At 50.8% G+C, this 1091405-nt stretch overlaps 6 protein-coding genes and 1 long non-coding RNA gene across 35 annotated transcripts; 2 read left to right on the top strand and 5 right to left on the bottom strand.

Annotated features, from left to right (window-relative positions):
* Window positions 1-6629: 6629 nt before the first annotated feature.
* LOC114012086 (uncharacterized) lies at window positions 6630-15242 on the bottom strand. Its single transcript, XR_008749899.1, has 7 exons — window positions 14146-15242; window positions 13647-13864; window positions 13364-13480; window positions 13136-13271; window positions 12499-12539; window positions 10107-10262; window positions 6630-9525 (listed from the first exon to the last, which is right to left on the bottom strand). It is a non-coding gene; the product is annotated as an uncharacterized LOC114012086 (long non-coding RNA).
* A 14413-nt stretch (window positions 15243-29655) lies between these two features.
* On the bottom strand, window positions 29656-74161 carry ZBTB44 (zinc finger and BTB domain containing 44). Of its 12 annotated transcripts, none has more exons than XR_008749898.1 (8): window positions 74016-74161; window positions 54168-55237; window positions 49385-49469; window positions 43721-43884; window positions 41294-41377; window positions 32111-32254; window positions 31949-32006; window positions 29657-31243 (listed from the first exon to the last, which is right to left on the bottom strand). XR_008749898.1 is itself a non-coding variant. In XM_055819316.1 (6 exons), exons 2-6 carry the CDS (start codon window positions 55183-55185, stop codon window positions 32146-32148), a joined length of 1677 nt encoding a protein of 558 aa, XP_055675291.1. In that variant the 5' UTR covers window positions 55186-55237; window positions 74016-74161; the 3' UTR covers window positions 29656-32145. The 12 variants fall into 12 exon arrangements, 7 of the variants coding, with proteins under 7 accessions (XP_055675291.1, XP_055675288.1, XP_055675292.1 ...); XR_008749895.1 differs by having other exon boundaries at window positions 29658-29872; window positions 29980-31243; window positions 31949-32254; window positions 41077-41377; XR_008749896.1 differs by having other exon boundaries at window positions 29658-31243; window positions 41077-41377.
* A 6473-nt stretch (window positions 74162-80634) lies between these two features.
* Window positions 80635-97668, bottom strand: ADAMTS8 (ADAM metallopeptidase with thrombospondin type 1 motif 8). The gene is made up of 9 exons (XM_055819308.1): window positions 97012-97668; window positions 88984-89223; window positions 88624-88756; window positions 87947-88114; window positions 87447-87745; window positions 86711-86894; window positions 86235-86407; window positions 85969-86144; window positions 80635-84210 (listed from the first exon to the last, which is right to left on the bottom strand). The coding sequence occupies exons 1-9, from the start codon at window positions 97618-97620 to the stop codon at window positions 83478-83480; spliced, it is 2715 nt and encodes a 904-aa protein (XP_055675283.1). The 5' UTR covers window positions 97621-97668; the 3' UTR covers window positions 80635-83477.
* Window positions 97669-107480: 9812 nt separating this feature from the next.
* Window positions 107481-117470, top strand: ADAMTS15 (ADAM metallopeptidase with thrombospondin type 1 motif 15). The gene is given in 9 exon segments (XM_055819320.1): window positions 107481-108185; window positions 108187-108538; window positions 112904-113036; window positions 113694-113861; window positions 114300-114583; window positions 114910-115087; window positions 115207-115388; window positions 116020-116195; window positions 116608-117470. Coding segments are annotated over 9 exon segments (2832 nt in total). The 5' UTR covers window positions 107481-107607; the 3' UTR covers window positions 117389-117470.
* Window positions 117471-131432: 13962 nt separating this feature from the next.
* On the bottom strand, window positions 131433-271793 carry SNX19 (sorting nexin 19). 14 transcript variants are annotated; one of them, XR_008749886.1, is made up of 15 exons: window positions 269802-271793; window positions 269252-269390; window positions 268435-268535; window positions 268153-268272; window positions 267729-267859; window positions 266459-266555; window positions 265984-266170; window positions 263578-263707; window positions 250518-250702; window positions 249610-249697; window positions 233365-233457; window positions 163421-163582; window positions 144788-144947; window positions 139282-142719; window positions 131433-134973 (listed from the first exon to the last, which is right to left on the bottom strand). XR_008749886.1 is itself a non-coding variant. In XM_055819305.1 (13 exons), the coding sequence occupies exons 1-12, from the start codon at window positions 271335-271337 to the stop codon at window positions 230502-230504; spliced, it is 2877 nt and encodes a 958-aa protein (XP_055675280.1). In that variant the 5' UTR covers window positions 271338-271793; the 3' UTR covers window positions 163448-163582; window positions 230476-230501. The 14 variants fall into 14 exon arrangements, 4 of the variants coding, with proteins under 4 accessions (XP_055675280.1, XP_027642191.2, XP_005237225.2 ...); XR_008749885.1 differs by having other exon boundaries at window positions 131433-142719; XM_055819305.1 differs by lacking the exons at window positions 131433-134973; window positions 139282-142719; window positions 144788-144947 and adding an exon at window positions 230476-230571 and having other exon boundaries at window positions 163448-163582.
* Window positions 271794-377359: 105566 nt separating this feature from the next.
* On the top strand, window positions 377360-729800 carry LOC101920004 (protein CEPU-1). Its single transcript, XM_055819404.1, is given in 10 exon segments — window positions 377360-377726; window positions 586459-586543; window positions 676805-677037; window positions 699737-699862; window positions 721021-721155; window positions 721863-721894; window positions 721896-721984; window positions 723792-723943; window positions 727182-727214; window positions 728869-729800. Coding segments are annotated over 10 exon segments (1062 nt in total). The 5' UTR covers window positions 377360-377650; the 3' UTR covers window positions 728970-729800.
* Window positions 729801-734113: 4313 nt separating this feature from the next.
* Window positions 734114-1039481, bottom strand: OPCML (opioid binding protein/cell adhesion molecule like). 5 transcript variants are annotated; one of them, XM_055819433.1, is made up of 9 exons: window positions 1039236-1039481; window positions 844760-844844; window positions 760801-761033; window positions 747508-747633; window positions 747053-747187; window positions 746855-746975; window positions 746326-746477; window positions 745946-746029; window positions 734114-737271 (listed from the first exon to the last, which is right to left on the bottom strand). In XM_055819433.1, the coding sequence occupies exons 1-9, from the start codon at window positions 1039294-1039296 to the stop codon at window positions 737171-737173; spliced, it is 1098 nt and encodes a 365-aa protein (XP_055675408.1). In that variant the 5' UTR covers window positions 1039297-1039481; the 3' UTR covers window positions 734114-737170. The 5 variants fall into 5 exon arrangements, with proteins under 5 accessions (XP_055675408.1, XP_055675411.1, XP_055675410.1 ...); XM_055819436.1 differs by lacking the exon at window positions 1039236-1039481 and adding an exon at window positions 845066-845938; XM_055819435.1 differs by lacking the exon at window positions 745946-746029.
* Between the last annotated feature and the right edge of the window lie 51924 nt (window positions 1039482-1091405).

The raw sequence follows: 1091405 nt of genomic DNA, 5'->3' as shown, positions 1-1091405 counted from the left end.
AAGGCACAAATAAAAGCAGCGAGGGCTCTGCCCGAGTCTCTCCTGCTCAGGGCTCCCCTCTGCACAAGCCCTCTCGCTCATCCCACGTTTCTCCCTCCGTGCTCGGGCTCCATGGCACAGGAGCGGTGACATCCCTACCCCATCATACCAGGAAGGGAAAGAGACCCACGAGATCCCTCTGCTTCCTTCTGGGAAGCAGCGGGTAGGACCGGAGACCCGCAGGCTGTGGGCCCTGGCGGGGAGGCAGACCCAGCGTCTCCCCAAGAACCCAGCAAGCTTTCCCCTCCGCGCCACCCTCCCCCCGCTATTCCCGGCTTATCGCAAGGAGAGGAGGAGGAGGGGTGCCAAGAACAGGACTTCAGCAAGAGGCAAAGCATTAAGTGAAAGATTCGCCCTGCCTGGGGGAAGCTGGGAGATGTAAGAGGGGCAGGGGCGGCTCTGGATCCATCCACATCAGATCGGTGCTTGTGCTGTGGCTCCAGCGTTTCGCAGGCATGCTCCTCTCTGACACCCCCCTCCGAAGGGGGGGGTGGGGGGGTCTCCTTCAGCACCCAGGTGCTGACCAGCCCGCAAGATTAGGACAGAAAACACCTCCTCATTGGAGGAGCCACCTCCAGAGAGCATCAGCGGAACCAAGAGCCCCAGCAGTGCCAGGAGAGAGAGAGAAGCACCCAAGGAATGGGCCCACCCCAGGGCCAGGGTGCCCCCAGGCAAGGGATACAGCAGCCTCGGTTCCTGCTCCTACAGAAACCAGTCCTTCCCAAGGATTAAAAATAAATAAAAATGCAAGAAATAAAAAATCCCAGGTCGCTGAGCTCCGACCCCACTAGATGTCTCTCTCGGCCAAGGCACAAGGGCTCCTGAAGCATCATCACCGGGAAGGAGCTCCAGGGAAGGGCCAAGGGCTGCAAGCCCCAGACCCCTCTCCCAAAGGCCGGAGGGGAGGGAGCCAAGCGGAGCCAGAAAGAATGAGCAGGCAGGGAAGGGGAACAAGCGTAGGCAGCACTGGATGCAGCTGGCCTTGCCTGCAAGGTGCCTAAATGTGGTTCTGTGGGGGAAAAGCAGCTCTGAATCAGCCTGGAAAGTCCCATCCCTCAGGTTAGAGGTCCGAGTCCAAGAGTTGACCCATGGCCAGCAGCCCACTTCATTATTTCCCCCCACCGCCCAGTCCCCCAGCAGCTCCCAAGCCCCTCCGCACTCAAGAGGCACCAGAGCAAACAGTCCTCCACTCGTCTCACTGCAAAATAACACCAGTTGTCGGGTCCCAAACCCCACGTTGCCTTCTGATGCGGCGCATCCCGACACCGTGGGATTGAGGCACCGTAAACCCAGCCCCAGTTTGTACTCGGAGCTGGTAGGGGTGAACCGGTGCTAAACTGGGGATGGGAAACTAGGAACAGTCATGCCAAGAAGTGGCACTACGAGGGGTTTGTATAACCCAGCAGCAGCTCAGAGGTTGAGCAGAGCCAGGCTCGGCCCCAGGCGCACCAAATACAAGAGGGTCTAACATTTGCGTCTCGCTGCACCGGTCGTCTTAGAAACTGTGAGAAAAGTAAAGAGATCCGGGAACCCAGCACCATCGTTGGGGGCAACCTCTCACCCCAAGAAGCCAAGGCAAACAACGGGGTCAGGGAACTGGGAGCCGAGAGGATTTCACGCTGCTGGGAGCTCTCGGGATAGCTGTGGGGGGCAAGGGGCGGAAAGGCTGCGTCCCCTGGAAGCGAGCCCAGGCCAGGCTGCCTGCAGGTCAGCACCCCGAGCAGCCGGTCCCAAATGGGAACAGATGACTTGCAGGAGGCAAGCCACCGGGAAAGCATGCCAAGACTTCGGGAGAAATTACAGCTGATGAATCAAAGGAAAACATCCCACACAACTGCTTGGAAAGCCTTCTGGCACAGCCTGGCTGGGGCAGCCCAGCTGCCCCCCCAGATGTGCACATCAAGGTGACCGGACCAGGGGTCTCCCTCTGCGCCCTGAGCTCCGTGGACCATCCCGCTTCCCACCTCTTCTTCTTTGGGATGCCATGTGCTACTCCAGGCAGTTTCACACCTACAGCAGTCTTGGATGCTTAAAGAGTCCTCTTGGTACCAAAAAGGATTAGACCCAGGACACACAAAGCACTTGCTCCTATTTTTTTCCACCTAAAAGATGGCAGCTTTCTTCAGACAAGGCATTAAGGCTCAGCCTTGCTCGGAGGCACCCTGCAGAGCCCCAGGCTGGCACATCGCAGAGGGCAGGCTGCCAAGAAACACTCTCCATGCCACCATCGATGGCCGCAGCAGCTGCACCCCATGCCCAGGCTGCGATCTGCGCCCCTGCCCCCCTCCCAGCCCCAGCTCCCCGGCCCCAGGGGGCTGACCCAGGGTCAAGGCACACCACCACGGCTCCCCAGCTCCCGCACTCGCTCCAGGCTGGCCCTTCCAGCAGCACATCTCCTTCGTGCTCACAAAGGCCGGCACCACCACCATGCTGGATCACGTCCTGCTTTACATCGTTACACCAGCTCTTTGCTCATTCCTGCAACTGAGCGTGGCGAGGTTTAGGGGAGACGTCGCTTCCTTCTCCTCCGGCAGACGCCCAGAAAACCTGGTGGGGATGGAGAGCCTGCGTGCTGCCCAAGCAGAGCTGAAGGGGGGCTTGGCTTATCTGGGAAACAACAGCCTTTCACACCAACACAAGCGCCTGCCCACCGGTAAAGCTTCAGTTCACACTATCACATGCTGTAGCACCAGCCTGTCCCCACTACTCATGAGCTCCAAAGAAAGCACTTGAATAATATAAAAAAAAAAAAAAAAAAAAAGCAGCTGTGCAGCGTCCAACATCCCTCACTAACTAGCAGGCTGAAGTTCTCGCCTCCTTCCTCCAAACCATTTTAGGGCTTGCAGGCAAGCAAGCAGCAAGTTATCTTTGGCCTTCAAAATCACCACTTGTACGATTGCTTTGCAATCGCATCTGTGCCAGCGGGGAGAATCACTTCACATGCCACTGTCTGTCTGCCGATTTGTTTCCCACACGTATTCCCCAGCTTGCTGATGGGGAGATGAGCAGGGGGGAAAAAAAAAAAAAAAAAAAGAAAAAAATTAAATCCAGCACAGCAGCCAAGATTGTAAGTGGATTGTCTCCATAACATCCTTCAACAACAATGATCTCAATCCACTAGGCAGGCTCACAGTTACTCAAACTCTTATCTTATCACAGCTGAAGGCTCACTGGAAGTGCCAAATGCCTCGGCCCCGCTTGGTTTCTCTGCCCAGTGACTCCAGTCTAGATTGTGCTGCTAAACTGGGGCTCTGCTGCCTGGAAGGGCAGGTTCCCCCCTCCCACCCCCAGGCCCAGATCCTGGATGCGCTGGGCAAACCAGCTCCAAGTGCCTCGTGAGCGCTGCACCATCACCCTGATAGCGAAACACCTTTTTTTCCTCCCCTCCACCCCTCGGGAAACATCAGGCGACACCACTCGCAGCCACGGCAGCCGCCGCAGAGTTCCTGGAAAGCGCCTGAGTGAACACGTGCCGGCTGCCTGGTGCGGATGGCAGACGGCTTGGGAGAAACCCAGGGCAGAGAGAGCAACGTGGGGACCAAGGTGTGCAGCGTGGAAGGTCTGCCCGGCTTTGGGAGCACGGACTTGGACAGCAAGGCCGGCAGGAGAGCAGGTTCCCAGCAGCCGAGCCAGCCACCTGCGCAATGAACCTGCACCTAATCCAGCACTTTCCCTCCCGGGGCTCAGAGTGGGGGGTCAAGGATGACAGCAGCTTTTATAACTCAGGAGCACGCTGTCACCCGCGGGGAACACAAGATGCTTTAGCTAAGCCAGCTCTTGCCGTCACCTCGTTTAACCGCAGCTGTCGGATGGTTCAGCTACCCTGAGACAGCGGCTTTGGCTTTCTCCAAAGGGATGGGAGGCTCTCTCCATGCACCGATGACCCCAAGATCAAGAATATACACTAAATGTCCATTTTTAAGCAAAGCTGGACAGAGTCCTCTGGCCTCAGGTCCATATACAACCTAGCAGGGGGGTTCTTTCACACAATCAGCATATGGAGTTTCCCCCCTGCCTTGCTCACCCCACCAAAGTACAGTCACACAATCATTTAGGTTGGAAAAGACCTTTGAGATGATCAAGTCCCACCATTACCCCAGGACTGCCAGGTCTGTCACTAAACCATGTCCCTAAGCATCACATCCAAGTGTTTTTTAAATCCCTCCAGGGATGGTGACTCCACCACCTCCCTGGGCAGCCTGTCCCAGCGCTTGACTAACCTTTCAGTAAAGGAATTTTTCCTCATGTCCAATCTAAACCTCCCCTGGTGCAACTTGAGGCAGTTTCCTCTTGTCCCATTATCTGGGAGAAGATACTGCTCCTCCTAAGCTGACTTGTGCTCCAGCCCCTCCACCAGCTCCGCTGCCCGTCTCTGGGCTCCCTCTTGTACCGAGGCACCCAAAACGGGACACAGGATTCAAGGTGCAGCCCCACCAGTGCTGAGCACAGGGGGACAATTGCTGCCCTGGTCCTGGCTGGCCACACTGTTTCGGACACAAGCCAGGATGCTGTTGGCCACCGGGGCACACTGCTGGCTCGTGTTCAGCCAGCTGTTGACCAGCATCTCCCAGTCTTTCCCCACCAGGCAGCTTTCCAGCTGTCATTCTCCAAGCCTGTGGCACTGCACAGGGCTGGTGTGACCCACGCGCAGGACCCAGCACTGAGCCTTGGTGACCCTCATACCACTGGCCTCAGCCCAGCCCTCAGCCAGGAGGGAACGCCAGACCCCAGTTTCTGTATTACCAATAGAAGAACCCCAAAACGAACCAGAAGAGAAGCCTCCCCACCAGCTGCGGGAGCAGAACACACGCCTCAAGCCGCAGTTCCAGGCTGAGCTTTAGCAACTCAGAGGACTCCTTCGTGGAAGGCTGGAGGCAGGGAACTGCCCCTCTGACCTGCCAGGCTGAACACCCACAACGGAGACGGTGGCTGCTCCTCCCGAGGACACAACGGGCAGCTCCTGCTCAAGAGAAGCTCAGACAAGCCACTGTGGGACACGGCCGTCCGAGCTGCAGCTCAGCTGTTTCCTTACCAGGAGCACAAGTGTTTTAATGCTGCGAACAACTGCACGAACGGTACATCCACCTTGGGACCCCTCATCTGAAATTAATTCTTTCTGCGGCACGCGCCAGCGATGCAAAGCCTTGCCACGGCAGAAGCCTCCAGCCATCCTCGTGGCAGCCCAGACTCTTCGTGCAAACACAGCTGGCTACAGAGACAGTGACGGGCTTGGAGAGCACATGGAGAGAGCAGCTAGCAGGAGAGAAAGACATTTTGTGACACAGGGAGTGGACAGGCGGCATCTTCCAGCGGGAAATGCCATACTCGTGGCAGCATTGCTCCGTGGAACGACAGCGTCCCTGCCTAGAGTTCATTGGCACAGGTAAAAATCTTTCACATCTGCCGCGCTTACAGTAAGGAGGAGGAGGAGGAGGAGGACAGCTTCTTTAGGAGCAGGCAGAGCTTCCCAACAAGAACAGCATGGAGGGTTGCCTTGGAGACTGCAATAAGCAACGTGTTGCCAGATGCCTGGGTCTCATACCACAGCAGGCGCTTGCCAGAAGGGTGATCTCAGCGGTGTGCGCTGCATTATCAAACATTCCTGCAGGAAAGACTGAATCTGTACAAGCAGCGGGTGAATCAGGCCATGCAGAAGGCGGTTCTTGATGTTACCATTAGTCATGGTCTTTGGCTCTGCCCCCCCCCACCCCCTGACACAACCACAGTGCTCATCGGGACGTAGAAACCCCTCCCCCTCCCCAGAAAGCAGGGGTTCAGCCCTTTGCACGCAGAGGGTAGCGGGATGGGAGCGCGGCCCCACAGGCACCCTCCGTTTCCCTGGCAGAGGCGTGAACGCAGCATCGCTCCTTACGCCTGGTCAAACCAGGACGGAGAACGAGGGTTCCAGACCCCACTCATGGCAGACGAGCCACGAAACGGCTTCCCAAGCCATCCTCGACAAAACACAAAGCTTCCCATCGCATGATGTATTACACTGCCACAGACTTCTTAAGCGCTACCAACTTTCCACCCTGCCCTAAATATTTCTGGAATTATCTTAGCGACGCACCATTGGGCTTGCTTCTAGTTTTGTCCTTTGCACGGCCACACCGTACAAAGATTTATTTCCCCCTTCTTGTGCGGGCTCCCATTTGACCGAATCCAAGGTCTGATCCCACTCATCTTTCATGGAAAACTGCTTTATCCTATCATGACCGATCTATTTAGCAGACGATATTTTAAGAATTACTTCAGCATTACAGTCAAGCTACCGGTTACACAGCACTGGCAGCACAGACAGGATAAGCAAAGAAAGCGATCCATGGGAAAATCCTCAGCTTGTTAAGAAAAACCCAAGCTTCTTGACTAAGTGCTAGGCACAAGCAAAGCCTAAGATAAAAACAGCAATTGCCACCAGCTCTGTGCACCGCTTTCACCACTTTCCAGTTTCCACCAGTTGCAGGTACACTTATATTCTAGAGAAGAAAACCATCCACAAACCTGTAACTCCTATAAAGGACCCCAGCGCTCGGTACTCGCCCTACCTACGCTATCGACGCTTGTCGGTCTTCGAGTGGCACCGTAAAATCCTCCTTTCAAAAGCCTTTTTATTCAGGACACACGTCGATGTGACCCAGAAAGAGTTAACCAGTACTCCAGGAATGTGATGAGCGTTAACCCACTGCAGCTTCACACTGTCCACTCAAAGCTGGAATCGAGGAGGGGAACAGGTCAGGTGGAGGATTAGGAAAACATCTCTCATGGTGAGAAATCTGCCAGGCTCCCAAGGGAAACGATGAAAACCCTGCTCCTTGAGTCACTTAAAACTGGACCCAGTACAGGAAAATCTGGTGTAGGGAACAAGCCTTCCCCCATAGGGGGAAAACGGAGAAGTTGGATGACCTCAGATCTTTTCCACCTCCAGTTTTTGTGGTTCCAGAAATGTGCAGAGGCGATGGCTTACACAGTGCAGGACAGGTAAGCCGGATGATGAACAGTTGCTACCAAACCTGCCAGAGTGAGTCAACCCGATCAACACAGCTCACCAACGGCATTTGGGCGCTGGACCGCTAGGGCTGCACTCAGCTGGAGGTGAGGGGGGGCTCCTAAGGAGAGAAAAAACATCAACATCTGCAAAACCCTACAACCTACGCAACGGCCAGGGCAACACAGGACCACCAGCTTATGACAGCCACCCCGGTGGCTTTTAACCTTGGCTGGTTAAATCTCCGAGCTCCAGCATTTCAGAGAGGAGTTACAGGACAAAGGATTTACACTTCACATAGCAAATGCACGATGTTTCCGTGTTTTCAGGCAAGTTCTTCCAGTTACTTACAGAGTCAGAGCCCTCAGAAAGCCTAACGGTCAAGGAAACAACCCCAGTAACACCGCACAGGATGCTGCTGGTTCTGTTGTTGCTGTTTAAGAGCCACGTCCTTCAGAAACAGGCTTACTTATTGCTAGCTAGGGTGAGGATAAAAGCTAGGAAAAGCTCATTCCTTGATTAATATCAGCCTCTCGTACTTTCTTTTGGAGACAACTGCTGCTAATGCCTGGGAGATTCATGATCTGTCTAGTCCATTATCTCCCAGCAAATCCCAGCAAGCACAAGATAACAAACACGCAGTTTGTCCTTCAGAGACCTGCACTGGCCGCTGCGTTCTCCCGAACGTCAGTGAAACAACACACAATGAAAAAAAAAATAAATAATCAAGCCTCTGAGCCTGCCTGGATCTATGGAAGGCAGCAGTTGCCCGTGCAAAGACACCTGCCCTTGACAGAGACTTGGCAGATCAGCTGGGAGGTCTATGACTCTTGTCATTCTAGCAGAGCGCCAGCCTGCCTGTTAAAACAGGGTATTTGCACAATGATGAATTCTGATTTCAAGATAATTTATAGCCTTAGTAAATAAACAGGCTTACGGCTGTTTAAACAGTCACATACGATAGCTCTGGGCAAGCACAGTGAAGAACAGAGGAGTTGCCTGAGCTGGGAACAGGCAGCAGAGGAAAGCAAGCGAAGCCCAGAACACTTCCCATCAGAAGTGAAATCCTTCCCGTCTCAAAAACACCACCTCACCCCGCTCCCTCAAACATAGTTCTCATTCACCCTTCTACTCGCATGCCTGCGCCAGAAATCCAAGACATCTTGAACATGACAGGGTATCGCGTCACCTTTCACCACCTGCCTTTGACACCGCTCCATCCAACTCGCTGCACACGGGTTCGCACCCATTTCACCCCACCTGTTTGGGCAACCACGTACGGCAAGAATTGTAGTTAGAACTTCTGCTGCTGCTAAGCTTCTGTACTTTTTTATGGCTTTTTTTTTTTTTTTTTTTAAGTGGGATTGATAGTACTGGAAAGCCGGCAGACTGGTTGAGACACTGAATTAAGACACCTTTGAAACCAGGGTTGTGGGGATCCACTTCACTTCCATTCTGTTACCAGAGGTGTTTTAGAGGGGCTGCACGTTCCACGGCACAACGACAGCCACGGCCGTTGGGGCTGGGGCAGAGGCAGGGAAGGAGCAGAGACGGCTTTTGCTTCGTTTTAGCTGTATCCCTCCAGGCAACCCACAACCACCTGCTCTACCAAGAGCAAGATAAATTATTAAGGGCTGGAGGCACCAACTTGGGAGAAAGCAGCCGAGAAGTGCAAGAAAGGAAACAGCCAGCCTACAGATACTGAGACACGTGAATCCTCTGGACAGTGGAATTATTCTGGACAATGCAAGGCACTGGATATTCCCTAGCAGTCATGGGATGAGAGGAAAAGGAAAATTTCAGCTGCCTACCAAGGACCACTCCCAGAAGGAAGGTTCGGATGAATCTCTTCTTCCAGGGAAGGGACAGAGCGTTCTCCCTGCAACCAGCTTATCCCCCCACCTCGGCACGCAGGGGAATACAGGAACAGCCCTGCCACGGCCAAGAGCACGGAGGAGATTAACTCACTCCCTCCCCACCGCGCCTGTTCCTATAGATCAAGCGACTCGGAATATTTATCCCATGTTTCGATCGTGCCTATGGGCCTGCTTGGCTCGCCGCCCTGAAGAGATTACAAGCAAGGAAAGGTAAAAAGCTAGCCAAGAGCGGCAAGGTTTTGGCCCCACACAGCGGCTAGGATGTGCTCAGCCAGGCTCCCACCCCAAGCAAAGCTGTGAGGGGCTCGGAGCACTACAGCCAGCTGGTTGCTGCTGGGCTTGCTAGGACCTGGGCTGGGTACGTGGTCAGGGCAGCAAGGACAGCCCAGCAAGCTGGAAAGCGGTCTCAGCCATACCTTCTGCCAGCCCAAAGGAGAGCATGAGTTGGAGCCAACAGGAGCCACGCATGAGGGAGAAGCCAGTCTTGTCCGTACAGGATCTGAATGGCCTCCCTTGGACAGGAGTAGCTTTACGCCAGGCTGCCCCTACCTCATCAAATAGCCTCAGGCAATCCTCCCAGCCCTGCCGCCTCTTCTCCGAGTTGGGACAACGCTTCAAAACCACCTTTGTAATAAGAAAACACACAAGACATTCCCACTACAGCAGATGACCTCATACAGACGTGCAGAAGGCTTCATCCCAGCAAACACGTTTCACAGAGATGACGTTCCCTCACCTGAGGAAACGGCACAGGGCTGGCCATAGGTCCCAGGAGCCCCGAGCGTTGGTCCCTCTCCAATTCCCGCGTTTCACCCAAAGCCAACGCAGCTCACGCCGTGAAGGCTGCCAGGGCTGCCCATCCCTCCCTCGCCCAGCAGGATGGGTTCCCGGATAAGCGGGAGGAACGCTGAGCACATGTCCTGGTCCTGGCCCGGGAGGTTGGCCTCAGAGTTCATACGCTTGAATTTGGAGCTGAATTGCCGCACAAGTCAGAGAAGCTCAAGATAAAGCCCGTGTCGTGTCTATACATGTGCTACACCCGTGTCTGAGCCAACTGGAAGTCCTGTGGCTGCCTTAATTCAGTGCCAAATCAGCGCTGAAGGATCCCACTCTTTAGTGAGTTCACCGCTGCTGCGAGGGTGCCAGTTCAGACCTGGCTCACGTCCAAACGTCTCCGAACACAGGCAAAAGGAACACGCACCTACCTGCAAAATACCACGTAAAGGCACCCAGAAAGAAACAGGCCAGGTGCAGAGCGAAGTCGGGCTCTCCAGGGACATCACCTCAGCCTCCCGAAGGTTAATTCTCCAATATCCTGGAGCGCCTTGCCTGGAGGATGATGAGCCACGGTAGCGAGCTACCTAAAGTCACAGGACACATGAGAAAAATAAATTCAGGTTGGCTAAGGCTTCATCGCCCGCCTGACCCGGAACACCATCGGAATAGCTGGGGTGCCTCGCGTACGGCCAGCGCCCACCGGTGCCACGCAAACCGCTTGGGGACACCTCTGACCCCATCACTGCCTCGTCTTGCCCAGGAACTCAGAGGAGTCGAGGCTCTTTCCCAAACCTTCCCACCAGATCTAGTTTCTGCTCACAGGCGTAGGTGTTACCGAGAATCGCTGCTGCTGGGAAGAATTGTTCCGCAAACACGCTTTGAACAGGATCCATATAGAAAAGGTTTGTATTTCCTGAATGGAAACGAAACCCCTTTATATAGGCTGCATCGGAGATTCAAGGGCCAAACTGTTCCCTTCAGACCTTATTTTCTTTGGACCTTGAGTATACCCCACATGAGACATCTGGCACGGAGCTTACAGGATACAGTTTGCTTTGGCACTGGCCGGGTTTTGGAGCTCACAGTGTTTAAATAGGATTTTATGAATTGAACAGTCTCACTCTCTTCTGTAGTGCCTCAAATTAAGGTTTCCACATATGCCTTTAATAGAGATTTGCTAAGACACTTATTGCATGTTAAATAAACATCACTCGGTGAAATAGAACACCCTCATTGAGGATTAACAAACACACAATTCAGTCGGGCTGCTGCAGCTGTTAAACCTCAAATGCAACTTCAATGTCATCATCAGTCATTTTATTAAGATAATAATTGCCCTATTAATGCTAATTAAATGACTAATGCCTTCACTGTGACGCTGTTCACCAATAACCCCCAAAGCAGATGCAGCAGGCAATCCCCTCTCTGCTTCCAGCGAGCCCCAGGTTAGTGAACAATTAGTCCACTACTCCAAATAAGCTCCCAGACAGAAGTCAGAGAGGGTTTTGGAGAATGAAGGGGGTTGTACGCAAGAAAGCTAACATCTTCTTGAAAAATCATGGGCAGGTTAGTTAATCCAGAGGTTGAGAGACCTAAGCTTGGTCTTAACCAGGTAAGCGGGGCAGAGCAGCGACTACTGGCCAACAGCACCAGCTGTAGGGCTGGCAAAGGAGAAAGCCGTCCCCGCGCTAACCACAAGGTCGCCTCATCCACACCTTACGCCACAAACACCTCCCCAGGCCCCTGCTCGGAGGGCTGGGGAAGCCCAGGCCACCTGCAAGCCCAGCGCTCTGCTGGGGCACTCGAGCCACCCAGGAGCCAGAGGGGGACGGAGGATGCTGACCCTCAGGGCGGCCTCGCAAGCTCGGCTCTATCCCCAGGAGAGCCTCGAGCAACACATACCCCGGCTCCGTGCCTCGTACGCCAGCCCCGGCTGCTCAGCACCCCCAGCCGAGGCTCTTGCGCAGTAGCCGGGAGCAGACTGCGCTGCCCGGCTGTTGGGGCTGACCTTCCATCAGGAGATGGACCAGATGTTCCCGCATGGGCTACGGAGGGGCTTAGCAGCAGCCTCGGCGCCTGAAGCCAAAGCTATGTCGTAACACTTGGCTGCCTAGGCGGAGAGATTCCCCTGCCCCTCATTCCCAGGTTTTTGGTAATGATTATTACTATTAAAGTTTAAAAATAAAGAAAGCAAAAGTGGATTCCTTGCATCCTCATCATTTTAATTGGAAGACGATCTTCCTTAAATGGTAAATGTAATTGACCTCATCGCAAAAGAGGCAGGGAGGAGCAAGTTATCATTCTCCATGTGATAGTAACCATTATTGCAGCTCAGGGATTCAACCTATTAGCACAGGCAGGCTCCCATTTGTTAGACTATAAAATAACACATTGCCAAGCCCTATAATGGGCTGCAGATTTAGATATTAATTGTTAAAGTATCTCTGAAATGTACTACGTTAAAAGGGAAATGACCTCATGTTTCCTTTGAGACCCTTCACCTTCCTCCTGCTCCAAGAATCTTCTCCTTGCTCCAGTCCCTGCCACCATCCCCTTGCTGCACAGGACTCCAGCACAACTTGCACGAGCCCTTTTTCAGGGCTCGGTTCACTCTCTAAAGCAATGCCAACCAAACCAGCTCAAAAACAAACAAACAAAAAAAACCCACCAAACCCCCCCCCCCCACCTTGTTAACCAGTTCAACTGTCACTCAAGGCTCCTCTACTGGCATTGAGGGGACAAAAGGAAAAGAAAAGGGGCAGGGGAGCATGTGCTGTGGGGGGAAGTTAGATTCAAGCCAAAAGGTTTGTGGAAACCAACCTTCACGGTTCAGGTCACTTCGTGACTAGACATGTTGTGGTCTGAAATGAGAGAACAAGGATGAGAGATAAGATAGACCTTCGCTGATCCCTTGAAGTTTTGCCACGGGAGGTACTGCCCACACCGAGACCCCGCAGCCCACCCAGGCACCCTACACCTGCCCAGCTGGGAACACAGGGCTGCATCCCTACGCATCCCCACGGGTCGTTTCCATTTCGTTCATTCCTTTCCTAGTCTTGGGGATCAGTAAGTAAGCAGGAGCATCAAAAGGCTCTTGAGATACCAAAGCACATAAGGATCACACCAGCGTGCCAGGCTAGGCATGTTTGAAATTCAAGGTGCTTGGAATCAGAGCATGATCTCAACAGGAGAGAAGCACTGAATCCTGCTCCAAGCCCGAGGCTCCAGAGAAGACATTTGGCAAGACCGGGAAGGGGAGGCCGGTAACCATGACAACCGCTCATTTCTCAGTACCAGACAACAACGAAGACTCCTGAAGATACAGGTCCCATGGCCACCGCCTCCATCCCCCCCATCCTGGGAGGGCTCTCCATCCATCACGCCACGCAGAGAACATCACCCAGGAAGGTACCACAGGCTGCCCCTCAATTCAGAGGCCCCCTCCCAAGGGGGATACCTCCGCTCGGCACGGGCAGAAGGAGCTGCTGAACACTACACTCCTGGGACACAGTCTTCTCCACCTCACAACTCACGTGGGCAGATGCCAGGCAGTCACCTCCGAGCATCTGACTTCCAAAGGCTGGGAAAAACAACTGGGAAAGCCATGTGAAAATTAACGACACGGGCGCTAAGGAACAGACAAAGCTTAAGGAAATCCACCATTGCGTGGCAGAGCTTCACCCACCTAGAACAGCAGAAACGATTCCGAAACGTGTAACTTCATCCTCATTGTTATTCACCAGACACGTCAGGTAAGCAGCTTTCACCTCCACTGGGCAACCACATCACTGGGCTTTATGATCTGTGCACAGCACATAAAATCAGGAGTAAAATTAAAACTATTCCGATCTCAGCATCAACACGATGGTGGTGCAGGTAAAAGGAACGGAACGATGCAGCCCCCCCACCCCCCCAGCCCACCTCCCAGGCATCTCAAACAGCTCACACAAGTCAATTCTTCCCTCTACCTTTCACCACCTTCCCGGTGGCTGCGTCCTCCCAGCACTTCGGGCACCTTCTGGGCGCATTGTCTTCTCAGCAGGCTCCTTTGGAGACCAAACAGAGAGCTGCTCCACAAAAAGCTTCAGTTCTCCAAGACAGCCATCTGTTGGTACGTGTCCCTGCGTCAGGGAAAGGGCTTCCAGAAGCCTGGCCACCTGAGGTAGGGCTCCAGCAGCTGGTTGAGCTAAAAACAGAAATTAAGGAGCATGGGGAAACCCTGCATTACTTTTGTAAGTTTATTAGATCAAGGCCTTGTCTCAGGCTTTTTCTAGATGACCTTCACTTTGTCAACGTGGGGTTTTTTTTCCAAGAGCTAAAACACACACCCCCTTGCCTCCTCTCCCCAGCTCTCCACTCCCCAGAGCACACTTAGATAGAAATACAGCCACCACACAGCTTTATCCCCCCTCCTCAATTCAAAGAGCACTCATGCATCAGCATCATGCTGTACCACTCGCTTCTCACCTTGGTTTTCCTCTGCATCACCAGCCACAGGATCCTGAAAGCAGCACAGCTTCATCTCCTGGGTCTGACCCAAAGGAGTTTCAACCAGGCTCCCCAACATTCACCTCCTGCAAAACCCCAGCCCCATCTAGAGGTCCCGGTCCTCTTCTCCAAGCTTCCAGCGCCCCAGCAGGGCAGCAGAAGCTCACCAGGCAGGAGGCAAGGCTAGCCAGCTCTCCTCCCCCGAGGAGCAGCATTTAAACCCAGCCAGGTGCTCATGTTTAGCTTAACTGGCAGATTTGGGTCAAGCCACACCTGGTCCCAAACCAAGCCTGGCCTGAAGTGAACCCACCGCAGACGTACCCTCCCCATCAACGCCCGCTCAATCCAGCCAGCCGCCCAGGCGGCTCCCTCCATGCCAAGGAAAACCACCCCAGGGGCTGGCTCCCAGATGACCACTTCGCCAGCCAAACTGGGAGCCACGCTGCCTGTGCTCAGCTCCCGGCTCCGTGCGAGTCACACCATCTCCCTGGGCTCAAGCCCCTGTGCCAGGATTAGGTGTCTGCTCTGTGGGGGACCTCTGGGTGTCTGTAGACCAGGGCACGCACCCTTCCCGTGCCAAGGCAAAAGCCGATGCATTCCCACACGGCTCCATCTCAGAGGTCGCCTATTCAGGTGGGAAGATTGGCCAAGAAGAAAACAGCCCGAGAGCCTGGATTTTCCTGGCTAGTTCATCATCCTTGAGCACCAGCTCTTCTGGCCCGTGTTCCTTGCAAGGCACGCTGTGCGATCCACGCGGCCCAGAGAGGAACGCTGTGCTGGAAGGAGAGCCAGGACTGTTTCAGATGTCAGTGTCTGCAGCTGCTGTGTTGATTTTAAGGCAACACATGTGCCCAGCGAAGCGGAGAGGTTAACATAACCCTGTCACTGCTCAACGCTACGAGAAGCATGAATGTTCGAGGAGTGAGCACAGAGATGTGCGGTCAGGACGCAAAAACGTTATTTGGAGATGTACTGCTTTAAAGACACAAAAGAATAAGAATGGAAACAAAACGTACAGAATTTCACAACTGACATCAAACGAGCTCTTCAAAACGAGCTTTTAAACTATATTAAAGCCCGACACACACCTTTTTTTTTTTTCCCCCCAGGAAAAAAAAGGACAGGACCTTAAAGCTGTGCTCTTCTTTAAGAGACCTTGTAGAACAGTTCTCGTGAGGAGACAAAAGTTGTTGGGGGGTTGAGTTTTGAGCTGGGGGAGACAGGTACCGCTCCACCTTTGGCAGGAGCAGCAGAAAGGAGAAGAAGATGCTTCTGGCCTGGGATGTCGACTGGCTGATCCAGTTCAGCCCCTTTCTTTCCCAATTTCCCGACTAAGTGCAGACCACCTGAAGAGCAGTGACCGGGAGAGCTCAGGGCAGTGTTTCAGATGGAACGCTCAGGCAAGTGGTCTGCTTTAACCCCTGCACTGGGGTCTCGTAGGGGCTTTCTGTCTGCAAAGCAGATGCACACATGTAGGTTGGGAAATGAGGAGGGAGAAGACACAGCAGGGACAGGAAAGGGGAAAGGCAATCATGGTCTACCACTCCGTGTTGTATTTCGAGCCCGTGGCTGCGAGTTTCTCTTCCTTTACTTCCAAAAGACTTCTTACCCAGCTTTGCCCGGTGCTTTGCAACGGGGCAGAAGGTGCTGTGTGAACACAGGGTCTGAATCTTGCCTGGGAGCCCTTCAGCTGTTGAAAAAACACAAATGCAGAAAATAAAATTTTAAAGGATCCCACAAAAAAAAAAAATCAGGGAAAAAATCTCTGCTGGACTAAATAAGGAAATGAATTCCCCTAATTACCACAAGATGCTCCCCAAGTCTGACAGTATCTCTTGGAGCAGATGTGTTCAAATAATTTTTCCTCAGCCTCCAGCCTGCGTGGGCAGATTCCAGCACCAGCCACTAATGTTAAAATGTACCTAATGAGTATAGACATTAAGAAACTGCCTTGGCTTACGGTGTCTGCATTTTTCCCATCCTCCAGGCCAAATTGCAAACGTTTTGTTGGTATTATTCACATCAGAAAGTGCTTGATTTGAAGAAAAAAAACCCCAAACCACTACAAGCTGGATCCATGAAAGCAATTGCTAGAAAGGAAGGACTGGAGGCCTTGGAGTTCTTCTGCAGAGACAGTAAGCACAAAGGGGCAGGTCTGAGCTTTTTCTAGCAGTGACAGCACATTCTGCCTGCCTTGCTCAGAAGCCCCTGCAGATGTTACTCAGGGATGAAGAATTACACACACTCGCACATACACCCCAAACAGGTTTCTCTCACTGATTTCCCGTGTGATTTGCTGTATTCGAAACCCTGCTGCATAGCGATGGAAGTTCCTGGAGCGATGTCTTCTCCGAGCAACAGGCAAGTTTGCAGCTGCAGAAATGCAGCAAATAAAATGATACCAAGTTTTTCTCCGTTGTGCTTCCCTTGCTGCTTGGGAAGGGACTGTCCAAAGATCTCGGAGAACCTGCAGCAGACGCAAGAGCAAACGCTCTGAGTTCTGCCATCAGGTGCCTCCCCTCTGCCACAGGTGTTATACAGCTGCTTTACAAATGTTAAAGCGGAGATCATTGTACCAGCTTGTAAAGAATGACTTCGCAAAAGTCTCCTTCCCACCTCCCTCTCCCTTCTCCCCATTCCCTTGCACAGAGCAAGCTCTCTCCTTCTCTCCTCAGTAATCCACACTTAGGCTCAGAAAACATCTGCTTTAATTAGACAATGGTTGCCTGAAACAGGCAAGAATGTCCTGGAATGAGGGGACTCCGGGAAAATTTGCCTTCGCCTGGGGTAGCCACCTGACCTCTTATCAGAGCGATGCCGTGCGTGCCCCTTGCAGGGCTCCACAAGGGCAGAGATGGGATAGCTTCTTGGAAGAGCTGGAAATTAAGAAATGTTAATTGCAACCTGGCCAGTTAACCCTTCCAAAGGCGCGGGACAGGTCCCCGCAGCACTACACTGACAGCAGGTATCTTCCCTGCCTGTTCCGAGCTCGGTTTCAGAATCCAAGCTCTTGTCCTCCTCAGGGCCCCCCTCTCTACCCCCAGTCTCCATCCTCGTTTCTGAACGAGCTCCAAGGTTGATTTCCTGCGTGTTTGAATAGGACCAGCTTGACACAGCCTGCCTTGGGATGAAATCACCAACTTGGCTTGCCTTCTGTCTGAAAAACAAATCCTTCTGCAGGGCTTTCATCTAGAAAAAGGACAAGGATTCTGAAATGCAGGCAGGCCCCTGCCAAGTTCCTGTGAACTGCTGCCTGAGTAAAGCTTATGTTTGCTGTGTATTTAGCTTAGCTTTAATAAAGGTTACCAAGCTGAGATTTGACGCTAAAAATAATCAATGAACCTCCTCCTGTTCGCTCCCCTGGCAGCTGAAAATAAGGAAGTCAAAACACAGGTGAGATATGGAGCGCTTGCAAGGATGAGCTGTTTTTCCAAAGAGGAATGGGAAACGCACGGGGAAATCTCACACGCTGGGTGAGCAAAGGCCGGGCAAGCTCGGAGAAAGGGAACTAAGACAACGCGAGAGGACCTTCTGCCATGAGCCAAGTATTTAGGTTGTGATGGGAATAAAGTCTTCTGGGATACCTGGGCTTTGGCTTTCCTGTTACGCTGCAGAAGATGGTGCTGCTGCTGCTAACTTCTGGGGAGCCGGCAGCTCTGCACGCACGGTGTGCCAGCAGTGTCGTGCAAGGTGTGTGACACGCGTCGGGGCCTGCTGCACGCTGGGGCTCCTGCACTGGTTTTGGGACAAGGTTGCTTCTATCCCACTCCTCAAATTTGACAAGCAGTGGATGGGCTGTTCCAGCTTGGCATGGTAGGCAGTATTTGCATCCCAAATGAGCGAGATGCCAAAATTAGAATGCACCTATCGTACTTGGTTTGCCCCTAAACCTTGAAACTAGCCCAAGGCTTGTCTCTGCCCTGCCCCAACGCTTCCAATTTCCTTTTCCAGAACAGAAAATAGTTTCTGTGCTCACGGGGAAAGGAGTGGGATGGGCAGCACGCTGCCCTCTCCCCAGCAAAGTGCTGCAGCGGAGAAGAGCAATAGGAGCTGCGGGCTCGGTGATGAGTTTGTTACACGAGGGTTCCTGTGCTCCAGGAGCTTCTCAGCCCAGCTCATCAGCCTGGTCCTCCTCAGCTTAGGTGAAGGAGAGCCACAAAACGAGGTGCTACAGCCGCACTAGGCTGTGAAGGTGTTTGCCAGGTGCACACAAGCAGCTACAGGCAAGGCTGGGCTACGTATCTATTCTGCAGGAGCCTGCACCGATCCTGGCTAACATTTCTCCTCGTCGGAGAGCCGGGGTCTGAAAGCCACCATATGGTTATCATTGGTACCGGAGAAGCATGTGGCCAGGACATGTGTAACTCACATTTTCCTCTGGACCACACTCAGCCTGCACTTGTTTATTGTGGGGGAGGGACTGGAAAAAACATTGACTCACCGTCAGGAACAAAACATTTCAAATCTCAAATTGAAAATGACTCGGGTTTTTTTAACAAAGCTTTTCTGCTGGTGCAGAGGAAAGGGAACAAGGACTGAGTGGGAAAGTTTGGGGGCTGCACAGCGTTTTCCTTCAGTGGATAGAAGTACGAGGGATACGCTGAAGGGAGGGACAGCTCTTTCTGGCACTGCTCTAGCCGACGTCAGTTTCTACTCCGACCTTGCTCGAGTCTGCACCTGCTTGAACCCATACAGAAAAATAAAGAGCCACGTTACCTCTATTCCTCAAGTCACGCCTGGTTTAGGCATCGTTGCGCTTGGAAATGTCTCCATCAGAAACCAAACTCAGACGGGCCCCCCGTATTGCAAACTACCCGCTCATCAGCCAAGATATAACGATGCAGGCAGACCAAAACTGTGCTCTGCAAATGGCCCACGCGGGGCTCAAATCGGCGTGCTGGCAGAGGAGGTTTAATGCAGAATTCGGTGCCTTTCAAGTACAACACACACCTCTGCTACACATTTACTGGTAATTTTGCAGCTTTGTGCCTCAGCTTACCTATATTAATGGCTGAAAGCCTGCAACGCATGTGTCATTTTAACAGTCTTGTATGACCAGCAGCGGAAGAAGAAGAGAAGTCCGTAGGAGAATGGAAATCAGAAAAATGGCTACGGGCAAAAAAAGGGCCCCAAATGTGGGCAGCGCTACCCTCTGCCCTGTCGCACAGCTGAATTCGACAGCTGCACTCGTGTCCGGTTCAGCGAGGCTGGCTGAAATGCATTCATCTACTTACAAAGCTGCTGCAGATCTAAGGAGGCTCTGCTGGGTCTAAGATCTGAGCCAAGCTTAAGCCTGGATTCTGTCGCGTCCAGCTCCATTTGCCATGATGGGTTCTGCCAAGCTCGCCTGAGCACGGGAAAGGCTTCCAGTTCTGATTCTCAGCTCTGCTCTCCTGCCTCTTTCCGTTCTCCCTCTCTCGTTCTGCTGCCGGAAAACACACGAACAATGGAGATTAGCCAGAGCTCAAAGGCCTTTCAAGTGTTCTCCAAAAAGCACGAAACCTCTGTCTCTGTTCCTTGCTGGCGTCACACAAAGCCAGTTCTCCCCACACCCCACACACTCCCCGGACATCTGAGAACAGCGAGTGCCTCACAGAAATGAAGGGGGTTCCTGTCCTCAAATCTAACGAACAATGAGATGACTGAACATCTGGAAGGAACAGATGCTTCTCATATCCCCGGCCGGCGCGTTGCAGGGTGTGCTTTATGCCACCCAGCGCCGTCTACCCACAAAGAAAGGGAATATGGGCTCCTTGGCAGAGTGGAGCCTGTCAGCCGTGAGTCAGACAGCTGTGGGTTCACCAACACGTAGATGTGCAGTTGGTGTCTCACTGCAAAGAGCAGACGGGACAGCGCTGTTCGCCCGATGATCTGGGAAGGCGCAGTAAAGGCAGGGAGGTACCCACAGCACACGTGCACGGGACAGACCGGGTGTCGCGGGGGGCGAGCTGCACGCCTGTGCAACATCAGCGGGCCCTTCTCTTTAGAAAATCTTATCTCTCAGCTCACGGCAGGGTGGGCAGGAGAACTGACTTGCTGGTTTGGTGTGTGGAGTCTCCAGTCAGGACATCTGCATGTAAAGAACAGGGACTAAACTGGCAACCATCAACTGCCAACGAGGGATTTCTTTTTGCAGCCAAATCCCACGGCTGGAGCAGGAGCCTCCCGTCTCCTGTTGCAGACCAAGAGCAGACAGGAACAAAATACACCTGTCCTTTAGCCGCGACATCTGCGTGCCCTGCTCAGGTATCACGTTTGCTCTGCCTAGCACCCGAGGAAGCAGGAGCCGCTCGCTTCATTTTCCAGAGCGGCAGCGCAGCCCCGCTGAGCCTGCCAAGCCAAGGTTTCACGGGAAGGGCACTCTGAAGACTGATCCCGTGCTATTTTCACAGCCCAGCCCTCTGCAGTCTCACCTTTGGAGATGGACGAGTGAGATCATACCTGCCGGGTGCGAACGAGGAGAGCTGTGCTGGCAAGTCCCACCTACCCGGCACCACGGAAGGGAGACGAGGACCTTGCAAGTGCCACAGCTCTCGTCTGTACTCAGCTGAGCTGAGCCCCCGAACTCCAACCTCGTGGAAGTTTACAGTTCAAATCCACAAGGTATTAAATCTAGTTCAGTCACTTCCAACGCAGTCACTAAGCTGCCAAGCAGCAGCGTTGGGAGTTACACAGAAATAATCCCAGCCCGAGCTTCTTGTGGCATCATAAATTGCCTGTGTCGTCAGTCAGCAGAAACCTGAGAAGAAATTCTTTCCTTTGCAGTTAATTATTTCCAAGCCTTTGCAGCCTTAGCAGAACTGGTGAAAGGTGCTGAACTGACAGCCCTGGAGGAATAGGCTTTCCATTTGTCCACGGAGACGGGCAGGAGCGAGCCAGTAGCAAGAACTTCAACCTGCTCTGCCAATGTGCTGCAACGCTTGTGCTCCAGTTGGACAATTCTTCTCTCCTACCAGTCCACGCTAAGCAGCTCTGCTCGTACACCCCTGAAAAACCCCAGCCTCAGACTTGTGTAGCTTATTTGCAGGGCCAAAGCCAATGTGAATTTTAGCCCGTGTAGCTGGCAGCCCTCTAAGGGGGAAGCAGCCTCCTCCAGACCCGTTGCTGACGTTTATCATGGCCAGGTGCAAATCTTCTTGCACTGGCCTAGCGCCATGAGACCAGCATGTTTTTAAGAATTTCACCCTCCTACCAGACAGTGTTTTTCAATATTTTGCATTAAATCTTCTGCTGTATTTGATTAGCCTGCAGCAGCTGTTTTCCACTCGCACAACAAATCATAAATCTATAAGCTTATGTGTGAGAGACTGTCTGTGCCTAAGAATGCTTGTGTCTGAGAACCGCGGGGCTGCACAGCTGTGCGGGAGCCCTACCTGAACACAGGCTGGAGCGAGATACAGCAAATCGATAAACTCTCATACATAATCCAGTTTGAATCTGTGTTGGAGGCTGTATGATCATGCAGGGTGTCATAAACGTTTGTGTACGCACGCGCCGAAGAATTCCCGCTTGGATAGGCGGACAAATTTGTGTAATTCCTTAAAGGAGCGTTCCGCACTGAGAACATGGGAATCAGCGTTAATACACACTCGACGGCACCAGCATGAGCTGTTCACATACTTCTGCGAAGGAAGGTGGGTTTTAGCACAAGCACGTAGGACACACGAGCATGGGAACAGCAGAGCACAGGTAAGAAAGCGTTACGAAGCCTTGATGAGCCCATTCCCGTGCACAAAAACACACGTCCACGTGCAATCAGGTTTGTGCATACTCAGTCAAGAACTGCTTGTTGTGAGGCCAAGATCTCCTGTCCCGTGGCCAATTCAGATAAGGAGAGCAAAGGGCTGAAAGAGAAGGGAGGGGAAACTGCTACATACATTACAAAAAGAAAAAGAAAAGGCGTTATTCGAAGACTATAAAAGGCAAAAGTTTGGATGAAGGAGAAGAGAAAGGGTTGCCAAGTCATTACAAAAAAAAAAGAAGAAGGAGCAAGCTGCTGCCAGGTCTTGGCACGTGTGCTTTTACTTGTATAAATCAGTCACTCTAGACCTATGGTAGTTCTTGCTGACAAGCTGTCAAGCTCCTTGGCTGGGGGAATAGGGCATGTGCTTTACATGCACTTACAGAATAGTAAACTGTTATTAAAAGTGGGAAAAAAACCCAGCCTGATTTACTTGTGGTTTTGCCTGCTCAGCTGTATTATCACAGAACAAATTCACTCGTGCGCAGAGTAGTCCGAGACCGTGGAAAACTACAGGCTAACCTCCCTTTGGAAGCACTTGACCTCTTAAGGGGATAGGCAGAAACAAAACATCTCTGGGAACAGAGAACATTAAAAGAAGAAAGAGGCTAAAGCCACAGAAGTACTGTGAGGATTTCAAAGAGCCCAAAGCACCGAGGGACACGGGTCACCCCTGCTTTGAACCACACAGACACCTGTGCACGCCCCAGCCTGGTTCAGGAGATGGGGAAAGCACCTCCAGGCAGGCTTAGATCAGCGCTGGGATCGGGCCCACTGCTACGTAAAACGCAGATGCGTTAGCTGGGTGCAAAGCAGAGCAACTGCCTAAGCTCTGGTAGCAGCCAGCAGCCCTGAGCTGGCTGGAGGTGACGGCAACGGAGGAGGCTGCCGGCTGCGGCGAGGGACCGGGGAGACGTGTGCTGTGTCTGAAGGCCACTGGGACCACTGGCGAAGATGGGCTTTAGACGGCAAAAGATAGGAAGGATGGATGGGAAGGAAATCTAAGGGAGGGAAAGGATCATTAAAAGCAGAAAAGCCCCTCAAATTACGATTTAGAGAGATGTTACACAAAGAGAATATATAGACAATCATCTAAGGAAAACCTGACCAGACTAGTTCTCTCTGTATTGACTTTGCAGTTAAGCACAGCCTCGTCGCCGCCCTTCCACGTTACAGGGCATTCCTCCTGTTTTATCACTCAGCGAACTGCCACAATATATACGTGCGTGCACGTGTGTATTTATATACACGTGCACGCACATATATAAAGACAGGCACACACCGGTCTGGACGATCTGCCCATGTTGCCCCACCAAAACACCACGTTGGCACTCATCCCCACTCCCATCCAGAACCTGTCAGCCTTCCCAGGACGGATGCCTGTTTGTCCACTCTATCCCACATAACACACTAACCCATTTGGGACAGTAACACGGCACTCCCAGTGCCAGTCCACGCACCGGGTTTTTAGGAGACATGCTTTTCAGGCTGTTCAAACCTACCAGAATAAAAACTGCACCAAGACATGAAATTTTATGGCGCCGTTTGTAGCAACACTTCCAAAACTAGCTTTGGCTGGAACGCAGAGAGTTGGATCGTGCTGATCCAAGACCCACAAAATACACAGAGCATCCTTCCTGGAAGAGACTGATTTTTTCTGAATGTCTTTTCCTGTATGTCTCTGTTTATGGGGTGTAACCCCACACCTCTGCCATAACCTGTTCTGATCAGTCCGCGGGGCTGGTATGTCCTCACTGGCACTTTTGTGTCCCTCTCTGAGTTTACCATTTATTTGTTGTAGTCATGTTTGGAGGAAAAGGCTTATAAGACAACAACAGAGCTATTTTTAAAAATAACTGTCTGCTAACAAAACCAAACCCAACGACTGCTGCAGCCTAAATCTCGACCCTGACTGAGAGCCTATTTGAGCATGCAAGCAGACAAAATTCCAGCAATAATCCCACCACTAATTCACAGGGAGTACGAGTTCTTCAGGACATGGACTGTGGATACAATGGAAAAAAAAAATATGGAGAAAACGAGATGTTTGTGTGGATTTGCAAAGCGGGGCTGTAGCCAAATCAAGTACTTCGGGTTTCCAACTCCCAGCTCCTGGCCCAGCTGATGGACTCGCTGCCCTGCTAGTTGAGACTTCAACACAGGACCAGAACAGGGCACAGGGTGCTTTGCAGTGGATCGTGCTGCTGAGGTCTCTGGGTGGGTCGCGGGGACAAGGTCAGATTTGTGCAAGACTCGTTATGTTAAAGTAGGTCACTGATCCACCCCATCCATTCCGGGTTATATGCCTTACTGATGACTTCAGCATCTAACTGTCTTGACAACACCAGCGAGGAAGCACCGCTGCCAAAACATTAATGGATCTAGGGCAAAACTCAGCCCCGAGCAGGAAGCTGGTGTAACACCCAGGCACTCTACCCACCTCCCAAACAATGCCTAACCGGGATCTGAAGCTCCTGCGAGCAAACCCAGTCGTGGGCAAGCACATTTGCACCAACGGTTATGTCCCGGGGTGGTCTCTGCAGTTACGCAGACATCCGCATCTAATGAGTTCAACGACTTTTCTACGTGTTACTGAGGATCGCTGCCTGTCTTTTACAGATGGGGACAGTGATGCACTTGCCCAAATGGTGAGCTCTGCGACAGAACCATCGCTGGACACCATCACAAAAAAACACAGGCTCTTCCTTTCTGGGCACCAACTGCACGTACCCAAGCCCAACCGAACCAAAAAACCCAGTACAAGCACCTCAGTTGTTAAGTACATAGTTATGTCAGGTAGTTTACTTTGGTCTTCTTTAAAAGGTGAGGCTGTGAACAAGTCATGAGGCATGAGGGATTAAAGGAAGGGGGAGTAAGAGGTTAATTGGATTCTATTTGGAGAGGGATTTAGGTTGGCTGAGTTTTTTCAGTCAGCAGCGCATAGTGGAACATGTCACTTGTAATTGAGCTAATGAAACACCTCTGGAGATAAAAAAAACACAAGCTAAATTCAGACTTGGCTCAGAGACTTCACCACAAGGTTATGCAGGGATGTAACTGCTTTGTTTAAGGACTGTGGGCTGCAAAGGTAACAGCAGAAACTGGTTTTACTTTGCAAAATCTGCTTTTTGTCACTCAAGGCTGCTGGACCCGAGGGCAATCACACAGATTCTTTTGTTATGGACACTTTTCCAGGACAGGAATCTAACCTCTGCCAATATGCTAATGCAATTTACTAAGTCCAGCCTCTCTCCTGCTCTAATGATATTAGATTGGTTTTCTACAAGGAGAACAGGGAGGGCAAGCATTTTGCTCCATGGTTATGGTTCCATCCTGGACGAGGCTGAGCTGAAGGAGGGCTGCAGATAGCTTGATGCACTTTCATGGTGGGCTGCCACCTTCCAGCACAGATCCTTTTGGTTTTCACAAGGGGAATGAATGGTTTGTTTTCCAGGCTTGAAAACCGTGACAAAAACCTCCTCTGCCCCAAAGCCAAACTCCCAAACATGACCTGAATGCAAGTAACGGACTTGGCAGCACTGGGTTAACGGTTGGACTTGATGATCTTAAAGGTCTTTTCCAACCTAAATGATTCCATGGTTCTGTGATTCTCAGGGAGTGCTGGCTTCCCGAGTCTGCCAAAAGGCTAAGCCAGAGTCCTGCAGGGAACTGCGTCCTCTTTGTGAAAAATGTTAATGCTCTGAAATTACCTTGTCTTCCAAGTCAGGAAGAAAACCTTTAAAGGTAAATTACATGAAAAAAAAAAAAAACCAAACCAAAACAAAAAACACCAAACAAAAACCCTGGAGACATATTCAGGATGCAGTTTCAAAAACAGAGGTATTTTGTCAAAAAAAAAAAAATAGAAAAAGAAAAAGAAAAAAAAGTCTGTCTTTTCAAAATGAACCACCAACTCAGAATGAAAGTTACTTTCTAAGTTAAAGAGTTGCAGTGAAAATTAGTTTCCAGTTTTGCAGGTTTTATATTCTTGCTTTGGGGATAATTACCATAATCCACTAATTTTATTTCCAAGACACTTTTAGAAGACCAAAAGTCCACTTCATCATTCCCCCTGTCTCCCTTCATGAGTTTAAGAATAAAGTTAGCTTTAATGACAAAAGAGGATGTACTTGACACCCCTGATTAAAAAAAACCGACAACATAGGAATGAATTTTATGCAGCTGTATAGAAAATATTATGGGCATGAGGACCTCAGCCTTTAAGTGCACTAGAACACTTCTGTCCTAGTCTCATGATGCACGAAACCCTGAAATGATGTGGCTGCCCCCGTGTAAGAGAAAGCCATAACAGCACAGAGCACTGTATAAAACACTAAGTTACAGTATGAGGAGATGGAGACTTACGCCTGTAGCCCCTGCATAGACTGACATGGCAAGGAGATCCAGGAGGCTGGTTTTTTTTTTTATATCCTGGTAAGAGTGCCGTTTGTTCAGCAGGAATTGCCTCTTTCTCTTTGATTCCTCCCGCTGTGGTTTGATTGTTCCCTGTTCCTGCTGAGGTTTCATCCCTCCTTCTCTGGCTTTAGGAAAGGCGGCAGGTAAGTATCTGCCTGGACTACTAGCAGGTGCCTAGAAAATGGAATGTCTCAGGTTAATTAAGGGAATAAAATAGCCAAGGTGCTGAAGGAGAGGAAAATGTGCCCTGGTATGTCAAGCAAGTTGCATTCTGTGCCGTTAGGACTCTTTGTCTCTCCCAACATCCAGCTCTGTGTTGGACAGCAAACAAAAGAAAAGCTTTTTCACAACACAGGTCCCGCAAACCCACTTTGAGATGGGAATTCAAGCTGCAGGCTTTCTGGCATCATCGCTAGCAATAAAGACAAAAACAGATCGTGCCCAGTTCCAGCTCTGCAGCTGATTCAGTGGATTTGCACAAATGGCAACTGATGGGGAAAAAGGCACCACTGCCACCAGAGTTCAGCTAACAGTTCTCAAAAGAAAGGCAGCCGGTTCCCTCCCCCAGAGCTGCATTGCTCCCATAGCGTGCTCAGACAAAGAGGGGCAAAACCAGTAGCAAAAAAACCTACGTAAGACACCCCAGACAGCGAAAAGGATCCTCTCCATGGAACAGCTTCATTGTGCTGAGGGCTCTCTAGCCACGCTTTTGATGAGAGCCATACTTTAAAGGCAATCCGCCCTGGGTTACAAACCATATAACATTCGAGGAGCCAAGAGCTTGCTATTTCACATTAAGGGCTATTAATTGTTCTGGTTATCCTGTTGTGTAGTTCAACCTAACTTACTAATTTCCCCCTACTCCTGCTGCAAAACATCCATCACTTTTTTAAAGGGCTACATAAAGCTGCAGGGGAAGGCTCTGGTTTGTGTTAGCTTGATTGCTATAGACTTTAATAAAGCACCCATCACAGCTGCCTAGCCACACTATAGATCAAGCTCCTGTAATTCTTTTCACGTGTCCAGAGGGGAAAGCTAAGCAAAACATAAAATTTAACCTCCCAGTGCTTTATTTCTGGCTTGGAGAGATGTCAAAGGCCATGCGAGCTTTCCCTTTTTCCTGGCTACCTGAGAATCCACAGCAACAGATGGAAGAAAGGAAAGGCAAGCAGGGACGACGAGATCGCTACATGAACTGCACTCCTCGTGTCACCTAGCAGCACGCCAAGGGCAATGTGCAACGCTGAGTTACGGGCCCAGGAAAGACAAGTGTAAACAGGGGCCTTTGGAAACACAACAGCGAAGGCAGGCAGCTTCTAGACCAGCTTTTTTTCCTCAACAAGGCTGCTGGGGATGAAGCCACCTGCCCACTGCCTACTTGTGGCAAACCTGGTAGGGAATGCAGCACAAAAGCTCACCGCAGCCGAGCGCGCACATACAACTAGCGAGCGTGCTATATCCTGCAGGTTTTCTTTGGCACTTTGCTCACTGAACCTGTTGCAGAGAGAGCAGCGAATTCCCTGGATGACTCACGCTAGCACACATGTCAGTGGGATGTGTAGCAAACCCATCTTGTGTAGGAGCTTCCCAAATCTGCTTCCTCGTCTCCCACTGGAAGCGACAAGCTCCAGGCTCCTCTGCCTCCTACTACTCAGGGTGGGAAAGGTGAGGAGGAGCAAAGCAACAACAGGTTTAACTCCTATCCCCCATTTCTTCCTGGGTGCGTTATTCCCTCAATCAACAGGAGAAATCCTGGAGAAACAGAAAAAGCCACGGTATTTCTTTGACAAGCGATGCTCCCTGGCATTGTTTTATACACCTACTTCACAACGTCAAATTAATTCCAGGAGGTTAGCTCGTGTCCATGCAAAAGCATTAATGGGACTGAACAGTAATTACATCCTGCCTCCGTCAGACAGCTCGCAGCAAACGAGATGGGTGCAACTACTGTACAATTCAGGCAGGACGGGGGCTTTGCCGCTACAGCCAGCTAGACTAAAAATTTCCTTGAGTTTTCTTTACGTGAATCCAAGCGCTCCCAAATGGTGCTCACACTAAGGAAGCATTCCTCTCCAAGGTACCAGACGCTGCCCATGCAACGTGCAGCAGCCACGTTGCCTTCAGTTCCACTCAAAAACATCCGAACGCCTGCCAGATGGCGAGTGGAGGAAATAATGTGTACGCACACACGCGTACGTGGGCATCCTCAGATGGTGTGAATCACCGACGCTGGAATCAGCGATTCAATGTGTTAAACAGTTTTTTAACTTAACGATACAATGTGTTAAACAGTTGTGGTTTTTTTTTTTAAAGTAAAAGAAATTGAGCAAAATTAAAATATTGAATTACCTCACTGTCAGGTTAAAAAAAAAAAAAAAAAAAAAAAAAAAAAGGAGGTGTAAGCCTTAGAAGACAAATAGCATTTGTTAGAGCAATTCACTTTGTCTGCTCTTCAAGGAGATTTTTCACCCTGGGCTTGTGCTCACTTTCAAAAAAAAAAGGCTGACCTGAGCATTTTCTAATTTATTTAAAACATACCAAAGTCAACCCAAAGCCATTTCTTTTTGTTTGGCTCTTTCTTTCTCTGTATTAATTTCAATTCAATCAACGAGGCAGTTGCATAACTGTTGTTTATAATTGCTGTCACGTCAACCCTGAAACTGATCACTGCAACACTGAAGTTATATAAAAAGTTTTGTTAGGATTTTTGTTATTTTTCTCATTTAAATTGTGGGAAGATGAAGTCCTACCCTGGAGAGATGTTTTGCTTTTCTGAGCTCTGTTGCTTATTAGTCCTGTGCTTTGGTGTCTTTTCTCTCTGGTTTTGTTTTACACAGTGCAAGGGTCTGTTTATGCACATAAACTCTTCCAACACAGTTCTGTGCACCCCATTAATACACAGGCTGTAAAATACACTGCGCTGAGTCAGAGCAGCAACTGGCAAAAGTGAAGTTCACAAAATGGGTAAGCTCTTCAGGAGCAATTTGAACACATTTCTGGAAACGCAGACTATATAAATGCTTAAGTGGACTGGGATTGTAATTTACCTTGCTCTTCCGAAGCCAGTGGACCGTTACCCGTCAGCGCTGTGGTAGCAAACCCTGAGGGATCCTTTCTCCTTGTGTGTGTGTCAAAACGTCTTCGTCACTTACACACACAAAACTGATCCTGGAATCAAGAGTCACCACCTCCACCAGCCCACGAACACATCATGGTTTCCTTGCTCCCCTCCCAACCCTTTTGGTTATTCCCCTCCGACTCAGAGGTGTACTCACCTGGGAGGCTTCTCCCCGGCCTCCAAAGAATTCAGTTCATCCACTTTACCATTCGTTTTCTGTCACAGCTATCTTTGGCCCGAGGTAGTTTGAAAGCTATACTGCACTGCAGACGTAAATGCTTTAAGCCAACAAATAATTAAGGACTGTACTTTGTTTTGGCATAAATAGATACTGCCCATATTTATTTGATGTTTCCTGATACTTAACAGCAAGCTGCTTGTAGCTGACATTGGGGTTTTTTCTTAGAAATAGCCTGGAAAGCGTCAAGAGTCTACGCAGAGAAAAAAAACAAAAGCGAAAAATACACTGCAGTACCATCAGCACTCGCCACCTCCAAACAGACCCCTCTGGAGATCAGAAAATATTCTGCTTCCTTACAATTTGTATCTTCTCCCCAAGTCCTGCCTCCCTGTGGAGGAGAAGCTTGTTTGGAGATGGGCACAGGATCGCGCTGAACCGTGCCTCTGCTTTCCACTCCAAACTCCAGAGCAGTTTGTACGGGCTGACAGAAGAGTGAAGCCAGGTTCTTGCCGGAGGTTTAACCGAGTAACCTGTTTCGTAAGAGAATTAACCCCGAAAAAGCCAGCAATGCCAGCTGTTTCTGTAGAGAAGCAGCAAGGAAGGAGTTGGTCAGTTGATGTTTTTGCATGATCGTTGTTCAAAATTCCTTCTGAACGAGCACATACAGATTGTGAGTGTGTGCACGCGTGTGCGTACAGGGGAACAAGCAGTACTCTGGGAGAAAAAACTGTTACCTTCTAAAGGATGTGTTACAAAACACAGGATCTAGCTGTATGCAGGCATAGGAAGACCGGGAATGCAGTTCTGGCAGATGCGGCGGATGGATTCCCACGTAAATCCGATCGGTTGTATGTGAATTGTGGGAGGGGGCTGTCTAGGAGTCAGCGATAGTAGCGCAGCCACGCAAATTAACAGGCAGTCGAGCAAAGTACCTCCCCTGTGTCGTGGCCATCGACTTCAGCAGTGGGACAGAAGAGTTCAAATCTCAACAACCAGAGGTAAAGGTGCAAGCAAGATATACAGATAGGTGCCCCGTATGCTCTCTAATATTTACCGGGAGACCCTGAGACCGAGACAAAGGCAACTTGCGATCAAAGGCAATTAATTCAAGCCTTTAAAGTGGTTTTCAAGCACTTGGGTCTCACTCTGGGTGCCTGCAGGCTATTCCTAAAGCATTTGCGAACAGCAGCTAAGAAAATCAGGGCTACTAGCAGCAAGTGTAAATCTGCTCTCCGAAAAGCGCATGTCTCCTCTGAAAAAAAAAAGCGTTAACAGATCCCCCAACTCAGAAGGACTGAAGAGCACACTGCTCCGAGCTGTCACCGAGGTTCTACCATGTACGCACTTACCCCTGCTCTGCTCGCTCGTGGTCTCACAGCAATCTCTGCTCTAAGAGCGGCGATGACAAGAGTTACGCTCAGTACTCTGGAGATGCAGCATACACAAGCAGCTCGTGAAAAGCGCTTTATACTTAATCCGAGCCAGGTTTCTCTTAGCAGCTTCATTTTCACCAGGATATCACATACGTAGGAATGGTGCAGTAAGCCCTGGGAGAACTCTGTTCCCTGCTCTACTACATTCTCGGTAGCTATGAGTTCAATCTCATCTCGGCCGCTCTCCACTGTGCAAAAGAAATAGTACTTCATTACTGTCAGGAATAAAATGCTTCAACGCTATAAGGAAGCCACAGAAAAACTTCAGTGGTGTACTCGTGCTTTGTTACGGACATCTAAAAGATGTTTCATGCTAAACTTACAACATATGATTGTGCTTTGGAAAAATCCGCTCCAGTCACAAGTCTGAACCTCGATATCCATCAAAGGTATGTGTTTTAGCAGTCGTGCCTTAGCTTTGTGATAGTATATGTTCATATACAGGCTTTAGATCTGTAACGGTCTGCTAAGCATCACTGCGTACTCCTAACTGGGTCTGTCTGTCTTCAAAGCAGCTAAATTCTTGCTTTTCCAGGAGACCAACAGAGGCAGAGCCTTTACATCTCATTCTCTCCAAAGCCTTCACCAGATACGTTCCCTCTCCCAATTACCCTTCTGCTAAAATACTTCTGCCCCTACACGAGGTCCTCCGGCAACTGAGAACTCGGGAGTTTAGACACTCTCCTCAAACCCCGCCACCCAAGGTTCGTCGCGGCCGCTTACTCTGCACCACGGCATGCTTTTCCATTTTCCTTTTCGCTCCCGTGTCAGATGCTGCACACCGCTGGACTGCTAGCATACGAACCACGCCAGCCTGCTTGTTATTCACACAGGCTACCGGGCAGAGTTCGAATCATTTCAGCCAAGCGGTTACAAAACTTCCATTTTCCTACCTGTGCCCTAGCTATGTGTTGATCCAGCCAGCATCCCAGCTCGGTCAGACAGGTGGGTCTGTAGGAGGCAAATTAATTTAATTGCAAGGGGTGCCAGAAACAGCAGAGGTGTATTTTAAGTCCCGTGACTCTAGGCTGTTTCAGGACTACTTTGAAGCTCACACAGCTGCAATCACGGTGACTCTGTCTACTGTCCTTTATAAACATCTTCTGCTTTGACTAATTTGATTAGGCTCGTTCTTGGCTGGCTTTCCATCAATAAAACCCCGTTCAAAAGGCGGCCCCACCGCTTTTGCAGAATACGGCCTAAAAGAAAACATTAACAAAAGGAAATGTAATATACAATGGAAAATTAAACAGAAACGTGTACTTTATTCGTAATACTCTTTACTCATATGACCTCTCCAATCATTTATTAATGCTTGCTGTGCTTTAAACTATCTTCCTCTCAATGACAGCTTCAGCAACAGCGAGTTCTCCTCGTACTCGACTACCTCAAGACTAATTATAAGCAAAAGTTATGAGAGAATGTGGCTCTAGCAACAGAGCAGCACCTTCTTTTGCAAGGTCAAAGCTGGTCTTTTGTACTACAAGCCAACTCTGGTATAGTTAAATAACGACACAAAGCAAAGATATACTCCATAAAACATTAATATTTTAATGAAAAATCTTAAGCTTCATGTTTCTATCCAAAGACACTCAAAACTAGTTTTTCTCCCCCCTTAATTTTGACCTATAATGGGACCAGTTTGGAGATTATTTTTTTTTTGTATTTTAGAACATTTTTTTTTAAAGATTAAACAACCAGGCTAGCAAAAAGGTACCCAATACATACTGTTCTTATATCAAACAAGCTAGTATTTCAATACAATGTAACTATACAGAATATATACATTACACATATGATCACAAAGCAAACACTACAGGCTCAGAACAGATTTGAAAAAACATGATATTCACATTGATTACAATAACTCTAAAAATGATTGTAACGTTGAAACGGCACTTAGTTTACAAAAAAAGTCACAAAAATATATATAGCCACCAAGAACTATGGTTCCTGAAAAATACTAATAGCCAGATAGTATTATATAAAATGTGAAGTGTATTTAAACATCGTATACATTAAAAAACAAAACCAAAACCAAAAAACAATTCTGTTAAGTCAATAAACATGCCAAGTAATCTAGCTGTGGCCAGCATCAACAAGAGAAGCTGTACTGTGGATGAGATGACGACTGGATATACGGCTGGTGACTGGAGACTGGCACAGTTAAGGGGGTTTCACTGTTACTAAAATGCACAAAGAAGCCCAACAATAATTTAATTCACATTTTTTCCTCCAGCTTACTCTTTTCCCTCTTTGGGGTTTCACCATAGGGCAGCACCTAGAGTGAAGGCACTGCAGGAACAGGGCAAAGAAGCTGTCCAAGAACTTGGTGTAGCCAGGGCTATAGGTCAGAATATCAAAAGCATGCATCAGCTAAACGAATGGTTAAACAAAATCACTCCTCTGGGGACTTCAGCAACCCTCAGGAAGACTGCAGGTACAGTTGCCACACAGGCTGGCAGCACCAGAAACTGATTCAGCTATTTATTTTATTTTTTTTTTTAGTGCAACCCGATTTGAGACCTGTGGGACACTGAATTACTGTGATAGCACACATTGAGTTAACAAAAACCCAGAGCAGTAAGTACTGTTGCATTTAAAAAAATTCACATTTGTTTTTTATGGTACATTTCCTCCAATACTTTGAACCGATTCTATTTGCTAGGGACCTCTGATGTGGCTGAGGTACCGTCCGGCCTTGAACCCTCTTATCTGTCATCAAGGTGCTATGGAATTTATTATGTCCATAACTGGAGATGAGAAACCTCCAAAACTGGGTTTCACCTCATAAGCAAAACTCGAACTTAATCGATCTGAATGAAAATTAGCTATTTTCCATATTCTGATGGTGTGGAAGTTGTAATGGATGTAGGAGCGACAGGTGCTCCTGCATCTGCATTTTCTCCATCCCTGCAGGGTGCACAAAGCTCCCGTTCTATTTGCATATAAAATGCTTCATGGTTCGTCTCAGAGAGAGACCGGCAATAGTCTCAGTGCTCTTACATCCTGGGGCTGGAGGGGAAAGCCAGCAACCAAGAAGCGACTGAAGCCCTCATATAAAAACTTTAAACCATAGCTTAAAAACAATAAAATTTTATCCCGTAAGGGACATATAGGGATCATAGTCTTATAAAATATATTTTACTGCATTGGCAGCTATTACTTTTTAAAAAAGTTTAAATTCATACCTTTTAGACTCAGGATACATGTGAACCCAGAACCATTTTCAATAACCTAGTCTACTAATCTCTCAGTATGAGAGACTTGACCATAGTATCTGCGAGCCTGACAACTGAACTCAAACTGTAGTAAGACAGACAAATCGTCAGGAACACACACCTTTTTTAATGTGGTGTAAGAACAGTGACAAGCAGCTCTTACGGGGAGCTTAAGCTGCTAAAAGTGTAGGTATCCCCATGGACTTCCAGGGGAGTTGTGCTATGTGTCTGCATCGAAAAACAAAACAAACCCTTACAACCTGGCCAAAACTCCCGCACAGTGAAAACCTAACTTCTTTTTCTTCCACTCTTTGCAGGGAAATAGAAAGCTTCTGAATCTTCTCCCCTCTCCCAAAACACCATGATAAATCAGGAAAAAGCCTATCCCTTCCCCTCCCATTGTTCCCATCAGACGTACTGCTCTACACAATATGCAAGGAGTAAAGACCCCACACAGACTCCGAGAATCCGGGTCCCTGGCATACGGCAGAACCTTGCTAGTTCTGTGGTAGTAAAGGCACTCTGCTTGCAAAATAAATGGGCGAGGACAGGATTTTCCACTGAGTGCAAAGATTGGTGCCGCATGGGAGGAGGATACGCAAAAAGCAAGACATAAATCATTTGGTGAATTCATTTGGAGACTACTCATTGACAAAGAAACTGCTGCAATGTGTTGTGCGTGTAGCTATTTGGAAGAAATTCTAAACAACTTGTAAGGGCCACAAAGATGAGAAAGGGACTAGAACATCTGCCGTACAGGCTGGGAGTGATTGGGCTGTTCGGCCTGGGGAAGGCTCAGGAGGATCTTATCCATCTGTGAAACTACTGGATAGAAGGGGGCAGAGAAGATGGAGCCAGACCTTTCTCAGTGGGCACAAAGTGAAAAACAAGAAATCCCATGCAAACATACCGAAACCTTTTTAACAGTGAGGGTGGTCAAACACTGGAACAGCTTTCCTAGAGAACTTGGGGAGTCTCCATCTTCGCAGATATTCAAAATCTGACTGAGCAACCTGTTCTCGCTGATTCTGCTTTGAGCATGAGGGTTAACTAGATCACCTCCAGAGTCCCTTCCAGTCTCAACTGTTCCGCGATTCTGTGATCCTTGTCACACAGAAACATAAATGCATACCAAATAATGGGGGTTTCCGGGGGTGTGGGGGCAGGAGAGAAAAAATTACAGAAAAAAAACAGAAAAGAAAAGAAAAAAAAAAGAGGAAAAAAAGAAAATGCAGTCCAGAGTTCAAAATCCTCTGATAATGTACTGAAAGAAATTTATACTTTAGGTTTAATCCCAAGTGTAGTTTAAGGCAAGTTTCTTCTAGCTTAGTTAGATATCTATCTTGCTCAATTTGGAATCTAAGCGTATTAGCAACAGAGATTGTTTTAAGGTGTCCTATGCTTTTACATCTCTCCTGTGAAGAACACCAGTGTTTCAAAGAACTGAACACTTCCAACAAGTTAGGGACGAGAAATAAAACAATATTTGTGTTTAATCTGTGTTCACTTCTATGGAGAAAAGAGATACTAACAAGAAACGATTACAAACAGGAGAACTAACAAGTAAACCCAACCCTAAAACTGAACAAACCAACAAAAAAAATCCTCTAAAAACTCTTATTGTTCCTGCAGTTGAATCAGACTGAAAAGTGGGAACTAAATTAAGATGTTTCACGGAGATTACAGGGTTAAAAAGAGAATGTGTAACATAGCGTGATGACCAATGAAACCCATGACTTGCCTTGTACCAAGGTGTTAACAGTTAATGATACTCATTTCTTTTCAAGGAAGAACAGATTAGAGCTGCAAAGTCGTCTTAGCTTTTATTTCCCCTTCTCTTTGGTATTCAGAAAGCAGTTTGCCTTCTGACACAAAATTTTAAGCCTTAAAAATCCAATATCCAGATATGTCTATTCTGTATTTGCACTTCTCCTCACTGATAAACTGTTCAGCAAAATATCTAATGGGTGAAAATGATCAGATTCCAACAGAAGATTACGTCCGTTTATATCTAACCACCTTTGATCATTACATCCGTACAGTCTGGAAATGTGTTTCTGTGTGAAGTACTTTTTACTACATGAATCACAAAGGATCCTCATACCTGCAAGGTGGAGTAACACTTGTTAGAAAAAAAGCAAATTATGTATGTGAGTTCAGTTTCATAGCCCTATAATTCAGGATAAAGCTCAGCAAAAGACCTTGTCTTGTCTCACTGGCTTCTCAGTTGCAGAAATCAGAACTGGAAGAGAATTGGTCTTTAAATTCAGCCCATCAACAGACACTGGACTAATTCACAGTACAGCATCCCAAATGAAGAATTTCTCCTTCAAGCCCTTTTAAGAAGACTTACACAGGTAGACATACAAGACTGAATTGTAGCAGAGAACTTCTTTGCAGCGTGATGCTAAAACACCCTTTGGATCTGGCGGAGAAACTTCATTCCAGCAACTTGGAAAGGACTTATATCCCAAATGTTTTTGCTCTATCTAACTAAAATGTGGTTTATTGACCTAAAACACAGCAGAGAAAAATTTTAAAGTCACTGAAACCCTTTAAGCTCTTTCCAAAGGGCAATAAACTTTTTTCCTTACGGAAGCTGGCTATTAGTAGAAACAACTCAGACCTACAGAGTATCAAAGCTGCCTAAGCTAACTGAATACAAATTGATCTTGCCATATAATACGACTTTTGTGTCTTCTGTTTCTTCAGAAGCAACCTTTCTCTATTGGTTTCATTTCCTCCTCATATTTGCCTAAAACAAATCCGAACAGAAAGCAACAATTTAAAAAAAAACAAACAACAACCAACCAAGATTCAAAACTAAGGGAGTATATCATGCCTTTGGAATACTAAGATCAGGTAATACCTACTTGCTCAGCATGTCATCTGTAGGCGACAGGCATTTGGCATCAAACACCGAGTTAACTTAAGAAGCAGTAAGAAAAATCACAAACCTCCTAATATATTTCCTGATTTAGGTTTCAAAGCAGTACTATAGCCCAAACAGCCTCGACAAAACAAGACTCACTGCTCTGAAAATCCCACACCCTAAATTTGCAGCTTTTTCTAAATATGGAAAAATGAAATTGCAAATCTTTCAATTTATTGCTTACTTGAGCTGTGTATGTAGCTGGAGTAATGGCCTTTAATAAACCGAGTTGGCAAGGACTTAAAATGTTTTGAAACAGGAACAATTCATCATTGCTATATAGGTTTTTTGTAAACAACCCCCCGTTGGGTTAGAAAGATGGCCTCTAAAGAGAGTAAATTGCTCGTTTTGTCCAAAACAGACTAATAAAAATCTCAGAAACTATACATGCATATGTATAAACAAAAAAATGTGCAATAACACACAAAAGAGCTCATTTTTTTCCCATCTGTAAACTCCCTCTAGCTAGCTTTTGGAGATTAGTAAAGATACAGTATACATGACAGGGGGAAGTGATCAGATCTGCAAACAATCTAGCCACGACTTCAGAATTTCTGTTTGGGAAAACCTTCATTTTCATACATTTCATGTAGAAGGTCCCCCTTCTACAGAAAGATACAGTCATGAGATATTTGTCAGGCTTGCACGGATATACACTTTCCTATCATCCTCAATTCATTATGCACCATCAGACTTCTGACCGTAGTATTTCCACGTCTAACCTTAGATGGGCAAATCTAGACAGGCTACCTGATCAAGCAGTTTCTAAAAGGACTGGAATATAAGAAGTAGGAATACCTGGCATGACATCTCTTGGTTTGTCAAAACTGATTCATCTGAGATGAAAAGGGACAACGTGTTTTTAAAAAGCCTGTGACTGTTAGTTTCAAAAATGCTTACTGTTTCCAAGAAAAGGGTTACAGTAAGCGCTTTGAAAAACAGCAGGCACAGAGATAGGAAGTGTCATTTTTCTTTTTTTATGCAGAAGATTAAAGCATCCACTCAAAACTAGTCAAAACTGTTCAATAATGATTTCCAATGCATCCTTTTGTTTGTCATTTTAAAAAGGTTTCCTCTGATTTCTTTCCCTTAACCAGAGGGTCTGCAGAAGCAAGAGAAACTTAATGAGCTGCTCTAACTGTGGAAGAAGAAATAGTTAAAGTGATCTGAATCAGTTGTTCTTCTTTAGAAGTGTATCACAGCTTCCATGATGTTCTGACAAGATCTTTTTGTGCATTCAGTCTTAAATATTTTCACAGAAGTGATCATTCAGTCATGAAAAATAATCTAACATCTGTTGCAGTTTTCTGTTTAAAGCGTAGCTTACAAAGTAAAAAGGGAAAATCTCCCCACTTTTGTTTAAAAAAATTAAATTAAAATGTACAGGACCAAACACAGGCACTTTCCAAAGAACAAAAATGAAACCAAACCATGAATTATTCAATAGTAATAGATGACAGCTCCGGTTTCGGAGGGTCACCTGTGGTTGCCTCAGCAGTGGCGTTAGTCTTTGGCTGCTCTGGCATATCTTCTTCCTTCTCTGCCAACCCACCCAGAGACCCCAAGGGGAAAGTGCTTTCACAATTCTGAGTTGACGACACCTGTGAAATGACAGGCATTTGGACAGAAGAGTTGCTTTCAAAGCCATGCTCCCCTAGCTCATACTGCCCGAGGGTCTCTTCTTGTTCCTGGTTTAAGTAGTCCGGTACTAGGAAGTCACTAGAAGAGGGGCAAAGGACAGAAGAGAAATGTCATTTCTCACACAAACATTAGCGATATCAGTTTCTGTGTATCAGTTAACATCACACAAGCTATGCACTGCATTGCACAGAGAACAAAGATACTCATTTCACATTGCTCCAAGATCATCACAGCGACATACTTCACTAAGCACTATAACCTGGTTCTCATTTAAACACACAGAGAATGTATTCAAAGGCAGCTATTTCGCATCGCTTTGCATCCATTATTTCCTACACAGCAACTTGTTATTTAGATTGTATCACCTGGATGAGAATGAAAGTTAATGGCTGGAACATCATACGGCACTGAAAACCCCATTGAAAAAAGCACGCACTCAACCTTTAAAAACAGAAACAAAAATGAGTTCAGCACTGGCAAAGATGTGGGCCTTTTCCACCACTGAGGTAAGACCCACCCGAGAAACAGCAGCAGCACTCCTCTAAGAGGGGACAGGCTGTAAACAGAAGCATGAGGCAAGGAGGCAAGGGTTCTGCTGGAAGCGTACGGAGGCTGCCAACCACAGCGGTGTTCTGTGATGTTGACACGTATCACACTACTGTGAAAAGAAAGGAATTGCGTTTCCTTCCCGTTTCAGTACTTTCTGGACCACAGCTCTGTAACTTACTCTTACCAAATGATGGCTGAGCGCACCCAGAGAAAATCTACGAAACTCTCCAGTAGTATTTGCAGAGCATAAGGACATAAAGAAAATAAGGTTTCTTGGCAAATTTTCAGCACCAGACATGTAAGTTTGTACTTGAGGCAAGTATATACATGTTACATATATGCACATTTATTTATATGCTTTGTTCCTCCTTGTATTAATGCACTTTAAAGCAGTCCTTTTCTTACATGACAGCAGCATTCACTGCTTCAAATCCAGATTTGCAATCAACTAGGCTAAACCTAGTGTCTGTACATTCAAACTAAAGGAAGGCCTACGGACAACTGAAATCACACACTTCAATCTGACTTTAATTCGACGACAACAATAAAATGCTTACCACAATCATGGCATCATCATCCCTTAAGAGTTCTCGCTCTAGTTTTGGCACAAGTGCTAAGAACAAGAACTGTGTAAACCCACAGATTTGAAGCGCTTGTACTTTTAAACAATATTCTGTTGGAAAAAACAGTGACTGGCTTTCCTGGTTTGTTTCGTAGTTTTTTCATCCTACTTCGCTTCTGAGATAACAGGACAAAATGCTGAAATGTTTTGTAGGGGAAAAAGCATGATGTCTAGAGATCACCAGGGATGCTATTGTAGATGCCACAACATTTACAATACATTTCTTTTGCATTGCTGAATACAGATGACTGGCACACACCAAGCTGCACTCTCTCCATACATTTAAGAGCTGAGATCTATCTTTCTCTTTCCTCATTCGCTCTCACATTTTCCCATCTCAAATTCCAATGGTTACAAACATTTATTTCAGTATGAGAATACAGGCTAGTCTGATGCCTCAGAAGCCTTTTAATAGTCTTTAGTGAAGTGTGCTTATGAGATATGCCAAGACTTTTGTGCCCTGATAAACGAGATGTCCAACTGGCCCTTACTAGTCCAAACCCTATTAGTCTAATAATTTAGTAAAATGTTACCTAGAAAATGAAAAAAGAGAAGGTATAGAGTCATGCAATCTTTCCACAACATCCACCATCAAGCAAGTACTTAAAATGAAGTCGTAAGGCTATGCCCTATGTAAGCGCACAGGCCATGTATGAGATTTTGAATAGCAAATCATTTACAGAACTCCACAGATGCTATAGCACAGAATGCTAGGACTTAACACTATTAGCCTGTCCACAGACAGCACTGAAAAGAGAAATTAAGTAGCCCAGAAGCAGCTTCTGCATATCACTCGATTCTTCAGTGCCCTCCTATATAGCTTAGACGCTGCAAGACAGATCAGATACAACAGAGAGTGGCGCAAGAATGAATTTGACTGGAATTAGCTGGCAACCTGATGAGAGGCACAGCAGGCTGCCCTGAAAGCAGGAAAAGATGATTTAGGAAAAAAAAAAAAAAAAAAAGAAAAAGAAAAAGAAAAAAAAAAAAGAAAAAAGGAATTAAAAAAAAAAAAAAAGGCACGTTTCCCTGTTAGGTTTTTGCTGTGCACCTCACCTGCTCTGGAAGTAGTTTGCTAGCTCTGACGCTTCATGGTTCAAGCTCCTCAGGTGAACGATTAAATTTCCAGAGTTGGTGAACATGGCGCCACATGTTTTGCACTCGTAAATCCGAGGCTTGCGGATAATATGCCGGGAAACCCGCATGTGGTGTTTATATTCCCCGAAGGAAGTGAAAGTGGCACTACATATCTGGCACCGGAAACAGCGTTTACCTTCGTGCTTCAGGCGATGCATCTTTAGCGAGTAAGCTCGGGTGAACTTTTTCCCACAGCGGTCACACTGAAATGGTTTAATGCCTGCGGAAGAGAGAGGAAAAAAAACCCAAAACATTCACCTTTTGTAATGAGAGGTCACTGGCAAAATCCTTCCAGACTCCTAACAGCGAAAGCACAGCAGCTGTGGCCACTCACAGCAAAGCGCTGGTTTAGGAAGAAATTCTCCGTTTCACTTTAAAATGGCAGAAACAATTAGAAGAGAGCTACGTTTTCTCAGATCCAATTGTCAAAAAATTTCCTAACAATGTGACCTGTCCATAACGCTTGCGCGCCTTCCTCCCCACAGTTCAAAACGAACACAAGCCTCCATGGATTATGCTATGGATAAGGTCCTGAGCCACAGCCAAAAACTATCTGATGCAGCAGTCATCTCAAACCGTCTTTGAACTCCTTTGATCTTGGGAGATTCTTGTGCCAGACTGGTTCCCAACAATGCAATTATCAGACTACCCTTAATTGCAGTGTTTTTTTCTGGCTGCCTTTGGCCTCAGAGAAGTGTTCTGGCAGGGGGACCCTGTGCACAAGGATGCCCCTGTAATGCAGCAGGAATGGTGATAAAAGGGTGAAGTAGCAGCCTTTATATTGCGTGGGAACCTCTCTATACAAGAATTTTCAGCAACTTTGCATGACAGACAGCTAAGACAGTTTAGGTTCATGCCTCATTTTTTTCTTGTATTAATTTAGAAATTCTGTTAGGCGTTCATTTTTCATTTATCACAGGCACTAATAAAACCCTAAAACACATGAGCTCTGCAACATGTTGCAGTGGCTGGGAGTATGTAATCACACCCAAACAGAACTATTACAACATAATAGACTGAATCACCAAAAAGTTAAGATTTAATAAAAAGACTGAACTCCAGAAAGTGTGGAAATCCAAACACGAGGCCAAGAATCTGGAATATGGAGCTCCATTCATAATAGGGCTGTCAAGGAATAAAAAAAGGATTTTTCAAAAGGCTGAATGTGCATCAGTCCAGGCTGTTAATTCCACCAGTCTTTCACTCTGCTTTCCTTACATTCAAAGCGGGAGCTGAACTTTTAATTGGGGCTTTTATACAGAGAAAGCTGTAGTTACGGTTACACTGAAACTCCTTGTTAAGCATGTGAAAGCAAGTTAATATACTAGAATATTGTCTCGTGGAGCTAAAACTTTTCATGCTTTCGTACTGTCCAAGGGCATCTACTTCCTCTGATAAGTCCGAGGAAAATCTCTTCAGCCATTTTGCTTATGTGAAAACACTTTCAACATCTGCAAGTTCTGAGAGTTTCTTCTGCGTGCTAATTACTGTAACACAGCTATTTAAATCTCTCCCAACTTTGCCCAGGGGTTGCCAGTTGACAGGTCGGCCACAGATGCTTTGCTGAAGCCTGTCTGGCTGCTGTCAGTTAAGACTTTAGCAACCAGCCTGGGATAGTTTTGCACCTGATATGCCCACAAAGTTTGTATTAAACATGTATTATTACCGCTGGCCTAAACATAGTCTGGTCATTTTGCTTGAAAGGTTTTGACAAATAATTGCTGACAGTGGAAAAAATTACATCTTGACACTTGAGGTTGCTCTGCCCAAAAACAGTACAGCATCTGTGCGCGGGCTTGAGTCAAGCTCAATCCAGCAGATGCTAAACCATGAGGCTCAGTGCTAAAGCGCAATAACCCTTTAATATCCCCTTCATTCGCTCAAATGTCAACACTACTGCCAGATAACGCTGACAGGTCTTGAACACCGACAGCAAAGACATTAGGAGTTCATACTTGTTAGGAATCAAAATAAATGTACCAATTTGGGGATCAAGACTCAGAGGAGGCATTCACATGAACCTTTTGCTACCTGTACTCTATCTGTAGTACCTAAATTGATCATCAAACCAATCCAGTTGTCCTGCAATCCCTCCAAACACTCTGAGATTGAAAGGTATACAACTTTCTTCAATGCAAAGACATTAGATAGAGCGTAGTTTCTTATGGCTGCAAGTCCCCTCTAAAACACAGCAGACAATTACAACATGTAAGAGGAAGAATTTCGATCTACATCACTTCTTTAGTATAATAAAAACCCCAGTATACTTTATTTCATCTCAAACCTTTATCATGAAACTGACTTATTCTGATGGGTGTCAGACAATCAGATCTTTTTTCAGTCCACACAAATGCTAATCATCCATGAACAGAGCTATCAGTCAGATCTGATGTATCAAAACAAGCATTCAGTGAGACATACCTCTAACCAATCTTTCTGAAATCGGTTCTCAAACACTTGGCAGGTGATTAAAAAAGAACTGCATTATTTTATTTGCGGCACAGTGAGCAAAACCCTGTGAGTCTATAAATGAGCAATTTTTGGAAGCAGTAACGTTTCTTACCTGAGTGGATAAGCATGTGTTGTTTTAAGTTCTGAATGCGAGTGAACCGGACCCCGCAGGTTGGACACTGAAAAGGTCTGTCTGGACCATTTGGGCTGGGTCTCTCTGTGCTGCTGGTAGAAGGAGCAATGTAGAGTTGGTAGGGATACTGAACGTTCTCCAAACTACAAAGAAAAAATTCACTGATTTACAAGCAAGCTAAAGAAAAAAAAAAAACCTAAGAAGCCTTGTCCGTGGAAATGTGAACGTTGAACACATTTGTATGAGAAGAAAAAAAAGACCAGCGCTTCACATTTCTGTTGAAATCGGTATCTAGGTTGGAAATCTCTGCCTCTATAGCAACACGTCTGACCTGCATCTGAAGTCTTATCGCCACTGACTTCACACACCTGAACAAAACCAGAGGATAACCTCTGCCTTCCATTTCTTTGGGCAACAGGTCTGAGCACCAGCTGCAAACTGAACTTTATTTTCCAGGCACGGGCATTTTCTCAGGCATATCGATGACTTACAATCAGCAAACAGTCCCTGAAGGCAGAATTTAAAGAACGGAGCAAATTGGAAAGCAAAGGAGTGTTTTGCAGTTTCAGTGATATTTACACACAAAATTAAAGCCCATTCATTTTCATTTCAATCCAAGTCCAATGAACAAACATTAGTATCTACAACTACATATTGTTAAGCTTAGAATATTAATCTAATTAATCAATTCTTGCTCCTTGTCTGATTCAATCAGCTCTGAGAATAGTTCAAGCTATTCTCTGTTAAAAAGATTCTATGTTAAAAAACAGCACACAGACTATAATAAAGGAATGATTTAACTTTCCAAGTAATTTATTTAAAACTGACTAATTGCTTCTCCATAGCCTCTAGCTGCAAACTGTTTAAGGGAACTGTTTAAGCGTTACAATCCCAGTCCTCTGGCAAGGAACTTGCTTTGCTAAAGGGCATAGTAAACTAAAAACAAATCTGCTGGTACAAACATAATAGCAATAGGAGTTTGTACTTACCTGGGGTTTCCCTTTCCTGAGCATTAAGGTCTATATTTGTTGTTGAAATAGATATTTCAGCTTGCTCGCAGCCTGACAGAAGATCAGACATCACTGGCAGCAGGGAACTGCTCTGACCCGGAATATTCCACAGCCAGAACAATGCAATTTTAGTTTTACTAAACCGTAATGTCTGAAATCTATTGAGAAAAAAGTACAACGATGTCTCCTGTTGCACACAGTCAGAAAGTCTCCCTGACTGAACAAATCCTTTCCCTGCTCTGCTTCCATCTCAAGCCCAGATTACTGGTTTCAAGGTTCGGCTGAATTTGTGGGCTTCTAATGTTCACGGGAATGAAACGTGCACCTTGCAAAAATACATTCTCCTACATCATACAAAAATCCACAGACCAGATCAGCACAGGACGGCAAAGAACTAGGGTAATCTCTTTAAAATCAATACCTTAATTGTCTTTATCTCCTCTGGAAATGGATGTCAATACAACTGTGAGAACTGGGCGTCTGAATTCAAAATACAATGATGGGTGTCAGCAGCAAAAGTTCCAATTGTATAATTTATCTGGAGAGTGAGGGAGCACCAGCTCTCCCTCGATACACACAGGATGAAAGAGCTTCCTGCAGGAGTTCAGTATCAATCAAGTCTGTAAAAACCCAGAAGGATTTCTGCTCTCATGCAACTGGAATATTTGCTCTAAGGAAGAAATTTTATTGTCCTTCGATTCTTTTTATAGACAGTAGGGTCCTAGAGAGCTGTGGAAAACATAGATGCTGACATACTTGTTGATCTTTGCTAAAGGGAGTATTTCCAAGAGGGAAGTTACCAGCTCATGCCCTGGGCCTGGCAGAGTGTAGTTCCCTGCCGTGTATAGGTCTAAAAAGGCCAGCTGAGGCCTCATCAGACCCACTTGAAACAAATGAGGGTATTTGTAAACACGGGTTCTGATTTGTCTAACCAAATTTCTGACAAACCCTGGCGCTCCCCTCCCTCCCTGTGAGCAGATCACTAGATAAAGAACAGATTTTTCTCTACTCAGACACGGAAACATTAGTTTTGTCTCTGGAGTTGGTATGACCATACACTTTCCACTTTACCAGTGACAACTCCACCAACACAGACCAACAGACCGATCTGTTATCAAAAAAAAAAAAAAAGGAACAACATTGCAAAAAACGTGTAAGGCATAGAAGTTCAGCTGCCGTAACAGCCTAGTAATCAAATGGCCAAATGGATCTGGGCCCAGGATGGCCAACTTGCCCCTCATTTGACAAATGTCACACAGTCTGGCTAAGGGGCACGTTCCTTCAGAAAAGGTTTCCTTGCACTCAGCTGATCAGAGAATTCACAATCAAAATTTTCACAGCTACGTGCAACAGAAGCGACAGCTGCGATGCAGGGTTGATAAAAGGGACAACAGGCTGGCCAGCCAGAACTCCTGCTCTTGGATGTACATAGACACACACAGGTAGTGTGCTCAAATAAGTATTGCGTTTGTTTTCTGCGACATTTGCTTTATAGAGAACTTCAGCTTCTGGTAACACAATTCTCAGGTTCTTCCTCCCTCCTTCTTGTATTAAGGGACTGTGAGGAGGCAACAGCGCATTGTGCTCTGAGAGCTTCCTAGGGAGACACTCAAACTAGGACAGAAATTAGGAATCACAGCCCTCCTTTTTTTTCCCAGCTTTCTCAGGCTAGTTCATCCTCAAAGCCTGTACTGGTGCCAGCTTCTCTGCAATTGAAACAGCCAGGAGAAGCGCTACGGGGACAACCTTCCCAGCAGAAATTGAAAATAAAGTTTTGGTTTTTCCTACATAAAAGCTTCACAATGAGAAAGGCTGATTAAAGCAGATCAAATGGCAATCAGGAGGCTCTCCAGCTACCAGTGACTGGCATGTCTTTTTCCATCCTTACACTGCAAGCAGGCTGAAATACCTATTGGTGACACAAGCGCGCACCTTAGCACAATGAACAAATTACATTTAAAACACAAACATATTTTCTCTCCCCTGCTTCTTTTTCTCCATATATACTCAATGGCATGCAATTTGTGCTAAATGTGGCATTTAACAGTTGAGATTCGTCTAACATCTCAGATAATTTCTCTAACAGCTAGACAAAGAGATAGGTTTAAAATGTTTTCACTGCAAGGTTAAAATATTCTACTTGCATTTTTTTCTTCTCTTCACCAAGAGGTTTAACTGTGTAGAACAACACTCTGACAAATGTGAATGCCAAAATGCTCAGTGAGCCTAGAAACATTATCTATTTGTAAATAACACTTATTTTAGAAAAGTGGAGGCTCTCATTATATTGGATCAGAGAGTTCTTTTATAATTGAGTCTTTGCAACTCCTTTTTAAATCAGCAAACTGATACAGAGGCTAACTGTTAAACCAGCCAAGGCTGAATTACAGATCTATGTCAGAAAAGTATATTACAATCCAAATGTGAAATATCAGAGAAAGAATGCATCAGACTTCACTGTGAAACAGTAGTTTTAATACGTAACAAATTCCTGTGTGTCTATTAAGCTGACAACAATTACATGTGACCTGCTGTTTATGAAACGCTGACTATGGAAGAGGACCAATTAATGACGTTAATTATTAACACAGAAACAGAAGAGATAAGATGTTTTAAACTTTGAAATATTTATGATTGTTTCCATGGTGGTAAGGATGTAATACTGAAAGACCTTTAGATGGACTAGTCTTTTGCTTTGTTTTATGAACAGAAATATAACATATACTTGCCAAAAAAAAAACCCATTTCTCACTACAAACTTGCATTGTCCACTCACAACTGATTTTGACATGTTGAGAATTTCTGCTAATAAAGCAATGTACAACATGGACTTAAACTAAAGGTGCATTTAAAAAAAAACACCACAACAAAACAAAAGTAAAGAGGGGGAGATTTTCTCCATCCATATGATTAACTGATCACGTCTTCATTTGATTCAGCTAGAGATATACATTTTATCTTACTCAGAATTCTTGTGCACCCAAAACTGCGTGTCCAAATTGCTACACAGAGAATGACAGGCTGTATTTATTTGCTGATGTGCCCATCCAGTGCTTGAAATGGGAATTTAGAAGTTCGGTGCTCAAAGGGCTGTCACAGCGTATCAGAATGCCCTGTCCCATCCTGACAGGCATACACATACGTGCCTGTGAAAGAAAACTTTTTGGGACTTGAAAGCACCATTTTACACATTTAATTGATTGACAGAATAAGCAGAGTCTTGGCACTTTCACTTGAATTTATAAAGTACATCACTTGGTAGAAAATTTTAGTTCTGGAGTCCAAAATTCTCATAAATTCCCCTATCTGTTCATTCCTTACTGTGATATAAACTACATGCAAATTCTAGTTCATTTTGCTGATGCTTCTGTTACTCTGAGACTAATTATTTTCAAATTTGGGCATAAACTAAGGCAAATATTCTTTCCTTTGCTGCATGGAAGAGACCTTTAAGTGGGAATTTTCAGTGCGTTTAAAGGATTTTATTTATCCTGAATTATTCTGTGCAGTTTGCACCAAAGCTCTGCAATTTTATAGGAAATTTCTGAAATAATCCTCTGCTGAAAATATGTATGCCACTTGACTTTAGAATTATAGCTTTAAAAAACCTGGATTAGTTCTAATGTAACATGTGCTCCTACTATCAATTCATACCCTAAATGCTGGGTATTATTTTTATACTGAGGTTGGTTTAGCAAATAGATAACATCTTCTGTGTCATACAAAAAAATCTTATCTAGGCAGTTATTTTCCCTCCAGATTTAATCCTGCAATGGGACAGGTTTTAGATGGAAATGTCAGGAAAGGTTTTACGAGCTATGAAAATGCAGCTCTTGATAGTTATCTCTATAGGGAGTTTCACTTGACACAGTTTCTGGAACAACTCCCAAAGGTTCACACTTCTTCCTCAGATCCACTTGTCTAACAAAACACTATGCAAAAGCTAGCTATACACACACTTGACACACCGCAAAAGCAAAGAAATAGAAGTCAAACCAGTTCTGTGTACCCTTGTAGGCCACTTGCAGGTACATCGCTTCGGTCTGTGAGAACTACGATACATCTTTGACCAAAGAGACCCATTTTGGTTTGGCCTTCTCTGCCAAAAAGACCGCTAAATATTTACAGTAAAGTGACACACAGCATCTTAGTAAAAAGCTACACGCAGAAAGTTTGGGAGAAAAGATTTCAGGCTGCTCTGCCTGTTCTGTGGTTTATGGCAATAGCAATCTCTGGTGAAGCCAAGACTAGGCACTTGTTCTCATTTTGTTGCTTTTGTGCCTTTACGTCAGCTTTAGCATGCATGCAACTACCACACCTGTTTCACAGTAAAGATTTTTTTTCAAATTGGCATTAATAAAGAGCAGTGATGAAGGAACAGTAAAAACATGAATATCTTTCTTCACCAGTGTTGCCTGGAAATAGACAGGAAATGAAGGAACAGGTAAGCAAATTCTGACTTTCATCACCTACATTCTTCTACAGCATCTGAACCTTCAGGCACTGATTGTATGTTGATCAACACAGAGAATTAGATGTACAAACAACTAAACATTCTGGGATTAAGGCTGGGTAGGTTAATTACAGCACAGCACTTGCTGCAGAACAGTTTGCACACTACATTGGTACATACCGATCATCATCATCTGCATGAGCGTTAGTGCCAGAGGTACTCTGGAGTGTGGGCAATCCCTCCGTAACCCCCTCATCTATTGAGCCTAGGCAAAGAAAAAAGGGCAATTTAATGCAAATAAGTGTTCAAAAAGGGTTGGGGGGGCTGGTAAATACATATAAAGCTTGCTTTCCCAAATCTGTGAGAGACACTGCTTCCTGGGTGATAAGATACTAAAATTGTCTTGGGAAAATCATTTCGAAAACCCAGAAGCAACATGTTCCAAATCAGCTTCTCCTCTGCACAGATTATCTAGCAAATGGACAATTCAATAAAGGGCAAATATTTGGCACACCTAGAAAATGGAAAGAATCTATGTTAAATACAGCCAGAGTTTTCAAAACACATCCAGTACTAACACTGTAAAGCAGAAATGTTACCTTCACCTAAAGGGACCATTTCATCAATTTTCAAGACTTCTTAAACAATAAAGAGTTCCATCCTGCTACACTACATTGCTTTTGTGTTCCAAATCTTCCATATATATATATATATATATATATATATATATATAAAATATATCTGTTCCCTGATAACGTCTTCACTTATTGATAAGATACTGAGACAGGAAGAGCCCTCTGAGAAATTAGAAATGCAGCACAAAAGAGACCACGCATCTGTTTGCAAGGGAAATTATACACAAAACCAGAGCTTTGTTCAGTGCACTGACATTCAAACAACTGTAGCTCAAGTGCATTTTGGAAGCAGAATCTAAGCAGCACTAAAGCAAAGCTACGACTTCGTTCACCTGATGTGCTGTTGCTCAGATGGGCCTCCCTCATCACCCCTTGGAGTTTGGCATTAAGTCCTTGTTTAGGTGTATTACGCAAGGTTATTGTGGCCTGATGTCACCCTAACAGGGAGGGAAGATGGTGGTACGGTACTAAAACAATTGTAAGAACCGGTACCCCCACCTCACGCCAACTATACCCCCTCGATAAAAAAAAATAAAAATCCTCTTGGTTTGGTTATGATTATGTAGATAAATGATAAACCCTGCCCTGCTTTGTCTTTAAGCTGAGCGCAGAGAGCCGACTGGATCACCTCGCATTCCTCCTCTTCCTCTGATGATGTCTATAGGTGCAATGGGAGGTGACAAAAACGAATGGTTGAACTCCGCCAAATTTCCAAAGGATCAGAATTGCTGTTGTTCCTCTCCAACACAGGGGCTCCTAAATCATTACGTATGCACGATTAGTAGCGTGAAAGTCACTTGGAAGTTGTAATTCCATCTCGCCTCCCTCTCCCTCTGTTGAGGCTGCACACGAAGCACCGCTTGAACTTTTCTGAACAGTCAAGCAGGCTTTGGGTCTCTACCACTGAATCCACATGAGATGAGAACAGATGGGGGAAGCTATCTCCCTCTACACCTACATCTTGAGAACAAGAGAAGCTTAGGACAGTGCTAGGAGCCACTCTTACTGCTATGGTAAAAAGAATTGTGCTTTCTGAGAGAGTGGTACATGAGCAACTGGAATTTGGGAACCCCCTTCTAAAGCTCACTAGGAAAATCAAGTATCACTAGGTCTACAATGACAAGTGTCAGACAAAATGGAAAACCAAAGAGAAGGAACAAAGACATGGAAAGTAAAGCAGAAAATGTGCATATTTTGTCAAAAAGAACGAGAGTAGTGTCTCCAAAAAAGGCTGCCCCATAAAGGTCAGTGTGTTCTACAAAACCTTGCTGAAGTGCAAGATTATTGTCTTAACGCAACCCCACGTTCTGGGGCCAGTGATGGCAAGAAACTTGCACCTCCAGCAGTTTAAAAATGACACTAAGAGAATCAAAACTTTTGATTTTGTTACGAGCTGACAAATTACATTTGGGAAATTCAGCAACTAAGCAATCCATAAAGTTACAAAAGTTAATTCTGTTTTGATTTATTCTTCTTTTTCATGAAATACTTAACTGAAAGTCTACTGAAAAATAAGCCAAATTGCTCTTCTTAGGTTTAATTTTATGCCTTCACCTCTCAAATGGAAACAGTGTTAATGAGTTATGAAAATATCTCCTCAGACATAGCTATTGTTGTAACCATAATGACTTATTTATCAAGGCCCTGCTTCACGTCTCCTTCCGTATTATAAAGTGCTTCCAAATATAATAAATTGCAAATGAACAATTCTTGAAATTGCCCAAAGAGTGAATAAGAGCTTTTTGCAGTATCAGAAAGAGAGGCAGGAATGCTTTTATAAATGCACTATAAAACACTGAGATAAATATATGCAATTACACAAGGAAAATATGTTCAGGGAAGAGAAAGCTGCATTTTTAACATATCTTGCTGCCTCCATTTGCTGTTCTTATATTACTGCATAAGGCAATACATTTTGGGGAGGTAAAAAGTGCTTTCTAGCTACAAAGCCTGCCTTATCATATATTAGGTACATGTGAACTGTGCTCAAAAGCAAGAGCACTGCTTCTCTTTACAGCAAAATGTGAATAAAAACTATTCTGAGGATAGTTAACAATGTTATGCGAAGACTGCTAAATATTCAGTCAAACATATTCAAAGAGAAAGAACAGATTTGCACTTTGAAGACTCTGGCCTAGCACGTTTTTCTTCTCCCTGTAGCCATTTGAAGGAAGAACATGCTGTACTAACATCCTCAATAACAGACATTTAACTTTAAACTTTATAATCACTAAAGCCTAAGATCCTCTGCCCCATGCCGTACAAATGGTCAGGTACGTGACCTCAGTGGTACAAAACCCAGAACAGGAAACGGGAAACTTTCCCCAAAATGGCTTCAAAAAGAGATACCTTTTGAAGACAGATGTGCACAGTTGCTTGTCAACAGAAATCATTTCAGGAAACTGGCTGAAGCAAGAACAAAAGTCAGTAAGGTGCCTGGCTACTGGAGCACATTACAAAGTATTTTTTATTAACGCTAAGACTCTCTTAGGAAAGGAGATTTTATAGCATCCAGCGGCACCTCTCTCTCTCCAATCCAGTCCTAGTCTCACATTCTCATGCCCCAATTCATTCACGCCACTTTTGAGTATGAAATTTTTCTGTATTTCTAACTACAGGAGAGGTCCTCCAAAACCTTCCGTAGATCATATACTACTCATCTGTAACCCAGAGTTTACACCCAGTTTGTTCTTTTAAGCTGCTTGCATACAGTGTTTATAGTTGGTAAAACTCCCTCCTTTCACTTGATACGCTATTTCTAACTTCCTCTAATCACTATTTCTACTTGTTCTATTTTGTCTGTGACAGTACAATTAGATCGATGACACAATTTGCATCTCTTTCTACATAGCCCTGGCAAGGGCCTTCCAAAGTTCCTATTATAATGAGTTAAAAACTGACTCAAACTAAACCTGTTCTTGAACAAGGACCACTTTTCCTGGAGACTACCCAGCAAACAAATTGTTTCTTTTAGTTTTGAATCTACACACTATTTTTGGCAAACTACACTTAAACATTTACATTTAAACTGATAGCAAGTCTGCTTCTCAGAAAAGGTAAACAGCCTTGTCTCCAGTAAATCTATCATTTTTGCTTGGAAAAAGCATTGCCAATCTAAAATACCAACAAACGAGCTGTAAGAACTGATGAGCAAAACCAACAACATAAAGTCTTGAAGGATGGGATAAATGGAAAATATTTTCATTTCTTTTTATTACCTGAATAGTTTAAGAACACTGATGATATATTGAAGTCCTGGAATGGTCTGACTGATCTAACGCTCGCTGTCTTCAGAGAAGGCACAGTGTTATGCTGACCAAACAAAACAAATAATGCAGGCTACTAGGCTACATTTATTTACTTTGTTGTGTAGTTTATTTATTTAATTAACTGAAGCAGCCTTTCATGTATACATTATTTGAATGAAGCAGACCAATACATCTGCCACCCTTACACTCTTCAAACAAAACAGGCTTTATTAAAAATCTTTCAATAAACTCTACCGAGTACAGGTCAAGCCACTTAACCGAAAGCAAAATAGCTGACTCAGGCAAAATTTTGGCAATTACACTAGAAATATTGCAAACTCTCTATCTTCTGACTTACTAAAAGCCATTCAATGCATTCTGCACAAAGAGGAAAACAGGGATTGTTACAGTAACCTTTAAGTATCAGCTATTATTAAACAACAGCCTGCTCGAAGAACCCAAAACGGGCTTCAAATTGTCTTTCATGGAAAAAAGGTTTCTCTCAGCAGTTGGCAGTGTTTGAAGAAGCAACTTGAGAACCAAATCCCACAGAAATGGAAAGATTCTCAATATTATGACTGTGTGGTTTTGTTTTCGTCTGGGCCATTAAGATGAGAGTGTTCCACCACTTATTTTGCAAATCTTCTTACAAAGGCTCTCTGTCATGATTATACAAGGTTTTAAGTCTGGGGCAAAGTACCATTCTATCCCTCTGTGGCTACAGCCACAAGTTTTTTAGATTTGGTGTCGCAGCTCAGCTGAGATCATGCACTTTGACATGAAGGAAAACAGAATTATTTTCGCCAGCCAAGCAACTAGAGGTAAAAAGGGTTATCGATCTCTGCTGAAGAAGGAGGTCTACCAACAGGCTTACCTTTCCTAGCTGCCTTCTGCAAAGTTACTTAGAAGAGCTCCAAGTCTCATCCCCCATTGGGGTTTACATGCAGCGTTCCATAAACCAGGAGAAAAAAGGCTGTTTCTCAAAAGTAAAGCATGACAAAACAGGCAGATCCCCTCCACTAAAATCACAGTGCACACATGCCTATTTGAACATGTATCCAATGCCCGAAACGGTCATACCTATAGAGGAAGACTGTGGGCTGATCAGGAGATCTTCCTGCACTTGCTCGCTTCCTGGGACCGTCTGCTGATCGCTCAGAGAGCTCTGGGATGCGCTAACAGGCTGCGATACCTCCTCGTGCACCTCCTCGTCACTTAACCTTTCCACTTTGACACGCACGTCTTCCTCAATCACAAGGGGAGAACTGGCTTTTGTGCTCTCACAAGTCATGTAATCTGTAATTCTTCTGTTGGACTCGGAGGGTCCAGGCATTTCCAAAGTCCTAGAGTTCTCCGCCTGCTTCACCTTCTCAGACTGAAGTCTTCGATCAATTCCAAAAGGAAAAGTCCAGGGAAAAGCTAAGGATGAGTCCACGGGCTGATTTCTGGACTCTGGGTAAGAAGTTGAAGGATTCAGCACTTGGGGGGAACTTGTCTGTGTGTTACACTTAAGGGGGCTCTCGGGAGACATAACAATGTAGCTTTTGCGCTTTCTTCGTGACTCTCGGCAAACAGGAATGGTTCTTTCCACTACGCTGCACTCAGAAGAAACTGGAGAAAGGCTGCCATCCCGAGAAGTAAAATTGCAGTTTGCGCTGTTCTCCTGTCCTGCATCCAGCACCTTCTCTTGCTGGCTGTTGGGCGTGTTCCATAAAATGCTGGACTTCATGAATTCCGAGCACGTGCTAGCAACGCTGAACATCTGCATGTAGCTGGCTGCAGCCAACACATCGATAATGTTTTCTGTATTAATAGATAGTGTTGCTGTGTAAGCATATTCCAGGAGCGGTATAAAACCAGTCACTGTCACATGGTGCAGGTCTAACACGCTCTTGCTCTCGTCTTCTGCTTGGCCGACGAGCTTGGAACGGAAGAAGTCGCTGCAGGCTGCCAAAACCACCTTGTGCGCCCTGAAGATTTTGTCCTGGACGCGGATGGTGATATCACAAAAATGTCCATCGTTACGAAGCATGTTCAGCTTTCCCAGCATCTCCTGACTGTGAGCAGGGGAATTATGAGTGAATGTTTTAACACCCATTTTTTCACCTTTATGCTAGCGTTCTTTCCACATATGAGAGATCACAGGTACCCTAGAACAAAGAGGAAAACTGTCATTTTCATCTCTGAAAGCAAAAGTGAAGTGGCTTCACTGATATAAGACTCTGTATGAAGAAAATCCAGCCTAGTTCTCTAGGGTCAGGTTTTTCCTCGGATTCAGACTGTGCAATGGACTAACTCTACAGAATGCCATTACCTACCTGTACTTTTCAAAAACGCAGATCAAATTATTTGCAATTTATCACTAATATCATCTTCCACATTTCTGGTACTGCCCACTCAAAACAAATTCCTAACACAGCTTAGGGAAAAACAGATGTTGTAATACTGAAAAGAAAGCATTTTTAAAACTATCATCTGTGTGAGAAACCTGTATTTTTATTTTCTGGGCCCATGAAACTATTGTTTACGGTTCTTAAACCTGACAGGCTTTGTCAAACGTTTCTTTTAAGTGGAAAAGTTGTTAGCTCAGGTCCACTACAAGTGTGCAGGAGCAAGCAAATCTCCCAGACAAGGTATTTAATACCAGAAAAGCTTTAGAGAAACTACAGCATGAATTTCCAAAGGACAGAGTTCAAGCTAGTAAACATAAAATAAGAGTTGCCAATAGCTCTGCTTTCCTGCTGTAGCGCAGGTACTGATTGCCTAAAGCTGCTTTTAATAAATAGCTTTGGACAAGGATGAGAAGTTATTGAAAATTCCTTCAAAAACACAATGGATTATAAACCTCAAAGGAAAGTTTAAGTTTACATCAAATACACATAAACTGATTTTATATATGCGATAAGTAATATGAGGAGGGCAACTTCTTTCTTCTGAAAAGTACAAAACTGCCCTCTTGGGGACCAGTTCTCTTCTGTGTGGGAGCAGATGCGTGGTTTGTGTGCAAGGCCCTGAAGGAGGAGAAAGGGGTGCATGCCCCACATTGCAGGTTTTAAGGCTGCAGCAGTATCTGAAAAATAAATGCCTCTGATTTGAGGAGGATGAAGCTGATCCATGACTCGATCTCTCTGCAATACACAGAGGAAAGATGCCGTGCCAAGCCAAGTGCAATATGCCCAGACGTCCTCGGCCCCCGCAGTGGAACTTCTCTGGCCACCAAGGCTGTCTCTATTTGCAGAGAGCGGAGCATCTCTGAACGAGGAAAATCAGCTCCTGGGTTCTCTCCAATTATTTCTGAATTATTTCACTGTAAAGGAAACATAAGCCACCACGTTTCACCTTCTTAAGCCCTCCCCAAGGTTCCATGAAAAGTCTTCTGTGTTCCACATGACTCACACAATTAACATGATATAGAAACATCATCTCAGTGAAGTTGGTGGTTAAACATCAGCAACATAATTGGATCTGATTATTTCCCGGAGTCAGCCAGCTTCTTCACATCATCCTTCTCCTTTCCCTTAAATGTATGCAAAAACATACCACGCTTGCAAATTGCTCATGTGGAACTTCACAGATACAAAGAGCACTGCAAGTTTGGAACAACTTACCACAAATCTCACAAGTCTTAGCACATATTTAAATGGCAGCTGTCAGAGCCCACCTTGTTCTACAGACATTTACACTTGGCTTCTTCTTTTTCCTACAATTTCACTTTGTCTGAAAGGCTTTGCAGTATCAAGAGGAAAAATATCTGTTTGAGAGAACAGATTAACTAACACTTAACAACATATATGAAGTCTGAGTGAAACTATAATGGCCATTTGGATTTAAAATGAAATTTCACACTACTGCAGAGGAAGAAGTTAAGCACAAGCAAAACATTCCCTTCACTGAAAGAAAACATATCGACCTCAAGAGGCATCTGAAGATCCAGACTGTTTGTTCTCCAGCATGAATCAAATGAAAAGCATATTTAATTGATCTCAGACCAAAACGCGACAGTAAAATCTTGTAACAGTGCATTCTAAAATGGCCTTGGGATACCCTTCCTTCTGAATTCCCAGTTGCTGCAGCACTTCCTTGGCACATCGGAAGTCCAGAAGTACTTCTGTTCAGCAACGGGCTACAAAAAGAATAATACATTTGCAAGAACTATCAGCGGTGTGCCTGGTATTTAGGAACGGTACCAATACATAATTATAAACATGGAGAAAAACCTAAGCAAGCGATCCCCCCAATTCTTACGCACCCAGAAGGCTAACCTATTTTCCTTCTCTGTTCATCTGAACGAGTAACACTGAGCCCTTCAGTCTCTTAAGTGGGAGCGCTCTATTCTGCTACCCTGCTCCGAACCATTCCTTGTCTTGCTTCCCCCTTCCTGCCCGCCTCTCCCCTTCTGGCTTCCTTTCCCCTCTCCTTTCATCTTTTGCTTCCTTGACCTTGATCTGGTTACAGAAGTTAAAATAAAATAGCGGAAGTCAGTGATGTGCAATAAATTGATTTAAATTTATTACAGGAGCGGCGTGCCTGCCATGAATGTACGGTATTGCTCTGTTAAGTCACTTCTGCAAAATGACCTTCCCCCTCACTGCACTGACACCACCACTGAAACAAGTGGTTCCTACACAGGCTTCAGCGTGGACAAAGGATGTATGCATATGCACGCTATTTTCAGAAAAATCAAAAGGGGTGGGCTGAGGAGGGGGAACAGTATCAGTTCGTTACAGTTAATGAGGTAGTAAAAACGTCAAATATTTTTAGAAGGCAATTTAAACAATATGAAAATATTTTCCGCATGAAAAGCATGAGCATGCTAAAGCTCAGCCAGGTTATAAAATGGTTCAATTCTCTTTGTTAATCTTTCAGTGGCACGGGGCGCTTTTATAGCTACACTAAGTCACAGTGATGAAAGAGGGTAAAGGGCTGCAAGACAACAACTTCACCTCAAGTCGAACATCTCTAGATCGTCACCATTTCAAAATGACATTTTGTCACATCTTATTAGCTACCGATTGTTAAGCAGTCCACGGCAGCAGTCATTAGACCATAAAGGTATAGGGCGCTACATTCAGGAGTGATTAAAGAGCCATAAACTAGAACTAAATATACACTGTAACTTGGGAGCGTTTGGGGTGGGGAGATCAAGGTGCGCACATAAACTAAGCAATAAGTGGGTTGGAGCTGGAAAAGTTGTTCATCTTTGAGCCACAAACCATCAGCGATTCTCTAAGCAGGGACTGGGGCTGGTATCATCAAAGGAACGGTGGTTGCCTTTTCCTTCCCAGCTGCTGCCGGCACGGCTCCTCCTCCCCACATCCCCCCGCATATCCTGGCCCACAAAGTACTGGAGTATTTCAAAGTTCACGAGAAACACGTTGAAATGTAAAGACACTTCCAAAAGTTTTAAAAATATTCTCAGCATGACATTTCAGCCTGTATTTAATGGGCTGTACTCAACTTTGCCACAGAGACTTACAGTTCTGAGACAAGTTTTTTTCCAGTGTGCATTCCTGCGCTGGAAACATGGGGGGATTCGCCACCAAAGCACGGGTCTCCGGAGAAGGTGACAATTCGGATGCAAGCACTTCAGGGCTTCCAGAGCAAAAAGAATTTTCTTCACTATTAGCCAAAAGCAGCCTGAAGGTAAGTACTACTGTATCAAAGCCTTACAACTCTGTACAACAAAACCATACAACTAATAAAAAAATTAGGTTTTTGTTTTGTTTGTTTGGGTTTTTTAATCCTAGGAACACTAATGTAGACCTGACCTTTAAGTAGTTCCAAGTAACTTAGCTCCTTTTTACTGTTTCAAGGCTACTGAAAAACAAGTTTTAGCAAGAGTTAGCAATTCACATACACTGTTTTGGGCCAATGATTAAACACATGTCAAGTTTCTGTGCTTAGAATCAGTACGAGTGTGCACCACATTGTCTAAATGGAAAAGCAACTGTAACAGAATTGAAAAATATTTCTTAATACTGCCTACTTGTACCTACCAAAAACTTCGCTTCTTATTCACCTACCGCCTCATATTATGGCTCAAATCACTGGTTTGGAAACATGGTATCTAAAATAATCTTGGGTTTTTTTTTTCTTTGGAAGAGTCCGTGAAACAAACTCATAGAGCTGTCTGCATTCAGTCTCTCAGTGAGCTACATCATTTTACAACAGGAGTAATTTTTTAGCACTGCAAAACTACCACTCCACCCCTCTGTATCCTGATCCGTGGCAACTTACAAAATAGCATGAAAACACCGACGTTTCTGAACACTAAAACCAACAGACTTCAACGCATAAATACCAGGTCAGCTTCAGTGCCCAAAAACCTTAGGAAACTGCCACCCTACTGCTCAGGTATGATCACCTGTGAGGCCACAGTGTAAATCAGATCACTAGTTACCTTCTGAGTTTTGGCATTTGTTTTTAACCCAAACCACTCCTCAGGCACTGGCTACAGCACTGTCCCACGAACAGCAGTAGCAGCCCAGACACAGACAAATCCTCTTATGGGGATAAATGCATGACCTGGACCACCTTACCTCTGTCACCTTCTCAGTGTGCTACACAGGTACCAGCACCCTTTGCTCCCTCAAACTAGCTAGTTAGTATCGTTAACTTTATAACTTAATTACAACAACAGCTCTTAGCGTGTACTTAACTCTTGAGTTTGTTACTTTTATTTCAGACCTGAAACACTCATGTATCTAAACACACATCTGTTTCCCCCAACACCAGCTGGCCTAATAAAAGGTACTATCTCCCACCACAAATCTTGCCTTGCTTTACTTGACAAAAAAACTGCTGGCGGGAGCTGCCACACCATTCTCATTTCAAACGAGTCAACAGCACTTGCTAAACTTTGCTTTAAAGCGTATTTTAAGTCAGGCCAGTAAACCTAGTCTGAGCTCAGCCCACCACTGGCAAGTCTGATGGTATTTATGAAAACAGGGAAGGCAAACACAAGGTTTCTGTGCTCAAAATTACGTCAATGTGCAGTATTCACTTCGGTGTACTGGAATCTGTGGAATGCAAACCTGTAACCTTTAGCTGCAGTGGGTGACTGGACCGGGGAAATGAACCATCCAGATAAGTATGCAGTGTTTCAGAACTTCAATTTCCTCTAGGACAGCATACTTCAAACTGTAAGTGCACAAAGGAGCTAGTGTTAAGTTAGCTGCTTCATAAACACCGTTATGTTAAAACCTGAAATAGATGCTGAGCTGCAGTCTGTAAACGAAGGCTGAGGTGATACTATACCCTGCAAAAAACAGGAGAGCATTCAGTACCGGGGCTGCCCTGGTCCTTGGCCTCTCAGTTTGGGAACCAGACTTCTATTCTCCAAACCACTCCCACTGAAATACCTCAAGACACTGAAATTGTTCCTGTGTCCTTTTCCTCCCAGCTTCAAGAAGAGGACAATTTTCAGGCATTTTCTATTTTTAAGGAGCTGGGGGGTGGGGGAGTTGCTCTTGGACAAGGCTCTTGAGCTGCACACTGGACAGCCCTGTGGGAAGACCTCTGTCTGCCCAGCAATGAATTGCTGATGGTGAGATAAGTTAACTCCGGCGAGCTGCACTTGGGAGCTTTAATGGTAGAGCAATTTCACACAGTAAGCTGAGGACTACAATCCATCTATTTACTGTTAGCAGTAATAGTTCCTTTCACACTAGCAGGCATATAACAGAGCGTGTTGTGCTTTTCCTATGTACTCCACAAGTGCTGCATTTGATAAGGCCACTTATTTTGTAAAAATTGGGGTTTTGGCACACCACTTTTGACAAGTTCACATGCCAGAACTTTTGAGGCTGTTGACTCTATCTACCATTAGTGTCACTCACAAGAAGTTTTTGTTACCTTCTTTGTACTTGCACACAAGCTTGTACCCATGTTCACCACTTTATTTTTTTTCCCCCAAAAGCACTTTCCAAGGATGCTGCAGTGGCAAACTGCTTCACAAGCAGCCACCTCTTCCTCTGAAAAACCCCAGGCAAACAGACTTTCCAAAAGATCATCTTCCTAAATTTTAGGTACAAGCCACCAGAAGGGTGGCAGGCAGTATTTCAAAACTAGCGTTAAGCTTCACAGAGGCAGACTAAAACACCATCAGGAAGCAGCCATGGTTCAAATGTGTAAGTGCACACAAATAACGCTAACTGATCCAGGTCTGTGTGAACAGCCTACATAATTTTCAGATGAAAGATGAACTCCGTGCACCCAGGTCTCAACTGTTTACCACTCGTGGAAACTGTGTTGTAGCAATAAGCTCCCCCCTGCAATCTTAAATGAATTTGTAAGCGTTTAGCTAAGCTCCTTGTGAGTGCTGTAAGGGCTGTGGTTTACAAAGTCAAAGCACCAGGGCTGCAACTCTTCACAAAAATTGCTGAAAAAATTTGCACATCTGAAAATCCTGAACTATGCCATGGTCCATGATGACTTGCTTGGTACCAACTAAGGCAAACCTTGACAGGACAGGAAATGGAGGCAGGTGCAAAAGCACATATTATTTCTTTACTCCAAGTCCTCTGACAGAGCAGGAATAGCATTTACCTGCAAGGGACAAGGAGAAAAAGCATCCCACACCTCCTCTTCCAAAATAATTACTCGGGAACATGAAAGGCCCACAGTGTCCATGAAATACCTGTTTCATATTCCTAACACATCCCAAGTTTCTCCAAAATTAAACCCTTTGACAACAGAAAGCAAAAGCTTTAACTGTAACATGCCACGAGATGAAAGAAGATGTGTGAAGGCATGGCAAAGTCCTAGATCACAGTTACAGCACCGACTCACATTATCATTGCTACTGAAAGCATTAATCTTTAATGTGGATAGGAAAAGAATTACTCAGATGACGGAAAAGTGGATTTGCATGATGCAAATCTGGTAGGTGTATTTTAATCCTCGGAGCTGGTGAAAGCATTGAGACAAGGAGTAGGGTGCCAAAACCAGCAATTTATTCTACAAATGATTTTATTGTAAATTGAGATGGGAGGTCAGCTGCAACAGAATACTTCTGAAAGGATAAAATTAGAAAACATTTACATATACATTTTAAGGGAAAGTTCAGGGTGCAATTTTTTGCAGTAACAACAGACTCCTTTCCCCTCAGAAGAGTACAGACTTAAACTTGTTTGCATGACTGGAACTTCAGCTGAGTGTGGAACTGAGGGGAGCTGATACACCTCCTCTTCAAGATGCTGCGGCTCCCAGCAACTTATCACCTCTGCAATTTATCATTCAAAACCCAGGGACTGTTTTGGGCCACCGTGTCATATATGGTGGTGTTAAAAGAAGTCAATCTAATTAACTTCTTGAAGTATATTCCCATACTAGAGAGTGAAAAAAATCCACCTCTTCTGGCTTTCTGTTTTTACTCCTATTAGCATTGAAGTGTAAGCTTTGGGCAGAGACCAATGCTGCTGCTGAACACATCAAACTCAAAATCTCCACATGCTGGAACATGTGCTTTACTCAGTGGTAAAGAAACCGATACGCACCAGGTATTAGGCTAATGAAAGAGCTCCCATTTCTGTGCAAATTCCTAAAAACGGTTACAAAAATTCTCATCTCTTTCCCGAGCTTTTGTCACGACGAGCCCAGGGCCTGCTCAGCAAAATCGTTTTGTCATCCTCATTCATCACCTTGAAGCGGGTTCCAAAGTTCTGACATGCAAAGCAGAGCGTACTCCTGGCCAGCACTCCTTCAAAACTCCAGTAACCCTATCCCGCAACTGCCACTGCCCTCTGGGCACACAGGGCAAGCAGACATCCGCTTAGTGCGTCCGCGTTGATTCAGAGCTATCTGAACAGAACCGAAGGGACCTAGATAGAAGCCAAAATATCTTGTTAGAGACCCTGATCACAACATATTACCAAATCTCCACTGTGAAGCAGGGCAGGGGAAGGCACTGTTCTTGCAATCCGCTTCTGCACGTTCCTGTTACTTGATTGTGACTTTGTTCGCCAGAAGATGGACAGTACCTTAGCATGCTCTTCCATTTCCTCCTCTGTTTTGCAGAATTTTTTTTTACACCATGGATATTAAGACACAAACAGCACGATGCCCGCTGTTAAAGCAACACAGACCAAGAATAAATCAGAAATATTTGCTTAGTTCCAAACGACTCTGTTGTACTGGTTCTAAACTACAAAGCTCCAAGTAAAAAGCGCACTGATTCCAGAGCAAGAAGACCAAAGTCTTCCTCAAGCTACAAGACTGCCTCAGCATATAAAAGCAGGATGTTTGCTGGATACATAAAAAAACAACATCTTTGGTAATGAAAGAGAGGAACAGGTCTACTACTTTTATTTTAGAATATTAAAACCAACAAAAAATATATCACAGAGCTGCTGTTCTTGCACCACGAGGTCATAACAAAGTAAAAGCTGTAAACCATTAGTTAAGCCATCACAATTTTTCAGGAACTGCTGTTTCTACATATAATTTGAAGCACAACGCGTCTCAAGGATTTTTGTTGCGTTTTCCTAATTAGCAAATGAAGAAAGTCAGATATAAAAATTCAGCAGTCATGTTCTGACAGCATGGCAGGAGGTATTAAAGACAGCCTTGGGTGCAGGCTGCTAGGAAGAAATACTGCAGCTTGAAGAGGAGCCTACCTTAGTGCCCAGCACACAGCAGAAAGGATGGGAATGCGTACACCCAAACCAAGCCAAACCTCTCGGTAACAGTGCCTCCACAAACCTTCAAAAACTTCCCAGTGATGGAACAGAACAAGACACAGAAGTTACCTATTTGGGCCAACACAGATTCCAGCATGTCCTTTGCAGACTGTATCTGTTTGAAACCCCCAAGCATACATCCTGGAACTCAGAAAGGATCTCTTCCAACCCCTGCATCTCACAGAATTAAGAAGTCACCTGCCTGACCATAATAGGTAACAGATGCCAAGGCCACATTCATTAATTTCACCAGAAGCCACATACTTGCAGCAGACACTCGTGCAGCTCTGACCAGTTATTTCCTTGTGAAAGTGACACTCCAAGATTTATTCTTGTCCCTTGCCATCCTGTATACATGGCCTACAGGAAGCGGCCTGCAAGACTTTCTTCTGACTGATCTCAAACTGGCAAAAGAATTTAATCCTATTGTAAACCTTCCTTTTTAATTTCTGTTGCAGGAACAGCACACCACCTAGGTCTCGGGCAAATCAGAGACAAATGAGAGTTCTGGTCACTGCAGCTGACAAACTCACAGCTGTCATGAGGCAACTCTGTAGCAGATAACCAATACACAGATAAATCAGGAAATTATTCACTGTGGAAGTATCACCGAGCTGGAATTCAAGTTGTACATAGTGAAATTTAAGTTGCTAAATGGTCCCATTGGCTTCTCACCAATGAAAATTAGTCTGCACAGCATTACAAATGGCCATGGCCACAGCAGACTCTACTGACTGATGGGAGAAGCTGAGAGCTGACAACAACTTATAACCAAAAAAGCTTAGGAACCACCGACAGACAATCGAGAGCTCTGTACGTAGGCACTGAGTGTGCTAGATTAATACAGCAAGGAGATTAAAGCATAGCTACAACTCCTAGTCTAGATAAAACTTGAAGATTAAAGATCACGTTGTAGGTGTGTAAAACATGTTACCACTCCTTTCATTAGGAGTCAATCTCCAAATGTTTCCATTAGACGCTGTGACTACAAACACGCAAACTGGTATTTTAGTTCTCAGGGAAAAGGTGCTAGTGTACCAGGAGAAGAGGCAGGACTGTTCAAAGATTGTCTCTTTTTGTGGTACGCACCTGCCAGAAAGCTTGGCTACATTAACACTGTGTTAATTTCATCTCTCAAATACTTAGTGCGGGAGCTCTGATTATTGGAAAATACAGAGATGTTTTCATCTCTTAATGATAAATGATTATAGGTGTTTGTATACCACTGCAGTAATCTGGCTAAATGCAAACAACCTGAAGAAAAGAAGGAAGAATAAGAAAATAAACAGAAAATGGGACACCACCTGTGTTTACTGAAGCTAAAGTATGTCAAACTGACTTGATATTTTTCAGAAGGAAAAAAAAAAAGGAAATGCCACATATGATGAGAACTTAATTAAAACGGTTGAAAAACATGATATATAGAGCTATTAGTGAAAACAAGGAGATGAATAGACAATCTGAAGCTAAGGAGCCGGCTGAAAAGAACTAATTCATGTACTTGAAATAACAGGTTAAAGAGTTTACCCATGAAGTGTCATAAAGACTTGTTTTAGCAACAATCTCCGAGTGTTTCCGTAGAGACTGGCTCAAAAAATACTGATGAAAAGGTTAAGATGTCTCGTCATCACAACACGTAAAAACAAATGACTGAGAACTGGAGTCCTAGGAACAAAACAAAATTAATGGCAAATCCAACAGTATGAAATTAAAACCTCGACATTATATACCAGGGAGCTAGTAACAGAACTGAGCTATAATCTGGAAGCTAACTGTTAACAGCAACTTTGGAGCAAGATCTCCACACTACAAAATTAAATTGAACAGCTAACTGAAAGGCCCACAGAACAACCAGAGTATTTTAGTACCTCCGTTTTTGCCAGGTATTTGTCAATATCTATTTTAACCTCCTGAAAGGTTCTCAAAAAGAGGTTTTTGGTGTGTTTTTCTTCTCTGTGCATCTCTCCCTTAACACGTCTGTGAAGTAAACTATGCTTAGATCTTTTCAGAGTATCAGACTTAACCAGGTGACATTCAGCTAGAAACATGTACTAGTTAGAACCGATGGGGCATACATTATGTGCACCGATCAGCGAGACAGCTCTTAATCTCAGGATCTAATTAAAAGAAGAGATTACAATAATCAGGGCAGTACAGTAGCGTGCACCGTATGTAAATTGGTGATCTGACGCCACTGAATTTTTACGCAACAGCTAGAAGACAAGATGTTTCTTGAAACCATTTACAGATAAAGATAGATGTAATTTTCTTAAAAGACTGTACCTTTCTACATAACTGAGGTTCGCTGGCTCCAACAAATTCCGTGTTTCATGCAACAGCTGAACTCTCAAGTAAGATTTATCTGGGGAGAATTTAAAACAGTAAAATTTTCACCAATCTGGTACGGGATGAGTGAAGAACTTCCGGAATGTAATCAGGCACAAGATTCTGGCTTTTCTTTATTACTAACAACACACAAGAAACTCCACACATTTTCATAGCCTTATCCCCTGCCCCAAGTCTTGTTCTCCCCAGCCACCACCACATTTTTCAAGTTTTGGTGTGATCATTTGAAGTCAGCTCTTCCAGAGAACAGAATGTTACCATTCACTACTTCAAAGGGCCCAGATTTAACTTGTTGCCTTTTTGAAGCTGCAGTGCGAAGTATAAACTTTATGTGCCTAATATAGCTTTCACATGGTTGAATAAGCAAACCAGATAAATGCCACTTTCCCCAGCCTCCAGCACTTTAAACTTCTCATTGTAGGAATCTCACATTAGCGTTCCACATAACACATAAAAGCAAATTTTCTGATAGTACTTAAAAGTCAGGCTCATTTAACAATATGAGCAGTAACTGCTAAAAGGTCTTGTTATATACTGAACTACGTTTATTCTCATAATAAAAATTAATGTGCAAACTTCCCTAGATAGAAAGTATTGACATATTTCACAATGGATTCACTGCCCTGCAAGTTCTGTTTTTCACCGGTTCTCTGAGAAAGCACATGCTCAAACTACTAGATCGCTAGTCGAACAGTGGTTTGCCCTGAAAGCACATGCTAAGAGACATTTGTGCCATCAACATATGAGCAAATCTCGTATCTGAGAGTTTGCGGGTTCATCTTTTTTTAAACTAGAATAAAAGCAACAAGTGAGTTCACGGTCCTCTTCATATCCTCACGCAGGCAAGCCCTGCAGACCATAATCAGATCATACGGAATGGACTGATGCGTTACATCCCCGAGACACACATTCAAATTTAACCACTCTTTCCATGACAGTGTTCATGCATAATTTTTATGTGATCTTAATACCTTCTTTACACTTTTTGCTCTGTGCAAATTCAGGTTAAATTCTTCTCAAATTTCTTGGCGTAGAAAAGTCATTACATGACGGTTTCCCACTCTGCGTGATAAAAAGCAAGGCTTCGGTTTTATAGACTTTGGTCTTCAACAGCAGTAAAACGAATGACACACAACAAAATAACCAAACCACCAAAACCCAGGCTAAACATTAAATTATTCTAAGTACTGCAAATTGCCAAAAAATATCTATAAAGTACCTTCATTTGCCATGAGGCAGCAACCTTCTAGTTCAATTCCAGAAAGCTAATTTTTCTTGTTTTACCATGGCTACCCATAGCAATTCAGTCTTCACTTTCAGAAGCCCTGCAAGCATATCAACTTACAAAAAACATACACCAAAAAGATTATTCAAGCCAGCCTCCCAAATTAGTAACAAAAGCCAAAATCTCCAATCCCTTTCTTTTTGGTGGTACCACGTGAAAGAAATATCAAGAGAAACAGCATGGTCTTTTGCATCCGCATACCAAAATTTTCCAGTATGGCTCACTATTTTCTCGGTAGCACTACTGCATTACATCCATGCAAGAGTCAACAGGGGAAAAAACAACACCAAACACACCAAAAAACCTACCTGTGCTTCCTCACACACATATTTCTTCATTTTCCCCAAGAAAAAACAAGTGCCTAACTGGGTGCATTACGTCAGCAACCAAACTCAGGAAGGAATTTCTGCCCTCCGCTATCACCCCCAAGCTGTGCCTCCTACTTTAGTGTGCGTGAGGCTTTAATTTTTGTCACTTGGAAATGACAACCTGTCTCCTCATTTTACAGAAACAAATGACTGTAACTGCATATCACAATCATTAGGTTTGTGACAGCCAAATTTGGCTAAGTGCTAGTTTTTACTAGCTCACCACAAAGCTTACCTGTCAACTCATTTGTTGCTTGAAGTATTCAGGTTTATTACAAGAAATGACAGCTTTCCTTCTCTCACTTCTATTCCAGATTAGCAAGGAAGCGTTACACCTTAACAAAATCCACGTTAACTACAATAAATGAATTTTTCTGAAGTTCAATGCAAATCTTAAATCTCCCTGAAGCATGCTAGCCCCATTAACACCTGAAGTGCTGGAAGCCTGCGCTGACAAGCAACGCCACAGAAAAACCTGTGTAAAGAGCAAAGGGGAGAGATCAAGGCGAAGTCACACATTGTGTACAATGTGAAGAGGCGAAAAGGCATCGCTAATCCAGACGGCATGGACCGTGGCCAGCTAGTCAAGGTGTCACAGACACATAAACAAGCAGCCACCTTTCCAACGGAAGCAGCTATAAAGAATCCTGAACAAGTTTAAGCAAGGCAGGAATGTGATTGTGTCATCCCCCATTTAGCACCATGTGTACCCTTTACTTTCCTAATGACTCATTTATGCAGATAAATGCCTAAAAGGAGTTCTTCTTGGCCCTGAAAATTAAAAATCCTTGTATTCATCCACAAATCACCTTATCAGGTGAGCAGCAATTATTCAGGCCTTCTAACTTTCTTCCCTTGTATGGCCAAACCTGGACTGGCAGAACCATACCCACAGTTCAGGCTGGGGACAAGGAGAGTTATGCAGGGCTTTTCTGAAATCTCTAGCATCTTTTACGAACATTTCACAGAAACTGAGAAGTTCTTTCTTAACAGGGGTACTTATCCACTTTTAAAAAAACCAAAACCACCACCCAAACAAAACAAAAACCCAAGTCGCTGGAAGAAAACTGCAGAAACTGCCAGAGCTCCAAGACAACATAAGCATCTGTCCCTAAGATGGGACCAACTTGCTCCTTAACCCACCAGTTAGACCCAAACACACTAAGTTCTAGATTTCTAAGGCTCTTGGGTCTCCACAAGACATAGCATCTCCATGCTTCCAAAACCTTCCAAAAGACTTAACTCTGGCAAGTACCCACCGTAACTGCAGGCTTTCCATGAAGGACTCCCGGTAACATCCAAACACAAAATGCCGTATCAACTGCCATCTGTAGCCAGCTTTATAAACCAGAATCTTCTTCACGATCTGTATTACCCCTAAACTAGCTCTCGCTACAATTACTATGTTCATTTGTACTTCGGAATATAAAACATTATCAATGTTTACTGTGTAACGATATCACAGATGAGCTACAAAGTGTCCCTTTATTATAAGGCATCTCTTAATGCTCTGAAAAAATTGCCTTTATTCAGTCTTCTTGGATAAAGCAAGCAAATAAATACTGTGGTCAAATCAGATGTACTAAATAGACTGGGACAATACGGCTTGGAAAAGAAAAAAACCGAAAACCACTAAAGACAGAAAACTGAGAACACAAAGATCTGTAAAATTGCAAATGAGGTGATGACTGCAAAAAGATTCTTTATTCTTTCTCACACCGCAAAAACTAGCAGTCACTCGAAGAGATTACCATTCACTGGGTTTAAAACAAAAATAAGCCCAAACCCAGGAATTATTTTTGCACAAACTGTGAGATTCGTTGTACAGTATACTGCAAAAGCTACAAGTATAAACTGTTCCAAAGGTCTAGGCAAATCCATGGAGGACAGGTTCAACTGGCGCTATTGAACATGACTGTCAGCACATGCCCTCTAGTTCGGGCCACTTTCAACCCTGTCACCGCTGGTAGATGCATGGAGGAATGATTATCGCGCTGTCTGTGTATGCTCTTCCACTCTCCCCCTAATGATTTACTTCTGGCCACTGTCACAGACCACATGCTGAGCCCAGCACACATTTTGCAGTCCTTATTATCCCATCTTTCACATGCTCTGAAAAACCTGTTCATGTGAAATAATCATTTCCCCAGCTCTAAATTGGAATATACTAAAAACATGCTATCTACAAATAACGCACAGTTTAAGTCACTTCCTTAACTTGATTAATCAAGATAACTTGATTAAACGGAACGTAAGAATTAAATGATATGCCGAGCATTTACAATTCCTCTCTTCCCATCCGTATGCACAAATTCCATTTTATCAGGTTTGCAGTTCATTTGCTACCACCACCATTTCGTTTGGCACCTTGTACAAAGCAGTACTAGACATTTGTTTTCATCCAGTGAAACCATTAGAAGAATCAATTTGATCTCCAAGGCAAGTTAAGAGTAATGGACTCCTATGTTTACTTAGCAATAAGTGCACAACTATTTAATTAGATCTATGCACCAGAAACTGCATCTTTCAAGGCAGCAGCAGCCACAAAGAGTGAGGCATTGCAACTTCTTATATAAATCAGCATTTTCAGTATTTTGTCCTGCTTCTTACTGCTGAAAAGCTAGCCACCTGCTTCCATATCAAACCACTATTACAGGTAGAGGCACATCTCTCACCCAGTTTTGTTCCTGCAATCTTACACAACACTTTTTCAAAGAAACAAGCAATTAAGTTGCTGCCCCTTTTCAGCCACACGCGATTCCAAGATTGATGTCATATTTCAAGCGACAGACTGTGAACGCACTCTGCAACTGTGGCATTTAATTTAGAAGTCAGCACTCGACACATTGAAGCATTTGGAATTCCTGAAGTCTGGCTGTCTGCACAGTTGCATAATTTGAGCAGGGATAACCTACTTATAAGCGGGTGAGATAGAAGAATGTCAACAGACAATCCCCTCTACGTCAAGGGACATCTCCTTCCTCGTCACGTGCCAGCAAAAGCATCGCTGCTTTGTCACAGCACAACTTTCTTCTTGCTCAAGCTAGCGGATTACAACACCTAAAAAGGAGGCAAGTTACACATACCACCAGATCTCCTCAGAGGAAGATACCCAGACCTCCACAAAGCCCATTGAAAAAGAAGTTCACCAGATGTAACACAATGCTGGCGAAATGCTAGATCAGAAGCAACCAATACAAGCACAAAGTACCCTGGACCTTCTCCTTATCAGTGACAAGTCACACGAACACCATTCATCTCACATCACAGGCATCGCACATCCATTCACGAGAAGGACATAAAAATAAAAAGCCTCCTTCGAGCAAGTCACGGGATACAACCAAAAATAACGTTCGGATGCTCGTTCAACTTCACACAGGAGGGAAGCTGTATTTGCTTTTGATCCCTTTTGCAAACGGCTGACCAGACCCTCCTAGCAGCATGCATTTGCTACAGACACCGCAGAATGAAACCACCCCTTTTAAAAGTTGCCAGAGTTCATGATTAACCTCCTGTTGCAACAAACATGGCAAGGATTCAGTTTCAGTTGCTGACTACTTCTCTTGCATATTACAGAAGAAATACATAAGGACAGTCCCCCTGCCCCACCTTCCGCCCCCCCCAAAAACCCCCCAAACACAACCCCGACAGTCACAAAAAGAGGAATTCTCTCACCCTGCAAACAAAACCAGCACGAAACCTCCTGTGTGGGAAAGTAAGCGCGATCCTCCCTCCTGACAAGTCAGCATCCGTGCAACATCCACCTGGGGAGACTAAAGTAGGGCTGGAAATTCCCTTCGCCTGGAAAGGGACTGCTTGGAGTGTTCGCACCAATTAAAGTTTCGGATTAAAAACAGCTGTTCAAATAGAAGTAGTCCCTAGGGAGAGACACTTACAGCATTGTAACTGGTTCCTGGTATAAACAGTTCTACATCAATGGAGGCATTTATACTGGTAAGCTAGCAGGTTAACACTTGTGCGGCTCTATCTCTGTAAACAGATGCACTTAAGCCCAAGCAAGGTCTCCAGGTGCATCACACACCTTGGATCTGTGCTGCGTGTAGACGTCAAGCTACAGTAAGAGACCTTGATGGCAGAAGAAAAGCACATCGCGCTCAAAATACCCTAAAAGACTCCTGGATGCTAGTCCGTGACCCACCTGCATGCAAGCCATTCCTGCCCAGTGTCACCTTGCAGGGTCTGCAGAGCGGTGCCACAGGCGTGCCCCACATGTGATAAACAACATGTCACCTCGTCTGTGAAAACACGCAGCTAGAGGCTGGGGATCGACTCAGGAGGTGAACTGGGTGACCTCCACCTAAGTAAAAGCTAAATGTACTAGACATCCCAAGGATAAATAAAATAAAAATTAAAAAAGGGGAAAAGGAAAAGCCTCACGTCAGGCAGAAGCACAGAAAGAAAGCAGGGGCAAACATGTAACTGGGAAACCCTGAGAAATTCCCCACGTGCGTATGGCAAACCAAGGGCTTCACACAGGGTGAAAGCAGGAGACTTCTAGAAACATCACAATAGATCCTAGGCTGGACAAGTTCTGTGTATGACCAGAAAAGAGAAATGAAACTTATTTTAGAACTGTGCTTTCCAACTTGGGGTCTGCAGACCCCCAAGGAAGTACACAGACTACTTATTTTTACTCTGGTGGACTGCTCAGCAAATAAAAAACCTAACATCAAAACAAAACACAAGGTAGGCCTTAACCTGATTGTACCACACTGCAGTATCAGCAGAGCACATGAAGGAAAAGGGCTGAAAGTCTCAGTCACGAAAGAAAGATGTAGCGGGCAGCCATGAAGTGCAGCCAAGAAGAGATAAGAACATGGGTAAGAACAGGTGACCCCTCCAGCACGTGTAGCAGGGGAAGTACTATGGTCTGGGGGCAGGCACCAAAACAGCTGCCGCTGGGCGTCTGTGGGAACGTACAAGACATGAAAGGACAAACAGTGGAAACCTTCTCCTTGGAAGCATGTAGGAGAAATGCCTGCCTGCCTGCCTCCCAAAGGCTGCCAGTGAAATGCTGCCTGAGCCTTTCCTGATGTGTACAAACACGCACAACGCGGGATGCACCGGGCTTCTGGTAGGCAGTCAGCGGGATAACCCTGGTGTGTATACATACGTAGGAGGAGACATACTCCCCCTCATCAGCAGGCAGAACAAGCTGCGCAGCGCAAACAGGAGACGGGCTGGAGGAGTCACCTCTTAGCCTTTGGTGGAAGATGTGTGCATGTCTATTTGGGTGGAAAAAAACTTAGCGGGTTTTTGCAGACAGGAAGAAGCCTCCTAGGTTTTATATAATTAACAGGCTGCGGTGGTCAAGCATGGAGCCATCCCCCAGCACACCTGTGTGTGGAAAGAAGTACAGCAGATTTTGGAAGGCAGTGGTACCCTTGCCCTGTGTGTACGAAAGGAGACAACATGCTCTTGGCAAGCAAGAAGCAGACTATGCAACTCCCCCCCCCCCCCAGCATCTGCCAATGTTTATGTTTGCATATAGGAAAATAACCCCGAATACATGGAGGGAGAGCAGAAAAACATGCAACAGATCTCGATGCAACAGATCTTGGCAGACGAGCACTACGATATCCTCATCGTGCGTGGACATGGGTGCAAGTGGAGGCAGCACTGCAGACCACGGCAGATGGGCAGTAAAGAAGATGCAGAAAGGGGTGTTGCAAGAAAATAAAAACAACAAACCACAACAAACAAAACACACCAAAAAAAAAAACCCCAACAACAAAGGGACGGCAAGCTTCGCCTAACAGCTAGTGGGAATCCCTCTTCTCCTCCCAGAAGCCTGCAGTGGAAAAGGCAGCAGGTATCCGCTGGGATGCGGGAATCAACACAACTCCCCCCGCCCCATCGCCAAAACTCCGCGGCTGCGTGTGCCCGGGCAGCACCCGAGCGCGCCCCCGGGCTCACAGGCAGCACGGGCCCTCGCGGGGGGCGGCCGGGGACACACGTGCGGAGGCGGCGGAGGGAGCGCACGGCGCAGTGCCACCCCCGGGGGGGCCGGGCAGCCCCGGGGACTCCCCCCGGAGCCACGCGTGGCCGCGGCGGGGCGGGGGCAGAGGGCCGGGCCCGCGGGGGGCAGCGGGCAGAGCCCTCCCCGGGGTGGGCGCCCGCCTGCGCGCGCAGGGGAGCCGTCCCCCCGCCCCTGAGGGGAACCAACGGCCGCCGCCGCCACCCGCCGCCCCCTTTCCCGGGCCGCGGCCGCGCTCCCCGCCCCGGTTACCTGCGGTCGGTGGGGCCGGCTGGGCCCGGCGTGCGCGGGAGGCCGAGCCCCTCTACCGGCGGCCGCGCCGGGGGCCCTGCACGGGCCATGACGGCGGGCCGGGAGGCGGCGGAGGAGGAGGCCGCCGCCGCCTCCCCCTCAGGCGGCGCGGGGAGGGGGAGGGGGGGGGGGGGGGGCGCGCGTGCCCCCCCGCGAGAGGTTTGCGCGGGGGGGGGGGGGGAGGCGCGGGCACGCGCAGGCAGCTGGGGGAGGGGGGGGCGGGGAGGGGGGTCCCGGCGGTGCGAGCTCCTGCGCGCCGCGCCGCCCGGCCGGGCACTTTGTTTGTGTCCCACAGTGCACCGCGGCGGGGGCGGCGGGGGCGGGGCCGCCGCGGCGGGGGGGGGGGGGGGGGGGGGGGGGGCGCATGCGCAGAGCGGGAGCAGCGGGAGCGGCCGGGCCGGGCACCCCGCGGCGGGCGGCGGGGGGAGCGGGGCTGCGCGGGCCTGATCCGCCGCTTCCCCCCGCGGGGCTCCGCGCCTGGCAGCCCCCCGGGACTGGGGTGCTTGGGGCCTCCCGTGCGTCCCGTCCCCACCCCTCCGAGCAGGGGATGCTCCGGTGCATGCACCCCCGGAGCTAGGACCGTGCACACGGTGCATCCGACTCCCCCTAGTGCTCCGGTTGCATGCGCCCCCGGGGCCCAGGACCCTGCATAACCCCCCGGGGCCCCGGTGCATGCACCCCCCGGGGCCAGGACCGTGCACATGGTGCATCCGACTCCCCCTGGTGCTCCCGTGCATGCACTCCGGGGGCCAGGACCATGCACAACGCCCCAGTGCTCCGGTGCATGCACTCCCGGGGCCCAGGACCGTGCACAACCCCCCCGGTGCTACGGTGCATGCACCTTTGGGGCCCAGGACCGTGCACAACCCCCCCAGTGCTTGGGTGCATGCACTCCCAGGGCCACGACTGAACACATGGTGCACCCGACCCCCCCCTGGTGCTCTGGTGCATGCACCCCCGGGGCACAGGAACATGCACAACCTCGCAGCCCTGGGGCCAGGACCGTGCACATGGTGCATCCGACACGCGCACACACACACGCACCAGTGCTCCGGTGCATGCACCCCTGGGGCCAGGACCATGCACATGGTGCATCCGACACGCACACACACACACACACCAGTGCTCCGGTGCATGCACCCCTGGGGCCAGGACCATGCACATGGTGCATCCGACACGCACACACACACACACACCCAGTGCTCCGGTGCATGCACCCCCTGGGGCCAGGACCATGCACAACACACACACACACATACTCCAGTGCTCCGGTGCATGCACCCCCTGAGCCAGGACTGTGCACAACCCCCCTGGTGCTCCGGTGCATGCACCCCCAGGGCCCAGGACCGTGCATTTGGTGCATCCTGCCCCCCTACTGCTCTGGTGCATGCCACCTCCCAGAGCCAGGACCTACCCACCCCACCCCCCCCCACCCCCCCCCACACCCCCCCCCACCCCCCACCCCCGGTGCTCCTGTGCATGCACCCCCAGGCCCAGGACTATACACAATGCCCCCGGTGCTCCGATGCATGCACCCCTGGGGCTAGGACCGTGCACAACCCCCTCTGGTGCTCCAGTGCATGCAACCACCGGAGCCAGGACTGTGCCAGCTACCCTCCAGTTTGCATCCATCCCCATCAAATTTATAGTTATTAAGTCTCTAATTAAGCCACCCCTCTATTTTGGTCCAGATCTGCGCTAATTCAGGGTAAGCACTGCTTAATTTAACATGATTAGTGCAACCATTTCCTCCACGGCTTGTTTTTACCGTGGGGTTTTGGATTTGGTTTGGGGTTTTTTTGGGTTGTTGGGATTTTTTTTCCCGATGAGCACTCAGTAAATTGAAGCAGGAAACAGATTGAAAGGCCGTGGTCCAAAAAATATTAATCAGCACTAAAAAAACTTAAAACTGGCCCCTGGAAAACGCCACGCTGCTCTGTTGGCAAAAATAAAAAACCGAGGCCAAACTCCCCGCTCTGTTGTAAAAACCCTGGGACTGATTTAGATGATTCCTTGCAAAACTGGGGAGAAAACCAGAGCCCTCGCCTTCTCCAGGGCTCTCAGCTGCTTAATTCTCCTTTGGCTTCCTCATACTGGGTTGTTGTTTGCAGGGAGCTGTGCTGCAACCCTGATGCACGTTGCAACCCCCCCCCCCCCCGTGCAAAGCAGGGGGGGGGGAAATAGCAGGGGGTGTCAGCAGGCTGCGCGCGTGCATGGGTCGCGGCCGCCTCAGTGAGTCATTTGCAAGGGAGAATCGTGGCGAGCCACCCTAACTCCCGAATTGCAGCGGATTAATAAAAAAACCCTAGGCGATGCCATCCCTCCGTTTCAAAATGCTGCTAGGGAAAGTGTTGAGCTGGGGGGGGTTTGGTGGCAAAAGTGTTGGGGATCGAGTGATTTTAGCCAACCCAGAGCCGGTGCTGCTGCCTGAAGATGCTGGGATCGATTTGCTTTTTCTCGCTGACCCCGTAGCCGTCCTGTCACACCTTGTGCAATTGCTTCAACGCGCCGATTTGTGGCAATTTCTGGAGTAAAGCTTCAAGTTAGCACAGCAGAGGGGCTTGGGTGTTGCTGTGAGTTGTTCCACTTGCTCGAGACTTGCTCTGAGCAAGCTCCTGGAGCTTTGCACAGGAGGGAAACGAGGTCCGACCCACCCAAATTCCCATCTAGAAGACAGTAAAATTCAGCGTGGTCTGTGTCCTCGCTGTGCTTCGGCAAAATAACAAAATCCTCTGAGTGAAGCCTTTAAACCTGCCGTGTGCAGCCAGGAAAGAAGCCATAAAGCTGCACAGTGAACCACCACCTTGCCTTTTTTTTTTTTTTTTTTTTTTTTAAGGAATGAGTTCATTGCACATAAACCCCCCCAGGAATAAAGCACGGGCCCCAGCATCAGGCCAGCGGTACCAGCGGTGCTGGGATGCCCGGGTCTCCCCTGCAGCAGAGATAAGCACAGGATGCTCGGCCGGTGTAAATCAGTGTACGGAGGTTGGATTTGCCTCCGAATCACCAGCGTGTCACCCAGCGGGAATGCCAGCTGCCTTGCAGACAGTGGTGTTTGTGAGGCGGGCAGCTGGCCAGTGCATTGATTTCACTCAGAAAAATGACCCATGTCTTCAGCCAGTCAACCCCCATCCCTGCAAAAAAAAATAATAATAAACGAACAAACAAACAAAAAGCACCCTTTATTAAACTTCTTCCCCTTTCTGCCTTTTCCTTACCACCTCCTGCAATGGCACACCTGCCTCCCAGCTGCCACCTCGTTAGGTTTCCAATTAATGGTGGGGGTGGGAAGCTGGCAGGTTTGGGATGCGGAGCACTCTGCACATCATCACCACGGAGGAGCACATCAGCCTTCCCAGCCTGACTCTGATGTGAATTTCCTTTCATTCTGGCAGAAGGGGTTGTTTTATTAATAACAATTTATTAGCCCTTGATATCTGGAGAGGTTCTTCAGCCATTCCTGGAGCCACGTTGTTTGCTGGAGTAAATCAAGGAGGGAGCTGTATTGATTTACGCCTGCTCGGGTTTCCTAAGCTACGGGGGTCATCCTTTATTACTATTTGTTTTTCCTGCGGAGTTGCAGTTTCTCAGCAAGAGGCGTTGCCATGAATTGCCAAAATACCCAACTCCCATATTTTCCCGGTAAGGGGATTTGCTCTTACGCACATTTTACAACCTCGTGGGCTCGATTCGTGGGCACAGATGGAGCAACACCAACATAAACCCTGAGTAATTCAGTGGTACATCTGCTCTGTGCATCTACTGCTTTATTTATAGGGAAATATAGGGACTTTGGGGGTCCCTTGGATTAACCGGCTGGAATTTGATGGGTATCAAACACCAGTGGGAAAATGAGGAGAAAGCTTTCAAAGGGTGACTTGTAGCTTCCACCTTCAGCTTTTAAATGGAACGCAAACTGCCGGAGCCAGGGATGCTTAGCAGAGTGGTCCTGCATTGCCTTCGGGGCGTGCTGCCAGCAGCTGCTTTGAGGAACGGGGGTCCTGTCTGCGGCAGGATGGATGTGGCCGGGGGCTGTGCCACCATCCCCTTAAAGCCTCCTTTGTCTGTCTAAACAGAAATCGTGGTTTCCCACCCACCCCAGCTACAGCTCCTGTCAGTCACTGGTATCATCTGGCCCCTTGCTTTAATCCTTGCACCTCTCCCTCCCTTACCCCATTCAAGCTGCCGGAACGTGCAATTCCAGCCTGGAGGCTGGTTCACCCTTTTCTTGCAGCCTGTGGAATACGTTTTCCTTTGCTGCAGCGGCTCTTGGAGCAGATCCCGTGCTGCTAGGAGCCTGCCTTCCTGCTCCTGGCAGGATGCATCCATTAGCACCGACAGCAAATGACACCTTCCCTGCACGCCTTCCTCTCTCCTCCCCAACCTCAGCACCTCTGGAGGGAAAACCTCTTCGCTCCCACCCTCAAGGACTTGCCACCTACTCCTTAATTTACCACCGGTGTGCAGGAGCCAACTCCTCTCCACCCTCCTGCCTGCTGCCGTCTCCAGGGCGTAGTTAATTTGCTTTAGCTCAATCCAGCACCACTTCCCTCTTTGGCAACCCCTGGTTTTCTCCAGACATCGGGAAGATTTGGTGTTTATGTCCTCTCCAGACCTGGGAACGCTTTGCCTGGTCCTCAGCGAGTGCAGTCCTGGGGGTTAAAGCATCCTGGTCGGCAGAAGAGGAGGTTGAAGTGGGTGGTTTAGGAAAGGAGCCTGTTTTCTAAGATGCTCTGAATTGCAACAGCCCCTCCAAAATGCCATTGCCCAGGTGCTCTGGGAACCTGCCTGCTTGCTCGGGCAACTGAGGATGGATTTTGCAGGTATCTGTATGGAAAAAGAGAGATCTAGAAGAGCAGAGGGGTGTAAGAGCAGGATGGATGAGCTAAGCAGAAGATAACAGCAGAAAAGGGATGTTATGGTCCTAGGACACATCAGGAAGGATGTTTCCATCAAGAATAAGGAAGGATTTGTGGTTGGAGCACCAGCTGCCGATGTGACCTTGCTGGGACAGCATGGTCACTTCTGCCTGGGGATAATAAATTCAGCCCAGAGCCGAGGAGGGTATTTTATGAGCTGAGCCTACAGAGCTTGGCTTGCGAAGTTTAGCAAAATAAGGCTGAAAGAGGGTACAGCTCCCACCTACAAACACACGGGAGGGCAGGTACAAACCAAGGAGAGGGGAAAGCTGTTGACCTGAAGAACAGCGTGAGCACAAGGACAAGGGGGAAGCGACTCTCCAGCAATAAGTGGGGTTGGAGACCAGGAGATCCCAACCCTTGGAGGGAGGAGGTTTCGGAACAAGGACCAAACCACCATCTCCACACGTACCATGCATGGGGGAGCAGCCTGTGGCATCCCACATCCTCTGCAAGCACCTCATAAGAGGAAATACGCTGATAAAATATAATTATCCCTGATTGGGGAGCAGCACCGTTCGCAGCACAGGGCCAGGGGTCCAGCCATGGGTTGACCCTAATAACTTCCCCCTGATGGGGCTACCAAAAGGCATCTCTCTGCCCACTGGCCCCCGTTGTCTCTGGGGTACCATCGCAGATATGGCGACCGAGAAGCTCCCCTAAGGTTTATTTTCTTATCCCACTCTTCTTTTCTCAAAATTAAATTATGATGGTTATGCTGCTATGATTAATTAAGGGCTTTTTCCTACCCAGTAATATCCCAGAGCCTTTGGCATTGTTTGAAATTCCAATTATTGAACTCAAACCCAGCAATGGCAACAAAACGACAAAAAAGAAAGGTAGGGGAAAAGCCAGGGCAGGCTGCTGCCTTAATGAGCCGAAACCCAGGACCTGGCTGTACGGGTGCCAGGGGAAGTCATCTAAAATGAATGTCACACCTGGTTATAAATAGGGTGGCATGCGTGGCTGTGTCCATTAATGTTGTGACACGTCCCATGGCGATGGGTTAACCCTTTCCCTTGCTCTCCCATGCGGCTAAATTTTAGGCAGCCTCTGCAGCATCGTTTTCTAGCTCTGTCAGTGGACCAATATACAGAAAATAAACCGCAGCTGCTATTCAACATCTAGCAGCAGAGCCTGTTTGACCCAAGCAAAGATACCCAAATTACCTTGTAATGAGCCCATGCTTATTCCAACAAGAAAGCTCCAAAATCTGTGTTGCCATCAACCAAATTCCAGTGATCTGGTGTTTTGGAGGAAAATGCCGCACCTACAGAGACAGCACCAAGTTCCTACTACCCGTGGCTATTATATATTTCAGTGAAGGAGCCAGCGTCCCCTGTTTTAGCCCTGTTTAGGCTGTATGCCCTCCTGGTAAGCAGCAGAATTATCTATACGGATGTATGTATAGAGAGGAGGTAGCTGCTCATAAGCAGTCCGTAAAACAGAGATGATTTCAAAATTTCCGGGGAATAATTTTTGCTCCCTGGGTTTTGTCTACGCCATCACATAATGTTTTGGTTCAGCATCTTAAAACCAAATTAACCTTTTATTTAAGGCTGGATAAGCTACAGAAAAGGGAGATTTAAGACACTGCTCTTGGGATAGAAAAAAACCCAAAGTATCCTGAGAAAATGCAAATAGAGACGAATGCAAAGAGGTAAGAGGCAGGAAATCCTTTATTGAAGGGGTAAAGGCAGAGTCACAAACAGACTGCTCTAAAAGTTAAAACAAATACAGACAAAAGGCTCAAACCCAGAAAACGATATTTTTCCCTCCCCTTCAAAGTCCAAAGCTTAATTTCGGTAGGATTTGTTATGCTTACACAGCTCGGCCAGCAATTGCACCCTGATTTGGATGCAGCAGGGAGGAGGGAGACACCAGTCATATACTGAAGTGGTTAAACGATGAGCAAAGGCATCCCTTCTCCGACCCCGCTGCGGGTTTCGGAGTGGGGATGTGGGAGCAGCATGTTAAAACAAGACAGTCTTTTTTTATTACTATTTATTTCTTTTTTCTTTTTTTTTTTCCCCTCTCTTTTCCAGACAGCTACTGTACAAAACCAAACAGAATTTTATAATAAATACCTAACACAAGAGGCTCAGTACATTGCTACAATCCTTCACTGAAGGGAAACATATATACATATATATATATATATCCTAATATATAACCTCTTTGACTTAAATCAGCATAAAGGCTACGTGTTTCTACGGGAAGGCTAGGGCAGGAATCCCACTTACCATCACCCAGACCCCACACCTCAACCGAGCATCGCCACCTGCGGTCCCCCTGCTCCCAGCAGCTCCCCATCCTCCTCCTCGCTGGAAAAGCAGCAGGATTTGCCCATGGCAGGGAGTTTTTGCATCTAGGAAGCTGCGGCTAAGCAACCACGCAGTGACTATAGAAAACTGGAAGAGACCCTTGGCATGCACGACTCCTGTGTGATAAATGCGGACGTTTTCCTTGGCACCATCTCAGGCTGAAATTTCTGACCCATCCTAAATGATGGTTTACGACGCTGGAGAGGAAACACATGCTGGCCTTTGAGTTAAAACCCTCACAGACTCAAAGGGGAAAAAGAAAATAACCCTGCAAGGCTACATGACTTTAGCATCCAGCTATTTGTTAAATTCCTGGAGATTAATTAGCAGACACAGAACATTGCCCGAAGGTAGGTCTGAACGACAGCCCAAACAGCTCTGCATCCAAACTCTGCAGCTGGTCTTTATTTTTATTTTTTTTTTCTTCCCTAAAAAAAAAAAAAAAAAAAAAAAAAAGCAAGGAGCCAAGCCCTCGGTACCCTCAGCCCTTGGCTGGAGCCCCTTGGTTTCAATAGGAATCACCTACGGGAGATAAAAGCTGAGTATCTTGGGTTTTCAAATCAATGGTAGGGATTCCGGCACAGCTCCAGAGTGGCTCACCCATGGCCCCATCCCAAACCTGCCCGGCCAGCGAGACGAGGGTCTCACACAGGCTCAGCTCAGGCAAAAGGGATAAGGAAAAAAGATCTGCTCCGCAACTGCAGATGGGGAAGCTCAGGCACCACAAACTCCAGCCCTCCTCCCCTCCGGATGAGAAAGGCTGTTCCCACGGGAAATTCAACGTTTTGCTGCCAAAAGGGGAGTCAAGGCAGGGTTATGGGCATCCGCAGGGAAGCAGCGAGGGGCATCGAGAGAGGATCCTGGAAATACCGAATCGCTCATCCAGGGATGGCAAAACCTTCCCAAATTCCATCCCCACTCCCCAGGCACCAGCTGCTGCCAGCACACGGATGGCGACTGCTTTGATGGGGGGTTCAGGGACCGAGCAGCCATCTGTGCCGGGGCCAGGGAGCGGCTGGGCTGGGGAGAGGGGGCCTGGCTGCTTCCCACCAGGAAGAAGGAGCTCCAGCCTTGCCAGGCGTGAACTGCTGGCGAATAGACTGAGAATCGCTAAAGCAAGGCTGAAACCCGGTGCCAGACCCGAGCATCTTCACATATCCCGGGAAAGCAGAGGTGGAGAGCGGCACCCATCACCGTGGTGGGCTCAGGAGAGGGCTCAGCACCTGCCGCTCCTGGGCTCAGCCCTGCTACGAGCCACGTTAGCAAATTATCTCCAAAATCCAAGCAGAGCTGGGAAAGCAAGATGCAGGGGACCGAAAGCCAAGGGTGGGAGGGGAAATGCTGGCACACCCAAGTGTCCACTCCAGAGGGGGTCGGAGTTTCACAGCCAAAGCACTGCAGAATTAGTAATTAATTAATCCTCACAGCAGCCCTGCAAGCCAGCTCAGGTGTAATTAAGCCCTGGGTTTGCAGCTGGGAAGATCGAGGCATGGGGCTGCAGCTCTAGGAATCTCTCTGCTGATGCTGGGGGTGTTTGGAGACAGATGTTTGTCGCCTCGTGGATTATAAATCCAGCAGAAACCACCATGACCACCCTGCCTGTCCTTCTGCCATGTGCCTGCCAGGATCCAGCCCTCGGCTCGCTCCCAGCCAAACCAGCGAGTCACCTCCCAAGCTAAACCCACAGCCGATAAAACACTCCCCGTGCTGAAGGACACCCACGCTGCTGCAGGGAGGGGACAGCAACTCAATCCAAGCCTTTTGCAAAGGGATCCCAATTTTATCAGCTAAGCCGCCCACCCTGGACCTCCTCGACCTACAGCTGGGACGGGGCGATGGCAAAGCCAGGCTCCGTGTTTTTTTCCAGCAACAAACCCCAGCGAACCTTACAAACAGAGTCCGCAACCACATTTAACAACAACTCTTTGGAAACACCCTACAGATACGGTTATTTTTCCCCTTAAATTATAACTTGCCTGCGAGCAGCCAGCCAGAAAGGAAGAAAGAAAGGAAAAGAAGTGATTCCTCCCCATTTTGCTGCCGGTATTCCCCCCTCTGAGGTAGACATCGATGGGGTGGGGATGAACCGCTGGAGAGTGGTTATTAGTCTGGTGAGCAAGATCGTGGCATCCTCGCCATCCTGCCCTGGCGCATTGCTGCCGAGCCTGTCCCGGCACGGCTCAGCACTGCCGCAGCAGGCAGGTGGCGGTGGCCGGCGGTGGCCCCGGTGAGCTGCATTTCTCCGGGGCGGTGATTTTACCGGTGTAATCGATGCAAGAGGCGTTGCGTGTCCGCATGCCCTCACCGCAAGTTTGGGAGCAGGGGGACCAGGGATCCAGGCGCCAGAGCGGGCAGGGGACATCTCCACAGGGCTTGATGTCCTCAGGCTTGAGGGCTCTGTCACAGGTGGAGGAGGTTTGACCCTCCACGTCTCGGCAATCCACCGTCCGCCTCTGCCAGCCGGAGCCGCATGTCTTGGAGCACTCGGACCAGTCGCCCAGGACCCACTGGGAGGTCAGCATCGGTCGGATGACATTGGCTGACTTCTTCTCTTTGCCCTTCTGCTTGCTGAAAGGGACATCCTTGGGGATGAAGAAGGTGTACTTGACTTTGGGTGGGAAGACCTCACTAGCGATGGTCAGCAGCTGGACGGTCAGGGGCTCCGGGAGCTGTCGGAAGCTCTGCAGCCTCTCCAGGGTCGTCATGGAGCCACTGTATTTCAGGATGGTCCCGTTAATGAGGATGTCCTGCTCCATGGCTGAGATGGCAAAGTCTCCGTTCAGCAGGTACTTGCCCTCCAGGGTCCTCAGGGCCAGGTAATTCCCATCGTGACGGACTCCTCTGTGGCTGCGCTGTTTGATGTCGATGTTGGTTGCCCCGGCGGGGATGGTGACGATGTCGTTGTAGCCGTATCTGTGCAGGGCAAAGGGACACGGTTATTTTCCTGGACTTCCTAAGAGGAGACCCAGGCAAGGGATGGCCCTTGGCAAGCGGGATCATGGCTCTGAAGCCATCACTCTGTAGCCCAGAGCACTTAGGAGCTGGAAATACTGTAGTTGTGCCAGATGAATGCTTGGCTGGAAGATTTTGCTGAATTACACGCAAAAATGAGCGATGCAATCAAACGAGCAGCCCCACGGTTATCGGCCTTGGTGGAAAATTCCCCTTTCTTTTGAAATGGGTGAGGTGTTTGGGACTAAAAGCTTGGCTCTGCCAGTGGTGCTGTCACAGGTGATGCTGACTGATAGCGTCAGCTATAGATAGATACAGAACAGCAGAACAGCAGAACAGCAGTAAGTCGGGGCGCTGCTGGCATTGTACGCTCAGAGGATACACACGTTGGCCAGATGCTGCTGCTAGAACCAGATCAGCAGTTAAACAGTTAATCCAACAGGCATCTCATATTGCAGATGACTTGGATATCCACTCAAAAGCCTTTCCTAGAAGACAGCAAGTCCTACTGCAGCAGAACCATCCCCTATCCATGGGTGGGCATCTCTGTACCCTGGGCTCATCTTTGGAAGAGTTTTGCAGCCACCACCCATGACACAGAAGAGCTTCTGTTGGAGGGCGCAGAGCACCTTGCCATGCTGGGGGAGGATCTCCCTCCCAAACAAGATCCCCGGAGCACTACAGCTCCTGGGACAGCACCGGGAAGGCTTTGGTATTCAAGCCCTCGGCACCCCATGCTACGGTAATTACGTGCCACTACAATAAAATGCCATCCTGGCATGAGTCACGTCGTGGGGCCGGCAGGATCGTGTTCCACACATCCCCACGTTGACGCTGAGGTCAGGAATTAGGTTTGGAGTATTTTGGAAAAAAGCCTTTAGGTCAAACTGTGCTCTCAGTCACCCTGGCCTCCCTAACCCTGATCTTAATGGGATCTCTTCTTGGCTGTAGCTGCCACGCTAATCTCTCTTTAGTCAACCGCAAACAATTCATAGGAGAGTGGAAGCCCCATTTCAGCTGGTTCCCTGGAAGGAAACCATTTAGGAAATCTAATTTGACTGTGTGAGTCACCTCGCCGCATGGAATTGGATGCGTTGGGCTTTTGTTACGATATTTTCAACAAAAGCCTTCAATTCAGCTCTTTGGCAAAGCAACGGGGATCTTGGGCAAGGGAAGCGGCTGCCTCAATGCCCGAGTCCCGGGACTGAAATTCACCCCCAAGCCCAGGGAAAAATTATTGAACTATTTATATCCCACATCAGTTCTTGAATATGTGCCCAACCGGCTGCATTGGGGTGAGATACATATTATAAACAACTTGGGGCAGCAGATTTATTTGCAGTGGCGTACGGAGCCTGTTGCCCGTGTCAGCACCAGCTATTATTTTAGGAAATAAACTCTGCTTGGCTTGCATAATACTGCCCCGAAATAAACCCAGTGTAATTCCCAAAGTCTGAGGAGGAGACCAGGCTGCTGCAAGGCCACCCAGCTTCAGGGCTGAGAGGGGAAGCCAAGCGCTCCTCTAGTCCGGCTGCTCGGATGCATAGATGCAATGATTCGGGTACGGAAAGCAAACCGGCTTTATGCGACCTAGAAGGAGTCCTAACATCCCTAACCTAGCACTTCTGCAACAAAAAACAAAGAAGAAAGGAGGCGGAGAGGGGTAAGCTGGTCTGCCCCCAGCCCATCTCTGCAGAGCCCTTCTCCCCAGTGCCTTACTTGGATCGGTTGAGTGAGCCGGAGATTTTCCTGCAAGTGGAGCCGTTGCCACCGCACACCCCGCACTTGTCCAGCTTCTTGGAGGACCCAACGATGTGGTCGCAGCCAGCCTTGACGCACTGCCCGTGGACACAGATGGAGAGGGTCTCGGGTCCACACAGCGTCCCGTCAATCACCTAGGGAAAGGTGGGGGGGCAGAGGAGAAATTAGGGCATTTGAGCTCCAAGGGGGGAAAGAGGGGTGATTATCATCACCAGGTGTCTTACTCTGGCCTCGAAGACTTTAAATTCGCTCCTCCCTCTGGCTCGGCAAAAGAGCTTGCATCGATCCCGGGGGGACACTCCCGCGTACTTGGGAACCCACTCCAGGCGATTCCCTTCCAGATCCGTAAAGTTGTAGCCATTGTACTTCTCGCACTGCTGCTCCCGAAAGCTTTTCCCTGCAAGGAAAGGTGAAACATGACCTGGGAGCTGTGGGAAGCCGGTGGGAACGGCTGTCCTCAGAGAGCTGTCGCGGAGATGTGGGAGCGAGCTGAGCCAGAGTGCGCAGCAAGCTTGCAAGCAGAGGAGGGATGCCAAACGCCTTCCACCCAGCGGGAAGGGATCACAACCCCCAGCAGAAGGCTCTTTCCCCCCCACCAAAAAATATAAATACTCAAGGGAGAGCGGAGCAACCCCTGGTGACAGGTTCTAGAGACACAGGAGCGGGAGGTGAGCGTGCACCAGGGCACGGCGTCCCTTACCGTCCGGCGGGCACTCGTCGGTGTGACAGGACTGGTACTTGGCACGCTGGCCCTCGCAGTACCAGCCGCCGTGCTGGGGCTTGGGGCTGTCGCAGTGCCGGTAGGAGAACTGCACGCCACCGCCGCAGGTCCGGGAGCAGGAGCCCCAGGAGCTCCATGGGCCCCAGCCACCGTCCACCGCCGGCTGCAAGAGGCCAGGAGAAGCTGCTACATCCATCTCCGAGCCCGTCCATCCCTGGCTGCTCACTCTCAGGGTGAGCAAAGCTCTGGAGCGACACTAAATCCCCCCCAGCACCTCCCCCTGTGTCACCAGCTGGGACCCTGATCCAGCAAAGCACTTAAGCACATACTTCACACGAAGTTATTACAGACTTCCACCAGTCTGTTCATGTGCTTAAAGTTAAGCTTGGGTTTAAGTACTTTGCTGACTGACTTGGAAATCTTCACTAATTCCCCCAGCCAGGCAAAAAGTGATGATTTAATTGCAGAACTGTGGGTGCTTGCTCTGGTTCAGACCAGCTCACGCCTCAGCAAAATATACGGCAGCATTTAGCTACAAGCTGGGCTTGCCAGCGATAAAGATTATCGCAAGGTGCTGTTGAAGGAGAGATCCAGAAAACAAATCGGGCAAATCCAAAGCTAGACCAGGAGACACCAGGACCAGGGGCAGAGATTTGGGAATCCCAAAGGGTCAAGCCCCAGACTGCTGGTCCCCAAACCCCTTCCCCCTCATTACCTGGGGCTTCAGGGCATCTTGTGGCACGCAGCGGCCATCCCAGCATAGCCCATCGCCTTTGCAGGGGGTGCCATCGGCCCATGGCAAGCTGCCGTTCTTGGTGTGGCAGAGGGGCTCCCCACTGCCGGTCCTGCACCAGAGCTGGGCGCAGATGTCCTCCTCTGTGGTGTTGGGGCAGTGCTGGAAGTCCTTGCCGAAGATCTGCTGGCATTGCTGGTCCAGGCTGTAGAGGGCTTTTTGGCCGGGCAGCTCCACAGGCAGGGCCAGGGGGCTGGCTGGGGCATCCAACAAGCAGTCGCCTGGGCAAGGCACAAGAATTAGGTTGGAGATGCATCAGGGCTCGATGCCACAGATTGCACCAAGCGGGGCACCCCAAACCTCTCTCTGCCTTCTGATCCGACTCCCCCTTCACCCCACACCCCGCTCCAGGCGTTGCAATGAGCCTGAGCAATTAAGGAAAAGGTTGTCCTGAATGATGAGGTGGCTGAACTGAGCCTTACCGTGCCCTCCATCTAGAAACTCAGTGAGGTACATGGCGCTGCAAGGAGACCAGGGCTGGGTCTTGTTCAAGTGGATGAAAAGAGGGGCCATCATGTGGTGCTTGCCGAGGGGCCCGAAGAGCCGCTCGCAGGTCTTGGAGTCATCATGGGGCATGCTGAGCACGTGGCCTGGGGAGCAGAGAGCATCGCTGAGCCGCAGCCCCCAAGCCCAGCCCCTGCTGCCAGCGGTGCGTGGGCAGTTGGGAGCATCTCTAAGTCATCAAGCAGTTCCATTGCTGCAAAAGCTACTTGCTTCGATAAATCAGAAGTGCTAAACAAAACAGAGCTTGCTCTGTCTCAGCGGTACAGCCTGCTGTACACAGGGTGAAGCAGCCCAAATCAGTCCGGGCATCTCTAGGAGTGGCAAACTGAGGGGGGGAAAACTGCTTGCTCCCCTGCCTTAGCTCATCCACCAGGCAAATACACCCACTTACACCAATTCGGGCACTTTGAAGCGGTTTTGCTGGTGCAAACCAGCTTCTGACAGTGGCAGGAGCTCCCCAGTGCTGCCCGAGGCTCGGTGGGTGGTACCCAGCCGGGAGATGCTGGTGCTGGGCTGTGCTACATCCCCTCCCAGCAGCTGGGCTGGCAATGCCAGGCTGAAAAAGGAGCAACCCCTTTGGGAAGGGATGCCTTACCCAGTTCGTGAGCCAGGGTGTAGGCTGCCTGCAGGCCCTCGTCCTCGATCACCGAGCAGCTTTTGTTGCGGTCACACATGGTGCCAATATCCGCCACTCCCAGCGTGTCGCAGCTTTGGTGTCCGCAGAAATCCTGGTTGCGAGCAGCGCCGGGGCGGGTAAGGCAGGGTGAAGGGGTCCCCAGTTCGGCTGCCCCAACATCTCCAGGCAGAGCTGGGTGACCCACTGGTGCTCTGCACCCCAAATTCAACCGCCCCCTCAGCTGCATTGCTGCAGGCTCCATTCTGTGCATGGTGGGGGGATCCCTCCTCGACCCCGTTCCTCCCCCCACCCCCAGCATCCCCAAGGGACCCTGCGGACCTGTCTCGTCAGCAGGATGGCAGTGTCGTAGTGCTCCGGGTGCCGGTCACTTGTGGGGTTGAACTTTTGCTGCCAGCTGCAGAAGTTGCGCAGGGTGAGCCCGCCGTTGTCGGACACCTCTGGCCCTGCTGCCGCCTCGTCCACCACCAGCACCTTCACCACGACCAGGTTGATGGAGTTCTTCAGGCTGGGGTGCTTGTAGATGCGAGCAGCCATGGACATCAGGGTCAGGACATGGTTCTGTGGGGAAAGAAAGGCAGGCAGAGCCTGGTTAAAGCCTTTGCCATGGGGCTTTTTTTTTAATTTTATGGTAGGAAAGGAGAAATGGATCTCATTTATGAAGCCTACTACATCCAGACCGACTCAGGCAGCCACTGGGGTTGACAGACTAAGCGCTGCCTTTTCTGTACGCAATGCTTTACACCTTGTGCCCAGCACCGGGCACAGCAAGCCCACCCCTGCATCCCCTTCTCCAGACGCTGCGTCTCACCTGCCATGAACCCTTGGCACCCAGAAATCCCTTGGCAAAACCTCACGAGTGCTCTTGCCTATTCCCAAAGCGTTAACCCTGCCCTAGGACAGGAACTGCCCCACATGCATCCCCTCGCTGGTGCAAAACCGCCCTCGCATCGCCGTAAAACTCCTGCCCGCTCTGGTCGGCAGGGTTTGAACCCAACGTCCTTGGCGACAAACCGGAGCCAAACCGCTTCGACGGCCGAGTCTTCGCCCAGCAGCATTCCCAGCTCGGGCAACTGGGACGGTCAGAGATTACTTAATATGTCAAACGCGCCAGCGGTGTTTAAGCTGATGTAAACATCTTATCGGAGCATCGAAATTCCTCCTCTGCTTGGCACCCGCTCGCAGCCAAGAGTCAGGAGAAAAAAATGCAGCTATTACACAATATCATATTGGGAAAGAGAAAGTGGCCTCTCTCCTCCCCAGATGAATTACACCCTGTGGTCTCACTCCAGTGCCACTACCTAATTAAACTGGAAGGACTCAGTGGAAGCCCTCTCCAACACCTGATTTTCACCCAAAATACATGTTTTCTGAGCGGAGCCGGCTTGGCGCGCTCACCCATCGTGACGCTGCCAGGACAGTGATATGCACAAAAGGCCATTTTCTCAGAAAACAAGGGAGATGTTTAGGGGATACCCCCGTCCCCTAATAGTGACAGCATATTTGCTGCACCAACAGCTGCTCGCCCAGGGCACTTGTGGCTATTTTAAGTTATTCTGCCCCATTTTACCCCACCGCTGGCAACTCCACATAAACAGATGTTTTGCTTCAGCAAGATGTATCCCAAGTCCTCCCTGGCTCATTATCTGAGGGCAGGCCCCGGCAAGGATGATGGGAGCACTGAATAGACTGGTTTATTTAGACTGGCCAGATCTCCGCGACATGACTCACATCCCAGCCCAAAGCACGCAACAAATGTCACGGAGAAGTCACCGCCGAGGCAAGAAACCCAGGCGAGATCCCCGTGAGCAGCTGCTGCAGGGGACCGGGGGAATTGTTTACCCCATGGGGAAAGTCTGTTGGGAACCTTCCTAAGAGCAACCATCACAATCCCTTCCTAAGATTACGTGTGCAAAGATCTAGAAGGATGCTCTGTGCTGGAGCAGTGCATCATGGGATCATCCCTCATTTCCATGGGAGCAAATTCTGCCGCATCCTTTTCTAACCCATTAGAGGTTTCTCTCCATCCCGGTAGTTTTTACCTGGGAGCTCTCAATCCCTATGGCAAATCCCCTGGGACACCAACCCTCGCATCCTCAGGGTTACATCCAGCCAAGAAACTCTTTCAGCAGCAGGAATGGAGGGACTCAGGAAACGTCCGTCCGCCCTGCTTTCGTCTGGAAAGCGAAGACAGAAAACGAACCGAACAAACAACTATTTAGTGCAGATTAAAAGGTCAAATTCACTTGTTCCACCATCTGGTGTCTATTTATACCCATCCCTGGACCGTGCAGGAGTTGGTTGGGTTTCAGTTGGACCCTGACCGCTCCGGGGAGAGCAGCAATCCACCTGCACTGCCTTGGCTTGGCCAAAGGTTTGGAGCTGGGGCCAAAAGCAAATTACAGGATCCCCAGGGCTCAGGAGAGGCTGCCTGAGTGCTTTTGGCCAACAACAGGCTGCGGACGAGTTGAATCCCGCTTGTCCCATCCTTCTCGTGCCTTTGCAAACAGGCTCTGGCTTGACAAGCCGCCCAGGAGGGAACGCCGCCTTCTCCGGGGTTTCCTTCCCAGCACAGAGGCTGAGGATGTGGGTCTGACCCCGAGGGTATCGGAATCAGGTGTGGGGCAGCCACAGGGTCAGCTTTGGGCAGCCCAGAGGTACAAACAGACTGGTTCCTGCCTCCTTGCAAGGCACTGCAGCACATTGGGCACAAGGTGCTTCCCTGCCTTTTCCAACCAGCATCTCAAGATCTTGGCAGGATTTCTGTCCAGCTAGTAAATACAGCTGGAAAATCAACCCCTTACCTGCTGTGGGGGGAGAGGACAGCAGCCCAAGGCCGAGAGGATTGCAGGAGCATCCCTCCTCTGCCCCATGCTCTGCTTTTATGGCCAGGTATGAGCATTGCAGCCGAGCCACCACGCTGCAGAGGCAGTGCAGGGGTTTCTACTGCCTGGTGATGCCCCCCAAAACCTACCTCTTTTCTCCCCGGCTGCAATCTTTGGCTCCCTCTGGTCTCAAGGACCTCAAATTCCACCTGTTTCCCCCCTAAAACAAGGGAGGATGCCTGTTGTCCAACACACCTGCGTTACAGCAGCTCCGACACCCCTCCTGCCACAGCATCACGGAGTGGTCAGGGTTGGAAGGGATCTCTGGAGATCATCTAGTTCAACCGCCCTGCTCAAGCAGCTCACCTAGAGCAGGCTGCATAGAAAATCGCCACTGCTAAGCCAAGCATGCACAGGCACCACCAGCATTACCTGACATGAGACCGGCAGCAGCAAAAAGCATGGGCAGAGGGTCAGCAATGGAAAAAAATGAATGTAAGTCAGAGCACGGAGAACAGAAGTGGTTGTTTTTAACCTCATAATATTGAAGGATTTCGCTTTCTGATACAGGCTCTTGCAAAGTCTCTGCTTACGTTCTCCTTCACGAGAACCACTCAGAATCTGAAGCTTGCGGAGATCCTTAAACTGTTTTGTTTTTTTGTTTTGTTTTTGTTTTAAACCATAATTATTTTTCAAGGAGGAACTGCTCTTACACAGACACTAACTATTATTGTGGTATGCACATACTGATCTAATATCGCTGGACCCACCCAGTGCAGAAGGATGGCAGGCAGCACCCGTACAACACCCCTGCACCACTTGCCTCCCTCCGACATGCTCCCCAGCTTGTGGAGATTAATGCTCAACCCCACCTGGGGCTGTAGGTTTGTTTGTTCATGGAGTTGTTGGCTTTGGGTTGGTTCCCCCGCCACCCCCCGCCTTTCTCCCTAGAAGCCAGCATTTCTGTAGGGGAGCGGGGGGAGAAAAGAGAAACGCAGAGATTTCTGGAGCGCAGACAGATGGAAGGAAGAAAACACAGGGTCAGATGCGAGGGCTGCCCAGCTTTTAAAAAACAACTGGTAAAAACATATCCCAGCCTGTCTCTCTCCCCCGAAGCGACATCTGCATGCTGACCCCCTGGCTCGGATACCCGCAGTGGCCGGCGGCCGCCCTGCCAGCCCCCTCCTGTGGTCTGAAGCCCAGGCCAAGAATTTCCTTGCAAAAATGTGGGCGACAGCCAAGGGAAACGGGGGGCAAGCCCGAGGAGAGGTGGACACCTTGCCAGCCTGCTTGCCTGCCTGCCCTTCTGCCTTCCCAGCTCTCCATCCCATCCTTATTCTCTTTGCCACATGATTTTTTCCCCCCTCCTCCTTCCCTGCTTGCTGGATTTTTTGGGGCTGACCCAAATGACTCCTTTTCAGGGCAGGGGAAACTGAGGCACACGCAAGACTGCCACCACCTCTTCGCAGGCAGGGATGAACACGAAGCAAAACCCCGTCCCCAGAGCATCCCAGGGCGGGAAGAGCTGCAGTTTGCAACCGCTCCTGGGCTGCTCCGGTGGGAGCCAGCTCCCTCCACGCTGTGCCTTTCATACCGAAGCCCTTGATAATCGGCGGTCACCGCGCCAGCGGCAGGGCTGAAACGCTGCAGCTGTTTAACATTACGGGGCGATGCGAGGAAGCGAGTCATTCGGCCAGGGGAACATTTAGGGAGGCTGGCTGGTCCTCCGACCCCTTGTACCGAAGGAGATGCAGGCTCAGGGTCACACCCGGGGGACAAATCCCAGAGGAAAAGCACCGGCAATGCTGGCGGGTGGCAGCATCCGCACAGGTCCCCCTTTGCTTTGCAAAGATCCCCTTTAATCCCACCCCAGTTGCCTTTGGGATGGGCTCAGGAGGGGTCAGCTCCTTTTGTCAAGGGATTAAGTGAATCTACCCGCTCAAGCTGCAAAATATCCTAAAGCAAGCCTAGGAGCCGGACACGGTGGGGGGGGAACCTGAGGCTCTGGGGTGGCTTGGGTTTTACCTCCAAGGTCACTTTGACGGACAGCCTGGGTGCAGGAGAGCCGGCAGCAGGACCCCAGCAGTGCCCCATGCCACGCACTCCAGCACCCACCTGGTCTTAGAAGGAAGGCATTGCAACAGCACTCCAAAAACCTCATTGATCTACCTGGAAAAAAAACCACAGAAGTCAGGCAAGGAATCCCAGCTTAATCAAACCAATCCGATTTTGCCCGGGGTCCTCAGTCACTACCAACTCCTGGAATCTGGGATAGCAGAATCCTCACTTGTGAGAGCAAGGGGGAAAGAAAGGGGATCATAGCCATCGTGTTTGCAGAGGAAAGCTTGGAAATGCGTCTTGTCTGCACCCAAGAGACTGGAGAAATCCCACCACAGGAATCCGATTCAGCTGCCAACTGGCTGGGGATGCCGCGGCCGGTTTTTGTAACCGCCTGTTGCTTTAGGTGTCTCGGCAAACACCACCCGAGCCCTGCTGAGCATCCCTGCAAGTGCAGCCTGTGCTGCAGGTGCTCAGCCCAGATGCCCTTTTCCCTGCACACCACAGGGATTACCCCCTGCACCATCTCCTGCCTCGGTTTCCCATCCCCAACCCCCCACTTAATGCTGTTAGTGATGCTCATGGTCCTTTTTCTTCAAACATTCTGGCTCCTCTGCAGGAAAAACACAAAGGATGACTTGTGTAACCAGCTGAGGGCCTTGCACCCACCCCTTATATAAGGGGGCTCTTCCTAATTACTGCAGGTCACATCCTGCCAAGCCCTCCTCAACCTGCCAGCTGCTCACAGGTGTTACTGCTCAGCACTGTCCTGCTGCTAATGCCCCCTCCAACACCCCATGCAGCAACCATCAAGCCAGAAGAGCGATTAAACCCCCAAATTTCAACTCTGGCTCTGCTCTTACTTCATCATTTCCTCCTAGTTTACCTAAGTGTTGATAGAAGTAGAATTAAACATTTGTTACCTAAATTAGGTTAACGTCTGAGCTATAAGGCTTGGATTGATTAGAAATAAATCATTAATAGTATTTTCCTAACAACAGCAGGGCATTGATTGTAACTTGCAACGCTTGAATGCATCTTATGGCGACTATCTTCTACTGAAGCTGTTACAGCTTATGCAAGAAAACAACCAGGAATACACACAATACTTGTGACCTTTAATAAAAATTGGTAATTAAAGTGTGGTTACGGGAAGAAAAGTCACTATATAAATATAGTTTCTTCTGACTCAACCTTTCTGCTCCCTGCGCATCTCCTAATCAGCCAAGATCTCACCAGCACCAGCAAGCCACCACTTTTTTTTTTTTTTTTTTGGCCCACAAAATGTAGGTATTTAGGGAGAAGTGAGATGGCTGGCTGGTCTCCTGAGTTAGCAGCAACCATGCTTCTCCCTGCATTTTTGTTGCTGAGAACAAAAGACACAGAAACACAGCAGGTGGCTTTTTTTTTATACTACTACATGAGAGCTGGTTGATTTTCTCCAAATCACTTCACACTCTTGCTCTGTTCCTCCAAAATGAGCTGGGCATTACCGTGACACCCCCCTCAAACATAGCACCTTACTTGTAGCAGGAGGCAGATCCTCGGGTGTTGCTTTAAAGCCATCGGGTGCCCAGCTGGTGGCAGAAGATGCACCACACTATTTTTTTTCCCCCTGTCCTTTCGGGGAATCAGAGACCAGGCTCACACTACAGGGAGAGTGATTTTCACCCCCATTTATATGCCTGTTGCTTAAGAATTTGGGTTACTCCGTTGCAAACTCTGTGCTTGACTGCTGTTTGCTCGGGGGGGTTGTCTCCCAGCGCAGCATCCGTCAACCCTGATTCTCTGCTACCTGTTCCTGCCAACCCAGCATGGTGGCACGCAAGCAAAACCAAGCAAGGAGCAAAACCTGAGGGATGCTGAGCAGCTGAAATCAGCTGGAGCTCCAAGGTTTAGCATTTCCCAAGGTCCAGCCCCGCCTGAGCAGGGCTGGAATTAAACCACTGCTTTATTAAGAGTGGAGAAGCTGGATGAAGCCCCCAGGGGAAGGATAAGGCTGGCAGAAGTGGCAAAGCCAGGCAGCCAAAGCGCAGCCCCTGGTTTCAGTTGCCCGGCTGCTCCCCGCGGAGCTCCAGCCCTGGACCCAAACCACCCATGGCCGAAGCCAAGCAGCTTCGGCGCAGAGTTATCCCCTGCAAGGACCCGAGCGCGTTTCAGACCTGGATTTGGACCCAAGCACCCGAACAACCCATCACTGCAGGGACCATGGGCAGGGGGGGGCACTGGCTTTGCAAGAGGCGTGAAAAATAACGTGATGCTGATGAAAGCCGCTGGTCAACAGCTCTGGAGATGGATGTGTGGGCTCCAGAGGCCAAGATCTCTGCTCCCGGGGTCTCCACCAAGCCTGGCCATGGGCAGGGTCTCTGCAGCTGGAGTGTGTTTAAGGAGGGGGAGCGTTTGCGGTTGTGGTGGCTGGGGAAAGGCTTGTCGGTCCATCTGCTGGGCTGCTAACAGGTGGCTCAGGAGCAGGACTGCACATTACTCAGCCCCTGGTTTATTTACTATCTGGCCCGAGCTCCTATCCGGGAGTTAAGCCCATCACTTTGCAGCAGGCTATTCCCTTGCAGCAAGAAAGGCATTAACCCCCTCTGTCCCTCATCTTTGGGGACACCAGAGTGACGGGACATGGCAGTGTCCAGCCTGTGCAGACCCCGGCTCCCTGGGATGGATGCTGAGTCTGGCAAAGTGTCCCCAAACACAGACAGATCAGCCCTGCAGCCTTTGCCCCGGGGACTGACAGCCCCTCCGCAGCCGGGGAAGGTGGGGACAGACCCAAGGTCCCCCACCCTGTCCCCAGCTCTCTACTCGCTCACCCAAGGTGGTCCCTGGCACCCCGGGGCTGCTTGTGCCTGCGGGTCCGGGTGCACAGCAGAGGCTGGGGGAGCAGTGGGGGATGGAGGGGCTGAGAGGCAGCAGGAGGGGATGGAGGGACAACGGGGACGGAGGGGTGGCAGGATGAAGGGATGGAAGGGCAGCAGGGCCAGAGGAGAGCGAGGGATGAAGGGGATGGAGAGGCAGTGGGGACAGAGGGGTGGTGGGATGAAGGGGATGGAGAGGCAGTGGGGACAGAGGGATGAAGGGGATGGAGGGGATGGAAGAGCTTGAGGAAAGAGGAATGGAGGGGATAAAGGGGACAGAGGGGTGATGGGAACAGAGGGATGAAAGGGCAGGACAGAGGAATGGAGGCGATAAAGGGGACAGAGGGATGAAGGGGATGGAGGGACAAGAGGAACATGGGGATGGAGGGCACAGAGGGATGGAGGGGTGATGGGGACAGAAGGGTGGCAGGATGAAGGGGATGAAGGGGACAGAGGGGCAATGGGGATGGAGGAATGAAGGAAGGGGACGGAGGGGGCGGAAGGATGAAGGGGACAGAGGGACAACAGGACGGAGGAGTGGCGGGATGACGGGATGGAGGGGCAATGGGGACAGGGGGACGGCAGGACGGCGGGGCAGCCCTTACCTCCACGTCCTCCCCGTAGAAGCGCACCATGGACGCGTCGGCCACCAGCAGCGTCTCCACGTACCGCGCCTGCGAGACGAAGCGGCGGGCGCGGCGGGGCGGCGGCGGCCCGGGCGCGGCGGGGGGGCCCGGCGGGGCGGCGCGGCGCTGCAGCCGGTGCAGGCGGCGCCAGGGCGGCCCGGGCGCGGGATGCCCGAGCGGCTGCAGCTCGTAGGCCGCCCCGTCGAGGAGGAAGGCGGCGCGGAGCCCCCCCCCGCCGCAGCGGCTGAGCACGGCGGGCGCCTCGGGGCTCCCCTCGACGCCCCCCGCGTAGAAGCACCCCCGGCGCGGCGGCGCCCGTCCCGGCGGCCGGCGCCCCCCCAGGCGCTGCAGGCGGAGGCGGGGGGCCAGGAAAGCGGCGTCGGGGCGCAGGCGGAGGACGACGGCGCGGCCGAAGGCGGCCAGGCGCAGGGCCAGCTGCCCCGGCGGTGCGGGCAGGCGGGCGGGCAGCAGCGGCTGCGCCTCCCGCGGGGGGGGCGGCAGTGCCCACGCGTGGCACAGCAGCAGCAGGTGGAGCGGGGCGCGGCCCCCCAGCAGCGCCCGCCGCCCCATCCCCATCCCCGGCCCCATCCCCGGCCCGGCCCCGCCGCCCCGCCGCGCTCCGCCGGCTCCCCCGCAGCCTCCGCGCCGGCCGCCGCGCCCGCGGTATTTATACTTTCTCCCCCCGGCTTTGACATAAGAGGTTTATTTTTGATCTCTCGCTGTTCCCCACTCCCCTCCCCTGCCAGCCAGAGCCTGGGGGAGGAGGAGAACCGAAAGAGAAAAAAAAAAAAAAAAAAAAAAAAAAAGAAAGAAGAAGCAGCAGCAGAGAGAGAGAAAAAAATTATTAAAAAAAAAAAAATAAAAAAAAAACCAACCCACTTTTGGATGCGATTTGAGGCCAATCAGGCGCCGGGAGCCCCGCCTGCCTCCCAGTGTCAACTCCAGCCTGTTACTCTTCCAGCATTAACCCCTTCAGCCCAGCCCCTGCCCGCCGGGCCCGATCCTGCAGTGCAGGGGCTCGGGGAGGTGGTCTTGCCCCAGGGGCTGGGGGCTGGCACCCGGCTGCCTTTCCCACACCTGGACACCGTAGGAGGCTTTGCCCCGAGCGGGCTAGTTCCTCTCCCGTTGTCCCCAACATCCCCCCCCCCTCCCCCCCCGGGTCCTGTGCCAGCATCTCCCTCCAGCCTGGAGGCAGGAGGTGCCTCGGGAGGGTTCGCCCGGGTTCCCACGTCCTTCCCCCAGCCAAGGACGGAGGGTTCGGGCCCCTGTGACACGGACAAGGAGGTTTCCATGCCCTGAACCAACAGCCGGGTCCACGTGGGGTTTCCTCCAGCAACGGGCTAAATCAGTCTTCCGGAAAATACCTACGAGAATAAAACGATGCAGCCAGCTCCTCCTGTCCCTTTTATTTTATTTTATTTTATTTTATTGGTTTGTTTGTGTTTTTTGGGTTTTTTTTGGGGGGTGGGGTGGGTGGGAAATGGATATATTGTGCAGCTTCATTTAAAATGCACGTTTCCCTCTTTCAGACCGAGTTTTCCTTCCCAGCCACATTGCCTTGCAGGAGTATCAAAGTCTCTGGCTGTAAACCCAGGTAACTACTGCCACGTGCTCAGCGGTGGCAAACATCAGGAGATGGGCAGAAACACGCTGTCCCTGGCTGGGAACCCGCTCAGCACCAGGGAACAACCAGCTGTAATGGAGAAAGGGAAATCACTCCTTATATATTACTCCTTCTTTCCTCTTAAGCCCTCCTTCCCCATGAGTTCATGAGATTCCTGGCCTCGGCAGCACCCTTTGTGCGGCACTGAGGTACCCTGGGATGTCTTTGCCACAGCCTGGGGCTGGTGGGTCCTATCCTGCTCCGTATCCTGATTTCCTCAACCTTTTACAGGGAGTGGACATGCTCAGGGCTGGGCTCGTGCTCCTTTAACCTTGCCAAGCCCAAGGACCAGCTCCTCTACACTGTGGGTTGTTGCGTGGTTTTTTTTTTTTTTTTCTTTTTTCCCTTAACCTAATCTTAAAAAGATCCAAAAGGGTAAAGAATTGCATTTGGCAACTCAGGATTCCTGGAAAACCAGAGTCAGGCCACAGCTGAGCAATGGGGTGCAGGGTTAAAGGCTGCTCTCCCTTTACCGGAGGATGTATTTACATCTGCCCCTCTATTATTATCTCCACTTAAAAGCCACATCCCTACCTATATAGTAAACACAGAGCCCTGGCTCTAAATAGCAGTGCTGCCCTGGGGCCAAGGCTCTGATTACTTCTTTTTAAAGTGTGGGTTTTGCTACCGTAGGAGTGGAGGAAATAATAATTTAACAAATAAATAAATAATTAAAAAAGCAGCAGTGCCAGGCACGGTGTAGTTTGGTCTGAGACATCCTGCCAGGGCTGCGTATCTTATGTGCTGCCTCGACACCCAGTGCCTTGGCTGCTCTCCTGGGGCAGCCTGAGCCTGCAGCCCCCTCCTCTCCTGGCAGGGAGCTCAGCCTGCAGCTGGAGTGGCTTCTCAGTAGTGGCCAGGGTGGGCTTTGCTGGGCTGGGGAGAAAACACAGTTTGGTTTTTAAAATCAGAAGAAAAGCCCAGGGGCAGGACCAGAAGCCAGAAGTGCCTCCTCCAAGCCCAAAGCCCAGTGAAGGTGCCTGCACAGGCATGCATCTTGCTGGGCTTCGCCTTGAGGGTGGGCAAAAGGACGTGGTGGCCCTGGTCTGAATGAGGACAGGTAAGGCTGTGGGCGACAGTGGGCATGTCTGTCCGACAGGATGCAATTTATTCCTGGCTTTCCGCTCTCAGAGCTGCATCTTTGATCTCAGAGGACATGCTTGCATCTTAGCTGGAAGGCACCGCTGGTTTTCATTAGCGGCTCGCTCAGCAAACAGTAGCTGGAATTTCTTGTAGCCTCCCTGGGCTCGTTACAAACCAGCTCAAAGGCACACTGGGAGACAGCAGAACCTCACCTGGCTGCCCCTCCGCATCTCCTGCCAGCAGAGGTTGAGGCACCCCAAGGTTTTTCGGGGTTCCTGTGTCTTAACCCCTTGCAGGACACACTGCCACCAAACCTTGCCTGTCCCTGGGGGTTGCGGCTCCCCTTTCTATGGGGCTGCTGAGCATGTGAAAGCCATTAACTCCCTAGTCACTGTGATTTAAAGACCCTTTTGATCACACAGCCTGCAAACATCAGCCCTGCTCTCCTCTGCATCTCCCTAGCTCTGCAAAGCCAGGCAGCCAGCAGCTCCCTCCTGCATCCTTCCCAGAGGACCAAGCCCTGTGCTCCTGCTGCCTGGCACCCAGCTCCCCGAGGGGTTTTGACTGCCAGGGTGAGACCTGCGTTGCATTTGCTGTTCCCGCTCTGCAGCAGCGAGATTGCCCTGTTTCAGGGCTCTCTGGGATGCTTTGCTGTGCCCTCCTTGCTCTGCAAGTGGGATTGCATCCAAATTTGCAGTGCTGGGCTGGTGTTTTAGGTGTTCCCCTGTTTGCTTTGCCCTCAGGCCAGGGAAAACATATGGGAGAATAATTTGAGCAAGAAAGCAGCTATAAACTCAAAAAACATTGCCACTAGATGTCAGTGCCGCCTTATGCTGCGTGGTGGGAAACCCTCAGCCCATCCCAGTGAGTTTGCTGCCATGAGCAGGTCCTGCAGCAGCAAAATTTTGCAGTGCAAAACCCACTTGATGGCAAAAGGAGCAATCCCATTAGTTTTCCTTTTAAAGTAAGCTGGCGAAAAGAAATCCCTCCCTGAAAAGCAGCTGGGCTTTAGATCAGGGCCCTGGCCTCGTGTCCTGTCAAATGACCTTCAGTGAAACTCCCTTAGCTGCCAAGGTTGGCAGGTGAGATTCAGGGAGATGGTTTTTGCCCTGGGTTTGCATGAGGAGGGGGGGGTCTGGGCTTGGTTTGGAGCGTGGGGGAACCAGCAAGCGAATTAAGCATCACAACGTGGCATAAACCTGGAAGCACCGCGCCGAACCCCCGCTGCGCAAGCATAACCACGAGAGGGACCCCCCGCCTTACAAGTGGTGCTTAGTTAACATTTGGTACCTGGAACCCCTCAGCACCCCGTAACAATCCGGCTCTGCCTCCCCCTTAGCGCAGCGTTTGACACACACCCCCCCACCGGTGCAGCAGCCGGTGCACCGACAGCGCGTGAGGCTCAGCAGCTGTCAGAGGGATGCTGGGGAAACCCTAATTGCTACTGAGCCCCTTAGACCTGGGGAAATCAGATTTTTAGGATTTAGGGAAGGGCAGGGACAGCCAGGCTGGGCCTCAGTTTATCAGCTGATGAAGGTGCCTTGAAAGCTCTTGGCGCCCTAGAGGCATCATCAGCTGGGTACTGCGGGAGCGAAGGATTTGATTTCATTTGACTATTTGATTTGATTTGCAAGGATTCTGCCTCTGATTTCTAAACCATCTTAAGGCACCCCCGGATTTATTCTCCATTTTTAATCATGCTTTGACTCGTAATGCAAACCGTTGCCTTCCATTCCGTGGCATACCTTGATGTACAGAGCAAGTGTCACCAGAGGGCAACCTCGCCTCAGGGTGGGTTTGCCACTCAAAGTGGCTATAAGGGAAGCAGGTTTATTATGGCTTTCCAAAATCAAGGGCTAAATCCTCTTTCCAGCACTGCAGCCTCCTCCCAGGCTCTGCACTCCCTGGGGAGCTGCTTCTCTGCTTCCTGGCTGGCTTTCGAGGCTTGCGAGGTGCCCGGAGACCAGCCCATCAGTGAGAAGAGCCACCAAGGATTGCTCGGTCCTTCCCCAAACCCCTTGCAAAGCTGCATCCGACCTGGGGTTAAAAACCTCCAGATCTGACAGAGACCTCCAAGCCTGCCCCAGGGCTGCTTTTCCTATGAACCAGCCCACAGAGTGCTAAATAAATATGGCAAGTTATGCCATGATGAAATGCAATAGTGAAAAATACTATTCTCTAGAAAAGAAAAAAGAAAAAAACCCCACCCCAATCCCACATCTGAATCTCCCCCTCCTCCCTATCCCACACTCGCATAGTTTATGGGCTGAGGAAAATGAATGAACTCCATAATGGTTTCCCTGAGTGATGAGCATCTTTGGCAGCTGGCTTGTAGATCTCCAGCACCCCAGGTTTATTCCAGATGTACATAATATTGAGAACCTTTCAGGCTTACCCAGATCCGCAGCTTCACCCTTCTGCAAGCTTGGGTCTTTCTGCATCTTTGGTTTATGTATTTCTCACATGAACATCGCATACAGCTAATTAATCAAGGATGGACCCTGCCTCAGGCAGGCGGGTGCAACACAGAGCTGTGTAGCCCTGGGCCATAAATCTTCGGACTGGAGGTGTGTGTATGAGTGATAAGAAATGTGTGATACCATTTTTTGGGCTGTGTGGGACCACATCTAGCTCCTCTAAATTTCCACTCACTGGTTTAAAAGACCTTGGAAAAACCTCTATCTTCCGTTAAACAGAAAACAGCCTTAAATACCAAGGGGGGTGAAGAGAGAGGGGAATTTTGGATGCTTTCTGGGTATATGAACTATCAGCCACCCCAGGACCTGCAATACTGGCTGGAAATCTGGCAAAACTGAGCTTTATGATTTTTTTCTGTCCCATGTCGAAGCTCTGCCAGATGTGACGTGACGGGACCACGCGAGAAGGCAGCAGAGATGCTCCTGCTGCAGGAGCAGTGAGCCAAGGCACAGAGATTCCCCACCCGTGCATGGGGGGAGAGGGCCGATTTGATTTTGGTTGTGTTGCAAGTAGGTTGTTGTTGTAGGTGTGTGCTTGAAGGTGTTTAAAGCCCAGATCCTCTTCTCCCACAGGGCGGGTACAGTGCTGCTGCCATCCCTGTTGCGTAGAACGGCACAGGCTGCATGGGGAACCCATGGCTGCCCATCTCCAGTTGCTATCATCCCAGCCAGAATAAATCTGATTAAACTCAGCGTCTTCCTGGACCAAGGATGGGGCAGGTTTTAGGTGACTAAGACCTCCACGTGCTCAGGTTGCACATCTCTCTTTCCATGACCCTTTCTAGATCCAGCCAGATTTTCTTCTCCAAGTCTTTCTTTCCTGGAAAGCCGCCTAACAGCTCACTTTGACTCATCTTCAGCCCCTGGAGAGGATCCTCCTTCCTACCCATGTGGGAGAGCGTTTGGGTGAGAGCCCAGCCCCTCGACCTGCCAGCCTTCCAGCCCAGGACAAGCGACCGGCTCACAATTCCAGGTTTTCCCTGCCTACAACCTTTCCACTCTACCTTCTGCCTAGAGTTCTCAGATGGGCTATTTCAAACTATTTCTTTCTTGAAATGGAACAGCCAGGTGATACGCAAGGTTTGGGGGATTTCCCCCCCACACCACCACTTTTTCTTTATTCCTAAATTCACGCCCTTGGCATCACAACAGTGACGGAAAAAGGAAAGAAAATAACTTGTCGTCACTTCCCGGAGGCGCTTCGGATGAAACAGGAGGAAAGTGGGGAGAAGGAGGGTCTACACTGCGGACCAGCTCATATATTCGAAGCTCACTGATATTTCAGGATCAGGACGAGTTATGGATTAGGCCAGGGTGAGTTAGTTTTCTACCTTACAGTGGTTTCTAGGCAAAAATTTGATTTACCTTGTATACCTTAATGCACCTCATTATCTGTAGCTGTTCGGTGAGGTCCAAAGGCATTTTCCATCCCTGTTCCCTACTTATCATGTGCATTCCTTAGGCCACATATATCCGGCCCATTACCATTAAACCCAGGCAAACTCCAGGGGTTGAAGAGCAGTCAGGGTCAGCCCCAAGCACCTGGAAAGACACACAGAGTGAGACCAAGGGGTTGTCTTGGGCTGGCTCCTTCGTTCAGATGTAAGGGGCTGTGGGGTGCAGGCAGCTGCTGGGAGGTCCCCCAAAGCAGGGAGCTTGTCCTCACCCTCCCGTTGTGGCTGATCGCTGTAATCTGCCCCCTCGCCTTGGCAGGAGACATAACAGAGATATTCCCCTTCACCCACCCCGCTTCCAGACAGAGGTGTTGCGGAGATAGAAGCGCCCCGAGCAGATACTGCAACCCTGGGACTGCTCAAGGGCTCCGTCTGGGTCCTCTCTAGTGACAGGGACTGGGAAAATCACATTGAGCTAGAGGGAAAAACAAACAAATAAAATAAAAATACGCCTCCCTTCTTCTCTGGAGTGCTCTGAGACATGCCAGCAGCCCTCGGAGCTGCTTGTGAAGGGTGAGGCCTAAGGGCAGTATCTGCTCCATCTTCTCAGCAGCTTTTCTACTCACCGCAGGCAGCAGACAATCCAGCTTGGAAACAGAGCTCTGTCTTTGGGTAGGTGATTCCCACCTGTCCAGAGAGAGAGAGGACAAGGGAGGCTGTGGGAGAGCAGCCAGCTGATCCATCCCTTCACGTCACCCCCAAGGATGCTGGCACGCCGTTAACATCACGGGACAGAGCGAGTCCAGCTAAAACCCGGTGTCTGACGGGACGGAGCAGTTCGCAGCTCAGACAGAGCCAAAACACTCGCATTTTCTGCCTGCCTTTCCCCATCAGGAGGCAATCAGATGTTCTCCAGGCTGGAGGTAAAGTCCGGACACTTCTGTTTGACTCATCCTCCGCTGCTGGAGAAGATCTACCAGATGGAGGGGCTGGAGCTCCTGGGACAGCAATGACCAACCCTGGCATGATGAGCTCTAGGCTGGGGTACCTGGAGCCAAGGTGCTCTCACAGTGCACGTAGGGACCTTTCTGCTCCCTTTCCCAGCTGCTCTTCATCCATATCTCTGTAGGGCACAGACCCCTGAGCTCCTTGCAGTGTATGTCCCAGCCTGTGGGGTTTTCTGCTGTGCCTTTCCCCACCAAACACCATCAGAGATGATGCAAGTGTTGCTGTCCACCCATTGCACGTGAAAGGAATGAGATTTTACTGTCTTTAAACACAAAGCCACAAAGAGCAAACAGTGGAGGTGGGGGCAGGAGGAAGCACAATGTCCCGCTCAGGAACTGACTCTGACACGGCTTCACAAATAAGCTTCATTCCCAAAATGTCCCCAGGAGCCATGTGCTCAGCCCAGAGCTGGGTGCTGCCACTGTAAGGTGGCACCTCTGGGACCATGTGCCACCCTGGATGCTGCTGTGGTCTCCAGAGTAAACTTGTCCTGTTGAACAGGGCAGTGCTGTGGGAAGGAGACATCCCCTCCTGGCACCTGGAGATGCTCAAGGTTGTGTCCTCTTCCTCTTGCACCTCCACTCCCTGCGCTGCCCGTTTTTCTTTTTGTGGTCCTACCGACATCCATGTACACATTGCACTTTGGCCAGCAAACAAAATCCCTGATTCATGGAGCCCAGTGCAGTCAGCTGATGATTTTGGGTCACAAGTTCAGCTGCAAGGCACACGACTGAGCAAACCACAGCATGGGGAAGCGCTGGCATCGAAACGAGCCAGGCTGCAGGCTGTGGGCTCTGCGTCTTAAGCAACAGCCTTGGCTTATATTTCACGTATGCACAAATTCTTCAGCTGTGCTTGCAGCCTTTCTTGAAGCTTGAAATCACATCAAAACCAGCCTGACGATGAGAAGGCCTTAATTTTATCCTTAAATCAACCCAGAGTGCTGGAAAGGAGCGTGGGCTATGAGGGCGTGCATGACTTGGATGTCTGCTTGTAGCTTGGGAGTATTACAGAAATGTCCATCCTTCCCTCTGGGCACAAAACCAGCTTGCGTGGAAACAGCTGCTGCAGGGGGGAAAGACCCATTGGGCACCTCCCTGTGCAGCCTGTCCCGATGTCGGGGTGCTTATTGCCATCAATAAATCTGTTCCTCAGCCACAGGTGGTCACCGAGAACTCTTTGCTGCCCTCCTTTTTGCTGTCCTGCTCCAAAAAATTCCCAGCCGTGATGATCTTCTTACCTCCCAATAGCATCAGCTGCCCCAGCATCCTCCCTGGTCCCAAACACCATCCTGATGATCACTGGGTTTGGCGGGCATGGGGAAATTCCCATATACTCCATGTGGTGTGTCCTGGGGCCGCAAAAGAGAGGACATTACGGGTATTAACGCTCGGCGAGTGCTCCTTTTGGTGGCCCTGGGCATGCAGGGAGGCTGAGCATTTTCTCAGAAGGGGAAATGGCTCCTTTACCCCTCGGTTGGAGTCACTGAGTGGGGCTGGGGGAGCGGAGGGAGGGATGCACCACAGGCCGTTCCCCTAGGGATGAGAGCACTGGATACCCCTGGTTTGGAGGCCCAGAATGTGGGGCTGCTGGGGTGGCATTTTGCTGGGGTGGCGGGTCTGAAGGAGCCCAGATCTCAGCGCTAGACTCACCCAGGTTGTGAAAAACATATTAATATCTTCCTGAAGAAGTCTGAGAGCTAAAACCTCAGCTGCCAATACCAGTGTGGAGCGGAGGGTCTTTCAGCTTCATCGCACACCCCTGCCCAACCAGACCCCGACCCTGGGGGCCACAGAGCTTCATCCTGCCCCTTTGCTTCAGGCAGGACCCAGCATGACCAGGAAGTGGCAGGAGGGAGCATCCCTGGGGGTCTGCAGGGTCCCTCTCCCCACTGCAAGAATACAAGTGAAGAGAGTCCAACCCCGTTCTAACCCACCCCATTCCCTCTCATCCCACCCCACCCCATCCCACTCTGTCCCCACCCCATTTGATTCCTACCCCCATTCTATCCCCATCCCCATTCCACCACATCCTATCTCGCCTCATCCCATCCCCATCCTACCCCCATCCCACTACATCCAATTCCAACACACCTCCATCCCTGTTCTCTGTTCCCATCCCACTGCATCCCATTCCACCGCATCCCACCCCATTCCACCCTGACCCCATCCCTATCTAGATCCCACTGCATCCCATCCCACGGCATCCCACCACACCCACCCCAACCCCTTCTGCATCCAACTGCATCCCACTGCACCTCCACCCCATCCCCATCCCCACCTGCATCCCACTGCACCCCACTGCATCCCATCACACCGCACCTTACGCTATCCCCATCCGCATCCCCATCTCACCTCATCCCCATCCCACCGCATCTCAACGTATCTCCCCCGCATCCCCCCGCATCCCATCACACCGCACCTCACCCTATCCCCATCCGCATCCCCATCCCACCGCATCCCCATCCCACCGCATCCCCCCGCATCCCATCCCACCGCATCCCCAACCCACCGCATCCCATCGCATCCCCATCCCACCGCATCTCACCGTATCCCCCCCGCATCCCCATCCCACCGCATCCCATCCCACCGCATCCCACCCTCCCCCCCCCGCCCGCCGCGCCCCCCCGCCCCGCCGCTCGGCGCCCCTCCCGCCCGCTCCGCCGTCCCCCCGGCCCCGAGTGGCTGCGGCGGGGCCAAGCCGCGCCCCGCGCCCCCGCCCCGCTGCCGCCCCATATAAGCCCGGGCGCCCCGCAAGGCAGGTAGCGGCGGGGCAGGGGCTGGCGCGGCCGCTCCGCTCCGCTCCCCCCGCCCCGCCCCCCCCCCTCTCCCCGGCGTCGGGACCCGCAGCAGCGGGAGGAGGAGGAAGGAGAGAGGAAGGGGGGGGCCGGGTCCCGCGTTCTCCCGCCTCCCCCGGAGCCCGATGCCGCCGGCCTGAGCGCGCCGGGACGATGCTGCCGCTGCTGCCGCTGCTGCCGCTGCTGCTGCTGGGCGCCCCGGGGCTGAGCCTGCCCTCGGGGGGGGACCCGGCCGACACCGCGGTGGTCACCCCGCTCCGCCTGGACCCCGACATCAACGGCCGCTCTTACTTCAGGCGGGGCCCCGCCGAGCCCCCCCGGGGAGGGCGGGCGGTGGTCTTCCAGCTCTCGGCCTTCGGGGAGGACTTTTACCTCCACCTCTCCCCCGACGCCCACTTCATCGCGCCCGCCTTCGCCGCCCACTACCTGGGGGTCGCGCCGGGCGCCGCCAGCCCCCTCCCCGGCCTCCGCCACTGCTTCTATTCGGGGGATGTCAACGCCGACCGGGAGTCTTTCGCCGCCCTCAGCCTTTGCGGGGGGCTCCGGGGGGCTTTCGGCTACCGGGGGGCCGAGTATCTCATCAGCCCGCTGGCGGGGGGGGCGGCCGGGGGAGCCCACCGCCTGCAGCGCCGCAGCCCCGGCCGCCCCGTCGGGGCCGGAGCATCCCGCTGCGCCGTGGGCTCTGGGCTGACCCCCGGCGTGCTGCAGGCGCTGTACAAGTACCAGGGGCGCGGGGGGGGGAAAAGGGGGTCGAGCCAAGCGCTTTGCCTCTGTCCCCCGTTACGTGGAGACCTTGGTGGTGGCGGACGAGTCGATGGTGAAGTTCCACGGCGATGACCTGCAGCACTACCTGCTCACCCTGATGGCCACGGCCGCCCGCCTCTACAAGCACCCCAGCATCCGCAACCCCATCCAGATCTCCGTGGTCAAGTTCCTCCTCATCGGGCAGGATGACAAGGGGCCCAAGGTCACCAGCAACGCCGCCCTCACCCTCCGCAACTTCTGCGCCTGGCAGAAGAAGTGGAACAAGGTCAGCGACAAGCACCCCGAGTACTGGGACACCGCCATCCTCTTCACCAAGCAGGTGGGTGCAGGGGGGATGACCCCGCAGAGCCGTCCCCCATCTCAAGGAGCCCTGCACCCTGCTAACCTCCTGCCACCTGTGCACCATTGCACTTGTGGCTGATCCCCCTTTTCCCAAGGGACCCTCCACCCTCAGGTGCGGGGGTGGGGGGAGCGAGGTGGGGAGCCAGCCTGCTTGAGCCAGCCCTTGCTCTCCTCTGGGCAGGTTTTGGCCAGCAGCCCGGAGAAAGCCCTGCTGGGGTGAGCGAGGCCAGGAGGTGCACAAAGGCAGGTTGCCCGCAGGGGCAGAAACCCCCCTTCCATCCCCTGCCTCCTGGCAGGAGCCTCAGCAGCCACCACCCCGAAACGCGGGGTCTGAGCCCAGAAAAGGAGGAGCGTGGCCCCACTTCCCCCTCTCCAGCTGGGAAGAACTGATGGTGGCACCTGCCAAGAAAAAAAAAACCAAACCCTCTCCCTGCTTCCTCTGACTCATGCGCGAAGTCCTCCTGAGAACCTGGACCTCTCCTCCGCATGCTGGCTGCTCCGCGCAGACCCAGCTCAGGGCTGGAAGAAAAGCACCAGAAATACGGCCAGCGCTTTGTGGGGGGGAGGAAGAGGCAAGAGTCTTCCTCACAGCTGCCATGGGCTGGTGGAAAGGGGCTTTGCCGGGCTGCGTTTCACTAGGGCTCCGCAGGCAACGTGGGATGCAGGGTGATGAGTGAGCTCGCCGTCCTCCCACCCCTGTGAACTGGGGGACACCGAAGCAGCAAGACTCCTCCCAGTGCCTCCTCCGGGGGCTGCTCCTCTCCCCGCCACAGCGCTGACACTGGTGCGGTGCCAGGCTAAGGGGTGTTGCCACCTGCACCCCCAAATCACTGGGGGGGGGGGGGGGGAAGGATAAGCCCAGCTTGAAGGGGATGGCCACTATCTCCCCTGGCCGCAGCAGGCTTGGCCAAGCAAGAGTGACTTGTGTTTTCTCCTTCCCCATCCCTGCCCAGTTGTTTTTGGCTCTGGGACAGGTCGGGAACTCCCCTCAACAGCAGGAGACCATTCCCAAAACGTCTTTCCAGGTCAAGCACTTGTGGGTGGGAAGGGTACAGCGCTCAGCTGCCCCTAGCCTGGGGTCAGCGCGGGCTGACGATGGCCTGGAGCAGGAATGATGCTGTGCAGGACATGTGAGACCTCATCCTGCCAGTCCTGCTTGTCCCCCTGCCCTGGGCAGGGACCATGTCCCCCAGCCGGCTGTAAATCCCGCTGGAGCAGAGGCAGGGTTGAACCCCAGCCTGCTGGAGCAGCTCCTGCCTGTGCAGGGTGGCTGTGAAGAGGAGGACACCTGCTGACACCCCTGTGGGGACGAGCCAGCTCCATCTCTGATGGAAACCTGGTGAGGTCACTGGAGCCACACGTGGGACGGGTTCGCTCCCAGCGATTTGAAAGCTGCAGATCACGGCTGAGCTGCATTTCTTACACATTGCTAAACCATCCATTCCTGAAATCCCAAAGCAAGCTTGGTGCAAAGGCACACGATGGAGGAGACATCTGCCTTCCTTGAGTGTATCCATCTGTGGTCCCCTGACACCCCGAAGCTTATCTCCCTGCCAAAAAGCTGTTACATAAGCCCCCAACTTAAATTTCATCTCGAGCCCAGTTGATAGGCAGTTGCCAGTTGTGTCGAGTTGCTGATGAATGGGACTGTCCTCTCCCACTCGGTTTTGCTCTTTCCTGATGTCGGTCACGCTGGACCGTGGATTTGCCTTTGGGGAGCTCGGTCCCACTCAGTCGGTGGGCGCAGATCTGCCAGCAACTGTGGCCGTGGGACCTTCACCTTCCTACCTGAGCCGGTGCTTGTTGGAGGGTCCTGCAGAACATCCAGCCTTCAGCTGCACTCCTGCCTCTTGGAAACAGCGTCATGCACATGGGAAAGGGCTCAGCCATGCTTCCCACCCACCCTGGACCTTGCCATCCCACCAGCACAGGTTTGCTGAACATCTTTGGCCCACTGTAAAATCAAAGGGATGTCGCACTGAGGAACATCTGGCTGCAGCCTAACATGCAGCAGATGCTGTGGGGGAATTTGGAGCTCTGTAGCTCAAGGCTCAGCTTTTTTGGGGCTGCTTTGGACGCACGTCAGAAACCCCCATGGTAGGGAGAGTGCTTATGACCTGCTCGCTGAGCAGGGAAATTAATGCACTAGCCACAAGGATTCCCTGCCAACCGACCTACAGAACATCTTGAGAAGTTCACCAGGGGATGGAAGTACCCACAGATGAAGGTCAGGCTGGCAGGAGAGTCCTGATGGTGCATGGAGCAGGTCGCCTGTAACCCCTTGGGGCATCCTCCCTGTATCGGCTGGCAGTGGGGGGTACCAGTGATGGCGAGCACATCCTGCAGAGGCAGAGCTGGCCCTTTGCATGCTGCTTTCCCACCTTAAACCGCTTGTCTTTCTCTCTCCTCCCCTCTGTAACTCCATCCTTGCATCACCTCCCCTCCTGCGCAGGCTGGACCCCCAGCAAGGCTGGAGGAGGTGTTTTGGGGGAGTCGGGACCCCTCGTTAGAGTGCAGAGATGCCGCCCAGCCTCTCAAAGTGGGCTGTCCCTGGGAGGCTGTGGCTGAGGGGGTTGGGAAAACCCCGTTAAGAGGCACTCGTTGATGCATCCCCGCAGCCGGCAGGCGAGGTTCAAGAGCCAGAAGTGGGTCAGTGTGTCAGTGCAGGTGTTGGGCTGGGAGCCAAAAGCTCGCTGTGCCAGCAAGGAAACGGCGACTCTTCAAAGAGCAGTGAGTGGGGAGCCAGGAGCGGCCACCTCTTCCCTGCGATGTTGTGTCATCCCCCTGTGTCCCATCTTCACCCCCCAAATCTCCAGCTGTGGGACTGCCTCAGGGAAGAGCGTAGGCAGGGGGCACTGGGCAAGCTGCACCCCTGGGTGAGCTTAGCATGGCAATGGCACTGGCTTTTTGGGACAGGGGACCCTGTGCCTGGGCTTGCTAGCCCCACCTGGTCACCCCGTGCTCAGTGCTGGTGGTGTGCCACCAGGGATGCGGGGCTGCCATCTGCTTGTTCCTGCCGGCAGTGATACACAGTGGGATCACGGATGCAGCGAGGTCCCAGCTGACAGGGAAAACTGTTGCGGAGCGAGAGCTGAACCTGGCTGTATGATGGGGTTTTCCACCAGCTGCAATAGCCGGCCCGGACCCAGGCGTTTCTTCACCTCACCTCTCCAGAGATCGCGGTCTGCTCTGTGCCTCCAGACTGTAGCCACAGGTCTCCTGGTAAAGCCATCTCAGCCTTGGCTGGGGCTCTCTGAAGTCATCAGGACTGTTAGTTACCCACGGCTGAACCTGCCTGCGCGGGAATGCCTTCAGCTTGGAAACCTTGCTGGAAATGTTGGCAGAGCAGCTCATGCGAGATTTCGAGCAACCCAGGCGCTTTGGCTGGGCAAGCGCTGAGTATGAATCACACTTATTTATAGTATGGGAGCGCCCGGCAAGTCCCTTACGTTTTCTTTTCATGTGGAAAGCAGCTCCCTGCCTCCTGCACAGCCTCCCCGGCAGCTCCCAGCCCAGCTGGGACAGCACCAAGGGATGGGGACGATGCTCCAGCCCTCCCAAGCCACCGACAGACCCCAGCATGGGAAAGGGGCATCCAAGGACAAGGCTATTGCCAGGCTGCAGCAGCAGCACATCTTCAAATGGACTTTTTAGTTGCACAAGCCCCTTGAGATCCCAAAGAAGGGCAGATTCACCTATGATGAGACCTTTCCCATCCTCTATCCTGGCAGCAACTGCATGGGGTCCGGCCATTCTTGAGTCGGGGGAGGGGGGGCTGGTCTGGTTCCTCCTTCAATCAGCTGGGCTTCGTTGCTCCTTGAGGAGTGGCTGCAAAGTGGCTTGGAGAGGCAGGAGCACTTCCCTTAGCTTTGGGAATCTCTGGACCAGCCCAGGGGCTGCTTCTTCCTAGGGAGAAGCTGAGAAAAAGGGGTCAGCTGTGACCCCGAGTCCAGGTATGTTCCCATCCACCCGCCTGGGTCCGGTCCTTGAGCTCACGATGAAAATGGGAGCCAGACTGACTCCTCCGTGCCGAAACCAATTCCACCCTGGCTGGAGGAGCCGTTTGGGTGGGAAAAGCTGTCACTGAAGGCGTGGGAGGATGCTATGCACAAAAAGCATCCCCAGTGCCAGGGTTAAAGGCAAACACAGGGTTGCAGCCTGGTCTGGGTCAGGATTGAGGTCTCCTACCCCTGCAGCCTGATGTGGTCCCCATCCCTTCGGGCTGCTCCCCCCAGCAGGCTGGGGATCAGCTCCCTGTGGGGTACTGGGAATGGTGTGGGGATGAGGAATGGTGACGCCCATGCTGGCCCCAGGACTAACCCGCTGCCTCCGTGCCTTGCAGGACCTGTGTGGTGCCACCACCTGCGACACGCTGGGGATGGCGGATGTAGGCACCATGTGTGACCCCAAGCGCAGCTGCTCCGTCATAGAGGACGACGGGCTGCCCTCGGCTTTCACCACTGCCCACGAGCTGGGTAAGGCTCCCTGCTCTCCTCTTCCTCTCGGGAGAAATGCCAGGAGCTGACGAGGTTCAAAATAACCCTGGTTTTGGCCTCCGGAAGATCAGACAATAACCGGTATCCAGTGATGGGGAAACTCCACCTTGGGGCATATGAGACCCCCCCTGAGCTGGGTGGGAAAGAGCTGCTGAGAAAGCAAAAGAGTTTGCTGTTGTGATTGCTACCTCGGCTGGGTATCCAGGATTCAGGAGTCCTGAAATAACAGGCAGAGGGCACACCTACCTCTGGAGACACTTGCCCTACTCGGTGGGGAGGAGGAGGAGGAGGAGGAGGGAGCGGGGAGAGTGCTGAAGTCTCCTTCTCTTTGCATCTTCCCTTGCCCTTCCATGTGCTTTCCATGTGCACAAAGCAGCCGGGACAGTGCCGGAAATCTTGCTGGCTCAGGGATGCTGCTGGCAGGGTGGCTCATGTGTGCCAGTCGTGCAGGCAGAGCCAGGGTGTGCACGAGCATCATCCTTCCCCAGATGTCTCCTGGGCTGCCCGCAGCCATTGCAATCCTTGCAGTGGTCTGCCCTGTTCTGTGCCTCAGTTTCCCCATTTCAAGAATCTGTGAGGCCCTGCTCTGCATGTCAAGCAGGGTTATTCATGCTGCCCTCCTTTAAACCCCCTCAGGCCACGTCTTCAACATGCCCCATGACAACGTGAAGGCCTGCGAGGAGGTCTTCGGCCGGCTGAAGACCAACCACATGATGTCCCCCACCCTCATCCAGATCGACCGTGCCAACCCCTGGTCAGCCTGCAGCGCTGCCATCATCACCGACTTCCTAGACAGTGGCCACGGTGAGCCCTCCTGCACCCCGTGCCCCCTTACCTGTGTCCCTGCCCTGTGGGAGCAGGATCCATCCCTGCGGTTGGTTACTGGGAGAGGCTGATGGGCTGTAGAGTGACTCTTCTCCTCACTCTGCAAACAAAGTTAGAAGGAAACCAGGAGTTTGGCAGCATTTCTGCAACGGCCAGGCTTCCTCGGTGCCGAGGTGACCCCAGCAGTGATGCCTGCCCTGAAGCTGCTGGTGGTTACTAAGAGATGGAGTCTCTTGGGTCTGGGATACAGCTGACCTCCAGGGCATCCTGGTCCCGCTGGCAGCGCGTGGCTGGGACAGCTTTGTCCAAATTACCGGCGGCCACCCCTCACCTCCCCGCAGCAATGCTCTCCCACCCCACACTGGTCTGTAGAACCCCCCAAGGACCCAGTAGACCCCTCCATCCCCACTTCTGCAGGAGACTGCTTGCTGGACCAGCCTGCCAAACCCATCCCGCTGCCCGAAGACTTACCGGGGACGAGCTACAGCCTGAACCAGCAGTGCGAGCTGGCCTTTGGCGTGGGCTCCAAGCCCTGCCCGTACATGCAGTACTGTGCCAAGCTCTGGTGCACGGGCAAGGCGCGCGGGCAGATCGTCTGCCAGACCCGGCACTTCCCCTGGGCGGATGGCACGGGCTGTGGCGAGGGGCGCTTCTGCCTGAAGGGTGCCTGTGTTGAGAGGCATAACATCAGTAAGTACAGGGTGAGTACCTGCGCCGTGAACCTCAAAAACATCCCGTGGGGTCACCCTGAGCTTTTGTGTTGGGTGCTGGCTGAGCAATCCCTCTCCTCCTGGTGCTGGGGAGCTGGCGGGGAGACACGGATGTGAAAAGAGGTGGAGGACCCTTGGGTATTGCTTATTTCTCAGGGAGGGATGGTGCTGTACCGCTCCATCCAGCCCCAGGCAGGTTGGGGAGCAGCTGGTAGAGGTCTTGCTTACAAAGGGATGGCTCTGAGGCTGGAGAGCCCTGCTTGGGGTGGAGCCGGTGGTGATGGGGATGCAGCATCTCATCCCCTGCATCCCCACAGGTGGACGGTGGCTGGGCAAAGTGGGCGCCCTATGGGCAGTGCTCGCGGACGTGCGGCGGTGGGGTGCAGCTGGCCAAGCGGGAGTGCACCGACCCAGTACCTGCCAACGGGGGTTCCTACTGCGAGGGCATCCGCGTCAAGTACCGCTCCTGCAACCTGGACCCCTGCCCTGCTGCAGGTAAGGGGCTGGAGCTCAGTTCGCTTGTGGTTGGGTGCATGACGTATAAAAACCCCATAAAACTGGAGCCGAAGGTCCAGGCTGGTCCTTGATCCCATGCACATTCCCATTTTTTCCAGTGCCAGGGAAGAGCTTCCGTGAGGAGCAGTGCGAGGCTTTCAACGGCTACAGCCACAGCACCAACCGCCTCACCGCCTCTGTCTCCTGGGTCCCCAAATACTCCGGCGTCTCGCCCCGGGATAAATGCAAGCTCATCTGTCGGGCTAATGGCACCGGCTACTTCTACGTGCTGGCACCCAAGGTGGGTGGGAGATCCTCAGGGTCAGCATCTCAGCTGTAGGATGACTCCAGCATGCCTGGGAATGCAAGAATTTTCCCTGTCTGGTGGGCAGCTGGTGTTAGACGAGGTTGTAGAGGATGGGAATTCACCAGGCTGGTATGGAACAGGAGGTTGTAGAGGATGGGAATCCACCAGGCTGGTATGGAACAGCCTGGATGTATTGGCTTATTTATTTCAGGGCTGAAGTTGGTCCATGGAGGGTCTTCCTCTGGGTTTGGAAAGGTGCCTCTGGGATATGTTCATGATCCTGAAATAGAGGATGATAACGACAGTGCCGGGGAAGCGATGTGCATGCCAGACAAGGGACCGAGCAGGGTGGTGTTATCTGTGTCTCCATCGCAGCCTGTTCCCTTTGCACCGATGCAATCAAAAGGGCCAGAAAGGGATGTAGTCCCACCTAACAATTCTCAGAAACCTTAAAATTCCCAACTGCAAAGCAGAGCATGAGCAAAGGGCGACACGGTGCCCGCTAGCATCTCCTCAGGGCTGGCTGGCTGGATTCAGGTAGCCCCACCTTGGATGGCCGCAGCTGCGGGGCTCTGTGGGGTGGCAGAGGAAGATGCAGCAGCTTGTTTTGCTCACCCTTGTACAGGTTGTAGATGGCACCCCTTGCTCCCCAGACTCCACCTCGGTCTGTGTCCAGGGCAAATGCATCAAAGCGGGCTGCGACGGGAAGCTGGGCTCCAAGAAGAAGTTTGATAAATGCAGCGTCTGCGGAGGAGACAACAAGAGCTGCAAGAAGGTCTCAGGCTTGTTCACCAAACCCATGTAAGTGCTAGGTGACCACGTGCGCTTTCCCCTCTCCCAGCTCTGCTTTTTGGGGCGGATGCGGGAAGGTCCTGGAGATGGTGCCTGGGATCCTGAGCAAACTGTCCTGGTGCTAGTGATGAAGGAGCAGGACACATTTAACATGCTGTCGGTTTCTGCTGATGGAGTTACCTCTGGTAGGTCCATGCTGTTGAGCCAGAGGAGTTTCAGCATCTTCCCATATCTGGGTGACCTCAGCCTAGGTGAAACTCTGTTGAGGGAGGAGATTCAAAATGATCTTCGAAGGAAGGAGGAGATAATTGTAGGGGTGGGAAGATCTCCGAGCTGTAGCTGCAGAGTTTCGGGGCAGGGGCATGCCGTAACGGGATGCTCCCCTGCCTGATGGCCTGCCCTACCTGCTTTTCACTTCCAGGCACGGCTACAACTTCGTGGTGGTCATCCCCGCGGGCGCCTCCAACATCGACATCAGGCAGCGAGGCTACAAAGGGCTGATCAGTGACGACAACTACTTGGCGCTGAAGAACGGGCAGGGCAAGTACCTGCTGAACGGCCACTTCATCGTCTCGGCCGTGGAGAGGGACCTGATGGTGAAGGGCAGCGTCCTGCGGTACAGCGGCACCGGCACGGCTGTCGAGAGCCTCCAAGCTTTCAAGCCCATCCAGGAACCCCTGACTTTGGAGGTGCTCTCCGTGGGGAAGATGACCCCTCCTCGGGTACGCTACTCCTTCTACCTCCCCAAGGAGAGCAAGGAGGACAAGTCCTCCTACAAGAAGGAGGGCAAGACCTCCCCAGACCTCAACAACAGTGTCCTCAGCCTGTCCAACCGCTTGGATGGTGGGAGACCGAGCTACAAACGTCCCTCCTACAAGTGGGCGGCGGGTGGCTGGGAGGCTTGCTCAGTCACCTGCGGCGATGGCTTGCAGAAGCGTTCGGTGGCTTGTCGCGACTCCTACGGCCAACCGGCCGCTGAATGCGATGCAGCACAGCGGCCGGCTGATGTCCGGCTGTGTGGGGAGCCCTGCCCGGTGTGGGAAGCTGGACCTTGGTCTCCCTGCTCCAAGAGCTGCGGTCGGGGTTTCAAGAGACGGGCGCTGAAGTGCTCGGTCCCAACCGGGCACCTGCTGCCCAGGGAGAGTTGCAATTTTCGGAGGAAGCCACAGGAGCTGGATTTTTGCACCTTGAGGCCATGCTGAGCAGGTCAAGGGGTGTTTGTGAGGAAGGGCATGGTGTTACTCTGGCTGGATGCGGCTGAGCAGCAGCCAGGGGTTGGGAGAGGGGGAGATGTCCATAGCACATAGCAAATGGGGTGGGGGTGGGGGGAATCAGGAAAAAATTTGGGGGGAACAAAAAGGAACCTGGGTGTGGGACAGAGCACGGACAGCCCATGCGCCTGGGAGAGAGGGCTTTTACCGACCAGGTCACTCTGAGACAGAGCGGGAACGAACATCTACCTCGAAGCCGCCGAATGACGCAGAAACCCACCGGCGGAGACTGGGAGTTGGGGGGGGTGGGGAAAACGAGGATGGAAACAAGGAGAGTCACTGCCCGGGATGGATCCGAGTACAGGCAGGGATACACCCCTAAAGTGCACAGTCGAAGCCTCCCCTGTCTTCCCAGGGCCAAGCCTACCTCCCCCCTCCCCGGACTCCCCCAACACTTGTGCTAAACGGGATCAAAAGGATTTACCAACGCAACGACGGCACATCACGTTGTCCAGCCACCGGTGCAACGAGGTGCTGGGACTGGTGTCTTGCTGGTGATGACCTTGCAGCCTGGGTGGGCTGGAGAGCCCCAGCAGCAGCCCCCGGCCAGGCTAGAAGGTGGTGGCTTTATTTTCATTTTCTCCTCATGTTTATGACCTGACCAGTGTAGATTTTATGGTGCTTAACTCTGTATTTTTTTTTTTTTTAACCTCCTTCCTCTCCTTCTCGAGGGATGTAAACCTTGCGTAGTGGGGATGGTGTTATTCCCCGTGGGCTCTCACCTGGCTGAGGTTTATCCTATGGTGCTTTGGGATGGGGCTGTGCGAGCACTCAGCGCGTGGCTGGATGCTCCTGTACACCCTGGTCCGGGACAGGCTGTAAACCGCCCGCCTGAAGTTTTTCAGGGCTAAAAGGGATCACTACGGACCTGAGATTTGAGCTGTCATTCCAAAAAAGCCACAAGCAACCGTACTGTAGTACCACGGCACAGGGTCAGACGCAGCCCTGTGACTTGCCAGTACTTGACTCCGCTCTGGAAATGGTGCTCGCTGCTTAATGGGACCAGTACGCCGTGCCCAGACATCCCACCACCCTCTGCCCTTCAACCTCTGGCCCAGGCTGGGTTGTTTTTCCTCTGTGTTAAGCCTTGCTGAGATACCCTAAACTGAACTCTAGCAGAGCCGGGGCGACTTCCCCAGCATTGCTTTTGAGCTGCGGGAGCAGGAGATAAATTTGGGTCTGGGGCTTTCCTGGGGAAAAGGGGCTCAGCGAGGCTCAGGCATGCGGGGAAAGAGGGGGGCTTTGGATCGCCTGCTGCTGCAGAGCAGCTACAAGTGGTTTCCCCCTCCGGGGTTTTGTGCAAGGGTTCTTACTGTACCTCCGATGGTTTATGTAGCATCGCTGCCCGTTGTGGTCGGAGGCTGTCTTACCTCTTCCCAATGACCATTTAACGCATCGTTTATATCTCGGATCAAATCATCAGGGACCATTTCACTTTTTGCTTTTTCCACTGATGAAGGTGCCTCTTAATTAGCTGTGACTGTGAGCAAGCCAGAGTCTCTGGGTCAAGCTATGCAGGTTTGGAGATCAGCAGAAAGGGACGATACACAGGGTATGGGCAATTATGGGTAGGCAGAAGATGCTGCCTTGGCAGCTAGAGGCTTGGATCCTATCTTGCTCACTCGCTCCCCTGTAGATCTAGTGTGGAAACTCCTTGTGCCCTTGGTCTGCTCCGAAAGGTCTCCAGCAGCAGTCAGCTGTGGGCAAGAAGAGAAAGATCCCAAGAAACAGGACAGCGGTAGCACAAGGGTTTCCTTGCCAAACCTTTCCATCAGCTTAGCAGACTCCTCGTGACAATGTTTGTGGACCCATCCTCCCTGGATTTATGTAATGCCTTTTTGAACACAATAATATTTTGGGTCTCCATGCAGCTTGACAGAGCCAGGAGCAGATGTTGTGGTTGCTCTGCACAGCAGGAGATGGGATTTAGTGTTCTAGGAAATCCCTTCCAGGTCTCCATTCCCATGAACATATCATCCGTTTTCTGAGGGTTTTCCTGCGTAGCCAAGCCTGCCGTGCTTTCATCTGGGGACAGAGCTCCGAGGAGCTGCCCTTTTGTGTCTTGCCATCTAACAGATGGTTTCCAAGCCACGGAGAAATTGTCACCCTTGCTCATGGGGAGGGGAAGGACAGGACAGGAGGGATTTCTTGTGTGTGGTTCTTTTGCCGAGTATACAGCAAAAGGACGGAGATGCCGATTGTACTGGCTGCTTTGTGTATACCATGTATACTAAACATCGATCTCTGCTGTTTGTGCATCAATAGCAAACCTGAAATAAAACTGTATTTAAAGTTACACCTGGTTCCCTGGGGGACACGGTTGTGCCCATGTCATTTAGTTGGTGGCTGCGGAGCTTTTCTCGTCTTACTGTGATCCCAGCCTCTTTGAATTCTCATTAATTGAACTAAAAAAAAAAAAAGCCACCTTTGAAAACCTAACAGGTTTATTCTGACTTGCTTCTGCCACAGGATTTGTTAATGGCAAAATAAACCCCCAGCCAGAAAGAGCCCAGAGGTGGGTTGGTCCCTGCAAGCCCCAGGGCTCTCCCACACCAGGATGGAGCATGCACGGGGCTGGTTTGCTTTAGCCTGAAATCAGGATGCTCTTCCATCAGCATAACAGCAATATAGAGTTAAACGGATTAATATAAACGGAACAGCGCTCTCACATCCTGGAACAACTGTGTCCACACATTGTCCGGAATCATCCCTTCCCAACTTGCTATCTGGAGTCAGCCGCTCCGTAGGCGGACGGAGCCTTACTCACAGCACCTGCAGACGGTCCGGGATAAGCAAGGGTAGCTCTCCAGCTGTGCCAACTGGCACGGCCACGGGGTTGCTGGGTGCCCAGAAAACCACGTGCATTCCTCCTGCCGATTCCCAGCACACCCTCCCTGAGTCAGAGCCCTCTTTCCCTCTTGTACGGTGGCCAACGGTGAGATAAAACTTCTTTTTAACGGGCCACGTCAGCTCAGGGATGCCTGATGTCACCCCCTCCAGCTCCCAGCAGATTGCCTGGCATTTTATTTCCCCCCCTAGCAAATGCAATTTTATTTTTTTTTCCCCTCCTATGTTGTAACGGTTTGGCACATTTAATCTCTTTTTGGGGAAGGGCAAGCTCACTTTGCTTTTTATTACCATAAAGAAATAATCATCACGGATGTGACCCAGCACCTTCCTCCTCACCGGCTGCTACAGGAAATAAAGGATTGAGCACCTGTGTCTCTCCCCAAAAGAAAATACAGTTTCAGCCTAAATATACCCCACGCTGCAATGGCTCCAGCTGCAAACAGCTTTGTTAGGAACAGGGAGGCAGGTTTCCACCTGGCACAATACCCCACACCATAGCTTTCCCCTCACTTATCTGTTCAGGAGCAGAACCCCAAGTTACACCCAACACCTCCCTCCTCCAGCACCAGGTGACAGCCACGCTTTTAACAATGTGCCCTTAAAGAGAGACAAAAAAACCCCAAACCAACCCACAAGCCCCGAGTATTTACCCGGTGAGGAAGGAAGAAGCAGAGCACCCATGCACAAAGGGAAGCTGCTGTTTAACCAAGACGTGGTCTGTTTGCTCAGGGTGCTTTGTTGCAGGGAAGCCGTTGGTGACTTAATGGGGCTGAGGCAAACACCAACACCTGGCACCAGCCAGGTGACACAGGTGATGCTCTGCCCCCGTATCAAGGTATTAAGCCTGAAGCTGCAGGAATAAGCTCCAGGTGAAAGAGAAATGATGCAGAGCATCTTACGGTGTGTCCAAGGGGAAGGGGTAGCTTTTCCCCACATTGTGAGATGCTGCCACCGGCAGTCCTCAGGCTTCCTAGTTTCCTGACACTGAAAGGTTTTGTGTTTTGCTTCCTTTCACTGTGAATTTGTCTTCTTTGGATTCTCTGATGCCTAATAAAAGGCTGAGCTGGCCGCTTTTCCCTTCAGGGGATGCTGATGCCTCTTCACCTGCATCCTCCAGCTCCACTAAAGTGAAGGAAACCTGCAGCTTTGAAACCTCAGCCTTGCTGTGGTTAAAACGGGGTTAAAACCAGCCAGGGAACTGAAGGTGGCAGAGGGACATGGCTCATCCCCTTGGGCCAAGGCATCATGCCCAGGTGTCCCCATCAAGCCTCTCAATCGGAGAAAAGCTGCTGGATCCCAGGAGCGAGTTACATCCTGGGAGAGGCACAGGAGCATTTCTGAAATGCCCCTCTGGTAGCATTTTATTTCCCTGTTCCCCACCTTTGGCACACTGAGAGCGCTGTGGGATTTTGTGTAAAAGAAAAAGAAAACTATATAAAAACCCCAAAACCCTATCAAAAAAACCACCACCCTGCCACATAAGAAAAGACCTGCCCAAGACCTCTGCTAGAACAAGTGCATTTAGTTCCCCTGGTTATTTTCTTTGCCCTTTTCTTGCGCTCTTCACTGGGCATCTGTTTTTAGCTGCCTTTGGAGAAAGGTGCTGGATTAGACAAACCTCTGCTCGACCCAATGCACCTTTTCTTACATCTTAAGCAGTAAAAATGGCTTAAAAACTGCATCTGCCCCTGTGGCATAGTAGCCCGAGGCACAGCTGGTGCTCGTGGTGGGACGCGGAGATCTCCAGCCTCAAGCTCTTGCAGCAGCACTCATAGCAAGTGCTAAACTCTCTAAATGATTTCACACGTGAGGGGATTTGCTGAGAACGAAAGTCCTGTGGGGCTCCAGCCAAACCACCCACTGCTTGGCTCCGAACCCATCCCTGCTGAGCCCAAGGATGGAAGATGGCTTGGGCAGTGCGTACCCAACGCCTTTCACGAGACCAAAACTCCGCCTGGGACTGCTGGCAAATCTGCTTGTTTTCATTTGTCCTAAGCCGAAACTTAAAAAAAAAAAAAAATAATTAAAAAAAAGGTTACCTGAAGTGTAATGTCAGGGAGAGAAAGCTGGGAGAGGGCAGCGCTCCTGCCTCCTTTCGTCTTCCTGGTCCAGAGCTTCGACATGGCTGTGGATCCGCTCCCTGGGCTGGGATGCTTGCTATTATTATTGCTATTTCTATTATTATTATTTCTATTATTATTTTTATTCTTCTTATTTTTATTCTTCTTCTTCTGATTGGGTTTTGCCAGGAGACAAAAGCAAAACCAGACGTAGAGTTCAACAAATGGACTTAATTGATAACACATGTCCTGCAGAAAAACTCTCCTGAGGAGTGGAATAAACCGGGAAGGGCCACAGGGAAAACTGGGATGGTCACCTGAGGCTGGGCATGTAAAATGAAATGCTGGTGTGGAGCAGGAATGAGACCCCGGCCCCTCTCCCCGCTTTCCTCCATCACCTCTCCGGCGCCGGCGGCTGCGCTAAGTGCCGTGGAGCCAAGCTGAGAGGACAGGCTGTGCTGGCTATGGCCGGTCCTCCTCGAATCTGGCAGGGAAAAACCTGCTCTCCAAGCAGAAAAGGCCCTTTTCCCACTTGGGCGGCTCTGAGGATGTGTCAGTGATCCTAACCCCGGGTCAGGTGCTCACAGAAACCCCGGGCAGCTTTTCCACAACCGGGTGATGGAGACGAGCTCCGGCACCATGGCAGGACCAGCTGGGGAGGGATGCCAACCCCTTGGTGATGCCGACCCTTGCTGGCTACTTGCAGCAGACTAAACTTCCCCCCGTCGTCCTCCCCAGCCAGAAAACTGACACGTTCCCACAAGCATTTCTGCCGATTTTTTTTTTTTAAAATATATATATTTTTTTTTTCTAATTGCACAACACGGCCTGTGCCAAATTTGTCTGGCCAACTCTAAGCAGAACTCATGGATTTATGGCACGCAAACTCCCTTTTCCTTATTGACCAGAGGCAGGAGCAGGATTTTATCTTTTTGGAGGTCTCTATCACATACTTTCACTCCTATGAATGCATCATCCTTGAAGAAGCGATGGCAGGAGGAGAGAGGCGGCGTTTGTCAGCCGAGGACTGCATCAGCATCTCCGAGGGAATGAGCTGAGTAAATCAGGCAGCTGTTAAAGATTATAATCCCTAACTAGGTAAAGCCCTTGGAAATTGCAGCCATGGGGTGAGTGGTGAGAGCTTTCCAGCCGACTCCCGGGGAAGGTGCTGCATTTGGATTTAGCCTAATTAATATCAAGTTCAGCCAAGCAAGCCTGGGAGGCGGATGGTCTCCCAAATGGTTATTTAATGTGGCTTGATTATTTACTTTCAAAGTTGGTTCTCGTTGGGTTTTGTTGTTGTTGTTGTTGCTGTTGTTTTCCCCCCTTGTAAATGAATTTAGTGCTGGAGAGAGGCGTTGGATTGACAGCTCTGGAAATACAAGCCCTCAAGGAAAAATGTTTTGGAGTTGTGAAAGGAACAACACTGAACATAAACCAGGCGTAAGGGTAATTATTTGCAGTAACAGCTGCTCTTTGCTCTAAATTGAAAAAAATAGAGACCACAGGGCTTCAGCAGAGCATTGGAGATGCTTTCAGATGGCCGAAGCATTGGGCACGGTTGGAGCTGGCTAAGCAATACACTCTGTCCCTGAGCCACTGGGACACTCAGGTCCACATTTCAGTGCTTAACTGCTGCTCTTCATGCTTAAAATACCACACATTTTTCTCAGCCCTTAAGCATATTCTTAATTTTGAGCAGGCAGTTCAGCACCTCCCGGCTCGGTACAGCCTGTAAGCAAAGCAACTTCACACACATGCTGGAAGTTTACACCGAGGCTGAATCAAAGCCTGTGGGGTGTACAGAGCTGAGAAAATATCCTAAATATAACCCTCCCCACATCACAGACCAGGCTTTTTTTTTTTTTTTTTTTTGCTTATACACTGTTTCGGCCTTTTTCTGCAACTCTATATCGTTCGGAATACTTTCAAAGTGCAGCGCCAGGCTCCGGATAGCAGAAACACATGTTCCCGAAATTATGGTCACTACAGGGACCACATCATCATGACAGAGATAATTAAGGCTCTCTGTGTTCTCGATGACATATGTTGTCCAGAAGCAGCCCCATATGCTATAGAAACACAGGCGTGAGAGGTAGGGGAAGGACATCTGGACAAGGGATGGAGAGGAAGGTGCAGCGAGATGATGAGTTAAGAGTAGACTGAGTCTACTTAAGCCAGGTCCATCTGGGCATCTTAAAAAAATAATAATCAGGGAATCTGGGAAAAAACTCAATACCCCCACGCTAGATGTTAAGTGAAATTAGGGAGACTAAAGGCCACGTCTTCATCCATCTTTAGATACCTCCAGGATTTAGGGGGAGGTGAGGTCTGGGGTTTAGGGGTCATGCCTGGGGTTGTGCAGGATCACAGCTGCAAGGTATGGCCTTGATCATCGGTTTCCCAAGTTGCCCATTAACCCCCTGGCTTCAGCACTTACTCGCGAGGTGAGGATATATTAGGCGGAAAAACAAACAGGCAGGAAAACGGACACTGAAAGACAGGGAGAACCTGGGCTGCGCTTTTTTTCTCCCAAAGGCAGGAGAAAAAGGAGTGAGTGGAGAGCAAAGGAAACAAGGAGAAAGAAGAAAAACAAGGGGAGCCTCAAGAGGGAGATGCTAATGCAAAGCAGCTGTTATCCCACCTGAATCCTCGGGTTTTTTTGGCCTCTCCACATCCCCGGAGCATCGCAGAGCAGCTGGAGACCCTCCGTAAGCCTGTGCCTGTGTGCTACACTGTCCCCAGAGGGACAGGTGAACCACGGCTGCCAAAAGGGGGGGCGGGGGGGTAGGAAAGGAAAAGCACTTTTATGTTGTTCACAGTGTGCTTGCTTTAGTTGCATAAAACTCTTTGAAACGTGTGTCTTTTTGAAAAGGAAATCTTTGGCTCAATCCCTTTTAAACTTCTTTTTTTCTGCTTTTAAGGAAGAGAAAGGGAAGCGTAAGAGACAACATGTATCCTCCTTCCAGTCCTTAGGGCCACCTCCTCATGGGCAAGTCTCTGACCTCTTGAAGAAAATGTGAAGCACATAATTTTAAAGCATTTAAGCTGCTCTTTATTTAAAAAAAAAATGAGTCCATCTCCTCTGTAAGCGATTCTGCATAATTCCTTGCCTCCATCCTTCCTTCCTTCCTTCCTTCCTCCCATCCCCAGTGCAGATGCAATTAGAAAGGCTTTAGGGATTTTTTCTTCTAATGAGGCTGAAGGGTTGCTGGAAGTGCTCGCTGAGGTGGTTTTCTGGTCGCGGTGACATTTCCTATTTGGACCCAAAAAAGAGAATTCTGCCGAAATCGGCGTGGCACGTGCGTGTGTGTGGGAGTCAGTGGTTTTTTTTTCCTTCTATTAAACAATAAAATAATAAAAGCCACAAATTTAGCACCATTGCATAACCAATGAGTTGGTACAAAGTGGTGGGCATCCGAATGTTTCCTTCTGAGCCTCCCCAGGGGAAGGCGCAGGGGCTCCTTGGCCCTGGAGCGATGCTGAGCATCCCACGCAGCCGGGTGCTCAGCCCTGGCACATGCCACGTGAGACCCCCTCATCTCCGTGCCCAGGCCTGGAAATTATTCACCAAACTCAGCTGGGATTCACTCCTAAAACTGCCATCAGGGGGTGTATATTTTTTTTGGTTTCGAGAGGTGAGTTTATGTGGGAAAAATACCACCCTGCCCTTCGCTTTGCCCTGGGTACCAGAGTGGGCAGCTTTCCTCTCCTCGCTGTCAGGGATTCCTCCTGCATTTTATTTTTGCATTGTTTCTGCTGGTGGGAAGCTAAAAGCACCAGGGAACCTGTTTGTGATTTATTGTCATTCTCCTCCCCGCTGCTGGGAGCTTTCAGCCCCCTCCGTGGTGTGGAGATGCGGCTCCGGCAAGGGTTAACTCTTCCAGCCGCCTTTTCACATTTTTCCTTTCTAACATTGCCTCTGAAGAAACAAACAGAGGCGAATCCCACCCTCTCCCGGGAGACTCTTTCTTGGCTTGTACCAGAGAACACGCAAATAATAATTATTTGTCCTATATTTTCTTTTTCAGTGTCTCATTTCAGCAGCCTCAATCGGGGATCGAGTAAATGAAATGACAAAGCGAACAAGGAAAGCAATAAACCCAAATAAATAAATAACTGATAAAACTGGAGTGGGAAGGAGATAAAAAAAAGCCCCAAACCCAACAACTGACAACATTCCCCTCGTGGCGTGGAGCGTTAAGGGCTGACGGTGTCGATAAAGCAAACAACACGGTGGGACACAGACAGGGGCTGGGGGGCTCCGCTGAGGGATGCCAGCAGGGTGCTGCTGGGTGGGAGAGATGCAAGCCCAGACATCTTGGAAAAGGTTCTAAATCCTCCTTATTCTGGCTAGCGAGTCCAAATCTACGGGGATAAATCCTTTACGGAGCAGCAGCGAGGTATTTCAGTGCCTACGTTGGCTTGTATTAAGGTGAAACTCCCTCGGGATGGAGCTTTCTGGCTCTGCTTCCCACATGCTGCTATTTCCATCCCCCCGAGCCTTCACGCACCTTCTAGTCTTCTCCCGATGGCTTTTTCAGTTCTCAGATTGCTTTGCCTATATGTAGCCTATATACTTATCTATATCTATATGGCTGTAGGGTGTTGGGCCAAACGACCTCTGAGGCTAGCGGTGAGCTTGAGCTCTGGCTCAAACCCAGCTGCAGAAGCTCAAGCCGTGGCTGCTGCCGCGGGACGGACTCCAAACCCATCAGAGCTGTGGCAGGGCTTGGGTTCGGACCCAAGGGCGAGGAAGAGGGACGTACGGTGTTTTGCACTAGAAAAATGGGTATGTGCAAGAAATCACATGGCTGTGCCGGATCGGAGTCCAGCTGCCTGCAGGAGCTACAGAAAACTCCTCTCTCGACCCATTCAATCTTCTAGTTTGCTGCTTTGCCTCTTTTCCCGGGATCAACCTCAATTTCTGTGGGTGCCTCCTAAAAAAACTAGATCCTGCTGTAGCAAAAAAATAACACTTCCTTCTTCCCACATGGAAAATAATATCAGGATGGTGGCTGCACCCCAAGATGTTCCCGCAGTCGTAATACACTGTACCTCCCCGTCAGGGCTGCAGGTCCCGGCCGTGCCTGCGATGGGCACACTGGAAACACTATTGCCCTAAGTTTTGTAGCAAAGAGCAAATATTGTGCTTCTCTGAGTAGAAATATTTGGGGTTTGCCCAAAATGTTGTGAAAAACAACATGAAGAATGCAGCAAAATGGGGAAACGGGATGAGTGGTGTTGTCACAGGTGCAGGGCTTCTCCTTTCTCCAACTTTCTATTAGATTTTATTTTCTACAGCTGCTCGTAGCCCACATCTGGTCACCCCTGTCACAGGTTTGGGCTACCTGAGTTCATGTCTGGAAGCAGCCAGTATTTCCAAGGCATTTTCACATCATACCAAAGAGGAATCCTATATTTTTCTTTCCCGGAGTGGTGGATTTGCGTGCCTTTCCCCCTAATCTCTCATCTCCGAACTCCTCCGAGCCGATAATGAAAAACTTCCCACCACGTTGGGACCACTGCTTTTCCAGATTAAGCAATGCTCCTCAAGGAAGCCGAAAACCATAACAAAACCATTTGCTAAGATAACATTATTTCAGGATTGCGGCTGCTTTCCTACACGTGCTGCAGCTTGGCTCCTCCGGATATGAAATGGTCCCGACCGACAAACCCTCCCAAACCCCCAGAGCATGCCCTGCGAAGGTGATAGCCATCTGAGCACATCCCATAGATGATTTGAGTTGCATGCTGGGCTGAAGCAGGGCCAAACAAGAGGCACCAGCAGATGTGAGGGGTTTTGGGGATGCTCCGGGCTGCACCGCTGCCTCCTGCATCCCACTGCCCGCTGCCGCGTGGGTCTCACCCACTGAAAAGGTCCGGCTCCAGCAGCCACATCACCTTTCCCTCCTCACCCACCGTGGAAGGAAACCTTTTCCTTTACCCTCTTGGCACATCCCATCTTGCTAAACATTAACATCTGCTGAGCATAACCCAGTTAGCCGGGAGTGTTTGTACAGGCTTTGCAGTCTGCGCTTCCATGTTTACTCACATTGGGCTTGTTTAAAGCCCATTTGACAGGAAAATGAATGTGTGCGGTTTTGTTATGACTCAGGGCAATCTGACATCTCCTCCTGAGCCTGCCATTGCTTCGTTGCAGGGACAGCAAACCCAACCCGCAGCCCGCTGCCGTGCAAGGAGGGCTTTCGGCGGCACTTGAGTCGGAGGGGTGTGTGTGAATAAAACGGGGAGTGCTGAAAGGAAAATGAATGGCCCAGGGGGATGATATATGTATTTTATTGCAAAGGAGGGAGAGCCACGTCGTTCGCAATTGATGTCAACCCTATTTACACCCGCTGGCAATGAGACCTCTCCGTCTCAGGGTTGGGAAGGTGGTGAGAGAGGAAACGATGCTCGAGGGCTCAGCTGTTGGGGCTGGTTAGAAAAAGTGTTCAGCATCCCTTTGCCTTTGGAAAGCAAAGCCCACAAATTCGCACAGATGGCATAATTCCCCTATAAAGGTGAAAGCGAGGGTGTGGGAAAGAAGCCAGAGGGAAAGAAATATTCACGGAGACCCTCCAGACATGGGACCACAAACTGGGATGCTCCTGAGCTGTCAGCCACTGATTAGAGATTAGAGGAGCTCAAAAACCTCTCCTTACCCTAATTTGCGCTGATCACATCCCAAGGAATGCTACAGATGCCTGGTGGAGGAGGAAGAAAGCAGGGGTCTGATGGCACCTGATGGGAGCAGGATGGTTTCCCAGCAGGAGGCTTTTGGGGGCAGAAGGATGGTGAGAAGTGCTACCACCATGGGCAGTTAGATGGGTTGGCCTCGGGCTTGTATCGCTGCGGGGGACAGCGAGGTTCCCCAGGGAGGAGGGAAACAGGAGCCTCAAAGTAGGGAGAAATTCCTCCTTGTTTGCTGCTTTCTTCAGAAACCCAAATATCGCAAATAGCCTGAGAAGGAGGCTGCTCAGCAGATGGGATCTGGGCCCTTTTGGGAAGCTTCCTGTTTCTGCTGCTGGGAATCCATCATGGGAATCTGATCTCGGGAGGCTGCCAACGCAGGAGGCTTGGGTAGCTTGGGAAACGCAGCCTCATGCCTTGCCCTGAACCTTGGACCGGAGCCCAGCTCTCATCTCGCTCCATTTAAGCCCCTTCCCTAACCTGTGGCGCTAGACCTTGCCCTGCTGAGCCCAGCTCTGCGAGGCCACCCCGAGTCCCACAGGCCACAGCTGGACAGATGAAACAGCCCCAACCATACAGAGAAAGCCACTTTTTGTCCCAAAGCCATGTCCTCAGCCGCTTGGTTCTTCAAAGGACTCGTGCATCCAAGCCAACGTCATATCTGCTCTCATCAAAGCCTTTCCCAGTGTCCTTTCCTGGCACCGCTGGCTTCCTCCAGCCTTTTCTGGATGTCCCCTTTCCTGGGGACATCTTGCACTCATCAGTGTGATCCCAGCCCTCCCGCTCATTGCGCAACCTGGGTCGAACCCGAGACCTGGGAACTGGAGGGTGTTTCTCGCTGGACTGCTCCAAACAATCCCTGTGGGCAACTCATTTATCTCCTTTGCGGTCCCTTGTGCAATTTGTGTAAAACTAGGGCGCTGGCCTCCAGCAAAACACAGAGAAATGCTGTGGCTGCTCAGATTTCCCCAAATGTCAACAGTTTGACTAAGGGGACCAAAAAAAAAAAAAAACCCCAAACATAAAAAGGGTGAATATTCCATCAGTTTTAGGAAAATTTGGTGAAGACTGCAGGGATTCTGTGATCAAAGCTGGGATGGGGTACTGGAGAGATGTACTTCGGTGATAGCTCAGGCAACGACAGCAGGAATGCTCACAGAGAGTGGGGAGGCTGGATCAAAGGAGATCTCCTCTGGGGTGAATTTATACATCTTTCTTTTTTCCCCCTCTGCTATCTAAACTGAGAGGCAGCGCCTCATCAGCGCCACAATCCAGGCGCTGCGAGGTCCAAGGCAGCAAAGCATCCTTGTATACAGCATCTCCTGCACAGTACCTGGCAAAGCCTTGGGGGGATTAACGACAGGGATGAGAGTTTTCCAAGCTCTGTGACATTTTGGGGAAAGGCGCAAAACCCACCGAGCTCTGGCCAGCTCCTTCCTTTGGGTTTCCTTTGAAAAATCCCAGTTTAGCACCTGCTTTGCGTGCTTGCAGCTCCCCATGAAGGACGGAGGATGGGGTTGGATTGAATATTTGGTGGGTCCCAAACCCACAATGAGGTCCAGCCAGAGTTGCTAAAATAAGGGCTTTAATTTTGGACTGTGCTTTAAGCACCTCTGGATGGAGAGGCACGTGGGTTGCCCCTACAACGGTGCCTCCCCAGAGCATTGGTTTTCACTCTCAAGTGCCTAATGGTTTGTGTTTATGAGAGCTAAAAATATATACTTGGGGAAGAAGGGGCAGGGAGAGGGGACGTTGCCTGAAGATTTTATAGGCCTTGTTTTGGAAAGAGGCTTATATAAAAATAACATGGTATTACAGATCAAAACCCAAACAAGACAAACAAAAAAATGCAACCAAACAACAGCACAGCGCCGAGCAGAACAAAGTTTCTGCAGGACCCTGAGGATGGTGCTGGATGATGGAGACCTCGCGAGGAGCCAGCTTTTTGGAGCCCTTGCCCATGTTTCATGGCCAGGAGGGTTTATGTTGTTATTTGAGCTGTCCTTAGCGTGCTGCCCGGAGTTTTACAAGGCCTGGTCCCTACCCTTCACATTTGTTTTACTGCCTGCTAACAGCAGTTCCCAGGAGGAGGATGCTGATACCGGCAGCTCTCCAGGGAAAAGGGTTCAGATGAAACCCAACTGGGGCTGCTGGCGAAAAACAGGAGGAATTCAGCACAGGACCCCAGCAGCCTGGATGCCGGCCAGCTGGGCTCTTGCTCCCGACTGGCACGTTAGAAATATGAAGTGTTAATTTCCTTCTCCCCGGGGGCCTGGGCCAGCGTGAGCCAGGGTTATCGGCACCGGCAGGGCATCCTATGGAAAAGGCCACGCAAGGGGGCCCGGCCGTATTCAGACCGAAGGCACAGCCAGTTCAGTTCTTTTGCTTTATTTTTAAAGGGCATTTTGTTTCCAGTGAGAAAAGGGAATAAATCAATGACGTTCATCACCCTGAGAAAGGAATGCCTGTGCCCCGCCACCATAAGACCCTTTTTGTGCTGCTGATCATCAGGCCTCCAACGACATTGTATCGGTGCTACGATGTGCCGACGTACACAGTCTGTGCATTGTGCGAGGCATTTCCAAGGGCGGATCAGGACCCGGCGACGCTGCAGAGCATCAGCGCGACCCTCTCCGTTGGCATGAGCTCCTCAGGCAATCAATGGGATATTGTCTGCCAAGAGCGCTGGGTGGCATATAGCAGCTGGGAGCGGTGGCAGAGAGGTCAAGAACATAAAGAAGACCCAAAAGCCTTTCACGTGTGCCTCTTGACGCTATGCATCTTGCTTCACATCCATCATACCTTGCATTTATGAGCTGCCAAGCACCAATACTCATTAGCAAAGCCTGGCAAGACCTAGTGAAGGAGCCTGGCATACAGATGTCCTCTAGCACAGGATCGGTCCCTGGGGTGGCAAATGGCAGCGGAGGCGCTGGGCAGCCGGAGCTCGTGTTGCTGCTCCATCAGGGAGGGACGAGCATGATGGAACAAACAGCGTGGTGCTCGAGGACTCTGGGAGTGCTGCCAAGCCCTTTGCCTCGGACCAGGACTTGTAGATGGTTTGCAGGAAGGCACGTTATTGGGAGCAACTCTGCGCTGCTGTTCAGAGCCCAAATATGAGTTTGATCCAAATGTTACTACTTTGCCCTTGTTTCTGTCATGAGCTGAGAGCAAATTTGGGACGGAGACCGGCCCAAAGTGAAGCAAGCTTAGCAACCTGGAGCTGCATTCACATCTGCCATTTCCAGCTCACACCCCAGCCTTAAAAATCTCTTGCAGGATCGTTAGTGCTGGTGATGAAAAAGCAAAAGTGAGTCCCACGCTGCCGCCAGCTCCTGGCTAGGCTTGCAGGCTCGGGAGCTGAAACCCAAACTCTCCACTAGTAAATGCAGCAAGTTTTCATCTGGGGTGATGGGTACAGAGGGATGCCCCTTTTTTACAGCCAAACAGGAGAAATTACTGCTGAAGTCCCACGCTAAAGCCAAACCTCAGCCCTGGGGAAGCCGCACGTGACTGCGCTACTCCCCATCTCTGCCGATGGGGTTTGATCACAGAAACACCAACGTGGGCTTCGGCGGCTGGTGGGCTCTGCCAGATCACTTGCTAAATGTCAGCATTCATTCCCCAGCGATGCTAGGGTTTGGTGTTGCATGTTTGCATGTGAGCAGACACAAGGAGAGGAGCGAGAGCAAGGTCCTTGCCCAGGGTACAGCAGTATGTGGGGGTGACAGCCTCCCCAGTTATTTGGGAACCTCGTGCCAGCAGGTTTTGTGGTAACCGGTGACAGCAGCTGCATTTGTTGAATCTTTCAGCGTTTTGCAAGCCAGAAGCACGGGGAAGTCAATGGAAACCTCCTGCGAGTTTTAATGGGCATGGGGTTGGGGCTGGAAGGAATTTGCAATCTAAACGCCCACAGACTCTGCGGACATCTGGACGCGGACCTGACCAAATATCCTTCTTGCAGATGAGGGGTGGGCTCATTCAGCAAAACTCGACCTGGCTGCAGGGAATGATGGCACCGGGACAATATCTGTCATTGCAGGCACAGCTGTGGGGAGCTGGCGTGTCCCATTGCACCTAGTCACATGCGGGGATGATGGCACCACCAAGAAGTACAGCTTGATGCTTTGCTTGGCCTCCAAAAGAGGAAAGCCTGAGCTGCTGAGGTTGATGAGGTTCCCAGATCCCCCACTGCTGAGCTCAGGGGTCATCTGATGAAAGGATGGGGTCCTCAGTAGATAACCACAAGAAGAAGGAGGCAACGTTGGTACCGAGCGGCTCTGTTCTCAAATTCCTGCTCCATCCACATGGGATGATTTTCCCCGCTTGAATTCCTCATGTCTATTCAGACCACATCTGACTTCTATCCCCAGCACGTCTGGATGACTGGTTAGAGAAAATGAAAGTTGGGAGGATGGAGATAAGGTTTCTGACGCTGGAAATCTGTTTATCCCCCCAGTCCTGGGGGTTACCTGCAGTACATAAGAAATTCTCTATGAAACATCACAGGTTTCTCCAAGACTCCCTGTTTTCCTGCCTATCTCACAACACATCGACGCTCTGCAGACAAAATCTCCCTCTGTGCCCAGCACAGATGATTTTTTTTGTGTGTGTCTCAGCCCCACCAAACGGCCGTGAAATGCCGCCATAAACAATGAGTCAGCTAATCCAAACCACACGGCAGTAAAACGCTGGAGGTCAACCCAGTGCACGGTCCCGATCTTGAAAAGCAAAACTGCATCTCGAGCAAAACCGATAATAATCAGACATCGGGAGAGAAACACCCTCCTGCTCGCGTGGCAGCAGAGCTGAGGCCCCGAGAGTGAGTGGGACAGCACCTGGTGTCACCAAGGATGGGTGCCAGGTCTGGTGGCACCCCCAGGGCAGATGGTCCCCCAGGAGGTGTTGGCTCCCCCCATCCCCTGGTCTGCCTCGCTCTGCGGATGCTTCCCACTGTGCAGATCGAGGTCTCCACTTCCTTGCTGCTCCATCTCTCTTCCTTTGGGGGTTATTGCCATGCTCATGGTGCTGCGCTCCCCTTTCTTTTGTTCCCCCCTTCCTCATCTTTCTCTTTTTGAAAGGCCTGGCTTGGACATGCTTGCACCGAGGAAAAACCGACCTTCAGCCAGCTGCCAGCTCTGCCTTTGGCCTATTGCTCCAGTTTTATGTTTGACTCTAATTCCACAGTTTATACAGCAGAGAGCTCTGGGCCAAACCGAATGTCTCAAGAACCTGCCAGAAACCTCAGCTTTTCCTAAGCCCTATAAACTGTTTCCTGCCCCCATTGCTGCACCTGCTGCCCATGCCGTGCTGCCGGCCAGGGATGCTGGTCCATCCTGGTGGGCATGGGATGCTCCCGGGGTGCCCCACACCGCTCTATCTTGCTGCCTTCCCCAGCTGCTTGGCAGGCACTGCTGCAAACACTTCCCTTGCATCGAAACCGGCTGCTCCCCGTGCTGATGGGAAATGAGCTAATGACACTGCTCCCCTGGGACACCACCATTTTTCCTGGCAGGCTGGGCACCACCCCGTCCATAAAGTGCATTCCTGCTCTAATTTGTTTACACAATTTTTTTATCACACAGTGCTTCGCAGGCTGGAGCATCCTTTGAAGGCTGGTACCCACGTGGCTGGTACCTGGTCCCTGTGCCCCGAACCCAGAGGAGGTCTGGGTCTAAAGGAGGAGGGTTTGTTATTGATGGTCTCTTCCCACAGTATCTGAGACTTGTGAAATGCTCACTTGAGGCTGGAGCAGTGAAGAAATTCAATGCCAAAGGCGGCTCCTGCGTGACCTTGGGGCAATCCAGGAGGAGGTGTGCAAGGAGTGCGTCCTGGGAGGCAAGAGAAGGGAGCAGGGACAGGCGTGCAGGTGTCCCAGGCAAAGCAACATCCAGCACAGCACCAGCACAGGAGCTGTGGCAAGAGAAGAAAGGAAAACACTCAACTCCAGCCTCCAAGGCCACTTGCTCATCCAAACCGTTACATTTCATACATTTCCACTGGCGCAGAAGAAAAACCAAAGCAACTGCTGCCACGGTTTAGCAATGGAAGCGGAACACCCAAGGGAGATAAAGCGAATGATACCATGAGGAGTTTTAACTCCCTGGGGCACTGGGAGATTCTTTAGAAACTGAATTGCAATGTCTTTTTTCATGTTATTCCCCCCCCTCAGCGTATGTTTTCTGAACAAACAAAATCTCGGGGATGCAAACAAGCAGCAGCAGCAGGATCCGAGGCACTTACGCCCGACTGCAATAAAATGGTGCTTTCCTTGTTAATGCCGTGAGGTGTCTGAAATACAGTCAGCACCACACAATAAACTCTGCCTCAGCTTGCTCTATTTGCAGTGGTACTTTTGGTGCAAGAAAATGCTTTTTAATCCTCCTTCTGAACAGCTTTTTTGCTGGGGATGGACCACTTCATCCCGGTGAGGCTGCTGCAAATTATTGAGCACCATCTGCTGGCACTTTATTTATTAACTCACTATTTACTTGTATGCTACACCTGACATCCTTCTCCTAACTGACCCAGCTCCACCCTGTGCCGGACAGCCAAAGAATCCCTCTCCAGCTGGTCTTGCGCATCACTGCAGCATCCATGCACCGAGGCATCGCAGAGACTTTTTGTGGGCGTTATCCAAGGGCAGTATCAAAAATATAGGTAAAAGGTGGGGTAAGAAAAACAGATGGGCAGCACGAGCGGGGTAAACTGTTGCTCTGCAGAAGGCTGAGGCAAAATCTCCCACTGAGGGCAGGACTTCCCCCCTAAGCCTATATCCTAGTGGTGAATTCAGAGCCTAAATTCATTAAATTGGTGGTGTCCTTCCCGCGTGCGAGATTAAAACCAGGAGATTTTGCAGGTCTTTATTGGCAGGATTCGGGACTCCAGTTGAAAAGGACATAAAGCCGTTTCCTCCTGTATAAATCACCTGAATACTTGAGTTTGCTCCGAGGCCTAAAACAACGATTTCAGACTCAAGTTTGCTGCTTGGTAATTCCTCCTGGCAGCTGGCTCCATCAATCTCCGGCACAGGCACGTAACTCAAGCCTCTGACAAGTGCTGATTTACGGCTTCGGCTAGTAAATCAGCAGAAAATCATCGCAGCGTTTACGAATATTTTTCCAAGAGGAGCCTTCTCACACGGTCCTGGGACCCAGCACTCATTTTGGGAGACAAACTACAGGCTGTTCCCCCCCGTGCCCTAGGTCCTACAGGCAAGGCTGCCCCGCTGTCACTGCCAAGGGGGTGTCCAGACCAAATCCCTGTGACGCGGAGGGATGGAGATGCTGGGAAATGAACACAGGGGCGTTTTCTGCTGTGGAGGCAATTTGTGCATGCGTTCAGTTGGCATTGCACCGCTCTGGCAGCGCAGAGTGGATGGATGGGATATTATTATAGGGATTTAGGCAAGGGGTCTATGGTAGTGGTGGTCCCGAGGGCTCCCTCGAAGGCCAGGAGCATGTCCTCCCGTGTAAATCCATGTGAGATCCAACTCCCTGCCTCTTACTGTGGAGGAAGCAGAGGGTAACGATGCCCTTTAGGTGAATTAACTAGTGGGTAATGTTATATGGGATGATGCTGGAGCAGTGTAAATGAGCCAGGGTCTGTGTTTCCCAGCATGTACATCTCTCCTGTGCGCTGTTCTGCTGGCAGTACGGGAACATGAAGATTTCACGACTTCAAAGCCCCTCTTCCAGTCTGGGCTGTGTGATCCAAGCCAAAGTGCTGCCCTAATCCATCATCCAAAAAAGGGATGTCTGTATATTTGTGTAAAATGACAGATTGGAGAGACCCAGAGCTGGAAACCAGATGCTCTCCCCAAGAAATTAAAAGAGCTAAGGATTTAGAAATGCAGGAACACAGAGCCTGTGAAGAAAATATCACTGTGGCTACTGCCTTTAAAAATACCGATCCTTGGCTTTCCACGGGTAGTTGGGCTGGAAAGGGCAGCACCTCCATGAGCATCACAGGCTGTCTTTTGTGGAGGAGACAAGGGAGATGAGATGACATGACAAAGGTCACGTAGTAAGTCAGTGCCGGAGCGGAAAGTGGAAGGCAGTTATCCCCCCAGACTGGAAGATGTTCTCCTTTTTCAGTTCCCAACTGTGTCACCATCGATGAGTAAGCCTTTAATGGGGCCAGCAACTCAGCAAGGTCAACAAAACCGCAGAAGTCAGCATCCACTATCACTCAGAGCTCGGTCTGCCTGCGTTTCTGCAGGGCTTTAACGGACCTCAAACAGCCCTGGGAGGAGAGGCGTCTCTCCACGGTCCCGTCTGTGTGGGGCACGTTAAGAAAAAGCATTTCCATCACTGATTCAGCAAAGGATGCTGCTCCAACCATCGCTGGGGACTCTTTCCCACCGGGGTGGTGACTGAGAGGCGGGCAGGGTGTTAACAGTTAGACAAAGCTGCTAAAAACGTGCACGGAGGCTGGCGCACAGGCTGAGTCTGTAAAAATAAAGGTCGGTCCCCAGGTGCTATCCAGGAACAGGGGAAATTGCGTTTTTCAGAGTGTTTTGGAAGCACTGGGAAGTTTCTCAGCCATCAAGATGGGATCAGCTGCCGGCTCCCGGGTCCTGCTGGTCCACGGGTGCTGGAAAACTGGCAGGATTTGTGGCACTGCCTCGTGCCCTGCATGTGGGAAGGGGTTTCTGCACTGCCGTGCCCAGCTGTGAAGCATTCCCTGTACACAGGCTCTGGCTGTTGTTCCCAAAAGCCCATGCAAAGAATCCTGTTTCATTTTATACGCTGTGATTAGCCACGTGTACGATGGGGTTGACCACCGGTATGCGTGGCAATGCCAGAAGTAAATGAAACTCCTCCCTGGGGAAAAGGGTCAATTGCTTTTGGCTGCAAAATTTGCGAAATTTTCATTATTTTTTCCAAAATGCCTCCTTGGAAAATGCCTCTGCATTTTGATTCAAAAGAAAAACAAGCCCACGCTTTTGATTGTGCAAGGGAAAAAAAAATAAAAATCAAATATATTTTTGAAAGCTGGATAATTTTAGCTAAACGTGGGGAACAGAATTTGAATAGGATCCACGGCCATTGGAAGGGCTTAAGAGAGCTTTGAAGAGTCTGCTGACAAGGGAGTATTAGCCTGTTGACACCTTTCAGATGCAATGAGTTGAGCTTACAGCTACAACACAAATAAGCAGTAGGGAGGATGACAGGCAAGCCCCTGCAGCGAGAGGTGCTGGGAAAGCACGGATCCAGAAGATCGTCCCTGGATCACACTGCCAGTGCGCTGGGATCTGGGGCGCTTCTGCCGAAAATAAAGGCTGGAAGAAAGTGATGGTGGGGGGAAAAAAAGAGTGTAAAAGATAAAAGGACAGAGAGAAACACTGGTTTTTACAATTTAATTTCCTTCTTTGAGTGGGAGCTGCTTTAATATTATGCACAAGAAGTGAATAATACTTTAAAATATTCCCAGAGAATGAATAATATGTAATAATATTCACAGAGCATTTATTTGACTAATTCCCCCAGTGTTTTTGGATCAAGATCTAACAGCCCTGGATCTTAGAGGGGAGATCTGTGTTTGACTTCCTTGGGTCTGGATCAGGCTCCAAACACCTAACGAACCTATGTTCAAGCAAGCATCACCAAAGGGTCAACCAATATACCTCCGGTAAATGGTCGGGTCACTTTTCCCTGCTGATCTGCAAATAAATTATCTGCCAATAAATGGAACCATAAGTGGTTTGGCCAGATGTTCCATCGGGGCCCCAGGGAGTCGTGGTGCAGAAAAGGTAAGAGCAGGGGGGGTGGTGCGGGGAGAGGAAAAAAAAAAAGCCAATAAAAAATAAAATATTAACATCCCAAGCTCGTTTGCTGCTCAGTGCCTGCGTCGCAGTCGCCTCCCCGGCTGCAGCAGCTGTGCCCGCGTTACGGAGCGAGGTGCAATGTCCCAGCTGGGAGGACGTGCCAAAAGCAGGATACGGGAAAAGACTGTTTTCAAACACAGATGGATTAAACCTTTATTCCTTTTAAAATTACATTTTAATGTGCTGGCTACTCTGGAGATGCCGGCAGGACATGCGGGGCTTGGAGCCGTTTGGGTGAGTGTCCCCAGGGCATTTTGTGAACCCCTTCCAGAGTGACCCAGGTGGCCCTGGCAGATCTCCGTCACCCCCAGCCCACCCTTCCCCATCCTCCTTTTGTTTGCAAACCTCTTCTGGCAGCTACCGCAGCACCCAGCCCTCATGCCCTGCGTCACCTTTAACTCCTCCAGCTCAGCTCCCTCCTGATGTTGCTGCTGGGGGGGTCACCAACGCCGCTCCGCTTCCAGGTGGCCAGATGCCTCCCGGGGTTTATCCCATGGGTACCTGCTCAGCTCCCATCTCCCATGGGAGAAGCACGCAGGTTTGACGTCTCTGCACCTCCTGCAAAGCTGGGCTTGCTCCACTTCCAAAACACGCAGCCACCTCTCGGAGCGTTTGATGTCCTTAACAGAGCTTCTGGAGTTGAAGAATTGCTGTAAATTCTACAATTGTAAAAAACCAAACTACGAATTGAAAGGCTCGGTTACTTTAACAGCACAACTCAGGACCAAACACGTGCCATGCATGCCCTGAGCCCCCTGCGCCCTGCTGGGGCTAGCGCTCTGCCACCCCAGACCCAGAGGATGACATCTGGGTGCAAAACGCCACCCTGCAAATAAAGAGAAACCCCGTAGATGGGTCTTGCACGAGATGCACAGACAGATCGATGTGCTGAGCAGCGTGGGTGGAACGGGGTCTCGGCACACCCGCAGCCTGACACTTCTTGGGTGTTTTGGTGGGCAGTTTGGCTGGGAGGAGGTGATGGACGGGCTGTTTGGGTACCTCGGTGGGCTGGGAGCACTGGCAGAGGGACACGAAAAGAGGAACAGGCTCCTTCCCCTGCTCCTCCAGCCCTTGCTGCAGATCTCAGCGTGTGCCTCGGAGGGCAACAGGTCCGAACGCTCTGTAACCCACCAGAAAGCAGAGATTTCCAGATAAAGAGGACCTTTTATTTTATTTTGTTTGTCCAGCTGGAAAGAGAAAGAGAAGGGAACGTTCCCGCAGAGAAAAACACTGTATTTACTTTCTTTCTTTTTTTCTTTTTTTTTTTTTTCTTTTCTTTTTCTTTTTTATTGTGGTTGAGCTGAACTCTACCAAGTCACTTTAGCTCTCTTGAATGCAGGATTTTCTCACTTTCCGGTAAACTGCAGTTACCATGGAGAGGGCTGAGACAAGCCAAATGCAAAACATTGGAAACTACACCCAAACTCACCGCAGCCATATCAAACAGTTAATTAGAAAGGCTGTCCATGTGTTTCCCATTCCCTGGAATGGTTTGAATCAATTGCCCTGTGATTTATCACCTGTTTTCTGTGTGAACGGTTCAGCTCTGCTCTCGTGCATGTGTTGGAAAGGGGATTTGTGCTATGCAGTGAAAGAGGGAAGGGAGATATTAAGGACTTTAAACAAAAAAAAAAAAAAGCCCAACCCAATCATCAAATAACCAATTCTGCTCCTTCCCCCAGTATAAATCTCCCACTGGAATGATACGCTTTGGATCTTGATGGGATTTCTAGCTTTTGGCAACAGGGAAAAAGGAGAGGCAGCTTTTGCCTTGCTTTGATTTTGGAGGGTGGGAGATCATAGCGTGCCTGGCCGTTCCCGGGGCTGTGTTACACTGTGCCCAGATGGAAATTCAGACCAGCCTGTTTCCTCGGGGCTGTTTCCTTTCCCACTGCATAGGAAATGGGGCGGGCGGGCGGGTGGGAAGCGGGGAGGGGGCGGCTGGAGGGAAAGGCAGAGGAGAGATGAAGAAGAAGAAATCCAAGCTTCCCACAAGATCTCTTGATGCGTGAGGTTGTCTGCCCACTAAGCAGTAACACCTCGTCCCACACGGCGACGGTGGTGCGATGGTGACACGGCTTGTGGCTGGGAAGCCATCTGGAGATGGTCCTGTGCTGTCAGGCGGGGAGCAGAGTCCGTCCGTCTGTCCAGAGATGTGGCTCTTCTCCAGCCTGCCCATGGCGAGCGGACGGCTGGGAATCTTCCTTCCCTGGGTGCCATCTCCTTCCCAGGAATGCTCTGGGGTGGCCCCTCCACCGCCCAGGCATCTCATGGCCACCATGGAAAGCAGGTGGCCGGCCAAGCGGGTAACAGCAACAGGTGGATGGGAAAGCCCCGGAAAATTGCATTCCTGAGCCTGCTGCATCGCCCTGCCGTACCTCTGCTCCCCCTTCACGAGGCAGGGGGGAAAAAACATCCCCCAGTCTCACCTTGCACGCAAGCGCTTCGAAGCAGGGTTGGTTCCTCCCGTAGGGACAGCCCTAGCATCCAAAAAAGCAGCAAAAGATGTCTTGGAGGAGATCCCTCTGCTCTTTCCAAAGCAAGCTGACCTGGTTTTCTCTCGGCCATCTCCAGCTGCCAAGCGGTGCCTTTGCGGTGGGTTCGCGAGCCGGGATCACCCGAGATGAACGCGGCGTTATCAGAGTCAGCCATCCCCCTGCGCCCGTGCTCCGGTGAAGTCTTCTGGCCGGGATGTGTAGGGCTGATTGGAAATCCTGCACATTTATCCAACCCATCCCCCAAAGCAGCTGTTGGCCTGAAAGGTGGCTGCACCTCTCGCGATCCACATTCCACCTTTCCTGCCAAGTCCGGGGGAGAGAGGGAATAAAAGTTGCTTTCCTATCATTAGCAGATGATTGAAAAACCTTGCAGCTCCCCCAGCCAAGTGTGAGAGATACCAGCCCCTTTCGGATGGACCCAAAAGGGTTTGCCTGAGGGGTTTGGGGGTGAGGGTCCCACCTCTGAGGGCTGGAAATGGAGATTTGTGTAGGATCCCACAGCGGAGAAGATGACGGAGAAATATCTCTATTTGAGAGGAAACTGAGGCAGTGACAAGAAGCGGAGCAGAAGTGTGCCAAAACTGTCATTTATCCGCACGCCTCTGTTTCCACAGTGAATGTATAAGCATGGACTGGTTTAGATGGAACTAAATTTATCTCATCATCGCTCTGGTTGAAACCAGGCTCCCTTCTGCCCTGAGCCTGGCCACGTCAGTGCGGCGAAATCCCTGTCTGGCACGTGAGGGTATTTGCCCCATCCCTTCAGATCATGCAGGGGCCTGGAGAAGGTCTCCTTATTCAAAAGGAAAGCTCAGGCCTCTGCCTCAGTTTCCCCTCTCACTGCAAAAGAAAGAGCTGGGGGCGGGGGACCTGCAGTGCTGCTGTGGGAAGGTGCGAAGCGATGACCCCCCCCTGGTGAAATGGCTGAAAGATCTGGAGGGACAGTCTGTCCTAGGTGGTACGTTGCTGGGTTTATTGCCTGGGAGCCTGCAATCTGCAAGGAAGGAAACTGACCTCGAGCAGCAGGAAAAAAAGAGAAATTTCCCCGGAATTTCCCAAGGTCTTTGCACCCTGGAAAAGGTGGGTGCGTGCCCTGAGATTGCTGCAACCCCTGGCATTACCCTAAGCCAGGAGACCCCAGCCCCAGCAGGACAGCCCTGGTCCAGGGCTGAGCTCCCGCAGGCAGCAGGGATGCTGCAGGTACCATCCCGCTGTATTTCACCGACGCTTGTTGAGCCGCAGGTGCTTCTCGACGCCCTCTCCCAGATTTTCTGGAGCTGCTCCCTGGGAAGCTTCCGCGCTGGATTTCAGCTCAGCCTTGCGGCAGCGACCCTGCAAAACCACAAAGAAACCACCGACGCCTCATTCTGGGGCTGTGGGATGCTTCCCCCAGCCTCGGGCTGTCAGCAAGGGCCACTCAGGGCTCTGACAAGGAAAACGGACCCGTTTTTCACGGCTACTCGTGGGAAGTTTCCCAGCAAAGCCAAGCGGAGAGCACGCAGTTTCGTCGGGGAAAAGGAGAGGGGCTCCACCGACAGCCCCGAAACCTCCCAGCAGGAGGGAAGAAAATGGCAGAGAGATTTGCAAGGCAAGAGGGAACGAGGCTTGCAAAAAGGAATGACCTCGGCAAAGTGCTCCGAGGAGAAGCAGCTTGGAAAGGAGGATCACAGCTACAGATGTGTGAGTGATGGATCCAAGATAATTCAGCTGGGATCCAGCTCAAATGGGCGGCTTTTCATCAGCGCATACGCTCCCTTCCACGACAGCCCCTCTTCAAACGTTCTGCTCTGACAGATAAAAACCCATTCCTCCTATCTTTGTTTTCTAAATCCAGAGTCAAGTCACTGTTTGGTCGTTTTCCTTACAAAAACGTGGCTGTGAAGTGTTTTGGCATTTAGGGGACTCCTGCCCCAGCCTGGGGGGGGACACATGAAGCTTTGCATCAGGTTGCATTAACTTCCCTCGCTCTTACCCAGCTCGGTGAGCAGCTCTCTTAGGACCCTGCCAGCGCCGCGCGGATCGAAATCACAGCTGCCAAAACTAGAAGCCTACGTACATCCCAGGGGCTCGCAGGGGTGGGCAACGGGGTGGTTGCTACCCCTGCAACCTGCAAGACATAATGAATATGGAGGAGCAGAGCCAGAATTTGCTTTGCAGGCGTACATATGCCTTAATACAAGGGCAAAAAAACCCCAAACCAACCCCAAACCAATGTGCTTAAAAACATAAGAGCTAAACCTGCTTGGGCTGCAGGTCCCAGTGTGCTGGTGTGACACAGGAAGGCTCGAGCGATGGGAGCAGGTGTTGCTGGCCGAATTGTGTGTGTTGTGAGATCCTGGACCCCAGCCTCGTGATCTCAGACTCTGAAATCGCTTCAGTTAAGGGTAAGCAGCCAGGTAAGCGCAGGGCATGCTGCATCCCTGCTCTGGGCGAATGGTAGGAGGCAAGTTTCTGTGCTCAGAGTCTGCGTTACGATGCCTTTTCATTTATCAGGGAGACGCTGTGGGGTTTGCATTTTATTATATTTAATGGGGTATTATTTTTTTCTTGCTGGCTGTTTGTTTGAGAAATTTCTCCCAGGGGAGCTTCTTTTGATCGCTCGGTTGCCAGACAGAATGACATCAGACAGACGCTCAGAGGAATGATAAAAAGGCAGAGCCCTATTTCTTAATAATAGTCTGGCAAAACACAGAGCAAAGTTAAATGCACTGGAGAGCACCAGGCCCTGATGCTGCTTGGGGTACAGGGGAGGGGAGAGAGGGGGGGGGGGCTGCTCTCCCCCAGCTTGCGCGCTAACACCCCCACGTTAGTCAGGGACACTGTCACATCCTTCTTCAAAGCAGAGGAGAAGGACAGCAGAGGATGCTAAGTCAAGTAGGTGCTGACGTCTTGCTGTATCCTAATTATCCCATATCGCTTCACAGGGAAGCTGTGCAAGCCTCTACCCCAGTTTAGGCTCGTTTTTCTAGATTCGTTATAGCTTTGTTGCTGATTTTTCTAGCAGCCAGAGGGACTGCTCCCCCCCACCCCCCCAATGATACCAGTACCAGAAGATCTCATTTGCAAAGGGGAAATCCCGTGCCTTGAGCATCTCTGAGCTTCATCCCGTAGCCCCATCCTGGTTAACAGAGGTTTACCCAAGGATGCCCTCCGCAGAGGAGCACCTGACAGCCTGCTTGTGTTGCAGAACCTCACTACAGTTACTAGTGGGTGGATTTCTGCTTTGCCCTCCTCCTCAAAAGCCACTTGCTCCCACTGTGAGATCTGCACCTTTCCTCCCCCACCCACAGCTATCTTGATCTTCCCCTCCTTAGCAAAGCAAAGGTTTGCTTGTGTTTGCAGGTCAGTTCATGCCAGAGTATAGTCTGTATTGAAGTATAACATGTGAGGCATTGCTTACCTGTTTATTTTGAATAATTTCTATCTCTGGAGCCAAGCCCCCAGGATGTGCCTTCAAGAGGAGCGGGTCTCTGCGCTGCTTGGGGTGTTTCGCAGCTCCTGAGTGCAGGATTTCACAGCATTTCTGCTTATTCTGGCTGCTCCCTTCCTCATATGAGCATCTAAAAGCAAGGGTTTAATGAGATGGTCAGACACTCCCTTTTGGAGATGGGCAGAAGACCAGGAAATAAGCGATCAAAAGTTCATGGTTGCCTCAATACCCGCTTACAGACCATGGGCTGAAATCCGACGGTTCCCAGTCAGAGCCCCTACAAAATTTGAAACTAAAAGCCATCTAAAGCTGTAGTTACATCTGGCTTTCAGTTCCTTCTCACTGCCTTCCCCTTTTTAAGTTGCTCATAAATGCTTTGGATAAAATTCCTTTTGGGTTAAAGTCTTCTACGTTTGGACGATCCTCAAAAGTACATTTTAAAAAAAAAAAAAAAAAAAAAAAGAGAGACAAAAACTGAAAAAAGGGGTCTGGCAATAACATGTATTTTGCCATGCAAAAATCCTCGCTCCATTTCCCCCAAAGCCTTCTGCGCCCCGCTCCGGTCAACCAGACCGCACCAGTGGGGAAACAGAAATAAAAAACCAAAACAAAACATGGACAATGTGAGACCCGCGCAGGGACCAGGTGGAAAAGGACTCGGATCTCCTTCTTCCCAGCCCCTTCCTCCTGGCAATTTTGCAAAGAAACAGGCCAGATAGTTTTCTTTACAGCTGCCCTCCCACGGTCGCTCCCTGCTCTGTGCCACCACAGGATGCAATGTAGGCAGATACAGGGCTTGCAGGCTGGGTAAGGAGGCAGCAGAGTCTGTATAAATTTTGGGATAGCATCAGCTAGGAAAAAAACCTCGTCCTGAGCTCCCATCACCATATACAGGCCCCAGTACCCATGTATTCCCCAACTAATACCCTGCCTCTTGACAACACACGAAAGGTGGCATGTGAACGTGCTAAAACACACTGTCCTCTGTACATTCAGGGTGAATTTGGGCTCTCCCTGCTGTAAGAGGTGGTTGAGATGGTTTTGGGTAAACATGAGTCTTGTGCGAGCATCGTCTGGCAGCCTGGGTATACCAGAGGGCTTTCCCTCCTCTCTGTTTCCTTGCCATGCTCTTATAGGCAGGCTTTGTGGGGGACTCCTCAAAAGCAACCAGTAAATAAAGCTGTAAAGGAATATTCTCCCTCGCCTCTATTTTTTTTTTTTTTTTTAATGTACTGAATTATTCAGGAGCAGTAAGAAAATGCAATGCAGCCAGCAAGAAGATCAAAGCGGGGATTGCCTGGGGTGGGAGCGCTCCCTTCACCCAGGAGCTGAGAACTTGCCCGGGGAACAGAGAGCTGGTTGTCAGCCCAACACAGGAGATCATTTTCCATTCATGCTCCGTGATCATTGTCTGGACCACAATGGCCATCCCCAGCCTCGGGCAAGACGGTGGTACCACGCTCCGGTGGGTGTCCTGCCCTGCAGAGGATGGCCCTGCACACAAGAGATGCAGTGTGGTCGCTCCTGGGTCGGGGAGGAAGGGGATGCACGCGTTAATTCAGACATACAGAGGGAGGTTTGTAGGGGTCTTGTATTTTCTGCTTTTATTCGTGTGGATGCTTTCCTCCAGGCTGAATTCCCACTTTTCTAGTCAAGGCTACAGAACACAGGCACCCTGCTTTACCGTGTGACACGTAAATATGGAATTTCAGTAAGTAAATCCACCAAAACTTAGTCCTTATAGATTTTTTGGATCAAATGTCTCTTCCAGCTTTTTCAAGGGTGCCTACAGGATTCAAGGCCAGTGATCTGAATCAGGATTTCTCCAACTGAGGGCAAGTTTGCCAAGGGCCTTTGCGTAATTTCAATTGGTTTGCATCACTTTAATGACTTTGCCTCATCTGTAGATGCCTTAAAGAAACTTAAAAATTGTGGTTTTGTCTCTAAGCTTTGGAGACAGAGCAGGAAGTGCTTTACCACCTCGAGGATGCTCTGAGTAGGGACCCTGTGCCCACACCCAGAACTGTCCTGGCAATTAAATGAAGGTCCTTAATTGCCTTCCTTGTCCCCTTTCAAGCCCTTCAACTGGAACACAAACACGGCTTTACCACCGCCCACGAGCACCCAGAGACGGCTTGACCCTGTGGGGTTCATATATCTGGATCTGAAAAAAACCCCACAACCAGCTAAGGAGGGGAAAAAACCCCAACCAGACCCCAGTCCCAATGCCTGTACCGCATCCCCTGCTGCTCTAAAGCACCCAGCTCCAGCTGGGATAGACGCTGGGCTGCAGGTGACTGACCTCATGTGAAACAGAGGCTCTTGAGAGATCCTGGAAGAGCTGGAGGCTTCCCTGGAAGAAGCGCTCCGGGGTGGGGAATGGCAGTGAGAGGGTGGGACAGCAAAGCCTTCTTCCAGGAAAGAGCCAGCTGAGATTATTACAGGCAGCTCATTGTAATTTCCAATGAAAAGGGGCCTGGGAAGGCTGTGGTAAGAGATGGGCTTTCCTGGAAAGAGTGAGGGTCCGGATGGCTGTAATCTGGGCAACACATCCACGCCCTCCTTGCCAGTGTGAACCCCTTCTGCTTTCTCCCCTCCTGCTCCCGATCTTACAAAAAGGTGGAAAGTTTCCACCCCTGCCTGCTCCGGTGCCTGTGGGTTTACGCTGCCCTCCCCCCCTCAAATCCTGCGGGAATGGAGCTGCCGGCCAAACTACCATCACCCGGAAGAAACAGGCACCTGGGTGGCGGTAGGGAGAGCCCCCCGAAAGCAGACCTCGCACCCCCGAAAGAGCCGGGTGAGCAGACACATGCTCCTAGAATCCGTGATTCCCGGATCCGGCACTGCCCAGACATGTTACCCAAGAGTCAGGCTATTAATAACTGCAGCAATAACGATTAACACATGGACTGTGCCTGCTGCTGGCCAACTACCTTTCCCACATTAACCTCTAAATTAACTGATAAGGGGAGGAAGCGGGGAACAGCTTTTCCACTCGGAGCCACGATGAAGGACGCAGGATACATTTCCCCAAACTTAAATTTGACCCTTTCTCTTCTTGCCAAAACAAGCAAACAAACAAATATCTGAGAGTTCAGCGCGGCTTTCTGTGGGACGATAAGCGATGGGGACAAGGCTGATTTTACAACCCATCTGCAAAATCGCTTTGCTGGCAGCCCGCGGGGATGGAGACGGGAGCGCTGGCTCCGACGGAGGACCACTCGCTGATCCATGTACACGGCTGCCCCTGCCCTGGGGACAACGCGGGTGACAGGACACAGAACAACAGAACAACGGCCTGGGACAGAGCTGAAAGGTTTTAATAGCAACTGGAATCGGGAATCAGAAACATTCTTCCCCCTGGGGGTTACTGTGGCATAGATTAAAGCAGGACTAAAGTTCAAGGAAAACGTGAGCCAGCGTTGCACAATGCTGGCAAAAGGTCCCCTTCCGTGGGGAACGCTTCGAGGATGTGGAGAAGAAGCAACATGACCCTGTTTTTAGCGTTTTTCCCTACCGTTGGGCCACCAAGGTGACTTCCAGAAGGTCCAGGTGGATCTGCTGCCCCTTCTGATGACAGCCCTGCGATGTGTCAGTGCAAAGGGACGAGGTGAGGCGATGGAGGCGTCTGTTCTCTCCGACAAGCCTGGCTGTCACACAGCCTGCCCCAGGGACACGCAGCTCAGAGAAACCAAGGCAAGAAGCTGTTCCCCACACCTCCCCTATCAGACTGCTTGCGGTGCTGCTAGAGTTTGGGATTCCTGGCTTTAGATACAAAAAAAGGGGCTTGTTTTCAGAGCAATATAGCACAACCACAAATAGGGGTCCAGGTCTCTTTGCAAATAACTCTGCGCATCTACCTGCACCTTTGGGATGTAACCACCCAGGGGTGCTTGGCCCTGCATCCCTGCCCTGGACTCATGCCACCTAGCTTTCCGTCAGAGACCGTGGTATCTATTTTCTAAACCAAAGCCATCTCAAACCCATCCTGCTGCTGCTAAGGGGGATTTGGGTATCAGCTGCCGGAGAGATCGCTGCCTACACGTCCTCTGAGCCGCTGGTGCCTTGTAGACCCTTGTAATGGGATGTAAAGCCTGTGGTTCCCCTCTGAGAACCTCCTGGTGCCTTGTAGACCTTCATAGTGGGATGTAAATCCCGTGGTCTCCGTCTGAGAACCTCCTGGTGCCTTATAGACCCTCGTAGTGGGATGTAAAGCCTGTGGTCCCCCTCTGAGAACCTCTTGGTGCCTTGTAGACACTCGTAGCGGGATGTAAAGTCCGTGGTCCCCCTCTGCAAACCTCCTGGTGCCTTGTAGACACTCGTAGCAGGATGTAAAGCCTGTGGTCCCCCTCTGAGAACCTCCTGGTGCCTTATAGACCCTCGTAGCGGGATATAAAGCCCATGGTCCCCCTCTGCGAACCTCCTGGTTTGTGCTGGGTCACTCGATCCTGCAAAAGGTTTGCAGCCCTGAGAAGGCAGCTGCCCAAGTGGTTTAGGGGAAGCAGGACCCGGAGTGCAGGCTAACCTCCTGGTGCCCACTGCAAGGAAACCTCCTAAGCAGGCGACTTTCTCAGGGGGGTTTTACAGTTCCTTGCACACAGCTCTGCACCTTACCCCGCCACCAGATCTGTGCAAACCCCTACGACCATCCCACGCCGACACATCTGCAGGCACGAGGAGGTGCCACCGATTAGGCTCCAGGTCTCAGCTCTTCCCCTCTCCCCGCTGCTGGAATCTGCAAACTCAGCAGCAGCCACCGCACAGCGCACGAGCTGCTGGCTCCGCGTGAGACGTGGAGCAGCCCCAGCTCAGCACCACAGCTGGACGGAGCCGGGGATGCTCACGCCTGGGCACTGCATGTGATCCAAGCTGCAACACCCAAGCGCCCTGCCACATTTCCCCACAGCAGCGTGGTGGCCCGCAGCCAAAGCGTGTCCCGTGATTGCAGCGGGGCTCTCCACCCCATGAAAAAATCATCCCTGACAGGGCAGGCAAGTAGGAAAGTAATATGCCCATTACAGCTGGAATTCAAAAATCCCCTTCTCTCCCTGCAGACAGACACACGAGCCTCTAATGAGCGAGATGCCTGCACTTCCACCACGGCCAGATGAGATCTAGGAGATAGGCTAGGGAAGCAGAGGCCGGCTTTGATGTCCAACCACGGCCTGTCTCCCCTCTGCTATTCCTTCTCCCTTGTGCCAAGCCGCTATAATAGATGCTTCCCCTCTGCCCCCACAATTCGGGGGTCCCTGCGCAGATGAATTCATCACTCAGATAACTATCCAGCAGCCACAAAGCGGTGAAGGCCAAGGTAAACACGCATCCATCCATCAGCAGATGCATGATGAAGCTCTCCCCCTCTTTGGGGGATTCACCCTGGGAGTTCAATCGCAAAGTGATGGCTGTAGCGAGGCGAGGTGGGAGGGAAGCCAGTGCTCACCAAGCCGGATCGGCCCTGCAAACCCCACGGAGGCGCAGAGGATGCTGCCAACATCCCTGCCAACGTGATTCATTGGTGAGGAGCATAGCTCACCTCTGAGGTGGTCCCAGCCTTGGCCAGCCAAACTGATCTCCTGCAAAAGTAGCCGAGGGGAAGGTGTTGGTGCCGCATGGGCCGGTAGGTTTGGCAAGAACAGCAAGGACAGGGCAGACGCCATCAGCTCCCAGCCACTGACCTTTCTGAACGGTAGAAAAACAAAAATGGCATCCTTACGGTTTAAAATATCCCTCCCCACAAAAGGAAAAAAAAGGGAAAGCGAGACAAATTCCCATGAAGATCGCAAAGCCCTGAGCGTGCCTTCACCGTGTCTTCCCATCTTGCCTTCCCACGGAGGCATGGATGGACCCTGGCTGATCTCCAGACCCCAGCTGGGTGAGCAGCAAGATTTTCCCAACACAGCAAACTGATTGATCCCTGTGACACTGGGAGCTGCCTCCTAAGCAGAGGGGCACTGAGGACGATGCTCCGTCCCTCACCCACCCCCATTGCAAAGGAGCAGGAATTCATGGGCTGCCAGGCCAAGCGAGATAAAAGATGTGCCACCACCAGCCAGCACCGAGGCACTTCTCTGGGGGATGCTGGGACTGAAGGGATGTTTTTTTTTGGCTAAGCTGGGAGGATGAGTCAGGCTGGGGGTTCACAGCCAGCCCAAAGATAGATTGGGGTGGAGGGGAATGCTTGGTACCAGGCGTTAGCAGAGGGAGAGCAGGGCTGGTAACCACGACCCCATGCACGTGTCTTATGGCTCCTGACCGGCCCTCCTGGCTGCTCTCATCAGGATTACGTTTAATCTTGATTAATCCGTTCTTTCCATAGGCTGTTCACACATGACATGCCTCCACCTCCCACCAGTAAAGCCTGCTGGGTGCAAACCCCTCAGCCGCTCTATCTAGAGCTGGGTTGGTCCCTCTTCTGATAAGGGTGACCGACACTGTGTGCCACACTGGTCTTTGCAGGGTTAATCCTACAGGAACACAACTTGAAGACCTCCCTCTCTATGGAGCTGGCTTGGAGGAGAAGGAGGGCTCAGCAGACACCTCCACAGAGCAGCACAGCCATGGGAGCAGTTGGCCAAGGTCACCAGTGATACTGGGATTGGAGCTCGGGCACTGCCTGGGAGAACAAGGATCAGACCATGATGGATCTGAAAATGTACTGTGTTTGCCTGGAGCTGTCAAGGAAAAGAAATTTATGTGCTGACAGGGTGGTGGGCAAGAAGAATATGAAACAACAAGAAGGTGTAGCAGGTTCTGTCTGGGCTTTGGTCCACCCTTCAGTCCCATCCTTGGGGGGATTTGGGTCCCTTTGGACAGAAGACGGTGCAAGAGTAGAATACAGTGTAAGAAACAGGTACACACTGCAACATTTTCCTGCCATCAGTGTCCATTTCCCCCTTACATTACTTAGAGCTCTGCCCTGCAATTCTGTGGAGTTGGCTCCGATAATAAACCTAATTAATATCTGGTGGGAGCCCCGACTCTTCCCTCCCACCAACTCTGTGAGATACAAGTGCTCTGCCTGTAAATGCTGATATAAGGAAAACGCGCTGCTTGCAGCGAGTGCTTGATGCTGTTGCCATTGGCATGTGATATATCATGATTAACAGTCTCTGCTTCGTGATATTACTGGCCCCAACCCGTGATCTTGGGAAGAATTCAAAGTCCAGCTTATCAGCAAAAAAATAAGCTAGTTAAAACAGCAAGACTCAGCTTGGGCTAGAGGATGATTTATTAATCGTGGACTTTGGAGACAGAGAGAGGGAAAGGAAGCCGCAAACCCCACATACAGCCTGTAAAAGTTCCAGTTGATAATCTAACACGAGTGACTGTACAACTCGGGCTGAGAAATCATCTGGGATTCATCACAAGGTAGAGACAAGCCGCTGCAACGAGTTCACGGACAGGAGTGTCACTCCTGCGGGCGCGATGCAGAACGTGGCTTCTCCCTTTGAGCCGCTCCTGCACCCTCTCCGGGTACTCCCACCTCCTGCATGTCCCAGGCTCGGGGTGACAAGGGGGACATGGCAAATCTCTGGGGGTGCTCACCCGCTTTGGGAACAGCCTGGCTCTAATCGGCGTTCACAGCATCTTCTGCTTCAGCTACAAGCAGCTGCAGTGCCCCATTTGGGCAGCACCCGGTTGTTGTTCCCTCTTAACCAGGCAGAAACGTTTCCTCTCAGTATCTTATCACGTGCCAGAAGCCGGCAGCTCTATTATAAATACATACCTGAATACAAAATCTCACCTAAACCAAGGCAAATGACCTCTGACAATACTTCACACTGGCTTCCCGCCCCCCCCCAAGGGCTAAACGAAGTGCTGGAAATAAAGTGAAAAGAAGATATCAGAAACAAGGTGTCTTTTTTGCAAAAAGCCTTCTGATTTGGAAGGAACTCACTTTTTCCACTAGGAAGCTGTTACATCCCAAACCTTTGGCTTGCACTCACTGAAAGCACTGCAGGCTTTATTAATGATCACGAAAAATCTGAGGACGAAAGCATCCAAGCTGACACTTCCCTTTCTGCAAAAGGATCACATTCATTCATAAACCAGAAAAAAAAAACCCAACCACCCGCTGATCTGATACCATCAGGCGGGATGAAAATCATTCAGGAAACACAGCAGCGAGGCTGGATTTCTTTGCTGCAGCCGTATCATTCTCATTAAGGCCTTACATTTTAATGCAGTCCCTCAGAACGGGCAAAAACCTGAGGTTCTCTCAAGGGTAAAATCACAGCTTGGCTCTCAGATGGGTTCCAAGGAGGAGGAGACAGGTAAAATGTATTAATCAAGCCAGAAGTGATTATGGGAGCATTGATCAGCAGAAACCTTCCCTTCCCTGCTGACTGCCCACAAGGTGTTTTGCTGTAAAGGGGGTTACAGGGATACGTGAGCGGTTACACAGGGATGGGAATGTGCTTGGTAGGGCTGTTCAAGGCAGGGCTTTAATTCCTACCACAGCCAAAGCCTGGGAGAACAGCTGAGCGCGGCTGTTGGCATTTAATACCCAACATCTGTGTCCCTATTGCTTTGCCGTGCGAGGACCACCGCCATGGGATGCAGGCAGATGCGGGTGGCAGCGGGTCCCACCGAGAAACCTCCTGCCTGTTGCTCTTGGAGGAGGCAGCTGCTCTTTGCGAGGGCTCCTGGGGCTTGTTGCACCGTTTTTTTTGGCAGCCAAGTGCCAGCCTGGGAGGGTGACCGGCGAGCTGCCTTTGCCAGTGCTTCTTCCCGAAGCTCTGAAAGCTCAGCTCATCGGAGACGTCCTACCTGGGGGGTATCCCAAACCTGAAGGCAACAGAGATGGGGAGCACCTGCCCCTCTGGAAGATGGGGAGAGGATGGGGGGCTGTCCCCCAGGAAGCAAAATCCTCCCTCCCCACCAGATGTGCTGCCGGTCGAGCTGTGAATGTCTTTTTTTTTTGTTTGCTATCTGCTTCCCAGGAGAGCGGTGATAGCCCGGATCCTTGGCTTCCTTGTGTTTGATCTGGAGCTGGCAGCGGGGGAACCAGACAGGGCGGGCAGATAAGAGAGTGGAGTGCTGCACTCCGGAGCCATCACCTCCGGCCAGGAAGGCAAAGCGTCACGGACAAGTGGGAAAAGCTCAGGGACATTAAGGGCACAGGATAAACTCCTGTCTGCGCCTTAGACAGCGAGGGCATCCCATCTCTGAAAAATGGATGGAGCAAAACCTTTTGCTAAAGGGCTTCTGAGCTTTATCTCAAAGCCAACAACCTGTCAGGGTATGTGGATAACCCAGACATGGCATCTGTGGTATCCGGGAGGGGAAAAACCCAGGGGAAGAGCCCTCCGCTCCCTGGCTTGGCTCTCTGCTCGCTGGGACCCTGTGCAATGTCCCTTTCCTTCGACGGGCTGCTAAGGGCAGGGAAAGGTTTGCTCCCTGCAGCAGATGCAGCAAAACCTCCCTGCGAGGGTCGCCGCCCTCCAGCCCCCTAAGCTGCTCCCCCAGCACGAGCCTGTGCTTCTGCATTCTTGTTTTATAGGGAGGGAAAAGCCAGCAAATATAACCTGAGCAAGCAGGGAAGGTAATGAGCTGCTCTCAGGCCTCGCTGCCCATAAAAACGAAGCTGCAAAAGGCAGGACTGGCCTGGGGCAAGGGACCGGTGCCCACATGGCCCCTACAGCGTGAGGATCTGCTCCCCAGGGCTACTGTGCTGAGCTTGCGAGGTGCCAGACCCCACGCACAGAGCACTCCTAAACCTCAAAAAAAGAGTCTGTGTGGTCCTGGTTGGGTGCTTTCAGGCTCAGGGTCTGTCCTGTGCCCACCCTCCATCCCAGCCAGCAGAGCTTTTGCTGGGAGGACAGCCTCTCCCAGCAGACACGTGCAAACCAAGCAAGAGTTTGGGCTTTGAAGTATTGCTCGCTGCAGCAGCTGCGGATCGAGCAGCCTGACACCAAGCCTGTGCTTCCTGTCCCGTCCCGTCCCCCCCCAACTCGGAATCAGCCTGTGCCGGGACGTTGGAGGAGACCGTTTCCTCCAGGCTTTTAATTTCTACAGCCAGGAATCAGCAGAGTCATGGGACGCTGTGAACACCAGCCCTCAAAAAGATCTTTGCTCCCTTGAAGTCGTAGCCAGGCTGGCGGAGCGCAGAGGGGTCACAGCGTCCTGCTCGCTCGCTTTCTGCTGGGGTAATTCCAGTAACAGCATTTGTGCAACGCCGGCTGGGGGTGGCACACTCAGCTATTTGAGCCCTGAGCATCAGGCTGGTGTCTCCTAGGACCTGTCCCCAAAAGCAGTGAGCACTGAGCTGGGAGGCTGAGGCACTGTCCCCCTCTGTGCCCCCACCAGTATCCTCCCCAGTTCAGCCGTCACCTCAATTCCCACCTCCAGCCCCACACACTTATCCCCCAAAGCAGCTTTTAGCTTAAACAACAAAACCGCATGAAATGTGCCGTTTGACAAAGATTTCAAGCCAGCTGTGTGGAAAACAGCCTGGCACCGCAGTGACACACATGCCACGTACCCCAGACCCTCTCCTTCCCAACACGGGCGGTGCAATGCAATTCCACCATGGAAATCTTTCCAGGGCTTCAGAAACAGGGAGCACCGGGTGCAGTGAGCTGTGCTCGTTCTCGCCTTCACAGTTTGGTCTGCCTCTGTTTTGGGGGTGCCCTGCTCTCAAACACCAAAGCCCCGCTCTCCCCAGCAGCTGAGCACTGGTGGGTTTTGTCGCATTAGTAGGCGCCGAAGTAATTTTGCTTCCGAGACAGCCCGGTCCCTAAGACCGACGGCACGAGTCGACCCCCGGCTGGCTGCCAGCCCGACCGACCGTTTCATTTCCAAGTTATCCCCATCGGCCCCCACGGTTTATGTAACTTTGCTTCATGTGAAGTGCATCCACTTCCCTCTCCCCGGAGGAAGAGATACACAGTAAGGATGCAGCTGCCGAGCGGCGCACAGCCAAACCGAGCCCACACCCCAGGGAGCTCGCGCCGCACCCCAGGACCCTCTCGGGACATTCGGGCCAGCCCCGTGTTTTATTCTAAGTCCTCATCCGCCCTAAAAAAACATGCGTGCATCGCTTCAATCCAGCCAGCACTCCAGTGCAGACAAGTAAATAAATGACCAAAGTTAAGCAAACCTGCTGAACGGGAGCATAGCAAATGCAGACCAAAACCCTGACTTTTTTTTTTTTTTTTTTTTTTTTTTTTTGGCTCCTCCCGTTTTAAAACTGGTCGGAGGACGTCAGCAAACACTCTCACCATGGCCTAAGAGCTTGACAAAGGTTCTCTGGGACTTTCCTAAGAGGAAGCAGAGAACAGGCTTCGCTCCCTGTCACCACGCACTTTTAACTCAAGTGGTTTGCACGAGAAATCACTTACACGGAAGAGAAACATTCAAACACCAGCCTGACAATCCTGAGCCGCAACCCCAGCTGAGGACATTAGTCCCCAGTCTTGGAAAGACCCAGATCTGGAAGTGATCGTCATCATAATGAGAAATGGAAAATGGAAAAAAAAAAAAGCGTGTTAATTCCTGTTGAGCCCAGCTAATTTCTCTCTTCTTGTTCTTACCAGGTCAGGAAACCCAAGCTGAGTCTTGATAAAATCCTATATAAATAAAACCCAGCTTCCCTGGGGTTAATCCTTCTGATCCAGCCGTGAGCAAAATACGCTCCCCTTTAGAGCTGGGCCTCTGACACCCCAAAAAAAAGTGTTTTGGGAGCCCTCCTCACGTCTTCAATATTAATTTTTGCTTTTTTGGTGGCTATTCATCTCACATTCATAAAACACCCTCCGCCTGGGCTCACACAGGACTTGCGTTTGTGGGGGAAGGACTGAAGTCAGCTGAATCCACCAAGTAAAAAGAGCCCATCCAGCCCCAAAATCTCTTCAATCTCCTGCATTTCCAGCTACATGCCAGTGGGAAGCATGAGGCCTCAGCACCACCAACCCCAGGGGCTCAGCACTGGGAGGAGAGGGCAGAGGCATCGCTCCCCACGTCCTGCCCGGAGCTGACATCAGTTCCTCCAGGTTTTACTGACGTCGTCCCAGCTCTGGCCTGATTTTTTTTAATTGCCTCGTAATTCCTGCAGCACCTCGGAGTTTTTACAAGCCTCCTGCTTTCCCCAAGGTCAAGAATGAGTGCCCCCAGCTCCCCCGTTTTCTTAATCACCAAATCGAGAGCGAGCAGTAAAAGAAGAACGCAGATACTGTTTCCTTGTGCTGATGGGGTATGCACACTGTGCAGGGCACTGTGGTTTAAAGGAGGAAAAATTCCTCACAATTTAAGTAGCTTTGAGGCTGTTCTTGCCCCCTCCATCACTTGGTGCCAGGAGGTACCCAGAAAGATGGAGATGTTAGAAAACGACCGCCATCCTTCATGCCTTGAGTGCTCAAGGCTCCCACTCCAGGGAGGTTTCCGAACGTTTTTTTGGTCAGAGGCTTTGGAAATGTCTTGGAGGAGACGGTAGCAATAAGAGGCGAGTCAAAACCTGTGCAGTTCACCAGGCAAAGTGGGCCTGGTGGCCTGCCCGTGGGTGGTAGGAAGCAGGTGGGGTTTGGCTTGCTTCGTGGCAATTAGGAACAGATCGAAGCTATACGAGACTCTCCTAAGCAGAGCGTAAGGGCTGGTTTGAGTCGCAGCCAGGCAGGTTTTTTTAGGGCAGGTTTCTCATTAAAACAGCCACCATGCAACAAACCCAACCGGGGCTGAGCACGGCCGGTACTGATGGAGACAGGCCCGTCTCACACTGGTGATGCTCACAGCGCACACAAAGAAGCACGAGTCCGTGTTCTGTTATCCGGCCAAGACAGAGCGAGGATATTTTCCTCCCCAAACAACCAGGCAGATCCCCTGGGGGTCCAGAGCCGCCCCCTGCTCAGGGCAGAGAAATTCCTCTGCAGCAGACACCAGCCCCAGGGCCTGCATCAGTGAAGAGGAGATATAAGATAATATATAGCACTGGGTCACTTGGTCCTGTTTAGGTTGGCTGGGTGATGGGGAGTTAGCACATTCGCCAGCATCGCCCAGCTCGCAGCACGGTCACGTTCTGCAGCTCTGGGAAAACCCACGTCCTCCTTGCAGAGCCCCGTGGTGGGGGAAGCCACAGTTTTATCTGCTGTGAACAGATATTCGAGCAGATGGTTTTGCAACGCAGCTCCGCAATGGTGACACACGCCGTACTGCATCCCCTGCCTGAGGCTATAGAGAACAGGTCCCATCAGCACCATGTGAGCTGGCTTTTGGTGACACGTAGAGAAGGGCCAAAAGTGACAGCGTTTGGAGAGAGTTACACATCGGTTACTACCTGGTGTGAGCTCAGCAGGGTGCAGCTGGCTCTGCAGGATACTGTCCGTCAGCAGCTCACCTCCGCAGAGCCGGCAGCCAACACATGAGCCTGCACACAGACAGACACTGATTAATCTGATACGAAGCCAAAGCAGCAAACTGCTGCAAATGGGTCGAAAAGGCAAAGCTGGTGCTGGCTGCAGTATTGTCGCTCCAGCATCAGCAGCCCTGACATGTCACCTCCTCCTGCTCTGAGCGCCTGTTCTCCCATCGTTTGGCCAAGTGCAACTACGTCTGCAGAAAGCTCCCCTGCATCAGAGGCAATTAGGTGGTCCCTGGAGAAGAGCAACGCTCGAAGGTGCCTGCCCCCACCCAACTCCATCACTTAGGAGCTGGCGGGAGGACGAGCAACGCAACATCCCCTGCAAACACCCACTAAAGAGACACAAATCCTGACCTGCCAGTCAAACCAGTTACCCAGACCGGAGAAAATGCCTGGCCATGTGAATCCTTTGCTGGGGCACTGGAGTTGCTGGCAGCAGCTGATCATGTTTATTCAGATGAGAACAATTTTCCTTCGCTTGTGCTCTTGACAGACCCAACCTGGAGGCCTCCGAGCCCGCCTGCCAACAACAACACGAGGGCGGGATGGGGACCATATCTATTTCCAGTTGAGCTGCAAGCTGGCCTGGGGGGCTGTTGGGTTCGCTGGACTGCTGACTGAACAAGCATCCTCTGCCTTGGAAGGGAAACGTGAAGTCACACAGCCCCCAGCGCGCTGCTGGACACCCCTCCTAATAACCCACCGCGCCCCATCACCGCGGTACCCGAGGCCACGGGGATGGACAGCAGGGGCTCAGCCAGAGCATGTGCCATGGGGGAAGAGATGCCTGGGAGATTGCACATGCACAAATACACGCAGGCAGGGGGTAATTTGGAGGCCTGGGCCTGTTCAGAGGGGCCAAGTCCGCTCTTCCCGTGAGAAAGTCAGCCTGGAGCTTCCAACGAGCAGTTAAGTTCAGAAATACCTCTTTATCCCTCAGCAAGCCCCCTGGTGACACTGCAAAGGGACACGGCTTCTCCTGACCCCTGCTTTCCCTGAGTACCAGGATGAACAGAAATAGCATGGGAGACAGGGACTAAAGCAGAAAGGTCCCAAACGCCCACCCCCATGTCCCAGGACAGGAGGCAGGGAGCTGCTTCCCTGCACGCGACTGTCTCCATCCCTTCACACGCCTCCCAGGAGCGCCTGGTACAGGTACAGACCGCAGGTGTGCATCGTCTCTGCACCCCCAGAGATGCTTTTCCAGCCACCCCCCCTCTACCTTTCCCAAAGGCATCCACAGGATTGCTCATAAACCTCAGCCCACAGGCGCTCCGAGCCTGAAGGACTACGTAGAGACACCCATAACAGACCCCAAACCCACAGACTGTACGGTTTTGGGGTTACACCAACTTCTTGCTGCTGTCCTACAACCCTATGCACAGACATCCCTGCCGCAGCGCTGATAAATCCAAAGGTATCGAACGGATGCTTGATTTCGCGTGCCGGGGCTGAATAATTTCATTAGCTTCTCAAGTGCCATCGAAGAAACCATGTTTCTAGCTCCGAGACTCACTGAAAAGCTCAGAGACATCCAAGAGTGGATCAGAAGGAACAGGAGCAACAAAAGGGAAATTAAAAAAGAAAGTCCTTCATGTTTTCTCAGCGAGTCCCTGATGCTAGAGAGGCAAATCATGATTTGTGGATGCCTAGAGATGGAGAAGTGAAGACCATCTGAAAAGGGAGCAAATAAATAAGACTTTGTATGAGGTCTAGAGAGATAACTGGAAGGGAAAGAAAGAGAGACAGTGTTTTTCCAGCTGAATAGAGTTTTGCCAGACAGAATTTTGCAGGCATGTTTCAATTTGATGAAAACACCTATTCAGGATTACGAAAGCATCGCATTTCAGGAGGGTTAGTGCTGTGCTGTGCCCTGATTCCTCTCTCATATTCCATCTTATTTGTAAAGACAAAAGGAAATATTTCCTCTTGCGAATATTTCTTTTTCGGTGAAACTCCAAACGTCTAAATTTAAAGACAATGCCAACAGTCAGAAAATTTTGAATTTTGGACAGGATGGAAAGTCCTTATTAAAACCCTCAGCTTCCTGCTGGCAGGCAGTCCTCAGGGGAGACCTGAGGATCCTGGTGCACCAGCTCCGGCACTCTCCTGCCTCAGTTTCCCCATGCACGAAGCAAGGACGAGCCTACGCGTTGGGAAGGAGTGAACTCATCTCCAGCACGTGCGTTGCATCAGGGCTGTCGATCCCATCGGTTCCCTTCCAGATGGCCGCAGAGATCCCGACGGAGCCTCAGGCAGCTCCCTCCTGGCTGTGCGAAAGCGGGCGAGAAGCTAGATGGAGCAGAGAGGGTCGGCGGAGGGCTTCCCTCGGCGCTCGCAGACAGCCTCTTCCTTCTCACCAGACGTCTTGGCTGACGGCTTTGCTGCTTCGCCGGCGGGAGAGGCGCCAGCTTTGTCTCCTGGCACATGCCGGCAGCGATGGAGGGCGAGACAGGCGGCGAGCGAAGGGAAGCTGGGTCGAGCCGGCAGCTCAGCCTCCCCTAAGCGCATCTCCAGCACACGGCCCAACCGCCGCCTCTGCCGACAGCTTTATTGCTGCCGAGGGCTGGGAGAGCTCCGTGGGGCGACCTGGCCCCGCACCATCCCTGCTCGACAGCTGCTCGGGCAGGGAGAAGAGTTTCAAAGGAATGGGGGAGAAATCCCCTGGAAAGCGGCTAAGGAAAATTGGCCACCCTCGGGGAAGTTGCTGCTTGGCCTTCCTGCAGCGCAGAGGAAGGCTGGCAGGAAAAACTCCCCAGATGAGCTTTTTCTAACAGGAAAGAAGGAAAAAACCCAAATAAAAAAAGCGCAGAGGTTTGCTAAGGCTGCCCGTCAGCTGTTCCCAGCCCTTCCTGCACAGTGCCTCCTAGCCCTGACCCAGGTCCTCCCACAGACAGGGTCTTCCCCCCAGCAGAGCCCAGCACTAGCCCAAAGGTAGTCTTTGATAGCCACAGGAGACTGGGGAGCCAGTAACTGCCCCAGCCTGGAACTACTGGGACAGCCCTGCTTCACTCAGCTCCCCCCTTCCCCCAGACCTTGTTCCTTCTGGGATTTCAGCCACGCAAAATGAACATTCTCATTTTTATAAAGTGAAGACACAACATTTCACAGAGGAAAAGGTCTGTGCAGATGGAGAGAACTGCCGTCCTTAGCTGGATTTAGTCAAAGACCTGATTTTTTTCCCCCCTTTTCTTTCCACGTTGCCCACAGCAACTCTTGGGCATCCTCACTTGCTCCTGCAACCTCCTGCATCCTCCCCAGGCTCCTGGTACCCACCGTGCTCCGTGCCGTGACCACTGTGGAGCATTGCAGCCGGAGCTCATCACCTTGCAGAGGATACACGAAGCAAAGTGGGGAAATATCTCACGGAAAGGGTGAGCCAGGGCTGCAGTGGAAACAGCCGCGCTGGATGGGATCACGGGAAGACGGGATGGGGGTGGCAGGTCTCTCCAGCCCTGCAAGCATCCCACCCACACATCGACATCTGCCACTGCGGGGAGGTCAGGCATGGAAATAGCACCTGGCGATGAGAATATTTGGCCGTGCCGGCAGCCCAGGTAGCTGCTGGGTGCGACGAACGCCGAGGCTGGGAAAGTTTATAAGGTGGGCTGCGGAAAACTGGCCGGCGGCTCTGCAGACAAAGCCTGCCTCCATCCAAAACAAACAGCGCCCGCTCCAAGCACCAGCACATGGGGCTGCAGGGCTCCCAGCTGCCATGGAGAGTGAGGGGGACACTGCAAAGCCAGCTGGAAGTAACTCTGTCCCTTAACCCTCACTGGCCTGGCTGCTTCTGGGCTTGCAGTGCTGCTGGAGAAGGGTCCAGCGGGATGGTTCACTTGCACTCTCAGCAACAAGCCACCAGCCCACGCTACTCCCCCCCCTCCGAAACACACAAATGCATCAGTTTTAAGAAAACACGTTAAAAATTCCATATCCGACATTGGCTGTGCTCAAATGCTGAGCCCGGGACCCCTCTGCAGACACAGAGGCCACCCCCCGGCTGCTGCCAGTGATGCCCGAGCACCGACTCCGTCTCCCCATCCTCCTGTGCAAATCCACTGGCGGTGCCTGACGCAGCCCTGTCCTGATAAATGCCAGCGCCCAGACGTGACCTAGGTGTGGAGGGCAGTGGTGGGTGATGGCTGAGGGCCAGCCACCCCATTATGAGATCCCCCACTGTTCTCCACAAAGAATAGCCCCTTGTTCTGCCCTGACGGCTCCCCCTCGGCCAAGGGGGCTGGGGGTAGTGAGGCAGCGCGGTGTCGGGGACAAAAACATCGGTTTGGAGACCCAGAGAGAAAAGAGCCACAAAAGGGGGTCAGACAGGGCTGCCGCAGCCCTTGGCCCGTAGCCGGCAGCACGGGAGCGATGGCTTCACGCCAGGCTGCAAGCAGTCCGAAAGGCAAAGGGCTGCTGCCCCATCCCCACGGAGCTTGGGTTATTCAGCCCTGAGGACCACATCGCACGAGTGGCACGCTGGGGGACAGCGCCAAGGGGGTGTCAGGGGAGCGAGGTGGGTCTCACACATCTGCCTTTCCCTGGCTCGGCACGGAGCAGTTTGGTTGGGAGCGAGTCCTCCTGCTGCATGGCAGCACCTCATGCTAAGCAGGGGAGGCACCGGGCAGGCATCTGCTTCAAGCTGCGGTGAGAGTTTATTTTTCCAGCTAAAATAATTTAATTTAGTGGAAATTTTTCCCCTTCTCAACCTGTCTTCTCCTGTAACCAGCCCAGCCTTGGGAATGGCTGGTCAGCTGGATAGGAACCAAGCTGGATGGCATGTCAAGGCAGAAGGCACATGAAAAGCCAGCCCAGGTTATGTCATTTATTTTCCAACCGAGCGTAGCCGGGGGGTGCTTGTTTTCTTCTCACCACCAGAACTGTAAGGCCCAAAATATCATTGCTAATGGAATTTACTCTTCCTGACGTCAGAGCAGATACATGGGAGGGGGTACACGTACCACCCGCTACGCTGCCCATGCACTAGCATGCACACATTTTGTGTGCTTCTGCAAAGCTCCTGGTTTGCAGCTGGAAATACTGCTTTTGCTGTGCACGCAGAGATATAAAGGGTCTATTTTAGCTGAGCTCGCCCAGCTACTGAAGTTGTAAGGGCTGACATGGCTTTATACATGTTGCCTTGCTGTTCTGACAACTTGAACAGACAGCTTGGCAAAGGTGGGACAAGGTGCACTGAGTGATGCTAAAAGTCAGCAGGTAGCAGGTCCACGGCCGGAGCAAAAGCCACTCACCTGCTGGGGTCTCAGCAAAGTCCTCTCCTGGTGAAGATCCTCATACAGCAAGTTCAAGCACCAGCCAAATTCCTCACGGGATGTGGAAGTGTTGGGTATCTGGGCTGAGCCCGTCCACTTGTGGTTTTGCTAGTATCTCCCGAACAGCAGAAGTTAATGAGCCTGCAGAAAAAAAAAACAAAACAAAAAAACAAAAAAAAGGAAAAAAAAAGCTTGCAATACTTTATAACAAGGCTGCCAGCTATATATTATGTTTAATAGGACAGTTATCATATGTTAAATACTGGCATGATTAAAAACATATTTATAAAGGATTAACAGCTCTATAATGGCTACATGTCTGTTCTGAGGCTGTTAAATCCCCCAGAATATGTTTCTAATCATCTATACAATAACCATCTTAATAAATCAGAATTAAAGGCATATTTGGGTGAGCATGGATTCCAGACTGCACCTGGTGGGTTTCTGCAGAGGGGAGGGGGCGGGTGGGTGTGTAACAAAACACAAGAGGCATAAGAGGTTTGAAATAAAAACAACAAATCCAGTGGGGCATGAACATGGAGAGCATTTGATGGAGACACACCAATGATGTCTGCAAGTGCCACCCCCCCCTGGATCCCCACTGACCGCAGGTTGGTGGGACCAAGGCGAGGAGAGGCATCCTGCCTGCCAGCCCAACCGTGCCGCCTCACCGCTGCATTTCCCACCTGCCAAAAAACAAAGCACTGCCAAGAGAAACCCCTCCGCAGCCCCCCGGGGCAGGAGAAACCCTCCAGTTTGGAGCTAAAGCACGACAGCACCCAGGACAGGCTACTACCGTGGCTGCTCCAACATTTTTCTTGCACTTCTGTTGGGTGCGTTTCTTGCCCAGCATCACAAGCCCACGCTCCGGCCGCGCTCCCAGGGATGGATTTGGGGCAGTGGTACCCCGCTGCTAGCAAAACGCCCAGGCACAGCGAAGGCATTTAGCAAAAATAAACGCTGAGGCAGAGTTTGAAATGTTTATTTTCCAACTCCAGGCCATTCATCCAGTGACACTGCTCTGTTCCAGTGAGTCTCCCTCTGTTTATATCAGATGATTAATGAGACACAGATTGTCTTTAGCCCTGACGGATGTTGCAGTCACCAGGGGTAAGTACGAATTTGGGCTTGATCTCCCCTTCTCCTCCCACCTCCATCTGCAGCCACCACACCGTCCTGATTGGCCTGGAAAACAGATTTTTCTTCCCGTTTCATGCAATCAAAACCAAGATTTTATTACAGTGGGTTTTTTTCTGGCCTCTTCATCTGCCTTCCGCAACCAACCCTCTTTTGGCTGGAAGCTCTGATAAAATGGGAAAGGGGTTTGAGCTGCAGGAAAAGTGAAGGGACAGATCAAACAACAAAGAAAGGAGGGAACTGGAGAGGAAAGGCAGAAGACAACCTGGTTTTAGCCTGCCCAAAGCATGCTGCTGAATTAGGGGAGAGAGATCCGCCAGGACGCATATGACGATGCTCAAGGGTGCAGCAACCACCAAACGCTATAACCAGTTATAACAAACCAGCCTAAACCCAGTGTGATGCACAGATGCTATTTCCGGGGGGGACAGGGCTTTCCCTGCTCCAGAAAATGCTGTTTCCAACCTCAGCATCATCCTGCTGGGCTACTGACCTGCCCAGCCAACACCTTTCCTACGCGGCACCCAACGGTCCATCTCCCATTTTCCTACAGAAGGAAGATTTGCAAAGCGGCTCAGCTTTTCCCCCCTCAAAAAAACTACTGTAAAACACTCCCATCAGTTTATTTCCAAGCAGCACGTCACAGGGACTGGCGAGCTAGGGCCGAAACCAGAGGCGTGGAGCCTAAACCATGGGTGCGGTGGCTAATTAGCCCCACTAATCAAACATCACTAGATAATCGTGCTGCATAGAGATGGGGAAGCTGTAAGAAAGGGCAGAACATAAATTAATGTGTTTAATTAATAACAGCAGCAAAGACATCTTCACAATGGCGATCAGAAGTGACTTCAGGGCCTTGGGATGGTTGGTAAGGGAATCTGGAACACAGCTTATTTTTCCCCTCTCTCCTTCCCATTGTGGGCAGCAACATGAGAAGAAACTGAGGGACCCAGTCTATTAACACATGGCTCCATGGCTGGTGTCCCTGCCACAGATTTGGTTTTTGTGATAATGGGATGGCCAGGCTTGCTGGCATCAGATGGGATTCACCTTTCTCAAAGGGGGAAGAGGGTCTTCACTCAAGAGCCAGCGGGTCTTGTTGACAAAGATTTAAACTAGAGGGGGATAACAGCAGGCTTGGCCGTGCCAAGCTGTAGGATGACACGCCAAGGTTAGAGGGACTGGGTGCTGCTGAGGGCTCTCTGCCTGGTGCTCTGGGACGTGCTGGGTACACCTGAAGTCCTACAGAGAAGAGCCAGGAGCCAAGTGGTAACAACAGACGAGGAGAAGGCTGAGGTACTCAACGAGTTTTTTCCCTCAGTCTTCATTGGCAACTATCGTCCCATACCTCTCGAGGGGGTGGACCGCAGGATGGGCACTGGAGGAGCAAGATCCCTCGCACCGTAAGAGAAGATCAGGTTCATGACCACCTAAGGAACCCGAACACACCTAGATCTATGGGACCTGATGAGCTGCATCCCAGAGTCCTGAGGGAAATGGCTGATGGAGTTGCCAAGGCACTCTCCGTGATGTTTGAAAAGTCACGGCAGTCAGGTGAAGTCCCTGGTGAGTGGGAAAAGGGAAACGTTGCACCCGTTTTTAAAAAGGGTTGAAAGGAGGACCCTGGGGACTAGCAACCCGTCAGCTCCACCTCTGCACCTGGGGAGATCATGGAACAGATCCTTCTAGAAGCGGTGTCAAGGCACATGGAGGACAAGGCAGCCCAAGTCCTGCCTGACCAACCTGTGGTTTCACTGGTGAGATGTGCTGAGGCGCCGGCACAGGTTACCCAGAAAGATGCTGCATCCCTGGAAACATTCAAGGTCAGGTTGGACGAGGCTCTGAGCAACCTGGTCTAATTGATGTCGCTGCTCGTTGCAAGGGGGTTGGACTAGATGAGCTTTAAAGGTCCTTTTCAACCCAAACTGTTCCACGATTCTAAATGGGGCTGGACTGACACCAGCTTGAACGTGTCACCGCAACGATGCCTTTGCATCCCCACAAAGTACGGCTCGGGGCAGGAGCAGTTGACACATTTCTCCAGCACTCAAAGCTCAAATTGAAAAGCTGCCATTAACATTAAAAGGAAAAAATAGCTTTTTAAGAACTCCATACGTTTCTATTATTTTTTCCCCTTCCCTTCCTTCTTTCTGATTCACCCTTCTGATATTTTGCTTGGACTCCAATCCTAATGCATTCATCCTTCTTAGCACATTTTTGGGCTGCTTCCACCATTGTTCTTGGAAACTTTTTTTTTTTTTTTTTTTTTTTTTTTGTAAGGACATATATTTAGATAGACAACCTGGTCTCCCACGTTCAAAATCCTACCTCAGGCTGGAAAGGGAAGAGCATATAGAGAGGGAAATGGGGCACCAGGCCAAGGCTGCTGCCCGAGGGTGCGTGTGGCAGGAGGCACGTGCTGCAGGGTTGTGCAAGCGTGTGCATGCAGCTGGGTGGGTATTTGTGCACACGTGTGCGTGCAAGGGGTGTGTGGTAGCTGGGCCCCCAGCACACGCTGGTGGTTACCTGGCGCTGGGTGACAGGGACCTCTCGGTGTCAGCATCGCCGGTGGGATGTTTGCCTGTGTGTGACATTCGAGGGCACTGTCTCCAGCGTGGAAATGTCTCCCAAAAGCTTTGCCAGCACCAACGGAGGGCTGGTCGCTGCAGCCACCCCCACGCCCCCCCCTCCCCCCCCCCCAGCCCCCATCAGGGCTTCAACGCAGCACTGTGGCTCCCAAGCATCCCTCTGCACCCCGCTCCACCCCCAGCCCGGGCCAGGGAGGACGTGAGCTAGTCTGCAACAAAGATATCAAATCTATCTGTGGCAAGCTTTTGGGGAAGGGTTATGGGATGCACCAGCCGCAGTCAGCCCACTCCGGTCCCCAGCTAGAGGAGGCTGGGACCGGCCCGGTTGCTACAGATACTGCACTTTGCCAATGGAGCGGGTGGGTTTGGACAGGCTGGTTTTAATAACCCACGAGCACTCAGCCCGCACCCAAACATCTCATTTTAAAAAGGCAGGTTGGAGGCCAAGAAGCACTCGCAGGCTTTTCATAAACACACTTTAATAATCTTCATCAAGAATTTTAATACAGAGCGAGCTGCCTGCCAGGAAATGCATTTACACTGTCAGCTGCCGAGAGAAATAGCACTGCACCACTGCTCAATACCAGAAACACCCTCTCTCCCTGCCTCTGAGCTTTTCCCCTCTTCCCCTTTGTATGAAATATGGGGCTGGGGAAACCAGAGGGGCTAAAAACCCCGGCAGGGAGCCAGGCAGCCCCCTGTAGCATCCCCTGAATCAGGGTGCAGCCCCTTTGCCTCGCCCCGCCGCGTGCCCACAGTCACCCCGCTCCCATCTCTTGCCGAGCCAGACCTCGGCTGGCCTTATGCTTCACCTCATTATTTTTTTATTTTTATTTTTCAAATCCTTCTTTCCCGTTAACCTGCTGGAGGTGCTGCGGCAGGCTCTGCGCAGGGCGGTGGCCGGAGGAAGGCTGCGTATTGAGACTATGGGAATAACTGGGGGTTTTACTAGCTACGGATACAGTTACAAAAGCTTTTCTTTCACAGCAAAGATTAACGGGATCAGAAAACATTTCCTTGCTGGCTGTGTTATTAAACAATTAAAGGGATTAGTTGTGGGCTTTACCATCCTCTGGCACATCAGGTTTTGGTTTCTGCCAGAGGCAAAATACCCAATTTGATCTACTCTGAACCCAGAGGGCTGCTTATGGTGGGAATCGTATTTTACAGCCTTTTTCCCAACAGCTGAAAATGCTCCGGCTGTAACCACCCTTCATACGCTGCTCCAAGACACATCCCTGCCCAGCTCAGCCTGCTCTCCCCAGGTGGGGCTGGATGTCACCCCTCTGTGTCCCTGCACAACTGCCCCGAAGCCAAGTGCCACCTGCGGGGAAGGGCTCGGAGACCGGAGCAGGGACCGGGGGAGGTTGGAGAGAAATATCCCGGGGTGACTTCAGCACCAGCAACTCCTTCCACACACTTCTTATCTTATATTACTTGTGGGGAGGGTTTTTGAACACCAGTTTCTGGCATGTCGGAGAGTTTGTCTATTTATAAGTCTGTTCTCAAGTGACTGACAAAAAGAAAGAATGAAAAAAACCAACCAACCCCACCCTGATCAAGTGAAATAAAATGATGAGATTAGAAATACATGTACCAGATGGCCTCTCTGAACCTCATTTAGCAGAAGTGGGGAATGCCAGCTTTCCAACAGGAACAGCACCATCACCTCTGCTGCTTTCCCTGTCCTTGTGAAGTTCTTGCCTTATTTATTTGCTTGAGATCAGAAAAGCTGAGGGAAGCTGCCCGGCAGAAATACCAACCTTGTGCCAAGCGTTTTGAAGTTTCAGCACAAATTGCCTTTTACAGGCAGGGGTGTGGGGGGAAGAGGTAGAGAAAAGGTCATTTCTGCTTGAGGAAAGCCCCCAAATGCTTCGGAGAGCTGAAGGGGCTTCTTCATCCTGCAGGCAGCCGGTGGAGGGGCAAGGTACCAGCTGGGTTTGGGGAAACGGTGGTGGGAAGGATGGAGGGGAGGTGCCTGGGTGGTTATGGCACGTGTGGACTCCAGCTTTGTTACTGTTAGAGCAACACAGCCTGAAAGATACTGTAACATCAGTAAGAACTTCAAAGATGCTATCCCCAAAACCCTCGCCAGAGCAGACAGAAATCTCCCACGGACTTTCTGAGCAGCACAGCATCCCTCAACTTATAGATACTCGTTACTCTCATTAATGTCCTTTATCAGCAATTTAAGGCATCCACAAAATTGCTTCCACCTCCCCCAAAGCCCTCTCCCTTCCCCTGCCTGACGGATGCTGCAATTCTGCGGCGCCATCCATCTATCTACCTGTGCTTGCACACCACCAAGAGCAAACTTGAGGCAGCAAGATCCCCTGGGAAACGATGACCCCAGATCTGGGAGAAAAAGAAACTTATAAAGACCTTCACCAGTGCCACAGGACTCTGTGCAATTGACTGCAACCAGGAGTTTCCTCGGCGTGGAGGAGCTATGGGCAGCGTTTGCCCAGGTACATCCTTGCAGCGCTTCTCCCTGTGCTTGGGGCATCCTAAAAAAACAAGCCCTGGAGCAACGCACAAGCCACAATCCTGCACAGAGTGGCCACGGAGAAAATCTGGGTACCCCAGTGCCTCCCATCAAGCTCGAAGCAGCAGGCTGCACCACGGTGAGCTGCTGCTCCCCGGGGGCTCAGCTTTCCACCAGCCGGTAGAGCAAGATGTTGTACCTTGTTTATGTTTCTATGGTATTATCCTGCCTGCTGGCTCCCATCCTACAGCCCCCACCGGCTAAATCTCTGCGAGGTTAATTTCTAACATGAAAAACGGCCTCCCAAGAGCAACTGTGGTTGATTTAAAATAATAAAAATGGAAATCTCAGATTTGATGACTAATCCCGGGAGACCAGCTTAAATTAGTGCTAACCAATCGGCCGCAAAAGACCAGAGGAAAATTCCTGCTGGACTTCTCTCCTCAGTCCACTCCCTGGCTTCATTTTCCATCCCCAGATCCTTCCAGCCTGCAAACATATACAGTGTTGCCTCGGTAACTCGGAGACGAGATATATGTACATGAAAAAATGAGACAATCTCTTTCCTCAGTGATTGCCCGGAAGGTGGAAAACGGAAACCTATTCTAGTCTTAAAGCAACATCAGCTTGTACCAGACACACTCATAGCCCAACCTGCTCCCACACGTGCCACCTGCAGGTCCCACGTGAACAGAGATAACCATCCCCTTGCAGGCACCTGTCCCCAGACATACCTGTCTCTTCATCCCAAGGGAGGATGCTCAGGACATGCAGATTCACCAAAACACACCCTTTGCCCAAAGGCGTTTTCTTTCTTGCACACACAAACCGGCTTATTCCTCCATCTTCCAGGAGCCCGGGTTCACTTGTGAACTCCACTTTAAGAAGTAAGCACGCCTGCAGCCTAGCCTGGACCAGGCGGGCTCTACTCAGCTGAGCTGTCGCAGAGACACCATCCATCGGTGCTCCGTCTGTGCTACACTTGCTCTTTGAAAAGCTCCTGCATCTCAGGGCTTGTACATGCATGAAAAATAAGCAGGTCTCAAGCACACTAGGAGCTCAAAGCAGGGTACCTATGCTGTACGGTATCTCATACCATCTTTAAATCCTGCCCTGAATCCTTTGCACAGCACCACCCTTTGCAGCCCACGGTTCCCTCGGAAGAGCAGGGCGGCCAGCTGGGACGTAGATCTCCCGCGGGATGCTGCAGCCATTGCCACCATCCCCACCTGCCTGTGCAACCCCTCTTTGGTGCAGCATCTGCACTGTCACAGGTTATTCCCCCTTTGCTTTGGGTGGAACGAACCCCTGCGCTGGACGATTCGTCTGCATTATCAGCAGTTTTCCCTCTCCAACCCCATACCTGAAGGACCTGCCCAACCTGGCCATAATTAAAACACTGGGTCTCATCAACTCCCCGCGATGTCTTGGCTGCAAAAGGACATGATGAAAAGACTGATTCCCCCCACTCCACCTCGGCACCAGCCTCTGCTTCCCTGCAAGCTTTGCCATGAACTGTGGCTATCAGAGCACTCCTTACTCCGACATTTCCCATCTGGAGTCAATCGCTTCATCGGTCCCCTCAAGGGGCAGGAATCCTGTGGCATGTGCCTGATTGATGAAAACATGAACATCTTCTTACGAATAACAGCAGGGATCCAAAACAAGGAAAATAGTTGGATCAAGGGGGCATGTCATGGATACAGCTGCCTTTCCTCCAGACACCTCCAGCATCCTTCCCTCCACGCACCTCCAGCATTCTTCCCTCCACGCACCTCCAGCATCCTTTCCCCCCAGACACCTCGAGCATCCTTCCCTCCACACACCTCCAGCATCCTTCCCTCCACGCACCTCCAGCATTCTTTCCCCCCAGACACCTCCAACATCCTTCCCTCCACGCACCTCCAGCATCCTTCCCTCCATGCACCTCCAGCATTCTTTCCCCCAGACACCTCCAGCATCCTTCCCTCCACGCACCTCCAGCATTCTTCCCTCCACGCACCTCCAGCATTCTTTCCCCCAGACACCTCCAGCATCCTTCCCTCCACGCACCTCCAGCATTCTTCCCTCCACGCACCTCCAGCATCCTTCCCTCCACGCACCTCCAGCATTCTTTCCCCCCAGACACCTCCAGCATCCTTCCCTCCACGCACCTCCAGCATCCTTCCCTCCACGCACCTCCAGCATTCTTTCCCCCCAGACACCTCCAGCATCCTTCCCTCCACGCACCTCCAGCATTCTTCCCTCCACGCACCTCCAGCATCCTTCCCTCCACGCACCTCCAGCATCCTTCCCCCCAGACACCTCCAGCATCCTTCCCTCCACGCACCTCCAGCATCCTTCCCTCCACGCACCTCCAGCATTCTTCCCTCCACGCACCTCCAGCATTCTTTCCCCCCAGACACCTCCAGCATCCTTCCCTCCACACACCTCCAGCATCCTTCCCTCCACGCACCTCCAGCATCCTTTCCTCCACGCACCTCCAGCATCCTTCCCTCCACGCACCTCCAGCATCCTTCCCTCCACGCACCTCCAGCATCCTTCCCTCCACGCACCTCCAGCATCCTTCCCTCCACGCACCTCCAGCATTCTTTCCCCCCAGACACCTCCAGCATCCTTCCCTCCACGCACCTCCAGCATCCTTTCCTCCACGCACCTCCAGCATCCTTCCCTCCACGCACCTCCAGCATCCTTCCCTCCACGCACCTCCAGCATCCTACCCTCCACGCACCTCCAGCATTCTTTCCTCCACGCACCTCCAGCATCCTTCCCTCCACGCACCTCCAGCATCCTTCCCTCCACGCACCTCCAGCATTCTTTCCCCCAGACACCTCCAGCATCCTTCCCTCCACGCACCTCCAGCATTCTTCCCTCCACGCACCTCCAGCATCCTTTCCTCCACGCACCTCCAGCATTCTTTCCCCCCAGACACCTCCAGCATCCTTCCCTCCACGCACCTCCAGCATCCTTCCCTCCAGGCACCTCCAGCATCCTTCCCTCCAGACACCTCCAGCATCCTTCCCTCCATACACCTCCAGCATCCTTCCCTCCACGCACCTCCAGCATCCTTTCCTCCACGCACCTCCAGCATCCTTCCCTCCACGCACCTCCAGCATTCTTTCCCCCCAGACACGTCCAGCATCCTTCCCTCCACGCACCTCCAGCATCCTTCCCTCCACGCACCTCCAGCATCCTTCCCTCCATGCACCTCCAGCATCCTTCCCTCCACGCACCTCCAGCATCTTTCCCCCCAGACACCTCCAGCATCCTTCCCTCCATGCACTTCCAGCATCCTTTCCTCCACGCACCTCCAGCATCCTTCCCTCCAGACACCTCCAGCATCCTTCCCTCCATGCACTTCCAGCATCCTTTCCTCCACGCACCTCCAGCATCCTTTCCTGAGTCACCCACCCAGGGCTGGGTCCATGAAGTGTTATTCCCCTCCTGCCCAGCCACACAGCACCGTGGTGTACTTCACCGACGGCGGTGTTTTGGGAAAGCCTGGGCAGGCAACGCCCTCTACCCAGTGATGCCCCAGCTGCAAAGAAGTTCATGAGTTATACCCAGGAGATGCTTTTCTGCAGGGTTATCAGGAAGACGGGAAGCACTTTCCTATGGCTAGGGAGAAGTCAGATGGACCAGCCAGGGACACAGATGTGGGGGCTGCTGTCATGATGGAGCAACAAGAACAAACCTCCTTCACTACCGTACTACAGCTGAGCATGAGCCAAGGCTGGAGGCTCGCAGGGAGACATTCCTTCAGCTCAACCACCAAGTCCTCTGCCCAGGATGCTGTAAAGAGCTTAAAATGAAATTCTGGCTTCCTCAAAAGCAGCACGGGCTTTGGCACAGGTCTCAGCGGAGCCAAGAAAAGACCCCTTGCTTCCAGTCCCACCACCATCTTTTTCAATAAAACGCCTCATCTGACATTTGCCCCATCAGCCAATGGATGTGCCTGTTAAAACCCACAGCCCCCTGTGCTGGGGGTATAACCAGATCCTCGGCTGCTCCACCACTGCACCACCTGATATTAAATAACTTTGTCTCACATCGAGATTGTCATTTGCAAAACCAGGACAGCAGCGTTACCACCCGCCTCCGAGCCGTCCGGGAAACTTCCTTCAGGGGTAACTTTGAAATGCAAAACTGGGAGAGCGGAGGATAACACATCATTACTCATACAGACAAGGTGAAATATGCTTTGCCAAAGTGTGAAAAATATTTATATCCAAATACAAAGTATCTCTCAAATTTGCAGTTCCCTGCATGCTTGGGAACCTGAGCCGTATTTGTGGAAGCGGCTGCGAAGGTAAGCTCATTTCTGCCATTAAAATGTGCTGGTGCAGGGAAGATGAAGTGAAAAAAAAGGGTGGGAAAATGTGATTTGATCTGCTTTTGAAAGCAATAATAGTTTCACTGAAAAGCCTCACAAACTTTAATGTGTAGGGTGGAGCAGGATTAAGATCATAAATAACTTCCAGAGAAGAAAAATGATGCCCTTTCACATGCTGGTAGCGTGTTATCTTTAAAGCCCAAGCAAGATAAAATAACTGGCTTCAAATATCACCACCATTCATCCAGAAGGATTGTTTTGAAACTCGTTTTACAGGGATCGCTTTTTTCTCCAGACACAGGACGGCCACCTTTGGGCTGGAATGCAGCAGCAGCTTCGCGTGCTGCAGGAGGGGACGGATATTTATCCCACGAAAATGATGAGCTGGTGTGGCAGCTGTTATTGAGAACAACTTTCCTGGAAGGGTAACTAAACACTATATTGGAACACTGGCTGTGAGGCCAGTCTGTAACTAGTAGAGGTGAGGGTGAGGCCTGATCTGGAGGCAGAGCATCTTCTATGCTCAGACCCAGCCTCTGACATGACCAGAGCGAGGATGCTGGATCCCCCCCAGCCCTCCCAGTCCTTTTTCTCTATAGATACTTTTGAAAACTAAGCACCTTGGGCTTTCACCACATGACCCGCTCCACCTCTGAACAAGCCTTTTCTCTTAGATAAAGGCTTGAGATCCAAAGCATAAACCCTACCCCAAAAGCCAGGGTTTTGCATCCCCCTTCCCGGGAGAAGCCAGCCTCCCGGCTGAATTAACCGCATCCCTACAACGGTAGCTGTTTTCTCACCCGTAGCGCTGACGAAGGGCAGAGGTATTATTCAGACCTATTGATCGGTGGCTGGGAATACAGACCCAGGTCCGAGTTAAAATGCAGGTAGAACTTTAGGTAGTCGGGATGCATTTCCTTAAACTGGAATTTAGGCAGGAGTCCAAGACTAACACCCCCCCCCCCCCCGCCGCCTCCCCTCTCGCAAATAGTGCCGAGGGCTCTTTAATGACCACAGTGGTCTAGGCTTGGGTTAATGTCTTATCCATAAGTTATTCAGTATTTCCTTTTAAAGACAAAATAGTTGGAATACCTCTCTTTCTCTCTTTAAATTGCAGTTGCGGCTGCTAGAACAAAAAAAAAAAAAATACTCGCAGCCTCTGCAATATTTCCATATGTGGCACCGACACCGGGAAGTGTCCGTTTCATGGGAGTCCCACCTCTCGGGTTTTTATGGGAACTCCAGTGTTATCAAGCTTATAGCGGCGCTAATACCTGCAGGGAGGCTGCTTTTATCTCTGCAGGTATTAGCGCAGAGATATTACCATCAGAGCTTGGTGGGGCTGGGAAAAGAGGCTCCCCAGACTGCTGGTCACGTCTCCGTGTATCCCGGGTATTTTGGGGTAGGCGCATCTCCTGGTGCTTCCACCACGGTGACATTGGGGGGGGGGGGGGGGGGGGATGATGTCCAGGGGATTCCCCGAGGAGCATGAGCTGCACCCACTGTCCTGAGCCAAGCCTGAGTACCAGCCTCGAGCCAGCTGCCGTGATCTGATTTTGCACCAAAACAGCGTTCCATACATACAGTCAGCGACCTGACTATATCCTGAACACCCTGGAAAACTGGGAAAGACTAGCCACAGGTCTGGATCCACCCAGCCAGCTCAGGAAAACACGTCTTCTTCCCATGGCAAAGTTTGATTAACATTTTTTTGTCCCCCTTCCTTCAAATTTTTCAGACCTTTGTTGAAAAAAACGAACATGGAAAAGCCAAACACATTTTATTTTCTGGCACCAGAACCCCTCTTGGGAGGCTAATTCCCACGCAACGCATCTCATTGCCGGGGAGATACGGCGTTAGGGACAGACAGACCGACCAGGCAGACGGGGTTTGGCTGGGATGATTACAAAGGGAATCCTTCACTAAGGCTCCAGGATGCAGCCTGAAATCGTGGCTCTTTTTGGCTCCCAAAGGGCAACGTTTTCCCTAGTGCCAGAGAGACTTTAATCCTAACGGGATTTAGGGCTTAGTTTCTTAAGCAATTTGGAAACACGGCCCGGGAATGACTCTCGTATATTGCTGCAAAGCTCTGTGCATGAACTGGCGTGGATACAGGGACCACCACCGACCAGCCCCTCCTCCTCTCTTGCACAAATCATTTCACGTGGATGCTTGCAGGTAACAGGGCTTGGATCTTTGCTGAGATGGTCCCAGTGCTACAGGGCCCTCCTCTTCGATACGAGCTGCTAACGGCTACTGTAACGTTACAGCCGCTACCAAGGAGCTGGAAAGGCCATTGCCAGCAGAAGCTTTCCATCCATCCAGAGCACAGACATCAGCTACATTTTTGGAATAGCTCAAGCAGTCAGGATTCCAGAGGTATGTCATTAGGAAGGGAAACAAATGACATGGGGTTTGATGTCCTGCGCCACACTCAGTGCTATAAAAACTATATATATACACACATGTGCATACATATAAATACACATACACACATAAAACAAAGGATATTCCATACTTCTGGAAAAAGTGCTCAGTAAGCTCAGTTCCCCTTTAAGCACTCAGTAAAAACATCAGACACAAGGTTAGGCAAAGCACAGCAAGTAAAACTTCACACCATCTCCTTACAGTGGCCTTCCCTCTCCAAAAAAAGTACAAGGAGACCCATTTTCTCGTCTTTCTAACCTCATTATTTTGACGAGGGAATAAAATAACAAGCAGATAAAACAACAACAACAACAAAAGGTACTCAGAAACGTCAGTCTGCACGATTTGCAGTGAGAACCTCTGCCTAACCCCTGCCTGCTCTGCCAGGCGCAGCACGTCCAAGCAGCCCACAGCAAAGGTACTTTGGCACCAGTTTGGAGCTCAGCTTAACTGGAACGGGACAAATGTGGCTGAGCTTAAGGCACTGCAGAAGACAACCCCTGGTGAGCTGACAGGGCTGGTTTAAGACTGATGGTTTCTGTACTGGTGTGCTGAGAGGGGGTTTGCAGGCTGCCGGGTGCTACGAGTGCACACATGAAGCAACACTCCTGTACCAGGGAGTACAAACATAAACCTCAGCCTTCCTCGTTTACATCCAAGGAGCTAGAACACCAGGGAGATGCTTGCAGTACTCCTTGGAGGAACCCCCAGTTCTAAACATCAGGCTTGGTGGTTTTATTGCACTCCGCATTGGCCATGAACCCTCCCAGTTACAGCTTCAGGTGCGTTTGGAGTGACGCAGAAAATAAAGCCACATATTGTGCTTCAAGCCTCTCCTCCAGTTATTTGCAAGCCACAGCATCCCTCTGACAAATGGTGGGGGACACCAAGGGCTAAAAGGAAAAAATTGTCCGAAAGCACAGCATTTTCATGAATTTTCATGAAAGATGAGCAAATGTTCTTGTTGCTGCCCGTTCGTCTCGCCCGCCCTGCACGTGTTTCCAACCTGCAGCAACACATGAGGATGGGATGCGGCAGCCTGGATGGGTCTCCTCCGTCTCCCCTCCCAGGCAGTGTGCCTGCAGATGTCCCCCCCCCCAGCAGGGTCACCTCCCCAGCAATTTGGCAACACTGGGACATATTGGTGTCGCTTTGCTTGTCCCTCTCCATCCTGCTCTGGTCTTTACACGTTTTCCTGGGATGGGGGAAAGCAGTGTAACGCAAACCTGCTGGGGCTTGGCACGAAGCAGGCACATTTCCCCACTTCCACAATGCTTTCTGCACAGGTATCAGCAAGGCTTTCACCTGCACTAGTGCCTCGGCTTATTAGATGGAGGATTATTGCAGCTATTCTGGGGGGAAAAAAGCTTCAAGCCTGGGGGAGGGAAAGGACTCATGCCAGGAGGTGCGGGGACAGAGCTCTTTGCAAAAGCCACACTCAGTCCACAAAATCCCATTTCTTCCTCCAACTTCATCTTTTCTCAGGTTGTACCGCTGATCACAGTCACTGGACCCCGTCTTCTAGAACACCCTCAAAGAAAATTTGTCAAAGGCTGCTAAAAGAAGAAAAAAACCCAACCCCCCCCCCCCCCCAAGTCCTGGTCAAATTCCTTACCATCACGAGCCCTGCCATTTCAGCTATCAAACACGCTCGGGACAAGGGATGTAGAACAGCTCTTCCGAGGCATTAGCACCAAAAAGCACGCACATGGAGGCATTTTCCCTACCCTATTTTCATATTTCTTGACAGGAATGGCAGCAGCTGCAGTGAAAGTGGAAAAGAAAGGCCTGGTCTAGAGCTCTTTGATATGTTGGTAAGCTCTCCTAAACGCTCATTTGCATTTGGATCGAGGATATGGGTCGCTTTGAAGCCTGTCAAGAAATATATTTTGGTTTTGTGCAAAAATGTCAGTGAAAGAAAAAACGTTTCCTTTGATATTTCCCTTTAAAAGGTTTCAGGCTTCCTTTGAAAAGAATATGCCAGAACCTTGCAAGAGGAGAAATATCCAGTTTGGACATTGCTAACAGAAAACTTTTATTTGAAAATAATATTATTTTTTCCCCCCTAGGATCCCTCTCATCTCGTCTTCCCCCTCCCTCTGCTTGAACGACAAATTGTTTCCATCTCCAGATTAGCATGTACCGAGTCCAGATTAATTCCTTCATTCCTGCCAGGTGCAGCTCTGGTTTGGCTGCAGAAGCCAGTGGATCGAGAGGAAGATCCCACATTTCACTGAAGATGTTTCACCGCCCTAGTCCGGCGCCAAGCACTTACCGACACCAAGGGTCCCTGTTGCTTTGCTGAGCCACCTCCCTCTTTTCTAGTCTGGTGAAGAGGCAGATAACTATAAATTGATGATGGCACATCCTAGGAGAGGGTCAAGATCCCTGCTTTGACCGTGCAACGAACTTCTGAGTGAGGGTCAACGCGGGGCTGGCTGGGATGCTTATTTTATGTCATCTGGTAGGGAGATGCTAATTCACAACAGTCTAAATTCAGCTAAAACAAATTGCCCACGTCAGGAGGTTGGATGGGGAATACCTGGTCCAGCTCTCCCCCCCAACCCCAGCCAAAGATCTGAATATTCAGATGATTTTACCTTGCACATTCCAGGCAGATAACCTGACCTGGAGCCTCCTCTGCACAAGACCTGCCTCCAGCTGGCTGTCTGAGCTTTTAATAATTATTCTTCGCTCTCTATTGCCCTAGAGAGCCCATGTTCAAGTCCTACCTCTGCTGTTATACTGCCTTCAAGAGCTTAACCCAAAAAGGCAGGTCTGGAGAGGGGTGACACCTCCTCCAGTTCAGAACCGGTTCAGATTTAAGGTCGTGTTGCTTTACTTCTATAGGACTCACTGGGCACTTGGCAGAGTCTGGCCCCATGCACCAACTTCCAGGCTGCTCCTTCATCCCAGAGGAGAGGACAGAGCTAAAGCAGGGGGTGAGACCCAGCTGTGGGCTGCTCCGTGGCGTGTCACCCCTGCTCCCACCTCTGGGACTGGAGAAGCCCTCCCCTGCAAAGGGCTTTGGGCTCCCAGATGAATGGCACTATTGAGCTGCCTGTTACTAAACATCTCTCTGGCTCCGAATCACTACACAAATGATTTTTTTTGGATGCCTCCAGTCACCAGTAAAAGTTTCCCTTGTTTTCATCTTCCCAGCAGCTCCCAGCCACAGCAGAATGCTCTTCTCCTGCCAGCCGAGCCAGAAAAACAGGAAAGGCCAGAAAAATCACCCAAAAAATAGGTGTCGCGCCACTCACAGCCACCCTCCGCCAGCACCCGCGGGGTTTGCTGCACCCACTGGCTATCCTGCAGGCAAATCGTGGATATTTGGGGAGTGAAAAGCAGAAATCAAGGCAGGGGGAAGGCTGGACTTGTCACCCTGGGTACACCTGAATGCCTTTTTTTTCCTGAAACATTTTCAGAGATCTGCAAATAGCACAACGCATCACGAGTTCACGCTGGGTTTGCAAATTGTTCCAAAAGGAAACAGTTTTGAGGGAGTAAAAATAGTCCCCTCGCACTTTTTCAGACGACCTGGACACAGGTTTGGCTTCTCTCACGCCTATGATTTTCTGATTCCAAGTACATTGCTGCTTCTAAATTTTCACCTTTTAAATTTAGTTGCAAGAAGGAGAATGGAAGTGGAAAAAAAATTCCCTACAGACCAAAGCAAGTCTTGATTCGATAAGAAACCCTTCAGATTTTTTTTTTTTTTTACTAGCTGAGAAAAATCCACAGAATTATTTGGACTGAGCCACAAGCACTTTCTTAATTAGTAAGCTTTTAGGAGCTGCCCGTAAACCACAGAAACCATTATTCACACAGGTCAGGCTTTGTATACCTGACCCGGGAAACCTCGCAGAAGGCAGAATTTAAGACTTCCTGAAAATTAGGTCAAGCCAAGCTTTTCAGATGGGTCCTCGTAGTCACCGGGCACTTGGGGGAAAAAAGCTTTAACCTCAGCCTAAAGAGCTGCAGATGCCACTAGGGGGTTTGGTCTGGAACTCACTCATCTGACAACTTGTCACTTCATGAGATGCCAGTATTCGCTCAAGTTCATAAGGCATTTTTTTAAGATGTTTTCACGTGAAGTTTGCTAGTGTGGGATGAACAGATGGGCTGGGGACCAAGGTTTGGTCATCCTGGCTACGCGGGATTTGGATGCGGGTGAGGCCATCGCTCGCCCTTCGCATCCAAAGCCTGGGGTGTGGGAATTGGCAGTGGCGGAGGTTGAGAGGGGAAATTTGGGTGGACCCCGTGCCGCAAAGGTGGATGGGCAGCCACCGCCGGGCTGACATCACCCCCACTTACGTGGGCTGAGGATGATTTAAAGCAGGCGTGGGGCTGGGTGGGCCTGGGTGCTAAATTGGTGGGCTGCTGCCTGCCCAAAATTATGCCCCGGGGGTTCGGGGCTGAAACACCACAGCATCCTCTGAAACAACCCCAGAGCAAGCAGTGAGCCAGGGAGGGAAATAAACCAAGGGGCTACTTACTGCAGCCACTGACCTCAGGCTCTTCCCCCCAAAATCTGGAAAGTATCCAGTCCTCCACTAACTTAAAGGTAGCGCCAGTAACGAGGAGTTATTTTTTTTATTATTATTATTTTTTTTTAAACCGTTACTGCCCTCAGAGTGGGTTTACCCAACCAGAAAAGAAGCTAAAACACGTAGGTGTGAGCAAGCTGGCTTCCCCTGGAGAAATAAGAGAGCGAACGCAGAGCTCATGCCTGTAATTTGAGGGGAGGGGTTTTTTTTCTGAACATAATAGGTTTGTGGCCTCGGTGGTTAAAACAGGGGAAGGAAAAAAAAAACACCCAAACCAAAAACCCAAAGCAGGAGAAATTTGCAGTTTGGGTCAAAAGTAACTCTTTGGAGAGTTTTCAGAAAAAAAGCCAAATATAAACAAAACTGCTTTGGGTCAACTTCATAATTTCTCTGATTTAAAACAGTATTTTGTTTCTCTTTGATTCATTCTTTTAATTTGGTAGTTTATTCTTTTCATTTAATAGAACATTTTATTCTCTAGTTGGGTCAGTTTTTGAAAATCCCCTCTACAGAAACAAAGGTCAAAAGGGTTTATTTTGAAAAATGTCAAAGCAAAACATTTCTACATCAAAAAAAAGAGACCCCTTTCTGGCCAAAACGTACTTGCCAAATTAGATTGGTATTTGTGAGTCATTTCTCCACCACATTTTTTAGTGAATTTACTATTTGTCAAAAAAAAAAAAAAAGAAAGAAAAAAAAAAAAAGGTGAACCTTCCTCTAACGAAAGCACATATACATTGGGTTCACATAAACATATTTCCCGAAGAAAAGGTATTGGAAAGGTCTCCCACTTACTTTGCATTTGTTTCAGCATCTGTCCCTGCACAAACCGGGTGTAAAATAGGGGCGCACAGACAAAATACAGACACAGACACCCCCTGCCTCCCTTCCTAGATGTATTTCTCCGGCAAGCCCTGGGGAACCAGAAGCCAGCCCCACGGAGCAGAGCCATCAGGGTAACATATTTCAGCAGATATGCTTTTAGGTTTATTTAAACTTCAAAGCTGGGTGCGGTGAATGGGATTGTTCAGGGAAAAAAACCCACGGGTAATGCTGGCATCTCTCCGACAGCCCGACCATGAGCAGGATGTTAATACGTATTTTTTTCCCCTCCTTTCCTACCCCAAAAGGCCCTTCTACTTTAGAGAGACTTTCTCCTCCCTCAAATGATTTTAAAGACTTCAACAAAACCTTCTGATTGCCTAAGTCAGAAGAAGAAACGGCACGTGCTTACACGTGGACCGTCAAGTTCATCACCTTAGTCCCTGCCACTGGGGTGAAAGTGGGTTTTCGAAGTCTCTGCTTCTGATGAAAGAGAAAAATAACTGTGAGACAACCACAAGGGTCTACCCAACACTGAAAACGTAAGCATCTCCAGCCTCCAGATTTAATAAACAGCAAGTTTTCACGCTTGTCAGCTCCAGATAACTTTGGGCAGCTGCGGAGGATGAGATCAGCCCATGCACCCTTGCACAGGAGAGCAGCAGACCCACGCTCCGGTGGGAAAAACGGACCTTTCTGGCCCATTCCCTGTACACCCATCCCAATGAACAGCATTTCTGGGGAGGCTCTGCTAGCATTCACTGCCCAGGAATAGCCCCCCTCTTCAAATCAGCCCAAAGTCACGTGGGATGCACATGGCAAAGCCACCAGCTCACCAGGTGACGATTTGTCCCTGGGAATTAAATGCACCAGTCCCAGCAGTCCAGAAAAAACAACACAGGGACAATTTAACATCCAGGGAAGGTGTTAAAGGCAAGAGCTGTAATTACAAGCTCTGATAACGCTCCTGGAGTCCCTCGGCGCTGCTGCTTTGCTCCGTGCTTCTTCCTTCCAGGCTGAACTACAACCCCCCTGCCCCCCCCCCCCCCCCCCCCCGGATGGCTTGAAAAATGTCCATTAAATCATTTTTCCAAGGGAAGATTGTGCTTTCATTTAAACGGGAAAAGCTCACCGAAAGCATCTGATATCCTTGAAAGTGTTTGACTTGTTTTACTGGAAAATGAAAAGACTAAAACCTGAAAATCGAGAAATTCCATTCTGAGGAGAGAATGATCGAGTTTTGGTCACTACTACCTTTTTTCTTTTCCAACAAAAGTTAACATTTTCCCTTTTTTTCCCCCCCAGACACATCACAAAGGAACATTTCTCCTGGGCGGGCAGCACGTGGACCTTAACTTTGTATCCAGGCATCTGCGTAAGACCAGAGACACATGGACTATGATTATCAACAGCCTGGACAAGGATCTGAAAGCATTGCCTGAGCCTGGCCATGTTTACAAGACCACCGGAGCACATAACAAGGACAGTTTGTCTCCACAGAGATGCAAACTGTTTAAAATAAAAAGAACATTTTAGCAGCCGTGCTCTTTGCAGGCAGTAAGGAGAGGGACCACCGCAAGCACGTAGGCTGACACCGATGTCTACCCCCAGAGCAGCAGCTCTTGGAAGCTTTCTTGGGTTTATTCTGCATCGTCTGCCTGCGGATCAGAGAGTAAACAGCACGGTTCCTTGCGAAGGAGGAAGGGCAAGACCTCTGTGTGTACAGAGATGCTGTGGATGCAAACAGACCCCATGCTGCTCTCCAGCTCCCTTGCTTTTGCAACGACTAGCCCACCATATAACATAAACACACGGCCTTTCTCTAAATCCTTCTTCCTAAACCCTCTGCTGTTACGGGACAGGAGGCTATCTTCACTAAGATTGACTAAACCCCCCACGTTTGCACTGTTAATGGCATTAAAAAAAGCTTTAGATTCAGCTGTTCTGAAAGCAGACTTCCATCTCCCCCACTCCCTGAAGCTCAATCAACGCTTTGGTCTCCCCTGAATAATTCATGTTGTTTCCCAAGGTTGTTGTTTTTCTTCTTCCCGTGAAGGCAGCCTATGAATACACCTGCTTGTTCTTGATTTTGTTAATGAATAATCCTGAATTATCCATGAAATGCTAAATGGCACCATGATCTCATCAGGCATTAACCATGCATGAGACAAGCTTAGCAACCGGGCAAAACACAGCAGCCCAAGCTGGAGACCACTTCAGACAAAGATGGACTTTCTGAGCACTTAGCGAGGCTGGAAACAAAAATATCTTCCCTGGCGATAAGGACATCAGCACCAGGAGAGATGAAAGAGGCTCAGATAGGGCTGGGGCTGTATGTGTAGCGCTTGCGGGTTTCACTCCCACCCTGACAAGCTAGCTCAGACTTGGTTACATCCTATTTTGCTTATTTTTTTTTTTTTTTTTGTCCCGTCTCCCCCATTTCTGGGCTGTCTGCTGCAGTAGAAGCATCTGCGGGACGGGCCTACCGCTTCCAGTCAATGCTTTTTCAAGGGCGTCACGAGCAGAAACAGCCTCAACTTGGGGAAATTTTCTACTTCATTTAGACTCAACTATCAGAAAATTTTCATTGCTGGCTTGGGTATTGAGAAAAAAAAAAGCAAATAAACACTTAAACACCCTTCTCCCTTTCCCTTCCCTATTCCTAGTCTCAATTTCCCACGTTTTCACTGTGGGTTACACTCTGTTCCAACTCCTTCGGGCAAGAAGGCTGCAGCTTGTTTTTAAACCTGTCCTTGCTGGGGTGTTAGGGGTGATTTAAATCTGGCTGCAAGCAGCTGGGACCGGCACCCAACCAACACCCCAGATGCTCATGCGTGGATGCAGCACACCCTGCAATTTATTCCCGATATAGGCAGGACAGAAATCTCTAACCTACTCGGGTCTTTTCCTTCTCACTGAACTCCTGACCCAAAGGAAAAACAGCACAAGAGAAATCAGGGGAGGAGCGGGGTGGCAGCGCTTGACGTTTTTGTACGAGCATAGGGGCAGCCGTGCCAGGGAGGAGGGCTGGAGCAGGGACCTGCAGGCACAGGACCATCGTATTTGACCAGTAAAGAACCCATCAAGCTCCTTGATCCACCTGGCAGCCCTGAAGAGCTGGGTGTTTGCAGATGAGGAAACTGAGACACATGGTCTAAATGAAACTGCAGGAGCCCTGGAGGCTCCCGGTCCCTGCTGACTCCGTTCAGAGCAAGGTGCAAGTAAGATGCTCTTTGAATTACTCTTTGCACTGGTACACAGCAGCAAAGCAACAGCACTGGGGAAACCGAGCCACCGAAGGAGCTGGGAGACTCACTCAAACCCAGAAGCAAACCCTGCGGCAAGGTCGGGTACTTTAGTTGCAATAACCCGAGACGAGACATCGTTTAATCACAAAACCATTTCTCCCCTCTGCCCAAGGAGCCTGGTGTGCTTCATTCCCATTCTGATCAAAGCCAGTGTGAGCTGTAAAATAAGGATGGTTTACAGTTATCTAATCATCAGCTTTGCAGTCCCTAGACACACTGGAGCCAAAGGTTTGAGTCCCACCAGGATTCACAAGGTTGTTTTGCTTTAGGAGGTTCCCTTCTGGTGAGGGCTTTAACCTCCAGCTCTGTGCTGGGGAGATGTGTCCTGCGCAGGAACAGGCAGGTCGGGAACTGCAGCCCGGCCCCAAATCGTCTCTTTTTCTGTACTGTTTTGAGGTCCATCAGCTCCTTCGTCTGCTCCACAGACATCCTTACGCTCCAGGGCCAAATTCTGCAAAGCACTTCAGCGCGTTTCCATGGGAAGAGGCTGCTAATTCCATATTTAAACGGATCCCGATCCTGAGCTCCCATACCCTGTGCGCCGACCCAGCGGCTTGCACGGCACTCCTTGATCCGGAGGGAACGGAGTGATTAATGAATGCTAAGCAAAACACTTTTGCAAGCTGTCGTGAGAAAGCGATCGTGTGAGGGAGAAGAGCTTAGCTAGTAACTTACAAAGCTCAGCCTCACTCCAGTTAACCCTGCTCCACCAGTACACCCTTGAACACAACCTGCTCTTTCTAAGCTGGGCATCAAAAGTCCAGTTGGCAGCTGGGCTAGCAAAGCCCAAGCCAAACGCAGAAAGCTGGAGCAGCTCTTCCAACTTTAAGCATGGCCCTAAAGACACAACCACGCACATGGGTGCAAAAAAAAAACCCCACTCACAAATCAGTTACCCTCCCTTCGCGTTCTCTTGCTGTCTGGGCTCACTGAGATTCTTCGAGACAGACCCTGGCAGTGTTTTCGCACTTTGGCACACAGCATCTCTGCTCAGAGCTGGTGCCACACGAGCCAGCCCCTTCCCTGGCAGCCTTTGGAGGAGCAGCCGCTCTTCGCACAGACCTAGTCACCTCCTAACACCGAAACAGGATTTCCAGGCTCAGGGTGGAATGAGAAAGCAGCTGTAAAACCCCCTTTCTCTTATTTTCTCCATCTTCAGCGCAGGGAGAAGGATTTTGTTGTATTTGCACGGCAGATACAATCCTGTGCAGGGGGCTTTGATCTCTTTGAAGCCTCCAGCCGATACTTTAGAGCCTCACTAAACTCTCATTGATCACGTATACAATCAGAAAGGGGGACACACCCCCCCCCCCCCGCCCCCATCATCAGGATCTTTTTACAGAAAATATTTATTTTGCCATCTCCTTGCTTTTCTGGATGGCTCTGAAGAGCCTGAGTGAGATCAGAGTCTAATGCCCTGTCTACTTAGCAAAACTGTTATGCTTGCTATTTAGGGATGCCATTCCATACTCAGGCTTTTCTGCTGGAGCCAAATATTTATCGTGTCTGGAGTAACTAGCTTGTAAAATGCGGAGGTGGGAAGTTTGTTTTTCTTGTTGAATAGGCTTTGGAGCATTTCAGGCTTTGCCTTTTGCCTGCTTTGTGCGCAGAAGTCTAAAAGTCCACAAGAGGTAAGCGGTGGTGGTGGTTACAGCAGGATCTAAAAACATCCCCAGTTTAGCTGACACTGAAGCAGTGAATGTAAAGACCCAACACATCTCAGACTACAGCAGCAAAACTTAGCCCAGCTGCAAGCACAGGAATTCATGGAAATAAACTCCACCTCAATATAACACCAGGAATATCCTCAAAGGCCAGCCCAAAAGATAGTTTCGGCCAAAAATTGTGTTTTCTTTTCTGGTTTTTTTGGGATCCCCCCCCCCCCCCCCCAAAAAAAAAAAAGAAAAAAAGAATCACAGCTGATTTTGTTTTCCATTGAACACAGAAATATTCTGCAAAAACATCTCACATTTTCCAGACAATTCAGAGCAACACTTGGTGCTAAAACGTTCTCGACCCATTTCACCATCAAGTATTGAGGGAGCCAACTCCTTATTGCTGGATCCTGTTCATCCCTGGCAAGGAGCCGATGAATTCAGGGAGGAATCGGGTTCATTTTGTCCAGTTCTAAGACAGAGACGTCAGAAGGCACAGGCACGGCCACATTACAGCCCAATTCTCAGCTCACAGAATCATTTTATTGATTTCAAAGTGTCCTCTGAGCTGGCAGAGAAATCAGAGCCTGACCCGTGCTCATACATGCTTGTGTGTGACATGTTGGGCTGATGTAGCTCAGCACGTTTCTGAAGGAATGTTTTCTTAAGTACCACGTATATTTAAAACACTGGAGATGCAGTCATCCACTACTGAAGTAGAGAGAAGCGGGGATGATGTTAATTCTCAAAAGTAAATTGAGGGAAAAAAAATAAAATAATAGCTGGAGAGTCAGTGAAGCAAGAAGCGAGAGGCAGGTCAGCCCAGATGGTAAGGGAAGCTGGAAGAGGGCAGCGAGGGCTGGCCGGGAACGCAGCTGGGACTTGGAGGATTACAAGGAACTGGGAGAGGAACAGAGGGAGTTCAAGGGGTCCAGGTCAGGGGGACATGTTAAGTGGATTTAAGGGAAGAGAATTGATGTAAGTCCCATGCTTTGGGCTTAGAAGAAGGTCTGATTCATCCTGATGCCGTGTCATTTTTCCAGGTCAGCCTAAGGTCTTTGAAAGCAGGCTGACCAGCAATCCTGCCGTGCCTTTGTGCCCTTCGGTGCAGGGACACTGCGTACAACCCAGAGGCAGGAGAGGTCTGACCTGCGCTGGACCATCTCCAAAGCCAGCTCCATCAAAGCAAACAGAGCCTTGGAGACACAACCAAAAGGCTGCACAGCTAGGGAGCTGCAACCCACTGCATTTATGGACTGGATATTCCCGGGAAGGACTGGAGCTGATTGTTACAGCCTTGAAAACCGGTTTGCATGAGCAAGCTGTGCCAGGAAGACAGGGAAAATGGAAACTAACCCACCTAAGAAGGCAAACTGCAGAGCTCTGCAGCCGCTGGGCAGCCAGGAAGACGTACGGGTGGTAAAATACTAGTGGGACAGGCTACGGTAATGGCTTTCCAATGGCTCGGGATTTTGTTGTAGGTTGTCCTGAGATTTTCCCAGCCAAACCCCCGCGCTTAATTAACTTCGGATATTTGTGCCCAGCTGTTATTGTTATTTTACCATGGTTTTTATCACCACCTAATAGAGTGGGATTCCTTTTTGGCGTCCTTTGCTCCTGCCTGCTTGCCTGAGTCCCAAAGCGACACGCGGTCCCTGGCTGGCTTTCCATACTCGCTGCTTACTAAATGCAGGGACAACCAAGAGGTACCTGCGCCCAGACTCGCAGCCCGATTCTACAAGGACACACACAGCTCTGGGCATGCAAGACACCCCTGTGGTTTTGGTAGGCAGGGGTTAAGCAGCAGCAGCAAAGCCAAAGTGCTAAGGTCTTTATCTGAATGTTCACGAAGCCGCAGCCCTCACAAGGAATTAAAGCAGCGTGGAAAAAGCCGGTTGTGTGCGATGCCCACCCACAGAGAGGGGACTGCAAGGTTGGGACCCGACGCTGCATCGCAGCATGCTGCAATGGCTCGAGGTAGGGAGAGGAGCCCCGCTCCTTCGGGTGCTGCAGGGGGAATAGCGGGGCAGAGGCTGCGTTCCACTCAGCGGGAGGATAGCAGGGCTGAAGCAGCCTCTTCCTCCTCCCAAATTACTACTGCAAGCAAGTCTTAGACGACATTGCAGCAACCTCGGCCAGTTCTCCTTCTTACCCCGCACCAACCCTCCTCGCTATAAAATAGCGGCGCGTTCCTACTGCGTCCCTCCTCCAAAGGTTGCTCAGGTGCCCCAGCCCTGACATAAGCTTCATGCAGACAAACGCAAACAGATCCCAGGGCAGGATCAGGCCTTCAGGGAATGCATCCTTCACCCCTCCAACGGCTTGCAAATACTGGCTTGCAAGAGGTCTTAAAAAAATAAAGCTGAATTCCAGTATATTCCATTACACCATATAGTCTCAGATTAAGGTTCCCAAGCATGCCTTTAATTTAAGCTTAATAAAGCTGTTATTGTCCAGTCATTAATGACTGCTTATTAAAAGCATATTTATTGCATGTGGTGCTGAGAGATCTCACAGAGAGAGCCCGAGGCAACAATCCCTACCTCCACCCCGTAGCATTTAATGAGAGATACATGTGCACGGGACCGTTAATTCACAGCGAGTATGTTTCTAATAAGCACTTGTGCCTCAGCTGAGGTAGCGTGCACGCATACCTGCGTGTGCACCGACACAAGAGGTAAATGAAACGCAGATTTAGAAACTATGCTCCGACAGCGTTAGCAACTGCTTTGGGACAGGATGAAAACCCGTTACAGCGTCACACCTAGCAAAAGTCAGGTTTTGCCCTATATTAATAACAGTTTCAAAGATATTTAGTATGGGTGGTGGGCAGGGTCCAGAGCCCACCGCATCCTCCCTGTTGCCCAGCGTTGGCCCCTAATTAGGCCTGAACCGGGGCTGCAGGCCTGAAAACGAATTTTATTCTAAGATGTTGACAGACTCGCCCAGATCAGAGATAGAACAGTACCAGGGAAAAAGCCCTGTGCGCCTTTTGCTTCACACAGTCCAAAGATAAGAAATAATCCAATATTAATGTGAGGCAAGCTGGCATTGCTGATTTTTATGAACAGGACCTGCAGAAAGCAAAAGCCTCGTGCATCCCAGAAATGACATTTTCAATTCCATGCCTATAAACCCCGAGACCGCTGTTTTTGGTGCTATAATTCCAGTTACTGAAACATCAAGATTCTTAGCCACACCACAGATAAGCAAAATACACAAGGAAGAGGAGGGAGGGGGGGTTACAAGCAATCTGCCGGGAATGGCATCTTACCCCAGCACCCACCCCTCTGCTCTGTGTGCCTGGAACATCCAAACCCTGTGTCCTGAGCCCCCCCCGAGGGCAATCAGTCCATAAGGGAACAGCTCGGGATAGGGATTTACAGCGAAATCGATGGGCACTCTGTGCCTGCCGAACACCTCGGACCTGCCAGGCATTATTTTACCATATTATTATACCAGCTTATGTTGTGAGGGGGACGCTTGTCCCTCTTTGGGACCGTTTACCCTGTCAAACAGTGGTGCCTCGGATGCACAAACCACCGGCGCCCACCTGCATCACTTCACCCACCTCCCCAGAGCCACCCGACCCACTCGCCCAGGTTTATTTGCCCAGCTCAATGAGCCTTACTGTGTCTGTCAGGGTGGTTTTGGGGGTTTTTTGGGGTTTTTTTTGGGGTTTTTTTTGAGGTTTGATTTTTGGAGCATTCAAAAATGCTCCCCCACCCCCTTTTCCCTTTCTGTTTTCCCTCGCAGCAGCTTAGCCAGAGGTTGGGGGTAGGAAACTGCCAGAAAAGCTCCTAACAACCCTCTTTGGAGACAGGGTTTATACACTCAGCTGTCCCTTGTAAACTAAGCCCTGTGTGAGATTTTTTCCCAAACCTTTCAATCCCCCCTCCTTGCCCTCACCCCTCCTGCTTTGCTCACGCTGCAAGTATGCAGAAAAAAATACTTTGGTACAAGAATGTCCTTTTGTGCTACAGCAGAGAGGGGGCAAAAGGAAAAATAAAACAACTCGGGCTGCAAAGAGGCAGGGGGGGAGCATCAATACGGCTTTGGCTGTCCTTCCCTAGGGGGCTTTGCCAGACAGGGAAAGGTCCCTTATCCAGATCCAGGTCCCCCAGACTGCATCATGGCCAAAACCTTCTTCACCACGGCAGCACCGTCACCACCATGATCCGTAAGTGGAAGTGACAGCACAGGGGTTTCTGCTGGGATCGTTTTCCCGCAGCCTGTGCATGGGGGGGTTCAAATCACACCTGAGCGGACAAGGTCAAGGTCTACAAAAGGAGCAGTCCTTGGTGGGCACTACCCAGCCAGAGATGGAGCAGGAAAGGGGAGTTTCATGCAGGGTGGGGAGATATTGCTTCTCCATGGAAGCTTCATTGGTGCTAACAGGGTGGGATCCCACTTGTTTTAGCTGGGGAGGGGAGCAGTCCTGCTCGCATCCCCCTCTGGGGATCTTGGTGTGCATGGGGAGAGGAGAATCCCCACAGGACCCAGTGTGGCTTAAACAGTTTGGAAAAGGGGAAACACTAAGCATTTTCCGGCTTGGAGCAGGATTTTTTTTTTTTTTTTTTTAAAAAAACACAACAAAAAAACCCAAAAAACCAAAACAAAAAACCCCCACCAGAATTTGCTCTGTTGTGGCCAGAGCGGATGTGTCAGCACAGCAAGTCTTCAGGGTAAAGGATTTCTGGCTCCGGTTGGGACAGACTCATGGCACAGAGAAGAGGGTCCCTGCTGACCAGATGTGTGTTCTCCACGTGCCTGGGAGAAGCAGCTCCTGCTGATTTGGCCGAGCCAGGGAGCTGCTGTCACCTCCCTGCCTCACCAGCCCCAGGGGGGATGAAGCACAGGGGATGGCAGCAGGTGCCCTGCAGCGGCTGTGCCAGGGAGTTGGCAGCACCCAGCATCACTCAGAGCATCCTTCACACAAGCCCAGGTCCCCGTGCCCCACCATGAGCTCAGGAAAAGCTCAGGGCCAGGTGATGCCATCCCCAGAGCCATCATGTCATGCGAAGGCATCGCCACTATCAAAGCAGGTGTGAGCCTCCACGCCGGGGTCTCACTGTCCTCCCGGCTGTTCGCTGACATCTGGGTGATAGATGAGCACCACGACTCCAGCTACGCTGCCTCTCCAGCACAGCCTGGGCCTCGAGCCCGAGAGTTTCGCTCCCTGAGTTAATGGAAATATTATACACATGGAGCTGGCCCCTTCCCAAAGGCACTCCTGCCTTGCAGAGGGAGCCGCTCCTCGTGGCGCTCTGCTCCGCAGATGGATGCACTGGAGGGGATGGAGGGAAGAAGGAGCCAAGAGGCATTTGACAGGCCGCAGGACATGGCAAAGAGCACTCCACTCATCTGTCATCCTCGTGGGGGCAGGAAAACAACTGGCCATATCCCGCAGCCCAGAAAAGCTCTTTCCAAGGTGCTTGGGCAAGATGGAGCCCAGGGCTCACCCATCACTTCAGGCACGAGGTGCAAAAGCAGCGGGACTCATCCCTTCCCAGGTTGTCCTGCGCTAAGGTGCCAACCAAGAGAAGTAAAACCCCTGAAGACCCCATGAGTTCAAGCTTTGCTTGGTACGACGAGCCAAAATTCAAGACAGAAGAGGTCAGAAAGCCATTTCTGCCATCAGAGCATCCCTGATAGCTGTGATGCCTGCGGCTTTTTTAAACCACGTGCAATGCCCTGGCCTTCCAGCCCAGCCATGGAGTCCAAACCCAAGGAGGGTCTTGTTTTTATTAAAATGTTTTACATCTTTTACAACCTCTTTGCCAGCTGGACAGCCGTGCTCTCAGGGTAATTATATGCATCATTCTAAACATCATCTGAAATGAAAGGACTTCATTTAATTAGGTTATTTAAATGACACGTTTGGTGGAAAAAGCCAAGCAGACTTAACAGGATATTTAATGCGCGCGTTAGTTTGCATGTGTACAGAACATTATCTGAAAGCCTTGGAAATTAATGGCAAGACTTCTGTTGACTTCAGGGGCTGTGGACCAGATGTTGGCAAGGAAACGTTCAGAGATGATACAGGGAGCTGCCACCTGGACAGCGCGGGCACCGCTGCTGCACAGGAGGTTACCGAAGGGGAATTGTCACTTTGGTCAGAAGTCAGTGGTTTCTCTCCCCTACAAAAATAGTACTGCAGCAAGTTTCATCAAATTGTTTTTTTCCTCCTCCTTTCCTCTGTGTGGAAAAGAAATCGGAAAGAGGCTTTAAAAAGGGAAAATTCCTTCCCTTCAGCAAAACCAAATGTGAAAGCAAGTCTGTTGTTGAAAAATAAGAAAATGTTGTACCAAAACAAAGAGGTGTAGTTCCGAATCTTTTCACTCCTTACTCCCACATCTGAAAAGCCTAAGTGCAGATTTTAAGCCTATTTTAGAAGCATGACAGGAAATACTTCCAACTTCATTGCTCTCTAAAAAAACGCTCAGCAGGTGCGAAAGGCAGAGGATGCACAGGGCATCCGCAGATGGGAAGATACAATCCGAGGCATCACACCGACAAGTACAGCATTATTAAAAAAACCCAACAACCGCCACCCACTTTGCACAGACAAGCTGCATTTGACCTTTTCAGATGGTATTACATCCATCCTGCTGGAATACGGCTAGCCGAAACAGCTTCTCTTTCTGCGTATGCAAACGTAATCAGTTGAGAGCCAATTCCTATATGCCATATTGAATATTTTCCCACTGAAACACAGAGCAGCAACTGCAACAGAGAAACAAAGGAAAGAGAAAATACAGAGAACTATCCTTGAGAGACAGATAGGAAAGACATCTGTAATGCCTAAATGGGAAATCATTGGAAAATTTTCAGATTTCACTAACTACGTAAACTGTTTTGAAACATCCTTTTACTTTTTCCTAGCGGATGCTGCTTCTAACAATTCCCAGTTTCTCATCGAGAATGATGAGGAACTAACCTTTCATCTTTTTCCTAGATGCAACCCAAAGTTACTACCATCCGTAATGCAGCACCTAAAGGTCCTAGTGCTGGACCAAGACCCCTCCTGCCGGGCAGCAGAAGGCACCAAGCATCCCTCTGCGATGCCCCTCTGCCCAGGGCAGCGAGCTGTACCCGGTGAGCAGCTCCTTCGCTTTTCCCTTGGCCCTTTCCAGCCCTTGGCCCCTTCCAGCTCAGGAGGGCAGCCAAAAATGTCAGCAAGTGAGTCACCAGCAATGGAAAGACTTGTGCCGCTAAGCCCAGCTCCTGGCCCTGGCTCTTGCAAGTGACACAAGCATTTTGGCACTTGGCCCTCGCTCTCTCTTTAATCTGTAGATCTACAGCCCCCGTCACTTTGCTCCAGAGGTCTCTCATCGTGTCGCATACACACACACACACACACACTCCTGGGTCCCCTTCTCTCCCCACCGCTGCAGGACAAATCAGTCTATGGGGCTGAAGGAAAAAAAACAGAGGTGCCTTTTGAAGCTGCAGGAGCTGGTCTTAAATCTTGACACTTCTTGCGACGTGAAAAGCTTTGGAGGGGGGGAAGAACCAAGCTAAGGAAAGCAGTAAAAGCCTCAAGCTTGTCAGGAAGGTAGCAGGGAGCGTAATGCCCTGGCATTTTCCTGGCCATGGGCAGCCCACAGCTGTGGGACCGCCCTTAAAATAGGTAGGAAAGGCGGGATGCAGCCGAGAGCAAACGGAATGGGAAATATTACACACTCGTCATTAGTAGACTCGTCATTAGTATGTGATCTGTGCAGGCAGGGAGGGGAAAGGGCACGGGCACGACAGCGGTGCTGGGGCTGAGACCCAGGGGGTGCAGAGGCCCCCTAGACCGGGGTGGGCACCTGCCGGCTGCCCTGGGGTTTGGACTGGAAGCGCAGCTTGGTGCCAACGGCCATGCCATGGAGACTCCCGGTGTGCCACATGCTCCCTGTATGAAGACATTTAGGCTCAGATGCTTTCCAGCGCATCTTTTATAAAATTATATTATATTTCTATTTAAATTATAGTTTTATTTTATAATTTAAATATTTTTATTTTTTAAAATTTAATTTTAATTTTTTTTAAAAAATAAACCCTTATAAATAAATAAATATTTATTTATGATAAAACTTATAAAAAAATAAAACTTATAAATAAAAGACCATAAAATGTTCATTGTCTTCCAGCACACAGACCTGATGCGAAGCACCACCCCACCTCACACTATCTGCTCCCCGGCAGTTTATAGCCCCCTCCCTACCGAGACAACTCTTCCCTAACTCCACCTTGCCGGCTTTGGCTGCAGCACTGGCTCTCCCCAGTCCATCTGTGAAAGCTTCAGTATAAGCCATAAGGGCCACGCATTTACACGCGGCAGAAGTTTAAGCAAGGAGAAAGTGTTTCCAGCAGATGCGGGAGAGTTTAACGTCCCATTTCCAACCCCAGCAGAATCCTGGGGAAACCTGTCCATGGCTTGGACCCTGCCGTGCAGGCGCTTTGGGAGGTCTGTGGGAGGAAAACAGCCCTGGAAAAAAATAAAAAGTCTGAGAAATTTACTGAGTTTGGCTTGGTATGTGGTTGTGCATCAGAGCTGGGTAAATGAAGATCTCAGGAAAAGGTTGGTTTGGCTCAAGCCAAAACAAACTTTTATCCAAAAATGAATAAAGAAACCAAAAACCAGATCCACGAATAGCCTCAGTCCCTGCTGTTTCCAAAACTCCACTTCTTTTGGTGAATTAACTTTTTGGACCTCCTACAATGAAACAGCCACTGCCGAATACGAACAGAGGAACCAAGAGCACATTCAAATAAACACTCCCCTCATGTATATTTGAGTCTTTCATCATGTACTAAGTCTCTGTGTGGGACTTTTATTTGTATTTGTAAACTGAGATAAAGGTACTCTGAGAGTTTACTTCTTTTCTCTAACATCACACATTCAAGCAAGCAGGGAGCACAGACCCCATGTGGACCTGTTTACCTTTTCCCCATATTTCTTACTTCAATATCCTCCTGCCCAAAACCACCAACAACAAAGCAAACGAAGGAAATTGAACACAAACAACCTTGTGAGCATGATGCCGGTCTGCCAAAAGTTCAAGGATTCCATCTCCAAACCCAGCCATAAGATTCCAGAAATGACTGCGGGATTGGCAGCAGCGAGGGATTAATCACATTTAATGATACTTTACTTTCCCCCCTCAAATTAATTTCAGTCTTCATGAACCATTTGATTTCAAAATAGGTGAAGAAAACCGGCAGTGAGGTACGCCACAAAAATGGGAACTGTCAGGCTCAGTGTAAGCCCACGGCTGTCGAGTGTTAGATCCCCGTTTTCTACAAACATGCCGGCAGCCTGATGGGATGTGGCTTTGAGAGAGAAGAAGTCCCAAGGAATCACCAAAGAGAGAGAAGGCAAAGCGTGTCCATCTCTCTTTGCATCCTAAAATGCAAACTCAAAAAAGACAGTCTGGAAGCGCATCCATATCTCCTAATTTTTCAGTCCAGCATCCCCTGAAAATGCAGACATTACCAAAAGCATCCCAAGAATTTTATCTGGTTACAATTTTATCTGTCAGCAGTGAAACGGGGCACTATTTTTTTTTTTTCCCCTGACAAACACTTACTGCAGACAGAGGACAACTGGCCCAAGATGCAGTATACATGCAGACCTATTCCAAGCGCTTCTCACCGGGAGAAGTGATTTCCACCCTTCCCACCTCACCCAGGCTCCTACCAGATGGTTTTTAAGGAAACCCGTAGGGCACAGGCAATGCACAGCCTCCCCGAGCAAAGGCGATGCCAAAGCTCCTCCTGCCACCGACTCCTTTTCTGTCAAATCATGGAACAAGCAAAAAGAACACAGGGAAAAATAATAACCGCATTCCTTCAAAAAACTCCTCAAAGGGTTTCCTTGTGAATTATATGCACAGAAAAATCATTTGTGTGGGCTCTTATTTTATCAAAACCATCCCACTTCCTATGTCAATAAAGGGCCATTACCGGTTACATGGTATTTCTGGCTTGTAACTTGACATCTTGCCCATATTTCTTTGCATTGGAATCAAAAATGTCTTGTCTGTGAAGCGCAGGTCAAATAATCTGGGTTTTACAGTTGTTGGCAGCCCAGAGATCGTGGGGTGGGTGGGTGGTTTTTTTTTTTTACCTTTCTCTTCACAATTGCTCACTTTCTTAAACCAGTCAACATCTCTGCCTCCGGTTCTCTCTCCCCTCCAGTAAAGCAAACGAACCCCGTAACGAAACCCCTGATATTTCACACCACGCATCCAGGACAGGTCTCCATGGAGCGCAGCGGGAGCCCCGGGTGTGGAAACCCAGCCCTAAGCACTCGCAGGTATTTTGGGGGGCCACCAACAAGGAATATAACCAGGGACTTACCAGGTTCCTTGAGTGCTTAGCAAAGACCATGAATCCGTCTGAAGCCAGGGTCTCATCCCATCTCAAGAGACCGCTTCCTTCCTCTCGGATACACAAATCCAGAGCCATTTCCCCCAAACCAATGGGGTTATGCTAGTACAGGACCATAGGAGAAGGGAAAGAGATACCCTGCTGCGGGATTAATTTTCTGACTGCTTCAGCTCTGCAATAATTTCAGGTCCTAGCTGGCAGCTCTGCACTAGCAGTTTCACTGCCTTGCAGCAACAAACGGGTCTCTAGGTTTTATTAATTGCACTGTAACTACCTCCACATTGATCCTGCTATTTCTAGTGATTTCTTGGTCTCTGGGAGCTGCTGATGCTGTGTCTCTCCTCTCAGGCTATTTGATATCTTGATGTATCTGATTCTCCTCAGCGCCTTTCTGTGCTTTTCCCGCTGATTACGCTCCCTCCCGTCGCATTTGTAATTCTTTACCTCTGTGCATCAGCAGTGCAGAGGCTTCCTCTGACTTTCAACCAAAGCCAAAATTGTCCTTGTCCAGCTGGGTCCGCCATTAGTTTTTATTTTAATTTCAAGTCCGTCTCGCTCTGGCGGATGGGGATGAGGCAGATGCTTTGCTGTAGGGCTGCAGCCAGGCTCCACGCTCCCCTCCTTAGCTTAGCAAGCACCATAAGCAGGACCAGATTATAAATTTCTCCAAGTTGTTTTGAATCTGGAGGTGGAGGGGAAAACGTGCAGAGTACCTGGGATCCCAGCTTTCTGCCTCAGTTTACAGTTTAAGAGAGAAATAAGGGCCCTTGTGTTTATTTCACAGCTCTCCAGGGATTCTTCCTGCGCTACATTAAGTGAAAACAGATGAGCCAAATACACTAATACTCTTTGGGACACTGTCTCCAAACATTTTGGAAGTCAACATTCTTGAAGGAGCAGCTGATTCCCTGAAAGGTGAGGTTATTCCTAATGAATCTCTCCAGGGGAGCAAGAAAAGGGAGGTGGAATTTTTGCACGCGCAACTGAGCATCCTGGAGATGGCTTTTGGCTGGGCTGTGCTAATAAATAAGGACTAATTTTTGAGAGCATAACTCATGCTGGTGGGAGATAAGAAAGGAATGCAAGTTCCCTCCGAGACCAGCCTAGAAGAGAGTTAGGCTCTGAGATCAGAGCAGAAACCATCGAGTCAACAGCAGAGGCCAGTCACCAATAATAAATCCAGGCTCGGCAGAGCAGACCCCGAATCCACGAGGATGGAGCGAGGCACCATCCCACCCGGCAGGCAGCAGGAGAGCGGGAGGCATGCCAAACCCTCGGCCAGGAGCAAGAGTTTGGTGTTTGCAACACAAACTCCACGTCAACATTTATCTCTGTTGTGAACCTTGTTGTTCCAAGGTGAGGCAACAGCCCCTGCAGATGGGAAATGGTGCTAGTCCTTCCAGGAGAGGTTTCAGTGGCACTTGTCTGGGGAATCGTCAGGGAGGAGGGAGTCAGGGCCAAGTGGTTTAAAGCTGGAAGGGGTCCCAAAAAGCCCAGCACTTTGCATGAGAAGCGAGCCTCCTGGTTCCCTCTGCTCTTGCACAACTCCTGCTCTGCCTGCTCCTCATTTACCAAGTGACGGAGGTTCAACCAGCATCTTAAGTGCTCCACTGCACTGAAGACCCTCGTATTTCTTCTGACAAGCTACATCTTCCTTAAATCTCTCCGTTAAGGGATTGATTCAAAGTATTGTCTGCCTTGGGTCCTGGAGATGTAGGCAAGCCTGGAGGTGGTGGGATGAAGATTACCTGACATCATGCCGCTGGAGTACAATGCCCATCCTGATCACTCAATTATTGAGAAAACCTGGATAATATGAATTAGCCTTCTTGCTGCGGTTGCCTAAATCCTCCCCTCTAGCTTCCACCACTACTTAACACTGCAGTTCTGGCCTGCGTGGTTAGCTTGTGCCCCCCCCTCACTTATAAGGAGGAAATTCTCAAATACATGACTAAATCACATCCCCGCACATACCATGTGCTCGGTATTCTTTCTGTAATAGAGAAATTAATTGTTAGTAGGGAATCTTGACCCAAACTCCACCATCTGAATAGTCTAAAACTTGGGAAATTCTTAAGTGTTTGTCCTGACCTTTTCAAACCTAAATCCAGGTTTTAACGGAATTTAGGTCTCCTAATCGGAGGTATACACTCAAAAGCCTGCCAAATTCCAAACCCCATCCAATCCACGGGTGTAACAAAAGCCATTCTGCAGGATGTTTTCCATTCCCCGTGCTTTTCCACAGAACCCCTGTTCCCGATTGCTGGGGGCCGTGTGGACATCTCCCTCTCCCCATCTGTTGCGACATTTTTTTGGCAGCCAAGCCTTCGCTGCGGCAGGAGAAATGGGCTGACAAAACTCCTAGCACAGCCTGGTCTCCTCCTGCCGTTTTGAGACGCTTACTGGTTTCACTCCTGCTGCTCTGTGCCTTGTAATGTCACTGCAGCCTGGTGACATCATGGTCAGGGATTATGAAATACTCTTCCCAGCTGGCCAGGCAGGGCACGACAGCAAAGAAACACAGATTACATGGGTAGAAATAAGTGACAACTACACTACATGGCAGCAAACCTCCTGTGGGTACCGCTGTGAATCCCAGCAGCTACAGCAGAGCACCCTCACTTAACTGATGCATACATCCAGCCTCCCAGCACGCCACTTGGGTACGGGACCGTGGAAAACAGCTGGATCTTGTCTCTTGTCTCTGCTATCAGGTGTGGTGCGGACTTGTTGCAGCAAAGCAGTGGCTTGGCAACGCTGGACGGGCCAGTGGCTTGTCTTGTTGGATACTTCTTTCTCACTCCACATGGAAGATGTTTCTCTCAACTGCTTCTAGGATCCTGCCCAACATCTACTAAGGGCTTGTTGACACAGGACACTAAGGAATAGTCATCTGAATCTTGCTGGATTGCATTAGCTTAATGGAATCAAAATCCTGTGTGGTGTTATGTTCAAATCTTCATTTGCTTTGGGAAGCCTGGGGTCTGCAGAGTCCTCTCGTGTGCTCCAACTCTTGGATTAATGCTTTCAGTTAAGTCAGAAAAAGCTTTCTGAAAGTTTTGGCACAGGTGGGCCAAGATCTCTGCTTCCTTCACGCAGCGTTAAGAGACAGCAGGACACGCGAGGACAGCATTAATCGTGCCAGGACAGGCTCCCTCCCCCGCCACAGCTTCTCTCCAATGGGAGCAGGACTGAGCTGCAGCAAAGCCAGAGGGTCCAGTCCTGATTTAAAACTGGACATGGGGAAGACAGCAGAAAGACAGTGCTGCTCCAGAGGACTCGCACTTGTGCAAGGAGCGGAGGGCTGGGGGCTGAGTTTTCCTCCTGCTCCTCTAATCTCTCTGTACTGGGACAGAGGAAAGGGACACCACAGACCTCTGGAAAAGAGATGCTGAAGCCCAGTTTCCCCCCCAGATCAGACCATGTTCCTGGAGCGCTCGCTGCACCTGCTCTGTATTTATAGAACACTAGTGGGAAAAAGTCAAGGCGATGAGACTGTGGAGAAAACGGGGTGGGAAAATCCGATCTCAGCTATGCAACACTGCATTCTTCTACAAGCATATTAAATAAAATCTTCTATATTAAACCAAAGCCACATTGCTGAAATCCTAAGGGGCTAATCCAGTTTCCTATCTAATCCTGCATCTCCCCAGTGCATCTCCTAACAGGCTCTCAGAGATGCGCTCCAAGTAAATGGAAAAACATGAAAAAAATTCACAGCAATCCTTTAGCCTGCGTGTCTTAGAAATTATAAAGGAACACTTCCTTGGAAGTGAGACATTTGGGGCTTTGCTGGGGCTTTTAACAGATCAGGAAACATGCTGTTGTGAGACAGTTACCCAGTGTACTGTCAAATTGGCAGACAGGCAGTTCTGCCACAGCAGGCACTGTGAAATCTGTTTTTGGAATGAGGATGCACGTATTAATGGAAGCCACAGCACCTACAAAGCTAACAAATAGGAGCTGCAGCATTGGCTTTCCCATTTATCGGCAACCTTGCCCTCTGCTCAACACACAGTAATTGCTCGAGATGTAACGTACTTGCAGAAACGGCTCGTTTCAGTAGAAGTCCCAGTTTCAGAGCAATGGGCTGCTTCTGGGGAGCTGAGCTCCCAGCAGGGACCCTCTGGAGCCAGGTCTTGCAAGCCACCTGTCAGCACATCCCGACCGACAGAACCATCACCCGCATCTTGCAGTGTGAGGCATGTCTCTCTGTATGACAGAATAAGAGGGACAGCCTCATGCGAGAAGGAAAGGACGACTTCTTGGGGCACATGTCACTTGGGCTCAACAGTCTTCCCGCTTTCCAATCCACCTTGCTAATTCCAGTGGGACTGTGCCAACGTGACTGAGGACCCAACTCAGCTGGTTACCTGGACTCCGACACCTTCAAACTCATTTTTTCCAAAGCTCGTTTTCCCCATTCACCACCCCACCATAAAAAAAACCCAAAACCAAAACACAACCAACCTGCAAACACCCACCATTAAAAACCTGCTGGGAACACACTGGGATTTGTAGCAGCAAACACCAGCCAACGTGACAGAGACATCACCAAATAGCTATGCAAAGAGCTCTATTTTTAAACCTTCGCCTTGGCTACCTACGAACTCCTTTTCTCCTGGGACGAGGCGCAGAGATTCCTCTAAGTTTGCAGAAAGCACCAGGCCCGATTCCTGCCTTTTAACCTTTACGATTTGTTTTCATCTCCAGGAGGGAGAGCTGCACCCCCTGGACGCGGTTTCAAGGCCCGGCTGTGTTGGTTTTGGACAGGTCCTGAGCTGTTTCATACTTTGCACTGGCACCGACTTGTTATACCAGCTGCTTAATAACAACACACCTGGATGCAAGCTGGGGCTGGGGGCTGCAAAGTAACCCAGCAGCGGTCTTAATTATCGCAGGGTGACATGGTGATGTCGGCATGACCTCATGGTTTATTTTAGCCAGATGATCTGATGCGATGAAGAGCACGTGTTTTCTCAGCTGTCCGTGGCCTCTCCAGGAGAGCAGAGTGACCCGTGGGCTAAACCTCTGGTCTGGAGGTGGACACCTGGATGGAGGAACTGGAGCTGCTCACCCATCCTTAATAAAGCTGCATCTCTTCTTCCCCGTTGACGTATAATCAATTTTCCTCTTGGAAAGTCTTACTGAAAGTGGTTTGGGGTTTGGTTTGGCTTTCAAAACTGATGAAAAGAATTTAATTCTCTCGTTTGGAAATCTGTGCCTCGCTACGGCTGCCTACAACGGGCCAGGAAGCTACAAACCCAATGGCATCCACATAAAGACTGGGAAAACATCTCTGCGGCAAGCTGAAGGCTTGTGCAGGAAAATATGAGACGCATTTATGTAATAATTATAACTCACACTCGCACAGAGCCTTTCAGCAGGGGATTAAAAAGCACTTTGCGAACATTATCGACCACTACTCTTCTACGAGGTAGGTACGATTCCTCCTTTCTCTGCAGGACTAGTCAAGGCAGGGAGAGGGGTTTGTCCAGCCCCTCTTTTGAGAAGGCAGCCTGCACATTCAGATGCTAAACCTGAAATCACAGGAAGCCTGATGTCCCTGCCGGATTTGGTGCCTGCATTTCACAGGTGACAGCTCGGGTTGTGATGAACAGTATCCTCATGAGCCAGCTCTGAAACGTTTTGAGAAAGGCAACTAAGAGGCTTAGGCACAAATAGCAGTGGCTGCTTTCACTGATCAGACACTTGAAAGTGAAGACTAGAGTCCAGGACCTGTAATTACCAAAGCTCGGGTATAAATGCATTATTTCAGTGTTGTTATTGTACTAGCTAGGAGAAAACCACCACCTTTTTTTCAACCTTCATGCTTTAGGGAATCATCAGATGCACCGTGGAGCACAGTTCACCCCATCTTTATTACCGGTTGAGTTTGCCAATAAGATGAATAGAGTTCTGCTCTTCCCCCAAAACCTAACTACTGAATTGGAAGATATCAAGCCACACTGGAGGCAAAAAGAACTTGGAATTGACCCACTTACAACACTCTAGAAGATCAGCTCTTTCCTCTTCCTTTGCAAGCAGGACTTAAGTCAGCACAATGCGGAAACCAGGAGCTACCAACACGAGAAAAAGGAGTTGCGACCATGCTCCCAAACCATCTCCTAGAGCCACAGTCACATCATGGCACAGGGGTTGGTTTTGAAAAGGTCCAATATGGGCCCTGGAGAAGTGTTTATTTACAGACCGCTCCTGGAAACCTTGAAAGGCCATGGGAAACCTGACATTAAAACATTACGGCCAAGAGGAAACGTGGCCCAGAGCTTGCTGCAAGGGTTAATTCACTAGCCCTGCTCTTAACACAAACATGTACAGACCTCAATTATGCTACCCATGTTTTAAAAGGACCATAAAACATATATTGCATTGGCAAGATAGTCAAAAGCACCCCTGGGACCTGTGCTCTGAACTCCTTAAAGAGGTTTTACTTGATTTGATTTTTATTTTTCAGTTGGGTTTGGTTTGTTGGTGTTTTGTTTTGGTTTTTTTTCTTTTTCACTTATCCGATACATCTGCATTATTGCAAGGCATGTGCATAAGCTCTGGGAGATTAAAGATCTTCTATTTGCAAGTACTCTACCTATATAAATAGATCGCACTGGACCAGAGGTATCATTTTCAGAATACTTGAGTATCTGTCATCCACCTCCCACTGACTGCCAACACAGCATACACTCCCAAGTCCCAAAAGCCGTGCTGAAATGAAAGCATGGACACCCAACTCGACAGATGCTTTTGAAAGCTTTGCTCTCCACCACTCTGACCTCAGCGTTTTTCCCCAATTTCAGCACAGCCGCTCCTCAGGCATGCAAAGTAGCCTTAAAATATGCCTGTATTCAGAAAAGTAACCGTGTAAAAATGACACCTCATTACCACAAAACATCTGCCCTGCATGTTTCTGGTGAGTCACATTCGCTCCGTTTACAAAGCAGAAACACAAACACGTGTTTTTACTCCTCTGACCCACACTGTGCCAGCGCAACTCGGGAAAAGCCCGTGAGGGTCTCCGCTGCCTCGCACTGTCATCGCAAAACGACACGGTACCAAAACAGCCTCCTGCCCCACACAGCACCCCTGGCTCTAACAGATGCTCCTAATTCTTTTACGGGTAGGGAGACAGGCACTGGGGTCCAAAAGGAGTTTCAAAATAGCTTTTTGTAATATTCAAACACCGATGTCCACAGCAACAGGGGTTGCAAAACTTCAGGTGCTCTTCATGTGACCATCGCCTTCCCGAATTTGCAGCCCCAAAGTATCACTGCTCGAGGCTTAATAGCGTGTTCTTGCATCAGACTGAGCATAAATAATACACAAAGAGCCCTGCTGATTTGCTTTGGGAGCAGCTACTATCACTGCCACTTATTGGAAACTGAGGCACAAACCCACGAAGAGCAGATGCTCCGCTGTAATTTAAGACACAGAAGTACTGAGTGATGTCAAAATACAGAATTAAACCTATACACAGGCACTCCTGCTTGAGCAGAAGGCACAGCCATTTCAATTTAGGGGCAAACAAACTCCAAGAGTCTCTTAACCCAAACTGCCTGACAAAACCATGTTTTCCTGCACTGCAATGCAGCTGAGCAAGCTCTGACACCTCCCCAAATCAGGGAATAAAACGATTAATGGTAATCGGAAACCAAACTGCATTCTCCATCCGCACCCCCAGCACCTCAGTAACTTCAGAAGGACTGTCTGGGTAAAACACAGCAGCACAACACAGCTCGTATAACAAAACACCTTCCTTGACCTTAATCCACACCACGGAGAGACCGCGGAGAGCAGGCTCGGCGGCACGCGTTGTCTTTGGCGAAGCTGGGAGATCTGCAAGGGAAATGGACACTCAAATTACAACTAGAGTAACCCGGGCGTTTCTAAACCTCTGTGTAACACAGAGCTGAGGGCTGGACACAGATGTGCAGCAATAGAAGCGTTACAGGTCGGGCCCACCTTGCAGCGATGTCCCGGCCATCGCTTGCTACCAGCACTCATGCTGCGAGGCGGCAGTGGAGCAGATGAGAAACCCTCTGCTCCAGTTCTGGGTCATCTGGGATTATCCATCACTAAAATGCACCCAAAGTGCCTGCTTCGCTCGAAGATGCTTTTATCGTAGGGTGCCAGGAACTCCAACATCCTAGAAAAAGCCTCGAGAAGTAAGTTTTGTTTCAACAAAATACTCAGGACCCGCAGAACCTGACACAGCGAGCCCTGGCCGGCAATAAGTGCATCCTCAAACGCTCTGCTGAAAACGAGCCTTGAAGAAACTTTTCAGGCGCAGTCACCAGAGCACCAGCACTGCAGCATTTTGCCACAGCTTAACGCATCGGGTCAGGTCTCAGTGATGAGAACACACACCCCTGGTCCCCCTCCAACACCCTGCAAAGGCCCCGGTGCCGTCCTGCCTTCCAGTCGCCACCAGCATCACCCAAGGGCAAGTTCGAGGCAGTTTTTCAGCCTGAAAAGGACCGTCACTGGAACTCAGAGGTTCTTCTAACCTACACTTCACCACGTGTTTCTGATTTTGACCCTTCCTAATTTTGCACCCTGCTGCACTTGCCATGGAGTGTGGTCACACAACCTCTGAACTTGATGGTATCCAGAGCCCACCCAAGATCATGCTTCGGCATCTACGTACAGCCTGCTGTGACAAAAAGCGGCATGTAGGGCACAAGCTCTGATTAGGAAAAGCTGTTTCACAATGAAACGCAATTACAGGACAACTGGTGGATTCTGCCAGGAAAAGTTTATTTTGGGTTTTTTCAAAACAAATCTAAACCAGAAAAATTGCATGATTTTTATTGCTGGTGAAAGGTGCTGGATTTGCACTCAGAGGAAGCACAGTATTGTGAAATGAGCTGGGGAGAACTGATTTCCCTATCTGATGAACTTTTGCAGTATCCCGAATTTCTTCACATCCACATCACAGCACCCAGAACTCAGAACTATCTTCTTTTTTTTTTTTAAAAAAAAAAAGGATCTTACATTAGCTTTGATATCAAAGTTATCAGCTTCTGACTGTAAATGAGAATATCTGACTTGAGTTGTCAGAATTCAAGTGTTCATATTTCTCCCCTAAGATTGCTCAGTAGAAAACCATCAAGTTTCCTACAGGAATTGTCTTAAGCCAAATCCCTCTAGAAGAGGCTAGTGATCAGCATGGTAAGCAAGCCTCAGCAGGGGCTGGATCCTAATTGTACATCTGCAGATGAGCACACCACGAAGGACAACTCACTCGTGGCTTATATTGCCTTCCCACCTCTGATGGTGTAATGGTTTGTGGTATTATCCCGTAAGCTGTTAAGCAAGCCATCTGGGCTGAAACACCCACCACCCTACCAGTAAAAGGGCATCTGCTTTTGGATAATTTTGGAGAAACGGGAGAAAGGAAGCAAAGCTCTGCACTGATCGTGGTAGATAAAGACTGAGAGGAAGGAGGAGTAGAGACAACCTCTAAATCCAAGTCCCCTTTAGTTAAAGCATCACTGACTGCAGCTTCAGAGCCTGCAACAGCTTCAGCTGACAGCTCCAACAAATCACGGCACATGCAGGCATTTTGCTTGCTCTTTCATTACAGAGGCAAAAAAGCCTATCAGCAAAGGAGAATCCTCTGCTACGGGAAAGAAAAAAAAAACCCACCAAACCACCACATTCTGCTGCTTTCAGCAAAGTCCCCATTGCAGGGTCTCTGCGGTCCCTTCTCCAACACCCATCGTGTTAGTCAACACGAGCACAGATCAGGCACGGGGATCTATGGTTTCAAAGCAAACACACAAAGCTGGCGTTGCTTTACCCCATCGGACAATGTTCTCTCCATCATTTATCTTGGCCAGTGACGAACTTGCACTCTTGATTAATTTTGTTTAGGGGAGCGGCAGCGAATTCCAGGCCACACTGCTCTGACGGGACATGCGGATGGAAACCATCCCTGCTGAGCACGCAAACGCTGCTAGGAAGTCTTCTTCAGAGAGGTCCCCAGAACTGCCGAACCCTTCCCAGGGTGCAGCTGGTTGCACCAAAGCTTTAGCATCACCCGACAAAAGCCGTGCTGCAGAGAACAGGGCTGGGAAAGAGTTTAGGCGGTGCCAGGATGCAATCGTTCCAAAGAACTCAGAAACCACAAAATAACTTCCCCAGTCATGTACAAAAACAATCATTTTGGAAAAGCCTCCTGTGAGTACATATACTCATTTACACTCTGTTGTTATTACTATACATGTTATTCTCCATTGGTGATGAAATCCATATGTCTGCTTTTCCCTTCGTTCTTTCTACATTACTATCTGAGGCTTTGATTTATTTCCTGGCTTTCTAAATTGATTATTCAGAGCCATAGAGGAGGGAAAACATGATACTAGAGACCCAGAGACAAAGTCATAAGCAAAAACAAAGAGGAGAAAAAAAGAAAGAAAAAACACAGTGCCAAGTATCACACATCTGTAGTGTCTCTCCACAGAGGTGGGGGGGAAATATCGAGCTGTTCTCCGAAATGAAACAGACAGGGATTTATTGCAAAAACTACGGTAAACTAAACTTATTGGGCAAGGGTTAAGAAACTAAGGACCCAATCTTATAAACACTAAAGCACATACTTAACTTGATTTCAACATCAAAGGCTACTCACGTGAGTAAAGTTATTGAGCATGTGTTTGCAGGGCACGAGGGGTTAGCGTTACAGTCATAAAAGTCTGAAAAGGCTGGGATAGAGAGCGCAAATAAGCAAGGATTAAAAATAACCAAAATAGAGAAAGCTGGCAAGGAACTCTTGGCAGCTAAAATAATAATAGTAAAAACCCCACATAAATTAAAACATTGTTAACATTATGTATGTGAGGGATCCTCAAGCTGTTTGTTTGCCAGACTGAGCGATGAGATGGTCTTGCTGTTGGGACCTTTGTTCCTTATCACCCCTCTGACTGCACGTCTGAAAATCAGAGCCTCAAGTATGAGAAAACAGCTTTAGTTGCTTAAATCTTCTCACCCAAGTAAGACAGCTGGCAGTGTAGGACGACAGCAAGAGCAGCGCTTGTGGAGGAATCTTCCAGCAGGACCTTCTCTTCCTTGATGCATTGTCCATGCTGTAACAGTGCCCAGTGCCAGCACGCAGGTGGAGGTTTTTTAAAGCAAAGACATCTTACCAACACAGCAAAAGCCAAGCTGGCCACCAGTCCTAGTACTTTTGTGTCACCAGTAGAGCACCTGCAAGCTCCTGTCGTAGATAAGGACCACACGTCAGCCCATCCCCGGGAACCTCAGCCTCAGGGGACACGCTCACTGCAAAGCTGTACGGAGCAGGTCTCACCAAGCAAGCCTTAAATGTTCCTGCAGATACCACAACACAGCCACCACAGGCCACCCTAGCCCTTGGTGGGGCCAGTTGGCATCTTCTAGAAAGCCTCAGGAAAAGAATATGTTGCAGAACATTCATTATGGTGCAAAGTTGCACTTTGTAATGGTGGGCTCCCGCCTGCTTCTATAGATTTTTTCATCTACAGAAGCAGAGGAAAAGCCTCACCCGTTATTCTGCCCTCATCCAACTTCTGCCAGCTCAGAGCAAGAGTAACACTTTGAAATGGCAAGCTCAAGCTGGAAAAAGTTAAAGACAGCGAGAAAGCGAGGAAAAACCCACTTACCCACAACTTGCAAGTTTCCTGTGGGAAAATTAGAACTTTTTTGGTGGAAGGCTGTCAAAAAAGGGATTTTTCCCATAACTTACTTTCTTTCAGGGGAAATGCTGGAGTTGCAGCCAGTTCTACTCTAAAGCTCTTAGGTTTCCAGTATTAGGCTGGGAATATAATAAAAATAAGCTTCTTTGGAAGAGCGCTGGTATTTCTAGCTCCTAATAGAGCTGATTTTAGGACCAGCATGAACAGTGATTAGTAGTTTTTAGAAAACTGTCAATGGGAGATACAGCAGCGCAGATTAAAAATGTCAGTAGGAGCTCTGGAGCAGTTTAGCTCCCGTTCCTTTCTCCAAGCTATTTCCTTTGCTATATTTCTCCGAGACAAATTATTAATAATTCTCAGAGATGAGAAAGCTTTTGTAGCTGTCTCGGCTGTTCAATGTCCACTTTGAGCATGGTCTACCACATTCTGGCCGAGGAGCTTGATCACTTTGCTTCTTCAAGCACCTTTTCCTCCGCACCACTCCCTCTGCTCAGCTATAAACACCTACCCCAAACCACTCGGCAACCAGATGTCCAAAAAACCCAACCCTGATATACAAGCCCCCTCTTAAGGGAAGCGGTGGGAGCTGCTCACTGTTCTGGCTGCCGGCAGCAACCACTCTCCTTAAAGCATCCTTCCTCCTTTACCCCGTTTCAGGTTGGGGTGAGGTCCCACCAACTCCACGTCAGGCTGGGAGGGGTCTGCTGCTGACCCCTCGGAGGGAGACGTGCAGGAGAGGCAGCTTCTGCTGGTTATCGCACATCAGCAATTGCTCCGTCTGGGCTCTGCATCTCCACCAACTCCTGAACAAGGCAGCAAGACCCATTTTAAGTATTTAAGGCAGTTAAGGGATGAAGTGCTCACAGCTCAGATAGGAGAGGACGGTCCTTCTCTATCCCCCCCACTGCACACGCTAACAGTGGGGGTTGACAAGAGATTCCCACATTTTAAGGAAAGTCACATCACTGTGCTAGGAATTTCATCGAGCGACTCTCTTTAGACGTTCCTCCCCACATTTGTTCACTGGAAAAACCTAACGAAAAATAAGAGTGGAAGAAAGCAGAGCTGGCCACAAAAAGAAATTAGGGGTCTGTTAAACGCAAAACCTTGCTTTCCTGGAATGGTTGAAATGACAATCCCCTAACACTGCACTCCAGTAAAACCCAAGGCAAGTTTGCTAGAGCAGTTGCTCTCAGACAGTCGATATCTAGGGACTAGATCAGCACAAACTACATGCAACAAGGAATGCAGCGCATTTTTATCCCCAACTTCTTCCAGCAACCATTAACTTCCTTCCTCCACTCTTGAACTGTCTGGGTTTTCAGCATTTGGTACCATATCCCATACTTGGAATTGGCAGGAAGATTAAAGAAGTCTGTAGCTCTTGTCTTCACGAAGCATTGCAAAGGGATCATGTCATGGCTAATCCCTCCCCCACCACCTATCACTTATTATTACAAGAAAACTAAATTGCCTTGGAACCAGGAAAGTCCTTTTATTTCATCTTAAGATTGTCTCCACTTACAATCTGCAGTGTAACGTTAAACCTCCCTCTCCAGCAAACGCTAGCCCCGCTGGGCATCTGATCTCACCAGCGAGGAACCGTCCTACCAGAGCCACGGAAGCGCCGGCAGACAGAAATACAGGATCCAGACTTCAGCTCCATGGGACAGGGAGACTACCTTGCGTTCTGATAAGACACAGCAGGAGGAAGAAAGAGCCTTCGGGATTTTCAAGAGTCAGTGAAGCCTTACAGCTGGATGAGAGCAGGCAAACACAAGGCTCGAAGAGAATACATCTCTTCCCTTGGAGATACCATCTGGGCCAGTAAACAGTAACCTGAGAGGGGCTGTGGTTACTGAGCCGAGCCAGATAACACCCTTATATCCTCACCAAGCCCTAGACCCACCCTTATCCAATCACTTCCCCAGAAGTCTAACCTTTTTCCAGGCATTGCTTCATTTTTTGCAGAAAAGTTCGCCTGCCATTGCCCTGTGGATCGTTTGTTGCAATTCACTTCTGTATCCACACTGATGGCAGCATCTTCTCTGCTCCTTAACTAGTCGTGCCCATTTGCAGACACCCAAAAGAAACCCTGCAGCAGCCCTTTGCTCCGTTAACCACTACAGGCATCAAGCAGATGGCATAAAGCGGTGTTGAAGTTTCCCCAACACTTACCAAGGGAAGAACACAACCAGCTACAAGCTTGGGATAACTACAGGGAACCTATTTGCCCCCCCCCCGTTGCAATGCAGAGGCACGAGCAGACCCCAGAGACCCCGACTCCCAGCCCCATGGTCTGTCCAGCCTGGGAATACCAGCAATTTTGCCTGCTCCATGGCTTCTTGCCACACATAAAAGCAATCATGCTTCAGGGGCTGCGCTTTCTTCCCATAGATGAGCTGCCTCTGCACATTCCCAAACAAAGCATTACACTATGTGAAAAGAAGGCACAAGCCCTGCAAAGCCCATCCCGCTGGCTAAGACAGGAAATATCTCCCATCATCTCAGCTAATCCTCCACCAATACAATGAGAAATGATGTCCAACAGCCGCCAAAAGATTATTAAGGGAAGAACAAAAATACTGCACCGCCCATTGCAACGGAGCCAAGGGCAATAAAAGGGGAAATACAAAGTGAAGCCAATGGCTGGGGGGAGGAGGGGGCGAGGAGAAGCAGCAAACAGCAGGCAATGCCTTCAGCAAAGCCCCCGTGTTGGAGTACAGGTGGTTCGAGGACGTAACAGCTTAACCCCAGCTTCCCAGGAGACAGTATCATCCTTTTCCCTCACCAACGCATCTGTTTTGCTGGAAAACACACTTACGCTCCTGACAAGTTGACAGATACACAGGAGAGGGCAAGAGGACGTGCTGATGTTAAAATAGGAGCAGGATGAGCATGCAAAGCTGCCAGATACGAGCCAGGTAACCAGAAAGGTCTCTCTGGCCGTGCACACTCAGGTAACACCAAGTTTCACAGCATCGTGCCGGCTTGACACGGCATTTGGAGCGCTCAACAGCTTCTTCCCTTCGGTTTGGCTGTCGTGAGATGGCACACAGGCTATGGCTCGCGTTTACGGTACACCCCGAGAGCTGCCTCCAGCTAACACAGAGCTAGCTTCTTCAACAGATCAGCTTTAGCCGCCAAGATGCAACTAAAATAGCCCTTGGCAAATATTTTGCTAATTACATTCAGCAAGCTGAAGCTGCTTACGTATTTCAGTACTGGGATATCAAGAGCTCTGGGTTACCTGGGATAATCGTGCATGGCCCGGCATTAGCAAGACAGTTACTTTTAGAGTATGGTATTTGGATGCTCGGGACAAAATTCTTGCAGTATCTCCTTACTGCTCCTCTCACTGGTACTCACGAAGGTCTGTGAAATTAAACAAGCCATTTGGATGGATAGCACTGAGGGAAACTTGGCATCCGCTTCAATACCAGCCTCCAAAAAGCATTTCCCAGGTTGAATAACCTGTTTTTAAAGGCAGTATTCCTTGAGATTTTTGTTTTGTTTTGTTTTCAAACAAGTACATTTCAAGCAAATAGATTTAACTCTTGCAGAAGCAGCATAGATAAGCCCCCATCCCTTTGCTCCCTCTTGGAAAAAAAAAAAAAATCTTCCGCCTGTAGTGTTTTTAGAGTCCACATATACAGTCCCATCCTGCTGCTACCACAGGAAATCTTACTTTGGGGAATTGATCAAGGGAAAAAAAAAAAAAAAACAAACACCCAAACAAAAACTATCCCACCAAGAAGGCTGAGATTTGATTTATTTTTTCTTTCCATGGGACAAGAATAATAAATCCCTCTAGTTTTGGGCTTGAATTCACACTTTCAGTTCAAAGCAGTGCTTCGAAGTCTTCTGTTTTTCATGTTTTATCTTTAAAACATCCATATTGTCAAGTCCACCCTTACCATTCAGATCTTCCATTTGACCTTCTCAACATCTTCTTCTCTTCTTATTAGCAAACCTTGCCCACTATCTGACTGCTACGCCACCCACACAGCCAAGGAGACTCCTTAGGTGACAGTGCCCAGCAATGCCACACAGTGAGGGGCTTTAGCCTCAACCACCTGCACAGCTCTTAGTGACAGGGAATACAAAAAATTACATTTTTTTTCTCCCCACAGCTTTTTCCCAGATACCCTTGCACACCTAATATTTCATCAGCTCTTTTATATCTATGCTGATTTACACCTATCTTCCTTTAGCCAGCAATTCCGCCCCTGCCACAGGGCAGAGCTGGGATTCAGAGAAGCATCACGCTCTGCGGTGGTTTGCAGCGAGAGCGCAGCGCCTCTTGCCAATCCCCAACAGCTGAAACCAGACTTAATCCCCTATATAAACAAAGGCCTGGGAAACAAACATACTTGGTTTTAATTTGTTGTTTGCTTACATTTTTGATAATGAACATAGAGATGCTGGCACCCCGCAGAGCGCAGTCTGTCCCTGGTGAGCTTCTCGTTGCTCTCTCTCATTTCTACACAGTGATATTAACTCATCCCCTCACTTCAGGGAACCGTTTCTTTGGTGGGCTGGAGAGACTCCTCTCCTGCTTCACACCACCACCAGGTATTCATGTTGCAATGTCCCCAAACATTTGGGAACACCTATGGAGAAGTTTGGGCTCAGAGATGCTGGCAAAGACAGCGTCGAGAAATTAAGATCTATGGAGTTGGCATAAATCCTGCACGCCAGCCCTTAAAGCAACGCCTGGATCTCCACTGGCTGCCCCAGCAGTCTTCACCCATCCAGACTTGAAGGCAAACAAGCACAGTGCATTCAGTTTTGCCGTCAGATGCTTGGAGAAGCCTTTGGGGAGACCCAGGGACCGATTGTCTCCGTCTCCGCGCACAATAAGTGCCTGGGTCTCATTTGCAGCCAGGCTGAGCTCCCGTTAATTACTGAAAATCAGGCCGTTTCATTACAGTTCAGCAAAACACATGAATATGTGATAAAGTCTGACTGGGCCCCCTCAGTGGCACCACAATTACAGTAATGACGATAATAAAAAGAGGATGTTCCCTCCCAGAAAGTTTATAGTCTGAAGAGACAGCCAGACAAGACCGGAGCAAAGGATTATCATTATCACTCGTTTCTGTGACTCAGAGGGGCTTACCCAGAAGTCGCACAGACTGGGAAGGAGTTCAGCATCCCAGTTCCCACACCCATACCTCCCACGTGCCATACTTCAGCAGCTCTTCTCCCTACACCTTCCCCACTAGCGGGACCATCCAGGTTTGGAGACTACAGCTATCTTTTTGAGGGAAGAGCCTGCTGCTACTCGTGTTATTATCAAATCCTCCAGTTTCATTAATACCCAAGGCACTTGACATAAAAAAAAAATAAAAATAATCTGGTTTATGAGAACCCCCAGCTCAGACATCTTAATTTTTGCACACAGGACGCTGCAAAGTGTTCTATGACACATCATTAAAATCCTACGGGAATGCTGAAGTGATTACACCAAAACTGAAACACCCAACACCTTCCAGGAAATCTTAAAGGTGTTTCCTTAAACATACTCAACAAATCCTTTGCAACAGAGAGTGACCTATTCCGGTGTTTCAGTATTATATTCCCACTGTGGACCTACTGCCAAATTTTCCACATGAGTAATACTGAGTAGGTGGCACAGAAGGAATCACATCCTCGCTTCTCATCGGGCTTGAGATCTGCCACAGACTCCAAACTGGCAGAGTGAGGCGGGGGGGCCTGATTCCCACCTCGGCTGTGCCATTCAAGTCACCCACCCTCCAACGAGGTGCTGAGCAAACCGGAGCCTGCACGCTCGTCCTGATGCTTTGGGTGCTAGCGGGTAACTTCATTGCTTGGGTCCGGTCCAAATCCAAATCCCACATAACTGTATCCTCACCTAAAAGCTGCCGTCACCGTTAAGCAGAATCATTTTCTCCTGGATGACTTCAGAGCGTGGTTTCCAGTGGAGGTTGCTCCCTATTCAGCGTCAGAGTTGTTCCAGGGATTGCAGCAGTGAAATCAAGTTTGCTGCGTGTGGATGGCTTTTATTTAAAAGCCTGATGACTGCACTCCTCATGCAGAAGCTTCACCCATTCAAAGCTTGCCCACCATCTGACTGCTACGCCACCCCCACAGCCAAGGAGACTCCTTAGGTGACAGCGCCCAGCAATGCCACACAGTGAGGGGCTTTAGCCTCAACCACCTGCACAGCTCTTAGTGACAGGGAATATTAAAAAACTACAAAGCTTCACCCATTCAAAGGGAAGGTGCCAGCAGGCAGCGCACACCTTTGTTATTCACCATGGCTCCCTGAAGGTGCTTGTAAGTCTACAGAGAGTCCAAGACACGCATATTCCTGACACCGGAGTGTCTATGTACACACAGCACACAAAGATAAACCCCCACCATCCCAGCCTACGCTGGCAACCCCTACAAGTGACAGCTGACGGCATGCTAATGCAGGGTTTGAAGACTTGCAAGAGCCCTGTTTATACATCCCAGCATGATACTTGCCTTTTTATTTGCAATAGAAAGCCACAGGAGAGCCAGGCCTAGGTCAACTCCAAACCCTCCCAGGCAGAGCTGTTGGCTGGCCAGCCTTTCTTCCTCCTCTATTTACGCACCTGGTGATTTATGTGCAAGCCTTGTCCATGACAAATTATATCCAGGGCTTGTTCCCCACCCAGAAGGGAGGGTGTTCCTCTCCACTGCGACAGTCGCCTCAAATGCTAATCTCATCCTCCGGCAGGCTCGCAGCACCTCCCTGACCGGCAGCCCTGACACACGTATTCCCTCTTCTATCATCCAGAACCTGAGGGATTATGAAACACTTTGGGTTTGAGTGTTTTTTTTCAGGCCTGGCAAAATCTCACTTAATAAAGCTTGCTGTTTTGGCAGCGAACCATTAACAACTGTTCTGTGTCTGGTTTTCTCCTGCTTACATCTACCTTTTAGCAGCAGCCTCCAGACCACGTTTCCCAAGTTAGAGAAAGGTCCACAACGCGGTGCCAACAACCTTCAAGTTGAAGATATACAAGTTTACTCTTCCCTATCCTCATATCTGGTTACCCATCAGGAAAGGCAATTAAATTACCTGGTTGAGAATAAATCACCAGTAATAGCCATTATTCCTTGACATTTACTTGTTTTCTTCCATGTCACAGCAAGTACTTAAGTAAATATCAGGCAAACAGCTACATAATTCAAGCATTCCATTTCAAAAGAGTTTCTGGAGTCATCACAAGTAACACAGGTCACTGGGGTAGAGTTTCTTCACATTGACACTGCCACATGTTTATTTGCAAGATGTTCACAGGGCTGGTTGATGTGAATTGGGCTCTTTTTATGTCAAACTGGCCCAAAATATCTAACTCTGGATTTATTACGTGGGCTAAACCCAGGGGCAGCACATATCCAGTTTATGTGCGATTGGAAAAGCCAACAGAAGCACGCATGGAAGTTCTGTGCACTTTTTTTTTTTTATTCCCAAACAGCTCACCTGTTGCACTATAAAGCTTATAATCTCTATATAGGTCTGCAGGAAGATGCAAACAATTAGAAGATGGGCTGCTTTCACACTGTCTGAAGCAGAGAAGAGTCATGATAGAAACCTGGAAGCCACCTTTGCTTATTATTGACAGTTGCTGAGTTCCTATACTGCACCTAGTTGCTTTTTACCAACCAAGACCAGCAGAGAAACATCTCCCACACAGGGGACAGGACTCTGTTTTGAGAGACTCAGAAAATGACTGTGACAAAGCATAAGGAGTAGCAACAGAAGTGATCCAGCAGATGTTTCTCTACGGGACTTTTCCAAAGCGATGCTCATCTTTAAACCACCACCTCGCATACGTACAGAGCGGTCACCCTGCTCACCAGTCTGGCCAGACAGCATCAGACACTGGCTGATATCCTACGTCCCATCTGAAGCAGGAATCACCGAGTTTTTCATTACTAGAGACCTTAACACCCACATCGTACCGTTTTGCCCACTCCCTGTCTGTCTGCGGCCAGTGACTCTCTGCATTCCACTGGGGCAAGTCTTCCCAGCACGCTGCATTAACAGCTGGGTCAAGTTCACGCTCAGAGGTGCAATGCCAGCTCCTCCACTGTTCAGCCAAGCTCTTCCCATCCATGTGACAGCAATCAAAGGATGACTTCCACTCTGCCTCTGTCTTGCTGTCGCTTCCCTGACTAACTGCTAAATCACCGAACCTTTGCTCCCCTTCTCACCCTGTTATTTCCACATTAGTAGCATCTCTCCAAGCAGAGTCTCCACGAGACTCCTGGCGTACTCTGGGTTAGTCTGCTCTTCTCTTTGGTCACCCCTTCTACATGTGCAGATGCTTTCACTTGTGCCAGTAATGCACACAGAGCTCGCCTCACTGCCATCCCCGCCAGCCTTTTTACACCTCCTGTCTCCACCCGATCCTTGTCTTGCTGTGACCCGAGCGCTTCTCCTGGGGCCGTACACATAGCCCATAGCCCACTCTAACATCTCACAAAGGTTTCCTGAGCCTGGAGATGAGCACACCCCTCCATTCTCCCACTGTGCCATATTCTTTGCTACAGAAAAGCCTTCTTACCCCTCTTGCCTTTTCTCTCTGCCCCTGGACCAATGCTCTGTGCCACGTACAACAACTCACCTCACAGTGATGATCTCCCCACCTGAAAACAGAAAATTTCTGCATTGTTCTCTCTGGGACAGACACCTCAAGGAACTCAAAAGGAACAAACCCCTCTAAAAACAGTACCGGCTCAATGCAATAAGTACAACTGCAATTAGCCAAGCAGAAAATGGGTATATCCACAGCTCCAAGGTATTGTAACCATACGAGCGGCCATCCCATATTTGAGAGGAAGCCATGGGATTTATTTGTACCATGCGATGATGAAATAGCTTCTAATTCAGCAGTAACTAAGAAGGATGTTAAGCCACAGCTAGTAAATGAGGTATTTTGAAATCAGCAAGCCCAGAGAACTTGTACTCGAGATTTGAAAGGGACCTGGCCAAGAAGTGCTCTGGATCATTAATGTTGACTTTTAATAAGTCTTTGGAACACGGAGAGCTGGAAGAAAGCTTATGTTGTGCCAGAGTTTTAAGAGGATAGAAACAGGATGACCCACATAATTATCCACCTGTGACCCTGACTCCTATCCCAGGTGAAATAACGGAACAGCTGTAAAAGAACTTCATTAATAAAGCATTAAAGGAGGGTAACGGCAAATGCCAACAGCTTGGGTTTATAGGAAGCAGATTTGTCACTAAGTTGAGAAATTTTTTTGGAGTTGAATATGTTCCTTAAGCTTGCAGGCTGGATGTAAAAAGAGTACAAAGTTTATACAATTTAAAGCCAACTGAGGCCTTACAAAAACCTTAGCCTTCCTATCCCTGTAGAAGGACTACCAAAACAGTTACAGAAACTCCGATGCAAGCCAGGAAATTGTGGGGTAAGATGGGCAAGCGATCCTCGAGTCACCACGTGCTGCAGAAAGGCACAATTGCACGAGCAGAGGGAAAGGAGCAGCCATTGCAGGAATTTGCCCATAGTGAAATGCAGAACATCATCACTCCCCGCTCTAGGTTTCCTTGGCTCAACGCTTCCACTACCGAGAAGCCCACTGGCTTCTACTTAGTTTTGTCTTCAGTGTGCAACGTCAACAGGACATTCATAAAAACTTCATTTATTAGAAACCAAATCCATAAATTGAAGCGCAAGCATGAATACCGCAGATGCTTCCAGGTACACGCCAAAAGATGTGCCTCTGACGCTCAGCAACGGCAACGAGAGCCAGAGCAGAACAACATCCTACTGGTAAGGGACTAGTAAATTCATTACACATCATGAAGGCTTTGGGTCCTTGCCCAAGGGTAAGAAGACAAATGCTGGGGGACGCAGTAAAGTTGCTCTTCATGTCGTCTTCTGGTATGAAGCAATGGATGATGAACAGCCAAACCGCCTAACGCTTTTGGGTCCGATATTACACAAAGGATGCGCTTCATCTCCTGCAACATCTCTGCCCTGCCTGAGGTTTAGCGGCAGCCCTCCACCCTCGCCCCTTCCTGGGAGGTCAGCTATGGTGTGACCTTTATGAAAAAAAGCCAGTTTTCCAACCCAGGAGCCAAAAATCTTCAGCCGCAACCCTGTCATCTTCCCCTTGATTTATGCCTGGGTGGGAGTCCCTGCCAGCTCCAGGTGGAGCAGTGGCAAGTTGGGGAGAAAAGCCGTTCTCCACTCTAAAATCAGCAGGCAGCAATGCACATCGGATATCACCCCTGTGCTGCCAAACAGCTGGGCTGCCCTGGGCATCTCAGAGACAGATAGAGGGTCTGTGAACAATTTCAAAATCCCCCTGATGGTCATTGCTGAGCCTCTATGACTTCATCTCAGTTACTGTTATGTTTTTGAGAGTCAAGAATAACATTAATTTTCCATATCTTGTGGTTTTTGGAGGGTGTGAATAAATTCTCTTGCTGTGAGTTATTTAGGTATCCGTAAACCCAACTCCACAGTGGCGAAGCCATTGAGCAACACAGAAAGCCCACGGTGGAGATGTGGCAGGCAAAAACTCACCAGTATGACACATCATAAGGTCCTAAGTATCAAGAATTGCAGAGACTTCTTACGGTCATGATAGGTCTACTCAGAGCAGCTAGCCAAATCCAAAACCTGTGAAAAATTAATTTACCTTCCTTTTCTAAGTTTGGTTTCCTACCTCATACACATGCACGAATGCAAAATGCCAAAAGACAACAGACTTGTGCCCTTTCAGACCACCAGGAATCAAGGCATCCTCCAAATCCTGCAGAAAAATAACTTTTTGGCACATCAACAAGAAAAGCTGCGCCACTGTGGTCTCCCAGCACCGTGCTGTCTCTTCCTTAGAGATGTATCTCAGCAGGAGCTTTAAATTGGAGCATCATTTGGTCTAACCGCCACTGGAAGTGAAGCACAGCTCAGAAGACCCTCTAGCTGGTCTCCTCTCAACTTTAGTTGCCCAACGTTGCCCATGCTGCCTGCCTAAACCATGGAGCAGCTAGAAGCCGGGACTACCTGTTAAGCCACGTCAGAAGACTACAAAACATACCCTGGGGAGCCAATATTCAAAGCTGCTTTTGGTCCCAGGTTTTCTTCAGTTCATCCCTGTGTTTAGGAGTCCCGTCGCACATATTTTCACCACCCTTGTGAATCCTCAGCACTGGAAGCAGCAGGGTGAGCACAATGAATGGTGTATCCCAAAGCCTGAGTGCCTCCTGAAGGCAAACCGGTACCCATAGCGGTTAAGGCTACTTTCCTTCCTCACCTCAGAGTTTCACTTCCATCCTCCAAAAACATGTTGGTCTTTTAATGTATGCGCCTCAGCTGAGCTAAAGCCCCCCAAACACACAGAGAAAACCTCCATTTTACTCAAAGGATTTGTGAATTCAGCTTAAGAGGAACAAGCCTCCTCCACGAACAAGTGCAAGAAGAACAGGAGGAGAAGGAGAGACCTCATTTAAGACTATACGAGGGGAAATTGCAAAAAATTACCTAAACCTTTAGGAACATATTTATATTTTGATTTCATGTAATATTACTTCCTGGTTTCCAGCACATATTCCCTGGGCGTCCCCTATCAAATATCAGGCAGTATTAAATCACTGATCCCTGATCCCCGTAGCTCTCAGAAAAACATCTGTACTAATTTGTTGGTTTTCCTTAACATGAGGGCCAGATGAACTCCTCCAGGGCTCAGCCAAGTGAGATCGCTGACAGATGCAGAATAGAAGTGCAAAGATTTTTCCTTTATTAAAAATAAGGTTCCACACTCCAAGCCCTGAGCTTGTCGTTTGCCAGAGTGATGAAATGACACGCGGCAACCTTGATCCAACACTGTTGTGGATACAAAAACAGGGTTCTTACCTAATGCTGCTCCACTAGCAAATGATTTCTGACAGCACATCCAAATTGGCACGGGCCAACAAGGTGAGGGGTCTGGCAACTGGATACAGCCCTTTTCTGCTAGGGGTCTCTGAAACGTCTCAAAGACATATAGTTATTTATGTTCACCAACCTGTCAACGCAGCAAATTTGACACCCAGCTCACCGCTCTCAGGACCTCAACTCCATTTTTGACAAACTTTGCTGCAGTGGTTCAACACGAAGCAGCCTCCTTCGCAGGAGCAGCAGATGTGAGGGCAAGGCAGCGATCCGTCCCTGCCATTCACAGTAAGGTCAGTCCAAGCCCCCAGCAAGGGCTGCTGCTGGAATAAACTGCAAAGCCCCAGGGGGATGAGCCAGCACCACCTTCGCTGGGCAGTCCCGGGCATCTTCCATGTCTTTGGCACACACAGCGAGTTAAACTCAGGTGGAGCAGGCAGTCTGCAGAAGCAAGCAGGAATGAGGAGCGGCAAGCCTCAGTTTGCTCCTGTCAGCTTAGCCACAGCGTTTTGCATTGACAGCCTCATACACCTCAGCAAGGTGTTCACACAAGCATTTATTAACAATCACGCAGATGTTCATCTCTGCTCCTTCAATGTTTCAACCCCCACAACAAGCAGATCTAGCCACATTCTGATTTGACAGACAAAGCTGTGATCCTCTTCGACTTTTGCCCTGGCTTGGGGAAGGCACCGTATTCCAAAACCACTTAATTGCAACTCAGTTGAATAACCAAGCCTTCCCTTGAAGCAAAAGGTCATTTTCATACAAAAAGCTCCCTTCTGACTTCAGAAGAGTCCCAAGGGAAGGTGCTGTCTGCACACAAGTATGAGACCTTGGTTTTCTCCATCTCTGGTGGGCTCAGTGATATGGATGCTTCTCCCCTGTAGAAGAAACTTGAACACTTCACATGGGATGCTGAAGGGGTATCGGAGGCTGCCCTTGCCTGAATAGGAATATTAATCTAAGTGCTAGCTATCTGCCAGGGAAAGACCTACTTGCATGTTAACCTCAAGCCGTGTATTTAGCCCCAAAAGACTCACCACAAAGCTTGTCAGCACCACACATGCCTGCTCAGGAATAACCCGCACCCCTCTGCCAATGCCGGTGGTTCACAGCGGGCATTCCCCCTTCAGCAACTTCTCCCCAGCGATGACCCAGCCAAAATGCTGAGAAAAACCCACAAAACCAGATCCCTCCTCCAGAAGCCTGAGGATGCATCCCAGCCAGGGGCACTGGTCAGCCCATTGACAGGCTGTATCTGCTTTCAATAAACTTTTATAGCCTGTCAATGCGCTGAATCCTACGCAATAAAATTTGTGTCATAAAAAAAGGCTTGCAGTGCCAGTGGGGGTTTTTTTGGTTTGTTTTTTTTTGTTTTTTTAAACTCCCCTCTTTTTAATTTGAAGACAGCTGGGAGGGACCGATTCAGGGGCCAAGTTCATAAGATTTTTTTCCCCCCCCAAAAAAAATCACTTTAAATTACAATGGGAATTTTCAGAGTCTCCTTCTGGGGAGAGCAGCCATTTTCAAAAGTGACTTCATTTCCAGAGCTGGCTTACCTCCCAGCATTTGAACAAGCAAGGAAAGAAAAGTTCAGAAAGTAGACAGGTTTCAAGCTTGGCTTGATTAATTTCAAATTTAACAGTCACAAACCAGCCTTTAAAATTCCAGGATGGTTTAGCTTATCAGGCTGCCAGTCCTGAACTTCAGCTCCCTGACCAGAAGAGGTGATCCTGCCCAGAATTGCCTTCAGTAGACATCTTGATGCATAAGCCTGGCACGGACAAGGAATCTGAAACCCCACAGTTGGCAAATCTGTAGATTTAACCCTGCAAGGCTTTTGGCATGGACTTTTCCAAGGGGCCAAGGTCTGAAACCCCCGGTTCACATCCCTTCCCTGGGATGCACTTTTGTGGCCATATTCAGCCAGATTAAATCCCTTTCAAGTCCCTGCATCTAGGAAATGGGGAACAAGGGACGCTTAAGAGCAATTCAGAGATGGGGACCAAGGAGTCTAGAGGGCAGCTAACAGCCTCTTTATTCCCTACCTTTAAGATGCAGATAACATTGTTGTCTTAACGAGCAGGTTATGAAGATAAATGTGCTGCCAGTGGTTAAGAGGCTCCATAGCTCTCAGGACAGCAGCCCAATTCCCAGTCCCACCGGTGGCTGTTCAAGGCACTTTTCACCCCAGCTGATGGTTGTCTGTAATGCCTGGTTATCAGGCAGAGTTTTCCCTGGGAGGAGCAGGGCTTTGATAAAGGTCCTGCAAAAAGCTATGAGTAAGCGGGAGGAATTTTCCCTGCTCACATTGTTTGGGCTGTCAGTCACCCCAGCTTTCCGAGGAGTAATACATGAGCCTAGGAGAGAGCTGTAAATACCATGTCCCAGCATGTGTCTAAGGGAGGGAGATTCACACATGGAGGGTGCAAACAGCTGTAGCTCTATAGACAGCTGTTCTCCACCACAGCACATTGACTGATGGGGTCTCTCGCCGAGATGTCAGCTTTCGCTAGTGTTTTAGGAAAGATAAGTCGCTAATGACCGCTGTTTAAATGATTCTTGGCAGGAAGAAAAACACAGAGGTCCTTTATGAAGAGTTGCTCTTTATCTGTCAGAATAGCAGCGCCAGTTAATATTTTTTTGGGGTTTTTTTTGGGGTTTTTTTTTTTTTGTTTCCATGCTCTATGTTGTCTCTGGAGAGGGTTGGGGGACACACGTGGGGGAAGAACTGCTTTCCAAGTCTTCCAGACTAGATGTTAATGTCTAAGACATGATGGACTGCCTGCTAGGGTCCCACGGCTCTACCTCCTAATATCACCTCTTCAATTTTTAAGCGCTTTTATTTCTGGTGAAAGACAGGGGATTGACAGCAATCAGTTTGAACAGCTACAGGAGAGGCGAGGAAAGCTGCTCTGCTCTGACAGAGGGACCAGCGCAGACTGACAACACTGCCCGGCAATCCATCCCAGATGGGTGATTTACACTGATGGGTGGCCTCTGGTCAGAGTGGTTTCCCACAGCATCCCAAGCAGCGGCTCCTTGGAGAGTTCTGCTAGCCATCTGGTTGGCTAGAAAGCAAATCAAGTAACATAATCAATGCCTGTTCTCCAGGTGGCATCACAAGAAGAATCAGCAAAGACAACAAGCCATACCCTGACGACAGAAACCTTACTCCGAAAGTAGTGACTTCAACAGTCATTCACACTTGCTTTCCTATTTACTCTGTACGTCTCCTACCTCTTTGGACATCAGCCTCCACAGCACACAAGCTTCTGCATGACAGCAAACCCCAGTTGCATCCCTCTTGATCCAAAGTACACATAAGACAGCATTTGCCAGCTCCCTTCATAATGGGGCAGAAGAGGCCAATGGCACAGGCGCGGCGAAAGGGCGCTGTGTAACCGCAATGGGGAGAGCGGGTTCTGGAGAATCTGGGTCTAATCCCCTCCTGTGTGACCTCAAAGAGGTCACACTTTTCCTCCTCGGCCTCCCCATCTGCACAGAGATCACAGAATCCTAGATGATGGATAGCCAGACTGCCCTACCAAGTGGTGAGAATTAACTAGTGCCTGTAAAGCATGTTGAGAGACTCAGATGACAGGTAGTATATAACTGCAAACTCTATTATATCATTCCACCATCCCCCTTGCCAAAAATCTGCCTTTGCAGAAAAGATCCAGACACCAAATACGTTATTAAGTGAGGATGTCTGACAGTAGTTCAGCTACGTAGAGATGTTAAATAGTAATAATAATGAAACAATACTCAGCATTTGAGGATGCTGTACATCTTCAAAGCACTTCACCAAAACATTAACTGATTATACACCAAATAAATTGCTCACAGCTGTTAGAGACCCATGAGGTATTCAAAAGAACGGGATGGAACATCATCCATCCTGGATCATACAGGGGATGCATGTGCTATAGCGTAATCAAGAGCTCAAAGGAAATAACTTGCAGGGAGTTCAGCTTTTAGTGCTTTTCTGTACACCTCAAAGCAGTTTATTGTTAGAAAAAGCAGCACAGAGGCCTGAGCTCCCTCAGCTGCAGAAGAAAGTTGTGACAGAGCCAAAGCCTTTTTCAAAGTTCAATGTCATACCATTAAAACTCCTATTTCAACTTAATCTTAGCAGAAATAGCTGCATGCCAGACAGCTTAAGGCATCTATGGTGTTTATAGCCACGACCAAGGGAACGTAACTTTGGCCCTCCTGTAGTAAACACAGCAAGCTCATCCAACAACCCCTTTTGCATTCATCTGTCTTAATTTAAGTGTGGCCTTCACTACTGCAATTCCACATTCTGGTAAAGAATTAAGACTACCTCCCCCCCAACCAGTTCACATCCATGGCTCATAAAAGCATCGCATCCCTCTCCTCTGCCCACCTCTCCCACCCCCAAAGCAAGCAGCTGCTGAACAAGCAATTTCAGGTGCATAGTAAAAAGCTTGTCGCTGTAACTGCCTGTAACACATGCAGTCAGAACACCACCAGGGCACTTGCATCTAAATAAACACAGGAGAAATATTATTTCCACATACAATTATTGGCTAGCGGAGCTAGTTCCTGGTCTGTTCCCTGCCAGAGCACAGCACCTGCCTAGGCAGATGCCTGGAAAGACAGAAGCGGGGACCTGGCATCTGCAATACCCATTAAGGTATAAAAGGTTGTTTGTTCACAGAGCTGTAGCCTTGCTCGTTTCCAGCGCACGGCTGAACACTACCACGGCCCGGTGTTTGCCACTGACCCCCTTCGTGGTCTGCCTGCATTCTCTCATGGTCTCCAAGGGAAGAGCTCTGAAGAAAAGCCCAGAGAAGCCCACAACCCTCATCAATTTAACACCACTTCACCACAGCGTTAGGCTCAGCCTGTTTAGTCTATCCCTTCCAAAAGCAAGGCAGCCCGCTCAGTGTGGCATCCCATCACCTGACAGCAGGAGTGCAGCACATCAGGGCAGATGTGCTGTAGGACAGCAGGAGAGAAAGGGTGGAGCATGCCCCAGATCCAGGGTGGAGTGCACACAGAGCATCATCCTTGATTAAACCTGCAGCAACCAGCACAGATCAAGACCAAGAGGTCCAGCAGAACTTCATTTTGGGGGATGGGGCTAGCAAAGGACAGAAGAGCAGTGTCACTGTAGAAAGAGCAGGCAAGATGCAGGTCAGGAAATAAATGCCAGCACCACACAAGGCCAAGCCAGGAGCTTTCCAGATGCCAATGGCTAAAATTAAGGCAGAGCAGCCAACCTTGCACCCATGCAGGACTGTGGCATGCTGCAAGGTGCTTGTATCAGGGCAGTCAAGACTTGCTAGGAAATGGGAACGGCAGAGCGACAGCGAAGCCCCATTGACACAGCCCGCACCTAGAGGAAAGAAAACCAGCCCCTCATTTTCTTTAGTATTAAGGCTCACAGCACGCAGAATCTCACAGGAGTTTTAGTTTCAGCCTTTTCTACCATTTGCATGCTGTGGACTGGAGATCATCCTGCCACACATCATCAACATCTCCAAAGAATCCCAAGGTGACTGCATTTACAGTGAAACCTCCAGTACCCTCCAGGAAAGCCAGCATGCTCTTGGTAACAGAGACAGCAACCTATTTGAAGATGAGCTATTTAAAAGCAGTAGCCTGTGGTACTTTGCCAAACTCAAGAAGAACACCATAAAGCGTTTTTTCTGGTTTGCTCCCAGTTCACAATACACCAGCTCAAAGAGGTGAGGGATTTTGCTTTGCAAACCCCATTTTGGTAGGGGGGTCACTGTGTTTGTCGAGTGCTTTAAGCTCTATAAGGCAGGAATCATGCCCTTACACTGCACTACAACTTAACTGCGTCTATACAGATTATTTTAAGAAAACTGTTTAAACATACATCCTGCACACCACATCAGCTTGAGATATACGCTTGAGGACACAAGCATGGAATAGGGGCTGAAAAGCTTGCCCCGCCTTGTGTGCTGTATAAAATATCCTTGTAACATCACACAGCACACCAGGGTGAGATATTAGGTGTGGTCTGATATCAAGGGACAGTGCTGCACCGGACAGAAGGATGCTACAAGAGACACTGTGGATGTTGGTGAAAAGAAGTAGCTTTAGGTGCCGCTCTGTCATTTAGGAACTGCAGCATAAAACGCAAGGCAGGCTGTCAGCAGGTTGCATCGCTGAAGTTCCAAAGTACAGCTTAGAAAAAAAATATAAATATCTCTGTGCAGGGCATCAGAGTGGAATTGGCACTGGAGCGCGTCGGCAGAGCTACACGTGAGTTTCCAGGGCAGGCGAGCCATGCCCAGAGCCAAGCACTGCGGTGATGGGTCAGGCACATGCTGATCCCATTGCTTCTCAAGGGCATCTCTCCTCAAGCACTGCAGGAGGGTCTGTGCACCCCCATGGTCAAGGGAGGAGAAACATGGAAGGGCAAAGCGCACATAGCACCTGCTCAGGCTGTGCCTGGATCCAGTCAATGCTGTTCAGCCTCTCACTTGGAAAAAAAAAGCCACCACAAATACAGTTTCTCCCATCCAAGCCTCTCTCCTTCCCCCTCTGAGCTCATTCATGGCTCAGGCTCCAGGACAGCTGCCGGGTTGCCAAGTCCCCCCAGCTCACTGAAGCACAGAGCAACATGATCGGGATGATAGCTGGGCCAGCTGTTCGAAATCACTGCAGGACTCAAAACAACTACAGACCAAGCAAGAGGAAAAAAAAAAAAAAAAACCAGCAGAAAGCCCCTCGCTCCTTTTCCTCTGCCTGGACATTGTGGTCTCATTGTTACCACCATCCTTACATCGCCAAGTGAGCCCTGGCCAAAATGACAGCTCATTAAGAATATTTTAAAAATACACTGGGTGGGGACTAAGGAGCCCAGGGAACAGGGACCAGGCAGTGGATTTTTTCACACCTAAGTGATTGCTTTGAATGCAGCTTAGGTCACTAGAAGTGACCTCGATCCTGACTGGGACCAGTGCCAGTGGACTCCAGGGTGAAGTCCCCCCATCCAGGCAGCAGCAGAGCCACACTGAAGCTCAGAGTCCTGCAGGTAGACAAGGTATGTGCCAGCAGGACTCGTATACGTTTCCATACAGACTCCGCACGCAAGAGCTGCCCAACTCAGCAGCCTGCAAGCTTAACTCAAAGGCAGAACCCCCTCTAGAAAAAAGCCCTTTCTATCTACAGGGAGTTACCGTCTCCCACAACAAAATCCACCAAACTCATTTGGAAACACCATTTTGTTTAAATTAGAGCACATCAAAGCAGGCAACAATGCCCCTCTCTCTGTTTATGGGAAGCATGTTGCCTTCCCATGGCGACTGGCACAGTGGGCTACCAAATGTGCTGAGCTGACACTAAACATCAGCAGAGGGACCCTGAGAGGATGGAGAAGAGCAGGATATCTGCTCCCTGACCACACAGGGACCAGGAACCCCACAAATGCAACACTCAGCAAGGAAGATGGGATTCCGAGACACAAATATCCACAGGACCTCCCCACCAACAGCAGTTGGGCTGCAACTCCAGCTTGTTGTTCTGCACATGTGAATAAGGGCAGGGGAGGCAGCTGACCAAAAGTGTTCAGGCCAGTGCCCAAGCACCAGGCCCTGCACGGGATACCCCTCGCTAAGGGCATCTTCAAGTTGGGATGGGGCTTGGATGCCATAAATACCGGCAGTGGTGCCAGAGGACCACGCGGGAAGCTGAGGAAGAGCAGTACTTGGGCAGTTAACATCGTATTTTCCCAGCGTACCACTCTACTGGTGCTCCACAGCCTCCAAGGCAGGTCTTCCCAGCCCCTCCGTTCTCAGCAGGCAGCGTGGGGACTTGCAGCGATGTCACCAGGGGGTAACATTCTTGTTCCACTTTCCTTCTGCTCCCTGGCTGCAGGGGCTGGCTCAGAGGCAGTGCTGGGCTACTCTCCTACTGGTCGCACAGTCAAGTCACAGAAGCCTGGGAGCATCCCCTCAAGATTTTAAGTGCCCCTCTGCCTCTTGGGGTGGGAAGGGGGCCAGGCTAACATGCTGCTCTGTTCGTGCTGCCATCACCAGCCCCACAGGTGCCCAGATATATCCGGAGCATCAGGACTCTTAAGAAACATCTCCACACCTCCTTCACGCTGCACTAGCTCTATAGAAATAGCAGAGGCCCAATCTGTCAGCTCTAGTTAGTTTTGCTACGAGCACATCTGATGAAGCAAAGCCAGAGGCTACGCTCCCCATTACGAACCTGGAAATAAGGTTGCAAGAAAAAAACCCGCGGCAGACACAGTTCTAGGCTGTGCTTGTCATCAAGATGCCTCCTGAGCTGTTTCCACCATCGTCTCCCTAATGGACAGCGGTGTTTCTTCGCAGAGTGTTTCTCCAGCACTGAACCCTCCCCATGTGTACCCCCCTCTCCGGGGCAGCGTAGTAACCCTGGTGTGTGGCCATCCAGAACACCCTGCCCCTCCTGGCTGGAAGTTAATCACAGGGTTTCACGAGCGAGAGGAAGGGGACTGCACCTCCGCTGTTCAAGAGCCTCTTGGCTTTTCAGAAGGAGCAATCATTGCACATACATTTCAGCAAACCCATGGGCTCCCACATCCTCTCAGCACATTAAGAAACAGCTGACTAGTTACTTATTAGAGAGTCTGGTCCAGATGAACTCCTCCCTTCCTGTCTTCTGCCTTCCAGAAAGCTGGTCTCTCCCTTTGGAGAAGTCTCTCACCTACAGCAAAGACTCTGGCTAGAGCGCCCAAGGGTTTGTCATTTCTGGTGAGAACAGGAGCCACTACAACCTCTCTCCTGCGATTGCTTTTCTTCACCAAGCCTCCAGCAGAAGCATCCTGACAGCTTGCTACCCTCATTGCATCCCCAGCTCCCTGCACCGCTTCTTCCCATACCACAAGCTCACCCCCACCGTCTCCAGGTGCATAATAAGAGCATATTTCTGCCTAAACACTGCTCCTGGGCAACTGGCTTCTTTCTCTTCCATTCCTTTATCCTCTGAGGCTTTGCTGCGTGCACAGAAGACAGGACAGATGTACAGGCTGCTGCAGCCCAGGGTCCCCTGTGGGACAGTAATTGCAGGATGAGGTAAGGCAGAAGGAAGTGGGTGCTCTAGGCTGAAGGGAAGGACAGCTGTGCTTCCCAGGATCTGGAGCAAGTTAATTGATAAATACCAGAGTTGGACTTGAAGGAAAGCTGGGCATTCACACAGCCAAGAAAGCCAAACTGCTTTGGAAGAAGCCCTGGCCTTTGTTGCACAATCTCTATGCAAGGCACTCGCTGTACTCGGAGAGCAAGAGGGAAACTAGGGATAAGCAAGCGTACACCCCCTCACTCAGCCTCGCACAGCTCCAAACACAGCTCGGCACAGGCCTCCAGCTTCCCACCTATCAACAGCCACAGCCCCCAAAAGCTGGCACTGCAGCTGCCCCTCTGCAGCTGCCCCCACAGAGCTCGGTGCAAGAAGCAGCAAGAGGACTCAGAAAAGTCGAAGGCACGTACCACCCGGACAGCCAGTTTCTGTAACTCTCAGTGTTCGACGGGCCTTTGAAACCTCAGGAGAAAGCAAGCAGCAATGAGGACCTCAAGCATTCTTTCCAAACCGGTATTAGACATACAACCAACTGCTAGGTAAATAAAAACTGCAAAGCCTTTAGCTTGCAGCTTCACAACATTCAGCAACATAACCTTGTGCTTCTCTAACCGCTTTCACTTGACAATTCATTTAAAGAAAACTCTGGCTGGCTCCCAACACCCCGTAAGTTCACCCAAATCCTACCTTATCACGCAAACAGCAACTCAGATTCAGTCAGGACCTTCTCTGCCACACCAAGCTACCATATGGTAGCTCAGGATACTCTGTTGCAGAAAGGAGCTGCAAACAGGGAAAAAGAAAGGTGTAAGTCCTCAGGAAAATCAGGGTAGAACACACTCGCATCCTCCTCGCTAGCCCTCAAGTCTTTAATCTCCTAGGTCACTGCAAGCTTCTTACCACAAAGAGGACATCAAACATGCCCAGAGAGCTGCCTCATTCATCCCTTCCCTCAAAAAACCGCAGCCTCACCTGAACCAGATTTATATAAACTCCTTGCTCTCACACCCCTGTGAGGACAGGTTAATTGGAGTCATAAGGTTGACCTCCTTCTTTTCTCCAGGGGGAACAGTTTACTTTGTTAGTCCTTTTCCTCCTCCTTGTTTCTCCAACGGTCACAGATGGCCCAGGGAACTGTGTTTTAGATACACTTTAAAGCCCCTGTGGCTTACTAATATGGGAAGACTTGGGAAGCCCTGTATTATTCCACTTTATCTGAAAAGCTTCACAAGGCTTAGAGAAAGCATCAGGAATTACTGCGTGAGAGATCTTACCTGGGTCACAGCCATGCACCTGGAAACACACACCTAAACCACCTGTACAACACATAGACATCAGGCTTCCCTTCTCGTGTGTGCCAACACCTCTGCAAAATTACACAGTCATTTCAAAGAAAAAGCACCGCTGTGCACTTCCAGCCACAGCAGCGGGATGCAAACAAAGCCTGCGTGTACACACACGTGCATATGTACGTGCACACACACACAAAATACATGTGCACACCCTTGTGTGCAAATTATCTGTCTTCCGTTTGTATTTGGCTTGGCTGTACAGCCTGCTCTCCGTGGGCTCGGCCAGGAGATATCCAGGCTAAGATAAACACCAGACAGCTGCTGGGAGCCAGCGATAGTTTGGTGATTAACAGCTGTGTGGGGCTCTACACAGGGACCCCCCCGACCTCCACAATCCCTCCAGAACAGGCTGTTTCACTTCAGATTTCTGTTTGTCAGGCGAAGGCTGGAAGGCATCAGAGGAGAGTCCCTGCAAAAGTCGCAGGTGGGAAACCTGGCAAGGAGAAGCTGCTGCCCCAAACCCCGTCACTGCCCCCCCCCCCCCCCCCCAACTCTGTCCCTTCCCCGGCACGCCGGCCGTGGCAGCCTGCGATGGCTTTGCCCAGCACCTCCTGTGCAGCACTTGCGGCCACAAATGCAAAAATGCAATTGCTTATTTCAAAGTTGCTGAAATCCATGAAAGAATAGCAAAAAGCTTACAGTAAAGCCTGTTCTCATGGCATTTGTGGTTTAACACAATTCAGAAGAAGGTCTTGCAAGTGTTTCACTTTGGGCTCTTTGCAAATGGGCTCCTCTCTTCTAGCACAGGCATGCAGCGACAGCCTTGTCCTGGAAGAGGAGAAGCTGAGGAAAGAGGATAGACCTGGGCTTTCGACTTAGAATGGGTTTGATACACGAGGAGATGAAAGAAATGCTGTTACCCCTTCATACCAAGAGGCAACGGGATGCTTAATGACTGTAGCTGATCATTTCCAAAAAGCACAAAGAAATTCCCGGTCTGACTTTCCCAGTTAGAAAGGGCAGCCGCAGCTGCAGCAGGACTGCTGAATGGAAATCCATCCCGAGCAGCAGCGGTCTAGGATGCCTTACACACCACTGCAGAGCCAAAGACGTTTTGACGGAGGAAAGGGGTGAAAAGTGGGAAGTTGCTCACAATGCGACTATAAAAACAAAGTCTAGGGATTAGTTAATAATGTGTGGTCTGAGAAAACAAACACATCTCCCCATAAAGACCCTAGTTCAAATAAACTGGTGCTGTTGTCATTAAACCCCACCATCTGCATGTCTGTTTTCCACTGGGTCTAATGTGTAATTTAAAGGGACCACTGCGTGGAGAAATAGTCCCCCAACACCATCCTTTGGGGCACTTCAAAATCCAGATGTGGCTGAGAGACACTGTGACTTGGACTCATCCCTGCGTAACATTTGTACTGAAACTAAACGTATATAGCTGCAAACCCTTAAGCTTTTATGCAGGAAGCCTAAGTCGAAGGCAAGGGCTTCTTGCCTTCAAAACGATGAAGCCCACAGCCCCTAAAAAGCCAGCAGATGGAGGGATGTGGAAAGGTGGCTGGTTGTGCCCAAGGCGATCGCATGCCCCGTGGAGCTCTCCATCTCCTTTCCCTCTCTGCTCCCAGCTCCCAGCCCTGGACCTGAGAAACTAGGTCTAGTACTAAAGCCCCCCCCCCAGCTCGGTGGGTGACTGGAGACCTCCCTGGCTCTGCTCAGGTCGCTCTTTCATGCCTGATTGCAGCTCATCAAGGCCCAAAGTCTAATAATGAAACAACCAAGGCTGAGAGCTCTCTGTGACAGCTTAACTGATGATTGTAATTAGGGACCAGCCCACACAGCTTTTCATTAGTGTGCCGCACAGGACTTATTATGACTGTCGTGGAGAGACTGTGCTTCACGTCCAGGAAAAAGGCATCAAGGCCCGTAAGTCATCAAGGAAAAGGGGAGCAGAAAGGCTTGGTGCAAATAGGGAGCTCTCTGTGCTCTTATGGATTCGTAAATGGCCGTTACTGTGCGTTTTCAGTGCGGAGTGATGTTTCGTTTACATGAGTTTGTATTCTGGGTACATCCAAGCATGATTTTATTGCATGTGGCACATTCATCATTTTTTCAACTTCTGCGGCACCCTGGTTATTCCCCAGATGCTGGTGACTGCAGGCAGTCTCTTGAGTCTCTGCTTCTTTCCCTCCAGACAATCAATGTACCCCTAGATGAGCCTGACCATCTCTTTCCTTAGTCCATGGGTCACTGGTTTTGGCTATGATTCACTTACCAGCCTTCTCCGAGTGCTGGCTGAGACCTTTTGCTGCAGTTGTGGTGGTGCCGTGTACCTGGGGTGTCTATATCACTTCCTCTGTTTTGCTTCCTGAAAAATTAAAAATATTTTCTTACATAGCAAAAGACTAACCATACTAAGAAATAACGCTCATTTTCTAGATGATAGGTAGAACACAGTCCTCTGGGGTCTCTACTTTCTTCCTCCCTTCTGTCTTTCCAAGCAGAACCTGCTTCTCTCTCCTACGCTGCAAACGAGATTTTGGGTTTTGTCAGTTTAATTCTGCAGCTTTGAGTTTCCTCACTCCTGGGCAATGTCTGCCCTTCTCGTAGCTGTTTTATAGAAGAACTTGTGATTGTAAATGGCAAAACGAAGGAAAAGGAAGTAAACTGGTTATTGTGCCAGAACCACTCCTGGCACTCCTCCCATTTCTATTTTCTTTTACATTATAAAGCTGGAATAAATCAAAGTGAGCAGTACACCGGTAAACTGATGAAAGGGGAGCAGAATCAGCACTCTGGTCCCTCACACTGGTATAAAGAGGTGCGTCCCATGCAGGCAAGAGTTAGCCTGAATTACAAGTGGTGGGGAAGGAGAATAGACTCAGAGTGTTTATTAGCAGTCATAACCTTAATCAAATAACACTCAAGGATATGTAAAGAAATCTGTTCCACTGCAGCCTCCCAAGCCAAATAAAGGAGTAAATGGGACTTCTATCAAAAATCCCTTTTAAAACTCATGTTGGGTTTTTTTTTTAAAAAATATCCCAATTTCTTGGGGAACAGCCAAAGCTCCAGAGGAGCTGCCTGAGATCAAACCAGTGGCCCATTGTGCTGGGCATTCAGCCTCCTGCGGCCACCAGCTCCAATGCACTGCAGAAAGGTGATGCCCCAGGATGAACCTGGCCGCTTGGGCAATGGTTTCCATGTGTGGAAGGAAGAGGATGCTCCTCCCGAATTATCGGCCCTACAGGCATCTCCCAGCTCAGAGATTTCAATCTCCCCATTCCACTTTGCATAGCAGGAGACTCATTCACTCCCTCTCCCCCATCCATGGGACTGCTTTAGTCAACGTCTACACACTATGTAGAATTACGGGGGGCGGGGAGGGGAATAAAAGAGGAGAAACAGACTCTGTGTAATAGAGGTGCATGTAAATAATCACTGGCCTAATCCCCTCTGACAACGAAAGATATCCCACCAGAAAATGTTCAAGCCTGTAACTCAACCTGAAATTTAAGCACAAGGAAGTCGTGTCAAAAGGGGACTCGGGTTCCCATAAAAGCCTCTCTACTTCCAGACCCTGGGCCCCCTAGCCAAAAAAACAGAGCAAACTTCCAGACATAACATCAGAGAAGTGCAGGCCTCACAAAGGGACTTGCTAACCTCCACCAGAGAGACAACCACCAAGAAAACAAGCAGAGCGAAGGAAGCCTTCAAGCCCAGATGAAGTACCTGCCAGGGAAGAGAGGCACGCTTTCCATCAGAGAACCAACGGGCTGCGGCACATTATCCCACCAGGGCTGGTGAAAGCCTTCTCGGGGGAGTCATTCAAAACCAGACTGGAAAAGCCCTGGAGAAGATTCGTGGCTGGAGTCTGTTCTCCTCCGCTCTTGTGCAACAACCCTGAAGTTGATGCATGACAGAAGAATCTAGCTTGGTGTAGGAAGAGAAGCCCCTGCACAGAGAGAGAGGGGGATTAAATAAGCTAATTGCGGTTTCAATTCTCTTGCTCCATCACTTCTGACCCACTGAGGGCGTGCAGTGTGTGAGGTCCCACCAGCATTGCATGGGCAGGACTGAAAATCTTCCTGAAAGCAGCACGCATCACCTGGGGAGCAGAGGGCAGCTCCAGTGGAGCGGGTACTCATCTCTGTGTGAGGACACCCGAGGTTAATGCCTCCTTTGCAGTCAAAGACGATATTAAAGAAGAGAAGCAACAAGAGCCAAATTTTGGTCTGCTTTTAAGAGTAGAGGGCCAGGTCAGGACCTGGCTTCTGGTTTTTCACAAAGGAAGAGAATCCCTAAGAATGGCATTGCCTTTGCCAGGGTTAGCAGCTAGTCTGCTGCATTCCCTGCCTCCACCAGCCTTGCCTTGCCTGCCTGCACCCCAGCAGCTCCTCACGGACTGCCAGAGCACCACGCTGCCAGAAAACCAGATCATCTTCCAGCCATGAAGCACCGAGGCAGGCACCTGCCAAGGATGGGTCAGAGTCCACCCTCGCAGCAGTGTCCCATGGTCCATCAGAAAGTGCTCTAGAGGAACGCTGAACTTAGAAAAGAGCTGTCTCCATAGCGCACACAGAAATTCCCTCCAGCCTGGTTTAGCCACGGGACTAGGGGCTCGCTGTGAACACCATAACTCAACCATCAGGCTTGTTTGAGAGCAGGTAACTTGCTCGCCTCAGTTTCTCCCATCATCTTTGGTCCCCCTTTAGCTCAAGACCCCTACCAAAGGCAGGGGGGAACCACTGGAGTGTCAGCTTGTGCTCCCATTGCCTCCAGGCCCTGAACAGGTCCTGCCTGTGCTCCTCTGGTCCCTACCGCTTGCACACTGCACCCTCTGCCTGCACAGAAAGCAGCAACACCCTGATGAACGAGAAATATTAAGAGAAAAGTGTTGGGGAAACGAGCCACAGGCTGCAGAGAGCAAAGATGCTCAACTGCAGGACTTCACGGTCTCCCCTCTCACCATCGGTGCTGCTGGCTGCATCTCATCTTTCTTTACCCAGAGCCTCCAGACACAAGACTCTGCTGGTATTAAATTCCCTCCGCGTGCGACAGGATCCCTCCCCTGCTACACGGGGGAGTTTCTCTTCACTGGTTGGGAATTTTCCGACGAGATGGTTTCTCATCGGAAAATGCAGATACACTGAAATCAAAGCCCTTTGTGGGAATGTACTCGTTTCAGGGAACCTTTCATGGGAAAATTTTCTTCAAACTCCGGCTGGAGCTTTCCGCCTGAGAGGGGTGAGCATCCAACATCCAACATCCCCATCACCTGGCAGAGCCGCTGCCCCCCGCCCCCCTGCCCCGGGATGGGGACACCAACAGCCCTCTCTGTATTTTCTTCTCCCCATCTGCCCAGCCCCAGGACCTCTCACAGGGAGGTTTGTGTCTCTCTAGATTTCTCTAATCCCTTATGTATCTCTATATATAAAATACAATATATATATAAAATATATATATCCTGCAACACTCAGGGACACAGTCCCTTCAGCCCTGCGGGCAGGACATTATCTCGGGATGCAGGGAAGTGCACATCGGATGTGAAGCCACAAATCTTCTAGATCACCTGCCCACGTTTTTCCCGAGGAAAACCAGCCAGAGCCTTGGGATCACCCCAAAGCAGGGCTGGAAACGAGCTCAAGTTTAGGAGAAACTGCCATGCAGGGGCTGGGGTCCCTGTCCTGCACTGAGCTCTAGTGTGCAGGGCGATGTGGTGGCGTGGTGGGGGTCACTAGTGTCCTCCCTGTCCACAGAGGATTTCCCTTGCCCCTCGCAGGCTCTGTGATGGCTGAGACAACAGCACCATCTCGTGCCTCTGCTTGCCTTGGGGAAAAAAATTAAGGGACAACCCCAAAGCTCCCTCTCGCGGCTCCTGCAGCGAGAAGGTCGCAGCAGCCAGGAGCAGATGTTCCTCCCCACATCCCTTGGTGTGCAGAGAGAAGGCATGAGGGCAAACTAGAGCTTGCAGCTTGCCTGCTCCCCAGACTGAAGCATTTCAGAGAAACTACTCCTGGGCATGGCAGGACATGGCATGTTCATGCCCCGGCCACCCCAGCTCCATCCACAGCAGCTGGGGGTCCACACGAGGACATCGTGCAGGTTAAGGCAGTCCCTCCAGATGGGCAAATCTGGATTTGATAGCTCAGACCTGCTGCCGCAGAGCATGGCATGTTATTTCAGGAGCTACCTACCAGGTTTCACTAAAATTGTTCCCCCGAAAAACATCTGAAGGGCTGCGGTCCTTCAGGAGATGTTCAAAGCCAAGGAAGGTGGCTCCATCCGTGACCTGCTGCTGCAGTGCTGGGACCCGAAGCAGTAACCTTACAGGCAGCAGCATAACTTTAGCAGTTCAAGGTTGTTTCAGGAGGATGCTCGCTGCAAACATGCTGTGGCAACCTTAACAGTGGCTGCAAGGCTTTCAACATCTGCAGTTTCAAAGCTGGCACTTTTAACTGAATTTGGCACAGAGCTGGGGGGATTTGCTCATATGAAGCTGTCCCTGTTCTTTCCCAAGTGATTTCCTCCCCTACTGCAACCACTTTCTAATTTCACATCGTGATGAAATCAAGTCCCTCTGAAGTTTTCCCCCTGGAATGATCCGGAGGGCTGACAGATTGCAAAACCTCTTAGTGCCGTCTTATCTGCCAGTGCTTGTGCCGTACTCCAGGCTAAATACAGCTGCTGCCAAGCAGAAGAGATGAACTTTTTCTTAAGGACAATACAATCTACAGACCAGGCGTGTGGAGCTTTTTAAAGGGTATTAGTAGCTTTAGATGTAGCTTTGCCTCCATTTTTGCCGTCCGAGAAAAGTAATGATAGTAGTCCTGCTCTCTCGTGCTAATCTCATACCTGGATGTTTCAGGGTACTCAATGGCCATCCCTCTCACCCCCAAAATGTTCCTCTCAAGCCACAACAAAGGACCGCAGTTTTCAGTCCTGTTCCCTTCCTTCCCTCCATGCAACCTCACTTTTTCACTCCTAACCATCGCCCTGTCCTACCATCCTCAGCCCTTCCGCACCCTCTGCCTCCCACCAGCACGGGGCCCTTGCCTACGCTGCTCTCCAACTTGACAGAGACACTTGGCCGAGGCCATCGGCCAGGATCTTGCCACGCTCGACCAGCGCTGCGAGTTAAGCCTGCCTTCCCGTGTCCCTCGCCACGCACGCTGAACTTTCCAGGGAATATCATGCCTGACGGCGTGCCAGCCTTGTTGTTCACTATCGATGAGATAATGTCTCTTAAATCTGGATCCTTGACACGAGGGCGTTCTACCCTCTTTTGCCAGTGGCTGCATTCCAATTTCAGGACAGAAATGACCAGGAGAAATATGAGAGGTTAGTGACATTCTTGGCTTGGAAATTGTCAGCCTGTCACGGAAAGGAATGTGATCAAAAAGAGACGTCGCTGCTGTTTATTTTCAAGTCCTTGATGAGTGATGCACTTTAATACATGCTGTTCTAATGCAGCTCTTGGGCTTCAGGTGAACCTTGCCGAAGGGCGTGGGACAGGTTATTTTTGTTAGCGGAACATACTGGGTCAAGAAGAGCCCTTAAAAAGGATCACAGCACACCGTACCTATTTATACCCTGGATGTTGTTTTCCTCAGGGGTGGACAGGCCCTGCATCCTGCTTTTCCATGCAGGTGGCAGCAGGAACGTTGCCAAATGCCGTTCTGAGTGCCTGCCTCGAGGGGTAGCGGGAGTTTCAGATGGTCCATAGGGGCTGCTTTGGAGACGCACGTGAATCTGGGCTAAAGCTCTTGAAATGTGCAAGGATGTGTTTGTGCTGAAGTGTGCTGAAAATGACAGCCATAAGCTAGTTTATTAGAATTCGCTTGCAAGGACAAAAGCTTAATACAGCTTGATGGAGTGTACAAAGCCCAGAGCAGACTTGGCTCAATAAAATTGCACTGCCTTTTGAGATAGTGATGAAGCACAGTGCTGGGAAGGCTCTTTACCAGTCAGTCATGCCGGGAAAGCTCCGGTTGCTTCGTCTTCATCACTTCGTCACAAAAGGAGCAACAAAAAGCAATCTCCATCCTTTCAGAGTTACTCAATTGTTCCAACAGCCCTTTTTCTAGACAAGCAACTTGCTCTCCCAAGGCCAGGTCTAGAGGGCACAGGGGGTAACCTGGGTGAGCGTGCTGTTTGCGTGGGGTTTGCAGCACGTGCATGCTGGAGACGAGGGAGGAATCCAAGAATTTTTATTGGCCTAATCAGACAAAACATGGACAAGATCCTTACCGGCGCAAGAGCACGTTCCCATCGCACAAACGAATTCCTCCAGTGGCCCTGACTGTACGGGCAGCAGATAGCATCAGAGATCTGTCGAGAAGAGATTACCGAGTGCTAATGCTCTAAAAGGCCTCAGTTCCCTCAGCAGCTGCAAACGTGAGCAAACTAGAGAATATGTTGTGGACAGATCATCCAGCAGCATTTTTGCAACAAACAAGTCACAAGCGCTGTCAGCCGTCAGATGGAGGGGCACTAGCTGTCAGCGGGAAGAACGCTCAGCTCCGTTAGCTGCGTCAGGAGCAGGGTGTCCTGCATCTTGTGCCAGCCAGACACGGAAAGGGTGAGCCACCGCCTGACAGCCTGAGCTCAAGTAATACACGCTCAGCTTGCGCGGCGTTTTCTCACCGTCCTGTATTGCGATAGCTCCCGAGGCACCCAGGGCTGGCATCACCTCTCCGAGGGACACGTCTCGCAGCTGCCCTGACAGTGCTGTGCACATCACCGCCTTGCAGCAGTCAAGTGAAGCTATTAAATATCAAGTACTTCCCATGAAGCTGACATTTTTAATCCCCGTGCTGCCTTCCCTTTTCACACACTGGAGGCTGGGGCCTTTCCCCACTGTGAGGGGCTTTTTCCCCCCCACCACACCATTTCACCAGCCTTATTGCTCCCTCCCACTCACAGCTGAGAATTAAAAGACATAATAAAGAGCCCTTGAACCGGAGGGGGAGCATCTGGTGGGGAGGCGGAGGGGGGGAAAGCAGGTCCCTTGTTTGAGCCCGGGATTCATCTGCCTCTCCCCGCGGAGATGAAGAGGCCCTTTCACCCCAGCAACCAGAAGGTTGAAGCTGGATATGTGCTTACCAGCACGGCCGTGGCTGGGAGCTGCCAGCCTGGGGTCTGACGGCGGTGACATTTCTCCCTCAGATTAGACGGTACGGTGCAAAAACGTATTAGAGTTGCTGGGGAGACTGCCCCTTCATAAGGCTGCACGCTTGGGAGCGAGCCGCTGTAGCTATGAAACCGGGCCACAGCGGGGCTTCAGCCCCTCTCCGCAGATTAAGGTTAATAAGAGCCTCCCCAGCCTGCCGTGCCCACCGTGCTCTCCCAGCAGCGAGCAGACCGGACCGAGGTGGGAGCCCAGCGCCTCTAATATCCCCACCGGCGAGCGCGCTGTGCCCCTGCTTTTGTTCTCCGCTTCTGCCCGGTGATTTTCATTACGAATATCCTCTTATTATGTGCGCATGGGGGGGATGAGAAGGAGGGGACTGGGCCCACACAAAGAGAAAGAAAAGGCTGCTTGCTAGAAAACCAGTAATTACAGGGCTCAGGCTTTCCTCGCGGAGGATTCATACGGATTCGACATGGCAGTGTTTCACACGTACGGCCCCTCTGGGGGCAAGCTCCCGTTTCGATTTCATTATCACCAAGCTGGGCTGCTAGGGGAACTTTTGCCCCGAAATGAGTTCCCCAAAGGGGACAGTTGCACTTCTTTCATTATTTGCTTTGAAAGCAGTTGCGCCGCTGCCCCCAAAAGCTTCTGCGTTTGCTCGGGCGCGCGATGGGAGAGCACAAATGCCGTCAGTTGGCTTGTCATCACAGAGCCGTTGTGGCCAGGAAGCGTGGGAAATCTTATACGTGGTTACCACCTATTCCAGCAAAATCCAGAGGTGTTGAATCACCCCTTCAAACATCTCCTAACCCCACGGGCGACTTGTGAAAGCTGCGCTCTCGAGGTGCTTACAAACCCAAGCAAACGCTCCGTCTGTCCTTTTACAAGGGAGGTAAAACATAACCCACGTATAAATGGATACAAGCAAAGCCTTGCAGGAGTGAAACATGACTTTTTGTACTCACTTGCCACAGGCATCGCGTCATTTTCTTCAGTTCAAGCTGTATGGGTTAGCACGGTACCCAGAGCTTTGTGGCGTTAGGATGTCTGCACAGCTCTGGATCAGGTTATCAGCCCGGTTTAACAGCAGGGTGAAATGACAGCTCAGAACCAAGTTCACACAGGAGGTCTGAGAGAAGAGGAACCCAAACTGCCTCCTCCCTGCTCAAAAAGCACGTTAGTAACAGACACCTCTCCTGTTTGCTAATGCATCCTTGTGTGTTGCACACAAACCTGAAAGGGGGCCCGTTTGGGGTAATTTTACACCTTTTCTCTGGGGAATGTATCTTGGGGCCAGTTTTTCACCTCCCTTGGTGCTTTGCCAAGTACTCTGGGACATTTGTAGGACACCTAACAGTGGCAAGACTCACAACGAGAGCCAAAAAACTCCACAGGAAAGATGTTTCTGCCATTAGCACGTGCACTTTTAGGCAAGCTACCCTGATCCTGTGTGTTTTTATGATGTGTACAAGACAAGGACCAGCACATCAATCCACCCCGCAATCTCAGAGGCAAGGTACAATCATTTGATGACAAATACTAAGAAATCTGCTGTCGTGGACAGAGCCCCATAGTACTAGAAGTCAGTCCTGTCCCTGAAAGCTCACAAACTCAACATCTACGCATACTTCCAGGGGCCTGGATCCATTATTCCCGGGCCAAAAGCAAAGTGTGGAGTTGGACTGGAGCTGAGGTTTCAGGTAACCCCGATCTGCTACTGAAAACAAGTCCCAGGTTTATGGTTTGGTTCCTCGTAAAGACCAGACCACTTGCAAAACTCAGACCCAAGCCCGGCATCTGCTTTCCAAACTGCCAAATTTTGCTTTGGTTCTCAATTCCCATCGCCTTTTCTTTCTCTCCTTATTTACTTGTTAATTTCCATGGCTCTTAATTTCCTGCACCCCTAGCCCCGCTGAGACCAGCCTCTGCCTACATGGGATTGCACGCTACGGCCCTTGCCTCTTCAGGGAAAGGTCAGGAACCGAGGTTTAGTGTGCCGAGAAGAAAGGCAGCAGCAGACAGACAGAGAGCACTCATAAAGATCTGGCTGTGAGCCTCTCTGAGAAAATGTCAGGTTGGGAAGGCTATAATAGCTTTAATCTGCAGTACAAGAGGATTAAAAGACTCGTTCTCACACGACAAAAGAGAAAAGAAGGGAGCGGAAGGAGCAGAACAAGGGGAGAATGAAGGCTGCAAGGGGAGGAAGGGAGAAAGTTAAAGAGCTCAACTATAAAGAGCATCAGGATTTAAAGAGCTCCGTCTTCTAGCGTAATAAATGTGAAGTGGCCTGCATGGAAAGGGGGCTTTAGCCAATGGCTTTGCTTTTGCTTTTTCACACTAAGCACACACACTTCAGCCTTCTTCAATCAAGGCAACTTGTTATGTTTGGCTTTGTTGATTTTTAGGGGCAAAGGAGTAGGAGGGGGAAACAGAAGGTTAATGAGGCTCTGCCAGATGCGACACTCGAGAGGACCGGTGGGCATTATATTTTTTAAACAGTGGTTTATGGTCTTTGATCCTCACCCCTGCTGTCCCTCCTCTAGCACGTCCCTCAAACCCCCTTGTCCTCGAGGGCCGTGGAAGAGCCAAGGGGCCTGGGAACAGGAAGGAAGTACACCGAATTGCGGGACTCTCTCCTCAAGTACTGCTTGAGCGACCTTTTCAACCGCTCAGCGAGGCCAGGAGATGAAGAGAGCTTAATTGAAAGGGTAAGGAAAGAAGGCGACTTTAAATACTTTTCAAAAAGAAAAAAAAACCACCCAACCCCATGCATCCATGGCAGGAGATGTAAAGACCAACGAGCCACCAACACGAACAAGCAAGCTGCACTCCAGAAGGGAAACCAGGTACTCAAAGCCAGCTTTCAGCATCCATCACCCATGTATTGCGGGAACCAGGGTTTCTCAGGGCTGGATGCTAACCTCAAATCAAGGCAGGACTGTCCCGCTCGATTAGCAGGGAGATTTGGACACACTTACATTAGGACATGACCAATATTCTCCTCAAAGACAGGAGGAAACCTTCCCCCCGCTGGAAGTAAGGACTTTAGTCTTTACAAGTCTTTGAAGAAATGGTAACACGGGAAGGTAAGGCAATCACCCAGGAGTCCCCAGTTTCCTCCCATTAACACGCTCACCAGCCTGAGGCACTCTGAGAAGAGAGGAGCGGGTTTTTAGAAGTCCACCGTGTTAAACAGGACTGCAACATTTGCTCTGATCTTGCACCTGCCTGGCTCAGCAGACTCACAAGTCAGGAGCGATGCTCCAAGACAACACCAGGCACAGTCAAATGTCTAAGGCAGGTTGTCTCAACTATTTTAGCAGCTTAGCACAGTGCTGGGGGCTAGCTAGCGCTCTGCGCACAAGTTGTACTCAGAGGGGAAAAAAAAAAATAAAAAAAAAATACTGTAACATAATAAGCAAGTTCCAGACAGGAATTAGAGTATAGCATATCCAGTGGAGACAGGGGGCTGGAGTGGCATTAAGGTAGGAAGAATATAATTACCTGAACTGGCCGGTGGCCAGGATAGTGATATTCATTTACATCAAGAAAGTTAGAAGTGCCAAAACCTGGATTTTACATTTAAATCCAGAAGATTGCGTATCAGAGCATCCCGATTCCATTCTTCCAACTTTTGGCTGGAAGGAAAGGTCTCCTGACAAGTTTTCTCCTCGCCACAACAGGAGGGCTTATCCTCAGCTTCACTTGGGAAGCCCAACGCCATCCCAGTGCCAGTAGCCTGTAGCTATCTATGCTTTGCTACAAGGCACCTATCGCCGAGGCAATGCCTGCACCTTGCGCTACGGGAAAAACCTCATCCCACTCCCCGTGACTCGCCCGCAGGCAACAAAGCCATACGCAGTCACCAACGCAGTCACCAGCAAGCTCTCTTGAGCGTAGCCCCTAGTTCGATCTGGTATTAATTATCCACTGCTCTGCAGAGATAAATGCTTAATCCTCTGGCTGTTGACACTGGAAAGGGACCAATCTACCCTGGGGTGGATATTATACAGGGGAACTTGGCTTCAGCTATGATCCCTGCATCATCTGCTGTACAAATGTTCACCGGCTTGCGGGTAATGGATTTCATAGGGTGTATGGGATCTTTCCATGGCAGAGCTAATCTAGAATAATACATGAGCCAAGCATTCATCGTATCAGGTTTATCTTCCTCCCTCATTTTTTTTCTTCAACGTAATATTTCCAATTTCATGTGGAATTTCTCATTTTCAGACATTCTCTATTTCCTTATAGCTTACCAGCTTTCCTCCTTCAGGACTGATATCCAGGTGAACTTCCTAAGCAGCACGGCCCAAGGGATGTGGCAACGGGTCTCTGCAACCCCTGCTTCTCTGAGCGTCTTTCACTTTCTTCCAGGAGAAAGGCCAAAGATCTCCACATCGCTTCTCTGGTTTCACACTTGCAGGAAAGCCTAAATCAAGAAGTTCGCTTGTCAGGGAGAAAGCAGAGATGCTACCAGCGATGGGAAAACTGTTTCTATTTCTGAACAAGCTGCTAAGGACTTTGGTCCTTCCCATGTCTGAGCAGTTCCACTAATGCCACTGCGTGCCAGGAGCGTAAACCACTGTCCCAGACTCATTGCCACCAGCTCTGCAGCCCCAACCAGGCTTTTTGGGACACTCGGGGAGATGCCTGTCCCCACCTTCCCACTCCCATGTGGGCTTTCTTGCCTCTCTGCTCCTTGCTCTTCTCTTCCCAAGGGCTGTCTTACAGACAGTTTCTTAGGAAAGACGAATTTTAAACCCAAACACAGGAACAAGTTTGAAATGGAGTATTATTGTACACAGAATGCAAATCACAAGTAATTGAGAGTGCTGGTTTGCTTCCCATTTAACAGCAAAAGAAGTTTTCAAGACAGCGCACTTCTACACAGGCTGGAACGGCTGCATCCACAGAGAGCTGATATGAGGGTCTGAATACAGAAAATACAAGAGGGAGTCAGTGCACGACAGCACTCTTTTGTTTTTTTCCCCCTCAAAACACAATGAAAAAACCAAGCTCTGGCTCAACACAACTACTGTTCAGCTTACGGTGGTGCCTTGCAGCTCTGTACGACTGCACTGTGTTGGACACGCACACAAAAGCTCCCATTTTCAGGGAGCTGGGGAAAATGAAATGCTTTCCTCAACACCATGTAATCAGCAAGCGGTGGGCTGGAAACAGATTGCATATGTCCAGTAGATCCCACAGAGCTGAGCGCCCACCTGAAGCGCGTACTGCTCTACACCTAACATGACAGAAGCACAGAAGCTTGCAACTTTTTCTGGAGATCAAATCTGGCTGCTCTCACCACCTACCCTTTAGCAAGAGGTGGCTAGAGCCTTCTGCACAAATGCCTGCAGAAAAACGGAGCTTGCTGGGAGCATCACATGCACACAGAGTGAGTTAAGGTTTTATCATTGGCCTTGTTTGTTTTCCCAAAGCAGTATTTCCAGTCTTGGTCCAATGGAAACAGACTTTTAGCCCACCCAAATGCCAAAGTGTGCCTTTGCCACCGCTACGCTATGCTCAATTTAATGTGAAAACTACAGTGAGGCAATGAACTGGCATTAGAAAAAAGCTGAACTTTTTGTCAGATTTTGTAGTCCTTAACAACAAGACACAGAGAGGGGCTGCTTGCTGCTGGGCAGCTCCATGTTGGCTGTGAGAACGGACTAAGCTCTATGCAGGAGAGCACAGGCGCCTGAAGCCTAGCCAGCAAGAGCGTAAGGAAGGGCTCCCCATCCCTGGTTTCTGTTTTCCTCACTCTACGAAAAGAAAGGGGGTTCTGGAGATTAAAACTAAGATCTTGCAATCCAAACTCCTGGGGTCTGTTCCCAACCGGGCTGCTGACTTTAGAGCGCATGCAAGTAAACCTGCTTCATCTCACTCTGACCCAGCTCCTCCCATGAAAACACGGAGGAGATGTTGCTGCTTCACCCTGTGAGCAAGTCTGCAAAACACAGGCTTCGAGGCCCCTGGGTGGAAGGTGCAGAGGGTGCACAGACCAAGCAGCTGCCTGGTACAACCACAAACCATTGTCCCACCATCCCAGTGAAGTGCCGGCTCTGAAGCTATGCTCCTCGGAGCCCACCAGCAGAAAACACAAATGCCTTCCATCAAGGTAATTGAATATTGAGCTGTTTGCATCATGTCAGAGATCAGGGTGAATGGCTGGGATGGTAGGGCTTCCTGGCAGAGCTCATCCTTCCAATGCCACATCCAGTGTCTGTAGGAACTGTGCTAGACTTCTGCCCTCACGTGTTGCTAGCGGTGCAGAGTTCGCAGTCCACCCCCTGAATGATCTTTTCAGCAAACAGTCTCTTATTGACATCCCTAATCAATGACAGACTACAGTCTTGGAGCTCCAAACCCATAAAATTAGTAAGGAAGCAATAGCAAGCAAGCACACCAAGAGCATCTGGGAAGCCACCACGCACAACAGGGCTATGCTACATCATCCCTGGCTGGTGGTTCCTTCTCCTACTCCTCAAGACAGCTGATGTAGTAAATGGAAGTAGTAGGAAAAAGAAGGGAAACAGCAGCCTGGCAGCGAAAGGCAGGGTGAAGCCGCTGCTCCAAGCAGATATTGCACTTAAAGATATATAGGTGTTCTGGATTGCCGTTTGGGATTATCCCATACAGAGCATTCTTCAACGCTTTGCCTAATCTACTCTTAAGCTACTTAATGCACATGCTCCCTCCTTTTCCAAGCAGGTGGTAAGGCTACCATCTCAGAAGCAGCACTGCTGAGAAACGGCTCTGACAAGCAATGCAAAACTGGTTTGCTCTGTTACATTAGATCCTGCCTAGTCTCGGGATGCCCTTGAAGCTCCCTAAAAATATACTTGTTGGCAGCAAGCGAATCCTTCCCTGTATTTTCACACAACGCATGCACAACAGAAGCACAAAGAAGCAAACATCGCTGCATGTCCATTATTAAGCAGCTGCCTCTGAAAAGAACAGAATATGCTTCCAGCAGTGCGCATGTTGGAGTTACATCACCTTCTCTCCAAACATGCAACGGAGTATGCAGCTCCAAGAAACAGCAGGCTATATGAAATGCACCGTTTGGTACTGTAACATGGAAATGAGCTGTGATCCTGCATGCTCCACTCTTGGGAAGTCTCCTCTTTAAGCACTTTACTCAGTTGAGAACACCTGGAGCAGCATCCCCTTGATCAGCAAAGTCCAGCACTGGTCAGTTGATGTTTCTTGCAGGAAATACAGCAAAACAGGTCAGCAAACTTGTCTGTTGGTGCATATTCTCTGTGTCCATTTGCCCTGTCACAAACCTGACAGCCAGGCAGCATAAGCTTGCAAAACCACTCAAGCCTTGGATGACCCGGAAAAGCAGCTGCCAAATCAACGTGTCATTCTGTGCTGGGTGGCACTGGACATCATGACCTGACAAACTTTCTAGAGCCCTCTGCACACAGTTGTTGCCATAGCAGGCATAGTAAACTGAAGCACAGTGACACTGCAATCAATGACAGAGCTAAAGCGGTCCTCAAGCCCATTGCTGTGGTCTAACCCACTGGCTGTCCATCACACGTGTCCGGTATTCCTCCCGGGCTCAGAGGTACTCACTCTCCTTCCAGAGCTTACTATGAGAAGCACTTTTGTATGGGAGCAGATTTACTTGCTGCGTGTCACTCATAGGTCAGCTCCTTTTCTCCCATGTCTTTCCGGTGACAGCCTCTGGGACTAAAATGTGACACAGCAGGCAAACTACGAGATAATCCTCAAGTCCAGCTAAGCTGCCATTTGTAGGGTCCGTACTGGGGACGGTTCTCTTTTCCAGGACCACAGTCTATCCTACTTGCATCCTACTGTTCAGGCAGCAAAAGATGCCAGAACAAGACCAAGACCATGTCAGAGAAGTGGCCACGAGAGACAGCTTATCTTTGTCCCTAAGGCAGGACAGCAGCTGAGATTTCTGCACTGCTTTCAACCTCCCAGCTATCTGGGCAGTGGGGATGGGTCCCTGATGCTGACTTCAGGGTTATTATCACATCTCCACACTTCATTCTCTCCACACCTTCCTTCTGGTAAAATGGGTGGTGCGGCGCAGGCACAGGGCAGGCTGCTTAGAGAGCAGGGACAGCATTTGGTCCTCTCTTCACCTGTCCTGGAGAAACATCTATCAACACTGTCACATCAGGTCCCTGCAGGCCACTGCCAGGTGGAGCCTGAGGCCATGAAAGCAAATCTTACATGCTGTCTGCCTTTAGATGTTAGAGATGTTCAGAAACATGGGGCAAGACAACACGGTTTGTGGGCAGCCTGCATACCCTCTTCTCAAGCTGTCCAGCTCAGCAGATGTCAGGCATCTTCATTCCAGGCTCTCCATCAAAACAGACACTACACGGCGGAAAGGCATCTTCAGCCCCGACACTGGGTTTAATCCATCACCCAGCAAAAACAGAGGAGCCTGGAAGCAGCCTCATTTAGCACTGGCTGGAAAAATTCTTTACAAGAAGCTCCCAGACATGTTCAGTAAACACTGAAAATCAAATCATCCCATGCCTGTGGCTGCTTCTCTCCTCCACTGCCGACTACACCAGCCCTGGTTAATGTGCTGAAATGCCTGCTTTGTCCAGGCCACTAGAAGCAGATGGCGCAACAGCTGCGGTCTCGAGCTCATTGCTGGAGCCCTTCAGAACCAAGAACTCCAGCAGAATGTCCAAGAGGCAGAAAACCAGGTGCCTGAAATGGAGAGAAGACAAAGCTTAGGCTAGTCAGGGCACAGCGGAGCTAGGAGAGCAGCTCCAGACACGCAGAAGCCACAGCTCATGCAAGTAAGAAGTATTCTGACTGCCATCAGGGGAAAGACAAAAGATCTTGTAGTCTAGAAGAGATGTTTCAAGGGATGGTTCAGGGGGGTTTTTTTCCACCCCCAAACCACTGGGTGTTTGAAGCTGCTGAGCACCACAGAAAACACAAATGCAGCTCCTTGGCTGAGGTGGCACATAATTTCTCTGCAGTTAATCACAAAAACATTGCTTTCTGAATGCACAGCAATGGGTATACAGAAAAACGCTATCTACACATACATGCAGCTCCCTAAGCTCTTCTAAAAACAACAAACTAACCCAGGATTTGTCTTATTTCCTCTGACAGTCCCTTGACATCCACAAACTGAGCAGGCCCAACAATATAATTAACAAGACTGGCGCAATAATCTTCAGCCAGACCACGGTCCTAAACATGCACCTTCATAATAAGCAAACCAGATGCCCTTCAATAATGTCAGTCTAGGAGAATCAGCCAGGTATTTTCTGTGCCAAGAAGCTGGCAGCGTGAATGTCACGGCAAAGCCCTGAGCGTGGCTAACAGACCCTATTGCAAAGGCTGTCAGCGTAAAGAGCCTACAAATCCATGTACCTGTTTATCACAGGCTGGCCCAGGGACTCCAGTACCAGGTTCCAGCTCATCCGGCATTTACTGGTTCCGAGGATTTCTTGGATCGCATCTGTCAATGTCAGGGACAAAGCTTTAGGAACGGCACATTTCCATGGTAGTAAACCAGGGTCAATCTTCTGCTGATGGGTACTAAAAGTTTGTGACAGTGCTCCAAACCTGAGGCACCTCATGCCCAACGTTACCCTGACAAAAAACAGTCAGGGACAGGACTGAATGTCAGAAAAACATTCCAGGCTGGAAAGGCGTATACTGGTAGGGCCTCTTCATCCCATTCATGTAAAGAGTTAACAGTTCAGACTGCACTCACATGGATTAGGCAGCAGCTGCTGTAATGCCAAAGGTCCCCGTGTCAAACTTCAAGAGAGGGAAATCCAGTGCAGCTGGGCTCATGATTTCAGTCTGGTGGAAAAGCCACTCTTTAGCACGAGAAGCCAAAAAGGCTTTGCCTTTTGACTCTTCTCAGCAATGGTACCCTCTGGCAGCAGGTGGGAGCACAGCGTGGCGCTGGCTTTCCTGAGCCCTGCCTCGTTTGAGGTGGCTCAGTGGGAACAGGACCACCAGCACTAAGCACAGAGTATGTGGCCAGTCTGCATCCGGGAACCACCAGGACACGTGTCCTTTTCTCTGTGAGCCGGGCCGCTCCCCGAAGGCTTATGCAAACTATCTAGAACTGGGAAACTGCGGTTTTCACTTGCAGGAAACCATTCAAACCTCAAAGGTCACGAACGTTTCCCAGCATCTTGGCACCAGCAGACTCCATCTCTATGTTTAACCACATTTCCAGAGATGCCAACGCACTGGAGGGTTCCCCAGCCTCCCCCACCGCTCCTTTCTCAAGGGCGGCTGACACGTCTCTGGGGCACACTTACTAGGCAAGATCCCCATCAGGCTCTGCAGGGCCTGCTCTGCTGCTGCTTTCTTCTGCTCCTCTGTCCTGGCTGGTTTAGGCACTGCTGGTAAAACTCCTCCAGGCCAGATGGATTCTTGTAGCAACTGGAGGTACTGGACCCAACGCTGGGTGCAAGTCAGGTTAACCACCTGGACTTCCAGCCACCTGTGAGCACAAGCAAAGAGACAGAAACGTCCAGAAAAATCAGGCTTGGTACCAACTCGGAGGCTTTCTGCCGATCAGAGGCCCTGGAGGGGTAAACCAGCTTGCTGGGTAAGTTAACACGCAGTTTTCAAGTCTATATGCCAAATATTTTCACAAGTATTAATTAGCTGAATTTCCCCATGCACCAGAAGTAGGTATATATTCCCTAGCTCATAGACAGAAACACACATGTAAAGTCACAGAGAAAAAGCAAAGGCCATGAAAAGTTCCATCGCCCTGCTGCCCCCAGGAAACCAGGGAGTAACTGGTGCACGGTATGGGACATGACTGGCCTTAACCTCTGAGTCACATCCATGCACAAGCCGAGACAGAGCTGGAAGGCCTGGTGTTTTAACCCTAAACCATGACTGACTGGGAGGACATAAGCATGTTCTGGCAACCTCAGCTCCTCTCATCAGTCCCTCTGCTACCAAGAGAGTCAAGGGTACCTTGACTGGAGACCAAAACACGTGCTCCAAGGATGGCAAGGCGCAAATATCCTCCTGTTTCATGCTCCCCTCATCCCCCTGCTTCCCTGCTGTCCAGCCCTGTTCCATCACAGGTGGCAGGCAATGAAGTCATCGCCACTCCCACCCAAAACCTCATGCTGCACATCTATTAAAAGGAAAGTTAGGTACCTGCCAACACAACCGCTGGTCGGCCCTCCTGCTGGGTCAGGACTGTGCCCTTTATACGGTAACAACCTGCAAATCCCGAGGCCGCAGGAATGCCGCTGCTCCACGTAAGGGCTCAGAGGCGTTTGCAGCCTGCATGGGGGAGATGTGTCCACACCACCCAAGCGCTGGCCAGGGCAAGTTTCTAAATCACTCATGCGGACCCTCTTTCCCAGATGTGAAATCACTTCCCTGTGTAATAGCAAACCCCGCAGCCATCAGTCAAAACTCGCCACAGCCTAAAATCTTTCCCCCCAGAATAAGGAGAGGCCAGCGGACGATTCCCTGGTGCCACAGAGGCCAACAGGAGAGTCACCATCGATTCAGCAAGACTGGGATTTGGTGGTGCAGCACCAACAGTGACAGCCTGTTGCTGCCACCCTCATCAGTGGGAGGCTCCGGAGCAAAGAGAGGAGCGTCGGCATGGGGCTGGGGTAGGGAAAAGGCTTGCGATTTCGCCAGTACTTCAAGAGTCCCAGAGGAGAAGAGTCCGCAAGCAGGGCCAGGAGACCCGTTCCTCTTGGCAGCTGGCGTTCGTGCTTGCAATTCCGTCACCACTACGCCCCGGCAGCTCATAGTACATCCAAGAGCATGGGTCCTGCCAAGGCAAACTTTATTTAACCTGCGCTCTGCCAGACTGTCTGCATTCTTCTCAGGCGAGGCATTCAGGCCAAGGGCGTCTTTCCCCATCTAAGTGGGACAATGTGAGCAGAGAGTCGGGAATAGCAACACCTAAAGGTAACCAGGGGCAAAGGAACAGCAGGTAGCCATCACCGGGGCCAGAGCTGCAACACAATGCTCCCTTCTTCAGCATGAAACAAGGTGCTTAGCTGCAGGTCTTGAATGGTGCACACCTAGGAAGTGCCAGCTGCAAAGGCAAAGACCATTAAAAAGACTGAAAACAAGCCCTGGCACAGCAGCAAGGCCTGTTACGCCTCTGAGCAAGGCATTACAGGAGCATGGGCAATGCTCCTGGTGATCCCAGTAACGGCACTGGAAATGGGGAGACACAGCCTCTACGCTTAGCCTCACCAGGGATCCCGAGTACTGAAGCTGCTACAGGAGTGCCAGAGATCCAAAGCATAGCTTCTACCTGTCTTAAAGTACAAAATGTCACAGCACAGACTTGCCTGGGAAAAGGCTGCGTTTGAAATACAATTGCTTGAAAGGGTTTTTATCTCCAGCCATCAGTAGAGTTTAGCACCTTGGATCACGTTAAAGCCTCCAGCCATCCCCAACTAAATTAAAGTGTTAAACTGCAGCTCCTCTAGAGGCAAGAGCTTTTATTAACAAGGTTTTTCATTAACATGTTTTCTTATACAACCTGCTTTACTAATTGAGAAAACATTTGACAAGCAACAGAAGTTCAGAGACTTGGGGACAGAGCTGTAAACAGTACAACCCTGCATCTAGGGAGATCAGATGGAACGCTGACTTGAAATTCATCTCAGCCATAGTCACTTACCATCCTTTAAAAGGCCGTAGAAAGCAAAGAACAAGCTTTCTTTTTCTTAGGAATGTTCCTAAAATAGCTAAAAAAAAATCAAGCAAATACTGAGCAAAGTGAAACTTAGAGAAGACAGCATGCATTTCCAGACAGCTCAGGAGCAGACTGAGGACTGACAAATGCTGGAAGGCCTCGTACAAACAACTTACCATTTCTAGCTCATTTATTTCCATAAAGTCACCAGAACTAGGCAACAAGGCCTAGAAGTAACATCTATAAATCTGATTACGTGTGCATGCATTGCGATTACTTAAGTGCTTACAGGTCTTAGTTCCCACAGTTGCAAAACACCATTGATGGATTTTTTTTAATTTTTTTTTTTGCTTGGTCTGACAGCTCACTGCCTAAAGGGCAGCATCTGAGGACAGCTCCATCGGTTTTGTCCCACCTGCGCCGACGTGTGCCACAGCTCCATGTGAGATCCTGAGAAGAGGCCAACTGGCCCCATCACACAGTGCTCAGGCAGCAGGATACTCACTGCTAGGAAAGGGGGAAGAGGTATCCAAACCCACAAAGTACAATCACATGCAAAAAAGCGGAAACTAGACAGGAAAGGGGACAAGAAAGAAGGAGAAAACCAAGCTGGGAGCAAATGGAAGGAAGACTAACTGTGCTCTGGGTTCCCTTTTGCCATTCTATCGGTGTGTGGACCCATTCCAAAAGCACTGGAAAGAGAAGAACTGTCAAGACTGGTCCATCTGGCTCAGCATCTTCCCTGGGAGAGCAGCTAATGCTCTCAGACACTTCGAAAGAAATTATCAAAACAGAGTAACCTGCCACGAAGAGTTTTCCTTCCTACTCTCAACGTGCACCTGTTAAAGTCATCGCCAGCACCCACTCTGGGGAACGCACACTACATTTGCACAACACGCACAGGGGCAGGCACCAGCAACGTTCATTCAATGGTGAGGAGCAAAGTAACTCCTCAGCTCTCACAACTGTAGTTGCAACCCAGGGTCACACCAAGCTTTATTGAAAAAATATTTTTTTTCAATAAAACCCCGATTTCTATGGCAAATTGACCTTTCCATCAGGCAGACTCGCTGTACCGTGATCAGGATTAAGAGCTCAGGCTTCTCACAAAGGATCTCCAAATACGTGCGGGTCCAAAGCTCACCTTCACCAGCAGATCACAGATGATTTTTTTGTACTATTAAAGGACTAAGCATCTGAGATTCATGTGCCACATTGAATGTACACACACGCCTGCTCCCAGGTAGAAATAAATCCAGCAAGAAATAGATGTGGTTTTTTTTTTTTTTTTTAATGTCTGATGACTTACTATTCCCATTCCGCTATTTCATGAAGAAATAACCTTAATAAGAAAGAAAGAAAAACAAACCCATCACCGAACCATCTCCTTACACTTTGGTTGAGACCAGAAATAGATAGAAAGTGACCTCCTGGGCTCAGATGTTCAAATGCTTTGCTAGGGCCCAATGCAAAGAGACAGACTGCAAAGGCTGTGAACTCCTGGACACTAGTCTGGAGGTGCATAGCTTGCCCATGCTGTAAGGGTCCTCTGTTTGAAACAGCTGCTGATGGAGGAATGAAATGGCTGCTAAAAAAGAGCTGATTTAATGCCATGGCTTAAGCTGGAACTTCAAGGTCAGCTGAAGGGGCCCATTAAGACAGGAACGGCAGAAATGCCCTGGGAATGAGAAACAAGGCCTGGGGGGTACATACCTTGGCCCTCCTCCAGCACCTAGAAGCAACAAGGGCTGCTAAGACAGAACAGCCTTATGGTAAAGGCAGACTAAGAGTCAGGAACAGGCAAAACACAGTGTATAGACTCGGTTTTACCTGCCTCCTGTGAGCCAGACGCGCTCACTTAAGTGGGCTACCCAGGGACTTCGCCCACAGGCAGAGAGAGCTCAACTCCGCAAGTAAAGGTTCGACAGGTTGGATTTGCTTAGTCTGGAAAATAGAGATGGACCAGGAATGGACAAAAAGAGATGGTACTCCTCAGATTTACAAACAGCTGCCAGAAGGTAGTAAAACTCTGTTTTTCTCATCCATCAAAGTTAGGATAGGAACTGCTAAGTCCACTTGAGCCGAGTAATGGTTGAGTTAAATATGCCGATTGTAATAAAAATCGGAAGCAACAGTGACTTTCCCCCCCCCCCCCCCCCCCCCCTCAAACTGGGCATTTTAAGGCTTTAGGGAAACACAAATTGGAGGCCACGTTAGGAAGAAGACAAGAACGCCTCTACTAGTCTGCATTAGCTGTATAAATACAAATAGCTCTATAAATATACGTGAGCTGTGCATAACAGTAGCAAGCCCAGCTCAACATCTACTACTTTCCACCCCAGAAGGCGGCCTCCATTTCCCTGAGGTCAGTTAACACGGCATGGCTAACCAGAAGCTCAAAAAAGACCCGTGAGACCAAGGTAGCGAAAAGGATTTAAGAAAAAAGCAACATCTGGAAATGCACAAGGCATTCAAGCATCTGACTCTTATGAAATAGAGAGAGGCTGGTACTTAAATCACTAGACCATCCCTCCCTTCACAGTACTTGTCACCCAAATTCCTCCCCAAATTGTGCCTCAAACCACAAGAATATCTTCAACTCAAGAGCTCAGAAAGAGCAACATTTCAGTGCTCTGACTGTAAAACATTTCTGAGCAAAGCTTGTAAAACTGAAGAAGCAGCTGCAGCGGGCACAGTCAGAAGAGTGGAAAAACACCAATGGAGAGCTTTCGCCCCCAGGCTCGGCTTTTAGCACCTGCTACTTCAGCCCACATCCACCTTCTCCACGCAGCCGCCAGCAGAAACACATGCAGCCCGCTGCTGGCACACTCAGCTCAAACACCTTCAAAAGCAAACCCACGCTTGTCCAGGCCATCAGTAAACCCTTTGCAGAGGAAGGAAACAGAAAAGAAAAAAAGCCCTCCATAAATCAAAGAGTACAAAGCATCCCAAGCCCTTTTAAACTTCTGGCCAAAGACACACACGCAAAAAGTAAACTATTCTTCTCGCCTTACTGGAAATGTTCCTCTCCTGCTGCCCTATAAAAAGTTTACAATTGTATACGCTATGAACAATACGTCCTGTACGCCTGCCTAAGCACACGGTAATGAAGTGTTTGACCAGTGAGGCAGCATTCCCATGGCTGAGTGCCTCCCCCTTGAACAGAGTGTCTTGCCAGCCTCGCATCTCCCAAGCATAAGCTCCACGGAGGGCAGCTGCACCGAAGGGAGCAAGAAACAAATCAAACTGCAAGCAGTTGACACCAGTAGCATTTGCATCCAACGTACCTTCATCAGATTTGCCCGTGCTGGCACCTTGCCAGCGTAGGGCAGCAGGATTTTTCTACGTCCTCAACCCAGGCAGCGAGAGGCGGAGCTGGAGGAAGCCCTGGGAGAAGTGGGTACGCAGGACATGTTACTGTGGGGCAGAGAGGAGTGAAACCAGATCATCTCCTACTGCCTGTAGGCATGAAACCACACTTCAGTGTGGGGACTTGGGGCACCACTCTGTGCTGCTCCCTCCAGAACACACCTGCTGCAAAAAAATTGTCTAAACACACAGGGCTCCAAATCCAACCTCTTCTTCCCCTAGTGAGTTAACCGAGCTGCTCTGTTTTTTGCTTTTCTCAAGTCAGATCTCCCCGCGCCGCCGTGGGGCTCAGGAAAGGGGGAGAAAGCTACGTGATTAAAAAAAAAATCGTCCAAAAAACCCCTTGATTTTTAACAAAGCATCCCAGCTTTCGGTAACATCTTCATCAAGTATTTATTGAGCCAATTAAGCTCTCAGCGGTGCCCCAGGGAGAGGCCAGGCTGTCTCAGCCAGGTCCTGCTCAGAGCAGATTGCTTCATTAGCCCACTTCAGAATCAAAATACATAAAAACACCATTAACCCTTCACAAGCCAGGGAAAACTAAAACTAACAGGGAGACGTTACTTCCTCTCAATCCTTTTCTTCTTTGTCTATTTGAAATAGGAAGTTGTTGTGGGTTTGTTTTTTGGTTTTTTTTTCAATATGGGATAAAAGTTGGCACGTATCTAATTGCTGAAACAGAATCAAAAGAAAAGAAAAGACAGATGCAGTTAAAATAATGTTGCAATTGTTATCAAAAGCACAGAGTGCTTGCTTCATTCTAGTGGCTGGTTTTGGAAGAATGCTGCTTCTAGAAGAGGAAAAAAAAATAATTCTGTTTGGGACAGAGATTCAAAGCTGGATCCAAAATTTCCAGGTGCTTGGAGACAACTGAATTGAGGCCCGTTTCCAAGCTGGTTTTTATTTACATACACACACGAAGACACACAGAGCCCCGAAGATCGCTTTTGCTGACATACCACAGGCCTGCGATTTCTACTGCTCCTTGCAGCTATAATACAAACAGCCAAAGACAGAGCTGAGGAGGAAGATGCCGTGAGGTTGGTTCCTCTACATACAAACTCCGATGCTGGCTTTTTGGCTGGGGTGCACACCTGCAGGTCAGAGCCTTCGCTGCCACGTACCTGGGCCTGCCAGCACAGCCCACCGACGTGTGGTGGCAAAGGTCCTTATTAAATGTGCCCAAATCATCACCCCCAGGTGACAAGCCAGAAAAGCGAATGGATTTAGTTGCTCCAGCCACACCGACATTGCACGTTTGGCAGCTTGTTTCTGCCAGCAAGACTCCCGAGGTGCTGCCCGAGCCCAGAGTGGAAAGCTCCCTGCCAGCTACAAAACCAAAAGAAAGTGGGAGCAGCCATGCTGGGAACAGCTTTAGCATAAACCTTCCTGGTTTCTCCTGGCACGTGAAGAGCAGGAGTCAACCCTCAGCTTTAATGTCTTTTTCAGAGACAACACAGGGAGGGAACGGGGAGCCTCCGCAGTGAACGCCTGCCCACGGCACAGCCACGTCCCCCCCCAGGATACCCCCTACACTGGGTGACACATGGACAGCCCAGCGTCGTGCTGACCCCCAGTGCGACCAAGCACCGAGATGAGGTCTGGCTCACCGTTTCCGCTGTTGGACATGGCTCCTGCAGGGCTCCAGATGGCCAGGGCTGGGCAGAAATGCTTGCCCATGAGCAGCACGTTCCCAGCACGCCCACAGCTGCAGGTGCTTGGCTGCCCAAGCAGGCAGGTTTACTCAGGGACACTTAAGAGGGTCAAGCAACACTACATGCTGGTGGCACTTTCAAGTCAAGAGGGTCAAGGAGGCTGCCAAGGGTCTTTGGTTTTGGCAGTTCTGTTGGCACAGAGATCAAGGAAGAAAGAAGAGAAAAACCACCCAGCAAGCAACTCCCTGAAGCTTTGAGCTCCTTGACTCACACCAGCAGTTGCACAAGTGCTTGCAACACCTGGCGAGACACAGGCAGGCTCTGGCGCAGAGCCTCAAAGCCCAGAGGACAGCAAGAAGGCAAGGGCAGCCTGGGGTTGCACATGGGGGAAACCTCCAGCAACAGCCCACCTGAACCCATCTTGTGCAACGGTTGGGCACCGTGCCGCATCTCTGCCGAAGGAGGGACGGGAGATGCGCCATGAGACCAAGCTGCAGCACCCTTTGGACCAGTGCAGGTGTCTGGAGTGCCAAAGAGACATCGGGCTCAGCTGCAAGGGCCCTTTGCCACCCTGTTTAATCAACAATCCAGGACCTTTGTCAATCACAGGCCGTGGATATCAGTCCAAGGGGTTCTCACTTGGTGGAGCTGAAAGCCAAGCAAGCCCCCGGTGTGAGGGCTAATGAAAGCAGCCACACTGCTGAACCGTTACCCCTCAACACACACAATAAAGCAGGGATGGGGGGGACACAAAACCTGACAGCATGGAGAGATGGGAAAAGACAGAGGGAAGGCCATGGCAATGCAACAGTCACCCTGGAGACGGGAGGCCCCGCTGCTGATAGTGGTTTTTACCTCTGCAGGGAGTGACCTCCATAGCAGCCAGCTCTGAGACCACTTCAAGGGCCATGGAGACACATCCTGCTCCCCCCAGCCTTGCATCTCCTGTCAAAAGTGCACTGAATGTGCAGGACAGCATTGGAAAGGACAAAACCTGGAATAACCCACAGCCCTACAGGCTGCAGCACCATTCATGTCAACCACATCCTCCCTGTACCTGCCCCAGCGTGTGGCATCAGCTTCCTCCACACGCCGTAGTTGCCCAGATGGTTTCCATAGGCAAGCAGGTTGCCTGTGTCGAGGTGTTTGCTCTTTAGACCAGGACCTAGCCAAACTGTTTATCCAAACCCTAAGAGACTGAAGACCCTGCCAAAATCTAGGCTGCAACAAGAATTCAGATGCTCCAGACCTACTGCTGATAGGATGAAGACTACCAAGACTCTGTGGCCTTGCCCAGCTCTTGACCCCCAGCAACGCTGGGTAAGATCTAGCACCTCAAATCAGAGACAACCCCTTGCTACTACAGCCTTCCTAGGACTACTCAGCCCCATTTCAGTGTACATACTCAAAACTTACCCTGTGCACTGGCCAAGTGCCCCTTCTCTCCTCTGTTCCCATGCCAGGGCCCAGTGTCCCTCACTGCAGCACCCCAGAGTCAGGCTCCCCACAAGACCATGGTCCAAGACTCAGCTCAGGGGTAGACCTGAGCTCAGACGGACCTTCCTTTCCCCTGCTAGTTCAGCAGTGGCTGAAACCTCGGGAGAGCCAGCTCAAGAGAGGAAACCCTACAAGGAAAACAAGCCAAAGCTAGCCAGACTCGCAAAGGGAACCAGAGCTAGAAGAACTTGCAAGAAACCACTCTTGTAAAAGCCTGATAGTCATCTGTAAGCAGTCTCGCAGCATCCCTGGCTCTCCATCTACATCTCACACAGAGTGGAACATCACCTCCCCAAATCCACCTGCTTTGCCGAGCAATGACGGGACAGGGTGCAAAGCCTGGAGGAGCACCGGAGTGACCCAAAGGGAACAGTAAGGCAAGCGGTGCTGAGCTCCTGGGTTAAGGCAGGGATAATTTGCATTTATTTTAACTCATGCTCAGTGGAACATGACACTGTCAAAGCTGCTGCGTAGTTCCACACGCTCCCTTATATACACACGCAGGGGCTTCCGAGCCCTGGCTGGGACTCTGCGCCCCAGCCCCACTCAGGTTACAGGGTGCAGACAGTCGGGGTGTGCCCAGACACCTTCCCTCTGCTCAGTGCTTTGCGCTGCCATGGCTGTCTGTGGTGATGCGTAGGAAAGAGCTTGGAAAAGCACACAGACCTGGATCTGCACCTGAAATTCTCCCAGGTCCATCCCCGGGATCCTGGCACTCTGCTGGGGCTCCCCTCCAGAAGGGGAAGCAGACGTGGGCCTGGGAGAACCCCAGCAGCAGCTGAAGGTACGTGTGAGCTGTCACCCCAGCTGCCTCCAGGTTGTCCTGGCACTGGCAGACCCCTGACCTAGTGACCATTGTGCTGTTGGGGACAGACTGAGGGCAGGGCACAGGGTCACAGCCATGGTGCGACACACATGCTTGATGTGTATTTTTAACACCACTTTGACTCACAAGGCTCTAAAAAGCACACAGATTCTCCAAATGGCTCTTCCACCAAACACCCCCAGAGCTCAGAATAGCCCCATCTACTCCCCTTTGCAAACAGGTCCCTGTTGCAGCCTCCCCACGAACGAGAGATCTACATTTGCAGCCCGTGGGAGGGAAGTGGACAGAGGAGGGGTGCAGAGCCAGAGCAGGGCAGCGGGTTTGTTTACAGGCACGGACCCAGCGTGTGGAGAGGCTGCTGGAAGCAATCCTCAGCCCTGGGGTCATTCCCACTCCCAGCGAACCTCCCGGCCCCTCCACCTCCCCTCCAGCCGCCTCTCCTTTCGGCTCCGAAAAAGGATCGCTCCCTGTTACACAACGGGATGAGCACTGCACGGATGCGGGCTTGCACACTCGGCCTCCCTTTTACTTAACAATACCTTTTTCGGTCATACAGCCTTCCTCTCCCCGGCTGCCATTAAACTGACAGTCAGGGGAGATGGATAGCCCCTGGCTCCAGCTATTTCAGCTATGGAGAAGAGGGGAAAGAGTGCGGTGGGATGCTCTATGCAGAGAGCAGCGAATGGAGCAGGGTAGGGAGGTCCCGTAATCAGCAACAGCGTGGTCACAGCAATCACTTGATGTTACTGCAGGGGATGTCATGGCCATCACAAGCCCAAGGGAGAAAAGTCCCCAAAGGAGAGGGTTTGGCTCTCTGGAGATGCTGAATCTTGTTCTTGGTGTATTTCTGTTGAATTCTGCTCTGGCAAAAGGTGCACTCAGTGCAGGGCAGTAGCTATGCCCATGAAGGCAGCTGCGAGAAGGCTGCAGGAGCAGTATGCTACTCACCAAATACAAGCTGGCAGAGGAATATCCAGCAGCAATTCCTCTCCTAACACCCAAAACACAGCTAGGACATCTCCTTTCCACCACTCACCACCTAAGCCAGCCACTGATAGGAACAGAGAAGGACCTCATCTCTTGGAGGGATGATGCCTACTCCTACTTTGTGACCAGCAACTGCTAAAGAGACAGGATGCGCACCCATCTGCTGCCCCATGTTTGTCTGCCTGTTCTCTGGGGCAGGAACAACGATGCCTTGAATAGCACACACTCCCAGAACAGCTTCTGGCATTTTCTCCACCTGTAAAGGGTGCCCAGACGCAGTGCCAGTCAGAATGCCAGTGCCAGAGCTGTGCCAGGTCTGGCTGAGCAGCGATCAAGTTGCAAATACTTAAATGGAAAAGAAATGCCACCAAATCCACGCTGTCCCTGGACAGGCAGCTGGCAGCAGGTCTGAGCTACAGATTTCCTGATCTGCTCAGGACAGCAGCGGTCACCTGGGCCAGGCATGACAAGTCTCAGCTACTCTTCCGTGTGGCTCAGGGGCAGGGTGCAATGGCAAGCCAGCACAGAGGCACCCCATTCCCACTTCTCCTGCACTGTTGAGGTAACCACACGCCTCATCTTGAGTCTTTGTCGCAGGCATTGTTTCCACTCTGCTCTCATATCAGATCACAGCTTTCACGACAGGCAGACACTGACTGCTGTCAGGGCAGCTCCTACGCTCATCCTGCTGAGCCCCAGCCCTTGACATGGGCTTCCACAATCACTACAAACCTGCCACCCTGGCTTGCAGAAAGGAGAACCTCCACCCTAACCCTTTTCCCTTTCAGGAAACCAAAGTGCTGTCCCAAGCACAGCTTTCTGGGTTGGGGTGGTGACTACAACAGCAGAAACAAGGGAGGAAAATGTTCCCTGCAGCAATCCGCCAGCCACACCATCCTCCTAGCAACAGGTCAGTTCACACCATGCAACTCCTTCCCTTGTCCCATTCACACCAGACCTGCAGAGCCAGCAGAAACACGTGGACAGTGCCAGGGACACAGGGTTAGTTCAAAAGGTTGTATTTGCACCCTGTCCTGATCACCACACCAAGGAGTCACGGGACTTCCCAACACCCCCCCAGCCAAAGGTTTGCCTGCAGCACACGTGGGTTCACTCAGACCTGTTGAAGCGGAGCAGCTACAAACACATTTACCCTCATGCTGCTCTGCTAGCGCAATTTGTGAAGCTCCTTCAACTTCCAGCACCAGGCATGTGCTGTGTGTATAACAGCTTCTCTAGTGTAAAATACCAATGCCACGTGTCAGTGCTGCACGCTCCCTGGGTGACCAGGACACAGCTTATTAGGAGGTGATGATGTGCCCATTCAAGCTCTCATACCTCCGTACTTACACACAAGGATTGGGTTCCAGCTCATTCCCCAAGAGACCAGAGCCCGTTTTGGAGAAATGGGAGCAACATCCACCCCATCCCACCCGAGGAAACAGACTCGGGAGTGACAGCCAGCAGCTCTTGACCTCAAAGCACTTTAGCAACCTCAGCAAGGGCAGCTTAAATTACCAGCTCAGTTATAATGTGCTGCCCTGCACATTCTGACACTGGCTTTGAATGCCTGCGAGAGAAGAAAAGGTGCAGGAGTAGGAAAAGCACTGCTCCGAGACTCCCTCCTAGCCAAAGTCCTTCCGGGAAGGCTTTCCTTTTACTCTGAAGGACCATATCCTTAGCTAGTGATAGTCACAGACCTACACAAGAAGACAGAAACGCTCTCTGTTTGTGTGTCTTGGCCTAGTGCCTTACCACACAGAGGCACTGGCCCCAGAAAAGCTTGGCAAGTACATACCAGCTGGAAAGGAAGTATTTCCCTAATGCATCTGCCCAAGGCACAGGCACTAGTGGCCCACCGCAGACCAGAGAGGGGTGCATCAGTGAGAGCAAAGGCCCTGGGAGGCCACGCTCTGAGCTGTTCTTTTCAAGTCACTGTTCCCTGTGCCTGTTTATTCTCCTTTCATAGAAAGGACAAGCTGAGCCTCTGGGCAGCCAGAAAGGTCAGGGGGCCAGCCTTTCCCTGGAGGGCCAAGGAGCTGGGCACTCTTACCCCTTCACGAGGCAAGAAGCCTCCCATTCCCAGAGTTGGATTCTTCCTTTCTCCTATTGTTAAAAGGGCAGAAAGCTGCCCGTTAGGAGTTACGCTGCTGCTCACAGGCAAAGAGCTCCTCGTGCAAATCTCTTGAGATACTTACTCTACATACACATGACATCGTCTTTACAGAACCCTGTTATGTGATGCCACGGAAAGCATTTATCTGCCTTCAGGCGAGAGCTCCGGTTTAGACTAACTCCAAAGGGAACACCACCACACAGAGCTGTGAGGCTGGTTGCTGAGACCTTACCTTTGAATGAGGGTCCCAAAGAGCAGGTGGAAGACCTTCTGGACGTTCTCTGTGCACAGCCAGCTCCAGTGATCCATCAGCAGCAGACGAAGCACATCCAGGGCCAAGTCAGCCAAAGCTGTCTCAGAGTCTGCCAGGAGGAAGAAGAGGGTCGGATGAATAAGCCAACTCAGTGCCTAAGCAAAACTGGTATAAAGCATCATCTGAAATTCTCTCTTTTCCCTAACAACCTGCTAGACACTTTTCTCCCCATTCAAACACCTCCTGCCATATGCAGATGACCTGCCGTGGCACAGCCAGCCTGGGGAGCCTGCCTTTCCCAGGCTCCTGCCCCAATCAGCCTCTTTCAGTCCCACTTTCACCCAAGCATCCCCAATCTCCTTACCAAGGGGTGCGCCAGACCAGAACGTGGCTGCTCCGAGTGCTCAGTTCCTTCTCAGTTAAACCATGGGATTATCAAACCCCAGTCCACGCACAGGGATGGTTATGTGCCCAAAACAGGTGAGAAAGAAGGCAGTGACTGTAGCCAGAAGAAAGGTACATTGCTGAGGACTATTTTCCTAATTTTCACCAACAGTTTTCCAGGCGCAAGACTCAGCACAGTGTCCGCAGGCTGCCATCGTGTGGCAGGTCCAAGTCTCAGCAGAAAGATGGAGGAACCACATCTGGATAAGCCAGATGCATCAGTTAAAACAAAAAAACCCCAAATATTCCTGGTGACACAGACCTGGGACAACAAAACTTCCCTCTGATCCTCAGGAGAATGTCAAAGCCTACAATGTAAACGCATTCTACTTGCTGGAGAATTACTTTTATGCCGTATAAATACTTTTAGTATTTTTATGCCAAAGCATCATAGGTGTTACGCTGAACAAGCTTATTAACGTACTACAAACCTGGGACAATCACTCCCAGGCCAGCGCCCCAACACGAGGCTACTGCATCAGCTCTCTTGGCAGTGAGCTCCTGAACAGTAGCTTCTCCTACTCCGACCTGCCCTGATGCCTGATCTTTCAACCACTCTGCCTACCAAGAGCCAACGAGACTGTTCACGCACAATTTACTGCTGGAGAAAAAGGGGAGAGGGATTCTGGACCCCAGCACCTCTCCTTCCCTCCTCTTCCTCTCTCCTGCTGCATACGAGCAGCACTAATTAACACCAGGCCATCTGACTTGGAAAAGACAGGGCTAAGTGCATTTGGCCCTCTTGCTCTGGACCATGTGTAAGTTATTCCTCACTTGCTTTGCCCTTTGAGACTTGACTTCCCTGTGCAAAAACTGGAGCAGGCTGTTTAGCTTCACCATAACCTCACACACAGAGCATCATCAGCAAGCTCTGTTTATTCCTGTAGCATCCAAGTCCCCTTCCTCAGAGAGCTGCTGGCCAACCTCTTCTCAGAAATCACGTAGTGAGCAGATAAGGACACTGGTTGCCTTTTAGCCAGCCACTCCTCAGACATTTATACTCCTTACCCTGCCAGACCAGCCTGCCCTGTCTCGGCTCTGAAGCATCACAGACCTGCAGGCATTTGACATCATTCACGTTCATTATCCTTACGAGCTCAGCTAACTTGGCCTGCCTTTATCTCTTGTGCTCTGCACAGAGCACTGGCCTCCCCTACCAGTCCTGCTTCCTGGCAGCCCCAAAACAGCCACAGGCGTGTGCCTGAAGATTATAGGCAAAGCTGGTAGCACAGGCTAGGTTTCAGAATAGCAGACTCATCCTGTCACAAGCACATGCTTTCAGTCAGAGCTTGCCAAACTTCAACCACTGGAGTGAAATTTTTGGAAAGTTCCAGCTGATACAGCTCAGCTATTCCAAGAAAAAGATTAGAGAACATATTTCAGCTCGTGTTCAGGATAAACTTGTAACTGCTTTGAGAGGCTGTAAGCACCCCTGTACTTCAGAGAAGGGGTCTATAATCAGAAAGGGAAAGTCACTCCTTTAACTAGGATTACAAGTTTGCTATTCTCACCAAATCTAGCAAAATGTAACAGACTCTCAAAAGGTCCATTTATAGTGCATGGATTTATATCAAGGCTAACTTGAGACTACCAAGAAATCATGATTTGGCCATTTTTCACTTTCTATGAGCTTGCTTTTATAACATTGGCAGTTTAAGCAGCGTGTCCTTAAGAAACTTGTTTCCGCACAGAGTACACTAGGAGAAGATCTACACTGACACAACTGAGCCAAGACCCAATTTGCTTCCACTAGCAACACAGACCAGAACAATCACCCAACAGGACTGGAAAAACTCAGTTTGTTTTGCCTTTGATCAAGGTGCAACAGGCAGACCAGGTCCTCATACCGAAGCCCTGGCAAGCTGAGCCTGCAGGCGTTGGAGCTGTTGCAGTACCGATGGAGGTGACACACTAAAGCACTAACAGAGGGGCTGAGCTCACCAGAGTCCGTGTCCGGGGGCACCCCCTGCTCCGACGTGCCCAACCTGTCCACATCCTCCTGCATGGAGCTTTTCTTAGCTTCTCTGCCTCCCTCGCCTTCGGGAGCTTTCCTGGGGACTGCCTCCAGCAGCTTTTCCTGCTTCTGGATGAAGGACTCCATAGCAGCCAGTGACAGGGTGCCAGAGACCTACAGAAGCACCAGTGTATTAGTACCACAGCGGTGGGCTGCACAGAGCCAGAGCTGAACAGATATACGAGATCTCCACCGCCCAGACAGCTTCCCACCACCTGGTTTGCACCTTGCTGCAGCCAACAGCACAACCAGCACTGCTTGCTGCCTTTCTGGAAAGGCCTGGCACGCGGGAAGAATGCTGCAGCAGCCACGACCCTCGTGCTCATGGATTATTCCAAGGCAGCACCCAAACAGGGCAATGATTAAAATCACGAAAAGATTGCAAAAGGGATCTGAACTCACAGTGCTGCCCTCCCTGATAGAGTACACGATCCTGTCATGCGTTTCACTCACACTCAGCACTGGAGCAATTTTACTGGATGAGAACCTCAGCCTGGACCTGGAGAGGAGAGACAGGGCGCAGTCAGAGTTTTCTCCACAAGCCGAGAGTGATGAGTTTCCCAGCCTCAGCCAAGAACCTGGGCCAGCTTTGTCCAGTATCACGTCACTTTTGACCTAAAGTGGTTCAAAAAAGCATCTGCTCCCAAGGTAACTAAGAGTGGCAGTAAAACCAAGCAACAAAAGCATTTAAATCGCTTTTCCTCAACTACATATGGGCCTAGCCAAGGCTTTCCAACATCCACCACCTGCACCTTCTTTGGCAGCTATATCACACACAAGCTTACATACAGATGCAGGGTTTCTGTTCAGCAAGGCGTAGGCATTGCAGCATACACAGGAAAGCGTTCAGAAAAGCCTTGGAGATGAAACATACTCAGCAGGATTGTGAAATCCAATTATAAACATGCATACGCAAGAAAGGAGGACATGAAAGGGTGTTTGGGATTGTGGGACAAATTGTAAAATAGCCTGTTTAATCATTAAGGAATTCCTTTTTCACCCAAGATGATTCAAAACTTGTGCTTTTTTGGTATGCCTTTTTGTCTGAAACAGCTTTTTCTAGCAAACATCGCTTTTGCAGGTAAAAAAAAAAGCCATAATCATGCAGAAACCTTTCCTTCTTCCATAAGGGAAGAATCACTGATGAGCACAATGGGGCTCATCAGTGCCAGCAACACCAAATAAACACTTGGTGAGCATCATATATGTAATGACCTTAAACACTACCCCTAAATAAATATTCAAATGTTTGCTGGGCAAGGCGGCATACCACTGTGCGAAACACATGGGAGAGGCAGGAGAAAACCTTCAAGCAGACAACTTAAGAGCTGTATTTTGCAGTGACTCACCATGTAAGTCATGCACAAGATTAAAAAGCAATTGTCCAGGAACATCAACATCTTTGCCAGCAAATGCCACCACCTCATAGCTCCCTCAAGAAGAACCCCACCTTCTGTGAATTCCTGAGCATTCCTAGAAAATCCCTTATCCAAACAGGAACTCAAATATGCTTGCTCAGTGTATGAAAGAAAGTAATTCAGCTAGAGTACGATAGCAATGTGCTAGCCACAACACATAAAGTACCAAGTCAGTACTTCCCTGTGATGGAGTCAGTTTATGCATGAAGTCCTTGTTCTGCATAAAGCACAGGGGAAGCTGAAGGAGCCCTTACTTGTTAGCCTTCTTCCCGTCTGTCTGTGCTTTCCCATCCACTTCAGACTCACTAAGATCCTCCGTGGGGCTCTGGGGCTCTGACCTGGGGAATGCTGTCTTCAAGGTGTCCACGATGGCATTGACAACGATCTGCAAAAGCCAGCAGTGCCATCAATCACTGAATATATTCTTATTCCGTTAACATATTATGAGGCGTTTTCAGGCCTGTGCTCTATTTTCTGTTAAAAACCGCAGGTTCTTTGAGATGGGCTCTGGCTTTTCCTGGTTTTACAGCTTTCGGGGCAAGCTGAGCCCAGCTACACAGAGAGCATTTGAGTTTTTTGGCTACTACTGCAGCAGCCATCGATGCAGACACCGAAGGCTGAGAGGCATATCTAGGTGCAGTTAAGTGGTTCGGATAAACCAGTTTCCCACTTGTCTACCTTGTCTATCCTGGAGACAACAAAGGGCTTCTTGACAAACGCGATCCTGGCGTCAGTGTTCAGGGCGAGGAACTCCTGCACCTCCTCACTGTTTGCAATCTCAGGCACCGCACACAATTGCTGCAAGGAAAGATGTAGCGTTAGATCTTCTTCTGAGTCAACTGATCATGTAAAGCGCAAGGGGAAGAGATCCGATGTGCTATGTGCTCCACTGTCTGTCAGTACAGGGATGTCCCGAGCACTGCTTTCTAGCTCATAGGGGCACACAAGAAAGTATCTCACCTTCAAGAAAGATTCTAGCAGACTTTTTCTGGCTTCAACTTTATCGCTGTCCATGTTTCCAAATGGAAGATCAGGGAACAGTTTCTTTGGCCCTTTGATATCTACAAAGGAAACAAACCCAGCAGCAAGCTCAAGAAAACTGCAACAGTTGTATTAAAATCTTAATGCTCTCATGCTTGAGACTACCACTATGCACTGCCAGGCGTTAGCCCAAGATGATATGCCCCTCAAACCAGGGTACCTGAACCAGACCTTAAATCCATACAGAACTCATGTTCTGCTGGATTTCGTATCATTTGTACCTTTAGAGTTTAAAGAACCAAGAACACCAGTTGAGCACAAGGACTCTAGATCATTTAAAGAGCCCCAAAATCCTCAACGAAGCAGTTTTCTGCCAAACCCTCAGATCTGTCAGAACCAAAGGATTATGTAGAAACATGCCACATCCAATAACACTTTATACATAAGTAGTATTAGAATAAACACTGTTTTCTTTTTAAAAAAAGCTGATGTTCAACAGGTGCTACTCCCTTGTATGCAAACAAGATGCTTGCAGATGTCAGTGTTTCTATTCACCGTTACAATGCAAAACTACAAAAGCAAGTGTTGCAATCTGAAGGGGAACAAGCATGTTTTGAAACACTGGAGCATGCTGCCAAAAGTAATCAATCTCTCCTCTAGCAAGCTCTGCATAGAACAATGGAGGACGTGGGCATCACAAACAACCCAGCATCCAGAGCTGCACTGCAGAGCAGAGGAGCACGGACTGGGGTAAGAGGGAGAAGGATTTTCTCAGAAAGCAGATGCAGGCACTGACTTTTCAGGAACTTGCGGAGCTCCGGTTTCTCCTCCAGTCTGGTCTGGAGGTTGAGGAACTCCCGGTAACGGCGGTTCACTGTGTGGTAAGCCATTTGCTGAAGGCTGCCTGCGCTCTCACTCTCCAGGGCTGTCTCGTACTGAGGAAGAAGGCAAGAGTCAGTAATTCTTACAGACCCCAAAACAATCTTGATGCACTGCAGTCCCTGCTGGACCCACAATCCCAGACCCCACGGAGGTCCCATTCAGCAATGCCTCAGATTGACCCTTCCCTAAAGAACGGCAGCTGCACAGCATGCAAACCTCTCATGATGAAAGAACTAGTGAAAACAGGATGCAAAAGGCTCAAACGGGCCGGTGCCACCCTTAGCCAAGAGCAGGAACCCCTATCCCGCACCCAAACGGCCACTGTGCCCAATATTCCCCCACTGTCAGACAAAATTTGTTGTTGAGCCACACACAGAACAAGTCTTCATCTCCAAACACCAGCCTGTTCTCCCCGGCCAAGGCAAGGGTCTTGGAAAAGGAGTGACCCCCAGGGGAGCCTTTACCTTGACGGTGTACAGTGTGTAGGGGTGGAAGCCAGTCCCACTGTGCTCTCGAGCAGTGATGGTCCCGGTTATCCGCAGGTTCTGGATGACGACTGGCCCATCAGGGCTGCTGAGTGGCTCAAAGCTGAAGGTACTGATGGAAGCCGTTGGGGAGGATGAGAGCAGGGGCAGTGTCTGCCCGGGGTCTGGTGGGCTTCGTGGTGGACCCTCTGCTGCCCCCAGATCTTTCCCCAAGCTGGAGGGCCTCTGTGAGAAGGACTTCTTGGGGGTAGCTGAGCTTTCCTCTTCCTTCTCAACTGCCAGGTCAATTTGGATGTCAGGGCAGGAGCTCAGCGCAAAAGCAGAGGTGGGAAGCAGGCCGGCATCTGAGTTGGTGGCAAGGGCCTCCTCCAAGTTCCCCATGCCATCCTCCAAAGCGGCCGGTCCCTCCAGCATAGTGGAGGTGTCCTGGAGTGGTGCATCAAGGAGTTCCCGCGCAGGTGACGATGCCAGCAGGTCCGTGCCCTGGCCCACATCGGGTGCAGGGGACTCCAGCTCCAAACCCTCGCAGGGGAAGAGGGAGCCCAGGGCTCGTGGGTGGAGGAAGGGTTCCTCTGTGTGGCACACACTGCTCACCAGATCCTCTCCCCCCTCACCACTAGGCCCTGCCTCTCGCCTGGGCACCTCTGTAGCCCTTGGGGAGGGGGTCAGCCCAGCAGGGGCAGCATCTGTCTGCACTGTGAAGGGCAAAAAATCAGGCACTGGGGGTGCAGGGGGTGGCTCCTCACCCCTGGGCTTCTTGGAGAAAGCCCCAATGAGCAGCAGGTTTATCGAGTCAGGATCGGCCATCTTCCTGATGGCTGGCAGCAGCACATTGCAGGCGACCAGCTCCACCACCACAAAGCGCCCTGTCCGTGTCTCCAGGTGGGGCTGGGGCACCAGCGCCTTCAGAAGCATCTCCACAGCAGCCCGGGCGTAGCTCACCTCAGCCACTGGGCTGTGGAGTGCAGGATGTGGCCCCGCCAGCCGGCTGTACTCCTGCCACAGGGTCCGGCTGCCCTCTGGATTGCCCCTCAGGGCCTCAAGGGCCTGCAAGTAGCTCTGCAAGTGGTGGCCACAGAGGCGGAGGAGGCGGTGGGCCAGGGCTTGGCAGTCCACTCGCCCCATCCGCTGCCTCAGCTCGGCAGCCAGGCCCATCATGGCCTTCTCCACCTCAGCCTCAAAGGCTGGCTCGCTGCTGACTGTGCGGTACCAGGAGGCGACAAAGTCCCGCACCACTTTGTGGACAGTGCTGGCGATCTCCCTCTCCAGCCGCCCCTTGGCTGCCGGGCACTGGGGCTGGGGCCGCAGGGAGCTCACAAAACGCTCCAGCCGCAGCCGTCGGCCATGGGGGCTGAGGGCCCGGGGGCCCAGCCAGCCGCCCAGCGCCGCCAGCACCCCACAGAGCAGCCCCAGTACCCGCAGGTCGAGCAGGAGTCGCAGAGCCAGCAGCCAGCCCAGCACAGCCACCAACACCAGCAGTGCCTGATGGACCCCTGACGGCCTCTGGCCTGGCATGGTGGGGCTGGGCTGGGGGGGCCACACTGCGGCTCTGCTGGCTGTTGGGGCCTGAATGGCCACGCAGCGAGGCTTGCCAAGCTGGGCTTCCCACCGCTCCACCAGCTTCCTTACCAGGCACCAGGGCTCAACCAGCTGGGCTCCTTTACTGGGTACCAGGCTCCGGCTGTCCGGGCTTCTTTACCGTCCACCTGGGCTCACCAGAACCCCATAGACCGGGCTCTGTTACCGAGTACCGGGGCTCAACCGACCAGGCTCTTTCACCAGGCACCTGGCCCCAACAGACCGGGCATCTCACCACGCACTGGGGCTCGCCAGAGCCCAAGAGACCCGGCTCCGTTACTGGGCACCGGGGCTCAACTGAGCGCGGCCCAGCAGGGCCCAACAGACCGGGCTCCCTCACGGCCACTGGGGCCCACCCGACTCAGCAGGGCCCACCCGACTCAGCAGGGCCCACCCGACTCAGCAGGGCCCACCCGACTCAGCAGGGCCCACCCGACCGCGCTCCTTCACGGCTTCCGGGACCCAACCGACCGACCGGGCTCCTCAGCAGGGTCGCCCTACAGACATCGGGCCACACCGCGGCGCACCCCGCCATGCTCACCGCCCCGGGGCCGGTACCCAGCATCGCCGCGGAGCCTCCCCGGCACCCGCCGCTACTTCCACCTCCACTTCCGGTTCCTTCCCCGCCCCGCCGGGAATCGCGGCCCAGCGGCGGCGCCTCTCCACGGCTCCCCATAGCGGGCGGGAGGCCTCACACACACACTTACCCTTCCGCTTTTTTAAAAAAAAAAATTAAAAAAAAAAATCCCCAAAGTTCGCACAGCCCCGTTTTCGAGGCGGGAAAAAACGTTCCCACCCTCTGTGATTTACTTGGATTCTGTGGAGAAAGCGTGCAGGCCTGCGCTGCGTTTGTTTTGTAAGTGTTAAGAGCAGCAAAAGTTGTATTTCCTTTTATTATGGGGTGGGTTTTTTTTGCATGCATTAAGAAGCGTTGAATTTACCACGCATGCATTAAAAAAAAAAAAAAAATGCATGTCTGTGCTATTTAAAATAGAAAAGGTGTGAGTGGGCAGCTGCGCTGGATGGGAGGCGCTGAGCACCCCAGGAAGCACCTGGGCTGCATTAGCCTCATCAGGCCCTGCCCGAAAAGAAAAAAACAAAGAAAAAAGGGGTCATTGGGGTCCAGTAGGGTGGGGGATGATTAACCACAGCCTGCAGCCCTTAGTTAATTAATTGGGAGCCAGGTGCGGTGCTGGTGTGCTGGGCTGGAAGGTGCTGAGGCACAGCACGGCCTGTGCCGGCGGTGCCGGAGCAATGCCAATGCTCTGATTGTGATACCAATGCTCTAAAATCACGATACCAATGCTCCGATCACGACGCTGGTAGTGACAAGCATCCCTGTTCCCCCGCTGACGGCAGGTTTTGATGGTGGGTGGTGGGGTCCTGGGGTGGGTGCTGTGCAACGGCGCGGTGTGAGGGGCCGGTGGGGAGCTCCTGTTGCCCTGTTGGGCTAGGAAGGGTGGCTAATTGAAATAAATTAATTTATAACAGGTATCAAGCAAGAATCTGAGAGCTTATTATTCATGGTAAGTGTGGGGTGGGGCGAAGGGCCTTGCTGGTCTCGGGGGGGTGAGGTGCTGCGTGCAATTGACTCGTATTTGGGTTAAATCAATGCTTTGCCATTCTCAAACACCTGCCTTCGTATGGATCCGGGATTTTCCTGATTACAAACGTGGGAGTGGGTCAGGGAAGAATTTCTGGGGTCCTTAAATATTTATATCTGTCTTGGGGAAGTGGTGCTTGGCTGCAGGGGCCACCCTTGGGTGATTTGCCGAGGTGCTTTATGGAAGTTCGTCAGGCTGGAAGTTTTAGAGGAGGTGGACGTAAATAATGCAGGAAAAAAATGAACTGGCTGAAGTGTGCCATCTCCTAGAGCTCCTCCCGGGTGGAAAAATACCTGCAGTTCCCTGTTTTGGCAATGGTTTCCGATGCGGGAAATAACTTCAGGTGTGATTCCTCTCCTTCAAATTGGATGGAAGGGAGGTGATTGGGGGGGCAAGGTGCTGCCAGGGCAGGCAGCTGCATCCCAGGGCTGCCATCCCCCCTCTTCCCCCCCCCCCCCCCCCCCCCCCAAAAGCTGGCACGGCTTGATTAGATGGATGGGAAGGCAGGTCACATCGATCCCATCCTTAATTGTTCCCTGTGGTGAAACTGGGGCTGTCTCCCCCGTTGCTGTTTGGAGGATGAGTATCTCCTGAGCGCCGCGTTGCGATGCTTCAGCACCCGGGTCTCCCTAAATATCTCCACAGAAATGGATTTCTTCTCCGAGTAGGAACTTGGAGGTCAAGCGTGGAGAACTTAGATGCCTGACTCCCTTTCTGTGGACTTGAAAGAGGGGAGCGGGAAGCTGTTGGGGTGATTTTCATGACTTGAACTCTGGCAAAGCATCTGCAGCGCAGTCGTGGAAGGCTGCTTGTAAGGTCCTTTAGGTGCCGACGCTGAGTACAGATGTTCTGCAAGCTGCTGCAGAGCCTTCCCCTAGCTGTGTCCCTCCTTGCCTGGTTTTAGAGTGGACAGACTCCTTATATTTGATCTCCTAGGTGTTTTTTTGTTTCCTGTCTCCTTGGGAAGCAGGGTTATTAATATGGAGACAGTCTGTACAGTGTCTGGAACAAAAAGACCACGGTGGGACCCTAGTTGCTATAGAAATGTTGTAATTGGAAGGTCTTTTGCCTCCTACGTGAGCCTCTAAGTGAACAAACAAGCGTGTTGTTGCTTTTCTGCGATGCTCCACTGGCTTTGAGCTTGGCTATGCTCTTGCTGTTCTGTGATCTTGATTTTGAAGGAGCTCTTGGGCACTGGGAGCTATTTTGCACATAAATATCCTGAAGCTGGAAGTCTTTCTGCTAGGGATGATGGCTATGATCCACCTGGTTGATTTGGCAGTGCAGTTCTCCACCTGCCAGGGAGCACAAGGTGATAAAAGAGCTGTTGTCATGCCGAGATGCTCAAGAGTTGGCCAGCCCTTCCCAGTGCCACTTCTGGACTGTTACAGGCTGAAGATGTCCCTGGGCATCGCTCGTACCTCCTGGCAGGGTCTGTGCTGCTAGAAGAACCCTGGGTTCAGGTTTGGCCCCCTCGCTGCAAGACATATTGAGGTACTGGAGTGTGTCCAGAGATGTAAACGGAACTGGGAAGGTGGCTGGAGCACAGGTCTGATAGGGGGTGGCTGGGGGTGTTTAGCTTGGAGAAAAGGAGGCTCAAGGGGGGACCTTTTTGCTCTCTACAGGTACCTGAAAGGAGGCTGTAGCGAGGGGGTGGTCAGTCTTTTCTCTCAGGTAACAAGCAACAGGACAAGAGGTAACATCCTCAAGTTGCACCAGGGGAGGTTTAGATCGGACATTAGGAAAAATTTCTTCCCTGAAAAGTTGTCAAGCACTGGGACAGGCTGCCCAGGGAGGTGGCAGAGTCACCATCCCTGCAGTGATTTAACAACGTGTAGCTGTGGCGCTTAGGGACGTGGTCTGTGGTGGGCTTGGCAGGGTCGGGTTAATGGTTTTACTTGATGGTCTTAAAGCTCTTTTCCAACCTAAATGACTCTGAGTTTGCTGAGAAAGTCCATCAGGGCAAGAGGAGAAGAGTCTCTTTGTAGCCAGTCATGACCTGCGGGGGATCTTGAGATGTAATCAAGTTGTCTGAGTTGGAGGTGAATCCTGTGTTGGAGAGCTGGGAAGGGGCAGGAGGAGCAGTGTGCACTTCCCAGGTGTATGAGCCCCCCTTGGAGGGTTTGTGGTGCCCTGTGGTGTGATGAGCGTATCACCATTGCATCCGAGCTTGTCAGCTGGAGCGTGGCTTGGAGAGTTTGCAGACATGAACCACCTGGGTACCACACTTTGTCGTGGCATATATCCCTTAAACCCTCCACCCAGGCTCTGCCCTGCTGGGAGGCGACATCCCAGCTGAATCTTGCACTTGGGTTGATTAACATCCTCCTAGCTCGTAAATCTAAGAAAGTGGATTTGGGGAAGAACTTTCCTGCCTCCAGTAAAACTTGCCTTTAAATTATTTAACAAGCTTCTTAAGCAACTCAGCCATTTTGCATGGAATTTGTCAAGGCTCCATCAGCTATACACCGAGTGATGTGACAGCCATACTTTTATTATGAGCAGTGTATTAATCTTGGAATAGTGCTATTTGTTTTCCTCTCTTGCTTTTATGGTGCTTAAAAGCATGTATCTTCTCCTGAAAATCAATAACTAAAGCTATGAATAATAAAAAACACTGCAGTGAATGGCTCATAGAAATCCTATGGATGTAAGTTGCAGCAGTAATGACTCTGTTTGCTATCCATTAAGTATGTGAACTCAGAAGAATTATGCAGATTATAATAGCTGTATCAACATAAGTATGTTTTGCTGATAGACTTTCCTGATTGGATCCACGGGATATAAGCCTACTAATCCCCTGTGCAGAGGACCTTATTATATTAGAGTGCTCTGCAGATCTGCAGATAGAAAGTTAAGAAACAATTAAAAAAAAAAAAAAAAATTGTTGGCCGGTGTGTGGGGTTTCTCAAGAGCGCTGGGGTTGTTGCTGTGTTTGGGCTTCTTTTGAAGCAGACGTGTGTTTTGTCCGAGTCTTTGGTGGAAGCCATCTCCAAGCCCCGGTGAAAACGCAGATGTGGATGGTTTATGTACAAGAAGGGAAATTTGTGCCGTGCTGAGCCTTAAACGTCACAGCAGCTTCGCGCTGCGACCACTCAGCCTGAGGCTTAAGCAATGGTTTGGTGCTGGGAGGGGACCTTGACCGGTGCACACGTGGTGTAGCCTTGGTAATCGCTCATCCAAGTGGCCAGCTACGCTCGTGCATGCTGCTGGCGTGTGCGACTGTTAATTGCACGTGGATGTTAGATGCATGCCTATGGACCGTATTTTCACGCCGCTCCTCGTCTGCAGCTTTCTAGTGATTTGTTGGCTGATGCTAATTACGGAGCTGCAACAGGGAAAAAAAAACCTAACCAACCTGCCATGCTATAATTAAAATAATCAGCTTGCTACGCACTTGATGCAAGGTTAAACGTCATGCGATTTTGTATGGAAAATTTTGCATCTAAGAGTTGCTTATTAATATCACCTTGCTAATATAAGCTGTCACCTCAGTAGATGACAGTATGCTCCGCAAAGTCTGTGTCATTTTTAATTTTTTTTTTTTTGTACAATGCTTCAGCTTTCTTAAAGTTGGAGAAACTGAGGCTGTGCCACAGGGAAGCGACGCTCTCTGCTCGTGGGGCTTCTCTTTCTAAGCTGTGCTGCTTCCCTATGTAAAGACTGAAGCCAGTTGAGCCGTTTCCATAGTGTCTGGGATGCACAGCCATGTGTAATGTGCCTAAATCCCCCATCCGCTGAGTCTCCTTGGTCCCATCATTGCTTGTGCTGCCGTGGGCTATGTGGTCCCAAGTTCTTGGCAAACACCTTGGCTCCTCTCTGCCTTTCGCATTGCTGTTTGGGGACGCGCTGGCAGTTGCTGAAATCAGTAGAAAGGAGGTTGCTGCGTATTAGGACTCAGCAGAAAAAGATCCCCCCAGTCAGCAGAGATGCACACAAAATTTGAAATACGCTTTTATTTTTTTTATTTGAGAGATGAAAGCATCTTTCCACCAGAATATCTTCCAGCATATCTCTGCTCCATGCTGAGTGATGGCCTGTGAGGTGGAGGAGAGCAGCATCACAGCTCTGCAGAGTGCCGGGTATCGCAGCGGGGACTGGTTCGCTCTGTGAACTGAACGAGTCCGGGGCAGCATTTGCAGCAAAAATCCTTTGGTTACTGGGAGAAATCAGAACTGGAATGGATGGCTTCAACCATCCCTCAGTGTGCGTGAGGCTTGCAGCTGGCAGAAGTAGTAACTGGAGTGAGATTTTTGTATTGCATCAGTCTCCTGGCCAGCACTTGGATGGAATTTTTTTCCTAAAGTATTCCTCAAAAAGGAACTTCAGGGCTTGATGGTGCCTCAGAATCCATAGGACAAACACTTCTAGCTCAAATCCCATCTGGGATGTGGATGAACTTAATTTTGGCTTCCAGGTTGTTAGGAGAACTCTAATGAAGGGCGCTGCATCGATGTTATAGCATCAGCCGTAGGCTTGGCCTCAACTTCCCCATGCAGAGAAACTGGAGGAGCGATGGGATGGTTTGGGTTAGCATGAGGAATTTATTATTCACGCTGGTTATTCTGTGGTTGGGGAACCCATTTTGCTTTATGCCATCCAGACTGGGAAGCCATAGCCTCTTGCAGCAGCCTACCCTCCACCAGCTAGCATCTCATTAGCAAATAAAATTGTTATTTTCGGGATAATGCTGTGAGTTAATGTGATGTGCGCATCATGAAACCCCAAATGTGCCGCATGCAGAATTGGGCGAGTTGCAGTGATGAATGTCATGCAAAACTCGGAGGCACTAATTGAAGGTGGTTTCAACAGAATATTCAATTAATGCTCTCTGCGTCGCAGACAGTCTGGAAAAGGCGCTGTTTTCTCCCGAGGATCTGTGTTACTGTGCAACAAACAGATGAAAATGAACCGTTTTACGGCCTTCTAATTGAAAGTCGATGCACCAGTTTTATTAAAATTTTCATGGTGGGGGGAACTGGATGCCTCCAGGGCCCAGTAATGGGATGAATAAGCTCCCTTTTCTCTGCTGTCTCACATCCAGCCCCAGGCAGAAGCGACTGAAAATAAATGCCGGAGATATCCCTAGTGGGATCCGTGGCCTCGGTATCTCTTCTTGCGAGCGCAGAGCCGTTTTTATCTGTGTCCACTGCACCTTCGGCGCACCCTCGAGAGGAGCGAGGATCTCTGGGAAAAATAGTTCTAATGGAACAAAGTAGGGGCCTCCTGGGGGAGGAAAGTGGAAAATGATTTTTCCCCATCCCTCTTTGTGGGCAGAAGGCTAGGTTTCTTCTGGCTTTGAGTCTTTTTAACCCTCTTTCCTGGGGCCATCATGCCATGTGCTGGGGAGCTGAAGTTTATGAGTAGGAGGATGGAGCAGAAGGAGCTTCTCTAAGGCAGGTTGTCCCTTAGGGTGTGGAATGAAATAGTTAAATTAACTTTTCCCCCTTCCCCCCCAAGTCTGGCCTCCTGTCAGTCCACAGCAAACCCTGCCTCTCTGCGTTTTCCAGCCAGTGTTGGCTGTCTGGGTCGCTGCATCTCTTGCAGCCCGTCTCTGGAGTCATGGCAGCTCTTGAGGGCACGGCTGGAAGCGATTTATTTCTTCCCTCCATCATTTTACAACCTTTCAATTCCCAAAGGATATTGGTGTGAGGTTACTATATATTAAGCAAAACTCCCAGACTGATGAGGTTGTCACTTCTGGTGCAGTTTCCGTCGTTGGCTGGATGCTAGGAAGCAGCAGAAGAAGGATGCTCTCCACGCATCTTCCAAAAAGTCTGTGCGTTTGCTGGCTGATGCATGGAAGCTGTTAGCTGAGGCCTTCCATGCCATTGCGTGCGGGTACTAATTTATCCTCTCGCATCCAAAGATGATTTAGCTATTTTAAAGCATTATTTATGATGAGTTCCTATACCCATTTTGCTGTGATGATGGTGTTGTGATAATGGGAATTTACAGTTCTTCCTGACAAGAGACTGTAAACCAACTGGCTGGATATATTTTTTTTTGTATTCCTACAGGCCTAATTTGTAACATAAAACACTTAATAATTGTTATTAATGAACCTGCTGTGGTTGGTCTATAGACCCAGCTGGAAATCACATCTGCTATCAGATTTGCAGCAAACTCTTGTGAGTCGCGGGAGGCGTGAGCAGCCGACGTGGCCAGGAGGAGATGGCTTCAGCTGGCCAAAAATGTGCCCGCGGACCAAGGGGAGCCATGCTCTGGCAGTACATTTTTTGGGAAGGATCATGGAAATCTTAAAATCTGGCTGCTGGGTAAGGTGGGAGCATTGTAATAAAGGGTTAAAAAAAGAAACCTTAGGGACAGGGTATTTGGGACAATTAAATGAGTGTTGCTAAACAATTGCCAGCGAATTTAGTAAACATCCTTAGGGGTTTTCATACCCATTCCTCACTTGTACAGAAAGCAGCCAAGATTTTTACAGCCAGCTAGTGATTTCTGATGGGTTCCAGTTTCAGATATCCAACCTGGGATGGAAAGATAACGGATGCATCTCAGTCCCCCCACCGTCACCCCCCACCCCGGGTTGCGTGTGACCTTGCGAAAGGCGTTTAATCTTCGTGTGCCTGGGTTCCTGGCTGAAATAAGGCTGTGTTGTAGTCCTCTGGGTTGCAGCCAAAATGGTGTAAAGATACTGGCAGCGCAAGCTTTATCGGCAATATCTTTTATTAAACCTGGCAAATCTCGCTCCTGGTAGTCCGTCCTGTTTATTTAGATTTCGGGATATTCACTGGCTTGGGATAATGGGCTCAGAACTGGGTGGAGGCATCTTCAGTACTGGTGTAGAAATGACAAATTAGAATTTTTATTTTTTATATTTTTGGAAGGCATACAGATGCTTTCAAGAGATGATGTCAGCAATTAGATGACTTCAGAGGGTTTAATCATCCAAGCATCTCCCAGCTAAGCCCTCGCCTCCTGATTCACAGCCCTGTGCCTCGGCCACGGTGGTTGAAATGAGGTAATGCTTTGAAGTATCACGAGCAGATCTTTGCGAGGAGGATATTTTGCATAATTGGTTTCTGACAAGGCCTAAAACACTATTTAGAGCTACAAGGCTGAGTGTTAATTTATGCTTGTACTCCTAAGCGTAACTTTGTTACATGAAAGTGTTATTTACGATGCGAGCTCAGATCTATTGTGTGTTGGTGATAGCGCCGTGATAATGGAGATGTATAGCTCGTTGTGGCAAGAAGCTATAAAAGAAATGGGTAGATGTTTCTCTGCAGTTATGGACTTAATTTTTTAATGTGAGATATGGTAGCGATTGTGAGTGATGTGATCTGATAGTCAATAGGAAGCGGGATGGCAGAGGGGTGGTTGTTTGGTTTTGGTGTTGGGTTTTTTTTGAGAAATAACTTTCTTCTGGAAGATGCTTTTTAGCTCATGCTGAGTCTCATCGCTTCTACCAGCATTTTAAGTGACTGGAAATGAAGAGCGTGGGTATTGACTTGTTGCTTCTCTTTGTTTCTCTTAAATGTAATTCTCACGTTTAATTAAAGCTTAAATAATATAAAAAATTAGTCCTGTATATTTAATATGATAGAGCAGCCTAGGAGTGAAACAAATTGTGTTTTGCTGTAGTTGTTTTGATGATACTTGACTAAAAGCTTGATATATTAAATATCAAGCGTTTCCGCTTGGTGGAAAGGGTGACTCCTCAGTCCTCATCCAAGGAAATTTGAAATACATAGGTATTTCCATGCCCTTCCACCAGGGAAGTTCTGCAGCTGTGAGTTTTGGCGAGGGTGGCTTTGTTTCACTGGGTTCCCAAACTCCTTCAAAACATTACAGGCAGGAATATCTCTTGTTTTTGCATTAGCTTATTTATGTCTTACTTGACAAAGCACAATGGGAAACGATTGAGGGAAAATAAGTCTGAGGTTAAAGTTGTTTTGAAACAAAGAATGCAAATACCAGATTTTGAGGAGTATCAAAGCAGGATGATTCAAAGTTGTCGGATTTTGTGGGCTGGGGTTTTTTTCCCCCTCTTCTGTGAAATGAAATTTCTACAGAAAAAGACCTGACTCTGCAGAGCGTTTCACTTCCAACAAATCTCATTTCTCTGACGGAAAGCGGTTCCATCCCAGCTTTTTCCAGTCAGACCTGCAACTTACCCTTTCCTGGGCCAGATTTATTCCTTCGCTCGACATGTTTCCTTGTAATCGAGATGGCCCCAAAGCTCTGGGAAAGGAATCAAAACAGCTCCGGGTACTTCAAAGGGTGGAAGTCACTCTGGCACGTCGTGTTAGATGTCCTGCGACAACTAATCCAGCGTGTGATGTGACCCCTTTCCAGGTGTCCCTGCCTCTCTCAAAGACCTTGAAAAGAGCCCTGATAGACTGAACTCAACTTCTGCTTAAATCATCTGCCTATGATACTTTCCCTGTGAAAATGCAGGGGACTGGGGATTATGAAAGGCGCACGAGCCAGATGAAATGAGAAACAAGGGGAAAGCAAGCAACACGCACGAGCAGGCGAGGTGTTAGCAAGATGGAAAGAGTAAAGGCTTTACTGCAAACAGTAAAAGCTGATATCAAGCTATCACGTTGGACATAAAGCTAACAATTTACCAACAGCCCCGTGGCCGTAAATCATGGTTGAGCTCAATCTAAATATAAGGAGCACTGATGTGTGGACTGCATGGGCAGCTCGGGGTGGGGGAGAAGATGTTTGCATGAGCAAGGAGGTCCATGTGCTGTTAGAAAAGGGCGTATGGATTAAATACATACAAAACTGAGGCTTACCTCGGTTGGGTCCTTAACAGGCAGGTCATCAGCTTCATGGGACAGCCGGGAGAATGCAGTGAAACTGCTGTTTCTTGGCTTCCCCGCAGGCTTTCCTGCATATTCATAATTTCCTGGGAGCTACTCGTGGGAGTAAAGCTTCGTCTGTGCTTCAGGGTGTTGAGGATTAGGAGAATGCCCATAAGAAATGGAAGAAATCTATTGTTTAGTCTTGAAATCTCATCCCTAAGTGATGCAGACGATGCTTGTTAATATTCTCTCTGAAGGCTGTTCACGATGATTCTTCACTTTTCACATCGCATTTAAAAATTTTGCTTTAAACGGCTATCACTTAAAATCTTCTTAGCAATTATGGTTGTTTTAAAAAAAAACAACCAAACTTAAAGAAAATCCCCAAGGTCAAAGCAGTCCCATCTTTATATGGATTGCAATAAATTACTTCAAGTCTATTCATAGCATAGGGAAGACCTTTTTATGTAGAAAGGATCATTATAGAGTTGCCAGGTCGTTAATTACATTGGGTTCTTCTACTAGCTATGTGAGTCATTTCCACGAAGCCGCTAAGATCATGGTGAGAGATAATGCAGTAAAAAGTGCATTAAAATGCTTCAAATGTCCTTTTGCTCATATCTGTACATCAGTCAGAACGACAACTGATTCAAAAAGGGCACTGCCAATTTAAATCAATAAATTTTTACTGGTGTGGCTGTGGGCCGTATAGAAATTTCGAGTCAAGGGAGGGGGCTGGTAGCACACTTGTTGATGCTCAGAAGTATTAAAGTTTAATAGACCCTCCAGACCCATTCTGGCTGGCTGGCATGTTGGTGCAAACCCAGAGTCGCTCCATCGCAGTCAATGGAGGGATGCAGGTGTGAGAGCAGAATCTGGCCCTCTGTGCCTTATTTACCACTCCAGCCACCTGCTTTATCTCCTAAAGCAGCTGCTATCTTTCTAGCTTTAAATGTGACATTCAGCCAGTTATATGCCTGGTCCCCTCATCACTTTAGATGCTTGTTGATTTTTCTTAAATGTCAGAAGAGTTTTTAAACTTCATTTGAATTCGGCTGCCAAGCTTCGGTGGCAGCGCTGTCACCTCCCGCGCGGCTCTCCCACGAGGTCTGTCTGCCGTGCGCGGGAGTCCCCTTGGCGTGCGGTTGTCCATTAAAATGTTGGGGGGGGCAGAAATTAGCCTTGTCCTTTACCTACAGGGAGAGATTTTTGCTGTGACTTACCTCCCTAAACGCTATTTCGTTGCGTAGGCATTGGCATGGGGATGGGGATGGGCTGGTTTCACCACATTTTCCTTCCATCCCATGACGGCCAGAGAGGGGACTGGTAGATAAGTGCTGCTTAGCTTTTTTGAAGGTGCTGGTTCTTAAAATGCTTGCAAAAATAAATGTTTTTGCAAGGTAAAACTCATCCCTTTCTATCTTTTTTTCCCCTCCACCTCCACCAGACTAATTCAGCAGTGGGGAACCACCTTTGCCTTCAATTTGAGGCGGCGCGGTCTTTCTCCTTCTCTCACCTTGTTGTTAATGGCATCGGGAGGAAGAGGAGGCTTCATCTTCAGATCTTCCTTTCCAGAGGGATCCCTCGTGGTGTCTATGGGGAGAAAGAGTCAAGGGAAAGCTCTTTGAAGCTCTCAGATCTGTCCCTGCCCATACTCTGTTTAGGTGAAGTGTCTCTCGAGAAGCCTGTGCAGTAGTGCAGGCTGTCAGGAGGAGACTCTTCAGTTCTGGTTGGTACGAGAAGGAAACTACAGCTTGGTCAAGCAGATCTGAAAGGCAGCGTTGGACCATGGGGTGAATTTCTGGATTTGGCTCCCATGGTAAGGGTTGTGTAGGGCAAATTCAGGTGAACTCCAGCAGATCTCCTCCTACCTCCAGCCCTGAGCAAGGCGGGTTGTGGCTGGGAAGGCAATCCATCCCAAGCCATGCTCTCCCAAGGTCTCTCAACCCCAGTGGTTTGCCAAACCCTCATTAGGGATCCTGTGAACCTCTGCATGGAATGGACCATTATAGTCATCAACATGGCTATCTAGAACCATTGACGCTTAAGATTATTGAGGTCTTCAAAAAATGGAGCTGATCAGTAGCTGCCCTAAGTCAGCATTGCTTTGTAGGCTTAAAGCTTCCTATCAGCTGGAGATCATCTCAAAGCTGGGAAATGGTGGTTTTCCTAAAGCTGTGGAGACAGACATGTGGGTTGTGACTAAGGGGAGGAGGAGGAAGAAGCGCCGTGTATGGCCGCAGCGTAGCGGGCGCTGTTCTTGCGCAGGTTGAGCAGCGTTTGCAGCAGCACCGAAGTGCCTGACCCGAGCTCTGCTCTCCACTCTTGAAAGTGGCAGGGTGGCTGTGGGGCAGGCACAAATGCGCTGTGTCTAATCATGAGCTCAAAGCCTTCGCTATCAAACCTTCAGCTCTTCACAGTCTAATTACAACTTGCCTGGTGCATTGGTTACGATGAGCAATGAAGATATAATCACTGCTGTTATTTGTCCTTCCCGGCTCCAGCTGTTAAAACAATTCCTCCTTCATAGCCCAGCCAATTTCATGGCTCTAATGTGTCCCCACCGCTCCCAGCCCACTCCCGAATCCCGCACGTGAGAAGCGATGCACCAGAATCTCCATGAAAGCAGCCTATTTCCTGCATGAAGCCCGTGAAATTGGGGAAGATAATATTTTCAGAGCTGCTGGTACCCTGATTGCATGTTTGTTTGAAATGACAGTTTATGTTGTCTCTCTCTTTCATTAGGGAGGTTCAGCGATCGCGATGTTATTAACTAACAACAGCACTCACTGCATATAAACATGATTCCACAGAGACACTCCAAGGAGCACTTGAAGGCAGAGGGGAGGGAGATGGAGAAGGCAGAGATGTGATGTTTCTTGCCTTTTTTTCTTTTTTTTTCCCCTCCCCTTCCAGAGGAGGGAAGGTTTGGAACAGATTTTTAACTACATCAGAAGCTCAGAAGAGTTTCACTTTGTACTGAATCCCCAGACAGCAAAGGGGAAGCATAGCGCTGACCCTCCAGTGTAAGTCACCTGGCTGTTCCTGCAGCGCTGGGCTCTGCCAGGGCATAGGGACTTCCAGACTGCTGGGAAGCTGCTTTCTGTATAGGCCAGTGTCTTAAAGATGGGTCTGAAACAAAACCTTGCACCTCCAAATGCTGGTTGCTGGCAGGGTGCGGGCTCCATCAGCCGCTCGTGCCCAGAGGGTGGGGAGACAAAGACCTTCTGTTCCCCTAGCAGATCCCCTCCAGCCTGAATCATCCTACAAGGGGGGCTGAGCTGCACCTAGTGAGATGCAACGTGCCTTGCTGCAGCTGGATCTACCTTCCAGTGTTCATAGCATCTCCTGAAGCAGGTCCTTCCTCCACCTAATACCCTTGGCAGCCTCAGCTCTGCACCAGGCAAATGCTGTCACTTAATTAACAGACCATGACTCCATCCCAGGCAGCCTCATCACCAGCCCTGTGAAATCCCCTGTGACAGGGCTGCTTTGCGTGGCGCCTGCGAGGAAAGCTGGGGCTGCAGGCTTGTCTCCTCTTGATGCAATTTAGAGATGGAAATCAGTGTGGACTAGTGAAGCCGTTGTTTGGGGGTGGGGGGAGGGAAGGAGGAGGGACCTTTTGGATTTTATAACTTCAGGACATTATTGGATGCTGAGTTGCTGGAGTTTTCATGGACATAGGCTTCTGCAGCTGAAATACCAGCCAAATCCAGAAGCTGTAGCTCTCCAGGAGTGCCTCAAAAGCTCCCTGCCCCAGAAGTCTTGCTGTGCAACCTAGGGGCAGTTGGGCTGCAAGAACAGCATCTTCGCCAGGGTCTGCTGGCCCCACAGGCTCCGTGCTAAAAAATAACAGTGTCTGGGCATGGAGGCTGATAGCGAGGGTGAAACTAAGGGCTTCAGCTATGGCGATTGCCCTGGAAATACCAGAGAGAGGCAGCCCCACCTGTGGTGGCGGAGTGGTAGGAGCTGTGGCTGTTGCATCCCATGCTGGGGCTGCTGAGAAAACAGAGGAGGTGGTTATACCGTCGGGACTGAGGCTAGTTGGGAGGGTTTTGCCCTTGTATCTCTCCTGTCTGTGTGATGGAGGAATAAGATGAATTGGTTTGGCGTGTGCATCAGCACCCAACCTGCATCGTGGATGTGCTGCTGATTTCCCATGCTGCTGGTGCTGCCTCTTATTAAACATAAATAGCTGTGAAATGGACTGTGGGGTGGGCGGGGGGGCATCTATCCTGAGCTATGGAGCTTGCTTTAAATGGAGCCAGCAAAGTTGCTCATAGCCAAGACTGCCCATTATAAGATCCTGTTTGCAGCGAGTTAACTCTCTGCCAAGCGATAATTGTTCAGGCTAAAAATTTCCATGCTGTAAGTCTGCCTCAGGCTATATGAAATTGGGGGAGAGGGGATGAATAGGTTTTTTTGTCTGTTTTTTTTTTTTTTAAAAGTAACTTGACAACGAAGCTGAAGAGATCCAGTCTCTCCATGAGATGGAGGCAGAGACTTGGAGTTTGGCAGGGGGATGCGGAAGGCTGTGCAGAGGCTGAGATTCAGCGATATCAGGTAAGAGCAGGGAGAAGAGCGATGGGTCTGGTGAGAGATACCTGTCTATTTTCATTACTACCAACTCATAAACAGGAGACTCTGCTGTGGCTCTAATAGCTGCTGCCTTGTCCATCCCCATATGGGCTGGTTGGTTAATGCGGTTCTCCTGGCTAGATAGAGAAAACGTTCAGGAGAGATTGTTGAAGGAGCTTGATTAAAGGTATAGCAATTTAGGAAATAGCAGAAGGCTTCTCATTCAGCCTTAATTTGGCCATTTGCATGGGTTTGTTCACAGTGATTGTTTTGAAGGATGTAATTGGGTGTTATTTTCTCTATGGGAGCACTTTGTCTATTCTGAGGAAGTGCTAGCTACAGCAAACATCCCTCCCTGGGTTCTGGTTTCTCTCTGTCCTGCTTGCAGGAGTAACCATTGACAACACAGAGACAGGAGAGGCTGGAGATGTCCTTGGATCTTGATTTCCAGCAGCCTGTGCGTTAGGGACCTTCTGAGGTACATGTGTGAGATTCTGCTCCGGCTCCAAAACCCTTTTCTCCCTGAATTTGATCTCTTACTGACCTTGCCCACACTCTTCTGCCTTTCACAGCGTCCTCTTGCAACAAGTTTGACGAGCTAATTGTGTGCATGCACACAGAGAGAAAACCATCTTCGGTTTTGCACTTGCAGCCTGCAAAAACCAGTGTCTGAACTTGGAAGCTGCTCATCGCCTGTGGTGCCAGTGAAGAAAACCAGTGGGCTGCATCCTTCCCCCTCTCCCCTGGCAGGGCTGCTGGGCTGTGGTGGTACCTGAGGCCCCCTCCCCAAAGGCGAGGTGGTGGGCTGGCACTGCTGTGGTGGAGCTGGGCGGTGTGAATGCCTCCCTGTGTGTGCCAGCTGATTAGAAAGCAGAAGAATGGCAAGAGAAAATGAAAATGGGAAGGAGCTTGACAGCCCATGGAGAGGTATTTCAGCTGCAACACAAAACATTTGGTGGTAATTATAGAATAACCTTCATTTAAATGCAAATAAGCCTGTAATTAAGATAAGAGCTCTGTCATTTGCCAGTATTCCTCCTTCCTTCCCTTGCCAGCTATGGGTTTTGAGATGTTCCCCATCTCGCTGTGGCACAGCCTGTTTGTCTGAGGGGGCTCCTATGGCAAGGGACAGGGACATGAGCAATAAAGGGAACATCTTCTGCTGCATGTTGAGCCCACCCCAGCCAAGCAGAGGAGTCTGAGATGGGACTGCATGTCCTACTTGGACCCTGTGGTTGACAGCTTCATCTAAAACCCTCGCTCCAAACTCTTCTCAACTCTCCAAGGCTTGAAAACTGGATTTGGGCTGTGCTTGGATATTGCTGACATGCAGTTTTTCTCCACAAGCCATGCTGGAGCCTGCACTGGGGTTGCGATGCTCGGCAGAGGCTGCAGGAGCAGAGCTCCTCTGCTATGTCCTGCTGCATCTGGGAAGAGCCTGGGGGATGAGCTTGGACCCTGGTTCATGTCAAGGCCAGGGTGGTCCACAGTTCCCATTGCAAAGGTGTGAGGTGCAAGCAGCGTGGTGGAGAGTACTTCCAGCCTTGCTTGTAGCTAGGACTTTCAGAAGACTGGTCTTTGCTGGGAGAAAAGGGTGTTATCCTTGGCCTTAGCCATTAAGAATTGGGTAAAGACAAGTTGGTAGGTTGAGTAGGGGTGAGCTACACATGTACATCCACACAGGCCTGGTGGACAGGGTGCAATAACGTAATAACATTTAGGCATTCCGTCCTAGAAGCATCAGTGTCACGGCACTGAAAAAACACAGATGATGACTTGAATGCTTGGAAATATCAGAGTATGGGGAGGCAGCACCCTGCCATGGCTTGCTGGGAGCGCTTGCATGAGCAGACACTGGGCTTCCACCGGCTCTTCTTGCTGGGGAGGGAAACCAGAGGACTGAAAACAGCCATTGCTGGAAAGGTTAGCCAGCAACCTTTGCTTAAACTGTCTCAATCTGTATGAAATGTTATCTCTCTGCCTGACTAAAGATATGTGAGCCCAGGGAGCAGAGATGCTCCCAGATTGTATTTATCTAGCCCTTTGAAAGGGCGTTTGAGGAATTAACTCTGCAGCTTAGGAGAACTTTAATGTCTCGATAAGTGGCTGGTGCTGCGTTTCCACCTGCCACAGAGTGACACCTGCGATGGAGCATCTTTGGAGCAGATGTAGCCTGGTTAAGGGGAGGCAAACTCCTTGTCCCAGTTGTACAAAAGCTGCCAAGCTCCTCAGTACCATCGGTGTCCCTTCCTTCCCGGGCTCTTCCCCTCCCATCCCACTGCGAGCAGGCAACGCTGTCTGGATCCATCCTTTGGAGCTGGGAGCAGGCGATGCTCTGGCTGAACCAGCTTCCCCAAGCCCATCTGCATTGCAGATTCCCATGAAAATGATGCCTGGTATATTCATGTATTCCCTTTTTCTTCTCCTTCTCTGGAGTTTTCTGCAGGTGTTAAGGGAGGAGGAAAGGCAGGCTCAGCCCTGGTTGTGGTGGAAGTGGAGGTGACTCCAGCCCACTCCAGGACCAGGGTCTGGGGTGCTTTCTTGGGATGATGGTGCGATTTGGGAATCACCTTGCAGCAGCAAGACTTGCCTGGTCAGTGGCTCGGGGGACCGAGGCAGCAAGGCAACCAGAAGCAGCTGGAGTAATGGTGGGGTAGATGCTTTCCTCTGGACTTCTCCAGTAACATATCTGCAGGGGAGGGCAGAAGACCTTGCCATCTCTAGGATGTGGTGCTAAAGAGGTCATGTTTCTCTTAAATACTGGTGGGATTTGCTCCTGAGACTGCTGAGCTGAGGCAGGAGAGGCTGGAGTGCAGGTTTTCCTTGCTGGAGAGGACCAGAAATTTACAGCCTGCTTGCCCAGATGATTTCTGTGCTCCCAGCAAGGTCCAACTGGTCTCCATCTGGAGAGAGAGTGTGGGAGAGTGTAAAGGCGCAATTAAATGGGGAGACACATCAGCAGGCCTTCAGGCTGCTCAGGAAACAGTCCAAAGGAGGAAAAAAGGAAAGAGCAATTTACTGGTGAAAGTGTTCCTGAATATACAAAGAATATGTCAATATAACTCTGCTTTTAATATTTGATACTGGCCCATGAATAATTCACCTAAATGTACAGCCAGCTTGGTGACCTCTGTAGCAACGCTGCGTGCACGGGGGCAGTGGAGAGTGCAGGGACTTGGGATAAATGCTTTATTAATGGCAAAGGGGACAAAGAAGCCCCAGGGGAACCCACGGGGGAAGAGCCCCCGTGCTCTCTTCCCAGTGCCCACGAGATGGCAGGCGGTGCCCACGCAGGCACCCACACCTGAGCACCCACCACCCGAGCACCTGCCAGCGAGGCTGCGGGGAGCAGGACCTCGCCTGGGTGCGTGCTGCCTGACTTGCCAAAACCTCAGTGCTTGGGGCTGTTTTGGCACATTTTAGTCGTGAGCTGCTGTTGCATCCCCAAAGGGGTGAGAAGCTGAAGCTCAGCACTTTAGTCCCCAGTCGATGGGGAGGAGGGGGTAGGATTACTTGTAGAAGCTCAACTTGCTGCTTGGTGAGGGGTGGGGTCCTCCCAGAGGCAGAAAGGACCCTCCATCACCTTATTTTCTCTAAGATGGACCTTATGCTTGTTCCCTGTTGGAGGCTGGCTGATGGATCTGCTCATGAATGCTAACAATGAGCCTTTAAGATGGTGATGGACATGGAACTGGGGGTCTCCTCCCCTGGGGAGGCTCTGCCTGTGATGCTGGGGGGTGTGTGTCCCATCATTAGCTCTCTAATTGTGCTCCCAGGCTGAGTGGAAGTCCTTGGTGTCAGGCCTCTGATGCTTTATTGATTACTGTCACTTGGAACACTTCATTTTCTCCATTTCCTCCAAATCCAAGCAGTTGGCGGATTTTTCTCCCCTCTCCCAGCCCCTCTGAAATCACTTTGAAGGTATATTTGTGATCTCCTATCACAATCACAGTCAAATCTCTGAAGCTGTAAAAAGGAGTGGTGAGAGGGCTCAACCCGGTGCCTGCCCGCAGAGGGGATGCAGGCGTGCGCCGTGAGGGGTCCACAGCTGCCATGCCTGGGGTGGGCAGGGGGGATATTTGAGTCTGCACAGCTTGTGGGGGCAGGGGGTGTGTGGGACAGTGCTCCCCCTTAGGGCATTGGGGGTGCAGCCCCATCCCCACCTCCCTCACCCGTGTCAAAATTAGCAGAAGAGCCCGCTGTCCCCCCAGCTGTTGCAGCACGGCAGAGGGCAGCAAGCCCCTGCCACCAGCCCCTCCCGGTCCCCTCTTTGCATTGCCCCTATTGCTACAATAGTTCATGTGCTACAAACAGGCCCAATTACAGTATTGATCTCCTACACGCTGGGAGCTGATGGTAGGTCCCTCCCCAGCTGGCTTGGTAAACAGAGCTCTCCATCAGCAAGCACTTCATGAATGTCACAGAGCAACTTTCTCATCATCCTCCCGCGGCCACAGCGGGCAGAGGGCTGTAAGGAAAAGGCAAACCATCTTGCAAAGAGTAGAAAAAAAAATTGGGTCACCCCTTCCCCAGCTGCCAGGTGTTTTCTGTGCTCCAAAACGGGGATTTGTTTGCCAGAAAAATAGACATTAGGGGCCGCATGCAGCAGGTGGACAATGATGTCCCATTGGTGCTATGGGTTAGTGACTTGTTAGTGCTATTTTATGGAGCTTCCCATTTTTCATGGGTTACTTAAATGTGTTGCTAAGAAAAGTGAGTGGAGTGGTGCTGACCAGAGAAGCTCTTCCTGGGGAGGTGGGAGAGCTGATCCTTGCTCTGGTTTAGGAGGAAACATGCTCAGGATTTCCTGCACTGCAGTCAGCATGTGTTGCTGGGGGTATGAAAAGGGGATGTGGTCCACAGCCCAAATTGGGGGATCCAGCTTTTTTTTTTTTTTTTTTTTTGTCTTGCATCATGTACCTAAAAATGAAATTACTTGCTCTGGCCTGAGGGGGTTTCATCACCATGAACCTCACGTTTGCTTTTGTTTTGGTGAGAAAGGGGAGAACACTGAAATTTGGCGTATGCCAGCCTTTATTGCTTTCATGGCTGAGCCAAAATAATCCATGGTTTGCAAAGCCCTGGCTGCAGAGCAGGTCCTTGAGCATGGCGGGGGGGTTGAATATCCTTCCTAGAATGCTTGCAAGTCAGGCTAGACATGACTAGACAAGTGTGACGTATAATGATGGGTCATGAGCGGGTGAGACCTGCACTTTTTTTTCTGGCTGGCTATGCAACGTACTGTGTGGAATGCCTTAACCGTGCAAAACTCCTGCAACATATGGGGCATATTAATTAGCCAAGTCTCTAACTGGAAAGCCCCCCATGCACCTGGGAGCTGGACCACAGCTTAGGAGGGTGCTACTGTCTCTGGGCGAGTGATTTGTCTCGTTTTACCAATCTGGTCACCCTGTGCTGCTGATATGGGTAAAAAATATGAGAGTGCAGTGTTTGCTTTAAAGTGGTTTCCTTTTCCTGTGGGAAAGCTGCCTCCCTGCTCTGTTCCCACGTGAGGGACACTGTGCTGAACGAGTGAAGGTCTCAGGGGTCGTGTCCATGCTCCAGTGGAGCTGACCATATAGGATTGACTGTGCATCATAGCCAATGAAAGCCATAGCCATTAAAAGATGGAGTCCAGAGCATTGTTTTCACTGATGCCGATTAGAAATATTGTGGAAGGACCCAGGGGCATCCTTCTCTCCTTGAGGTGAGATGCTTGAGGAACAGAGAGGAAGGCTGAGCTGCTACCGTGCCTCGGTGGTGCAGGATGAATTGGTGCCTGCTGGTGGAAGCAGCCTCGTGTCCCTGAGCTGTTAATACCTGTTATCTGAGTGTCTGTGCACAAGGTGATAAGGACAAACGGGGAAAGGGACAGGGAAGCCCTTGGTTTCGGCTGAATTAAGTGGTCCCAAGCTCAGCTGTGCAGTCTTGCTTGAACATGGCATCCTCATCTGGAATGGGTTGAGTTGACCTTAGCTTGACTCCTGGTATGTGCCTGGCTTAAGTTATTACTAAGCAACCTTGGGGAAAACTGTCACAGTAGGTGTGAGATGAAGTGGGTGACATTGTATATTCACGTCTGCTTGGTAACGAGGTCCTGCTCAAGCCCCTCTGGGGCGGTCTGAAAGCATGTTTCCTACCTACCACAGGGTGCAGAAAACTCCGCTGTGGCTTTGTGGGCTCCTTGAGTAACAACAACAAGAGCAAGCCAAGGAGACAGCTTTTTTTTTTTTTTTTTTTTTTTTGAGGGAGGGATTTACCAGGACTGCTAGCAAGCAAGAAGGATTTAAAACCCTATTTGTATTTGTCCAGTGTTGCAGTTTGCAGCCAAATCATGAGAGTTGGATGCCGAGAGAAATCCATAGTTGCCATAACAACCAACAAACTATAATTAGTCAAAGAGTTAAGGAAAGGGGTCCAAAGAACAAATGGAAAAATGAGCCACTCTTCGAGGGATGCTGATAGAGATCAGAAAGACTGGTCACAAGCATGTTATGGGAGAACTAATCTCTCCAGAAGCTGTTCAGTCTTTAGGCCCCCAGTAGAGTTGTTTGAAGCCTTATAGACTCTGGATTTTCTGATGTTTTCACTTCTAGAGGACAGAAAGATTAGAAACGCCCCATGTGTTGAGGCTGTTGCTTTTGAGGTGTGATTGGGTTGCACTGGCAGAGCTGTGTAGGCTGATTAAAGGGCTTGCAGAGTTTTTTCTTGACCTAGAGAGGTGGGGTGTAGGATGTGAGGAAGAGGAAAGCTTGAGGAACCAGGCTGAACCGCAGAAAGGACTCCTTTAGCCTGGCAGGCAGATGAAGAGTGAAGGTTTGACACTGCCGAGTAACCGAAACGCGTGCCCTCGCATTGCAAGCCAAACCTCACTGTAGCACAAGCAGCGAAACTTTATCCACAGTATTTCAAGCAGCTGGCGGAATGCAGTGGCTGGAGTGGTTGAAGGGAAGCATGTGTGGGTAGGGGAGGAAGGCACAGCCCATCCTCTGCCTGCGGCCATGCATGCAGCACAGGGCATCCCACCCTTTTGCCCAGGGCTGAGCCTGGAGAGGGACGTGGCTGTAGCCCCCTCCTCTCTGCTTCCCGCGGGCGGCTGCTGGCTGGCTTGGGGAGGCTGGAGGTCTTGGGGCTCTCGGTGTTTGTGTTTGGTGTTACCTGCTCTGAGACTCAGCTCGGTCCTCCTCATGTGCTCGGGGTGATGAAGACTCCCTTCTTGCTGGCTCCTGCAGTGGCACGAGCCTCTGGCTGGAGTCAGGTTCAGTGTCCCGGTTGATCCGGGGCAGTGGAGGGGGCTCTGGCAGGGCTGGTGGGCTTCTGGGCTCTGCTCTCCTACTGCAGCCTCCTGGAGGCTCATGCCCCTTGGCTTTCCTACAAACCGCTTCTCCTCTTTGGTTTTGCTCATTTCGGACTTTGCTGTTGTTAAGCCTGACAATTGTTCCCGAAGTTACAAGAAGAAGTGGCAGAAATTTCTCTTGGCAGCAGAAGACAATCCAGTGGCAATTTCTGTCAGGAGTGGCAGAGAAGCCCTTTCACGGGCCCTAGGATAGAAATCCGGGGTTGCTTTTTGCTTTCTTTTTTTATTTTTTTTGGTCTTATTTGCAGCCTGGCCTGGTATGGGCCGCTCCGCTATGCGGTGTCCCAGTTCTGCAGAGGGAGTGCCAGCAATAAAACCACATAGAGTTGTGGGGAAAGGTAATTAGTTCAATCCTGACCCCGAGCAGCACTGCCCTGGCTCTCTGCCCTCTTACCCCTTCGCATCCTCATTTCTGAGGAGGCTGTTCTCATGCGCACAGGGGCGAGAGCAAGGCAGGCAGCATCCACGTGGAAAAAAGTCATGCTAGCATGAGAAAAAATACCCATGAAACACCTCATAGACAATATAGAACAAAAAAAAAATATATATTATAATACGTCTGCAATACAATAGAAGCAAAATCTCCTGGCAGCAAACATTCATGCACTTGACTGCCAAGAAAAAAGGACCTTACAGAAGATGAGACATGAAAGGGATCCCTGCACAAAAACTAAAAGTCAGAACACAATAGTATATATTTCAGGCATATGAAAAGGAAGTGCGACAGTAATACGAAGGAGACAAGGTACTCTAATAGAACTGGGAGCTGAGGAGAGAAGAAACTCAATCAGCAGTGACACAGGGAGGCTTGGAGAAGGCAGCTCTTTGAATGGATCGGAGCCCTTTTGTAAAAAAAAAAGCAATCCTGCTTATTTATTTTATTTTATTTTTTACCCTGGGAATTAATCTTTCTCCGTTTTTCTCAGCTTGTAGAGGAACAAGGGAGCACATGAATAATACATTAGCAAGACCAAAAAGACACAAGGGGCTGCATGCACGAGGAACTCGTGGCATCGATAAAAATATTACGTTGTACAAGGACGACGCTGCTGGCTTTTGGCGGTGGCAAGGGGTGTGCTGGGGAAGATGGGGAGTGGGTCTGCTGCTGGGTGGGCTCCTCGAGGAGACCAGAGGGTGTGGAGAAGGAGTGGAGCAAGGTGGGGCTGGGTCCAGGGTGGTGCGGGAGCTCACGCTTGCTTCTCACCTGGTTTGGTACCTATCAAAACCAGGGTTATTTTTGTCAATAAAGCTTTGTGGTGACTCTTACTGCGATCTCAAGGATTTGCCATCTGTGTGGGGCTTGCAGTGCTGTCTGCAGGAGCCTTTCCCAAGCAAAAGGCGCCGGCGTTGCTCACGTTGGTGCTGGGGGTACAGCCAACAGTGCTGCGAGGGAGGGATGCTAAGAGAGAAATCCCCGAGCTGCTTCCTTGCTGTCATCCCAGTGACAAGGAGGGAATTCCCAGCTGGGAGTCTTGCACATCTCTCCCCTGTCAAACGCTAGCAAGGCTTTCTGCCTAGCCTCAGAAATATTTTTTTTTTTTTAGTTTGGGTGTGCGTATATTTAACAAAAGAGATTATTTTTTGTCTCAGTAGAGTGACTTGAGCTGGTGCTTCAAGGGGAAGAACCTGTCACTGACCTAAAACCACAGGAGTTGTCACTGCCTTGACTCTCCTGGTCAAATGAGATGGTGCCAAAGCAGTACAAGGGCTGATTTTTTAAAAAAAATTAAATATTCAAATACAGTTGAAGGGCTTAAGCCTGGAGTTTTTCTGTCCTTGAAAGGTACAAGAGACCAGGGGTTTCCAACAGTTTGATGGCTCTATATCAGAAGCTCAATTCCTTTTTAATAGGTTGTTCTCTCTATCCGAGATCAGAGCGCTTGCATTTCCCCTCGCTCATCCCTGGCAAGGCCCTGCTGACTGCAGCTCAAGCACATACATTATTTTTAATGATGTCCTGTAACAAGAAGCCTCCTGCAATCATCCCGTTTAGATCTGGAACCTCTAAAGGATGGCTCAGAAAACCTGGGAAATGCCGAATTTTTGGTCAGACAAAAATCTCCCTTGCAGCCTGCATGCCACGGCCGAAGGCTGGAAGGGAGCATCGATGCAATTTCCCTAACTGAGCATCATTTTGGAGCCCAAAGGGCTGCAAGGGAGATTTTTTTTTTTGTTTTGTTCTGACCCAGCACGACTCTGCTGATGCTACTTGCCTTAAAGCAGGCACTTGGCTGTGGTCTTGTAGGCTGACTGGTCTTCAGAAACAAAATACTTGGTTTAGGGTAGCCTTTTGTTGCGATTTTTTGCTTGTTTTGCAAGAAGTTCTCAAAAAGAAAACCCTGGTGCCCTTTTAGTCGAATTTATCCCCAGGGCAGGAGGGAGGGAGGTGAGGAGGAGAGGATCCCCTTCCTAGGCTAGAATTACCCAGGATCTAGAGCTAAATCCAGCTTGTCTCTAGCGAGGGGCTGGCTGGAGGTACAATCTTGCACAGCTCGCGTCGAAGATGAGTCTGCAGAAACGCTGGAGGCTGGCAAAGGCGAGCGCAGCTTGTACAAGCATCTCATATCCCTGGGGAAGGTCCGTCTGCCAGCTGGTGGTGGGCTCTCCCGGTGCTGGTGCCGGAGGGGAGCGAGGAGGATGAGGGGCTGGGGGAGGACGGGACCTTCTTGATTTGCCTGGCTGTTACTTTGTTTACCTGTCCTAATGCTTTTTATGGGGCTGCCATAAAAAACACTCATTAGTGTTGATTTTCATTAATGTTGATTCACCAAAAGCTTAATCAATCTTCTGTGACCAACGACCCCGCTCCTGAGGGAGAACAAAGCTGTTGAACAAATTAGCCTTACAGATTGGAGGCAGAGCTTGCAGATGTGACAGCCTGGGTACCAAAGCGGGCGGTGCGTGGATTTGTGTAACATGCCCAGGAACAATGGCGCTTAGTTGCCTTTTTTTTTCCCGTATTTTATTTGATTTTTGGCAATTTACAACTTGACTGAAGCATGCTGGCCGGGCGGCTCAGCCCTTCTCTTGTCTTGCCTTCCCTGTTACAAGCCCTGCCGTCTGCAGGCACGGGGAGATGGAGCAAGGAGGGGAGTTGTTAATGGACTTGGCTAAAATGCAGATGCTCTCTGTTTGCTACCTGGCTGCGCTGTAAATCCTGCGGTGGCCATCAAGTCCCTGGTCTCTCGGTACTGTGCTGTCTTGCCCTTAACGAGCGCAATGCTTTTCCATCTCTCGGGGGGGCTGCCAGGGTATAACCGCATCAATTGAAGAGGGGTTGGTTTTGCAACGAGAGATTGTTAAAAACAGCCGGCATCAAAGTGTACTCTTCATCTCTGCTAGACCAAACCGCTTGCAGCATGCTCGTGGGCAGAGCAGCACAAATGCTTCAAGTATTTTTTTGTAAATGTGAGAGGATATCTTCAAGCTGTACCCAGGGAGGGATGCTAAACACGTCTAGGAAGACTGATCTGGACCCCACGCTCTGGGAGCGAGGGTCTGCAGCATCCCTCCTGGCAGAAAGTGGTGGCACTCGGTTGCGAGGAGCTGGGGAAGGTGCTCTGTCCCGTTCCGGCTGGCTTTGGGACACAAAACCGGTGTTGCTTGTAGACTCTGCAAACTGTTCCTCGTGCTCCTTGGGGCTTGCAGACCCACTGACTCATTTCACACCGGCTGCTGCCTGGCCGTCAGGTTGGTAATGACTTTCCTGCTGCCTCCCGGGCTGGATTTGAATGGCTGGTCTGGAGGTGAAAGGCCCCCGTTCCCATTACCGATCCAATTTCCTGGACTTTTACCGGGTAGATAGGAATTGCCAGAGCGGAACAGCCTGATGGGCCATCGAGCCTGGTGTCTCCTCTCTGACAGTAGCTTGTGTTTGGCGTGTAATTAAAAGCCTTTGTACTATTTGACTTGTAATTTAATATCACTCTGCCACGTAGATATCTCATTCAAGAAAGAATAGGCCTTGACATTTGCAAAGACAGGGACAAGTCCTCTTCCTCGTGTGCCGCATCCGTGGGGTCAAGCTCTGCATCCCAGCTGCGCATCGCTCGCAGGGACTCTGTGCCCTGAGCATGTGTTTCACGTGAGGCTCAGCACGCCGGCAGGGACGCTTCCCACCAGCAGCGGGGAAAAATCTGGGGAGAGCGGAATTTGCCAGGAGCAGTGTTGTGGCTGCCGGTGGGGGAGTTGCGCTGTGATTTATTGGGTTCTGCTGTAAACACCGAGATTAAGGAAAGTGCCTTAAATGGTCCTTAAAAGCTGGCTCCGGTGGAGGAGATGAGCCTGTGTGATTACACCCTGTCTGCCGCAGCGCGGGCTTGCTTGAGCCCCTCTGGGCTGACATCGGTGCCTGACTTTGCTCTGGAGCAGATAAGGAGAGTGCACAGCCCTATCCATCAGCTCTGCGGCAAGGGCAGGGCACGGTGCGGGAAGCGGTACCGCATCAAGCCACGCTCGGAGGCTTTGCTGGCAGATGTGTGCCTGCTCCCTTAGCCTGAACGGAGGGGTTGGGCTGCTGTGCCGTGCAGTGATAACCGTGTGGGAGATCGCAGTCTGCTGTTCCTGTGTTTGCTGCTCTCTGTCCCGAGTAAGCGTCTGTGCTGCAGGTAACGCAGAGCGATGCTGCTCCGTGTGTACGTGCTCCATATGATGCTTTCCCTATAGCTTGCCCTTTGCTCTGTGACGGGCTGGCGGCCACCCTCCCCATCCTCCTGTCCATCACAGAGCTGCGTGTCCAGAAACGCAGGAGCAGGGCATGGAACAGAGGAGGAGAAGAGTCTCCTTGAGTCGAGACAAGTTGGATGCGGAGGACTGGACGTGAAAGCCTGTGAAAGGAAGCCTTGCAGGTCTCGAATCGCTCTGCTTAGGATCAGAAGCAGAGGGAACTTCTTAAACTCAGTTTTAATGGGACTGAGATGATGCTGAAAACCTTGCGCTGGCCGTTTGTCAAGGATAAAGCTCCCCTCGGCTTGCTCAGTGAGGGTTTGCATCAGCACCAGGGCTTGCCAAGCCCCTCTTCATAGGGGGGCTCTACTTAAGACTGATTAATTTGCCCACCTGAGTGCTGCTCCTTCTAATTGACTGAACCTAGAAGGAAACAAACCTGGGCTGATCAATAGAGAAATAATTTTGCAAATTGTGGGCATAAATCATTCCCGATCAGCGTGTGCTCACGTTTGTTAATGGATAAACCAAACTAAATCAATTTTCTGTATTAAAACACAATTGTTTCCCCTATTATTACCTTAGGCAGGCAGCGTGAGGAGGGGGACAGAGGCTGTTAGCCTACCACGTGCTTACCATGCTGAGATGTGCTTGGGGAACCGCTGGCTCTGGTGTGCGCATCGCATGAGCACCTTGTTCTCATGAACATTTATGAGCACCGTGCCTGTGGTCCTGTGTGCTTGGGCAGCCCAGTAGTGGGGAGCATCTTCTTTGGGAAGCCGTATGCCCAACCAGCCACATGTCACGGGGTATTAATTAGCCCCATTACCTCAATATTTCTACCTGCAAATAGAAGGTAAAGGAACCAGGTGCCTGTGTTGGTGTTTTGTCATGCTGCTGTTGTCACCCATCACTCATGTGGTGGTTGCTCAGTTTTTCCAGCTCGGATCTTGGATGCTGGATATTTTATGTGGTTCTTCCCACTGCTCCGTTTTCCTCTGGGAGATCTCCCTTCTTGGTCTGTGTGTTTTGTTGCTGTCAGAGCTGGAATCAGCCAGCCAGGCAATTGGTGCCTGGTTCTGTCCTTGGGCCTTTCCCATTGTCAAACAGCCGTGATTTTTGCTCCCCCCACCCCCTGTAAAGCACTTACAGGTCCTGAGGGGGTCTGAGCTGCTGGACATCCAAGCTGCTGCCCTACTCAAAGGTGAAAAGCAATTTTATATTCCCTCAACAATAGGAGGAGGATCAGGGCTGGTTTCTGTTCTGATTTACAGCCTTTCTGGCCAGGAGGAGAGTTGCTCCAAGTCATTTGCCTCTCGCTATATGTGATAACTGCCTTCGAGAGCTGTGCGGGTGCCCTAAGTGTCTGTTTAGGAAGCCCCATCTTTTTATTGATTTTTGACTAGTACAAATGAACAAATAACAGTGCAACAATAAAACCAGGGGGATAAATAATCTGGTACTTGGCATGCTCAGCTGAACGGGGCCAAGTGAAATGCAACGCAGATGCACACTCGGAGAAGGTCAAGTTTTTAAATCTAAGCTGGAGCTAAGTAAAATATTGGCTAACTAACTGGACTCCAAAGCTCATAAAATGTTGATAGTGCTGAATGTCGGCTGGAGTGTATCTCCTCATCTTTTAGACAGGGAGCTGGTGCTTTCCTTGATCTTCCCTCCCTGGGGGAAAGCTCCTCAGGAGCAGAAAGGAGCCTGTCAAGTGGCTTGTTTTCCTCTGCGTTGGCAGGGCAGAGCCGGAGAGGTCATTTGGGTTAAGAGCAGCAGCAAAAGCTAAGCTACAAGCGGTTGCCTCGAGCTGCCATGCTCCGATTCCTTAAGCTGAGCTGTGGGCTGGGATGGTTGTGGAGGATGCTTGGGAAGGGAGCTCTGGGCTCAGACCCTGGCTGAGCATTTCTCTGCTGGTGTTGAGCGTAAGGAGAGAGGTTTGGGTGCAGGAGGTGAGAAGGTGTGTGCCTGTCTCCTTAGCTGGGCTCCCGTGCCCTCCTGTGATGCAGGAGAGCACCTTTGGAGTTCATGTCTTGGACTTCAGCGTGGACTTACTATGGGGATGGATGTTGTTCCAGATGAGATCTTCCACTAGATCATCTGTAACGGCTTAATAAATCTCAGAGTTCAGGCTGATGAAGAACCCACTTGCGCTGCCCCTTCTCTACCCTGGCAGAGCCCACCAGCTCCCAGGGAAGGGCAGGTTGGGACCCAGCGGACCCTCCACTCGCTCAGGCGCTGAAGCAGCGTTGGATGCACCAGCTTCCAGCCACAGGGTTGCACAACTTTGGTCTGGGGCCTGAACCAAGCCGCTCCTGCAGCACAGAAAATAATAGTGCCTACCATAAAGAGGCGTTGGGAAGACAAGTCAGTTAACGTTCGTGCAAGCTTTGAAACAGGGAGGCTTTTGAAGTCGGGATTTGGTTCTTTGCTTTTCTTTCTTCTCTCTTCCCTTCAGTGCTCTGCAAGGAGTGTGGCTCAGTGGTGTGCCGGTATCGAGGTTTGATGGCCTCTTGCTCCTCAGGAGAATTACGTTCTCCCTCGATGGCTTCACTTCAAGGCGGCGCGTTCAATTGGTATTCTCTGTATGGCATTTGCTCTTGTACGTAGTGCATTTTTATTCAAATAATGGTATTGATTGTGGAAAAAGTAATGGAGAAAATAAATGAAAACAAATAAACACAGAAGATTTGTACTAAACTTTTTCAAGGTCTGGTTCTGAAAGTCAAGGAACCATCCGTGTCCTCCGCAGGAGCGGTGACTGGTGATGCAGCTGGAACCTCCTTTATTAGAGTATAGCTGCAAGATGCCTGTGGCAGCTAAAGGAGTGTGAGTATGCGAGTGGTTGTAAATACCCGTTGCAACCATATGTAGCCTACCCCAGTTATGAAGATATCCTGGCAAACACACCTAGCGAAGAGGGTATGGCAGCAGCTCAGCTCACGGCAGAGGAGATGGACCGCTGCGCCTCCTTGCCAGGGTGCTTTGTGTGGTCTGCTTGGCTCGGCTTGCCCAGGCTTTTATCTTGTGATAGCTTTGAAAAGTCTAGGCTTGTGTTTTGAGGCACGGTCCATCTTCTGTCATTTATTGACTCGAAACCTGGCATAACAGCCCTGCTTTTGCATTTAATGCCAGGAATGTCATCAACAGTCTAAAGCATCAGAAGCATCGTACCCATCTCATACTGGCTGAAGATGATGACTTCCACGTAGAGCAGAGCTATGGCTTTAAAAATGACTCTTTCCTCCCTAGAAAAGACATTGCACTGATATTTTTTGCTCCTTTGAGAGTGTTGTGTTGGGGAGAGAATCTCATTTTTTTTAAGAAATATTTCCAGACCTTGTGGTTGATAAGAAGGCAAACGGCATTGTCTGAAACAGTTGGAAGGACTATAATTTTAAACTTGTTTGTGGGTTTGGTGTTTCGTTTTGGTTTTTTTTTTTCAAACAAGCCCGTCATAGGGAGGGTGTTTAAAAGCGAGTTGCTTCAGTAATACTGTATTTTCACACCCAAAGGACAGGATTTCCTTTCTCATTCATGTTGGACTAAATATTTCTAGATAAAAAAGCAACTGAAGAAACAGAAGTGCAGTCTGTACTGGAAAGCACCAGCTGGGTGTAGGGATGCCCTTTCCTAGCTTGGTGCAGAAACGGGACAGCACAACCAGCGAGGAGCAAATGCCCCAAAATTGCGCTCCAACCTGTTCCCCATCCCTGGGGAACTGTCCTCTCCCAGAGAAGCTGTGGCCTTCAGGTGGTCCAGGTGGGCATCTTACCTGGGTCTTGTGCGTGGCTCCTGCAAGTTTTTGCGAGTGATGGAGTGTGCTGGGGGAGCTGATCGGTTCCAGCTGACAAGATAATGAACTACCAAATAAAGCATGGGGGAAAGGGAAATCCATGATAAATCCACCTCTCACATGCTGCGGAGGAGACGGATAAACTCTCTTTCTCCTCCTGACAGCGGGATTTTTCTCTCCCACGCCCGCCGCAAGAGATGGGGTGAGGATGCTGCTCCCATCGCCTCTCCTCGCTGCCCTCCTCCGGCACCGGTGGGCAGATGGACAGACGCGCGGGGCTGTGCACATCATCGCACCATGTTGCATCGTGTCCTCCTGGAAGGCTGTGCATGGTTGGGGACAGAAGGCCTGTGTCTCCCTTCTGTCTTGCTAAATGACTGTTAAGCCCTCATGCTCGACTAGTGACAATTAATTTTGAGGCCACTGGGCTCTTGTTCCCCTTCTCTGGGATTTGGGAGGGGGTGGGGTGAGGGGGTTTCTTCCCCCTTGCTGTGTGGTGGCTGAAGCTGCTTCTCCAGCAGGATGCCACAAAGCACAAATCTAAGCCCAGCTTCCAAATCCAGACCCTGCTGCTCTTGCTTCTTCCATTGCTTTTTTCACGGGGATGTGATGTAGTCTTAAATTTTCTCTGAAACCAGTGAAACGCGTGTGCTAGTCAGATAAATTGGGGTCAGGGGAGCATTTGGAGGTGGAGAGTATTTTGGGTATTTTGGGTGCGGGTCGCTCACTGCACAGGCTGTGCTGGCAGTGCATTAGCAGAGAAGCAGAGCAGGAGATGAGGTGCATCAGAAAAGCAATTTAGCATGTGGGCCACAGACTGGAATAATGAGGGCGGTGGCGGGTCAGCGTTGGGGTGTGTCGCTGGAGCCGAGCAGCCCCCAGAATAGTGCCATTAGGGGTGTCCTGCAAAGCGTGACAGAGTCGTGCTGCCTGCCTGGGCTTGGGTCAAGCTGCCTGTCGGCTCTCCCCAGCTTTGCCCAGCGGCTCGGAAGAGGTTGGCCTCTTATTTTCAGCGCACTCACTCTCCCAACGCTTTTTTTCCATGTCTGATTAATAAATCATGAAGTTTGCCCAAGAGTCCCTCCGTCCCCACCCAAATACAAACATTCCCCATCACCACCACCTTGCAACTAGCAAAGCTGCTCCCTCTGACAATCAATTACCCTCCGGAGATGAAATTATTGTTTAATGGCTTTTGGAACAGGCTCCTGCTCTGACATTCATCACAATCAATAATGCATCAGCGGGGACAAAAGAAATTACCTGCCTCCTGCTAAGTGAAAGAGTCCATTTGTATTCTGCGTGGCCCCTTCATGCCCACTGAGCCGGCAACCACAGGTGGATTGCGGAGCTTGGCTCCGGCTGAACTTTAGCAAAGTTTGCTGAAACTTCACCGTTGGTGCTCCTGCTAGCAGGGCTGGGTGCGAGAGCCAGGATGGGGTGGTGGAGCATGCGTAGGCATCGGGGCTGCGGGCGAGGGTATGCTTTGGGGCAGGCTTTCCTTATGGTAAAGTTGAGATTTAGGTGGTGCCTTGGTGAAAATAGAGCTGGGAATGAAAACCTCGCTGCCGGACTGGTGAGGGCATCCGCAGCGCGGAGTTAATGCGTCGGGGCAGGTTGAGGGGTGGGTGCTGGGATGGCAGGGCTGTGGAGGCACTGGGAGGGCTGGAAAGGTAGCTAGGACCGTGGAGGGGGAGCCAAGGAGATGGCAGGTATCCCCAGGCCAGCAGTGTTAAGCCTGGCCCAGGCTGCCTTGCAGGCATCCTCCCACTGCAGGCATCACTGCTCTCCTGGCTGTAGTTTGGTCCTTATCTCCAGTAAGACAGGAAGCTGCTTTGGTCTTTGCTCAAAGCTAAGAGGGCAAAGCGTCCTCCGAGGGTTAGCTCTGCTCTATCTAACTCATCTCCTGCGATGTGGCATGATATCAGCGTGTCCCTGCAAAGGGATCGGTGTGATCGATGCATCTGCAATGTGAGCAGCGTGTCTCTTAATGTGTCTGCAACACGGTGTGTCTGCAGCCGGGCCTCTGGGTTATTCAAGGTCCTTGGCGGGGGGGACCACCGGGTCCTGTGCATGTTGCTGCAGCATTAGGGAGCAGTGCTGCGTCCCGGCCACCCCAGAGAAACCACCTGATACAGGAGGCCGGGTGTCTGCAGGGAAAGTTTGGGGTTTTCTGCCTTTGAATCTGCAGAGAAAAAACCCAAATACCCAATATAGAGAGGCTGGTCCTGGTGCTGCATCCCTTAACGTGACTTTTCAGGTAGCAGGTCTCCAGCAGCATCTGTCTTCCTGGGTGTGCTGTGGGTGCCTTGGAGGAGCTCACGGTGATCAGGTAGCATTATTTTATTTTAAGCAGCTGTCCCCATTAGCGATGAAGTGGGGAGCCTCGTCAGCTCAGCCCCTTGAACCCCACTTGCATTACAGCCGTGTGATTGCTACTGTTTGTTTTCCCACCTCTGCTGCCGCTTTACCTTGAGTGTAACCCTGGGAGCCGGGATCCAGGTGGTGATGGATCAGGTGGGACCAAGTGTGCCGGGCAGGCTGCCGAGGGCCCCTGGTCCTGCAGCGCTCTGAGCGCGGTGGGTCCCTGCTGTTGGACTGCAGGGTTGGGGGGAAAGCCCCAAATTCCTGAATTTTTTCTTTTATTGCTTGAAAAAGCACATCTTTGATAGGGAGCCTGTTTCCACAAAGAGTTTGAGAATTTGGCATCCTCTAGGGCTTCCCAGGACATAAGCTGGCTTGCACTGGGAGACAGTGTATGACCAAAAGCACTTAACTTCTCATTTTCCCCAGTGTGGTGCTTGCCTTGGCTCATTGTGGGGCTCTTTGCTGCCGGTTTCAGCACATGAGCAGCTTCTCTTGCATCAGGAGTATAAACCCTGAAGAGCATGCTGTGCAGCATCAGTGCTGCGTGGTCCTGAGTAACACCACACTTCTGCAAGGGGAGGATTGCACAGCAAATCGGGCTAAAGAGAAGCCTTTCTGTGATGATTTTTTCTTTATCCTTTTTTTGTGTCCCAAATTGGCTCCTTCCTTCTGGAGGTGGGTTGAGCAAAGGGGTTCGCTGCCCCATCTGCCTCCAAGTGCATCCCTTTGAGTGATGCCTCGTGGGTTTGAGGCTTGCTGGTGGGTGGCTGGCCAAAGACCAGCGCTTGCTAGAGACCATCTCTCGCTGTGCAGTTCCCGGGTGGCAGCGAGAGGATGTCAAGCGAGGAGCCAGCAAACACCGAGGCTGGAGAAGGGGAGAGGAGGCAATGAGAGAGGCAAACAGCGTTCACGCTGGCACCATGTTTAGCTGTAATCTAACATGACTTTCCTCTCTGTTGGCAAAGGGGGAGCGCACGATGTTAACATTCATTATCATGTCATATTCGATTGACTGCCAGAACACATTACGCTTTCTCCTGTAACGCGCTGAATACTGACAAACCCCATTCGCTTGCTCCGCAAAGGTCTGCGCCTCTGGATCGTCTTGGCGTGCCGGGGAGGTGGAAGGCCACCGATACACACGGAATGAGTGTCGTTCCCAGGCGGAGGGCTCCCCCTCCACCACTCACGGGGGGAGTTACCGCTTGGTTGGGATACAGCTGCACGGGATGGCTCCTTTGCAAAAATAAATTAATGCTAATTTAAAAAAAAATAATAAAAAAGATAAGCAGGGGGCAGCAGGAGAGAGAACACTCTGGGTGTGTGCGTGCATGAGTGTGCTACTGGACTATGGCTAGTGTGGAGCAAGGCAGGAGGGTGATGCAGCAGTTTGATTCCCAAATTTCAATAATCAAGGATATAAACAGCTGCATAGCTGTGAAATGCCTGCCATCCTGGAGGAGACCCCGTGTTCCAGATCGCCTCTGTGCCCAGAGAGGAAAACAGGCGCTTGCAAAGGGAGGAAAACCCCTGTTTGCTCCCTGTGCAATAGGCACTAGGCAGTAAAACTCCTTTTCTTCTCCCAGGTCAAATGTACACCCGGCAAGCGGGAGCAGAAGCCTGGGGTTCGCTGCACAACCGTTACCACCAGGTGTGTTTCATGGGGGATGTACACATCCAGGCTTGCACTGCATGCAGGTACCTAACGCCTCCTTCTGCACCTGCCCTGCTGAGTGCTGCTCCCATCGCTCAACCTTCAACCTGGGGCACCTACAGGTTTGGGTTCGATCTCCAGGTGATCCAAGCAGCAGATCTTCAGAAAGCCAAAGCTTCCAAAATCCCCTCTGGCATTCCCTCCAGTGCAGCCCTCTAAAATCACACACCTTTGCCTGGTCTTCTCCCAGCCTGAGGTTTCTGCAACTCTACAAATGTTGCCCAAACTCCCTATTGATTGACTCGGTGATTAAGCTGTTGAATCAGCGCTGCCATATTTGTAGTGTCTAACTGTCATTTTTCTCCCAAGATCTTAAAAGGATTTTTAACTGTCAGCTATATCCTGCATATTTGCTCCTAATAATCAATATTGATTTTCCCGTAATACCGTCCATCTAGATGCCATGCCTTATTTGTTGTAAGATTAGAATCTCGATGAGCTTGTAAAAAGAAAGCACATATTTTCCTCATGCGTCTGCATGTGTGCACATGCAGAAATGCCCTATTAAGATAATTATCTTATTTCTGCTGGGAAAAAAAAAAACCCACCTGAGCCATGCTCTGCAGCTGCAAAAAAAAAAAAAAAAAAAAAAAAAATTAACAAAAATCCAGCTTTGGCCACTTTGCTCTTGCTTTAAGGTGACCTGTCATTAATATAGGGAGAGAAATGCCCTGGCCCTGGGATGCTGGTGCCTGGAGGCAGGCAGCTGGTCAGGGATGCGAGTCCTGGCTGCTGTCGTTGCAGTTTTCTTGCATGTGTGTGATCCTGTCCGGGGAGGATGGTGGCTCATAAGTCTACAAGACCAGGGTTTGTAAAGGCTTTTTGAAAAAGATTTTTCCCTCCACAGGGGGACTGGTTTGTGTAAAGGTCCTCTCTGACATTGAAGCCTGCTGGAAGTTAGTGTTTCTAAGTGGTTGTTTTTGCAGCAGGCGCTAATATGTTGTTAGAAACCATGAAACTGGGTTTACTGGTCTTGTTTAATCCCCCAGTGCCTTGGGGCTGACCCGGATTCAAGCTGTCTGCTGAGCAATGAATATCAGATGTAAACAGCATCCCAAATATGTGGTTATGATGTTCTGCATGGCATTACCTGCCTAAGCAATAAACAGTGTTCTTATCTTGGGTGGGTATTTTTTCAGGAATCTTAAAGCTTCTTGGTGTTTTTGGTCAGAGTATGGTAGAATTTGACTGGAGACGAGCTCCCCTTTCCAAAGCAGGAAAAGATTTTCTATAAGGAGACACAGCAGAGATAACATTAAAACAAAAGGTGATTGAAGGTGGCTAAAAACGTGCCTAATAAAATATAGGGTCTTACCCAAACTGTTGGAAGAAAAAGTCGATTTTCCCATTTTTGACAGAGGACTGCCAGATAAGGTGCTTCAAATCGGCTTATTGAATTATAAAATGCCGACATTTTGAAGCAGAACGCTTTGCTTTGAAGTGAAATGCTGAGATTTTTCATTCTGACATTTCCCAATTGATATTTTTGGTAACTTTCTGCATACCTGGTAAAAGTGAGATGGGGGGGAATGCAAGGCATTGAAATAACTGAATTGCTGAATGGGTAAAAAAATACCGTTCTCTAGATAATTCTCATCAAAACCAAGCTGTTCGGTTGTTTCGCTTCATCTTTCCATCACTTTCATAATCATGGTCCAAAGTGCCCTTCAGCCTGTTTCTTTTTTTTTTTTTTTTTTTTTTTAGCAAATGTGGCAAAAGTCCCGTTGAGTTTTGCATCTGTGAACCATCGGAGGGAATTTCTTGAATATTAAGATTTTCCTCTTCTTTTCCACTCAAAACTTCCTGATTATTGAAATTAACTCCCAAGGGAGGCAGGGGGGGACTGAGTGATGGGTTCATATTCCCTTTTTTTGTTTGGTATAAAAATATTGTCTCTGGGTTTGCTGGAAGGGGGATTTCTCGGAGAAAACTTGATAAATTATTCTTGATTCCACCCAATTCAATGTGGAGTTAAGCAGGGTAATAAAGTTGCTGCTCTTACCAGAAATAGCTGTTGCAGTTGAGATGGAGTTGAATTGCTTTAGTTCATTTTAGTTTTTTCCAGTTCCCTGACATTTGTCTGGGATGGAGGGAGCAGAGCACAAAACGAGGGTCACCGCAGAGCCTGTAAAGTATTTGGGGGAGGAAAACCAGACTGGAGATCTCTCTGATTTCTCCAAGTAGTCCGTTTGTGTGTGTTGGTTTCAAAATCTTTTCTGGCAGAGGATATGCAGCTGTTTCCCATAGGATTTGGTCTTTCCCTGGTGCTGGCTCCTCTCGGCCATGGGATGGGATTTGTCCCCCTCCTTTCTGCAACGGGGATGCTTTCCTCAGCAACCTAAAGAGGGGGGTGTGCGTGGAGAGGAGGCTGGAGGGTTGTACTATGCGCCAAAAAGTGCCTTGGAAAAAAATATAATAAAAAAGCATAAATAAAACTAAGGAGAGAAGGGAAATTAAACATCAAAAGAAATGAAAAGGCAGCAAAAGACAAAGTGAAGTTTTGCTTCTCAAGTGTCTTCTGTGGTGCGCTCTGCACATCCCGCTTGGATTTCCTCTCGGGTTCGGGCTGCCAGAGCGGGGCAGAAAGCGGCGGCTGAGCGGAGCTGAGCCAAGGGTGCTTTGTATGGAAATAACCCATCCCCAACGTCCCCCGGCACCCCGCACATGAAAGCCCTGCCCCTGGCACTGCTGATTAAACAGCCTCTAATTGTCTCCCACGTCTGCTCACAATGTAAATACTGGAGAAGAGAGAAACCTAGTTAGTTTGCTGAGCTGGCCAAGCCAGCCAAGTTCTGAAAATAACTCCCCATTGCATTTGGGAAGGAAGAGCCGGGCGCTGGCGAGCCAGGGGTCCTTCCCGCCTGGGGATGGATGGGGGGGCTGGGTGCAGCTCTGGGCTGGGGGGTGATGCCCAGGGTCCCCCCAGCCTGGTGCCTGCAGGGAGCGGACATCTGGGCGGGTTAGTTTTGGGTGAAGCTTCAGCTTCGCCGCATGTGCTCAATAAAGCTTTGAGTTCAATACCTCTTAATGCTAAGCCCCAGTGTATTAACTCGAGACTTCCCCGTGATTGGGGCATAAACATACACGAGCTCTTACTGCAAAAAAAACCCCATCAGATACTTCCCTCAATATAAGATAAAAGCGGGAGGTATCTTCTGCTTCTGTATATTGTCATATAGTCGAAGCTGCCCATTTGCTCTGACTCATGTCTGGGACCTTTTTTGGTGCCCAGAGGACCAGCATCATCCCAGCACAGCCCCAGGGGTGATGGGGAGGGGGATGTCCCTGTTGCCTCCTCACTCTCAGGGTCTGTTTGCAAATGCTTAGCCAGACGCTCAGCTCCGCGTGACAAATATTTCAGGCAAGTGTTGCTCTCACGTCGTGTGCATTTGCAAAGGAGCAATTTATCAGAGTGATTTTTATTCTCATTAAGGCAAATTAAGCCCACAAAGCTGGCAATGGAAGGGGAGAGAAAAAAAATAATAATAAAAAAAATCGCTATTCATGAAATATTTATTAAAAACAGCCATTGTAATAAATATTTGAAACCTGGTTATTAACGTTAAATCATATCGATGTCAAGTGCACATTTCACATCGTCTGTTCTGCTAATTGGGTGCAGGGGTCAGCAGGCCCCTCGCGCCGCAGGGTCAGCCGGTGCTGGGCACCCGGTGCTGCGTCGGGGCTGATGATGATGCTTTGCTTTCAGAGGGTGAGGGCAAAGCCTAAAACGCAGTAGATGATAGGAATAAGTGGAAGGAGAGCAAGCCCGAGGGCTTGCTGCCAGCGGCATGGCTCTTCTGTACCCGTGTAACCCAAATGTGCCCCGATCGTAACCCAAACGCCTCCGTGCAAAAGCTGATGATTATTTTCCAATACAGTGTAAGTACCGTGGCTCGCCAATGGGGCCAAATAATTATCCTGAGGAGGCGTAGAGTAAGAGCCTATGCCATAAACCACCTATCTCCACGCAATGCAAAACAAGCAAATAAATCTCCAAACTGGGATAATAACACAGGCAGTAAAATCAATATTGATTATTAGAAGAGGGGGCAGGGGCAGTAAAGCTCGCTGCAAGGCGAAGGTGGGATAATCAATGGATAGCAGCTGCTGAAGTGATGAGCTGCGTGGGGAGGGGGGGACACACACGAGGGCTTTTCCCAGGGGACACGTGCGTGTGGTTTGGCTCCTTAGTGGGACCTACGTCTTAACTCATGAGTCTGTAAAGGCTGAAGGGGTGGAGGGAGGGGCTGTGTTGGAGCCGGGAGGCTCACAGTGGGTTTGGGATATCTCTGTCTCTACAGTGGGATGTGCCAGCGTTTATCCTGGGATGGGGCTGGCAGGAGGCAGGAGCCGGGCGAGACTTTTCAGAGTGAGCCCTGCAGAGGGCAACCCCCAAATACTTGGCCATTTGGCATGGTTTTTCCCAAGCTGTCAATGTCTGGGAAAACAATAATTTTAAAAAGGTATAAAAATGTCAATTATTAAACAGACGCAGTCTTTGATTCAACTGACCTTTTGTTTGAAACATTCTTTATATTTATTAGAAAACCAAAAAGCGGTTGAAGCTTGAAAGGGAAGCAAAACACCTGGTTTCCTCTCCTTCCTCGCAATAGCTGCTGGAGGTTGAGGTGCTCACAGACGTGAAGGTGCTGCCTGGAATGGGCAGGGTAGTGACAAGGGCATCCTTTGCTTTTCTTGCACACCTACCACTCGCTTACCATAGGGCCTTTGGGAAGTAATGCCTCTCCGTGCCTCAGTTTCCCTGCCTTGGAGGTAGTTATTTCATGCATGCTCAGTCGGAGACTGGTGGTAATTATTTAACGTGTAATTATTCAGGGACTAGTGGGAGCGTAACGCATGCTAAGCAGCTGGATGGGCACTCGGGACCTGCAGGCGTGAAGCCCCCGGCTCCACATCAGCCTGGTCCTGCTCATCCCTCGCAGGCACCTGGTCCCGGGGAAGGAGGATCCTGCTGTTGCATCGGCTCAGCTCAGCCTCTCTTCCCAGGACGGGTGGGACCTGTGGCTTCTCTGCTTCATCCACTCCTCCTTATAAAACACATTTTAGTGATGCCAGCCCTCCAATCTGAGGAGTAGTGGATATTTTTTAAAATTTTTTGAAGCAAGCAAATAAATAAATGGTAATTTAGTCGTGGACCCAGCCCAGCCTCCCATAAAAGCTGATGTAGACCAGATTTACAGCACCGTGCTGAGATGCTTTTATGTGAAACAGAGCTTCAGAGGGGAAGCCATCTATCAGGCAAGGAGCTGGAGTGAATGAGATTTAAAAGGCAGCTTCCTTTTGTTCCCTAATAGGTTGGACACTTCGGTGTGAAAGTGGGGGAGGCGGGAAGGGGGAAATCAGAAGGTGTTAGGAATGACATTTATAATGGCAACACTACGCACCTATTTTGGTAATAGGCTTTAAACATTTAAGAAGGTGAATCCTCTTATTTCCTGTGTTTATTTTCACCCTTGCTGTAAATTTATCAGTTGGGGTCGACTCTGCTGCAAGCTGTGAGGAACCTGATGCGAAACGAGAGACCCTGGGTCCTCATTAGTGCAGGGAGCCTGTAGTTTCCCAGGTTGCAAATCTCCCGTGTTAATTTGAGCTTGCTTTTTTTTAAACTTAGCAGTCACTGCCAAGTGGCCATGGGCAGCTCTCCTCCTCTCCAGCATCCCTGCTCTCCTCTCTGTACTTGGCCAGGGCTGGGAGGTGAGATCCCTTGGTGAAGTGCATCTGGCACCAGCACCTTTCAGGACCACTGATGCTCTCATTGCCTCTTTATCTGCAGGCAGAGGCTGGCTGGTGGCCACCTCCCTCACTTCTCGGGTAGCCAACCTTGGGCTGAAATCCTCACGCTGGCAAACGGAGGCTAGGCTGGACATCCCCCCAACCCCCAAATTTACCAGTACAGCTCTTTCTTCTGCTTTTTAGCTGGAAATCAGGGAGCTATAGCCTCGTTTACCCCAAAACTACTTTTCCCCTGGGAAACCTCAGCCATTGCCCTGCTTCCTTTTCGGGCTAAGGTTGGGGCAATGCTCATTCTCCCCCTTCCTGAAGCTGCCGTTGCTCCTCTCCACGCATGCAAAGGTGATTTGCAATGTCATTTGCACTTGCTACGGGCTTTTTTCCTCTGGAGGAATATAGGCCAGTAATTCCAGTCTGCCAAAGAGGGAGGGGGAAGGGGAAGGAAAATCATTAGCTTTAATCTTTGTGAAGGGAAGAGCAGGTGAGGGAACAAAGAAATGGGGAAAGCAGAAAAAGAAGGTGGACGAGAGGGTGTGGAAGGGAAGTCAGCATGTGGAGAGATCAGATGGAAGAGACGGCTTTCAAGGGCGCAGACGTGAGGGAGAGGACAAAGGGCTGAAGGCAGGGGCTGATGGCATGTGGGAGGCAGAGCACTGAGCGGGAGCCCCCCCACCCCCACCCCAGGATCTCTCATTTTGGGGGAGCTCAGTGCCACACACACGAGCATCACACACATGAGTGCCACCTCCTCACCAGGCCCGACCCTGGCTCCTTCTCTCCTGTCTGGCATGTCCCCACCTGGGTGACACGGCGGCAAGGACAGCATCGTCCTGCTCCTCGCCCCTGAGCAGCCCTTGCTCCACGCTCCCGCTGGCTCCTTCCCAGCACCAAGAGGATCCAAACCTCTGAGCTGCCGGTGACTCAGACAGACCCGTTATAAAGCTGTCCGTAGGCTGTAATTCTCTAGAAAGCCTGGGCTTAAGCTGCGGCTATTTATCTCTTCTCCCCTGGCAGAGACAGAGCTTGGGGAGGAAAAAACAAGGAGCAGGTGCTGCAGGGAAACTGGGATCCTGCAGGAATCGGAGGCTGTGGCTGTTGTTCATGGCTTTTTGCACTTCTCCGGCAGCAATACGCTGCCTTCAGAGCATCTTGCTTTGCCCTCGGGATGGTCCTAGCAAGAGCTGGGTCCCTCCTGCCACAGGCACGGTGGTCAAGGAGAAGCAAAGCCTGCTTAAGCAGGAGCATCATGCCCTTGCGTTTCTCCCCCGGGATGGGATAGGAAAAGCAACGTTTCTCTCGGCTGTCATGTAACATCTAAGGCATGGCCAGAAGGTGCTCGGGTGCTTCAGCGATAAGCGTGTTACAAGGGACTCTATTAAGGAGAAGGTGTACAAGATCTGCTGGGAAAATAAGTTGTCCCTACAATGCAATATCCAGGTGATTCAGATTGACACAAATCAGCCCCCTGAATGAGCAAACAGCTTCTAAAAAGACAAAATGCATTGGCTTTTGAGTTTAGATTTGAAGTGACTCAGCAGTGCAGGTGGCTGGGTTTTCCATGCTGGCTAACAGATAAAAAGGGAGCGCACAAAGGTAATGGAAACACAATCTTTCGGGGTGACCAGAGGCGAGTCCCTGCTGCCCCTTGGTTTCCCCTTTCTCCCCACTTAGCCGTAGGCCAGAAAAATAATATTTTTGCAGGACTAGAAGAGCTGTCTGGTTGAGAACTCTCTGCCCTGGGATCAAGGTCTCTGAGGAAGCAATTCCCCATTCAGCTCAGAGGTGCAGGCTGGAGCAACGTCTGGAGTGAGCGCTGGTGGAACGTTTATAGGATATGATTTCAACTATTATTATAACTATCCTGTATTGCATCGCCTAATAAAGACATCAATTTAAACCCCTTACAAGTGGCAATTACCTAATAAAATGCAGTAAGGATCTTCCAACTTGGCAGTAAAATTAGCATTACCGGGTTTTAATTAATAGCCCAAGCCTGAATGGCTCATCTATGTCCTATGCAAGAGGAATGGCTGCATGATCGTGCATGCAGACGGGACAAGAGTAGGAAAAAGAGGTCAATTAGCCCGGAAAAGGCTCTGTGCCCAGGAGACAGATGGGTGCTGGAGGTGTCGAGCAGCAAAGGGGACGTATGGGGTGCAGCCTGCGGTACTGGAGCGAGTGATGGGACTGCTGTGCTGCCTCTGTGGGTCACTTGCTCCCGATGCCGCTTCCCGGTGGACCGAGCTGCAATGCCGTTAGCATCGCAGCCCTGTCGCACAAGAAATCCACGTGCGAGCCCAAAAGCTCCTTGCATCTGAGCTGGTGGCTCAGGGTTTTTTTTGCAAAAACACTTGTTTGAAGAGCCGCGTGGCTTTGCCATCCCCCTTTTTCCCTCCCCAAGGGTGCTGTTGTGCTCTTCCAGTTATTTTCCCCAGGTTTGTTCAATATCGTGCAGCCCCCGTCAGGGCTGGATGCCAGCAGGGTCCCTTCCCTGCCGAAACAGAGCTCCGTGACGATGCTGCCTCTGGGGATTTGGGTGAGATCTCCCTTGTTCTCGCAGCAGCACGCACAGACAATATTTGATCCAGTGTAAAACTGGCTGCTACAAAGTCAACCTGTCAAAAACCGCTGAACAAATTTGAAATGGCAGGGTGACTTTATACCTCGCTGGTGCTTTGTATCGTCTAACCGCAGGATTTTTGATGTGCTACAAGAAGCCCTAGAGCTAGGCTGACTTGTGCTGTCAAATCCTGGTCCTCCCTGTCCTTTTTCCTTGTTCCCCATCCCGTTTTCCTCTGCAAATTGCTAGCTTGTGGCTAACTGGCAAGTTGCCTGGTGGAAGCAAATGGCAAGGGACACGGCGCTGATGGAGGGAAGGACCCCCAATGTGTTTCTCAGGAGGGTGGTTCCATCAGATGGAGAAATTGCAATGCCCTGGCAAGATTGCTTTTCAGGGAGGGTGGGGGGAGGCGGGAAGAAAGCGCAATCTGCCTGCAAATGTGCATGTTGAAGAAGGGAAAATCAAACTGCTGCATTTAGCAAAGCCAATTTCTTCTCGGACCGGGAGGCGGCAGGGCGAGGAAATGGTAGCTCAGATTGGCGCTTCCCAAGCTAATTGTATTGACAAAATAATGAAAGTATTTGTATGCACTTGTTCTTGTTGTATATAAACTATAGCAAATAGAAATCCACAGGATTTTTTTTTTCTTTCTTCTTCTCTTATTGCTGTTCTCAGGCAATTTGGAGCTGGGAAATGATGGGAATTCACTGTGCTGACGGGTCTGCGGGAGACTTCATCTCCCACTGTACTCCTGCCCGCGCTGCCCAGGGACAAGCTGGGGGACTGAGTGATGGGGGTTCACCCTGCCCGTGCCACCGACACGTCTCGTGGCCTCACAAAAGTCACACACCATCTGCTGTCTCCCCCGATGCTCCTTAATTAAAAGGGCGGCTTTTGATTAAGGAGCACGAGCTGGGATGATGTGTTGGCTCCTAGGCAGCGTCCTGGTGCAGTGGGTAGCAGCTTCCCGAGCCCGTGGGATCCGTGCGAGCGTGGGGCTGGTTTCTAGCAGAGCTGAATGAAATGCCGTCCTCAAACACATGGTTCCCCTACCCACAGCAGCTGCACGCCTTCCCTCTGTCAGAAAACCTGGCTGCTTCTGCTGACTGTGTACTACAGGCTGATTTGGGGTTTTTTTGGGTGATGGTTTGTCTTTTTTTTTTTTTTTTTTTTTTTTTTTTTTGGCAAATCTGCTCTTTTAGTGCAGAGCAGCGTGGGAATCCCTTCCCTTCGGCTTCTCCTGTTTTATGGGTTGGTTTATCACGTGCCGGCGTGTGAGCGTGATGATGGAGAACGGGTCTGCGCGAAGGGTAATTGCTTAACGTGCTTGCTGATCCCAGGGCTGGGATCAAGCTGCCAATATTCAGGCAGTCTGGAGCCGGGGATGGATCCTGCATCTATTTGTGGTCGATTCAGGGCTGTGCATCCCTTGCAACGTGTTGTGGGAGCTGCAGGTGCAGCTCTGTGGGGCAGAGCCTCGTGGCTTCTGCTCATTCAGGCTTGTGGAGCCCAGACCTGAGACTTCTGGATGCTGTTGCAGGATGAGATGAGGGATCCGTTCCAGGAAAGCCTTGCAGCCGCTTAACAAGGGGGTCACTGTGAATGGCTCTGTGGATAGAGGGGTGGAAAAGAGGAGCTAAATGACCTGTGCTGCTTGTTTCCAGGCACCTTTGTGGTCTTTTTTTGCGAGTCCTCAGCTTCTTCATCATCTGCCAGTGCTGTGCAGGAGGAAGCCCTTGCTGCCAAACAGCCCTTTTGGCATTTCCAGCCACCCTCGCTGCCCGGCTTATCCAGGGCAGTGCTGGCAGAGGAGGGACAAATAACTTCGGAGACAGTAGAGAGAAGCCAGGAGCCCTTCATAAAGTGTCACTGATGTGGAAATGGAGGATCAAATGAGTAGCAATTCGTGTGTCACCGCATGACAGAACAAAACCCTCTACCGAGGAATTAAAGCCATAAATATCCTACAGGGCCCCTTCCTGCTAACATGTTCCTGACATCTGGAGTGGCAGCCCACTGGAACCTATCTGCTGTCAAAGAGCTGTTGCAATTAAGTCGTGAATGCAGAGGGGAGAAGGGGGAAAACAATTTTTTAAATGACTTGGCAGGTGATGGAAAACCAAAATACCCTTTTCCATTAACGCGAACAAATTTACCTTAAAAGGAACTGGGTTAGAAACTAAGTAAGTTAATTGCCAGAGTCATTCAGTCAGATTTCGGTCTCCTTGGGGCTGGTGTGGGAGCGATGGAGGGTCTGTGGTTGGCTTCCCACCCAGGTCTGTGTGGCTGCAGTATTTAACGCTTTCTTGGGCTTCTGTGCTCTGCCATGGCTTGATGGATGTGCAATGGTGTGGAAATGCAGCTGTGGCCAGTGATGGGGAGGCAGGTGAGGGTTTTGGGGAGGCAGGTGAGGGTTTTGGGGAGGCAGGTGAGGGTTTTAGCGAGGCAGTGCCAGGGTTTGCTGTGCCAGGCAAGAGCTCTTGGGGTTTTGGTTGTGTGTGGTACTGCCAGTGCGCCCATTGTGTGGCAAAGGATGGGGGGACTAAGGAGAATGGCTGGGCTGGTGTTGTAAGCTGGGACTAGAGGGGAAGGGGTGTCAGGGTAGTGACTTGTGGTGCAGTTAGCTTGAGTTGTGCCCATAAGAAGCTGGAGGAGCAAGTCCCTGTGCCTTGGGCTCTCCAGGAGCCTGGTGGGTGCAGACAGCAAAGACCCAGGGATGCCTCTCTGGATGAGCATTGCCCTGGTCCTTGCTCCACGGAAGAGCTGAGGCTTGGAGATGGGAAGGGCACGTGAGGGTCACCGTGCTGTAGTGCCTGCTCCTGAATTGCTGCTCTCAAAATCAGTGGGATTTTTTTCTCTGCCAGCCTCAGGAGTTGCTATGCAGTCCTTTTGCAGATGGTCCTCACCCTGCTGTCCCTCCTGCACTGCAGAGTTTCAGATGCTACAGCATCCATGCAAACCTTTACCATGCTGCAGAGCATCATGAACACGGTCCTGTGCAAGCGGGGTGTGCAAGGCTGTCCGGCCATCCTGGCCATCCTGGCCATCAGCAAACACTGCAGCAATGGTGCCTGCAAAGCCTCATTTGAATTCTGTGTGGCTGCTCGGTGCCATCCTGCTCGCTTGCCTTTCGGTGCTCTTCGCTGAGGTGGGACTGCGCTCGATGCAATTTGCATTTCTGGAGTTTACAGGAGGTGTCACGAAGCAGATATACTGGCAAGCTGTGTCTCGCAGAGAATTCATTTTGTCGGGGTTTTGCTCCCTCCTTTCCAATCTGGCTGGCTTGATTTCGATTAAAGCATCTAGCTGCTCGGCTAGATTGTAAGGCACCAAACCCAACGGCAGGCTTTGGGCTTGTTTTTACCTCCTCCTTGCCCCACCGTTTGGCTCATCTCCAAAGGGCCAGTCATTGTGAGACTGCTGCGTACGTGTCTTCACTGGAAATCTTTCTCACTGACCATCTAAAAATCAGGAAGCAGAATGGATCCCATATGCCTTGGATGACCAGGCTGAGCTCAGCAATAATGAATCGCAGTTACTCAGAGGCTGAGAAGTTCAAAAGTGCTTTGGTGACTTTTTCTCTTCATCTTACTTAAGGTACCCGTAAATGGCCCCAGTTTTCAGAAGAAGAGTGCTGAGCCCTGTCTGAAGATTGGTCCTTTTAAGATACTATAGAGGCTGTTTGAAAATTGCCAATCACTTTTGGCTGCAGCTTGCTAAACATTAAATTATTCCACTGCCAGCTTGGTCTTGATTGAACTCTTTTCTGTGATTTTTTTCACTTCCATAATTTGCACAAACTGGGGCGGGGAGGGGCAAGGGGGGAAGACCTGAGCTGAATAACCCATGGCAAGTGGCTGGAACTGCCCTCGTGTTTGCTCCCTTTTGCTTTAAAAGCAATGATATGTTTTCCCCAGCCCTGTCAGATTCAGCAGTGCTCTCCAGGACTATCCAGGAGGGTGTCTTCTATCAAGGCAGTTTCTTATCTCAAGGGCCGTGGCATCGCCTGGGGAAGGAGGGTGGCTCTTGCTGTCCTCCTGGGGTTGGGTCCATCTCTCAAAGGTGTGGGAGAAGCCCGTCCTTTCTTCTTGAAGGACCTTCTAGGAATCCTTGCCTCTCCATCCCTGTGGCCCTGCTGTGGGCTGATGCACTTTGGACAATTCCATTTGCTTTCAAGATGGGCAAACTGTGGCTTCAAAGAAATTTCTCTGTGGTTTTTTAGGAGGAAAGGGGCTAGAGCAGCTCTGACTGAGTTCTGCCATACATGCATGTGGCATGGAGCAGGGATGGGGGGAAAAGAAGCAGCACGCTTTCTTGCTAGCTCTAATAAAGAAGGCGACTGCAGTGCTCGCTGCAGCAGTTTCAAGGGTAATGCCCCCATTACACACCATCCAAGCTGTTCCTCCCTGCGTGCACCTGATCGCAGGGTCCATCCCTAAGCTCAAAACACCCACCAAAATCAGGCAGGACTCTGCCTTCCCCGCAGACCTCACCTTGCAGAGCTCTGCTGGACCATCAGCCAGGTTGCCCAGACTACACGGCCAGCCTCTTGTATTATTCCAGGTAAATAATATTTAGTTTTTCACTCGGAGCGAACGGCCTCAGAGTCAGTGTGGTAATTTCAGGCCAGCTTGCAGTGTCTGGGAGTTTAACTTTCCAACTTGGCCTGCAGTGGCACTGGGCAAATTGTTCACAGCAGTGAGTTTATTCACCCCCAAAATGTAGCTTTCTGCTGACCCAAGCAGTCTACTCAGCACGTGTTTTTAGCCAGGAAAAAAGAAATTAAAAAAGACGTAAATTGTTTCCAAGTGGTGTGTGTTTTCTATAAAGCCAGCTACACAGAAATGTGTTTTTTTTAAGGGATGGTGAAAGAAAAAAGCCATCTGAAAGCAGTGTATTTCAGCTGGTTCAACTGTTCCACTCATGCTTTCAGCCCTTGCAATACACGTACATGTCTTTAATTGACCCGTTATGTTGGTTGCTTGTTCTTTTGAGTTTTATTAAAAGGCCAGACGTCCTCTATGTCTTCCCTGTGTGGGAAAATTATGGGGAAGGTGCTGAAATAGAAACTCATATTTTGCACACGCTATTGGAGAACCCTTTAGACCGATTTTAGATTTAGACCTGGACGATGCACGGTCATCGTCCAGGCATCACCTTGATGCTTTCTTTCAATGGGTAGAACCACTGGCTTTGAAGGAATAGCTTAACCCTTTCCTTCAGAGATTGGGGTCCATCCCTGCTCCAGCTGTTTTCCAGCTGTTTTCTGGACAGGAACCCACCTTGACTCTCTCAAGGTCACTGAAGCAGTGGTATTGAACACTTGGCTTCCTCAGGAGCCAGCGTTGGATGGCTGTTTGGCCACATAAAGCTGAAGGACATCTCTGTCTCCCCTCCCAAACCCTTTTTGGCTCATATCACACACCCATTAGGCTGCTTGGGGGATTGGGAACTGGCAGCTCCCTAATAAGAAAGGACCTGGAAAGGCAGAGCATGGGGACTGCGGTGCCTTGGCAGGGTTGTCTAGGCATGTTTATTGCATGGAGCCTGATTATCTATAGACAGCTCTGTAAGTCTTTCACGATGTCTTGCTAAGCAGACCTGATGTTTCCTCCGAGAAGGGCCACTCAGATATGTGCTAGAGCCGGCCGCGTGCTGCTGCCCAGGGCACTTGCCTGCAAAAAAAATCCCAGCTCTGGGCACATGCTCCCGGTGCTGGGATACCACTGCCCCCCGAGGGGCAGCCAGCATGTCTGCTCACCCCCTAAAACATCTCAAGGCCACAGCAGCTGGCACTGGTGGCCCTTTCTATGCCAAGGCATCAAAAATGCGTGCCGAAGGCAGTGACCCCAGCTCCTCAGCATCACTCTCCATCCTGGGGCCACACTTCAGCTTCCAGTGCCGCCCTGTGAATTTATCTATGAGAGTCTGAGCCTTGGGGGCTGCACCTTAGTGTGGCGGTGCTGCCTGAGCAGTGCTTGCATCTGCTCCCAAATGGTTTTGGGTGTCCTACAGCCAACGGCTCCCCGGAGAGAGGCGGCTGCAGAGATGAAGCACTTTGTTTGAAATGGGCGAAACGCTGCGACAACAGTTAGATTAAAAAAGGAGAGCATCGCTGATGGTTTTGTCTTATTTAATGCTGACATCCTGAGGTCAAACTGTTCCTCTCCAAGGAAAGCACAGCAACATTAGTCAAACACAGAAATCTCTAGCTTTGTAGTTTTGCTGCATGATTTATAAGCCACAGGGGTAAAAAGAAGTTTTTCTCTGAAAATACTGGGGAATATTTCGATCCTTTAGTTTCCTTGTTGCGTTCCCTTGCTCATTTTTACTTCAGTTTTACAACATCAAAGTGGTGGAGTTGTGCTCTCCTGGTACCCGTTTGCAGGATTCGGTATCCTACCACGTCTGCCTGCTAGCTCTTGCGAGTCATACAGCAGTAATACATCACATAGGCACCATCCCATGTCCCTCTAGATTTCTTTAAATGAGCACCTCCTGTTCAAAATAGGTGGTAAAATACTAGTAATGTATATAACGTGTTGCATCACCCAGCACCAGAGCTAGGAATCCGTCTTCAAGCCACTTGGCAGTGAGTGGCATGAGCTTTGTCGGTGCTCAGAGCGTGGGGCAGTGGAAATCCAGGTCTCTGCCAGCATCGGGACCCAGGAACACTTTTCCAGCCCTGAGCCCTGCTGTGGTGTTAGGGAAATGTCAGGTCATCCCTCCCTGTGACGCTAAAGCGGGTGTTTAAGGGACTAGGTGGTTATTGCTGCTCTCGGCTGGTCCTTGCATTTTGGCTCAGAGACCAAATGGCACCATGTGAACTGCTGGTCAGGTCAGAAAGTAAAATTCCCTTTTAGTAAAGATTTCAAAATGATGGAGGGCTTTGTTTCATTTTGCATTTGCAACTCTAATGTATTCTTCCCCTGCACTCCCACCCACTCCTCACACTCAGCCCCAGACTTTCTACTCACATGGCTATCAGTGTCACTCCTGAAACATGTCTTTCCTTGAAAATCCAGCTTTTCATCAATTAAACATTTTTGACAGCTTTTCTGAAACAAATCCTCTTTTTAAAATGAAAAAAAAAAAAAAAAAAAAAAAAAAAGTCTTTGCTTTCCTGCAAAGTTTTGGAGGTTTTACCTTAAAAGACTCCAGCAGCCCTACTGCGAAGGGGGTTGGGTGATCCCAGCTCGGACAGCAAAATTTTGCGGTGGCTTTGGGCTGCTCCCATGGGTGCTGTGGGGCACAACCCCATGCTTATAGCTTGTCACCGTTGCTGTTAATCGAGTGCCACTTTGTGCTTGTGCAAGTGTCTGGCAGGATGGGTTGGAGAGGTGTGTGGAGAGTGTGGAGATGGTGTGTGCCGGGCGTTTCCTTTGTGCGGTCCATTGCTGATACATCCTCAGGTTGCCAGCTGGCTCATTTGCAGGGTGATTTATTTCTCTCCCTCCTACATCTCCTCCTTTCCTCCCCTAACCCCCCCTTCCAGGTAAGAACCCCCCCCAACCCTCCCACATAGCCAACCTCCCCCTCCTCATCCCCTCCTGGGCACCTCTGCCAGGGCATTTGCATCACTGGTCTGACTGCTGGGTGCCTGCTCTTCTCCCAGTCCAGCCCAGCTCACCACGAGCTGCTTCTTGCAGCGACTACCAAGCACAGAGAGAGAAAACGTGACTGCATCGTTTATAACCAGGGGCACGTTTCTGGATCCATGCTCCCGCGGCAGGAACCCTGGGCTGCAGGTGTGAGCCTGGCACAGGGTGTTCCCTGCCGTGGCTCTAATCAGCTGGTGAGCTGTTTTTCTTGGAAGAGCAGGTAAATCTCTTGCTTACTTCATCAGCTTTATCCTCTTCTGCTGCCTGACTTGAGTCCTTCAACGTGACAAAAGACTTTATGATGTGAAATCGGTCTTTCTCTCTCGACTACACGTACCCCGGTTGTCCTCCCTCTCGCTTGTATCCTGCGTTTGGGGAGCAGGGGCCAAGCGTCACAACCCAGACACACCAAGTGCCTTGAACCCTAAATACGGCAACCTCATCTGCTGGGTAAAATGCAGAAAAATTAGCAATAATGCTGCAAAGCTAACCTCTGTGGGCAGCTTTGCCCAGACCTTGCCCTTTTGCCTCAGAATAGATCCCATATATCTGCTATAAATGCAGCTGAAGACAGTCTATTCCCTTTCCCTTTCCTGAAAATACTTGTCTTTTCAGTACGTCCTTCTCCTGCCGTCTGAATTGGATTTAATTTGCTTGCCTAGTGGCACTTTGAAGCCCCTAATGAACAGAAGGTCCCATCCCTTAGTGCCAGTCATACAAAATTGGTTTTGTGGGCATACAAATGCTTAAATGATAAGACTGAACTGGCAGGACATGATGGCTTTGCAATGACTTGCAGACTCCTTTAATTAAGGTGAACATGTTTAGCTGGAAAAAAGCACAGTCCATGAAAGTATGCTAAGCATGTTGATTTAATTGGCAATTACTGAATTTAAAGTAAGCATTCAAGTGTAGCCAAACCCCTTGTAAGACAAAGTCTTAGCCCAAAGTCCTCTGAGGCAAGCACCAAGAAAATGAGGCAGAGAAAGATGAAATCCCTTGCCCAAGGTCATGTGGAAAGATGTGCCAGAGCTGGGAACTGAGCTGATTTTTGCTGGAGCAGGCAGTCCTGTGGCTGTCCATCCTCCACAGCATCCCTCACATGCATGGAGCTTTCTCCTCTCTCCTCACTGAACCGTGCTGCTCCGGAGCTTGGGGAGACTTTTTTTAACATAGTCTTCTCTTGTAAGTTCGCTTTAATGACTTGGTGTGATTCCCTTTCCCCTTTCCAGTGGCCTTGGGAACGTCACCGAGCAGCTGGCAAGAGGCTTGCGCTCGATCTGAATCTGGCTTTTGTGCTACCAGCCCAAAACGCTCTCCTGCCATCTTTCCCCTCCGAATGCATTGGTGTCTCAGATCTGGAGCTGCGTCTGTGATGGCCACAAACCAGCATACCAAATCCCAGCCCCCTTAACCTTAGAGGAGCTTTGTGTTTTCATTAGCAGTGGGTGCAGAATTCTAATTACGCTCATTAGGGGTGTTTACGCTCCCCTCTATTTTCGAGCATCCTTCTGCATTAAAAATCCCTTACAAAGTGTGCGCCGCGGGCGGGGAGAGCTGACAGTCGCTTCCGTTCCTTGTAACATAATAATCTGCCTCCTCCCTGCAGCGCAGGGACCCGGGTGCAGATGCGATGCCGCGGCACCCAGCGCCTTTGGAGGGACAAGGGGTGAGGAGAGAGGCTGTGCACAGCGAGCCGGGACAGCAAGCACCAGCCAAGGATTGACGGAGCTCGTTGGCGCTGGCCAGAAAGCAGCACTTTGTGCATTATATTCAAATACGGATGGGTTTTGCTATAGAAAGGACTCATTTGTGCGTTTTCTTGAGGGTTTGCCACCAGCTCCTCCACGCGGGAGCAAACGCTTCAGTAGGGAGATTTTGGGGAACCCCAGAGCTTTGACGCTGAACCCTTTATTTGCTACAAAGGATCATTTAAATTATGCTGTCCTAGCAGGGAATTATGCGATTTGCAGCCAAGCATCATCCGAAACAGCCAGTGCCTCCCTGAGCTTTGCAAAGGGGGGAAACTGCCCCTTGCAACGGGTGCCTTTTAACCGCAGCGATGGTTTCTAGGACTGCCTTAATGCTTTGCGAAAGTAAACTTCAAGCCTTGCGTATTGTGCCAAGGCATGGGGCAGTGCCTGGCGCGGCTGCTCCTCTGCACGCCGCCAGCTGCACCCATCGCGCTTTTGACCTTCCCCGCTGAGCTTCCATTGAGGAAAAGTGGAGAAATTAGTTAATCCAGCACCATTTAAACTTGTTTTCTTGCGCCTCCCAACAGTAATAAGTCGTGGTGGAGCTTTTTGTTTTTTGAAGCTTTGCGTCCCGTATCCAGATCAGATACCCGCTGCTTTGCACTGTAGATACGTGTTGCAGAGGAGTGGGCTTATGCAGGGATGGGGATGGTGGAAAAGGCTCTCACAGCGCAGCTCCTGCAGTGAGCTACCTGGGACCTAGCAGAGCAAGGGGGTTGTGTGCAAAGTTCTGACCTGCAGCGCCCGATGGTGCTGTGCGTGTGAAAACTGGCTGGAAGCCCGGTGGGCAGGCGAAGAGGGAGAAGGGGCTTTGGGCAGGGACAAAGGGACTTCCAGCCTGGCAAGGAGGCATGCCAGGGAAAGGGGCCAGAAATCCAGGGAACGAGGCCAGGGCAGGGTTATTGTAATTCCTCGGAGGGTTGATTTGCCAGCTACTAAAGCAAAAGAAAGCAGCACCCTGAAATGGAGACTAGCTATTTTGCAGTAATTAGCTGTCGCTGCCCACTGCCACCTTTGGAGGGGAGCCGAGGGCAAGCTGAGGGGCAGGGGAGGCGAGCGCCTGCCTTGCTTTGGGGTGGGCTGCTTGCACCCTGGCTGATGCATTGTTGATGTCCACCAGACCCTCGGTGCCGTGAGGCTCGATGCACTCATCGTTCAGAGAGGAGGAGGTTGTTGCTGTTCTCCCAAGTGACGAGCTGCTGTGGCATGCTGCGTGACATGATTTTAGGTCCCTGTGGGTCTACAGAGGTACAATAGCCAGTTATGGGGTCCTCAAATTAATAAATCAGACCCTGCTTGGTGAGGCCATGGGCATCATAGTGCGGAAAGGGACACTGCTCCCTGCCAGCCTGGAGGGCTACCTGGAAAGGTCCAGCCCTCTCCAAAGCCCTTAAAACCTCCGGGAAGTGAGGAGTTAAACATGTGCATTACTACTAGTGCCTGTACCGAGCACATGGCGTATTTATGTATGTGCCACTTATGTTTTTACATGATGACAGTACACAGAGCACGTGGAGGAAGGTGTACATGCTTTGCAGATATCTGCTGGGATGCCGGCGCGGTGCTGTGGGAGAGGGAAGCGTGGGACGAGTCAGTTGATGGGGGTGGGAGGATGATGGCAGGAGTCTCTTCTTTTTACAGAAAGTGAAAAATCGATCCTTGACCTTTAAAGGAGTTTATGAATTCCTGGCTTAGGGATCGATGCGCATTGATTTTTTTGTGTGTCTGCGTGGGCTCGCCATGTACACTATCAGGTGATGAAAGCTGAGTTTTGCTGAGTCTAGAGCAGGCAGAAGCAGGTGTTGTCTCTGCCGAGCTGCCAGGAGTGAAAACATTATTTTTCCTCCTTTTTCCCTGCCTTTTTCTACGTGGCAGCCATGAGTCTGGAGGTCGAGGTCACGTGGAGATACTGCGTTTGGTGTTTGGGTGACATAGCACCTCCTTGCCTCCTGCCCTGTCGCACAGAGGCTCTCCATCACCCTGCAGAGCATCTGACTGAACGCTCCTGTCGCCTCCTGTGCCTCCCAAACCTGCCCGGGGATGTTGCAGACTGTCTCGCCTCATTATTGAAAGGGTCTGCAAGAGGAGGAGGCTGCTGGCTTGTCTTGGGGACAGCATCACCGTCCATACTCTGGAATCGTTGGGGATGGGGCCATGCCTGCTTGCTTGGGGGGTGATTTTTGGCAGCGCGCAGGCATGGCTGTGCTGTGGTGGAGGAGAGGACAAAAAGCTGGTCCTGTGGGTACATTGACATGGCAGAGACTTGGTGGTAGTCAGGGTTGTCACTCTTGCGTTAATCCTTGGGTGTGTGCCCCACTTGGGTGAAGTGCCCAAGCCCAGCCCTAGCAGAGGAGGTGCTGGTGGGAACCCAGATTCTGGTGATGACTGCTTGGGTAGCAGCAAGCAAAGCTTTCCTATTTCTACTCCAATAAAATAGCAGTTTTCTCAAAGACTGCAGACTCAGCCGGCGCAGGAGTTAGCTTAATGAATTAAAACTCTGTGTGGCTTGACCTCGGAGGTGTGACGTTCCTCCTTGTGAATGAGGATCTCAGGGAGGAGATGTGCTGGCAGCCCGTTTCCCGACCTGCTCCCACGAGACGTGTGAGCAGAAGCAAGGCCCTCCTGTGCACATTTCTATATATATTTGGTGTATATTCATGTCCGCCCACTGATCTCCCGAGATGAAGCCGTGCGAGCTGACAGCTGCAGAGGAGCCAGGAGGTGCTGGGGGTGGGATGGGAACAGAAGGCTCTGAAGCCTGCTCAGCTGCTACGGGCTGGGGAGGGGAGCAAGGCAACAGAAAAGCTGACGTGTCTCAACTCACAAATGTTGAAGAAGGCATGGCACGAAATATCGGCACCCAACAGGACAGGCCTGAGTCAAGTCTCCGGTGCAGCGTAAGGATAATTGCTGTTTTCTGCAGCAAGCCCCAATTCCTAATGGCCCAAAAGCACCAGTTGATATTTAAGGGGACCAGGCTGGCGTTTGGCATAGCTGGGTTTGAAGAGCTCCATCTCCACCCCGTGAACTGTGGGAAAATCGGGTTATGAGGCTTGCTTTTGTAATGGGGAAACTGAGGCACGGAGAAAGAAGTAACCTGTGGAGACTGCAGCAGAGCCAGGAAGCAATTTCACGTTCATCCCAAGTCATTTTTCAGAAGATCCATCTTTTCCCCTTGCAACATCTCTCCCTTGGGGTGTTTTCCGAATCTCTGATGTACACTGAAATTCGGCAGGGAGCACACTCGCCTCTGCTGTCACAAAATCTACCTTTATTAATTAACGGGGTGCCGGCAATGTCCTGCAATGTTGTAGCATTGCTTGATTTTAGATGTCTTTTATACCTAAGGTGGATCCATAGTGAAATGCAGAAGCTCCCCAGCCTCATCTCTGACTGTTTTCCTCTACTGTGGCGAGTATGACAAGGGGAAGATGCTTTCCTGTCTTCTGGTGGTTTTCTCACCGCATCCATGGATGCTGGCTAATGCACGCCCCAGGACTTGGTGTTGGCAGTGTGGTGCCAGATCTTGTCTTGCAAAAAAACTGCTGACTCCCCTGAATCCTAGAGCTGCCAGGCTTGATGGGATGGGAAAGGGGTGGAAGGAGTGAGTGGATCAGGAGATGGGCAGTGGGTCCTGCTGGCACCGGGGGGTTTATTCCCCACCCCAGGACCCTGCTGGTGTCTCCCTTGGTTGGTGATGCCTGGGCAGGGTTTGGGGGTCCACAGGGTGCGAGCTGTGAAGGAAAACAACCTGCCTGGTCGGCGGGGATTCTGACGCCACTTTATTTAATCTGACAATTTCTCCATCCTCTCCTACTGTCTCTTCTAATGTATTCGTATTTGTTTGATCTCCTACAAACTTCCCCTCTCTGATCTTCTGATGAAATAATAAATCTGGGGCCCTTGAAGACACTTCACGGCAGGAGAGTCTAAACGAAAACCCTTTTAAGCATTTAGACTTTTTTAATGTGACAATCCCCTCCTGCAAGGGTACCGTATATACTGGATTGCTCATGGCTGCTCCCCGTGAATTGCAGGGCCATAAAACCTTGTTATTTCCAAGGTTGGATCTGCTCCCCTGTCTGTGGAAACAAAAGGACATGGAATATCCTCCTGCCACATGGCTTAACAGCTGATGAGCAGATGCGGAGGATGCTCGTACTTACCTTTGGAAAGATGCACACCTGTATCATGGACATGATAGGTGTAAGGCAGACTTGCTGTATGTAAGTGTGATGGGAAGGAAAGAGGAGTTTGAGGCAAGGTTTTGCTTAGTTTTACTCCTTAAAATGCTTTAAAAGATTTATCAAAAAACCCAACACCAGTAACAAAAGGGGTGAGGATGTTTTTTCTGATACCTGGCTGGTGAATGAAAGGAATAGGGGTAATTATGGGCAGCTCTACCCATAAATGGTGATGATAACCTTTGTACAAGCTGTGGTCTGATCTGTTTGCAGTCCTTGCTACTCTAGTTGTAAGGCAGGAATTAATTAAACCCAACAGTTTAGGACCTGCAGACAAGTGGGATCCATGTCCTGAGTTTTACCAGGAACTCCTTAATGGCATAAAAGCTCTCGGAATTCCCACAGATGACACCAAAATCTCCTTTATTCAACTTGACACATTACAAAGTGGCTGAGTATAACCTGATCAGGCTGACGCAGCTGCCGAGTACTCGTTGTCCTGCCGCAGGGCTCCCTCCTGCCCACGGTGTGATGACAAGCACCTCTGCCCTGGAAGAAAATGGAATTTTGATGGTGCTGTTAGAGGTGGCTCCGCGCTGCTCCGCTGGGGCTGCCGGGGCCAGGATTGTTAGAGCTGCGGAGCGGCGACCCCAGCTTGAGCATTTGCCAGCACTTGGGCGCGGATGCTCTGCAAAGCCTCCTCTGAGCCCCCTTGCGCTGAGCCTGCAATGATTTGTGGGGTCTTTGCAACTTTCCCGCAAAAGCTGAGCTTTTCCCTTCCAGCTGTTCCTACAGGCACAGCCTGGGAATGGCTCTCCTTTGGTTTAATATTAACATTTCAGGAGCGTCGGGCCACGCTGCCCTCGCAGCTCTCTCCTTATGTCAACTCTGAGAAGCAAAGCAGCCATCCCCCTTGCTATTGCAAAAGGCAGATGCTGCATTGTGTCTTGCACGGCCAGGCACTGCTGCAAAACCCGCTGAAATCTGGAAAACGCAGTGCCATCGTGTGGCTTTGCTCCTGGTACCTGCTTGCAAGGCAGGGACAGAGGCTTGCTGTCCCCACGCAGCTCTGCAGAGCCGGCCCTGGGATGTATATCCCTGTCTCTTATTTCTTTACAGTGTGTAATGATGTTTTTGTCTGTTTAGTGGTTTTGGCTGCTGCTGCTCTTCATTGCATTGGATCCCTCAATCTGCAGCATCTGATTACATCGGTGTCCAGCAGCCCCCTAATCGCGTTTGCTGGCGTTTCGGTTTCATGGAGTAGGAGGGCAGGTTTGGGGAAACCAGCAGCAAAAGAACATCTCATGCTGGGAAACGAAGCTGCTCTGATCCGGGTTGTGCATTTTCGGCAGGGCAGAGCCACGTTTAGGAAGTCTCTGGAGTATGAAGCTTTGTGCGATGGCAGCCCATGGGAGGTCCTGGGTTTGTGATGCTCCAGTACTGCGGGGTTTGGAGCTGCTGGGTCCTGGGAGGCTGGTAGACGTCCAGAGCCCATCCTAGCTCAGAAATAGCTAGAGTTCACCATGCACGCAGCTAGTACCGTTGGGTAAGTGACCTGCCAGGTCCACACGCAGAAGCCATACTCACAAATGCCTTCAGCTGTACATGCAATGCCCTGCACAATGATAACGTGCTGCAGAGGTGTCCACAAAGCCCTCCGAGCTGCAGGGAAAGGTCCTGCTGCCCTCTCTGCTGGAAAGGGAGGGGAGTAGCTCCATCAGTCCTGGTGACGGGGTCATACAGACAGAAATGCCACCAGATGGTTTTGGGAAATCTGTCTCGTGCCAGGTCTAGACCCTGAGCCGCACAGGGCTCGTGCGAGCCTCTGTGAGCCCCTGCAAGGGGCCACCCTCTTGCTGCGGAGAGTGGCACAGCCCAGAAGTCCATAAAAATTGCAAATCCTTCACTTCTAGCCAAGGGCAGGGATCTTCCCCTCCTCCTGCCTTGGGGTAGAGATGATAATTCCCTTCCTTGCGTGCTAATGGATGTCGCTAAGTGCTTTGCAGATGCATGCGTGGCTGCAGAAGTGCCTAGCGCTCTCATGATTCACATCCCAGTGGCATTGCAAAACTTCGGTCAAGAGCAAGACCAATACTTTGTGCAGGATTTCATACACGGGCTGGCGGCAGCTCTGCATAGAGAAAAAGGAGGCAGCAATGGAGATGGAGAAAATGCCTGTCCCAAGGTCACTGAAGGAGAGACTAGTGCAGGTGTTTTATTTCCAGGACCAACAGCCTTTCCTTGTGCTTCTTTTTATCTTCATAGTTCTCTTGGGTTTGGGAATTATTTTTTTATGTTTCCCTTTTCCAGTGTTGGCACGTGCTGTTTCGATCCCATCCGTTGCGAGTGTTCGGGCAGTCAAACACCCGGACTGGCTAAACATCCTTAAGTGATTTTAAAACGAGGGCAAAAACACAAGCTAGGAAGAAAATAATGAAGTTTGTGGCTCTGAATCTTAAGCAGTCGCTTTGGGGCTGTGTAGTACATGGATGAACTCACCCCTCTGCAAAGCTTGCCAGCCAATTGGCGGTTCCCTCAAGCCAAGCTGCTTTATAATTAAGTGATAATTGTTTTTGCTGGGGAGCACACAAGAAAGATAAACAGCTTGAGGAATCAATAAGCATCAAGGTCATAGGCTGAGTTATTTACTGAATCATCTGCAATTTATCTCCCAACTTTTCTGTGCAAAGAAAACAGTGACTATTTCACAGAGGGTTTAATAGTACCGGGGTGAGCATTGTTACTTTAAAACAAAACAAGACGCTGCAGATTTGGTGGCTTCATTTGAAAAACCATCAGAATGAACCCAGGAAGGTTTGGAGGCGAACTGCCAAGGTGCAATAGAGTTATCCACACACATGCATGCACACATCCACACATGCACTTGCTCTCTTACATTGTTTTAACCAAATCGATGTAAAGCCCTGCCTAGACACTTACTTCTCATTAGCCTGAATTTGTCCTTAATTGACGTAGACCAAACTGCGGTGAACTTGCTTTAAACCGAGCTGTGAGAAGCCCCTCACATCCATGGATTTGAATCGCTTTGAAGCTGAACTCTTGCTCGGCGGAGGCCAGTTTGCAGCATCAGGCAGTTGATGAGCATGGCAGAGGGCTGGAGGGAGCAGGACCTGCAGCGATCGAAAGCAATGGGTCCCTGTTTGCTGGCAGCAGCGGAAAGTGGCCTCTCTGTGCAAGGCTCTGTGGTGGTCCCAGCCTCGCTCTTGCCCTGGTCCAGTTGCAAAGGGGTGGCTAGATGCATGCTGCCCTAAACTGAGAGGCTGCTCCTGCCAGTTAGCTAATGCATCGATGCCTGTAAGTGACAGGTTTGTTGTCTCATCCTTCGTGGTGTCTCCTGAAGGCTTTGCAGGAGACCCCTCCGTGTGGTCTCCAATCCCTGAAATAACCATTACGGAGAGTTTTCCACTGGCAGACCTCAAATCTGTTTATTATCCCTATTTTACTTCTGAGCGGGCAGAAAGGACCCAATGGGGGATTTACCTTGTTCAAGGTTGTGTGCTGAGCCAGCAGCAGAGCGGGGACCCCACCTCCCAGCCTCGTACAATACCCCATGGGCAGCACCATCCCCTTGCACTGTGCACTAAGGGGGATGTTTAATTTATACAGCCTCAAGTAAAGTGCAGGAAAGACTTTTCCCTGGTAGAGACATGCATTATCCTCATTACCTTCTGTGAAATCCAAGTAAGTGAACTGCAGAACTGATAAATGAGTAAATAGACCAGATATAGGACCCACGTTTCCAGCACTCGGGTGCCTTGAGTGCTCCGGGTGGGAGAACATGTCTATTTAAAATATTTACGCTTTGCTGAGGGTTCGGAAGAAGGCGTTGCATGCCGCTTTGCCCACAGCAGCACCGCACTGCCGTCTGGCCCCAGAGCAGATTAATAAGATCAAAATCAATCTGGCAGCTCGCTTGCTGGTGTGGGAAGGCTTTTGCCAGCCCCGTGGCTGCGAGCAGCTCTCCTGCCACGGTAATCTCTTCGTGCCGGATTCCACCTCCCTGCATCTTGCTGTATTGATTAAGTAATCATAGGAATCATAAAAACATTTAGGTTGGAAAAGACCTTTAAGATCATTGAGTCCAACCATTAACCCAGCGCTGCCAAGTCCACCACAAACCATGTCCCTGAGCACCACAGCTCCACGTCTTTAAATCCCTCCGGGGATGGTGACTCCACAGCCTCCCTGGGCAGCCTGTTCCAGTGCTTGGCCACCCTTTTGAGGAAGAACTTTTTCCTAATGTCCAATCTAAACCTCCCCTGGTGCAACTTGACGATGTTACCTCTTGTCCTGTCGCTTGTTACTTGGGAGGAGAGACTGCTCCTTATCAGAAGACTTGTGCTGCAGACCCTTCCCCAGCTCCATTGTCCTTGTCTCCAGCATGTCAGTGTCTTGCAGTGAGGGGCCCAAACCTGCACGCAGGTTTCGAGGTGCAGCCCCACCAGTGCCGAGCACAGGGGGATGATCCCCGCCCTGGTCCTGCTGGCCACACCATTTTGGCCACAAGCCAGGATGCTGTTGGCCTTCTTGGCCACCTGGGCATGTTGCTGGCTCACGTTCAGCTGGCCATCAGGCAGCGCCCCCAGGTCCTTTCCCACCGGGCAGCTTCCCAGCCCCCTGCCCCCAGCCTGTAGCGCTGCCTGGGGCTGGTGTGACCCACGGGCAGGACCCGATGTCACTGCTAGGCTTGTTTGAGATAAAGCAGCTTTGTGGTCGGCAAAGGGCTGGGTGCGTGCAGGCACTCTGGCACTCGTTGTGGCAGGGGGGTCTGGAAGAGCTTGAGCCCAACCTGCTTCTCTCTGATCGCTGAGCTTTGGGCTGCTGCCGGGCCGTGCTCTGTGTCTTCTCCTTCGTGTGGGCTCCCTGCAGTGCCCTTGGAGACACATTGCTGGACTCTCTAAACCCTATGGCTTTTAGCATCCTTAATCTCTTGCTGGCTTTCCTAGTCCTTCCTCTTGTTCTCCATAAGAACATCCCTCCGCTTTCTCAGTCCCCTGCTTTGTAACAGCCTGATGATCTCCATCACTTTGCTCCCTCTCCAACCGGCAGCGTTTGATAGTCTCCCCTATGTGGCTGCCAAAGCATCCTCCTATTTCTGTTCTTTTTTACTGTGAGCAAAAGCGTCGGAGCAGGTAGTTGGAGCCTGCCGTGCTCGTTTCCCTGTGGCATTGGAGCTGAATTTAAGCAAAGGATGGAGAGTAGCCGGCTTAGTGAGCTACCGGGTCCCCAGTGCTTGGAGATGGAAGTGGTACGAGCTGGCGCATTAGCAGGGATTATACAGCCCGTAGAGGTGTCACTACCTGCTGTCCAGTCCTCTGCCGCCAGCCTGGACAGTAGAGTAGATTTCTGGCACCAGCTCTGTACATCTCTACTAGCTGCCACGTGTAGTAATGCTTCAGATGAGGTCTGTGTTCCCTTCAGACTTAGGGGAACGATATTTCATTTTTTCCCATAGTCTGCCTGGTTAAGTCTTTCGAGATGCTTCCCATGCTGTGGAGTTCACGGGTTCAAGTAGCCGTCAGCGTGGTGTTATGTGGTTATCTTCACTGGGAGAAGGTAGGGCTGCTTGACCCAAAGGTCCCTTCCCAGTCCCCTGTACAATTCTCCTTTGTTCAGCTCTTTACTCCAGCCTAAACCCAGTGATAAACCAGCCTAAAGCCCATGCCGCGGCCCCCTTCCCTGCGCATCTGTGCTTTGTGCCACCAGATGCTTTCCAAGTGCCGCGCCTGTTATCTTGGGTTCCTTTATCTAATGAATTTATCATATCAAGGAAGCAATTCACACACCTCCTTCACTCTCGGCAAAGGCTGGAGTGCATTACCCATCATGCTAGCATCCAAAATTACAACTTGGCGTAGATCAATCCTGGCTTTTGAAACCCATTTAAATGGATGTAGCGATCCCCAGCAAGTGAGACTTGAGAGAAGAGATGCTGTGTTAATCTGTAATGAAACAAGAACTAACCCTGAAGGGAAAGACAAACGAGGGTGAATGGGGCTCTTGTTGGAATGAGCATTTCCCGTGATGTTCTCATTCTCTTTCCATTTTTGCTATATACCCTCTATTTTTCTCTATCCTTTCTTTCTATGCATTGCCTTTTTCCTTCGGAGATGCTCTATATAATGATCCCATCACTTGAGTTTTACCAAACAGAAACGAGCTCGCTCTTTTATTTCGTTTGCTCACGACCCTAAGAAATTTTAAATGGAGATGGTGTTAGTGAAAAGCAAGCTGTAAGCGTGAAGATGACAACCTTATATTATATTTATAAAGTCTGCCTTTAGATGAGTTTGAAAATACTTTCTGTACTTCAGGAAAGAAACTTTTGAAATTACTCTCCCACATTACAATTAATTTAATTTCTTAAAGTTGAAGTGTTTGCAGAGTCAAAAAGTGCTTCCATTTGCTGTATCTCTGTCATAAACTTCCCTGCTTTCTAACACAAATTAAATTGTTTTGAAGCTCGAGACTGAAATTTTCAAAAATGCCTAAAGCACTTTGATTAGAGCTGGTTGAAAAAATTTTCTAATGAATCAGTTTTCAAAATGAAACCACAGATTCACCGAAATCAAATCATTTCGTGGGGCCATCACCATTTTCTCATTTAAAATTTCATCAAAATGTTTTATTTCAATGAAGCCAAATCCCCTTGGTTCAGTGGATCATCGTGTGTGCAGGCTATGCTGCAATTCGTAGATGGAAACGGTATTATAGGAGGAAAACAATGCTTTGATGAGATTGTTGATATTGCTGAGGTCAACTTTTTTTTTTTTTTTTAATTGTTTTGGGGAGCTGGGAAACTTGATTTGGGTGGTTAATGAAGAAAACGATGCGGGTTGGAATTTCCCAAGGACAAAAAGGTGGTGTTTGCTCCAGCTGTGGTCTGGGTGCCTATTTCTACCGAGGTTTCTCCTGTCCCCATCCACCCAACCTCCCCTGTCAGAGAAGCTCAGCTGTCGCCGCAGCTCATAAATCAAAATTTTGTCTGCAGTGTAGCTGGGACAAGATTGCTTTGAAGATTAATTCCTTTGAAAGATTAGGGCTGAGGGCAGGATTAGGACCTTTCTCACCCCTTGAAATGGCAGCGGCGTTGTGAAATGTCTGGAGGTCTGAAGGAAATGGCAGGGCCGGGTGGTTGCGGACGTGGCTGTGTCTGGGAGGGGGGGGTGGCTCGCCTGGAGCGGTGAGCAGTGGGTCTCCAGCGAGCAGAGGTTGTGTTGCGTGGTGGGTCACCATAAGCCATGCATGCATCTCCAGCATCCTGGTCTCCATCTGCTCTTGAGCAACACGTTTCCACTGGAAATTTGGGAATTGCATCCTGGAGGCTGTGCTTCCCCAAATCCCGTCCCCATCCTGACGGGGCTTGCACTTCTCAGCACAGTCATGTACATCCCTGCGGTGCTTCCCCAAGTCTCTGCTGTGCTTTGGTTGAATAGCTGTAGTGCCATCGGTTGTGCACCACAATCTCTCCATAGGCCACAGCAATTGCTAATTCTCTTGAAAGGTAGAATATTGCCTTCTGGGGTACGGTCTGCGTGACGGGACTCCATCTGAGGTCAAACCCTCCTGTGCTAGTGGTTGGAAAAATGAAGGAAACATTTATGTCTTGAGGAATTTGTCCAGTAGGTGCGCAAAGCACGGAGGGAGGAGTGGAAGGTGTTGCAACTCTGGAACGAATGCCACAAAACATCACTAGGCTGACTTGGACAGAAGCCACCACCCCAATAAAAGATTTTCCCAGTTTTTTCAGAGCTCAGCCCGGCTGCCAATCCATCACTTTTTGCAAGACCCCGTTTCATGCCCATGCCATTGGTGCTGACTAGTTTTCCCCCTTTCTGCACGATGCGGGGTTGGCAGAGTTGGGGTGAAAGCCCCATCCCTGAGGTCCTTCCCTGTGGATCCTGACATCCCTGTGCTGCAAAATCCCATGCGTGCACTGGGCTGGCTGGCCAGGAGGCTTTTCAATTTCCCGGCGCTGGCAGGTGCAGTGGGAAGGTTGGGATTTAGGGTTTGGCCCAGCCATTTCTCCTGCCTGCTTGCCAATTAATCCCCTGCCGAGTAAATACATTCCCTATGTTTTATCATCCCGCAAAGAGTCTTAAAGACAAACAGAAAAGCAAGAAGGAAACAAAACAAGCTACCCACCAATAAATTAAATGCACCAAGGAAAATGCAGAAAAGACCAAGCAAACCCCAAGCAGCCCCTTCCTCTGAGTTAATTAATTGGAGCCCTGTTTGAGAACAAGCACCCTCTTAAATCCCCCATTGCTGAATGCAATTTTCTCAGTACAATCTCTCAGTGTCCCTGACGGACAGGAGCCCAATCACTTCTCGACAGACGGCGAGCGCTGCTGCAGCGCCAGAGTGAAAAGCATAGATTTTTAACACTACTGCAAGGCTTGTAAATACCCAGCGAGAAAAAACACCCCCCCTGCCAGTGGCTACCTCCCTGTCCCTCCGAGGAGGCCACCACTGCGAGGAGATGTGGTTGGGCTTCAGCTGGTGTTGCCTACAACAGGGGACGTGGTGGTGATTGTCTTCTCCCACCGGTGTTTGCCGTGGATGTGGGAATCTGCAAGCGGCTGGGCTGCGGGATGCGGTGGGTTATTTTTGGTAGAGGCAAAGCCCACGCTGCTACCCCCTGCCCATCCCTGGGGGTGGGGGGCAGCATCGTGGGGGGTGCAGCCACCATGGGAAAAGGCTAGGAAGGAGGAAGGCTGGATGGGAGTTGCGTATGTGCAAGCAAATGGCCGGAGTGAAACTCGGGATGGGTTTCGTGTTGCTCCAAGCGGCTTTTAGCTGTTAAATTGCCGGCTGTGTCCTTGACTATGAACCAGCCCTGAAGATTTTGGTGGCTGCCTATGCGGCGCTGGCCAGCTGGCATGGGTCGTGGAGGTCAGCACTATTAAAGGCCTAATTCTCGGGCACAAGGCTAACGACTTAACTATGTTTATAATATCAGCGAGAACCCATGTCAAATCCATTGTTACATGATGTGACCAAATCCATTACTGCACACATGGAAATCAATTACTGCACATTAGGGAACATTTAACACTTGAGCCTTTTCCGCCGCGTTGTTTGCACGGCGTGGCTGGAGGAATCGTTATCTGCCACTCTGGAAATGGATTTTCTTTTTTTTTTTTTATTTAATGTCTGTAACAAATGTGCACAGGTACGGAGCAAAACATGCATGCAAAAGCTCTTGGTTAATGGCAAGGGGCTGAAGCAGAGTGGGACGGGGGTGATGGGCGGTGCACGAGCCAGCGTTACTGCTGACAGCCCTTACCCCAAATGAGTAGGAATAAATATTTCCCTCTGCCATGTTCACACATACCCCTCTATCTGATGTTTCTGTCTCTCAGAGCCACCTCTCCCACACAGGCAGCAGACATCCCTGCGCTCATTGGCCCACACTTCTGTATTTCTTTTATCTTTTCTGTGTATTTAAGCAAAAACACCAACAACCCGACAAGCAGACACCCTGCATGTTCATGCTGGTGTCGCAGAGGATCCAGCAAGAACATGGTGTGTTGGGAGCTGGGGGAGAGCCCGTGCTTGCTGATGCTCGGGGAGCTTTGGCTTCACCTTCCTCCTCAAACACACTCTCCTCCTGATGTTTGCAAGGGCTGAGAAGGGATTTGAGGACACGGATAGACCAAAGCAATGCGTAACAGTGGGAAGGGAGAATCCTCTTCCTGCGTAATGGGATTGAACGGCGCTCTTTCCCACCCTGGAGCATCCCTTCCCATCTCAGCGAGGCAGGGGGGACCGGAGTGATGCATCTCTCCTTTTGCAGCAGCCCTGTGCACCCCTCGCCCTCCCCCCTCTTCCAAATACCCAGCCCCGCATCAGGTTTTTCCTTTCTACACCTGCTTGCACGTCCCACCTTGCCCCCAGCGCTAACGCGCTCGCCTGGCAGGCGCTCAGCACCTTTCTTCTCCTGCGCACACCCTCGCACAAGCACAGAGATGGAGGAAATGGATGAAGGTTAATTTTTTTGGTCCCTCTCATAATGACTCATCCATAACGATTTCTATTGGTTATATTTCCTTGTGTGACAGAAACAATTTACTGCATTCCTGCAAAGCCTATTTTCTCTGCATGATCTGCTTGTGTGGAGGTTTGGGGAAGTAATTTACAGATATTTTGCCTCAAAATAGCTTACAAAGACAAAAGAGTCCTGTTGACACCAAGGTGCGCTCCTTGTGAGCTAGGGAAACAGGATGAAACAGCTTAAAAATAAAAACACTTGCTGATAGACACTCAAAGTCAAATTCTACATCACACGCCACGGTCAAAAGCTCTTTTTGCCAGTGGGGACTCGGGGAAGCACAGGGCTTCTCCGAGGATCGCTTTCGATTCGGGCTTGGATTGTGGGAGACATAAATCGGCAGGAGCTTCGGTGGGGGTTTGGGATGCTCCTTATGGATCTGGCCCTGTATATTCTGCTATAGGGGAAAGGCAGCCACGGGGCGGCCGTGGGCCGTGGGAGCACAGTGCTCCCCAGCCGCCGCTGGGTATGATTTTGGTGCCTCTTGCTGTAGGATCGGGCTCTGAAGCCCAGGAGGAAGCAGGGGGTGGTGAAGTGATGTGTTTTGGCAGAGCCCAGGTTTTCTTTCTGTGTTGGTGCCCACCGGCCCCGCCGTGACCTGCCCGCCTAGCCAAGCTGCTGCCTACACTTGCAGCTCTCTCCCTGCTCCGTGAGCAATAAGCTCTGAGATAATGACTATGCAAGGTAATTTGCTCAGGGAAATGCTTCTGCTAATGTGCTCGATGCTCTGTGATGGATAGCTTGGTTATTTCTTGGGTGTCCACTGCTCCCGGACCTAATCCCCCCTCCCTGCTTGTTCCCATTGCCCCATGAGCTCAGCATCTCCTGCGCCTAGCAGGGCACGGGAACCACCTGTGGCTGATTCAAATGGAAGCAGCAGGGGGGCATTTCATGTTTGCTTCTCCATCTGCTCGTGCACTTGGCCTTGAATTTAGTTAGCGGGCATGGTGGCAGAAAGGTGAGCGTTGCCATCCGCTCGGAAAGCAGGCAGGGTTTTACCTTCTCCTGCAGGCGCTGCTGTAGATAACACACACACACACACACACACACACGCACACACGGGCTGGGAGCAAAGGCCACTGTCACTGTCACACCAGAAGCTGCCCCGGGGGTGGAGGCAGGTCGATGTGCCAGGCGCTGGGTGCCTCGGCCAGACACGGGGGCTATATTAGGGAGGGCAAGAGGAGGGGGAAAGGTTTCTGTGCCAAAATGCTGGCCTGCACTGACAGGCACGGCTGGAGTCAAAGGGATGCGGTACACGCGATGCATTGGAAACCTGGGAGCTGGAGCCTTAAGAGCATCTGGTGTGGGCCTGTGCTGGATGAACTGGAGATGGGGGAAGCAGAAAAAGATACCAACTGGCCTAAAGGTTGTGCCTTGTGCTCAGACCGAATCCTGTCTGGGTGCTGCAACTGGCCTGTCAGTGGTACCCGTCTCCTAATCGTTTGGGATTTACTGGGAACTCTTAGTTGCCTTTTTCCTTTCCCTTATTTCCATGCTCTGTTGATTTTTGGGGAAAGAAAATGCTAGTTTTGTGACTGACCTAGTGCTGTGAAGCCTAAACTGACCAGAAATTTCTCAAGACATGCTGCTTTAACACATGATGCTCTTAGAAGAATCGCAAGCTAATTGCCAGTGTCAAGGTCAGGAAAAGCATTGGCTGTGGCTCTATGTGCCACTTAAAATGATCCACCGCTCCTCAGCCTAAACTGGGAGCACATTTTGGAGGTAGAGGAGAATGGGGCGGCGTGTCAGAAGGTGGTGGGGGCTGCCACAGCCCGCTGCATCCCGCAGGGCTCCACATCAAACACCATGTCTGGAGGTGGATGGAAAGCAAAGTTTGCCTCTTGCTCGGACCCCCCATATTTTTGCAGAGGCTGTTGGTGTTGTGCTGCAAAAAAAAAGGGTGGATGAAGGTGACGGTAGAGCTGTGACACTCGAGGGAAGTGCTTGTGCTGCTGGCACCGCTTTCCCTGCACCCTGGGGAGCTCGAGCCAGGGACTTGAACATGGTACCTGCGTCCTTCCAGCATCTGAGTGCCCCTTGCTGTCCCCTCGAGGGCAGCAGGGTGATGCTGGGGTGCTGGAGCGGGTCAGGGGAGTTGCCGATCCAGCTGTGGGGAAAGGCAAGCGCTTGTTTGCCAGCGCAGGTCAGCCGGTAACGCCGGCGGCAGCAAACACTGCCTCTTTATCCTCCTCCTGCCCTGCAAACATAAGCCCTCTTGTTGCTACGCATCGTGCTCGCAGCAAAGCCCGAGGAGCGGGTTCCTGGGCTGCTGCAGGCTCGGGCCAAAGGCTATCGTTAACCCAGCTGTCAACGGGCCCTTTGTGTGGGGAGCAAAGGCAGATGGCTGCGACGTGAAGCCTGTTCCCTCCGTGTGCTATGGGTGACCAGCTACGATGCGACTTTGTCACAGCGGTCCCTGATGCAGCGTAGGGTCTGGAGGGGCTTGGGTGCACCGAGTGCCTGCAGCCCTGGTTGTTGGTGCTGAACGAAGCCAGCAAGAGCAAGAAGTGGTGTCGCCATTCTCCATCTCCTCCCAATGCCACATTTCTCCTGCTGCTCGCTTGCCCGGCTCCCTGCCTCAGGGAGGGCTCAGGGGCTGCTTTTGCAGCTCAGGAGCATCTGTGGATGCTGTCCTCCCTGTCTGAGGGCTGCAGAGCTGGGTTTGATCAGCTCCAGGAGCTTTCCAGGAGAGGAGAAAAGGTGGTGCTTCTCCTGAGAGCGATGGAGGAGATCACACCAAGGTTTTAACCCCACCTTGGTGAGGGAAAGGATTGATGGCTAAATGCCAGTCTGCGTGGGGAGGCAACAGGAGAGGGGTATCGGCTGCTGTGGCTGGGCGGTAGGACAGCTTCACACTTTGCCATGGTCACAGTGGTGATTACAGCCCTGCTCTGCTCACACACCTCTGGTGATTGCAGGTTCTCATCTGCTCTGCTGCATCTCCTGCCCTCTCCGCCGGTGGTTCCCGGGCAGCACGGGTGAGCAGGCGATGGTCTGTACCAGCACGTGGCAGTGAGCACCATCCCTGTGAAGGCAGGGAGCTGCTGGCATGAGGCACCGCCAAGGTGCACAAGTGGCAGCAGCAACTGCTACCAGATCCAGGCTGAGGTCTGAAAACAAGACCGAGTCAAGCTTGAGGATAATATCTTATGATAATCTCTTTGGTTTTTTGTTTGTTTGTTTGTTTTTTTTCCAGACCAGTCAGCCAGCCTTGATAGAAATCTTTCACTTGAAGTTTTAGCTATTGAAAATTTCTCTTTTGAAAATACAAAATAACTTTCCTGGATGCTGAATGTATTTGTTGCAGATGTGGTTCAAGCACATTTTTATTCAGGGCTCTTTTAAAAGATCGCACTCAAATCTGGAGGATCTCTTCTTCCTCGAGCCGTCCTGACCCACTGTGAATATTCAGTTTTGTTCCAAATGAGACCAGACTTGGAGCAGATATAAATTTCACCTCTACGCAGAGGTCTGCTCTTGTGCTCATCCCTTGAAGCATTCAGGGAAGGATTTAAGGGATGTACAGGCTTTTTGCGGGTTTGTTGGCAAAAAGCTGCATTTCTCCCCAATTTAGGCAGCTTTGATGATGTTCTCGGGTCTGCATTTAATCTCCTTTTTTTTTCCCTATGCCTTTTGCAACAGAACAAAACCCCGAACTGCCAGTGTGCAGAGCAGGTAGCAGAGATCTTGTGTAACTGAGCCCCAAAAGAGCAGCCTTGGCTGGCGAGGCTTCTTTCCCTGCTAATTTGAAATGAGGTGAGCGATGGCAAATTGAGTTTCAAGGGCAGCAGAGACAACTTGTCAATTTAGCCTCGGCTTCTCTCTGTCGGTGCAATCCTTAGGAGGTGGATCTGAAGCTTGTTTACGGCAGTGGATATAATAGCTGCAATCCCCCAGGTAGATTAAGCAATTTCTTCATTTAGGACTCTCAAAACTCTATGACATTTTGAGGGATTTTTCTTGACCTTGCGAAGGGTGAGCGCTAGCTTCCCCTGCCACCTTCATGACTTTTTCTAATGACTCCCGGGGCGGGGAATAGAGTTTGTCAGGATGGAAATTGCCGTCGGATTGGGTTTGGCAGGGAGATGGGGGTCTGAGCCGTGCTGGATGCAAGGAAGCCTTCCCACCCCCTTCTCCGTTGGGTTTTAGTGATCGCATTCCCACCTGGGGATGTGGCTTTTTGAGTGGTGGGTGAGCAGGTCCTGTCCTTTTTGCTTGCCTCAGTTTCCCTGTCTTAAACCACGCTTTGTTTAAAAGAAAAATAACAAAATAAAACCGTTTAGAGATTCACTGGCAACATGTGTTGGGCAAAAGGAAGGAAACATCATTTATTTTTGCGGTAGCATCCGAATCAAACAGGTGCTTTGTGAATAGAGGAGCAGCCCCAGTTTTAGCAGTGAAGCACTTAAAATAAAACAGATGATGAGGCAGTGGCAGTGATGGGGAGAAAAGGCACGAGCCAGCTGCGAAGGCTATTCCCTCAGACGCCGTCTTGGAAAGCCCACAACCTGTGACTTGGATCTAAAGCCCAAGTTTGTATTTGGCGAGCGAAAGGGCTTACCCGATCCCCCCAGGTGCTAAAGCCTGGCCCACGGGGGTGGATCAGCGGCTAAAGCTTGAAGCGGCTGCTGTCGTACTCATTTCTTGCAAGGTCTCCATGCTGTCAAGGGCCGGAGCGTGGTTGCAATGTGAGCTGTAGGTAGCGTTGTCTTAGCTCCTCCTGGGCAAAGAGGCAGCTGGGAACTGCTGGGGGGGTTTGCAGGGGGTGGGCAGTGGAGCCAAGAGATGCAGAAACCTCAGCCGCGCTTGAGCAGGTGATGCACCTACCTGCTGCAGGTTTCAGTGGGGAACAGGCACCTCTGGCTGGTGCACGTGAGGATGTCACCAGGCAGCTGATCTACATCTTTAGGTACCTAAACACAAATCTGTCTCTCAGTAGCTGCCGGAGTGGATTGGAGTGATAGTACATCCATCCCAGGAGCCCGTCCGCAGTTGCGGACACCCCTGGCTGCCCAGGGAAAGATGGAAGGAGGGTTTGCACCGGAGCAGGCAGACCAGGTCAGGGTAAAGGGTGGATTGCTGTCAGCAGAGGCATTAATGGGGTAAATGGGCAATGAAGAGTCTCTGCCTGGATGCTGAAACTCCCGGAGCAGAAAAAAAAGCCAACAAAACTTTTTGAATTTTAAGAACCCCCCCGTGAACTGCAACCTGAAAGCTTTCAAGGCAGAAGTGTGGTTGGTGACATCCCTGCTTACCTCCCCACTCCGCTTGCAGCTGATACGCTGTCTGATTAAGTCTCAGTAGCATGAATGTTCACAGCTGCATGTAGGACATGGAAAGTGCCTAATGACTGCTCGAGCTGGCGTAATTCCTAAGTAGGTATGGCATGTGGTTGCTCTGTAAAGGATTTCAGGACTGACAGTCTGTGAAAAGTGATAGAGGAGAGAAATGTCAGAGCGGGGAATTAAACACATGCACAGATTAAATGAACTCGGTACTGGCAAAGCAGGAGTGCGCCGGTATTGCCTGAGCCGGGCTCGGGCTCACGCGGCCGGGGAGCAGTGAGCCTTTTGGGGGGCGTGCGTGGAAAGCAGGTGAGGACGGTGCGTGGATGGGAGGGGGTGTGCAGAGGGAGCCCTGGCTCCACCTGCCCCTCATCTTTTGGTGATGCTTCCAGAGATTTTTTGGTTGCTCCGGAGGTTTCCACGTGCAGCAGGGACCCGCCAGTTGCCTGCTGTGGGTTCCAAGCACCCAGCTTGCCTCCCAGCAGCTTTCGGTGCCAATATTTAGGGTAGAAAGGTGCAGGATCTATCCCCCTGGCCTTCGAGCCCAGGGCTGTCTCACCATACAAACACTTGCTTGAGGGAACTGTGCCCATAAATCCCCTTCCCTGCCCATCTTCCCCTCTCCTATGATAGAATCATAGAACCATTTGGGTTGGAAAAGACCTTTGAGACCCATCAGCTCCCCCTCCCCTCCATGCACACATCCTCTCCCCAGGTTTTCGTTATGATAATTAGGGAATTACTTTAATTTTCAATATTTTTCAACCAAATGATGAACTCATGGGCTGCTTTTGCTACTGCCATATTGCCAAGTGTCTTAATAGACCTATTTCCTATTTAAATACACTTCATATGTCATTGTTCAGATGGTCAATGTGCAACAGCCACTATAACCATCCCTGGTTATGCAGTAAGAGTAAGAAACCAGTTTGTGGAAGCCTAATAAAAGAAATTATCAGTGTTTTGGACCAGAAATAAATACCTGGCAAGGACCACATAGTTTAGGAGGAAATTATGTGGATATGGTGATATTTTAGCATTGAAATGAGAAAGAAAGTGAGGTCCTCCAGGCTGTGCGTGCCCTTGGTAGGACTGGCTGAGTCGCTTGTTTTTATTCCTTGTACCCCTGTTGGTAATAGAAGCATGTGGGGGAAACCAGCAGGGAGAAGCTTGTGGGCTCTGAAGACAGGATCTGAAATTCATACTTTGGGGCAGGATGCTGGGCTTTTGGGCTTGATCCCCGACACTGGAAAACCTCTCCTTGCCTTCACCAAGCTGCCAAATCTTGCCGGAAAGCAAGAGCCTGGTTTGCTCCGTGGTTCCTGAGTGCTCCAAAAGGGAAGCAGGAGCCCAGCCTGCTTAACCTGCCTGAAAGGGGCACGGTAAGTTTGCCCTCAGCTGGAGCAGGCTGTCATCCATCCCTCCCTTCGTGGCCATCGGGGCTGTAATGAAACAAATGAAATCAATAGTCCAGGAAAAAAAAACCAACAACAAACAACAAACCAAATAAAATAAAATGGACCCCAAAAGAAGTCAAAAGTATCATAATAAAGCGTAAAGTGTTGGAATAAATATTATTAGAGCGTCTTCAGCAGCAATAAAAAGATTAATTTGCTATTGCAGGAAAGAAAAAAAAAACCACCAACAATGTATTTATGCTAAAAATTGCTGCCAAGAATTGCTTTTCATCTAGTGCATTCTGTTTTATTGGTTTTTGCCTTTTCACCCTCCCCTTCTTTCCCCATCTCTCGGAGATATCTGTATTGCTGTAGGTGATTGTGAAGGTCTGTTCTATTGGTAGGACATCCTTCAAACATCTCACATGCATCTCCCCAGGGCTCTGCGACTTGGGATTTTACTTTTTTTTTTTTTCTCTTTTCCCCCCACCCTGTAGAAACTGATTTGCCACTGGCTGCTCTAAGAGGGTTATGCGTACTAGACTGGCAACATCTGATGTATGGCCACATTTGGAGCCACAGACTACACCAGCCTTAATAACATTCTTCTTTACAAAGTGCTTACTGTTAAATATTTATGAGACAACGCAAGAGCAACCACTGCCATCGTCCACGGGTGTGTGAGCATTCCTTCTCCCTGCTGTTTAACGGGCCTGTGTTTCGGCAGGCAGGTGGGCAGCCTCCCCTTTATTATTCCTGCGTAGCTGTGGGCTTGCCAAGCCTCGACCTGCCCTTACTAAACGTGTTTTCAGTGGCTGGATATTGGGCATTACGGATTGATTCAGGGCAAGGGACTGTGTGTGGAGTCAGAGGGCTGGGTTTTTAAAGTCCTCCTGACTGCTCCAGCCTGGCTGGGGTCCAGGGGATATGATTTCTGGGGATGTGCAGAGGATGGAGGCTCGTGGCGAGCGCTTGGCTGCGGAGCGGGAGGAGTTGGAGTGAGATGAGGTCCTGTTCCCAGATGCTTTTTTCCTTTTCTGCCTTTTTATTTCAAACCCATGTTCTCAATTTAAGGTCAACCTCTTCCTCTTACCTTAGCCCCCATCACTCCCTGGGAGGTCTCTGAGGCTTTTTACACCGCCGGTTTGGCTCTTGTTCCACCCGTAAATCTTTTAAAATCTCTAAATGCCAGTTAGGTGCAGCAGGAAGAGTGGCTGGAGGGGACAGAGGTGGCTTTTTTCTGCCCACAGGGAGGATAAAAGCGCTGCTGCCGCTGGCTAGTGATGCCTTTCCTTTGGTTTGGGAGGGCTTATTTTGACAGTCGCAAATCCCGGCTCTGTTCTCCGTGGTGGGAATGTCTCACTGCTGGCAATTCTAGTGTAACTTACATGCGGCATCATTAAAGCATATATTATATCCCAAGGGGAGACGGTCTAAACTCAACATTTCCAATTGTTTTAAAGTATCTGATTTTATCCGAGCGATAACGATCTACAAATTGCACTAGTCATCTCCAAAAGCGGGCTTTCCTGTAATGTCCTCTTTGTGTCGGCTGCCAGGGAATTGCTTTAATAAGCATAACTAGCTCTCATTAGCATTTCCACCCGTAGCTTTGGAGCTTTTTTTATTTTTATTTTTTTTTTTTAGGGAGGAGGTGGCCTCACCCATTGCTTTGCAAAAAGGGAAAGGGAGGCACAGGCAGTGAAGCCTGCTGTCCAGGATGCTGCCGGAGCACCAGGCTGCCTTGAGGCACCTTGGCACTTCTGCTGGAGGTGCCAGCCAAGCTCCGGAAAACCTGCACGAGCGTGTGAAAAACCACAGAACGGCTTTAACTCCTTCAAACATTGCCTTTTTAATTTTTAACCTTGGAAAGGGGGTTTTGGTTCGGTGCCAGGCTGAGTTTCCAGTTGGCGCTCTCTAATTTTTATTTTATTATCGCAACACGGAGGGGATGGCGGACACGTTTGTAGCCTCCAATTCAGCATAAAGTGATAACGGCGCACGACTGAAACGCTCTTTACTCCAGTAGCTTCCACTCAATGATAGGGAAAGAGCTCTAAACCTGGTCACGGTGGCAGAGCAGTGTTTCTGTACAGCCTACTGCAAGCCAAGGCGCCTGTAATAAAGGAGTGAGATTGCAGCAAGGAGGCTTTTAGGGTAGACAAATTGGGGTGATTCTCTAGCTTGCTGCTTGCTACCTATTTACTCAGGCAATGGGCTGGGTCATAACAATTTGCAGGGAATGTTGGATGCAGGGTTTCGCTGCCACCCCGTTATCTCTCCCTCGTGGCGAGCAGAAGTGGTCCCTTAGGATTGCCGGCACTTGGAGGAGACACACAACTACAGGCAGGGCTGTGCAGTCCCAGCTTCTGGACTATTTAATGTGAAATCATGGCTTTAATCTTCCCGGAGGAAGTTTTTAACCCTTTTAAGAGAGAATAAGGCAAGCGTTGTCAAAGGGCGAAGAAAAAGGACTATGTTTTTATGTACTCCCATGATTTTTATGATTACCTGAGGACGTTTGGGCCGTGGAAGACCTAGTGCATATATATTTATTTATTTATTTACTTGGCCTATCTGTATGGGTACGTGGCATGCGTGTGCGTGACGTGTCGGCAACTCAGTGTCACGGGGCTGACTGTGCTAGAAGCCTCCTTTGCCTTCCAACATTTATATTTATATATAACAACATTTATATTACTGTGCCAGGGGCACAGTGACAGATGGGGGACGTGGTCTGGGTGGGTGAAGAAGGGGAAAGGAATGAAGGACCGAGCCCTGGGATTGAGTGGTTTTGGCAGGACACTGGTGGTGGAAATGTCATCTGGCTCGCCAGTCGCTGCTGTAGGCTTGAAACCATCCCAGCCATTAGATTGCTTGTTGCTGCCGGGTGAGCCCCCAGGATGTGCATGTTGAGCTGCAAATGGGACACATAATATTACTAATAATTTCACAGGCAGCTCTGTTCACTTCTGAAGTGAGAGGAGACACTTGTGCTATTCTGCCTGGCTCTCTTTATGGTATAATCTCCCATTGAGATTCAAGGCACAGCTTCGCTAATTAAAATGATGAATGCTGGAGGAAGGCTTTGGGTTTGGGTTTGGATTTATATTTTTCTTCCCCCCCTTCTTCTAGTAAGTCTAGCTGGTATCTGCACACGCAGAGACTGCTTCAGGCAGAGGATATTTGCTCGCTGGATGAGTACCCCGGACAGATAGAAACGCTCCCGTACCCACACACAAATACTGGCTGAGAGATACCTGAGCCCCACTGAAAGCTCGTGCGAGCCTGGGTTTTGTGTCGGTGCACGCAGCCATCGTGGCGTCTTGCGCTGCGCCTTTTGGAGCCAGCCTTGTGCAACGCTGGCCCTGCAGCCACCGCCTCACCCACCTGCCAGGAAGGTGCGGAGCTTTGGGACGAGGCGGCTTCATGGCTTGAGCATCCTTCCCGTGGCGAGCTGCAGCTCTCCTGGGGATGCTGGCCTTGGGATGTGGCAGGGCCAGCGTGGAGCTGGGGTGGCTGTAGGGCTGCTGGCACGATGGGCTGGAGCTCCTGCGGAGATGGGGACACCTCTCCAAAGAGCTGCCATGCTGCTCCCTACTGGCAGCCACATATTGGTGACAAGACATTATTATTTTTGATTTTCTTTTTTTGCAAATGAAGCTCCAGCTCTTACTTGCCTTGTCCCAGCCCCTGGGGCAGAAAGCAAGGAGTGTGGGCAGCAGTCGCTTGCGCATCGCTCACCTTCCCAAAGTCCCACCGGGAGTTTTGGTTTTGGTTGCCCACCAACACTTTTCTACTTCAAAAATGTCTTGTGTTTGAATTGATAAAAAGACAGGCTAAATTAAGAGATATGATGGGCTCTCTTATCCTGTAATTAAAGCCTTTTTTTTTGGAGTACAGCCTTGAGCACAGGCATGGAGGCACTCGAGAACAGTGTTTCCAAGCGGTGGGAAGATCTGGGAGCAGATGTGTACTCCGGCGGGTTGTGAGTGAAGGGCATGAATGAGCAGAAACGCATCAGGATGGTTCGCTTGGGGGATTGAAATGTCTGTGTCATGCTGTTACCAAAGCAGAGCTTTAAATAGGAGCACTCTATAAGGTGCTTGGATAACCAGCGAGCTAACATTAGCTCCTGCACGGGGCAGGGAGGCTATATGGGGAAAAGGGGCTAATCTAGAAAAAGCAGGATTATTTTTCTGGGTTTGGGATTTGTTTTCTTTTCTTGTTACATCTTCATCGCCCTCCCTGTGTTTCTGAGCCAGAGGATGGAAAAGATGGTCAGGTTGGACATGCCCCTGAGGGTTGTGCATGCAAAGGGTGGCAGGAGGCTGCCACATCCCTGCGGTGCCATACGGGCTTGTGCCAGCCAGGCTCTGGGACTTGCTGTGAAAGCCCCGTTGTGTGCGCGGGCAAGGAGCTGCCCGGGGCATTCACAATTGTTTCTCCTCCTGACAAGATGGCTCTTGTCCAAACGCTGGCCTTCAGCTGGACCATCCCACATCCCACGTCAAAGGCATCCCAGAGCTGTCAGAGGCATCCCAGGGCCGTGTCACTCTCCTCCCAGTCCTGAGGGATGGGCAGAACTGCCTCTGGCTCCCTGGCTGGCTTTGCCTGCCCTGGGAGAGGTTTGCATTCAGCTTCTTGCTTCCCCAGGACAGCGAGGGCTGGAAGTGATTGCCGATATAAGAGTGCAAAAAAACCCAACCCTCATACCTGGGCCAGAGGGAGAAGATCCCAAATGACTTGATCAGTGCCTGCTTACCAGCATGTCCTCTGAGCATGCAAGGAACGAGTGATGGCCTTGGGAAAGGGGTGACATGCATTGCCCCAGGCTCCCAGCCCAGGGAGCAGAGGGGCTGGGTGTATTGCCCTGCTGAAGCTGGCTTTCCAGCTCTCTTGCTCCTCCCTTGCATCTTCTGAGTGGCATCAGAGCGGGTAGCAACGCTGCGCGTGCTTTTCTGCTCCTCTTGGAATTCTGCAAAACCCTGGAAATGGTCAAACTCAGGTACCCCACGTGCTGTCACCGAAGTCTCCCCTGGGGACGCAGCTCGGTGTGGTGAGATCTGGCCCCTGCGCACTTGGAAAGGTGGAAGCAGATTCCAGTTTAGGTGGAATTTCTATCGGTCTTTGGCTGGTGGGTTTGCAGCCAGCTCCTCCACCTCCGATCCAAACAGCTGTGCTCGTGGGACATGGGAAGGCATGAAAATCTTCAGGCAGATGCTCCAACTCGAACTGCTCTTTAATTCGGATGATTTAAATGGAAATCATGAAAGCTTACTGCAGGACGAGTCCAGCCACTCCGCAGCAGTTGGGCGTTGTGCATTTTACGATCTGAGCTTTTGCAGGACTGGATTAGTTTGTTTTCATTTCCCCTCTTGCCTGCTGATCATCCAACTGTCTCAGTGTTTGGGTGAGATGCAAAGATGCTTAGAAATACCAATAACAATTAAAAATAACAGGCAGCGGAACCAAAACTGCAGCCTGCAGGTTGGCTAGCGGCCATTGAAAACGGCTCAGTCCCGAGGCACAGAGGTAGGACCTGCACGAAAACCCCGTGTCCTGGAGGCTCTGGGGGGTGCCGGTGGGGTTTTGATGGAGAACAGCCCCCAACCCCTTCCCTAACTCTCCCCAGAGCGTGTGTTTTAAGATGTGTAAGTTGTATTTTCTATGTGCATTGAGTCAGTCGACTCCAGCGTCCCACCCTCCGAATCCATCTGGCTTTCTGCCCACAAGATTATGTTACATAAACCACCCCTAAATGCAGTGTCTGGGAAAGTGCCTTTATGTTTTAATTTCCAAATAGGCAGGCAAAATTGAGTGCTCTGATTGGCATCTGCAATCAGAGCCCCATTCAGCGGGAGCTGTGAAGGGAGCTGATTGCAACGAGTGCTGCTCTGACCTTCTGGGGCCTCTGCTGCTGCTTCTGCTTCATTAACAGGATAAATATTTTTCCAGAAACAACGTTTCTGAGCTGCCAGAAGTCATGACAGGGATGGGGACTATTCTGCGGCACGGTCTGCGTCGAGGCAGCTCTCACACACTCGGCAGCTTAAGATTTGGGTGATAAATAGGTATTTTTAGCAGGCTGGTGATGCTGCCTGGGATGTGGCTGGGGACACCTGGGCTCCATTCCCGCGCTGCCACCGAGTGTGATCCTCCCTCCTCCTGCGCTTGCCTTTCCTCAGCAGCTTTCCTCCCTCCTTTGCCGTTGAGCTTGTGAGCGATGCAGAGCAAGGCTCCTATTTTGGGATGTTTTGTCTAATGGAGCCTTGATGTGGTCCCAGTGCCTTTGGAGAAGGTCCCGGCACTTAGAGTGGCAATGATGGTAATGGGACCATAAGGAGCAGCTGGAGATCTGTGTCCTAGGAGCACGTCAGGGACATGGGCACGACTGATAACCCTCAGTCCTGTGCCGCGGCTGTGCCGCAGTGCCCACCAGTTGGTACAGAGTCAAACGCCGCGGAGTGCCAGAGGCTGGTACTCGGATAAAAGCATCTGCGGCATCAGCTGAGCCCCTCCAGCGAGTTACAGCTTGGTCTCCGCTCCAGGGGCCTCTTAGCATCCTGCAGCCGGTAATAGATGTTTTTAATTCTCAGGGAATTATTGAACAAACATCAGGGAAATATGTTTTACAGTCCAGAGCCGGCTCTGAGCATCGTTAACATTGTTATTGGAGACGAGGCGGCTGATTTAAGCAGGGACCTCTGACAAAGACGCACACCTGTCCATGAATAAAAGGCTGCAGTTTAATACCCGTGCTGTTAATTAAGAGGAGGATGAGGGTCAAGTGTAGTGCCCATTTCAAAGGTCTTCCAAGCCTGGCAGGTGAGGTGATGGTGCTAATGCCTCCTTCGCCGCTCCTTGGCATACTGAGTGGGCACCGGCTGTGAGAGGGGGTCTCGTAAGGGCACGCAAGTGTCGGACACCTCATGTTAGCTGTGGTCTCGTGCCACATAATCTCAGCGCGGAGCCAGGCGGCGCGGCGATGGAAATGAGCAGATGCTGCCAGCTTAAAGAGCAGGAGCGCATCCGTCTCCTATCAGAGCTGAGCAAACTGCCCTTCTGGCCAAGCACTGACAGCCGTCAGCATCCGCAGCTCCGGCTGGAGCGGGGAAAGGCTGGCGCATCCCTTTACCGCACACCAGTGCTTTGGCAGCGCTGGCTCCCCCCCCAACCTGCCAGCCTGCCCCGATGCCGGCGTTTGGGGGTTTCATCAGTTTGTTTTGCATTGGGCAAAAGGCATCCTGTCACCCTGCGGCAGTGAGCTCCTGCATCACCAGAGACAGCGCAAGGCACCTCACCAGTGCTGCTGTAAGGGGATTTAACTTTGCTCAAGTGAGGGGCAAATGCAACCAGCTCTGACTCAGGCACCCGCGTCTCTGTGCAGAGATCCTAAACCCGGGCAGTTGCATCCATGCTGGCAATGCAGCACTGTGTGCAAGTGCTCAGGCCAGTGTGTGCTCTGGCTGTTAAGACGATGCTATTTGCTTTAAAGGTAGCATTGCACAGCTGCACGTCATTGCTCCTTGCTCTGGAGCTGGTCAGGGCTTTGCTAAGCATGGGTGAAACGAGGGGATCACGTCTCCTAAGGGGGATAGATCCTGGCTGGCCAGCCGCGGGTGCTGCTGCAGGTGCAGCGGCACCAGAGATGCTGTGCTCGTATCTGGTGTATTCGAGAGAAATTGTCATAACCCACGTGCCGGGGTGCTCCACAGCCAAGTGATGCCAGCGCAACGTCCCTGTGAGCTGAATCCCGAGGGGACAGTGAAGCAGGGAATTGCACCTTCACGCTGCTGTGGGCTGAGCTGGTAAAGGGAGACCTCGTGCAACAGACCCAGGAAAAAGCTCTCTTTCCCTTTCCATCCTCCCTTGCTCTGCTGAGGTCCCTCTTGTTGTATTAGGGCTTGCAAAGACTCAGCTGGGCTGCTTGAACCCACCTCGCCTGGGCACGGCAGGCACGGCCCGAGGTGTGGCACGTCCTGCCCTGCCTGGTCCCGCTCGTCCCCAACGTCTTTGTTAGTGGCTGGAAAGGTTGATTAAAAAGCCAGTGCTCGAAACGTGATAATCCTAGGAGGCCCTCAGAAGCTGAAATCTTGTATTTTGGCTGTCAGTGAGCTCCAGAAATGCTGGTAAACACTGATTTTGCTTCATTTGGATGCAGAGATGAGCCTATGGGAGATTTTGGAGAAGCAGAGCTTGTTTGCATGCATGTTTAAGCGCACAGGCATAGTCATACACATGTTGGCGTACAGTTCAGTTCACTTGCATCCCGCGTAGGCAGCCATGCAAAGAAATTACTTCTGCATCGGTTGTGTTCCTTTATTACAATAAAGGACCAGCAGCTGGTGAGCTCCTGCTGCTCCTCGCCTGCCTCCCCTTGCACCAAACAGCGTCTCTTCTCCTGTGTAATGTATCTCCTCTCCACCCACACATCTCAAATCGGTTTTGGTGTCCTACTCTACAGCTTTCCCACTGCCTGTGGCTCCTGGGAGAGAAGGGGCGTGATGCAAATGCTGTATCCGTGGTGGTGAGAGGCTGGTTTTGGATTAAGAGAAGGGCTGTGTCCTGCTGCCTCCAACATCTAGGTTTCCTTCTCATGCAAACGGTTCAGGTGCCCACCTTTCACGCCACAGCGTAGGTTGGAAAGTCTCTGGCAAGCTCTTTGCAGCCGGATTTCTGGGGAAGCGGCTCTGCCGCAGCTCTGCAGGAGGCTGTCTGTGATCCTTTTCAGTCTTTCCAGCCCAATTGCACCCAAAGGTAGTGGGTTTGGTGTAGGCAGCTTGGTGGGGAGGGGAGAAACCACCCAGCGAAAGCTGCTGTGGGAGGAGAGGCGGCGGCGTGAGCTCATCCTTTACGAGGGCCTTGGAGGATCCCCAGATGATCGTATTGTTTTGAATTCCCTGACGGTGGGGAAAAACTTTGATCAGAGCTTGCACCTCATTAGACATCAGAGAATTGAGCCGTGAGACACCGATCCATAGGCAGCCAGGCTTCATTAGTTTTGCTGCTCATGGGACTGCCTGTTTAAGGAACACGTAGATGCTACAAAATTGACTTTTGTTTTTAATTATTTTTATGAGGACTTGGGGGGGGGGGGGGGGGGGGGGTCCCGTGTTATCTTGCCCAAAAGGCTCTAGCGATTTCTCTGCAGCAGGCTTTGGGTGGCTGCAATCGACATGTTTTGTTTCATCAAAGCCAACCAAAAGTTTTCTTTTAGTTGAATATTAATGTCCGTATCCATCTGCCATGCCCAAGGGAACATATCTTGGATCATGGGCCCCACGAGCCGGGCTCCAATCCTCCACTGCCTGCCCATGTTTCTTCTGATACTGCATTGCAGGAACTGAATCCCGACCTGTGCCGAGCTGATGTTTCAATTCAGCCCAAAAAGCCTGAGTTAAACCCTGCAGTTCAAGAATGCCAAGCAGTAGAAATGTCAAAAAGAAACGTTTTGACATTTCCCAACCAAACCTTTTCAGAACTCTCTGGAAACAAATAGATGGAAAAGGCAGAGGGACTCATCAGCCGTGGTTCGGGGCAAGCAGGCGGATTTCAGAGCAGCAGAAGCCCCTGTGGGAGGGAAACCTGGGCTGGCTTTAGAACTGGCTGCAATTTGGGGCTGGGTTTGAAGAGCTTTCCTGATGGGTTGTGTGAGCTGAGCTGCCTGGTTTTCGTGCTCAGCTCTGCCTCTGCCCTGCTCTTGGTTCTGGAGGAGCCTCTGCCTGAGCATCCCTTCTGGCAGAGCGAGGCGGAGGGCGGCCCCGAGCGTGGGAGGCACGGCGGCACGGTCGTAAGCGTAATTCTTGTAAAACTCCTCGGTTGAAAGATGCAGAGGAAGATAAATGGGGCTCTGGAAAGCTTGATTTGCACCATTCTCCTTCTCAGCTGTGCTCCGAGAAGAGATGTGGCAAAACACAGAAGCCCCGCATGCAACAGACGGACCCCACAGCTGAGGAGAAAGAATTACTCGCTGGCAGACCGTGTTCCAGTCGAGATCACAGCTCAGCGAGAAAATAGAAGCAGACAAGGTAGTTCTGCTATTGCCTCCAACCTACTTGATACAGAAATGGAGAAGAAAAGCTGAGTGCAGAGCAGATGAGAGAGACATTTGCCTCCTTGTGTGCTGCCTGACAAGAACCAGGGATGGACGAATTCATTGCGGGTTCTCTGTTGAGTGCAGGGGGGGAATAGGAAACCATCCAAGCTGATTAGTGAGAGGTCTCTCAAAGAGACAGGCTGGCTGGATTTAATTCCCTAGTCAGCATTCCCAGTACATTGATCTTCCCCTAAGTAGGAGGGAGGGGGGAGCAGAGAGAGGGGTGGTGGGGAGGGGGGAGAGGAGAGAAAAATAGGTTAGGAGGTGCTGAGAGAATGGAGGCAGAGGGAGAAAAATGAGGAGTGGAAGAAGAGAGGAGGAAAACAGGGAAGAAAATGGCAGGGCTGCAGAGGCGGCAGGGCTGCAGAGCCAGCCTTGGTTACGCTTCCAGCTGTGCCATCGGCCAGCACCAGAGCTGCCACGTGTGCTGGAGGCATTGCTGGGGAATAACGAGGGAATCCAGCTCGGCTGTCCTCTGCTAGGTCTGCTGGGTCCTCCCTGCCCATGCCCCATGCTCCGAGGAAGGGCGGGGGATGCACGAGCAGTTGGCCATAGCCCTGAACGGTCTGGGTGGGGAAAGAGGATGATCAGATGCTTACAGATGTGCTCCAGAGCACGGAGCAAAGGCAGGTAGCTTTATCATCCGATACCTCCTGCAGCACCAGGGCTGGAGATGGGATAGATAAAGTCTTTGCAAGACAGGATCCCCACTTGCCACAAGCATGAAGCTTTAATTTCTAGCCCCAGCTGGCTGTGAGATATCGGGCATTAAAAGCACATTATTCTGATTACTGTCTTACTTCTTTTTCCACTTTTATTCCTCACTTGGATTCCAGCTTGATTTTAGTGTGTACTCCCTCAAGATCCACAAGTGCCAGAAGTCAGTGCTGTATACCATCCGAAAAGCTCAGCCTCCCAGCTTTCAGATGGTATAATTAAAGCATTAATCTCTTACTCCAGCAAGTCTGTAAGACAGCAGCTGCTAAAAGAACATGGAAGGACTGCTACAAAAAGGTGTTTTGCTTCCAAGATAAATGCAACAACTTTTTGGGTCAGCAAACGTCCTCTCCTGCTGGGGAGGGTCCAGGGGCAACAACAGTACTGGCCGTTGAAACTAGAGGCTGCTGTTGAGTCTCAAATCTGCTCCTCCCTAAACACTTGCAACCTGTTGTAAGGCAGAAAATATTTGAATCTGTTCGTGCTTTGGTGAGCTTGGGTTGGGCTGGCGGCTTCTTACATCCCAGCCCGCTTCCCCATAGTTGAGAGAACTTTGGGAAATGCAACCTTGAGCTTGGTGTGGCCGTGCAAGTGGAGGATCCATAGCGATGCTCTTGGATGTGGTCTCAAAAATTGTTCGTTGGGCTTTTTCTTGATGTGGGAATGTTGAGTATTTTTTTTTTTTTAAATTATCATATTTCTGGGACCTCTGGAGTGTTTTTGTTTGTTCGTTCGGGGTTTGCTGTTGTTGGGTTTCGGGGGGTTTTTTGCTGTCGTTGCTGGGGTTTGGGTTTGGGTATTTTGGCTATTGCAAGTAGCTGGACTTAAGCTCTTTGAAGAATACTAATTTCTGGAGCAGTAGCGAGCCTTAGGAGAGAGAGGGCTCTGACACCCTGTGTGGGAGCTCTGCAGTGAGGGACGGCTCCCTGCTGTTTGGCTGCAGCAGGACTAAAGAGCAGGTACCAGAGCGTGACCTATATTAAGAGTCCTGCTCACCTGTAAGGCAGGGGTTGCTTGCTGCCACTTGACAGAAAGGTGAGAGTGGGTGTTTAGCCTTGATTAAACACCGAGTAGTGCCTTCAGAAGCTCCCCAGCCTCACAAGAGCCCCGAGCAAACCTGAATCCCTTCTCTCCTGTTCCTTTGGCATCCAGCTGCGTGGGGCAGAACATCTGCAAAGTACAAGGGGAGGTCTGGGGTCTTGACTCACCTTTGGAAAGGTCCAGTTTGGGGCTTGGAAAGCTGAGTAACCCATGGGAAAGTGATACCCTGGGGCTTGTGGAGATGGCCTGCTCCCTGGCAGGCTGGGGCAGCACTGTGCCCCACATAGCAGGACCTGTGGCGCTCCGTAGCAGTCCTTGGAGAGGAGCAAAGCTTTGGGTCCTCTTGAAATGCAAGTGATGAGCTCTGGCAGTGGGAGAGCAGGTTCCTCCCGAGGTGCTGTGGCCTCCAAACCCATGCAGGGTGTGGTGGGCTGACCCTGGCTGGGTGCCGGGTGCCCACCACAGCCGCTCTGTCGCCCCCTCCTCAACCAGACAGGGGAGAGAAAATAGAGCAAAAGGCTCGTGGGTCGAGACCAGGACAGGGAAATCACTCAGCAATTACTGTCACCGGCAAAGCAGACTTGACTTGAGGAAACTGGTTTAATTTATTACCAATCAAATCAGAGCAAGATAATGAGAAATAAAACCAAATCTTAAAAACCCCTCCCCCCTTCCCAGGCTTAGCTTTACCCCTGATTTGCTCTCCCTGCTCCCCCCGGAGCGATGCAGGGGATGGAGAATGGGGGCTGCGGTCAGTTCATCACACCCTGTCCCTGCCGCCCCCTCCTCACACTCTGCTCTGCCCCAGCGTGGGTCCCTCCCACGGGGTGCAGCCCCCCAGGCACCAGCCCTGCCCCAGCCTGGGCTCCTCTCCCCACGGGGCCACAGGTCCTGCCAGGAGCTGCTCCAGCGCGGGCTGCCCACAGGTCACAGGCTTTGGGCATCCCCCTGCCCCTGCGCGGGGTCCTCCTCGGGCTGCGGGTGGGGGGCTGCTCCCCCATGGACCTCCATGGGCTGCCGGGGAATCTGCTGCAATGCCTGGAGCACCTCCTGCACTGACCTGGGTGTCTGCAGGGCTGCTGCTCTCACATTCTCACTCCTCTCTCCAGCTGCAGCTGCACAGGGGGTTTTTTCCCTTTCTTAAATCTGTTATCCCAGAGGTGCTGCCACCATTCCTGATGGGCTCAGCCTCGGCCAGCGGTGGGTCTGTCTTGGAGCTGGCTGGCGTCCTTCTGTCGGACACAGGGAAAGCTTCTAGCAGCTTCTCACAGAAGCCACCCCTGTAGCCCCCCGGCTGTGCAAGCCTTGCCACACAAACCCAAACACAGGGTTTCTCTTCATCAAGGCTTGAGCTGCCAATGATTTTCATAGCTCGATTAAACGCTCTTCGGACCAATTTCCATTGGCTGCTGCAGAGGAGCAGAAGAAGATGGATGTTTTCCATTACTTGATGTAATGACTATGAGGCAGCCTAATGAAACCTTTACAACCAAAGTTTACAGAGAGCCCACAAACAGTGATCAATAGCCAAGCTGGAGCTCCCGTGCATAGATTAGTGGGGGCCATGCTGCAGGAGAGATGCTGGGAAAGACCGAGGATGGAGTTGGGAGCACTGGAGCAGGGAAAGGACAGAGGAGGAGTCATGTCTTGGGTGTGAAATGGGATGTGCAGGGAGGGGAGGTGGGAGTTGGTGGGGTTTTTTTCTCCAAGAACGTGTACCTGCTTTTTTTCAGCTCTCCAGTGCAATGTCCCTAGGTTTTCCATTCCCTCTAGGAGAAACAATTGCATGTCCAGGCTCTCAGTTCCCTGCAGAGCTCTCTTGCCACTTTCCTTCAGCTGTAGTGCCCTCAGGGAAGAAAGAATGAGCACAAAATTCTTGGGAATTGGTAAAAATTTCTCCCAGAAGAATCAAGGTGGCTCTATGCTGAAAAAAAAAAAAAAAAAGAGCAAAATAAACCTCTTAGCCACATCCAGGAGCCACGTTAAGCTCCGTGCTGCCCATCCAACCCAGGGGAACGATGGCCAAAAGCAAGCCCTGACCCAGGCTGCTCTGTGGCTTGAACGAGCCGTTGCATCAGTCTCCTCTATGTACTGGCTTAGCGAGTGCTGCCGAGTGAAAAATGAGTGCAGCACAGCCAGTTTTAATTGACTGGCCTGGTGGTAGATGGACAACAACCCTGGGAAAGTGATCTAAGCGTGCACTTCGGGCCATCTCTGCATGCATGGCTGCAGCGCGATGCTGGAAACTTGCTTTACAGACCCGGACTTCATTACACTGAGAGCAGGGAAGTGTGTTCCTGGCTGAGGAGAGGTTAGTCTGTAATTTTCAGCTGAGTGAACAGGTCGGGCAGGGTGTCAGCAAAACAGCATCTGTGTTAAGCAGGAGATGTCCTGGCTTTTACTCGTTGCAGAAGACGACTCCTTCAGGCTTCTATCTGCTGCCTTGCAGCTGGTGGCTGCCACCTGTGGGAGCGGCGGTGTCGGGAGGGCAGGGACGTGGTGCTGTCAGCATCGCCTGGTAATGGGATCCACCTGCGAGCACACAATGCTGGAGAAATCCAAAATGCTCCATTGTGCCTCCAGAATAGCGGCAATTAACAAAAAACGGGACAGCCAAGGGCTGGATTCATCTCACGGACGCTGTGGGAGACGGCTTGAAATGTACCCACAAGCACTGATTGGGGTCTCGAGCCTAATTAGCCCCCAGGAGGCACCCAGTTAGGATGCAAGACTGATGCGGCGTGGGCTCTAGGCAGGCAGGTCTAGCCGGCACAGGAGCACGGTGAGCTGCTGCGAGGAAGGGCTGAAAGCCACCCTCGAGATGCTGTCAGCCTGCAGCTACAGCAGACAGGGCACATGGGCGGTATCGGAGCCTCTGCTGTGCTGGGTGAAGCCATCGCCGTGCTACCTGCTGCTGAAAAGCTGCAAGGAGCCATCTCCAGCCCTGAAGATGGGCTTGGGCTGCCCAGACTAGATCACCAAGCTCCATCAAGCATGATTATCTGCAGTTATGCTGGTGGGCTGTGAGCAGAGGGGCTCACATCGACACCGCAGGGTGCGACCGCCCTGAGCCTCCCTCCCCAAGGTGGGGGAGACTTCTCCAGGCCATGGGTACCTTCATCCCTCTCGGTTAATGCCAGCCAAGTCTATGAATCCAGATGTGGCACAGCTGTATCCAGGCAGGTCTGTATCCTCCTGAGAAACGGTGCTGATGTCAGACAGAGCCCCTGAGGCTGTACTCAGGAACGCTGCAGGTTATATATATTTCATAGGGACAGAGCAGTAGATTATGGCTGCGGACCCGTGTTTTATTCATGAGTCAGCCATTTCCCCATCTACAAAATAAGGATAATTATAGAAATGTTTAGGTTGGAAAAGACCTTTAAGATCATTGAGTCCAACCGTTAACCCAGCGCTGCCAAGTCCACCACAAACCATGTCCCTGAGCACCACAGCTCCACATCTTTATACACTTCCAGGGATGGTGACTCCACAGCCTCCCTGGGCAGCCTGTTCCAGTGCTTGGCCACCCTTTTGAGGAAGAACTTTTTCCTAATGTCCGATCTAAACCTCCCCTGGTGCAACTTGAAGATGCTACCTCTTGTCCTGTCGCTTGTTACTTGGAAGAAGAAATGGACCCCATGAACCTCCTTTTCTCCAGGCTAAACACTCCCGGTTCCCTCAGCCGCTCATCATCACAAATCTGGTGCTGCAGACCCTTCCCCAGCTCCATTGTCCTTGTCTCCAGCATGTCAGTGTCTTGCAGTGAGGGGCCCAAACCTGCACGCAGGGTTCGAGGTGCAGCCCCACCAGTGCCGAGCACAGGGGGATGATCCCCGCCCTGGTCCTGCTGGCCACACCATTTTGGCCACAAGCCAGGATGCTGTTGGCCTTCTTGGCCACCTGGGCATGTTGCTGGCTCACGTTCAGCTGGCCGTCAGGCAGCGCCCCCAGGTCCTTTCCCACCGGGCAGCTTCCCAGCCCCCTGCCCCCAGCCTGTAGCGCTGCCTGGGGCTGGTGTGACCCACGGGCAGGACCCGATGTCACTGCTAGCCTTGGTGTACCCATACAGTTGGCCTCGACCCATCAGACCAGCCTGCCCAGATCCCTCTGTAGAGCCTTTCTGCGCTCTAGCAGATCAACATTTCCGCCCAACTTGTTGTCATCTGCAGATGTACTGAGGGTGCCCTCGATCCCCTCGTCCAGACTGTCAATATAGACATTAACCAGGGCTGTCCCCAGTACCAAGCCCTGGGGAACACCACGTGCCCAGTGCCAGTGGGATGTAACTCCATTCCCCACCACTCTTTGGGCTCAGCCGCCCAGCCAGCTTTTTACCCAGCAAACAGTACACCCATCCAAGCCATGAGCAGCCGGTTTCTCCAGGAAAAACTGTGGGAAATGGTGTCAAAGGCTTTACTAAAGTCCAGGTAGACACCATCCACAGCCTTTCCCCATCCACTGAATGGATCACCTTGTCATAGAAGGAGATCACATTCATCAAGCAAGACCTGCCTTTCATAAAGGCCTGTTAATTAAACGTTTTTACTTTTTCAAGTTCCAAGTGAAACTTTGCAGAAAGGGTAATTCTTACTTATTTTCTCTGTATTCAGTTCTGTGAGGTGTGTGGCAGGGTACGGATGACCACATCCAAGGTGGGAAGAGGAGGAAGAGTCTTTGGGTCCACTCTCTGTTGTGGCATTTGGGCTCAATGTGCTGAGCAAGCGCTTGTAAATCAAGCCAGCAAAAATCAAAGACCCCAGTAATGGGTTGGATTAATCTGCTCTGACTTCCATGTCTAAAAGTTAGATGTTAACGTCGGGGCCGGTTGCCTCGGGCTCCTTCCTAGTCGGTGGAGAGAAATAGGCATCTCCAGAGGCCATTTATCTCCTCCCAGACAGGCTGGTCGGATGAATTGCCCTCTGGAGGTGCTGGTCTCTCTCCATTGACAAAGGGAGTTCTGGGTATGTCTTATATGTTTATATTAAAACTCTACGGGGGGGGTGGGGGGGATGAAGGTGAATCCTGACTGTTGGCATTGTAAGGAGACAGGTCTGCAGCCGTACAGGGACTCTGGGTGCAGAGCTGCAGGGATGCTCTTAGTAGCTGGTGCAAAGCTATACCCAAAGTAAGGGGATAACCAAGTTTTTAGGAGTTGCCCCCTCCTGTGCCTTTTACATCCCAAGGAATGTTTCCCCACTGAATCTCCCGACCAAAGCTGGAGCTTCGTTTGGCATTACAGTCACATATACTTCATGGTTTGCTATAAAAAACTGGACAGGTGCCCTGCAAGCATTTTGCTGCATGGCTGCATCTCACACGTATGGGTACAAGACCCTTCAACTACTGGAAGACCAGCGAGCAAATTAACGCAGGTTCAACTAGCAAAGATTTGCATGTAGGCACTAGAGTGATGGGCAACATTATAAAATCATAAAACGGAGGAAATGGAAACCCTGGGCTCCTAACTACCAACCCCCTAAGCTCTGCACGTTTTGTCTTGCTAAAAACTATTCCAGAGATGTCAGAAACAAACTACGTACTTCCACAGTCTCTCGTGTCCTCCTTCTGTATTTCAAATGAATAATAGATAAAGGAATCGTTTTATTTAAAGAGAATGAGTTGAATGGAGTTTGCTTGGGAAAAAAATAAAAAAATCCACACAAAAAAGCGCTGTGGCACTCGTCCCTGATTGCTATTATAAAAGAAAACTTTCCTTTTTCATTTATTATTGAAGTAAATTAGGTTGATTGTCAGAAACTTGCGTGTCGGGCGAAAACGTTGCCATTGTGAGTTGCGGTGAGATGAATGCATTTAATTTACCCCTTCTACGTTCAGCAGGCGGCCAGTGAGCGGCTCCGGCACTCGGCTCCCCTGCCTCCTCCCGGCGAGGTGACGGCCAAGTTTCCTGGTGGAATTCCATGGTGGGAGTTTGTTTCTTTGCAGGGGCATCTTGTCCCCCTGCCCTAAAGCTGGGTAGAGAAAAAGAGGACAAGGAGACACGTTGGTTTCTTCCCTCCTCTCTCTGACAGCGTGCTGTAGCAGCCAAGTCCTTGCCTGGTTTGTTGTTGGGTTGATTTTTTTTTTTTTCCTTTTTTGAGCCAGAAAACTGCCTGAAAGCTGCTCAAAAAAGGCAGGAGTCAGGTGTCGCTTCCAGATTGCCTTGGCCTGCACTTTGCTCCATCGGAGCCGCTGCCCGCGGGGGAGCAAGGCTGCATCCCTGGGCAAGGGATGAATCGGCAGCCGAAGGGGGCTGCAGGCTGGCTGCTTTTTGGAGGCTTGCTGGGTACTGTGGGTACCTAACAGAGTCGTATCAGAGAGACAAAAGTATTTCAGTGCTGCTGTGGGTGGCCTGTGACTTTGTTGGAAGTCAGGCTGTGGATAAACAATGTTCGGCTTGGGACAAGGCACGACAGAACTGTTGGTACCCCTCCAAAAGCACCGTTTCTGATCTTGCTTGGATCAGAGGGATGCTGCTGACTTCAGGCCTGCATCCAGCTCTTCCATGGGTAGATGCAGCTCCCTCCTAGCTTGTGATAGAGAAGACATCATTCCTGTTTTCCTCTGGTGCTTCCAGGTGCCAGGAACAAGTTAAGAGAGTGTTCGCCTTTCGGAAACCAGAGCGGTGGGTTCCTATTAAACACGCTGCAGGAGCGTGGAGGGTATGAGCAGAGCTTCTAGCAGGGGTAGCACAAGCAGAAGCATGCCCAAGGCAGGGAACAGCATTCATCAGCCAGGGTTAATGAGACTGATGGAGAGGGAAGATGCTGCCGTTGAGATTTCAGCCCCGGTGCGCGGTGAAGGAGCCATGGAATTTCAGGTTATTGCTTGTTCGCTGCTGGTGCCGCGCAGGCCAGCCAGGCAAAGGCTAAATCCCCACATTTCCACCCGCTGCACACTTTGAGTGCATGCAAATTCACGTCTGGGTCAATGGCGGTAGAGGCTGAGATAGGTGGAAAATTTTGGGGGGAAGCCCGGCTTGGGAGAAGGCATTGGTTGAACTGTGCATTTTGCTCTTCAATACCAGCGGCGCAGGGAAATCATTTGCTGGAAGAACAAATGAACCCAGAACGAATGAAGGGCAACATCTCGAAGCAGAAAGCAGGGGCGGGGGAAGGGGTTTGCAACCAGGTCTGTGCTAGAAGTGGTTGCTGATATAAATCAGCAGCAAAGGGAAGTCTTAAGAGGAGAGCGATGCTGGGCTGTGCTCTTTGTGTTAGTTTAATGCGCCGCTCCCGTGTGTTTGTGCTGAATTGGAATGTTTGCAACTTGCTTCACCCGATGCTGTGACCCTGCAATGTGTCCTGGGCGCCTTCCTCTGCCCCACCGTCATGTCTTTAGGCTGTGCAGGAGCCCTGGGTGGTTTTTTGGGGTTGGTTTTTTTTTTTTTTGTATGGTGCACGGCACAGTGACTGCGAGGTGAGCTACATAAAAGCTCCAGTGACTTCTGGCAATCACTGAGCACGAGAGCTGAGGGCAAGAGCAAATGAAGGGCATCATCTTGGAGAGGAAAGGCAGAGAGAAGGAGCCACAGCAGACCTTGGCACTGGAAATGTTTGCCGCTATAATATTGCTGGCTGGAAGCATAATTTCTCCCTCTGCCAGTAGGTCTATGTACACAAAACTTCCACCGCGGTTGCAATTACACGGCTCTAAAGTGTTATTCTGTCATTGCTTGTGGTGCCCAAGGAGCAGGACAACCTGCCCCAGTAACCCGTCCACACCGTATAGCACAGCCTCTTGTATGCAAACACTATTTGGGTGCCTGGCAAAGCCGGGGCAGCTGCTGTGTTTCTTGTCTGGAATTGCAAAATTGAAGCCAGAAGCAACTTCTCAAAAATAATCTCTCCAGCCACCCTTTTGTGCTTTATCCTCACCAAAAGTCAACCGCAAACGGGCAGGAGGAGAAGGTAAAGGGGGAGAAGGTTTCATGGAATTTTTCCCCCATTTCATCGTGTTTGGTTTAGCCTGAATTTCAGGCAAAGTGTGGGCAGGAGGTTGTGACGCCAGGAACCCGACGAGCAGCTAGTATGATAAACTCTGGGGTTTCATGGCAGGGTTGGTCGTGCAGGGTTGTGCTTCCCAAGATCAATTGAGGATCAGCTGCAGCGGTGCAATGAATTTAGGGCCAGAAGGGACTTTTAGATCACATAAACAGCCCCTGGAAAGTCATTAGATACCTCTTTCCTGAGCCTAGGATTTCATGTTTGTCGAACATAAATCTTCCAAAAAGGTGTTCAGGGTTGATTTAAGGATCTCGGGAGATGCCGAATCTAGGACTGCCATTGGTAGTGGATTTTAAAGGTTAATCACCCTCGCTGCTAAACATTTGTGCTGTATTTAATTTGTCTGTCTTTAACTTTTGGTTGTCGGTTATTGCGGTGTCTTCCCCTGCTAGGAGAAATCACTTGGCATTTTCTTCTCTGACCAGACTGGACCTCCCTCTCCTCTCCCCCCCCCCAGACTAAAGAGTTTCTCAGTGTCCTTCAGCTGAGCTGGTTTTTATCACCCAATCTATCCTTGTAGCTCTTTTCCCTTCCAGGTTTCTCCAACTTCCCTTTTTTCCGTTATTTTTTTGAATATATTAGAAAAAAAAAATTACAAAGGCTCTGCAAAACCGAGGGGAAATTTTAAAAGCCAGAAAGGTTCACAGGATGGGAGAGGGTAAGGTCTGTGTCATGTTCCTCCACTGCAGAAACAGTCCTGCTAAGCCCAGGGGGAGCCTGGCTGCTGCTGGGCTGGGGCCAGAAACAGGGAGCGGGGGGGGTGGGTAGCCAGGGGGGGAAGCTTTGTGTTTTTTTTAAAAAAATGTAATAGATTTTCAATTGCATTTCCTTTAATGAATGAGTCACCCAATTACCACAGCCTGAACACCTGTGCCCGAGATTTGAAGTCTCCAGAGAGACTTTCACTTTTACCAATATTTATTATGATGAGTGTAATCGCATTAGATGGAATGGGCAGGGGAGGGAGGCTGCGGTTGTGGACAGCACCGGGGCAGCGGTGGGTTATCTTCCCCCCAGATGCTCCAGCGGTGTCAGCAGCGGGTGTGATGTGAATTTCCCAGCATGCATCTCCCAGTGATGTCCCCAAAGCATTTTGTCCCTTCCCGTCACGCTAACCCCTCGCTCTCACACGTGCCTGAAGGGGGATGGGAGCATGCTTTGCCCAAAACTCTGCCTGTGCTGGGTGGGCTGGTACCCCAGGGCCATCCAGGTAGGGAGAATTTGCCTTGACCTGTTTCCTGGAGACACCAAGGGCTTTTTCCAGGGGGGGCTTAACAAGCCGAGGGGCAACTCAAGGAGCAACTGTGTGCACCTGCGTCTGGTTTAACGCTTGCAAAGTTGCATAGTCACTGGGGAAAGGAGCTAAAGAAACCTTTAGCTGCAGTAGGAGCTCGGAGAAAGCGGGGGCTTGCCTGCTGAACCCTCAGAGCTGCTGCTCCCTCCTTGCTGGAAAAACCTGTGGAGTTTATCAATGACCACAAAGCACCTGAGCCTGGCAGGGCTGGTAGTGCCACCTGTGATGCTACTCGGAGGAATTGGGTTCTGGCCCTGTCTGGGACTGATTAATTGCCTCCCAGGTGGTAGATGTTGGTGGGCCACCTTCTCCTTGGATAAAAGGCAGGTGGGAGGGGGTCTGGGCAGATTTGCAGCTTTTTAAGGGGACTGTGTGGTTGCTGGGAGGAGAAATAACTTCACTTTTTGGTGTCATGGGCTGTGCTCAGGAGTTTTGCCAGTAGGTGCGTTGGGCTCTTTTATTTGCTGTCTGGAGACCTGTTTCTTGCAAAATGGGAGAGGGATTTTAGGTATTAATCCCCCTCCCCGTGGCAGGTTGCTTTTGGAGCTTTGGCCAGATCTGGTGATGTTGGTAGCGTGTGGTGCAGCACTTTGCAGTGGTTGCTCTCCATCTGCTCTATTTCTTCAGGTTGAGCTCTAGCTCCAGGGATGCCTTTGAGCCCCCTCGTGCCTGTGCGTGGGCTGCTAGCCCAGGAGGTGACAGGGTCTCTGGTTTGAGCTATTGGCTGTGTGGCTGGGGGGGTCTGGGGAGAAGGGATGGGGAAGGTGGGTGTGCAAGATGCAGTAAGAGGGAAATGCTCTTTGCTCCCTGTGCCCTGCTAAGTTTGAAGTATGTTCAAGGCTGTGCTTTCTCCTGCTGCGCCCCTGCAGAGCACAGAGGCTTGGCTATGTGTTTTGTGGAAGAAATGCTGGTAAAACCAGTGCTCAGGGGAGGGCCCTCCTGGTGTGTTATGTGCTACCTGTGTTCTCTGCTTGCATCTCATGCAAGCAAGCCTTCCCTGGAGCAAACTAGTGTTGCATCCCTTAAGATAGCAGGGAAGGGGCTACAATGCATGGTGCCCCTCTCTCCTCTGGGGTTGCTCTGGCTTGGGCAGCAAAAGAAGGCGCAGACCAGTCCCAGCTGGAAATTATGGCTGTTTCTTGCTTGGATGTAAAATGTCTGGGGGTGTTGGGGGGTGTGTGTGTGTGAAGGTGAGTTTGCAGCAGCCAGTGCAGGGAAGCCAGGTGCTGCAGGGGTTGGGAAACCTGCACTTTGGAGGTGTGGGGGCCAAGACTGCTCGGTTTGCTCTGGTTTGTTGCCTCTGGCAGGCTGGTGGGTGTTCTGAGAAGGGAGCTAGCTAGCATCTTGCCCGGTACCTTGGCATCCCTCCCACTGCGGGGTCTGTGAGGTCAGGGCTGGAGGCTCTTTGCGTGGGGCTGGGTGAGCAGTCGCAGAGCATCGCCCAGGCAGTGGGCTGCAGCTCTGCGGAGACAGAGGTATAATTATCCTGGCTCCTGTCGCTCTTTCTGCTCTGCCAATGCTTCTGCAGGCCAGAGGGCTGAACTGATGTATTTATGCACCTTCCCCTGTCTGTGTTTAAACAGCACCTTGGAAAATGCAGTAAAAGAAGCCACAACTCTTCTCAGTGTCCTCTAGGGGTTTTAATTTATTTTTATTGTGTTGGATGCTTGCTTCATTGTGGTTTTTGTAGCTTTTTTTTCCCCCCCCCATTGCTGGAAGTTGGCTTTACTGCAGAGCAGAGGTGGTGCAAAGAAATAGAGGCCACTGAATTGCAGAGTGTTAATAGGTATAGTAGGACAAGATAGCATGGAGGGATGTGGCAGAGCTCCCAATAAGCTTTGGGGGTTAGTGTTTAATGGTGAGTCTGCATCTTCCCCACAGCTGAAAGTGTTCTGGGTCTGTCTTCACTGGGGCACAACCTGAATTTCCCGCTGGCTGTCTGTGCAGCCAGGCACTGCTCCTGCATACTTGTGTACGGATCCTGGTGTGGGCTGAGGATGCTGAGTGCTTGAGGACAGTGTTCCCCCTACCCCCCCACCTCCCAAAAAATAAATAAATGTGGAATTACTCATGTTTTCCAGCTCAGGATAGGACAGTGCAACAGGGAAGATTTCTGTGAGTCTCCTTAGGGCACATTAAAAAAAAAAACCAAACCAAACCCGAACTGTTAGAAATTGGTGGGGTTTTTGCTTCCACTGGTGACTAAACTAGCATGAAACAGTTGTAATTTTCTGCATCTTGTGTGAATGAGCATCCTCTTCTTGTTGCAGGCAGGGCCAGGCTGATTTACAGCCATGTTGACCCTCCTGGCTGTGCTGGACTGCTGCATCACCTCAAGGAGAAGACACCTGAGGTACTGTAAACTGTTGGGGTTTTTGGGATTTTTTCCTGTGATTACAAGATGATTTGCATCTGAAGGGTGTAAACCTGTTCTCAAAGCATTGAAGGTGGCTTATACTGTGTGTGAGGTGTGAAGTTGCCCACACAGTGAGTTTTTTGGAGTGTGGCTTCATCTGGCTGGTGTGGGTAACCCTAGTTAATCCAGAACTGGAAGCTGTTGGAAGTGATTTGGAAAACCTGGAGATGTTTAAAGCTTATGAGGCTTTTGACCCGTCTCATTTATGCTCGCCTCTTGTGTGGCTGAGGGAGAAGCTTAGAAATGTGAAATACGGTGTGAAATCTTTTGAGATCTCTAAGTCGCGTACATATACACATAAGCGCTTCCATCTCCTTAAAACTTCATCTCTCCTTCCTCAGTCGATCCATGCCTGGTTGTGTTATGCTACTGCAGGTGGGGACAGAGTGGGTAGGAGCAGGTGAGGGACATGACTTGCTCTCTCCATCCCCCTTCCCCAGCCGCATCCTGCCCCTCTGCCTCCTTTCCTCCCTGTGCCCCACCAGCACCCAGCTGCAGCATCCTCATGCAAATCCTGTCTCAATGTGGGGACAGGGGGAACGCAGGCTGGGGGCTGCACATTTAAGGCTTATATGGGCTTTTTAAAATATTTTTTTTCTCCTGTTGTATTTTGCAAAGCTGAGAACCATGTCAGAAAAAGTCTGTTAGGCTGGGAAACTAATATTTCTTCTGAAACTCAAGTTTTCAGAATCTACCTGTTTTTCATACGCGGGTTGTGTGCTCTTCCTGCTGTTTTTCCTAGCAGATGCTTTGCTGTTGCAAGGCTCAGACCTGTCAGTCGTGCTCTGGATCTCTCCTCTGCTGTGCAGCCATTTTATACAGTCTTTGGCCTTGGAAAAAAGTTAAGCATATGCCGGCTGGTCTCGAAGGTGTAGGGGTGTGGGTGGGCTGTGTGTCATCTTTGCAAAGATATTGGGGGGGGGGGGGGGGGGAAACCCCAAACCTCTATCATTTTGCAAGTTCCAGCTGTTAAAGGGTGGCCCTGTGGTTGCTGGCTCTGAGTCCCATCCCATCTTGCTGTCTCTAGTCCCTGCCGCTGCTCTGGTCCAGCGCTGGCATCCCACAGCGCTTCTGCAGTGCCAGTGGTGAGATCTGAGGGCAGAGGCAATCTTTCTTCCTCCTGTAGCATCAGAACTGTGTGAGAGCCCCTTCCGGAGGCTGCTGCAGTGGGAAGAAGGAAGGAAACAGCAAGGAAAGGCAGAAAGAGGGAGAAAAATTAAGGTTTTTGGAGCTGACTTGCTCATTTCCCCTCAATGATCCCGAGCTGTTCCAGTCATTCAGTGATGCTGTGTATTTGTCACCTAATTTCATCCCAAACACCTTAAACTGAAAATAAAGCACTGTTTAATAAACAGCAGCCAGCGTTTCATTTCCCTGGATGTTCTGGTAGCAACTGCTCATTATTCCAATGATTTCCCCCCACTGTAATTATTTGGAACCGACTGTTCACAGATTCCTATATTGACTTGTATATCTGTACACGCACATGCTGAAATATGTATATATTTTGGTGTCCTATTGAAAATTCAATAGGCTCCAATTTCAGTTGCTGTTGCCTTCCCCCCGTGCCTCCCCTCTCCAATTTGCCGATGCTACAGCTGCACGATGGAGAAGAAAGGATGCAGCGTCTAGCGCGGACGTAAACAGCAACGTCCAACTGAAATGGGCAGAGAAAAATTACTTCCTTGTACTACCACGCTCTTGACAAGAGCTGGCTCTTTCTTTTTTTCTTTTTTTTTTCCCCTTCTTCCCTTCTTTTTCTACCACGTTCAATTTTCTGGCTCTGCCGGGCAGGTTACAGAACTAATCTTGAATGTGCTTTGAGCCTACTGTATAACATGACAAGCCTTTAAAGACTGGGGTGGGGGAAGAAGGAAATGGAGCATGTGGGGAATGCAATTAGTTTGGGGTGGCAGCGTGAGTGGGAGAAGCTAAAATTGCAAACGTGGGTTATTTGGGGGAAAATAAATCTTGTTCCTCCCAGGGCTGGCTTACCTGGGTTTCTTGTGGGAGACATGAATTAGACAGGGGGGGGAAAAATTCCCTAGATGGTCTGCAGGGTCTGAAATGGCATTTTCATCACAAGAAGTGTTTTGTAATGGATGCATTTATTTTTTTTTCCCCCTCTGGAGTACAAAGGCTGTCATGTTTGAGGCCTGCCAAGGTTTGACCAGTAATTAGAGGCTTGGCTGGATTCACAGGTGTTGCACCAGTGCTCAAAAGCCAAATAGATGCTGGTGTGTTTGAGCATCTCTGCTGTGCTGAGGATGGCCCTTCCAGAATTGAAAATATTGGTCAATAAAGAGCACCTGGTGGCTTTCTGGGTGTTCCCAGGTCCTGGTGTGCTTGCTCAAAGTGAGATCACCTGGGACATCAAGGGGGCTGCAGGCTGCTTTATTGCCCACAAGCCAAACTGGTGCCCTGGGTGGTGGCTGAGCCATGGCTGTCTGGCTGTGGCTGCTAGCTTGACGGACTGGCAAAGAGCTGTGCACGTGCTTCTGCTGCAAAAATTAGTATCTCATTGTCGGTGTTGAAAAGCTGGTTAGAATTGTGAAAGTCTGAGAGTTCTGAGGGCAGGTATTTTAAAACTAGTATGTCTTGCAATACCTTCTCCAGGACAGACCCAGGCAGCTGACTGAGTCGGTCTTCACTCCCAAAGTCTCGGAGAAGGTTGTAGAGAGCTTGATGAGGGGGGTGGGGGGGGGTGCAGGGGGGGAGTGTGGGGAATTGAAAAGAAACATAGGGATGTGCCAGGGCTGTGTCACCCTCAAGCCCAGAAGCACACACAAAGTAGTAAACATCCTCTATTGCCTCGAGCCATCTGTTTGCAGAGTCTTTACCCATGCAACAGTGCCTCTTCCCCAGGTAGACTTGTTGCCTCCTTGTAATCTGTAGGTAAATAAACACCTAATCAACTGGAAAGCAGGGAGTGGAGGCGGTGAGCTGTGATAAGAGTCTGGTTGGGACAGGGACTAACTGCAGCACGTGCTCCAGCAGGCGGGTGATGGAAAACCTTGTTGTAAAATCCTTGGAATAAGGAGGAATCTCTTTTGTTTGGGGAAAGAAACTGAAAATAGTGGGAGCAGGCGGGCTGGCCGCTGAGCATCTCTGCAGAGGCCCTTACCACCTTGGTTTACTTCTGTGTTACAACACGCTTGATTTGGGGAAATTTTATTCTCTAGGTAGCATGGGTGACTGGTCCTGGTGTACCGGGCGAGGGCATGGATTGCAAGCACGGCACTGTGTGCATCCCCTCCCTGTGGGGATGCAGGTTGCTGCTTCCTCTGAGCTTGCACCTTGGAGAAGTCCAGGGACCATCCCAGCATGGGAAGGTGTATGTCACAGCTGGGTGGCTCTTGCAGGGTGCCATCTCCCTGCTGGGTGGGCACGTTGTCTGGCTGAGCCAGCCCCTTTCTCCATCCACCCCTTTTTTCTGTTGTGATGATCGTGTAGTTCCCCCAGCACGTAATTTGCCATCATAGAACAGAATCACAGAATATCTTGTGTTGGAAGGAACCTGTAAGGATTGTCGGGTTCCATCTTAATGGAGCTGCTGGTTGTTGGGTTGGGCTTTTTATCTCCAAACTGTTCCTTGCGACGTGCTGCGCTGCTTGGGAGAGCCTGCTGCTGAGGCTGGTGTGCATTAGGTGTTGCAGACGTGAGCTAAAAACCTGGTGCAGCAAAAAGCACCCGCTTCGGGAAGGTGTTACGGGGCGTTTGGAGCTGGGGTGGTGACCCAGTGCCCCGTAGAACATGGCATTACCGTGTTTAATGTACTCGGTGCTAATCTTTCTCTAAACAGAAGCGATCTTGCTGAGTTCAGCACTGCAGGAGCAATAACCAATGAAGGAGATGAGATTAAGAAAACTCACAAGAATCAAATGTGCTAGAAAGGGCTGGGGAAGTGCCAGGGGCACTGCAGTAAATGACCTCCCTGGGAATCGAGGACAAATAAAATTCATGCCCCGTCTCTCTTCTCCCAGGCGCCTGATGCCGATGCCTTAGCCCTCCCCTCATGGTGTGACCATAGATGTTGTTTTCAGGGTTATTTTTGCACTGGAGTACAACAAATCCTCTGTGCTATGGGGCCGAGATGAGGATCTGTGTCACTGCATTCAGAAAAACTAACCTCTCGAGCTCAAGGAGAGCTGCTTCAGTTGGCAGTAGCATTATTCTGTCTGGAACAGCCTTGAGAGGGCAAACAAAACCTTTCTGCTGTGGCTCTTGTTTCCAAAGGTGCTTTGCAGGAAGGGCTGCTGGTGATTGTGGCTGCTTTTTTTTTTTTTTTTCTTCCCCCTTGCAAGCCAGAAATGGAGCCCAAAATTTGCCCACATGCAATCAGGCTGGGGTTAAAACAGCAGTCCTGGTCCAAGCTCGGTGGGGATGAAGGAAACTTTGCTGCTCAACTTGTCGTGGAGCTGTTGGCAAGCGCTCGATGGGGAATATGGGGTTTTCATCCAAAGTGGGGTGGGGGTGATGGGAGCTGTAGGGCTTGATTTTTTTTTTTGATTTTTTTTAAATTTGATTTTTTTGCCACCTGAGGCAATTGGGATGGTAAATGCCTTGGTGATGGACTGGGTGGGGGTTTTTCCCCAGCAGGTTTGCTCACTGGCAGTGTGAGGATGTCCTTCACAGAGCCTGGGCATCCCAAAGTGTCTCGACAGCGGCCACCGTCTTGGATCTCTACCCCTAGCACCGTGCAGGCTCGGAGGCTGCAAGGATGACTTGGCAGTGATATATTTACTACAATTACCATCTCTCTTCCCAGAGGAGGAAAAAATAGATGAATAATATGTTTTGAAGGTGTCATGGAGTGAAAGCAAGAGAGGAGCTTGAGCCTGAACTTATGAATAACTTATAGGCTTCCTCCCTTCATGCAGTCACTCCATTTGGGCTTATCTTTCTCACCCGTAGGAGGTGTAATTAAAGGAGCAAAGCCGGGCATTCACGTGCACAGCGGCTGCCTGTGGGCACTCGTCTGTCTGGCTCCATGTGTCCTGTGCACACAAGGGCACGGGGGTGCTGAGATGCCTTTGAGATGCTGGCGTAGGCACTGATTAAGCTTTGCAGATTCCACCCCCCTCGGTCACTATCCCTCATTTAAGTTATGTGCAAAACACCCTTTTTTCCTTCTCTTTGATATTGTGGTATAGCTGGTAGAAGCGTTCCCTTAACTCTCACCTTGTACTGGTGAAACTGGGAGCAGAAGTATCCTGGGGTGGGGAAACGCCGCAAGAGGAAGCGGGCGAGTCCTGCAACCTTTGCTTAAGATTTGGGAGATTATTTTTTTTTGGTTTGGTTCTTGGCATGGCTGGAAATTCCCTTCCTGACCTCATGTGGTGACTTAGCTTTTCCAAGCCTTATTCTTCTAGCCCTAAAAAGAGAAATAATTTGCTCTTGTCTCAATACCTTTCTTTGCCTTGTTTATTTTGACTTGAAGATCTTGAGGGAGGGACTGTGTTTTGGTTGGGTTTTTAACCAGGTATACATACAGAGACTAACATAATGGAACCAGGATCTTAACAAAGGCATGTGAAACGCTATTGCAATGCATATAGTAATTATAGGTATGTATATGTAGGGATGATGAAAAAATCCAATGAAACATGGCATTTCCCTCTGGAAAAATGTTAGCGGAATAAAACCACGCCTGGGAGTATGTCAGTTCCAGCAAAAAATGTCTATTAAAAATTATGCAGTGCTGTTCAGCAAGGTCACAACGCTCCTTTTAGAGCCAGTTAGAGGTTTCATTTCAAAGCAGCATGTCACTTTTTTTTTTCTCCCTGCAGACTTTTAGCTAAGGTGTTGTATTTTGGTCTTCTATTCAGATCTGGGGCAAAAAAAACCCCAACCAACCCCAAACCTCATGTAAAATTTTGCAGAAATGTCTGCCAAAAGGGGACACTTGCAGCTCAATATGCATGGAGGTTTGGCATCCCTGTTTAACACCATATATATGTGTGATTTCCAATGAATAACTTCTTTCCCCCTGTCCCCCTATCTCGGGAGTGCAGCCCTGCTATCGGTATGTTCATATCAGCCCGGCACATAGATATGTATGAGTGTAATGGATATTAGGCATTTATTGCAAGGCGTTCTGTTGAACATCACCTGCTGTTCAACATGAAAAGTTGATGTTCCACAAAGCCACAAGCCAAAGGCTCCTTAAGAGCTGTTCTGGTGCACCGGGTAAATATACGTGCTCAGAACAAGCGCTGGGTGAATTAATAATGCATAGAGTAAATCTGGAGGAAGAGCGGCTACTGCATAGGGCCGCCTTATAAAGTGCTCTCTCTGCTTAGGCAAATAGACAGGGAAGTTGTGTTTTTTAAAGCGTAATGGCTAGGTAATAATCCAAACTAACCTAATCGCCTGCTTCCAGCTGTTGTAAGTACGCTAGCTGGCTCAGCAGCCAGGGTCAAATTCAGAAGCATTGCAAAAAGGTGGGAGAAATTGTTATGTGGCATCTGGCGTTATTGTAGGTAACTCGTGTTGATGGAGTAGTGGGGAAGCGGTGGAGAGGATGAGATGATGTGACAGAGACAGGAATCCTTACCCTTTCCCAAGCATCTCCATCCAAAATGTATCAGCTGGGGGTGGCTGGGGCAGCGGCAGGGTTGTGGATGAGGAACAGCTCAAGCCCTAACATCACGAGGTGGGTAGGAGTGGGTACTACACCCCCCACAGCTTCCCGAGGAATATCGCGCTGGATGCATGCCTGTGGCGCTTAGGAGCGTGGGTTAGAGATGGACTTGGCAGTGCTGGGTTAAAGGTTGGACCTGATAATCTCAAAGGTCTTTTTCCAACCTAAATGATTTTGTGTGCAGCCCAGGACTGGGTCGTTAGTGGTACTGCTCTCGTTAGCTCTTCCCACCCTAATGAGCTGGGCAGTGATGCAGGCGCTGGGAGGTTGTACCATAAAATGATGGTGGAGAGCTCTGGGGTGGTTGGACCTCCTTGAGGTCTATGGTTTGAAGCAAGCCTTGGGGGAGGAGGAGGAGGGCTGAAAGCTGTTTGCCTCAAGCAGCAGCTTTACGCCAGTGGTGTCTTGGCAAGACCCCCATGAAAACTCACGGGTGACAGCAGTGGAGCTCTTGGGGAAAGCCTGAGGATGGGTGAAGTGCATCTCCCTGGTTGGGGACAAGGACCTGCAAGTGTCCAACAGGGCTGTTGGGGACATCTGACCCAAGCTGCCGGTCCCTCAGCCGCCAGCTTTTGATGTGGGGATTGTTAGAGCTGTGGAGGGGGCCGTGGGAGAGGGACTGGCACCTGCCCTTTGTCACCTTTCTGCAGCAGAGTGACCCGCCGGCGTCTGACTCGGAGCCTCTCTGGGCGGCAGTGATAGAAGGGAGAGAAACACAGCTGGATTTCCAGGAGTTTGCAGCCAAATCTTCTGAATTGCAAAGTGAACAGCTCAGATGTTTGGAAGCCTCCGAGGAGGAATAAATACAAAAAGCCAAGATACCTTTTTTCTTTTTTCTTTGTCATTTTTTTCTGCCTATAATGTTGTTTTAAGGGGCTGTGAGTCACCTCGAGTGACAAAATGAGACATCCTTACCACTAATGAAAATAATGAATATTTAACAAGATACTATTTATTTAGGTTGTGTCAAATAGGAGTCTTGGGGTTCAGTGTCTGTAGTAATAATAATGTTGGATGAACGCTGAAAAAAATTTAAGGTTTTGGTCTTGAGGACCCTTTCAATGTAGGCATGTTGGTGTTGTGCTCTTGATGCTGGGGTGGGGTATGGGTAGGGGTGGTTTTGGAGGTGTTGTGAGTTGGAGAAAGGTCTATTTTGTTTCCATTGTGAAATAAGCACTAAAATTGGCACGTGGTGAGGAGTGAACACAAATGTGTTTGAGGCTAGGCAGGGGGCGAGTGGCCCCGATGCTGCTTGGTGCGGGAGGTGGTCGTGAGGAATCAGATGAGCGTGGCGACAGCACAAGGGAGAAAGGCTTTGATCTGGAGTGAAAGTAGATTGCTGCTACAAATTGAGTTATTCCCTATTAAATTTGCTTTTAGAGCAATTTCCATATGGCATTAGCCCTATAGGAGGAGGAGGCTTGTTGGCCTCTCCCCAGCCCCCCCGAAAGCAGAGTTGGGCGCAGCACGTTTTGGGATGTATGAAGGCTTCTCCCCCCATCATCATCATGCAGGTGGTGAAACTGAGGCACGGCAGTGCTGCAGTCACCCCGTGGGGGGGCTTTCACCCCCCCCTTTTCACAGGGGGTGCAGTGCTGGGATGGGGGTGGCAGGGGAGCCCCCCAGAATGGATGTTGGAGGAGGGGTGAGGATACCCATGAGTGTTGGATGCTGGAGGGGGTGCAGATGTGTGGGGGGGTGTGATGCTGGAGAGAGGTCGGGTGCTGACGGAGATGTCTGATGCTGGTGGGTGCTGGATGCTGGGGGTGCGTGTGAGGATACCCATGAGTGTTGGATGCTTGGAGGGGGTGCGGGTGGGGCTGTCTGATGCTGGAGGGGCTGTCTGATGCTGGTGGGTGCTGGATGCTGGGGGATGTCGGATACTGGGGAAGGGTGTCTGATGCTGATGGGTACCGGGGTGGCGGGGAGGGGAGCGTCTGATACCCTTTGAGGGGAAGTGGGATGTGTGATACTCCTGGAGGCGGGGGAGGGCGCCTGATGCTGGTGGGTGCCGGAGGGGGCGGGGGGTACCTGATGCTGTGGGGTGGGGGGTGCCCGCTGCCGGGGGGGGTGAGGTGGGTGCCGGGTGTCCCGGCTGCGGGGGCGAGGGAGGCGCCCGTTGCCGGCGGGGGGTCCCGGCTGCCGGGGGTCCCGGCTGCGGGGGGCGGTGGGTGCGCGGTGCGGGGGGGGGCCCCGCAGCCAATGAGCGCGGCGCGGGGCAGGGCTGCCTGCGCGGCCGGCGGCGTGTTGCAGCCGGGCGGCGTGTGCGGGCCGGAGCGGCGGGCACGGCAGCGCTCGTCCCTCGCACCTTGCAACCCCTTCCGACCCCCCTTCCCCCCCTCCCCCCCTTTTTTTTTTTCCTCCTTTTTGCCTTTTTTTTCCTTCCTCACCCTGCGGTGCTTTTTTACATTTTTTTTTTCCTCCCCCCTTCCTTCCCCCCCCCCCTTCCCTCCCCCTTCCTGCGCTTTGCTCTGGGAAACGCTGGATTTTAAACCTCTCCCCGCCAGGCAGTGAGTGGGGAAGGAGGGGAGAGAATCGCAGCCCGCGGTGAAACATGGCCCAGGCGAAAATGCACCACCCCGTCTCTTGGGTGATCTTCGCCGGGATGGCCGCTCTCCTCCTCTCCCAAGGTAGGGCCGGGCGGGGATGCTGCGGGGGATGCTGCGGGGGGGGATGCAGCCGGAGCGTACGGAGGGTGCGCGGCCCCACGGCAGCACCCTGCCGGGGGAGGGGGGGCTGGGATGGGGTGAGGACACCCCCCTCGGAGCGGGGATAGAGCTGGGAGAGGGTCCCCAGCCCGCCGCTAAGTTGCGGGGGGTGCGGATGCGGGTACGGTGCGGCGGCAGCTGCCGGTGCGTGCTCCCTCCCCGCGGTGCACTGGGATGGGGGGCACACACTTCTCCCATGGCGCAGCACCCCTCCTCAACTGATTTTATTATATTTTTTTGGGGTGGTGGTGCCGAACGGTTCTGCCATCTCAACTTAGTTGCCGCGGGAGCAGCGCATCCAACAGGCTGGGTGCGGGGGGGTGTGTGTGTGCCTGTGCAGCCCACCCCCCCGCCAGCACCCTTTGCTTTGCCTGCAAGGTCGTCCCAAAAACTGGGTGCAGCCCCGGCTCCTGCCCGCTGGACTGGGGACTTGGGAAGTCCTTGTCCAGCTTGTCCCGGGCGAGCACGGCTGCCTTCCCCCCTGTCCCGGGGGATGGCGCTTCGCGAGGCCCCCCCACCCCGCGCTGTGCGAGGGCGGGGGGGAAAAAGAGCAAAAAAAACAAGGGGGGAGAGGAGGGGGGCAGGAGCCAGCCCCATCTGGCTGAGAGCACCGAGCCTGTCAGCTCGCGTTAGTCTCCTCGCAGCCATCTGGAGGGGCTGTGGGAGCGGGGTTCCCTGCGTGGGAGGGGAGGATGGGGCCGCATCCTGCACTGGGGGGGCGGGGGGGGGGCGCATCCTGCGCGGGGCTCCGGCGGGGAAGGGGAGATGCTCCCGCGGGCCGTGCTCAGCGGGTGGTACCCGGGGTTTTGCGGGGCTGGATGTACCCCGCGGGGGATGCATGTACCCGTGGGGGGGCTGGATGCAGCCTCCTGCACGGGGTCGGGGAGTGGGGGGGGAAGGGACCTGCTGGAGCCAGGCCCCTCTGTGCTGCCCCGGTGCCCACCGAGGGCTGGGGACGAGGGTGTGGGCACCCGTATGTCCAAATCAGCCCTGCTGGATCCCGCATCAGCTGAGGTGCTGTGCAGCAGCCCTCCGGTGGGGTGTGAAACCCTTGGCTACGTGGGGCAGGGGGCTGGTGGGGCAGGGGGAGGTGGGCAGCCACCATCTCTGCTCAAAGTTCTCTCTGCTGGGCAGGCTGGGCCCGCTCTTGCGGAGAGCCACCCCTGTCATATCGACCGGCACGGGCTGCTTAGCATGCACATCACACGCCAAGGCATTTCTCCTCTTCGCCTTCCTCCCTCTTTCCCTCCTCAAGCTCTCTCCTTCTCCCAGGCTTGCTGCTTCCTGCTCCTGCTGCTTGGGATGCTGGCATCCCTGCACCCCCGGCTCCCGAGGGGGGTCCCTGGGGCTGGGACCCCCAACCCCTGTGCTGCTGCCTCTGTGGGGAGCCCAGGTGGGGTGGTGGAAGGTTGGGGCTCCCCAGGAGGGGGGTAAAGCTGCCCTTCCCTTCCTTGTTTCTCCTGCTCAGAATTTGTGCTTCATTTATTTTATTTGTTTGTTTATTGGATGTCTGCTTTTTGGCTCCTGACTGGGCTTCCTTGCAGTCCTATTCCCTGCCTCTGGTCATCTCTCATGCTTCCTCTCTCTCCTCCCATCGAAGCTTACAGATCAGAAAGTAGTTGGGGGTTTTTTTTCTTCTTCTTTTTTTTTTTTTTTTTCTTCTCCCAGACGGCATAGCTGTGGGGAGGATTGCCCTGCCTCCCCAAGGAAAAAATCCCCCGAGCCCCCTGCTTTGCAGGGATCTGGTGTGGGTGCCAGAAGTCACAGAGTCACAGCTGAGGTGGGGAAAAAGCAGGGAGCTTCGTTGTGCCATGGTCTCGGGGGGACTAGGGGCTGAACTGTGGGGTGCTGGGCAAAGCATTGCACAAAAAAGTTTAGGTTTTTTTGAGCTGGGAGAAGCTGGGTGTGCTGGGTTGTCAGAGGGAAGGAGTTTCCCTGGGAGGTTTTCTTGCGTAATTGTATTTAAATGAGTCATTAATTTTTTTAAAACTACCTAGCAGAAGTGATTTTGCTTTTTAGCAAAAACTTTCTAAGGGAGTTTTGAGAATCTGGGGGGGGGGTCGTTCAGTCACAAAGGCAGTATATCCAGCATGCCAAATCCCAGCAGTACGGTGCTGCTGCTTTGTGAACTCTTTGGATAGCCACAGTATTTTTTTGTTTTCTAACTTTTCTCTTGCGCTTGGTATACCAAAGCAGAGCTGGCTTGTGTTTGAAAATGCGAAAATTATTGTCGTGTAGGAAGACCGTGTTTTGCACAAATCTACTACAAATAGCTCAAGAGATCTGTGCTGCCCTCTGCAGCAGTTTATCAATACTCCAGGTCATTTACCTATTTACAGCCAAGCAAACAATAAGAAAAGTGGTTTGTGAGTATACTTGAGTGTAAAGCGGAGCATGAAGTGGGATAATTCTGAAGTGCTTGACCATCCACGTTTGTGCAAACAGCCACAGGGCCTCCAAGTTCTGCAGATTCACTCTTGGGTTTTTTTGGAAACATGCCCCAGTGACAGGAGCTCTTGTGTCGTAGCTGTTTGGAGGGAGCCCTCTGAGGCCCGAAAGGTCCAGCTTGGCTTGGTGCCCGGTGATGCTACCGTTCCCAAGGGAGCTGTTTATTATGGGGTGTTGGTGCTAGAGAGCGAGATGAGGGGGCTTGCTTGGGTGCTGCATCTCCGTGGGAATGAGATGCAGGTGTCCATCGCATCACGTGGGAAGGGCAGAGCCAGCCAAGGACCCAGCCATGGCTTGGGGGAAGGAGCTGGGAAGAGGAAGGCTGCAGAGGGCTGGGATAGCCCTGAGCGTTGGGAGATGAGCAGCAATTTGGCAACACAGCTCTCATTGTGTTTGCGGTATCTCTTCTGTAGGATTTTTCTTTAAACAGCAGCAGTGAATATCTACAGTGTGTTTAAGGACCCAGCAGCGGTGTTTTCGCTTCCTTCTTTCCATATTTTGAAGTAGAGAGGTGGTCTTGTGTGTTCCTGACTCACACCCACCTGGATTTCTTGAGGAAGAGGAGGACTTGTGCAGAAATCCCACCTCGGTGCTTGGGAGTGGAAGAGAGAAGAAAACTCTTCACTCAACCATGCGTAAAAGGATTAACCGGGCTAAAAGGTCATAGAAGATTTAGCTGGGCCTTTAGCATCAGTAAGCCAAGAATTATGGGAATTTGATTTACAAATTAGCATAAAGACCTTATTCTAATAAGCATGCAAACTGAAATAGGTATGTAAAATAATAGCATATGTCAACATCATACACGGAGTGTTCCTCATCCAAAAGAATTATGTGGCTGGGTTGCAGATAACTCCCAACTGGAGACATGGGATGGAAAGGCTGGATCTGGCCAGGAGATGCATCCATGGGGAGGGGGGATGGTCGGTCGCTCCCCCTGGGGAAGGGCAGGATTGGGGAGCACTGCATGGGTCGGGGGTATGCATCCTGGGAGGGCACTTTCTCGGTGGAGGCGGGAGGGGAGACTTGGCAGTGGAAGGAGGTAATTGTGCTAATGAATGTGTATAAGAAAAATTATGTGTATCGACATCTTTCTGTGAGTACCCGGATTTATTGCTCCCCCGGGAAAATATTAGATGTGGCTTCGTGGTGGTTAATAGTTACCGTGCAGGTCAATAAAATGTGATATTCACCCCAACAGCAGAAAATAGCTATTTAATAGATAATAACGGTAATAATCAATACCTACATGATTAGATAACCCAGTTATATGTAGTATATAAAAGGAGGGGAATGCGCTCTGGTTACTCAATGGCCTGATTTGGAGTGTTGCTGAACATCTGTCATTCTTGTTGACTTTAACCGAAGCTGTAAGCAGGTATCCAGCACCTCTGGAAATCAGGCCACTGCATGGCATTAATTGGCACTTTTTTTAAGACTCCACAGAGTAAGTGGGAACCCAAGCAGAAAGATGCTTCTGGAAGCAGGTGGTGGTGTGCAAAACAAGTGGGATGGCACCTAAAACAGCTGGGTTGGTGCCTGGGATCTTGGTTTGGTCGGTGGCTTCATTGTGGGTGCCGTGCGTGGTGTTGCACGTGGGGGTTTTCATGCATTTCATTTCATGCTTCCCTGGGAGCATCCCTCCACTGATCTGGTGCTGGTGGCAGTGGGCTGACGGAATATAGTGAGGAGTGAACTTGTGGTTGCTCTGTGCTGCGTATGTGGAGAGAACTTATCCAAGCGTTCTCGTTTGTAATGAGATACATTCCCCACCACACCATGCTATAAGGTGTGCTGGAGTTGGTCCGTGCTGGAGTTGCAGTAGCTTTAGGAGCCCCGGTGGTGGAGTAGAGAGATGTGTGAGGTCCCATACACACCGCCACGTGTTTTAGGATATGCAACAGCTTATTGCCTTTAAAATGCAGACGTGAAGAAGGTGGCTTCTGCCGGTACGTGGGGCAGACCAATGAAGCAGACCTATGAAGCAGACCTGGGCTGCATGGCCAAGGAGGTATGGGCCAGTCCCCACATCTGGGGTGGGACCAACAGGCTTCTCTGGAGGAGGTCAATAGGAGTTTGACAAGCAGAAAATTATCAGGTGGTAGTTGTGAGTTTGGAGGGGAAAAAAAAAACAACCAAAAACAACCAAACCAAAAAAACCCCAAAACCCAAACAAAACTCTGGTAGAACTAAACTTCTGAAGCATGATGGGGACCATCCCTGTTTTACAGGGCTTGGTGGTGCTGGATCCTCTGGAGGCTGCAGCCAGTTCTAGGATGTCCTAGTACTCAGCAAAAGCTATTTTTTTTTTTTTTAATCTGTCCAGGCATTTTGACCACAGTAACCCTGGCTAATGGTTTTTCTGTCTTACTCTTGTGTCAGCCCTGATCTGAGCATGAGATGAGTGCGTTCAATATTGGAAGTGTCTGCTTCATGTATTTTTCTTGCAGCTTTTGCTTAAAAATATCCATATTGTGATCCCCCCCCCCCCATTTTATTTTTCCCTATGGGGGAAAAAAATTGATCAGTTGACAGATCTAGGTCAAGCTAGCAAGCAGGGCTTGCTGTTTTTTTGTGATAAACCAGGGTGGAGGTGGAGGGGGAGAGCTCACCAGCTTGCTTCCCAGGCAACTCGCAGTCAGACAGCAGAGGTGGGCTCCAGCCTTCCTCCGCAGCCTGCAGAGCACCACGTGGAGAGTATCTTTCTCGCCATGGGGATCAGAAAATAAACTCTGTTGCATCTATCTTTCCAAACTTCAATAATAGGAAAGGGCAAAATTTTCTTTGCTTGTTCCCCAGTTGAGAGGATGCCTTACTAGAGCAAAGCTTTAAAGAGGGTAAATATGATATTTTTTTTTAAATTTTCCCCCGGGGCTGCTGGTAGTGCTCCTTTTGATGCGCAGTGGCAAATCTTCCATTAGACTCGGTGGGACTCAGACATGATCACTCAGATGTTCATGGCAAAGGCTTGCAGCTGCCTTGGAGCCACAACTCGGACTTGGAGTTGAGCTCTTGGTTTCAAATAGGGGCCAAAATGAGCAAAGTGCCAGATCCTAGGATGTGGCAGTGGGAGTCTAAGCCATACTGCTGTCTCCCATCTTCAGCCAGCATCCTGCACTCCCGCACATGAATCTTTCTATGCCTTTAGTAGCCTTTCTTTTTTTTTGGGGGGGGGAAATAATTACAAAGGACAGGCTCTTTGTCACTGCACCCCCTGGGGCACCCTGATCCCAGGGGCCTCCAACTCTTTTGTGGGTGCTGGTGCATCCTCCAGGCATCACGCACCCCTTGTTCCCAGCATGTTTGGAGCTGTGGCTACTAGCCTGGAGGAGCTAGCTGCCTCCCTCCTCCTTCCCAAAGCACGCACCTTGCTCTTGGTTAATAATAAATCAGAGGTGCTGCCTCCGCTGTGCTCTGTTATCTCCCGCCAAGAAGGATATCATGGATTTTTGATGCGCTTACAGTTAATATGTCCAATGCTGAAAGCTGTTGTAAATTAATTGACCTCTTGACCCCCTTGTCCTGTTGACTGTTCCCACTACAGACAGTGTTCGGCTCTTGGCATCCTCCCCTCCTTGCTTTCCCTTCTTCCGACTCCTCCACCTCCTGCATGCTTTGCTTACTAATCAGGGGGAGCCGAAGCAGACCCTCTGAGCAGGGAGCGGCGGTTCTGAGACTCTTTGTAGCAGCGGGAAGCCAGGATCCGGGGGACCCAAGGTGCATAAATTACTGGTGGCTGGAGGATTTCCTTTAAAGCACGGGGGAGGCGGTGATGGAAGCTGGCACAGCATCCTCTGCCATCCCACGGGGATGGAGCGGTGTAGCAGCTGCCAGGCTCAAAAGTCAGCACTGAGGACCTTCTGGAGGTGGGTGGATCCCAGCACGAGGGTGCTCAGCACCTTGTGTGAGGGCACCTCTAGCCCCCTAGCCAGCTAGGGCTCATGCCAAGTGCTTGCTCTTGGAGCCGCGGCGGGGATGGCTTGCAGGGGGGGGTGGGAGCGGCTGCTTGGCAGGGGTTTGGTGGGAGGGAGCAGAAAAAGATGCTGTGAGCGTGGAGGTCCTGGACTGGGAGGTGGGTCCTGCTACAGTTTGGCCTGGTTGCGTGGTCCCCTTCCTGGCTTGGCCATGCGCTCCATGAAGATACCAGCCAGGTTTTTTTTCCCTTGTCTGGTCCGGCTAACCTGGATTTCCCTTGAAAATGGGGCCTTTTGCCCCCTGCTGTGTGGTTGTGGGGCGCCCAGCGCTGTGAAGCTCTAAGTTTAGCTTGTGAACCCACAAATGCTCAGCCCGCCTGGCCAGTTTGCATCCTCCCGCAACTTGCAATGGGACACAGCAGCTGCGAAGCAGTAGGAAATGCCACAGGAAATTGTGTAATATTAGAAATGAAGCAGAGTGTGGTTTTTATTTTATTCCAAAATGGAATAAAACAGAAAAATCACAAATTCCCAGTGAAAGCAAAGTATGGGGAAAATAAGGGTTGATTTTTGAAGCATTTTTTTTTTTGTTCTGATTTGGAGCTTGCAGAAGCTTTTTGTACGAAGTTGTGATTTCAAGCAAAAAAAAAAAGAGATCCAAAGGCTGTATTCCAGCAGTATCAAAAGAGCCTGGAGTCTTCGAGCCCTTGTTAGATATTTTTTTTATTGTTATTACTTCAAAACAGATCCTCTGCTAATGTTTCGATTTTGCCAGAAATGGCATTCTTGATTTAAAGAACTGGTTTCAAAGCCAAATCTGACCTGCCTCGTTGGAAGCATGACAAGCACTTAAAGCGAAGCAAGGTTCATTAATACTGTAATATTAACTTGCCATTTAAGTGGGTTTTTTCTCCCCCCCTCCTCTTGTAGGAGTTATCTAATGAATAGCACTAAGTTCCTGGGTTGGTTTGGTTGTTTTCTAGCTTTTATTCCCTTTCTGCGGGACAGATGGTATTTATAGATCAGAGGGTGCCTGTGTTGGAGGGCTTTTTGGTTTTTTGGTGTGAAGTCAGTCCCCAAAGCCAGCACCGGGGTTTTTGATAGTGGGCCAAGGCACAGGAGCTGGCTGGCAAGAGGTGAATTTGGATTTAGCGTGAGTGACATCTCTCTTAATGAAGCCCTTTCTGGAACAAGGCTGGTGAGGAGCGGGATCCATTAGAGGCTGGGGCAGTGGCGAAGCCAAAACCGCGTTGTCACTGAAGCCAATATTTAAAAAATTGTATTATTTATTGTTTACCTCTTGCGCTGCTTTTCTGCGCATCACTGCTTCCCATTGTACGTTTTGGGCTTCAAAACCTGACATCACATTAGCAGCCGGCTCCAAAGCCCCCAAATAATGCATAAACTATGATTATTCCTTCTGATCCACTTGTGTTTATGTAAATGGCTGGAAAAGCGGTTTTCAGCTTGTTTCAGAAGCTTAAGGGATTCATACCAAGCCTATTATTGAAAAATCAGAAAGTGAAAAAGCAACTTCTGAGACAAGGAATTAGCAACTCAATGGCAGCATGCATACCGCTGGCAGTACGGGATCCCACTGTATCACAGACGGGAATTTCCCCGGGATTCAAAAATCAAATCGGTGTCAACAGGTTGTTGGGCTTTGTGGGGAGGGGGGGACTTGAAGGAGGTTTGTGGCTCATCTGGAGGGGTGAGGGTCCGGGGTGGGAGGCTGGAGAGGATGCTGGGGTTCAAATAGTGGTGGTGGTGAGTTTTTTTGGCTGATGGTGTGTGTGGAGCGTTGGTGGCTTTGGCAGCCAGCAGCTGCTGGGCTAATAGCCCCGGCTCTGTGTCCCTTGTATGCAGGGGTGCCTGCCGGGAAGGGGGTGGCAGTGCTTGGGGACACCCCGATGTCCCCAGCATGGCCATCCCCGCTCTGTGCAAGGCTTTTCCCTCTGTCCCAGGAGGGATGGAAACAGATCCAAATCCTTCTTGGGGCCTTGGTCCTTTCCAGCCAGCCTCGCAGCATCTCATCCCTCCTCGCCTGCTGCGTATTTATTTTTTTTTCCCCCGATTCGGTCCCTTTCCCCCTTCCTTATGTTAATTTCCCACCTGAGCACCAAGTACTTTATAAATAGCAAATCTGAAATGAATTTCCTAGCAGCAATCATTATCTCCCTCGACAGCCATTAAACATTCACACAAGCAGAGCAAAATGACAAAGGGGATTGATTTTTACAGTATGTTGGGGGGAGGTAGGAGAAAGGAAATATGTTGACGAGGCTTTTTTTTTTCCCCACCACACTCCCCTCCCTCCTAGATATTCTATCTTGAGGAATTTAAAATCACCCAGCGCCTCCTTCTTGAGATCAGGTTGGAAGGGGGTGGGAGAGAGCAAAGTTGGAATCAATAAAAATATTTTTTTTAAAGAAAAAAAGCCTTATTCCCTCCTTCTACAGCCCCTGAGAGCCTTGCTCCGATCTGTTGGCTGCGTGTGACTGGTAAACATGAAGTTAGTTATGCAGCCCCGGCTGTTGAGATGAATATGTCAGAGTTAATGCCCCTGAAGATGGAGGGGTGGGCTGGAGGGGGTGGGGGGGGCCCAATCTCTGCAGCCTTCTCAGCAGAATAAATGTGTTGATGCAATAGTTGGGAGCCAGCGAGCTGCTGCCGTATGAGGCACTGTAGCTGAAAATTTAACTTTGATTTCAATTTTCATATTTGTCAGCAATAATTAGATTCAAGAAATGTTTTTGCTGCTGTTCTAAAATACTAATAAGTAGGAGCCTTTGTAGTATGGCTAATGGAGTCTTTTTTTTTTCCTAGTGGGCTAGAAAAATTCCATTAAAGGGAAAAGTCATACTATATTACCGTGCTTCAACATGCATTGACTTTGCTGCCATGGGAATATCTGTGCTGAGAGACAGTGGTCCTGGTTTTGGGGATGATGGCCGGGAATGGGGCTGTGACCTGGTGGGGCTTCCTGGGAAGGGATGGGGGGGGACCCTCAAGCCTGGCTGGGTGGGGGGTGATGCTCTTTGGGGTGCCTGGAGGCTTCCAAAGTGCTTGTGGGGTGATGTCACGGTGCTAGTCTGGCTCTACTTCAGCCTGCTCGCTTTGGCTCTTGGCTTTTTGGTGTTGCAAGTTTCTGTGGGGGTTTAAAGCCTTCGAGAAATCGGGGTCTCCTCCTGTGGGCTCTGTCAAAGGCAGAAAGGCCCTTTTCATCCTTCTCACCCTGCTGCGTGGATTTCCTTGGCAGTACGTGCCAGGTTTTATCCCAGAGCAATGCCGGAGAGGAAAGTGGTATTAAATTTGCTGGCAATATGCACAGCAAATGGGGGAAGCTCTAAGTTGTGTCATTCTCAAGTTACTTCAGCCTATTAAGCAAACAAAAGCACTTGTGGAGTGAGAAATGGAAATGGCCAACATGGCCCGATTAATCCTGGATGTACAGTTCCATTAATAAGCCAGCTTTTAATAGGTGGCTCTTTCTAGGAGCTGCTGGGGCTAAGAATTGATGTATTCACTGTAATTGTATTGCAACTAATAGGATATGAAGAAAATTGTATGGGGAACCTGTTCCTTCACCACCATTTTCCAGTCAGTTGAAATGATGCTTCCCCCTGGAAGAGCCAGGCGGGGAGACGGTACTGAAATCTAAATGGAAACGGGAATGTTTTTAATTTCAGTGGAGGGGGGGTTGATTTGTGCTTTTGCTTCCCCATAAAGCTGGCAGAAGCTGAAGGAGCAGTTGGCCAAAATCCTGGAGGAAACGGGGATCCCAATGGCAATGGAAGTGCCCCGTGGCTGGGTAGCGGGGCTGCTCTCGGGGCTGGGCGGTGGGATGCGGCTGCTGGTGCAGGGCTGTGCCCGGTCTGGGAGCTGTGGGGGGGTCTGGGTGCCCAGGCTTGGGGCTCTGCCCCTCCAGCATGTCACCCGGAGCCTTTTCTTCTCTTCCTTGGCAGCAAGAGGGGCCTTCCCCCTGCGCAGGCGGTGCGGTTGGCTGTGAGAGACCATGAATGAGGCTGAGGTCCTGGCTCCATTCATCCCCTGTATTTATTCAGACCTGCAATCCCAGGGCTCCAACAGTTTGCTGATCCTCTTTGCCACGAACTCTTGTTTTCACAGCCCTGCAAAAACTCTCCTCCTGCCTCGTGGAGCAAATGCACTTGTGCAGCTCTGTGTTCAGAGAGGGATTTGGGCTTTTACTGGTGAGCATCTCTCCAAGGGCTCTTGCAAGAGCAGCGCAGCTGCCAGCGGCACAGTGATGCCCATTGCTACAAATCCCAGGCAGGCTGGGCGGGTCGGCACATCCGAGGTAATACACAGCAGTGCCCTGGGATGCAGCTCTACATAATCTCAATGCAATTGTGGAATAATGCACATTAAAGCAAAGAAAGCATTAACTGGAAGAGCAGACTGATTCGAAATCCAGACGGCCCCTGATTATTGCAACCATCGCTTTGCTAATGGGCTGGGGGATTTGAAGAAGTTTTGCAGCCCCTTTCTGTCTGTTCATCGCCGCTGGCCACTGCTTCGGGGTTGTTTGTTTTTCACTCCTCCTCCCTATTTGTATGCATGCGCTGACCCTTCTTTGGTAGCAGGCTAGAGAGTAAATAGAAAGGGGAGGAAAAAAAAAAAGGCAAAAAAAAAAAAAAGCGCCAAGGCATAGTTCAGCTTAAATCCCAGAGGAAACAGATGTGATTGCCTTACAGAAATGGCTCCAATAAGGCCAGAAAGGAATATTGCTTTTATAGCTTTTGGGATATAAAGCATTTAGAAAATGTGATTGACTGGCAAGGCCTAATTTATCATTTGCCCATTTCTCTCACTCTCCATCCTCTTATCCACCCAAACACAGAAGCATGCTCAGATGGACTCATTTCCACATTTTTTTTTTGCTTTCTCTCCTGCATGTAACACATGCAAACCGCTGTTTTCTTGCGTGCTGAGATGTGTGTGTGTGCACATGCAGGCACGTGTTCTCCTGTGCTCCTGGCTCCTTGTCTCTCTGCCTGTGTCATGGATTTATCATCATTCTGCTAAGCACTCAAACTCCTGTGGCTATTTATAATTAATGCTCAGAAACCTGCCAATCCATTTAATGACACTAGGAGGTCACGGCCTCCCTTATAGCTTCCCATTAATCATCATTAGAACAGTTCTGGGTTTTTTACATTCTTTTTAAATGTTAATTCACCTTTATAATGCTCCTTTCAGCTCTGACTGTAAAGGGAGACTCTGTAGTGACTCCAGACTGTCTTGCAAGTGTGTGCAGGTGAAAGGCGCAGTGGGACAATTGCACTTGATAAAGTCTCTTGGATGTCTCCCGCTGGAATGAATTACACTCACAAACTCTGCGAGATGGGATTTCTTCACTGCCCTCTGCTGCCAGCTCCTCGCAGTGATGTTGGCACTGCGCCTTCCCTCCTGGCTCCATCCCTCGGGTACCACTGAGCCCCTCGCGATCGCTCCGTACCTGCAGAGACCCGAGCACGGCAGGGAACTGTGCAGCAAGCGGTTCCTGGAGGGGAGCAGAGCTTGACAGGGCCATGTGTGCTCTGCCAGGTTGTGCTCCGGCACGTCTTTGCTGGGAAAACTTGCTTTGGCAGAAGGTGGGCACGTGCGGTTGGAGTTGTCGTGGCCCCTCAGCAGCTTGATTTGGGTGGAGTGTCAAACTTGTCCCTCATGAAGGTTAACAAAAATGATGGTTCACAAACAGCAGGGCTGCTGGCAGTGCTGAGTCCCCCTCCTCTTTCCCCTTGCCACCCTGGAAATGGGAAGCCCCGAGTTCTCTCCCTGTGTCCCAAAGCACCCGCTGTCATTGTCACAGCCCCAGACTCTCCGGGAGCCCATGCGGCGGCAGAGCAAAAGGGGCGTAGTGGAGATGTCAGGTGGCAGCTTGGAGGAAGGAAAGCTCCGGGTGCAATCTGGTAGCTTTTGGCAAGCAACAGCTCCTCTTAAATAGCCCTCTCTTGGCTCGCTGTAGAAGCGATTGTCCCTGCTCTGAAGTCAATCTGTGCTTGCCACTAACAGGAACGGGTCCAAAGTGGTGTGTGCCTGATCCGTATTCTGCTTTTGATCCTTCTGGGAGCAGTCCCCGGTGTGGTGGTGCATGGCTTCGTGGAAGCTTGCTGCAAGGCATGGCACCGTGTGAGCTGCTGCTCTGATGGAGCTCCTGGAAGCTTTTCATAGCCCTAGGTAATAAACCTGCAGAGCATCCTGTGACTCCTGCTTTGGAGCATCCCATGATTCCTGCTTCGGAGCCACACGATGCTCAGCAGGGTGGGGTGAGGCAGCGCCGATACCCAGCCCTTTCAGCGGGAAGCACGTGCAGCCCTGTTGGGTTCAGGGTGGGCAAAGTTTCCTACTGGTCTCTCTTCTTGGGTGAAACGGGATCGCTCCTGTTGCTTTGGGAACTTCTGGTCTTGGTGAGAGCCAAGCCCAGCCCCATTTCTCTGAGTAAATACGCCAGCAGCATTTGGCTTAATGAACTGTGGCTTTTAATAAATGGCTCTTATCTTGCTGAAGTGCTGCTAAATTGTCAGGATTTAAAATTAGCCTAATAGATTTGCGGGCGATGTTTTATTCACTGGTTGGTTGGAAAGAGACAGAGAAGAGGGGGAGAGATGGCTCCACCCAATTCTCCCTGAATTATACAAGAGTTATTTATTTGTTTGGGCCGAAGGGGAAATGTTCTGGATTAATGTGCGATGCCTCAGCACCTGACTTAATGAGAATTTAGAGACCTATCCCAAACTGATAGTCTCTAATTAATCACTCCATGGCCCCTCTGCTTTGCTGTCCCTGGAATATATTGTTCAAAGTGGTGGTTGGGCTGTGGTACGTACTGCTGGCTTGTCAGGAGAGGGGAACGGGGATGGACTAGGGAGGTTTTTGAGTGCTGCGGTGGCTTACAGGACTGCTTCTTGCAGCTTTGCTCCATGTCCTTGTTGAAGTAGAGTCTGTGTATCTCTGTACCACGTGCATACCTGTGCAGCTTGCGTTCTTGAGCGTAAAGTTGAACTGATCCTTGCTCTGCTTCTGGTAACGTCCTGTGAACTTGCACAAGTGACTTCGTGCCTTTATTTCTTTTGGCAACACTGAGCCAGTTATGATCCTGTTGACAGTTTGGAGACATATGGAGAACCAAGGCAGAGCAGTGTTTTATAATAGAGTAGAGGGATCTGGTTGGGATGAAAGATGCCAGGGAAATGTCAATCATTATCATTACCCTAACAAACTGCTGTACCTGCAGAGATGATAATATTTAGCAATTATATAGCACCTAACAAGCTCAAACAGCACAGACGGTAGCTAATTAAATCTCCCAAAGCTTCCTCTGGGTGGGTGCTCTCCTCCGAGAGTGGATCAGCTTCTGCCCAGAGTGTTTTGTGCGAAGCTAAGCGCACTTCTTCCCTGTTTCACAGGTAGGGACGGGTAGCGGTCCTGCGGAAAATCCTCGGTAAGGGTGAGCCCGAGCTGGGGAGCAGGCTGTCAGCCAGGGCGGTGGGCAGTCTTGGCACTGCATTGTGCTGTTGGCTCAGTTTGCAAGAGCGGTGTGTGGCCTTGACTCTGCGACCTGGGTGGCCAAAGGTGCTCGGATGATGGATGCATCGGTGTGCTGGTTGCTTGCCCTTTTTGAAATCAGGGAGAGTTTGCGTGCCGGCAAACGAGGACCCCACCAGCAGCCCTCAGTGAAGCAGAGGTGGTGGTACAGGTGGTTTTACAGGGTTGGATGGTCAGTGGTGTGGTTTTTCCCTTGTCCTTCTGTCTTGCTGGGCTGCTGCTGTTTCCCCCTTGATGCATCATTCCCCTGCCCATCCTGCATCCCTCCTGACTGAGCTCCAAAGCTTTCTGGAAGGTGATACTTCTTGACCAACGTCCCACGTTTGGTTGGGGCCTCCAAGATCACAGCGATTTGAAACAAGACTTTCAACTTTTCCTCGTTTGTGTTTTTCTAACCTTGCCCTTTCTGGAAAGCAGCAGGTGAAAAGCTACGTGGCTGCTTGGATCCAGCGGAGATCGGTGACCCTTGCCCGGCAGCGCGCTGCTCGAGCCTGGTGAGGCAGCGGTCTCCCTGTGACTTTGTGAAGGTCAGCGGTCGTGTCTGAAGTGGGGCTGGTAGTAGCAATGCATGATGCACAGTGTCAGCCATAAAGGAAATGTTGTATATAAAAGATAAGTTTTTTTTTTTTTTTTCTTTTCTTGTGGCAAAGGAACAAGGCGCCGGGTTCATTTAGCATTCATAAAGTCTTGCTTTGGAAACGCCTTTAAGTACTGCTGAGGGAGACTTGAAGGAGCGTGTTTGAGAGTCAAATGCACATCTCCTTGGGCTCTCCTTTCATCTGCTTTAAAAAACACAATCTTTTTTTTTTTTTAATCTTTTTTTTCCCCTCTGTAAAAATACTAATCTTCTCCAACAGCAGCAGACACCCAGGGTGCAGGCGCTCAGCAATTAGTTCAGTGAACAGAATATGCGAGGAGCAGAGGGAAGGGGAGACTCGGCCAAGTACTGGGAGGATGGTGAAATGCAGCCTGCTAATTAGGAGGAAGCACAGCACGGGGCGGGGGGGGGGACGGCGCCTGGTTAATTCAGGTGTAAAGCCGCTAAGTCGCCATGTGTGTCTTCTGCACGGGTGGCAACGCGCTGGTTGGGATGCAGAAGTCGTTCTCAGGGATGCTGGGTTGTATTTTGGTGGAGAGAAGCACCTGGCAGGGAGCATGGGTCTCAGTCTGGACCTGACACCAAGTGGTGGAAGAGCCCAGGGAGGATGAGGTGAGGGTCAAGCATGCGGTTTGGCTAGATTTACAGCCTAGCCAGCATATTCCCCACTCCCAGCTGGCCGCAAGTCTCTGTTGGGAGAAGCACGTGGAGGTTTTGGCTTGAGTCCTCCCTGGACTCTTGGCTAACGCTGAGAGAGAAGTGTCTGTCCTCCAGAGGCTGGGCTTTCCCAGCAGAAATTCATCGTGTTGGACCTCATGTCAGCGTGGAAATTCAACGGGTGATTCCTGTTACCATTGCAGGAGGTGAGACAAAAGCAAATAGAGAGAAGAAAGCAACGAGTGTTGTCGTCATCCAGCCTTCTTCAGGTTGTGAAGAGCTGGCTTCGTGAGAAGTGTCAGATGGGCAGAAGTTCAGATCAGCCCCTTCTCTTGGCTGAAACTTTTCTCGTCCTTGAAATCTCTCTCCTTCACTCTTCACTTGAGGGAAGGGAATTTATTGCAATGAAATATGTTGTCTTGTGACTTTTTATGAAAACAGCACATGTCATTGCCCCTGTTTCCTGGAGCCAAAGGATGTGGCTGGATTTCAAAAAAGAAAGACTGGATGATTTCATTATTGCTAACAACTGTTCCCACCAAGATAAGGACAGTCTAATCACATTCCCTGTGCAGAAGTGCCAAGGGAACCAAAAGGGAGCGCTTCCGTTTGATTTTTTCCATGTTGTCTTCTGTGTTTTGGTCGTCTTTGGTACTGTGCAGTGCCAGAAGCAGGCTGTGAGGCTAAATGGACTTGGGGGGGAGTCAAGGCAGCAAGAAGCAGCGTTACGGTTATCAGGGCACTGGTGTCCCAGGTTGGAAATGCTCTGCCAGCGGCAGCCTTCGTCCAGCCTGATGTGTGGATTTATTGATTTATTTCACTGACTGCCTGTGGTCAGGGTTTGAGCTCCGCTGTCCCGAACTCCTTGAGCGAAGTCTGAACTGGTGGTGGAGGCTGAGCATGCAGCAGAGGGGGAGTTTTTCAGCGCCTTTTTTTTTTTTTTTTTGATTTGCAAGTCCCCCAGAAGCCAAGTGCTGCCCCCCTTATAAAGCAAATTAGATCTTACTGCCAACAGGTTTGCTTTTCTTAATTACGTTTTGCAGACTCCCGATGCAGATACCCCCGAGAGCTGATCCGTAGCTGAAAATTACCTCCGCAGCGAGCACGCTGCATCCTGCACTGCCGAGAGGTGATGCTGACCGTAGCTCAGCCCAGGCAGAGTCGATTTGGCTGGTAACTGCCTGCCCCAGAGAAGGTGAAGGCTGGGGAAGAGCCAAGCCAAGGCGGGGAGGGGGGCAAATTTCAGCTGTGCGCTCCAACACTGCTCTTCTGCCTGCGCAGAGTCGAGCTGCCACGTGTCCCTGCTGAAAAGCTTCGTGTTGCAGGGGGGGAAGTCTCTAGGCTTTGATTTGCCTTGTAGCAAGAGATAACATTATCGTCTCGTCCTTTAATGATTTGAGGACGGAATATTTTTCACATCGATTTATCTATCTCGGTAGCCCTGATTCTGTTCTTGTGCTGCTGGCGGGTGGGTAGTGTAAAAATCTGTGCAAGCGAAAGGGGATGAAGTAACTCGGTCTTCTTCATCACCCGCTCCTTGTTTGCATGCCCTTGGCACTTAGGAGTGTTGGAAAGGCGCTAATTGATCGATTCCATTAGCTCAGTCAGAGAGGAGTTGTCTTTTGGTGAGCAAAGTGGGGTGCTTTCTTCTGGAGCAGAGGGTCACCGCTTCAGGTCCCAGCAGCGACCACCCAAAGAGAAAAGATGACTTATAATTACATTCGTAATTGAAAGTGATTAATGGTAGCAGAAGAACTTCGAGCGATTTCTTGTAATTAAATACTGATTTTAATTCCTTTGCAGTGCTGAGCACCATATTTGCTTTACTGGTGATATTTATGGCTGCGCCTTAGCACAGTTTAGTATCTTAAAAATACATGCTAAGTGATTAACATTTTTTTGTAACTGGGTAAACAAGTAAATATCAATTAATTTGTTTACTTTGTGTCTGTAATTAGCAATTATTATCTTGTATTTTTGAGGATCTCTATTCTGGAGGATTTGTGGCTTGGAGTGGAAGCAGAGGAACTCTTGATTGCTCCCAGGCCAGGGGAGTCCTGGTCTCTGCTCCAGGCTGTTCTAGTGGCAAAAAAAATACTAAAATAATGAAAAGATGAAAAAAAAGAGCCAGGAGAAGGAGGCGGGGATCACATCTGCAATGGTTTAGGCTCTGAGGACTTCATGGCCAAGCTTTGAGCCTGCTGGCAGCGAAGCCTCTTGTGAGGGCTGGGAGCAAGAGGAAGGGAGTTGACTGCACGCAGCAGATGCTCGCTGGCTGTTGCTTGGTCTTGAAGAACAGAAGCGTCACGACATCAGCTGCTTCTGCCAGGTTTTTGCTGTCTGTAAGTGATACCTTTCAAACTCAGCTGCTGCTTGCGATGCTGCCTGTCAAGGGCTGCTTGGGGCTGTCCTCCCTCTGCCCTTGTTCCAGCTGCCAACATCATTTCCTCCTCACCGCTCGTTGGAGAACGCTCGTCTCCTGATGATGCTGTAGCCTTGGCTGGATCTTTGGGGAGATGTCTGCAGGATTTAGTGTTTCATCCTTAATACTTTCACTGTATTGACGTGATTTTGAATTTTGAGGTGTCAAATGGGGCGTGCCAGCGTGGTTTGGGGTTTGGCTGTGGGCAGGGAGCTGATGGGTGCTGTTTTGGATGGTTGTACCTGGGTACAAGCGTGGTGGGAGCATCGATCCGGGCAGGATTCCCATCCTGGGGAGCGTGGGACACGTTGGGAGACCTGCCAGCACCCAGGGACAGCCACAGTGATCTGCTGTAAGTGAAAATATCGCGAGCCCTGTGTGTGTTCATTGCCCGTACCAGCTGTATGGCTCTTTTTCAAGCACCGTAGGGTGAGTGTTGTCTGCCTAGGTGTGCTCGTGTCCTTTCTGCACCTTGACAAAGTTGGTTTTGGATGCGCCAGGCTGGGAATCCGTTTCCCGAAAACTTGGTCCCGCTCACATAGCGACACACTGGGCCAGAAAGCACTTGATGGAAATCATGTCTCTTCCTCACCAGTTCCTTGATTCCTTGCTAATGCTTTTCATTCCCTCTTGCTGCTTGAGAGAGCTGATCGTCTGATTAAATTAAGACAGACACAAAAGCAGCTGGCCTGCCAAAGCCTAGGATTTTATTAAAAATAATATTGTTTACAGAGTTCTCTCCTTTTATGGTGCATATAAAACAGCGTGTTCCACCCGAGCAGCCGGCAGGCTCGTTGCAATTTACCCGGGAAGAGATGGAAAGACATTAAACCTTGTCTTGAAGGGGAGTAGGGAGGGCATGGAGGAGAGGGAGGTTGGGGATAAGAGACAGAGCGTAGCTGCGACAGCAAATGAGAGGGAAGGAAATGCAAGGAAAAAAAGCGGAGAAAAGGAAGGATGGTTCCCTGTTCCCTACCTCCCCTTCTCCCCTCGCATACCTGTGCTGAAATGAAGCATTCAAAAAGGAGAAAGATCATGGAAGAGAGGAGATAAACTAGGCCAAAGAGCTTCAGCTGGGGACCCAGCCTCCACCCGAGCGGGGAGGAGAGCTGCTTACCCTCCGTGCAATATTCAGGAGCCCTTTCCCGGGCTGTCCATGTGGGTGGAAAAGCTCCTCCGCTCTGCTCTCTGCTCGTTTGAGGTCTGGCAGATGCCTTTGTGAGCCCTCAGGTAGCAGGGAAGGCCAGGGCTGGGGATGCTAGCGGTCCACCCAAGTGCCCCAGCCTACCAAGACCTCACCAAAAAGCTTTCCTGGTTTATAAGTCGCTTATTTGTAGTTTATTTGCACTTCAAGTGTTTGCTGGAGCAAAGGGAGGGGTGCCTGGGGTACGGCACAGCACGATGGGTCGTGGTATGAAGGGGTGGCGGTAAAGCAAGGAGAGGCGAAGAGGTTTTTCCAAGGTTGGGGAAGCAGCTTGAGATAGCACCTAAACTGGAACCAGGGCCCCCACCTCCAACACCACCCCTGTGCTGGCTCCGATGGGTTGTGTGGCTCTGGGAGGCGCGGGGGAGCCTTGTTTGTGCCCTGCTGCAGGAGCGCCCTGGCTCTGCTTTGCTTTCTCCTTTCTGTGCCTTCTGTCTGTTTGTTTGTTTGATTTGGTTCCAAATAATTAATTGTAAAAACCCATGGCTAATGGTTTGAATGAAGGATGGATGGGTACTTTAATTAACTCGTGAAAGGATTATACACTTATGTTTTCAGTCTCCCTGACCCCAGTCGAAGTAACAAGGCTTGAACATCCCTGCGTTTGGAGGGAGCTGAGTGAACATGAAATTGTGCTGGGGGGGGGAGGGAGCCGCTGCTGGTCCCCTGGGCTGTGCTGGCGGAGCCGCTCGGACCGTGCTGGGAAGATGCATCCGGGACCCTGATTGTAGTTAGTACCGGGGGGTCACTCCTCTTCCCCCACAACTTCTTCATGGATGGGGTCTCGGGTCCCCTGGGGACTGTGGGAGAAGCTCTTCCCACCCCGTTGCCTTGGACCCCTGAGCCCCAGTGTGCCCATCGTGATGCGTGCCCATCGTGATGCATGCCCTCTGATGGCTGGTTGCCTGCTGGGTTTGACGTTTTAAAGGGGTTTGGTGTGGGTGAGGGAGGTGTCTCAGGAGCTGTACAGAGGCTTTAGAGATTGAATAGAGCTGAGCCACGTTTTGGGCTAATACGTGTCAAATTTGGGTTGAACATGAGCCATCTGCCCTTTCTTTATAAGATGGTTCTCATACAAGCTTCCAAGGTGTAGCGTGAGAAGAGATGCTGCCTGCTTTCCAGCTAACCCAGACTAAATTTAGCCATTGAATCTGGTTGGGAATAAGCACAGCAATGCCATTCTCGGGGAACTGAAACTGCTGAGCTCCCCTGTGTGGGAGGATTTCTGCAGAGCCCGGAGGTGAGGGCATCGCTAGGTGGAAGAGAGGTCTTAGCAGAGGTGGCCCTGGGTCACTCCTTGCTAGCCTGTAGGCACGCTGAAGCTTGATGGGTGTCAAAACCTGTATTGATCCCTCAGTCTGAAGATGGCAAAAGGTCCAGGGCTATAACAACAGGTATTCCAGCCTTTGCAGCTCAACACGTTGCTGTCTCGTTAGTTATTTGTGTCTCAAGGATCTCCCAGTTAAGGTGCTGAGAAAAATCTTTGAAAGAAAGTGCTGAGCTCCCACCATCCTCCCAGCCTTTCCGTGTGCCATCCCTCCCCCAAACTAACTCCTCCTGATGACTTCTCAGCTTTTGAGGACAGTGCTTGAAGCGGAAGGCGTGTCCTGCACAAATTTAATGAGCAATTAATATAGAGGCCCGATTCCAGCAGGATTGGTGAAGGAGCAAGACTTTTGCAGCTCCTCTGCAGCACGGTCTGGGAAACTGGGACCTGGCTGGGTCAAGGAATTTTCAGAATGAGTCAAAAGTCCTTGGAATATCTATGGGAGGGATGGGCCCATAGCTTGCATCATGCTACTGAGTCACTGGACAATTTCCCATCCTTCCCATTGCAAAACAGTCCAGGTGGGAAGCTTCAGCATTGCTGCTTGAAACAAGGCTGATTGGGCTTGTTCTCTCATGGAAAATGCATGAGGAAAAAAAAAAAAAAGAATTTCCATGCTTTATTTTGAATCAAAAGTCATTTTTACTCTAAATAAGGCTTTTTTTGGCCTTCTTTCAGTAGTGGTACCTGCCCCTGGAATCCTCCTCACTTATCAGTCCCCCAGCAAGCCGCTCTTGTTTGATTACTAATCTGCCTTATTAGGTTTTAAAATGCGCTTTAATATTTTAGTTTTAGTGACTTTTTTTTGGAGGCCAAATTCCAGCTTCTGAAGTGCATACCTCTCTCTTACTTCAATGGCAGCCTTTCACGTTTATCCCAAGGCATAACATGGTCCTCATGCCGTTTGAAATTAGATGCACCGATTAGAGCATCTCTCAGCCGCCGCTGCTGCTCTGCACCTCAAAGGATGGCGCAGGGAAGAGGCTGGAAGTTGGAGCTGGGAGTATTTATGTGCTCAGCGTGTTGTGTCTTGAGACTTCGTGTTTGTTGTAGCTCTCTCCAAGTGACCTGGAAATAGATGCCTGCTTGTAGGTCATGAAACGCCGTGGTGGCGGTGGTGTTGATGTGTTTAGTAGGAGGTCTGTGATGTGCATGGGTCATGCCCGTGAGGATACGTGTGATTAAACCAGGGAGGAGAGAGGAACACGCAGGGTCAATTGGAGTTTTTGCTTTTGCTCTTGTAGTTTTTTTGGTTTTCTTTTAGTAAGAATGATGAAATGCTGAGCGAGTCACTACAAATTATTGCACCTGATACTCCAGGTTGAGAGCGCTTTCTGGCTCAACTATTTAGTATTTCCAGCTCCTGCTGAAGCCAGCAGCCCCCTAAAACCTGCCATGCGTGCTCAGAGGTGCTCAACACCCGTTGCAACAGGGTGCAAACCTTGCGGAGCGCTGTCTGACAGTCAGAAATGTGTGCCTGGAGTGCTGTCTGAAGCCTAGTTAGGCGGCTGCTCCGATTGTAATCGCTCCTTGGAGAAACCTCCCTTTGTTAAACAAGAGCGAAGCGTTTTGTTAAGGGAATTCATTTGGATGTTTTGAGTTTTTTATTTTATTCGTTCCACCTCAGCGTGGTTTTGGGGGTATCATATGTATCGTAGGGAGGGAGCGTGATGGAGAGGATGGATGCTGCAGGTGTGGGTTTGAGCTGATGACGATGGGACCTGGAGGTGGAGGATCCACATGGTGCTTGGCAGAGGAGCAAGGACAAATTCTGGCAACGGTGTGAATTTTTTTCTCTTTAGAAATACTTTTCATTCTCTGAATGCTTTCTCACTGGGGGTGGGATGGTGAAACTTCCATTATGTCAGCAATTCAGAGAGGGAAAGTGAGGTCCCCAGGGGGAGGAGGACGTGTTTCACAGAGCTGGCTGGCTTCAGGAGCCACCGAACCCATTCAGCTTGGGTGATGGGGTCTTGTTTAGGAGGTAGGGCTGTGCTCAGAGGTCTGACCTGGTGTCTCACTCACCTGGGGGCAAATAGCGTGATCTAAGTCTGCTTGGAGACGGGTACTTCCCCACCACGATAACCTTTCAACCTTCAATTCTTTGCAAAGCCTATTAAAAGTCCATCTGCACTCCGAGGTGCAGCCTTGAAATGAAGGGGGTTAGAACACTGGTGATGGAGGGATATGGAAATCTGTTGGATTCCTTTATGGAACTCAAGCCAGCAGCCACGCTGCTCTTAATGACCAGCACTCGCTGTCTCTCCGGGTAGGAGTAATACCTGTTGGAATTGGTGTAGCTTCTTCAGTGTCTGAAGGTGGCCAGAAAACCTGCTCGCTCCGATTGAGTCACCTCAGGACATCTTCAGTGCTTCTGTCAGTCGGTGTCTGAGACTTGGCTGTTGGTTTTGGCTGAGCTTTTTCTGTCGTCCCCTGGTCAGAACACTGGAGCGGTGTGAGAGAGGGGACAAGTGCGTAACGGGATGGTCACGTGTGGTGGTCTGAGATGGATAGGGTGCCTCTCCAGTCAAAGCCAGCGTTACTACCTGAACGGTGGTAAAACAGGAGCAGGAGCTGGGGGTGAGAAGAGGAGAGACGATGATAACTCTATCCAGTGGAGCGGGTTGTCCCTGGAAATAGAACATGAATAAGTAATCTGGATAAATAATGGAGCTGTCTGAACTGTAACAATAAAGAATAAAAGTGCTGAGTGTGGCTTGCTGTGATTTGTGGGGTCACGCCGTCTTGGATGGTGGAGCCATCGCTCCCACTGGTGAGCAGGTGCTCGCAGATGGATCTCGTTGATGTTGCAGAGATTACTTGGGCGCCCGTCGCAGACAGTTCATGGTCCAGTCTGTTGTGACGCTGCCGCACCACCTTTGTGAAACCTCCGAGCTTGCTGTGTCTTAGCCTGCTGCTGAATAACCTCTGTGGGATTACAAAAACCCAGGGCTAGGTGGGATCCCAGCTGATGTCACCCTGGAGTGGCGTTGGGCACACATGGGACATCCTTTGTGGGCGGTTGAGCTGCTCTTTGATGATGGAGGTGCTGTAGCTTCTTGGGGACCTTCTGTGGGGGTTTCACGAGCCTGGGTGGGAGTTATTCCAAGTGCCCAACCAAAATTTTCTCTGCTGTAAATTAGGCTTTCTTTTTCTTTGAAGGAATGTGGCAAGTAATTATTCACGGATTCCTCAGTATGATATTTGTGTATGGGAAGAGTACTGTCATGTCTTACTCAATCTTTTCCTTTAGTGACAAAGCAAAGCCCGGTGTCTTTCATCTTTCTCTAGTTGTCTGCATCTCTCACCAATCTCATTGCTGTTCCGTGGGCTCGCCCCCACTTGTCCGTGGCCCAGGCGCGCAATCAATTGCATCCCATCAGTTAGAGACGTATGTCTTGCGCTGTGGCAGATGCGGTTTAGATTGATCTGAAAAGAAAGGGACTGTCCAGCTGCAGGCTTGGCACAGCCAGATGTGCTGCAGAGGAAGGCAACGTGGTTAGCACAGTTCAGCGGGTAGATGCTAACGTGTTAAGCCACGGCGACCTGACCTTTAGCTTTCTGAAAGTGTGATGTCTAGATTGGGATGAAGTGCTGCAGCTGAGCCCCTTGCATTAAACCAAGTGGAGCAAAACAATTCTCCTTTGTCCTTCTTGCAATGCTCATGTAACGTAAGATTTGCCACCTTTTGTAGCCTGGTCGATTCCTTTGTAGTTTGTGGTCTGCTGTAACACCCCGCTCCTCTCCTGCGCGTGGTTCCCTAGTTGTTTTTCTTCCTCTTTCTGCATGTGTTTAATTTTTCCTCCTGAAGTTTAGCACATCACGCTTGCCCGTATTGGCTTTGCTATCGCTCGCTTCCCAAGGTGATTTGAGATTCTGGTCCTACCCTCAGAGCCCTTCCAGCCCCTCTCCTCCTAGCTTGGCATCATCGATGGATTTTAATAAGCGTGCTCCTGGATCTGTAACACAAGCTGTTAAATGCAAATGTTGGCGAGAGCGGGGCTGGGGACAAGCCCCAGAGGAATCCCGCTGTAGGCTGCCCTCCTAGCTTGGTCGTAAATAATAGATCAGCGCTCTTTGAGAGTGCTTTGTCAACAGGCTGTTATCCCTCCTGCCCTCTGCCCCCAGCCTCAGTGATTACATCCAGACGGTGTTTCCTCAACTTTCCTTGGAGGGTGCTGTGTGGGACTGGCATCAGAAGCCTTATTAAAGTCACGTTGTATCATGTCTACAGCTTCCCTCTTATCCACCAGGTCTAGTTCTGTCAAGGTGGAAATGAGGTTGGTTTGACATGATCTGTTCTTGACAAACTCGTGTCGGTGGTGGTTGTGGGTTTTGTTTTTTATTTTGTTCCCCCCCTTTATTAAATACCCAGGACTTGCAAGCTGTGATAGTTTTCATCGTTTGTTTTAGTATCTTCCCTGTGATTGAAGCTGAGCTGATTGCCTGCAGCTCCTGGCTGGTTTTTTTTTTGGTTTTTTTTTTCTTAAAGATATGAAGATTTCTTGCCTTTTCTGCTGGCCTCCACCAGCTCCCGAAGAGCCGCGCTGGTGGCTCAGGGAAGAATCTGCCTGATTTTTCAGCGAGCTCTCGGGAGACCTCCCTCAGTCTTTTCCAGCTTGTTCTTTTTTTTTTTCTTTTTTTTTAACCCTTTTTCCCTTCCTGTGCTGGTGTGAATGCCCATCTCCCTGTTAACATATTTTGGAGCTGTCTGCTTGCTATATACCTTCCTTTCCACAGATATAATCAAACATGGCAGTGAAGATCTCTGCCGCATGCTTGCCTCTCCTGCTTGGCAATGGACCTAACCTTCCTTTTCCTTTGAACATATCCAAGAGCCTTTTTGTTCTCCTCTTGTGTCCCTCGCTAATTGAAACTTGTTTTGCATATTACTGCTGCTGACTTTATCCCTGGATGCCATTGCAATTCTGTTATACTCATCCCTCGTTACGAGCTCTTGTTTCCGGATTTTATTTTCTTTTTTTTTCCTTTTTTTTTTTTTTTTTTTCCTGTGGCTCCTTCTTTATTTCTAGGTCATTGAATGGCTCCAGATTCAGCCGTAGCAGTCTCTTACTATGCTTCCCATCTCCCCTTTGCATGGGGATAGCCTGCTATTGTGCATGTAATATAGTCTCTTTCAGTAACTGCCAGCTCTCCCCTTCTTTGTACCTTAGATGATTTTCCCAGGAGACCCCATCTACCGGCTTCCTGAATTTGTTGAAATCTGGCTTTTGAAGTCTGTTATCCTTATTCCGTGGCTTACTTTCCATCAGGTTGTGAACTCTTATCGTTTCATCACCACTCTCACCCAAATTACCTCCCCCCTCAAAGCCTACAGTCCCTCTGTGCTAGGCAGATCCCAGTCTCAGGCTTTTCCCTGCGCCTTCCCAAATGCTGAGCTCCCTCAAACGCACAACTGGGGCTGGAGGAACCGTGTCCTGACATGTTGACTTTGTGCTTTAAGTCACGTGCATCCTTCTGGCTGGCCCTTGGATGTTGGTTTGGTAAGGGCTTGCTAGGGATGGAGCGCCCACGCCCTTGGCTCCTGTCCATGCTCTCCCTGGCTCATGCGCGTGCGTTTTGGCTTGGGGGCTCTCCTGGTGGTGTCCTGGCTCCAGCTGAGGACATCGGGCAGTTTGCTGGCATCCTGGTCACCTCAGCTGCTTGTCCAAACCCTGTGACACGTGTCTGTGTGTGTTCAGCTCCTTGTAGGAAGGACTGGCTTACTCCCCTGCCGCTGCTTGTGCTGCTGGGGCCTCCTGTGCCAATGCCCCATGCACGGTGGGTGTAAGGCTTTGGTGGCTGTGGCAGGTCCCTCGGGGCCATGGTGGGGCCCTGGGCATGCTTCTTGTCACCGAGCCAGTGACTGTCATAGCAGCTGAGAAGGCAAAAACAGCTTACACTTGACTCTGAACTTTAAGGCAGAGCAGACTTGGGTCGAATCCCATCCTCCGTAACAAAGATATGGCGGGGCCGGGTTGGCAAAGACCTTTAAATGTCAATAAAGCAATTCTGCACAGCCCACAAATCTTGGTGGGGAGCTGACAGGGACCACAGCGCTGGGCAAACTGTCTGACTCCGGAGCAATGGGTCTGGCTCAGGGCAGCCTTTGGCAGAGGCGAGACCTGTGGAGTAGCTGCGGTCGCAAGCCAAGGGCTCGCAGCAGGGCGCGCTGATGGTTGCTAGAGCAGATCCGTCTGCTTCAGTGGTTTCTGTGGAGAGCAACGGGAGGGAGACCCCGTTCCCATGGGCTTTGTGGTAGCTTTTTTTTTTTTTAAAGCAGGCAAAGCCAAGCTGCGGCAGCTCAAGCGTGGTTTGTGTAGGGCTTGGATGCACACGTGGAGGGGGTGCAGAGTGGCTGGATGGTGTCAAGGGACACAGAACGAAGTCTGAGATGGCAACAACTAGACAGTCTGAATCATTTCAGGAAAACAATCCCATCCCCTTTGAGTCTAGCATGAGAATAAGAGCAGAATTTAGCCCCTCCAGCAGTGCCCGAGAAATCGTAACCACGTCTGCTTTGCTTCTGCAAAACGTTGGCACCAACCACCGTGGAGCTAAACCCTACAGAAACCCCTGCCTGGCTGGTGCCTTGGGTTGGTGTTAAATGTGGGGATTTCAGGGCTGAGCCTCCCCGCAGCTGCTCTCTGCCGGGCTGGAGCGCGGGAGGCAAACGCCCGGTTAGCCACGCACAATGGGTGCGATTTGGCATCTCCATGGAGGTCGCGGAGCCAGCAGTGGGGCCGTGTGTGCCACAGCGGTGTCCCGGCGTGCCACCGTGGTGGCAGGGCTGCATGTGGGCTCACCCACAGACACCTTCCCCAAACAGGCTGTGGTGTCCTCAGCCCGTGCTCGGGGATGTGTCACCGGTGCCTGGCTGCTGACAGCTGGATGTACTGCTGCAGAGGAGGCACGAATGCACAGGCTCGGAGCTGTACTGCGGTAGAAAATCCATCCCCTGCACACAAAAGCTCAGGCAGATGTGCTGTGGGATGGGCAGGGTCCTGCAAAGCCAGCCAGGACCTCTTCCCTCAGTGCACGGGGTCAGAGAGATACAGTCCTTCTCAGTAGCCTATAAGGATATTAAACTTAATGTGTTCCTATCCAGAAATTATCATACTTGGGAAACACTCATTAATCTCTGTCTGCCTCCCTGGGTTTTATTGTCTTCCCTTCTTGCGAGCCCTCCTCTGTTGTGACTCTTGCTCTCAATTCATGTCATTTTTCTTTCCACCCAAGTTTTGTCCTCCCATCCCTTCTCCTCTCCCGCACCTCTGCACCCGGGGAAGCTCTTTGCAAAGTCTGTGTCCCAGAGCCCATCAGCTGCGAACTGAGAGGCAGGGGAAGAGCTTTTTAAATAAATCTGGGTTTTATTGGTGGTTATTTTTATTGCTTCGTAAGGCTGTGAGAGCAGAAGGGGAGACAGCTGATAGCTTGTTGGTTCTGGCTGCGGGCAGGTGATGGGCAGGGGGGCTGGTGAGCACTTCTCTGCCCGTCAGCCTGATCCCCAGCATTGCCCACTGTTTGTTTTTTTTTTGGCGTGGGGTTGCTTTTCCACACCACTGGCTCTGCTTCACTGGTGGCATCTTGTCCCCAGCCGATGCCACAGGCCCCTCATTGCACTGCTGCTCGGCTGCTAAACCTGCAGCTCTCCACCATAGCTCCAACCCTGGTGTGCATGCTCTCCTGCAAACACACAGCGGCTCCTTGCCCTCCCCTATATCCAGGCCCCAGATGACCCTGGATTTCTTGCTATCCCATTGGATATACAGGGATTTCTCCCTGCTCCATCAGACGGCATGGTGAAGAGGAGAAGGCTTACTCTTGCACGGCGGTGGCGATAGCTGGGGTTCCTGCCGGCTTGCAACCGCGTTGGGCATATCCCTTCCCTGGAAGTTTCCTGACTGCTAAGCACACTGATTTGTGGAAGTCAAGCAAAATAGGCTTCTTAACTTAATGAGTAAACTAATTTGTCAGGCGGGCGCTGTTCTGTTTCCCTCCGCAGTGCGGGTCCTCTCTGCCAGCATTGCACATCTTGACACGCCGGTTACTGTACGGTTGGGAATAGCTCGGCCCCATCAGCAGGGCTGTAATTTGGCACCAAGGCTCTTTCCACACAAAGATTTTTTGTTTAATAAAGCATAAGACTGAACAGTTTGCTCTCACTCGTAGGTTCTGAAATATGCATTTAATTTAAGCTTAATGAGGGAATTATTGTATATAAAATGCCTTGCGATAGCTTTCCAGGACAGAGCTGCTGGGGGTCGAGAGCTTCTGGGACAAGTTAAGCCAGAAGATCTTGGGGGTGGGGGATGCTGAGGGCTGGACCTGGAGTGTTGCGTATGGACCTGCAAGAGAAGAGGGAAGGATGCTTGTGGTGAAACGCCTAGGGTGGGTATCGTGGAATGGTTTGGGTTGGGAGGGGCTTTATTTGAAGACCACCTAGTTCCACCCCCCCTTGCCACGGGCAGGGACACCCTCCACTAGAGCAGGTTGCTCCAAGCCCCCTCCAACCTGGCCTTGAGCGCTGCTGGGGATGCTCCAGGCTTCCTCAGGCAACACGTTCCGGTGCCTCGCCACCCTGATAGTAAAGAAACGGCTGCAGCAAAGGAGAGCAAAGAGCTTTATAGAGAAATCACTTCAATCTTCCAAGTATTTGGCACGTTTCCTTGTGTAAGTGAGCCTCAGCAATGGCAGCAGAGCTCTTGCGTGAGCATGGGTCTCTCCAGTGTGTGTCCTGTGGGTCGCGGAGGAGCTCGTCTGGACTGAGCTGCATCAGGGAAGCTCTGATGGTGCTTGTTGGAGATGCAGAGCTGGGTGGGGGGAGTCCACGCGGGGCTGTGTGGGGCAGAAAATATTTTTGGGTATGCGTGGGAGGAGTAGCAGGCAAAGAATTTTGAGGATGTTTAACTGAAGGTGAGCACAATAGCCAAGCGTGGTGTTCCCCAGTACCCTGACTTGGAGACGTCATACCTATGGAAAGGCACAAAAGATCTCGGGGACTGTTTGAGATTCTAAAAAGGACTGTGTTATTTTGGGTATCTAGGTATTTATTTTGATAATTTGACGAACACAGCAACATGTGTGGGGTTGCAGTGGTCTGTAAGGAAAGATTCTGGCTAGCTGAGAAACGGCTTTCCATGAAAGGGCCTAAAGATGCAAGCTCCATCCATCCCCTCCAGTTACACGGTTGGAGCAGTGGGGACGAGTTCAAAGCCACTGCACAAATAAACTCTAATAGCTTTCCTCTTGCATTTATGTTATTAGGGGGTTCGTTTGACTGGCATTATGATGATAAATGAAAAATGCTTTGCACCATTACGTTGGGCGCTAATGCGTAGTGGGAAGAATTTCTGCTCGTTTAAAAAAAAAAAAAGGGCAGGCAGCGGCAGAGGGGAATGTGATGGGTTTGTGCAGTGATGCTGAGCTGTTGGCATGCAGCAGGAACCTTGCAGGCATCCCCCCCTCACCCCTTTGCCAGGTTGGGACAGGGGGAAGAGTGAAGGGGGGGTGCTGCGTTGAAAGCAATCCTCTGAAGGGTTGCTACCGCTTTGTAATCGATAAATATGTATATTCACAGCTCGGGGCACGACATTGCTCCCGTCTGGTAGGTTGCATTCCCTTTTGCACCGCGTCCCACCTAACCTCATCCCTGCAGGGTTTGGGATGCCGCCTCCATCCGCAGGTATGAACCAAGAGCAATAGCTTTAGGGCGAGGAGGGCATCGGGCCCCTGAAAACTCGTGCCTGGAGTCAGCAGCCATCCTTGGGAAGCCAGAGGAGGAGTTTGACAGTCCAAAGGCTTTCCTTCGTTTTAAAGCTGTGGAGCAAATTGAGTTCAGAGGGTCACTGTTACTCCCAGCTGCTGCGACAGAAATCCCTAATGCACCGTATGCCAGCTTTCTCCAAAGCTTCGGCTGCTTTTTTATGAGGCGCTGTCACTCTATTATCTGTCTCTGAGTTGGTCTTTAGCTCTTTAACCTTACGAGAAGGGAGGGAAAAGGAACCTTGAAAAGGAGGTGGGGGGGGGGGGAGGAATGAGAGAGAGAAAACAGAATGCTCTGAGAGCAGCTTTTCATCCTTGGCCATGGGGCCGTAATTGGGGTGCTCGGTGAGAGCCTGGCTTGAAAGAGGCAGGTTTGAAAGGGTCCCGGGGCAGGGGGGCAGAAGGGGCTTGTCGTGCCCTTTGCCAGGGAGGTGGATACAGAGGGGTCGGAGCTGATGAGAGACAGAGGCATCAAACAGGGACCGGCCACCCTCGGTGCTGGTGCTGCCACCCGCTTTGGTCCCCTCTCCGGTGTGGCCATGGAGGCAGCAGGGAAGGGACAAGGTGGGGACACTGGCGGCAGGTAAGGCTCGGAGGGGATGAGCCCCGGGCTGCGGCAGAGGAGGAGAGCTCAGTGGTGGGCTGGGGGCTGCGGCACGGGGTGGGTGCTGGCCAGGAAGCATCACCCATGGGTGCTTGGGTGGTGCTGCTGTCACTAGCTGTTGTGGGTCCCCAGCCTGAGCTGGCAGGAGGAGGGATGGAGCAAAGAGAGGATGCTCCTGGAGCAAAGGGATGAGTTTCTCGATGCTCCTGCCTGACAGTTTGGGGTTGTAGCAAGACGGGTGGCCGGATCCCGGCATCGCCTTGCTGCGCTGAGCAGTCACTGCTGCTTTGGAGGGAGAAACCGAGGCAGAGAGGTGAGGTGCCAAACCCAAGCCCTGCTTCACAACCATGAGCTAAATGGAAAGAAGAGGGGCAGCAGCAGAGGGGCTGATTTCACCTGCCACCCCACTCCTTCCAGCAGGGTTTTGCTGCTCCTGGCCGGCTGCTTGGCAGGCCCTGTGCACCGTGGCACGAGACAGGGCTTTTGCTCGGCACTCTCTCCTGCATGCTAAACATGCCGTCTCCCTGCAGGATCCTGCAGCCTTCTGCACTGCTCTGCTGCAGAGGGGGTGGGGAGATGGCTTTCGTCTTCTAGCACAGCAGCAGGCGGATGGCGAGGAGGTGGAAAGCAGCAGGACAGAGCCCTCCTCCCTGGGTCACGTTCCTGTGGGTCATTTCTCCCCCAAAATGATCCCAGCTCACGACCCAAGTTGCTGTGTGCCTGTGCGCTGCTGCAGCATGTTAACAGCAGGTCCTTTCCCTCCTGCACACTCGCCCTGCGAGGATGGGCAGCCCCAAGTATCACATCGCTGCCCGTCCCGTGGGCTTCTGTCAGCGGGTGATACTGTCCTGGACTGGGGCTTGCAGCTCCTTGTTTGACCTCTAGAGCAGCAATTGCCAGTGCTGTGTGGTAAAGGTGTTGCACTCTGACCAGGGTGGTGAGGCCACCGATGGCATCTAACCATGGGTGCGCAGGGTCTTCCCTGCACGCCCCAGTTGCACTTTGCACTGAATCGGGAGGAGAATTTTTGAAGGAAACAGATTTGTTCCTACATTTCTTGGGGGACATATTTTTTTTAAAAAATTCATTAAGTGAGGTCTTCTGTTGAGCTTGTTGGGAATGCACTGGCTTTGGTGACATTTCTGGGAGCCCATTTCCCTTTTCTTTCTTCGTGCTAGTGTTGTTTTTTTGGGTTTTTTTTTTTTTCAAAAAGATGAAAGCAAGTTCTTGGGCTGGGCCTCATTCATCCGATGCCTCCTGCAAACCCTCTTGGAGGTGGCTCCCACCAGCACTGGGAGCTGCTTGCTGTGAGCTGGGGATGGCTGGGGCCACACGTGGTCCCAGGCTGAGCTTTGGGGCTCTGGTGGTCTCTATGCAGAGAAGTTTCAGGGAAACGAGCTGTGAAAAAGGATGTATAGCTGGGGAGGGAAAGCATGGAGGCTTTTATCTGGTGAGAAACCTTCAGGAGAGCTGGGAAGGAGGGGGAGCGATGGGATGGTGTGTTTGGGAGGGATTAAGGCTCTCGGCTCTTTTACAGGGTGAAAAGAAATAGGCAGCTGCGTGAGGAACAGCTGGAGCAAGGTGCTTGTGAGGGGTCTGCAAGTCTGGAGGCCTCTGTGGGGACCCTCGAGCAGTGGGACATGCTGGTGTCGGCTCTCCGCGTCCCCCAGTAAATTCCCACACTGCAGCTGATGCCTCTGCTTAGGGGCAAAGGCAGCATTGAGCAGGGGCCCGCAGGGCGAGAGCAAACGAGGTGGCTTGTGGTCTTCAGAAGCGTGTCCCTGGTATTCCAAAGTGGTTTGTATTTTTTTTAAGCAAGAGTCAGAATACATCTGATTCTGCTTCTTCCTCCTTTCTAAGAATTTCTCTGTTTCAGAGCTAAAATAAAGCACTGAAAGAGTGAGAGGACACCAAAAAATGGAATTTTTTTTTCCAAGTTTTTGTTCATGCCTAACAAAGAAACTACCAAGGGAATGTCTTTTCCCCCCAAAAAACCCAGACATTTTGAATGGGGTGAGGGTAGAGAAGGCAAGAGAGATCACATTAAAAACTTCCACTGGCTCCAGTAATGAGATTAAGGGAGCTGCCAGATGAAACCATCTGCCTAATCTTTTACCCAGAGCCGCTCTGTTCTCAGCTTCCATCCAGGGATGGAACCGGAGCCACCTTCTGCCATGGGCTGGCCTGACAGAAGATGCTCTGGTGCCTGCATCCCTGCAGCCAGGGAAGGACTGCTCTCTCCACACACACAATTCCTTGCTGCCAGCTGCCATACTGAGCACCCGAGGAGGAGGGGGAAAGAAAAAGGAAAAGGAAGGAGGGGGGGGGAGGAAAAAAAAAAAAAAAAAGCCACTCATAAAAAAGACAGTTTGACATTTTCTTGACTGTTTTGAAATTTTCCTAGCACAACAAGCTGTTTATCCGCCACTAGCTCTTATTGAATTAAAGTGTGGAGGGGGTGTTAGGAAGAAATCAATTCGTGCTCCATATGCTGCTCTGCTGAGGAACGTGGCACTCTGCACACTGTGGAATATGTAGGGAAGGGTGGGGGAAGGAGAGATAAATCCATCAGCTAACAAGATAAGTGCCTTGTTCCTCCATCTGTTACTGCTGTGTCCTTATCTGGGATTGCAGCGTGGCAGCAGTGATACATCTTGTGTCAGGTATTATATTCCAAATTCATATGAATGAATTTTCATGCTCGCAACAATCCATGATCCAGCCGCGGGTGCGGGGTTTGCTGCGGAGCGGTTGTGTCTTGCAGGCTCGTCCTCACCCAGCTCCTCTTTTGCTGGTATAATTTGTGACTTGAGAGGGATCAAGTAGGCACAGCACCAGCTCGGCGACGGGATGGTACAGCCTGGGAGGAGGACCTGGATGCCTTCCAGCCTTGGGATGCCGACAGCGCGGACATGTGCTTTACAGACAGGAAAATCAGCCTGGGAATAAAGAGTGTGTTTAGAGGTGGCAGGAGGAACAAGAACTTGTCAGGTCTTTGCTTTTCCGCTCAGTCTCTTTAGGTGGAATATCGTAATGTGCTACAGCAGCTCTGGGGTGTGGAGGCTGCGGTCCAGCCCGTGTGTCAGGTGGTTAGCAGGGAGAGAGGCAGGGCTCATAGCATCCTTAGATAAGGGGTTTTTAGAAGCATCAACCTCCAGTTCTGGTGGAGGAGCCAGATTTCTGTGTTGGACCAGAGCGCCGAGTTTTTGGGAGCAGAAGCTGGCTGAGATGAATCCCCACCCCGCTGAGCAACCTTGGGGAGCTCATTTAGCTGTACATGCCTGAACTCGTAATGGTCTCTGTCCAGCTGCAAACCCACTCCAAATGCATCTGGCTGCGAAAGCGCTGAATTTCTAGATGGTGCCTGTGTTTAAAATCAATTTAACACTGGACCGGCCTCAAGACCTGTGCTGGATTCAGTAGCTCGGTGTGCGATGAGCCAGGCTCTTCGGAGCTGGGGGCTGCTCTCAGACTGGTCCCAAGGCTAATCCAAAGGTGTCCTGGCCGGCTGGCTGGCACGCTCGTAACTGACTGTACAAACAAAAGCTGCCGAGGAATTTTACGGGCAGTCTTCAAAACTCTGGTTTCTGTATAACCAGATCACTGCCTGAAATCTTGGTCATTACAACCGTCTAGTCAGCTCGGTGTCTGCAAAGCTTTCCGCAGCTTGAAGGTATAAATCAAAGTCTGGCTGGGATGCAAGGAGGCTTGTAAAACCCACGGCATCATCGCGGAGCGATGCAGCCGGGGTGAACAGCAATATCAGCATTTGTTGCTATGTTTTCCTGAACGCACTCATGTTTGCTGCCGTGCCAGCTTTTCCTGGAGAGGACACTGTGGAGATACAGCAAGTTTAGATGGGGAATAGAAATGCATCTAAGTCATCTCTAACTGGCCATACTTGACTGAGTCTCTCTTGACCTGCAGCCCTTTGGGTTGCCCCGAAGGACCTGCTGCTGCCGAGCAGATGAATTAAGTCTGCACAGGCTCGCCGGCAGCTTTGCAGAGGGTTAGCGCTCTGCTTCCCGGCTCCGGGAATGTGACTTTCCTGGCTGGGCTTTTTGCACAGCGGGGCTATGGGCAGGGGAGGCTGGAGGTGGGGGAAGCTGGATGAGACTGGTGAAGGTCAGAGCCAAATCCCAGCCTTTGCTGGGACCAGGAGTGTTTGGAGCTGGCTGGTTTGGTTTTTGGGCTTGTTTTCAGTCTGGGTTTGTATTTGCTAGCGGGAGGCGCAGGCTGTGGCACTGTTCCCTAGCCAAGAATTTAGAAACCTGTTTTTAGAAGTAAAGTCTAATTTGGAATTAAAGTATAGGAATTGCTAATACCCTCATGGGAAGAAGCTGGGGCTGGATCCTATTTTCTGCTTCTCGTGTGTGCTAGACTCCTTTGAGTAACATCCGTGGAGAGGGATCACTCAGGGTGATATGCAGGGCTGGGAGAGAGAAGGTAAGAGTCATCAGTCATCGGCAAGACCCTTTGGAAAGAGAGAAAGTGAGATATGGCCATTAAGTACCTGGCTTCTGAGCATCCCTCTTGCCTGGGACTGGGATTTAGGAAGAATTCAGCCCCTTTAAATGGTGGATGTTCAAATGTGCTTAGCTCGGGGGGGGGGGGGGGGCTGCTTGCTGGGGTGAGCCAGATGAAGTTGTCTTAGGATATCGGTCCAGGTGGCCCTTGGGCGCAGAGGGACGCAGGGGTTGAAGCAGCAATAAAAGCAGGAGTTGTACCTTTTTGCTGGTGGTCTCTCCCTCATCTTTTGTGTCCCCACACCTCGGCTGCCAAATAAAAGCGAGGGCACTTCTCTTTGCTGGTATGAGCACGGTGGTAAAGAGCACGTTTCACTCAGAGGGGTAAGAGGTTTCAGGAAAGGGTAGAGAAGAGGACTTGGAGCTCAGCTGGCCCCGTGTTTCATCGGAGCACGGGAGGCACGGTTTGATCTTGAAATATCCTTTCTGAACGCGCGCTCGAGCTGAAAAGGCAGAGAGATGCCTGCGTGAGGAGCAGGAGCGCTTCGTCTCTGCCCTGCCTGCAGGAATCAGTGCTGGGACAAAACCCAGCCTCAAAAGCCAGGGCTGTGAAAACCAGGTGTGCCGAAGCTGGAGAGGATCTTTTTTCCTCGTTGCCCACCTTCTTGTTCCCGAATAAAGATGCTATTTTTATTTTCCCTTCTGTTTAGCCCCAGTGGGCTTAACCCATCTCTGCAGAGGCACAGAAATCCCAGCTCTAATTTCAATTAAGAGCGCTCCTTTTGATTGCAGCCCAGGCTGGGGTTTGGGATCTATTCCTAATCCCTATATTAGCACTGATTCATCTCTTCCATGAGTATTATCATCAGCAGCCCTTAGGGAAGGGAGGGGAGGGATCTTTCGGGAGGATAAATACCATTTGTTTGTGTTTGTATTAGCTTCCACGCCGCATCCTGATTACATCCCGCATTTTGACACAACAATTATTATTAATTTCCCGGCATCTGCATTTGGATTCTTGCCGACACAAAGGGAAGATGACGGATAATGTCAGGCTCGGTAATTGGGTGGGGGAGGGATGGAGAAGGGGGGGGGGGGGGGGGCAGATGGGATATTATTAGATCGCAGTTCTCAGTGTGGAGTGGGGAAGATATTTCTCAGCAGATGTCGGCACCGGCTATTTATCCGCACGTTAGCGCTGGTGGAGTGATTGTCTGGGACATGCTTGGCTCCCTCACCCCTGTCCCTCTCTGCCCCCTTCCACACAGAAATCCCATCAGCTCTTTATTGTGGGAATTGGCTTTTGCGGAGAGCCCCGCCGGCTGCCTTCTGCTCAGGCGCTGCCGTCTTTGCAATGAACTTTGCAGAGGTGAGCCCTGGTCAGCAAAGCAGCCAGCCGTGCTGCTGCTGGGGGGGGGGGAGCTTTTTTCTGCAGGTGAGGGTCTTGGAGAAGCCCCAGTGGGTCCAAGTCCCTTCAATGTTGGTTGCAGAAGTGGGAGCTCCTGTGACTTGCCCAGTGTCACTGCGGGCAGAGCCAAGATGGGTACCTGCCTTTTGCCTTCTCGTTTCAAAGACGTGGTCCTTGACCCAAAGCATTGGGTGCTTGGCTGGGGCAAAGGCGGCAGCTAATGCATGGCAAGGGTGATGGACGCACGTTGTCGGTGAAGAAATTGGAGCAGGACGCGTGCCCTGTGCCCCGCTGTCCTTGCTGCTGGGGATTTTTGATAACTGCCTGCTTTTTTCCTTTAACCGGTCACCACAGGAGAATTGCAGCAGGGCTGGCGCATCGAGCACAGCCCGAATGATGCAAACTCTAAAAAAAAAAAATACTCAGGAAATGCCTTGTTCAACAAGCAGCGTGCAGAGACCCCCTTCTCCTCCCAGATCTTGCATTTGTCACCAGATTTGCTGGGTTGTGCCTGGTGGCACCCGAAGCAACACGCTGGAAGGGAAGATCTTCTGCCCTTCCCGCATCTTGGTGTTGTCTCACCCCTCCTGCGGTGTTCATGCTTGTGAAGCACTGGGTAGTTCTTCCCCCGCTCTCCCTATGCGGAGGGAGGTTTGAATGCAAGCTGGGAAAATAATAAATAAACCAAAGGAACTAACTGTGATTCAGGGAGCATCGATTTCTGGGGTTGCTTGTGAGACACGGAGAGGTTCTTGTGATGGAGGAGAAGCGAGAGGAGGAACAGATGGGCCTTTGAACCGTTGGGGAACCTTCCTCCTCTTTGTTATAAATCTGTGCAGGGTGGGTGATCTGCTGCAATATCTTTTCCTCCTCAGCATGGGTACCGAGGGAGGTGATGGAGTTGCTCTGGTGGCTCGTGCGTGGGGTTGGCAGGGGAGGAGGAGGCCCACGGCCTCGTGGGGCTTTAGCAAGGACAGATCCCTGGCTCTGGCCAGAGCACGAAAGGGATTTGGGAGATGAGAGGAAACCCTGTCGGTGCCTGACCCTTGCTGGGGTTGGAAAGTGCCCTCAGGGCCGCGCTTAGAGCAGCAGCAGAAGGTCAAGCTGCATCTCTGCCCAAGAGAGCAGCAAGCGCGTTGACCTTGCAACTCTCAAAATCATCCAGAAGCGATGCGGTGGAGGTTTCTGTTCTTTAACATTTGAGCTTTGGCTGCGCCTGGCATCTGTGCTCGGCGTTGGGTCCCATCGCACAGACAAGCAGCCCCGCTGTGCTGGCCCCTCGGCTGGATGCTGGGGTAGCATGTTGCGGTGGTGGGGCAGGAGTAACGCTTTGTTTCTTGGATTTGTGGTTCTTTTGCTAGCTACACCCTTTCCTAGTGTAGCCAAGTCCCTCTGCTTGTGCTCGCTCCCTCTGCACGGGGTCCTGCCCCAAGTCCTCTCCCTTCAGCATGTCCCACAGAGCCCCGGCTCCCCTGCATCTCTGCTGCCAGGCTGGCTGGCACCCGTGCAGGTTTTCCCTATAGGGCAGGACGACAGGATCATGGCGTACCTCCAAGTCGGTCAGAATTTCTCTTGCTGATGAGCTGAGTCTTCCCAGTCATCCTGCAAAAGTGTTTAACCCCTGAGGCACCACTCCCAAGGCTGGCAGCTTTCACGCAGAGGGACGTCTGGTCTGTCACAGTGATGTCAAGGCGGTTTGATACCAAGAGCTGTGTCGCCTGGAGGTTGCACCTGAACGCTGGGTTACATGCATACATCTATACGTTGAGATGGCATGCTGTGAGCACACGCAGGGCTCCTGGCGTTGGTGGGGGCAGAGCAGATTGTAGCGGGGGAGCCCTGGTCCTGGCTCCAAGTTGGAGTCCTGCCTGTGGATAGAAGTGGAGGGCAGTTTGGAGAGCTTTTTATTGAAATAGAGCTGCTTTCCCTGCTGTGCGGCGGCTGCTCTGGCCGGTACACAAAGCTGGGCTGGCTGGAGCAGCCAGCTTTGTCTCCACCAGCGATGCAGAAGGTGCTTTGCAATGAGCCGAGCAGCCGGGCTTGGCTTACAGAGGCAGGGCAAAGCCACGTCGGGGAAGGGAGCCTGGTCTGCGGTGACTGGACAGAGAATTAAGGGGTTTTGTTTAGGTTTTTCCCCTTCTGACAGCTTGCTGTGAGAGCGAGCTGGGCTGTGAGAGGGGCTGGAAGCATCTCGTGGGTGTAGTTGGGAAGCATTTCCCCGTGGGTTGGAATGGGCACGGCTTGATACCGCCAGAGAAAGCCATCGGTTTGATGCTTTGCACTGGGATGGGGCCAAATTGCCATCTCTTGGAACTAGCTGCTGAAATAAAAGAACGTGTGTCCATCATGCTGTTTAGGCATCTTGGAAGCGAGGTAAGCTGGAAGGGCAGGAAAAGGCTGAGTTAGGCAGGGGTGATGTGGCGTGGCCCGGCCCCACTGCAGCCTGGCTGGACCCAGGGGATGAGGAACATCTTGGTCCCTACTGCAGAGCAGCTGTATGGTCCTGGCCGAGTCCTTTCTCCTTGTTTCCCCTCTCAAACATTGATCTTTTCAGCTTTAAGCACTTCCAGCTGCAGATTTTTACGTGCAATATCCAGCCCGAGCCCTGTGGTGTTGCTAGGGGTTAGCATAATGGCGATAGTAATGTAGGGAATTATCAGAGACGTTATCAGCACGGTCAAACCCAACTGTGCAGCTTTTCACCCCTAAAGCAGGGACCGGCTTTCTATGTGGGGTGACCTGTAGGTGCTGGAGCCAGGCCATCGGGTCATCTCGTGTAATAGGAAATCCTTTGTCCTTAGGACAATGAATCCAGCGTTTCGTTCCCCCTCTTGCATCTTTTTATGTCCATTTGCACATTGAAATCTCTTCAGTTGACTCCTGCCAGTCTTTACAAAAAGCTTTTACTGCTTCAGATGTTTCAAAGATTGAAGGGTTGCCCATCAACTGGAGAGCCTTCCTTGTAAGCAGCTCTGGCTCTGCAGAAGGAGGGAGGGAGGTGGCAGTGGGAAGGAGGTGAACGTATTTGGAAGCGATAGGGAAGGGAGGCAAAAAAAAAAGAAGGGTTTTTGTACCCTGTTCTCTTGGGGGAAGCATTTTTTATCTCTAAATCTGTGTAATTGATGCCCAGATACTCTGGTGACGATTGCCTTAGAAATGCATCTGCAGTAATAATCTAATATCCGTTTGTTAGGGCTCCAAGGAAATCTAATAATACTGATGCTTTGCCTAATAGAGCTCCTTTCATCCCAGGATAAAAATGCAAGGAGTTTGAGATGGAAAAGACCAGGTTTAGGTCGTGCAGTTCATCTCCCTTCCAGTGCAAAGTCTCGAGGTATTTCACAGGCATCAAATAATTAAAGAGCAGTTATGGTCAGGGAGGCAACTAGGTGAAGAAAGCAGCAGCTGGTGAGCGCAGAGCCCAGCTCCCTGGGTGCGCTGCCAGCGCCGCTTGCTGCAAGAAGGGGAGCTGGGACCTTGCTGGGATGGCATGCTCTGATCCTGCTCCCGCAGCGAGGTGTTTTACTGGGGTCTTGTTGGTTGTGTGCTGGTCTGGGGTCTGAGCAACACTGGGGGTGGGAGGTGATGCCTGACCCATCCAATCCTGCCCAGCCCAGCTGGATGCTGCTGCCCTGGTTAATGATGATGGCTGTTCTGGGACATCATACCTGATAGATGGGGATTTATCAATGGCATCGGGATTCAAGGCTTAGCCAGGACAGAGCAGCAGCTCGGTGGCTGCAGGCACGACTTCGTCTCTTCACTGATCGTCCACATGAGCGATGGAGGATGGTGATCGCCGATGGACCTCGCCTGAGCTGGTAGCCCAGGTGTCCCTTCTGCAGGAGCCCCAAAAAGCAGCTGCGACCCACGTTTCCAGTTCCCCGCAGCTCCTGGCACTAATCGTAGCAGAAGCATCTCCTTTGGTTTCTGGTGATTGCGATCACTTTCATCACAGAACCGCAGAATGGTCAGGGTTGGAAGGGGCCCCTGGGGATCGTCTAGTCCAACCCCCTGCTAAAGCAGGCTGAGGTTTCAGTTGATTATTTTTTGAAATAAAGGGTGTAAAGGCCTGGGTTTATGTTTGCAAGTGCTGCTCTTTGGGAGTGGGACCAGCCCCAGATTGGGGTCCCTTTGCTGCTGGACCCAAAGCAGGGGTGACCCCAGCTCTTCCCCGGCTGGGTGGCTTCACCGCTGGGGAGCAATGGCCCCGCTCCCTCCTTGTGCAGCCCTAATTGCCCCTGGACCAGGCAGGATGCAGCTCGCGGGGGGAGAGCTGCTCCTGCTGCAGCCAGCAGCCGGGGCTGTGGCAGCCATCGGTTTTAGCGTGTTGTGTCTCCAGGTTCCCCGGGATGAGGGTGGCGGCAGGGTGGGAACTGGGGATTTGCAGAATTAATGGTATCTGCAGTGAGGGATCTGGCCACTGCGGCTCCGTGCGAAGCAGAGCCAGCAGTGAGGGGAAATCACCTGTGACCGGTTCCATGGATCTGCCCTCCTGTAAATAATCGTAGATGAAAATGTCAAGCTCAGAGCTCCTAACACCAGGCTAAAGGAGGGGATAAGCGGAGAGAAACGTGTGCATTGCCTGGGAGGGTGAGAGATGGAGACGGTGACGGAGAGAGGGGGTCGGTGCATGACAGAGATGCAAACCCTGGGCAGGGAGGGCTGGAGCCAACCTCCTCCACAGGGAATGGGCTGGTGGAGATCCTGGGAAGACGCTTGCGATCCTGTGTGGGGCTCTGTGGGGACGGGGAGGTGTGTGCTGTGGGGTGGCCGGGTTGCGCGGTACCTCTGCCTTAGGGCTGTGGTCCCAGCTTCTCAGGCCAGCCTCCACTCCCGGGAGTTGGCCTCAGGGAAGTTTTTTTTGTAGTTAAAATGTGCAGTTGTGCCCTTTCACCCCTGGAGAAACACCACGTGGAGGGATGGCTGCTCCTCTACCCCCAGCCAAGGCTCTGCCACCTCCTCTGAAAAGGCAATCTCCTCCCGGTCCTTAACTTCTCTGCTGAGAGTGCTAATTAGAGGGCCAATTAGCGTTCAAGGTCAATTTGATTTGCACACTCACTCCAGTAGGAATTGGAGGGAGCCTGGCTCCTCATTTTGCCCGGCAGACGCTGCACTGAGTGGGGGTCGCCGCTGAGCTGGGCAGAATTGGAGCAGGCGAGCGGGAGGTGAGGCGGCTGCTCCCTTGCTGTCACTGCCCCAGCAACCTGGCCATGTGCTGCGCACATCTGGGCTGCTGTGCACATCTGTATGGCACTCATGCAGCTGATGGGAAGCAGCAGGTGATGGTGGGCTGCAGGGGGCAAGGGGAGGACCACTGCCACTGTGCACCCAGGGCTTGCTAATGGAGGGTGAAGCTCTGAAACAGTCAAATAGAAGAGAAAAAAACCCATGTATTTGGGAAGCTGACAGAGGTGATAGTGAAATAAAGGGTCTGGAATTGTTTAATTTACATTTAAACACTAGAGCTGGTGGTGGTTTTGCTGCAGAGGACAGCAGTAGGTCGAGGAGCGGGCAGGTGCCAAACCGCCTGTGCGTGTGGTCCTCGGCCAGGGCCATCAGCCTTGTCCTCAGTTCCCAGTGCCAAAGCTTGCTCCAGCCCCGCCAGCGATCCGGACAGGAGCGCTTTGCCTTGTCTGGGAGTCGTGACGGCAGTCAGAGGATGCACTAACTCCTCCAGGAATTTGTGCGTGCAGGGCTATGCCTGGCAGTTCCCATGCAGCATGGCTGGCTGTTGCACCATCCCAGCTGGGCTGCAAATTTGACTTTTTTTTGGGTGGAGGACAGGTAGCAGAACCTGCTTTTTGTGCCTGCCTCAAATGCAAGGGCACAGCAAAGGCGCTTGCAAACACCTTCACGCTGTTCTCCCCCAGCCTTGAGTTTTCTGTCTGTGTTTGATGGGCATGGTGGACTGCCCCGCAGTAGCGATGTCAGTGCATGGAAAATATTTTGTACCCAAGGTGGGGGTCACCGCTCTGCACAGGCAGTGTGCTGACAGCCCCCCACCCTGCCGTCAGGATTTCTGGGCACAAAACAAGGAGCAGACGGAGCAGGAACCTGAACAGCAGCCATGGGGCATGAGCGCCTTGCTCACCTGCCTGCCCCATCCCTGCATCCTCTCCCCCCCAAAAAAACCCCCTGTGGGTGCAGAAATAACCATACGGTGCATGAGCAGGTCCGTGCATGTGCCTGGAGAGTTGCAGGCACGTCTGCAGTCTCTTCCACTAGCTCCTGCCTTCCCCACAGCCAAAGCTGGCTGTGTGAAATCTGTGCTGGGGGCATCCGCTTGATACCAGCTCCAGTCCAAAGCCGATGAGAAATGCACAGACTGGCAGTGCCGGACTGCATACTAATGGTGCGAGAGCTCGCAGGGAGCAGGAAAAAGAAAGGGAAGGAGCCAGACTGCAGCTCCTGGCTACCCGCGATTGATTTATTACCAGGTTTGCTGATGAATGTGTGAGAAACGCTATTGGTGATAAAGCAGAAAGCCTGTAATTAAAGTAACAGCTTTCAGTTTTTAAACACTGCTGGTGTGTTTTCTTCTCTCTTGCAAATTTTGTCTTGGTGCCACTCAGCATCCTCCTCCTCCTGCCGTCCTGCCCCTAACTGCCTTTCAGCTCCAGGCTGGCAGCCGGTGATGGGCAGGTTATGGCGTGGTTTGCTCAGTGCCTGATTTGGAGAGGAATTACGGGATTTTGAGAGGGATTATGGAATTTTGGAGACCTGGGCTCTGCCGTGGTGGCATATGTATCTGTGCTGGGCACCGGAGAAATTCCCCTCCTGCCCTTGTGCTTGGCAGAGCGCTGGAAAGCAGCTAGGCAGGATCTGGGGCACTGATGGTCTTTGCCAGGGTGGGAATCAGGATTATAGTTAAAATATTGCTGCATGCTGGCAGAAGGTGCTCGGCACCAGCTGTTATTAAGTGGTTGCCTGTATTTTATGTGCTGCTGTAGTTTGTTCCTGCCCAGACCAGGAGCTTGCTCCAGCAACAAGTCTCTGCGACTGGTTTGGGGCACCTTTCCCAGCACTAACCCACTCGATCCCCTCTCTGGAGCTGCCAGGGTGTGGGAGAAGGGGACCTGCTGCTTGGTAGGCTTGTGGATCCAGTGATCCACTGGAAAATATCTGGTGCTCTCGGTTAGTCAATTGAGCAAAGAGGCACCCGGCCCCTGCGGGTGAGCGGCTGTGATGGATGGGCCGGGAGATAGAAGGATACGTGCGGTGAGGGATGGGGGGTGGAAGGGGAGAAGAGGTGAGCACTGCTGATGACAGATGGACAGACAAGGGGGTGTGTGTATAGATATATATGTGTATATATATGAAAGTAGGTAGGGAAAGGGTCTCTCTGATGAGAGATAGATTGGGAGAGATGGATGGATGTGATATTTATAGTGATGGCTAGGTAGATAGAGTTGGATGTGTGTTGATGAATAGGTGGATGATGGATAGAGGGCATGCATTGTGAGAGCTGGTGAGCTAAAGGGTATATACGGTGCTAGATAGATTAGATAGAAGGATATATGCGATGATAGAGAGATAGTATAAGCAGCAGCCTCAGAGTCCCCAGCAAACTGCTGCTTTTAGCTACTCTGAGCTCTGGTGTAATCTCATTTTGCCCTGGTAAATTCCTTATCAAGGCAGCTTTTTTAAATGAAATCCCCTTAGAAGAAATGAAAAAAAATGAACAGATCACAACCAGCAGCACTCTCCGGCTCCTCCGCCGCCAGCCGCTGACCCGGGCTGGCCGTTTCCATGATTACAAATTAACTGATGCTCTGCAGCAGCTCCAAGTTTTTCCCGGCAGCTGCAGCGGGGTCTGCCCGGGTGCCGGCGGGGAGATGCCTTGGCTGCCAGGGTTCGGGGAAGCCTTTCTGTCCTCTGGCAACCTCGCCTCGTCCCCACAGCATCGTTTGCACGTAAGGCATCGGTGTGCGTGATGCCTCCAGTGCCAGTTCGTGGGGAATGTGGGTGCCTCTCTGGGCTCAGCTCCGGCGCTCGCGTGTTTTGGCAGGCCCCGGCGCGATTCCCGGCATTTTCTACGAGGAGGGCTGAGAGACGAGCGTTGGCTCCTTTCCCTCTCCCTGCCGCCTCCTGCAAACAGCTGAGGAGCCCCGGGGACAGATTGTGCACTGAGGAGACCGAACTTCCAGCCTGCAGGATTCGGGGCTGTGCGCCGGTGGTTTTTCCTTATCCCTGAGCAGGCAGACAGACTCGGCAGACGTGCGAAAGTCTGTCGTTCCTCTGTGCCGATAGCAATTAAGATGTGCTAATGGGTTCAGATGAGCACCTAAAAAATGTGGATGTTTTGCTGAGCCTTCTGGAAGCTTTTGCTCATCTGCAAACATTTCTGCTGGTGGGAAATGAAAGCTTTCCACAGCAAGCCCTAGCACAAACGCCTTCTGTGGTGGCATCTGGAGTGACCCTCTCCATCCCACGTGTGGTACGGAAGGTCAGGGAGCCCTTGAGATATTTTCTGAGCATCCCCATGGAGGTTTGACCTCTGCCCGCCTTTGGGAGCTGTTTACCTGTCACTCTTCATCCGTGCTGGGCTTTCTGCTGGACAAGGACACGGGGGAGAGGCAGGAGTCCTGGACCTCCTGCAGGCTTTGCCTCTGCTCTGCTGCTGTGAAGTGATTCCCGTGGCAGCTGGGTGCTGTTTTTAAAGGGTTTGGTGGAAAACACAGCCCAGAGCTGGCTGCCTTTGTACCTCAGGTTGCTGATGAAGAGGAACAAAGCTCTCCCTGGTTTTTGGCTTCACCCAAGAGCTGGTTGGAAGGGGGTGGCTTCATCTGGTGGGGTTCAGCACAGCAGCTGGGGAGTCCTGGCAATGAGGACCTGGAGCCACAGGTGCCCGGGTGCTTTGCAGGGAAAGGCTGCAGGTGATGCTTTCTGCCTGGTGGTCACAGATGCTGGATGCAGATTCCGTGACTCTGCTGTTTTCAGCTCGAGACGTGCTCGTAAAAAGATGTCCACAGTTTGTGCTTGGTTATCCCGGCAAGCAGTGTGGTTGGCTTCCCAAATCGGGAGCCGGCAAAGCGCCTCCGCTGCAAGTGAATCGTATCCCATCTTTCTGGTGAACACCCTGCTTAAACAACAAAAACAAACAAAAAAACCCCTAAAAAACTGTATGCTGTTGCTTGTTTTGTTGTACATGGTGGTGGAAAACCTCTCTCTTACGAAGATTTCCTCGACTCTCTCCTTCTGAACTAAACCTGCCTGGCCAGGCATGTGTGGATCAGAGCACGAGGGCTTTGCGGAGCATCAGCTGCGCCCCTTGGCCAAAGTCTTGGATTTATTTCAGGGGGGGGGGGGCTCAGCTCTCCAGCACCCCCAGCCACAGGCTGGGGAAAGGAAGGAGAAATGAGGATTTGGTGTTACCCATGGGGAGCTGGGGTGCTGCATCACCCGCAGCCCCTTGCTGGGCTGTTACCTGGTTCTGGGTGCTCTCTGGGGAGGGGTCTGGGCTGGGTTGGAGGTTTCTGGATGAGGACCTGCTGGTGGCCAAGGAATTGAATCAAAAGTCACCGTGCCTTCATGCCAGCACTCTTGTGGTTCCCTCTGTAGTGTCACCAGTGGAAATAAATGGATGTGAGGCAGTGAGGTTGGCTGGGGTGGGGGGTGCTCCCGGCCCCCCCATCCTGCGTGGGCTGTGCCCGGGGCTGCTGGCCTGAATCCAGCCCCTCTCCCAGCAGAGCAGGTGCGGCCTCTGCCTTAGTCCCTGCCATGGTCCTGATGCTCAAATAGGTCATGCCGAGAGGGTGGGACTGGGTGGGAATGTAGATCCAGCCAGCCCAGAGCCCTTATTTGATGCCCCATTGATTGGAAACATCAGGGGATGCTTGAGGAGCTCGATGGGAGGCAGATACCAGGTGGAAGCAGATGGTTTAGGAAGGGAGACTTCCCAAGCCGGCGGGCAAGCGGTGCGATGTCCTTTGTACTAAGTTTTCAGCCCCTGACAGCAAACACTTGGCTAACCTTATGATTATTTTTATACACCTACAGTTCGATTCAATGATCTGAAACAAAGCTGTGGTTTTCAACTGCGCTTAATGGGAACTACTTGAATGTCTTTGACTTTTTCCCCCTGTTGCTTTACAAAACGTTCCTGCTCCTTACGGAGGCACAGGCTGTGCTCCAGGCAGCCGCCTCTGCCGAGTGCTGCCACCGGCCGCACCGATCCCCTTCCAGCCAGCTCCTCGCTGCCTTTTGATTGACTGATCGGCGTGGCAGTCTAATAAGCGATAACAGCACATATGACAAACTAAACAACCGTCTAATGAATTGATTGACATCCGAAGGATTTGACTTGATGCACAACCCCAGTCACAGATAAGGTTAATGAGGGAGAAATTAAAATGTAGCTCAATGGGTAATGAATACAGCATGTGCCTTGTTGTAACACATGCCAGATCCATCACTCTGAATCAAGCGATGGTAGCAATTTCTAAATTATTTATTGCGCCCCTCATCCTCCTGTCTTAAGGGAAGAGGCACTCGGACTGGTTTTTGTATTTTTTTTTGTATACCTGTGTGTGTATATATATATGTAAAACCATATCTCTCTATCTGTGCATTGTGAGGTTCCATAGTCAAAGAAATTTGCTTTGAATTTTGCAATTTTTGTGTTGGGTTTTTTTTTTTTTTTGTAAACTCAATAGCAAAAAATACAACAATCCAGAACCTGTCATGGCATTTGAATCATAATAGCTACAAATTCACTCCACTGAATAAATGGAGAGGCTTATTTATCAAATATATACAAGATGTCTGTCTAGTTGTTAACACACAGAGGTATGAGTAGGCAGAGGAAATCGAGAAAGTTTACATATTCGCTGCTATCTCCAGGGACCTTTCCTTTCCTCCTACTTCTTATTCCTTCTCCCCTCCCCCAGTCGTATCTCCAACTTGGTTTGACTTGCTGTGTTTTGGTTTTTTTTTTTTTGTTATTTTCTTTCTCCTTAAATGCGTCTGGCTGATAAAACTTGGGCTGTCAGAGATGATCAAGAGATGAAGTTGCCAAGGAAGGGAAGAGGGATTTGCATGGAGCTTGCATCTCCCCGTGTCTCGCTGCCTCCACGGGAGGGTATCTCCTCTGCTAGCCGGGAGGAGCGCAGGGGACTGTCAGTCTCCTTGAGATCCTTGCGTGCTCCTGACGATCGCGTGCATTTATTTCCACTTCAGGAACGGGGAAGCCAGGTTGACTAGAGGTGGGTCTCTACCGGTTTTCAAAGGTCATCCTCGGGGCCAGATGCAGATGGAGAGACAACAAGCATCACCTGGGCTCCCTATATTATTTATTCCTGAACTGGGGTATTTGGAGCCAGGACTAGGTGATGTTTTGCCCCAAAGAGGGATGAGGAGTGCACAGGGGCTGGGCGTAGAGTTGTTTGGGTTTGTGCTTTCTTGGGAAGCTTGTGAGAGGGTGTTCGCCGCCCACCTTGGCGGCATTGGATGCTGCACGTCTGGGAAATTATCCCTGCTGTGCCTTGATCCGGGCAAGCTGTGAAGTCCTTGGCACCGAGCCGAGCTCTTCCCACAAGCCTGGCGAAGCCTGCCCTGCTCAGGGAGGGAAAAGCCGCTTCTCCTCCTGCTTCGTGCCCCCAGCAGCAGCTAATGAGTTCATTTTCGACCTCAGCATCCTTTTGCTAATAGCGAGGCAGGGACAAAAAGGACTCAGGTAGCATGACTTCATCGCAGATGGAGCGAGACTGGGCAGCTAGAGGAGGCGGGGGAAAAAAAATTCATCTCTTTGCTTATAAAGTGCAGCTGGGTCTGAAGCCATTCAGAGGAAATGGCTGTGGATCCCCCCTGTGCCATTCTTCAAAAATAGAGCCATTCTCCTCCAAGCACTCTTCCAGGATTCATTTGAAACCCCCCATTGTACCTCGGCGGCTACTGGGTTTGGAGCGCAGGAGTTGGTGGCTATTAAGAGGTCTGCTTCTGCCACAGGTGTCCTTTGGAGACAGTGCCTCTCTATTACGGGGCAGCAGGTAGATGCCACCACCCGGCGTTGCGTTGGGGAGGCCGGGAGAAGCAATCTTAGCGAGGCACCGGCGTTTCAATTAACTGGCAAGACAGCCAACATTTCAGCACCTGTACATCTCTCTCCCTAGCAGCTGGGATGTATTGTATTATAAATAACAATAAGCAGGGCCAGTCAAAGGCTGTAATTGAATCTCTTCATTTTGCTGACTCTGGCGAAAAAGCCCCTTTGAGTGAATTACAACGTGTGTGTATATAATTTGGGCGACGCGTAAAAGGTAACGCGCTCGGTGTAATTAAAGCAAACCTTCCTCCCAGCCGGTGTCACTGCCCTCGGGGCACCTGGGAGCTGCTTTTGCTGGTCTTGCTGTGGGGAGGTCCCACTGCAGACCTGGGGAGCATCACTCAGCTCTCCAAAATTTTCCTGTTCCTTGAAGGGCGGTGACTGAGATTTTGATATAAGTTGAAGAGGAAAAGCAAATTCCCTCCTCTTCTTGCAGCATCCACTCAAACCCCAGCTCCTCTCCCTGCTGGCCCCAGCAGCTTTGCCCTCCTGGTGAGTGACACTGAGATGTCAGCCTGCCTGGGCCAGCGGTGAGAGCTGCAAAAGCCGCAAAGCTGCAGGATTGCTCCTCGCAAAGGAGTCAGGAGTGATGCCCTGCAGACGCAGCTCTCCAGTACCGATGTCTCAAGGTGTCTCAGGTGCATCACCCTGGTGTGGATGTCTCTGTAGTGCTCCCTTTGGGTCCAGGTGTCTACAGCTGATGTACATCAACCCACCTCGCAGGCTCTTACGGGGTTTAGTGACAAGGATTGTCCCTTGTGCTCATCCCTGCGCTCAGCTGGGCATGGAGAGAGCCCGACGGGGTACACAAGCACCCCCCCACCATGCTCGCCCGGTGGCAAGAGGCTGAGCTCTTGCTTTGACAGCACGGGGGCATTTTACAGAGCAAGCCGGTGAGCAGGGACTTGTTGCAATTCTGTCCTTTTGTGGCTTTTCCTTGTAGCGGTACTGCAGCCTCCTTCCCGCGTCACCCAGCCGTTCCCCAGTCTCCCAAATCCTCGTTTTTTTGGTGATCACAGGCAGCTTGCCTGCTCACGAGCTGCCGGGAGGTGCCCGTCATGTGCACCCCAGCTGCGAGCCTGGCGTTAAGGAAGTTTGACGGACTTAAGCAAATACGAGATTCCTTTCGTGGCTGAAACGGAATCATGCAGATGATGCTGCCGTACAGGAATGAGCAGTTCAGTTGTCCTCTGCTTTGAGTAGTAGCCAAGTATGTCTTTTGGCTAACGGAGAGAGCCCAGAGCTGATGCCTTCCAGATTTTTCAGTTCCCTTCCATCTCTTGAGCCTGACTGCAATGCTCGTGCTCAGCACGCACCCTCCTCCTCTCACCCCTCCAATCCATTCCACATAGCTCCTGAGGGCCGGCACATTTTTCAGCCCAAATTTTGCACTGACAGAATACATTATATCTGCATCAAGGCGGAACGTAAAGTGAAGAGGAGCTGGCAGGGGGGAGCACAGGGAAATGAGGTTTGCTCCATTGCAAGAACACGGGGTAAAATCAGCAGCTGCAGCTGGTGGTTCTTGGTCCCTGCTTGCTCCCTCTGTGTTGTTTCAGGTTTTCTTGGAGGTTTATGTTGAGAGCATGCTCCACTCCATTTTTTTTCCCCCTCTCTAGAATCCACTTTGTATGTCACTTGCCTTTTTTTTTTTTTATTATTATTATCTTAAACATCCATTATTTAGAAACTGCTGGAGCCTGGAAACCAATTTCTGTGCTTATTTCAAAGAGTTTGCAGCGTTTAGGTGGTTATGTACAGGCTATTACATGAGCTGACCATGGAAAAACAGAGCCTGGCAGGGCTGGGTGCCCCATGAGGAGGGGGTGGCGAGCCCCTGGCAGGTGGGGGGATAAATATAGGATAACTCCTGCCTGACATCTGATGGACATCTGAACCCTGGGCTGACTGGAGGATGAAAATCAGTATTGCTTGTAGCCCAGGGTCCTGTGCCAGGGGAGGGATGGGAGCCCAGATCCCACCTCTGCCCTGAAAATGGGATTTGTGGTGGGCAGCAATGCCTCTGAGCATCCTCACTTGTGGGATGCTGAGCTCCTTCCCCTGGTGGGGATGTGGTTGCAGTGAGTGTCCTTCGCTGTTCTTGGCTTTGCAGGGCTCAGCGTGTAAAACAGCGGATCCCTGAGGATGCTTTAAGCTACTCAAGGGATTAGGCAGGGTTATGAGCAATCCCAGGATGCAGGAAATGTCGAGGCAACTTGCAGCCAACCTCCTACTCCTCTCCTCCAGCCAAATAAAAGAGCGGAGGAACTTTTTCTTCGTGGTTTTTGCCATTGATGGGTAGGTGGGTGGTTGTGGAAGCCCCAGGTGCAGAAGGACTCCCTGACAAACCATGCTGATGATATTTCAGGCCGGGGAGGTGGTGGGAGGGAAATCCAGGATTGAGGGATTGAGTTCATCCCTCTTGTAAGCCCGTCAAAGTCAGCAGAGTGGTGGCAAGAGCGAGGCTGGCCCGGTGCATTCGTGGCCTGAGAGCAATCCCTAAATGCTATTGACTTAGCGTAACCCTCTGCTGAGCTGGCTGGGGGTCACGGGGAGCTCTCGCCGAGTCCCAGGGATCCCTCAGCAAACACCAGTGCGGGTGGGGGACCCCTGGGCCACTCAGGTGCCGTGCTTTGGAGGCAGGGGAGCACTGCAGAAGTCACCATCGCGAGGGCGTGCAGACAAAGGGAAGAGCCGTCCCAGTGGGACACGCTCTTTTTCCCCTGTGTTAAGCCCTGAGTCTTTTATCCTGAGATTTCAAAGGAGCTGAAAAAGATCAGGCAGCAGTATTATCCCTGCTTTTTGCAGACAGGGAAACTAAGGTAGCAGAGCAGAGCCGAGGTGAAACATTCCCTGCTCTCCTTGGGTGCTCCCACCCCTCTCAAAGCTTCCCGGGGGGCAGTGCATGCACCTCCGGCTTTGCAAGGGGCATCATCCGCGGGGTGCATCTCTCTCCCTGTGCCCTTTAGAAAATGAGGATATAATTACCGAACTAATGAGCAGATCTGGGGAGCACAGCAGGGCATTGCACTAATTCCTCCTCAGTGCCCATGCTGGCCCTCCTCCCTGTGGGATGCCTGCTGAGCATCCTTGCCCTAAATCGATGAGTGGGTTGGGCTGGCCGTGTTGGGTCAGTTTGGTTTTGCAAGGCTTGTGCTGTAGACCAAATGTGGGGGGTCTCCGAGCATCCCCGCAGCAAATCCATCCGTGTCGGAGCTCCCAGAGCCACAGAGGGCAGCCCCTTTCACAGGCAGCGAGGCTGAGCCCTAGTAAGGACCCATCCCCGCCATCCTCATCCTCACACAGCAAAGTTAACGCCAAAATCCAAGCTGTGCTATCGAGGGTGGGAGGCAGGCGGCAGTGGTGTTGGAATTTTCTCCGCGTCGCTGCGAGTTAATTCATTCCAGTAAATCATCCAAAATAATTTGCGGCGAATATCAATTTTCTGTGTGAACTTCTCGCTGGCTGCACAGAAGTATCTTCTGCCGACACGGCTCCCTTATTCTGCTGATCTGAGACAACAAAGCAGCTGGGGAATAAACAGGAGGCAAGCTGGAGTCCCCAGGGCTGCCGGCGCGAGGGAGGTGCCAGGGCTGAAACACGCTTGCAGATAAAACCCAGCGAACGCAGGCGATGATTAAAGGCTAATTTGCTCTCTGTGTAGTGTTAAGTGCCCCCCTTTCCTAATGAACAGAAGGCACTGCCAACCACATTCTCCTTCGCCGCCTCTCTTTTTATTTACCTTTTCAATTATTTTAATGCTTTTCCGATCTTCAATAACGAACGCATCTTGTGGGCTGGGAGTGTTGAGCCCAACTCTGTGCCAGGCTGGTGGCAGAGGATGTGTGTCCTATGCTAGGAAAGACTGTTATGGGCAGCAAATATCTCAAAAAAACCACCCCAAACCAACCACAAAATATATATAAAAAAACCCCAAACATCTAAACAACCCAGACCAAACCCCAAACCAAAACCCCATCTTGCTCCACCTGTCTCGTGATGGATCTCAGCCTGTGAGCGCCGGTGCTGGCTGACGCTTGGTTGACCTTTCTCCCCACCAGCTGGTAGAGCAGAGCTGTCCCGGAGCCAAAGGCAAGGCTGTACGGGGAGCTGTGTCACCCAGGGATGGTGGCAGAGACTACCCGCTAGCATCTGAACCACCGTCTGCCTTCAAAAAAATAGCAAGAAGAGTTTTGGGTTGGTTCAGTTGATTCTAAGGATGTTTTTCCATGACTGCCCTTCCAAGGGGGAACACGAGTGGTGTGGGTTCCTGGGTGTGCACGCACAGGGTGCTCCGAAGGAGTCACCCAAGGGGCACGTGTCCTGCTGCTGCACCCTAATGCCAGCACCTTTGGAAACAGAGTTATTTCTGCAGCTTCCCCATCCCTGGGTGCTCCTGTCACCTAGAGCACAGGATTCCGCTGAGGCTGGTGTCCAGGAATGAGGAATCGAGGGGACACCAAGTACCTGGTAAAGCCGTGTTGCTGACCTGCTGTAGCAATGCATCGCTGACGACCCCCACGGCGTTGGCAGCCGGTGTCACTGGTTTACTGATGCACAGAGGTTTGCTTGAGCACGGCAGCGCTTGCAGGGCTGTGATGGATTAGTTCCTGGCTACGCTATGGCTGTGTCCACACTAGAGACTGGAAAACTCATTTTGGTGTTTTGGTTTTTTTTCCCCATTGCGATGGGAGCGGGCGTGGGAGTGTTGGGGTGTAAGGGAACCCCTTCTCCCACCTGTTATTGTGGAGAGGATTTGCCAGGTGGGAGTTTACTAAGAGGAGCTGTAAAAGAGAGAAAGGAGGAGTTGTTTCGCCACTAGTAGGTTCTGACACAACTTATCTCCATGGTACATGTTGCAAATGCCTCCAGCATCACTTCTCAGCGGCTCTCTAGCCCGGGTCTATCTGCTGAGGATAGGAGTGCTTTCCGCTCCTCACCCGCAGGAAGAAGCAGCACGGCAGTGTCCTCCCGGGGGGAAGCAAAATTGCTCCTTGTTGATGCTCCCTGCGGATCAGGCAGCTCGAGCACCCTCTCCCACCCCGAGCGGCTGAGCCAGCTTGCACGGCCCATGCGCACCGATGGTGATGGGGGCGCAACCCCTGGGGAGCTCAGCTCCCTGCCATGGCCCAAAATAGATCTGGGGCACCCATTTGTAACTGGTGCTAGGATTGTACGTTGGCTCCCGGTGGGGGAAGCGGCCCTGATTAAAAGAACTATTTATAAAAAGCCTGGATGCAGGAGAGGAAGAGGTGATAATTAGCTGGTGGCGGCAGCTGCACTGCAAGCCGGAGCTAGGGATGGGTACCTGCACAAGCAGGCAGATCCATATTCCCAGGGCAAACGCATCCAGGACGGGGAAAGGAGTAACTCCCTTCTCCTTTGCCTCCCTCCAAGAGGCTCTACGTGATTAATACTATTTTATTATCGCCGTTTTATTTTCATAGTTGTAGTATCCGCTCTTTGCTCCTGGCAGTGCGAGCAGTACAGGTGTCGAGGGCTGTTTGGGAATTGTGTGTGTCTGTCTGGCAGAGGATTCATCAGCAATGGTTTGGGTGACGTTTTCCACCAAGAAGGGTTTATTTGTTTGCTTCTTTGCTTTTTAGATGGTTGTGAGACAGAATGAATTTTTCATGCAGGAAAAAAATTCAACAGCGTTATATTGTTTGAAAAATTGGCTTTAAGTACATGTGTGTGTATGGGGGGGTGGGGAAGCAGAGCTCTTCAGTCATCTCTATTTATTTATTTGTTTGACGTATTGTGCAGATTTGTTCAATTGATGGCAGCACCTAGAGTGTGTTAGGCGCTTCCTAAGCTCTCCCAAAGGCTGGGGTTTGGGGTTGCTTCAGCGGCACAGCCTGAGGACAGACGGACGCGGCAGCAGAGGTCAGCAGAAGGGGAAGAGCCGTAGACAATTTATGTGCGAGCTAAATCTCTTCCCTCCTAGCTGCCGAGAGCCAATACATGCAGCCTCTCGGGGGGCTGGATTAGCTCCCTGTCACCTCCCCAGAGTGGATTCAGTTTTTATATATACATATATATATATACATATATTTGTGCGTGTGTATTTCTCTTTCATTTGGCTGGGATAAAAATTGCTGAGTCAAAGATTCATTTTTCTTAGCGAGCCCCTTGGAAGGCAGATAAAGGGGACGGCGGCGGGAGGCAGGGCTATAAATAATGCATAGAGCACAGGAGCAGCCAGAACAGCCCTCTGCTTACAAATAGAAGATTTCACAATAACATTTTACCCTGCCTACCGTCCCCGATACCGGCGCTGCTTTGCTCACCTTAGGCTAACACCCACTGCTCGTCGAAATAAATAAATAAATGAGCCTAATAAAGCCTGTAGTTAGCACTAGTCCTGCCTGATCCTATCTGTTGCAGCCCTCGTAACGCCCTGGTCTCCTGGGTTTAATGCTTCTGAATGTCACCGTGCTTAGGGTGATGTGAGGACCGGGTGGGGAGTGGGGGGGAGGGGAATGTGCCTGCTTCTCCCTCTGCCTGTCCCCCCAAGGCTTGAAACGCTGCCCACCCCCCATCTCCCTTCATCTTTGGGATAAGCTGCTTGCCCGTTTCGATACGAAACGTGCCCTTGTGCCTGCGTGGCTGTGCCGAGCTGGAATGCCAAATCCGAGGCAGATTAGAACGCGGAGGAGGTTCGGATGTAGCCGAAATCGGGTCTTTACCCTCAAGGCTTGTGACGCCCAAGATCGCATCTTAGGATTTACCCTTGCTCTGTATTGCTTCCAGCCCCTCCCAGAAGGCTTCCCCATTTCAAGGTCTAACCGCTGGTGGCCTGAGCCACTCTGGTGTGGAAGATGACTTAGAAAGGCTCGTTGGTAGGGAAGGGGAAAGCCCAAGGCTTCCCGGTGGCTCAGCAGTCCAGCTGAAGCATCGTTCAGTCTTGGCTGCTCTGCACGAAGCACTTGCCTGCTCGGGGTTGTAACTGGCTCCGGCAACTATGTGGAGCACCGAGGACTTGTGTGGGCTCAGTGAGCTCTCAGCGATGCTCTGCCGAGGCATGAGTGAGCCCTGGCACAAAGGGAACGAGGGTGTTACCGAGTTGGCGAGGGCTCACAGGGGCTTTTTCATGCAGTCCCAAGCCGCGGGGGGCTTCAAAGTCCCTTTCCCTTCCCTTTGAACTGCTCGTTCAAACAAGCCTCAGCCCTCAAAGCGAAACGCAGAGCAAAACTGGCGCATTTCATCCAATTCCCATCGAGTCTCAATGCAGAGCTATAAATCGGTCCCAGGTTGGCACAGAGGATCCGGGCGAATAAGCGGAGTCGCTGCCCCCCTTGTCTCGTGGTATACGGACAGGAGATGCTGCCGAGTGAACCCAAAAAGCAGCAAATGGCACACTGATGAAAGAAAATCTTTCTTCTTCCTTTTTTTCTGCCTTCTTACAAAACACACTGTTACTCCTGAAGTTTCTCAGCCTTTTTTTTTTTTTTTTCTTTTTTTTTTTTTTTTCCTTTGGCTTTCAGCCTCAAATCCCTTGTCAGGAGCTACCTTTGAAACCCAAAGCGTAGCTGGAGGGGGCGGGCAGGAAGGACAATTTTCACGGCCAACCTGGACAACCTTGGAGAGTTTGGAGGAGCTCTGAATCATCCTGCTTCAGGGTGCTGAGCAACCTCTCCTTAGGGAGGGTCAGGGAGGGAGGTTGGCTTGGGAAGGGTAGCCCATGAGTGCCATCTTCAGGATCATCCTTACCTTTTTTCCAGAAGTTATCACGAGCAGGTTGGGTGCTGCTCCTGTAGTTGGCTGCTGATTTGAGTCTGCTGAAAATCCAGTGTGGCCAAGTTATCTGTGTTTTACCCCAGCCCCCTCCCCGGTGCTCGCCGTGGCCACGCATGCTCTGGGCAGTGCCCCTCCAGCGACATTTCTTGGGGTATCGTTGCACCGCACCGCGCTTAATTGCCTGTTTCAACATTTTCAAGGGTATTTGGAGGAAATGTGGATGGTTCATTGACTGGTATTTGAAGGAAGCGGAGAATTTAATTAAAAAACATGAGGGAAAATTAGTAGTAAAGGAGACTGATTGCAAGGCTTGACGTAGGGAGGATGTGGGTACGGCAGCCTGGCTGGTGCAGGCAGGGGGACTGGGAAGCACTGGCATCTTGCTCCATCCCAGTCCTCTGCCCTTGGGGAAAATAGTAGCAAGGGGAAGCGGGAGGAGAAAAAGAAAACAAGGGAAAAAAAACCCACCTGGTTTTTATTGTTGTTTGTGATTTTTACATAAATTTTGCAGATTGCACAGCCTGGTGTTTTTTTTTGTCTTTCCCCTGTCTGCTCTGTTTAATGCAAACGGCACCTTCCTGCTGATTGCAATCACACACTGATTGAGAGAGGCTTGCTCTGCCTGGGCTGGGGGGAGAAGGAGAGAGCCTTAACCCTTTCTCTCGCCTCCCCTCGTCCCTTCTTGCTGGGTCACGCCTTCCTGGCTTTCTACCCTTGCTCTGAGACTCAAAGCCCCACTCCCCAAAGGCCTTCTGCTTATATATGCGGAAGGCAGTCGGCAGCTCTAATAGTGAATTTATTTTAATAAGCGAGGGCTTTGAAATAGATACAAACCTGCCTGCTTCAGGGCACGCGCCCAGCTCTAGCTAATGGGATTAGGAAGAAACTTTTCTTGCAGAGAAATCATCGCCTATCTGCCTGCTGCAGCCTGGTACCCCGGGAGGCAGGGAGCAGCGGTCACTGTGGGAGGCGGATGCCTCTGCTCGGCGGATCATTGTCTATTCCGTCCCGGTTCTTGTATCCTCCTCATCAGCTCAGCGTCGCGGCTCCTTCCTACGGTGCATTAAACAACACCCAGGCTGTACGGCCCCCTTGCTTTTACCCGCTCCTTGCGGGCAGATTGATGGGCGCTGTGGGAAGCCGCCTTGCAACTAATGCAGGTGCTTTGTGGCGGTGTGTGCGTGTACCGGCGCGATCGGCGCTGCCGTGGGACCGCGGCTGGATCCGGGAACTGGGGTTACGTATGTCAAGAGCATCACGGAGAACAGTTGTTTGAGCGGTGGCTTTGCACAACTGCTGCTGGAGCCACCCAGGCTTTTTGCAAAGTCCTGTCTTGTGAAAACTTGTAAAACCTTTTAAACCTCTGTAATCCTTCACATGGTGGCCACAGACCTTTCCGCAGTGGAGACGCACTGGCTGTGGCCACAGCCTGGGAGTTTAATGGACACAGTTGCCCCTTGCTCGGGTTTTTGCCTGTCAACTGTGTGATCTCAGATCTAGATCCCGCATTGTTGCCTTGGGCTTGCATTGCAGCACGCCAAGATCTGGCAGGCAGCTGATGCAATGAATCTCCTCCCAAAAAACCACTCTCCCCGGGAACAGGGATGCGGTGATTGCTCCCATTTTGCTGCAGGTTGCCTGTGCTTCGGCGGGGAGGAGGGAGCTGGGTAGCTGTGAGGACAGGCTGTGCAGGGCTGATAACCGCACTTCTTAAGGGTTAACAGTCTCCTGCCAAGTGATGTCATCTGGTTTTTGTGCATCATGCAAAAAATATGAGCAAAGGTGGTCCTGGTCCGGTCTCGCAGGCATCTGGGGCTGTGATGCCACTCAGTGGGAACACAGCGAAGCCAGGCACGTGCATCCTGAAAGTCAGCCGTGCCGGTTCCCCCCCTCCTCTTGCACTATGATAACGGTGCCGTAAGAGATAGGGAGTCAAGCGCTTTGCAGGCACAGCGATGCCTGCGCCGAGGTCGGGAGCGAATGTGGTCCATGGGCTGATAAGTTACCTGTGAAGGCAATGACTTCGGGGATTGGATTGCCTTGCCCAACTCAGTTAAGTCTAGATAACATCGTGGTTTAAGACATCGATCACTTCAAAGGAACCTGCAGAGGGATTTTAATGCCTCGCAAATTGCTTTTCCTTCTATTCAATTTACATTCGCGATTGCACAGAGCATATTTAGGAGCTTTCCAAAGCACCACAAACAATGACAAATCTCTCCTGAAATGTTCTCCTGTAGCAGTAAATTTGACCTGACAAAAGAGAAGGAGAAACTTCAGCTGCCTTCTGTGCTGTAAGGGCCTCTTCACCCTGCAGCAAGCTGGGGCTTGGGCTCACCAGCTCCGTCCTCGCTGCCCTCCGTAGTGAGCACGGGGAGATGCTTTGCTGTGATGCTGCAGCATCCTAGGGCTGTGTCGGGATGCGCTGCCGAGAGATGTGCGCGAGAAGTTGCTGATCCTGAAGTCGCATCCCTGTAGAAAGCCTTACTGATGGAGCTGGAGCCTCTCCAAGGGCTCCTGGTGTAGCTTAAATAGCCAGGTGGGGTATACAGCTGCCCTCACCGCTGGAGACGTGGTAAGGACAGACAGGGATCTCTTCCGTGGGAAGAACACCCCCTTGCTTTAGTTGAGGCTGGGAGGTTGAGCCCTGGGTCCCAGCGCCCATGGGAAGGGCTGGTTGCTGTCCTGCCTAGCACAAAAGCAAGACGAGTTGACTGGGAAGGGAGCAAAGAGCTGGGAAAATAGAAATATGCACAAGCGTGGCTGGGATGGGTAGCAGAGGGGCTCTTCTATGTGTAGTAACGAGTCCCTGAGCAGATTTTTCCATGATGCTGGCTCTGCCACAGGGCACAAAAGGTGTCTCTGGATTAAAATGCATGTTTTGCTGTTAGGCAGGCTCGATAACACTGCCAGCCCTGTCGCTGCCTCTCCGGTCCTGCCCGGCCCACCACCCAGATGTGATTCTTGCTAATTGAAATGTAATCAATACAGTGGTGAGTTGTTTGCTGGCGAGAGAGGATCCTTTTCTGTTGCCACAGGGACAGGCTGCCCTGATATCTAGGGGAATGCGCGAGTCTGTGACCTCACCTGGGCATCTGGGCCGTGCTATTTTGGGATTCCCAAGCTGCCCCAGCATAGCTGGGTCTGATCCTGATGGTTTAAGAGATACGATGCACCTTAAATCTTTGGTCCATCTGCGCCCATACCCATGGGTTTGGTGTAAGTGTCTTTCCCGTGGCTCCCGGTGGGATGGGTGCTGGGGAGGGGGCTGGAAGAAGAGTGCAAATGCCAGGAGGAGGGAAGGACATTTTTGCTATGTAGCCTCCAGGACTCGCTTCACTCCAGCACTGCTTCTTCCCGTGCTTCCCCAGCCATCAGCCTGTGGTCAAGCAAACAAGTCTCTTGCCTGGGTTATTATTTCATTATAGATGTTAATTTTGACCAGCTGTCTTCCTGCCCTGTCTCCGCATATTCACGAACCGGTGATGTCCTCCTGCTGCCGTGGACAGCCGGGAGGAGCTGCCATCGGGGCATGCAGCGCATGCACGGTCCCAAGAACGGGAGCGTGCCATGCTCGGTTCAGCCTGATCCCCCTCCAGCTCTTACCTGCTGGTTTCCAGGGGCTTTGGGAGCCGGTGCAGAGATGCCATGGGTTTGCTGCAAAACTCTCGTTGGCTTTTTCCAGGAACATTTGTTGCCCCAAAGGATGTCTGCAAGCCCACGTGGCTCCTGCCTGCTCAGATGCACCTGGGTGACCCCACAAAGCACCTCTAAGCTTCTGCAATTAGTTTCCCAAATAGAAATCTAAAGATTGCAAAGCGGCCAGCTGAGCTCCTTGTTTGTTATGGCCAAGACAGCCGAGTGAAGCATCTCCCTGTGTCAGCATCCTCTGATTCGCTATCTCGTACCTGCCAGAGCATCTCCTGCTTTGATAGAGCCAGAGATTTCAACTAGAAAATGTCAACTAGTCTTGGCTGGATAAAACCCAGGAGTTTTGCCGTCATTCCTGGCACCTTTTTATCTCGCTGCTCCATGAAGCTATGATCCCAGGAATGACCGTGTTCGAGGGGAAAGAAGCAATCAAAATGCAGCAAGGAGTAAAGCTCCTGCAGCAGAGCAAACCCCATTGCCGAGGTCCCAAGCCTGGTCAGCTTCCCAAGTCCTTTCATTTAGCCGGTGCTTCTGTTTGGGGATGGTGTGCTTGGCTCTTTCTCAGAGTTTCCTGTTCTTTGGGGGTCTGAGATAAAGCCTTTCAGGATTACTCACCTGTCCCAGGAGTCTGGGAAGGGCTTGGAGGAGCTGCAGGCTGTGGAGGTGTTTCTGCTTTCAAGCCCGAAAAAATGGATGTGATGCTGCAGGCTCTTTACACTGGGCTTTCAAGCTGGTATCCAGCACCGCTGTGTGCATCTGTGTCCCAGCTCCCTCCGCCTCATTTTCCCTTTTTGGAGCCAAGCAATAGCTGAGCACAAAGCTAGTCTGTCCCACGGGCCCTCTTGCCCTAAGATGGCTCCAGAAGGCTGCCAGCCCCATTACTGTTCTTGATTTAATCCTGGCTTTTGTGTTATAGTCTGAAAATCCTCATGGCCATTAGGGCACATCACATTAGGGATCTAGAGACACGTGTTCAAGCTTTGCTCTGGGCTTATGCTGAAATACTCCCATGGCTGTCACAACCACGGAGGTGTGCCGGGATGCTCAGGCAGCAGACTCGCTGCATCGTTTGCTCTTGTGCCATCAGCTGCAGAAACCAAAGGGCTCCAGGGCTTTGACTGAGGAGTGGGATGACGTAGGTTGGGGTGGCTGGGAGAGTTGTGGCTGGTAGCCGTATGTACGCTGTGTCCCGGTGCAGAGCTGGCTGGGATGCTGTCGAAGGAGCTGCTGAACTGCCAGAAGTCACAGAGCAACGCATGAAAGGAGGCACCAGTGAGCATCAGGCTGGATGCTGGCCTTCAATTGGTGATGGTTCAGAAGCTGCTGCACCCCTCTGGGGCTCATCTTTCCCAGTCAGAAGCTGCTGCTCACCTCTGGGGCTCATCTTTCCCAGATGTTTGGGATACCCAGAGAAAATGAAATGGTTTAACGCTGGCATCGTCTCCCAAGTGCTGCAGTTAGACTGGGAGGTAAATTTGAGGCTTCTTAATCTGGATGGAACATGACCTGTGGGCATGGGAGCACCGGGCTCCTCTCCTGGCTGGGCAGGCTGCTACCTCCAGCACATCTTTGATCTGCTTCTAATGCTTTTAGGGGCTCAACCTCTTTCCCCTGGGTAGCCCTGAAAGGCGTAGAGAAATTCTGATTTTGCAGTCTCTGCTGCCCTACTTGCTGCCTTGTCCATCTGAATCCAACTTGGCGCTGTAGAAAACATCATTATTATGTTCCCTTCCCCTGCCTCGTCCCTTCAGAGCCAGCCCTCTCATTGAATTAGTGGCTGCACCACGGCTGATCATTAATCTTCTGTGGCTCTGGAGCACTGCTGGTAAATCTGCTGGGGTGAAGCTATGGAGTCATCTCTGCAAAGGACTCTGACCCAGCTCAGGGCTCAAGAGGGTCCCTAAGGTGTCATCCAGCTGGTGGTGGCAGTGACACGGTGTCGCTGTGCTGGCTGGCGGGGAGAGCAAGCGCTGGGCTCTCTCCATCTCTCTTCTCTGCTCCTGCCTGGAGCTTGCCAGTTTGCATTGCATAGGAGGAAATGGGAAAGTCATAAATCAATCTCGAGTGTTTCTCTTCTCTTTAGGGGAAAAATAATAACCCCAAACAAAACAAGCTTGCAGTCGGGAGAAAGGAATTCCTAATGACAAACTTACTTCAGCTAGGACACCAGGGGCTTCAGCAATATGAGATTAAACCTGCTGTGCTGAGACTCTATTACTCCATATATTACTGTGTGCTGCTGGACTGATGGTTCTCACAGGCGGAAATATAACCCTTTGAAATGTCAAGGCACATAATAAAGAGACCTAGCAGGGGAGGCTGGATGGCTCCAGGGATTGATAAAGCCTTTACAGCGCTGGCTCTGCTGTGAGGAGGGGTGGGTGCTCGGTGGAGCTCACACGCTTTGTTGGCCCTTTTTGTTAGACGGCTCAAAGGGAGAGGTGGCATGGGAGAAATTTTCCTGGAACAGCCCTCTCTGGCCAAGTTTGCTTCGGTGATAAAGCAGGCACCTTGAAATGAAAGCTGGAATGAAGAGTCGATTCCTTCCGTAGTCCTCAGCTGTGTTGGTCCCTGGGGTGTCTGTCGCGCCGATACCTTTTAATTGACTCTTAATACCTCCCGCATCCTCTTCATGTTGCAAATCTCTCGTGGACGGACTGTCTCCCTGGGAGCCCGGCTGGGTCTCCTGAGTTTGTGTAAGACCACACTGTAAATCTCTCGAGAAGGGGCTTCCTAACGGCTGGGGGGTGCAGCTGCTTCGAGAGGAAGGTAGGCAGCAAAAGGGAGCATCATCAAGGACCTCTTAGCAAATCCTTAAGGGTTTGGAAAAGCATTTGTTCGTTGGCTGGTGGGTCTGTAATTCCTCTTTTCAGCAGCGAGCGTAGGCGTGAGCTGCTGGGTGAGCCGATGCCGGTGGGTCTGTGCCGGTTGTTCCCCCAAGTCCCGCTTGGCTCTGCCGTGCAGCACAGGGCTCCCTGTTCCCCCCGAAAAACACTGGCCGGTGGCTGTAAACTGTGAACTTTCCCATCTCTCCATGGCTGCTTTGGGCTCGTTAAGGCGAGAAGAGGGGAAATAAATCTCCAGGAACTCATGAACTATTTACAGCTGTGCTGAGCAAGCAGTCTGCAATTATTTATTTATTCTCCCCAGCCAGGCTGTGCTTGTGAACCCGGGGAGTGGGGGAGGGCTGCCTGCCTCCAGCCCCATGCCATCCCCTCCACCCTGGGGTGGCACGAGGCTCCCCACAGACAAGCAAGTCCCCAGGGACCCCGAAAGGCAGTGCACGTGCCCTGGGAGCATCCGTGTGTGGTGGTAGCTCCTGTTTATGTCTTGGGAAGGGAAAAATCCATCCCTTCCTTGTGCTGAGCGTGTGTTCAGCTCTGCTCCGGCTGGGCATCCTTGTGCCCGAGGCCATGTGGAGGAGTGGTACCATCCTGCAGAAGTGGGGAATGTTTCCATGGCAAGGAGATGTGTTGGAGGAGCCTGTTGCACGTGAAATGTATCTGTAACTGGTTTAGGGTGGTAAGGGGAGGGTGCTGGTGTGAGTGCACACGAGCACACACAGGTAATTGTACTCAGGTACGTGGGCAAGGGGCTGGAAGACGAATTATTTCAGCTTACGTGAAAGTTGCTTCCCCTCTTTGGACTCTACTTCCCTGCCTGTAAAATGGGCACATGGGCTTTCAGCTTGGGAGAGTGCGTAGTGAGCGAAGGTGATGGAGGCTTGTGGCTTGCCTTCTCCGCGAGCTCCTACTGGCTCGTGCAAGTGAAGACATGTCAATGTCTGTAAGGAACGGGGTCACTTCTTTAACTTGAAAGTCAAAGCCTGTTCTTGAGGGGCTGGAATTCTGATGCTCGACCCCTGCTCTGAGCCTTTTGGGTGGGGATTGCCCATTGGTGCTGCACCATCCGCTTACTTTTATTAAATAGCCTTTTTTCCCTGCAGCATCCCCAGACAATCAATAAGTATTTATGAGTGATCATTACAATAATTATGCAGCTGCCTGTGTTTTGTGAAAACGGGTCTTTAAAACAGCCAGGAAGCAAGACAGGGTTCATTAGGTCGTACCCGCAGCGATCTTTGTTGCCTGTGGATGTCTGTGAGAGGCAGCACCAGTGCTTATCCCGTTGTCCTTCCTGCCCCGGCTCTGCGGTGCTGGACCAGTCGTGCATCTTTCCTCCCAGAATTTGGGCTGAAGGAGAAGATGCTGCAAGGAAGCAGAAATGGCCCCTCACTCCCCTGGCAGTCCTGGCACCTGCTTACTGGCGCTCATGTTGCTTCAAAGACTTTTTTCATCGTGGGTCTTACGGGCCAAGGACACTTCTCGCCTGCAGCTTTATATCTGTCAGTTTGATCAGCAAATGGGGGAGAGGGCCATAAAACTGCAGAGGCTGAGTCCTAGTCCCTTTAATCCCGCCAGGAGGGCCAGCGTTATTTCTCCACCGGGAGCACTAATAGGATTCTAATACGCTGGCAAATGGGATTTTTTACAACTGCCATTCTGCAGTTACGGAGACGGTGTGTCACCGGGACAGCCCTATAAATTCTTCTGGAGATGGAGGGGGCTGGTGGCTTGGGAGGGGGAATGGTACCTGCTGCCACCCGTGGCAGCCCTTGCTGATATGATGCTCGTGTGGGGGTCTGCCGCATCCCCTGCTGCTGCTTTCCGTGCTCTTGGGGTATTGCCACGGCTTGTCTGGGCAGCATGGCCGGGCAGTACGCGCTGGTGGTTGGGCTGATGGGGGAGGGATGGTTTGGTTGTTTCTTGTAGGGTTGGTAACCTGGCACTGCAGACTTATCCTCCTCGCTCCTTCCGTGTGCTCCTTGCACATGTGTATGTGAGGACCGAGCATCTCTGTGACTGCTCTCAGCAAGCAAAGCATTGAGTTGGGTGCCCGGTGGCCTGTGTGTGGCCTTGAGGGAGTTAATAAACCCTAATAAACCTGGGGAGGCTCTGGCAGGACCATTTGTTCCTCCCCTCCGTTGTTGACCCCCTGGATGAGTCTCCTCTGTCACCGTGGCTCTGCGTCGCTGCCACCAGCCTTGTCTAGGGTGCTGGGCAGGTTGCAGTGGGGAGGTCATATCCAGCTCTGGTGCTGGGGCTCACCGCACTGGGACCACGGAGTCTGTGGCATTGCGGGACGCGGCCTTCTCAGCAGTGCCAGTGCATTGAGCGCCTGGGCGGGGAGAGCCCCGGGGTACAGCAGGGAAACCCAGGGCGCAGCAGGGCTTGTCGTCGGGGCCCTATTCCTTTCTTTCCTCGCTTTCACGGATCTGGAAATGCTGATGAAGATACAGGGCTCGTTGCGTAGGAGGGCGATGCGTTTATGGCATTGCTCTAAATCCCTCGGGCAGCACAGGGATGGCAGAGCAGGCAGCGCCCACGGGTGCCAATGACTCTGACTCCATTTGAGCATCACTTGGGCACCCACGGGACACGCTAGCGACTCTACTTCATCCCTCCTCAGCAGGCAGCGCCTGACTCGAGTGCCAAAGCCACCAATATTGTATTTCTGTATGCAATCTCAGCTCCGGATTGATTTTTCTCCCGTCCTGATCGCAGAAAGCCAGGAAGATGGGATTATTTTCCAGGGCAATCACAGGTTGATGGGTCCTAGCAGCTGCTTCCACACTTTTTGACATCAGTAAATAAGCAGCTCCCCATACTCTTCTCTGAGTAGCACCTATTTCCCCGGGACATCTGCCGGGGTTTTGTTGTACTTAGCTGCAAATTGGTACAGGAGACTGGCTCGACCCTTCTTGTTTTACAGCAGTATAGGCAGGTAGGCTTTATCTTATCTATTATCACCTCTGTCCGATAGCTAACAAGATCTTATCTACCCCTCTTGCAAATCCTATTTGTCATCACATTTCTACAGCTGCCCAAAAGTCCCAACCTGACGTCAGGCATCCTCGTGCTAGGTGCTGTACAAGCAGATTGCGAGAGACAGACCGGCCCCACAAATAATAAAGCAGCTATCGTTATTCCCATTTTACAGACAGCTGAGCCGAGGGGAAGCGCGTGGTCCAAGTTAATAAAAGCTCACGGAATAATCCCCCCATGATTTATCCAAGGTTATAAAGGAAATCTGAGGTTTGGAAAGAGATCTCAAGAGCGCTAAAGAGAAATTTGCCTATCTGTAAACAGCTCGTTCCAGGTTTTTAAATCGCCGCTTTAGGAATGCAACTGAAGTAGCGGAGTTTCTTCCCCAATTAAAGAAAAAAAATTGAAGAGAAAATTTCCTTATGTAAATCAGCACCAGAGAATGAGATCATGTGGTGCAATAAATAGGTGAAGGCAGGAAAATGTCACATTTTATTGAGGCAAAATCTGTGACGAGAGAATATGTTGTCTTGGACTAACTGATATGTTTGGGGAAAATAAAATAACAGCAAAAGAGCTTCTGCGCAGAGCTGCAGCTGCAAGAGGAGGTGGAGAGGCAGGTGTCCCTGGTAGGGGCATCACAGGTACCTCTGCAGCAAGGACATGGGAACAAGACGGGGAAGGGCTCCTGAGCTGCCACCAGTTACAGCCCAGAGTTAATGCAAAACTGGCACCATCTGCTGCACTTCAGGTTTTGCTTCCCATGCTGTTCAGTCCTGCCTGCACACATCTGTGCAAGGAGGGGTGTCGAGAGGGCTGCCGGGGACAGCAATGCTTCACGCTTACCAGGCGGCTTTTTAGCTCGGGCGGCTCCAGATTCTCCCAAATTCTGAAAATCCCAAGCTTTTCTCTGCTCAGACCAGTGGCTGCAGCTCTCCGTGTTCCCAAAGTGCTGGAGCTGGAGTGCAATCAATGCCAAGGCTTTGATGGGGACAGGTGGGATGTCCTGTCTTGGACCAAAGGGCTCTTCAAAGCTGCATCTCCCCCTGCTCCGTTCTTCCCAGCAAAGCCAGTGGAGATACATCCCTTGGCCAAATTAATCCTGTCACTTCCCCCCCCCCCCCCCCCCCCCCCCCCCAGTGTTCACAGTGAGACTTTCTAGGAAATCATCCGGTATCGTGACGCTCTGCTTCCTGACTCTCATCAGCTAAACACCAATCTTTCCCAAGGCACTGAATTAAAGAAAAAAAACCCCAACCACCAAACAACAAAACCAACCCCAAGAAAGTAAAACCCAAACGAAAACCTACACGTGAGCTATGCCAGCAGCTCAGTGTAAACAGCCTGGCACCTGCTGTGTTACTGGTGTGGAGGAGAAGTGATGCTGGGGGGTTTCAAATGCTGCTGAGCTGTCACGTCAGTAGCGTTGATGACTGAGTGTTGGTGCAGAGTGGCAGCGCTCCCCGCGCATCCCTCATTGCTTTTTGGGCCACGCTGGTGAGGTGGATTAAAAGCATTGGGATGCTCAAGGTTGCCTTTTGGGCTCTCGTGGGTAATTGCGTCTGAACCTGTTGCAAACCTTACACGATGTGTGTCTGTGGTTTTGATAGGTCCTACTCTCCCTGCGTGCTTTCAGGAGGTTGATCCCACTCAGTGGCTTGGGGCCATGTGATGGACACAAGTTACTCTGTCTCCATGTGCTTTTGTTTCTTAGTAAAGCAGAAACACCGATAGGAGGGGGTTCACACATCCAGCACCCTTCCCTAACTGCCGCTTCTGCCATCGCAGAAATTGAATAGAAATACCTGGTATCACAGAAGCTCTTCAGTTTGCTAAATTAATTTTGCTTTTCTTGCATATGACCAAGTGGAAGGTCTCCTTATGACAGGTTTGGAGAGGGGAATTTTCTGTCTCATGATCAAGATGAGACAGTGCCTCCTCGCACAGAGTCCCCATGTTCAGCTCGTGAGTGGAGAATTTCCACGTTTCCCTCTCCAACCCCCAGCTGATCTCCGTTCCCCTGCCCAAATTTTCCAGGGCAGTTTGCACGTGCTCTGCGTTTGCAATGCGATAGCACTGTGCTTGCAGCCCCCTTTCCCCCCGAGGAGTGCGGCTGCAAGGAGCAGGCAGGGTTTGGGGCAATGGAGCCCAGCTGCCGCAGGCTTTCCCGAGGGGATTATTTTTATTTCTCTCATCTCCGTTTTCCCTTGAACTTTGGATGGAAGCGCCGTTTCCCCTTGCAGGGCCAGCCGCGTCGCAGCGATGCCGTGCGGCACAAGGACCAAAGCCTGTTCCATCACTTGTCCCTGGGGGATCCGACTGCACGAGAAACGAGAAAAAGGAAAAGAAAAAAAAAAATATGAGAGGCAGCAGCATGGAGGAGGGAGGTGGGGATTTTCCTGCCTTTACCCCCGATCTGGCTGCGGCCAAATCCTTTTGCTCACCAATGGGTTTGGGAGATCAAGGACTTGGGCTTTAGTGAGGAAGAAATGCATCTCCCAGTGCAGTAATTCCTGTCCATACCAAAACAGCGTGCTGCTTTCTAGGATGCTCCTTTCCAATCCAGAAGGAAAGTTAGGTTGGGTTGTAGTGATGATCTTTGGGTTTTATTTATAGCAGGGTTCATGTAGGAGGAGGAGAAGGAAAACATAGACAAGCCTGTGCTCTTTTTGAACCTTAACGTGATTTTTCATTAGATAATTTTATATTTCTTAATTTTTAGATTTTTAATAATATTTTTAATGATTATTTTTTTAATGCACGCTGGATAGTTGAGCTTGGAAGAGTCTGAAGCTTTGTACCCTGTACCGAGGGCACGGTGGGTATGAAGGCCATGCATAGCCAAGCCTTGTTAGGAGCTGGAAACAGTCTGCTTGGTGGGAAATGGAAAATGAGACAAATAGATCAATTTTCATTGCAGCAAAAGCTTAACAGTGGAGGGCCTCACGTTTCCTCTGGGGTCTAATGTTGTTTAACTTATTTCTTAATGGTCTGAAACACAGGGTGACTGGGGCCATGGCTTTTGCCTACAAGAGAAATACAAAATTGCCCAAATAACGGAGCATTGGGAGTGATGAAAAGGAGAAGGTACTGGATAAATTAGATTGAGGTCTTGTGCGTGGCAATGGCCCTGTTCTTATGGAGAGGTAAATAGCGCTATTAAGTAAGGAGAAGGAAAAAAACAGGGGAAATTTACTGTATGTGGCGAGTTTATTCTAGGGAGATGGGTTGGGCGATGCTCTGTCCCTGTGTCCACGCCGGAGCGGAGCGGTGGGATTTCACGCTGAGCTGCACATCCCCGGGGCTTGCAGAGGGGCAGCTCCGAACCGCGCTGCTGGCAAAAAAAGAGGCGAGTTCTTGGGCTCAGCAGAGATGCGAGGAAATTAAAAAGCTGAGGAGATGGGTTCTGTGTGCGATTTTATGGCAAGGCAAAGCTCTCGGGTAGGCACTGGCAGGAAATAGGGAATATCTGCTAACAAATGGTGCTGGTGTCCTTAGTCACGCTGGGTGGAAGTGACCCGATGCAAAATAGAGTTATAGATTTCTCGTGCTGCGGGACGTGTGGCTAGCCTGGTATGTAGCGCTGCTTTTGCAGCTTGTGGGCTGCAGCTGTAACTGGAAAGAAATGCTGATAAAAAGAGGTTTCTGGAGACGCCCCGCCATTTCCAAGAAAATAATTTTATTTTTTTTTTTACAGAAAGACTTTTGCAATGCAACATTCTAAAAAAGACGCCCAAATTGAATTTAAGTGCTTAATGAGAATACATTTTTTGGCTTAAAGGTGACTTTTTTTTTTTTTTTGCCACCCCACAATCATTTCCTGAAGCCAGGCAGGCTTATTGGTGCATTTCTTGGTGCACAACCCCACGTCACCCTGCCCAAAGCTTGTCCAAGCCTGGTGGTGCTGTGGTTCTGGTCTCATCTACTGTCCCCAGGGCTGCCACGAGCCCTCGGCATATCACGTGCGGCTTGCCAGCCCTTGGGGGAAAGCAACAGCATCCCCAAAGCTTGTAAAGTGCCAGTGTCCCAGGCGATGTGGCTACTTTTAAATTCTCCTTGCTCCGTGGGTTTGCTCCGTGGAAAGGAGTAGGGGAACATGATTTATGTTCCCTGCAGCAAGTGTTTGGGCTGGTGTCCTCCTGGAGCTGGGTGATTTGTGCCATTTCACCTGTCGTTTAAACTTCTGAAATTGTCACGCTTGGGCAGAGAAAAGTTCAGCGAACAGCGAAAAAAACCCCAAAAAACCACCACGAATTAAACCCGGTACGTTCATGTTTTTCTTCCCCTGTCTGCAGCTTGTTGAATATTCTCCTTCCTCGTCGGGAAGCAGGAATAAAGTTCACAGCATCAGGAGCATAATCGAGCAAATGGCCTTTGCGCTTATCAAGTGCCTCTGTTCTGCTTGGGCATTTAATCACCCGCAAAAGCCATTTATTGCCTCGTATACTCCTCTTCTATGAACATTAGCCCTTAAATACCTGGCATAATTAAAGGTGAAGCTGCAGCGCTGCGCTCCGTCTCCTGCCCGTGGAAGGGTAACAGATGAGGTGGGAGTTCTGGCGGAGTTCAAGGTGAGAGCCGTAAAGCCCATTTTCTGCATGTGTCAGGGACATTATTTTAGGAATGTCTAATTCTGCTGGCGAAAATTGAGGCTGGCTCAAATAATAATTCACGCTTAATGAACTTAGAGTTATAGCCCCGGCTCTGCGATTCCCTCTGTGCCTGGCGCGGTCGATTGGCCTTGTCAGATGTTTAAAGGATGGTGAAGAAATGACAAAAAGGATTTGATGGAATTAGGCGGAATTCCCCCCAAAACCTATTTCTTTGTGTTTAGATCCCTGTCTGGGAAGAAAGAGAGAAATTCGCCACAGCTCTGGCTGTAATCCAGTCAGCTCCTTGATCGGGACTTTGCAGGGCTTTAACCTTGTGTGTTCTTCTTGCAGCTCAGCTCTTCAAAAGGCTTGTGCCCTTTCTTTATGCCAGGGAAAATAAACATAAAGTATTGATGAAGGGTTAATACCCAGTGCTGTGTGTAGGTAGCAAATTTAGGTACCTGTCTATCACGTTCCTTGACACATCCTTGGCTACCCAACGATCAGACGTTCAAAGACTTGATCATTAATGCAGTTATCCTTGTAACACCCCTTTGATAGTAAATTAATGGGCTGTGGTATGTCGAACATCAGACTGTTGCTGCTGCTGGGTTTATACACTCGCAAGCTGTATCACAGGGAAATATTCACCCTCTGATGAGGTTGGGGAACAAAGGCGATCGACCCAAAGCTGAGCATCCAATTATTGCAAAGAGGGAGCTGAACGTGAGTCTACCTCGTACTCAAACTATGGCCCGGCTGCTGGATAAACACCACTTAGACGACGGTCCTGCTTCAGGCACAAGATGTTGAGGTATCATCTGCTGGTGGTAGAGGTGCGTGTCCATATGGGTTGTCCCGTGAGGGTGAAACCTTGGTGCTCAGGTAGCTATGGGTCTCCTTGGTGAGGTGCTGAAGCAGCTGCTGTGGTGTTCCACGTGAAGTACAGAAAACCCTGATTTTGTTTGCTGGTGGTGGAGCTGAACTGCTGGCTGTTTGCTCGGCGCTTGTTTCTGCCCCCAGAAGCCAGCCCTTCTGCAGAGCTGGTGACCTGCCGAGGAGAAGCGGCTGCAGCGCTGGGCTGCTGAGGGTCCTTGGGGAGGCAGGTTGCACATCGGGCTTGGCCAGCAGCGTGAGCGAGCGTGACCTGGGGGCATGGGGCAGCCGGGCGCTGCCACCCCAGCGTCATGGGTGGCTCTTCCCAAGGCTGCTGCAGAGCTTGGATGGAGGAGGGGTTCATATCAGGCTAGGAATGGGCATCATCAAGACCCCCCCCCAAGTTACAGCGCTGTTATCCACCCCCCTGCTTCACAAGCACACCTCTAGTGCGGGATTGCTGAGCCCTGCATCGCTTCCTAGAAAGACGGGGATTTTTCTGGCTGTTGGAAACACTAGGCATCTGTATAAACAATTGTATTAAGCTGCTGTTGTAGTAATTGTGTTTGTACAGTGAAGCAAAAAAGCTCAGTTTACCCCTCTGCTGTCTGGAAATGATTCCTCCAGGTTATGTGTGAAGCATTTTTTCAGTGTACTGATTTCATTCGGGGGAAAAAAAAAAAAACCAGAAAGATACTATTACAATGACATATTCTTCCCCAATGGTAACTTTATCCCTGCTTCTGGCTCAGTGCAGAATCATAATTCATTTTGTCACAAGGATAGCAAATAAATAATAAGAATAACTTGAGCAGATTATCTCATCTTTAAGCCATGCCCAGCATTCATCAAATCCATGCCAAGAAGCAAGACTTATCTGCAGTCAAATTGATCCTACAAGAACACCTACCTTAAGCTCCATTAGTGTACCTCGGAGCCGCTCACCCATCTCCCCGCTCCTTGGTTGCCTAAAATGATGAGTCATTAAAGTGACACACGTTCCCGAAGTGTCTTTCTTAGAAAAGCTCTAGTGAAAACGTATGTGTTGCTGTTTCTCGCCATTGATTTTTACTGAAACGACCGAAACGTACAAAGGCTAAATTCGACTCGCTAGAAGTTTGCTACTCACCCTGCAGATGCAAAAACATCTATTTCTTCTCTCGCTTCAATAAAGTTTTAATAACAGATGCTGCAGGGAGTTTCCGTAGGACTAAGGTCTCATTACTTTAAGAAGAGATGCTACTGTACGTTCACTAGTGTACCGCAAAGTGTTATAAATAATTAACGTGGAACTACACTGAATAAACCTACTGCAGTCCTACTAATTGGTAAACAGATATGTATTTCACTTGAAGTATATGAGAAGTATTACCGCTTTCGGTGGGATGATTCACTCTGTATAAATTTAAGCTTATGAATAAGGGTTTAAAGGGCTGAGGCTTGCTTTTATTTATTTCACAGCGCTCAACAAATGGTAGGTGCGCCACATGAATAAAGGTGAGAATTGTTACCCCAGAAAACGTTGATGCTAAAGCCTCATCTCAACTAAAGCTGGAACTGAAGGGACTAACTTCGTTAGCGAGTAACAATTATTTCGCTGGCAGCTTTGTCTGTGTTCAGTGGAAATAATGTTCACCCAACCTCCTCTAGCCCCCTCCCAAGCTATCGCGAAACAGCACGCGCTGCATGCGAAAGCAGGTTGTTAATTTGCAGCCGCGCTCTTAAGGTGCGCGCAGCCAAGGTCTCGCTGACAGCACAAGACTTGTCTCCCCGTAGGGTTAAATATGAATTTAACCTGATCTATTTAAGCTGGAAAACGTGCAAGGGTGGATGGCTCCGCTTCGGCTCAACTTGACTGGGAACATATTTAAGATTAAGCTGGAACAAGCCCTTTTAAACGGAGATAGGTACGTGCTCACGAGAGTGTCTGCCCCCGTTTAGGTGTGTTGGTTTAATAACTGGCTCTTGTTAAAAGGCACAGGTGCTTGCTTAGCTACGCACCCTCTGTTATTCACCCTCTGTTATTCCCTCCGGGTGGGTGCCCAGAGCAACCTTCTGCCGTAGGTTTGAGTTAGCCTTGAGTAAAGGGAGTGCAAACCGGGCATGAAACTGTTGCCAGGTCAGAGGAGAAGCGTGCTCGTGTGGCTTTCGGGTGCCAGAAGGGACAAGCCGAGGCAAAAGCAAACGTGGTAGCGGTGCCCAAGTGGGAAGTGCTAGAAGGATGGATTTGTGGAAGCCTTGGGTTTTTGCAGCAGGTGTGGCAAAAAGTGATGCTGAGCCTCAGAAAGGCAAGCTGCCAGCATGGTGGCACACAACATTTCAAGACTATATATAAATATCTGACCTATTTCTTATGGATAGCACAATAAGGACTCGATCAAAACCCCATTGAATTCTGCAGGAGTCTTTCCGTTGACTTCAATGGCTTTTGGATTGGCCCCTATAAATGGCTCTTGAGGAGAAGATAGTGGTGCATTTGCCTGACTATTTTTATAATGTGTTTGATCACTCACTCGGTGATTTTTCAAACTTCAGCCGTTCGCGATGGGGAGCTAGTGCAAATTACAATGTTCGATGTCCAAAGAAATGTCTCTTGAAATTGAACTGAGACTCATAAAACAGATAAATGTGTTGCCATCCCATGGCCGCCGAAATGAAAGGAGAGCATTAACACTCATTAAAAGGGACAAGTCAGTGCCACGCTTCCAGTGACCCTGTCATGGAAACACGAGGGTTTCATCATTTTATTTTTCAGTTCTCCCAGCTCTTGGACTAGCGTGGGGCTTGCAGGATCAGTGGGACAGCTCGTCCCCTGTTCTCTTCCTGAAAAATGGGAGTCTGGGGAAGGTTTAAGAGGCTTCCCAGAGTGTGGCTGCAGAGTTACATCCCACTTGGAGAAGTTTCTTTCTGACCCTGAAGCACAAGGGCTTGTTTTGTTCTGCCATGGAGCTGTGGAAGTTCTCATTGCTTGTATAAGCCCTCCAGCCTTTCGGTTCCCTTTTAAGCTCTTCTTTTTCGTGACCAGTGACAGGGAGGTTAATTATGCCTTACGGAAAGAGGGGTCTCGTCTCATACCTTTGCACGGTGTTGCCTGTTGAATTCCGTGGAGGGGCTCTTCTGTTTCTCCCCTTTGAGGACTGGGAAGTAGCAGGCAGCAGGTTTGTGGTGGAAGGCTTCTCCATCACCAGTTACAGTAAAATCAAAATACCTGGTAAGGTTGCTTCCACTGGAGCTTTTGCAGAGCATCACCAATGGGCATCCTTTTCATAGGCTGGAGTGTTATGTTTCAGCCTTGTCTTTTTATTTTTTATATATATATATTAAAAAAAAAAGGCAAACAAAAAAACAACAACAAAAAAAACCCCAAACCAAACCAAAACCACAAAACAACAAACCACCCCAAATATTGGAATCAAGATGTAAGCATTCGGTGAGGTCAAAACAGATTGTTCCCGGGAATATTCAGTCACGTGCAGGAAATTCAGTTTCAGAGTTTTGCCCCAGGTTTTCCCCTCGATTTCAAAGTCTCAGAATTTCTTACAAAAGAGAATTTACATGTTTTGACTTCTTTTCCAGGGAATAAAGGTGTCTGGTTTTACTTCTATTGTATCATGCTCATCTAGACAGTAATATTCAATCTTTGTCAAACCTAGAAATTTTCAACTGGAAGGCACAGAGCATTTGAGCAATATTATGTGCATAGATTGTTTTATACGGTAATAGTGGAGGGTTTTTTTTTTTTGCTGGGTTTTTTGGTGTGTTTTTTTTTTTTTAAAGCCTTTTGTGGATGTCTTAGAAGCAGTCGGTGGATTAGGTATAGAAAACCGACTTGAGGTTTACTCATCACGTCCCACCCAAATTGCTGGGTTTTGCAAGGACGCCTGCTCGGTCTGTCATCCCTGCTTTTTTTGGATGGATACAGCATTGGCTGGCAATTCCCAGCATTTGGTCCAGCAGTTGATTTCAGGGAAGAGTTGATAATTTTTGTTGGAATAAGGGGACCTGAGGCTCCTCCACAACCTGCAGCTGGAGGTCACCTTCTCAATGTCGCCACCCGTCCCAGGGTTTGTCATTTAATTCTTTGCTTCCCGCTCCGATCCTGCCGGTGATAATCCTCCCTCAATATGCAGAAGGGACGCGGCTGGGACAGCCGTCTCCCTCATGCCTGCTGCGGTGAAGATGACCAAGGAATTTATTTCATTTCTCCTCCATGTCCTTATGCTCTAATTGCTCCCTAGAAAACCAGCTTTGCTGGAAAGCTTCCTGCTGCCGATGTGCAGGGATTCGGCTCGGGAGCTGGTTTGTGGAGGTGGTGGGTGGGCTGGCAAAATTGCTCTCTCTGGTCTGACTGCTCGCCACCCGACGGGGAGACCCCCTGGATGTGGGAGCAGTGTGTGTCCTGCCCCGCCTTTCCCTTCCAAACACACGAGTTTTCCTGGGTCACTCTGCTATTTACTGAGGTTCAAAGCCTTGATTTTCTCCGCAAATCCAGCCTTTCTGTTGCTTGAGACCATCAGGGTAAACTTTTCCATCAGACCAATGTGAGCTGATGTCTTTATTTCTCTCCTAAAAATCACACTGATGGACCCCAAAAGCAGTGCCTGACCCAAGGAGCAGGTCTGGTTGAACACCACCACCCCCCCAACCCCATTTTTAGGCTGCTTTAAGTAAAGGCATTCAATTGCTGTTTCTGCATCTTGGGAGGCGCCAGGATTATTTTGACCATCAGGAATTTCAGTGACTGTGCTTCTGTATTTCGTGCAGCGGAGGGTTGCCCAGACGCTCTTTGGAGAGAGTTTCTCCTTTCCAGGAATCAATAGCAATGTGTTTGGCCACTTGCTGCTGGAATGGGCTGTTAGAATGGACTGACCAAAGACTTGAGGTTTTAAAAAAAAAAATTATTAAGTAACGAAGAATATATTTAAGTCAGTGTTGTAGATGGACAGCGATTTGTCAAAGATCCGGTCCGTAGAGCTGAATGGGGAATTAAACTGTTTTTATACCCTTTTTAAAGTAGATGAGAGAATTATGTCTGATGCTTAACTTTTAAGTTCCTCTGACCTGCTTAAGCACAGGGTCTCATATTTCTGTGTGATGGACTTGTCTGTCGGTGCTGTCCTGGAGGGCCATAAAGTGCTGATGAGCCTGGTCCTTGTGTGTCTGCAGGAAAGGTCCCCGTCTGTCCCCTGGTCCCTCCTGCGCAGGGTCTCCGGGTCTGCTCTGATACAGATCCTCCTCCATTAGCCACAGCAGGACTTTCCCACAATTGAAGTGCGCGATTTTTTGCCTAAGGAGAACTGAAAATTAAGCGAACTGATCTGTTTAAACCTTTATAAATACGTGTTTAATATCTGCTTAATGTGAGATGGAATTTATGAGCCATTAAGTGATGCTAGATCGTTTTTATAAGAACAGAGAAGTCTAGTGGGAAAACTTGCTCCTGGGACATAATCTCATATTATTATTTTTTTAAGAGGGAGAGAGATTTAATATGTTATAGTTGACGTTTTCAGTGACATTGGAATATTTCCTACGCGGGAGCTTTCACAAGTGCTTTATAAATCTTTAACGGTTTAAGTTAATGAAATCCTTATGCCAGCAGTAAGGATTACGCCTCCTCTGCAGATGAGTAAACTGAGGCACGGATACAGGGATGGGCAGGGCCAGAACTGGGACCCACGAGTCCCGCTCTTGGTTTATGGGGGTCCAGCCACTTAATGGCTTTTCCCCCCCGACGGTGAGCGGACACCCCGCTTCCCTTCTCCCCGGGGGCGGGGGGTGGGGTGGGGTGGGTGTCTCTCTGCCTTCGGTGTGGGTTTGCAGGCATTGGTGCAAGCAGAGGGTGCACTGCAGCTCCTGCTGGGTGACACCTCCTTGGCAGCCCCTTGGTCCCTGTCCTCTGCCCCTGCTTTTCTTCCAACAGTGTTTTCTTCCACTCCCCTTTGAGTTCTTTTCTCTCCCCCTTCCTTGCCCCTTCCTTGCCCCTTCCTTGCCCCTTCCTTGCCCCTTCCTTTTTTGTCTCCCCCCTCCTTTTTTTTAAAAATGTTATTTTATTTATTGTGTGCGTTTCCCAACGGAGCCATTAATCTCTCCAGTCCCATCTCCCACTCCGTTTGCTGGGAAGATTCATGACTGGGATGCTCTCCTGGTCTTCCCGCGCTGACAGCGCTGCAGTCACTGCTTGCCTGGAAGCCCTGCGGAGCAGCACTGCTGCTGCAAGGGCAGCCCCCCTCCCGCCGCCGGGACTTGTGGCATCACCGGGCTCGGAGGGGACAAAATGCAGTGGGGGCATGGGCCAGCCTGGGGAATGACTTGAATATTGTGTGTGATGTAGAGATTTTACGCTTGGCGACTTTGGGGGTGGCACTGCTGCTTTGAGGAATAAACAGCTTTCAGCTTGCTGCAGCTGGTGCTGAAATGAGGTGTTGTTTTTTTTTTCTTCTATGCGAAAAACATCAGTGAAATCCCTCTGTTGCTGTTGCAGTTTGCTTCTAATGTCTGAGGATTTCTGAAAGATCCTTAAACATTTTTGATCCGAAACTTTAATATTTTCTCTTCTTTCCTAAACCTACCTTTTGAGGAGAATACAGATGGATGGGTGGAGGATGGATGGATGGACGGGGGAGAGGCCACAGTTTTCATCTCACTGGGTAACTCCTTTCCATCAGAAGAGCTAACTCAATGCGGAGTTATTTTTCCAGCTCCAACCCCATGTTCTGCCATTCCCACTTGGAAGTCATTAGCTGAGTGATGCAGGGAGGTAAATCCTGGAGAGGGGATTGCATTCTGATGGTGCAGAGGTTCCCGGGCACCGCTGACAAAGCCTGTGCCATGCCAGCAGTGTCCCTGTCCCCGTCCCCAGCTGTATTTATCATTCAGACCCTGTTCTGGGTTCATATTTGGTCCCTGGTCTGCGGCTGATGCAGGGCATTGAGGCTTGCATCCCAGCTTCCTCCTGCCTGCAGCTAATTAGCTTCAGGGGAGCCTCATTAGGATCCGCTTCAGACCAGGGATTTGACACTTTTCCTGGGGGTGTCTCAGGTGGGAGTCAGGATGTGGCCCCCAGGCACTGAGTTTTGCAGTAGTGAGGTCTCTCTGCCTCCTGCCCCCTGTTTTGGGGGTGCCAGGGGGATCTCAGCATCCCGGCAGGATGCTTATGCCAGCACCCATCCCTGGTGGAGTGGAGAATTACTAATAACCCCATGGCTATCTCGGACTATCAGCAACCGATTGTTGGGTTTCTTATGAATAATTATAAAAAAAAAAAAAAAAGAAAAAAAAAAAAGGAGAGAGGCAGAGAGAGCTGAAGAAATAATCTTTTTACATTTTAATCTGAGCAGTTTTCAAGCAGTTTGATAAGGCGGGTTGTAGAAATGTCAGCTTCCCCTTATCTCTAATTGACTTAAAGTAGAAGCAGGCTTTAATCCTTGCATGCAGAGGAGCTTCTGATGGGGAGATGAGGGCAATTGATTTCTGCCTTTTTAATTAACAGTCTGGCCGCTTTTAAAAACAATAGGGAGGAGGGAAGGGGAAAAGCACGTGGTGACATTTGGAGCTGGTGGCGTGGGCTGGGTGATGGGCAGGCGCTCGGTGGGCTGTCGGAGAAGCTTAGGGTGCCGCCCAGTTTCCAGAGAGTTAGGTTGGACTGGTCCCAGTTTAAGAAAGGAATTGCTTCCCGGTGTCTCTGAGCAGAGGAGGTAGAGACTGGGGCTCCGGGGATTCCCACAGGGTTGTTGCTTTAAGCAGCCTGTGGGGATTGGGGTTATCAGCCCGGCTGTGCGCCGGGGGCTTGCGTGTGCTGGATGGGGTGGTGGGTGGCCTGGAGGGAGGGTGGCTGGCTCTGCTGGGGCACGTCCCTCACCCACCACCTCACCTGAGGTGAATGGAGAAAGGGGGCTGTGGTCCCCGCCATCCTCTGCCTTCTCCGTGCAAATAAACTCCCCGTGCACAAAACCGACGTCCCGGAGCTGCTGTGATGAGCCGGAGCCTGTTTTCCATAGGGATGGGGCAAAATAGACCTCTTGGATGCTGTTCCTTTGCAAGGCTTTCCTCTTACTGCCTGCCCTTGCCGTGGCTCTGCTCACCTCAAGTGCGTGCACACACGTGCGGGATGCACGCGTGATTATGGTGTCAGGATGCACGGAAAGCGCTTTCCACGTGGGCAGCTGAGGAAACAGGGATTTGCTTGGTGTTCTCACGCGTGCTGGATCCCCGGCATCCCACGGGTGAGCTCCGCAGAGTCGTCAACCTCCTGCAACCCCCAAAGTTTGCTTGATCTTATCAGGCAGGACATCAGCAATGCGGAGGGTGGGAGTTTTCTGCTGATGTGGCTCTTCCAGCCGATGTCGTCGGGGTGGGCAAGCAGAGCAGATGTGCCGCTGATAATGGCTTTCGCAGTGGGGGGAGCTCGCTGCTGTGCCTGTTATGGTTCCATTTGCTTGTCCTGCTGCAATACGCTTACACTTGTCCACTTAAGTGTCAGCCACGCAGCGGAGAGGGTTGTTTATGCAGCACTTAGTAACATCTACAGGGTAATGGGCTGTGCAGAAGACCCTGGGATAATTGGTAAAATGTCTGGAAGTAGATTTGCTGTGTGGCTGGATGGCAGATATTTGGAAATACATACATACGTTCAATCTTTAAATACATATTAGGCTAAACTCCTGTTTCTCCTAGGAATTGCAGAGGTGGGGTAAATGTTGTGTGAATGAAGTGGGTTCAAAATCTCTGGGATTTTTAACCTGGGAGAGGCAGTGCCGGACACCTGGCTGGGTACCAGGAGGGGCTGCGTGCCCCCGGTTTGTCCCTGCACGGTGGGATGGTTGGGTGGGAGTGGATTGACCTCCCCTGGGAGGACCCCGCCTGTGCCTTGAAGAGCTGCTCTGAGACAAGGTGATTTTGGGATTGTGGCTAAAAGAGAGCAGGGAGAAGTGGGAGGCAGCTGTGGGAGCATCCTGGGAACAGGCAGCTCTGTGATGCTGGCGGCTTCTTTGTGCTTTGCTCAGGCTCTTGATGGAAGAGGTCAGGCCATTAGCTGTCTGTGGTGCCCCAGCTCCCCTGGGCTTCATCCTGCTCTCTTGATTCCTCAGCCACCTTTTTTTTTTTTTTTTTTTTTTTTTATCATCTTCCAAGCAACCTTGCTCTCTACCAGCAGGACGTAGGGAAATAAGGCAACCTGCCTGCCCAGGGCTGCAATCCACTCACTCCATGCTGCCCGGAGCAGGAGATAGCCACTTCCAGATGTGGGGTTTTGGGCCATCCTGAGCACCCTGGGGATGCCTGCTGGCTCCAGCCCGCCCAACCCCACCACTGCTCATTATATTCCAGGCGCTTTCTATGAATTGTTTAATGAGCTTTCTGCGAGGCTGAACAGATGAGAGGAGCGCGGAGTTTGGAAAGGAGCTGAATAAATGGGGGATGCTTTTCATTTTGTGAAGAGCTGTGATAAGCAGGAGGAGAATCTGAGCTGGAGCGTCCCTGTTGATGGTTTGGTTTGGCAATGGGGCTTAAAAATAGAGACTGGCCCCGTTCTAACTGGGGGTTTTAGCCCAGGATGTAGCATCACAGGACTTGTGTTGTAGCACTGTGCAAAAGTGATGCAAATCCCCAAGGCGCATCTAGTCATAGCAATGTGTTTTCCCTGTGGTTTATAGGTTTCAATTTTTCCACTTCTAAAGCTCCCTAATAATTCATAATTTCTTAATACCGTGTGCTGTCTCTCTCCTTCTGACAAATCAATTTGTTACGGGTTACATCTGCTGCTGAACCGTGATGGGGAGGAGAAGGAAGAGCAGCGTTTTCTCTCCGCTTTTCGCATTCCCTTTCATATCCTAAGGGTTATCAAGTCAGTCACCAAAATGCCACAACCTACCGTGAGGGTGTTTAAAGAAAAAAATAAAAGAGAACCACCCAACAACAAAGTAATTCAGGAGCAGAAACTCTAAAACATACCTGAAATGATGAAGTGAGGTGCAAGTCCTGCTTCCCCGTGTACAGATGTAATAGAAAAGCATTATCCTTGTGTGAGCCGTTAATATGTCCTGATGGAAGGAGCCCGCAATTCAATTTATATCATGCGGTTTCCGAATAAATATGAAAATGCTGCCAAATCTTCCCAGATAAATCTTTGCCGGCTCCAGCATCCTCATTATCTGCAAGGAAAAATGAATGGGGGAACAAGCGTAAGGGCAAAGGTATAGACCCCCAGGGTGCAACAGCCTGATGGGTCGGAGGCTTCACTCCAAATTTCCGAAGAGTTTTGGCATGCCACAGGGTTTCATTAGAAGTTAGTGAGGCTTAGACTCGGAATTGTATGGAAAAACGGGAATTGGACCTCTAAAATCATCTAGGTCCTTGGGGAAGCATTGTCCTTGTGGTGCTGTAGATAGGCACGTGATTCCCGTACCCAAAGCCTTGGCACAGGTGTAAATTGATAGAGCTCCGGCGGCTTCATCGATTTCACGTCGGGATCCGGCCAGAGGGGCTTTTTCTTCAGCCAGCCTGAGATTTTTGCAGCTTTGTGGTTCAGTATAATTAACATCTGGAAGGAATTAAAGGGGTCTTGGGGGAAAAAAGCAGATCTGAAGTTTAAATAACAATTTAGTTTCAGCACAATTAAAAATAAGCTGCTTTGTGATTACCAGGGCAGCTGCTTACATGGGGAGGAGGGGAAGGTGGTTTGGGGTCCGTTTACCCGGTGTAAACAGGAGCTCTGAGAGGAGGAGATTAAAGTAGCGACGAGCAAGGAAAGGGCAGGAGGTTGGGTAAGGACCAGACTTGATCCTCAAGCTCCAGGGAATAAATCCCAAATGCATGAATATGAAAAGCATCACGTAATGCTGGAGCTCAGCCATGCAACTGCTCACCACTCCGGGTCTTCTCTAGAGCATCCTTGTCATTCCTCGTGTGCAAACGTGGACAGATTTGAGCTACAACTCCACTTACAAAAAAAAAAAACAACACAAAAACAACCACCCCAAACAAAACCAAACAAAAAAACCCAAACCACCAAAACCCCCAACAAAACAACCTAAAAACCAAAGGAAAAACCCACTCTAGAAAATCAAATATTGTGCAGGTTGGGTGCTAAGAGCCTCTTGAATCTGATTGGTATCAATGGCCATCTGAATTCCATGAGATTTCTTTAATTGCATTATTTTCACTCCTCTGATTGCATCTCGCGAAATAGAATTTGAAGGCAGGGAAAACTGAAGCAAACAGAATTTGTTTTGCACAACTGAAACACTCCAGCTGCCCGCCAGTGAAACGCTTGGAGAAAACTTCAAACGGCTTTGGGTCTGGTTTGAAATACAGCCAAATTTTTACAAACTTTCAGCAAATTAAAGTTTTTTATCCTGTCTTTGGATAGGGTGAGGCATTGCAGTTGTATATGTGCATTGAGGAACTGCCCAGAAAAAGATTTTGGGGGGTTTTTGGCCATCTCCACCCCGGCAGGACGGAATGACAGAGTTCTTGGGGGAATTACAAAGTGAGAAACGTGAGTGATTAAAGAAAATAGCATTTTAACTGGGTTTTAGCTGGCCTGTGGAAGTCACTGGTGGAAAATATCACTGGCAACAGTTGAACGGGGGCGTTGAATGAAGCTTCAAACCTACAGACTCAGGACAGGGTGAGTTTGTGGAGGTGATGGTGCTTCACCGCATCCCCCCGTGCACCCCTCTGCCATCTCTCTCCTCCCCGCGTCCCTGCCGGTGCTGGACCGGCATTAACACAAAACACGTAGGGAATTCATCAAAGTACAGCGAAGGAATAAACTTGCTCATTTCCCTACGAAGCCACGTTGTACTTTGCTGGTGAGAGACAGCGGAGTCCCTGTTTTCGCTGGCTTTACGGATTTCCATATTTATTACTTGTTTTGTGCCGCAGGGGGGGAAGAATGTTTTGCAATTGGAAATTTCAGCGAGGGATGTAAGGGTTTGGAGATGCCCATGCTACTGCTGCATCTTCAGCGTGGCGGCAACATTTGTTGCTGGGTAATTAACTAGAATCTGTTAAGGTGGTGGTTTGTGTTTGTGGGTCTTTCGTTGTGTAGTGGGGGTGGGTTTTTTTATTATTTTTGGTGGTTGAGTGTTCTCTGTGGTTTTATGTGATGGTTTTATTTAGGTCCTCGCTTGGGCATAAAGCCCTGAAGCACAAATGCATCCCTAGGGGGGATGTGCACGTGGGAACAGCAGTTGGGAAATTTTTAGGTTCCGTGCGTTTTGAAGGGTGAGAGGCAGGCAGAGATCAATAGAAGAGGTGCTTTGGAGAAGATGAAGAAGCAAAAGTGACCCTCGACTGACTTAGCAAAATTCCTAGGCGTTCTTATAAATACAACTAAACGCTTTTAGCCCGGTGAGCTGCATGTGGGTGGTCTGCGGCACGCTCGCTGCTGCTGCTCCTTCGGTACCGATGTCGATGGAGACCTTTGGATGAAATAAACATGCTGGATCTCAAAGGTCTTTTTCAACCTAAATGATTCTATGATTTATAGGAAGCCTGAAAATTTTGGTTTTAAAGGCCAGAAGGCAAGTGGAGAATGAGGCAGGAGTCATCTCCAGGCCAGAGCCTCTTCCAACTTACGAAAACTAGAAACGTGGGATGTGGCAGCTCTGGGAAAATTTCTCAGCCCCTTCACATGTCTGCTCAGAAATTATCAGTGAGGACTGGCACTGGTAGAAATGAGAATTGTTTTTTTTCATTTTGAAAGACATTGAGACCAGCTTTGATTTCCCTGCTATCTTTCCTCTCCTCTTTTTTTTTCACTGCAAGACATACACAAATGAAGAATGGGAAGCAAACAACCCCCATGGAGCTGCTTTGGGTGGAAATGACAAAGGATTTTTTAATCCCTTTCTCTTCTATTTTTTTTTCTCCTTTTTTAAAGGAGAAGTTGATCCAAACAATAATCTCCACATAAGTAGTAATTTCGCACAGAAACGCAGTTTGCGTTTCTGACATGCACCCAGCATAAACGTCACAACTTCTACCACTTATTGCCCACTTTTATTTCATATGGGAGTGACTGTCTTGGTTGTCTTTTAATTTCTTGGAGCTCACTTAAGGGTTAATTTTGGGCCTGGACTCACTGCAGCAAATTCCACAGTGGTTTGTACCCATTTCCACACAACATTGTGTAGAATAAATAATATTGTTGGTGATCTGCCTTGCAAGCTACGTGGGCAGTGTTGGTAGCTTCGTTCCTCGTACGGAGCTTTGCATGCCAAGCTGAGATTGAGTCCTCTGGGCATTGCAGTTCCCCAAATAATAAATAATATTAGCAAAAGTCAAGAGTGCTGGATAATTAGTCAGTGACATACTTTGTGTGTGAAATACTCACGTGGCTGCAATAGACTTGTTCCTTTCTTTTATTGACCCTTGATTAAATTTTTCGTAACAATTACAGGCCAATAATAGGCAGCTATTGATTTCTGCGTAGGTGAATATCAAGATTTACGGACGTGAGAGTGGAAGCTATTGACTCCGAGGAAAATAATAGCTGGTATTCAGTAGGGGGGTTGCTCGCTGAGGCACATTAATTTGCGTGCCCGATGGGACTGGTTTAACGTCTCTTCAGCCTCAGGATTGTCAGGCTGTAGGGACACAGCGCCTTGGTGCGCGTACCTGCCTGGGGACAGCTCTTTCCTCCTGGTGTGTCACCAAATGTGCTTTGAGACTGGAAACCTGATGTATACCTACGTTAGAACCGCTTTTGTAGGAATCGAACCTTTTGTTGGCCAAATCCAGTTTTGATGAGTTCCCAAATTGCCGGAGAAGTTGGGACTTGCCCCCAAATCCTTGCAATGGTTCCTTTTGGTGTTTCTAATTCTTCTGTTTCGGGAAGCGGTTTGTGCTTTTCTTTACGATCTTTCGCTTTCTGTTGCGTTTGGAAGGAAAAAGTGCTTGTGAGCTGGCTTTTCATCTCAAAAACTCTCGTAAGATCCCACTCTCGTGCTTATCACCTTTTCAAATTGAGGCTGTGCGTGTCATCCTGGGCACTTGAAATTAAAAGGTACTTTGAAATAGTGCCTGTAACAGCATCCTAAGGATAACAGGCAACTTGAAATCGGCTCCTTCATCTCCAAAATGACAAGAACCTGCTGCTTGAGCTGCTGATCTGGATCTGCAGATGATGCGGTCTCCTCCATCGCCCGTGTGGACGTGCCAATAGGTGGCAATCTCTCCATGCACACGGACGTGGCGTGTGGCATCTCTCCTCACACACATAACCCCTGGTTTGCAGGACCTGACGTGGGAACTGTATGTACATGGATGTGATGGGTCTCATATGGAGGGAAAGAGGAAGGGCGGGGAGGGGGGAAAAGGGACGTCATCCTTTTTATGCTGCTACTTTAGAACTCCTTGTGAAGTTTGGTGGCTTTGCTGGGAGGGTGGGATGGAGAAGGGGGACAAACCAACTTCTCTGTCCCTTTAAGAGCCTTTGTTGGCATAATGGGATCCTTGATCTTGCGACTGCATAAATCACAGGCAGCCAGTTCAAGTCAATTCATATTTTTGCAGTTCGTTAGCAGCTCGGGAGGAAATTGCATTTACTATAATTGCCTCTAATTGCACCAGATTAGTGATTACAATTATTGATGGTGGCTGATTATTCATTAGGCTTCAAATCAATTCCCCTGCTTCATCATTACCCAAAACAGTAACTCTGATGAAGAGAGAAAGAGGTCTGGAGGAGCCCACGTCCACGCTCCTGCCAGGGAGTTCGCCTGCCTCCAAAAGTTGTGTGAAATCAGGACTCGAAGCTGATTAGTGCCTTGATGTGATGGGAGAGGTCGTTAGCTAGGATTTGGGATGCTTTTGGTGGCTGGGAGCTGAATTAATTCAGATCTCTGCATGGCCAGCGTTCATCCTGGCTCCGGGGATTTCCTTGGAAGGGCTGGCTCTCTTTTGCACGGTGACTGAGGCTGGGGGAGAAGAATTGCGGTAAGTCACGCAGGTTCTCCAGAAGTGATCGGTGGTCCTGCTACCACCCTCTGAGGATACCAGTTGGAAAAAGCGAGGCCAGGGGAGCAGCTTCCCGCAGCACGGCGCGCAGCCCCAGGTGCAGCAGCCAGCCACCTGCGCCGCCTCCCAGAGATGCTTAATTGTCACGGATGCTGCCTGACTTGCATAACAACCGCCGCTTCGGGTCCAGAGCATCCCCGAGCAGCACCACGCCAGCCTGCTTGGGTATTCAGCTACGGCGCTTGCGTGGCGCAGGAGTCCGGGTTTGCAGTCCTCGCTGTGCTGCCCCGTTCCCTCTGACCTGTCTTCAAGCAGGCTGTTTATCTTGGGGGAGGAGGGGGCGGGGGGGGCTGTGCTGCCTTCCCCACCCGTACAGGCTCTGAGAAGCTGAAGGCGCTCAGGAGAAGGCTGAGGAGCTTTGTGAAGGGTGGCAGCTGTGCAGTTTCTTTGGCTGGCAGGGAAGGTGGAGGATGATGATGCTCTCAGGTCTTGACCCATCAGACTGGGCTTTCCCTCTCGTCCCCAGTCTGCAGCTGAAGGTTGCTTCAAAACCCCAAGCTGTCCCAGTGGCAACTGGCTCCTCTGCAAACCTTAATTATGTTTTTAATATATATACATGTATATGTGTACATCTATCTATATAAAAATCTTTATTATATTTCTGCTGGGCTGACTGGTGCTGTTAATACCACCGGGATTTAGGGCTAACGGTGTTGCAGAGCTTGAACGTGTTCCCAGAAGCAATGGATGGGTCAGGAGCCTTCCACGTCCTGGGGCTCTGCTGCCAACCTTCCACCCTGCTGCCCCATGAAGCTGAGATTCTGGATCCTGTCCTGATGGGAGGACCAAGGGGTGAACTCAGTCCTCAAAGCAATGCTTGTTGTTGGCCTCCCTCCTGTGATGGAGCTGCTTTGCGGGAGTCGAGGGGACTATGTGCCAAAATTATGCCTGTCGGGCAGGATTGGGATGTGTAGTTGAGCAGGACACGCAGGTCCCAGATGTCATCTTAAAGGCTGGGTTATTACCGACATTTTCCATCTATTGATCCTAGTTCTGCTGCTGTGCTCAAACATCGCTAGGAAAAAAGAATCATAAAAAAAGGAGACTGGGGGGGGGGGGAAAGGTTGATTCTGTTCATTAATCTCAACTGTGCCCGTCAACGGGAGGAGCAGGGCCTGAAGGCTCAATTAGCTTTGGTGGCTACGGCTTGGTGACACATGACAGCTTCCATCTCTTTCTTCCCAGAGATTTTCCCTCCCCAAGTCCATCTCCAGCTGTTCATCCCCCACAGCCAGGCACCACCAGCCCTCATGAGGCTTTGCTGGGGGAGGCAAAGTGGGGGGCACTGGTGCAACGTGGGCACTGCCTCCTGCACCCAGACGGGTGAGGATGGGGGTACGGTTGGAGGTGGTGGGCTGGAGCTGGGACAGACGGGGTCAGTGGTGCCTGTCTTCTTCAAATGCAGGATTTGGGACTGCTGCAAGGTCCATAGGAATGTTTATCTCTGATATATGGGGGGTTTATCTGAAGGTGGAAGGATCAGGATTCCTTGGGAGCCCCATCCTGCCCTTGTGACGTGAGTGCTGTCACCATCTCAAGCGTGTCTAGTGCCTGTCAGAGCAGGGAGGGAATTACGAAGGGCGAGATGGACGTCTGGCTCTCAGTCTAAACGTCACAGCTGGAGAGATGTAAATCTGGGTGCTGTGGACCTCCTGCGGTGTTAGCAATTGCATTTGTCCTGGGGGAGATAAAATTCCGATTGTGGTGCTAATGCAGCTAATATCTCCTGCTGGGGTTGAGGCAGAGCTCGCTATGTTTTATGCATCTCCCAGCAGCGTTGCCAAAACTTGTGAGCATGCCAGAAACGATAAGAACCAGCACCAGTTCCTCCACCACCTCTCCCGCTGCCTGCTTGTGACGGGGTCAGTGAGCAGCAGAGGAGGAGCTGGACGTGCACCATGAGCTTGCCATGGCTCATGATGTTTCCCCAAATGCCCGCTGACTCCCACCTTCTCGGTTACCCTCTGCCCCTCTCCTGGCCTTGGCAGAACTGAGCAGCATCTATCGGTTTCGGAAGTTTCTACCTCTTCCATTGCATCTAACATGGCTGGTCTCTGGTTTGTGCAAACATGGTTTGTGCATCTCTCTGGTTTTCCTTGTAATTTATCTCGGCGTATGCTCAGGAGTGATTTGTTTTGGTGCTTGTTCGCAGAAAAGAGTTATTCTTTCGTCCCGCTATTTCAAATAGCTATGAGTGTCTCAAGTCCCCAATAATTTTGCAGTTTGCATTCAGCAGGTATTGCCACAGCAAAATTCAGACGCTCCGATTCCTCTCCCAGTGTCTCTTAGTGTCCAGCCTGCGCAATGCCCTTACGTGGTACTTTGCAATCAGCTGTAGAATTTTAGTAACGCTGTGGGGAGATCTTCTCTTCCACTGAGGGAAGAAACAACTCAAAAGCACAGAGACCTGAAGCAGTTTTTAAGGTTAGGAGGCTGTTAGCAAAGGGAAAAGACACTCAAGTATTTTCAAGTCTGATTTTTGAGGACTAGACTCCTGCTGAAGGCTTGGGATCAACAATACCATGAGCAGCTTGCATGGGTTTGCACAGAATTCGTTGTCGTTAATACAGATTTACAGAAAGCAAATTTTGAGCATGTCTCTCTGAGAACTTCAACTTGCAAAAGTTAAAGAAAAAATAAAGTACCAGCAGGGAATAGAAATGGCTTTATCAGAGCCTTTCTAGTAGAGTAACACAGCTTGAACTTGGCTAATGAGCCCGAGAGTTAAAAAAAAATGTATTTTATATATATATATCTATATATCTCACCTTTGTAACTTTGAAGTATTGGCAGTTGGATTTCTTCAGTTTTTGGATGGTCTGCAAACACATGCCATTTGGCATGATGTTGGATGTCCACTATTTACTCCAAATTTTCTCTGTCTCGCTGCTTAGAGTTTCAATGCTAGAAGCTCATCTCCATCGGGTGGTTCTGTCCGGTGCTCAGAGGTGACACTAAATAGATGCAAAGCTTGTCCTGGGGGTACCTGTGACCTTGGTGATGGGACAGGGTTTTCCTCTGCTCCATAATGCTGAGTCAGCACTGTTTAGGAAGATGAATAAGGCATCTGCAGGCTTTGAGGGATCTGGGATTCTTTTTTGGGGGAGGAAAGATCTTTACCTGCAGACAAAAGAAATTAGGAAGTGAACTAACAAGCTGAAATCGTTATATCTGAGAAGTGTGCCGGATAATTAGCCCGATGACAGTCAACATCCTTGCAGGACGTGAACCCTAAGAGAGGAGCACGATTCCCTGCCTCATTTCTCTCTCGCCTAAATGCTCCAAGGGAGTTTGCAGGCGATTTACAGCTGACTGAGGAGATCAATCTCTCCCGGCAGATGGGAGGGAACTCATTTTGGGGTCTGAAGCAAACAAAGTTAAATCTTCTTTTCCCAGCTGAGCTGCTTGTCTTGGGAACGACACCAGGGCTCACGGCTGGGAGCTCTTCACCATCCCTGCTTCCCGGCTCTCCAAATCGTGCATGGCTTTGCTGGGGGGGACAACGGGTGTTGTTGTGGGGACCTGGCAGGGAAAAGGGGCTCCTGCAGCCCCATCCCGTGCGTGTTATTGCCACCGTCTTTAAGGTGAAAGCACAAATAGAAGTGATTTATCTGGGCGTGCACAGTAGAGCTGAGAGAGGAACCTGCTTGTAGGGGTCCAAGCTCAATGGCTTACTGCTAAGCCATCTCTTCTTCGTCTCTTTTGGACAGCTTTCCATCCCGTTTCCTTGATGGCTCGGAGCAAAGTTACCTGCAATGTCACAGAAACGAGCTCTGCAGCAGGGCCAGGTTGTACTGGGGAGGGCAGAGCCATCTGACCCTCACCTGCCTCCGCCTTCCGCCCGTTTGCCCCAGTACCCTCGCTCCGACACCACCCCCATGCCGCTGTCACGCTAGCTGGCTTTCCAAGGAAGGATGCTCAGCGCGGGGTGGACAGCAGTGGGATGCTCGTAACCTCTGTGGGAGGCTCTGGCTTTCTGATGGTCTTCGTGGTGCCTGGATTCATAGCTCCCACCCCTGATTCCCTCCGTCCCAGGCTCGAGAGAAATTTCTGCATAAGTGGAAGTTGTCAGTGAAATGTCTTGTGTCAGAAATAGGAAAGTAGCCGTATCAAATTGTATCTGAGGCAGAAACGCTCTGTTTTGACTAATCTTGCAGGAGGAAAATTGAAATGAAACACTTGGAGTTTACTGAAGAGATGAGAATTGACAATTTTACCTTTTTATTTTTTTCTTGTTGATGCCATCGCTGGGGTTTAGGGAAGCACTGCTGTTTAACAGCAGGAGCATTTTCTGTGCATGTGTGAGGTTGGGGGCTGCTTTTTATGGTTTGCAGGCAGCGAAGGGTGTTTGGAGGGTGCTTCTCCCTGGTGAAGGCAAGGTTTCCAGTGGGCTGGGGGGTCACGGCTGCTCTCTGGATGTGATGGGAGCTGGTTGTTGAAGCAGCGCTGGCTGCACATGGGGTAGAAAGGCAGGCTCTGCGGATATTTATTCCCAGCTCTGCCACCCACACAGACTTCATGGCAGTGAAGATGCTCCGTGCCTCAGTTTCCCCCTTCAGCGTGATTTCTCCTTAGCGTTAACACCTCCTGAGCCATGCAGGCTGTTACTGGGGCACAGCGCAATTTGGAGGAAGGAAGAATTCGGAAATAACTTTTGCTCGGTGCCCAAATCCCTGATACAACCGAAAGCACTTTGGAAAGGTCCCAGATGCTCGAAGGAAGCGGGCTGCTCAGCCAAGCGGGACAGAGAGGCGCATGATACAGCGATGCGGTGCTGGAGAACGACAGCCTTGTCACGCTGACTTATGATGGATGAGGAAAAAACCTATTTCTCATCGGCGGTGGGAAGATGTGAAGTGTAAAGAAGGATGCACCAGGAGTCTCTCGGCGATTTATCTTGTGTCGGGCATGCTCCTGGAGTCGGCAGAGTCGAGAGAGAGTGTGCGCCAACAAAGCCAAAAGGCACAAAAAAAGGAGGGGCCGGGGAGAAAATTCATTTTGTGAAGGATAATCTCACCGGGAAATATCAAAATGTCAGCAGCACCCCAGATAGGGGTAGAGGAGAAAAATTAACTGGGGGCATTTGTCAGCTGTTAAACCAGGCATGGATCCGAGCTGAGCAGCTGGATGCCGGGGCGATGGCTGCTGCAGCGGTGTGGGATGGGAGGTGTTACGGGGCGGGGGGGGAGCGGGGCAGGAGGAGCCCTCACCCCCAGAGTGGGGGAAATTTTGACATCAGGGATGTGCCGTAGCAGGCAGCATCAGCTCGGTGCCCTTGCTCCACCAGGGGCACAGCTTTGCACCTAGTTTTTTTCATGGAGAGCCAAAAAAACCCCCAAAAGACCACATCCCTATTCCCCAGGATCCACTTCTCACCCCTCAGGAATTACTCCAAGTCTCAGGGTAGTTTCTTTTTTAATTGCAAAAGACGGTGCCTCTCTGCTCGCAAAGCAAGGGCTGGTGACCTCCCGGCTCGGCCGCTGGTTCTGGCCACTTTAAAGCAGTGGGAAGCCCCATTAGCCACGGCAGAGAGCTGAGGGGGCGAGTGGGCTGCCGGATCCACACCATTATTTGCCCAACTGGAAACAGCCTGACCGCAACTTGTGCAAGGGCCTCATTTCAGCCCTGGCACAGAGGGTACCAATTTCCAGCAAAGGAGCTGAGCTCCCATCTGGATTGCAATAGCTGCCTGAAAAAGAAGTCAAGACTGAGCCCTGCCAGAGGAGGAAAACCTTGATAATTCTTCCTGGCCAGGATACTTAGGGGCTTTTAGTGATTTATCTCATCCTAGAGTAAATTTGCATGCTGCATGGTCGGAGAACGGCACTGAGCCACCCTCGGCATCCTGGTGGGAGGTGGGGAAGGGTCTGTGCTCAGAGTGGCTCCTGATGCCTTGTTTTCCATTTGGTAAATCTAAAAAGCGGTTTTGCTTCAAGAAATCTCCTGGGTCAGGTGGCAGCAGTAAATAGCCAGGGCGTTTAGAAATGATTGAGCCATTATTTCAAAGTGTCACCAAGCCTGCTGCCCCAGCAGTGCGCCTGGCAGTGCTTTCTGCTCGCTATGTACATAGCACAGAGAGAAAGTTTAATAGCTGGAGTCCCAGGGCACAGTATTTGGTATAACAGTTGGGGCTTGACACCAAATAAAAATCCCCTATTAAAGAAATCAGGTTAATTTACTGTGTGAAATGAACCAACTTAAACGGCTCCCAAATAGACAATATATTGTACTTTTTCAGTGGGAGTGAAAAAAATGATTGGAAGGCTCTGCGGCAGCCTCTCGGTCTCCTCCCCATGCTGCTCCTGGGGCTGTGATGGGTTATTTCTGCCTTCACATGCCTCTGCCCAGCCCCGGGGTAGCGCCCATCCTCATGCAGGGGCTGGCTGATGCAGGAACCCGACAGACTGGAGCGTTCAGCATCCCAGAGCTGCGCTCTAACACGCTCTGCAGCATCCAGGGAACTGCCGCGGCCATCCCAGGAGCTTTTAGAGAGGAATCTGCATGTGCCTAAACCCAAATCCATGCTGAGATCTGGCAAGAGGTTGCAGACCTCTGTATTATTGTTCTTGTCTGCGTGATGTATCGTGGCGATCAGGGAGGGGACCTCTGCACTGAGCCGCTCGCAAATTAAGCAGGGACCCAGAGTGAAGCAAAAGAGAGGTGGTGGGGAGACATCAGCTGCTGTGCTAAAATGGCAGGGTATTTATTTATATATATAAAAATAAATATAAAAAATTATATTATTTATATGTAAAAATGCTTAGGGCCCCGCTCAGCTCTCAAAAATGGACTTGTAATGCTGATGGGGCTTGCAGCAGGCTGCCTGCGGGTGGGCAGCTCTCGGAGGACCAGGGCCACTTGCCATCACTGCTGAGGGGGGCTCCTGGCATCTCAGCTCTGCTGTCCTTCAAGGGGGAGCTGCATCCCAGGGATCCGCAGCACAAACCCTTTGGCCCACACGTGGGATTTGCCGGTGCGGGTGGGAGATGAGCAGTGTTAACAGGCGGCACAGCCCGCTCTGCATCGGGGTGCCTGGCTCTGCGCCTCATTTTGCTCATCTTCCCACTGGGCAATGATGCTAATTCCACCTGTGTTGGCTGAAACCTCTTCTGCAGCTTGGGGCTGGAAGAGCCTGCCTGCATTTGTGTCCTTTGGCAGAGATAAGCCCCAGAATGACTTTTCCTATCGATCCTCACCATGAGCAACGTGGGGAACCAGAGGTGTAAGTGCCACTCTCTTTCTCCGCTGCTCTGTTAAGTGAGACTTCTTGCTGAATCCTGAAAGGAAAAGACAGTCTCCTCCGCAACCGGAGACCCCCTTCTCCTTCCCGCCCCAGGAAACTATGGTACAACTTGAAACCGATTAATAATACACAAAGGGATGATGTGGTTGGGCAAAGTGCGGCGGTTTCCTCTGCTAGCTTGTGATACGCTTTTATTAAGCTGTGCTCTAAAGCAAAGGAGAGGGAGTGATTTTTATAGCCTGCAGCGTCTTGTTTGCAGATTATTTTCCAAAGATGCTCGGTAGAATATCAATTGCTGCGATGAGAAATCCCGGCAGGTGCTGCCTTGAACAGAGGAGGCTGCGCAAGTCGGCGCGGTCCCTCCTGGCATCGATGCGCTGGTGTAGGCAGGACTCAAGCTGCTGCTTGGTCCCACGCTCCGACTCGGTGCGATATAGACTGTCATGGGCTGGAGATGGACCCGGGGGCTGGGGAGGGGCTGTCAGGGTGGGCAGAGGGCTGGAAGGGCAGAGGATGCTGGGGGCCCGAGGCAAAGCCCCCCTGCCTGTGCTGTTCCCATGCCTGCAGCCCCCTAAATCCAGAGGTTTTAGTGGAAGCACAGATGTTCAGCCCTGCATGTCCAGGTTTCAGTGGCATCGCTCATTAGCATTTGCAGAGAGTGATGCAGCGGCTGGAGTTTGGACAGGGGACAAGGAAACAGCCTGTGTGTCAGATGGCAGAGAAGGGCAAAAGGAAAGGAAAAACGAAAGGGGAAGCGGAGAAGCGCGGTGACTTGCCCAAAGTCACGTCGCAGCACGTGGGGAGGGAGCCAGGCACCTGTCTGCTCTCTCAGCCTGGTGACCTGTCTGCTAGATGGTACTACCTGACGTAAAAGCATCTTTTCCCTCCCTCGTGGGGCTGTATCGAGGACGGTTCAGGGTTGTTGGCGCATTTCCTAGCCGCTGTGGCGAGAGCAGCTGAATTCCTGAATGTACGGCAAGGAGGAAAAAAAGGGGGTAAAAAGAAGCTAGGCAGGGGCTTGGCTTTAAGAAAATAATAATTCCCTGGTTCTTTGTGATGCTCTGAACCCTCCACAATCCCTTCGATCCCCCTTAAGTGCCAGTTGATGGAGGGTGCAGACAGACTCCTGCCATCAAGCAGAAGCTTTCCGAGAACTACAAAGCTCAATCAGCAGGAGAGGAACAATCGAGGCGCTGGCGGTCTCCGAGCTCTTCTGCTGATGAAGAAGAGCAGGGTCCGGACAAATTTGGAATAAAAAATCAGCAGCTGAGGAGGAACACCTAGTGACCCAGCTGGGGAAAGGAGGCGAAAAGTTCGTGTCTATTACTTTTGTCTCTTTTCAGAGCATCTTTAATCATACCCCATATCACCTTCATCAGGGGGAAGGTGGCAATCAAGGCAGCTGGCTCGGAATGATGCCATTTCTATATGCCACTGAGGTTGTTCTTTTTGGGATAGTCATGAGAGTAGCTCTGGAGTGTAGGGAATGCTTTTTGGATGTGTTTGGCTTTTTTTTTTTTTTTTTTTTAGCCGCTTAGGAGTTGGCTCATATTGTACTAAGCATGGGGATTGAGATGCTCTTGCACAGGGAGCTAACGGAAGACAAATGCAACGTGGTCTCTTTTTTTTTTCTTTTTTTTTTTTCCTCCTGCCTTCTTTCTTTGTAGTGGTAAAATGATAGAATTTCATGCAGTCAATTGAGGCTATTGAGTTGTTTTGCCACTAAAGTTCTGGAGCATCGACTGTATAGATTCACAGTGTCCCCTCGGAATAACATCCCTTTTAACAATGTGCCATCAAGGGAGAGCTGTGCAGGCTTTAAAAGGTTTTCCAGGGTTGTATTTCTCTCTCTTTCTCTCCCCTCTCTCTCTTTCCACTGAAAGCAGTGCACCGAAAGCAGACCTGAAGCAAGTTTCAAGGGAAGCGGGAGGCCCCGAGCTGTGGCCGGGAGGGAATTGGCTGTGCCTGTGCCCTGCTTTATGGCAGGACATCAAATCCCAGATTTGCCTGGGGTTGGGGCCGCGCGGGATGCTCGTCTCTTCCCTGCCGGGTCCGTCACACCAGCTCTCATGGCTCCTGGAGGAGTTAATGGGAGATAGCTAATGCTTCGTACTTACGAAAGGAGGGGATAAAAAGAATGCAAGGCCAAGGTTTGGCAGGAAAGCACACAGCTGAAGAAACTTTATTTTCTCTGAATTCCTCCCATTTCCCCCGCCGCTGCCCTCATTTTCTGTTAGGTCTTGTTTGCTGCCCCTCTAGGAGAAAACCCTGGCTTGAACTGAGCAGCCAAGGGACGTGCCAGGCCCTTTGCTCATGGGCTGAAATCTCATCGTGGTCCTTATCCGCTGTGATTCAGCGGTGCCATCGGTCTTCGCTCTCCAGAGGCAATTAAAATGAGATTTCCTCCAAAGGAGCGGAACAGCTTTGCTGCCCGTCACCCGGTGCAGCCCCCGTGACTGTCCCCGCTCTTGACTACGTGTGGTCAGCTGGAGGGCTTCAGGGGCTGGCTTAGCTGGGCAGACACCCGTTGGGTTGGGTGCCTTGGGGTATGGTCTGTACCTCCACATGAGATGCGTTGCAGCCCAGGAAGGGCTCAGCATCGCTGCTGGGTGCCTGCCGTGTTCCGCAGTGGGGGCAGAGCTGCCGCGAAAGTGCCGTGCCTGTTGCCCTGTGCCTGTTATCGAAGCATCTCCCCGCTGCGCCGTGCCTCCTACCAGCCCATCTGTAATGCAGATCTCTCCGGGTGTCCTTGCTGCATTAGCCCTGCTGCTGATCAGGCCGTGGCTGTAATATTTATGAAACTCAGCTTTCTACATTTCAGCTTGTTTTAACCTTCAGTCCTTGGTTTCCCGGCTCTTCGGTGTGCGCTCTTTTAATAACTGTAACCCATCTGATAATGTTGTTATAAATTAATGATCTGTTTACAACCTTAACTCTGTTTTAATGAAGACTTTTTTTGTTGAGGAAAATAAAAGCTGCTGTAATTATACCTTGTAACTGCAGGGTTTTATAGCCGGTGAACTCATCCAACAAGCAATTTCGATTAGTTTATCCAGGCAAATATTCTGGTGTTGATTTCATATATATAAAAAAACCACACAGCTACTTCCGTGAGCAGCAGATATAATTATTCCTGGATCCCTGTGTGTCTGTGTCTCGAGAGCGAACTCGTGCTAGATATTCTGATGTTAAGAAAAGTTGAATTCACAGTCCTGCCTTTCTCTCGGTAAGAACGTTAATAGTATCTTTCATCTGACTAGCTTCCTATTTTCCCCCAACTTGTATCTTGGAGATAAATGTGTCCTTCTATCAGGTTTTATTGAAATGGGTTATAAGGTTTAGAAATCACTAGAGATGGGGAAAGGAAGCAGCCGGGTAGGCACTGCCGGCATGTAAGCCTCATTTCCTCAGGAAACCAGGCTGAAAATACTTTGGGTACCATTAAAATGTTGGAGCTGCCGGTGATTGTCATTTAAGGTTAAAGCTTCAGGGCTACTTGGGAGCTGTTTTCCAAGTACTTAGTTCAGTCTGCGTTTTCCAAAGTGCTCAGGTTGGACAAATTCCCGAGTTTCCAAGGAACTCAACAGCCAACGTCTTGAGCATTTTGGAAAAACGTAGCTATTTCTTTTAGTAGCTCCATGGAACTGGATCCACCAGATCCTTCTAAAGATGTTGGCCATCACAGACCCTGGTACCTTCGTTTCATTTGCCCGGGGGCTCCCCGTTGTCCTGAGGTTTGCCAGCAAGCCTTCGCTTTCCGCTAGCTGAGGTTGAACCTGGTTGCCAGAACATGTGTGGCGAGGACAAAGATGGAAAGCAAAGGCTGGTGTTTGGGAGACGTCAGCCTTGGGTGGCCCTCAATGCTGTGATTTTGGCACGGTTGCAGAGGTGACTGCAGTTGAGTGCGTACACTCGGGAGCATCTGCTTCTAGGTGTCCAGAAATGCCTATGGGACTGGGAAAATCAGGTCCCTCTTCCATACTGATGCTGCTATAGAGGAGTGCACAAGGATGGTGATCCCACCATCTGAGAGGAGGCTTCCTTCTCCCATCTCTGAGCTACCCCTTCCTCTATCTGCCTGGAAATCCCTCCTCCCCCAAGCAACTGCTCCTTCCTCCCAACCCTGCTGAGCATGGATGCTCAAGGTTCCTGGTGGTCCTGGGGGAGCTGTGCAGCTCGCCACCCATGTTGGGTTGCACTTGCCCTTGCCCACAGCGCTCCTGCCCTGCCCCAGCCCTCCTCATGCCCCTGTTGCTCCCCCTGGCCGTGCCGCCGTTGGCCGTGGACCTCACTTTCTCCCCGCCTTGCCTGGAATCGCTAATCTTCTCCGCTTTCTGCTCGTGTTAGCTTTGGAAGTTTGAAAATAACCAGCGCTGGGCATGAAATATGAGTTCTGCCTAATGAGGGCGTTGGGGAATCGGTGCCGCTTGGCACCCACGGTCGCTCCTTTCCACACCTGATAGAAAATACGCAACTTTTCTGCCTCAGCAGCAGCTTTTGCAGTCCTGGCAATGGTACCTACATGGCGTTTCTTTGTGGACCTCCTCATCTGCCAGGTATAGAAAGAAATGAGTTTCCTGGAGGTTTTGCTTCTTTTATTTGGGCTCTTTTTGTGTGGTAGGACCGTGGCTCTGCCTCATGGCATCTCCACGTTACCGTGATATCAGTAACAACAGTAAGGGAATGATTTATGGTTTTGGGGGCAGGCTGTCTAGCGAGGACCCTGGAGCAGGGACGTGCTCTCCCGGCTGGCACGCTGGCCTCGGCGCATCGAGCCGCCTCCTTGCCCTGCAATCAATTCCTCCGCTTCCAGCCCCCTGTTGCAACAACAAAAAGTTGTGCCAAAGCATCTCCCGCCCCTGAAAATCCATTACTTGTCCCTGTCACTGTCCTTTTCTCACGGTTGCTTTTATTTTTTTATATATATATATATATATTTTTTTTTTCCCCCCCCCCGGGTTCGTTGAGACTGTTTTCCCATACTGATTACAAGGTTATCGCAGAAATACTTTGCCAGGTGTCGGCCCCCAGCCACCTGAGGCTGCAGGACTGGGAGTTATCAGTATTTGAACAGGTATGGAATAGGCTCCTGGCCGCGGACTGGGGCAACATCCTTCCCTGTGTCCTTGTGACGGGCAGGAGAGATCCCTGAAATTAAAGCTGCTGAGCACAGATGGAGGAATTGGGGTTCAGATCTGAGTCTGGCCAGCCCTTGGTGGTTCACCCCGGGAATTTGGTTTCTCCAGATGTGGGTTAAGGTGCCCAGATGCTGACCCAGGACCGTGCATAGGGACAGTCTCGCTGCTTTGACCTGCTCTGAGCTGCACTGCAAAAGCTGCTTTTAGATCCATCATCACGTTTTTAAATCCCTTCTCTGTCTTCCGAAGTGCAGAGCTTCAGGTGGTATTTTTCTATCATTTTATTTTACTTATTTATTTATTTTTGAATTCCCAAATGGTGCTGGTATCTGAACCTTGGGGATAGGAGCAGGAGCATCGCAGGAAATCTATACCTTAAATTTCTATCCTTTTTTTGGCTCCCCCCCCCCCCCATCTCCACCTGGAATCTGCATAAAGTGGCTCCTCCACGTATCATTTATTCATACGTATTTTAGCGAGAGAGGCTCTGCCTTGCGATGGAGATGTCATTTGCAAAATAATAAGGTCCCGGTTGCTGCAAAAATCACACCCCCACTCTTCCCCCAAGAGGTCATTCCCTCTGAATTGCAAATCTTTTTAACCGTTACCTTGTGGGTATACATGAGCACAGCACTTAGATTAATTCCAGGTCTTCTTCCTTGTCGCCTCCTTTGCCTTTTTTTTTTTTTTTTTTAAAACATACACATAAACCATTCAGCCCTTTTGAATGTCGGATCTGTATCCCTAATTGGTTTGCATCAGAGGATCTCTTTGCCTTCAGCTGCTGAGGTCTCTGCATCGTGAAGGGACGTAAGTCACAGATATCATCAGATAATTAAGCCGGTATTAGGTGTCGGGAAGCAGTCCTTCCCTCTTTGATCCCCTCCTGTGCCATACACGGCATCGCAAACCCCTGGCAAAACCCCATCCCATCTGCTTGGAGGGAGGAGGTGGCGGCATCAGTGATACCAAGGCGGTGAAAAAGGGCATTTTTTTTCTCCATGGGGTCTTTTCCTGCAGCCAGTCACTGTGCAAATGCTGTGGGAGAGTGGGGCACCGGCGCTTTGGTGGGCAAAAGGCTTTTTTTGTGGCCACCAGCCATCCCATCCAGCAGTACACGGCGCAGACCCTGCGGAGGGCACCCGTGGGAACAGGGATGCGCAGCTGGCTTTACATCCCTTCTCCCAAACGTGACAGCATGGATCCAGCCTTTGGCTCAAACCTGACTCAGCCAGGGACAAGGAGCCAGGCTGGCTTACGCCGGCGGTGAATCCCTGCCTGTATTTACAGCATGTTGGGGAAGGATGCTTTTATGGGACACCTCCCTTAAGCCCACCCCATTACCCTCTTCTTGCTCCCTAAACTTTGGATTTCGTTCCCTGCATCTGCCCCGAGAACCACCTGAGGCTGAGCCAGCTGCATCCCAGGAGCTCCTCACGTGGCTGCTCTTACGGAGGGGAAATTATTAATAACCCAAGGTGTAATTATATATGTCTTAAGCCTTGCTCAGGCTCCATCAACATCTTTCCAGAGGAGGGAGGAGGGGTTTCAGGGAGACACCTTGCTGTTTAATAAATAAAAGAAGAGATTCATAAAGTGTCTGGCAAGCACATTCCTCACATAGAAATGTTACGGAATAACATGGGATGAATAATAGAAAAGGTTATTGAAAAATTCATAATTTCCAAGCGCCAGTGAAGGCCAGCCTTCCATGGCGTTTATTTGCCTGTAGAAGAGTGATTAAAATATATATTATTGTCCTGTCTATAGGAAAATGTATTATTAAGTGGATACTAGCATGACATTTGAAAAATCCATTTCATTCCATTTAGTGGCGGGCGGTGGGAGGGGAAGGGGGGGGGTCTTTCTCCTGCTTTTGTGGGGGGAGGTTTTACTGGCGTTTTAGTCAGGCCTTCAGAAAAACAGCAAAAAAAAAAAAAAAAAAAAAAGGGAGGGTTTAATTATGGCCCCTCGCCTCTCGGCGGTGCCATTCATTCTCCATTCTCATGCCTTTTGCATTAAAAATGAAATTAGATTCCTTCACCTTTATTTATTACTTTAATTGCCGAGAAGGGGAACGGAGGACGGACGATGGGTTTGCTCTGGGTGGGGTGGACAGGATTTTCTCTCTGGACCGCAGGGGTGATGGGTGGGTTTCCACCAAGGTTTTTGCTGCTTTTCAGAGGTTCTTGTTATCTCACGGACATCAGGTCACGCTTGGAGGTCTGGAAGCAGATGGGACTTTGCTGCCTGCAGGTTGTGCAGGTGGAGCTGGTGGGGTTGGTGACATTCAGGGGTCATGTTGGGCTCCCCCCTCTTCTTTTCAGGTGCTTTGCCATCGCTTTATAAATGGAGAGTCCATGCACAGGCCGTGCTTGCAGACCTCTGAGCATTGGCTTGGGAAGCTGGAGGATTTGGGTTTTTTTAGGGGATGCTGGGTGCGTTTCTTGGGCTTGATCCTTCTCCTAACCCATCCGGGCAGCCCAGTTGTGCAAAGCTGGGTGGGAAATTGTACCAGGGAGTTTCATGACAAAATACCAGGATTCTGATCAAAATGCAGAAATGGTCGGGACTGGAAATAGCTCCAAGTTTATCCTCTTGGACAAGTTGGTGGGTGTCTCCTAGCCAAGCCAGCTGCACCCCTGCTGTGTGTTGAGGGCGGGTGTTTTGGGAATGGGTGGCTGGTATGCAGAGGTCCCTGGTGTGTGAGTTTGGGTTGCAACCATGGGATCCAGTTCCTACAGAAGTCCATGGAGAAAAACACGTTTCCATAGGTGAACAATAGAGGTCATCCAACAGATTGGTTTGGGATATTTGGGCTTTTTCTCCAAGAGCAGCCCCATGAAATGGGCATTTTGGGCAGGAAAGTTGTGTCATGCATAGCCAGAAGCCCCTTACCCCCAGGGAGTGTGTTTTATATACTGCCTGTGTACACTGGATTTATCTAGGGATTAAAAGGGAAGAATAGATCCTCTGCTCTGTTAATGTCGGTGGGGATGCGTCATTTCACATTAGCCTGGATCTGTCCCTGAGAAGAGAGGTGGAAGCTTTTCTTCCCCCCCTCCATGCCTTAGATCTTGAGCAGAGTCTATATTTGCTGCGTTAATGACTTGGAGCCAATCTCCAGCTCCTTTGCAGTTTTATTCATAGATCCCATCTGGGACTGTCGGAAATAGAAAGGCAAAACCTGCAAAGAAGCCATGTGGCAGGAGAGGACATGAGGCAAATAGCTGCTTCTAAAAAGAAAACAAGGGTTGGGATTGACTTAAACTATTCATCAATCTGGAAGGATTTGCCATGTATCTTCAATTAAAACAATTTAAAAGCGAGGACCCCTTTTTTGTGGCTTTTAATGGAATGTTTTGATTGTGAGGGAGTATCCAAAATTGAGCGGGGCCTCCAAGCATCTCCAAAAAGCAGCTCAGAAATTGCTGATGCCGATCATTTCTGGTGGTACCTCCATCCATCCTTCCCTTGCATGGAAAACCACAGACCCTGCCTCTCAAATTAGATACCTGAAAGTACACGAAACCCAGAGCTCCCGCCTGTGTCGCAGCAGCGGCGCGTCTGAAATGTAGCAGTGTTCATTGTGTAGAGCTCTTTAAATCTGCATGGCAAATCAGGTTGGGAGGACAGGAATATAGAGATCTCGCTGCAGAGGAGAACTTAATGTACCCAGAAGCTGTTGATAGACTGCCTGATACCCGGCAGTCACAGCTGGATGGGCAGCTTCTTCCTCTCCTGCCTAAAAAAAAAATAATATTTCTGAGCAGGGAAAGAGGCTGTGCCCAGGAAAAATGGCAATATTCTGTGGTGGGGGGCTGCGGCTGGGGCTGCACCCTGGGATTGTGAAGGATGGGCAGGGGATTAGGTGGGGAAGGAGGGCGGGCAGGCAGAGGGATGACAGCGTGGCCGCGGTGCGTGCGAGGCTCCGTGGTCAGCATGGCAAATTGCTGGACACAACTTTTGCAATCAGCTCTCTCTCCTTTCTTATTTATTTTTCCTTTCTCCCCCCGCCCCTCCTTCTCTTACAATCTGGAGCTAAGCTTGCCTCTTTCTCTAGCTCTCCCTCCCCAGCCCTAGTACCCATCTTGGATGATCTAAATTAAAATCTGTTATCATTTCCCGGATAATCCCCTTTGATGCCCTGAATACAGCAGAATCTGTCCTGCTTCAACCTTGCATGTAAGTGCTGATAGCTTTTGAACAGCTAAATGGCTTTGTATATCTCATACAAATGTCTGTCTCATCCAGGAGCTGGCAAGCACTGCGCAGTCGGCTGGGGAAGCTTTATGAGTTACAAGTGGAATTACTTTGGAGAGATGCTAAGGAGGCCAAACCTTTCAGTACACGTTCCCTTGGCATCTTCTGTCTGGCAGGGATGGGGTTTGCATTGTCTTAACCTCTCGGAGCAGCTAATTGGCGTCGCGGTGCCGACGCAAATTTGTCGTCGGGGCTTTCCTGCACGCAACCTGCTGCGCTGGCCCAGTTCTACCGCTCGGTCCTTGCCGGGGGACACCGGTTTGCCCCAGACCAAGCTCCTGGTGAGCTTTGCGCTGAGGAGGGCTTGTGCACAAACTTTGGGGGTTTTTTTTGAGCTCGGTTTTGTGCCAAGCTGAGGCTGGATTGAGGGTTTGTACGTCTCTGCCAGTCTGTCCAACTGGGCTCCCAGTGTGGTCGATGTCCCAGCTGGGGCACTGGTGCTCGTTCTCCCAGCAGAGCTGATGTTTGTGCTGTGGCTCCTGAGTTGCATCCCCGGGGTGTTCGGCTCTGACAGTGCCACGTGTCCCTCTCCACGCTGGCTTGTCTCATTTGTGGTGGGGTTGCAGAAGTTCTGCCAGACCCTCCCTCCTCTTCCTACCTCCCCCAGGGGGCTGCTTTGTGCTCAGGGGCAAGGTGAGGGATGTCTTTATCATTAAATCTGCACGTCTCACCACCACCTCTCGGGCTGCCACCCGAGGTAAGGTAAGAGGAGAACTTTTCCTGGTGGGACTGCATTGCCAACAGGGCTGGCATCAGGAGGTGAGCAGGCTGCCAGGGCTCCCGGCGCATCCCAAGTGGGCGAGCATGCCTGTTGCCTGCTGCAAAAAATGCAAAGTGCAGCACAGAAGCTAATTGCCTGCCTAAAATACAAGCCTCTCCATCTGGGAGAGCAGTCTGAGGAGCAGCTGAGAATCGTTGTAGCCGGTGGTGTCTTCAGCCCCCCTCTGAGGACCCAGTGAGATCTAGCGGCATTTGGGGAAGGCAGGGGGAGAAAAAAAACTGCCAGAAGCTGGTAATAGTTTAGTAATGGCCCGATGACTTGAGCTGATGTGGCAGGGTGCAGCTGTGACTGAGAAGCATCTTTACAGCTCTTAGCCCCAGGTGATGGGATATGAAAATGCAGCCCCCTGCTTGCGGAGCTGCGCTTAGAAAGGCCCGAGGAGAGAAGAGTAAGAGGGAAGGAGCCAAAGGAAAAGAGAGGTAGGGCTTTATTTTTAAAAGAAGAAGAAAAAAAACCCCAACAAAACCACCACCAAATCCCTGTTTTGGTTATAATCACTCTTCTCCCATCCCCACCTTGCCGCCCCTCCTGCTCTGGAGCTGCGCTGGATGGGTCTGCATGTCTCTCCGGGAGCATCAGCGAGGGGCACTGTGTCGGGTGGGGGGGCTGGGGGTGTCGTGTGAGCTGGCTGTGGCATGGATGGGATTCGGGAAGAAGCTGTGTTTCTGCAGATCAACAGCCTTGTGTGGAGCTCAAGGGGAGAGGACGGGGCACGCGGACGCAGCCAGCACCAGCTGCATTCATTTCTCAAAGCTGCCTGTTGTGCAGGAACTCATCTGCCAAACTGCCCGCAGAGCCTGCAAAGAGCAGCGAAGTGGACTTAACCTTCCACCTCTGCTTGTGCTTCCTCAACAAAAAAAAAAAAAACCAAACCAAAAAAAAACCCACCCAAACAAACTGATCTTGCTGAGCAGAGGCTTTATCAAAACCGAGGGCTAGGGGAAAGCCGGCAGCTGGGCTGCGGTGAGCTTCTGGCTCAAGCCAGGCAGCCCCCGTCTCCTCCGAGCATCCAGTGGCCCCCTGGAAAGGGGGATTCGTCCCTGCTTGCTCTTTCTTTCTCTACAAAGGTTCTGAAATCCCCCAGCTGTGCCAGAGGGAACTTCCCCCGGGGGGGAGACCTAGAAGTTGGATGTAAGGGAGGTGCCAGGGCAGGTGGGGAGCTCCCAAAGCTGGGGCAGGAGGTGGGAGCTGACCTTGCAGTGCCAGACCGGAGCTATTCCCTGAGCCTGGCTGGATCATGGCAAGGGCTGCCACAGGATCTGGCTCTGGATGGCACCGCTCTGCCTCCCTTCGAAGGGATGGGGATTTTGTCTTTTGGACAGATGCTCGTGGTTGGGGACAGCAACTGGTGCTGCGAGTGGCCTGCAGGAAGAGCAGGGCTGGATGCAGCCCGTCCTGTAGGATCCAGCTGCAGAGGCGGGGTGGGATGGCAGAGCCGTGGGTACGGTATGTGCCTTGCTCCGCTGCCAAGAGGCAGATGTGTGTGTCCTTGTGGCTGGTGACTCTGGTCCAACGGTGGCTTCTTCCAGCGATGCTCCAGGTGCCTGTGGCCAAGATCAGCATTTCCCAGGGCTCTGCCTCGGTTCCTCCCTGCTGCAGAGGAGGGATCTTGCTAGCAAACGCGGTGGTTGATTATTTGCAGGCTTAGGGATCGAAGTTGGTCGCTGTCGTGATGGTGGAGGGCGTAAAATCCTTGCTTGGGGTGGGAGGCTGCTGGGGGCAGAGATCTGAAGCTTGAACCCCCAAACGGGCAGCCTCCTGATGCTGCTGCGTTTCGGGGGCTGGTACCATTTGGGCTGGACACATGGTGTGCTGAGCTGCCTCTGTCCTCTGCATCCTCAGGGGCAGCCAGCTCCTTCCCACTGATGGAGTAGATTTGCTCCCCACCTTCCCCCCCCCTGCCCCTTTCCCTGGGCTGAATCCAGCTGAAAAGAAAAAGCACTCATCCCCCCCCCCCCCCCCCCCCCCCCCCCTTAATGAACTCAGCATTAATCGCTTGTGTCAAATCCTTGTGCTAACAAGCTAACGAAATCAAACAGGCCTCCCCGGGGAGAGCCAGGGAGTCAACACTCATCCATTAAAATGGTAATTTTGTATTTTTCACCGAGGCATTTGTTGCCTCTTGCCCTTGTGCACTCGTTAGTGCTTTGGCCTTTAAATTATAGGTTGGTTTTTTTTGTTTTGTTTTGTTTTTTTAAAAAAAACACCAAAAAGCCCCATAATCACAAAACCAACCTTCTTCCCTTCTTCCTCCTCATCCTGGGGGGTGTGGAGCTGCATGCAGGGTAGCGCATCTGTGTGGGGGCCATTATTTTGGCTTCAGTAATGGAAAGAAAGTGCCTCTCGCTTCAGGGATGACTGCTTTTCTCCGGGGACATCGGAAAACCGATCCCACCCCCTCCAAAAAAAGCGGCTCCTGAGCGTTTTGCTTGAATCCGAGTGGTAATCTCAGGTCACCCGTTCTGTTCGTGGGCTTGAAATAGTTTCTGGCTTGTGAGGTTTCTGCGGACCGCTGGGAAATCATGGAAATATTTGCAAATCTCAGGGGGGTTTTTTGCAGATGTCGGCGATGTGCTGAGCACGGGAGGTAGGGGCTGGCTGGCTGCTCCCCCAGTTTAAAAAAGTTAGCAGGGAAGCGTGCTGGAGGAGCGAGTGTTTATTAAGCAGCCAGGGAAGGTGGACAAATGCGGCATCCCTCTGTCAGAGCTCAATCACATCTGGGGTTTTGGCACAAAAGCCGCTTTTCCCAACTGCCTCAGCTGCTCTATTGAAAGATATCACCTCTCCCTGCAAACCTTGCTGCTTCATCACCGCTGCGGTGGGAAGGCTGCTAAAATTACCATACATGCAGCAGAAATGAGGAGTTCCTGACATGCAGCATCGCCAGAGCAGCCCAGGAGAGGTGACAGTCACTCGGGCATCACATGGGTTAGGAAAGGGCAGTTTGCTGCCCAAGTGCCTCAGTTTCCCCATCAGTGAAATAAGAACAAGAAAATAGGCTTTGCAGTGAGAGATGCATCCGGAAAATGCCACAGGAGGGTTACAGATCACTGTTGTGTCAGCGATGCTGGGAACAGGCTTGGTTTTAAATCCGGATGGTGCTGTGCAATAGGTGGGAGCACAAGGTGGGGTGCGGGTTTGGGGCAGGGGTCTCGTTTGCCTTTGCCAGCCCGGGGAGCTGTTCAGTGAAGTGACTGGTTCCCCACAACTGGAGTCGCTCGGTGCTCAGCCCCTGCTGAAGCAGGAGGGTGTTGTGTTGAACTTGCGGCTCTTTGAGACACGGGCTCTCTCATCTCTCAATCGCGAGCGCAATTAAATACACCCTAACGATGTGTCAGGCGGCGCGGGGATGTGAGCGCAACGACAGCGTTTCCCTGCGGAGCCTGCCATGTAGAATACAATGAATAATCACGCCTGTCGTCCTCTCCCCACACAGAAATATTCTGATAAATAAATAAAATAAATGACGGGTTTTTTCATTTCATTAAATTTTTTCCTCTTTTTTCTTTTTTTCTCCTTTCCCTTTCTATTTTTCATCAAAGCTCTCCCTCTGGTGAGCAATTTCCAGGCAGCGTGGCACTTAGCGGCTCAGAGGAGAGGATCTGCCATAGTTGATGCGTTTTTCCTCTTCATATTTGTCCCATTTTCCAGGATGAAGGGGACTGGTAGTTCTCCTCCCCGGATTGCTTCCTGCTTGCTGGGATCCAGCTGCCCACCACGGAGCTGGTACCGTTTGCACCCACGTGCTTCTGCCTGGCTGATAGGGAGGAGCAGAAACCCGTGCGTGGTCAGGAGGGGCTTGAATTTACTCATTTGGTCCTAAAACGGGACCAGGCAGTGAGTAGCGGTGCAGGGATGGGTGTAAAAGAGCAGGAGCCGAGGAGGGTCGTGTGTGTGCACAGGGGCAATGCGATGGGCATTCAGCAGGGCTGTGGAATCAGGATTAATGGCTCCAGCATCCTTCAAGCAAACTGTATCTCAGAGTGCTTTCTAGAGTTAAATGACACAAGACGGTGGGTAATATATGGTGTAAATCGCAAGAAAACAGCGGCACAAAGATATGGCAGGGGGAATAAATTAAAGCCTTCCGTCACAAAGCCAATAACGGGGAAAAGGGGGAGTGGAGAGGTGGAAACAAGGGAGAGGATATTTATTTTCAGATGAGGTATGAAAGCAGTGGAGAATCAATGACTAGAACATACAGCATCTCATGCGTATCACCAATATATACACAGCCTTTGCTGCCAGCCCCGGCCAGATGCAGGGAGGGGGGTGCTGAGGGTGCCCACTTTCTTCAGCCACTCTTTAAAATGATGCAGTGTGTGCCTGGCTGGTGGCACCAGGCTCCTGTGCTGAGGTTTCTCCCCTTGCAAGTGTTTTTTGGTTGTGTTTTTTTTTTTTTTTTTCTTTTCAGAGGTGCTGAGAGCTTTTAAAATAGGTCTCCTTAAGGTGTCCCAGGGTGGGTCCATCTTCCTACCTCTTAGTTGGTCCTTGAAGGCCGGTCTTGCCTGGTCTCATCCAGCTATGAACCTCGGGTAGAAAACTGGATTTAGCTTCACACCTTCCCCAAGCCTCCTGGAGGGGAAAGTATCATGCACCAGGCTGATAATGGGATGGTAAAGGTGAATTTTTATGATGTAACTGAGATAGCAGCATAGTTGCAGCGATGCTTTGGAGCCTGAATCACTTGGGAAAGCAAAGCTTGAGCACCCCACTCCCTGCAAGGATGCCGGCGGTTCTAATTTATATCATTTATTCAAGGTCGTGTAGTGGAGCGGGACGAGTTCCTGGCAAGGAAGCAGCATCTTTTCCAGGCTTGCTTTTGTCAGGGAGGGGACGAGACATAGAGGAAGGGGAGCGCCATGAGGGGAGGAAGATCCCTCGTGTGCCTTGTTCGACAAGTTTGCAAACCAGGGAGCAGGTTTGCAAGCGTCCTCACGTCCCTGGCTGCGCCAGGGAATGTGTCTGCTGCTCCCCGGCTCCCTGCTCGCCCCCTCTGATAAGGTAATGAGATGCAAGTCTTTGGTGTGTTTGACAAGCTGCTGTCCTACAGCGCGAGAGCCGAGAGTGCTCAGAGGCTGGGAAAGGAGATTAATTAATGCTAAAAGACACAGTTTGATGTGGCAATGAAATTTCGATTATAATAATCTCTAATTATCTTGTAGCACAAGTGCCTCGGCTCTCCCAGGTGTCTTCCCCAGTTTGAAATTGTTATTTGTCGGCATCAAAGAGAGAGGGGAGCTGGTGCAGGGGGGGTGCATGGTCCCTTGGGATGGGATGCTCGACTTCTGCTGGGGGTGTCCCTTGATGGGTGTGTCTGTCTGCTTTTGTGGACCCCAGCAGTGCCCGCTGTCCCAAATCAGGAAAAAAAGGGGGATTTTGGTGCACTTCCCATAGGGTGCAATTTTTGCAGCGTAGGGAGCTGATCTGAGGTCTGTGCAGCTGTTTTGTGGCGCTTCCACTTTGCCTTTCTAAAGCATGTCATTCGAACACCTGGTCCCTCACACTTTTTTTTTTTTTTCCCCCCTGATGGTTTTTACTCAGAACCAACTCCTTCCCGGGGAGAAGTTCGGTCTTGACAAAATGACACTTTGCCCAGCAAAGCCGTTTCTTTCAGCAGGCTTCTAGATGCTTTATTGCCTATCCTCCGGGCTCAGCGAGCTTTAAAGTCCTCCTCCTCCTCTCCCATCAGCCTGAGCCCTTCTATCCCAACATCTTCACCGTGAAATTGTGACCTGTCCCTTCCCAGAGGGACCTGGTGGCCTTTTGCAGAGGGCTCCGTGATCAGGGCTGGACAGCTGTGCTCCGTGCGCTGAATAGCAGATGGGCACGTTAGCATCTCTAGGAGCTGGAATAATTGGCTGCTCTGCTCGGTGAGGGTTGTAAGGGGTCTGTGCTGCTCTGAATCATATTTATCTACTTAAAATGGTCTCGGGAGAGGAAGCATCTTGTTTTTGAAGTCGCTGCCCCCACAGCGTGCTCGCCATGCAGAGGCTCGATTTACCTGGTGCTTCTTGGGGTTGTGGAGGCAGGAGGCATCCTTTAGCCATCCTCCTCCTCCGGCCCTGCAGAGCCTGGCGGGGTCCCCCTGCTCCCCAGGGCCCGCAGCAGGACGGGGAAAGGCAAGGGGGTACAGTGTGTTGCTGCCTGTCATGACCTGTTGCCTGTCGTTGGTTGGAGCATCACTACACTTGCTGAGTCGCAAGAGGGTGGGGGGGAGCAGCCACCTACAAGTGATGCAGCGATCCCAAAGCTTGCCCCATGCTTTCACCCTCCTGGGTGATGGAAATCCCCCCTCCGGTCCCCCCCGTGCCCTCTGCTGCATCTCTGCTGCAAGGGGGCAGCTCCAAGCCTCTCAAAGCTGCAAACACTAAACTCGCTGCATCCCACCTGTGCAATTGTGCATCTAGAGAGAGAGGGAGGAAAAGCAACACAAACCACCAAAAAAAAAAAAAAAAAAATCCCTGCGTGGATTGTTTTGAGTGCGCAGATCTGTTTGCAAATGAGCTTGGGGGCTCGCCGGGTAAAAAAAGGGCATGCTTGGTAAATCCTATTTCACTTCACCAATGAGCTGAAAAACTCTTGGATAATGGGTTATGAGTTGTAGATCTGTTTGATTGCATTGTTGCAAAGTGGGAATTGTTTTGCAACATAGATTCTTAATCACTGAGGCATCTGTGATTGAATGCGTCGAAAATTGGTTGAAATTGAAAGTTAACTATACTGCAGACGGCTTATTCTTGTGTATAATTGAAAATAAATTCTAATAACTCTTCTTGAAAAGGGCTGCCAGGAGGAAATTTCCAACCTTGTCCTCTCCTCGGCCCCCTCCTCCAAAACCACAGATCCGCTCCCCTCCCATCTGATCCCTTTCTTCTCCATCCTGTAGATCTGGGAAGTAAAATCCAATCTCTGCACGTCACTCCCTGCATCGTCAGCTGTAAAATACAGAACTTGCAAATAGGTCCTGTCATAATGCCCGGGAACGGGAGCGATAGAAGAAACTAGATGAGGTGGTTGGTTGTGCAGCGTTTAATTGTGCTGTGGGGTAAGGTGCAAGAATAAAAAAAACCCCAAAAACATAAGGTGCAAGAATAAAATAAAATGCAGCAAAGGGAGCGTCAAACCTTTTGCAGTCTCTTGCATGGGCGGCTGCAGATTTGCAGGAGCTGAAGCCGTGGCTACTCATAGCCCGGATTTTTTTCCTTGGGCGTGCAACCAAGCACGGAGGTGCCTGGCCACCACCGAGGCACCTGCCCCGGGTGCAGGCGAGTGAGCCCTCTGCTTGCCCATGGAGGCAGTGGAGAGACTGGGGTCTCGTTTGCCAAATATTTCGGTTCTCTGCAGCATTTTGCAGCATTTGTGGGTTAGTTCATGATGGAGAGGAGGTCAGCTGCGACTCCCACTTGCTCTCTCATAAGTCACGATCCAAGGGATGTCCTGTGGAATTGAAAATCAACAAAATTAAGCCTGATACGGGGGAATTTTATATCCATAATAAAATTTTAGTAGGGATGCAATCGCCCTGGGAGACCTCCTGCCCCAAGTTATTATAGAGGCTGAGAGTTTAGCAGACCTCAGGAAGAATTGACTGTTCCAGTGAATAACGTCATCTGGCACGGTTCGGTGCGGGGGGAGAAGTCTTTGATAATGTGGTGCCCGCAATACTCAAGGGATAACAGCGGGTAATTCAGCTCTCAGTGCACTGTATGGTCTTTTGCGATGTCTTTCTACGTCGACTAGACGTTTACCACCCCAAGTCTAGGTGACTCCTCCATCCTTGTCCCACCTGCACGCATCCTACCCCTTAGGTCTGTAATGCCACCCCTTGGCTTGCCGTTCCGCCCGCTGCAGCCACCTCCATAGCTGGGCTCCTCATGCTCTGCGAATTTGGGGGTTAGAGTTGTTGGTGCACACAATAGGTCCTGCCTCACCGTTTTATACAGACCACAGAGCTGAAAATCAAATGGTACCCTGCTTTTTGCAAGCTTGTGGCAGTCTGCTGGGGGGTTATTCTTCGTGGGACGAGAGGTCAGTTTTACTTGACAAAGAGAAGGGACTTTTGTGTGTGTGTGTGTGCAATGCTCTGCACTGCGCTTGAGCTATTTTTATTCCTTTTTCCGCCCTCACGATGGGATGAGGCAGTCAATAGGGTGCTTTCATGGCCTCATTTCAGAGAGGGCTTTGCAGAAGTTGAAGAGCTGGGTTATTATTAAGTCCTTGACATGCTAAAGGTGCTTTGAAGCTACACCTGGGACCCACTCGTGATCTAAGCCTGGACCACCAAAGAGAGGGCAGGACAGTACCCAGGGATAGGGAACAAAAAAAGAAAAGCTTTTTTTTCTGGATTGACTTTCCTTTGGTTGCTTGGGAAAAGCAGGTTGGACTCTCTTCTGTGTTGCCTGGAAAACTTCGGGCAATGCTACCTCCTTTTGGAAAAGTACAATGATTTTTATAGAGGATAATATCTGTTTAAAGCTGGGTTAACTATGGAGTCCATCGTTACTTAAAACGATCATTTTAATCTGGCCTTTGACATTGTTTGGGAAAGCACCAGCAACGAAATAAAGCAAGCAATGGCCCGAAACTCAACCAGAGCTTAGCAGCGTCTTTGCTTGTATTAGAAAAGTTGCACAAAATCAAGTAACTTGATTTTAAATCAATTTATTTAAAATGGTGCAAACTCCTAATACAGACAGGACTAGTTTAACCTTTGCTTAAATTGATTTTGCTTGCAACAGTAAATTACTGAGTGAGACTGAACTGATTTAATGGAGGTTAAACCTTTTTAAGTGTGTCCATTTTCGGGGTTTTCATTGGTTTGGAGAGTGAGGATGATCATTGGGAGCTTGTAGGGCACTTGGGAAACCTCATTTTTCTTTCTCGCTCAGCCTCAGATGTTGGCAAGTTCCCTCTCTCTGGGCCTCAGTTTCCTACCTCTGATGGGGGATAATAAATTTTTTCCTGTTTTGTAGGAGCGTTGTTGCCTTGGGGCCTTGGTGGTGAGAAGTGGACACCTTAGGGGTTGTCTGTCCTGGGAAAATTAGGTACTTCTTTGCTAACTCAAGTTAAAAATCAAAGCAAAGTAGCTGCTCACAGTTTTAATTTGAGTTGATCAGGCTAAGCTAGGGCCGTATTTTGATTTGCAGGATGGAAAAATAGACTTTTTTTCTGACATGACGTCTAAAACCCTACCCTGCACGCTGCCAGCATCCCTTCTCCATCCATCAGAGGTTGTTTCTGAGGATGCATTGGAGCATCCCCAGGACAGGGAGGACTGCACGCTCTGCAGTTGTACGTGCCTTTTGTTTTGACATTTGTCTTTCAAAGCTTGTTAAAAGAGACGGAGGGAGGCTGCTGGGGATGCACCAGCTTCGGTTGGCTTCTCCAAGGCTCGCCAGCGCTGAGCCAGGGTGGAAAGTTTAAGGTTAAGGTGGTTTTCCCACACATCAGGGTCTTTGGGAGCAGAGGAGCCTCAGTCCACCTGAATGAGTATTTTTCAGTGGATAGTAAATTTGCTGTGTTAGTTGTCTGGGAATGATGTGATTTGAATTAATTGAAATGCTCAACTGCAGGAGGGGAGAAAAAAAAAAAAAAAAAGGGCCTAGATTGACGGAAGAAATGGAGTGGTGAAAACTGTGTTTTAATCCAGTAGCTGAGGACTTAGAGCAGCCGCCTGGGAATCAATCCTCCTTCTTGCCTGGGGAATCTGAACCCACAACTAGCTGGGAAAGCGCTGAAGGGTGTTGGTGATGGGAGGTACTGGGCTGGCCTCCTTGCTTGGAGCTCTCTGCTTTGTATACCAATAGGTATTTATTAATTAGGAATCCGAGTGGCTCCCTCGTTCAGAGGTTAGGCTACTCGCTAGGGAAGCACTGGTCCCTATTCTCATTAAGGTTTAATTATACAAAGTAAAATATCATCAACAGGAGGGAGCAAGCCCCCCCGAATGCTATATGAGAAGGGGTGGTTGGCAATATTCCGGCAAGCTGGAGATGGACATGGCTCCGGGTCCCTAAGGATGGGGGAAGCTGAATGGCTCCCATCCGGGGTGCAGGGTCTCGGGCAAAGGGGACCTTCTCAGTCGTCCCCCTTGCAGAGCTGTGGTGCAGATTTGGGGCGTCCATCCTGCAGCAGTGGTGGGGGTAGGGCAGCGCTAATGCTGCAGAGATCGGTCGGTGCCCGCACAAACCCAGGTATCACCGTGGAGTGAATGGCAAATGATCCAAGGTTGCTGTTAACTTAAATACCCATCTGTGTGCGTCCCAGGAGCCTATAAATTTCAAGGGATAATTAGTAGCTGCCATACAGAAAGCAGCGGGGCACTAACCATTTTCACTCCAGTTTCGGAGCATCTTCTGCCTAGGCGGTGGAGCGGTGGGGAGGAAGGGTGGCCGTGTCCCTCCTCCTCAGACCCGCCGGAGGGTCCGATACCAGCACAGCCCGTTGTAGTGGGGGGATCACTTTGGGGGGGATTTGGAGCATAGGAGGACTCAGGGAATGACGTGTACACGGATGGTTTCATTTTGAATTGAGGAGATGACTCTTGGTGAGTGAAAGCATCTCACCTCCGTGACCGTAGTCACCCCAAGCTCTTGCTGCCTGCAGCCCTTGTCTCCGCTGGATCTCTGGGTCTTTTATGACCTCAGGCATCTTGATCCTGGTTGTTACAGTGTGGAAACTGAGGCAAGGGGCTCAACAGTGGCTTTACTGCTGAGATAAAGACATGTTTCTTAATTGTCCCGCTGCTTCGGTCACCGGGCTGCAGGTTTTGTTCCCAGGGTGGCTGTGGCCAGAGCAGAGTCAGACGGGCATCGCGTCCTCGGCCTCACTGGCGGGGAAGGGAGACTTTAATGAGTTCACGTTTTGGAAGTGCTCTCGACTCTTCAGGTGAAAGTTCCTCTCCAGGAGAAGTGCAAAGAGCGCTGATTTGCATTCTTATTGCTGGCAATATCCATAGGGAGAGAATGTCAGAACAGCTGTTATGTCAAATTACCTTCCTCCAGTAACAGGGGATTTTATCTGTCATCTCGTGGAGGGCAGAGGCACTTGCACCCCTTGGGGGAAGCCTGGTTTTGCATATTTTTTGCATCCAGCGCTTTGTGAAGTGACTTAGCCTAGCCCAGTGCGGTGCAGGAGAGGCACCAGGCAAGGGGCTGAGTGAGGTGGGCAGCAAGTTGAGGGATGGGGCAAGGGCTGGGGGCAGCCCCGGTGCTGCTCTTCCCCCATTACTTGCCCAGGACGATGCCCAGGTCCTTCCTCATCCCGGGCTGTCGTGGCAGCTCAGTGTGTCCTGCATCCTGAAGCTTTTATTACAGGCTTTCGAAATAATCACTTCTTAATTAACTCAAGCGATGGCTTTATTTCTTGGAGCTCATTTCCAAGGGCTTAATTTTATTTCTACACAAAATTAATATTTTACGTTTTTCTGCTCGGAAGAAGCACCCGCGTCCATGCAAGGAAGGAGAGGAGGAAGCTGAGCCAGCGCAGCTCCTCAAACCGAAACGTTTCTGCTGCCGTCTGTGTTTTCCTAAGAGCCATCAAGTTCTAATGATCATTTGCAGGGAGGAAAAAAATAAAAATAAAACCAAGTGTGGATCAAGATCATTAAAAGGCTCCATCTGGAGCACACTAAGGATGGGTGATGGCAGTAGGACTCGGCCCTGCCTGGCCTCTGCTGTGCCTATCACAGGCGGGGGACAGCCAGCCAGACTATTTTTATGTTTAGACAAGATGTGGGGGCTCGCAAGGGCTTCTGAATATTCTTTGTGCCTCTTGGCTGTGCAGTAAAGCCCTGCAGCGGGGGGATGCTGAGCACAGGTTTGGTGCACCTGGACTCCCTGTGTCTGCATGGGCCGGGATTGCTTCATGCTCCTGCGATGCAAGGGCTACGATCCAGGGCAGGGCTGCTGGACAGCAAAATGTGCTGCTGATGCTCTCCCCCCTCCACCTTATCCTGCCGCCAGCCCCCCGGCAGCCCTGCCCTACCCTCCCACTAACATGGCACATGTAGCTCAGGCTGCTTATGTGCATGGGAACCTCATCAAAAAGCTGCAAGCTGGGAGTGGAGAGGTTCAGTCCCAGCAGTGATGCGTTGTGCCTCAGTTTCCCCTTCCATGAAGTCGTGCTGATGCCTTTTCTTGAGGTGCAAATATGTCTCATTGGGGCCCTTTAGGAGGGCAAACAAATTCTACTGTTGGCCACGTGAATGGCTCCAGCTTGTCCGTGCCATTCGCTTGCACAGCAGCTCAGGGCAGGTCAAAGCCAAGTCACATTTTACGGGAATCTCTCCCTTCCCCTGCTGCTAATCCCCCGTGCGCAGTCCAGCCCTAAGCTGCTCAGTGGCATTAGGTTTCTAAATAAGCTTCGGATGGGACAGGGGACCCCAGGGAGATGGCCACAAATAGAGCTGGGTGTCCCCAGCCAGGTGAGCCAGAGTGCCCAGAAATAGCTGTGGGACAGGTCAGATGGGCTGGGTGTCCACAACCTCTGCTTGAAGCATGTGGGGATTAAATCAGCCTCCCCTAAGTCCCAGGTGGTGACCAAGCCTGGGAGCTGGGACTCAGCCCTGCAAGGGTCAGGACATCCAGGTTCTGTTCCCCATCCCGATAGGCATCGCCTGCATCCCTGCTGCGGGTACCCAGGGATGCAGCTGTGCCCTGTGCTCTGGGGTCAGGCGGTGTTGAATGTTGTGTGTTATTAATTGTAACGGCTGAATCACACTCACAAGCTTTAATGCATAATTCCTTTGCTGTGCTATCGTTCCTGGGCTCCAAACATAAAAAGTCTGGAGTGAGTTAAGCGCTGGAAGTGAGGCAGAGGGACGCTGGGAGATATTAAATCTCTGTAGCCTTTCAGAGGCTCCATAATTCATAATCCTGAAACGCACAGGCTGATAATTGCCCTAATCACTGGAGAAACATGGCCAAAATGTACTGAAATAAGCCATAAAACTCATTACAAGATAACAAGATTCTATCTATTCTCGGAGGTCGCGTTAAAGCTCGGCAGGTCAGGGAGTTAATCACCTCCTCCAGCAGAAGCAACGCCGATAACGGTGGCACGGGGCACGTGCCCGCAGCCTGCCTCTGCCCGGGTCTCGCCCGCCCCTCGCCCCGTGGTACCCACCCTGCTTTGGAGAGGGATGCAAAAGGGATGAGGTGCAAGTGGCTTGGGGAATCTGGCGTGTGGTCCCTGGCACTTGGCTCGGCAGGGAAGAAGCGCTTTCCGCGGGGAGACTAGAGATTTGGGCCGGGGGGGCTGAGTTTTCCCTTCTCGTCCAGGGAAGCACCAGCCTTTCGGAGCGGTGACGCTTCTCTCGCCATCTCCCACAGCCCAGCGCTCCTGTAGGACCCACCTTGTATTTTCTGTTACTTTGCACAAGCAACCGAGCCTTGGTAAAACACAGTTCCAGGGAGGGATCCCTCTGCAAAATTTTTTGCAGGGTGTGATGCTCTGAGCTCTGTTTCTCAGGGGCTTGGTAGTTAGGATGTTTTCCTCTCCTCCATCGCTCCTAGTGCGTATCAGCTTTGCTCCATGCTGCGTTATATCTTGGGGAGACGAAAAGCATCTTGAATCACTGCTTGGGGGCACCTGCTTTGGCTCCTGTTCGGGAAACGTCCCTGTTAGGGATCTGTGAGTAGGGGGATGGACTCTGCGCTCGTGCCCGTTGGAGGAGCCGGGGAAGCAGCTGCAGGTGCTTCCCCATCGCGGGATGACCACATGCTGGCATCGCCAGCAGCCTCCTCCCAGCTGGATTTGTAGTGATGGATACCGGGGGCACGTGGCTAATCCATAATCCTCGGTAAATGCTGCTGATGAGTCAGTGCTCATTTAACATGAAATAGCCCTCCTGTGAAATCCATCTCCTTGGATTTAGCAGAGCTGCTTGTTGACTAAATATTAATTGGTTATTAAAAGTATCGGTGAGGGGGAAGAAGTTACAAGTTTCCCCAGGGCTGTGGCTCATTCTGCCTCCCATGCACGTGCCTTTTCATTCCCCCTGGGCGCAGGGACCCCTACTTCTTCTGTGCCTAAGTCCTCTGCTCAGATTTGTTATCTTTATTTACCAAACTGCAGGGAAGGGAACTGAGATCCCCCAGTATTGATACTAGCAACACCTCTGCACATCCCTCCTCCTCTGACCTAATCCTCCTTCCTTTTTCCTTCCTTTTTCCTTCCTTTTTCCTTCCTTTTTCCTTCCTTTTTCCTTCCTTTTTCCTTCCTTTTTCCTTCCTTTTTCCTTCCTTTTTCCTTCCTTTTTCCTTCCTTTTTCCTTCCTTTTCTCATGAACTTTAAAAAAAAAAATTATTCGTTTTGTCCTCTTCCCTGCCTTGGGGGAGAGAAATGCAACAAGGAGGCAACAAGGCACATGTGATACTAGGGAGGAAGAGGGGCTGGGTGGGGGGAGAGGGATGGTGGGATAGTAAAGTGTCTTCTAGTGTCTTCCAAATCCCGTTGTAGCTGCAGTTGCCAATCCTGGAAGGGGCCAAGAACCGAAGTATCTCCTCTCCTGATGTGGCATGGTGAGGGTTGAAGTGAAGGAGACCCTAGACCCTGGGGTGTATTTGCAGATGTTGGGAAAAGAGGGTTTTGTTGCTTGAAGGTTAGCAATAGTACTCCCTAGGGATGCAGCATCCCTCCGTGTGGCTGCTTGGGGAGGATCCCTTTGCTTTGCTGTGGTGGGAACCGGCATTTTAAGTAGGGAATTGGGAGAAATATGTGCACCCAACGTGAACATCAGTTGTTCGTAGGGAGAGCGGCCAGTGGCAGTCCGGCTCTGCTCTTGGTGCCAGCCTGAGCAGATCCACCGCAGCATCCCAGGGTGATTTGCAGCAATTTTCTTGTGGACAAGCTATAGGATGAGATTTTAAACGGGAAATCACGTCGGTTGGCAAAACACATCATTTTTTTCAGTAAGAAATGAATAACCGGAATGCTTTTTGTGTCCTTGCATGTACTGGTGTCCTGCTGGGTGACAGGAGCAACAGTTTAACGCTGTCATGCATTTCTCTGTCCCCTAATACTTCCTCCTGTTTCATGAGGGATGGCAGGGAGCCCCGTGGGTCCTGCAAATGAAGATCCCCACAGGTGCAGAATGTGTTGCTTTGCCCGGTGTGGAAAATCAATAAATATGCTTGCTGCAAAAAAACCTACAATAAAGAGGAACACTTGTTACAAAGCGGGGAAGAGGGAGAGCAAGAGCTCCTCTCAAAGGAATAGCTGTTGGAGAGGGAGACCTTAGAAAAACGATAATAAAGCAAAGCACTTTGCTGAGGAAGTAGAATAGCATCCGGCTGGGGATGCTGTGGGCAGCTGGCGGGAGGACATAAAGCCGGTGAAAAGGTTTTGACCCTCACCCTGGGTTTTCCAGCAGGATTTTTCTCACCTTCCCACTCACACTTTGCAGCTGTGAGTGGCCCCGGGCAATGCAGAGGGGCTGTGGTCCCTCTCCGCATTCCTGGAGCATCCCTGCGGCCCGGCTGTGAGGATGCTGGGCACCTTCCCTGGCTTCGGTGGGACTCTGTCCCCATCTAGCGATGGCTGCTCCGTGGCTGGCGCTGCTGCAGCCTCAGCAACCTCCTGGTTTTTGCTTGATAGCTCCCACATGATGGGAAGAAGCTGAACTTGACCTCTGCCTGCCCAAGGCTGCCTTCACCTCCCTGCCTGGCAGCACCCAGCCCTTGCCAAGCAGTGGGAGGGAGGAGAGGTAAGCCCACCGCAGTGACTGCTGTTGTTAAAGCTGAAAGTGAGAGAAACCCCATGAGTTGAAGGGGATGAGGAGCAGCCAGGCTGTCACACTCCTGGTTTTAGGATGGTGGTAGAAAGAGCAACTGGTAATTCATTACAGCAGGTTTCATTTGCCCTGCTCTGCGTTGGGGCTGCGGAGCAATTAAAGCATCCTTTGAGCAGGGATCGACCACAGGTCTTTGCAGGAAAGAAAGGGAGAGGGGTTTATGCCTCATGGACCCCAAAAGAGAGATGTGGGGCCAGCAGGCAGGGTTAGCGGGTTGGCTGCTTGTGGGTCCGGTGAGGGGAGGAGGAGGGAGGGGAGGATGGAGCGCTGGCAGCCAGCCGTGGTGTTGTGACCGCAGGGGACAGAGGTGATGGAGCACTCGGCGCTCCAGCCTCCCGTTACGAATGGGGAACGTTGGGCCGTCTCAGTCTGGTGGTTTGCAATAAAACCCCACAGCCCATCACAAGCGCAACGAATCGAGTCAGTCTCAAGCAGAAGGATTTCTTTTGTACGTGTTCTACTCTCGGAAGCAACCATTAACTCTGCTCGGGAGCGGGCAGGTACCAGGGACGGTGGGTTTGCGAACAGGAGACCAGGCTGCAGCAGGATGTGCTCTTCTCCCGCAGGAGCATCCCGCATGGCCCATCTGGTGTGCTGCTGCTGCTGCTGCTTCGGCACGTGCCCTGCCTGCCTGCGGGCAGCGGCTGGCAGTGCCGGCAGCGCCTGCTGGACTGTGGGGCAGGCAGGCGGCAGGCTGGGAGAAGCAGATGGATGGGGGCAGGCAGTTTTGCAGCTGTTCCTCCCATCCGCTCTCAGTGGGAATTGTTAGCACAATGCTCAGGCTGGACTAATAACCCCCGCGTCTTCAGCGGGTCTTAAATATACCCATGGTCTTCCTGTTCAGGCAGCGCACGTAGCTGCAGGTGCTTTGCGGAGGGATGAGACCCGATTTCTTCCCTTTTCCTATATGGAACAAGCGAGACTGTACATGGCGTTTGAGGTTTTCAATCCATAGCTCGTATACCAGCAACGAGCGTGTTGTAAAGGTGGGCAGGTGGATAGATGGAGATGATAAAACTTCTCTTTAATAACAAACCCCTCTTTTGGTACTAAGCTTTCCTTAGTGTTAGGGCCTGTTAGGCTGCAGATGGCATTGTAAAAGGTGTGTTAGGAGCCTTTTGCTTAAATCATTTGGGAATGAGCTGAAGGAAGCCCTCCATGGCTCAGCCCTGAGCTGCAGGAGCAGCGGGAAGGCTTCCCGAGCTCCCTTGTGCTGGCATTTCCCATCCCTTAGATGGGAGCAATCTGGGAAAATTAATTGGGAAGTGCTGAGGCATGCGAAGAAGTGCTCAGCTCAGGTGCATTGAGATGAGCTTCTCCATGTCATCTCCCCGCCACCATTTCTCCTCCTTTATTTGTTATTTTGCTCTTCACCAGCTCTTTCCTTTGCCCCCTTAGAGGGGAAGCAGCCGTGTGCACGTGTGTGTGCGTGTGTGTGGCAGGTATTAGCTCAGCATGGAGCAAAAAAAAAGCCATAACAGAGGGAAAACTGGACTCCAGGAAAGACTTTGAAAGTAGAGAGTCCTTTAAAAGAGTGGGGGGGGGGAAAAGAGCAAGGGAAGTGGGAGGAAAATATCTTTCAATTTTTGCCATTTCAAAGCTTTAAGCTGACCTGATTTCAAAGAATGCATTTGTAATACTTTCCCTCTTTCTTCTCTCTCTCTCTTTTTTTTTTCTTAATAGGTAAGTGACATTTTATTCTACTCATCCTTAAGGCAAAGTTGGATTATTTTTTGTGAAACTGGGGGGATAAGACATGCAGTGAAAGAGCCACACAAGCACAGCTGCCGGTGGCACCAGGAGAGAGGGATCAGAAAGCTGCGCAGGTACGTGGCTCTGAGCGGGGACCACCGCCGAGCTGGGCACGGGGTGCAGCCCTCGCGGGACACGCAGCCACCACGGCCATCTCCAAAATCCTCCGTTGCGGCCGTTTTTTGAGAAAATCACTGGGAAGACCCTTAGGAGGGGCCTTCCTGGCAGCCCTCAGGAAGCAGAGGGAGATGCTGGTGGGCAGGGGAAGCAATGTGCGGGGGGGGGAAGGGGGCTCGCTCCCCGTTTCTGGGTGCTGCCGTGGGTTTTGGTGAGCTGGATGTGCTAACAGCCAAGTGTGTGGATGTGGTGAGTCGCTGGCATTTTTGCAGCCTGCTGCTTGATCATCCCTTTTATTAACAATATTGGATGTAGCGATGTTTTTGGTGCTTTGGCAAAGGGGAAAAACATGATAGATCTGGAAATCAATCCACTTAACACATGGCAATACTATCTTAGCTCCTAAACTATGAATTGCAATGACACTAGACGAGTCTTTGCTCTCCTGTGCATCCCTCTCAGCCCTAAAAGCTTCCAGTGTAGGGCAGGGCTGATGGGGTGAGCCTGGCTCTTGCATTTCTGGGCTGCAGCGTGGGAGCCACATCGTGTGAGGATATCTGAGGTGGTTAAGTGGGAGCAGGTTGGCTGACGGTTTGCGGTAGGAATGAGGTAATTTCTCAGGGGCCTTTCCACACTGATCTTCTGCCAGTGTGCTGACTTCTTCTGAAAATTTAGCCTGGCAAGGCAAGCCTAAATTACAGCAGCAAATGCCCTGGGCACCGTCCAGGAACCGGTGGGAAAGAATTATTGTTTCCTGCCCTGTTTTGCTCTGCGGCAAGATGTCTTTATAACCACGTGTATGTGAGCAGGACGGGGTATTGCCAAGCGGGTATGCAGCTGCAGGGCTTATCTGGAAGTCTAGCAAGAGGAAAAAAGTAGCTGTAAACAACAGCAAAAAAACCCTACCTAAGCAAACAGCCGCGCGTCCTTTCTCTCCTGGCTTCCCTGTGGAGCCCAGACGAGCATGGAACAGCATGTTGTAACCCTTGTTGTCAGCTCTTTCTTTATTTTTCATCTCCCTTTCCACTCCTCATCAACTGAGTTGACCACTGTGTCGCAGTCCCTCCCTGCTTGTGCTCGTGCTGATGCTCCAAGCATCCGGCTGCACGACTGGGTTATTCCAGAGCCTGGCTCCGGTTGAGCTGCTTGCAGGACAAACGTAGGGAAATCTGCATTTTTTGACTTGAAATTGAAGGCAGGACTGGGAAAAGAGGCTGGTAAAAAATAAATGTGGGCTGTGGAGACCTCAGGTCTTACATGAAGTTGTTTTGTTGTCCGTGCAGTCCCACCCCAGCTCTGTATGGATGCGCAGCTCCCTGGGACTCTCAGAGGTAGCTGTTCTTCATCAGCAGCTTGCACGGGGAGGGGGGGTGGTGGGGTGTTTTTTAAGGCATGTCCTTGTTTCTCAGCTGCTTATTTTCTTCCCTGAAACAAAGCGTCAAACCCTTCTCCAAGTGTGCTTTGCTGCTCCAGCCTTGGGGGTGTTAGAAGGAGCAGGGATGGAGGCATGGGGAGACCTTGGAGGAGAGAAGGTGCATATGCGGGGGCTGAACCATGTTCCTGCAAACAGATAATTAATTTGTATTAACAGTACAAATTGAACCTTTTTCTGGGGTGAGCTGGGAGGAAAAGAAAGGTTTGAAAAAAGTCAGTGTTTTGATTTCCATTTTGAACTTTGGTGGTTTTTTTTTCCCCTGCCCAGATTTGCAGAATAAAAGGGAAAATAGAAAGTAAATGACTTAAAACCCACTTTGCTCCAAGAAGATAATTTTCCCTTCGCTTTGATGTTTTGTTTCAGGGAGGGGGAGGGAGCCAATGTGTAGGCTGGAGGCTTGTTTTATCGGGCAACACTTGAGATCTCATCCCTGTGCTCTTGACGAGTCCCAAGCATCATCCCCGGCAGCAGTGGTACCCAGGCAGTGGCCTGGGGGACCCGAGATAGATGGGAAGTCAGAGCGAAACACCCCCGAGGGGAGCTGAGCTGAGAGGCAAAACACAAAGTGTGTTTGAAGCAAATATTTGGACAATCTCAAGGCTTTGTTTAAACGAAGCGTCAACTGTTAATAGCCGATCCCGCAGGGAAAAGCGGATCCTCCTGCCGTGCGCAGATTAGAGCAGGAGAGCATCGCTGATGGGGGGACAGCAAAGTCAAAGCGGTCCCAAGCTCTTGAGTTTATTCTTGGAAAAGCAGCAAGCTGAGCAATTTCTTCCCCAAAAGGGTGAGCTCGTGCATCTCCTCGCCCTGGTTTGGCATCGGGAATACGGCACGTGGGGCATGGACAGCGAGGGATGGTGTGGGGTGGTGCTGGGGGGAGGGTTTCTTGTATGGCTTAACAAGTGTGTGTAAAGAGATTGTGGGAATATATGGGCTGGGAGGCTAACTGGGAGGCCGTTCCCTCGCCCCCCCAGCCCCGCTATCAGACCTGGCAAGAATTAGGAAGCAGCACTGTATAGATTTTAATAATTTTCCCTTTGATCTTACTTGTCCGCATCTCTCGCACGTTCACACCCCTGGTTTTGATCTCTCTTGTAAGGTGTTTACACCCCACAATTATTGTAATTACCTGCAGGAAACCCAGGAACAGGCTGCCAAACCTGCGTAAATCAAAGGGCTTTTAACCCTTTCGGTGCTGAGCAGTCCTGGCAGCAGATGCCTCTGAGCGTGCTCCCCGTCGCGTTGCCCTGCTGGTCCTGGCTTTGCTGTATTAAATGTGTTAAATACTGCAGGTGTTAAACTCATGGCTCAGTTTTTACCACATGTGTGTGTTGGGGGCGGTGGGGATAAAATAGCTTTTGCTCCCTCTTCTCCCCTAATTCCCCCTGCCTGGCCCTGCACCTCCACTTTTATACCCACGAAGCGAACGCTGAAAGCGGTGCCTCCTCAGCCAGGTGCTTGGAGCTGGATAAATGTAAGAAAAAAACCTGCGCCGTGCTGTAGAGATGGCAGTTGGTAAGAAAAAGGGCTTGATCGAAAGCCAAGGAGAAAATAAATAGACCTGCTGCTTCTAATACCTGGCCATCCCATGCACCAGTGGTGCTGAGAGTCTGCAGGTTTTTTGTGAGTCGATGGCTGCAGCTCGGTGGTGGTGGGACTGGGGTCCAGGCACAATCCCATCGGTTCCTGTCAGCCCCACCTGGCAGCTGTTATCTTGTCTCATTTAGGATTGATTTCCCCTCTCCTTGGCCATCTCTTTATTTATTTATTTCCTTGCTGCTTGAAGCCAGCTCCTTGTGGCTTTTGGGGGATGCCCAGCTGGAAACGCTGCTGGGAGCAAGACAGCCAGCAACAGCAGAAACGTAGAAATGGATAATCATGAAATATGGAGCTGTAACTCCGTCACACCAAGGTGGTAAATCTCCAGTAGGGAAGTGTATGATAGGTGTACTGGTGGGGAGGGGGTGGGTTCAGCAGGACCTGGCGGAGGTTTGCCTTGCTCCAGCTCCAGCCCAATCTGCGGCTGGCGGTTCCCTGCCACCCCGGAGAGTGGCCGATGCAAGAAATTCAGCTGCAATCCACCGCAGGGAGCCTTGTGCTCACAAGCCAACATCGCCCAGGCCATGAAAAAGCTTTAAGGCTGAAGCCCCGGCAGATGAGCCATCCCTCCATGCGTCTGTCGCTGCAGAGGAGTGATGGGCTCAGCGATGCACGGTGCTCTCTCTCCCCGAGGGAGATGGAAAGCACAGGGGAAGCACCCAGCCCTGCAACAGGTCGTATTTCCTCCCTCTCCTTTTAATCCCTGATTTTGGACAAACACCGACCCAGAAAGGGAGAGAAGAGGAATTAAATTAACGAACACAATTTCTCCCTGTCATTGCACTCTGACTAATGAGTCTATTTCTGGGTAATAAGAAGGAGCAGGAAGTGACAAGGCACTGTAATGAATTAGTGGCCCAGAACCTCGTTAGTCAGAATAATCTTTCCATGAAAGATAAACGATGCAAACATTAATTATGAAGCCGCTGCGGAAATGCATTTTGTTATTTGGCATCCCAAGACATCTCTCCAAGTTATTACTGGAGTGAGGTGCTTTAGGAAAAAAAGAAAAAAAAAAAAAAATAAGGAAAGAAAAAAAAAAAAAGAGGATTATAAAGAGAAGTGGTGACAATATGTGGGTCTCCAAGCAGGATCACCCTTGCGAGGTGACGCGTAAGCCGAGCAACAGGGTGATTTCCCAGGGACATCACAGATTTCCAGGGGTGTCCCTCCCTGCTTGTATTAATCATCCATCTTGCAGTGATGCTTGCAGGCACCTGCCAGCCCAGAGCCTCTTGCCAGGCACTGTGCAAACCCAGGGGCATGAAGAAATGCCAATTCAAAGAAATGCATCCTAGGGTCTGGTTTGTTCGGGTATTGGGAAAAAAAAAAAAAAAAAAGTTAAAAAAATAGGAGGTAGGTTTTTGGATTATTCATCTCTGTCACTTTGCAAATGGGGGTTGAGGAGTCTTGGCTGCAAGGGTTTTGGCGAATGAGCTCTGTCCATAGCTCAGCTGTTCCTGCTTTCTGATGAAGATGGCTTAAAACTGGGGCAGGTACATGCCTGTGAGCCACGGTGGTGCATCAGACTGCCCTGGAGGTAATGGCACAGCAGCAACTGAAACCAGGCTGAATTTTAAGGGGGGAGAAGCAGGAACATCTTTAAAAATATATATAATTTTATATACATATATGTATGTCTATATATCTCATGAGGGAATAAGGAAAATCATTCCGCCCCCACTCTCCTTTCCAGCAACTGGCTGCTCCCACCTCCACTGTATTAGTGCGGCGTGTCCCAATTTTCTTCTTTGTTGTTTTTATTCCCGATGTATTCCGGCTCTCCTTGCAAATTTCAAAGCAGCAGCGCCCGGTGTTTGGTCGCAGCGGCAGCTCTGCCTTCCAGGTGCAATTACTTTGCAACACAACTTTATCTTGCGCAGTGTCTCTCATACCAAGCAGCTGGGGTCTAGTGGGGATGGGGAGAAGGCAAGGGAGTAATACCGGGGGCGGGGGGAGGGAGGGAAGGAGATATCTCTGTGCTTATCAGCATCTACATCACATTTTAATCCAGCCACCCTAGCAATGACACTTTGTCACCCCCCTGATGCAGATGCCAGGGTGGGTGGGATGGATCTGGTGGACGTGATGTTGTTCTGGGACTTTGCTTCCCTCCGATGCTCTTCTTGGAGGACCTGAACTCTGCGCCTCTCATGACCAGGTTTAATTTTGATGCCCTTGGCGGGTTTTATCCAAGTAGCAGAACAAGTCAGATACTCACACAGATGCTTTTGCAAATCCTGCTGAGCATTTCCAGGATTATGTAAGTGTTATTTCGCAAACCCTTCTCCTCGCCTCCCTGGATCGGAGATCACTGTCTGTTAATGGGAAGTAATAGCGGTACATTGCTTTTGCAGAGGGTTGCGAGGATACAGGCATCTGTAATTACAAGGTGCTTAGAAAGCACCATAATGGGGCCAGCTATGTATTGTGGCAATGCAAATACTTCATCATAATATCTGTGCTACTTATAAGAGTCTGTCTGCAAACGCAGTCGTACCTCTCCTGCTGCATTGCTCTGAGATGGTCTAGTTAACGCAATACAAACCCAATAGCCTGCGTGTGGCTGTGCTGCCCGGAGGGTGTTTCTGAGCTGGGGTCAGAGTCAGGCACGCCAGTTTAAGATGGTTTTATGCTGGTCCCCATCCCTGGGGTCCGTGTCCAACCTGCTTAACTCCTGGGGGTTAACGGTGGGGAAGGAGAGGCGAAAGCCCTCTCTGGTTAACGAGCTTGCCTACAGTCCTGGTTAGCTGGCCATGCCCGAGCACGTAGCCTGCAGCAAATCCAAAATCAAGCACATTAGCATGCCTCTCTTTCCCTGGAAGTGTAAGCAAATGTGCTCGATTTTGGATTGCAAAAGGTTAAAAGGGGTCAGGTATTGCAACTCTGCCTTGTCCACAGACCCTGCGTCGGAGCCCTTAAATCTCTTCTGAATCCCAAGCTCGGCTCCGTTTTCTTCAAGGTATCGTGGTGCTGAGCTTCCATGGATGGCAGTGGGTGGTCGTTGCCTTAATGCTTGGAAAAGGCTTCTCTGCGGGGGGGTCTTTCCCCTGCCTATGAGGACAAAAAGGAAAGTGATGAGCAGGAGGGATGGGGATGCCTGCCCTGACATCAGCCCCAATGCTGGCACCTGCTGGCTACCCGTATGGGGAAGGATATTGGTTCCACTGGTGGCTGGGAAAGATGCCATCGGTGCCTGCTAGCACGTGCTCTGTTTCTGCCCTGCCCTGAGACCTCCTTGCCCTCAAGAGGCCAAGGGAAGGGAGAAAAAGGATCCATGAGCCATCCGGCTCATAGAAAGCCCTCAATCACAGTGTGAAATTACCTTACCTTCTCAGCGATCATCACCATCATCATCGCTATTGTCTCAAGAAGGGGAGAGAGAGACAAGAAATAACCCCACCTTAAACGTTATTATTGTTTTCTGTCAATTGTTAGCTAGTTGTGCCGGTACTTGAGTTAAAGGAAGAGAGAAACAAGCTGGAAATACACTGAGAAATAAAAGTGCTAAACCACTTCTACCCAGAGTTAAAGGACTCCGGTGCCTGGATAATTAAGGAGCCCAGCAAGCCCCTTACACACTGGGTTATTGTGTTTCTGCCTCAGGTGCTCTTCTGCATTTTCAAAGTGCACAGGAATGGATCAAACAGGATTTACTCCTTTCTGCAAGGGCTGGCTGACGAGCCAGGATTCTGCTCTGTGAAAGCACCTGATGAGGAATGAAACGAGGCATTGCGGAAAGCGGTCTTTGGAAAATGCAGCGAAGCAGGTGGGAGGGGAAGGGGAGGGAAGCGGCGACCGGGGATGTCTTGGCTTTGTGGCCGGGTGGCTCCTTGGGTGGGATGGGGATGGGAGCGGTGACCTGTGCTTCCATCTGTCAGGGCAGGCTGGGATGTCACGTGAAGGAGCGTTGGGGTTTCAGTGATGCTGGATTTTTGAGAGGGGATTTGAACCAGATTTCCCAGAAGGGCTCCTCGCCTGCTGGGTGGGCTGTAGTATTTCTGCTGTGACTTTCTGCCTCTTTGGGGCCTTCTCCAAAGCCCTTTGAGTCCAATAATGCAATCTTTTATTTTGGTGGGTTGAGAACACAGCCCACAGGAAAAGGGGAGCCTGTATCACAACAAAAAGTGCTGAACCCCCAGGGGGGATAAAGTCACAGAATCATTTAGGTTGGAAAAGACCTTTAAGATCATCAAGTCCAACCATTAACGCAGCGCTGCCACCACGAAACCTCATCCCTGAGCATGGTGTCTACCACAACAAGCAGGAGCATTTCTGCAAGGAGCACTGTTAGGGCCAAACACTCCCGTCCTCTTCTAATGAAGAACATAACCACAGCACCCTGGGGAAGCTTGCATCCCATTTCTCCTCCTGTTGCCTACCGTAGGCTGGCAGTTTAAACTCTGGATACAGCTGGAGGTGAGCTCCTTGCCCTGGTGGGATGCAGTGTGGTGGCTGCAAGACCTGGAAGGGAGCTGCAAGCCTCCCGGCTGGCCTTTCCGTACCAGCGCAGGCTCTTGAAGCGCTCGTCTGCTGCCAATTGTCTTTTGCAAGTAATTGTCATTTCAGAGGCTTGACATCCCCATCAGGGAACTGTGTTTCCCCCCCGCTTCCCATCTCTCCTTCATTCCCCATCCCGGTTTCTGGCCCCCCGGCGTGGCCACGTCAGACAGCTGATGTGCCGCAAGGCAGAGCCGAGCGGCTGTACGTGTGCGGGGAGCACAGCCTCCAGGAGATAATTGACTTCGGAAACGCTTCGTACGAGGATCTGGGAAGAAAACAAGTGAAAATATGTTATTTTACAGCCTTGATACTCCTGACCTCATTGGAAATAAATAGACACATAACAGCCTGGAGAAATCAGATGCTGCATTTAATGGAGAGGCAGGGATGAGAGTGCGGGGCTGTGGTGGCCTCGCACGGCTCCGCCGGGTACTACAAGGCTCCGCTATGGAGCAAAGATGCGTGGAGGGTGTGCAAGGTGCTGGTTTATCGGAAGGCAGCAGGGGAGCAGCCCCTTTTCCCCATCTTCCTCCCGAGCTGTCCTGTGGGGCTCTGGTGTGATGCTCAACAGGCGATGCTCTTGGGGCTGGTGCGGAGGTGGTTTGCTGTGCTGAGGGGGGTTTCGGGGGGAGCTCGGCCCTGGGTGGGATGCAGGACCCAAAGCCAAGCCCACCCATATGCCATAGCCCAGCTGTGGTTGCACTCCCAGAACATGAAGCTTTGGCATTGACACTCTGCTGCACCCAAATCCCCTGGCCCAGGTGGCTGTTGGGGGGGGGGGGGGATGCCATCACTCCCACCAACCACAGCCCCCAGGGGGGCCAGGGCACCTTGGCTGCCCCTGCCTTCTCTGGGTCCCTCTCTGCCATCTGTGCCAGGGTCGTTAAAGGTGTGAATTAGTGCTTGTCGTGCAGCGCTACTTAAAGGTAATGAAGTTTACTTGGCTGGGTAAATTACCAGCTCTCTTTAAATGGCCCTTTTTTCCCTTCATTGCTATGCAGATGTATGCTAATGCGATGGTCTCCAAATACAACTTTGATGACCTTCTAATTTTTATTTATTTATTTACTTGATGAAGCAGTTTTGGCTGGCAGCATAATTTAATTAGCATCCCCATTTTGGAGCTGGCCTGGCAGGCAAGGGGAGGAGAGCTGGGGCTGCAGAGGGGCTCTGGCGAAGGAGATGGGGGGCTGGCAGGGCTGGACCACTGAAGCATGTATTCAGGGAGCAACGGTGCACCAGTGGGGTTTATCACACCGAGTGGGGTGAATCTTGCGTTTCTGGGGTGATGTGGAAGGAGGGCTTTGAAAAGAAACTTAATAGGAGGAAATCTTTGCATTGAGGCTGAACGAGGGCACTGCAGGGAGCATCTCCTGCAGGCAGAGACAGCCTGTGCTGTGCTGCCAGCTGTCCCCTGCCCGGGTGGCCACTGCCAATTCATTATCTGGGTGTGGGGAGCAGCTCGGGGGACAGGCCAGCCCCAGGGACAGGGACCGCGAATGAAGCGGTATCACCTCCTCCTGCAAGGTGTCTGCCTGGCTGTAATGAATCGCAGCCCAGGAGGAGCGCCTCCGACATCTCCGGTGATATATCTGGAATTTCTCTCCTGCAAGGGAACGTGTGACACAGCGGTAATCAGGGGCTGTCTTGGGAAATCAGGTGCCTGGACACGCAGGCAGCGACCGAGTGCTCATTGATAGGCTTGAGAAGGGGCCGTTTCCTAAATCCCCCTCTCCTGCTGGGCGTCCCCTCCTTTTCCCCCATCCTTCACTCTCATGCTGCTTTGCCCCTTCCCATTCCCCAAACCCCCGTGGTCCTCTCCCACCCGCAGAGCATCCATCCTCCTTCCCTCCATCCCCGTGTCGGCGGCAGGCAGTGCTGCGGTGCCCTTGGGCGCCCAGGCACGCCAGCTCCAGCTGCTGCTGTTTAGGTATAAGTGTTTACATTTGTTTATCGCAAAGACACCCCTGAGATTTCCAGGCTCATCCGCAAGCGGGGCCGGAGAGCTTAGCGAGGAAATCTGTGAAAGGCGTTCGTCAGCAAAAACGCCCCTCGCAGCAGCACCCGGCTGCATCCTCGGCTTGTAGGTGCGGGGGCTGGGGCTGGGTGGCCAGTGGGGGCTGTGGGAGATGGTGGTGGTGGCTGGGGAAGAGCCTCAAAGCCTGCAAGAGGTGGGAAGCCTTGCTGCTGTCCCTCGCAGGGGTGCAAAGCGTTATGTCTGTGGAGCGCAGGGCCACAGGGCTGAGTCCCGAGGGGTCCATCGGTGTCCATATGGACCTACCGAAGCTCTCCAGCTCCAAAGAGGATCAGCTGCCCAAGCCCCTCGTTGGATGCTGTTCAAGCCCTCCATCCTCTGCCCAGTAAATGTAAGCAGCTCTGTGCCAGGTGGGCAGGGAGGAGGCTGCATGCCTCTCCGTGGCCTCTGATCTCCCAGTTTTGTCCTTGGCCAGGAGCTGAGAAGCACAAAGTGGTTTTGGTGAGCTCCTGGTCTCCCTCCAGCCCTGGGCTGGGCCAGAGCCGGGATGCTGGCAGCAAGGAGATAGTTCAAACTTTTATTGGCGTATTCGTGTCCTCCGATTGACTGATAAACTGGCTCCTCATTATGTTTTTGTGTTCTACTCGTCTTTTTAATTAGCCTAAGGGCCTCATTAGCAGCAGCAGCAGCAATGACTCTGTGATCAGCTTTGCCTGGTATCCAACCTGCATGATGTCGCACAGGTTCAGCACAGAAGGGTTACCTGCAAACGGGGCAGAGCCACTGCCAACAGCCACCCTCCTCCTCCCCAGACCCCTGCCCTCAAAGGAGGGGCCGTGGGGACAGTCCTGGAGGTGGGTGGGGAGCAGTGGTGTTGGCTTCATGGTGTGATGCTGCAAGAAAAGATGGTGCAAGTGTCAGAATGCTGCCCAGAGCTTCTAGGTCCTCTGCTTTGCTCTCCTTATTTATATGGGATGGCTGGTTTATGCCTCAGTTTCCCTGCCTGCATACTGAGCCCCTTCCTCTCCTCCTGCTCTCAGCTAAGTGGAGGGTGAGGGTCCCTCGGGCAGGGCGGTGAAAGACTGTGAGTTGTTTCTGCCCTAGGGAATGGGGACCTCAACTTCTGCACCCGACTTTGCTGAAGGAAGCCAAAAGCTCCAGCACGGTGTAGCAGCCAGGCAAGGCACTGCTCCGGCAGCCAGCTGGTGCCCCCTTGCTCTGCCTGTGCCATCAGGCAGCCAATTAGCAAGAAATTAATATTGTGATTAGCAAATATTATGATTTTCTATCTGAATCTGTAATAAGCTGATTATTCACTCGTGAGGAGCAGCCGCTGACGGTAGATGCCACTGCTTTTCCCCCGCTGTGCCAGTACAGGGCAGCATCCCGGGCCAGGGGCCTCATCCTGCCCAGGATGTGGGAAGCCACCCCGTAGGGAGAGCCGTGGAGAGCAGGGTGCAGCCATGCACCCCATCCCCAGCGAGGGCAGAGCCCGGAGGGAAGCAGGCAGGAGGATGCAGGCAGGTCTCGCTGCAGGCACATGCAGGGCTGCGGCTTGTCAGCAGATGGCAATCCCCTCCTGCAGCACTGCAAAGCAGTCTGGTGGCACTTTGGGGACCACAGGGGCTGCGAAGACCACCCTCCCCAGGCAGCATTGCCCTGCGCTGGTGCTGGTGGCAACTCATGCGGCAGCAGAGCACCCCGCAGCGCTTCGCTCCAGAGAGAAACGCGCTTTGCGCAGCGGGCCGAGCTCCGCTTCATTATTTTCTGGCTTACGTGGTTTCTGCTGCAGCTCTGCATGGGGCCAGGGCTGGGTTTTTTTCTGCTCGTTTTGGAGCATCCGCTGTGCTGTTCCCCGGAGGGGGTCACAGGAAGGGCTTGCTGTGTTTTCCATATCAATTAAAATGCTTTATCATTTTTCAGTTAGCAAATGGTTGGGCTGATGTGGGGTGCGGTGGTGGATATGAAAATCTGCTTTTCCTTTGCACCGTCTGTTGGGGAGGAGTATACATTTTGGGTCTTATGGAAAGCATCACATATTTATCCTTCAAGAAGGCATTGGCAAACTTTCCTCCCGTACGGTTCCCAGCATACTGATGAGGGATGACAACAGATGATTCTCTCTGTGCTGTTAAAGAGGGAAGTTTTCTTCCCTCCTGCCCTGTTCTGGCTGGGGAAACTGAGGCACTTGCAGTGATTTCTCAAAGCCAAGGAGAAGGGGGCAGCGCCGTGGCCATGGGAAGCAGGAGCAGAGCATGAGGTTTCGTGTACTGAAAACAGTGCATCCTCCCCGTACCTTCCCTGTGCCCACCTGGGACTGCTCAGGTTGGTGCTCAGCATCCACGTGCAAAAAATACTCCTTCAGAGCGGCTCAAACATGAGCATTTATGAGCATCTCCTGCTCTGGGGCTTCAGGTGCCCAGAGGCCAGGTCCGAACTGCCTTTGCAGGCCAGGTTTCTATTCTAGGCAGTTCTGTGCATGTGAAATATTTCCCATTTTTGCCGATTTCTTGGTGGAAGAGGGTGCGGGATGGCTTCAGCTGGCTTCTTGGTGGAGAGCTGGAGCACTAGATGGCGAAAATGAGCCGTGGAAAGGCCCCGTGGTCCTCACCCTGCCATCCTCCCTGCTCACATCCCATCGTCTCTGCTGAAGACTTGGGGCGGGGGGCGGAAAGAGATAAGTTGGGGGAACGCGATTTCTCTGAGCGTGATGGAGCTGCAACTCGTCCCTGACCTTGAGTGTCCTCAGCCCGGGATGTGATGCCTGCGCAGGTGGTTCAGCTTGGCCCTCCTGCTCTTCTCCTCCTCCCTTTGCTCTGTGATGCCACCAGGCTGGTGGCTTGCAGCAAAGCCCCGCTGTCCCCCCGTGTGCAGGGTGCAGTAGATGATGCAGGGCTCTGAGGCCGGACAGAACTCATGGCTGTTGTGGAAGGTGCTAGGTGGGGTGTGAACTGGGAGCAGGGAAGTGTTGGCTGGAGTGGGGTGGGCGGATATTTTCCAGTGCTCAGAAGATGGAGCAGTCAAACTCTGCGAGAGAGATGCAAGGCTGAGGGGAAGAAACAGGAGGAGATGGTCCAGCAGCGGGCTGGGTATGGGCTTGTCCTGGTGGGAAATCACTGCACCTCTCATGGGCACCATCCCCTCCCTGCCCATCCTGGGGCATCTCCATGGTGTCCCCAGGCTGGACCCGCAGGGACTTTTGCTACGAGGGTGGGTCACTTCTGCCAGCATCCCATCATCTCTGCCCCTGTGCAAACACACCGAGCATCCTTACAGAAACAGCAAGGCAGCACCATCTCCTTTCCTCCCTCCTCCTCCTCTCCTGTCTGGTGCTTGTGTTGCAGGGATTTGGGGCTCCTGAGCCTGGGTGGGCCCTTCGCTGCCCCTGGGGTCTCTCCCCTCCGTTTCGGGGAGCGGCTGGCTGCCTGTGCTGGGCAGAGCCCCCGCGCCGTGGGCAGAGCGGGCTCCCGCTGGTCAGCCATTTGTTTGCTTTCCTGCCATCAGGCTATGCCGAGCCGAAATTACTTCTCATCTGAGCAGCTTCGCCGCACGTGTGTTTACGACCTGTGCCTAAGGCATGTTCCCTCCCGTCGAGAGTTGGCTGGGGCTCTTGCAGCTGCTTTTCCTCCCGGTGCCAAGTCTGTAAGGAGTTTGTTGCATGCTAAACCACAGCAAGCCATCCCAGCAGGGAGCAGAGGCTGGCTCTGGGAGGGCTGTGTGGCCGTCTGTTTGTCTGTCTGCACACGTAGCTGTCCTTCTCCCCGCTCTCTTCTTAATACTGATAGCGCTGATGCTCAGGGGCCATGGAAAGAAAGGGGTGAAGCCATTGCAAGCTGGTGAGCCGGCGGCATCCGTGGCTTTTTGGAGGTGAGCTCAGGAGCGCCGGTATCATCTCCAGAGCAATGAGTAGGATGGCTGCATGGTGACATGGGGTTTAGGAGGGAAGGAATGAGAGTGGGCGCAGTGAGGGGTCGTGGGGTATGCGAAAGCGGGATGGGAAAGGTGCTGCAGAGCAAACGCATCCCCTCCTTAAGGCGTGTACTTAGCCAGGGGATTCATTTTCTGCTGTGAATTTGCCACAATCTGGAATTTAGAATTGAGAACTTCAACTTTTTTCCTGTTGTTGTTTGTTTGTTTTTAATTAAGATTTTCTTGTTTGGTGGTTTATAGTGAAAATCCTGAAAGTAAGGATCTAAACTACCCCACAGGCTCAGCAGTTTGTAAATGCATTAACCCGGCGCCCAGATCATCGCAGGGCAGGTGACTTTGGGGCTGACGATGCTGCAGGAGCGACATCGAGCAGCCAAGCGAACAAAAGGCAACCCAACGGGGACGTGGGGACTCTTATCCAGGCTGAGTTAGAGACACCAGTTCTGTAATCACTGGCAAAAAGGAGATTAAGAAGGGGCTTCGTTGAGGGCTTACACATTTCTGAAGGGAATTGAGCGGATTGATGCCACGAGGCTCTTTGAGCTAATGTCAGATTAGAGGAACAAGTGGGCATCAATTTAAGCCCAGACACTGCAAAGCAGGACACTAAAGGAATTTAGGTGAATATACATATATTTAAAATATTTTCCTGTGTGCTGTGATTAGTTAATCTAAGTCATTGACTACCCAAGGCAGCAGTTGGAGTAATCAGTGCAAATGACTTTAAAATGAAGCCAAGCTGGTAATTAGGGATAACAAATGTCATGTCAGGAAAACGGTGACTTGGCTCAACGGCACTGGAGCTTTGCAAAGGTTGTCCGGACCCTCTGTCCACCCAGTGAGGGGGGAGGGAGAGAAGGAGATAACGGCAGGCTGTGTCATGGCTGCGGGGAGCTGGCGATGCAAAGGCTGTTTGGGCTCCCCATGGCTGCTGCCTTGGGGTTAACGCTCTCTGGCCGCCCTTTTTGCCTTGGTTTATGGGTGCTAAGAGACCTTGACTTGGAGAGGAAACAGAAGGCTGGTGAAGCCGAAGAGTAGCTGAGCAAATCGACCGAAACAGCAAGATGACTTTTAGCTCACCATCAGTATGCTTCAGAGTTAACATCTATTGGTGTGAATGTGTGATAAGACATCTGACAAGTCTGCAATGCTTAGCGCCAAATCTCCGCTGTCTGTACTGTAATTCAGAGCAAGTACAGACTCTTTCTGAAGGGGAGGGTCTGGTTTTGCACATTTGTGAAGTGCACAGCAGGGCCCTGATTTCAGCTGTTATCTCTGGGACTCACTGGAACAATAACAATATCTGAAAGCGTGGAGTTTTGTAATGACTATTTTTACAAAGTCTCTTCTAGTTGCATCTGAATATATTTTTTAATTATTTTTCTTTTTTTAAGCTGCTCTGCGAATAAATTGAACACAGACAAAAAACATAGCCAGCCCCCTGGAAAGTGTCACCTTCACAGTGACGCCGACCGTGGCACTGACAAAATCGCCTGTCGGGGTGACGCGCTGGCAGATGGCAACCTCCGCTGGGATGGAGCAAACGAGCAACTAGAAATCCTGCAAAGAAACAGCCAAAATCACCCCCAATCCACCCAGTAACGAGCGCGAGGGCTGTGTCTGCTGGGAGAAATGGGCAAGGGGCTGCTGCCATAGCAGGGTCCGGGTGTCACAAGCTGCCTTGCAGCATTCCAGCCAGCATTTACCAAATCTCAGCTAAACCCAACCACCTTCCCAGCAAAGACAAAGGTAGAAATAGCCTTGGGAATGTTTTTTTTCTTCCTCTTCTTCCCCTTCTTTTTCTTTTTTTCCCCTGCTCTTTCCTGCCTGTGACTCCAGCAGACATCTGTCTAATGAATGTGGAGGCATTTATACTGGCCAAAGTGAAATGTATGAGGCTGATCGCCTTCATCTTATTACCGCTAATGGGAGCCCACGTAGATAAATCCTCATGGATCCTGATGGAAACTTACCTTTAAATATCTGGCGTTCAGTGTGAAATATGGTAATGCTGAGGCCAGGGGAAGGTGGAGGCGCACGCGTTGCCTGCTGCAAACCACAGGACTTAATTTGCTCTTGTGGGGATTTTAAGAGCGGTCCCAGTGAGGTGCAGAGGAGGAGGAGACGGCAGCTCGGGGCTTGTTTTTTGAGGGCCATGAGTTCGGTGGCCGTCTTTGTGGGTGATCAGGGCTTGAGCATCTCTTGGCTTGACCCTTGCAGTTGCGTGGGGCTGGTGTACCCATGGGTGGTGGCTTGGGGCTCGCTCACAGGCTTTTCAGCCCCCGTTGTACTGGATCCGAGTGGGACAGCCACTGTCCTGCCCTCCCTAAACCTCTGATCCCTCCTCGTGGATGGCCATGCCCTCCATGGGCAGCAAAGGGGAAGGGAGGTGCTGTTTCCCAGGGCTGTCAGAGCTACAGTCCTGTTGGTATTTACTTGTTTTTCCCCCCAGTGAGCCCTGAACTCACTGGCTAATTCATTAGCAAGTGGCTATTAAGCACATGCCTAGGACTAAGGTTTAATAACATAAACCTAATGGTAGTGGGTACTGTGTGTTTTTACACGTCTACCCAGCTTTAGGAGGTAAACCTCAACCCAGGTGCTCTTTAAAGAATCAAGAGTTATTTATTAAACATGGAGCAGCTATCCAGCTAAATTTAAATTAAAGGCCTAGCTGAAAGATGAGCTTGGATTTAAAGTATTAAAGAGTTAGCGGTCTAGCACAGCGTGCGCTGGAATCCCTAAAACTGCTTATCTTACCCTGGCCCCATCCCTGCACGCCTTCCCACACCTTGCCCGGCTGCCTGCTCGGGCAGCCCCGAGGTGACACGGAGCTGCAGGGGGCTGGAAGACTGGGCTGCCCATCCCTGTGGCCTCCCGGCTCCCAGGGGCACCCCAGCGCCTGCATCCCTGGGGCACCGAGCAGCTGCCGGGGGAATAGCAGAGGGAAGCAAAACATTGCCATTTAATTTGAGCAAACTCCCTGTTTGCTCTGTAAATACCATCAAAGGTAAAAGTTCTGGGCTGGCTTTTTTCCCTCTGCTGACAATTTGGGTTTGTAAAAGCACAAAAGAGAGCTCTCCTGGTGCTGCTGCTTCATGCCGGAGCCCACCGGCTCCTTTTGCTTGGGCGCTGTGTGAAAGAGCCACCTTTTCTCTGTGGGCTTCACCAGATTGGCGATGCCGAACGATCTACAGGAGCAGTGGGGCAAAATAAGGCAGCAAATTGCATCCATGGGGTGGGTTACAAATGCTCGGGGGTGCAGTGTCGGTGCAGAGTTAATGCAACTCTCGGCGTCACCTTCCCATACCTTTCTCTTCACTTGCCAGCCTTAGAGATCTCCACTTGTTTTTTACTATTTCCCTCTGAAAGGGGATGGGGTGGCTCTGTCCTGCTTGCACTTGAACAAGATGTTTTCCAGCATCTGGGGACTTGAAACCCCCCCGCCGCTTCGCAGTTCTCCTGTGGGTTTTGTCTTTGCTGCTTATGTGGCCGGCAGCCCCAGGCAGGGAGCTGGTTCCCAGCAAGTCATCAGTGCCCAGAAGCAGCTCCCTGTGTGTCAGTACCTTTGCTGCGATCGGTTCAGCATTCCTCTAGCAAAAAAAAAAAAAAGAAAAAAAAGAAAAAAAAAAAAGAAAAAAAAAAGAAAGGGGGGATGGGGGGAAGCACCTTAACTGCTGCTGCTTATCCCTCTTATTTTCGGTTCGTTTTATGCAGCTTCAAACACAGGCGACACTCACCCGGGTCCATTAACAGAAAATAAAGGTCAGGGCTGGAGGCACCGAGCGCTGCCATCCCCGGCTCCTGCGCGCTGCGTGGCGTGAGCGCGAGGGCCACAATCTTTTCAATTTTCTGAGCTGGTGGAAGCAATTGGGGCTGAATTGGTCCTGAGCTCCTGGTGCAGCTACTCCCACCAGCCCAGGGATGGGGACAGGACCGAGCAGGATGGCTCCTTGTCGCTCCTTGGTCCAGGCTGGATGTTTTGCAGCGTTGTCTCTTGGGATGAGTAGTGCGGCTAAATTTAAGAGCCAGTTCCAGCTCGTGGCTCAGTTTCAGGGATATGGGATGATGCTGGGCAAGCTGCTGCCCCCAAACCTCACTTGTCCCAAAATAATGCTATTAACCTTCTTCTTAAAGGAGGTTTATGAACGTTAAGGGCTGAAGCAAGCTGGAGGTTATTTGCTGGTGTGCTGATGATTTCAAGGTAGGTCCCTCTGCTTCCCCAAAGTGTTCCAGGAGCTGCAATGGGCTGAAATATCATCAGTGACCGTGTGAGTTGCCGTACTGCGTGGACGTGGGGTCTGGGACTGAGGCTCCTGGACTCCATCCCCTCTCTGCTGGTGGGAAGCATGGGTGAGAAACAGGCGTGCTGCTTTTGTGATGTGTAGGGCTCGGTGGCCTGATCCAGAGTTTTCCAAGGAAGGGATGAGGTGCTCTCATCCTCCAGGAGATATCCCATAGCAATAAGTAGATGCCGGGATGGACTCTTGTCCCTTCACGTGTGTATCCCACCTCTGCACACAAAATTAGGGAACCCTGTACCTAAACGTACCCTTTGCCCAGCCTGCATTGTGATTTCTATTGCCTTATTTTTATTTTTATTTTTATTTTTATTTTTATTTTTATTTTTATTTTTATTTTTGTTTCCTCCCCTGAAATTTGCTGCTAGGCTTTTTGCAGGATGGCTGCTGGCCCTGCAGCAGGAGATGCTTGCAGGGATGGCTTCCTTTGCCCATCAAGTGGCCGCAGGGCTGCGTGCGGTGCCTGGGGCTCTGGCAGCCCCCGCCTCGCCTTTCCCACAGCTTGCTGTTCCTCTTGCACCTCACGAAAGCTTTTTGCTTTGTTGCCTTTGACGTGTAAACGTGACCAAAGAGCAGATCCTGAATGAATAAATCAATAGCAACAGGCTGGTAGGAGCTGGATGGCAGCAGGCTGTAGTGAACCTGGGTGGGCAGCAGACCCTTACAGAACTGGGGGGTTTCCCTTCCAGCCTGCCACCAGCACTGGATAATTTACCCAAGGCAGCCAAAAGCTGGTTTTGTATCTTGCCTTTGTCCCTTTTTCTCCTGATTTTAGCGATGTGTGAAGACAGCTCGTGCCTTTCTCTGTCATGCATGGTCACCGTGTGATGTCTCTATCAGGCAGTGGCTTGTGCCATCCTCCTCCAGCATGGCAGCGCATCCCTGACCAGCTCTCCCCCTGCTTCCCAGCCCTCACGGTCACTTTGTGGTGTCACGAAGTGACAAAGCCCTCCTCGCCACTGCCCTCAGGCTCTGCGTTCCAGCTGTAACAGAGGGGTGGGGGGCAGGGGAGCTTCGTGTCAAGGTCGGGTGCCAACTCCATCACGCTTTATTCCTTCCAAGGCGCCCACCCATCGAGGCTTCCCTGCAGTCAGGTTGCTTCTGCTTTCTTGCATCTCCCTGTCACCTTATCTGCCAGCTGCTCCTTGCCCGAGCTGTGATGACCATTCCTGCTCGGAGACCCAGCTCCGAGGAGCATCTCCAGGACCTCTCCGTGGGCTGGGAAACACACTTCAGGACCAGCACATCCTCTTGTTTGTATTTCAAAGCACCGGTGGAGTGGGACTGGGATTTTTGCCAGAGTCTTGCTTGAGGGAAAGTTTTCTCTGGCTCAGTTCACAGGACGAAGGATTTATATTTTTTTTTTCCCTACCCTCTGCTTTATTCTGATACCTTTTTAACAGGATCAGCTAAATAAGCAGATAGAGTATCCCAGTTCACGGGCCTCTAGAGGTGAAAAGCCACCGCAGATTAAAGTGTTTTTTGTGATCTCTAAAGCAGCTGTATTTTATATGCTGACCCTGTTTTGCTGATCCTATTAAGGGGTATCATGAAACACAGCACCTCATGGCCATATGTACTTGGCTTTCTGTAAGCAGGTGTTTTCTGGCCGTGTTTCGTTTTGGTGGATCTCGTGCCTTGCCTCAGTCCCTGGCTACCCAACCCCTATGTTAGGGTCGCTCCTTGGGTTGGAAGGGGGTTTCCATCAAGCCGGGACTGAATTCCCATAAGGTCCTTTGAGAAACCTCATCTCCTGCATCTTGAAGGTCACCCTCTGTTCTTCTGGAGTCTGTTTGGACGGAGGGAGCTGTGACAGCTTGGGGGCCAGGCTGGTGATTTCTTATTTCTGTTAGTCCCTGTGTGGGATGCAGATGCTGTGAGCAAGGCTAGGGAACGTGGTCCTCCCCCCTTTACCAATTCTCCCATTTTTTTTTTGGGGGGGGGGGGGTTGTAGCTTCATTGCACCCTATCAGTGACCCCTGCAGGTGCATCAGTGCTCCTCCCAGTGTGTCTCCATCCCATCCCTGTTTCCATTGCAGCCTTTGGCCCAGGGAATGTGCAGTGATTTGGGGAGTTGGTGTGACCCAGCGAAGAGAGTCATGGACTTCCCTCCTCCCCCTGTTCTTGCAGCGCTGAAAAACCCAACCACTAATTTAAATATTTAAAGCCAGCCCTCCTGCACCATCCTGGACCCAAGCACCCCTGAGCTACCCGTCAGAGTGTCAGAGCCAAAAGACCCCGTCCAGGGACCCCCTGTCATGCTAATGAATAAGGACAGTAATTAATGATCATCATTATTTATGTGTAGTACTGTGAGTGCTGTCACCACTGACTGCGCTAGCGATTACAAAGGCTGCTCCCGCATCGTGTGGCCAGCCGAGGAGGAGGAGGAGGAGTGACCGCAGTGCTCGGGGCTGGCCAGCCCAAAAGTGCCCCTCGGCATCGCCTCGCTGAGCACGGGAGCGATTGGCAGCAGGTCCCCGCGGTGCTCCAGCCACCTCACCCTCCTCCTCCTCCCCCCGGTATCAATCAGCCCAGCAGAGCCTGCTTCCCCAGATGGGTCTCACTTTCTGTTCCATCTCATTTGACACTTCATCAGCTGTAGACGGCAGAAAGACATGTTAGCTCCTGAGATCCATCCCCTACCTGCCAAAAGGCTTGTGCTCCTTGGCAAGAAATGTGATTAGTCTGGTTTGTGGCAGCGATTTCTCTCCGTGTTATCTTGGGGGAAGCAATTGCAGCCCCCATCCCGTTTCCTTCCCCTTCCCCAGCGCAGCAGAGGCTTGTTGCTTATTCTGGCCCGGTGTGGAGGTGACACGGAGCTCTCCGTGCTTGCTAAGCCGATTTGTGCATACGCATTGGGACGCTGGTGCTGTTCCTATACAAAGAGGCTGTGTGTCTGGTGCAGGATGCAGACATGAAGGGCTGCACTCCTTATTCACTGGGTTAAGTGCAAGCCGCTACCCGCTGTGCGAAAATACCAGCAGCATATGTGAGCTTGTGGTCGAAACAGGGGGAAAGCCCTTTTCTTCCTCTATGAAAGTGCCCTGAGTGTGGAGATCTCTCCTGGAAGCTTTGATGCCTGCTCAGTGCAGAGGGAGAGGCTGGGCAGCAGGCGGCTGCCGGCAGATCCAGCTGTACCACACCTTCCCATTTCATCCTTCCCAATTCTCTAGCAGCCAGGGGGATGCTGAGCCACCCTCCTCCCCCAAACTCCCCTGAGGTCCTGCTGCTCATCCCTCTCCGTAACTGGTCCTCACCCCCGTGTCCCTGCTGCTCTCTGGGTGGCATCGCTGGTGGGATGGACCCTCTGCATTTCTCCTCATTTCCAAGGCTTTCTGCCTGCGTGTTGGTGTCCCATAAACAGTAATGATGGGCATTATGTTTTGAGGCCATTTGAAGGGAGAACGTAAAACCTAATAGGTAAAAATATGCTTCTCCGTGCAAGTTCCTTAGAATTCAACGCGGCCGGGCTTTCAGCGGTGCCTGTGTGGGTGTTGTGAGCCCCTTGCCATGGGGCCGGTGCTCCCAGGGGCTCGGCTCTTCCCCGTGGAGCTGGGGTGCAGCCCCTGAGCCCCGCTGCAGTCAGCTCAAACTGGGGGAAAGATGTCGTCTTCGGAGTTGTTGTCAGGTGGAGAAGCTAAAGGAGGTGAGGATTTAAGAGCCTTGATTCCTCCCGTGGCATACTGGGGCTGTGACTTGTGATAACGCCCCTAGGCACCGACTGTAATGCACGTAATAAATTAAAACCAAAAATGTGATTACTTTGTCGCTTGGAAGACAAATGTGTATGCCTGGGGAGTAACAAAGCATGTTTGATTTGTTGTTGTTTTTACTGTGTTTACTATTATTATAACTTATTCCAAATTATTCCAGTCTGAAATGGAGAGAAGGCTGTAGCTTGCAAACCTCCTTGGAGAAGTGGGTTTGGGGAAGGGGCTTAAAGGAGGCAAATCCTATAAAGCCGAGTGTCGTGGCACGGAAGGGTCTTGATTATCTGGATGCTGGTGGGGGAATTAGGGAAGGTCTGGATAACGAGAAAGCCGTCGCCCCGTTTTTTGGGGATGGAACGCTGAGGCGGAGCCTTGCTCACTGTGGTTAACCTTCAGCTCGGAGACGAGTCCTTGACTTTGGGTCCAGCTTGCTTCTCCATCCCTCCCATGGAGCGATGCGCTCCCGAGACCCTCCAAGGCACCCATGGGGGTGACTAAATGAGGATCTTCTCTTATTTTCTCCCCCGTAGGAGCACAAATCTCCGGAGAAAGCTCCATCTCCCGTCATTCCTGACTAGGGAAAAAAGAAATGGAGCTTCTAATTCCCATCTCTACAGGAGCCTCTAATGCTAAAGAGCTTAGAGGGAGCGCTCGTGACTTTGAGAAGAGTAAAAGCCTCCCTTGTCCCCTAAGCGGTGTCCGGCTCAGTGAGCCAATACGCTCTGATAACATGGCAGATGGGTATTTCTAGCATTTGTTTTGATGATGAAAGTGTACATTGTGCTCAAAGATGCCCCCAGGACACATTGTTCTCTGGATAAAGTGATGAAAATTAAAACTAAGTTTCCTAGGTCAAAAGGACGCTCATTAAACCGTTCAGGCCTAAGAGGAAAAAGAGGGGGGAAAAAAAACCCTGCTAACAAAACCCATTCCTTCCCTTCAAAGAAAGTGCTTTGGAGGAGCCATGTGGGACGTGTTTGTTGTTTGCTTGCGCTGAAAAAGCTGCTTTTGGATGATGATCTCGGTGCATCAGGTACCCTGATTCTCATGGTGTGCTGTCAGGGAATGGGTTTGGGGCTGGGATGCTGGAGGCGCAGAAAACTCGGGGGTAACTCTTGTTGCATCCAGCGCACTGGTGCCAGCCAGGAAAATGCAAAGCCGTGGGGTTTAGTCTAGGGAGAAGACCTCAGGAGTCAGTTGGCTGCATCAGCAAGCAGGGGATGTGCTGGTCAGTAGAGCTAGTGGTGGGAGAAGTATTGCAGGAGTGGGACCACAAACTACCCCACCGTTAATGCTGCAAGGTGCATGCTGCTCTGTGCTCGGCAAAAATACCCAAACAAACCCCCAAAATTAAAAAAAAAAAAACCAACAAAAAAAAACACCAAACAAAAAAACCCCCAACAAAAACAAACAAACCAACAAAGAAGAAAAGGGGCAACTGGAGGAAAAAGCAGATCTCACGTAGGTTTGGGTCCAAGCAGGTACCACGTGTGCTCCCTGCTTCCTCCACGGCTGCTGAGCTTTTGTCCTCTGCTTTCTAACCCCCTCGCCATTTAAGAACAAGCCAGGAGCCCCTGAAGAACCATATTTCCCTGGGTGAATGGAAAAACACCACATTGCGGAGATGGAAATGCCAATCAGTGGGAGCAAGGGGAAGAGAGGAGCAGCGTGTGGCCTCTGCAAATTGCAGGAAAAGTGACACAGTTATTCAGAGCTGCTCGGAGAGGGAGTTAGGTTTAGCGGTTAGACAGGAAAAGTGGTCTTGGATTCCTTTTATAACCACGTTATTGAGACAGCATGGGCAAATTGTTTCCCATCTTTGTTGCCCCAGTTTCCCCGGCCGTTCAAAATGGGACTGATTTTAACCTGCTGCCTAACAGAGGGGTGAGCAAGGCTTGATTTGTTCTCGCCGAGTGCTTGGGCATCCTCAGAAAAGCGATGCCAGGGAAAGGCAGGGTACTTTTTGGACTCCATAGCAGAGTACCAGACATTTCAGCTGTCATATTTAGGCTCTATATGGTTGTTACCCCATTTGAGAATATACAAAAACCAGCTAGGCCACCCATTAGGTAATCAAATCTCATTATTCACAATGTTGAATACGTCAATTAAGAAAAAAACGCTGCGTTTTGGAAGCGACATCTCTCCTCCCTCCCTTCCAGAAACCACCCCTTATCAACAATCCTCATGCTTATTTTTCCATGTGTCTATTTTTATGCGACATAAACCGGGCTGTATCTCTCTGACTGCTTTTTCCCTTATTTGCTATTTGATTTGCCCTCCAGAGATCAGCAAAGAGCATCAAACGTCATTTTAGCTCTACCCTCGAGATGAAGGGAGAAGATTAATAGATGAGGGCTCTTATTGTGTGGGTATGTGCAAGTGCATGCTGGGGTGTACAGCTCTTACTTCTCCTTAAATGTTTTCTGTCCAAAATCAAATTTGGGACACTACCCCAGAAGTGAACACCAAATTCCTCCTCTTCCCCCCCCAAAACCCATCAGAAATATTCATCTCCTCGGCAGCAAGAAATGCCCTGGGGCTGCGCGGGTTTTTTCATCCTTTTCTCCATCCTCCACCAACCCCCATTTATTTTCTGTCATTAAACAGCATCCTTTTGATCTGGAAATTAATTTCCAGATAAACTGAGACACACAGAAGCCTGCCACGGGCACGCACATCCGCAGGCAGGAGACACTTCGGTGGCACTCGCTAAAATTACGCCGCGGATCATGCCGAGGTCTGCTACATCCCTCAACCAGAGCAGGCACCGAATGCAACAGGTGTTTGTAGGATTGAGTTGTTCTAATATATATATATATATATATATATATATATATATATATATATATATATATAAAATTAATAAAAAAGAAAAATATATTTTTTTTTAAATTTATTATTATTTTATTTTTTTCCCCTCCCATCCTTTGTAAGCTTTTTTTGTATGGGGGGTGGCAGGGCTTTTGTTCAGGAGCTGCACACCTTTCCCCACCAGCAATAATTTCAATATTTTCATTGCACGGCGCTTGCTCCCACCCCCTTTCAAAGCCAAGCCAGTTTTCCCAACGCCCCAGCTGATAGGGAGTCCCGCTGTAATCCCAACTTTCCTTTTCACTTTGAAGTAAGTCTCTATTCAGCGTGGTTAAGCACAAAAGCTCAAAAAGGCAGATGCTGAGGGCTTAAAAACCAGGAGAAAAGAGAGAAAAAAAAAATAGGAAAGAGGCTGCGGGTGCATCTTTTTTTAATCCCTTCGTATTTTAAGGGCTGTGTTCACCTAATGAGAACTGCCTGGGGGCAGGGCAGCCCCTGGGACTGGCGGTGAGACATGGGCGATGGGAAGATGTGAGAACTTGAGTTCAGGAATGGATGCCCCTCATGGCAGGTCGTGCCTCAGTTTCCCCTTTTCTGCTGTCCCCTGCCCTGGGCAGCTGTGGGAAGGGTCCAGGCACCGAGCGCAGCCTTGGGCGATGCTGGGGGCACAAAGGGGTGGCCGGATGGGGGTTGCAACCTGAATCCAGACCTAAAAGGTGCTTAAAAAAATCCTCTCCGCTTGACTTTAAAGTGGATTTATTCGTAATTCACTCTCCATGTATGTACTATTAAGGATTTGGGCTCTCAGAGGTTTTTTTTTTAAGACTTATTACTTTTTTTTTTCTTTAAGGGCAGCACGTGAAGGGAAAAAGCAGCTAAGTTCACCTTTAAGGATTTATTATCGTTTCTCTAGAGCAGGTATTTACTGGGGGTATTTCTCTGAGGAAATGACTGTCGATTATAAAAAATAAAATAAAATAATAAAAAATAAAAGCCTCTCTCCTGAAGCCAGTAACCTTGCAGAGTGATGGATTGTCTTGCTGAAAGTGGAGTTAGAGAGAAATGGAAGGAGAGGAAGAAATGTAGATACTGTAGTATACTCCAGGGGGTCGGGAAAGGGATATGAATTATTAACTAAAATTAATAATTGAAATAATTAACAGCTGCAAGAGATTTTTGTCCATCCTCCACATAATAGGGTAGCAATGTTTAGTATCAAGCTGTAGTAACCACTAGTAATTTGATGTTAATTAATTCGTTGGCTCAGCATTCCAAGCGTTTATGGGTGTTTTCTTTCCTTATAAATATATTAATAAGTTTAAGTAATTCCACAAAGTAATTTAAAAAAAAAAAAAAAAAGTCCTAGCAAATGGCAAGTCATTTATTTTTGATCAGTAATTAAAATGGCTTTTTCCTCCCATGCATGTACATCGGAGGAAAATGGCTTTGTTCCGAGGAGCTTCTAAGTTTTATTCTTCTTCCTCCGATATGAATCGATAACGTTTGCTGTTTGGGGCCAGACCGCTGCTGCACTCTTGGCATTGCAATTTATTTATTTATTTATTTATGTATTTATGTATTTATTTATGTATTTATTTATGTATTTATTTATTTATCTATTTATTTATTTATTTTTAATCATGGGCTTTTGGAGTTTGCTGCTGGGTGTCCTAAAGACCAGATTTTTATTTTTTTTTCCCCTAGCCCCATAGCTCTGACCCCCTTGGATAATTTAGGAGAGACCGGAGAGGAGGCTCTGAAAGATGGAGCTTGGTGATGGTGGCTTGTATTTGGGGCAGATCAATTTGGGGGTGCTGGATAGATGTGTGATGGCTGTGGTTAGGAACCCCTCTGAAACCCTGCCAGGAGGTAGATCCATCCAGAGGTAGATCCAGAGGTAGATAAATGGGATGCAGCGGAGTTTATTGCACACCGGAGTGCTCCGTGACAGGGTTGGAGGTGCAGGATGCGGAAGGATGCAGGGATGCTTAAAGCACGTGGGTACCTGGGAGGGCGCAGCACTGCTCTGCTGACTTTCAGCTCCCCTCTTTGATGGGGAGAGGCCCCCCGATGTCCCTGTTTTGAACAGCAAAGTTGTCAGACGCCTGTCCCTGGGCTCTGCTGCCGCCTTCTCACGTGCATCTTGCAGCAAAATAAGCACCGTGTGGCTGATTTGGTGTCGTGATGTTATTCTTTGTTACTGGCTTAGGAAAGGGTTGGTCTGGATGGAGTCCTCTTGGGTTGTTGCAGCTCTACAAGCTTCTCAGGAGGACCAGGGACCCCCCCTGGGGGTAAAAGCAACCCCAGGCCATGGTCCAGGTGATGGCAGGCACTGCAGCTGGTTATCGCCATGGCTGAGGCTTTGCTAGATCAGATGCAGGCTTTAAGGATGTTCCCACAGAACCAAACTCTGCCATACCTCACTGAGTGGGGAGGAAAAATCGAGGTGCATGGAGGGAAGAAGGGAACAGGAAAGGCTGGTGACAGAAGGTGGAAAAAGAGCAGCGATGTGGGAATTTTTTCCCCTGGGCTGGGCTCAGAGGCATCACCACCTTTCTAAGTTTGTATGGGGCTATGGACTAAAAAAGGCATTTCCCACATGACGGCAGAGAAGGGGTTTTCCATGGGCTGAAAGCCCTAAATTTAGTCCCAGGCCATGCTGCTGGAAGCAAATTCCCTTTCAGAGCTGAGGTGGCAGTAGATGGTACCCTCGGTGCCATGTTTTGCTTTCCATCTGGGGAAGCACCAACACGTGGCAAAACAGGGCTCAGGGCTTCAGGCAGTGTTATTTTGACTCTGGATGGGGGTCTGGGAGCCTGGTGGGGTGGGATGCTCAGCGTGCAGGATGCTCGGTGATCGGGATGTGCGTGGGCCATGGCAGCAGATGGGGGCTGTTGGATGGGAAATGGCATCGTTGTCCTCGGGGAGCATCAGCATCTTATCTGCAGGCAGCAGCGCGGTGCCTCCCTGTGCAAAGCTCAGCACAAAACAGCAGAGCGGGGAAGGGACTAAATCCAGTCCTTGTCAGCAGGTGGGGGTGAGATGTATTTCTGGCCTGGCTGGTGGGAGAGGAGGTTGCAGGGCGTTGTGGATAGCCAGGCTGCTTTTGTGTGGGGTAGGAGGGGCAATTTAGATGCAGAGCTGGAGGGATGGAGGAGGGAATCTCAGGAGATGGAGCAAAAGGTGGAAAATATTTTTTTATTTTTCCCCCCCCCCTCGCTACAAATGCTGTGGAGCTGCGAGGTGCCCAGCAGCAGGGACCAACCTTGCTTCTGCCCCAGGGAGTGAAGAAACATTAAAAGTTTGAAGTTAAACTGATGGAGCTCAGCTATAGCAGCAGACTGCTGCGCATTTCTCCCACTCAGGGATTTGCCCTATATTTAATTTTTTTTTTCCTGACTGCTTTAGTGACTCCGTAAACGTTGCAGAGTTTTTGTGTATTTTTTTTCCCCTTCCTGCTAGATGAAGTGGGTTTGGTTTTTATTGAATCAGTTTTCTCCAAGGATAGAGGTTGCGAGTGGATAGAACCTCTTTCAATCCCATAAAAATGCCGTCAGGGGATTCACTTAAATTTATTTAATCCTGTGCACTTTATCGCGGTCACTTCATCATGGCAGGTAAGTGGATGCTAATGGATCCCTTCTTTTTATGGCCTGCAGCCTCCTGGAATTAGATCCCCCAGCTGCAAATCTCTCATTTGTGGTTGGCATTTTATCTTCTTTCTTTTATTTGATTAGCAGGGGTGGGGGTGGGGGGGATGGAGCAAGAGGCAGGGTGCCTGTTTCAGGGTATTAAGGCCACGAGAGCTTGTTGCTCTAATCTAGTCTGACCTCTCCAGGGTAGCACCAGCCAAAATTTCACCTGGAGGGAGATGCTCTGCGAATGTCCAGACACAAAGTCCTCCCTCCATCCCCCAAACCTGAGCCCAGTAAGCCAGGATCTCGGTCTGGGGTTGCATTGCCAAAAAATACGGAAAGCTTTTGCTCTTCCCTGCCTTGGCACTGAGTTGGTGTTGATGTGAATATGCCTCTTCTGATGGCCTGATTTACTGTCCTCCAAACCTGACGGGCCCTTTCCACTGAAATGTTGAACTTCATTGTCACTAAACCATTTTCTTTTATAAAGTCAGAGTGTTTGGATGCTTTCAGGGTGAAGGTTGTTGAATTGCCTGCTCCATTAACGTTTTTAAAACTGGGAGATTTTTCCTCCTTTCTTGTCACAGTTCTGCTTTTTTTTGTGAACCTGCTTTAGTGTTTAGTTTCAGCTGCTACATCTGAAGCACTTGTCCTGTCTGACCTCTGAACTTCAGCCTGTGTTTGTCTGCCCAGGCTCAAGACTGCGGGATGCCGCCCCTGTAACTGTGTGGTCCAGCCCCACCGTGGACCTCCAGCACCTTGGTTTAGAGAAGGTAGAGCTGAGTGGGCTGTCCCTCGTGATGCTCTTGAATCGTTTCCCACTGGGAAAATAGATCTGGGCAGATCTAGCATCATGCCAGCGACGATACGTGGAGCTCAGATGGAAATTCAGACCAGCTTAGGCTTTGGTGAACTGAAGGGCTGCTGGCTTTGTGCATTGGGGCATCTCCATGTCATCCCCAAGGACGGCAAAAGGGACTTCTGCCCTTTGCAGATCTGTCCCAGAGCACTGAAGGGCAACCTCAGGCAAAAGTTGAATGTCTTGCAGGGTCTTCTGTGTAGCAAAACCTTAGCTGGTGGCTATAACGCACCAGGCACCAAACCCAGTCCTAACCCCAGAATACTCAGCACAGGAAAAAGCAAAACCCCGGATGGGGAAAATTAATCTAGCAGGACGCTGGTCATCGGTAACATGGGAGGAGCGGTGTGTGCTGATCCCCGAAGGGATTTATCGCCTCGTGGAAGGGATCCCCCGCACACCAGAGCATCCCTCGGCACGCACTCCCCTCCCAGGGTCCCCACAGGCTGGTGTCAGAGCGTTAATGAAAAAACTAAATAACTCTTGAAATGCAAACCCGTCGGTTATAAAAACAAGAGGCTGAATTTTGAATTATTAAGGAGCCCTATGGCTGCTTGCTGCGGAGGGGAGGGGGCAAGGGAGGGATATTGGTGGTTGCAAAGTCCAATTATTTTTGAACTGCAGACAGTCTTATTAACTTGGGCAGAAAATTAATTAGTCTAATTAGAAAACCCTTATTGGAATTTAGTGAGGAGTTTACTGGGGGAGATAATAGTGGTGGTTCGGAGCTGGGGAGTCACAACAGCTGTGGGATGGAGGGGACAGAGGGTAACGTGAGTGATGGGGGAGCTGGTCAGATTAATGGGAGCAAAGGAAGCCCAGGAAGAGATGGGAGAGGAAGGAAGATTTTTTTTTTAGTCATAACGGTTTAAATTTGGCAATTTTATTTTTTTTTTCTAAAAACATGAGTATTCCTGTATGCGCACACTCATATATATACACACACATTCATATACATAGATATAATATATATAGATTATAATGCGGAGGAGATTTATCGGAAGGTTTCTGTGGGTGGTTGTATTTATTTCCGATACACTAGTCCGTCAGCGTGGGTTTTTGTTAGAAAGTGCTGGGTGAGTGTTTTTTTTATCTTCACGGATTTATGAAGTCCTTAAAACATCTGTTCCGTCCTGATTCCACAGTCCTTTAGCAGCTTGGGGAGAGAGAGATGTTCCTCGGCGGAGCTGTCTGGATAGAGACGCCTTCGCCGAGTGTTAATAGTAGTGATGGAGGAAGGGGGAAGGGAGCGGGATCCCTCCTCGGAAGGGATGGGGTGAAGGAAATGCATCCTGACGGTCCAGGCTTGATGCCTGTGGGGAGAGAGAGATGCTGCAGCACGGGAGGGGAAGATCAGGATTTGGGATTGGGCTTTTTGAAAGAGTCCTGTAGGAGTTCAGCAAGAAATGAGCGTTTTACTCCTTTCCTCCTGCGAGCTGTTCGTTACAAAAGCAAGCGTGCTTTCACCGTGCACCCACGTACGCTGGAGAGAAACACCTGACTCTTGACCTTTTCAGCTCTGGAGTATTGAGGCCAGAGATGGGCAAACACCAGGATCGAGTAGGCAGTCCCCCTGAGCCATCACAAAAACCAGCAGCCAAGTATGAAAAAGCTCCAAGAAAAAAAAAAAAAAAAAAAAGAAAAAGTAATAATAAGAGAAAGCACAGGTATCAGTGAACCCAAGCACTACAGCTTTTGGGATCTTGGTCTGATCTTTGGGTCGCTGCTGATGCTGAACCAATGCGCAGGTGTAGCATCCCTCCCATGGACCGCAGGGGCTGCCTGCGAGTGCACCCCGCGGTGGACCACGCTGTAACCCCCACACAGCCCGTGGCCGAAAGCAGGTGCCCATCGGTGACATTGGGGGGTTTTGCAGCAGCTGAGCTGACGCTCCAGCCTCGCAGGCTGCCTGGCCCCCAGGGTTTCCCCAGTGCCTTTGCTCTGATGGCTTTGCTGCCTGTTACTGAAATAACCTGTCAAGCTCAAGCTAATAATGAGCCATAAGTCAGCTCCTCTCTGGTAGGTTGCCCTGGGTGTCTGTCACAATCTTTAGGGGTGACCCAATTATGATAATTGGCCAATCTTGCTACTGATGTTCAAAAAGAATTGCCAAAGGAGGAGAAATAAAACCTCCCTGGAAATCAGCTGAAACCCCAAATATAGCTTTTTTTTTTTCCTTTTTTTTTTTCTTTTTTTTTTTTTCCCCAGACCCCTATTGGCATGAGATGCCTTTAATATTAACCTCCTTAGCCTGCCCTGCTCCGCTAGCTGCAGACAACAGCAAAATAAAGCCCCGAATGCAGCGGATCAGGTTGGTGATGCTCTGCTGGGGGGCAGCATCGCTTACCCCATCCCTAGGCTTGCTAGCAACCCAGGGATACAGGCGTTTGCTCAGCTTCACGCCCAAGACGATGTGGTTAGAGCAATAGTTTCACTCCCACTCAGATGCGAGACCTTGATTTTGCCGGAATATCTCGGATCCTTCAGGGTGAACTCGAGGCCGGGGTGGGGGGTGGTAAAGGGAAGAGGAGTGATTTCTTTTCCACCCAGCTGCGTACAACATGTACCTTCAGTTAGTCAGGGCAGGGATAAAGGGAATAAAGGCAATTTTAGCCCCATTCTTGCTCCTTTCTGTCCCTCACCACCCACCTTCTCGTTCCCCACGCACCAGCCTTGTGTAGTGCCACCGGTATTATTTCGGCATCAGAATAATAATAATACAGAGAGAACATACTGTTATGACTGCTGTGACCTCCTGCCCAGCCTGTTCTGCTGAAGCACTGCTGGAATTGCAACTTGGCACCGATCTTTTTAGTGAAGAATTGCTTCTGGCTAATCTATAATTTACAAAACACACTCAGATTCATTTTTTATGGGGTGTTTTGATATGATGCCATTTAAAAATCGGAAAGGAACGATGCACCTTTTTAAAGGTTGCTCCTAATTCCTCTTGTTCTTTTTTTTGGGGGGGGGTTGTGTGTGTGGGATGTGTGTGTTATTTTAGTTGCTGTTACCATCTGACCAGAGAAAGGGAATTTCTTACTATCACCTCTTTCTGGACTATTCCCCACAGTGCTGGGGACAGAGCCTCGTGTCACAACCAACACCTTCAGCATCCAAGCTGGCTGCGCTCACTGCAACCCTCTGTATATTCCTGTTGGCTTCCCCCCTGCCTCCCCCCCTCCTTGGCTTGTGATACGTATCTAGAAGCAGGAAAACGATGCATTTATTCCACCCTCTGCTCAGGAAGGCTGGGCAGGGAGGGAGGGGAGGACCCCCATGGTACTCTCTGGGTGATGCTTGGACTTCCCAGCTGTATCATCATCTGGTACCTACTGCAGCCTCTTAGGTCTGGAGCGCTGGAAAGTCCTCACTGAGCAGATGATGTAAAACTCCTGATATACGGAGGGTAAGAGAGTTTCTGCTGGCGGTGGGGAGGCTCGGCATGGAGGGCAGAGCCTGTTCTGGGGGGCCGAGGCTTGCTTCTGGGGTGGCAGTGCTTCTCCCACGTGTTTTATCGCCTGCAGGCTCCTCTACTCTTCCGTGTGCCGTTTTATGGTGCCCCTTTCTGACTAATGCGAATCCCATCCGGCATATATTAGCAGGAAGGGCATCGTTAGCAGGAAGAGCAGCACTGTAAGAAACCAACCATGAATCTTCTCAGGCTCGCGGGGCTCTGCGAATAGCACAGGAGGGATTATATATGTTCATCTTTACAGTCCAAAGGGAAGGGAAGAGGTTTCTCATCAGACCCCGGCTGCAGCATGTCCGTGGTATGATGATGTAGTTATAATTAACCTCCTCCCCGACAGAGACTGAGCTGCTTTTCAATCATCGGTGAGTTGCCCGGCATGGGAAGGAAGTCTTGAGCAGGGAAAGCTTCATATCTGTTGATAAATAGAGGCTGTGATCTTCAGCAACCAGCCACTTGAATGCAGGGAGCGCCGGCAGACCTCGTGCTCATTTATATCCGCGGGGCTGGAGTAGGTAGTGTTTTATGCCGCCTTCAGCCATGCAAATGGGAGCACCAGCCCGCTGCCGAGATCTGTGCTCTTGGAGAGATATATGGGAAATAGCTTAACTTTCCTGACATTTCCACGCGGTCCCAAAGAGCTTTCATTGGGGTTTTTTGTTTGGTTTTTTTTTTCCCCGTTGAAATCTCAAGGATAGAGGTGGACAAGCCGCTTTGCTGCCCCTCCAAAAATTATCTGTTAACGCGGCTGGGGGATGATTTTCCATCGGGTGGGTTGCAGGCGGGCGCGTGGTGCATGGGGAGGTGGGCAAGGCTGTGCAGCTTGACAGAGGGGAACCTGGTCACCTATGGGGGATAGATGGGTGCGGCAGGGCGTAGGTGCTAAAAAATGCCCCAACCCCCTTGAGAAAGGTGGCTTATGGAACGAGGTGGTGGTCTTGGGTGTGCCTGGAAGGCAAAACGGAGTGACGTGCCGGCTGATGGGGGCTGGCAGGGCGGGATGTTAGGCTCTGTGCCCTTGAGGATGCCGTGATCCCAATTACTGGGTTAAGAGGCATCAAACTCAGTGCGATGTCTGAGGAGGAGTAAACCAGGCTCTGGGGAGGAGCACGTGAGTGAGGAGCATTAAACAGAACAAAACTGATAATGAATGCTGCTGTTATAGCACCTGTCACAACTGTTCAGGAGTTTAATACTGTGCAATTTCAGAAGAGAGAAACATCTTTCTGTGATGATTTTTTTTTTTTTTTTTTGAGAGGGAAAAAATATTCCACACTCTTAGTGCTTCTCTTACATTTTAGCCTCTTTTATCCCTTTTTTAAAGGTGGGGAAACTGAGGCAGACTATTGCATGGGCAGATCTGGGGGGAAAGGTTGGTGTAGGATGCTGCAGCGTTGCTCCATCTCCTACCCCACATGCCTGTAAATCCTCAGGAAGGAGCTGTGCAATCTTATTTTAAGAAGCCCACGTAGCCACGACTTGCTGCACAGTTAATATTTAGGTCAGCAGAATCTAATTCCTTTTAAAATCATAATATTATCATTGTAATTGCAAAAGTTTTCATTAGGCATTTGCACTTGGGAGCCTGTCATGTTCCTGCAAAGGGTTTTTGTTTCTCGCTTGGCTGTCCCAGCTGCTAAGCAATAGCAAGGAAGACTTTGTCCCACTTTATTCCCCACTTCCAAAACCCAACCGCTCTTCCCCAGGGAGCCAGCTACGCAGCCTCCTCTGGAGATGCCCTCCAGCCCCGCACGATGATCAGGAGTTACAAAATGCCTTGGTAAATGCCGCCCCAGCGCTCAGCCCCAGCGCAATATGGATTATTTTCTTTTTCTTTTGCTTGTCCCTGCCTTCAAACGGGCCTTGAACTGAAAGCAGCTGCCGAGCAAGCCTGGGGAGTCCGGGATTTGCAGCCGTACCCTGTGAGCATCCGAGCATGGATAAGGAGAGATGCAAGAGGTGTTGCCGGGCTGTCATTTTAGTGTCGCCTCTCTGCCACACTTTAAATTCACCGGCAGAGCGAATTAGCTCTCCTTAAGTGAGTTATTGTGTCTCAAAGTCAGGGCTCTGCTTCCCAGGAATAAAACAAAACTCTCTGGGGATCCGGTCTTAATACCACCTGCCTGGAAGTCCTGATAGGGGACTTAATACTGAAATGAATATTCATCCTTTGTGGTGGGAATTCTCATCCCGCACTCTCGGGGTGGGGGGATGGCAGGGTGGCATGGTGACAACTTGCTTTGGGGTGGGGAGCCAAGGAGGGGCCGTCTGTCCCCAAATATCCGTACCCCAGGGCTGTAATGCAGCAAGCTGCAGTCCTGCTTTTCAGGCAGGACTGGCGAGATGCTGCCTTAGGTTGGGACAGGGCAGAAAAAGTGATGCCACCTTCCCCGTGCGCTTGCTTCTTCCAAGTCTAGAGACCCAGGACTGAAAGATAATGCCACGCCACTGCTTGCAGCCAGCCATCCATCCATCCATCATCCGTCCATCTGCGATACCTGTATGAGCATCCTGGATGCATTGCACCTTTGCACCAGCTGCAAATATCCATGGTGTGCAGGAATTGATCCTCCAGCTGGAAATAGTAGCGAGAAAATGGGAGGAACTAGGTCCCAGGTAGCAACGCTCCTTGCAGCTTAGTTGTCCCGAGCAGGGGCTGGAGAAAGCTGTTCCAACCTGTGCCGCAGCCCGCAGGAGATAGCTGGACTTCATTATGCCTTGTTTAAATAATATTTTTGTTTTTACAGCAGCTAATCTCTCCAATTCCCATAACACATAGCTGCTTGGCGATAGCCACTGGGGATAATTGGGACGGTGCTGGGATGCAGGGCATCTTCCACCCCCTCGCCAGATCCAGAGGATTGCGAATGCAATTTTTGTGTGTGCATCAAACGGCGGTTTTCCTCGCCAAAATCACAACCTGTGCAAACTCTGCCCTAATCAAATCTATCAAGCCCCGATTTAGAAACCTAGCTGCTGTCTGTTTATCAGGGAAATGGACTCGAAATTGGCCCCTTTAATGGAAACCCAGCTCTCGTACAAGTGTTTGAATTAATGGCAGTGCCTGCTGCGAGCCGGCAAGTTGGGCATTTGATTCCAGTTACAGGAAATTGCCATAATTTCTGCTCTGTGCTCCTCTCAAGTGACACTAAGCATCTATCTTTTTTTTTTTTTCCTTCTTCCCCCCCCCCCCCCCCCCCCCCCCTTATTTATTTATTTTGGGAGAGGATGGCATTGTACGTGGGCGCTTTTCCCCACGAGAAGCAGCCGAGGGCTTGTCTTGTTATCATGGCAACCCCTGCTTAGCAGCAGACCTTTTGTATACTGAAAAAGGGAGAGAGAAGGGAGGTCTGGGGGAAGAAAAGGATGGTTTGGGGGAAGAAAAGGCTGCAAATAAGATCTTAAGGGCTGGTTTCAGAAATGGGACCGTTGATGCATGGCTCTTGGGTAGTTGCTGTGCTTTCCTGGTATAATCAGGCTAGGAGGGCCAAGGGGTAGCCCGGGAGATGTCTGATTGCTGGGGCTGGACCTCCAAATAGCACTGGGGTCCTCGGGGTGCCATCCCCGCAGAGCATCCCTCCTCCTGGTCCCCTGGAGCCATCCTGCAAAGCTCCTCTTGGCAGAGCCCCTCGTCCTGCAGCAGGCAAGCATCTCCTTGGGTGACCTCCTGGAGAAGCAGCTCTCTCACACACATCTTTGCCGAGGGAGACCAGCTTCTTAATTTAAATGCCTGCATACGAGTATGTAAATATCCCGCCCTGCACTTCAGATGCTGTGGGTCTGAACTGTTTACTTTATCTGTGCCTGAAGGTCGTCCTCATCCCCCTGGATGCTCAATTGGGTTTTGTGCTCTTTTTTTTTTTTTTTTTTTCTTTTTCTTTTTTTTCTTTTCCTCCTCCTTTGCTACTGGCAAATTACACTTGGGGAGACCGAACCATCATGGTCCGGGGGCTCTGCTCCTGGCTGTAAAACAGGGGAAATATTGAAACCAAGGGAGGGCGGTGAAGATGGATATGCGGATGTTTGCAAAGCATGTAACACAGTTGTGAGAACCAGCAGAGAAAGGCTGAGGAGGTGGTGAATAATTTTGTCTTCGGAGCAGGTTGGAACAGTGTAAAATAAATACAAGGCCCAGAGCCACCTGAGCCATGAGGACCCGTGCTGAAGCTTTGGGATGGGGATGCGCCAAGAGCTGTAATTGATGCCTGCCCCGATGTTCAAGCACTTGACTCCTCAACCCTCATGCTGGTCGCTCAGCGTGTCCTGGGGTTTCTCTCTAATACAGAGTGAAAGGATGAGCTGAAATCTCTGGGCAGAGGATGTGTCTTTGGGTGTTCAATGACAGCGATGCTAGAAGATGGAGGGGGACCCCACAGCTCCTGGCACGGTGGCAGAGGCTTTTTCCTTTTTGCCCTTGGGTGCCTCTCTCCATAGCAGAATAAGACCAGATCAAGAGGAGTGAGCTTCTTTCTCCACCTTTTAAAAATTATTTTTCTAGCCGTTGTTTTGCTCAGGTTCGGCATGGCACAGGATGACTTACATCTGCTCAAGTCAGGATCCTTTTATTTTTACTCAGACCTGGCCCTAAGTCATGCAGCACTCGTCAGCAGAGCTGTAAATTTTCCGAGGCGGGCTGGCAGCTGGCAAGCAGGGCACGGACACCGGGAGAAACGAGTTTCTGGGGGTATGGAGGGGGTGAGAAGCTGTTGGCATCCCCTCCCAGGGAGGGAAGAGGTACAGGGGTGGTGGCCCAAAGCCCCCCGAAGCGCTTGCTTGGGCTATTCGTGTCAGAAGATTGGACAAGGTGCTTGTCTTTCTTCTTGGAAGGAGTATTGTTTTAAGAAATGATGCAGGATGGCAGTATAGGACAGCAAGTAAAATGCAAAGGAATATAGCCTACAGGTGTGCGTGTTAAAATCTGTAAATAAGGCTTTAAAAAAAAAAAAAAGCAAGATACGCAGCTGCAAAGTTCCTGAGTCGGCTAAGGTAGCACGTACATCGGCGGCTGATGCATCTGCCAGCACCATCGGGTCCCAGCAGCCGTGATTCAGACCTGCAGAGGTGGCTTAGGAAGGAGGCAAGTGGGACCCGACCCTGTTTTCCCCAGGGAAAACCAGGGGAAAAGCCATCCCTGTGGGTTTGGCAGTGCATTAACAGAGTCGGCAGCAGTGGGGGAAGAGGGTTATGGGTTTGGGGTGCCTGCTTTGTTTTTCAGCGGGTGTGCAAGTACTGGTGAGCCCTTTTGAGGCAGGCAGGCACCCCTTTTTGCTGGAATAACCTGCCCCTTTTTTTGCTCCGAGGGTTCTGTCGGCAGTTCTGTGCAAGGTGGTGGTGATGGTGGGTTCGTGCATCTGTAAAGGTGCGTGGCCACCGCTGGTTTGCACCACTAAACCCCAGATTTAAGCAACTGTCGATGCTGGGGCTGAACTTCTCTGTGCACTTGGGAGGAGAAACCCAAGGGTATCATTAATGCCTCGGCGTCCATCGCCGGCAGGCAGCCTAATTCGGGCCATGCTCCCCGTGAGGAGGGTTGCAGCTATCTCTTTCTTTCCCCCCAGCCAGCCAGCGCCGTCCTATGATCCCGACTGACCTTCTTAAAAGGGATCAACCGCATAAAATGAAGAGATGAAGAGTAAAGGGAGGAGCCGGGGAGGGGGAGGAGGGAGGAATGAAATTAGGAGCAGATATTAATAACCATGTTAAATATTTATCTGACCTCCTTTCACATGATCCTTTTTAATGGTGACCCAAAAAGCTGATGTGCTAATATTCACCCTGGCTCTCCTTTCTGCCTCTCAGTCAAAGACTTCACGTTGGAGCAGGGAAAAAAACTTTAGTCTCCCCCACCCTGGGAGTTGTTGGGCTGTGGGAGAGATGGGGGTCCCGAAGGAGCCTCCATTAAAAAGTGACACTGCTGCTGATGTGATGAGAGCAAACATCCTTTGGGGAAAGACAAAATAATAAAGAAAAAAAAAGAAAAAAGAAGGGTGATGGATTAAAGGGGTGGGGAAAAAAGTGATGCTGTCTCTGGGAATGGCGGTGGATTTGTTTGGTGGGCAGCAGCACCTTTGCCCATCTTTGTTCCTGGCACAGGGTGGCTGCCAAGGGGCACAAGCTCCCGAGCCTCTGGGGGTCCGCAGCGTCTCCATCCCTCTTGGTGATGCTGCTGGGGCAAACCTTACCCTCAGCTGGGAGTTCCTCAGCTCTCTCCTATCCCACTTCAAAAGCCAAACCCAGTAACATTCCTTTGTAAAGGCAGCCTCTAATTAGACATTTTACTGCAGACCTGGATGTTAATTGTGTAGTTCTCCTGCCTTAGTATTGCCCATTCACATCTGACTGAAGGATCTGAGTTTGTTGTTGGTATTTTTTTGTTTTGTTTTTTTATTATTATTTTTATTTATTTATTTAAGCAATTCTGTTCTAAATGGCTCCAGGCATTTTGAGCTATTGCTTGGGGAAACACTGCTACCTTTAAACCCTGTCTCAGACCTCAGGAGCCAAGAAGCATTACCAGCTCAGTGAATTACGGGTGATGTACAAGTCATTAGTGAAGGTTTGTGAATTCCTGACTGGTTTTCCTTCTCCATGCCTGAAAGCATATTGTGTTTGAGTGCAGAAATGTGAGCTGTGGTTTGACCTGTTCGGCTGAAGATGAGAGTGGGAAAGTGCATGAGAGCAGCAGGGTTTTGGTCATGGCTGTGGTTAAGTTCTCCGAGGCCGGTATGAGCTGGCATGCAGGGAAAAAATCAGCAACAACTGAGTGTGATTTTAATGCAGGGAGCTCCTTCGTGTCTTTCTGATCACATATTTGCTGCTTTTCCTTTTATCCCTTTGGTTTCCTTCCCCCATCAGCTCCTGAATTGCAGGAGCGTCGACTGTGCATCCAAACTGGTCCGTGTTTTCCATCAACTCGTCAGCTTGCCTTTTGCTGCTGAAGTGCCTGCTGTGCTTTCTCTCTTGTTTTGGTGGCTCAAAGCCCATAAAAAGCCCCTGAGAGCCGTTTTGAAATATCCTCTTATATTATAGTATTTGTCTTTTTAAAGGAAACTGAATTCATTAGAAGCGGGACTGAATACAATAGCAGGATTTTTCTAATCTCGCCAACATCAGCCCCCTGGGACGACACCCTTTCAGTTGGCTTGACTGGATTGTCCGAGATGTAATTTGTGTTTTCAGTTGAAGCATCAATTAAGCAACAGCATCACCTGGCTTGGCCTCAGTTTCCCCTTTGCGAGGTGGAGCTGAGGGCGCTTGCCCAGCTCTGTGAAGTGCGTCTGAGACCCTGGTGAGTCTTTCCTTTCCTCCACAGCCTGGGGAACCAACAGACATTTCAGCAGGGCATCATTTTCTTTGGGGAGGGGGTTAAATTCATGGAATTAGGGATAAAAAACAGCATTAGAGCTCAGTGCCAGAGCCTGGTATAGCACAGGACTGTGTTTTTCCAGCAGGATGGCTCTTTCCCGGACCTGCTACAGGACTGTACCTTTTATAATTAATTGCATTTATTTTTAGGGGGGAAAAAAGCCAATGTTTTTTGCATTCCTGAGCTCATCCTGGATGGAGAGTGCTGCTGAGAGTCTTTTGCACAGTCCCTATCACCACTGCCGCCAGCAAAACAGAAACGCGTTTAATCTTACTAAATGTAATCCTGTTGTAGAACAGGAAATTCTCCGCTGGTCAGAGAGGATATTAAGATGCCTGCTCTGAAAAGTGTTTGAAATTATCATCATTAATCTGGAAATGATTATTGCTTAGTTCAAGCTGAGTAACGTGAAAAATAAAGTTAACCTGAAGTGTATATGGTGAAAAGTAAATTGGATTTTTAAAAAGCTCTCATTTTCTTAATGGAAGATAAGATTAATAGGACAGCTCAGGAATTTAGAAAAAAACACAGATTTCCAAAATTTAAAAGCAACTGGTGTTTAAGATGTTCAGAAACCTCCCAGCCAGGGAGGTTTCTGTCTGGTCATCTCCCAGCACTCGCTCCGTGCAAAAACAGATCTCTGTAAATTGTATTAAGAGCACCCCAAATCACTGATCACCCAAAAAATAACTGTGGTCACCCAGATAAAATGATTCTTGCCTTTCCTGAAAGTGGGTCATCTTAGTGTGGGCAATAAGTGTGTTCTCTGGCTCTAGTAAATGCAGTGATGTTTTAACCCATGGGACCAGGGGGTACCGTTGCGAGGTGTTGTGTGCGATTACCCGCAGTCCTTTTTGCAACCACCAAGCTCATTGCGATGTGGAAACATCATCGTTGAATCTCTTTGTTGCATCTCTGGTGCAGCACGATGCAAAGCTGAACTGTAGCGGTTGCAGCAGGCAGGCGGGCTCAGGCAAGGGGGCGGTGGGTGCAGATGTGTGACGTGGGCTTGCAGGCACTTGATTTCACCTTAAATTAGCCTAAGAGGGGAGCTGAGCCTCTCTGATGAGCAAAGCCGTCCAGGTCTGAGCTCCAGCTGAGGTGTGCTAATGCACAGTAGCTGGAGATCTCCATTTGTGGGCATGGGGCTTCCTCCAGAACATCTCTCTGAAGGTTTCTGGCATTAATACCGCCTCCCCTACCATCGTCTTGGACCAGGTTTGGGTTAGTTTGGGTTCTGCATGTGTCTGAGCTAGAGCTGCCCTGGTGTCCTTGCAATGGAAGCTGCAGCTGACTTCTGTTTCGGAGCTGAGCCAGCACCTAGCAGATGGAGCAAGCCACATGATGGAAAGGAGGCCTTTGGGAGGAAGATTTGTTCGTTGTGTTTCGAGCAGAGAGATGTGAGATAATCTCTGATATTCCCCTCATGCTGTCAGTCCTGTCTCAGGTTTGTTGCTGTGAACTCGCCCTGGTTGATATTTTTTCTAGCTTTCTCTCTGATTTGGATCCCAGAGAGCTATCTCCTACTGACACCCACTGATCTCTGATAGCACCACAGTAATAAATCCTGGATTTCTTTTGCCTCCTTGATCCCCGTTGATGTTCCTGCCTTGCATGGCCCTGATACCCAGGTCCATGGGACCAGCAAACTCTTGTCCCCACACATGCCCCAGACCCTGTGTTTGCATGGATAGAAGGTTAATGCCGATGGCGTTTCACAACTTTTTGATTTATTGTCTTTTGGCATTCATCACTCTTTTCTTTAAATTAAAACTCCCTCCAGATGGGGTCTCTGACACAGATTTATTGATCTGCAATAAAACCTCCCTCATAACCTGTACAGCTGCCCATTCATCTTTCAGTGAAGGAGGGATCATTTCTCTGTGGATGTCCCAAGAATGAAAGCGAGCTGCTAACTTTTTCCCTCTTCTGCCTGTCTGGTTTCCCCCACGATTTCCATGCCTCGTCTCAGGTCTTTTAACGAGGCACTAGATGGGAACAACATCATCTCTGAGCCAGCCCCGTGTCCCTACTGTCCTCAGGTGCCCAGAAGGTGACGGGGTGGCAGAAAGGCCAGCTGGAGAGGTCCCAATTGATGCTACGAGCCTTAGGAGTCTGTTTGAGACACTGCAAGTCCTAATGAGGCTTCTATCCCCAACTCTCCCAGGGATCTGCAGAGGGGAGGGCATATGGCAATAAGTTCTGTGACTTCTCTGGTGCCGAAAGCAGCAATTAGATGCGGAAAGAAATTCCAGTGAGATAAGTTGGCTGGAAGCTGTAATGATCTCCTTCTTTGTGACTTCTTGCATTTGCTTGTGCATATTTTTTTATTATTATTATTTTTTTTTACAAATGGCTTGACTTCCTAACCTAGGAGGAACGCATCTGAAAATGTCTTTGGTGGCGATGTGATTTTGCTAAAATCTTGGGGTTTTTAGTGATGCGATTGCACCTTCCAAGGTGGTTTCAATCTTGGGCCAGAGTTATTAGCGAGGTTGGATTTTTTGAGAAGTGTGTTCAGAAGAACAAGTGTGAGCGCTACAAAATATTGATGTGCTGGATTTCCACAGTTTCAGGCAGCTTGACAGGGAATACGTCCCCAGAACAGATCCTAAAGTCTAGACTTGCCCAACCAAACTCTTCTTCCTGAGTTTCCCACCACAGAAAGGTGAAAATGAAGCAGAAAGCCCAAATTTCACTAGCCTGAAGATAACCCCTCGAACATGCATTTATGCTGTGAAGCCTGGTCCCTGGTTTGATAGGTCTGATACTTAATGTCCTCAGGAATCATGCAGTGTCGCTCGTTCTTCGGGAAGCAAATGGGATTAGGGAAGGTTCAGTCGTTCCGACAATTGAGACAGGGTTTTTTGAAGGTGCCTCAAAGCACAATGCTGCGTGAAGCAGGATTATGGTATGTCTGAGCGAAGCCACTCGACACATTGAATGTACATAAAGATGATGACCTGGGTAAGTCTGTCAGATGGTGGCTGTGCACGCAGAGGATGACTTTGGGTATCAGCGTTGACCCACCTGCATCCATTCAGGTCACGGTCATCCCCAAGAATGTTTCTTCTGGTGCTTTAGCTAAACTCCAGAGGTGGTCAGAGCTGCGCCAGCAGCTACTTTGAAGGATGTAGGGGCAGGTGGAGATGCAGGAGAAATGCACATGCTGGCAGAGAGGTGAATGGATGGATGAGGTGGCCCAGGAATGGTACATGGGAAAGACCCGAGAGCCAGACAGGGGGGTGAGCAGTGCGCATGGATAACTCAGGATGGGTGCTGGCCTGGGTGGGGGCGATCAGGGGAGGATGGGCGAGCGTTGAGTCAGAAGGGAAGGCATCATCATTTATCACCATATTCAGGAAGCCAGGCTGAGAAGGTTTTAATCACTGTGCACGGAGCTCGAATGCAGAGCAAGTTTATGGTTTACAGTGAGCGGACTGACACAGCTGATTGATGTCAAATATGTCATGATGTATATTGTAAAGCCAGGAGATTTAATGGTGTAACTCCATGGTAGTCTTGGAAGTGAGGCGCTGCAGAGCAGGGAGTGATGGATGGGCTCATTTACATGTAAAATTGCCGATGGCATTGACAGCGCTGGTATGCGGAGGGAAGATAAGAGGGAGACAGTGAGATTCACTCTGACCCTGGTATTGAAATATTAAAATACAGCTGTAGGATCATCTGGACTTTGCAAACTGAATGTATGTCTGGGTGCGTTTGAGCATATATATACACTTGTGCTTATGCTTATAATTATGTGCACAGTATGCCTTTGCGAGGTAGGCAGCTCCGCGCAGTATTATCGACTCTTGGCTCAGGCAGAAATAGTTTGTGCTAAACCTACATCCTCGGGTAAATGAACTCCCGGTGAATCCAGTTACTGCTTAGCTTCGGAGGAGCCTTGATCCCAGCGCTTTTGGGGGTAGCCTTGGAGAAGCAGTCGGATTCGGGAGATCTTGCTCCAGGAAAGCGCAGGCTGGTAGCCCGGGGCTCAGCACATCCCATGGCACAAGGCTGGGTTTCCAGCTCTGCTGCACCATTAACCCAGACTTCAGCGCACTCCCCTCGTTGCTGCTGTGTGACAGAAGCAGGGCTGGCGTAGAAGTTGCCTTTGTAGCTCAGGATCTCCCTTCTAATTTTGGTTGACTTAAAGGGAGGGTGTGGGAAGAAAAGAAAAAGGGAAATTTTGGCTGCTGAGGTGACACAAAGTGAATGTGGCAGAGCAGAGAGCCTAGCCTAAATAAACTGTCAGGGGATGTTTTGTTTTCATTATGCCTGCTGCAAGCCCTTGAAATTCCCGATTGCGCTCTGTAACGCCATCCTCTACCTACTTCTTTAGGGTAGCGTCGCTCGGATTTGGTGAGGAGCTGGTGAGGAGCCTGGGGAAGGTCATTAGGAGAAGCAAGCTTCTTGCTTCGAGGTGCAAACACGCTGCTGCTGGGAAACCTGGGAGGGGGGTGCAGGAGCCCAGGAGGTTGAAGACCCATGTTTTGGATGGTTTTCTCAGGATTTAACTCTCTTTCAAAGCTCTGCAGCTGAAAGCCTATCTGCTGTCCCCCAGCCCAGGCAAGGTACCTGTCTCTGGTGCAAATGACTCCATTGAAGCCAGCAGCTTTACACCCGGGATAAGTCACCCCAGTTATCTCGTGCAGAAACTTCTGAGGGCTGAGAAGCAAGAGAAGAGACAATCTCCCTCTGCAGCTGCCCAGGCTGGCTTGGGAAGGACCAGGGAGCAGCCTGGGGAGGGGATGGGATGGGATGGGTGTGAAAGAGGAGGTTATAAAAGGCCCTTGCTCCCTAATGAGGGTTACTCACATGGCATTTACCTTCATCCACTTGGTCCCCGTCGCCTTTGATCCCCTCCCTCATTTCAACCTACTTGACAGTCAGCAGAAGGTCTAAATTGGGATATTTTTCAGAGGCAGGTTGACTAAGCACCGACTGAACTGACCCTGATATAAACGCTTAAGAGGCTTTGAGGGGATTAAGTGACTGTTTTTTAATCTTGCCTTCTTCGTGGGGATGTGTCGTGGCTCCTAGCACGCTGCCTGGGGCTGGGATTCGCTCTCCCTCCCTGTCCCTGGCTGCTGATGCTCTCAGGACAGATGGACTGAGTGGAGTAGGCAAAGGACAGTATTTCCAGGAATTAACTTGAATTGCTCTTTTCTTAAATGAAAAGCCTAATACTAAAACCATCCTTGCAAATGACTTTTTTTTTTTTTTTTTAATTTATGGGCTGCTCTGTTGTCTTTGGAGACAATGTATAAATGATGGAATAGCCTTATATCTGAGCCAGAGTTGGATGCAAAGGGTGTTGTGTTAGAGAGAGAAAACATGGGGGTGAGGGAAAAAGGATTTAGACTTTTTTTGACTTCCTGAGCTCATTTTGGTTCTGATCCCAAACTCTTGGAAGATGGTGTGAATCCCATTTTCCATTAACTCTCACAGGCTCCAGAGGAGAGAGCCCTTTTCTAAGCAGAAATAGGGATTGCAATACCAGATCAACATAGTGTCCTATCTCTAAAAGCTGCCAGCGGCAGATGCTCAGGAAAAAAAGTAATAGTTACGCTGGAGTAATAAATTTTATCTGGAAAGCCATGATGGGGGCTGCACAAACAATTATGCCAAACCCATCCTTGCCCAGATGGGTTCCTGAGATAAAATAAGGGGTCACCAGTATTTGAAATGTCATCATCTGTGGGAGAACCAAAAGGGTCATCTCTGTCCCCACATAGCCCCAAGTATTAAGAAATGACAAGGGAATAGAGAAGTGTTGATGCTGGTTTGTCATTTTCTTGCAATTGCCCAGTTTAGCTACTTGAATCCATCTCTGGGGCACAAGCCCTGGTGAAATCGCTGGAAGTGCCTCCTGCAGCATCAGTCTTGAAAAATGGACATTTTTGTGGAGTTAAGAGTTTGCAGTGGGGAAGGTTCTCAATCGTGGTCTCTTGCAGGAGCTCTGCAGCCCCCCTCCCCCCTCTCCAGTACCTTCCTCTGGGGATTCATGCAGTACAAACCACTTGGATGCGCTCGGGGTTGCCCTAAGCCCTATGGATGCGCTGGCATTGCGACTGCGATTTGCTGGGGTTTAGAGGGTCTAACTGCCCCACGGGGGGGAACACGCGTTTATAGCAACAGCCGCCTGGCTGAGGTTTGTGCTGCTGGGGCACACAGCCACATCCCTGAGAGCCACGTGTCCCCTCTCTGCAGCCTGCACCCCAGCTCGGGGCAGGGAGAGATCTTCCCCGCTGGCTCGGCTGTTCTGCGGTGGTCTCCTGATGCTCACTGGGAAGGGCTGGGTTTCCCCACTGTGCCCTTGGCTCGTGCCACGATAGCTGCCCTTGTGAGAAAAAGAGACCGAGAGGGGTTTAAATTGTGGTTTGGTGCAAGCCAGTAAGGCTGCCTCCATTTATCCCGTTAGAAAATAGCGAGAGATGGAGTTTGAAGTTTTTTAGTGAATCAACCAAGAGAGCAGAGACGGTCAGGGGAGACCTGGAGTGGCTGGCTGATGGCTGTGTGTGCACCAGGGTACCAGCCCAGCATCTCTGCTACTGCCGAGCAGGGCGAGGAGGGTGTCAGGGTCTGGTCCCTCCCGTGGGGAGCAGCAGGATGTCCTGAGAGCGTGCTCATCCCACGCTGGGGTTTGCTCCAGCCTTGCGACATTGCCTTTTGGCAAGCTGCATTAAAAATATCACGATTAATCGTCCTTCAGGCACTGGTGCCCTTCGGCAGCATCTGGCAACAGGGAAGGGTGGCTTTCCCAAGCGTGCAGCAGCCCCCCTCCACCTCTCCCCTGGGAAATACCTCCACCAGGGTCCCAGTCCCCCCAGCTTCATCCGTTTTGCCCTCCATCACGTCCCAGTGGCAGCCAGCCGCCCCACCATCGCTTACCCGTGAAGTTGAGGCTACTTTTTGTTTGTTTATTTTAATTATCATCTTTCTCCCTGGCTCGGCGCTCCCGCAAGGGAGACGGCGTCTGTGTTAATGGGATTATGCGTGCTGTTTGCTGATGTGTACGTGTTTGCCACTTCCTCTCTCTTTGAATTTCGCCCAGATAATTGATTTCTGTCTCTTCCTTGGCACTTGCTTTTGCAGCGCGGGGTGTTATTAGTCCCCTTTTGTTTCATTGCTGAGTGATGAAGCCTTTACAAGGCAGCCCGAGCAAAAACAATTGTTGAATCTCTTGCTTTCTTTATTAACTAACAGCGGATTGCAGGCGGCTTGAAGCTCTTGGAGAGATGTAATAACATCAGCGATGGCTTGGGAGCAAAGCGGCTGCTTCCCACGGCGAGAGGTTGGCTGGATTATCCGGGTCTCTGGTCATCCACTTCAGTTGACTGTCTCTGTCTTCTCCATCCATTTATCCCAAGATGCTGGGAGCTGAGGGACCGAATCCTTCCCCGCTTTGCACGTGGGGAGCTGAGGGTGGGCTGGGATACGGGCCCTTTGCTGGCGTGGACTCCCCTTCTGCCATGGCTGGGCAGGAGATGCTGATGGAAGGTGGCTGGTTCTTCTGAAACTGGGAGGTTCTTCTTAAACTGGGAGGTTCTTCTTAAACTGGGATGTGCTGAGTTAGGGAGACCGGCCTTTCCAGGAGGACAGGCCGGTTTCAAAGAACTGCTTAAGCAGAACTGACAAATACACTGAAAATTAAAGCATTTTGCAAGGTTTTAAGATAGAATTAATTTTTTTTTCAGGGGAAAAAAGTGATCTTCTGGCTCAAAATGAAAAATCAAAGCGTAGCTGAATTTTTCTTTTAGTTAATAAGCAAAAAAAAAAAAAAGTTGAAATTTAAAGATCATGTTGAATTTGGCCCAGTTTTTACTTGAGTTTAAATAATTTGAGAACTTTGGTTTGTGAATCTTTAGGGCTTATCCCCCCCCTCCTTCCCTTCAGCAGAAAGGGCAACATTTTTATAGAGCAGGAACAGTTATTTTCTGCCCAGCTTTTTTTCACACCGCGGAGTTTTCCAGAAGAACATCCTGTCTAATGTCATACGAGCGCTCTGAGCGTGGAGAAGAAATTCAGTTGTTGAGCTAAAGAGTAGCTCAACTCCATGAAAAATAAATACAAATGAGTCTTAACCAGCTAGATTTCCCTTTGCTGTAGCGCCTGGGCAGAGGTAGGATGCGCTCCCCCAAAACACAGGGAACTGGCTCCCCTCTCTGCCCTTCTGGCTCTTGGCTTTGTTTTCTTCTATTTGCATAATTTCTTGGCTTATTTCCTCTTCCTATTGTCTTTTCTATTTTCACTTCTTTTCATTTATTTTCTCTCCTCTCGCTCCCTATTTTCTGTTTGATTTCTGCTTTTTTTCTTCCCTCCCTCGCCAGCCTAGAAATGTGGCTAGCATGAATGAATGATTTCTAGAAGGAATAAAATTGTTTAAGGATGGAAAAAAAGCAACAACATTTTCTGTGCATTGCTGTGTAAAATGTACAATAATAAAGCAGAACCACACTAAATGAATTATGGTAAAAAACCCCAAATTACCAACATGTCAAATACTATTAGCACTCAGATTTGTAGAAAGAATGTATGCACTGAGGAAGCTTTTCTTATTTATTTCCCCCAGCCCCCCACTCCCTTTGTAAAGCAAATGCCAGCAACTCGTAACAGCTGGTTTTGGTGCCCTGAATGAATAACTGATAAAAAGAAGAAAAGCAAGACACATTCCCCGGAACCATTTTTCATGATGTCAGGGTATCAAGGTAATGTGCTACTTCTTGCAGGAACTTCAGATGTGTTCCTATGTGTGAGTGAAAGTCTCATTTCCTTTGACGGGATTAATGATCGCTTATTCCACTGGAGAAGGGAGATGGAAGAGAATCAAAACTGAGAGGGCCGAGAAGAAGAAATTCTGTCTAGGAATTGATTTGCTGGCCAGGGACTAGCAAATCAAGGAAGGACAGCTTTAATAAGAGGGCTCCATAAAGGACCGGGTGTCTTACAGCGTCCTCAAGAACTGTGATTATTGCTGGTGGAGTTTGCAATTAGTTGGGTGGCCCTGAGTCTTACTGGAGGAGGCCACCATGGCTGTCCACATTCAATAGTCCAAACAGCTGAGTTAGAGCACCTTAGGTAGGACGGGTATTTTCCTTGTCCAAAGCATTTTTTATTTTATTAATAAAAATTACTGTTGCGATGATTATGGTTATTTTTACTTGTATGGTTGAGTTGGGAAGGATCATCAGCCAAGAGATTAAAACATTTTGAGTTTGGCCAACAAAACCACATGGCCATGTTGTCAGTGTTTGCTCCTGGGTGAGTTCTCTGAAGAGCAAAAGGATAGAGCGTGATTCCATCTCTCTTTTGTCGAAGCTTCTCCATTTTGCATGAACAAATATTTGTTGGGCCAGCAGAGATTTTATAGTCCATCAGCTAGGGCACTCAGCCGGGATGGAGGAGACGTGTGTTCAGGTCCCTGTTCCAATACGTATTTAATTTTTTATCTGCAGCAGGATGGCTCGCAGAAGAGACTGAGAGGAAGAGCTGGGGGCCAAGTCTGTAGCCTGATAGCTGAGATACTGAGTTGACAAGAGATGCCGTGATTTTTTATTACTGCAGATAACTGGCTTGATTAGGGTTCAAGTGGGTTTTCTGCTCTAGGTCTGAGCAGGAAGACTACAGTGGCTTTTAGAGATTGCTCCTGATAAATTGGGCTGGTTCCAAGGGGATGGCATGGGGTTGTTGATACAGAAATTTTCCAAGGTCTGGGAAAGGTGGCGGTTCTTCAAAACGTTCAACTTTTTCCAGGGTGGGACAACTCTTTCCCGTCAGATGTTTTCTATGGGACCGCTGTGCCGTCTTGCTCCTCAGATATCTTCCACCGGTTTCCCCTCCAAAAGGACAACTTTTACAACCTGTGTCGTGTCTGTGCGGGCTAACATATGCCCAGTCTCCCAACCAGCGCTGCAGAGGAGGACATGCTTGGTGCAGGGACATTGAGCTGTTCCTTTGAAGAGCTCTCCGCCTAGCTCAGCTGCCACAAAGTTCAGCTGAGGTAGGTGTCAAGCCACGTGTGTCCTGGCCCAAAGGTCTGCGAGGAGTTCGTTTTATCCTAGGTAGAGGCATTTAGCTTAAAGGGAGCTAATTAGCAGCTGAATTAGAACGAAAGGAGAAGTTACAGTCTAATAGACCCCTGACTTGCAGGGATTTCTTCCATCCGTGCATTTCCAGAAGGGCTATGGTTTGGGAGATGTTGTGAGGTTTATAATGAAGGCACGTTCTGAAGCCTGCGTGCATCCAGCAGTCAGACTCTCATCCTTTCCTATTAAGTGAGAAGAAAAAGGTCACCCTCTTTCACCTTCCCCCGGGCAGATCTTACACCAAAGGAAAGCTGAAGATCCTTGACGGAAAGGCTGTGAAGCGAGTTAAACAATGCAAAGTGTTTGCCGTTCCTTCGAGGCTCATTCATTACCGATTTGCAAAATTATGCTGCTCCCCCCAAAATATCAGGGATACTTTTAAATAATTACCCAAATCAAAACAATTGACTCAACTAGAAAATGCTTTAGCAAACATATTAGTTTAGGCATCTTCTTATTAGACAGCGGTTAATAGAAGGAATGCATTAATTGTGCAGTTAGTAACGGTAGGTTCCAGCCTTCCTAAGGCTTTGGGTTTGGTTTGTAAGTGAAAATAGCTTCAAGGAGTAAGCTTAATCTAAACTGGGAGAAAGTTTAGGGGCAACTTGAGGTTGAAACCTACTCCTGCCTTGAGAGGGGACTACATCAGGTGGTCTCCAAGAGGGCTCTTCTGACCTAAGTGATGTGCCTGTGACAGACATTCTTCGTGTCCTCGACATGTTGCTTGGATTTTTTTCTTCAGAGTCAGTGGAAGGCAGTCTCTGAGCAGCTGTGACAAGTTGAACTTTATTATGACCATGCTTTGGGTTCCTCTCTTGAAGCACCGAACTCCTGGGGAGTGCCAGAACGAAGCACTGAGGTGGTTGATGGGAGCTAGAGGAGCATCCCAGCCAAGGCACGGGCACTGCTTCCCAGTGACCGTGTCCTTGATGGCTGGGCACCCCCAGAGGTGATGGTGACTTCATCCAGCCACCTTTGTCGCTGCCCAGAGGCGATGGTGACTTTATCCAGCCACCTTTGTCTTGTTGTAGCAGACCGCCCCAATGTACGAACGCATGTTCCTGCTGGGGTGCAGCTCGACGAAGGCCATGTATGTAGTGCCACGTTTTATATTAAACAAAAATAAATTCCCTCTAACGTGAGTTTTTCAGACAGGTTGTCCTAATATATTAACTTCTGTCTGTGTTTTGAATAGTCAATTTCACGGTGAAATGAGTTCTTAATAATATATTTACCACCTGGGAGAAATCTCCCAGCCATCTGGAAAGGAGTGGGGATTTAGTGCCTCCAAATGGAGATTGGTTTTTTATTTATTTATTTTGCCGGTGTTTCCTCCCCCCACCCAGCCCGCCAGACAGGACCCAGAGGATGCTTTGGGTCCAAGATGATGGTTGCAGCGGGTTTTGGGGTCTTCTGTCCCATCTTTTACTGGCGCGGAGGTGTCAAGAAGCACATGGAGCTTCTCCACAGCTTCCCAGGCTGGAGCACCACGGGGCCATGTCCCCTTCACCAGCCCCAGGCTAGGACAGCTTCTGTCCTGGGCACAGAGAGGCTGCTTTGGAGGAAAAGGAGTTTTCCTTGTAGATGCTGGCAAAGCCTTATTCTTTCGATGGAGATGTCAGTGATACATGACCTAAATCCAGGCTGGTTTGTGTAATACATCTTTTGAACTCCGGTAAAATGGAAGCCAGATGCAAACCAAGCTATCCCTTGATTATGTGGGGAAAACGGTAAATTCATCATCACTTGAAGTCTTTTAAGCAAGACTGATTGTCCCACTAATACCTATCCATTGCATCAGCAAGAAGTTATCGGGTTTGATAGTGTTTGCCTGAGCGCGAGGGAATAATCCTCCTGTTTGCTACAGGGCTTACAGGGTGAAATTGTGCGGCATGGCATCTTCAGGCTGTCAGATTTGATTGTCTCTTCTGGCCTTTGACATTGTGGATTGATGGGAACTCATCATGGCCTTTCTCTTGTGTCTTTACGTAGCTTCCCCATGTGCTAAAACCTCATCTTTTATATTGCTGGAGTATGAAATTCCCACGTGCCTTGAGGGAACTCGGCGCTCACCCAACGTGACTCCCTGCAGGAGAAGAGGAATCTGGTGGCTCCAGGGCTTGAAAAGCATTAATTTTGTTTGCAAAAGTGATAGCATTAGCATATCCTGATCCCCTGCTTTAATACTCTGCACAGGTCGCTTATGTGACGTGAAAGGAAACTTTTTGCTGTGGGGCTTTGCACAACCCGTGTGTGGTGCTAGCAAATCTGCAAAACCGCTCAGGACGCGTTTGCACGTGTCATTGCAGGGGGGAGGCTCGGCAGCCCTGCTGTCTGGCTATCTCTTTGCTGTCTAAATAATCTGTGCTGTGGAATTGCGTGTCATCTAGTGAATTTTAACTGCCAAACTCTCCTCGTTAGGAAGGGGGGGAAAGCCCAGAATATAAGGCTCTAAAGCGATGGGGGCAGCAGGGTTAACGCGCACCCGGCTCTCCGTGGTGCCTGCTCATGTAGCCTCCAACACCCTTGTACGGACGAGCTAATGCGATGCCTGTTGCCCTCTCCAAAGATGGCATAAATCTCCTTTGCATTTTTCCTGGGCTAAATGAGTACAGGCAGGAGAGCAGCTCTCAGCCTACCATTTTCTGCTGCTCAGCTCACCCCTTGGCTGCGGTGGAGGGGGAAGGGTGAAGGTCCCCTTTGACTGAGGTTGAAAGCAGTTTGGTTTCGTTTGGCCGTAGCATTTCTCCCGTCCAGTTCAGCCGTAGTGGCAGGGGATGCATCCAGCAATGCACGCCTTTGAACTCTGCAGCCTCTAATTCGGTGCAGGCACCTGGCCGCTTCCTGAAATATATATGGGGGAGGTGGGGGAGGAGGGGCGCCCCGTCAGGAGCTGCATTTTACAACAGGTTGCACCAAACCCCTGGATTTAGCTCTCCTTGAACTTGAAGTTGGCAATAATTGAAGACCAGATTTTGCAGCTGCTGTTCTGACATGATATTGCTGCCGGGTGTTATGAAAACCACTAGAGCTAGAAACCAGTGCTATATACTCTTCTTGGAGTTTTAGCTTTCAAACATGAAGCATCAATCTCTAGCTAGCGGCTCATGAGCTATCAGCTCCTACAATCAAGTGGAAAAGAGTATTTCAAAAGTGCTTAGTTACTGGAACAGTACAAATGCTTTCTGGACCAGTAAATGCTTCCATGTATTGGTCCTGGACCATGATTAGGAAGATAAAAATCTGGTCCCTGAGAAAGTACACTGCCTGGCTGCTCCTGTTGCAGAAATGTCGAAATAAACAGGAGGATGAGGAAGGACGCGGGGCCTCCGGGATCAGTGAGCTCGCCCTGCGGGGCTGCTCGCAGGTGTGTTAGAGCATGTTTTTATTTTTCTTCTCCCTGGTGGCAAATAAGTAATTTTCTCTCTTGATCTTTTAATGTGAAACCTTTGTTCTTGAATCTATGAATAGGCTGATTCCGTAGTCCTCATCGTAGGGATTTATTTTCAAGGTTTAGGGTAATCCAAGTTACACTTGAAAATTTGAGAGACATCAATGATCTTTGGGATAGGTGGGGATCAGACATACTCTTGGGTCTTGCTAGGATGCCTAGAAAGTTTATTACTAACTACTTGATGTTGCCAGCACCGTAACTGGACTACTGAGTGAGCAATATCCACGTGCTTGAATGCAAAGACAGCATCGGGGTGGCTGGAGCTGTAGCCCAGCTCTATCTGCCCAGCCTCTAGAAATCCGCCGTACGCTCCTACGTTGAGTAACCATTGCTGCAAGCATTGATTTTATACATTTAAGCACATCTCGTACACTTGGTTTGTGACACTGCCATTGAAACGACCATTTCACCATGCAACTGCTGTCATCTTACCTGTTATAATGAGAATTGTGGGCTTGACCCCCTGGGATGATGCTTTGAGGAGGTGAGGACTGTTGTTTTAATGAGAGCTGGGTAGCATGTGTTCTTCTGAACATCGAATTCAGCGTGTGTGGTGAAGAACAACATTTTATTGCATTGCTGGCTATTTGGGGGCCGTGCTGTTTCCTTGCACAACTGTGGTGGTCAAGGGCAAATAAGTCTTTTGCATTTAAAAGTTTGGTGGCAGCAGCTTGGGCAAAGAGAGCCCTTCCTTGCTGGTGGGTGAGCGATGGTGTAGGGCCAGATTCGGTGGAAGGAGCAAGCAAAACTCCTCCGGGGACCTGTTTCCTACCAACAATTTGGGATCCACAGCAAGATTGTCTCAACCTTGCCCCTAAAATGACCCCCCCCCCCAGTTGCCAGCACCATCGGGGGTTGAATTTCCACGTGTGACGTCCCTGCACATTAGCTTGATTTATCTTGAAATGATGTAAAGGGTCGAGATGTTTTAAATTGAAACCATCTCCATTCACAGTCCATTTTCCATAAGCCGTTTTACTGGTGATGTGACATGATATCAATAACAATGAGGTTTCTCGCTGCCTGCTATAGTTGTTTATGGAAAGGAGTTTCAGAAAACATATTATTATAGAGAATAATGGATGGGCTGTAGGGAGACAAGGAAATAATTGCATTGAGGGGGCTTGAAAACATCATAAAGCCAAGAATGGAGTTTGGTTGGACTCTCATGTCACAAGGTCCCTAGGACTAAACTAATTCTCCATAAATCTGTGCAGCCCATTTAGGCTTACGGGCGTGCTTTTCTTCTCTGCTAGATTTTCTTTTTTTTTTTTTTTTTTTTTTTTTTTTTACCCCCTCTTTTCGTTTGAAGAAACTCCACAGAGAAGATTGAAGTGAATAAAACCCATTCAATCCACAATTATGATGATTAATTATCCATTTGGTTTTGGGTAGCACCTCTGGATTCTTGTGTCAGGGGGCTGAGAATCATCCAAGCACAGAATAGAAAAGCGCACATCCTTTTTCTAAGGATCTTGAAGCTTTGTTTAAAAAGAATAAATAAATATTTTTTAAAAAATAATAATGGAAAAAAACCCACAACAAACCTAAAGAATTAAAAAAGAAAGAAAAGGAGCTGCTGCAGAGCTGACATCCGGATCAGAAATGTTGCCAGCGCTTTGGCTGCTAAAACCACCTGCCTTTTGCTCGGATTTGTATTTTTGCCGCTGTTGGGAAGAGCCAAATCTGTTAAAGCAGATAATTTATAAGCAGAGCCCGTTTGAAGTAGGATGTAAAAAAAATAAGTCTCTTCCTCTCAGGTGCTGGGGTAGGATGAGATCCTCCGTGTGCCGGTGCTGCTTGTAGGGGGCTTTGAGATCCAACCGTGCATGAAGATGGAAGGGCATCTCGGTCCTTCCCTGGCCGCTGCTGCCCATGGAGGGATCCGCATTCCCAGCCCTGAGAAACACAGGGGAGAGCAAACATCTCCCTCAAACTGGTCTGAATATTTTCCCCCCAGTGGTCGTCCTGTTGGAAATTTCTGATTAATACATCACAAAAGCCCCATTGACTGGCCATTTCACCGAGAAATTTTCCCTCTATTTTCCAGTCAATCATTCCCCCCGGCCCTGTAATTTTTATTTGCATTACATCAGCGTGGGGGAAATTTCAGAAAATCAGGACTTTGACCAGTTCTTTCAGAGCTTGGATGAAAGGGCCTTTTCTGCCTCAGGGTCGGGGGTGGTGGTGTTTGTTCGAATTTCCAGGGTCTGGGAGAAAAAAAAACCAGCCTGGAAGCATGGTGTTATAATTATCAAAGGATTAAATCATGGGATTAAATCGGTGGGAGCTGGTGGTTACACTTCCATGGGCTTCCTGGGATCCGGAGTCGAAGTCAGGATGGATGGGACAATTTATATTCCCTGGATGTGCTGCTTGCATCATGTTTCAGCCCCATTTTTTCTGAGTTTGTGGGATTTAGCATCTTCCATTAGTGGGATAAGGACCTACGCTGGTTTTGCTCCTTGATAGCTGCTGAAAGCTGCGATGACTTTTCCGGGGGGTCTGCACACCTCCACTGCTCCGAAAGATTCCCTCCGGTGAGAATTGCTCCATGCGCTCACCTAACCTCAGCGGTGGCTCTGTGCTAATGCCGGCTGAATAATGGCTTTTTTAATTATTTTTCACAGCTTGGTTGGTGGCCAGAACAAAGAAATAACATTGGCTTGGGGTCACCTCGGAGAAAAGTCAGGAGCTGGTTGGTTTTGGGTTTTTTTTTTTTAAATTACGTAAAAGCAGTGTTTCTGTCAAATCGTAATGAAACAGTTTATGCAAACCTGAAAATAAACCCATATGCTTCACTTACGTAGCCTTTTTTTAACCTTTACATAAATGTCAATTTTTTGGAATGACAATGATATTTCAAGTGAGAGATTGAAATGTAACACACAAGAAACATCACTGCGAGATGTTTTGACTTCTCTTCAGCTCCCCATTCTATTTATTTTCTGTGAAAACTGTTCGCTAAACCTGACTTGAATCCACAGATAGTTTTGGTTCCTGAAAATGACATTTTCTAGCAAACACGCCGTCAGTTGAAAACAACAAAAAAAAAGATATAAATCCTACAGGCCTTGCTCACCCCTTGGTGCGAGCCCCAGCTCGCTGTTTTTCATGACATCTCGTTGCCCCGAAGCATTTGGGCTGGGAAAATCCTGTCCGAGGGACACGAGGGTCTTTGGACCCCTTCCCTTTTTGCTTTTCCCTCTTTGCAGCCCACGAATTGAGCGTTTCTTGACCAAATACTGCCCTTTGGTGGCTCTCTGCAAGGATGGAGGAGGGCTTGGTCACCACCCTGGCTGATGCAGCGAATCGACCGGGCTCCTCTGCAATCGAAAGCGAGATCCGAAGCCAGAAAGCGGAGTGTATTTATCGTGTCTCGGCGCCACCGAAGAAGAGCTATGCCTTAGCATCGTTATCACCAGTCTCCCCGTGGGTTACCGGAGGCAGGGGTCAGCCAAGTGACACCCGCAGCCTGATGCGAGATGAGTCGGTAGCAGGAGCAAGATGCAGGCTCTGACTCAGGAGAGCGATGAAGTGCAAACCCCGAGTACTTCATCAGTCAGGCTATTGCTTAACCGCTGGCTTACAAATCAGTCGGTGCCCACGTGCTTTCCCGAGTCACAGTCTAGGAGGAGAAAAACGCTGCTCCTCAGCGTCTCCATCCAAAGTGTTCTCCTTCACCACCCTTTTCCTTTCAGCCGCCCGCCAGTTTGGTGAAATAAAAGCTTCACTTTGGTTTCAGTCATTTGAAGGAGAAGATAAATCAAGTCTTTGCGGTGCTGCTTTGCTTCTGTTCCCCCCCGCCCCCTCGGTTAGTGCATGGGGTTTTAGCCAACCTGGGGAACCCACTGCTGCAGGAGGGTCCCAGGGGTGCGGGGACACCCCTGTCCCCCACTGCCAGGCAGGTTTGTAACGCAGGGCAGGGTGAAACCGCACCACTCGCTGCGTCTGGGGCGAGCGCTCAACCTTATTTACAGCAGGGGAAAATTAATGGGAGTCAGCTTTTGAAGGTAGATTATTTCATTATCAGCGTAATTGGTACTTATAATTAGTTGTTACTGCAGCATGTGACGTGCCCTGAGCACTGTGGCCACAAAGTGCAAGAGCAAAAAGGAAAGGCTATTTTATTTATTTAATTAATTCATATTAATTGTAACTGCTGTTTATTTTGTTGGCTATTTTATTGCTCTTTCAGTCAAGTAACCCCAGCTGGGTTTGCTTTGCTGCAGGCAGGTGGTAGGGCTTTGCCTGGCCTGGCTCGGGTTCAGGTTCGGTTCTGCCTCCTGCCCTTCGGTCGGTCGTGCCTCCGTTCGCCCACGAGCAGATCGGGGGTACCTCTGCCTGCCGTGCTCCGTGCTCGGGCCGGGCATCGCAGGAAAACGCCCCGATGTTGTTATTCAATTGCTGCAAAGCCTTAGGTGGGGGTTCGAAGAAGCGCTGCTGCTTTTCCCAGCGGGGACAGGTGAGGGGGGACCCTGGCGCCCCGTGAGCCCAGGCGTCTTGCTAGAGGACAGAAGCCTCTTGTCAAAGCCAAATCACCCTGGAAATCCCCCAGATATTTGCAGGCTGCCTGCTCTGAGGCAGGCAAAGGGCCTTCTTTGTGGTGCGTCAGCCTTTCCAGGGCTGAAACAATAAATGGCCTTATCCTCGTTAGCTGACACAACCTAACAAAGCGCCATTGATTTTGGTAGGTGCTTCATCAGCGACAGGGATGCGAGGGATGGGGTTTATGACCCCACCAGCTTTTCCAGGCATCCACGTACTTGCAGTTGGGTTTTAATGAGCGCTTTGGGTCGTGAAGTGGGTCAGCGCTTTCATCTGCTCCGGCTTCCCCCCCCACCCCCCCACCCCGCTCCCTCCTGCAGCAGAGACCCGAGGAACTCGCTACACGGTCGCACAAGCCGCTGCATCCCCAGGCTGGTCCTGGCTGGGGGTTGAGGCGGGGGGCTGGGGGGCAGCCACGCAGGGAGGGCGTCCTGCTGAGACACGGGGCTGCAACCCACTGATGCGGCTCCCCACGGATGCGTGAGCTTTGTGCAAATGGCAGTCGTGGTGCGCTTTGAAGCCTGAAACCTTGAGCACTTCAAACAGGCAGAGGACAGGCAGATGATATATGAGAAATTAATATCTAACAGGGCTAAAAATTGTTCTCAATGTCGCCCCAACTCCCCTGCCCAGCTGAGCTCTATTTACTTTCATCCCAACCAGAGCATTTAGCACAAAGAGACCCCTTAACACCCTTAATTTTCTAAAACACAAAGCCTTCCATTTCACTGCATCCAGCTGAAACATTCCCCTTTTCTCTCTCATTTTCCGGCTCTCTCTTTTGAAACCCTCCTCTCCCTCGCTGCAGCCTCTCAGGGGAGGAACAGAAACCGGCAAAGTTTGGAAAGGAGAGCAGGTTGGTAACCCTTTCGTGGCTGGCTTGGTGCAGGGAGGGCAGCAAGAGGCATCTTCCACCCCCAGCTTGTGCATCAGCATTTGCGTGAGCACAGACCTGCCGTCACAACAGGCACGTTTAGCACCGGTCAGTGCACGGCGGAGGATTTGTAACTGGAAATCGGGATGCTTGAAATCTCATTTAAGTCACAGTAGGGGGAAAGCAAGCGAGAGCTGCCTCCCTGCCTTGGCATAAAGCAGAGAGCATCCCAGCGGAGCTGTCTGTATGGCAGGGGCTGTGGGGCTGGGGACTCTTGAGGATGGTTTCGACATCAGGGTACCAGCCCCAGCCCAGGGGTTGCGGGGTTCAGCCCTGCCCAGGGCTCTCAGCAGCACCTTGCTCACCCACCTCTGGGGTTTGCACCTTGTCTTCTCATCGGCGGGGAGGGATGATGAGTTTGGGGAGGATTGCCGTGTGCCGGGTGGGAATGGTGTGGGCTGCAGTGAGCCCGGCATTTCTTACCCCACTCCTGCGTGGACAGGGTGTGCCTGATATTATCAGGGCTGGGTGGGGGCAAAAGCCAAACCCAAACACCCCAGAAAACAAGTGAAGTTTCAAAATACCACCAAGCAGATTTTCCCAGGCTGATTTGCCAGCCCTTGTTTCTCGGCTGGTGCAAAACACCGAAGGGGAAACACTTCTGTAGCGCTGACAGGTTGGAGCTGGGTGTTGCTGGATGGTCTCCCTGGGGCACCCCTGTGCCGAGCTGCGATCAGGGCTGTGATAAATGGGCTGCCTCCAGCAGGGCTGAGCGCCGGCTGCCTGTCTTGGCTTCAAGAAGTGGCTGCAAAGCAGGATGGTGCTGGGAGCCAGAGCCCTTGCCGTGGCGTCAGGCCCCCGGAGTGTCATCCATGGGGGGGCTGGGTTCTATCAGGCTGGGGTTTGAACTTATCCGTAAATCTAGCTAAGGCTCCTGGGCTAGGTGTGCTGGCATTGTGAAACGGGGAAGGGTGGGATCCTCTGTGCCGTGCCGGCTTCCTGGCATCCAGCTTTGCTCGGGGCCTTTGATTGCTGCAATTTTATTAATGCAAATTTAAGAACGCTTGCAGAGGTGTGTGGGTGCACGGTGCACATGTGCTGTTCCCCCTCCCTGGTGCCACCGAGCCTGGCTGCTGCTGCAAAAGGGGCTTGGGCTGGGGGTGCTGGCCCTGAAAAGGGACCTCCCCTCTGCAGCTGCTAGCAGCAGGTAGGAATTGCACCCGGAGGATGGGAAGTTGTCACCGATGCAAGGGCTGGGTGTTTTCTTAACACCTCCTGAGTATATATGCGGGGTTGTTGGGGGCACTTGGAGCCTCGGTGTGCCGTATGGGGTAGCACCACAGCACATTTGGGTCCCGAGCGTACTCTGAGAGCACAAGACCAGTGTCGCAGGGCTGTGCAGGACATGGCTTTATAGGGTGGTGCCTATTTGCACTGCCCTTCCTCTGCACGGGAGTGAAACTCAGTGGTTTTCACCCTTTGCTGCTTCTCAGCAGCCCCTGGAGAGCCCCTATTAGCGCTACTGGATGTCTGACATATCCTCCCGGCTGTGAGCTGGGATGTGTCACTGACCTGCCTCCCCCAGCCTCCGCAGGGACAGCTTAATCTGCCCTAAACGGGGGTCTTTAAGCAGGTGCAGACAGCAGGCTCGTGTCCTTGGCCATGGCACCCAGAGCAAGGCAGCACTGAGCCTGACATCTGTCAGCCGTGGCAGATCCCCGTTTCCCTATGAGACAGCAGGAACCAGCAGCTCGTGAGCCATCCCTACGAGGCTGGGATGGCTTCCATCGCCGGAGGGCCTGATCCTCAGCTGGTGTAAGCTGGCACCGTGTCACCGAGCAAATGGGCCAGCTGCTCAGTTGGTGGATGTTGATGCCCGTCCCCGAGCAGCCAAGCCCGCTGCACCGCTCTGCAGCTGAGGGCCAGTTTGAACTGCTCTCTTCTCTCTCCCTCCTACTCTTTTCCTCACTTCTCCCTTTTAATTCTCTCCCCGTCTGTTCATCCCTCTCCCCTTCTGTTCATCCCTCTCTATTCTCGAGCCATCCTTCTTTTTCTCCAGGAAGAAAGCTAAGGGGAGGAAGGGGGGAGGAAAGCGGTCCAATTCAATAGGTTTTTTTTCAATAACCTTCCCTAAAATCTCACCAGGTTACATTACACTCTAATAGACTTTAAGCCAATCTGCCTAATGCCACTGCAAAGGTCAATTAAACTCACCCTAAAAAATTTACTCCTGGCTCATTATACATTTAGAAAATGAATTAGAAGCACAAGCTGCCCCAGAGGTTTCTGATATTTTCCTAATGAACATGTCTCCTAATGGAAGTAAAAGAAAGAAAACCGCCACAAAAAAAAAACAACAAAAAAAACCAACCCACCAATTTTAAAGGAATGTTTTAGCGTAGAGCTGAGCATCTCCTGACAGCAAAGATGAGGAGGAGGGTGGAGTGATGCACCGTCTCAGCGAGGTCATTTACGCCCAGCAGAGGAATTTGTGAAGTCAGACCCTTGCCCAAGCGTTTAGGCAAGAGCTTTGACCTTGCATCCGTGCCTGGCCCTGTTTGCAGGGTGCCGTGGGTGGCTTGGCTTCGTGCTCCATCCAAGGCATCCTCAGCGTTGACTCCTCGCCCTGTGCCTTCCCGGGCTGGTTGTGACTGCATGGTGCCGACTCGGCGTGCTTGCAGCCCACCCGCGGAATAATTATACCGGCAGCGTGCCGTGCCTGTAGGCTGCATGCCGACAGAAAAGGAGGCAAAATTAATCAAGTGAATGATTAATCGCAGATTGTGACCCAGGTTGCTGTAAAGTGACAAGTTTGGAGGGATTTTCAGGCTGGAGATGCTCAATGTGAAAGGTCTTTAAGGAGCCCAAGAGGTTTTTGTTTTGGGTTTTTCTTGAGAGCATGGTTGAGAGGGCTCTTTAAACCCATATACCATCGAGCACTCGCAGTCACTTACTGCTCATCAGATTTTCATCAGCTTTTCTAATGTGTAAATCCAGCCAGGTGCAGGACAGAAATAAATGCTCGCTAGTCCTTTGAGCACCCGGCTGTGGTGGCATGAGAAACTGCTCTCCATAGTGCCCAGGATTGCATGGATTTGGAATCAATGTCAGTATTGCCTGGGTTTTTGTTACTTTTGAATTGGGTATTGAATTTAGCATCTGATTTCCTGCCCTGGAAACGGAGTTTCGCAGTGGGGAGAAGGGGTGTGTGTGTGTGTGTGTGTATGTTGGCCAGCCCCGTCCACAGCGCTCATTTGTTAAATGAGAATGTAAACCACTAAGAACTAGCAAAGGTGCCTGGAAAGGAAACAAAGCGAATTGTGGCCAATAATAGCACAAGTGTGATTTTGTCAAAATCGACGCGTTCCCATAGGAAGTTTAAATTTCAACAAAACCGGTGTTTTTGACCAACCATCCTGCATCCCTCCCCTTTGCGCACGGGTTAAGTGGCCTGGGATGGTTAGCTGAGCATCTCTCGGGGCCGAATGTGTAGCTTCCACTGGTGCAGAGATGCCACCACTGATCAATACGCAGGCTGAGGTTCACCGCACTCAGGCTTAGTTGCTTAAATTGTAGGTGTCAGGTCTACCCTTGCTATCTGTGCTCCTCCCAGGGAGGCCAGTTCCTCCCCTCCCGATGATGTAGCAGATGGCTAAAGATGTGGGATACCTGGACACCATCTCCCTCCTCTTGGGTGGATGGGAAGCCGAGTCTAACTCCCATAATCTGAAACAGGTTGCAACTCCAGTCTGAGCTGCTGCCTTTTTCCAGGCAGCTGCTGAGAGTTTTCTTGCAGAGATATTTTTTTGGCACGGGGAAAAGCTCCAGGGAAACTAAGAGACTGGGCATAACTCCCTTCAGTTTGTCTTTAATTACAGCTAGGGAAGAGGTGGTAATTACAACACACCTTTCCCTTGCAAAGATCCTCAGGTGAAATCAGTGCGTGGAAATATGCATACTAATCAGGAGCGTGGTTTTTGCCAGGGTTGCTGTTGTGTTGGTTGGGATTGAGCGGAGCGAGGCTGCCCAGATGGCAAACAGGATCGTGTCTGGCAGAGGAGGCTTTGCAGAGCGGCTAGGACAGGGAAAGCTGTTTTCTCCTGCTTTGCTACGGGTATTAGGCGTGAGCTGGGGACAGCGGTATGGTGCTTGCAATGTCAATTATTAGCGTGTTTAGTAAATTACCTAGTAAATTGGCCCTTAAAATTTCCAACTGCGTGTCCTCTCCTGCACTCCAAGCCTGCAGCTGAGTTGTTTACATTCTTTCAGCAGGGAAGATGGATCAGCTCTGTCTCAGCTTCTGGACGTCTTGCAGAGAGGAGCCTGAGCTGATCCTGCTCTCCGCTGCCGGGCTGGGAGATGGAGGGAGAGTCGTGCCCACAACCGCAGGAGCCCTCGCCTTGGCCCAAGTTAAAGCCAAAAGAGCCGTGACGGGGAAGGGTGGACCCCAGGAGCCCATGTGTCCTTGCCATGCGCACATGGCCACGGCTTCCCAGCAGGTTCTCTGCTGTTTGTGCGTGCAAGAGCATCTCCCACGGTTCAGCTGATTGCCTTCCCTCTGTGTGCTTTTTCTTGGCGAGGGCTGTGCTTGGTGTGGTGAAGAACCGCTGGCACAGGGGGGGTGCACTTGTCCTCCTTTTCTCACAACAGCAGGCTGGAGGAGCGACTGTAAAACAGAAAGGCGGGTGTCCATGTACCGGGGAGGGAGAATGATGCTCTGCCCGCTCTGTAAGCCGACGCCGGAGAGGCTTGGCCACAGACAACCGGCCACAGTCTGCTCTGTAAGCCAACCTGTGGAATCTACCTTCCTCATTATCTCTACCTGTGACTGATTAAATAGCTGAAAGATCATTGTGAATGAGCCTTAGGGATGCTTCCCAGCCAGGACAGCCCCTCTGATGGGGCTTGGTGCTCTGTCCCTTGCTAGACTCATTTCAAAGCTCTGGGGGAGCGCAGTGAGGGTGATGGTTTTCCCTCGCTTGGCAGAAAAGCTGGTCCCCTGCTCTTTTGGGCTAAAGCCACTCAGGGTCTGCCCTGGGGACTTGCCTTTTGGGGTCAGGATAGTACTGAGACGAAGATCTGGTGTTGGTTGGGACTGATCCCAGGCCAGAGACCCTTCCTCCCCTTTCTCCCCCGGTTTGCTAGCTGGGATGTGCATGGTCTGTTTTCCATTGCAAGGCCTATTTTGCCTTCTGTGCATTTCCAACTCTCCTTTTGCCTTTTCACGTGTACTGTAAAGGTCAGCCCATATCTGGAACATGCTTTAAATTTGCAGAGAGAGCAGGGGGCAGGAAGAGGGGAGGGTAGTGGTGCAGCAACTCCAGCCCTTGCAGAGGGAGGTTTGCTGCTTTTTTTGCTACTTATGTGGATGGATGGGATACAGGACCACACGAAGGCCCTCAGCCTCACCTGGAACCTGAGGCAATAGCCTTTTCTTAGCAGAAATCTCCTAAAGCACAGAGTGATTGCGTTGTAACCCCACCGGCTGTTGCGAGCTGCTGTCCCTCTGCCAGCCTCAGCCGTTGGGACTACATCAGCCTCGTCCTTCCTCTCTCCTCGAGGAGGATGCTCATCTCCGCCAGCCTGCTGCTGTCAGCTGAACCACGCGCCCTCTCCTCCCCCACGCCCCGCTGCGCCAGGCAGCACGCATCCGACCCGCTCCCCCTTCCTGCTGCCTGCCCGCCGCATCCTGCATCCCTTGCACTTTTCCCGGGAGCGCAGGGGGATGCCTCGGCACAGGTTGGCAGACCCAGCGCCGTGCCCCCTCTTGTCTCCATGTCAGGGCCTTACCTTGCCTGTCAGCCGCTGCCTTCTCTTGCCGGGACCTAATGCTGCTTCATTTCTGTTTTAATTTTGCTGCGGTTTCGCGACAGCCACTGCCAGGTCAGGAGTTACAGAAAGGTTATTGGTGAGTGATGGGTATTGACATCCCTAACAGTGCTCTGACCCCATCAGTCTCGCTCCGTTCCTCTTTTTCCTTACACTTGCCCTGGTTTTGTTTTTTGTGTTGTTTTTTTGTTGTGGTTTTTTTTTTTTTTAAAAATAAAAAAATAATGGCCTTTTTCATGCATAAAGCTTGCTTCATCAGATTTTTACCCAAAGACAGATGTGGCTGGTGAAGCACGGAGGGAAGCATTGACTTGTCCTGGCTGAGTATAGACATTGAAGGAGTTTTTCATCCTCTGATTGTTTTGCTGTCTCTGAAACCTCATGTGCTGCTTTTTTCTCTCCTTGTTTCCCTGATCTGCTAGTATGTCTTCCCAAATGCCCGCCTGGATTGTCTCACCTGTGCCTGGGGCTGTTGTAGAGCCCCGGTGTGGTGGTGAACCAGGTGCAGCCTGCAATGCTCAGGAGGAGTTTGGGAAGGGGAGGCAGCATTTCTACCCAGCAATTTAAAAAAAATAATTAAAAAAACCACCTTATTTAATAGGTGTTGATGATATATCCTGGCCTTTTCCGCAAGTCAAGGCATGGTGCAGAGCCCAGCTCGGTGGGGTCCCCTCCATGGGGCACTTTGTAACCCCCGGCCACTTCAGCGCCAGGGTCGTGGTGAATAGCTGCTCCCCGATGGGCAGATAAATACAGGCGGGCAGCTCCCGGGCTTGGCAGCCCATCATCGTTTCATCTGGAAGGATATAAACCTTCGCACAGGCTATTTGGAAATACGGCAAAGCTCATTTTAAGCGTGTCTTATCTCCCCGTTGAGAAGCTTCTGTGGTAGCAAGGTTGGCTTTGCTTCCCTCCTGCAGCCTGCCCGTGTCTCTGCTCCCCATCCCAGTGCTCTCCTTCCCTCGATCCCGCGATAAGCTGGCGTGACGTTATCAGATGCTTCGGCACTAAAACTCTCGGCACGCAAACTTTTTTTGCTTTATTGTTGCGTCCATAAAACCGGCTGGGAAAACTGCTGAAGCAGTAACCCTGCTTGCTTTTAAAGGCAGCTGCAAATCAGCCCCACTCTCTGGTGCAGTTCTGAGCTGGTTTTATGAGCCCTAATTAAGCAGGATCTGCCCTGTGGTCTACCTTCTACCCAGCCCATCTAAGGGATGGGGTTTAACTGCTGGGGTTATGGTTCTGCATCCGTGGGCTTTCGTCCCTCTGGAAATGAAGTGCAGTAGGATGCTGGCTGGATTAAGGTGAATGGAAACAGCCTGTGCAGAGCTGTACATCACACGTGTGCTTTTGCAAGGGTGTCCACTGAAAAATGCAGGTTGAGGACTGAGCCAACCGGTTTTAGGGGCGGAGAAGGAACGTCTAACGCCGTTTCATGATGCTGAAAAGTGGGAACGGGCATTAAATGGAGGAAATACTAGTTTTGGAGTGAGCCCGTCTGGATGTGGCAGGGCTATCGAGGCTCCTGGGTACTGCTGTGTGTGAAATACCAGGGCAGAGCGGTTTTTCAGTAGCTTCAGGCTGCCTCGAGCTGAGGTCCTCCTCAAAAGGGTATGGGCACAGGCTGTCCATTTGCTTGTTTTCCCACAGAGAACTTTTAAAGGTTTGCTTCTCCTGACGTTTTGAAGTGACAGCAAGAGGTGCAGCCCGGTCCCTCTGCATCTCCCTCTGCCCCAGGGCTGAGGGGGGAGGGGGAATACCAGCTGCAAGAGAAGCACCACCATCCTGCTGGGGTGGCGAGGGGAAGCACTGGTGACTGATGCTTCACGATTTATTTGAACCCTTGAGTCTCTCCAAGAAAGCATTTTCTGTGATATTTCTCTTGGCATTTGAAGGGGGGGAAAGGTAGTATTTCCCACATATGCTCACTGTTTTCATCCTTCCCTTCCGTGAAATACGTCGAGCTTTCTCTCTTGGCAAGAGTCAGCTGCATCTTGCAACCCATAAACAGGGTGTGGAGGGAGGTGGGGAGGAGAAGCGGTGTCTGGGAGGTTGCAAATGTGTAGAGCATCTGTAGCGGTGTCCATAAGGACACCGGGGAGTTTTGTGGCATGGCAGGCTACCCGGAGAGAGGATCCTTCCAGGCACCTCTGTGCACCCACTGCTGGGCTCCCACAGATGTGACATCCACAAGCAACAGTGAAATATCAGCAGCATCATGGCTGGGCTTAAATCTTTCCTGAGTCTCCATTTTTCTTTCTTTAAACGCTTACAGAATAAATGGAATTTATAATCAGAAACCATAAAATCTCTGATTTATGGTTCATCTTGATGACAATATTTAATAACTCGTGTATATTTTATTACATCTTTTTAATGCCCTGTTGTGGAATTTTACTTGGGCATTTCGCCCTCTATATCAACCTGTCGCAGCACAGATGGGCTGACTTTTTTGCTTTGGGCTGATGACGGAGCCAAGCGCGCTCGGGGTTGGGCTCTTCCCAGGGCTGCCGTCAGTCTGTCCAAGTGGGCTCTGAAAGCGGGGCTGGATGTCCAGCCGTGGTCCGGCTTCTTCCAAGAGCTGCTCCCCAGACTGCAGATCCAATGCTTTTTTCTGCCCGGGCAGCTCCTTTCCAACATCCCCAGCCAAGTTTCGGTGCAGGTGAGGAGAGAAATACAACTGTAGGGCCTCTCTTCCTTCCTCAAGGACTTTTTGCTTGGAAACGCGTATCTATTTAGGTTATTGCTCAAGTGCTTTCTCCTCTGGAGAGCACTGCCTGCCTTTCTGGGACCATTAATGCAAATTAGCTGATGCATCCTATCAGCCCCCAGCCTGCTGCACCCAGGGTACCAATCCTCTTCTCAGCACTTGTATGGGGAGGGGAAGCCCATAAGCACCATAGCTGCGTTCTGGCTTTGTCAAGAAGCGGTGGCCCCCTCCATCCCTCCTTCCTAGCTGGCTTTTAGAAACGGCTGCATCCCAGCCCTGTGCTGCCGGACACGGAGAGAGGGTGCTGGAGGGAATGGGATGGGCAGCAGCTCGGGGCAGAGAGTCTGGAGAGTTCGGGCATGAGAGCGGGTCGCACGCTGCTTTGGACACCCGCAGCCTGTTCTGCATGTAAAACCCGTGCCGGCGTGGGGACAGGTTGTGTTGTACTCGATCTGCTCTGGGCTGGCTCTAGGAGGGATGGCATGTCTGGGGCCGCATCGACCTGATTTTAGCCTGGTCAAGCCAGGATCATGCAGTAACATCCCTGTTCCTCCTGCTGAGCGTGGTCCAGTGAGTGATTTTCTTGCTCCTCAAGGACAGTGCCCCAACCACAGCGTGAAGCCTGCTGCTGAGCAAGCTGGCGGCAAGGGGATGGGGTGGGAGGACTAGCTGTGAGCACCCCCGGGTCCAGAGCTGGCAGGCACCCCTAGGAACTTGTTCGGCGCGTCTGTGCAGCGCTGGCTCTGCTGACAGTTGCTGCCCATCCATCCGGCGCTCCCCTCGCCTCGCTGCTCTTGGCAGGAGCAGGGCCGGCAGAGCAGCCAGGTGGAGAGGAGGAAACGGGGCGAGACGGCTCGCTGGCGTGCCCCGCCGTGCACAGGGAGGGCTGCCCGCCTCGCTGCCCCCGCATGTTACAGGGGTGGTCGGCAAAGCCTCCCCCCGGCTCTCGGCAGCCGTCTGCGCTGGCTGGCTGCGAGGCTTTGTGGGCATCGGGGACCTGGGGAGAGCAGGAGGGGCTGTGGTCCTGAGCGGGGAGGGGGAGAAGGGGGGAAAGCAGCCAGGCAGGGAGGAGAAAGCAGCATGGCATCAAGCTCGTCCTATTTGGGTGCTGCAGGATTCAGCTTTTTTTGGGGGGGGCAATGGCATCAGGCAGGTTTTGGGTGCATGTTGGGGCTGTGGGTGAGGACAGGGGCTGTCCCCTTGAACGCTGTCCTCCTTTCTGGAGCAAACAAGCTGAAGACAAGCAAGCCAGCCGCGGGTGAGGATAGTTTCTTCCCGTGTCCCCAGAAGATTAATGGCTGGAGAGAAGCTGGCTGTTAACCAGGGGATGCTGGCTGGAGCGGACTGCCTTGCACCTGCAGGCTTTCTCTCCCAGCACAGCAGCGATGGACTCGGTTGGGCTGTGACCGTCTGTTAAATGAAGGGGTGCTTGCAGGGCGATGCTGGGGACCTTGTTCCCTGCCCAGGGCAGGTGACCCTGTGCTGTCCCTCAAGTAAGGAGCACTGCAACCGCTTGGCTTTTGCACGGAGAAGGCAGAAACACCAGTTTACCTGATTTATACAGCCACCGCTCTGCTGGGCCTGGCTGCTGATGGCTTCCTTTCAAATAGAGAATTTCAGGCTCCTTCACAATGTTTTGACAGTTTGGGGGACTGGTTATCGTGATTTTTGTTGTTGTTGTTGGGTTGTTGGTTTTTTTGTGGGGCTCAAACTGTTTTGCAAAAAACTTGCAGGGCTAGATGAAATGTTTGTGCTGGGAAATCAGCCCTCTTCAAAAGGGCTCCTGTTCCCTTGCAAAGCATTTGCAGAGTTTTCATCTGTGCATTTTGGCTTCTCTGATACGAGGCAGGAATCGTCCTGGGAATTGTCTTCTTGTTGGTTATTCTGCTGTCTCTGCTCCTGCCTTACCTCTGCTAGGAAAAAGGCAGAAATGAGAGTAACTGCAACCAGCCACCATCAAGAAAACATCTCTCTGTACTGCAGGTCTCGCTGGGCTTGGCTGGTTCTGGTCTAAACAAAGTCCTTGATTCCAAACAAAATCCTGCCTGGTACTAGTTGAATGGCTGAGGTCTCAGAATCACAGGGGTCTGGGGAATTTTTTGCTACCCCTGACTGGGGCAAGGCAATTGTCCTGCATTTCCTTTCCTGGCTGCATGTGTTTTCTAAGAATTTGTTATTTTATTTAAGACCATGACCAAAGAGGACCTTAAACCTGTGGTGCTGCCTGGGAGGAGCAAGATGAGTCCTGCACAGATCTGAGAAGGAAAAAAAAGAAAAAAAAAAAAAAAAGAAAATCATTGGCAGGATAAAAACTCCTTCCCTGGTAGTTAATAGAGAAACAGGGAAGCAGGGAGGTGGCTTCCCCGGGCATGCGCATCACAAGGCTGGGCTGCCTGGCTCGGATGCTAAATTATAGTCTAGCAAAGGAGAAGCCTCCTGAGGAGGTGGGAAGTGATCACAGCCTATAAATACCTTCCAGGCGAGGTTGGAAATGAAGGAAGGGAATATTCATGGTCTCCAAAGGTGGTAGGACAAGGAGCGGTGGCCTGGAGCTAACTAAGGAAGGGAAAGTGTTTCTGCCTGGCCATTAAGAAAGTGCCCCGCAGTCCAGCGAGTGGGCAGTGGGGGGGACGGTCCCCAGGGAGGGAGCTCAGGCGCCGGCTAGCAGTGCAGGAGACGAGATGTTAATGGGGATGATGAAGGGAAGGATCTTTAGACAATGCAAGAGGTCGACCTGTTGACCCAGGCTGGCTCGCTGCTGGCCCTACGGTCTATATGGTGCCATGATAAATTCTACTTACCCTGCTTTACTGCAGGCGCTTTGTAGCTTGACTTAATGGCTAGGAAATGTCTTCACTTGACTGCTCCCCTTAAGACGAGAGGGCTGCCTGTGATCCTCAGGTTTAAACAACAATTCACTGTCTGCAAAGGGATGACACCTTTTTATCCATTTCCTTCTCAGAGTCTGCACTCTTGGGGTCCTGGCTCCCCTTTGCCACCGATTTTGACCTCACTTCGGCCCCGCTGCCTTGCGGATTTGCACAAGCCGCCTTTGGGAGCATGTCTTTGGAGCCTGCATCCTCCGAGGGCTGATTTGGCCATGGTGCTATTAAATCAGTGGGCGGCGTGGGGCTCCCCGATGGTGCCATGACCCCTTTTGATACCAGCCTGGAGAGCAGGAATCAGCTGCCGAAGGTGCAGAGGATGCTGCTGGCAGCAGATGCGCGCAGCGCTACCAGCTTTTACTGCAGGTCTCGTAGGTCTCATCAGAGTTGATGTTTTTCTTAATGTTGCTGGCATCATGCGATTGCGCTGGAATCTGGGCTTTCATTTAGCAGCAGCTCCAAGATGCTAGCGTTGCAGAAAAAAGCGCGGACATACAGCTGGAACCTGTAGGCTAATAAAACCAGCCCATCTTCATTATGACTGTTTTTATTTTAGATGTCAAAATGAAAGGTGGGGGGGGGGGGGTCTAACTCGGAGCAGGGGAGGTAGGGAGATGCTCTGAGGGAGGGTTTTTAAGGGGTGCGGTGCTGTGCTGATTTGAGTTGTGGTGATGGAGGGGTGGCCCTGTACTGCAGGGCTGGAAAGGAGCTGGGGAGCTTTGACTCATCCCTGGAGGGGAGCCGGCCACGCTGGATGCTTTTATTTAAGAAAATCAGTGATAGGCAAGGGAGAGATGGTATCTGACGCAGTGCCAAGGCTGGATGGCTGTGTCCCTGTGCTGGCCGGGTGGGATGAACAGCGTGTCCAGGAGCGATGCCCCAGGTTGCGGGCAAGTGGGTGCTGGCAGCATCCTTCCAGCATGCCCTGAGGCTGCGCTCCCCAAGGAGCCTCCACCTTTCCTGGGACTGAGTGGTGCATAAACACCAAAGGAATGCCTGTCCCTTTTCAGAGGCTGTTACAGTAAATTGTTAGCAGGTGACGGTGCAGCAGAGGAACTGTCGCCATCGACGGCTTTTTGTTAATCTGATCTGAAGGGTCCCCTTGTGAATGCATCTGGAGCTGTCCCTGCTCTCCCTGCAAATGCAAATTGCAACATGCCAGCTCCCGGTGCCTTTGTCAGGTTGGAGGTAGGCAGGGAGGCCGATGCACAAGAGGTTTTCATGTCTCCACATGGGCAGCGTGCTCTCTGTTTTCGCATCCACAGCTTTTCACTTTGCACCCATTTGCCCATTCCCAGATGCACATCAGGGCACGGCGAGTAAGGATGGAGAAATCCACCTTTGAAACTCTGGCTGAGAATCTTCCATCGAAGCATGTTGCCCTCCAGAAAGTCCCTTCCTTGCAAAAACCTATGCTGTTTCCTGGGATAATTTCCATTTTTTTCCAGAGAAATTGAATTTCCATCGGGAAAATCTAAATCTAGGTGATGGCTGGTTGCCTGGAAGGAGCTCAGCGGTTTGGCTAGCTGATGGCTAAGCCAGGAGGAGTCATCCTTGCTGGCCAGGGAGACCTGCTGGGAGGCGGGGGGGGAACCTCCCCTGCCAAGCCCACCTGGAAGGCAACTTGCCACGTTGTGTCCCTTCTAAAGTGAGTTTGTGAAACCCAGATGGCTCTTCTAGGAGCTGGGAGGTAGCTGAAATGTCCTTCTTGCATTAGCTGAAATGGTACTTCCAAGGGGAAAAAAAAATAATCCATTCCATGGAAATTTAACTTTTTGGTAATTTCTGCTGAGAGGGGAAGTTAGGGGATATTTTTCTTTTTCATTATATATATATATATATATATATATATATATATATATATATATATATATGAGTTTCAGTGGATTTCCATTTTCTAGTCAGCTCTCTGTGAGATGCTGTTTCTGCAGGCAGTGTATGACTTTTTTTTCCCCCTCAGGAAATTTTCCAATATCAATTTAATTTTGACTCTCACAACTGCATCTATTCCATGGGGAAACATACCCTACGGCCTCGCCAAGAAAGTGTTTCCTCTTAACCGCGAGTTCATTTTCCAGTTTAAAAACATCATTCAGTCATTCCTAATGAAAGATATAATCAACTTTCAGGCTTCATGGCTTAGCTGAGCCCCTAATGGAGATGGGGAAGCCATTCCTGCAGCAGCTCAGCCCTTATTTCCCACGGCAGGCATGCTCACACCTTGGAAAGGATGGGTTTCACTGGGTGAAACTGCACCCAGAGGGGCTAGAGCCACTCCACGTGGATGCAATTCCATGAGTTGTTTCCTGCAAAGATTTGTCCTCCTCTGTAATTGCGATGATGCTCCACAAATTCAGCACGGCTTCTGCAGAAGCAGGTGATAAAGAATTTGACCCAGCTAGGCTTAAAACAAAGAAAAAGAAGCGTGTCTGTGTGTGGTGGGGGGTGGACCCAACAAAACCCAGAAAAAAAGCAGGGAAATCTCCGTTTGTGTCCCATCTGATTGTATTTTCATGCCCACACATTTGCTCTGTATAAATGTTTTTGGAGCGCCGGGGGGAAGAGTCTCTCGTGGCAGTGACGTGCTGTGCAACAGAAAGAGATGGGTTATTGGGAGAGCTCGCTGAATTCCGCCACGGATACGGTACCGCACGTCCCCTCCTGTGCCCGCATCTTCCCATCCGCTGCCTCCTGAGCAAGTGGAAATATGAATGCAAATAGCTGCAAGCAAATAAGATCAGGGGGAGATAACGGAGCAGTAGGAGACCTGGAAGTCACGTCAGGTCTGTCTGCCCAGCTGGGATGGGGCTGCGTCGAATAACCTGAGTTAGTTTTAAATAAGCAGCATGGGAGGTCCAAATGGGACCTGGCAGAGCTGGGTGGAAGTTAATCAGCTGAATATTTACCCAGCTTGGTGGAGGAGGAGCCCTGTGCTGGGCTGGGTGCAAGCGAGCCCTGGAAATGGGCAGGTTGAGCTCAGGCGGGCAGAAATCCCATGGCAGCAAACCATGACAGCATCCAGAAAACTGCCGGTTTCCAAAAAGGTGGCTCAGGGTTGGGATGTTGAGGGGCTGCTTCTTCCAAGCGAGTTGCCGGAGCCGGTCCCCTGTTCGGGGTGGCTTCATGTGCTTAGCAGATGGCTCATCCCTCCGTCCTTGCATCGGAGGATGCACAGTGCTGCCAGGAAAAATACCCTAAGGACCACAGCGTGCTCAGATGTGACACGGGGCAGGGGCCATTGGGACAAACTCGTCCCTTCAGCCAGGGCTGGCTGGTCTCTCTTTGCAAAGGGCTTTTAGGTTTCCTCCCTGCCGCCCTCCCTGTTCCATGGCTATGAAGACTCAAAATTTCAGAAGCTGAGAAATAAAAAACCACTGCAAATTCTCCTCCCTCCCCCCCCCCCCAAAAAAATGATGAGCCAACATAAATTTTTAATTTAAATGTTTGCGTACAAATTACCTGACAATCCAAACAGAGAGGCGTTTTGAGGCAGCACTTGAGCTTTTCATTCAGAAAATATCGAAGCATCTTGACCTGACAGTTTCAGAACTCGCCCATAAAGCTTCTGAAGTGAAAAATTAATCCGAAGTAACCTCTTTTTCTGCTTTTCAAAAGCAGATTGGCTTTTGATGAATGCTTATACGTACTTGATAGATCCCAGCCAACCGAGCCCAGCTCTTCCCCCTTAACTGGTCTGAATCCCTGGAGCATCGGAGGGTCGGCACCCTGCGGGGGTGGTCTGGGTGTTGGCGATGTCGCCAAATGCCTGGAGCATTTCCATTCCTACCTCCTCTCCTTTTGCTGCCGCTGTCAATCTGTGCCTGTCCTTCCTTCTTGCAACAGTCAGGTGTCTTTTGCTGCTGTCTTTTATCCCTCTGAATCTACCTTATGGGATTAGGCATGAAATGTAAGGGCTGTAGCACATAATAGCGGGGCTGTAATTACCTTACAAATACAGTGTTGATTTCACTGTGATAAGGCTTTTGAATAACCTCATCACCACCCACTAGTCGCTATAACTGGAATTTCTCTACATTTCAGCTGGAAGGTTACCTACATCTCCACAATTGTGGCTTTGGCTTCTTGGTCGCCATGGCTGTGTTGTTCTTAACGTTCAGCAGCATCCCTGATTTTGCACTTACACTCTAATTAATTTGCAGCCACGGAGCTAGCCTTGGAGTTGTACGAGTGTAGTGGAAATTACAGGTGTGGGAAGCGTAGCTACCGTGTAATCATAGCGCGATTGCCAGGTAATTGCACCCCTCGTGCTGTGAGCATATAAGCGCGTTAAAGTTTTGGTGGGACTTCCCCTGGGTGTGTTGGCACGGGTTTGGCTGGGCAGAGCGTGCCGAGCTGTAGCAGATGCCTCCATCCAGGCACAAACCTCCTTTGACAAAAGGCTGGGAAACAGCAGCTTGCCCGATCCATCCTGCCTTGTGACTTTTTGCCCGTTATCCCAGCCTGGACATGGCTTCGTGGCACCGCTCGGCAAACTTCAGGGCTGGCTTGATGAGCGACCTGAAGCTAATTGCTAACCCGTTTGTGTGTCTCCACCCCCCACCCCACCCCACTCCATTAAAACAAGCATTGCCGTTTCCCTGCCTTTTGGAGCTAGTTGAGATACACAGATGACAAGCGCTGTAACATAATGGATTTTTATTATTATTAAGCTCCCAGTGACTCTTTCCCTGTCAGTGTAATAGGGCTAATGAAATGTCCCCACCGCTCACGGGAGCTGGGAGGACAATTTGGTCCCGTTCTCTGTAGCATTTGGAAGAGGTGAAATGCTGGTTGTTGTTATTTATTACGGATCTGGTTTACTTAGTGCTGTGTTTATTGAGTCTGTCTCCCACTCGCAAATGCCGAATACAGTTCCCAGCGCCTCTGCCAGTGCCAGGGATCCTTCCTGCCGCCTCTGAGCTGCCTGCAAGTTGCCAGCTGGACTTGCTGTGGACTCCAGCTAAGGACAGTGGGCCAGGTTCCTCCCTGGTGTAACATCATTGACTCTAATTAAGCTACGCCAGGGAGAAGTTTGGCCCGCTTCATTTGCTAGCCATGCTCTGATGCCAGTCAAAACGCACGGCGGGTGCCAGCAAGGGCTGTGGCAGCCCAGTTTCAGTGTGGGACAAAAGTCCTTGCATCTTTGGTGTGAGGCACCAGTGTCCGCTGATGGGGAGAGAATGGGGGGATCAAACAAGGTGCTCACTCTAGGGCTTCGTGTCTCATGGTATTCCAGGTTTCATCTCCCTGTCCTCTTCCCTGGCTGCCTGGAGGTATACAGAAAATAAAAACAAAGCAAGAGGGGATAAAATGGACGGAGGATCCTTAAGTAACATGAGGTTGGACTCAAAGCGGAGGAGCTACTGCTTTCAGGCCCTCTGCATCTGTCCCAGTTTGCTCATTACGTGCACGGCACTGGCGTCAGGGCTGTGTGTTTAGAATCAAAGCCTTGTTTGCTGGTGGCAAACTTTACCCAGTGACAGCACCAGGCTCGCCACTGCATCCCCATGCAGGGCAATACCAGGAGAGCCCGCGCTCTCCTTGACCCATCCCTTGCAGGGGACGTGGTACCGCAGCCCCAGCATCACCTGGCCTGGTGAACATCACTCCCACCGCATCACCTCGACCACTGCCCGCCGGGCAAGCGCTGGACCCCGCTGTGACCCGCACCAGCGAGGGCCGGGCTGCGCTTCCCCATCACCTCCCGATCGCTGCCCGGAGGCGGCCGCTTCCCGGGGAGATAATTCAGTTGCCTGGTTCAAAGCACAGTTAAAGTTTCTGGCAGATCTGGGGCAGAGTTTTAAGAGTGTCTGTATTTTCTCCCACACCGTCTGAAGTGAGGCACATCCAAGGCTTGCAGCCCTTGGCTTTCATCCACCTCACCGCAGGCATTTGTGAACTGCTCTCCTCTGAATCAGCTCTCCCATTTTAATATTTCCTGGGGTGTTTTAGAGAGTGGCTCTCGCTCTCTGAATGTAGGGATATGTTATTTTTTTAAAAAAAATATATATAATTAAGTCTAAAGGCAGCAAAGTTGTGGCTTTTAGTGTGTCCCCCCTCCCTGTTCTTCTGATAGGGGCGGTGGGTGCTGTGCTGGGGTGAGGTGGGTGCTGTGCTGGGATGAGGTGGGTGCTGCTGCGTGCAGGATGATATATCTGAGGCTCCAACAGATGGAGGTTTGCATCTCCCACCATCTCCTCTGCAGGGTTCCAAGAGCTGCCACCCTGCTTGCTCCCCTGGGGTCTCCTCCCCGGAGGCTGTGAGGTCCTTTTGTACCCGTGTTTGCACATCTTGGGTTATCTGAGGACACGGGGTGCAGAGAGCAGCAGGTTTGACGACAGCAGGGACATGTATGGAAAAGTTATGGTGCAAACAGTTGGGAACTGATAACTTGCAGTGATGCCTTTGCCAGGAGGGGGAAAAAAAAAAAAAAAAAAAAAAAGAAACAACCTTGTAAATTCACTTTGTTTTGATATTCAAATACTCCTTTCCATGTGGTGTATGTGCTAATGTGTATGCTGGTGTTATAGCATTATCAGAACAAAATATTCAGATGATTTCTAACAGAATTTGTGTTTCACAAGCTACTTGGAAATGTTGGCTTGGAAACAGAAGTGCAGCATTTGGAGTCTGTTTCTCCCGGTGGGGGTAGTAACTGGCCCTGAGCTGCCCACAAGGCTGGGCTTTGGAGCATGGGATCTGGGCAACCTCTCCCAGCAGGCAGGGATGGGGCTCTGGAAATCTCTGCTGGAAAAAGTTCCCCTCCCCAGCATGGAAGCAGCCCCCTAAATAAAGACCAGGAGGAGCCCCCAGCCCCTCCTGCCCTTGGTCCCTCTTCCACGGATGCTGCCCGGCTGCGGAAAAGACGCAGCAGGACGTGCAGGGCGCCTTTGACGTGGCAGCTCTGCTGGTGGCACACCAAACCCGTGTCGGCATCCCAGCTCCGCTCTCCTGCCGGCACCATCCATCGGCTCTGTGCCTGGATTCCTCAGCTGAGACCGGGTCGAGGCTTTTAAGCCTTCCTACCCGCCGAAATGAGCAGCAAATCAATGAAGGCCTAATAAAAGATGATTGGAAATTGCTAATAGGAGCATGGGAGGGCAGCCCTGCCTCCCGCAGCCAAGATGAGTATGGATTTTCTCGTGCCAGGGACTGTAAACACGTCCGAATTCCCCAGGCAGCCCCGGATGCTCACCTTCTCCCTTTGCCCTCCTTGTTCTCCTGCAGCCTTCAAAAAAGGAGGCCGGTAATGGTAATTAGCTAGGCTAGTTAGCCGGCAGTGGCAGGGAGGGCTCAGCCTGCCTGCTGGGGTGTGAGGGAGTGAGCTGGGGCAGGGTGCGCGGTGGGGCAAGGAGCATCTCGGCAAACGCGTGCAGGATGGTCTGCCCTGCTCCTGCCCCGCTGGGGTCGGTCCCCATCCCACGGTAGATGTGGAGGGGCAGGGAGGGGATCAATCAGGGCAGGGAGCAAGGGCACAGACTGGCAGAGCTCTCCCCACCTTGGTGCTGGGCTCCAGTTTTGACTCCTGATAGCTGCCTTATTTACGGACTCGCATCTCCCCCTCTCCTCTCCCTCCGGCAGCGCCGAGGCAGCAGCCGCGGTCCCAGCGCCCCGCAGCCTCCTGATCACTAATAGATCACCGCTGATAAACTCGCTCCTCTGCACCGTATTCGGCAGCTGAACCCCCTCCTGCCCTTCATGTTGGTGGTGCTGGGGAATGATGTATGAAATCCAAGTTGGTTTGATTCATACAAGTTGTGTTCACCTTGCAGAACAGGCTGTCACAAAAAATAATAAACCTCCTTGTTTTAATGCCCGGAGAGGCTGTTGGACGGGCGGCAGGATGGGTTTAGATCCTCTTCCAAGGAAAGAGATGCTTTTGAGGAAGACTGATGGCAAGCCACAGGATGGCTGCACAAACAGTAAATAATAATTATGGGAGCGGGGTCCCGTCACGCGAAGTGTGGCACCGATGCTGTGAATGGGATGGATCCTGACCCATGGTCCGTAGGGTCTAAATGGGTGTTGCCAAGGACAGGGGCTCGCCAGCAGCAGTGAAGCGACCTGTCCCTGGTCACCCAGGAGGAGAGGTGGCACGGTCCGGGATGCTGTGGCTTGCTAGCTAAGTTGGCACAAGGATGCTGCCCAGGATGGCTGCAGTTCGTCATCGCTTGTGTTCAAGGGGACTTCACCAGCAGAGACAAAACCCGGCTGGGCAGCTGCTCACCCCTTGATGTATCTAGTCTGTCGCTTGGACTTTGAATTTTTGTCGTGCCACAGCGTAGCCCTTTCTTGGGCCCAAGCCAGCTTTCAGGAGGCGTTTTCTTTGGAGTGAACGCACCGGCACAAGTTACCCGGTGACTGGTTTCTCGCTGTAGCCTCGTCTCTCCCCTTTTTGGGCAGCAGCTCAGGTCATGGTGCCCGTCTCTGCTTGGCACCAGACCTGCCCCAGGCCTGACCTGAGCTCAACCTCTTGGTCCCTCTCCCTCGGGATGCTTTGCCATCTCCTGCGTCGGGGTGCGATGCCCAAAGCTGCATCTTCTTCCATGCCCTGCAGCAGCCCACGCATGCGCGCAGCACCGAGGCAGAAAGTATTAATGGGGGGAAAAGTTAACCACATTTATTGAACTGCAAAAAAGGTTGTTTTTATATCCCTTTATTGGAATATAAAGACAGCTTTTATAACCTTTTAAAGGGGCATAAAAGCAGCTCAGAGACTAGAAAGCTCGCTCCCGTTGAAGGCAGGCAGAGAGAAGGGGAAGGAGGAGAACAAACATCTGCCATGTCTTGGGGTCAGAAGTAGCCGGGGGGTGGCTGGGGCTGCTGGCAGCCCGGGTCCGAGCTGGTTGTGGGGTTGCCTGTCTCGGGGCAGTTTGGAGCCCTCGCTGCCATTAGCAGCCCTGCCTCTGGGCTTTGACACGCGTTCCTCCTCCCGGCGGCTGCAAAGCCAGTTCCTCAGACCTCTCTTGGGAGGGGTAGGTGTTGTAGTTAACGAGCTAACCTCTTCCATTTCATTTTCCTCCCCGGTCCTCTGTGAATAAATACGGCTTTGGCTTCGTTCCTCCTGGAGCGAGGGAGGAGGGAGCCTGTAAAGGTCTTGCTTCGGGGCTGGAGGGCAAGTTTGCTCCGCAGGCTGCTCCAGTCTCTCCCACAACACCCGACATCTCCGGTGGCACTGTGGTGAACCAGCTCGCAAACTCGGTGGCCCAGGAGTGCCAGTTAATTTGGGATGTGTTCGGATCTGGGGCTGGCACGTTGTATCCTCTTCTCCCCACTGCTGCCTGCAGCATTTTGGGGCGAGCGCGGGGGTGTGCTGCAATCCCCCTCCTCCATGGCATGGGATTTGCTGCCTCCTCGCTCATCCCAACCAGTGGGTCCGTCTGCTGGTTGGCATGAGGTTAAAAGCAACATCTTCAAAGCCAGGAGGAAGCTCCTTCCCCCTTCTCCAGGGCTGCCAGACGGTGGTCCGAAAGCGTTTGGCACGTTGCAGGTGGTTACAGCCTGGCCACCTCGTGTTGGCACGTTCTTCCCAGGATGGAGATGGGTTTTCTCCATCCGACGGGGGAGATGTGCCTTTTTCTTTTCCTTGTTCACGCAGCAGTCGGTCTGACGCGACATTAAAAGAGGAGAGTGACCTTTACACTGGTCTCCAGCTCAGGGGAGGGGAGAGCTGAGCCCCCATCTGCAGCAAGGCACATTTTGAATATGGATAGGTCGTGAGTCTCCCTTATCCCCACACCATCTCCCAAATAATAAGCTTCCAGAGATAATGCTGTGGTGGGGCTGTGAAGAGGATGGGAGCAGGAGCAGCTGCTTCTAATTTCACTTCATGGGGAGGGAGGCGATGCTGAGAGCACCCCGCATTCTCTGCACATATTTTTCATCATTATAGGCAGAAATGCCAGAGTGGTGACAGATATTAATGCAGTTCACGCCGGGAGAAAATCTTCTTTCCATCAGACTCAATGTGCAGCAAGAGGGCAGTGCCATTTGCAACCCTAGGGAGGATATGTTTGAAAGGTGATGTGTTTTTTACCCAGGAAGTTTTATTCCAAGACAAAGTTCAGTTTGGAGAAAGGGCACATGAAACTGTCCCACTGGGGGCCACAGGATCATCCCATGCCCGCGCCACAGATCTGGGTGAAGCAGCAGTGCTGGGAATTAATTCAGATTTTGGTGTCACTCCAATTACCCTCCACTGGCTCTGCAGTGTCACCGCCGGGGGTGTCATTGCCCCAGGTGGCGGTTTTTGTGACCTGGGGTCCCAGCCTGCCCCCAGCCCTGACCCACAGCGATGCTGTCAGGTTTGCAGACTTGTTCCACAGAGGGCTGCACTTCCTTGCGCCCCTCAGCCTCCTTTTATTTGCTTATCCCACTAAATATTCATCAGTAACATTTAAGACAAAGGAAAGAGATAATTACAAGGGGAGAGTTTTTTTGCAGTATTAAAGGTTAACAGAATTCTTGGCATTTGTGCCTTGTCGATCTCCATGTAATTATGCTCATTTCCCAGAATTCAGAAGCGACTGTGCCTGCTAACGCTCAAAGATGGTACCCCGGGAATTAAATTTATGAGATCATTTCTCAAAATCTTCAGATTCAAACCAAGCATCTTGCTTAATGGCATGACTATTATTAATATTATTCTTGGATGCCTAGCACCGTGAGGGTCAGAGGACTAGTGGCAAAGCTAAAATGGATACAGGCAGAGAGCAGCGCGCCCAGCTTTTGTTCCTGAGGAGCGCTCGAGCAATTTGGCCACCTCGGTGCCTTGGAAAATCAGGTTGGCAAAAGATGGGCCCTGCAAAGGTGCAGGTGTTCAGGGTTGGGGTACCCAAGAAGAAGCCCCTTTTTGGCTGTGGCTGGTTGGGAGTCCAGAAAAGCAAAGCTTGCACCTCCCCATCCTCTTTTTGAAGGTGACTGAGCAAGGTCCAAAAGCAGCTGCAGGCAAAAGGCAAATCAGTGCCTCCAGGAGAATCTGATTTTCAAAGATGCCAAACACCTGGCAGTGGGTTGGGGTTTTGCTGAGAGCTGCTGAGCGTGCTCAGTGGTTTCAAAAGAGGGAGTGCAGGGGCTCTGCTCTTAATATCTGCTTTTTATCGATCGTCGTGGTCTAAGTCAAGATACTTGCTCCTTTCCTGGTACCTGCCTCACCTGGTTTGCATGGACCAAGTGGTTTTCTGGTAGGAAAGGGCTTGGCTGGGGAAAATGAGGTGGAGGGAGGGCGAGTGCAGTGGTGGGCCAGCATCAGCTAGGGACATTTACCTTCTTGCTTCTCCTTGGAGTTCAGGATGTGTGTGTTGATATCCAGATGGGCTGGGAAAGGCTTGGCTTGGCTTGGCATGTCTTATTTGCAGCCGTCCCAGGAGCAGGCACAGCAACTCTTGGAGCTGCTTCTCTAAAGGGTTATGTAGGGCAAAGCTCACAAATGGCCCCAAACTGTGGGCAGAAGCTCGTGGTTTTAGATTTGAGAGAGCTGTGCTGGAGCTCCCAAAGGTCTGCGCTGGGACCCGAGGAGGGGCTGGCATCGCTTTTTAGCTTATTCAGCTTTTTCGCTCTTCCCGTGTGCACTTACTCCTGTTAAAGCACAGAGTGGATTGAGTTGTAGAGCGCTGGGTTAATGTCATACGCTTATGAAACGCTATTAGACGGCTAATGGGATGGTTTTAGCCCATGTCGTCAGCTGTCTCTGGCACCTGATTCATGCGGAGCGAGCATATAGGATGCCTTTTGGGGCGTTAATATAGCGACGTAACCTCACAACAATTCAACAAGAAACAGATTTATGGAAAACCAATATTGATTTGTGCCCTGGATCAATCTCAGTTCATAACTCATCGTGCCAATGTGGCTCAGTATCCCCTCGATGATTTCTTTTAAACTCCACGTATAGATGTTTAATATTAAGACTGGATGTACAGAAATGCCACTTCATAAATATGCACGCTGTGTTGGCTGGGCTGTTGTAAAAGGCTCAAACGCCAAGAACCGTGGGAGAAAAGCGTAATCCCAAAGGAAAAGCTGGGCCTTGGGGACTGCTGTGCCTCCCCCAGTAGAGCTGGTGTCCAAGCTGCAGCACTGCCTGGCCCATCTGTAACGTGCATCAGAGCATCCTCAAGGATGCTGTCCTGTATCCCTGCGTGCGTTAGGGGTGGCAGTGCTAGATGGTGTGTTTTGGCAGCTAGCAAGGCGGCTTTCCTTTTCCCCTGGGGCTTCCTTCTGGGTTACCTCTTGAGACGCTGCAGGGAGGTAAATCCTTTGCTGGCTTTGGCTTTGCAGCACCAGCTTGGGACAGGCTTTTGCAGGGCAGCTGGCCCTCCAGCTCCTTGGCTGCAGCGAGCGCGAGGCAGTGCAGCTCAGCTGGGGATGCTCTGGAAGGAGTTAACTCATGCTTGAAAATCCCAAGCCCCTGAGCAAGAGAGCAAGCAACAAACCTGAGCCCAACAGCTTTTTAAAGGGCAAAAAAATTGTTTCTTTTCATGGCAAAGCGCAGGCAGGGCAGCGGATCTCAGCGTGGCTTTAGGGAAAGGCTCCCCAAAGCACATTTCATTCCAATTTAATAGGACAGTTACTGGAAGTTTCTATAAATGCCGGTTAAATATTAACAGCATCCTTAGCGGGGATTGATGGGGTCTCCTGTGTTGTTTTTAAACACCACGGAGAGGGTGCTGGTAGTCGCTGCCTGCCTTCGGTGTAAGGGATCAAGGGCTGGGTGCCCATGAGGATGCTGCTTGCATTCAGAAAACTGGCCTAGAAACTTCCCCGAACAGGCAATTTCTCCAGCTCTGTGCAGGAATGCCTTTGGGGCGAGAAGGGCTCAAAATGGCTCCAGCCAAGTAAGGCTCTCAATCATTGTTTCTTAATTGGGGCCACCACCATTAACGAGGGGATAAATGAGTCAGGGTGGTGAGCAGGGAGACCACGTCCTTTGTGTCTGCCCTGAATGGTTGTAGACGTTGAGGGCTCAGTAGTTATTCAGGAAAAGCTCCCCCGGACTCATGTGTCATTCACCTGACTAATGCCAAGAAAATTAAGCACTTTTTTGCAACTCTGGGCTTATTGGAGAATAATGTGGTATGCGATAGCACGACTGGGGTTATGAAATCATGTTTTCATTTTGAAGGAACAAGAATGGTTCGAGCATAAATTATGTTTCTGATCATATTTGGCAATTTCAGATTAAAAATAAATTTCCACTTTGGGGTTATAGATTGCCATCTATCAGCTTCCTGAAAAGGAAGAAAGGAATTAAAAGAAAAATCTGGCTGTACAAATTGCCTTGCTATGACCTACTTAGTTGAAAGTAATTTTTTTATTTTTTTTTTTTTTTGTTCAGGAATGAAATATTTCGGTGTGGGGAGGCGTAGTATTGTATGTATGTAGGTTTGCAGGTGGCAGGTATATAGTCACGGGCTGTAAGGGAGGATCTATCAACCATCCCTACAAGCAGCTACAAGCAAAATAGATGCTAGAATCATGCTGGATATTTCTGAGAAAGCAGAAAAAATTGCAGCAATCATGTTGTTTTACTTGATAGAGGAACCTTAACTGCAATTTTGCATCTGGTTATCAGCCTTTGGGACCACTTAAATCTGCAGATGAGATACTTCAGTTGGTTCTGCTTAAAAAGCCCGAGATTAGGGCGGTGTTTGGGTAAGAAGGAGCCGGGGTCCCTCGCAGCAGGCTGCGGGAAGCGATGGCCTGGGCCAAATGCCACTGTTCTTCCCCGGGGGTGTTTTGGGGGGCTGTTTTGCTCTCTGCTCTGCCTGCAAGCCTCCCCCTCCCCAGCTATCACCACTGATCGCTCTGATAGAGATGCTCCTCTGCAGAGCAAACCCGTGGGCTCTTGCTCCTTCTAACCCCATCCCGGTCCATGATTTCAGCATCCTCCCTTCCAGTTGCCATCTCTCCAGGGGAGACCCTTGCCCTGCCTCCGTCCCTGCTGCTGCTTTGCTTCCCACCGCAATCCCAAGCCATGCCAGCCCTTGCTTCCCTGCCTGTGCTGCTTGTGCTACCCTGTTTGTGGTCTCTGCCAGGAGAGGGGGGCCTTTAGCCTTGCTGGAAAGAAGGAGGTTGAGGCGATAGATACGGAGATAAATATGTACCTAGACTGTGCCTGTGCTTTGCTCCTTCTGTTTGTCTCCTGCCTGTTGCTCGCAAAGGAAAGAAAGGGGGGGAAAATAAAACCAACCAACAACTCTTAGATAAGTAGGAAAAAAGCGAAGAAGCTGAAAGCAAGAGGCTGTGTTTCGTGCTCGGATAGGTGCTGCTTTGCAAGTAGCTTAGCCTGTGTACGGCAGACTCTTCTTCTGCTGTGGTCAAAAACCAACGAAGGAAAAAAAGACTCTCTCATCCCCAGAGGAAGCTACAAAGCTCTCTTTCTCTTGCTGCTGAACCTTCACAGCTGGACTCAGTTGCTGGCTCCTCTGCTGCTGGAGCAACTGAATTATTTAAAGGAACCTTGATTTCATTTTCTCTTTGCTGTTTTCATGCGTTGTGTTTATTGTCTATAGATATTTTTATAGTCTGAAGCAATTACAGCTGTCAGAAAAGAGACGAGCTGTGACAGGCTGATTTATATGTACATTGTATGTATGCAAGAGAGGGAGAGCTGGAGACGGGGAGATAGACCAGGGATTCTGCTGGGCTTTAGTATGCAGGAGCCGGCGATATTGGCTTTAAATTCCCTGGGATTTTCAAACAATGCTGATGATCTCCTAACAGTGGGCCAAATTCAGCCTTTGCAAGGGCTGAAGCTGCTCAGCGGGTCACGTTCTGCCCCAACCTCACGTGCTTCCAGTGCAGGCAGGCGCTTTCTCTCGTGATTTAAGATGCTTCTGGCAATCTGGGCCTGAACGCTGTGTTAAAAGGTTAACTGGCTGTGGTTATTGGAATCCCTTTGGTTTTGCTGACACAGGAGGTGGTCTCTGCCCATCCAAAAGAGCAGCCTCGCAGAGAGAGCAAGCTCTTGCGTGATGAGCGTGGCGATGGCTTGCAGGTCCCGTGCACGAGGGTGCTCCCCACCAGCACGGCAGGGTCCCCATCCCACTGAGGGTGCTTGGATGCTGCAGCAATCAGCAAAAGCAGTGTCTTTTATTCTTTGCCGGCTTGTGCACCCTGGTGCAATGCCAGGATGCCATAAGAGGCATCTCACCCTACCGCTGATGGTCTGGCTTTGTTGCAGTTGGGTTTCAGAGACCCCCCCTGTGTAATTTGTGGGCCCAAAGGATCTGCTGAAGGCAGGCTTTTACCCCTCCCCTGCTAGGCTGGCCAGGAGCAGAGATGCAGAGGTTAAACTCCTCCTGCCAAGCTCTGGGGAAAGCTGCTCTCCCCTCCAGGGGGACCTAGGATAGGTATTCAAGGAGCAGAGAGCCTCCAGAAGAGGAAGAAGTCGAGAGACTTGCAAAGCAATCCCCTTCTCGTATGACCTATCAGCACGCACAATAATAATAAAGCTTTATTTGATTGAGTGTTTCCTCTGCCCGGCACGGCTCATAATGTTTTAGAGATTAAATAGCACAGTTAGCGAATTAAGCAGTAGTTTACAGGGGATCCGGAGACTCCAGGGATTAGTAACGGGCTATGGATCCTTTCACATCTAGGTCACCAGTTTGAATCCCGCTCAGGTTGGCAGCATTTTCAAAAAACAAAACAAAACAAAATAATGGTGCTGTGTAAGAGCTGCCGAGCACGTGGTGGGAAAGGGAGGGAGGGAGGAAGGGGGGGACTTTTGGATAAGGTCCCACATGGCAGAGAAGTCACTGGGGACAGCGGGCGGAGGAGGCCTGGTTTCCCCTAAGGCTGGGCTGCTACAGTTTGGGGGGGGGGGGAGGGGGCTTCCAGGGGTGCAGCACCCCAAAAGCTGTGGCTCAGCTGCTGGTGCTGCATTTGCTCGGTGGCTCCAGGACATTGTGCTCTGAGGATGGCTCCCCGGCACCTTTTACCAGCATGAAACTGTGCCTGGAAATATTAATGGGTTTAGCCACTAGCGGAGGGAAGGAGGAATTACTAGGCGTAAGCAAATGCGATATTTGTTAAATTATGAGCTGATAAAAAGTACGTGGGGACCTTGCTTGCGGCTGGGGAGGAATTTGCCACTTCAGCTCATGCTGTGTGTCTGTGTGGTGCAGAGGACCGGGAGGGCACGCTCCCACCTCTCCTCATCACCACCTGCCTGACTGGGGGGGGGGGGGGAATTGTCCCGTGCCTCAGTTTCCCCTCCTGCATAGTGGTTTTGCCGCCTGGGGAGGGGACGGTGGAGAGGTAGCGGAGGGCAAATGTTAGAGGGAGTGCGGTGCTGGGTGCAGGTAAGCACGCCGGGGAAGGGAGGGGGTGGGTGGGGAGGGGGGGGCCTGACATCCCATCCCCCGAGGAGCGCGGTGCGGCGGGGGTTAAAGTGGGTGTCCTTCGCCCGGGCTGGCGTGTGAAGTGTGCGCCGCTCGGCTGGGCTCCCCGCCCGCTCGCCCGTGTGCGGGTGCTGGGTGCGTGCGGGTGTGCGGGAGCCAAAGTGCCGGTCAGTGATGGAGCCGCTGCCATGACAACCCCGGGCAGTCCGCCTGCGCGCCGCCCAGGGATGCTGCCGGCCAGCCGCGCCGGCGGGGCTGGGATGCTGCCGCCGCCTCGCCCGCTCCCCCGCGCCCCGGCCGCCCCGCTCTGCGCCTGAGCGGCACCGGGGGGCTCCGGCACCCCCCCGCCGTCCTGCCAGCCCCCCATCCTGCAGCCCGCCCGGACCAGCCCGCCTCTGGGACCCGCCCGCGGGGCTGGGGGAGAGGAGCCGCCGGCACCCCGAGGCCGTTGCCTGCTGCGCCTTCTCGCGCCTGGACCCCTTTGCTAGCTCGCGCCGGGGGTGGTTTTTTTTTTTTTTTTTTTGGTTTTTCCTGGTTTTTGGACTGCCCCCGCTCCGCGCTGCGGAGGGGAGCTGCGAACTCGGGACAAGTGTGCGGGAGCGGGGTGCAGCCGGGCGGCTCCCCCGGCACCTCCTCGCCCAAGTGAGCCTCGGACTGCTTCCCGGGAAGAGCCGGCTCGCCCAGCGTCCAGCACCTTTGCCACTTCTCCTCCTCCTCTTCCTCCTCCCCCCCGGCCCTCCCGTCCTCCTCCCTCACCCAAGGATACTGGGGACTCCCTCCGGATGCCGCTCGGCAGGCTCAGTGCTCGCAGGCTGCCTTGCCGGGGGCTCTCCTGATCTCCGTGGAGCTCCGCATCGCTCGCCCCGGTGGTTTTGCTCCCCCCCGTCCCCACACACACGCACCCCCTCCCTCCTCTTCCCCCCCCCCCCCCTCGTCCCCCCACTTTTCGCTCCTGGTGGCCTTGTTGGGTGTGATTTTGCCTGTTGGAAAAGTCACTGCTGCGCAGGATGGGGGTCGGTGGGTGCTTAGCCCTGCCCTGGAGGTGCCTAGTCGTCCTCTGTCTCAGGCTGCTCTTCCTTGTGCCCGCAGGAGTGCCCGTGCGCAGCGGAGATGCCACCTTCCCCAAAGCTATGGACAACGTGACTGTGCGGCAAGGGGAGAGTGCCACGCTCAGGTAGGAGCAGCTGGATTTCTGCCTTGGGGGGGTCCTGATGCACGGCGAGGGCGGTGGGCGACTTTGGGGATGTGACTCGGTTTCCCCACGGGGGATGCATCCTGTCGCTTGGCGGTGCAGGATGGGTGCCGGGCAGCAAGGTGAGAGGGAGGTTTGGGTGCCAGGGGACCGGGCTTTGGCTCAGCCCCCCCCCCCACCCCCAGTCGTCTCGGGAAAGTTACTGGGGGTATGAGAGAAGGGGAGTGCGGTTCCCTCTTGGCCCGCTGCCCTACACCCGTGCGGGGCATGGGCTCGGCTCCTGCTGTCGGTAGTCGTGGCTCGGGCACTTCGGCTGCGTTTGGTGGGGGTAAACATCGCTCCGCTCTTGGGGTGCAGTGCCGGGGGTGCCTTCACGCGTGTCAAACCAACCCAGCCTGGGGAGAAGGGGAGTTGTTGAACCCCCGCTGGGGTTTTGTGCCTTCTCCCTGGTCCAGCCCTGCTGGGATGAGGGGAGTGCAGGATGGGGCTGGCTCCAGGGAAGGCAGATGCTCATTCCTTAAAAACCCCCTTGCTCCAGAGGCAGGGGCTTGCTGTTCCCTGCCAGCATTAACTCTTGGATGTGGGGGGAAATGTGGGGCCGGGCATTGCATTGGGGTCCTGCCGCCTGCAGCAGCGATCTGAGGGGTGTGGGGGCTGCCAGGGAAACTGTGATTTTGGTCACTGTAACTTCTGGGACATCTTATGCCCAGATACTCGTCCCTGTCCTCGCAGCAGATGGGCGCAGTCATCCCAGAGGATGTTTGATAGGGACATTAAAAATAAAAAGCCAGGTTTTAATTGCAGCGCTGGGAAGCGGCGCTTGCAACTCCGGCATGCTCGGGAGTGACTTTCCTCCACCGGCGCGTTGCATAGGTGACACTAACATCTGCGGGGCCAGCTGGGTGTGTGCGGTGAAAGCCGCACTCCAGCTTTACGCCAGCAAGTGGAGCAGGGCCAAGCCAGGACGAAAAAAACCTAAGGAGGAATTTCAGCTAAGTCTCTTTTTTCAAGCGGTGGGAAGACTTAAACCATGGGCTGCGTTTGGCCCCTGGAAACATGAATCCTCTCCTTATTTATTTCTTGCAACTCAGCTGTTTGCAGCCTCTCTCCGCCTGCCGCCCCAGCCCTGGCATGTTCTGGGGAGGGAGGGAGGGAGGGAGCTGTGTTGTGGCCATTCCTCTGGATTTGTCTTGCGTCATGACACGACTGGGCAAAGAGGCTTGAGAACGGGTGACTAAGGGTGGAGGATGGGGTGTCTTGCTTAGGAATTTGCCCCGCTGAGCTTGGCTGAAAAGAAAAACATAGCTCCTTCCCTGTCCTGAATTGCTGGGCTCTCCCAAGCACCGAAAAATCCTACAGATCTTGCCACGGGGATATCAAAGAGGGATGGGTTTGGGTTACTGGGGGTCTGGGCAGCAAAATACATGGGAGGGTGGCAGCAGCGAGGTGGTATGGGCACCGGGGGCTCTGCAAACTTACTGGAAGGAGGCAAATTGCTCACGCTCTGGTGGGGGCCTGCAAAAGGTTTCTGGCACCGATCGTGCTGGTGCTGTGCCCCAGCACCAGCTGCTTGCCCGGTGCTGGTGGAGAACAAAGGAAAGCTGGGGTGAGTCAGCAGGAGGGATGCTTTCCTTCTCTCGGTGGGGGCCAGTGGGAAGCGGGACAAATCCTGCCGCTGGGAGGTGGCCCTGGGGAGGGATGGCAGTGGCTTGTCATCACCCCAGAGCTGCTGCATGCGCATCCCAGTTCAGCTGGGGAGCCAGGCTGGTAGCAGGGGATGTCCTTGTCCCTGCACGGGTGCCTCATCAATACCAGCGTGCCCCAGGAGAATAGGCACGTGGGCTTTGGGGTGCGCAAACTGCGTGGATGATATTCCTGCTGTGCAGATGATGTTCCTGCTGTCCTGCCCCTAGAGTGGGCATCGCTCTTGGAAATTAATGGCTTGCTGCTGCTTGCTCAGTGCACTGGTTTGGTAGCCGGAGAGGTGGAGGCCTGGGTTTTGTGCTAGCATTTTTGGGCATTTTCCCTCTGTCTTGGGGTGGGAGCGGTAAGTCTGGCAGGCAACTACGTTGCTGCATCCCCCAGTGGGTCCTGGTCCCCACAGTCATGCTGCACTGTGGCAGGAGCAGAGGGAAGAGCATGTGAAAACCACACACTTCCAGAGGAAGAAATCAAGGAAGCGCGAATCTTCCTGCCTGCTCTCCTCCCAGCCCCAGCCCAGTATAACCATCGATCTGTTGTGGAGGAGTTCAGAATAGCAATGCTGCTCGCAAAGGTTTTGGTGGACCTGCCGCTGCTCCTGGCCACCTCCTGCCCAGCGTGCAGGCAGCAGCCTTGCCCTCTCCCAGACCTGCAAGGGTGGCAGTCAGGGAGGGGTGCCCAGGAAGGAAAAAGAGGCAAAAAATAGCGTCTTCTTATCTCCCCACTCATTTCCATGTGAGGTGGGAGGATGGTGAGTCGCAGCCAAGGATTTGGAAGGAAAAGAGGTGTTTTGAGAGGTTCCCTTCTTGGTTTTTCACAGCCAACAAAAGGGAGAACAAGCTGAAAACTTAGCAGCAGAGGTTGCCGCTTCTCTGAAGCACTCAGATGTCCTGTCCCCAAGCTGAGAGGGCTCGGCGGTTGGAAATAGGCCAGTTTATCTGGGGTGGTGGGGTGCTGAGGACCCCAAAGCTGCTGTCGAGCAGTGGTGCCCTGCTGAGGAAGCTCAGTGCAGGTCCATCCCCGCCGCCCCTCCGGGCAGAGCTCATTTGGTGCCGGAGGAAGAAGCCGGGTTGAAGGCCATGAGGAGACTCCCCCATTGTAAGGGGGGTGCAGGCTTTGCTCCGTGCACACCCCGTAAATCTGCTGTTTGGAGTTACTCTAGGACCAGAGTCACCAGAAATGCTGAGATATTTCCTTCTGTCTCGTGGTGTTTGCTGGAGGGTACAGCCATGTGTCTTGCTTCGGGGACCAGCACTTTAGATTAGGGTATTAAATTTAAATTAAGTTTAGACCTTGAGGTAGAGGTACCATCTGGGGTAGGAGGGGTAGGATTTACTCCTGGGTGCAGTAAAACCTGCAGGAACTGGAAAAGGGTTTGTGGATGTTGGGTCCGACAGCTTGGCAGTTTTATCGATGGGTGCATTGCTCCCTGAGCTGGGCTGCTCCTGCGCTTGGGGTGGCACCCAGGGCTCGGTGTGTGCCAAGGTCAGAGCTGGGGTGTCATGCTGGATCTCACAAGGCCGCATCGTGAGGATGAGGCCGGTCTGCACCCCCTCCCACCATGTCCAGGCAGCACCTGCCCTCACCAGTAGCGAGCGGCTCATGCTGGAAGAAAACCCACCCTGAACTTTCCTCCAGCACTTGAACCGAGTTCCAGGTGTTGCTGAGACCTTTAGAGCAGTTCTCTCAGCACCAAAACAAATGGCTTGATTATGATTTCACTTTAATTGGCATCAGTCAGCGCTTTCCACAGCGAGGCTCTGACGTTCCCATCAGCATGCACAGGCTGGTATCCCCCTGAATTTACCAGCGCCCTGGGCAGATGGAGGGCAGATCTGGCTGCAGGGCGAGGACCACTTCTTTCACAGGCTCCTCTTTTGGTTTTCTTGGCAAGGTGATGCGATGCCTTTATTTTTTCCCCCCTTTGATTCACGCTAAAAGTAAAATCTGAGTTTAACATGAGTTAAAGCTTCTTTTTTTTTTTTTTTCTTTAATTTAACCCTGATGTTTCCCGTGGTTTCCACTGGGGCTTTGAAAAGGGTTGTGTGCTTTGCCACTGGGATGTGCCACGGTTTACCTAAGCTTGTTTTGCAAATTTATTTTGCCCCTGTTGTGCTCTTGAAATAATTTCGGAGAAATGATAACTTGGCTGCAAAACAAAACAAAATCAAGCATGTTTGTTTGACGGATGCAAACAGAAAGTGCTTGTTTGCTAAGCAGAAAAGAGTATTTCTCAGAAATGGGCCTGTTTTCCATGACTCTTTGCTGCCTCATCTTTCCTCCTTTATCCACGGGAATTTGCCTTTTGGTGTTTTTCTTGTGTAATTTGAAAAAAGGGGCCGGCCCCGGATGGATGACACTGTGGTGTGTTCCAGCAGGCTGCTTTTGCTGGGGTCCGGGGGAGGCTGTGTATCCCCCCCCCCAGCGCTGAGGCAGGGCTGTGCCTGCCAGGGCTTGAGCGATGGTGATTCTCCGCTGAGGTTTTGGGCAGCTGGCTTTGTGGTTTGCAGTCGATGAGTGCAGAAAACTTGCTAGGGGAACCCCACTCCCGTCTCTCTGTCCCGGAGAAAGCGGTGCTCACCATCCCCATAGCCCGGGGGCTGAGCGATGGGGGGCTGGGCTCCTGGTGCGAGCAAGGGAAGCAACGAAGGGCAGGGGTTGTTCAGGGAAGGGTCTGTTTGCTAAACCTTGTCTGGTAGCTGCGCAGCCCTGTGTCTGTTTTGCTCGAGGCTCCCTGCTCCCACCCTTGCTGGTGGTCGGAGCTGCAATAACCCCAGGCCAGCCCCTTCCCACCCACCGGTGCCCTTGCGGACACGCTGGGATGTACGCTGCTCATCGCAGCCCTGCAGCTCCTGCCCAACCCCGCCAGCTCCCCGCATCCTTGCACAACCACCAAACTCCTTATTACTGGAGCAGCACGCTCCCCAGGGCTCGGCTCTGTGGCACGCCGCTCCTGTGAAATATTCATCCCATTCCGATGGTCTCCAAGCCCAGTCCCCCCTGTTTTCATCCTTCTACAGTTACTTACTTCAGAGTCTCACCTGGCAGGGACTGAAGCTCCTGGTTGTTTCCCTGTTCACTTCCCAAGCCCGGACCAGGGGGGATATAGCTTGGGCTCACAACCTGTGGAGGCCAAGGTGTAATTATTTTGCTCTTCCTGATTACTGAGCAGTGAAGGATTTCTGAGCACTTGGGTGGGACCAGCCCCCAGCGGTCCTGCGGGCATGGGGTGAGGATGGAGCTAAGCTGCCGACTTGTATATTAACCAAAGTTGATTCTCCTGACTTCCTCCGTACCCAGCACGCTCACCTCTTTCAAACCTCTCTCCTTTTTATTCCTGAATGTTAGGGAATAAATTCAGGGCTGTGGTGACCCCTTCTCTATTGAGGTGAAGAAGCGGGGGAGCATATTCTCCTGCATCTGTGGCCTGAGTTGGGAAATTGGTGCAGACATGAGCAGTACTGAGGGTTAGGGACTGAGTCCCTATTTCCATCGGTGCCACTTCACTCCTGCCTCTCTCCTCCTTCCCATTGCTGCTGGGCTCTCCTCTCTAGCCAGGCTTTTCTTTCCCTGTGGCTGGAGAGCTTCCATCCGAGGGGCTGCAGGAGCCCCGAGCAGTGCCCACGTGCGATGCTCACGGCTGTTTGTAGCTTGCGAGGCGATTGCTTTGCTTGCGATGGCATGTTTTTGAAAGAGGAGTTTATTGCTAAAGTGACATGTCAGCAAATCTTCGCCACCTCTCTTCCCATCTCAGAGATGGAATCAGCTTAAAGTGGGGAAAAAAATTGTCGTATGCATGGATTATTTTATTTTTTTTTTCCCTGAGTGCAATTTCCATCTGAGATGAGACAAGCTCCTGATTGCTGTGCCAGAGGAGGGTTTCCCTTTATAGCTCTCCTGGTAGAGCTGCTGCCTGCAGTTCACTGGAGCTGGCTGGGCTGGGGTCTGCTAGGGGACAAGCGTGCTTTTCTGGAGCTGTCATCTCCATCGTAGGGTTTAGGGTTAAGCATCTCCGGTCTACCGGCTCTGGCAAGCTTTAAGTCAGACGGACTCGTACCCAGCTCCTCTGGGCTGGGAAAGGCTGATGGGGGAGGAGGAAAGGCAGAGGAAGGGAGGTCAGAGCAGCCTTGCAGGTGACAGGTGGCCACTGGAGGGTTGTTTGGGTGGCATTTCTAATCGTTAAGCCAGGGTTGTGATATGGATATTCAGTTCTTGGCCCTGTTACTGACTCCTCAAGTGACATTAGGCACCCTTCTAGGTCCTATAAATTCGTGTGCGGCGATTGCAATGCTTCCTTTTGCTGGCTCCGCGAGTCATCTGCTTGCATTGCAATCTTTTTGTGGCAGGATGCATCCCTCTGTAAGGGAAAACGCTAAGAGTGTTCTACTGGAGGGCACCACAGATATCTACTGGTGTCCTCCTCTTGCTTGGAGTTTGAAGAGGCTACCGTGAGCGTTTCTTAGCCGGAGGTGCCAGAGAATTGTCATTGCAGGGATATGTAGTCCATGGTTGTGGTACTGCAGGTGGGTGGGCGATCATGAGATAGGCACTGAAGCAAAATCAGGGAGTGGGGTCAGCAAAAGCAGTGCCACCCCCAACTGTGGGGATCCTCACAGCCCCAAACCCTGCTGAGAAGCTGCTCTCATCACGACCACGAGCTAACCTAAGCCTCCGACCGAAGTGCTTGTGGGTGACAGTCCAAGGGATGGCAACCGGCTTCATCTCTAGCTCTTGGCCATTCTGATGCACCATCCCCGTGCTGCCCTGCTGTGCCTTGGCACAGCCCTTTGGGTATCGAGCACAACGCTGCTTGGCATTGCATGTTGTGCCAGTGAACTGGCAGCTCCGTGCATGTGTTAATGAGGGGTGGTGGGTCGGGGATGTGGGTCATCTTCAGTTTGCCTAAGTCATTGTCCCTCTGTTGGCTTCGCCGGAGTTGCTCCAGCTTCTGCTGTTGGAAAAATCCTCCTCTTGATGTAGTAGAGTTGTTCTTTTCTCCTCCCAGACCCACGTAAACCTGCCAGTTTGAGCTGAGCCACCCTTATTTTCCTTCAGGAGGAAAGGGGAAAATCAGGAAGGAACTAATCTACGACCGCATCAGTGGGAGAACAGGCTAATAGAAATTGTAATGAGAACACAGAGCCAAACAAACAAGCGAATGGCGAAATGCAATCCCACCAATGCAACAGAGATTTATGCCGACAAAGGGGCAGATCCAGTGCTCGTTAATGTCACCACAAGTCTTTACCCTAACTGTAATGGACTGTGGATCGGGTTGGAAGACACTGTTTTCATCTTGCTATAATATGCAGACCGTTAACGGGCTGTGTGTGGAATAGCAATGCGGAAAGCCCTCTCCTAAGGAAGCGGTTGCTCGTCGTTGCATGTGGCACCTTTACAAAACCAAGGGGAAATACCTCCTGCTCTCCTTAGGTTTAGTTTCCAGAGGTGCCGGGCTGTGAAGGCACCAAGTCCAAGACTTGGGCTTAGCTACCTGGCTGCTGCAGCATCTACTGAAAGGCCAAATGCATCTTAATCATTAATATATTAATAATCTTGCTTTACGTAAGGATTCTTCAGCTGGTGGTGAGGGGTGTTGGCTCTCGCCACCAGCAGTCGTGCTGGGAGGAAGTCGTTAGCTTATATGCAAAGCGAGGAGGCAGAAGAGCAGATGGGTGGGTATGGAAAGGCTGAATGCAAACTTGGCTTTGCAGCTGGATCCTCTCTTGGAAAAGCTAGTGTCAGGGAGGTGGAGACAAGGTCTGGAGAGCTGAGCCTGGTCGGAAGGTGGGGACACCATTGGGGAGAGTGCTGAATAGGAAAGGACACCAAGGGTCAAACAAGAGACGTGCGAGTCCGGCTCTGCATGTCAATGAGGGTAGAGTAAATAAGGAATAAAACCACCTTCCAACATGAGCAGCTGGTGAAATATCACAGATTTTTTTTCCCAGAGATGGCAGATTTTGACCGGCTCTGCGCCTGCAACCATAAATGGCTCTGACACCTGCGTCTGTTTTATCAGACACATGCAGAGCCCCGGACATGATCCAAACATTCATTACTTTGGATTTTTGAGTCTGATTTCTCGCGCCCCCCCCCCCCCCTTTTTTTTTTTTTTCCCTCCATGGTGGGATCATTATTTTCCCAGCTTCACATCCTCTGTTCAGCAAACCGGGTGTGTTTTTCAGGCTTATGTTTCTTACGTGTCTCTAATAAGAAGCACAATAGAAAGCTGTCACGGAAAGCAAATTCTCAAAGGTACGGAGGAAGAGGAGGGCAGCTCCAGGTTCAGAGCCACTTCCAAATCCCAAGATGGTTTGGACCTACAGATAGGCACAGCCCTAATGCTTGAAGGTGTGTTTGCGTTCTTACCCTTAAGTCCTCCAAATTCTAGGTGTAGGGCTTTATCCCAGGATGATCTTTATTATCTTGCGTCCCTGTTCCTCTCTTATGGGCCAGTACAAAGCTCTTGATGAGTTCAAAGGAAAAGTGACCCAGGTGGAAACTCGAGCAAGGATTTTCCAAGTCTCTGAGGGTTTGGTGCTTTTCTTGCATCGCTGTTCAGGAGGAGCTAGGCGAGCACCTGCTCCTCATACTCTTACTCAAAAATTTCAGGCTTGTACCATTTGTTACGTAAGAAAATAGTTGGGGTTTTTTATTTCTGAAATAGATCTTTTTACTAAACAATCCATTTCTTTCTCGCGGACCTTGACTAAAAAGAGTTTAGAATTTCCTTGTTGGGAAAAAGGCGGGTTTGGGTTTGGAAAACCAGTATTTCTCTCTGTTAATGTGTGTTTGAGTTCATTGAAGCACCTTGTCAGATTGCACAGGAAACACTCTGATGGAACTAAACTGAGATTTTAGGTTTAAAAGTGTCTTATAGGAAATAGTGCGATTTTGATTTCATTCAGTCTTGGAAGGGGAGGATTTCTGGCTACACGGAGTTTCCCTTTAGCTGAAAAAAAGAGTCTTTCCCTGCTCACCTCTGAACTGCTTTACATTTTGGAGTCCGTTTACCCATCATACCTCATCCCTCCTGTTGCTTGCTCCTTAAAGGAGGAGCTGTTCTGCTTCGAATCAGGCAAAGTTGATGCTGAATATATGTTTTCCAAGGCCAAATTTCAGGCTGGCCCATGCACATCGTAACCCTGTTTGCTCAGCAAACTTGCCCAGTGTGGGAGCCAGGGCAAAATGTGACAGCGGTGGGAGGGAGCAGTTTGGACATGCTCTGATGGCGTGTGTGTGTCTAAGTGATGTGATTTAGTCCTCTACAAATACGAAGAGCAAAAGGTATCCGTTAGCCTTGACTCATGTACCCATGAAATTAAAGAAAACCTCTCCCTTCTCGAGACGTTTGTATTCTGTGGCAGGGTAGGACATGGCCAGAAGGTCACAATCCTGCCTTGGGTTGTTATCGCTTCGTCATGAAGGTGGTTGTTGAGGAAGATGCCTTTAGTGCTGCACATCAGCTGGGGCTCCTAAATTTCTCTGGTTGTCCTTGGCTCGTGGAGGACAGCAGCTGCAATTTCCTTCCTGGTTTCAAGCCAGCAGCGTGCAGACAGTTGATTTTGTTTAGCGAGACATGGGGCCCTTCACCTCAGACACCTCTACGAGTCTGAAAGCAGCATGCCGGACAGTTTGGCCATTCAGAGGTCCCCTTGGGGACCTCCGTCCGTTCAAGTGGCACAGCCCTCAGTAGCTTCAACAGGCGGCCAAGGCCTGAAGAGATCACAGGGTGATAAATATCCTCTATGGTCCTTCTAGAAAAGACCGAAGGCTTGGTGGCAATGCATCGCGTAGGAGAAACTTAACCCACCCTGCTGGGACTGACCCTCCGGGGTCGGTGGGAGCTGCGGCATGAAGCCCTCGGAGGTTCAGAGGGAAGGGAAGGTGTGGAGCTGTGTCCTGAGCACAAGGGATCCGCAGCCCGCGGTGGGGAGGGAGGCTGGAAGCCTGCGGAGAGGCGCCGCGGGGCTGCCGAATTAGTGCGATGGGGAGATGTCAGCTCTTCCTCGCAGCTTCCCTTTGCAGCGCCAACTGTCAGTAATTTAACTAACGTTTTGTAAATAAATGTGGCATTCGGACAGCTGTCACCGCGCCTGTTATAAACACTCCTTTTGTCACTAAAAGCTGGCAGTACCGCTCCGTTTCCCCTGCAAATGCAGCTACCACTGCCAGTTAGCTCCTGAAGCCAGGGCTGTCAAGGAATCGCACGCCGGCCGGTGGCTGGGAGACCGTGGCTTCGCGCAGGGAGCACAGCGAGGCATTGCCAGAGCCTGGTGCGAAGGCAGCTTTTGCATCTCGAATATAAATAAATGGCCCGATCAGCGAGCAAGAAAACCCATCTGAATGTGGCTGTAGGGCTGGTGGATTGCCAGCCAGGATCCTTCCTTGGGCGGTCCAGCTGTGGCGCTGGTGGTGGCACCAGTTCCTCTGCCATCTCGTCCCAGCCCCGTGGGGAGCACCAGTAGGATGAGATGGGCAGCCCAGCCAGGTTTGGGCTTTGATGCGCCAAGGGAGCAATTTGGCACTGGCACCGCAAATGCTTTTCACTTTGGAGCGTGGGCTTCTCGTGCATCAGGCTTTGGTTTCGGTAAATTCGGTCTCTCCGGGACAGGGTTGGACTTGAGCAGAGAGATCTGTCCTTTGAGCCCATCAGTCTTGCTCAGCACGCTTGTCCTATTAGGAGCATATTCAAAACCTTCAGGCAGTCTGGATGCTTCTCCTCCTAACCAACCTGACTGGAGAGGGGATGCTGTTGTCTTTCTCTTCGCTGGGAAGTCTTGATCCGGTACTGCTTTTCTTCTCTCATCCATGGGGGATCCCTACAGCTCCAAACCACCCTCCCCTGGCCCACGGCGTTTCTCTCCCAGTATCGGGTGATATAACTTTCAGCAGTCAGCACCTATAGCCTTGCTGTGCTGCATTGATGTGTGATGCAGGCAGTATAGAAATCAGCACATGACATCTCTCTCTAAGCTGCTGTAAAATTAGCTTCATCTCAAGTGGCAGAAAATGATCATATCCTCGCTTGAGGGCGATGAAGAATATTCCTGAGTCACTGCTAGTGATGAAACAGGCAGAAAATCCAGAGTGATACACAACTGCCCACTCAGTTTTAATCGTTGAGGCCATTTGCTGCTGCAGAGCCTGAAGACGCGGCTTCCTCCCCCTCTCCCTCCCTTTCATCCATCACTCCCCTTGGCGACCCAGGCTGCGGATCCCAGTAGGGGTAGGAGCAATTCCCCATCCCACCGGCGAGGCTGCAGGCTCTGAGCATCTCTGGCTTCTTCACCGTTCCCCGGAGAGAAGAGGAGGGGGTCAGAGCTCCCTTTTCTTAAAGCAATCAGAGGGAAAAGATGGAGCCTGCCCTCCTCGGTTCTCCTTCTTCCAGGCTGCCATTCTGCAGCCTGGGAAAAACTCTCCTCCAAGCTTATCCTCATCTCCACAGATTCTCCCTGCTGCCTTCGAAGCAGCTGCTGTGCCCACGAGGACGTTTCCTTTCACGTTTCTCCTCTGTCAGCTTTAGTTCAAAGCCGTCTCCCTGGATTTTTATGTCTTAGATAAAGCCACCCTCTTCCCTACAACTGCCAGCTCAGTGCTTGGGAAACCTCTTGCCAAATTTGCTGGCGACTAAGGCCAAGAAAACCCTTCAAAACACGGATGATCAGAAGCAAAGCGCTGTAATGCTTCTCTTCCTTGCATATGCTCCCTGGCAGCATGTTAGCGCGAAGGACTCCTCGAAGGAGGCTTCCTGCAAGCCCTGCCCTGCCAGCTTTCCCCCAAATTCAGATGGAAGCCCCCCACGCTCCTGGTGGAGGTTGAAGAGTCTGTAAAACCCTGGCGAGGTTCACACGAGTCCTTCAGCTTGGGAATCACCTCCTTCTCCTGGTCTTCCAGGCAGCTCAGTCGCCACCGACCTGGTTCAGCATCATTTTGGGGGAAAACCGTAGCAATCCTCCGGTTTGTGCAAGCGTTTGAATGAACGCTTTCTCTTCTGCAGACGGGGTTTGTCGGTATTTATCCCTTAACCTGATTTTTAGATGTTCTCTATCCTGCAGATTTGCTGGGATATGCTATTCACACAAAACTCTCCTGGTGTCAGACTTCTGCTAGGATAGCTTAATAGCTCCTACCAGCCTGCGAGGGGAATACGCACGACTGGCAACAGTACAGCCGTGCGGGCATAAATGTGTCAAAGCAGGGGGGTTGCCAGCATAAAAAAATACTGCCGAAGCTCATTCCCCCACCGACGGAGATTGCTGTACCAGCGAAAGTTTTCTGCACCGGTCGGCCAAATCTGGGCAAGTTTCCGTGAATCCCGCTCTTCTCTCCATAATCCCCGGCAGCTTTGCACGCCGGGCGTTTATTTGTCAGTGCAAGCAGGTGCAGAGCTGCAGGACATGGGCTGAGCATCCCGCTTTGGTGGTTATTCCTGCCTACAGCCGCTTTATCCTCGCGTCAGGCAGCGCGAGCAGCTTCTCCTCCTCAGCTTAATGTCCTTTTTTTATTTTTTGGGGTTTTTTTTTTTTTTTCCTCATCTCTTCCCCAAAAAGGCGAGTCTGGATGGTGTGTTTTGGGTTAGGTTCAGCAGAAACCCAGGAGACAAGTATCGTAATGAATAGCTGGGTGGTAATTTGGGGGTTTTAAGTGTTATCACCAACCGCCCCCAAGCACACTTGCATTCTGTGCACACAGAGCCTGAATTTGCGTGTGTGTGTGTGTATATATATTTATGTATCTTGTGCAGGGCTAATGAACAAAGATAGATACAGCAATAAGGAGAGTAATTTGTGCAGATACCTGTCGAGAGAGGCAGGACACGGGGATAAACCCAGCGGGAGCTGGTGCAGATGGCAATTGCAGATAGCGTAGCCATAGCCAGGAAAAGCGGTCCCTTGGCAAAGCAGCAGCGGGGGCTGCTTTGGGGAGAGGTGGGGGGACAAGCCCGTTAGTAAATGCTCTAATCTTTTCTCCGGGTGGTGCCAACTGCTGCCTGTTTCTCCTGCTGTGAGTCTGAAACAGCCCCGCTAACCTCTGGCAAAATCAGGAGGATAACAAAGGAGGGAAGGCTGACTTTGTTTGCGGCATATTTTATTTTTATTTTTTTTTTCGCTGGCTTGGGAAGGAAGAAATAAAGTTGGATTTCAAGTGGGGTTGTTGCAGTAATGGAGGGAAATGAGAAATGCTCTTCAGCTGCCTTCTCCTTCCTCGCGTCCCCATAAATAACCCTTCTCGCCGGGAGACGGCTCAGCTCTTACTTAGAGGAGAGAGCCGGGTTCTGGCTGGTTCGTTGTTGTTTTTTTGCCGTGGCTTGAGGGCCACTTCCCTTTCCTGCCTGCACTTCACCTCCTCGGAGCCTGCTCATCCCCAGGGCTGCTCTCCAGAAAAGTGATTTCTCTTCTGCTGTGGTTTGTGGGGAGCCCCCGCAGCAGGCAGGGCTGCTCCCCGAGAGCCGTGGCTCTGGGGCACGAGCATCGCTGCCGGTGCCTTGCCGGCTTTACCGCCGTGTTGCCGATGCCACGGAGCAACCAAGCCGTGGTGCTACCTTGGTGTCAGTCCCAGTTTCCTTAGGGCAAATGCCAATGACAAATGAAGTGTGAGCCTCTGGGGGGATGGACAGCCACAATCCCAGGTGCCTGCTCCTGGGGAGATAGCCAAAAACCGCTTAAAATGCTCACGATGCCCCGTGATCCTTCCACATCCCACCTCCTTTGATTAAACCCAGGTCCAGCCGTACGGTAGCTGTATCCAGCAGTGAAGCCCTGTCCTTCTGTAGGTGAGGCAGAGCTTGCATACCGCGCCTGGGGACCAAGGGACAAAAAAGTGTCACTGTAGAGATGGGTTTTGGTATCTGTGGGATGATCTTCTAAGGATTTATCGGCAGGTTTTGCATGCAGTTTAGCCACTTTGTCACTAGTTCACTTGCCTAGGAGTCATTTAGAACTTCTCTGTGAATCCATGGAAGCCAGGTGTGGGTGATTTCTCTTCTTCTACGTGCCCCTTTCCCCCTTCACCATTTCTGCTAACTGTTGTGAATCAGCTGGCTGATTTCATTCAGGTTTTTCAGAAGGCTGGGTGTTACATTTCTACAACTCCCATGAAAAGAGGCAGGTAGAGGTCAAGAGACCTCGTTAGTCCTTTGAAGTAATAACAGAATGAGCTCAACTCTTGTATGAGACACCCGAGAATCTGTGTGGGCATTGGCTGTATGCAAGACTCAAGGGAAGAAGGAGCTCCAGCCTGAGCTTGCATCATTTAAGACTAAAATAAGTAGGAAACCATGCGTTCCCCGTGGTATGTGTGGAACTACTCATTAAATGCAGCAAGGAGTCCAGGTGGGGAAGGGTTGAGTGCTCCAGATTGTGTGTAAGGAAAACTGCAAAGATGATGTTGTGTTGATGGAGACAGGCTGCCAGTCGTGGTATCAAGGAGAAGAGACAAAAGCTCAGGGTTTCGTGCTTAATGCAGCTGATATCAAATGGGGGATGCTGCACTTTGCTTGCCTGAATCGGAAGACTGCAACAGCTGGTGGCTGTGGCATTGCTGAAGCTGGCTGGCTCACCCTTCCCTTCAGTTACAAAAAAATATAAAGGAAAAAAAGCCAACAAAACCACCACAACAGCAATGACAAAAAAAAAAAAAAAAGACAAAAAAACAAAGCCAGTAACTTGCGTTCCAGAAGTTCCTAATGCTGCAACAGGCAAAGCACTGGAGATAAAAGAAATAAAAAAGCGGGGGAAAGAGGGAGAAAATGCGTTTATGAGCTCTCAAACTAACAGCATGCAACTCTCATATTATTTTTCCTCCTTAGCCTTTGAAACAGAACAACGGCCCGGAGCCTTCTCGGCAGATGGACAATGTGCGTGCCTTAACCACTTAACAGCCATTAGCTTAATTTCACGTACTGGAGCCAAATTAAATAATAAGTAAGAGGCTATGAAAAGCTGGTTTGGAGGCTGCGTTACTGCCTTTCACTTGATAACCTTCTCATAAACAGATGCTCTCTCTCTACCCTATTAACCTTGTCTGAGAGCGGGGAGGGGGGCTTTGGTGAAGGGAACAAGCCAGACCTTGGTGGGGAGGGGGGAGGTGAGCCGGAGGGGCCAGATGTGCGGGTCCTCCCTATTTCGGAGGCTCCTCTCCTTTTGCTCCCCCAATGCCCCAGCCGTGGAGGAGTCGCTGAGCAAGAGCTCATTCTGCGGTTGCGTCCAGGTCATTTGAATGTGCCAAATGATTCATCTTGATCAGCGAGCCCATCTGTACCTGCTGGGTGAGGCTGCACCACCCGGAGCTGATTTTGTGGACAAATCTGCTTTACTTGGAGGAAAGGGGAGATGGTGCTGATAAACACGAAAGGGGAGGTGGCCCTGTGGCTCGGTGCCTAATCCCTCCCCGCGTTTGGCTCAGGCAGGGCACGGGGGGCTGCTGCATCATCCCTCCTGGTCGCGCCGCTGGCATCGCCCTTGCAGGTGACGTCATTTGGCTGCTCTTTGCCTCTTTCTTCCCCCGTGTTGAAACAGGGACAATAGTACTTGCCTAAGCTTTGGGAATTTGTAAGGATTAGTTTGCAAAATGCATCTGAGGTTATTTTGGCGATGGGAGGGATGTGCAGAAGGGGTGCTGTGCATTTCTCCTGCTGCGAAAGATTTGGGGACGGCTGCCTTACTCCATCACCGCCCCCCTTGCCACGAACTATCACTCTGTGCTTTGCGTCTTGACTTGGGGCCTTTTTTAAGTTTTCAGGGGATTATAGATGACCGTGCAGCTATTTTTGGTGCAAGGTTTTATTTATTAAAAAGCCATCTTCCTTCATTAAAAAGATACGTTGATGGGAAATAGATGAGCAGCTCTATTACTGGCGGGGAGCGTGCCACGCCAGCCCGGCGCCACCGAGCTGCTGTGCTGCGTGCCCTCCCTTGATGCAAGAAATAAATCCCTGTGGAGCCACCCAAAATTCGGCGTGTGAGCCATCCCCTTGCCCCAGCTGCAGGGTCTGAGACCCTGGGATAGATGTGTGTGTTTGGGTTCAGTGCAAGGTTTCCAACATGCTGTTCCTTGGTGTCAGCAGCAACTTGAGTTTCCTTTTTGGTTGGTTTTCCTCCTTCGTCTAAGTTGTCACGCAGGCTCTGCTTTTCTATGCAAAATCCATCCTCTGGCTGGCACGGGAACCAATAAAGCTGTGTTTCTTACAAGTTTGCTTCATTTTGGTCCAAGTAGGAGTAAATGACTTGCCGCCTGCGGCGGGGATGTTTGGAAAGGCTTTGTGCTGTGTGGATTCTCTGAGGTTCAGATGAGAATGAATCTCATTTTTATGTGGCCTTTTCCTCCGCGGGGCACTCGCAGAATCCCTCTCCTGTACCTGGCTGCCTATCTGTACTAGACTTGCAGGTACTTAATGTCTTTGAGCCATCTGTTCCTCTGTCAAATTTAGTTAAAATTGGCCAAAGGCTTCACAAATTATTGGGGAAGATTGCTAGACAGAGGCACACAGGCAAAGAGTACGATTGCATATGCTCATTCCAGTAGGAGTCAAGGCTGAAAATACCTCAGGGTGTGTTATTTGGAGACAAGGCAGCTGGGGAGAGGGAATCCACATCCACCCCTTCCCCAGCGCCAGGAAGACTAGACTGGGATCTGTATTTTGGTACAAAGCTCCTCTGTGGAGGTGGACTTTGCTTTGGGTAGGATGTGCCGCCTTATCTTTTCTTTCTTGCATAATGTGACTTTCTGTCCAAAATGAGCCGCGTACACCTTTTTTTCAAGGCACTGACCCTCCTGCCGAGATGCTGCAGCTGTACTTTCAGGCAGCTGTTTGCTGAAGAACTGCTCCGGCAAGGGCTGGGATGAGGGGTCTGCTTGGAGGTGGCAAGTGGCATCGCTGGCATGGTAGCGGCTGCAGAATCAAGCAAGCAGCGCGGGCAAAGTGAGCCAGGAGGAGAGGGGAGGGTTGTATGTGGGTAAGAAGGTTGAGCAAACAGGAGTCCTGGGTCACCGTCTCCCCGGGGCCAGGCTGAATGGGCTGAGCTCTCTGCTCAGCAAGCGGGGCTGTGCCTCCTGCAGCCTTTCCCAAGCGCCTGTCTCTGGGTTTATATTTCTCAGCTCAGTATTTTTCAACCTGAGTAAGACATTAGCTTTGGGAGTGCTGGTACTTTCCTCCAAGAGCTCCTCCTCAGCTCTGGATGTTGTCCTCCCCAGTGCAAAATCCTGAGCAGGTGCTGGGTGGAAGTCCCCGTGTGAAATGGCCGAGGAGATCTCGCTGGGCACCGTGGGTAGCAAGAAACACGCGGAGAGGCTTCACGCCGTGCTGTTCGGATGGATGGAGTACTAACCAGCTCGTTCTGTGCACGCCATGAGTTCCCACTGTGAGCACCGGCTAACGTGATGCCTCTGTGGCATCGTTGGGCACAGCTGGATGCGTTCAGGTCTCCGATGGCTGCACCTGGGAGTAGCTTTTAAACCCAAGATGCTCCCACTCTTAGCTTTGGCCATCCAGAAATCAGATGCTTGATCTAAGCAGGTCATGGAAAGAGAGAGGGACCGGGCCATCTCCCCGAGTCCTGTCTTTTGTCATCGACTACAGGGGCACATGGATGGACCAGCATGGGCTAAGGTGAGATGAAATGCATCTGTTAGAAGGGAGAAAAGCAAAACCCCCCTCAAAGGCTGGGTGGCTCTCGATCCATTAGCATTTCTGTAGAAGCCCAGAAAAGCATGAGCAATCTGGGATACTTGCTGCTGTAACTGCAGGTGTCTGAGATGATGGATGCCTGCATCCGAGCGTGTTGGTCTGGTCCCCCTTTGTAGTCGATGGAGAGCAATGGGCCTTTTTAGGGTGCAATTCATCCCAGTCTGAGGCAGGTGTCTAAAATAGGTCAGACAGATTGTGTCCTAGCAGTGCCTTTTTCTCTCCATTTGCTATAAACCGGGGTCCAAATGGCTAGCTTGCATGTCGAGGTGATAAATCCCAACCCAAGCATTTAGAGGAAGCCATAGGATCAAAATAGGAAATATCCAGCGTTGGTCAGGGCACGGTGTTAGAGCCAGACAAGGGTGTTAAGCAGCAGGAATGCACCCTGATACTTCAACCAAGCAGAAATTGGGGGAGAAACAGGGTCTTTTGGTGATTCTTTGGTTTGGTTGGGGTTTTGGGGTTGGTTGTTGGTTGTTTTTTTGATCCTGAGTCCATTTGCGTCTGATCCTTCTGACTTCCAGGAGACTCAGCTAAGCAATTCTGCGTGTGGCTTGTCATTAGGTACCTCACCCAGCAACCTGCAAGTTCATTAGCATTCTTTTTAGTGCTGATGAAATGTCTGAGCTGCATCTTTTCTGCATGAGAGGCTGAAACGCCTTAGCAGTAAGGGAAAAAAATCAGACTCCAGTGTTATGGAGACCACCCAGAGCGGGTCCCTTCTGCCAGCAAAGTGCTGTTTGTGTCTGTGTGGCAAAACCACAGGAGACAAAAAAAAAAAAAAAGGAAAAAGAGAAAATAACGACAATAAAATAAACCACCAAAAACACCAAAGTGGTCAGAAGAGAATTTTATCTTTTTAATTGCATCTGCAGCAGGTCGTCTGCCAATGTGGCAGTTTGAGCTGAGGATCTTCCCACCCCAGCACAGCTGCTGCTGCAGAAATCCACGGGCTATAACTTCTGTAGGTAAAGAGGCAGCGCTGAGGGTTAGGTTAGGGATGCTCTGCTTTCTCCTGCTCCTGTATGAACCTATAGGGCTGCTTGGCTCTGCTTCGTGTGTTGGGTAACGTGAGTGTGAACTCCTTTTCTGGCCGGGGTGGTGAGTTCCAGAAAGGCAAGGCAGCGCGAAAGCCATGGCTGTGCCCTGCCCGCCTAAGAGGCTTTCATTGATTTTTATTTTCTTCAATGGAAACAGAACTGACATCGATTAACCAGCCTCCCAGCCTCTCCAGAGCAAGGGATGGAGGCAGCGAAGGCTTTATTGCTAATTTTATTTTTTTTATTTTTTTCCTCTTAGGCTTGTGCGTTTCTCGCCCCGTGCTCTTTGCTAATGCTCAGCAGCCTTGGCTGCAGCCTGGGAGGTGTAGAGGGGTTTGGGAGGAGAGAAGAAGAAATACGAGGTGGAAATGAAGTTCCCCTAATCTGACTTACTCCAGTGTGTATCTGTGTTTTGGGAGGCCCCCTATTTATGTAACCAGCTGAGAGAGCTCTGTGCAGTAGTCGTGGGGGAAGATGGATGGGAGAAGCTGTCTCTCCTGGCTTTATTTGGCAGCTGGGATGCTTTCGCTGCCAGTCTGTGAAGCTGATGGAGCAGGGCCAGGCTGTGAATAGCGGGGTACGGAGTGAGCGTCGGGGGGTGTTAGCAGATGCTGGGGAAGCGGGGTACTGCTCCGCTAAAGGCAGCTCCAGTCCAAAGGGTTTCTTTGGTTTCCGGAGGTTTTGTTGAAGAGGGGCTGGAGGTGAGAGGGGCTTGAGGCAGGACCTCGCTGCAGAGGTCTCCGAGGTGCTGGTGGCTTCAGCACCAGCTTTGTCTGCATCCTTCCTGTCCCCCACCTGACCGCCCCTCTCCTGGGAATTGTCCCACATCTTTGTGCCATTCCTCAGGAATAAAGCCCACTTCTTCCTTTCTCAGGATCTGTGGCAGGTGGAAGAGAGCAAAAACTCATCAATGGTTGAAAATGGACTTTTAAAATTAAAGTTTTGCAAAGTAAATAATATATATTGAACATTGCTATATCTATATCTGATGTAGATTTATGAAGCTTATGTATATTTTATACGTGCACATTTGATGTTAGATGTTTAACGTCTCCTGAATTCTCAGCAGAGTATTTTGCTCAGTGTGTTGTTTATTTACTCCCACCCCCGTCGCCCCCTTACTTTTGGTGTTCTTGTTTCTCATCGCTAGCTGTCACTGTGCAGCTCTTCAATAACCATGCTTTGTATTCCGTTGCAGAGTTTTCTTTGGGGGGTTGGTTTTTAATATACTGTTTATGAAGAAGCCTGATTTTGGGAACGATGTACATTTGCAGCAGAACGTTTCTGCAGGGGAAGGTCTCAGAAAACCAGAGGAACATACAAACAAGGGGGCGGGGAAAGATTATTGGGCCTTTTTGGATGGTGAATACTGCAGAAATACCTCTGACATTTTCCTGGACCTATTAGACAGGTCTCGAACCGACTCGGGTACCCAGTTTCTAAATATCTCTGCCTGGACTAGACTTCAGCTGCTGATTTAATGGCAAACCTCTTGTTGCTAGCCCAGCCGTGCTGCACTGTTCCATTCCCTACTGGAAAAGCAGCCTAGGCTCTGGATTTTAATGAGGGAATTGTTAATGCTGTGGTGGGTGTAAAGGCTCCTGCCTTTATTAAAAAAGACGGGAGCTTCCTCACTCCCTCGCCCATCCCCATGTGCTTGAAGGATGCTCACAGTCCCCATGCGTGGCGTGCATCGATCCCACTCCGGTCCTGGGTGCTGCTGCAGTAAAGTTAATTAGCTTGATGAAAGCATCTTTCCTGTACATCAGGATCCTTGTTAGGATGCTGTGTCCTTGGCTTTCTGGGTGGTGGGGTTTGGTGGATTGTCTGGCCCTCGCAGCTGCCCACCTAGCGACTTGGTGGGACACACTGTTGTAGCCAGCGTGGGACTGATGAGGGTATTGAAAGCGTATGTCCTGGGCCGGGAAAAATTCAGATGCTGGAAATGGAGGCACTGGGAGCTGTGGGCTTCATGGTTGATTGCTTTTCTGATTGGTACTATTAAAAAAAAAAAAAAAAAAAAAAGCATTAGAGAAAGAATGTTTGATTTAAAGAGTGCCTGGATGCCGACACCATCTCTGTTTGTTTTCCTTCCTTTAGCAGAAACCTTGTAAAATTTTTATGAAGCATTAATGGAGCAGAGTTGGTTTTTTTGGTTTTTTGGGGGTTTTTTTTAATCTTAACAAATCATATGAGGTGAAGGTAACCCCCACAAATCCAGCCCAATTTAGGACTCCTGGGAAACGTAGGACACGGGGAGTGTTTGAGGTAATCCCCTGAGCCATGGTTTGTGGGAAGGGGGGAGGGAAGGGCTCATTCCCATCGATCCCATCCCGTGTGTGTGGTGACGTGGTGGTGGCTGGCCCCGGCAGGGGGGAAGCTGCTGGGAAAGCTGGGCAGGAGGTGCCGGGTGTGTTGAATAAGTGGAAGGATGCAAGTGTGGGTATTCAGCTCAGTGTCATAAAGAAACCTTGAACTTGAGAACACTTGGGATCCGCCTCTCAGTCCGTGGTGAAGGACGTTTGAAGGTTAGTGAACATCATGGGGAGAAAGAGTGAAATGCAGTGTCCCGGCCATCCTCACCTGGCTCTGCCTTCAGCACGCCGGCAGGCAATAACTTGGTCAGAAGTGATGAATAAGAGATTTCTTTCCTTTCTTGGTTTGTTTTGTTTAAACCTTCTGCCTTGCATGCTGTCATCCGCCAGAGGAGGAGGAAGGCTGACCTGGTATCAGAGCGAAAACTCAGAAGTTGTGGCTTCTCTGTCCAACTCTGCCAAGGATTTCCAGGCAGGGCTGGTGGCGGAGAGCTGATTTTACAACAGTGCCTCGAGCCATATCCCTTCAAGAGTTAGCTGGGTAAGGGGAGCAAACAAGCCCTGGCAGCAGCCCTGCAGAAAAGCATGGAAAACGTCCAGCTCCGAGGAGCTTAATGGGAAGTTATTAGCCTGAATATCCTCCTTATTGTGGAGGCCGGGCTGCCTTATCATCCTGACAGCCCCGAGTAATTGATGTCCCTTCAGAAGGAAGGCCAACGGAGATTTTGTAGTTCTGTGGGAAGCTTTGCTCTGCTCGACCTTCCCGTTGAGGAGCAGCTGGGGATCGTAACACCATCGGGGCAGCCCCGGGAGCTGGGCACGGGGGCACCAGCCAGGAGCCAGCAGACAAGAGCAGGGAAGGACAGCGGAGGATGAACAGAGGGCAGCTGAGGACACCGATGGCTCGTGGTGGCATTCAGAGCTAGGGTTGCCATTTGGTCCTGTGCTTCAGTCCTGTGGCGGAGTGTTTCAGCATCACTCGTGATTGCTCAGACTGGGAGGGGGAGGGGGACGACGACGACGGGACAGCCCCTGGGTCTTCCTTGCTTTACAAAATCATTAATTTAACGGAGCCTGCTGCCCCGGGAAATTTAGAGCCTGGCCAAGGATGAGTTGATTACAGCTTAAAGAATATCTGCAGTTACCATAGGTAATGGGATGTAAACCTGCTGATACTGCCATGGTGCCGAGAACATCTGTAGAGGGCTGGCAAGCGGCTGTTTCAGCTGCTTCTTAGGACTTTTTTTTTTTTTTTTTTTTTTCTTCTTCTTCTTTTTTCCCCAAAGAAAGTTTCGTGGGTGGCTACAGAAATGGTCAAGATTTGTATCTGCAGTTCTGGTAGGGCTTTCACACGTGCCAGGCTTACTTTGGTGGCAGGAATGAAAAATAAATGAAATACCTTGAATATTAACTCTTTCTGTGCTTGTCCCCATATGTCTCCTTGTTAGACTACCCTGTCTCATGTATTATTTTTCTGAACTTTCTTGAAATACGCAGTAGCAATCAAGGCAATTAACTGTAATTGCAGAGAGACTACCTTGCGAAGGCGGGACGCAGAAATAGGCAGGTAATTACAACGAGTTATAAATGGATGGTTATTTACATCAGAAGTGATGCGCAGGGATTTAGTTATTGGAAGGGTGAACTGGTGGTTGCAGCAAAGGACAGTTGTCCGGGGTCATTCTTCTGAGACTTTTCTGTGCCTAGGCATCTCGCTGGTGCTCCCCTTCTTCTGTAACACGGGGAGTATGTGCTGGCCACCTCAGGATCATTAGCAAGCTGGTAGGGTCTTTAAGAGCCCTCCAGTATCTTCAAAGAAAATGCAAAAGGTTATTTAATTAGGCAGATAGCTGAAGGGGCATGGACTTTCAGGGCAAGCTGTTAGATCTGGTTCCTGACTGGAGCGATGCCTTGCTGGGGGGTGACTGCCGGTGATAGCCTGCTGCTGAGCACCTCAGGGTGGGCTGCGCACCCTGAGCGGGCAGCACCCAGCGCCTGCCCTTGCTGCTGATGTGACCGGTGCCTTCCTCCTGGCTGCAATGTCCTGACCCCTCGCAGCTGGAGAAGAGTTGCCTTCCCTGATATATGGGGAGAAAACAGATCTTTTAGGTCTTTCCTCTTGGGGAATTGATGGGGCAGGAGGACGTAAGCTACCTCTCCGTTGCTACGTCTGCTCTAGGCAGGGTAATGCTTCTGTTGCAAGGACAGCTGTGTGTAGCTCCGTGCTGTGCTTTTCTAGGGTTGACAGGAACCTCAAGTTGCCCCGTTACTGCTTCTCTCCAGAGGAGCACTTTGTAGACATCATGCTCTACTCCTGAAATGATTTTTTTTTTTTTTTAAATGAGGTTTCAAAACGCTGTTAGGAATTGAGGAGGACGCCTTTCCTGTAGTAGCGACAAGCATCCTGAGACAGCAGCCATTAAGGCGAGCGGCTCGGAGGAGCGGCGTAGTCGGTCTCATTTCAGGAGACAAGGTACTTTGGTGGCAGGACATCTTGTGAGTTGTGTAGATTTCCTGGCCCTGGTCTCCCCAGAGAGGCTTAAAACTTTTAGTGCCCTCTTGCTTGGATGTACTTAGCAACAAAGAGATTTCAATTATTTAAAGATACAGGAAGACATGAAAGCCATTAGGAAGGGACCTGGTGCCCCCCGGAGATATTGCAGTCTTCTCCCTGCTTCCCCTCCACCGCTTACAGGACTAGTGCAAACAGCAGCACCGACACAGGGGAGGGGAGGCGTGTGGGATGCAACCAAGCACAGATGCTCGCTGCCTCGGCCCGAAGTCAGAGCCGCTTTTCAAGTGACCCCAAAGTTTTGGGATCGGTCGGCTGGGTGAAACGAGGGGCTGCTTGCAGCTGGCATGGACCTGGAAAACAGGAGAACAGCAAAGCACGTGCAAGGCGGGGTGATGCCAAGAGGGGACCGGGCAGCTGGGTGCAGAGGGTCAAGATGTGGTGTCACTTGTGTTCGTTGCTCCTTGTCTAGAGATAGGACTCGATTCCCAAGGACAGCCCACCCATCCAGCACCTTTAGGGATGCACGGTGAGGAGGAGCAGGCTGCTAGCTTGGCTGCAGGTGACGAGGCACCTAGGGCTAGGTGAGGTGGTGTCCTTCCAGCCCCTCCGGCTGGGTTTGAGGCTGGTCTGAGCACAAGGAAACACTAGCTCAGATGGCTGGGGGCGTTGGGGCAGGCTGCCTTCCAGCCTGATCATGGGAAAGCCTGGCTGTGGGGGCAGAGCTTGCTGTACCTTTGAGCTGTAATTAGCTCAATCGTGAAGCCGGTGGCTGCGATTTCAAAGTGTACGTTCAGGTTACTTCTTCGCAGATCACATTGAGTTTGTTGTTCTCGTGAGCGTGGGGGCAGGTCGCCCTGCTGCGATAAGCCATCGTTTAGACAAGACGAAACCCAAAGTTTTTGACTGCTTACCACGTTCCAGATAGCTGGGTTTTATTTCTGCTGGCAAAAGCAGTACTTTTAGTGTCTTCTAGATTTCACCGTTGTTCTTTCCTAAATTATTCCTTTGTGTCTTTCTGCTGGCTGTCCTAAATTGCCATTTAGGTGGCATCAGGTTGTTAAATACTGAGCTTTTCACCCCAGGGGTGGCTGCGTTTCACTGATGGGTAAAGCAGCTCGGTTGTTTATTAGCTTGTGTTGTTGGATCTGTCGTGATGGAAGGTGATGCACAAATAGCAAACGGATGTAATTACAATTTTCACTGATATTAAGGTATGATGGTCAGAGGTAGAGAGCAGGGAGCTCCCTGGCCGGGCTGAGGACACGTGAAGTAGGTGCGGTGGGTGACCAGCAGGTCTTCTCCAGTTGCAGAGTCTCTTCTTCACGCAGAACAAGTACATTTGATTTATTACAAACTGCGACTGAAAATAGTACGGGAGCAGTAAGAGAATTAAAAACATGCGTGGCATGTATATGATACAGAATAACTAATCTTTCCTGACATTGACTGTCAATCATGGGTAAGGAGAAGATAACTAACTCTGCCTCTCATGTTCTGTGGTCTACAGTCTTCAGTCATGAAGATAAATGTCAGGTATCAGCTGTCCTTCCGTGCAGCCATACTCCGGCAGGCAGCAACATTTCAAACAAATTCATCTGCTGGAAGGTGAATCTTTGTGGAGCCTGATAATGCACCCAATATCCTGGGGACTTCGTTGTGAAAAGGTTTCGGTCCCAAAACAGAGGGACCAAAAGTGTCCCCTGCACCAAGAGTGACTGCAGTGGCCTTGGTGGCCGTGGTGATGTCCCCAGGAGCCAGGTGGAGCTTGGAGGAAGCTCTTGTGCCGCTCTGATTTCCCTGAAGTGTTTATGTCCTACATAGATCAGCCTTTGTAATCAGTTGGACATGGGATCTCTGTCCTCATGGCAGCCAGATCAAATTCCACATGTCTTTTCACTGAAGAAGGACTAATGCCTTTTGAAGCCATCTGAAATCATTTCCCCATTCATACCAGAGCTCTCCAGTTATCTGGGGGAAAGGGAAAGCATGGAAAATGAAGACAAAACTGGCTTTTTATTTTTGAGTGTGTCATTTGAAACGAGGGGGGACAAACTCAGAGCTCTTGGCGTTTGAAATGGAACTGCTGAACTGGGAGTTGGTTTGGAAGGCACGTGAAGTGAACGAGGTTCAGTTTCAGTCACTCACACGGGGGTGGGGGGAAAAATATTTTGGGGCTACTCTGAAGAGGTTTGTTTTTCTTTTGGGAGGGATCGGCTGAAGGAGGCATCTGCCCAGTTATATCCTCTGTGCAAAAAGAGCTGGAGAAAGGCCAGGAGGACCAGAGGAGACAGGAGCTGGGATGCGCCCCTGTTGAACAGCGCAGGGAAGGAGCACAGCTCCTCCAGGTGCCTCGGCGTGTTGGGAAACTGCTCATTGACATTTACAAACACTTTCCCTCACAGAGGTGCCTGCAAGGGCAGAGTTAGCATTACTGTTGTTAATAATAAATAACAGTAGTACGGTAAAATGTGTACTTATATATCCTGTGTCATTCAGTGCGTCGCCCCGTGCTTTCCAGAGGAAAAATTGAAAGCTTGTGTGAGAAGGGTAAATATGAGGCAGGGGCTCGTAGGGAGATGAGATGGAGATCAGGAGGTTCATCTTTTTCTTCTTCTCATCCCTTTTCTTCTTGGCTTATATTTTGTAATTTCCAGTTAACGGGGATCCAGGCACTATTTAGCGCTCACTGTGGTTGGTCATTTCTGCATGCGGAGTAAGTCCAGGGTGGGTGAAAAAGTGGAAGAAAAGGTCATGTAACATTGCTGTCATACAAAATCTGCTGGCGAGGGGGAAGAGAGCGGAGCTATCGCATTGCAAGCTACAAATAGAGCCGTTAGTGTGCCATCAGATAGCTGCCGGACATCGATAGCGCTTTATCAATGGGATAAAGATAAATGTGAAGATAAGAGAGTCAGTTTTGCCTTGAAATCCACTTGCGGTTACCAAAAGGGTTTGTCTTCGCGTTGATTTCTTCATTCTGCTCCGGTGGTAAATGCCAAGTCTTGAAATCTTATTTATGGTGAAGCTAATGAAAAAATGTCCAACAGAGCCAGCGCTTCACCCAAAGGATATGAAGATCTTCTGTGCTGTCTTAATTAAGTGAGGTAACAGGGAGACTTTTGAAGCCACCTGACAGTGTTTGGATGGCTAATTCTCTCCAGCATTGAATTAAAAATTAGGACCATTTAATAAGCAGAGTGAGGTGCCCCCTGAGTTATGATTTCAGCAAGATGCACTTAAGCTCAGTCTTTTTGCATGTTTTTTTGCAAGTCTGACTCATATTTCCCAGCACTTCTCGGCAGCTGTGAGGGCATGGAACTTTTTTAGATGGGAGAGAAGATTTCGTGTTGTAATCACATGATTCAGGGAGCTGGTGCTTTAAGGGAAAGCGTGCTAAAAATAACCAGAATCGGTGACAAGACAGTAGCAATTTTGGCTTTTTGTGCCATAAAGGGCTGGTTGCCAGCCCTACGGAAAGGAGTCAAGGGCTTCATTCTGCAGCGTGGCTCTACAATGTCATGACTCCCAAGATAATTTAGGGGTTAAAAAAAACCAACACCAAAACTGGGAAAGGGTAGGAAGGAGAAAAGGTGGAATGAAAGCGAGAGCAAATAGTGAGAAGAATGGGAAAGGGGTAAATGTTGCAAAATATAAAAAGAAAAAAAAAAAGGAGGGGGCAAGGGAAGCAGGGCGCAGCAAGTCTTGGACTAGTGCTGCTTGGGCTAGGATGGTGTTAGAGGAAGACAAAAGGAGTGAGACAGAGCAAGAAGCAAAATGACATTAATTTGTAGGCAGAGGCTGCTAAGAGAGAGGAGGGAAAAAAAAAAGAAAAAAAAAAAGAAGAGGTGATTTGGGTTCTTTATTCATTACTACCCATAAAAGGCCCAGACTGTCTTGCCAGTGGCTTTAAAATCCAGGACCGTCTTAAACCTTCCTTGATAGTAACTCAGCACTTGGAAACAGAGTTAAAGAAGGAGCGTGGGGGAGGGAGGAGGGATGGGGGGGGAGTGAGGAGGGATGGGGGGGAGGGCGCGTCTGGATGGTGGGGAGACTTAGGGCGAAGATCTCACTTTCCTTCTGGCAGTGCTTTTGGGGGATCAAGTGGCTCAGCTTGCTGGTTTGCCTGCTGGGACTGGCAGCATCCTGATGCCCCTTGCAAAGGAATTGCTTCGGCTGCTGCTCCCCAGACAAGGGCGCTGCCCCCCATTCCCAGGTATTAAATCAGGATTTATGCCTGCTGCTCACAAACCAGCTGCAGCTCAGGGGAGGCCGCGCTGAATGCGAGATGAGATGGGAGAGATCAGCAGATAAATGCGATGGATAAAGCCAGCAGCAAAAGGTTCTTTGGATTAAGTCCCTTTATGATAAATAGCAGGCGTGTTGCTGTCTAGTTTGAGGTTCACACCAGGGTAAGGAGAGGCGTTGGCTGCACCGGCCGGCTGCTTTGCAGCAAGGCAAGGTCAGATCTGGGCAGTCCCTAGGTAGGACTGGGAGCACACTGGGAGGAAAATGGGTAATTTCCCCCTTGCTTTGCCTCCAGCATCACCGGTGGTCCCTCTGGCCTCTGAGCGTCTCCAGGGACTGTCCTTCCCCATGTGGCACTGCAGGCACCTCCTCGCCAGCCTGCAAACCTTGCCCCACGCCCAGAGTTGTAATTAAAAGAGCTGTTCCCTGAGATGCAACGACTTATTGATTTTTGTATGTGTGTGTCTGTGCTGGTGTGTGCTCCTTTCTCCTCAGGGGAAATAGAATAAACCATTCATTTTTAAGCGACACTCGGACGCGGCACGCGGGTCTGTGCCATACTACACCCTCTGCTCCCTTTGGCACGTGCAGAGAAGTGCAGCAGGGCGAGGAAATAGCTCCCTGGGGAGATGCTCACCATGCGGCTGAGGAGAGCTCAACCCCCCCGAGGATTTCCCTTCCCTGGTGGAGTGTTAGTTTGGAAAGGCAGTGGTTGAAATACAGGGATGCCTGCTCCCCACCTTGTACTGAGGGTCTCCAGGCAGGGAGCCACAGGTTTGGGGAGCTTCTGCAGCCTTAATAGAGATGTCGCTTGGCTTGGGAAAGGGGGAGAAGGAAACAGAGGTGCTGTCCCCCTGTTCGAGCATCCCTCCTTCAAGCCAGCCCAGGGAAAACAGAGAGGTGCGGGGAGCTGCCGCGGTTTGCTCTGGCTCGTGAAGTGGGTAATCAGCCCGTTTTTATGAAGTCCGACTCCAGCCTCTTTGAATTTCACCCCGTGTTGTCCCCATTGCAGAATAGAAACGGCTGATAAAGGTCTTACCTGGTTGCTGTGCTTGAGGGGATCGGTGCTGCCGGAGGAGCACGGCTGTGACCAAAGCCTTGCTGGGGATGCGGTGTGCTGAGCGTGGCTGGGGGATGGAGGCCAGAGCAGGGACACGGCATTGCTGAATGAGCCAGGAGGGCTGGTTGCAAGGAAATAATGCATTTTGGGGTGAGCCTCTTTCCCTATGGAGCTTGGGAATTGCCTCCTGTAGAAGCAGACCTTTGCCTTTCCCGGAAGGATACGGTGTGTTTGCAGATTGTTTCTTTGTTTGCTTTTGAAAGAATAATGAGAAAATGCAAGATCAACCCAAAGAAATACGTGCTTCTGTAATCACCTTCCCTCCCTAATACAAATACACAGGATCCTGCACGGTAACTAATCAGTCAGTGGAGAAGTAGGATGGTTAACGTGGCAAAAATACTCATCTTGGTGACTTGTCTGGGAGAGACTAGACAGCTTCATGCTTAGTTATCGATTTGAGAAGTGGAAAGAGATACTGGCAGCTTTGCCATGTCTGTCAGGAGGAGAACATCAGGGTGGGCGGATTTGGGCATTTGGATCTCTGAAAAAAACCCTGTAACAGAATAAAGAGATCCTCAGGACCTCTCCCTCCTTATAACTGTAAGGAGAACTGAAAAAAAAAAAAAAATAATAATGCTGTAGTCCACAAGGTCTCACCCTAAATCAGACATTTCTGAAGGAGCTGAAAGGAGAGGAAGGAATCTCATTAGCCACCCTTTGAAAGCTTAATTTCAGGCAAGCTTGCCAAAGCGCCGCTCGCCCCTCGGTTAGGAGACGTTAGCGAGCTCGGACGGCAGCTCTCCGTGTTCAGAGCCGAACAGCCTCAGAGAATATCTTTAAGTATTATTTGAGGATTTGGCCCGCTGGAACTGGGCAAGCTACAAATTCCAGATATTGTTGTACTTGGCAAGAGCATCGCGCTCCTCACAGAGAGGGGAAGGCTTTGTCCTTTGCTAAAGCTTGAGCAAACTTCCATTAAGAATTAAGCGGAGTGCTCTGCATTTCAGCAGCCCCTCGCAGCAATCTCCGATGGCTTCCTTTGCGTTTGCCCTGCTTAGCTCCTGGACCTCTGCAGAGCATCCCTTTTCCTAGAAAGCTTTGCATCCATCTGCTCTATCGACTTTGGTAATGGAGTTAAGACCCCCCTGCTTCCTGAGCCAGGGCACGGAGATTATCCCTCTAATATAATTCAAGGAAACCCCTCAGCTCCCAGCTGGCTCAGACAGTTGCTGGGTGATAGAATTCTCTCCAGAAACAAAAACCTGGTCAATCTGTCTCATGATGTAGCGCCCGCGGTTGGAGGTGAATCTGGAACAGTGGTTTAAACAGCTCCACCAAAGTTTTTCTCATTTTCTCTCCATTTTGAGGCTGAATGAGCTTTTTCACTGAGGCTGCTGGTGTTTCACAGAAAGGGCTGGGGAGGTGAAGTGGCTTTTTGGAGGTGAAGTGGCTTTTTCCAGTTCATGGCTTTGGGCCCCCAACTGAACCAATGTGCAGGGGCTCTCTACGCCTTGCTTTAGACAACAAGACATGCTTTGCTTGTCCATCCCCTGTCTCGTTGTTTCAGATGTTGTGGGGATGGGACTCGGGGTATCGAGTGTTGAGGATGGAGACAAGTGAGCGATGGCATCCCCTTTCCAAAGCCCATCCTGCAGCTCCGAGCGATGCTGGCTGAAAGCTTTCCATCCTACGTTTAGCCCCGAAAAATTTCCAGGGGGGCACCTTTATTTTTTAAGGGCAAATTTTGCTCTGGAAAAAACTCCGTCATAAAATAGAAAACCAAAAAAAAAAATAAAATTCAAAACCATAGAGACAAAAGAAAAAGATATTGATTTTTAGTTTGGATCCTGCTGGAGAGGAGACTATGCAATCATGCAGTCCCTGCCTGTCTGCCTTACCCACTCCTTCCCCTCTGCAGTTTTTAAGCCCTTTGGCCAATTTCTGGCCAATTTCTACCCAATTTGACTGAAGGAAAGAGGTCTCTGAGATATTAAATTTCTATAAATTTCATTAAAATAGGTGGCTGGGTAGAAGGGACGAGCTATTACAGCAGCCCCATGAGACTGGGGCTCTGGCATAAGCAGAACCTTTGTTAAATGGCAAACAGGATCTGAGGAGAAAGTCTTTTCTGTATAAGCAATTTCAGGGGAAAAAAAAAAAAAAAAATTTTTGACCAGCCCTTGCACCTTAACAGCTGCCGGGGAACCTGGCTGTAGAGCCCTTGAAGCCGTGTTACATTTGTTCCACTGACTGTGGGTGGCTTGTTCATTCAGAAATGAACTTGTAAGTCCTCGAAATAGGTCACGAGCGGGATGGAAGAAGCGTACGGGCCTTGTTCAGTCGCCTCTGCACCAGAATAAATTTCAGCCGTCGAGATCTGGCCGATTTCTTCCCCCGCCCTGGCAGGCTCAGCTTTTTTGCTCGGCTAAAAATGCTGAGCTCCAAATCGGGAATTGGTTCCGAGTGGAGCCCGGCGGGGAGAGGCATGCGGCGGGGTGGGAGGAGGCAGCCGGGAAGGCCAACCAAAAGCTCCGTATTATTAAGATTTTTAAGATATACAGTTTTGATAAAAGCTTGCAAGTAGCAAATTTGCTATCAAGCCTAATGTAGCATGGCAGATTTTTTCTGAGCTAGCAAAGGATCACATTTGCAGCTCCTCTGAGGCGGGGAAGTGGGCTCAATAGGCTATTTTCCACATCCATGCTCTGTTCCTAAAAAAAAAAAAAGGGGGGGGGGTGGGTGGAGAGGGGAGAATGAAGGGAAAATAAAGACAATTTCTCTTTTTTCACTTTACCCTGGTTTTGCATGCAGTTGCCCTGCATGTTAATAGCCAATAACTTGCACGCTAAATGCAGCCTTTACCATGGGATGTGTTTTTTGCTGGGTATGCAAAGTTGCTTAGGAACACTTACAGACGGATTGCAGCGTTTTGGCAAGTCTGGCATGTTACCGATCTGTTGGCATTTTCGTTTCAACCCTTGTTTAGCGGAATTAATACCTCTCCGCATCCTTCTGCACCGTGCTAAGGCTGCTGAAGCGATGGAGGAAGGCAGCAACAGCATGTTCTGAAATATCCGTCAAAAGTTAGTTTCCTGTTTTTGTTAGCGATTTGAATCAGGAACTGATTTCTGCCACCTGAGGTGGGATTAAAACCGATTTCTTCAAAAAGTGAAGTTTTGGGGGAGAGACAGTGCAGCAGTGACACCGCTGGTCCCACCATCACCCAGGGAGGAAGCTGATACAGATGCGGTCGCTGTAGTCCCATGAAAAAAAATCCTGCTGGACGACAAAGTCACCCAATTTGAGCTCTGAGTTTGGGTAGGTTGTTTGCACATTGGTCCTAGATTTTCCCAAATCCATTTTGTATTCAGGCAGTCTTGCTAGCTAGTCATTTTTGGGTTGCAGTTCACTGAGAAACGCTGCAAAGGCACCTCCTGGGCGCCAGCTCGGGCTGTACGTTGCTGAATGTGTGACCCAGCCGGGGATGAGTTTCCTCACTTAACACTTACATTCTCAGAGCAATAAAACAGACATTTAGACGTGCCATGTTGGAGACGGGAAGTTTTCCTGTGCTGATATACCAGCATTTTTCTCATGCATGAAGCAACTCTTCTTGTTTTAGGAAACCATGGTGTATTTTCTGGCTCAGGAGAGCATAGGGAGATGGCTTATTTTTTAATGGGATCAGGCACGTGTTTTGTTAATGCCCTCTGTGATGTGCTACTGATTTTATTTGCACCATTTGCTGTAATTTTGTGGCTTAGTGACCCAATGTGCTTCTGCCCTGGCTCGCAGCACTAAACCTGAGCACCCTGCAACCCCTGGCTGTGTCCCTGGGTCTCGTGTTATCCTTTCTGCTCCTTGTTCCTTTCTCCCACTTCTGTATGGCATTTTGTACCTCGTACAGTTCATTAGCGCTTCTTTCTCCCTGCCTGCCTGATGGGTTTTCTTTCTGCTTTCCTGCAACATCCCTAATCTTACAATCCTGGTTTCATTTAAGGGGGGGGGGGGGGGGGGGAACAAAACCCTGCTGCTTCTGCTAAATCAAGTGGTGTTTGTGTTGGGAAATGAGAGAGTGATGCCATCAGACTCACTGATTCTGGAGATTGGCTGGGTTTGCATCCCGGCTGCTTGCAAATCGCGTTTTGTGGAGCCAGGGAACTCATTGCTCAGCAGCCCATTCCCTGTCCCTCATGGGAGGGCAGCGGCTTATTTTTCCATGGTATTTTAGGAAAACTGCGGGGTTTATCTTTTCGAGGGAGGTGATGAGCCTCTGTGGTGCTGCCTCTCATCCTGCACTCTCCTCGGCAGCACCCAGCACCAGCTGGGGCGACGTCCCCCCGGGCTTCCCTGCATTGTACCAACAGGTCTTGTAAATGTACAGGACCATTTAGGCTTTTAAGACATCTGAGGCCACTTTTCATCGCAGGCTAGGCTGCTGCATGGTTTTACAGGGTCATAAAAGCCCTGACAGGAGTCATAAAAGCCTCCAATTGCACTGCACAAACCCGTGGAGTATATTTTAAGGGCCCCTGAGTTTTCATTTTGCTGCTTTTATGGGAACTCATAAAAGCCTCGATGAGCACAGCCCCTGATTGGCTCCTCAGCACGGAGGTAGTTAAAATTACAGCCACCGACAAATTGTTCCAGTCTAAATAAATCAGGGCTTTGCATGTAGTATGAGAGAGGAGCCCCGCTCCTCTGTGCAAACCAGGCTACGTGCATGCCCAGACACGCGTGTGCTCCTTGGGCGTCCATCCCTGGTACCCGCGCAGGACCGGTGCAAACTCCCCCCATCCCCAGGGAGCCGCATGCCTTGCCATCCTTATGGGCACGTCTCTGTTGTCCTGCTACAAGACATGATGCATCTTGCAGAGCTTTCTGCTGGGCTGTAGGTACCGCTGCCTGCACGCTCGCTTCCCTTGGGCACGGTTTTCTGCTGCATCACTCATCTTGCGCTGTGTGCGCACACGCTTACGCCATCCGTGCTCCCACCGTAAGGGTCTCAGTTGCTCCAGCACCATGCTGCCCCGTAACCCTTTGGGGGTCTCTTCCAACCCAAACTGTTCTGGGATTCTATGATCATTGGTGTCCCCTGAGCCCCAGGCTGAAATCCCAGTGGTGGGGCAGGGCTGTTCCTGCTTTCTCCGCACAGATGCCAGACTGGCTGTCACCGAGGCAGGGACAGACCCCGGTGCATGGTAGCAGTTGCAAAGAGAGCTGCTGGGGTTTGGCAGGGTTTTTTGGCTAAATTGTATTTCCTGTGAGCAATGTCAGTTTGTCAAAAGGGAAATATTTCATAGAAACAGCTTGTGGTGCTTTTTTCTTTGCTTTTTTCTTTGCTTTTTTTTTTTTTTTTTTTTTTTTTTTAATGTTACCTAGCTAGATGAACATAAATAAGAGTGTTTGAAATTCAAATATGATGTTTGGAAACTACAGATTCAGACCTCTTGGTGTGGTGCAAGCTGAAAACGGGAGCGCTTAGGGTGGGACCTGCCTTCCCTGGCAGAGAAGATGTTTCTCAGTGCCGTGATGAAGCAGTTACAAGTGAGAGGGGCATGGAGAAGGTCAGTGTAGCAGGGGAAGGAGGCAAAGCACGTGTGGCTGGAGCCGTGGAGCGGCTGTGGCAGCATGTCGAGGGTCTGGATTTGCAATGGAAACCTCCTTGGCTCTTGTCATCTTCTCCGTACCATGTGAAGTGATGGTGAGGTCAGGCTGCTGGGTTGCACGGTGCCGCTCACCCTTCTCTGTCGCTCAACTCCATGGGCATCTGCTTCTCACTTGGGATATTTCTACCGTTCCCCTGAGCTGGTCCGCACCGGAGGGAGGAAAACTCAATACCAGTGGCATCCTCCATTGCTTTGACCACCTCCTTTGCCCCAGCTGCGTGCCCAGGGCATCGCCCATCACGCAAGCCCATTGCTTGGCATGGTCTGCAGGAGCCGTGGTGGCTCCCAGGGACCGTACGAGCAAAGCCAAGGCCAAAGAGCCAGGCTTGGGTCCCACGTGCCCCCGCAGAGGGACTAGCAAAACCTCAGCTGTGTGACCTTCCAGCCTGGAGTCTGTTTGTTACAGCTTGGGAAAGAAAGGAAGTGATCAGAAAGGTTCTTTTTTGCTCCACAAAGATAAATGTATCTTATTTCTGTCTTGCTGTAGCTTTATATAGTAATTATATCAACTACAGCTGATCAAAGCATTTGTTAAAGAGAAAACTATCTCTCCTTTGCTTTTGTTACTGTTTGCAGCCAATTTGACAGGCTTTATATCTCCGACTACATTTTCTTTTATTTTCCACACTTGATTTCTCTTTTTCTCTTCCTTCCCCCTTGTTGGCACCTGGCACATAGATGTATCTCCCTCCCCTTCCCCTTCCCCCTCTCTCCATCTGGCTTAATAAAAATGTTTTTTAAGCCATCCCAGGGACTCGGGAGCACACAGCAGCAGTTGTGCGAGTGATCAATCTACCTGTGCCTCCCGCTCCGGCTGAGCAGGAGGGTGTGAGCGGGGGCAGCTCAGCCGAGTAGGGGAGCGAGAGGAGCATCTCCCCGCTCCTGCCTTGCTTTTCTATTTTCCGCTGTTACTGTTTCTTCAGGTGTTTCTAAGAGTTTAACCTCTCGCTTCTGAGTGCTTTTCCTGAGGTTGGCACAAATGGGCTGCCCTTTTGTTCGAGCCATATCCACAAATCCCAGAAAGCACATCCTTGCTGCTCCTTTAATATTTTTTTTCTTTCAGGATTCCTTTATTTCCTGTTGACTTTCCATCTTTCTTTAATCTCATTTAAAAACCTCTCGCTCCTGCCGATGTCTGCGCCTCTTTCTCTCTCTCTGTTATTGGCTTTATGGCCAAATGCTTTAATTTATTTGCCATACAATATCTCTTTACCACCATTCTGGGGATACAAATTGTTTGAAAGACGTTACAATAATATCAATGCCTGGCACATCTGTTTGTCAGTGCGCAGCGTTTCCAGCTCAGCCGCTCAGGGATGGGTGGGAGGAAGGGATCTTCCTCTGCTTGAGCATCTGGGGAGATTAACGGTAATTACCTGAGCTAAAACTTAGCTGGGATTTGGAGTTCCTAAGCCAAAATGTACCGGGCAGCCACTCCTTTCCCAATAGCAGCACCGAGGTACTTGCATCGGCCCAAATAGGTTGCACCCTGGTGCTGGTTAGTAATTGATGCAGTCCTTGCGTGGGAAAAAGCTTGAAGGAGTTCTGGTTGGGTTTGGGGTCAAAACATGAGTCAGGATGGGGGGGTTGGGTCCATACTTGGGGATGGCTGTGAATTTGTTTGTTGCCAAGAGTACTGGACATGTAGGCAGGCGCAGCTCCACTGACGGCGGTGGGAAGTCGTTGCCTTCCGTGAAGGACGCAGCAGCCGTGGGGACGGGAGCGATGGCTGTGCCCATTGCTGGGGACAGAGCTGCGGAGGGGTGAAGTGTCACGGCCGGGGCTGTGGGGAGTCTGCAGCAGACTGAAAGGCGATTTATTGCGGGTGATGCCTTTTTAGCAGAGAGAAACCAGCTGCCTTGGGCTAGGCTGGGGATGAGACAGCAGCTTGCCTTGGGCTAGCCTGGGTGGCGCGCTGTTAAAATCACCTCCCTGGTTCTGCCAGCCAGCAATTGCCTCCCCCGTGGCGTTTTTAGCTTTCCTTATCAATGCACTTCATAACTTCTAATGTACATTGATTGCTGTCTATTTCTCCTTTTATTTTTGCGTTATGCTTGATTGCTGCTTTAGCAATAAGAATAGGGCTTTTAGCCAAAATTGTCTTTTTTGGATTGTGGAGTCCTGACTTGTTGGCTCTCTAATAAGTTTTGTGTTACGAGCCCACATTTCTCTGTTGACATTTTTCCTTCCAGCCAATTTCTCCCATAATTTTCCCCAGTGTTAGAAATGAGTCCTTTTGAAGCACTGAGTATATATATTGCTGATTGGGGCAAGCCTTTATTATCCATTGTGAATGTAATCAGGTCCTCATCACTAGTTTCTTGATAATCACTGAGCACCGGTTCAGTCATTAATTTCGTCTTTATCCATCATGTCTTCTTTCCACGTTATTTGCTAAATAGTTTGGACGTGATTGCGACACTCGGCATCTGAGCTTGTAACTCTTTGCTTTCTTAATGTGTTTACATTGCCAGTGTAATGCTGTCCCCAGTACTCAGGTCTGTGGTATTTTACGGTGAAGGATGCTCAGCCAAGTACAGTGAGCCTGCACAGAGGAGATGAATACTCCTTTGTTAGACCATCACCACTGATGGTCTTTAGACCCTGATGTTTCAATACTGCCTGCCTGCGAGCTCTAATTTATTATCACCCCAAATCAGGCTCCTCAGGACAGAGCTGTTTATCTTCCCCCTCGTTTGCAGCATCGCGCTCGTGTAGAAATTAATCCTGCTCTGTAGTTTCCCTTCATGGTTTGTGCCTGCTTGGGCCAGCTTGTGGCCGTAGCAATCCATAGGTATCCAATGGGTCAAAGGGATCACCAGCTCAAAAAGTAGGAAACTAAATAGATTATTGCAAAGACTTTGAGGGGTCAATGATTCCGATCACTCGGTAGTGCCAGTAATGTCATCTTTCTTCTTGTCAAAGAGATTTGCCAGTTCCTGCTGCCTCTTAGGGAGTCCTGCTGCAGGGTGGATGGGGATGCAGTGGGTGGACGGCTCCTCTGGGCAGTGTTTGCCAAGGAGCGTTGCGTTTGCTCGCCGCGCAGCCTTGGCGTTTGTGTGCTGCCTGTCTTTTCTAAGCCTTCCCCTTGCGCTGGGAGCGTAACCCCACTGCGGGCTGCTCAGCTCCGTGACATTTTATTAGATGGAAGGTGCTGCCCAGCAGGAGCTGCGTCGTGTCCGCAGGGTCGCAAGGCAGCCGTGGAAAACCCTGGAATCTCGGCTCGCTCCTTTCACCTTGGGCGGGCAGAGGAGTGTTCTGCAGTGGTCGGTGAGCATCCCCCATCCCCATTTGCAGGGGTGCGGGGAAACTGGTTTAGCACGTTATTCTCAACAAACTAAAACACCCTATGGATTGCAGGGGCTAATTAGCCGGGACAGGGCTTAATGTTGTCATGCTCTTAACTTCTGGTACCCAAACCGGCGTTCTTACACCTACCCACGGTCTCTCTCTTCTCGTACCACATTGTGCCAATTAGAGAGACCTTCAGTGTCTTTCGAGAGGGTTTTTCAGAGCTCTTCTGAATTCTGCCAGGAGAAAGCTAAGGCTGCAGGCATTAAAAAGCCCAGGCTTCCAATTGCTGCTGATCCTCACATCGGTCTAAAATGAGCCGAGGGATGACAGGGGCCTCGGGGGGGAAGACACTGTGACTTGCAGGATTGAGCCGGGTCCTGGAGGCACCTTTGCTGTCCTCCTCCCTCCCCAGTGATGTGCTGCTGTTAATTTTTTTACCTGACAAGCCGCCACACTCCCTCCTGGCCACTTCTGTCTCATGCCGCAACTTGGTCTGGTGGGATTAGGCGCTTAACTAAGGGAATGAGACCGCCCGTCTAATTACATTAAGCTTATAAAAATAAAAAAAATAAAAAAAAAAAGGCTGTGAAATCTGTTTCAAGCCACAGACTGGTGGTTCAGCAATGGGGGTTTGGAGCAAACTTCCCCCAGAGTTGATTATTTGGTGGTGCTTGCTGTGTTCTGCCCGGTGGGCAGAGGCAGCCACACGCTATGATAATCACCCCACTTCGGGGGCGGCCAGTTGTGTGTCTCCTCATCCTTGGTTGCTGCGTTGGATTTGGGTCTCAGGGGAGGTAGCTGAGGGTGTCATCATTGTGCAGATGATATTAGCGCACGAGGTGAAGCACCAGCTCTGGTTCTTGCTGCTTTTCTGAGTCAGGCTGCTGCTGGAAACCACAAAGGAGCCACTGTGAATCTTGGAAAATGTCATTCTGGTGCCACTGGGCCAACTGTGTGCTCAGGACAAAATTCATTTGACCAAAATCAAACTGGTTTTATGATTCTGTGAAAATGTAGAGCTGGAAGTGTGGGTTGTTGGTGGGTAAGGAGGTCCTCTGAGCCCCGTCAGGGATCAGCAGAGAGCGTCTCATCCCAACTGGTGTCAGAGATTCAAGGGAATTAGCAGGACTAGTGCTACAGGACGACTTCGGAGCCCTACCAACGACGCAAACAACATGCTGTTAGCAATCTTGGAAGAAGAAAAGATTGCCATCTTTTAGGAGGCAATGCTGCTGGGCAGTGGTTGCAGCGTAGGTAAAAAGCCCGATGCCCTGCCTGCTGGAGCAGGAGGCTGGTGTGTTGTCAGTCCATCCCAAACCAAGCAGCAAATCTCCCAATGGATATAAAAATTCTTGATTGTATCCTTCTCTGTTTTAATGCACATCTCATTTGGCGGTCATCTCTCCTTGTCCTTGCTCATAGTTTCAACTTTCCTTTCTCCAGAGGCGTCATCCCCTCTGGATAATGTGCTCTGACAGCTCCTCTTACCAGAGCTTTCAGCATCGGTGTGCAGGGCTGTGTGGAAATGGAAGAGAATCCACCTTTTAAGTGCTTTTATGGACTGAAAACAAACTGCATCAAACAACCCGCCCTAGCACCTTCTGCTGTCCCCAAAGCCAAGCAAAACCTCGAGAGGCTGAAAAATGTACCGTGGCTGAACTTTGGGATTTTTCTTCTCTTTTCCCTCCTTCTCTTTTCCCCCACGGTTGTGAAGAATGAAGGGTGTGGGAGATATTTTACCGAGAGAAAATTAGATAGCCTCCCAGGGAAGTGGTGAGAAGCAGGGAAGTGCGATAGCATCCGCTTGGTCTCATTTCTCAACCCACCCCCGAGTCTCTCAGCCCTCCCGGGGCAGGGGAACGGGCTGGGGGGCAGGGAGACCCTCCCGCTCCTGGCATGGGCACGCATCCTGGGCTGGGATGATGCACCTGGGTTAAAAGCAGGCTGTGCCTCCAGGATGCCTGGCAGGCATCTCGGCTTTGCCAAATGCCCATTGGTTCTGATAAGATTAAAGCCACGCTTCCGAAAAGCCCCAGGTTTTCAGCTCTTTTATTTATTTTTTTTTTCCTTTCTTTCTCCTGCGTTCTCTCCCCTCCATCTCCCTGTGCATCCGATCCTTCTCGCTGCCATCCATCTCTCTGCTGTACACACGTGGAAAGGGTCCTTTCTGCCGCCTGAGCCTCGGGAGCTTCTTTTGGTTGGAATTAAAAGCGAGTGAAGGCAACAAAGTGATTTGTAAGGGGCAGCATCCTGTGGTGGAATGCGGAGCTGGGTCATGCCTGTGGTGCTGGGGAAGGAGCTGGGCATGTTCCATTTCTCTTTATGCTTTATAATTTCATCTGTTGTTTTAGGATAATATAATTTACCTTGTTTTTAATACAAGGGCTGCATAAGCTACCATCTGTAATATTTTGTGGACCCTGACATAAATTTCCGTTACAGTGCTTATTAAAACCTCTCTTTATTGCCCTGAACATCCACGGCGCTCTGCAAAATCCCCCCCCACACACACCCACCCCTTGTGAATTCACGAGATTTATACCTGCCAGGAGTCTTTTGGAGGTGATGCTTGGAGGCAGGGAGCATCTTTTTTTATCTCAGCCTGTACAGCGGAGCTCGGGTCCCTTGTAGGGGGTCTCAGGCCGCCTCGGTGTGAGTAAGCAGAGGGCAGCAAGGGGACTATGCAACCATGAAATATGCCAGGATTAAAAGCTGGAAAAAAGCTTTCATGAAATTCATGTGTCTCTCTTTGTCCTTACCCTGCCCACAAAATCAAAGTATTTCCCACAACTGCTGCTGTTTTATCAGAGCAGGGTTTTTCCTAGAAGGGACCTTTTTATTCTGCTCAGTGTTTGTGCAGTGTCTAGCCTCGCAAGATCCCATTCTCCATGTGTTCGTAGGCATCCTTCTAATAACCATGATTAATAATGAATGACAACCATTAAATCACTTTAAATATCTACGAGCAGGGTGATGGAGACCCCTTGCTTCCCGGCAGTGGTAATGCCATCCAGGTGTGGAGAAGCACGTCGCTCTCTCTTGTGCCACAGCCACAAAGCGGGGGACCCTGTAGAGGACCGGAGTAATTGGCCTGGTGGTCGTTTTATTTAACAGTAATGTCTGGAAATGTTGGGCGTGAATTGGGAGAGAGATTCCTGTCGGCTCTATGGGCTGGGGGGGGTGTTAGTTCACTGTGGCACCGCCGGAGATTACGTGAGGAGCAGCTGCTCTGCCTTTGCAGGCTGCAGCCGAGTAAAGCTTGCTTGATGGCAGCTTTATGCCGGGTTTCCCGCGGGCAGAAATAATCCAGATTATAGGGACCTGCTGTGCTTGTGTGAGATGGTGAACCAGCATCCAGGAAAGCCTCTGTGCCCATGAACTTTGTAGCTGATTAGAGGCTGTGCTATATCAGAGCTAGAATATGTCCCTTGCCATAGTCCCCATCTCCTGCTCTAATGATGGACCAAGCGATGCTCTAATGATGGACCAGGATCCAAGTGATGCTTTAACCCCGTCTGGTTGAGTCTGTGTCGCCTCTGCTCCAGCAAAATTGGGCCATGCTTTCTGGCTTTATCCCATAAATCTGCCCATATCGATGGCAACAGGGTGAAGGACAGTTGCCAGCAGAGCTGTTAGGACCCCTCAAAGGTTAGAGCAGCCGAGGGGGATGTGTGTCCCATTTCTTCTCACCCAGGATGGTGAGGCTGCCGTCCCCACAAGGTGCCCTCCAACCCTCTCCAAGCTCCCCATGTCCGTTGTAAAAGCCATGGAAAATTAAGTAAAAGCTCTCCTGTCGTACCCGTGCCAGCCCTGCATTAGTGGAGCACAAACAAGAGGAGATTTTGTTCCTTTGGTCTGCTGGGAAGCTGCACGCTCACATGGCTGAAGACAACGGCCGGGATTTTCCACTGCCCTGCACCTTGTCTTTCTCACTCCTGTCATCACGCTCATTTGGTCTGAGCATCCTGCTGAAGTTCAAAGGAGGCTTTCAAAGATGAGGCACAAATGTTGCCCAGATGCTTCACTCACGGTGGCTTTTGGAGGTGTCTCTGTGCCACGTGTGCCCGGGGGAATAGCAGAATGACTGCATGGGGTGAGAGATGGTAAAAATAAGAAGCTGTTGTTTCTAGATGCTCAGTGAAGTAGAATGAAATGAAAAGCCTGTCCTGCTGTGATGAATTCTCCTGGTCATCGTTTCTGACCACAAGCAGTAGCTGAAGTGGGGCAGAAGGAGAAATGCTGAAGCACGCTTAGGTAATGGTGAGTGAAGGGCGGGAGTGTGGAAGAGAAGTGGATAAATTATTTAAGGCATAATCATTAGAGCAGCGGCGGGGGGGAAGCACATTTTTTTGCTTTTTGCTTTGCTTGCAATATTGAAAATGGGGGGAAAAATCATTTTGGATCAAGCTGGAATGAAACCTTAATAACTGACAGCTGAAGGAAAAGAAGGGAACTGATGCTAGATTGACTGTTCCTCATTCTGTGAGAACAGAGAGAAGCTTTGCTCAAGCGCGTTCGTAGCAAGACCGGCCCGAAGGCCAGGAGAGCAGCGAAGTCCTTTGGGATTGTGCCTGGAGCAGCTTGTTCCTGCCACTGCTCTCTGTCTGGAAAACCGGGCAGGAGACAAGGGGAAACCTGTTGCCTCTCCTTCATGTGGAACCCCATGCTTTGCACGGACAAATCCCGCATTTTTGGGGCAGCATCCTGAGACAGAGGACGCGCCTGGGCTATGGTTTGGCAGGGAGAGCATCGTCTGCATCCCTGCTCCGCTGGTGGTGGGCTTCCCTTCCTCGGGCTGCCTGCATCTGGCTTTCTCCTTCCTTCTCCCCTTCCATGGTGGGAGACTTCCTAGTGATACTGTCCCCCCTTCTCTGGACTTCTCTTTGAAGGGATGAAGCGGCTGCAGGCTCCTGAAGAGCCATGTGGTGCTTCTTCCCATGCTCTGGCAAAGGTGCTACTGCAGGCTCTGGACAAGTGCTTTTATAGTCTTTTAAGATTTCCAGAGCCACTCTTGGAGGGCCGTTAAGACCTTCGGCTGGTGATAATTGGATTTGTAAGACAGTGCAACATGTGATAAAGTGCTCTTGTTGGACAGGATCCCAGTTTTCTTCTATCATTCCTATTAATGTGATAAATGTCGCTGTCTCAGCTGATAGGGCCGTGTTGGATAATAAGATTGGAATCAGCTTTGATTTCTCCAGCTCAGTTCTGCATCACGGCTCAGCAAGAGCAGGCAGGGAGAGACCTGGCAGAGGTGCCCATCGGTGGGGCAGGGGTATAGATGCCCTCATGCTGTGCCGTTTCCTAGCTGGAAGGGCAGGAGATGAGGAGATGGATCCAAGGCAGCGGCTGCAAGCTTTCAAGCCGCTCAGCATGGAGCGGGTGAGGAAGGTGGCCTTGGAGGAGCTGGAGCAGAGGGTTGGATGTGTCAGGCAATGAAACCTCTCCTAATTAAAGCTGATAGAAAACAAATGCGGGAGTCCGAGTACAGCTGGGAAGCACAAGTCCAATTTGGAACTGAGCAGCTGTGAAATTGGACCCATCGACCACAGCTGGGGCTGGAGGGGGAGAAACGGGGAGTATGGCTGGGTGAGAGAGGAAAACCAGGGCTGCGAGGAACTGCTGTGGCTATAGGTGGTATTACTGCTCCGTGTATGTCTTGACGTACCATAGTCTATAGGAGGTCCTACTTATCTTGGGGATTACATAGCTGACCAGGTCCTTGACTAGGGATGGAGAGGTGGCACTTTGGTAGCCCAGTGTGCTCCATCTCCTCTCAGTGGTGGTGAAAGAAGCCATTATGGGCAACAGCTTTCCTGACACACAGGCTGTGCTCCGAGACATCATGCTGAGTCAGAGCAAAGGGGACAGGGTAGCTTTTTTTTCCCACGTCAGACCTCCAGTCTGTCTGAGAAGTAATGGTCACTCTTGTTCTTCATGTGATTATATGAGAGACTTGGTTTTAAATCAAATAGTCTTCTAGTTGGAGATGTTAGGGTGGTTTTTTTCCCTATCCTTCTCTTTGTGTTTCTCCCCTTCGTTCCTCTGAAGATGTTGTGCTTTGCTGTGACTGTTCCTTGGGGATGGGATGTCTGTACCGGGGAGGATGCTTAATAATGCTGCAGTAGCAATCCAGTGGGCATCGTGCTGTGGGTGAGCAGTAAATAGTTATGACATTCTGCTCGTGGTTTTTTGTAGGACCCATGCTTTTTCTCGCTAAATGAATGCCAAATTAAGCCTCCTTCCTCTACAAGGGTGGTTTGAAGAGGCAGCTGGAGGCACCAGCCTTTGAAATGAGGTGGCAAACAGAGCCACTGTCTATTTCTGCTTAATATTTTGTGCAAAATGAGGGCAGCGGGAGGAGAGTGCAGTGAGGGTGCTGTGTCTAGCCTCCTGCCTGCCCCTTGCAGAGCAGTTAGCCCTGCTGCAAGCCACGTACAGGAACAGAGTGCTGCTCGAGGTCTGTAAAACATTGCTGGGATTTAGCTAGTGGAGGTAGCTAGTGGACAGAGGCAAATTGTTAAATGCCCCCTGTGTGCAAAGTTAGCTCCGCGGACTTTGCAAGCCATGCAAGCAGAAATCACGGTCAAAGCACAGGAAGGCTACTGCAGTGATCATCACCAGCATTATTATCCTTAGGTACCCTTACTTAGAGACCAGCTGTTTGCTGTGCTCAAAGGGAAAGAGGAGCACACACTGTTCAAACAGCCAGGCAAAGTACCCTGGCCCTGCTGAGCCCCAGTTTTGTAAATGTTATTTCCAATCTTCATTGACTTCCCGGCGTGTCCTTTCCACTAGCTCTGATTGCCTGCCTCTCCCGCTTTGGGAAGCTGGGGTTTTGTCCTCTTCATTGATTGCTCTGATCTACACACACACACATAAAAAAAAAAAAAAAAAAGGAAAAAAAAAAAAAAGAAAAAAAAAAAAGAGGCCAGCAGGCAACAACAAAGAAAATAAAAATAATATTTTTTTTAAAAAAAAATAAAAATCCCAACTCCTAAATGATCTGTCCTGTTTGTACCATCCATAGCTTGGGAGTGATGTACTTGGGCACTCGAACCCAAGCTGAGCAGGCTTGGGCAGGGGCTGCAGAGAGCAAGAATTGCAGCAAACTGCTCCTGTTGGGTTGTGGGAGGTGAACTGTGGCTGGTGGGTTTGCTTTAGTGCTGGGAGAAACCTGGCGAGGCTTGCAAAGGCCCCAAGAGCTGCTAGGGAGAACCGAGATGTTTGGGGTTTGGCAGCATCACCATGGCCCAACGTGAGTTGTGGCATGAGATAAAAAGGCTGAGAGGAGGAAGCTTTGCTTCCTCATCCTTATCTTGTTGAAGGTGCATCCCTTAGGTAGACATCTGCTCACGGATGGGCTTCAGCTGTCCTGTGTTAGCGGTCCTGTGCCATCCCGACGGGGCAACCAGAAGGGTTTGCAGTTCGGTTGCGCGTTGGGTTTTGCTTGGCTGTGCTTGGAGCCTTGTCTCTGCTGTTCGTGCTCCTCGCTGTCAGCTGTGGCAGTTTTTGCTTGGGGAATGAGTGTCAAGTATACCCCAGGAATGTGCTCTGCAAGGACGAGAGATCCCAGAGCGGAATCGAAAAGCAGCTGCTTCCTTATTACACCTGGCCTTGTACCCAGCGAGTCCATCATCACATTGTCGGGACTCTGACACTTCGTGTAGCACAGAAATCCTGCCAGGTATAATCAGTGTTAGACAAGCAGAGGGATGCTGCCCTGCTTTGCCTAAGAGATGCTATCAGCAGAGCTATTGCAGGGTAACGATTTCCAGCTGCTAGATAAAGGCCAGGCAGAGGGAGGGATGCTTAGGGGCTTCGAAGCCCCTCTGCCGCTGGCCAGATGTTTGCAAGGGTTGCTCTCACCCATCAGTATTTGCACAGACTCCCACCTGCCCCCTGCATCGGCTTGCTGGGTCTTGCAAGGCTGCAAATGCTGGGGGAGCTGCGTGTCTGAGTGTACGTGCACCCGGCATGGTGGCCTCGGCCAGTGAGTGCTGACCCTCGGTCATCCCCTCTGTTCAGTTTTCTGGGATCTAGTGTGTTTTATTGCAGCCCTGGAGGAAAGGAGTGCTCCTTCATGTAGCACTTTATGTGCCACAGTGCAGTCTTTTTTTATTATTATTATTAAACATTGGATTTTTAATCTTGAGAGAACGGATATTTATAATTTACCACTTAGGGCTTGGTAATTAATATTTGTGTAGAGCTCTCAGCAATGTCTTGGATGTGAAATGTATTATATAAATAAAGATCGTCTTACAAGCAGCAGGGGGAAGAGGTGAATTTAAAAAAAAAAAAAAAAAAAGGGTTTTTGCAACGTCCATGGGAATAGGTGAAGCTGTGAAGTGATTCAAAGTCCCCAGCACCCAAAGGGGCCATGGGGAAAAGCCGACCGGGATGCTGCGTGCGTAGGTCAGAGGCTCCCATCGCTCCAGGCCAGCAGGCTTTTCAATCGGGAGGCTGTTCACCGCACGTGAAATGAATTTGTGTTCTTACACCAGTTCCTAGCAGACCATAAAATATGATGCACTCTCGGGGTCTTTGGCTGCTTGTACAGAAAGACCGGTGATTAAATGGGCCGTGGAGATTGAGCTGCAGTGGAGGTGCCGCAGTGAGGGTACCATCCCTGCTGCTGCCGGGATGCTCGTGTGGTTAACGGGGCCCTTGTCCCCATCCCCTCGCCCCTGCAAGCTGCAGAGGGACAAGGCTGATGGCCGAGACCTGCCCTGCCAGATCCACAGGGGGAAAGGGGGTGCTGCAGAGGAGCGATGTGGGAGAGCATCCTTCAGGCACAGCCCGCTGCACGTTTGGGGACACCCCCCACCCCCACCCCCCAATACCCTGCAGGTCTTTGCGTGCAGGAGCTGCTCACAGGAGTGGTTTAAAATTTCCATCCAGTAGATTCCGTTCCAAGTTTTCATGGTAATACTCATTTCCCTGGAAAGAGAGGTCTGGGTTGACGAATCACTGCTGGGCTAAACTCAAGCCAGCAATTTTGGGTTCAGGAAAGGCAAAAACAATCTAGAAAAACTTGTTTCATTCTCCAGAAAAAACATCTGGATTTTTGTTTCAATTACTTTTTTTTTTTTTTTCTCCTTAAAAAAAAAAGTAACAAACTGTTGTTACTAAGGTTAAACAAACACGCTAACTAAAAGGAGAGAACCTGACAATGAAACAAAACCTTTATTTTCTGGTTGAACGAAACATTTAATTTGACCCAAACAATTTTTCACCTGATTTTTCACTTCTGTCATAAAATCAATTTCCTGCATAGCTCTGTTCTCCCATGCTGCCAGCATGATTGGGTAGGGGAATCCTTTTCGCCTTTCCTCTGTGTTCTTTTTTCCTTCCCTTTTTTTTTTTTTTTTTTTTTTTTTTTATTCCCGGGGGGGGGTCTTTTCCGCCCTTTGCTCTTTTTTTTTTTTTTTTAAATTCTTTTCTCCTTTTCCTTTCTGTGTGTTCTTTTCCCCCTTTTGCTTTTCCTTTCCTCTTTTCCTTTCCTTCTCTCTTTGAACCTCTTTGAACTGTGCTAATTATAACGTAGCTCTTATGTAACTAATATGTGCAGGTAATATTGAGATTATATATAGAGAGCCATATGGTCCTGTGCAGTCACTTTCAGTGTTGTTAAACCGCTGAAGCGGATAAACTCCATGTCCATGCACAAAGTAATTGCACAAAACTAATTTGTGTTTGCAAACAGAACTGAAATTAAGTATGTAAATAAGCAGAGCTGCAGACTAAATATTATAGTAGAGGAGGGGGGTGGGGAGGAGAAAGTGGAAACAACTTCATAACTGCAAAGTACAATCCGTGCATGAGATGGAAATGGTAAATGTTTATAATGTGATGCTGTGAACAACTGTTAGAGGGATTCAGGCTATAAATCCCGCGTGTCTCTCCTTCCCTAGCCCTGCCTCCAGCTGCAGCACCAGCTCAGTCATTCAGGAGGGAATATATATATATATATATATATATATGTTGTAATTTAATGGGTTTTTTTGCTGAGAAATAGACATAGTTTAACCCTGTGTCATTCGTTTAGAGACTCTATTTTACTTTAAAACTTTTTAAAAAGGAACGTTTTATAGCCTAGGGTGAGCAGCGTGAATAATAGATGCAGGCATACACTCCTGCGACACATAAATTGGGGGTTGAGGCAGCAGGTTCCTCCCCCTCCATAGGCAGAGACCCCTGTGCTTGCGAGCTGTACACTCATCCCGACCTAGGGGAAAAAAAAAAAAAAGAGTTTATCTTAGGGGTTGCTGGAGGGGTCTTGGGTATCCCTTACTATGTTGAGCAATAGGGTACGTGGGCTTTGCAGGGACGTGTCCTGGCAGGGTGCAAATGGCTTTTTGCAATGCTGTCAGCGGGGAGGTTTGTGCATGGGGCTGTGTTTGTCACCCCGGTGCATCCCATCCAGCACACTATTTGCAGCTTTGCACCGTTTGGAGATGCGATGGGGGGTGGCCGAGCAGTTGCCAAGCCGTCCTCGTGCGTGCCATGGCCCCAAAGCTGGGAAAAGCGATGCTGGAAGCTCCGGAGGGTTCCTCAGTCTCCCGACCAGCAATGGGAAGGTTCCCTCTGCTGGCAAACGCCAGGCTCTGGCCCCTGAAAAGCTCCTGGTAATTATACTGAGCCAGTGTAAAGCCAGAGAAAGGGTTTAATTGCAGAAGTGCTTGGGAAAATGTCACCGAGCGTGATATCCTGTGTTTACCAGGAGAAAAGGTGCTGGCAATCCTGGCTCCTATTTATAACCCTGTTAAAGACTTGTCTTGGGACTGGGGGAAGAGCTCAGCTTCTCTCTACAAGTTTTTACTCCTCCTAAAATTAGCGTTGTGTTTGGCTCCCTCAGAAGGGTGCTGGCAGGTGACTGTAGAATGGGTTGAAATCCGCCGGCAGAGGCACGCTGCGTGAGTGCCGTGTCATTAGTACTGCTATCGTCATTAATGGTGATGTCCTTGTCATGAAATTGGTGGATTTCAGCTCAGTTAGAAACTGGAGAGCTGTAAAAAAAAAAAAAAAAAAAAAAAAAGCTACCAAGAAAATAAAGCAGAATGACTGTTTACCAGATGGATAAGGGGCAGAATTGCTGGAGGGGTATTATGACTCCTTGTTTCCAAGATGGTCCAAAAGCACAAGGTAAAATAGATACATTAATTGATAAATAAATAAATACTCCTCGAAAACAGATGGGTCCCCCTGAGCCCAAAGCCATCTCTCTCTGTTTCTTTTCCAAGCTCGTACTTGGGAGCAGCGTATGAGTTGTGCAGGAGACGCAGACGCGCTCTCCTCTGCCGCAGTGTGTTGTCAGCGCGTGGTCCGTACCGGGTGGGTTTGCCACAGGTAATGCATCTGAAGTGGCTCCAAGTTGCTGAATTTCTCTTAGTTGTACAGGGAAAATACCCCTGCAGCAGCCTGCGTGCCTGCTTCTGCTTGGGTTTCCTTGCCCTGCTGGAAAACTGCTTTTCTCCGCAAACAGGATGCGATTCTGCAGCTCGGGGTGGAACCGCGGTGCTGTTCCCCAAAGCTCTGCTCTGCATGTGTAATGGGCTTTTGCAGAACTTCTGCAGTGTGATCCGTTACTGGGAACAGCCCGTTTGATGTTTCATTTCTGGGATGTATGGCTCGCCGCTCTGGGTCATCTCTCAAACTCCCGTCTCCTTGCGATGAATCAGCAGGGAGGGCTGGGCTGGCGTCTGGGGCACCCGCAGGAGCTTTTCTGGGCTCTCCAAGTGGGCATGCTGGATATTTCCCAGCAGCAAATATGAGCAATAAACATAACCCTGCGGAGGCTTTGGCTCGGGAATGTTTCTCTTTCGGCAGGCGTGAGGTTGTGGTTGCGCTGGTAGAAACCAGAGGGGTCTGGTCTTGTTGCAACTTGCAGAGCATCCTCAGGTTTCCCTGCTAACTTGCACAAGAGCTGCAAAGGCAAAGCTAACGCTTGACCTTTGGTGTCACTCTGCATCTCTGCACGTCACCCAGGTTGAAATTTGGCTTTGACTTGGCTGAATTCAGGGAACTGCTTGCAGACTCACCGCTGTAGGAGAGGGATCAGGCTCCTTGCCTTGACCTAAACTCAACCCCAGCCTGCAGTAAGCAAGGCTTTGGGTTTGGTAAATGGGAAGGTAAAATTTCCAGAGCTGCTGGGAGAGGCTGCTGTGAGGCTGATTTCTACCCTGAGCTGTGATCATTTTGTTCTGTTGTTGTGCAAATGTTTTAAAAATAACTGGGGAGAAAAAAAATGCAAGTGCAGGGGGAAAGCACTGATAAACACAGGCTGAAATGCTGTTACAGGCAGACTTTAGAGCCTGAAATCACCTCAAATGTATTCTGAATTACCTTGAGCATATTTAGACAGATCTATTTTTCATTGCAGGACATTAATGTACTGACTTGGGGGATTTTTTTTTATTATTTTTTTTTTCTCTGCACAAACATTTCTGTCGCATGCTGTGAGGAAGGAGAAATAACCCTTCTTAGCACCAGGACAAGAAGAAAGATTTTGCGAGGGAATGGCTGGGGAGATAGTTGGGGGCATGGCTGCGAGTCTGGACTCGGCGGGGTGTGTGTGTGTGTAATTTTTGCAATGCAAACCAATGCGAGCTGGAGCTTTGGAGGTGGCTTGGGCTCTGGAGCCTTCTCCGACGAGGCTGAGAGTCAGTTTTCTTACCTATCTCGTACAGTTTGTGAGGCTGTCGTGCTCTGCGCAATATTTGTATCCCTAAAGGTTTGTGGATTCCTGCGATCTCCTTTCCATGGGTTAGGATTAGAGGCGTGGATTGTATGAATTAATATAAATAGTGGCAAATCAGCTTTTTCTCCCAGGCTCTGTGCTATTAGGGCACCCTTCCTCTGCCAGGCAGGGGCTCAGCACAGATCTCTGGATGAATTAAATAGGAGCTTGAGCATCATGTCTCCCAAATGCTGGTTTTGCAGGCTGAATAAGCGGGTTGAGGTTGCAGCAACTCCAGCTCTCGCTGAGTCCGGCAGCGGGAGGACGTGGGAATGGAGATGCTCCGCAGGGTTGGATGGAGGAGGTCGCTGGAAAAAAACAGTGCAGCTGGCAGCCCGGAGACGGGTGGGAAGGTCTGTCTGAACAGCAGGTGAGGGGCAAGAGGAGCATCACGGCAGATGTTGAGGGGCTGGCCCAGGCAGGTTTTAGGAGAGGAGGAAGCAAAGGCACGCGGGCGAGACGGGCTTCTCCAGCGAGCAGCTCCTCCCCGCGCAGCCTCCTGCCAGGCTGGCTCTGCCGTGCCGGGAGGAGCTTTGCAGGGAAGAAGAAAAGAGGAAGATTTCTCCTGCTTCTGTTGGTAGCTGCAGCTCCTGGGCTTTGCTGGAGCAGCTCATGGGAGAGGATGGAGCCCAAGTCTTCTGGCTTCTGGAGTTTCCAGAAGTAGACCTTAAGGAGAAAGGCGAAAGGGGTAGCTCCCTCCTCCTCCTCTGCATCTGGCTCGCTGCCTGCCTGCAGTAACTGTAAACCTTCTCTGTGTCCTTATGATTAATGACTAAGGCAAAGAAACACCACGGCTGCTGCTCGGGTCCTGTGGTCAGCAGCCTCCCACCCATGCTGTGCCCGACCCCAGGGAGATCAGCCTTCCCTCGGATACAGGACCTGGGGTTATCCTGGGATAATATCTTTGGAAGCCTGCTGGCACACCTTGGGGCAAATAAATCTCTGGATAGCTGGGAGTTAGATGTTGTCCTTTCCAGCAAGGATTTAGGTGTGAAATCAGAGCAGCCCCTGCAGATGCCATCTGGGCAAAGGCTGAAGCCGGGGGTGAGTGCCATGGGAAGTGGCTTGGGGCATCCGTGCCATCCCCAGCGCCGGGTAGGTGTCCAAGCAGATGACTTTACACTAGTGATGGGCTGGTACCTAGATGAAATGGAGCAGAAGCAAGGTGAAATACCTCCTTTTTTACCTCTGCTGCTGTTGCTACCCCTGCCTCCTGGTCCCGAGGGCATACTGCGTTTCTGTACTCCATCGCCTCTGACATGTGTACTGGAGTTCTTCATGTAAATGCTTGGTTTCTGCTTGTGGAGGGTTAGGAGGAGCGGTATCACGTGTATAAGTGCGGGATTTTCCCCTCATCTGGATTCTTTTCCAATTAGAAAGAAAGATGGAGATGTAGAGCAATAGGTAGGTTTAGTATTCTGCTAACAGCACTCCGAAATTTGGAGTCTTCTTCCAAGTACAATTTAAAGAAAAAAATATAAATAAGAAATTTCCCCATCTTTTAACCACTCATGCTGTTCATTTGCTAAAAGGCGGGTGGCTGGTTGGTTCCAATCCACCAGTCCATAACAAAGTTTGTCAGCCTGGCATTGCCCTTAGCTCCGGCACTGCCAGGGAGGAGCCTCCAGGGATGCTGCCGCGGAGCTCTGTGGGATTCTCACCTCCTCCATGGAGCCAGGTCCCTTGCAGGGTTGGCGGGGTCCTCTGGACGTGATAGCAATTAGCTAAAGAAGCTGTTCTATGGGGTTCCACCTTCCTGGTTTCAGGACCTCTGATTTGAAACAGGCCTGCAAATAGGTTGGCAGATGAACTAAAAAAAAAAAAAAAAAAATAGAGATTTTTTTTTTTCTTTTTTTTAAGTCAATAAAGCCTCGGTTGTCAGAGAGGAGCGTGCCCTTAAGCTGGTGACCTTGGCGGTTATCAGTGCTGTCGGAGATCTTTATTGCTTCCATCACGCTTGCCAGGGGATGAAGTTTTACTTGTGTTGGTGGCGTGACTGCTCCCGACGTGACTCGTCTGGGCACTGAGAGGGCCAAGCATGGCTTTGGGAGCAAGGCAGGGGTTTTGCAGCTATTTCATGCAACCTGGTGCTGCAGCAGCATCCTTGCTGCCTCCCCCAGGCCCTTGGTCCCCATGCAACCCCTGAGGGTGGCTCCGTGCCTCACAGACCTTCTTCACCGTTGGTGGAATGGGACAAAATGAGGTCAACCGGACCAGAAGGGTGTGTGGACCCCTCTCTCCCTCAAGTATTGATGGGTCCAGCTTGCCTGGGGCAGAATGATGGAGAACTTGAAGGCATAGGGTGGAAGAGGAGTGATAGCAAAGGAATGTGTCTCAACCACATGTTTTCCCCAGCCCCCCTCGCTTCCCTTGTGGGAACTGGCCACCGGTTGTTCCTGCTTAAAGAAGGCGACAATTTGCGAAGCAAAAGGCAAAGAAAAGCGGCAGTGTCAGGAGGACAAAAGGGAACATTAAAAACCAACCAGCTCCTCCAGAAGAAAGCAGTGTGGTCTAAAGAAGGATCCTTGGAAAAATACAAGGCATGAGTCCGAAGGAAGGAAAAAGGAGGCATGCCAAATTCCCCTCTAATCCCCTCGACAACAGCCAGATATAATGGGTTGCCAGACTTTCCCCCAAGCTTGTTTTGCTTTGGTCCACAGATTTTTGCAGTCTGGCACGCTGGGAATTTTAATCAGGGCCAGGGCCTTGTTCATGGTGGTGTTTATAAATGTGAGCGGAGGAGAAGGTCCAGATTTTGCCCTTAAAAAAAACCAACCAAAAAAAAAAAAAAAAAAAAAAACCCAAAAAAAAACAAACCAGGGGAAAAAAAAAAAGCCAAAAAAAAAAAAAAAAGCAAGCACAAGCACTGCTCCAGAGGGGAAGCTTACAAGCTGTTCCCATCCTCATTCTGTCCCGGCTGATGGAAAATCACCAGCGCTTGCCTCATGTAAATGGCACTTTATCCACTGGAAATGTGAATGCTGTCACCAGTGCCCAGGTCTGTCAAGCTTATCAGCTGAGCTAGTGAGACGGAGAGATGCACCCAGTCCTGTTCACGCCAGGAGAGTGATAGATAATAACATTTCGAGGGGAGAAAAGGCAGTGAGGCTGACGGACGGGAATTAAGGCGCCCTGTGGAAGTCCATCGCTTATTCACTCCTAGTTTCATATTCAGGGGAAATGGCGTTTGCTTTCCGGTTAGTTTTCTTTCTTCCTTTCATGCTTTTTAAAAGTCAACCCAGCAGAATTAATTCTTTTCTCCCCTCACTCCCATCTCTGCATGTGTCACTCCTCATTTGCACCTGTAATAGGGTCTGGCAGATTTGCATTTGGGGCTTTGGGCACTGAAAAAAAGAGGGATTTTTAGCAGACAAAGCAAGTAGTGGCGTGGAAGCAAGAGATGCCCAAGGAGGCATCTGCGATGGGTGGTGTGAATCCTTCTCCAGAAAGTGCTCTTAGGTGAAGGTCCTTGTGCTTGAAGATGCCTGGGTGTGGAGGATTGCATCCATGGCTGTGCTGCGCTGAAAGCCAGAAATCTAGCGGTGGAGCTACCACCGAGGGCTTTGAAGGCAACACCATGGAGGTGGGATGGAAAGAGGCCCTGGCATTGGCTTTAGGGGAGCTTAAGGAGATGTTTTCTCAGCCCTGAAAGAGGGCATGTGGGAGGAAAGGGAGCCTGGAGGTGGCTCATTACAAAAGAAGGCGGCTGGGCAATGACGCGCAGAGAAAGAGCGGTGCAAAAGCTGGTGTTTGTAGAATCATGGAATGGTTTGGGTTGGAAGGGACCAGAAAGATCATCTAGTTCCACTAGGGACACCTTCCCCTAGAGCAGGTTGTGCCAAGCCCTGTCCAACCAGACCTTGAACATCTCCAGGGGTGGGGCCTTTCTGGGAACTCCTCATGAACTTGGCATGGGGTGCAGAGGTAGCGGGGATTCCAGCCTGCTGGGACAAGGGCCACCAGGAGGAGGACTTCGTTCCCACGCAGCTCGCCGGGAGAGCCATGGCATCTTTCCTTAACTAGCACCGTGCCCCAGCCCTCTGAGGGGATTATTAATGCAGATCAGAGCTGTTTTCCATATGTATGATCCTGAAATATCTTCTTCCAGAGTGAACCTTAAGCACGAGCTCTATAATGTAATGAGTTAAACTGCTTGTTCGCAGCTCCACTAAAAGCAAATGGACTGGGAATTTGTTTTAAAAAACTGGACAGAGCTTTATCGGCCAATTAATCAGGATGTATAATGGATAAATTAAAGGGCAGAGTCAAGCGATGCTGCCAAATAAAAACCAATAAAGTGCAATCTGCAAATGGACGTGACATTATGGGATGCCGCACAATGGAAGCAGAGAAGGGGAAAACAGCGCACGGCTTTGGGTCTGATGGGCGTGTTGGGGTCTCCAGCCCCCTTGGCTTCCCAGCCCACGCCTTGGAGGGCAGCCCATCTTGCACGGTGCTGGTCGTTCAGAGCATGAGGCATGTGGCTGCTTGAGGGCTATCGCGATTCCCCTTGTAAACTGGAAGCTGAACCAGGCGCCGGCTGGGTCCAAGGCTGCTGGAGATTTGGGATTTGTAGAAATTCAGATTAATTTAGGACCGGGCACCTCTGTGGGCAGCCCGTGGGCCCAGGGGGTGAATTTTGCAGTGCCTACACCACCGGCTTTTTGTCTTTTTTATTGACTATGCTGGAAATAGCAACATTTGGGGTCCCTGGACATTACAATAACTGCTCCGTTGCTTTTATGGGCAAAGGTCTTCCAAGGAGCTCCGGCAGGGGGCTAAAACGAAGAGCTGGCAATCATAGAAATGAGTTGGAAGAGCTAATTTCCTCCCAAGCTGTGCAAACTCTCCACAGTCGATCAGACACTGGAAGAACCGTGCAGAGCTGCGTGCAGCCCCCTCGGCAGCGCGGAACCCCGCCGGCTGCGGCCAGCCCCGGGGAGGCAGCAGGAGCAGCAGCTGGCAGATTTACCATCCTCCTCGGATGGGGAATTTTCTCCCCAATAAATAAACCCGAGCAGTAAAATGACTTTGCAGGTAGGGTTGGGGGGCTCGGCTGCAGGGTGGGGGGGGCTTTCCTTCCAGGCTGAGCTTCCCGGCTGTGCTCACGCTGCACAGCCAAGTTGTATCTGTCCTCCAGGTTGAACAACAACAACAACAAAAGACTTTGCTTGCTTACTGCCATGTGGTACTTCTGGAGAGCATAAAATTCATCCTACTTCCTCAGGCTTTCCATCTTGCTAGTAGGACGATCGGGCTGCCGATTGTGGCTGGGAGCCCTCCCCACCAGGTGAAGGTGGCTCAGTTGTGCTTCCCGGGAAAACTGAGGCTGCATCTGCTTCTCATGTGCTGGGAATCATCTCACAGCACAAGCTGGGGCCGCTTCCAGGTCACTTGGCACATCACAAGTGTTTGATGCATCCTCGGAAGGGACAGCAAAGGTGTGAACCTGTCAGGAAGCACAAACAGAAATAACCAGAAATAGATTTTTAGGTGATTTTTATATTTTTTATAAGTGCAAGTGTTAAAAAAAACCACCACCCCAAACCATATGAAAGCACTTCTTTTGGACCCTTGCTAGCTCAATACCAGCAGGGTAATAGCAGCGTTAGGGCAACACAGGCAAGGAGAGAAAAATATTTAAATGATTTGAAGCAGTATTTAGTTTATCAAAAGACAGATCTGATGGAGACGAGGTGACTAGAGCACGGGCCGTGCCTTTTCTTTGGGGGCTTTGGATGCCAGACTGATCCTGCCATGCATGTTCTGTGGCATTGCTCCCTGCGGAGGAACTTCCATAAGGAAATCTTCTAGTTGAGAGACGAGGCCAAATCCTGACGAACATATTGTTTGTGAGCAAACACCAACAGCTAGCTTCTCAGCTGCTGCAAATGACATAGCCATGTGGTGACTTCCACCGAGCTATATCAAATCCTTGCTTGTCTTTATATCGCATCAGCTATTAACATGTTGCTCCTGACGGTGCCGTTAGGGATTGAGCCGGTGCTCTGTCTGTGGGGTACAGATGGAGCTGAGGGTCAGATCGTTAAAGACTTTCCCTAGTCTCCTAACTCTGGTGTCTTCTTTTGTAAATCTCCCTGGGTGCCTGTCTGCTTTTCTAGGGCCTTAAATACTTGCTGCAACCCTTCTTTCTCTGTCTAGCCCCCAAAACTGCAGGGAGTCTAAGCTAAGCGGGGATTTCAGCATGCATTGGTAGGATCCAGACTTCCCATCCCAGTCATGGATAAACGCTCCTCGTCCCCCTAGCTGGGGGTCAGGGGCTGAGCGTTATCTCAGTAAGGAGATCAGGATGAGGTCTGGTGGGTGTTTTTTCCATCAGAGAGTGCTGAGGAGGGGTGGAGGACAAGTCACGGTCCCTCTGCACCCCTGTGCCAGCCATCCCAGCTGTCCTTTTTGCTACTGCAAGCAGCAGGGTTGTAGCATCGTGCTTTGGAGGGGTTGCAGCGTGAGGAAGGAGCTGGGCTGCCTTTGGGCTTGCGGTGCTACAGGGAGCTGCGGGCATCCCTGTCGTGCAGAAGCACGTGGTGCTGGTCCCCTCTTGCCTGCACAGAGGCAGAGTGGCAGCGCTTTCTGCTCTCCTTTCCTGCTGTGGGCTGCAAAGAGGTTCCGGAGTGCCATGAAAAAGCATCTCCCAGCTCTCTTGGAGGTGCTTAGAGATCAGAGCAAGCTTGTGGGCTACATCCTGATGGGTGCTGAGCCCCCTGAGCATCAACCACAGCAGAGGGCTTCGATGCTGAGCTTGCCTGAACAGAGGCTCTTGGGATTAGTCTCCTCCACTGGCTCCGCTTCCAGAGGCTCGCAATCAAAGAGGATTTGCCCAGCGATAGAGCAAATCATAAACAGCACATTTGTTTACTTGCAAACCGTGACCATTTCCGAAGCTTTGCTTCGTGTTTCTGGGCAGCAGAGACCGAGGGAACTCGCACAGCAAGGAAACAGCCCCGCCGGGTGCAACTATCCTTCCTCATTCCGCACAGCGAGAAGCGAAGCGCGGAGAGGCGTTGGGTGCTGTTGTGTCTTCCACCACACTTTCGGGAGATGCTCTTTGCCCATCTGCATCCATCTGCTGATGAAGGAATAGCTCGTCGCCTGCTCTAGAGGAGCTTTCCTCTGCGCAGGCTCCTGCTGGAGCCTCTGCTGCGGGGTGGGCAAACCGACGGCTGCAGCAGCAGGGAGAGCAGCGTGGGAGAGGGTTGGAGCCTAGCAAATCTGGGCATGTTTTCTTCTTTTGGACAAATAGCTTATTCTCTGAAAATTCAGTTGTGGGTCAGCCAGCACCATCTGTGAAGCCCTGCCAAATCTGGTAAAGAGTTTCAGCCAAGAAAGAAAGAAAGAAAAGGAAAAATTAAAAAGCCTGGAATAGGTCCATTTTCAAAACCACTTTTCAAAACAAACATTTCGGGTCTTTCTTTCCAAATTACGTTTTCCATTGACATTTGCCTGTTTAATGATACATATTTTTAAAGGGTTTGGAGAACTTAACCTCCAGTACTTAGGTTATTTGACTTGTTGCTTCTGTGTGGGAAATATTTTGCTCCCTGCGGACAAAGCTATGGGAAAAGGAGATCCAGTCTCCTGGAGGACCTGGTTGGTGCTTGTGCGGTGACTGTTGCAACCTGGCCCTCTCCATGGCAGGGTCTACGAGTCCGTGTGGGTGGGAGAGCTCAAGGACTGACTTCTCTGGGAAGGGAGACAGTCTTGGGGTGCAAATGGTCCAACGTCTGCTCTGGTTCTTAAGCTGAAAATTGAAATTGGGAGCCGCAGGTTACAAAAACGATTGGGTTTTCCAAGGGAGCTGGCTTTCCTGGAGGAGCTGAACTACACCTGCTTGGGTTTCCACCCTCCTCTTTCAGTGCCGCCTCTCCCCGGTACCCCCTCTTCCTCGACAGCCTTGGTTTCCCATCCGCTTTTCTGCAAGAGCTGCGACCCCCTGAACAATGTCTCCAATCCTTTCTCACTGGAAGCTTTTAACGGGGAAGAGGGAATGACTGGGGGTGGTTGCCAACATCTGGGCCCACGCTCTCGTGACTGTAAGTGGGGAGAGTCACGTTATAATTTAAATTGGGGGAGACTTCTCGGCCGTCATCTGGTTGAACCTCCTGCTGACGTGGGAGCTGGGTCCGTAGCGGCAGTGTTAGTTTGCCTCGTGCCTTTAAAACCCCTCTACCTGGAAACCACAGGGCATTCCAATAAAATATGCCTCCAGACCAGTGAATGCAAGGAGGGCTTGGAGTCATCAGCTTGCTAGAGCAGTTTATTTGGCTAAATATGCCATTGATTTGTTTGGGCTGCATTCCGACTGTGTGGGTTTTGTAAGTCAATACAACTCCAGTCCTACTCTCTACACTCGGTAATTGCTAGGTAGTAGGTTATATTTGGAAAGTGCAATGCACAGTGTGTATGTGTGTGTGTGTGTGCCTGCACAACGGGCAACGGGAGGATCATCACCAGGAGGAGAGCAGGGTGAAGGCTGGATGGGGCGTTGCAAGGTTGGAGAGCAGAGGGAGGAGGAGGCGAGCGAGGGTACTGCGATTGCAGATTGCTCGAGGAAGGTGAGGGCTGTAGGTAATTGTGTCCGCTTTGCATCTGCTGGTCGTGTCTGCGAGGCTGTGCCTTCTGGGTATTGCAGGTCTCCAGCAGCTCTAGGTCTGTTCCCCCTTGGCTGTGCCCGTGAGGGTGCGACCTATCCCTCTGATGATGTTAGATGCTGGCTGGAGAGGCAGCGGTGTCTGGTGGGGGAGAGCTTGCCTTGGAATGAAGAGACCTGAGCTCTGTCTCCACTTGCTTTCCCTTCCCTCCGTCGTGCCATGCTGTACGTGATGGGGTTCAGTCCCTAGACTGGGTGTCGTCCAGCTCCCCCAGCGCAAATCCATTCCCAGCATCGTGGTTAGCAGCACAGGAGTCACTGGGATAGGTGACTATACACTTTGAAATGACTATACAAACACCAGAGTAAAATGTTATGGGGTGGCAAAGGGGTTAAATAGCAGCTTGCTGCATCCAAGGGCATGGTCAAGTGGGATTGGTTTTTCTTTTCCTTTTCTCTCAAGAAAGCGTCTCTGAAAGCAGACAATTGTAAATACTCAGGTTTTTTCCCCTGTAGAAACGCAGGGTTTCATCAGACACCTGCAAGTCCTCCTCACCAGCACAACGCAGAGCTCCCCAAACCTGCTCGAAACTGAGCCCGAAGTATTTTAAATGGTCTGTTTTCTCAGTGAGAAATCAAATATTGCTTCAAAAATAATTCTTTCTGTAACTTCACTGAAGACCAGGCACACAGGCAGGTTAGACCTGCACCCGCTACGTGTCTGTTTTCCCGAGCTAATCACGAGAGTAACCTTGGTGTCCCTGGCTTCAGGCAAGGGCTGCACTGGTTTCACCGGGGGTCTGTAACACATTTTAATCCCGAGCCCTCGTGCTGCTGGGCAGCCCCCCAGAGCCAGCCCATCCTCCCCCCAGCAAGCACGCCGCACGCGTTACGGCACAGTGCCGTGGAGCCTGCAACGCCAATCCTGGCGCATTCATTCAGCCGTGCGAGCGGCGGGGCAGGGTCTCCTTGCTCTCTCCAGCACGTGCAATTAGTATATCTTTAGAATAACAAATTCCTGTCTTGCAGAAGGGTTGGACCCGAGGCCACTTGTGCCACTTGCAGGAAGGGAGGGGGTTGCACAGGTGCTTTTTTTGGGGGGAAGGGACACCTGAGCAGGCGGGGTGAGTCCTTTTGTGCTCATTGCCCGCTGTATCCCAAGCGTATTTGTAAGTCCAGCTGCGGGTCTGGGAGCTTTACCTCTGGCCTCCACATGCAGGGGCTTGTAAAAGCAGGAGGTAATCTTTGCATTTCAGATGCTTTCCCCACTCCATTAACACCGTACGCCAAGAGCTTCACGATGGGATGTTGGCAGAGGAGGCTCTTGTCCCACACAGACGCTGATTTACAGCACTCTGCATCTGCGCACGGGGCTTTTCTTTGAATTCTGGCACTTATTAGCTGCCTTCCATGTAGTGTCACTGTCACTTCCACGTCTGCCACCGATCGCCGAGGAATAGATACAATTAAAAAATGAAATGAATCAGCATTTCCCTTAGACGGAGAGAAAGAAAAACAGTACGTGTGCTGCTTCTCCCTCCCCTTGCTGAGCCTGCTGCATCCCTTCACCATCTGAATCTATTCCCCCAGCAGCTTTTAGTCTATGTTCGCTGATGCTGGAGCACAAATAAAGTATGTAACAAGAGTCTTTCAGGTCCATTAGAAACACAGAGGGAAGTAGTCAATGTTAGCCAAAGGAAGCCAGCAAGGATGAAACAGTCAGGGCTGAAGAAAAGCCATTTCCAGGCAGGGAGGAGGTGCTAATTAAATTAAATTTGAGTTTTCTGCCACTCATTCCTGAGCAAATCTGATTAAAAAAAAAAAAAAAATGTTGAAAAATACAAATAATTAAGAAAATAAAACAACAACAACAAATTTTAAAAAAGCAGGTGGGGAAGGGGTGTTGCTGAGTACACGATTTGCTGCAGTTACCCACCCAGCACCTCTATCCAAGCGTGTGCGTTTCTGCATCTGCCGGAGCCCTTTGGAGATGTCTTCCCTTTGATGCTGTGATTGATTCCCCCAAGGGACAGGCGAACACTACCTGGGGAAGCAATTTCTGATTATTTTTAGCTTTGCGAGCACCGAGGGGGATTCCACGGGCAAGGCTGAGCCTTGCCTGCCTTAACTCTTCACAGCTCACCCCATCCTTGCCACTGGGACTTTGCCGGGAGGATGTCAAAGCGAGGAAAACGGGGTCAATTTTATAAAATTAGGGATCCTTATAGCTCGCTCTGATCTGTGAGGAATCACAGAGTGTTTGTCGGCAAGGGTGCTGGCCTGGGAGAGCACTTAGAGGCACCAATGCAAAGCAGGTAGGAGGTGGGATGGAGGAAATGTACCCTTGCAGAGGGCAGCGTAAACTGTTTAGAAAAACCAGGAGTTGAGATTGGAAGTGGTGCTTGCATTGATGGCAGTATCAAAAAAAAAAAAAAAAAAAAGAAGAAAAAAAAATCATTTGGGTTCAGCTTGCAAACAAAACGTTTCAAAATGTCACCGGATTTAAAATCTGAGAGAATATTCTGACTGGATTTCTCTTTTTTGCTTCCACAAAATCAAAGTAGTCTTCTATTTGCTTTTGAGCTTTCAGGTTTACAGCTGATATAAAGCAAATGTAAAGGAAAGGTTGCAGCGAAAGACTGTTTTAAACATGAGAGTTTTGAATTAAAAACCAGAACAAAAAGGCGGGCGAATTGGTGTGTTCGTGGAAACACACTGCTGCTTCTCCGTTTGCAAACCCAGGATTAAATAACAAAAATAGCGCTTTCGGCAGAGCATCTCCTCCATCGCTAACGATGGGATGGGGAGAGAGGGAGCCAGAGCTCCTGGCTGCTTCTGCAAAGTCTGGGAACCGCTGAGGCTTGGGCCAGGGCTTTTGGATGGGCTTTTGAGCTCCCAGCGGACACAATTCCTACCGCCCGGTGTGATGCGGGATGCAGGGAGGAGCGCCACGGGTGCCTGGACCACACTGGCAGGGGAGATCCCAGCTCCAACCCCCCCTGCACCATTTCGCTACCCCCTCCCAAAGCAACGTGTCGCCTCCGGCTGGGTTTTCCCACCCTCTGGGGCTGGCCTTTGTGGTGGCGATGTGTGAGCCAGGGTGCTCTAATTGGCAGCGAATCCGTCCTGAAATGTCACGGGAAGATTTATATCGCCACGCAGTCTCTCCAGGTGCTAATTGTGCTGTAGGCCCTTGGATAATGGCTCCTGGAGAAAATAATCTCGGCTCTTCTGCGCTGTCTTCCCTCCCTCCTCTGCCACCTTCTTTTTCCCTTTTGATTCTCCAAACTCTCGGTGGATCCTTGAGGGCTGGGAAGCTTCAGGGGGAGGGGGAGTTCTAGCGATGCCGACTGCCCGCCCTGCAGGGACAGGGAATTCTGTCCGCAGCAAAAAGCAGGAGCAGGTTTAGGAGGAGTGGGGATTAATAGAAAATGTCATTGCGGACGTGACTTGGGGATGGGATGCAGCTTTTCTGTATTGCGGCACAAGAAAACTTTTGGATGGATTAAAAGCGGGGCTGCTGGGGGGGCTTCCCACGGCCCTTCATGGGGCACACAGCTTCGCAGCCCTGGCAAAGGGAGAAACCCCAAATTTCCTCCCCCCAAGAAAAAGAAAACCTCAGTTACTGGCTGTAGGTTATGGAGATGAGCCACCCCTGATGGTTTTGATCTAGCCAGCCTGATTTCGGTGGTCCTGGGCAAGGTAGCCCTGCTGGAGGTGGCTGTAGGTAATCAATGATATGTTTTTGTCAAACAGGACATATTTTTTTTTTCCTTCCTCGACTGAAACAACAATATTGATCTTCTTGGTCAGTTACATAAAGACCATCTGCATTAATCTGATTTAATGGAGATTTAGCTGGCATGGGAGTGAACCTGTTACTGTTCTAATCTCATTTCAGCAACACGCTACTGGTTTGGGTTTTTTTAATACTGTTTTCATTTCCCCCCATCTCTGCCATCAGACTTTTCCTGGCTGGTCCTTTACATGGTTTTTCAGCTTTTCCATGTTTTATTTCCATGCTGAGTGTCCTCCCCAACAGCTCAGCCATCCCAACCGCCCACAGTGCTCCCAGCAGCACCAAAACCCTGCTGCTTTTAGACTTGCATCCCCAAATTTGGACCATGTCCCCTTATTTACTCAAGGTCTGGCGGCATCCCTGGGTGTTCCAGCACAAAGAGGAAACACCGGCAACTTCGGTGGCTGTGTAAGCCCTGCGCTGTCGTCCTCTCCTTCTCCCAGCCCTTTCCCTGAAGCTGCTGAACCACACGTTGAGGTCTACAAATCCACGCTCTGCTGCTGCACCCCCGGGGCTGAGGATGAACTGGGAGAGCTGGGGCTTGTGTTGTGGCTGCAGCACCAGATTGCCTGATTATCGGTGCTGCGGCAGAGCTGGGAGGCCTGATGGGTTTTCTCACCTCCAGATGGTGAATACTATGAAAAGTACATGAGTATCAGGGGAGGGAAGATCAAACGCCATATTTTTGGCGCTTCTGCTGGAGGCTGGGGAGTTGCTAGGACCGAGCAGCAAGAGGCAAATTAAAACCTTGCATTAATTCCATTAACTATGATCATCTTCTCACCAGGGATGAATTTAACCACTCACCATTAGTAGTATTACGGGCAAAAAGTTGCATCAAGACGCCCATGCAACATTAACTCGACCCCATAGCGGAGAGGCGTTGTGATCCCGCCTGCATGTGCGTTTTCCCTCTCGAGCCTTCCCCATGTTGCTTTGACTGTGTGATGAACCCGCAGACCCTCCATCCCTTCTCCTGCTGCCTCCCGGGGCGGGTGAGCGAGGAAGGTGTTAAAAGGCAACTCAAGGCACCAGTTTAATTTGCCAAGCGACTGGCTCTGCCATCACTGCGGCGTGTGGCGCCAGCTGTGCCATTAGCGCCTGCACAGCTGGACCGCTGTGCTCGTGGCAGGCAGGGCTGCTCTCCTTGATCTTGCTGTTGAACCCAGTGCAAATACATCGTAAACACATGGTTGCCATTTGTACCTCAACTTTCTGTTTCAATGTTGGCAGCAGGTGGGAACTTTGGGGGCTTTGGTCTTTGCTGAGCTCGGGTTTTGTGCTAGGGGAGGCTGGTGTGTTAAAGCACACACATCTAAAGACGTGCTGACACCCTTCCTGCCGTGGTCTTAGCTCTTTGTTGTGTTCTTTTCCTCTGGAGGGATGGGCAGGACTACTGGGGATTTCAAAATTCAGCTCTAAGGTAGAGCCAGGCTTTGCCCACCTTGCAAAGACACCAAGGTGCTGGCCCAGAGGCTGCATCCACCCCGTGGTTGCAGAGGTCCCAGGTGTGCTGTGGGAACCACGTAGCGTGAGACCTTCTCAGAGCCAGGAGGCACCATGAGGTTGGGGTTTCTGACCACACCAGGGCTGATCTGTGCTCAAAAGATGGGGCAATGCTGTGCCTGGTGCTCACCTGCCCCCTGGCTTCTGTCTGCGCTCCCATGGCAGGTCTTAGGTCCAAGCAGGCCCCCCTTGTTTGGCCGGGAGGTGGTAGATTGGGGATCATCTTCTCCTTCTTGGGTTCAGTTTTGTTTGAATCCTTGTTTTTCCTGTTGCCCTGGAAACGCTGCAGGGGAGAGTGATGGGAGGAGGGAGAGCCTGGCGACCTGGCAGCTTCCTTGCATAGGGCGGCTGTGGGAGCATCTCGTGCTGCGCCGTGGGGATGGCAGGGGGGGTTGCCCACAGCACCGCTTGGGGAGCTGGGACACCCGAGCAGGAGGTTATTTGCAACTTCGAGCAATTAGGGAGCCTGTGTAAGGACAGCTTCAGCTGATGGGTGAAGGAGGAGACAGAGAGGTGCAAAACCAGCTAGACAAGTGCCAGCGATGGACAGAGAGCTCAGAAGGAGCTTCCTCCTGGGTTTGCTGTGGGGAAGTTGCATTTCTCTTGTTGAACCAGCAGGAATTGCTGCCTTTTTTCCATGTGGTCCCATGCTCCCTTTGCCCATGTGCTCTGTGGGCAGCGAGGGCTTGTTTTGGGTTCCCATTTCTTGCTGAAGGAGCTGGGGCTGGTGGAGCAGGTTTCTGGTCCGTCACACCCCAGGCTGGTTGTAAACCTCCTCAAATCCACTTGGGATCTTTCCTGTCCCCTCTGGGGTGGCTTGGAGCCATCACCACATGCTGTACAGCCTGTGCAAAGTCTAGCTCAGCCCTGTTGGCCAGGTCCTCGCTGCCTGGCTGGGCTTGTCATCGTTCAAAAACCTCAGGGCCATGCTAGGACACATCCATCACAAACCTGGTCCCCCTTTTTGGCTTTGTATCCAGCCTTCGTGCTCTGTATCCGCAGACATCTGCGGCTCTGCGTTTGCAGGCGAGAGCAATATCCCAGATGAGCCCAGGGCTCTGAGATCGGTCAGGCAACGGGAGAGGAGCGGGATGGGGCTGGTGGCACAAAGATCAGTGGCTTTTTTTTTTTTTTGCTCCGTGTCGCGTGGCTTGGGGGTCAGAGGCAGCTTTTCGCTGCTGGCCAGGCAGCTCTTGCAGCGGGGTGCATAACTTGTTGGGGAGCACTGGCGAGTTATAAGTCTGCAGCGGGTAATTTTTTCTTTCTCTTTTGCATGGATTACACTTGTTCTCTGCTTGGCCTTTTCAGCAGGGAGAGCAGTTTGGATACACATTACCTACACAGCAAAGTGTGCTCTAATTGGCCAAGTATTGGTCCCAAAATGTCAGGGAAAGATTTATTTCCCAGTGCAGCCTCTCCAGGTACTAATTTTTCTATGGGCCGCTAGATAATGGCTCCAGTGCACAATAGCTCAGAGTCCCTAATCAGGATACAGAGCTGTAATTGGGTTGAAGGGATTTAAAATCGTTACAGCCACATTCAAGGGGAATAAAAAAGGAACCTCCACCTTTCTTTTCTCCTCCCCACCCCCCAAGACAGAGCGACTGTGTTTAATGAGCTGCTCCTGGCATATCGCTGATGATAGGCAGCGATGAAGTTGCAACAAGAAGTCCAAGGGCAATCGAGGGAGACTGCGGGACGTTGGGATGACTGGTTGGAGGTCAGGAGCACCAGGAGCGTTCTCCTTTCTCCTTCCAGTTTTAGGGAATGTTGAGGGGAGAAACAGGAGGAGTCAGCAGATCAATCCCTGGCTCCAAACCTGGTGTCACCAGCAGAATTTGGGGGTTTTTGAGCACGGGCTGGTTTATGTGACAGCTGGGCTGCTGGCTACGGGCAGGGTATGCCTGTCTCCAAGCGGGAAAAGGATTTTTGTGCAGGAGTTAGCAGGGCTCATAAAAGAGCTTTAAACCAGATTTGAAGGGGGAAAAGGATAAAACCAGGCTCACTGGAGATAAGCCTGGGGGCAGCACGCCAGCATCGGAGGGATGGTGTGCTTGCAAGGTCCTGCGGTCTGCTGTCTCGGTGGAGATGGGGGATGAAAATCCACGTGGCGGCAAAGGCTCAAGCGTTATTGATTTGTTAGAAACCATAGAAGTGCCTGAGAATGGTCACGTAGGAATTAAGGCTTGTCCCTTGAAAGAGGTGGTGGGATCAGTAGCCCGACTGAAGCGCATCTACACCAGCGCCTGCAGCGTGGGCAGCAAACAGGCGGAGCCATGGCGCTGTAGAAAGCCATGGCACAGCTGCCATCGTGGGATGACTGGCACAACTGGAGCATTGCAATGGATGGCTGTAAACTCTTCAGAAGGGATAGGCGAGGAAGGAGAGGCGGTGGGGTAGCTCTGTATGTTAGGGAGTGTTTTGATTGTCTAGAGTTTAGCGATGGTGACGATAACCTCCTGGAAGCAGGCTGTAGGCAGGGGACATTGGTCTCTTCTCCCAGATAACAAGCGACAGAAGAGCAAACAACCTTGAGTTGCGCCAGGGGAGGTTTAGATTGGGTATTAGGAGGAATTTCTTCACTGAAAGGGTTGTCCAGCACTGGAACAGGCTGTCCACGGAGGTGGCAGAGTCACCATCCCTGGAGGCATTTAAAAGACGTGTAGCTGTGGTGCTCAGGGACGTGGTTTCGTGGTGGGCTTGACAGCGCTGGATTAACGGTTGGACTCGATCTTAAAGGTCTTTTTCAACCTAAGTGATGCTATGATTCTGTGATATTCTGGTAATTGTGTTGGCAGCAGAGCAGCCCAAGAGGAGGTTACTGAGCATCCAGAAGGGTGAAAGTCTCAGATCCTGCCATTTTGGTGATTTTTCTGGTCCGACACCCAGCCCTACATCACTGGCAGGTACAATGAGTCTGGTTCTGTGCATCTCCAGGTCCCTCGTTACTGCTGGATCTGTGTCCTCCAGCCCTGGGTGCAGGGTGAGTTCAAGGTTGTTATCCCCATTTTATGGATGGCTCTGGGTCCATAGTCGTGTTTTGGTGTCATCTTATTTGGTGAAACCAGGGAGAGACGGTGTAAAAATCAGTGGTCCTGCAGTGGGTAAAGAGTGAGCAAAAGTCTCCCATGATGAGCAGAGCAAAATTGTTTGGTCTTGCTTTAATTTGCTTTGATTGTTCCCTCCTTCAGCATCCTGCTTCATGCTTTTACATGTTGAATTTCTTCCTGTTCACATCAGACGGTTTCTCCACTGTTTTGAAACCTTATAAATTCCATATCTGTCCCTCCAAAGCCCTTGTAAACCCACCAGCTCAGTGTCACCCAGCCCTTGTAAAACGTGCGTCGTTTCTGATAGTTTGTGAAAACGGGGACGGTTGCTGGCAGCAGGCGGGCCCTGGCAGAGCCCAGCCTGACGTGTGCCGCTCTGACAGCGTGCTGCCGAGAGCTGCCTTCGCTCGCGGCTCAGATGGTGTCAGAATATGAATGCAAAACCGAGAAGTTTTGTTTGGGTCAAATGAGACGTTTTGCTTGACCCTGCAGGATTATTCTTATTATTTTTTGAATTCCAGGATTTTTTTTTTTTTATTGTGGGGTTTTTTTTTTTGTTCCTCCTTCCCTTTGTTCATCCACCAAAACCACCTTATTGACACAACTCTACTGGAAATGCACTGGCTTTTGTCTTTTTAAGCAGCACAGCTGCACCGCTGTTGAATTAACGCCGTTATCTGGTGTACTACAAGTTCAGGTAGTAATTTCCCCTAAGCCGCACGGTACACCGCGGCACCCTCGACTCCTCTGGAAGGATCATGGGGAAGGTGACGTCAAGAGACTCACTGATGGTGGGGAAAATATGATGTCCAGGTTATAATTGGTTATGATTGTTTTGTCTTCTGTACAAAAGCAGCAAATCCCCAGAAGCTGGTCAGGAGCACAGCTGTTTATGGGGAACAGAAGCTGCTGCTTATCTCCTTGTAGCAACCTGTCTCCAGGAGATCACGGCTTAATTAACTTGCGTGTTATCGAGAGTGAAATTGTACAAACATTGTTAAAAAAAAATAATATTAAAAAATAATAAATAAGAAGAGATAAAGTGGGAAGGAAGGAGGTGGCCTGGGAGCCAAGTGGAATGAACTCTATAGAGAGCCAAGGCACATGGCTGGTGGCTGCTGGAGGTGGTGGGCGAATTTGCATGTGATGGGTGAGCTGTTTGGGCAGGGGAGAATGATTGCCAGACTTAGGCGTGGTGCAAGGGTGCAGAGCAGTGATGGGCTTGCCCAAAAATTCATGCGAGGGGTTTTACATCTGAGCAGTGCTGCCTGGTTAAGGGACTGTGGTGCACGGCTGGGAGCTGGAGCATCCCGGGCAGCCTTGCCCATCAGCGTGGGGCTGTCACACCTCGTCCGAGCTGTTTGAAGGACAAGTCTTGCTGCTAGTCCTGGCCTCTCTAACCATGGATTTTGGAGGTGGGCAGCCCCCTCAGTCTCAGGTTTCCTAGGACAGAGCAGTTATTTCTGTCTGACCGACGTGGACAGACCGAGCGGCTGCTTGCAGTCAGCTGGAGGGGAGAGCTGAGTCCTTCCCAAAGACACTTGTCGCTGGGCAAAGCCGAGCCCTGGCTCTTAGATCCAGAGCTTGGTTAAAAAGCCGTGTCAGGCAGGCTTATGCCTGGCTTTGGCAAGCTTAATGTCAGTCCCAAGCGTGGGGCCAGTTGGCCACGCAGGTGCCTGCTCCTTCTCCAGAGCGCTTCAGCCTGGAGCTGACCTTGGGACAGGCAGGGCAGGCAGGGCACACAGGGCAGGCAGGGCAGGCAGGGCAGGCAGGGCAGGCGCCTGGTCCTCAGGCTGGCCCCAGGGCTGTTCGCACACAGCAGAGGGTGCCCACGCCGTGGAGCTGGCAGCACCCCCCAGGTGAGGGCTGGGGAGCAAACCCCCCTCCTCCCTGGTGCTGGGGAGCACGGCTGCGGCGTGCAGATCTTCCCAGGGATGTAATGAGAGGTATCGCTGAAAGAAATTGCAAAGTAGCTTTGGGCGAGGGATGTGGAGTCACTTTGAGCGTGTGCAGAGGGAAATTTGACAACCTTTCCCATTCATCGCTCAAAGTGCTCCTCAGATCAAAGCCAGAGAGACAATAATACATTTTGAACTAAGAACATTAATTTGTATCCAAAGCATTTTAATAAATAATTTTTTAAAATCCAGTTCAGCCCTGTCATCTCAAGCCAATTCCATTTAATATCCAGCCCTTCGACTGACAGATTTTTAACACCGTAATTAGCATGTATGGCTCTTAAAAGCCTTCGCTGGTATCTCAGGCCTTCTCTGCATTACAGCATCTTCTCTCCCCTCCTCCCAGCCCCCTTTTTCGATATTGTTATTCCATTTGTAGTTGTTTATTATGCCTGCTGAGACAGATTAAAGGCAGGAAGGAGCCTGAGAGTTGTTCTTATGGGCTCCGGTGCAGTATGGAGAAAGCACGGTGGAGCTCGCGGATTCAAAACCCGGAGTCTTGCTTTTAAAGCCATGTGTCTGAAGGGTGGAGGTGGCTTCTGAAGCATTTCATTGTTGCTTTGTTGGATCTTTTTTGTTTGATTTGGGTTTGGGGGTTTGGTTCGGGGGTTGGTGGTTGGTTTTTTTGGAAGGGGAAGAGGGAGGAGCGAGAAGGGTTTCTTTATCCTTAATGAAAGCCAAGGTTCTTGTGTAAGCGCATACGACTGAGAGCTGAGGCTTAAAGGGAAAGTAAGAGAGGTTATGAAATACTTGGTCATATTGTCACATTTGGCAGTGCCAAGCAATATCCTCGTGTGTTATTGCATAGAACAAAGCTTCACGTGCTCCATCCGAGCATGAAAGCGGGTCCAGCAGAAGGCAAACACAGCACCGTCCCCTTATTTCCTCTTCTAAGTCTTTAAGTGGGGTGTAAATCGTATATAGCACAGGCACGCTTAGATCTGAGCCTCCTTCCTCCAGCAGAAATTGCCGGTGAGCGATGGAGACGTTTGCCAGTTCCCATTTGTGTGCGTGATCTGATACACAGAAGGAGCGCGATTTTGTTTTCCTAAGCCACCGGAGTGTGAGCGGGGGGGAACCAGACCTTGTCCAGAGAAACGGCGATGCCAAATGCTTTCTTCTAGTGATTTTGTTCCACTTCACTGTTGGCTAAAGATGGGCCCAAAGCAAAATCCCAGCTCTGAACAAAAGCCTGAAAGCTGAACCAGCTCCCAGACTGCAGTTGCTGCTTATCTCCGCCGCGATAGGTATCAAACCTAGAAACCTGCGTCTCTCCTCTGTAGCGGCAACTGACCTTTGGAGCATAATTGCCCTGTCCTGGAGAGGTGTGAGGTGTAAGCCTCAGGTGCATTCGTCTGTCTCTAAGTCTGCAAGCATTTCTGTGCTGGAAGATTTCATGCTTTGCAGCGAGCGCGGTGTAACAGCCTTTCTGGGTAGCTGGGAGCTAGGCAGGCGTTATCCTTTCTGCTTTGCCATGAGATAAAAGTGAAAGCCAGGAGAGCCAGTGCCTTGCTTTGAGGCAAAGCAATGCCAAGCCCTGTTTTGCCCTTCAAGACATGCTCTTGTGACCGATGTTATGCGAGTAGCCGGTGGGGACAGCGTTGAAGCCAACGAGCCCTCATTCGGGATGCTCACCTCATGCCGCCTGGCAGCAAGCACACGGGGGATCAAGGGCAACAGGCTCCCAAAACCCCAGGTGGACACCCAGCCCCTCCAGCAGTTATGGGTGCTCATGACGTGGCATTAAAGCAAAGTGGAGCCAATTTGGACTGCAAAAACCCTCCGCTCAGCTCTGCGGTGTCCGTAGCTTAACACAATGCAAATTTGCAGAAGACCGGAGCAAAGCGCTTGCTCTGACTCGTTATTCCTACCACAGCACCTCAGCAGCAGATGCTTTGCGGGGGGACACTGCCCGTCCCCCAGCCGTGGCGCGGGGCCACCCACCCCGGCGTGCCGCAGCAGCCCTGCCAGCTGACAGCTTCGACAGGATGATGGGCTTTGGCACCTTCCCTTCACCAGCTTGGAGCTGGCCCACGGCGCGCCTGCTGGGTCCGTGGGGGCTTGCAATAAAGTTTAGGGCTTGTGCCTGGCTTATTGTTGGCACTTACTGCTTCTTCTCGTTGCTCCGGCGGTATTTCTTGTCTCTGGCTCGTGGCTGGCTTGCAGGTGCAGCGTGCTAACCTTCACCCTGATGGGGGTAATTATTCCACGAGCCCCAGAAGTTGGTGTAGAGTTAAAGCCGTGCTGCAATTTGCTTACAGAGCGAGGCTAAAAATCCTTCCCTCCCCTCTGCTTTTCATGTTAAAGATTGCATTTAGTTGCTGGGGTTGGTGCCTGCTTTGCAGCAGACAGCTGCACTTCCTCATTGTCTTTTGTTTTCAGATTGCCTTTTTCGAGATAAATACTAACATCCACCGAGGAATGATGGGCGAGCTCTTCTTTGTAAAGCCCCTCTTTCCTTTCGTTCTGAAGTCCCTGCAAAATGTCAAGCGCTCCTTTTCCTGTGTCCTAAGTGCACCCACTTACCCAGGTTCCTGGTATTTGGGGAGCAAATCCCTTTACTCAGAGTTAGGCAGAGTAGAAGTCTGAATGCCTCTTTCTCACCATTTGCTCTGTGCTGGTCTGGAGCCCTTTGAAAACTGGATTTTGAGACCTAGAAGGAGTTATCTGCCACTTGCAGTTTGCAAAAATTGGCAACTTTTGAGGTGGTGCCTGAGATGTGGCAATGTGGTCATCTGCCTTTCCCCTGCCTTTTATCCACCCTCCGGTTTCTGCTGCCGTGAGCCATGCTGATGGCTTGGTAGGAGATCTGGGCACAAGGCACGGTGTTTTGTAAGCAGGTTGCTGTCTGATGTGCAGAGATTTCTTCAGCAGCCTCCCACCACCAGGATCACCCAAGGCTGGTATCCCTGCAGCAACAAGCCACACAGCGAAGGTGACACTTTCCCTAAAGTCCCAGGCTCGGAGGTTGAGTTTGTTGTGGGTCAGCTTTTGTACAAGACAGGGGGGAAAAAAACCCCAACAAACCCAACAACCAGTTACAAAAGTTGAGCAGGACAAGAAAAGTTCAGGCTGCTCTGTTATGTCAAGGTGAGCAAGGCGATGGCATTTACGTTGGAGATATCCGGGACTCGGGATCTGGGATTAGTGTCAGCTCTCATGTGGCAAGCTAAATTAGGAATGCAGAGGCTGTCTCTGTTTATGATGCGGGGTTGTTAGGCGCTTCAGGTACTGTCATTCTTATTTAAGGATATATTTAAGGATTAACAGTAAGAAGTCCAGCATTAGCAGGAGAGAAATGAATGTTAGCGAGCTTAGGCTTGGAGGGCTTATTTTTGATCATCATCATGTGAGCTGCTTTAGAAGAGATGAGCTCCAAGATGGGGTGGGGGGGCGGGGGGAGGAAGATTCTTGTATTTTTGCAGGAGAAGAAAACCTTTTGCAAGTTTAAATAGAGATCAGAACTTAGGAACAATGACGGCTGCATGGGTAAAGCTGTGTAACTCCCTGAAGCTGGTGCCTGTGCCGGGCTGAGGATCTGGCTCACAGCATCCAGCCTATTTTTAGCCTTTTTTTTTTCTCCTTTTTTTTTTGTTTTGTTTTGTTTTTGGTTTTTTTTTTCCCTCATGTAGAATATGCACACTCAAACAATGTCCGCAGATTTCTTTGTTGTTCGAAATCATTCCGTGGTTTTAATTGGCAACCTTTCTGGTTCGCCTTGATCACAGTTGACTGCAAGTAGGTTACATTTGCTATGCATGCTGTCTCAGGCACTTGGGCTGGCTTGGAGAAGTTATCTCCTGCTGCTGCTCCTTTCGACTGGGTGCAGGCACAAAGATTCTCTTCCTGCCAAACATTTTCGTACCTGTAAACTCCACGTTTCATTTTCCCTGGCTTTGGCTTTGATATCTGCTGCCCACAAGCACTGGCACTGGTGAAAAGCTGCTGAAGAGTCACAGCTTTTCGCATCCCAAGATTAGAAAGGCTCCTCTTAAAACAGAAACGGGGCCGAAGAGCGTTTCTTTTGTGTGATGAGTTAAGTCAGTTCTGATGGCTGAGAGGCAGAAAAAGGGTGGCCTCACCATGCTTTCTCCTCCAAAGGAGTAGCTTCAAATGTGCATCCCAGGTCTTTGAGGTCTCCACTATTCTTGTCTGTTTTATTTAATTTTTTTTTCCCCTTTAATTGTGATTTTTAAATATTACAATTCTCATGTCTAACTTGTCTTTTGGGGTGAGTTTGGGTGTGCTTCAGCCCTCTGCACTGAACCCCTTGCAGTACCTGTGCCGGCTGCTGTGAAGAGGGTGGCTGGGCTGAAGGCAGGGTTCAGAAGTCCAAAGGGTATGCTATTTTGTATTAAGAAGTAGTACTGGGGCTCACGGCCCGCCAGGTGGATTTCAGTATCGAAATTCTAGAAAATTCTTGAAATGATTGAAAATATAGAATTCCAGTACTTGTCTACTGCTTAACCACGCTGGCCAACTAGCGAGTCGCCATTACTTGCTTTCTTGAAGCTGAAACAATTGCTATTATCCCACATAATATTGCATGACCTACATTTTTACTTGAAAGCCTCCAGCTAATAATTAGTTTGAATTTCGATTTATAAATAAACACTTTGATATTCTAGTTTTTAAAACAGGAGCAGGAAAGCAAGCCCCTCGATAGATGAAATCCCCGCCTCTCCCTGCCGGTCTCTACCTTCCCCCTGTTCCTCTGAATTTGGGGATGGGCAGGGAGGAAAGAGTGGATTTGCTGGGCTGGGTGAAGGAGGAGGGTTTGGATATAATGAGACCTCTGGGCATTTTCCTGGAAAACTGCAGGAGCCTCAGTGCTTGGGAGATTTGGGCCATCTGGATAAATAGGGTCAAGCTCCGCGCTGGCAGCGCTGAGGCGGCGCGGTGCAGTGGGGCAGCTTGGCCTCGCCAAAGGAGCTGCGGAGAGCAGCAGAGCGGCACACAAAAGCATCTAGCAGAAGGCGCATCCCTTCCCTTCCCCGGCTCTCCCGGCACGGTCGGCATTGCTGTTGCTGCTCCTCCTCCTCCTCCTCTCCGTCCATCTGCCTGCCTGTCCGCTCGGCGCGGCTGCATCCGAAGGCGCGGGAGGCAGCGTTGGCCTTGCGTCAACGCCTGGGACTTGGCATGTGTGCACGGGCAGGGGATCGTTAGTCACCGAATGGGTCGGATGTTAATTAGCAGTCATGGGGAAGAGAGGACCGTGGCTTGCAGAGATGCCGGAAAAGAGAGCTGCAGCTGGGCTGCATCCCGCTCTCAGCTCCAGGAGATGGATGCCTGGTCCTAGTGGAGAGCTCAGACTCAGATCCCACCTGTGTGCAGCTCTCCCTGGAAGGTCTGCGGTGGTTGTGGCACTGGAGGCACCTCACACTCTGCCTTTCTCCACGCACCTCAGGGCTTTCTGGGGCCAGAGGTAGAAAATGCAGAATGCTGTCATGGTCGTAATGCTTATACAAAATCCTGGTGTCCTCATTCAGTCATTCGTTGTCCAAGCTTTAGTCTGTATTTCGACCTGGCCTCTGATCTCCTGATACCATGTGCACAGGTCTGATGGTTTTGCATTATTTATTTATTTATTTTGCTTTTAAGAGAAAGAGTGAATGGTAAAACTGCCTGAGCTGCACCTGGGAGGCGCATCCTTTGCCTGGACCAGGTGGTCCCTCCCACCCAGTACCTATCCTCACCCATCCCTCCCTGCTCTGGCACTCGGCAGCGGTAGCTCAGTGCAACCATGGGTTGGATCACTTGAGTGTGTTTTTATAAGCAGATCTCATAACACAAGCGGGATTTGATCCAAAGCTGCTGGCGGGAGGGGGAAAAAGCCTGCCCTTCTGCTTAATCCAAAGATCCCCTAACATACCTAGCTGTCCAGTATGGCACCGCGTGGGTAATTGTCATTCTGCTCCCAGCTGATGATGTGTGTATGCCTTGAAGCGAGACAATTGCTAGCCTTTGTAATTTCCTTTCTGAAAAAAAAAAAAAAGAAAACAACAACAAAAAAATATCCAATCAAACTTAATAGGGACGAGACCAATAGGGTCCTGTGGGAATTAGTGTGAAATCCTGTAGAAAAGGGTAGACGACGCAGCGTCCCCGGTGGGATCCCAGGGTGAGTTTTGCCATGCCGTGGGAAGGTTGTCGTTCTCCGGTTGCTTTGGTAGCGCTTGCCCATAAGGTGTTATCCAAAGTGATGCCACTTCAGGTGCTATTTTTATTCAGGAAAATGTCAAATCCTTTCTCAGAACTTAGTGACTTGTTGTCTTGGTAATTTCTTGCAGAAACAAGATCTATAAAAATCCCCTATTTTCTTGGCACTAGGCTTCTCTTGTCTATTTTGGCTGTAAGTATTTTTTAGAATCTGAAAAAAATAAATGGGAGCTGCTTTAATAGGGCACAATTAATAATTTGTCCCCCAGAATGGCTCTTGCAGGGCTTCTGGAGGTGCAGATGTAAGCGGGGATGTGGCTGTGTGCACTTGTATTTATGATCCTGGCCCAGTGTCCTTTGAATAGGAGTCCTTGTATGCTGAGATCATATCTGGCCCCGTTCTTTCTTCATGTACTGTTTCCTAATCTGAAGCCCGGCTCTCTGGGAGCTGGAAATCCAGCGATGAGTGGGGTTATTCATTTTGAAGTGAGAGGGGCGGGGGAGGGGACCTACGCTTTTTTTTTTTTTATTTATTCCTTTGAAAATTCTGGCAAAGATGACGTTTTCAACAACAAATAATCGCTTTGGGAATAACTTGTTTCCAGACCTGAGCCATGGCAAGTCATTTGCAAATGAAAAAAAACCAACCAACCCAACAACCCAACAAACCGTACCGTGCTTCTGATAGCACCGAGACACCCTGCTCCTGCCTCTGGAGCGCGATGATGGTGATGGAGGAGGAAGAGCAGAGCCTTGCTCTTGCGGTGGTCGGTGGTGACATCTGCATCCACGTGTTGGGTCTCCGTCCAAGCTGCAAGAGGAGTGGGCGCTTTGGGGAAGGCAGGGGCTGGTTTTGGGGCGCTCCTGCCATCAGTCAGGCTGCTGGGCTCTGATGCGTTTCAAGCGCGGTGCAAGGGAAAAGCAAAGGCAGGAGCTGCACGGCCCTTCTTGGGAGAGAGGGAGACGATGAGCGGTGTCTCTCCAATCACAACAAGATCCCTGGAGTCCAAAAGGAGCAAGGCTTGGGCATGAAAGCCAGAGCTGCCCTAATAAAACATTTACTGGGGTTTGGAGACCTCTTCGCTCCGACACGGTGCATACATATTAAATGATCAAAGTTTCCATGCCTTCGGAGGAGCTGGCTGCTAATCTAATGCAACCCTTGGGCTTTGCTCACCACTGACTCTGCATGAAAGCAAACGGCAGCTCTGTTTTCCTATTTAAAAGATTTCTGAGCTAAGCCAGGCGGGTCACAGTTCAGGAAGCAATAGGATCTGGCCTCTTAAAGGCTTTGCCAAGGAGGGGCTTGGGAAGGTGGGTTAGGGGTTGAGGATGGATTGCACTACTACTCTCAAGTCCTGTCCCCATCTGACTCAGCTGCAGGCTGCCTCGGTGCTGCTGTGGTCTCTCCTCCTCCTCCTTCTCCTCTTATTCTTGCTCTTCCCCTCCCTACATCGCTCTGTCCCGCATCCCGCCACCCAGCCTGCCAGGGGCTCTGCTGGCTTTTCTGATCCCAGCCTGAGCTGCGAAGCGCTGCCAGTGGATTAAAACCAAAGCAAAGGGAGGGGGGAAAAACAAACCAATCCCACCCTCTTTGGATTTATAAACCGAGCACACTCGAGCTGGAAGGTGCCGAAGAGGAAAAGGAAAACACAAAGCCCCCAGGGTGCCATTTTTCAAAGCAATGCAACCCTTTCTTTGGCTGCCTACACTTGTTTTAGCTATGCAGGGGAGTGAGCAGGTAAAAAGCCTGCCGGGGATGCTCTTTCGGAGGTGCTGGGCTCCCTCAGGCAGCCGCTTGTGCTGAGGTGGCTCAGCACCTCTGCAAACCACCAGCTATCCCATCGTCTGCTGCTTTTACAGAGCACATACTTCACTTCACCGACTGATTCTCACTGCTCCAGTGGTTTGGGACTGATGGGTTTGGCTTTCCACTTGGTTAGAGGGTCTTTTCTGCTTCTTGAGCGTCTCTCATGTCTTTCATGTAATTCCTTAACTAGTTTCCATTTACTGACAGTCCCTTTCTTTTAAGGTACTTCAATCTGTTTGATCATCAACAAATTTCTTTTTCTGTTCGTCTGATAAAAAATTAAATCTGGGCACTTTTTGAAGGCTTCCTCCCAACCCCCTTTCTCTTTCTCCTTCCATGCTCGGTGGGGAGTCAGCCCTTTTCTAGGAAAATAAATAAAAATTAGAGTTCAAAGTGTGACATCTTCTCTTAAAAAGAAGAAGAGAGTGAGGAGAAGAAAAAAAAAATCCGAACCACCACCATATATTCTTACAGATGTGACATCAAAATAGAAAACTATAAAGGACGTGTTTTCAAAGGCTCGTAGGGGGACTGAGTTGGTTCAGTAGGAAATGGGCAACCAAAGTCTCTCCTGGTGCCTTGAAAGCATGTCCCCAGGCCACCCCAGCCCTGTTGGTTTAGCTGGAGTGCGGGTACTTCTCCCCTTGCCAAACGTGTGCTGCAGCCAGCTGTGGGGAGCGGAGGATGCTGCGGTCCCCGCTCGCTGTGGGGGAGGGGGTGGGTCGCTGGGGAAAAGTGGGTGATAGGGATGGCCTTGGCAGAAGAGGGTGAAACAGGGTAAGAGGTCGGGTGCTGGTGCGGCCAGCATCTGCTGTGTCCTTGTATCACCTTGGCATCTGCATCCCTGTCTGCCAGCAGAGACATCTCCTTCCTGGCTCGTTGCAGAGGAGCTTTTGGGAAGTGAGTGTGATGGGAGATGGAGTAGGGAAAAAAGCACGGCAAGTCCACTAGGAAGGGATGCTACCCAGGCAGGACGGCGGACCTGTGGGCTGTCAGCTCCTTCTGCATCTTGGTGTTGCCCCCATCATTCAGGCTGTGGGGCTGGACAGCAGGAGCCGCCAAAAGCTGCCCGTGGCTGGGGGCTGCATCAGGGCAGGGCTCAGGCGTGGGGTGACCTCTGGTTTCCCAGCCAGCCTGGAAGTGCACTGTGGAGAAGAGCCCTGTGTTCTTCCTCATGATGCGCTGGAGCAGCACTCTGGGCTGTGGGTCTGTCTCACAGCTGAGGCACATCTGGGAAGTCCTGCGGGGTGGCAGATGTGTTGGCAGCACACAGTTACCCAGGTAACTGCCTTTCCTCCCCTGAATCTTAATTATTTGGTTTCTCGCTGTCCCCCACGGGGCCCTGTGACTTATTTCATCTTGTCCAAACCCACCGGCGCCTTGGCAGAGAGCAGGCTCCCCTTTTTGCAAACGCAGCTTCCCAGCCTGGCTCCTTCCCACTCCAAAAGGCGGTTTTAACCCCGTGGGTCGGTGCCTGGGCACAGCTGGGGCTGAGACATCTTGTCTGTGGTGGGGATGATCTCACCCACTGTGCTGGGACCTGATGAACAAGCTGCTGTGGGGCTTGGAGCAGCCACAATGTTCCCTACAGGTCTCATCCAGTCCAGCGTGCTGGTGGTAGTGCTTAGCTTCAGGTTGATGCCTGCTCAGCGTTTTACCTGGCTTCCTGGAGGCAAAGGCTGTTGGACTCGAGCAGCAGCTTGAATTCATTGCATTAATTGAAAGAAATGGAATCCCCAAATGCATGTGAAACCTCTTGGCTGGTCCAGTACAAAGGGGGGAGCAATGTCACGGTGAGGCAGTCGCGTGCAAAGCGAACGCATCTCCAGGTTTCACGTGTTCAAGGTCAGCAGAGCATCTCTGCTGCGGGCAGGATACCCATGGGCACAGATACCCTGCGCTATCCAAGCCTGGATTTTGCATCTCTGTTTTCTAGGGGAGCTCAGTCAGGAAAAATAGGACCAGCACTAAGTCCCACAGCTCCTGGCATGCACAAACCCTTCCTCGGCTCCAGGCAGGTGGCTTGCATGGGCACAGAATGCTTTGGGAGGTTGAATGATGTGTTAGACAATAGTTTTTCCTCTGTCACTTCACTGGCTTCTGCACCTTTCCCGAGTTATCCTCAGCACAGACTCCTTCCCCAAGGATTTTCTCCAAAAAAACTACCTCATCAGCCTCATCCCATCACTTCCAGCAGTGCTGATGGAGCATCCTGGGTGGCCAATGTGGGATGCAAATCTCTGGGACCCCCACGCTGCAGCCCACCGCTGTGACAGCCAAGGGCTTTCAGCAATGGTGTAGACAGCTGCCTGGTGCAGTCGATGATTTCTTTTGGGGAGGAGGAGCTGCATTTAATCTCTGCTTGTCTTTATTGCTTCGTGTTGTCTTTTTGGCTGCTGAACGGCTGGTGTGGAGGGAAAGGTGTCCACTTCACGGTGGGGGAACCTTGCCTGGTGAGGAGGCACTAGGAGAGCTTTAGCTTCTGAGGTGCTCATCCAAGTACCTGTTGTCCAACGTGTCTGGTGGCAGTCCAGCGCTCCGTGGGTGGCATGAAGAGGGAGCTGTCTTGGTTTTGCAGCTGATGCTGCTTGAGCTGCGGGGTGGGCTCGTGCCCATCGACATGCTAAAGTCTTGGGGCTGGTTGTCTCGCCGTTAATCGGTCCCTTGCTCCTGCTCTGTCTGCCTCTGCGTCACCTTGGATTAATTACAGTACAATGCAATATACATTTATATGGTGTCTGCACAAGTGTCTCAGGGCCCTTTGCAATCTGAAAAATCTAATTAAGGTGCAGCCTCCAACATGAATGCTTATCACCGAAATGTGTACAGCGCGACAGAGGCGGCATGCCTCCACGGCTCAGCCAGGAGCTGAATCCACACTCTCGTGGCATTATTAATTACTCGAAGCTTGGTGACCGAGACACCAATCGATACCATGGGCCTGGCTAGATAGGAGGCTTTGAGCGAGCAGAAGATAACCATCAGCTAGGAAGCTGGTGGAAGCTGTTCGTGGCCTGGGAGGAGGAGGAGTTGCTTTGCAGAGACATGTGCAATGGCAACACGTGTTTACCAGCGACTTTGACGCTGGAAGGTTATTTACTTGATGCAGAAAGACGTCGTGATACTGAATTTCGGCCTGGAAAAGGTCCTGCCTTGGGGACCAGGCTAGTGGTGGGCGCAGCATCATTCCGCAGGGTTTGCTGCAAAAACTTATTTGGTCTTTTTAGTTGGTCTCATGAGTGGCACCAGCTGTTGGGAACGCCTGGGAGGGAGGGAGGGAGCGCCGCAAGTACGATGAAAGCGTAAATAACCAGGGGAAAAGGGAAAGGAAATGTGAAGTGGCCCTTTAAATATGAGCCTCCAGAGCCAGGAGCCCAACTAGCGTTCCCTCAAGTATTCAAATGAGATTGCAGCATCAGATTGGTATGCATTAGGCTGGTCTCAATGAAAATTAACATGTAATTGCTTCAAATGAAGTAAGTGAGGAGGTAATCTGTTCTTAAATTGGATTCGCAGGATTTTGTGGTACCATAATGCAGCTGTGAAATGAAATATATTTTAAGGATGATGTCCTCAAGGGGAGAGGGGAGGAAAGGGGGGGGTGGGGGGTGTACTGGGAAGGGTCCTTTCCCTCCCTCCCTATCTCCCTCCTACACTCTCTCCCTCCCTCTCTTGTTTTTGGTCTCATTTGTGCCATTTTATAAATGGTAAGAGGGTGTTGGTGCAAGTGGCACAGATGGAGAAGGTCTCATTGCTTTTGCCTCCATCATGTTTCCTTCCTTGACATCCCTCCTGTCTCTCCCCTTCCACTCATTCTCCACATTCCTTGCTGTGCCAGTGCCCCTCCGGCACCTTCTCTCTGGGACAGGTCTGCATCCCATCATGATGGGAGTTCGTGAGACAGGGTGCTTGAACTTTGTTCATGTGGCAAACAATGTTCAGGTTACATGGTGGGGGAAGATCTGGCGATGTGGTGGGGTTTGAATGTCTTTTAAGAAGCTGCGTAGGTTCTTGTTAGGGAGCTGGTTTCCAGGAGGTGATAGGTGTCGGGGCAAGAGGCACAGGTTGCTTTCTCGTCTTAGCCACTTGTGACCTTGAATGGGGAAGCCTCTTCTTCTGCTGAAGGGGAAGGTCCTCTCCCCATCACCCTGGGACCCAGAGTGGCCCTGCAAGGCTTGGGGATTCATCCCCAAAGGCTTGGGATGCCCTGCCCCTCCCATGCAGCCTTGTGTTGCCTGGACCACCTTTCTGGTTTTGTTTTAAGGGTTTGCTCATTGTCCTTGTTCTGTCCATCTCTACCCATCTGCCAGCAGAAGCAATATGAGCTTGGGTTTCACTGCAATTTGGAGCAGGAGGGAGAACTGGTGTAGGAAGGTGATGTAGTAACCTGCAGTTATTCTCAGGCTACAAATACCTAGACAGTGTGTAGCAACATGGATTTGCTACAGGTAGACCCAGTTGGTCAGCCACAGCCAGTACCAGTGCAAGCTTCCCCATCTCCCCATCAAGCCCCGTGTTACAGTGTCCTGAGCTCTGCCAGTGCCTTGGAAAGCCGATGTCTGATCTTGTGCTCTCCCCTGGGCTGATCTCCCCGTGTTGTCCCCATCAGTGCTCTTCAGCCCTCTGTTTGCCGCACTTCACGCTCCTGCTTGCCCCCTGCTCCTCCTGTCCTGCTGCCTCCTGACTCGCAGCATCCTTTAGCAGCCAGCTCCAGCTCACTCCTCGTTCTCTCTCCGCAGTCCTGGCAGAGAGCGCTCACCCCTCACCGTTCCTGTTTTGTGCCTCAACTTCTAAGGAAAAGCCACTTCAGTGATAATTTCCCACTTGTGATAAGTTAAGTGCATCGCTTCCTTTCGAATACATTTTCAGTGCAGTTAAGCTCAGCAGTCCCTTGCCTGTGTGCTTAGTTAAACGTGCTCCTTTGCAGACCGTTGGGGTGGATGGCGTTGCTTTATTCCTGGGCCATTAGTGTCAATTGCGCAAAGCAGAAGCAGAATTTATTCAGGGGGCACAGCTCGTAATTGAGCGAGTTCAGCGCCGGGGATGGATCGGTGCTGGCTGCTGGGAGTGCAGCCTGGAGGAACTTCCCCACTGGGCTGGAGGAGCCGAGCAGGAGCTGCTGGGGCTGAGAAGGAACGGGGTGTTGGGGTGTCTTAAAGTGGCTCAACCTGGGGCTTGTTGGTGGCAAATGAGCGTTTTGCTAGGGAAAAGCGTTTAGCAAGGACAGAGATCTCCAGTGTTTGGAGATGGAGAGAGTTGACTTCTTCTCCACACCTCCTCAGATGAGGAGACCTTATTTTACAGGGTTTAAACTGCTCTGTAACGCTTTGCGGGGGGGAGAGGATGAGATCATTACAGAGTTATTTTCTTCTTGTGGCATTTCCCATGCCTCCTTTTGAAGACGGCGTGCAGGCAGCTGCCAGAGCCTGGTCCTGCTCTGGGGTGGTGCCCTCCTTGCAGAAGGGAGGACCCTTTCACAGTCAACCCTGAAAGACTGCCAGGAAAGGGGTGGGTTTCACCGGGGGCTGTTTGCCTGCTGGCCCCCTGAAGCCCTCTGAGGAATTACTTTGGCTTAGGGAATGCAAAAAAATGAGAAAACCAGGAGGAACAAAATGTCCCTCAAGCGCAGCACAGGATCCCGGCGCTGCAGGAGCTCCTCGGCGGGGTGGCATTTTATTAGTAAACCGGCCGTGTCCCTGCACAGCTGCCTACAGGCATTTTGGTGCTGGCATCACCCCTGTTCCCCGGTGCCATGAGCACTTTTGGAGGGCACCCAAGCAGATGGGCCAGGAGCATGCTCCAGTGCTGCTCCGCGGGGTCGGCCGCAGGGGTGGGAGCCCAGGTTTAGGGACACGCTTCCTCGACGTATGGTCTGGGAGCAGCTGCCCTCATTGATGTGTTGTGGCACGCTCCGAGATGGAAGATGCTATAGATGTGCAGAGCTCTGTTGTTAGCAGAGACAATAGGAGGATAAATAGAAAGGCTGGATGAGCCGAGCACAGGACTTGGAAAGGTGCTAGTGTACTGCTGCATTGCAGAGAGATAAAGACTCTTCCAGACAAGCCATCCCTGCCTGCTGCATCGCTTGCTGCCTGCTCTGCACCAGTCCTCTGTGCCGGCGCAGGGGTCTCCCGGGACCAGGGGGGCGGTGGGTGCAGGCAGAGGTGCTGGCAGGACTCGTGGCTGCTCCGTACCCTGCCTCACGCTCGGTCAGCACGCTGCAAAGTGGGAGCTCCGGCTCTTTTTGCAGCTCTTCCTTCCTCCCCAGTCCGGTCCCCTCCTGTTTCCTTGGCATTTGCCAATAAGCTCGTCTAAGGCAGCATACTGGGAGTTGTTTGCAGCTCTGCAAATCCCGGGCAATGAACCAAGGCAGATCTTTTTGAGCCCAGTATATTATTATTAATGTAATTAGTGTGAATCATTTGCATGTGTAAACTTCCAATTGAGGAGATCAGGTACTTTACAAACATGCGTTAACTAACCCTCCCTGGCAAGAAGGTGCCAAAGATTTTTAAAACTTTGTGGAGGGCAGAAGAGAAGGGCAGGGACTTGCAAGGAATTTGCTGCAGGTTACAGCATGAGCCGGTGGGAAAGGCAGAGCCTCCCACCAGCCCAGAACCCCCCGACTCCCTCTGTAACAGCCGAGCTAAAACTCCGTCTGGGTAGGGAAGAGGGGAGGAGGCACAAAGGGGGTTCATTTTGCACTTCCGAGCGCTGCTTTTGACCAGCTCAGCGTGACTTTGAAGAGTTACTGGGGTGACAGCGGATCTGAGGGCACCTTCTCACCCTGCAGCCTTAGGAGATGCTGCTGCGGGGGGGCGGGGGGCTGGAGGTGGGTGCCAGGGCCCCCCCTTTCCTGCCGGACCCTGCTGCTGAGCGAATCATTCAGTCAGCGCCTGCCTGGCAGGCAGCAGGCTCCCCCTGTGAGGGGAAGCGGGTTTTCAGTCCTGTGAGCCATCCCATGCCATGCAGAAGCCCTCAGGCTGCATCTTTGGTGGTGTCACATCAGCGTGAGCTCGAGGGATGCCCTCCAGCTGATCCTGCAGTCAAGGGCGAGGCTGGCTGGGGTGGTCCTGGGGCGCAGATGAGGATGGGCATGCCAAGAACCCGACGGCTGTTTCAGCATGCAGAGCCCAGCAGGAATGCCCCTCGAGCCCCCAGGTGAGTTCAGCAGGTCAGGACCAAACCTATGGACCGTTTTAATCCCATAGTCCAGCTGCCACTGCGCATGTCCCCTGCACGGAGCCAGTAACCTGCATGGGTTTGCACGTCAAGCCTCGTCACCCAAGCTCCGTGGACCGAAATGGGTGTCCCCACTGCTGCCCTGCTTGCAGCCGTGCAGAGATGTCGGTGGGACAGGATTATTGCTGGGGAGGTGCACACACCATTTGACCCCTATATGGATGAGCGTGCGTGCTCTCGGGATGTGCCGCGCGTGTCACATGCACGCAGCACCCGCAAAAAAATGCAGCGTGTCTGCACCAGCCTGTTCTGCCGGGTCGGTGCTGGGTGTGGGGGGTAGCATTGCATGTCGGTGCGGATGTGAGCAGACGGTGCTGCAGTGAGTGTGTGTAAGCATACGCAGTCTGTATGTGCATGGAGAGTGAGCAGATGCTGTAAATCCTGCTGAAGAAGGGCTGGACGAGTAGAAATTGCTAGTGCATGACATAACCCGATACAGCAATGAGTACTGTGAGGGAAACCAGACTGGATGTGGCAGCAAGGGGTTTGGCTTAATATTTATTAGTAAAAAAGCTTCCAGCCCACCTTCTCCATGATAACCGCACCTCGGGCGCGCATCCCAGCCTGACGGGACTGTGGGCAGCACGTGGCCCAAGGAGCGTGGGACAATCTGACCCCAGCTTTCCCCTCGCTCAGGAATTATGACCAAACTTCTGTTGCCACAGGAACATAAACATTATAGGAAAGTTTATGAGAGCGGTGGGAATGTGCCTGAATGGGATTGAGTTGTTCATAGCCCAGCCTTTAATTAATCCTAATAAATAACAATAAAACGTGCTAATCACAGAAATAAATCTGAGATGTGAAGCTCCTGCCTCCAGCGGTGGTCCAGTTTAGTTGATCATTTATGGCGTGGTTGATGGTGCAGAGGCTGGAAGGTAATGCCTGTGACATGAGATGCTGGGGACAAGGCAGGGCCAAGCAGCTTCAGACCTCGGTGGGGAGCTTTTGCACCCAGTTTTAAGCCATGAACACCAAGCTAATTCCTGCAAGCTGGTTCCCAGCTCTGTTTAGCCCATAGCAGGGACAAAGTGCTGCTGGCGGGGAAGGGATTGCTTCAAAATCCAGAGGTGTCTCGGGATTGCTCAGTTAGACTGGGAAGAAAAAGAAAAGCCATCTAGGGGTGCCTGGGGGTGGGTTGGTGCTGTGGTACAATGCCTGAAACTCCACTGGGTGGCCTGGGTTTGGAAATTAGGTGGTGGAAGGAGAAGTGAGCCCAGGGAGGGGGTCAGCTTGGTCACAGCCCCAGGCTGGGCCACCAAATTTGCTGGGGTGAGCCAGGCTTAGCCCCATCCCTGCCTCCCCGCGATGGAGCCTTGTACCCTGATAATTGCAATGAAAGCGGCAATCAGGTTGGTAATTTCACTGAGCTCTTTTCAGTTCTAATTAACATTATTCATTTCTTGTGTGTCCTGCTGGGTTGAAACAATCTGTGCTCTCCAGCCCAGCCCTCTGGAACACCAGCGATCTGCATAAGAGGCAACAAAAAAAGTGGTGTGTGCCAATTACTACACTTAGGTAATTAAAAACCTCCTTCCCCCTACTGCCGAGCCACCTCCTCTCCCGTCATTTTCTGTGTGCAAACTCACAAAAGCAAAGACAGAAATTCAGGAGGGCACATCATTGCTGGCGTGTGCCATCTGTGTCTGTGCCAAAGGTGCAGGGAGGTGCTGGGGGCTGTATGAGGAGTGGGTGGGATCAGTGGTCGGGGTCCTCAGCCTTGGCACCCTATCGCTTTTTTTTTTTTTTTTTTTTCTTGATACTTAACTGTGGCAGCTGCAGTTCGGTCGTGGACTCTTTGGGAGCAGGTCTATGCCTGCAAAGCAGCCTGCTCCCCTCTGGCCAGGGCTGGTTTGTCCCCACCAAGGGCTTCGTTGGCATTTTCAGCCCTGCTCATCTTTGTGCTTGTGTTACCTAAGGTGGCAGACACCTTATGGCGTTGCTTTCCCTCTTCCAATTTCTGTCTTTGACTGGTGTCCCTGCGGCCAGGCGGGCTGCTGGCTGCACCCATGGGCCCCTTGCACGGGGTGCAGAGGGTACCGGTGTGAGGACGTCGCCTGTACGAGCTCAGCCCCTCAGGCTGTGGAGGTGCCAGCTGGTTTTGGGGAGAGTGGTCAGGCCCTAATGGACCAGGGTGCTTGCAGAGGGCGGTAGCAAATTTAAGAAGCTTTGGCTGTGGGACCTGTTAACAGGTCTGGAAAGAGCAGGACCCGCCGTGCATCATTAACTGGGGAATGTGGGGCAAAGGCATGAGCCGGCAGGTTGGAACAGGTAGGGAAGATGTGTGCGTGCAGCTGGCACCTTCGGTTGGTGCACACAACCGTCTTAAAATACCCAAACTCCATCAAACGCCCAAACTTGTGCACACTTTGGGGTGCCCTCAGTGGCAGCAGGGAGCCGAGGGTCTGGTGCAGCGTGAGGAGCCACATCTCTCTGCAAACCATCACTGGCTACCCCCAGGGTGATGCGGCAGTGGGGTGTTAGCAGCGTTTCCACCTCCCGGAGGAGAAACCCTGAGGCTGGGGACGCTGGGTTTAGAGAGAAAGAAACAGCAGAGAGAGGGAGCAGTATCACCTCCTCCTTGTGCTGACAGACAGTGGGGTTTCGTCCTCCTGGAGAAGGCGGCCTTACCTTCTGAGCAGGAGTGTAACGAGGATTAAGGATCTTGAGAGAGAAAATTACCTCATTTATGCTTAATTATTTTTACATCATCTTTTTTGGAGACAAGTGCTGTTTTCCGGCACCCTGAGGACCTCTCTCTCCCCTCCCTCCCTGGCACATCGCAGGATGAGAGGGAGGGTGAGAGCCTCCAGCAAGGTGGAGGAAGCATCTCGGGGCTTTGCACCTTGCCAGGAGCTGGCTGGGAAGCGGGGAGGCTGCAGGTTCGGTGGTGGCTTTGCTTTCCACCTGTGCTTGGAGCCTGGCTTGCCAGCCAAAGGCATTCCGCTCGGCTGCCTGTGCGTGGGAGAGGAGGGCTTCCCACCCCGGCGCTGGGCTGCTGGGGGCAGGAGCTGCTGGAGGAGGGAAAGGGGAGCAGATGGAGGGGCTGGAAGAGCATCGGGTCGCTGCAGCGAGCCTTGGCCACGGGGACCCCGAGCGGCGCTCATGCGAGGAGGAGCAGGGTTTTTAGCACGGTGGTTGGAAGGAGTTTGGGTAGGAGCACGACCTGCCATCCCCTAAATAGCACACCGTGCCCAGAGGTCAAAGTGTGTCTTTCCCAGGAGCTTTCTGTGCTTTATTAGGTATATATTGGCTCGAGAGCTTTAAGAGGCAGGGAAGAAAATAAAATAACAACTTTAAGCTTGCCGATCCCGGGGACAGAGAAGTGTGTCTAGGTGATAAGAAGAGATTGTGACCGGGTGCTGTGAAGGGCGAAAGCACTTATTTCACTGTTGCCTCATGCGTTACCTGAGCCCCACTGCTTTTCAAAAGCACTTAAATGCCCATATGATAGAGGGAATGCTTGGATTGCACACTGTCTGGCTCCATTATTATCCAGGGATCTCCAAGCTGATGCATTTCACAAAAAAACTGGCGTGGAGGAGAAGAGAGGAAATATATCTTTTTAGTTCAGCCTGCTTACAGGTCCTGGGGGATAATCTCCGCAGAAGGGACCGGTCTGAGAAATTCAAGCCACATCTGGCTTCTCATCCCCCAGTCCTCCTCCGCGATACGGCTTTGGCAGTGAGGGTGGACACCCCTGTGCAGAAGTGCTGCTCTCCGCAGCCGCAGGAGCCTGTTTCATGGCATTGCGATGGGCAGGCCAGAGCCAAGCATCAGATACCCACCTGCATTTTATTCCAGCCCTGCAGCTCTAAGCTATCGACAGCGCTGAGGTCCAGAGTACAATATACTAAAACCGTCCTCTGGGAAGAAATCTCAAGTTGTGTTCAACTCGAGCAACTAAACTCTCAGGTTGCGCTCAAGTTGTTAATGCAGCTGAGAGCAAGAGCCCGAGTTCTTGGTGTTCAGCCCAGGCTGAATCTATTGCCTCTTTTATGTAGATAATAAAAATCTGCTCACATTTAATTTATGATTATCGTAATATCATTATGGAACAGCAGTAAAATTGTTTAATTTATCGGATGTTTTTCGCACCAGAGAGGGAGGATGGTGCAGTAGTTTGGGTACTTGCCTAGCAAATCAGCTGGGGAGTCCTGGGCTGCAGGCTACCCATCTCGCCTGGGGCTCGCCACCTCATGGGGATCCATCATCCCTAACCACCAAATGTTGCCTGTTGAGGCTGAGTGGGTTATTCAGGCTTCTTTTGTAATCGTTTAGAGGTACCTCTGACAAGAGGTTAGATGAGACGAAGACAGCTTGTCCCCCGGTGGGTACTTGTGTCTTTGCTGGCATCAGTAGCGAACATGGGAAAATAAGTTGCCCACCAGTAAGGAGAGAGCTCACCCCGAGAAAGGACAGAGTCCCTGAAGTGTCAGGGTAAGTCTGCGTGCCGCAGATAGATTCATCCTTGCTGCTAACTCCCCTGCTACCGCAGTCTGGCGTGTATAGCCCATTAAGCCCCTTGCATTCGTTGAGGTTACCCTGCGTGAGACCTCCCAGAGGCTGCCGTGCTCTTTCTCACTGCCTCCGAAGTTAATTTGCATCCCAGCCACTGCACAAGTAATGAAGTAGATTGGGGAGAATATAAACAGTGGATCTTAGGCTGAGTGGTTTTATGCAGGGACATTATCCTCCATCGCTGGCATCCAACAAAGCGCGGCTAAGTCCCAACGGCTCCGTAATCCCAAACTTCCTTGGAGAGAAGCTGGGTTTTAGCTGGCTGAGGGGGGGGAGGGCTGGAGGCTTCTTCTGCCTGGGGAAGGGCTTTGACAGCGGGCAGCCCCCAGACCCTCTGCTCTTCGCTTGTCTGGAGAGGATTCATGGAAATGGAGGGTTCAAACCTTGCTTGGGGATGTGGGGATGGAGGGTCACAGGGCTGGCAGAGACCTTCGGGAGGAGCAAGACCAGCCCCTGCTATCAAGGAAAATAATCTCCTTCAGGAGCAAAGTCTCTTCTAGGTTTGCACCGTGTTGTCTTTCGGGGGGCTCAGTTTCTTCATGAGGCTAGACGTAGAAGATTTCTACCTCCAGACCATCACTGGATAAGTGAAATGCTTAGCTGGGGTAAGGTGCAGTAAGTAAGGGAGATGCAGCGATGCAGATGATGCGTAGGGAAGGAAGAGCTGACAGAGAGGACAAATGGTAGGAAGCTCAAGGTTTCTCTTTAGAGGTGTGTCAGAGCTGGCTCTCTCCTGAGATAAATTTTCCTCGCTCCTTTGTGAAGCAGCGCGAGCTGCTTTCCCGGCTCTGTTTTGCATTTCTTTGCCTGGCTGCAGGGATATGAAGGTCTGAGCAGAGAATGACAAGTGATGGGTTTGGTCAGGAGGCAGCAAGCTTCACCCCCTCCACCCTCCACCCCCCCCCCCCCCCACCCCCCCCACCCCCCAAAAAAATAATGTGGTTTGGACTCAGGATAGAGGTTTTGGCTCGGCTCTGGTTGTCTCTGAGTTTGCAAAAGAGCAAATGCAAGCGGAGGAATGAAAGGTGCTTTGGTGGCTGGTTCTGGGTGGCTCTGACCTCTCTGCATCTGAAATCATTGTGAAGCTTTTGGGCAAATCTCTGGAGCCACCAGTTTAGATGGATATCGGTGCCCTGAGCACCGCAGGTGAAGTGCTGACATTGTCCTCTTTGGACACTGAAAGCACTTGGTTTCTGAAACTGCTGCTGGCAGCAAAGCTAAAAATAGTGCCAGGAGGACCAGGAGGGGCTGGGGAAGGGGGGGCAGGGCTCCCCAGAGCAGCGCATTGACGGGCCACCTCTCTGCCTCTCCCCAGGTGCTCCGTGGACAACCGAGTCACCCGAGTGGCCTGGCTGAACCGCAGCAGCATCCTCTATGCCGGCAATGACAAGTGGTGCTTGGACCCTCGGGTGGTGCTCTTGGCCAACACCAAAACCCAGTACAGCATCCAGATCCAAGATGTGGACGTGTATGATGAGGGCCCCTACACCTGCTCCGTGCAGACAGACAATCACCCCAAGACATCGCGTGTCCATCTCATCGTGCAAGGTAAGAGGAAGGAAATTTGTAGAGGGCTTGGGCTTGGTGCTTTAATTTCTGTCCTCCCTTTTGCCCTGGTGTCTTCTTCTCCTATTGCTCCTACGCTGAACATCTAAGACAACTTGGTGCAAACGCAGAGGATGATCAAGAGGCTTGGAGAGTCCCACTGGAGCTGGGCAATGCATTTATCCAGCTTCCCTGGAGTACTCGTGGGGCTCTGATAGAGGCAGCTCTGCCTTCTGAAGTAGTCGCTGACAAACCCGTGTTGCTGTTTGTTGTTGTTGTATTTTTATGGGGTTTTTTTTTTTGTTTTCCATGCTGGAGGCAATGCTTGAAGTAAAACTTGTGTTGGGGAAAAAGAGAGAGCTGGCAGATTTGTGTACTTTGCGGGGGTGTGTGTATGCCTAGCAACAATATGTGTTTGTATGTTGAAACTCTGCACTTCTGGGAGGTGGAGGAGGAGGAGGAAGGCCGGTGTGAGGTGGTGGACCGCTTGCGGTGGCCATGCGTGCGCTTGCCGGCACGTGAGCGCACCTCTCCGAGGCTGCCCAGCCCGCGGGGGATGTACATACGTGTGCTCTTCAGCAAGTGTTACAAGCACACGTGGGCTCTCGAGAGGGGACACAGGAGCGTGGCACCGAGCGGCCGGGTGCTGGTGCAAGGCAGCTGCCGTGGCCGTGCTGCAGGGCGAGGGGCAGCCTGCCTGGTGGGACCTAGGGGGCTCGGTTCGCTCTTAGGGAGGCAGCCTCGGGGAAGATTAATGGAAAATTTCTAATCCCTTGCTAGCAACCTTTTTTTCCTTCTTTTTCTATGATTTGGCCAGGAGCCCTCTTAGCATGACATACCAGCCTGAGTACTGGAATCTCGTCTCGGGCTAATTTTCGAATGCTGATGGGTGTATTGATTTGGAAACAAGCTGGGTTAAAAAGGCATTGGTCTTGTACACAGAGTCGGGTTGAGCTAATCCGCCGTCGATATGCCAGGCCTGAGCATTATTGACAGCCTAATGAATAGAAGGGGGGAAAAAACCCAAACCCAGGGCCTTTATTTTCCCCCGCTGCCTCCCTTTCCGCTTTCTCTTTCCTCTTCGAGCAATCAAGCAAACTAAACAGAGCCGGACTTTCTCCATCTCCATTAACCGCGGAGAGAAAGCGGATGCATTGCTAGCCCGGGTCCTTGCTGTTTATCTTGCAATCTGTTATTACCTGCCTGAGTTTCTTAAGCCAAAGTCGATCACCCGCAAGTTCTGAAGTCGCTATCAGACGCTGGGGTGATGCAGGACAATTTCTATCTGTTTTCTTCTGATTCCTGTTTCCTGACTTAAATTTCCCATATCACCAGACATCCAGGTCCATCCCTCCTGTGTCTTGCTCTATCATTAGGAAGAAATGTTTGGGTACCAGAGGAAAAGGTTGTATCTTAACTCTTTGCAGCGGTACAGTTAAGTAGTGGAGGATTCAGCGATGGGCTCAGCCTTGTAACGTGCTGAGCATCCTCGCTGCTGCTGACAGAAGTCCTGGCTCTCAGGAGCAGGCCCCCTAATTTCAAGAGCTATTGCTTGGCTCACCCAGCCCTTTCTCAGGTGGAAGGTGGCAAGAGCATAATGTGCAGCAACGCGCTGGAGCAGGACATGAAAGTGAATATTGTGTCCAATCAAAGGGAAGCTTGCCTTAATGACCCCGATTAAAATTCGGCTGGGGTGCCAGGATTAACTCTCCTGCCTCAGAAAATGGGCCCAATAAATATGCAATCTGCTATAATCCTGTCCTAAACGATGTTCAGCTTGCGGGAAGCGGTGCTTACCCCTGCCTCCCAGGAAAGCAGGGTGTCCACACGCTAGATTTCAGGGATGTGCCAAGTTCAGCACACAGCTGTGGGATTTCTTGCCCCCTCCCCACAGCCTGATAGGAAAGGAGAAGCGGTGATGGAGGGGGGAAAGGGGGTGTCCCCTTTTAAATGGGGATAGTCCAGGTGCAGCCGGAAAGAGGGGGATGTGCAGGTTGCTCTGAGCAGGTCCTGACTTTCCCCTTGCTGCACCAGGAAAGGGCCTGGGGGCACAGCTCTGGAGGCAGGAGCACTCCAGCCTCTCAGGATGCAATTAAATCGAGCCCCGGGGCGGGCTGCGATCTCCAAAAGGGACTGGCCAGGGAGGGCAAGGAACTCTTCCCCTTCAAGCCGGGATTTCAGCAGCCTGCTGCTCCCCCAGGCAGGCGTGATGGGTGCATATCAGCCAGGGTCCAGGCACCCCCAGCCCACACCATGCATCGCTGCTTCTCCCCAAGTTTAGGCAATATTGCTGGGAAATGGCTGTGGATGGAGGGAGCTCGGAGCTCGGGCATCCCTGGTGTCTGCCAAGGGCTGCTGGAGGAACTGGTGGTATGAGGGAAAGAGCAAAGTCCAGAAGGACAGGGGTGGGAGAAGGAGCTTCCTTTAGGGAATGAGGGTTGGGGATGGTCCCCCAAGGCAGTGGGAAAGAATCTGCTAGAAACCACAAGAAACCAAGGATGTCCAGCTACGGCAAGGGAAGCACTGCCCAATTATTTCTAGGTTGACTGTGTTGATGGCTGAGATCCCAAAATAGGTGGGTAGAAGGCACCTCAAGAGCTAATTTAGCCCGTCCCCCTGCAATAAGGCAGAGACATCACTGGCAAACACATGTGAAAGCTATTCTTGAAACTCTTTAACAAAGCAGGTTCTCCAGTCTCCCTAGACGATCTATTCTGCTGCTTCGCTACCTTTATAATTAGAAAATGTATAGCTAATATCTAACTTAAACCTTCTTTGTTGCAAATGAAGTGGAGTTTTTCTCAGCGTATCCCCAGCGGACGCAGGAACAATTGATCAGTGTCCTCTTTGTAACAACCTTTTGCTTTCGGGAAGGTTGTTATCGTGTCGCCCCTTAGCCACCTTCTTTCTGAAATGATGCAAACCCCATTTCTCCCACCTTTCCTTGTCGGTCAGGCTTTCAGAAATACTTGTCAGTCTTGAAATCATGCTACAAAAGGCAAAAGGTGATTGCTGCTGATCCAGGAATAGCAGGTCGGTGCATCTCTCCTTCCCGCTGCCTCTGCGGTAATGTGGGACAAATGAGCCTGGGGAAGGAGACAACAGACCCTTGACATTGAATCCATCAAAGTTCAGACCTGCTGTTTTGGGGACTGCTTTAAATGGGGTCACGTTCACTGTTGGTGATGCCAAGTTGATGTGAGCCAACAGCGCAGCTGCAAAAGGTACAAGGAGCTCCTCAGCAGCTGGATCTCCCCAGGAAAGAAGCTTCCAGACTACAGCTGGACCTAAAATGAACAGCTCAGGGAGCACCCATGTCATCTGCAGTGTCTGGAAGGTGGTCCCTGCCGCAAGACCAGACAAAGCCCAGGGAAGCAGCACCGCCCGTGTTTGCAGGAGTCTGCCTTGGACCCTGGGAAGAGTGAGGTGTTTCTGGGTGAACATCCCAAGAAACAAAATCCGGGGAAGCCCCACTTGCAGTAGGCAAGCTCTGAACTGGAGGGACCCAGGCTTGCCTTTCCTCTCCTCCTCTGTATCCCACTCTGGTTTCCTTAGCGAGTCCCACTTCTTGCCCCTGCAGCAGCGTCACAGGCGCAGCCTCCCCCTTCTCCCTGCTCCCTGCAGGACACTTCAGCTCTTTAAGCTGTTCTCTGGGTTCCTGGGTTTAAAAGAGAGAGAGGGGAGGGAGGAGGAGAAGGGCTGTGTCTGGAAAGCTCTTATTTGTATTGATAATAAGCCGTCTCCAAAGCGTGCCTGCAAAACACTCCCACTGCCTTGTAAGATGCATTAAGGAAAGTTGCCCTTATCTCAGTGTGGGAAATGGACTTGGGGAAGGAGGCACGGTGCCTGCCAGAGTTTAATCTCACTTAGACACACAAATTTGCATGATAGAAAATGGTGGAATTTTAGTGCTTAGAAAGAAAGAAAGAAGAGGAGGAAAAAAAAAAAAAAACCACAGAAAAAAAAAGCAGGCAACTGGGGGATATTAGCGCTTTCCCGCTTCTTTATCAGTTTCCTTGGCCCTATCTGGCTCTTTCTGTTGCCACTGGAGCAACTAATCACCCCTCCCCTTTTGTTTGGTGTAAATGAGTTCTCCCACTCTTTTCCGGGCCCGGGTTAATCTGCAAATCCCTGCCTTTGTTTGGGAGTTAATTACCTGCTTGCAGGAGTTGGGGGGCTGGGGGCGCAGGGCTGCCCTGGTAGCGGAGGGCAGACGTGGCACCTCGCCCCGTGCCGGGGCCACCCTGGGAGCATCACTGCCAAGGTGTGTGCCGGCGAGATAAAGCTGCCGGCGGGGCTGTGGTGCCTGAGCCGGCTTTGTTTCAAGCACCGAACTCTGCCCAATTAATTTTCCTTTGATGCCATAAGCCCCTTTCGCTCGTGGGAGAATAAGGATAACTTTTTTGCAGCCGCTTTTCTGCCTTGCAGCCCGCGGGGTGCGTGGGAAGCGCCTGCCCTACCAGTTGAAGGGGCAGTGGTTCGCGTGGTGGCTGGGAGGAAGGATCAGTCCCTGCAGTCGTCATCACTCTTGTCCAAAGGCCTCAAGGTGGCTTGCAGGGAAAACAGAGTGGATGGGGATGCACTGCCCGTGACTCTTGAGTTTTTCGCCAGAGATGCTCAGAGCCGTCCTGAACGCTCTGCCCAGGAGCTTTGGCACCACTGCCAGAGCCACGGGGTCCAGCTGGGCACCCGTGGGGCTGAGCCTGTCCCCTGTGCTGCCAAAGCCACCCGTGCTGGCAGTGAGGATGGGCAGAGGGCTTTGCCCAAAACTGTTGGGTGTAACTCAGTGGCACTGAGGATGGATAGACGTTGACTACGTATGAAGCCATGGGCTGGAGTTTCATGCTGGGCGGGATGCTTCCCAGAAGAAACAACGGGAGCTGCTTCTGACATGGCTTTTCTGGTGTGTCCACTCCTTTTCTCCTGTGAGAGCAGCTGTCCTTTCTAGAAGGAAAAGCAGGTCTAGATAATACCTGCTAAAAGGCATGCGGAGAGCTAGGAGAGCCTCCCCAGACCGGTGGAGGGGACGGAACCAGCGGCACAAAATCGAAATCCTCCTTCGCTTCGCCTGCTCCCTCGGCAACTTTGACTGATGCCTTCTTTCCCCATCTCTCTTTTGTTGCTAATCACCATCCGTCCATCAAAGCTTCTTTTCCTTTTGCATCAGGGCTGTTGTTGAGGACTGAAGGTCTCCCATGTGCTCTCGTGCACTGTCCTAGTTGTTGGCTTTGTAGCCTCATTTTGCTCTGCCCCCAGGGAGCATCTGTGCAGGTCCCACATCTGCTGCTGCCCTCCGATCTCTCCATCTCCCTCCCAAGGTTACCAGCTTCTCTGCCAGGGCTCATCAGCCCAGCGAGCGGGTTTAACCCACTGGTGGGCTGGTCCCTGCTCCCTCGTGGAGTGGCCGCGTATCCAGCACGCGGCTGGGCAGGCTCCCTCCAGCCTCCCCCAAGTCACTTGACCTCTTTGCAAATCAATTTAACATCTGTGAGGCAGAGATAATAATTGTCACCTACTTCACAGGGGGGTTGATGAGGATTAATTCATTAATGTCGACAGAGGTCTTTGAAGATGGAACGCACTATCTGAGAGCTAAACGTTATTATTAATTAGCAATTATATTGTGGGGCGGGAGGGGGAAAAGCAGAGGCTCCAGAGCCTGTACTGGAAGCACTTGCTCCAGGCTCACCCGCCTGCCCTCGCTGCAGCTTCAGGCTGCCCCAGTTACATGCCTGCTGTGCTGCTGGGGGGAGCCAGGCGTGCTGCATCCCACCAGGGACGTGTCCCACTCGTGCTGCAGCACATCCTCCTTCCCGGAGCATGTGGGTGAGCCCCGCTGGTGCGGGGGGAGTAAAGAGTGGGAGGGATGGGGAGGTGAACAGTGCCGAGCGTGTTAACTGCTGTCCTCGTTAGAAAGAGAACAAGTCGGTAGCGGAGTAGTGGTGAAGGGAAGGCGTCCTCCGTGTTTGCCTGGCACCCTGGTGATGCTAGTGGGCCAGGAACTGCCCGAGCCATGGCAGGACGTATCCTGTTCCCAAGGAGAAATAATTGGCAGGAGAATGGGGTGAGGGGAAGGAAGAACCAGTGATTCATAAGACACACAGACCGTTTTCATTTCCTTCCTGTTTTTCTTCTTCATGTACACCAAGGCTGTGGCTAATTTCTCTGTTTTTCTCCCCCTGTGAACTGCTAATGCTGTGATCTGGTGTGTCGTGGGGTTCCCCTAAGCAGCACCGAGACAAACCCTTTGTGGTCCCCGCTGGGTGCCCTGGTGCTGGGACAGCACAGCGATGCCTGCTGGGGCCATCTCCACCTTTGACACCCCCGTGGCTCTGCTATTTCCACCCATCCCAGCCGCAGCTGCATGTGCTTTTGTGGCTGAGAGGCGAGCTCACAGTAACTCCCTTTGCTACTCCCTCAGAGATGCACAGAGCCGCCGAGGTTGCCCTCTGATCACTTCTCTTCTAGAAAACAAGAGCCTACTCCTCTTTGAGCCTTTCTGAGTGCGTGAGCTCCCGGCAGCCCCGTTCACCCATCCTCTCCAAAGGCTTTCAGAGAGAGGTCGCCCACCTCACCCAGCACCATTCAACAGCGACTCCACTAATCCCTTGTGCAGAGCGGGTGAAACTGGGAGGCCAGCGGCACGCTGCGCCAACAACTCTCTGAGCAGGGCTGGAGAAGGACTCGAGTTGTTCGCAGGTCTTGTGCTCACTCCCTGCGCAGCGGGTCCCCCTCCTTCCCCAGGGATCTTGCTGGCTGAAGGGGTGGCATGGCAGCACCCACGCCTCCGGGGTGAATGTTGAGCATCTTCTCGCCACGGCGTAGGGTTTCCAGAGTACCGTTGTTTGGTGTGATAAAGCCGGTGGGGGTTTAATGAGGTCACTGCAGCTTAATGTTACTGCAGTAATCTCTTTTGTTTTACTACATTAAAATATTTGTGGTGGAATGGTTGGACCACTGTAATGCGATATTGCTACCTTAATGTTATTGTTACCATGGTAACGCTAATGGCGGCTCAATAACATTATTGCAATTTAATCTTACGACAATAAAATTAAGGGTAGAACAGTGAGACCTCAGCAATATGATGTTACTACAGTAACAGCATTGTTATCGTAATCACGGGAGCAGAGTCAACTGGTTGTAGGATAATATTGGTACCAGCACTTTATTGTTACTACAGTAACACGGAGCATCTGCCGAAAGTCGCAGCAGGGGATGAATGGGAGGAGACGTCACTGGTGCGCCAGTACTTACAGCTACCCAAGGCTGTCAGCACAGGAAGGTTACACTGGTAGCAAGTCACCTTATTTGCCTAATTTCCGCAATTTTGGCGTTTTCAACAGGGCTTTTCTTCTTTGCCCCCCATTGCTGGAGCTCTTCGGAGTGGGTCTGTTGTTTTAGCAGCAGTAAGTCTGCAGGGAAGGCTTTAAAGCACTGCCTCCATCTACTTCCAGATCCTTCTGCCCAGTGTTTTATAGCATGTGGCTGTTATGGAGCGATAACGTTTTATATTTATATGTCATCTTTCATCATGAAGGATCCCAGCACAAGCTACAAATTATTGCTGTGCTGCAGGGCCAGGCAGGCAACCTGGCGCACGCTGCGTGCGAGAGGAGGGGGTTTCATCCAAGGGCACCAGCGCTCGCTTTGCTGCCCTGGAGAGAGCTGAGCACCGATACCTGTGCAAGTGAGAGTCTCCTTTCTTCAGAGGAATTATCCAGGGGCCTCAAACTTTGTGTGATGGAGCGGGGATCTTCATGCATCCCATGCTGCTGCACCCCACGCAGCACCCGCCATTGCCTGGGTGGGCACGGGGAACACTCCCCCCTTCCCAGCTGGCAGCGCAGCTTGGATCGGGCTGGAAGGGTTTGGTGCAGGCGGTGGGGTAGGCAGACAGTGAAGATGGCTGTTGCAAAAGGCTTTTATTATTGCGGCGCCGGTCGCTGCAGGGGACACTCTGCAGCCTAGCATCAGTTGTGAGTGCTTCACGCAGCCGCAGGTGTGGGAGTGGGTGAGGTTGGATATGGCTCAGGCAAGCGGTGTCCTGGCTGGGGCTGCGGGGTTGAACGTCTCGCTACATCTGTTCCTTGGGCTCGTTCGTTCAGCCTGGTTTCCTGGAGCTTACCCTAAATCTGACAAACGCTGCGAGGCAGCTCATGCGCGGCGCTTAGAGCGTAGCTGTTGATGTGCACAAGGCGCAGGTGACACTCTGTGCCATGCACGGGCTCGCTGCAGTTTTTTCCAGCCTCCAGGGGAGGGAGTCAGAGCTGCCGATCTGTCCCCAGCATCGCAACCGCATCCCTTGTCGCAGGGATGCGCGCTTGCCGTGCCACCGCACCTGCCAGCCGGGTTTGATCCCCCGCTTGGTCACTCGCACCCTTAAAGCACCTACATCACCTCCTCTCCTGCTTAGCACGTAGGGATTAATCCTCTGCTTTGAGCCCCTGGGCTCCCTCCCAGCTTCTCCGGGAGTTCTCCATCCCTTGACAGCTTTTTTTGGGTGCATTTAGAACTTGAATTCGGGTGCGCTGCTGCCCGCCCGCCCGTGTTTTGCAAGCCCAGCCTCCAGCCCTAGCACAAATCTGGGCTTGTTCAGCGAGGCAGCTGCTCAGCTCCCCTTGTGCATCAGCATTTGATCTCTCTCCATGGGTATTTGGACTCTGACCACTGCAGTAATTCCTTGTTTGTCCTTTAATAAAAGACCCGTGAGCCCCCTTGACACCAGAGCTGGAACCGGTGGGACCTGGGGCATCCTGCGTGCCAGCTCTTCATGGCAATCTGGTACTGCATCCATCCTGCCAAACCAGCTCCTCTGGGAGATACATGTTTGAAAACACAAGCAGCGGCTCATCTCCCATTCAGTGTTTTTCTCCATCATTTGCTTTATTAAATATTGATTTTCTGTTGCATTATTAAACCTTAAGTCCTGAGCATAAATTCACAGTTGATACTTTAATCTGGCTCTTCTTTTTGGCCTTTAGAGCTGCTTTTTCCGGCCAGTCCTCCCAGAGGTGAGTCCAGAAGTAAAAGCCTGTGGCAGAGGCTGAGGGAGTTGGAGAGTAAGAGCAGAGGGCTCTTCCCAAGGGAGTTTGGTCTGTTTGGTGCAGCCTTTGCCATCAGAGGTGGCATCCACAAGGATTCTGGCTTGCAATCCTGCACAGACCATGGGTGAAAGGAGGTTGGGGAGGCGTCAGCCAAGCTTTTCAGGGACGTTTGTGTGTACTGGCTGAGGGAAGGATATATAGCCCTCTCTTTTTTTTTTGATAGTGTGAAGAGATTGCAGTCTAAAAGGGGAATTTAGTCTGGAGCCACACGTGCGCAGAGCGGTGGTGAAGCGTCCTTCCACGTGCCCCGCTCTGTTTGCTTCCTAGGGTTTTTGCTGCCTTGCTTTGCCAAACTTGCCATGCTCAGGAGCGGTGCTTTCTGCCGGGGAAGGAAGCCGCAGATGGTGGTGTCTTGCCCTAAATGCATCTCTTACAATGCAGCTCCCGGGCGATGCTGTACAAAGCTGTGCTTTTCTAACCGCACACATTCCCAGCAAAACCAGAAGCTGGCCCTGGCCAAAACTCCAGGCAAAGCCAGAGGGATGCGGGTGCTGGGGTTGCCATCAGCGCCGGGCTCGAGAAAGCCACCAGCCAGGCAGGAGCGGTGCAGGCAGCCACTGGCACGTCCCGGCTTGCCAAGGTGGGTCACGCTGACCCACACCGGCTGGGCTCGCTTGCCTCCCCTTCCCTATCGAAGAGCTGCATGCGGCCGGCCGCTGCCAAAGCCCCACGCTGCCAGCAACCAGGTGTCTGAACATGTTTCCAGAGCCAAGATAACTCTGCAGCCAAAAGGGAGGAGGGGAAAAGCAGTGTGGCAGCGCTGGCAGGTTCAGGAGGATAAAAAAAAAATAATAAGGAAAAAAAAAAAAAGAAAAAAAGCAGAGGGAGGCTTGCAAACGGCTTTTGGATCCCCATCCAAACAGGGCATGCTGGGCGGCATGAAACCCGCGCCTGGCAGCCGGTGTGCTGAGCAGTGATTTAAAACCAGGCTCCCAGCGGCAGGGAAAGAGGCAGAGGGGGAAGCAGATGTGAACACAATGCTGGAGATAAAGGAGAGGCCAAGGGAACAGCTGCTGAAGAGCCAGCCCGGCCCTGCCGCCTCCTGCAGTGGGCACCGAGTGATAGAAAACCTCTAGTAAATCTCCACAAGCTTAAGGATGGGTTGGAGGGAGTTGCTGAGCCTGTGGGAGAACACAGCGGGGAACCGGGGGGGAAACACAGTCTTGTCCACACTGATCTTGCTTGGGTTTGGAAGGAGAGGTGGAAGCTTGGAAAAAGGGAATTGCATTGAAACATCGGGAGAGTTGTGATCTCGTTTTCCTTTCTGTTCTGGTGCTGCAATGGATAAGAAAGAGATTTAGGAAAGGTGAGAGGAGAGGAGAAGTGGGAAGCAGAGAACAAAAAGGCAAGGACCTTCAGAAAAGACATGGAAATTTGGTCCTTCAGTCAAGACATGGAAATGTGATCTTGAAATATTTTTGGTTTGGGTTTTGCAGGTCTGGCTGAGAAGCTAGCTGGTGGTGTGAGGCAGCAGCAAGTCCCCTCTGCCCCATCCCTCAGAAATGAGGTGGCTTTGTTCCTTAATCCACGGCTGGATCCCTGGAGGAGCTTTACAGCATGGCCCCACCAGGTGCAAGCCAGAGAATGAGATTTCCTTGCTCTAGGTGGACCCATGCACTCATTTTTCATGTCTGGGTTGCCGGTCCCATCCCACCAGCAGTAGAGAGATGCCCAGAAGATTTCAGCTCTCCTTTCGCTTGGTAGCACCTAGTGTATGGCTGGGATGCGTGGTGGAGGTTGCAGACTCTGCTGGTTTGCTGTCCTATGTGAGATGAGATGAAGAGGTCTCAGTCCACCACCCCGCCCTGCGCGGCCAAAGCCTCCCCATCACTGAGCCCTCGCAGCAAACGGGCTCCCCGATTTGTACCCAGGACTGTCCTTGCCTGGACCAGTTTTGAGATGAGGGGTCAACAGAGATGTCTTCTCCGTGGTTTGCCCTCCTTGTAATCCCTCCTCCTCACAGCCAGCCCGAGAGCTTCAGCCTTTGATCCTCCTCCTCTTTCGCAAACACTTTGCTCGTGGAATTTAATCTCTCTCGTGGTGTTTTCCTTCCCTATCTTTTCTTTTTGGCCAAGTCTGTTTGAAATATTCTTTTTATTTTCTTGCTCCTTCAGCAGCAGGGCTATATAATTGATGGCCTCACGAGCTTGCCGAGTTGAACATTAAACCCTTCCTGCCTTGGCTCCGACCAGAGTTCATTACTTTCTGAAAAGCTTCGTTGTCTGTTTGTGCTCAGATGATTGTTGTTGTGGAGGGGAGGATATTGTCAGCAGAGAGAGAGGAGGAGGGGCTGGATTTGGCCAGGACTGCTTTGTAATCAAATCCTACTCTGTTTAGCAAATTTTCGGGTGGAAAAGGACTCTTTTAGCAAAATGGAAATACCAGCACCCTCCCAAAGGCAGCAGCACACAACTCAGGCACCTAATTAACATGCAGCGAAAGGTGGCCTCGCTCTTGGGGATGATAGGAGAACGCTGCTTTGCAGATCGCCTGCCAGAGCGATGCTCAGCCCCAGGCAGCAGGAGCAGGGGGGTGCTCCCATCGCCACAGGCTCAATACCTGGGGTAGGCACGTGTTGCCACGCCGCCTTTCTCGGTGAACCTGTCGTGGTCATCTCTCCAAAGCTGTCACATCCCGGGAGCTGCCCGGGGAAGGGAAGAGTGAGCCCCATGTAGCACTGACAGGGTCCCTCCGGCACCCTAATTTCCATGTTGTGGTGCTGGGGGTCACTGGGTGGGTGCGTTTTTGCATGGTGCGAGTTGCTTTCTGCATCTTTCGGTCTTTTCTGGCAAAGATGAAGCAGAAGCGCTTTCTCTGGTTTGCCCTATGCCGATGCTTCTTCTGGCTCTCTGTCTACCTCCGTGGTTTTTCAGCACTTAAAACACAGCAAGGCTGAGGTGATTACAAGGATTGGAGATGTGGTGACACTTCCCTGCCAACAAGTAATTGATTTATTAAAGACATTACAATACATTCATGGTTGAGCGTAAGAGTTTCCTTTGAACTCGCTCAAAAATCCAAAGGGATTGTGCTTGTTTGCAAGTACCGCAGGCAGAATAAATCGGCGCTCCCCCATCGCCTCCCCCCCGCACCGCCACAATTTCATTTCCCTTTGACTGGTGCGAGTAAAAATCACAGCTCGACAACTCCAGTCCAGTGACCGGTGTGATCCAATTTAATAGCATTTAAAAATTCAAAGTGATTGTTAGCCAAATGGAAATGTAAGATTTCATACCCAGCCTGCCTTGGGGAGGAAAGGAAGAATGAGGGAGGGTGCGGGGGATGTAGACAAATGGACTAGATAAAAAATAATGGAAAGTAACTTAATTAAGAGGCTCGAGCCAAGTTAAAAACAGTAATGATTTTGAATCGGAGAAGCACAGGTTTTAAAAATGAAAGAGAAGGAGGGAAGAAAGGAAAGGAAACTGTGGATAAAGAAAAAAATCATTAAATAGGATGAGAAGGAGGCATAGGAAGGAAGGGGTAAACCCAGTCCCTCTGTGAAACGCAGGGACACGTGGGGAATAGATGGTGCTGTTGGTGGGGCTGGGCATTAGGAAGACAAATAGGGAAATTAAAGGATGCTCTGGGGGGATGTAACTCCCGGTGGCTTTTCTGCCTTTCTCGGAGGCACGAGGGTGGCCAAGAAGAAGGCTCAAGGGCTTCGTTTAGGAGAAATGGGAAATGAAGGCACATTCCTAATGGAAAAGGAGAACAGCCCCCTCGTGCTCCAGGCGTGCTGGTATCCCTGCCTTGCGGTACCATCGCTCCCTCCTTTTCCTTTGCTTTTAACTTTATCAAACATTGCCTATTTGGGTTGAAATTTGGTAATGAAATTTTAATTGCCCCTCTGTGCACACGGATATCCTGCTGCGCGCTCTGCAGCCTGATGACTAATTTTTAACGGCAGCACTCTCATCTCTTGAGGCCCATTGGAAATACCTGTCCTGGCAGCCATCCTCACTCTCCCGATGCTTTTTCCGTGGCTTCCCAAGCACCACAGAGCGTGAAAACCAGGTGCTATGGAGCATTGATCCGAACAGGCACTTTTGGGCCATTTGCTCTTCGGGCCTCATTTCTCCATCTGTAAAGTGGGGATAATAACGCTTCCTTATCTCACCGGGTTGTTTTGATGGTAGGGTTATTAATGCTCGTGTCGGTGGCAGACCCTGAGAAAGCAGAGGCAGTGATGTGCACAGGTACCAGGAAAAGCTGGGAACCTGTGGGAAAGGGTTGTCCTTGGCGTGTGTGAGCCTGGGAATGAATTAAGGTGGCAGAGACCAACCTTACCTCTACCCTTGCTGCTGTTTCTGAAACCTAAACCTTGCAGTGCTAAACCCACTCTTTTAAGGAAATTTTAAAGTGTGGGAAGGATGGTGCGCATCATCACATGGACCCTGGGTCATTGGTATTTGCTCTCCTGCTTGTTTCTGGCAGCTTTGGCCAAGCTTTGGGTGGGTGCCCTGGGTTTGGGACAGCTGGTGTGTTGGGTCAGGGTGGGTGCTGACGGGGTGCCTTTGGTAGGGTGTAGGACCAGAAGTGCTCCATGGGAGGGGTGAGGAAGGCTGGGAGGCCTCTTGGGGAGTGCGAGGAGAGCCTGCAAGAGCAAGGCTGTGTGAAGAAATGACTAAGGGGAGGAAGGAGTGGACTGGGACATCTTTGGGAAGGTAGACCTGCCTCTGCCAGAGCGATGGATGGGTTCACAAGTCTTGTGTGAAGAGGTGTGTTCCCACGGGGGCAGGAGGAATGGCAGCATCTGGGGGCATAAATCACCTCGCCTGTGGTTCATTTTGAGCTGCTGGATCTTGCCACAGACAAACAAAGGGTCTGGTCATAAGTAGCAGCCTAAAGACCACCTAATCAGAGAATAATAGGGCTGTGCTCCCTGTCTGACCCATTAATTTTTCCCCAGAGTCAAAGGCTAACATGGGAAGAAGCCCAAGCAGAAGAAGAGGCACTAGCTGGAGCATCAGGAGGCACCTGCAAGGGCTGGAGCTCCATGTGCAGAGGGCTCGGGAGGAATGGGAGGAAAGGGGCTGTTTGGGAACAAGCAGCGATGGCAACAGCACCTGTGCGTTAGCGACTGCATCCCACCCTGCTCCCTGCACCAACAGGGGCAACTCTACACATCCACCTCTTGCTCCCCAGCGGGTCTCTCCCCTAAGCTTTATACCAGCGCAGCAACTAAGGGTAGTTTGCAAGCGGTGATGTCCAGGAGGGCTGAGGATGCAGCCCACGTTCGTGTGTGGTCTCCTTTTTCGCATTTGAGAGCCTCATGGGGCAAAGGCTGTATTTTTGTCTCCTGTTGGTACAGCACCTAGTGCAGTGGGGTCTGAGGGTGTTAAAGATGTCATAGGGGAGCTCGGGAGGTGGGGAGGGGTGTAGATAGATAAAGAGGGTTGAAAAGGACAGAGATAGACCCAGAAGGTAGAAATAGACTTCACTTGCAATGTAATCAAAACTTGGAGCTTTCACTCAGTTCCACATTAACACGATGAATCTCGATGGTTTTTCAAGTAAAACCATCAGGCACCCGGTGTTGGTCGGAGCGTTTCGGGAAGCGCCGCTCATCCTCCTGCAGGGCTGGGCGAGCTGCCGCGCTTTCCCTGGGCACAGCCTGCACGGCTCCTCGAATTAGATTAGTGTCAGTGTGGAAAGTGTAATCATAAACACTTACTTTGTGCTCGAGTCGGGGGAGAGGGAGCACGAGTGCGAGAGCGCAGAGATAAGAACAAATATGCAAGAGCATAGTGTGTTTTTAATGGAAGGGAGATTTATTTCTCTCTGTGTCTTTTTAAGCCTCTAGATAGATCATAAAAAACCCAGCCCAACCCACACACAACCTGTCTGCCTGAAATAGCCAAAATGTAATTTAAAGAGCATCATTTTAACTAATACTTCACTTCAGAGACACCTGCCCTATATTCATTGGAGATGCGGGCTGCATTAGAGCATCTGATTTATCTTTGCAAGCGATGTTTGAGCTCCTTTGTTCCCACTGGGTCCCTTTCCATGAGCAAAGTGGCGCAGGGCTGGTTCAGCACGCTCAGCCCTCCGTGCCGTGCCTGCTCCTCGTGCATGGAAAGCTGGGGGGGGGGGGGGGTGACATGGGGAGACCCCCTCACACTCTCCGGGAGCAGAGTGGAGAGAAAGACCTGCATCGTCAGAGCGGGGCATGGCTGTTTGCCCACTGGTGGGGCTGGGGGAGAGGAGCTGAGGTTTTGTGCAGACTTTAGCAGGGCAGCGTGGTGTGTGCTGATGGAGCGGGTGAGCAGCATCATGTAAACTTGCTGCTCAGTGGTATGGGAGACTCCAGGTTAACTGGGAGGTGCCGTTTGCTGGCATAGCCACTTGAAATGCATGCCCTGAATAGATCCGTGCATCTCTGCTTGCATGAGCCCTACCTACATGTAGGCCATGGCCATGGCTAGTAGGACTGTCCCCATGCAGAAATGTCCTCACCTGCAGTTCCCATGATCATAGGCTCTAGGCATCTTATCGTCTTATATCTTGTCTTTTTAATAAGCCTGCAAGGAAGACAAATACTTGTCATTGTGTTGATAGAGAGATAAGACCCAAAGAGACTGTTTTGCCCCTGGCAGGGCAGGGAGAGGTGCAGGCATCAAGCCATCCTCTGCAGCTCCTTGACCCGCAGCAAGGAGGCTTTTCTGATGTGAAAAAAAAATGGAAATTCCACAAATCATGATTTTCTCCCAGGGCATGACCTGGTGGAGGAAAGGACCCAATGTTGTCCTGCGTCCCTCAGGGAATGGCAGGGCCAGACAGCCCCAAGATCCCGGGCAGCTTGCTTCTACTGGAGGACAACTGTCGAGGATGGGGGAGTGCAGGGATGAGCAGGAGGAAAGATGGGGAGAGGAGAGCTGTTGTCAAATCCCTAGCTCACCCTTTCTGATCTGAAGTTCACTTGTAATATTTTTCTCGACTCGGGTTGCTAATGCATTTTGTTCTCCAGAGTGTGCGTGGCCCGACTTCCCGCGCAGCCTTTAATTAGTTTCTGGATGATGACATCTCCGCTGAGGATCATCTTGTCGTGTCCCTCCGATCTCGGGGGGAGATAGAGGAATCTAATAAAGACATTCAGCATTTCTAGGTGATAGGTTTGACAAGCTTTCTATTAGCCAGAAGCTGCGTTCAAACTTTCTCGGGTGGCCTCGTCACGCTGTGGCTCATCCCCACACGAGGACTTTTCCTGGGGGGTCTGACGGAACCTCCACTGGTGTCAAGTGGGACGAGAGGGACAGAACGAGGGACCCTGGGTCCCCGAGCAGGGTGAGACTGAGTCGCTGTCAGTTTGATGGTCACCGGTGGAGGCAGCTGTGAGAAAGGCTGTCACGCCTTGAGGAGAGGTGTCAATAATGCTGGAAAAAGGATGCAGGTGTCTTAAATTTTTGAGTTTCTTCCATTTTCTGCCTTTCATGAGGCATTGTTTGACTTGCAGGGGGAATCCCAGGTGGCTTGGGGTGCAAAAACTGGAAACTAGATCCTTGCTCCGTACAGCATGTGTGGAGCTGAAAATGAGATCTGTCTAGACGGGGAGCTGAACTGCGAACAGTCCCTGTTTGGCTGCATTTCTTCATGGGTAACAATGCAAAAACTTTACTTCTACGTCTTCTGTTTTTTTCTTTTCATTCATCATCATTAGACTCATTTTAGAGAAGGCAACGAAGTCCAGAGCCGTGCCACGATTTCCTTTGGGCATCGTAACGTGAAAGCAGAACTCATTTCTCCCAAACCTGAGCGAGGGATTCTGCCTGCTCTATAAAGCTGCTTATTAATAGTCATGCTAAGCAAACTCTTCTTTGATTCCCCAAAGGTGTGGGGCTTGGTGTCAGGAGTTTCTTCCTTGTTGTGGTAGGAAAAAGGGTCTGAATCCCTTCAGAGCCTTGAAAGCAGGGGACCACATCTAGCCAGGCAGCACCCTGGCTCCTCAGGGTAGCGGCACTCTGGATCCAGGCTGGTGACCTGGACCCCTCCAAAATTCAGGAGAACGTCCTTGTACCGGAGACCTGACTCTCCTTTTGTGCCATGTTTATTCTGGCATATCCCTTGTTGACTGCGGTAGGATTATTGCTGATTTATGCTGTCGTAAGTGGAATCAGATTGGGCTCCCTTTTGGCACTTAGCTATAAAGTTTGTCTGCAGAAACCCTGCTGCTTATGCAGTGAATTATACCCACATTCACAAATACTTTACTAATGAATGATTGGAAACGTCTTGTTTCCCCCCTCCTCCTCTGAATTATTATGATGCCGTGCCGTATAACCTGCTGCAGAGACAGGCGTAAAAAATTTTGTGTCCTCCAAGCTCGGGAGAGCTTTGCTGCAACAGGAGCCGTTACCTACTTGGGAAATCATTTAGACACATCTCGGTGCTGTATGACACATCTCATTATGCCTTGCTTTAAAACGAGCAATTGCCATTAGTTATTTATTAATTGCTTATTAAGGTCGTTACGTATGTCCTCTTTATTTCCAGGCTTGTTTCTTCATGTCTTTGGCTGCTGCAAGGTTTGTGCAGAGGGGCTCGGTCCCTCGGCAAAGCTGAGCAGAACCCAGCACGCCAATGGGGAGGGGGCTGATGGTGCAAACCCTGGGCAGAGGCAGCCCCGGGGGGCAGGATAGGGACCTATAGGGGTAAGGGGGTTGTATACAAGTGGTGTAGCTGGAAGCAGGCTCTAAGGCTGTGTTTGTCCTTCCTCGCACCCGGTGGGCTTCAATACGGGCTCCTGAGCTGTGTTGATATGATGGAAGGATAAAGCCCTCTCTGCTTTCCTCTTAATTATGGTTGTGTTGGAACAGCACAGACTGATTTAAAAGCCCATTATAATACACCTATAATTGAAGGAGCAGGTCTCTCAGTTTGCGCTCTGCCCTCCTTAAAAAGGCAGAAAGGTTTTGAACGCAGAAGGGGGGAGAAGGCACAATGGAGGTGCCTGGCACTGCAGCAGCCGGAGCCCTGTACCATCTCCCATCCCGATGGCAAACTGCTCTGGTTGCAGCCTGGAGGATTTGGATGAGGAGCTCGATGTCGGGGTCCCTGCCTTGTGCCGGGTCCCAGCAGGATTTGGCAGACCCCTCTGTTGCTGGCCTGGGAGCGTGGGCTCAGTCTGACTCATAGCATCGCTGTGAGCAGGGCTGGGGCACCCGGGGCTCCTCCTTGCCGAGTCCCAGAGGCAGGACCCATGGTAGCAGCACTCTGTAAAACACGGGGAAGTCTGTGGGTGACAGCGGTAAGAGGCTGTTATTAAAAGCAGGAGCAGCGGCAGCCTGATGTTCAGGAAGCTGCCAGTGCACATCACAGATCGCCTGCAGAACGCAAGTCTGAATCTCCCTTTTTCTCTTTCTTCAAGACACTTTTATAGTTGTTCTTTGTTGTTTCCTTTGATCTGGAGCAGATGTTGCTTGTGCTGGAAGATGGAGGTTTGCATGTTTTATGAGGGGGAAGCAAGCTAAGCTTACCGGGAGAGCCCGCTGGCTCGCAGGCTGCTGCTGGGGTCTGCCCTGCGCACCCCAGGGCGCTTTGCCAGGGTGGGCACCCGCTCTGCCCAGCTCCCACACGAGAAGGGGTTTGCAGTTCTGGAAAGGTCCCAAGTGTGTTTCTGCGCTACATTCTTGGCTCCCAAAACTGGGCAGAAAGGAGGTGGTTAAAGGCAAAAAAAAATGCGGTTACTCCTTGAAGGCACCCAATGTGGTGAGGGTCATTTAAGGTCTCCTTCCCCATCTCTGGCAGAGAGGTTGTTCCAGATCCACGCTCCCCTAAGACTCAGGGCCTTCCTTGCCTCTTGCCTGATGTGTGGCTGAAATTTGGGGTGCCTGGGGAGCCCAGCTGTGCCGAGGGGTGCGTCAGGAGGCAGCAGCGGGGACACGGTGTCAGGGAGAGTAAAGCACAGGCAAGCAGCATGGTCGTCGGGGAAGATGGATGGGGAAGTAATGATGATAGGAGATGGCAGGGCCTGAGCGAGGATGCAGAGCTGGGGATGTTTATGCATATCGGGACAAGCTATAAAAAGCAGCTGGAGGAGTAATCAGGGAAGGCATCGGTCCCACAGTGGGGGCCATGGGAGAAGCAGCGGAGGAGGTGGTGTAGATGCAGGAGGCAGTCCCGCTGCATCCCCCGGATGTGGAGATCTGTGCGCAGCGCTGCATTCAGCTGCTGTCGGGTACGTGCATGGGATGCATGAGCTTTTGCACCTGTGCTGGCTCTGGGACGGGTGTTTGGAGGTGAAAGCGTAGCGAGGATGTAGCCTGTGCCAGTGGCAGGAGGGCGTCTGTGCGCCAGGGAATATATCTGTGTAGGCAAGCACATATGCTTGGATCCGTAAAGACATATATCACCTGACTGAACACCCTCAAACGTGTAACGCGCCATATGGTTTGGTTAAATATTTAAGCAAGCTGCTTTCTGTCCCAGGGACTCCGCGTGTGTGAGCGGGCGCCAAGTCCAGGCAAACTGGGGGGATGCCCTGGGCACCTGCGGAGGGCTGCAGCGGCTGAGAGCAGCCCTGAGACCTTTCCCATCATCATGGCAAGGATAGGGAAAAAAAGAAGTCGTCAGATCGATAAAACACCAGCCCGCCTCTGGGGAAATCTGCGCTGTGTCACTGGAGCAGCTTGGCCAACACTGCCATGTTTAATCACTTCTGAGCAAGAGAGATGCTGAACACAAAAGGACTGCCCGCAAGGAGAGGGTTCCCGCCTGGGAAGCCTGCATTTATTTAGCTTTATTTATTTATTCATTCCCACAGGGGCACAGTTCCATCTGCATCCCGCATTCTGCACGAGAAATTTCTCCTCTGCCCCACTGCTGCAGAAATGCCAGCTGACGGCGAAAGCCTTTTAATGCAAAGGGAACGCAAGCACCGATGACCATTAAATAATATTAAATACATACTTCCTATCACTTATTTTATTAAAGTTTCTCTCCCTAGTGTGGTAAAAGCCTTACAACATACCTGTTCTGTCTCCAGAAAGGCATTTTAAATAATTCGTGTGGTTAATTATTCAAACGTTTAATTAGCATACAATAACTGTCGTGTTAAATCCTACCAATGCACATTTAATTTAAGGGTTAGCTAACGACTTTGCTGACGTTGTCGCTCTGGTTTTGTTCCCAGCCATTCCTGCCTCATGTTGTCCCAGGTGGGCTGCAGTAAATTGCTTCTCCCCGAGCGTGTCCCAGGCTCACTGGGGCACGGTGGGTTTTTCTCCCCAGCGCTCGAGCTGCTTTTACACTTGTCAGAGCCAGTTGCAAAGTCTCCCATTGCCCAGCCAAGCAGCAACGCAATCATCTCTCCTCCTCTGCCTGGTCTGAGCAAAATTTAAATCTCCTGCTGTATTGCTGAGGAGGAGGATGTAACGCTCATGTTTCAGGAAATCCAAATTTAATTTGTTTTGAATCTGGTCACTTGATTTCATTACAGAATTTTGACTCCCGCCTGGGTGGGTGCAAATCTGCCTGCGCAGTACCAGTGTTGTGGTGCAGTCTGACTTGATATTTTATTTTTTTATTATTTTTTTTTTAAGTCTTGGTGAGCTCTGCAAAACAAGCTGAATTGGGTTGATGTGGATTCAGTCATTAAAAACATCAGAAAGGTTCCTCTGTGAGTTAGCGAGCAGCGCGTTGAAGATGATAGATATTGCTCTAGTTCTGTCGGGACTTAGAGCTGGAAGCTATTGCTGCTTCCCAGGCGATGGTGGGCAATTCACGGGGCCTCCGCTTGTCTCTTTCCACCTCTGAAATGGCAACAGTAATACCTCCTTGGCCTATTTTTGTCATCCAGACCATAAGCCTGGTCTTTTTTAAAGTGCGCGTGGGTCTCCCGGCTAGCGGTCCCAGCCTCGCCAGGAACACGGTGGGGCAATCACAGCACCGTTGTAATTAATTGCCTCTCCTCAATGGTTTACCTGGCTGTTGGCAGAGCATCTTCCAGCTCCGTGTGGGCAGGTAGTCTCAGGAGGCATGTGCTATCCCCTTGTGCTGGGCTTAATGACACGGATGCATATTAATATTTCTTTTGGTGTCATCTTCATGCCCTCCACTGTCCTGCCCCAGAGCCCCCACTGTTCTGGGAGTGTCTGATCTGTAGTTGTCCTCCGGTGCATGATTAGCAGATTAGCCGTCGTGCCCAGAGCAGCAAAAAATGAACTCCCAGAAGCCCTTCAAAACAGAGAATAATTCATTACCCACCTTGATTTCCACTTAAAATGTACTTTAACTACACTTCCAACTACAAACCCTAAATCACCCTCATGTTCACAAAAAATCCATCATTTTTTATTTTATTGCACGGCACTGGCATGACATAATCCCTTCCAGAGCGTCTTGGAGTGCTTTACGGATCAATAAATTACTTACCTGCACAGCAGAGGCAATGTGTGCAAGGCCATTGCAGTCATTCCGCCTCGGTGCAGCCCTGGGAAGGTGTGGGAGGTGGGGAGAGGCGGGGAAGGGTGCTCAGGAGTGGGGTCCAAGTCAGGAAAAGGGGTGTTTGCAATGGTCTGGGCTACAGTTTCAAGTGGGTCGATGCATGGGGCTTGCCCAGGGCGGGTGGAAGGAGCAGGATGCTTTACAAGTGATTTGTGACTCTCCTGCAAAGCGCCGCAGTGGGGTGCCAATCCACTGCTAGGCTCGGGCGAATGGCCTGAAAAAAAATAAACCAAGGAAGGTGATGGTCTTTATTATGTTCTGCAGGTGCAGGCTGATAACAGCAGCCGATCGTTTTTCTCGTACAGCCCTGCCGTAGAGCTTGTAGAAACCCCAGCCCTCCCTGGCAGCCGCATCGTGTCCTCCGCTCACGCAGCAGCGGTGGCCGAATGCTCCCCGCTGGCTTCTCATCCGTTCCCCTTCTCAGCCCCCCTTCTCGTCCCACCCTGTCCTGCACGTCCATCCTCTCTTTGGGTCTGGGCCCCTTGTATCCGACCTGCTCCTGAGTTGTCACGATGGCAGTGCCAATACAGAGATGGCTTTCATCTCCATCGCATTTCCCTTCCTTTGTGTCGTGGGAGACCTTGGAGGGTCCGTGGTAGATGTTGTTCTTCATGCCCAGCTCCTCTGGGTGCTTTTCTGGTTGCAAGGGCGTGACAGAGAGCCTGCAGGGCTGCAGAAAGAGCTGCAAACTGTGTGCATGCTTTGGGTGCTCCTGTGCCAGGAGCGGCTGCTGCCTTTGGGGGAGTTTGATGGGGGTGGATGGTGTTTTCTGGCTAGGATGTAGCTGTGCTAGAAATGGTTCATCGTGGCTGGGAGGACAGGATGAGTGCTGGAAGTGGGATGGGGAAGAAGTAGTCTTGCACGCCATGGAGGTGCCAAGGAGGAGCTGTCTTGAGCCTCCCTAAAATGACTGAATCCCCTCTGGCTGCAATTTCTTCCCACTTCAACCCTGTCTTGTCTGCTCCCCCACACACACACACACTCCATTCCCCTGCCTGTTCCTGTCAATTCTGATGAGACTGACAGGCTATTGCATAGCTTGTCGAGGTGAAGGGAGGAGGGAAATTGGGTCTCCTTCACCCATATTTTGAGCTTTGAGTTGGAGCAGAACCGGTTGCATTTTCATTTGCCTTTTTGTGTCATTGCAGTGTCTCCGAAAATCACTGAGATCTCTTCCGACATCTCCATCAACGAGGGTGGCAACGTCAGCCTCACCTGCATAGCCACGGGCAGGCCAGACCCAACAATCACCTGGAGACACATCTCGCCCAAAGGTAAGAGATAAGCGTTACCAGAAATATTCTGGGATGGGCACACCACCATCCGCGAGCGGCTGGGGAGGTGCTGTTGGCTGGTTCACGTGGCACTTCGGTCACAAAGAGAAGGTGATGCGCACCGAAAAGACGTGGCTGAACGGAGGAGTTGATGACTCTGGTGGAGAAATATCCATCTTGATGGTCAGGGAGAGGAGCTGGTGGTTTTGCTCATGTGGAGGATTGGCCATAGGTACCAGGTTGGGGGTGTTGTGCTTCAGGATCGAATGGGCTTGTCCAGCCCTATTTTGAAAAGTTTTGGGGGAGTTCTGGTACGTTGCTTCAAAGGAGGGCTGTAACTAGTGCAAATGAGCAGGAAAACACACGAAGCATTAATTGGTGGCCTTGTTAATTGGTAAGCAAAACCTAAGCAGAACTGTGTGGGTGTGACTGCTGGGAAGCAAATTCCTGTACGTGCCCATTTGGGAGCGTATTCTTTCAAAACCTTTTCCCAGCTGCTTTTTTTACATTTGCTTTGCGTTTTGCTGCCCTGTTAGTACCAGGTGGCTGCAAGGTTCTCACCGGTGGGCTGGGGGTGAGCTCTGAGGGCTTTGGGTGGGATGAGCTATCTGGCCAAGGGCCAGTGCCTGGCTCTGATGCTCTGACCCTACCTAAGCCCTTCAGTTCAACCTCAGTCATTTTTCCTCTGAGGTTTTACCAACGTGGGCTGTTGTCCCAGACAGCTGCCTCGAGTTCTCCTCGGGGATGCCCCGGCCAGGCTGTCCGGCAGCTGAAGGAGACGATGCAGCGGCAGCAGTGATGGATGGCGCCATGTCTGCTCTCTCTGTTCAGCTGCCTGACGATGACTGCGCTGTCTCAGTGCAGCTCCATTGATTTTTTTGCTATTTGTCTGCGCTGTAGCAAACTGCTAGACCAGATCCATCACTCTCCATAGCCCAGGCAGGCTGCGAGCTGAGTCGGCGACATCTCAGCCCCTTTCCTTGACAGGAGCCCCTGTAAAAACCATTGTCCCCCTGGTGCACGCGTTGACTTATCCGCCTTAGGTGGTCGTGCTTCTGAGAGAGTGGCCTTTGCTGGGGGTCTGTGCTTGGATGAGTGATGAAATGCAGGGCTCGGATCCGTGTGCTCCTCTCCAGCCCCAAGCGTCTATCCATGGCATCGAAGTTACTGTCACTGTATCTGTCACCATCAGGCGGCGTTCATGGTTGAGGCAGTGCATGTGCTCCCACCTTGAAGCCTTTTCTTCCTCCTCTTCCCCCTGCCTACCCTGACAATGTGGTTTTGTCTTGCTTAACCTCCTCGCCGCCTGTTTTTCACATGCATCTTGTTTTCCCCGCAGCCCCACTCTCCCTCTCATTTCCCCTCCTGCTCCCCCAGTGCGCTCCGCTCCCACTCCCGTGCCCCTCGCTGCCTCCTCTCGCACGCCATCCATCCTCTCCTACGCCATCCATCCTCTCCTAACCAGGCTCCCAGCTTACGATGCCTACGTCTTTTGTGAGGGCTATTTTCTGTGTTTGCTGCCATCCAGCAGGTTTCTTTCCCCAGGGAATCTTTACCTGCGCTTGAACCAGATGTTTCCATTTTACTTAGGACTTAGCTGCTATGGAAACTGAGGATGCTCCAGGAGAGGAAGAGTGAGCTAATCAGAAATTACCTGTGGCGCTGTGTAATTTGCAGCAGCAGCTCTTACCTGATTTTGGCCATGATTAGGCATTCTGCTTTCAAAACTCAAAGGGAACAAATGATCAGAGATTTACCTGAGTCTGACCTCCTGCTGATGGAGGGTGCTGAGCCCAGAGGTGGCCCGAGACAACTTTGGTGGCTGTCCATCTCGGTAGGCAGCTGCTGTTTCTCGCTCTGGGTCTGCCAAGCCACCAAAGGGGACCTCTGCTTCTCCGTTCTGCCTTCGGCACACGCAGGAGGGACGAGGCTTGGAAGCGTGGGGACTGAAAGAAGAGCCAGGATGGGTGCACAGAGGTGCTACAGCAGATGCCGAGATGGTAACCCTTACCCTAGTAGGATGGACTCTTAATTTGGAGAGCCAGGAGCAAGCGGGGACCCAAAGCGAGCTGCTGGCCCCTCTCTTGGCTGTAGGTCTTCCTCGCCTGCTCATCCCCAGGGACGTCTCGAGCGAGCTGCCTCCTGTTCCCTCTCGCTGTCTTTCTCCGTCTTGCTTGGAGTGGTGGAGAAAGGGGACAAGGGAGAGTTGGTTAAGGGGAAGCTGGTGCATAATTTAAGGGTTTACATAGCGGATGGGTAAGCGGCTCTCACTGATGTCGCTGGGGAGAGGCTTTGATAGCGCTGTCTGTGCCAGGCACGGACAGACCGGGAGCTGAAGGAGCCGGTCCCTACGCTTACACTGGCGAGTGCTCCTCTGTGCACAGGCACTTCACAGGCTTTATTATTTTCTTGGCAGCTGTAAGCTACTGTGCGGCTCTTGGTGGGAAATGGAGCAAATAAGAGTGTTTGCTCACCAGGGGAGCATGTGGTTGGGTCCTGCAGCAGATTTACACCAAGAGCAGCCCAGCTCCCCAGTGACTGATCTCACTCGAGACCCTTTCCCAGGCACTCCCGTCGCCCTCGACCGCTCGGCTGTCTTCTCTCCTGTGCATTGCCTTGGCCTGGTGCAGTATGTCTATAGCAGCTTGGTCTGGTGAGCTCTGCTGAACGTTTGCATCTGCAGTTGTTGCCACATCACCGGAGCCATTAAGCCTGGGTTTGAGGGGCTGTTTGGTTTGGGGGCTGGAAGAGTTCCCCACAGCCGGGAGGAGGAAAGTGTTTTCACTGTATAACTCAAGAACTGAGTGAACCTGAGACACTGTTTTCTGCTAGTGAATCGCATGAGTGCTGGCCCTGTCAGTGCTTCCATCACCGCTCAGAGCCTTGCGCGGTGGCTGGTCCTACGTGTACCCATCCTCATCCTCCCGCCTTCAGCAAAAGGAGGATGCTGGCTCTGGAGAAGGGTTTTGTGAACCTGTGGCCAGCTAAGATATGTTACAGCCTATCTCTGCCCCTCTACCTCACCCCTCTCTGTCCTTTTTATTTCTTCTCCCAGTAACGCTGTGCTAACCCACGGCAATTCCTGTTAACGCATCTGAACAGGTTCGGGCGGAGAAAGAAGGGGAGCTGGTGTAGTCACAGCTTCTTCTGCCTCGGCAGAGGAGGCTTTAACTGCTTTGGGGCTCTGCCCTGGGCTCAGATGCTCCAGCTGGCAGCACAACTGCCACCGGCGCTGCCAGGTACCGGCGCTTCAAAACACAGCTCACCAAAACCATACCGGGAAGCCAAGCTCTAGCGTGTGGTGGGGCAGCTCCATCCTCCCTTGACAGCCCTGTGGTACCAAGACCATTAGGACAGGAATCAATAGAGGCACCCTGAGCAGGGTAAAGGGAGGGAGGAAGGCAAAGAGGGAGATAAGGATGTAGATAACCATGGTCCAGATATAACATCCAGCATGAAAGCAGCAGCATCTTTCTAGAGGAGGCATAGACTGTGCAGAGGACTTGGACACTGGTGTGTGAAAGGCAATGTTGCGTGTGCCCATACACATTCATGTTTGCACCCATAGGTGCTGAGCACCAATTTGTATCCAAGGCTTTGGATGTATTGCGGTCCCCAGCTTTGTGGTGCTGATGCCGTCTCTAAACTGCAAAGAGGTCTTCTAGTTAATAGTCTGGTTTTGGTCACTCAGGTGTTTCCATAGTTACGGGACTTTTTATTTATTTTTTGGGGTAACTGATGTTGTCATGGCAATTGCCATGTTGTCAGGCTGGTTTTAATCTCTCAGCAGATGAAGGCTGGGATTTCTTGCCCAGGAAAAAGCGTGGCATCCCGAGCTGCTGGGCACAGAGTGTCACAAAAGCCCCATGTTGAGCTGCCCAGGGGATATTTAGCCGTGCTGCAGGCACAAGGCTCGTCATGCCTCCCATGAAGCTCGGGAAGGTGCTGAGGGATTGAAGTGAGGGCTCTCCCAGGAGGGATGAGGGCTCGGCAGCAGCTGTCCCAGGAGGGGCAGGCACAGTTTAGCAGCAATGATAATAAGGGCTCTGTGGTCAGATGGCAAGTGTGGTTATCCTGCCGTGACACGGCCAGGGGCGCAAGGCAAGGGTGTAAAAACCAGGTGTGCGCATGCGGATGCCTCCCCTGGCTCATCTGCCTGGGCAGCGCTGCTCTGCCACGCACAGCCGTCCTGAGCCAGAGGCTGCATCCAAGTCGTCATCCTTAACGACCCTTGATGGACTTTTCTGCCGTGGTTTTGTCTAATTGCTTTTTGATTATTGCTGTAGTATGATGGATTCCGGTGTAAGGCTTAAGACAGCGGCTGCCAGGGTAGAAAAACATTACGGTTTGGCCTGCTGGTGTATTTACTCATGAGAGGTCTGATCGAGAGGTCTTTATAGCAGGAATCCCTCGTTAATCTCAGGATTAGGCTGGGTGCTGAAAGCTAGATCCCGTGCAGAGCTGGAGTCCTGAGCTGAGTGAGCTGTGATTTGTGGGGTAGGTGCCACTTTGGTGCTTCACAAGGCAAAGGCACGAGACGGGGGAGATGCTGGGAGGATCCTGACATTGCCACGTTCCGGATATCCTCTGTGATCACTCCATTTAACCTCCACGTTCCTTCGTGTCCCCTCTGGAAGAGGTACAATAGCAGTCCCTTGTCTCGCAGGACCGATGAGGGGATAAATACATTCAAGACATGAGGCACTGAGACGCAGCAGTAATCACAGCTCATATATGCACTTAAGATAGATGAGACATGGTGGCCTAACGTGGCAGAGGTCTCATGAGATCATCTGTCTATACATCAGCAGCAAACCAGTGAAGGGACTCCGGGAGAAGTCTGGTATATTTGGGTATATTGATTCTCTCTGGCTCTTGGTGAGGTTTAAAACAGGAGGACAAGCAACCGCAAAAAAAATCTAGCTTGAAGAGTTGCTTGTCCCTAGGAAGGGGACACGTACCCCCTTCTCAGAGGTTTGTCCATTGAGCACATTGAGTGTTGTCTTCATCTTTCCAGGATCCTCCCTGGACAGGAGGCAGGGGATATTTGTAGGCTGGACATATCTGGAGCCCAGGTGGGAAGGACAGAGAGAAGGGGGATCCACTTGGGTGGGAAAGTCTCCTCCTGCTTCTGTGCCGCCTTGTCCCTCGCAGCGATCCGCTCAGCATCCTGCAGGATCGCTCCATTTAACCCTGCCTCAAGTCACCTAATGAACTTAAGACGAGAGTGCTGTGCTCTCTGCTGATCCTTGTAACAGGGAAACAGCTCAGAGATGGTTTGTGTAAAGCTGCTTCCATGTTCATCCTGGGTCTTGTGCTTCTGCACTGTCCTTTTGAGATGGTGTGAGCCAATGCACAAGGTGTCTCGGGGAAGGGAGCTGAGTCTTCCCACTGTGGCTGCGTGATGGAGCACCTGAGCTGCGGCGTTGGGTTGGGTTGACCATCATGTCCCACCTCACCTTGTTGCATGCATTCCCCGGGTCTCGTGGTGGCTGGGCGTCTCATGGGGGCTCAGCTGACTCATTCGGTAGCCGAGCACCTTGTCCTCCTTCCAAGAGGCAGTTGCAGGCCTGGGCTCCAGCTGAATTAACTGAAGCATTTCAACCGGCTCCAATCCTGTCGGCAGCTCAACCGTCCCCTTGTTTACTGTTGAAATAATTACTGCTTTGCCATAATATTAGCTCTGAGCCGTGACTCCATTACCATTATCGCCGGAATATTACCCATTTATTATCTCCCAGCAACCCTGGAAGATGAACACTAGGCTTCAGAGACCAATTGTTTTACAACAGACAGGATCTTGGTGTGCATTGTTTAATGAGGTAAACTACATTATAGCCGGCATTAATTTGGCTGCAGTGCACTCCACTAAATCATTGTTAACCTGTAAATCTGCCACCGGTTTTGATGCGCACTTAATCCGCACATGCTGGACACATCGGCCAGGAAAAGGGTCACCGGTGGTTTGGCTCCTTTTGCGCTGTGTGGGGTGCAAAGAAATAGGTTGCAGCACTCTTGGACTTGGAGATGGGCTTGCTTTGTTCATGTGCGTGGTGGTGGTGAAGGAGTTTTAGTTTTGTGCATGGTGGTGGTGAAGGAGAAGCTGGCAGCTGGCATTGCCAGGGGTTGCTTGCAAAGCATGTGGACACGTGCCACGACCAGCAGCAGGATCCTGCCAGGAGCAGGGTGAATATTTAGCTCCCTGAGGGCCAGCAGCTTCTCCATCAGAGAAGCTCCTTCTCATCTCCATCCCGTGGGAGCAGGATCTGGCCCAGCAGGAGCCAGGGTCCAGTGGAATTACGTCATGGGCTCCAGCTTTTGCTTTCTTCAAGGAGTGACTTAAACACAGCGTGCCACATGCTAAGTGCTCGGCTGTGGGTAGCTCTTTTTAGCATTTCCCTTCCACCGATGCACCCTGGTTCCTCCAGCTTTTCTGAAGCAATGGGAGATTATGTACTTGTATGCATGTGTATATATATATAAAAGTAATATTTTTGATTCCCCGCATGGTGGAAATGAACTCTGTGAGCTGATTTCTTTGCATATTTGGCATAGCTGCCTTTAAAATATGCATCTCAGTACAAAAATAACAAGACCCCTACCAGCTACAAATGAGGCGATGCCTTTCCCTTAAGGAGGAAGAAAAAAACCCTCTTGGTTTCAGCGTATTCCCTAAACATAGCTTTGCAATGTCACGCTTTCCCTCCTTGCCGGAGGCAGAGCGTGCTCAGCTCCTTATAGCAACCTGGGGAAGCGGGTGGGCCAGTCGCTGTCGTGGGCAGTGGTGCTGCCCTGCTGGGGGGCAAAAGCGGGCGGCTCTGCCCGCACCCCCACGTTTTATTCTTTGGCTGATCCCGTCAGTCGCTGGCTACCTTTCCTGCAAAGGCGAGACCCGCTGTGGTGTTGCAAATGGACCCGATCTGGGCTGCCATGGTGCCCAGCAGGAGGGAGCTGGCACCCCATACAAAGCCATATTAATATCGGAGATATATTTTTCTTCCTCCTGAGCCGACCCGTTTGCATGACAATCCTGGCAGCCCTGCGTGCACGAAGTGGTGGTGGGACCAGGTTAGGACAGCGGGGAAGTTTCTATTCTCTCCCATCGCCCGGGATAACACCCTTACCACTCCCCACCCAAGCATCCCGTGCTCCAGCTTGGTGCGGAGACGGCGATTTTCACATCACTGGCACCATTGCCCACACCAGCATCCTTTCTCCATCCCCAGCAGCACCTCGGCTAACCGTGGGAAGAAGGGAATATGTTAGTTAATTCTTAGGCGTGGTGCAACAAGGTGGACAAAACCCAACTGCTGCTAGTGTCAGCTCACCAGATTTTCTGTCTCTTCTTCGGCACTGAGCTGCTTTTTCCTCCTTCCCCGGTAAACGTGTGGCTTTGTGTTAGCAGCTCGCTCCCTGCCTGGGACTCTCCTTTCATTCGGCTGGCGTGGGGAAGAGCAAGGGATGGGAGTGTCTGAGATTCGAGAGATCTCCACACAAATTAAAACCTTTTATCAGCCCCTAATAGCTGTGCAAACTAATTATATTTGGGCCAAACTTTGCCAGTGACTCCCCCGAGGTATTATTATAAAAATCTGAGCTGTGGAAACGCGTCCCCATTCTGTCAACACCAGGTCGCTTCAGCTATAGAAAACTCTGCTCCGGCTGGTTTTAGCTCCCGTGATGTGCTTTGCATAAGCTGCCGCAGTTGTTTTCAGGGAGGAGAGAGCCTGGCTGGGCTACCTCACATGTGGCCCAGGTCTGCCGAACCAAGGGCAGAGCTGGGTGTGGGGGAAAAGCACTGAAATATTTCATTGCCCAAGCCCTGCTAGCCCGGCTCTGTCCGCCGCTGCTCTCCTGCAGCCGTCAGCATGGCCTCAGGGCTGCAGGTGCACAGATGAGGTACCCCCATCCCTGGAGGGATGGGACATCGTGATGAAGGGTGGGAAGGATGCCTGGAGAAGTGGTGGGGATGCTCAAACCCCAGCAGGCAGGTGATGCGAGTGAGCAGCCCAGGGAGGAAGCACAGCTCCGCTGCGAGGCTACACATGGATGGTTTTCCTAGTGCCGGCATCTTGCTGGGGGTCTTCTGGTGATGTTGGAGCTGATTCCCCCCAAAATTTGTGCCTTTCTTTCTCCCTGGCATTGCCATTTTCTCCTTTCCTTCCCTTGTAACATCTACTCCGCTTGCCGAGCTTGCACAGGGCATGGCACCGGGGCTGAAGACATCCCCCGTGTTCGCCTGCCCACACTGTCTGTTGGTGGAGGCAGTGTGAGGAAATGCTTTGCCTGCCCTTGTGAAGCTTGTCCCAGTGGGAAGGAGGGTTTTGCCCCCTGCCACCATTCCTCTACCATCCTTGCACTCTTCCTCGGTGCAGAGTGCCGGCTAATGGGGTGGAGCTAGCTCGAGCGCTCTCTATTAATGGAGCAGAATATAAACAGAATAAAGCCTTCATTTCCCGGGCTGTGATTTCATTATTAATATACTTTACAGTTCACAGGTTGTTCATTTGCTTCCATGTTTTCTCAGCTGGTGTAATCTGCGGCGCAGAGTGAGAAGAGTCATAAAATTTCCATTTCCAGTTGAATGTGCGTCCAATTCGCCGTGAAATGTTTCTTTCTGTCGTGAATATTAAGTGCCCGAGGAGTTGGTAGCCGCAGGATTAGGCAGGGCAGGTTGCCAGCCCCTCTCCACATCCCGGGGGTGCGGGAGAGACGTGGGTGTGGGAGAAGGAAAAGTGACAAGGCAAGGTCTAGGGACTGAGGGAAGGACCACGTGGCAGAGAGAGGAAGAGGGAAAGGGGAGAGAAAGAAGCCGTGCAAAATATTCTGGAGGGAAAGGGAGAAAAGCTGGAGAGTGGCAAAGAGACTGGCGGCAAGGAGGGATGTGGTTGGCGAAGGATGCTCCGCCAGGGCAGACCTGTGCTCCACCTCCTTATTTCCCTGTCCCGTGACCTTGATACGTGGCAGGGAAGGTGTTGCACCGGTGTCTGCTGCGGTTTGTCAATGGGTTGTTGGTGTCTGTGCTTGGCCAGTGCCCCGGGCTTTGGAGCTGTGCCTTTCCCCTAGCCTGATCACAGGTAGAAAGAGAGTTTCCTTGTCTCTGGTGAGGCTGAGAAACACCGCTGCGCTTGTATGGGCAGGGAGCTGAGACGTGCTCGCGAGCCGGAGCTGCTCGACTGCCCTGGACCACGCTAAAGACCAGCAGTGAAGAGCCCTGGAGTTGCAGGCACCGTTGCACACGCAGAAAAAGGGCTTGTCATATCAATTTGGTGGGAAAAAAACTCATGTTCTGCTCGTGGTTACATGACCGGCAGGAGAAGTGGAGAGATTTTTTTTGTGTATTTAGTGAGTTCTTGAACGGTTTGGAGCAAATTGGACAGTCACTGTGGGGCAGGGCAGCGGGAGTTTGGGTACTCGGGGCGGGTGGGCCAGCCACGAGGCTGGGCAGGCGGGAGGCAGGTAGCCCCTGCCGGGGGTGGCGGTGCCACGGAGGGGTGCCCACAGCTGCAATGCCACTGGCAGCACGCACATCTGGCGGCACATCTGGCAGACTGCTGCAGCTGGAGGCGGTGAGGGATGTGCACCCCAGTTACCTCTCCCCTGCCCACCGCCCTGTCCTTGTGATAGCTGTGTGTGATGCAGCGGCACTGCCGGGGGGAAGGGGACAACAGGCCAAACCCTGGCAGTGTGCCCAAGCTGTGGGGATAACTCGGGTGCTGCCTGGAGCTGATGGCACCATTTCCTTCTGACTCTTTGCTGAAATGACTTCTGCCACGGCATTCCTCACTGCAAGAAAAAAAAAAAAAAAGCCTCTTCCTTTCCCATCTTCCCTTGGTTGAGTCAAGATAATAATAGTCTTTTTCTGATCCCCTGAACTTTCCCATCTGCTTGGTAAAACAATGGCAATTCTTTTTCCTCCTGGTCTCTCTCTCTCTGTCTTCCTCTCTTTTATTTTTATTCTCCTACAGTATAATTTAAAGTCAGAGCAATACCGTAGCCCATGGGTTTTTCCCCTTCCTGTGATACGCTGCTGTTATTTAAAATGGCTTTTCCCTTGCAGAGCAATGCCTCTCGCTGCCCTCGCAGCACCCGTAGCAGGGCTGGTACCTTCACAGGAGGCCTGGAGAGGGGATGATGGGCTCCAACAAGGTAGTCAGCCCTGGCTCCAGTCCCCCTGTTCCCAATGCCCAGGGGCCAGTGTCACCCATCCCTGCAATGCCTGGCGTGGTCCTCCGCTCCCCATCTCTCCTCGCCAGGCTCACAGCATCCTTGCCAGCCCCCCGCAGCCCCCTGGCTGTGCCAAGCCCATCCATCTCGCCGCCCATGCATTCCCCCAGCTTCTCTCAATAAGCTGCAGTATTGCGAATGATCCTCCAGAAATGGAGACATCAGTGCCATAAAACACGAGGGACAGAGCAAGGCCACTGGGCTGGAAAATAGCGTGTCTGAAAAAATAAAGACGGGCTAAAGATGATGGAGAGGCGACAGCGGGTCTCACCCTGCCATGATTCAGATGGCTCTGGGGGGTGAAGAAGGGTCGTGGGATCCCCAGAGGAAGAGGAGAGAAGGAAAATATCCCAAATTTGCAGAAAGCCGTGGCAGCGATGGCATCCGGGCTTGCTGGGAACCGCCTGCAGGGATACGCGGGGAGAAGGGAAACTTTCCCAGATCCCCATGACTTCTTGCCAGCACTGAGGCTGGATTTAGCCAGCACTTGACGCTTATTTTTTCACTCTAATGCCATTATGCCACTTGCTTCCCATCCTAGGGATATTTTCTTAATGCGGCTGAAATACAGCTTAACTGTGGTTACAGCCATTTAACGCTTTGGATTGCAATTGCTTCTTAAGAGCTTGTCCTACGGAGAAAGCCTTTGGGTTTAAATTTGCAGCCAGAGGGACCCTACGGTCCTGGCTGCCAGCAGCTGTTTTTCAGACAAATCCGGAGGAAAGCGGGGTGCCTGGAGTTTGGCAGGGGATAGGAATATGCTCTCGCCTGCAGAGCAATGCTCGTTGCACGTAGGGGATGTGGTGGATCTCCCAGCCGGGGAGCCCCATGACATTTTTTCAGGTGCTTTGCAAAACTTCTGCAAACAGCAGGCAGGAGCACCTCATTTCTTGGTGTTACCCTGAGCCGCCTCTCTCCTCACCAAACCTTGTGCACCACAGCTTCTCCTAGAGACGGGGACAAAGCTGCCAGAAATGGGCCGGGCTCCAGGAAAGCCAAGTTGCAACAGGATTTAATCGAGGAGCAGTGCTCCCGCAAACAGGATGCGCGTGTTTGTCTGAGCGATTTTCTCCGGCAGCATCTGTCACTCTCCAACATCTTGGTATCATTGCAGCAAATTAGTTAAGCACTACCCACTGTACCCCATCTGTCAGGCAGCCCCTCCGCACGTATGGGGCCCTACCTTGCCGCCTCTCCAAAGGAACTCACCGGCAAAGGCTGAGAGCCAAACAACAGGACAAATTAAATCAAAAGCACAGCTTCGACACCCAGGGGGAAAATGCACATCAGCTTTGACTTATTGCATGGCGCACGCTTACAAGAGAGAAGCAGCGGCTTTTGTCACTGCAAGGGGCCATGAAAAATGAATTAGGGCCGCTGCTGGGAGAGGGCACGCAGGAGAATCTTTCATTCTGGCGACGCTGTCCTCTCTCACCTTGCAAGCGGCAACAGAGAAAAAATCGCGGGGAGGCAGAAGGAGTAAGGAGAGAATGGAGAGTAGACTTCTTGTTGGGCGGCTCATTAAGGTCTGGCTGCAGGAGAGAGCATGGGAGGAAGAGCGGCTCGGGTGCCCCGGGAGCAGCGCTGGTGCTCGAGCAGAAGCACGGAGCTGCTGGGAGAAGTTGTGTCCTCGGTAACTCTCTGGAGAGGGCTTGGCTCCGTGGGAACCTCAGTATTTGGTTTTCATGTGCCTTTTGCATGCGTTCCTGCGAGGATGCAGAAAAGCTGCGTGGGAGGTGGCTTGGTGGTGGTCACAGCCTCTGCTGAACCTTTCCTCTGGGTGATCCGTCCCTCCCGGTGCCACCACCTTGGATCCAAGCAGGTAGACCCCAAGGGCCGAGGAGGAAGCTGTTCGGCTCCGTGCTTCTGGTAATGCGTGGGTATCATTAAGAAAAGCAGTGCTCTGATGAGCCCTACACCCATCTTTGCTACAGTTCTGACGCCACTTAGGTGCGTGGTGAACTGCAGCCATTGCTAATTTGCTCTAATGGGGTGGCACGTGCCGAGTGGACCTTTTCCTGGGGCTCGGCATCCTTACCAGCACCCTGGGAGGAGGCAGGGGCTGGGAGAGGCTGAGGCTAGTTGCTGCCAGTTTGCCGAGCCCCGAGCTGTCTCCGAGCTAGCCTGGCTTTCCTTTGCACCGAAATAAAAGGGCTCATTCTTCATTCGACTCGTTTGCTCCTGAGTTAGAGCCTCGTTCAAGGGTGGTTGGTCCCTGAGTTGTTTTGTTTTGTTTCTTTAAATATTAATTTCCATAATCCTTTTATTTCCCAAGGAACTACTTCTTCCAAACAAAGGGTTTAATGCTCCTCTTTTATTCCCGGTAACAAATAAGTTGTCTGAGGCGTGCAAACATCCCAGCAGCAGCGAGCTGTGCGTGTGCAGCTGCCGCCTGACGGCAACGAACCGCATTTAAGGACAACTTGTGGTGTGCAGGGGATGGGGGAGAAGCATCCCCAAGGGATCACAGGTACCGCAGCAGCATCTCCCCAGAGATGCTCACCCGGAGAGGGAGGGCGCTGAGCCCGGCTGGTGCTGGGAAGCCCCCGTGCAGCCCGGGATTCCAATCTTTTGCATGGAGGCGTCTCTGACATGCCTTTTTGAGATGGAAGATTTGAGAGCCGAAGGCCGGGAAGCACAATAGAAGATAGACTGCTTGTACCTCATTGTCTGGAGAATAGATGGGCTGCGGGCTCCCAGAGAATAGGAGCTGCCACTCAGGTGGCTTTAATAGAACAGGCGGCAGATAGATTTCAATAAAAGAAATGAGTATAAATATTGTTAGCGGAGAAGAGAGGAAAAGTGAAAAAGATCTTGTTTGACGAGTCACAGTGGGAAACTTTCAAGGACTTTTAAGCTAAAAACTCTTCACAATGGTGCTATAATGGGCGGCTCAACCGACTCAGGTGCGTGGCGCAGCACCGGCGGGATGAGCGGACCAGGCAGGCACCCCGGCACGCTGCGGCACAGCTTTGTGTGGGAGGTCTGGCCCTGAACACAAGGCACGGTGGCGAGGTGGCCGTGCCAGGGAAGCCCCCTTGTGTTTTGGCTCCCTGGGCCTTGCTTTGGCTGTCTATGGCGTGGGTGGTGAATGTAGGCTATAGGCTGTGAATACAGGCTGGGTGACCAGCAGCAGGTGATGCGGGTGGCGTCTGGAGGGTCTCTGCAAGTTGCAAGTGCCTGGTGAGTTGTGTTGCGTACACCCATTTAAGAGTTAAATATTTGAGTTGTTGTAGGATATGCCAGCCCCAAGTGTGGTCTCGGGGCTGACTGCAGGTGCACTGAGCAAATGTAGCCACAAATGTGGGTCCTGCCCCAGATCTAGTTCCAAGTGGCACAAGAAGTTGAAGAAAACATCTTCCCTGGCAGCAGAGAGTGGAGGTTTGCCAGCAGGCTGCAGAGCTTCAGCCTTCGAGATGGCTCTTGGTTGGCAGTTGCTTTTGGAGGGTACCTGGCAAAATCCCTGTGTCCTGTCCCCACAGTCATGGGAGACGGGGCTTCAGAAATAGTCACCTCTCCTCACATCAGCCCAAAATTGTGCCTGGGAGGGTCCTCCATCACATCTCACGGCAAAATGCAAGGCACCGTCAGCTCCCCATTATGCTCAAAACAGTGGAAAGGAGAAGAGAAGTGGCAGCACCACATGGCCATGCACAAGGAGAGGCTGCTGCATGCCAGGGGAGGAGGGGACACCAACACCCCTGCAGGAGAAGGACTTTATGGTGAGCATCGATCTATCACCCAGCTTGCATCTGCCTGGGGTGCGTTGGGAGCCCTCGGTGCAGTGCTGGGCACTGGCCACCCCCCTCCCTCGCAGCCTGTGCTGCTATGCATGAGGGCACAAAGCAAAATTGCCTGTGAGAGTTCTGCCAAAGCCAATTTAATTAAGGGTAAGAGGAAGGAAAATGGGATGTCTCCTCTCCCTGTGGTGATACCAGGCACAACTGGTGATGCTCACCACCCCTGGGGTGTGAGGATGAGGAGGGACCCCAGGCTGCAGCAGCCAAGGGAGCTACTGCAAAGCTCCCGCAGCTCTGAGCGCCGCAAGCGCCGCACCGAAGCCAGGCAGCGAGAGCACCGTCCCCTGGGGCTTCGCACAACATCAGGCCACGGAAACATGCTAATTAACATGGAAAAACATGTAAGAGGAGAGATTTCTTTCCTTGTCGACGGGAAACTTCAAAAAGAGAGAGACCTGACCCTGTGTAAGTGCAACGCCGTCTCTGATATGCTGTGTGCCTCTTTCTGGGATTACGGTCCTTCTTCTGAAGGCTTGTGAAGAATGAAGAAGCGGGGGTTCACACCCCGTACCTGCCGTGTGCTGTCTAAAGGGGTCCCTCCTCTAAGGGGGGGCGCCGATGGAAATGGGCTGGAGCCTGCGGTACAGGGATGTAATATTCACGAGAGGAAGGAGCATGCCGTGCTTGCCTGGGTCGATAGGGTAATCTTAAAAAAAATCATTCCTGTAATGATTGCTGTGGATGATTTCAAGCAGGTTAATTACCCCCAATCTTTCTCCTCTGGAGCGTGGCGGCGTTAAGTTGCAACCGGGGGAGTTGGAAAGAAGGGGGTGCATGGAGGGGAAGCTGCCCTCGCCGGTGTCATTTGCCTGATCAAACAAAAATGGGGAAGGGAATTTTAGAAACGCCTGAACTTTGTTCCCTAGGTGTGATTTGAGCGGTCAGGAGCGAGTAAATGCTGGTTAATATGAGGTGAAGGAGATGTTTCCCCCGTCTTTGGCCAGGGCATGTGCTGGAGGCAGCCTCAGCTCTTTTTTACCCCCATACCTGGGGCTGTGTGGTGCCTGCTCTGAGCACTCACGTTTGGAGTGTTCCTTCCCCCACCACCTTCCCTGCACACCAGGAGTCGAGCTGCCTGCGCGATGCTACTAAATCACCCGCCCCGCGCTTTTCCGCCCGCTGCCACACAGAGGAGAGGTGAAGCAGGTCTCGGGTGCCGACAATTTGCTCTTATTACCTTTGTGTGTTTTATTTATTTACTATAAACTGTTATAGGATGGCCATCACTACCGCATCAGAGTGACGTTTGAAATATATGGCTCTTGGGTTTAGCGCGTCACTTGGAGCCAGGAGTCTGCGTGATGTTAATTTTTATTGCCAGAAGTAGCCATAAATTGATAGTTCAGAATTGCTGTAGGGACTGTAATTAACTAGTTACTATTTCACCTCCAAAAGGAGCAATGTTTCACGCTCTTACTTTTACTTATCTGGAATCAGCCGCTGTCAACATCCGCTGAAGCCCGTATAAAGATTTATAGACCTTGGAGGTAAATATTGACTAATGGGCAGTTGGCTTAATGTTCACCTTGAAGGACAATAAATTGTGCTATTGATTGAAGCAAGATGTCAATATCTGCATTGTTGTAAACATTTTAATAAAATTATCTCCATAAAATATTCTCCTTCTCCAGCCGATCCTGGCTAGTAGGATCGGTGCCCAGAAAATGCAGCGGCACGGTTGTAGCAGGCAGGGTAGCACCTCGGGACCAGCCCTGGGATTTTGGGCATCCAGAGATGAAACCCACTGCAGGATAATTGCTGAGGCTGCGTCTTTGAGTTTTGGAGGTGGAAATATCACAGCCTGGGGTGGCTGGGCTAGCTGGCCTTGATCCCGAGGTGCAGGGAGTTGGTACAGGCACGTGGCAGCATGAAAGATACGCCGTTGCTGCTGGGTGCTGCATGCCGTGCTGCCTGGTTGGCACGACATGCCACATGGCTCGGAGCAGGGACGGGGACAGCAGCTTGTGGTTCTCGGGAGCGAGCACAGGGCCCAGAAGCAGGGACGGTGGCTGTGCCGCTTGCCGCACGCAGTGTGCCACGGGGCGCTGGCAGGATGCTGCGGCAGGGAGCGGTACCTTGCTCCCAGTTCAGCGAAGCTTTTTTAATGGCATCACGGGCAGCATTCAGCCAGGGAAAGCTCTAAGCAACGTGTCCTAGAGACCTGAACATGGCTGTAATGGTGAGCCAAGGGACAGTGGCATGTAATTAATTTGGGAACATGTGTTCACGTTCTGGTGAGTTATTATCTTGTCAGAGGCTCAATGGAAGTAAAAAGGGTGGGAGGAGGCAGAAGGGAGACAAGTCGGGCTGGGAAAATGAAGAGAAGCAAGGGAAGGAGGGATGAGTATGGCTGCATGAGGCACCTCGTCGCAGCCGCACAGTGTGGGACCCCAGCGGCAGCTTTGCCATCTCTTGGCTCTGCTCTGCCTGGGTGCTCTGTGCCAGGCCAGGATCTCGCCTCCGTGGCCGCTCCACCGCTGTGACAGCCATGCTCCCTGTGCCAGGGGACCTTGCAATGCGTGGCAGCGGCTGCTGCTGTGCCGATGGCAATCTCTCCAACGTCCCCACAGTGGTTTACCTGCACCAAGTGAAGTTATTTATACCTCTGTATTTGGGGCTGCTCGCTGCTGTGGCACGTGGCCATCTCTGGCTGGAGGCTCCCAAGCGCCATGCCAACGCTGCCGAGCTCCCCGGCTCTGGTTGTGGCGTGGGCTATTTATTGTGCATCGCATCTGTCTTGGCTATTTTGCAACTCTGGGCTGAGTTTTCCCCCTTGCTCCTTTTGGCTCACGCTTCCCTGCCCTGAGGTTTTTTTTAATGGAGATCTGCAGTGTTACAGAGCAAGTCCTAAGTCGTGCATGGTGGTCTGTGCGTGGCTCCCGTTCACCGAGCAAGTGGATTCAGGGCTCTGGTTTTCCATCTCCCCGGCTCGCACTGGGCTAGTTTGTCATCCTCGGCTGATGAGCAAGGATTACGCTTTTACCTAGTCCGTGGCTGTTCCATTTCTGGCCTGTATTATATTATTAGTATTAATAATAATAATGATGGGTGCTGGCTGTGCTGGTTTTCTAGCTCCCGAGGAGATGAGAGAGCTCTCCCATTAATTCCTGCAATATTTCAGCTCCTAATTGTGCTCAAGCAGAGAGAGCTGTGAAAGTTCCCACCATCAACTCAGGCGGGGAAGGACTGGTACCTCTGGGGGGAGCTCCTGGAGATGTGGTGCACTGGGCCAGCCCCTGCCCCTGAGCATCCCCAAGCTCCAGGTGCTTTCGGAGGCAGGGGGCCGTGGCAGCTGGGTTTGCCCTGCTTCCCACTAGTGCGTTGCTCTAGCTCCAGCCTCGGGCAAGCAGGGGGAGGACCACAGCGCCATCCGAAAGGGCCTGATGTATGTGAGGCTGGTTGGAGAAATAACCCCCATCCAAAACATCAGCTTGGGCTTGCCTCGCTCCTAAGCCCGGGGAACTGAGCCTCACCCAAAGCATGCAACCCGGCATGTGGATAAATGTCCCTCCCGTGCCCTGCCAGCCCCAGGGGACCCAAACAGCCACGGTGACATGGTCACCCTGTTGCCTTCTGTAAAGCAAGGTCTGCACTCACAGATTGTGTTTGCTTAACCCTGGCCCTGCTCCCTGGGTCCCATCTATTTGTTTTTCCATTCCTGGCAGTCACTAATGAATGAGATTTGTCCAACTATCAACAAGACTTCCATTATAAATAGGCAAAATTGCAGAGGCCAGGGAGCCGAGCGGCTGGGCAATTACTCTCGGTCCGTGCCTTTGCCCCTTGGCTGACACAGATCTGGCAGCGCAGGTGGCAGCAAAGTGGCTTTATGGACCCGGTTTTCCTGCAAAGCTCCTTGTGCAGGAGGGGACAAGGGAACACAGCAAGTGTCCCTGTCACCTGGCGTGGCCAGCTTTGCCTGTGTGAAGCAATGCCCTCGAGGCAGGGATCCTTCATGTCACCTTATTCATGAGAATCATGGAATGGTTTGGGTTGGAAAGGGACCTTGAAGATCACCTAGTCCAACCTGCCTGCCATGGGCAGGGACACCTCCCACTAGAACAGGTTGCTCAAAAGCTCCATCCAGCCTGGCCTTGAGCACTTCCCCTTGAACCCTCTGATCATCTCCACGGCCTCCTCTGCACCTGCTCCAGCAGCTCCATGGCCTTACGCATCCCAGAGCTGGATGCAGTGCTGCAGCTGGGGTCTCAACTCTTTGAGTGTGACCATCCGGGCAATTCCTTACCCGCCCAGCATCCTTGCGATGCTGAGGCTGGCACTAAGGAAGCAGGATCTGGCCAGAGCCCGTAGCAGGGACAATCTCCCTAACACTGTCGTCGTAATCTGAGCACAAGTAATACCAGGTCACGCTCAGGGCAAAAGCAGGCATCAGCCTTCAGCTCCAAGCATCCCGTTTCAGTTGGAGTGGGCTCTGCATGCCAGAGTCCGATGGACTGTAGCCAAAATCTTGCAATTGCCAATGTGAAACACTCCGGGCCCTGCAACCCTGAACTCTCTGTGCTCTGCCTCTCTGCCAGCCGATTACCACGCACGTATCTCAGACTCCAGCGCTACACAGGCACAGAGGAAGCCTTCATCTCTCAATTTCCTGAGCTTTTGCAGGTGGAAAGCTGACCCTCGCAGTTACTTTAATGAAGTCTTTTGCTGGGTAATGAAACACACTCGAGCTGCTGTGCTCCCAGATCAAACTGGGGATGCGTGCTACAGCCTGGCTATGGTGAGGGCTAATTCTTGCCATGTGCGAGCCGGCTCCAGCACGCTCGGGGAAGAGCCTTTGGGTTAGTTTGGAAGCACAGTGTTATCTGAGCCGTTTGCACAAACTGGAGTCAGATTTGTGCAAGGAGCATCTGAAGGCCACCGGCTGTGTCGTTATTTTATCAGCTGGCAGCGCTGTGCTACAGAGAAGCTGATTCTAGGTCAGCTGTAAAAGGGGATCTTCCCCCCCCCCCCCCCCCCCCTTCCTTTTTTGCAGCTCACAGTGCTGCAGGCCCGGTGGATGTAACACTGCAATTTGTGTGCCTCCAAAGGATATCGATTTTAGGGTAACGCCTTCATATCTTACCCTTCAGTTGTGCTAAGTACTGATGAGCTCAGTGGTTTCGACCGTGAGCCACTCGGGTGGAATTTCGGCACGGGTGGATGTCAGCAAGTCATCACGGCGGGTTGCACGGGAAAACTCCTTTTCCATAGTTCATGGGGCAGCACGGAGCTGCCTTCCCAGTTAGGTCAGCCTGGGATAGTGGGATGCACACATGTGTGTGCACGGGGTCCTCGGTTCAGCCGGTGAGTGTGCATGTGTGCGAGAGAGCAGTGGAGGTGCAAAGTCCTGGGACCACCGTGCAGAAGTGCCGGTGCAGGGGGGAGCCAGGGTGTGATTTCATTACACCCTGCGCATATTTGCACTGGTTTGAGCTGACAAGAGCAGCACCTGAGATTGCAGCAGCGGGATCCCAGCGGGTGCCTGGGGTGCTTGCTGCAGGAGCTCGCCGTGTCGAGCTGTGCAGGGGCGTTACAGAAATGGCATCGGCGCTGGCTTGGGGCCCTGCATGCAAACCCCCATGTACACGTGCTTTCCAGACGGCCACTTTGGCGAGCGGTGGCGTGTGACCACGCTCACTATTTATGGGCGGTGGGAAGAGATGCTATAAAAGTATCAGCCGGTGGGATGCAGACAGCGTGTGCCCCCAACGGAAGCCACCGTGTGTATATTTTGCATGCATTTGTTAGAAGCAAGGTGCGTACGGTTGACTGGCCAAGCACGGTGAGCCGTGGCCCATCGGGTCGCGCTAGTGCAGAGACGCGGTAGCCGGGTGGGAAGCGAGGGCAAGCGCAGCATCACCCGGGTCCAGTGGCCGAGCTCACTGCATCCCCTGGGGACCGGGGACCTGCGCTTGGCCTCTCTGCCATTGGCACTCACTCCCAGAAACAGCTGTCCAGAGCTAATTTATTTCCTAATGCTGCAGCAATGTTAATTTATAAATTACACTGGTAATTCGAGCTATTATTAATTTCAGATGGTGTAGGGCAAGCCTAATTAAATATGACACCAATTGCCACACATATGTACCAAGGACTACCGTTTAAAATTTATAGGAATATTAAGTGTGACACTGGTCTCAGAGATGCCTCGCACAGTAATTACAGCATCTCGGCTGCGCAAGATCCGACGGGGAGATGTAAACGAAAGGACGGGAGAAGTTATCCCCGTTCGGGGGCTGTTGAAAACCTACTTGTGCCGTTTGTTCGGCAGCAAGCAGCATTTCTCCAGGCTGTTTAGCGGACGTGTCCTAATTGCCGGGTTTCTTTATTTAACTCTGCATTTGTTGTAAAGCTGCAATCTCCGTCAAGCTGGAGAAGTATCATGGCCCAGCACCTGTGCCTCGCCAGCCAGGCGCCGTGGGTTTCCAGGAGTGCTTCAAAGTGAAGCAGGCTCTTGCAAGGAAGGAAGGGGGGGGGGGGGGGGGGGGGGATAAGATGCCAGACAAAAGGAAGGGCCACGGATCACATCTGCCCGGCTTTCAGCAAAAGCAGAAGCTGTGCTGCAGCCCAGGCGGGGAGAGGGGGGTGAGTGTGGCCCCCCCCCCCCCCCCCCCCCCACGGGGAGCACAGAAATGAGCCTGGAGCGGCACAGGGGCAGAGCGTTTCAGCTAAAGGGAGATGTTGGCACCACAGCTAATGGGAATAACCGGCTGGGAATTAACTGAAGCTGAAAAACTGGAGAGGGGGTTTCTGTGTGGAGCTAGTGAGCCCAGCGGTGTCTCCCAGCAGGAGGATGGCATGCGCAGGATGCCCAAGGAGAGGTGGTTTTGGGTCATTCTAGCAGGGTGCAGGTCTGGCAAGGACCACTGTGCCCACTCTGCGCATGTTGGGGATGTTGATCTCCAGCAAGTGATGCTCTCGGTGGGGCTGGGGCCACCGCAGGGGTCCCGTGCTTGCAGGCACTTTTCTGACAGGGGTTTTTCTTGAGATGGTGGGGCACAGGCACATGGGTGTGCCAGGGCTGGGTTGCCCTAGGACAGTGTGACACGGTCACAGGTGGTGACTGTCTGGTGGGAACAGGTTTGCTGTGCCGCCCCATCACTCACGACCCTCTCCCTCTAACCCCTGCAGCCGTGGGCTTCATCAGTGAGGATGAGTACCTGGAGATCACAGGCATCACGCGGGAGCAGTCGGGCGAGTACGAGTGCAGCGCCTCCAACGACGTGGCAGCGCCCGTCGTCCAGCGAGTCAAAGTCACCGTCAACTGTGAGTAGCCTGGGGGCTGTCAGGGACAGGGGCCGGGGCTGGAGCGGGGTCACCGTGCTGCCCCACGAGGAGATGGGACTTCAGCGGTGGGAAGCAGGGCAAATGCAGCCTTCAAGCCCCAGAGTGAGAGAGGCTGCAGCAGTTTTTCTGAGCAGGTGGTGTTTTGCCCTTTTTTCCCCTTCTTTTGGAGCTCCATTTTTTTCCACCACCTCCTCCTCAGCTGTCTCCATCAACCTGGGTTTTCCGCCCATGGTGAGATGCTGTGGTGATAACCTCCGGGGAAAGGAGAGAAGTGAGCAGTAAACAGAATTTTTTTCCTTTAGAAAAAATGAGAGAGAAAAAAAACCAAAGCGTGAAGAGAAAGCAGCATTTTTCATGCTCAGGCAGAGGTGAAGACCCTCCTAAAGCCCTTTCTGGCCACCCCTTCAGCTGCTTGGGGTTAGCACAGGGGCACACGTGGTGTCCAAGAGCTGGGGGGCTCCAGTCCTTGGAGGAGCCCTCACTGGGCTGCAGTGTGGGGGTCCCCAAGAGCCGGAAAACCCCTGGAACAGCAACGCCGGAGCAGCAGGAGCTGGGCACAGGCTCAGAGATGACTTGGGCTCCTCCCTAAGTGTGGAAAAGAAAAGGGAGCTTGTAGAGTGAGGGGAAGGGGTAGGATGGCCAAAGACTACTGGGTGTTGACCCCAGGCTTCCCTTCTTCCCCGCAGACCCGCCGTACATCTCGGATGCGAAGAGCACCGGGGGTACCAGTGGGGCAGAAGGGCATCCTGCTGTGCGAAGCCTCCGCCGTCCCCTCCGCCGACTTCCAGTGGTACAAAGACGATAAGCGGTAAGAGCCCGGGGAGCAAAACAGGGGGGCACACACCGGCCCCGTGCAAGCTGCAGCTTGGGCAATGGGGCTGCGGTAACCGGTCGAATCCCCGACAGCCCTCGGTGCCAGCCGGGTGTGGGTGCCAGGGCAGGGCCCCTCTGACAACAGTGGGTCGTGCTTATCGGAGGCTGATCTGGGCATCTCGGCAGGCGGGTGGCATCACAGTACCTGCCGCTTGCAGCAGGAGCTCAGCGTCTATTCAAAGCAGGCCAGGGCTTTATATTTAACTCAGCGCTGTCTACGCAGTGGAAAATAGACGAGGGGTATTTGAAGGGGGGGATTTTTCCCGGAGCCTCTTTCAGCCAGACTGGTTTTGGCCTCCATCTGGGTAGGCAGCGCAGGCAGGATCGCTGCTGCCCGTGCCTCCGTTTTAACTCCGTCTCACTGTAAATCCCCGCTTGGGTGAAGCATAACGGCCAAGAGTGATATTGGCAGCACAAATCCAAGCACTTAGGAGCGGATGAAACCCCTGTCATCTATTTAAACACTTTGGCCAGAAGGCAGCGTCAGCCCCTTGCTCTTGGAAAGGCAAAAGAAATGTGGTGTCAGCTGAGAGGCAGGGTTTGCTATGCCTCAGGGACAGCCTGCCCAGCACTGGGCTGAAAGTCGCCTTTTTAAGGGAAGTGGCAGCTCCTGTGTCCTGCCAAAGCGGCAGCATGGGGATGTGGCAGGGAGCAGCGCAGCCCAGGGTAGCCTCCCCACTCTGGAGCAAATATCTGTCTCTGAAACCCAGGCCAAGTTTTTCTAACGTTTTTTTTTTTGCATTGCTTCTCCCTGGGAAGCCCAGAAGGGCCGTGGTGTAGGCAAACACAGGACGAGACACACAGGTCACTTAATAAGGAGGCATGTTTTAGCTGAAAAAGATGCTACAGAAGCTAGAGAGGAGGCTGGGGCCGCCCGCCCTGCCCGTTTGAGGAGGAAAGGAGCAGGCGGAGTGTACAAAGCAGCGGATGTTTGCATGGCAGATGAAAGGCTTCGCTCAGAATTAGGTCAGATCACGAGAGCCCGAGAAGCAGCGGCAGGAGTGGGCTCAGCCCGCCCGGATCGGCAGCCGGAGCCCAGCAGGGGTGATAATGGAGATCTGGCATCTCCCGGGAGGAATTAGCAAATAAAAGAGCCACAGGAGCGGAGCGGGAAGGGGACATCAGTTCAGGGAAGTCAAAGCACTTGGTTAATGCTTCAGCGTTTGTGCCAGCCCAGGAATGCCTCCACACCGTGCGGCGCTGGCATTTGGGTGCCCCCAAAGGTGTTTGCTGCAGCGTCTGCTGCCTGTGCTGGCTGCCAGCACCCATCAGGGGCACGCAGGGAGCTGGCAGGGGTTAGGGAAGAGGAAGGTACCAGAAGGCATCCCACAGAGGACCGAGGAGCCCTCAAGGCCAATGCGAGAGGGAAGCCAGGCTCCTCTGTTGGGTGGGAAGCTGTTCCCAGGTACCCTCCCTGGGTGTGTGAGCATCCCTCCCCCCGCACGGCATTTGGCAAGCCCCAACGCGACCCCTTCAGCAGCGACTGCATCTGTGAGGATGCCTCTGAGCAGCATGGGGACGGTGTAGGGTGGCAGCTAAGGGAAGAGACGCAGCAGAGCAGTGTCCATCTGCCACCTCTCCCCCAATACCTTCCTTTCTCCCTGCTCGCGCCCTTTCTTTCCCCCCAGCTCAATGTCCCTGGTTGTAGGCAGGACCACAGGATAGCAGGTCATGGAAAACAGCAGGCGCTTCTCCTCCCGACACCGTCCCCTTGACCCTCTCCCATTCTGCTTTTCTCCCAGGCTGGCTGAAGGACAGAAAGGACTAAAAGTGGAGAACAAAGCCTTCTTCTCCAAACTGACTTTCTTCAATGTCTCCGAGCAGGACTATGGCAACTACACCTGCGTAGCCTCCAATCAGCTAGGAAACACCAACGCCAGCATGATCCTCTACGGTGAGTAGGGCTGAGGGAGCCGGCTGGGGAGGGGCCACAGCTTAACTGCGAGACCACCGATGTGAGAGGCACGGGAAAGGTCTCCCTTGGTTTTTAAGGGTGATGTGCATTTGCCACTGATCCTTTCTGCCCCAGCGTGTGGGTCGTGGTGAGCCCAGGGAAAGTGGAAAGCTTCCAAACCTACCTCCTGATTTGGGTCCCATGTCTGCCACTGTTCGGAGGTGTTTGGCACTGGGTTTGGGATCCGCCGTCGATGCAAAGTTAGGACTTGGCTGCAGGTGTCCATCCTCTTGCTCCGGCAAGGAGAGCCTCTGTTGGGAGACATCCTCCTGTGTTGAGCGGTGGGAAGGGAGATGGTGCTCAGGGTCATCGCAGCGAACCTGCAGGACCATGCCGCGGGCTGCCACGTGGTGCACCCTGTGCCCACCCAGGAGAAAACAGCCCCCACTGCTCTGCCACCTTCCAGGTCTTGTTTTCCATTCCTGCCAAACAGATCCATTCTTACTGATGGTGCCAGAGGGAGATGGGAAGGTGCAGGGGGGTGGGGAGGGGGAGCAGCTTTGTACCCTCATCCAGGGGCTGTTTTCTCGGCATGCCGGAGCTGAGATGAAAGCAATGTATCTGTCTGACACTGCTCACGGCCAGGAATGGCTGTAATTGCTCATCACATTTGTCAAGCCTCTTCAGGTGGTGGCAGAGCCAGAGCAGGGGGACACGCTTTCTGGATCCCTGTCATGGCCACTGAGAGCTGGAGGTGGACAGGAGACCTTGTCCCTTGCCAGTGCCACAGGGATATTTCCCTGCCAGGGATATGGGGTGCGTGGTCCTCACCGCAGAACCGTATGGGAGAAGCAGGGCTGGGGGACCTCTGTCTTCCCCTGATGCCACCCCAACGTTGTCCTCCTCGCCACCTGGTTGTTCTGCCTTGTCTTCTCCTTGCCTCTTGTTATTTTATGGTCGGAGGGGAGCAGAGGGACAGATGAGCCTTCCTTACCCCCAGGCCCCTCGGTGGGGTGGCTCAGGGCTAGCATGCTGGCTGTGCCCCGAGTGATGCAAAGCGCACCAGGACAGCAGGCAGCCCCAGAGTACGTGTCGGGTTCAGCGTGCTGGAGCAGTGCCGTGTGGGAGGCGTGTGGAGACCCTGGGAAGCAACGTCCCATTTCTCACCATCCTTGGGGAAGGGCTGGATGTGGGTCGGGGGAGCCCCAGGGCGGGGAGGCGGGTTACCCAGGCAGAGCAGAGGGTGCCAGGCTTTCCTGGGGGCTGTGCTCCATAGCTGCGGGGACTCACCGAGCATCACCGCGGGGGCAGCATCAAGGGAAAGGCTTGTCCTCACCTGCTCTTGGGGCCGGCAGCTGCGCTGGGTTCCCCTGAGCTGCGACAGAGGTATTTGCGGGACAAACTCCATCTTGGATGCTCGGCTCCACGCCTGCAGCCCCGATGTAGAGCTAACCTTGGATGCTAATGAGCCCAACAACTATTTGTTCCCCCAAAAAAGGTCCGTGCTGTAAGTGATGAACATTATCGTCTTTACCTGCCCGTTAAGCCATCATTAGCGTTGCCTAGGAACTATCTTAGTTCTCTTCCTCACCAGCCTTCCTGGTACCCATTTTCCCCAATAACCCCATTTTTTTGGGGAGACCAACACCTCTGTGGCTACGGAGCCACCCAGACCCAGCTCCATCCATGCTGCTGCCTTAGGGCGGCTGTGCCGAGCGCTCAGCATAGCCCGAGCCACATGTACATCATTAGCTTTGATGTTGTAGGCTCCCGATGGGTTTATGAGGTTAAAATCTTAATTAGCGTGGGACCTCGGTTTGGCAGTTGCAGATGCAGGCTGGATCAAAAGCCCCCAAAAGTAAAGATGACTCTGCTAATGGCTTTGTAGGAGCTGTTATTTGGTTTCTAACCCAGGAGTGATGTTTTCTCTGACTCGTGCCGTGATGGCAGCGTCGGGTGGCACGCAGTGAAGCATCCCACAGAAGTCTAAGCTTATTTTGTGATCCCCCTTAACTTTGCCACTCTGACTGTGAATCCCATCAGGGAACGAAATTGGAGTCCTGTGACCGCCTGTAATTTTCATAAAGCTACACTGATTTAATGAGCCTTTCAGCCTTGATTAACTGAGTCCCCTCGGGAGGTGACAGCTTCCCAGGCCACCCTAACCTGCTGTGGACCTGAGGGGACCGTGACTCACAGGGGGTCCCCCGTCTCCCGGTGCAGGGCTCCCCAGCATTGCCAGTAACAACCCCCCTGTAATTAGCAGCAATGTGGTTAGCCCCACGTGCTGCTATCAAGCATCACAGAGCTGAGCTCGCCGGTCCCTAAGCAACCGGTGCCTTCGGTCTGGCAATTAATGTGTCTTCATTTATCGTAATGAAAGATAAGAGGGAAGTTGCATGCGATGGCTGCGCTACCTGTGGCATGAGTCATGTCTCACATGTGAGGTTTAGGGGGACAATTTTGTGAGTATCCCCTTTTCCCTGAAGCGGAGTGAGTGTTTTGGAGTTCCCCCCTGCTCCCAAACGGAGGTTTAATCCGTGCAGGTGCTGTGATGTGAGCCTTTCTGAGGCTGCGCGACACAGGCTAATGTAGCGTACATCTTTTAATCCTTTTTTTAATCTAATTTTTCAGGGAGGTCAACTAGTGCTTTATTTAACATGTAGCACTTGCTATTATAGGCCTGCCGCCTCATTCAGCGGCTCATTTGGTGCTGCCTGTGATGTGATGGCGTGCTCAGTGAAACTGCATCATTTCGTGGAGTTGGGGGGAAAAACGGCGCTCTGCTTCTCCCCCATCGTGTGGTCCACATTGCTTTCCAGAGGCTGGTGTCAGGCAATAAATCCATGTGGGATATTGCAGGGTTATTGAGAGGGAAGGGCCCTGAACCCCCACCGGAGAGGAGCAGGAGGAGCGTGGGGGAGAACGGAACCCCCAGAATCCCCCAAATCCCAGCCCCTGTGTTTTGATTTTTGCTCGGGGTGAGAGACCATGGGCTTTGCCAGAGCCTCCCTGCAGCTGGGGTCCCGCAGGCAGGTCGTCTCAGCTCGTGCAGCCCTCTTCCCAGACGGGGGAACCGTGGCCCCAGAGGAGTGGGGTGCAGTTTGGGCAGCAGCACACTTGCTGCCCCATCTGGTTTTCCTTGGCCCCAGCTCGGGGGCAGGCTGAGCGACGCGTCTCGAGCCTGCGCTTTCCATTGCCCTTTTGCCTTAACTTTCGCTTGTTCTTTAATTTTTAGAAGAGACAACTACTGCTCTGACACCCTGGAAAGGTCAGTAATTCGGGGACCCCCCCCCCCCCCCCAACGCCAGCACTCCCCCCGCTCTGTTTCCCCACGGCCCCTCTGGCTCCAACCCCAAGTCATCCCAACAGGAGCTGTGGCATCCACCGCCTCCAACTCCTGCCCTGCAATCCCACTGGTATAGCGATGAATTAGGGCTTTCTCGCTGTTGTTTAGCTGCCCTCCCACCCTGTCTCCTCCCCACCAGCCTACTTGTGCCCGTCTGGTGGTGGTCTGTCCCCTCCGCATGCCCTGTCCCCCACCGTGGTCCCCCACTCCCTCCCCATCACCGCTGCGCTCTCCTCCCTGTTGCGGGGGAGAAAGCAGGGATGTCTCTGTGGCCCGTTTTCCCTGTGTTGCTGGGTAGATGAGTCTTGTGGCAGGTCCTTTCTCCTCTGGGATGCTTCTAGTGCCTTTTTTCGGGGATGTGGTAGGGGTGGAGAGGTGTCAGGTCCTCTCCCTGGCGTTATTTGTGGTCGGGGGAAGCTGGTGCTCTGCCATGCAATCTTACCGGCTGGCCAGCTGGCTTGGTGTCATCTTGATTTTGGGGATCCAGGCGGGTTCATTTGTGATGCGTTGAGTGGTCAGCCCTCAAGGTGACTTGTAGATGTCCGGAGGGCTGTGGAGGTAGCGCGGAGACATTCGTGTCTCCAGATCTGCTCTTGCTACACGGCTTCCCAGCCATGCCAGGATTTGGGGCTGGGTGGGGAACGTTGTGAGGTGTCTGTGAGTGCACTGGAAGAGCGCTGCTGACGGGAGACCAAGTGGGTAATGGTTCTCAGTGCCCCTGTTGGGCTTTGAAGCGAGGGGACGTGTCCTGGGGTTTCAAAAGGGCAGGTTGATCACCCCGTGTGGGCAGCCCCGTGCCTGCAGGGCACCAGCCTGGATGCCCTCCTCAGATCTTTTCCCAGCCTGGTGTTCGCCTGGGCCAACTATTTGGAGTGTTCTGGAAAAAGCTGCTGCATCAGGCACCCTCCACATCCTTGCATGTGGTGAGGTATGAGCTCCTCACCCTCCATGATCCCCAGAGGTGTGGATGGGCTTGGCTTTTCCTGAGCACCCTCCTCATCCCATCTCATTCTTCTTGAGATGGTCAGGGCCATCAGTGGCCAGCCCTACGCAGGCTCTGAGGAGGAGCAAAACACCAAGTCCTGAGCGTAGTGCTGTGTCTCTGCTGGGCGGGCAGGTGGAGTTTGTGCCCCCCTGCCAAGGGAGATAACAGGGGGACAACAGGGTAGTCACCCCTGCACTGGCTCGCCAGGGCTGGCGATGTGGGCAGTGTTGGACAAAAGCTGTCATCTCCCCTACACATGGGCCTGGGAACTTAGACAAATTCTGGAGGAGTGGCAAAGGCCATTGGAGGTCAGTTGGTGACAATGGGCAGGGGATGGGCTTGGGATGGGAACCCAGGGCCAAAGCAGGACCGTGGGGGCTTGTGTCCCAAAGACCAGGGTCGGTGGGGATGGGGATGGCTGGTGCTGTGCTCTCGAGGATGAGGGTGCCCAGGGAGCTCCCACCTGGGGCAATGCGATAGCACCAGGGGCCCAGACAGGGTGGGTTTGTTGGGTTTGGGTTTTATTTGGTGTTTTATGGGGTTTATTAGCTTGGTGGCTAAGCACGCGGGTGTTTCTCTCCCTTCCTGCAGGCCCCGGTGCAGTGCACGACGGGAACAACGGCGCATGGCGGCGAGGTGGCTGCGTGTGGCTGCTGGCCCTCCCGCTCGCCCAGCTCGCCCGCCAGTTTTGACCCCAGAGCCGGCCCGCGGAGTAGCGGCGGCGACGACCACGGCCAGCGAGCACAAGCAGAAAGGAGAGGAAGAAGAAGAAATGTTCACCGTTTCCGAAAATAATCATAAGAATTGAGAGAGTATCCGGCCAGGCCACCTGGGGGAGGGGGAGAGAGGAAAAACACGCAAAAAACCACAACGGGAATTTGGAAAGGAGAGAAAAGAAAAAAAAAAAAAAAAAAATCCAAGGCTTCCTGCTGAAGATGCAACACGACTGAGTCTTTTTCTTTTCCCCCGATTTTTTTTTGTCTCCCACCCTTCCCTCCCCCCTGTTTTCACCATTCTCTGCCGCGGGGCAGCGTGGAGGACAGGTGGGGCTGGGGGGGCGTGATGCTTCCTCCCTCCGGTCTCCTTCACTGCCCCCGCCCGCCCGCTCCCCCCCGCGGGGACCCCTCCGTCCGGATGCACCGGTTTTCTTCTTTGCCGAGATATCCCCGTCTTCTCATGGACCGTGCCGCCATTTGTGTTTCAGAATATATATATATATATCCATGTATACATATATATATATATATGTATAGATATATAGATCTTCAACAGTTACTACGCCGCCACAAACAGAAAGGGAGGAAGGAGACCGGCGTCGAGCCACGCATTCATCGTACCACCCACAGACATCGTGAATGATAAGGGATTCTGAGTCATGGTTAATTTTATTAATTGTATTTTCTGATACGAGCCTAGAACTCTTAGTTCCTAAAAACAGAAATGCAAAAAAGAGGGGAAGAAAAAAAAAAAAAAAAAAAGAGAGAGAGAGAGAGAAAAAACCAAATCCAGAAAGGAGAGGGGGAGCAAGCGGAGAGAAGTTGCTTTGCTGAGCGCCGCGCAGCCAAGGAGGCAACTGGCCGAGGAGGTTGGCGAGCCCGGCGAGTTGGCGAGGAGGAGGAGGAGGATGAGAAGGAGGAGGAGTCCCGCACCGAACCCCCCTGAAACCGGCCCAAAAAGCGGTCGTCCGAACAGTTCCTGCCGAGGGCACGGGCAACGCTTGCCGCGCGTTGAGGTGGAGGGAGACGCTGAATCTTTTTATGGGATATATATATACAGTATATATAAATATACATATATATATATAATTTTTTTTTTTTCGTTAGCGTTCTAGCCACGGTTCCCAGCAGGGTCCTTCCGCTGCCATTACTGCATGCTGTATATGGAGTTAGGTGTGTATCGGTCCTCAACGAGACGAGATGAGCATCTCGGTCCACGCGTCCCTGCACCCCCTCGCCTTGCCACCCTCAGGTTGCTGGCGCGCGGGGGATGAAGGGCCGCGGGGGACCGAGACCCCTCTCCGTCGCTTTTCGCCGCGTGGCCCCGGCCCCTTCGTGGCGGAATCAAGCAAACTGAGGGACAGAGGGAGATCTATATAGCTCAGTTTTCTATTTTTATATATATATATATATATATATGTGTGTGTATATGTGTGTGTGCGCGTGTGTGTGTGTGTATATATATATATATAAAAAAATAAAAAGGAAATAAGGAAAAGAAAGCGAAGCAATGGGCAGCCGGCCACCCCTGCGGCCAAGCCATCGGCCAAAATGTGGGACCAGTCGACTCGCCGTGCGTTTCGGCGGGGGTCTCTCCTGCGGTCGGTTTTCCTCCTTCGGTTTCCTTTCCTTCCCCGCGGCGGATGGCAGGGGGCACGCGGGGGGGCCCGGGGGCGGGCGGGCGGGCGGCGAGGGGGCTCTCTCTGCCTATCCATTAAAACGATTGTTCCATGTGGCCGCTCCGTCTGGTTGTGGTGCTCATTGCCGCCCCATGCTCTCCCCCAATGCTGCCGGGATGGGGAGGGATGCGGGGAGGGATGTCAGGGGAGGGGTGTTGGGTGGGAGCACTGAATCATTGCGACGGGCTGGGAGAGCATCGGAGAGATGGCACCTGGACCTCACCAGCGAGCCCAGCGGGGATGCTGTCACAGGTAAGGATTTGGTGAGTAGATGGGGAGGGTGTGGGGCGCAGCTGTGCCCTACTTCCCCCCACACGATCCTGCCTGACTTCTTGAGGCCCCAAAAGCTTTTTGTGTAGCCCTCCGTGATGTTGCAGGGGATGCTCATGGAGTGGCCAAAGCGAGTCCTGCGGGAAGGAGCGATGCAGCGATGCGAGGTGGGTGTAAGAAACTGGGTACCCCTATGCACAGCTGTGTATGGACGAAGCACGGCAGGCTGGAACTTGGGTCTCCGTGCAGGTGGGGCGTGTGTCAGGCTTGTCTTAGCTGGTGTCTTGGTTTTTTGCTGATGTGCAGAAAGTTACTTAGTGCATTTGGTCCTCGGCCTCAGCTGTAGCCTCCGGGGTGCTGGCTTTTTTTAAGCCATCTGGCCCATTTTGGTAGGTTCAGAAGCCAATTGCAATGATGGGACTGTTTTGTGGGGTTTTTTGTTGTTTCTTGACCCTACGATGAGTTTGTGTAACCCAGGAGATGAGCACAGGGAACAGGGAGCGAGAAAAAGCGATGGTAGGGTGTTGCCTTGTGGTGTGACATGCAGTGGCTGAGCGATACCGGTGCGGGGCAAGGGAAGAGCTGTGCTCAAATGCATCACGGCATGTCCCAGGTAAGGGACAGAGTAGCGAGGATGTGGGGACAGGACAGCTGGGCACAGCTGTCCACATCCCAGGGACAGGACGGCACGGGAGGCGGTGGCTGGCCAGCCCAGCTCCATGGGGGTGTGCTGGAGCCAGCCCTTCTGTTGGCTGTGGTTTATAGGAGAAAGTGTTGTGGCCCGTTTTGTCTTTGGCAGCAGATGTACCTCTGCCTCTCCCAGGGAGAAGGAGGTGGTGAAGGTCTTTGTGCAAGTCTTGGGACCCCCAGGCCGGGATAGCTGGCCATGGCAGAGCAAGCCTGGCAGAAGAGGCAGCACCCAGACACTTGCAGAGAACGGGGAGGGATCTCTCCTGGCAACCAAGGATGGGTATGGAGGTAACAGGGTTGTCTCCCTCACCTCTTCTCTGTTGTGATTTTTTTGGTGCTCTAGATGAGAGCTCAAGGAGTGTCCGATGCCAGAATTTGAGAGACGAAGAGCAAGTTAAAGAGAGACTGCTCAATGGGTGCATTTATGTATTAATTTATTGACAGATGTATGGGCGTCTCTTGGGAGGGGTGTGGAGGTCATGGCCTGTAATATGCCCTCCGTCCCTGCGGATGTAGCAGCTGAGGTCCTTGTCTTTACACACAAGTCGAGGGCCACGGAGGGAACCACCCTCCTCCACGCGGAAGGGGAGCGACAGGCACCCCGCGCCGGGCTCGCGGCAGAAAGGGGCCGCGTCGCCTCCCCAGCGCTTGGCGATGGTATAAAAGGGAGTGACGCAGGCGAGGCGTCGGGATGTGCCACGAGGTGGGGCGTTTGCGTGTCTGTAGTTGTTTCTCTCCAGCTGAGACAGGTCCATCGCCAGATGCCCACAGAACTGGCATGGTAAGATGGGCGGCATTAGCGAGGCCAAGACAGTGGCAGGATGCACGGGGGCCACATCTAAGAGACGAGTGTTGCTTGATGGTGCCTCTGGTTCCATCGCATCAGTCCTGGCTCCCTAATGGTTGTTGGGTTTGGGTTTGTTTTTTTTTTAAGAGACTCAAAGCAGAGAGGGTTTCCAACGTCAGTCACCCATGCTGCTCGACTTACTGCAGCTAACTGAGGAAAAGCTCTTGTCCCCAGCATGGATGGGGAAGGGTCCCTGGAGGCTGGGACACAGCTGTGCCCTAGGTAGTGGGGCTCTCGCAGCCCGGAGCCGCAGGGGCAGCGGTGTTCCAGGTGTCCGGGGGCAGGCAGCATGGCACAGGCAGGGTGGCTCACCCCTCCTGGACCACTTTCCTGGGGAAGCTGTTGGGTTCGGGGAAGCACTTACCTTTCTGCCAGCGTCACTGGAGGGGGACAGCAGAGGTGTCCCTGATGGGTGAAGTTGCAGCAGCTCACAGCGGCGTCAGGGTGGAGAGTTTGCTTAGCTCTGTGCAGCACAGGAGAGCCTGCCGACAGCAGCAGGACAGTTTGTTGTGGAGTTGAGGGAGAAACTCTTGGGACGGGGCTTTTCATTCACATGTCAAGAAGGTGAAGGGAGATCTGGTCCCACCAAGGGGATTGCTCAAAGCAAGCAAACCTCTGATGAGTCTGGCACAGTCCCACAGCCCCCAGTCCCCCCTACTCCCCCACAGTCACCCCAGGTGTCCCCAGCATCCCGGGACATACAGCTGATACACGTCAGCTTTGGGATTTCCCTAGGGAAAGGACTCTCATCCACTCAGTGGCCACACAAGCTCCATTGGCATCCAGAGGCGATCAGGCAACACCCGTCTTCTGGCTCGTCCCTGAGCCAGTCGGCAAGGCATGGGTCCCAAAGTCTCGCGGCAGCCAGTCCCACAGTAGGGAAGCTTGTTGAATGTTTTCTCCCAGTTGATGGGGTGGAAAGGTGCAGCATCACATGGGGAGCTGGGCGTTGCAGCCTGCTGCCCCAGCCCTGCGTTTTTAGGGCAAGATTGTAGCCCTGCTGGGAGATGCCGAGGGCCGTGGCTCCTCCTGCTCTTGGTCCTCACCGTCTCTGTCCTTTGATGAAGACATTTTGTCTGTGTCACACGCCGTCGAATCGCAATAGGAGCAAACCACCCTTAGGAGCGTGTCGTCTGCAGAAGCGTCTCTTGCACGGGGGTAGATTTAGTTGTCAGAGCAGGCGTTGGTATAAGACAATGGAGAAGATGCCGGGAACAGCTCAGCCACTGGAAAGAGGCCTCCCATCACACCGCTCCTGCTGAACGTAGGTGAGCGATGAGAGCAAAGCCGGTCCTTACCCTGGAGGGGCTCTGTCAACAGGTACGTGCTCATCGGTGGCTGGGGGACAGAGGTGGGCAGGACTCGGGACCCATCAATGGAGCCACGAGGCCACTTCGCGGGCGAGATGCATGGGATGGGGCGAGGGATGGCCTGAACGGCAGCAGGCCCCAGTCAGGGGGGCTTGAAGTGTTTGCCAGCACAGGGGGTGATTGAAAGAGGCTCCAACTAAGCATCAGGCAAGGCTACAGGAGCGACACAGGTCTCGGGAGCCCTCCCAGCTCAGCGCGGTGGGTGCCGGGCACTGCGTCCCTCCCCAGGGTGCGTGGGGTCTGTGAAGCAAAGCCCCGAAGGTACAAAGTTCGTCAAACTTTATTGATACACTGCACAATCACAACCATCTCTTATTCTTGCCGAATTAGAAAAGGTTACAACTACAATGTAACATGCACAAATCTCAGGTAGTATAGCCACCCTTGGAATACAATGATCGACGGAAACTCAAGACTGGCTGTTGCGGCCGTCGGCAGGAGTGACCCGGGAGCCACGCTCCCCCCACCCTGGGTGCCCAGTCGCCCCTCCAAGCATCCAAACGCAAAGAGCAGTGGTTGCGAAGGGCTCCGCTGCCCGGGCGAGCCGCGGTGGGGCCGGCCTCAGACAGCCAACACGTTCCTCACAATGGCACGTTACATGGCACGAGAAAGTCGAATATCGCCCCAGCAAAGGACAGGGGAGCCGGCCCGACCCGGGGAGGAGAAGGATGGGGCGGGGGCGGCCCCGGTGCTGGGTCCGCCAGCCTCAGCGTGCGTCGTGGCCTCTTGTTGTTGCCTCTGCTCTCCGATATGCCGTGGCCTCTGGCCCTGTATAGCTGGGGCTAGTTCACATTTCTGCTGTGGGGACAGAGAAATTTGGGGCTGGCCTGGGAAGGGGCATGGGGAGGGGTGGGGGGGTCATTGCAGGGCGGTGAAGACCAGCGAAGGCAGCGGGTCAAGGCATCTCCTGCGCCCAAGGGTACTTTTGGAGCAGGCAGACGGGAAAGGATGTGTGTGTCACCATGCCGGCTGAAGACAGCACCATCCCTGCTCTGCGAAGGTGCCTGGGGCCATGGGGTAGGACCCGGATCACTGCCAGTGCCACCTTTCTGGGATGCTGGTGGAGAAGCGAAGCAGGACCGTAGGACACAGTCGCCCAGGGTGCCGTGCCAGATCCCTGCCCACCAGGTAAGCCAGCGCATCGGGCTAGTGCCAGAGTGGCTTCTCCCTTGGGCCACGTGGATTTTGCCCATCAGCTGTGGTACAAGTTGAACATCCCAAGTGTGGGGGCAGGAGCGTTCATTGAGATTTTGTAGCTGTTGCTTTTTTTTGGGTGACAGCCTTGTGGCACATGCCAGTTGGCACGAGTCCCAGCAGCATGGCAGGAGCAGGGATGAGGAGAGGGCACAGCTGCAGAGAGGGTGGGGTGGTGGCCCATTGTGGGCTTGGGTTGTTGGGTTTTTTTTCCTCTCTTTCTTGTGCACCCAGGACTATTAGCCCCAGCTTCCTCGGGACAGCAGGGCAAGGTTTTGGCAGCAGCTGAGTTTGCGTGGGGAAGATGGCGTGTGCATGGCCATTGCTCTTAAGCCACCTTGCTTATGGAAGGAGAAGGAGGTGCAAGGCATGGGGGAGCGCTGGGCCAGGGCAGGGGGGGTGCTTTGTGTGCTTCTCAGCGTGTTGCTGTAGAGTTGAGTCTCCCTGTCACAGGCATAGGGTCCGGCACCGCATGTGAGTTTTTGGGAGCAGGATAGGAGGGTCTGTGCCTGGACCACTGCCCCAAAGCATTCCTGGACAGCCATGGAGTGTCGGGAAGGCTCGGGGCTGTCACCATGAACAGAACGAGGGGACCGTGGTGTGGGGCACTGTTGAACACGCAATTCTGTACGCAGGGAGGTGACGCGGCTGCAGCAGGTGGCAGGGAAGGGGACAGAAGCTCCCAGGGTGGCTGGAGGAAGCAGAGGGCAGTCTGGGCGCATCCATTTTGGTGTCAAGGCATGGCACAGCAGGAAGGATCAGCCAGCAGTAAGCTAGGGGGTCGGAGCTGTCCTCATCCCTGCCGTGCTGGCACAGCAGATCGATCGAGCCTCCTCCACAGGGTTGAACGCATTGGGCTTTCCTCAGGCAGGGGCACGTGGTGGGCATGAGGAAAGGCAGAGTGCAGACGCTGCAGCTCAGCATCGGCTCCTGTGTTTTTACTGTCCCTTGGAGAAGCAGAGATGCTTGGCTGAATGGTAGGGGGAGGCCACACTGGGAGACAGACCGGGGAGGTGTGGAGCAGCTGAGGTGCAGATGTCAAGGCCAGAAGCGCGTGGTCCTGGCCCCTCCGGGTGTGCACAGATGGGTGCGATGCCAGCTCCATAGCAAAAGGGCCTTGTCACCTGGTGTTTTGCTGTGTCATTCACTATCTCTGCCCAGTGTTGGTGGTGCTGTGCTTTTGAAGTGCAGGTTGGAAAGGGCTTGGAAAACAAGCCTGGAGGAACCGCCCTGACAAGTGCTGGCACTGCATCAGGGTGAGAGCCACAGGGCAGCCCCCCCTCCCCATTAGGGGAGCAGCAGTGGGGCGAACAGGAGAGGCAATGGCCTGACTGTCTGACATGGCAAGCCAGGATGGTGGGAAGGCTGTAGTCCCTGTAAGGCTGGCAGCGGTCCCCAGGGCTCACATTCCAAGGAGAGCAGCCTCGTGCCCTCAGGAAGGGGAGGTGGGAGAGGGGTAAGATGTTATCTGGGAGAAAGAGTAGCAGGAGGTGGATGACCCTTGAAGGACAACTGGTTGTGTCAGACGACCCCCTCGGAAAGGGTGGGTGAGCATCGTGGTCAGGCGGCCCCGTGGGGCTGCACTGTGGCCTTGGGGAGAGGGAAGAGCCTGGGAATGGAGGCAAGGCTGGGCGACGTGGAGCCGGTGATGTCAGGGTGCTTAGAGAGGAGCTTTGGTGGCGAGAACTGACATTCAGGACCGAGAGGGCTGAAGGCAGAGCCAGGAGGCTTCAACCTTGGGGTCTTTTTGGGCATAGGTGGCTTAGTGAGACGACGAGACGGACATCCCCGGCTACGGCTCTGGGCGGCACCCGCCCCGACGACTCTGCACCCCCTACGTCGGAGACGAGGGGGCCATGGGGAACCCCATCCATGCCGGACCGCATCCCCAGGGCGACGGTGGCGGGTGACAGTCTGGTGGCACGTGGTGGGGTCTGTACAGCGTAACCGGCGGTGAGAACGATCCCGGCACGCGGGAGACGGAGCCATCCTCGGACGCTTGGCGCCGCCGCCCGTCCTCCGGCGCATCGCCCGTCCGACGGAGAGGAGTCCCCGGGCGGCGCGGCGGGCCGAGCCCGCGGCGGGGGAGAGGCGCGGCGGGGCCTCCCGGGACCCTCCGCTCCCTTATCAAAAGTTGAGGAGGAGACAGGCGAGGAGGGCGGCCCAGAGGCAGAGGCCAGCAGCTGCCCGGGACGCTGCGTTGCCACCGTCGTGCACTGCTCCAGGCCCTGTGCAGGGGAGAGAAGAAAAGGAAGACAAAGAACAGCATTAAGGCCAGTGCTGAGTGGATGTGAAGGTGCAAAGGGAACCCACCTCCCCGTCGTCCCTGCCGTCCCCTTCATGTCCCACCCCACCCTGTGCCAGCCATCCCCCCAGGGCTGACGCTTGTCCATGGTTTGGAGAGCGTTGTTGGTGTTGGCATGGGGGCCAGGCGGTCTCAAGGAGGTAGGCAAAGAGCTCAAGGGACACTGAGGTCCTTGTTTGAGGAGGAAGATGCCCAGGGCAGACAAGTCTGGCCCCACCACGCTTGGAGGACACCCTCCTCGGAGAGGCCTGTGCAGCGGCAGGCCATGCACAGGAGCCTGCCCCGTAGGTATAAGCAGCCATGCCGTGTCCATGCTGGGAAACAAGGGTCCCTCAACCATCAGGAGATGAGCAGGACACGGAGTGGGGGCTCTGGATGGGGGACACAGTTTAGTTGGGAGTGTCGTGTCGTTGTGCAGTTAGGTCTTTAGCAAGAGGGTGAGGACGATGTGGCGGGCAGTGGCAGGGAAGGCACCGGTGAGGCAGGAGGCGGACCTGGATATTCTGCCCATGCAGTACAAGAGTCACCGTGTGGGTAGTGACAGCTGAGGAGAGCCAGGAGGATGGATGGCTGTGAGTAGGTGATGGGGAGCGCAGTGGTTTTGTTACTCTGGGTGTATGTCAGGGTGAGGAGCATGCTCCAAGAGAACCCCAGCACCTCACGTTTTCCTGGTCCCAGGCAGCAGAGTTAGCGGGTGACACGGCACGCTTGCGTGCCCTACGCCGCAAGTCAACCCTCGGGAAGGGCCAGCGTGGGAGCGAGCCTTGCTGAGACCCACCGGCCAAGTCTGGGGAGAGGAGGCGGTGCCACCGCATGTGTCCGTAAGTCAGGCTGGGCAAGGAGGCATCACCCCATGCCATGCATCTGGCAGGCATGGAGCCCAGCACAGCTGGGGCAGCCAGAAAAGCAGGTCCCCAGGGGAGGCCCTGCAGGGCCACCCCACCAGGTTCTCCAGGGTCTCAGCGTTTGGGGTGCTGGAAGGGGTGACTGGCCAGTGCAATCGCAGTGGGCTGATGTGGGATTTCTTCCTGTCAGGCAGGTGTCTAGGGCAGTCGGGGGAGCAGCGGTGAGGCAGAGCGGCTGGATTCCCTTTAACACGGTGGAGGGGCCAGGCTGATCGGCGAGGGAGGCTGCCAGGACACCCGTCATGCAGAGGAAGCCTGTATTTGGTCAGTGTGTCTATGGCCACGGACAGGACATGAGTGACAGCGGCGTGCTATAGAGCAACGGAGGCATGGCACTGGGCGAGGCTGGGTGTGCATGCAGGTGGTGGGTCACAGCATGGGGTGCAAATACAACTTCATGATCTGGCGAGATGCAAAGAGCCATGCGAGAGGTGCTGGGACCAGAGGGGATCGCCACCTCGGCACGCAGGAATGGCACAGCTCGTGGCCGGTAATACTCGCTGTTGCGGGAGACGGCAGCATCCGGATGCATGGAGTTTCAGGTACGCAGGGACATTATGGGGTCACGGGCGGGGGTGATCCTCAGCAAGCAGGCCAGGCACAGGACACAGGAGGGTGGTCACTGGGGGTCTGGAGCAGAGGTTTGCTGTGTCTTATCAGGTGAGGGCTGTTACTTGGGAAAGATTTGGGCTGGCTGGCACACGTGGGTGCCACTTGGGATCAGATGAGACAGCTGGGCAGAGCAAGGGAAGCGGGGGGGCCCAGAGGAGAGACTGGGCACAGGTCTGCCTGCACTCCCTATGCCTGTGGAGAGGCAAGAGGAGATGACGAAGGATGGAGGGATAGGGACAGAGTGGGGGCAGGGACTGGGACAGCCAGGTAGCTCACGGGGCATGCTGCAAGCCCAAGATGCCCAGTGAGGAAGATCAATAAACAGATGCTGAGAAAGAGGCAGAACAAGCGTGGGTTTTTGGCTAGGCAGATCGGTAGATGGGCCTGTGTTAAGTACAGATGTACAGGGAGGTGGCCACATGGCCTTGGAAGGTGAGGAGGGTGAAAGGGCTGAGAGGGAGGGTAGATCCAGCAAAGAGTGAGGAAGAGGAAAGGAAAGGTCATAGCAAGTTCTACTACTGACTGCCCAGCCAGGATGTAAGCACTGATGTGTTATTCTGTAGGCACTTAAGAGATATGTCTAGATTGGTAGCCCTTGTGTTTCTGGGAGATTTCAACTTCCCAGACATCAGCTGGGAATATTGTACCGCTGTGATGAAGCAGGCCTTGGAAAATCTTGAAGTTTGTAGGGGAGAACTTCTTGGCACAAGTACTCAGGGAACCAACTAGAAAAGACGCCCTTCTGGACTTTCCCTTTGTGAATAGAGAAGGAGACTCATCACTCACAGGAGAGGTGATGGTAGGCAGCTGAGCCATGGCAATGAGGAAATGGCTAAGTTTAAAATCTTCAGTGTCATGAGAAAAAAGGACAGCAGAGTTTCTCCCTTGGACTTCGGGAGAGCAAACGCTCAGTCATTCAGGGAGTTATTAGCAGAGTCCCCTGGGAAGCTGCTTTCGAGGACTCAGGAGTCCATGAGCGCTGGTCAGTTTTTAAGAAGTGCTTTTGAGAAGTGTGGGAGCAGGCGATCCTGCCGTGTTGTCAGTTGAGCGAGCGGGGTGGAACACTGGCTCCCCTGTTCTCCCGTTCTTCTTTCCATTGGCCCTTTCTGTTTCCCCTTGCCACAGTCTCACTCCATCCTCTGCGTCTCCCTTTCCTTTCTCCCACCCACTTCCCTGTCTTCCACGGGTCCCTCTCATTCCTATGTGCCGCATCCCCCTCTTTTTCTTTTTCCATGTCTCTCTGCTTGTCTGTCAAGTCCCTCCCGCTGTCTCCCCAGTTTCAGCCTCCCAGCATCTCTCCCCTTCTTTGTCTGCCTCGCCCCCCATCACAACCTCTGTTGCTCTGCCTGTTTCTCCCTCCCCTTCTAGCTCGCTCTCTCGACCTGAGCATCTCCCTGTGGTTTTGAGCTGTCTCTAACTCTCTGCATCCGTCCCTCTTGTGCTCGCCGTCTATGTCTGGATCCCACTCTCCCCCCTGTCCCTGTGTCCACCTTGGCATCTCAGTCTCCCCTTATCTCACTGCTCCCCTGCGTTCTGTGTCCCCCTTCTTTTCTCGGTCAATTTGTCTCTCCTGCCCCTTTGTGTATGTCTCCCTCTGTTCTGCCCCTCCTTGCTGCCTCGCGGTGGGTCTCCTCTTGCTATCCCACTCCGTCTGAGGACCTCTTTCCATCGGGCCACCTGAGCAGCCCCCCATTTGTTTCCCTGCATCTCTGCCCCTGGGTCTCTCTGTGTCTGTCTCTTTTTCTTCCTGTGTCTCACTCTCCGTCTCTCTTTCTATGTCTGTCTCCTGGTTTTCCCTCCGTCCCTCTCCCTTGTTCTTGCCCCCTCTTCTGCCTTGGCCCCTCCCTCTCCCTGGCTCGGAGTGTCTCCCTCTGGCTGCCTCACTGTTCCGGGTCTCTCTCTGTCTTCCCCCCGCTCTGTCTCCCTTCTCTTTGTCTGCTTCACAGTCAGTGTCTGTCCCTCACTCCCTGTGTCGCTGCATCTCCATCTCTGACTCTTTCTGTCCTGGCTTATGCCATCTTTGTCTTTTTTTCTCTCTCTGTCTCATTCCATCTCTGTCTTAGTATCTCTCCCGTCTTGTGCTGCAACCCTCTTGTTATCTAACTGCCTTTCCCTCTGCCTTTGTTTCTCTACCCATCTCCCTGCAATGCTCTGTATCCCCACATCCCCATCCTCGTCTCTCGGAGCTCTTATCTATGTCCCCACGTTGTGCCATCTGCACCCTTTTCTGTGCATCTCTATCTCCCTCAGTGGTTTGGTTTCCTTCTACCTCCTGGTCTTTGTGCCCGTCTCCCTCTCTCTGTATTTCTCTGCCTCCCAGTCTCCCGGCTGCATGCATCTCCTCCCTCTCTCGCGTTCTCAACCCCCTTTGCTGGGTCTCCCTCTTAATGTCTGTCCACTGTCTCTCACTTTATCCCCTGGTGCCCTCTCCCTCTTTCCCCAGTGCTTCCCAGCCTGCCCACCCTCCCTTCTCTCTCCCTGGCTGGTCCTTGTTTATTCTCCTTTTTCTCTGATGGCAACCCTTGCTTGTGCCCATGCATCTCCTTCCCTCCCTGTGTCCTTTTCTGTGTGTCTCTCTGTGCCTCCACAGCCTCCCCCCCTTCCCTGTCCTGCCCACTGGTGCTCTCCCCTGCTGCTGCATCTCTCTCTGGCAGTTCTCTTGGTCTCCCTGTGTCTTTCCTGTGCTCCATCTTCCACACTCTATGTTTCCCCTTCTCTTGCTCTGCCTCTCGGGTGTCTCACTCAGGTTTGTCCCCCTTTTGGTTTGTCTCACTCCCTTAGTTTCTCAATCCTGTTTTTACTGTCCTCTCCCTCCCTCTGGGGTCTGGCGATGTCTCTTAGAGGCCGTGTCCCTTTGTGTGTCTGCCTAAGTCCTTTTTTTCCCTCGTGGTGTAGGTGCTCTTCTCCCAGGCTCCATCTTCTCCATCTCTTGGACTCCTTCTCTGTGCCTCATGTTGCGCTGTCCACCTCCTTTTGTTGGCATCACTGGTGCCCCCCCCGGTCTCCTCATCTCTGGGCACGTGTTCCTTCTGTTCCATGGGGCTGTCCGCCCCTCCCCATGACACTGTCTCTCTGGCCCCCAGTTGGCCATCTTGGCATGCTGCCCTCCTTCCACTTGCACCTCTGCGTCTGTGTGTTTCCAGTGCTGCCCCCCCTACTCCACCCTCTCCCTGTGCTTGTCTCTTGCCCTCTCTCTCTCACCCTGAGAGTCATCCTCTCTCCCCTTGGTTGTTTGTCCCCTCTTTCTTTCTAATCTAACCATTTCCCTGTCTGTGCATCCTCCCCTCAGCTCCCAAGTCTCCTTTTTGTATCCTCCCGAGTACCCCAAATCTGACCATTTGGCATCTGAGCATGTTTTCCCCATTTGCCAGCTCCCCTCTCTTCCTCCTTTCTAGGCCTTCTGCTGTCCCCATCTCTGATTGTCTCTGCCGCCTTTTATGTAACTCTGCTCCTGTCTGTCTCTGTTGCTCATTCCCCTTCTGCAAGTCTGTCTTTTTTATGACTCCTGTGTCCTCCTTGGTGTCCTTCCCGGCATTTCTCTGTCTGTAGCACTCTTTCATTGTAGCTGCTGTGGTCTCAGTAGCTAAATCTTGCTCTGTCTCTGTGCCCCCATCTCACCCTCTCTGGGCACCTGTCTGCCTATGTCCTTCTGACTTGGTCTCTCTCTCCACTTCTCTCTGTCCCTCTCTCCTTTGGTCCTCTGCCTCTCCCTCTCTGTCGCCGTCCCCCCCCCCCCCCTTTTCTCTCTTGCCCTCCTCCACGCCCATCTCTCTCCCCGTGTCTCCCCCTCCTCCTTCTCCCCAGTTTCTCCTCTCTTTGCATGTAGTTTTCTTTCTTTGGTTCCCTGACTCTCTCCCCATCTACTTAGTGGCTCTCTTGCAGCCTGCCTGACTGACTTAGTCTCTGTTGTGGTCTCCCAACCAGGTGCCCATCCAATAACTGTCTCGTGTGACCCTGGATAAATGTGTCTGGGTGTCTTGTGGTGGGTGCACAAAGGAGCAGGGAAGGTGAGATCCTTTTTTTTTACTGGTAGAGGGTGCTTGGTAGGGAGATGAGTTGTTCATCAGCATTTGGAGGGAGGGAAGCAGGTCACAACCCACCAGCTCCTCAGCGACTGGAGGATGCAGTTGGTCATTTGCTTGTAAAGACTCGTTTGCTCACACATCAGGGATCAGGCCTTGGTGGACAAGCCATCCATTTACTAAAGCAGGGCATCGCTCTCGGCCCCACACACATCCCGTGAGGTGGTACCAACGTGAAACCCGAGGGTGGAGTAACTCCCCCGGTGACCCCATAGCCTAGAGAACAGGAGCGCCTTTGGCTGCTGGCATCCCTGCGCACTCCAGAGAGGGTCCTTGCCCCTCAGAGGAAAAGAGCACCTCCCACCCATTGCCTGACCGCTGACGTGATCCCCAACGTCCTCCCGGCAGAGCCCTGCCACACATGGACAACTGCAAGACCTGCAAGGACACAAGAATGCACGGAGGGGGCACATTGGCACCAAGACCATGAGACAGAGCCTCTGAGAACAACTAGAAGGGCACGCTCAACAGCAGAGGAACAGACGGAGCGCCAGCAGGAGAACAGAGGAGGTGTAGGCAAGCAGGGCGGGTGAGAAGAGGAGATGGCCAACAAGAGAAGGACAGAGTGAGGAAGAAGCCCACGGCCAGAGGGAGGGACATGGAGAAAAAGGCAAGGCATGAAACACCCAGACACAGAAGATGCTGAGAGCCACCAGCATAGACACGTGTCCAGAGGCAAAGAGAAAGCACCTACAAACAGATGTGGCAGCACCGTGGGGATGACCACAAAGGGGTGCCAAGAGGGTAGCGCTGACAAACACCCCCCGAAAGACCACAGACCTCAACCCGCTGAGGCAGAGTGAGACAAAGACCCACGTGTCACAAACCACTAAAGAACAGCACAGCCACCTTGAGAGAAACAGCTAGGGCCACCCCACAGTGACCACTGGCAATGGTGCTCACATGCCCAGCACACATGGAGGAGGCTGCCCAAGGTGACGTCCAAGAGACGGACAGGCACAACGCGTGCACTGGGACCAACCTGCACGCTCACACAACAGGAACAGGCTGAGCCACAGAGAGAGGACTGCAGGAAGATAGACAGGTGACACACACCATCCAAGACAACCGGGAGCCTTGCAAGATGTGAACGAGGGTGCTCTGTGCTATTGCAGACCCAAAGCACACATGCACGTGCCTACAGCCACCCAGAGACCAACACAGAGCCTTGTTACCACACAGAAGACAGGCACAGACACACCGCTAGACAGAGGTGGTGCCCGACGATGCAGACGCACACGAAGCAAGAGGCACTGAGACTGGATGCGATGCAGGAGGGCTTCAGACCCACAGCAATACACTGACAGACAGAAATTGGGACAACCAGATGCCCTGCAGTGAGGGGCAGCACAGCTGAAGGCACGGACTACATCCCAAGACACCATCTGCAACCGGGAAAAAGACCCAGAGGCAGAGAGGGGAGATGTGGGCAACACCACAGTGAGCCACAGAAGCCAGTGGGGAGATGCCTCAAGACTCCACACTGTAGGTGTGGTGGCCCTGGGTGTAGCCATACACCCCTATGCAGGCACACTCAACCCTGGCCACACGCCCTGACACAAGCAGTCCAAAGAACCCACGCTGAACCCAAGACAGCCACATAAACACGCCCAACACACACACACACCCCGCCCCGGACACACTGCCAGGCACCCATGATGAGATGATAAGCCACGGCACAGCCTGGGAGACACGTTGCCAGCAGACTCTCACATCTACATGGGAGATGGGGAGACCAGTGTGTGCAGGTCTAAATCAGAGTGAGAGCAAGGGTGCTGGTGGGACAGGAACAAAGAAGCTGGTGGATGCAGAAAGGTGGCCACGAATACTGGGGTGCAGCCTCCAGTGCCTTGAGACTGCCACTCTAGCCTAAAGGAACTCTACCATGCGGGGACCAAACCGTCACACTTTGCTCTCCAGCAACCCCCTAGCACATCCCTACCCCTTAAACAGACACACAGACGCTAGGGACACACCAGTAGACGCCTGGCACCATGTGGGACTACTACCCTGAGCCTCCATGGAGGAAACACAGCCAGCCTCCCCAGTGCGGGTCAACCCCTGCATGCTCACACACAGTAGTGTGGGGTTTTTTTTACTGAAATAAAGTTGGGGGGGGTTTCCTGATGTCAGTTATCTCCTTCTAGCACAGCTCCTGCAACAATATCCTTCCAGTCAGCGCCACAAACGCAGCTGACAACACGGGATTTCTTTCTCTGTCCTCATGCAATGCTTGTGCCCTCCCTGTCCCACCCATTTGGCAACATGAGTGGTGAGGGACAGACGGTTGCATTCAGCCTCCCAACTGCAAGGCTGTAGCACACACCACACCGGGACAAATGGCAACCCACACCAGACCACAACACGACCCAAGCAGGACAGACTGGCCCAGCGCTGAAAACCATACAATGGGTTAGAACACAATAGATCAGCCCGTATCAGAGTTCACCTGATCGATCAAAACACAAGAGGAAAGACGAGAACAGAACCTGACAGTCTAGACCCAAAGAAAAGAGCCCGGACCAGGGCAGATGAGAACGGATTAGAATAGAACGGCCCGGCCCCTAACAAAACAACATAGATTACAACAGAGCAGACCCAAACTCAACCGTACAGAATCCAACAGAATAGACCAGAGCCAAAACCCCTGGAGCCAAGCAGGACAGGTCTGACCGCAATGGAACGGGGCAGGGCAGGCTGGTGCAGAACAGAATACAGCAGCACACAACAAATTAGGGTCTGTGACAGCCCCCTCAGCTTGCCAGAAAGCCACAGGGATGTGCCACAGCTACACATTGCCTTCCTCAGTGATAGCTGCCCAGTCTGCCACTCCTCAAACACCGTGCCGCTGCGGGCACCCGACGCGAGCTGCCCTGCTGTGGCCCTCCACGCCTACAGCGCTCAGCCTGCTGCTGCCACTATAACACAACTGCCGGTAGTCCTGCCAGTCCAACACCCGGGACAAACCCCACACCGTGCACCCGAAGCGCGTGCTCACCTGGCCCGGGCCCCCTCCTCGGCCCTGTGCTCCAGCGATGCCGCAGCTTGGCCAGGAGCCTCTTCTCCGCCTGCGGCTCCGGCTCTGCAAAGACGAACGGCTGCCTGCCAGCTGACTCTGCTGCGTGCCCCTGAACACCCGTGAGCGCCGTGCCCACCACTGAGCACTGCCCAGCTGTGTGCGCCCGCTGGGGCCAATGCAGATATCAGCTGCTGCATCCTCTCTGCGGGACCTTGCCACCCCATTTGGCATCTCAACAGGCCAGCAACACTAAATACAGCCAGCTCCACTCCATCGCCGGCTGCCCGCCCACCTCGCTGCCTCCTCTTCATCCTCCTCTGCCTTGCTATAGCTTGCTGCAAAAAAAACAGAGCACCTACCATACAGGATGATGCTGGCATTGGTGTTGCCCAGCTTGTTCGTGGCCACGCACGTGTAGTTGCCATAGTCCTTCTCCGAGACGTTGAAGAAGGTCAGCGTTGACAGGCGGCCCTTGCTCTCGATCCGCACGCCCTCCAGCCCGTTTGCTAACCTGTGGGGAAATGTGGATGATGGCACTCTGCGACATATCTTGCCCTCTCCCCAGGCACCCCCTCTCTTCCCACCAACCAACACCACTATACAGCCACATGTTGTCACCAAGACAAGCCCCAACACGCTGCCCGAAAGCACACCACGCTCTCCATCCCGTAACTCATCTCCCTGCCTGACTCATGTGGCCAACATCACCCCCTGCAAGCCACAGCCACCATCCACAGAGAAAGCCCCCTGGGACCCCCTCAGCCTTTAGCTAAGCACTCAGACCCACGAAAATGAATTAATCCCAGCCTTTCTCCACACTTCAGCCCCCAGGCTGGTGTGGTTCCCCACCTCCCAACCCGCTATGCCCTCCCCTCTGCAACCCCTCACCTGGTGTCCTCTTTGAACCACTGAAACTCCGCCATGGGGACGGCCGAGGCCTCGCACTGCAGGATGCCCTTCTGGCCCACCGAGGCGCCTGTGTTCTTGGCGTTTGAGATGTACGGCGGGTCTGCGGAGACGCCGTACTGCATCACTCTGGGCCACGCATGCCCACCCCGCCACAATTCCCCCGTCCCTTCCACTCACAGTTGACGGTGACTTTGACTTTCCGCACATCCGGGACAGCCACGTCGTTGACAGCGCTGCACTCGTACTCCCCGGACTGCTCCCGCGTGATGCCTGTGATCTCCAGGTACTCGTCCTCGCTTACAAAGCCCTGCCCTGGGAGACGTCCCGAACACATGGCACCATTGCCCATGGACACTGGGACCTGCCCCCCCCTTACACCCTCTGCCTGGATTCTGCCATGCCCTATACCCAGGACGCCTGGGACATCCTGTAACAAGCATCATCACCCCCATATCAGGGCACATCAAAGGGCCAGCACCTCCACCCTCCACAACAGACAGCAGCGGACTGTAGGCCATCTTTGTACCACCCTGGCCACCTCTATAGGGACATCCATCCGTCCCACGTGGGCTGGGTGAGACCCCAGCTCGGACCGAGATGGTTCAGCCACCAAGCCCTGAGTGTGGTCTCACCTTTCCCAGAGAGGTGCCGCCACGTGACGGTGGGCTCCGGTCTCCCGAAGGCCAGGCACATGAGAGTCACGCTGCTGCCCTCGTTCACGGTGATGTCAGATGAGATGTTAACAATCTGGGGGGGAACTGCAAGACAAAAAGAAGAGCAAAGCCACTGTCAACACACCAGCTCACCACACCCTGCCAGGAAGCCCGGGCAGTGAGATCTGCCCCATCACTGGACATCGGTGTCCACCCCATCACCCTGTTTGGTTGCCAACCCTGTGTCTCCAAACCAGCACCTCGGACCGGAGCAGAGCACGGACCCAGGGCATGAAGGGGTGCCCCTCCCCGTGGCTGAGCCCCCGATAACCAGCTCTCGTTATGGCCCATGACAAGGCTCATATTTTAGCATATTTATTAAAGCTGTTTAAATTACTGAGCGTCTGCTCCATTCAATACCGGCCACAGTGATTTATATTACTCTATCCCCAGATACTCCATCTAATAAATAACTTGGCAATCTCCACACCCATAAATATCCCTGGCCCCGGCAAAAAGCAATTAAAGCCCACTCGCCAACGCTGCTTCCCAGCACTCTGGGCCATCGGATGCAGCCCCCAAAGGGTCTGTACCCCAGGGAACAAGTAAGGCTGTACAAAATGACCTGCCCCAAGGTAAACACCACTCGACAACACCAGAAAGGATGCCCCGCACCCCCTCCCTGAGCACACCATGTGCCCAGAGCCCCAGCTCATGTGGCGTCGCACACCCAACCCTTGTGCCAAGGGTTCTCCCACAGCACTGGGGTGATTGCCTGAAAAATACTGTCGCTGACACCGGCACCACCTGGAAGGGGACATGAGGGCTGCTCTGGTGTCCTCTCGCCCCTGAGGACTGTCCAAGCCAGGGCTCTAAACTGACCAGGCTGGGTAAGGGCAGAGGGATGCCCAGCGGGGCCAGCGCTACATCCCCTGCAGCGCTCGGTCCGTAACCGCCAGGCTTTGAGCCTCACCAGGCTTTAAAAACCCAACACCCTGAGCGAGCCTTTTGCTCCCAGGCTTGGGAGAGATGGCACAGGGGGGACAAGCCGCAGCAAAGACGTGGCGCAGTCTCTGTGGCCTGATGGGCCCTGCAAAGCAGTAAATTTCCCAGCAACTTGACACATTAATATAGAAGTACAGTCTTGTTATAGCAGAGGGAGATTGTCCGAGTCCTTCAGGGGAAAGCAGCAATCCGAAAATGAAAAGTGTGCCCTGGCAACTGTTGGGAAATGTAGTTAACACTTGGAGCAGGGCTGGCCAGCTCTGATGGTGTGGCCCCAAGGAGCTCCACCATGGGAAGGCTGCCGATGGTCCTTCCTTGCTCAGCCAGGGAGATGACATTATGCCCTATTAGCAGCATCCTTGCACTTCTCCCCTCCATTAACAGCATCTCAAAACAGGTACCAGGAACATCTAAAACCAACAGCATCAAAGACAAGCCGCCCCACAACTGGGGATTTGTCACCCGCTCACAAGCCTGCAAACCAGACCTCCTCGCATGCAGTTTTGGTCCAAGATGACAGCAGCACCATTAGTGGATGCTGACACCCTAGGATGCCTGTTCCAGATGGCACCCTGACTCTTCTGTCTCTTATAAAAGCCATGGAGTCAGATGAGAGTGATGGTGAGTGATGCATGGCACCAGCGAAATCACAACCATTGTACTATCCCTGCTGCACTCAAGGCACCACCCTCCCTTCCCACCCAGCACTTCTCCAGGATGATCCCCCCCTGTTCCATGCTACCTGCGAGGCTACGCAAGCCACAGATTACATGGGGCGAAAAAAAAAAATCCAACGCCCAAACATCATGCAGACATTCATCTGCTTCTCAAAGCCTTACTAGATAGACGTGCTCCCGGTGCAGACAGTGCTTGCAGGCGAGCATGCTGCCAGAGGAAGGCAAGCCCTCCCTGCGCAGGTGCTGTGGTGCTCAGCTCTGAACCCCCACAAAGAGCTAAAACTACATAAAACGAGAGCAACACACGTCAAGGAAGCCAATCTGATCCACATCTCCTGGCAGAGATTTCATCTACTACACAGGAGGCAAAATTAGCTCCGCACACCTTTCCCTGCACAGCACCCGCTCCGCCTCTGTATTTCTAGCATCACCTTCCCATTCCACCTCCTGCACGCAGCCCTGCTGGGGTCAGACCGTGGACAAAGGCACTCAGACAGGCCAGACTGATCAAAGGCAGACGGACTAGAGAGCACCCCAGCTGTAGACCCGCTTGGCACCAGCCTAAGGACACGGCCTCTGTCAAGGCTGTCCCCCAGGATGATCACCATCCGACTGTCATTCAACAACACGCCCCTACAACAGGGCTGCACTCTCCCAGCCTGAAAAGGGGGGCACACACGCAGGAGGTACGCTGGAGCTCGCCGGAGCATCTTCAACCTCCTAGCCCTCTCCCAGCTCATGGCCATCATTTCTTTCCCATCCTTCGAGTCCCAACCCACAAGTACAAAGTGACATGCAGAGGCTGGTGCTCTGCACGCAGGTGTGAACCTGTCCTACTCCCAGGTACAGAAATAATTTCACTCCTGCACAGGAAAATACCACTACCAATAGCCACTGCAGCCCAAATGCTCCCATTTCGGCAGACACCAAGCCACACAAACACACACATCGGCTCCAAAGCCCTCCCCTCCAGCAAAGGATGCTGACACAGCAGGCAGACAAGCCAGCAGGTCTCGCAGAGGGGAACGGCACCTCCCAAAGCCACTGGCCATGGCCCCGAAGCCACGGGGGCCAGGGTAGCACTGCCATGCTGTGCTGCTGCCTGCCTAATCCGATCAGAAATGCCCTCGAGCGCTGGCAGGGACAGCCACGGAAAGTGCGGGGACCCCGCCGGATGGCTCGATATCCTGCCGCGACGGCGATCGTTGCCTACAAGGTTACCAGGACTTAGAGAAGGACATCTAAGGACCTTGATTACATTTCTATAGATCTCACTGGGTGGGCTGACAAGGACAGGATCACAAGGGCTCCTTGGGAGGAGCTGGCAGAAGCTGGGCCCATGCAGGGACATGGCCATCAGCAGATGGGACCTGAGTGCCAGCAGGTGGGATAACTCCATCAGCAAACATGACTGCACGGATAAAACCAACCTGCAGCTGTGCCCTGTAAATGCCATGAGGTGGGTACAGCTGAGGCACGTACACGACTGCCCTGACGAGTGCATGCCACCAGAGCTGCCGTGTCCCAAGTTGAGGACAGCTTGGGATCGGTGCTGGGCAGTGTCCAGAGGCTCTTCTGTCCCCCTATAGAGTCTTCCTGGTCCTTGACAGGCTGGGTCAGATAGCCCTGCTGATAACCTGCGGCCCACCAGCATGACTATGGATGCTGTCCCTAGGATGTTGACAGCATCCTTTCCCTCGATTACCTTTGGTTCTTCACGTTTACCTCCACCTGTCCTACATCCCCTACACAGCAAATACCCAGTAGTTAAGACAGCCTCACCTCACTACATACAGAATAAATGATGACCAGCTGAACATACTAACAGCTAGAGAAGTGGCAAGAGTAGGGCTGCCGCTCAGTTGGAGAGATGGAGCATCGTTGCCTCTCTGCCTTTTGCCAGGTTGGTGCTTCCTTGTGTGCAGAATATAAAAGCTTGCTCCTCCGAGCAGCTCACGTTAGCCTGCACACACGTCACTACACGCCTGATCATACAATAGCTAAGGAAAAAGACTACGACGACAAGCAAATTGAATACAGAATAAATCCCAAGCAAGTGACGAGTGGCATGGTCTCGCCGGAGCAGTGAGAGGCCCACAGAGGATTTCGTCAACCCTGCGTAATATTAATCACGGGTAAGTTAATGCATAATGTTTGGTAGGCCAAAAAATACATTTGCGCTGTAATTCCTTGTTTGTTAGGAAAGCCGGCAAGAGAAATTGAATGTGAAAGTGATGCCACTAAATTCAATAACAATAAGCCTGTGATTTATCTCCTTTCTTTACCGCTCGAGACCCAAACCGCCCTATGCGCCGATTCACGCTCTCCATCAGGCCTGGGCTTGTGTCGGTTTCTGCCACCACTCCTGGGGTCCGTGAGACACCATCTCTCCCCTCTCCTCCCAGGCTGGGAGCTGCGGGGCTGGTGACGCTGCCATGTCCGGTGATGCTACACAGCACACTGGGGGTATCCCTGGCAAGCACAGCCAAGCAGTCCCTGGGACTCTCCCAAACACCACTGGTCCCAGTGCCTCCTCCGGGCACTGGTTTGCCCTTGCTGCTGCTCCACAGCCAGCCCAGCTGGGGACAAAAGCAACTGGGGGGCTCGGACCTTGTGAGCCGCTAGTGGATACCCAAGCGTGATGAGGCCAGGGATGTGCAAGTCCAGCCCGTGCCAGTGGGGATGCAGCTTCCCTGCTAAACCATGCGGGAAGAGACAGCGGGTCGGTAATCGCTGCGTGATCATCGGCTACATGTGACGGTGACGCACGCGAGCGCGTGCAGGCTGACTCATCTCCCAGCCGCTCCCTAGCGCCGATCCCTACCGGAGACGCTCACCGCCGTGGCCCAGACTATTTTTAGCTGCCAGATCATTACTGCTGCACGCCTTGGAGCAGAGAGCCTGTGCAAGTGCCGGGGCTGACACATACAACTGATGTCCCTCCTCCACATCGTTAGCTCCTAATCCATTAAAAGACACCTCTATCCTACACCTTTGATAAGGTGAGATGATAGATGGGCACCTATGGGCTCTTCAAACCACCAGACAACAGCCACTTGCCCACCTCTACTGGGTCCCCACAGGGATGGCCCTGCCCACAGAGGGGGACATGTTATCTTCAGCACTCTGTGGGGAGGTGACATCCTCCACAGAGACCATCCCACCCAATGCAGGCCACCCACCTGCCCTGGCGCATCACTTACCACCCCCTCTTGGACACCTCCTGTTTTGGGGAGATGCAGCATTCCCGCTGCTCCTTCACTTCCCCAGCTGCAGCCGGGGCCCGTGCCCTCTGATGGGTGATGCTGTCACTGCCAGGAAGCGGGACCTGACATCACCTTGGCAGGGGTCGGATGCCTACCGGAGCTCATGCCACTTCCCTACCTGGTACCCCCAGCTGCCTACAGCCCCACGCACCTCCAGCTCTGCGTGAGCCTCCCCACCATAGGCAGGATGGAGCTGTCAGAGATGTCGCCATGTGAGGTCTCATTAGCGTACGGGAAGTCAGCACAAAGAAAGCAAATATACTGAAAGAGCAAATACACTGAAAGCTCACATTTTGCCAGTGCTTTCCATCCCCTTCACGGATGAGAAGCGCGGCAGGATGGCATCAGCCCTGCGTGCCTGCTGAAGGTACCACCGATACAAGATCTTCCTGAAAACGGCTCCTGTTTGGGGCTGATGCCCTTAAAAAAGAGATGTGGGCATGCACCCGTTAGCCAGCTCCTGGCTGGGGAGCACCTGCTGCCAGACAGAAACAGATTTGTTTCCCCACCTCCAACTCACCTTTGGCTTTGGGGTGCAGGGGACAGCTGAGAGGACCCACACAGCAATGCTGCATGAATTGCACCTTGACCTCTCATCCAGCCTGCGGGGGGCGGGGGGGAAGCACCAGGGACAAAGACACAATGTCAGGAGTTTTAAAAAAAACCGTTGCTTTTCGGCAGTGAAGATTATCTTTGGTGATCGAACCTGTTCTGATGGCAGCCCAATCCAAGAGGCTCGTCAGAGCTGATTTTATCGAGATAATGGATTAAACATATCCGACAGCTACAGTTTGGTCAACAGAATGATTTTTGTGAAATTTCCCAGCCAAGTGAGCAGCGTGCCGTGCCGGCGCTTTGTTTCAGAAGAGATCTTCCTTTTCCCTTCTCTGAGTCTTAAACACTCCCTTTTCACAGCCTTCCCCTGGTAAAACACACTTTATATGATCCTTTTACATGAAAGGATCATAACACGTGTATTTCGAACACATCCTCTCTGCTGCGAAGATGAGATTTTCTGGCCTGGCTGATATTCCCCCAGTGACCGCAACTCTCCCCATGCCTGGCCGCCTTTCTGCACACCATTTCAGTGTAGCTGAAGGGGGAGGAAAGAAAAAAACACCCCCCAAACCACCTCCCCACAGATGCCTTCGGAGCCTGGGACCGTCGTACAGTGCATCCATACCCTGTCTCCACGCGGACTGGGAGCCCTCCCACAGAACTGGCCCATGACACCGTGAGACACATTGGAGATAAACACAAAGGGATCGACAAGCCGGCATGGATCCCTCCGTTGGAGTGGACAGACACTCTGGCCGTGGCAGGGACCAAACGCTCATGAGACGTCGGAAAAATGAAATGTGGGCATCAAGCGCTCTTTGCTAGGCGGAGTCTCCCGGCTGCTTGCTGCACACCCTTTTTTCTCCAGGTTTTCACGTTGAGACAAGGGAAAGCAATAAAACCAAAACTCGCAGTGTTATACCTACTGTGTAACCACCTGTCAGTAAATTTATGAACAATTAGGAAGTGAGAGTGCTTCCCAGGGAGCTATTTGTGCGCACGCTAAAACGTTCTTTCTGTTCAGAAATATAATGGGGAAACAACTTCTCCAGTTCTCCCCCCCTCTTCCCCATTTTAGCTTTTTGCAGTAATTAATCAGCTGCCACCACGCTTTTGTTCCATCAGCTCCCGGTCCTTGCGGCACATCCCGATGCCTCCTGCTAGCTCTGTTCCTGCCAGCACCTTTTTGCCCATTCCAGGAAGCCTCAAGAACAGGAGCTGAGGATGCTCTCCCACCCCATCCCTGCTCCAGACGTTTTGGGTTAGCACGTGATGCCAGCCACTTTAGGGACAGGGCTGTTCCCTGGGCAGTGCATGCCGTTTTCTTCCTGCCATCAGGCTCTTCCTTTTTCCCAACCTTCCCCCTCTCCGCACCCTCGCTCCTTCATTATTCTTTCATTTTTCCACTTCACTGCCTCCCCGTCTCTTGATGCTTAGTACTTTTCTGTGTGCGGGTGTTTCCTTCTCTCTTCCCTTTGTTCCACCAGTCTTTGGGCTTTTCTTCTCATCCTTTTTTTTTTGTTTGTTTTGGTTTTATTCCCCGTCCAGTTGCTTCTTTCTTCAGTCTTTGCTGTTCCTTCTAGATCTTCTCTGAGCTCCCACTGGCTTTGAATTCACTGCCGCATCTTCCTCATTTGGCTGTCTGCTCTCTTGCCCATCTTCCATTTGTTCAGGGAAGGAGGAAGGGCGACGTAGGGGTCTGGCTGGTCCTTCCGAGCCTTTTCCCATCCCAGGACACTGGTATACATTGCTTGTCACAGGCACTCCTTTCCATCCATGGGAGCAGCACTCTGTCCTAGGCAACGCTTGTGGACATCAGCCACCACCTTTGGCAACAAGGGCATTGCTCTCCAAGGAGACCTGGAAGCCACGCTGGGCCACCTCACAAGTCTATCATCGACCCGATTCTTGGCCAAAGAGCTGTGACTTTAACCTGTGTCACCCTGGTCTGGCTGAGGCATGGCAGCCACCAGATCCCCACGTCCCCTGGGACTGGCCGTGCTCCTCTCTGCAATGGGCTGGACGTGGCTGTGCGGGCACGTAAAGGAGAGGGACACCCCAACGGTCCCGCCTGCAAAAATGGTGGCACTGGACACCTCCAGCTGCCATTAGCAGCCAGGTTTCCAGGCAGCTCTGCATGCCAAGACAGCAGCTCACACACCCTCAAGCACCCTGTCATTGCCCTTACAGACTCACAATAGCTAAACCGAGGGGAATACTGATGAAAATGCATCAGGAACCCCAGGCAAGCCCTCAGCGTGGTCCTGGATGGCAGAACAGCACAGCACTTTGACAGACAATGCTTCCCTTCTCCCGCTCCTGTGAGATACTGTCAGCTCCGGGGCAGAAGCAAGCTCTGCTCCCTGTCCTGCAAACGTACACGAGGCTTGGATGCCACATCCCATCCTGCTTCCACCTCGGGGGAAAAGAAAGTATTTCCCTGCAACCTGCTGCTGCAATGCCACCTTGCATGGTGCTGCCACGTGGTCCAGGGTCTCCTGTGCTGTTTGCGGGCTCTACGAGCACATTTGCAGATGTAGAGCACATTTTGACCACTCGCTGAGGCTTTCGGTTCCCAAAGTGGTGGCTTTCAAAGGCTCCCTGCCTCAGAACCAAAAGGAACCCTGTTCTTCCCCAGCAGCTCCCCTGACTCTTCCTAATGGAGCATGTGCTAATTGATTTTTCCTCTGTGCTTGCATGCGGATGTGTTTTGCCCCTCTTGCGCCATCCAGCATCCAGCTAAACAAACCGCTCTGCCCAGGGTGAGTCCCCTTCCCTCCCCACCCACTCACAAGCCCCCAGAGAAGGATGTGTGAAGCATTACTTTAAATGCCATGGACCTTATGTGGTTTGGACTCGTGCTGCTGCTGGGAAGATGTCTTTCCAGCCTCAGTGATTTTTTTTCCATTTCCTCTTAACAGCCCTTTGATTTCCTTTTTATTTCTCTGAACTCCATCTCCACTGCTACAAGCCCAACCTCCGGGAGAGTCTCCTGCTTCAATTAGCTGTTTAATTCATCCTCACTGGGACAATTAACCTGGCGTAGTGAGGGCTAGCCAGATCTGAGCCTCCAAATAGAGTCTTTGACAAAAGACTTGACAACAGGTGCGGCAAAGGGATACAGGACACATAGGATGTGTCCAAACATCACCAGCCCCTTTGCCACCCCACCCGGTGAGATTCTTTAGTGCCAAGAGGGGAGAAATGCATGAGAGGGAGTCTCCTCTACCCGCATCTTTGCCACACAAGCCTGGAGATCTCAGTCACCACCCAGTATGTCTGTGTCATTGTTCCAAAAAAACCAAGAGGCAAACTTAGATGGGTACGGAGGGCCTGGGCTGAGCCCTCAGCCTTCTGAGAGTTTGGTATGAGGAGCTGCGTTCCTCCTGTGACACCCTCTCACTGCTGCTGGCAGGATGGAGGGCAGTCAGCCCCTGGGGACCACACCATAACAAGTGGCACATACGGGACGGGCAGGTGAGGAACACTTGCTTTGGACATGACACGTCACCCAGCACCAAGATGAGCCCCATGAACCACCATTGCTATTCCTACAAAACCTCAGCCCAAGCTGTATATAAATGTTGCCAGCCCAGCACGCTACGTGAAGCAACAGGAACCTCTGTCAACATTTTGTATCGGATGTTTTGCGTGATGTTGACTGCACATCATCACTTTTCCTCACTATCATATTGTTTCTTAGGTAGACCCAAAAAAAAGTGCCCCAAACCATCTGGTATGGATAAGTATCCCAAGTGCAGGAAAAGCTCCTGAGCAGGGAGACAAGCCTGCTCGAGAGGTCACAGCCTGCCAGGCTTACTTGCTCTCACCCTTTCCCTTCTTCAGGCTGCTTCTGCATGCCACATGCACACTTCTCACACCAAACTCTCCAGCATCTAAATACTAAGCAGCTAATACATAAGCACTTTCTAGGTTTCGAGCCTATTATTGGGTCTTTCCTACAATGACTTAAGAAGGCTGAGCTGCTCTCCTTGCCTCCTCAGCTCTCTGTGTGCCCTACAGCCTCGCGGTAAGGTTTTAATAAGTATCGCCGTCTCAGCTCCTGCCTGGATATCAAAGGCAGTGTGATAAAAGCAAACTTAACTGCGGCCATCGTGAAATCCGTGGTGCTGAGGGAAGCCCAGAGCACAGTCTACATCAGGGAAAAAGAGCTCAACGGGACCGGCACGGGGTGGTGGTGGCTTGCCCTTTCAGAGCCTTGAGAAGCTAGTTGTTACCAGGAAGAAGGAAAAAATAAGACTCAATTAGCTTTTGAGACACTTATGGAAGAGCTACACCTGCATCGGTGCTGCTTTGAGAAGCAGCGGATGTGACAAGGGATGCAGGACTGGCTCCAGGAGAGCATCTTTAGGTGCAAGTGGAAAACCAACCACATGCCCACAGCCTCACTACTGCAAATGAAGGCCATGGTCCTTCGAAACCCACCCTGGCTCCCAGGGTGAGGAAAGCAGCAAACACCAAGACGGGAAAATGGATTGCACCGACCAGAAACTAAAAGTAACAATGCCGACAGCCGGGAGAGGTTTTAATGAAAAATCTATGGCGAGTAGGATTAAGGCAGTACAGAGGAGGATTCTCTAAATAAATCAGAAACAGAGGCCATCTGAGGAATAGCAAAGACCACTATCAAGTAGGGGTGGCCAGTATCGACATTCACTGCCAAGATCTCTGCCAAAGCAGATCCCAAAGCGACACTGTGCTACGCTACACCGCTTCGGCATGTACGCCGTCCTCTCTACAGCCACTGCTGCAAGGAGGCCACCAGGCTTGCCTTTTCCCAGGGCACTGACGGCAAAAGCCACAGCCTCGACCTAAACATTGACCCTGAGCAATGCTTTTCAGACTGAAATACACCCCGTGTCCCGAAACAGCCCAAACCAGCTCACGCCAAGGAGGCAGAGCTGCATCCTGCCTACGGTCTGCCGCGCTCCTTGCACCAAAACCATTTTGTGACACAGTGTGGTTGATCTCCCAGCTCATCCTTGCAAGCTTGCACCTCCCCGGAGCAGAGATGGGCTCCGCAGGGGGTCATACCCAGAGGCAGGAGGGCTCACCCGAGGTCCAGCCCCACAGCATCCTCCACTCAAGCTGTTTATGACAAGAACAAGATGAAGTGGCTCATCTTCTACTTATACAAAAGCAAATGCCAATCCTCTCTGCATTTCTACTTCTCCTGAAAACACATCAGCATGCCACAAGCACTGCGCATGTCCCTGAAAGCGTCCATCCCATCGTCACGAGGTGGTCCCGAAAAAAAAAAAAAGAAGAAAAAAAAAAAAAAAAAGAGGAAAAGGGAGATAAAAAACCCCCCTCTGGCTTCCTGCCATCTACGCTCTTATAAACCCTTGTTAACGGCTGTTGCAATGAACCAATCCAAGAGACATATTAATAGCGACACTAAGAGACACATTTACTGTTGACTGCGACTCCCTGGCAGATTTATCGCCCGGTTGCTAGGAGGGAAGGCCAGGCCCCGCAGTAGCACAATTAAAACTCGATTGAACACAGGGACAAAGAATCAATACTCTAGCCGGCCAACTTTTAGTTTTGCAAAATACAAATATAAATTAATTGACCTGAACGGTTGCTAACTGGTCATTACTGCTTGCTCGCTGGCCAGCTGGCACGGGTGAGGCGTGCCACCAAGGCATGCGCAGTCATCCCCCGTGGTCCTCCTGCTGCTGCTGCTGCTGGGATGGCTGCCTCCTTGACAAAGCAGGGCTCAAGCCTTGCTCTTGAGGCCATATTTAGTGACAGCAGAGGTATAACATAACGTATAGAGGTACAACAGAAACAGAGTTTTGCTCCCGTCCCTGTAAAGTATGTGCTCTGCTTGCATGCACAGCCAGGACTGGATGCTTCCTTGGAAAATCCCTCCCTATTCACCCCCACAGAAAGGTGGGTCTTCCCCGGAGTGCAAGCAGGGAGGCTCCCAGCCCTTGGCTGTGCTGATGTTGCCGATGGCAATGCCACTCGATCTGAGCCACCAGAAAGCATGTCCCAGCTGCCAGGGAACTGCATTGGAGCTGAAGCAGGGAAGGATTTGCTTCTCTGGCCCAACACCATCAATGGACAGCATGGTGGCACCTACATAGGCATCTTCGTGGGAGACCAGCTGTGTGGCTTGAGATTAACGCACTGAAAGAGAAATACAGAAACTGCCCAGCACAGACCACTTGACCCGTGCCTGCGTAACGAACAACACATCCCCAGCTCCTCTCAGGCTTCCCTTCAGCTGCAGAGAAACAACGCTGCTGAGAACCACCGTCATGGCTGTGGTGGGAGCAATTCAACAGGACTTGCTTACACCAGGGGAAAACTTTTCCCGGTGCAGTTAGGAATGCCAGAGAGTTCTGGATGCAAACAATCCCTCACCTTCACACACCCAAGCCTGGCAAGTGCCTGCATTGCAAGCCCTGCTCTGGAAAAGGGGCGAGGGCGGTGGGTGCTGAGCATCCCTGCCAGTTCACCTAATTTCGTTAGGTGCAAAGCACTCGGATACTTCACTGGTGTTGACTGGATGGATTAGCACGATTAGAGAGCAGACAGGATAAACAGATTAAACTTCGCAGACGGACAGCTCACACGCAACTCAAAAAGAGGGAGAGGCTTAATGAAGGGGGATGGAGGGGATGCTCCCGGCAGCCCTCCACTCCCCTCGGTGAGCATTCCCCTCTCTGCTGGGGCACCCTGATATGTTCCGGGCAGGAAAATCACTTGGATGGACAGCCACAATGAAACCCTGCCTCCTCTAAATGAGAAAGATACATAAATATATACATATCTGTGTTGGGGGCTTCTCAGAGGCATGTCGAGGCTGAGAAATTTTTCAGATTTGCTCATTGCAAAATCAATACCCATCAGCTGTTCGAAATTAAAGGAAAGATTAGGTCCTGGTTTTATACACGCTTTATTGTATTCTGAGAGCTTTCTACTCAGCCAGATAAATCTTCTTTAAGAGGATTAGGAAACTTTCATTATCTTTATCTAACCTGAACTAACACTAACTCTGAAAAATTAATCTAGAGACCGGACAAAAGCTGGTAGCCGGTGCAAAGCCACAAGGATCCGGAGGTAGTGTCCACCGGAGTGCTACGGGCACCTCTGATCTGCCGGCACCCATATCCCCCCATCTGAGCAGCCTCAGGGACGCTGGTTTCCAACCCAACAGCATCACCTATGAAGTCCCGTGCTAAAAGCCCTTCACAGCCCAGCAGCAGCTTTGACGCACTCAGGCAACCTGCCCTCTCCTCTCTCCCAAAACCACGGAGCCTTGTGCTGTTGGAGCCTGCTCCTCCGCTGCGCCTGGCAGCGCTTTGCTTTTGGCTCTCCTGAAGCATCTTCAGACACTGGCCCGAGCACCTTGCTAACAACTCCCCGACACAGTGAGCTGCGCAATATGGTCCCGAGCAGCAGAGACGGGTCAAATGCACAGCAGGAACAGGCAAAGGGAGAGAAGGAAGAGCATGCCAGAACACAAACCCCCAGTTTCAGTTCTCAGGTGTCCTCTGCCCTTTGTGATAACCATATAACACAGCGACGCTATGACTCAAGCTCATCTCCCTGGCACGGTGGGCACTTGTCCACACCGCTGTTTCCATGCTGCTCGATCCCTGAAGCAACAGATGTTGGTCTAATCCCTACATCTCCATCACCAAGAGGACCTCCAAACCCTTCCCAAGTCCAGACAGCCTTCCACATCAAACAGCCCATTCAGCAAGAGCACGAGGCATGTTAAGACCTACCTTGCACGATGAGATGGACGCGGGAAGTCTTGGGGTGATTGTCTGTCTGCACGGAGCAGGTGTAGGGGCCCTCATCGTACACATCCACATTGTGTATCTTGATGCTGTACTGGGTCTTGGTGTTGGAGAGGATGACCACGCGGTTGTCTATAGACCACTTGTCATTGCCGGCGTACAGGATGGTGCTGCGGTTCAACCACGCTACCCGTGTGACCCGGTCATCCACGGTACACCTGCAAAGGGAGAGACAGAGAGTCACAAACCTGAAACAGAATCCACAGCGAGCATCCTGGCTCCTGAGCGGGGACATGAGCACGACAGGAGCTGCAGCACTGGCTCCCCATCACACGCAGCCGGATCACCGGCATGGAGGTGGCACATGCCACAGCCACGCCACCCTGCAGCCACATCTTGCATTCCTTCATCACCTGAGATTTCACAGAAACGGCAGGTTCACCAGAAAACAAACAAACAAACAAAAAAACAAAACAACTGGTTTTTTTTCTGTTATATGGAGCTGGGGAACTGCAGACAAAAATCCCATTGTGTTTGACCTCCGCAAGCCAAGCAGACTTTCCGTATCGCCCTTCTCGCCCACCTCTGCCACCCCCTCCCTCACCCTCGCCGCGCACTGAGAATTTCAGATGAAGCTGTAAAATTTGCTGACAGTTTGGCTTGTCGGTGCAGGGAGATATACGCACCCACTGTCGGGGGAGAGGGGCCGCAGCACACGCACGGGGAGAGGGAAAGAAGAGAAACAGCCGGAGACAGCAAAGCCAGCGCATGGGGAAGAGAAGGGAACATTTGGATAAGCAGCTGTAAATCCTACAAGTGCCTTGAAAACACAATGCGGTCGTTTCCATTATTTATTTCCTGCCTGGCTCCCACCCTCCCTGCTCCGAGACGCGTGGGGGCTCAGCAGCTCCGGTTCGCGGTGCTGACTTATGCTTGGCAAAGAACGGGGGGGGGGGGGGGGGGGGCGGGGGAGGGGGGGTGGTGGAATTAAAACGTTCCCGGAGAACATGGCTTTTTCATTCTGTTTGATAGATTTTTCTCAATCTATTTACTCGTGGCCCTCTCTGCTGCTGCCATGGCACCTGCAGGAAAACCACAAAGTATTTGGCTGAATTAAGAGCCCAGCATTTCTTGGGAGCTTCGCCTTGCCCACCTGAGGACGGCGGCAGGAGAGCTTCCTCTCGGCATGAAAGCAAACCGGGAAAACCAAGCTAGGTGCAAGCTTGTGCTGGCGGCGGCGACACTGCTGCAGCTTTGTGCAGCCAAGATCATAAGAAAAGGCACCTATAGTCAATCAAGAAACTCGTGCAAGTCCCTCTCCACACGCCTGTAAATTCAGAGGCGGGTTGGGGGGCTGTCCCTGTCCTTGTCCCCGCCGCGATGCCTCTCCTGCAGAGGCTTTGGGGGTGTTATATGCCTCCCTTGCTGGAATTGCGGAACGTCACCTCGATCAAGATTATTAATCGGGCAGACGGAAGGGGCAGCACTTGGCATGTTTGAGGGTCCCCCCAGGCGCTCAGTTCAGAGGAACGAGCCATATATCCTCCCGCAAACAAGTAATTTTCCCTTTGCAGGAGCTGTATGGCTCCGCCAGCCACATCACGTATGGACGCCAGGAAAGACGGATGGCCATCCACGCCTGCTGCGGCACGGCTGGCGCGCCGGGAGCCTGCCCGGGTGTCGGATGTGCCCCGGCTCCTGCTCTGCCGGACCGAGGTGGCCTCGTGCCGGCAGACGATGTTGTCCTTTTCGGGAAGCTGAGCCCTCCCTTCGTTCAAATTAACTGGGGGAGAGCTAAGCGCAGCCGAGTTAAGTTCGGCCCTGGGGGATTCCAGTCTAGTGGACTATAACTGCTGTCTCACTTCATTATAATGAATAATAAAGAGATACTTACACACGGCTTCTGTAAATTATTCATTGCGTGCACTAAAAAATCAGGACAGCAATATGTAAAACAGACAACTTGCATGTCTGCGCTCATATAAATACCCAGACTACAGCCCTACGAGGTACTCTCGGGTCCCCTCATTAGGGGTGAAGCACAAGGACGAGGGTTTGAAGTGAAAGGGATGAGGATCTCGTGCCATCACCAGGCACGTTCGACTGCCACTGCCCAACTCCAGCTGGCACATCTCGAGTGCACTTCCCGGGAAGATTTGGGGCCGGTCTGGGACCCCTGAGAACTGGGGTCACTCGTTCTGCATTTACAGCTCGCACTGATGGCTCAGAGCCACACTGGCAGGGCCCAGGGATCCCGTAACATGGGCAGACATGTGCATGTGAGGAAGGGCAAGGACAGCATCGCTCTCCCTTGCCCGTAGTGCCCTCGAAATCACTCAGAGCAAATGGGCAGGAGCAACTCAGAGACTCCTTCCAATAAACTCATGCCAAGAGCAAGGAGGCAAAGCTTCCTTCTCCCCATCCCCCTCCCTTCAGTGGCTGCCACTCAACAGACAATTTGGGATCAACTCCCTTCAGCTCTGCCTGCTTAGTTAGCATCATGCTCCCTCCTCTCCACCGCAGCTCAGGCTGGCCCTGGCAACTGCAGGTAGGGAGGGACAAGACAAACCATCCTGCTTCAAAAAAAAAGCCCTCCTGCACCTCCTGGCAAGGCATCAAAGCTATCACCAGCAGAAAAGCCACCATCCACCAGCTGGCACGGACAGCGTGGCATTTCTGGAGGCACCTTCTTGCCCAACCTTGCCTTCCTGCTGCAAGTTGACCCACACCCTGGCAATCGGCGCCTCAAAGGCAAATACTGACCGACCCCCCCGACATGAGGAGTGCCCCACCGGCTGCTTTCCCTGGCTCAGAAAGCGATCTCCATTAGCCACTAAGCCGCCAGCGCTCCCTCGTCTGCCTAGCCGTCTTTGCTACCTATTTCCAATTGACCAGGATTATGATAATGTCTCCAGTAAGCAAACAGGTAAAGAGACTTCTGCAAAGTGTTTAGATAGAGCAGACAAGCTCTGACAAAGCTGGATAATAAAGCGGGCCAGGAGGTTTTCCCTTGAAGGGATCTAATTAAGAACAAAGACAAACCCCCATTAACAGTCTCCTGAAGGCACCGTATCCATCTCCAGAAGAAACCCTGCCTTACAAGTCTGGAAGGGACAAAAGACGATCAAGTGCCTGTCAGATGGGAGGGAAATAAACCCATCTTGGCTCTGCGGTTCACCTGGAGAAAACCCATCAGCAGGGCGGGAGGAACATCTGAGGACTGATGTTGCCAGCCCAAAACTGAGCCCCCGGCACCGACCTCATCCCAGCCCCTCCACGCAGCCCTTCTTTGTGCAAGGCGACCCATCCCATCTGCTCCTCCATCTCTGCATGCCGCGTAGACCCTCACTGCCTTCAAGCAAAGACTTTGCACCATCTGCAGCCCTTCGGCTGCCTCCTACGGCAACTGATCTCTGCCAGAATGACTTGCTGGTGAACCTCAGATGCTGGGCTTTGCCCCAGCCCCGCCCCCCCCAGCGCTCACAATTATACACATTAACTCGTGAAGGCGCCGTCTCCTGAGATCCATATTGATCCCCTTGCTCTGTGTGGGGATGAGAGCTGCCGTAGGGATCCCGGTGTTCTGCCAGAGACGAGGGCAATGAACCCGAACGCAGCAGCGCGAGAAGATGCATGAGAGAGGGAGTTGGGGGCACCGGCGCTGCGCCGCTTCCCCTCTAATTGCCCCTATTCTTCATCCTTAAATGCTAATTTTGAAGTTTGCCGAGGAATTATTTCACTTAGTGTCAACAATACAGATAACTCTGCCGATGCGCCCTTTGTGTTCTGTGGCACAAAGTGACCAGCTCTCTCCTCCTGGACCTATTAGGAGAGACCCCCGCGTCGCTCCCGCAGCAGGCTCCTGCCCAGCCCCATCAATGACACTGACAGCGCTTCTCCTACACAAGGGATGTGACATAACACCTGCCGCCTTTGTCGCCCACCTTTCCTGGTCCACATCACGGACCTTTCCTGCACTGCTGACGCGGCCAAGCATGAGGGCCATGGCGGAGGTGGGGGTGTGTGGGGGGCATATGCCACGTGAGGCTGGGGCTGTCCTCAACGCCTGCCCCATGGTGAGGAAAAGACCTTGTCCAGGGTCAGCACAAGTTTTCTGGCATTAGTTTGGAGGGATGAACGGCACGCAAAGAGTTGGAGGTGTAAAGCAAGTCTTGCAGTCCTTCTCTGTGGGTGCAAAATATCCCAAGGGATGGGATGCTCAGGACCCCAGAATGTTGATGCCCATCCCAAGCAGTCTGGGTGACTGGTTTGCAGCCGCAGAGCCAAGACTATGGGTCCCCAGCTGAGATGAGAGGCCTGAGGGAGATGCTCATCTCCGATCAACCCCAACCCCCCCCCCTTCCTTATGCAAAACCATCAGTGTTCTAGTTTAAAATACTTCTATGGCCCTTCAACCCCAAACCACTTTTCTCTCCTGTAGCCAATGTGCCTCGTCAAAATGACAAATGGAGATGCTGAAACCAGTCGCAAACTGGCTGGCTGACCCAGTTTTCGGCAGCTAAAATAGCTCACCTGGATCGGGAGCGAAGCCCCTCAGCAGCAACAGGGTAGTGCTTCACCCCGGGAAGTTTTCAACCAAGAGTACCTGCCACGAGGGCAAAGCAACGCTGGCACCCTTGTCTTTGAGAAGAAATTGTTAATTACATTTGCCGGGGACTCCTAATGGGATTTCTTCTTCGCTTCTGGTACTCGCCCCAGCTACAGAGTTAACGGGCTCCAAATGCCTTTTATTCCGGGCAGCTGAGGCAAAGGCAGAGGAGATTTATTTGTAATCATCGGAAATAAACACACTTCCTCAGAAGTAAACACAAAAGAACAGAACCTGGCTGGGCTCCCACTTCGTTAAAGATGCAAATTAGAAGCAGGCCATCAAAATGTGGCGGCTCCTCTAATCCCCTCCCAACAATGTAAACCATCACATTAGCCGCGGGTACAATGGCATCTGTGGCATGTGACGGCGGGTCTCGCACAATAGTTCCCTGAGGGCAGGACTGCGCTGCCTGGGTTTCCGTCACTGTCATCGCTGATATTTATTCTCAGTGTGGAGGGCGGGAGGCACTTTGTCTTCATTCCCCATCCCTTCCACTAGCATCCCGTCTCCCCTCTGAGGCACCCACAGTATCCCTTCTCCCATCTCTCCCATCTGTCCTGGTACCCAGATGTGGGATGCAGTGGCCCCACAGCATCCCCACGCCATCCCAGCACCTCGAGGATGGAAGGGACCTGGGATGTGCTGTTTAGCATTGCCCAGCACAGCCACCTCCCATCGAGCCCTTGCCACCAGCTCAGCGAGTATCAAGCTGTCACTGCACCCGTGTCCCCCATGGGAAAACGCAGTGCTTGGAAACATGGTGTGTGGGAAAACGTGGGATGCACAGGGAGCTCAGCCAGCCTAAACCGCTCTCCTTTTCCTCGTAACGTCTCTCCCTCCACACCATACACACAGTCAGCCCACTGCCTCCCACAAAGCCACGTGCCACCGGCTCTCACTCTCTGCAAGTTTAATTAATTGCCTGGCCCCACTGCTACCACACCGTTCTGATTTCCCAGGTGCTCCAGTGCTATTCAAACAAGCTTTGGACCACCAGCAAACCCTTCCCCACCAACTGCCCCCTCCCCAGAGCCCTCCAAGGGCTGTGGCACCCTCCTGCCCTCCCCAGAGCCTCGGGGCTTGTCGGGGAGGGTTTCTCCTCTGCAGCAGCAGTTTGCCTGCCCGCTACTGAGCACCAGAATAGAAGCTGCTCCCCGTGAAAAATCAAAGCCCAAATTGATACATTAGAGGTTGCTAAATATAAAATATCCATCTGCAAAGATAATAAGCCTGTGAGGGCAGAGGCTGTCGAGTTGCTCCATTTCAGATAGTTTAATGGTGTTTTGGTCCATGACTGCAGCTCCCAGACATTAGAATGATAACAAGATGATGAGGAGGGCGGGAGCTGTCTGAGCGAGGCATCAGAAATCAAGATTTAACACTCACCGTGCAGCCCCCGCCACACAAACCACCACCGGCCAGTTTGCACCCAGCATTCGCAGGCCTTTGGGTGGCCTCTGCAACAGCCCAGGAGATGCAAAGTTTGAGCCTGATGCTGAGTCGATGCCAAGCTCGAGCTGACGTCAGCCTGGGGAGGGGATCTGCACCCCCCTTTGGCCTCGAAGAGGCTCACCCTGCGCCTGCACCCCAGCCTGGGCACCATGGAGCCGGGTACCGCTGCGGGCAGTGCAGCACGATGCTAAGGTCGATGCAGCTGTGCTGCAGATGGCTTAGAAACAGATCGTAGTTTGTGTGGGGAAGGGACACGTGGCAAGGCGAGCTGCCGCACGGTGCCCCCGCTGCCGCTAACTGACCGCATCTTCTCCCCAAAGCCACTCATGGGATTTTTGGAATTAATGCTCCACATCCAGCAAATCGAGAAACTGCAACTGGCTCCATTAAAGCGAGCTAGGCTTTCCTTTTCATTCCTAAAGCCCTTCTTTCACTCCTCATTGCTTTTATTTTGAGCTCGTGGGGCCGCATGCTGCCCTGACAACATCATTGGCAAGGGGAAGGGTGGTGTGACGGGGTCGGGTGCTTGGGCACACTCTGCCCCTGGCTCCCACTTGATTTTCCCACCATGAATGCCCTGTTTCTGACAGGACAACGCACCCATATCCTGATGACTCAGGGTCTGCTCAGAAACCCTCCGCAGCCCCCAGGAAGGTCAGCACCGCCTTCAGCAGGCTCAGGATCTACCTGAACCCTTTCCTGCCCTGCACAAAGATCCCAGTTGCTCTCCCTGCACCACACAAGTCACGGCCATTGCAAGCTGCTCTGAAATGCAATGCCAAACGGAAAACAACAGCAATGCTCTCTGCCCTCAGGACTGTACCGGGTTTGCTAACAGCCTCTGGCTACAGCCTAGCAGCCCCCAATTCTCTACACAGCTGCAGTCTGGCTAGATCCACACGTCAGGATGCTCCCCCAATGCAGCAGGGAAAATGAGAAGGTGTCAGCCTAAGCCCCAATGGCCGACAGCTGTTATTAGCTTAAGAGAAATCTTCATAAGGAAATATGAGGCAGTGGCAAAAAAAAACAAAGCAGGAGGCCTTTGGATAGAGCAAATCAATGGGGATGTTTATAGAGCAGGTGGCACTTGAATGTTAACAGAGTCAGTCGATGCTGGCGGCCACACCTGATCTGCCAAACAGAGACGAAAATGAAGGCACTGAGCAGGGGCAGCCAGTCCAGGAAAACCACGGCTGCTGGAAGAAGTGCATCCTTCCTTGCCCAAAAATGGTACCTAAGTGACTGTGCTCTCTCCTCAAAGTCAGGTCCCTGACCCAGCTGGGCACCAACTTCCAACTTGCTTGTGGCCACCAAGCCATCCTGTGGTTTGAAGAAGGCTGGGACATCTTTCCAGCTCCTCTCCAAAGAGACAACCAACATCCAGCAGCATTTACCATCAAAGCATCTCTCTACCCATCCTAGGAAACATCAGCAGAGAGCTGTCTTCTCACCAGGGAAGCCAAATTCCCCCTCACCCTACACCAGGGCTCTGCCCTACATCCCAGCAGGGAAGAAAAGACCCAACGAGAGACACTTGCCACCACCATCACCACCATTCAAGGGTGCTGATTGAGGGACACGATCTGGCAACACCCCCTGCTCGCTGCTCGCAGCACGCTGCTGTCGGCAGAGCCCCGCGCCTCAATCAGCACCCATGTACGAATTCAATCAGTGCTAATCTAACACAATGCAGCACCTGCGCCCCGGCTGATTTCTAGTGTTCTTCAATCAAAAGGAGGAGAAGAAACACAGAATTTATTGCTGGCAGTGCTAGCAGACCCCAACAGTTGAGAACCTGGAGCTCTCTATGCCTGTGGTGGGGTTTTGGGCTTGGATTTTTCCCTCGCTACTGTTTTTTTCTATTTTTTTTTTTTTTTTCATTCACCTTCCTAGGCAGGAAGAGACAGAAATAACTGTTTCGCTGTCACAGTTAGGCATGTAGTTAAGTACCGGTAATTAACACATGGCAATACAAGGCTCTGACCGCTATGATTCAGCCATCCTGATGGGGACCGGCGACTGGCTCCATCTCGGCTGGACAAGGAAACTGCTTTCAACCTGGGAGAAAGTGGCCACGGCTCTGGCAGCATCCCATAGTCACAAAAAAAGAAAGGTTGCTGGTAGCCTGATAAAAACACGGGCTAGGGCACATCTGCGATAGAAGGAGCTCCTGTACAGCCATCACACATCTGTCCCTGGCTTGCAAGGAGGGAAAATTGGTCTGAAGCCTCTCCAGGGCAGGACAGGGCAGCGATGCAATGAGGGGTATGGCAAAAGGGCATGAGGGTGACAACCCTGAAACACATCCCGGGGGGAAACGATGGCACCTAGGGCACTTTAGATGGAAACACAGTCAGGTCTCCATCGCACGCGGTCCTCACACTCACAGTCCATCTGTCCTGCCACACCACCCTCCCCAACAGGGGGAAATAACCCCTCTTCTCCCACCCCCCTGTTAATTACCACCAGAAATATATTTGTCATGAGACACCCACTCCTATCTCTGCAGCTCTTAAGGGTAATGGAGAGGTTTCAGTCTTTGGAGGATAAGTCTCAGGCTCTTGGCTGCTTGCCCGGGAGGATTATTTTACATCAGGTTGAGTTCTGTAGTAATTATCTTCAAAACAGCTGGACCGCTGGATAAACTTGCTGTATCTTAATGCACAATACAAGAGCAAATAGGGAGAATGAAACTGCAATTTCAGACAGGCCTGACAGATAGACAGAAAAACTGCTCGCCGGTGTTTCAGAGGCTGAGGCTTGGGCTCCTCACCTGTTAGAGATGGGGAGGCATTTTCTCATTCGAAATCAATTCAGATTTCCCCAGCGACAGAGCGGAGGGGGAAAGGAGATTCCAGATGAAGATGTTTCACCCCCAAGCTCTCAGTGAAGGAAAAAAAAAAAAACCAAAATCAAAAACCCAAACCCCCCCACTTTCTTGACCCTCACAGCTGAAAAATGAAACGGTATTTGATCCCGGCTGGAAAGCTTAATCACAGAGTGTTGAGCCTTCAATAAAAGCCCAAACTTTGCATGCACTGGGCTCCACGCTGCACCCCTCCTCGCAGTGCTCCCACCCCTTGCACCTGGGCATCGCTTCCAGCACCTCATGTAGCCCATCCCAGCAGCTTGGAAGGGCTGACAGACGGACAAACCGACTCCCTAACAACTGGCCTGGACACGAGCACCCTCAGCCCAATCACCGGGAGTCATTAAAAGGAAAAAGCAATTAATCAGCTGCCTTCGGGATGGTGTCACCACAAAATGTAGGTGCGAAATCCTTGCAGGCAGAACTAATAACCTCTAAAAAGTGGGAAATTCTGCCGATGGAGGGTGAAGCCATATTTCACAGCGAACGCCGTGAAGCACTCCTGCCAAACACGAGATCTGTAAATGACCTGGGTAAGCCATCAGCACAAGAATATAATTGCCAATTTGCAGAAATTTCACCAGCAATTAGGCAAAATAAAATAACCCACCAGAGGAAATCCTCTGCTCGCTGCTCCCGCACCTCCGCTGCCCCTTCTGCTTCCCACCCGCCGTTTCTCCGCTGGGATGAGGGCTGGAGGCTTCATGCGATGGGCACTAAGGAGCCAGACGACAGACCCACGGCACTGCCACATGAAGGAATCATCCCCAGCATGAGATGACACCAGCCACCCCTGTGCAGGAGCCAGCTGAAGACCTCTCCTTCTCCCACCGGGATCCCATCTCCGAGCATCACCGAGGGCCGGGTGCCTGATCCTGGCAAACCCCTGGGGCATCCAGGCGGCCCAACAACTTCATGCAATTAGGGGGTTTATTTGTTTGAGTTGTACGTGAATATACCAAATTACATTATCAGATCATAGTCCTGCTTCTGATTTATTCCTTCTTTGTTCTTCAAGTCTTCGTACATCTAAGCAATTAACCTCTCAAAGAGCTGGAGAACACATAATTATCCTCATTTGTCTAAACGTCACCAAGATGGCTGCCTTTCAATTAACCTTCTGGGAATGGAGGGAAGTTGGAGTGATACAGTGATCATTTCCAACTTCAGCGTAGGCTCTTTTTTTTTTCCCCCTTAAAGTAATTTAATTGAAATATTCAGATGATAAAATATAGCCAGATAACTGTTACTGCAGGTAACGGGATCAAGAGGGGGCTTGCAATCGAAAAAGAAGTCAAATGAGGTACAGTAATATTATATCAATACGTGGCACTTCCATCTAAAAATATCAAAGCACTTTGCGCTTATTAATGAAGGGAGCCTTTCACACTCCCCTGCAGGGCTGTGGGCTAGGACTGACGTCACTGCTATATGTCACTGCTACCAATGGGGAAACTGAGGCAGGGGACAAGCTTTGGTGCCTGGGGGGGCCAGAAGTTCACAGAGCTGGTCCCTGCATAGCCGGGAGCTTCCCGACAGCATCTCCGCGGCCGGTCCCCTGTCCTGCCCTGGGAGAAGGTGGGTCCATAGCGAGGTTAGCGTGGGAGATGCGGTCACAGCCAAGTCGCTTTTGCTTTTGTTTATTTTAATAATAGCCCCCGTTTTGCTGAGATAGCGTCTGCCATGCCGAGCGAGGAGGGATTTGTTCCCAGCCATTGCCTTGCTAATAAATATGCATCCGCTGGAAAGTGCCAGGTCAAACTTTGCACCCGCATTAAGCAAGACACCCGTGTCGTCTGGCACACGCGAGTAATATTTATACACACCCCCGCACACCAATATATACGGAAAATAAACAAGCAAACTCCGAAGTTCATCGCATCTCCTCCCTGACAACCGTGGCTTCTCAATTCCTTGCGGCATCACGGCTTCGCTCCCAGCGTGAAATCGAGCCCTCCAAAAAGCAATTTCGGCTCCAGCTCCTTGCCCTGCTTTCTGCCTCCCGCCCCGGCGGAGCGGAGGTGGCCATGCCAGGGCAAGCGCTTGACCTCCCTGCAACCTTGGCCGGTTGGGAGAGGCTGAGATGGAGCCCCCACATGATGGGAAACTCAGGTACCGAGAGATGGGGATGCACCAGGCTCACTCCCTGCAGCCTCCCCCCCCCCCCAGCCTCCCGTGCAGATTGGTGTTGGTATTTCAGCGCCGGGCAGCCGCTCTGCTGATCCGTGCAGGCGAGCGGGGAGGCCAGGACGTGGGAAAGCAAGAGGGTTAGGAACGCCGTAAACCCCCGTCTCCCCCGGTGCATTCATCTGGAGAGATGAAGTGAGGATAACACAATAGCCACTGAGTTTATTCTCGGCACAGGCTGATGGCGACATAATTAAAATGCAAGCTGGAGTCAAGGTACCTATCGATAAATCTTTGCTTTTGGCTCTGAGGCTTGACAGGAAGCCTATACCTGGCGCGGGGAGTTCAGACCGAGGGGGAGGCACGGATAAAGGCTCTGCTTTATGGACGGCCATTTTAGTGTTTCGTTTGAGTAATGGGCCTTGCAAATTAGCACCCCAGCGGCCTGAAATACATATTTTTCCAAGGACATGCAGGCTCCCGATCCGACAGGTGATGTGGGCAAACAGTCCCCGAGGGGAGCTGCGATCTTGGTGCTTCGCGGCTGCAGTCATATTTTATCCCAGCCAGGATGATGAAGAAGAAAGCAGAGAGCTCGGGAGGGGGGGAGTGATCCAAAGGCTGGGGAAGGAAATGGAGCAGAAAATGACCCTGTGCGAGACCAGCGAGGGGGGTGATGAGCAGCGGCGGTGGTGGCAGGGCACGGAGGAAACAGGTGCACCAGCACGGCACAGCACATCTCAGCTCTGCCCCTCGAGGGAGCCTGGCGGCCACCTGAGCAGTGCTGGGCACACACACCGGGACACGTCTGCGGGACACGCCTCTCCTTGCACGATCAAAACTATGGAGTTCTGGCTCTCGCCGGAGCTCGTCTGAGCATCTGACTCTGGCCTGAATATTTGGAGAGGCCGGAGGGGTCTTTGATGCTGCAGTGTCACTGGGGAAGAGGGGATGCTTTGGTCATAGGGAAAAGCAAGCCTGCAGCCAGCGGGCTGGGGTCCGGCTCCTCCGGCACAAATGTGGCAGGACAGATCGAATATTCCTGCATTAACTCAGAGAGGATCATCGGGAGACCAAGGAAGAAATATGTGCGGCTGAACACGAGGGGGAGCTCAGGCCAGAACACGCAGGGGAACGCGGAGCAGAAAGTAGAGGCTACCCACTCACCCTCTCTCCCTGTCCCTGCCTCGCTGTCTCCCTCCTCTCCTTCCTTGCCCCCTTCCTCCCCCTCTACCCTCCCCACACCACCATGCACACCTGGCCATCACGTCACTGCACCAGCACGGATTGTGTTGCTTATCCATAAAACTGTACAGAGGGAGAAGACGCTCAAGCACCACGAGGATGCATTCCGGCAGCCCCCAGACGCTCGTAGCTCTCCACAGCATCCCCCCCCGCCTTGCACCGATGCTGCTGCATGGAGCTGCACGTGTGGTGGGGCGTGTATTCAATCACAGTGGAACAGTGCCTTCAAATTGCTCTCAACCTCAACGAGCCTGCTGCCTCTAATTCTCCTCCTCTTGGTCCCCACAGCCTCCTGGCAAGAGGCACAGGGTGACATCTCCCCACCAGTGCACATGAAGACATGGAGATGAGCACAGCCTCTGTAGAGCCAAAACACAGCGCATCCAGGGCACAAGAACTTGCCAGAGCCCCCACCTGCTGCCGCTTCCCCATCCCCAACCTGCCACCTTAGGGATGTTATCTGGATTTCACTGCAAGGACCAGAAGGGATGGCTGGGCAGGCTCGAAAGCAAGCTCTGAGCCCAGAGCAGGAGTCTGCATCCTCACTGCCAGCTCTCAGGGCCATTAGCTCAGGTCCAAAGTGTCCAAACGGGATTTGGGAGCTAGCTGAGCTGGTGGGACCTCACCAAGAAACGAGCTCTGCCAAAGCCCCCCACATAGCATCATGCTACATCACCAGACCAGGAGACCAGCTCCTGCTCTCGGCAGGGCACAAAGCAGAGCCCAGAATCACACCATGCCCGCGGCACGACTTGCTGCATCTCCTGGATGACTTCAGCACAGCGAAGTTGTGCTCTGGGAGTGGGAGGCTCTGCCTGCCACTCCTGCCTGCCACTCCTGCTCGCCCTGCCAAGTTTCAGCCATCCAGGATGTGATGCGGAGAGACAGCTATGAACTCGCCGGGAGATGCAGGAGTTTCGGCGCAGTATATATAGCGCTCCTGAGGCACTCCAGAGGCACAGCAGAAAGCCTGTGTGCCAGCCGCTGGTACGTGCTTTTCCAGCCAGCAAGACGCTGCAGGGAAAAGGGGAAGGAGCAGACTTTTGGAGGTACCACATGTGCTTCTCCATCCACACCAAGATCCTGCTATTTCATACCCCAGCATCTCCCTCCCAGCCCGCAAGGTTTGACCACAGCTCACTGCAGTGAATGCAACAACTTCTCCTTTTCTCTGGAGGCTCGGGGCTGAGCTCTTGGCCGTCTTAGCCGCCCAAGGCCATTACATTTCATTTATAGCTACAAAGAGTGGTCAAAGCCACCCCAGACAGTTAATCCGTGGTCCTGTCGCCACCCTAAGGACCTGAGTGATGGAAGCTGAGAGCTGTTCTGGGAAATTCTTGCGGCTTTTTTACCCGTAATGCCAAAAACGGAGGATGGTGATGCCACCCGTACGCACCTAAGGAGTGGGGAGATGGAGGACCGGGCCAAGGCGTGCGGAAATCATTTTCTTCTGGCAAAGCTGCCGACTCAAGGAGAAACATAAAATCCTCGATGAAGGGCTTGTCTAGTTTATTATAACATCGGCTTTAATTTATGCGCCTGCCTTTTATGATTGTTCTCTATCACTGTTCCTGGGGCTTATTTATAGAGGGCCATTAGCACAGAGAGCAAGCCCTGATGAGTGAGCATTTGCAGCGTCTGCCAGGGGACCAGGGATATAAACTGAGATGAGGAGGCGGCGAGCTCTCGTATGGGGCTGCAGCGAGTCCTCTCCCCGAAAGCTGAGAAGGATAATTTGATCTCGAAGCGCGATACAACTTCACGTGGCTCTCTTCGGGCAGGCTGCAGCCTCCTTCACATGCACTTTGCTAAATTCCCTAGCCCCAAACAAACTCGGCGCTACGCCACTGCAGCTTGAACCAGGGGGGAGGCAGAGAGCTTCGGATCCCACGTCCACTCCAAGCACAATGAGACTAGGGATGCAGGGAAAAAGCCTCACGAAGGTGTAAGATGAGAGCTGTAGGGGCAAGGAGGGGGAAGGCACCCTCAACTGCACGCTGTCCAAGCAGTGCATCACAGGCTGCCGACACCGGCACTCATCCCTGCCCGCATCCCCAGCCAGGCATCCCAGCCCTGTGCCCATCTTGTCCCCTCCCACCTAAAAACAAAATGCTTTGAGGGCCACACAGACACCCCGTGATACAGAGGGGACAGGGGGGTACCAAAACCTTGACGCCGCAAATTTATTCCTATTTACAAACATCACTCTCCAAACTCTCTAGCACAACCTAGACAGGCAATTCTATGCTGGTAATTAAAACTGCACCCACTGAAATGAATGGTTAATGACAGGCACGGGCAGGGTCCAGCCCACCCCCAAAATCCACTGATGTGCAGGAAAAAACACATTGGTTAAAAACACAGCTAAAGCGGGTAGGTGGGTCTGTTGGCAGATAGAGACGATGTAAAATGAATTTGTATGATCAAAGCCTTCCCATACAGTTCTCAGGTAATTTGTGATGAGAACAAAAGCTTTAAATTCATCCACTAAATTATTCACTACAAATCGTCCTCTCGGCTCCCGCGTTTGTGTCCTTCAAGCTGTTCTAGGTGGTGATTACGTCCCCTTGGTGCACGGGGAGGCCTCAGGGAAGCGGCCACGGGAAAGACGGAGCTGCCGATCCAACACCAGCAGTTTGATTTACAGAGAGAACTGGGGAGAGGAGACAGCCGCCCTCAGGTAAAAAGCAACTTCAAGCTTTAACCATCCCATCAAGGGGGTTTCTGGGTTCTTTATGAGGATTTTCTTCTTTTTCTTTCTTCTTTCTTTCTTTTTCTGCAACAAGCTCCCACCGCAGGCAGAATAGATGATGCTAAATTATTTTGGAATATGCTGAGAATGCCCTGCTTGGCCAACCGAAGCCTCATAAATCATTCCTCTTCTCCCACCCCCTTTCACATTCTTGATCTCTCTTTCAAGCAGTACAATGCCAGCTCACCGAGGAGCCCTGGCACCGTGAGGCACGTTTCGGGCAGGCACTGCCGAGACACGCCACCGGAGCCAGACCTGCTGCTGAGGCGACAAGACCAACACGACTGGGAGAGACGGATGGCACCACAAAGGAGCCACTTGGGCTGCTAATGAGGTCACTACCTCCCAGCGACCAGTTTTTGAGCCCATCTCGGTGCAAGGCAGACCTACGACAGCCCCTAGCTGAGTGGTGCCAAGGAGCTACCCCCACCGGTACCGGAGCCAGGCATGCGGGCGTTACTCCCGCTCACCACCCCACACCTTGGTGCTCTGCTGCCCTTCCTCCAGAGCCCCTCCTATGGATACAGTGCATCCTCCTGAATTAAAGTTGATCAATGGCTTCTGGAGGAGCTGAGCTCACATCAGGCACGGGACAACCTATTTTGACCAGCGCTGGGGTCAGCTTGAGCGTGACTTGATACCCTCACCCTAAAATCAACAGGCTTTGGCTGGAGAAGGCAATTCCATGCCCAGCTCAGAAGGGATGGGAGATGTGCTTGCATCCAAGTGCCGGATGCTCAAGCACGGCTCCTGATGGAGTTGGTGACTAGGATCGAGTTCCCCTCTTCTCACTCACAGGTGCCCTCCAAAGCAGAGGGAGATGCTTGCAAAGGACCTGGAAGGGCAGAGCAGCAGGAGGAGAGCAGGCTGGGGAGAGGAAAGCCCCACGTGGAATCGATGCGGACTTATTCAGCATTTGTAGCTGGAGGGGCCGTGCAGCCCAGGGCTGTCAGCCCGGCTCCTCGCACAACTAAAATCACACTTTTCTCTAAAAAACACCCAAAGCTGAGATGCCACATTTGAAGGCAGAGGCCCCTCCAGCTGGGACCGTTGCAGGGAGGAGTACTTTGGATCAGGAACCACAGCACGTCAGAGACACAGTCATTGTCTAATACCTGAGGTGACATTTCGTGAGTCCCTCACACTTCGCTGTGACACCAACAATGCCATAATAGGGATATGAGCGCTGCGCGTCTCGGCGCTGGCCCGGTACCCATCACTCAGGCGTGATGGAGAGGCGGCAGGCTTGGGAAGCCGCTGACAAGAAGGATCAGCGAGCAGCTTTATTTGTGGCTCTGGGCAAAGACTAAACCCCACTCCCTCCCTGGCTCACAAGAGCTCAGAAAAAGGTGGGTAGCTGTCTTGCACAGCTTGGCTGTGAGCTGACCCGGGAGGTCTCAGCCAGGCATTTCAGAGGGGGTGGCAGGATGAGGGCAGGGTGCCCTGAGGTCACCCTGGAAAGCTCCAGGCGGGAGGGAGCCCCATCATCCATCAGCGCTCAGAGGTGATGGATGCGCATAGCTGGGGTCCCCCAGCCCTCAACCTCACACCATCGCTCCTCTCCACCTTCACACTCAAAAACACAAGTGGGGTTTTGTTCGGTTTTTTATTCAATACCCTTCTGCCCTCCCCAGGAAAACACTAAAAATCCAAAAAGCAATAAAAGCCTCACCAGCCACCCTTGCCTCTCCAGAGCCTGAGCTTTACGACACTGTAGCTATTTATCGCTCGCTGTGTTTTGCACATACCAGATGTGACGCTCATCCTGAACAGCCTAGTTTAAAGCCCCTTGGTTATTCCGTAGATGGAGCTGCTATTTTAGACAAGACAGACATGAAACAAAAACAAAACCTAAAGCGGAAGGCGGGGGGTTGGGGGTGGGGGGTGGGGGTGGCAGGAAGAAAAGCCCTCTGAGCACTGCAACGGCAAGAAAAATCCATATGAGGCATTTATCTTTGTTTTTTAAGCCAGAGAAAGGTGAAAAAGCCAAGTGGGGCTGCAAGCGCCTGGGGACCACCAGTCTCAGCAGCTCTGTAGGGATGGACAGGAGCTGCCAGTAGGCAGGGAGCTGCTGGGAGCTCTGCCAACACCACCACCGGCCCCAGCCCCAGGGCTGGGCATGACCCAGTGAGCAAGGGGATGCGCTAACTGGATTTGCACATCACCACCTCTCCCACACCAGCCCCCTCGCTGGGAGGAGCAGCCGGCGATGCACACACACAGCTCCCGGTGCTTCTCCCTGGCACGCTGGCACAGCGCATTTGGGCCACCCAGCTGCAATTCCCACCTTTTCCATCGGGACCTCCGCCAGCATCAAACTCCCTTCAAGCTAGACCACCTGTACCAGCGGGGCCCAATATACCCAGTATTTCATCCCCAGCGTCCCGGAAGGGCTAAGGAACATGTGGACGCGCTCCATAAACCCACCATTAGAGATCCCCTGATAGAGATGGATTATAATTTGCGAATGATTAAAACACAATTAACGGCGGTAGGGAGGTACTCGAGGCTCTGCAAAGGAGCCGTGCAAATGAGGAGTTATCAGGACCTTCGGTGTCCTAAGCACCTGTCAATTCTTGGTTGAAACAAGTGCATTAGCCTCGTCCAATATCCATCTAACCTTTCCACTCTCCCTTGCTCTGTTTCCCTGGCAACCATTTAAAAGTGCTGGAAAAAGGCACAGCTGCTTTCAGAAAAAAGAAAAGGAAGAGGGAAAAAAAGGCAATACGTTCTTTTAAGGTGCGTGTGTGCTCGTTTGCTCTCCCCCCCCGGCCCCTTCTCTCGGTCTCTCCTTTAGGTGCCTGTGTTTTCCCTGCCCAGCTCAGCTCCGACCCCAAGTGCTCTGCACAAGCTGCCACACTTGGAGAGCAACAAGCAGGGTGGGGACGGCCATGCCACCCTGCTTTCCCCAGGGACGGCCAGATGCACCATAAGCCGTTGCAGAAAACCACTCGGGACTACAGAGAGATGGAGAGAAGCAAACCCAGGAGCTGGCTCGAGCATAGGATGCTACTGAAAGGGGAGATGCTGCCCCAAAACAGCCCATTTCTACAGCGCTGGAGCCAGGGGAGCTCAGTGCGCCCTGCACAACCCGCCTGACACATCACAGCGGAGCCATGCACGACCTGCACAGCTCTCTGGAGCAATACAAGCATAAAACTCAGTATTTCGCGGTGCTCCCTGTCAGTCTCTCAGCAAAACAGCAGTTAACAAAGATCAAAACTTGAGGCTGTCACTAAACCCTCCTTCACTGCCTGCTAAAGAGGGTTCCCCCCCCCCCGCCCCTTGTCTTTTCTCCCTGCTCTTGCCTGCCTGGGCATCATCTCCCAGCACATCTGCACTGAGGAGAGTGGCGTTTGTCCTGACACCCTTGGGAGCTCAGCACCAAAGGGTAGAGGGAAAATGGCAAAAAGAGCAGCCGTCATGAAAGCTGGAGCAGGGAGGATGGCTCCCGAAGCCTGTCCCTTCCCATGCTCTCTCATGTCCCCAAGCAAATGCCAGAAGGGGACTGGAAAGGCATCCTCTTCCCCAGGGGTGATCCAGCACCTGGAGCAGCCCAAGGTGGGTGAGGAGCATGGCGTGGAAGAGGGAGGCACAGGTTTTCCAGGTGCTTCGGGAGCTGTCGGGAAGGATGGAGTCGGGGAAGCAGCCAGGGGAAGAGCAGCAGGGGTGGGACAGGGGCACTCAGCATCCCCCAATGAACCCTTTGGTGCTTCATGGCATTGCCCTGGTGGGCAAGGTGCAGCATCAAAGCTGTTCAGTCCTTGAAAGTGCTGGGAATCTCCTTAGAGGGGAAGCAGCCTCATGGTGCTGAATTCGTGGGGCTGAGCACAAACCTTCCTCCCCATGGGAGAGGCCCCCAGGGAACGCAGCCCCAGGGGAGGCTCCGTAGGCAATCAAGCCTCGTTAGCTCCACTGCTCACCCAGCAGCTTGGGCTGCACGGCCACTTGCTGCTCTGCCAGCCTGGCTACCGCAAGCACAGGAGTTGCTGGTAACCCTGTATCCCCCACACTTCACGACGTGTCCCTTCCCAGCATCACATGCACGTGTGGCTGCCCTGATCACTTGCAGATACGACCTCAAGCAGCACCAAAACCAGCGACAGGAGCTGAGGACCACTCTGCAGTGAGGCAGAGGGCAGCAGCATCCCTTTTACATGGGGGACAAGGGGCAGAAACGGGGTGCAGCAGTGCAGGGAAGAGCTTGGTTGCACTAATTGCATGGTTTCAAGCATGCCACTGCCACTTCACACTTGACATCTTAGAGAAGGAGGGAAAAAAACAGTCCATTAAACAACACACACCATGAAAAAACACAACCCAAAACCAAATTAAAAAACCCACCCTAATCTAATGTTCCACAAACACTGGGCACCCAAACAGCCAATCTTTGTCAGGAACCTCAATTCCAAGAACCACTTACAGGCTTTCATCAACACATTATAATATTAATCAAGACTCATAATGCAGAGTGATTTGCATGCCAACAAATATATTTACACTGTAAATTGTTTCTTGAGAAGCCTCAGAGAAATATGCAATTCGCTGCTATTGAACTTGGGTAGCAGGGGGAAAAAAAAAAAAAAAGAAAAAAGTACACACTCCCTGTAGAGTTGGTTCCTTCTGGTTTTCGCAACACAACTCATTAGCATGCATTCTCATTTCTACGCGGGCTTTTGCTTGCAGCCACTTAGCTGGATCACAGCAGTCGGAGATGGATAGGCTTATTAAGGTCCTCACAGCTAAATCCAGGCCACTGTCTTCTCGGCAGAGGAGACACAGCCTCTGGTAAAGCAGTCCAGCACTAGCCAACGAGCCAAAGCACGATGACTGTCACCCATGGGGGACTCCTGACCCTCGGAGGAACCCTGGGCTATTTATACTACCCCAGGGTTTTTAATTCCCTGGCACCGTATGGCACTGCCAAGATGAATCAAAGCTGAGTGACCCCAGAGAAGTCCTGCTCCCACGGAGGGGAGGATGGCCAAAGCACGGGGAGCGGAGCGGCTGGGGAGGCGATGGGCAGAGCTCCCAAAGCCCACAGCCCCTAGCTGAAGTTAGCCAAAAAGCCTGAGGACAGGCAGTATCACAGTGCCACGCTACAGAGGGCCGCGGCAGCATGCGGGAGGTGACACCACACTCCTGGGTCCTCCTGCATCTCCCTGCCAACAGGGAACACCACGGAGAGGGGCAGTTTAGTTCAGACCCCAGGATTTGGGGGGTTGACATAGTCTCCAAGGCACTGCGTGGAGAGGCCAAGAAAAGCAGCTGCTGCCCGTGCTGTTACCTGCGCCGTTTCACAACACAATCTGCATCTCCGGCTGCTGCGGGAGAGGACAAGGTGGGACGCAAGGCAACTGGGAAGCAGCAAGAGCATTCAGAGACAGGGCTCTCGCCTCCCTCTCACACTTTGCACGCTGATGCCACAATTCTCATCCCACGGGATCTTCTCCTCCTTTCTCTCCCACTGCTTCGCCCCCTTCCACCCCTGCTCTTCCCAGCACAGCACGCAGGTCCTGCTACACCTCCGAGCTGGGTGTAAATGAGCATCTGCTGCGCTCCTCATCCAGCCTCTCCCCTTGCTGCCTGCCTGGGGCACGGGGGCTGGAAAGGATGATTAGCAAAGGTGTTATAGGAGAATTAAACGGAGTCTTCTGTGGTGCCTCTCTAAGCTGCTGAAGAGCGGATTAGCAGGAGGCATTGATCTCCTGGTTCAGAGATCTTCTAAAGAGCGAGGTGGAAAAATAATGGGGAGGGAGGAGGGAGGAAGCTAATTAACACTTCCAGGGTAGCAAGATCTCCATGTGGAGCTGATATTAATATACTAGGTAGAAGGTGCCCTGGAGAGCAGAGTAGGTGGTGTTTATTCACCCAGTGGGTGTCTTTGTGTGACAAGCGGGAAGGAGCTAGGGGACAGGACCAGCACAGAGGGAGGGGAGATGACAGCTGGCAGCAAGGCATCTCATCCCAGGTCACCGCTGTCCCCACTGGGTCAGGATGGGACCGCAGCATCGTGCCACAGGCTGCTTTCGCACAGGTACCTCTGGCTGCGGCTGCTGCCTTTGCTCTGGCTTTGCAAGGCCAAAACACAAAGGGAAGCAGAAAGCTGAGGATGCACTCCCCGCACCTCAGCTAATTACCCTGCCCCTCAGCTAGTGACTATTTTGGGATGACACTAGCGTTATGTTGGCTCACACACAGAATGCTCTTCGTAAACCCACTGAGTGGCCAGGGTTTCATCCCCGTGAAGAACAGGGAAATGATCTGAAAGCACAGGAAGCATTTTGTCGAGGCAGTGAAAATCACAGGAATAAACTTTCAGGGTCCATCAGGTAGTTTGATCTGTTTACACTTAATACTCCATTTCTCCACACGTGTGAAGTGCAAGCCCCTAATCCCTGCTTAGTAATTACCAACATTAGAGGACCAGAGCGCAGTCTTAACCATGTGTGCTAGCTAATGCATACACAACCATTTCCCTAACTCTCTCCACGTCACAATATTAAGGACAAGCAGATGCCTTCAAGCTCTGTCTTTGCGATGACTGCCCTACAAAAACATCGAGGAAGGAGAAAGAGGTTGGCTGGGGGTGAAGGGGCATTTTATTTGATAAAATCATAAAGAGCAGTGCATGCTGCAGAGGAAGAATCTCCGAGACATAAATGTCAGGTTTATGAACAATTGAACTGCTCTGTGCTTGCCCGGAATTGCTCTTTAAGGTCAGCGCTGTAAGTGTTCCCTTGGGCAAATGGACTGCGGGACAAGTGCCGAGCAGAGAACGGCAGCAATCCCGTCACCTAAGCAGGACTGAGACACGGCGCTGGGGTGAGGAGCCATGGCCCCGAGGTGTGGCTGCCCACACGATCCCAGACATGCACGCGTACCACCCTTCAGGGAAAAGCCTTGGGAACAGAAGAAGCATCACTGCCTCCAGCTTGCCGCCTGCCAAGCCCTGTGCCGGCACTCTGGGCAAGCGTCAGCTCCACTCATGGAAATACAGATGTATCTCGGTGACCACAGCACTCGGATCGGTTGTGCCAAGATGCTTCACCTTGGTCTCAAAGTGCACAGGGTGCAGAAGTACCCTTCTCCCAGCTGAGGGCTGGGGTCCCTCTTTGCCCTGAGAGCACGTCCTCCATGGAAGTGAGTCTTATTTTGGCAGCTGTTACCCATAATAGAATTTGGTAAAGGAAGGCTGGGAGCCCACGGGAGAGCCCCAGACCGTTTGGAGAAGACAACAGGCTGAGCGCGCTCCAGGGGCACGTAAATCTCAAGGAAAGACCAGCCAGATTTGGCTTATCCAGCTTAGCAAATGGGCTGGATGAGGGCAGAGGGGACGGAGGTAGCAGAGGGTTGAGCCATCAGTAACGCCAAGAGGCTGCTTCAGACCAATTTGAGAATGAAAAATCCTGGCAGGAGCCTTGGGTGTCAACAGGGCTCCTGCACAACACCCAACTTTGCAGCGACACACCCAGGGTCATTCGGATTGCCCTGAACCAGGCATGGTGACAGGAGGTCTGTCATAGAAGCACCATAGCCACAGACCCTGGATGCCTCTGCTCCTCCTGCCTACCCTCTGGGGAGCACACCCCACAAGGGGACCCACAGGAAAGAAGGTTCAGGCATAAATCAGAGCAAGAAGGAGCTGGAGAACTGATCTCGCAAAGGTTATAGCAAACAGCCTTGATAGGGAGCAGGAAGGATGATCACTAACACAAGTAGTTTTATATTCCTCTGGGTTGTTACAATGGGGCCTTGATGGGCCATATGGTCTTGTCTTGACCCTTAAATCATCTTATGCCCTTCTAACAGCAGCAATCGCTGTTGCTGGCTCCCATTCCTTGTTATTCTTGGCACTGGGAGGCCAGGATTGCGAGGCAGCTCAACCCCGTAATGAGATGCATCAGATGGAGACCATCTGGAAGGAGCATCCAACTTTAACCTTGAGGGCTACTTGGAAAAGGACCTTCAGCTAGCAAAAAACGCCTTCCTGCCGATAAACAGCCCTCTCTTGAATGCTCCCTGCAACATGCTGGGGTCTTGGGAGCCGTCAACCTCCAAAGAGCCCAGCACCAAGCCTCCCACACTTGATGTCTACAGGATGGCTTGTCCATCTGCTCCCTGCCAAGCCACCGTGTCCTCGCATGGTGGGAAAGCGGTCGAGCGGGGCCAGAAAAGCGAATGCAGGCACTCGGGGGAAGCGGGGCAGCAGACAGCCAGGCGGGTCGCGGCCGGAATAAATCAATTATCCAACATTTCTCATCCAGAAAGGCAGGAGGGAACTTGGAGCAAGATCCAGCTCCGAACAGGGAGCTGCAGGCGATGGCTCTGTCCACTGGCATTTTGGACCTTCCTTGCCTTTCCCCTCAGTCCTTGTTCCCTATTTCCATTCATTAATAGCCAAACCTTTGCATTTCCATATTCCCATCTACTGAAGGGCTCTCTCTGCATCTCACAGGTATTGCTTGAGAAATCTTGTCCCGCCACCACAAAGGAGATAAACTTTGCTGTTAGCTGAAACCTCATTTTCCAAACAACTCCGGGGCTTCTGTCTTTGTTTCCATCCCCATTAGAAAATAAACCCATAAAAACAGAAAAAAACTTCACATCACAAATTTCTGAGATGAAAACCTGCTCTGGGTGGATCAAAACATTTCCCGTCAATGTGGTCTTGCTTCTGGGGGCAAAAAAGCAGGAGGGATTTGCACCACTACCCTTAGGACCCCAATTTCATGGAGCAAAGCCCTGAAGCACCTCTAAGCCTGCACCGAAAGCCTAGGAAAATCTGTTACTTCAACGGTTTGCTTAAGTGCTTTGCTCAATTGCGCCTTTGTTCTTTCCATTTTTTAATTAAGACCAAAAGGCCGAGGCTGTAAAAAGAGGCATTGGGAAGCTGTATGCACGGGAAGGATGGAAAGTTCATTTGAATGGAAATTGAGAAGCCAAATCCTCGGGAAGGCTTTCAAAAGCCCACCTTAAATGATTTTCTTTGTTGTCTGGCGGGTTAAACACCTCATCAGATCTGGGATATCTGTCTTGAAATGCCTCCGCAGAACTCCCCAAAGGCTGTTGTGAACAGTACAGCCACACAAGGGCGAGGATTTTTTTAGCTAAAAGATCGTGTCAGGGCCAAGCAAGTGTGGGATGCAAGAGGAGAGCATGAAGGAGAGATGTCCTGGCCACCACCATATCTCTGACTCCTTCACTGCCTATTCACCAGGGCTTCACTGGCAAAGAAATCTCTAACCAGCCTAAGTACATCCCCACAGCCTGACCGCAGACACTGCTTGAAATTATTCCAGAAGGATCAGGCAAATCGTTTCATATAAAACATCCCCCTGAGACACACACACAGAAAGAAGATTCATTAAAAAAAAAGAAAAAAAAGAAGGGCCACAGAGAAACCGTGATGGAAATAGCAACCTGAAAGGGCTTGAGGAGGGCAAGATTTTTTTCCCACCGAGGGTGACCAGAGGCCATGAAGTGAGCTGTGCTGGCTGCACTGGCAGCTCTGCTGATGGCAAACGTCACCGTCTCCAGGTGGAAGGATTTATTCCCAGCCACAGACGACTGCTGTCCAGCCGGGCTGGCTAGCATGAATCATCCACGCTCCTGATCTTAAATTAACGTCTGTCCGTCCATCTCACCAAAGTGCTTTCCAATAGGTACTGATGCCCCAGGGCAGGATCGGGCTTGCCATCTGTGAAACATGTCTAGGAGAAACCCAGCAGGCTCAGAGAAGATCCTGAGAGGCAACACTCCTTGGATATTTCTCAAAACATCTACCAGTATTCATCATCTTAAATTCCCCAGCCGGGGTTGGGCAGCAAACAAGATGAGGGTGCTGTCAGACAACTTTGCTCCCACCCGTAGGGCTCACACAATTATAATTTCTCATTTTGCCCTATATAAATCTATCAGACGCTGCGCCCGACAACCCAAGTTGACTTCTTGGGGAAGGAAAAGCCTCTCCCTGTACGACTATCCATCTCGTATTTGTCCACTAAAGAAGATTTAAACCTTTCTCCAAAGCGCCTAGTGCTGGGCAAGACCTCAAAAGAGGACACCGCACCCCCCCGCCATGGACACGGAGGGGAGAAGGAATTCTGGCAAGAAGGACTGACACCACTTGCTAAGAGCAGGGCAAACTGGTGGGGCACGGCAACGAGAGAGAGACAAAAGCCACAGCTTCAGAGCAAACCCCCAACTCCTGACACAGATTCTCCGCTGCACAAAGTCACCTCTTGGTGCTCTTCAGGCCAAAACCACGTCAAGAACAGATGCAAAGCTCCTCGCACCCGCACTCTGACCCCAGGAAGGCTCCCAGGGCGGCACAAAGGGGCTGGGACTTTGCAACCTTTGCCGCTTGTGTTTCCCTTCCCGCTGTCAGCATCCTTGTCCCCACGAGCCCCGTGCGGGATGAAGGTGCCTTCAACGAATGCAGGATGCAGTGCTGATAACACTGAGTCACATGGGGAGAGTGCGAGCCACCCCACTGTGTTATTAATACATGAACTTTGCCACCGCCCTCCCACGCTGCCTGCTGATTTTTATACCATATTGCATAATTAATCTGTCAACATTCTGTGACGAGGTATAAATATTAATAATACGATCACACAGTTGGCTGTTCCTTTTAAAATTCAAACTCTGCAAAGATAAATCGTGCACTTAATCTTGGCAAGCTTTGAAGAGCGTATTAAAAAGGGAGGAAAAATAATAATAATAAAAAAAAGAGGATACATTTGATTTTGCAACAGCATTGCCTGCTTTTACCTGAATTTGCCCTCCCTTTTCTCTGCCTCTCCCCTTCACGTTCTCCCTTGCAGATGCGAGTGCGATAGTAGCGTTTGCTCCAATGTTTGGCTGCACCAACATCGTGGGAGCGATAGTGGGGAGAGGTGGTGGGTGAAAAAACGCAGCCGGTGTGCAAGGTCTCTCTTCCCAGCCCCCGTTAGGACCAAAGCACGGGGCTGTGCGGCAGGACCCGGGCTGCGCCCAGGGGAGAGGGTTCTTTGCTAGGTTAGGTCCTCCCAACAGCCCTGCGCAGATTCAGCGGGGGGGGAAAAGCCAGAAAGAGCTTTAAAAATCCCATCAAACGCTGTCCGAAGGGTATAGAATGGGGGGAAGACTGCATCCTCGCGGTTTTGCAGCTGCTTCCCGTGCCACTCCGAAGGCCAGGGCTGGACGTTAAGGCTGCGCTTACCGGCTGAGCCCACAGGAACGGGAAGCTCAAAGCACCAATAACTTTGCAAATGCCTTTAAATACACAAGCCGAGAGGCCCCGGTGCAGCTCGGCGCTTTGGGAAGGGACAGTCTTGAAACACACAAGTTGTCCAAGGCAGCACCCGGTTCCTGAGCGCTTTGCCACCCGTGCATCCTCACAGATCCTTCCTTAGCCGGGAGGATGCTGAGCCTCCTGCCTGAAGAAAGCCTGTGGCACTGTTTGCAACTGCCACCTCCGAGGTGGCTGTCCCAACGAGCCCCACCCAGTGCCCCCGCATGTCCCCAGCCCTGGCTCTGCCCCATAAGCTCTGTTCGTGGGAAGCTCCCCCAGGTTTTTGCAGGAGCAACTTTCCTGCTCATGCTGGGCTGCAAGACCTCGATAACGCTTGCTGCCTGCCCTGCCCTGGGCTCACCATCCCAAGACCTCTGCGCCATGCTACTTTCCATGTATTATTCATCTCCAGTTGCCTCTTCCTGAGCTTTTTCTGCTCATCAAAACAAAAAAATGCTCTCTGCCCATGATGTATGTAACACTTGATGTATGAACTCCTTTCTTCTCCATGCCCATTTTGTCCCAGTTCAGGTGCTCTCTCTAACCTTGCTTTTATTTCTAAAAGAGGAGGACAGGGAGGAAAAAATCACGGTACCCACCTGCCTCCGCAATAGTAATAAGGCATAGAGATGGCAAACTCTTCCCTCAACACTCCAGTCACTTTGTTTTACAGAGTGCTAAAATGAAAGGGATACTTTAGATTAAAAGATTTGTGTAATGGTCTGATTAATTCATTCCAAACAGACAGACTGTTCTGAGGATCTCTGTTAGCTCTTAACCTTTCCAGCTTGGGGTTTTTTTGTGTATAAGCGAGGATGTGTTTTAATTTAATATTCAGCGCCTGCTGCGCTCTCTCTGGGTTGGATCACATGGCTTTTCTTCTTCACGTAGAGAGGGGACCAAATGCTTCTTAAAATAAACAGAGAGAAGCTGGTAAACAAGAAGGGCGAAAGCAGGAGGGCTCACCTGACGGCCCGCACGCACCACGGGCAATTACCCCATTCACCCTGGTTCAGTTCACAAAATTAATTAGCACTGAACACTGCTGGTCCATATTACCTATGAGCTAATGAGCAGGAGAAGCCGCAACTCCAAAGGCAAGCGCGCCAGGTGGCCAGAGGCGAGTTTCCAGCTCCCAGGAGAAGGAGAGGACCCCAGCCCCGTGACCCCAACGAGATGCCTCACAGAGCCAGGAATGGGGCTGGGACTTTGAGGAGGATGCATGGAGGAGAACGCACCTGCAGGGGTGGCAAGGCACAAGGAGAAGCTGTGATATTGCCTCCAGGTTTTTGGACACCTGGTCTTCACGGGCTCTGTAAAGCAGCTACGCCTGCACCCTGCAGGACACGTGGTCCTTGGGCCACCGCGGTGCTCTCACTCACACAGGCAAGAGGGTCCTGCCGCCCCCGGCCACACCTTACCCTGGTGCCTTCTGCTGCTCCATGGAGACCTGAGGAATGGCCAGCATCAGGCATGGGCGCACACCTTGACAAGACAGATGGTTTCTAGGGTCAGCACACTTGCTAGACGCGACGTTCAGCTACCGGTTGGCAAAGGCCATCTCTCTAACGGCTGTCACCATCCTGCTGAAATTCAGGGAGGCCCATCATGTCATACCTGTCTTTGGCAGGCTTTGAGCTGTTTCCCTTTCCCTCTCTTCTCTCAAGCTATGAAGACAGATTCTTCCTCCGATTGAAACGTAAGGCCGCTTTGTCAGGAGGAGAAGGGACAGTGACAAACAGGTGCATTAGCATGGCGGGCAAGCGCCAAGTGCGCACACCAAGCCCTGGATCAGACAAATGCAATGTCTAGCCCTCACTGCAGCTCCCGTCCCTGGCTGGCTGACTACCCTGAAGCCCCAGGCCTGGGGACCTCCAGTGTGGCATCAACCCTGGGGAAAAGCAAGCTCAGCAGAAGGACGGGGAGATGATTTCCAGGCACTGCTCAAGCAGCAGGCTGGGAGAAGACAAGGCATTTAATTTCCGCCTGACGTGCTATCACTTACGCGAGATCACAGCTTCTGCTCTCGCTTTCGCTCGTCCCCCTCCTCTAGGACTGCGGTGAAATATCACTGCTCGCTTCAAGTGAGGCAGAAAGTTCAGCCGTGGCATCTGCTAAGAGTACTCCACGTCTAGTGCTCATCTCTTATGTGAGCCTCTAACCGAGAGCTACTCCGAGCCTTGCCACCTCCCCAGCTAGAGAGGCAGCTCTCTGCTCTGGTACAACGGGATCGCAACAAATTCGGCAAGCAAAGGGTAATGAGAGGCTCTGTTAATGCAAAAGGGGCTGATTTCAGGTTGCATGGACAACCTTCAACCCAGCCGGTCAGGAGTGCTCAGCTTGGCAATGCCATCCCTCTTTCAGTCCAGGCATTTGCCCAGAGCTCCCTTGAACGCAGTGTTATTTCCATGTCCAGCCTACTACGCGTGTTGCAAATGATTTCATCTCACTGGTCTGTCGTTGCCTCTTTTACAAAGAGCACACCAGCCCAGACGCTATGTTATGCCCCCCACACCAGTTCTGACATCCACAAGTGAAACCAAAGCCAAAAAAATCCGCTGCCCAGCCAGAAAGTAATTTTACTTTATTTGTCTGTTGGTTTGTTGATTGTTGTTTTTTTTTCTTCCCATTTTTCTGGTTAACAAGCGGGGGGAGGAGGAAATCATAGTCTAGAGTTTTTGCTTCTACACGCCTCTTTCCCTTTTTTTAGCACAGAACAGATGTCTCACACATCAGTGTCTCTCTTGATAAAGGCAGCCTTTTTCTGTTGTGGAAAAGCTGCTCCAAAGGAAATTTTCCTCCAAGCTCTAGTCCCAAATTTCTCTAGCTTTCCTGCGGCTCTTCCTGCGCCTCCAGCTGGAGCACAAGATGGAGCGTGTCCTCCGGGCTATCCCAGCACACCAGTCTGCCTCGAGCTACCACCCAGCCCTGCACATGGCCTGCAGCGTGGTTTCTACAAAAATGGCACAATAATGGAAATTGCCATCAGCGGGAGTAAATAACTTTTCATAACTTCAACTGTCACTATCCCATAAGGTAAAAGGAATCCATAATTAAAGACATAATGCAATGTTAGAACTATAGGAGGATATAACCCCACTAAAACCCTATGGGCAAACCCACATTTAGACTCCACTGAAGCACAACCCCCCAGGTGCCAGCTAGTGACTGAAGCCACTAACTGGCCATTACGACCTCGACACAAGGCAAGGAGAAAGGATGGTCCCTTCAGCCATCGCTTCAAAGAGGCATCACGATCAACACGGTACAAGCCCAGGACTCGGTGCCAGGACATCTGGCTATTTTTTGGCTCGCCGTATCTGCTGTGCTTGTTTTCTCTCCATGCCTCAATTGACTCGTATGAAAAATGGGGATGATAATAGCCAGCTAACAGTGGCAATCTTTGAAATATTAGCTCTGCTAAAACAGGTGAGCTGTCTCAGCTTACAGAAGCGACCCTGCTAGCGTTGCCAGAGACCATTTTTTTCTTTCTTCTGGCCTTAACAATAAATCACCAGCTCAGCTTTGCTCTGTTGTAGTCAGGGAATCAGGATAGTGGTCAACTAGCCATGCTTTGGCAAATGCCCCCACAAGCATGAAATACTGAATATTGCAGCACTGGGAGAGGGAGGGGAGACTGGGGCTCGCTCTGCCTCTTCCTCCAGCTTCCCTATATGAAGAGGATGATATGCTTGAACAGAAAAGAAAAAAATGCTCTCGGTACAGACAAAGACCAAAAGAGCACACCTCGAGTGTATGAGGGGACTTTAAAACTCCAGAGTCTGTTCTTGCTCGAGCCAGTGGCACAAATCGTTTTCACAAGTGGTGATGTCTGGCTAGGGCTACGTTTTTGGCCAAGAGTCCCAGGCGCCAAACCCCAGGACCATTTTCACACCATTGCCTCGAATGGAGCAATCCCTGGCTGCCCGCTCCCTCTCACATCCCCGTGTCCATAACACAGCATTTTGGAACCACGTGTCCTCCAGAGCAACCGTGACCAGTGCTGGCACCAACCCCTTCCACAGGACGAGATAATGTACATTATTTGCTAAAATAAGTTTGACATTAATTAGCAGGAATCTCGCTGGCAAAGACTCACACTGCGCAGCAGATGTGATGTGGGCTCACAGCTCCTTCCCTCCCTGCCGGGTGGATGGGGAGGGAAGAGCTGGAGTCACGGAGTTTGTGTAACACATCCAGGAAGACTGCGTCAAGGGGGACTGTCACCACCAGTGCCAAGCCGAGATGTCCTCCCAGCAGCAGTCTGGATGTGTTTTAAAAGAGACAGGCTGGAAGAGACAGATGTCACTCGTGATAGACAGGGCAAAGGCAGGGGACAGCTGGTGCTGGGGCTCTCCGCTCCCCCCCAGGAAATACCGGCGTGGGACACGGTCATTTGGCTTCGTCCAGAAAGTGGGTAGTGAGTGATCGAAGCACTCGTCTGAAAGTGCTTGTTCCCTCCAGAACATCAGCTTCAGATTCAAGCCAGGCAGCTCAATTCCTCATCCTCTGTGCTCGATAAACTCTGGTCCATAAAATTTATTGCATGCTTCTAGATGACAACCACAGGAAAAAAAAAACCCACCCAATGCTGGAGTTGCGTCCATGTAGACAGCCTTTACAGATGGCATTGCCACGGCTGATTTACATGAGACACGAGGCAGGCCAAACCTGAGCAGCGTGAAAAATCCCATACCTGGGCGTGAAGAAACCCCTTCCTCTCCGTGGCCCCATTTTGCTTGCACGCTCATTTGTGACAAGTGCCCTACTCCACAGGTCAACTGCAGCATCCCGGTGAAAGCTACAGCACGTCTAGGGACTTTGAAGAACAGGAGCTCGCTCACAGCCACCCGCAGCAAGGTGTACATCACTACGTAACCCACGTCCACCCGTCTGTACGTGTGAGCTGTACCTAACACACATGACACAAGGCAGACGGAGGACAGCGATGGCAGCAAACCTCTCTCTGAGGCCAGGAATGTTGCGGTAGAACCTGCTGGTACCTTCCCTGCATCGACCATGAAAAGGACTTCAGTCCTTCCATGCCACACACTTAGCAAAACCAAGAGTGGGTGGTCAGCCCTGAGGAAAGTGTGTGCTCTCTCCACGGCCAAGGAAGGGGAGGTAAGAGAGATGCTGCTGATGGAATGAGACAGAATAACCGACCCTGAGAAAAGGGCATGAACTCGAGACAACTGGGATATTTGCAGCGCAGGACATGGCATGGACAGGTCTAGAGCACCTGGGGGAGCCGGGAGCAAAACCATAAGGGTTGTAGAAGGTCAGCACTGAAGGATACAGGACCAATCTACTGGGAGATGCTGTTCCTTCCCTCTCATCTGCACCAGACTCACCATGGGCACAGAAGTGAAGGCCATGTGAGCAGAGCAACGTCTCTGCCATGCTCTGTCCTCTGCTGAAAGCTTATTAACCAACAACAGGGGAGGAACACTGCAACATCGAAGTTCAAAGCAGATCAGGACCCAAATCACGCAGTATCCCTACGTGAGGTGAGCTGAAAACAAAGCAGTCTCTGGCAAGCTGGGTGGGTGTCGGGGTGATGGTGGCTTCCCAAATCCATCCTCATCTTTCCCTTCTCCATGGCAGAGGGACTGGGACAGTGGGTAGGCAGAAGGAGGAGGGGAAAAAAAAGGAGGAAAAAAACCCCAGAACAAGCCATGCCATGGTGAATGGAGTGGAAAGATTTCTGAAGGAGCCATGTTTGTCACATTAAAGTGAGTGAAAGGCAGGCGTGGGCGCTTCCCTGCCTGTCAAGTGCGTTTGTCTCTGGTCCCAGGAATTTTCATTATTCATTATTCGCCTGGCATGGACAGCAACAGGAGCGCGAGGTTCTGTCTAATCCCCACCTGATAATGTATTTCTGATAAGCATGACGGAGCCGACGCTACCAACCAGATTCACATTTCCAGCAGATAAAGTGTCATTTAGAGGAGGCAGGCGCCGTGAATTTAGATTGGGGAGATAAGGGGAGGTGTGGGCCGACAGGTCCCAAGGATGTGAAGGAAGAGCAGTGACATGGGTCTGGGATCAGAGGTGACATCCACACCGCTGCCTTGCTGTCCCGTGGCAAAGATGCATGTATGTAATTAATAATGACACATTACCCAACTGAGGACAAAGCAGTGGCAAAGACACGGGAAGAGTCCTGGCTTGACTCCTGCCTCATCCAGACTGGGTCTCCCCTCTATGACACAGAGCTCAAAACAGCAGAGGTGAAAAAAACCCACAAACCAACCCCCTGAGACACAATTCAGAGCTCCAGAAGTGCATCATGCTTGGAGAGAGAGCTAATTCGGCGGCTGCCTAGGGTCCATGTCCACTAGCAATTATCGTGCCTCGGATCAACCTCATTGACTCCAATACTACCGCGGTACAAAGCTACAGCAATGGGCCATTAATATTTATCAGGCTTCATACGAGGAAAAATGGCTTGTATGATGTGTTCTGTGTAATTTATGTCATGTATTTTAGCAGTGGGTCATGGCAGAAGCCAGATAACAATAACCTTGTCAACTAGCAGGATTTGTAGCCTGGTTAAGATACATATAAAGGTACCCGTATTATTGCAACCCATAAGTATTTCAAGTGTGAAATCTCTAAAGAAGAGGTATAGGTGCCAGAGGGCTAAAACTATGGCTATTTGAGAGAGAACAAGAGAATTTAGGTCAAGTATAAATATGGAAAAAGTTCTCGATGCCAAGATCTACAGGGCTGTGCAACCATCTCCCGGGAGGAAGAAGAAGTTGCTCCATTGTTTTCGACATTTCAAACTAGATTGGATGGAGAACTAAATATTACATACGGTAGAGAGGAGCTTACAGACTAGCAAGGGGATCGACTAAAATACAACCCCACTATGAAAAGTGGCAACAGGAAGATGACACAGCCTTTCCATCCTATTCCACAAGGCAGCTCCTATATGTATCTGGAGCCAGATCTGCTGATTTGGGGTGACACAGACAAGTTTGTAATGCTTTCTGCTCCTGCCAGCCCTGCAGAGTTGACGCAGCCAGGAAGGAGGGAGCCAGAGCCTCCCCTGACTGCCGCATGATGAACGGCGTTATTGCCATCCAGTGCAGGGGCTCTGCAATTCAGCGAGGGACAAGGAGGCTGCGGGAGTATGGCCGAGGACAGTATTTCAGCTAGAAGAGCCCAGCTTGACTTTCAGACAGCAGCCTGGGCTTGAGAAAATCTTTTTTCCCTCATCAAGAGCTGAAATGCAAACCTCCTAGGCTCTGGGAAGAAGGCACATGAATATTGGACTCTGTCTCCCTGGCAGATGGGGAGCATGCCTAAAGAGCCCAAGATTCAGTTGCTAACAGTGTTGGTCATTACAACAAGACATGCCAACACACCGGGGCTCAGCCTGAAGCCAAGAGATGTACACGGATTTACCCACCCCAAGGCTCTATGCTTCTGCACCTCTCGCCTAATGACCTTTTCAGATCCAGGCTCTCTGTGCAAATGCCAAGGACCAGCTCCCTCCAGGAAAAGGGAAGATGAAGACTAGCCAGTCCCAGAAGACAAGAGCATCCCTGCCATCTCACAGAGCTCGCAGCAGCTGGAGGGCAGCAGGGAAAGTACAACGTAACTCCCTCCACGCAGTGATCATAACTTTGCAACAGCAGCTCTTTAACAGCTTCCCTCACTAACAAGCTGCTCTTGTTTTCATGTTTTGGAATGGCTTAATCCTGTATATGATAACATCCCCAACAAGCGAGTGCATTAAACTGTGACAGCTTTTCACTGACCTAAGCAATTGCATTGTGAAAACGCCATTAGCGTCTCTCTCTTCTTCATCTAATCCCCCATCCCCTCCCTCTGCCTTTTCCCTGGCCAGTAAGAGCTATGCTCAATACCACTATTAAATTACCCTTAGAAATACGCTCCTCAAAGAAAATCAATGCACATGTGTTTTAACACTTGTCACAAATAGATCAACTAGGCAATCAAACATATATTATTCCGCCCGATGTTTAAATAAATAAAACAGCCACATGTTGATGGCACGCTACCAGGGCTAGTGCGCCTCCTGGGCTGCTGCCGTCCAGTGCTGCTCTCCGCTCCAGCTAAACCTGCTCTCACAGCGATGCTGCGTGCACACCGCTGCTATGAAAAAGGTGCAAGGGGGAAGGTCAAGCCCCAGAGCACCGATGGTCATTGCACCTGGGTTTGCAGCACTGCTAAGGAACACCCTGCAAAGCCTGGGAGCGTGCCATAGCCTGGCACCGGCGCGGGCAGCGCTCCCCACTTGCAGCATCAGGCTGCTGCACCGGCTCCTTTGGCTTGTTTTTCGGACCCTTCTCCCCATTCCCTTCCTGATGCTATTACTTACTGCTCCAGGTGTCAGTGGGACAATTCTCCCCGGGAGCACGTCTCGGCATCTCTGCCATCGCTGATGGTTTGTATGGGAAACATGCACACAGGTCTAAAGTGCCTGATAAATAGATCGTGAGCCTTGAAATCTGTTCCTACTGTGAAGACGTTTGCTGTGGCTATTTTTACTTCAACATCATTTTCTCTCTTCTTTCATTCTTTTTTACCCACCCTTCCTCTTTTTTCCTTGGTCAAATCGGGACAGAAAGGGATTTCTTGCCGACTAATTAAAGCCCCACATGTTAATGAACTCCCAACACTTTACTGCCTCAGAGTGTCTGCAGCCCCACAGGAAATTAATAAGAGCTTTAATCACGAAGAGACTTGAAAGGTCAGTGCCTGCTATGGGTCTCCAAACACAGAAGGCAACAGAATCACATCATATTTTAAAAACACCCTGCTGAGAAGCCACAGGGCTGAGGCCAGAGACAAAATAACAGGCAGAAAATGAGAGGTGCGGCTGCCGTCACAGGGTGAGGGAAAAGCGGGACAGAGGAGGCGGTAATCACACACTCTGCCTTTGTCTTCTATTTAATCTGCCCTACCTTTGTTATTTCTTTTTTTTTTTCCTAGTGCAAGGCCAGATTACACGTGATCGATCTGCTTGAGAGTAACCCTTTACCAACCTACCTGACAGCTCATCTCGTGACCTTCCTCTCCATCTGCTTGCTAAATGAGCTCTCCCCAGTTTTCCCTTCCCGGCTGTTTGCATGCATCTTCCTAAAGCTCCTTTCAAGATATTGGAAAGTATGTAGATAAATTGATATTGTAAGTAGATGCTCCAGATGGACCAATTACTGAATTAATCCATTATACCTACCTGGTTACAGTAGCTAGTTATTTACAGCAGTCACCAAAGCGCACGCGTGATCTGTTCAGTCCTCAGCACAGTATCAACACGCAGCATTGCAAGCACCAGCTCCACGAGGTATTTTTAGCCCACCCTGGTGACACTCCAGTGCTTGAAGGACTTCAGTTCAAAGAGCATCTCCAAGTAGAGGCACAGACTCGGAATAGCTTGGAGCAAGTGCTTCTGCGGCCAGACAGCATGGCCCCAGGTAGCAAACGGACCGGGGTGATGTTTCCACATGCCTATTCCTGGCACAAACATCAGCTCGCCATGGGTTTTACTATCCATTCCAACTGGAGCACCTCTAGGTTCAATGGGAGAAACCATCTCTAGGTCACAGCTATGAATCCAGATCTGGTCTGGACACTGCAGACAATTGACTGATGTTCACTGCACAAGGCAGGAAAGCCTCGACCTTCCCAACCTGGCCAGCCAAACCAAGCTAAAGACCCTTGGCCGTTCACTTGAGAACCCTCAAAGCGGACACAGAAGAGAAAAATATTACTGTGCCTGAGCTTCACACCCAGACGCAGCTCCTCCTCACCTTTCCAAACCCCTCCGAGAGGCTTCGGCACCTCATCCCTCTCCTCCTGCTCCCACCAATATCTCTGACCTCCGAACCTTCAATGATGTGATTGCCTACTTGATTGATTGTAAAACCTTCAGCTACTCTAATCACAGATCAATGGCCTGCTCCATGGAGAGAAAACCATCTTTGGTGGTTTATCATCCCTGCAAGTTTCTGTTGTCCTCCTCTCACTCCTCTACCTCTTCAACCCCTTGCGACCTGCAGTCTCCAGTTGCTCTCGCATTGGGCACTCCTCGGGATGGGCTGAGGAGGGAACCAATTCCCCCAGGATGTACAAGCGACTGCTCCCAGCACCCTCACCAGCACATTTTCTCCATAAATCTCTGGTCCTGCCTTGAAGAGAAGCCTTTGGCCCCCCGTATTCCCCCAACCTCAATCCCAATCCCAAGAAGGAACCAGGCCAGAAATGAGTCCAAGCAGAAACCAGATTTCCCTGCAAGTTGGAAAGGGGCACCAGAGGCGAAGGAAATTTGGCCACCCAAAGTGAGCATCCAGATCTAAGAGCAGAGTTTGGCTCAGCCATGGGCCAAAGCAAACTCCTGCGAGGCTCACACCCCAAAGCAAGGGATCAGACCTAACACATTGCTGCTCCAGCCTGTCTCCAGAGCCCATTCAAAGAGCTTTATGCTCCACAGGCCTTTCCATCTCCAGGTTTACAAGCTAAATCCTGAGAGGGAAGAAGCCCCCCCAGCACTACTGCCGAGGCTCAAACAAAGACAGCAATTTGCAGCCCAGGAGAAAACCCGGCGTTGCGACGGTATCAGATACACACTTCAGACATCCTCCTGCTCGCAGGCACACAGCGAGTAGTTCTTCCCTCGAGTTCAAAGACTCTTCCCTTTGGGCAGGTTGTAATTGTGCACCGTGACGTTAGCCACACCGGCCGCGCTCAGGGACGTGGTGCCGGACGAAACCCATCATCGCTCCTGTTTCTCTCCAGCAATTCCTCGGCCTCATTTTGACTTGTGGTTCCTCATCCCCTCTTGGGATTTGGCCCCATCTAGAGAGATAATTGGAAACACACCCTCCGCATCCTCCTCCTGTCAGGAGCCAGCTGTCTGATGCTTTAAAGGCAATCTAGCCTGTCTTCCTCCCCCCCCTGCTCCCCACAAAAGCTTCTGCTGAGATCCTAGAGAGACAAGCGCCATGGGGAACGGGAGGAGACAGCCCCACTCCCTTCCCAAATATCCTCTGCAGGCTAGCCTCAGCTTCCCCCTTGATTTCCAGCCAGATTTCATTTGGCAGCACTTTAGAAAGCGGTACAAGAAATCACCAGCGGAGCACTGATACGATTACAGTCCCTCAACGGCCATAGCTGAGGATGCAATAACTGCACCCGCCACTCACCTCTGGCTTTGGCCTCGCCACAACCCCTCCTCCTCCGAGCCACCCCCAACCCCACACCGCCTGCTGCCCCCCAGTCCCCGCTCTCGCTATCTTATTAGATTTTATTATATGCTGGCTACACTTGGAGAAGGAAGGAGCACCCAAACCTGTGGGAGATGCAGACAGCAAACTTTCCCGGTGGGAGCTGGTCCTCCCACAGCAAGCATCCCTCCCTCCCTCCCCGAGACAGAGGATGTCTTCCGTCTGCCGCTGGCGGCACTGCCGTTGGCCTCCTGAAGAACTGGGATATATATACACACACAGAGATACATATATATATATAAAAAGAAGAACGACCCACTTAATGAGCTCTGATACCCTCCATGTAAAGAGTGGGAAATTATCTGCGAGTCTAGGAATATCTTCATTAAAAATGCATTTAGCTGTGGAGCGCTCGAAAGAGAGACCTGTAATACATGAAAGATTAGCCCCAGATTGCTGATTGGGCTCTTTCACATCGTTATGGTAATTAGGCTCGCACAGCCTGTTGTGCTGACTCCAACACTTTGCCGGGCTTGCCTTTGTCTGGGATTTAAGGTGGATTTTCCCCCTGTTCCTCACCCCTTCTCCCTCCCCACCAATTTTTCCCTCTCCTGGAGTCTCAGACCTGGCCGAGGAGCGGGCACTACCTTGGCTCATCAATATGCAAAGAGCTGCGATCCGATTCACCCGCGCTCCCTGGCTTTCTCCGCCAACCCCAGCCCTACCTCGCACGGAGGAGAGAGAAGAAATTAATGGTAATTACGAGGTGTGAGTGGATATTACAGCTCTCAATCTGATTGCCATTGAAACCAAATAAAAATGCAACTTAATCAGCCGATTATTAAAGCAGGGAATAAACAAACGGCGATGGGTCCTTGTCCTTGCTAATGTGCTGCCCTGCTCCCCTGCCTGTGGACCCGGGGGAGCCTGGCTGGGTCATGCCTCCGGCAGACAAACCTTGCTCCAGTCTGCTCGGGGTTGGGATTATTTTATTTTGCTGCCTCTCTGCCATTTGAATGGGAAATCCTGCTCAGCCCATCCAGCCTGTGGTGCTGGAGTGAGAAAAGTGTGCTTCAGGAAAATGCTCGGAAGGTTTCCAAGGAGGATCGCATCTCATGATTGTGGGGTTTTTTTCAACAAGTCGCATGGCTCACCCTTGTTGTGAAGTACCGCTTTAGCTTTCCTGAGCTGCTGAACCTCCTCTGCAGAGCACACAGCTGCAGACCTCCTTTGAACCACAGCAGAAATGCTACGGCAAGGCAGGCAGCCACCTGTTTAACCTCAACAACGAGAAAAGGCCATTTCGTGGCATGTAACCTGCAAAGCCAGGAGCGTGCCATGTCACTGCTCGGGCATCACTGCATCTTATTCCCCCGAATTACAGCAAACAGCAAAATAACCCCTCCGTTTGGTCTTAAGTCAGGATCCACATGTGAAGGGTCCTTTAATGCTCCCCAGCTCCAGAGGGTCACCCAGGAACTTTATTATAGGACACCCAAAGCAGGACATCAGCAGCTCCTGGGTAGCAGAGCTTTCCAAAATCCCTACTTGCCACCGACTACGGAAGCACCTCTGGGGCACAGAGGGATTTTAGATGCAGTGGCCAAACCCAGCCAACCTAGAAAGCATGGAGCGCAACCAGCTAAAAGCCCACCCCATCCAGCGACACAAATAACAGGGTGCTGCTTCTTCCTTCCTAAAAGAGGTCTAGGCTTCTCCGCAGCTGCCATCCTGGATGATAATGCTTCTCTGATGACCCCGAGCTGGTGCCAGCCCATATCATCACTCACTAATCCCAGCCACGAAACCCTGTAACCCCACTGCTCACCCTCTTATCTCTCACTCCCCTATCTGTCCACCTTAGGTTTCCGCTGGCGTTTGCCTAATCCAGCTTCAAGCCCAGGGGATCTCAGCAGAGCTGCTGGCCTTGTATTAACCTTATGGCACCAGGACAGGTTTGGAGACTTTCCAGATGTGATCCGAGCCTCTGACTCAGAATAATAATAGACAGGAATGATCATAAATTAATCTTCTCGTCCATCTCTCCCTTCCTCATACATGTATTGATGTGTTTCTATAGCCTCTCTGCACCCTCCCTCGGCTCTATTCATCCATCCATCCCCTGGCATGTCCTTTAATTACCTACCCATTAGGTTTCCTCTTTCCTGGCTCCACATTTTATCCCCTCTCTGATTGCAGTGGGGAATACACTTTAACCCTGTAATAGAGTACGAGGGAAGAGTTTAGGCAAGTATTCGTGCACAGCAGGGTGCTGAGCTTCACACTCCTCAAGGACGTCTCAAGTAATTCCCTCTCAAAAGCAAAAAAGCTTCTGATTAAGTGGAGGAGCTGTTGTCACAGCTGTAAACTGGACACCTACCCTCAGGGACACTGTTGGGTTGCCCAGCTGCTCCAAACCACTGCTGGGCATGGGAGAAAGCCAAGCCACAGCTTTGGAAACTCACCCTGTCTCCTCCTCATCCCCTGCCCCCTTCAAATCTTTCTGCAAAGCCCCCATCTTCTCCAAGGCCTCACAAACAAGGCACAGCGAGCAAGGAAGACGCAATGGAGACGCGTGTTTTGCCAGGTGGCAGGGGCTTGCAGAGAGGGGCCGGCACTGCCCTATCCCTGCCCGCTTTCAGGAAACCATGGTGGGTGCTGACACAGCATCTGCCTTCAGAGCAGATGAAACTTTTCAGATCCTAGCCCCCGGAGCCAGTGTTCATGTCCAAAAAGCACAGCAGAGGCTCTCTGTGAACAACACCACCGCCACAAATAAACCCAAGCACCAGCAGGATGACAGCTGTAATGAACCAGTGCATACGTCCCACTTGGAGGTTTCGGAGAGGCTGTTCAGCTGCTGATGACTGATGACATTTGGATTTCAGCGAGACAGTTTTCACAGGAAATCTGCAGAGCAGCCAGTTTGAAGACACCCCCTCCACTTCCCCTAGTAATTGCTTAATAAGCATTGTATCGCAGCAGCCTCATTTGCTGCGCGCGTGTCTAGCGGTGAGGGACAACACCACGCCAGGAAGCCCACACGTACAGATTCAGGAAAGGACTTCGTGAAACCGCCTGTCCCAGACTCCACCATCGAGGCAGCACCAGCCGTACCCATCCCACCCCCACCACACATTTCCCTACGTTGCCTTTGAAACCCCCCAGCAGCGAGAGAGACCGGTCTCTCTTGCCATCCTCTCCCAGCACATTCCGATGCTTGCTACCAGAGAGCCTGCTATTCCCAAATATCTAACCTTGATCTTCCCGACTGCAAATTAATCCGATTCCTTCCTGTTCTGTCTCACACTAGACACGGAGAGCCATCGATCGGTCCCTTTTCTGTAACAACTTCTGACATATTGGGAAAAACGAGATTGCATCTCCTTCTTTTGCCTTTGGGTCCTGCAGGCAGCACTCGGAGGTTTGCTGGGAGCTCTGCTTGGTCCTATACAAAACAGCCAGCCCTGCTCAGCTGGGAGACTGGTCTGCAGATGTGCTCCCTCCCCCTCCTGCTGCTCTGAGAGTTATATCGGGGGGGCTGAACTCCCCCAGCTTGAAGGATATGGGGCGAGGAAGGATGTGGGAACTAATATCCAACAGACTGGACAGTCATTTCTACCTCGGGCAATAGAAAGACTTCACAAAGCAGCACTGAAGCCATATGCATGCACGGCTGCATCTCCTTCCACCCTTGCATTTCTCCCACCAAACACCACATGAGTGGGTGCCCCAGCCCCAGGCTGCTGCCTCCTCCCAGGAGGGTCTGTGCCCGAGCTGGTTCCTCGGGCTGTGTGCCATCCCAGTATCTGTGCCACGGCAGCTTGGCACCACCGCAGCACTGGGGTGTCAAAACCACGAGCAAGCAGCTCTGTTGGGAACGCTGCTATTTATACCCCGGGGGACTGATGAGCACCAGCAGTAAGGGAAAGCACAATGGCGAGCGGCAGGAGCTTGATTGCAGAGGGGTATTTTTAGAGCGTGCAGGGGGCACACGTGAATCCTCTACCCCCACGGTGGATTTTCGTTCCCCCCTCCCCCCCCAAACCCTGATGGCAGTGCTGGCTAACACCACGCCGATGCTGCTCCGCACCTCATGCATGCAGCTGGCATTAGACCCCTGCCTGACAACTCACTTGTGCTCACAACAGCAAATGGGTAAATCGCTGCAATTACACTCAAAAAGCCACGTCCCCCATGCTTCCTCCCACCCCTCTGTGCACACGCCTGCATCCTACAAAACAAAGTAATGGGTGGCAATTGAAATGCTTACACAGTTAATGGTACCTTGCTCTCGACTGGCAGAGCTGGAGCCAACCTACCGCACCGGCGGGTGCTGCTCCTTTAGCTGGCAGTGGGTGCAGGAGCAGGGTGCGTGCGTGGGAACCCAGCTAGACACCATCTCCAGTCAAAGGGGAGGCATCAGCTTTTATAAACCCACAAGTGACAGGCTGGCCTTCCATCGCGGCTTAATCACAGGCAGACAGGAGCTGCTATTTGCAGGCACATTAACACAGCTGTGTCAACTTCCAGGTGAATCAGCTTTGCTTCATCAGACACATCAACAGACTCAGCACTGCCATCTCCTCTCCTGCTCAGATTTATTTTAATTGCAAGATGCAAATAGCATTTGCTCTCATTTTCCTACCCACATCCATCTGGAAATATCCCTGGGATCTTCTACTCTTGCATTTCCAACTTTTTTAGCACTCCCCTCTCTCCTCTTTCCCACCTTACTCTGCTCCAGATCCAGGCTCAGGTTTGCAGAAGGGACCAGCAAGTCAGAAACGAGAAGGGTCTATCTCATGGCAGCCACTTTTTCAAAGACAAGAGCATCTGAAAGCTGGGCCTTTCTGACCAAGACCTCCAAAATTGCTCCTCCAAGATTCCAGCATCCAAGCCTCATCCTGCTCACCACCAGTGCTGGACCCAAGGGATAAGTGCCAGCATACCTAGAGTTTCAAAGCCCGCCCTATTGCCCCTGAAAATCCCAGTCCCATGTTAAAGATGCTGGACAGCCAATAATTTCTATCTGTACAGAAAAATGCCAGCCCAGTGTCTCTGAATTCAGGTGCCTGAAGCTGGTACAGGCACAGAGGAGCTAAGGAGAGAATAACTCCGCAGCTACTCGGGTCTAACCAGCCACATCAAAACCTTCTCAAAGGGGTTCGTGTACCTCAGCCACCCTAGGAAATGTGTCTGCCGGCACTGCGCTCCCCTCGAATCCATCAGCTCTTCCCGACTCCCCCTGGATACACAAGAGCCGTTTCAGACTTGTCCTTGGACACCTCTTACACGCAGCAAATTAATACCGGCAATCAATCATTAATCAGAGCTCTCCTCCAGCTACCAGGGAAGGGGGCTGAAGCAGGCCAGGCTCTGCTCCCATTTATGTCAGACAAATGCAAGCCCGTGGAGCGACTCCAGATCTACACGGTGCAACAGACAGCAAAACAGGGCTCGGCACTCAATCACGCGGCACCCGAAGCCAAGCACAGCAGTCACCGGCCCGGCATCTGGGCTATATTTGACTGGCTCCAGCAAGAATGCTATTAGCAAAGAGAAAAGGGAAGAAAAAGTACACCAGTGGTTAGTCACCCGCCCGGCCTCGCTAAGAGAATGTAATCGTTAGATACGGCTTTTCCCATTATAGTTTGTTAATGACTTGCCATTGTCCTCCGAACATGTGAGGAGGGAAGCATGGAGGACAGAATCTCTCTGGCTGATTGCAGAGGTGTCCTGGACTTGCCACACAAAACCCTCAATCGTAATTAAAAGCTGCTATTTCCCATTTCTTACAAAGGCAGGTTGGCAATTAAATCTGCTCTGTCAAGAGCTGTATATTCCCTTATATATGTACACATATACAGAGAGATACAGGTAGATTTTAAACGCAATTATTTGCAAAATAAGAAATGGCCTCACTCTGCAGGCATTTAAAAAGGACTCCCATCATTCCAGAGTGTATAAATATTTTTAATGTCCTTAACGCGGCCATCCAGCCTCGTCCAACTGCTGCAGGGCTATTTCTTCTATGCTTGTAGCCACGGCTGGACCGACACCCATGCCCACCCTGAATTACAGGAGCTGTAATCCACGCGCCCAACCGAGGCTACTAACCCGCTTATTTTAATTATCTCTGACACCAGCTATAGATATGTACTGTGAAACTCATGATCCTGTGATTTCTAGCAGCTCTCTTCAGGGACCACGCAACACATTACTGCCACAGACAACAGACCTGCTCATAAACTGCTCTGCCTGCATGTGCTGAGAGTAAAGCGCTGGCTTTTATGGGCTATGCCGCCTCCCAACTATTTGTAGCTACTGTAAAAACCATGCGGCAGCTGCCTGGAAATGGGCAGAAGAGCAATTCGGGGCAGATTTGAGAGCCAACAGCTCTGATCTCCCAGAAGGATGCAACCTGCTGGGGAAGGCGGGAGGAATCGCCAGTGAGGCGAGGCTCTGGCCGTGGAGCCCACTCGTGGCAGGCGATGCACGCATCAGACGCTCAGCTGATCCCACCCGTGCACATCTCCAGCAGGTCGGCGGGGTTTTGCCAGTTTGCCCTTGCCGTGAAGAGCTCCAGCAGCACCGACGCACTGCGTAGCCCCCGTGCCTTAATGCACCTCGGTCCCTGCAGACTCCTAGAAGCAGCCTGCCATGGCTGGCTTTAATAACTTTGCAATCAGGTTTAAATTGCCACTGCAAAAGGTTTATAAAAGTTTGTGTTGCCTGCTAATTAAATCTATACAAATGCCGGCTCGGCATTAATTTACTGTAAAATTAGTGTGAGGCTACAGTGGGTTATTTGCAAGAAACTTGCCCACACTGAACTACCAGCAAGGAGCAGCTGACCTTGGGAATTATCTTCCCAAACCCTCCTTGCCACAGATCAGACACAGCTATTCTTTGAGGCACCACATGCAAATATTGTTGCTTTTCAATTATTTGGTGACTGATCCAACAGCTTGGAGACAGCAGCTAATTAAAATCTAATTGAAATAAAATAATTTCCAATTCTGCCGCCTTGCATCGCCTCTCGGAGCAAAGGTTCCTTGTCTTGCGGACTGGCTGTCCTTCATCCCATTTGTCCCTTAGCTCTGCAAACAACCCACATGCCATCCTGCTCCCTGCTGGGGTGTTTGCAATGGGGCTGTGGCAGATGCAGGGCCAGGACCCATCCCCACAGGGTGAAGGAGGGAAGGTGATGGAGGGACAAGGAAAACTTTGAGGAGGGGGAATAAATGTGAAGCAAAGCAAGGAAAACAAGGAGGATGGGAAGGAGAAGTATGGAGAAGGCAGGGGAGGGAGAAGAAAGAACACATCCAGGGCAGAAGGAAGCAAGCCCCAGCCCTGCCCATCTCCATAGGGACATCAATGAGGTGTCTCTTCTCCCGGAGCAGCCCCTCAGGCTGCCCCAGCTCAGCAGCACCTGGGCCAAGCAACGGCTGAGCACAGAGGACAAATAATACCCTCGGGTCCACTCTGAGAGCTTAACCACACTGGTTGTGCTGGATCTGCTTCCATGGGAAGGTATCACGGTGCTGCTGGGGACCAAGCAGTAAATTAGCACAATGGCAATGCTGGCACAGCCTCATCCTACAAGGCTGAGCCAAAGGATCTCCCCAGTGTGGGCATGGAGAAGGCAGCTGCACAGACCACCTCTGTTTCACCCTTAAAAGCAAGGGAAAAAATCATCTGCATAATTCAAGCAGAGGTGGCAGAAATGGCTTCCCGATATAGCTGCGCCTCAGCCACCAAATATAGAACTGGACACACTATATAAAACCCAATTACTACTGTGAAAACCTCTCTCAGACATACACACTTGAGACTGTATTAACTCCAGCAACACAGTATATCCTGTCATGCCAATAAAGTTCTCGACACTGAAATGGAGAGGAGGGAGAGCATCTATATGTACATGGGGACCACTGATAGAGTGTCACAGAAAGCAAAGGTATACAGGAGCAGCAGCTGATTGTAACAAGCCACTTTAATTTGCCTGACACATTTGCCCTAGTATTTTTTTTCTTTTCTTCCTCAACGACTTCACAGCTCAGCGGGAATAATCATAATAATAATTAAAAAACCCAACCAGGGTTATAAATAAAATGAGAGACAAAGAAAGAAAGAAGCACACGCCGTGTTTAGAGGCAGCTAAGCCACCATGCTGAGGTCTTTGGAGAGAAGTCCTCCCGCGTGCCCTCCCAGCTATCCTGCATTTATCCCTTTGTGGCCAGATCGGATGCTCTACCTTGAGCCAGTCACTCGGCACCACGGACACGTGCAATTGGCAGCACGAGAACATTCCATAATGATGCCCAAAAGTGTGGAGATGGGGAGGAGATGCTGTGGCCAACCCCCCCATTCTGGGGTGCAGAGGTGATGGAGAGTGGCAGGGGGGCTCAGGGGCCTTGGCTTAAATGGAAGGAAAGCCATCAGCATGCCTTCCCCTTCCCTCCCTTTGTCTCCCCATCCTTGGGCAGCACCTCAGGGGCACAGCTCCCCCGGAGAAGCCCCTTTCCCTGGCAGTGCTGCACGCAGCTGGCTCCCACCTGAAGCACTCGGCTAACAAAGTCTGCTGCAACTTGGGTTTCACTCCAGCGAAGCGTTCTTCATTATTAATCCTCACAAGAGGTTGCAGAGGATCACATTGATCAAATGATATCTGCATTAGCAGGAACACAGCAGAGCTGTCACTACATTACGCGGCTCTTTCTCCCTCTCAATATTCACAGTAGCTTAAGGGCTAAACAAACTTGGTTTGAGGAAAGAAGGGAGAGTGGAAACCTTTTGCCTCCACCACGCGATTAACAGCGGGCTGTGGGAAATGGCAGCAATGTCTGGCAGCTCAAGGTTGGGGAAGCTGTGCGTGGCTGGGATGCCAGGGAGGCAGAGGCACCAGTTCAGCCCTAGCCAGGAGGATGCTGCCCAGCATCAGTCGGACCTGCTCCTGCTCCTGCTTCTGCTGGGCACAAGTCCACAGCAGCAACTCGCCCCCATTCCTAATGCAGAGACCAGAAAAACATATTTCCCTCCCCAAGCTCAGGGGAGTCCCTGACGGTCCAGGGGGGAGATGCTACAGGAGGGGATGAGGACTACGATATTGCTTCTGCAAGGGGTGCACAGCAACAGGGGTGAAAGATCCCAGCTGCCTCTAGACATGGGGAGACTCCGATCGCTAAATATATGGGGGAAAAAAATAATCTCAGCTTTGGTCTCATTCATTCCTGCTCAGTCTTTTTGCTAGCACCCACTGGCCCCACAACCTGGGGGCAGCTGGAAGGTCCCCTTACCCATTTGGGACAGAGATGTGAAAAGGTTTCTTCTTGTGGAAATCGGTCCATGACCAAATGGGGAGCAAAGGGGAGAGAGAGAGGAGGGCAGCACCCAGCTGCATGCCTCACAAAAAACTTTGGTGGTGTTTAATTTAAAGAAATAAAAGAAAAATCACGGGGCGGGGCGGGCGTGGGGTGGGGTGGGGTGGCGGGGGGGGGGGGGGGAGCATAAGGATTTGCACTGAGACAAGAAGAGGTCCTGCTCTGCCCCTCGGAGCACTGGCAAAATCCTTCCCATTCCCTCGTACTCTTGGGGGAAGATGATGGTTCTTCATATTAATGGTAAGTGTCAGTATATCAATTTCAGACTCTCCGAGAGTTGAGATGAAACATGTGCCAAGGTCAGGGCTGGAAGGCTTAAGTGTATCTATTGTCATTCGCATAATAGCATACGGATTCATTTCTATCATTTTTATCTCTCTTCTTTTTTAATAATCCTATAGCAAGGATATAATTCTCTATTAATACATTATAGAAGAAGCTTAATGGAAAAAAGCGGGGTGCTGCCTTTTTTTTTCCGGCTTACAAGCAGTGCATACAGAAAGGTGGAGTTTGAGGTTGCCTGTTCTCTTATTTTTGTAACTGAAAAAATGTTTGCGATAGTTGACATGCCTCTTTTTTTTTTCACATTACTTCAGACAAAGCAGGAATACAGAGCTCTGTCTTCTGAGGAGGTTCATTAGAGGTCCCTAAAAATTGGAGGGTTTCTGAGCCATTATTTCATGGTGCAGGGTTTAACAAGAACATCTCTTTCATGAGGTTTTCTCAAAAAAAAAAAAATCATCATTTAAAAAGGAGGTGTCAACAAAGTCCACCCCTAAAAGTGGGGTTTCAGACAGCCAACCATCCCTCGTCCTCCAAAGAAATCATGTCTCAAACACATAATCCTAACAAGTTCTCCAGATGTCCTCTGAGCCTTCCAGAAAATAGAAGACAGACATATCTTGAATTTTTAATGTGGAAAACAGTCAGAAAAGTAAGAAAGCAAACAAACAGAAACAAAACCAAACAAAAACGAAGCTTTTTAGTCCTTCTATATATGTAAATCTCATCTTACATAGATTCCAGCATCTGTTTTTTCCTACTCTTTCAAATCTCAGCGTAGCTACTGTAAGAGAAACCACAGCAAACAACTCTGGAGCTGGCATGACGAGGTCTGCTTTGGGAGAGGATGAGCTGGCTCCCCACCCGTGCCATACGTGCCATCATGCAGCTGCCGGCACACCAATAACCGCCTGTGTGCCCAATCCTTGGGAGGATGAGCCTGGGCTGTGCCTGTCTGCAAAACACCTGACGTGCCACGGTCAGGGCCGGCTTCCTGGTCCCCACTCAACTGGTTGACCATGGTTCAGAAAGAAGCCTCCTACCATCACCTGGCCAAAGAATATTGGTCTTATGGCATCCCGAGATGCAAGCGTAGTCATATGGAGCAGAAAGCACGGGGTGCCACTGCTGGAAAAGCGCTGACCGCAACTGGCCATGCTCTTCATTCCTCCCACCACAGTGAAGGAGTAGACCATACACATGGCGCGGTGTTGGCTGGTCCCATCATCTCTAACTGGGAGCCCAGCATCCCGCCAGTCACTGCCATCAAGCAGCCTGTCACCTGCCAGTCACGTTGCATGCAGCCCTAAAATAGGCAGCCCCAGAATCCTGCATTGTTTTAACGAAGCACTGGCAGCTGGAAATGCCTCCTGGAGGAGAGGAGGTGGGAAGGGGAAGACAGAGCAATGAGGGACCAAGACAACAACTGTGATTTTCTTGCTCTGATGTCACCCCCCATCGCCATCACCATGCTGCAAGACTTTTCTTATAGGCTTGGACGGAGGCAGCAGGGACGCTCCCCTCCCCTCCATGAAGACCCCCTTCCACAACGGCTTCTCCTATGACTTATCGCTACTCCAGTGAAAAAGCCTTGTGGCTATGTTCCCACCAACACAACCCTTACTCCTCTTGTTTAAAATACGATCGTCAGGGTAAATGGCTTCCAACTCACTGACATCCAAAGCCTAGAGCAACGAGATAAACGTTAATGCTTCCAGAAAGCTGTAGTGATAGAGAAATTACAACTAGCTCCTCTGTGGCTCCAAAGACCTGGCTGAATTCATTCTGGGGCCTCCTGCTATTCCCAGCAGAGCACAATGCAAGAGCTGGATGAGGCCCAGAGGTCGGTCCACACTCTCACCCCATTTACTATGAAGCCAAGGATATCCAGAAACTAAATATTTTTACCATAGTTTTTTTAAAAATCATAAATAAATTTAAAAAAAAAAAAAAAAAAAAAAGAGCCACCATTCTATTCTTAGCACGACTCAAGAGGATACAAGTTGTAATGCTGAGTGAAAGCATCCTTGGACGACAGCCCCTGGATCCCTGCTGTGCACAGCAGGGCTGAGGCTCAGGGAAGCTGCTGCAGAGGAACAGGATTCAACCTCTGCCCAAACCACACACTGAATCCAAATGCCAAAACATCCCGAGGTTCGCAAGCAGGGGTATGGTGATCACAGGCTCATCTAAAATGCTTTTAATCTTTGCTCCCAAAAGAGCAGCCTCCTCCCGTGGGATTTCTATAGGAAAAGAAAGGGCTGCAGGTACCCAAAACAGGGAGGAAGAGAAGGAAGAAAACATGTATTTTCCCATCCTCAGAAGCAAAGTTTTTGGCAAAAGCCTGTCCTACCATCACTTGCTGCCCCAGAGCTGTCGCTTTGCTGTGCTGGGCAGGGCAGTATGCACTTGCCGGCTCCCTCAGCAGGGCCATTGATCTCACCGTCGCATTAAACACCGTACCAGCACTCACCGTGTTGAATTAGTGCCGGTAGATTTCTCTGACTAGAACATGTTAGAAATCACAGTTGGGTTACAAGAATCAATTAGGGCCAGATGGGGGTGTGAAGAAGTTAAACAATTTGCCTTATTGCAGGATTCGGTACTACAGCAAAGGGTTCTTTACATTTTCATTTAGATTTAAAAATCAGTCGAGTGCACCCTCTGTATAATTCAATCGAGGAATGGAAAGGAAACTACCAAGCGGGTAAGAGATATATTGTTCTTCTCTGGAAGATAAAAGTGGGGGGGAAAAAAAGAGAGGATTAGAGCACAGATCCTCAGCAGGGGGAAAGCTGCGTAGGGGCATTGAAGTCAATGCGGTACCATCAGCTTACAGCAGCATCACTGTAATCCATGGAAGGCAGGAGCACGTCTTCTCCCAGCAACCCTGACTCTGGCCATCGGTGGGAATTCAGGCTCGGCATTTCACAGGACAAGGTTTATGGGGATTGATGTTGCGTCACCACCCCATCCCCAGCCAGGATGGGAAGCCAGTCACCTTCCCATGGACGGGCCAAGGACCCACGCAGACCGACTCCCAGCAGAGCCAGGAACTGGTAATGAAACCCAGCCAAGGTTAGTCAGGGGAAAAAAAAATACTTGCTAATATGCAGCACACCTCCACCGCCGCAATAAAGACGAGATTGAATTGCAGAACGTGGCTGCGGGTCTTGTTTCTATACGTTCCAATGTTGTGCTCCAACAGGTCGGAATATTGTTAGCAATTCTGTCTGCAGAGGAGACATTGCTGAGCTGGGTAAAACATGTGGCAAATTTGTTTCTGCACTCATCTTGGATCAGGTGAAGGCATTTGATTATATAGGCTCGGGGGTTATTTGCATTATGGGATTCCCAACACTCCTCCTGAAATGGTTAGGAGCATTATGTAAATCAGCCAGAGGGGAAGCTTTCAACAAACGTCTCAGCTGATGGAACAACTTTAATCTCAAACCTGGCTACTTTTCCAATTACCTTGTACGTCTTTTGCCACCAACTGCTTCGTAAGGGAAATCCAGCCTTTACAGGGGATCCCGGAGTCGCTACGTTAGAAAGAAGAAAAGGGCAAAGATCCTCTTCAATTTTCCATCTGCGTGCATGGGCTAATGTGATGTGCTTTCTTCAGACAAGAGGAAAGGTTAAACGGAGCCCTTGTCAGAGAGGGACGCTGGAAGGCTTAAAGCCGAGATCTGCAAAGGAATCTGAGAGCCCGGCACCCAAAGCCCACTGAAAGTCGAAGGACGATGAACATCAAAGCCGACAAGGCTGTTCTGAACCATCAAAATGAAAATAAGTCCAGGCGCTTTCGTGCTTGGGCTTGCCCACTCCACAAGAGAACCAAAAGCCGAGGGCAAGTGACCGGGATCCATCCCGCTTCTCTCCCCTTCTCCCTGCGCATGATGTGAAGGCAATACGAGCCTGGCAGGTATCAGCAGAAGAAACAACCACATTGGAGGGTAGGAAAAGGATGGAAAAGGGGGACAGAGAAAGGAAGCTTCGTGCCTCAGACAGCTCCCCTTTTCCAGACCCCAGTTTGAATTTGCACCTACTCAGCATCACTCAAGATGCTCAATTCCATTACATTTTAAGTTTTACCTTTCTTCACCTTTTCCACACACCAGGCAAGACTGGGACTGTGAAGCACCAAGATTTTCGCTAAAAGAACTCTCTTTCCTAGTCATGGACAACTCTTCCTAGGAGGCAGTGGATCATTTAACATGAAATCTCAGAACAAATGATACTGTTTAAAGAGCAACAACATCCAGAGACCCCTCTACAGTTGTTTTTTAGGAACAACTTCATTTCTGTTGCGTGCTGACAGTTGCTGAGCTGCTCCCGAGCTCCCTGCATTGGAACGTCCATATCTCCATTCAGATACACCTTGATTAATTTTCCTTCATTTATTATTTAAGCCCGGTATCTTCACGTAAAATATTGAAGACCTGACTCATTCTTTATTATTAAGCCCTGCCATGTGCCCTAGGAGGCTCTGCGATCTCTGTAGCCTTCGATCTGCTAGAAGAGAACAAACTCATCTCAATCCCTCGGTAAATATGAGGGATTGCTGGAGGGATGCTGTCAGCATCATGCTCCCTCTTACCCCAGCTGCCGTACCGCCTCACCACAGAAAACACTCTTAAAGGCTAATTCGCTTTCCAGCGTCTGCATGGCTCATTTGCTGCTCTCCCCTCTCCCCCTCTGTTTCTCCACAGCTGGCATGGAAGTCAGTCGGCTCCCAGTAATCCCCATTTGCGGATATAAATGGAGCGAGCCAGGAGCTGCGACTATGGCCAATTAGCCACCGGCCGAGGGCAGCTCTGCCGGCGAGGCCACGTGCAAATCCTGCTCGCCCACGGGGGCTGAGCCAAAAGACAACGTGGGGAATGAAATGGAGACAGTGCCTCTCATTTCAGATGCTTTTGAGGTGGTGATGGGGCATCGTATGGTTGTGGCATTTTTCCCCCACTAGAGTCTCAGTTGGCTCCCATCATTTTCAGCCTAACCTTGCATTTCCTCCACATCACTGGCTCATTTTGGAGGCGGAGGTAGAAACAGCCCTTTTAAGCCTAGCCTTGGGAAGCTGGAGGTGGGAAAGACTGTGGCTTCACACCAGTCCTGCTCCCAGCTTGTTTTCTGGATGCAGAGGGGCCGCAGTCCCATCTAAAGAAGTCTGAAGAAGTCACTTGTTTCTCCAAGGAGGGCATTCCCAAGCACGGCATTGGTGCTCACCAGCTTAAAAGCCGGGTGATCAAACCATGCCTGGTGGTGGCTGGGCTTAGGAGGAATTTACATCTGAATTTCACAGCATGGGTCCAACTCTAACAGGCTGAATGGAAATAGAAAACGTAGTGAATGCTCCTTTGAGCATGGATCTACACCTCGAGATGAAACTTGGTGGCTAAAATTCATCCCTACTTCAAAGGCACCAGCACAACTCAAAGGCATTAAACCCAGGAAGGGGAAAGAATTAAAATATTTCAATGGCAAAAGACAGGGCCTTGCATTTCTCTAGCTCGAAGAGTACTTTAAAACATAACAGAGCACACAGTCAACTACAGGTCACAAGAGAAGTCAAGTTCACATCTTGAAATCAATCCCAGCTGATGGAAAGAGAATTTGGGAGCCACAAAACACTACTACTAGCTGGAGCTGCAGTTGGGCAAAACCCCAGGTGAGCATCAGACACTTGGGGTAGCGCTGAGCTCAGCTAACCACAGCTGGTTTGAAGGTAGATACCCCGGGCAGGTTCACCTTCAAAGCTCCCACACAGCTGACAAAGAGCGATGGCCAACCCAAATAACAGAATGGGTTGGGTTCAAAGGCACCTTCAAAGCACCCTGTAAGTGAGCACCCTAGAAGTGAGCACCCTGGAAGTGAATACCCTGGAAGTGAGCACCCTGGAAGTGAGCACCCTAGAAGTGAGCACCCTGGAAGTGAATACCCTAGAAGTGAGCATCCTGGAAGTGAGCACCCTGGAAGTGAGCATCCTAGAAGTGAACACCCTAGAAGTGAGCACCCTGGAAGTGAGCACCCTGGAAGTGAGCACCCTGGAAGTGAGCATCCTAGAAGTGAATACCCTAGAAGTGAGCATCCTAGAAGTGAGCATCCCGGAAGTGAGCACCCTGTAAGTGAGCACCCTGGAAGTGAGCATCCTAGAAGTGAACACCCTAGAAGTGAGCACCCTGGAAGTGAGCACCCTGGAAGTGAGCACCCTGGAAGTGAATACCCTAGAAGTGAGCATCCTGGAAGTGAGCACCCTGGAAGTGAGCATCCTAGAAGTGAACACCCTAGAAGTGAGCACCCTGGAAGTGAGCACCCTGGAAGTGAGCACCCTTGCTTTAGACAACTTTTTAGAGTGCAATGAATCACCCTTCAGAGAGACCCAATGACCACCAAGACATCCAACAGCTCCCACTAGATACAAGCGCGTGCACAGCGGGGGACCTTGCCGCCCCGTGCCCATGCGCACCCTTGCTGACGAGTTCACACCAAGTCCAACAAGGAGCAAATTACACATTTGTAAATATCAAAGGCGGGTTGTTTTGCAAGAAGTTCAGCATCTTAGGTTTGGGTTTTCTTTTCTCTTCCACACACACCCCACTCCCTTTTTAAGCTTTGTCAATACCAACTGTGCTTTTCTTCCTGGTAACTGTATAATGATGAGAGAAACTATTTATTTTTCTCTTTAAAGGGATGAAGTATTTTTCACCAATATTTTACATGTCTGTAAAAACGATTTACAGGATTGAGTGGATGGGTCACACAATGTCCTTTGCCTGCTCAAGGGAAGGGGGAAAGAAGGTCACTCCAGGGTGAGATTTCCAGAGCTTCTTTGCTTCTCAAAGACTTTTGTGTGAACTACCGTTCCCCTGCGGTTTTGGCTGGGGAAAAAAAGAGAATGGGACTCCGGTCAGCATGGGCTCATCTCGAGAAAAAAGATGCTGCAAGACAAATTTAATTGCACTCGTTACGGGACTGAGGCAGACAGAGGGAAAGCAGGCAGCGGGCATGGTTTGCTTCGGTGTCAGCTAATCCTCTGGAACGGTGGATGTGCACAGGCAAGGCAGCCCCAGCAAGGAGAGCAGGGGGCGATAACAAAGAGCCCATCATGTCTCTAGTGTGCGGTTACAACTAAAAACCAATGGAGATAATATGACACACACAGTCTCAATAAAAGTCAGATCAGATCTCATAACAAGTATCAAGTGCAGTGTTTTCTCCACCCTGTGATAAAAAGGCAGCCAAGCTCTAGAGCGCATCCAAAGGAAGCAATGAGCATCGCGACGGCAGAAAGAGGAAGGCTTTTTGCTGGATAATGAGAGAGGGAAGGATGGAAGTTCCCACGTGAGGGTCCACAGCTGACCCTGTGACTGAGGAGCTACTATGTACCACTCTTCTTCCACCACCTTTGCTTCACCTCCTGCCTACTCCAAAAGAAACCACCGTAATCTAATCGGCCACGTAAGCCAGAGATGACTGGAAGGAATAGATTTCCCCCTTTCTTTCTCTCTCCTTTTTCTTTTTTGGATTTATGACAGAGAGCTGAACACCAAGAGCCTCTATTCCTGGAAGAGCGGTGCTGGCCGGGAAGCCCTGTGGCTGGCAGATGCACGAGGCAATTAACTCCCGTGCAGGCAGAAAGGGAAGGAGAAGGACTGCCTGCAAAATACACGGCAAAGGGGAGCGGAGCTGAGGTCCCCCCGCATCCCCTGCTCACTGCCATGGGGCACAGGCAGCCAGGGGACCAGGGCCGTTACCTCCCCCAGACGCCAGCACCGAGGGCTGTAGGAGCTGCCATACAAGCCGGGGCTTGGATCCCCCCAAGTATTTAGGCAGTCAAATATCTTGCAGGTCCTGAGCCCCTTGGAGCCTTCTCATGCCTGAATCCCTGCTCCTGTACCATGATGCAAACCGAAGCCCCACAGCACCTAGCAAGATCAGCTGCTAATTAAACCATTCCCTTGACAGCTTGCAAGTTAGTTATGGCTCATTATCCTCACTTAACCGACTGGAGAAACTGAGGAAGGAGAGAGATTAAAGGATTTGCTAAATCTCCGGCAGCAGTCAGTGGCAGAGGCAAACCCAGAGCTCATAAACATTATAAATCCCCCACCTCAGGGCTCCCAACCCCACACATCCCTCTGCTTGCCGTTTTTACTACTAACTATTGCTTATTAAGTGCCGAGTGCGTGCAAGAAGCGAAGTCTGGAGAGCACCCTGCTCGAGAGCTCATGTCTGGAGGGCAGGTATAAAAAGGAGAGGATGCTGAAAGCCAGGAGACCATAAAACCTGCCTCTCCAAACACACAGCCTGCAGGAAAGGTTACCCAGCCCAAACTACCGCACTTGACCGTGGTGCTTAAAAAGAGCCCAGTGCCCTTTTAGTGCCCTCTCAGCTGCCAGCAGCATCTTGAAGGAGCCGAAAGCGGCCTCGATTTTCTCCAAGCAAGCCAATAAATCAGCTGCAGGAAGGGCTGGCAGAGCAGAGGACCCTGGGGAGAGGCTGCAAAGCCCGGTGGTGATGAAGGAAAGGATGCTGAGAGAGGAGGAGGAGGAGGAGGGCTTGGGAGACAGAAGTGGCAACAAATTTGAAGGGAATAAAGGAGACAGGAGAGTCGAGGAAGGAAAGGGAGCTTTAGAAGAGAGGGAGAGATTGACAGAGCAAAACAAAGATGGAAGAGAGGCACTGAGAGGAGAAAGAGGGAGACAAAAATAAAGGAAAATAAGGAGAAGGTAGCAGGGAGAAAGAGGAGGCGGCAAGCCGGGGAGAATTAAAGCAGTGACAGCAATTCACTGCTGAGTTTTATCTTTGAGTTTAATGGGGGAAACTAATCCGCTGCTCAAGAAAGGTGGGTTTCTCTTTCCAGCTGCCTCTGCAGCATGGTCACTGCGGAAGGAAATAGCAGAACTGGGTCCTTCCTCTCCTACCAGCAGCTTTTACTGTTCATTAAAGATGGGATATTGCCTTTTCCCCCTCCTTCTTCCTCTGCTGCACTGGATTATATCCTCATTACCCCATCAACGACAGTTTGCCAATCATCATGTGGTTATTATTATTCTTGATGACAAACTCTGGCGGTTCCTGCTCCCTCGACAGAAAATCCCTCCCTCCCGTATCCTGCCCTGCCATCCATGGGGAAGGATTTTTTTTCCAAGGGAGAGGGGGAAAGACCATTTCAAGTGTAGCTTCTTTTAATTCTGCTTATCCGTTTCCTTGGGTTCTGTTTGTTATTTCACTGCAGATGGGCTTGGTTTAGAAACAAACAGGATTTGCTGTGACGCCAGTAACTTCCACCTCCTAAGGAAAAAGAGAAGCCCAGCAGAGCAGGTGGGAAGCCAGGACATCCCTGTCCTGAAGAGCAGCTCTGTGCCTCCGGTCACCCCATCCCTCCACACATCACACCCTGAGTTTGCAAGGCTGGCAGCTGGAAAAGCAAAGCGGGCAGGCAGAAAGAATGGATCAGAGCTTAGGTCTGAGACTCTCTTCGCCCCCATGTTTCTATCTGGGAAGAGAAACCATGCTTCTGCTTGCCATGGAAAGCACATCTGCTGAAAAACAGGGCGTTCTCACAAAACCCAGTTTATGGACCCCAGAAAGTACAAAAGGGATGGAAGGAGAAGGAAATGTTCATTTCCAGCTCTGCTGGGCTCCCTCATGACATCTCTGGTGCCTTGGCGAAGCATTGCTGACACCAAGACGTGCTGCTGGGGAAGAGGAGCGCTGTGCCAGTGGGCACGGCTGCCCAAGGACACATGGCTTTGGGGCTCACGGTGGGATGCTGACCTGCACAGAGACCTAGCAGACAGGTTCTGGGGATTTTCAGTCCTGCATGTGACAGCAGCCAGCTGGGAATTCTGCCCAAGCTGAAACCCAGAGGGTATTTATGGGTGCACAAGTGCTGTCAGGAGCACAGACAGCCCAAGAGAGCTCATCAAGACAGAGACATGGAGCTGCAGAAAGACACGCTAGCCCCAAGAAAAAAAAAAAAAAAAAAAAGGAAAAAAAACCAAACAAAAAAGCCAAACAGGATCGATATCTCCCAGTAAGGGCTTCCTTCCTACAAGCCTTACACACCACAGCCCTCCCCCTAAGGCAGCATCTCGCCACAGACACAAAGAAGCGATTTGAGGGCAGATGTAGCATCTTTCACCACTTGACCTCCGCAGTATCTCGGTAAGGCTGCCGAGCAAAACCGCAAAGCAAAAAGTTCCCTCCGGAGACAGGAAATCGGGGGCATCCAGTTTGTCTCCGTAACGGTATCGGGCAGGGCTGGTGCTGGAAGTGCCGCTCCTCGGAGCTTCACCTTGCAAATAAATAGCTCTGAGTTGCAGCCAGAAGCAACGGGATCTTTCAAAGACATTATCTGGAAGCAGTCAGTAGAATGCACCTAAAGTCTCATTAATCATCCCGCCGCTTACAGTACTTCTTAATGGCTTTTATGGTTTATCCTTTGAACGCCAACAAAGAGTGTGATTTCTCCTGGCTTATTCTATTAAACAGAAATCAATATCTAATACAAATGTGCCGACGGTGGGATATTTGGAAAGGCCGAGGAGGCACCTGTCGGGCCTTTTCTCCTCTCCTCTTTGATGTGGGCAGTGCGAGGCGCAGGCTCTCTAAGGGGCAGGGATCTGCTAATCCCGGCTCCTCGTTTTGCAAAGCCAGCCTCCATCAGGAGAGATGCCGGGGGCTGCGATGCTCCTGGACGGGCCAGAGCCTTGTACAGAGCCTCTGAAATCCCTATGGTGCCAACATCTTTTTTCTGGTGCTCCAAACCAAGGAGGCAAATGCTACGAGTGTGCAGGAGAGAAAAAATTATAAGGAAAGAGGGACAGGAGCTGGGTAGGGCAGTTTTCATCTCTCCTTTCTATAAAGGCTTTTGTGAATTTGAGTGATGTTTGCAAGGCAGCTGAATCAACACTAAGCACAGGTATAAATAAGCTTCTAGGAGGATGGTCTCGGGAGCTGAAGCTTGTGATTTATTTTTTGCAGCTTGAGAGGTGGGCAGGTAGAGGAGGCTTCAGCTCTTTCGCTCCCGCTTGGTCCCTTGGAAATAGGACTAGAGGGTGGAAAATCAGAGGGGTGAGAGGGGATTTGCTTTGCTGACTCAGCTGGGAAACGCATGCAGCTTTAGGACAGGAATGATCCTTTACCAGCGACACTTTTCAGCCCAGTTGATGCCTAACCGGGCCTAACTGGGACCCCAACCACCACCCCACAGGTAGCAATGCAGGAGCCAAGAGACTAAGAGCAGCCATCAGACTGAAGCAGCCTGCATTACGGAGGGCTGGCTCTTACACTTGCAGGAATAGGACCCAAAACAACTACAAAGAGCAGCATTAACCACCTCAGAAACCAATTCCAAGATCCTAATAGAAAATGAAATTTGTATTTGTTAAAAACCACTTAGAAGGTTTGCAGCCTTCTCTTTATACCTCACTCGGAAACACGCTGTTAAGTAATTTGCAATTTACTAGGTTTAAACAGCTATGAAAAAAATCCTTTCTGAAAACACCAGAGGCAAATCACATCACTCCAAAAATGAACTCCTTCATCCAGAGTCTTCAACCAACTGCCTCATTGCACCAGAGAAGGGTCAAGGCACAGCCCACCCTACCACTGCTTTAAAGCACACCCAACACCCCAGAGCAGGTGGGGATTACAGAGAGGGGGTGGGTGTATGCCTCCGAAGCTGACACCCAGGGCTCTCCACCCTTGTGCACCCCAACCCTGACCCATCCATGCACCAGCAGGACCAGCAGCAAGCCCACTCAGAGCCCAGCGGCATCTCAGGGGCACCTCACCGCACTCGATGCCCTCCTGAGAGTCAACCCAGACCCGGCTACAAACGCTTCCCTACTCAAAAGATGCCAGCAAAAGGATCCAGAGGAGATCAGAGATGGAGGAGGTGAAAGGTGGGGAAACAGCCAGCACAGGCAGCAGCACGCACTTCCATCAGCCCCCCACCCACCCCATCAGTACCAGTGGCACCCTTCTGCAGCACCCTAAAGTATTATTTAGCACGGTTGATTGTGCTCGTTTCCTTCTTCCCCTTCAGAAAGTTTCTCTTTGGAGAAGGAAAAAGAAAAAAAAAAAAAAAACAACAACCAAAAAAAGAAAAAAAAATGGAGCAAAATAGTTACGGATGCTTGAGGCACTTAGCTACACTTAGCAACCCTGAGCCTGCCAGAAACATCCTCGCACAAGTGACGCTTCCAGAATTAACTCCCAGCTCTCGGCATGCTTGAAAAGAAAAAAGGAGAGAAACACGCTAAGTCCCTTAAATGGCAGCACTTGGTTCTGCTTCAGCACTAGTTCACACTCAGCTACCGTTATCCAGAATGAGACAGCGAGTAAACGCTGAACGCAGAGCGGCTGGGGCATGGTTTCCTACCTGCCATGCATCACCCTCACAAGCTGCTGCCAAAAGCAGTCAGGAATTCTGGTGTTTCGGGAACATCCTGGCCCGGGCTCCAGGCTGGAGCTGCTGGCTGGGCTTGTGTCTGCTTCTTGGTACCTAACCCAAGGGGAATGGCAGGGCAGTGCGAAGATGCATGCAAAAGAGCATCAGCAGAAGAAACGGGGGGGTGTAAACGTGTGTGGGAACATCCCTGGCTGCAGTGCTGGTGAGTAAAGCCATCCTGGCATCAGCCGCCGCGGCATGAACCCGACTAAAGGGGGGTCTGCACGGAGCTGCCGCATGCCCACGCACCCCCGGTGCAGGGAGAGGAATCGGCTGCTCATCTGCCTCCCAACGAATGAAGAGAGGTGATGAAAGAAAGCGTCATTTATCTCGCAATGCAACAAAAGGTCATTATTTCTTTCTCTTTTTTTTTTTTCTTTTTTTTTTCCCCCCTTTTTCCTACAGAAGGGTGTCTCCCGTTTAAATAATGAAAGCTGTCGGGATTGTTCTTGTGCCTATCTGGATCTTTTTATTTATTTATTTCGTTGGCTCCCGCTCTGCTAGCCCATACATCACCACAAGCATATCTGCTGCATCAGAGTCCTTCCAGAGATGCTCCTGCTCCCACCACCCCAATGCCGAGGCACAGCCCGCAGCCAAAGCAAACATCTCCAACATCTCTCCTCCAAACTGAAATGTATTTTAATAATTTAAAGCTTTACGGGTCCTTTTGGTTGTGCGGTAAATTATTCACAAATTTCACAATGACAACACCACTGCCACCCACCTGCGCGCACGCAGAGCAGGTGCACCTACACAAAGAGAGATGCTCTTTACAACTTCTGAGATGCTAAATCATGTCAAAGAGAAGGGATGAAAGACGGAGGGAGGACGCCAGCCTCAAAATCACATCCTCCGCTATTTCTTTCGAATAGATAAACGCTCCGGGAGAGTTTCACGGGGCATATGATGATAGGAGACGTTTTTGTGGTACACAGGTGTGAAAAAGGGAGACAGGAGGGAGAATAAAACCTGATAATGCTTCACTCGGGCAGTGGCAGCAAAGGCAGGTGCTTTTTGCCCCCCCCACCCCAGCTGCACAGAGCCAAGAGGAGCAGAAGGGAATTGCCAAGCAGCCGAGCCAGCTCAGATCCCAAGCAGGATCTCACCCTATAATGTGAGAAAGCCTCCAGCAGCGAGTCAGCTCTGTTCTTCCACCAGACAGGTATTACACTCCCATCAGCTCATCACTTGGTTTTCAAAACTTGGGTGCACGATGCCTGCCTTCTGCTGACAGCCTGCGATGGGGCCGACTGTAAGCAGCCAGATTCATTCATGTCAGCCAAAGACGCATTTTCCCTTTCAGAGAAACTGAAGGCAGGACACAGTCAGAGCACCTCAGAGACATGTTTGTTTGCTGTCAGAAACGTGGGGAAAAAAAAGACCATCTGCTAAAGAAGGTGCTGTCTGATAAGCTGAGGGCAAAACCTGCCTCCTTCAGCTCAGCCAGAACAAAACCAGAGCAGTGCAGTACGTGGGAGCAATCCCGAACGACAAGAAAATAAGAAGGGTGATTATTATTAACTCCAAAATCAGGAATTACAACTTTGTGGCTTTTCTGGGACCCATCTATGTATGCATACACCTACACACACCCCTCTTTGTAGGAACCACCTCCAGCTCTCCCCCTGCCTCCCAGGACACTTGCACCTTGTTTTCATATCGCTTGGTGAGCCCTTACTTTCTCCACATCAAAGATCTGCTCAAAGCCAGCAGTTCCCATTGCGATTTTGAACCCCTGAAGGTCTGAGGTTGCTCTGAACAGCGTGATTCATAAACAAAATTGGAAGAATACTCATCCACTGATATATCCAGGTGTTTGGGGGGGTTTCCCCCTTGCTTGATGTCAGCGAGCATTTACTGAAAGCTTGCCAAGGAGCTCTCACACACCTTCTCCAGCATTTTATCCCATCTGAGCTCATGCCATTTCATCTCACAGAGCCTTGTCTATGGGAGGACCTCTCCAGTGACCTGCTAACAGGGATCCTTGGGATGCCCTGGGAAGGGGAATGACGGTAACAGCTCAATATGAGGATCCCGTGGGGCTTTTCAGACATCCCCAGAGGACAGTGCTGCTGCTGGGTATTGCCCCCACACCCCATGCTCACTGGAAAAGATTCTCCAGCTTTGCCGTGAGGACAGCAGGGAAGAGATGATGCTCATGGGTGAGGTGACAGCAAGCAGGGATTTATCACCTGACACATTGGGAAGAAAAGCCAGTCCAAACTCAGCTGAGCACAGAGGTTTTGCCGCTGCCTGGGCTTGCGAGGGACATGACCTTTCTGAAAACTCTGGTTATTTATTTTGATAATCCTTTTGTTGGGATAAACGCTTTGCTCTCGCCAGGGCCCCAAGGTCATCGGACTTAATGAGGAGAGGAGAAAGGCCAAGTGAATGGGATTTGTCCTTTGCAACCAAATGCATTAGTGGAGGAGAGGTGAAATGAGGGGGCTGGACACTCTCTCCTCTGCTTTTTACTTCAAAAAAGCCAACAACAGCAACACTCAGCTGCAAAGCAAGTGCTTCTCTCTATCTCCTCCTTATTCTTTCCTCTTATTCCCATTACTCTCCTCATTGTGCTCCTTCGGTTTTCCCTAGTTAACAACATCACCTCCATACTCCAACCTGTTATCCACAGCCCATACCTGATGGGAAGAGGAGAGGAGGTTCACATCCACACACTGGATCCTCATGGAAAACACCCCCGGTGCAGCCCATCCTGCCCCATCCAAGGACCCCACACCCCTTCACGGACCCTAACACAACTGCCCCTTGAGCCAAGCAAGGGGGTGGACGGGAATCCGCCTCCACCTCCCTGCTCAGATGCAGCCATTTTGGTGCAGAGATCTGCAAGAAGAATATTAAGCTTGGTCTGAATGCAGCAGCCTCACTCAAGATTTATGAAGGATGAAGGAAGGAAGATTCTGAGGCAAAGCATCATCTCAAAAATAACTGCCGAGTCCTAGCGGGTATAAAAGATCTGTCCATAAACCAGTTTGTCATCACCAGTCAATAAAAACGCAAGCAATGGGAGGAGGCGGCGATAGCCGGTGTCCCTTGCTCTCCACATCACACCCGAGCGATCCCAGGTGTGCAAAGGGGAGCATGTCGCCTTGCTCTGGGTACGTGTCCCCTGCCCCAAAACCTCAAGGTGAGCATGGTTACGCTCATTTCAGTGCATGGAGCAGCAGCCTAGGACATCCACATAGACTGATGCCCAGGCAGGACCAGGGCGTTTAGGGGAGAAGGATGGACTGACACCCACAAAAACCAGCTGGAGCACGGTATCACCACCGAACCAGCATGCTGGTACCTACCAAATGTCTGGGAGGACCTCAGTTTTCCCTGATATCGAACTCTAACCCTTCAGCCACCTTCGGAGACGTGGAGGAGGATCTGGTGCCGCTTTGGGTGAGCTGCCCGCCCGACGGCTGGGACAAAGCTGCAGCAGCAGACAGGCAGAGCTGCCCCAGGCATGGGAAGAGAGTCTTTGATGAGGTGCACCAAGCTGAAGGCAGCTGGAAAGCAGATCAGTATGTTGCTGTGATAAAGCCTGTCTTTAAAGGAGGTTGGTGGCTTTTCTTTCTTCTCTGTCTTTTTTGTTTTTTGGTTTGTTTTTAAGGCTGCCCGATACAAAGAAAAATACCCTGGTTGGTAAAAGATGAAGGAAACTTCTCTCATCACCTTTCCCATCACAGGCAGCCCAGACACTCCTCACAACTTCTACCTGCCAGCCCTGGGAAACCTTCACATTTGATTTCCCTGCATGGTACGTTCAAAGAGGGGACATCCCTGGGAGAGCGGGGAGGTGATGCCAGCTCCACCGCCAAGGGCTGACAGCATCAGAGAGGGAAGTGCCAAAGCTGGAAAGGATCTGTCAGAATTATCCAGGCTCTCATCCAGCTGGGGCAAGCCTGCTTCTTTGCTATGTTCTCCAGTGCTCTATCGAGTCAAGTTTTAAATAGCTCAGATGATGAAGTGGACTGTGTAGGCTTCAAGATCTCTCCATCAGGAAGTGTTTCTTCCCCTGAAAAATCACGTGTTCCCTAACGGTACATCTCATCTCAGCTTTTGTCCACTTCAGCCTCTCCTCACCTTCCAACCCGATGGACCAGGTTCCTTTTACCTCCATTCTTCAACTGTTGCCCATCGAGGCGCGGGGACCAGCCCAGGGGCTACCAAGCCAGCCTGAACCCAGAGCCCCAGGGAGGCAGGAGCAGCAGCGACATGGGGAGGCAAAACACTTTCCTCCCAACCCCCAGCCATATTCTAAATTATTTGGGTCCCTTCTCTGCTATACCCCACCAGCAAAAGGGAACATGCCGAGATATTATTCAGGTTGATTTAGAGCCACCAAGAAACATGTCTGACCAAGCCTGCTGGCTGCATGCTTGCTTGCTCGTTCTCTCTTTCTCGTTATTATTTTTTTTCCCTTAACCTTCTGCCTGAAAAAAGCGTCGCCATCCCTTCTCATTACTAATCATTCATATCAACCTCCCAGGAAGCACTCTGGGGCCACTTGACCATTAACAGGGCACTAAATGCAAGGCGGAGGAGGATGTATTAATATCTAATAAGAGTGATAGATGATGTGAACCGCACAGGCACTCCAACTCAGGTACTCATGTCAGGTACTGGAGCTAATTTAAAATAATAATAATAACAACAATAATAACAACAACAGCAGCAGCTGCCTTCATTTTCCAAGTCAATTGATTCCTCAGCAGGAATGCCATCTTGACAGATTTATTTTGATCGAATTGTCTAATTGAATACAGTTCTTGTTTCCCTTCACTTCGTGACCTTTCACGCCTGTGAAATAAATGCAATTTGGAGAATTATTCCTCAGCAGCAAACTCGGCTCCTCCAGGGCTGGGGTGGCTGCTTTCTCCCTCCGACTTGCCAACAAAACACCGTCAAAAGAGGCCTCTGCAAAGGAGGCACCCAGTCTTGAGTGCTGTGCCAGTATTTCTTTTCCACTTCCACGTTAAAAAATGTTAAACGAAGAAAAAAGAAAAAAAAAAAAAAAAACAACATGGGAGGTTTGCAAGAGGCACAACACATGTACTTGCTGTTTGGGCAGATTTTCTCTTCGGCCTACTGAGGTCCTCAGCGTCTGCTGTGCTGAGGTTTCTTCCAGTTTAATGGAACAAGTTTTGCTCCGTGATGCTACTGGAATAAGATGTACCATCCCTTTTCCTTCACCCAGCACAGACATGGGCTTCATTCAGCTTCACCTCCTTCCCAGGCGCCTTCCCAAGTGCATCCCAGGCTCCCACCTGGGATGCTCTGGTGTGCCAGACCTGAGGTGACACTTCCCATAAATTTCACCAAAATGAGTATCAAAGATTAAAAATAACTAAGCCCTGTCCCTCGCAGACAAACGCGCTGTCTGCGTGCCAACAGAGGTCCTGGTGAGAAGAGTTGCAGCTGAATCTTTTATAATAATATCAATCAATATTAAAAATGTATGGCCTGCTCAATTTTTAAAGCATCTTAAATTAATCTTTAAACACAACTATTTTGCTTAAACCAAAGGCTTTTGGTAGCCTGAGAATGGTATTTCCATCTGTTCCCCCGGGTTCGTGCCAGGTATCTAGAAGAGGTCTAATAAGTAAGTAAATAATATACATCCAGCACAATTCCCTCAAACCACTAAAGAGGGGGGAAAGCAGAACTTACTGCTAAATTTGTTATTGACTTAACAGCAAAAACATCTTTATCTGTGTGGTATGTTGGGCCCTATTGACAATATTAAAATAGAAAATCTACTGGGTTTAGGCTGGAGAACGCATACGGCTGCTACCCTGGAAGCTGGGGCGGTACAGGAGAGAGGGACGGGGGTAGAGGGAAGCTACAGGACCGGAGGGAAGTTGGACTGAACTCATTTGATCCTCTCCAACACACGCCCTAAACCAACCCAGCAAAATTTGGGCGATACCCCCCATGCTCCATGAGCCCCCCACGGCTGGCAGCATCAGGAGGACTCCCTGGGTGTGGGAAATGCCACTCAGCCAAGCAGCGAGCTTCCCGGTGACAGTGCCTCTAATATATTCAGGGAAATGTGGCACTTCTGACGGCAAGACTTCTGCCTCACTTGCCGTTTAATGTTAAGAGGCTTGTACAGTCAGCAGCGTTTAAAGAGTAATGACTGTTTTCATGGTAAATGCTCTGTTAAATAACCCAGGATTATTGTGTTGTGTTATTGCATATATAAAATGGCATTTCAAAAAATAATAATTGTTTTAGAGCTAATTGATGTTTTTAACTGGCTCCGTGCATAGAATTTTTATTTGGTGGAAGGACGGGCTGCTGTCAGCAACAAAGGCAGGGAGGCTTCAACCTGTCAAATCCACTCACAGGGTCTGCTCGGGGTTTGTCTGATACAGGTGCTACCTCTAGCCAAGCAACGGAGAAAAAGTTCAAACCATCTGCTTTAGAATGCGAAAGGGAGGGAGACAGGCTAAGGCAAAATCCCAGTGCAGCCCCGGCAGGCACCTCTGCGCCCCAGACCCGAGTGTCCGCCCGCTGCTGCCAGGCACTGGAGCATCCCTTGGCCACACATGGTCAATGAGACACCGAAGAGTCCTAGTGGCAGCATCACTCCCACCTCCACCCTTAGCATCTGCAGATTTCCTCATCTCACCCCCCCACCCCCCCAGCTGTGGTCGGTTATCCACGTGGTGGCACTTCAGAGCCACCAAAAACTCCCCGGGGGTGGACACGTCCCCCTCTCCTGTCCCCAGGTGTTATTTCTGCAGACACCAAAGGAGAACGCCCTAGTGCTAGCAACAGAGGGGTGATGAATCACAGGTGAGCAATCCTGTCCCAGGAGTTTAACCGTGATATTCCAGAAGGGATTTGGAAGGCTCAGCTCCTTCCCCTCAGCCACGTCCCTCAAGGCCGCCCTCCTCACCGTGTCCCTGGGGACACCACTTTGGGGCCAGAGCAAGCCATCACCATCATCACTGGGAACCTCCTGCCCAACACGCGGTTATTTTGGCATCCCAGCATGGCCCTGCTCTGCCAAGCCCTGTGCAGAGGGAGCTGGAGCTTAAAAATGTATCAGCTACGAGGCTGCTGAGAGCCCATGCTCCCTGTTTACACCCCTTGCAGTCCGCAGGCATTTCAGCCTGCCATCAAAGAGCAGAGTACTCTTGGCTTTTAAACCTGGAGCCTTTGAGCTCCTCTGACAGCAGCAGCCTTGCTGACCCTTGTCTGGAGGCTTGCAGGGCACTCAAGCAGTCAGAAGCACTGGTGGAGTCCTGAAGCTTTACAGAGGCAGTGACTTTGGGGATGTGAAGTTAATCACACAAGCAAGCGTCTCAGAGCTGCCGGGAGGGAGAGCAGGGCCATCAGAGACCGCAGTTGAAAGTGTCAACCGTCTCCTAAGATCTCCGTGTCCAGACACCAACCCGGTGCCAGCGCACTCAGATCACAGGGTGAGAGTGAGGGGCTGTTATAGGGGTCCCAGAGGGGACCCACTGGGCCATTGGGTCTCATCCCTCCCGGTCAGGCAGCCGATTAATCCAAAAAGGGTCTGCAGCATCTCTCCTCCACATACCAGGCTACCACAAACCGCCTCACAACAGCTTATAACAAACTGGAGACCCGTAGTGCAGAGGCCAAAAGCCACCAGCTCTGAATCATCACAAGAAAGGAGATGAAAGCTATCGCCATGCCCCAGACCCTCACAGTAGCGGGGAACGAGGAAAAGGAAAACGTTTAAGTGAAGCGCGCGATGAGGTTTGCAGATGGGCAGGGAGGAAAGCTCCCTGCTCCTCCAGCATGGAAAGGACGGCACGAAAATAATTGGACTGTGAAATCTAAAGGAAGACTGGCGGACCAAAAAAGTTCAAAGCCACAAGCCTGCTGGTTTGAAGTTGTTCCTCACCCTTAAAAGCCAGTCCTGCGCCTGTCTTTGCCGAGACAGCTGCCTCACATCGACACTCGGGGTGGACCCTGCGGTCTGTCCCAGACCCTGCAGCTTCAGGGCTGGCTAAACTCACCCACTGCCACCCTGCAGGGAGAGCTGCCACCTTCTGCTGTGGCCTTTCCCAGCCCCCAAAGGCAAGTTTGACCAGATAGTCTGGGAGATCGCACCCCACTTGCAGATTCACAGCCAGATAACAAGAGCTGTCTCCTTTCTGAGCATCACCCCATGCACCGTACACAGCCTGTGCCATTACAGCAGCTGCACAGCCCACGAGATGACGGCTAAATGCAGCTCTGTGCGCTCTAACAGGATGAGCAATATTGCTGGCTGCACACACAGACTCTGTAAAACAAGATACAGAAGTGAGATCCTGAGCCCAAAACGTTCTCACCCTCATTTTCTCCCAACACCATCCTCTGCAAAAACCAGAGCAACCTGTCCCCAGCTCCTCTCAAGGAGAGGGCAGCTCTCCAAGTTCACGCCTTTCCTCTTGAGAGGGAGCCTTTTCCAGGTCCTCAGCCTCTGCCTCAACCCCCTCCCCTCCTTGGAGGCATCTGGACCCCAGGAGGATACTGCCCTAATGGGTTACATCTCATTACTGCAACCGCAATGTCAAACCCCGTCTCTCTATCCCTTCAGCATCTGTCTCCACGGTATCTAAGTGCCTCAGATGACTAGAAAAGTCCCTTTGTGTGTTTTCCCAACCTTTGGCTGTACAAGTACCATTTAATCAAGCTCAGTAATGAAGCCAGAAACAAGCCAGAACAGGCTGTGCAGCCACAGGCAGGATCAGCGCAGCCTTTGAATGAGGTGGGGGCTGATCCCGCTACCCGCAGGTGACAAAGGGGAAAAGGAGCAGCTACGGGGTCGGGCACCTCTGTGATGCTCTGAAAGGTTCAAGCAGCCTCAAAGCTCCAAATAGCCCACGGGCACTTCAGCTATAACTAAATACACGTGGTAAATCCCAAAGCTGTCCCCTACACACTAATGCCGTGGGGTTATTATTTCTCCAAGGTTCCCAGCTCTAGCTTGACCCTCAATAAAAGCAGCACGCTCCAGCTCAGGACCCCTAAAACCACATTTTGGGCACAAAATCTGCACTTCTGAGTGTACCCCTGCCTGGCACCGCAAGCCCAAAGCTCCCAAGCTGACTTCTGAACACAACACCTGCTCTCCGGGCTTGGGCTTCCTCTCTCCAGGATCTTCCTCGCATGGATGCTGCTACCATCAACTAGTGCCTTCCCTCCACTCGGGCCAGCTTTGCTCACAGCATTTTTGAGGTGACTACCACAGTTTGCAAATCACACATCAGGAGACATATTTCCCTATATGCCATCCCTGCCAGCGGTCCTGCCCCTCCAGGCATCCCTCGGATGCTTCAAAGGGAGTTGCACACTCATCAATCCCTTGGATGCTTCAAGGAGAGATGCACACTCGTCAGTGCCTCGGATGCTTCAAGGAGAGTTGCACACCCATCAGCACAGCTCGAGGGAAGGCATTCGGGACACGCGGCTTCCCTAAAATCAACTCTTCTGGCCAGAGCTCTCTCCAGGTCTGCCAACAACCTGCCAGCTCCCACCCACAGCGTTAACCCAGTTGTGGCTTCTCCCTCTCCCCTCAAATCCGCAAGTCCTGGAGATGCGATCCGTATGAAGACCTCCTCTTATAAAGATCCAACGTGTGTGTAGAGCTGTAGGAGCACCATTAAAAGTTTGCAACCACGACCTGAGATCACCTTAGAAAAACCACAAAGTAAATGAAAGGCACCTCGAATCCAAAACTTAACTAATCAAAAGACATGATCTTTGTTCACCCCCTCATGGTCTGGGGCTTGACCCTCCTCTTTCAAGTGGTTAACCATTACTATTACTAGTAGAGAATTACTATTTCCCACTAATCAGGAGGAAGGAGAAACACAGTTGCAGCCAAGGTGCTGCTCGTAGCCTGTGCTGCACTGCTGCAAATGGTGGCAAATGACCTTTATTTCTTGGAAAAGCATGCTCAGGAGCTGGCTGCAGAGACTCAAGACATAAAAATCCCTGTAAACTATTCCGAGCAGGGACTCTCTCTTTGCTACATGCTTGCACAGCGCCTGTCCCAGTCTCTAGGCCCTACTACAGTATAAATAATGATAATCCCTCAACTCAGCAATACAATGAAACACTTGCTTGGTACTAAAAATTATTTAAAATTCATACCTACATTGGGAAATTATTCAGTAAACTCTAATTACTTATCAAAAGCAACGACGATATTTTTAAGGAGAGGGAGTGCCCATAAATACAGAGCCATAAATAAACTGCTACTCAGTAGCACGAATTAATTTGTATTTAATTGCTAGAAATTGCTATCAATTACTAAACATTCCTTGCAGAATAGGCAAATTCTTTTAAGAACAATTTCAATTGCTAATTGGAAGTCTTTTCCCACCCCCCACCCCCCCCAGTGCCTGCCTTCTTTCTCATCCCAGCTCCTGCTGAGCGCGGGACACATCCATCCCAGCTGGCAGGGTTCTGCGCTTTGCAGGGCAGAGAAAGACCCGCAAGGAACCAAGGAACTGCTCAGGCTCCGAGAGGTTTCACCACCTTTGGGAAAACCCTGAGGGCAGCAGGAAAACCACCGGTGAGAAGCCTCCTGACATCGCCAGGATTCTTCGCGAAGGATTGAAAGGAGGGAGCCAGGAGCTGGAAGCAACATATCCACTTCGTGCACACCCAGGAGAGAAACACCTCCCAGGGACCACTGGTTTCCCCTGCACGCTACAGCAAAGCCACGCGGACCCTGCAGGGAGCCTCGCCACGGTGTATTGCTCCTCTCTGAAGCACGGATCCTGCCCTCCATCTGAAGCCGGGGAGGCTGCAGCGATGCCCCCACACATGGAGGGGAGCCGTGCAGCACGCCTGGCCACCACGTCCCTGCGTCTCCCCACCACACAGCCCTGGTATGGCTTCAGACTAATTTTCTGATGTTTTCTGCTTTGCTGTTGGCATAACATCCCATCAGCAGAGTTAATTACATCCACGCTGGGTGTGAAGGACAGGCTGATTCTCGCAAAGAGCCAGAGGCCGTGTGATCCATCCTGCTGCTCTCGCAAAACAGCTTCCACGTTTGCTGACTAACTGCAGCAAGGCGCTTCCCTGCCGCCCCGAGGGAGCTCTTCCAGACACCACCAGGCTTCAGGGCTGCTCTCACCCCCACATCCCTCCGATCTTCACCCAGCATCCCTCACAGGAGGTCAGACCGATGGCCTCAAACATCTCCCCCATCCTCGTGGCCCAAACAGAGACTACAGAGGCTCCCCAGAAAGTTAGCTGATAGCACAAAATGCAAAAGAAAAACTTGCCCACAGCGGCTGGGCAGGTCTTTGCTTGCCGAGAAAGCACCAGTCACAGAAAAGCACCCTGCTCCCCCCCAAAGCCCATCCTCCTAGGTGGAGGCACAAGTATATCCGTGGGTGAGACGGGATCGGAAGCAGGGGAAGGTGCTGGCAAGAGCTGCTTGTGCCTACAGCTTGAATAAAGAGAGGCCTGGGGTGTCCGGGACTGTCAATCCAACATTGAGGCATCACTCCATCACCGGTCCCCCCAGGACCGGGCTGACAGTCACAGGGAGGCATGTGCCAGCCATGACAAGAAAGCAAATGACACGCACATCTCCTGCTTACAATAACAGCCCTTCTGTGTCTAATCCATCATATTTGATGCAGATCTCTTACCCTGAAGTGTTGTCAATGAGGATTTAATTTAGTGCTAATTAGACAAATATTGCATGTTAAACACCCATTGATTATTAAGAGACAGTAAGCACGGTTTAGCTCTGCAGTGTGCACGGACACGCTGTATTATATCTGGGATGAGGCTGGTAAATGTCTTGCTGTTTCCAATCATCAGATAGTAATTAACATCCAATAACTTGTAACTTGGTTTATCATTATAGATTTGGAAAGGCAGTAATAGTACTGTATGCTAATTAAATACCAATTGATTATTTAAGGCATATAAAGATTTAGCAGCTAGGTAATAGATATACACAGTTGTTAAACTTTAATAACCATCACACAGTGTTCTCCTGTGCTATTAAGTTAGTGTTTAATGAAAAAAAGCGTTGCTCCTGAAAGCAACTTTTGGATGGGATTCTCAAAAGTGCTCGGCAGCACGCAAGCCCCTACCCAAGGATCAGAGTCTCCCAGCCATGGGGAATAGGAAGAGAAGTCAGGGAATTTGGAGCCCTTGCTTTTTAATTGAGACAATCAAAGCCCCAAGGTAAGTGAGGTGCCCAAGGTCATAGTGAGAAGCAGTGGCAGAGCCCAAGGTGCTCCTGAACTTCTCCTCTGACGTTCTGCATCTCAACTTTTCTCTCACTCCATGCAAAACCCTGAGAAACAGAGACAAATGGCCAATTCCTGCCAGAAAAAAGACTTTCAAACCCAAGCCTGGCACCTGTTGGCATCCCACCAGCCCGCAGGGTAGCCTCATCCAAAAACCTGGTCAGAAAAGACACGCGCAAGAAGCTGAAGTCTGCAGCGACCTCCCTCTAAATAACAACTGGAAAGGAGTCGATAGATGTCAAGCATCATTGTAGAAACCCACCAAGTCTGGCCACCCCCTCGCCCACCGTGCCTGCTCCCCATAGCTGCCTCTCCTCCCTGGGATGTCCCTGTGTTCCTTGGATGGGGTCTGACCCCAGTGCCAAGCACCAGTGATTTGGGAGGGCTGGGAAGGTTGGGCTCCATCCCATGGGGGAGGAAAAGAAAGATGAGAGGCAGAAGCCCCATGTCTGAAAGGGAAAAGATAAACGGCTTCTGAAGGGAAATAACCTGCTGGGCCCTGGGTTTGGCAGCACCCCGCTACATGCAGCATCAGTCTTGAAAACCAGCTGCAAGTTCAGCAATCGCAGGGCAAAGCACCGGTTTCAGAGAGTGAGGCCGAGCTGGTGGCAGAGCTTCTTCCCAGAGGGAGCCCACAGCCAGGACCACCCAGTGCTGGCCACCCTCGATGGCTCCTGGCTTGGGGCAGTGGGCTAGGAGAGGGATGGCGAAGGGATTCAGCTGGGAGCCAGCATCACAGACCCGGCCTTGGGGCAGCACCAAGAGGGATGTGGCTGCAGCATAATCCCTGCTCTGGGTCCAAACCCCAGCGGCCAGCTGGAGAGATGGCAAAGGTGAAAACACACCCCGCACCCTCACAGCTCACACACAGTGCAGGATGCGGCCAACGGGGAGAGCCAGCACCTTTTAGTAAAGGGAGCTGCTTCCTCCAGATGGACTGGCCCCATCACTGATTTACCAGGCAATAAAAGCAAAATCAAGGAAAATGCTCCAAGTGCACCTCTGAGAGTCTGCAGTCTCAGTTATAGAGTCTGGGCAAGCCCCAGTTGCCTCTTAAAACCTTCTCTTGTGCATAACAGGTCTGCACAGTGACCAGGGAAGCGGTCAGCGTGCTCTTCCCAGGGCTGGCTGGCTCTGCAGCCCGTGCTGGAGCGTGACATCCTCCGCAAGAAGGGGATGAGGAGTCCTGCTTCTCAGCACCACTGTACCAAAAGGCAGGAAAAGGCAGCAGGATGAGGCCAGCAGTCATCCTGCAGCTCGTGGGCTGGCAATCCCCATTGCCTGGAAGGAAAACCAACCCAACTTAACAGATCAGTCAAGATGCTCCACCCTGGACCTTCTCACACGGGCCACCGTGGGATGGAGTATACAACGAGATGTCAGCAGCTACACATTGCTACTTCAGAAGCCTTCAAAGTCCTCGATGACACCCTGCAATGCCAGTCCTGCAGCATGACAAGGCTATGAACAGACACACTCGCACACCAGGAATCCTGCACAAGGAGACCGAGGACATAAAGACGATCACCCAAGCCCTCCGCGCAATCCAGCGGGACGTTGTCAGCCAGCTGCAGCCTCAAACTACTGCAAAGGTGCCTTTGGTTTTTCCTGTCGATTGGGCTAAGAGTTCCTCTTGGGCTGGGTCTCAAAAGTAGGGAAGCACCCTAGAGCAGCCAGCCCGTTCCCCTACAGCCTGCTCCGGCCGGTGGTTCCCACCTCAGCTTTCCCACCCACTCACAGGGCAGCAGCTACAGCCTTGCCTGGGTCACTGTCCGAGACATCTCCTGCTTCCCCTCACCCACGAGGCTTGTTACGCTGCTGTACAGAGGATGTTAGATTAGTCTGACACACTTTCTCCTTGACAAATCTCCGTGGGCTGTGGCACAGCTGATCACAAAAATTTCACTTTGTTGTTTTCTCCCCAGCTTTCTCAGGATGGAAGGGGAGCAATCTCCTAGGACAGCTTCTGCCCCCTTTTCCACCACACCAGACACTGTATTTGCCTTTCCTCAGCTGTCTGGGGCATCCCCTGCCCTCTCAGATGAGCAACAGAGGTCCTGACTGCTCCAGCCAGTTCCCTGCAGAGCCAAGCAGGAACGGCATCAGCCCAGACAATTTATAGGGGAACCTCAGCAAGAGAGTAGAAGAGACCAGAGGAGGAGCAGAAAGCAAGATAAACCCTCTTAAATAGTTTTGCAGTGGAGTTTACCCCTGCTGCAGCAGGCAACAAAGAGAAACGTCAAGAGCAATGAGACAAGGCAGGGGAGGCGTCGCAGCAGATAAAGGATTCTTCAGGTATGAGACAAAACCAGCTTTGGAAACCTTGCAGAAGTGAGTTTAAAGTCTCCAGAGGATATCAATTGAGAGTCTGTCACTTGGTGTCAGGATAACTTTCTGGACAGCTCTCGGAGCTTGTTAAGCTCTCGCTTGGGCTGCATTTGAGCTCTGGTGGCAGCGCTGTCTACAAGCACGAGCGCTGAAACGAGAGATGAAAAAGACCCGCCGAGTCCACACAATTGCTCCGTTATCCCTCCGATAGCATCCCCCACCACAACCTGCAACACGCCCAACAACGATGGGCACGGGGAGCTCAGCTGGTGTTGCTCAAAGACTCGCTCCCTCAAGGAAGGGATGTTTCTAACCGGGGGCAACACACCAAAACGAGAGTGCTCCCACCCCAAAACAGGGGCCGTGGTGTCCGGGAGGAGCTTGCAGGCACAGGATGGGAAATGCGGGATGAGATGCAATGGCCTGTGTAATGCAGGTGGTCAAACCAGATGGTTGTAATGGTGTCTCAGCAGAGCAATCTATGGCTCCGGGAAGAAACTGGCCGCTTCCCCCACAGCAATCATTTCATCAAAAGCCCTGCAAGACTCCCGCTGTTCCTGCTAGCCCTGGATCCCTAACTTTAATTAAGTCCAAACAGCCTTCTCGCAAGAGGAAGGGAGGAGAGGGTGACTCAGACAGCGATGGGACCAGCCGGCGTAATTATCATACAGTTAAGAATATTAATTAAAAACAGCCCTCCCCCCAGTTTAAAAAAAAAAAAAAAAGAAAAAAAAAGAAATAAAAAAGAAAAGCCTAACTAATCAATTCCACTTAAAGGAATATATGGGGATAAGGAGCAAGAGCAGGGAGGGTGACGGAGAGAGGGATGGGATGCGACGTGAATGCTAACAGCTTCCCACCGTAGCTGCTGCCGCAGTAAGCCCCAGGCCTGGCTGCTTCCAACAGTTACTTCGAGTCTCCTTGGAAATGGGCTCAATCTTTTCTTCTACCTGCTGCTGCATCAGAGCAACTCCTGTGATCACACAAAGGACTTTAAATCTCAGCTTTAACTGCCTTGATTGAATTAAATGCAACACCACAGTAAAGCAGCCTCTTCGTTTAAGGCATAAGCATGGAGGCTTTCTCTTCTGCTAACGGCACTCTCCCTCTTTCTGAAATGATGAGTTGCTCATGGGTTATGCTCTTTAAGAAAGAAAAAAAAAAAAAAAGTCATCTGATAAAGTGGGTTATAAAACCGGTCGTGGTAATAAACGGAGAGCAAGGAGCCTGATGCAAAGCCAGCAAAGGCGGCAGAAACCGCTGTAGGGATGCAATATCTGAACCGTGATTAATACGTGACTGTGGAGGGAGCAGCGCGGGATGCCACTCACTGTGCTGAACCCGTGATGCAGGGGACACAGGGCAGCGCTGTGCCCAAGAGAGGACCTCACCCGGGCAGCTGAGGGGAGAGTATCGATGAAGGATGATGAGTGGCTGGCTCCCACGTGTCAAAGCAGAGGGAGGAGAGATGCCTCGTAGCATGACACCCTCTCGACTGTGGTCACCATGCGGGACAGACCGCAGGCTGTGATGGAGGAGCAGAAGGGGACAAAGCCAAGCACTGATGTGATGCGATGGGTGCAGCCTTGCGGTGACTGCTTAACCTCCAACAAAACTACCGTCCCCTGCGCGGGTGCTGCAGGCAAAAGGCATCTCCTATGTCCAGGTTCGTGCTAGGGAAGGGAAAGAGTTGGGGGAAACTCATCATGCATAGACTCTGCAGAAAAAGGCTCAAAGCAGAGGGGAAAAAATTATGAGAGATGTTCTCTGCCAGAGCACAACTCTGGTACTCCCAACTCCTACACACAGCCATAACTACCTGAAAAAGCCTAGGTCAGGTCACTCCAAGCCAGAGCTGAAAGGACCAACACAACCACAGGCTCATTACAGAGGGTGAAGGGCTTAGCTCCCATCTCTCCTTCCAAAAAATAATCCACATTCATCCCCCTTTCTTGGGACTTCCTTGCCTCTCTGCAAAACGGGGATAACAGCAGCACGCTCCCATGGCTCTTACAAGCCGTGACACAGAGCGGGATGTGTTACGAGAAGGTGCCCGGGGAGCATAAACCATTTCTTTTTATCAGCCTCCATTATTATCACATTAATGTCATCGCCGCTCGCAGGATGAATGCTCAGGTGCCCAGGAAGCACTCCTGGCTCTTTCGTGCCCCTCCGCGGGAGCAGGGCAGCCTGCCGGCAAATGCCCACGAGAATTACGGCCGGGTTCCCGGGCGCAGACACGGCTATCGGTTCCTTTTTATGAGCCTTCATTGTTATTACCACCTATTTCTTTTTACATTCCTGCCAAAATACCAAACATTAATCTCCCTCGCTCCCTGCAGGCAAAACATGGGTAATTGGATTTATATGGGTTAGAAATTTGTTAGATTTTTATATTTATATATATATATACACACACTCACATGCACACACACAGAGAAAATATAAAAAATAGGAGGCGGGGGGATACACTGCCCTGTTGAGACTGGTCCTGCGACTTGGGTACCAGTTGGCTCAAGCCAAAGCCCCCCTGCATCTCAGCTCCCTGCAGCCGGCACATCCCCGTGGCCCAGCCGGCTGTGCTGCCTGCTGGGCTCTGATTTAGGAACTCATCTTACAGCAGTGAACTTCACACCATTGGAGTTGCCAGTCGTGGCTTTTTCTTTGGCTCAGTCTTTCCAACGTTCTGATTTTTTCTTTACTCTCTCCCTTCTTGCACCTCCCTTTTTTTTTTTTTTTATCCTTCTCCCAGCTTTTTTCTCTCTTCTTCCACTTTCTCCCTCCTGGCCCCTCACTCCTCTTCTCTCCAGCTCCAGCCAGGAGGCTGCACCACACACAAAGCTCGGTACAGCAAGAGAAGAAAAACCAAGGTGCTCTGTACGAAGGCTCCTCAGGTTTGCCCACTCCAACCCCCACCTGCACTGGAGATGGCACAAAGCACCTTACTGGCGTCAGCACAATTTACTGCTCTATTCCTACACCACAACAGTTGTTGTTCTCATTATCCTCCCTTTCCATCGAGAAGCAGACTTCGAGACCTGTTTGTATCCTGAGGAACAAGTCCATCAAGCGAATATAGTCATGGAAACAACTCAATTTAAGCAAATCTTGGGAAATATTCATAGGAAAACAGAAGTACAGTATGTGAGTATTTTGCACTAAAGATCCAACCTTGAAGGAATCTGTCTGCCAGGGAAGACAGGACCTACACATCAAATCAAACCTGCAGTAAACAACCCATTACAGGCTAAGAATCGTAGCAGGGGCTGTGGGGGTATTATTTTTCTCATTAAAAAAAAAAAAAAAAAAAAAAAAAGAAAAAGAAAAACCAGAACATCCTAACCCTCAAAGGCTGCTTGCAAGGACGGAAGAAGAAGTGATAGTCACTGAATCAGATATTCCTTATGAACTGTCTGCTTGGCTGTAGTATCTACAGATTATCACTTAAAACAATATGTCCAGCTGTTGTAAAAAGCATCCGTGGGTTAGGGCTTAATGCAAGGAGAAGGCAAACTGTGAGAGCAGTCGAGGGAACAGAGAAACTCTTCGGCAACCGGGAACGTGAAAGACAAGCCACTGTGCCCCGGTTTCATTTTGCAGCGTTAACACCTAATCCTTTTCTAGAAACAAAGACTCGAGCTCCTGGAGCAGTGTGCATGATCCAGGGAAAGGACACATATTACCACTCACAATCCCAGGGAGTTTATTATGCTTGCAAAAAGATGTCGTGTACCCTATAGTGAAAGGATTACTAACAGTTGAGTCTCATCCCCTGGAGCTCAATATCACCACTTGTAACTATTTCTGGCTAGCAGAGCTCAAAAAACCGTAGCGTGGGGGTTGGCTTTTTTTTTAGCCAAGAGGACCATTCCAGGGCTTATCCTGGCCCCTGGAGAGGTGATGGCGAGTGACTCCTTCTCCCAATGCAGCGCCGGACCATCTCGCTGTGCTCTCAAAAAAAAAAAAAAAACCTAGGCTTTTTTGAAGCAAAAAGTGCCCTGGTTATGGTCTCTGTGGCTGCAGATCTTTGCTGCTCTGGTCCCGTCTTACTCCCACAGCACAGCCTCTCTTGCCATACCGGCACTGGCTGGGCAGCAGAGGCGCTGGGCCAAGCAGCAGTGAAAGCCTTGCCAGTTGAAGGTGAGCACCCCAAAGCCAGCCCCAAATCTGCCCCTCGCACAGCAGGACTGTGCCCCTGAGCAAGGACCCCCAAGCTCTCCCCGTGCCAGCCAAGCAGGCACCCCACACAAACCAGCAAGCCCTACCCTGACCCAAGGTGGAGGCTGAAATTCATCCCACACAAGGACACCACAGCTCCAAACTCCCTCCAGCATCTCCTCCTGAGATGACAGCAAGGATGAAGGCAAGGCGGGGGGCTGCTCGACTGCTCCAGCCCCACCAAGGTGGGAAGGGGGCATGACTGGGGACACTGGGAGCTACCTGCACGGTCTCAGCATCTGCATTTCGGCGGCAGCATCTGCCTCTGTGCAACGGGCTGAGGTGGAAGGAGCCCTCCTGCAACCCCCTCCTGCAACCCCCTGACCTTTCTCCAACCACCCTTCCAACGGCTGCAATATTACAGGGAAATTAGCGGGCACTGTAATTATAACTATCAGGAGCAGATAAGACAAGTTAAATACCAGCTACCTAGGGAGAAATTATTATGCCAGCCAGGAGGATCCAAATGCCAGAATCCGTGGCTGTAATTTCACTGAGTCGCCAATTACAGCTCCGCCACGCAGCAGGCTCTGCCTTGGAAACGGCAGGTATATATTTAGCTGCTCCAGAAAACTTTTTGGCTAGGAGGGGGAGGGAGGGGGCAGCAATGGAGCAAGTCCTCGTTAATCTGCTCTTCGCTAATCCCCATGCTTTTAGCATTTGCACACAAAAAGCGGCAACTCTCTCCCCACTTCTCGGCAAGGATTTAACAGCAGAGACGTGGCTGCCTTCACGCTTCTTTTCTCCGCCGGGTACCACAGTTGCACATTGCACGGTGGCGGGAGAGTGTCACAACCCCCATTAACAGGTAGGTAAACTGGGGGCTGGCAGTTTGACCAAGAAAGAGGAAAAAAAAAGATTTCAAAATCTGATTTCCTGACTTCCCAGACCTGTGCCCAGAGACTGTGGTCCTGCCACCTGCTCATGCTGGTTGTATTTTACTGAAGCATCATCATGTGCTGGGAAATAGACTGCGGTAGATTATTACACCCAGGAAAAAAAAAAAAAAAAAAAAAAAAGGAAAAGAAAAGAAAAAAAGCAAAGCAGCATTGTCAGAAATAATTAAAACTATAATTGCAAAAATAAATGGAAGAACGGCATCTCACGATGTTATATTCTGGTGTTTTATTTTTAATTGGACTAGTTCTCGTACTCACTAATTGACAAAATACAGCCAATCGCAGAGTCCTGGATGCGACTGAGCAAAGCTACCCTGCTTTTTTTGGTCTCCTTCATGGACAAGAAATGGGGAAAGCCACAGGCTCACCAGAAACAAACAGAAAGGCAGAGGGGGATTTGACTTGAAAATCTGCCTTTAAATACAGTGAAAAAAACAGCTCTGTATTTAGTTTAAAGCCTAGTTATACATGCCTACTGCTTTCTGTACAGTCTCAGCACCAGCTACGAACACTCGTTTCTTCTAATCATAGCTGACAAACTACTGTTGGATCCATTTTACAGATGGGGAAACTGAGGTGGAGAGCAGGAGAGGGGGCTCCTCCAGTCCTCGTGTTCCTGCAGCGACAGCCAGGGAGAAAACCCAGCCCACCCTATGTCTCCCAGCTACTCCCTCCAACAGCTGAAACACACTCTCCTTGCCTTACAGGGGGGTGAAAAAAAAAAAAAAAAGCCAATATTTCTTAAATACAGATAAAACTATAAAGCCTTGAAATTTTGAGCAGCTGTTGTTTTATGTCTTTATGAACTGTACTGATGCCTGTTATAAAAGGTCGGTTTGCTGGCGGCACAAGCAATACGATCCCATTTACTCTACATCCCCATTCTAACGCCACTTGAATATTTGCCACAGCAGCGGTGTTACCTGCTGTTCAGCCCCTGCCTGCATTGCCTTTGCACTCCGGCTCAAACTCTGGCAGCCCTCCGCGATGCTGAAGATGCTTCCAGCACTGCGATGCAGTTGGGATAAAACACAACTCTAGGTTTCTAGCCAGGGTCAGCCCACTGGGATTGCTAACCGTGCTGGGGACGTGCCAGCGATGCCCCCATAGCAACCTCAGGGATGGATGCCCGTGCCCTGCAGCTCGCAGGGCACGCATCCAAGAAGCATCGTGCGTAGAAAGCTGAGACTCGGTGGCACTCTTCCCAAAACCAGAAACTTAATCCTTGTTTCCACATCAAATCCCAGCTGGGAAATTAAAAAGTGACCTTCTGCAACCTCCCTGCCGGTTACCAGTGTGCTCCTTGTTCCGTTTCGTGTCCCAGACTGGTGGGTAACAGGGGTTACTGCTGCCATCTAAACACCTGCCCTGCTTCATGGTAGAAGGTTTTGTATTTCAGAGTCAGGGAAGAGGCAGCTTGATTTTCCCTTTAGTAGTACACAGAGAATTCACAAACTGCTTTCAGCTCCCTGGAGAGGAAAGGTGCACGACTATTACGGGAATTGTTTGTTCTTACAATAAAAAATAGTGAATTATCAACAATCTCTGCTTAAAATAAGGGAATCATTTGCTGCTGATCTAAGATGACCTAGAAGTTGCCTGTAGATGGAGCCTTAGTTTCTGCAAGGATTAGGCTGAGCCTCCCTCGGAAAAAGGGTGGAGAGCTGGAAATGGAAGCGCCCAAAATCCAATACAGGAAAACCACAACCGGCCTGAAAAGCCTCCAGGTTTCCTCCACCGCTAACATGCGGTTCTGCTCTCCCTCACGTCTCCTTTCTGCAATGCAATGTGTGGTTAAAGAGCTGATCTTGGAAAGCAAAGAGCTTCCATCAGCCCTGCCAAAGCCAGGGGGACTCGCAGACTCAGCCCATCTCGTGACCAGGCAGCGGCACCGTACCAAGCAGGATGGGAGAGCACCTGGCCCCTCCAGACCTAACGGGACTGCAGCTAATTCTGCAAATGCAACAAGCTGGAATCACAGGGCTCAGTTTTCCAAGGCCAAACTCCTTAATTTGAGCCCTGAGAAACATGTCATTTTGCAGGGAGGACAGCAGAGGACACCACATCTGCTCCTGCTATGGGTGCACAGACTATGTGCTGGGAGAAAACCCCAGCAAGAGCCCCACATTAGACATCTACCACAAACATCACCCAGACGGAAAGACTGCCCGGGGCAATTCCCCCTTCCTGGCTCTCTGTAGGGTATCGCAGCCTGCAAATAAATACCAGCCACATCCTCGAGATGCTCTACCTTTGAGCTGCTGCATGACACCCAGGGTTGATGCTTTGGGTTGCTGCGTGCAATGCCTTGCCCACCTCCAGACCCCAATGGGAGACAGAAAGCTGCTCCCTACCCAGAGGCTGCAGAGGGGCAGCAGCAGGGAAAGAGGGGTGGGAGAGAAAGGAGGGGACCATTGGGAAACAGCAATGCCAGAAGAGATGGAGCAGACTGAGGGCAAATGGGAGCCGGAGGCCAGAAACAAGACTGCAGCAGGCAAAGGTAAACTTGAGGAGGAAAAGGGTGGGGGTGAGAGCATGGAAAAGACGCACCGGAGAGCCGGGGCAGGAGCAGATGCTGGGGCGAGGAATGAGTAAAGAACAAGTGCTTTTGGGGCAGGGGCTTCCTCTAAGTGCCAGCACTGGAAGTCCCACCAGGGGATTCAGAATTTCTTATAGGAAGGCTAAGATACCCCCTTGCTCCAGTGCTGACTGCTTCACAAACATCTCCCCTCTTGAAAACAGCACAAAAAAGAGGCCAGAAGCTTTAAAAAAACCCAGGAGATCCAAGTCAGCCCTCTGCTGGCAGCTGGCTCGGCTGGCGCTGGAGCTGAGGGTACTCCCCAGGGAAGGGTCTCAGCCTCCCGCAGAGCTCGACCACAGCAGGCACCCATCCTGCTCGCACCTCCACGAGCATTGCCTTGGAGAGCCCCAAACCCCACACTTCACCAGGGAGACAAATTCAGACACTGAGGAAAAGAGCACCAAGGCCAAAGGCATCTCTCCGGGGGACTGTCTTCTCTTTAAACTGCCTTGCTCACTCCAGCTCAAGCTAATCATCATTGCAGTTCAATTATGAAGAGCATAAGGAAATGTGCCCTCTGCTCTCCTGCTGTGCCACGGCCCCCAGTTACATGGGGTGATGGCAAGGGTGTCCCAGTGGGTCCCAGGCTGGGACGGAGGAATAGGGACACACCCAGGACATCCCAAAGTCCAGCAGGCGCCGTGCCGGGAAGCAGACAGACAAGCAACCAACGCCTTTCTCAGCAGCACAGAACTCACCGAGCCCTCAAGCCAGAGCCTGTTTTTTCACACCATCACGTTATGCACCAAATATTTCCCCTCTACAAAGACCACCGAGCCACAGAAAGCCTGCCTGACCCTGCCAGCCTCATGCCTCTGCCTCCCACGTGAGCGCAGCACCCTCTGCTCAAACCAGTGTAAGCTCCCCATCCCTGCAACGGCTCGGCGGCTAGCGGAGAGCGTGACACACTGCTCGCCCGTGCCATCCCTGTGCTTGGCTTCGGGAAGAGCAGCTGCTCTCTGCTGCAGCCCTGGTACTCCAGGTCTGAGGGAGGGAGCAGCCAGCCTCGTGGGGGGGGCACACGCCACTTGCTATTGCAGGGAAAGCAAGCAGACTAACTCCTCCAGACTCACTCACTCCAGGCTCAAGCCCCACCGTCACCAGTGCTTCTCCCCCAGCTCCCAGGGTTGTTTGCCCAGCCGGATTAACTGGCTCAGGTCCTCCCTGGGCTGCCCGAAGCACGCACAGCACGACCCAAAGCCCCAGCCGCCAGCTGACTCCCCGCCGCCCTCCGAAAAAGGCTGAGCTGCTATCTGCTCATCTGGCCACGCTGCTGCGATGTCTGTTGAGAGCTGCTACCCTACATGGGTAATGCACCATGTACACCTGTAACTCATTCAGGGAATGAAAAGGGATGCTCTGCTGTATTGTGCAGCATAGAAGTGGCCCATCTGCATATAAGCTGCCTGCATTGCTCCTACAGCAAACAGCGTAAGGTAAAGCATCCATCAGAATTCATAAGATGCACCCCTGGAGTAAAAGATTGATTTGATATTAACAGATTCGTGCAGAGACTATAAAGTGATCAAGGCAAAACACTGACACCTCGGAGGCATCGCAGCCCTGGAAACCCGCTGGCAATGCAGGCTGGCATCGGTGCAGGCGGTGTGGACCCCCCCTCCCCTCCCACACAGGCACACGCACGGAGACAACTTCAGGAGCATCAGGCAGCACTAACTCACTGTCTGCCACCTAAGCCCCTTTGTCAGCTCCTCGTCTGGCACCCGCAGCCCCCCGCCAGCACCGACGGGAGGTTGCCAGCCCTGCAGCCCTGCTCCCTGCCACACAGCACCAGCACATCGGTACCCCCAGACCGCTCTGCCACGATGGGGAAGAGCCCCTGGGACACATGCAAAGTGTCCAGTGGGTCCCAGGACCCTCCGGGCAGCCCCATTCGGCGCACAGCATCCCCCGAGAGCCGCAGCCAGGACCAACCCCACCACCACCACCATGCCCCCCCAAGGCAGAAATCCAGCTGCTCCTACCTGAGCGTGGCACTCTCCCCTTGCCGCACAGTCACGTTGTCCATAGCTTTGGGGAAGGTGGCATCTCCGCTGCGCACGGGCACTCCTGCGGGCACAAGGAAGAGCAGCCTGAGACAGAGGACGACTAGGCACCTCCAGGGCAGGGCTAAGCACCCACCGACCCCCATCCTGCGCAGCAGTGACTTTTCCAACAGGCAAAATCACACCCAACAAGGCCACCAGGAGCGAAAAGTGGGGGGAAGGGGGGGGGGGGGGAAGAGGAGGGAGGGGGTGCGTGTGTGTGGGGACGGGGGGGAGCAAAACCACCGGGGCGAGCGATGCGGAGCTCCACGGAGATCAGGAGAGCCCCCGGCAAGGCAGCCTGCGAGCACTGAGCCTGCCGAGCGGCATCCGGAGGGAGTCCCCAGTATCCTTGGGTGAGGGAGGAGGACGGGAGGGCCGGGGGGGAGGAGGAAGAGGAGGAGAGAAGGTGCAGAGCAAGAGATGAAGGTCACAGATGTGTGGCTGCTCGAGACGCTACTTTAAGATTCAGTTGGGCACGCGCTGCGGAGATCTGGCATCAAAAGTTTATAACCCAAGGAGGAAACGTAAGTGTCTCTGGCAGGAAAGGGAGGGCGGCCATAAAAAAAGGCTGGGGGAGCAAAACGGGCTCGGAGTTGGGTTGTTCGCCGGCTGTTGCTCTTTTGTGTAAATAACAGAGGGAAAAGGAAAAAGAAGACGGAAAAAAAAAACCACCACCCCAAAAGCTCCCCAAAATGCCGATTCTGTCGCAAGATCGAAACTTCCCCGCGGAGCTGCAGGCGAGGTCCTCGGCGCCCGGACGCGAGGCAGAGCCAGCGATGCTCCTCGGCTTTGCGAAGTGGCTGTCCGGAGCCCCCCCGGGCCGGCCCAGCCGGGGGGCTCGGGGTGGGTGCCGGAGCCCCCCGGTGCCGCTCAGGCACAGAGCGGGGCGGCCGGGGCGCGGGGGAGCGGGCGAGGCGGCGGCAGCATCCCAGCCCCGCCGGCGCGGCTGGCCGGCAGCATCCCTGGGCGGCGCGCAGGCGGACTGCCCGGGGTTGTCATGGCAGCGGCTCCATCACTGACCGGCACTTTGGCTCCCGCACACCCGCACGCACCCAGCACCCGCACACGGGCGAGCGGGCGGGGAGCCCAGCCGAGCGGCGCACACTTCACACGCCAGCCTTTAACCCTTGCCGCACCGCGCTCGGCGAGCAGAGGCACCGAAGCTCCCACTAGCCAAAGGGACCACCCCCACCCCCCTTTAACCATTTCACCCCCCGCGCAGAGGGGACTCTTCTCATGCAGGGCACGCTCGCCCCGCAGCCCCCCAAGAGCAGCAGGGTGCTGGCTCCCTTCCCGCCCCAACCGCTGCATCTTTCCCTGCATCCACCTGTTGATGCATCTCCCACCCCGCTGCATGCGAGGCAGCAGGTAGCAGAGAGGGGTTGGGACCAGCCTGCAGGCAAGGTAGTGAAGAACGGTGTCCTGCCACCACGGGCTTGTCCCACGGGATTGTGTAGGCTGGAAGGGAGCTCCAGAGTATCTCCCTGCCCTGGCCCTGCTGTCCCCGCTCCCTGACACAGAGATCGTTGCAGTCGAAAGCCCAAAGGCTTTCCACCCCACCACTCACAACAGGACAGCACCTGACATCAACAACAGCTTTCCTGCTTTGGAGGCACCCAGAGACCACCATTTACCTCCTCCAAGAGCAACTGAGGGCATCAAGACCTCAGTGACCATCCAGACACATCTGTGCCTGTGCCTACAAAAGAAAATCAGCCTCACGCTGCCATCTCCCTGCAGTGTGCTGTACATTCCTCCTACCCAAGCCAAACCAGGCTGGACCTCGGTTGGGTGCCTTCCTCCAAAGGGCATCTGCCTCTTCTACAGAATATATCCTGGGCAGCTCTGCCCCTTCCAGGGACCAGAGGAGGAGCATCCTGACCAGCGAAAGTTTTACTATTTTGGAGCCCCAAGCTCATCCAGAGACCCAAACACATCTGCTAAAGCTAATAAAGAGGTTTTGCAAGGGTTTTCCAGTGATCCCAAGCCCAATTAGCAGCATAGCAGGTCCTTTGGATATGGCAGTGGCACACAGCGACCCTGAAAACACTGCTAGCCACCGGCTAGCACTGCAGGGATGCGTGCTGGCTCCAGGCACCGGCTATGGCTGCAGGCACCAGAGGGATGCTCACTGCAGTTTGGATAAATAGGACAGGCTAGGAGCAGAGGGAAGCACGGAGAAAAGCAGGGCTGAGTTTTCCGTCAGAAAGAAAGCCTTTCAGCTGCTGAAAAGTTGGCTTAACCCTGAACATGCAAGGCTGGCTGCTTCAATGCCAGGCATCCTTCGGGGGGAAGGATGGAGAGGAAGGACACCCCCATCTCCTTCCCAATCTGTTCCCATCCTGGCACAGAGGAACTGTGTCTGCTGGCAGGGAGGGAGCAGCAGCAGAAAGGAGTCAGCATAAACCCGTTGCAGCTCCCCACCAGTGAGACAGCCTGGCCCCAGGTGCTGCTGAGCCTCATCCAGCAGCAGGGTGAGCTACAGGGGGGTGGATGTTGCAGGGACCAGAAGCTCTGCCGGGGAAGATTGTGTTTACCCCTTGGGATAGGAAGCTGTAGACGTAGAGTGTACGTAGCAGAAAGCCTGCCAGAGCCAGTGCAATTCAGGAAAAGGGAGATTTAAAGGGGGGAAAAAAAAGGCTGTCTGCCTCAGAAAGCCTCTGAGGAGGCTGGGGAGACATAGCTACACGAACAGATGTAAAGGCATAGACAGATAGACAGATAGCTAAACTGGCTGCAACAGACAGCTGGGCACAGGTAAGCTTATATGGGGCATCGGGGAGGGGAAAGAGAGGGCTGGAAAGCAAATGTTACACATATTTACGTAACAGAAACCTGCCTAACTGGGTAGGGACCCAACAGCCAGGAACAGCTATGCAGGAGACTGCCGGAGATACGTCTGCACAGAATCACACAAAGAATGGTCATGTTGGAAGGGACCTCTGGAGATCATCTCGTCTCAACTGCGCTCATCCCCAAGGATGCTTTGGGCATCTGACAGAGGGTACAGGCAGCCAGAGCAGCCTCTCCTGTCCCCATCTTCTGGACCACCCCAGCACAAATATCTCCCGGTCCCATTGCCCTGGTTTACTACCTCCTGAGGGAGCACACTGCCATCAAACAAAGGCAGCAAGCCAGGATATGGGGGAGAAAAGGGCAAGGGAAAAAGAACTCAAAAGCCAAGAGGCTACAAAATCTGGATGCAAACACGAAGTCAGCAGACAAAAGCAGAGCTGCTTTCATACCCAGACAGTTTGCAGACCTGAGATTGTATGGGGTAGTCATGCAGGTGGCTTCAGTTCAGGTCCGTGTCTAAAAATATCGTCTAGCTGAGAGGGACACAGAGGCTGGCACAGGCCCTGGGGGCATCAGGCATATGGCAGTGGCGGATGCTGCTCCTCATGGTGACGTTAACAAGCCCTGACCTTCTCTCATCATCCCAGAGGCTCAGAAAGAAACTGAGACTGCAAGGACGAGTCCCTCCACCTCCCCGTCTCTCGCCTCCTAGCCGATTGTCAATCTCAGCTTTTATTAGTGGTGCAGTTTGGCCTCCATCTCCCTCAGAGATTTCTCCCTCGTTGCTCTAATCAGGAGCTTGCAAATGTCAAGAGAACAGGCCTGGAAGTAATTAGTGAGGGACCAGAGCCCGGGGGCCACAGAGCAGCTCAGAGGCAGCGCTGCTCCTGCTCCGGCAACATGCTGGGGAGCAGCCTGCAGCCACCAGGACCTACGGACAGCCAGCCTGGATTTGATTCTCCAGCCTCCCTGCCACTCCCAGATTATTCTCCCCATCTCATCATGCTGAGATGCCCTCTGTGCAGCAGGAGGTGAACCCAGCTCCCTTGAGATTAGTGGTGAGAGATGGGGAGACAGCAGCACCACCGGGACCTGATGCACTTGGCCAGCAAGTCACCTCCCCACTCATGAGCATCCTTTGGGACACTGCCGGTTCCAGAAGAGCCCCAAAGAGTATTTCTAACTCCTTTTCAACAAGACACGGATATTCATAAGCTATGGCCTTCCCACAAGCACCCTGACTGGGTAGGGGAGCGCTATCAAGCATGGACACAGCTGTACCAGCGACGTGCACTTCATAGAATCACAGAATGGTTTGGGATGGAAGGGACCTTAAAGGTCACCTAGTTCCAACCCCCCTGCCGTCAGCAGGGACACCTTCCACTAAAGCAGGTTGCCCAAAGCCACGTTCAACCTGGCCTTGAACACGGCCAAGAGTGGGGCATCCACTTCACCCCACAACAGCAGCTTCTCCCATGAAGGGCCCACCAAACCGCCGTGTCCTTCTCAAAGGGGAAAAGCACAGTCCTCAGCAGGCAAAGAAAACTAAATCTTAAAGGAAAGATACAACTTGCTTTTCTTCTTTTCTTTTTCCAAGATGCACTTTGGTGTCTCTACGCCATTCAGCCTTGTTTGCAACTGAAGGAGTTAATGCTTCACCCAGAAAGCAACAACCCAGCAGAGCTGTAGGGGAGAGCAGTCCTTGGAGGAGCTGGGCTTGTTTAATCAAAGAGCTAATCCTTGCTCCCAGGGATTTGCCCTCCAGCACTAGTGGAAGTGGAAGTTCTCCAGATCTCCCTCTGGAAACCCCAGAGAAGCTTTTTCAAAGACAACAGCTCCTTTCCAGTCCCCGGCTTCCAGACAGCTTTCTGAAAACAGGGCTCTTTTAAGGCACCTCTCTCCTGGGGCATGTGAAATTTCTAATCCTGAACATCTTGGCCACGCGATCTGGCCAAGATATATGTAACACCTCCATGGTGAATAGAGAGCGCTGTGTCTTGTTGGTATCCTGCTACATACAGATGGCGTCTGGGCTTGTGGCTATAAGATTTTTAACTAATATCTTTCTGCACTATTATCCCCTCCTCCCTTCTCTCCCACCTCCTCTTTCTCTCCCTCCTTCTCTCCATCTGTCCCTACCCCCTCTCTTCTCCACCTTTTCTCTTGCACACTTGCAGCTGCTAATTTTTACCCAGCATATTTGGCAATCCATCCCGACACCTTCCCCCACGCCCCGCCACCCTGCTTCTTGCTTTTCCCATTTGCTGCCGAATATTCTCATTTCTTCACCCGAAAAAGAGAGCATGCATGGAGAGCACTGTGCATGGGCAGGAGCAGCACGCACACCCCATGCAAAGTGGCACAGCAGGGAGAATCACATCTCACAGTCCCAGGATAAAGCTGAGCATCTATCTGCCTGTGTGGGGGAGGGGGGGTATGGCAAAGCATCACCCCCTTCGCGGGATGTAAACCTTAGGAAAGCCATCACAGCTGCACTGACCGCTGGCCGATGGCACGCATGCAGCTCTCCCCCTCTGTCATCCCTGCCTCTCTGGCAGAATTTATTTATCCCCACTTAATTTTTCCAGTTGTTTTATCTTGTTTTATCTTCACACTAAATCAGGCTCCCTCTGCAAACCGAACTTTTATTTTCCGTGCTGTTACATTTAATGCATTTTATCGCATGAATTTAGCAAAAAAAAAAAAAAAAACCCTGCTGAGGTAATTGTGAAAAAAATGCAGCCTATTCTTCAAATTGATCGCAGTGCTTGAGCTCGCCTGGGCAGAAAATGCAAACTCAAGACTCCAGCTCCTCGCTAACACCCAACTGCTGGACTGGTTTAGCAGTCAACGCCCAGGTAGCCCTTCCAACACCATCCCTGTGCCCTAAATGCATGAACAAATCTTCCCTTCTTCCATAAAATCCTTCCAAGAAGATGGAAACCCAGCCTGGAGTCACGCCGACAGCATGGCGAGGCAGGTCGTGCTTCAGGAGGACCTGCAACACCCACCCAGCTGCACGGCCATGGCTGCGGATTTTACCGGGATTACTTTACACTTAATGCTCAGCGTGCAGCTAAAATCCTCCACTGAACCAGAGACATATGGCACGCTTAAACTGCGTGTAAACCTGACAACTGAATTTCAAAAAGGAGGCAGCTCTGAAGACACCCACCTTGCAGAGTTAAAAGCAGCCTCCCTCATTACACCAAATATTAAAGCAAAAATATCAACTCTGCAAACACCCTGCGCTGCTCAAGGAAACCTTGAAGGGGCTGGGACACTCGGGAACAGCAGAACCATGCGGAGCCGTCACAACATCGCCCAAAAAGCTTGAAAGGCAAGGATTTCATTTTCCAGCAGCATTTCTGACAAAGATCCAGGAATTTAATTTTTTATATATATATATATTATTTTTTTTTTAACTAAGGAAAGCAAAATGTTAAGATTTTCTTTGCGTTGCCAAGATTTTTGTGTTGCCATTCCTGTTGGTATTTAGTGCATTTGGGCAAGTTTTCAAATCCCATGCTATCCTTCCCTTAAAACCTGACTCTCCAGGGAAAGGGTGTGGGGTGGGGGTGGGGGCATTACAGACATGTGACATTTTGCTTCATTGCCAAAACATTTCCATATCAAAACACACCAAAGTTCAGCCTGCAAAAAAAAAAAAAAAAAAAAAAAAAATTGCCAGCCAACTGCCAAACAGCACACACAAAAAACCCAAAAAAAACCAAACAAAAAAAACCAACCCCAGTGCATTACATAGTCCCTGCTGGCATTTGCCAAAGAGATGCTTCCAGGAGCCCATTCCCAAGTTTCCCATGTCCCTGGGAAGCAGAGGGAAAAATCTGGAGGGGACTTACAGCTTGCACTGATCCATAGGGCCAAGCGAGGGGGGCTTGAAGGCACCTGCAAGCGCATCCCACTCAGGCAAATTTATTCAGGGGTGGGAAGAGGATGTAGGTAGTCGCTGCCTGCCCCTGAATTATAGGGTGCAGGCAATTTGCAGCACCTGGGAGGCTCCAGCCCCACAGAACCTGAGGGACGAGGGAGGGAGGCAGCCAGCCTCCACCCCTGCATGGCTTTGCCCCTGGGCAGGATGAGGCCAAACCCCCCTGGGACAGTGAGCAGCAATTAAAAGCCCACGTGCTTCACTATCACCCCCAAGGACATGGGTTGCTCAGGGGAACCCGAGGGTGTTACGGGTACCTGGGCGAGCTGCAGCTTGAGGGCTGCTGGGGACAGCCACCGTGCATGGGGACGGAGCTGTAGGGTGGGTGACAGAGCCCATTCCCCCCGCCCCCCCAGACAAGGGCAGGGTGGGCAAGGTTTGAGGTTGCAAAATGTCCCTTCTTGCTCTGAACCTTCTGAGCTGCAGGGGACGGGGGAACTGCTCCATCCACCCAAGGCCCAAAGCCCTGTTGAGGGGGAAGGGAGGGAAAGCAGGTTACCAACAGAGAGGCAGGCCGGGCATGGCCGAGCACGGGGCAGGGCGATGGCCCCGCTTCCCCCCACTGCCACCTCTAAGGGCATCCCTCCAGCCCCAAGGTGAGCATAGGAGATGGGAGGTGATGTTGGGGTGCTGCTGTTGAAGAGCGGGTGCTGATGGAGCCACGGTGCAGCACGGTGCATGTACCCCATCTTCCCAGCCCCAGAGACTGGGGGGGAGCCCAAAAAACCGACATAGCTTTTCTGCAGAGGGAGGGACACAGCCCTCTTGCCCAGGGCAGAGCAGGAGCACAAGTATCACATACACTCACCTCTGCAAAATCATCTACCAGCCTAGAGAAAGCCAAGGGCCATACACACACTTGGGTGCCCACCATGCACGAGCATCTCGGGTTCATCCCAAACCCTACGAACGAGCCTGACTCGGTGATGGGAGGAGGTCTGAGTTTAGCAAAAGCCGCAGCAAACGTTCCAGTGCCGCAAGCTGAACCTGAACCACAAAGACAGAGGCAAGAGAGAAGCAACCAGGAAGAGGCCATGCACAGGCTGGTGGTCTCCAGCTGAGGCACCCCAAGGTCCAAGGGGCCAGGAGCGTGGACAGACCTGAAGGTATCTCTGAGACGGAGGAGTTCCAGAAAGATGTGCAGATGGGAGGGAGCTCTGACAGCAAAGGGGCCAGGCTGGCTTTGATGTAGTTTCTCTATCATCAGTACCATGTTTACGTCCCACCTAATGACTTCTCACTGGGACAAGGTTTGGAGGCACAACCACATTCCCAAATTAGTCCAGGAACAGGAGAAACACCAAAAAAGGGGGATTTTGACCACAGATGGCTTGGCATTGCTGAGTCTGGGCATGCAACGTGCACTTGAGTCTTACAAGCCATTACAGACTAGAAATGGAAAAGAGGAGCTGGGATTTACTCCTGCACCTACCACAGTCTCACCCTGACTGCAGGCAAGGCAGCGAGCCTCTCGAGCCCCGCAGCTTCACCCACCTGCCAAGTGGAGCAGGAACATTTCTTCCCTCTCCTGGGAGCATTACAAGCCTCATTTCATAGACGCTTGCAAAGTGTTTTGTGAGCTCTTAACTGAACCAGTAAAAGGCCAAACAAGTAGATATCACATCGCTCTGTCTATCCTGTTTCTAAACGCGAAGCCACTGCCTGGCCTCCAGGCTTATTTACGAAATACAGAGACCTCGAAATGATCAGAGCGCAGTTGTGCAACCTACGCTAGGTGCTGGAAGAAGGAAACACCATGCTCTTGGCTGTCCTGGGAGGCTCAGTAACAGTGGCCCCAGCACACATTTAGAAGGTGAAAGAAAGGAAAATCGTATCACGCTATTATCCTCAGTGTGCACTGGCATCTTTCACACCTGGGTGACACAAGAGCCTGCCACGGAGCTGGCTGGGCTGACACAGCCTACTCCCCTGCTCAGCGGCACGAGGACCACACATCCCCCAGCCAACCCAGCCCCGTGCAATGCAGACGTAACCGACTGCAGATCCTGGTGCCCTGCAGGTTTGCCAGCCAGGACCAAGGCTCAGACCTGCCTTGGTATCAGCAAAATGGCCAGGATAGTAAAATTCAAAGATAAAGAGGGAGGGAGGAAGAGAAAACTACGCCTAGCTACATCGAGATGAATGGGAGCTTGAAAAGCTGTATTCCCCTGCAAGCAAGGCTCGTGCCCTGCAGCATGAGAGCTGAAGCACTGCGCTTTGAGCTCTACCTGCCCACCATGTACTCCTCATCCTCACCAATATGGTCCTCTGCTGTCAAGCAAGAGGGTCCTCAATGGCCCCGTGGTTTTCACCACGCAGCAACGCACCCCTTGCCCTGTCTACCACCACCCTGGGCAAGCCGAGAAGCCTGCCTCTGCCTTCACACACTCATTTTCACACCTACAGACACACTCGCTCTCCCAAGGCAAGCAGCCACCACGCAGGAGCCTTCAGGAGCATCTCGCTGATGGGGCAGCTGGCTTGGGAGCTCTCAGCTCCTGCCTGCTGGAGGAGGCAGAGGCCGGAGGACTGGGAGCAGGGGAGGGTCTTTGCAGAATTGGGGGAGAAAAACACCCCTGTTCCCCATCCTTGCCCCTGCACGCTCAGCACCGTGCTGCTGCTGGGCAGGTTTGGCAGTCGTGTTAAGCAGGGAAAGGTCTAAACACTTATTCTCAGCCTGTCTGAACTACTCAGGCTTCACGGGCTGCAAGTCCCAGGAGAAATAAAAATTCTCAGTATTTTCAGTCTTTCCCCTCTGTGGCCAGTGCAGATGGGGTTTTTTTCACCTTTGAAATTCTTGCTTCTAAGGGCTGAAGGGAGGGGAAAAAACCCCATTAGGTGAGGGAAGGATCGGGTTCCTGCAGGCTTGGGAAAACTTCCCTGGCAGTTTGATTTGAGCTGTGGGCAGACACCAGTGCAGGTCCCCCGCTATCCGAACCAGCAGATCTGCTCCGTGCTGATTTATTCCCAGTGGTATTGGGCACAATGAGATAAATATGCAAGTTGCAAAGCCAGGGTGCAGATGTGAACATCTCCATCTTCCTAGGTCAGTTTTAATTCATCTTTTAGAGTCAGCCTGGTCTGAGCCATTCACTTCTGACTCCAACCCAATTCTCTTCAAAGCCCAGCTCTGTCTGGATTCTGGGATTAAAATCGAGGTTTGCAGCAAACAAAACTAAGCATGCTTTATGAGGAAGAGTAACCTTGGGGGAGGGTTTGACTGCAGTTTCAAAGGCTGAGCAAGGCTTCTGTACACAGCACTGCCTCAGTTCTGCTTGCTGTCAGCAAACCCTGCTATCTCCAGGTTGCTGACAACCCGACAATCTCCGATACCGCAGTAAGGAAACAACCTGCAAGCTGCAAAGCCCGTTATCCCATTTTGCAGAGAGAATAACGAGGCAGGAAAAGACAAAGGAACCCAAGTACCTTTGGAGAAAGGAGAGAGCTGCCCAAGGCCACCTTGGAAGCCCAGGGGCCCTCCAAAGCATAGCTCCATGCAACATTCCCCATGGACACATGGCTCTGGAGTAAGCTAAGCTGCTACCAGGAGCTGGTAACTCCACCAACAAATAGCCCTGAGGCTCCTTCTGCCATATTCAGGCCCACCAGTTCAAACAAGGAGACACCACTGCAAAACCACGACTGTTCCCAAAACAGGTTCCAAAATGATCTTCTCAAGCTGCACAAGGTCGGTGCAAGACACCAGGGTCACCCTGCCCAAGGTTATTCATCCCCAGGTACGAGCATCAGGCAGCACAACGAGGCAGAGAGCTCCATCACTTGCCCGCCCAGCCTGCATCTCCTCACGTACCTTGTTATTAAAGCCAGCATTTGTCATGTTAAGCAGCTGTTCTAACATAAAGCAAAACTGTCAAGAAAAATACGAGCGTTGCAGATGGGCAGCATTTTCTTCCTAACTGCTTGATTATTTTTTTTGATTTTTTTTTTCCCTTCCCATCTCCTTCACCCTTTAAGACTAGCCCTCCTATCGCGGCTGGCTCTGCGAGCCACCATCCTGATAAGCAGCCGCTTGCTCACTTCTTCTGGACCTCGCAGCCTCTCCTATTCATTGTTGTTTCTCTGTTGCTACAAATTGGCACTTCTAAAGAGATTTCCAGGCCAAGTATTAACCCCCTCCGGAGCCCAGCCACATAAACACACACGTTATTTGTCAAACGAGAGGAAGGCAGTCAAGCTGTACGGAAATTTAAGTGACTTGTCTGAAACAGCACCAAGGAGCGAAGGCGGAGGAGCCAAGACAGACGTCCCTAAATGCCACAGGACTTTCTCTCTTCCTTCCAGCTCCATTTGCAGACAAAACCCTGAAATCCTCCGTCTGCCCGATAAATCAGCAAACGCAAGCTCCCTTTCAGAGCCAGAAATAGGACCCAGGAGTCCTGACATCACACCGCCATACTTAAGCGCAAAACAAGGTTTCCTCTCGTTGCAAATTCCAGTCCAAACTCCTTTAAGAAAAAGTTTTATAGAGGTTTTATTTATTGTCAACTCCTGGATGATAAAATGAGGCCGCTACAAGTCCTATTTATTTCCCACCCTCGCAGGAATCGGAGGGGCTGAGATGTGAAACAAATGAAGGGCTCCAGCGCTGACCCTGGGCTCGTGCTGGTTTGCAGACCGCTGGGTGATTATTTTGTAATAGCTGATAGCATCTGTGATTTAATGCAGCTGTTAGAAATTAGCAAGGACTCCATCGAAAGCGTCCCAGTCACTCATGATAACAGGCTAATAAATCATTCCCCCAGTGCTCCGTGGCATTTATGGTTCTATTTTAGAGATGCAAAGCATAGATCCGGCTGCTCTACTGGATTTATTTTTATTTATACTTTTAATAATGCAATTAAATAAATAAATTTAGGATGTTGTGACTGTTGCCAAAAACAGCACCGATGAGAACTTCCCCTGCACGACTTCCCTTCGTTGTTTTCTCCACACTAGCCAATTAAACGGAAAACAAATGGCTCCAAGGCTCCACCAAGATATTGTTTCCAACGCACGGTGTGAAAAACTCACGCAGCTGAAATCCAGGGGAGGCAGGAAGGGAAGACGGGGAAAGCTGGGGTGGCTTTCCCTCTCCTGTCCATCCACAGTTCCTCCCTTCACACCACAACCCTGAGGATCTGGATGCTGTGCGTCACGGAGGCATATGCAAACGCACTCACAGTTGCCCAGTCCTCAATTAGTCACCAAACCCAGCTTTATTAATTTCTTACGGGGCAATGCTCTGGGGCATTCCCTATGTTCCTGAAAAGAGTAGAAAAGGAGCAACTTCCCCTGTATCTACCTACTGTGGCTGCAATCCGCGTGCTTAAAAACCTCCCCTGAAATCAGATGGCTGATGCCAGAGCAGGAGGGTGTCTCACGAGGCTGGCTGACCACCCTGGCATGTCTTTCTCCACTGAACCACATCACGACGGAGCACACGCTACTCTGTCTGAGTCCCTCCAAATAAAACCAAGGGAATTACATTTGCTCCCTTGGATGGTGTGCCTGGTCCAGACATCCTACTTTGGAGAAACGGCTGAGGGAGCTCATCATGCAGAGACAGACGTGAGATCCAAAACCTTCCTTCTCCCTTTCTCGTGCCTTGCAGCGTGAGAGAAGCACCTCGCTTTGCAGTGTCCCAAATGGCTCCACCACCCTCACAGGAGATGCACCGAGGAGCAACGCACCCCTCATTCTGTCCACCGTCACCCCGGTGAGCCCAGGAGCCTGTCTCTGCCTTGACACACTCATTTTTGCACCTACACATGCACCCGCTCTCCTGAGACAAGCAGCCACCACCCAGAAGCCTTCAAAACATCTCACGGATGGGGCAGCTCTCCGCTCCTGCCTGCTGGAAGAGGCAGAGATGCCAGGAGGAGAAGGAAAGCAAACAGGGTCTTTGCAGAACTGGGGAGGCAAACACACCCGCATCCCCATCCTTGTGCCAGGGAGAGGTCACCATGCATCTCGCCTGCTTTTGCCCCTAAATGAAGCCCCCACAGCCGGCATGTCCTGGAATGGGATGCACCGCAGGTTGACAGCTGCGGGGTCACAGTTTATTTCAAAGAGATTTTCTGCAAGGGTTCCCCAGGCTCGCCTTGCACACTGCCGGGGAGAAACCAGGCACACCCAGCTCAGCTGCTTCAAGGATACAGAGGCAAAGACCAGGAGCAAAATTAGGCCTGGAGTTGTCTTAATTCATGCCCAAGGAAGGTTCACGTTGGGTTCTTCTTTTAAAAATCATCTTAAAATGAGCCTTGTCCTGTAATCTCTCACATGGTCAGTTTGCATTCTTGCAGGGAGCCTGACAAACACACAGACATCCTTGGATGCCTTTCAAGGTCCACTTCACCTCTGGAGGGTTTCCATCACTTGGAGAAGTGACCCATCCTGAGTCCGGTGCGAGCCCACCTGCACCCTGCATCAAGGTGGGGAGCAAGCACTCCAGCGTCTCACCTCAGCGTTACCGACCTCCTTGCTCTCCTGCGTTCCAACCCACCCAAATCAAATAACAATTTTAAAAAGACTGTTACTTCTCCTTTATCTAAGAATATTTTCAGTTAATAAGGAGAAGGATCCCATTTATTTTTCAGCCGTGCGCTAAACTCTGGTGTTAGTTGAGTTTAGAGTGAGCCAACACCCAATAAAATCTGTACAGATTTCACTGGAGCCGAATCAGATCTCTGCTGTGTCCATTTAAAATGCCCTAAGCATTTTCATCAGCTCCTTACTTTTAAGTAGAGACACAGTCAGAAAAATTAATCTGCATACACAGCCCCAGAGATTTCATATTTCTTCTCCTGTGGTGACAGTTCCCGACCAGATCTGCTTAGTTTACAAGTTGGGAGATAGGGTTGCTTCCCCGCTCCGTCAATTAAAACCTCCAGCCCTGCAGATTCCCCTGGAATGGAAATACTTGCTCCCCCTCACCAGCTCTGCCACCTCGGTGCAGGATATACAGCCCTGGTCATGGCTCCTGAGACATGGGTGGGTGGGCGAGGGAAACCCCTCCGGCTCCCGACCCGGAGCTGAGCAACAACTCACTGGAGAGGAGACGAAGCGTTGGGTACTCTCGCCCCCCGCACGCGAGATGGAAGCAGGGTCGACATGAAGATCTCCAGCAATAAGATGCTGAGGACGGAGGTCTTTGGAGATCACATGTAAAGCACCAGCAGAAAGCCACCATGTCTAGCTCTGAGGTTTTCTTTTAATTACAGAAACTGACTTTTTGCAATTACCGCTTAATATAATGGAATCTCTCATTAAAGCAACGGGTTCAACCGCTCTGATCTGTTCCCATTTAAATAAAGATGGATGGAGAAGGCTCTGGGAATTAGCACCACCCACCAGACCGGCATCTCTAACTCGGGAGCTCCGAGCAGGATCAGATCAGCCAGGAGTGAGCTGTTACCGGTGTGTTCGCAGCTCCCCGGTGCCCCAAGCAGGGAGATGCTGGGTGTGCCGAGGAGGAGAGGGCAGAGAGCACACAGCTTGGGACCTCAGCAGGTCTCTGAGTGTGTTTTCATTGCTCCCCCAGTGGGTTTTTTAGGTGCATGGATCTCCCACGGATGGAGGAGTTGCAAGTCCAACAGCCCGCTTGGGCCCTTCCCTGCCCTTCCTGGTGCTGCCAGCAGCCTGCTGCCATCCTCCACCATCCTCAGACTAAAGCATGGTCCCCAGTTTGACACTGAACCTCTGCAGATGTCCCTCCTACCCAGCAAAGAAGTGCCTTGATGACTGCAAAACCCCATTAATGCCTTCCTAAAAGAATTGAGGCTAGCCAGGTATTCCCTTGGGTACAGCCAGGCCTAATCCTGCTCCAAGATCCAAAGCGAAAGTCCCACTGCCCTCTGTAGAAGCCACTTGGTACCAATTATTCCTTTCCTTCCCCCAAATCCTCCTCTTAGCATGCAAGAAACTGAAAAAGCCTTGATCTTTAAAGAAAGCAGAGGGCTTCAGTAAGCACTTTTAACAATATTCTAATACTAAAAATTCTAATTAATTTTTTGCATGTTTAAATACATTTGTCATGTATTTTCATTAACACCATTCTGTGCCATCTTTAATTTGATAATCTCCTCGCCCTCTGCAAATAACCTCCTCCAAATTCTCCAGCATACCTGGCATGCGGAGAGCTGAGCAACTCTCCCAAGGCCACCAGGCACATCGGTGGCAGTGGTCCACAGTCCTCTGCTGGGATCAGTGTGAGAGGGAATGGGAAACGCAACGGAGAGAGCAAACTGGAAACAGATCTTCGTGGCAGACCCAGGAACCCACATTACACCAAGCCTCTGGCAAGTGGAGATGTGGGAATGTTTTTTCTTGCTAGGACCGCTACAAAGCAGGTGAAGAAGCAAGAGGACAACAGGCATCAGAGGCAGTTCTCAGGGAACATCTTATTTTCAAGACCATTGGCACATTAAAGGAAAGCCACTCAACTTTCCAATGCCTTAAGGACAGCTCCTCTCCCTAATGTGGAAGATAAGAGTGGGGAAACAAGAAGTGACCCCAAATATGCCTCGATCCATTCTGACTTCTATGATCCCATCTTTAGGGAGAGCAAAAACCCTCTCTCTGAAGACTAATTTGAGCCACTGCCTGATCACTGCCTGGAGCAGGCTGGTATTTAGTAGCCGCACAGAGCTCTTCTGCAGGTTTTTTTTATTTATTAATATTATTATTATTATTTTTAACCATGGAATCATTTTATTAATATTAATAAACCTGCATAAAGTGCTAATTTCCTCCATCATTCCCCTAATTACCTCTATTGAATTGTGAGGATCATCTGCATGAATAATGACTCCCCGCGCATTTGCTTCGCTGTTCCACCTCTGTTCAGCAAAGAAATCAGGAAGAGCTGGATCCCGCACCCGCAGACAGGAGGGAAGGGTCTTTCAAACCACCACCAGATGCCTCCTGCATCGGCAGCGGTAAGTAACGGACTCTGCCCCAGCCTCAAAAACCTGGCAGGGATCACTGGATTCATTTTACATGAACACAAGGGATGGGACAGGTCTGCTAAGGGGAGGGCGACTGCTCTCGTGCTACTTCTCAGTACACAAAGCCTCCCTCTGCTTCCCTGGAGCTGCAACACCCTCACAAGCACTTTCAAATAAAGTCTGCATGGGCCACTTGTTGCACAGTGTCCAGCCCTCCCGGCCACCCCAGAGCCAACGGCGGTATGGCTACAGGTTCTGGCTGAGGTAGAATCTCCCCCTGGATTTTGGTCCCAAGAGCAAGGAGCCAGCAGCACCACCAAGGGACATCACCCATAGCTGCACACAGTGGCTGGGACAGAAGGTCCTAGACCGGGTTGGGGGGGGGGGTGTGCTATGCGGCAGTGACAGCTACTCCCAAAGCAGGGTGTGCAAGACAGTCTTCCCAGGAAAGACCAAGTACAGAGAAACCTTTTCTTTCTTTCTCTTTTTCTTGCTGATGCCAAGATGTTTTTCCTTCTTAAGTCATCTATAAAGTTCTGAAACCACACGCAGCATGGGAATGCTTTCCAGCTCTGGAATCACCCCAAGCGCTGGTGTTTAGCACAAAACCTAGGATGACTCGTCAACGTCACCTCCACGGCTCCTTCCTGGGAGCACCTGCTGCACTGGCTCCACAAGGTGAGCCAGGAGGAAAAGGGACACCAGCACATCTCTACAGGCTGGTCTCCAGCACAGCCTGGCAGGAACAGCTGCACAACACCCTCCGGCTTGCTAGGGGACCATAAGTCTTTAAAAGATGTATGATGTTCTTGGATGGGATCCATTTCCCTGCAGCTACCACACGCCAACAGGCTCGCACGAACGCAGAGGTCTGCCAGCACATGGCAGCCTGATGCTGAATCTCTGTGATGGACCCTCTGCAGGACCTGGCATCCTCTGCTACCAGCGCCGACTGCTGCAGGACATCTGGCCAGGGAGAAAATTCGAAGCACGAAGGGAGATCTCCATAACCATCACTGCTCCTATCATAGAAAAGCAGCTCTGACCAGCTGCTTGCTCAGGCAGAGGGGAAAGACGGGACATCTCTGACTCCCCCACCCCATTTTCCTTGCTGTGAGCTTCCTCAGCTTACTTGACAGCCAGACTGGCTGCCCTTTAACCACAGCCCTAAGCTGCAAGGTGGCCACGGGCTGCTTTTCTGCCTTCAGAAAGTCCTCTTCTGGTAAGGGGATCGGACACATTGGCACTTCCCTTTCTTGGCAGCAGCGTGGTGGGGAGAGGGAGGGGAGGTTAGCAAGGTTCTCACTTCGCAGGAGAGGCTGCCTGGATCATATTTGTATTCATTTTCATGAACTCCCCATAAAAGTCACTAATAGAACACAATCTGCTAATTAAATTTCACGCAGGAAGGCATTTTCACCTTAGATTAGCAGTGTCCTTGCACATTTTTTGCTACTAATGTACTAATAACATCTTATTTATCTTATAAATGAATTCCGTTAGACTTATCATTAAATTTGAGATATTAACGCACTCAAACGAACTCAACGTGGAGGGGGGAGAAAATCATTCCAAAGGGATGGAAACCACGAGCCCATTTTCCTTCCGTTTTACTGCTAGGAAAGGCAGGCAGCGGGCTGCCAGCTCAGGGGAGCGACGTCCTGCCTTTAACTGCCCCCACCAGCCCACAGATCTTGCTGCCAGGGATGTGCTACCCAAGCAAAGGGCACGCACGACTTCTGTAACCCCCGGTCTGCTTTGGGGGGAGGTCTATATTAAGTGGTTTCATACCACGGATCATACAGGAGAGGACAGGGGCGCATCTTGCCCCATCCTTGCTCATCCCAGCAGGGCCATACCCATAGACCCGCACCAAAACTCAGGGCTCCCACTTCCCATGGACTTGGGCTCCCCCCAGCCATGCCCCACCTGAGCGAGCAGACAGGCTGCTGAGACCAGCTGCTGCACCTGCTTCCCAAACCTGGGCCGGGATTTAAAATATTTGTCGAAAGGAGGGAGGAGGTGGGGGAGAGGCGGTCTTGATCATGAATCTTGGCAGGATGCAGCTGCTGTCTGTGCTTCCCCACGACTGGCTAGAAGATGGATAACGGAGAGGAGGCCAGGCTGTAATGTTTAAATCCCGATCTGCTTTCGCACGCTGCCGAGAACCCTCCCCTTCTAGAGCTGTCTTTTCTGACTAGACGTCCTCAAACCTCCCTTGCTCCCAGCTCCACGGGGGACACATCACCATCCTCCTGAACACCACACAAGGGCCTGATGCCAACCACCACCAACACAGCACACACCAGGCTGTGCCTTGAAGAAGGGGATATACGTCTTTGTAGCCAGCTTTTCATTCTGCTGAGGCTTTTCGTCCCAAATCAGGGCTTAGTCTTTAGGCAGGCTGGATCAAATCCTGCCCTGGCTGAGCAAAACAAGAGCAATGATCGTCTCCTCCTCGGACCCTTCGCGCATGGCCCTACGGTGCTTAATAGCCAACTTTGCAGAAGAAAACAACATCCAAGCGCCGCTATTCCGACAGCAGCATATTCTCTCCCTTTTTGAAGATCCAGGACTTTCCCACTCGTAATTGGATGAGGCAACATTGACATCCAGTGGCCGATTAGATTAATCGCAGCGGAGCTGGAGTGTTTTCTCTGGGGATGGAGCCAGCTTTCACCAAGGGCTGGCAGCGCAGGCTGAGCTGCAACAGGCAGGAAAGACACCAGCATCCCACCGCTGCATCTCCCTGCTAGGGCCACCACTACAAACCAGGAGAAAATGCTTCAGGGCCGTGTTATTCCCACACCCTGCTCCGTGCTGGAAGGTACAATGGGCCTGCCAGCATAAATCAGCTCTGCTCCAACTGGAGATGCATTGATTTATGCCAGTTGGCCCCCTAATTTTGTGTCCTGAGTCTTTTGACAAGTCCAAATACTCTGCAGCGTACAAGCTGGCGCGCACAGGCTGCACAGGAGCTGCCTGGCTGTGTTTCACCCCCAGACACAGGCTCTGAGTCTGTTACAAACCCGATGGGTGCCAGCAACGGCTGCTTCTCCATCACTCCCTACCTACATGCACGTTTCTTGCAGGACACCCACTGCCCAGCGGCACCACTGCTTCCCAGGCAGGCCAGCCCCTAGATGCTTTTGCACAACGGATTTTTCCCAAGGGCCCACCAGCACCTGGTGTGACACTTCACAGAGATGGGGACACATTGCCCTACTGAACGTGGGTCCATCTTGCGAGGGACCGGCCACTCCTCAGGCATTTACACCATCACCTACTCCCACACGCAGCCAAGACCTCCCAGCTCAGCATCAGCTGCTCTCCCAAGCTCGACCTGCCCACCTGCTTGCAGCACATGGCTTCTGCCCATCATCACCCATTCCCACCAGCTCAGTCCTCTTTGAGCAGTGCAGCACCTTGGCACAGGGCTGGTTGTGGACAACTCGACTTCTTCTTGTTCCCAAAACGCGTTCCAGATGTGAGCTACAGCTGAACATCTGTGAGGGCTGGGGGAAATTCTGTATTCCCCGGCTTACAAGCAGCAGAACTGGGGCACCAGGAAAGGAGGAAGACTGTGGCGGATGGGAGAAGGCTGTAAATCCATGCTGTCAACGCCGTTTTGCCAACTACAGAACAATTTGCAAGCCTATAGGGGCAGTTAGATGTTGTTCCCTCCCCAGACAGCTGTAAAAAATGAGTCTCCTCCCTCCACACCCCCCACACCCCCCCAAATCTGCTTTAAAGGTTCTCCAGTTTCTGCAGGGCTTTAATTTTATTTAAAAAAAAATACTAAGGCAGATTACATGCTACACAATTAAATATTGATTGGGAATTCTCCCCAAGTATGTTTCCCCTCCATCTCTCTGCCTCCGCCGGGAGATGTCAAGTTCTGTTTCCTAAGCTGTCCCCATCCAGTGATTACGTTCATTAGGACACCAGCCTTGTGGTTAAAAGTACTTTCTTTGCTGCTGTACGTTTAATTAGACAACTCTTTCCGAGAAATTATTTATAGCCAAGCTTGGGAGCTATCGTTAGTCCGAATGTAAATAAGATTCAAAAGGGAAATCCCAGGGCACCCCTGTGGCTGGTGAGCCGCTCACTTCAATCCATTAGCACTGGTCCCAGCGCCCCTGCTTAGTACAGGCTTCCAGGGGCTTTATAGCTGCAACTTGTGCTATTTAACAAAATAATAAAGCAAGCCAGGCTAGGCACGGGTTTCCGATTCAACCTTTGATGGACAAAGAATATTTTTCCTCCTGTCAGTGCAGGGAGCTGGAAGACCCCCCAGCTTGCAGAAAGAATGGGGCACGGCTGCAGGAGGGCAGCAGATACAGCCTTTGCATTCAGCGGGGAAAATATCAACTTTAATTAGAGCAATATACGTCTTTGCAAAACCATCGGAGAACACCTGTGCAGGGTTATGCATTTGTTTGAAAAGGCCGGGATTGGAAATGAGCCTAGGAAGGACACCGACTGAGGCCAGCAGTCTCCAAACCCTTTGCAGTGAGCCTACAAGCTGCAGCATCATTGCTTCCAAAGGAAAAGCAAGCACACCGGTCTGATCCTCACCAAAACCACCAGGCCAGCTCAGAAACACAGCCACCACCTCCAGGTGAGGTGTCCACCCAAGCCCCAGTCCTCCTCCTCAGCCCCTTTGCAAGCAGCATGGTCCAAAAAACAAATAACACTGTTTTCAGCCCACATTGAGTACCAGGGTAGACAGGCACGCTCTTCCCACCACCCTGCAAGAGCTTTGCTGGGAGCATTTGCCAACCACCGCATCCGACGTGCAGCAACGGGGCGATCGAGGCTGGATGCTTCCCCCTCCTGCCAGCCCAGCACTCACAAACTGACTGCGCATCCTACGACGGATAATTCGTGGGGTTAATCTGCATTTTCACACCTTCAGCTGTCCTCCTGGTGTTTGAGGGAGAGGAAAAAACGCACTCAAGCAGTGTTATTTAGCAGAACAGCGCTCAGCAGCTCGGAAATAGCTGCTCCACGCAGGGAGGAGTGGCAGCGAGGCCTCCCGTGTGAAGTGGCCGATAATGCCAGAAAACCAGTAAATCTCTAAAAAACCACAAAGAGCAAGGAACAGCAGGCTGGAGGTCACCGCACCAGCCATGCCTGCTGCAGGCATGGCACAAGCCGTTTTCATCCACACGCTGCACGGTTCTGCTGGGACCAGGAGGAAATGTAAAATTAAATGCCAAAAGCCCAACTGCCAGTTTTGATTTCGGCTGCCGCCACGCCGAGCTCCCCGGTGCTGCAAAGTCGCCTGCGCGAAGTGTCCCAGCCCCGCTGGTGACAATGCCAGCAAGCCTGCCATCACTGCTGCCAAGCCCAGGCAGAAGCCATCACCGTTCTGGAGGGTAATACCATGGGGAGGTCTATTATTTTAAACATATAATTGATTCTAATTCATCACTTATCGCACGGTGACAGATTTTTATATAGTTTATTATCTCAGTCGCAGCACGGGGCCCGGGGGGGGTGGCTCCTATTGTTCGGCAGTTCCTGCTCCTGCCTCATCTCTAGCTGCTCCCGTTATCTGTCTGATTAAGTTAGGGATTCTGGTATCTCAGGGTCCCCAGGTAACTGTCAGCGTTCATATCCTCCCCTGGCAGGATTAAAGCAGTCTTTATGCACCTCTCCTCCTTGACCCCCGTCTGTCACACGTGTTCTCCGTGCTTAGCTGACGATTTGGGGACCACAGAGATGGCCATCACCCTCCCCTGCTTCCCAGATACTCAGCAGCAATACCCAGGAAGTCCCTGAGGACCAGGGTACCATGCCACCAAGCCCTTTGGACCTTGCAGGATGCCAACCTGAACCCTGTTGCTTCCACCCTTCCCCTCCTGGCACCTCCGATGGGAAACTGTATAAGCAGCAAAAGAGGAAAGGTACCCAAAAAGTGCCCCAGTTTAGTGCAGGGATGCACAAACCCCACATCGCTTTCCACCCCCATCCCAAAGCAACTCAGGCAATGCGCAGGGGCTGGGCGCTGCTGCAGCTGGAGAGCCCCGCTCCTCCTCCCGTGTCTCCCCTCGCACTGCAGCCGTATGGGTTTGTAGCTAAAATGGGTCGATTTGGAGAATTTCCATTTCACAAGGTGCTTTAAACTTCTCCACGCTTTGTTTTTCTTCTGTTCCGGAATAAAAAATACAAAAGTGCCTGCACACTTTTTTCCGACAAGCTCAGCGACTCCAAAAATGCCAGAAACTAGAATTTTCCTTTGACGCTTTGAAGAGTCACTTTGCAATTTCAGTATTTCATTTCAGCATTTTATATTATTTTGAATTATTTCTAAAACACTTCACAATGCTAAATGCAATGCTGAGCATCACACAGCACAGCTACAAAGATGTCATTATGTGACATAACATAATGATTGAAACATTTTACAATTTGATCCTATTTTAAAATCATTAAGGGCTGCTGCTTCTCTGTTCTGATTGAAACATCTTGGGGTTTTTTCCTAGATCAAAGCGTGTCTTGTTCCAAATGTAAGGGAGCAGTTTGACATTGTTCAAAAATGGCGTCAGGACCAGTTTTTACAACACAAACAGCGGAGACTTTCATCTCTGTGTCAAACTACTTCATTACAACAACAAACATGAGCCACTTTTATCTAAAAACTAGGATGTTTTAGTTGACTTTAAGTAGCAGCTGCCCTTAATTATTTTAAAAACAAAAGGAAACATTGCAAAGTTTAATCTGCTTCAATGCCGGTGAAGTCTCAGAGAAATATATGAATAATAAAAACAAACTGCCAAACACAGCCAAATTCAAGCAAAACTTGAAAACGGCGAAATTCTTTGTGATTTTTCTGCCAGGGAGACTGCCGCAAGGAGAGTCTCTGCTGCTGCACCGCACGGTGGGGATGCTGGCAGTGATGCCTGTGCGCTGTGAACCCTTTATCAGCCATCGCCAGTCCAATGAGTAATTGAAGAGTAGATCTGGCATAAAATGCAACTGCCCTGACCCGAACAGCCGGTTCTTCCCCGGCAAGACCACCCAGGAGGCTGTGGAAGGGCTTTTTGCCTGGGGGGCAAACGAAAAGCTCGCTTCTGGCTTGGACCTGATGTCCCAGGCAAGGCCATCCCTGGTGGCCCCTCACTGCCAGGAAACACAGGCGAGGGATGCTCTGTACAGCCAGGAATGAGTAACATCACCTAGATAGACTTCTATTTGATAAAAAATAGAATCAAAATCTGATTTAAGCCCAGCTGCGGTTAGGGTGACAGCTCTCTGAACCAGGCATCCTACCACTCTTCTATTTTCAGGGCAAAAGAACCACAGGAGGTATTGGGGTTTGCCTTGCTTTCTGGCTGGAGGGGACAGCCATCACGCCAGCACCGGAGAGGGGACACCAGTTGTGTAGGTTTGGGACCTTCACGTTTTTTTACACAGAAACTAGCACCAAGGGAGCTGAATTGGCTACCTCTTGAAACTGTAGGAAGTAAATCAACAGTGACAATAACTATGTAAGTGATTTAGACTAAACAAAATGATGTTTTCCAAACACAGATGCTTGCACCTACACATGGAGAGTGGATGCTGCAAGCTGCATCAGATGGTGTTGACTCAGATGGGATCAGTGAGACCAGAGAGGACCACTCCACAGCGGAGCAAGTTCAAAGCACTGCCCAACCGAATTAGTACTCATTAGCAGCACCAGCTTGGGGGAACATGACTTTTTCCCATCCTTTGAGCACCCACTGGCAACAGCAGGGTGCCGACCCCGTGGTGGCAGGTGACCAGCGGCACGCTGTGGGGCTCTCGGGGCTGCCCAGCACGATGCTGGCGTTCCGCCAAGCCCTGCATCCACGCCGCATCCTTGGAAACCCAAACTCTCTATTCTTACAAGCGCAGAAGAGGCCCTTGAGGTGCTACCAGCTGCTCCCTGAATATTCCTGAGGTGGGCTGGGACTGGGCCCTTGGTTGCAAAAAGGAAAGCACTCGTTTCCCCGTTTCCCCGCCAGCTATTGCCTTTGCTGCTGACATTTTACTCGGCGCATGATGAGCTTCCTCCCCCACTTCCCCTAGGAATGACACCGCTGTTATCTCCACTGCATCTAAAGCACACACAGACTCAGTTTAGGGACAGTTAATTTCCAATTCTTTCCAGATGGGTTGGAATAATATCCCCAGGTGGTAAATACATTATTAAGAAGGCAGTTTGGTGTGAAATTGGCTATTAAAATATAGATAAAGTTTAATATATTGAGCTCCTTGTCAGAAAAATCACTTTAGAGGGAGCTTATTATTTGTTTGATATTAAAAGAGTCACAGCTCTGCTCCAAGTGACAAATGGGGAGGGGGAGGAAATGCCACCAGTAATGAACAAAAGCTTTTTAACATTTAAATTTAGGTTTCCACTCCACGCCCCATGCTGCTCTGGGTACGCCCGCCCAGCGGATCCAGCGGATCCATCCGCTGTGCCTCCAATGCCAGCGGCCAGGAATGCCAGCATCCCGCGCCCACCCCAAACACTGCCACGCTGGAGGAACACACTTATTTCTTCTCCTTTGGGGAAGTGCAAAGCAAGCAGGCTCCCCTCCTTGCTCCACGTAGGAGCAGAAATAATTAAAAAAAGGAATAATTTGGAGGAAGACCCAACTTCATAACCTCCCCAGCAGTATTGCAAACCCCAAGGGGCACCACCTTGGGATGCTCTAGCAGCGTGCTGAGGGCAAGCATCCCCCTTTGCTGGAGCTCTGTCCCATTGCTACGGCTCAAAAAGTTTTACAGACTAAAGCTTTGGGATCTGCTTCCCACACGAGCGGAACGTGCGGAGCAGCAGCAGCCCTGCCTGGGTGGGATCCACAAAGGATAATTCTGCAAAACATCACCTGTCCGATACGGAATAACCAGAAGACGAGAGACGAGCTGTGTCTTCCCGCTGCTTCGTGCTCAAGTTAGGTCTCCTATTACTAAGACTTCATTAGTTTTACAAAATATACTACAGAACATTTACTAGTGGGCTATGAAGAATCATAAATAATTAAAATTAAATTACACTTGTCAAGGAAATGAACGAACTGCTTCTCTGCGATGCATTATCCTCCTGCACTTATTTATTTATTTCTAAATCGCTTGCTTATGAATTTAGCAGGTTTTTATAGACAAGGGTTAGAACAATATGCTCTTTTGACAGGGAAAAAAAAAACCCAAAACACTACTACCAACTTGATTTTTACCCCACTTAGCCACAAACCAGAAGAAACAGCAATTTAAACCAATGGTGTTGCAGCACATGTGCCCATATTTCAAATCGACAGTGGTGTTAAAAGCTTTATTAATCAGCATTATTATTATCTGGCAATTAGCAAATTTCAATAATTGGCACTTATTAGATCTTCCACTTGATGAGAATTTACTGTCAGAAGCCTTTGAGCAGAGGCACAATAAGAGTGGAAAACATCTTAACTAATTAATTAAGCTTCCCAACAGCCCCAGAACCCTTATGAAAATAATTTAAAAAAAATAATAATAAGTTTTAAAGGCAGTTTGTTACTGCCAGAGTTTGTGTCAAAGCTCCTTACCCCCAAATGAAGAGATGGCTCTGGGCTGGCAGATGGCACCTTTGCACCGCCACCCCTTGCAGAAATTGGGCTCCTCACCTACATCCTTTGGCCTTTTATTTGTACCTATTTATTCCTTTTTTTCCTCCCACTTGTCAGCACCACCTAGAAGTCCCTTCCACAAGTTAACATCCTCCCAGGCTGCAAGTGTCTCTTTGGGGACCAAGGGAGCTGAAGCACCCGATCACCTTTTATCTCCAATTTCTGTTCGCTCTTCAGATTCTAATGGTTTTGATGTTTTATTAACAGTCCTGCTCTGTTTGAGGCAGTTGGAGGCCTCCTGTCATTTGTGATTGACAGCAGAAGAGTGGGGAGCGAGGAGGAGGAGCAGGCAAAGCGCAGGCAGGGCTCTGCCAGCCCAGCTCCGCTGATGAGCTTGGACCGGTGGCACCTCAGTTTACCTCTTTGCTACACCAAGCACCCTGCTTTCAAGCTTCATTAATATCTCCCATGGGGTTGGAGGTTCTGGGATGAAAGGTGGGATAGGAGTGCATGGTATCAATTAGTTAATAGTTAATTCCTTCAATATTTGCAAAAACAAACAAACAAATCGCTGAAAACCCACACTGTTTACCCGGGAAGGTTTACACACACAGATTTACATTCCTAGGATTGTACATACTGTAAACACATTTCACTGCACCAGAAGTTGCTTTTATTTGGTGGCTTTTTTTTGCCTTTCCCCTGTAACGCAGGAGGATGGCCCAGCCAAGGATGCAAGAAGCACCTTAAATCACCCCACTCTTCACCCCCCCGTTGGAGGAGACAGCACACCTGCAGCAGGCAGCACACTGGGGATACGCGAGGGGAGAGCTAACGGCACTGCAAGCTGTCCCTTGGAGAAAGAACCTCCAACCCCATGGGAGATATTAATGAAGCTTGAAAGCAGGGTGCTTGGTGTAGCAAAGAGGTAAGCTGAGGCGCCACCGGTCCAAGCTCATCAGCGGAGCTGGGCTGGCAGAGCCCTGCCTGCGCTTTGCCTGCTCCTCCTCCTCGCTCCCCACTCTTCTGCTGTCAATCACAAACGCTACGAGCAATAGTAGTTCCATCTATTTAACTTGCACACTGCAGCAAGGATGGCAGGGAGACCCCAGGGAGCACCGAAACCCCTCCAAGACAGCCAGAGCCTGGCACCAGGGCTAGGACAACCTGGTGACGAGGGCATACCAAGGTCCACCACCCTTCTCCATCCAAAGGATGCTGTGAGAGGGGAGAACCCGGGCTGCATCCCCTGACCACCAGCCCATCAGCAGCAGAAGGGCCAGGTCTCATCTGCAGTCTCCTCCACGCTGCGCTGATTAGCCAAGCGCCAGCCCCGAGCTGTAGCTGCTCCTCCAAAGAAAACTCCCACCCCTCTGTGCCATCTCCTCCTCGTTTCTCTTCTCTTCCCTGGCAGACAGACGCGTGCAATTATCCACCGAGCCCCACTCCCCAGTTCTCCCCCTCTGCCCCGCGCCTCCGCCTCCTGCTCCCCGCGCCGGAGAAGTTTTGCAGTGAGCGAGGCAAGTGCCTCTGCTAGTGGAGGAGGAGGATCAAGGTTGCTGATGCTCCTTTCAAAGAAGAGCTGGAGAAGTTTGGAGGAGAGGCGGGCCTGCCTGCAGGCTTCCCCAGAACATCTTATTAGAGTCACTTTCACACATCACTTGAAAGCCGCCTGACAATGTCCTTTCTTTAACAAAGCAAATATTGTATAAATTAATAGCCCTTCAGGGAAAGACAGAGGCAAGCGCTTCGCGTTGCAACCCCAAGGGCCACCTCCCGCAACCTGCTCTTCCAGCCTCCCTAGAGCAAACTGCTGGCAGGCTGGGGAGGTGACACAAGGACAAACCCTCCACCCTTGGCATGACACACAAACGGAGGTCCCTGGATGCCAGATGCACCCCAAAACCTCCACGAAGGAGGCTGCAGAAAGCAAAACAAGTGTTGAATCCCGATTGCTCTCCACCGCTGCATTCCCGAGGCAAGCCCAAGGATCTCTCTTATATCGCCATCAATATTTCAGCACACACGTTTGTGATTTATAAAGGTAAAACGACGCTTCTGCGAAAGTCATCAAGTATGCGGCTCTCCTACTTGCAAATTCGAGGGCTGATCCCAGTTGCTGCAAGTTGCAGGTGCGGGCGGCCTGCGGAGAGGAGATAGGCTGTGGTCTTTGTTCAAAAAGACCAGGAGCCACCTCCATGTCAAAGGGATGGGAACTGCTACCCAGCCTGGCCACCTCCGCCTGCCGCTGCCGCGGGGTGCAGCGGTGAGGATGATGGGCTGGGATGCCAGGTGGGCGAGCTGCCAAGCACGGCCAGCAGTAGTTTGGTTTCTCAAAGCTCACACCTGGCTCTGTGTGGACTTTTGGCGGGGGGGGGGGGGGGGGGGGGGGGGGGGCGACGTAGTGCTTCGGTTTTGCTGCACCAGCCTGGGAACCTACGCAGAGCCGAGCCCCCCTCTGGCCTGCCCGACTCCTGAGAAACACATTCCCTGCTGGCACCAGCTCCTTAATGTAAAGAGAAGATGCTGGCAACCACTTTCTTCTTTGTCCAAGCCACCATGGAAAGAAAGGCCTGACAGCAGACGGAGCTCCCTACAGCCCAACCAGCGACTTTTTTAACTGCATCAGCCTCCCAGAGGTGCAGCCCTTGTAGGCTTCACACAGTGCTCCTGAAAATACTCACCCAGCCGACGCTTGTTTCTCTCCCTTCCCTCATTTTGCTGCCTATTCCCTTTTATCATGTTTGAAAACCCTGAGCTCCCTCCTCCATCCATCCCCCAAAGCAGCTCCCTCTGTGAGTACCCTCACCAGAGCCCCGCAGTTGATTTAACCTCTGTTATCTCCACGATTAGCCCCACCATGGAGCAGATAGTTGGCTCTTATCAGCCCATTAAAGAGCCAAAGAATGCTGTTACCAGTTTTTTATCTGCAAAACGCACACAAAGCCCCGCTGATTATTCTATTAATTTGTTAATGAACCTGTCTTGCCAGACAGACTCAGCGCCTTTGCAAAGCAGGGGTAGGAAATTTTAATCTTCCTAGGGGTTCAGGCCCTGGGCTCACAAGGTTTTTCAGCTCCAAACTTCTGCAGGATCTGAAACAAAAAGTTCATGCCCATTATCAGCTGCCAAACACAACCGCAAGCGCTTCAGAAGCTGCTCCTGCACGGTGCTGCTGCTGCGAAATATGGGTGAGAGCATGCACCGAGGCATGGCTCCTGCATCAGTCCCATTAACAGCATCAGCTCCGCAGCCACCCCTGGCATTGCCGACTTGAGCAAACCTGAGCAGTCTGAGATGCTGTGGGGTACCAGCACCTTGAGCCCTGTGAGCCAGGCTTCAAGGAGCGCCAAGCACCCAGAGCAACTCCAAATCCTTAATTCCCCACAGTCAAGAGTGCCAGAGAGCCCGCGCTGCTAGCACCATGGGTATCGGATCCCCCTTGGGCTGGAGATGCTCCTGTGGGTCCTGCTTCTAATGAAAGACAGAACCAGGACCCCACAGCATGAAAGGAAGGGAGTCAAAGCAGCTGCCTTGGTCCTGACAAGGCACGTCTCCCTCCCTGCCAAGGTCAGCTCAAAATCTTCTGAGTGACTCAGAAATAATGAGATATTAAAAATAAAAAATTTGAGGTTGTGTTCGTCAAACCCTCTGAGCCACCGAGATTTCCAAGCACATGCTCTTCTTGCCATGCAGGAGCCTTACCACGGTACCTTAATGCCTCCCAATCTTTAATATATTTACTTTTGCAACACCTCTGTGCAGGAGCGGTATTATTGTGACTGCAGAGAGGCACAGAGAGCCTGGGATGACACAGAAAGGCAGCAGCAAAATGAGAGATTCAGCCCAAATCTTCTAAATCCTGGGCTGGTGCTCTAACCACCAGCCTGCTCTTCCTCCCTTTCTATTTTCTTGTAGTCAGAGCTGCTTCAAACTGGGGAAGGGATGAAGAAAAGACCAAAATAACCAGAAAAGCATGGTCGACCTGTCAGGATTGTGTGCTGCATTCCTGGCTTGCAGAATACATTTGTCTCCTTGGCCCACCTCTCTTTCCCTCATCCTGAACAAAAAAAGATGCTTTTCAGTTATTTTTAGGCAAGGATAGCTGGATGCTGAAGTACTTCTAAAGCTGCCAATTGCACAACAAATTAAATGCGTAACCCTGGAGCACTCAGAGGATGAATACATTACGGACAAAAGAAACATGTCATCGCACCCACACACAGCTTTGTTTACTTTGCATTCATACATGACTCTCTTGTCACCTCCATCCCTGACTCCTAATGATAAAAGACAAAAGGCACAGAATTCCTGCTCAAACCCCCAAAGTCTCCATCTGATATGCACAAATGCAATTTGTCTCAAAGCCTCCTGAGGCCCCCCCCCCCCCCTCCAATCGCAGGGAGATGCATACAGAAAGAGCTGCAGGTAGGACCCAGCTCACCACAAAGTGCCACCGAGTCTGGAGCAGGAGCTGAGCCAAGGCATCGCCCCATCTCAGCCCAGCCCTGTCCAAAAATTTGGGACCAGGTTTCTTTGATGCTCAGGCATTCACATGTCTGGAAGCAAAGGATTTCCCATGGATGTTCAAGAGCTGCCGTGGTTCCTATAGGAACCTTTCCTTTTTATCATGCCAAGCAACGTGAGGTATTTGTATTCACATTTCTGGGTTTCAGCCATTACTCTCCATCCTGTTTTTATGCTGAACCAGGGTTTGATCTGAAAACCAGAACTGATACCACACAAGAGTTTCAAAGACACGGCACCTTCATTAGATCAATCACTCAGAGCCTCCTCATCGTTCATCCTTGTCTCTTCTGAAATGAGTAACCTCATTTAGAGTACACATTTTGATGCCTCACCCCAAGTTTCCTCGGATATATCCCAAATTCCAGGGCAGACTCAAAGTTTCTTTAAACCAAAGTGTTTCAAACCAAAGCAACCACAGCACCTGGCAGGGCACGGACCAGCTGGCCTGCAGGTCTACTCCATCTGCTGCTGGCAACGACTTCCCAGGTCAAAACATGTTTTCACTGCACAGAGCAGAGACAACTCATGCTGTAAGGAGGCCAGAGGATCTCTGCATTAATGATCACGAGCACAGAAGCACAGGGTTCACGGCTGAAAGAAAAGGGTGATGCGTGGGAGACAGGCAGGTCTTCAAAGAGACAAAAATACCCATTTTGTACCCAAGCACGCACTCCCACAGATCCTCAGCGGAACAGCCTGGGAAAGGCTGCCTAGGAGATAATACTGTGGGAAGACAAAGCTCCACACAGCCCAACGTTAGGACATTTATTCGTGACTCTCTCCAATTCTTGTACCCAACAATGGATTTTGAACCCTTCCCTAAGGGAAAGGCAATGGTAATCCCTGCTTGCCACATGTTCCTGGTTCAGTTCTGGAGACTAATTTAATGGAAGATGCACCGGGATACTACGGATGGTCAGCAGTAACCACGCTGAGCAAGGCAACCCTGGGAGCATCTTTAGAATTTAGATCAGATTCAGCGCTGACCTCGCCGAGCCTGCCACACCACTGGAAAAACAGGCACCCTTTGAAATAACAGCTTTTTACTACCGGAGATTCCATTTATAGCACTCCTTGCCAGATATTTTGTCTTTCTTTTTTTTCCACCACTACAAGGTAACACTCATAGCACAAAAGGCAAACCCACCGGTGAACAGTTTGTCAGCTCGATGGCTTCCTACAGCACTGAGCACAACTTGGCGTCGGCTCCTAACTGTAGTCCTAAGCACAGCGAGAGCAATAAATATCAGTAACAGCACACAACATGGAGCTGAGCTGGAACACGCTGGGGAGGAAAAGAAAAAAAAAAATATATCTGGAAAGGGGTTAGTCTGCCTTCTGCAGTCTGGCAAAGAGAAACAAGGCTCCAACCCCCAAGCCTGGCGTTAATCAGGTAGCCTGCTCTTCCCCGGAGCATTCCAGCATCATTCCAGGCGTCTTCACCCTGAAGGACTTCTTACAGCCCAGGATCTTCCCAACAGGCACTGTCGCCTTCTTCCCTGCCCGCACCTTTCTGTCTAACCAGTGCTTGGTATTTGAGTCTAAAGGTTAATTAAGTGTGGCTGCAAGAATGAAAGGCCACAATCAATTATCGTGCCTGCTTGTCCATTTGAGTCAATTTTTAATCATGGTGATTTGGTATTTTGGGAGGCACGGGGTGAGGAGAAAGGCAAAATTCTCTTTCTTCCTCTCTTTTTGAAAGATATTTATTCGAGCTGGATAATTCCCCTGTCTCCAGGCAGATAGCATGTCTTCCCCCTGGCACCTGCCACCTTTTCTCTTCTTCCCTTTGTTTCTGTGCAGCGCTCCAGAAGAAGGAAGCCAGCAGAGATGAGGGAACGCAAGAAAAACTGCCTTCAATATATTCCCACCACCGCTTTCTGGCTCTGCTGCCTGCCCGGGGTCCTCTGGGTTTTACCTGACCTGGCTGGAGGGACTGGAAACAGCCCCTGCACACGCTGGTGGAGCAGCACGTACGCATGTGCTCCCAGACCCTCATCTCCAGCAGTTCTTTGAACCCTCGGCCAAAACTTGCTGGCTCAAGGTATGTGCCTCCAAAGCACCCAAAGGGCATGGGGCTGCCCACTACCTCCTCAACCAGATAAACCCCTCGCAGCGCTCCCCAGGCAGCACCTCCAGCTCACACCCATGCCGCATGCACGCCCACCATCCGAACATCACCCATCCCCATCGCTCCCCCCCAACCACGCTCACTCCTATCCCTTTAACATACACCCGCCACCCCGAAGGCAACACACACACGCCCACCCCCCAACAAGCTCCCTTTGCCTGTTGTAATAATTAACTATTTAAAATTCAACGAGTGCTAATCGCAGCAGTCCGGGCTGTGTTCTCATTACCCGGGATCAATTCCTGTTTAATATTCACCTCCAGGGGCGGATGTGGCTGGAATGAGTTGCCGATTTCTCTCTCGCTACGCCAAAGCTAATGAGTGGCTCCTGCTATTGTAGTACAGTCACTCTCCTGTAATCAGTCAAAATAACAAGCAACAGCACCTTCCAGGGATGCAAAGTCTTCTACATAAATATACATAGACAGTCAGCCACGCCAATGGACTTCACATCCCGATGAGCTATGGCCAAGGCGCAGCCCTTCCCCAGCTGTGGGCGTGGGGACAAGCCCACAGCCCAGGAATTAGCTCTCGGCTTTATGGGGCATCACAGCCGTTTGTAAGGGCTTGTCCACTTCTGGAAGCTCCTCTGGATTCCGAGCGTGGGCAGCTATCCCTGCATTCGTGCACACACACCTGGCACAAACACGGGCCTTGTCCCTTGCTAGCTTCAGCAGATGCGTTGGTCCACCATAAGAATCATCTGCAAAGTCATTCCTGAAGAAATCCATGTGTGCAGCACGTGCCGCACGGTAACTCACGGCCCTGAGAGTCAATCTTCCCTTCAGACATCCCTCCACAGAAGAACACAGAGCCCTTGCAAAATAATAACTGGGAAAACCCACCCTACCTGCTCCCTCCGAGGCTTTTGCTAACAGATCTTGCATGGGACGCGATTCATTTCCATCTCCCTCCTCTCCCATCCGAGCAAAAAGATGGAGATATTTACTATTCCCTTGGCTTTTGTAAGCACTGAGGGAAAGCTAAAACCCTTTCCTTTGGAGAAAGCAACCGAACACACTGAGCTGGTGGGACCACCCTCAAATAACAGCACCAGCAGGGCAACTGACCTCACTCATGGGGGGATGCCCCTGAATTAGCACGCAAGAAAGTCCTCCTGAGGCTGGCCCTGACTGAAGGGATGAATTCAGGGCTGTAAACGTGTCACCTGGACATCAGCCAGCTTGTCCACATGGAGATGCCAGCGGCACATCATCCCAGGATGCGTGGGGAGAAGCGACTGTCATTTCTCATCAGCCTTTGTGCGGACAGGTCACAGGAGAGCAGAAAAAACGTGAGCTGGCAGGGATCTTCATCAAATGACCTGACGAGCCCGGTTTTGTTCCTTCGCAGCAATTAAGGGCAGAAAATTGAACTAGCATCTTCACAGCAGGCAGTTGTCACCTCGGTGGGGGGCAGCACGTTCCTTGCTCAGCTGCATCATGGTGGTTAATGGCAAGAAGTCAGCCAGGCGGTATTTGTCCGCTGCCAGCACCGCGGGGCTGGGAGTCACCTTGCTCTTGGGGAAACCTCCCAAGGGAGAGAGATAGAGAAATGCCCACTAGCTCTGCCCGTGTCTAGTGACGGCACTATTGATGGAGCAAAGGGAAACTGTCTACCTGGTGCGTGTCCATCACCTCCCAATAGCTCACAGAGGAGGAGAAAAACCACAGATGCCTCAAGGCAGTTTGCTCGCTGAAAATCAATAACTAGTATTAAAAAATGGATCCAGTTCCCATTGGAACAGACTGCTCAGGGCTCTGCCATAATTCTGCAGAACAGTCAATATTTACTGTAAGTGTCTCAAATAAAGACTGAGCTTCGATTTAGTAAGATCGTTATTGTGCGTTAATAATATGCCAATTGATTATTAAACATATTTACCGAGGGTATGAAAAATAGGCTGGGAGATGAAAGGGCATCTGATGCAGGAACATGATGTTAACTAGGGAACCTAATTGCGCAGAGCTGCATTAGCCAAATTATCTTTCTGTCATTAGGAAACATTTTATAAAGGCATTAAAATGCTACAGATAGAGGAACGATACATGAACATTCGAAGTAGCTGGGCAAGTGGACAAATTGCATCCCAACGATGCATCGCCTGTGTCTGCTTCTCTCTCTGCATCCCAGCAGCTCTGGAGGACCCACCGCTTCATGCCGGTGCTAAGGGCTCTCCCTGCCCCAAAAAATGAGAGGTGAAGGGCTGGAAGCAGATCAAAACCTTTACAGATAAACCTCAACGCCATCTACTCCAGGCCCCCGGTTCCCGCGACGCATTCGTGCCGTCAGAGCGCTCGCGGGGTTCAAAGCGACATGCAGCTGGGTGCTGAACAAGGCTTTTCACTACCTAAGGATTTTCACAACACGTCCACAAATGTCACTTGAAGTAACACTTGTGGCTCAGCAGTCAATTCTCACTTTGAAAATACAGGGGAAACGTCAATTTCTGCGTGTTTTCCTCCTAGTAGAAATTGTACTCTTCTTGCTGAAAACCTAGCATAACAGACAGATTTTATTTTTTTTTCTTGTCTTTTTTTTTTTTTTCCCCACAAGTTCTTGATGAAATGTAAATTATTTTCAACTTTGATCTTTATGCTTCCTGGCTCTTTCTGACTATGATTCTTCCTTAACAATTTGACTCGAGCTTTCTCCCAAAATAGGCTCCGTCCTCCCATCTGCACCACGCAAATTACTGAGCAGTCCGGTGCAATAGCTCAGAACAGACCACTCTCTTCCCTAGCAATAGAAATTATTTCCATCTCAAGTAATAGATCCTCCTGCTCGATGGATTGCTGCTCACCAGGCATTCAAATTTTGCTCATCTTATGCCGCAGGGCAATTTTGATGCACCAAAGCTCAGGCCGCTCGGCCATGGGATGTTGATCAGATTTGTGATAAAAACAGGGGCCTCCTGAGCAAAAGAAGGTCTGTGATGTACGGTCCCTCAGCCTCCCTGAAGCCTGCGGAGGTTTAGGTGGCAGCACTTTGTTTGGAGCTACCCAACGAGCCTGGTGCAAACCGGCGGCACTGGGAACCTGCAGAGCTGGGCTTTGCACTCCCTGCACACACACTGCTTTGGCTCCACACTGAGTAAACTCATTATGTTTGGGCTACTGGGCACATTTTACATACAGCTGATTAACAACAACAAAAAAAAAAGTACAGAGATCTAAAGCATGACTATTTTACAAAAAAAAAAAAAAAAGAAAAGGGAAGAATTATTAAATTCAGACCCAAAGCACACGATGCTTTCCAGGATGGAGCATTGAGCTTCATGCCTGCATGCCCCATAGCGTGCCTGCTCGCAGCGCATCCCCCATCTGGCCAGCCTCGCCAGTGCTCTCCACGTCTGGGTTTGATCCTACTCTCTGGGCAGCAAAGGCTGGATAATTCATGTGTTCTCAGAGGCAGCGAGAGAAGAAAGGTATAACTTCCTTCAGGCTTCCCACCCCTCCTCCTGAGATGCTCCTGCCTGGCGCCAGTGCAAGACTTTCTGCTCTAAAAACCAGGATTCTCTGTGTCCTTTGTACCGGGGATCCCGCAGGGACCCCGCTGCTGGTCCACCCTGGCACACGGAGCCCCACCGGAGCAGGATGCAGAGCGGTGGCACAGCTGATGAAACCACCTCCTCAGCCCCAGTGCTTTCCCACCAGTTGTCTGCCTATCCATCTATCTCAAACGGGCGATCCTGGGAATCCCTGGTGCTCTGTCAGCACCTTTCATCGGAGGATTTCAGAGCATTTTCAAGACATGAACAGAACAAGCCTCCCCACTCCCGTAGGAGGAGGGTAAGATTAAGATTAATCCCAGTTCAGGAAACTAAGGCCTGAGAGGTGAGGAAAGGGGGGGGAAAAATTTAAAGCAATACCAGAAATCACACAGGGTCCTCCAGTACCTTTGATTTACTTTCCTCAGGTTCAACTGCCATGCTCAGACCTTGAAACACAGACACAAGTCCCAGCACCGCCCTGGGTTGAACAAAGACCTCAACCCTGACTCCTGCTCCCACAAGACCATGGTTATCAGCTCCCCTCCAGCACCGCCCCATCCTCCCTTTCCCTGCCCTCCAGAGAGGCTTGGGAGAGACGCAGCCATGACAAGCTCTCCAAAGATGCATGGAGCTGTTTGCAGAATATGACTTTTTTTTTTGCTGTGTTTGATGGAGAGGGAAAGTTCCCCTCCAAAGAGACAGCTCTGCAGCAGCCACTGCCACTGCCGGAGGGAAGGTGACGGATAGGGTGGCGGATAGCTCTCCGTTTACCTCTCCTGTCTGCCTGACTGCTGCTGGAATGAAGATAATCTATGAGCAGTAGCGTGCATCAGCACCGCTCTCTCCCCCATATAAATCAGGAGGGTGAAGCCATATTGAAGGCAGCGCTCCCTGAGCCTTCCTCCTGCCTGCCCGCAGCATTATCCATCTGGTGCTGAAGGTCAAAGAAGCCTCCGAGGACAGGATAATCACTACAGAGAAGAGGGCTGCACTCCATCACTTGCAGGGTGGAGACAACATGAGCCATGGAATGGTGCAGATACCCCACTTTGCTGCACTCCCTTCTTCCCACCCGTGGATGAAGCCATCTCTGCTTCCACCTGGGCTAAGCTTGGCTTCCAGCCATACTGGTGGGACTGGGCATCAAGAGGTTTTTGGCAGTGTTGTTTGTAAGGGTTGGGTGGGTTCGTCAGCTCTCCTGCTCTCCACTGTGCCCGTCTTGATGTGAAGACCTTGGAGGAGAAAGGACCCTCCAGGAGCAAGACTACTCAGTGAATACAACCGGCTGCCCATCTGGGGAACAAAGCTACTGCTGCCCGAGCAAGAGAAAGGAGGAGTAAGGCATAAGAAGAAAAACTTCTGAGACCCTACAGAAGAACTTTGGTAGCATGAAGCACCACTACTGATGTGTCTGTCGAGGACCACTGTCCCCACACCCATGGAGGAACCCTTGGAGCTGGGCAGAGAGGATGAAACCCAACCCAAGCAGCCCAAGGGTATCCTGCACCCAGCCCTGACGCTGAGCTCCAAGGTTGTGATTTATCAACCTTGTTGACAGGGTCGATAACCTCATCCCTCTTTTTTGACACGGCCCTGATGGAAGAGGAGATCGGAGGCTGCTCAACATGCCCTGAGATGTGCCTCACGGCTGAGGTGACGGAGGAGAGCCCGCCAGCCCACTGGACAGCCTTCCCCCGACTCCCCACCCCAACGTGAGCCTGGCTCTCATCCACCGTAAAGCTCGTTCCCGCATTCCTCCTAGGAACTTGGCAATGGCCTTAATTTATCTGCTGCACAACTTAATTAAAGTCAGTGCCAGAAACAAGCTGATCAACTCATTGAATTTGCCCTGGATCCTTCTCTCCTCACTCCAGCACAGCCACTGCCCAAAGCACCCCACTCCTTTGCTAGCCCTGCACTTAGAGTTTCCTTTGATTATTGTTTTTCCTGGACAAGAGCAACTTATTCCTTACTTGCTTCGCTCCGTGCCCCTTCGCAAGTCGCAGTGCAGAGCTGCATGCAACAAGCAGCCCATCCCCCTTGTCGGGACACCATTTCTTTTTTCCAGCCTGTAAAAAGGGTGCTCGTTTTAGCACAGTGGGTTTGCAACTGTGGGATTGTTTGCAACTGTTGGGGCGAAGCAGGATGGCCGTAGGAAATCCAGGCTTGGTTCTTCTGGCATTTGTCTCTGCCAGTCAAAAGCCATAATTGGTCCCCGCTTTAGGGAGGAAAAAGAAATAACCTACCTCTAAAAACACCTCTCCAATCAATAAGCATTTGTCCTTTGCATCTGTGGCATGGTGGCTGTGGGCTCCCTGGGGCTGCTGCCAACCTATTTTTCTTCTCCTTTCTCTGGCCCGTCGTTTAAGCTAGGTGCTGAGCTTCACCTCTGGACCCTTCTCTCTCCCCCCAGCCGATCAATAACTAACCCTCTGCTAATGACCTTTCTATCCCTCTGGAGGAGCAGATCCGTCAGAGAGCAGGGATGAGCCAGGAGCTTGCTCATCCCTTCTTGGACAGTGACTAATTGCTGCCATTAGATGCAGAATTACAGACAAAGAATGAAGGCAGGAAAATGACTGACCCTATGTTTAATGCAACCGATGTCCGAGCGTCCATCGCTACTGCAACGCTGGGGGAATTACAATGCAGCAGAGAAGCAAAAGTTCTTGTGTGGCCGTTGCTGGACAAGCCAGGCTTCCCAACTGCACGCCCCAGCTGGGCGACTTACTCCTTACTGGAAGAGAAAGATGCTGCTGGTAGCAGCCAAGCCTTCCCCTTGCAAAACATGACCACGCTCACCGAGTATCTAAAACTAGTTTAAAATCTCCTGCAGAGCGACGGTGCACACTCCCCTCCTGCTCAGGCTCATTTTGAAGATTTCCAGCACAACTCAGAGCATGGCCAATATTTTCCTCCTGTAGCTGAACTGTTCATTTAATCACCCAGAGGCACATTGCCGGGAATGAGGAGAAATGCATGAAATCACCATTCTGCATCAAAAAAAAAAAAAAAAAAATAGCTACAACTGCTTCAGCCAGCCCCTTTCCACCACACAGCTGCTCTCTGGCCATCCCCAGCCCAACTCTCACACCAGTGATGCAGCCAGGCTGGACACACAGCTTCACTGCAACCGGTGATGTTGGTGGCAGACACCTTCCCCGACAGGCTGCTACAGCTTGTGACACACCAAGGGCGATGGGCAGATGCTTTTTGACTTGTACATGGAGGAAGCTGGCTCAGAAAGTCATTGGAAGAGAATAAACAAGCAATTCCCACCAGTGTGGAAAGCAGGGGGAGCTTTTTGTTGCTGCTATCGTCATCACTGTTGTTTTCCTCCCTGCAAACCCCAGGCCAGACCATCCCTTTTTGTAAAGCATCTCTCTGATATGGAAAATTTCAGCAGCTTTCTGTGCACAGCTGAAGCAACATATTCCCATCTCAGCTTTGCCTGCCTGTCTTCATACATCTGATTGAGCCCGAAGATCTACACTTCTGCCAGTCGCAGCTTTGCTTTGGACTCCAAGTCAAGTTTCTATATGCAGGTCTCTTTTGTGGGGGATTTCTAAGCCCTGAACTACCAGGCACAGAGTGAAACAGTCAACGCAATTATTCTGCGCTGGATCAAGCCCAGCCGAAAAGCAGCAGGCATCTCTCCACCCGCTTCTGTTGCTTTTAGACCACGAGTTTACTGAGGAATCAGTGCAAATTGTATAGCTGAGCATCAGGATCCTATTTAGCTCAAAGGGATTTGGTAACCTACTGATGGCAGCAGCCCTGCTTTGCCTTTCTATACCTTGGGCATCACAGGCAGCGGGGGTGGCCAGAGCGATGCCTTGCGTGACCTCTCACTGCCACAAAATCCCTCTGGGCTTGTCAGGCTCAGGCTCCCATGGGATCGGGACCCCCAAACTGGCCACCACTATGTCCTGACACTGGCTACACCTTGGGACTGGCAGGCACGAGGCAGTTCAGGGGTGTGACGGAGCAAGAAGAGGAGCTACCTTTGGGATTTGCTTTGCAATCAGGACCGGATGGCTATCATGTCTTTGTTAGGATAAGAAATGACTGGTCACTGGAGTCAAAGCAATTAAGAAGAGCGATTACCATAACACACCACATCCTTCTTCCCTGTCTGCTGTCTTACTTAATTTCCCAACTCGGCACCTTTCTGAGGAAAGCTTGCAGCTTCTTCCGTGGAGCTTTTAACCCCGCTGAGTTTTTTGCCCCAGCTCATCAGGAGGGGCTGGCTCTGCAGCCCACACTCCCCTCCCTGCCTCCCGCACGCCTCTGTCAGCCACACTTTGACTGCAGCACGAGAGTATTTACTGAATTAAACAGAAAAAAAGTCCTTTAGCACCGAATCTTCTCCAGGTGCAGTAAATATTCAGCAGAGCATCACCTCCTCCACCGCCAGCCCCACCGCAGCGTGCGGCTCCACGGCGTCACTCCTGCCTAGGGCCCTGTTCCTAATAAGGCAGAAGCAAGAGAGAGAGTGAAGGGCCATATTTTTGGGAGCTTTTTTTTTTCTTTTTTTTTTTTTCCAAAGCCATTTCAAGTGTCCCTTGTGGGAGAGGAATGCAGGAGATATTTTCTAAATATACACACCCATATCTTTCTCAGGAGCAGTATCATTGCCTGCAGACAGAGACAGGCAGTACAATTGCCAAGACAAAGAGATTAGACAGACAGACAGACCAGGAGCAGGAGAAAAATGTGGATTTAAAGCGTAATTCATCTAGAAAGACTTCCAAGTGCCTTGTGAATACGGCAAAACTTTGCAGAATCATGCTCTGAAGTGCACCCACTCCACTCTCGTATTTATCAGTGCGCCCAGCAGAATACTAAACCCAACTAAAAAAACAGGCTAAAATGATCTCAGGTCAAGGGAAGCAAAGCACCAGACCTCCTTGTAGTCATTTGCCTTGCACCAGCAGCTAACAGCCACAAAGAGCTGGACTCCTTCCTTGCACCCAACACAAACCTGCGTCCCATTTGCACTAGGAGCGGGGTGAGCATCACCGTCCTGCATCCTTCGTGATGCACCGCCCAGCTCAGGAGCTGTTTTCCCGGAGACAGAGCAAATGCGCCCAGCAAACCCAGCTCCCAGTGACTTCCTTCCCCTGGCCTGAGCTGTAGTCACAAATCCACACGTATAAACCAGCAATTTCATCTTGAAGGCAGACAGAGCCTTGTTTGGGGGCTTTTTTGGCACAGATCACAAGACAGCGAGGCACGGGTGGATGGAAGCGCGCCCATCGGTAGCACTGGTCTCTGCCCTGGATCTCCTTCTACCAGGAGCTAATCCTGGTGATGACTGGTCTGAAGATACATGAGCCAGTGAAGGATGCTGAAGCGAAACAGTTGTTATCTATCCCGGGAAGCCTGAGCTGCTTCTCTCCCACTCCCCTATTGCTATTCACTGACGGATCGCAGAGAGTGAGGTTTATTCCCTGCTTGATTGGCATGCACTTAATTAATGTTAATGAGACACTCGCATCACAATCAAGGAGGGACTCTGAACCCCAAAGTATACTAAATCTAAAGAATTACAGCAGAATTCATGGCCTAATTACAGTGTATTGTTGAAATACTACTTAAATATAGTGATTATTAAAAGCATATTATTGATTGGGGTTTAACTGCTATGTAAATAAATCTAGTCGAGGCAAACTGAGCTACAAATTCATTACCCAGCCGTAAATCCTCAATAAATATTTTTTCATGAATCAGTTGTTGTTTATTATACAATAAATGTCTTATTAAGTCAAAATTAATTGCATATTTGGGGAAACTTCATCGAAGGCTCCCTCCCTCCTCCGCCACACGGGCACTTTGCCAGATGTCCTTTTAATATCCCCCTTCCCAGCTACCTGTGCCCCCCCGGGACTGGCGGGGAGCAGGTGCTGCACCTGCCTCATGCCAAAGCAAATCCAACCGGCACGGCATCGGAGGAGACACAGTCCTGCCACCACCGCCTGGGGCTCGGCTGCCTGCAAACCTTGGCAATTAACAAAGCTCGTCAGCTGCCTCTTCCTCCCCCAACCCAAGCACCCCGGTTCCCACGGGGTCCCCTGCTTTTCCTGTGTTCCCTCCTGCATCGTGCCAAGAGCACGTACGAAGCAGCCGGCCCTGGCAAAGCAAAGCCCACCGGGTCTTTGGGAGCCAGAAGACATCCCCCAGCAGAGCCGGTCAAATAAAATAAACACTTTAAGCCAGAAACAATGAAAATTTAATGAGTTTCCTGTTTCTTCCACAACTACAAGCATTCAGGTTCCATAGCTGGGTGATCTTCCTAGGTCCCAGCAGCTAAGAAAGAAAGAATATGAATTCCTCTTTGGGCATGAACTATCATGATGAATAATAAATAAAATAAAAAGCTGCAATATTTTGCATCTACCCAGAGCTTTTCATCTGTACAGCTCAAAATGATTTACAACAAAAAGTAAGTGTTAGAGGTGTTAGGAAAGCAGAATTTCCTTCCTCTGGGAAATCTCAGTAGTTCAACATTTGTTTTCATCTTGAGATAGGGTGAGAAGTTGAAAGGTTTTTCTGGAATCATCAGTTCCACAACGCTGAAATTCAGAAATGGGGGCTTTTTTTCTTTGTTTCATCAAACCGGTGCGTTGTACCAAACTGCATTTGCAATGTTTTGATGTGCCAATTTCAAACAAAATGTCTTAGTTTGGATTTTTCCCAGGAAAAAAAAGGAAAAAAACAACAAAAAACAAACCATGGCATAATAGATGCTCCTGTTTCCAGTCCCTTCCTACCATCACAAATGTAAATCTCAGCAAAATGCAGATTTTGCTTTCAGAAAATACCTTTTTCCAACGAAGTCTGTGTACCAGGAGCAGGGGGTACATTAACTAGAATTGTTCCCATCCTCTTCTGGCCTGTCCACCACAGAAGGCAAGAGGAGGAATTGCTGCCCGCCCTGCGTTTTGTCCTGAGCAGATGGAAAATTGAGTGGAGTTTATACACAACAATGCCAGCACAGGAAAGGCTGAATCCATCTACTGGAGAAAAACGAATGCTCTCATTAGAAAGCTTAATTATTAACATCAGCCTCCAGTTATTTTCCCTGACATTTGTTTCATTTCTGACTTCAGAGCAATCGCTCTTTGCAAACCTACGGCACGCTCAGCGCACGCTCCTTGTCTCGGCAGCCTCTCAGGCGACCAGCAGCCTTTCCAGTGACTTTGTGGTATGAATTTCCTTTTCTACTGGTCCTCCTAACCCCAGGGAATCGATATCCTCTCGTTCCCTAACACCTCGAACAAATGACAGGTCCCTGCTTCTGCCTCCTGGAGGTGCTGCCAAAAGGTGGGTGCGGCACAGAAGGAAACGAGACGGGGACAGGACAGGATCATATAAATTTTCCTCAACATACTATTTATTGGAAACACATCAGTAGCCTTTCCAGAGCTCCTGATGGAGAATTGATCGCTAGATCATAAAACTAAATCGTGGTGTTCGTAAGGAGAGTAAACACGGGAGCTGGTGGAGGGAGAGCACAGTGGGGGGCAGGCGCTGGGCTGCAGAACCAGCTGACTTGATATCTGCTTACGCTCTCCAGGGACCTGGGAGTCAATGGGATAAATTGGATCAATGTTGAGCTTCCCCTGAGATCCCACATATCCCTAAATAACAAGCGCATAGCCCTTTTTTGACACCTTCAAAATGGAAAAGACCATAACATCTACCAAAGGTGCCCATTGCGTGAGGGAAGGAGGACCCTGTCCGGGTGCATCTAAAGAATTCTGCTGTAATTCTTCAGATTTAGTATACTAAATAGATATCAGGTCATATGACCACCCTCCCCCAGCAGCAACAAGGTATGTGAAGCCAAAACCATGAAAGCTGAGGAGAAAACTGCTTTTTGCCTCCACTTCCCTGGCTGCCCAAGGGGTTGTGCACATTTTGCCCTATCCTCCGCGAGACGCGCAGCCCAATTACACAGCAATCAATTTTGGGAGCACTGAGGAGATAATGGAGTGATAAGAAACAGCCACTGCAGATTTGTCAATAGCAAATCATGTCAAACCAACTTAATTTCCTTTTTTGACGGTGTAATTGGTCTCATGGATCGGAGGGGGCGGGAGGCAGCAGATGCGATATACCTTGACTTCATTAAAGTGCCTGACATCGTCCCGCGTGACATCCCCTACAAGTGAAGTTGGGAAGAAAGCTCAGGTAGCACCAGGGTTGGACGTGTCATGGGCTGAACTGATGCAGGGAATAGCTGCCAAGCATTTCCCTGTCACCAGGGAGGGCATTTCACATGGGTTCCCTTTGTCTGCCACGGGCCAGAGTCTATTTGCTTTATATTTCAGCAGTGATGGCGATAATAAAGCAGAAAGCATCTGAGATCTTGCAGAGAGAAGCCTGGAACGCTCCAGAAGCGAGGATCAGCATTCAAAATACTTGTGATAAATTAGACAAACAGCCGGAAAAAAAAAAAAGCAGTGAGATGAAATTCAATAAAGACAACTGCAAAGTAATACACTTAGGATGAAGAAATCAAAGGCCGGATAGACAACGGTACTGCGGCGCCGGGTGTGCAAATAGACAGTCAATCACTAGGTAAATACAAGCCAACTATCGCACGGCTGCAAGGGAGCCGGGGTGGGCAGGAGCAGCAGGGAGGGTCTGGTTTGGGAAGCCAGTTCCCATGGAAGACCCTATCACTAGCAGGGGAGAACACGGATTATTCTCCTCTTGGAAATTTTGAGACTAAATTAAAGATCTGCCTGAGATATTCTTGACCCGAGGTGAGCGAGATTGATGGCCAATCTCTTGATCATCAGAAAAAAAACAAGAGGCGTTCTCTCTGCCGCCTTACAGCAGCTCTGAAACCACGGAAAAGCTGCGCTCTCTCTTTAACGAGTTCACTATAAATCCATTCACGGCAGCTGGTTAGGAAGCACTCGCATGTTTAAAAGCTACTTTTATTGCTAAATGCCATCAAAGCATTGTTACAAGCTAGCAACAGGTGGAGAAAGAACTAAGGGTTAGACAAAGTTTGGGCTGATATTTTCAAAGTCAGCTATGAGACAGATGTCCTGTTCTTATTAAAATTAATGGGAACTGAGCATCCCAGTCTCCCCGGTGACTTTGAAAAGCTCATCCTCACTCCCTGTTTGCTGCCCAGCGCCTACACCACCACCTCCCTCTTTCCACCCCAGGGCCCTCGAGAGAAACAGGGTTACAAAACCCAACATTTGCACCAGAATAAATCTTTTTTTTTTTTAAATCTCTCACTCTGTAATTTACATACATATAACTAATTGTACATTAGGAAACAATGAAGGGGAGGAGAGAGGGGAGTTCAGATCTCGTGCAATCGGAGCACACCCAGGTAGAACGGGGCACCTGTCGCAGGGGCAGCCCCTCCTGCCCCCCTGGCACAGCAGCCATCCGCAGAACTAATAACTCTGCTAAGGGCATTCATCCTCTGCCTGCAAAGCAAATCACACTTGCCAGCCCTGACAGCCCCAGCCCTAGGGAATCGCATCAACTGAAAGCCCAGAAAATGTGCACAGCTTACAGCTAACATTATTCAAGAGCAAGTTAGATCCCCACCATCCAGACCGGCTAATATACTGGTAAGAAATGCACTAGGCAGGAGGGATTTCTGACACAGCTCTTCATAAGCAAGAGGAAAGCGCATTGAGAAAAAGAAGAGTAAACAAAATGATACACTTCTGCTGTGCTGTATGCCCTGAAGGCACTAAAATATTCTCCGCCTTGGCTAAGCTGGACACTAAGAGATTCCCAGCCTAGCTGTGCTGCCGTGGCTGCTCAAGGTTTCATGTAGGGCTGGGGGGCGATGCCAGCATCCCCCACAACCAGGCTGCCCCATGTCACCTTCATAGTCTGGAGGAAAAATTCAGGCAAGCCCTCTAGGATCCTCTGCCCAAAGATACCTGCTGCCTGGTACAGTGCAATTAGCCGTTCCAAGTCACATTGTGCATCCACTGGAAATAAAAGGGTATTAAACGCACTTGGCAGGACTGCAGACCCTCACATCTGCTGCATCTGGAGCAGAAAGAGGGAGGTCTCTTTGGGTCACCTATCTGAAAACGCTGCCCTCCTCATCCCTATCGCATCAGGGGATGCTGAGTCCTGCACACCTTTCTTCTCCCCACCCATTCCCTTCACACAGTGCGATGTTAAGCTCCCTGGAGACTGGCAAACATAGCCCAGTGGTGATCTGCTCAAGTTCAGGCTCAGCAAAGAGGTGTGAAACTTCCAGCAGGGTTGAGAGCAGGAGTAAACCTCTCCCATCCATTAATCATAGCTGTACTTGGTGCCCGCTTGGTTTTGAAAGCAGCAGGACAGAGAGGAGGGACCGATGGCCTGAAAACCAGCTCCCCGCCGCACCGCAGGTTTCTCCTCCCTGCATCCTCTCATCTCCTAACGCATCTCTCCCAACCAGGGGTCAAGACATCCCTAGCCGACGCCAGCCCTGGGTCTCTACAAAACAGGCAATCTGCCAAAAGCAGATGATTTCCTCCCCTTCCCAACCATCCCAAGATTGCAGCGGGAGGGAGGGAATGAATCACCCAACGGGGACGGCAGTGCCCAGGTACGGCGAGGGCGGGGGGGGAGGTAGGGAGCCAGCCTGCGTGTCACCCGCAGAAGAAACATCCTTGTGGGACTAAATTGCATTCAGTATAATAAACTATCATCTTGAAACGAGTGCTCCAATTGAGTTTTGATGTAAACACTAATATTTTCTCCACTCCGCTATTCTCTTCCAGGGAGATCTCATGTATATTTCACTATGTGTCCTACCTACTATTGCTCTCATACATCAAAGGGTTCGAGGACATGGAGCCTGATTTTGAAAACATTATTCTTTTAAAGATTTATTCTCTCGTCTTGACCACCTCCTCTGCTGAAAGGGAGAAGCTCTCCATAAATTATTCCAGCACCCTACGTAAAACACACACATGCACGCTGCCCTTGGCTTAGTAAACTTGGCAAGAAGAGAGACCCTCTGGCCCTCCTGGTCCATGCTCTTCCGAGACCCTTCCCTGCCCTCGCTGCACCTGATTACTCCAATTACCATCCAAACGCCATCCCACCATGATTCCAAGCAGCGGGAAGCTGAGGGATGGGTATCCTAAGTGTAGCCCAAGACCACGTGTGGCAGAGGAAGGGTCTCCAGACACCTTGCTGTCTCTCCCACCTTGCACGTCTGCCCAGGTAAAACCAGTCCTGGGGCTCAGCCTAACCCAGGCAGGGCTCAAACACCTCTAGACCCCACTCAGAGCTCCCTGCACGACAGCACTGTGCACCACAGCCCAGATGTCCACCCTGGAAAGCGTGGGCTCCAACCATTGCAGACATATGTCAAGAGAGACATGAAGTATTCATCTGTTCGTTTTGTAGCCACAGAGCCTGACTCGCACAGGGTCACAAAGGACAGCTGCAAGAAGCATTAAAAACTTTCAAAAGGCCAAATAATACATGATTCTTTAAGAAACGGTGCATGCAAAATTAACTGCACATTCCCTCTGCCCCCTTCCGCGGCAGATGCTGGGAAGCACTCAAAGGAAGCAACGTTTATTTAAAATTAAATAAAGGAAGCTAATTTTGGCATGCAAGATCTAATGCACCTGGGGGACTCTTTGCTTCAGGGCACTGCCAACAGAAGAGGAGTAACAAAGTTAAGAAAGCAATTAAGAAACGACTGCAGACACTCGGTGGGAGTCTGGCTTTTGAGCGAAGCCCCGGCGTACGGTGTTACAAGAGGTTTCACCCCTGCTTCTGCCACCCCACGAATTCGGGAAATGACCATCTCCCAGGCCCTACAAAGTTTGCAGCACCTAAGCTGAGCATGTTCCTCAGAGTATGGACATGCCCTTCCAGCCTCAGGTTCTGACCTGCAAATGGGAGAAAACACCCTTTGCCTTGTCCACCTTGACTCCAGGGCTTGGAGAGCAGCTGATGCAACAGGGGCAGGGCATCTCCTGGGGTCTCCAGACCCTGCGGCAATCGGGAAGCTGACAGCTACATCCTATACATCAAACAGAGCAGCTCTTTCTCTTTACTGCATCCCTGGGGTCAAGTTTAATATTTCCTCGGGGTGGGGCAGAGCCACAGGGCAGGCACTGCCAGCCTTTCGCCACATATGGGATGGGGGAAACTACAGCAGCACTAGGGAGGGTTGTGGGGACAAGGTGGACCAGTGGAAAGGAGCGGTGATGTAGAGGATTCTCTGTCTGCGGTGGAGTTTTGTCAGCACCGTGTGGAAGAGCTGCAGCATTGCACACTGCTGCCGGCTCCTTGCCATGCAGCCCACCACCCGCACACATCCCCAGGCTCCCCAGGCCTGGCTGTGACGCACCCTTTGGCCTCTGTTTAGTGCAAAGCAACACTTGACATCCTCACCACAAGCACACCAGCGTGCGGGGTGCCAGGATGCACCAGGTGCGCCAGCATGCATGCATCGAGCATCCGTGAGGATGCACGCGATGCGCGAGGACGCACGTGATGCCCAGCTCACAGGCGCGAAGCCGGAGCACATCAGAGGGGCTGTGCAGGGGCCAGCAAGCAAATGAGGGGCTGGGAACAATGCACAGCCCTCAAGGCTCCTCTCTATCTAAAATTGCCCACCGCAGGCTGCACGTAGTGTTCTGGCTCTGCACCCCTTTGCTCCTCGGTGACTCATGGATATTTTGAGGCTGGAAGGGATGTTTCTGACAATTTTAGTACAGCCCTGGGAAAAATCACAAACACTGACTCAGAGCAAACAGCGGGTATCTAGTGACCTTCCTTCTGTATACCTGGTCCTTGCAGGGAGGCTGGGGAGAGAGAGGGAGGAACAGAGCTGCAGAGCATTTCCTAGTCCCTTTCAAAAGTCTCCCCCTCTCGCCTCAGCCTAACTGGTTTCTCGCAGTGCGGAAGCCAGAATGCAAATGAAAGCCAAGTAAAAATGTTCAAAGGCTTCAAAAACCTCTGCGTTTGATTTGGGCAGGCCTGGAGGCACTCCTGCTGCTGCCTCCATGCACACGCTTGCTCAAGGTCTCACCCCAGAGCAGTCTCCCCAGTCCCTCGTGCTGTTTTAAACTGGGTACACGCTCTGACCCCAGCCTGCAGCAAACCCAGGGAAGGGAAAGCATCATCCACGAGGAATGCACCACCTACACACAGTGCGTGTGCAACCTCGGAGAGGTTAAGTGGAGATGGGTTTGAGCCCTCCCCAAATAATCACTCTAAGAGCCAGAAGTAGAAAATATTCCCACACACACCCCCAACCAATTTTCAAGGCATTGCCAATTTGTCCGTACCAATGCAAAGGATTTGGAGAGCCAGGAATACTCCCAAGCTTTGGAGTTGTCTCTTCTGCAGCAAAGTAAAAGATAATGAAAACACACCTCAGAGCAAGTGAAAAGCCAGAACCAGCAAGATCAGAGCCCACACCAGGCTTAAACCCACTGGGATGTACCTCTGCCCTTTACCATTCCCTCTGCTCAGCGAGAGGAAAGCAAAGTCCCTGCTCCTCCGGCAGCGTGTTCCTAGGGAAAACTATGAAAGCTATAAAGCCAGAAAACTAAAACCCACAAAAATCTGAAGTAAAACAAATTGATTTGTTTTTTCTTTTGGCACTGCTCCTCTGTTGCTCCAAAGGAAGGCCAAACACCAGCAAGGAGCAGGACCTCTCCTTTCACCCCAAACAGAGCGAAGGTAGCAGTTGTTTACCAGTGGTTACCTACAACGCCATGTGCGGATGGGTTTTTGCTTTTCATTCCCTGTCAGATGGCCTCAAATCAGGATTTTCCAAACACAGGTTCATGGCTGCAGAAAGAAACCTGAGCTTACATTTTTTGCTACACGGGACACTGAGTAACAGAAGGGTATTTCTGGCACAGAAGCAGCCCAACAGTAGCTGAAACGTCAAGCACAGCTGACTTGCATGATTTTCTGTTGATTAAGATGACAAAGTTGGGCCAAAATCTTACAGAGACAGCTTACAGGGGGCTGATGCCATCTAATCTAAGCCTCAGTTCACTAGCTTTAGGCCTAAATCCTAGCTTAGTCTGGAAATGATCCGTGCTTCCTTGGTTATCTCTACCAACTCAGGGAATAAGCAGTCATGTAAAACCACACACCGCAAGATGCTAAGGAATTAATGAATAAAAAAAAAATACCATATGCTTTTCCCACTTTGGAGCTGTTCCTTGGGAAGAAAAAAAAAAAAAAAAACCAACCAAAAACAAGAACACAATGGAGGGGAGATGTCCGACAGAGGAGGATGCTGCACGACCACCTCCCTGCCCACCCCTGGCAGCTGGCAGAGCCCCCCATGCCAAACACTACCCAGGCTTGGCCTCCAGCAAGGCATTGCTGCAAAAATAAGCAGCACGCAGCGTGTGTGTGTCCCCCTGCTCGACCAGCACGGAGGAGACTGAAGCCAAAAACTCTTTGAAACAAGTGTCACAAAACTCCCCGTTCCAAAACCGGTGTGAGAGCTGGAGCAGGGGAAGGCTGGAGGGATGCAAAGCATCCTAACACCCTCCAAGCACCACCAGCACATGTGGTGGCCAACGCTGGCCAGGTAAAACCGCCCGGCAAGCAGCCGGCACCATGGCAGTGCCAGGGGTGGGGTAGGGGGGTGGGTGTTTAGTTGGGGGTCTCACCCCTGTATCAACAATAAATACATCTGCAATAAATATGCAAAGTTGTAACTGATTTGCATTGACATTTGGACTGGGGGGGAGCTGAGGGGAGAAAGAAATAAAGTCCATTATAGCACAGAGTAATTTAGGATATTACCACCGGCATCTGAATTACAAATCTACCTCTCATTACTGGTATGTTAACTGGGGAAGGCAGCTTCTCAACAACATGCAAGGCAGAGTTTATTAGCATGAATTTGCATAATAATTAGCTCTGCAGCAACCAAAGGCTGTTGTGCCTTTCAAAAAGCCAACTTTCAATGTCAATATCCAGCCCCAATTTGGCTCCCACCCTCGGGCCCTCCAGCAGCCCAACACTGCCACCGGCATTCAGCGGGCGACTGCCACCTCCCCAACGCCACTGCCTGCACTGGGGACCCATGGAGGTCCTGCCTCATCCCTCCGGCAGTGCTGGGAGGCAGAGGAGAGCTCCTGGGGAGGGTCTTTGGCAAGGAAATGTCATTGCACGGAGAGTTTCTGCATCGCACGGAGAGTTTTGCATCGCACGGAGAGTTTTGCATCGCACGGAGAGTTTTGCATCGCACGGAGAGTTTCTTTCCCTGGTGCATTAGCCAAGCTGGCGGCTGGAAGGCTACAAGGAACTCCCAAAGTCCCCGTTCAAAGCAGCACCATGCCATTCAGAGCTGCTCTCCATTCCTGCCCTGTAATGCCAAATCTGCTGCCAGCTACAAACTCCTCATCACTGCCCCCTGCCCCACTCCCCGCCAATAAAGCCTTTAGACCACATAATTCACATAATTTAGAGAAAACGCAGGAGAAAGGGATTTGCTATCTAATAAATCCATGATGAAAAAAAGAGTGTGGTAATAGAGGGAATAATATTTATTCTCCATCTACCTTAGCTGGTCCCCACAGATACGATACAAGATTGTATTGACCGATGCTCTCCAGCCTGGCACTTTGCAGGTAGCTTTGTGCCAATAACAGACTCTTTACTAGCCAGAATGGAAAAATAAAGGCCAAACCATGAGGCTATTTTAGTCTTTTTGCTGAAACTACGAGTTTTGTCTTCTGGGGCTCTACCTGTAAATATATATAGAGATTTGCAGGTGCATTTCAAATGTAAATATGTCAATTTGAAGAAGACAAACAAAACCCACTTCTTAGTGGGAAGGAGGCTGTAGCATTTTGTTTCTCCAAATGTTTTCTTTCTTTTTTTCTTCACAGCTTTTCAGCTAAAAGCCTTACCTGGAAAAACGCACTGTCTCCAACCCCCCACTGCGCTGCAGGCAGCTTTCCTTACCTTGCATACTTCAAGCTTTCGATTTCAAGAACTTTTCGGGGAACCCCAAGCAACCACCTGGGTTAGAAGTGATGCTTAAGAGGGATTCTGCCCCGGGAGGGCGCAGGGATTCACACATCTGGTTTGCAAGGCAGCTGCAGATGGCAGCAAAGCTGTCTGTGCCCAGGCAGCAAGTGACAACCGGCGTGCTCCTCGTGTCACAGCAAGAGCTGCTCAAAAGGAATCAGAGCTCCTCAATGTGAACTGGTAATCGCTACATGTGTAGCTACCCCAGCCCCCCGCTTCCTTGCGCCTGTGCACATGAGGCTCCTGCTGAACCCCTCGGCAGGACCCTCAGGGCTCCCAGAAATGGGGCACAAGGTTCCCTAACAGAAACCCACCTGAGCTCGCGCTCACAGTGCCCAGAGCTGCTTTACAAAGGATATAGCCGCTCTTACTGCTGTTGTAAAGACAATCTGCCTCAGTTTCCCCTAAAGGGATATTATTCCTAATCAGGGACCAAGCTGATCGTTTTCAGACAGCAGCATCTCGGCATCGGCTTGAAGTCAGCTGTTTCCAACACAGGAAAAACCTTAGCATCCCCAGAAAGAAATGCATCACCTAGCTCAGTCTCAGACCTGCCATCTCCAGGCCTTTGGCTGCAAATCCTGCGCTTGTCAGCCTCTCCCCACCACAACTCATGCAACTCCTGGCCAGCAAGAGCCACTGCGCACTGGCTTTGCCTTTCAGCGTCTCACAGCCCTAGAAATATTCCTCTCAAAAACAGCTGATCAAAACGAGCTTCTCTGGACATTACGCTGTCCCCAGTCCTGGTTTCACCACTAGCTCTGGATGCTGTGGCCTCCAGGGGCAGCAGCCTTACAGTAGTTAAGACTCTCTAAGACAATATTAGGAATGCTGTAAGAGAAAAAATACTCTATAAGAGAGTATCTATAACTCTATAAGAGCATATATATAAAGAGGGGATGTGGTAACTCCTTTTTATTTAGTCCTGTAAAGTCTGGGTCCTACAAACCCTTGAAAACCAGACCCCAAAAGGAACAGCTAAGCGTGCTATATGCAGTTATTTCGGACAGGTATAAATAGGCTGGTGTAAAAGGAGTCTGAGCATCAATAAATAAACCTCTGCATGTCCTGAACCACTGGCACCCCTACCTCCCTGGAAAATATGATGCACTTTTGAATGATTCCACATCATCTCGGTTTAGCAGGCGGCTTCGGAGGTCCCTGTCCTTTAAAAACGGGGGGGGGGGGGGAAAGGAGGAAAGCGTGGTCCAGGTGCTGAGCGGCCAGAATAAGGCAGCTGGGCACGGGCTGGTGTTGGGGGCTGCACGCAGGGGGGCTCTCCAGGAGGGGAGACGAGCGCAGGTACCGGCTGTGCCAGCTCCAGACAGACGCGAGATGGTGCTGCTTCCCCAGGCACGGGCAGGGATGCTGCAGCCCATCCCTCCTGGATGTCCCTCCCGCCCATCTCTCCTGGATGCGGGGGTGCGGAGGGCCGGGGAGGGGTGCCAAGTGCAAGCGCAGCTCCTAGTTTTCAGCTCATTTAAAGTCTGTGCGTAAAAACAGAGAAAGACGGGTAAATAATCCTGTTCCAAAGCACTCGCCACCTCACAAGATTTGTCATGGAACAAGGAAATGCTTAGGGTCAGAGGAAAAAACAAAAAAAGTTTGCTTAAAAGTTGAGCAGTGAAAAGATATCATAAACCAGCTAAACTATTTTTTGTGCAAGTCAGATATTTGTTCCTAATTTGGGCTTTTGAAGAAAAGTTGGAGAAGCTTTTCCTAATTCTTCGATGACATTCTATTTAAAAAGACATTTCCGTGCACTTCCCATGCATATTTTTTTTTTCCTTTTGGAAAAAGATGGAGCTGAGGATCCTGCAGAGCTCATCAGCAATCTGGCACCCATGTGTGCCACCCCACGATAACAAGCCCAGGCAGGGACCCGGGGGAGAAGGGAGGAAAAAGCATTTGGAAGAAGAGAATTCTGCAGTGAATTTAAAAGGAGTTATCAGCTGCTGCTGGGTAAATCAGCTTGGCTAAGATAAGAACCAGAACAAATATTTATTCCAAATTTACACTGACCTAAACCTGAGCGCTTGAGGGTTGAATAATTTCAGTGAACTATATATTTTTGTCAAATCATTTCCTGGGCTTCTTGCATGGCTTGAAAGAGATTTAGCTGCGAAGGATAAATCCTGGCTGCTCATATACTATTGTCAAAAGAATGCGATGGAAACACAGATAGAAACACTGATAGATGGCAATAAGAATGATCTTTATAGTGTTTCAGTCTGCACTGTTTCACGATGGTAAAACTAGACCAAGATTCCTCCAAGTGATTTGGAATGCTGCCTTGTTCAAAGGGCTCATCCGACAAAAAAAAGGTCCCAAATTTTCCGAAAAGTCTTCATGACTACTCATATGCATGCCCCTGCTCAGACAAGCACCCCAAATCACAACCCCTTGTCAGCAGTCTCAGCTCAACTCCTCCATATCAGGTCACCCAGGAAATTTGGCTGAGTTTCATATCACACAGGCTAATTTGGAGACAGTTAAAGACATTCCTCAGATCTTTCCTGGCTTGCCTGCCTGGAGAGAGAATCAAACTTGTTGCCTGCACATCTGGCTAAGTGCGGTCCACATCTGTACCTGCAGCTGCAGGCGATGGTATCCAGCCCCAGGAGCTGGCCTGCAGCAGGTGTCGAGCCAAGGCTGGAGGCTGCATCTGAAGGAGAAAACCTTCCCCCATCACCACGCCAGCCGTCGCTTCCCGGGACAGGCACGTCGGTGCAGGCAGGACCCTCTTCTGCCTGCAAGGATCCAGCCGCTGATGCAGCCCTTGTCATCACAGACACCGATTTGCAAGCTGTACCCGACACAAGGCGCAGAAACATCCAGCTCTCAGCTCCTGTCTTACTAGCATTGCTGTTCTCCCTTTGCAGTCCCCGTGGGAGACCCTTTCACACCTGGAAATTTTACCTGCTCTATCTATGGCTCCATCCTTGCAGGAATAAGAGCACAGGCACAGCACGACAGGAACAAGCAGAAGACAGGTTTACATAAACAGTGGAGAGCACGATGTAAAGGTTATTTGTGCCTGCAGGCTGCTTTGGGAACCTGTGAAATACAGAGGTCTTGAGTTGACTCGCACTAGACAGAAAGTTCCTGTAACACTAAAGACGGCAGCTTTTTAAGTCCCTGAGCAGTGCTCAAGGTGTTACTGAATGTTATTCAGCATCTTCCATCCCTTCCTGGTGCTGGACAACAGCCTCATCACGACCTCAGGTCAAGCAAGCATCCACTCAGCCTGCTGAGATTTCTTGTCTCAGTGAACACTGGGCAAGTGGGTAAAGACGTGAAAATTAGCATTAAGATGGTATTTCACACTTAAAGCTTTTTATAAGGACTAGTTTGAACAACACTGTGAGTTACCCATGTTTTACAGCCAGGGAAAACGAAGCCATGGAAGTTAGGGGACTTAAAGCCACAGAGCACATAAAAGAGCCAGGATTAGAGCTAGTGAAGAGGCAGAGGACGACTTCTCCCACCCCCATGGGTAACAGTGGGAAAGCTGCTGGTCCTAAGACCACAAAGCAAAAATAACCCAGAAACAGGCAAACCTCACAGGGAAGAAGTGAAGCTGTGCTGGGTCCGGTTTGTGGGACAGGAGAGCAAGGGGACAACAGGGGATCAAGACCAATGAGGAGCAGGTTCAGCTACCAGGTCCAACATGATCTCCTTTGGGTGACCTTGGGCAAGTCACCAGTCTCTGCAACTGGGGATGGGACAGATGGGGAGAAACATCTCCCCTTGGCTAATTTTCCTTGTTCTTTACTCTCTTAGAGGCCAAAACTGCCTCTTATCACTTGCTCATGGTCAACCCAGATTAATTAGGGGATTCTGGAAGCTACCAGAATACAACAAAGAGCAAAAAAGCACTGCATTTTTTTTACATTTTCAATCCACCTTTAGATTTCGAGGAGGAACTAACAATGTTCCTTTAATACCAGAAGGTCTCGCTAAAAGGAAGGCAATTGAGAGAGACCATGAGTTACAAATGGACTCACAAAGCTGGCACAAAGCAGCAGCCCGAGCGTGCGTTTGCATGTATATAAATACATCTTCCTGTGTGTGTATACACGCATATGGACTTTGGATGAGCGGGGCGGGGATGGAGCACACAAACTTGGGGAGAGATAAAAATCAAATAAAACCCCACAAAAATTAACAAGAGGAGAAAGCTTTTTACTCAAACAAAGAAAGTCATTTTGCAGCCACCGATTTTTAACCCCCCTCTACCCTCTCTTTTATTTTTTTTTAATTTTTTACGTTTTGTTTTTTTTTTTAAAGTCGGCATTGTGCGGAGCCGTGTTCCTTTTCAAGATTTCAGATGTTGCTGTGTTCAAATGAATCCCATTTTGTCACAATCAATGACTTTCCCCACTCGTTATTACCTCCAGCCTTTCGGAGCAGGCAGTGCCTCTGGCAGCCCTCCAAGCCCCAGGCAGGCAAGGCAGCGGAGCCCACACCTCTCCAAAATTTGCAGCGGAGGTAAGCTGGAGAATGTCACCTACACCTGGGTAATTTTTAATTTTCTTTCTTTTCCCTATACTGTTAAATTACCTCCAGCTTATTTGTCTGGCTAGAGGTTAATGAAACATTAATGATGTTAATGAGCCTTTCATGCTGCAAGTTTTTTCAAGAAAGAGATAGAATAGCTGTTTTCCTTCCCTTTTAATCTTTTTCATCATTTGGGAGTTGCAGGGCCAAAGCAATTAGCGACTCACGCGGCTCTGTCTCCCCTCCCGGTCACAGCCCAGTGGGGCAAAGAGAAGAAACCTATTAAACCCCCTTCACGTGGCCACAGGTGAGGAGCTGGCGGGTTGCTGCAACCACGCTGCTCTAGCCAGAAGGCAAAACGCTATTTGGGGGAAAAACAGGGGGAATTAACAATCTGGAGCTGTCGGGAATGGTGAAGTGTCACCATTAGCTGTGCGTGGTTTGTTAGAGAAGGTGACAAGGCAGGTGATTTTCAAAAGGTTAGAGGAGGTTTGCGTAGGGCTGCATTGCTGGACACCTTCCCCCACAAAACCGCTCTGGAGAAACCACCACCACCACCACCCCGGCTTCAGTTCTCGTCCTGCTGAGCTCTGATTTCAGGTGCATGACATCCCTCGGGACCACGGCCAGCCAAACCCCAGCCCTTCCTACCCAGCTCATTTTGTTTAAAAACAGAAAGTGAGGTGGGGGGGGAAAGACACAGCAAAAGGAAAAACTACAAGATTCCAAGAAATGGCTTCTCGGGAAACCGCTCCACACCCTGCTCATCTCCACCCTGCTGCCTCAGAGACCAGAAAGCATTTCTTTATCGTTTCATTCCCTAATTCCCTCGGCACGGCCACATGGCAAAAACCCCTACCGGTCTCAGCCCATTTTACATGTGGCTCGTCCTGCACCGAGCAAGGTGGCCAGGAGCTGGGGGTCCCCCTCGCCACAGCCGAGCCCCCCACCGCCACCACGCTCCGGGAGGTGACGCTGCCTCTGCTTTTCTTGATGGATGCATCGGTGCCAAAGGGCACACAACTAAATTACGAGCTGGCACTTACAAGGAGTGAGGGCTCTGGCTTGTGCTTCCATTAGAGGGTATCTATCTGCATTTAAAGCTGTGGCGCTCTGATAAGGAGAAGGGAGGAAACTAGAGAGACCTCAAAAAATTGCCTGGACGAACTCCGAGATAAGACTTTTCAGACAGACAAAAAAGCCTGTCCTGATTTATAGAGCTTCGTCCGTCCTTGACAGTACCTCTGGAGCTCCTGATCTCGGCTGTAAAAAAGAAAGTTCCATCAGAAATGTATGTTCTGCCCCCAAACTATTTATCCAGACAACCTGTCAACCTACCACAGCCAGATCCTCTTGACACGGACAAGGCAGCAACACAATCAGCCACCTTTTATTTTTACCCTCTCCTCTCCCCTGTTCTCACTAATCACAGGTGCTTTGTCCACTCAATAATAAAGACCCTGGGTGCCTCAGTTTCCACTTTTTTGTTATCGTGCCTTTCAGCTGGCATGTTTATTTATGACTGCTACAAAGCGCTTTCACGGAAAAATGCCATTAGGCTGGAATGATGCTCCCTTGACATTGAGATCAGAATCTGCACAGACGCCACGCAACAACTCATCTTTATGTTTGACTACTTGTCTTAATTCCTTTTATTATTATTGTTATTATTATCATTATTATTATTATTTCTGTTGCAAGGGCTGCCAGGGAGGGAGAGGCAGAGGGGCACTCACAGCACAAAGACATGAAGCGGCTCCGACTGAGGCCGCAGATGGTAGGGGCTGGCTTGGCTAATTCTGCCCTCTTTCAGGGCAGCTGTTGGCACGCACGGTCTTAACAAGCCCATTAAGAGAATAGGACCCCAGACTGACAAGGGCACAGTAATGGATATATTCTCGCTCATAACGTGAAGATGGCTCTCCCGCATGCCATGGCAGGAGCTTCTGCAGCGGAGACAGAAACCTGGGGAAAGACTCGGTTTTGGGAGCCAAGGTGCCCGGTGGTACCCGCTTGCTCCCCGCCAATGGGGAGCAGCACACGACAGCCTGGGGTTAAGATCTCAAATCCAGCAAAACCTACACGGACACTGTGCTCAGCCAGTGCTGATGGGTTCACCAGGTCTCTCGGCTTACAAAGCCTGATTTGTCACCAAAAAAGAGGAGCAGCTACTCATTGTGATACCATTATGGTGACAGCCATGTGACAGTGACTTGAACATGCTCTCCAGAGCCCCTACGACCCCAGCAAGCTCTGCTCCTTTTCCCTTGCCCTGGAAACTCTTCGCAGAGCTCATGCACGAGCATAGGACATGGCACAGCTCTCTAAAGGCATGCAAACACCAGTGAGGTCTTCTCAATCTGCTTAGCAGATGAGAAGGGGGAAAAAACCCCAACCCTGCTGCAGAGGAGCCAGCTAGCCCCTCCGCTTCCCAGCCCTCATCCATGCTGGAAGGTGGGTCCTGAGACAGGACACACGCCCTTTCCAGTGCCATCCCCCATATGATAGCGTGCCTTGCCTGCCACACTCACGCAAGATGCTGGGGCAGACAAAGGGAGGTTTTTGTATGATCTGGCATCTCTTTCAGCTGTTAGCCAAGGCGCGTCCTTCCCCAGCATCGGCTCTCTAATTAGTTCTATTGGTTTCAACAGTTCGGCGGGCTCGGCGAATGCAATATTTAACACCCTAGAGGGAAGCCTTTCACGCCGATGCCTCTTTCATCATCTCTGCCCATCTGGTGCTCACTTTAAACTCGCAAAGCACCACCTGCTTGGAAAACAATGAAGTCGCGTGGTTCCCTGGCTTCTCCGGACTAGCTGGACCCTTTGGGAAAGGCACATGGGAGCAAAGCCTCTCCGCGGCAGCAAGCCTTGACACCCATCACGTGTCATGTGTTCATTCAAAAAGCAATTCTTATTGCGTGTTTATACCGCTACCCGTCAAGGATGCCAATTCAAAGGGAGGAAAGCAATCTTTCCCTCCATGGCTTGCTCCAGAAGAGCTCATGAAATGCACACCATGTCCGCTGGGACGGGGAGGAGGGGTGCTCTCCCCTTTATCAACAGCTACAGCCTCACTGTCACCACCTTTCTCAGATTAATCAAGGATGAAGGATGGATAACTGGGTAAGGGTGGTTAGCAGAAAGGATCGGTGGTGCAACCCCACCACAGCAACAGGTAGCAGGTGTTGCACGTGTGCAATGGTGACTCCCAGGAGCGGGGTGTCAGGACCCCCGCTGCAGTGGGCAACGTGATGTGGCCACACAGCCGTCTGCGCCATTACAGCCTCTCTAACAGGTCTGAGCAGAAATGGGAATTGAGCCCATAAAAACCATTTGCTTTCTGCAGCCACAGCACCAGGGCTGATGTTCGGAGACATCGCCGCGTCTGGAAATGATTAGATTCCTTCCAGTGACTGACACCTGCTAATAACCTGGAAGATGGGTAGAGGATACTCACATTGTCATCTCCAGCTATCTACAACTTCATTTTCCATCATCTTTGTCACTCAAGGACAGCAGCAAAGGATATTATTGCTACTGGTATTGTTATTGTTATTATTTAAGCCATGCAGCCACAAATCTGCAGGTATCTGGGCTAGGTTGGGCGGACGCATTACACCGGTAGATTCTCCTTCAGATCGGAGGGAAATTTATTGCGAGGATTATGTATAATGTATTTTTCTATTAAATTAAAATAAGCTTCCCTTTACAAAGTTCAGCGTGTTAACCGACAGCTGGAAGGATGGTGGGTTTAACCTCACGTTTAGCCGCAGAGTCAACCGCACCGGGAAGATGGATGGATGGATGCTCACTCTCAGGGAAATACAATAACATTTACTTTCTCTTTGCAATGCTGAACCGTATTTCTGGACCTCCCGCCTCTCTGCCTAAAGCCCGTTAGCCACTCGTAAGTGCTAAAAATAAATAAAGAAAGAAATAAACATGCCAGTGCACAACAGTGCCAAGGGCAGGGAAGTTAAAGGACGTTATAACTCTTTAATTACATCAGACTTGGAAAGAAAAGAGCTGTCATTCCCTCCTTCTTCCCTCCAGGGAACACTTGGTATCTACCTTGGCCAGAACCCCCTTAAGGAAAGTTGTTGCAACATATGTCTTGCCTGTGATTCATGCCAGCGTTGGGTTTAGTCCTGTATTAATATTCCCCGCCCGCTATTTACTGTGCTTGCATACACAGGGATACAGGCAAGCACGCCTTTCATCTCCTGCCTTGAGAAAAGGGAGGGGGGAAAACCTCAGGTAAGCTTTCCAGATAAGAGAGTCATGGGTTTAGCCTGCAGGGAGGGTTTTTTTTTTTTTTTTCTGAGCACGCCTTAAGGAGGGGTTGCAAGGTGCGATTGCAAAGGAACAACCCCTAGAAGGGCTGAGGACCCTGCCTTGGGGACAGCCACCCAGCCTGAGACTGGCTAAACACAAGCAGGCATCACACTGCACCTTCCCACCCCACGCAGCCCTGAGATGCCAGGGATGCAGAGAGCCATCAAAGAGCATCCCCAGAGCTCAGTGTTCTTCCAAATAAGCATGTTTTTAAATATACCTCTCCCTGACAAAAACGTTCTTTGTAGAAATGAAAACGGTTGTCAAAAACCTATCACCCACCGCCTAAAAGATCCCATTACATTTCTCTATTGAACTTCTTTTTCATCAGGGAAGTTATTGAAATAGTGATGGAAACAGCCAATAGCGCTTTCGATTAAAAATGTATCACAGCATTTTGTGATTTAAAAGCAAACAAACAAGAAAGGCAACATGAAATGTTAATGCACACGTGAGTGGGTTTGATTTCTGTTTGCTGTTTGTTTGTCAAACATTTTCAACTATCAATTAATTATCAAAACCGGACCAGAAAGCTGGAGCCTGATCCGCACATGCTGTGACGCCAGTCAGGGGAGGCCTAAGTGAGCATCGCCGTTCCCATGAGAAGGATGCACAATTCAGGTTGCAGAGCGTGGCCATTGCTGGCAATCACGATTTCCCCACTGAGCACCGGGTTATGGGATGGTTTCTGTGAGGTCTAATGGAAAAGCAACAAGCGATCGTCCTTCCAACCCTTTGAACCAACACCAGAGAATGACAGGGCTGCCACCCATTGCCAGCTCCCTGGTCACCTTGGAGGCAAGGCCATCGCTCTGTGTTGTCAGAGCCGCATCACAAAGCCCGAGACATCTTTGCAGCGGGCTCTGATGCTGAAGGACACGCCACCAGAGAGGGGCAGCTCCTGTAAGGGCTCTGCAAAGGGAAAGGACTGGGAGGCACCTGGATCAGCCCCACATCCTTCCCTTCTGCTGCATTTTCAAAAGCCCTTGCAACACCAACATTTACTCCAAAAGAGAGCAGAAAAAAGAAGCTGTATGAGGTGAGGCAGGTGAATAAGGAGATATGGAAGAGTCAGGCAGCAATGGCCCAAGGGACCTATTAACAAGATTCCTCCCACACAACCTCCAGGAGCCCAGACCATCAATAAAACCTGCTCTCCTCCCCAGCCAGCCTTGCGTGGCTCTGAACTTTCCGGCTACAGGCTGCAGATTGGATTCTTCCGTCATCACCATAAAACCAGATGAATTGTCCACGGCTGAGGGACCTGTGATAAGACAGGACCCTTTAGGCAAGAAGGCACACTTCATAAAACTGGCGCTGCCTTTCAGCCAGGGCTGGTCCCGTGCTGCTGGGGTGGGCGCTTGGTCCCACACGCTGCAGCAACACCCCCACCATACTTCTCATACTGAAAAAAAAAAAAAAAAGGGAGTGGGGCTGGATGGAGATCACCTGCCCTCTCGCAACCCAGCGGCTCAGTGTGGCTGTCTACTGACACAGGACATTCCAGGGTGATGCCTACATTGCACGCTGCCTCCATCCCTCCCTTGCCAGGATGTGTGAGGAGCCCCCTCACCCCAAATTTCTCAGGAACAGCTACAGCCCTTGCTCCACTCCTTGCTGCAGCAGCCCAAAGCACTGGCCAAGGCCTTTTCACTGTTGGCTTTTCCACTTTTAGCAGTAGGCAACTAGTCCGACATGGGCTGGAAAGGGTGCACAACCCATCCTGGTCATGGGTAAGGTGTCCCCTGCAGTAAACTCCAGTCCTAGGAGGTGCTGGGAAGCATCACCCTGCTTGCACCCATGCAGAAATGGTGGGACACTCCTGCCGAACCAGGGTTGGTGCCAGCGAGGCCCCAAAAGGGACACTTCTCTCTTCCCACAACTCTGGGGGCAAAGAGGGGACTCCAGCAGTATTCCTGGAAAGCACCATCCCAGCCATGAAAAAAGTCTTTGAAAACCAGCAAGAAGCTAAAGCAGAGAATGCCCAGGCTCTGCACTGGAAATGTTTCTTCCTGTTTTGTTTTGCTTTGCATTCTCATTGCCAGGTTCATTATCAGGGTCCTTATTCCTGCACATGCTTCCCATTTTTCTCCCTCCTATCTCTCTGCATCCAACGCAGCAGCCTGTATTAGTTTATGTTAACAAGCTGTGGCAGCAGTAATCCTGGCCTCTCCAGCTCCACCGCCTGTTTTGCTGACCAGGCACATTGTTTGTCTCTGCTGCCTGAGAGCTTCCACCTCAGAGCAGTTCCTGGTCCCCTGAGCCTTCCTCCACCTCCAATCCAAGCATCCCTGAGGGAATTACACTGGGATATAGCTTGTGTCAAATGCTGTGGCCACACTGCTGCCGGTCGGTCACAGAGTGCAAGTTGCAAAACCATTTTGCCTGCCCCGCTGCCACCGCTGCAGAGCACCACATGGATGGCAAAGCTCGTTTTCTCCCCAAAATGGAGACTTTTCGCCTCTGCTGCCGTGCTGCAGAAACAAGCATCACCCCCGCAGCCCCAGCATGATGGGGCTCCCGTGGGCTGTGCGGTACATCCTCCTGCTGCCGGCAGGGCAGGACTGGGTGCCCTCTCCTTCCCACCTCACCCCTGCGACCTGACCACCCGCATTTGTCTTTTCAGCTTTGACCTCCTTCTCAGCCTAGGCTGACAGCAAACAACACTTGGAAAAAGAAGAGAGGGGGGGGGGGGAAATCCAGAAAATAAAAGGCAGGCACAAGGCAGCTGCTGTGGTGAAGGGGGTGAGGAACAAAGAGAGATTTCAATCACAGCTCCACTCCAAGGGCATGGCAGCACCATCCAGCTGCCTGGTGTGTCCGGGAGGGAGAGGAGGGCAAGAGGCAGGGGAGCTGGGCCACTGCCCCGAGCGCCGAGCGCCTGGCTCAGCCCTTCTGCCAAGGCACCTCCCGCTGAAGGCACGAGTTTGCTCTTCATCACATCAAAGCCCGTCTTCCCACGCAAGCTCAGCGAGCAGGGGCTGGGCGCTGGACCCTCTTTACCTCCCCTGGCTTCCCAAGCACGAGCAATCCAACAGCCTGAGGCAATAAAACCAACCTCCGCGCTCCCACTCCAGCCCAGCGCCGCACAAAGCCTCGTGCCACCGCACCGAGACCACTGCACCGAGACCTGCTGTGCTAATGGTGGGGCTGGGTTTAATGCAAGCCTTTAACGAGTGGCGTGCGTGCCACTGATTAACAGTGTCGCTCTCCGAGGCCAAAGAAGAGAAGAAATTCAGTGTAAGATTGCAAACAATTACGCCTTTTAGATAATCACTGTTTTACAGTCCAGACGCATGTATAAATATTGCATAATGCTAGGGCTCAGCACGTAATTGTCAGATATTAGTCAAAGTGAGTCACTACTTTATTGGCAAGAGCTGTGAGCTTGTCACATCTCAGGGTCAGCGACCGGATGGCTGAAGGATTTTCAGGGAAAACCCAGGTAATGCAAGCAGCAGATCAGCTGTTCCCTGAATTGCTCAGCACCGACTTTTGCGAAGCGATCTCATGTTCACCAGCCTGAGGAGGCACAAGCCCACACGGAGCAGCGTTTGTACGTGGATGCCGGGACAGAGAAGTGAGGCGGTGGGGACAAGCAGCACGCAGCCAGCTCTCCGGGGCAGTATTTATGACCAAAGCCCTTGCAGTGCAGTCGGGAGGTGGTTTGCAGGGGCATAAACACAGGCAAGAGCCCCAGACGTACACCTGCAGAGCACAGGGAAGATGCTCCTGCGAGAGCTCTGGGCTCGCGGCGCTGGAGGCTGGGCTCCAGCCACACGCCACTTTGGACAGGTCTCCTTCCCTTTCTCAGCCGAAGCTGTTTTGTTTGCAAACCATCTGCTCGACGCCCCGCCACACCGGCAGCGGCGAGGGGGCCCAGATGGATGGGTTCTTTGATAATTCTTTAAAATAAAGCACCCAAGCACGACGGCACCATATGCCGAAGGGCCGGCCAGCTCAGAGAGCTGTCACACCACCCTCCCCTCCTTGGCTCGGCCGTGCAGGCAGCGTGCCGTGCCCACAGTGTCCTGCCTGGACACCAGCACGTTCCCCCACCTGCCGAGAGCTTGCGGCCATTTCCAGGGGCTGCTCTGTGCTGAAGGCAAAGTGACCAGAAGGAGATTCAAGCCCCTGGGCAGTCTGCAGCCCACACACCTTGCACACCAGGTCCCGATCACCCATGGGCTGGGGGGGACCAGGTATCGCATTGCCCTTGAGCTTTCCAAGACAGAACACGGAGTAAGAAGAGATGGGGGAGAAGATGAGGCTGCTTCCTATGCAGACTAACTTTTTACCCTGGTTCACACCTAGTTTAAATGCAGACACCTATGCCGTTACTCTGCACGATAACTGGAGCTGCACTTGGCTCAGAGCATCTCGTGGAGAAGCTCGGTGGCACAGGAGAAAGCCAGCTACTTGCAGGTAATAAACTTGCCTGAAAGAACAGCTTCCTTCCCCGAGGAAAGCTCTGCTTCACCTCCAAAGGCTCCCAGTTGTTCTCTGGCACTCTGAGAAACTTCCTTATTAGATGGCGGCAGCCTGAGATTCCCGCACCATCGCAGGAACTGGGGCTTTAAGGAAAAAAAAAAACCAACCCACCTTGCAAAACCCACACCACAACCAGATGAATTTTGATACAAGTCACAGCAAAGGACAGCTCTGGGATTTCAGATAAATAAAGGCACAAAGGCTGGTGAGATTGGACTGACACCTTTCAGGCTATGCTTTCCTGCCCCTACACCTTGAATATCAAATTCTCCCCATTGCCAGCAGCCTTGAACCCCAAAGCTCTGGAGAGCTGGGTGGAAGGGACCGATTCCCAGGGGGGAGGGAGAGAACAGGAGCCCCCCAACGACTTTACTGTTTCTAGAATGGGCATGTCAGAGCAAGGGAAACCCCTTCCCAAGCAATTTGCATTACTGAGGATCCCCGCTGCAGTCCCACACTGTGGTCCTAGCATGGGACACCGGTCCCACCCAGCTAGTGAGCAGGCAGGAATTGCAACAGCAAATAACGGGGTTCCAGTCACCTGACAGCCCAGCTCCTCAGCTGCCAGCATCGCCCTGCACCATATTCTCAATAAAGATCTGCGGTGAGTGTCAATAAGGACAGAGATTACATCGGCTTCCAGAGAGAGAGAATGCAAAAGAAAAAAAAAAAAAAAAAGAGTCAGAGCAAAGAAAAGCTGCTGTAGAGTGAGAGCAACTGCAAGGTCTGCAGGAGCATGCTGCTTCCTTGCAGGCCCTGGGGATTGCCCAAGCTGGAGGACAGCACGGGATGAGCGAGAGGTTCCAGGGGTTCAGGGCATCCTTCCTCTGCCTTTAGCCCCCTGCCTGGCTGGCCTGAAAGGGGCCAAAGATGGAGCGCGGGGTGATGGGGAGAAGACCTCCCATGCCAACACCTCCTAAGCTACTCTTCTTGAGACGTCAGACTCGCATGTCATCTGGTGCACGGTATCAATGAATGCTTTTGTTAACATAAATCGCATGCATTGCCTCCAACAAAGCCTGAACCAGGGCCCACAACTAAAGCAAAGTAATTGTGAACGTTGATAACTTTATCATCCAACAAGACACACATGAAATCTTCTCTTTTGCTAATGATACGCTGGAGAGGTGCTGAGCTGAGGCAGGACAAAGTGCCCGGTCAGCTGGTAATGAAGAACAATAAATATTGCACAAAATCAGCCCCAAGTACCTTTCAGCAGCCCTTGATCAAGCAGTGCCCTGCCAAATAATGAAAATCTTGCTCTATTGTATCCATGCAAATCACACGTGCCGCTTGAAAGCGTGTGCATTAATAACTTATCTGTTGGGCCAATAAGAAAAAAAAAAAAAAAAAGTATTGCATTATCTTGTCCACTTAACCATTAGAGCAGCTCTGAAATGCATTCGTTCACCTCCTACGACGCTCGCGGCTTCCAGCTCTGCTCCCAAGTACCACATTTGCCACCATCCCTGACGGCTGCTCTCCCAGAGAGGTGGATACCAGATCCATCCTGGAGCCACACAGGACTGGGTCTGAATCCTTTAGGGATAACTACCACAGCTGCCCTGCTGCTGCCCTGGGGGGGCTCTGAGCATCGAGAAACTCACATTTACATCTCGAAGGCAGAGGGGTCGGCACCCCTCCTGCCGCCTGTGTTTCTTTAAAGCCAGCCAGCAAAGGATGCCATTATCCAGCCAGAACTTCACAGGGGAATTCAGGTAAGCAGACTGTAATTAACCGAGCTGGCACACTGCTGCATCCGACAGATGTAGAAATGTACCTTGAGAGGAGGAAAAGGAGGAGGAAAAGAAGAGCAGAAGAGGAGCGACGGCTACCCAGGGCGCCACGCTGCTCCCTGCCCATGTGTCCCGGGGGGATGCGGGGAGATGCTGAAGGAGCGGCTGACTGTGCGGCAGTGCCTGCCTTCTCCTCCCCTGGGAACAAAATCCCCTAGGAAATGCAGGCAGAGAGTTCCAAAAGGACTGACAGCAAGTAGGACCTGAAGTTTGGTTATCCAGCACCTTTGGGCAGAGATGGCCAACAGCTTAGGCATTTGGAGTAGGAAATGAGGAAATTTGTGCTTCTTAGCTTAGGAGGCTCAAGCCACAGCTTTGCTGTCAGGCGCATCATGCCTGGCTTTCGGCAGACAACCAGAAAGGAGGATTTGTATGACTGACACGGAGCCAAGCAGCAGTAATCTCCACCCAGCCCACTAACTCCCATGGCGGCCCCACTTCTCCAGAAATAGCTTCTAAGAAATTTGGCCAAGCAAATGCCCACAAGTGCACGTCTTGTTCCGCTTTGTCCTGCCTCACGCCAGCAGCCACACCTCCAAATCCAGCAGAGACAAACCTCTGCATCCCACCACCTCTGCATCCCACCATGCCCAAGGCGACAGACCTTCAAACCTGAGCCAGGACAACATCACTTGAGCACAGCAAGGGCGTAAGAGCAGCGCTGCCTCCTGTCCTGCCCCAGCAGGCAACCTGACCTCGAGTGGCAAGGCACGACTTCTCCCCTTTCTCTTTTTGCTTTGTTTGATAATTTGACTTTTCCCAGCTCTGCCTTGTAATCAGAGTGGCAATGAATTACAGCAAGGGTGGCTCCACTCATTTCAGATGTCAGAGCTTGCAGTAATTGCGGCACCCACTTAAATTTATGTCAACGGAGGGAAGCCTTTGTATGGAAGAGAGCTCACCCTGCCAGCGCTGAGCCTGGGAGAGCCTTCACTCATCATCTCTGGGGTCTTGCTCCTGCCTTCCCACTAGGCACATGGGCAGCATACTGCCAAGCAGAGCTCCCCTTCGAAGGGGAACATGTTCCTCAGCTCGGTCCTGTGCCGGGAGCCCATCCAAAAAAGCACAGCAGCGCTGGCCACCCTGTCCCACTGCCTGCAGAGGCTCTCCAGACCCTGCACGACTTAAGCTGGAAAAGCAGGTGCTCATTCTTCAGCACACACTTCCCCTGCCCTCTCCTCTTGTAGAGGCAGCCTCAGCTCAGCATTTCAAGACACGTGAATATTTGCCTCTGCAGGCATGTGACAGTAGAGGGAAGGAAGCCAGCGGGGGAGTAGAAGTCATCCCAATTGCAGGAAATTTTGCTCTCCAGGTGGGAGAGTTGCCCATCTGCAGCAGCAATGGGTACGGTGGGGGCCAGGCATGGGAGCGCAGGGTCCCGCAGGTGGGACTCCTGCACCAGCACTTTGCCACACCTGCCGCGCTGAGCCCAAGGGCACCCAGCTGCTGGAAACACTCCGACAGAGCTTGCAGCAGCTCATTATCCTGCAGGAGCAAGGCTCGGGCTGGGAAAAAGGGGTCTGAAGCAAGATGGTCCAGGAGTTTCCCAGGAGATCACCTTCTCCCTGCCAGATCCCCACACCCCCTTCAAGCAGAGTGACAACGGGAGGGGTCTGGGCGCAGGAGGAGGATGAAAAGCCTTATTAGCATCCCAGCCATGCAAGGGATTTTGCAAGTGCCAGTCTCCAAGTGGCAACATCCCCAGTACCAGCTCTGCCTGGGAGCCACCGAAGGCTTTGCCATGTCATATCGCGTGCTGTCACCTGGCCAGAGGTTCCTCACCCAACAGCAGAACACCGACCCACTGCCCTGTGAGGACAGGTCCAGGGGGACTCAGGGAGCTGTCAGACCCTTCCCCAGCACTGCAGCATGCTCAGCCCCTGCATTTCCTAGAGGTGGACACGGAGGGATGGCTGCACGTGGGTAGGAGCCCCGTGGGCACAGGCAGGACAGGGCTCCCCTGCACCCTGACGTGGTGGCACACGGGCAGGGGTGGTCCCTTGCCTCCTCTTGCACAGGAGAAGGATGCAACCACCTAACTCCAGCTGGAAGGGTGGATGGAGGAGGATGGGGAGAAGCAGCAGAAACCTCACAGGTCAGGGAGAGTTTCCAGCCACCTGAGTGTCACATCCACTATCGTGCTGCCTTCCCTTCCCCTGGCCTCTCCAGAGAGCTCCCATCCACACTGCCAACAGGCAGCTGTTCCTGAGGAGCAGCGTAGGTTAAAAAAACAGGAAACAAAAAAAGCCAAAACCCACACCACCAAAAACAAACATTGCAGAAGACAGAACACATCAAATATTAAAGGAATCAAACTCCTCCTGTCAGCAAGGACACAGAAACTGTTCCCAGATGTGGCAGGGCTGTCGCCTTCTCTGATCAGCTCAGCTTCAAACAGCTTGTCAGAGGGATATTTGCACTTTTGGGGTCCCTAACCCCAGTGCCTCTCCCACCCTCGGCTCTCTGGAGGGTCAAATCCTTCACTGGTGTAAATCAGCCTGGAGCTGCTGCAGAGAAAGCTCTCTTGGCTGCTCACACAGGCTCACGGCAGCTTCCACCAGCAGCAGCAAGCGCCGTGAGGGCTTCCACTAAAGGGGAATGGGGTGACGGATTCACAGGGGGGACAAATCCCCAAAACCCCTGGTTTGGCCAGGACAGTTCACAGGGGAGGGCACAGCACCCTTCACCCCAGGCATCCATTACGGCACGCACTGGTGACAACCTCCTGGCAGGAGATGCTCACACCCACAGGCTGTGTCCAAGGGCTTGCAGTCGATGGGCAACCCACGTCAGGGCAAGGATGCTGAGGGACAGCAGACACGAAGTGTTTTACATGGGACCTCAACCGCCTGCACCTCCCTTCCCCAGGAAACAGAGACTGACTGGGTGTAAACCACCGTAAGCACAAGGGAAACTGGGATTAGGAATAGGGGAAGAAACGCATTTGGCTTAAGAAGACCCTTCTTGCGGTGGTACCCCACGGGTGAGGGTTGCGTGGGTATTTTATTCACTTTAGGGGCAGGTCTGTCCTTTGAGAAGCGGGATTTAGGCTCTTACTAGAGAAGTAGGAGATGCCGCAGCTGGATCACACTTGAAAAGCAGCCCCTTTCCCAATGGATCCATCCCAGGCAGCTCGCATCTCCCCAGCCTGCACGGCTCCAAGCACAGCAGCAGCTCAGGGGCCGGATCCTGCACACCACCACTCAGCACGGGCACACAGGGCTCTCCCTCCCGTCTCACGCCATCCCTGGCACCTTGCACCACAGCTGCAATGGCCTTGATAAGAGGTGGCACATCCCAGCCATAAAGCAGCCCTCGTTCTGCGAGGGGATAAAAACACAGGCTGTCTGGGACCGGTCCCAGTAGCCAGACCATTGCTCTGAGCACCTGTCTCCCCTTTTCCATGGCAAATATTAAATGTCCGTGCCCTGCCTGCCTGGAAATTGGCACTCTCACATAGAGCACTCTTCTGTCTGGACATAAGAGAGCCAGGCAAAGCCCCGTAGGCACACTGCCCTCAGCGCCCAGGGATGCTAATTCTGCGTCTCAGGGTGTTCTCTAGCAATGCAGAATTACATTCACAGTCTGGATTTGGAAACTCAGTATTTTGCATCGCTGCCTGAGATTCAACCTCTGAATCTGGGCTTCCCGAGCCTATGAACTTCATCTTCACTCATGCTTGATGCCAGGAATATTAAAAAAAAAACCAAAAAAACCCAAAAAACCCCCCACAAAACAAAACAAAAAACCCACCAAAAAATCCAAACCACACAACAGGCTTTGCAAGGTGGCCGCATGCCAGGTTCATCTGTTCCCAAACTTACTCAAAGTTTTGTGAAATCCCTACCTCACTCTCCCTGCAGCACACAATCTGCCTCCCCTCCTTCCCAGACAACCCCCCCCCCCCCCCCCAGAGACTTTTCTGACCTTCCCCCTCTGCAGCTGTTGCCTCCAGGGCACAAAACCGCCCATGGGTGCAAAATCAAGCGGGATTGGATTGAACCGTCCTCGGCAGGGCACCGGCTGCGCCTCGCCTCACCCCGTGGCCTCTGCCCGTGCTACAACCTTTTATTACGGCAGCAAATTGCTAATGGCCCGGCGGTTAGGCGCGGAGATGATATTGGCTTTCCCGTCGAAAAGCAGCTTTGCAGCCGTTTCCCCAGGTCTCTGCTGAGCGGCGGCGGGTCCCATTTAGCAGCCTCAGGAGCAGACGTCGGGGGAACCATGGCCCGGGAGCTCCTTCCAGCACTCATTTCAGCACATTAAACATTCAATAACCCCCTGAATAAACACACAGAAGAGCTCACGGCCCTCTGGGACTCCCTGGCGATGGGTTCAAGCCGGGATCTCATCAGCCCAGGGATGCAGAGCCAGGATGGGGTAAGAGGTGCCAACAAGGACAGGGAGAACCAGCTTTTCCCGGCCCCAGCACTGGCAATGCCCCAGCCCCAAGCCATGGGCTCTGTCAAGGTCTAATGAACAATTTCTGGAGTGTCCAATGCCATCCATACCCAAAAGAGCTCTTCTGAGGGCAACACCAATCCCAAGCGGCTGCTCTCCAGGTGGGGCTCACCCGCAGAGCCATCCCCCAAACCTCCCTCCCTCTTTTTTTAACTTTTTCCAGAGCACACAGCGATCTTCTCTCTAATCAAGGGAGCTCTAATGTGATAATGCCAGTAAATTGTAATTAATTTTCCCCCTAATTGATGCGTGGGAATATCCAGGACCCTCATTCTCCTGCCTTCAATTCCTTTATAAATATATGATTTGACAGGTTAATTTGAAAGTAAAAGTTTGGTTCTTTACAGCAATCCAAGCAGAAGCCCCAGAACACAGCCTGCTGTCTTGCTACGTGAGGCGTAATGAAAAGGGTTGAAGTTAGGTTAGAGTCGTCATCATCATCATCTTTTTAATTTCACTAATTTAATTTCTTCCCCCCCCCCCCCCCCTCCTTCTCAGAAGATAATAAAAGCTTCATTTCACAGTCCAGGAAATTTGGCAGCAAAAGGTTATAGACAGCTAAGGAAAGATGGGAAAGATGCTTAAGAAGGGTGTGCTTCCTTCAAAGTTAAAACACGGTGCTCAGCAGCCCAGAGAAGGGCAGAGGAGGGCATGCAGGACACAGAGGCATTAAGAAACATCTTTCCCAAGGTGGCAAAGTGAAATCAGGCAACACTAATGATGGTGCTCGATGCCAGAGGGTGCAAAAGCACCCTGCACCAGCAGGTAAACACACCGACAGCTCACTTTATTGCTATCTGCTGCAGAAGGGCCAGGTCACCTTGCAGGAGCTTTAATGAGTTTGTGGCCACTGTCTTGCCGATATTAAGCTTTTTGGGGTTGAAACTCATCAAGTCCAAGGCTATTTTTTCTACAGGCCACAGCACCATGCAAGCGCACAGCACTGCTCCCACCCAGCGCTGCCCCTCGCCGAGCCCCAGGGTCCTTGCACACAAATACAAACTGCTCCTGAGGTCAGTGGAAGAAACATCTCAAACTGGAGCAGAACCTTTCTCAACTTGTTCCTAAACAGAACGGAAGCACCAAAACCCACCCTTTTAATAACAAGAAACAACGTGTTCCGATACATTTAACCTTTCTAATGAGAGGTTGCATTGAAGCATCCCCTTTCCCACTTCTTGCATGAGCTTCAGCTCTATTTCCCTGTAATCTCCACAGGGCTCCAGCCCACAGCTTCAGCTCTGGCACTGAGTCAGTCTGGAAACACCATCCCCATCCCCTGCATCCCTCAGCATCAGAGGACAGGGGCTCCTCACCTGGCCAGTCCCAGGAGGGTTACAATAAAAGCTCAAGGAGCTGCGGAAAGAAAGGACTCGAGTCAGTCCCAGACATTCACCAGGGGAATTGCAAAGGATAAATAAATGCGAGTCTTACACAAGGATGACTGGCAGAGTCAAACTTCAATACTGGCTGCCGAGGATATTTACTGGATGCAGATCTGGACTAAGCAAAACATATGGGAATACTGTTCCTCCAGAATCAACACCAGTGCTGTCTCTCGCCAAGCTGCGTTTTGGGGCTTAGGGGACTTTTTTTGGTGGAAATGTGCAAGAAAATGTGATGAGGAATGTGAAAAACATGCCTGGATGTACGTCCCTATCCTGCCAAAATGATGTTCAAGCCATACATTTTGCAAAATCCCTGCTCCTGTTTGCTGTTTTCTAACCACGTCTCTCCCTCCTGATCACAAACTGGCCTTTTCATCCATGTAGCCAACTGCGGCGGCGAAACACCAACAAAGGCAAGCAGAGAGAAAGAGATGCCCTTCGTGTCCTTTCTGGAATAATTCAGAGATCCGGTGGACTTCCAGAAAACAAGACAAAACCTATCGATTTTCAGTGCCAAGGGCAGCTGATCTGATCCCTGTCCATGCCTACCCCCCAAAAATACTTGCACCAATGGGTGCTGATTGCCTAATTGAGGAACTTTGCCAGATTTGCCAGAACTGCCAGATTGAGGAACTGCTCGGCCCCATTGCACCAGCAAGGAGCTGGGACGTTTTCTGAGCCCTGGCAAGATGCAGCAGGGACTTGGCTTTCCTATCGCACGCCTCTCATCTCCCTCCTGCCATCTCTCATAAAGGGGAGAGATGTCAACTGACAATTTCTTGGTGAGAAAAAAAAAAAAAAAAAGAAAAAGAAAAGAAAAAGAGGGTTTATATCTACTTCAGGTTATATTTTTATTGCCAGCCGTTACTGTAACATTTGCTCTGATTACCAGATTAATCACCAGATTGCAAAGCCCATTAAATAAAATCAAGTCAGACAGTCGAGGTGTTCCAAAAGCGATGCTTCTCTGTGCATGTCCCTGCCCATTCTCCCCCATCCTTTCTTTCCATCACTAAGCTCAAGAGAAAGACCTTTCCCCAGCCAGGATAGAAGGGGAAACACAATATTCCCTCTATCCCAGGGATGTGAACCATTGGGAAATACCAGCGCAGCTGCATCCCAGCCTCCCCAGCATCACCCCACCCCTTGTCCAAGCTCTATTTCCCAACCCCGCACATCAACAATTAGGGTGATGGACAGTATAAACAGGTGAAGACATGTTTCACAACCCTTGGCTCAGGTCTCTGCAAATGAGCGCTGTAGATCTCCCCTTCTCCTAATATCACCTGTCAAAGCTTCCACTCTTCCCCGGAACAGGATCCCGCATCAAAGCACAGTTAAATGGGGTGTAAATGCCTCTTTCATGCACAGAAAATGGGCTGGTTGGCAGTAATAGGGGGAACTGTAAACGCTGTCAGCGGCTACATTTTGTTTATTGATTTACACCGTGTAATGGGATGACTCGATTTGAATCATATACGCAGGTGTCATGTCCCATTCATCGCCATCGGATTTAATAAGAAGAACATTGCACCGCTGAGCTCGACTGTGCAGTGGGGCACAGGAACTCCTGAAGACTCACGTGGATCCAAAACTCCTCAGCTCTGCGAGCCTGCCAGGAAAGCCAGAGTTAGGAGGTTGGTAGCCTGGGGCTGGAGCCAGCCATGCCATATGTTCAGTCCTAGCGATGCTCGCTGTGGCACGGGGGCAGGTTTTTTGCTTGCTCAAGGTTTTGGTAATTCCTTGCTAGGCACACACAGATTAACCCATCTATCACCCTGAAAAACCTTCCAAAACTACCTATCTCTGCTGGTAGAACCCAAGTGTGCAGATTGCATGGCTCCTCTAGCCCCTCACCTTTGCGCAGCCTTCCCAAAGCCCGGGAGCCCACAACACTGACGGGGGGTGGGAAAGGATGAAGCTCCCGCTGCCTAACCTCTACCTGCACCATCCAAATCCCGGGCTGAGTTTGCCCTAACATGCAAAACACAAGGGATCTCTCATTTCTGCATCGCCTGTCTCTCAAACGACATGGAGGAATTAAATCCCGTTGCTTAATTTCTGCGGCATCTGCCAGGCTTCCCCCTCTACCCCCCAAAATAAGGAATCCAATCAAGAACCTCTGAGCGTATCACCCCAGTGGTTACGATGCCAATTAGGGGAGAGTCAACCACTCAAATGGACAAGCAAAACAAGGCAAATGACAAGTAATTTAAACCCTGCTGGGCACTCTCCGACCGAAGGCAGGCTGCCGCGTTGCAGCGAGCTGCGGCAGTCGCTAATTAGTAACCACTCAGAAGCCTGCAAATAGCCTTAAAATCATGCTCCAGGTATGGCAGTGCAAGATGTACAGCAACGGGGCGTTAGGTTTAACCCAGGGGTCCCATCAGCTAAGGGTCCCAGATCTACCTTGGTTTCTCAGATGGCGATACAAGGGCAAGGCAAGCTGATGTGTGTCGTGCAGAGGTGTGGCAGGGACAAGAATAGCACATCCCATATGTCCTGGAACTGCAGATATCCCTTCCCATTCCCAAACCTCCAAAACAACCCAGAGCTGCCTCTGTAGAAGGAGCAGGGTTGCTCCCAAGCACGTCAGCGACACAACTCCACACCCCAGCCCCAAGCCCCCTTCCTATCACTGCTTTCTTCCTCGTCAAGTAAGCAGAGGCAGGCCAGGATGGCATCATCTCCATTTTTTCAGGTCACGCTTCCCCTTGAAATACCATCACTCGGAGCAATGAAGCTGTCACTTTTTGTATTTTTAGTTTTTCAAACCTTATATTTCATTCCACCGCCAGCTGCTGAAAAGGACGAGCAAAAGGCCGAAGCAGGGAGCGAAAAATCAATACGCTGCAGGAAGACAGAGGATCTGTTTCTATTCTTCATCTCTGATGCTGGCTACCCAGGGAACGTCACTGCAAACAAGGCTGGGGGCTACTGCCTTCGTGCTGAAGCCAAGCCCTCCGGTCCCCCACCCCAGCCACCGCAGAGAGGGACACTCACTGCCAGAGAAGGGGCTGGCTCTTTCTTTGGAAGGTGCTGGCTCTTTGGAAGGTGCTCTTCCTACGTGAGATTCAAGCAGCTGAACAAATCCTACATGGGCAGCAGGCAAACAAGACAGCCCTCAGGTAGGCAGCACCTTACTCATCTCCAAACCTCTGTCCTCACTTGCTCCATGGACCATCTACATTTCTTCTCAGGCTCCTCCTCCTCTAACTCATCCCACACAAACACCACATTTCTATTTTCCATGCCGTCTGCAGCCCATCCCTTCCCTGCTCATCAGCAACCACACCATAACTTTCTACCCTGAGCTTGTTCCATTGCCAAAGCACTCAATGTTCACCCAATTCCTTTATCTTCTCTTGCTCCCTCCACATGGGGAGTGAGGTCCCCAGAAATATCTCCAAAGCCGCCTTGGCATCACTCCTCTTCAAGCTACCCTGGCTCTTCTGTGAGTGCAAAGGAGGAGAAGTTGCTCATGCTCAGCCCACTTCATGCTCTGACAACCTGCTGCCTTGTACAGTGTGTGACCGTATTGGGCACGTCCAGACAAATCATGCTCTCCTTTACAGGCATGATAAGGAAGCCAGAAGCTACAGGAGCTCTCAGAGTGAAATAGAAATGAAGGGATTTGGATCCCGGGCAGCAGAAACATCTCTTGGAAGAGAAACCAGACTCTCTCACAAACCAACCCAATCTAAAGGGGTTGGAAAAACCTTTCTGCATCAGCCTGGGGGAAGCTGGTCAGGGGAAGGTGCTAGTAGGGGCTTTCTTGGTGGTGCTGAGGAGGCAGAGGAGGAACAAGATACAGGACTAAAGGCTCTCTCCTGTTCTAGACATCACTCTTTCGAGAGCTATGCAATTCATCCACAACACTGAGAAACTGAGCTTATACTGCAGTTGAACGGGTGAAGTCCCGAGGAACAACTTGACATGATGGCTGGTATTAGCCCAGCTGGTAACACCATCCATCCATCCATCCATCCACTCTTTCCGTAGGGGCCCCTTCTCATCAGTAGCCTCCCCATAAATCAGGGGGTGAGGAATAAGCATGGAGCACAGGAACTGCAGAAGCAGCAGCACTGCAGTCATAAATCAGGATCTAATTCAATCTTGCGAGATGCCTCGTTTGATTAATTTATGTCAGCATTTTCTGTTCCAGCGGCGGCTGCTGCTGTCCCTCCCTGCATCGCCTCTGCCTCCCACTCTCCTCCGCAGTCCCACGCCGGACACGCCGGCAGGCTCCGCATGGGAGGGATGGCCACGAAGGGACACAGCCAGGCTCTGCTGTCCGCTCTGCCCAGCTGGAGCAGGTCTCCATGGGACTTGAACGATCCTGACCTCACATCCCTGGCTGAAGCCCACAGACCATGGAAACAGCAGCTGCATCCATCTGCCACCCTCAGACCAGCGGACGGCAGGGCCACCAGCTTCCTCAGGAGATGGATCTGTTTGATATAAGAAACTTTTTCTAATATCATCCCAACATGGCAGAGACTGCCTTGCTGATCCTGGCCTTTTCCCACGTATCCCTCTCACCCAGCACCACTATAACAAAGAAAACCTTCCTTTAAAATGTTGTGGGGTGGGGTGGGGGGTTCAGAGCTGGAAAACCAAATGCCTGTTGCAACCGTAAAATAACGATGGACTTCATTGAAAACCCAGATGCTGCATCTGAGTTGGAGTTTCCTGAGGGAAAGAAATTACCGAACTAAATGAACACGGAACAAGAAAAAAAAAAAAAAAAAAAGGAAAGAAAAAAAGCCACACAAAAAACCCAGCCCATGCTAACTGCGTCCCTGCTGAATCTCCCAATAATGAGAGTCTGATCAAGAGCTGCATATATTAACTGATATCTCAAGACAAGAGAATATAAGAGGAACATCCACACTGACCCCAGCAGCCTCGGACAGCCCAAACTTGCCTGGAAAGCAGACATCCTGACAGCGCATCACACCCCCCCAAATTTCTCTCTGCACCGCTCATTTATTTAGTAAGGAGGTAAGAGACAGTGAGATTGGTACTTAGGCCATCTGTTTGAGCTCTCCCTCCTCCCTCCTTGCACAAAAATTAGCAAGAGCCGGCAAGAAGCAACAGCACATGTTTAATTCAGCCCTGCAGATTGCTGGAGCCATCTTTTGGGCTTGGCTTATGGAGGGGCAAACTCCTTAACGAGGGTTTAAATAAATCACGGGGTCAGAGGTGCAAGCTGCCCAGGCACCGATGCTCAGGCACTGCATCCTTTTTGGGCAAGTGATGGACACCGCTCTTGCTCTCTGTGAGCATTCCCCTCTGCCAAAGCCCAGGGCCAAGAGTGAAGACAGGCATTCAGATAGCTTAACCCAGTGAGCATCAAAGGGAACTCAGATAAAGCTGCCCGGGAGATGCAATGCCTTGTTCCAGAGCAGCCAAAACCTGGCAAAGATGCAAAGATCAGTGCCAGGTCCCAGGCTGGAGGACTCGGGCTTACTGCTCCCCCGTGGGCTGGCAGGAGTTTGCTGGGGCACTGGAAGATCAAGCTGCTCTGACACGGCAGCAGCAGAAAGGTGGCTGTTAAAACCGTGCCTGCTGAACCTGGGGAGCTCTGGGCATCTCCATCCAAGCACCAGAAGGCTGCAAACCACAGGGGCTGCAGGTTGACACGCTGCCCAAGCAGTTCCTTGCTGGCGCCTCGCAGCTTGTGTGGCAGAGAAGGCGGCAAGATGGCTTGGTGGCCCAGGGACAGCTGTGCCTGCTGGGTCTTTGTGTTTAGGAAAAAGCCCACCCACATGCTCCATCCCTCCACACAGTGATAGAGAGGCCAAACTAGGGACACTGTCAGCCTGCTACACTCTGTCAGTCTGAAAGCCAAAACAGACCTTTCACCACAGAGGCATCAACGTGATGGAGATGTTCCTACATCTGTCCTCCACCCCTCCCAGAGAGCCTTTGCCACACAATACCTGGCTAAATGTTGGCTCTGTGTCAGACAACCAGCGTTGGGACAACGCTGTCTGAGCATGTAGCTAACGCAGACACAGCTGTACCATCCCACCTGCCACCCTCACCCCGCTCCAGACGATGAGGGTTAGGAGGAGGGAGGCAACCCTAGGGGGTAAACACTGCCCTTCTCTTTTCACCCCCAGCTCAAGGCACAGAACACCCCCCACTTCTGCTGCTCTGGACCCATGCCCTCCGGCTTCAGCCTCTTCCTCCTTCTCCTCCGCTCCCACCAGCTTCAGCCCCCTCCTCTCAGCACATCACCCTGGGACTCGGCTCCCAGTGGCACCCCGGGGCGAGCCAGCTCCATCGCCCTCTGCCAAGCAGCAGGGAAGGCTCCCCGCCGGCTCCTCTTCTGATGAAACTCCACTCAACTGATACGTATTCGTAGCAGCAGCAACTTACAAGGTTCGGAGCGATTTCAGAACATCTTCACTGGCAATTTTCTCAAAGGCCAGTCTTCAAACGGCGACAAACCTGCCTTGATCTTCTTCACTGAGCAGCAGGAGATGGGCTGAGCCTGTCCTCTTAATTGGTGTTACTCTCCCATTATTTCCAGGCTGGTAGAAATCCTGCAGACTTCTTTTCTGGCTGGTGGGCAGAATGGGATTTCCTTGAGACTTAGCAGAGAGTGGTACTCCGAGTCAGTGATACCTCAGTGCACACCTCCCCAGGGAAGGAACCTGTAAGCTTCAGGTTACAAAGGCTTACAGGTACTGTCATTTCACGCCTGCCTTCAAGTGCAGCAGAGATGCCCTCTGCCACTCCGCAGCCAGCCAAAGGATGCAGCTGTCTTCATCAGCCTCCATTGTACAGATTGGGAATGCCACCCGATATTCAAGACAGAGACAGGTCTATTGCACCCATACAGGGTCAGGGCATGCTCTCAGACTAAGGTAATTTCTCAGAAACTCAACTAGCTTTCATATATATTATTCAAATGTCAGTCTTGGCGAAAAGCCATTTGAGTTGCCAAGGCGGATAACTCCGTGCACGCTGCAGACCACAGCTGTAATGTCCACATCACTTCCCAGGCTTGCACACGACAATATCAGCCCCTAACAGCTACCATCAATAACTGTGAACATGCCTCGGCACAACAGGTCACCAAATGCCGGCACTGCTTTTTCCAGAGGCAAGGGAAATCGCTGTAAGACAGCATCCGTAAGCTGGCTGTAGTAGGCAGGAACCCAAGGCATGGGGTCTGCTTGCCTCCTAGTCCAGCCCACTGGAAAATAAAACCCTCCAAGTTTGAGCAAAATTGTGGACAAGGAAAATCCCTTCTGCTACCAAACCATCAGCATTAAGCTAGAGTTACGTCTTCACAGGCAGCAAGGACAAAATGGAAGCAGGTTCCCAAAGGTCGCAATATTTATACTGAAAGCTCAGCCAAGTTCGAGACAGACTGCTTCGTTTTAAATCAACATAATATTTATGATACATCACACACAAAAAATGGGCCAGAACCTCAGCCAGCGTAGATCAGCACTGATCTGTGCACTTGCACTTGACCCAGCTGAGGACCCAGTTCTGCTGTTGGCTTTTAAAACTATTTTTTTCTTCAGCTATGTAGCTTTTGCCAGCCAAGTCTGGGCAAGAAAACCCGTGATACGGGGAAAGACAGAGATCTGTTCACATGGTCAAGGATGTAGAACAGTCCGCATAACTGAGGAGGAGGAGTATTTGAAAGATCCTGGCCTGGAAGGGTCTGAAAGCACGTGAACCAGCAAAAAAGAAGGTAAATTTAAAAGGTAGTTGATGCAACAGACCACAAAATCTTCCCCTCATGACCTTGGCCATCCCCACAGAGCTCAATGATGGGGGAGCAGGAGTGCAGCTCCACTTGACTCTCCATTTCTGGTGGAGCCCAAGCACAAAAGCACTCCATACAAAGCAGCCTTGATCTCACAACCGCATGTCACACGTGCACAGATACTGCCTACAGGCAACAGGAGAACATGGCATCTCCCAAAAAAAAATTACTAGGTGCTAATTTCAGCAGGATTTGACAGCCCTCTGCCCGTTCCCCCATCACCGCATCTACCCTAGGCTGCCTCCCTCCAGACTGACGAGGCTAACTGCAATGCAGAGCTGAGTTTATGTATCTTAACCTCAATCAACTCCAGAGTTGTTTGTGTTGGTCCTGTGTCTCCTGTTGCCTCTGTACCCTTGAGACGAAGAGTTTTGATGAGGTGCACCCAACCATCCTCACGTACCCCTAAGTACGGCTAATCAAATATGTGGTGAAGAGCAATTAGAGCAGGATGCTTCACTTCAACAGGCTTGTTACTGTGCGTTACCCAACAGCTCACTACAAAAAACCAACACGATGGATATCAGCTACATATTACTTATTAAACAACTAATACGGCTTTAACGGTTCTGTTTACTGAAGAGTGTTAATCTTAATGAAAACAATACTTGAGGCAGACTGGCAGGATAATTCTCTCCCCTTTTATCCAGGGATCTCAGAATACAGAAACTGTAATTGATCCTCACAGCTTCTCTGCAGGTATTACACTTCTTTAAAAGGGTAAACAGAGGCACAGAGAGGTTAAACGGTTTGTACAAAGTGCATCTGCTTCTCTGAGAGCATTGCTAGTGCAGTCCCCAAGCCCTCAGGAAACCCACAGAAGCATGTCTCTAACAAGAAAGGTCTGTGGCTTTTTATCCCACTTGCCTCTGACAAGCCTGTTTTGAGCCCTGTGACAATGGAGGAGCAGAAATAGTGCTTCACAGAAATTAAAGATGGAGGAGACCCATAAGGAAGCTCATCGTTATATTAGAAGAGATAAAAACACATCAGGCGTCTAAACCCTTATGGTTTGGCACTGAAGTCAATCACTTACTGAGATTTGCAGAGAAAAACCTTCTCAGGGAAATGCTCATATTAGGCTCTACACATCTTTCTCTGAAGCATCTGGTACTGGGAGCCATTGGTTACACCCAACTGGACCAGTATCCTTGATGCTGGGGCTGCCAGACCATCTAAGGCACTCAGGTACCCCAGAGCATCAGCAGGGCTCCTGCTGCCCAGACCGAGGACCACTGCTGATGGGGAAGGGAGGAAGGAGGGCTGGAGCTCCCTTAGCCCAGAAAAATCAATTTGCTCTCCTTTACAGACAGCCTTTTCAGCCCTACCAAGCCAGCAGATGGTGTAAAAGAGGAGGCACAACAGAGCCCTGTGGCATATTCTCCAAGTAATTTTCCAGCACTAAGAGTTCACAGGCTGCCTCTGCAATGGGAGAGATGTCAAGGTTCATAATATTTTCCTATTCTTCAAAAGAAATACTTTTTACCATCCCAGAGCCTTCATTATCACTCTTGGGTCCATCTCATAAAATTCATAGATCTTTCCCAAAATACTCCCAGCCAGAAAAGCACAGGTTAGTCTAAATTCTAAGCGATGCACAGACCCTTAATGACAAGCTCCGGATAACAAAGGCACTCAGGTGTCAATCTATCAGCCCACGGACTGGTGAAAAAACACCTTAAGAAAAGGAGAGGAGACAGAGTCAGAGCTGAATCACCAATTTCATTAGGACAATCACGGTCCAGACGCATTCGCATTAAGATTATTTGATTTCCCCCAGCACTAAAAGGTCTTTTATTACACACCAACAGTACCATAACAACAGCCCTGGAATGGGAAGGAAAGCCATCTAAATTAATACTGCTCTTGACTTCATCTCACCATGTCAGCAGGGACCCTCGTGTCCAACAGGCAGGTCTGACGTGCCTGCACCATGTCACCAAGATGACACCTGTATATATTTATGCCTATATTTCTATACACCAGCATGTATGCATACATACATACATTTATGCATGCACATCTATACGCCCCGCTCTTCAGCAGGGGTTCAGTTTCACCCAGGTATTCTGGCCTAGGAAGGATTTATTCTTTTTAATCACACCATAATGCCTTAGCAGGTGCTTCTGCACCTGCAGAGCAAGCCTGCATATTTAAAAGCCTTTTATCTGCTTTAGTACAACTCTTGTCCCCAAAGCCACAAACGCTCCCGTGTAAAACAACAAAACCACCACCCAAACCCACATTTACAGTGGTGCACAGAGAGAGAGCAGGTCCAGCAAACTGGACATTTCCAACATCAGTATCTTAGGAGATGGAGACTGAAACAAATTGTTCTTACCCCAGAGTAATTTCGCAAGATTTTATCCATACAGCAAAGTCACTTCCCACCACCGAAAATGATTTTCTGCCATGCCTGCAGATATCGCCAGAGCACTCTCTCAGCTACTGCAAGTCTTGCAACTTAAGAGGGGAACTGTGGACATGCAAGTCACGTCCATCTGGATTTAGCTACCGCAGCCTGGGAAATGCATCCTCTTCCAGCCACAGAGCTGACAACCTGTTAGCATCACCTATTAGCCCGATCCCGAGCGGGCTGCAATCTGACCTCCCGCAGCTCAAGGGTCTATCAGCTAGGAGAGACGAGGGGAAAACAGAGACAGCAGCTCGGGGATTGATACACAGCAGGTACAAATGAAAGCAAGCAGCAGAGTATTTATATGTGCACAGCCTTGTTAATAGCCTTGCAGCTTGCACTCGTCTGCCTGGGTCCTGAGCTTACGTATATACCACCACCAGCACCAGCTCAGCTAGCCTCATTGGGAAGTGAATTCCCATCGCTTCGCTAATGCGGTAGGAAGTCTCAGGAAGTGCTTTCCATGCACTTTGGACTTCTTTACACACAGTTCCTGTACTAGCTGTCCTGGCTCAGCAAGAAACAGTACAGCCCAATCCAACAGATAGAGTTATTCTGCCATAAAGGCGCTGCGTCAGGGATAGCTTGTTTGCACGTGCATAGAGAAACAGGCCAGGCAGCAGCGAGGGTTATCCATCATTAGGAATTCCAGGAATAAGCCCGGGCAGGCTCCGGCAGGAAAAAGAGCGGGTACCTATCACCAAGGTTCACAGCCCCAGGGGATGCCCAAAAGACTGTGTTGGTCCCAGGGAGGAATCCCGCTTTTTCTCACCCCTCACTGCAATGCTCCCAGCACCATGCAGGCACCCACAGCCCTCCCATTGCTCCCAGCACCCAGGCTGCATCTCCCCCTCCTCGCTCCGCACACGCTCCCCCGTCACTCAGAGCTGCAGAGAGGCAGCCGGCAGCTTCCCTCCCGCTGTATGTATTTTGCTGGGGAACTTGTAGGGCTTGTCTGGCTAATGAAAAGCTGCTTTGGATCCCCCTTTGGGCTTTTCAGGAAGGATTAGCAAGGTTTCTCCAAAGCAGACACGGCAAGACAGTGTGTTTCTCTAAATACATCAGGGACTTCCCCAACACTTGGCTTTGGCAGGGGCTAAGTGCGGTTGTCTCGCAAGTTGTCTCCTTGCTTGGGTATACAAATAGGAAGGTGCTGTCAGGCATCGATACGGGGCTGCTAGGGCTTTACCTCTCCAGGGTGCCTGCACATATCCAGCCCGGGCTAATAGCAAGTGAAAGCTGTTACCTGCTGACAGCTCCGCCAAGGTGTAGCCATGCGCACTCAAAACAACGTGGCTTGCACAGAAGCTTCCCTGCAGAGGATGCTGGCACTTGCACAGCTGACAGCCAGGTTGGCAGCCCCCACAGGGAGGTCAGCAGAGCCCAAATAATCCATTGCACCCCACAGAGCCACCATCTCATCCACCCTACGTGTCCCCGTGTTGCGAGACTTGGGAAGGGCCACCCACTGCTAATGGTTAGGGAGCAGAAACTCCGGCTTCAACTTGCCATCTTCTTGAGCCCCTAGCCCACATCCACAGCCTTTCACTCAAACCCTGCCACAAACCGAAGAACTGCCTGTGGTCAAGCAGCAAAGCCGTGGCAGACCTCCAGCTCCATTACCTCCTTGAGACACCAGGTCTCCAGGAGACCACTGCAGAGTCCTGAAACCAGTGCTGGCCTCACCGATCCTGTCAGCCCCAGATAGGCTTGCAGCTGACTCGTATTTTTCATTTAGAGTAACTGGGGCAAGTGATTAGCTCTCTCAACAACACTTATGGGAAGCTGCTGTTGGCAGGGGTAATTGAATGTTATCCCAGTAAAACAAGGGGAACAAGATGTGATAGCCATATCGTCTCAAAAATAGGCTATACACAGGCCATTCATCCTTCCCTCTGGGGGCCTGGCTTTGTTTGAGCAAGATTATGAACTCCGTTTCGGAAGAGCTTCATCATTTCCACATATTTCCCATTGGCCGTGGGCAGGCAGGATCAATAAAGATATAATCCGAGAGACAGCTGCAAACACAAAAGTTCCTAATGAATTCCTGACCAGACAGCCAGCCCAAACACACGTCCCATCAGCTGGGAATTTGTGCAAAGCCATCACTCCGACATGTTTAAAATTTCCCTGTGGAGGGCAGGACCAGAGGCAAGATAGTGTCAGATGGCTCCTAGTCCATCTCCAAGTCTGGTGTTATCGCTGGAGCAATTACTCCACCAGACATCATCACCTCCAACTGAGGGAGAGGAAAGTAAGTCTATTTGAAGAAAGGACTATGGAAACGACCTGGAATCGTGGCTCTGGGGACCTGGCCAGGAAGGAAAGTTGACATGTGTATAAGGAGAGTAAGTCAGTAGCCCAGATCATTTGCTCCAGCAAATTCACTGGTACCACCGTGGCTTTCCCTCTCATCCTAACTCTTCCTTCTAAATGCAATTTAGAGTCTCTAAAAGTACATACTGTCTCACCATCTGAACAGTTTTACTACAGATACGGCAAGAAAAAAATACACATGGATTTATGTGTTCTTCAATTGTACTAGACAAACTGACATCTCTACTGCAAGTAAAAGTTGCACTGAAGGGGATAGCTAGAGTTTTATTTCACAATTGCATCCTCTGTTAAGCCACAGCCTCCCATACCTGCTAATAAGTTAAAAGCCAGTCAGCCCAAATTCACTGTTATTGTGGCAAAACACATTTACTGTTGGTTTTCCAGGTTTCTGTAAAACCTTCTTTTGGAAAACACATAACAAAACTTTCAAAGCCACCTGGGGAAACCAGGGTATTAAATTCCCATTCAAACGAAGCACGCACCCACAACTCCTGGCTGGGTTTGTAAATCCCAGTTAAACTGTCCTGACTTTGTATTAAGCCCGTTGCTCCCCCAGAGTACCCAGTGGATCTACTGCCACTATTTAGCCAAAAAACTCTTCCAAGCAATAGAGATCCGTCGTTTGCAAAAGCTAAAGGAACAAGATGCTTATCCCAGCTTCCCAGAGGTCGTTTTGGTGTGCAGGCAGAACTGCAGACATTTTCACCTATGAAGAGCCCCCAACACTCACATCCCTCACCTGCCTCCACAACAGCCAAAGAAGGGAAATTCTTCCCTGACGGGGCAGTGGTGCCAGATCTGGTCAACAAAACATGCTTAATGGACTACCAAATAGCAGCTTTATTCAATAAAGCGGTCCCCTCAGCAGCAGATTGATATACAATATATATGCATAAATATAGACAGAGACGCAGTACAATTACAGGGCAGGGCTCTGCCAGGAGCAAGAGTAAGTACAGGGGAATCTGGGCAAAGCCCTGCAGCTAAAGGTTCAAAGATCTTTCATTTTACTTCTCAGGAGAGCAAGACAGCATCTCCAGACAGCATTAGTTCAAGGCAGGGCACGCAGAGGTGTACGAGGTTTCACATTCGCCCACCTAACGCAGCGGTTAAGCCGCATGTGCGTGGCCTCCAGCCTGACAGCAAGCCCCCGGGGCTGGGGATGTGGGCAACGACAGGTTTTGCAGCTCTTCGTACCCGCTTGCTGCTTGCCAGGTCCTTCCTAACCCCCCAGCAAAGCCTGGGCTCAAGTCTCGGAGAGTAAATACTCCGCTCTGTAAAGGTAATTTGAATGCCCAAGCGACTCGGATCATACAGCAGGCTTTGCTACCACTCCTGCTTCCCCAAAAGTTTACAAATGATGTTCCTGATGGCAATGGATCACTGGAATCAATAAGCGCTCTGCTGCAGTTTGTATTGAGCTAATAAAAACACTCAGCACAAGGCGCCAGCCCTGCTTGCAAACACTTTGCTCTGATTGACTTCGGCGGCTCCTTGGTTAAACGATGGAAGGATTAGGAGAGAGGGAGGTGACATTAGCACAGGTGCCAAGGTCCCGAGGCTGTTGTGCCAGCCTCGAACCAAAGGGCCAAGGAGAAGATCAGTTTTAACATGGCACAAATTATCTGCCGTTTCCTAGTGCCGTGCCTCCCGGGCTCCCTGAAAAACTTCATTAATACTTACACGCTGAGGTAGGTGACGAGTTTCCCAGCTCTGGCCAGCGGGCATCACCCCTCCCCGCAGTAAGGAAGCAGAGCTGCTCAGAGACCTGGCACTTGACAGGTACGTGATGGGAAGGATTCAAGTGGCAGGACAGGATGCTTTGAAATCAAACACCTTCTCTTCTATTATAGGTGTTGCTGTGATTTTTTTGAATGGCCACTGTGTGCCTGCAGCGAGAGCTCGTGTACCTAGCAGTACTCAATTTAGCCGTATGAATAGGATTAATTACTGAGCGATTAAATGACTTGCTCAAAGTCAAAACGAATCAGTAGCAGCACCAGAAAAATAGCCCAGCAGTCCTGGCTCCCGGTCCTTCACACCTGACATCAGATCACACCGCTCCAGTCCCCTGCTTGGTTGATATTTTTTGACTTAATTGCATACGACCATCCGTTTCCCTGCCCGGGGGGGTGCAAGACTCAAGCGAAGCGGATCGTCAAGTACCCAAAACAAAAGGAGGCTCACTCAGTTGAGAGGGCTGCTTTGTCATTTGCTCCTCTCCAAAGTTAGCTGTCAAGAGCATCTGGGCATTTGGCTGGATCGCTCCCTGATATATGAGGAGCATGTTGAACATGTGCTGCCTGCAGTTGGTACAAGGTTCTTTGTCAACCCAAGCATTGCTTAAGTGCCCATAATAGGGAACAGGTTGCCCAACAGTTCCTCCTCCCTGATATTGATTATGGGGATATAATACTCCATAGAGCAGCAGCAGCTGTCTTTCACCGGCTGGATATTACGCATAATAAAGCACTGCGAGTTCCTTCTCTCGTGCAGTTATTACTCGATGCACCACAACGACTCCTGCAAACAAGCTGTGCTGGCTCAGACTTGCCGCAGGCATCTCTAACTTAAAGCAAGCACCCAGCAGGGGCCAGGTATGTGCTGCAGGGACTCGTAGGGCCATAGCCCATCAAGTCCAGTATCCTGCGTAATCCCTGTGGAGTTGAAGGAACATTCAGGAAGCTGTATAAGAGTCTATACATCCAAAAAGGCAAAGGAAACAGGCAAAATCCTTCGCTCATCCTCATTTATGGTAACAACATACACTATCAGCTCTGCAGTCATCATGGAACAGCCACTGAATCGACTCCCATTTTACACGAGACTGGCACCCCATCCACTCCCCTCTGGTTTTGAAACCTATGGAACCCTTAACGCCCGTGTACACACCCCCATCCCCCACTCCCATTTGACTTAATCAAGCTCTTGGGTTTAGTCTTACAGAGATTACTGCATGTGCACACGCAGAATGAAAAACAAGCAGAGGGTTTCAGCGTGGGTTCCCTCCTGCCTTATTCCAGTACGCTCCTCTTCCTTACAAAGCACGCTACACACATTACAGCAACAGCTGGAATGAGAGGCTTTTGTGTAAAGTTCAATACACACACAGAGGAACAAAATCTTTTACCAAACCTGCCTGCAATCAGAGAAGAAGAGTGAGCAAAATGACGCACTGCTGGGGAAGAGAGAAGCAGACTGTAAAACGATTTGCTGAAGGTCACGCAGTCAGGGCTGCGACAGAGCAGGGATGAGTCCCGAGTCCCAGGTCAATTCCTTAGCTACACCACTTTCTAGCTCCCACGTACGCTTGTTTTTACATCTTTTTGTATTCTTGCCCATCGGCTGCAAGGCAGCGCTGCTCCCAAACCCTGCTCCTCGCAGGGGATGGCTCTGCCTGCACAGCGCGAGCCTGGAAGCCGCGACCTTCCAGCAAACGAAACCGGGAGAGTCTGAAACGAAATGCTTGGTCACCTTTAACCATCTCGGCCGCTCTGATTTTTATTAACAAATGGTTGCCATAATAAAGGTGATCTCTCTTGGGAAGCCAGCCAGGGCTGGCCAAGGAGGCAGCACGTGCTGCCATGAGCTGGCATCTCCCAGGGGAAGGGTCCTGCATCCCTGCATCTCCATCTACATGGACATCACCCTTCCTAACTGCTCCATATGCCCACGTTTGCTCCTGGATGAAACCTGCCCTGAGCCACAGCTCATTTTGCCAGGCTGTCACTCACCGCGTTTTCATTACAGGGAAACGAACACTGTTCCCAAGCGTCTGGGGGACAGAGAGTAATTGGGTTCAGCACAGTCTTTTCACTTAATTTACTCAAGTTGTATTTATTTCTTACAGAATTAGGTTTTAGCGGCTGATGGACAAGACATCAGAAAAAGACAGAGGCAAACGGATGGGATAATAAACTCATATAGAGAAAAATGATGTCTCTCCATCTATCCTTTTTTCTTTCCCTCACTGTCTCAGTCATCTTTGCCACTCTTTCATCCTTTTACCAAGGAACATGGAGGGCTGTTGCTAAAAACCTCTGCTTCATCACCATGTGGCTTTGTAAAAGGTAACCTTATTATCAAAGTTCATCCTAATATGGAAAAAAGGATGTTTAGTGTGGATTAAAACATGCCAGCAGAACAATCTGCTGAATTTAATGAAATCAAAACATTTGCGAGAACCTATTGATTGTGTTGACATTTTCAGCAAAAAATTATCAAAATGTTATTTTTGATAAGGTTGAAGTACTTCATTTCAACATATTATAATTATATCTGATATCCTTATGGAGAGAAACTCTGAAAATAATATAAAAGAAGAAATTCCCTCAACCTGTCAAAATGAACCACGCTAACTAACTTCAGGGCTCCAGAAGAGTTTCTCATGCTGACTCTCAGGGCAAAGCAAGACCCCAGACCAGAGACACCCACTGGATTTTAAAAACTCTTCCAGCAGAACAGTCTTGGCTCCAGAAAGAGCAGAACTTCATGGCCTGACTAATTAAACCCTGTTATCTCGGCACGGAGCAGTTTTGATGGGCTGAACATCAGCACCTCGCATCTCTGATGGTCACAACACCCCGTATGCCTGATTCTGCAATGTTAAATCCCTTCCCTGAGTTACCATGGGGTGGAAAGAGCAGTCACTGGCCAACCTGGTGCCACCAGCTCCTTGGTTTGCTCAGGGAAAGGGCATGGGGTGGCACAGGGGGCAAAGAAGTAAAGGAAGAGCACAGACAGCTTCGCCTCACCCTGTGGCACCATAAATTATGCAGCTGTCTTCATCCATTATTCAGCATAATTTATTTTGAACATTTAGATCAGCAGTTTGAGTGAGGGGGGAAGAAAAAGAAAAAAGCAGTAGAGGGGAAAGGGAGGGGAAAAAAGGGAATTAAGTGAAGGAGAGAGGGAAGTGCTGGAACGGACGGTCCGGTCATTAATCAAAGACAGGCAGCAAGATGACAGGATGAGGAGCAGCAGCTGGAAAGCCACTTAAATAATAACAGGAGCTCCAATCCCCCCCAGCCTTTGAGGAGTGGAGGATGAATGAAAAGCCCTGTGCATACGCTGGTTTAAGGCTATTAACGGCTTTAGCCCCTCTCCCTCCCCACGCCCAGAGCCCCTCACATGCTTTCCGCAGAGAGCAGGGCTGCAAAAGCGGGGTCGACCAGCAAATAGCTTCCCCCTCCTGCAACACCTCCAGTGCCCATCCCCTGCAACCCCTTGGGTAAATAAAGCCTGCAGATGGCCAGCGTGCATCCCTCTGAAGGATGCGTTCCCCCCAAACGCAGGGCAGCCCTATCAGTCCCCCCACCAGGGGGAGGACACCAGCCCACATCCCAGGTCCTGAGCCCGCCAGCCAGCCCAGCGTTCTGAATTACAAATGCTTTCTAACACGTAAGTTTCAATGTATATTAGCATATTACTCCACAACTAATAAATTGAAGGAAATAGCAACTTGCCCAGCAGACATACCCCAAGCTTGAGACCAGTGAATTCAATGAATAAATTGCTTACATGAATTATTCACTCAAATCTGCCACGGACAGCACCGCTCAAGAGCAGCTGTCCCAAAGCCGCAGTGTTATCAGCAGTTCCAAGGTACTGGGGGGCAAGAGGGAAAACTGTGACCAAAGTAAGCTAGTCCAAGTTATCACCACGAAATATCACTTACTACGAAGAGGAGGTACCCTTAATTTGCAAAAGTTCCCCCTCTGCCAAGGAACCAGTAGGTTCCCTTGCAGGCACCTTTGCCTGCATCTCCAGGGGTTCCTCAGACACTCATTCCCAGTCCTTTGGAGAGCAAGGGGTTACCATACCCTGGTGCTGCAAGATGCTCATGCAGGAGCAAGTGGTGGACTCAGGTTAGGGGCGTTTGAAAAAATCACAGGGGGTTGCAGGAGCATTTACAGAGGAAATGCAAGCTATTCTCTGGATGAAATCAATAGAAGTTTTGTTTAGTTCCTTTGAAATCCACAGGGGACCATCAGATCCAGCTAGGAAGATCAAGTTTTGTTTGCAGCTGAAAGAAAAATGTTTCTATTGTCGAATTATCATGACACCTGAGGTGCTCGCTAAAAATCAAAATAGCCACATATTCCTTGCCCATCACCACACGTGTTGGGAACACACTGAAAAGTGGATGATTTGCACGGTAACCGCTCACATCCCAAGTCAGCACAGCAGGACCGTGTCACAGCCAAACATCCCGGGACCACCACCAAAGCTCGGTGTGAGCCAGGCCAGCTCCGGGAAAGCCACCAGCGCTGTCGAGCAGAAGGCAATTTAGTCCATGCACGCCCCCTCCGCTCCCATTTTTCCAGGCCATAGCTCTGGAAAGGCAATGTGCAGGATGGGGAAGGAACTGGCAGGCTCCAAGAGCCTTGCCCAAGCAAGCAAACACCAAAACGAGAAGGGGAAAGATCCAAGTTTTGATAACTCACAGCTGCTCTGCTGTCAGGATTGGCATTGCTAGCATCGCTGCAGCATGAGAGCAACGACCCAAGCAGCGAGCCTGCCCGCGCTGGGGCTGCAGCTCCCCTCCCGACAGCAGCTATCCAGCTGAATTTGCAAAAGCTGATGAGAGAGGGGAAGCAAGGTGGGAAATGAGGTAGCTGGACCGCTTCGTGCACCCCATCAGGATGGGGCCATTGATGGGACCCAGCTGGAGACATTAATGTCCTGGAGTAACTCATCACAGCATCTGCCTGGGAAGGGCACTTGCCTTGTGGTTTAGCCATTTTTCAAGTTGTCACTGCTGCTTTCACAAAGAGTTATCAAGGTCTCCTCCTCTCTGAGTAACCCCAGAGGAGAAGATACTGATGGTGTTTCACTGGACAGGAGTACTACAGCTAGAAACCCAGCTGCCTTCAGGGAAGACACAGCATGGAGGCCCATTACCACTCAGGCTTTAAACGCTGCACTCAAAATCTCTGTCATTCCTCTCACCCTGACGCTCTGTCGAGTTTATCAGCTCTGGGTTTGCACTGAAACATGCTTTATCCGCACCCCTCACCTACACTTGCCTCTCTGCTTCAGTTCCCGGGAAACTCAATACAACCTAAGCTGACTTTCAAGGCTTTAATAGGACCAGATGGTTCCATAAAATATAAATGCAGTGATAAAAATACCAACATACCTCCTAGTGATTAACTTTGGATCTACCCTGACTAGGAAGGATTCAAGTGAGCTTTGCTGAACCGGCAAAAGCTTACTGCCTTCCCCCTGCAGATGGGTCCATAAACCCTCTCCGCGCCTTCCAGCCGCCTCAAGAGCAACGCCAGAGTCTCGCCACCTCTTTATGGGGCCCCAGCTCCTTCTGAAGCTCTGGGCTTCCAAGCAGCTAACCTGCCATCCAGCTCCTCCTCAACGAGGTGTTACAAAGGCAGAGAAGCTACAACAGGTTTCACATAAACACCACTTTACCAAATGGTGGCGGTTGCCGCAGCAGAGGATTTTAGGCAACGCAGCGGAGAGTAGATCCTTTCACGTCACTTAAAAAGACCAAGAAACTTTCCTATATTGAAAACTAAATTAAGACTCAAATTACCACACAATTTCACTTGGTAATTTTTGCTGGCATGGAAATGATCACTCCTCGCTTTGGTAGTGAAGAGATAATTCCAGACTTCAAAGGCTTATTTCAGCATTAAGTAAACTTGTTAAATTAGTGGTTTGAAAGTTGCAATAAACTACCTAGATGAACATGACATGGCAAACAACATGGCTTTCAGAAAATGAAGTCACACCTCTCTAATCTATTTGAGTTCTTTGAGGAAGGCAACAATACCTCCAAGAAAAGCAGGTATAATTTATTGGACCTTCAAAAATGTCTTAATTATTAATAACCAGTACCCCTGAAGAAGCAGCAGGCTATGAAGATGAAAACCATCTTTCTGCAGATGCCTTGTGAAGGGATGTCATTTGAACAAGGAATTTGGAGCGTAAAGTACACAAACCAGACAGCAGCTGGAGAAGAGCAGCAGCTTGTCAAAAGGCATACAAAGCAGAGACGTGGGAGAGTGAAAAATAAAAGCCAGATCTCCTGAGTCACGGCTCTCCCACCTCTGTATCAGGCAGATCCCAAGCACGACATTGACATGCCAAGGAGAATATCAGACGACACCACACGTTAGCTAGATTCAAGCCACGGCAGCTGAGAAGAAAATCGTGGTTTAACAACTCAAACCCATCTCCCAGGGCTCCTGCGGGGTTTACACCACCTGGGCTCCATCGTCAGGAAACTGGAGCTTTCCTGACCCATCCTGGATAAATCCTGCCATGGCCAAAGCACTCCCTGAGGCTGGTGGGCAGCAACGCCAGCACAGCAGCATCGGGATAGAGCTGGAAAGGGAAGCAAGCCGTGACTAAAAAGATGAGGAGTTGATAGCAGATTAAATCAGCCAAGCTGGGGTGAAGTATTAAATGGCATGGGGAAAAAAGGTGTCAAGTTTGAAGCATTTGTGATACAAATGCTATTCATTTCAGTCAGGAGGAGAGGACTGTGGGAAATTCAGCATTATCTAACACAGGCAATTAAGAAAACAATGACAGCTGAAATTTAATACAGACAAGCACAAGGTAATGCCTATCAAAAGCAACATTTCCAACAACTCATACACATTGATGGATTCTAACTTAATTGTAACGACTCAGGGAAAGGAAAAAAAACCCACACATCATTCTGGACAACTTAACAAAAACATCTGATCAACAGAGAACGGTGGCCAAGAAAGCAAGACATGGTGAGAATGGGAGAGAGAACAATAACTGAAAATATTGTGATGCTATCACGGAAGAAAACAACGTTCTCAATTTGCAGTATCTTCTTCAGCATTGGACAGGCAGACCTATGTAAAAGCGAAACAATAACACAAAAAATCCTGATCCTAAACACATTTCCATACCAAATGAAAAAATTGGGGGTGTATCGTTCATGAGGAGGGTAAGAAAGAGAAAAACAGATTGCAGAACAAAAAAGCAAGGTTAAGGGGAGCCTTTTATTCATCCTCCCATAATGAAAAGTACATATTCACTGACGCTGAAAGCCAACAAATTTGGAAGCGATAGACGATGTCTCAGCAGAAACGCCCAAGCCGCTCTGGAAGCCCTTGCCATGAGCTACCAGCGATGCACAGAGATTATCAGGTCTTGCAGCAGGACGAGATTCAAGCATGAATATTGAAGCCCAAAGACCTGCTTGTAGGATAAAAATCTATTAGGATCTGAATGGAGCCTAAAGCAAAACCCCTGGGAGTCTTTCCCATTTGCGGTTTCGGGCAGCCTGGTATTTATTTAATGACAGCTCCTTATAGAGGTCCGAGGCCAATTAGCAATGACCTGGAGATAAGAAGGAAAATTTTCCCTTGGGTGTCTCCTGGGAGGATTTTTTTCCCCTTAGTCATGGGGAAGCCAGGCTTCAGAGGCATCCCCGCAACAACCGCTGCTGGAGGCAAAGCAAGTGATGCTGACGATGACAGCGGTGCATCACGCGATGGATTTACTCAGGGAAATGCTGTAAATCGGACTGAACACTGTGGCCTTGCGCAGGGAAGTGTGGTCCTCGCAGCGTGCGGGAGAGGAACGGCCAACGGCAGCAATAGCGAGGCTCAGCAGCGTGAGGCACTATTGATTCAGCTTTGACAGACAGCAAAAAAATAAATGCCGCTGGCCTGATCTGACCCGGAGGGAGATGTGACACAGCTCAAAAGGGACTGGGTTATTCAGTGCCATTTCTGGGATGGTTGCACGGGCAGGTTAATAAGGTCCATCTCAACTTTAGAGCCCAAAAAGCCGATGGGAGGATGAGGAGGACCCACGGGAAGAAGGCATTACAGGAACCCTCCCATCCATCCCTCTAACATACCAGACAGGGGGAAGAAAGCACTTTCCTTCTCCAGTAGGACACTTTATTAATTCCTAAAGTGTTGACGACCTCAGTCGGAGGCGGGGAGAAGGGGAGGCAGCTGGGTGCGTGTTTATGGGGACCTGCGATTTGCAGCCACGGTCTGCCACCGCTCATAACCAGGGGTGGATGTGAAGGGCAATCTGAGCACATTTGCAAACAGATTTAATAATAAGGGGCTGTCTGCCTCGATGTGTCAAGCTATCTGCAAGTACTGCAAAAGAATATCATCGAGTGTGACATAATGCAAAGCAGGATAAGGTCATTTGCTTTGCTTTCCTCTGTTTTAAAGCATCAGAAAAATTCTTTTCAAAATACAGCTTTCACAGAAACATGACCGGCTGCCTGAGGAACGGCTCGAGATCAAGCGTTTGATATTCAAAATTAATCCCAGGAGGACGAGGCACGATACGTTCCCTTTCCCTTCATCCATTTCCAGGCTGGAGATATCTCTGTTCCATTAACTCAGCTCTCCCCCTCCTCCCTTATCCCGCAACCAGGTTTTCTTCACAGGCTCAGAGTTCATCTCTTTTTTCTTTTTTTTTTTTTCCCCTCTTTTTTTTTTCTTTTTTTTTTCTTTTTTTTTTCCCCTGAATCATTGATCTAAACAAGGGGTCTGATCCCATGTTCATTCAACAGGGCTTTTCAGCTGAGTGAAACCTTCACAAACGAAATCTTCAATTTTATCATCTCCGCAAAGCCAAATGCCACAAGTTTGCAGTCAAAAACATGCAAGGTGAAATTAAGGTAACTAGGGACTCCTGCAGCTTTCACCCTCGGGAAGAAGCAGAAACAAACCCAAGAAGGGGGCCTTTAATGACAACTCCAAAAAGTTATTTAAACTCAGAGCTATTTAGGATTTAAATTGGGATCACTGCAACACAGGCAAGTAAAAACCTCGCATGTGGGGAACGTTTCAGAACACAATGTCCTGCTTTTTCCTTTCGCACCAGAGTGGATTTCCAAGCTGTCCCTTCCCTGCAAAGCACACCGCCTGTCTCCACCCCGGCACTGCGCATCCTGCCCGGTGCTGTCACTCCAGACGCACATCCCTGCAGAGCTCAGCTTGGCGGGGAAGCCACTGGAGGGGCTGGGAGCCCCATAACATGCCTCCCTTGGGCACCCTCTGGTCCTAAATCACCACTCAGATGCCCAAAACGGAGTCACTGAGCGTGGCTGGATGCTCCTAGCGCATCCCGGTGCTCCACCGCGGGAAGCGGCTGCTGGAAAACACGAGTACATGCCACAGTGAGGCCCCGGGGAAGAGCTGAATTTAGGAATTGAAGTTAAATTTGAAAAATACAAATGCTCCTTATGAAATGAGGCATGAGAAATGGAGCCCTGGCGACGACACCTCAAGACGTGTAAACATCTGGTAACGGTTATCGCTAGGGACACCCAGTAACTCACCCAGCTTTGACGGCTCGGGGAAGTGTCGAGGACGGGGTAATGCATAGCTAAGAGGCAAGGCTGTCTACCAGTTGCAGAAGTGGGCACGGGAAGTCACGACACATCCATCCAAGCTTTCTCACCACCACGGTGCAGCTGCGGGCGAGTCCTGCTGGGAAGATGCCGGGGTCCGTTGCAGCCTCGGCCGCACGCGAGGCACAGTGCAGAAGCACAGCCACACACCCCTGCGCCGCAGCAGCAGAACCATATGAAGGGCAAGGGCAGACAGGACCCAGGTGAAGGCTCACCAAGTTTCTCTTTGCTATCTAACCCTTGAATAGCTCCTAACATTATCAATAACTGCTGTGCTAAACTGAACTAAAAAGAAAGCAAAAAAAAAAAACAAAAAAAACCAACCCCAAACCAAACCCAAGCAAGCTGATATTCCAGGAAAACTCCCAATCCCTTCTTCCTCCCAAGGCATCGGCAATGGTGCTGAGCTTTCAGCTGAAATCTGCCTGTGGTGACTGACTTTCAAAGCTTCCAGCTAAAGAAAGGCCCCAAGCCACTGGCACAGCGCTTGGCCCAGCACCATCCAGCAGGGTGCTCGCACCCCCCTGGCCAGGCTGCTGAGTAACACCACGGCTCTTGAGAGCCAGGAAACTCACAACGAGCACCTGGATGGGCCGTATCCTGACCCAAACCCAGCAAAACTCTCAGGAGGCTTTGGGAAGCAAATGCTGTCAGCATGACTCCTGCCCTCTGGTCAGTGCAGCCCAAGGGTTCGTAGCAGCTGGCACTACTACGGCCACGGAACCGAACAGCTAAACTGGTTCAGGAAGAGGAGCACAGACCCATGCCCGGGCTGAAGGAGGATTTAAATCCTTTAATGCTATGGGAAGGTTTGGCACGCACGTGGCCTGATGGCTCAGGATAACCAGAAATGGAAAGCCAGGATATTCAGCATCCACCAGCTGCCCCCAAATTCAGTGCCAGCCGTGAAGGTGAGTCACTCTGCAAGATGACATGGGGGCAAGGCATACCCCCATGCGGTCTGTAGCCACCCGAGCTCACTGATCATACCCAAAGCAAAGGACCCTGACCTCCCTGCTCCTTCCTCTGCTTGCACAGCACTGGCAAATACCTGCAGTCCCTCCCGCACGTCCCAATCCGTACCACGCTTGCCCTTCCCAAAGGTCCTCCAACATTACAGCTGTCCCAGCTGGTGTCTGGGCACTGTTTAGCTCTGCCGAGGAGACCTATCCTTTTAACAAGCGTGTTAACATAACATACAAAACCCTCCAGCTCTCAAATTTCTCAGGAGCCCCAGAGGAGTACAGGAGATTCTTCTTAATTACAATGTGCGTGTTAAATAAGGACACCAGAAAGCAGCAGTTTAAAATACCCGGAAAAGGTTGTGAAGACACCACCATTGCTCCTGTTTGGCTTTCCAGGATGGTCACCACAGCCAAGCGCTGCATCACCCCCAGGGCTTCAAAGGGGTTGACGTTAGGGCAAAGCCACCAAGGTCCCCGTCTGCGGGGGCTTCACACACGGTGGGAAATCTGGAGCTGTGGCTGGAGAGTTGTGTGATGCTGCAAGAGGAAACAGCTCCCGGCACAAAGTTTTAACTCAGTAATTACAAGCAAGGCATTATTTCTTTAACAACAGCCTGAGCCCTTGAAAAACTAGTTGCAATGCCACCACAGCCCTCGGCTCATTTGTCATCTAGCAAGTAATCACTCACTGTCACAGGAGTTTAACCCTGTCACAGGAGACAGCGGCTCTGTCACTCCCGGCAGTGACACAGCACCAGGCGGGACGGCTGCATGGGGATGTGTCTGTGCAGATCCACACCTAATTCCTGCAAAAGTGGCTTTTTCCAGAAGGCACGGGTGCGCGCACATCCCTGTGTCTGCATCCCTACCTTACAGCCACCCGTTAGGCTGGTGAGATGCTCACCATTACCTGGATCAATCCAGCGATGCTCCTCCTCAGGGCGCTGCCACTTAGAATTCGCTAATTAAGTCCTGTTAATGAATTCCCTCCGATGCCTATTCACAGCACATTTGTGCTCCCCCTCTGCCAGCACTTTTGCCAATCAGTTGGCTGTTGGAACTTGTCTGCAATCTGGGAGATCGTGCCAAGAAAGCCCATTTCGGCTTCACGGTCACGAACACTCACGCCAGGAGCACAGCTTAACGTTGCATTCATCCAAGGAGGGAGCAATCACAGCCTGCCTGGGACTCTCTCTCTCTCTGGCATGAGAACAAGAATATGACACATCATCCATTTTTTATCAGGTCATTTTATGGCTACGAGAAATCTCTACTCACAAGCAACTACCTACAAACAAGCTACAGATCAAGCCCCGCTAGTGAGAATTACCCAGCTATGGCAACTGGCTCCCAAGAAATCACGGTCCATCCACCAGTGGAAATAAATCAAGCAGGGAAGCGGAACTATTTGTACAGACGACCACCCAGTCCTTCTCATCTTCTCCACCACCGATACCCACGTAGAGCTAACACGCCTGCAAACAGAAGTAATTCAGATATACGCTCAGCCGACGCTAAATATGCTTGTTCCTCAGACATTTCTTTTCATCCCCAGGATGTCTCAACGTCTGAGCACAGTAATTCCCGAGTGATTAACTTCTTTATTTATTTAAAAAGAGTAGAGAGGTTTTTACAAGCGCGACTGTCACTCAGCAAGTCTCGCCGACAGTGAGATGGGGATGATGTGTGACAAACACTCTGTGCCAACAGTGGGTGTCTCCTCGAAAACGAGGTATCCCCTGACCAGGGTACTGTCTGGGGGGGGTGTCTTGCAACTGGACTGCAGAAACAGCTCCCAGTTAAGCGATACTCTGCACCTAGGCTCTTCTCCTCCTTTCAAATACGCAGAAAATAAAAAATAAAAAATGCAAAAGCATTAAACAAAGTGGATTAGACACAGCCCACGTGCATGCAGGAAGGATGAGACGCAACCCCGTGGGGGGGACATGCAGCGAACCCACAGAGCATCCCTCCAAGCCAGCCCTCACAGGCTCCCCAGGAAAGCACCCGCTGGCAGCCAGCATGAGCGGCAGCTCAGTGCAGAAGAGAAAAATCTTTTAACGCTGATAGAAATGCCACAGAGGCAACGGTAAAGCTTTGCAGCTGGCTTCCCTGCTTTCCCAGAGGGTGGCCAAGGCTTCTCCTAGAGAGAAAGAGGAGAAATGAGAAATGCTCCTGCTTAAAATGAATAAAATATGTCACTCCTGATCTTGTAGCTATTAAATCACTGGCTATACAATTACTTAATTATGTAGCAGCAAAAGGCGAGGGGGGGGGGGGGCGGGAGGGGCAAGATGGTATTTTTCCTCCTGAAAACTTCAATTTGCTACCTCAAGAAAATAATTACTCGATTCAAACATTAAATAATTGAGACATTCATTAGCAGCCCTATTGTATGATTAGCACAAGGAAGGTACCATTTAAAGGCTGAGAAATTGATTCACCAGAGAAAATGAAAGCCAGCCTTAATGGGCTAAACAAGAGGCTGGCTTCGAGGGCTGGCGGAGGACAGAAGCAGGTTGCCACTGTGCCCGGCTAGCTGCACCCAGCAGGACAGTGGCCCAGGGAGCATGGCTGGGGCTGGCAGTGCCTCCAACCCAAAGCAACCCCAAAACTCCCGGTGCTGGATTCAGACGGCGGGCTGCACCTCGGGGTGGAGCGGGTGTTTGCAGCCCAGTGCAAAGCCCAGCAAGCTTCCACTCTGTGTAGGTACAAAGTAGTCTCCTTGTCTGCACATAAATACTCCCTGTGGCATGACCAGGGTCAAGGTTTGTGTGCTCACCCGCAATGCATGAACATAGAGGCCCCTTCCCTAAGCATGCTACCTCTGCACAGCACTGCCCAGGTTGCACAGGTCTCTCCAGAAAGCCCTGACCCCCAGACACATCACTTAGCACCTTCATTCCATTGCCTGGAGGAAAAAAAAAAAAACCAAAACAAAAAACAACCTGCTGGTTCCAGCAACTCAGACCTGAGCTACCACTCAATGCAAACCTCATGTGAACTCACTGCTGCTGCAATAACCAGCTGCCAAATAATCTGATGCAGGAGCGGGGAAGCAGGAACCCTCTCTCCATCTAGATGCAATCAAGCTGCTTACAGTGTCACCAAAAAGCGTGTGTGTTTGGGCTCAGCACGAGGTAGGGAGAAAGCCAAGCTGGGTGGACAGGGGACAGCAGCTCCCAGAAAAGAGAGAGGGCAGAGGCAGCACTGAAGGGAAAGTAATTACAAGCAATTATTGGCAGAAGCTGCCATGTGGAAACACTCTCATTGTTTAAAATTTGACCCACTGTGAATATCTTCCTTAAAATGGTTATTGCCTTATCCTCTCAGATCTAAATAGCGCTCTCCACACTTGGCTGCTCTAAGGAAGACAGAGCAGCTTTGAGCAGCAGCTGGTGAACGCGGAGGATTTTCGGTCGGTCGCTATTTCCCTCCCGACCCACCTCCCAGGGTCCCCAAGGCTAATTAGAGGCACATCACTGCCTGAAACCCAGGCAAAACATTCCTGCCCCATCCCACCCACTCCCTCAGCAGGTTCACGTTCACACTCATGGCACAGCTTCCCTCCAGGCAGCACTTCCAGGGAAAGGTCCCCGGGATGAGCATCCCTCAGCTCTTCCTACGGAGGAGATACGTGGGAGGGGAAGAGCACAAGAGCACGGAGTAAGCTGAGCTACTGCAGAAGCCCCTGACTGTGCAACAGTCAGCTGTGACCCTTCAGCCCTGTTTACTGCCCTTTCATAAGCAGAGAAACCAGGGAGTTTGAGCTCCTAGGCAAATTATTTATCCCCAACTTAAGTGTGGAGTTGGAAACTGCAGAGAGACAGCTTAGAACTGAGAGGGTTTATAGCTTAGATCACGAGATTGCTTCTTTCATGAGCTGACACCTTGCAAGTATTTTTTTTTTTTTCCCCTTGGAAAATACCGTTAAATATACAAAAATGGACTTTCCTAGTGAGGGAAAGGAGAGACTTGCCTTCATCTTTCATGACCTGACAGCTTGCAAATATTTTGTTTTTCTTGGAAAATGCCATTAAATGTACAAAGATGGGCTTTCCTAGTGAGGGAAAGGAGAGACTTGCCTTCATCTCACGTTGAGGAATTCAAACCCCCACCTTTCACCAAAGATCTGCGTTCTTCCCAGCAGCGTATAAGGCAGCTCAGAGACTCTTTTGGTGGAGAACAAGCTCCTGTGGCTGCCTTTGCAACCCACCCCAAAGCTGCACCCATGGCATCTCCAAGCAATGCCACTGGCACGAGAGCAGCAAGGTCCCAGCACAATAAGGGGCCGTATTGAACCAAAACGGTCGTGGAACAAAAGTGGCCACGTTAATCTTGCCTCCATTAAAAAATAATAATGGATCAAAGTTTGCCAAATAGAAAAGGACCAAGTCAGAAGAGAATTACTTTAATTATTACCGTCAAGCTTGGGAAAAAAAAAAAAAAAAAAAGGCATATTACAACCAAAAGCACACACGAAAGAAAAACTATAAAGGAAGTACTTGACTGTGCCCCTTTAATTAAACTGCTCTGAATATCATTAGCAATGGACCTTTGGAATTTAAAGCCAATTACAGCCTAAATAGAAAAGTTACTTGCTCGCCAAGAAGCTTAAGCAACATCTTTCAGAAGTGGGCTCTGTACACAGGGAAGAGCAGCTTTTCCTCTGCGAAGCACTTTTACGCAAACGAGGCAACTCAGCGCAGGGAAATTAAAAAAAAAAAAAAAAAAAGAGAGAGAGAAAAAAGAGGAGGGAGAGGATCCTCTGCAAGGCTGCAGTGATGGGTCCAAATATGCCCACCATACCCTCCGATTCACATAGGGGTCATTCAACCAACAGATGACAGACCTTTAACCCAAGCTGGTGGAGCTTTTGACTTACAAAGAGGTAAATATTTGGATTATAGAGGCCAGCATCTTGGTTAGAGTCTTGCACAGACTCACGCTGCATCACTTGGTGCACCTGGGGCCCAAGCATTCAACACCAGGTCTGGAGGAACTCAAGCCTCTGGAACAAGTTTCCCATTCACAGCATTTCCAAAGGAGATCCCCCCAACTGCTCACCAGCCCCCAAAGGTACAGGAAACCCTTTCCTTTGCAATCGCAACACAAGCTGCTGAGCTTTGGCATCGCCAGGGATACAGCTCTACCCAAAGCAAGACCGGGGAGAGTGCAAAAAGAGGGGGACGTGGAGAGTGCAAAAAGAGAGGGACGTGGAGAGTGCAAAAAGAGAGGGACGTGGAGAGTGCAAAAAGAGAGGGACGTGGAGAGTGCAAAAAGAGAGGGACATGCCCTGGCTCCCGCGCATCCCTGCCATGCTCTCTCAGCAGGCAGAAGTACATAGTTACTAACAGGATAACGGGGAAAAAGGAGGAGTCCTACACCCTGGGGTCAAAGGCAGGCAGCCTGCCTGCTGTCACTGCTTCTTGCCTTTGAAGGATCCCTTCGGTTTCCCTAAGGTTTAGATCAGACCCTGATTACAGTGCAGCAAAACTCCACAGTTTATCTTTTGGACAAAAGAATATGACTGCAATGACAGGAGATGGCGGCTGTTCGCATGGAAACAGCTCTCCCCACACCGCGCTGGCACGACAGGGCAAACCCTGCTGCGCTGGTGTTTCTGCTCGGCTTGGGGTTGGGAGGGGAAGAGCGTAATAGATGGCACATGGAACGCTTCAGCCTGCAACAGGGCCAAACCCATACCTTGGATAATCCGTGACGTGCGTGGGACTCACGGCAGCTCTGGAAATGAGAGAGAGGGGACCCCAACTTCATGCATTAGGGAGAGGACCAGGAGGCAAAGACTTTGTTCTTTGGTACCCAAGGCTTCTGGTCGTTACAGCAAAATGATAATTAAGGATCAACAATCATTCTTCTTCTCTCTCGCACCTTTCATCTTCATGGAAAAATCCTACAGACGTATTAGGGACCACGTGAGCGTTTGACTTTCAAAGCAAAATGGGGAAACATCTCCCCATCACAGCATTCGGTGGGACAGCAACAATGTACCCAACAGAAATATTCATTGCCATATGTTCCACGAACGATTTCCACAGACGTTCATTAGTAGCATCGCCATAAAACTCTACAGGACTTTTCCTGCAAGGGAAGTGGCAGTTGCTAATTAAACTACAGACATTGCCCTGCGTGAGGAAGGTGAGGCTAAATCCCTCCAGTTGAAAGACCAAGAAATGGGAGAGAGATGGAGTGTGCTGCAAATACCCAGCTCCGTCTGTAGCTGTAACCCCAGCTCCTCCCACCCATTTAAAAAACAGGCTAAGGGAGAATAAGGATTTCTACACATTTATGATTTTTAGTAAACAAACCAAAGCACAGAGACACTCTCGTGAGCAGCTTTGCTCACGCAAAGTCACTCAAAACTCAAACAGGAGGAAAAAAAAACCAAACCCAAAGCAAAGCACCAACCCTATAATTAAAATAAAAGCACCCAGCTATTTGGGAAGCCAAGGCTGGTACATTCCTCATAATATTTAGCAGTAACATTTGCAGCTGATTTATTACCCAATTGCAGGGCAGCTGAACATCTTGAGAGTCTTATGTGTAGCCGAGCTGAGGAGCATCGCTCCTCTCCATCACCTGGTTTTTGCTTCAACTCAGCTCCAGTCCCCAGCAGACAAAGCTGCTGCCGGCCAGGAGCTGCTCCGGGGAAGCGACAGAAAAGCAGAGGCAGCCAACAGCGGACAACCCTGTTGTCTCAAAGCTTGAAAAGGCTTCTCCAGACAACCTGAGCTGGAAACCAAGTGCCAAAAACCTGGGAGATGTGCCTAGGTGTGCCACATGAGCCTTTTGAGCTGAAAGAACCAGCTCATCACGGAAAACAGAATTGTTATTCCAAAGCTGAAGGCTTAATACAAACTCTCAGAGCCTGAAACAGCAATTCAGAAGGGAATCAGAAGTGGGCTGATGGTTTTTCCAGGCAATTCCTTCCATCCTTAGCCAAAGTCCCAGAGGGGCAGCACGAACAAGAGAAATGCAGCGGGAGGAGGAGGAGGGAGTTGGTATCACTGCTTAGACACCATGACTGACTTCGTCATCTTGCAGCTTCCAGCCTCCCTCCAGGGCCCACCACACGCCTCTTCTGCCTACTCTGAAGCGCATTTTGCTCTGCTCGGTCCCAGAAAGGGGCACAACCCGCGGATCGGAAAACCGTTGGGCTCCATCTCCAAATTGCTCCTGACTTGCTGCATAATTTAGGGCTCTGCCTTGTTTCCCCATGTGTAAAGGAGACCTCGGCAAATTGCTCTGAGACCCTCCGGAGGAAAAAGCGTCACAAAGCCGCTTTTAATAATCTAATCCTTGCAGTCCTGCAGCTATCCCACTCAAGGATCTCCCCACGGAGCCTGCTGAACACGTGTGCAAGAGGACGGCAGAACAGAGTTATTTTGAGAAGATGGATAGACAGGCAAAAAGACAGGGCTTGACAGCAAGCAGAACATTTCAAAGAATCTCAGCTGTTCAGTAGTCATCCATCATCCACTGAAAACACCAGCAAGCCAGGGCTGTATAATCACAAGAAAGTATTTAACATCTGTGTTCACCTATACAGAGTCCTAAATCGCATCTCTCAAGTTGGGGCCCCGAATCTGGCTCGTTGCCACAGTTAATGTCACCAGGGACATCACTTTGAATTTAATATGCAGAGAGCGAAATGATGTTATTCCCTAATACGTGTGTATATATACCTATTAGGCATTTCAGGTGCATTTCTATATACATATTCATCCCCAGGTACAAAACATTGCGTGCTGGAACGAACACGCCGAGCTTTGCTGATGGGGAAACTGAGGCAGGCTAAGAGCAAAGTAATCTGCCCGGTGGCTTGAGACTGAAAGCCATGTCTTGTATCCAGTTCGGCCACCTAATCAGTAGATTGCACTGCTTTTTTTTTCCCCTCTGGCACCAGCCAATAATTTTTTAATTTTTTTTTTTTTTTTTTTTAAACACAGGCTGAGCAGACGCTCTTTGGTGGATCCCAGTGGCAGCAGTGATTAAGTGCTCTTCCCTCCCGGCACTGCAGGCAGCACAGAGCAAAACCTCACGACACTGATGAGCAAACGAAGGCCTGGGGTTTGTTCTCTCCCTCCACCTAACAAAGCGCAGGATCACTCGAGGATGTTGGTTGGTTTTAATTAATACTCAAACAAAATGGTCATGTCTGTTCCCTTCCAAGAGAGGAAAACCTCCCTTCTGCTAAGTCAAAGCAGCGAGCTGGAGAGTGAACTCCTCAAGGGAAGAAGCGTTTCCAAATTCCTGAGTCTACCACCAAAATAAAGGGGAAAATAATGAAAAATACTCTTTCTTGGTTTGGGGGCGGGGTTTCTTCTTTTTTCCCTTTCATTGCAGCAGGACTTACAGTCTCCCAACCTGAAACTTCCCAAGTAACATCCAGGAGTAAACACCAGTGGGGTCATCCTCACCCCAGCCCTGATGGAACCCCTGAACACCAGGGGGGTCTGGACAGTCTCCAGTGGGGGCACCTCGTCATCCATATGGACAAGGGGACATAAAGTGACTTTGGGATCCCTTTGCTCCCTTCTCTTTCTACCTTTACAAACACTGTCCAAAGCCAGCCTGTTTCCTCAAGCTCTCCAAAAAAAATTGTGGGCATGGGGAAAGCAAGCAGCCAAAAACCCTGCTGGGGTCACCCCCACCAAGGGCACGCCAGCAGGATGAACATGCCTGGGGGAGAAGCTCAGGCATCCCACCTGGGGAGGCAGCAAGGCAAGAAACCACCTGCAAACCCACCCCAGTTACTCCTGCAAAGCCCTGGCCTCTTTCTGCAGCCAAACAAGCCCTCAGCTATGGGTAGAGACCTCAGTGGGACAAACGAGTGACCCACAGCCCTGACACCCATGCTACCTGGACACAGAGAGCTGTTTCTGCAGCACCCATGCAAACCCTCCAGCCCTGCTTCATGAAAAGAGGGGGCTGCAACATTTGCTTTAAGGAATGAACTGGAAGGGAACAGAAGGCCCTGGCAAGCAGGCGAAGGTTTGGGCTTTGCAATCTGGATAATCTGTCTGAAACTCAGAAAGCAGCTAGGAGAAGGGAGGGAGGGAGGGAGGAATAAGTAGTGAATAAAACAAAAAGGAGCACATATCTGTCTGCAGCCGTTCCAAGCACCAGTTTTACCTCCAGAGCTCCAACAGATCTGGGAGTTTCCCTAGTAACTGGTAATACATTACTGGGAGCCTGGGGACGGGTTAGGCTATTTGGGTAATCGCATCCAAACACACAACCTGCCCCTGGGCACACCAGGAGGGGTTCAGGCCAAGGGAAACCTGCCCAGGATTTTAATCCTGCTTTTGTGCTCCCTTTCAGGGCAGGAGTCTGCAGAGCCATGGCTCCAGCAGGCTGACCAACCCCACTAGCCTGCGATCCCCCCAACTCCTGCACCCCCCAAAACCTCCTGCTTTCAGTATCCACCTTCCCTTGCCAGTCCAGGAGGGAAGGGAATGGACATGTCTGGAAGGAGAGATGGACAGTAAGGAGATGCAGAATGAGACCTGCAAACAGATCCCTGCATCTCATTTTAAAAGGATGAATCTGCAGCGCAAGCATTGCATGAAAATAAAGAAAAAGCACATCAGCGCAAGAAATCTCTACCAGATGGGACTGTGAGCCTACATGGGAAGACAGGGATGGAAGCTGGCAAACGCACGTGCAGCAAAACCTTGGCTTTTGCTGCTTTTCCCGGTACAAGAAACTTAGAACAAATATTAAATGCATTGCTTTACCTAAACACCTTTCCCATGAGTTAAACACAGCGGAGGCTGAAGGAATTCAGAGCAATTGCCCACACGCACGCCACTGTCAAGGTTCCAAACAATACGCTTAAAATGGACACCTTGCCTGGAATTTACTGTCTGCGGAGACAGCGCAATTACCTGTCTTTGTCTCCCTCCTCTGCTGCAGAGAGGAGAAGGCAAAGCAGCCAGCTCCTTGGGATGCCCGAGTGCCTCCAGGTGGGATCTCCGTGCGATGCTGAGGGCAAAGCCAGGGCAAAGGCTGTTTTAGCCGACACCATTCGACTTGAAAACAGGGGCTACCTGAGTCATCGGGCTACGTGAAGCTGATGGTGCTGGAAGCTTTCCATCAATCCAAACCAACCTAATTTTTAGCAGCATTATTAGATTAGCAAAAATTAATAATGCCTTACACACACGGATACTCTGGCCCCACCCCAACTTCAGAATAAAAAGCCCAGCGCTCAAGAGGAGGTTGGCAGGGGCTTCCAAGACTTAAGATATAGTTGAGTGCAAGTTAGTTGGTTGCTCTCTCCCTTTCCCACTAGCGCAGCCACAGGGCAAATGCCTCTGGCTGCACTAAAACTGCATTGAAAGCTGTTAAACTGCATTCATCCAAAATTAGGACTCAGAGCAGCACTCGGTATCCGCCCCAGCAGGTACAACCCATCCAACACGAGCCAAAGGATGGGCTCTGCGCACTGCGGGGGGCTGCTGCTATTAAAAAGAGAAGATGCCTTGAACCAGGCAATAGCAGTAACTCAGACGACGCTTAAAAGCAAGTCTGGTGGCAGAGCCGGGACTGGAAAGGCAGAGTTTCTCCTCCCAGCCCACCAAGCTAGCAAGGCACGACGTGCTCCCTTTGTACTTTTAAAGGAGGAGGTGATAGCAGAGCTGAGACTTAAGAGGGGAAAGCCCTGCAGTGCAATATGGCGCTTAAAATGCGATAATTAAGTGAGCATCTTTTGAAGATGCCTGCGAGGGTGCTTCCCAACACACCAAGGTTAGGTAGCTATTAGAAGTGGTTTTGTTTTCCCTGCGAGATGGGCCTGTTAAGCTGTTGGCATCTCCTCTATGGAAAAGATAACTGATCTCCTCAGATCACAGTATATTCAAGTTCACAATTAATTTAGATAACTCCAGGCAAGCTGGGTTATTAGGAAAAAAAAAAAAAAAAAAAAAAAAAAGAGAGAAATCTGGAGATTAAGACTTATAAATCTGCAGGCATTAGGGAGAATTGAATTCTTTCTTATACGGATGTAAAATCAAGTCTTTTTTATATGATTCAATTATAGATTGATGGGAAGGCTCAGAAACATGGATTAATGATCTTTTCTTAAAGGAAAAATTATATAAGAAAAAATAAAAAGAGAGTCATATAACAGAAAGAATTACTACTCCCTAAACCATGATTAAGGTTTAGTAGGTTACGTTCCGAACAGCGTAAAAGGGAATTTGTGGATTCCCAACCACATTAAGTGAGTATAAACGGAGATAAAGGAAGCAGCATGGCACAGTAAATTATTGTCCCTGCAACATGGAAAAGGTGGGGGAAACATGTCTCCAGGGGCAGGGGACCAACAGCAAGAGGGGTCCAACGAGCCGGTGATTTCCCATCAGGAAGGAGAACGCAGTTTAGGGGACCCTGGAGCTTCCCAAAACATCTAAGAGATTTTGAAGGACATGGGGCAATTATATCGATGGCAACGGAACTGAGCTCCATTGATTTGCACCAGCCAGGGAGGGGGCAATCAGCTTTTCCTAGCAAAGGGAAAATTGTTCGGACAGGGCCTGAATGGCAGAGGCACAGCACAAAATAGTTGTGACATTAAAACCCCGTGGCGCTCACTCAGCACTCAGCCCAGCCACCTTCCTACTTCATCCCAGCGCAACTATTTGGAAATAAATGTAACGCTCTTGCTACCAAAAAAGCCACTCCAGCCCCTGTGCCCAGAGCTTTCCTTGCACTCCTGATACTTCAGTCCTCAGCCTTTAAAAAAAAAAAAAAAAAAAAGGATAACAGCACAGGGTTAACATGAAAATAAGCATCTTCAAAAGCCGCAAGTCACTCAGATACTATGATAATAGGGGGCATCCGAGTACCTTAGATAATCTGGCTCCAAGTGAATATTTCTCTAATGCTAAGTCCAAGCCCTACTCAGCGTGAAGTAGCAGCCAAGCACATTGTTAGCAAAGCTATTGTTTATCGCTTTGTCCGAAAAGAAAGCGCTATCTAGGTCACTCATTACAGGGGAGAGCTGTGTATGAGAATGCAGCCCGGCTGCCATCCGTGCCATGGAAATGAAGGCAATAAATGCGAGAAGAATAGCGGGAAGGAGGTGAGATGCGCTAGCGAGCGGCTCTGGCAGGATCGCGTTGTAGCCGGAGCTCCCGCGCTGCACCGCTGAAATTTAATTCACACCTCTCCGCTGACTGCCCTTTCGGTTCGCAAGCGTGGGGAAAAAAAAAAAAACCAACAGTGGAGAGGACACCAGGGCTTATTTTTAAAGCTGGCCTCCGAGGGTGGGAAAAAATGGTCCCTCGCCAGAAAATGGGAATTTGCAATAAAATAAATACACGTATAGTTAAATAAACAAAAGGCCCGTGGCCAATTTGCACGTATGGCACGGGGCCAGGGCTCTGCGCAAAGCAATTAAAGGGAAAATGGATTCCAGTGGGAAAAAGAACAACTTCCCCCTCTTCAGAATGATGTCTTTCTGATGAGACAAACCTTTCCTTCACTCACTACGAGACAGAGTTAAAGGCCAAGGCAGTATTTAAGTCTGCAATTAATTTCCAGCCATGTCAGAAGGCTGCAATCAGTTAACATTTGGGTGGCAGAGCTTGAACACAACATGTGCCTCGAGGACCAGGTGGGGACAGAAGTGCCACCAGGGCACCCAGGAACACAGGGTTAAATCCAGACCTCTGCAAAGGTGGAGGAGCAGAGCTATGAAACCCAAGTCACCAGGGCTGGGAGGAACTGAACAAGGGTTTTCTTACCAAGTTCTGGCATTTTTGGGGTGCTTTTTTTCCCCTTCCTACATTTATCCACAGACATGGTTAATGGCAACTCCTTTGCCTTTCATCCCAGGGAGCCTGATCTAGCACTTTCCCCCCCAGACACCCCTACTTCCATTAATTGATTTGTACGGATCCTCCTGTCAAAGAAAATTGCCTGAGAAGTCCAAACTCTGAAGACAGTCACAAATTTCAGAAGGCAAAGGTTTTGTGAAATGGTAACAGCCAGTGGGAGTCGGGAAACGTTATTGCTTTGCCTCCTTGTTTGAAAATTAAGGGTCTTGGGTTAAATCAAAGTTACTTTCTCCCTCTAATAAGATGACAGCCCAGACCATTCGACTGACTGCTGAGACACCAACTCCTTGCTGGCTTTAGATTACTCAAGTGCTCAGAATTTAATCTCAAATGGCTGTTATTGGATTTTCGCTCAGACTAGCTGGCTGACGGGTGCAGCACGAGAAGCCAGCCCCTACGCACCTGTGCAGCCTCCCAGTTTCTGGAGTTCGAAAGCCTGCTGTTCTGCGATGGTTTTGCAGGAGCTTTTGCTGCGGGACCTTCCAAGAGGGAACAAGGATGGCTCAACAGGAAAGAAAACATCGGTTACAATTTGTTCAAGGCAGGGCTGCTTCTCTGTGCACCGCTTCTTACACACAAAGGTATTAATTGTAGGCAACAGCAAGGAACTGTGCAAGAAGTGATCCCTCCAGATGTGTTTAAGCTTATGGTGAGGCGAGGCAATTCTCCAATGTACACACGTATCTCAGACGGGTAAATGTTTCCCAGCTTATACCGGCGTCTTCATGTCATTTACACAGCACTGTCAATCACCGCTCTCCCAAGAAGGGGAGCAGTGTAAACTCATGTTTAATGCCAGATTTACACACATTTCTATTCGCCAGTAAATGAGACCATTACCTATGTTGTGTCAATTGATTTTTATAGTCTTCGCTGTGTGCACGTTTGCCCTTCCCCCGTACAAAGGAATGCAGGCACTTAAAACTGGACCTGGCTCCCGGTCTCCATGCATCACTCCGTCAAGAGGCACATCCTGACCTTTACCTGGTGGCATTAGATTTCTCCTGGCTGTGGACCTTCTCAACTTTATCAGCTGATCCCGTCTCTGCTCTGCAAACCTTTCTCACTGACCTGTTCCCTGCCGCAGGGAAGGATATAATCTGTATTTCATGCGTGGACCAAAACCCCAGAATCTTCCCCAAATTTTTCTTATGTGCCTACTGTGAGCCCTCACTCAGGCTCAGACATGCTTTAGGCCACGTCAGAATAAAACTCAGCCTTAGCACAGGGCTAGCTGCACTTTACTGCTGGCAGATGCCCACTGGCCAGCACAACCGCGGTGCAGGATGCTGTCTTCCCCTGAACAGCACCAGCATAGCCGGCATTCAGCTGACAACTTGAATCGCCATCCTTTTAAGAAAGTCCTTCTCGTTGCATCTTGCCAAAGTAAAGCAACCTTCCTCACAGAAATTATCCTTTGTAAATACCCCCCAAGGAGTTAGCAATTCCTTTCTCCAAGATGACTCATCCTCCTACAAAACGGACCATGAAAAGAGCAATCACGCCGCCATGTCAGTCTGCTGCAGAGACGGCACTCCCCTCGCTGAATCAGCCCTCAAGAGCAGTTATGGGCATAGCTCTACCTGCCCCCCATAGCATCATCCACCCACCCTGCCCATGCCCACACTGCTTCTGTCCCCACCTTTAGCAAGCTCCCTCGTGACGTTGCCTCTTTGCACGGCAAGGGGCTCAGGCGGTGCCCCAAGATGCCACCTGGATGCAGCAGATGATCTGCAGGGAGCATTTTGCTAATGCTCCTGTGACTTGGGTGTTTTGCCTTCATTAAAATGCACAGCAGCACCTTCCAAGGCTGGAGAAAAGGAAGAAGATCCTTTCAGGGGTGGCTTTTCACTCCCCCCTCCCCAAGCATAGCCTTCTCTCCATAATTAACTGCTCCAGCCCATGTGTTGGCTGAGCTCCACCAGCATCGCAGCAGAGGCAATGACCTCCAAGAGCAAAGCCCTGGATTTTGGCAGAGCCAATGCTCCATACCACCCAGGTCACACCATAAAAAAAAAAAAAAAAACAAAAACAAAACAAAAAAAAAACAAAAAAAAAAACAAAAAAAAAAAAACCACAAAAAAAACCCCACCACAACCCAGACTGCGGATGCAAAAGGCAGCAGAGCCATTCAAACCAGCCACGGGCAGTTTAACAGAAACAGAGCTTCAATCCAACGTTAATTTGCAGCATCCTGGGCTGAACACTTCAGATAAGCAGTGCTGGAGCCAGAGAGATGACAGAGAAAAGCTTGCGTCTGTGGCACATCCGTGCGTGCACACAACACCCTGCCTGTGGTCTGCTGTTCGGCTGCTGACAACCTGTATAACATAATAGCAGCACGCCGAGGTGTCTTCGCAGGCAGACCCCTTCTCCAAATCCCCAGGAAAATATTTTATTTTTTTTTCCTCCCTGCAGGGCTTAAAGCCTCATCCTGCTCCAGTTAATCTGAAAGGGAATTTAGTGCCTTGCTATAAATTATATGAGCATCGGACATAAGCATCGTTTATGCACAAATCACTGTTCCCTAGAACAAAGCAAGTATCAGCCTCCTGACAAAACACTTTTTAGTAGGATTGGCAAATGAATAAAACCTCCCAATGAATACTGACACGCTGATGAAAAAGTCCTACTGATTTTAATAGAAAATGATCATTTTCCTATAGGATTTTTTTGAACCATCTTGTTAAATTTAATGGAGATTTTCTATTCCGGTCCAAAATTATGCAAGAGTTAAAATACCTCCAGAGACGAGGAGATTATCTATTACATTCTATAGGATTGCAGAGTAATTTCCATAGAATCCTGTTATGTTTCTATAGAGCCTGACAAATTTAATCCCTATTGAACTTTACAGGGACTTTTCCATAAGGGACAAATAGACACTGACATCTGTTAGCTGCAAAATGAGTAATACTCAGAAAATAGAGGCCTTATACACCACTGCTGCACTCAAAATGGTCGAAAGATGTCTTGAACAAGCAGCTTAATGGGGAAAATGCATTAAATTGGTGTCACATGGCTGCATTAGTACGGGTGTGTTGCAACATTTCTTTTATACACAATGTCATTTATACAACCGACGCTTTACAAATTGCATTTGCTACCAATGTGCACTTGATCTCATCATCCCATGCTGGGACTTTCCTGTATCAGCACAGAAAGAGTGAGAGCAATCTAAATCGAGGGGAAAAATAGCAGTGTAAAGCATGGAGCTGGTGATGTATCTGTGCACATTCCTCTGCCCTAACATTACTAATAAATGCATCTACTCCAAATCTCTCTCTCGTTGAACTCTATCACGGAGCTGGAAGAAGGGCTGCACTTCTCTTTCATGCACAGTACTAAAGAAAAAAAAAAAAATCAGCTGAACTATCTGGAGACTAAAGGCTTTTACATTTAACCATAAGGTAGTTATAACAGGGAACAAAACAAGCAGGGACGGCCTAAGGTTTCCTATGCCAACACGCCAATTTGTCCTAGGCTGTTTCAGGGAACAAATTAAAAGACGTGACAGCCCCCATGGGTCTTTTCCCACCTTTCCTTGACGCAAGCTGGCGTCAAACACGATGTATGCTTGCAATATGGCTCTATCAGCATCACCCACTCATCCCTTATAGTCAGTTATTCCTCAAGAGCCGACAACTCACTTCCAGAAGTCCTTCAGGAGGTCCCAACTTTGGATGCATCACCTCTGCGGAGTTGCTCTGGTTCCTGCCTTGCCATTCCCACACACCCCAAACATTTGTGGAGGCTGTGGGTGCTTTGAAGCTCACTCTGGATAAAACAGAGCTTGAGGGTCCCTAAGCCAGGCTGAACCCCCAGCTTAGCGACAAAGACATACCTACAGAAATCTCAGTGGTAGGAAGCCCTCGTAATAATATCAGAGCAATAGCGACAGCGTAGTAACAGCCCAATTAACCTTCAAATTACACAGCTGACAGGGAAAAATATCCTAAACCAGTATAAAAGGCCTCTTAGAGAGGGAGGGCACCAGCAACACCAACCTAACACCCCTCCTAAGTGGGCAGCAGCAGAGCTGAGGGGTCCAAGCCAAAACCAGGCACCCAGAGCTGCATGTCTGAGGACACCGCAGACATACCCATGGCAACAAGAAGAACAAGCACCTCCATATGTCTCCCCAACTGCATTTCCTTTCCAAAGAAAAGGACAACGTGGTAACTGAGTACAGCAGTAAAAAATATGGCTTTAATATTTTATCATTTGCCAAATACTAGCAGGCTGTGGACGGTGGGTGCAGGGAAGGCTGTGGGCTGGGTTTCCTTTTTTTCCTTCTTCTGAGCTTTCTGCAAAGGAATAAAGTCCTTAGTGATGACAGGACAACTCTTTTTGCTAGTGAATGCCCAGAAACCCCTCCGAAGCAAGCACAGACCACGAAGGGGATGCACAGCATTGCTGGCATGGCAAAAATCAATATAAATTGTGTGTCTGCATGCATCTCACACCCACACTGCTGCCCTTGCCTCCTTGCACATGCACTTTAACGAGCCTCTGCGTTTCTAGAAACCGAACCCAGCTTCAACACACACAGACTAATGAAGATGCCTCATGTCCCTTTTAGGATTGCATTACCGCATACGCCACCATGCACGAGGAGAAACCCTCACCAACTCTTCAATCCTAAGCGTTTTAAGATTGAAATGTGGGAGAAACGAGGGAGGCTCGTATTTCTAATACCCAAAAGGAAGCAACACAATAAAGCCTTTGATCCGAGCAGGCAGCTGTGGGTTTTCGCGCACGCACACACAGCTCATGGGCAGAAGTGAAAAGACAGCTATGGAGAACCAAGTCAAGCAGATACCAGACCTCAGCACTTAAAATAAAGACTGAAAGCCGAAAGGCAACTCTCTAAATAAGCATTTAGGAGTAAAACAACAGGGTAGGATGTTCAAAAGGGCTCCGCTTGGGTCTGAGCCAGGTCCCATCAACCCCACTGGTACAACCCCCACTGACTCTGTGGTCAGCTGGGTGATCAAGAAGCTCTTCTGCAGATCCCATCAGGTCAAACAGCCCAAATCTGCACACAAACACTACCCGCATCAAACACAGCCAGCTAAGATGCTTTCAAGACTGGACAGTTGGTGCTGTCATGGGCCAGAGAGAGAACTTGTCCAGAGATGGACTCTAGAAAAGGCTGGCAATCACATCTACCTGGTCAGGCTGGACCAAGCCTTCTCAGACACCATGTTGTCACCGAGAGGTCACATCTCTCCTAAAGAAGAGGGTGGAGATAATCTACCTCGCAACAGTGTCCTGTGCAAAGCATGGAAGAAATGCTCATGTCTCTGAAAGGTGGGGGATACCTCCTGGGGCCCGAGCCATCCGAGAGGAGTAGAAATGGATGGTTACACAAAAGGACACGCTTATTCCCTATTAACCTGCCAGAAAGCCAGGCTTAGCCTACTGACCTCCTTCCAAGCCTACTGACCTCCTTCCAAGCCTACTGACCTCCTTCCAAGCCTACTGACCTCCTTCCAAGCCTACTGACCTCCTTCCAAGCCTACTGACCTCCTTCCAAGCCTACTGACCTCCTTCCAAGCCTACTGACCTCCTTCCAGCCATGCAGAATTTTAGGCAGCCATGCATAAAATTTCATGGCATAAAGACAATAAAAAGAATCACTACTATTATAACTGCACACGCCACGTGCTACGCCCAGTAGCCAGTGCAGCTCAGGAAAGGCAGAAGCAATGGTAAGAGGGATGTGTGCCCATTAACTCCTGCACCAGAGTTCATGACAGCCAAGCTGTCATCCATCCTTCACTTCTCATGTCTTTACACAACAAAATCTGGTCATTGCAGCTGGCATGTCACAGGGGAGGGGACCCCTCGTGTCCTTGAATAGCAAGCTCATTACAACCCCATCCTGACAGCTGTTGCATCAGTGTCAAGGCAGTTGCTGGTAGGAGTGTTTCAGTGTCGCCCCTTGTGAGCTGACGTGCCACCAGCAATGGTGTGGGATGGCAGAATGACACAGAGAGATGCAGCTCATCAGGGCTGGCAGTGTTTAAATGAGGGTCTCATGCTGGGCTAGATCCTGACCCCCCACAAAACACTCCCAGCAACACCATATCCTATCTATAAGAAACTCCTTGAAATACTTCATCCAATACAAAATCAAGTATGAAGACTTTGCAGCATAGGGCAAGGGACATCTTGTCCCTAGCACTGCACTTCAAATACCCATCACTCAGTACAATTTCATCCCAAGGATCACAAAGGTCCGTAATAAGATGCTGTCAGCAAAATTTGGCTTTTAATAATGTGACACTGATGTGATAGGCAATAAGCAGCCTAAGAAAAAGCTTTCCAAAGTGACGGCATCCCCACGGAGCCCTCGGGCAGGGCTGAGAGCAGGCGTGCTCCTCCAGTGAGCAGGGCAGCCTGCTCCAACCTAACTCTGAGTTGGCAGCTCCGCAATCCGCTGCTGCAGCAAAAGGTCACTGCAAGGGAAAGGTCAGCAGAGGCTTCAGCAAGAGAAAGCTTTGCTTTGCTTTAATTCCTCCCTTCCCCACGACGTGCCAAGGGTCTGGCCAAGGCAGTGGTGGTACGGAGGCTCGGCAGCACCGGGATGGTGATTTGCAGTCTGCTCAGACACAGCTGTAGATCACTTGGGGGAATGGACCTACAGTTTTATAAACTATTTATTAGCCCTGTCCTGTAGCGCTACATCAATATGGCCATCGGTGAAGCAAGGCAGGAGCTATAAAAATACCATCTATCCAAAATAAGCTTCATAAAATCAAACAGAGGCCAGTACAGCCTAGGATGGGATTGTGGCTTGACACATAAAGGGCCTCTCAATCTTTGAGATAGACCATTAAAATCTGCAAGCCCTTTTGGTTCACAGAAGTCTAAAACAAAAGGGGAAAAATAATGACACTTTTTCTGGCAGAGCAGGAAAAGGCAGCATGGTAGTCGTGCAGTATCATTTGTTTCCACGGGAGCCAGATTACTCCCTTCTCTGAGCAAGACAACTACCAGGTCCAAAAAAAAACCCCAAAAAACCCAACCAAAAAAACAGTAGAATGAAAAATAAATAAAATAAAAGCTTCTTTTCCTCTGCCCTCTCCACCCACAAGCTGCTTTTCCATAGGCAAAAAGCTTCTCCTCCCTCTGCCAGCAGCGAGGTGTTGTGCTGCGTGCAGGAGAGGCAGTGCAGGGGTGGCAGTGGGGGAAGACGGCTGAAGGATGCCGATATCCCGGCTGGCACTCCCCTCCGGCTCCCCGAGGCAGCGGGGTAAGGCAGAAGGCAGGTCAATACATTGTCAGAGATGATGATTAACATTTCCAGCCAGTGCTCCCTCAAACCACCTTCTAAAATGCGTCTTAATAAACTGCATTGCAAATAGCCTTGTATTTCTACCTCACTGCATCTGCCAGGGCGAGATAATACGGCAACCTGAGAAACAGTGACATGCTGGGAATGAGCCGCCGAGAGTTATACAACATCCAACACCTTGCTCAGCACGTCACTCCCAGCCCCAGGCAGCTCCCAGCGCCGGGATGCAGGTGTCTCACCCAGGCTTTTTAGGGCTCTGCTCAAAACAGGGGGTGTGCTTTGAGCACAGAGCACACCAGCTGGCCCAGGGTTTGGGGCGAACGGGGCTTGAGGGAGAAAACCACTCTGAACCGCTATTGACTGCCAAAATCACGGTACAATGGAAATACTTGAAGGCTACGCACACGATAGTTGTTTTTGCAGAGGCAGGCAGCATGCTTTAAAAGGTCAGAGGGAGGTGAGAGCGAGTTTAAGCATCATTTTCCTGGAAAGGCAGCTTTGAAGCTTTGCAAAACTTCACTCAGTGCCTCCCGTGGGGAATCCGCCCAAGTCCTGCGCAACCGCATCCACACCGACCCTGGCATGGATAAATCCCCTGCGCTCATAGAACAGCAACAGGCTCCATGGCAGTTTGCAGCACTGCTGCAAAACCTGGCTGGATCAAGCCCAGAGTGTCTAAGCATCACCTTCCCAGGGGATTTTGAACCTCCACTTTCCCACATGGCGATGCTCAACCCCGCACAGAAGACAGGCAGCGCTGCCAAGCCAAATTGCCAACTCAACTCCTCAAAGCAGTGAGCTGTAAGTGAAGCTCACACCCCTGCACCCCCTTCCCATGCAGCATCACCCACCGCAGTCACACCAGAAGAGAGAGAAAACATCTGGCGTTGGACACCAGGGGGTGGGGGGCGGATAAATAAAAAGATTTGGGTTTACCTGCCAAGGAACCTCCAACCAGGCAAGGATGTTTTACATCCCCGCTCTGGACCTTCAGGTACTTCAACATTAAGCAAATGCCACTTACCTATGAGGAAAAAGAAGAAATAAAAATGAAAGTTAAAGTTCACCAAGTATTACAACACAATGCATTTCAAAAGCAATGGAATTTGTAATTCACTTGTAGACCGGAGGAAACACAAAGGGAAAAACTCGAGTTTTAAATACACTTTGGTAAAGGTCAGCTTGAATGGCACACGGTTACAGAGGCCATCCTGCAGGCTGTTTGTTTTCTTATTTATTTCTCGCAGATGCATTTAGCTGCTTTTCCCACCCCCCTATCCAGGAGGATGCAGCTTCAGAGGCAAGAGCTGCCTCTTCACATCTCAAAACTTAAATCGACACAGAGACTTACTTTCTGCTTTTTCTTACATAGTTCCATGGGTTGTTGTATATTTTTTTTTCCTAACGGCAATATTGCACAACCTAGACCAAGGTCTCCATCTCCACAGCCCCAAACAGGCAGCACCACCTTTTCCAACACCAGCTCCCTGAGAAGCGACTGCTTGACCCACCACCTGCGGAGAAGCACCTACACCCACAGCCGTGAGTGGGATCCATCCTTCCCGAGCTCTAGCTGCAGCGATTCATCCTTCCAGATGGGGATGTCCTATCCAAGCTCCAGCCCACGGGCCAAGAACATAGCCAGGGGACCAACGCAACCAGCCGTTTCTCCTTTGCTTTCAGAAAGACCAACTTGACCTTCTGTAGGACAAGGACAAATTCCACCCTTGCCAATCCCCATCAAAAAATCTGCCTTGTAGATACGACCAATATTAAGATATCCCTTCCATTTTTACCCCAGGCAACTGGGAACATGGAAAACTGAGGGAGACGGCGGCTGTACCCATCCGGGCTGTTGCTCCGTAGGCTGTTGCAGCAATTGAGGATGACGTGACAAGGCACGCCACTGTGTGTACTCTAAATTACTTAAAGGGTGCCTGGGGCTACGGACAGATGCTGCTAAAACATGCAATTGAATAAATAAACGGAAGGTAAAGGAGAGGGGAAGGGAGGGCTGCAACGGGAGAGCGAGTGGCAGGGTTGTGTGCCAAGGTGTTAAAAAAACTCCCACCGAGCTGCCTAAACCTCTTCTGAGGCTCCACTGCTACGTGTTTCAGATGCTGAGAAGATTGAACTAATAAAAAAGAAATGAGAGAACTGTCACTGCAGATTACATGGTATTTATTCCAAAATCTGCTCATTATAGAAATTTGCAAGACAAATGGGTTTTTAGCAGGAAATGGCAGCTTTTCCTTAAGTGTATAACGAGGAGCTGAATCTTTCTCTCTCTTTTGAGCTACTCCGGCTCCAAGTCTTACCAACCACCCGAGAAATACTCAGGAGGCTGAAAAAAACCATTTTATTTTTTTTTAACATTCTCCACCAGCCTCTTCATAATCCTATAAGAAACTACGATTAAGAAATATTTGAAGCAAGAAAAGCTCATTTGGCCTAGAGAGTTTCTAGGCGGCGAGAGCTTCTCTTGCTCCTCAACAGCATGCAAGCGGTATTGCTAACTCTCTGGATCCTTCCTTCCTTGCAGGGAAAGCCCTTCATGAAGAAGAGTATTTGTGGTCAGGCTTTAATCCCCCTGCCTTGATAAATGTTTAATTCCTGGGCCTGCCTTCGTATCTGAATATAGACTGGAGGTGGTTTGCATTCTGCCGTATCCGAGTGCTTCTAATGACATTTTGGCTTCTTTCCCAGCTAATTCCAAGTGCCTGAAACCCAAGCATCTCCCCTCTCCCCCTCCCCATCATGGATGCACATGCGGATATTTGACTGATAATATACAAAGCCATAATATGTGGTTTTAAAACAAGTCGCTGCAGTGGAGTCTCGAGAAGGAAGAAGAAGAGGGGAAAATATGCCTTGAAATATTACAGAGTAGGAGCTGTCAAGTTGAAAAAGCTTCTACAAGGTTTTCAATGCCATAACAGTGTTATTTAGCTGGGGATGAGAATTTTAAGACGCACATCAGCGGGGAAAAAAGGGGTTTGGGGGGGGGTGGAGAGGGTGGGGAGGGGAAAGAGAGGCGGCCTGTCTTATTTGCAGCTCTCCTTTGTTGGAAAGCAATTACAGCCTTACTCAATTTATGACCCAGAATGCACCCTAATCTACTTGTAAATGCGTCTTATTCACCACACAGCACTTTCAGATACAGCCAGGGTAAATAAACGGGAGATTGTTCCTACCTACGTTGCGGCACAACTGTTAATTGTAACGCCCCATGAAACTTAATTATGCAAAGCAGAGTGGCGACACTGCAGCCATTAATGAGATGTTTGATTCAAGAATAATTTGTTGTTTGGAGCCTCGGACTTGTTTTGCCTGTCCCTTCCACTGTGCTGCACTAATTCTCAATTCGTGCTTATTTTAATAGGGTGGCAGTGGCGCACAAAATGGCTCGGCTGAGGAGGCAAAGGGAGAGCTCCTGGCTGGGATACAACAGCCAGCCAGGTACAATGCTGGGGATGCTACCGAGCACTTTTTATACAGGAGCGTCTAAAAAGAGAAGGACTCTGCTCATTCTAGACCCCAGGAACTCCTATAGCCACGCTGGTATGTACACAGGCAGGGATCCCATTCAATCCCTGCATGCACACCCCTCCCTCCAGGCTCTGCTTTCAGCTCCTTGGAATTGAATTTGAGCAATGGATTGGGCTGAGCCGTCATGTTGCCTGCATGTAAACAGTATTATTGAAACCGCAAAGAAAAGTACAGGAGAGAATGAAGAGACAAAGAAAAAAGATGATGACTTGGTGCAAGAACTTGTAGTACACCCAGTGATAAGGTGCATGACAGATAGAGCCACGAGCTGTTGCACGGAGACTTTCCCCGCTGCTCTACGAGACTTTGTCCCCCAAACGGGGAAAGGATATCAGTAGTCAGACCAAAGGCTATTATTTAAGCCTCCGGTTATTGATAGAAACACGCTATCTTTTTAAATTTACAAGCAAGCAAGCAATTCAATTTCACTCATTTACAACAGCACAAGATGTTTGCTCATATCTGCCATGGAGATACTGGTGCCTCTCTCCTCTCAGTTCTCTCCCAGCCTCTGACTGCAGAAATCCCCCCCCACCAACATAATCTCTGAGCTTTCCCCTCATTTTTCTTTCCAGTGACACCCGCTCCTTCTAACTGAGGCCAAGCACTGACCCACTTCTCAGTGGGCTCCGTCAATACCTGTGGTTAGGAGGCTTTGGAGACGACGGCCACCCCCAGCCCATGAATCACCAGGATTTCTTCTGTCGCATGGCACCAGCAAAAGGAAGGAGAAAGCGTACTTTATCTCTGATATATCTGCTGTTGATAGGAAAGACATTGTTGGTCTACTGCAACTGTCTATTTTTTCTTTTAAATGCGACTCTTAAAATAGCAAGTCACGAAGAAGGTTTTAGACATATTCAAGGCCCTTGGGAACAAGCCCATCATGACTACACAATTGCAGCACGCGATATTGATGGCAACCAAGATAAAGAGTAACTCACAATCCGGCACACCGAATCCCGCCGATGCCTCTAATAAGATCAGGACGGATGACAAGGCACTCAACTGTGCCCCAGCAAGGTCATTACAGAGCATTAATAAAGGAGTTTTATTATGAACATATCACTCAGCAATATTGCGTTTCCCACCTTTGCTGCTAAGAGACGATGAAAGCAGCGGTCCCTCACGTCCCAGACCTGTGGGGTTTGGGTTTTTTGGTGCTGCAGCCAGCCGGGCTAAACATGGCCAGGGCAATCGGGCCACCTCATGCAAAAGCCCAGAGGCAAGCCAGTCTTCCTAAGATATCCTAATCTTACTTTAAAAGCCATGACCAGCTACATGCATCAAACCAGCTTCTAGTACTCTGCTTCCCCCACCTTGCCTGACCCCCTTACAGCCCAAACCAGCTTTTCCTCCAAAGACACTGCTCACACCAAAGCAGCGACCAGCCCTGCTCTCCTCCGCCACAGCAACCAGCCGACCTATTCTCTCCGTTTTTGTCTTACACAGAGGAGGTGGTTTAGGTTTGTTTGATTCTCCATCCATCACCCTTTTCTCCAATATATTTTGGAGTCCCAGCCAGTGAGAACTGACTCCACCAGAAATCGCAGCTGGCTCTACTGAAACTTTGAGTGAATGTATGTCAATCCCACTGCATGTTTTTTGGCTTCCAGAACAATAAAACTCATGCCTGGAGAGGGGGGTCATTTTTTTTTTTCCAAACATTTTGGGTTGGTGGTTGTTGGGTTTTTTTTCCAACCTTCTGATATTTCATTTTGGGTGTTACTTTGATTTGATAGAAAAAATCAAAAACAATCTGACCCCAATTGTTCAGAAGTGCTATGAAGAAAAGATATCTGCTACTCACAGAGCTCTGGTCCTGTTGCCCTAATTCTCACCTTCTCTTATTCTGTAATTTCCTTCTTTGTAACACGGTGACTAGAGCTGTGTACAGTGTCTCAGACGTGCACTCAGCGAGGGCTGAGATATTATTGTTGATTTATACAGGCTGGCTCTGCTTAGGGAGCGGTGATTTACTTTGCTGTGTTTTCACAACGCTGCTATCTCTTTGGAGACAGATATCACCCTCATCTTCCCCACATCCAAGCGCCTGGTGCTAAGCACTTGGTCACAGATTGCCAAGACACTTCCCCATCTTTCTTTTTCTCTCCAGCTTTGTTTCAAGGAAAGTCATTACCGTGCTTTCGCTCCCCAACACTTTAACAGCCCAATTAGGAGACGCGGCAGCAGTTCAGTAGGTGCTGGCCAGAGCATGCCCTTATCCCTGGAAAGCAATTCTCCCTCAGACTTACACATGGACCCAGTTTTACACCTCACTTATCTCCACAACTGAACAGGTCAGGATTTTTTCTCCCCAGCCTTATTCCGTATTGCAACTGTCTTTTGTTGGCCCCCTTCTCTCGGTGCTGTGAAACAAGCAGACCTTGCACATAGAGGTCTACAGGGCGACCAAAAGTATTTATTTTTCTGCTATGTAAGCAGGTAAGCCCTAGTTCAGGCAAGCCCATAGTGGGCAATCCCACACCCAAAGTGCAGCGAAGTGACCATGCCAAGATGAGCCATGCTGCTCCCCGGGTTGTTTTTGCAAGGACAGCTTGCTCTGAGAACTGTGTCTGCAAAATGTTCCTCGGAGACAGCAAGAGGAATGAGAACGACGATACAGCAGAACCTGACCATAAATACCTACTAAAGGGACCTGTTATGGCTTTGCCTTCTGCAGTGGTTTTATACATACATATATCAGTAAACGCTTTAACAGAGTGAGTTTTCAGTACAACGCCTTTTGCCCACTGTTTTGTAAGCGCAGATACATCAGTGTAATGTCAGGCTTTTCAAAATGCTCAGAACAAGTTGCTTGCTGGTCAGGGGCTGGTTTCCAGCAGCTGGAGGACAGAGTAAGTTACCCATGCTACTTCAGCGTTGGTAAAATGCCATCTCCACCCAGCTCCCATGGACCGTAACGCACAAGTGCTTCGTAGACTAACGTTTCTGCAGCAATTCTCCAAAAGAGGGAACGGAGACACTTTCCAACACCAGAGCTACCCATGGACCAACTCTCCAACGGACCGAGTCTCCCACGCTCCACGCGGATGCAGAAATCGGAGGATCCCTGCTTTGTTCTGCATCTCCCTTTGCCTCTCTTTCCCCCACTGCAGGAAATCTCCAACACCAGCTCCCGAACAGAGATATTGAGAAGCTTAACAACTGAGCAGCGTTTTAAGAGCCTTTGAACAAGCGGTGTTATGTCGGTACAATGGTTCATGCCAAACAATAGCGTGTTCTCGCTCTTGGGGCCAGCTCCCGCGATGACTGTCCTCAGCACAACTGTCAACTCTACTCCCATTGAAAGTTCTTTATTATTAGTGATGAGCCAAGAAGCAGGGTGAATGCAGCTTGATTTTGCAGCTCCAGCAGTTAAGAAAAAAGAATAAATCTTGTAAACCCGTAATCGGTGTTGAAACCATGGAGTAAGAATAAACGTGGAATCCCATCGGGTGAAATCTTGCTTTCAAGTACGTGTTTTCCCTTGCTGCTCCCGACATTTCTCCTGCGAGAGGAGCACAGGCTAGACACTAGCTTGTCTCCTCTCCTCTCCCACCACCCTTACTCTATAATTTGTATCATTTATATCCCCGAACAACTTCCTACACACTTTGTGAACTCTAATATGCTCTTAAGGAGTTTTACGCAGTTCCTCTCTGATGCTCATAAGTATAAAATCTTTCAGTGACGGTTGCAAAAGGCGCGATCAAATGACAGGTTGATTTAGTGTAGCTCTTACTAACAGCTTGCAGGAATTAGAAGTAAATAGGAGGTCAAACAGCTTGTGAGCAATTTGACATTGGCAAATGCGGCTTAGTTAGGCTCCTCCAGTAATAAAGAACAACTGCAGCTTTCCTTCACCTGAGTGCTTGGCAGAAGTAGAAAGGTCATTACCAGCTAAAGATACTCCAAGAGTAACACTTTAAACCTTTATTATTTTTAACAAGACACGGGTATTTTAAATAGTGCCACTGCAATAAACTGGCGGCCATGCTACAGTGACTGGAAATGGCTCAAAATAGTAAAAAATAAAAAAACCAACTGAAACTGGAAACACAATATGTAACCATCCATGGATCTTAAAGCTATATCAGGCAGTTAAGCAGAAACTATGCCTGGGCATAAGTGAGCATGAAATTCAATATAAACATCCCTCGCTCATTCCAGACACCAGTGGTAGAGAAATAGACGAAATAATATACAAAATGCTAAAGGAAAATATACAATGAGCTTTCTACAAATAAACAATAAAGAAACAAGAAGATTAAAAAAAAAAAGCTGTCCTCATGATATATAGTATTGCTGGGAATGAACCCATTCTGCAATTGTCTGAATTCAAATACTTTGGGGATGCTGATTATGCCTTAATTCTCTTTCATCAAAAATAGAGGTAATTAGGGACAAAATAATTCCAGTAAATGTCAACTGCCTAAGACTTGTGAAAACTCCAAAGAGGCAAAGTCATACACAAATGTTTTGAAGTGAACAATAAATCAATTATGGGTTCCAAACAATTATTTTTAAAGTATCCCTAACGTAAACAAACCAGATGCCCTGGGTGAAGAGGGTGAGAAATTGCCTTGACAGGCCACTAATTCCCGAGCTGGAGATCCCTTCTGTGAAGTGGGGATTATCTAAATAAATAAATAAACCAATGAAAGTAAATGCAAGATGCACAACATGGCTAGAAAAAAAAAAAAAAGAAAAAAAATACCAGAGAAGGCCATTGTGGTTATTAGAAATGAGTGCAAGCAGAAAAATATGTCTGAAATAGGTCCTATTTCATAGAATCATAGAAGGGTTTGGGTTGGAAGGGACCCTAAAGATCATCTGGTTCCAACCCCCCTGCCACGGGCAGGGACACCTCCCAATAGAGCAAGCTGCTCCAAGCCCCGTCCAACTAGACCTTGAACAACGGTACATATTTTGGATGGGAAAAGCACGTCCCTGGATTTTAAGATCCTCACCGGCACCCTACTGCAAAGCACCCACCTCTCCCAAACTCATTTTGAGCTGCAGCTTCCACTCAGGGTCCGTGTTCCCAAAATAGTGACAGTATCACTAAGCCTAAGTCTGTTCCCAAGTTCTCCACACCTCAGTTTCCCATCTGTCTAATGGGAATAATAACACCGACCCTTTTCACCAAGACATGAGCATTGCAGAAGCACTTAGATGCCATGGTAACAGGCGACATTACACCCACCCACGCTCCCCCATGCCGGCTCCATTATTCAGCAGAAATGCAGACAGGCCAGCAGGAAACCTCTTCTCACGCTGGATGAAGGACAGGCAACAGCGCTTGGCACACCTCAGTTCTGCTCCCAGCTCTTCCATAAGTGCTGGGGCATCAGCAGCTGCTGCATGGGCTCTTCTCCCCAGGGAAATTTCCCTGGCCCATAGCATCCCACCAGGACGTGTCTCTGAACACCACGTGTGGGCTTTCCTCCAGGTCTTCTCCTCTGCTGGGACCCAAAAGTCCCGCATGCAGATGTAAGGTGCAGGGGAGCATGTCCCCAAGGTGCAAAAGACTCCCACAGTGACCACATTGCACGCAGACACTAAAAACCCAAGCAAAATTACCAAAACAGCTGTGAAATGAAGATGTTCCTCTCCAGGAAGCTGAGTTCAAGCCCAACATGGGCTTCTCTATGTACCTTCTTCTTTGATGCCCTCCTCTACCACCATGAGCTGGGAAGGAGAGGGGCTGACCTGCAACCCATCACGCTTTCACTAAGCTGCGACCCATCACCACACCGACCTAGTGATTTCCCAGATGCATCCCAGATGGCCACACCTCAAGTAATTAGAGCCCAGGGTCATCAGTGATGCAGGAGGGTCAGTAGCGAGCCACAGCACAGGCTCCACACGTGCCCTGCAGAATTGTGTGACCACGTGGGTCACACCAGCCCACCTCCAGATGAATAGCTTAATCAAAGGTAGGACAGACAATAGAGCAGGAATTTCAGCGAGAGCAGGCCACGCAGGCCAGCTTGGTAAATCAAGAGCTGAGAAAGGAGAGAAGGAAAATCAGAAACGTCAGTATTGGGTCTCTACACTCATGAACCATCCAGGTAATGATTTTACAGCAGAGATTTTCCCTGGCTTCCTACCCCAAAGCACGGCTAAACCGAGGTGTTTCAATGCTTAAAGACCTTCCACAAGACAGAAGAAAACCAGTGAGGGCCACCCGTACACATCCCCACAGCGAGGATGGAGGAAGAGGACCAGAGAAAGGCAGCAATACCTCCCCTGGCTGGGTGAAGGATGCAGCTCCACGCCACTTTTGTCATCTTTCCTCACTCGACACTGGCAGACAAGTTCCTTGGTCACAGCAGAAGACAGGGGCCGTGGAGAGCAATTCCGAGCCGTCTCTGCCAGCAGCCCGTATTTGTTGCTCCCTTGAGTGGCTGCCTCAGACAGGCTCTGCTGTATTTTAGCCCTGACATTACCCAGCAGGCAGTGAAAACTGGATACTCATTAACTTGGCTGAGATGGGGAGCAGCTCCTATAAAAGGTACTGAAAACTGTTCTAGCATTCGGTGTGTCATTTAGCAAGACAATGTGCTGTGGTGTGTCCTTCTCGTTGTTCAGCTTTTCCCTTTCCCTTCCGTTTTATTTTTACATGGTGACATTTGCAAGAGAGAGCCGTCGAAAGCAGCAGCGTTGGACGCTCGATTTGTTTCTGCTTCCCTCACTGTCAGTTAGCAGAAAACATTCAGAAATTTAATATTTGATCTTGCTCCATCCTCCTACTTTTTGACCACCTCCTTTTTGCGCCTCTATCACTCTTAGGACAAAGTTGCTTAATAAATGGGAGAGATGGGCTGAGGAGGGAGCTCCAGGACGGATCCAAGGCAAAGGCATGAATCAGAGTTACAAATTACTCGCTACCCAAGATTCTGGCAAAGATGTGGAAAGATTTGTGTAATTCATGCTATTTCAGGCCCAAATTCCCAGAGAGAGCCTGGTTAACGGGGAGTTAAACAAGGCATAACAAAGGCAAACAGTTAACAGTTAATGGATTGCCAAATACTCTGCCAATGAGCCAGTGCTCAGCTTATAACCATAGCCTGTAGCCACCAGCAGCAGCATCTACTGATGGATTTACACCAATCTACTAGTAATATCTGCAATATGTTTCTAACATCTGCTAACCACTTATTAACTCTATACAGGCTCCTGAAGAGCTATCAACAAACGTAACTTTAAATAAGAAGGGTGACCCTGGTGCTAGCACCAGAACAAAAGCAGAAATCTCATTCAATCAGCTTTTCTAGCTGGGCAATTCTTCTCTCCCAAGAGCATCAGGCAGGGTTGGAGCAGCGTGTTCAAGGTCAGAGAGTCCCCAACCACCCTTGTCCTTGGGGCTGCAAAGCCCCTGCCCCACACTTCAAGGCAGAAACGTGCATTAGGCTGCATGTCCCTCTTATCCCCTCCGTGGCCACTACACAGCTGAAATACAACTTCCAACCACAAAAAAGAACAAGTTCATAACGAGATCAAGCGCAGTGACCTCATTCTGCACGCACCAGCTTCATGTGTTGCAGTAGATATTTCACTCTTTCTATATGAGAGGTGAAAAGCGTGTGTTTAGGGGAGGCACCACGGCGAGAGCCATCGGGAAGGACGGCACAGGACTCTGATTGCCCCAAAGGAAATCCTCCTCCTCCTCCACAGCCTTGCTCACCTGCACTCCCTGCTGCCGCTCCACCCAAGAGCGTGCATGGGGAGGAGAAAACCACACAGAATCCTGCTGCCTTCTCTTTGCCCTTGCAGATGGTCCCTCCCTGGCACCCTGGACGTTAGCACAGTGCCCTAACGTCACGCGTCGTGATGTGCTAGCATCACACGTCACAGCATGTTACTGTTGCACGTGGCTCCCCTTGCATGCTTGCAGGAGGACACTCCCCACTGTATAGATGGGGAAACTGAGGCAGGCTGGCTCACAGTGGCCGGGTTTCCACGGCCTTTAGCAGCTGCTCTCTGTTTCCAACTCAGCCGTCAAGGTCTGACCGTCCGTGTCAGCAGCGTTCACATGTCCTGCAGGGACAGAGCTGGATCGCAAGCCAAAGCCCAACTCCTCCAGCCTCTGCAGCTCCACCAGCTCCAGCCACACACAGTTCCAAGCCAATGGATGTGGGTTCAAGCAGAAATTCAAGTCCCTAATTAACACAACTGCGGCCCAATGTCATGTCGCAGAGTCATAGAATCATAGAATGGCTTGGGTTGGAAGGGACCTTAGAGACCACCTAGTTCCAACCTCCCTGCCATGGGCAGGGACACCTTCCACTAGAGCAGGTTGCTCCAAACCCCATCCAACACGGCCTTGAATGCTGCCAGGGATCCAGAGGGCACCCTATGCCAGCTTACCAAAAGACACCCTACTTGCCCATCACTACTCCTTCCAAAATAAATAGGTTTATCATCACACAGTTGTTCAATCAGTCCAAGATGAGCTACTCTTATGGAGAAAACCAACCTACACCGTGGCCAGTGCCACCATCCCGCACTCCACAGAATGGCTCTGGATCTGTCACCGTTTCAAGAGCCCCTGTTTGCATCCCAGCCGTTCAATACGACTCTGCCAACCTCTACCACCTGTTCTGCTTTCCCTGCTTTGGCCTCCACTGCTACAGCCCTCAATAGTCAACAAATGCCCTGGCATCACATGGATCCTTCCAGCGAGCACGGGGGTTTACAGCCTCCGCCACGGCACCATCAGGCACGGCTGGCTGCAATGCTAATGCATCGCCATACCGCCGCGTGGAGTAATGGACATTGCAGCACAAAATTAACGGTGCATCTGCTCCTCGCTGCAGACGCCGGAGAGAGTGGGCTGTAATTTTGTCTCCGATCCCCCAAATAATGTTTGTTGTCGTGCTGTAATCTTGGCAATCAATGTAACAGCTGAACAGATCGTTTCGGCTGAAATATTTGCTAAACACGCTAAGACCTTGAAACCACACCTCAGCGTGTGCGTATTGTGTACGGAATTACATACTGAACTAAATAAGAACTGGGTGGGGGAGAAATGGTGAGAGTTGCCAGCCAATTAAAACACAAAAACAACAAGGAAGAAAAAAAAAAAACCAACCCTGCCGTGTTTATCTCCAGCACCTTTCACCAGCAACATCTTATTGCCTCTAAACCAAACAAAACAAAGCTTTGAGCACTGTTTCGAGCACACCGCCATCCAAGACGTATCAACTAAAATGTGTATGCAAGGCTTTTAGAAGTGGAATTTAATGGTCACAGAAATCAATTGGCCAGACCAGCTGTACGCATATTAACCTCCCAATGTCCCTCTGACTGAGTGCTGCCTTCGCTCATCTAGCTATAAATAGGCTAAGCCACAAAAATGTGTTTATTTAGGGAATTCAGTGAGGGTTGCTTTTTGATTTCTGTGTTTAACCCGCTTGCAACTTCAGCTTGGGAAACGAGGCAGCAGATCTAGCAAAAACAAAGCCGCAGGAGGCCAGGTCATACTCACAGCCACGCTACTGACGACCTGCCTGCCCTTCCGCAAGTCACGGCAGACCAATATTTCCCTTCTTCCTCTCAAGACATGGGTTTATTTCAAAAGAAGCTTTCTGAAAGGCAGACTGGGTCTTCCCATGCATGCACACAACAGCTACACTGCAGGGCCCTGACTTTGTCTGGGGTCTCTAAGGCATTACCATAACATACGCCTAAGGGCCATACCATAACATAACCAATGCCTAAGGGTCAACCACACTGGCCGGTTCAAAATCATGCAGCACTTCACAACCGGTCACCACCACCATCATCGTGCTGTCCAAGAGTACCGCTGAAATAACACAAGGTCTTTGGGGACATTGAGAAAAAAGTGGTCCTATTTGGTCAAACTCTCGTGCTTCTAAGGTTTTGATTTCTCCCAGCACGGCAAAGCATTTGTATACATTAGTGCAGACATCTGATATACATCAAATTTGACAGGCCCATGGTAAGTTCAAACTTCTGATCACAACATCCATCACAAGCACTGAGCTATTTATCAACGATTGATCGAAACAAAGAGGGAGAACCAAACCTTTCACTTCAGTAATTGATACCTAAGGACTTACAAGACCAGGTCCACCAGCACCTCCCGAAGACTGCAGATTGCTCAGGGAATCCTCAAGACTTTACGCCATTAAAGCACCTGTCCAAACGTGGATCTTCAGGAGACCTGACACCACCGAAGGAGTAAAAACATCTCACGGACCCACTCAAGGAGTGACCTTTGCTCCCCCAGCCATAATTCAAGAAAATTCTCACATGGAGAACCCTTGATCTCCTCAGTACAACAAATGGGTGAAGTTGGAAGACCAGAGATGTTACTAATGGAAGACTAACGGGGACTCTGGATGAGAGGGGTCACTCTCTTGCTCTGCCACAGCCTCCCAGGGAGACCCCGAGCACATCACATAGCCTCCTTGGTCTCAGCTCCTAGTGGGTTAGGACCTCCTTCAGGGATGCTTTGGACAAAGCCCACTTGCAAGTCTGGGGTGCCAAAATACGACAGCAAAATGGGCAAAATCCTTTCAGTGAGACCCAAGCAGCCTTTTAATCCTCCCAGCCCTGCCAGATCACAGATGCTGAATCACAGTGCTCTTGACTTGGACTCTAAAGAGAGATCTTGGGGTCACCGGGCACCTCCGCAGCGACCTGTCTGGCTCGATTCCTTGGCTGTAACATCCAGTCCATTTCTAAACATCTCGTTCAATGGGGTTTCAACCATCTGTACTGCACAGGGACCAGTATCTTGCCCACGCTGCAAATTTGGCTTGGATAGAACTGGCGGTAGCCAACGAATCAAGCCAAGGGGCAATGGTTTGAAGCCTGGAGAGCCACACCAGCACAAACACCACCTCCACCAGTGCAGTGCTCCCAGTACCCGCGAGACCGTGAGCTTCCCTCCCAAAGGGATATGAGGGAACCACTTTGCACATCTTTATCACGCCGCAGACTCTAATCCAGCAGTAAGAGCCAACCTGGCTTGCCTGGATCCCTCATGAAGATGCAAGCCTGCCAACCTGCTGAGAAGCGAGCGGCTGCCAGCACTCCCAGCCTTGGCAGCTCTCCCAAGGTGGAGAAGCAATGGGCTTTCCCTGGAGGCACAAGGCAGACAAAGGAAGCACCGTGCTTCCTACAAGATATGCATGGCCCTTGCCAGGGGACACGTGTCCCCAACAATTCCCTGTCTCGGCACACGACTTCAAGGGAGCCACTACACAACCTTGTTGCAGCAGGGCTCGTGGAAATGGTGTGTGCAGAACATGGAAAGAAAAAAACCCACTGTTTTCCTTTTTTTAAAAAAAAAATAATTTAGTCATTTTCCACACATTTGCTAATTACTCATCAGCTTTTCTAATGAGGGTGCTGTGCCGGGCACTGGGAGACCAAGGGAGTCACTCTATGTTTGATTTTAGCAGAAAGTGCTGCGTTTACCAAGGGATAGGCAGCTTCAAAGCTTTCCCTTCCACTTAGATTTTAAGCACTTCTACAAAAGAGCATTGATTTTGGGTTACATTGACTGATTTTATTCATAGGTGGTTCATACGGTGCATTCAAAAGACAAATTGTATAAGACTGGAAGCTACAGATCAGCTCTGATAATTTGGAGTCCTCTTTCCTCTTTTTTTTTTTTTTTTGTTCTAAATATTTTCCATGCTTATAATTTGCTATTATTTGGCCCCTGCCTGGACAGAAAAGGCGTTTTCACAGTATGGGAGCCTCTCTTTGAAGGAAGGGTATTATGTTTTAATGCCAATTACAACAGAAGTAAGAATCAGACATCCCTGCAACTCTTTAGAGCTCCTGCAATCAGAAACAGCCTGTCTGGGGAGGGGATGCATGTGTGGTTCATGCACGTTATTTTTATGCAGATCGTTTATCGACCCAAATTTAGTTGAAATATATAATAAACTTGTCTCAAGCATTAAACACTTGTGACAAAAATCAGCTCTAATCCCTCAGGAGCACTGCAGTAGCTGTTAAGAGAAGAGCTTTATGAATATTCTTTCAATAGGTAACACGTAGGGAATGTTTAAGGCTATTGCACATTAGGCACAAGGCTGCAAGCCCAGGGGAGCCAGGGATGCTGCCAGGTGCCTTTGGACACAGAGAAGGGAGGATCACCATCTGCCACCCCAGCACAGGTCACCATAAAGGTCCCAAAACATACTCCCAGGCTGACTTCAGCACATCCCTCCCCTGCCACAGCTGGCCAGCTGTGTGCTGGCCACAAACCGAAGCAGGGATGCGACACCTTCACCCAAGCAAACTGTGGTGTGAGGCTGGGCAGCCCAACAGCTGTGACTGTTTCCCTGCGCTGAAAAAGGGGGATGCTAAAGGCCGCTAGTCAAAGGAATTCAAGGGGGAACTGTTTGCAAAATGCATCTGAGGTGTTAAGATATCAGCTGCTAAATTCATGGCTTATTGCTTGTAACTGCATCATTGCTTATAACCCCCATTACCTTCAGTTACGCTGCAGCAGCAATGCAACCTGAAACGGCAGCATCCTCCTGTCCCCATGTCACAAAAGGCTGCAAGACCCATATTTTTTAACACCAGGGAAAAGAAACCTAAACCATCAAACATCTTGCTCTAAAAACCCCAAGGTTTGGTGACCCCAAAACTTTTCCTGCAAAGAACCCACTAAATTGTTTCGAGGAATGGGAAGAAATGAACAACTTCAAAAATGCTGAAGCATGAAAACACGCAGAGTATTTGGTTCAAAGGCCCGTCACAGAGTTTCCTTCTGTTTTATTTAAACCCTTTGGGAATACATTTAAATAGATTAAATCAAAACAAAACAGTGGGGTATGCAGAGGGAGGGGTTGAGCTTCTCCCAACCCCCCCTTTATTTATTTTTTTTTTAAAGGAATTTTGCCATGCAGCAAATGAGCAGAAAAAACCCGTGTTATTCACTCAGCCCTGCTCAATGCGCAGAATAATAACAACAAATAAATAAATAAAAGGAGAAAGAGTGCATGAATCTGAACGGATAATGAGAGCCTGGTGGTGATGAACTAAGGGGGACACAGGACAAACCACCACTGAGAAGCGGTGTAGGGAACAGGACCCGGCACCGTGCCAGCACATGCTGCCCAACGGGTGCGGAGGAATTCGGAAGGGCTCCCGCCGAGCGGAGGGCGATCCAGATTAGCATTTCCAATGAGCCTATTCATGTCACACCCCAAACACAGCGGCTGGAGAAGAGGGGGGGAAAGGGCACAGACTGCAGAGCTTGAGGTCAGGAACGCTGCTCCTTTAGCTGAATTTTATACTGATCTGGTGTTACAGAATTTGCTGCCTTGGGCGGGGCGGGGGGGGGGGGGGGGAAGTAAAAAAAAAAAAAAAGCAGCATCTCAAACTTCTCAGCACCCCAAGTATAATTAGATTTCCAGCAGCCAACCACTATAGCTAGCTTACACAAGAGTTACAACATCTGAACAGGAGACAGGATTTGGACCAACCTAGAAGCATCTACACTTTCTTTTTCCCACGAAGTCAAGCCTGGAGCACCTCCTCTTCCCCAACAGGCCAAATCCCACAACCACTTTTCGACACGTCTCGGCACCTGCTGGCCGCACCGCAGTTTGCAGACGGAGAAAGCGCAGATGCCAGGCACGTCTCCAAAGCAGGCTCTTCTGTTATCATTTCAGGGCATCCGATGCTACTAATTGATACACAGTAATACTCTCATTTACTGAGCAGCAAGCTGAAGCGTTGATAATTGATGGATTGGTTTGCCTTTGATGATCTGCAAAATTAAAAGCCCCAACCCTGCAAGGTACTGAGTACCCCACATGAGAGCCTGCAAATGCTCAAACCGCCAATGCAGTCAGGCAGAAGGGAAAAGCACCCAGGACCAAGCAGGACTGGGCCTTAATTCAACAGGCCCTGTGACTGTATGGAACTGTATCTATTAATATGGATTTAATTGTGGGTTTATATTTTATTATTGTCAAACAAAATGAAATTAGGAGGAAGGTGTTAGTTGCTGCTCCTCCAGGGAGCTTCTCCCTTTTCCAACCCCAGAGGGCTTTTATTTCTGGGAGAGGGCAAATAGGCAACAACAATTTCAACAAGACATCCCTCTCTGCTCCTTTTCCATAAAAAGGTTTGCTGGGGGAAAAAAAAAAAAACCAACCACAAACAAAACACCAAACACAAAGCCAAGGGGAATGGAGGCATTGCCTAGTACTGTGCCAGCTTTTGCAACGCCTTCCTCTCCTACCCAGTTTCACTACGTTTTTCTGATGGGAGACACTTTATTCCAGCCCAGCCTTTCCAGGACACAGCTTGGAGAACACCAGGTGAAGTGCTCACAAAGCTGTCTCACAAGCCAGTTGCCGAGTGTTTTTCTCCCAGCACATTCAGCAAGCTGAACAGCTAGCAACGGAGAAGGGGAGAATGTCTGGACATGCTGACATTAATCAAGACAGGATTTCTCTTATGATTTTTACAGATTTCTGACCCAACGTTGCCCACACGTCAGCAACATCGGATTCGCAAGGTCAAGGAGACGTATGCTTGAAGGATGACAGTTGTATGGCTCCTCTCAGATTTGCACTGTCAGTCAATCCATACTTTCTCTCAGTATATTATTGCTTCTTCAGAAATGACTCCCCCATTTGCAAGTGATGATTAGCACTCTAATCTTGGCATAATTACTCCTGCCTCTCAATTCACACCAAAAAAAAAAAGGCAAGAGAAAGGGGAAGAGCAATAAGGAGTTGATATCCCACAGTCACGCCACCGTTTCAGAGCCAGCTGCCTACGAGACAAGTCACGACAGCAGTCCTGTCCAACTGCTTGTGAACAATGTCACAAGGAACCGAGGAGGACACTGCCATCTGCATATATTCACCTCATTACTGTCTCACCAGCTCAAGCCACTGTGGCTTTATCGGGTTTCAAGATGCAGCAAGGTCATTGCTACCAGCGTTCTCCTGTTCACGTCCCAGCATTTGTTCTAGCTTATTTCTATCTAGATTCCCCTATTATTGCCATTAAATTATGATAATTTAAGCATCCTGCTTTCTGGGCAAAGCACACAGAGATATCCAGGCAGGATGCCTGCCAGAAACATGGGCTGGCTGCACCTTCTGAATATCTCTTAATTATCTCTTTCTCTTTCTGATGGGGAAAGGTCTGAGCTCAGGTGAGTGCTCCCTGCTCTCTTCTTTTTGATTCAATTCTACGGCTCATGAAATATGCTCCCCCTTCCTTTGAAGGACAAATGAAACAAAACAGCCTCTTGGAAGGAGACAAACGATGGAGGATACAGGTGGAGACATAATTCAAGAGACTTTGGGAAAGTCAGATGGTCATTTTGAAAGGTACCCAAGGAATTAATCCAGGAGTGGAAGTAACAGGGAAATAAGTCAATTAAGCCACTGAAGCACCGTGTGGACCTGTGACTTGAAGTCTGCTGCAAGGAGTACCCAGGGAGGCTGAAAGGCGCTGTGGAGCAGAGGGACACCACGTTTTCAAAAAAGGGGCTGAAAGGTGGACCTGCCACGCATACAGGGGGGACGTGGCACTGGAACAGCACTGAGGTGGTGGGCAAGAGCCACCAAGATTCACCTTTTTCTCCCTTTGGTGAGCCTCCACTTTGGGTCTGAGGGGAGATACCTTGGATGGTGGTAGGTGGTAGTGCTACGTCCATTCACCTAACAGCAATTGCAAAGGACTAGGATGTGTCTTCAAGGCCCTATAGGTAGCTGATGCAGGAAAAAGGGGATCACTATGAGGTAGGAAAAGACAGCCAGGCACTGAGCAGCAGGGGTGCCACAAGGCTGGCGGGAGAAGTTAAAAGAAATCTGGCAGAGAGGTGGGGGGACAGGTGGAATGTTTTCAGGGCAGCTGGTGTAAGCAACAATCCCCCCTGGAAAAGTCCTCCACAAGCTTTAAGACCATCGTTGGGGGGAGGAAAAAGCAACACCAGGGGTCAACGTTGGCCAACTCTTGTCCCTGGAGATACTGGCTTCTCCTAGAGGCCAAAGTGGGCCACCTCCACCAGCACAGAGCAGCAGCCCTTGCCAAACTTTTTAGCAGAGACCACTTTACCCTTTGTTTGTTCTTTGAGGTTATCCGCGCTCCCAGCAGGGACCACAAAGGACACCTCTCTAAAGCACCGACTGAAGCCGGAGGTAATTAAATACGAGGGGCCTCCCATTGTCAGCATTGTGATTCTGTTTTGGCAGCCAGATCCAGCAGAGCAGAAGAGGGAAGATTTGATTTTAATCACACAGATTTCAGGTTTTATTTTGCTCATTACAATTTCTGATAAGGATTTAGTCTGACATTATGCAGTATTTTGGAAGAGGACGTATAACAGTGGGGGGGATGGAGTGGACTGCATTTCTTCATGATGAGAAGATTTTTCTGCCTCCCCATGACAGACACAAGGATATGAGCAGGTGTTATTTCAAAGGGAAAGGATTTGGGGGAAAGAGGGGAGCAGGAGGGAATCATCCACACCAAATCAAGGATCTAAGCCTTGGATTACAGAGAGAAAAGGTCCAAAGTCTGAGATTACATACTCCATTTCAGAGCCACCTCCCAGAAGTCGCAGAGCGGATACTCTCCTAATGCATTTTCAGGCCCCATCAGAGGGAAGCAAGCATTTTACCTGGCAGAACAAACCCAGAGATTTCCAGAGCCTCCCAACCTCCCCACATCTCTTAAAAAACAAGCTGGCACTCACCACGCAGCGGTCTCCTGCCAAGGAGGGAAACGACAGACCACGGGAAATGAAATCATCACAATTTCACTTCTTTCTGGAGCATCCTTAAATACTTTGGTGAGGAGGAAGGGTAAGAGCTGGGACAGGGGAGGGAGCAATTCGCCATCGCCCAGGAGTCCCCTGTTTGCTTGTTGACTAGGAACCAGCAAGTGCAGGCAATTTGTCTCCTATTTCTTCAGCTAGCTTTGGACAAACACTACTTTAACACCTACTAAGCATTATTCATCAAGAACAAGAAGCCTGCATGAACCCGAAATCACCTGAGAAAGAATAAATTAGCAAACGGTGAGCTTCACCTGGGCTAGCTATTGCCAAGCATTTGAATTTGTACATTTTGAAACAAGATGGATTTCTTTGTTCCTGGAGGATGTGGTGTTGTTCTTTTAATAAGCCTTAAAGCAACCAAGTTCTGCAGTGTGAATTGTGCAGAAGATGAGATGAACTTTTAACTGCGGTTCCCTGTGTGCTCTCAGTCTGTGTACCCACCATCTAGAAGCCAGGCTTCTGGGGAAGGAGCGGAAATCTGTGAAACAGATGGAAATAAAATCTATGAAATACCCAGTAATTCCCACCAAACCAAGGGCAGCCAGAACAACGGCAACAGGTACCCAGCCAGACGTTTCAAGCATATCTGAAAGGCTTGTGCCAGCCAAGGATCACAGAGGTGCCTGGGGCATTTGCACCAGCACCCAGAGCAACAAAATACCACTGGAAAATGGGTTTCATGGGGTCAGCACTGCCAACCACCCCATCATTTTGCAACCGGGCCCCAGTTTGGACCTCCCCTTGAGAGTGACTGTGCCACAGCTGCGTGCAAGGTGCCGCAATTACCCTGCTCAGAAGACAGAGACAATAATGCAAAGGAAATAATTCATGTGTTTGTAACTTCTGATGGAAATCAGTAGCTGGGAATGAGCAGGAGCAAGGATCCTAAGTACAGGCACAACTTGAGGGCCCAGAAATTCCTCCTGGGTGCCGCTAAGGGAACTACTCCATTTAACATGCTAGCTACAACACGTGACTGCCCTGCACTGGATCTGTCCTTCCCGCTGTGCGCCACGCTGCTGGCAGCGAGTCCCCACATCCTACCCCAGCGGTCGCTGTAACACCCTGAGCAGCAGCAAGAGCTTCGTGCTCATCATTCTTCATTGCCCCATCCATCAGGTGGCCCCTGGGATGCTTCAAGCCCCCCCATACCCATTAAGGGAGCCAGTTCCAAGTGAAAAATTAATGACATGGCTCGGGCTGAGACCCAGCCTGCCCCAGCAGGCATGGCACACAGGGAGGGGACACAGACAAAGTGGGGGGGGGGGGGGAAGCAATTTGCATCCCACAAATGGAGTCCCAAGCAGGACCCCAGAGTCACCACGGGGCCGCCTCCCTCAGCAGTGAGAGCACTTCCTCGCAGGCGTTGCAACTCATTTATTAGATCTCTCCTCTCTTTTCTCCACCACCTTCCACTGTCTATTATCTTTCTATTTTTTTCCCCAACCAAAGGGAAAAGAAAGAAAAGGAAATCTCTCCACCACAATAGCATGTCAGACTCCTATCATTTTCAAACCTCCTCTCCCCTCCCTTTCAACTCTCCTTACTTAGCAGAGAATTTTCCTTCATTAAAATTAAGCCTCATTTCAGGCTCATCTTCTTTTCTCTCTCCTTTTCTCCAAATTGAATGGAACGTGATCTCCATCAGCCTGGCCTCCCCTCCCTCGCCTCCCGCTTTCATAACCAAACCTTCCTCACCATGAAAAAAATTACCCTACCAGCTATCCCCAGCCTCTCCTCTTGCTACTCCGCTGCAGGCAAATCAGCCCCACTGAAGCAACAGTCTTTCTCCCAGGAACCTGCATGGTTCCCCTCTTCCCTCTCCCCCCACATGTACCACTTTCAACTCATTCCCTTTAATTGGGAGGTATTTTCTCCCACATAATGGAATGAGACCTTCTCCCCTCCTTATTTTCTCGGCAGCCTTTTTACCTGCCTTAATACACCTGCTTTCTCTCCTGGAAAGTAGCAGGAGTGGATCTGGGGCACCCCTTCCATTAACCCAGACCCTGCGAGAGTCACTAAGAGACTCGGCCCACACGAACCTTGGCATCCCCTCGTAGGAAAACCTACCAGATGGTGTTAGTGGGACTTTTCTCCTTCCCTCCAGGTTCCCGATAATGCATGGCATCACTGGATGGTTAACAACTGCTTGCAACTGCCCTCAAAGACATCCCGGGTTCCCGATAATGCGTGGCATCACTGGATGGCTATCAACTGCTTGCAACTCCCTTCAAAGACATCTTGGAGAGGATGCCCAACACGATCTGCATGTCCAGCCTGGCCAGACAGACAGACTGCCCCTTTGCTCCATGGGCAACACTCAACAGGGACAACCCCATCCCACTTGCCAATTCCTCCTGCTTTTGCTCTTCTTCCCTTCCTCCCTCTTCCCAATGCCGCTTTCTCTTCCTTGCTTGAGCTTTTTTCTCTCCACCAAAAACATACTCAACATTCTCTGATGCTCAAGGCCAGCCAGCTCGTTAGCTCTGCTACACCTGGATCAGGATCTGGAGACAAATTGCTGCTTCATTATAGGAGCTGAGGCTCTAATCCATTTTTTTTTCAGCCTGTTTAACTTGTAAGGACAACAGATGGATAAGGGCTGCATAATGCAGACTCCTTAAGATCCATCACACAGTCTTGGAAGTGCAAAAACACAAGGCTGAGGAATGTGAAACTAAAGCAGATCTTACAGCGGTCACCTTAAATTAGGCACAAGGAGAAAATGTGCCAAGACTACAACTGGACCGAAACTGCCTACTTGTTTTGCTGAAGATTAGAGGAAAAACAAACTTTTTTCCTCCACACCCTACGGTGTCTTTTAAGTTTTTTGCTTCTCTTCCTCTAGTGAAAAAGAACAAGCAAAACGTCCAGTAAAAATTTAGCTAAGAAATTAACATATTTCTATTGTGTTTTACTGTTGAAGGGATGGTGTGCAAAAGCCACAGCCTGAAAAAAAATAATAATCAAGTTTTGTTCTCTGATTTTTCACAAAGACAACAGAAAATCCTGACCTGCCCAAAAGCTTCCCACAAATACATTCACTGCGGTCACAAAAAGACTTCCTAGTGGTGGAAATAGAATTTTAAAGACCTGTTCTAGCTTAGAAAACACCCAGTGCAATCTCCTTTTTAGCATCTCAGACAAGAGCTGAGCTCAGCTGCAGCGATCTCACGTGTGGGGGGGGAGGCTCTCTGCCCCCTCTGTGTTCTCCCGCCACCCCCCCGCCCCGGCCAAGGTGTGCAGGGCAGCCCATCTGCTGCCCCTGCCAAGCTAGCTGCTTGCTTCCAACTGTGAAGAGCTCCAGAGACCTGCAGGTGACTGTCCCTTTGCTTTGATCCACCAGAAGCGCCCGTAGGTATCTATAAAGGGAGTACGGTACCTACGGGGAGCGATGCCCTTCACCCATGCGTACACCTGTGCCAAAATCCAGCACCCCCCAGCCTCCGCTAAGCCAGAACGCAGCAGGCAGCAGCATCGCACACTGTGAGCAGCTTCTCCTTTCAAGACCGGGGAAAGGCGCCATGTAGATTGACTGAATTTTTGAATCATCAGCCATCGAGAGGCGTTTTTGCTCCTCCATCAGTTTAACTGCTACCTACCAGCAGCAGAAGGTGACTGCTGACGACCTGGGAGCCCTCATTTTCCCCCACTGAACACAATTGTTTAGATGACAAGGCTATGAATGCTGCAATTTCTCAGGTCTTCAAACACTTAATTCATCTCAAAGGTGATACCGATGCGGCAGCAAGCTGGCATTTACCTTGGTACTGCCAGCTCTTCCTGAAGGAGCCTTCGCTCCAACCAAGCCCAGAACAAACCAGTGCCTGGCTGGAAAGTGCCCTGCCTCAGGGCAATGCCCTCCTCTTGCTGGAGCATCTACTGGGGATGTTTGCACCCTCAGAGGATGGGCTAGCAGCAAACCTGGAAGAGAACACTGCTCAGGCAAGGGCATGCACCCATCCTTCCCCAAGCCAGCAAAGCCCCCAGGACCACCCCAACTTTGCAGAGGAAACCTTGGATGCCCCCCAACACACTTGCTGCTGGTTTGGGGATTTGCCCAGACAATGGCAGGACAGCAGCTCCTACCCAGGGGCAGGCAGATGAATATGCACAAGCCTCGCTATTTAACACACACAATAAAGCATCCTGGCTGCCGGCATGTAGGTTCACTCAGCATTTGTTCACGTTTCCCACTTCTTGGACTCTCTCCTGGTCCCTCTCACAGCTTGGAGGCAATAACTTGCCTTCTTATCTGACCCAGAAGGACAGCCAGCTGTCAGCACACAAACATGGCCTTTGTTTATCCTTAAACGAAAGCTCAGTTAATTAAAACCAGAAATCACTTTCTCTTATCTGCAGCCTCTGGCCTATGTGCAGCAGGCAGGAGGCTCCCCGACCACACTCCCCCCACCCCCACCCCGGGGCTGCAGACAACAGCCCCAACACATGCTGTCCCGATAACCCTGCCGGCACCTGTTGCATCCTCCTCTGGGATGCCTTCCTGGGAGATGGGAATTTGCAGAGCAGCCGAAAGCATCTCTGCACTCCTGGGCAGGTTAACAGCACTCGGTGCTTTCCCATTCCCTGGCCACAGAGCGGCAGAGCCTTTGGCTTATGTGCCACGAGCTTAATGGTCTTAAGGCTCTGCATTTGCAATCCTGGGGTGATGAAGCTGGCACCACAAATGCCCCCTCGCAGCCTGCCACAGCATTTTGCTCAGTCCCATACAAAGATCTTGCCCTCTTCTTCCCAGCAGCCTGCCCCTCACAGCCACCAGAGCCAGCTGCCACCCTGGCAGGCAGCAAACAGGCAAGAGCCCCCATCGCCGAGGCAGGGGGGCTGCTGCTTGCACCCAGCCCCCCTCACCGCCATGGCACTGGGTGTGCTGGAAGCCCTCGCCAGCTGCAATCATGGTTATGCAAGGCAACAGCTTGATAGAGTGCTGGTTCTGCATGCTGAAAATTGAAAGTGATCGACTTCCACCTTGCACGTAAGGCAGAGAAAATCACATTCAACTCATTGAGAGGCTTCAACAGCAGAAAGATTGATCAACTTGATGAGAAGTGACTCTCTCTCTCTCTGCCATCCCCCTTCCCCTCCACCCTCCTCTCCCTGTTAATACCGGTTTCGGTGCAAACAAGGCAGCAGAGGGCCAGGAAAGCTAGCTGGGGAGCACTGGGGATGCAGGGCTGAGATGCTGCTGGTACCCAGTCCCCTGCCTGGAGACAGCACTTCTCCTAGGTCCACTGGGACCATCTTCCAGAGCCCAGCCCCGAGTCCTGGCAAAGCCTCTCTAACGGGTGGGACACTGGTTTGTGTAGCGCACAGCTCTCACCTTAGTGACACAAATAATGCTGCAATGCAGTGGTCTAAATGGGTCACCACAGGATATTGGTGCATCCCACCAAATACACGAATGGTACCAAACCAACCGTACCTTAAACCAGTAGGGTTATTCCCATCCTAAGACATAGCCATCGTCATGCCATCACACGTCAGCCCTGCCAATCTCACCACACTGATTCAGTAAGAGCAGCAGAAAAGCACATCATCCATCCCAGGGTCAATGATCTGCTAGACAGGGTGGGTGCAATGGTTCAAGCATGTCAAAGCGACACTGAACCGCAAAGCATGTCTGGTGACCGACACCAATGTACCCGGGTATCAAAGAAGATTGAACGGTGGGCTGCATCTCACACTGGAGAGATGAAGAGGATGCTCAGGGTGGGGGACCCCCACCACCTGCCTGCACCCCCCTTTGGCTGGCTGCCCACATGCAAGCTGCTCCCTCCCTTCCCTCTCGCCTCGCCCGGCACTCGTCACTTTGCCATTTACACGTGTCACACCAAAATCTTTCTCATTAAGTGGAAATTGAATTTCGTTAATTAAAGCAAAAGAAATCAATTAACCTTATCAGCAAACAGGAGCCATCTGAAATGGAATAAGGGAATCTTCTCCCCCTCACCCCAAGCCTTTCCTTGATGCTCGGAGCCACGCACGGGCAGCACACCGTGGGCTGCAAACAAGCGGGATGGGGGACTACGTGGAAGGTGGGGAACCGCTGACGAGATGAACCAGAGAGGAAAGGGATTTCAAAGCAATTAACACCCCCAAGATTTCCCATCAGGTTGACAAGCTCTCAGAGTAGCCATCACTCAAACGTAAGGATTCAATTAATTTTTTTTTTCCCCTCTTCCCCCAACTCCCCCGGTAGCTTTGCACTGAATAACAGAATGACTCCAGTGAGGATGGAAGATTTAAAATCAAACAGAGCAGGGTTATTTTAAAGCAGATAAAAGCATAGTTTCTGTGTGTCCCCCAACCGTCAACGTTTGGGTTTTTTTTCTTCCTTTGCTGTATGCCTCGTTGGCACAGCTCAGAAACACAGCCATTTTGTAACTACCCCTGGATATTTGTATGTGCTCATTTTCTTTTACATCTTGCCGAACCTTAATCCCAGGCTTGAGTTCTCGCAGGGAAAGGCCTGCTGGTCTGTGATGCTTAGTCCATGCTAATCAACAGAGTGGCCACAGCAAAGGAACCGGCATTGACTCTGCCAGAAGACCTGTCCCTAGTAGATGTGGTGGTGGTGTGAGACAGCAGAACCTGGGGCACCCTGGCTTGAGCACTTTTAACCAGTTTAAAACCACTCGTCAACATATTGCACATTTTTTTTCCAGCCGTGTGGGACAGGCTTTATTTACAGCTCCCCCCCAGCGAGCTGAGCCTGTGGAACCTTGTGCTCCACAAGACAGCCCTCTAGGAAGGGCTAGGTGGGAACGAGGGAAGCTTATCACTGCTTCCCGTGGGCAAGGATGCTCCAGAGAAGAGCTGACACTCAGACTGCTGGTGGAAATCTGTAGTCTGAGCAGGAGTCTCTCTTCCAACCCAGGCAGATGATCCCAGCTCTTCCCTGCGTCATGTTGTCTCTTGGGGTGGAGATGTTCCACCCAAATCTGTTCTGGCCAATCTTCTCTACCTCTAAAAGCTTAGGCTGAAGGAGTCCTTTAATATCTTAGTCTCTCTATGCAATAAAAAAAAATCACAATAATAATAGCTCCTGGTGAGCACCCTTAATCTGTAGGGATCCAGGTACTTTAGAAAAGAGCAAAGCTATTATATTGAGGGGACAGAGGAGAAAAGAACAGGGACACAGGAAAATATAGGGATTTGCACAAGGAAATCAGCAACCCAGGCAGCATACATGCCCAGGCTCTCAAACCTCCCTCTGAAGGCTGAGCTTACAGCCTACAAAACAAAGGTAGAGCACCCAAAAAGCAGCCAGGCTGCCGAGATGGGTGAGCCAGAGCAGTGCCTGCGGAGGGCAGATGCTGAGGAGCAGGGAAAGGGAAGGGGTTTCAGTAAGCAGGGGAAATGCTCCCCACTTTTCTCTCTGACCCTGATAATGTTGCTGTCAAGGTCACATACACTCTCCCCTTCCAGGGAGGAAAAGGAGGTAGGAGGTCCCCCCAGTTTCACAGCCCCCAGGAGAGCACGGGGTCATCCTGCTCCACCACCTGCCTCTGATCTTCCTCAAGCCCTACCACCTCCCAGCACCAACCCTCACACCCCCCCAAACCACTGCCACCCAGGGAACTATCCCCTGAAAACACTCACCTCAGAGAAACCTTTCAATTATTCTTCATGTCCATACCCACCCCACCCACCCCACCCACCCCCCCCCAAAAAAAAACATGCCAGGTAGCTACCGAGACCATCAGATACCTGGGGAGAGGGTTAGAAAGACCTACCATTGCAGCAAGGAGCCAGAAAACCCCCACGCTGCCCCAAAACTGCCTTATAGCAGGCTCCCCACACCAGTAACTACCCTGCTCTGACCTGCACCCATTAAATACCCAGCAGCCATCTCTCAACCCACTCCCTCCTGGATGCAAATGATTAGCTAATTACATCGTCATGGCAAAATGAGGACATAGATGCAGCTGGGTGAATTAGCCCCAGGGAACCCACAAGTGAGGAAGTCCAACGTTTAAGAGCGAGCACCCACTTTCTCCCAGATGGTAGACAAATACCCCTTTACGCTCCAGGTCCCTCAAAAGCCATCTTTGTTCCTTACAACCAGCAATTTTGACAGCAAACTCTAGAAAACCTCCCCCCTACCAATTTAATGACTCAGGTGAGCTCGTGCAAACCCTGAGCCTGAGGATGAAAGGAGAAGATGGAGATCTCCCTAGGTAATTTGTTTTTTTTCTGCTGACCAGGATGCTCAGATTTACCGGGTGAGATGCTCCTCCTGGGACCAGGAGGACCAGCCGATCGAGAAAACTCAGGAGTTAGCAGAGAGGCTTTCCTGCAGGCATCTCATCAGTATGAGGAACGCTACTTTGGGTGCAGGGCCAAAACAGCGTGTGTTTTCAGCAGCGCAGACAAAAGTAGGGAAGAAAAAGATGCAAATATCTCAGGAATGTGCCCGGCAGCCTTTTGTGCAAGCACATTAGAATACAATACAAATGTGACTAAAAAAGACTCAACAGAATAAATACTGCACTTATAATAGGCCTCAGAGAGAAAAAGAGATTTAATGGCAACATATTAAATGTAAATCAACACAAAAGGTAACTGGGAAGGGAAGAGATATACCAGCTTAGGGATTATAGCACAAAGCTGTAATATTTACTCACAAGATTAAGGCACTTATAGGAAATGAAATATTGTCCTTTTGTAATAATTCAATCCTTTGCCTTTATCCAGGAGGATTGGACTATCAAGCTATTTTAGAGATGCAGACATAAATTCACACCTATTACTAGCAGAGGGATGTGGACCTGGTGCCTGCATCTGTCATGGCTTCTCTGCAAGAACCCAATGTTTTCCAGGAGAAACTGATCTTAGAGCAACCAAAGACTTTGGAGCTGCAAGCAGCCGCTGCATACACATCTGTACTGACACCCAGCAGCACCAGAGCTGCAGTGACCAGAGATTTTTGGGGTGCTTGGACCAGCCAGAAGACTGCTGACCATTTTGGGAGGACCGTTCTTCCCCCCAGCTCTCATCCATCCAACACGTCCTGGGGTCTATCGACTTGCTGGTCCACCAGCTGCTCTCCTGCACAGTTGGGTCTGGAGGATGCTGAGGGCTAAGAGGAAGACAGCTCCCATGTCCTCATGGCACAGGTAAACACCATCGCCTCAGTGCCTCAGTTTCCACACCGGCAGCTTGGGCTTGTTTCCCTGCTGTGTAAGAAGCTTTGGGGCTATCAGCCAAAACATGCTTGAAGAATGCAATATATCATCACCACATATATGTTATCTCCCAGTTTACCGTATTTTTCTTTCAGGCAAAAATAAATTTTAACAACTCAATTTGATGTCCAGGTGCCAGGCAGAGCTGGCAGGCAATAAAAAAGGACAATCTTCTGATTTCTCAACCGCAAACCTTTTCCTAAACTAGATACCTCAGCTCCCTGTAAGGCCCCAATCAGTAAAGCATCTTTAGCACCTCACAATCTTTAATAGACTTGTCCTCCGCAAACCCCTTGTGAGGTAGAAAAGTGCTATTATCTTCTTTATACAGGCAGGGAACAACGGCTAGAAATAGTCTGCCCACGGTGTTGTCTCGTTGCATTGGAGACCTGCCCAAAAAAATCTTAAACGGGACATTACCAGCTGGCTGGCCTGAGCTGCTGGGGCCAGGGCTGAACCACTCCTCACCTGGCTCTTGCAGCCTGTGGAGGACTTGGTGCTGCTAAACCTGAGGATTTTTTGATGGCTGAATTGGCCAGTTTAAATAAAAAAATAAAATAAAATAAAACAAACAAAAAACCCCCCCCGAAAGACCACCACAAAATCAGAAAAAAAAAATGAGGGGGATAAAAAAAAGAGGGAAAAAAGCAAAAAGAAAAAGTATCACCTAAAGTCAAACAAGAAGTCTTCACCATCCTTTAACCCAGCAATCAGGGAGGCAGCAGACAGACCTCCCTGCAGTGCTGTCTGCTAGATGTGCTGGAGAGCCTGACCAGCGCAGCACAGCTCGTGTCTTGGAGAAATGTCCCTTTTCCTGCATTATTTTTTGTAAAACCCAGCTCCTGGTGGAGGAAAGTGTATTGACATTAAAGCGCTGCTGCTGCATGCTCAGGGGAGCGAGCCCAGCTGGGGTAACGGGAGCATTAGGAGATCTGCTGGTATAGCAACGCTGTACGCACTAAAAGCCGCCTCCAGTTAAAAGCTCCCAGGTTACTTCTGGCTGCTGCTGAACACACCACTGCACCAGCCTCTTCAGATGCCGTGTCTGCAGGTGTCCCCCCGTCCCCCCCCGTGCAGCTAACCCAGAGCATCACATAGCACTGAAGTGGTTAATGCCGTTTCGAGCGCACAGGGAAACTGATAGACATAGTCCCACTCTGCTCTTTATTTAATAATAATTATCCGGATAGTAAACGCGACCCTGCTGTTTTGCTCACTTAAATTTTTTTGTTTCCCCAGCTATTGCAGTGTCACTTCTCCCGAGGCAGCTTCCCCCACTTGGTAGAGTTAAATTGCATTCTGATTCTATTAAATGGTACTAAATGTCTTTGAAATCAAAGAGCAAATATAATTTAAGTGCCATTTGGGTCTTCCCACAGGTTCTTGGCTGTTCACTCAGCAACCAACCTGTAGAAAGCTGCCTGGTGACAGGGGTATAGTTTAAAAGGAAGCACGCAACCACGATATACAATACGATTCCCTTCCACAACACGTCCTTTATGAAAATTCACAATGCACCGTGGTTACAGCTTAAAACAATACGACTGCTATAATAAGAAATGAGGAGGGGAATGTTAAGACAATCAGTGCAGCCAGGGCAGGAGAGACGGTAACAGCGGCACGCGTCGTGGCATCGGGATGGGGTGCATGCTTGTGCTGGGGAAACGGAGGCTGAAGAAAAGTAGAAACCCTGCAAATCTCACCCAGACCTCAGCACGATGTCAAACCCAGCCCAAAGGTGCTGCACACACCAGAGCCCCGGGAGCCCACAGACCTCGGCGCACCCCACTAGCAGCAAAACACCACCCTGGCCCTGTTTTTACTGCCAGCCTGGCAGGGCTCAGGGGTGGGAAGGTTTCAGCAGGGGTGGGATGCCTTGCAGCCCTTCTGGGGAGATCCCAGGGAGATCCTGGGGGAGCAGCATTTGACAGGCAGGGAAGAAAGCGGGCAGAAGTGACGGCTCTAGCAAGAAAGAACCTGTAAGCAGAAAGTTAAGATGATAAAGGAACCTTAAAGTGTCAGTAATGTATTGCAGTTTCAAGGGTGGTTTTTAAGGGCAGGGGCTCAACAGAAGCAAAAAGCACTTAATTAAGGTTTTCAGAAACACCAGCTGACTTGAGGTGCTTTCATAGTCCCAGCAACTAACAACCAGGCATGTTTAAAGGCAAAGTGCAGTGCAGAGAGAGGAAGGCTCCTTTAAGGCACCTGACATTGGGTACCAAACCAGCAAAAAATCTCACCCGAGCAACTTCTTGGCACGGTGCATCACTCTGCTGGCTCCAGCTGAGCCAGAGCTCACCTACAAACAAGCAAAGCCTCTGTGAAGCAAGAAGGCAGCCTGCCAGCTGACAAAGTTGCTCCTTACCTCCTGTTGAGGAGAGAAATGGTCCCGGGTACAGAGCTGGCAATGGCACGGAGGGCAAGGCTGAGCCCAAACCATCACATCCCCACCAGTCAGAGGGAAGGGAAGAAAAAGGACTGCGTACAGCCTTTCTCCAGTCTAATGAACAACAAAATAACAGCCCCTCTGTGCTGGATTCTGGCAAGTGGTTTCTTTCTCCCCCTTCCCCACTGCTGCCATACCACTGATGCACCCAGCTGGCTCCATCCATGCCCATCCCCTGCCTCCACCACCTCACCCGACACCCAGAGCAGGATTGCAAATGTAAGGGTGCTAAAAATTTGACCACGTAACACAGAGCACAATTTGAGCATCAGCAACAAAAGCCACCGGGAGGCAAAACTCATCTGGAGTTGTCCAGACCAGGGGCAGAGGTGCAGGAGGACTCGCTCTTCAGCTTCCTCAGCATGAAGCCACAAATAGTTCAGGCCCTTGCTTTCCTTTGCGCTGGTGGAAGTGACTAATTTTATTTTGAGAAAGAAGCAAATCATCACTCCAATCATCTGCACCAACTCCAATAATAGCTGATCTTCCTGCAACGATCTGCCACGCAGCACTAAAGCCGCTGCCTGAGTCTCATTAGGCAGCAAGCGTCGTGCAAAGGCGCTGTAAGGTCAGAGTCCAAGGTTGTGCCCTGCCAGGCCACAGCTCCCTCCTTGAGCCACGTAAGCATCGCCTAAAACCACCCCGAGCTGCCAGCAAATGCAGCAAGAAAAGCGCTTATGCAGAGAAAGCATTAGACAAACATTTCGGCAACCCCAATGCCGCTCAGCACATACAGGAGCAGGCAGAGAACAGCTCTCCAAAAAATATTCCTCACTGCTGAAGATGTAGCACCGATGTGCAGCTCTGGAGGCTAGAAATGAAGTTTTCAGCAGTAGCTCTAAGGACACGGCATCAGCCGCCAGACTCTTCCCCCCATGAGCTTTCTGCTCTGGGGTTTGGGGAGAGCAGCACAGGTTTGGGGGGGGTGCAGCCAAGGGGGGTCCCCACAAGTCCCAGCAAAACAGCCGGCAGCCGGCCAGCATCACCAGCGCCTCGAGGACAGCAGTTCCTGATCCAAAGTGCTTTTTCGAAGCCTTTAAGCCCACACTTGGAGGTACTCAGGTGCTGCCAGCCAGCTTGAGAACCAGGCGGGGGGTTCCTAAGGAAAGTAAAGGGTCAGCAGGGATGGATGCACTCCCGACTCCCCCCCCCCCCCCACGCTGGAGGGGAGCCCCAAGCCCCAGGGATGTTGCTTTAGCCTGAGGCACTGCTCCGAGTAACAGCACAGGAAAAATCTTTAAATATTAGACTGCTAACTGGCACCCAAGGCGTTTGGCAGGTGTCACCATCCTCCCCCCTCTTCCCCGACACACAACCCAGCCACAGGAGGAACCACAGCCCCATTTTTAAGCCTGCGTCGCTCCCCTGTAGCAAGAGCAGCCAAGGCTTTTTAAACATTCAACACCGCCCGGCCAGACTGGGCTGCGCTACAGAGCTGCTCAGATCAAAAGATCTTCAGCTCAGAAGATTAAAAGGCTCTGGGGATGGGTAATAGGATGCAGAGCTTTTCACCTCTAGGTGGCTGGCCCGATTTCTAGGTCAGGAACAAGCAAAAAACCCGTTTCTGCCACAGCGGAGGAAGCAGCTGGCTTGGCTTTCAGCTCCCGGCTGTCAGCTGGCCTCTCCTGGGGGAGAAACAGCCAAACCCCAGCTAGGCTGGCTCCCCATCACACTGACATCCTCAGGGACCTGAGACGGGCTGAGGCCACCGGTCCCACCCCGTTGCATGGCCACAGAAGTGGGTCTTTGCAGAATGGGGGACATTTCAGAGGGGGAGGCTGCCCCGAAGCCCCCGCCTGGGGCGATCAGGGATGTCCTTTGCATGGCGCAGGAGGACTTGCCTAGCGAGGGATGATCCAACCCTTCCCGTGCAGCCAGGAGGTCCCCGCATGGTGTATACGCCTCTGGGGAAAAAAGCGCGGCACGCTGAATTCACGCCTCGGCTCCCTCCCCGACAATTCACAAGCCTGCATTTCTTGGCTTGGCTGGCAATCTGGCACTTTCTGCCAGCGCCGACTGCACGTTCAGGGAACAACGTTAAAAATATCTCGCATGCCCGCACCCTCACCGTCAAGACTCCCACGGGCGCACTTTCAGCTGTGCCCCCTTTGCTCTGCCTGCGGCGGGGAGGGGTGCCGCAATGCAGGCAGGCGCTGTGCCGCCTTCCCATCTGATTTGCAAGGAGAGGTGGGCGACAGATGGAAGGAGCTCTTCATCTCTTTCGCCATTTTTAACCCCGCTGCACGCGGCTGGGAAGCCGCTGTTGAGGAAGAAGGCGGCGCTTTCAAGAAACCCACCTTCAAACCATCACTGCAGCACTCGAGGATATCTTTAACTTGCAGAACTGAAGGGAAGAGCAGTGGGACTGTGTCTGTAGGCTGGAGCCAACAGGCTGGGCTCAACGGTGTGGATCAGAGAGGACTTTTAAGAATTTAGGGAAGGCTCTCATCATCTTGGGGATGAGCCATCTGCTGTCACACAAGGATGATATCATAGTTACTATATCCTGTATCAAATATTTCTGTTGTACTGAGGTTAAGCCATCACCCCCATTCGCTGGAGTTCACCGAGGATGGGACAATACCTCAGGAGCTGATGAATGCTGACGTCAAAGTTTAAGGGTAGGAACTCAAAGAGAGCTCTCAGTCGGTCCCTCCATTCAGATTTCGCTCAGACAGGAGGACGATACCCTCCTAAAACCCCACCAAGAGTCACCTCATCCAGCTTTTGCCTTCTAAATGTTAGGTGCTCAGTCAAGCAAATCTTCCAGGTTTCCTCTGCTGCCAACAGAGAGATGTAAAATGTGAGCAGCAACTCTTGGGTCACCCGCGCCTCTCTAGTAACTGCAGAGGAACCCGGGCACCTACCAGGGACTGGACTTTCAGGGGGCTAAAAGTAGGTGCCGTGAAGCTAACCCAGAGAAAGCATGTTTGCAAGGAGGTCCTCTAAAACAGCGTGTTTATGTTTGATGCTATGACACCTGAATTTGCAAGGAATTTACGAGGCGGGAGGGGAGGGGGAACAGTTTGACTGGGCTAAAGCCTGCTGAGCTGCAGCAGATGGCTTGCTGCAAGAGTGGGGAAGGAGGAGAGAGATCTCTATGCAGTTATGAAAGGTTGCCTCCTCTTCTTAGTCTGCTCCTTCCCCACCTCCTTCCCCACACTCCTCCTCTCCGAGACAGAGAGAAATATGCGGGAAATATGCTGGTGAAATCCCACACAAGGCGCTACTTGACTGACTTCTTTTAAGTTACTTTACTCCCATCCAATTTATCCTAACTTTGCAAGCAAACCGTGGCCCACTGAGAGCAAACTTGGCCGGCTTCTCAGCATTCAAATCACGTAAGACCTGCCCTACTGCACCTCAGCAAGGGCTCACCAAGTTCTTCGAGGAGACCTCACACAGCTTGACAGCACAAGGTGAAACCAAGTGGCTACAAAGCAGCATGGATCAAACCCAACAGAAATATTTGTACCAAGCTCTATGAAGTGAAACCGCCAAGCTTCTCGCGGCTTTAATTATGACTGGCAACCTTCCACAGGATTCATAAAACTCACGTTTCTATGGCGCTTTTCATCCCACAGGTCCCTGAAGTCAAAGCCCTTTGCAGACGTGGTGGGAGCGTGCGTGCTGAGGGCGCTGGGCTGCAGCCACCTGCGGAGTGCAATGCTCCAGCTTTTAAGGCAGCAAGCAATGCTGGCCGGGCTCCATCCTCCGCCTGCATTGCAGGGGTACATGACGGGACCAGCTCCGCTACCACCGGGCTAACATACGCAGCATCCAGCCCGTTTCATCTAGCTGAAGGCAGAAGGTAACGGCTCAAAGTGGAAGATGAGCACAGCACACTCCAAATCCGGCCTCCTGACTTGGGTCTTTCTAGTCACTTGTTTCTCATGCTATTTACCTTCCCATTTAAATACATACTGCTTTTTCCATTTTTCTTTCTTAAAGTCCCTGAGCTTTCTCTCTTCTGGGGAAAAACCTCCCCCCCCACCCCACCCCGGCTCATTCCCCACACCGCCCTGCCAGCCAGTTGGAAGCCACATGCACGAAGGGCAGCCCTTGCCCTTGCGGGGAGGGTGACAACCTCAGGGGTCCGATAACCCCCACATCTGCCTCCTTCCCCCCTCCGCTGAAGCTCTTCCCAGTCGCAACAAGGTGCCAAAAGGCAACCGTGAAAAAACATGAGGCCATCCCCTCAACACACCCCTCCATGCCTTTTCTCAAGGTCACCTGCAGTCATTTGACATGTTTTCTCCAGTCGACTCCTAGCAGCCAAAGCCTCGTTTAAGCAACAGAGCAGCATTTCCAGGAAGGAAACAATTTCCTCGATGGTGCAGGAACAGAATTATCCATTTGGAAAAACGACGCCTCGTCAAGCTTGACACATACAACAAAGGCAGCCGTCCTCCAAGACTGACGGAGGCACAGCAGGCGAGACAAGCGGAATCCCACAAAACATCATTTGGAGGTATAAAATATTCACCATAAATTGCAATGCCGCTTGGGACCCAGTATTCAAAGAGCGGAGAAGAAAGCGGAGCCTCAGCAATGACATTCGGCTCCCCAGCACAACTTTATCCCAAAGCTCCACGGAGATATGAGAGGCCAGATGTAACACCTCAGCGGCAATGATCTACCTCCCATCCCGTGCTTTTAATCAGCATCTCCCCCAGTATTCCACCAAGAATATTAATATCTTTAACCCCATTTTACTGGGCAGAAAGAGAAAGAGAAATAAAAGACGGTTTAGAGAACAGCTGCCTCGCAGACATCCCAGCCCAGGTCTCCACCCATTCAGCAACACTTCCAAGGGGTAAGGATAAAGCAATAGATGAGGAGGCAGAAGACTTCCAGAGTCCCAAAGGAAAGAAGCAAGGAAATGTCCTCTTAGAGGTGGGGAAATTGCCATGTGTTTAACTCTAGATGAAGTTACTTTAACAGGGACATCAGTATGTGATCCCAGGGATGGAGCCAGCTACCTGCATCCCCTGAGCTGAAGGGAATACCAGTGATTTCCACCAGTGAATACCACTGAGTTACCCATGAGTTACCATTCCAGCACCTTACACTAGCGACATGAGGGGACTTCATCCACCACTCGGCATATAAATTCCTCGGCTGCTTTCCGACTTCTTTTCTTGCTTTTTCCTTTCTTTCTTTGTCTCCTACCAGATGACCAAATTTCCTGCAGAAGGTGAACGCTTCCCATGGAAATTTCACTTTTGATGAAAACCCAAGTTTCTGTCAAAAAAACCCTCTTCCCCTATAAAATTTTCCACCAACTCTAATAAGTAACAATAACACTTGGATCTGAACCGCCCCTGGCTTGGTTTTGTTGTTTGCAAACGCTGCTGGAGGCTTTGCCCACCTGTAGTTATTATTTCATTGCTTTGTTCCTGGCTGTCAAACTTCATCTCTTTTTTTTAACCTTAACACCATATGTTTCCTAATGAAAAACGTCTCCATATTCACACCTGAAATTAGAGTCTTGTGCGAGTGCTCTTTGACAGAGCCCTTACGGAATTTCACTCCAAGGCTCAAGAAAAAAGAAAAAGAGAGAGAGGGGCTTTAAAGAAGACAGAGAAGACCCTTTTCTTCTCATTTCCCTATGACTGTTCAGTAGAAGCCGCCCTTCATTGGAGGTCTGGGGTTAGCTTTATGGAAAAAGTGAATTTCAAAAAGGGGAGAAGAAAAGGGCTTGGGGATCACTCACCACAGCCACGAGAGCTGCCTGGGCTTTTCCCCTCAGAGAGCGGGGTGGGGAAGGTCGGTGAGGCTGCCTTTTCTAAGCTGAGGAACTCTTTAGCTGTAAAAAGGCACCCAAGAGCCTCTTCATCGTGCTTCTTTTCAGAGGTGACCTTGCTGTTTGAGAAGATTCCCCTACGTTATTTGATTTACCGACTCCCCTTGTCTATCTGAAGGGCTGAGAAGCAGGTTATCATCCCTGCAGCATCGGCAGAGCCCCACACCCAGCATGTGGTACCCACACTCTTGTAATGGGGATGATGCCCCCATAGGCAGCTCTCCTTGGGGACTCCCTGGTGTTGGGTACCACACACACAGCATCTCTCCAAAAAGCCCTGGAAGCCCCCCAGAGCAACACCCAGTTACAGACAGGGCAACACCACAGCTCACCAGCAATGACCCTGCTTGCTGATGACCCCAACACCACTGAGAATTCATGCCAAGGATGGGAAGTTTCCAAAGTTTCCAAGGAAATCTGACGTGCTTTTGCAAGAGAACTTACAGAAGAATAACAGAGAGCACATTGCTTGCAATAAGGGTTCGAAGAACCTGCACGTGTGTAAAAGGGATTTTTATTCCATTTCTTGTCTGCAGCACCGGACAGTTGAGCAGGATGTGGCACCAAGCACGGGCTGAGAAGAGGGGCTGTGGATGCCTCTGCACCCCTGCTCAGCACCCGTGGCACCACGCAGCGAGGAAGGAGCCCATCACGGTGTCGGAAACTCGCTTTGCTATCAGGCTGTGCTCGGCCGTGAGTCATCTCCTCGGCCCCTGCTCCTGCTAGCGATGCTTCAGAGGCCAGGCTGATGGGGCTGTCAGCGAGGCTTTCTCTTTACTCTGAGCAACCACTTAATAAGCCAGCGCATTGCGTGTTTAATTAAACCGTGCTTTGCATATCTGTCATTCTTGAGTCTTGGGAAACTAAGCAGAGCTGGAAGGGGCTGCATGACATCTGCAGGCACCCAGTGCTCCAGCCATCCCCGACACCACAGGCTGCACCCAACCCAAGCACCCAAATTGTTTGCAGCACCTCACCATGACCCCAAAACTGTTCCACAAAGGACAAGGGGGTCCAGGGCCTCCCCTGTCCTATGCCAACAGCGGGGCCAGTTACTGCACCTACTCTCCCCTGCTGGGAACATGCAATCCCAGGGCTTGACAGAAAACATCATCAGGGCGATCAGGACTGCATCCTCTTGTTTCCTCAAAGCCAGTGGGCAGTAATGAGAAAGCGATGCCGAGAAGGAAAAAAAGCAGCTAGACAGCAGAGCTTCTGGATGTAAAACAGAGAAGCAAGTTGCTGCAGAGGAATTTCTGGAGGTATTTAAGTCCTGGATGAGGTCCTGCAAGAAACGTTTCTTTTTTGACAAGGAGGATGTGCAAGGTGGGAAACTATTATGTTTTTATCACACCGATTTCCAAGCCTCAAGCAGAGTTCAGTGAGCAGTGCCCGCAGCAATTCCCGCAGCCCCCACGGGGCACAGGGACCCTTCACTTCCCACCACCACGTTTCCACCAACAGCCCACAAGAACTTCTTGCAAAAACTGCTACTGTGATATCAAGGATAGAGAAAGAACAGGTTGAAAATGCATTTTGTTTATGTGTGGGCAGTGAGACTAGGGAAAAGATTTATTTAAGATGTTAGGAGACATTTTAAGCCCCTTTTCCCCTCCTCCATCCACTTAGCAGCAATCAGGCATTTTTGTTTCCCAGCTTATCCTTTGACAAGATCACTTTTTTTGCCTCCCCCTCAGCACCTGAAAACTTGAAACCTGGGGTGGGTAAAAGTTAAAGACCTGGGCACCCTCAGTTTGGGTGCAGGGCTTTCCAGCCTTGCTGAGGCTGCACCAACCTGAGCTGCGCTCCTGTCACACTGAAAGAAAGGACGAAGGAAGGGAGAAAAAAAAAAAAAAAAAAAAAAAAAGACAGACTGAAAATTGGATCCATTTATTTTACTTCAACTTTCACCAATAGCTGCCGGTTATTTACCACTATCTCTCCTTGCAGTGTTGGTGTTGAGCTGGACTCCCCTTCGCAGGCTGCTAACAGCCCATGATTACCAAGTAGCACAGCACTTGCTGCAAAACCAGGCAGCGGCCAGCCCGAGAGAGATCCTCCGTGCCAGAGACAAACAGCCTCCCACGGCGGGGAAGGGGCAGCGGAGGGGGACAAGAGAGCCATGCAATGTGTCAAGATCACGCTGGGCGCACAGAGGATGAATTCTCCTCCCAGGGATCCAGCCAGGGCACCCTGAGCCCCCACTGCTCTCACCTTGCACCCACTGATATAAATTGGGAGATGCCGTGTGTAAATATTCGCCCCTCGGAAGGACTCTGGCCAAGGCAGAGCTGCTTCTCTGCCGCACACCGTAGGGACGATGACATGTCATTCAGGTAAAGGGTATTGCTGTGATGTCAACTAGCTGATATACTTTTATTTGCCAAAGATAGGGTTTGTTTGGCCAGGGCAGGAGGGGACCCACACAGCACCTTCTGTTTTATAAGAATATATTGCCCCTTGGGAAGAGCTTTAACTAGCTTGCACCATCAACCGTGGAAGAAGGAGCACTGGAAATGACCCGCTGCACTGCATTTCGCAATTAATCTCCAGTTTCCTAGTTAGCTTTCAACAGCAGGGCAGTGCACTTCACCGTTAACCCCAGGTTCCCAGAAGCAGGTAGGATGCTTCCAAACCCATTCCCATGAAAACACCCCTCCTGCCAAGAAGTGGGGAGAAATGAGAGAAAGCTTGGATGGGTCCCCCTACAGAAATGCGCCCACCACTTCCACGCGTCTAGGCCAAAGGCAGGCGATGCTGTTCTGCACAAATAAATTAGACTGGGAGTAACGTGTGCCCCCAAAGCTGCAAGCTCAGGCGCTGCGAAAGCAAACGCAACCAGATGAGTTAAGGGGGAGCAAAGATGAGGGGCTGCCATTCAGATCTGCCTCGGCTTGGTCTTGTTTTTCAAGCCATCCCTGGCCTCTGCCTCCAAATTAGCATAACACTCCTAAAGCCAGGCTTTTCCCCTGGAGAGCAGCCAGCCGGGGATGTGTTATGTCCTCAACCAGATGCAGCACATACCTGCTGTGCCCCTTCATCGCTGCAAACCCCAGCGCAAGCCCCATTTGCTGCAGCCTCAGAGGGCACGCTGGCTGCTCCAGCACCGGCCTGTCACCTCCCCATCTGTCTCAGGCAGGTCAATGCTCTGTCACCCTTCCTACCAATCCCCACAAAGCAGAGGGCTCCGGAGGGAGCGGTGGGTGTCTTCCTAGATTTATTGCCTCTTCATTTATTTATATTGATTTAAAAAAACTCTTTTTAAAAGGAGAGGGGAAAAAAAAAAAAAAAAGCAAAAAAGCACAATGACTCTCCTGATCCCTGGAGGCCTGGCAGTGATTAGCGTTTAATGCATCCGCTAGTGCTCCATGCACCTGGGGACCCCCAAGCACCGTGCAGGCATCCAGGCTGGGGAGAATCCCCCAACCCAAGCAAGCGCTGGCTTTGTGGAGGTGAGCAGCCAGCACGGGAACGCACCATCCCTATCCTCACGGATGACAGGGTCCTGCAGCCACTGGGGTCCTGCACAGGCTCCCAACTTTCCCTGTAGCTCCCGAAAGCCCCTCAGAAACCTTCTTCCTTGAGCTTAAGGCTGAGCAGCTACGGCAGCCCTGCTGTGGTTCAGAGTAAGTCGTTGCAATGATTAATTACCCTCTCTTCAAAAATTGGATGCCACTTCTATTGTAAATGAGTCCAGCTTCACCTTCCAACACTGGATCCTGATAGACTCTTTGCTGCTAGATTAAAGACCTGTTTATTTTCAGCAACTTCTCCCCCACAGAGAAATAAGTAGACCACAACCAAATCACCTCTTAACCTCCCTTCGATAAACTAAACAGGCAGAGATGCTTCCCTCACATTTCAAGGCAAGGTGTACATGCCTCGATTTACCCGTGTTTTGTTTTAAACTTCCAGCGGATGTTTTTTTTCCTCCCATCCTCCTTTGAAAAAAGCTCTCTGGAGTTGCATGCAGCTCCTCTATAAAGGTCCTGCTCGTAGATGCAACGCCACCTCCAAACACTCGCTATTCCTCACATGTTCCCAGAGACACTTCTTGCCCAAAGGAATTCATATTGATATCGAAAGAACAACACAGGCTGAGAGAAAATGAAGATTATTATTCCTGTTGTCTAGATGAAGGGACCAAAGCACAGAGATGAAGTGATTTGCCTAAGGTCACGTGGAGTTGGAGGAGCTGCCTGTGCCTACCCATGCAAATCGCTATTTAGCAATCAGGGTATCGATAGATGGCAATAAAGAACACAGTTCAGCTCCCGGATCTTGCTGCTCTGACGATACTCCAGGCACCTATCCAGCCTTCATTGCCCTAATAGGATTTTACCACCAAAGTATAGCAGCTCGCAGGTATGGGAGGCTGCTCGTGGGGTTTTCCATCGCAGGGAAGAAAAAGGCAGCAGCCAGCCGAAGGAGAAAGCCAGATTCCCACCAGCCCGGCTGCCAGCTGCCCCAACAGCCCTGTCATCTGGAAACACTCAGGCTGAGGTCCAAGAGCCACCTGAATCCTCATTCCAAAGGGATTCACTGCAAATCTTTGCCTGCACCCTGTCCTGACAGCACACAGAAGGCAGCGGTACCTTTGCAGATCAAAAGCAGGTTGTGATTCTACCTGCGCTCTTCAAAACGCACAGTCTTATTTCCCTCCCTGCGTTTCCAAAGCTCGTTACACAAATTTGGGTGGAAAGTCCCCTGCAACCCTCCCTGACCACCCTGTCTCCAACAGAAATGCACGTGGATTTGGTTGGGGTTTTTTTGGTTTACCACCTTCCTGGTGACTCAAGGAAGTTTGAAAAGGGTTTGTGGGTTTTGCGTTTGGGGTTTTTTTATTATTATTATTATTATTATTCCTACCCAACATCTGGCTCCCCCCCAAAGCTTCCAACAGCCAAACACGATGGAGCGGCGTGACAGCCAGCGGAGATGGCAGCCTCCTCGCCTCCTCCAGCTGGGTGCTGAATTAGCAGTACTACATTCAACTCCTGGCAGGATACTTCCAATAGCTTCAGAGATTAACGCAGCCATCGTAAGCAATTTTTTTTCATGCTGCCAAGTACCCATGGCCAATACAGTTCTCCTCACTTCTTTTGACACAGTCCCACTTCATTCTCCTAAGCCTCCGATTAGGCAGTCAGAGATGAAGAGAGATCCTGAGAAGTGGCATTGCTCCTCTCTGGCAAGCTGACATGAAGAGATCCCACTTCTAAACAGTTAAAAAGAAAATGGTCCAGCACAGCATATCAAAATTGCACTTTAATTAACTTTGGATTGTTTTTTCACTCCCCCTCTTGCCTTTTTTTTTTCCTCCCTTCTCTTTTCTCTCTTTGGCATCAAGAACTAAATTCAGATGCAGGTGAATTCATTTTCATAAACTATCAGTTTCCATCAAATCTATCTAATCCATCTCTCTCTACAAAATCCCTTAAGCAGAAGATCTCGCTCCCACTCTGCCTTCCACAGCTGTGTAAGCCTCACAGAGCTAGCAGAAATACCAAGCGTGGGTGGCACTACAAGTTCCCAGCTCTCTCTAGATGTGAATATCACTGAGCTTACACGTCCTCGCCGTTCCATCTAAAACATATGGCTTTAATGTATCACCAGTCACTTCCCATCAAGATCAAAGTTTAAATTTATCTGCGGACTAGGACAGGAACAGCAGGTGCTGCTCGTGGGTTCGGACCGAGGGACCTGGCTCAGTAGCCTGAGAGGGCTGAGCTGGGATGGAGAAGAGATGCTGCACAGCTGGAGCACAGCTGCAGGGAGAAGTCAGGGATGGACAGAGGGACTCGTGGTTGGGAAAGGAGTTGAGCCTCCAGCTGCTGCCCCAGGAACACCACCCCAAAGATGCCTACACCTGACCGGGAGCATCCAAAGCAGCACACCAAGCTGATGGAGGCAACATCCCACAGCTAAAAGCTCGCAACCCACACTGCTGAGCAGGGCAGAAAGTCAACCAGCTGTGCCTTGAACTTCACACTGGCTTTTCTACACACTCCAGTTTGCACCAGTTCGACCTCTGCTGCCATGGGACTCAGCCTGCCAGGCGAGGTGTTGGCAGTCAGCAGGAATATAGCTGGGGCAGCAGGGGAAGAGGCAGAAGGAGGCATTTCAACGATTAAAGCAGCACCCCGATATATTTATCAGGACCACACACAAAGGTATTGGCTGCAGACTGAATGCAGCTCATGGCAAGTGTTTCCCAAAGCTGCTGGGAGCCGGAGGGCTCATCAGAGAATCTTAATTGGTTTCCTCTTTAAAAAAAAAAAATGTAATTGCATAAATTAGAGCAAAATACTAAACTTTTGCCTCTTTTTCATTATTAATACTATTAACACAGCAAGACAACACTGAAAGCAACTTTCTGCAAATCCTCTCCCCTACGACGGAGCACGGCCAGGAGCAGGGGAAGCCACGGCAGCCTGGGAGCTCCTGCACCCAGGGCTGGGGGGCAAAGAGGGACCCAGAGGAAGGATGGAACCTGACTGCAAGGGGGATGTCCAGGGGGATAAAACTGGGTCTGCTACAACCTCCGTTTTGTTGGTGAGCACGGCTTGTTCCTCCCAGGGAGGCCTCCTTGCACCCATCTTTCAACTCCCCCTTCTCCTTTTATTAGCTCCTTCCCAGTACAGGCACACGCCTGCTCTCAATAACTCGGTTCCTCTCCGCGCTGTAGCCAGCACTGCCCTTCCCTCACAGCCTCCAGAGGCTTGAGCAAACGTCAGCGTCTCACCCATGGCTGCCCTGGCCTGGGCAATGCTGGCAAGTCAAAAATCAGAGCAAGGAGATGATGCTCAAGCTTCAGTTGTGATGCCCACCCCAAGCCAGAGCCTGGCATCTCCCAGGCTGTGCCAGAGCCATGCCAGCCCCTGGTGGCTGATGAACCCTGGTGGGCAACGGACCTTTCACACTTGGCATTCAACTAACAGCCCAAACTACAACAGCAAGCCTAGTTTCCCTACTTCAAAGGAAGTTCCCACTGCTCCCTGATGTATTTAAGTTTTGGCTTGACAATCTTACCAAAGTCTCCAGTGAATTAAATCTCCTTTTTAAGAGCTCGGTGATATCATTTCCTAAGTTACGTGGCAAGAATCTGACAGGTCACTTGAGAATAGGAGCTAGTCCCAGTCTCTGCCTGTACAGTGAGATTTAATGAAGAAAACGTAACAAAACAGACCTCGCTCCTTTTACTCTTGCTTTTTTTCCCCTCCCCAAAACGAGATTATTTATATTTTAATTAAAGTGAGCACAATGTAACTCCATAAGCAAGTTTGGCCACAGAGCGTTGTCTCAGCTTGGGTTGGAAGATAAACAAGCTCAAATACTCTCTGTGTGGCCCTTCTCTGAGAAACACAAGGATCACGCTCACAATTCATCTTAAACCATCGCAAGATGATGCCCATTAGAGGGGAGAGAATGGGTGTTAATGAGATGAAGTGCAAGAATGGGGGGAAAATGAATAAAAGCAACAGCATGAATAGCACATGAGAGGCAAATGAAATAATTACTCCGCTCACCATTGTTACAACAACACAATAAATTTAATGTAATTCCTGAAGGCCAACCAGTTTTCTTTCTTACTTGCTGCTTCCTTTTTTCTCTCCCCCCCACCCCTTTTTTTTTTAAAGTTCCTTTTTACAGTTTCAGAATTATGCTTTAATTAGCATAACATTTAAATTAGCGAATGGAATCTTAATTAGCTGAGGAAATAGACTTTTGTTGGAGTGGTTGCTAAAACAAATAAATCCTCTTCCTCTTTCAAGAGCCATTTGCTTATGGCACATTTAATAGCCTAGTGTACCATAAACAATTTGAGACAAGGATAAGTAATTAAATTAGAAAACATGCCGACAGAAGTACCCCAGCCTGGCCTTCTCGGAGCTACAAGAGGATAACGCAAAACCTTCCTTCAGCAGGGGAAAGTGTCCACACTGGGTCTGTTCAATGACTGTTTGCAGAATTCCAGTTGCCCAGCGTTTCGGTTGCAATGTTGGAGCCCCAGGGCTGGTTGATCCCTGACCCAACGCACTCAAGCTTGCAAGAGGGCTCTCACGGGAACCCAACAAAAGGGTTGCAGAAAGTTCAGCCAAAAAGAAAAACCCAGAAACGGTGTTTTCTCTTGTAGAAGTGCCTTGGCTGGAGAGAAAGTCCACGGTGATGAAGGGTGCAGCAGGGAGGAGTGGGAAAGCAGCCACAAGTTGCAATGCCAAAATAATTTCCTACCAGAAACATTTTCAGCTGCAGCGTTTGAGGGACAGCAGCTAAGATACAAGAGACCCAGGTCAGGCACCAGCTTCTTGGTTTGATCTAGCTCTGCTCCTAGCCTCACCCTTCTCTCCCGGGTAGGAAACATCTCCCCCAGCTTTAGCCACCTACAAGCCTGGCATCTAGCCTCAGCACTTCTAGAGAGGGACCAGCACCCGAACAAGGTGCTCTGCTCACCTCTCCTAAAAACCTGTTTGGCAACGAGAAAAATGCCCTCACCGGGAGGCTCTTCTCTCTCCCTGTGCCAAGAGAGTGTCAAATCAGGTACTTCAGGCTACAGCATCCATGCTTTTCCTTCCCCACACTATAAAATGCAACAAACTTTTCCCACCCTTAAAAAGGTAGGCGGCTTTTGTTAATATTTAGGTATGAGGCTCGTGGATGGAACAGCTAAGACAGACAACGCTGTGCCCTGCTCCCACACGAACCCCCAGCAGTGGTTCTGGGCAGCCTTTGGAGGACAAGCTTCAAGGTCCCCACCAGTGCAGGCAAGGCACACAGCATGAGTCAGTCTGCACCGGGGACTTCATAAGCTAGATACTCCAAGGATGCAGCAAAAATAATAGTCTTCAATCTCCTACATGCCCGGCTTTTAAAGATGAGCAGCGATAGTCTGTCAACAGATGTGTGAAAGAGCAAGACCGCGGGGAGGACGGACTTGTACGTCTTCCTCTGCCTTACAGGCTGGAAGGCTATTGCACCCAAAGCATCTTCAAGCTGATGAGCAAAGCCCTGCATGTGGGCATGCCTCTCCCTGGCGTCCCTCTTTCCCAACACAACCCTGGCAGCTGGAGATGGAGTGTTTCCAGCAGCAGGGCCGCTCTATCCCGCTCCGGCCAGGCAACTGCAGAGAGCAATAAAAGTTTAATGGCTCCCAGTGGGTCGATTCAGAAAGAATGAAAACGCTATAAATCCAGCATAGTGCTTATGTGGAGCTTAAAAACAAACTGCTCCAATCACACTTAGCGAAGTCGTCCAGTCTTCACAGAAGACAGGGATGAAAAGGAAAGATTTAACCTTAGCCATGCCTTGGGCAGCATTCAGGTTGGGCAGAAAAAATAGAGTTTGGGCTCACTGGGAAGATTTCTTTGGCTTTACTTTTACTTGGTGTGATGTAAACCCACGAACGTGCATCCCCCACACAAGGGCTCACACTCCAAGGCATCACTAGGACTCACCAAGCAGGTACACTGCGTGAAACACGGCAAGTTGCCAGGAATCAGGCGGAACACACCTCCTTGCTTTCCAGGCGAATTAGCCATGCTGAGAAGCCCCTATTAGAAGCTGAAAGTTTCCCCATGCAAACCTATGCCATACCCACCGCCTCATTTCTCCTCCTGGTGCATTGTAAGAGGCAGCAATTTTCAGTAACAGCCTCTTTCAAGGAAGATGCTCTATTACAGTTCTAACTCATTCCTGGACACTGCTCTCTCCATCTTATCTCTCTTCCCTGCTTCACTACACAGCTGCAGACTATGGTGCCAGCTTCTTGGGAAAAGCAAAGCTCCTTGTATAATCACCATCTCTGGCAGCAAAAAGGCCTTCAAAGCCAGAACTCTCCAAACGAGGCAAAGGTGCTCCACAGACCTATCCATCTTGTGCCCACTTGCTCCTTTGTCCTAGTAAAGCAAGAGATGTAGATGGCTACAAACAGCAATTAACCTCCGCTCTGCAATGGCAAAAAAAAAGTCAGTTGCAGAGAGGAGCCAAAAACTAGGTTTTTCCACCCACATTTTCCTTCTTCAGCAGCAGCGGCAGCACCATCCTTGGGGTTCACAAGTTATTTCTCACTCCTTAGCAAGCTGCTCTGTCCTCAGCAGAAAGAGCTGTTAAGTGACGAGGGGAGGCCAAGAGCAGCATTTCTTGCAGCAGCAAGATACACCAACACGTATCTTCACCTGACCTCAATGGCAGGGTGTCTGCAGATCCTTCAGATGACTGGGAAAACCCATGCCCCAGGCAACACACCCTGCTATCCATCCCAAAACGATCCAATCTTTCAACATGAATAAATTATCCAGCGGATTCACACTTTGAAAACTGGCCATAACTTAATCTCCCTTTTCCCTTTCTTATGCATCCATCATCAGCACCCACAGCAGAGTCCAGCCAAACCACCCCACACAGCCAGCTCCCATGAAATATTTGCTCTACCTGCAGTGGAGGGTTGAGAAGGTAAATCATGTGATCTTTGTTTCTAATCTCTGAGAGGGTATCAAATACAAAGAGAGTGTTTTGATACTGCTGGGATAAGAACATCCAGACTAAGGCCAGGCTACCTTCAGCATCTCCCATCCACAGCTTCTCTTTGGGGACCCTAGCACCTACAGACCGATCTCGCTTCATTTTTAATAGCAAACCCTGTTTAATATCTGGACCAACCACTTCTAAAGCCCAGAAAGCTCTGAAGATATCACGCACGTGACCACAACATTGCACTGCATGAACATCCCTCTGCCAGCCCGCAGCACTCTTGCCCCAGAGATGAATGGTTCATGTAGCAGTGACTCTAATTACCAAAATTATGTCTACACTGCAGTCACAGAAGCTGAGCTGGCTTAAAAACAAGCTATGCCCTCATCCCAAATAACACTTTTCATAGACACACATACACAAAGAAATCCAACAAAACCAACCAAGCCATCAACCAGAAAAAGATGCTCTCTTCTGGTAAAATACCAAATGATAGCCAAACTACATATTGCAACCGATAAACATTTCTCCTGAGGATACTCCTAGCCCTCCCCTGCTTTGCTGGGAGGAGGGGATGCTCAGGAGACAACAAGACGGGATGCAGAAACCATCCAGGAGGCTGCAGCAGAGCAAAACAAGCTGGAGGGACAAGGTGATGGAGACTGAGGCAAAACTCTGCCTGACACCCTCACTCCCTTCACAGCAGCGAAGCAGCTTGGTTATTTATTTATTTTTTTTAATTAGGTTTTAGCCCCCTGGCACCCAGACACCCCAAAAAAGGCCTGGCTTCACCCTCTAAGCCATTACTTCAGCAATATATATAGCTTTCCAAGAACAAACAAACCTATCATGCCGAAGCCTGCGCGTTAATGGCACAGCCTCAGGATAGATGACTTTGGGGAAATCACTGCGGCAAGCGCTGAATGGTGATGGATGGCGGAGGAAAGGGGGGAAAAGGAAAGAAAAACCAGCAGTCTGCAGAAACAGGGGGACAAATTGCCAACTTGAGTAAAGTCACACCTCCTTGCTCCAGTGACAAATTTGCTCCATTAGGCCTATAAACCATACTTCGCCATCACCGCGCTGCAAAGTACGGGCTCACACTCAGTAATGGGCCTCTCAAGGCAAATGCATGCCCAAAACAAACACTTTCCAAAACGTCTAATAACTTTTTTTTTTTTTCCACTGCATGTAAAAAACACCAGACTAAAGTAAAATCTGAACTCAGCCCTTTGTGTTTCTTCCACCCACTGCAAACCTCCAGCAAAAAAAGCCTGATCAAAACCCTCTGCCACGTCCCTGGGCTGCACCAGCACTCCTGGGCTTCCCACCATGCAGCACAGCCCTTTCATGCTCAGCACGGAGTGTTTTCTTTCCTAACCTGCATGTATTTAATAAAAAGCAAAGGGCTGGCACAAAGCTGATGGGAGTCAGGACTCCTCTCTGACCACCCATCTTCAGACAAGCGGTTCCTCCCCTTGTGCCTCGTTTCCCCCAGCTGCAGCCTGAGGATGCTAACCCACTGTGCCTCGCAGGCGAGCCAGTGAGGATTAACACGCCTTGAGATCCACTGATGGAAAGATGCTGCGAGAAAGGGAAAATGCAATTCCCTCGGACACAAACTCTGACTTCCTATCTTAATCCTCGGCTGCCACAGGAGCGGTACCTTGGGATCTCACCCCGTGTTATTAAAGTACTCCAGATGGTTTTGATGGGGAAGAGACATTCATTGCGATACCCCAGACGCCAAGCTGACATCTCAGCGGCTGCAGGAACATCACAGAGAAAATCAGTTCCCCACCAGAGTGTTTGTGCAGCAAGGGGGAACTCGTGAACTGAAGCAGAAAATCCTCCACGACTGCTCTAGACTAGTAATTGCCCAAACACCGGGTGGTATTAAAAAAAAAAACCACAAAGCAACGCCTGGCTTTGAAACTCACCCTGCTCCTCGACCCGGAGGTACCAGCTCTGCTGTTGCCCTGAGGAGGCAAGGGAGCCACGGGACACGGTGTCCAGCAACAAATTAAATGCCAACAGAGCCATCGCGCTCAGCCTGGGCACCCCACAGACAAGCAAGATGAGCTTGCTCCAGCTCTCATCGGTGCTTGCCGCCCTCCAGTCCCCTCCCTGCATCCATCTGCATCGCCGCTCCTCCCGTCCCTACCATCGTTTCCTTCGCCCTCCTTTCTCCAGGCTTTTGAATCTCCCCCTTTCCACCGGTTCTGCCTCCCTCTCCTCCCCTTGCAGCAGCTGCACAGAGGGACAGAGCCCGTGTAGGCATCGCAGTTATTTACAGGTACTTTTCCCTCTCTCTGCAGCTGGCTATCAGCACACCGGAGGGAGCGAAGCCAGCCAGAGCCTGCCTGGGATTAGAAAGGCAACCAGGTCGCTTATGTCACCAAGATGCCTTTGCACCAGTCAGAAGCAAGAAAGCCGGGTAAGAAAAGCAAAACTTGCAGCCTCGAAGTAGGTGCTGCAGGATGTTCCCTGCCCCAAGCTGAGGCTGGATGCATCCCGCTTCCCAAAATGCAGCCCAGTTTGGCTGGGAAGGAGGTGCTGCCACCCTCCATCCATGCCCTGCACAGACCTGGGAAAAAGAGACATCACCGTGGTGGCCCTGGTGACATCGCATCACGAGTGAGCAGAGAGCCTGGCCACGAGCAAGGGATGCAGGGAAAGCTCCCAGCAGAGACTAGATGAAGGGGAAAGCCGGGCATGACATGGGGGAGCGGACAGGCTGCCCTCGAGGCGGGGAGCGGGCGGTCACAGCAGCCTAACCTTCAATCACCGCAAGGCAGCAGTGCTTGGCTGCGAGCAAAATAAAAAGAGATCACTGCAGCCTTTTAAAGAGCAATATAATCTCATGTTATTACCATACAGAGCGGTGCAGAGAGAGGCTCGGCACAGCGGGAGAGTTATGAGGAGTTTGGCTGCTCCAGAAAGCACAGGCCAGTGCTTTTTGAACCGTGCTGGCAGAGCATCCTCCGACTCACCCGCCGCACGTGGTACCGCTGCCCAGCCCCCGCGCCCTCGCCAGGCACAGGCAGCCCCAGCGAGCCAGGGAAGGGCTTTCCGTAGGTGAAGCTAATGAGGCTGATCATCCACTGATGTTCCTTGGCAAAACGCTGCAGAGCTTTCGCTAATTTACACCACCAGAGAGCCTTACCCCAGACGTTAATTATCGTTCTGGGTTTTGGGCATGCTTGATGACTTTGGTTTCCCCTCCTCTGCATGCTGGATGGTTTTCCCCTCCACATCAGCGAGGCTGGAGCTGGTCCCTCCTGCCAGCTCCTGCCAGCACAGATGATGGCACAAAATCCACAAAGGGAGAAAAAATAATAATCAGGATCATATGACTTGGCAGAGTGGTGCCAGAGCTACATTCTCTCTCTCTCTCCTCCACATGAGAGAGAAGCAAGGACTTTTTAGGGGATCACTAGAGCATGGGACCAGCTAGACCTTGTGCTAGGTAAGAAACCCTGGCTGGAGAGCTACAGAAGGAGAGGCAAGAACATACTTGAAAAGGCACCGAGGAGTTAGAAGACACTGTTTGGGTTAAACGAAGCTCATCTCCAACCAAGAACCCTCGCTTGAGTCCAACTCTCCCAAGGTGTCCACCTGCCCTGAAACCTTCTCAGCCACTTGGTTTTTGCCCATACTAAAGGCCATCAGAAATAATACTTACTCATGATGCTTTCACAACCACAGTAATGTGAGTCACAACACTTCTGGAAAATTTTTGCCCTTACTCCCATGAGACACTTGCCCCTTTGAGAAGACCTGCGGCTTGGAGGACTCCACGTTCCAATGTAACAACTCTGAACACTACAGTCCCCTTGGGTGAGGGACCATCCCACCGCCTGGCAGTCAGGTATCCAGCACCAAGGAGGCTAAACCCTCACTTGGGGGCTCCTCTACCTTCCGCTGCAGCCCAAATGAAGACTAACGATGATGGTCCCACCCCTCTACAGCATACAAGAGCATCTTCTCCTTGAAGGGCAATGATATGAAGATGCAGACAGGAGAGGACAATACCATTTAAAACTCTGCTTCCTTTGCAAGTCAAGCCCACGTCTGACCTGGTGGCAAGAGAACAGCTCAACTGATGATAAGGAAATAGCAGACCAGGCAAATCTAGTTAGACTGGATTATGGGAGACTAGTGTTCCCCAGGTTCTCCATAGAAGAATTATAGTTAGGAGTCTGCGGTGAGCTGTTCCAATGAGAGGCAATAATTGAATTTGTTTTCATTTAATTTGAAGGGCCTTTAATTAAAAGCCAAGCCCGTGTGTGCAGAGAGATAAAGCTGAGCACGTGGAGACCAGGGGTAATTTGGGTGCCGAATGCAATAATTAATTGTAAACGTGGAGGTCAGGAGACGGGCTCTATCTCCCTGCAATCAGCATGCCGCACTGGCCAGCCAAACGGAATGGGCTCGCAAGCGCCGGAAACGCTTAAGTGATTTTTGAAGCCTTAATAGCAATTATAGAGCAGCGTGGAGGTTAATTTGCAGAGTTCATTAATCAGAGAAATAAACACTCCAGCGATCGCCACGGAGAGGGGAAGCAGAGGAGCCTGCCTCTGAGATGGAGAAGGCCGACCTCGGCACCAACGCTAAGCAGGGAACCGGTGGTGGCACTTTGCATTCCCAACTTGGGGTGAACCCTGGCTTTTCACACCGAACCACCAGCTGTGAAACCCTCGTCTGCTCACCCCGCGGCTCCTGCTAGCCAGAACTAAACGGTCCCCAGCTCCACGAGGTGTTAACTGGATAACAAGACCATGTCGCTCTTCAGCTCGTAACTCTGCTCCTCTCAGTCCTCCTATTCCCCTGCAATCTCAGCTTCTCAATGATAATTATTCTATTGTTATTATTTTTACTACTGAGAAGCTTCTCAGTTTCTCATAATGCTGGCCACCAGCCCTGAGGCTACTACTATCACCCTCAAACTGACTACTCACCCCACAGCTGGTAACACAGAAGTCTTAAAGCCCAACCCTCCCAGGAGCATCCCCTCCCCAAAGCTTGAAAGAAAGAGATGGAGCTTTAACGCAGCACCTTCAATGACAAGACACACGAGGACACGCAGTGTCTATTAAGGGACAACACTTAGAAATAAAGAAAATGGCTGGAATCCATTAGGTATTAATGAAGTTAACAGACATGGGGCTTCCTGGCCACATGTTGTGAGAAAGTGGTCCTTTCATGGCAGAAATATCTTGGGAATGAGGTGAGGATGGCTCCAACCTGCAGCAGGACAGAAGGGGGCCAGGAACGAGGGGTTATAGCTGCCGCCTCACATGGATCAGCCAAAATGGAGCTTTGTAGTGGGAGGAAAAACACTATAAGGAGCCAGGGGGGCTAGCATCACCCCATGCCGAGCAGTGAGGGACAGCAGGCAGCAGGAGAGCTTCGGCAGGAACCTGTTATAAAAGGAGGGCACCTGCAAGATGAGGCTGGAGACCTCCCACAGCTCCCCATGTTCACTGGGCTCTCCTGCCTTTCCCTTCCCTTTCAGTCTAAGGAGAGGTGACAGAATGGGGTAAGGCTTCAGGAGGTGCGGTGGTGCTCCGCACCTCTGGGGAGGTTTCTGGAGGAGCTGGGTGGCCCCTTCCCAGGCTGGCGGCTCCTCCTGTACCTGCTGCTGGGGACCAGTGGGAAGGGAGCTGCAGAGGATGCACACACACAGAAAGGCGTTTAAGGGAGCAGAGCACCAACAGCTTTTTTTCAGGCTGGTAATTGCTCCCTGGAGAAAGGCTGTATGTTGCACTGATGGAGTTTTTTCCCCTTCTTCCTTCCCCACAGCCTACTTCAGGAACTGGTTTCCGACGCTTTTATTTAAAGCCATGGATGTACTTACATTGTGCTTCCAATGCAACAGGCAAAAAGAGTCCAAATCCAGCACAGACAGGTCCTGTCTTGCTTATCTTCTTTTTATCCTAGTACAATTAACAGGAGCCAATTAGTCCAGTCATTGCCTTGGCTCTTCTGCCACTTTTAGGCACTGTTATCCCTGGGACCTCCACGCTGGAAATGAGTTTTACAAACCTTAACACACTTCAGGGATTTGTTTTTACAGGAGCAGCTGTGTTCTTCAAAATATTGGAGAGTATCTGTGACATTAAGCAAGGAGAAGTGCCAAGCTCAGCACCTGGGATAGAATAATCCCACAGCCTGATCCAGGCTGGGAAGGGATTAGCTGAGCAGGAGAGCTGCTGACAGGGACCTGAGGGTTGCAGCCCACCTCAGCTTGAAGAAGATGAGCCACTACGAAGTCTGCAAAGAACCAGCCTACAACGGCAGGAGATCCAAGGAAGCTGCCATTCCCTTCTAACTGGCACCGGGGAGAAATCAATAACCAGCACAGACACGTGTCACTGCAACCGCGGTCATCTCCTGCCCTCCTGCCCCTCCTGCCCGCTCTTAACAGAAGTCCTACAACGTCACCAACCAGCAGCTTAATGCATCTCCTCCGTGCCCATCTCCTCCTCTCCCCCACCTCCACTAACTCCAAGTCTGAGGACTTGGCGTTGACTTTTCTGCCTGCTAGAACTGTGCTTAATTAAACATTTTAATTAAAATCTACAAGAGTGATTGCCCCTGTCATCCTCTGAAGGGAAGGCTAATAAAGTCCCTTTTCTCCAGTCCAACGAGCAGCCCTAGGACGTGCTGCTGGGCAGCAGTTTTGGGTGGCAGCAGGAGAAAGCGTCGGTGAGGAACTGGGTGCCTGCACCTGAGCAGCAAAAGCCGGAGCAGATACAGAACCTGGCGTGGACACAAAACCTGGACACGTGGAAGCTTGGGCGTGGAGACAAAAGGATGCTACCCACCCAGTCAGGCAGCATCACTCGCTGGATCTCATTTCTTCAAGGGATTTAGACCTCAGGTCTTTGGAAAGATCTTCAAGAAACTGCTTTCACACCGCAAAAAAACTCGGCTCGCATCAGGGCTGATGGCACATGTCAAGCCCACCTTGCACCAGGTCCATCCACCCTCCCTCTTCCTCTACACCCCTTTCCATGCTGCCTCCTCCCACTCCCTGTCCAAGCGCTGGAGGGGCTGCAGCAGCACAGAGCATCCTCTCAGCACTCACCCTGATTGCAAGTGAAGTGTTTGAGCAGGGTTTCAAAAGTTTTCTCCCTCGGTGCCCGTCAAGAACAAACAAAGTATTTGTTGTTGGTGGAGTAAAAAATTCATCAAAATAAAATAAAATAAAATCAGGAGCAGAAATGCACACATCTACATTTGAGTAAGCAGGGAGAGAACACACTTGGAAACTTTTTGATCAGAGCAGAGTCTCAAATCCTGACAGAGAAAATGTATTCATAATTTATTAAAAAAATAATTTATAATTTATTTTAAAATTCATCAGACTCCTCTTTTTTTTTTTTTTTTTTTTTCCCTTTCCCCTGCCTCCCTTCTGACAAACAAGATTTTCTGTAATTCCCGAGTAAGGCAACCAACAGAACAATATTGCTGAAGGCTCCTCTCTGCTTTCAGAGGTTGGGAACATGAAACGACACAGATCAGTGCCAGAGATACCCCCCACCCTGCATCCCTGCTGCCTTAAACCTTCCCAGAGATGCTTCTGCACCCCAGAGCCACCCTTCCTTCCGCGGGGACTTTACAAACCCAAAGCAGGACCCCCCCACACCATCACCAAGCCACCCCCCACCCCCAGTGTTACCCAACCAGCCTCTCTAGCTGCCAGTGGGTACCACTGCCTCGCTGCGCTTCATCCAGCACTGAACCCTGGCTCTGACAGGTGAAAAAAAGAAGCCAGGGCAGAAAGCTGCAGCTCTGAACCCTCCTGCTGTACTCTTTATCCGCGAAGATTATGAGGTTTACTGCTGCTTCTCCATTATCCTAAATAAAGCAGCCTTTCAAAATTGCTTCAGACATATTAGATCATGTACTTTTTACACTTCCAGAGACACTGGTTATAATATCTTTTTAACAACACTGGGCAGAATCTATTTTCTTCTGCCACTGAGCTGAAAAATACTGTTTTCTCAAGGAAGAAGAAAAAGGAGGAGGAAAAAAAAGCTATTGATTTTGTTTAGGGTCAGAATAAAATATCATTGGAGTGGGTGTTGAAATCCTCAGCCACGAATTATTTCCAAAGTGACAGTTTGGGCTGTGAAGATTTTTCTTGTGAAATAAAACAAAACAGATGAAACATTGTGTTCTTCTATAGGTATACGTTTGAGGTTTCCACCAGCTCCAGCTGGTTTCTGCTGGGTATATTTAGCGTTTTAATCTATTCCATTCCCATTCCCATCCCTGCTGGAGCTGAGGCACGGCCAGGACCAAACCCTGCTTCCCATCCAGTGTCATGCCATGCCATGCCATGGGGCAAAGAGAAATGCTACAGGTGGGATCCAGAGGCACACGTCTCAAAAACACAAGTACAGCAGAAGTTGCCCCCTCTGGCGCCCAAGGGTTGCTGCTGGCCCACCGTCCATCCCTGCACTGCATGCTGACCCTCCGCCACGCAGGAGAGAGGATGGTACCGGGCACGCTGTGCTGCAGCATCCCTCCGGCCAGGACAGGCACCTCTCATGCTACTTTTGAAGGCAAAATACCACCAGGAACCCACAACCCACCCCATAGCTCTCAGCTAGGTTTCACTCCTCCAGGGTCAGAAAATTAACTCCCATTTCTATGCACAACCCACTTTCCTCTAATCTATCCACCTATCTCTGCTCTTCTGCTGGTACAAGATATGAGTATTGGCTTTAAATACAATAAGTTCTTTATAAATAAAGAACAGGCAACACTTTTGAAAGGGAAACCAGATGTCTACCTCCCTCTCCTGTGCTTTCCGCTCCTCAGCATTGTGTGCAGGAGATAGAAACATGCCACTAGAATGAAGAGATCCGCAGGTCCCTGCCTTCTTCTCTCAATTTTATTTATTTAGGTTTATGCAAATGCCAAAAGAGGTCACCTATCCATATGCTCTCAATGCCCTTGATGTAACTTCAAGATGCATCACAAAAACGTCCTGTGCACCGCAGTATAACTCGGTATCACACACCACCAGGAAGGCAGGTAACAGAAAAGCCATAATCCTCCTTTAGTGCGAACAGATCCGCTCCCTCCCTGGCAAGCACCTGCACATACACCTACATTTCAGCTCCCATCAGCTCCCTCCCTTCCCCATCACCTTCTGTTCGGGGAAGCCGCAGCCTTTTTCCCCACACATCTGCTACTCCGCTCAACATCTGGCCCCCACTAGTCACTCCATGCCCCCCCACCCCCGCCCCAGCCTGCCATCCCATGCAACAGCCAGAGGGACCACCCGAACCCCACCATCAGATCGGGACCCCCTGTTCTCCTCCATGCTTCTGAGCATGGTGGGCTTGGAAAACCTCTGGGTTTCATGGAGCCAGCATCAGGCAGAAATAACAGAAGTGCTGCAAAAGCATTAACAAATTCATTCTGAAGTCTGACCTCATGGGACCACCAAACTGGACTTATGGTGCGACCACATTGAATGCAGGTTGAGGTTTTCCCAAGCACACGGAGGCTCTCGTGACACCAGGGGATCATCTGGACCATGCTGCTGCTTGGGACACTGCCACCACCAACACCGGCCACGCTTAAGCCATCAGCCGGCCCAAAATCCAGCAGCATTTTGGGCAGGAAAGACCTGCTCATGACTCAAGCCAACACAAGGACGTGAATTTTTAACTCCTGAACCTCCCAGAGCCAGCCTCCAACCAGGAACTGAGCTCCCCACTGCCGGCTCCTGCCTTCAAGATGCCACAGGATTTCTCTGCAGCAACTCTTCACGGTTCCCGGCCATCACCCCTTGGGAACACGCGCAAAGAGTGAACTAATGAGTCTATTAGACTTAATTAAGCTAATGTGAAATTATTTACTTAATCTGGGAAGATCTTATGATGGTGAGAAATCCCCACGGAAAAAAGCATCCAGCTGCCTCGCAGGGTCTAGCGAAAAGCTTGCAAGCAACCGGTTGCTGAGATGCTCGACTGCACGGCAGCAGGGGCAGCATGGGCCAGGGAGCTCAGCTGAGCCCCTTCTGCAACTGCCTTTGGACCTCCCTGCCAGCTCAAGGCACCTGGCTCTCCCAAGGCATGCCAACATCACCAGGAAAACCAGCCAGGAACCCCCAGCTGTGTTTCACCTTCATTTTCCAAATGCAATCTCTCCCCGGCCAGCAAATCCATCCAAGTCTGGCACCTGGGTAGGAAAAGTTTTCAGAAGTGGTTGGCCCCTCTCTCTCCCATGGATGGTGAGCACCCCCCATTCACCATCCCCCACCCAGGCTGCACCTCACAGCGGCCAAGAGCTGAGGGGGAGCACGCAGAGCAAAGGCTGCCAAGAGGAAAGGGGATTTTGCCTTGCACATTTTTCTGGCGTTTGGGTGTTTTTTTTCTTAATGTAAAAAAGCTTAACGCTTGCTTTGAATTCTTAATACGACTGAGTTCTTTTTGCCACTTATTTTGTTTTGTCATGCACTACATACAATTACACGTCTCTAATCCGCAAATCCTCCCCCGACACCAGAACACGTGCCAAGCCTTTACTTTCTGCAGCCGCCGCATTAAAGGCCTTTCGAGACTAGCTCATCACGGAGCGGTGGGATGCCCTTGCATCACCCACAGCCACAATGCTCTGGATCTGGAAGCCCCACAGCACCAAAAACTGGTGCTTCTGGTAGCAATGCCCCATCTCTTGCCCTGCATAGAGGAGGGGTCTCCAGGACTGGAGACTAAGTCCTGGAGATGGAGCCACCCTCCATCCTGACTGCAAGGAGCTCAGCTCAGCATCTCTCAGACGGAAATCACATTTTGCAAATCTCCCACAGTGAATCAACCCTCCAGTCAGATATTAGCTCAGCAAAAACTGGCAGGCAAATGATCTAATTAATAATCAGCACTATCAGTAGTTTCCGCTTTTCTCAGGCAGCCATATAGGTGAGAGCTGTTCTGCAAACGGGAGGTGCAGCTACCTGGGAACAAGATGTAATTATTGCCCCAAGGTCAGGCAATGGCAGCGTCAGCACTGGCAGGCGGCACCCCGCTCACAAGTCACCTCTTCAGGCCACCTGCGAGGGGACACGGAAGCTTCGGTGGCCCCTGGTGATGCCCAGGCAGGCAGTGGCTCCCCGAGGACAGCAGAGCTGGCTCAGACCCTGCTTCCCCACCCATGGGCATTTTTGCAGCCCCCCCACCAAATGCAGGGAAAGCAGGGGGGAAAGCCCCCCGGCGTGCAGTCCGTCACATGTGAGCATGTGAGCATCAACCCTTCAACCAAGCGCTGGCACGGACCAAGGTCCTCCTTGTACATGGCCACCATTCCTGTGGCAACACCCAGGGGCAAGGGGCCAGCAGGAGCATCCCGTACAGGCCAGGGAGGGTGTGAGCAAAGGGGTAAGTTTCCCTTTATGCAAAAAGCTTGACTACAGCCTCGGAGCCTCTCCCAACCCTACTCAGGAAAATAAGAAGGAAATAAGAAAGACATCAATTTCCAGAGCTCAGCGCCAAAATCCGGCCTTCGCCTTTGAAAGTGTAATTTATTCAAGCTGCTTTATTATTGCAGAGCCCAGCATAGACGGGGGATTATGGCGAGGTCACAGCTGGAGCAATAACAATAATAATAAAAAATAGTTAAGTTGGGAGAGTATCTTGTGCGAGTTCATCATGCATCAGGGAGACGCCTTCCTTCCAGCCAAGGTGTTTTAAAGCAAACGAAGAAGAGCATCCCACGTGCCGTTAACAACGCAAAATGGCATCAAACGAACCTTTTGGGGAGTGATGGGGATGGGGGCTTCACACCCATTCTGTTTGTGAACCCAATTAGGCATATGTTGAGGAAAGGGTGTATGTATATTAGATTTTAATTAAGCAGTGTTAATTATAATCTATGAGATGTGCTTACTGCTTATCTGATAATTATGAGAAAGCCAATTTGGCTGCTGGCTTGTGACTAATTAAGTGGAATTAGTAATGATAATTATAGATTTAATTTTTGTTTGCCTTTATTGGCAATGGGGAGAAAGTTGCTTTGAGGGCTGGGTGGGGCAGGTGGGGAATGGATGGGAAAAGCCATGGGAAAACATCACCGCACCAGGGATTTGGCCCAAAGGATGAAGACTTGCCTAGGATTTCCCAGTAAAAGTAGTTTTGCAGTGGGAACAAACAATTTGGGGCTAAAAAAGAAAATTTTGCGGAAACTGCTCAATGCTAAAACTTCTGCTAAAAGGCAGCGGTTTTGTGGAGAGATTGGACTGTTTATTTGCCAGCCCATCACGTGGGCTGCCAGGGCCTTGAAAAAAAAAAATGGAAAATGTGGGAAATTTGGGGTGTTTGGCTTTTCCAACCAGAAGAGGGAAATTCCCCGGGGATGTCTCCCCTTCCTCCCACACCCACCACGACCCTGACTCCTCCTCACAACCTGCCTGCAAGAAAAAGGCTATCTTTGAACACTTCTGACTTTTCTTTCCCCGGTGTAATTGATAGGCTATAAAATAAACATAAAATACTGCAAAAATTGCCCAAGCCCCGGGAAGGGGACTCGCACATTTGTCAAGATGCCCATGGGTTGCTATTGCTGCCTGGCTGCAAGTCTCCTTGAAATACACATCTTCCTCCCCCTCCAAGTATGCATGGTGGTCACTGGCCGTCAAAGTGGCCCAAAACATTATCAGATAGCAAAGCTTTTGTAAAAGGCAAAGAACAAAAACACAAGGAAAGGGAGAAGAAAAAAAAAATTAATATATTGCAGCTGGATTTTTAAAAGGCCCAGATAAACTTGCAGCTGCACGACACCACGTGGAGCTATGCAAGCTAAGCTAATGATAATTAAATCTCCTGCTGCAGGGGTGAACAGCAATTTCGCGCTAGGCCTGGTGCCCGGGATGAGAGCTATCCTGGGAAAAGCCGCGCTGGAGGGTTGGACCACGGAGCTGCTCCGCTCACTTCCCAGGCAAAACCCAGGCGAGCGCCAGAGCTGGGGATGCTCTGCCCAGCTCCATCCCACAAACTGCATCCCTCCACCGCCAGGCTCGGTAATCCGTGACAATCTCAGGTATAAATTCCAGGCAGGAGCAGAGGGGAGGCAATGCAGGCTGAATGCATGAAGGCAACAGCCCTGATGCAGCCTGACTCATTTGCGAGACCTCGCTGCGCAGGGGGGGTCCTTGCTGCGGCACCCCCAGGTCGCGGCGGGGTGAGCTCGGTGCAGGGCTCAGCTCCAGGCAAAGCACCTGACCTGACTGCAAAGTGGCGTTTTGCATCCAAAGCCAGGGTGTTCCTGGGAAGCGGCCTCGGGAAGCGGCTGCGGAGCCAAAGTGCTCCTCTTTGCATGCTGGACAAGTCCCCGTCACTGACCAAAATAGACATTTCCCTCCCACCACTGCACAGCTAAATTCGGTCCCCAGCCCCCCGGGTAAATGAACCCAGCACAAGGCCATTAGCCAGATCTCTTATGCCACATCAGAAAACCTTCATCACGGTCAGCAGGGACGCAGCGCTGCCAGGAGCCCGCCCTCACTCCATGTGAGGAAGAGGATGGTATGGAGGGTGATGCTGCTTTCTGCTAGGCTGCTGGAGGAAGCAGATGGGAGACAAAACCCAAGCCCTGGCCACTTGTGAGCATTACAGATTATTTGCCAGACAGGCTATTGCACTGAGCTCTGTGGTGGCTGGTTAGTAGGAGCAGAGCCAGAGATTAAATGACAGCAAACTCGCATTTTCTTTTTTTTCTTTCCTCTTTTTTCATTTCAGCAGTGCCTTGAAAACAGGCCTGTTTATAAAGGAGAAAATGTCCCATGAGTCATACAGTTTTCAGACAAAAAAATAGCCAGCATCAGCCTGAAGTGACCAAAACACGTGCTCAGATGGACAAAATCTGGCTTCATTCCTAATGATTCTTGGGGTCTGTGCAGCCATGCACACCCCTACAAACTCCCTCCAGGGCTTCCACTGGGAGCTGTGATCCAGCAGCACATCAGGATCCATCATAACAGAGCATCACATTCAAGTACATTTGCTGAATCATTCGTTCAGGTTCCCGTACTTAATTTCTCCACAATACATTTAATACCTTCACTCCCTGTCCTAAAGAGCTGTGGGATTCGTTGAGAGGAGAGTGCAAACAGCTTCGGCTCTGACCTCACGCTCAACTCTGCAAGGCAATAGTTTGTCTGGATTTCCCTGATGAGCACCAGGGTAAAGAGGTCAGTGTCCGGCTCTAGAGAGACAAATAATAGTTTAGAGGTGACCCAGCTCCATGCCAGGATCTCTTGTTGAACACTTCTACCAGTGGTTGGCAAAGGATGAATTGCTGGGTGCTTATTTACCCCTCTGAAAAGAGGAGAAATGGGGTTTTAAGAGAATAATGCTTCATAATACTAGGCATGCTGTTGGATAAGAGAAAGACAAGGCAGAAGCCGGAGCTGGTAAAAGCTACAGCTTGCAATTTCATTGCACCTTCTCTACTCAATAAATGGGTTTCAGTCAGAGCATCTCTTCCATCCAACCCAAAAAGGACCTGAAGGGTAAGTTGATTGCATTGATCGTGCATGCATTTTCCCGGCAGGGAACGTGGCCCAGTCCCTCGCTGCTCCTGTCCAAAGTACTCCACTTATTACGGGAATATTGCCAGAGCCTCCAGGGCCAGGGAGCGGGATGCTACGGGGAATTCATTGCTCTCTGAGCGCTAGGAACATTAAGAGAGAAGGCAGAGCTGGGGGAATGGCAGTGGCTCACCCCAGCCTTTTCCCCATCATGGCCACTGGTGGCCTGTCACTCCTGCCTGCTACAGGTGTTGACAGCCCTGGGATCATTCTCCCTGGGTCGTCTTTAACCCTTAGGAGAACAGCACGTTGGAGCTTGCCTGCAGGGAGGGCAGCATGAATCTGCTGAGACAAACTGCCCTTGTGCAGCTCCTACCTGTCCCCCACACCGCACCTTAAATGTGCATTCTCCTCTCTCTCCCTCCCCAGGCAAGAAAGTCCCTCTCCATCCTACCCAGACCCCTACACCCCGCTGTGACAACGCACAGACATCCAGCCCCTGGGCCAAACCATCTCCTCTGCTGCTCCCGGGCTCCCTGCTGCCTGTCTCCTGCCATCCCCCATCCCTAAAACCCTGCCTCTCCTCCCCGAGGGGTCAGGGAAGAGTGTAAATCACTGTGGGAAGCAGTGCCGGACTTGACACAAAACACAAACCTGTCTCAGTAAAACCAGCACTGCCGTAGGGACGCGCTGGCCAGACAGCGCTGCTGCCATCGCCTAACCCAAACCAGCCAGGCACGGGGCTAGCTGCAGGAACAATGGTCTGAGCCCCAGTTCAGCACCAAACCCTCCAACTGGAGCAAAAGGCTGAGCACAAGGTCTGCGTACTGCTGCCATACCCTTTGCCTTCAGCCACCCTGTCGTGTCCCCCGCAAGAGACGGCACACGTCTCCGGGAGGTAGGAAGGGGACATCCCAGGGCAGCACCAGCCTCCCTGCTCCACTGCCACCTCCAGGGTCAGCAATGCCAGGCAGGAGATGGGGCACGTCGGCAGCCTCACAGCAGCACTGCCTGTGCCTGGGGAGATGGGGTCGGGGCTAACTCACCCCCAAGGAAATCACCTGCCGGCGCAGCAGCACACGCCTTTAAGCAAACCGCCTCCGCCTCTCCCTGCAAGAGGCTGAGCCGTGCCTTGCCGTAGTGTCTTCGAAGGAGAAGGCTATCAGCTCAAAACAGCCGAGACCTTTAGCTCAAATCCATTAATCCTCTTTATTAAACCCAGGTCACCTCTGAGTCCTGGCAAATTAACCAGCATCTCCCCACTGCAAGTACATCAAGAGGAAACGCGCTGTAATTTTCATGGACCAGGGCTCTGGGGTCAGAGGGCTTCCCGGGCTCCATTCTCTGCCTTTGTCAATTTAAAAGGGAACATCAGCTTGCTCTTGTATAAATTACCAGAGAGGCAAGAGCTGGGGCCCGGGGCGGTCGCAGGGCATTGTGCCGGCTGCAGCCGTGCCAGTGGCTCCTCTTCTGCCCAAAGATGGAAGCAAGGGACAGCGAGGCCACGAGCACCGAGTCCCTTAGGGGGAAAAATGGGGCTGGGGACATCCTCCAAGCACACCCTCCAAACAGCTGGGCAGCCGAGGTACTGAGCTTGGCATCCTCCAAGGCTACCTTGGCCACGTGCCTTCTTGCTGCTTCTAATAAATGGTATAACCCCCGTGCCAGCCCAGCTGGGGATCGAGAGAAAGAGAGGCTGGAAGGGCTTTGCTCCAGCTCAGAAGTGGGTGGAAAATTGTTCCCTTGTTGCTTGAAATTTCACCATTTGAAACGTCTCCCCCTTTCTGCACTACCCTGTTGGAGCCACTCTACTCTGAATACTCACCAAGCCAGCACCAAAGCGAGAGCGGCTCTATTTCTGAAGAGCCAAGGACATTTAGCTGGGCTGGGGAAGACCTGGGGCCAAATCCCTTACAAACACTAATTATACACCCAGTAGAGGAGCTCCAAAAGAGAAAGCCAGCCCAGCCTGGCCTGGGGAAGAAAGGCTCTGTGTGGGTTGAGGGATAAGGGACTGGAGGTCACAGCACTCCCTTCCTGGGATGAGTCTCCTCCTGCTCCTACAAACAGCATCCTCCAGACAAGCAAACTTTCCAGAGCCAAACAAAGAGTGCTCATACATTGTGTGAGTGAAGAAACAGATATTTTTCCGGGTCGGGGGGGGGAAGGGCGTGGAGGAAGATGCGGAAAATTTCCAAGATATAAGATATAGCTATAAGAGCTATAAGCGTCACATGTGCTCCCCTAAGACAGCTCCACACCATGGCACTTCCCAGCATACTCTGCAGCCACATCTCTACCACAGGGCTGTATCCCACCAGCTTTGGCTGAAGTTGCTCCGGTTTTACACCAACTTAAGTCAGCAGAGACTGAGCTGGGGACCTGTGATGCAAACACCAGGATGCTCACCCTTAACTCAGTCCGACAGCACTAGGGGTTTTCCACTTGGGTTTGACTTACAGGTAAGATTAACGCACAGCATCTTAAATCTCCTAGCCATCAGCTTGTATCACAGCTCTAGTTTTTTATTAAAAACATCATTTCTTGCTGTATTTAATCACCGCAAGGTCATTTCAGTGACAGTTGTCAGCATCCTAGCCAAGGAACCAGAGGAGCAGAGCCCTGTCCCGCTGACCAGATAAAAGGAGGAGATGCTGGGTTTCATTTGCTTGTTTTCAATTGAGAGGTGCCCACCTCGGTGTGCAGATTAAGGTGTGGGTGGGCCAATGTCAGCCCCCCGCGGGCTGAGATGGGAAGCTGCTGCTCGCTCTGCTCATCAGGAGCCCCGAGGAGAGAAATTGCATAGTTCTCCCTGCGGCCCTCTGCCCACCTCGAACCAATTTCTGCTCCTTTTAATTCAATTCAGCTCCTCCTGACCTTGGCTGGCTGGAGTTGCAGAGTTTCTCTCAACAGATAGCACCAATTACAGAGGTGTGAAAATGGAAGGCTTTCAATTCGGAGAACAAACCCAAGAGACTGGGACTTTATTGAACTGAGAAACAGGGGGTGGGAAAGGGGGAGCAGATGGGCACGGGCTCAGTATTGCCTGTGCTCACTCCAGAAACCAAATGCTTTGGCTGTTCCCTCTGTGGGGGAAGGCAAAGGGCTCCGCCTGGGAAGAGGGGCTGCCCCAGGAGCTGGGATGCTGGATACCCCAAGAGGTGCAGGTTCAGGTGCGCAGAGCCAAAGGCACCTGGAACCCAGGGATGCAAAACCCATCCACTGCATCCCTGGCATCACGCCTCACTCGTTAGCGGCTGCACACCAGCACTTTCACATGCATTCCCCAACGGGCTGATTTCAAACCCCCGAAATCAGATCCGACAGATCTGACACAAACTGAGTTTGCTTCCCCGCGGCAGATCCGGGCCGGCTTGAATCTGCAGCATCTGCAGCCCGATCGCTACCATTAGGCACAGCGGCACCTCCATCCACACCACCTCTTCAGAATAACACTGCTTTTTGTCCACCCACAAAGCTATTGCCAGCCCAGGACTGCTGGGCCAGGCCTCTGGAAACCCATGCCCTGAGCACCAGCATGAGCCCGGTTAGATCTGGGTAGGAGGGCTCTGGCAGGATCATTTAGCTGACTGCCTCGGTGGAGAGATCAACACACGGACAGTCTTTATAAAAACTGCCTTCCTGCTGCACAGTACAACCTGTGATGATCAGAGAGTCCCCAGACAAAAGCAGGGATGTTCAGTTCATGGGAAGGAGGCAGAGACAAGCACCCCTCTGGGCCGAGCTCACTGAAGCTCTTTGCACGACATGCCCCAATGCTAAAAAAAAAAATAAAAAAAATAAATAAAAAAAAAATTAAAACTAAAGCAAGTAGTTCTAGATGCCTAGGACAGAAAATGGGGTTACTCTCATGCAAAGCAGCACCACTGGGTATGGTCCCTATCATGTCTGGATACTTCCAGGTATTTCAAGGACTGGAACGACGCAGAAAAGCCTTCCCCAGGCATGAAAACTCCCCTCTCCAATCCTGTCTCTGCTTGGCTGGTCAGACCACCTCCATCAGCCCAAGGTCCATGGACCGCCCAAGCCCAGGGTCTCCCTTTGATCAGGATGTAACCCTTCCCTGATGAGAACCTCGCGCTGCAAAGCTCTGCTTTCCAGGCCAACGCACAAAAAGCAAACAGGTCCTCCCCATCCGAAATCTGGGCAACCACCCAGCTGGCTGCCTCATCTGAGCAGGCTCAGCATCCCCTTTTCCAAGGCTCCCTCCCAAGCCTCAGAGCTGAGGGGCCACCAAAACAAAGTAGTGGCTAGTTCAGGCTTCTCTCAAGAATTGCTACGACTTGGCAGGACTCTCAGCATCTCGGAGGCACATGGTTTTGAAGCCAGCGCACAGAACCTTTCACATCTCCAGCCAAGCTGCGGCCGCGGCTCCCCCCAACGCCTGCCCATAAATCCTCTAACCCAGTAAACAGTCGAATTACAGCTCCCCGCCATTGCTTAGCTGCTTTTGACACTAATTGCTCTGTGGAGTGTGTGCAACTGGCAACACCTTATTAAAAGTGAAATATATTATACTGTCCGCTTATTGCTACTTTATAAAGACAAAGTATCCTGAGGATACGGAAAGGCTGGCAGAGGCATTGAATCAGCCTCGGAGCGGCCAGCGGATGCTGCAGCGCACGGAGCAGATGCAGGGCAGCATCACCAGGACAAGGGCACGGTCTCCATTACATCGCAAAGAGCGTTTCCATTTGGAGCCCAAGGGTTGAGTGAAGAGCTTGCTTGGGAATTTCTTCTCTTCATCTCCCGGTTCCAGCTCTGAGATGAGACTTTGGGGGAAGCCAGGCAGAGATGAGGAGCGAAAGGGCCGGGGGGATCAAGCACGTGCTGCCCTCCCGCCAACTTCGAGAGGAGCAGAGGGTGCTCCTCAACTCACAAAGGCAGACTAAGTCTCTTGCTAACCATGAATTTGCATTTTCCTACCTCCAAACATCGCTACCTGAAGTGTGGCACAGCCTCTCCTGCCGGTGACACAAACCAGGGCATCAGTCCTTCTGACAGTCACATAAGAGCAAGGCCAAGAGCCTCGTGATGCTCCAGCTCTGTGTCAGCCCAGCACAGGGATTTTAGGACCCGATGTCTTGATCTCACAGTATTTCTCCTGTGTTTCTCAAAGGAGGAAGCCAAAACTCACTGTTTCACAAGGAAAAAATGTGCAGAAACCTCCACTTCAGATTTGGAGCTACAGCGAGGACACGTCTTTTAACACATGTCTCTGCACATGCCTCGGGCAAGTCATTTTCCCTCTTTATTGCTTGACTTCCCTGTCTACAAAAACAGGGACAATGAAATTTCTCTTCTCTGTGAAGTGTTTTAAAATCTACTGGAAACAACCACTACGCAAGAGTGAGACCTGATACCACCGAGTCTCAATAATAAATGTCTCAACCCAGTCCCTCAGGCCTCATCTCACTGGATAATTTTGGAAGAATTGTTGGTTTTATTTTGAATTGACAGGCTCTTTCTAGTTCGGAACAGGACAGGCAGCAGAAGACATGAGGAAGGCAGGCACGGGGGATGCCAAAGGCGCTTCTGCAGCACTCACAAAGAGATGGTGTGCAGAGAGGGCACAGAAAACCGCCCACACATGGGGAGAAAATCAGCTTCTGGGGACTCATTTTCAGTTAAATGGAGATATTCCTCATGTACATCACAGAAGTCATTACATCCACACCCCTCCTGTACCCTGGAGAGCAGAGATGCTACTATTTATCATTTATTGGTCATTTCCCATGTGGCAGGAACAACAGACCCAGCCTCCCATCAGCCCCGAGGACCACGGAGCACAGAAACACAGCCGGCATCACGCTTTGATTCCCGAAGGAAATGGCATGTCCTAAAGCAGCAGATTTGAAATATCCAGAGTCTTTGGTTCAAGAAGTTCAAATCCAAGCAGGATCAATACCTTCTCACTCCTGAAGTATCAGCAGGTAATTGGGTATCATGCAGTGATGAGCAACCCAGTTTGCTCAGAAGCTGCAAACTTTAATCTTCATCCCTTCCTGGTACATAGAATGGAGAGGGAGGAACAGATCAAAGGAGAATAGATCAAATTCAGCAGCATTTGGACCCAGATTGCAGAAAAAAGGACTCATTCTTAAGCAAAACGGTTTGGGCTTCTAAGGTTCAACATCTTGAGAGGACTCAAGTACAACACAATGCAGAGAAGTTGCCACCTCTCCAGTGCAGCCACCTGCAACCTCCGCATTGCCTCCCTTGGGGTTTAGACTGCTCCTGACACCCCGACTTTGCACCAGAGCCCTCTCCAATTTCACACTGCAGTACCTGACCATCTTGACCTCTGCAAATGCCTCTGTTGGCTCATGGACCTCCTACCCCAGCCCCCTCCTCACTGTCCCATTCCCAGCCCCGCAGCGCCCGTGGCATTTCAGCAAAGGGGCTCAGGTGCACCCACCCGTGCTGCTCCATCCCACAGCACCAGCCCTGCCATCCGCTCCCAGTGAGGGCCAGGAGATGCTGGTCCACGCTTTGCAAGCTGGAAGGTCCCACCCGGCTACAGGAGGCTGCCACCCCAGCCCCGGAAAGGAGAGGTGACAAGGTAGACGGATGGGCAGAGAGACAGAAAAGCACCTCAGGCATCAGAACGACCTATCTGACAGATTTCCCTGCCGATCAAAGCTAACTTTGCTTAGAGTTTTTGACATCTGATTAATTATGTCGCGCTGGCTCGCCTCAAAAGGTTGTGTTTCCGGCAGTCCTCGCCTTTCATCCTCGCAGCGTTTAGCGGCCAAGCCCGCTCCCCTGGTGCCAGCAAAGGAGGGGACGGCAGGAGGGTGGCTTTGCCAAATGTCTTGGCCCGTCCCTGGGAGGCAGGAGATAAGGAGGGCAAGGGACAGCCGGGGACAGAGGCCCTTTGTCTGTGGTGCCTTTTGTGGCGGGTAGATAGGAGGCTGCTGCCTCGCGCTGACATTTCAGTGACCAAATTAAAATGCACCGCCACGGAGACTAAATGTCATTAGCCTCATTATAAGCGAATGCATTAAAATAAACAAACAAAAAAAAAAGGTGGAAATTAGCCAACGCTATTAAATAAAATAAATAAACAGGCAGACCCAGCAGGGACCGTGCAGCTGAGGTCAGTGGCGATCACCTGGGCTGCCGAGCCGGGAAGGGGCAGAGCAGCAGCAGTGAAGGTCTCCGTGGGCTCTGCCGCCGTGCACAAATGTGCAGAGACAGGTCCACTCGTGACGTGACCCCAGATGTAGCTGCCTGTTTGGGCTGTCTATGGGGTCTTTCAGGCTTCGTTTCCAGTTCCAGGATGCTCTGTGCAAGCTGGCTTTAAGGGACTGAACACGCATGTCCCCTAGGGCTGCTGCTGCAGGCAGCCCTGCACCATGAAGGACGTGCCCCGTGCGCTGCTCTAACAGGGATGGAGGTTCCTTTAGCAGCATCCAGGTTTCTCTTGGATGCTTCCCATGCAATCGGTGGCCAACACCAAACAGATTTCGCTTATGCACTGTGACAGGACTGCCGCACAAGGTGGAAAGCTTGGTGAAAGAAGCGTTGGTTTGTCCTTGTAAAGCAAGAAATTTTTCCTCTAACCCCTCTTGCTATGCAAACGCCATTTCCTTTGGGGCGGAAGAAGTCATCAGAAGGCCCTTGCAAGATCCTGCTTATGACAGAGCAGATTTGAAAGCACAGAGATCTCCTTCCCCCTCCTTCCCTTCTGTCAAAAATTATAATCATCATTTTCCAGCTTGCTGAACAATCAAAGTGTGGCCTATATTCGCTGGAGCTCCTTCCACATGCCGCATGCATAGCAACAAGTCCAGGAAACAAAAGCCAGAAGTAAACAGTTGAGTGAGAGGAGGCGATGGGCTGGCAGGGGGACAGCAGGGGAACGCTGCTCAGAGAGCACGGCGTGGGGCATGAGCATCCTGGCTCCCCCCAAGTCTCACCAGTCTGGAGCTGCTCTGAGGGCAGTGGTGAAGACCTCTTCTTCCAAGCTCTGCAGGGAGCATGGGAAGAAACATGCCTGGGCAATTTGCTTAGTGGAAATGGCAACAGTCCTGCTGTACCAGAAGGAAGCCCAAGCCCTCCTGCTGCAGATTCAGCTGGTCCTCACGTGGCGGAGGAACTGCGAGAAGCTCATCATGGGGTGAGCCATGAAGGATGAAGTCACATCAAGCACAGGTAAAGCCAGCTGCCCCTTGGGAAGCCTGTATCCTCTGCATAAAACCCCACTGGTGCACCAGCTCTGCTCAACACAGCAGACCCCCTCCCATCATTTTGCTGTCCAGACAGTCTGAAGCTGATGAGGTCCAGTCCCTGCATCCCATCCTGAAGCACGGAGCTTGCAGGGAGTTTTGCTGGGCTACCCCTTCCCTGCGGTTTGCAGCCCACTTCAGTCTCCAGAGCTGTCAATCCAGCACTTTTCACTAGCGCTGAATTCACAGAAAAGTAAATCTAAAAATAACTCTTCTTTTTCCCCCTTCCTTGCCTCATCTCACATGTGTTCTGCGTGCACATGATTCTGACGCACAGGCAACAGGTCCAGCTTCCCCAGAACGGCTCCGAGGAGGAGGCTGCTCACGATGCTGAGGCACCAATGGCTCTCTGCAGCTAGCTGAGCCTCAGTGCTTTAGGCTGATGTGTCCATCTAGGAAATTCAGCCCATGGAGACAGATCCAGGACAGGAGATCAGTGAGAAGCACTAAGTCCCCTTTCCAGAAATCCCCTGAAACCACACCCCCTACTTACTGCGACCGTGCACCCACCCCCTGCTTCAGGTGGTCTTGAAGGGACACCTCCTCTGCAAAACACTCTTCCCTGGCCCTGCCAGGGAAAGCCCACCACCTCCACCAACTCAAACCAGTGCCTCAAACCACTGCCCTCCGTCACCCCACATCCTCCGAGTGTAAGCCAGGACTGGAGGGAGAGCCCACCAGCTCCAACATCCCACTCAACCGGACCCCACGCTACCTGGGCTCGTGCTATCATCAGTTCACAAGGGTGATGCATCCCCTGCCATTCCTGCCTTTCTGGACCTAGCAAGCCACCTTGCTTGGTCACCCTTAGAGGGTGATAATACAGTCCAGAGCTTTTGAGAAACAGTGTTTCTTTCCTCTAAGCATGAAACAAAGAGGAGTTCCGTGGAAAAACCCACCCACTGAGCAGCAAGTGTCAAAGCCACCTCTGTATGTGCTGTTGCCGCATTGGTAATTATAAGTACCATGCCTTCATTAGGGAAAGGGAGAGATGACTAGGAGGCAAGGAGATTTGCAGCAAAGCTGTTATTATTTTTAAGTTTAAACAAAAAGGAGAAGCATGACAGCTGAGATCATTCCCCATCCTGCACATGCCAGCAGGCGAGAGCATCTCAGGGAACGCTCAACCCAGAAGGTAAGAAGGAATGGGAGCTAATATCCAGCTTTGCCTAAGCTGGGAGGGAAAAAGGACAAGGCTGCAAAGCCCAGGCTGACCACAGGGTCATAAAGGATGTTACAGAAAAAAAAATAATCACAAGTTTTCTTCTACCTGACTGCAGCAAAAGGATCCTCCTGCTCCCCCCAGGAACGTGTCGGGGTTCATCACAGTGCCCCAGCAGCCTCCTTACCTGCTCCTTGCCCAGCGACTTTGGTTTCTAACCAGAGTGCAAACTTCAAATTGCATATTCAAGTGTAAAATACGAACACAGCTGTTTATGCAGCTCAAAATTTGCCATAACCAAATATTCAAGCCTTTGGGGAAGATTTTCAAAGGCACCAGTTAAGGCACCTAGCTCCCGTTGGTATCCTTCAAAACATTTCTCCTTTTGCAGTTTTTCACAGGGATTTGCACCAGCAAAAGCTCCTCCACCTGGCTGCCTGCAACTAGTGAATGCACAAAGGAGATGCTGTCAAAGAGAAGCTGCTGGAAAACCCAAAGCAAGCTTCACCACTTTGGGGCATGCTGGAAGGCAGCCGCCGGAGCCAGCAGCCCCAAAACCCACAGTCCCCAAAGCAAATTGTTCCAAAACCTTGTGCCGTGGGCATTTGCACGGAGCAAAAGCTGTGTGTGCCTGTTCTCCCACCATGTTCCCTCCCCACGTCATTTGGGAACCAGAGCAAGGGCTGCTCCTCCCCAGCAGAAACAAAGCATCCTCTAAAAGGCCAGCGCCAGCTTTCTCCCTGTCCCAGGAGCCAGGGGATGGAGGAATTAACCTCTGACAGGGAAACTAGAGCCCCAGCCTCAAGCAGAGGAAGACCAGGCAATGGTTTTGAGCTGACACCCACCGGTGCAGGCTCCCCATCCTGCTGGGGCCTCTTCTTGAGCATCTTTGACTGATGGAGGACGGATGGCTGCAGTACCTTACCCACTACTATCCCTACTTTTGGAAGAGCACAGAAAATCCCCTTAAGTCCCTCTCGCTCATATTGAAATGACACTAAAGCAGAACTAATGTGCTCCAGGTACTTATTCTTGGGCTTAGTTGTAGGGATCAGCAGCACTCCACCAGTCCAGCATCCCCCACTAGAGAAAGCTGATGGCCATGTCACAGGCCATGGTGGCAGCAGGAAAAGTGTGCTCCCACAGCAGAGGCTCCCCGCTAGGAAAGGATGGAAAAGTCTTTTTACCCTCTGCAATTTCTGTTTCTTAACTTTAGACTGGATTTAAAGCCACCACCAAAGCCAGGCTGCCCACGTGACAATGAGGCAGGGGAGGTAAGGGGTGGCACAGCCAGAGTCTCCAGGGGGATGCAGAAAGCAGGTCCCAGATGCAAGAGGTGATGGCAGGGCACTGGGGTAGTCTCCAAGCTCTGCAAGCTTTCTCTTGACCCCAATGCCCAGGAGCAGTGAAAAAACGAGATCAGCTGTCTTGCCCTGCACTGCCAGATTTCCGACTTCTGAAAGGAGCCACTGCCGTGACGAGCCATTTTGCCAAGCCAGCAAAGGCAGCAATATAAATGTCTGAAGAAGCTGATGCACATTGATTATTGCCACCTGTAGAGCCATGATGTCACACCATAACTGCAGATTAGCCAAATATACTCCCCCTTGCCCCAAATTCGTTCTCCAGTGCATTACAGCCCACCCTGGTACATCTCAAAACAACAGCACCCAAAATGCCCTGCAGTTCAAAGCATTTGCCAATAGCTTGACAATTAAATTACCCCCTCTGCCTCCCCATTGTGCAGCTCTGGGCTCATTAAAAATCCTCAGCATCCTTCCCATCAGAAAGAGCCCACCTCACAAAGCAACTGATGTCCAGAAACTCACCTCCCCCAAGGCACCAGATGACAATAGCATTAAGCCTTCTAAATTATTTTGGATGGAAACTTGTCTTACAAAGAAATAAAAAGCTGCAGAGTAAGACGTTATCTATGACCAGAGGGGTCAGGGTTTCATTATTGCATTAACCTTTCATGTCTTTAGATTCTACAAGAGTGAATTGGTAACGAGACGACATGAGCCCCGATGGGAAAAACGCATCTTTCCTAACAAAAGTAAGGGGGGGGGGGGGGAAGAACACAAGTGGGAGCAACAGAAAGAGGGAAAAAATGGCAAATAAGCTATTACCACTAATAATAACTTTGCAATGCTATTTTCTGCAGGAGCCTTCAAGTTGTGATGTTTCCTTCACTCTAATTACACCTTCTAAAAGCAGGTTCCCTTCTCGCTTTAACCACCCCGCGCGAAACTCCCGCAGGATTCAGATAAAAATGGAGAGGGAAAGAGTTCACACTTCACAAACTGCCTCTGCATATCCCAGGGGAGCGTCACCTGCATAAAACCCGTGGGATTACACTTGCAAATAACAATCAGCCCAAAAAACCCACTCTGAGAAGGTGCAGGCTCCGAGGGTCGGCAGGGACCATTTGATTTCCTTCTGCACAGAGTGCCATCCAGGGGGACTTTGCCAACGTGACTTGTGCTACAGCCCACAGCAGTGCTGAATCCAGGGTGGGCAGGGAGGGAAAACACCCAACCTCTGCAAGCCATGCGAAAAAAAAAAGGATAGGAGATGTTCCAATCCCAGCCTCCAAGGCAGAAAGTGGTCAGCGTGGGGGTGGGAAGGCAGAGCGCCCAGCAGCCAGCCCAGTGCTCTGGAATACTTCCTCTAATGCAGGCAGTAGGTTTCAGCTTGATGGATTAACGGCTGAGCCCCGCTGGGCAAAGTCCTGGGCTGGTTTGGCTCAGGGGACATTCAAAGCCAAAGCAGATATTGGTGCTTAATAGAAATAAGAAAGGAAAGCTACAACCACATACGTACGGATCAAAAAACCTCTCCCGAGTTACTGGGGGCTTAAATGCACGGGCCTTTTCCCTCCTTGGCACACACAGATGTCAGAGCTAGCCCAGGCCTGGGGCCAACCAGCCACATCTCAAGGAAACCGCAGCAGGGCACCAGCAAACCACAAACGCTCTGGTCTCTGCCAGCTCCTGCAGCTTAAGGACACCTTGATGACAGCCCATCAAGTGTCACAATCCTCCCATCCGACCTGCACGGCTGCCTTGCCTCCATTTCTTTGCAATTTCAACCCAGAGGAACCTCATCTAGCAAGAGAGTGAAAGACCCAACGCTCTGCTTGGCACAGTGTTGGTGAGGCAAGCTGCCCCCGTGCCAGGCACACCCACCTCACCTTGCTCAAGACAGTATTTTCAATAAAAAAACCCTTGCATTCAGCAAAGTCGGGCAGCTCACACAGCCGTGCCATCCTTCTCGTGCTCACGTGCTAAACCACAGGTGCACCATTTTGCTTTAAGGCATTGCTGGTGGCATCGCTGTCAGAGGTCTTCCACTGATGCGCTGCCCCCCCAGGGCTAACACACATCGCATCCCCCTGCAATAATCCCACGGAGCATCAGTGGTACCCAGTCCCCTGCCAGGGCTCTTGTACCTGCCGGCCACTCGGGCTGCAGCGCAGCACGGCTCTGCCACAGGACCCCGGGATGTGGGTGTCCCACGGCATGGGTCTCCACAAGCAAGTTTTAGCCCAAGTCCCCTCATGTTCATCACAGCTGTGGAACGAGCTGTTTTCCAGCTGTGACACAGCTAACCTCCCCCCCGCCAGCCTCATCCTCTTCCCACACATCCCAGCCCTGCACAGCAAAGCACTGTAACTAAACCATGGAAAGCTGCAGAAATTATAGCCGTGCCTTTTCCCTGCCCTCCTGAGTCCAACATAATTCTCGCTGACAGTCACGAAAAACACATGTTGGGTTAAGATCGGATCTGAGCCTTGACACTCAGTCCCCATCTGCTTGCACAGGGACCATAATCTTTTCAGCTGCTAAAAGTGCACATCATCATGAAAAAAAATGCCGACGACTTTCCCCCCTCCGCGTGCAGCTCCGCTGTCCGCCCCCATCGCTCCCTCCCTACGGATGCAGTGCAGGGCTGCGCTCGCTGCCCCACCACGACCCACCCGCGGAGCACCAGCACAGAGCCAGCGCTGGATCCAAACCCAGCATCTCCCCCAAGCCACGGGGATGAGGCCAACCCACACTTCGGGGGCCACCTGCTCGGCTCATGGAGGTTGCAGCACCTTTGCCGCAGCCAGATGCGGTCGTCCGTGTCGTCCCCCCCCCCGGGTCGGGGGGTTCGTTTTCACTTCGCAAAAGGGAGTGAGGGGCAGGCACCCGAGTTTGCCTGGCAAGGAATCGGGGGAAGGAGGGGTGAGGGGGAGCACAGGGAATAGCATGACGGCTCAGGAGAGAGGGAGGGCACAGGAGGTGCCCAACTTTGAAGGGGAAAAAGCTCCGTGCCCACATCATTTACAGCCAGAGGCTGCCTGGGGGGACAGACTCTGCCCAGCCTGGGGGCTGCCGTGCAACCCCCACCAGCCCCCACCACAGGTGCCAGCGCCTCGGGTGCCTGCGGCTGGGTGCCCCCCCGGGGGGCCAGCCCTGCCACGGGGGACGGGCACGGCTGTGTGAACCCCACTCGCTGGGAGCACTTGGCAATTCCCTGCTGCAGAGCAACTCGCTGCCTGCCTGCATCTGTGCGTTCGTGCGCAATGTGCATGAAGTCCAGGTCCCCCATGCACGCACACTGCTCGGCTTTCCCACCCTGCCAGCCGATACCCTCCCGATGCCCTGGAGAAAAAGCTTTTTTGCACTACCTGGGATGAAGAGCAGAGCAGTTGTGGCCGTGAAGATGATCCAGCAGGCAGGATGGTACATCTTGAAGCTGCAGTAGACTAGCGGCTGATTTGCTTGCTGCTTGCTGCTGCCGCCGCTGCTTTCGTCTGCGTTGAATTCTGAGCAGGTTTAAATCCAATGTTTGCAGAGGGAGGGAGACTGAGTTAGTGAGCTAGAGAGAGGGGGAGAGAAACGGGAGCAGGCAGTCAGCGTCTCCGATTTTTCCTTGCACACGCGCGCACACACACACACACACACACAACTAGCAGAAGGAACACCAGGCTCAGTGCGTGCACGGGGGAAAGTAGACCTCCTACCAGGCACCCATTGGTTCAAGATGCTGACTGACACACGCACACTTGCTCTTCTGCGGGTCTCCTTCTGCAACCAGGGAGTTAAATGCGGGCATTGACCCCCTGAGCATCCCTGCCAGCACCGGCTGCCAGCAGGACCCGGGACGGAGGGAGCAGCCTGGCACAGAGGTGGGCACCGTCCCACTGACTCCTCGTGCACCAGCTGCCTGCAAAGGGGCTCAGAAATTTTTTGTCCCTAAACTGGAGCTGACGGGGGGCGGGGGGGGGTGGGCAGCCCCAGGCTTCAGCCCCTTGGCTCACCCCTGCCCCTCTGTGGGCTCTACCCCCCTCCCCGGGAAGCCACCGGCAGCTCTGCCTACTGCCAAGAGAGGCAAACCAGCGGGTAATCCAAGCTTTTTAGCATGAGTGGGTGTTTTTCGCACAAAATCTCTGAAACCGAGAAACAATCTTCTCTGTGCATCCCAACTAGAGCTGTATTTTTTCCCCTTCAGCGGGCTCACAGAGCCCCAAAAGGACGCTGAGCCCAGGTAGCTGCTCCTGCAGACCCGCTGCTCGATACCATCCCATTCCCACCGAGGCCAAGGAGTGTTTCCTCAGGCTCTCTAAAGCAATCCTCCCTTTCCAGGCTGCCACAGCTTGCCCCCAAGCCCTGCTTTCCCCAGACCTGCCTTGCCACCTTCCCATGCCCCTGCCAAGCCCAAACCATCCCCAGCACATGGCAGCAGCTGCTGCCTCCTGCCTCTCCACCTGCTGCCCCTGCCACGTCCACCCTCCTACAGCCACCCCCAGCTCAAAGTGTTTGCCAGCTAGTGCCTGAGTTTGCTGAACTGCCAATAAAAAGGTTGCAAAGAGAAGTTTTCCAAAGAAATAGTGCGTATTTTTGATATTTTTCTAAACAAAAAAAAATGTTTCTTATTTCACATTAATTGCAACTTTGTTAAAAATAAATGGTAAGCATTTTTTAATGCTTAAAGAAAAATTAAGATGTTTAGTTTTACTCATAACAATCTCTTTCCCCTCTAACTCAGGGCTAAAGGTCTCTTTTTGTGTTCCAGACCGGTCCAAGAGTACTTTTGGACCAATACTTTGGATGACCAGCTCTCAAACCACTGCAGCATTTTGGTACCAGAGGTCACAAACTCCTCCACCCCCCCCGCTCCCATCCCAGGGTTTCATCCTGCTTCTCGCCTTAGGCTCTGTGCTCATCTGCTGGGGCATCCTCTTGCCATCCCTGGTCCCCCAGGACACATCAGTTCCCTGGACTTTCCTCCCTCGAGACTCTTCTTTGCATTAAATTCATCGTCTCAGAGAGTGTCTGGAAAAAGAGATGCTCCACATCAGGCATGCATGATTCCTGGAAGGACGACGCATCTGCAAACACCCGGCTGCAAATATTAATTCCCCCAAGCTGCTACAGAGCTGGTGCCGGGGCCCTCCAGCTCCTATCTGCTACCAAACACCTCGCATCCAATCCCAGCCAACAAAACCCTAATAATTTCCTCCCCTGCTGCCTGTCTTCCCCATGTTTCTCCCACCCACTTGTTGCAGCTCGACACAGACTAATCACAGAGACGGCAACCGCATCCCCCTCCGTGCACACACCTCTTACCTCGCATTATTTTCATACGAAGCAGCACCAGAAGGAGCAGGAATGATGCTTTCAGCGCACAGTGCTGTATCCATCATGCTCTCGAGGGGGTACCCTCCCCCGGCGAGGGGTGGGAGCCAAGCACACACCATCAAGGCAAACTTTCTCTGGCTTTTAGCCATTAATCTCGATTACATTTCCTACTCTACGTGAATAAACCACAAGTTTTTAAAAGCTTTTAACTCAACTGTATTCTCACATTATCTGCTGAAGGCAACCCATCTCTCGTGGCTTTAGGAGCACGCCAAAGAAAACGCGCCCAGGGACTTTTCTCTTTTCCTAGGAGTAAAGCTATGCTGTTCGCAATAACCTTGACCTCTGAAAGAGCTAAATCATTGCGCTGAGTAAAAAACCAATGAGCCTAGTGTCTCGCTCAGCTTGAGACAGGGATGGCGATATTTCTGTCCTGAATTTCCCTTTGACACCCAAACAGCCAACGTCAAGGAAATTTATCCTTTGCTTCACAAGTGTTCTGGGAAACCAGCTGCGAGGAGGCATTTGGGATTTCCCAGGGCTGCAAGGCATCGTCCTGGAACTACACAGACAGCCCAGGACAGGGATATCTGTCCCCGGAGGGGACCGCGCTGTGTCAGGGCTCAGCTGAACCCTCTGGCTGTGGCTCACTCTCCGAAACCCACACAGCGCGCTCTGAATCCGCCCAAGGCGAAAAGAAATATTGTTATCCTCAAGGAACTAAAGGAAATGAACAAAGAAATCATTTCTAATTAACAGAGATGTTTGATGGGCTCAGAACAAACATGTTGCTCTGCTTTCAAACCCTGGGCTGAAAAGCTATATTTGGGCAAATTTCAAAACAACACATTCTTACTTTTTTTTCCTCCCACCACATTTCTCCCGTATGCTTCCCCCCCACCCCAACCTGGCAATGACTATTACCCAAATCCAGCACATGCTTAACTGCTCTCCTTGCATCGATTTCGGACAATTAGGTGGCACCCAAATTACCGAGCGCGGCTCGGAGGATGACCTTGGACCAGACCTTCAGCACAGCGATACCTTTGCTTTCCCATCTGCAAAATGGGAAACAAATGCGCTTGGATCAGGCAAACAAATCTATCACTGCTCACTAGCTCTCCAGGACTGAACAGGGCGCTGGCCTGTTTCATTTGTTTGATTTCCAAGATACAATTAAAAAAAAAATAAATAATGTATAAATATGTATTTAGGTGGTGGAACTTTTCTGGGATATTTGGGGTGGTTTGCTTTGTGGTATCAAGCAGGGGATCTAAATGCATATTTAGATTTGACAGGCAGCACCTGATCTGTGAGGAGATATTATGGTCCACTGGGCACATTTAAACATCATTTGTGTGTGTATTTTTCAGAGGATTTTTTTTTCCCCCAAGCTGTCTCAATGCATATTCATATCTGGGACCAGCCTAGACTCTGGGGTAAGTAACACTGAAATTTTTGATAAAGCAGAGACTCCCTCGCCTTCTCCGTGCAGGGCCGGGAAGAGGGGGGCAGAGCACCCCAAAAGCAGGAGCACAGGGTTCACAGATGCTCCAGTGCCGTGCCCAGGACCCGGGTACCAGCCTCCACCGGGTCCATCCCTGCTGCCGAATGCAGCCCAGGCCCCTCAGTGGAGCACAGCCCAAGTCTGCACGGCCATAAGCCCCACAACCACCAGGTCCTCAGGCCACCATCCTCTCCGCTGTCTCCTGCCCACTTCTCCTTCCCAACCCCAGCCTCATGGATCACCATTCCCAACCCAACTCAAAGGAATTCCCAGCTCCTCTGCACCTCTGCTCCCCTGCCCTGAGTGCTCCCTCGCTGAGTTTCTGCTCTCTCCAGGGCTGTGGGTGGGAAGCAGGAGCAGTGGGGTGGGGAGAAAGGGGTGCAGGAGGCTCTGGGGAAAGAGGACGGGGTGCAGGAGGCTCTGGGGAAAGAGGAAGGGGTGCAGGAAGCTCTGGGGAAAGAGGAAGGGATGCAGGAGGCTCTGGGGAAAGAGGAAGGGGTGCAGGAGGCTCTGGGGAAAGAGGAAGGGGTGCAGGAAGCTCTGGGGAAAGAGGAAGGGATGCAGGAGGCTCTGGGGAAAGAGGAAGGGGTGCAGGAAGCTCTGGGGAAAGAGGAAGGGGTGCAGGAAGCTCTGGGGAAAGAGGAAGGGATGCAGGAGGCTCTGGGGAAAGAGGAAGGGGTGCAGGAGGCTCTGGGGAAAGAGGAAGGGGTGCAGGAGGCTCTGGGGAAAGAGGAAGGGGTGCAGAAGGCTCTGGGGAAAGAGGAAGGGGTGCAGGAGGCTCTGGGGAAAGAGGAAGGGGTGCAGGAGGCTCTGAGGAAAGAGGAAGGGATGCAGGAGGCTCTGGGGAAAGAGGAAGGGATGCAGGAGGCTCTGGGGAAAGAGGAAGGGATGCAGGAGGCTCTGGGGAAAGAGGAAGGGATGCAGGAAGCTCTGGGGAAAGAGGAAGGGATGCAGGAGGCTCTGGGGAAAGAGGAAGGGATGCAGGAGGCTCTGGGGAAAGAGGAAGGGATGCAGGAAGCTCTGGGGAAAGAGGAAGGGATGCAGGAAGCTCTGGGGAAAGAGGAAGGGATGCAGGAAGCTCTGGGGAAAGAGGAAGGGATGCAGGAAGCTCTGGGGAAAGAGGAAGGGATGCAGGAAGCTCTGGGGAAAGAGGAAGGGATGCAGGAGGCTCTGGGGAAAGAGGAAGGGATGCAGGAGGCTCTGGGGAAAGAGGAAGGGATGCAGGAGGCTCTGGGGAAAGAGGAAGGGATGCAGAAGGCTCTGGGGAAAGAGGAAGGGATGCAGAAGGCTCTGGGGAAAGAGGAAGGGATGCAGGAAGCTCTGGGGAAAGAGGAAGGGATGCAGGAAGCTCTGGGGAAAGAGGAAGGGATGCAGGAAGCTCTGGGGAAAGAGGAAGGGATGCAGGAAGCTCTGGGGAAAGAGGAAGGGATGCAGGAAGCTCTGGGGAAAGAGGAAGGGATGCAGGAAGCTCTGGGGAAAGAGGAAGGGATGCAGGAGGCTCTGGGGAAAGAGGAAGGGATGCAGGAAGCTCTGGGGAAAGAGGAAGGGATGCAGGAGGCTCTGGGGAAAGAGGAAGGGATGCAGGATGCTTTGGAGAAGGAGGAAGTAGCCAAAAACCTGCGTGGCTGGGGCTTTCGGCCCTCCTGCTCCCCCTGGCCTGCCCAGGCCACAATGCCCACCCGGTCTGGAACTGGTGCCTCTATCCCCTTCTCTGCCTGCCTGTGTTTGTGTCTCTGCCTGAATGAAAGGCTACCCTTTTCTCCTTGACATCTTGTTAGAATGTGAATACAACATCTATTGATTTGCATTTCATGCAAGGAAAAGGAAAAAAAAAAGTAGCTTTTTTTTTTTTTAAAAAAAAAGCCTCTCTGAACTCAAAGCTACTCCAGCAAGAAACAGAAGATGCAGGCAACAGCAGCACGAGCTGCCTGCCCCAGCACCACTCTGCTCCCCCAGCTCTACCTTCCCACGCAGCCCTGCGAGCCCAGCATCAGCCACCCCAGATCCCCACACAGGCCATGGCGAGCGTGAGGATCCGGCTGAGCATCCTACAGACTGTAGAGACTTCACCAACTGCCCCCCAGGTGTGTGTACATCCTGCAGATGTATCACCCTCCCCCAGCGCTTCTTCACTCCTACAGCCCTGGCCAAGGGCAAACACGGTGAGTTACTCCAGGCTGGGCGAGCGGCACGCATCCAGCCCCATGGTGAAGGCAAACCGAGGACAATTAAGCTGGACAAAGCAATTAAATGAGCAGCAAAAGCAAAAGGAGAAGCAGGCTGGTGCTCGGGAGGAGATGCAGCCAGCAGCACTGCTCACCTCTTGAAGCTCCTAAAAGCATTAACCTGGTGTCATGCTCCTTTCATGCAGGTCCCAGCCGTGGTGACACAGACACCAAACCGTCCCGCTAGCCCTGCCTGGGGGAGAGCATCCCACTCCTCAAAACTAGAGCAAGCAAACCCAGCAAGCAGGGATGCCCCAAGGAGAGAAACCCCATGGCACGGGAGAGGGGCACCGGCACCAGTGGGTGAAGGTGAACTCTCCCTCGCCTACCGCAGCAGGGTGCTGGGAGGATTAATTAGTGTTTGTAAAGCTCTTTGAAGATAAAGGTGGCTGCGGGAGAGCTCATAACCGGGAGCAAGATGGAGATGGGGACTGGGGAACCCAGTTGCGGTAGAGTTTCTTATCTGGTGTGCAAGCTGCAGCCCTAGCTGGGCGAACGGTGAGTGGGTTCAGATGAAAGGTAGAATGCGAAAATTTCCACAGTGTGAAGAAAAAAAAAAAAAAAAAAGAAAAATCAAGCTTGTGCTGCTTGGGAAAAATGAGTGAGAGAGAGATGAAAAGATGGGATCTAAGTCTCTAAAAGCTGGAGAGGTCTGCTATTGATTCTGGCTTGGGAAGAAGGGGCCTGAACAAGAGCTGGTGTATTGTTAAGTGCACTTATCTCCTCTTGTTAGAAGGCAGAACAGGGCCAGATGGACAGGGTACTAATTCCCGTCAAGAATCATTACCAGCCGCGTGCTGGATGAGGTACCTCCAAAGATGCGCTATGAGCAGCGGCGAACGCAGCAGCACCATGGGGCCAGGAACCCCACAAGGTCCCTGGGCAACCTTTTCCAGCGCTTGAGCACCCTTACCATAAGAAAGCTTTTTCTTCCTTCCATTTGAAAAGAGTTTCTTGTCCTTTAATTTGTGCCTGTTACCTCTTGCCCTCTCTGGGCACCCCTGAGAAGAGCCTGGCCCCACTGCACACCCACATGCTCCCAGTCATCCTCCTCCAAAATGCCCAGCCCGCAGAGCACCCCATCTCCCAGGAGAAATCCTCGTGGGAAGGAGGATGGTGGGAAAAGCTGGCGATGGGGTTTGCTCCCCTCCTCAGCTGTCAGGAGGATGGGCCCACTCCAGAGCGGTGAAACACAGGATACCCTCACACAAATCTTTGATCATAGTAATTATCCCCTGTCGTTGTGTACAAAACATTATCTCCACGCAGACATCAAGCTCCTTCTGTACCACCCCCCATCTCCACGCACCCCACCGCCCCAGGCTCGCCCATCCCATCAGCTCTGAACACACGCTCGCCAGCACCAGGGCAGGATTCCCTTCTCCCATCATCGACAGGTTGAGAAAGGAGACTTTTGTTTGCTTAGCTTTGATCAAAATGACTGAACGTCAGGGAAAGAGCGGAGCGGGGCGGGGGGGTTGGGGGAAGAAAAGCAAACAGGGCAGAAACGATGCATCCTGATCCATAAGCAGGAGATGGTTCAAGGATAATCAGGCATCGCTCACCGGCTGTGTGCTTCTGGGGTTTGGGTTTTCTCTTACTTTTTTTTTTTTTCTTTTTCTTTAAAGAATGAGAGAGAAAGAAAACATTTTCTTAAGCTTTGCTCCCTTTCATTTTGCTCCGAGTTCAGTGGCTTTCGTCGTCAAGCCTCTGTAGCTCAGGTAAGAACAGAGGGCTCCAGATTAAAGAGCAACACGGCAGCAAGCAGAAAGCCATCGAGATAACAGAGAGGACAAAGTCGGGAAAGACAAAGGAGGGAAGTCAGTTTTCTGCAAGATTCCCACTTTTGGCTTTTGTGCAAATCACTCCAGAAATGGGGACCAAGCTGCATCGTTCAGACTCTGATCCCAACTCTCTCGACCTGGACGTGTGGACACAGGACAAATCGCTGCATCAGGAGCCCGCGTCTCAGCAGCAGGGCTCAGCGTGTCCAGGGCTCTCACAGACATTTAATATACCCTGGATTTGTATAGATATGTAGGTGGGTGGACAGACAGACAGCACGCTAGACTGACAGCTCTAAATACCTCCCTGCAGGAGCGTGGGTAGCAACCAAGCGTAGTGCCTCCTGCCAGAGCATTTCACGTGCCGGCACAAAACCCAGCCGTGCAGCTCGCCCTAGCCCTCGCTCCTCTACCAAGGCAAGCAGCAGGAGATAGTTCTCTGGGAGAAGGGTTTGGCTTCATCCGTCCCAATCCCAACAAGGCCCCCACCAGCTGCTTGCTGCAGCATCACCCACCACAGCACCACTCCTGCGGCCACGGTGAGACGCAGAGCCCCCTCTCCTCACTAGGCTCCATAGTGTCCAGCCCCAACACCTTCTCCTTGGGGATCAAAACCAACCTGCACGTTAGGAGGGGATTTGCCCGGAGCCACCCCCCGCCTTGCAAAGCCAGGCACCCCGCAAACCCAAGGCTCAGCAGGGTCCACGTCTTCTTTGCAAACGACTCCAGCAATGGCATATTCCCAGGGTCCCGAGAGGCTCTGCTAGGAAACCTTCCCTGCTGTCTTGTTTATAGATCTATTCTTAGCTCAACTTTGACTCATTGCAGAAACAGCAAGGAGCCTTTCATCCCATGACCCCGAAGCACCTTTTAGAATATGAGCTGAGCCTGGCGGAGGAGAAATATTGTCCTCTCTGTTAGACAGAGGGGTCAACCAACATATAAGGCCAGGAGGACAGGCAGCAGGCCAGCAAGCAGGGCAGGGAACAGCAAATTCGCCGGAGAGGATTTAGATGTGCACGAGGTGAGAAGCAGCCCACAGATGGCACCGGCAAAGTGACTGCACAAGGTGCATCAGAAATTGGATGAACCGGGGAGCTCAGGGGGCTGAGGGCAGAAAACAGCTGGAGACCCATCACTTGTGCCCAGGGGATGAGGGACGTGGTCCCTCCTCTCAACCAGGAGGCTGCGGAGAAGCTGCCAAACCACCATGTTTCCACTCTGCTCCTGGATGAAAACCACTTTGTTTCCGTTCTTTTTCTTTCTTGTTTTTTAAATCATGCTCAAATGGTGATCACCCAGCTGCAGGGGCTGCCCGGCCTCAGGAGCATGATGAGGACATCTCCATTGAAGACAGGAGATGCTCATTGCCACATTGCACCCCGAACTCGAGGAGGGAGAGCAGGTGCTGGGAGAGGGGGCACTGCACCCTCATGCAGCACAGAAAGTATTTTCCATATGCTGCCTGATCAGTTATATCAGTTTCTTAAAATGCTATTGCACAGATATTTCAGAGGCATCATGTAGTACCATCTGTTATGTTATATATTGCACCGAGCCCGGCCAATTTTGAGATACTGTAATTTTATCTCCTCCATTTCATATGCGGCACAGGCATTTTGCAAGGCGAGTTGACAGGGAATGGGAATTTGCAGAGGAATGGAGCGCAAGTAAATCAAAAGGCAAGGCCCAAAAATGAGCGGCGATGGCAGCTCCCACCCATCCCAGACACCGGAGAGGGCATTTGGGGCTACACCTGGACATTTTGGGTCAACCACTTCACAACAATGCCTGCGCTGCCCAGGGCAGTGCGTGTCTCTCTCCATTTCTCCCACTGCACCCCTACCTCCGACAGCCACACCGCGGGATGGAGAGCCGCCGGCGGCATCTCACAGATGTCCTTTTCCCTGCCTCCCCCAGCTTTTCCAGGCAGCACCATGGTCCCCCCATCCCCCACCGCACCGATGAGGAACGCTGCAGCACCTCTCACCGTACAAAACCCACCTTCCTCCCAGTGAAGGATGCTACGGGAGGGCAGCTCCATGCCGTGGTTATCCCCTTCGTTATTAGCTTTTCCCAGGGACCAGCAGCAGCCAGAGGGGCTCTCGGTGGAGCAGTTATTGGGTGCTTGGCCCCATTTGAGAAGCCATCAGCAAATCCATCTCTGCCTTGCGGGGCGAGCAACACCGGGCCCTGACAAGCATCATTAAGGTGAAACTCTCTGCCTGAGTTATCTGCATGGATAACTTTGTGCTGTAAGAGCAGGGGGAAGAACAGAGGCCAAAAAAAAACCCCTGAGGTTATTGCAAAAAATTAACTGAAGCAAGCAGGCAGAGTAGAGAGGCAGAAGCCCTGTCCGTCTAAGATAAAAACTTGCAAACTTCTGATTTTTAAAGCCAGTGCTCCCAACTCATCTGTGAGACACCAACACCACTTTTACCAACTCTTTCACAAGTGCCAGCAAAGTTTGGTCCCGCTCGACTCAATTTATTCTGATTTCATTAGGAAAAAAGACAGTAAAAAAGCAGAAACCTTCAGATTTCCTGTGTTTTGCTGGCTCCCTCCTCTGGCACATGGAAATATTTTTATTTTGTAATGGGTTTGGCCATGAAGTAAGCAGAAATACATCCAGCATCCTCCTTGGGCCTGCTCTTCCAGACAAGCAAGTCTTGCCCTGATTCACTGTGTGCTGTCAGAGAATCTGTTTTTAAAAGCGTTTTTTTAATATCCTTGCTACAATAATTAAAAGGGAAAGGCGAATTCACCGAAAATGCTACCTTGCTACTGCCTAATATTTAAAAAGTAGTCAAATGCACTTTAAGAAAAGCAATGGCAAGCAAAATTAGCAGCACCTGAGCACATCCGCGGCATGTTGCTTACAACAGCCGCAGAGGAAAAGGCGAGAACCTCGCAGCCAGCTCCTCAGGTGTTCCCCACCCAGCCAGAGTTTCTCCCTCATCCCTGTTAATCAGACATCACCTCCTGCCTAGAAGCCCGGGGGCTTATATTTCCCCAAAGGCAGAGGCACCCGCCTGGGGCTGTGGCAGATTTTGTGACTTTTTGGGGTTTTAAATAAAGATTAGACCATCCTCTATGCAGGTCTGGGACCATTTTCACAAAGGTTTTAGTGCCAGGCACAGATTTCTGCTTTCACTTGCATTTTTTTTTTTTTTCCTTAGTTCATTAATAAGCATTAATACCTCAGGTTTGTGTGCATTTAATATTCTTCCCAGCACTTCGGTTTTTCATTTAAAAGGGACACTTCAAGGGCTTTTTAAACATTATTTTGTTATTGTTCATGAAACACTGCTGATGGAAAACAGCATTTCCATTCTGTTTCAGAACTTGTAAACAACTTTTCCCCTTTATAAAGAAATAAAGTATGTTTATCCATCTACCAAATACTAGCAAGCAGAGAGCTATAGGGAGCCTGTTAATTCTGGGAGCTCAGGGTGGTAGGTGTTCAAAAATAATAAATAGTAATGCCTGCTTCTGAGTCTTTAAAGTTTCAAGGACTCTCGACGCCACCGCCCAACGCAGGCGTGCAAACACAGCCAGCCAGCCTCACAGCACCATGCCGTCAAGCCTCCCTGTTTTCTCTGCAGTCGGAGAAGCCAAAAGACCTGGGACCCAGCTCACTTCAGCCCCAGCTTTCCTGCGTACACCAGGGAAAGCTGCTCAGGTCAACCAGCACCAGCCGGGAAGACAGGGACGCATCCTGTTTCCATGCAATGCCAAGGGAAAGATGGATGCTGTGCAAAAGAGAGGTGGCAAATTTGAGCTGTGGTTTGGGCACCTGTATAAAAACAGGTTCGTTATTAAAATATCAGCCTAGTTTAAGGAGATGCATCCCTCTTGCATGAATACACAGCGTGTGCCCAAATAACCTAACTGAGGGCTCCCTGCTATGGGGCACGCAGTCTAAGCGGATCCCATACCAACACCAGGAGCAAGCAGAGGAATTGGGGGTCTCGTAGCAAGCACATTATCCCCTGGCCATGGTCCACACTCCCTTCCCGGGAGGAAAACCTGAACCAGCCCTCAGGAGTGGGGGTGGACAGGGAAAAGGAAGGTGTTCAAAGCAATGGGAGGGAAGCTGTGACTGGCACAGGGAGGAAAGCTGCCACTCCAAGGCACTGCAAAATCACTAGACCCCCCTCAAGCGCTGCTCCCTCCTTCCCCAGGCACACAGCACTTTACATCTGGAGAGTTACTTCTGCGTGTCAGTCATTACCCACGCTGATCTGGAATGCCCAGCCAGCTACAAGCTACATAAATATTGACAGGATACATTATTAAATAAATAGATCTGCTCAAGCATTCAATATTGACCACTTCAAGGAGGCAAAACAACAAGGCCTGGGGGACAGGTGGTTTCATCCAGTCCCAAATTGGATAAGCATGGATGCAACCAAGGCACTGGATATGGCCCTTTACTCATGTCCTGAATACCAGCTGGCAGATGAGGGAGGAAAGGAAAGCCCTGGAGAGACAAGGAGGCAAAATCCTTGCATGGGAACGATGCCTTGACAAGACATTTGTTTTTCTGGTTCTGTTCCCTTCTGGTCAAGTAACTTGAAAATTCAATAGCATGCACGGAGAACTGGGGCACCGGAGGAGCAGAAAGGCAATGTGTTCCTCTGGGGACAATCAATCACAGGAGGAAGGCTGCCAAATCACCCTCGAGCTGCCCAAGTGTGCTAATGGATGGGATTAGAGAGCTCCTTCTGGGGATCAAAGAAAAGCTCTCCCCCAGGAGCATGCTGCCTTCAACTCCCAAAGCCCCAGAGGACTCCTTTTGCAGCAGCTCCCGCAAATATTTTGTTGGGGGAGGCGGGGGGGTGTGGTGTGTGTGTCATAGTCCCCTGGGTCTCATTAAGGATCTTGAAAGAAAACAAAACTTAATTTGAGGGAACCACACTTCACCTGGTTTCCAGTCAAAATTACACGCAGATGCCAACGTTGCGTTATTTGGATGCAAAGCCTTGGGTTGCGATTTCTAACACCCGCCCCCTCCCCAAAAGGTGCGCACTGATGCATCACCACCACCCCTGTGCCATAATTAAAGTGGAAATTATCATTCAGAGCTTCAGCTCTTGTGCAGCCAAGAGCATTTATCGCCCTGAGATCAACCCACCAAAAAAAAACCAAAAAAAAAAACCAAAAAAAACCCAAACCTACAACTAGAGCTTGCTAGAGAAAATTAGCGTTAGAAGTCATCTGGTTTGGATCACAAGAGTTCAAAACCAAGAGTGGCAGTAGCCTTGCAGCTCATGGCCCCCGGTAATAGGAACTTGCCTATTTCATGAACTCAGAAAGCAATCCAAAGGAGAATCATTCTTTATAATTGTTTTTCAACTTCTCCTCCAGCTGGAGGAATAATGACTGCACAATTCTCCTAACAACATGATCATAATCTATCAGTTCTATGAACTATAGAATGAACCCAAAGAGATAATTGGTGCAGGCACTGAATGATAAACATGTCAAGATTATGATTTCTTTGCTTAAAAATGAAACGAAGATATGATTGGAAATGCCATGCTTGGGGAGTATGAGCAATATTCCCATGCTCCATCATCTAAATTAGTTTATAATTTGCATACACTTGTATTTTTAGGCATTGTTCGAAGGCAGGGGAGCTGTAAAACATTAAGATCCAAACATCGTCAGACTTTGTCCTTCAACAGCACCTTCCTAGTCAAGATCTCAACGTGCGTCAGAAACTCCCATTAGCCCCGCAAGCAGATGCAGAGGTGCAGCTCAGCCAGGGAGTCTCAGGAGGGTTTATCACCTCCTTTCCACAGGTTTTTACAACCCCAGAGATTTGCTGGAAGTGCAAAGATCGTACACGTGCCAGTGGCAAGCTCAGCAGGCAGTGAATTTTAGTGTTGCACCTTTCTGCCTGTCGTTTCCCAGTGTTCCCAGAAGGACGACAAACCCCGGTTGACACATGACTCGTAACAAAACCTAAACCGCAGGGAAATGCTCCCAAGTTCCAGTTTTGCCACGAGCGCTGTTTCGGCAGCCCGTGGCGCTTCATTGGGTTAAACGTGAGACAAAAGTACCCACAAACCCAAATTGCCTTCACGTGCTGAAGCAGCTTCTGCCTCCACTTCTCCAGCTGCACCCTCCTTCGTTTTCCAGCAGCAATACATGGGGAAAAGGGAGGGAAGTGGGCAGAAATAACCCACCTCCCAAAAGCTGCCACAAAAACTCAATGTTTTCTCTCTTGGCATCTAGGGAGGGGGGATATTTGGGAGGAGCCGGGGGCTCCAGGTCTGATGCGCACCCTCATCCTGTGCAAAGATGCTCCACATCCCATGAAAGCCCCCACCTCCCCCTGCCCACGGCACCCTTTGCAGCCCACAGGGACTCCCTGGAGAGCACCAGGTGGAAATGCAGACTGCTGAAGCATGACAGAGTGACTAACAGGTCCCTCTGCCCGTGCCTGTTCCTGTCACTGCTCGAAAACCCCCTGGGGCTCCCTGCAAGCATGGGGGGGTGGGAGCCACAGCCGGCCTTGCCGCTCGCTCCATATGGCACCCACGAGCCTGTTGCTCAGATGGCACCAACAGTGCGCGGCAAAAGCCAGCTGCCAGCAAACCGTACGTGGAGGTAACCCTTCACCCAGGCAGCTTGTGCCACAGACAGAGCAAAGAGGATGGGGAGAAAGGACCAAGGTCCTGCATCCTCCGCCAGCCCCACAAGCACAGGTGGGCTCTGCTGCAGCCCCTCCAACCAGTCCTCCCAGGTGCTTTGCAAACCGCTGTGAAGGGAGGGGAGCCTTGCCCAAAATCCCAGGCACAGCAGCATGCACAGGGACAAGGGATGGGAACCACGGAAAGGGATGTGTCTGCTCTCAGACAAACTCTGTAGATGCCAGAAGCAAAGGGGGGAAACCAGTAAAGGAAGCCAGAAAGAGGAAAGCACTGATCGCATCCTTTCTCAGCTAAAATAGCAAGTCCCTTAAAGCAAGTCTACTGAGTTAAAGAGGAAACCCTAGAGAGCCCCCACACTCATAAGCAAATTCAATTTCTCATCTCATTTTGAACTGACAAAAGCCAGGGCTCTCCAAATAGGCGACAAAGGCTCACACCATGCCCCCAGCCACCAGACAGGACATCAGGCCCCTCAGGGCACTCAACCAAGCCAGGTCCACGTGCCTTGCTCCATCTCAGAGCCCCAGTCCTGGTGACCAAACTCCATGTCACAGGAGCTGCTCGCCAGACACACAGCCACGACGGGGAGGAAATTTGCATTGTCTTCCTATAGCATTTTTTTTTTAAAATCACTTGCATTTTCCCCCTCCTTGCTTCCTGCTACCTAATCCAGCATCGCAGCGACACAGCCACGGTGGGATAGGCCAGCGGCTGCACGGGCACCGCTCCCACACCCACCATCTGCCAACAAAACAAATCCACCTTTTACATAAAAACAAATTAAAATCCAATTGGAATGGAGACCTTGAACAGCAGCCCCTGGGCTAAAGTTACCCAGCACTTTTGCTTTCCGGACAAGCTACAAACCACCACCTGCATCACTCCTCTGGCACCCTGCAGGCACGGAGAATTTGGCCTGGCTCCTGCTTGCAGAAGCCCGGAGCTCTGCACACAGAAGGCTGCCTGCGGCCAGCAGGACCTGAGCAGGTTTCTAATGCAGCTGCAGTGCAGGGGAAAGGAGCTCCAGCACGTCTCAGGCACCAGAGCCATGGGATGCTTGCTGAGGTTTATCCTGCATCACAGCTGCCCTCCCTCCTCCTGGTGTGTTCAGTGCACCTATGAACTTGCAGTTCACGCCGGGAGCAGGCGAGAAGCAAATCTGGACTGACACTCTTTAGATTTTTGCAGATCCCACCAATCCGAGCCCCTGCAAACTCCGAGGTTTCCAGCTCTCTCAGCAGACAGTGAGCAGAACGGACATGCCTTGGGCTGCTGAGACCAAACCCATCTGATCGCATCCCTCCCTCCCCAAAAGATCATCGCTCAAGCCCTAGGAGCGGCATTAAAGGCTCTGTGATTTTTACTGCATTTTAATGCGTGCCATGTCCCTCGCGTGTTGGGATCGCAGACAGCACAGCCCTGCCTCAGTGCTCAGGAACCAGCACGGAAGCAAACTAGAAACTCAAGCCAATTGAATTACGTGCTGCAAGTAATTTGTTCAAGAAACACTGACATTCTTGTCAAACTATTCACAATTCTTTTTTTTTTTTCTTCTTCTCTTCCCCTTTTTTAAAAAAATTCTGACTAGCTCTGTAGATCATTGGATAACGTTCAGGGAATGATTGGGATGATTTTCTTTTCTTTCCCCATCATCACCATCATATGAAGTTATTTGTGAATACATCTGCTGGAAACCAAACCAAACCAAACATGACAAGTCTATTTTCACTGTCGGCGAGGCGAAGTTGCAGGCGCCGAGGTATGCACAGCCCCGTGCGTCATGCCTGCATGCAATGCCAGCAAGGCACTTGTGAGAAGCATGGGGAGCAGGGTGGCCACAGGGTGACTGCATGATGAGCTGGGGTGGGTTTTTACACCGGGGGAAGGTTGCAGAGTGATACTCTTAACAACACAAGGCTAAGTCTTCCTGCTGCAGGGAAAGCCATGATACACAGGGAAAAGGCGACCACTTTGATAAGATGCTGGGGGTTTGGGAGTTGCGTTATCCTAGTGCAGCCTATTACTAAGTCATTAGCAGCAAAATAACATTCCAGTAGTTAACAATTTGACTAATAAACCTCTGTGGCAAAGGCAAAAGCTAAGACAAAAGGCACTGCATGGACCAGCAATTTTGTCCCGATGATAAACTCGTGAATCAGAGGCAACTGCGTAGCGTTGTTGTGAGAACCACCTCCTTCCAGGGGGCTACAGGAGCTCCTGCGATCTACCTGCTCCTCGGCAGCAACCATTTATACCTGCACCACAAACCTCCAGAGCTTACAAGAGATGGAATCCCTTGTTAAGCACATCCCCAGAGCCCATGCACAGCCTCTACCACCTTCTCCCAGCCAAGTTGCAAAAGTCCTTCCCCCTCCCAGCTGTGGCTGGGGGTCCTTACTGGAGAGATGCTCCAAGAGCCAGTGGAGGCTCCCAGATTCCAGACTTCAGAGCCAAAGCCTGAGGTTTGGCGGGGGGACACGCACACAAAGCAAGATACACAGCCCGGGATGCAACCAGGAGCCGAATGCTCTGCCTTGTGCAGCCGCTGTGTGCATCGTGGCCCTTTCTGGATTAAAAACCTTGATGCTTATGAAATCTCTTCCCAAGAGGATGCCTGGAATAAATTGTCATCTGATAATAGCTACCAGGTGGTGAGGGAAGAAAAAAACAGACATGCACAGAATGTTTTGACTTCAAACTCATGTGGATTGTCAGAGAAGGAGTGTATTTTGTGTCCTTGCCTCCCCCTCACCATTTTCACCCCTTCATGAATTTTTAAATCTTTTTTCACTTTTTTCAAGTAGAAGGCAAACTCCCTGGGTCAGCGGCCAAGGGCCAGCGGCAGAGCCCCGAGCACATCTCCAGCACCCTTCAAAGGCCCAGGAGTGGCCAAGTTGGGGTCACCATGCCAGCTCCTCGTCTCCTCTTTAATTAAGCGAGCCGATGAAGAAAGCCTCTGCAGACATCCTTACTCCTCTCACCTTCTCCCATCTTCCCTACCCCCTGGCTTACCTGTCTGCCCCTTCTCACTCCAGTCCTCACTCCCAATCATACCTGTAACCTTTTCCATTAACACCTGCCCAGGCAGGGAAAATCCTTCCTGAGCTCAAAGCATCTGCTTTTAATCAATTTGCCACTGAGCCTGCCTCAGCCTCGGGCGAGCAGCAGGCACAGAACTCCCTCCCCGTCCAAGATGACATTTCCAGGGCAGAGTAGCAAAGGGCATCCTTCTCCCGAACTTCAGAGGACAGTAAAAGGTAATGCCATACCTCCCTGCCTGCACTTGGGGAATGCACATCCCTTTCTTCCTATTCCAGGAATTTGATGCTTGCTTTGTGTGAGCCTGTGAACACACACACGCACAGATTACATCTTGTTCTTAGCAGGAAGGGATATTGACTTGGAAAATATCAAAACTGCCTCTGAGCCTACAGCACCTCTCCTCACGAAACAAAAAAAAAAAAAAAAAAAAAAGACAGAGGTTGAATCAAAGAAGAAAAGACATTTTATACTACACAGATGATCCAAGGAAATTAGTTTCTGTAATGAGGAGGTCAGCATGGAGAGCAAGAAGGGCCTTTTAAATGGCATCTTGAAATTTTAGAGGTCTTTGCCACAATGCACATGACCCAGGAGGGACTGCAGCAGCAGCAGGAGCCGGCAGGAGAGCAGAGCTGCTCAGCCACCCCACGTGCAAGGTGACGTCCAGCTGAAAGTACCGCGAAGTAACAGCCAGGAGAGCATCAGACAGTCACCTGCACAAGTGGCCAGACCTGATCGGGTCCAGGAAGAGTGCAGACATGTCCTGCATGCACCAACAGCTGCCACCCCACATCCCCCCAACACTTTTTTGCGGGTGCTGCTGGACAGGGTCAGGATGGCTTTTCCAAGTGCCCAAAGGCGGGTGCAGCATCCCTACCTGTGGTCCCCTGCTGCTCCCACAGCTCCGGGCAGGTCAGCACTGCCAGATGAACGCAGCATCCCAAAGCCAGCCTTGCCTCTACCTCAACAGTTCAATTCCTTCACCAGCCACAATTCAAGGAAAAAGCAAGTGGCCACAGGCAAGCACTAATGATGACTGCCAATATAACAACACGCATAATACAGTCAGCTCCATTGCAAGTGTAATTGCAATCATAATGCAATCAATACCGATGGAAACACCATATTTATACAGGGCCTTTCATCACTCACATGTAATGCAGTCAGTGCCAGTGCAAATATGCCAGCATCTGAAATAAAATATTTGCCATACATCTCATGTATGTGCAGACCAAACACTGCATTTGGGAGAGACTTGCGATGTTGAAGGCTTTGGGAGTTTTCTAGGTATCTGACAAAGTCATTCCAAAAAAAAAAAAAAATTAAAAATCCCAAGTCCAGTTATACTGTGGAAAATAATAAAACCTACATTCACATTGAATTCTCCTTAGCCTAAGTCACAGTTTCCACATTGCTCTCCCTGTCAGTTCTCTGCCCCAGCATATCGCCACGGTCAGGCAGTCATTAACCTCCTGATGGGGAAAAAATGGGAGAAATGCTCCCGTCTGCTGGCCAGGGCAGCACCCAAATTCTCCACCCAAATGCTGCACCGGAGACGTGCGGTCCTGCTTCATCTAGCAATGCCAACGGGACAGAGCACCCCAGCCTCATCGTTACCTGCTGGTGTCCCTGTAGGTACCAGTATGAGTGGTCCCATTAAGGTGACAATGCCCATGTGGCAGCAGCCCCCGGCTGCAGCGCTGAAGGACTTTGCCCTTGCATTTCAGAAAGCACAGCGTTCCTGACACTTATATGACCATACAGCCCAGCAGCGCTGGAAGAGCAGAGAAAGCCTTCCTGCCCTCACTCGCCATCCCATCTGCCCTCTGAATCTGATCCAGACAGTCCATCACAGGTCTTGACACATTTAATGTCTCAGTAAAGAAAAACACGATGTGTTGATGCTCCTGTAAAGCTCTGACAACTGACAGCCTAATGGCTCCTTATTTTTTCCCAGCTGCAGTTTAGAAAATGAAATAAATTTAGCTCCTTAAGCAGGCTGGCTGCTCTGTGAGTAACGTGTTTGCCATGCTCCCAGGCACCGGCACCGAGCTGCGGGACCGGGGAGCAACAATGGCGAAGGGAAAGGACAGCACTAGGCATGGAAGTGGACTGAAGAGTTGTTTGCTACTAATTTACCCATCCAAGCCCACCTAGTGTGTCCATTGCTCTCTCCCACCCTTGCTGGACCCGAGAGCCAGGACCTAAAATTCCAGCTACAGGTGATGCTGCTGTCCTACCCTGGGAGGAGTGGATGGGGCAACAGGACCCCTTCTCTGGTGACATCCACACCAGGAGGACCTGGTGCTCCTCAGCACATCAGACCTCTCCAGTGGGCAGTAAAAGCTGGGAGACACGGTTGAAGCTTTCAAGTCGCCTTCTGCTGACGGCTGCAGTCTATTAGGCAGTGCTGCTGTAATTAAGCTAAAGCACTGTGTGGCCACAGGGCTGAGAAGGCAGGATTGAAAGCCTTTTGTGGGGAAACAGCCAGGTCCTTGTGGAGCACACACCAGCCATCACTCACCAGTGGCTTGCCATGACGAGTTAGTGAGCCTCGAGACAGCAGACTGGAAACCCTTCCTCCAAAATATTTCTGAGGCCATGACAGATGACGGATGGACAGGGCTGGAGATGAAGCTCTCAACTCACCACAAAGCCTCTGGAGGGCATGAAAGGAGGCTCAGGAGTAGGGACACCACATGGGGTCCAGCACCCACTTCTCCAGCCACCTGTGCCGATGGAGGAACCCACCCGTTTCCCAGCAGCTGGGATGCAACCCTCTTCCCAGTGCAGAGGAGGAGGGATGGGGGGGTCATGGGAGCCTGCTGCCCCTCTCCCCCTACCCGTGACAGTCAGCACGGGCCATCATCTCCAAAGCATCACACAGCTGGTAACCCTAGGCAGGGAGCTGGATCCCAGCCACCCAACTTTTGGGGGACCTCTGCAGCACCTGGCATCATTTAGAGGGCACCACAGATGTAAGAGCCTCCTTGACCGTAATAATGTGGAGCTTCCAGATTCACCTAAAAGCCTTTTCTCTTTCCTTTTTCCCTCGCTAATGAAGTCCTCTCGTGCAATTTTCCCCCGCTGCCCATGAAATCTTGCCACCTGCCACAAAGCATTGCTGCTGGGTGGTGGGAGCAGGTGCTGCTAGACCCCACCAGCCAGCATCAGAGAGCAATAAGCACCAGTGAACACCCCACAGCTTGCAGGGTCACCACCAGACCCCACCAGCCTGAAGGCTCAGGAGGCTCTTCTGTAATCCCACAGCTTCCCTCCGGAGGGGAAAGCCAAAAGGGACAGGATGGTTGCAAAGCCAGCGAAGATGGATGAGAGGGTCCAGTGACAAAAGTTACCATGGGCACTGTCAGCTCCTGACTCACAAACTCATCTCTACCAGCCTAAGCAAAAGCAGCCCCTCAGATAAATGCAGAAGACAGGCTTACCCCCGCCAGCACAGCCCCTGCACCATCTCCCACAGCCACCCAAGCTCGGCTGCATCCCCGCACAGCCCAGCCGGCACGTGGGACGGGGGCTTCAGCCCCCTCGCACACCCCCAGAACCCTTGCGGGGGCAGGGAAAGCTCACGCAGCCACTCCGAGCAGCCTCCCTGCGCTCACAGCCCAGCTGGAGCCCCTCACGCAGCCCTCCCCGGCACAACGTGCCGCACAGACTGTTCCTTTCAGCACTTTTCTCGCCCCAAATTCCCTGCTCTCCCCCTCCCTCGCTGCCGGAGGCTATTTTTCTCCTAGTCCAGGCCCAGCTTCAAAACCAGGGCTACTACAGAACCTCTTCGCAGGTGGCATCTCCATCTCTCCAGAGGAGCTAACCACATTCCCATCCGTACTCAGGATGACCCCATTTCTTTTTGGAAGCATCCAGGAGCCAGCAAAGGGATGAGAAGAGAAAACATTGTGTAGGCCACTCTAAGGCAAAAGATGTTGAGATTTTCAAAGAGCGAGTTGAAGGTAGAAAAGAAAAGCCAGCGCTAACTGCAGGAGGGCTGGCGATGGCCAAAGGGAGCAAAGGGATGAGAAGCAGCAGAGGAGAAAGGAGCGAGCTCCAATGCATTGGGAGCATCAGGGCAGGGACACAAGCAAGCTCATTTCCCTGGCTCTGCTACAAATAAGTCATCGCAGTGTAAGAAAGTTGTTTCACCTCACCACGCCTCCCCTCACCCCAAAAAATACCTGTTGCTGCAAGAAAGGCACGTTCAGGAAAGCAAGACAAGGTGGGGAGCAAAGAGAGCAGTGAGCCGATGCTCGATAGCTGCCGAGAGCCAGCAAAGAGACTAGTCTCCCTTGGAGCACGGCAAGACACATGGAGTGATGAAGCCGCCAAGAAGTTGTAATCAGGACTAATAGTTTGAGGTTCTTAATATTCCTGCAATCCAATAAATCAATGGCGCTAAATACAAGCATGGGAAGGCAAGCACTGGATTGACAGGACAAATTAGGCTCGGCTGCGGGGAAAGATTTCTCAAACAGTTTGTTCCGTCTGAGCTCACAGTGAGCTCATAAACAAGGCGTATGGCAAGGGTGCTGCAAGAGACATCCTCGGGTGAGCCCAGCCTCCTCGCTGGACACCAGTGCTCCGGGAAGCAATAGCAGCCCCCCTGCCACCCCTTGGTACTCCAAATGTTGCACAAGCATTAACTAGTTGTTCACCTGGCTGTTCCCAGGGTGCTGGGAGGATTAGCTCAGCGTTTATCCTATTGCTTTATAGGTGCATGTAAACCACCATTCAAGTGCCAGGAATTATTATTAGAGATAACCAAGCGCTGGGATTTACAGTAGGTTTAGTACCCTAAAACAGAGCTGCTGCTACCCAGAGTGAAGACCATGACTCCCCCTCTGATCCTCTTGACTATCCCAAGAAAGGCTTTTGTGTTCTGGGGGGGGGGGAAACAGGGGGGTGTCACCTTCAAAATAGGAGGAAAGGAATAAGGCAGGCTAGCTCTTCCAAATCCTCTAGAAGACACCTTGCAATTACAGGAGATCTAAATCAGATCTTAAACAAATGCCAGAGCTATAACCTCAGCCAAGTTACAAATCATGCCTATGGAGTAAATGACCCAAACCTGTTCAGCATCCACTTCTGGGTTCAGGACCCGAGACGCCATACAAACAGCTGCTATCAAATTTATCTTATTCCAAGCTAAAGTCAAACTTAACACAGCCCAGAAATGTGTTAGCAGCAGAAACAATTGGGTGGATGGACATGAATCCATGCACTTGTCCCTGCATTAGCCAGTGGGACATCTGAAGTTAGTGGCAGGCTCAGCCCGGTCATCTCCATCTTCTCTGTCCTACAGGAAACGAGATGATGGGACTAAACGTACGAGTCCCTGCATCCCTTGTCATAAGGAACTTTTCCAGGTCCTTAAATCATTCTTGTCTCCATATGACAAGGGATTGGAAGGGCTGAGATTATTTATCTTAAAAGGGAGATAAATAGGAAGTCTTATGATAAATGTATATGAATTAATGAATGAGAGAGACAAAGTACATCTGGTATTTCTATCCTCCCTGCCTTGCAACACGAGAAGTCCCCTTTGATTCCACTGAAATAGTGACAAATTCAAAACTGATGAAAAGAAACATTCTCCCCAACCAGCCTATGAAATCAGTCGAAGCCGAGAGCTCGGAAGGTTTCAAAGACATTTATATCAATAACACAGCTATCCAGAGTTAATGGTTAATGCTAATGAAAAGGAGATAATGAGTTTAAGCCCCTCTCTAATGACTGCATTGGGCTGAATATAAGTCGTGGAGTTTAGCCAGCAATTCCAACCTGAAAAAGCTCCAATTCACATGATATTTGCACGTTTAGCACAGCATGGATTTACTGGGGGACACGGGGTTCTCCCCAACTCCTCTACCCCCGCCTGTGACTGAGGGCCCATCTCGCAACCCTAGCCCAGGCTGAGCCCTGCCCTGCTCCAGGCACTATGAATCCAAGCAGGTCTTCCTCAGAAATGTTTGTATTCCCCTTCACTCCACAAGAAAAAGAGCACAGGGAAACCTGGAAAGGTTGTTTCATCACATACCAGCTATCAGTCCACTCTAGGACTGCAGCCTGAAGCTCTCCAGTACTTATTATTTCTTGTTAAAACTCATCTATATTCCTTACCCCTGAATTACCAATACAGGAGAGCACCACTGCTCTATTTTTCCTGGGAATCATTCCTTTGCCTTTGGTCTCTCACTATCATGATTGTTATTGATATCAAAAGCAGTACCCAGAAACTTCAAATGAGAGGCAAACCTCGATTAAGTACACGTTATGAGATGCTCCCTGCCCTAGAAAGCACAGTCTAAGCAGACTGCACAGACACAAAAGGAAAAGAAAGATTTGAAAACATCCCCAAGGTCACTGAAGGAGTCTGCAGCACAGCCAGGGAAAAACAAAACAGTGCTGAGACATCCCTGTCCAACAGCCCCGTCTGAAAGCCACCCCTCCTCCTATTTTCACACCACCCATGGCTGAAAATTTAATGTGCCAGTTCTGCATGTGCTGTGATGGCAACCAAGCTGGCTGCACATCTCCTTTCCTAAAATTCAGTCTGGACATGTGTGTTGCAAGGACCTCAGCTCCTGCTTCCCTGCATCACCACAGCATCAGCAAGGCTGGACGGGGCTTGGAGCAATCTGCTCTAGTGGGAGGTGTCCCCCTGCCCATGGCAGCGGGGCTGGAACTAGATGGTCTTTAAGGTCCTTTCCAACCCAAACCATTCTATGATTCTGTGAACATCCTCCTCCCTTTACTTTCCACTATGTTCTTTGTGGCTGGCAAGGACTTTTGCATGTGACAGCATCTCTCTCTGACCCAGACATTAAGCCCATAATAATAAGGCCAGGTAATTAAGGCCAGATGTCCAGTGGGTCCTGATTACAGACTGGAGAGGTCAATAGATCAAGTCAACAGAGGGACAGACTTCTCCCAAGGATAGCTCACGGCACCAAAGGCAGAAGCCTCTCTTTCTCCACTGACACAACTTAGGACTTTTTTAGATAACTAAACTCCGATAGCGTGAAAATCCTCCAGCACCTCTAAGCTCTAAATCACAAATGAAAAACTACTTGAGCAAAATGGCGTTTCCCTACACAAATATGTTGCAAAACACTCTGCACATCTGTCCCGGACATCAACAGTTGCAATGATCACTGTAAAAGGTTTGAACATAGCAGAATGTTCTTTACTCTGGAGTGTAACCTGCTCGTTACTAAGTGCTATATAATGCCGAGCTCCTGCTGTAAAAGGCTCTTCAGAAATGACAACATAAAGAATAATGGCCTCCAAAGCAGGACTCGGGTGAAACCTGACAGTTAAAGCCAGGAGAATTGTATATCAAAATCCTGCAGGTTTCACAGGAACATAACAAAGAGCCATAAATCACATTGGCTTTGCTTACAAGGTTGGTGGAACTCAGGAAATATAAAACCCCCAAACTTTTGATGAACATCACAAGTCCCAGGCTTGTTACACAGTCCCGGTCAACTGTTTTTCAAACCCTGTTTACCAACATATCCTCAAATAATTCACCGACTTTTGCTGTGTGCAAGGTAAATATTACTCAAAATAATAAAGATACAGTCCTGGCCCAAAGACGGCGCAACATTTGGATGGCACAGAGAGGACGTGTCCTGTGAGGTCAAGGGAATGAGTCTGCTGTAGGAGTCCAGCACTGCAGTGTCTGACCTCAGGTGAGACAACTCCCATCCCACCATCTGCCCCTGCACCCCAAATCCCTCTGCCCAAAGCAGGGACAGAACCATTCCTCACAACCACCTCACAGACTTCGGCATGGAAACGCTGAGCAGGCACTCAAATACTAAATAACGGCCATAAAAAACGACACAAGAAAGAACAGGGTCACTGCAGGCACTCAGAGAAGACTATTCTTCAACAATCCAGCAGCACTTTCCACCACGTTCTCCCGTTAACATCTCCCTATCTGGCCCAGAAGAACACAGCAGCGCCTGGTCCAACCGTCTAGTCCAACCCTTGCCAGACATTTTTTGGCAACATGTATATCAGCAAACAAAATCCGATGCAAAAATAAAGTTGGAGAGGAGTTTTAGTGGTTTCAATTCGGCTGCGTTGCTTCCACTTGCCATGGGTTATTGATCTCTCCGGAGAAGAGTCAGCAGCCACAGCTGACGTGCCGTCCCTCAGCCAGGGGTAATATACGACCCTGTTGGGAGCCGCAGTTAACTGATGAACCCATCTGGCAGGGGAGCCGGAGAAATGATTGATTTACTCTCCATCCTGGTACTTAGACTTTTCACCCTCAACAGGCCACGAAGCCTCGTTCATCATCTTCATCAATCAAATGGGTAAATATCATTAAATCTGCAGGCCGCAGGCAGCATCATTTTATTTTTTTTTTTGCTTTTTTTTTTTATTTTTATTTTATTTCAAAAGTTCTCCACCTCCTCTCCCACATCCCTTACTGAAAAACAGTGCTTCCACCTATCAGGGATTCGGTGAGGCAAAATGGGGCAGCAAAAAATATCAGAACCCTGATAAGATGGGATGGCGGCAGTCCTTGTCTCTCCCAAGCCACTTGGGGGTGATCAGAGGAACAGTGCTCCCCAACACTCCGGAGATGCCTGGCTCCGTGGGGCACCAGAGACGTCTGGTTTGGTTCGGCTCACGATAGCTGTGCACTGACGAATGCATTGATGGAGGTTTACTGCAAGGTTGACCCAGGGCACAGCATTTAAACCCACCAACACAGCACCATGCAGGATTTGGCACAAATCAGGGCAATTCCTCAGAATTTAGCGGAGCAGCACTGACCTACCTGTGCTGTTCATCTGACCCAGGGATAACGCTCTGCTGTACAGGTACTTCCAGCTTATCACAAATCTTTATCACTTAAGCATCGACTTGTCCCTTATTACACTTTTTCAAAGTCATTGACTTGTCTCTTACTACACTTTTTCAAAGTCATTTTTTTCCAAAGCACGGAGCCTGTTTCACAGCACTCATCAACGCAGCCAGCCAGAGCGTTGCAGAAAGGGGACACAAACCTCATTAAAAAGCAGGGGTGGGTTTGAGGCCATCCTGCCACCAGTTGACATTCCATCCTAGCAGGCTCCCTCCCACCCCTGAGCTGGGCAAGCCCACCCTCCACTTAGCCCAGCACTCTGACAAGACCGCAGTCAAGGATGGATGGATGGACAACAACTGATGACAGGTTCGCCGCCTTCTCTCCCAGCAAGACACTCCATTAGAAAAGTTTTTTTAAAAAATAATAATAATAATAAAAAAAAAAAAAACAACCAGTGGAAAACACTAGACAAAACAATCCGACTCAGGGAAATTTCAAGCAAGTTCCGAAAAACCTGGAGTGAAAATCCATTTCTAACGTGACTGAAAGAGCCACATGAAGGAACAGATGCAGCAGCCAGCCTGTAAATTAAATCACCAAAGAAAGGTTGGAAGAGCCAAATGAAATCTCCACCTGCCGTTACTTCTGAAGCAGAGAAAGGGCCGGGCATACCGAAGGAGGGCCAGCACTGCAGCGACGGATAGGCAGATGAATCGTTTTATTAGCCTTAATTGCCATTTCAATACCATACCCATGTCTTCACATAAGCCTTCATTCTGTGCAAAGTTGTCAGTTCATGTCCTGAATGGGCCAGGCTTGTTATCAGCAAGCCGTTTACAGCCCCTGGGCTGTGCATTAATTAAAAAGGCTTTGTGCTGAGGTTCATTCATTAGCACACTGCTTCTTTAATCACTGCCTCTTCAGCCACCAGGACAATCTATAAATCTCCTCAAATATGAAATAATGAAGTGGAATGGTTCAATTTATTACAATGTAATAAGTCAGGGTAATGTGGGGGTGGACAGGGTGGCACTGGAGCTGTCTCTTTGCCCAGTCTTCCCATCTCATTACTGACAGCAACCATGAATGAGAAGAGCAGAAGGGATGCAGGCGAGGACAGTGAACGCACGGGACAGGGATCTTCCCATCTCCTGCCATCCCACGCACCTGAAACCCCACTTGCTGCAGGTGACTGAGGATGATGCTGGAAGCCAGATATGGTTTCCTGGCCTTGGGGGCAGAGAAGGAAGTTTTGCCCTGAAAAGAGTCCAAAGGTTTTGCTCTTCAGTGCAGACATGTCTGTGGGGGCAGCTACCAGCATCCACTCAGTAGCATGGTGAAAGGCCACCCACTTTGCATCCCTGTTTTCCCACTCACATGCCCATTTTCCCACTCCTCCTCCCTTAGACCTCATTCCATCATTCCTGGAAAGATCCAGGTTGAGATGCATAGGCAAGTGCCAAGGAGCAGATGCTCCAGGGAACATCAACAAGCTACAAAAATCCACGTATTAACTTAACACAAAGCTTCTGTTTCTCCTCTCATGGCTCATCTCCCAGCAGCTGGGCTCTCAAGTCAAGCTGCCAAATAAAATATGACTGTACATATTGGGTTAATTAACAAAGGGAGAAGGGCGAACACTAACCTGGCTTTGCATTTCCTAAATAAATGCATCAAAAATGCCTAACTAGCGAGGGGAGGCCAAACACAAATTTTTCTCTCCACGAAAATTTGAGACTAAAGATGCCAAGGGAAGAAACAAAACTTCCTGCTATTTTAGGAATGCACCCACAGTTTCCAAAGAAAGTGCAAAATGAAAACTGCCCATACAAAAGTTAATAAAAACTAATTATGCTTTTGCATAAAAGGGGAGCATTTAAAGAAGAGCAAGATTTGTAAAGAATGTTGTAGTGTCTTTTGAAAAATAACTTTTTCCTGTCCTAATAAGAAATATCCAGGCCACACTATAACAGCTCTACAATTTGCTACTTTATTTTCAATTCTCCCCCTATTCAGTCTTAGAAAGTCTTAAATTCTTGCACACTAATAGTACATAATTAATCCATCTATTAATATAATTAATCATATATGTTGATTTATCCAAGTCAAAATTTATTCACAGGAAAGTCAATTGTAATAAATTGACTCTAAGAAAAAAAAATTAAATCATCAAAATATCCCGTTTCAACATTTCCTCTGAAATTGAAATCTGTCTCGCAGTCTTTCTTCATTTCACAATCTAGGTCAGCATCATTCGGGGGTTTTCCACATGGAAAATGCAAAGAGATGCATGTTACAAATGGGCACCAGTTAAACTGACCCAGCCTAACTTCAGTGGGAGGGGGTGCCCTGGCCCAGGAAAACACTCCAGGTTTTGATTTTTTGCTCCCATTCATTATCACAAGTGCATTAGAAACAGTGTTACAGGACGGGAAAATAATTTCTTCTCCCGTGTTAGAAAGGACCAAATGTACGCGCTGTTGAAACCCACAGATCTTTAATACTAGCAATCTGCTAAGTGCTAATTTGTCAACATGAAACCTTTCATCTCCAAGGTTCCCAAAACACTTCATTTGCTCGAGAGTCACTTGTCCCACCACAGTAAGATTTCAGATCATCCATACGGCGCCTCAAGCAGAAGGTTTGGGTTCCTGCTCCCCTCCAAGAATGGCTCCTCCAGGAGAAAGGTAACTAATTACTACTCAAGTCAACAAATTAACCCTGTTCTCGGCTAATCCATGAGTTTCAAGGTGCTTTTTAAAAGGGAACAGCGCACCAGGGTCCTTACCATCAGAAAACTCTATTATACGGATCTTCAAAAAAGCTCATTACTACAAAGCTATGAGCATTCAATCCCATTAATAAAACACATCAGTATATAATTATAATATTAGGCACTTAAATTGCAGTTTTCATCTGCAGTTCTCAAAGTGTTTTACCATAGTAAATTAAGTCCCCCCTAATTTGGGCTGGTCAGAGTTTTCTATTTGAAGCTTTTTCCTCATGGAGAATTAGATTTTATGATCGGCAAGAAAAATCACGGAAAGGATCTGTTCTTCCTCAAAATATTCATTGCCTTCTGGTGACAGATATATGGGGGGAAGACTCACCCAAAATCTACAAAAACACTATGGGGATGAAGAGTTAAAATGCTGCCAAGAGGAGAAACGCCATGAATCTATAAACTTTTTTGGTGGCAGCAAAATTGTTTTTACTGCAAGCTGCTCAGGATGCTTTTGCGCATCACCCCTCGCTGCACCATCACACTGGTGAGACAAAACCTCCTCTTTATGCTAGAAGAACCACACCGAGACCCATCCTCCTTCTCCAAAGGGCTCCCCAAACCTTCCTACCATCAGCTTTTGGCAGGGGGGTGTCGAGTTGGCATCTCCTTCCTAAGATCTGCCCCCCGGTTTTGGACCGCCAGGGATGAAGCCACACTTATTGCAAGCTGACAGCACCGTCAGGATAAGGCTGCCCTTGACTAGATCGAGGATGACAGCCGCTCCTCCGGAGTCACATCTTGGCCCACGCTGGAACAAATATGCTTCCAGCAGGCAACGAAGCTGAGTAAATCAGAGATGACAATAAAAGTATCGAGGAAATTGTCCGTCTGGGAGACGGAGCGCACCCGGCATACAAGGTTCAACTTTAATTTGTGAGGAGACCTGCGTGCTCAAGAGGTTATCGCATGAATACCAGTGTAAATGATATCACCATGGGCACCAAACAGGCAGCTTGCTCACAAACCTATTAGCTGGTAAACACCAATCTTCAGTAATTCCAGCTATTAAAAACAACTTACAGAGAAATCAGATCTCATTTCGCAGAGAGCGCAGGGGTCTCGATGACTATTTTTAAAGTTTTCCCGCATTCATTTAAGTTAACAGTCTATGACTTTTACATGCTCAGCTGCTGTGCTGCTTCCAAGTTTATTAAATTTACAACCAGAGAGACAAGATGGCTTGTTATTTTTCCCAAAGATCCCCCCAGAAGGAAGACAAAGTTTCTTGGGCATCACTCCGAGCCGTAGGCTAGGAAGCCATGGGGGTCCGGAAGATCCGTTCCCCAAGACCACACAACAAGCCAGAGAGTCATTGCTCCATGCAAATATTTATTCAAATTTCTAGAAATCTATTCTATACCCTTGCAAACACGTGCATCTTTAGACACACCATCTCTCCAGGCACATTGACAACAGTGAGCAGATTAAATAATTAAATGCAACATTCCAGTGCAGTAGGGAAGGATTAAGCCACTCACTAGGCAGGGATAAATACAACAGCAGCATCCACCTTTGGGCACTAGCAAATACCGTTGGCACTTGTATCCCCATTCCTCCCGCTGCAAAAACCCCTCTTATTCACCAACTATTTATTCCCAGGGCTCCCCTCTGATGAAGGGGCTTGGTTTGGACATCTCAGAGCCGCAGGCTAGAAAGGTTGCTGAAAACACAATGGAAAAAAAAAATATTTTTTCTCCCTATCGATAAGGGAAAGCCCTTTTTCCTTGAAGCTGCCTTTCAATCAGCGCTCATTAAAATTAAACCCTTTCCACTGGATCTGGAGAGTTTTTACGGCCCATTCTCATGTGTGTTTGCAAGCTGGCTCACGGGAGGACGACACCTCCGGGTTTCATTTGGTGCTTATATGTTTTTAAGAGAAGGGAGATTCTCCCTCATCACAAGGCAGAGGATTTCACGGCTTTCCCCACAGACCGGTGCTGGCGCTCCCTGCAATGTCTGGGTAAAAACCCATTAAATCCATCCTGGTTTTTACAAGCCATGAGAAAGGAGAAGAAAGGACATGGTCAGGCACAAACCACCAACATCTATTGTGCATCGTGATGAGAGAAGAGGCTAGGCTGCAGGGAGATTTTTCTTTTGGCACTTATTGTCTTCTGAACTCCGCAATCTATACAATATCTATGTTTGTAATCACTCAAAAATTTTCAATTAAATGTAAAAAACCAGAAACAAGTAAATCTATTCTCTCTTTTGACTGTTTTATTGATTAAAATGGATGCCTGAGCTGCGACCACTGAACCATGAAAAGCAATCTGTCTTGGATGGGTAAGAGATCGTTAGGAAATCGTTGTGCTGAGGCAAGAATAACTGTGCATGTACACACACACACGTACGCACACGCGTGGTGCACAGGCACGGATAGGAACACGCTAACGTGGAATAAGCCATCTGCAATGAAGGAAAAAAATTGTGTATATATTTATTTTAATATCAAGTTTGAAGCAATCTGAGGTGTTAGCCTGTCACAAGACCTCTTCTCATTGTTTAAGTTTTGTCATTTTCCTTGGCAGTAAATCATGGTCGTCTCCGTTGCTGTGGAGCGAAAAAACCCGAGGTGGGAGAAGAAAAACCTCAAGGTCTCTCATTTCTTACAAGCTCCATGAGCAAGGAAACCACTTCTTGGGTCATTAGGAGGTTTTCAAGTCAATGATAAGGAGATTCTCCAGCTGATGTTTCACCTTCCCTTTTGACCCTTTCCTTCCAGGGAGAAGCGGAGGACATTAAATAAGTACTAGCCATCACCAGGAACACTTGATTTTGCAAAGCCTGGATGGTTTGGGCATGAGTTAACCTCTGGCAAGGTAAAGGAGGGAAGAAACTTCCCACGTGAGGCTTTTGCCACGAGCGCTCACTTAAGGATTCCCAGACTGCAGTGGAGATATCTAACACTGGCTCTTAACAGCTACAGGAACAGATGGAGAACGCTTTGGTCTGTGCTGACAATACTCTTCTTTTTCAGCAGGACTATCCTGATATCAACTCTATTTTATCTGAGCACCTCAAGCTGAAGCTTAAATTAACCAAACATTGGGTTTTTTTGTTGTAACCCACCACCATCCCACACACTAAAATCGTTAAGGAGTTCAGCTCTGCAAATTCTCAGTCTTTGCAAGAAAAAGCTCTTACTTGCTGCAGCCAGCCCGTAGCCTGCTCATCTCTAGGTGTCCTGAATCCATGCATCCACCCAAGGGAAGAGGGCAGCTTTGGCAAGCCCTGCTGCAAAGTGCAGCTTCGAGAAAACCTCAGCTGATGACCACGATGCTCGTCTTCCCAACAAGGAGCAGCCAGAAACTCCTTTCAAAAAATCCACTTTCCAGCAGGTTTTCGTAGGCTGGGACTGAAGCCCCAGCAGCTTTCTCCTGCCAGCACCGGTCCAGCAAAGAGATACTCTTAGCAGGGGAAAGACCAACAGCAGCTGCTCCGCCAGCCAGGATCTCCGGGAAAGACGGGGATGCCGGGCAGGAGCGCTCAGCATTGACTGAGTGAGTCTGGGAGGCTGGGAGTGTTCGTCAGAGCAGCATTACTAATGCATTTAGCACTGAAACAAGCTGTCATTTAGGAATGAGGGGATACCCATCTCCCCACACACTCATCCACAGTATTTGTTAATGGGGAAGAACGAGGCACAACAGCAGATTCAGCCTGACTCATGCAGTTTGCACTTTTATCAGGTGCATTTTTTCCCCCCTCCCTCTACTTCAGAGTGCAAACACCACGTCTGAATGGAGCTGGATGGGAAGGGGCATTTTGGAAATGCTGCTCCCCACCAGTTCTATTCCATTTATTTGGGTGGGGTATAAACTATGAGACCATGACTACATCTCATGCTCCAGGCAGCTCCTGCCAGGGGGTGAGGATTGGGATGCTCACAGACACCAGGCAGCAGCCAGGTGCTTTAGGAAGAGTCCCCCTGGTAATAAAAAAATAATTACAGCTTTGATTTAAACCAAAAAACCCTATTTTTTTGGAAGAGAATAAAGTTTCAAGTCCCTGAACTGGCCAGGCCAGAAAGGCATTGCCAGGTTTTACAGGGCAGATTAGACCTGCCATCACCATGGCCACCTTCCCCGTGCAGCAGAAGATAAAAGCCGCAGCAAACACAAGCAAACTGGAGGTGATGTGCGGAGCCCCAGCCACTGCTAGAGGGTGGGAGGACCACGCAGACATACACCCAAGAGGAGGCACTGAACGGGTTAGCATCTCTCAGATCCTTTAATATATTTTCCCTAATTAAGCTGTTCAATTCGCCAGCTTAAATAGCTGCCAATAGCTGCTACAAATTGATTTATCTTTTGATGAAGGTAAAATTTGCTGGAGAAAATGAGAGGCAAACAACGTATGGGTTTTGGGGGATTAAATTACTTTGCTTGTGTTAAGATTCAAACATATTCTGGAGGCAGGATGAGTCTTTTACAAGTAAATTGTTTTTATACTATACATTCATTTCTATGTAAACAGAAGGATACTAATTTACACATCCACCTACAATACCTGCCAGATAACAGAAGTATATACTTAAAAGCCAGATGAGATCCTGAGCCCTCTGCGGGCGCACACACACAAATAAAAAGCAATCACCCTGCAACCTGCACCGGGGGGATGGAAAAAAAGCCTTCTGGAAACAGAGGCGATGCATCCCTAGTAGGCATGGCCTAAAGCAGTGAAGGGTCATGAACACCTACCACACTGGAGGTCAAGTCTCAAAAAGCTGCATTTCAGTTCCCAAACCATCACCGCCTGCGAGCTGCGGTCCCCTTGCACCACACAAGCTTAAGAGTTTACCACCTCCACTACATCATTTTGCAGGGGTGTTTTTACTCATCGGTAAGAAATATAAGGTGAAGAGGGATAAATACTAAGAGTAAATCACAGCCAGCCTGACAAAACTGAGAAATAGTAGCAGCCAGCACAAGGAGAATTCGCTTGATCTCAATCCCCGGTGGGTGGGATGGCACATTATAACCCCGTTAAGGAAGAGAGGCGAGGAGCTGACCTCTGCAGCTCGGGTTTTACAATGCACAGGGCTACGAGCACCAACATCCCCACCACCACAGATCCTTCTCCTTTTCCCAGCAAAAGCCACGCCTGTCTCACCTCTACAGCAGAAATGAAATTTGTCTGCGTGCTTGCTCGCTCAAAACCAGCTGCTTCGCTTCAGATCATCGCTGGCATCAGTTACTCCAAAGAGAGAGTTAAAGAAAGTTCAGTGCGAGGGATGCGGCAATAGCCATGGGGGGGTTGCATTTATTAACTGTTATTCTCTGCCTCCACTTTATCAGTTATTTTGGACATACACATTTTCTACACAAGCACATGCCAGACATCTGAGAGTGGATAATTTGCCCAGACAGGCAGTAAATATATCGCATCTCATGCTTCCTCCTAGAATAATGTGCTTTCCAGTGTCACCTGCCACGTAAATCATCACCTTGCAATTTATCCTAAGCTACATTTCAACCTGTTCTGGACTGACCATTAAAAAAACAAAGAGACACCAGCAGAAGGTCCAGTAACCTCTTCTGCCACAGCTGAACATGGATGCTTCATCCCTGGCCAATATTTTGAATTTATTGAAGAGAAAACATCCACTGAATTTATGGCTTCCCAGTTGAATTTTCGACTCTTAGATTTAGAGGAGTCCTAGATTTTCTTCGAGCTATACAAAAGGCATTTACATAAGATTTTGTGCAACATCAGAAGCTCATTTCTTCAGTCTATTTCTCTCTCACCATATGAGTATCCAACGACTACCCACCCCATGGTTACTGCAACGCAACAACTTTGAGGTGGACTAGAAAAACATCAGTCGCATGAGAAATTACACACCTGCAATCCCAACCCCCCAGCATTTTTTTATTTAAATCTTCCCACAAAACCAGAGGCAAGTAAAGAATTGGGGTTGATGGTGCTGTCTGGGCTGCAACCTTCCAAAGGAACAAGAGAAAAACAATGTTTTCTTTCCAAAAAGCGAGCCCAGAAGTAAATAGAAAAACCTCTATGGGAACTTCCCTTGTGGAAAACAAGGTATTTTCCCCAGACCCCCTTTTAAAAACTTTATATTTCCAACAGGAATGCCTCAAACCAGCCAGGCTTGTCAGAAAGTTTGGATTTAAGCAGATATTTAGGCATCTTGCAGGGGAGCACAGTCCTGGGGGGACCCCTCTAATCTGTGTCTGCTCCGGCTGCAGAGAGAAAAAGCCTCCTGCGCATCTCTGTCTTCTCAATTTTGTGTTCAAAACACTTGAGAGTCTCTCTTTTGTTCCTTGACTGTCTCCCTTAATCCTTTCCTCAGTCATTATTCAATATTTGGTTTTCTGACTACATTATTTAACTTGGCAGAGCGTTTTGGGACGCAGCTTGCATAAAAGGCTCTATTTTTAAGAATCGGAGGGGACCGTCGTGCGCGCAGGGAGGAGACAGCGCTGACAACAAAGAGGAGACCAAAGCTTCACCCATCAAAAAAAAAAAAAAGTCTCCGGGGAAAGTAGGCTGGCAGTCACAAAATCGTCATCTGAGGGAATAAATCACCAAAGCAAACTCCAATGTCAGTAATTTTGTGACGCAGAAAATTGATCGTACTTTACAATCAAGGAGTGCCTTCCTCGATAATGTATGCTCGGCATTTTAACATAATTATTTGCGCAACAGTTTTAACATTTGCAGCCTTCTCCGGCTGTCAACCTGGAAGTAGCGGAAAAAAAAATAAAATTTTAAAATACTCTTCTTCAGAGACAGGATTAAAGGAAAAAAATAAATAAAATCAATCTCCGAGCAACCTCCTTTGTATTTTGTTGTGACAAGCCTGAATTTAAACAGCCTGTGAAGTCAAAACAACAGGAGAAATATCAATACACATTAATTTAATCAAGAAACACAATTCTGCCATGCCAGGCCAAACTCAGCTTTATTTCCACCGCTGTTTCCGCGGGAGCTGCCAACACCCCGCTGCCTGCCCAAGCCACCCGTGGTGGCCGGGGGGGTTCTTCTCAAAGCCTCCAAGCCCTCCCTCCCTTTGCACGCCTTCCCATGCACAAATCAAAATTCCTGGTGATGCAGAACCCCGCTAGCACGTCTCCATCTCTCCTCTCGCTAAAGGCTCATTTTGCTGGCAAACACGCCCCGGCTGGCCATCCTGCAGCATCCTTATTGTCTACCGGGGAGCTTTCAAAGGACAGGCAGATGAAAGGGTAAACATGTTAACAAAAACTCTCTCTGCCGCACTTGACTTCGTCAAATCCTGTGCGCGCAGCGCGACACTTTGAAACAAGAATCTCATTAAGAAAAGGAGAGTTGAAAGGATAAGCCCCGGCATACCAAATGCAGAAATCAGATGTACTTGACCTTTCAAATGAATGTACATTTTCTGACTGACTGTTCATGTCAGAGTAATTCAAACAGACACCTGATAATCCTCTTAAAAGACTAAAATTTGGATACCGGCTTGAGCACAATGCAGCACGAGCTGCAGGTGGTCTCGGTTCTCCACTCGGTCCTGCCCTTGCCCCCAACTTCCCAAGGCACCTTGAAGTCTTCTCCCCTCCCTGGGCTTTCATGCCGTGTCCCCCCCACAGAAGACATTTCAAGCCTGGGCTTCATTAACAAGGTAGCATCTTCTGTGCTGGCACAGCTGGAAGCCAACATCTGACACTCCTTAACACAAATTAGGTGATTAAACACTTTGGATGGAAAATATGTGCCCCGATAGCAAGGTAGGAGAGCGAGACCTCCTTCCAGGCAGGCTCCAGCCACGCTGACCCCATGCATAAGTTGAAGGGCCATGAACCCCACTTGGCTCCTGTATATGGTATAGCAACATACGTCACGTATACAGGCTTCCTGAGAAAAACGAACCCTACGATCAAGCCATGAGGATCTCCAGACAGCCCAATGGCTTCACAGGGAGACATCCGCATGGTAAATGGCTGCAAATAGAGGGGTTCACCACGCTAAGGAGGTAAGGAGGTACTAATTACTGCCCAAGGGCCACAGTAAATGAACACAGAAACCAACTGCAGGATTTCTTCATGGACAGTGTCGCTGGAGAGGACACCAGAATGAGATCGATGCCCTGGGTGTCTGCCTGAGTCCCCTTCCCTTTACAGGTTTTGGATGCCTCTGGCATCCTGGTGAGATCTAGCTGCCTGCCTTGCTCTGCAGTTCCATTTCCAGCACCAACTTCTGGGCTTCGTTTCCCACATACGTTAAAAGAAAAAAAAAAAAAAAGATGCAGTTGCTGCTAAGCCTTTGAGATCACAAACCCCAGGGAGCCCACAACCCTATAAACACTGAAGGAAATGGGATTTTTAGTGCCTATTTATGGCCTGCATCTACGAACAACCACACAGAATGACAGACCATGCAGTGACTAATAATGAGTTTCTTTCGATGAACACCAAAACCCAACAGTTTAGCATATCCAGTGAAGTCCGGTGGTGTTTTCTGACCGGGAAGGAAGCTGGAAATACACTGGCTTCTTCCTGATGTCACAGTATCATCATCCCCAGCCACGGTGGTGCATGCACTCACATCCACGTGTCTGCTGCTGGCTCCTGCTTGTGCCACGTGGGGCTCCTGGCCATTGCCATGCAGGACAGGTACCAACAGCTTTGTATCCTGCAAGCCCTCCCCTTCCTCCTCCTTCTGAGCTCCCCAGCATCTAATATTAATTGGCTAATATTTGTTTAGATCGCTCCTGACACTTCGCCTTTCAATTCCCGCTACAGTGCATCAGCAGCTCCGGTGCGGGTTGCTGGAGGAGCATTGCCTTTGCTGGGGGGACAGAGGACACAGTGGCCAGCCAGGGAGGAGGGTGCGATTAGGGCTCTGACCTGCTCCCAAGTCAGTCCCCAAACCCCCAGGCCAGGCTGCAAAGAAATCCCTTGGAAAAGTCAAATGCAAGAGGGTAAACCAGCTCATTTCACAAAGTGACGGGCTCAAACACACCGCCCGTGTGGTCACTGCTCCAAGGAGCTGCGTCTCTCTGTCCCAGCCCTCCTGAGCTCCAGGTAACGGGGCTTATTTTGCAAATTCCCAACCAAAGCCCCAAAGAACCACAAATTAAAAAACCGAAAACCTTATTTGAACCAGTGCCAGGGTCCCCAAGCAGGCTGAGCCCTGCTGTTTCCCAGCACCCATCATCACAGCATCTGGGTTCCATCCCAGAACGGATTTCCATTTATCTGATGGCTCTCTGAAGGCCACCCAAGCAAAGCATGGGGCTCTGCAGACCATCCAGCCCAGGCAGCAGGTCAAGGCACAGTCGGTGTCACCAGGGGAAGCTAGCATCTGTCCTCCGCTGGGGACCTGTCCCTTTGCACTGGGCTCTCACGTGCTCGCCCCATCTCTGAGCCCCACGCCATCCCCAAACTGGGACCCATGCCAACACTGAGCCCCACACCGTCCCCAAACTGGGACCCATGCCAGCAAGTGCTGGCAGCCACATCCCCGCTGCCTGCTGCATCACCGGTGTGTTTTTCTCACTCATCGCCCCTCCTCTCAACACCTCCTAACAGCTCATGAATTTTATAAACTCAACTCATTGTAACCAAACCATGAAATTGCAAATTTAACTCTGTCAACAAACAAAGCCTTGGCAGGGAGCTGGTGCTGCCTGAGGCAGGGCTGCCGTGCTGCCTGGCCACCCAGCAAGGTGGGGGCATCTCCTCCGAGGGACACCGTGCCCCACTCGGTCCCCTTGGCTGTGCGGCAATGACACAGACTGGGTTGTGAAGGATGCTGGAGCATCACAACCTGCGCAGCATCACAGCCTACACATCACAACCTACACCTAGTGCTTTCAGCAGCACCAGCCATCCCCACCATCCTCCCCCTTCATGGCCATCCCCACCAGCCCCCCCATTCCTGGCCATCCCCGCCATCCTTCCCCTTCATGGCCATCCCCGCCATCCTCCCCCTTCAGGGCCATCCCCGCCATCCTCCCCCTTCAGGGCCATCCCCGCCATCCTCCCCCTTCAGGGCCATCCCCGCCATCCTCCCCCTTCAGGGCCATCCCCGCCATCCTCCCCCTTCAGGGCCATCCCCGCCATCCTCCCCCTTCAGGGCCATCCCTGCCATCCTCCCCCTTCAGGGCCATCCCCGCCATCCCCCCCGTTCCTGGCCATCCCCACCATCCTCCCTGTTCCTGGCCACCCCGCCATCCTCCCTGTTCCTGGCCACCCCGCCATCCTCCCTGTTCCTGGCCACCCCGCCATCCCCCCCGTTCCTGGCCATCCCCGCCATCCTCCCCCTTCATGGCCATCCCCGCCATCCTCCCCCTTCATGGCCATCCCCGCCACAGACCCAAGAGCCACTGTAAAGCCTCGGCAGCCCCAACACCCCCAGGCAAAGCCCTCCCTGCCCATCTGCAAGGGCTCTGCCGCAGCCCCCAGGTCCAGCCAAGCCTGGCTCCCACCTCCCCCTCACCTGGAAGCGCTGCACACTGTGTCCACATCCAGGGCAGCCAGGAGAGCCCTCATTAAGTTAATGGAGCGCTAATTCGCTGACAGACCGAGGGGAGGGATTGGAGGCGCTGCCTCATTTGCTCAGTGGAAGTGGGCCATTAAAAGGAAGGAGGGGGTCTGGGGATGGGGTGGGCGGAGGAGGCTGTCACAGTGCTTGAGGGATGGAAAGGGGTCTCCCCAGGGACAGCTGGGGCTACACAAACCCTTTTAAGAGCATGAAGCAACCTATGGCACAGAGAGAGTGGGAGCAAACTGCATCGTTGCTGTCTGCACCGAGGACAACAGAGCACCACCAATAGGACCTTCTCCCCATGGCCTTCACCATCTTCAGGGTCCAGCTGTTGCAGCTGCATAATACAGTCAGCCAAGCCAACCCTTCTTTCCTGCACACACCCCAGCTAGCAACCAAAAGCACTTTGCACCAAGTGGGAGAAGTGCAGCAATACCTGCAAACACGTGGCATGTTCACACCGGACTCCTGCCAACATACAAATGCCATCTCCCTCCAAATCAGCACATTGTCACAGGCTGTTTCTATGGCAACGAACAGCTCCGATACAGTCGGCACCAAGACTCCAGCACCGCTCTGCTGACATGGGAGGCCATGGTCCCACCGGCTCTCCTTGCTCTGCAGCTCCAGGCAGGACTCCCTGGGCGTTGCTCAGCCATTGAAAGGCTTCAAAACCAAGTTAGTGCTCCTCTCCCGGGGTGGTCGTAGCATCACAACCCACATGGGTACCCTCAGTCTCCAAACAAGAGCACAGGCAGGAAGGACACAGCGTCCTTCACGGGAACATCACCCATCCCACAGCACCAAACCCCCAGCCTGCAGCTGGCCCCAGCAGCCCTGCAAGCTCCCACCCCTGAGAGCAGCAGCAGAGCCAGGGTCATCAGTCACAGAGCTGTGCTATAGGCAGCCTTAAATCCCAGGCCTACCTTCCCATCGATCTCTTCAGCTCCGTGAAATTAAGAAAAACGCAAGACAAACACAAGCGAACGTCCCTGAGCAGGCTGTCTGAGAGGCAACTGAACGGGACCAATTCCCCCAAGCAAGGTGGGGGAGCCGGCAGGCAGCGCCTAGTGGAAAAAAACCACCCTCAATTCCAGACAGAACACCAATCTCAGCTTCAACATCACCCCTGGACCCCCAACTCGGTTGCATCCAAGTTGCATCACTGGCATCCACAACCATCTCCAGCTGCTACGTTGGAGGCTACAGCAGGCAGGAGAGGGAATGGGGCAAGAAAGACCTGTGCCATTTCAACGTGGTGTAAAATTGTCCGTAAAAGTGGTGCAAAACAACACAGAACACCTGAAAGGTCTCCCTCTCCTCCCCCAAAAAATCACTTCCCAAAGCAGACCTGTGCTTTAAGGATTAAATATGGCCAGACAAATCAAGACAACATTATTGTCTGTTTTCAACAAGTGTCTCTATTCCGCCCATCCTTCTCTCTCTCTCTCTCTGACTTTTTTAACCATCACTTTAAAGTCTTTCCTGCCTGAATGTGTATTCTGAAAAAAAAAATTTGGGGGAAAAAAAAAAAGGGAATTTAAAAGCTTCAAATCTAGTTCTCTGGTCTCCAACCCCCTGAAGATTCCTGCATAGCAAATAAAATGCTTAGCATCCCTCCTGAAAAAGATTTAATCTCCCATATTTCCAGAGCTTTTATGATTAAACCCTACCTTTAATTCTGCTTTCAGAGCTGCAGCCAAACCTCTGCTCAAATGAAAGTGGTGCAGGCACCTCTCCTCCCGTCTCCCTTACGTGCAGGGGAGTGGAGCAGCATCCACGAGGATGTGGGAGAAGAGCTGGAGGTAGCAAGGCAGCTCTGAGCATCCCTGGCTCCTGAAAACCTGGTATGAGAGCACCCAAGCAAGAGGCTGGGGGGTCACACCACCCATCTCCACAATGAGATGCTCCCCATCGCAGCAGAGGACTGGATGCAAGTAGGGGAATGCTGGAAGGAAGAAGTTGCTACCAGACCCTGGTGAATTCATTACACGCTAATCACTCATTTACCCTCAGCTAGGCATTATTGATCCTTTATACCAGGCAGCATCCTATAGGAGATAGGGCCTGCCCTGAGGACCTTCATCCCAGGTCAAGAGGAGATGGAGCATTAGCAATGGGACTGTGAAATAAATACCTCGCTGTCACAAAGAAAACTGGTTTCAGACAAACATGGGTAATGTCCCTGCATTTCCCTGGTTTATAATATGCATGGAGTTCGTTAAGGACCTGCACTAATAAGGTGGTGTGTTTACTGAAAGGCTGGGAGAAACGGACTTTTCAATGAGAGCCAGTGTGGTGACCTTCCCCTGCCGATAACCTGGAGAGAGCTCCAGGCCAGCTCTCCCACACACCCAGCGAGCAGCAGACACGTCCCAGGGTGAGATGAAGATAAATCTCCAAGGAGCGAGGCACTGCAACAGCCAAGAAGATCATTAACATAAATGTGTTGTAGCTGTCACTGGCATCAAGAGATTTGGGCTGGGGTTTGATGGGAAAACATCCCCTGACACTCGCGTTGGGGAACTTTTGCTGAAATTCCATGGGCAAACTACAGCAAATCAAGTTTCAAACCTTCCCCATCCCCTTGTTCGACAGAGACTTTTATGCTGCCAAAACCTATTTATTTCTTGCAAATCTCTATGAGCTACTGCTCATGAATAGAAATGCTTTTATCAAAAACTGCTCGCGTTTTCCACTGAAAATTTTAAAACAAGTATTTTCAGGGGGAGGCAGGTTGCCTTCTGTGAGAAAACCACATATAATGCCCCTTCGGATTATTTTTGCTTCAAAAACCAAAAGAAAATGTATTTTAGGAATGTCAGCCTAGGAGATGGGAACAAAAAGCCAATACCAATGTTTCTGAGCTTGGTTTCAAATAGCTTCACCGCAGACACCCCCCCTCGGACCAGCCGCCTCTCCTGGGGGATCAGGCATGGGACCCCCGCCACCCACCCTGTGCCGGGGGCTGCACCAGGGCTGCAGAGCACTCACTGCCCAGCCAAAAAATGCCATTGGGAGGAGACAATGTGCCGGGAGCACACAAAGCCAGCTGACGAGGAGCCCTGGGTCATTTATCTTGATTTCTCTCAGCAACACCAGCAAAGGCTCGAAAACATCAGCTTCATTTTCTAGTTTTGAATTTAGCGCGAGGCAAAAGCCAGGAGCACCCCAAAGGCAACGAGAAGGGCTTGCACCCACCCCCAGGGACCACCCTGCAGCCAATCCCACCGGGAAGGGGACCTTCGGCACCGTGTCCTGGAGGACGTCGCTGCTACGAGTTTCCCAAAGCAGGTGACAGCGCCGAAGGGTTTCAGGGTGAATCTCACCCCAGGCAGTGCCAGCTCCCCACAAGCTGCCGTAATTACCCAGCCAACCTGCAGCATTTGCACCAGCATCTGCGGGCTGCTGTGCATCTACCAGCTTCAGATGGTTAATTACTGCCATCTCCTCCTGGGGTTAAACACAACCCCAGAATTAGAGGCAAGCTCACTGTCCTTTCCGAAAGCCTTAACGTGCATGTCACTTCGCTTTGGAAACCACTGCATCTGTTAGATCTGGATTGCTCTGAAAAAAAAGAAAAAAAAAGAAAAAAAAAAAAGCAACAACTCCCTAATGCCAATCAATTTATTGTCTCCTTGCCTTGGTAAACATTTCCATGCAGAAGAGAAAAAGCATCTCTGGTCCCTACCACCAGAGATCCAAAGGGCAATGATATGTCTGGATAAATGAACAGGTAGATGTACTTTCATTAAAATCACCACATTTAAATTACTCACAGATGAGACTGAAGACATGAGGTTAAAAACTTAATTGACTAAATCAACTGAGACGCTGAGGGCTGATTATATCATTTAAAATAAATGTAATATTGGCCATCAAAAACTGCACAATATATTATTCCATATCAAAAGCCATTATTCAAGAAGCACAAACAATATCCTCCCAAAGCCCCGGTGGATTTAAGAACATCACCCTTCCCAGTTTTCTTTGATTGTTTTTCTTCTTCCGCAAACTGGGCTGGAAGACAAAAACAGCCGCCTTCCTGCAAGTCCCCAAAATCCTGCATCTGCATAAAAATCTCCCTGGCTGCTTTCTCATCAAAGACAGTCCCCCCGCGGGCAGTCACCGGGTTTTAGGGCTAAAGGGGGCCAGGCACAGCCACCCTGCCCAACCTCGCATGAAGGCTGGGCTGCGCCCTCACGTTCCTGTATCGCACCACTAACCATGCACTGCGCCCAGATTTTTCCTAGGAAAAAGCTTAACACCAGCACTCAGAGCAGTGGAAAGCCCTCTCCTCTCACCATAAATCATCCCCTTCAAAACCCTTTGGGCGATCCAGGCTCTCTCTGCTTCCAGCTTCACACTTGCGCTTCTTTCCTACGAGCCACCAGCAGCCCCAGCGCTGGAGCTGGTGGCTGCCACCAGCCTCGTGCCCATGCCAAGGGACAGAAGCTCAGCCCCAGCCTCGGCATCTTGGAGTTGAAGTGCCCCAGGTGTCCGCTCTCCACTTGCTAAAACTCATCCCCACCATCCACCCAGAGGTATAAACATTACCTTCTGCCTTACCCCCTCACGCTCTGAACGAGTATTAGCTGAAAGCCTGAAAACCCTCGGAGGACAAGCCCGTTCCATGGAAATCCAGATCAGCTTGCAAATGATTTCCTAGCCTGGACTGGGAGCTCATTACAGCCTGGGCATTATCAATTATGGATGCCCCCGGTGGCCCTCAAACCCGGGCTGCGGTGCCACAAGGAGCCGTCTGCTCCGTGCTTGCAAACCTCATCCCCCTCATCTCCTCCTGCTCCCCATGGATAGGCAGGAGGAAGGACCCAACTGCAAGCAGGGGAAGGCGGGGGGATAACCCCACAAACCTCACTATAACACTAAGAACATGCAAATCAGCCCCTGGCCTCTCCGTTACACCGATTACATTATAATTACAAGCAGTGTCATCAAGGGTTTCTCAAAACCCACATCTGTTCTTAAAGGATCAGTCAGGGATCTCTACCGCAGGAAGAGCGCATTAGTATGCAGGCACCATGCACACGGAGGAGGGAACGGGCTCCTGGTGCACGCAGCCCAGCTGGGAAGCAGCCTGGCAAAAAGCAGGGGTCCCCCGGCTGCTCGCTTTCCTGGGGCCCCCTCGCCATCCTTCCCGCATCCCTTCGCCTGCGGAACCAGGCGTGCAATTCAATGAGCCGTTCCCGTAGGTCCGGAGCAGATGGATTGCATCCGTCGGGTTCTCGCCAAGACCCCAGGGTCCCGAGGGATCCCTTGTGCGACTGGGCGCCTGCAATGGCTCACCCGGCTGCTGGGATGAGCTTTGCCTGGCGACTGGCAGCGTGGAGGGAGGATGACATGGAGCAGGGGGATGTGTCACAGCAGGTCTCATCCTAAATCCAAACCACAGCACTACAACAGCTACTAGGAAGAAAATTAACTCTATCCCAGCCGAAACCAGGACAGCAGGAAAGCTCTTCGCCACACGTGCTCCCCAAAAGCACCGTGCAATCTGCATTAATCACAGTGAGAACACGGTGCCCCCTTTCCCAGACCCACTGGCAGCCCAAGCATCGGGGCGAGGGCCCCGACGTGATGCTGGAAGCTCCGGCACAGCTGCAGCCCCGAACAACTCCCACGCAGCCACCAGAGCATCCGACCCACCGCCTTTCAGGACTTGAAGCACGTTGCCTGCCCTACAGAGCATGCTCCGCAGGGGGGCTGCATTACAAAGCCATCTACTGAAAATAAAAAGCCAAAAGGCCCAACGAAATGCACTGTAATTGCAGGGTTTGCAGGCGCGAGGCTCCCTGACTCTGCATACGAGTGCTGTGATAAGCCAGGCTTCAGGAAGCCCTGCCAAAACCAGTCCTGTGCGCTGCCTGGAACACCTTCTGCACACGCACATGGTTGCTTAAATCCTACCTTGCTCCTCTCCTTCTCTGGAGGAGGGAGGCTGGTTGCAACAGGCAGCGGGAGGGAAGCCAGCCTGGCCGGGATGCTACCCATCTGGTGCTGCCGACCTCGGCTCGCCAGGATCGCTCATCTCCCCGCACTCGGGGGTGAAGGATGCAGGAGGGCATCCCACAGCAAGCGGGCTGCCTGCTCCCCGTCTGCCTCGCAGGGGGTCCAAGCTGCTGGGTGCTTTCCCAGGAGCAGCTGGGGGACCAGGCGCGGGCAGGAGAGGTGTTAAGATTCCCAGCACGGCCTGGGAGGAGACATCCCCAGCATCCCGCTGCAGAGCGAGCTAATCCTGCCAGGTTAATTCTCTTCCTCAGTTCATTCCAGCTTATTAAAGTCAGCAGGCACCCTGCAGAGGATTCATTACCTGTGTCACTTGAAGGCAAGGCTGGGCCTTAATGAGCTAAGAAACGGGGGAGCGATGCTCTCACCGGCAATGCCCCCCCAAACGGCTGGGTCCTTCCTGGGCACAGGGACACCCGCTGCCCCGTTCCCATGGGCGGTGCTTTAATAAACAGGAGGAACACGCAGGACTTTCGCAGGGTCCCAGGCTTCCTCCAGACGTGATCTTGCTCCCGTTTCCCCGTCTATGCCGGCTCTCACCAAACACCCCAGCCCAGCCGCACACCGTGCCCTGGCCCCGGAGCTCGCCTCTCTTTTATTTGCCGGGAATTACTGGCAGAGGGCAAAAGGAGATGAATTTTCAGCTAGGTGAGTGAGCACATTACCAGCCAGAGAGATGGCAGCTGCTGCAGTACATCTTCATCCCTTTAAATAGTTCCCAGCTTTCCCCCTGCAGAGCCAGGCTGGCTGTGTAAAAGAGATCTCTCCTAATTAATCTAGTCCTCTCCATCGCTGGTGAAACAGAGCCGGAGCTGGCAGATAAAATATTACAGGAGCTAACAGAGGATGGCAGGCTTGGGTTAGCGAGGCAGAAAGCAAGTGGTGGACTTCAGCTGAAGGGGCACAATTATTTTACCACCATGCTATGCCTCTATTCCCAGACCTGTCTGGCATCTTCTAGCTCCAGCCTGCCTTTTTCATCTGGGTTTTATGCCCCCCTCCCCATTTTTCACTCCAATCCTTTTTTTCTCACCGGGTGGCTGTTTAATTTGTTGTATTCCATGCTTTCCCTTTCATGAGCAAGAAACTTGCATCTGGGCTTTCTTTTTCTTCTCTCTCACTCTCACTTCATTTCCAAAAATTTTGCTTTTTATGGGAAAAAGAAAGGAAAAAAGGAATGGGAGGGAGAATGCTAGAGGAGCCAGGAGATGAAAGCAGATTTTTACGCACAGTCATGAGAGGAAGGATGCAAAGAGGAGAGAGCATTGGATGCCACTCACTCACTGACTGTGGCCATACAGAGGCGAGATGAGTCAGGCAGCAGCTTCCAGAGGATGCAACAGAGCAAAAACATGCCCAAGAGCACAGTATCATCCAAAAAAGCTGGGAGAAAACCACGCTAGGGATGCTTAGGGATCACCTGCCTCCTGCACGGGGCTGAGCTGATGTTACCACTTTAGCCTGCCGCACGCTGCCTTCCTCCCCACTGTTTTACCCTAGTCATCACCTTCTGTAGCAGCTGTGCTGAACCTCCTTGCCTCCACATGCTGCCCCTGCAAAGCCCCTTTTGCCCTCCAGAGCAGCGTTTTGGGGCCCTTCATACCTCTACCACAAAGCAGCTCGGCAAAACCTGCGTCCCCCTGCGAACATGCCTGTTTAAGCCCAAGCAAGACTGCTCAAGGAGGAATATTATCTGCAAGAAACAGGTTGTCTAAAAAAAATAATAATAAAAATCATCTTTGCCGGTGATCAGAGAAATTGAGACAACAAATGGAGCACAGGAGGGATGTAATCCCTCATTTAAACTTGAGCGAGGAATCTGGCTGCCAGATCTGGGCTCTGCTGATGAGAGTATTTAAAAAGCAGTGGGAAGGTTTGCAACCTACGTGGAGCTAAATTCACCCTGGGGAAAGTCCCGTGTCTGCTCAGGGGGGTCACACCTCGTTTGGCTGTAGCAGAGGAGGGGGCAAAGAGAACATCACCAGGGCTGGCCTCGGATGTAGAGGGAAAAAACCCAACTGTGCATGACCTAACGCGCCTGAAGCAGAGGCAGCCACCCTCACCAGCACTGATAGCAGGGCTGGCCGCCTTTCCCAGCCTCCGAAACCTTAAAGGTGCCATCAGGGAGCAAAAGTAGATGACAAGTGGGTGTCAGCATCCTCCCACTAAGGAGGACCCAGAGGCTCCAAGCCTGCCGGGACACCCAAGGCAAACCTGCTCGCTGTTGAATGCTATTTTACCCTTGCTAGGTGGCCTTCAGCCCCACACTTTTATCCTCTCTCCTTCCTCATCAGGCTTTAAAGAGCATCCTGCAGCTCCAGCAATAGCTCTCCATTACTGCAGAAGCAGGAAATGTTTGCTTTTAATAATTTTTCCTAAAAAGCCGAGCAGCAGTGTTTAAAGAGGGAGGGATATCACAGCTCTGCCAGGCTGGGACTACCCGGAGGCAGCAGCAGCAGCTCCCACCACTGTACCCAGCCCTTGGCATCTCCTGGATGGCCTGGACACCTTTCCCTACTCACTGCTTTTGCTTTCTAGCCTGGGGCTCCCTCTGCCTGTCACCTCACTGTGCATGCTGTCCCCAGGGCTGCTCTCCAGGCCTGTGCAAACAGCACTGGGCTCTCTTTGGTGGTGGCGAGTGTTTGGGCCACGCACTGTTCGTGCCAGGGCAGAAGGATGGACCTGCAAAGCTGTGGTGTCTCCCTGCCTGCCCATTAGTGCTGGCTGGGGCCGGCAGTTGAGAGCATCAGCAAGGCACCAGGCACAGATCTGCTCCAGAGGCTCCTAGCACTATGGGAATCTGTTGCCAGCTGAAGCTTTAAAAATACTGATGGCAGTTACACACCACACACACCCCCAAAAAAAACAGTAGTAACTCTCTGGGCTTAAATACAAGCTAATTGCAACCATCAAGAGCTTCCAGCAGGAGTGCAAGCCCTGTGCAGAGGACACATGCAGACGTGTCAGCACTGCCGAGCACGGGGAAATAACAGCATCCCCATGACCTGGAGATTTTTACAGGCTTTCCCACAGCAGTGGCAAAAATAAACCCCACAACCTTTCTGAGCTCAGATTCGCCTTCCCGCTAAGTTTGCGTTGCCAAGCTGGGATATGCTCTTCAACAGCACCTCTTCCCAGGGAGAACACGGACATCCCAGCAACAGGGACCAGCCGGGCAAAGACAAGCGCCCTGGCGTGGCAACGCGGCTGTTCCCCGGCTGTGTGATGCCAGATCCCAGCACAGACGGGGGGGTCCCAGGAAACCTCGTCCACTGCCCTAGGAAGGGCTGCCATGACCTCAGCTAGAAAAGCCCACAGAGGATGACGGCGCCTGTGCACGCTCAGGATGGGGATGGCAGCAGCACTGTCGATGAGCTTTGACTCCTTTACCTTCACATGGGGCAGAGCAGCACGCAACAGTTGCATGGCACAAAAACGGTACAAAAGTGCCAAAAGTCTTTGGCAAAGCTTTGGCAATGCTAGGGAGGCGTTGTGGGGTCACAGGGCTCCCCAGGAGCCCTACACCAAGCCACAGGAAGAGTACATTTTGCCTTCATACAGGACCTGTGCTTCCCAGACACGCAACTTGGGAACGTACCTCCACACTCGCAGAGGAGCAAATCCTCTGCCCAGCTGCTCTCTCCAGCAGGAACCGATGGGCTCCGCTGGGCTGCATCGGCCCCTCGTGCCTCGATCCCGAGCAGGCAAGCGGGTGGAAAGAGCCCAAGGGCTGGGCAAAGCCAGGGGCACTGAGCTGCCCGGCCGGCGCGTGTGGCAGGAGCAGCCATCTGCTCCCCGTCGAGCGGGCCAGGAGCCACCCTGCCATCTGCAGCCCTCTTTAGCATCACTCAGCTCCACAGAGCCAGCCCTGCCCCTGCTTCCCAGCCCCACACGCAGCTGTCCTGCAGGAGAGCAGCCCAGGCAGCAAACTGAGGATGCTGCCGCATCTCTCACCTGGTGCCGCACCAGCGCGGGGCCAGGCAGGGGGAGGTTTCAGATCTCCCTCTGCAAACCTGGGGCCACCACGGGCCAGTGAACCCAGAGGGACCACATTTCAAGCTCCCTCTTCTGAGCAGGAACATCTCCAACCAAGCTGATACCCAGCCCAGCTCCCCCTTGCACCTCAGTGAGACAACGATGGGACAGGAATTTTAAACTGCCTATCAGCAGGATCTGAAGCCTCCAAAAGGGAGAGCGTGATAAATTCACCCAGAGAATCACAGGCACAGAGTGCAGGGTGACGACTTATCCTTCACCATACATACAGATTTATTAAAAATTTAAAATTGCTACATAGATCTAAAGGGCCAGGTTATTTCTTTTTGCAAGGGCTGATCAATCACACGTGTCCCCAAAGGATGCCAGACCTTTAACTACTCATCTGATTATGCCTGCTGTACCCACGCTGCTCCAGCCCCAGTGCTTAATATTTTATCCACACGGCTCCTAGGCAAAGCCGGAGTGGAGTCTGATCTGGCAGAGCAGAGACCTGCCTTTTGGCTTCTTACCAGCTCCTACTCAAGGGCAGAGGTGGAAGAAAAGAAAGAACTTTTCTTTCGCCCTCGGACGCTCCTTTCAAAGCAACAGATTTACTTTCAGTTATCACCATCCTAAAAACAGAGGGGGCTTGATCATGGACGGCAAAGCGGCCGTGGTGTCCCAGCTGCCTGGGGAAGGGGTGGCCGGAGAGGTTGCCACGGTCAGGGGTGGCCCTGCTTTGGTGCCAGGACCAGCACGTGTGCTCAGTGTTGGGCATCTGCCTCTCATGTAAACTGCACTTTAACAGCAGAATCAAGGCTTTTGGTGGCAAAAGGGAGGGAAATGTTGGAAAGTCTGTGAACTACAAGGAAAACCGCACGCTGCCTCCCGCCACGTGTTTAATCTGACGCCTGTCTCCAGCAGCCCACCTTCAAGTGCCACAAAGGTAGGACAAAGATGCAGCTCTGGGCTGGGGGGGTGTGAATCTGTGACAGGGCTCGGGGGCTCCCCCACCTCAGCATCCTCCAGGGCACATCCAAAGAGCTGAGGATGCAGCAGTGGATGCCAGCTCTTCTCCAGCCCCAACATGCTGGGCACTGCTGCTGCAGGGGGATGATTTGTCCCCTGGGAGGATGAAGATGCTCAAAACAGCTGGGCTCGCCCTGCATCCAGCCTGGATTTTGCAGAAGGCGCATCACCAGCTACTCCACAAAGCGACACCAAATGCCTGTTGAGGAGCCAGCAGCACTAAACATCTGAATCCCTGCCTGTTGCATCTCTTGGCATGCTCAAACTGGACCCAACCTCCTGGACCAGGTCCCCATCACTATCCCTATGGATGAAGGTAGAGGAGGAGGAGTGTCGAGGACCGGCACATGCCACATGGCTGGGAAAGCTCCGGCGCACCCCATGGGCTCAGCCTCTTTTCATCACAAAGCCGTATGATTCTGGCATGTCTCTTCTGTGCGAGGGGGCTAATTGTATGGTGGTGGAGGTACCGAGCAGCCCTCACAATCTGAGGCCAGAGTCAGCTGAAACTCTGAAATTGTGTAATTTGGGGAAGGGGATCAGGCCTTTCAATGCATCTGCAGTTGATAGCGATGGATGGCTGAAGGGAGCCGAGTTACAGAGCGGCCAATGGGGAATCACCCCCCGTCCAGCCACGCAGGGGACAAGATACATCCCCTGATTAAAGCTGTGCCCACCTCAGAGCAGAGGTTCTCTGTTGGACCCACTTTGCCAAGGAGCAACAGGCTCGTTAGCAGATGCAGAGCTCATTAAGGAAATGCAGAGATGGCAATTACCCCTCCAGCCATGCTATGGGGTCTGACTGGGGGCAAAATGATGGGAAAGCAACTGGGAGAGAGGAAAGCTGAACCTGGCTGGCTGAGACCTTCCTCCACTTCTGCCACAGGGAAAACCCTCCCGAGCTATTACAGACCCAGACGCCTCCTCCGAGAGCCTGAGCTACGCATGAGCGCTGCTTGCTCCCTCCTTCACCAGATAACATTTCTCTATGCAACTCCTTTCCAGGGCTCCCAGTACAACCCCAGCCACGCTCTCAGCCCCAACATGCCCAGGGATGTGTCCCTTTGCCCCTGTGCATCTCAGGTGCCGCACCCGCCGAGTGGTGACAGTTCCCCGAGCTAGGGGAAGGATGCTTTCTGGCATCCCACGCTCCGTTTCTGCATCTGAACAAATAACACAGGCAGAAATTCACCCCCGCGGCTCAGGTCGCCCAGCCAAAACCTGACACTTCAACCTGCTGCTGAGGTTTTATACAACCGTGGGCACAAAGCAAGCACACAGGCATCGCAAGGGCACATCTAGGTAAGATTAATAAAGCCGGCGTAGGATTGACAAGGAAGAGGGCGAAGGGGAATAGCTGGCTATTATTATTATTCCAGGCACACCAGGTGCCCACATTGCCCACATCAGGAGGAACAAAAAGAGTTTTCAGAAGAATCACGGTCAGTTAGCTCAAGATTTATGAATTTTATTCTTAGCGTGCTTTAATTGCGCTTATAAATTAAAAATGAACTAATTCTGTACTGCGTAAAGTGACTGCATGCGCCTAAAAAAAATTGCACTTCAACTTTTAATTCCACTTCAATTGCGCACACGCACCGAGGTAGCGCCGTGCAGCAGCCTCGGATCAGGCGCTCTGGAAATTACCGTCACCATTTCATTCCACCTTGGCTGCGCACATACATTTTTTAAAAGTTACTGCTGTGCTGTACAGAGCGACATTAATTGAGTGTTAATGAGCTGTCTGATCAGCTTTCCACTGTCCTTATTACTGGACGTCAGGGTCTCTGCAATGTCCCAATTAAACAGAATCAAAGAATACTTAATACACGGTAAACTGGTTCCCA

Source organism: Falco peregrinus, chromosome 15 (genome assembly GCF_023634155.1).
Source record: "Falco peregrinus isolate bFalPer1 chromosome 15, bFalPer1.pri, whole genome shotgun sequence".
Classification (NCBI taxonomy): Eukaryota; Metazoa; Chordata; class Aves; order Falconiformes; family Falconidae; genus Falco; species Falco peregrinus.
This window is presented reverse-complemented; position numbering and strand designations above follow the sequence as displayed.

Coding starts and splice junctions, on each gene's coding strand:
- OPCML (XM_055819432.1), bottom strand. CDS start 844,926: ATGGGGGTCGGTGGGTGCTTAGCCCTGCCCTGGAGGTGCCTAGTCGTC. Junction 761,034..844,759: donor GGGGAGAGTGCCACGCTCAG/GTAGGAGCAGCT, acceptor CTCCCTTTGCAG/GTGTACCGTGGATGACCGGG. Junction 747,634..760,800: donor CGTCCATCTCATCGTGCAAG/GTAGGTCTTAAC, acceptor TTTGTCTTGCAG/TTCCCCCCCAGATTGTTAAC.
- ZBTB44 (XM_055819313.1), bottom strand. CDS start 55,185: ATGGGTGTTAAAACATTCACTCATAATTCCCCTGCTCACAGTCAGGAG. Junction 41,378..43,720: donor ACACATGCTTATCCACTCAG/GTAAGAAACGTT, acceptor TCTCTTCCGCAG/GCATTAAACCATTTCAGTGT. Junction 38,928..41,076: donor GCAAACTACTTCCAGAGCAG/GTGAGGTGCACA, acceptor CCCCTCTTCTAG/TGACTTCCTAGTACCGGACT.
- SNX19 (XM_055819305.1), bottom strand. CDS start 271,337: ATGCCAGGCCAGAGGCCGTCAGGGGTCCATCAGGCACTGCTGGTGTTG. Junction 266,556..267,728: donor GACGGGAAGAAGGCTAACAA/GTAAGGGCTCCT, acceptor TCTCCTCTCCAG/GTCCAGGCTGAGGTTCTCAT. Junction 263,708..265,983: donor GCCCCCGGACACGGACTCTG/GTGAGCTCAGCC, acceptor TCCTCCTGGCAG/ACTCTGAGACAGCTTTGGCT.
- ADAMTS8 (XM_055819308.1), bottom strand. CDS start 97,620: ATGGGGCCGGGGATGGGGATGGGGCGGCGGGCGCTGCTGGGGGGCCGC. Junction 88,757..88,983: donor CCATCCTGCTGACGAGACAG/GTCCGCAGGGTC, acceptor GCTCGCAACCAG/GATTTCTGCGGACACCAAAG. Junction 87,746..87,946: donor GTTTCTAGATGGAGGGCACG/GTAAGGCTCAGT, acceptor TGCCTTGCCCAG/GCGACTGCTTGTTGGATGCC.